This window comes from Canis aureus, chromosome 13 (genome assembly GCF_053574225.1).
Source record: "Canis aureus isolate CA01 chromosome 13, VMU_Caureus_v.1.0, whole genome shotgun sequence".
Lineage (NCBI taxonomy): Eukaryota > Metazoa > Chordata > Mammalia > Carnivora > Canidae > Canis > Canis aureus.
In genome coordinates, this window is record NC_135623.1 from 33,872,772 (window position 1) to 34,874,957 (window position 1,002,186).

Consider the following 1,002,186-nt stretch of genomic DNA (forward strand, 5'->3'; position numbering starts at 1 on the left):
AAAAATTAAAAATTTTTAAAAAATTATTCTAATATAATGAAAAGATAAGGAAACTTATTTGTTCAATTTCTAGATCCACTATTTTAATTTTTAAATATTTTTAAAAATGCAATCAGAATATGACACCTGCCTATCTATCTATCTAAGAAGTCAATAGTGATAGTCATTCTGTGTGTGTGTGTGTCTATAAATGAATTGGAAGAGGACAACACTAAAGACCTATACTCAAGCCCAGCAAATTGGTTTAGGGATAGAACTAGTCAAGCCCCTTCAGACCACCAGAGAATTTACAAACGGTGAAAAGACTGAAGATTCATTGATGTGTCACAAATATCTATCACTTAGGCATTGAAGAAATGTCTATAGAAAGCTTCCAGATGATTTTTAAAAGAAACGGGTTAACTTCCAACATTGAAATAAAATAAAAAGGGGAAAGAGGTTATGAAAGAAGAAACACACATAACATTCTGGAACTTTTTAAAAAGTTTTTATGACATGAACAAACATTTCTCCAAAGACAAATGGTCAACTGACACATGAAAAATGCTCAACAACACTCATCATCAGAGAAATACAAATCAAAACCACAAAATGAAATACAACCTCAACACCAGTCAGAATAGCTAAAATTAACAAGTCAGGAAACATCAGATGTTTGCGAGGATACAGAGAAAAGGGGACCTTCTTACACTTTTGGTAGGAATGCAAGCTGGTACAGCTACTCTAGAAAATAGTATGGAGGCTCCTCAAAATGTTGAAAATAGAGCTACCCTGCGACCAGCATTTGCACTATGGGTTTTTACCCCAAGGATACAAATGTAGTGATCCGAAAGGGCACCTGCACCCCAATGTTTATAGCAGCAATGTCCACAATAGCCAAACTATGCAAAGAGCCCAGATATCCATCAACAGATGGATGGATAAAGATGTGGGCACATACACACACACACACTACTACTACTCAGCAATCAAAAAGAATGAAATCCTGACATTTGCAACAATGTGGATGAAACTATAGAATGTTATGCCAAGCAAAATAAGTCAATCAGAGAAAGAAAATTATATGGTCACACCCATATGTGGAATTTAAGAAACAAGACAGAGGATCATAGGGGAAGAGAGGAAAAAATAAAGACAAAATCAGAGAGGGAGACAAACCTTAAAAGACTCAATCATAGGAAACTGAGGGTTGCTGGAGGTGGGGGACGTGAGAGGATGGGGTAACTGGGTTATGAACATTAGGGAGGGCGCAAGATGTAATGACCACTGGGTATTAGACTGATGAATCACTGACGTCTGCCTCTAAAACCAATAATACATTATATGTTAATTAATTGAATTTAAATTTTCAAAAAATAAAGTTTTTATTTATTTAGATAATCTCTATACCCAGCACGGGGCTTGTACTCACAACCCAGAGATCAAGAGTCATATGGGTGAGCCAGGAGACCCTAGAATTTTTTGATGTGCTGTAAGATGATAGTTTTTTGGGTTGCAAATAACTTCAAGATCATGCACAAAAACTGTGAGCAGAAGTCACCTGATGTTGTGCATATTCATAGCAGTGACTCAGGAGATGATTTAGGCTGAATAAGGAAAAGATTTAAATTTCATGATACTAAAAATGAAAACAGTCTGTGACTATATGGAAACAAATACTCTGCTATAGTTGTCTTTTTAAATGTTTATATTAAATGACGTGCGTCAATTTTTTCACTGAGCTTCCAGAAAATAGGTGATGTCTTAATGGATAGTACCTATATGGTACTTAACACTTCCCAAAGCAAAATACCAACTCAAATCCCATTGTTTTTGTAAATGTTCTTTCTAAAATAATTGAAATCACATTTGTTATCTTGCGAAGGTAGAAATTTTTTAGATGATTGTTTGACCTCTTCATTTATATAACAAAACATATATCACAGATAAAGCATAAGCAAATTTATTGAACTTCATTTTCATCTTATTTTTACAAAGTCGGCAACATATTTTCTTTTCCTATTTTTTCTATACACCTCCCAAGTTATAAGGCACACAGCACTCTCTGTTCCTTTATAGTTCTCATCGTAGTAACAGGACAACATACAGCCATTCCAGGGCTTCTCAACCTCAACACTAATCAGTATGGGTGGGATAATTGTGGAAGACTGTCTGGTGCATTGTAGCATATTTAGTAACATCTTTGTTCTCTACCCACTAGATGTCAGTAGCAGACTCCCCTTTCCCAATTGTAACAACCAAAAGTATCTCTAGATGCGCCAAATGTTCTCTGAAGAGCAAAGTCACCATACCTGAGACATACTCATACCCAAACTTATCCATCACTTACAGTTTATGTGATCTTGGACCCCAGTTGTATAACTTCTAACATATAAATACTACATTTATTATAGAATTGCTTTGAATTAAATGGAATAATCTATGTTTTAGGGTCACAACTTCTAGCTTTTACTATAAAAATTTGAAAGTAGTGCTTAGAGAGAGACAAAAGGAAAAGGGCTTATATTAAAATGTATGTATATTTCAGCTCAACAGTTTTTATTTGTTATATCCTGTAAAGATCATTATCAACATATGTTTTTTCTTGGACCTCTTGCTCTTGTCATGCATTTCCTTAGACCTATTTGTAAGGGTACAGAACATGCAGTCACCTTCTTTGTTATAGTTCCTCATGTAATTAAGGAGAACTCCTGATTCACACTTCACACTTTCTGGAATTATACTCAATTATGCGTGTTGTTTTATGCTTTTATTATATATCCCAAGTACTAATCAATCCTAGCTTTCAAACTGTTTTACTTCTCTTCATGCCTTGGCCTCTGAAATCAGTTTCTGCCTTAATAGGAAATGAGTTAGGCAGTGGGAGTGGTATCCATTTGGTTGTATCTTAGCTTTTACTGGTCAGTACAACTTAAGCCTATCCAAGTTCCTATTCTCACCAGTCTTAAATATTAGCCAACTTTTGGTGGCCTTGTCTGACTCAGGTGGCCTGGAAAGGATGGGAGCAGGAAGAGCCATTCAGAGAATATTTCAGAATCTAAAAAGAATAATGACATGGCAGTGAAGAAGAGATCATCTGGATCTAAATCTATTTGGATACTAATGAAGAACAATATGGCGGCATCTGAAGTAATGGAAGGTTCATAGGATATTTGTGACTTACTAGATTAGAAATTATGGGGGTAGGGGATCCCTGGGTGGTGCAGCGGTTTAGCGCCTGCCTTTGGCCCAGGGTGCGATCCTGGAACCCGGGATCGAATCACACATTGGGCTCCCGGTGCATGGAGCCTGCTTCTCCCTCTGCCTGTGTCTCTGCCTCTCTCTCTCTCTCTCTGTGTGTGACTATCATAAATAAATAAAAAGTTTTAAAAAAATAAAAAAAAAGAAATTATGGGGGTAAAGATTAGCTAGAAATGATAAGGTGTTCCATTTTGAACAAGCTGAGTTTGAGGATTAAGTAGAAATTCCAGGCCCAAATATCCAGTAGATAGTTAGAATAGACATACATATTATCTAGAACTTAGAGAATTTTTCGTCAAAGCTAAACACTTAGCAAATATATATACATATACATATGCATACACATATATATGTGTATGTATATATACATGCACATATGTAAATATATATACACATATACGTGTGTGTTTATGTATAGTAGTTAATGCTTTAAGATGGATCATAAGATCAAAACCTCAGGCACTGGAATTCTTGGTTTCATAAAAGTCTTATCAGACAGCCCTATGAATTTTAAAAGTCTTAAATAAATGAATGTTACTTGTGAAAAATAGCAGCCGTAATGATTGCTAATGGCAAGAAGATGACAATGTACCCCTAACACATATTACTACAGTTCACAGACCATGACTTTGTGACAGCTATATAATTTTAGTGAAATTATGAAGTAGAATAAAGCCTTGTCATGTTGGAAGAAATGTTTCAAAATCAGTCTTTGAACTAGAAGTCTTTCTATAATAACACAGCTGCTACTGGCAAACTTATTTATTTATTTATTTATTTATTTATTTATTTATTTATTTATTTATTGCAGTAGGTGGAGCTGTCCTGTGTTTCCTCTCTCACGTTAATTTCTAACTTCATTTGTACTAACATAGCTGATCAGATTTGAATATATGACCAGAACTTGCCCCTTCTTTCATACCTCCCCAAATCTACTTCTAACAATTTAATTAAAATTTCAGATCCTTCTACAAAAGTTAAATTCAACCCAACACCTTTCACACACTTTTGCTTTCATTGGTCTCTTTCACCAATTTGATAAGAGTTTATGAAAAATACCAACACAAATATTTTAAACTAATACTTGCATTTCATGATCTAACACTATGAAGCTTCAATTATCAGTAGGATAATGTTAGCTTTCCATGAAGAACAAATAATGTGATACTTTGAAATATTTTAAATTAAAGGAGATTTGTTAACTCCATACATAAATTTCCTTTAATATAGTGTAATTGTACAGTTTGTAAATTAATACTATGGAAAAATCTACTAATGTAAAATAAAATTACTGTATGTAGTTGTAATTGACAGATGTGCATGCACACACAGATGATAAACATCATTCTTGCTAAATGAATAATAAAAAACAGTTTGATTTAAAAAAAAAAGATTTTATTGATTATTAGAGAGAGAGAGAAAAGAGAGGCACACATAGAGGCAGAGGAAGAAGCAGACTCCCTGCTGAGCAGGGAGCCCAATGCAGGACTCAAACCCAGGACCTGAGGATCATGACCTGAGCTGAAGGCAGATGCTTAACCAAATGAAACACCCAGGTGCCACAATAAAAAAGTTTAATTTTAAACCTCATAGTCCCTATGAGTCTACTTATTAGGGAGTTTTTTCCCCTGGCCTGGATAAAAGTAGAACATTACCATGATTTTTGGTTTAGCTTTAATAACAAAAAGTCCTGTTTTTAACATTTTAAAATGCTCTTCCAGACTCTGAAATACTTTCCTCTAAACTTCCTCGATGCTGTTCAATGCTGATTGTCCAGTCATTCTCCAAACCTCCTATCACATCTAGCATTGTCAGTGCAGGTCTTGATTAAGGCTGTATCTTTGATCATCTACCCTTCTCTTCCCTCTTCTATCTGTAGTAATCATATTCTCTTCTCTGTTTCAGTCATCATTTCGATATAAATGACTCTTAATATATTGTCTCCAGTAACTATATCCATCTGGAATTCCAGACTTTTCTTATTGCTATATATATGTGGATTTTTTTTAAAGTTTAACATCACGACTAGATATTTGCACCACATATCTCACCACCATGTCAAAGATTACAAAATTAAACCAAAGTCAGAATTTCTGTCACATTAGTTCTTGTTTTATAAATGACTTATTTTATCTTAATAATACCATCATTTTCTCATGCATTCAGTAATTTTTATTTCAGTCTAACTTTATTATTACATTTAGAAATGTCCTAAAATGTCAACAGGCCACATTTTAAAATGAGCCTTTTAATAAACCTGAAAATTATTTGATCAAATTTAAGATCCATTTCTGATTGTAAAAACAAAACTGATCAAAGAAACCAAAAAGACCAAAGCAACCCTTAAAAACTAGGAATAAAAGGATATCAATATTTGCAATCAAAATATTCTTTAGACTGTTTAGAACAGTTAACTGAAAATTTTGTATTCATAATGATTTCAAGTGGAGGTTGGACAAAAAATAAATATACACAAATTGAGTACTCTTCATCTATACCCCAGAAAACATTTAGAAAATAGTTCAAAAATAACTTTCACAACTAAAGAGTAGTCAACTTCAGACATTGCTAATATATATGCAACAAAACATGAACAAATTATATGTGCTGTTTCCTGTTAGGAAGACAATATTTAAAAGCTGATGTCAACTCTACATAAATCACACTTTAATTAAATACAAAGCAAATTTGGCAAATGATTTGACAATGGACTGAATGTTTATGCCCCCTACCAAAAAAAGAAAAAAATCCTATGTTGAAATCCTAACTCCTTGCAGTAGTATTAAGAGATGGGGCCTTGGTGAGATGATTAAGTCATGAAAGTGGAGGCATCATGATTGGGATTACTGCTTTTGTAAAAGAGACCCCAGAAAGCTCCCTTTCCCCTTCCACTATATGAAGACACAGAGAAAAGATAGTCCTCTGTGAACCTGGAAGCAAGCCTTTACCAGATATGAAATTTGCCAGTGCCTTAATCTTGGTCTTTCTACCTCAAAACTGTCAGAAATAAACTTCTGTTATTTATTACTTACCCAGGCTATGGTATTCTGTTACAGCAGCCTGAACATTCTAAGAATGATTCTGAAGCTCATTTGGAAGAGTAAAGGGCAAAATATCCAAGAACATTTTGAAAATGAAAAATAATGAGGATTATTTGTCCTAATAGATAGTAAATCATAAATTATTTTTAAAATATTACCAGATTAAGAATAGTCACACAGACCAAGAATCATCATATTCCAGGGCTCACCAAGCCTCCCGTCTCTAGTTTTTCCCCTTTTTTCTACTTAAGCTATCTGGCTACTGCTGTAATAGAAAAATACAGATTCTCAGAGGTTTAAATAAGATACAGATTGATTTCTTATTTTAGGTAAAAAATTGAACAGGCAATCCAGGTCTCATTGGCACCTCCACATTCATCAGGATTCTAATGGCTTCTTTCTGGGCTAATATCCTGCCATCCTGAACAGGCAGTTCCTCTCTAACATTCCAAAAGGGCTATTCTAGTCACTTCCTTCACATCTACATTTCAATCATGGACAAGGAGGAAAAGTGATGAGGGTACTTACACATACCTTTTCTGCTCATATCCCATTGACTCAAAAATAAACACATGGTTGAATCCAGCTGAAAGAAAGTCTAAGAAATATGGTCTTTAGGCAGAATGTGCACAACGGATAATGTACTTGTTGCAACAGAAGAAAAGAATAGCAATTAGTGGATGCAGTCTTTGCTACCCTCTGCCCATTTAACCATTCAAAGATATATGTGCCCCTTTCTTCCCACCCATGGGCAATTTAAAACTTTCCTCAAGGAAAAATAATGCCAGAATCCCATCCAGTCTTTTTATTAAGATAAAAGTTTATTTTAAACTTCTCAAGTGGGTAAAAATGCTTCCATATTTAACTCTAAGTATTAGTGAACTTACAGGGAAACACATTATAGTTAAGGAAAGATAGTTGAGATAATTGAGTTTTTTGAGAAAACCATTTGATATATGTATTATGAACCCCAAAACTTCACATACATTTTTACCTAATAACATAATCACTGATCTAGTTGTAGTTTATTTTTAGCCCCCTCCAAAAAAAAGGTTAGTGGTAATTTAAGATTAAATACCCAAGAACAGGTAAATGATTAAATAAATTATGAAGTGTCCACTCAGTGGAGCATTATACAGTCTTAGAAATCATGCTTAAAGACAGTTTTTAAGAAACATGCTATATTAATAGAGGAAAACATTAGAATGCAAAATTTTACATCTATTAATTACTCTAGTTAACAGAGGTAGATATCGATACATACACAATTTTAGTTTCCATGTAATAATCTCATTGGACTTGTTTAGTTTTATTTCAGAAATTTTTCATTTTCCCTAAATGATTGTCAGTATTTTTCTGAGGGTTTCTCAGGATGTGGAATACTTAGAACAGTTCTTTTACTTTTTCCCCTCAAGGCTCCTTGGTGGATCTCATGCTGACTCTGTTGCAAATCATGCTTATAAAACCATCTCTCGGGATCCCTGGGTGGGGCAGCGGTTTAGCGCCTGCCTTTGGCCCAGGGCGCGATCCTGGAGACCTGGGATCGAACCCCACGTCGGGCTCCCGGTGCATGGAGCCTGCTTCTCCCTCTGCCTATGTCTCTGCCTCTCTCTCTCTCTCTGTGTGTGTGTGACTATCGTAAATAAATAAAAATTAAAAAAAAAAATCTCTCTACTGGACCCAACTAAACAGCTGGTGTTGAGTCATGGCTACCACCATTCTTGCCTTGAAGGGGACAATATTCACCTTTTACCCATTCTATTCCAAGAAGACAGGAGAGGATGTTCCTTTGAACTGAATGACTTGCATCTGTTTCTCATCATAAAGTCAAGTTGATCTTCCTTTACCAGCAAAACTGTTCCACAGCTGTATACTGTAGAAACCAGAATAAACTTTCACCTGCTATTAAAGACAGAAGGATAATATATTATTTTTATTGATTTCAGATGAATATCACCTACTAATTAGTAAATACTGTTTTAACTGACTGTGCTAATTGTCTGCAAAGCACTTTGAGGGATAGATAGAAAAATAAAAGTTACATTCTTGACTTTAAAGAATCGAACAGATGAGATTGACATATAATTATACCTAGAGAAAAATGCAAACAATATATAATTAGTTGCTAAATTGCATGGTATAGAATTTAACTGTAACAAAAAAGAAGAGGTGAGGCGGGATAATTTCTAAGGACTTTGACAGCCCTTACAGGTTGGGCTCCTGCCCTTGATATAGATATTTCAAGGGACAGAAATGACTTAAGTAGTTTGAGCACCCCATACTAATAGAACCATAATTTTCTAAATCTGTTTCAAAATGGAATTTCTTTCCAGACTCTTTTTCCATTAAAGTGATGTTTATGTTTGTGATGTTTAGAGTTGATGTAATCCAATTGATTATCCCCATCTTTTGATGTACAGTGTGTAGAATCTATGGTGATTTTGATCATGTGTTAATGCAACGCCCATCATTTCGTATAATACCACCTACCATTTGTAAGAATTACTATCCTTATTTCGCAAATGTTTAAAATAAATCCAGGGATTTAAGTAGTTTGCCTGCCCACACCATTAGTGGTGTACAAAATTGATATAAATTCCTAAAGCACTCAGGAAATGTCAGAAAATAGGTTGGGTTGGTGGGGGCAGGGAGTGTGAAAGTTTGTTTTCAAATAGAAAAACATTATCTTGAAGAGAAGGTTAAGTATGCCAGGAATGAATCTGAGTTTGGAGAAGCCAGAGAAAAATGTTTCATATTGAAATTAAGAATGGAAAACCAACTATAAGGAGAAATTTGTTTATGTTAAAGAAACAAAATACAGGAGAGGGTAAGTCTACTAAAAAACCATAGATAATAGTAGCAGAGCTCATTAAATTACTGGCCATATCTTTTCTCTCCATCCCCATTTCTCACCACTTCTTTTCCCAAATGCTCTGGTCAAAAATGAACATTTTTACATGTTACGCAAATTGCAAACTCTTTTGATGCTGAGTCTTTGTACCTGTTCTTTTTTGTCCAATTACTATCCTAGTCATAACTATACACAGTATATTTCTTATCATAAAAGGGTTATGCCATGAAAAGGGAAAGTCAGATTAAAAGAAAGAATTCTTGTAAATTAATAATAAGATTACAGAAAAATTTTTAAAATAAGTCTAATGTTAATGCTCACACAGAAAACCATTACCGCATGCTATCTCAAAGAAACAAAGGAACATTGTCCAGAAAAACCTGAATTTCTAGGCTAAAAAGAACTACTGAATACTCAGCAGTTTCTGAAATCTTATCCTGTGGAAAAAGAGAAGACTCTAAGAGCTTCAGAGAGAGAAAGAGGATTTTTTAAAAAGTGATATACTAGGTTGCATGAATGGGAAAGATATAAGGTTTCTGATCTGCTAGAAATCAGTGAAATGATGAAATGATGCCCTCAAAATTGTGACAGAAAATGATTTGCAACCTAAAGTTCTCTACCCAATTTAGCTATCAATTTAGTAGGAATCTATACCAAAGACATTTTAAAATGTGTTAATTATTTTAAGACAAAATATGACTATTATGAACTTATGAAATAAGTCAAAGATTTTATTTCACTCAATTTTTTTTAAAGATTTTTTATTTATTTATTCATGACGGACTCACAGAGAGAGAGAGAGGGAGAGGCAAAGACACAGGCTGAGGGAAAAGCAAGCTGCATGCAGGGAGCCCAATGTGGGACTTGATCCCAGGACTCCAGGATCACGCCGTGGGCCGAAGGTGGCGCTAAACCTCTGGGCCACCGGGGCTGCCCTTCACTCATTAATTGATGTTAAAATCAGTTCAAAGGAGAATTTGAATATATATTGAATAGAAATGCTAAAATTAATATGCAATTATGAAAAATATTAATAACTATAGAAATATGAAGTGATGTTTGAGATCATCTTTTCTCCAAGGCAAAATCAATTTTATCTCCACCTGCTAGATTGATGCATCTCTTTTGCATTACTACAGAGACAATCATTTGAATACTATGAAGTTTGTACACTTGGTTTATACCCCTACACAATTATAGAACAGTTTAGTCAAGGGAAGATTATCAAAGGAACATACTCCTATAGATCAAAAATCCCAGAAGGGTTTGCTAGATAATGTCCAGAACTCCACTAAAAGGACACCCAGTAATCATTTCCAGGTCTTTGACATTCTTTCTGATATGAGAGAGTACTCCTATTTTTTAAACACTTAAGCAGTTAGGAAGGTATTGAAATAGGATATTTAACAAAACAAGGAGTAACCCAGAAGGAATAATATGAAGTTTCTGGAAAATAGGTGATCCATCCAGATCCATTGCTCCCTTGCTGCAGGAGAGCAAGCAGAAAAGCTCCAGGATAACAGCTAAAGATCAATCATAGTAGGTAATCATTCAGAAAGAGCAACATGAAAAATGGTAAAGTGCAATTATATATTATTTATATAAAAGATCATTTTAGATCATTATTCCCATGCTTTGACAGATCTTTTGGGTATTTAGAAAAAAATAGCTGTAGGTATATAGAAAAGTAAACAAATGAAAAATGCAATTATTAATACCAGGAAAAACTATTTAGCCAAAATGTCAAAAACTATTAAAACTATTTTATATGAAAATAAAAATAAATACAATACAATGCTTGGATGGATAATAAGTCACATTTATTTTTTTTTTAATTTTTTAAAAGATTTTATTTATTTGAGAGAGAGCAAGAGAGTGAGCACGAGCAGTAAGGGGGGCAGAGACAGAGGGAGAAGCAGGCTCCTCAGAACCCTAGGATCATGACTTGAGCTGAACGCAGAGGCTTAACCAACTGAGCCACCCAGGTGCCCCATAAGTCACATTCATATATCATAATAAATAAGCACTGTTTATTAATTTAATATATGCTTATGATGCAGCTACATCATAGAGGGCTAAATCATTACTTGCTATGTAACAGGAAATGAATAGATGGTATCGAAATTTGATAGATTAGGAAATAAAACTTTAAGAATATTATTTTCAAAAAATATTGTTTTAAAATACCTGAAAAAAATAAGTGAAATATTTGAAAATAATTGCCGTTGGGAGGTCGAGGTTGAGTGAGAATTGAAGAGTGTAGTCTTAGTTTTCATTAGAAGTCTTCGTTTTTTTTTTAATTTTTATTTATTTATGATAGTCACACAGAGAGAGAGAGAGAGGCAGAGACACAGGCAGAGGGAGAAGCAGGCTCCATGCACCGGGAGCCCGACGTGGGACTTGATCCTGAGTCTCCAGGATCACGCCCCCGGCCAAAGGCAGGCGCTAAACTGCTGCGCCACCCAGGGATCCCTAGAAGTCTTCATTTTAAGTGATTTCTCAACTGTATGCATTTCTATGGACAATTTTTTTTTAAATAGTTTCCAATAAAATGAAGAAAAATGTAACCACATAGTGTGTGCATAGTAGGAGCAGGATTAACATATGTGAGTAAAGTTGGGGAATTATTCTTAGTTGAGGTAATACTTGTTTTGGTACCTACAGTGAGATTCAGCATTTCTTTGACAGAAAAGAGAAGCAGAGGCTTTTTAATAGAAAAAATATAATGTGATCCAATCTCTATCTTTCAAATAAGTAATTTGATTGAATTACAAATATAACTGAGTGCAAATATAATTTTGTATTCAATTATCTCTGACATTATCAGACTACTTACATAAAATGTAAGTCTATATATAGTGAAATGCATAAAGACTACATATATTCAATGCCTTGTATCCTTGCTTTATGTGTGTTAGATTTGTATATGTCTTTTTCTTTTCTGATGTTCTAATATTTTAGCTTGCATTGTTCAGGAGAGAACAAAAAGAAGAATGAAGAATGAATTATGTGTGGATTGACACAAATAACTTTCACATTCTTGTATGGAAAGCAAATCTTTAATATATGCAAGCATATATTTTCTTATAAGCAGATGTTGACATTACAAAATAACAAGTAATTGAGCACAGATGGTGTGCTTGGCATACTAAAAATGTTTGAAGGAGTGTTAGCACTTAGCAGACAGAGCAGATTTCCTTTTCAGTTAGGACTCTTTCAGCATTAAATATTCCAGATTTCTTTCTCACTTATACCTATTTGCAGAGGGAGTGTCCTGAGCTGGTATGAAAATAATAATATGCTAACATTAATGATAGATATAAAAGTGATTTTTATTCCAATCAACCTCAAAGGAATAATGCTACATAGCGTAAGGTTAACTGATAATTAACGTTAGTATTACAAATGAATTGCATTTATGTCTTCTATCTCTTTTGTCTCTGATTTTCATTTTAGTGATACAAATAACTCATTTCTCTTAGTCATTGAGTAAATTAAGCCTAAGCTTGCTGCAGTGATAGCTTAGTATTTCTGATAATTGTAGGAAATTAGATCATCAGCAGAATAAAACAGTGTCTACTTTCTCCTATTAATATTTCCTGTTGAAAGTGTGTCTAACTACTTAACCAAAATACTAATGATGATAATTGAAGGAGAAAATGATGAAAAAAGTAAACTCTTAATCTTACCTAGGAGACAGATAATGGTTTCAAATTAACATTTTGTATAGCAAAATAATGTCAATTTTCATTTTTAAATATAGCACTAAGGCATCCTCACCATCTTCACAGCACTAAAATTGTTAAAAAGTATACTTGAAGGATTTTTTTTGTCTTTATCAAAGAGAGAAAGGGCTGACTATATTTCAAATTTCTGAGCTGTGCCCAATTTTTCTATGTTCAGTCGAGAAAGAACTTGAATTATTTTATCCCCCAAAGGCATGTCTTTCACACAAAGATTTTCCCATTGACTTCAAAGTAGGAGCCACAAGAGTGCATATTAACATTGAAATGGATGAAAAACAGATTCAAGTTTTGAATGAGCATAGCAAATTGAAAGGCAGCTAGTAGGAATAATGAGCAGATCAGGCAGGCTGACAGACCATTTGAATCTCTATTATTTTAAAGGCAAATGAAGAGGATGAACATAATTTTTGCTATGAATGTGGAAAATTTCAGACGGTGGAAATGCACATTCAGAAGACAGGGCAAAGGAGGAAGCATTTAAACTCCTTAGATGCAATAAAATATTACTATGACTTAATGAAACAGAATCCTTTTCCCATTTCATGCTAAATCTCAGGATACACAGGGATTTGGCTGCTCTAACAGTTCTTAAGCATTCCCAGAGAATTTTTTTAATAATAAAGACCCTAGGAAGGTTAGATAACTTTTGGTACTCTCCTCCTGAGTATAAGTTACTTTTTAGAGAAGGATATGTCTCATATAAATCTCTTAAAAGGCGAGAGGATAGCATGGAAGATTTATTTTGAGGAGCTTTGATTAAAATTCTACATATTTCAAAATTTTCTTTTAACTCTCAAGGATTACTTATTAACTTTATTCACCAAATATTTATTGAACAGGTTAAAAGAGTAACCTAGTTGCTGCAGAATAATCAATGGGAAAGTTCCACTCAACAAAGTTCAAAGCCATTATAATACTAGAGAACAGAAAGTGTACCATTAACAAAACAAAAATTTTGAAAAATTCCAAAAAAAATTTCTAATGGAATTAGATAAAATCTTATATCAGAACAGAGACATAAAAAAAAAAAAAGAACAGAGGCATCTGCAGTTGAAGACATCCATGAATAAGCAAGGAATGTCCCATAAGGGAGTCTCAGATAAGTTCCAAGTTCAGTATTAACAAATCCCAATTGCAGCAACACCAATCATTATAAATGTTCATTAAGGAACTCCATTTTAGACACTTGTCCTTCTTTTCCTCATTGCCATGCAAACAGAAAAGCTATTTAGAGATAGAGATGATAGAGCAATGTGCCTCAATCTCCTGGCTGTAGTTTTCAATCATTGTGGCACAATGAGGTCAGATAAGGAGCCTTCACAAAGTAGTGATTCTCAGGCTGGACTCCTCAGACATTATGATTCAGTTAGTCTCCACAGGACTCAGTCAGTATTTTTAACAGAACTTTCCAGGTAGAAATTTTTTATGGTTTGGCCACTGGTGATTCCTCAGCATCTGTAAAAATTCCTAATATGAGGTAGAAACTCAGTAAATGTTTGCAGAGTGAATGAATAAATGAATGAAAATCAGATTGCCTTTGGGGAAAAATACTAATAACTCAATAACTGTATATATTTGAAAGATAAGGTCGCAGCTTTGAAGGAAAAAAACCCCAAGTAATCCTAGAATTTTATACACATTTGAATTATCAATAAAATGTGAAGAAAAAGTAAACATTTTCTGAAATATGCATACACAATTTACTACCAAAGCGAACTGTATGAAAATATGGCTCAAGGCCATGCCAAGGCAAATAAAAAAGAAATCCAAGAAGTAGAACCCAACGTTTAAGAAGTAGCATTTGAGTACAACACAGATGTAACAAAAATCTGAAATAATTAAAAGAGACCCCGGTAGCTTTTGCCACTTGGAAGATTCTCGTTCTTGCAGGAAATTTCATTAAGATCACATTTCCTTTATTTGATCTCCAGTCATACTAATGGTTTTATACTACAAAATACAAAATTGTATTAAAAATTTTTTAAATGCTGTTTATTACATTTGAGTTTTTTAATCAAATCAAGCCCCAAAGACTTAAGAAAATTACTGAAATAAAATATAATTGTTAATAACTGTGGCATGATAAGAAATATATTTGATTTTGATCCCTGGTTCTTGGCATAGAGCTCCTTAAACTGTTGGAATTTTTTTCTAATTTTTTTAACCATTGGAATTTTCTGAGTAATGGAATTATTTATTTTTAAATTATTCATATTTATTCATATGTCCTATTATAATGTTTTACATGTATCACTTCTATAATTTAAATATTTAATTTGAAATATCCTATGAACTGCAAAAGGAAGCACCAATATCTATAATAAAAGACAATCCAGAGAAACATCTAATTCTTAATATTTTATAAGTATCCTTTATAAAATGCCCATACTTGAAAATAAAAGACACAGTTTGGGGGCACCTGGGTGGTGTCAGTTAAGCGTCCAATTCTTGATTTCAGTTCAAGTCAGGGTTAGAAGATGGAGCCCTCATTAGGTCGCAACACTGGGGGCATGGAACCTGCTTAAAATTCTCTCTCTCTCTCTCTCAGTCAGTCCCTTCCTCTCATAAGAAAAAAAAAAAAAACTTGGTGCGGTGTGTTTTAAAATTCTATTACATTATGTATGCAGCACATTTTATACCAACTATTTGTTACAGAGCTCTCTGTTTACTTATTGTTAAAGTAATACCTATTCAAGTTCACAGGTAGATATTTTAATCTACTTTTTCTCAAATATGTTGGAATAGGTAAAATTTACTAGAACATTTCAGATTCTGTTCTATCTCATCCACACAAATGCCTTCTTTGGGTTATAGAATCTGTAGAATATTGTGTATTATAGTGTTATAGTTTCTTGAACTATTTCTCTTTTAAAATTTGTCTTTGCACTTGAATTTTTTTTCTATTTTGTGAATGTCTTAAAATTATAGTTTTAAGAAAGTTACATAGTGTGCAATTAAATTAATCAAGGGCCATCGATGTGGTACACTGAGTTACTGAGTAAGAGAGCTTTAGAACTACTTAAAACTTGATTAATTTTGATTTATAATGTATTGCTATCAAATAAAGTAGCTAAAGTACTAACTGTCATGACTACAATATGAAAAGCGTAGGGGAAAATGTTTGGAAAGTACTTTGAAAAATGCGAGGTGTCCCCATTTATATTTGCACATCCATACTAGTACTTGTCTTTGTGAAAGTTGTGCTGTGTATGTGAGCTCTCATGGGGCCAGTAGTGGGGTACGAGGAAATTCACCCCAATACAAATTAATGAGGATGGTCTCACTTGAATTCAAAAGTTGCTCTTCTATAAAAGGATCTTTGTTTCTAAAACAGATTTTTTAAGAATATGAGACCAGTGTCTGAAAAAAAAGTAACTAAATTTACAAATAAGTTAAAACAGGACTAATTATACATATAATGATACTTAGGCTATTTGATTGTATCTCAGTGGAAATAATTATTTAACCTGGGAAGTCTATGTGTTTATCCAGTATATTTTTTTAAGCTATAGTTTTCTTAGGTAAATTATAAAGTCTTATAGATTCCCTTTGCAGTGTCATCAGTATCCATTTATTCTATAACTTGCACTTGCTGCCAACTTCCTCAGTCCTACTCTTGAAATGCATTATTATGCCATCTTTTTTTTCCTCTTCTGCATGATTTCATGTTGACCAAGCCCTCTGTGACCTGTTATTTTTATTACTGTAGCTGTTTCTTTTTTCCTTGCAGAAAGCTTTTGATTTTTCTGTTCAGCCATATTTTGTACTACTATCATTTCTTAGGGCTACATGATCATTTCAAATCTGCTTTTTAAATTTTGTTTCTGACTTTTGACTGTATTCTTGGGAGGTTTTATTTACTTCCCCCTACGAAGCTGGATATGTCGAGGGCTGCCCAATCAGCAGATGGTCATAGTATTACACTGTCATCCCAGAACACTATTGAACATTCTCTTGATGATAATTCCTGCCTTCCTTCCTTTAAAGCACCCACTAACAAAACTACAAAGTAGTCAAACCTTTGACCCTCACTAGAGCGATAAAACCTTTGGACACTCTTTGTCTAGTGTATAGAGGCTGCATCTCCATTTAACACATGTTAAAACCTCACATCACAGGGTCTGATGTAGAGGAGATTGCTTTGGGGATCTTGAGAACCATTGCCTGGTAATAAGTGTTTGATTTATCAAAGGCCTTTTGTCCTGTTTTAATTATGAAAAAAAGGAGATTCATGAGTTGCTAAACAATCTTTGAGTGCCTTCTAAGTTCACTTTAACTGAAGCTATGACACAGTGCCAGGTGCACTTAATGGTTTAGAAAAATAAACAGAACCAATAAAATTAAAAGCAATTCCAATTCCAAGCAATTCAATCTTATCAATGACCATAGTTGATCAAATGTAACCAAAACAATGTGATCGAAGTACAACAGTTGTTTCTGTAGGGTTTTTAGAGAGGCTCACCACACACACACACACACACACACACACACACACACACACCTACAAACTTCTTTTGAGTTGTAACTCTTACATGAATCAGTTTGATGAGTACAGCCATAGCGAATTCAACAGAAATAAATTTAGCCAGAGTTCTATGTTATGCCTGTGGTCAAATCAATAAAGTAATTTTTAAACTCAGCTGCTTGACTTTCACTAACAGTGTCTGTCGGTTTTTAATAACACATGTGAAAAAATAGACAAAGCCCAGGAGGTGGAGAAAAAAGTATACTATTTTAAGATTATTATACTATGTGTAAAGTGGAAGCTCTTAAGAAGTTAAATATGCATCTAACCATACCCAGAGGAAAGCATATGTCTATACAAAACCTATACACAAGCGCTCAGAGCACCTTTATCTGTAAAAGTCAAAACCTAGAAAGTACCAAATGTCCTTCAGCAAGTGAAGCAATCACTACACTGTGCTGTCTTCATACAATGAACACTACTTAGTGAAATAAAAACTATTGACACCAAAAAAAATTATCAAATTCCAAAATACTTATGCTAATTGAAAGAAGCTAGACCAAAAAGAGTACATATTTTATAGTTTCATTTTTATTTCATTTGTATAAAATTCTAGACAACATAAATTAATCAACAGGAACAGAAAGTAGATCGGTTGGTTGTCTGATGATGGGGTGAGGAGATGCTAGGGGCAGAGGCAGGATGGAGGGATGACAATGGAACACAAAAAGTTTGGTAGAGATAGGAGTATGAGCATTATCTTGGCTGCTGATGGTTTCCAGGGTGTATACATGTGTCAGATCTTATCAAATGTACACTTTAAGTATGTGCCATTTACTACATGTAGATTATTCCTCAATAAAGATGCTAATTTTTTTTAAAAGTATGTTATCTACCTCAGAAATAAAAGTAATTTTTTTAAAAAGTAGCTAGAGGCTATACAACAATTCTAACAGGGCACATATAGGTCATTGGTATAAAAATTTAAATACATATACACACAAATACTATATATTAATATAATAATGCAACATATTATATATGTGTATTTACACACATGCTTATATACATGTCAATATATATCCATGTGTTTCATAAATTCATATACCTCTGTATCCCTATCTATATATATATTAAGCTACCTTAATTATCTCACAACCTTAGCCCTAGCCCAGGACTGAAACTATATATTTGAAAATCATCTCCAGAGCATACTGAAATTCTGAGTTCACAAAAATTAAAATTTTAGAAAAAGACTAAGATTGGCATAACAAGACTTTGAATAATATAAAACTTCAGATAGTGAGAGGAAAACACAGGAGCAATAAGAAAATTAGGAAGAAAATAGGAATATATATCATATATTTAAGAGAATTAAGATTTCCCAGAGGGGATTAGTCATTTAAAAATGGAGTATAGGGCAGCCCAGGTAGCTCAGCGGTTTAGCGCTGCCTTCAGCCCAGGGCCTGATTCTGGGGACCCGGGATCAAGTCCCATGTCGGGCTCCCTGCATGGAGCCTGCTTCTCCCTCTGCCTGTGTCTCTGCCTCTGTCTCTGTGTCTTTCATGAATAAATAAGTAAAGTCTTTAATAAAAATAAAATCTCAACTTCTCTTTAATTTTTTCACATAAATCATGAGCCAATAAAAGTAATCATTGTATATATAAAAGGCATAATAGGAAAAAATCTTTTGGTTTTTCATTGAATAATAAATTTATCCAGTAATAAATTCTGTAAGAATTAAAAACAAGTTATTGGTTTGTAATCTCTTTCTTAATGGTTAGATAGAATTATTTTATATTCCTGGATATTAAGAAATTCATAAGCATGGGATATGCTCCATTTCTCATTTTCTTGAAAATAGTTTCAGAAAATGGTAGTAACACATAATGAATAAATAAATTATATTTCTTTCTTAAGTATTCACAAAGTGCCAATTTGAAAAAGACAATTGTATTATGAAGTATTTATTAGAAGTGTTTCAATTCATCAAATTAGTATAGTACATTTGTCTTGTGGTGAATGAAAATTAATTTTGTCTTATTGGTTTTTTTTGAAGAGCACTTAAAGTTCTAAATTGCTAAATTACATAAATTACTTTCTTAATAAAAATGAATCACTTTCTCATTACCAAGATAATATGAGAGCTATCATTCATCAGTATTACATGTGTTATGATAATGAGGCTGTCTGATGTGTTTGACTGATTTAAACTGATGCTTTCATCCTTTGCAAAATTAATATAAAATCCAAAAATGTTATGTATCATCTCAGAAAGTTACAGCTCTTACTATCCACCTTTACTAATTTAGAATGTTTTTTATGTTTGATAATTCTCTGAGGTGTATCATAAGTCTTTCAACAGATAATTAGGACTAAGAATGATTTAGTAAAAGCATCTTAATTACAGATTAGAAAATTAAATTTTTTAAAAATGCTAATGCTTTTTTTACTCTTGGAAAGTTTTTAAAAGGACAAAAATCATTATTGAAAATTTTATATTTTTATTTACTAAAACTTCTATTGTACAGAAATAACCAGTAAGACACTTTTTGCCAATATTTAGTACTTCCACTTATGATGGCACCAAAGTATCTTCTTTGAATTTTCAACTTTTTCTTTCATCTTTAGTCACATTGAAGTATAAAATATAGTATTTCTCATTTAAGACAGAAGGATAGGATTCAAAAGTGAAATTGGTGGAAAAATGTTAATCAGAGAATAAGGGAAATAAAAACAGAGGGAGAATCTTAGAAATCATTTTGACGTATTCATTCCTTCTGATGAGGGAACAGAGGGCTAGCTGAGGGCAAAGCATGAGCCCAGGGCAGCACATTGACAAGTCCTTGAAACAAGGAGAGTGACAGTCCTCTACAAACTCAACTGCCTCAATGTTCATACTTTGCTAAGGACAAAAGGCAATCTTAGCCCGACCTCCAGGATCCTGTAAGTCTACTTTAACATACAAAAATTCCTTTAGAAATTTCCTTTATCCCTACACTCTGAAGATACATATTGGCAATCACCCCCAAGCACATGGCCCACCGATACACATCTGAAGGGTCTCATGACTCAAGTTTTATGAGACAGTATAAAAGTCCCAACAACAGCTAGCCCCCTCAAGGGCCTGGAAACCTTGCTTCCAAAGTTCCTTAGGAAAAAAAAAAAAAAAAAGTTCCTTAGTACGCTACCCTCATACCCCTCCCAACTCCCAGGTATATAATCAGTCACCTGTCACAGGCCCAGGGCAGCAGCTCCTCCTGCCCACAGATCCTGTCCCCTGCTTTAATAAAACCATCATTTTGCACCAAAGAGGTCTCAAGAATTCTTTTTTTTTTTTTTTTTTTATTTATGATAGGCACACAGTGAGAGAGAGAGAGGCAGAGACACAGGCAGAGGGAGAAGCAGGCTCCATGCACCGGGAGCCTGACGTGGGATTTGATCCTGGGTCTCCAGGATCGCGCCCTGGACCAAAGGCAGGCGCTAAACCGCTGCGCCACCCAGGGATCCCTCAAGAATTCTTTCTTGGTCATCAGCTCTGGACCTCACCCCACCAAACCTCATCTATATTCCAAAATTCATTGCTTCTGCCATTGTTTGTTTCTTTATTTGTGTATTTATTTATTTTAATATTTATTTATTCATGAGAGACACACAGAGAGAGAGAGGCATGGACACAGACAGAGGGAGAAGAGAAGCAGGCTCCTCACAGGGACCCCGATGTGGGACTCGATCCCTGGACCCAGGATCACAACCCAAGCCAAAGGCAGGTACTCAACCGCTGAGGCACCCAGGTGTCCCACCATTTGTATTAGGTGCTGTGCTAGATGCTGATTATAGCTGATTATACAAATGTGACTAAGACATGGATCCTGACTTTGTAAAGCTTTTCAAACGTGCATGCTGGATATGTGTAAAATGTATTTTCTAGGTTATAACATATAACGTAGACGCACTAACTGTGATTATATGCTTCTCCTGTTTCAGCTAAATAAGGAGAGGAATAGTAGATGGTTATCCTTCCTCTTTGCTTAGAGATTGGAATTTCGATTCACTATATACTTAGAGTACACTAGGAATTTCAAGGAATGAGCAATAATTAAGAAGTATTAAATTATTTGGTTAAGATCATTCACTTATTTGCAGTGATGAAATTTTACTCCACTTCTCCTAATACAAGTCTGGTGTATTTATGTCCTACATAAAAGAATGAGCTTAGCTGATTATGTCATTGTTTATACATCTTTTATTTCCTTATGTTTTAGAGGAAGAGGGGAGAAAAACCCTTTTTTTATTGTTGTTATTATATTCATACAGTCAAAAGTTGATCATTAGTTTTCATACGGCTTTGTAAATATGCTCTCTACTTTCCATTTGTTGTTTGACCTTTAAAAAAGAACACTGCAGACTTTTTAATATTCTAACAATAAAGAAACACTTGGACACAGTACTCATTCTACAGTTATAATTTTAAATAGCAATATGTAAGGAATCTTCAACATTATTTGTGACCTTTAACACATCATTCCATCAGTCATGTAGAATAGGATGTTAATTTCTTTGACTTGATTAGAATCTCATGTAAGTTGCTTATTCTAAATCACTGTCATTTCTATTTCATTATATTGCTTGTTCAAGTTTAAATTTTAAAATTTTCCTGTCCTCTCCACTTTTGTTTTCCTTTGTTAGCTTATTCATGCTTAATTTATAAGCTATTTTAGGCAAAAATGAAGCAACGTTCTATGGCCTCTGTTTAAGTTATACTATTAGTAAAATAAAAATTGTATCGTAGTAGGACCTTTATACCCCTTGTATGTGTTCAAAGAATTGGAAGATGCCTTATTCCTTGATACTTTACCCTGCCCTGTATTTCCTTTGTCATTAAGACCCACTCCTCATTTCATCATTGCTTTGTTTCCACATGTTGCTGCACTGCCCTCTTATAGCTGCCTTTGTGTCTCTGCCACATTTATTTAATCCCCAACATTATACATTTTTCATATTAGCCACTTTATGTTTCAAATAAGATACATGATTATTTCTAATAAACTTTCAAGTTCCAGCCAAAACTTTATGAGAATTACTGTGAAATTAAACTTTTGTTGTACCCTTTTGAACAGGATGGTTTTTTGAAAGTACAGTACTTTGCAAAGTCACTTTGTATTAGATACTTTGTGCCGTCATTATTGTACTCCTTTTTTTTTTTAAGATTTTATTTATTTGTTCATGAGAGACAGTGAGGGCAGGGGAGGGCAGAGACACAGGCAGAGGGAGAAGCAGGCTCCATGATGTGGGACTTGATCCCAGGTCTCCAGAATCACGCCCTGGGCTGAAGGCAGCACTGAACTGCTGAGCCACCCGAGCTGCCCCATTATTGTACTCTTAGTGAAAAGTGACTGTTTTATAAGAAAAATAAAAACTACATTCGGCAGAAATCTATGAAAGGTTACTAAATTTCAACTAATATTAAACCGTATCTTAACTAAAAATAAAGCACAATTTAAAAATAAAATATATAATAAATAAATAAAAATTACAAATGTTATGGAGTAAGAGCATATTAAATCATATGCAAAGTTTATAAAAGAAGGCAAAGCATAAACAACTCATTTTTCACCTGAAAAAAATGTAAGCACCTCTGTATGCCTCAGAAATGAGAGCACAGATGGCCATTTTTATCAAAGGAAAAAATGTATTGGATCTTTAGAAGTAACCTCTGTTCCGAAAATTTCACTAAACAGGTTCTTCACAGAACTCCCTGACTTTATTTCCAAGTATTAAGTATCAACTATCCTCTCTGACCACTTTCTACTCTTTAACCATTTTGCTCTCCATGCACCTTCAAGGCACAGTGCTTAACAATCCTGAAGTATTTTTTTTATGATTTCACATACTGTTTCTCAAAAAACTAGATTAACAATTTAAAGTCATCTCATATTTCTTTTTCATATAAATCTAGGACCAATATCAATACTTGGTTGAGATCTACCTTGGCATCCTTCAGTGACAATATGCTTTATAAATTGGTATTAAGAGAAAAGTGTTTTCATTTAATTGTATATTTGATAAGATCCTGGGCCAAGAACATGGAATTAGGGATAAGAGCAAAATGATGTGTCAAGAATGATTATGGTTTTCAGCCTTGGTAACCTAAGTCCCTTTATGTTTAGCGACTGGGAAGGGGCAAAAGTAAATGAGTTGGAAGAAAGTGATAGAGGAATAATATAGGTTTACAGGTGAAAATAATGAGTGGACTTGTCTTACTAAGCTCCAGGTGTCTGTATTACTTTCAGGTCTAATGACAAATAAGTGGTAGGAAATATATATAGGTGTAGCAACAGAGTGATGAAATGGATGTGCTAAGACCTAGTAATTTGAAGCTGTTAGATTAAATGAAGTCCATTGGGAAAAAGGACAGAGAGAGGAAGTTAAGAAGGAAGGGAGACGGAGGCTTAGGTTAGTCTTAGACTATAAGACTAGGGATCAGTTATTTTAAGGCCAGATTACTAGGTATGAACCCAAAGGAGGGCACAAAACTGGGTTAATCTGTGAATTTTTTTTTAAAGTAGTATATAAACGTGACTTGTAATTTGAGAATAGAGTCTGAGACTCAAGTTTTCTATACACAAATATAGGAGAAACAATTCACAGAAGTTCTGATGGACTGCTGGAACCATCAAGCGAGTAATACATCAAGAATCTGGAGTGTATAGCTCTTTAAAGCAGAGGCAAATACAGTGAAGTTGTAGGAGAGTGGAAAGCAGCTTACCCACTCAGCTGACAGTTGTAGTGGGTTTAAAGTGGGTTTTTGAGGCTTACCCACTCAAAAACAGGCCTCCTCAAAAGGCAAAGAGCAGGCCAGGCAGGCAGACCTAAAGATCAGTGGAGCCCCAAGCTCAGCTCTTTTTAGGTTCTCCAATTGGATTAGCCCCTCTTCTTCTCTGGGTAGGATTGAAAGACAAGAGGACTGTCCAGAGAAGTCCCTCCATGTGGAATCAAGAGGATTCAACATAAAGCATTCTCCCCTAACACAACACTTAAGGTGTGTAGTCTCTCTCTTCCTCCAAAAGGAGAAATGAGAAAGCTCTATTATTTTTCCACATCCCTCTTGTAAATAATTTTTTCTTTCTTTTCTTCCTTTCTTCTTCTTCTTCTTCTTCTTCTTCTTCTTCTTCTTCTTCTTCTTCTTCTTCTTCTTCTTCTTCTTCTTGTAATAGAGCAACTGTATGTGATAGAACAAAGATTCCTCCCTTTCTGGCAGTGTTCTAGAGTAGAGTACTTCCTTTATCCATAGTAGAATTAAGAACAAACCAAGGCAGTTAAGATTTTGAGGACAGGAGGCTAAATCTTGCTACCCTCATAAGGCACTAAAGTATCCCAAAGAACAGATTAATATGAGCAAGAGAATTGTTCATCTTCAGTTTTTTCATTCTGATGGTAGATGGGATTTTTTCCCTTTCCTTTATCACTACCTTCTGAGCATAAAATCTAAAGAAATTGATCATTTTTCCTCAACTTGATAGTAGAAGAAGTGGAGATATAAACAGAAAACTGAGGACCTTTCTCAGAGGATTGGTCTGGGGATTTCCTCTCTTTCCAAATTTCCAAGGTATATAGTTAGGTGATTTATATTTACATCTGCAAAATGTCCTCTCATCTGAAAAAAAAAATGCTAGGTCCACTTCCTGTCCTATCATAATGGTTTTTTTTGTTCTGAATCTTTGATACACCATTTAATCTTTTTGCGGATATAAGTCTTTTCCCAACTAAAGTTTTGGGTGGGTCCATGCCACCATGTTGGTAGTATTTATCATATCTATTTCTTTGAGTTCCTTCACCTACCCTCTCAGCAGTTGTGCTTATTTGAAGTTGTATCAGGAAAACTAAAGAGAATATATATTTTATATACAAAAAACATTTTCCAGAGATTTTTGAAGAATAAATTTATTGGATTGCAACCCAGTATTTCACACTGATTATTTTTTTAGTTTCCGTATGTAGCATTGTATTCAACAGTCTCTGACAAATTAAGTTACATAGACTATTACTACTTCAAGAGATTATACCAAAAAGCTGACATTTTCTCCTGCCACATTTTGCTACAATTAATTCTTTATCAGCTACGTAATTTGTGACTATTATTTTTTTTCACAGCCTTTTAAAATCTCCCTTTAGAAAGTTGGTTTCCTTTTGTGTACTTAGATTTTTCTCTTCGTTTTTTAAGAATATCATTTTCAGGCACTCTGGAATATAAATTCTATGAAGAAGATAGTGAAAATAAAATAAACAGAAATAGGCTAACTTCTAAAGAATTAAATGAACAAAATTGGACTATCTAGACACTTTTATTCTGCATACATACATTGATACTAAGTGTTATTTTATGTTTTTATGTTTGTTTGTTTTTTTTACTTTTCACCAAATCCAATCCTTTGCTGTGATTGCCTCTGTTGTTTGGTATTACAGTAGTTCCTGTATCAATTAGGATTTTGTTTATCAGACTTATCCACAGTGGCTAAAGCAAATAAGATTTATTTTTTTTATTTTTATTTTTTTTCAAGTAACAAGAGTCAGAAAGTAGGCAATTGAAGTTCGGTGCAACTGCTTAAGGAAAATCATCAAAGACCAAGACACATCCTGGCTTCCTGAGCTGCCATCCTTAGCATGTATTTTTGGACAACACTCCTCTTCCGGGGAACTTGACCACATTTCAGACAGAAAGAAGAGCAAAAGGCAGTTCATTCTGTCCTACCGAGGGACCTTTACTTATAACTTTGGCTGGAACACAGCAACCCCAAGTGAAATTATTTTTAACTGTGTGTTTTAACCAAATAAAAGCAGGGCTCTCTTAGTAAGAAAATAATATACTGCCATCGTATTGCTTCTTGATTAAAAATGAGCTACAACACATTATAATGATTGCAGAGGTTTTCAAAATTCAGAATGCTTGATTCATCTAGAAAGTTTGCTAAAGATATAGAGGTCAAGTTCTCAAAAGGAGAGATTCTTTTTCAGTAGGGTAGAGCAGGGTCTAGAGTTTTCTATTTTAAACTTTTAAACTATCATCACAGTTCATTCTGATATAGGCAGTTCATGGACTATTTTTTGAGAAATAGTGGTAAACTCTGGTAACGTCCGTTGAAGATCTTCTCCATTATCATTAGCGGAGTTCAAAGACCATTGATGTTTTACTTTATTTAAACTTTATGCTTCCACTTCCCATAAATGGATTCTTTCGCTTTCTCCTAATATATTCTGTCTTTTCTCTTTCTCTGTTTTTACATATGAGACTATCTGACTCTTGCGGTTCCAAACCTTGCCATTTCTAAAAAATAACAATAATGATTAAGTGAACTTAACAATTATTTTTCTAAGTTACAATCAGCCTAGAAACTGTTATATGATTTTGGGAATACACTCTATATCTATTACTTAAGGTAATTTTTTAGACTTATATTTGAAGATGGCAATATTTTGAGAATTTTTCAAGTTTGAGACTATATAAGCATCGATTTCTCAGAATTGCTGGTGCGGTAAGACTCCTTTTATGTCTATCTCCTTAGATTTTGGTACTGCTTTTAGAAATTGTTTTGTGGCCTTTCACTGAATAGAATGTAATCTACTTTGAAGGAAAACAAGGAGCTTAGAAATTAATAAATTACTGAGCAGTTCCTCCCTACTTGCTTATATTTAGTGATATGCAGGAGAAGGCTCATGGCAGCTAGTTAAGGCGATTGTGTCTATCTCCAGTTCCGTGTTTAGTGAACAGCAAGTTGGTAGTTCGAAATTAGCCTCGGTAGGTATGTTTTATGCCACAGAAATCAGCAAATGGTACAAATTAGGCTTTTGTTTTGCTTTGTTTTTACTAGAACATCACTGCCTATAAAATTACCCATCTTTCCTCACCTTCAACCCTTAGAGTTTGAGTCTTGTTTCACGTAGCTAAGAGGGTACATTGAAGGGAGAAACAGGAAGGAAGGAAGGAAGGAAGGAAGGAAGGAAGGAAGGAAGGAAGGAAGGAAGGAAAGAAGGAAGGAAAAGAGGGAAGAAAAAGGAAGAAGAAAAGGAAGGAAGGTGGAGAGGAAGAAAAGGGGAAGACAGTGAAATCAATCAAAATTTGGGCCTGCCTTGTTTTTAATTTCATTCAAAATTTAATAACAAACGAGGGAAACAAAAGAAGATGTGAATTGGAATGTGAAGATCTGAAATAGAATCCCTCTTTAGGGATCCCTGGTTGGCGCAGCGGTTTGGCGCCTGCCTTTGGCCCAGGGCATGATCCTGGAGACCCGGGATCGAATCCCACGTCGGGCTCCCGGTGCATGGAGCCTGCTTCTCCCTCTGCCTGTGTCTCTGCCTCTCTCTCTCTCTGTGACTATCATAAATAAAAAAAAAAAAAAATTAAAAAAAATTAAAAAAAAATTTTAAAAAAAGAATCCCTCTTTAATAAAATAAAAAACATTTAAATTGTTTTCAGTGTAATAACTAGCTTGTACTAAAAAGTTCGTGGTTACACTAAAATGGTTATACTCATCCTTCTCCAAATAAAGAAGCTAGGCGTTTTTTTGAAGGATGGGATGAGCCATAGAAAAGACTGTTGTGGAATAGTTCTAGAACAAAGTGAGTCTTATAAATCATTTACTATGTTCTGTAAGATACAGATCATAGGTTGCTGAGATCATCACAGTGGAAAATATTGATTTGCTTTTAAGAAAGTAGAAAGTCAGAACTGAGTCAGCCCTCAAAGAACACTACAGAATGATGCCCTATAAAACCCTACAAAGACAAGCTGCATTGTTAGGCAGCCTCCACGCAATCTGGTTTTGCAAGATGCCCTTGACTGATGCATAGAGTCAGCGATCCACAAATCAACACTGTATACTAATAGTGAAGAAATAATTTTGTAATTCCTTTTGTTTGTGTCCGCTCCATGGAATCCTCAAGGCAAATTGCATAGTGAAATAGGATGAACTACTAAATTAGCGCTCCAAAGATAACAATCCCATAGGTTATTTATTGATAAAGGACATACAATATATATACTCTGGTTAAAAGTTTGTATTTTGTAAGTCAGTCGGAATAAGTATGGCACACACTGTGTAACATACTTGGGAAAAAGGTGTCAAAAAGGGGATGAATTTTGGGAAGACAGATATACCAAAGAGACATTGTAAAAAATGCAGTCACCCCATCCCTTCCTAAATAATACAATGCTATTGATTATTAAAGGTTATTCTCCTTAGGATGTCCAAATGAATTAATTATAATATTAGTAATTTAACAATAACAGAAAGATGAAAGTAGATATTTTATGAATAGGCAAGGCAGCCATAGGAATCTATTAACTATGTATACATACCCATTAATTGATCTTATTTGATTCTAGTTTTTATGTAAATCCATTTCAATTTATGTCAGTTTTCACCCACTTTCACCTATACATACCATAAAAGACATTTTTTTAAAGATTTTATTTATTCATTTGAAAGGAACACACAGAGAGAGAGAGAGAGAGACAGAGAGGGAACGAGTGGTGGGGGGAGAGGGAAAGGGAGAAGCAGACTGCCCAGTAAGGAGAGAGTTGGGTGCAGGGCTCCATCCCAGGTCATGAGATCATGACCTGAGCCAAAGGTAGACATTTAACCGACTGAGCCACCCAGGCACCCCAAAAGACATTTTTCTTATTAGTATTGATATTATTAATATTATCAAGTGTACTAAATAATGATGTACTGAACTACTAAACTATACTAGAGAATTCAGTCTACCTAATCTCATATGTATCAAATATTAACTTGAAGTAGAGAAATCTAAAAAAGGTGGATTTCACATTAACTAAGCAGGACAGGTATGGAGATGAGAGGAATAAATGTGAGCCTAGGACTCACATACATTATTCCTAGAACTCTTTCTTCTTACCTGCGCTGTTCTCTCTGTGTTTTAACCATATTCTCTTCCTCCATTTGGTGGGGAAAATGGACTCTGCCAACACTTAGCTAACATATACTTCCTGCACTGGGAATTCAGAAGCAAGAGAGCAACTTTTAGCCCCACTTGCAAGGACAAAACATCTCAGCACTTTAAATGATGTGCCTACCTTTGAAAACAAACACCATCAATAGGACAAAAGTCAGTCCAGTCTGAAGATCTGAATGAGGTCCCGGATCAGACTCCTCATATATCCAGGAGTGGTGTAGGTGATAGGATTGACAGCCTCACCATTACCTTAAGAACTGGAAATTTAAATATTCCCCAAAGAGGGAGGTTTAAGAGCAGACCAAATCAACAAGTGTTCCATATCCTATATAATAGCAAAATAGGCAGATTTGATTTCTGGTACATTTTAGCTTCCCCACAAAAGTAAGCAGAATTTTAAAAGTTTTCTCCTATTCACACAGGAATAGCTGAGCATAGATAACATGCAAAGTGTTGCAAAGTGTTTCTTCACAGTCATCATCGCATTTGCTAAAGGCAGTTTAAGTAGGATATTTTCACTTGTATTTGAGAGGCCTAATTCACAAAACTGTAGTGGACATAGTTTTCTACATTTAGTCCAATTAATTGTAATCATAATTATTCCAAATGAGAAACCTGAGATTTAGAGATGTTTGGGTAGTATTCAAAGTGAATAAAGATTCTCTTTCAGAGTTTGAGACCAAAATTCATATTTTTCTTTTCTTTGTTTTAAAATCTTGAATGTATTTAAATCTTTTAAATCTATTAAACAGGTCCAATTGTGATTGATTTCTTTCTTTCTTTTTTTCTCTTTTGTTCTTTCTTTTAGTTATTTTAATTTCTGTATGATCATTAGCCTGCCTTCTGAGAGCAACCATGCCCCAAAACAGATAAAAATCCAAATGTTAACATTCATTTCAATGAATAGTGCTCATTTCAGCAGCACATACACTAAAATCATTTCAATGAATATGTATAAATTACCTTTTGAAGAGTTAGAGACAGTGATTCCATTTCACTATAAGACTGCCTTGTTCTTGGTTAATTTCCTAACTTGTATCAAAAGAAACAAAGTCACACTGGTTCTTATACCAACCCTGTTCGGTGAACACATCGCTCAATTTTCTGTTCCTTTTGTGGAAGAAAATCAAAATACCGTTGGCCTCTGACAATGATAGAAACAAGAATGCTCAGGAAGATGGTTCTGTCCTGAGGAAGGAAGGAGGAATTTGACAGAGCGTTTGGTAAGGGGCTATATGAAATTGAGCTAATTTGGAGAATAGTTGATCAAAATCAGTTCTGAAAGAGGGAGAAACTTTCCTGCAGGTTAGCATTGTTTGTTGGTCAATTCAAATAATTCAAGCATGGTGAGGAGGAAGATGAGGGGCGAAGGTCATGAGAAGTAGGGTGAGAGGAAACAGCCTGGACAACAAGGACATGCAAATGCCACAATGGAAAGTCACTAGCCTTTCAAGGTCCCTTACAATTCTATTCTAGCTTAGGGGGGAATGGACTCCTCCCGGCTCACTTGTGTTTAGGTGACATTGTCTAGATGGCATCTGAGTAGAACTCTATTAATACGTCACCTTATGTATTAGCAAGAAGATCTAGCTTTTAGAATTCCTTTTTAAAAATAAGTTATTTGTAATTTACCTAATGAAAATCCGAAACGTAAACCAAATCTACCCAAACCAAACTAAAAAAAATAAAAATCCTTTTATTCTTTGTCACTTAAAAAAATTAAATATATCCCTTTAACTTTGATGTGTGTTCTAATATAACCTCCAATTGTATTATAATAGGTGTGTAGAACTTGCTTAATATATGAATGTCATAATACATAATGCAGTATGATAGTTAAAAGGGTGAAGTAGTATCCTAATGTAATGCTAATCATCTGAAATCTCCATTTCCTTTAAAATATATTAGTTGGAAAATAATATCAATAATTCTGTTTAGTGGAAACAATATAAGAGGGACCCTGAAAATGTGTGGGAGCTGAATAACCTTCATTTTGGAAATTCATTTTCTCATAATACATCACTATCGTACTGTCCATCATACAATAAGCTGAACAGGTTTATAGTGGGCTTTCTTGTGTATTAGTATCAAGATAATAAACAGATAATAATTCAGCATATCAACTTAATTTGAAATTACTGTTGGGATACATTTTAATTAAATTGTTATCTAAAGCAGTTTGTTAGGGATGCCTGGGTGGCTCAGTGGTCGGGCATCTGCCTTCCGTGGCATGCCCATGGCATGATCCTGGAAACCTGGGATCGAGCCCTTGTCAGACTTCCTGCATGGAGCCTGCTTCTTTCTCTGCCCGTGTCTCTGCCTCTCTGTGTCCCTCATGAATAAATAAATAAAACCTTTAAAAAAAAAAAGCAGTTTGTTAGATATTTCAGTGTATTAACATGGTGACAAAACAGGTTTAACTGACATTTGAAGGTTCTCAGTCATCACCACAAAACAACATGGAAGGAAAAGCAAAGAAACCAAGAGATACCTATCTATGCCCAGTGTGTTCATTAGACCCACCTATCTTTGGGTCAGACTGGTTTTGAAAACAGTGTTTGTGTAAATAATAAGTGCAGTCACCACAACTGAGAATCTCTCTGTTATGAGAATAACAAAAAAATTAAAATATATCAGTTACCTCAGTTTTCCCACAACATTGGACTAATCTGAGAAGCCTACATGTTTCACCTTGTTAATAATTCATTGTCAATATGTGCTTTAAAACTGTATTTTAGACAAATCTTAAGGTAATACGCAGTGCCATCATGCCTATAATGCACAGGAAGCTATTTCTCTAATTCTAATAATTAAGGTATACTCAGACACAACTGTCAGTCATTGGATCAAATTTTTAAATGTACAGTAAGGGCAGCCCCGGTGGTGGTGCAGCGGTTTAGCACTGCCTCGGGTCCAGGGTGTGATCCTGGAGACCCAGGATTGAGTCTCACATCAGGCTCCCTACATGGGGGCCTGCTTCTCCCTCTGCCTGTGTCTCTGCCTCTCTCTCTCTCTCTCTGTCTCTATGAATAAATAAATAAAATCTTTAAAAAAATCTCAAATGTACAGTAAAAATTATCTTAATTAGTAAGCTTGGAACCAAAGAGTCAGTTCCCTGTAAGAGTAAATTTAAATATTCTTCTCTTCTGGCTGAGAGCCTCCTAGAAATAAATGTAGTAGGTGAGTAACCTTAATTGCTTCATCCAAAAATAAAAGATTTAAATGTATCAAAGCCACTGGATACCCCAGCCTTTCGTGTCCTGCAGAAACCCAGTGGCATTGAACTCTTGCCTGTCCAGAAGCAGAATTCCACATCAGTTAGCCACACAGATTCTAGGGACAGCTACCTGGATTCAAACACTGACTCTATCACTCCCTGCCTTTAGGACTTGAGACAAATGAAATAAAAACCTACGTCATAGCACTACTGAAATGGCCAATAGTTGTGTATATGCAAAACACTCTAAAGCAGGGGCACAAGTGTGGCTCAGTCCCTTAGGCATCTGACTTGCACTCAGGCCATGATCTTAGGGTCCTGGGATCAAGCCATCTAACTCCCTGCTGCTCAGCGGGGAGTCTGCTTCTCACTCTCCCTCCATCCCTCCTCCTGCTTGTGCTCTCTCAAATAAATAAAATCTTTAAAAAACAACAACAACAAAAACCACTCTAAAACAGTACCTGGTTCATATTATGAACTGTGTGGTCATACTATTTTTTATCCCTAGTCCAGGTGTCCAGAGCATCTTTCAATGGAAGAAAGCTTTTACATAAACCTTAAGGCATAAGCCGGAAGCAGAGAGAAAACAAATGTGGGTGACTAATGGTTAATTTGAGAATCTCAAGGAAATAGACTTAGTAAGTGTAGTGATTCTCATCTAAATCCAACCTTCTAGGAGCATGCAAGGAGACAGTGATTGAGGACCAGACTCTTATTTTCTTGTTCTTTTTCCTCCTCCCCACCTATTTTTAGAGTATTGTATGAGGCCACTTTCAATGTAGTTTTGTTTTATATTATCAATTCTCTGCTCCAAGCAAATACACTTGACTCTTGATCAATGCAGGGATTAGGAGTTCTGACCCCTCCGTCCACCACCACTGCCCCATGCCTTTGAAAATCCACATACTGACCTTTGACTCCACCTAAAACTAAACTACTAGTAGCCTACTGTTGCTCAGAAGCCCTAGTGATAACATAAACAGTCAATAAACACATATTGTATTTGTTCTGTGTACTATAGACTGTATCCTTACAAAAAAGCTTTAAAAAAAGGAAAATGTTATCAAGAAAATTGTAAGAGAAAATACATTTACAATACTGTGCTATATTTATATTAAAAAAAGAATCATGTGTAAATGGACCTGTGCAGTCCAAACCCATGCTATTTAAGGATCAGCTGTACTCCAAATATATTTAAATTTTCAAGGTAATTTCAATTATCATTTTACAGATAAAATTACTCAATTTAAAAATGATTAATTGGTCTTAAATCACACAAGTTAACCCCATGTTAAAATCAACTAGTAAGTCTTCTGATACCACTGTATACCCTTTCCCCATCCTTAGGTTTTGATTAGTAAAATTCAAAGATTGAAATATTTCCATTTGAAATCCTATTATATCAAACCAATCAAGGATACACTTAAAAAATAGTGAAATGTGTGAACTATAGAAAAACCGAAGAAATTAGTACTGGAAACTACCATGCTTTCCAAGCTGAAACCACAGGACAAGATTTATAATGTAAATGCCTAAGAAAATTTCATATTCTGAAGTCATCAAAAACATGTTTTCCTAAGTCAATTACGTTAGCTCCTTTGATGTTCTATCTCTCAACATCAATGGTATTATCCTCTCAGCATGAATGGCAAGCCAGGGATTTATTCTAGACTTTACTTTTTCTCTTGCCCCTACCTCTTTGCAAAAAGCCCGATTATTATACTTCAGACTTCATCTCTTCCTTACACCTTTCTTTCCACAATCTCTACATCACCTCAAGCTCTCACCAGCTTTGTGTGAATTGTCCCCTGGCCTCCTTTCTCAATTATCTTCTGTCAAAAGCAATGAATTCTAAAACTTTACATTGAAATATAAAGGCATTATATAATGTACCCCAATCCACATTTCCAACCCTATTTCTTACTCTACTCCACTAGCACTCTGCCTTCTTCACTGTGCCGCGTCCAGCTTCCTGAACTCAGGAAGTGCTAACATGCCCTCATGTTTCCATCTCCTTTTCTTCTTCCTCTTCATTCCCTAAGAGTCAAATATTTCTTCCTCTGAATTTGCATATTCCGCATTAGCCACTGGAAAAGTTATTGTTTTATTGTTGTTGTTTCCTGCTCAGATCCCTTTCTTTACCTCTCACAAGAGCTAGAAAGCCAGATGGCCCCGAGTTGGCCAGTCACAATATCCCCACTGCACTGACAATGGTTATTGGTCTAGGATGGATTTAGCCTGTCCAATCAGAGTCCCTTTCCGATATTTTTCTTACTGTACTAACAAGAAAACTCTATTTTTCCTGACAAATAGGACAGGAAACATGTGAATTTAAGTCAGACAGTACCCATAGTCTCCATCACAAAAAGTTTGTCTGTAGGGTAAAGAATGATACCAAGTAGAGAGGAAAGGCAAGTAGAAAGATAGTATTGTCAGAGTTGAATTCCTCTCTAAACACTGAGGTTCCCAGAGATACCAACGTTACTCTAGATCTCCCTTCCGTTGTGAGAGCTTCTCTTTTGTCTTTCCAATATATCTACTTTTTTTTCATACAAGTAAATTACTTGCATTTCTGTCACTCACAACCACAGAGCCCTAATGAATAACAGTGACTCCTTTGGATCACATCCATCAGAGTACTTTCATTTTCTCTTGTATTTATTTTATTACCCAAATAAGACTGAAAATTGGGTTTTGTTGGGGGGTGGGAAGGAGAGACGATGGTGCCTCATGTCTGATTCTGCAAAATATTAACACAGTAATATATAATAATTGAATAAATGCATTAATAGATGTCCTAGCAAGCTTTTAAAATAAAGCAAATTTAAACAAATATGCAATTATAAACTTTAAAATAATATATTTTTAGCTTTTTTCTCATAATAAAATTATAAATTATGTTTGACCGCAGTGCATAAAACCCAATATTGTCATTTTGCAGATGAATGGTATAGGTATCCAAATGATGAAATTTTACCAAGATCACACAGTTGGTTTGTGGCATCCTTCTTAGCAACAACAACAAAAATAGTAAAAAAGGAATATCCAAGCAAAAGTAATAATAAATTAAATTAGATAATAAATTAAATTACATAGAATTACTTCATTATCTTATTAGTGTCATTGCTTCCATTTATGTATAAGTTCCATTGTTCATATATTTTTTTAAGATTTTGTTTATTTATTTATTCATGAGAGACACAGAGAGAGAGAGAGAGAGAGGCAGAGACACAGGCAGAGGGAGAAGCAGGCTCCATGCAGGGAGCCTGACGTGGGACTCAATCTGGGGTCTCCAGGATCATGCCCTGAGCCAATGGCAGGCTCTAAACTGCTGGGCCACCAGGGATTGCCCCATTATTCATATTTATTGTTTCTGCTTTTAACAATAAATCCCTGGAATTAAAATTCTATAAATTTAACACTGTAAAAAATAGATATCTTTCTCTTTTATATATTTGTGTTTGTCCAACAGAGAATAAATCAATAGTAAAAAAGAGAGTGAGTCTGTCAATATGACATTCCAGGATACAGAATTGATTCTTAAGCTTTTGACATTTACCATAATTGTATACTGTGAGCATCATCCACTGAGACTTTTTAAAGATTTTTTTTCCTTTATTAGAAATAGTGAACATAAATGTGAATCAGATTTACACCACTTTCTCTGAATACTTCTCAGAGTACTTCGTGAGAAAGGAAATATTCCAAAAATATGTGTAAATATTTTAAAGTTATAACAAATTCTAAATCATATAAAGAGTGTGAAATAAAAAAGGCAACATTCAGGGGGTTTTTTTGAGTAAAAAATATTTTTGAGTAAAAAGCATCTAATTTAACCTATTTTTATGAAAATTCCCTCAGTACAATTGGGCATTAATTTCATCTATTGAATTTAATATCTGCAAAAAACTGTAGCGACAACAACAAAAAAATCCCTCCTTGTTTAACCTCTGAACCACATCTAATTTTTTTTAAACATTTCATTTATTTATTCATGAGAGACACAGAGAAGCAGAGATTTAGGCAGAGGGAGAAGCAGGCTCCCCGCAGGGAGTCCAATGCAGGATCCAATCCCAGGACCCCAAGATCATGCCCTGTCTGCCTGAGCTGAAGGCAAACACTCAACCACCGAGCCACCCAGGTGCCCTCTCCTCTAGTTTTTCAATAAAAAGTTCACCATAACATCTAAGAATATCCCATTTGACTAGTCCTCATTACCTTGACGGCTATCCCTATGTCAATCACCATTTCTCACTTGAATTATTTCCGTGGATTCTTACCTAGTCACTGTGTTTTACTGCCCTGTATACCCCACTTCCAGCTTTCTGTTCAACATATGGTATCATTGGGATCCTATTAAAACATAGCTTAGATTTTGTCCTTCCTATGTCTTCTCAACTTACTTAGAGAAACTGTAGCCTGTATGGTGACCTTTCATGGCTGCACAACCTAACAGTTACCTCTCAGCTTCCCAGTTACTGAATACCCTTCACCATGCTTTCACCCCACCCACTCTTCTCTTCTTGGCTGTTCTGGGAACACATCACATATGCCTACAATTCAGGGTATGTACTGTCTCTTCTCTCCGAAGTGCTCTACACCCAATTATTTATACACCTTGCTTATTTGCTTCCTTCTGCACAAATGTCACCTGTTCATAGAGACCCTGATTAACCATCATTTATATTAGCCACATTCCTGTAACATGCTTTACTGTCTCATGGCAAGTATCGCCAGCTAATATTTTGAATGTTTATTTTCCATCTCCATTTACTACAATATAAGCTTCATGAGGGCAGGGACATTGTTTTGTTCACTGCCATATCCTCAGAAACAAATGAGGACTCAAAAATATATACTGGATGAAAGAATGAATGAAAAGAAGAGCAGCATCTGTAATTTTTAATGGAGCATTTAAGAATATAACTTCCTAATTATTGTCATTACTTCAATCATTTCCATTTCAAAGTTTGTTGTTTTTATTTTAAAGGATTTTGACAAAGACTACCTTGGAGTTAGATGTGTAACTTTAAAGTAAATATGACATATATTTGTATTTCTTCCAAGTTACCAAGTGATTCAAAGTGCTTCCTTTCCAATTTGAGCCTTCAGCAGAGATCACGTTGATTACAGCTTTGTGAGAGCTTCTGAAAGAGAGGAGGACCTAGCTCCCCAGGCTGCTGCTCACCGAGGCTGTGAAATAATAAATCGGTATTGTTTTTAGGCTGCTAAGCTTTGAGATTTTGTTATGCTGCAATCAATAACTAATCAAATGAAGTAATTTTGCATGAATTTATTTGTGCATAGAACTTGAAAAATAAATTTTTTCTGGTGTTTTCCTGAACACATTCATTCATTTATTCATTCAGCAATTTATCATTAGTGAAGTATAGTTTCTTCCAAAATAAATTTTTCTTAACCCTCAAAGGCATCATCACCCAGAGCTAAGACTAATCAAAACTTCTTGAAAAGTTTTTTTCTTTTTTTAGAAAAATAGGAAATGTTAGATAAATTATTCCATCACCTATTACATGTAAAGGTTAAATATTGCTTTGAATTATTTATTGTGTTCAATTGGTTTCCCACACAGTCTATTTTATTGTTTCTAAAAGAAATTGCTTATCTGTGGGACTTTCCATTTCTTATCTCTTCTAGAGCCTTTTTGATTGTTTATTCTGTTTTTGGTTTTGGCACATCATTGAGATTAGTCTTTGCCTACACAATCTCTCAATTTTATGACTACTGTTTTTTTTTTTTCTTTCTTTCTGACTCACCCTTGTTTTCCTTTAATTTACTGGATTTTTTTCCCCTCAGAGTGATATATTAACTTTTTTTTCTTTTACTTTATGTAATTAAGACCTTATATCCCAAAGAACAACAACAAAAACAATACCAAAGACCTCCAAGGCTTTAGGGGTTACTGTCCTACTTCAACAAAGCCACGGTAGCACCTTTGGATTACCACACAATAGTAGGTCACTTGTAAAAATAAGAAACTCAAAAGGAGTTTTTTCTTAGAGAAAAAGAATTGGCTGGAACTAAAACTAATGGAATTTAGAGGTCACCAAATTAGCATCATTACCCTAAAATTTCTGTCTCTAAAGCTCCATGAAAGCAGTGGGTGGTCAATATCTTGACGAAAAAGAGCTTATGGGATCAAGTAAGATATACTCAGTTTTCAACAGGTGAGGAATGAAAACAGACAGTCATGATTTTAGGATCGGCTCATGCTAGAAAGAAAGCAATTACTTGCCCCTTTCTCCTACCGGTGAGTTGCATCTATGTAATTAAAGGTTTGCTGTAACCTGAAGGAATACCCTTCATCTCACTGGATTCCTGAAAGAAAACTACTATATTTCTTTCCTCCATGACTTAGTGATATGTCTCCATGTATAACTATACCCTGGAGCTTAATTATGTGTCTTCAATATAATGCAAGTCAAACTATTAATTATTTGTCCTTGGAAGTCCTTACCATAAAATACAAGAAAATAGGAGAGAGAAAGCAACAGAATGACTTTTCAGTCCTGAAGAGCAAAAACACTTATTTTCCTTCTTCATGTTATTTTCTTCGCAGGAACTAGCCCTCCACTCAGCAGATATATTCTAATGGTAAATGATTAACTTTCTGATTTCATGCATGTTCAAGTGTTGGTTTGAGCAGTGAAATTGCAAATCTCTTAAGTGAAAAATGGCTTAATAGCAGTAATTTTTTTTATAGCTGAACCTAGCAGGATACTTGATTTCCAATTATTCTTTTAAGAAATGTTAACCTACATCTGGGTTATTGTTCACTTGAAAAGAATATTTGCTTACCACTTTCCACATTGTTGTTTACAGAGGGAGAGAGGTGGAGGTGGGCAGGGGGAGAGGGAGAGCGAGAGAATCCTAAGCATGCTGCACACCCAGTGGATCCCAATCTCACGACCCTGATACCATGACCTGAGCCAAAATCAAGTCAGACACTTAAGCACCTGGGCCACCAGGCACCCCTCCTACATTGTTTTAAAAACACATTTAAGGGGATCCCTGGGTGGCTCAGCGGTTTAGCGCGTGCCTTCAGCCAAGGGCGTATTTCTGGAGACAAGGAATCAAGTCCCACATCAGGTTCCCCGCATGGAGCCTGCTTCTTCCTCTGCCTCTGTCTCTGTGTCGCTCATGAATTAAAAAAAAAAAAAAAATCTTAAAAGAAACCCACAACACAATGAACATGTTTGCATGAGAAGATTTCATCTTTTCTAAACCTAATTATAATCATACTTTTCAGCATATGTCTAGACTTCAGACAACATAATAGTATATATAATACCAATTAGATTGCCTCTTGACCCAGGTGTGGACCTGCAGCTGACACAGGCTCATATTTGTGATCAATTATCTGTCTATTTTCTATGAGAACATGAATTAGCCTTTTAAAGCCAGGGCTAAACTTCTCTTATGATCAGTGGAAGAGATTGACCAACTTGATTTATTTTATTTTTTTATTGCAGATATAGCATATTCTCACTGTAGAAAACCTAGAATATATAATTGAGTCAAATAAAAAACTTAAAACCAATTTCTATATAGAACACCCTGTTACTACTGAACACCCTGAACTACTCTGATGTATGTCCTTCTATTTTTCCCCCCTGTATTTACACAAATCAATATAGGCACATGCATGACTTATTTTGTGTGCTTCTGTGTATAGTTAAATAGAAAAAAACATAGCTTGATGGACCTGCTAGTATATTCTTGTTACTGTAGTATCTATTCTCTTTTTCTCTGCATCTGTGAACATTTTGAGGCAAACACTAACCTATTAATAACTCATTATCTTAGAAATATGAGTATTTGTATATTCCTTTGATGCTAGTATACAAATGTGTGCTTCAACTCAGGTAAAATTAAATGTAATGGAAACAAAGCTTTGTCTATGAGGTCAAGGCAAAATAGAAATCCACTGACTACTTAAAAAATATAGTAAAATTGAAAAAAATAAAAGATTCTAGGAGAATTTAATTACCTTTCAATGAATAGGAGAAAATAACTACAATTTAATTTGGATTAGATAAGCCATGTTTTATTTTTTTTTCTTTAAATTTTTATTTATTTATGATAGTCACACAGAGAGAGAGAGAGAGAGAGAGGCAGAGACATAGGCAGAGGGAGAAGCAGGCTCCATGCACCGGGAGCCCGACATGGGATTCGATCCCGGGTCTCCAGGATCGCACCCTGGGCCAAAGGCAGGTGCTAAACCGCTGCACCACCCAGTGAACCCAATAAGCCATGTTTTCTAAAATGCTTCATAAAATACTTTTTTGGTGGATCTTTCTAGGTGTAACAGAAAAAAAGAGTTTAGTAACCAAATGAGTTTGGACATAGGTATCTTAAGTAAAGGAGGTTATTTGTTGTCATTGTTTCTTATTGTGTATTCCTTTTGTTCTTAACACAGACATTCTAGATCTTTTAATATGCTGATGGACATTGCAAGTATCTAGTAAAGTGAAGTAGAATGCAATAGTTCCCAAAACTTTTAGCAAAGGAACTCCTTCACTTCTTAGATTTAAAAGATCTAGCTAGTATTTCAGTGAACATTTCCTGACAAATATGCTTGTATAAAAATACCAAAAACTATTCTTTTTGAATACATGGCACGTTTCCCTTTGTAGCTCCTGTTCAGCGGTCTATGTTACATTGTTAGCCTTATGCAAATTTTCTAACATGATAGCCTTATATGACACTGAACTCTTTAAGTTCAGGCACATTTACTCTTTAGTTCTCAAAGTATTTCTTAAAGTTTGTTTTTTTTTTTTTTTTAAGATTTTATTTGTTTATTCATGAGAGACACAGGGAGAGAGAGACAGAGACACAGGCAGAGGGAGAAGCAGGCTCCATGCAGGGAGCCTGATGTGGGACTGTATCCTGGGTCCCCAGATTCATGCCCTGGGCTTAAGGCAGCGCTAAACCGCTGAGCCACCAGGCTGCCCTCAAAGTATTTCAATATCAATTTCTACTGCTTAATCTCAACTCTGAAATATTTCTTTTATTACCTCTTCTGTCCTTACTTCTCTTATTTCTTTTCTTAATTGAACAAATTCCCTGTCACTAAACCTCACAGTCCAGAATTCAATGTACCTTTCCCTCTTTCCTCCACCTTGAATTTATCAATATAACCAATTGGAACTCTTAAAGTCATTATAATGAACAGCCTAGGCTTAAGGCCATTGCTCTATTTTCTCTTAGTAGAGCAATGAATTTTTCAGACTTAAAATCAGCAAATCAGAATCTTAAATCTTTTATCTCTTTTTGGTTGCACTAAGTCCAGATTGATTTATAATTTTATATATTTTCTGTCTCCTTTCTCCACCATAACGCAAATTTTCATATCCTTTACTATAGATAATATTGCTGAGCATCTCTAATATCTTTTCTTCTATATTCCCAACGGCAGCCACTCTTAAGTGCCTCGTTGACTCTGGCCTAGATTTTTGCAATAACATTTATGCACAATAGTCTCAATAATAGTCTCAATTTTTTGATCATGTTATTCCCAGTTTATTGCCTATTCAAATCAAATATAGGGGCTCCTGGGTAGCTCAGTAGCGAAGCATCTGCCTTTATCTCAGATCATGATCTTGAAGTGCTAGGAATGAACCCCATTTCAGGCTCCCGGCCCAGTGAAGAGTCAGCTTCTCCCTCTCTCTCTCTGCCCCTGCCCCACCTTTGTGTGCATGCGTGTACACGTTGCACTCTCTCTCTCAAATAAATAAAAGCTTTTTTTTTAAGATTTTATTTATTTATTCATGAGAGACACAGAGAAGCAGAGACATAGGAAGAGGGAGAAGCAGGCTCCCTGTGGGGAGCCTGATAAGGGACTTGATCCCAGGACCCTGGGATCATGCCCTGAGCTGAAGGTAGACACTCAACCACTGAGCCACCCAGGTGCCCCATAAATCAAATATTTTTTTCAAAAAACCAATTATAAACAAATGCATTATTTTTTATCTCTTTTTCCAAGTACATTTCCTTTAGCCAGACTAGATTCTTCAGATCTCTTGCTCACTCGTTAATCTATAGTACTTTGCTTATGTTTTATCTCCAGTTGTAACTTTCCAAGTCCTTCAGGATCCAAAATAAGATTTTTGACTCATGGATTTAGTTTCAAATCTGACATATTATCATGGGAAATTTGTTTATTCTTTTTTGGCCTCAGTCTTTTGTTTGATTGTTTTTATCTATATGGTTGAGATGATATCTCTCAGAGTTGTGAAATTGAAATATGAGATAATGATTGCAAAGTCCCTAGCTAAATATAGATCTTCAAAATGTTAGCTTTCTTTCCTAACTGATTTTCCCTCCTATATAAACCTTCTTTAAATTTCTGACATGTTTCTTTCTATTATAATAATCATTCAACTCTTTTATGGTTATGCATCTTGCTTCTTCAGTAAGTGCTTAGGAAACTGCACCCCTGTCTTGAATCATACTTCTTTTGTATCCCTCATAGTACTTAACATGTATTATATTTATTGTTAGGATCATCAAATATTTGTTGAGTAGATTTTTCTAAAGAAATTATGAAATCTTCTGTTGAAGTACAAATCAAAATCTTGCAAGTTTGAATGGTGAAGGATCTCATGGGAGCTCCTAATATGATAGATTAAAAATAAAAACCTAACTTTTCATATTTTTAAAAAACACAAAAAAGGAAGGATGATAGAAAGAAAGGGAAAAGAAAGAAAAGAAAGCAAAGAAAGGAAAATAAGATGGAAAGGCAGAAGGAAGGATGGATTAAAATCTTTTTTTGAAAAGCAAAATATGTATACAGTCTAAGACAAGATACTGATATGAGAGTCAGAAAACTGGTTTGATTTTTCTTCCTACAACATTGACCACATGGTAATGCTGGGAGGGAAATACTCCAATGTACCCTAGTTTTCATATCTTTAAAATGTAGGTAAATTCTCTTTTCACTGTCTTCCATGTGAGTTATGATGGTAGGATGATATCATATACAGAGATCTGAAGGCTTTGAAAAATGTCAAAGAACTACTAAACATAAAATGAGATCATTGTATATAGTACAAATATTGTATAGATGTGTTTCTTCCCAAAGATTTCTAATATTTGATTTTTTCTTAAAATTTCTTCTGATTAGTCCTAGTTTTTGTTTACATATCACACATTACACATGATATGACTACTCTTCCTCTCCTGCATCTCTTGCTGAACATGCTCCCTTGAAGTGGAGGCCCATCCAGGTTTGGCTTCTTCACCCATCCCTAGGACTGTCGGCATTTAGTTTCAGACTAAGCCTGGAGATGTCTTTATTATAATCAGAGTGCAGTAAACTCTCAATTATCTATGATAATGGGTTACTGGGAGAGTCTGTATCAACAAATCGCTTTGGAAATTCGTCACCTTGAGTAAACTCTCCCCTCCCTTGGGAGGGGCAGAAAGAGCAGGGTGGGAGAAGCAGGCAGGCTTGCTCCTCACAGAGACTCTAGCTGTGGAGGGAAGCTTCACAGTTAACTTCTGCAGTGTCCCTGTGTCATTCACTTCTTGTGGGCAAAAGGCCTGACAAAATGCAGAGCCCCTAGCAGCAAACATTTGTTTGGTAAATGAATAAATGAGAGGATGTACTTGGTGGAGCTTCACAAGTGTGAAATAAATAAATACACTTCACTGCAGAGACTGGTGATGCAAACTCTTAACTAAGGCAGCTATAGTTGAATGTGAGACATTTTTGGTGGGTGTTCTATAAAATGTATCAACTGCAATAAGGCAACAAACAACAATGAAGCATTTTAAAATAATGCTAAATATAGGGATCCCTGGGTGGCGCAGCGGTTTAGACCCTGCCTTTGGCCCAGGGCGCGATCCTGGAGACCTGGGATCGAATCCCACGTCAGGCTCCCGGTGCATGGAGCCTGCTTCTCCCTCTGCCTATGTCTCTGCCTCTCTCTCTCTCTCTCTGTGTGACTATCATAAATAAATGAAAAAAAAATTTTTTTTAAATGCTAAATATAGATTAATGCTTCTGGGGTCACCTGGGTGGCTCAATGGTTGAGTGTCTGTCTTTGGCTCTGGTCATGATCCTGGGGTCCTGGGATCAGCCTGCTTCTCCCTCTGCCTGTGTCTCTGCCTCTCTCTGTATGTCTCTCATGAATAAATAAATAAAATACATTTTTAAAAATGTTTCTATAAAGATTTCCCAATTCAGAAACAGTCCCTCTTCAGCTTCTTTGGAAAGTGCTGTTGATTTTCCTGTAGTAGATACACAGAAAAATATAAACTGCTTTTTTGAGATATTTGGGTAGACACACACACACCTTCTAGTTGTGCAGCTAGTTGCCAGTGACTGAGGTGAATTGAACTCAACCAATGTTCATTAAATGCTTATCAACTCTAGGCATTTTTTTAGTGACTAAGGATGGAAAAAGTAAGGAAGATGGTGTCCCGGACCATTGTTGCTCCTATGGATATGTGGTGTGAACTGCAGGAGTTGGTCCCAGGCTCTAGCTCTTCCAGGTCTCCATGATACTTTTCTCTCCATTCTCGGTTTGTTTTTTGTTTTGTTTTGTTTTCTCCAAAGAAAATGACAGTAAGGTAAATATTCTTAGAAAATTAGAATTGAAACACCAAGTGCTATATCAATGCAAAGACCGTGAGGAATCCACTTTCCTAGAGGCATTTGTGGCAGAAAAGGGCACTTGTGAATTCAAAGGCCTGAATCTCAGTCATAATTCCACCATTAACTATAAAACTTTGGTTGTCTGGGACTCTGTTTACTCTTTTATGAGAGGAAACATTTGGAGTACATGAACTCTTCAGTTTGTTTCAGTCACCATCTACCTTAAAACCATGATAAAGAAAGATGGGATTTTTGAGAATTATGTGAGCGTCAAAAAGCAATAGGATTTGGAAACATTGCATCTGAGGATTGCATAGATTGGGGAGTCCAAGGAGAACTTAAGGATTTCAATTTGGATAACAGATATCTGGTAACAGTTTTAGAGAAGTTAGTTCCCTGGTACCTCCTTCAAAATGCAGGCAAACGGAGGAGAAAGCAGCAGCCAGGGTGATTCACATGTTTGACAATTAAGCACTGATTGCCTGGGAAAACTATAACCGTTTTTTTTTTTTTTTTTTTTTTTCCTGTCTCTGACGTGTGTGTTCTTGTTCTATCATTCTAGAAAATTCCCCTGGCATAATGCATAAAAACTCATTACTCAGTTAGCGTGCAGAAAGCATACACTCTTCAAGGCTCATTTAATCTGTATTTACAAGGAATGATGAACACTAAGCATGGGCCTGAACTATGATTTTGAGATAGTGTGGTAAAGCATGAAGTTGTGACCACCCATGATCTCAGGTAATGGTGATAATAAGTACTATAAGGTGGAGACAGAGGCTTTCAGAGGCTTCCAGAGCCAGTTTCAAGTGAGTTTCCATGGTGACAAAGACCCACATAAAATGCTGTAAAAGTCTACTTGGAATGACCCATGACTGCGTCAAGGCTTTAACTCTTACCACATACTCCAATTCCATTATCTACAGAATAGTTGCCTATTTATCTATATCTATATGACAAGTTTATAATATTTCAAGTTCAAAATAAGTAGATAACTTTGTCTTTTATAGTAATTTGGTAATTCTTTATTCTCATTGTGATTGATATTGAGTTTATAATATAACAGTCATGTAACTTTTCCCCATGTTTTTTATCCCTTGTATCTCCAACATATTGACTGCTAAAACAATCTTTAAAATTGTGACATCAGATAAAGGTCAGATCTCTGATTGTATCACAGCTATTGTGTAATTCCTTAGAAGCCCAAGTTCTGTCACAAATGCTCTCTCTAGCTCCACTAAAGTGAAATAAAATTAGAGGAAGATGCACCTTTTGGAAACTGGGATCTTGATTATGTCATTCTTGATGTTATCTGCTATAAAACGTTCATTATAAAATAAAATGTACTATACTTACAATAATGCATATTTGCTCAATAATTTTTTGAGAAATAAGAGAAATTCTCCATGCTATAGCATTTTTAGCCAACAGTTCTGTCACTGTCTTCTTCTGTTATAACAGGAGTTGAGGTCTAAATCTTCCCATGAAACGTCCCTAGGTTGCTCTAGATCACTTTTGAGCCTTGGAGATTATAACTTGTTCATATATATATAAACTTCTAATTTTCATAATGAATATTTATGAATGTGATCTCTTAACAATCTGTACCTTCTGCTTTAACTTGATTTCTTAACATAATTAAATTAAATATTGCTGGTAATTAATTTTTCCTGAAAATCAATCAGATGTTTTTGACAAATTATCATTTGGTGCCTGAGACACATAAGTTACTCATATTAGCATCTCTTAACTTTCAAAATTCTGTGCTCTCTTTTGAGATACTTGACAATTTTTGTCACCTTTAATTGCAATTGTCTGTTTTGTAAATAGGCAATCCATTCCTAATATGTTTCAATGACCAAATATAGTGTAACTTTATCTTGATGACTTGAAGCATATAAAACTTTTGATTGTTGCCTCAAGTTAAGTGGTCGCCCTCCAAGAAAAACTGCATGCATTGCTTGTAAAACCTGTATTATATTTTCTATTTTTTCCATGCACTTTTTTTTTTTTTTCATTTCAATGCTGCTGGATTGTCGCAAAATATATTAAGTGAAGTTTTACAATGTGGTGCAAATTGCATAAAGACCCAACTGAAGGGGATCCCTGGGTGGCTCAGTGGTTTGGCACCTGCCTTTGGCCCAGGACACAATCCTGGAGTCCCAGGATCGAGTCCCGCGTCGGGCTCCCAGCATAGAGCCTGCTTCTCCCTCTGCCTGTGTCTCTGCCTCTCTCTCTCTCTCTGTCTATCATGAATAAATAAATCTTAAAAAAAAAAAAAAAGACCAACTGAAGTGACAATAAGGTGAACAAATAGATACTCTGTAAATAATCCCCCAAAACTGATAGCAAAAACTACGGTATAACCTGCTCTTCAAACTGATGAGCATTTTAGTCATTTTGATGTATATAGAAAACTGCATGCTCCTTTTATTATCACTAACATATTTAAAAGGTATAAAATCAAGAAAATATTGTAGTAGTAATAGTTGTCATCATAATAAAAGCTTACTCTGTGCTTGGTGCAATGGTAGGTGTTTTTCATGCTACATCTCCTCCTTAAAACATTCCAATTATCTCACTTTTCTAGTTGAGGAAATTCAGGCACAGAATGGTTGAATAGTTTGACTAAAATCATACAGGTAGCAAAGGCTGGAACCCAAATTTGAACTGAATCTACATGGCTTCTTGAATGAGAACTATCTTAGTTATCTTGGAGGAGAAATCACATTTGAGCTAAGAAAACGTCACTTTTGGACAGTTTATTATTCTTAATATTCAAGCCCTCTTCTGGGCAAATTTGAGGAAAAGAATATAAGACACAGCAAAAATAGCTGTAGTACTCGTATGACAGCAATCCCCACAATAGCCTAATTTCATTTAGCATTTCTAAGTACCTTATCTAGAATGAAACAATAACCCTCTGTCCTTGGGCACCCACAGTCTCTGGAGCTTTTAATAAGTTTCTATTCTCAGACTGCCTTTGGCTTGGGACCCTACAACCTTTTACGTCTTTTCAAAGCCCATGACTTCCCTTGGTCATCTTGAGAATGCTTGCTCTTCACATCCTTTCATTTTAGCAGTGAAAAGTCTTTAGTTACTCACCAGCAATCCTAGAATTAATAAACCACACTCGAATGGCATTGCTTTAGAACCCTTTGAGTAGTTTTTTAAAAACACAAAAGGTGGGGCCGTATTCCAGACTTCCTCAATCAAATTCTCCAGGGTGAAGTTCAGGAATCTATATTTTAAATAAACACTCTTTGTGATTGTGTTGTGGAGACAGGTTTGGGAATTGCCACAGAACAACTCATGGCTCAGGATGACCTCAAACTTAAATATCCAACCCAAGGGCATTTTCCTCTCTAGTCTGTCCTACTTTTAGCTGACATTTGTCCATTTTATTGGAAGATGAACTTGGGAGCAGATAGTGTGGCTGGGTTCTGATACAACCTACCAGATCATTTTCCATTTGGGGGCTCTTTGCCCTTCAGATAATTTAGTTTTTCGGTCAATGATCTATACTTGAAAAGCAGAAAAATCTTTAAAGTCTCTGTATCAAATACCTGCATGTAATTAGAGGAGAGTGACTCATGAGAATTTCACATATATAGAAGGTAATGCTGAGAAGCATTTTAAAATCTTAGTTTGAGTTCTAAAAAGATGTAAGACTTTTCCTACTCTCTTGTCTGAGGTATGATCAATGCTACTTAGAGGGGGGAAAAAGCCAAACACAACCTTTAAAAAATAGGAATTGTAATGAAAAAACCTAACTTTGAGTATGTATTTGAATGAGTGCCAGTGTATTTGGGCTGAATGATAGACACTTATGATATGTACCTTCCAAGATACTTAAATTATAATAAGGAAAGAATTAATTTGCAGGAAGGGAAAGAGGTATGTTCATTTAGAATCTATAATAGATTCTACATAATTCTATAATAGAATCTACATAATGTAGATTCAAATCTATTACATATGTACGCATTTTTTTCTCAAGGATAGAAGTTTCACTGTCCTTTCACTACTTAAAATAAAAATAGAACAACTCATGTTCCAAAAACTGTGCTAGCCCTTTAGTTACACATCTGATTTTATTAGCTTTTTTTTTCTTTTTTTTTTTGGCAAATACTAGGTGCTAATCTCTGTTAGACACTGGGGCACTATAAAAATAAAACAAGTTACTTTCCTCTCCACCTCTATTTCCAACATAGTTTTTCTGTTCTGGAAACACAAATGGTGTTCTCTTTTTCCTGGCCATATACTGGTTAGCTAACATAAATGTGACTTTTTTGTCTATTCAGGCCCATACTAACGGCCATGCAGTCCCACCCTAACTAATTTGGAAATAAATGATATAAAAGTGAAAGTGTCCAGAGAGACAAGAGTTCTGAGTTTTAACCCCCTCTTTTGTCAGTGGGCTATTTTAATTTATTATTTTTCTAAAGATTTTATTTATTTATTTATTCATGAGAGGCAGAGACACAGGCAGAGGGAGAAGCAGGCTCCATGCAGGAAGCCTGATGTGGGACTCAGTCCCAGGTACTCCGGGGTCACGCCCTGAGCCAAAGGCAGAGGCTCAATTGCTGAGCCACCCAGGCGTCCAAAGGCTATTTCAATTTAACGTTGTGTTGGCTTTAAAAATAAAGAGAATAGAGCCAGGAACAATAAGCAAATATCCAGTATTTGTTACGCATTTACCAAATACATTGAATGTGTTACCTCACATAATTTAACTAAGCTGAGAACTATAAGAGTTATCTAATTTGATTTTTTAACTTTTCTTTAAAGACAATGTTTTTTTATAGTTAAGAATCAGACATTCTGGGATTCAGATGGTTTGTTTACAGGATTCAGGCTTCTAGTCTCCAATTAGTTGATCTTGTCTTATCACTCTCTGATGTTTGTAAAAGGCTCTAAAGAGATAGAAAAAGAAAAAAGTCAGGGATATTATATACAAGAAATGTTTTTAATGTATTCAAATTATAAAAGTTGTGCATTTAAAAATTTTTAACTCCAGTATACTTAATATACAGAGTTATATTAGTTTCAGTTGTGCAATTTAGTGATTCAACAATTCTATACATTACTCAGTGCTCATCATGAGAAGTGTATTTTTAATCCCCTTCACCTATTTCACCGATTCTCCACCCATCACCCCTTCTCTCTGGCAATCATCAGTTTGTTCTCTAGAGTTAAAAGTCTAAATAATCTATATTTTAAAATATAATGAAAAGAAATATACCAAGCCCCAAATTATCACTTGAATTCAAAACTATCAGCAAAAACTATGCATGTCCATTTTCATTTGTATTTGCTTTTTGGGGTGCGTGTTTTTTTTAAACATCATTGTTCTGTATATATTTTTAATTCCTCTCTTTTAAACTGGATTTCACTTGGTATGGCCTCATGACCATCAATATTTACAACTTTCTCACCCAAATAATACCTCAGAACTTAACTAAATTCAGTATCGTGCTTTTAGTTTGCTTTTATAAATAAAGCTAGATGAATACCTAAATGCCGTTTTCACATTTCTTCCATTTATTATGAATGATAGGAATACTGATTCAAAGCTGTTAATAATTGAAGACTGTCAATAGATACCAATTTTTCCAAATTACTTTCCAGTGTGTTACAGCAATCACCAGGAGTAAATCTCGGTGGCTATCACGTAAAGCCATCTTATTTATTTTATCTTCAAAGTGGGAAATTCTTCAGTAATTTGAGTGGTGGGGCTGGAGCCTGGTACCAGCATGAGTCCTAATAATGCCAAAAAGCATAAGAACTAAATACCAGGAACCCCCATAGAAATCAGTCGTTATGAAAAAAAAAAAAAAAAAAGAAATCAGTCGTTATGGATAAATTTAGTAACTGTTCTTTAATCAGTCTATCTTTTTGCTTTTCTTTCTGCCCATTGTCTGGAGTCTGAAGTAGTAACTTTTGTAAGCAACATTTTCTTATCTCAGAATAGTTTTTTAACCTATTATTAACCATCTCTATAGATAAGGATCAAACAATACTGAAGGGAAATATGCTTCCCGCCACCAAGATTTCTTTTGAACTTTGATTTCATTGCAGCAAAAACTACAGAATACTTGTAACGAGACAGTGGTTTCGAAAACTGATAATTTGATTAGTGCTATCTTATGGTCATGGTCATTACAAATATTACTAAGTATATATACTTCATAGTCTTTGTCCTACACAAATCAGGAGAAATATTAGACTTCTTTCATATTCAGATTTTCTTTGATATTATTTTTGGTCGGAGAACGTGTTCTTCAGGGGTAAAATACACTGCCAAATTAATGGTATGGTACGGAAAGTCCAGAAATAGATCTCAACTATATACCAGAATTTGCTTCCCAAAAAAAGGTGACTTTTAAAAAGTGGAACAACATTCTTCAGTAAGTGATGTGGGATAACTGGTACGTATCAAAAAAGAAAAAATATTGTTTACCCACTTTTGCATATTGTAACAAAATAAATTCCAGACAGTTCAAATGTTTAAAAGTAAAACTAAAAAATATGTAGTACAAAGAATGCATGGAAGAAATGTACTTTTAAAATGAGTTATCATGCAGTGGGGAGGCCTTTTCAAGAACAACAAAGAAAAAAACAGCTGAGAGGTTTTTTTTTTTTTTTTTTTTTTTAAGATTTTATTTATTCATGAGAGACACAGAGAGAGAGAGAGAGAGGCAGAGACACAGGCAGAGGGAGAAGCAGGCTCCATGCAGGGAGCCGGACGTGGGACTCGATCCTAGGACTCCAGGATCAGGCCCTGGGCCAAAGGCAGGAGCTAAACCACTGAGCCACCCAGGCTGCCCTCATGAGTTGTTAATGAGAAAAATCCTTAACTTTAAATTAAAAAATATCCTTAACAATTTTTGCATTAAAATAACCAATAAAGGGCAGCCCGGGTGGCTCAGTGGTTTAGTGCCGCCTTCAGCCCAGGGCCTGATCCTGGGGGCCGGGGATTGAGTCCCAGATCAGGCTCCCTGAATGGAGCCTGCTTCTCCCTCTGCCTGTGTCTCTGCCTCTCTCTCCTGCTCTGTGTCTCTCATGAATAAATAAATAAAATATTTTAAAAATAAAATAAAATAACCAATAAAGAGACAAACAGCACTCACTGGGGGTGGGGGGGCTATATTTTCAACTCAGGTCATAAATGATCAATTTCCATAAAGTATAATTAGTAAAGCTTATTAAAATTTAAAAATCCATTTCTCATCCTTTGACACAGCATTTCTAATCTAGAAATACACCCTCACAGTAATGTTATTGATTGGATAACACTTTTTATAACAGTAAATGATTGGAAAGCACCTAAATGCGCATTGGGAAATGGTGAAATAAATTATGATAATTGATATAATAGGATTCCCTGCTGCTGTCAAACAGAAAAAGGACTCTCTATATGAATAATATAGGATCCTGTATACATTACATTTACAGGTTAATGTAAAAATTGTCACAAGTAAAACAAACTCATATTCAAATCATTATTACTATAATTCAAATTACTAAAAAATGTACAGCATGAAAAATAAGTCTTCCTTCTACTCCATGGCCTAAGTTCCCAGGTATCCTTCTCCGAAATGTCCATTGTTAAGTGTTATTTATGAGTTGTTCTAGAGATAATCTATGGCTAAGAAAATAGGGTTAACTTATTCCTATGTGTTGCCACTGGACATTATATACAATCTTTTAGTAGAGTCATTTCCTGGTTATTTATAGAAAGACCAAATGAGTTTTCTTAATTTTCAAGTGATTCAATTATTAAAGACAGTCAAAATTACAGGACTATTTTGAGAAATAAGGGTAGTGACCAACTAAATAATAGCAGGGAAAATTTACACTTGAATATTATTACACTTGAAGATGTGCACTTGAATATTATTACACTGAAATGGATTTCATTCTGGAAAGGAAGATACCAGCTCATAAAAACAGTCATTTAGTATAGAAGTAAGGACATGCTTTCATGACAAATTGAAACAGATATGTATGAAACCTAATAAAAAGTTTTATTAGGTCTTATTTGCTATATATTCTCATGAAATAATACCTGATCTTAATTTGTTTAAGTTAGCTCAACAATTATATAATTCTAATATAAAATTTATTTTTAATATAGTCAAATAACACACCCAGAAAGACAAGCAATATCACATGAAAGGATACAACTATTTCTTTTATTATTCTGGATTAGTTACACTTGAAGAAATGATATATATTTTATATTTGTTACATCAGGTTTATTAAACCAGTCAGGTAGTATGAGAAGAAATAGCCTAAATATTTTTTAAAAATCTATATCTGGATTAAAAGATATTGCTTTTGTCAACTAGAAAAATACATTCTAAATAAAACAACAATCCTATTTTGAAAAACTATAAAATGCAGCCACAGAAGTATATTTTGTCACGTACAATGTTTAAATAATATAAAAATAAAAATTTAATAGATTAGAATAGGTTCAATACACTGAGAGGACATTTATTTTTTTGAGTTAGAGAAAATAAAATAGATTATTTCATTTAGGACATTGTTTGAAAGTTTGTGTCTACTACTTAAAATTCAACTCCATTCAATTCAATATATTATGCAGGATAATATATTTTTTCCTACATGCATACAATGCAAAGGAAAATACCATAATTTAACCATTGAGAGCCCTTTAAAAGGTAATATTTGCATTGCCTTAAATCAGTAACCTTGACTTTAAAATAAAAAATTTACCAATTTAAAATTTTTTTCATACCACAAAGATTTAGTGCCTCCCCTAAAGAATTCATAAGTAGAATTACTGTTACTCTTTTAAGTCTGCTAAAATGCATATTTACATATAAAACTCATGAGCATCATTTATCACACATAGAAATGATTTTTTTAAATGGCTGCGGCCTTCTAAAATTTACCATTTCAATTCAAAAATTGAAGGGCAAAGAGGTAAAGAGGTTGATTGGAGGGATTACAGTTAATAAGACAGAAAACAAAGTAATAAAACAGTAAAAAATACATTGGGCAAGGGAAATTAGGTAAGTGCATAAATAAATATAAACTAAGCAGTAATATAAGTGCTCCTCTATGAAAAGTACACCTAAAATAGTTGTAGGCTCAGAGATAAGATATTACAACTGATTAAATGGAATAAGTGTTTCGTAGAAGACATAACATGTTAAAAAAGCAAAATGGGTAGGTTTCCATGTATGGTGGATGGAGGGGAAAAAAGGCATTACGAGGGGGAGAATGAACACAGTACAGTCCATGAAAATATAAGATGTTACAAGAAGGAAGAATAGTCAGCTTTGGTTTGCTACTTCTAGCTGCATATAGCAATTTCATAGTTAACCTGTTAGGTTACTCAAAAATTTATAAACACTTTAAAGATTCTATACATAATTAAAACTAAACATTAAAGCTTAGGTCAAGTTCTATATTTATAATTCAAATTCTCAATTTAATAAAGAATAGCTCAGTATCCAGAGATGAGGGCAATTGTAGTTGCCTTATATCTGTACTAATATATTACTCTAAATTAAAGATTCAGCATGGTAACTGAAGATTTAATATTCTCATGAATCAAAAGCACAAATACATTTGTGTAACTAAAAAACAAATAGAAATTCTAAAGTGAATTTAAAAATCAATGGTTCTGCTTTCTGACAAGAGCTTATAATATAACATATTGTAAAAATATAGGAGTGGTCCTTAGAATGTATCACTGTACTTAACTATATAAAAGCAGAAGTTAATTCAAAGATTCTAAAATGAAATTATCTGTCCAGTCTGATCTCTTATCAGAACCTCTTCTGAATTCAGATAAGTAATCAAATTTTATAGCATATAAGTAATGTTCTTTTCATTATTTTCTCACCAGAGTAATCCAAAGAGATTGCTTTCAACATTGCAATTGGTTTATCACTAATGACAATCTTATGAATTTAATCCCCAGAAGTGAACAATGACTTTATCAATAACTTGCCCTATTGTTGAATGATTTAATGAGATATTTGGCAAATAAACTTCCCTTTCTCAGATGACTATTCAATTCCCTTCTTTTTTTAAATTAATAATGTTAACATTATTACTTTTTAATCAATATGTTTTCCCTGAAATTCCTACATTCTCTACTAGCCAATTTCAACCGAAGCCTTAGCATTATCTTAGGTGTGAGAAATAATAACACAGATAGATGCTCTCCAAAAGTGAAATCCTAAACATTCTGAATATTTTCCCAAAGACTGGTGAAAAGTCTGGGGGATGGAGAAATGAAAAAATAGGAAACTCAGTTAAAACATGCACTACAGTAAGAATGGGAATAAAAAGGACTGAGAAAAACAAATCTTCACCATATCCACATATGAAAACTTAAGTAAAATAATATTCTTACTTGCATGGACACTGACATACAGGAAAAGTGTCTTAAAGAAAAAATAAACCACAGTGATATTTATTTAACAGTACAATAAAACTGTTTACAATATGATGACGTCATGTGTTTACTGGCAAGAAGCAGAGAAGGGAGAGAGGGAGGAAAACTTCCTAACTAAACACCAGGTAAAACCAAGCCTAGTTTGGCACTCTAATGAGTGTCACTCAAGGTAGGATCTAAATTATCCTATATTATCCGTTCAGTTTGTTGGATATTTACTAGCATCCTTGGGGGAGGAGTGGGGTTAGAGCTAAAGCTAATCTTTTTTTTTTTTTTTTTTTGCACCTTAGCTGAAGATCTACAGAGACAATCTGAATTCCAGTGTAACAGAATAAAAGGTTTCTGTCCATGTGAGTTCCCCTTTGTAGGTTCAGAGACAAAATGCTAATACTTAGAGTATACAGAACTCTGTTTTACCCACACAAAGGACCACAAGTTGCCTCTCTTGGACTTTTGTAGACAGGGTGTAAATAAACAGGACTGCGACCCTGTGATTTTCTCTGTAACCCACATCACACCTCACTCAAAAAACGAACCTGCTCCCACCATTTGTTCGATCAGAAGATTTTTGCTTTGTCAGAGAAAGCCCAGACTTAGTTCTTAACAACATGGTTCTTTCTCCTCTGTAACCCCCATCCAATCCACTGCTAGATCTATATACATGTCCCATGGGCAGCCCTTCCCACGTCTCGTCATCTTAAAACAGGTAGAGGGGTTCAGAAAGTGACACAGATGAAGTGCATTCTAAGTATCAACAGGAAGAACCAAGACTTGAATTCATACAGTTACAACAGAATAGCTGTCATGTACTTTACAGACTTAAAAATTCCAATAATACAGCTTTGAAAAAATATGTTACAGCGCATTTTTGATTTTACTTGTTCACGTGAATAGTTCCAATATATTGACTGCAATATTAAGAACTGGTTCTGTTTGCTTAAATCATTTCTCAAAGAAACTGTAAGAGATTATAATTCCCATCAAATTATTTCTGTTCTACACCTGCAAGCTATTTGTGCTGCATTCCTAATAAACAGCTCACCGTCTGAACTTGTAATAATTAGGTCACTTTAGAACTCTTAAATCAAAAATAAATTTTCTCGTTTGTATTAGCTACTGAATACTTAACATGATTTACATCGTTCTCAGAATGTGACATCTAAAATAAAGTTTCCTATTAAACAAACATGAACATTAAGGTAGGTCAGAGACAAGCCAGTCAAATTATGTTGACAATAGCACCATGTCTCCTCCAGTTGTTTCTGAGTCCTGACTATGGTTAGAGCTGATACCAGTGTCTGAGTCCGTGTCATTTGTATACAAGTTAAATACTCTTTGAGTCAAGGAGGGAACCTCCCCACTGCTGTTGGGGACCTCAGATTCCTTCCCTCTGTTTTCCTTTAGCTGGTATCCATCTTTGTTGCTAATATGAAGTGAATTAAACTCCTTGGCCAGGAATTCATACTCTTTTGCTTTCATCTGAAGCAATGAGTCAGTGTATTTAATCTCCTTCTGGATGCCACTCAAGTGAGAGTGGATTTTCAAACCAGCTTTCATGCTTTTCTCCAAATCACACTTGACATTTTCTAAATTGGAGCTTTCAAGCTCACCTGCAGCTGCCCCTTCTGCGTCCTCATTTATCTCTGTGCAAACACTTTTTACCTCTTTTTCTATTTCAGCAGAGAGCTTCTCAATGAGCATTCGGTAATATGCTAATCTTTCCTCCAGGTGTACGATTCCGTCATTTTCAGTCAGGTCCTCCAAAATCTGGTTTTCATCAGAATGCAAGTCCAGCTTTTGCGCAACTTCACTGAAACTGGGCATTAAATATGCATCCTGGACATAATTTTCTCCATCATTTTCTACCCTATCAAGGTGGAACTTAGCTTCACACTTTTCAATTTCCAGATCCAGCTCTTTCATTCTCTTGACTTGCTGATGAATAGTATGGTCCTGGGAAATGATCAGATGAACTAATGTCTCCATACTATCTCGATCATGGGAAACGGTGTCCTGCTTAATTTTAGCCAGTTTCCGGAACGTTTTTCTGACTATTCTTTTTTGTTTATCTGGTGGTAATGTCTTCATGTAATTTGCTGGACTGAGTTCCCACACTTTTTCTGTGTTTTGCACTAATTTGGCTTCAGCTGTCCGCCACAATGGAACCGGAAGAAAAGCATCTGCTTTAACCAAAACAAATTGCATATTGGGCTGCTCATCTCCCCAAGCTTTCCAAAGCTTCAGGATCCTAGTGAGTGGAGGAAGAACCCGTTCTGAGCCTCTCCACTTTTCTATGATGCAGTAATCACTGGGCTTCCCCAGCAGAAATCGTTTCTCTCCAAATGTAGTCTCATGTTCCTCAAGCAAAGCCTGGATGACATCAGCAGAGGTGGTGCGTTTAGTTAACCCACAGACGATCTTCTCTTCTTGGCAAACCCAAACCACAATTTCCTTCTCCTCTGAATCCATGCCTTTAGTGGGAGATCTAAAAGAAAAACAAAGTACATTATATTTCTGTCATCACCTGTGTAAGCTCAGAAACATGATTTAACTTTAATACTCTTTCCAGATTTTATCCTTAATGAGAGATGTATCTTGAGCTTGAGACTACATATGAATCAGAAGTTTTACTGCAAGAAAAAAATTGGAAAATATCTTAATTCCTTTTATTCCCTGGTGGGCTCTGGAAAGAGCAAACTGTCATCAAAGACAACTGAGGCTATTTTATCTACAGAAGTCAGCCACAATATAACTACGATCAGAATGGCTAGAGTTAAGACAATAATCAAAGTGGAGATGAATAAAAAGAGATAAAATACGACCATTTTGCCTGGAGCCTTAGGACCAGAGAAAGACGATGGAAGCATAGGTAGGAATGCTGGGATGATAGTAGAGTCATAGAGCTAAAAAACAGCCCATTATTGAAAACAGCCATACTTTCGTTCAACAGATGTTTATTATATGCCAACCATATGCCAGACATGTCTGACAATACTAAAGACACAGCAGTACACAAAGGAGAAGACAACACAGATGATTATTGTAATAGCAGGTAGTGGTAAATACTAAACAAAATTAAACAGGGTAAAGAGACAGAGAAAGACTTGGAAGAAAGAGAAGTCTATTTTATTCGGAGTATTTAGGAGAGACTTCTCTAAGAAGATGACCTTTGAATAGGGGCATAAATTTTGAGGAGGCAATCAAAGATCTAAGGGAAGAATTCTAAAAGTGAACAGAAGTGCAAGGGTCATGAGGCATGTGTTCTAAAGACAGAAAGAATGAGAATGTAGTTGGGAGACTTGAGGGTAGTGGAGGTGGGGATTGTTGCTGGAGGAACGGTCGAATGAAAGGTGATGAGATCTAGCAGAAATGCATATCCCAGGATAAGGCATTTGGATTTTGTTCCAGTTTTACGGAGAAGCCATGAGAAAGGTTTATGCAAAGGAGATTTATGATCAAATTTATACTTTAGGTATATCTGGCTTGTTTAATGGCATGGGTGTAAAAAGGGGGGGGGGAGGGCAAAAGCAGAGGCAGGAAAGCTTAGTTGAAAGCCTTGTGCAGAGATCTAAAAAAGAGAGAATTGCCTGGACTAGGGTTTTAGCAGCAGAGGTATTAGGAAGTGGTCAGAGGTGGGACGTATATACAAGTAAAGACTTGATTGTAATCTCCTTTGTAGCACAGAGGGGCAGGGAAAAATCAGCTTTCTGAAGAAAAGAAAAAACCACAGAGGTAGTAAAAGAAGAAAGTTCAGTGGTTTCTAGGCTATTCCCTGTAGAGAATTTTTATGATTGTATTTCCATCATGAGCGTAAATCAAATTGACCCTGTCTTTCATAATATCTCCTTAAAAGAATGGTAAGAAATGACATATACTGAATTATAATCCAATATGATTTGTGGAGACAAGATTTTCAAATAGTAATTGGCTTGCTGTGAAAGTTACTTTATTTATGTAGCACCCTCAAAGCATATGATTCTTGAAGTATTATATGAAAGAAATTTTCCCTGGCTTCTAGAATGTTTTAACACTTAGAATTTATAGTGTTTATGTTTTAGTACCAATAGTGACTAATCCTGCAGGATTATCTTTATTTTAAATGCCCAATTATTACACCTTGGTTATTGACTTTCCTGAGGTCATAGAGTGACTACTAACAGTGAAAGAACAAATCAATGACACCAAATAAAAAAGGATACCCTCCAAATTTAAATATCCAACTCTACCAAAATTTTATAAATAATTATTCAAAAAGTCATACGGGGCTGTAATTATTCTCTTATAAAATATTTAACATTTAATGAGCCAGCATTGAATAATGTGATATTTGATAATATTTACAACTCATCATTCAATAATTCTAAGCAGCAACAAGTGGGTAGAATAGAATTTAGAACAATAGAATTATTTCATATTTTAATTAGTAGAGGAATAGCACACAAATACATTCTAAGCAAAAATAAATAAGCACTTAAAGTAACTACTGTTTGTGTTATGGCTCTACAGCACAAATTACTTCTAAATTAATCATTACTTTCATCTGTTTGGATCATGCATACGAGATACTCAAAATTAACTTTTTTTTTTTTTTTTTACTTTATGCAGGTGTTGGAAGTTTACCTTTCAAATTGCATAATTTGAAAAGAAGTAAACCATGCGCCATGCACTTACTTTATATTAAATTACAACTATTTTGGGGATCCCTGGGTGGCTCGGCAGTTTAGCGCCTGCCTTCAGCCCAGGGTGTGATCCTGGAGTCCCGAGATCGAGTCCCACATCGGGATCCCTGCATGGAGCCTGCTTCTCCCTCTGCCTGTGTCTCTGCCTCTCTCTGTGTCTCTCATGAATAAATAAAAATAAAATATTTTTAAAAATTACAAGTATTTCAATATGTAATTTGCATAAATAATGGTAAAAATAACAAAATGGAGTAACTGTTGTAATTGTCAAGCTTATAAGATAATGCCAATAGCTATTACATTAAAACTAAGAACATAGGACATCTTTATTTTATACTATTTTTTTAGTATTCATGGTTAAACTAAAAAAATATCCTACTAAAAATAAATAACACTAAAGATTATAACCATCGGCCATAAAACATTTAATAAACTGTTCTAAGCTCTTGCGTATATCAAGTCTCAAGTCATTTAATCCTCACAAGGTAGGATAATAAGGTAGGTAATAATATTATCACCATTTTACAGATAAAGAAACTAAAGCACAGGGGTTTTTAATGACTTGCACAGTTCGAGGTGCATTGAGGATTCAAACCCAAGCAAGAAAGTAGGCTCCAGAGTGCAATGTAAAAACAAGTTTATTAGTTTGATGATTCTCTTTTTAAAAAATTTTTTAAGTAATCTCTAAACCCAATACGAGGGGATCCCTGGGTGGCGCAGTGGTTGGGCACCTGCCTTTGGCCCAGGGCGCAATCCTGGAGACCCAGGATCGAATCCCACGTCGGGCTCCCGGTGCATGGAGCCTGCTTCTCCCTCTGCCTGTGTCTCTGCCTCTCTCTCTCACTGTGTGGGACTATCATAAATAAATAAAAAATAAAAAAATGTTTAAACCCAATATGAGGCTGGAACTTACATCCCCAAGATCAAGAGTCACGTGCTCTACTGACTGAGCCAGCCAGGCATCCCTAGTTTGATCATTTAGATATGTGGATTAAGTTGGAGAAAAAAATCATAAAATACACTACTTTTTTACTAGGAACATTATTTTATAAATTTGCCTTTGACAGGAATGGAACTCTAATGTCCCATTAGAATACTCCATTGGTCAAGGGAAGACTTTTCCCAATGGCCAGTCATGGAGAAAAGTGTGCAAGAATGTGTTATCTTCTTCTGTGCCTTTTCCTTGTTAATCTTGTTCTTACTCTGATGCAATACTAAAAAACTACTGACAGGCCTGGGCACCGGCATTAGCTGACAGATCACATAATATATATTCAGACCTTACTGTTGTTTTCTTAAGAGTCATCCCTATGCCCTGTTCCATTTTCTGGAAACATGAGCTCTGGGTCTGTAAGAAAGGATGACACATGACCTGTAACTTCTTCAGCCCTACACTATAGTGGCGAAGCAGACTGAGAGGCAGAGATCAGGGAATCCTTTGGTACCCTTCGTCGAATAATAATGATGATGTAGGTGACAATTCCCCAATACTTCCATACCCCTATCCCAGTTGGGACCTTTTTTGTTTTGGAAGATTAAGTGCTTGTGTATTGTGGCCTCCCATAGATATCTGCTACTTTTCAGCCCATGTGGATAATGTAACCCTAATAGTCATTAAGCACACCTAAAGATACTATTATTTCCACATTATGTATGGGCAAATTAGTGCCTTAATAGCAACCTCACAGTCTCACTTGTTCCATTTTCTTAAGTCTACCTTAAACATCTTTATATTTTCTTGAGTCATTTATCTCTAAATATTTTGAGGGATTTTTACAACCATCATTCAAACCAGATAATTTTCAAAAGTTCTGCCCTTAGATTGAATATGTTTAAAAGTAATGACCAATGAATTTCCATAATAAATCTTCCATACCTAGTAAAAGATTCATCATGTTTAAAATCTACTTTTTAAACAGACCTCTAACTTTGAAAACTGTATTTATTTTACAATATGGCCTCTGATGAAGTTTCTATCCATTCATTTTCCAATCCTCTGTACCCTTCACTGTAATACTGCAATATCTGACTCGCATTTTTCATAAGGTTGCTGCAAATATTAAATAACAGAATGAGTAAGAGACCTTTGAGAACTGTGAAAAATTTACTGGGTAAATATAGGTTATTAACACTAATAACAAAATTACTGTTATTAAAGCAGAGAGGGGAGGAGTGTTTTTAGTATGCCCATTCAGCAATCTTATTGACCTTGCTATGGTAGTTAACAATATTATTTTACAAATATTTTCCAACCTGCCTCACTATATTTTTTCACCTGTTTCAACTCATCAGTTTTTTTGCATGTGTACTTCCAGTGTAACATAACTGTTTGGTCAATAAGAGACATTTTAAAGCATCATTAATAGAATCTTTGGATCACAGATAAGCCAAGAATGATTTTATTCTTTCTCTGATTTATAATCCTCTGATTTTGATTAAAATTGTACTAATGAGGTTCAATACACTAATACATATATACATATATGTGTGTGTGTATATATATATATATTTCAACTATTTCATAATTCACTGTTTACCTTTTTTGGAATATCATCAGAAAAATAAGATTTATATGCTAAATAAAACTCTTAAACAACATGTATTAACTTCACTTACGGGTACTTTTCCATATTCACTCTGAAATAATAAAAATTAAATATTGGATTTCTTGCCTTCACTCTATTGTCAATTATGAAATTGAAAATATTTCTCCATTGATAATTAATTTTAATACCACAAAAACAATGACACAGAACTGAGTTGGCTTGTAATTACAAATGCAATGTTAATACACCCAAATATTTCTTCAACACACTTCCACTGAGTAATTATGCACAAAGCATCAGAGGATAAATTAACTATCTAAATCTGGAGTTAAGATAAAATACTTACTACGATATTACAGTGACAATTTGAAGATCTCGGGAAATACATATTTCCTGAGAAAAGACTCTGTGTGAAAGCAGAGAAAAATGAAGATAAATGGATAAACTGTGGCCATCTTTATTCAGTTGTCCAGAGGAAAAGGACGCTGAAGTTGGGGTACAGGGAAAAAATCAAAGAGCAACATTTATCCCTAGTGTATATTAACATTAAAGTTTAATTGAAAGTTGACATATAAAACTTATTAGGACAAATGTTTCATATGGAGGCCTACTTTTCAAACCAATAAGAATCATTAAAATGATAATTCACTAATTAAGAATTACATTACAAGATATGCTTTTAAAACCCAGTATATGATCACTAGAATGCAGTCTATAGATATTTATGGAAAATATTTGAACATGCAAATAAATTTTCCATAGAACCTCTATTACAACTATTTCGGAGGTCAGCCCAGAAAGTCTGATACTGGCACAAGCTAGCTGCTATGTATAGGAGTGACTCCGTGAAATGTTTTAATTGCTTATATCTCTTGGGAACCATATTCCATGCTTAGAAATCAATAGTTAGAACTTTTTCAGTTCCCAGCTATTGCTGGTACCTGTGCCTGAACATTCTGACGGAAGGATCCATCCGTATGAAAGATGAAGAACTGTGGAGCTTTGGGGGCGTATCTCAGTCTTGGTCCATTGCTCAAACACTATTCTGTTTCCTTCTTATTCCTATTACCTATTTTTTAAACTGGAGATTCCTTCCTTCTAAACCAATGGTTCTCTATCAGGGGTGATTTTGGCCCCCCCACCCCAGGAGATATTAACAATACATGGAGACATTTTTGATTTTTATGTTAGAGCCCAGGGGTGCTACTAGCATCTAGTGTGTTGAGTCTGGGAACATAATCATCCCACAATGCACAGAATAGTTGTCTAGCAGTAAAAGCTTATCCAGCCACAAATGTTAATAGTGGTGCAATGGAAAAATTGTGTTCCAGATTTACTACTACAAAGCTTCACCTTTTACCACCCCCCCTTTTTTTTTTTTTTGCATCTTCTTGGAAAATCTAATACTAAAATTTATGAAAACAGAAATAATAAACAAAGGAGACATTTCCCATCTTAAGTACTCTAAAATAAATGATGAAAGTTGGCATTCTCCTTAATGGAATACAAACACAACATTTTTTTCTCCTTTCACCCCACAGCCTGTTTTATGTTTGTTATTATTAATCCTGCCCAACTGGATTTCCCTCTGTTAATCTCAGAACCGGTCCTAAGGAATATTGATATCTGCATTTAGATCCAATAGAAACACAAACATTCAGAACAGGGTTAATTTTAGTTTAGGACTAGTAAATCTTTAATTTCCATTCAGGACTAGTAAATCTTTGTTCTTCATTAAGAAATAATAGTTGAATACCTATGACATGAAGGAAATGGTCAAGAGGCCAGCACAGTGTCAGCGGTGTGCTGGGAGATGGGAGTCTGTAGAAGGGGCTTTTGTGTTGCTCTCTTACTACTTTGCAATCTCTTCTGCCCTGACAGAAGGGACAAAGACCAGAAATAGGAACGGACCCAGAGTTTGAGAGAAGAGGAGGTCAAGACAATATCTTAGCTTTTTCTTTTTTTTAAGATTTTATTTATTTGAGAGAGAGAGAGAGAACATGAGCAGGTGGGGGGAGGGGGAAAGGGAGAGGAAGACTCCCTGTTGCGCAGGGAGCCTGATGAGATGATGTAGGGCTCAATCCCAGGACCTGGAGGTCATGACCTGAGCCGAAAAGTAGCCACTTAACTGACCAAGCCCCCCAGGAGCTGGCCCAACAATACCTTAGTCTTTACAGGATAAAAGGGAAGCTCCCAACCCACTGAGCCCAGGCTCCCCCAGGTGGCTCAGTTGGTTAACCCAACTGCCTTCCACTGGGGTCATGATCTCAGGGTCCCGGGATCAAGCCTTGCTCCCTGCTCACTGGGAGTCTGCTTCTCCCTCTCCTTCTGCCTCTGCCTCTCCCCCTGCTCCTGCTCTCTCTCAAAATAAAAAAAAAAAAGAAAAAAGAAAAAAGAAAAGAAAGGGAAATTCCCAGAAACAACCGTGGGAAATGAGAGAAAATATCTCTAGTGCCCAGGCAAGGCAGGGGGCCTTGTAGGCACGTAAAATGTCTAGATAAGTCAGAAATAGCCTTTAAAACTACCCTAGGGATAAAACTACACTGAACAAAACACTGTCTTGCTTGGGTTATTTAGAAGACACCCTGAATTTTAATACTGTCCAGAAGTCACTATTGCTCAAATGAAATGGCAGATGACATTATATTTACAAATCTGGGGCTTTGTGCTGATTGCCGAATACAAAGCAAGGGTTGTGAATGTTCTACATTTTACCAACCTTTGGTCAAGCAAAGATATTGTCATAATATGTTTTTTTCTATGAGGGTGAAAGTAAATAAATGCTTTTCAAACTTCTCATTCCATAAGGAAATGAGAACTGTCTCCTGTGTATTTTCTTCATTCATAATACAACCTATTCCCTTCAAGTTATTTATTAAACCCCAAAACATTTATACTCCTCAAAAGATAGAAGTTAATTTTATCCTGATATCACTGTGCAATTCAACGCTATAGTGAGGAACATATGAACATGAATACATATGCAATTCATTTTTGTGTCCTGTATCCTGATTAATGAAATCCAAGATAGCAAAACAGAGAAAAAAACTTAGTTCTTGCACAGATTCTGATCCAGCAGAAAGCAGGTTTAGTGCCTCATAATGTATTTTTTATAGAAAAGATGGATGGCTATGAAATTATGAAAACCATTCTTAGGCAGTTCTTTCTCAAAACATCTTACCCTAGAGAGAGGTATGACTCTCACATTGTATGACATCCAATCAAATAGACCCTTCAATGTATAGCTCACTAGATGTGGCACTCATATTAAAAACATATCAGTAAATAATACTGGGAGATAGAATAACCCAACAATGCAAGCTTCAGAAATGATGAATGGAAATGGGAGCTACAAGACAATATTAAGAAGAGAAATTTGAACTCAGCACATTTATCTCAGGCTCAAACCTGACAATACCCTGTAAAAATTCACATTTCCTTGAATAAAAGCACATAATTCATTGAAGAATAAAGATGGATGATGATAAAAAGCAAGTCTGCCAAATTAAGTTCCATACCAAAGGTTATGAACTAATTTTGAGTTTACAAGCCCAAATTCATGCCAATCATAAAATTTAAAATGTTGAGGATGCCATAAATAATTAGTCTGGATGCTGAACATTCAAATCACATGCTATTTTCAAACAAAAATACCACATACTTCCAAATTTAATAGCATCTTTTCCCCATAATCAAAATTATCACAGTACAACTATAATTAGTTTAGTTAATAAATTACTTAGCTTCATCAATATTATATAAGAGAAAAATTTGGGATCCCTGGGTGGCGCAGCGGTTTGGCGCCTGCCTTTGGCCCAGGGCGCAATCCTGGAGACCCAGGATTGAATCCCACGTCGGGCTCCTGGTGCATGGAGCCTGCTTCTTCCTCTGCCTATGTCTCTGCCTCTCTCTCTCTCTCTCTCTCTCTGTGTGACTATCATAAATTAAAAAAAAAAAAGAGAAAAATTTATATTTTGTATATGAATGGGCAACTTTGTAATAAAAGGAATGACCCAAACACAAACAGAAATCTAAAGACAAAATTGGGTAAGGATAAAAGCTTAAATGTATTTTTTTTTTAAGTTCTATGCAAAAGTAATTGAATCCATCCCAAATTAGTTATCTTCCAAACAACTTGTCCATTCTGAATCACGGTCTTATGAGTTTTATAACTTGTTTCAATAGTTGTTAATGAAACTGTAGTTTTAGCCAATGTGAATAAATGCTGAGGATAAAATGATAGAGAAGATACGATGATCCTTATGTTCAGGAATTTGTCATGTAGCTCAGAAGGAGAAAAGCTGCACTTAGATTCTAAAAATTCAAGACCATCTTAAACATTATTGAAAATCATGAGACAGACTCTGAACCGATATAGTATAAAATTCCAAAAACTAAAAAACAATCATAAAACTTAAGTCATATTTAATAAATAATAATAAAGGCATAGTAATTGGCCTCAATGTCTTCAGTTCATTATCCAGTCCTGTAACTCTTTGAAGAAAGTCTGATTAAATAAAAGAGGTTCAAGAGATTTAACTTGGGGCAATATGCCAATTGAGATCTTGTCTAGAAGGGTACTTGGGCTGGCTCAGTAGGTATAGCATGCGACTCTTGATCCTGATGATGTCATGAGTTTGAGCCCCAAATTGGGAGTAGAGTTTATGTAAAAATAAATAAATAAACAAATTAAAATACTTTAGATCTTGACTGTAAAGAAGACCCCTTCAAATTGTGATTTCACATGATTATGTGTGGACCTGATGGTAGAAGGACAGGTACTCAAAAAATAGTGACGTGACTAAGGAGAAAAGGGGTGTGCATGAAGGGTACATTGGATAGTAGCTCACTTTCTTGAATGCTTAGTATGTGCCAGGCATTGTTCTAAATGTTTTATATACATTAACTCAGTTCATTTTTATCACAACCCTGCCAGATGGGTCCTACTGTTAAACCCATTTTACAGATTAGGAAACTGAGGCAAAGAGGTTAAGGATTTACACACACACACACACACACACACGGAAATCACAAATTTTATGTTCTACTAATGCCAATTTAATCTCCTAGGAAGTAAGCCAGACATGCAGGGTAAGAAAAACCCTCCACGTAACATAATTGCAGGGTAAGCTGTAATATATAAATCCCATAAACAGAGAAAAGGGAAAGGAATGTGTAAAGAATGTGTATTGGAGACAACTGGGGGTTAAGTAAATTAAGCTCCTAGTTCAGATTCCGGAAATTGATTTAATAAAAAATGTAAATATTTAACACGTAGTATTTACCAGATGAAATGCTGAGCAAATATCTAATCTCATTGGAGATTCTTAGGCTCAATTCCCAGTGTCACCTGTGCCTGGCAAATACCTCAAGTTTCCTTGTTTATTTGTACTTTTGAGAGAAATATTTTATAACAAACCATACATATACTTATTAAAGGAAAGTTCCCTAGCCTGAATATTTAGTTTAATGACAGTTGTAGTTATGCCAACTATTAGCATGGGTTTTCCTGTGGGCAGCTAAATCCATAATAGGTTTTGCCTACTTAGTGGAAGATATTTCCTAATGATGGTGACTTTTTAGCTTGTACCTGCCTGCAGCCACCTACTCTTCCCTCCCTAAATGGATTCTGAAATCTGTTGGCATTTGAATGGCACTAAAAATATGTAAGAATTTACATTATCCAGTAGGATAGCTAAAAACACAAGATGAGCTCCTTTATCCCTGATTTTCACTTTCTGAACATACTCTATAATAATATGTGACTTCCAAATGGAAGCTTCATCTGAAATAATCAGCTCTTTGCATTAGTCACAAATAAATTACCTGCAGAGCAACAAAAAGATGTCTACCTTGTAGAAGCAGGAATATACTGGGGCTTGTCATGTCATTTTGTTTAAAAAAGCAGATACTTGAAAGTATCACTGATAAGAGAAACACAGTGGTCATCCAGGTCAAAAGCATCATATATCCATTTGCTTTCCCCAAACTTTAAACTTTTTCATATGCTCTGAATCTCACTGCCTCCACCTTCTCTAGAACTTTGCCCTAAAATGTATCCCCTTTTAAACTCCTTTCATCCTCTACCTTTTCCCCTGGTCCTTCCCACTTTCCTGTCACATTGTAACTACTATCATTTTGGCCACACATTTGCACCAACTCTTTCCTTCACAAACTCAAATAGCAATCCACAGTCACTTTCATTAATTCTCCACTTTTCAGTTACAAGAGCCCACCACAAAGTGACCATAAAGTGACCATAAAGTGATTTCCACCGCACCCACCCTCAACAGACACGTTTCTTCTTAGGCTTGTCAGAGATCTCCTAACTGCCAAACCCAGCACCCTGGAACTGATTCAACTTGACCTCTTTGCAACATTATGTATTGTGATCTTTCCTTCCCATTCTTGAAGCAATCCACGTCTTGACTCCTGGATTTCACCCTCGAAGCTTCTTGCTTTACCTTTCTAGCTTCTCCTTCACAGATCCCGCCCAGGCTCTGCTTCCTCTGCACATTCAATAAATGTAGGTGTCATGCAGGGTGGCCACAGAGTCTTCCATCAAGAGGTGGAATCTATTTCCTCCTCCCTGAATAGACCTTGGGACTTGCCATGGCCAGTAGCATGTGGTAAGAACCATGTATGCAATTTCTGGATTCCAGGCCTCAAGAAGTCTTGCAGCTTCTGCTTTCTTCCTCCTGGAATGCTGTCCTGGTACAGCTGCTTGATGAAAAAGCCTGAGATGAAAGACCATATGGAGAGCCTTCTCAGTTGTCCCATCTGAACCTAGACCTCGGCCAACCCGAGGCCTTCATTGAGAGAGCCCAGGTGAAACCAGAAGAAAAACCTCCCCCAGTTTACCCACAGAATCAAAATAAACAAGTAATATGTAAGTAAATAAATAAAATATTTTAAAATAACAAAAATCTAAAAAGAATCAAGACAAATAACAAGGTGTTGTTTTCAGCCACTAACTTTAGGAAGTTTTATTATGCAATAAGTAATAATAACTATACAAATGGCATCCCCTTGGTTCCTGTGACTCATTTCTTGTCTCACTAAACTCATTTTAGTGGGTGACTCTAATGTTGTCAACAACTTTATTAGTCAATTGTATGCTGATATTCTCAAATCTAAATATTTTGTCCTTGAGCTCCGGACCTGCATTCCCAACTTCCTTTTTTGCCTGTTTACTTCATCTTTACATGGTATAATCCACAGGAACCTCAAATTTGATGGATCAAAACTAATTCATCATCCTCTTCTCTCAGATTCCAAACTCTTCCATCTGCCTTCTAGAATGTGATTGCGGTCCACCCATCCTTTCTCTCAAGCTTGAAAACCATGGTCTTCCCAGGTTCCTTTTTGTCTCATTCCCCTCTAACAACCAGTCAGTAAGTCTGCTTTATTCATTCCCCCAAATGTCTTAAATATGCGCCTTTATGTCTACCACGATTATTATGATTCAGACAACTCTGTTTCACAACAGATTACTGCAGTAAGCTATTACATACGGTCTCATTATAAACTTCTGCTCACTTCACATCTGTGCTCCAGAATATTGCCAGTCTGCTCCTTTAAAACTACAAATCTCCCTCTATATCTTCCTTGATCAAAGTCTTTTTTTTTTTAAGATTTTATTTTTTTATTCATGAGAGACCTAGAGAAAGAGGCAGAGACACAGGGAGAGGGAGAAGCAGGCTCCCTGTGGGAAGCCCGACGTGGGACTTGATCCCAGGACCCTGGGATCATGACCTGAGCTGAAGGCAGATGCTCAAACGCTGAGCCACCCAGGCGTCCCTATTAAAGTCTTTAAATGGTCTCTAAGTCCTTTTTAAATCTGTCTCCCCCCTCTCCTGTCTTTGCCTCTCCCTCTCTCTCCTGCCTACTCCTAGGATTGCTTCCATGACCGGATGCCCCCAAATCATAGGCAAGCACTTGTCAATATGCACATTAATATGTAGATAACTAGCTATCCCTAATTTACTGATAACCCTCTGAGGATTGTCATCTATCACTTTAGATTTCATGTTTTGTTTTCACCCCGGGCTTTTCTTGTAACCTATTTCCTTGCCTGAATTACCCTTTCTCTCTCTTCTCCATTTGGCTCACGCTCTTCTTCAAATGTCCCTTCTGTTAGGGAAATTCCCTTTCCTTCTCTGAATAACCCCCTTGCCTCCACCCCAGATGGAAATGGGTGCCCTTTCTTGATGCATTCAGTAACAGCATTTTCTACTTTTCTCTTTCTCTAGTTTGTCAGTTGGGTCCTGGACTGAATCTTTCATCTACAAAGCCTAAGTGCCTAACATAGTAGATGCTAAATGTTTGTTTGATGTTTTGCAGCATGGAGGTGGAAGTACGTTTGGGGGAAGTAAGCAATGAGAATTTGCCAGTCAACTAGGGCCTGGTAGTTACAACTGTCCCAACCACCTATTTTTGTAAGTAAAGTTTTATTGGAATACAGTCATGCTCTTTTAATTATGGATTGTCTGCAACTGTTCCAATACTACATTGACAGAGTTTAGTAGTTGAGGTAGTGATATCATGGTCCAAGAAACCTAAAATATTAATTATGTGGCCTTTTCACAAAATGTTTGCTGACCGCTGACCTAGATGATTTACCTGCACCAAAAATCGAGAATACATTATCTAAATACTATGACATTATTTAAACTCCCATATCCACGTCATTCTATGTATGACTCTCCAAGGGAATATAGGGATCCTGTAGTCTCTAAACAGAAGAAATTTACAATCTCTTGGACCATCTTGGAAGTGATGGCCATCTTGGAAGTAACTTAGACCACAGGTAATGATTAAAGGATCACTAAAAGGATGGATGCTAAATGCTTCACGGAGATTGAGTGGGTTTAGCACAGGATTAGTCAGCTCGAAGGCCCTGACTAGGAAACCAGTCTTTTGCCTTTAAAGCCCTGTTCCAGGTGCAGTACAATCCATATTAATCAGTCCCATATGGACGTCAGAGGTATGAGAGTAGGCTGGATGAAAGGCTGCTTTCACAGTCCTATCTCAGGTGCAATGTGTCCAAACACCAGGTGTTTGGAGGTGGAATATTTGGGAACATACAAATTACACCTTGCATTTTTCACTCTTCACCCTGATGTTCCCTCCCCAAAATCACCTGTGCCATTTTTTCTGTTCTTTGTGATGATACAATCATGTTCCCAGTTGAGACTCAAAATTATAGTTATTATTGATTCTTTTTTTCTCATCCCGATATTTTCTGTTGCCCCATCCACTCAGTTTTGAATTCCTATAAATTCTGCTTCCATAATGACTTTTAACAACAATCACCATCTGACATGTCTTGTTCATTTATTGTCTGTTGTTTGCCTATCCACCCCATCACCATCAGTTCAGTGAGAGCAGAGATCTCGACTATCTCTCCCGCTATTTTATCCCCAGCACCTAAAACATCTAGCACATATTACAAGGTAAATAAATTTTATTGTTGAATGCATGAATTTTATTGATACCTTAAAATGCCTGCCTTATATTTTAATTATTTATGTATGTCTGTATATCTCAGATATAGCCTATATCTGATTCATTTTTAATCTTTCATCCTCCTCCAAATATGTGGTTCATCTAATATTTCTGAATTTTTTTAAAAATCATCAAATAACCATCATCTTGAGTCAGCACAGGCAAATAAATATAAGTAGATGCCAAATCTGACAAAGCGGGATAGTTGATGAATGGTTTGTTTTTAGAAGCTAAGGCAGATAAAACAGCAGTATGCTCGGACTGTGGAAAGTATTATATAGCACAAGTTGTCATTTCACTTAATCCTGGAGACTGTGATCACATCAAGTTCTCCTAATTAAAGGTAGAACCACTAAAGATGATCAACAGTTTTTTAAAAAGTAACATAGCCTAAGTTTCATGCCTATCATTAATAGTTCTAGGAAGAAATTCCTTGGCTTTCATTATCAGAGTAGGAGAACAGATGGTCAAGAAACCAAGGCTAATAGTTTAAAATCTTCTGCTAAAAAATGCCTAATTCTTGGCACTATTAAAAAAAGATGGCATCTCAGGTCCACAATAGCCTCACAAGTACTTTTCCTAATTGTGTACAACTCTTTTCTTCATAGGAGATTGCAGTTATTATATGTCTACCCCATGGAAACACCCACGGTTTTTCAAGAGCATCCCTCATGGCTTCCAGGCAAATGTAAGCTCCTTAGCTGCAGATCGAAAAATAGGTATCCTCGAGCTCTATCTCCTATGAAAGACTATGGTCTCCCCAGACTAATGCTTTGTCCCTGGATCATAAGTACCCTCAGTTGGACCATCACTTTAGGGAATTCCAAAGGGATTGAAAACCATCAGAGTGAATGAGGAGCATTAGAGTAGCCGAAGGTATCCGAGGTGGCTAAAAAACATCCTAGTCATTGGTTGAGAACAAGCCTACACTGTGCAGTCCGTCATGAAGCCTCAGCCATCGTGTACCATAATCAGTGAGCATAAAAACTTTAGCTAAAGTTGGACCACTATCTGCATTAATAAAGTTAAAAATGTCCACAAAATAGAATAACCCCATTTTACAAACTGATGTAAACTGACCAATTTAATATTATTATTAGGGGACGCCTGGGTGGCTCAGTGGTTCAGTGTCTGCCTTTGGCTCAGGGCATGATCCTGGGGTCCTGGAATCAAGTCCCCCATCAGGCTCTCCGAGGGGAGCCTGCTTCTCCCTCTGCCTCTCTCTCTGTCTTGTGAATAAATAAATAAAATCTTTAAAATATTAATATGATTATTAGAAGGAACATCAGCCACTATTTGACTGTAAGTCTAATACTACTATATACACATATCTTTAAAATTTTTCTGTATACTTCCTCAATTGTAAATTCTTTTTTTTTTTAAACCAACCCAGCTGAGATTATGGAATCTTGCCAAACTGACCCCATTTCCACCTGCTTCTTGATCCTTATCTCTTGATTATCCTGTATCTTAGTCAGACTTACCACCGTGTGATTCAGCCCCCTCCTACATATTTTTATGCATCGTATTGTGTTCCCTACTCTTGTCCAAGCCTGTCCCCTCACTGTGGGAGTTTAACAAATGCTATCTAATTACGATGATGCTCCTTTTATTTTCCTTTACCTCCATGTACTCCTCTTTCATAGACTTCTTCTTAGAGGCAATCAAAAACATTTATTGAGCACCTACTGTACAAAGGAACAGCCTTCTACAACTGCAAGAGAGTATACTCTCGTCTTCTTAATTGCTTCATAAAGATTGTGATTTTACCTATCCTGTCAAAGATAGTTTCCCATGGAAGAGTGATTTGGAAGAAAGTTCATGCTTGAGATATTTAACTACACTGCTGTTCTCTCAATTAGTTTAATCTCTTAGGAATGAGGTTGTGTCTTTGCATGTCTGGTACAATACCAAATAGAGAGTCCACGAGGCCTGAAGAACTGAAATAAAAAGACAGCTACTCCTAATATTCTTATACTTGTGTTATTAAGCTTAAAATTCTGCATAGCAAACAGCAAACTCTCAATAATTCCCAGATATTATAATTTATAAACTAATCAAGTTGGAAATAAACATTTGATTTTTGCCATAATACTACCTTTCATGGTAGGAGTTATGTGGCAAGGCATCATGTTTTGGGTAAAATAAAATTACACATAAAAAAAAATCTATCTTTTAATTCTATTTTCTTTCTTTAAAAAAAACAAAAAAGATTTATTTATTTATGAGAGACATAGAGAGAGGGAGGCAGAGACACAGGCAGTGAGAGAAGCAGGCTCCCTGGGATCACAGCCTGAGCTGAAGGCCGAGGCTCAACCACTGAGCCACCAGGCGTCCACATCTTTTAATTCTCTTTCATAAGTTATCTTGAAAAGGTAAACAAGCAAGACAAGAGAATTAAACTCTATTCTGCAGTGGGTATTTTAGAATTATAGAACCTTAGAAATTAAAGGGACTTTAAAAATCTAATTCAGGGGTGTCTGGGTGGCTTAGTCTGTTAAGCATCTACCTTTGGCTCAGGTCATGGTTCGGGTTCCAGCCCCCCCCCCCCCATTTAGAGTCTGCTTCTCCTCTCCCTCCCCAACTAGTGCTCTCTCTCGCATGTGCATTCTTCGCTCATTCTCTCTCTCAAATAAATAAATAAAATCTTTAAAACAATTAAAAAAATAAAAATCGAATTCAATCTCTCATTTTATTAGATAAATCTAAGACTAAAAAAATTAAATTATGTATCCTTTCTTTTTATAAAAACTCCTCAAGGACACATAAGGAAACATCCCTTAAACTATGGCGTGCTACACATTGCCAAATCGTTAATGGTCTAAAAATTTGGCTCAAAAGAGGTGTGAGGATTAAGCCTAAAAGCTATCAGAATTCAAATATTGGGATCCCTGGGTGGCGCAGCGGTTCGGCGCCTGCCTTTGGCCCAGGGCGCGATCCTGGAGATCCGGGATCGAATCCCACGTCGGGCTCCCGGTGCATGGAGCCTGCTTCTCCCTCTGCCTGTGTCTCTGCCTCTCTCTGTGTGTGTGTGTGTGTGTGTGTGACTATCATAAATAAATAAAAATTAAAAAAAAAAATTTAGAATTCAAATATTATGTCAAGATCAAAAGATAGTTTTATATAACACTGATAGACTCATTCTAACCATAGTCAGTAATTTATAATATACCTCTTTAAATCTAAGGAGGAAAAATGATCAGTGGGGATAGAGAAGTTCTGCTGACATTTCAAAGACCAAAATATACCATGTCTAAATATTAAAAACTTAGATATACTTCATCGCATTTCAATCCTATAGGCCTAAACAAAGAGTGAATATTTATTGAGCTTGTATTACTATTCTAATATTGTGCTGTCCTTTAAATATAACTAGCTTTAATCTCATACTAATGGTTTAGGATTAACTCTGTTTTAGAGATGAGAAAACTAAGTCCTAAATAGGCCATATGCAATAATGGTTAAAGGCACAGATTTGAATCCTACCTCTGCCACTTACTAATTATTGCACTGCTCAGTCTTAATGGCTTCAAATGTAAAACAGGCAAAATAATAATAGTACCTTCTTCACAACATTATTTTATGTATTGTGTAAATCACTCAGAGCACATAGTGCTCTAAGAAGTATTAGCAGAGGTGGACTTACCCTGAAGCTAATGAAGCTTAAACAGAAGGACTGCCTCATTTGTACAGTTGTCTTTTCCAAAATCACCTTAGTAATACTTTTATTCATAATTGTGTATTAAAAAGCAACCCTCCTCTAACTGCCAAACTTGGATTTTCCCTTGTATGCTATTATTATTGTTGTGGTTGTATTAAAAAGATTAAATATTTGCCCAAGGGCACATGATTAGTAATGGTATATCTGAGATATAACCTAATGTCTGCTGGAATTCTTAGCCAAGATATTTTTCTGCCTATTTCTAGAATATCCCTTTGTCTCATGAAGTATAATTATCTTATACAAAGAGAACAGATCCTCGTATCATGTAAGAAAACAAATATTTGCTAATCATATTTCCCTCTTATCTCAAAAGAAGATGTTCCACACTTAGTGGTGGCATCTATAGTAGCCATTCACCACCACCTGCCAAACCTCACTGATATACATGCTTGGAACAGGAAAGGAAGGAAGAGCATCTCTTGAGAAGATGAGCTATCCTGCTCTTTTGGTTTGTTTTCTATCAAAAGCCCAGTAAAGTCTATTTATCAGATATGGCCCTTGATAGGAAGGAGGAGCTGCGCCTAAGAGCAGGAATAATGGGAGGTCCACTTTGAACTTATGGATTCATTCCAGTTACCTATGCATCCAGTCAACATAAATGTACCGATGTACCCTGACCCACGTACTGTATGGGGACCAGCTATATTTGAAGAGTATATGTTGAATTCATTTATTCAATCAACAAATATTTGAGAAGCTATTCACTGCTTATCTAAAAAGGAACAAGACGGGTAAGGTCCCTGCTCTCACTGAGTATACTCATGAGAATGTTTTATAGATATCTTATGTCACTTTATCAAAACAGAGGCCACTCTAACCTGCAGATAGAAACCTTTGAGGATAACTTCCCTTGTTTGTTGGCATATTTAATACTCACTGGTCATTCTTATTCTTGAAATACCTTGCATTTCGCCTCCAGTGCTCAACACATACCCACGATTCTATTCCATTTACATGAAGTAATTACTTTGCCCTTGGGTGACCATTCACCTTAGTAATTTTTCTTAAATGATAATCAACAAATACGCAAACTTTCTCTAGAAGGAGCAGAATTACAACAGGTTACACAGAAATGGAATCACAGTCTAGCTTTTTAAAAAGCTAGTACGTGTTGTACGTGTTTTGCCAAAAAGATGTCTTTAAAAATTCCGAGGCAAGTATACATTAAAGAACATTAGAGCACAGAAGCATTTTGAATTTTTCTTTTCCACATACACATAGTACAGATAACATATTTCCTCATTTTAGAAAGCCAATTTGCTAGAGACAAAGATTAACTATCAAGGACTGGAACCTACATACTTCTGGAGGAGGTAAATACATGCCACTACCCAACTTGATTCTATTTTCAGAACTAAAATTAAAAGAAGACAGCCCCATTTTTAGGGAATTTTTAGAGCTATCATCAGATCTCCTGGAACTACATGCCAATCAAATAACATCCAAACTTTCTAAGTTATGCAGTCCGGGTAATAAAGTTGTTCTATAAATAAAACTGTTAACCAGCTACAAACTTTTAAACATTCTTTTTTCAAAAAGTCCACTTAAGAACCTTTATCGCCTTGACATGTTTCATGAATTAATACAGTACATAATACAACATCTTATGTAGTGGATTTTTAAGTTGGCTTACAGTTGGGGTAACAATTCAAGATTTAACCTAGAGCTCAATTTCACGGCCTTCACTGCCCTCGGTGTAGTTTTGCCAGAGATAGAGCATTCCAGTCATTGTTCCTAATGGGCTATCTGCTGCCAACTAATAACTACTTAAGTTACCAAGTATCATTAGGGAAAATCTCTTTCAGAAACTCCTGGGAACTAAAAAGATGTACGTACTCAAATATCAGACATTTCTCAATCCAATTTCAGGGACATTTTAAGTATTATTTGAGGTTAGACAAAATAGTACACAACAATTCTCCATTCTGCAGAATTCACAAAACACCATATTTCTAATTTCAGAGAAAACATCCATCTTGCCCACAACTTTTACCCTAACCGCAAAACTTAATTCTTCCTTCTGATGAAGCCTTTGTGGCACTGTTATTACAATTAGAAAATTTTAAAAGATTAATTCTGATTATAAACATAAAGGATCCTAGATTGGCCCCATTTCTTTTATTTACATGAAAGTTAGAAATGAAAAGCATACCAGTTTTGTGTGCCAAAATACAATCATTCACGGCTATGCATTATTCTCAAATTTCCTAAAGACTGTTTCCCAGTTTTTTATTTATATGCTTCTTAAATTTTAGAAAAAGATTATCTAGTGGAATAGGATTAACTCGGCGTCCAAATCCATAAAATTGTTTATCTATTTCCTTGGGTTTTGGATTATATCAAATGTCAACCAATCCTTTAAGAAGTATTCATTTGTATACAATACCAGCTGAGCTCAGACACTGAGTAGAGAATAAAATAGCAACTATGTTTTATAATTTAATTTACAACATCATATAAATAACTGCATCACAGGTCCATAATATGCCAGGCACCGTCCTAGGCATAGAAACACAATGGTGACTAGAGAGGGCACTGCTCTCTCTAAAGCCGTATTTTCTAGAAGATTTCATGCCTCAGACTTTGAAAAGACGGAAAGAGAATAGATGCAGAGAAGTTCAATAAATAAACTTTGTCAAAATTTTATGATCTCGAATTCCTACTATTCCTTTTAGTAATCTGCATTTTTTTCCCTTGCTGACAAAGATGCAATGATGTTCAAGTAGCTCCTTTACTTGTGTAAATTATACATCGCAAGATAGACAAATGCGTTTCTCAAATTCTTCCTTTACATTCTACAAGGAGTTTTAAACTATATATTTGAGGAATGCCTTAGCTGTTATCAGATAAATGTCCTATCGTCAATTGCATTTACAATCAAAGGATGAATCACCTGTCATTTAAGGAAAGATAGTTTTTATATGTCCAAATAAGATTATTCAAATAATTATGGAACCCAGCAAACAAAATAGATAGATGTAATCATGTCACTAAGTTTTATCTACAGTTTCACCTTTGAGAAGGTGCAAAAATAGAACAAAATAAAAATACCTCCTGTATAGCAAATACTGGACACTGAAAAAAAAAATACACATTAATTCTATCTCAATACACCATGCGGCTTCTGTACCCCTTAGTTTGAGATACCCATATTTTTATCTCTCTGACCGCTGCTGTGGCTTACATTTTTCTTAAGGGTGGAAAAATACAAATTTGTAAAGGGAAGCACTCAAGGATCAGAGCAACTTCTACATAACCTCACTATTACCGCTTTTATCAAAACACGTTCTTAATAAAGCATCACCGCCGGGAGCACCATTCCATTTTCTCAGAGAAACTTGAAATACTGTTGAACTCCTCATTTTTTATTGTTCTCTCCATTATTTTAAAATTTTGCATAGAAGCTCTCATATTAAAAACTGTATACTTACCTCCCTGGATGAAAGCCAGTTTTGTGGGTAGATGGCACAGTGGCAAAATTGAAATAACCGAAGTAGACATGCACCTCCCTGAGGGAAACTCACAGGGGCGCACCACAAAGTTCTTGGCATACCAGTTACAGAATTCTAGAATTAATAATAATCAAAAACAAAAACACACATACATGAAGCAGCCCTGAACTATAAGATGTAAGAGTACGCTTAGAAGGATCAGCATGCCAGAAACATCATCTGTTTTGTAAGACCACGAACTTTGCCCCCAGTAATTTTAATATTTTTTTGATGGCATTTAAACCAACATACTTCAAAAATAATGCTACTGAACAATCATTTAGGAAGTAGTAAGTCTCAAAAAAAATTTCTTTAAAAAAAAGAGGTAGTAAGTGTCTTCTGTTGGCAAGGAAAGACTTTTGGGATAGTTTTAATGCCCTGACCCGACTAAAATACACACTTATTTTCAACCACCATCATTAACATGTTTTTAAAGAATATCCAGCCAGAATCCTTTATTTTAGCGTAGTCTCACTAGGTACAAGAAATGCCATATTTGTGATCCGTTACCAAATTATTAGCAAATAGAACTGGTTTAGGGAGTTTCATGGTACTCATTATTGTTCTGGCTTCTTAAGCAAACAATCAACTGAATCATGAATGCATCTGGAATGAGTTAAAAACAGAATTTTTCAAGCAGCCGTCTGCGCACCAAATGTAAAGATGGACTTTTAGGTTGTATCACCACAAATTATCTTGCAGACACTCTGAAATAATTGTGTCACTTCCTACCGTGTAATTGGATGCTTTGAAATCTACCCTGAGTAAATTCTGACAAGTACTAACAAGCATGATGGAGAGGAGAGTTATGGAAAAGCCCTTATTCCCCAAATAAATATATTAAAAGACCAAACCCCGTGTCCAAAATGATCCTCACATGGTTTTAGCACAAAAAAAAAAAAAAAAAAAAAAAAAAGTAACACTGGGGTGTTACTAAAATATTTAATGGGACTGAGACACACCTACCGGCTCAAGAAAACTCTGTGTGTTGTGTGAGGGAGACACAGCAACAGAGAGAGGGAGAAAGAGCGAAAAACCCGTATTTAGCACATTTCCACCACGCGCACTGCAGGCCTGAAGCAGCAAAAGGAATCAAAGTTAAATCGCAGGAAAACGCCCGGGGGGGGGGGGGGGGGGCAGCTGCCGGGAGCCTCCCGCGCCCGGGCCCCGACCTCCTCCGGGCACGTTCCCGGCCTGCCCGGCCCCGAGCCCCGCGGCCGCCACCGCGCTTCCCCCGGCGCCGACCCCGCCCCGGCCGCCCCGGGCCAGCGCCCCCCCCCCCCCGGGGCCCGGCCTCCCCGAGGGGCGCCCGCCGCGCCTCACCTGCTCCGGTGCCGGGTCCGCAGCAGGCTCCGCCCGAAGGGAGCCATGGGGCCGGCGCCGCGGGGCCGAGGTCGCGCCGGGGGCTGCGGGGGCTGCGGGGGCTGCGCGGGCGGCGGGGCCGGGGCTCCCGGACGGGCGGGCGCCCAGCGCAGCAGCAGCGGCAGCGGCAGGAGGCTCGCGGGCCGGGCCGGCGGGGCGGGGCGGGGGCGGGGTCCCGATCGCGGTGGCCCCGGCGCCTCGGGCGGCCGCCCAGCCCCGGCCTCCGGGCGGCGTCGGGAGCGGGAAGGGCGGGGGGGCGGGGGGGCGGGGCCCCTGCCGGGTTCCGGGGCCACCAGCGGACGCCCCGACCCCCGCCGAGCGCCCCCGTGCGTCCCGGGAACCGAACCCCGGACCGGGTGGGCCGGAGCCACCCCCCCTCCCAGCCCGCGGCTCGGGCGGAACGAGCGGGTCGCGGCCGAGGAGAGACGGGCGGGGCGGGGCCGAGGCCCGGGGGGAAGCCGGAGCCGCCACTCCAGGTCCCGTGGAACGCGGAGCCCCGGGGTCGCCCCGCGCCCCCCCGCCCCCGCCCTCCCCAAGTTGGTGTCCGGAAGTGGAGGGGGCGGCGGGGGCGGGAGGTCCCGGCAGGGCCTGGGGCCCGACCCCCGAGGCGCCCGCCCCGTCTGCCGGAGGACGCGCCGACCGTTTGCTCCCGTTTGCCCCCCGCCCCCCCGCACCCCCGTCCACTGGGGAGGACGCGCCCGGGGCCCGGGCGAAGGCGAAGCGCGCGGGGAAGGTCGGGGGGCGACAGCGGGCGCCCCCGGCCCCACGCGGGCTCCGACCCACGACCCGCGCACCCCTGCGGGGGGAGGGGGAAGGGGGGCGGAGGGGGGAAGGGGGTGGGGGAGCGGAGGGGGGGAGCAGCGGCCCGGGTCCGGGGGGGGGGGGGCGCAGAATTTTCCGAGGAGCACGTTTTTTGTCTAGGATTTGCCCCGGCCTCCTCACCGCCCCCCTCCCCCCTCCCCCCTCCCCCCTCCTCCCTCCCCCCTACTCCCTACCCCCCCACCCCCCCACCCCCCCCAGCCCCGGGCCCCGCGGAGGAAATCTGCGGCCTGTGGGTCCCGCGCACCCACGCTCAGGCTGGCGGACCCTGCACCTCGACCGAGGTCAGGAGACTTTCTCTCACCCCAGCAACAGCGAACAAGAAAGTGGTCCTAAAGGTGTCGATGATCTCCATGTGCATTGATGTAGGCAAGGTTCTACGGAGCTCGAAAAAATCATTTTTCCCAATATTTACCACCATAATGGCTCCCTAGTTCTCCATATTCTATATGTGTGCATTTCTACATGTATACAGACATAGATGGACTTAACATGACCTTATCTTATTTTAAATTTGTGATGTATTGTTTATGAGTTCATAAATATATTCAAATCCCAAGGTGTTAGAAATTCGAAAACATTACACTAGACAATGCCCTTAATTCAATGACCTTTTTTTCAATTTAAGAAAATATACCCATCTTTTAAATGGATCTATAGTAGTGTTACCAGAGAAAACCTTTAAAATACCAAAAGCAGTGATGATATATTCTTGTTATATATATGTGTGTGTGTATGTGTGTGTGTATATATTTAACATACACATTACATACAACATAAATAATCTTGGGTATACTTTGGTTTCAGTTTTCAGTTTATATTACCAGCATGTCACAAAAACAATGATTTAAACTATTATGAGAGATTTTCCAGTTACTCTAAATTGCTGAAAATATAATCCCTAAAGCCATACTCTTTACTTATTAATATAATGATTGCAGTCAATTTACAAAGAATTTTGCATTTACAAATATCCCTGTTCCCTGTAGTTTCGGTTCTCCACCCTATTAAGTGTATATATAGTTTTCATATAAAACATTTTTCATTAAGAGCTTTAATGGAACAAGAGGAAACAGCGTTACATCTTTATTAGCATAATCTTACGTTGAGTTTCAAGTTAGCACAGATGAATCTCATTTAGGATGTTATTATTCCTCACATAAAATATTCTATTGATATTATTCAAGACAAACGCTTTGATGTGTAAGAATAAAACACAGAGTTAATGTCTCTTAGATATTAAAAGCTGAAAGGAATAGAAAACATGGGCACTAGTATCTAAAAAGAAAAATAAGCAAAAAACAACTTTAAAAGAAAATAATAAAACCATGTTTTAAAATAGGAACTTTCTAACTAACCAGATGTTATATAGGTGAATTGAAATGAGGTTTTATTTTGCATCTACCAAATTGCATGATTTTTAAAATGATGATACCCAACTCCATCAGTATGATTGTCTGAGTAGACTTCTCTACATGAGTAGTGTAGATATCCCTTGTAGAAATTAATTTGGCTCTAAATATCAGTAATCTTCAAAATAGCAAAACTGCTCTATCCAAGTTTTTTTTTGTAAAATTATTTTCCAAGGAAATAATCAGAGTTTCAAATAAAGCCTATGCTTATTGATATTCATGGGAACTAAATAAAATATTGCATACAAGGTGTTGACACATAGTATTAGACAAAGTACTATTTCTTGTACAGGGTAAAGAATGGTATGAAAAGGTGACGGGCACTGAGGGGGGCACTTGATGGGATGAGCACTGGGTGTTATACTCTATGTTGGCAAGTCAAACTCCAATAAAAAGATATACAAAAAAAAAATGGTATGAAAAATTACCTCAACTTGAAAGTAAGGCAAACTAATGAATGCATTGTCTTTTCAATGATATACTGGAGCATTGTCTAGTAGATCCTCCCAAAGATTACCCAATTCTCTGGAATGATGCATATTTTAACACACCATTTACTGTTGATTCGGCCCAAACTCTGAAATCAGATGTTAAATTATTTTTTTAAAAAAAGGTAAATTGTAAATTTTGTTCAGAAAGTATTACAAATGATTTTGTCTGGTAGAAAGAGCACACAAAAGGTTAGGGTTTTATTGCCCTGTAGGATATCAACTACTTTTATACTCAACCCATTTTTATTTCAACATTCTTTCTTTAGTTCACTAACTATATATAGCAGTCTTTCCTATCTACCTTTGGACCAGCTTTGCTGTTCTACTAGAACCCTCATTAAAAAGTTAAATCTTTGACACTTGCCCACCATGTATTTCTATGAGATTCATACATTTCAGTTTTTTGAAAATTATACTTTTAATAACACTGAGCTTGCATCAGTTTTTTTCTGAACTAGTAGGAAGTCTTCTACCCATAGAAGACAGATGGGTACTTATCTATACAATCTCTACCTTTCTTAAAAGATATAATGTATAGGGCCGCCTGGGTGGCTCGGTTGGTTAAGCATCTGCCTTTGGCTCAGGTCATGATCCCGAGGTCCTAGGATTAACTGAGTTGGGCTCCCTGCTCTGTGGGGAGACTGCTTCTCTCCCTCTGCCTCTCTCCCTGCTTCTGGGCTCTCTTTCTCTCAGATTAAAAAAAAAAAAAAAAAAAAGATATAATGTGTAAAAATGATTTTTGATGGTAGAGAATAGTTAAAATGTCCTCTCACTCATCTATGAATATGAAGCTCAGCCAAAATAAATAGATGTCTATTTCCTTACACATTTAGATTAAGGTATGAAAAATCAACATGGAAGATGGTGCATTGTGCTTAATGAAAGAATGAATGAATAATCTCCAATCAAAGGAGGATTATGTAATCTGTGGTGGAGTTGATATCAATAGCTAAACAGGGTGAGAGCATATCTGCAGATGGAAACTCCTGTTTTGAAACAGAAAAGAAACAAATAAGTGTATCAATTCTTGTTCTAGTTTATTCATGGATCCAGCCTCTGTCTTTTTATTTTTTTTTATTTATGATAGTCACAGAGAGAGAGAGAGGCAGAGACATAGGCAGAGGGAGAAGCAGGCTCCATGCACCGGGAGCCCGACGTGGGATTTGATCCTGGGTCTCCAGGATCGCGCCCTGGGCCAAAGGCAGGCGCTAACCCGCTGCGCCACCCAGGGATCCCTCCAGCCTCTCTTTGTATAAGAAAGGTTTTTGGTAGGAATGTGAACTGGTGCAACCACCCTGGAAAACTGTGTGGAGGTTCCTCAAAGAGTGAAAAATAGACCTGCCCTACGACCCAGCAATTGCACTGCTGGGGATTTACCCCAAAGATACAGATGCAGTGACACCTGCACCCCAATGTTGATAGCAGCAATGTCCACAGTAGCCAAACTGTGGAAGGAGCCTCGGTGTCCATCGAAAGATGAGTGGATAAAGAAGATGTGGTTTATGTATACAATGGGATATACTCAGCCATTAGAAACGACAAATACCCACCATCTGCTTCAACGTGGATGGACCTGGAGGGTATTATGCTTAGTGAAATAAGTCAATTGGAGAAGGACAAACATTATATGGTCTCATTCATTTGGGGAATATAAAAAATAGTGAAAGGGAATAAAGGGGAAAGGAGAGAAAATGAGTGGGAAATATCAGTGAGGGAGACAGACCATGAGACTCCTAACTTTGGGAAATGAACAAGGGGTAGTGGAAGGGGAGGTAGTGGAAGGGGAGGTGGGCGGGGGGTGGGGGTGACTGAGTGATGGACACTGATGGGGGGCACTTGACTGGATGAGCACTTGGTGTTATGCTACATATTGGCAAATCGAACCCCAACTTTAAAAAAAAGAGTCAGACTTGTCCCCTTCACATCTCTTTTTATAAACTGATGGACTTAAGAGTTGGAGACAGAGCTACCTAAGCCACAGCCATTGGCACATTCAGGAAGATCTGTACATTTTATCAAATGCCAAATTTCAGTGAATAAAATGCATTTGCTCAGAGGTATGAGTTATGGTTAAAAAGTGAATGTCTGCTGAAAGGACTGAGCATTTTTGAGGACAGCCCCTAGAATCACCATTATTAGTATGTTGGCCATTTGATCCTTCTTTGTAGAAAATTTTCCATCTAAAATCACAGGGTCTTAAAAATCAAGCCGGTCTCACCGAGACTCATCCTGAGAAACTAAAAAGGTTGAATCCCTTATTTTTAAACTATTGAATGTCTAAATTTGATTTAAAATAAACACGTTGAAAAATAATATTTACAATGTTCCCAAGTAATCCACATCCTAATTTGAAATAAATTTCCTCCTTCTCCCATTTTGTTTTTATTTATTCTTACCTATTTCAAATTTCATGTATCTATAATTCTGAGGGAAGCTTTATTTTGTATACTGTTTAATAATTTATTAAAAGATATTTACTGGGCAGCCCGGGTGGCTCAGCGGTTTAGCGCCGCCTTCAGCCCATGGCTTGATCCTGGAGTCCTGGGATCGAGTCCCACATCGGGCTCCCTGCATGGAGCCTGCTTCTCCCTCTGCCTGTGTCTCTGCCTCTCTCTCTCTCTCTCTCTCTCTCTCTCTCTGTCTCTCTGTGTGTGTCTCATGAATAAATAAAGTCTTTAAAAAAATAAAAAATAAAATAATAAAAGATATGTACTCACTTAAAAAAAAAGGGGGGGTGTTTTTTTAATTGAATTTTCCCCCAGTTGTATCGAGATATAATTGCCATGCATCATTGTGCAAGTTTAAGGTGGACAGCATAAGGATTTCACTTACCACAGATATTGTGAAATAATTACCTTAATAACTTTACTTGCCATTCATCATCTCATATAGACACAATGAAAAGAGAAAACAAAAAAAGGAAAATGAATATTTTTCCTTGTGATGAGAGCCCTTAGGAGCTACTCCCTTAAAAACTCATATGTATTTCTTAGAACCATGTTGACTAGAGTCATCATGCTGTACTTCCTGTCCCCAGAACTTACTCATCTTGTAACTGGAAGTTTGTACCTCTTGACTTCCTTTTTCTAATACCCCCTGTCTGTCTCCACTGCCCTCACTTTACTTCTCATAACTACATTCGAGGCTTTTTGTTATTCTATGAACTTCTCTTTTAGCTTTAGCCCATATGACTTCATTAAAAAGATGATAGATATAAGGATTAAAATAATGAGTTTTGAAGCTACATAAATAGGGATCCATATCATAGCTCTCCCATTTTCTGGTAAAGCTCTCAGATAAATTACCTAACCTAAGCCTCAGTTTTTTGATCTCCAAAATTTAAAAAAAAATGATAATAAAGTACTTTCATATTCCATTAGATGTAACTTTAAAAGGGTTTTTTTTTTTGAAAATATTGTTTTGTGGCAATGTGTTGTATTCTTATTATCAGAAATTTACTCTTCACATTTTAATGATTATTTTGCCTTGCTGGTATAACTATCACACACACCTGTACTAGTAAGAGTTTTCCAGTTTTACCCAGGGCCTGCATTAAAACCTCACCACAGCTGAGATTCTAGATCTTGTACTATGCACAGACACTTGAGTCTGAGCTAATTTATCACCACTTATTTGATCATCTGTGAGGAAATAACATACTATATGGCTTGTTGTAATCAGTTATCTGATTTACTCAAAACCCCATTCTCAACTAATAGAAAAATAGTAAGATACAGAGCCTATTTTGTTTGGACAACTGAAGACAGAGAAATAATTAAAATTGGCCTGAAGAGTAAAATCAGAAGTGAAATGAGGATCTTCAGACAATTAAGACATGGCAAAAGGGTACTACTCAGTAGTACAGAGCTGTTGATAGCAGAAGGTAGAAAAACCTCCAAAGGTCATAGAGAATAAGTAGTTAAACTAAACTCCAAGGCCACTATTATTAATATAATTATTATTACTCCAATATCTGTTTTCTGAAATTCTTTCCTGTCCTAAGTTAGTTCATGGTAATAGAAACCATGTCTAAAAGTTGGAATGGATGTGACCTCTCACAGAATCTTTTAAATCTTTTAAATAACGGATGTCATGGGTTGTGAAATAACCTATGTAAAAGGTTTTGAGCATGGAAGAAATAACTATCTTGTACAGTTTAGGAAAAGCCCAGAAGCAGAGATTCCATTCCAACTCTAGGGTTCTCCAGAAAAGCTTAGAACGGCACTTGTAACTTTGGTATATAATAGGGTGTCTAATTAGTCACCCAGCTTCAATAGGCGGCTCTAAGCTTTTAATTAAACAAACAGTATTTGAATAGCTGACTAGTTGGGTGTTGGCCAGATACCTGTGTCCTAAATAAAAGGCCAAATTTCTTCACTTAGTAGCCTCAGCTTTTATTAACTCTAATGAGATAAAGTGACAAACCCATAGAAGGGTGGCTGCTACTAGAAGCTGCTCAACTTCAAAGAAAGTGTTGTGAAACACAGATACTTTAATAAAATTAGATGGGTGCGTGTCAATGTATAAACACCCTCAGATACACATTCACCTGCTATACTAAATAATAGAATCATAATATTATGTTCTAGTGCTCTGCACAAATCACTTTTATGTTTGATACCTCATTTGATTATAATATGGTCAGTAAAAAGGAACCTATTATTTCAATTTTATGAATAAGGAAACCAAGTTTTGAGCCATGTGATAAACCAATTGAACTAGTGCTCAAAACAAAGAACAGTTAAACTGGCATCAAAGATGATTTTAGAGAAGGCAAGAAACATAGACACCATCAATTTCAAATCTCTTGTCGTGTAAATGAAGAACGTGAGACTCAGAGATAAATACACTTGCTTACGCACTTGTGTTAGCATAGAGGAGAACCAAGAAGAGAACTTGTGGGCCACATTAATAACTCAGATACAGCTTTGCAATTAACAAATAAAATAGAACAAATAAAAATCAAGAGATGAAAACAGACCTTAGACTTCATCCATGCCAGGACTCATTTTTCTGCTAAGAAGATTCTGAGTGCAGGAGAAAATAATTTTGAAACGTCACACTTCACACAGTAGTACACTTGAAAGACAATTCTCCAGATGCAGGATTCTTTTAAAGTAATATAGCTGTATATGCTCAGTTTATCTGCAAGTATTTAAATAACGTGGGTTCAAATTTCACAGGCCTAAATGTCCTCTGTTTCACAGTTTTATAAAGAAAGAAAATATTTTTGATCCAGTGACAAGAATTTTCATGAACTGATGAAGCACTAGTACAATTAAAAAAAAAAGTAATTCTTATGAAGACCTATGATGTGTGTACTAGAAATTTAGTCTTTCAATTTAATGTGTCAAAGACTAATGATTTTAAAATTCATAACTCTCCTTTAGCAAATATGGGATAGACCGGGAAAGAAAAGGTAATATCATATGTTTCTAATTAGGACATTAAGTAACACTTTAGGTAGTTCAAGCCAAGCGAAGTTTGATGCAGAGAATTGGTTATGAAGATGTTGGAAAGAATGGAGAATCGAAAGATGAATGGATAAAGAAGCTGTGGTCTATGTATACAATGGAATATTCCTTAGCCATTAGAAACGACAAATACCCACCATTTGCTTCCACTTGGATGGACCTGGAGGGTATTATGCTGAGTGAAGTAAGTCAGTCGGAGAAAAACATTATATGGTCTCATTCATTTGGAGAATATAAAAAATAGTGAAAGGGAATAAAGGGGAAAGGAGAGAAAATGAGTGGGAAATATCAGTGAGGGAGACAGACCATGAGAGACTCCTAACTCTGGGAAACGAACAGGGGGTGGCAGAAAGCAAGGTGGGCAGGGGGTGGGGGTGACTGGGTGACTGCCACTAAGGAGGGCACTATGATGGGATGAGCACTGGGTGTTATGCTATATGTTGGCAAATTGAACACCAATAAAAATAAAATAAAATTTAAAAAAAGGAAAGAATAGGAAGCAGAATATCAGAAAACTGCTGCCATATTTGTGCTGGAACCCAAGAGCCAGCAATGGCTTCTTAGCTGCTGGAGAAACTTCTGTGACCTTCCACGCCTGTTAGAAGGAGGGCTGTTCCTTTCTTCTTCTTCTTCTTCTTCTTCTTCTTCTTCTTCTTCTTCTTCTTCTTCTTCTTCTTCTTTTTTGAGAGAGAGCACTCACACTACTTGAGAGGGGGCCCAGGGTAGGAGGGTGCAGGTTAGGGACAAAGGAGAGACAGAGAATCTTAAGCAGGCTCCATGCTCAGTGCAGAGCCTAACATGGGGCTTGAGCTCATGACCCTGAGGTCATGACCTGAGCTGAAATCAACCGTTGGAGGCTTAACTGACAAGGCACTCAGGTGACCCAAAAACTGCAGGGCAGCTCCTTTCAAAAGCCCTGAAGTGGGTTCTCCAACAGGGCTGGGCCAGGATTTGCAAGTCTCTGGGCTCCTCCCGCTTTTTAAACCTCTGCTAATATTTCTCAATGTTGGAATTTCAGAAAGGTTGGCACGTAACACCTCTAGCTTGGCAAAATGTCTTTAAAATATAGTTTTGCAGGCTTCCAACCCTGTTGCCACAGAAGGAAGTACAGAAGGATATGGAGTTGAGGACAATTAAATGATGCACAATTCGACATTTGGTAAATAGTTTTACAATATGTTGCTACCAATAAGATGACCAAAACAAAAGACATTTTCTGTGTATGAGCTAAGTGGGGATAAAACACTTCAGGATCGTGGTACAGACTTCCAAGGGAGAGAGGCTGAGTAAAGGCAAAGGCTATTGGATATGTCCTATTTCATGATTGATGTAAATTTTAAAATATAACAGTAGGTGCTCAGAACTTGGTAACGAAAACTCCTAGTTAATACTCCCTTCCCTTAAGAAAAACCCAAATGTTCCAAAGAGAAAGAACTGCTGCCATATAATATCATTCCCACTGACTTAGATTATGAGTTCTGGAATCAAACCTATGTGAATTCGAAGTTGGCCTCTGTTATTTACTGGTTGGGTGACATATTTAAGCTCTCTGAACTTCATTTTCCTAACTAACCTCAAATGGATAGAATCCACAACTAATAGGATTGTTATGAAAATGACAACGGGTAACATAAACCATCCAAGCACATAATACGTGGCCAATAAATGTTAGCTCGATTCCCTGCAGCTCCTGCCACTTTGAGTATGTATGATTCAGGTTGAAATTATTATTCTGGAATGGATTGTTCCTACACAGAATTAGGATCACATTTTCTTTTCTGACCTTTTTGACTACTTACACATGAAATTGCTAAAATTATTACTTGTAAGGAATTAAAGTTGGTGGTCAGTCTTTAGGTCTGACTAGATTATAGATATTATCAGTAAATATTGAAGATGGGATGCCTGGGTGGCTCAGCATTAAGCATCTGCCTTCAGCCCAGGGTGTGATCCTGGAGACCCAGGATCGAGTCCCGTATCAGGCTCCCTGAATGCAGCCTGCTTCTCCCTCTATGTCTCTCATGAATAAATAAATAAAATCTTTTTTAAAAAAGTAAATATTAAAGATGAGTAAGCATTTGTACAGAGGGAAATAATTTGAATATTCTTCAATTCAGAGCATTTAAAAAATGTTACAAAGAATAATCATTTGTGGCCCCTGTCCACTGCCACCCACTCCGGACACAGAACATCCAATCATGGATAAAAATGAGCTGGTGCAGAAGGCCAAACTGGCCGAGCAGGCTGAGCGATATGATGACATAGCAGCCTGCATGAAGTCTGTAACTGAGCAAGAAGCTGGATTACCCAATGAGGAGAGGAATCTTCTCTCAGTTGCTTATAAAAATGTTGTAGGAGCCCCTAGGTCATCTTGGAGGGTCGTCTCAAGAATTGAGCAAAAGACAGAAGGTGCTGAGGAAAAACAGCAGATGGCTCAAGAATCCAGAGAGAACATTGAGACCGATCTAAGAGATCTCTGCAATGATGTCCCTTTTGGAAAAGTTTTTGATCCCCAATGCTTCACAAGCAGAGAGCAAAGTCTTCTATTTGAAAACGAAAGGGAAAAAAAAAAAAAAAAAAAGAAAGGAGACTACTACCGTTACTTGGCCGAAGTTGCTGCTGGTGATGACAGGAAAGGGATTGTGGATCAGTCACAACAAGCATACCAAGAAGCTTTTGAAATCAGCAGAGAGGACATGCAACCAACACATCCTATCAGATGGGGTCTGGCCCTTAACTTCTCTGTGCTCTATTACAAAATTCTGAACTCACCGGAGAAAGCCTGCTCTCTTGCAAAGACAGCTTTTGGTGAAGCCATTGCTGAGCTTGATACATTAAGTGAAGAGTCATACGAAGACAGCACGCTGATAATGCAATTACTGAGAGACAACTTGACATTGTGGACATCGGACACTCAAGGAGACAAAGCTGAAGCAGGAGGAGGGGAAAATTAACCGGCCTTCCAACTTTTGTCTGCTTCATTCTAAAATTTACACAGTAGACCATTTGTCATTCATGCTGTCCCACAAATAGTTTTTTGTTTATGATTTATGACAGGTGTATGTTACTTCTATTTGAATTTCTATACTTCCCCATGTGGTTTTTATGTTGAATATTACGGGAGTAGAGCCAGTTAACATTTACGGAGTTATCCATTTTCATCTTGAGGCGGCCAATATGGGGATGTGGAATTTTTATACTAGTTATAAATGTTTGGTATGGTACTTTTGGTACATTGTGGCTTCACAAGCGCCAGTGTTAAAACTGCTTCCATGTCTAAGCAAAGAAAACTGCCTACGTATTGGTTTGTCCTGGTGGGGAATAAAAGGGATAATTGGTTCCAGATACAGGTGTAGTTATTGTGGGTACTTTAAGGTCTGGAGTGCTTACAAGGCTGTAGTGGAAATGGGTATCCCGTAGATATTACATGTGAACCATGAGTATCTGTGGAATACTCATTCTCAATGTGCACACCTTTGACTACAGTTGCAGAAGTGTTCCTTTGGTTGTGACCCAATTTACCCTGGATAAGGGCAGAAACAGTTCACATTCCATTATTTGTACAGTTGCCTGCTGTTTGATTTCATTATTTTTGCTACACACCTTTTATTTGTATTTAAATGTTTTAGGCAACCTAAGAACAAATGTACAAGTAAAGATGCAGTAAAAATGAATTGTTTGATATCCATTACTTTATGTATATCAAGCAGAGCAGCAAAACAAAAATCCCATGTATTTAACTTTTTTTTTTTTTTAGGGTTTTTTGTTTTGTTTTGGTTTGGTTTGTTTTGGTTTGTTTTTTCGATTTTGTGATTTTTTTTTGTTTGATACTTGCCTAACATGCATGTGCTGTAAAAATAGTTAACAGGGAAATAACTTGAGATGATGGCTAGCTTTGTTTAATGCCTTATGAGATTTTCATGAACAATCCAAGAATAATTGTTAAAGATACATGTATTAAGCTCATGTAAGTGGAATAAAAGTTTTATTAAGAATAATCATTTGTTGGCCTAAGACCCTGGTGTTTACTTTGAATATTATTAATACCCAAAATAAAGATCTTGTATCTGGTTTTCCCCTTTGAAATGCATCATGTCAGAGATTAATATAGATTTTTGGTAATTTGAAGAGAATGTTATGTAATAACAGATTAAAAATAGTTTATTAGTGTTAAAAAGATACAAACATAGTTTTAAGTTTGCTAATCATTATTTCTTACCATATACTGCTCATGTTTAAAAAAACACATTGACTTGAAATATCAAATATCAAATATCAAATAACTAATTTGTTATTTGATACAATAAATATTCAATAGATACCTAGAGTATTGCCAGGTACTGATATAAAGCCTACTATTTAAAGATGAGAAGGCACAGTTCTGGCTTTCAAATAGTTTGATTAGACTAGAAAAAACAATTATAATATAAAATATCATTGCTTGAAATGGGCTACGCAGAAAGTACAGTGGTGATGTGAGAGGGAAGCAATTAAATCTACTAAGGATAGTTGAGGAAAAATAGTAACTCTGGGAAGTAGGTACTAGTACTGCTATTTTATACACACTTACAACAATAACGGTTTAGAATTATTACTTACATGGCCTTTGGAAATTCATTCTTAACTGATACTTAATAAATGTTTTATTAATTAGATTTGGAAATGCTTTATTTTTAAAACTTATTAAATATTGTGTGAATGTAAGTTTAATTCATCATACTGCCAGCCATATTTCCTTATGATATGGAGAACAAATTAGCTTCATATGTCTCAAAGCACTAACAGCAATTGTTATGAATTGAATTGTGCCCCCCAAATTAATATGTTGAAGCTCTATTCCTTAATTTGACTTTATTTAAACATAGGGCGGTTAGGGAATTATCTAAATGAGGTTAAATGAAGTCATTAGGGAGGGGCCCTAATCAAATAGGGCTAGAACTGAATTTGCCAGAATATCGAGTATGGACTTCTGGCCTCCAGAGCTCAGAGTAATGAAGTTCTGTTGCTTGAGCCACCCAGCCTGTGATATTTCGTTATGCAGTCCAACTAGACTAATATAACAATAACATAAAACATATAAACTTGGACTAGTTTTCTCTGAGGAAGAACATCACAGTACCTTTTGCCCTTTGAGGGGAGAAAAAACAAAACAAACAAACAAACAAAAAACCAACTACCTCTTGTAATACCGCTTTGTGTTCTGGGAGAAGAGGTGGGTAGGTTTGCACCTGGATCTGGAAACCTTCCAGGAAGTTCAGGGGTCTCAGTCTACACTTTCTCTTTGAAGTTCAGTGTTACATTCCTTCTCAATGAATAAAAGTGCCATTCTAACTGAAGGATAGCAGAGTTGCTGAGGGTGATTCAAGTCCAACTGTAAGGAAGTTTGCAGGTTGTATCCTTCTCACTAGGGTACCACAGAAACCCCCGTATGTAGCCTTGTGAGGGAAAGGGAATGCTCATTCTGAAAAGTGCAAAGCTGCCATAGCTTTTCAAATTCTTGCTAACTTTGTTAGTGTAGGTTAGGAAGAAATGTAGGACTCTCAAAGTTGACTCTTCTGCACTTTCAGGGATCTGAGCTTGTTTGCAGTGGGCGCAGATCTCACTTTGGGGATCCACTCTTTGAGCCTGAAATCCTGTGACAGCAAGAGAAACGGGGACAGCTAAAAAGCTAGAGGTGCAAGTAAACTGTTCACATTTTCAAAACTCCCTTCTCAGTATTCTGTTAGCAGAACTGCTCTGTTTTTATAAAGAGGAGGGAAGTGAAGGAGAGAGAACTGATGCTAGATTTCCTAATGAATATAGGACATTTACTCAAGTGATTGATGGGAAAAATACAAAAATGTGACTCTATTGCTACCCCGATCTAGTGGTTTAGATCTTACAGATTGTCATGTGAATGTAACTTAATACTAAAATGTTTAAATGAGACACTCCAATTACAGACAACTTTATGAATATTAAAAATAATAAGTTAGACATCTATACAATTTGATGAAATGATAGCAGTAATTTGCTTTCCTTCCAATTAAACTGACTATCAAGGATTGCTAATGAAAATGCTGGAGGTTGTTAGGTAGGCGATGCTAATGAATATAGTGGCCTGGATAGCACTAGCAGATTGCCACTATGTGGAATGTGGGTCCATTATTGCTACGTTTTCTGATTTTTTTCAAGAGAACCCATGAAAATCTGAACATTTAAAAAGCTTTTATTTAAATTCCAGTTAGTTAACATACAGTGTAATATTAGTTTCAGGTGTAAAATACAGTGATTCAACACTCCCACATGACACCCAGTGCTCATCACAGCAAGTGCCCTCCTTAATTCCCATCACCTATTTCACCCATCCCTCCCCACTTCTGGTAGCTGTCAGTTTGTTCTCTATTGTCAAGAGTCTGTTTCTTGGTTTGCCTCCCTCTCTCCTTTTTTCCCTTTTGCTCATTTGTTTTGTTTCTTAAGTTCCACATGTGAGTGAAAGTATATAGTATTTGTCTTTTTCTGACTTATTTTGCTTAGCATAATGCTAACTCTATCAATGTCATTGTAAATGGCAACAATTCATTCTTTTATATAACTAATATTTCATTATATTATATTATATATTATATATATTATACTATATTATATATAATTATATGTATATACCACCTCTTCTTTATCCATTCATCAGTGGATGGACACTTTAACTGTTTCCATAATTTCTGAATTGTAGATAGTGCTGCTATAAACATCAGGGAGCATGTATCCCTTTGAATTAGTATTTTTGTATTCTTTGAGTAAATGCCTAGTAGTGCAGTTCCTGGATTGTAGGGTAGTTCTGTAGTTCTATTTTTAACTTTTTGAAGAACCTCCATACTGTTTCCCACTGTGGCTGCACCCGTTTGCATTCCCACCAACAGTGCAACGGGTCCCTCTTCCCTGCATCCTCACCAACACCTGTTCTTGTTTTGTAAATTTGAGCCATTCTGACGGTCGTGAGATGATTTTTCATTATAGTTTTGATTTGTATCTCCCTGATGATGAGTACTGTTGAGCATCTTTTCGTGTGTCTGTTGCTGTCTGTGCATCTTCTTTGGAAAAATGTCTATGCAAAGCTAGAGACATCACAATTCTGGACTTCAAGTTATATTACAAGCTATAGTAATCAAAACAGTATGATACTGGCACACAAACAGACACATAGATCAATAGAACAGAACTGAAAACCCAGAAATGAATCCACAGCTATATGGTCAATTTATCCTCAACGAAGTAGGAAAGAAGATCCAATGAATTTTTTTTAATGTAACACCTTACCATATTAAATGCATGGCAATAGATTACAATTTAAAAGATGCTAAAGCCAAATATGGTATTTCTGAATGCAGACACTAAAAAGAGTGTTCCTGGTTGAGATCTCACTACTAATTAACAATAATGGATTAAGGAGAGTTATTCAAGGCCATCTGACAAACTTCACTGAAACATAGTTGAATTCATTATCATATCTAAAGACACAATGTCTTAGTCAAGAGATGTTAGCCAGCTACTGAAACAGGAAAGTAGAGAGAAAGAAGTGACTTGCCAAACAATTTCGGTACAAGTACTGCCCCTTCCAAGAATCAATGTATCAGAACTTGATATAGACTCTGCACTATATCTCAACCCCTATAATTGAGGGGTTGAGAATTTGAGCTCTTGAGCCAGACTCCGTATGTTCAAATCCCACTACGACGTATTAGTTACTCAAACTCTCTTTGCCTCAGTGTCTCTATTTGTAAAACAGGGATTTATAATGGTATGTGCCACCTCAAAATGCTGTGAAAAAGTAATGACTCAATAAATATTAGCTATTATTCCTGTGAGGATGAAATATTAGATTACCAGAACCTGGTGCCCAAAACCATTCTTATCACTGAATGGCCTTTGTGCTGATTTCTTTCTCATAAAGCAATTCTTGATTATAATAGACTTGTGTGCAATGAAAGAATGTCTTGGCCTGAGGGTGTGAGAGCAGACACCGTAGTTAGAGATCGTAGTATAATTTAAGAAATTGCTATTCTGATTAAAGTACTTTATTCTCTGGTGAGTTCAATTATCACAAATTAGTTGCCTAGAATTTGATTATATCTACAACTAATACATGATCCAGTTCTCTGGATCTTAAACCATGGTGCATTCATCAAGATAGATGCCAACCAAAGAGAATTCTTGGCAGTTAGTCTTCTTTTTTTCACCATGAGATTTTTCTTTCATATTTTTCTCTTTGCAAATAGTAAAAAAGAATTGTTTATTCACTGTTTAAGTCTCCAATCTTTAGCTCAGGGCTTGACAAAAAGTAAGTGGTCAATAAATATAAATTGAATTAATTAACTAAAAATGAGTGAATACTTGAAAAATAGATTCTTTATATCAGGTTGTTTGCTGACATTTATCTTGTTTCAATCAATGTGTTATTTAGGGAGTTATTTCTGAGTCATTGATGGTCCCATTTAATTGAGTCCTAAATATTAAATATTTTGCTGTGTTTTATAACTGGAGCAGGCATTGGAGAGTGGAAAATGAGAACAGGAGAGAGGAAAAGCAACTAGCTCTTTCACGAAATATTTTTCACTTAGTTGAGGATTAAGAGTTGCAATAATGATGTATACGTATATATACTACTAGTTCTGGCCACGGCAGAGGAATGGATATCAGATTTGCTGCCCTGGCATAAAAAAATCAACCGAATAGGATCAAATATGTGAAACAACTCTTTGTAGGCTCTGGAAAAGCAAAGCATATGATTGTAATTCCTGAAAGAAAGGTAACTGGTAAGCTGAGTCCCACGTTCACCCTGTTCACCCTGGTTTTCTGGCTCAGCACTTCCCAAAGTGGAGAACCAGGAAGAAGGGGGCCCCAAGCCTCACTGGACAAAGAGACCAGGGTTCCATCTGGGAATTGCTGAGGCTGCTGATATTCTGTGATACAAGGTAGCAGGAATGAGAGACTTGCATAGAAAAGGAGCCTCAGAGGGCTGCATATTTCCGACTTTGGCTAAGCACAAAGCAGGGGTATAAAGCTTGACTCCACAGGCCTAGCATAGAAGAAATGCTGGGAGGATGAGAAAAGAACAGAGATGCTAGAAGTAGCCAGGTTTGGGGAGAAATTTGATTTTTAAACTACTAGAATGAAGAAACCTCAGGAAGGCCACACCTTAAGACTAAGAACCTGAAAGCAGTGATGTCTCAAGTTTTGGTCCACAAAGCAGCAGCATCAGCATCATGTGAGAACTTGTTGGAAATGCTAATTCTCTGACTCCAACCCTATCTACTGAATCAGAAACTCTGTGGGTGGGATCCAGGGCTCTGTAGATCAAATTAAAGTTCACAAGAAAATTAGAAAATATTTTTAGTGAGTGATGTGAGAATACTATTTATCAGAATTAGTGGAAAATAGTGAAAGTCATGATTTGATGGAAATTTATAGATTTAAATGTTTATATTATAAACATTTGAAATCAATATTCTAAGCCTAACATTAAAAAAAAAGAAAAGGAATAATTCAAACCAAAAGGAAATAATAATAAGACCAAAAATCAGTAAAATAAAGAACGATGGAAAAAATTAATATATCCAAAAGTTGGTCTTTTGAAAAGATAAATAAAACTAAAAAATCTCTAACAAAATCCATCCAAAAAAAAGGAGAAAAAAAACACAAACGATATCAGCAATGAAAAAGGGAATGTTGCTATAGATCCTCCAGACAGTAAGAGATAATAAAGAAATACTATGAACAAATGATTATGAATAAGTTTGATTACTTAGATAATATAGTAAAATCCATTGAAAAATACTAATCATTAGAACAAGGATAATCCAGTTGGATTCTATATATGCATTTAAAAACAGAAAGATACGTATCAAGGCAACATCTTAAATTAATGTTGTGATCATATTGGCAGAATTAGTAGACTGTTTCCTGGCATTATCGTGATGGAAGACCATCATTGAGATGTATTAGTCTTAATATTTATATTTATTAAAACTGTTGATTATCCATGTCTTAAATAATTTATGGTACCCCCCTCAACATCTTGTAGACCCACATGACAGGACTTAAAATAAGCACTAGATGACCCTTCTGTTACCCCCATGATTAGTTTTGGGTAAAAGATAGATTTGATAAAATAAATAGGACATATGAATAAGGCTAGATTTGTTTTAAAAATAAAAATGTGAACTTTCCCCACCAGGTCAGGGCGTTTTTGCTTACAGATTCTAACCAATGATAAAACAATAATACCAATCTTAGACAAATTTATCAGAATATGGAAAAGGAAAGATCACTCCCCACCTCATTTTGTAAGGCCAGAAAAACCCTGATACTAAAATTAGTCAAATATATTCCAAGAAAACAAAACAAAACAAAACAAAACTATGGACCACTATCTCTCATGAAAAGATTTGGAAAAATCCTTAACAAAGTACAAGGAAATTATATCCAACAGTATATAAAAGTATAATGAGGAGACATAATGAAGTTTATCCCAGTATCAAAACGTGGGTTTATTATTTTAAAAAATCAGTACAAGTACATTACATTAATAGAATGAACAAAATCCATATGACATCTTAACATGTGAAAAAGTATTTGAATTAAAATTAAACACTCATTAATGATAAAAAAAACTCTCACCAAACTAGAAAAAAGAAGGAGAAACATATAGTTAGCACAAAACCTAATTGTGAAATATTGAACTCCTCTCACTTAATATCAGGAATACGGTAAGGATTTCTGCTCTTGCCACTTTTATTCAATATTGTTTTAGAGATTCTAGCAAATTCAATTAGGGAAAAACAACACAAGCAAATGACTTAAAGTTTAGAGGAAACACAGATGTCTTTATTGGTAGATAATATGATTGTTTAAGTAGAAAAACCAAAGGAATATACAAAAAAAGCTAGTAGATCTAATAAGCAAATTAAGTAAGGTTGAAGGACACAATGATAAAATGCAAATATCTACCTGGTGTCTATATGCTAACAACAAACAATTAGAAAATAAAATTAAACAAAACATAGCACTAGTCTGAAAACCACAAAAACATTACTGAGGGAACTTAAGTTTAAGAAGACCCAATTATTCAGGGACGCCCCATGGCTCAGCGGTTGAGCGCCTGCCTACAGCCCAGGCCATGGTCCTTGGAGCCCAGGGATGGAGTCCCACATTGGGCTCCCTGCATGGAGCCTGCTTCTCTCTCTGCCTGTGTCTCTGCCTGTCTCTCATGAATAAATAAAAAAAATATTTAAAAAAACCCAAAGACCCAATTATTCAAATGTATCTCTTATCCTTAACTTGGTCTCTAGATTTGTGTTAAATCGAATCAAAACAAGATTTTAAAATATAAACAAAGAGCCCAATTTTAAAATTGATGGGAAATACACAAAACCTAAAGTAGCAAAAACGATTTGGAAGAAGATAAAGTTGAGAAATTTCTGCTTGCTAATTTCAGAGCTACTATAAAGCCACAGTAATCAATAGAGTGTGACATTTACATAAAGACAAAGAGATCAATGAAAGATAATAGATCCATCTACATCTGATCAACAGTTGTTTAAAGGAGGTGCCAAAAAATGTCAATGGGAAAACAAACATCTATCCAACAAATGATACTGAAGCAATTGAATGTTAAAAGGGAAATTTCAATGGTGATCTCTAAAGCATTTAGCAAAAATAGACATATTTTATAGAACTAAATTTAAAAGCTAAAATTATTTTTTATATTCCCCAAATGAATGAGACCATATAGTGTTTGTCCTTCTCCGATTGACTTATTTCACTCAGCATAATACCCTCCAGTTCCATCCACGTCGAAGCAAATGGGGGGTAATTGTCGCTTCTAATGGCTGAGTAATATTCCATTGTATACATAGACCACAGCTTCTTTATCCATTCATCTTTCGATGGACACCGAGGCTCCTTCCGCAGTTTGGCTATTGTGGACATTGCTGCTAGAAACATCGGGGTGCAGGTGAAATGAGTGAAAATATCAGTGAGGGAGACAGAACATGAGAGACTCCTAACTCTGGGAAATGAACGAAGGGGAAGTGGGCAGGGGGTTGGGGAGACTCGGTGATGGGCACTGAGGGGGCACTTGACGGATGAGCACTGGGTGTTATGCTATATGTTGGCAAATTGAACTCCAATTTAAAAAAAAGCTAAAATTATAAAGCTTCTAAAAGCAAACATAGAGAAACATTTCATGACATTGTGATAGGCAAAGATTTCTTAGGATATTAAGAGCACTAACCAGAAAGAATAAAAGGGATAAATTAGATTTTATTAAACTTAAACACTTCTTATCGAAAGACATTCCTACAAAAATAACCAACTTAGAAACCGGGAAAAAGTATTGGCAATACATATACCTACTCAGAAAACTGTATAATGTAGTGATAAAAAGATAAGCAATCCAATTAAACAACAAATAAAGACCTGAAAAAAACACTTCCCAAAGAAAAATATAAGAATGTTTACACATGAAAGAGCTCGACATCATTAGTCATGAAGGAAAAGCAAATTAAAATCAGATGCCACTTTATACCCAATATAATGACTAAAATTCAAAAGAATGGCCACACCAAACATTTGCAAGAATAGTATTAGTGGGATTTTAACAACCACATAGGAAACTGGCCATTTCTTTTTAAGTTAAGCACACATCTACTCTATAACTCAGAACATCCATTCCAAATATTTTATCCAAGAGCAGTGAAAATATATGTCCAGAAAAATACTTAAATGTTAGTATTTACAAGAGCTTTATTCAAACTCTAAACTGGAGAAAGACAATATGCACTTCATAGGAGAATGTATACGCAAATTATAATAATATGCCTGCAACAGACCAATCGCAATAGAGGCACAAACTACTCATATGTGCAATAACTTTAGTCTTAAAAACGTTATACTGAAAAAAAAAAAAAACGTTATACTGAGCAATAGTAGATGTTCACAAAAAAGTACACAATGATTGTATTTATATGAAGATTGAGAATAAGCAAAATTAAGTGTTTGCCTGTGATGTCAGAGCAATTCACTGGGAATGTGCATGAGAAAATTTTCAGGTGTGAAAGATGATCTTCACCTTTAATGGGTTTTGAATTGCACAAATTCAAACATTTGTCAAAATTCATCAATCTTTACACTTAGGATCTCTATCTTTCACTATATATGCATTATGCCTCAGTTGAAAAACAAGCCACAGAGGGACAAAAGTTATATATTGCACTACCATTAAAAGATCTCCAAATTGGAAAGCAAGGAGTCTTTGGAGAGAATGAAGAAGAAAAAAGTTTGCATAGAATTTCTGAGATGGAGTCTAATTTAAGATCTTGTAAATAGATACTAGAATGATCCAAAAAGATTGAGCTGTGTCAACATCAAGTAGAAAGAGAACAATCGGAAGCACAAGCTCATGCTACTGAGTGCTTGGCATCCACTTCATGCATACACACTTTGTGATCTATGCGTGCCACATAGGAAAAAATATAATCCACATGATGTTGAAATTGGCTCAGACAGTTAAAATTTAAAGCCACAACTCAACAATGATTGGAATAATACTTAAACCAGGGACTAACAAAATGGTGCATCTTGAGGCTCAATTCAGGACATAGATACTTCAATTTGATTGAAACAAAATTTCTTGTTTCCTTCTCAGGGTCCATCTAGTTGGGGTAAGAATCGTATTGTCATGAGGCAGATTAACAAGAGAAAATCAACTTTAATAGCGTGCATACAGGGAATCCATAGAAACTCCAAAACAGGCAAAATGAGATATATACATTATTCTGAACTAAGGAGAAGGGGTGTGGGTCTGGGACATGAGAGGAAAAGAATACAATTCTCAGGGCAATAAGAAGGAGACCAGATGTGTAGTAATTAGACGGTTGTCCTGCCATGCAGATGGGGCACTCAGATAAAATTTATTTCTGCTAATAAACTCTTGTTCTGGGAAAGACCTCCAATTTAGATTCTTTTCGATAGTTAAGGGAGGTGCGGAAGTTTCTCTTGAGGCCTTAGAGTCTCAATTGCCTTCAGCTCAGAGTAATATTCATGCTTAAGTGGTCCACCTTGGCCCATACGGTTGTGAAAAGGAAATTTAAACTGAATATTCACATTTAACAATTGTAACATTTCCATAAAAATCTGAATTTTTGGGAAATGCTAAAAAATGGAAAGATCTGCCATCTTGGGTCTCTATTTCCACACGAAGAAAAATAATCTAAGCTCAGTTGCGAGCCGATGATTCTCTTAAATAAGGGCTTAACTAGGACATAATCATCTTCCTGCTCCCTGTAGGCAATTGAGTGTAGATCCCTGATTTATGACCAGATAATCATGGTTATCTGATTTCAAGGCCAGAGAGGGTATAGAAAAAAGGTGATATTATAACATAGAGGAGGAGCCAAAAGATCACAGCAAGAAAGAATCTATGATTTAGAAACTAACAGATTTGTGTGTACTGAAAGATAGCAATGGAAGTGAATAATGCCAAAAGCAAGATATTAAGTAACAGGAAAGGACAAAAGGAGAGGTCTGTCCAAAAAGAAAGCCCATTTTATAGTGACTAATACCCTTCGATGCTTCCCAACTTGTGAAAATGCTGTACTGATACTAGAGAAACTCCTAGAGGATAAATTAATTTCTCAAAATAGTTTGATTGATGTTGAGAGAATAACCTTTCTCTTAGGCTAAGAAGTGAGGTTAGACTGAGCAGTCATGACCAACGTGATAAAGGATTGGAGGTGGAGGAAATTTATAACCCACTTAGCGTATCTAGGTCCATGTTTCCTTCCCTGTAAAATTAAAGTTCAAGACTAGTTGCTCCATACAGCCCCTTTCAGTTCCAACATTCTTTGATTTAAGGAATTAGCAGAGCATTAAAAATATGGTCCGGTACCCTGAGGGCTTTTCTGGTATTTTCATTCTACACGTACTAGTGCCTCCACCTAGAGTACAAAGTGGGAAATGTTCTTCTTTCAAGGCTACTACTCACTTTGACTCCCCCTTGGACTCTAAGTGACCTCCCTTTCCTCCTCATTCTTTGTTCAGACTTTCTAATCCTCCACCCTAGTTAAAACAATTCAGTGCCTGCAGAGCCTCTGGGTAGTCTCTCTGATAAAAAGAAAGATACATAAAAAAAGTTTCTTATTTAGTGGGTATGAATCAATACACACTTAAGCCTGGAAAGGAAGAAAGGCAAGGTTAAACTGATGAATTGCGATCAATTCAAAAATCCAATCCAATCTGACTTTTTACTAAATGTACTTCTACTTAAAAAATGTTAAATTGTATTTTCTTGGTATATATTTTCTACAGCATGTTAATACAAGATATTCTTTACCTTGTGCTTGGATCCAGTGTTGATACTAGAACGATGAGCTATTGTAATAGAAAGCATTTAGTCTCACCCAGCCTTAATAAGTCCCCTCACGCTTATTTATTTTTAATTATTATTTTTTTAAAGATTTATTTATTTATTAATGAAAGAGAGAGAGAGGCAGAGGGAGAAGCAGGCTCCATGCAGGGACCCTGATGTGGGACTCGATCCCGGGACTCCAGGATCACGACCTGGGCCGAAGGCATGTGCTAAACCGCTAAGCCACCCAAGGATCCCCCTCTCATGCTTATTTAAACTCTCTACTGGCTTTGTGTCTTAAGCTTTGCAATGGAAATAATATCGGCCCCTCCTTCACAGTGTGCTGTGTTACATGAAATCAAGTTAACCTGGCACCATGCCTCAACGGGTCATCGACTAGGTTCTCAAGGAATGAATTTCAGGTTTCATCTCGAGTTTACTCTGAGGCCTGTGGTATTGCTTATGCTGGCTGGTTCTTGACCCAGAATGCTGTCTTATTCACTTTAGTTCTCTGCCTCTACCTACCGGCCCTCCTTACTTTTTCTGAGCGAATTGGCTTACCAAGTTGGAAACACCAATGTGTGCCTTTAGGACTACCATACTCTTGCTTTTTTAAAAAAATGGTAATTTGCAAAATGTCAATTGCAATTAAAAATAGTATTCAAGGCTCCCTTCAAGAAAGAAATTCTCTCATACCATTTGGCTAGCAATTTGCTTCCTGGATTTCGCTCTTCACAGATTGGAGAATGAGAATGTCCTTGTGAGAGGGAAGGGAGAGATAGCTACCCTAAACCCATCAGGTAGGGGTGCTTAGAATTTCATTAGTTTATTAATTCATCCTATTAACAATATTTACTGAGTTACCATTAGGGGGAAGCATTAATTTGTGTTCTGAGAGCAAAAGAAATAACCGACACAAAAAAATGATTATTGCTTTTACTTTCAGAAGACAAAATATTAAAGGACAAAAAAAGACTGTAAGATTGAATGGGATAGCAGTGGGATGAGTTTTGAAATGAATAGTTGTATCAGTCAACTAACCCCACAAAAATGCTGCATTACAAACTACCCTACAGCTCTGTTACTTCAAAGAAACTATTTAATCCTGTTCATATGTCAGGAAGCTCTGCTTCACACTGCAGGCTTACAAGACAGCTAGTTTGGCTTTGACTCATATTTCTCCTCGTTTGGGGACCATCCAGGAAAAGTTCTTGTGGCAGTGGCAGAGGAGCAAGGAGGCAAGCCCCAGGCTGCAAACATCAAGTCTTTGTTTTCCTAATGTCTGCTAATATCCCCTTAACTGAGCAAGCCTCGTGGCTGAAGTCGTGGTCAGAGAGTGGGAAAGTACGTTCCACCCACTCTGGGAGGAAGCAGAAATGAGCACTTGCTAAATAATAATCTAATTACAATGTTCATTGACAATCTTCGAGGAGGGGCGCCTGGGTGGCTTGAGCAACTGTCTTTGACATCTGCCTGTGGCTCAGGGCATGATTCCGTGGTCCTGGGATCAAGTTCCGCATCAGGCTCCCCACAGGGAGCCTACTTCTCCCTCTGCCTGTGTCCCTGCCTCTCTGTGTCTCTCATGAATAAATAAATAAAATCTTTTTTTTTTTTTTTTTAAAGAAAATCTTTGAGGAAAAAGATTGGCCTTTTGAGCAAGAGCCAGAAGGCCAGTGTGCTTGAGATACAAGACAGAAGGGAAGAATGGTAGGTAGGGTATGACTGTAGAGACGGAGACAGTGTCCCACTCCAGAAGATATAAGCCACAGACAGAAATTGATTCAAAGTTTAGTAGGATCCAGACAGGAAGTTTTAAGCAGAGGGTGACAAGAATGCATTTGCATTAAAAACAAAACTTTTCTGGCTACTGTGTGGTGGTTACATTGAAATAGATCAAGACTGTCAGTAGAGACACTATTTGAGTGGCTCTTGCTGTAGCTCGGAGGAGCAGTAATGGCTTAGACTACAAACTACCTGGATATGATAATGGAGTAAGGAAAAGCACTTGGATTTGGAATACATATTGGTGGCAGACCTACACCTTGGGGTGTTTTGCTATCTTGGAAATGGTAGGGAGTAAGAAAAAATTATAAATCTCTTCCAGTTTTTGATCAATGCAATTTAGTGAACAATGGATGGTCCCGGTAACTGAAATGGAGAACACTAGAAGAGAAGGATAGCTTTAGAAAGGTGTTTGGAGGAATCAAAAGTTTTGTTTTGGAGAGTTGAGTTTTCCTAATGATTCTCCAGGTAGAGCTGCTGAGGATGTGACTGGTTATACGATCTGGGTAGTCAAAGATACAATTTGGGAAGTTATTAGGTAATAGAGTTTAAAGCAATGAGACTTATCAGGCCACCAGGGAAATAATCTAAATTGAGACAAAGAAGACCAAGGAATACTAATAACATAAATCATTATGTTCCAAATTCAACATCTAATATCTTCCTAAGATAAAGAAAGAAAAAGTGTTTTACTAAATCTGCTCCTAGCAAACGGTAGCTCAAGTGCATCTGTTCTGATTTGGGTGTTACAGGTGCTACAGAAATGTTCTTAGACTTTGTAACACTAAAAAACATTAAACTTAGACTTTCAACCTTAAAAAAAAGAGGTAAAATTTTTCTTTCAATAAAAATCCATCCTATTCTTTAGAATTACATTCTAATTTGTAAAAGTAAGTAAAATAAAAGAGGAAGGACGTTTTTTTTCTGTAATGCTTTCATCTTGCTCTTACTCTAAAAGGGAACTTGTAAGGACAACTCCTTACTTGAGTATTACATGTAGCGAGAGGTGATTTATTTATTTATTTATTTATTTATTTATTTATTTATTTATTTATTTTTTATTGGTGTTCAATTTGCCAACATATAGAATAACACCCAGTGCTCATCCCATCAAGTGTCCCCCACAGTGCCCATCACCCTGTCACTCCCCCCCCCGCCCACCTCCCTTTCTACCACCCCTTGTTCGTTTCCCAGAGTTAGGAGTGAGAGGTGATTTTTGTGAGCATCTCAATATTTTGATATAAGAAACAAGATTTGAAATGAGATATGAGAAACAAGACTATATGAGATGAGAAACAAGATTATAAGTGAGATCAGCAGTAACTGCAATGTGCGGCATCCTTAGTTAAATATGGCAGCTCATTAACACGTGGGTTCCAGGCAAAGCTTGTGTTATAATTGGAGTTTAAGTTGCAAAATATGCTTTGACCGCAAAAGTCCATCATCAATTCTTCCAAGTTAATTACTTTTAAGATTCAAGAGTAGATACAGGAAGAGCCAAAGGGAAATGAGCTGGGAATTTACAGAGATTATGGGCAAGGCATGGTTACACATAGATCAAGAAATGGGGCATTTGGTTTACATTTACCTAAAGTCTCCAATGTCTGGGTTATATGCATTTCAAGTGTAAGATAGTATATGTGGGTGTGGGTGTGTGCATGCACATAACTATCTGTATGTTTAGAAAATGGACTTTAATTGAATGGAAAAATCAATCAGGTTTACAAAGAGATTGACATCATTGTTTGTTCAGATGAATCAGAGTTACAGTTCCAGACCAGAGACTCATTTAGAGGAATGGACTAAACCCATAACTTATCCTAAGCACTCAACTGATGAATGCACATGATCCTAGGATGTTCTTCATAAATAATTTTCAAAAGTTGACTTTCCCAGTCAGGGAAGAAAAGAATGACTAGAGAAAAAGGCAGAGAAAACTGACTTAGGTAAAGACTCACATCAAATATTAAGACTAGTGATAACAAAGGAGTTGTAAATAATTGAAAGATTGCAAAAGAAAGAAATGATTTCAAAACAATTGAAAACATTGTGGCTGAAAGGAGTGTTACATATGGAAGCATGGAAAACTATGTGAGAATTTAAAAATAATTAGTATTTTAGTTCGATTTAGTAGAAGGGTATTGAATACTAATAGATTGTAAACGTTGCAAGAATATAATGATGAGTAAGAGTCCTTTCCTTCTAGAAGTTCACAGTAGTAGAGGAGGACAAATAATTTTCCCCATAGACTTCTGGATTCTTGGCTGAGAAACCCAGTAATAAAAGACAGATTAACAGGAGAAAAACAAACTGAAGCTTAATAACATGCCTACAGCCTGTATACATGGGAGATATCCATAGGAGATAACTCCCCAAATGGCCCAACCCTCCACCTTAAATGACATGTCCAGTTAAAGACAAAAGAAGCTGTTGAGGTGGGTTGAGGGGGCCAAAGAAAAGCACCATAAACAAGTGGAAGGGTGCTGTGCAGATCTAAGACCTTCCCCACTGGTTTAGAGTTTCTAGAGATTTAGTTATTCTTCCTGGTACAGAGAGGGAGACAGCCTTACAAATGGAGATTCTCCTTATTAACATCAATATCTCTGACGAAAAGGTAACTCCTACATGGTTTTCAGAGCTCCCGTATCTACTGTTTCTTGAAAATAACCATTTTGGGGACAACTGGGTGGCTTAGTGGTTGAGCATCAGCCTTTGACTCAGGTCGTGATCCCGGCGTTTTGGGATGGAATCTCTCATCAGCCTCCCTCTGCTTCTCCCTCTGCCTATGTCGTGTCTGTTTAGATGAATGCCTTTCTCTCTGTGTCTCTCATGAATGAATAAACAAACAAACAAACAAATAAATAAAACATTTCAAGAGAATGAATATGCCAAAGAGGCAGGCATAATTTGGGGTGACAAATTCTGCTCTCCTTCACAGTTCTCCACAAATAGATGAGCAGTTAGCAGACTCTGGGATGAGTAGAAGTAGCTAAAACTCGTTCAGAATTCAAACTTGGAAAGGTTTACTTCTACAGTCTTTACAAAATGAGAGATAATGTCAGAAATAAGAGAAAAGGAGGTCTACAGGAAGATGGAGGGCAGATTCCATGGGGTTGGAAACACCAAAGGGAAAGTTTTAGGTATTAAAATTAAAATTCATATTAAAGTATGAAAAGGCTGGAGAGACCGGGAAGCTGTTAATGGAGATGATGAAGCCTCCAAAGGTACAGGAAGAAATCACCTGGAATGGAAGAGCTCAAGTTGTTGCTGAGCTTTCTCATCTCCAAACTAGGTCTACAGACGACTCTCTCCAAATGCCAATCTTTCAGGCGTTTCTGTTGATTATCTCAAGGCAATAACTAATAAGGGTCTGACTTAATTCACAGTACAAGCTCTGAAATCTATGTAGGTAGGGACGTTGCCATCTATAGGTCCCCGGAATAAACCTATTTAGACAGATAAAGAGATAAACCTATTTGGAGTTAGCCATGGTGACCTCAGATTGGAAGACCAACACATGAAGATTTTCAAAGGATGGTAGTCAAACTCTGTATTCGTTATTGTAGGGGCTAACTAAATGCTAGCAGGATTTTAGGCAAAGCCTTTAAAGTAAAAATGGTTTACCAATCTCCATAGGAAAGTACCTCAAATCCTGCTTTAAAGGCATCATTTGGGTACTTCCTAGAATACTTCTTTTTTTTTAAAGATTTTATTTATTTATTCCTGAGAGACACAGAGAGAGAGAGAGAGAGGCAGAGACACCGGCAGAGGGAGAAGCAGGCTCCATGCATGGAGCCTGATGCAGGACTCGATCCCAGGACCCTGGGACCACTACCTGAGTCAAAGGCAGATGCTCAACCACTGAGCCACCCAGGCATCCAAGGGATAACAGATTTTTAAAATACCAATTGAAGATCAGAAAAAGTTTATCTATATTCATAATCTTACCACAAAAATTTTCACATTTTTTTCTCCCTAGAAGAAAAATAGTGTCTAGCATCTATTTGATTTTAGATCATTTGACATTAGTTAACATATTTTCCTCCAACTCTTTCAGATTTACTATATATTTTAAACAATTCTCAGATTGACAGCTAATATGCAAGTGATATTTTCTCAACATTTTCTTGAGCTTTATTTATTAATCGCTTGAGGAGAATAGGAATCACATTTCCTTTTTACTAGCAGGCTGCTATCACACGTTTTTAAAGATTATTCTTTGTATTTGCAATCCAAAAGCAGATAAAGCAACTAATTTAAATATCACACAAAGCATATAAAGTTCCTCTATTTTTTTTTTCATCAAAGTAGCTTTAAGAGAATTCTATCACAAAGAGTGAGAAGAAAGTAAATATAATCCTCAGAAATCTAATTAGGTGAAAATAAAAAGCTCTTTAAGCCTCTGTTGCGCCCTCTTGTGGTAGGAAAGCAACTGTTTAGCAGTATATAGTTTCGCATTTCTTTGTCAATTAATGACCTTTGGCATAAGACTTTCAAGTGGGTCATGTTCAATATTGCGTTGTACATTAAATTCGCAAAACAAACTAAAAGAATAATGCCATCCTTTGTTAGATCCCTGAACATCAAGTTATACAAATGATTCCTTGCTATTTTAAATAATTATTCAATGTCTGGAATTAAGCTCTTTTCTTACGTTTAAGGTAAAAATAGAGAAGTTAATCTCATTGAATATACCATAAAATATAAATCAATTCTCTAGAGAAAATAATACAGATTTAAATAAGTCTCAGACAATGTTACCTTCAAATATTCACATTCCTAACTGCATCCCCTTTTCAGATCATTCCATGTATCCTGAAATACTTCATGCAAGAAGAAAGCTTCACTCCAAAAGACATTTTGAGCAATTTTTTTTTCTGAGGACCCAGAGATGAAATGAGCATCATTGTCATTTATAAAATACGATGTGGAGACACAGTCTTAGAAATCTGACTTTAGTGGATGGTGATTGTTTAGGACTGTTTCCTTTCCAAAAGTACAATTTCATTTTTATGACTCTAACAGGGGAAAAAAATTGATGTAATGGTAAAAACCAGTAAGAAGGAGGTTATAAAAAGAATAGGTTATAGCATCAATGAATCCAAAAGGAGCAGAGCAATGCAGAGGGAAAAGAGTAGTGTATCAGAAAACATCGGTAATACATAATGATACGGATTTCCACCTATTAACACAAATAGTTGTTAGTTGGATTTCATAAACATGACATTGTTTTTCTAAGACATCTAACCAAAGTCAGCATACATAATTCAATCATTCTCTCAGTTACTTAAAATAAAAACTTTCCAATTTGTTAGGAAATAATGTCCTGTTCCTTAGAACTACTGGTCTTTCATTTTTTAATTGTTTTTTTCTTTCTTTCTTTTGTTTTCCACTTAATCTCTATATCATACCTGATTCTCTGATTATCTTTCACTTTCTTCCTTCTTCTAGCATTCATTATATAAGACCTATATTAGCCCCTAAACCAGAAAACATTTGCTCCCAAGTGTGGGTTATCAGAAAAGAACCCCAACTCTTTAAGACTCCCAAAGCTTAAGAATCACTGATTTCATACATTCATCTCGGAGACTTTGCTTATATTAGAAATAACAGTTCTCACGCTTCACAAAATCAAAATGACAACTTCTTGGAGTCAGAAATGAGAGGAAATGGGGAAAGAGAGGTACTGTAAGGTTTTTTTTTTTTTTCCAGTATGCTCTATATGGAATTGCTTTTGAATGACTCCCATGCGTCAGAAATCCAGAGCAACAGTGGCAATTAGGGTAGATGTCACTTTCACTGGAAGTGGGGGAGGAGTGTGGGGGGACAAAGGAAAAGGGGAGGAGGAAGTGGAGAGAGGAGAGGAGGGCACATCCTGAAAAGATAATCCCTGTGCTATCATGACATCATCGTTCTGCATGTATATATAGGGAATGGCCAAAGCATCTCTCAGAGTTCACTTTCCAAGTCAGCTGAAGGCAAGAGGAAACGCTAGAGAAAGCCCCTTTCAGCCTGTCTGTGACGTTTATGGACTTGGCTTGCTAGAAGGCTCAAGGAGATGATGGCAGGAATGAAAATCCAGCTGGTGTGCATGATACTTCTGGCTTTCAGCTCCTGGAGTCTGTGCTCAGGTAAGCTTAGCTGCATTTCACAATTCCCTGGAGTGATTTCTTTTTGGTTTTTTTTTTTTTTTTCACTGTATTGCTACTTATGTTAATGCATCCAGGGAAAAGAGTTTCTCCTTTATTCAGGATTTGCTTTCTCAATGATACAAACTGAGTATATTCTTTCTCTGTCATTATGATTACAAGAACTGAGAGATTTCAATTTCCCTTTTAAATCTGCAAAGTAATCAAAGAGATTTCAATGACACACTTCATGCCCTCCTCTTGGAAGGTAACCACCAGAGTAGAAACAAAAATGTGTAGAACTTAAATTAGGCTGGTCAAAATCTGATGAGAAGTACAGATGCAGTGCCTGTCAAAGTGCAAGCTCACAGTTAAAACCCATTCCTTTCAAAATGCTTTTTCTCATCCTCACTCATTCTCTTAGGAAGCAGAGGCTTCTCCCTCTCCCAGATTATTTTTTTCTTAACTGTGTGTGTATGTTAAGATACAAATGAAGTGAAAACTGATGTTTAATGAGTGAATGAATGAACCGTTATTTATAGAAAATTATTCCTAAAAATATAAAAATATTCCAAGTACTGTTAGACAATACATTTTGTATAGTCCTTCTATGTGACAGATAAGCATACTATTAATTTAGTTTTTTTCATGTTAAGTTGATACAAAATGTAATTGGAAAATTGGCATGTTTATATCAATGTTTTGCATGTGATACCTAAGAAGCCATGTATTGCTAAAGATCTATCAATAGCTCACCTTGAAAATAAGACTTGAATTTAAAAGAGTAACACGAAATGTTATAATATTGCAATATCAGATCAAAGTGGAAAAAAAATAAGGGATAAATGCAGCAAAAATCATTTCACCTGTTTTATACTTTTTATTTTATATATATGACATTGAAATGTTTAATCCAAACTCCTGCTATGATCTTATTTAAATTTCGAAACTAAATCTGGCAGAAGATATGAATGTTAGCAAATTTTTTTATTTCTTTTGATCATGAGAAAAAAGATCTTGAGCTTCTAGGTTCACAAAACTTTTAATGGTATAAATACCAAATTTTCTACAGTTATGATTTTATCTATTACATGAGGTTAAGGGTATATTTAGAGCATATGAAAAAAATTGGGTTATTGATTAAACACTGTGTTTACTAACTCTTGAAGCTTCTTGCTCTGATAAGTCAAAATCTGTAGGGATTTTGGTATACAGTGTTCCTAAATGGCTAAAGGAATTTGTCATTCTCTTGAGAAACAGACTGGGCTTTGAGCAAATAGGAGAAAAAGACCTCTGGTGTAATTTAGGTCTGGACACAATTTAACAAATGGTTTCTCTAAGTGTGACACTTCTTTTTATTAAGAGTCTGTACTTCAAAAAAAAAAAAGAGTCTGTACTTCAAGGAAGATGGTCATTTTAACATCTGCTTTGTTTTATGACAGACCAGTGAGTATGAATTAAGTCATGTAATTATGGTCTTCTATAACTTTATTCCTATTACTAGTAGTATTTTTCTAAAGTTTTCTTCTCTGCAATATATTGACTAGGGGAAATTGGAAAGGATGTCCTAATAAAAGTCGGAGGTCCATTTTCAACACAAGTACACATGTATTGATGGACAATTCCACTTTGGCTTACCCAATCTGCTTAATAGCCTGTGATAAAATAGCTAAGTACACATAACTTTAAGTTATTCATTTAAAGTAAAAAAACAAATCTTTCAAAGTGTGTTTTGTAAAATAACATCTCAAGTTGACTAAATCTCAGTATCTTTCTTATTCTAAAATTATCAGTAAACAATCCCTTTGGTTTTGTCTTGAAAAAGCATCATGTACACATCTTTCATTATGTTGTTTTTAAAATATCAATATGCATATATTCTATATATGTAAACTATTGCTGGTAAAAATTAACCAGCATTTTTGATGAAATCTTTAGTATATGATACAATCAGTTTTTTAAAGAAAAATACTGAGATTCAGAGATTAAACAACTCCAATACATCAATAACTCTTTTGACATATAATCATGTGTTTATTTTCTTAGAAGTGCTTTTATTATTCTAGCTGCCTGTTAGCCCGAAATAAAACCATAATTATTTTTTCTGAATATTATTTTAAGGATAATAAATGCATAGAAAAACAATAAGCCTCTAAGACTAATTTTTTTGAGATTAATATAAAATCTGTAGGTTACAATATAATTATTTGATATATGATTATATAGTAAACATGTGGTTTTGATTTTACTCAGATTCAGAAGAGGAAATGAAAGCATTAGAAGCAGATTTATTGACCAATATGCATACATCAAAGGTAACTTTTTCTTTTCTTTAACCAAGAATTGAAAAGCATATAAGTTCTCATTATGAACATGATGTCCTTTTCCTACAGTTAATAACTTCCCATTAAGACTAAAAAGTTCATCAACAAGCATTTCCTTTTTTCAGGAAACTTTTCCTTGAGTTCAAAGGAGTTAAGGGTGTTGATGCGAAAGGAAAAGAAATTATAGTGACTATCCATCAGTATATTGCAACTTTAATTAGGTAGTCGCATATTATTTATGTGGAGATGACAATGTATTTAAAGGAATCCTGTTTCCACTCCTATCACAATGTGTGCAGCAGAAGGTATGCCTTCTGTTAAATACATGCAGGAAAACGAAGTGACATTTTAGCCTTTTTTCTTATATTGGGAAGAGTAAAATGGAGTTCTAAATTAAAAATCTCCTAGTCATTTACATTAAATCTATGACTAGATTTACATTCTCCCTATAACAGGAGTGTCATCTACACTGCATATGGTTTTTACTGAATCAAGTGAAACTTTGCATATCCGACTCTGTTATTCCTCTCTTGCGGTCTTGAAAACAAGGTTCCTAGATCCCAACCTGTACCTAGAAATAAAACAATTAGAAGATACTTGATTACCATGCTACTACACAGTATTGATTTACCCAGAGCAAGTCAATCAGTGTGTATCTAAATGCAGAAACAGAGAACAGAATTTCCAACCAAAAGACGTTTCTCAAGGAAAAATCAAATTTGAGTTGAGGCAGACTCCTGGTATAATCACTACTATAGCACTGGGGTACCAAGGCAGAGGATTCAACAGATGTTATGATAAGAAGGTAAGTGCTCAAAAATCCTAATTTTTGAAGCAATACTCCAACTCATTCCTGCTACCTCAGGTTTCTCTTCCTTAATTGGATGAGCATATCCCAGGTACAATGATCCCTATTATACTTGTAGAATTATATATAATAGTGGTTTTGAAGGAGAAATACCCATTTTTGGATGTACTTGAGAGTGTGGGGCATTATTATTTGAAAGCTAACAAAGATATGTTGTCTACAATGATCCTTAAAAGACATTTGGGGAAAATTTAAGTGCGTATATTTTCACCATTGCCCAGATCTACTGAAGTTGAATAGATTAAAACCAAATTGTTTCATTGTTTGGTAGGCTTTCCACCAGGAGAGATCAAATTTAGTGTAGTCATTAAAACTCAATAACAAATAATGACCTTAAGATAATTGATCTTTTGTTTCATATTCTGTCTGAATAGCAACACTTACAATTACTTCAACTCAAAAATAGGAAAACAAGTAAAGCCAATAGTTTGTGTTTAAAAATGGGGCAGATTGGAATGACTTAGCTTCTCAGTAGAGATTTTACCTCTGTAATTCTAAGTTTACATTGACACGTAAAAATCCTAAATAATCCCTCAAATGTAGTACAGTTGGGGGAGTGCTAGCTACTTTGTGAAAATGTGGAAGTAGAGCTATGATTTCTTCCCTAGAGTTGCAAGGGAAAAACAATTCCAGTTTATGGAGTGGTTTGGTTTTTCTCTTAAATACATAAAAATACACGTACAATAACATTTTTCTCTTTTATTTAGTCTTGGAAAAAACTCTAAAATGGATCATGGGAAAAAATTGAATCCCATTGCCTCCTTTTAACTGAGGAAAGTAAAATACAGTCTATAAGGAGAAGGCACCCAGAAGCATAATTCTTTCAATTTTGCTGCTTGGATGGGAACAAAAAACTCAGCTCACTCCTTATTTTTTTCAAAACTACTATTCTTTATTTTTCTTTGGCTTAATTGATTTCTGGTGGGTGTAGAGTTCTATGCAAATGAAAACTCCAAACTTATGATCATTTTAGCTAAACTACTACATTTAAAAATGTAAGAGAATAGTATTTGATATTGGTAGAACACCATTATTAAAAGCTTCAGAAAACTTCAGGTTTCTTCTTTCCACTTTAAAGGTAAAATATTTGAGCAATTTCAGTTTTAGAATAAAGCTCTTTGGACATTGAAATACTAGTGCGAAAATTTACTTAACAGTCAAGAGAGAGTCCAAAGCTTGAAAAGTAGAAGATAAATTTTTCTTACAATGTAATTCTCTTTATTACCAGTGCTAGTTTTCATATTGTTCTATTAAGAAAGAGAACTTGGCATAGAAGGCCTTTTTTCAGGATCTCAGAAAGCTGTTACAATGTTGTAATTTTCTATGATCAAACTTAATGCCTTGTATGCAGTAAGAGTTTAATATTTTGGAACTAACTAATCTAGGATCATTACTAATCTAGGATCATTACTAATCCTCACATTTTGTATTCAATTATAAAACTTCAGAACTCCCCCACAAATGACTTTAATTATTTTCAGTTCAGTGAAATATTTGAATTCACAATTTGCAGGACTCATCTGAGTTCAGGGTATTACAGGGAGTGAGTGTTGCCCACATGGGTTAATTAAGGTAACAAAATTCGACCAGAATCTTATTAAAAAGCTAAATCAAAACAAACAAACAAACAAAAAAAAAAAGCTAAATCAAGTAACGGTAAGTAAGAACCATAAATACCCTTATTTTCCTTATCTTGAAAACAAGAAGAGATAATAGTCTGAATTTCTTATCTATAGGCTTAGGTCTATTATAAACATTTTTAATAAAATAATTTGATAAGTAAGAATGTTTATTGTTAAAGAAAAATTATTCATGTCCCTAGCTAAAGGAAGATTTATTCAAGAGGAACTACTGAAATGGAGATTTTGCAGAGATTAGCTCAACTCCAAACACAATCAGGGCAAGTGCATTTATAGCCAAGAGGCCGAGTACGGCTCAGTGGCTGGAAGAAGAGGAAATATCAAGGCTAGAAGGATTCTTGCTAGAAGACACAACAGGATTCTGATATTAAAGACAGAAATTTGATAAAGTATCGGTATTTGATCAGATATCTGGGGTGATCAGATACCAAGCATGAGGCATCTGCAGTAAATGGACCCAGCACAATTCTTGCTAAAACTCAACTAAGGAGACCAAGGACAGAGCCTGAGGTTGGGACCTAGTTAAGAAGGGGGCTCAAAGGAGCCTGATTTAAAGAAAGAGAGCCTTTGCCATTTTTTCTGAATGAAATAGTTGAAACCTTATACAAAATATTCTCAAATACAAGATATCTAACTTAGACATCCTGTAGTCAGTACAGTTTTCTCTGCTGGGCTTCCTAGGTATGACAGGGACCAATGTGACCTTAAATAATTGTACTATTGAGTCATGTAGTGACTACTTTAACTGGCAGAAAGAAACAGGATGATTAATTCAGTTTCCTCATCCAAAAAAGTAACCAGATAACACAAATCCTGACAGATACTTTACAAATAAAGCATTCTGTGGTCATATTAGTTTGGGGAATATTTGACACTATATTGGCACCATTAAAAAGTTACAATGGGGGCACCTGGCTAGCTCAGTTGGTAGAGCATGTAACTCTTGATCTCGAGGTTGTGAGTTCAAGCCCCACTTTGGGTGTAGAGATTACTCAAGAATAATAAATTTAAAAAAATTAAAAGTTACAATAAATATGTGCAAGTAAAAAAGTTCTGAGGATACCTAAGTTCAAGAAATCTTTACAATTTCTTTAAATTTAAGTTTTCCATTGTACTTGACAGGAGAACTCTTTGAGAAACAATGAGTGCAGAACTAGTGTTCCAAGGAGTACACTTTAGAAAACATTCAATTAGATGATCTACAAAGAACTTTCTAAATGTAAAATTATAGTATGCCATTAACTGGCATGATATAAGGTGTTGCTGCCAAACAGTGGAGCATGTCTCTAAGTTTTCCATAACAGAAGAGCTTAAGCAATGGCTGGATAATTGAATTCACAGGGTATGGCTGAAAGGATTTCTAAACTGGCTAAAACCATCCTATGTTATGTTATTATATATCATATTCAAGTCAATATCTTTGTACTCATATATTTGCATGTTCTTAGGGTAAAATCTTAATCAAAGGGTGTGTACACTTTCCATTTTAACACAAGATATCCTTCAAAAAGTTACAACATTCTACACCCAGACTGACAAATATTTAGAAGAGGAAGTAGCCCCATCCCCATGTCCCTAGAACTACACCAAATGAGTGTCCCTGTCCTTTTGAAAGTCTTCCGAGGAGGTGTTGGTGGTCAAGTTGAACATCTTTCCATATATTTCTTCTTTGATAAGGGATTCTGTGACTTGTTTACTCATTTTACTTAAACACAGTTTAAAATTTTTAGTTTTTTTTTTAATTGATGCATTCAGCAGTTTCTTTTTGAAGATCTTTACCTGTATTAAGGATATTAACATTTTGTGGCAGCTTTTACATTAAGGCTGGTCATTTTCCAGAGATGTTCTACACATTTAATTTAAAATCATCCTTTTTTTTATGGATTGTGGTTTAGATATTTGCTTAATAATACCTTTCTAGGTTTATAAAACAAACTTTATATATTTAGACACTATTTTACTTTTACTCATTTGTAACTACAGTAAACTACAGTAGATCAAGAAAGTTATAACTAGATCTAAGTCCAGATTTCCTGATAGCCAATTGTCTCAAGGATTTCAAATGTGAACTCTGTTATACGCTGCTCATTCATTTGTACTTGGACCAATTTGGGGATATTATTTTCTATTCTGTTGTTGCCTTTTGCTGAGCCTTTAAAGTACACTTCAGTATCTGGTAGAATAAGTTCCTCCTCATTGCCTTTTTATTTTTCTAAATCTTGTTATTCTCACACTTTCATGCTTACAAATTAATTATTTTGCCAAATCCCCAACTCCAAAGTCCGGTATCCCCAGGTTTTCCAAATTGGATTTTTTTTTTTTCCAATTGGAATTTTGATTTTCAATTGCATTATGGGGGGGAGATAATTCAGAGACAATGGACATGTGATATTGCCATTATTGAATCCTCTCATCGTGGTTGTGTGGTCATTCACATTTGTGTGTGTGTGTGTGTGTGTGTGTGTGTGTGTGTTTAGGAAAAATGCATGCTTTCCTATATGCCATTTGAAATTTTTATTATTTTGCATTTAGGTTCTCCTAAGTCTTTATGTTTCCTCACTGATTATTATTGGCACATAGGAAAGTTATTGATGGTAATACTGGTTTCAGACAAGATATAATTAGAAAAAATGGTAACTCTAGAAAATATTATAATTTACAAATAAATAAATTGATCAGCTGTGATGCTGCCTATGAGAACTATTGATGTGTGGAATAGATTAGTGATCTCACACTACTGTAATTGTCCAAATCTGTTAGTATCATTGCAGTCCATGCTCCATTAGACACCAAACTGAAGTGTAGTAAAGAGAATAGTATTTTTAATATTTTCATCTGTGATATATGCATATATGTTTACATATTTATACTCACAATTATTTCTATATTTTTGCTTTGCTCATGTATGTGTGCTTGTGTGCATGTTTATAATTGTATTACATTAAAAAATTGAATATAAGAGGAATTGGTACTAATAAATTTTGTGATGTAAGGTTACTAAATTAATAGCAGTGTAAATATGAAGCTAGAGTAAAAGATTCTAAAATATAATGGCTTTAATGGCTTAGCATAATGGAAATTAATTTCTTATTTCATAGAATACAAGTTTTAATTAGCTATTTTTTTATTTTAAGTACCTAATTTTTTTCTATATTTCAGATCAGTAAAGCAAGTGTTTCTTCTTGGAAAATGACCCTGCTAAATGTTTGCAGTTTTGTCAATAACCTGAACAGCCAAGCCGAGGAAACAGGAGAGTTTCGTGAAGAGGAGCTTATTACAAGAAGGAAATTTCCCACTGCCTTGGATGGCTTTAGCTTGGAAGCAATGTTGACAATATACCAGCTCCAAAAAATCTGTCACAGCAGGGCCTTTCAACAATGGGAGGTAAAGCAAAAACAAAATATGAATGTAATTCTCGTTATACTAGTTAGCTTTCATTTGTACTGATTTTTTCTGCCCTGATCATTATCATAACAGGAAGAGTTACAGATATTAAAGAAGAATAAACCATGTGTTTAGGTTAACATTCCTTCAGATCTTCAAAGTGTCCTTCAAATATTTGGAGTTTAGCAAAATATTTTTTCTTCAATCTTAAAAGGGGGATATATCTTAAGGCAGATTTGATCCACATGCTTTTATTGTGCTTAAATGGATGGCATACTTAGGCAATTTTTAGTGGTCACATGCCTATAAAATTTAAGAGCTCAAAATATTTTCTTAGAAACACCAAGTCATGTGTGTCTATAAACAAACACAAAATGAAAGGTTCTACTTGTATTTGAATATATCAGGCAAATAAAACTGGAAAAATCCATATATATGTATTCCTATTTCAATTGAATACATAGATTTCAGGCATCCTTAGCATCTAAACTAGGTCCACCACAGCCAACGCAGCCAAAATCCATTATACAGAAAGAACTACACTAAAATAGGATGAAACAGTTGTATTAAATACTATACTAGTGATTTACTGCCTTTGATTTTGGAACGATTGTTTGTTTGAAGGAGGAAAAGAGAAATGAAAATGCTTTAAAGAAAAAAAAATTAAAAATTTTTCCAACAAGGGAACCATTTCTCTCATATTAACCTCTAAGAGAAATCTGCTTAATGATTTGTATTTCGGGTTTACACCAACATGGCAAATCTGAGGGTGCCTTTCCTGCTAATATAGCAATCTCTGAAGATGACTATCACAGAGACACCCTGAGGAAAAGAAGAAATGCAAACTAGAACTTCTAGTGTTTATTTTAACTTGTAAACAAAAAGATGTTTTCTAGATGAAAAACCAAAAAAAAAAAAAAAACCAAAAAACAAAACTAGTTTAAATTTTACTTGATGGACTCCTAATCCCTAATTCCAGTTCCAGCTAAATAGTTTAGTCTCTAAAACATTGTTTAAGTCAATAAAACTTAAAAAATCCTAATTTTAACATAGGGAAATGTCAATTGTGTGCTATTTATCCAGGAATTGAAAAGAAAAAACCTCAATAAATTATTATACATACAAATCAGGTGCACATACAATTAGAACTTTCACTATTTTAAATGTTTTACTGAGTAATTTAAAATAAAGTGATAATATCATTCAGAACATAATATGAATAATTATAGACTATGTTCACAGAGAAACATAAGATTTAGAAACTAGATTGTCTGCCAGTACCTGTTTTTTCTTCTCTGAAATTGGATGTTATGGGTTGAGATAAAGTACTTGGTGATACAACTCAGTCCATAAGCATTATAATTAAAATTTTAGTCTCCTCTTAGTATTTCTTATGACCCCAAAGATTAGAGGACAATCACAAACACAAAGACAATTCTTATTTTGAACATTTGTTTTAAAATTTCACATAAATTATGTGCAACATTCTGGGACAAGTTCTTAAACATTTTCCGTTAGCTGAAATTTTTGAATCACACCTGTACCAGAAAAAAGGGTTCAGAATTAATTTTAAAATGTGGCATATTCAATGAGATAGTAGGGAAGATTCTACATGGAGATGAACTCCCTTAAGTTATGGAATCTGAACTTGTTTCTAATTATTAGGCGTCACAACCTGAAGAGATCTTTACTATTTAAGCAGAGCTTTCACATGCGTGAATTTCTGTCACAACTAAGTTAGGCAGAGCAGGCATTTCTCTCCCTTTGATTAAGAAATGGATCTTCAGAATGGCTTTCAAGTCAAGTTGGTAATTAAGAGAATATAAAATATAAAATCCTGTTGCCTTTTGAGGCTAAACTTGGCTTACTAAATTAAAAACTCTTTATTTGTTGTTGATTTATAATATATTTTAATGCAATTTAGTTCCTCTGTCATAAATTAAAGCCTGAAAAATCTTCGTAACACAACTAGGTGTGTTACTTCAGTTGGAGGTGTTAGTACATGGCCTTGAACAGAGAATTGGGAAAAACCATATCCTATCTCAGTCAGCTGATAGTCATCTGTCCTTGCACAAAACATTTAATTGCTTTAAACCTCATGTATCTTATCCACCTGTGTCTTACAGTCTGAATAGCAAAAGAGGTAAAATGTAAAATGTAGAAAAATACTCTGAAAGACGTCATGCATGTACGTTTGATTCCTATTGTGCCTATCTTGCAGTTAATCCAGGAAGATGTTCTTGATGCTGGAAATGACAAAAATGAAAAGGAAGAGGTTATAAAGAGAAAAATCCCTTATATTCTGAAACGGCAGCTATATGAGAATAAACCCAGAAGACCCTACATACTCAAGAGAGGTTCTTACTACTACTGAGAGGATAACGATTTCATTTACATGTGATTGTGATTTATCATCCTTTAATTAAATATCAAATTATATTTGTGTGGTAATGTGACAGAAAACAATTATTATGTCTCTTCTACAGTTGTGGTTTATTGGATGTGATTTTTCTGCATTAGTATTAATTGGACTAAATGTTTTAAAATAAACCTAGATCTTGAGCATGACAATGTGTTGCGTGTCATTGGAGTAGGTATTAATTAAGTCACATATAGAATGTCTTGTAATTTTGCAGAGCACTTAATGGGTTGTTTAAACACTCAAAATGTTTGACATTTTAAACCAAATTATAAGGGATTACAACGAGTCCTACAGCAAAGTCTAGCATATATGTCATTGACCCGAAACAAAGTTATAGTACTTCTCTTATCATTTGATTTTTTTTTTAAGTTGAGAGAACAACATGTTCTTTTCCAAGACTCACATAAACCTCTGAGATATGGGGAAGGTAATAGTGGTAAGATAGGATCATCTTAAAAGAATGATTAATAAACTACTGTTAATTATACCTATCTTAGTGAATGATCTTCAGCTAAATTAGTCTTTCTGTTAAATAAACTTAATGACTAATAAAAAGTAGCAAGCTGCTGGAATCATGTTTCTCCCCAAATTTACTTTCATTAGAAGAGTTACCATTTACTGACTTTTTCCCTCATGCTTTGATCCAGTAAATGATAGCTTTATTTTTAATTTCACTGAGGAATTTTTGTGCCTCATATTTTTCCAAGTAGAAGAACATTTCTGAGGCAGAAGGAATTCTTGAAATAATTCCTCATAAATTTCCTTTAAGACCATACTTAGTTAGGGTCCCATAAGCCCTGACACTCTATACAATCCACCATTAGCAGTGGCTTTTTAGATTCTCACCCTTAGAGGGGTCCAGGAAGACCTCTCCTCACAGGGCTGCAACCTAGTTCATAGTCATTTATGAAAGAAAATATGAGGATTGAAGATGTGGAATTAAAGGAGTCTTCAAAACTCCAAGTGTTTTTGAAACTCCAATCAGTAGGATAGAGCAGCAGCATAATAGTCTCTGAATTTTTCTGGTAATACCATGACTTCTCAAGACCACCACCCAGTTAGTTGTCCTTCACCCTGGTATCAGCTTCAATATTAAGAAGTGCCCAAAGGAAAAAAAAAAAGTGCCCAAGGGGTGGAGTGGGGGGGGGGGTGGCGCTGCATGGTACAGTCACTTAGGTGGCTGACTCTTGATTTCAGCTCAGGTCATGATCTTAGGGTGCTGAGGTTGAGCCCCACAATGTGAGCCCCACATTGGGCTCTATGCTAAGCCAGGAGTCTGCTTAAGATTCTCTCTCTCCCTCTTCCCCTCCCACTTGCTCTCTCTGAAATAAATAAATAAATCTTTAAAAAAAAAAAGAAAGTGCCCAAGGCCCTGATCCTAAGACAAAAACTATTTCCTAGCGATTAAGAGATTCAGTTCCACTATTCACTAGTAACCCCGGACAACTTATTTAACTTCTCTTCCCTCAACTACAAAATGTGGATAATAACAGGATTTGAAGGGGGATAAAATGGTCTCATACACGTAAAATGCTTAGAATGGAGTCTGAACATATTCATAACACACTATATTTAACTGTTCTCTAGCCACTTTCATACCATTTTCTTCTTCCTCTTTCAAAAACTACAGAGCATAGCACACTTTCATAATTACATCTGTTTTGAGCAACTACTGATCTCCTAATTGCTTCATTCAATATCCTTGAGGACTTCTATGCCATGTGCAAGAGCCATCCAATAATCTCCCATTTCAGCTCCTGATATCTTTACTTCCAGTAATAAACATTTAATCTATTTAATCAGCAATCACTTCACGGCCATACCACAGAACTTTTTACCACCAATTAAATTCAACTATAAGTCTCCAAAATCTCAACTATAAGCACTCTACTCTCTACATACCATCTTTTCTTTCCAATTCATATAACAACACTGTCATACCGACTAATCCATTGTCTCAACCTCCTTCATTCATCACCTTCTACTAAGACCCCCACTTTGCTTTTTACTTGGCTAAGACTCTATGGGCCAAAACTAGAATCACTCCCTTGTTACCCTCAACATCCTGACCCTCTACCTTATATGAGCCTTATATTAAAACACCCATTTAGTGACTACATGTAGGTAGGAATGGTTAAGTTGGAGCCAATGAGATTTCAAATAGGAAAAAAGATGTGTGCAACTTTTGGGTCTTTTATAACTTAAACAGAAACCTCATTTCCTAAACTTTGACTTTTTCCTCATTTTTTTGTGTGTCTTAAATATGAATTTCTTTTGACCACACAAAGAATATCATTTTCTTGAGAATGGCATAGATTGATAGAGTTTAATTCTTAAACAACTTCATGGAAAAAACCTGCCTCACCATCCTGGGCCAACCAGACTATTACTTGAAAGAGAAATGCATTCTACAGTGCTTAAAGCACTGTATTTTTTAACCTGGTTGATACAACACCTCAACCATTATTTTCATCGTTATGGTCTTCTGCAGGCCTTCTCCTGGTTTATTTCTTCAAATCATCCAGATCTCTGCACCTGTGATATGTACAATGAGACCTTTTCTTAGCATACTGTCTTAAATAACCTTCATTTGTGAGTCAATGTCTCCATTTAATTTGCTCTATTTTTTTTTAATATTTGAAAAAGAAAAACAAAACAAAACAGTGACTGAGAGTCACTAGCTGGGAGTTGGCCTGGCGCACCTAGGCCACGGGTTTCTCCTGTTACACATAAATAATTTCATTGAACTAAGCCTTTAGATGGGAGTACTCGAACTGTGATGGCAAAAGACAAACAACAAGCTCATTCTGAGCAAATCACATCTGAGTAAAACAAAAACAAGAACACTATAAACCATAAAAGTGATCAACGTCCATCTTCCTTTCCCACATAATTTGGGTGACCACTGCTTCTTAACCAACTATTTCTTTGATTCTTCTCTGTTCATCCACTTCCTGGATACAAACTATTATAATACTCAAACAGAACTGCCCTCTTTTTTTTTTTTTTTTTCCTGAATTTCCCTCATGTTCTGAAAACACCTAAACCAGAGCAAAACCAAAAACCACACTTCTGGAATATTTCCCAAAGCACCTAACACAAGCCCAAGTCCTGTAAAAGGCCCCGACTTAAATCCCCTATTGAGAGGCCACATGATTTCCCAAAGAATGAGATCCCCCGTATCAGTAAACCCAACTTCATGTGAGTGTATTTCCAGTGGTCTCTGGCTGGAGGACATTGGCACAGCACATAGCATAACTTGGAATCCTACAGTCATTTATTTATTTATTTGTTTATAGTCTATAGCTCCTACTAGAATTTGTAGGCTCTGTGATGACAGGGATTTTATCTCTCCTATTCATCATTGAATCTCCTAGGTTGAGCATAAGACCCAGTAGATTTTGGCAAGGATGGTTTCATGAATGAATAAATTAGCAGCAAAAGGGCTCTTTCTGTTATAACAATAGGGTTTAGACATAGTTTCTACAGATTTTGAAGCCCTAACTTAGAGATTACATTTCCTAAGGGTGAGTTTGAGCACTGGTATTTACAAGAGTTCCCTGGTCTTATGGGAAGCAACAGAGAATCCAAGATGTTGAAACTCATATTCACTTACAGTGGAAGCCTGAGGAGTGTAATGTCTCATTTTTTTCCAATGGTGGTTTTCACAGAAATAGAAAAAAAATCCTCAAATTCATATAGAACCACAACTCCCTCCTCCAATGCTCCCAAGGCAATCCTAAGAAAGAACAAAGCTGAAAGCATTACAATTCCTGATTTCAAATTATGTAACAAAGCTATAGTAATCAAAACTGTGTGGTACTGGCATAAAGACAGATGCATAGACCAAATGAACAAAATCAAGAGCTCAGAAGTAAACTACTGTAAGAGCAGAATCAGACCTATAAATTCTTTTTTTAAAAAGATTTTTAAAAAATTTATTCATGAGAGACACAGAGAGAGTGAGAGAGAGAGAGAGGCAAAGACACAGGCAGTGGGAGAAGCAGGCTCCATGAAAGGAGTCTGATGCAGGATTCGATCCAAGGACCCCAGGATTGCACCCTGAGCCAAAGGCAGGTGCTAAACCACTGAGCCACCCAGGGATCCCTGAATCAGACCTATAAAATCAGATGACAAACTGATGATGGTTGCCAGAGGGAAAGGGATGGGAGGGATGGGCAAAATAGGTGAAGGGAAGTAGGAGATACAGGTTTCCAGTTACGGATTGACTAAGTTACAGGAATAAAAGGTACATCATAGGGAATATTGCTAATGATGTTGTAATATAGTTGTATGGTAGCAGGTGGTAGCTACCTTGTGGTGAGCATAGCATAATGCCTAGAGAAATTGAATCACTGTGTTGTACGTCTGAAACTAAAGTAACACTATGTGTCAACTATACTAAAAAAAAAAAAGAAAATAGATTCACAATAAATTAATTAATTAAAAAAACAAACCATGTGTATACAAACAATATTTGACAGGAAAGTCAAAACTGCTCAATGGGGAAAGACTGTCTAATAAATGGCACTGGGAAAATTTGATATTCACAGAAAACTGGATCCCTGTTTTATACCACTCACAAAAATTAAAATGGACTAAGATTTACACATAAGACCTAAAACCAGAAGTCTACAAGAAGAAAAGATAGGGAAAAATTCCTTGACATTGGCTTGGCAATGATTTTTTGGATATGACACCAAAAGCATAAGGAACAAAAAAGCAAAAATGTAATAATGGACTATATCCAACTTAAAAACTACTGCACAACAAAAGAAATAATCAACAAAATGAAAAGGCAACCTACTGAATGAAAGTATTTGCAAATCATATACACAAAATATATAAGAAAACTCATTCGGGACTTCTGGGTGGCTCAGTTGGTTGGGCGGCTGCGTTCGGTGCAGGTCATGGTCTCTGGGTCTTGGGATCAAGCTTCAAGTCAGGCTCCCTGCTCAGTGGGGAGTCTGCCTTTCTTTCTCTCTTTCTCTCTCTGTCTCTCTCTCTCTCTCTTTCTCTGTCTCTTTCTCTCCCTCTGCCCCTCCTCACTGCTCATTGTCTCTCTCATAAATAAATAAAACCTTAAAAAAAACCTCATTCAACTCCATGGCTAGCCTCCCCCCAAACAAAATAAAATAAAACAAACAACCCCCCCAACCAAATAATCCAATTAAACATATGGAAATGATCTGAATTTTTCCTTTTTTCTTCTTCTTCTTCTTTTTTTTTTTTTTTTTTTTTTACAAAGAAGGTATACAAATGGCCAACAGGTATGAATAGGTGCTAGTGCTATATAGGACTAATTAGCAAAGGACTGCAAACCAAAAAAATCATGAGATACATATCACACCTGTGAGAAGGACTATTATCAAAAAGTCAAGAAATAAATGCTGGCAAGTATGTAGAGAAAAGGAAAACTTCATGGCTGGGATTGTAAACTGGTACTACGGAAACAGTGTATATCCAAATAAAACTATTATCTTGAAAATATATCTGTACTCTCATGTTCATTGTGGCATTGTTTTCAATAGCCAAGTTATAGAAACAACCTTAGTGCCCACCAACAGATGAATGAATAAAGAAAGTGATTTATACATATATACATAATTTACTGTATCATTTATTGAATACATATACATCTGTGTGTATATGTATACATATATTGATATATACATATTAATAAGAGGAAATGAGATGTGAAGAAGAAGAAATGAAGCGTCGAAAGGCCAAGAAGCTGAAGAAGTGTTAGCTGCTGCTTTTATTTATTTTTGTGAAATTCTGGAGACACTCTGTTGCAGGGAGGTCCTGGCTTCAGAATGAAGAAGCCCCTTTATGATTTTAGATTTATACTTGGGTACTCAAGGAGAAGGAATGCATACTGTCATTTGACTGCAGGCTGTCATTGGATCATAAAGTATTTTCAAACATTTTCCAGGGTTTAATCTGTAATGCAGATGAGAGAATGCCCATTTGGGTGCTTTTAACGAAGTTAACTGTTCACAGGTGTCAGCCTTGATCCTGATGAGCTATGCACTCTGATGTGGGGTCGCTCACCAGTCAGCCAATTTTTTTTTTGAAGGTTCCAATCAGACTTTTATTGTTATTCAATTTGGATCCTTCAAGAATTTCTTTTTTAAATTATTACAGACAAAGGACATTTGTTGCGGGGATGGGAGGGAGGAAGAATTTTCAGAGGAGCAAAGCAGTCCCAAGACTGGATTAAGAGGTTTTCAGAATAGCCAGGACTGTGGGGTATGAAATGGAAGCAAGCAAGACGTTTACAAGAGTCAGGATGATGCCTCTGTGAACAAACTTCTGCTTGGTGTTTTTTTTTTTTTCTTTTAAAAAGTATTTATCAAATCCCTTTTAATAGGCTCATTGTTTTCTGGATGCATCTTTAGCATCAGTCAGGAGTAACTTGCTATTTTTACATTACTAAGTGTTGTTTTTCAAAATGGAAAAATAAAATGTTGTTTTTGAATGTATATTAACATATACATATATATGTATATATTTTTCTATGTATACATGTACACATGTAAATATAATTTGTCTTTAAAAAATAAGGAAATGTTATTTGCAACAACATGGATGTAACCCATGCGGGACATTATGCTAAGTCAGACAGAGGAAGATAAACACTGCATGGTATCACTTAAATTTGGAATCTAAAACAAAAACTTAATTTAGACACAGAGAGCAGAAGAGTGGTTGCCAGACGCTGGGCTGGGGACGTGGTGGGGAAAATAGGAAGAGGTGGGTGCAAGGGTATAAACTTTCAGTTAGATGAATAAAGACCGATAATCTAATATATAACATCCATACTAATGAGGGTTGGTAACCCAGCATTGCACCATGGAAATTCGCAAGGGAGCAGAACTTAAAGGATCTTAGCAAAAAAATTAAAAAAAGAAAAGTAAATATGTGAGGCAATAGAAGTGCTAATTAGCTGTTCACAATGTATACATATATCAAATCACCACACATAGTTTTTTTTTTACCACATACAGTTTAATTATCTTTCAATTTTGTCAGTTTTATGTCAACAAAGCTGAAAAAAGTAAATCCAGTCCTTGCCCCTCCAGCTCTCATGACTTTAGAGTCTGAAAGCTTTGACTCAAGCATAGATTTTAATGCAAATTAGTTTCAGAATTATTATATTGAATGAAATATCTGTTTTTAAATATCCGCTTTAAAAGTGATAATAATATTTACAATATAATTTTTATTTATTTTATTTTATTTTTATTTTTTTAATTTATTTTTTATTGGTGTTCAATTTACTAACATACAGAATAACCCCCAGTGCCCGTCACCCATTCACTCCCACCCCCCGCCCTCCTCCCCTTCTACCACCCCTAGTTTGTTTCCCAGAGTTAGGAGTCTTTACGTTCTGTCTCTCTTTCTGATATTTCCCACATATTTCTTCTCCCTTCCCTTATATTCCCTTCACTATTATTTATATTCCCCAAATGAATGAGAACATATAATGTTTGTCCTTCTCCGATTGACTTACTTCACTCAGCATAATACCCTCCAGTTCCATCCACCTCGAAGCAAATGGTGGGTATTTGTCATTTCTAATGGCTGAGTAATATTCCATTGTATACATAAACCACATCTTCTTTATCCATTCATCTTTCGATGGACACCGAGGCTCCTTCCACAGCTTGGCTATTGTGGCCATTGCTGCTATAAACATCGGGGTGCAGGTGTCCCTGCGTTTCATTGCATCTGTATCTTTGGGGTAAATCCCCAACAGTGCAATTGCTGAGTCGTAGGGCAGGTCTATTTTTAACTCTTTGAGGAACCTCCACACAGTTTTCCAGAGTGGCTGCACCAGTTCACATTCCCACCAACAGTGTAAGAGGGTTCCCTTTTCTCCGCATCCTCTCCAACATTTGTGGTTTCCTGCCTTGTTAATTTGCCCCATTCTCACTGGTGTGACGTGGTATCTCATTGTGGTTTTGATTTGTATTTCCCTGATGGCAAGTGATGCAGAGCATTTTCTCATGTGCGTGTTGGCCATGTCTATGTCTTCCTCTGTGAGATTTCTCTTCATGTCTTTTGCCCATTTCATGATTGGATTGTTTGTTTCTTTGGTGTTGAGTTTAAGAAGTTCTTTATAGATCTTGGAAACTAGCCCTTTATCTGATACGTCATTTGCAAATATCTTCTCCCATTCTGTAGGTTGTCTTTGAGTCTTGTTGACTGTATGCTTTGCTGTGCAAAAGCTTCTTATCTTGATGAAGTCCCAATAGTTCATTTTTGCTTTTGTTTCTTTTGCCTTCGTGGATGTATCTTGCAAGAAGTTACTGTGGCCGAGTTCAAAAAGGGTGTTGCCTGTGTTCTTCTCTAGGATTTGGATGGAATCTTGTCTGAGTTTATCTTTGTGTATGGTGAAAGAGAGTGGTCTAGTGTCATTCTTCTGCATGTGGATGTCCAATTTTCCCAGCACCATTTATTTAAGAGACTGTCTTTCTTCCAATGGGTCGTCTTTCCTCCTTTATCGAATATTAGTTGACCATAAAGTTCAGGGTCCACTTCTGGGTTCTCTATTCGGTTCCATTGATCTATGTGTCTGTCTTTGTCCCAGTACCACACTGTCTTGATGACCACAGCTTTGTAGTACAACCTGAAATCTGGCATTGTGATGCCCCCAGCTATGGTTTTCTTTTTAAAAATTCCCCTGGCTATTCGGGGCCTTTTCTGATTCCACACAAATCTTAAAATAATTTGTTCTAACTCTCTGAAGAAAGGCCATGGTATTTTGATAGGGATTGCATTAAACGTGTAAATCGCCCTGGGTAACATTGACATTTTCACAATATTAATTCTTCCAATCCATGAGCATGGAATATTTTTCCATCTCTTTGTGTCTTCCTCGATTTCTTTCAGAAGTGTTCTATAGTTTTTAGGGTATAGATCCTTTACCTCTTTGGTTAGGTTTATTCCTAGGTATCTTATGCTTTTGGGTGCAATTGTAAATGGGATTGACTCCTTAATTTCTCTTTCTTCAGTCTCATTGTTAGTGTATAGAAATGCCACTGATTTCTGGGCATTGATTTTGTATCCTGCCAAGCTACCGAATTGCTGTATGAGTTCTAGCAATCTTGGGGTGGAGACTTTTGGGTTTTCTATGTAGAGTATCATGTCATCTGTGAAGAGGGAGAGTTTGACTTCTTATTTGCCAATTTGAATGTCTTTAATGTCTTTTTGTTGTCTGATTGCTGAGGCTAGGACTTCCAGTACTATGTTGAACAGCAGTGGTGAGAGTGGACATCCCTGTCTTGTTCCTGATCTTAGGGGAAAGGCTCCCAGTGCTTCCCCATTGAGAATGATATTTGCTGTGGGCTTTTTGTAGATGGCTTTTAAGATGTTGAGGAATGCTCTCTCTATCCCTACACTCTGAAGAGTTTTGATCAGAAATGGATGCTGTATTTTGTCAAATGCTTTCTCTGCATCTAATGAGAGGATCATGTGGTTCTTGGTTTTTCTCTTGCTGATATGATGAATCTCATTGATTGTTTTACGAGTGTTGAACCAGCTTTGTGTCCCGGGGATAAATCCTACTTGGTCATGGTGAATAATTTTCTTAATGTATTGTTGGATCCTATTGGCTAGTATCTTGTTGAGAATTTTTGCATCCATGTTCATCAGGGATATTGGTCTGTAATTCTCCTTTTTGGTGGGGTCTTTGTCTGGTTTTGGAATTAAGGTGATGCTGGCCTCATACAATGAATTTGGAAGTACTCCATCTCTTTCTATCTTTCCAAACACCTTTAGGAGAATAGGTATGGTTTCTTCTTTAAACGTTTGATAGAATTCCCCTGGGAAGCCATCTGGCCCTGGACTCTTGTGTCTTGGGAGGTTTTTGATGACTGCTTCAATTTCCTCCCTGGTTATTGGCCTGGTCAGGTTTTCTATTTCTTCCTGTTCAGCTTTGGTAGTTTGTGGCTTTCCAGGAATGCGTCCATTTCTCCTAGATTGCCTAATTTATTGGCGTATAGCTGTTCATAATATGTTTTTAAAATCGTTTGTATTTCCTTGGTGTTGGTAGTGATCTCTCCTTTCTCATTCATGATTTTATTAATTTGAGTCTTCTCTCTCTTCTTTTTAATAAGGCTGGCTAATGGTTTATCTATCTTATTAATTCTTTCAAAGAACCAACTCCTGGTTCTGTTGATCTGTTCCACAGTTTTTCTGGTCTCAATTTCGTTGAGTTCTGCTCGAATTTTAATTAACTCTCTTCTTCTCCTGGGTGTAGGATCTATCTGCTGTTTTTTCTCTAGCTCCTTTATGTGTAAGGTTAGCTTTTGTATTTGAGTTCTTTCCAGTTTTTGAATGGATGCTTGTATTACGATGTATTTCCCCCTTAGGACTGCTTTTGCTGCATCCCAAAGATTTTGAACGGTTGTATCTTCATTCTCATTAGTTTCCATGAATCTTTTTAATTCTTCCTTAATTTCCTGGTTGACCCTTTCATCTTTTAGCAGGATGGTCCTTAACCTCCGTGTGTTTGAGGTCCTTCCAAACTTCTTGTTGTGATTTAGTTCTAATTTCAAGGCATTATGGTCTGAGAATATGCAGGGGACGATCCCAATCTTTTGGTATCGGTTCAGACCCGATTTGTGACCCAGTATGTGGTCTATTCTGGAGAAAGTTCCATGTGCACTTGAGAAGAATGTGTATTCAGTTGAGTTTGGATGTAAAGTTCTGTAGATATCTGTGAAATCCATCTGGTCCAGTGTATCATTTAAAGCTCTCGTTTCTTTGGAGATGTTGTGCTTAGAAGACCTATCGAGTATAGAAAGAGCTAGATTGAAGTCACCAAGTATAAGTGTATTATTATCTAAGTATTTCTTCACTTTGGTTATTAATTGATTTATATATTTGGCAGCTCCCACATTCGGGGCATATATATTGAGGATTGTTAAGTCCTTTTATTGGATAGATCCTTTAAGTATGATATAGTGTCCCTCTTCATCTCTCACTACAGTCTTTGGGGTAAATTTTAGTTTATCTGACATAAGGATGACTACCCCTGCTTTCTTTTGAGGACCATTTGAATGGTAAATGGTTCTCCAACCTTTTATTTTCAGGCTGTAGGTGTCCTTCTGTCTAAAATGAGTCTCTTGTAGACAGCAAATAGATGGGTCCTGCTTTTTTATCCAGTCTGAAACCCTGCGCCTTTTGATGGGGTCATTAAGCCCGTTCACGTTCAGAGTTACTATTGAGATAAGTTTAGTGTCATCATGATACCTATTCAGTCCTTGTTTTTGTGGATTGTTCCACTGAACTTCTTCTTAAAGGGGAATTTTAAGAGTCCCCCTTAAAATTTCTTGCAGAGCTGGTTTGGAGGTCACATATTCTTTCAGTTCCTGCCTGTCTTGGAAGCTCTTTATCTCTCCTTCCATTTTGAATGAGAGCCTTGCTGGATAAAGTATTCTTGGTTGCATGTTCTTCTCATTTAGGACCCTGAATATATCCTGCCAGCCCTTTCCGGCCTGCCAGGTCTCTGTGGAGAGGTCTGCTGTTATCCTAATATTCCTCCCCATAAAATTCAGGGATTTCTTGTCTCTTGCTGCTTTAAGGATCTTCTATTTATCTCTGGAATTTGCAAGCTTCATTATTAAATGTCGAGGTGTTGAACGGTTTTTATTGATTTTAGGGGGGGATCTCTCTATTTCCTGGATCTGAATGCCTGTTTCCCTTCCCAGATTAGGAAAGTTTTCAGCTATGGTTTGTTCAAATACATATTCTGGCCCTCTGTCCCTTTCGGTGCCCTCGGGAACACCAATTAAACGTAGGTTTTTCTTCCTCAGGCTGTCGTTTATTTCCCTTAATCTAACCTCATGGTCTTTTAATTGTTTGTCTCTTTTTTCCTCAGTTTCCCTCTTTGCCATCAACTTGTCTTCTAGGTCACTCACTCGTTCTTCCACCTCGTTAACCCTCGTGGTTAGGACTTCTAGTTTGGATTGCATCTCATTCAATTGATTTTTAATTTCTGCCTGATTAGCTCTAAATTCTGCAGTCATGAAGTCTCTTGAGTCCTTTATGCTTTTTTTCTAGAGCCACCAGTAGCTGTATAATAGTGCTTCTGAATTGGCTTTCTGACATTGAATTGTAATCCAGATTTTGTAACTCTGTGGGAGAGAGGACTGTTTCTGATTCTTTCTTTTGAGGTGAGGTTTTCCTTCTAGTCATTTTGCTCAGTGCAGAGTGGCCAAAAGCAAGTTGTATTGGGAAAAGGAGAAAAAGAGAGGAGAGAAAGAAGGAAAGAAAAGATAAAGAGAAAAAAAAGGAAGAAAAAAATTTTAAAAAAAGGAGAAAAAGAGAAAGAAAAAGAAAGGGAAAAAAAGGGCGGGGGAAGGAAAGAAGTCAAAAAGCAAAACAAAACAAAACAAAACAAAACAAAAAAACCCACGGGGGAGTATCTTCTGATTCTGTATACTTTAAGTCCCTTGGCTTCCCCTGGAACTGGTCCTTCTAGCTGGTCTTCTGGGGGAGGGGCCTGTTGTGCTGATTTTCAGGTGTTAGCACTTGGGGGAGCTGATGTGCCCCTGCCTGGTGCAGGGCTCAGTGGGGGTTGTTTACCCCGTGAGGCCGCAGGAGGAACAACCGCAGTGGGGGGGCCAGCTCTGCAGCCCTCGAGTCAGCTCCCGCAGTAGCTCCAGAGCTCTCCGTGTGCAGGGCCTGGAGGCTCCGGGGCGGGGCCGCTGATCTGCTCAGCTGGGGCAGGAGCGTCCTCGCTGTCCTGGGCCCTCCCGGCCTCTGCCTGTCCCGGGGGAGGCCGGATCCTGGGCTGTGTCCCGGCGCCCTGTGCTCCGGGGCCTGCGCTGTTGGATTCGCGCTCCCAGGCCGCGCAGCCCCCTCCACGGAGCCGCCCCCGAGCCCCCCCGAGCTGCTCCCCCCGCAGCCCCCTCTGCGGAGCCGCCCCCGAGCCCCCCGAGCTGCTCCCGCCCCGCAGCCCCCTCCGCGGAGCCGCCCCCGAGCCCCCCCAGCTGCTCCCGCCCCGCAGCCCCCTCCGCGGAGCCGCCCCCGAGCCCCCCGAGCTGCTCCCGCCCCGCAGCCCCCTCCGCGGAGCCGCCCCCGAGCCCCCCGAGCTGCTCCGGGTCCCGCCGTGCGCGCTGCAGCCCTTAGGGAGCTCGGCGCACTCTCCCGGGGCGCAGGTCCTGTTAGTGTCCCCGGGAGCCCGAGGGCATCCCCGCCCTCCTGGGTCCTGCTCCACCTCCCTGCGAGCCCCTTTCCCCCGGGAAGGTCGGTGCAGCTCCTGCTCCTCCGGGACGGGGCTCTCCTGTCCTGGGGACACTCGCCCCGGCCTCAGCCCGGCTCCTCGCGGGGCCCCTCCCCCTTGGAGGCCTTTTGTTTCTTTATTTCTTTTTCCCCGTCTTCCTACCTGGATAGAAGCGCGAACTCTTCTCACTGTAGCGTTCCAGCTGGTCTCTCTTTAAATATCAGGCCGAATTCATAGATTTTCAGGATAATTTGAAGGTTTTCTAGTTCATTTGGTTGGGACAGGTGATTTGGGGACCCTACTCTTCTGCCATCTTGCCCCTCCCCCCTATTCTCTATGTTGACAATATAATTTTTAAAACTAGAAGTCCGAGGCATCTAGGTGGCATAGTTGTTTGAAAGTCTGAGTCTTGGTTTTGGTGCAGGTCATGAACTCTGGGTCATCGGATAGAGCCCCCAGTGGCTCTGCACTCAGTGTGGATTCTGTTTGAAATTCTCACTGCCTCCCTCTCTGCATCCCACCCCCCTCAAATAAACAAATCTTAGAAAGAGGAATTAGAAGTTCTATTATGTTTCTGGATTTTATTTGCATGTTCCCTTTTTGTAACTATATAGCTACAGTATTACATAAAGGGTACAGTATTATTTGAAAATATTTAATTAAAATATTATTTAAAGGTGGATTTTTTTTCTTTTTTTATGATAGTCACACAGAGAGAGAGAGAGGCAGAGACATAGGCAGAGGGAGAAGCAGGCTCCATGCACCGGGAGCCCGACGTGTGATTCGATCCCAGGTCTCCAGGATCGGGCCCTGGGCCAAAGGCAGGCGCCAAACCACTGTGCCACCCAGGGATCCCCTAAAGGTGGATATTATTAACCTTATTTTACAGACTGCAAAACTGAATCTGAGGAGAAATGAAATGACCTGTCCAGTTTTGAACTGAGTGTAAGTGATAGAATTGGGATTTGTGCTCAAGTGTGTCTAATTCAAAGGCCCTGGTCCTGTTGCTATCTCCCTGTTAACCCCAGTAAGAACACACTATTAACAGCATATTTGGGTTTTAGATAGTGGGGCTCCACATTTGAAGGTTTATATAAATAACGGCTAAAAAACATTTAACTATATTCTTTTGGGAGGGTGAAGAAAATGAACATAATATTTCTGAAAATGTAATTTCAAATTTTGTATTAATGTGCTAATTATGTACACTCTCAAACAAAACATTTCAATATATTCTAATTATCTTATCAGATAAATATCAGTAATTGAATGAGGAATGGTTTGAAAACTTTTTAGAACATTACTTTTTCAAATATATTTGCTATATTATCTATAAATACTTGTGCTGCTTTTTCCCCTGAAAAAATGCCTATGTTTTCTGTGCAAAATATAATCATTAAATGGCCATTCAGAAATGTCAACAAAATTCTAATCTGTATTTTAATACATGTGTTATCCAAGTATGGAAAGCCTTTTACCTTTGTTTAAATAACTGAAAAGGTTAGCTATTATTCATTCCCATTTATTTGCATATGAAACCATCGTTCAGCTTTTAATGTCAAAAAACAAAGATCTTGAAAAGAAAAGCCATCTGATTCCCCAAAATGGAAGAACTTTTGTTGTACCAAAAATAATATAAAAATGGAACCATTGGATCCTTTACCAATCTTTTCTATGATTTGTTAAACACAACAGTTAGTATTATAAAACACTTCTCTTTCAGAATCTTGGCATTTAAAAATGTATTAGGGTTTTCAAAAATTTTATACTCTTACTTGCCTTCTATTTCCTGTTGAGATGTGCACTGCGAATCAACAAGCTTGATCCTTCTTAGAAACCAGATCACTGGAGAATACCCGAAGAGGACGGCCACCACTGGGTCAAATCGGAAAACGATGACCCTTCCTCCCCGTGGGCACAGCCCTGTGCTCATGCATGTGACTCAAAGAGCAGAATACGGTTAGCCTCGTGCCTGCCCAACGTCTTTTCTCCATCCTTGTGCAGTGCACATCCTGCTCAAATGTACACACTGGCCAAAGGACTAAAAAGGATTCATCAATTCAAATATCAACTGGATACTAATTTGAGTCTTACTTTACTCTAAAGAAAAAAAAATCCTGTACTGAAAGTCCAGAATTTAGTGCTTAATACATATTAACCTACTGATGAATTAATGAAGTGATGAATTAGATTTTAAGAAAGTTAATTCCAAGTCCATCTCTACAGGTATAATTATTTGGGGAAGTCAGAATTAATCCTGGACAAAATAGCAAACACACAATTTTCTCCTATTTATCTTCTGTCTCCAACTTTACCATTTTTTCCTCCTCTGGGTAGCAATCTAAAATGAGTCTCTTAGACTTTTTCATTACCCCTTAGTACCTCATTAGCATGATTTTAATTACTTTCTCTTGGGATCAAACTTTGGCCTTCAGGGAAGACTATCACGTTTTGAAATCATGCATAGCAGCCACGGAAATACTGAAACGAATTAGCCTCCTTCATTCATTTAGTCAGCAAATATTTCTGGATCCGATGCTGGGTATTGGGCTAGGTAGGCCCTGTGGGTAAATCAGTTAAGGGACAGACTGGGTTCTCTCAGCCAGGAGCTTCCAAGCTCTTCTGAAAAACCCCTTACTTTTCAAATTCTGCTATTTCTGTTCCTTCACTGATCTTGCATCGTGAAGCCCAAGATGAACAACTGCCTCTGAAATAGCTTCTCCTCCTGTTGAAGAGGGGATAAGTGTACTGGCAACGCCAAGCTCCCTCTGGTTGGCTAGAGAGGAGGGGGACCTGGGATCACACCTATACAACATGTTTAGCTTCTCAGACATTACAGGGTACAAAGTAGTGAAGGGACGTGTTTTAGGGCCATAATGGTCATTTATTACAGGACTGGGATTAGAAACAAGGTCTTTTTGTTCCTTCTGCAGGCTCTTTATGTTTGGCCCATTTTCCTCCCTTTCTTCCACAAAACTTGCAACACTAAGATAGGAAATCTGCTGGCTGTCACATATGGGGCAAATTTTCATTCCAGTTACCGATTTTTCAGTTTTCACTTGAAGGATTGTTGATGGTGGAGATGTACTCTTGAAGCCAGTGGAAAATTTTTTTTTTCCAAATGTTACTGAATTTTATTTTATTTTTAAAAAAGATTTACTTATTTATTCATGACACACACACACACACACACACACACAGAGGCAGAGACACAAGCAGAGGGAGAAGCAGTCCCCTGTCAGGGACCCCGATGTGGGACTCAATCCCAGGTCCTGGGATCTCACCCTTTACAGAAGATGCCCCACTGCTGAGCCACCCAGGCGTCCCGAAGCCAGGGGAACTTGATACCATAAAGCACTCAGACATTTCACTTCACAGGGTCAAAATAGTACAAGGCTTTAAACTTGTGCATACTGATAAAACTTAAAACTGTAATGAAAATGGGCCTGAACTTGCCTTCTGCCCCAAACTTGTTTGAGTGTAAAAATACCTCTGAATGAGGTGCACAACCTCTAGCATGACACATGTGCCGCGCTAGTATACAGCCCATCTCTCTGGCTTCATCTTCCCTCATTTTCACATTCTTTGCATTTACAGTGATTCTTTCTCTTGTGTTCTTTGTTTCCACACTTTTTCTCATGCCACTTATTATACCTAGGCTTTCTTCTACCCTTGTCCAATTGATCGTGTCCCATTTTTTTTTTTTTTTGAAATGAAGATGAAATGCTATTTTTTTTTCTTTTCTTTTTTTGGAAGCATTTTCTAACCTACCAACTCACCACCAAGAGGTCAGTTAGGTCTCTGTGTTCCCCTCTCTGCACTGCTCTAATACCTCACATATGTCCCTGTTGGCACATTTACCACCTGTTACAGTAAAAGGTTGTAAGCTTCTCTGAAAATTGTCCAAACATCTTTAAGTTGTATATTAGTTAGATATTAGTTAGATTAAGTTAGATATTAGACGTGAGCAAAGCTCACAATTCCCCTCACAATTCCTGGCACTGTGTTTGGCACAATCATGAAGATGTTTGTCAAACGGATAAAAAAAAAACAAAACATTGCTTAGCTGAGATAGGCAACTGTCGTGGTGGCAATCTCTCACTCTCAATCTACTTTTTAATGGAAAATTGTCAAGAAAGATACCTTTTCTTTTAGAAAGAACCAGATCTACCCCTTTATAGACTCAACTATAAGACACTCTGGGTATAAGGATTTTACTTATAGCAGTTCTCCTGTTCTTACTTCAGAGTGGCCATGGAGCTCTCCCCATATTTGGAGTGCCATCAGTGCCTTAAGGACTAGTGGCTTTAGGGATTCACTTATGGAGCTCAGTGTGTGATAAGTAGCCTACACAGCAAAGTCCTTCTTGAAAGAAAGCAATCCTAGTTGTCTGAGAGCCATCCAGGTAGCATCTGAAGTTTAATATCTTCTTATAGAGTCCAGCTACCCTGCCTGGTCAACAAATTGATTCCCTCACCAGGTATTGCTACTCTGAGCGAGACCAGCACCAACCAGTTTTTCCCTGCTTAGTGCAGTCGGGCTTTGTGTAACAGAAAATCTTTCAGTGCTTCAAGCTTTTTGCAAATGATGGCATCTGATTTTTATCTTGTTTCAATTTAAATTACTTCAGACTTTTATAGGGCATTCAATATATGGATTTTCACTTTAGGAGAATTCAAACAAATACTGAAATACTATCAAGCGGGAAATATGAGCCCAATGAACCTAAATAGGAGTTTTTGAGTGTTCTCAGCAAGGTCCTGGGGGAAAATAAAGGGAGAGAAGTTAAACCATTTCTGGTGATATTATTATTGGTACCTCTTAAAAGGAAGCGTAAAGCAATTTAATGGGCAGCTTCATTTACCATGGCACCACCTAATGAAAGACAAGGCATCTGACATTTATAAAAAAGGCCCCACATCCCTAAGACTTAAATTCAATGAGTGTGTGTAAAAATACCCTTAGTGTTGTGCTTGTAAAGCTAATTCCTGTTCACTTAAGAACTTGCCACTTCTCAAGTAGATAGAAAGCTGCTGTTTAACTGTCTTCAAGGAAGCAATCTGACTCACTTGTTGTTCCTAACCAATTTTTAATCAAGAGAAAGCTGCCTACAGACCAAACAGTTTAGAGATGTTCAATTTATTTCTTCCTGAAGTGGCTTCCTGCTGTCTAAATGTGCCAAAATGCAACACAAATCAAAAGCACAATACCACCTCACACCGGGAAGAATGGCTAAAATAAATGACTCAGGAAAACAACAGATGTTGGTGAGGATGCAGGGAAAGGGGATCCCTCTTACCCTGCTGGTGGGAATGCCAACTGATGTGGCCACTCCAGAAAACAGTGTGGAGGTTCCTCAAAGCTACCTCACAGAGCTACCCTGTGACCCAACAATTGCACTGCTAGGTATTTATCCAAAGGACATAACAATAGTGATCCAAAGAGACACCTGCACCTCAATGTTTAGAGCAGCAATGTCCACAATGGCCAAAATATGGAAAAGCCAAATGTCCATCTTCAGATGAATGGCTAAAGAAGAGTTGGTATATACATATATAATGGAATATTACTCAGCCATCAAAATAATGAAATCTTGCCATTTGCAATGACATGGATGGAACTAGAGGATATTATGCTGAGTGAAATAAGTCCATTGGAGAAAGACAAGTACCATAGGATTTCACTCACAGAATATAAGAAACAAAACAGATGAACATAGGGGAAGGGAAGGAAAAATAAAATAAGATGAAAATTGAAAGGGAGGCAAACCATAAGAGACGCTGAACTCTAGGAAACAAACGGTTGCTGGAGGGGAGAAGGGTGGGGGGGAGGGATAATTGGTGATGGGCATTAAGGAGGGCACTTGATGTGATGAGCACTGGGTGTTATATGCAACTGATGAATCACTAAATTCTACCTCTGAAACGAATTTTAAAAACTCTTTTAAAAAAATAAAAGACACTAGGAAAAAATGTGCCAAAATGAAACTGATAAAGGACAGTCAAAACATTTCCATGAAAAATCTACGAAACAGTCACAGAGACACCAGAATGCTATAAAGTGTCCATAGAAAGTATGCTGGAAATAAGAAAAATAGACAAATAGAGAGGGAATGACCCACAGGAGGTGGACAAAAGAGAGGAAAAAAAAAAACACAAGAAAAATTAGGAAGGAAGAGATACAGGATTTTCTAGTTGTATAACTGAATAATAAATGGAGTATGAAAGGAGAATCTAATGGGATGCCCAGATTTTTAACTTGTCTAACTGAGATGATAATGATGTCATTGCATCAGAAATAAATTAGTACGAATGACAGGTTTTTTAGGAATAGATTGTGTGGCCTGATTGTGGCAATTTGTGTTGCTGATATCTATTTGATATTTGGGATGGCAAGGTCCAGTAAACAGTTAAAACTATGAGTCTGGAGACTTTTACACACATGGGCCAAGATGATCCCTGATATACAGGGGATCACTGCCCCAAATCACTGCCATCGTTCAGAGCTCTCTGATCTGGGGAGTTCCCACCTTCTGCTTCATGACATCACCTAAACACAGAAGTGTTTTCTCCAGTTCTCCTCTTTCCTGGGGTCTCCCTTGCCTTATTCCCCTTTGAGGTGGTAGCTAGAAAATCTCCTTCAGGAAGGGACTTTTGTGCAGTACTGGCTGACGACGTAAACCAGGGGATTATGAGAAGTTTCACTGAGAAAGAAACATTGGAGTAGAGATTTGACAAAGGAATATATAAGAGCTCTATGAGTTAATTATGATAGATATACAGATGAAGAGGTGAGGAATGGGAAAGACTAGGGAAAAAGATTTCAGTCAAGGGGAACAGCATTCTGAAAGTCCCAGGCAGGAGGAAACAAAGCCTATTCATGATACTGAAAGTGTAGAAAGAAAGAGTGACACTAGAGGTGCTAACGAAGGCAGATCACAAGGACTTTGTTGGATGAAGAACAGGGTTTTTTTTTGTTGTTTGTTTGTTTTGTTTTTTGAGTTTTTTTTTTTTTAATTTCAAGAGTAAGCAGATGCTATGAAGTGGGGTGGGTGTGATTTCAGCAAAGGTGGGTTTTAAAATAACTGCTCTGTCTACAGAGAGAACAGATGAGAAATGGTTAAGAGCCAATGGTAGAAAAAAGACTCTGGTGACGTCTGTCCTATTCCGGGCAGAGACGAAGTGATTTGGGCTCAGTGCTAGTGTTGAAGTGGGTAATGAGGACAGACTTGAGAGCTGGTGTGGAGACAAAGCTAAAAGCCCGTGGTGGTTGAATCAGGCGTGTCAACTCCAGACGCCTGTTCAGAATGACTCCTAGGGTTCTGGCTTGGGCAACTGGATAGTCCTCTGAGGAATGAGAGAACACACGAAATAACAATGTCATTTGGTTTGGTTTGTTTATGTGTTTTCTGTTTGGCGGTGGTTGTTGATTCTTCTGAGTGGGTGGGAAGGTGGACTAGTTCCTAGCGCTGCTGGAACAAAGTATCACAAATTAAATGGCTTAAACAACAGAAATGTATAGTCTCACAACTCTGGACCCTGAAAGTCCTAGATCAAGGTATCAGCACATTGGCATCTTTTGGGGGCTGTGAGCAAGAGCCAGTTCTATGCTGCTCCCCTAGTTTACTATGGATTGCCAGCCATCTGGCCTTCCTTGGCTCCTATAAACATCACACTGATCCCTGCCTTCATCCTCATTGGCACTCTCCCTTGAGGATGTGCATGCCCAACTTCTCCCTTTCTATAAGACCACCAGTCATACTGAATGAGGGGCTCACCCTACACCACCTTCAAGGACACTGTTTCCAAATAAGTTCACATTCTAAGGTATTGTGGTTAGAACTTCAATATAGGATTTGAGGAGGGGGCACAATTCAATCCATACCAGTAGGGAACACAATTCAGGAGTTGACATTGGCTCATATGGGGTCTCGTAAATGTTTGAGACACCCTCTGATATTCCCATAGGACATAGTGCTCAAAGGCAAGATGGAGCTGCAGATACAAATTATAAAATTCAGAATTTTGATTCTCTAGATAGTAATTAATGCCCTATGCATTGCTGATGTTAACTAGGGAAAGCTAATAAAGAGAAGTTAGGATGGTACATTGAACTTTATTGAAGTATAATGACTGGAATCACATTGATTAATAATATTATTATTCGACTATCCATAAGGGCATTTGGAAAATACAGTATAAAGAGACCACGTGCAACTCATTAATTAAAGGAAACATTAAACCATCATCATCATCTTTCAGAATAAACTAGGAAGGTAATATGAGCTGGATTTTGCCCTATTAAATCGTCATAAGCCATCTCTCTCATTCCAGCAGCAATTTAAAAACCTAATTCCTTCATAACACTGTGTGCGTGTCTGTGTCAGATGGCTTGAGTTTTAGAGGTGAAGATATGGGATGAGGCATTTTGAATGAAAACTTTAAAAAACAAACCAGAACAAAACTTAGCTCGGAGAATTGCTAGAGTTATTCCAAACTAATTTTGTTTTCCACCAGCTACTGATGACCTTCTCATTTTTAGTTCAGTTTTTTTTTTTTTTCAATCCTGGTTTGGGAAATAATGTAATATGTAAACATGCTGAGACCAGAGTCAGAATTTCTATGTATTTATGGACAAAGAACCAACATGCGTTTTGGACATTTATAGGAACTACAAAGGAGCAGAGCAGCTTCAAAAAAATCTATGATTTGATGCAAGAAGACTATTATGAATCTTATTTTGCCCTGTTCCCAGGACCCAAACAGTCTTTGAAATAAGTGTGTATACAGTTCTATTTGGATCCTTCAGCGAGATGCAAAGATGAAAAGTACCCAGTAGATGGTTGCCTGCGTCTTTGAAAAGAATCTCTTCATCTCTTTGTGATGAGCTATACGTCAACCAGGTCAGCTCTATGCTTTTGGCAATAGGTGATTTCTGAGAATCATTCTCACTGTAGCTCTTATTGAAGCAATCAGCATGTTGCATCAATCCAGAGGAGTTATTGGCAATGGCGTGGAGCCTGTGTTGCTTCATTATTTGTGACTAAAAGCTAAGGGAAAACAACCCCCAGAAGCGCTCTGCCTCTGCAGCAAGGTCACAGTCATTAGCTGAGAAAGGTGTACAATTCTACATTTAGCTGAACGCTCTGGCCCATAAGTCAGAAAGTTTGCCATAAATATGTAAAGGAAAATAGCCCCTGTGATTTTAGAAGGGAGTGGGGACATTTCTGTCCATCTGAGAATGGAGAGAAGAAGCTTTTCTCCTTTCGAGGGCTCAGTGACAGGAAGGGATGAAAGAGTTCAATATTAAGATGACCAAAGGAAACATCAAATCAATATCAAAGGAAAAATTGAATGAACTATAGGTTCATTAGGTTGGGATGGCCTGAAAAATGTTGTTAGTTGACATTGACTTTACTTACACGATGGCAAAATATAAGTGAAATATTGTCAATGTGTTTTCACCCAAAGTTTAACAAAATAAAATAACAAATTTTTGTTTAAAAATATTCAATCAATGTACAGTCCTTTATTGTATTACCTAGCCAGGTTGCTCCAAAATATTTACATATGGCACTAGTTCCCTAGGATATTAATTAATTAATCACCATGAGGAAAATATAAGATCTAGAATTTCCTAAACATACTGAATCAGAGAACTCTCTTTATTTGAACATTTCTTGACAATGTCCATGTACACATTTTGAGAAATACCTGCATCGACACTAATTTACCAGTTACTCCCTAAACCCCTTGTATATGCCAAGCATGGTTGTTGGTACTAGGAATATAAGGAGAATAAGCTCTCCAAGGTCACTGCTTCATGAAGCTTCTGTTCTAGACCTGGGAACAAAGATAATGGTAAATAAGAAAACACATTAACAGACAATAAAATTTAGCTTAGTAAATTGGTTAATGAAGAAAAATAAAACTAAAAATGACATGAAAAATTATGGGGGCAACTTTAGGTTGGGTGGGTGATCAGATCCTTAGAAAGGATACGAAAAGGTTGTTTCCCGAGTTAAAATTTCAGATTTAAAAACCCCATATACTCGGATCAAATTAACAAATCTTTCTAAATCTTTGGTAGAGATCTTGATGCATTTCTATTTTTCTCAGTGAATGCAATATAAGAGCAAAATGAGAATGAATTTATTATTTATGATTACAATTTTTTTCTGGGAAATATAACACACAAACGTGCATAAAATCTAAAAGTACAGCTTCATAAATGCTTGTGTGATCACCACCTTAGCTGAAGAAAGAGAGCACTGCCAGAAACCCAGAAGCCTCAGCAGTGACCTCTCCATAAGCGTAATCACTGTCCTGACTCTTCTGGATACCCTCACTTTTTGCTATATATTTTATCACCAAAGTATGTCCCACTCACCTATCTATGGCTTAGCTGTGCCCGTCTTGGATATGGAATCCTGCACAATGTACGTATTTCTGTCTTGCTTTTTTGCTCAGTACTAATCTGTGTGATCCATCCACGCTGTTGTACGTGACTGTAGTTTGATGCCTTCTATTGCTAAATGGAATTCCCCACATACATTACCCTACATTACCCATTTTCCCCTTGATGGACATTTGGATGGTTTGATTTCTGTTATTACAAGTAATGCTGTTGTGAACATTTTTAAGTGTGTTTCTTGGTGCACATAGTTACATATTCATCCAGTCTGAAATATCTATCTAGGACTGGCATCGCTGGTTCTTAGATGATGCATCTCTTACATTTTCGAAAAAAAGTCAAACTGCTTTCTAAAGATATCATACCAGTTTATAATCCCACCAGTGATGTACGAAAATTCTATATTTTGACCAACACTCTCGATCGTCCATCTGTAGTCTTAGTCATTCTCACGCATATACAGCTGTATTGAATTTTCTTTTTAGTTCACAGTTCCCTAACGACATTTCATTTCCCTAATGAAATTGAACATTTTTTCACAGCTTTACTAGCTATTCAAATATCTTCATTTTGACATCTATTACCTAGAAATCAATAATAAGCTAAAAAATGATCTTTTTTTTTACACTTTACTGCATGGTACTGTAAATATCTTATTTATTTATTTATTTATTTATTTATTTATTTATTTATTTATTTTTAGATTCCACTTTTTTTTTGTATACTTTTTAATTGGAGTTAAATTTGCCAACATATAGTGTAACACCCAGTGCTCATCCCGCCAAGTGCCCCCCTCAGTGCCCGTCACCCAGTCACCCCATCCGCCTGCCCTCCTCCCCTTCCACTACCCCTTGTTCATTTCCCAGAGTTAGGAGTCTCTCATGCTTTGTCACCCTCTCTGATTTTCCCCACTCATTTTGTCTCCATTCCCCTATAATCCCTTTCACTATTGTAAATATCTTTTAAATAGAATTGTGCTACCTTTCATAATCTCATCATGATATTTACAAGGAAATGATTATTTTTAATTTTATTGTAGTCACATTTGTATTTCCTTTATGATTAATCTTTCCTGTGTTTGAGAAATCTTTCACTGTCCTGTGAATTTTTCTGTAATTATCTGAAAGCTTTCTATTTAGATCCAAAATCCACTTTGAAATGACTTTTGTATAAATGTGGAGAAAGAGTAAATTTTTTTACGTATGGATATTCATTTTTCCCAAGATCACTTATCGAGGAGTCTTTATTGCCACTATTCTACAGTGTCCAATTTATCAAGAACTATGCTACTTTTGCTTGGGTGATAGTTTGGAATCTCTACTCTTTTCCATCGGTTAATTTTTTGTCCTAGAAGCATAAATACACTTTCATAATTACTATAACCTTGTGATAGTTTATTAAGAAAGTTTTCCTAATTTTAATTTATTTTTAAAGACTGCTAGTTTTTTCCTGGAACTTGCATTTGATTAAAAATGTAGAATTCAAAAACAAAAACAAAAACAAAAACAAAAACAAAAACAAAATGTAGAATTCACTTGGTAAGTACCACACACACACACACACACACACACACACACAAATCTGTAAGGTTGCATTAAACCTATAGATCAATTTGGGAAAAATTAGCAACTTCATACTATTGAGTTTTCCAATCCATATACATAACTGAGTTTTTCAATTCCTTTTTTCTATCTCCTTTAATCCTTCTCAGTAATATAGTTTTTAAGTTTTACATAGAGATCTTACAATGTTTTCTTAAATTTACTCCTAAATATTTGATATTGTAATTGCCCTTATAAATAATAACTTATTGTTTTACTGCTTCATGGTGATATATTGTTTTTTGTAGCCTATATGGATCTATTTAAAGTCCTTTGTACATTTTTTCTGTATTAGATAGTTTGGTTTTTAGTTCTGTATAAATTCTAAATATTAATCCCTTATTATATAGTGATTTGGTTATATTTTCTTCCATTCTCTGTAATGCCTTTTTACTGCTAATGGCATCCTTCATTGCATAATTTTTTTTTAATTTGATAAAGTCAAAATTGTCTACTTTTGTCTTTTGTTACCTATACCTTTGGTATCATATAAAAGAAATTTTTGCTAAATCAAATGTCATGAAGTTTTTATGTTTTTTAAGGAATGTCATAGCTTCAGCTTTTGTCTTTACATCTTTGATACATTTTTTTTTTTTTTTTATGATAGTCACAGAGAGAGAGAGAGAGGCAGAGACATAGGCAGAGGGAGAAGCAGGCTCCATGCACCGGGAGCCCGACGTGGGATTCGATCCCGGGTCTCCAGGATCGCGCCCTGGGCCAAAGGCAGGCGCTAAACCGCTGCGCCACCCAGGGATCCCCCCCATCTTTGATACATTTTAAGTTAATTTTTGTATTTGGTATTAGGTAAGGATCCAACTTCACTTTTTTTGCATGTTAGATATCCAGTTTTTTCTGTATGTATTTATTGAAAAGACTATCCTTTTCTCATTTAATGATCTTGGCACATTGTTAAAAATCATTTGATTATCTGTGTGAGCATTTAGTTTTGGACTCTCTATCCTATTACAATGGTCCACGTGTCTGTCTTTACACCAGCATCACACTGTTTTGGTTACCGTAGTCTTGAAGTAGGTTTTAAGATCAAGAAGTGTGCTTCCTCCAACTTGGTTCTTCTTTATCAGAATTGTTTTGGCTGTTCGGGGCGGGGGCGGGAGGGGCGGAGTTCCTTTAAATTCTGTATGATTTAGAGTGGGTTTTTCTATTTCTGCCTAAAACTGTGTTGCAATTTTGGAAGGGGGTGCAATTAATATGTAGAGTTGACCTTTGAACAACATGGGGATTAGGGCCACTGACTCTGCACAGTTGAAAATCACATTTTGTATGATGTATACTGTATTACATACTATGTTCTTAATATAAAGTAAGCTAGAGAAAAGCAAATATTATTAAGAAAATCATAAGGAAGAAAATATATTTACAGTACTGTATTATATTCATTAAAATGAATAAGCAGACCTGTGCAGTTCAAAACCATGTTGTTCAAGGGTCCACTGTAGATCATTGTGGGTAGCATCTGATATTTAGTATTAAGTCCTCCAGCCCATGAATATAGAAACATTTTCATTTACTTATTTTCATTTAATATCTGTCTGCAATGTTTTGTAGTTTTCTCTGTATAAGACCTTGACTTCCTTGATTAAGTTCATTCCTAAGTATCTTATAATTTTTAATGCTATTGTAAATGGAATTGTTTTTCTTATTTTCTGTTTTGGACAGTTCATTGTCAGTTTATAAAAATGCAACTGATTTTTGTGTGTTTATTTTGTACCTGACATTTTGCTAAATGTGCTTATTAGCTCCAACAGTTTCTATGACTGTTTGTTTGTCTTGTGGAATCTTTAGGGTTTTCTACATAGAAAATCAAATTACTTGTAACAGCAATACCCTCAGTTGGTCTCCTTTTTCTCTAACACTTTTTATAGTAAACTGAGTTAATATAAATATTCGTAGACAATTTTAAAGGGATAATTAACAATTGAAAGGTAGTTTGAGGAGTGCTGGGAGAGTTGTGACCAATGATCTAAATACATCTACCTTGTAGTTGAAGGGACTTACTACTAGGCAGTTTTAAATCTTTGAGCTCCCTGGCTATGGAGCTCATCTGTGCTCTTCAGTTCACTGCTGCTTTAAGTAACTGTGAATCCTGGGGCCTACTTCACATGTATCCTGTAGAGTTTCCAAGATACTCTTTTGTTGTAATCAAAGATGAGTTAAAGGAGAGGATACACTTCCAGCTTTTTCATTATTTTGGAAAATAGTTTTTCCTGATCTTACCAGAAAAGAGAAACTGTAAGTTATGTTTACATATTCTAGCATTCTTTGTTACATCATTATACATTTAATTCATTTTAAAATCATCATTGGTATAATTCTCAGTTGCAATTATATACCTAGAAATCATTTCATAGTTGGGTATAAAAGGCAGATGGTTTTCTTACACATTTCATAATTATAAGGATGTGGCAGGAGGTAAATATGATACAAAGATGAATACATCAATTATAGAATCTTATTCTTGAATTAAAAGTAAATTTCAGAGAGGCACAGAAAATATCCCTAAGACTGAGCAAAGGGAAATTTAGAAATAGTTGGACTATTTTTATTATTTGCATTATATTGCCACCTAATGGTTGTAAGTGGCATGAAAAGCAAAACTTTTTTTTTTTTTTTTTTTTTTTTTTTTACATCTTGAAGTCAAGAAGCTTCATTATAGCCAATAAATACTGGAGTCAAAAGATAAGTATAATATACACATTCCTTTTGTAGATCATCCTAAAATTAATCAAAGAGTGGTTACATATTTGCATATTGGTTTGAGAATGAGTCAAGGTTAAGCCACACACGTATTTATGAATATGTTACTATGTGCTTCAACTTTTAACTTTATCATAAAACTGGATCCTTAGAATCTTGGCCAGATCTAGACAGGTGATAGATAAATCAATTAGAGGAGCTTGCAAACATTCCCTTTAATTTGACCATAATCCTTTTGTTTTATTTTTATTTTATTTTATTTTATTTTATTTTATTTTATTTTATTTTATTTTATTTTATTTTTTTCCATAATCCTTTTGAGTGTACCTTCATTCTTCAGTATATAATGGAAATCCAGTTTCCTGTCCCTTCTTGTTTTTTTTCATACATTTTAATATTCTTTTCTTTTTTCTCTGTACACCTGCTTACACAGGTGAGCACCAGCTCCCTGGAAAATAGGGGAGGAAATGTCTCAGAATCAGCAGTGAAGGGGCACCTGGGTGGCTCAGCGGTTGATCATCTGCCTTTGGCTCAGGGCGTGATCCCGGGATCTGGGATCCGAGTACCACATCAGGCTCCCTGAGAGGAGCCTGCTTCTCCCTCTGCCTGTGTCTCTGCCTCTCTCTGTCTCTCATGAATAAATAAATAAAATCTTTAAAAAAAGAATCAGCAGTGACTGTGGCTCAGTTTCTACTGAATTACTTACCTAAAGAAAAGCGTACACCATTGTCACTAACGTTGATTTCTTTATAATGTCTAGTATTTAATAAGAGTATGTCTCCTATTCATTAACCTTCCCTTTTATGCTAAAGGAGTATTTTTCTCATTGATTACAAGGAGCCCTCACTAGCTGAGAATTCCCCTGCTAAGCCACCAGAAGTAGGATGCTAATACCAAATAGAGTCCCCTGTCCCGACATTCCTAAGCTCACATGAAAAGATGCCAGCTAATCCTGTCACATTGTCAACTGGCATTTCTTGTATGATGTTATAGGTGGTACAATTTGAGTTGAATGTGTACTGACCATAAATCACATAGTATAACTTGCATTTTTAAATAAAAGTATTGTCGTTTGTATCTTCATTTGCATTTTTATCTCACATTTGAAATAAGCATGAATATTTCCATTTAACGGAGGTCTAATTGTACAAATTGCACTGTAAAACCACCACCCTGGAGTTGCTAACTCTTTACTCAGTGGTATATAACACTTGTATGTCATAGGTAGGTTTCTCTGATGCTTAGTGCAGGTAGAGACCGCAGGAATTATAATGCACTTAGAAAACTTGGTAGATGTGTGGGGAAAAATAGTATAATGATACATAATAAGCCATTATTAAATACCGATTGAATAGCAAAATAATGGCTAAATGAACAGATGTATAGGTGAATAGAGTCACAAAGGTCTACAAAGTGGTTCTTTCCCATGAGTACAAATAGTAAACATTAAAAAATTATCTTTATTTGTCCATTAGTGGAACATTTTTTTAATGTTCTGCTTCTTCTGTGCATACTCAATGGTGCCCCTTCTAGGATTCTTTGGGGAGGGTTGTCACTTAAATTGGCAGCATCCCTAATGGTCTACCCTGATTAATTCTCTGCATGTAACAACCAGCGATTCGTATTAATAAAAAAGAGAGAGATTACTGGTCTGCTGAAAGGCGTACAAAGAGAAAGTTGTTATTAGGCCTTTAGGTTCCAAAGGTGTAATAGTGAGTGTCATAGTGATGGTATGTGTGTGTGTACTTAGAGGCTTCTCATGTGTGGGTTTTTAAAAAAAGATTTATTTATTATTTATTTGAGAGAGAGAGTTGGAAAGAGGGGCAGAGGGAGGGGGGGAGAATCTCAAGCAGGCTCCCCACTGAGCATGGAGCCCAACACAGGCCTTGATCTCAGAACCCTGAGATCATGACCTGAGCCAAAATTAAGTGTGGGACATTCAACTGATTCAGACACCCAGGCACCCCATCATGTTTTTATTAAAACCATCTTGCAGGACCTTCTGCATTGACCACACTTTGGACACCATTTAACAAGATAGATGACAGTATAAGGGAATATAAAAATTGGAATCCTTGGCATGCACGGTAGGCCCAAAACCAGTGAGTTATTGCTAATGGAAACACAGAAGAGAGCACTTTGAAGCACATACTAGTAAAAGCCTCCTAAATTGAATGTATAGGGATTACCAGCACTAAGATAAAATCAGATGGAAAATTCTGTCAATATTACATTTAATAAGCTATCCTGAAAAGCTATCCTAATAGAAAACTAGAATTTCAAGATAAAAGACTTTTAAGTAAAATGCTTCATAAACATTTATTTTTCTTCTAATGGAACACTAATGACTAAACATCAAAATCAATACAGAACTAAAATCTTTCTTGAAGTCACAAGGTTATTCTGGCTTTAAAGAAAACAGTCATTTGCTACGAATACCAAACTCATGATGTGTGGGAAAGTACAGTTGTCTCTTGAACAATGCCAGGGTTAGAGGCATTGACACCCCACACAGTCAAAAATTCACCTGTGGACTTTGACTCCCCCAAAACTTAATTGCCTACTGTCAACCAGAAGCCTTACCTATAACATAAACAGCGCATATCTTATATGATATATTTATATATGATATATATATATATATTTTATTATATCCTTACAATAAAGTAAGCTGGAGAAGAGAAAATGTTAAGAAAATCACAAGGAAGTGAAAATGCATTTACAGTATACAGTACTGTATTTGTGGAAGAAAACCTGCATTTAAGCAAACCTCTGCAGTTTCAACCTGTGTTGTACAGGGTCGACTGTATTTGTGTAAGTTTTCTATCGCTGCTATAGCAAATTGCCACAAATTTAGTGGCTTAAAACAACATAAATATGTTCTCTTCCTGTTCTGAAAGCCAGAAGTCTGAAATCAGTTCTACTAGTTGCTAAGTCCAAGTATCTGCAGGCTGGTTCTTTCTGTAGGCTTTGAGGGGAGGATCTATTTCCTCCTCTCGTTCAGCTTCTAGTGGCAGCCCAGATTCCTTGCTTGTAGCCCTCTAGTCCATCCCTACATCTTCAAAGCTCATCACTCCAAATTCTGCACCCATCATCACATTGCCTTCTCCTTTGTGTTTTACTCATCTTGCCACTGTCTTATGAAGACCATTGTAATCACGTTGGGCCCAGCCAGCTAATCTGGAGTAGTCTCTCTATCACATAATCTTAGTTTATTCCCATCTGCAAAGTCCTTCTTGCCATATGGGATAATATACACAGGTTCTGGGCATGGGACGTGGACATATTGAGAGCCATTATTCAGGTTATTGTGGATAACTACCAATACTTATTTAGAGGGCAATGATTTGGGGGTCTGGTAGCAAATCAAATTCTCATAGAGGCATTTATGAAGACTGATAATGATCAATTATCAATTGCATACTCAAATATTCCAAATACCGACTAATCTATTATAAGCCCTTACATATTAATAAATTTTTGTCACACTGTCTTACATTTCATGTTTTATTGTATCAAAATTAATTTAAGCCAGAATTTTGTAAAAACTAAAAATATATATTGCTTTCACATACATTTTCACATATTTCTGCCACTTATTTTCAAGGAAACATATTTGCATGGATTAGATGATTTTTCCTTTAATTTGATTGAAAATTCAAAACTTCAAATTATAAAGAAAGTGAGATAATGCTAGAGGAAAATAAAATTAACAAGGAATATAAGTAGATAGGCATCTACATTAAAGGCCGTTAGGGAAGCATAAATACTTTTGGCCACCAGATGGTATTGCTAACCCACAGAATTGTAATAAAGCAGCTCTGAAGATTTCTTTTGGAAGTTTAGTCCTTTTTTTTTTTATAGTGATTTTTAATGTAAGGTTTAAGCTAGTCAATGAATGGTTTCTCACACAAACCCTTTGTCAGTGAATTTCAATATCACACTACACATATTTTACTTCATGTAGCCATGTTTTTAAAACTAGGAAGAGAGCAGTTTGTAGGTAATATTTCTGCAGTTTTTAAAAAAAATTATAACTATCTGTTTTGAAGTATAAAGTTAGTACACATAAAATGTAGCTACCTAGGCTATTTTCTTTGAAGTTATAGACAAGTATCAATATGGAAAAATTAAGCTTTTAAAGAATAATATTTATATGCTCTGATTTTAATGCCATTAAATCCTCATAAAATTGAACAAAACCTGTTTTGTTGTTCCAAATGGATATTTTAAAAATCAGATAGTAAAACACATAGGGTATTTCTGTAATATTTTCACAGCTTTAAAATAATACTAGGACATTGTTTATAATAGATCTCTGTCCTACTGTTAGAACACTAATTCTCATACTGTTATATATGTAAATTTCTAAAGGGTAAATTCTGACAAGAATGTCAGCAGAATTGCATTCTTTAGGCCATAGTGAGTGTTATCATCCTTGTCAGAAGTAAATGTTGTGCAAAAACAGCTAAAGGTACTTTTTCCTAATTAACTAAAAACTTTTTTTTTTTTTTTTACAAATTCAGATTCTTTTTTTTTTTTACAAACTCAGATTCATTTTTTTTTTTACAAACTCAGATTCATTTTTTTTTCATATTCATGGAATATCCCTTAATGGAGAAGGGTTGAATCCAACTGATTTGTAGTTCTGAATGATTGTATTCATAGGGCATTTATTTATTTATTTATTTATTTATTTTAGATTCACTCTGCTCCATATAGAGACTTGCATTTTTTAATTTTATTTTTTTTCCCTAATTTTATTTATTATTATTTTTTATTGAAGTTCGATTTGCCAACATATAGTATAACACCCAGGGCTCATCCCATCAAGTGCCATAGGGCCTTTATCTGTATGCTAGAAATAAATATAAATCCTTTTTGGGGGGAGATGGCATCATGCTAGACCTCAAAACACCTGAAAAATTTCAAATTCAATGCCTAAAACAGGCAGATTCTTATAATGGAACCATCATAGAGAGATTGTTTGTTTGTTTAGATTTTATTTATTTACTTGACACGGAGAGAGAGCACAAGCAGGGGGAGCGGTAGGCAGAGGGAGGTGGAGAAGCAGGCTCTCCTCTGAGCAGGGAGCCCATAGGGCCTGGATCCCAAGACCCTGAGATAATGCCCTGAGCAGAAGGCAGACACTTAACCAACTGAGCCACTCAGGAGCCTCCATCATGGATAGTTTAAAATAAATGTACTGTATATGTTCAAGGAAATAATAAATGAGATTGAGAAATTCAGCAGAGGTCTATACAAATAGCCCAAAGCAAACAATCAAGAAAAAGACTAGAACTCAAAGTACACTGGATGAAGTAAAACAAACAAACAAACAAACAAACAAACAAAAAAACACACATACACACAATGGATGCTTTAAGTATATTAGAGCTTTATAAAGTATCAGCAATATTAAAGATAAGTGGAAAAAATATATAAAATGAAATACAGAGAAACAAGAGCTTGAAAGTTATAGAAAAGAGCACAAGAACAAGTGGATGTGCCTAGGTGTGTGCCATCCGGGTCTTAGGAAGAGAGAGAACTTTAGGAAAAGAGCAGAGTGAAATACACATGGCAATGCTCAATATTGTTTCATGAGACTTTTGTTTCTTCTTTGTATATTTGTTACATATTCACTGAATTGAGACAATCTATGATATTCTGGAGCTCTACTTAAAGACAAAACAAAACTGACAACTACTTTGTTAGATTATGCCATTCACAATAGCAGAGCCTAGATCTTTCCCAAAGGTATTAAGCTTTCCCTACCCTTGGCAGCATTTCTCAATGGACCAAAAAGATTTTTTGAATTCTTTGAAGATAAGGAAGTGGGTTGTAACATCAAGAAGACGCTTGAATATCCTGTAAATTCCATTTGTCCTGAAATGGAATAAAATTTAAATGTTTCCTAGATTAGTAACTGCATATGTAACAATTTCATCTTCTTTACAATAATTCATAATGGGCGCTAAAGAGACAGTTCAATTGCTATTTTAGCAGCAAACGAGGTACGTTCAGACACTTCCATTGCAGATTTATCATTTGATCTGGGCTGGGGGTTCCTGATAATCAGGAGGCTTTGTGAAGAACAAAATCCAGTTCTTCAGTGGTATCAGCTACTGGACACCATGTTAATCACTCCGCCTTGAATAAGTCATAAAATTATAGGAGTGGGTTTTGCTCTGCATCGTGTGTTGCAGAGTTATGGGCATCAAACATTAGCAAAAAGACAGAAGTGGTCCAAATTGGACCATCCATCAACAGCAGAACTCTTTGCCATAGGCTAACCAGCATGTCTTGGTGAGGGATCTACCTCCAGAAGTCACTCTTCGATACTCTCACATTGTTTAACATCCAGTCCCACTCTGCTCACTTATCACAACTGGCAAGGGCACTCACGACCCCAGTGTTTCTCCCTCCCTGATGCTCCCTTCAGGCAGAGACATGGCGGGCCCTGCTTCTCCACAAAAGATTACATGCTCTATCCATTTCCTTTGCTTCCCCAGATCTTTATTTATAACTAATCACCTTTGCTGGTACTTTCCAGTCTTTATCCAGTTTTCTAGAGTCATTGCTAGGCTTTTAGCTTACTTTTAATTTCTCATGATTTTCTGAATTTTTCTATTTTTAATATACTAAATTTTGGAGTAGGGGTTTAATACTTTCTTCTAGATTTATTCTGCTTCAATATAAGCAAGATACCTTATATTGTGTGATTTTATAACACCGTTTTTACAGAAAGTATTGTCACTGCCCTCACTGGATAATATGATTTGTGGGTTTATGACTGCTTAAGAATTGAAATTAATTTCTAAATATTACCAGGGCAACACAAATGTCTCAGTCTTAAAGAAAATGAAGATAACAGTGTCCAGCTTTCTTAATTTACAGAGTAACTGCAGAATAGTGTATAAGGGCTTTGTTAACCACAATTCAATGAAAGTACAGAATTTTTATAATTATAGTAACTATAAAAGTACTATTACCTAAGTGTTGATTTGAGGCTGGAGTCAATGAAAAAGAGCTTATTGATTTGATAAGTATGTTTTATCTTCTTTGAAAACTCTATGCTCTCTTTAGCTAGTCTCAAGTAAGATCATGTAATGATATAGCAAGAACAAGTTCCTTTACAGATAGAAAGTGAACTCAAGGAGATAATATGACTTGCCCGTGAGTGGTAAAGACGGAATTAAATTCAGATCATTAAGCACTACAACAGGGAGGGACACTGAGGGACGAAATAGTTTAGAATTCTCAAAATCCCAGCTCTGCTATTTAATAGTATGACACTGAGTTATTTTTCTCAGTTGTAAAATTAAGACACCAACGTTTCACATCTTTGTGTTGAGTATTAAATCATAGATGTAGGTTCAAAAACAGCAAAATAAGCGTACAGAAATCTATTATCACCATACAGTGGGCCTTCAGTAAATTCTCTTCTCTCTTCTCCTCCCCTTCCCTCTCCCCCCTGCCTCCTCTCTCCCTTTTCCTCCTTCTCCTAGACTATGGAACTTATATTGCAGACTGTAAGTATCCCGCTCAATGCACCACTATAAAGGTCGAATTTACTCTGCTGAAACAGTTTCCAAAGCAATAAGGAATTTATTCTGAAGGCTGTCATAAAAAAATTTGGACCAAACATTTCTGACTTGGGTGGGTTTCGTTTCATCATTATCTGAATGTGACCAAATCTTAAGCTCTTTCAAACTAAGGTAGCAAAATAACAACAATAATGATTTGGGGCATCTGGGTGGCACAGCAGGTTGAGCATCTGCCTTGCACTCAGGTTGGGATCCCAGGGTCCTGGGATTGAGTCTCCTATTGGGCTCCCTGCTCCATGGGGAGCCTGCTTCTCCCTCTGTCTCTGCCTCTCTCTCTCTCTCTCTCTCTGTGTCTCATGAATGAATACTTAAAACCTTGAAAAAACAATAATGATTTGAGGCAAAATCATGTAGTGAAGTAATTCTCTCACTGGTGTGATCGGTAGTGAATCTGTCAACTTTATATTATAGAAAGTTGTGGTAGTCCTTTCTGTAATTCTATGTTTTATTTAACAGCAAAATGTGTGAGTATTTCCAGAGATGTATGCATTTTTTAAATATATAAATATAGTATCTATTTATACAGAAGTCCATTCAGAGTCCTTCCCGTCTAACTCCAATGGGTTTATTATAAAATGCAACAGTATTTTTAGAGTTTCATACATACCATGAAGCATAGAATTAAAAACTGCAAGTGGATAGGGGCCTCACTGTTGACTTTCAGTAGTATTCTAGCCCTGTTAAAGCCAGAGTTTAAAAATGTGATGTGCAGTATCTAACTCCATTATTTTATAGTCATTTTTGAGGCCAAGAACTGTATGAACATTATATAGAAGCTTGGTATACTTTTTTTTTAAGTGGTCCTATTTTAGAAAGAAACAATAGCAAATGAGAAAATTCTCATTTAAGAATTTGCAAAGACCTAAAATAAATGTTCAGGCATGTGCCTCTTTGGTTACCTCCATTTATCAGGACTGTTGAAGAATTAAAGATCTAAGAGTTCAAGACTGTGGATGATGCTAGCAGATACTGGGGAGAGTGGTCATGATTGGGGCCTGACCGGGTGGCTCATCTTGCTGCTGCTCGTGGGTGTATTGTGATACTGCCTCACGCCTGCACCCTGCCACAGCAACTGGTCCTTGGGCAATGAGAGCTTCTTTGCTTGGGAGCACCATCATACCCACAAGCCTGCAAGCAAAGACTAGTTGACATGCAGGATATAAAGGGATCTAGAAAAACAAAGGCCAGGTGGCAGCACTTGTGCCCAGGTGGCTCCAACTCCCAGGTGTAAGTTTTACTCCAGAGCTCCCAATGGGATCCAGCTGAAGCTCATCTCCATTTGAAATCATATCCTCAATTAGCATTCCTCCCCTCTCCTAGCCTGCCTTCCTCATTTTTTCATGAGACCACTTTCCTAATAAATCACTTTCTCAAGAATCCTTGTCTTTGTTTCTAGGAAACCTGACCTAAAACAGTGAGTACCAGGAATTCTTCCAAGAAGCAGACTCTAAAGATGGGATTCTGGAAGTGAATCACAGGCTGCCCAGATGGCAATGAGAACTCTCTCACTGATGGTAGGTGGAGTATCAGTAATGCCAAGTCTGCTATAATAATACAACTGATAAGACTCACGTTTGTGGTGGAATTGGAGAAGACACAAAGTAAAAAAGGAAGCACTAACTAGTGCTATATCTTTGATATTTAACAGGTATGAAAGAAATAATAGCTATGAGGATTCCGTTATTGGGGAGTTTGGCTAAACAGAAATGAAATGACAGATTCAGATTTATCAATTAACTATTTAAAGCTAATTTTGAGAGTCAAAGAACCTCCTTCAGTGCATTAAGGGTGAAGATTTTGTGATCGTAGCAGAACTTCAACAGAAATGCGTTCTCCCTCTTGGTAAGAAGTCTCCCCAACCAGAATTGGAGCCCTGATAGGGAAGGATTGGGACCCCGAAAATCAGGTTGGGTAGATACATTTGAGATCCCCCAAATGCTTCCAAACCTCCCTGCCTATGGAAGTGTCCAATCTTTCCTCTTGGAAGTATGCTGCTGTCCCTTGCTTTTTGTTCATGCAGAGGCCTCAAAAGTAACATGCATTTCATAAGCAGATGCTTGCCTCTTGGATCTGTCCGAAGCTCCCTTCTGACCATGAAGCCTATAACCAAGCTAAAAACTCAGCGAAGTCTAACTGGGAAAATGTTGAACCTGCTGAAGGAAGACAGGGATATTGGACCAAAGGGGCCACAACATGTAGCTAATAGGGTATAGGCAGGAACTGGAGAATAAGCCTAGAAGTGGCCCTTCAAGGGGCTGGGTCAATAAAGCTGGCTAAGAGCATTTATCATTATGTGGGAAAACTCCTATCCCTGAGAACTAACATCCTGACAAGGCCCCAGGAATTGCTTCTCCTCTGCTGCTAGGATGGTTCTGCAAGCACGGAAAAAGTGATGGCACACATAAATGAAGTATAGATGCCAGGACTGCCAGGGCAGATGAAGGAGTTAAAAACAAGGAAGCTCAGAGAACAGAACATGCTAGAATGGATCTATTCTAGGGGATCCCTGGGTGGCGCAGCGGTTTAGCGCCTGCCTTTGGCCCAGGGCGTGATCCTGGAGACCCGGGATCAAATCCCACGTCCGGCTCCCGGTGCGTGGAGCCTGCTTCTCCCTCTGCCTGTGTCTCTGCCTCTCTCTCTCTCTCTCTCTCTCTCTCTCTCTCTCGCTCTCTCTGTGACTATCATAAATAAATAAAAATTAAAAAAAAAAAAGAATGGATCTATTCTATATGACCAGAAAACCCACCACATGCTACATTCCTCATCATGGTGCAGAGAAAGACATGTATTTATCAAGGAAGTAAGGACTATTCTGGTGAGGGGTAGGACATTCTAGAAGAATCCTTGAGAAATGCAGTGTCAGTTGTTATCTATAACGTGCGGCTGTTGGTAGAAGATGCCGCTACTATATCTAGACTCGTAGATAGCAATGGGATGAGAGGATCCAGGAAAAATAAAGGCCAGGTGGTGCCTCTTAAATATCAGGAAAAAAACTGGGTGAAATTCTTACAATGATCAGCAGGTTGGAGTGGTTGCCAGAGGGGCACCTACGATGCCCACATTCAGCATACATACCGACTACACAACATGTTCCTAGAGAAAGACTAATGAGCAACCCAAACTGTTCAACCATGGTTAAACTACATAATCAAAGGAGATTCAAGGATGAGTGAGCAGACACCTGAGGTAGGACTCCATAATACAAACATCATGATCCCATGTCTGGTTTCCAGACCTGAGTCAGTTCTCAGACACAGTTATCGGAATCTGTCAATCCAATAAGAACCCTGCAACAAATGGCAGTGTAGAGAGACCTTCCCACCCTTCCCCAGAGGGCTTCCGCCCATTTATTCAGACCTTCAGATACCAGGGAAAGAGAAACACCTGTCTTCCAAGGATGATTGGGCGCAGGTTATGATGTGATTATGTCCTGAGGGTATCCCAGGAACTACTATGTCCCCCTTGCTAGATAAGCGATGTGCAGAGGCCAGGCGTAATTGATGTCTTGACCCAATACCATGTCACAGTGGGTCTAATAACTCTATAGAACTACCTGGTAGTCATTTCACCAGTTGCCAAATGAGAGTTCCAATGGACAGAGTTTATAGTTGGTATAATTCTCACATTGGTTTTTTGCTTTATAGAGCACGGTAAAGGCCAAGCACAAACTCCTGAATCTGCAACCTCAGGCCAAAATGGCAAATCAAAACCAATATTGCATCCCAACAGGAATGGCACAGATTAGTGCTACCCTCAGAATCATGAAGAATGCAAGGGCGGTGGCTCTCATAACTCTCATTTACTTCACCAGGTTGGTCCCTGGAAGGACTGTTTGGATTGTGGCAGGTAACAGTGTACCATCACGAACCCAACCAAGGAGTAGCTTCAATTGTAAGTTCCCATAATTGCCCAATTCAATGGGCAATGTATATATTCACAATCTTGCCTTTGTGCCATGTAAATCCCCCTAATTTCTGCCACAACACAGTCTAAGGGACACTAGCTATCTGTATAATTTCCTCGAATATTAGATTTATTGCACCTGATGTGCAAGAGGTCACAAGTACTCTGGATGCCTTGGAAACACGTGCGTTCCAAAGAGTGGGAGATAAACTTTTGAAAGACTCAAGAGTCTACTACGTTGGCGGAATTCTTAGGGTTCAGTGATATGAAACATTCTAGGACCTCTTTTCTAAATTAAAAGGTGAACTGTGGAGTCTTGGGTCCTCTGCTTATAAGAGAGATGTAGAGTGACTGACGGGACTATCCAGCTTTGGAGTAAAATACTGCTTTGGCCTATTTGTCAGGTGTTGGGGAAAGCTAATAGATGAGAGTGGGGTGCAGGGCAACAGAGGGGTTCAGTAGCAGGCCCAGAAGGTTGTAAAGTAGCCCTGCTACATGGGCTGGGACATATACTGAGGCAGATCTCATGATACCAGAAGTATCGGTTACAGGAAATTGACACCTGAAACCTTGGGCAACCTCCCACCAGGAAAATCCATCATGGTACCTTGAGGCTTTGGAGAAAGGTCGTTGCGGAAGGTCACTGAAAAGACACAGGCCCCTGAAGACCTGTGAGCTGGGCCTGGGCAATCAGAAGCTCCTCAGTCCCTCCCCTGTCCTTGCAATATAGGTTCTGCCCACCTCTCCCACTCCCGGAGACTCCTCCAAAGACAGAGCCTGGAGTAGTGATGTGGTTTGGGGACTGTCTGCACGGCATATGAGACAAAACCCAGTTAAGACCTCTGTATAAACTGAAAATTAGGTGGGTGAGTGAAGGTGTTCACTCATCTTGCTGTTGTCCATGACAAGCCTTGTCCGTAAGTTCCCTTTCCTTAGTAAAACTGCCACCCACCAACCTGGAGTGGTCACCTCTTTCTTTGGTTTCTCCCTGCCCTCTGAATATGGGGGTGGGTTTCAGATTATACTTGGGAAGATCCCAAGGAGGTTGCAAAGCAGCAACTGGTGAGCCAGTCAGGACACTAAAGAAATGGGCCTTGGGAACTAGTCAGCTATGGAAGAAATTGACCACCCACCTCTCTGTGTGGAGTGGTCGCCCGTACAAGCTCCCCCCTCCTTTTTTTTTTTTTTAAGATTTATTTGTTAACTTTAGAGATGGGGGAGGGGAAGAGGAAGAGGGAGAGAGAAGCTGAAGCAGACTCTGCCCTGACAGACCGTGGAGCCTGACATAGGGCTGATCCCAAGACCCCTGAGATCAGGACCTGAACAGAAATAAAAAGTCGGTCACTCAACTGAATGCACCCCCCCTGAGATGCCCCCCATACCAGCTACTTAAGTATATTCCCTAGTCTTGGGAAAGGGGCATCCACAGGGCAAATCCCAGGTTGGCCAGCTACCTATATGTGGGTAGGGCTGGCTGGTATGTTCGATTGTTGTTGACTGTCACATAAGGATGGGGACACCCCGAACATGCTGGCCACTTTAAGGGACTTGTTTAAGAAACTGTGCACACTGTGGTGAAGAGAGGAAACACAAATGCGTGGCAGCTACCGTGGGCTGGCCTCTACTCTGGGCAGTTCAGCTGGCCACCAATGCCCAACTAGAAGCTGAGGCTCCAGTTAGAAAGTTTGAAAAGCACATGACAGCGTCCACTACTGAGCTAGTTTCTGGGCTGGAAGACAAGGTGGGAGAACGGGATAATTAGGTAGAGTCCTTAGCGTGCTGTTTCCTAGGAGGGTACAAGCTGCTCCAATTAAGGCCGGTGACAATGCCTGATTAGGATGCTGGGGGTGGAATCCTTGGACAAATGAAGAGAATAAAGAAGAGGATGTTATAGTAATTGATGAAAAAATAGACAAAGTGCCCCATGCCTCCTGACCCCTAATATGCAGAAAATTTTTAGGTAGGAATTACCCCCAAACTTCCAGTAGGAAACAGACTGCGGTAGAAGTTCCCTTGTCAACTGTGTTACGATGAACTCTCATCAGACCTTTAACCATGGCCATCTTGCAGTCTCTTGTCCTTTGCAGACGGTTACTGTTTTACTCTGATGCTTTGGCCAAAAAGCATTCCTGCAAAAGTGCTTAATCTTTAAGGAGTTTCATGAAAAGGATTTGACAAGTACAGGTATCTAACTACGATCATTGCCTACCTATGGGAGGGACAATAGTAAACTCTGGAGTGCTCCCCTGGAGGCTCTCTGCACAGCCCCACAGTATGTCTGGGTTCATAGCTAGGGTCCTGTCTTTGTCTTCCTCCTGCATGTCAGTAAAAAAGGAGATGTTGGAAGACTTTTATTCCTGTCCTAGCGTAGTGTGCTTCTGTCCCTTATGCTACCTGGTAGAGAAAGAGCATTTGGGCGACTGAGAATCAGAGCACCAAGCTAGCTGCCTTCGAAAAGCAAAAATACTAGTGAAGCTCTGGGCATCTTCTAAGCAGAGCTACCATTTGAGGTGGATGTGGATTCTGGAATTGTATGGGTCAGGCCCTGTGGCAGAGACAATCAAAGTGAGGGTTGCTCTTAGGATTTTGAGGGCAGCTCTGGAAGGTGGCAGAATCATGATATATCCCCACAGAGCAAGAGGTCCTGGCTGTGGACACAGCACTCCTCCAGGTAAAGCCTCTCACACAGCGGCCAGCGTGGCAGCCAGTGTGATAAACTCAGAGCAATCTGGCTGGTGATTACTCATGAGCCGCAGCCATTAACCTTTGCACTGACAGTTAGACTGTTCTAAAGAGATTAACCCTATGGCTTGCACAATGGGAAGCCAAGAGGTGGATGATCATAAATAAGCCTTCATTGGGACAGGATATGTGAAAGTATACTTGGGTCTGTCTTCAAGAGTCTGAGACAGTCTTTATTGTTTATCATGTCTCAGCTCCTAATCCACTGACAAGCCCTGGCAATCAAGAAGCCGATGGTCTGGCTCGGGTACAAGCCTTAGCAACTGACCCTTCAGTAGATATAGCAGATTGAGTACATAAAAAGAATGGCTAGCACAGTGCCCGAGGGAAGATGGCATATTGTCAGCTTGCCCTTAAAGTACAATGATTTGGTTAATGCAGTAGCAGCATATCCTGTGTGTTCTGAACAATTCCCAAGGCAACTGTCAAAAGAGTCTGGGGCCATCCACCAGAGTTCTCAACCAGTAATAGAGTGGCAAATTGATTATATTGGTCCTTTCCCTCTGAATGAGCGTTCTAAATATGCCTGCCTTGGTTTGTTGAATGCTGCATCTGGCCTAACCCAAGCTTTCTTTTGTCACCGTGCAACCCAAACTGCTACCATTAAGGAATTAGAGAGATGAGTACCATGTATGGATACTTTTGTTGAATAGCCAGTGATTGGGGGTCACATTTCAAAGGTCATGATGTTCACTGAGCAAAAGGACATGACCATGAAGGAAGGCTCCATCTCCCCTATAACCCATAAGAGGCCGGGTTAGTAGAAAGGAAAAATGGGATGTTAAAGCAGCAGATTACATTACTAGCAGATAAAAGCATCTTGGCTGGGTAGACTAAAGTACTGTCCCAGGCTTTAATATGTTGTTGTTTTTAACTGTGGTCATCTTTTTATAAAATTTATTTTAAAAATTCCAAGGTAATTAACATAAAATGCTATATTAATTTTAGGTGTACAATACAGTGATCCAACAACTCTATACATTACTCAGAGTTCATCACAAGTGTACTCTCTTAATCTCTTTTACCTATTTCACCCAGGCTTCAATACATTTCAATGACCAACCAGTAGTGCCTGTTGCCTCATATGCCAGATAAGGAACCCCTGCTGATGCTCCCAACAGCATAAATGTATGGAAGTTGTGGGAAACAGCCATTGCCCCAATTCTCACCGTGGGTCAACATGCTAAGCTCCTGAGAACACCAAGTTCCATCATGCCTGGGAAGAGATATCTCCTGGAATTTACAATGGGATATCCCACTGAGCTGGGTGAGTTACTTCGTACCCTTCCATAAGGAGGAACTGTTCAATCTCCAGTGGCCTCCCATGATCCTGTTGCAAGTTGGATCTTCTAAAATAGCTATACCTGGAATGGAACATATACCATTGAAAAAGGGGAGAAGATGTGGGTCCTGATTGGGAATATCTTGCCCCAGGGCCATCCCTTTCCACTTGAAAGTGCTGCTCCCTCAGCCAATATGTATAGTAGGTACAACCAGGTCAAGTTGCTAAAGCTATATCCTCTTTTTCCTCAAGGTCACATGGTCACAGTCTGTTTTCCCCTGGTATGCTCATTTGGCCACCATCTTTGTTCTCTCCATTGACTTGAAAGATGTAATAAAACCCACAAAAGCCCTTACTAAATTTACTCAGCAAGCCTTTAACGCCTGTCCTTACTAGACACTGAAATGTCTCTAATGAGAATTGCTGTCCTCTGAAACAGGATGGCCTTAGGCATTATTATTGCCTTACAAGGAGTTACCTATGCTATTATCCAAACAGAATGTATGTTCATACTTGATGAGTCTACTAATGCATCATCTTTATTAAATCACGTAGGGATGCAAGTGAATATCTACCTGATCTGATCCCCAGCTAAAGGGACTTGATAATCAGTGGTTCAAGATCATGGGCTCTTGAAGAAAAAGTCACTAATTTTGGAATCATTGTCTTAATCTGTATTTTTCTTACATGTGTCTGTATTGTTGCTGTGGTATCTGCCTCTTGTGCAGCTGGATGACCACAAAAAGAGCCATCTTTATGCTAGTGAAACCCCTTGCTGACTGTCAGGGCACACTGTAGAAGAGAGGGGGGGTGTGAGATTGTAAGAGCCAATCACCAGTGGTAGAAATGTTGGGGGAATCATCGAGAAGACATGTCCACCAGTTGACCTGTGAGCTGGGACTGGGCAATCAGAGCCTTGTCACCCCCTTCCTTGTCTTTGCAATGTTGATTCTGCTTGCCTTTCTCACTCCCAGAGATTCCTCCAAGGACATAGCCTAGAGATAGTGTTGTCGTATTGAGAACACCTACCTGCACAGTATGGATGGCTGAACCCACGTAAGACCTCTATATAAACTTGTAAGATTTGTGAGCACATGCAGGGATCCACTTGTCTTGCTACTGCCCAAGATAAGCCTCACATGTAAATTCTGTTTGCTTATTAAAACTGCCACCTACCAACCTGGAGTGGGCTGCCTTGGTCTCTCTCTACCCTCTGAGTACAGGGGCCAGTTTTAGATGATACCTGGAAAGCTCCCAAGAGGGTTTCAAACCAACAAAGTCCAGGTCAAATACAGAAAGGAAAATAGGTGTCACCCCAATAGCAGCCCCTTACATGCTACTAGGTCCTGAGAGAGACAAAGCATCTAACTATGGGTTATCAATTGACTATATGGCTATTACTGCTTATTATAAGTTGGACATTTTAAAGCCCACCAAGTCAAAAGACGTAAGCATCAATGAACTGCCATAAACATTGTAAAGTAGATGTGGCACATCTGGGATCAGACTCTAAAAGGTTTAGAGGGAACAAAACTTCACATGGAAGTAACCAAGACTTTCATATTGCTTACCACTCGTGGCTATTATATGGTGGTGTGTCCTGACAGGCACATATTGGTCCAAGAATCAAGGGTTGGTGTTCCCGCTCATGATTATGTCCAGTTACCCATTTCTAATTTAGGGAATTTATGCTTTCCATTCCTACTTAGGTATCTTTGGGCCAAGAAGTTCTATTCCCAGAGGAAAGAATGCTTCTAACATGCAACACAGTTAAGACTGCTACTAAACTTAAAGTTCTAGACAAAAAGAGACTCTTGATCATAGGAAACAAACTGAGGGTTGCTGGAGGGGAGGGAGGTGGGGAATGGGGTAACTGGGTGATGGACATGAAGGAGGACACATGATGTAATAAGCACTAGGTGTTATATGAGACTAATGAATCACTGAACTCAACTTCTGAAACTAATAAAACATTATATGTTAATTAATTGAATTTAAATAAAAAAATAAAGATTAAAGCTGGAAAAAAATAAATTTTAAGTTCTATGTAACACTGGTAACTTTGGGTTCTTTGTATCAGTACATCAGCAGGCAAAGTTAATGATACTGCCAGAGATAACTGACTCCATTTTAGTAGGCAGTACGGATGCAACTACTTAATGAATGTGTTTCTTTGACATCCTGGGGCATCTCTTGTTGCTCACTTGTCCGTAATATTTTCAGCAACCATGAACTGACAAAAAGGGAAGGGTATTTACAATAGAAGGTGGAAGAAGTAGATGAAAATCAGTAACCAGTCTGGGGGCTGTAAATGACAATGAAGTGGGAAATTAATCTATGCATTTAACATTTGGATACCAAATCCCATTTATCAGTAGTTGAAAATAAATGAAGAATATGGAGTTATGTTTGCATAGAGCAAAAATGGATGTATTTCAAATATCTCTTTGTCATTTCTCATTTGAGTTTATATAGATATGTTATGTGGTCCCTATCCAGATTATTTGCTTCCATTTTGATTTAATTGTCACAATTTAAAACTGTGTATCTTTAGGTAATTAATTGTAATGGTCATTTGTTCATTTAGTTACTAAGGGTAAACATTGTAGTTCCATCTGTTGACATTATAAAGTAAACTTCTGGATTTTATTTGTGCACTGTTATATTTCACTACTAACTCTATCATTATATTTCAATAATTTGCAGGTTTAAATGTAATGAGAATATATTTTGTGGAAATTATAATTTAATAGAAAAAAATACTGAGAACCTTATTATTAAAATAAGGGCCTAGTCATCTAAAGCAGTGATAACTAGAACAAATTTATTATTTTTTCTTTTCTGGGATGAGGTGTGGATATTTGAACATTTCCTTTTCTTGATAGGGACATAATTTAATGGGGATGTATAGTTTACATGTCATTTCTTCATGTAATGAATTTGTCTTTTGTTTAAAATTTCAAAGTGATTTTTCTAGAGAGAATATAATTAAAATAGTGGCAATCATTCAATCAAAAATTATGTTGGCTTCAATTATCTACATTTTCAGAATGAACGTGTGGTAAAGGACTCAATTCTCTAGTTTTATATGAAATGCAGTGGTAAATTCTCTCAGAGGATTTAGGGAGTAATGAGGTAGAATGGTGCTGATGCTAATTATTTTCAGGAGTGCCCCCATCTTCCCCATACATAACCCAGAACTGCATCCTCTGGGATCCTTTTGATGATTGTCTTCTTGTTGAATTTGGCTGATGAAAGCTAAGAACAACAATAATATTTTAAAATGAATATTTAGTTCCTAGGATAATTCTGCTGTGGTCAGAGAGTGAATTTTGGATTACTTCAGGCCTTTGAATTTGTTGAGACTTGATTTGTTGTCAAATCTCACCTGTCAATTAAGATAAATGGTCTACATCCCATAGGCATTTGAAAAGAAGGTTTATAAATTTTTTTTAAATTTTTATTTATTTATGATAGTCACAGAGAGAGAGAGAGGCAGAGACACAGGCAGAGGGAGAAGCAGGCTCCATGCACTGGGAGCCTGATGTGGGATTCGATCCCAGGTCTCCAGGATCGCACCCTGGGCCAAAGGCAGGAGCCAAACCGCTGCACCACCCAGGGATCCCCAAGAAAAGAATGTTTATTTTACATTTATTAATGGGCAGTCTTACTAATACAGTCATGGGTCAAATCAAGAAGGGATTTTCTAGCCATTGGTGTAAAGTGTTATAACTTTACAAAGTGATTTTGGGAGCTGTGTTTGGAGTTTTTGTCTGTATTTCTAGATACACATTAACAAGTTAGAAAATATGCAGGAAAGGAGGATGGTATGTAAAACTCTACATAACTGTGTACTGTCTCTTCTATATATATATCATGACATTTAAGTATCCGTCCCCCTTATATAATTTTTTATTGTCTTTTATATTGGTGAATGATATAATTGGATAGCTCTTTTGAGGTTTCCAAATACCATTTGCTGAATAACAGAGTGACAGTATTATATCACTAGATATATTTTTACCTTCTAAAAAACTTGTACTTCAGAAATTAGATTATAAATTCCAAAAATATTTGCATTGCCATTTTTAAAATTTGTATCTACTCAGTCATTTCAACTAAAAAAGGCATACTTTACTATTTTTATATTTTCCTTTGTGATACACATGACAGCTGAAGACTCACTTTTAAAACATGAGTTATTTTTGTCATTTTCAAATTATGAAAAGCTGAGATTATTTTAAAATTGAAGTCTGCAACACAGACCTTTAAAATAGATGGCAACTCTTCATGTATAGAGTGTTATTCTAAAATGCTTTTCAATAAACATTAAAATTTAAAATATTATGTAAGAAAGTAAGGAAACAGTAGAGATTGCAATATTCTTTATTAACATGGTGAGGGTCCCCCAGCCAAATAAATCTCTTTTGCTCCATAGATCAGAAGTCAGATGCTTGGGTTTGAAATTCAGGTATTTCAAACAGAGAAAATATTTGTTTCTGTCAAATTCACAACATTTAATCTGATTTTGTTCTTCTTAGAAAGGAAAATCCTTATGATTAGGTATTTTAATTTATTGAGCTAAGAGAATCAACTTAAAAAAAAAAGACCCATAGAAATGCCTTTAGGTACTTTTGTTTTTAATCATCTGTCAAAAGTAAATGTCATTATAATGGAAGAATCAAATTTATGAAGAAATATGTTGTATATGGAAATAAAGGTGTTACATTGCAAATATTGAGCTTTCTATTGATACATTCAGAATACAAATTTTCTTGTGGCAGCGTTTTGAGGCAATTATCTAGGCTTTACTAGAGGCAGTAAAAGTTGTCTCAAACTATAGAGGAAGACATCCATAAAATCATGAAATCTGTATTATGACAAGGATTCATGTCTTTAGATGGCCAGTAGAATATGAAAAATTTTGATAGCACAGTAAAACTTTGATGTACAAATTTAGCTACATACGTAGAACACCATAAAATGAGAATAATTAAGAGGTAGGAGATTAAATAAAAGATAGTTTTTTAAAGATGTAAAGATCTGAAAGTCCAGGTACAATGGGAAATATTCTTCAAATAAAATTGAAGGTTGCTAGTCAATAGTAACTTTAAGAGCAACATATGTCCAGTAATAATATTTAGTCTCTTGAAACAAAACCCCCACTGTGTTTCCCTAACAGCAAAGCAGCTGGTTCCATGGTGGGTAATCATATATTTGTTATGAAAATAAAACACCAAGATTTTTTTTTTTTTTTTTGAGAGAGAGAGTAATATGGGGAGGGGCAGAAGGAGAGGGAGAGAGAGAATTTTAAGCAGGTTCTTTGCTGGGCCAGTGTTCGATCTCATCACCCTGAGATCATGACCTGAGTCCAAACCAATCAGATGCTTAACTGACCCGCTTAATTGACTGAGCCACTGAAGGGTCCCCCAAAACACCAAGATATTTGAATGATTTCTTATTGGAGATGCGTGAAGAACATCTAACTGCTTTGCTTTGTGGTATTTTGAGTCTTACTACTTTAAAATCTGATTTTGAATTGCAAAAAACAAACTGTGGATATGAAATTATTGAGTATGAAGGAGAAAAGCAGATTAGAACTGGATCACACTATGTTATGAGCCTTTCTCTGTCAATAAATATCGCATGCATTTTTATTCATGTACCAAAACGTATGTTTAAATTTGTGAGTAGAGATTCTATCCATCACACTTATTTTAAACTTTATCTTCTCAGTCAACAATTAGGATGGATGTGACATGATTAGGACATTGTAAAGCCACAGTCATCATGATATACACTAAGTTTCCTGAAATATATTCTGAGAAATAATATGGTTGATATAACTTTAGATCCTGAAAATTAATTTAGTTAGGCTTGCTTTTCATATGACTTATGTATGTCACAGTGTATCATTTAGAACTTTTTAGGGTTAATACCCAATACTACAATTTGCTGAAGATTTATACTCCTGCTTCCTGAAACTCTAACTTATTGCCTGAGACTAATGCAGTGAATAAAGAACAGAAATCATTCACATTTATGGGAAGCCATCAAAATGCAAGGAAAAGACTACTGGCCTGGGAATCAGAAATCTCTCTCAGGTTCAACCCCCCCCCAAAAAATCTTTTTCAGTTCCCACAAATGCAAAGTTCCTCATCCTCACTTTTTTATTTTTTTGCGGAGGTAAGGAACATAGGCATTGAATTAATGCCTATTTACCTCCAACATAATATATATTATCTCAGGATAATCATAGTCATATAATCATATTAATATGAAAACAAAATTTATTAAATCAATTCCCCAAATTGATTATAGTCACAATGAAAATTGTTATTCTATAAGAATTAGGTATATACAGTCTCCAATCTCTCTTTTTCTAATACAGGTAGCCAATTTAACTTCTTATTTACATTCTTAACAATAGCATTTATTAAAATGAAGATCATTTAAATGTCATTAAAGCTACACAAAGGGGCGCCTGACATCTGATTTCTTTGGCTCAGGTCATGATATCAGGGTCCTGGATAGAGTCCTGGGTCAGGCTTTCCCCTCACCAAGGAGTCTGCTTGTCCCTCTGCCCCTCCCCCCAGTACATCCTCTCTCTCTCTCTCAAATAAATAAAATCTTTTAAAAAAGAATAACATTTAAAATAATAATAAAACTACACACAATATCCATTTTACATACAGAATGAGGACAGAGTTGTATTTTGAAATCATTTTTCCTTTACATTTATTTCTCTTTATACAATTAATTGAAAAGATAGGCTAATACAATTTCTCCAACTGTGTTTATTATTCTTTTACAAAATTGTTTTAGCAATTGTAGTTTCTTTGTTATGCCATATAAATTTTCGAATTGGCTTATGCATATCAGTACTAAAAACCTGCAAAAGAAAAGTCGATCAGAGAAGGTCACTCATATGTGAAATATAAGAAATAGTGAAAGAGATTATAAGGGAAAGGAGGGGAACTGAATGGGAAAAATTAGAAAGGGAGACAAACCATGAGAAACTCCTAACTCTGGGAAACAAAGGATAGTGGAAGTGGAGGTGGGCGGGGAGTTGGGGTGACTAGGTGACAGGCACTGTGGAGGGCACTTGATGGGATGAGCACTGGGTGTTATATCTTGGCAAATTGAATTTAAATAAAAAATGTAAAAAAAAATAAAATCCTGCAGTATTTTTTTTAGATTTATATCTAAGTATTTCATCTTTGTATCTATTTTAAATGATGTAATTTAATTTTTTTAATTTCCAACTGTACATCGAAAAATACACAAATACTTGACTTTGTGGGTTAGTCTAGTATGCTAAGAACTTCGATAAACTGACTTACTAGTTTTAAGAGATTTTGCTTTGTTTTTCAGAATCTTTGAAAATTTTACGCAATTATGTCATCTGTGAACGGGGGCAGTTTTATTTCTGCCTCTCCAATCCATATGTATTTTATCTCTTTTTCTTGATTTATTACACTAGTTAGAACCTCCAGTAAAGGTTAAATGAAAGTTGTAAGAAGTTGGTTAAATGTATGTTGTCTTGATATTTATTATAGGAAAAAAGTTTTTACTTTTTCACCATCATAATGATGTTACCTGTGTATTTTCTGTAGATTTCCTTAACCAGATTGAAAAAGCTCTTTCTCACCTATTCCTGGCCAAATTTTTTTAGTATGAAAGAATATTAATTTTTTCAAATAGGTTTTCTGCAACAATTCATATGATCTTTTTTCCTATTCTCTTGACTACTAATAAGGTAGTTACATTGACTAATTTTTGGATATTGGACCAGCTTTGCATTTCTGGAATAAACATTACTTGGTTGTAGTGAATTATTCTTTTTAATATGCTCGATTTGACTTGCTAATACTTTGTTACTTTGTTATAGATTTTTGTATCTGCGTTCATGAAGGATATTTTTCTGTAGTTTCCCTTTTATATGCTTTGTAAATGTCTCATTATGTTATCAGGATCACAGTAGCCTTGTTAAATGAGTTGGAAAATGTTCTCTCCTTTTCTATTTTCTGGAAGAGATTGTATAGAATTGATGTTGTTTCTTCTTCAATGGTTTAAAATAATTTGCCAGTGAAACTACTAGGGCCTAGAGATTTTTTATTCCAGGAGATTTTGAACCATAAATTCAACTTCTTTAATAGTTACAGAATATTCAACTTATCCATTTCATCTAGGGTAAATTTTGGTAGCCTGTAACTTTCAAAAATTGGCCCATATTCTCTCTCTCAATTGTTGAATTCTTTTGCAAGGAGTTATTCATAATATTTTCTTGTTATCTTTTAACATCTGTGGGGTCTGCACTGATAACCAGTCTTTTATTGTTGATATTTAGTAATTTGTTTATGTCTCTCTTTCTCTCTGTCATTCTTTTGAATTATTTGTTTGCTTGCTTAATTTTGCATTTGTCTTAGAAACTTAAAAAAAAAAAAAAGATATACAGGAAGGGCATATCTCCTCAGAGGCAGGTGTCCTGACCAGCCCCACTCCCCATCCATTTTCAAACTTATATGTAAATAAAAGACCAGGTTTGGGTTTTTTTCTTTTAGTAACTGGAATCATGCTGTATGCATTGTTCTTTTGATGCACTTGTTGGAGATGTTCCCAGCCCAGCACACTCCTTTTATCCATTATGTATTCCACAGAAGTAGTGTCACTCTTTGGGTTGCTTCATTCTACTGTTACAATTATGTCCACTTTTGTGGACAGATTTGAGTACAAGGGTTGGAATTTGAGGGTGAGACTCTCAGTTTGAGTCCCTGTAGATCCAAGGTGAAGGCAGGTTTATAGTTATTTTGAATAGTATGCCAAGGATATTCTTGTACAAGTATTTTTTAAGACAATTATTTTCAGTTTTACTGGTTATGTACCTAGGAATAAACTTACTCTATCATATGGTAGATGTATTTTTTATTGCATTTGCAGGGAGTGATTGAGGGATGAAATAATGTCTCTTTCTGGGACAAAAAGTAGGTGTGCTTACTGCTTTAGATAAAAGCAGTGGCTTCCCCGAGCTTAGAATTTTTCAGCTGCTACTCAAACCTACAACTTGCACAGCTCCTATTTGGGTCCCTCTGTCATCCTCTGGGACCTGGGAGGCAGGAAAGACTGATGCGTACAATCTGATGATGTTCATGCTATTTGTTGTTCTTTGAGTCATACAGCCCTTTATCTCTCAACCCGGAATCTCTGGCTTTCTGTCAGCATCTGCAGAAAGTAATTAGCTAAAATTAAGTAACTTATTTAGTTAGTAAGTGAGTTAAAATCAAATCTGAGCCCTGAACAACATAAAACCACATTATAGTATCTCAAAATCTAAATTTTTAAAAAGATAGTGTTAAGAATCAATGAATAATGTAGTTATTACCTTTCTAAAGCTATCTGAACAACCAGAATGTCCCTGGATACTTTCCTTCTATAGCTACTATTTGTTGTATATGTCTCAGTGATATAGGGAAACTTCATGATAACGATTTTCCGGACAGGAAAGCAGTTCAATGGACCACCTGTAGCCTAAATATATACCTTAGAGGGTACTTTGAAATTCAAGCTAAGTTGACAAGGCATTCAGCATATCATGTAGGTTTTATATACACGCAGTAGTAACTCCAGGCTATTTTGTGATAGTATATTTAGCTAATCATAATCCTGCAACACAAAGTATGGTTGCGAGTGGAAACTGTAAGTGATGCTTAGATGATTTCTATGAATTTTAAGTATGATTTGACCAAAAAATAAAAAGGATAGAAAAAGTTCTTCCTTCCTTTGGTGCTTAAAGTATGGCATGGCGAAAGGCAATTTGAATATAGAGAGTTGATGGAGAGGATTATATAAAAAGCATTTATTAGATTATACAAGGCAATCATTATTTACTATTGATTTATTAATTTATTAATTTTATTAAATATTTTAATGTATTGATTAAAGTTAAACATGTTACTAAAATATTTTAACACACATTTGTTAAATATTGTATGCAAATTATTGAGGGTAGCATTTAATTCTAAATGAAATCACTTTGGTTGGGAAATATTTTGAATATTGACTAAAATAGAGTAGTTTTTCAGTTAACTCTAAAAAAGTTGATTCCTTTTAAAAAAAGTCTTATCTTATTTTTCAACTTAGTAGAAGTTTATCAAATTGAGTTCATTTTTTAAAGACCAGAAGTAAACTTTAATTTGTGTTTGAGTAGGTTGCTTTATATGCTAAATTACAAATACGATGGTATGTATGCCCACTATAGTCAGAGATTTATCATTCAGAAGGAACTCCATCAGAATAAGAGTTACACCACTAAAAGTCACTTTATATTAGGGTACAGGCTGATGCTTATATGTAACCATTTGAAACTTCAAAATAAAGGATAATAGCATTTACTTTTCTCATGGATAGTTTCTCCACTATGTTTTACATATTTAGCCCATACTGACTCTGAAGTCATAAATATTCTGGTAAGAAATCAATGTAGAGATTTTTCTGTAAATAAAGGTTATAAGTGACTTGAAATCATCCCATAAAACAAAGCTAATAAGGATACTACTGTCCTGTGAGTTTATAGACCAAATGTGAATGTCCTTTTTTTTTAACCTATCTGCATAGCTTGAAATATTTTTTTTCAAAAATAAGATTTTTAAAAATCAGAATTGCCTCCAGATCATGTATCCTAGTTCAAATCTATCGGTCAAAGATACAGGCATACTGACTGACAACATTGATCTTGTTAATTTACCCAGTGGGCTTTCCATAGTATTTACCTGGATTAGAAAACTATGGAAAAAATAAACTAGAAATGAACCATCTTTGATCAGTTGCTCTAATGTGCTATCAGTATCCATAAATCATGGCTAGTAAAATTATTTCAACCTGTGTTAATTTCAGAAATACCTACAAATGTGTACTGAAGGATATCTACAAAATGTTAATATCAGCATTATTTATAGGAGTCCCACACTGAAAACAATCCAAATGTTACTTAAAGGTAGAGTGGATAAGCAGTTTTTTTGCATATTTCTACAATGGAATACCATATGACAATGACACAAATATGCTAATAAAGCATCAATATGAAAGAATTTCCAACATAAGATTCAGTGAAAGAAGTCAAACACATAAGATCATGTACTGAAAAAAAATATGTACTGAATTATTTCATTTATATAAAGTTTAAAACCTGGCAAAGTTAATCTGTGGGCTGCTAAACATTAGCCTAACAGTGATCTTTTGAAAGAGGGTGAGGCTGTGATGAGGTGTCATGAATTTAGCAAATTAACCCTTGTTAAGTGGAGCACCGGGTGCCAGATGGTGATCACAGACCGTCAGAGAAATTGAAATAGAGAAGCTTATTTTCCACAGGTTCCGTAGGAATTTAAGGGGCCCCAAGGAGATTAGAGCAGAGCATAGACAGATAATTGGAACTAGAGGCACATGCCTTTTTTGGGCGTCTATGAGTGGAGTGCTTTGGGGTTCCTAAGCTAAGGCCATATTGGTCAGCTCGACCTCACAAGAGTGGGTTTCGGTAAGCCCTCTAGGAGTCTTATCTGGTGGGCACATGAGGGAAAGGCATCGGGAGGCAGAAGAGACTGTTCATCACATAGCTGTTGGGGGGTCACACCAGAAACTTCCATATACTTGTGACTGCAGACTGCTACCTAGGGCATGCACTTGCATGAAGGGCTGGTGTCAGTTTAAGTTCACTGCCAGCTGCTTAGCCACCCAAAGTGGATGCAGATCAATGCAGCCATGCCAGGGAGTAGCTTAGCTATGCTGTCAACAGAGGGATAATACGAATGATTTCCGTGGTGTTGGTAATGTGCCATTCTTGGTTAGGGGGAATGATATTTCCATGGCTATGTTCATTTGGAGAAAATTTATCCAACCATAGTATTTTTCTGTACGTATGTTGTACTTTGATTTTGTTAAAGATTCACACAAATTCATGAAATGATTATTATTCAATGTGTAAGCCCTGTAGGTTTTTCAGTGCATAAGACACAAAATGCATTTTGAATGGACATTGTTAGAGATTGGAACAAGCTAGATACTTTTTTCCCTGCTTTTGTTTTTTCATCAGTTGACTGACTCATGCCTATTCTAACTAAAGTCTCCTCTACTTCTGTTTATTGAATAATTTAAATGAGTAAACGTGCTGAGATAAGAGGCTGAATCTTTTTTTTTTTCCCGTAGATAAAGAATTGACAAGTTTTCTGAACATTTGTAATGATCTACAAGAAAGCATGGCAACTTCAAAAAAAATCTATGAGACTTGATGCAAGTGGGGGTAGTCTAAGTCTTCTTTTGCCTTTTCAAAGTAAGCTCAGTCTTTGAAAAAAGTATGCAGCTTTGTTTGGATCTGTCAGCAAGGCACAAAGATGAACTATGTCTGGGATACCATTGTCTGGTCGATTTGAAATGAATCCCTTCAAGTTTTCCTGGTGTACTGTGCAGTGAACTAGGTCATCTCAGCACCTCTTTTAAGCAGGATCATTTGAAGAGTGGTGTGAATAACTCCTGAAGGCCTTCTAGCACTGCATCTACATCAGATGAGCCAGAGTGAACATTCAGCTGGATGCTATCTCTGTCCTTAGGATCAGAAAGGCATGAATCTCAATCCAGAGAGAAATGGACTTCTTTTTTTTTCAGTCAGGGAGAGGCAGGAATTTATCCCAGCTCAGAAATGGTGAGGGAAGGCTGCCCCCCACTTCCACTTCTAGGTTTCAATGAGAGGGACTTTATGTAAGTTTTAAAATAAACTAGGGGTGGTGGAAGGGGAAGTGGGCGGGGGTGGGGGTGACTGGGTGACGTGCACTGAGGGGGGCGCTTGATGGAATGAGCACTGGGTGTTATTCTATATGTTGGCAAATTGAACACCAATAAAAAATAAATTTATAAAAAATGAAAAAAAAATAAAATGTTATATCAAAAAGAGAATTGAATAAAATACAGTTGGAAATATTTTTGAATATTTGAATACTAAATATTCAAATAAAAGCCAAAATATTCAAGTATTTTAATATTAGAGTAAGTCAAATTTTACCTGTAGGTTGGTGTGGCCTGATAAATGATTTGCTGGTATTGACTATGGTCATAGAGTGGCCAAATAATTAAGTGAACAGTAAAGCAAAAAACAAAATAAACAAAAAACAAGTAAAGCATTTGATTAAATTCAGTTTTACATTTCAATTTTGCTAGTAACTTTGTGGAATCAAGTAAATTCAGTTAAAAACAGAGAACCCGGACCTGGGGGCAAGATGGCGGAGGAGTAGGGTCCCCAAATCACCTGTCTCCACCAAACTACCTAGAAAACCTTCAAATTATCCTGAAAATCTATGAATTCGGCCTGAGATTTAAAGAGAGACCAGCTGGAACGCTACAGTGAGAAGAATTCGCGCTTCTATCAAGGTAGGAAGACGGGGAAAAAGAAATAAAGGAACAAAGGCCTCCAAGGGGGAGGGGCCCCGCGAGGAGCCGGGCTGAGGCCGGGGGGAGTGTCCCCAGGACAGGAGAGCCCCGTCCCGGAGGAGCAGGAGCTGCACCGACCTTCCCGGGTGGAAAGGGGCTCGTGGGGAGTTGGAGCAGGACCCAGGAGGGCGGGGATGCCCTCGGGCTCCCGGGGACAGTAACAGAGCAACTGCGCGCCCCGGGGAGTGCGCCGAGCTCCCTAAGGGCTGCAGCGCGCACGGCGGGACCCGGAGCAGCTGAAGGGGCTCGGGGGCGGCTCCGCGGAGGGGGCTGCGGGGCCCCGGGAGCAGCTCGGAGGGGCTCGGGCAGAAGAAGAGGCTCCGTGCAGAGGGGGCTGCGCGGTTCCAGGAGCAGCTCGGAGGGGCTCGGGCGGCAGCTCCGCGGAGGGGGCTGCGCGGCCCGGGAGCGCGAATCCACCAGCGCAGGCTCCGGAGCACAGGGCGCCGGGACACAGCCCAGGATCCCGCCTCCCCCGGGACAGGCAGAGGCCGGGAGGGCCCAGGACAGCGAGGACGCTCCTGCCCCAGCTGAGCAGATCAGCGGCCCCGCCCCGGAGCCTCCAGGCCCTGCAGACGGAGTTCCTGCCGGAGCTGAATCCAGGTTTCCAGAGCTGCCCCGCCACTGGGGCTGTTCCTCCTGCGGCCTCACGGGGTAAACAACCCCCACTGAGCCCTGCACCAGGCAGGGGCACAGCAGCTCCCCCAACTGCTAACACCTGAAAATCAGCACAACAGGCCCCTCCCCCAGAACACCAGCTAGACTGACAACTTCCAGGAGAAGCCAAGGGACTTAAAGTACACAGAATCAGAAGATACTCCCCGGTGGTTCTTTTTTTGTTTGTTTGTTTTTGTTTTTGTTTTTGTTTTTGTTTTGTTTTGCTTTTTGATTTGTTTCCTTCCCCCACCCCCTTTTTTCTTTCTTTTTCTTTCTCTTTTTCTTCTTCTTTTTTTTTTTTTTTCGTTTTTTTTTTCTTTTTCTTCCCTTTTTTTTTCTCTTTCTCTTTTCTTTCCTTCTTTCTCTCCTCTCTTTTTCTCTTTTTCCCAATACAACTTGCTTTTGGCCACTCTGCACTGAGCAAAATGACTAGAAGGAAAACCTCACCTCAAAAGAAAGAATCAGAAACAGTCCTCTCTCCCACAGAGTTACAAAATCTGGATTACAATTCAATGTCAGAAAGCCAATTCAGAAGCACTATTATACAGCTACTGGTGGCTCTAGAAAAAAGTATAAAGGACTCAAGAGACTTCATGACTGCAGAATTTAGAGCTAATCAGGCAGAAATTAAAAACCAATTGAATGAGATGCAATCCAAACTAGAAGTCCTAACGACGAGGGTTAACGAGGTGGAAGAACGAGTGAGTGACCTAGAAGACAAGTTGACAGCAAAGAGGGAAACTGAGGAAAAAAGAGACAAACAATTAAAAGACCATGAAGATAGATTAAGGGAAATAAACGACAGCCTGAGGAAGAAAAACCTACGTTTAATTGGGGTTCCCGAGGGCGCCGAAAGGGACAGAGGGCCAGAATATGTATTTGAACAAATTCTAGCTGAAAACTTTCCTAATCTGGGAAGGGAAACAGGCATTCAGATCCAGGAAATAGAGAGATCCCCCCCTAAAATCAATAAAAACCGTTCAACACCTCGACATTTAATTGTGAAGCTTGCAAATTCCAAAGATAAGGAGAAGATCCTTAAAGCAGCAAGAGACAAGAAATCCCTGACTTTTATGGGGAGGAGTATTAGGGTAACAGCAGACCTCTCCACAGAGACCTGGCAGGCCAGAAAGGGCTGGCAGGATATATTCAGGGTCCTAAATGAAAAGAACATGCAACCAAGAATACTTTATCCAGCAAGGCTCTCATTCAAAATGGAAGGAGAGATAAAGAGCTTCCAAGACAGGCAGCAACTAAAAGAATATGTGACCTCCAAACCAGCTCTGCAAGAAATTTTAAGGGGGCCTCTTAAAATTCCCCTTTAAGAAGAAGTTCAGTGGAACAGTCCACAAAAACAAAGACTGAATAGATATCATGATGACACTAAACTCATATCTCTCAATAGTAACTCTGAATGTGAACGGGCTTAATGACCCCATCAAAAGGCGCAGGGTTTCAGACTGGATAAAAAAGCAGGACCCATCTATTTGCTGTCTACAAGAGACTCATTTTAGACAGAAGGACACCTACAGCCTGAAAATAAAAGGTTGGAGAACCATTTACCATTCGAATGGTCCTCAAAAGAAAGCAGCGGTAGCCATCCTTATATCAGATAAACTAAAATTTACCCCAAAGACTGTAGTGAGAGATGAAGAGGGACACTATATCATACTTAAAGGATCTATTCAACAAGAGGACTTAACAATCCTCAATATATATGCTCCAAATGTGGGAGCTGCCAAATATATAAATCAATTATTAACCAAAGTGAAGAAATACTTAGATAATAATACACTTATACTTGGTGACTTCAATCTAGCTCTTTCTATACTCGATAGGTCTTCTAAGCAAAACATCTCCAAAGAAACGAGAGCTTTAAATGATACACTGGACCAGATGGATTTCACAGATATCTACAGAACTTTACATCCAAACTCAACTGAATACACATTCTTCTCAAGCGCACATGGAACTTTCTCCAGAATAGACCACATATTGGGTCACAAATCGGGTCTGAACCGATACCAAAAGATTGGGATTGTCCCCTGCATATTCTCGGACCATAATGCCTTGAAATTAGAACTAAATCACAACAAGAAGTTTGGAAGGACCTCAAACACATGGAGATTAAGGACCATCCTGCTAAAAGATAAAAGGGTCAACCAGGAAATTAAGGAAGAATTAAAAAGATTCATGGAAACTAATGAGAATGAAGATACAACCGTTCAAAATCTTTGGGATGCAGCAAAAGCAGTCCTAAGGGGGAAATACATCGCAATACAAGCATCCATTCAAAAACTGGAAAGAACTCAAATACAAAAGCTAACCTTACACATAAAGGAGCTAGAGAAAAAACAGCAAATAGATCCTACACCCAAGAGAAGAAGGGAGCTAATAAAGATTCGAGCAGAACTCAACGAAATCGAGACCAGAAGAACTGTGGAACAGATCAACAGAACCAGGAGTTGGTTCTTTGAAAGAATTAATAAGATAGATAAACCATTAGCCAGCCTTATTAAAAAGAAGAGAGAGAAGACTCAAATTAATAAAATCATGAATGAGAAAGGAGAGATCACTACCAACACCAAGGAAATACAAACGATTTTAAAAACCTATTATGAACAGCTATACGCCAATAAATTAGGCAATCTAGAAGAAATGGACGCATTCCTGGAAAGCCACAAACTACCAAAACTGGAACAGGAAGAAATAGAAAACCTGAACAGGCCAATAACCAGGGAGGAAATTGAAGCAGTCATCAAAAACCTCCCAAGACACAAGAGTCCAGGGCCAGATGGCTTCCCAGGAGAATTTTATCAAACGTTTAAAGAAGAAATCATACCTATTCTCCTAAAGCTGTTTGGAAAGATAGAAAGAGATGGAGTACTTCCAAATTCGTTCTATGAAGCCAGCATCACCTTAATTCCAAAGCCAGACAAAGACCCCGCCAAAAAGGAGAATTACAGACCAATATCCCTGATGAACATGGATGCAAAAATTCTCAACAAGATACTGGCCAATAGGATCCAACAGTACATTAAGAAAATTATTCACCATGACCAAGTAGGATTTATCCCTGGGACACAAGGCTGGTTCAACACCCGTAAAACAATCAATGTGATTCATCATATCAGCAAGAGAAAAACCAAGAACCATATGATCCTCTCATTGGATGCAGAGAAAGCATTTGACAAAATACAGCATCCATTCCTGATCAAAACTCTTCAGAGTGTAGGGATAGAGGGAACATTCCTCGACATCTTAAAAGCCATCTATGAAAAGCCCACAGCAAATATCATTCTCAATGGGGAAGCACTGGGAGCCTTTCCCCTAAGATCAGGAACAAGACAGGGATGTCCACTCTCACCACTGCTATTCAACATAGTACTGGAAGTCCTAGCCTCAGCAATCAGACAACAAAAAGACATTAAAGGCATTCAAATTGGCAAAGAAGAAGTCAAACTCTCCCTCTTCGCCGATGACATGATACTCTACATAGAAAACCCAAAAGTCTCCACCCCAAGATTGCTAGAACTCATACAGCAATTCGGTAGCGTGGCAGGATACAAAATCAATGCCCAGAAGTCAGTGGCATTTCTATACACTAACAATGAGAGTGAAGAAAGAGAAATTAAGGAGTCAATCCCATTTACAATTGCACCCAAAAGCATAAGATACCTAGGAATAAACCTCACCAAAGATGTAAAGGATCTATACCCTCAAAACTATAGAACACTTCTGAAAGAAATTGAGGAAGACACAAAGAGATGGAAAAATATTCCATGCTCATGGATTGGCAGAATTAATATTGTGAAAATGTCAATGTTACCCAGGGCAATATACACGTTTAATGCAATCCCTATCAAAATACCATGGACTTTCTTCAGAGAGTTAGAACAAATTATTTTAAGATTTGTGTGGAATCAGAAAAGACCCCGAATAGCCAGGGGAATTTTAAAAAAGAAAACCATATCTGGGGGCATCACAATGCCAGATTTCAGGTTGTACTACAAAGCTGTGGTCATCAAGACAGTGTGGTACTGGCACAAAAACAGACACATAGATCAGTGGAACAGAATAGAGAATCCAGAAGTTGACCCTGAACTTTATGGGCAACTAATATTCGATAAAGGAGGAAAGACTATCCATTGGAAGAAAGACAGTCTCTTCAATAAATGGTGCTGGGAAAATTGGACATCCACATGCAGAAGAATGAAACTAGACCACTCTCTTTCACCATACACAAAGATAAACTCAAAATGGATGAAAGATCTAAATGTGAGACAAGATTCCATCAAAATCCTAGAGAAGAACACAGGCAACACCCTTTTTGAACTCGGCCATAGTAACTTCTTGCAAGATACATCCACGAAGGCAAAAGAAACAAAAGCAAAAATGAACTATTGGGACTTCATCAAGATAAGAAGCTTTTGCACAGCAAAGGATACAGTCAACAAAACTCAAAGACAACCTACAGAATGGGAGAAGATATTTGCAAATGACATATCAGATAAAGGGCTAGTTTCCAAGATCTATAAAGAACTTATTAAACTCAACACCAAAGAAACAAACAATCCAATCATGACATGGGCAAAAGACATGAACAGAAATCTCACAGAAGAAGACATAGACATGGCCAACATGCACATGAGAAAATGCTCTGCATCACTTGCCATCAGGGAAATACAAATCAAAACCACAATGAGATACCACCTCACACCAGTGAGAATGGGAAAAATTAACAAGGCAGGAAACAACAAATGTTGGAGAGGATGTGGAGAAAAGGGAACCCTCTTACACTGTTGGTGGGAATGTGAACTGGTGCAGCCACTGTGGAAAACTGTGTGGAGGTTCCTCAAACAGTTAAAAATATACCTGCCCTACGACCCAGCAATTGCACTGTTGGGGATTTACCCCAAAGATACAAATGCAATGAAACGCTGGGACACCTGCACCCCGATGTTTCTAGCAGCAATGGCCACGATAGCCAAACTGTGGAAGGAGCCTCGGTGTCCAACGAAAGATGAATGGATAAAGAAGATGTGGTTTATGTATACAATGGAATATTACTCAGCTATTAGAAATGACAAATACCCACCATTTGCTTCAACGTGGATGGAACTGGAGGGTATTATGCTGAGTGAAGTAAGTCAGTCGGAGAAGGACAAACATTATATGTTCTCATTCATTTGGGGAATATAAATAATAGTGAAAGGGAAAATAAGGGAAGGGAGAAGAAATGTGTGGGAAATATCAGAAAGGGAGACAGAACATAAAGACTGCTAACTCTGGGAAACGAACTAGGGGTGGTAGAAGGGGAGGAGGGCGGGGGGTGGGAGTGAATGGGTGACGGGCACTGGGTGTTATTCTGTATGTTAGTAAATTGAACACCAATAAAAAAAAAAAAAAAAAAAAAAAAAAAGAAATAAAATCTTAAAAAATAAAAAAAAAAAAAAAAAAAAAAAAAAAAAAACAGAGAACCCCCACATGTACTTTGGTCAGATAACCTACTTTAGAATTCCCATGATGTTTTTCATGAAACTCTAATTCTTTGAAACATTCTCTCTCTCTCTCACACACACGCACGCTGTTTTACACACACTGTCACACAAAATTTACATACACATATTTAGATTTGAATGCACACACATATACATTCACCCAATTTTCTTAATGAAGTAGGACCAGGGTGGGTCTGCTAGGCTCTCCCTTTTTGAAACAATGTGCATTACTGATTGTACATATTCATTAGACTGGTGGCAGTTGCGCTCAGCCTCATGTAGTGATAACGTGGGACACCTGGGTGGCCCAGTGGTTGAGCCTTCAGCTCAGGGTGTGATCCCAGGTCCTGGGATTGAGTCCTTCATCAGGCTTCGTGGAGGGAGCCTGCTTCTCCCTCTGCCTCTGCCTCTGTCTCTGTCTCTGTCTCTGTGTGTCTCTCATAAATAAATAAAACATTTAAAAAATAGCGATAATGTGATCAAACAGGTGTTGTGTCCACTCGTCAATATATATTATGAGTAACATCGTTGGCGCATTGAAGAAGTAACTTGTAACTTGAATATCCCTTTCATATCTAAGTAATATCACTTGCTAAGGGCAGTTTTAGAAACCATAGGAAGGAGTTCACTGGAGATTATGGGAGATAGGGTAGGGGTATAATAACTCTGAGGACCTGCTGAGTTAATATATCTTTTCAGAATTTATCCTATATAGGTAAGACACCACAGCTACTTACGTGGCTTGAAAAAACCACCTTCAGAGAATTTCTTCAGGCCTGGCAACTGCTGTTACGCTTTGCTGGACATATCTAAATTTATGCTTGGTACATAGTAAACTCTGTTATAAAATTTATAAGTCAGAGACTTTCTTTCTCAAGACTCCAACTCAGTTCTTTGCCTACTTTATGTGATAAAATAAATTGAAAAATCCTGGGCTAAACAAAGTCTAGCGAGCCCCTTGACTGCACTGCTTCTTAGAGCCTTCGGTCCGCTGACGGGCATTATGAGCTTGCAAACAGAGTATATAGCTTGTAGTATTAACCGAACTCACTTGACCACATAACTCTTCTTCAGTGGGCTTTTTTCCAACACTCGTGTGTGGTTGAGCACATTTTGAAATTCAAGAGTCTCTACAGCTATGATTCCCACAAAGATGTATTACAACCTGCTATTTATCAGGAGCTTTTTAAGGTATTAGAGATACAGAAATGAGCAAGGCTGTAAAATAACTACTCTTGGAGACCACATTCTAGAAGATGCGAGACAGAAAAAGGAGCCAACCAGTAAATAATAATAGTAATATTATAAACATCTGAAACATATACTACTTGCTGTGACAGGAAAAATAAAGGTATTTGGTCTGACCCAGGGGTCTCACAGCTTCTGCCAACATCCAGGAAACCCTAACAAGTGGACACGTTTGCTTGCTAGTCGGGTAAATCTCAGATCCTTTACAGTTCTTTACGCTCTTGCACTTCTCCCAGAAGTAGATGGTTGTTGTTTGTTAGTAGCTGCTAAATGTATTCCAATAGCAGAGAAGGGGTTTCTTTTGTCAAAATCCAGCCTCAGCATCACCCCACCCCGACAACCCCCCCATAGAAGGCAAACTCTACATTGTATTTCTGGCTGGTTTTAGGCAGGAGAGTTTCCTATGCCCCTCCTTCAGTGGTGGTGGATCACTGCTTATTATTGGGGTTTTATCCTTGGCCTGAGACAGTTTCTTAGCCTTTGAGTCAGTGGTGACATATATATAGCCTACTGTAGAAGCAGTTTTGCTTTTGCTCTTCTATAGAAAAAGTGGTTCTTGGGAAGCCTGGGTGGCTCAGTGATTGAGCAGCTGCCTTTGGCTCCAGTCTCAATCCTGAGATCGAGTCCAGCATCGGGCTTCCCACGGGGAGCCTACTTCTTCCTCTGCCTGTGTCTCTGCCTCTCTCTGTGTGTCGCTTATGAATAAATAAATAAAATCTAAAAAAAAAAAAAAAGGAAATAGTGGTTCTTTGACTATGGCCCTGGAACAAGAGAGTTCATTGCCTTCCTCCAAGGCTGAAGATTTTTGCACTAGAAATAACGTTCCAGGGAAGTAGGCAGGTTTCCTTTTCTTGAATCCCAGAAGCAATCACTACTGGTTCATCAACACCAAAACCTCTCTTCTTTTGCCTTACTCTTAGTCTTCCTAGCGAGCACTAATAAATGCTCAGGAAAAAGAGCTTGCAAGTGAGTATAAATTTCTTTTGTATCTTAGCTAGTGAAAATTCCAGTTTGGCCCCAAATATGATAGCCCATTTCTTTTTTCCCCATGTTTTGCAAAAGGTTTGAGTGTGCATTTTTCACTTGGGAACTCCATTTTCTCGGTTGCCTTACAGTCTCTTTCTTCTCTCTGAAGTATTCATAAAAAAGGTATGATTTCTGTACCTCATCCAGAGTCATCTTATCTTTCACACCTGAGCTCATTGCACCTGTGGGTTGGTGCTCAGTCCTGTTGGAAGGGCAGGGGCTGAGTGGCGTGGCTGTGGCCGGGGAGAAGTGAATGATTTCATCCAGAAGGTGGGTGCTGCCTTTCTCTGCTGGCACCAGCACTGCTCCCTGCTCCTCGTCCAGGGCCATGCCTTTTACATTCAGGGACTTCTTCTTTGCCAGCCGGCATATTATAGGATTTGATAAGTTGAAGACTGATTACAAGAACACCTTGAATGTTCTTCCAGTGTAATACCTTGAATCTCTTATATTTCCAGAAAACTTTATCTAGGTTTTCTTCTGTGTCGTGCTTCTTTGTGCACCTTGTGCAAGGTGGCTTATCCTGGGTCTCAATATGCCCCCTTTGGCATATTGTATTTGGAGGTGTATGAATTGACCAGTCATGAGTAGACCAGGTATCATGACCCCATGACCATCATGAATGTAGATATTCTGGTGTATTGTCAGAAAGAAGGATGGTGCAATTTGCTTTTTTATCTTCTAAGTTTTTTTTTTTTTTTTTAACTACCCAAGCAGTATGATCTACATTTTGATGAGCTCTTAGAACAACACATGGAGGAACTGGCCCAACAGTGGCTTACAGAAAGCCTCCAAAGGAAAGAATTCTATCCAACAAAATCCTGTTTCCAAAGTAGCCTTGGGAATTTGATCAGTTACTTTAAAAAATGAGTCAGTTTTAAAATGTTTTCACATTTTTTTTTTTTTTTTTGCTTATGGAAAGACTGTTTTCCTATGTTATACTGGGATAAAAAAAATTTAAGTGGAATTACAAATAAGTTAATGCAAAATGATTACCTCTGGTGTTGATAAATTTGAACTTGCACTCCTTAGGGAACAACTATAATCCTCTGAATGATTGCATTAATTATTGACTGTCGTTAGTTCTTTGGGAATTTTTGTTTATAAGAACCTGTCAGTATCATTTCGATTTTATTGAAATGCCATCTCATTGTAAGTTAGCTGTAGATACTGGGTGATATACTGTCAGATACTGAAACTATGTATCTGACCTATGGGAAACTTCATGGGTTTCCTCATCTATCCTGTAGATGATGAGATATGGATACATTTACAATGTAAGAAAAGTGGAATTTTTTTCTCTTGGACTTGAATATTATCTCTGTGTATTACAGGAATGAGAGATTTTACATATTTCCATCAGAGTAATATACTTGTTTTGATTCTTTTTTTTTTACTTGCTTTGATTCTTAAGCATACATGAACATGACATAAAAATATATGCTGAATGTAAGAATGCATTTAAAGCCATTTTAAATGTGTTTTTATATGGAAGAGATTACTTATTAAGAAACTGATTATTATACTTATTGTTCTAATCTCATGGTAAAGGTATTTTCAAGAATTTGCAAAATCCTTTAGACTTTCAAAACTGAGTAAGAGAGAACATTTTATAGGTATCCAGCTGTTCCTTTGATGCAATACAATAAAACTCTGAAATTAAAAAAAAATGAGAGCAACATTGTTTTGTAGTGCTCTACACAATATACAGTGTTTTACATTCTAAGTGGAAGCATTTTATAATACTTATAAAAGTAGGTATCTGTATGTAGAAAGTTTCATCTAAGTGACTAGAAATAGTGTCTTGAAGATTCCAATTTATACTTCACTTCTCCAAGGTATATACAGATCGGTTCTGAAAAAATCAAAGCTGTTTCCAAACATTTTAATGTAGAACTCTATTTTTAAAAAATTACCTCTTTCAACATGAGTGTCTATCCAAAAAATAACAAGTGTTGCCAAGGCTATGGAGAATAAAGAACCCTTGTGCACAGTTAGTGAGAATGTAAATCAGTGCAATCACTGTGGAAAATAATATGGAAGTTCCTCAAAAAAGCAAAAATACAAATACCAGATGATCAGTAACTCCACAGCTGGGTATTTACACAAAGAAAACAAAAACTAATTTGAAAAGATATGTTAATCTCCATATGTTTTTGCAGCATTATTTATAATACCTAAGATATAGGAAGCCTAGATGGCTTGGTGGGTGTGTGTCTACCTTCAACCCAGGGAGTGACCCCAGGGTGCCAGGATCGAGTCCCATACCGGGCTCCCTGCATGGAGCCTGCTTCTCCCTCTGCCTGTGTTTCTCCCTCTCCCTGTGTCTCTCATCAATAAATGAATAAAGTCTTTAAAAAATCTTTATAATAACTAAGATATGAAAACACCCCAAGTATCTGCCAACAGAAGAATGGACAAGGAAAATGTGGTATAGAGATACCATGGATTATTACTCAGTTGTGAAAAGAATGGAATGTTGCCATCTGTGACAACATGGATAGACTTAGAGGGTATCATGCTAAGTGAAGTAAGCCAGAGAAAGACAAATACCATATAATTTCACTTAAATGTAGAATCTCAAAAATAAAACAAATGAGTAAACACAAACCAACCAACCAACCAACAAACAAACAAAAAAAAACAATTCCATAAAAACAGAGAACAAACTGGTCATTGCCAGGGGAGAAGGAGGTGAGAGTGAAGGAGATTACGAGATATAAACTTCCAGTTATAAAACAAAGTCACTGATGAAAAGTACAGCATAAAAAAAAAAAGAGAAAAGTACAGCATAAGGAATAGAGTCAATAATATTGCAATAATGTTGTGTGGTGACGGGTGACACCTCACTGTGGGAAGCACTGTGGAATGTGTAGAATTGTAGATTCACTGTGTTGTATGCTTGAAACAAACATAACTTTGTATGTCAACTATACTTCAATAAAAAAGGTGTGTCTATCAAGCCTAAAAAGATCATGGAAATTGAAGAATAGAATATGATAGTTTGTCTTTTGTGTATTACATGAATTTCCTGAATAATATTATAAATCGGGGAACGTTATACTGAGATGTGAACTACAGCATATATAAACACTTTGTTCTTAGCATAAAGTAGAAGTAGTGTTTATTGATTATACACTCTTTTTTCCATCTACATATTTAATGTCTACTATGTGCCTTGCACTGTGGGAAGAAACATAGATTAGCTGGAGCCTCTGCCCTAAAAGACTACATGCTGAGGAAATAGACAATGAAAAATTGTTTTAAAATTTTTGTTTTGTTTTGTTTGTTTTAAAATCTCCAATAGAAATAAGTACAGGGACAGATGGCTATAAATAAAGAAAGACAAGGGAAAGGAAAATTCAAATTTTTATTAACTAAGCTTTACACTAATTCACTGAATCTTTATAATTGTCCAATTTACTAATTATTATATGGGTTTTTACAAATGAGTAAAACGGAGTTCTTTAGTCTTCAAAAGAATAAAAACCACCCCAAGTTTCATGTCCAGTATGTTTCAATTTGGGTAAAACAAAACTAAGTAAAGAGACCAAAAATGCTGCGAAATCATCCACATAGTATACAATTTGAGTAACTTTATAATGCATTAGTATTGTTGCCCTATGGAGAAACAATTTAAGGTCATTTGCAAAAATGATATTCAATTTGTTTAAGCATTAGAAAACATTATGTGTGCATTGTAGATTTATTGACAAAATATTCTTTCCAAGCAGGGGAGAACTATTAAAGTCAACAGATGGAAGCTAGTGATAAGGTTATAGAGGACTCACAATAACCATGAATGAATGTATGACCCTATCAAATGCTAGTCTCTGTTACTGCTTATGATTTACCTGGTAATCATAATTACCAGGATGATTTTGAGAAGAATGTGGGGCCCTTGTTAATTTACCTTGAATGGCTCCCCTCCATTTTCTTGAAAGCTCTTACAGCATTGAAATAAGGTTAAAATAAACATTCAGAAGATAATTTTAGGAGGAAAAGTAAACAACATCCTTTTAAGAATATGTGAGGAAAGCCCAAGAAGGTTGTTGTACGGGGTGGTGGCTGGGGGAGGGTGCTTATGGAGCTAGGAGCCCCACTAACTCAGGAAACTTTCTTCTCAGTTGGCTACAGCCTATCATTGTCCATCCTGAGATCCAAATCCACAATTCTCAGAGCTTGTGTAATACCAAGCTCCTTTCAAATTGCAAAAAACGACATGATATTTAGCAGATTTTAAAGAAAGGATATTCTTACTGCCTTTTAATTGTTTTGAGAAATGGACTCTACATGATAATTTAAAAATGTATTTCTTTAATCTAGAAGAGAATAACACATAAATTTTTCTGTAACTCTAACATGCAAGAATATCTACTATTCTTTGGATTCGAACACTTGACATTGACATTAAAAATTACAAATAATAGGGGCGCCTGGGTGGCTCAGTAGTTGAGCATCTGCCTTTAGCTCAGGTCATGATCCTGGGGTTGTGGGATAGAGTCTGGCCTCAGACTCCCCATAAGGAGCCTGCTTTTCCCTCCACCTGTGTCTCTGCCTCTCTCTGTGTCTCTTATGAATAAATAAATAAAATCTTAAAAAAATACAAATAATAGATTCCTGTTGCTTTAAGCAGCTAAAAAGTAATTACTTTTATGTATACAATTTTTACTATAACCTAATAACATAAAAATATTGATGGGAGGATTATGAATAGGAAAACGATGTCCCAGTTATGAGTCAAGCACAAAGAATTAAAAACGAATTATTTATGAGGAAAGCTTGAGAAACAATGCAGTAAAAACAAAAAACAAAAAACAAAAAAACAAACTTTCATTTTTGCCTGGTTTATAATCTGCATTTCCTCGCCATCTAGTGGTTAAAACAGGTGTTAAAAATAAAAGTGTTCTAACACTTTGGCATTGGAGGCCAAGTATATTAGACGTGTAGAGATAGGAATATAATGTGCGATGTTATTGTGAACCCAGGAGCATACATCATATTTTAATATCAGAAAGAGAAAGAAATAGTCACAAACACAACAGAGGTACAAGCGGGTACAGGCAAGGACTCCAATTAGTCTATCGAGTATTTCATAGTTAGTGATTCTCTGTTGGTGCTCAGTGCTTAGTGTTTATTCACAAACTGGCTTTCCTTGGCTGGAAACGGCTAGATCCAGGCCAGGCCTAACCTAGACCAAATAGGACTTTTATTATTTTTATTTATTTATTTTTAAGATTTCATTTATTCATTCGAGAGAGAGAGAGAGAGAGAGAAAGAGCATGAGCAGAGGGGAGGGGGTGAGGGAGAGAGGGAAGCAGATCCTCTCTGGGCAGGAGCCAGATGCAGGACATGATCCCAGGACCTTGAGATCATGACCTGAGCCGCAGGCAGACATTTAACAGACTGAGCCACTTTAGTGCCCCAAATAGGACTTGTACACATGGTGATTCCACTTTAGGGCTTCATAGTTCAGCTAACTCTAAGAAAGGCTTACTTCTGGAAAAAGAAAACATTTGTTGACCTTGGACCTGCTGGAGTTATTGTAGGATAACACAAACTTTGTTGAATACATTAACAAGAGATATTCTTTTTTAAAAATTTATTTTAAAGATTTTATTTATTTACTTAAGAGAGACAGCAAGAGTTGGGGGGAAGGGAAGAGGGAGAGGGAGAAGCAGGCTCCCCACTGAGTGGGAGCCCTTCCCTGATCCCCCTAGAGCCAAAGGCAGCCACTTAACCTACTGAGCCACCCAGGTGTCCCAACAAGAGATAGTCTTACTACAGTTAAACTTTGAATGAGCTCCTTTCTAGGGAAAATCATGAGGAAATAAGGCATTCTAGTTATCGAATTTTGTTTTGATTACCTTAAATTCATTTTTAAAGTGAGATCTTGTTTTAAAGAGTAAAATTTTATATCAAGAATGTGAGAGCTCATACATTATCGAGCATAGGAATTTGGGAAATCTTGGTTGGATGTGGACCAACCAAAAAGCATATAATAAAATTTAAAATTTATAGAGAAGACTCTTACTATTAGCAACACATTTGCATTTTCTTTCTGAAATTTGAACTAAAATATGACACTTTAAATCTGATTGACATTTTCTTTCCTAGGGGAAGCATCACATCTCCTTATTGACAAAATACATAGGAGGACCCAGAGACGGAGGAAGGCTGGCACATGTAATAAATTGAGGAATTCAGGACTATTCTGGGAAAACCAGCATGTATGGTATCCCTAACAATGGCTCACACTGACTCTCTCCTGAGTATCTTTTTGGCCTTATATACAAGTTGGTTCTTTGAAACTGTCAACTCTTACCAAGTGTATATTTAACTAAACAATATGGTTGGTTGTTTTCTATATAGTAGGTAATTTCCCCTTGTCTAAATGTATGATTTCATCAACCATTAGTCAGTAATCATTCTTAGCTCTGTAAAATCATTGAGAGGAGATAATTTTACTCTGGAATATTAAAGCTGGTATCTTTTTTTTTTTTTTTTTTTTTTAGCAACTATCATCACATGTAGGCTGTTGCTAATGAGACGCCTATACTTGGATATCACGCCTATACTTGGATGGTGAATCTTATACATTTCCATGTTTTGTTGTTGTTTTGTTTTGTTTGTTGTAGTTAATCCTTGTGGCCTGGAACAGCAAGAAGAAAACATTCAATCTGAGGATAATTGCAGGGAGGTGCCAGGGAGTGAGGCTTTAGGAGTGTGTGTGTGCACACGCACACGTTTTCTTTTGTCTCTCAGAACCAGAGGGCTTTTATATCATTTGCTGATTCCACCAAAGCACTTGCAGCCTCGTGGTGACCTCAGAAGTGCAGGGAACCTAATTCCTTTCCTAATTTCTCTGATTGGCCTCATTTGTTGGAGCCTCATTTGTTGGCCTCGTTTGTTGAAGACCCTGGGCTCTATTTAATGAGTGAGACTCTGAAGACAATATGGGAGGAACAGGAGAAGATAAGCCTAACATTGAAGTCAAGTAGGATCTGAATCATCGGGTCACATCTTTCTGATATATGATAAGAAAGAAAGTTAAAAAAAAAGTCTAGTTATTAACAGTTATGCTAATCATCCTGTTATTTCATATAAGAATAAATAATTGGAATTTCTTAATAGAAATTTCTTAGTTAAAATCCATGTGGATATTTACTTTTTTCTTATGAAATACTGATGATGCAATTTAACCTTCAATTTAAAATTTAAAATATTGCTAAAAATTGAGATTTCAAATTTGTCTGCTGCTGTATTGACTCAGGTCTATTTCAATTCTAACAAAAGCATCCACAGCTTCACAAATGGTTAGTCCATGACTCGCAAGAAAAGTCACTAGTATTTTAGGTAGGGTTAATTAATATTATTATTTAAGGAAAGAAAGATGTGTTTTTTAAAAAATATTTATTTATTATATATAGAGAGGGGATAGGGGCAGAGGGAGAGAAAATCCCAAGCCGACTCCCTCTGTGGGGCTCGATCTCAGGACTCTAAGATCATGACCTGATCTGAAACCAGGAGCTGGTTGCTTAATTCATTGTGCCTCCTTGGTGCCACGAGAAACATGGTTTTTTTGTTTGTTTTTGTTTTTGTTTTTTGGTCAGCTCACTCTTCAGGAAGCATGATTACCTTGATGAAGTTTGGCAAATAGTACTATTGATGTCAAACTGCATCAGTGTGTTTTCATTGACATTCTGAGTAGCATTGATCAAAGTTTTGTATGCTTTTACATTTTGCTATGCTGTTTTTTAGGTTATATTTGTTTTAACCTTTCTGTTTTCTTTTTTATTAATACTAAAATTATAAAACCGGAAATATCTTTGTTTTACAGGATGTGATTGTTGACTTATACACCTATGCTTTTACTTTTTTTAAGGGTAATATGTGGTCCTAGGATGGGAAAATTGTCAGATACTTTTATAAAAAATTCAGAACTTTTGAAATGATAAACTAAAAGTGTATTCAAAAGAAAATACTGGGGATACAGGTCTTCGGGCCCTTCATATTGCGAGGTGTGAAATTTGACCACTGGATGGCGCGTCTGATCCAAGTATCTGTAATTGAACCGCCCTCACAAGCGCTCTCCTCTTTTGGAAGTTCAATCATTTTATTATTTTGAGTCAACTTTTACTTGTTTATTTCATAAAACACTTAATCCATCAATTTTACTCTCATATAGAAAGGTTTTGATGCATATGCCCACAGGATTTAAAATGAAATAGAGAGAATATTTCCTTCCTATTTCAATTCATAAGATTCTCTCACTGATCACCTTTAAAGGTGTGCTTAAGACAAATGACAGCTTTTTTTTTTTTTTCCTTTTGGGACAAATACAAGATTCAGATGATGAAAACAAATATTTATAAAAAAGTATACACAATGGTTTTTATGTTTCTTAGTCTTCACAATTTTGAAGGATTCTCGTTTTGTTGCTTCAAATGAATAATAAATTACAAGCACAGGTATAAAAACAGCAAGCAAGTAGCAAACTACTTCACCATGTTACAGACTTCAAAAATACAGGACCAAGAATTACAATAACTATTTGTGCTGTCTAGTGAAGAAACATCTAGATCATTAGTTTTTACATATTTTATATGTGTATATATATCCGTAAATGTTGACGACAAGATCAGTATAATGACACTCTTTAGGGCACAATTCTTACTATTTTTGGTGAAATTAAGTCCACGAACACATATAGTAAAAAGTAGAGTTTTTTAAATAGTTTAACAGAAGTCTGGTTTTTACAAACCAGGTTCATAAAAAAACAAACAAAAAACTAAATATCTCATCTGAAAGGACAGACAATAGATCTAACTGGTAGGTAGTTCTGATGGATTGTTTTCTTTTCTTTTTTTTTTTAACTTGGACATAACCTTTCACTTTGTATGGAGAAGAACAGTGGGCATTGCAATAATTTTCTCTGAAAACTCTATTTGGCGATGCAAGCAAACAAGAATCAAATTTTTAATCAAACCCACTGGCAGAGAACTGAAAATACAGATTGCTCTATTATTCAATTTCATAGAAGAAACTAGATGAGTCATTTACACTAACATGGGAATCCCTTCTCAAGAGCTTTGGTATTTTGTTTGTGCTGAGACAATAGAAATAATAAAAGCATTAGGTTTGCATTTTACTTCAAGGTAAACTTTTAAAAACTTACTGAAGCAATTTGATAAACTTACCAAAGTATGATTTCAGGATTTGAGAAAATGTACAGAACACTGTTTGGATTATGTTTAGTCTTTTAAAAAGGCCTAATTCAATAAAGCACAATACTTGGTAGAGTTTAGAGAACACAAAAGTGTCATTAAAATGTTCATTTTTTAGTTTTCTTGGGTGTAGAATTTAGCCCAAACCACAGGGGGCAAACTACATAATTAGTCGAGGAATCATGAGGCCCAGTTCTATCCTCAGCTAATGCTGATCATGCAAATCTGAAACCAAGTTGAAGACTAGGGACACACATCATTTCTGACATGAGACTGAAAAAGATTCTGAATCCATAGAAATTTTAATCTTTTACTATTGCCCACATTATACTTGGAATAACTTTGCTTGGGAAGTCTTGCTGAGATGACACAAAATAGCACAGAAATATACCCATAAGAAACTGCCAAAGTCCATTTTAAAATAAGTTACAAAAGTGCTCATGGAGATCTTCCTATTGCAAAAGCTGATTTTGTGTTTACAGGCCTTTCAATCAGGCTTGGAATCATTGTTAGGTCAGACAAAATGATGATAGAATATAGGTGAAAGCACTTTGCCAGTGTCAAACTTGACAAAATAGAAGCTGTTATTTTTCTGTCACCTATATTTCCTGATAACAGTTCTCTTAAAGACCAATATTCAGAATTCAGTTATTTATCGAAGAAATCGTGATAACATTCTACCTCGCTGAGCTATGGTTATGCTTAATTTTTATTATTTTTTTGTTGTTTTCTGAGCTACATCTATGCCTAGTCTTTATTTTAATAGTTTTTGCTGTGTTCTTGTCTATAAATGAGGCATATTATTTGTGAAGCACCAAGGTCAAGGATCTTGTGGTCATTTTATGATGAGGCCACGTCACTTTCTTCATTGCAAAGATTCCAGAAATTCGTCATATTTCAGTCTTTTTTGAAGGACATGGACCAGAGACATCTGTATAGAAATTGTCCTTCCAGCCTTTCTCTGACAACACACATGAATTCTTGTAGCAGCTAGAAAGGAAAGAATGATTTTGGAAGTTGAACAACAGCCCTTAAGAGATACTTTTAAGTATCCTGCAAGTATAAGTTTGCTACAAAGGAAGAAGAAAATAGACCTTTATCCTAGGATCCTTCCTCTAAATACAGCTTGAGATAGCTCTGTTGTGTCACAGAAAACCGTGAATTTTCCTTTTATTGCAGAGTTGAACGAGAAAGCAAAAAACCCATCAGTCATGAAAAGAATGAGTCCAGTCAGCTCACACGGTAATGATATAAACTGAAGCCCTTCAGCTAAAGATTTCATCAGTTCAGGGGAGTGCAGATGGAGCAAGGATTTTCAAGACAGTATTAAAGTATGAGAGGGGCCCCCACGGTTTATTGCTTCTATTGGTTTGTTTCCATGTAAATTTGGAACTGCTTCATTTGGCTCAAATTATTTCACTTGGATTATGTTTATCCAAATAAGAGACTTATCATTAACCTACAGCAAACTTCACAATTCACCATTCTGCCAAATATGAGACTTAATTAACTTTTCAACTTTGGGGGAAATTTCATATCACAAAAGTTTAAGCAGTCAAACATACTCATCTCTCAAATTCATTTAGCTTTGCTATGGATCAATGTTGTTTCTTCATAGAAATTATCATATATCATAATAATTCATAGCTACAGTGGACTACATATTGTAAAGTACTGAAATATATGTGTGACACAATTTATTGATATTTTAAAATTAACTGGACAGCAGCAACTTATATTTGACTATTAAATAACCAAGGATAATTCTGTTTACTTGTCCAGCAAGTATGGGAAAGTGCTGGTTAATCTTTGAAAAATTTATTTAGAAGTAGTGCTTTTAAAGACATGTATTACTAAGTTGAACCTCCTTCAAAAACTGATGTATATTTTTCAGGGTTAAAAACAAGTGGTGGTGGCATGAATATTCATCTTGGCTAAGTTTAATTAACTAATGCCCAAACTAATTGTTAGATGGCTAAATTGTAGATAATCTTACCAAATCTATACTTTGGTATATACCTGTCCTCACATTTTGAAATAAGAAAAATACAAGTGAATGGGGCAGAGGAGAGGGTCAGTTACATTTGCTATGTCATTCAATCTCTGCTAACCATTTACTACAATATATGGAGGCTCCATATCCAAACTTTGGTCTTACTCTTCAAGTTCTACCTTTAATATGGTAGAAAGAAAACAAACTGTTCTATGATTTTGTTTAATTATAATCACACGATTCATACCCAAGTAATGAGAATTCTTAAGCAATTTGAAAAAACATAGTGGGCAGAAAATCTGGAAAATCTAGTGAGGACTAGAAGATTTACACTTCCAAAAAACTCTTTTAATTTCTTTGGACATACTAATAAAAGAAAGGGTAAAGAATCAAAAGTTTGGCAAGTTATGAAAATATTTGTTTTTCAGGCTTCAGGTTAGAGTTTTCTTCTTTTCCTTCCTTTTCTGTCTCTCTTTCCCCACCCCACCCTTCTTCCTCTTTATTTTTGACATTTCTTCTCAAGAGCTCCTATAATTTTAAACCTTGAACATTGGATTGGATCTGAGGAGGAAACTCTATATACAACTTTAGTCTCAATTTGTTTTACTGTTGTAGACAAATGGAGGAAACTGTTCAAAAATTGCTTTGAAACCATGATTTTAAACCTGACATTGACCTTTGAATGAATACTTGAAGTTGTGCTATAGTTTCCCAGAGAAACCTCTGCTTGTTTCTCATTTCCCTCAAACCATTTTGTCTGGTTACTACATTTTTCTATTTTTTGCTTGCTGAATTTGGATCAATATTTATTTTCTTTTAGGTTAGCACTCCTTAAAGTTAACTGAAACAATTTGGGCTTTGTTATTTTATGAAATGACTTCTATACAGCAGGTTGATGTTGATTTATTATTTTTATTTCTATAAATCTTGTTCTTATTAAAGAATTAAAATTTATCTCTCTAAACCTCTTCAAGTAAGGGCCAATATTTCACTCTTCGGGAAAACTAAAAAAATATCCTACTCTCCTTATTTTGTAGTTTTATTGTGATGAGCAGGGCAACATTGCTTTATAAACTACAGTTCAGTGTCAAAGTAGCATTGCATTGACTGCATTGCTGGATGAGGGTCTTATTTAGCTTGTTGTTTCAGTAATTTTATTTGATTGCCTCTGGTGGCCACCGTGTATCACTAGCTAACCCCAGGCCGACTGAACAGTGGACTACCAATTCAGAACGAAAGCGTAATAGAACTTGAAGATGTTTTCATCAGACATCTTTGTCCTATCTCCTCAGTATACAGACAAAGATAGAACAAAGAAGGAGCATTAACAAAATTAGAACATTAACAAAATTAGAACAAGCATCCAGGACGTCTCCCTTTTGGGGAAAATTTGATGGAGGACGCAGAATCTTAAGCCTGAATCCAACTTCACTACTAAGTACTGTGCCTTCATTGGTAGAATAAGGATAACAATCCTCAGTACACAGATTTGTAGTTTGAATCAAGTGAGAGAAATAGACAAAAAGTCTGGAACAAGGGTTGGCATAAGGCAAGCTCTCAGCAAATTAATCCTTCACTCCCTGTCTTTCTTCTTTAACCTTCAAATTAACTAGAATGATGATGATTGCTTTATGTGCAGCCTATAATTCACATGTAGAATGAGCTGCATTGTTTTATATTTGGAAATACTCTGCAAAGTGAGTCATAGGTAAAGTACTTTGAAGCCTATCCTGAAGAAACTGGATGGGCAACTTTTCATAGTTGGTGAAAATCCTTTGCCAGGACATGAAGGGGCTCATATAGTAAATTTTTACTAAATTGAATTGAAAAAAAAAAAAAAAGTAAAAATTGGATGAGAAAATTGTATGTTGAAAGAATTCTCTCCTACCACTGATTTGATCTATGCTGGACCTCTAAGTATTTATTTATATAAGATATGACACTTGATTTTATAAAACTACACTTAGCTTAAAAGACATAATTTAATTCACACACCTTTCCAGGGTGATTTCCTTTTTTTTTTTTTTTAAGACAATACACTTACCGTCTATTTAAAGCACAGGGTCATAGTCGCTCCAATGACTTTCTGACTATAAATTAGAAAACAATATTCTTTCTGTAATATATATGCCACCAGGGCTAGAATTACAAATTGAGAGCAAGTAAGGAAATGGTGGTTGGCTTTCATTAGTATTCTAGGTCTGCTTCAGTCAGATTTACAAAGTGTGACCTATAGCAGCCGAGTCCATCATTTCACCATCATTCCTGAGCCTGTCAACTGGATGGGCATTGTTTAGCAGCCTCAAAACACTGCAATCTTTATTGTCTTATTACAAAGAGACAATTATATGCCAAGATAAACTTTTATGAGCTCAGAAGAAATGTCTAACATGAACATTTAGACATAATTTGTCGTTGCTGTTCCCATCCCAGAGAGTGAGAAAAGTAAGAAACAGAGGGCACATGTCTGGGGAGCAGTCCTAGTGAACAGTAAAATTACATGATTTAGATTAGAATCAGAAGAAATTTATATACATATAGTTTAATTTCTAATTTACGGTTATCATCCACCAAATCATTCCCCTAATACCTTCTTTTTTCTGACTCTGTCTTAATACCTTAGGAACATTGCATGTGCTTGTCTCTATACAAATTTCACTCTAAGGAAATTTCTATGCCAGATTTCTATTAAAGAAAAACACAGTTAAGGAAAACACAGTCTCCTATTTCCTTGAATTTCTCTCCCTCTCTCTCTTTTTTAGCCTGACCTTGCTTATGTGAACACTCATACCTCATACTATATATAGATAAATTGATATACACTTTTCATTCACCCTAAAATAATGGATTAACACAGTCAGGGGGTTTGGATTTGGCAGCTTTAAATACAATTTTCAGCCCCAGTAGTTCATTAAGATCCTAAGCTTATTCTGTGATAATGGAACTTGTGAAGTAAGAATTGATTACTCATTGTCAGAAATTATTCCCCATCATCAAACAGAGTAGTAAGACTGTGAGGTATGTCCAATGTTATTCAGTCTTTTTGTATATTTGACTGAGACACATGGAAAACACCATGGTGGGATATAGTAACAGTCCATGTAGGAACTTTTAAATCTGCAATTTATAAAAACTATACAAAGACATTAAACGATGTGTTTTGGAAAGAATACATTCTCATGTCAATGAGCTTGATATGCCCCAGATGGTACGTATCAAAGAAAATGTGGAAGACTTTCTACAGTTAGTGTAGTACTGTGTAGCCTGTCATCTCAAGACAAGTGTCAAATACTTTCTTGCCTATAGTACTACCACACATTTTCTGGTCCAAATATCCCACCGTATCTTTTGTTTCTGATATTTGTAGAACAAAGTCAACATCTAAACTCAGATGTAAATGCTTTGACTATTTTAATTCAAATGTATAATTGCTAAACCAGTGGTTTAAATAATAAAAACAACTTGCAAGATCCAATAAAATAAAATTGCATTATGTAGTTATTGAGGTAATAAAATATTAACCGTAATTGAGTATTGACTATTTGCTATTTGATCCTCACAAAATTCAACACTATATGTATTATTATTAAACCTATTTTACAAATCATGTTTGTCAAATAAGTAATAACTGTATTAAATGAATGGAGAAAGAAGTGAAAGTTGATTGTGTAAGTAGATTCAATTAGGAACAAACTGCAAATTGCACTGGTTCATTATTCATATGTCTTTGTCATCAACTACATTTTCTATAGGATGAAAATAAAGCATAATTAATCCTGATATTTTAATAGAGATAAAATAACTTACTCATTAGAAAGACCTTTGTTTTGACTTAATTCACTGAAAAGCAAAATATCATGTAATTAACTGAAAATTGAATAAAGATATTTAGTTATTTATATTAATATTGTGGGGTATTTATTTACTACTTAAGCTTTTTTTTCTTACCTCACAGAAACATTGTCTAAAAATCAAATATTTACTACAGTAAAAACATTGGTTCTTTCCAATAGCAAAGTGTCTTATAAGAATACAATTAGTATATACTTACTAAATTCTTGGAAACAGCTATCCACATGCTAAAGTAATATTGACTTTGTATTGCCATTGGGAAAACAATTTTGCTTTCTGGGCTATCAATACCTTGTATTTATACAATTATTTATGTATTTCTAAATGGTTTTTGCAAGTTGTCACAAAATACAATCCCAAAGTTTTGAAGTGGAAGCGTTGGACTTTGATTTCTCTTGATGATTTGAGAAGTATGGATCATCCCATGCTTTTTGCTTTTGTGATAAATACAACATTTTTGCATAGAAAAATATTCTTGTACATGACACATGCATCCTTAGTGGTTCTTAACCATTTTGGGGTCCTGAAACTTGAAAATAAGATGAAAGGACAGACATCCTGTCTTACACAGACACACACACACACACACACACACACTCACACACACAGTTTGTTTTAAGTACTAGAAGTTTAAAGATCCACTGCTAACTATGCTTGAGTTTACCTTGGGTCATAAACACCAAGTCAAAGATCTTTGGGTTTGATTCTCAACAAATGTTTGTGGTTGACAGACCAAGGGATTATTCACCATCAGTTCTGTTATGCCCCCAGAATGCAGCTATCAATGAAATAATGCCCATCAAAAAGATTTGAATAGATACTATGGAAGTTCAAAGTTAATGGTATAGATAATGTAGTTTAGATCACGGTCATTGAAATGGTGGAGAAGATCTTGGTTTACCGTGCAAGTGGGCTCTGGGAGAGAAAAATAGGAAATAAAAATGTGTGTTAAGCCATATAAGCAGTAAAACCAACAGAATAAGTAAAACAAGAGAAAGTGGAAAAGTAGGAGGGAATTTGCTTAAAACAAACAATGCATACAAAAAAAATGGAAAGCCATTGGATAGATCAAAAAACAATTGAGTCATGTTAGATACATAAATATTCATAACAATTGCCCCAATGTTATACTCTTGAAGTACCAGTGTTTTGTGTAGTTCTCAGGTTATAACTAAGATTATGGTTTAGAAAAATCAATTAATCAGAAAATAAAATCAGGGATCCCTGGGTGGCGCAGTGGTTTGGCGCCTGCCTTTGGCCCAGGGCGCGATCCTGGAGACCCGGGATCGAATCCCACATCAGGCTCCCAGTGCATGGAGCCTGCTTCTCCCTCTGCCTGTGTCTCTGCCTCTCTCTCTCTCTCTCTCTCTGTGACTATCATAAATAAATAAAAAAAAAATAAAAAAAAAGTGCAAAAAAAAAAAATAAAATCAGTTGGGGTAACATAAAAGAATGGTATTAAGATAGAAAAGCAGTGCTAATATTTATCACGCAATGAAAAGTTACAAAAAGATAATGAAACTCCAGTGACTAGATTTTGTAATTGTAAAAATGCTACACACTGACACAATTTACCCTTCTCATCTGTTGTACCAATGACAAAATCTGTCATGGAAATTTTCTAATCTAACCCTTAAATATTCTATTCTGTGAAAATGTAAGACAAATGTATAATATATTTTCTGTGTGGTTACACAAAGATGTAATGCTTACATTGGCGGTAGAATTATAGAATGCTAGTTATGGAAAGAATTTTAGAGATTTTTCTTTTATATTATTTATTTGAGAGAGAGAGAGAACAGGAGAATGAGGAAGAGCAGAGGAGCTGGGGGAGAGGCAGAAGGAGAAGCAGACTCCTCACTGAGCAGGGAGCCTGATGTGGGGCTTGATTCCAGGACCCTGAGATCATGACCTGAGCCAAAGGCAGACCCTTAACCCACTGAACCACCCAGGTGCCCCAATTTTAGAGGTTTTTATACTGGGAAGAACTATAGCATCATTCTCTTTCGGGACCTTAGGCAATATCCCTAAGAGGAGATTGCTATCTTGAATAAACTATGTTTTAACCATAAGGCAAACCAGGTGAAGGAAACTGACTAGATTAGGGCAAATGTATTTACTGATAAAGAGAACATTAACCATTTATGGAAGGTAATATACCCTTATCTGATATACAGGCCAGAAAAACTACTGCTTCTCTGAAAACTATAATTATTTTTTTTCCCAATACTATAGCTTGGTGTTAAGCTTTCACTTCTGACATTTCTAAGGTAAAGGAGAAATAGTTACCAACAGCAATACATATATTTGTTCCTACAAAGTCAGCCATATGGGTAAGTAGAATCAGTTGCCACTTAGGTAATGTGGTTTGTTAAAAATTTTCCATCTTAAAATAGGTATCCCATCTGTGGGTTGATGCCCCAAATTCCTATTATTAGGCTCACTTTTCAGGAAAGATAGTAAGGCTGCAGAAAGCCCTTGAGAAATGCAAATAAACTTATCACTGATCCTCCTCAGATTATTATGTAGAGCTTGGAGCCTTTTATTCTGTCAAATGTGGAGGTCATGAATTCTTCCTCCCACCTTAGGTGAAAGTTCATGAAATGAGCATTAATCTCTGTAGACATATTTTTCTCTCAATTATAAAGAGTTGTTCAATGTTACAAGAGAATGTTTCATAAAATCTGTTACTTTTAACACTTCTTGTTGCTTTCTTACTATTATAAAAATCATGAACTTGGCAAAAAGGTCACTGAACAAAGAACACATTCTAAGAGCCGAAGAAGGAATGATTATGAACAAATGTGAATTTCATGAAGTGAAAACTTGAATCTGAAACTGAACCTCTATATTCAGAATGATTAAAATTTTCAGCTGTGTATGAAGTGAAACTCATAACTGACAAATTTTGCCCAGTTGTTTGAGTCATGCCAAATCTACAGATCTAAAATTGTCATGTTTTCGTTTATTTGAATTGTTATTGCTTTTAAAAATAGATTTTCATAAAATATCTCTATTTAGTTAAGGTGCACAAGACTGTCTTGTAATTCTATGGCAAAAGAGTGACATGTAGGGAACACCTAAGGACACTCACTAAAAAGCTGATAAATAGATAACATTTAGTTGTATCAAATAATTGAAAGGGCCAATGCACAGCTTGCTTTTCCCATTATCCACAAATTTTGCATTATGTTCATATTATCTGAAATTGTATCCAAAATAGTTTTATAAAACATTCACTTTAATATTATCAGAAAACCAAACAATAATACCAAGATTAAAAAAGTGATATTCTATCATTAATCTTTCATTTGAAGGCCATTCCCTAACTGTTCACTCTTACTCCTGTCTGATTTGGCCATGTTCTCTCACTTTCTCTTATTTTTTGCTAGGCTTATGTATGAAGGCATAGGTTTTGTTTTGTTTTGTTTTAATAAAACTGACATATAACTGTCCCTATCACCATCATCCATCATTTACAAACATGGAATTTCTGGGGTTTCATAAGGATGTAAGGGTATTTAATAAAGGTAGTCTTTCTAATTGTTTGTTAGTGAAACTATCTAACCCAGCAGCTCTATTCTACTGTGCACTCTACATAATCAACAATAGGATTTTTTTTAAAAAAATGTCCTAGTTCTTTGAATATATATACTTTTTTAATTCACAAACTTGATAAATGGTAGACAGAGTATTAGATGCTTAAGGAACTATATTAATTTGTGTTTTTTCTTTCATAATAACAAGCAATAAATCTTCAGACATATTTGTTAAAACTGGCATTTCAGATTCGTTATCTATCAATCAAGGGTAATCAACTATAAAGCCTTTGTTTTAAGTGGTGTTTGCCAAAAAAACAAGTTTCATTTAATCTTAGAGGAAAATATTATTTCTTTTAAGTTAATGATAAGTTTAAATATTATATTGGTTATCTTGAGACTATCAAATACTGTAAGAAATCTTTATACATTATGTGTTAAGTATGTAAAATCCATAAATTTAAAGGTAATATCTGATACTTGCAAAGAGCAACTAAGTGATACAAATAGATGTTCCCGAAACTCTAATTTTATGTAGAACAAATCTGAAAATCATGTGACTCTGACATAAAAAATGACCTTAGAGGATAATTTAAGAGGTCTTTCCATTCACAAAAAATACTTCATTTTAGATAGAGATTTTGTGCAAAAAACTTATATTTGAGACTAAGACAAAGCATTAAAATGTAGTCTCAAAAAGAACAAGAAAGCAGATTTTTTTTTCAAGTAAATTCAATTAGATGGATATGTTTCTCTTTAGCCAGATAGTATTGAGAATTTGTGAGCTGGAATTGATGTAGAGGATTTCTTGGAACTATGTGTGAATGTATGTATGTGTGTGTACATTATTCTATTTGTTACCTTTGGTCTTTTTGACTCAAGTTGTCCCCATTGATATACTTCATAGGTATGTAAACACTTAAATCCCTCTGTTAGGGTATGTATCAAGGCTTCTATCAAGTTACCTCAAAGTCTCTAATCATGCAGGGCAAGCCAATGTGTTCTCTGCCTGTTATCTAAAATTTGAAAATTTGACAAATACATTTTCAAAGCACCCGGTTCCTGGAAAAAGAAACAAGTAAATTAGAGATTTGAATACTAGGGGCTGTGACTGCATGTAGAAGATCATATATGTTGACACGTAAAAGATTTATGAAAAAAAATCCACTAGAAAAGTTGAAACAAAACTAAGTGGTGGTTTTTCTTCCTCTTTCTTTCTTTTTTTTTTTTTTAAAGATTTTATTTATTTATTCATGAGATACATAGAGAGAGAGGAAGAGACCTAGGGAGACAGAGAAGCAGGCTTCCCATAGGGAGCCCAATGTGGGACTCGATCCTGGGACCAGTATCACAACCTGAGCCAAAGGCAGATGCTCAACCGCTGAGCCACACCTGGGCATCCCACTTCCTCTTTTTTTGAATAAGTTTACCTAAATTTAAAAGAGGAGGTGCTTCACCTTATAAACAGTATTGGATTAAAAAACATTGCTCTTTGTGTTCCTGATTTTAACAAGCTAAAGAGATGGCATCATTAGGTTTTATGTAGTAGAATGAAGATATGTACTTTCTAATTAATAAGATGTACATGTCAAGACCCATAATAATAATAAAAAAAGATTACTTGTGCAGTTTTCCAGAAACTAGAATTCTGGATTCTGTAAGAAGGTATGTACGGTCACTTCAATAAACTTGACAAAGCAATAGGAAGTTGGCTGGTTCAACTATAATACTATTGAAATAACCTAAAAGGACAGGGAATGTAAATGAAAATCCACACCATTCACTTTGTGTCCTAGTCTATGGCCCTTCCAAAGTGGATAAATGATAAAACTTTGGAATTTACTGTGGTACAGTGATTTTCAATTGTACAGTTGTTCCTAATTATGGTTGTACATTAGAATTACTTATGAAGAATTTTTGTTTTATAATACAGATTCCTAGAAATTCTAGAACAAATATGATAGACTCTCTGAGAGCAGAGCTCAAGAATGAGTAAAATGTTTCCCTGGTGATGATCAGCAGGCGGACCTAAAAACTACTAATTTAGATGAATATGAATAGGGAATAATAGAGTTCAGAAGAATTGGGGTTCTTATTTCAATAACAAGGTCAGAAGTTTGATTCATCTCTACTGTGTGAATATGAGCAAATTACTTAATTCTAACCCTGATACACCTCATCTGTGAGATAGGAATAATAGTCATTCCTACTTGACAGGGCTGTGAGGATTTAATGCAATGATTCCGAAAAAAGTTCAGGCACCACATGCTTCAGTGTTAACTGAAATACATTAAAAATGCCATGACCCATCTCAGATCTACAGTTAAGAATCTAGAAACCTGGAATATACATTTCCAGTAAACTAGGAATACATAATAAGTTGCGACATCCATTATTTTAATGGGTCATGGATGTACCCATTAGGAGAATACCCAGTACATATTAAGCACTCAATACATGCAAGCTCTAAGCTGCTAAATGAAACTTTAGACTTTGTTAGTATTATTTAACCTCTCTAATGTATTAGCTGAAAAGATAAAATTCAGTTAATCAGGGCACCTGGGTGGCTCAGTGGGTTTAGCATCTGACTCTTGGTTTTGGCTCAGGTCATGATCTCAGGGTTTTAAGATGGAGCCTCATGTCAAGCTCCATGTGGAGCCTGCCTAAGATTTTCTCTTTCCGTTTGTTCTTCCCTGCTGCCCCCCATTCTGATTCACTCACTCTCTCTCTTAAAAAAAAAAATCGGGCAGCCCCGGTGGCTCAGCGGTTTGGCGCCGCCTGCAGCCCAGGGCATGATTCTGGAGACCCTGGATCGAGTCCCACATCAGGCTCTCTGTATGATGCCTGCTTCTCCCTCTGCCTCTCTCTCTCTCTCTCTCATGAATGAATAAAAAAAAAAAAATCACTTAATCAACCAAAAATATTACACACATGTTGCCAAACTACCAATTTGCAGATTTGAGTCTAGTGTTATAAAAGAACATTGTTTAATGCATTAATTCAAATTTACAACTTTTGGAATCCTTTACTGTACCCAGAATCCATGAATTTGGTTTGTTTCTTAACTGGAATTAAGAAAAAAAAAAAAAAAAAAAAGCTAGACTTCCAAGCTGTGGTTGCATTCAGTGAAATCCACTAGAGAAACAAGTGTTTTAGATGTTCAAATTTTAAAAATTGAGAACGAATATTTCCCTTGAAGGGAATTATAATTATCTAAATTCATTTTAAGACTTTACATTGTTTAATATAATCATATTTTCTAGATAACCACTTTATAGCTATATGTGTTGTCAGTACACTTTAACCATAACTAGGAGGTGGTTAGGATCATAGACTTCTGAATTACATGGACCTGAAATAGAATCCTCTGTCTGTCACTTACTAGTTCTACGACTTTAGACAAGTTACTAAAATCCAATTTCCCCATATGTTCTTAGGTTTAATAATAGTTTCTATCTCATATGATTTTTTTTTTACCTATTATATAAGATAACGAAATGAACATGATGTCTTCCACTGTGTCTCACAGTTTTTTAGAACATATTGCTTATGTGTGAGTCTGTTCTAGGTGCTGAGTCTATATTAAATGATCTGTAAATTAGAGATTTATTTTTGTTTCCTTTTCTTATAGTATGGATGCCTTTTCTTTGGAGCTAAATAACTTAGTCTCACTCTGTGGCCTCCTCTTTTGCCCTCCACTAAATATGAATTATTAATATCATGATTTCATTATTCAGTTTCTAAAGAAATATTATTAATTCACTAAAATTAATTAAGTGTTAATAGAGGGAACTGAATGTCTTTCCTTGGTCACTCTTTAATTAAATGGGATAAAATTTAATAATTCTTCTAGTGGCTTAGTTTGCATAATGACCAACATCTGAGTTTTTATATTTTTATTTCTCTTCAATAGGTTGATAGGCAATTTCATTAAGGAATGAAGCAACTGGTGAATTCTGAATCATCTGGTAGATTGATTAACATAATAAACTCTATTAAATCATAAACTTTAATTTATCATGAAATTGACAAAACTAGGCTTTTTCTTGTGATCAGGAAATATAACCTAAATTATTGGGTCAAGCCATTAAAGTGATTATGAATTAGACACATTACCTAAAAATCCTGCTAGACTACTTTAAACCTGTGAATGCTGATTTAGTATAATCTTGCTTAACATTATCATATATTTCTTGTTATTTTTAAGTCTTCATGTACATAATTGCCTTCCTTTGTGCATTCATTTCAATAAATTATCTGTCCTGAATTTACTATGAAGAAAATTAGTGATTTAACTAATTGAACTTACAGCACCTTGGTTGTTCCAAATTTGTATTGCTTTTACAATCCAGATATTAATGAGTTTTGAGATCAAATGGAGAAATTTTAAGGAATTTAAATAAAAATGATTAATGTTTTATATTATATTCTACAGGACAAGAGCAATAAATTGACTAATCTAGAATGTTGACATAGCATGTAAAGCTGGTTTCTTAACTTACCAAAAATGTGTTTTTGTATTAAACAATGTCTAGTTCTGTGACTACTAAAACCTGTTACTAAAAAAGCAAAACCAATTGCTTATATTATGAGATTATAATAAAAAGAAACAGTAGCCTGTTGTCTTAAGTACAATTATCCTTTCAAAATCTTATATTGTGAGAGCAATTACAATTGTTATTAAATTTACTAATGAAAATCAGAAAAATGGTGAAAATTTTAAATGTTTATAATAAATATGATTATTCATAGTAATAAAATGTACATTAATAGTTTAAATAGATTCATAAGAATACAATAGGTATTATCAAGAAAATTTAACAAATGTCACTTTCTTCTTCTAAAACAAAATATTAAATGTTAGGGTCACATCGTATGAAGGATGTTTATGAGAGCTATTTTCTGTAGTGCATCAGATCATTATTTATTAAGCACCTTTTTACCTGGTGGTATGCTAATTAGCAATGTGTAGCTTTGGCTACATTAAATTGGCTTGGCCAACTGAAAATTTTTCCAGAAAGAAATACTACAAAATATCTTTTTATTTTGAAAAGACATTCAACTTAAGTTGCTTTATCTAGAAGGGCACTTATATTTTTTCTTATCAGTTTTATAAAAAAACACATGAATCAGATTCATCATCACCTAATTAATTTAGACATCTTGTTGTAACATCCCATGGGAAAGAAGAGTTTATCCATGTAGAAACAAAATAGACCTTCAAGGCTAATCTGGAATTCTGATTTCATTAAGAATAAGTTTGGTCTACTTGGTCAAATAAGTAAAGACATGAGATTTGCACCTAACTTGTCTTATGACACTCTTAAAAAAATAACATTTTGATTTGCTTGAATAAAATCTGAGCAATATTATAGACTAAAATGTTGAGCCATGATAAATTTGTAATGCTGAGAGAAAAGATAAGAACTTGCTTCGGCAAAATCGTGAAGAAAAGCTTTGCTTCGGAATTCTTCCAGTTTTGGTATGGAACATTTCCTCTGTTGTGATTTTTGCATTCCCTGGATGCTCCGCAAATTCTCCTTATGACAATATTTCAAAGGAGTATCTCATCAATAATAAGAGCTAAATTAAGAGCTAAATTAGCGATAGGTTATTATGGCTCATATGATTGTGACTTGATAGGATGAATATTTTGAGTGGGTGTTTCTTGTCTGCTTTGACTGTCCTTAAGACTGGGTACAGTAAGTCAGCAGCAAGTTAGAGGGTAGAAATATACAGTTTGACTTATGGGTTTAAGTGAGTGTATCTCCAGCCATTAAATTATAGATCCTTAAAATATACACTAAGTCTTAGAAACATTCTTATTAGTGACAAACTACTCTTTAGTGATTTTAAAGGACATTAATGAGGTAATGATTTATTAGCAAATTACGGTAGACAAAGGTCTCTTATACAATAAACAAAACTTGTATGCCCAGGTACATACAATTTAGAGCTTAAGAAATGTTGAATATTGAAGTTAAATGGGATTTTTTATATTTGTAACTTGGATATTTACTTCATAGGAGAAAGCCTTTTTATTGTAATTCTATACAAAACTAAGGTTATAGTATTTTCATGCAGGGAAAAAGCATCACTCAATCTACTAGCAGAAATCAGGGTGCCCTTTTAAAAATAACTGTTTAGGCTGATTGATAAATCAAGGAAATGGCTTTTTAGGGAACTATCCTTTTTATGTATATCTCTTTATTAATAGTCAAATTATTTGTAGGTGAAGAATTATAATTAAAAAGCAGATTCACTGCGATATAAAAAGATAGAAAGGTGAAAACCCTCAATACCTTTCAATAATATTGATCGTTAAAGTGCAAAATGTAGTTTAAGTTATTGAGTTTATTTTGTAAAGTAGGGAATTACTTCTGCCAATCATTGGTATCATCTCATGTGGTACCATAATGACTAATAATACACAAATGTAAGATTACAGATGTAACTTGTAGTCAAAACCAGAGTCCTGTAAAAGATAAGCAAAGGTGAATCAAGATCTCTATTTTAACTTTTTGTAAATGTACTCCACTCACTGATAAAGTAAACAATGTGGAGTAACAGTGTTTAAGTGTGGTGGGATATCAATATATTTAAAAGTAGGAGGGAACTAGATAGATTACTTGAAGATGGGGAAATGGGACACATAAAAAAGGTAAATGTGAAGCATTGCATGGGGGAAAAGATGCATGATATCTTAAGAATCTTTTTCATATTAGTTGGGGACATGCTGCTGAGAAAATGATATTTTATTATTGAAAAAGAAAATTGACTTAGATGAAATTACAATAAAAACAATTTTTGAACGTCTAGTTTGTAATAGAATTTAAAACCTTAGAGTTTGAAAAGGGGATTGCCATATATCCCTGTGCAGTACTTCAGATTTTCTATATCCTTGGTAATAAATAGATGGTGAAGTGAGTGAGGAGATAAAAAAGTTCTTTACATTTCTTTCAGACTTTGAGTACACCATAAATTAAATATTAAAACAATTTTTACAGTAGTTTGCTTTCAATTATGACTGCTAACGTTATGCATTTTTTAAATTATTTTTATACATTAAAATTGTGTTCTCTGCAGCTAGGCAGACTGATTGTTAGTTATGTTGGCTAAGGTAGTTTAAGTTTTAGTAACACAGTATATTGAAAGCATAAGCTAAGTTTCTGAATGCAGTTTATCCGCTGTCATTGTTCACCCTTAAATAAATGTTAAATAAAATAATTTCCTACTTATTAAATTTAATGAGTGTATGCCTTATAAAAATTTTCATTTGATAGGAAAAAATATTGAGAATCTTATCAATATAGCTTTAATTCAGCTATTTAAAGAGTTGGTTATGTAGGGTATTTTTCTTTCAATAAGACATGAAATTGAACATTCTATATTCTTAATGTGATTAGATTTTTCTGTAAGCATAAAAATCTTACTCATATCATATAATAAATTGAACTTTTGGGTAAATTTTTGAAGAGAGTATCTAGACAGAGTAAAATGGGAAGCTGAAGCAATAGTTCAAATAAGAAACTACTTTGGTTTCAAATATATATGTTTTTCAAAATAGATGTTCAGATCCAAATATCTAGAAAATGGTCTCACTAATGAAGTGAATACTACTCTGGACTTAAATCAGAGTAACCATGATGAACAGATTAATGAGGTGGAAGAGACAAGAATTTGGGGGGAAGTATGACCTTGTTTTCATAATATTTATAGTTTAGAAAAAGAAAGCTTTGCAACTCATATTTTAAAATTCAACTGTTAAGAAATTCAAATAAAATAAATTTAAAGCTGATATTCTAAAAGTCAAGTTCTGTTTTGAGAGATATGGGATCTTCTAATAAACAAGCTTATAAGGAATTTAGAGAATCAAAAATGTACACAAATTTCTAATGAGCTATGGTTTTTCAGAGAATGTGATACATAAAATATGTAAGGACACATAACCAAAAGCCAGTTCAGAAGGGGGACACAACCAGGAAAGCAGTGTGTTAGGAAAACTAAAACCAAGAATAAGTGGAGATGTGGAAGTCAAAAATAATGCTAAGGATACACACACCTCTTTCTCAATCTTTCTCTCTCTCCTCTCCTCTTGCTCTTGCAAACATACAAACACCCACAACACACTATATTCAAATATATACACGCACAGTGATATCTACATGTATACACACATGTATATGTGAATGTATACATATAGGTATACTGTCTCACACACACATACAGAGAGACGTCCAGCTAGACATAGATACACACACCTATATGTGCAATGATGTGGTAATTTTGGAACATTTTTTAGAAAAGAGTTAAAAGTAAACAAAAAACAAAGAGCAAGGACTAATAAAATTACATTTTGTTATGACCTTCTTCCTTCTAACAAGAATAATCCTGAAATGAACGGAGAAGAAATTCAAAGCAGTAGAAATCTAAGCAATGAAACTCAAGGTAGACAAGGAGATAAGGTGCCTCTTTTCATGTTTGAACATCACAGCCCAGGTAATTTACAAGCCAGTGCACTGATAACTATTGCCAGTAATTGAAAAAAAAAAAACAAAAAGAAACTTGATATTAAAAGAAGAAAAATTCTGCAAACCACAGCTCTGTGAGCTTAATGTAGATTCTGAACAAAATTTTAGAAATTACAAAAAGCCTTTTTTTCTTAATTTTTCAAAATAAATGGGTTTAGGTTTCTCAAAAAATGATTATTAACATTTACAATATGAATATTAAGAACAGCTATTACAAATTTTGGATAAGGTTTCTAGAGTAAGGTTTCTAGAGTAATATATTGGAATGATAGGAATATAATATATCTTGAGTTTAGGAAGGCATTTACATAATTCTACATGACGTTATTTAACAATATAAATATAAAAAGGTGGTCTGAGTGACATTTCTAGTGGGTAATGAAATTTATGATATTGATCAGGATAAAGGCCTCTGGTAGTGTTCTGAAGGGCCATATCCTTTTTTTTACACATACAATATAGCTAAAAAAAGAGGAAACATATATTTCTTGATTGGTTTGTTATCTCCTTTCCAGTTCTAACAGTCTACAAAGTAAAATTATTTCAATTTCACAGATGAAGGAACTAAGATTCAAAATGTTTAACTTTCCTCCTATCTGGAGGTAATTGGAGAACTTGATTTTAAACTCAGATCTACATGGCCCTTCCACTGTATCTCCTGAGAGGACAAAAGGCACACATACCAAATTTGTGGTACCATAGAGCTGGGGAGTTATGTTAAAATGCAGAATGATGGAATCAAGAGCTAGAAAGTATGGGGACCATGGGTCAGAAGAAACAGTGAAATTCTCCAGAAATTAATAGAAATTAATATCAATTTTAAAAGAAACTTCCAGAAAAATCAATGGAAGATATACAAAATGGCAAAACATGCTTTATCAAGAGATCGTGTAAAAAATGTCCAGAAGTCTGAGTGTGAGCTTTATTAGTCAGTTTAAGGGTGATAAAAATAAATGTGACCTTAAGCTGTGTTAATGGAAATACTAATGAGGCAAAGAAAGGGAATCACACTGTTATCTTCAGATGTTAGAAGACACTGAGAGTAGAGCTTTCCACATTAATCCTGGCTGCCATGTTCTAAAGGACATGTGGACAAACTGGCAAATATTGAGTGATGTGTCCCACATGGACATTTAGAAAAGCAAGTGCTTTCCCTACCATACCTTGTAATTTGTAAATATTTGTTTTGCTTATGTGTCATTATTGTACAGCATAGTTTTTCTATACCTTTATAAAAATTCCCAGAGAACAATGGTTCAGAATGGAATATTCTAGTCTCATAATTGCAGCTCTATGAGAAAAGTAGTTCTAAGTGATGCTTGGTTTCTAAATTATATTTTTATATCTGGAAAATATCTATTTTATGAAAGTTATTTTTTTTCATGATAATGTAAAAGTGCTTATATTAACACTTTTTATGTATTTTTATAGCCAGACATGTTATTACTGCTATAATGTGTATTTTCCAAAAATGTATAATTTCCATATTTTTATTGTGCTTTTACGAATGCTTTTCTTTGATGTTTATAAATGCCGAAAAGGCTCCCTTAAGGAGAAGAATTTTAAATGTAAATAAGCTTTTTTAGTCAGTTTAAAGTAAACAAATTGAGACATTATTTAAGGTACATGCCATATTTTGTGCTTGAACCCTGTCAGCGTCTTATTTACATAGTAATTAAATAACTCAACTTTTGTATTACATTCCAGTGTTTTTTGATGTATATTTGTAACAAAGAATACTTCATATATTTTAAAAAACTTACTGCAGAGAGAGACATTGACCACATATAATGCTTCATAACAGATTGAATATAATAAAACCTTGTAACTGTCTTTTTGATCTATGCCTCTGAAACAAGACTACAGGAACCTTATTCAGAATTTTTAAATACAGGAAATGCAACATTAATTCATGTAAAGAATATTTGGTCAGATTATCTTTTTGAAAGAGAAAGGTTATTTGTCCCCTTGTTCTTTACTGTAGAAGCTTTGTCAAACTCTTTCCTTAAAAGTTGACCTCCGCTCAATTTATAAAGAAAACATAAAGACATCCTTAGGTGACTGACCAGCTTACTCAAACCTGGTTTCCATAATGAAAAGATCAAGTTTCAGAAAAAATGTAACCCCTTTATATCACATTTGCATTTTTATAATTCTCAAGCAAACATTCAATTTCATTGTTACCCTCAACAACATTTCTTGAAGCATTTTCCAGAAGTTTATGTCAATGGCTAGTCTCTGAAAACACTCTCAGAAACTATTTAGACTCCGTAAAGTTTACAATCACTTCTTGGAGTCGGCCTCATCTGGACATTACATGTTTTTGTTGTGTACCTTTTGTCATTGAAAGTGCAGGAAAAAGATTATTTGTAATTTCTAAGAAATATGTAGAATATTATACAGCTAGCCAGTTAATGAAAGAGGATGAGAAAAGCCAAGAAAATAGATTACTTTTAAATGTCTGGAAAATATCCTCCAAATCAAGGCAAAGATTATGGTTTTGTGGCAGTATTCATTTGTTCATTTTTTTCTGATTTTAAGACTTTATGAAACAAAGTATTAATATTTATAGATTCATATTATCTCTTTATTATACTATAGCAACTGGGTGCAAGGAAAATACACAGTAGCTACTGTATCAATAAAAAAATTCCCAAATTTTTACCAGTTTCTAATTTAATCACTTTGGATAAAGTGAATGAAATATTTTCCAATCTCTATGAACGTATGTATTTGAGCCTCTCCATAAATATGCATGAAGTACTTTTCATGTCTTCATAGTAAACCCCTTCATCTTTGCTGTTTGTCAAAAGAGAGAAAGGATCAGGTAAGTTCAGTACGTTCTGAACAACCAATGTCTTTATGGTGCACAAAGGTGTCCTGAAACGCTTTAGTAGGACATGGTTTAGACACGATTGTCCGGTCCCTTATAGTAAAAGTTGGTCAAGTTTGCTCGCTATGTGGGTTCATATACAAGGAGATAATTTCAGACACTTTAGGCTTCTTCCACAGAATGATAATGTGACTCGTGGAAGAATTATAGATAGCTTACTTACTATCTGAGACTCATGGAGAGGCCAACAGAAAGCACAATTTATGTGAGCAGCAATCTGTACATAAGGGAAAGAGCACGGTCTGGATATCAGAACAACTGATCTCTCACTTTGGCTTTACTATGAACTAGCTCTGAATATAGAAAAGTCAACTGATTTCTATGTTTCCTACTTTTCTCTTTTATAAGATGTCCATTTAAACTTCAAAAAAAAAGCATATGATAGATTACAATTTCAATTATATGAATTTTAATACAAAACATATAAAATCAATTTCAAAAATTTTTCTGTATATACTGAAAATGTTTGTAAGAATGAACTAACGATAGGCCTTCTCTAATTTCTCCTATTAAATGTAGGTACCCAATATAACTTGAAAATATTGAGCATAACTATTCTTTTTGCAAAAGGGAATCTAGAAAAAGACTGCTTCCCACAGAAAATTTATTAACAATAGGTGCTCAATTAAATGTTTTTATACAATGAACAAGGCCCCTTTTTATATAAATAATCGGGGGAGAAATCTTTTTAAGTCATTTTTTTCTTTCCATCACTCCACCTACACACAAAATTCTGTTGTAAAGACATCACTTCTATGAGGAGGTATTCATTGTAGATGTACAGAAGTCTATGAAAACCTATGTTTACAAGAGAAAAACATTATCATTCTAACCAACTGCATATTCACTCAGATGCTTAATAAAAGCTATCTGATATATATTCTTGAGGAAGTATATACAGCTGGCAACTGTTTTCCAAGACTCAACATTTAACAAACTAAATTTTCTCATTTTAAATCCTTCATGTGTCCTTTTGACACTTAGTTGAAATTTTGGAACTAACATGATCACACTAAAAATATAAATGAAAGTAGCATTAACCATAGACTGATACTCAACTTCAGGAGTTAAAATAAATACAAGTGTGGATTAGAGTAAAATTATCTTGAAAATAAGTAAATCAAAACAGCCAAAATGATTAGATTTTTCTTTGAAAATACCCCATCCACTGCATTCCCTCCAAAGGACAAAAGTAGCAAAAGAGGAAGGTAGCAAAAAAGGAAACAGGAAAGCCTGCTTCAGTAACTGGACATATTGATTTAATTGGCTAAGAAGTCCAAATGCTAATACTCCTAATAATCAGCCATTCCTTTTGTGTTTTGGTAACATATATCCTTATACAATGTATATCAAATGGAATTTTTTGATTCACCTCTGACATTTCAAAATTTCCATTTTTGAATTCCCCTAGTCTTAAGTAAGTAACACATTGTCTACTTTGTTTGAGATCTACAACATTATCCCCAACATCTAGGGCTCCATGATGTAAAATGTCATTTTGTCGATCTTCTGTTCCAGTACTCACTTTAATTTTTTTAATTAAAATTGGATTTTCAAATATAATCACAAAGACATCTCCTGTTGAAGGTGGTTTCCCCCAAAAGTACTCATCAACACTACTATACGCCTTGCTTGCTTCATAATTTTCAAAAACATTCATGTTGGTATATAGATTTGCAGGAGGGTTATCAGGGATGTCAAATGACTCTTCTTCAAAATCATCATCCTTCAGCTTATTCTCAGTCCCTTTATATGATGAGTAATAACCCATGTGCTGAAAGAGAGATGGTTTAAAACGGATCACATTTTTCTGAGCTAAAAGACCCCGGAAATGAGTTAATAGCCAATCACAAGGCATTTCTTGATAAAACATTAATAAAAAGTGTGCCAAACGTGGGAGATCATGAGAATGATAAAGTTTTCCAATGTAGCCAAGCTTAGAGAACTCAAGAGTTACCCAGTAGGTTCCTTCTAGGGAGGTAATGACTTTCTTGATGGCAGTTAAGAAATTTTTTGAACATCGAACGTCATCTTCAAGCATTACATAATAGTCTGAAGTATTGGCACAAAAATTAAGCAGAAAAGCATAATCTACGTTTTGCTTGGAACGAAATCTGACTCTGTCTTCTGGATCATTGTAATTTCTTTTAAGGCCATCCAGGATTGGGTAATATTCCTCTGGAGCATGTATAACTATTAATCTTCCTGCAATGATATGGTGGGCAAATTTCTGTGTAATATCCTGGACCATGACATCACGCCAGGATGAATTAAAGTCCGCTAGGTGAACCACCACCGAAATTTCCTTCAGCTCTTCGTAGCTGGATTGCTCAAAAATTGACTTGATTGTCTCAAGTAAATAGTTTCCTTTTTTTCGTTTCACTGATGAAAGTCCAATTGTAAGAAACCCTGAGCAAAAGAATTCAGAAGGAAGAAAATTAAATATAAAATAGGTTTTGAATAACACAGAAAAAAAACTTTTCTCCTTAGGCCTGCTACTGTATTAGGTAAATCTAGTAAATGATATGTATAGAATATTTTGTGAGTGAAGTATTATGCTAAATACATAAAGGCTACAGTACTTAATACATAATTGACTTTTCTATGGAAAAAATACATCTTAAGCACAATGACGTATGAGCTTCATTGCTGTGAACATTTATTTATGAAATAAAAAATATGATTTGAGGTGTTTTGCAGCTTAATGCCTATTAGAGAAGATAGATGTTTGGATAATATCCACACTATTAAAAAATACAAAAGGAGAAGGGAATTCACAGTTAAGGATGACAAACCAGTCTCAAATGATAAAAAAAAGAAAATTAAGCATAACTCATTATTTTAATAATCTCTAAATTTTTCATGGAAAACATGTTACATTTTCGTTTTCCTTTGATCACTCTCATTATCTCACACCAAAAAATTAATAATTGGACTTCACAATTTTATTTTGAAATTTACCTAGAATGCTATTAGAATCCAAAAAAAATTATACTATTTTTAAAAACTGCATTATTACTCAAATGTAGAGTAAATTGTTCCAACACATGAGTATCACTCTCTTCCTTGTTTTGAAACACATTTTATAGCAATTTCTGTGGGGATATTTTTATTCAATTACCTAAAATCTCAAATTAGAATCTGGATATTTTAGGGGATAAAATAAAACCTTGTGAAATCGCAGTTTACTTCTAACAAGTGTAGATGTCTCCTTATTGAAATATTCTCACTTTTTAAAGTTCTGATTCTCACCATGATTCAGAACTGAATACAATTTCATAACCACTACTTGAAAAATAGGAAAATGTTTATATTCACCAAGATCATTGTTTAATACAGATATCTACTTGTTGTGACTTACGCAATACTGAAAAACCCTTTCCAAGAATTATCTTTCTCGCTAGTCTGTCAGAGAGGTAGAGATTTACACATATTGCTTAAATACCTGGATTTATGGCCCTAACTGCTTTTGAAAAATGAGTATGTTCTCTGGTACGAATCGATTCAAGAAACCAGCTTAAATGCCCTGGAATAGCCAATACTATTAGAATACTTCCTACTTTAAAGGAAGAAATCTATGCATTTTGCATATAATACGTATCTTGAATATTCCTAACGGTTTTTTGGGAGAGCTTTGCACTTGTCATCATTTTTGCTTTATAGATGAGGAAACTAAATCACAGGGAGATGAGCTTGCTTATGCAAAGTGTAACACCTAATGAGTGGTGTGGTGCCAAGATCCAAAGTGCCCTGCTTGTACCCTCTGTTTTATATTGTCCCTTTGTATAAAGCAGTGGCATATGTGCCAATACACATTAGTAAGCTTAGGATGGAAAGGGAGAATTAGTAATGTTTGCACAAAGGTAGTGTAACAGATGGAGATAAAAATAAACATTGGCAATCTTATGTAATTAGAAGAAAGCTTAAGAGCTATAGACATTTGAAATGAAGGAATGAATGGAAGACAGACCTAAAGAAACCTGAATTAAGTTAAGCTACAATTTCCTCAACCTGGTGATCACAGACTCACTTGCATAAACACTTCTTAACGGGGAACTCAATTTCTGTGGTCCCCACATGATCTATTAAGAAATTCAGAAATTCATGATATCACTGTGCTTCATTAATTTCACGAGTCATATTTTTCACACAGAAATATTTTAAAATCAAGTTGAATATTATAATTGATGGCATCTTACAATGAAAACTTAAGCATTAATACTTATGCTTTCCTAGTGGCACATTAATTAGGTCATGATACCTTCCACAGTCTATGGTGTTTTGAAATCCATAAAGTATGTGTAGTATGTTACTCCTCAGACTCAATCTATCTATAGTGAGCTGAATAGTTTTCTCCAAAAATCCAAGTCTACCTAGAACCTCAGGCTGTGACCTTATTTGAAAATAGAGTATTGCAGACATAATTAGTTAAGGATCTTGAGATAAATCACATCAGATTTAGAGTGGGCTCTAAATGCAATGATTGGTGTCCTTGAAGAAGAAGAGAGACATAGAGACCAAGGAAAGAAGATCATGTGGAGATGGAGCTTGGGATCATAGTTATGCCCTCACAAACCAGGAAACACCAAGAGTGACCAGAAGCTAAAACAGTCAAGAAAAGATTCTCCCCTGTGATTTTCAGGGGAATGGTTCTGCCCACACCTTGATTTGGAATGCCTGGTCTCCAGAAGTATGAAAAAATACATTTCCATGATTTTAAACTAGTTTGTGATAATTTGTTACAGCACCTTGATAAATTAAAATAATGACTTTCACTACTTCAAAAGCAGTGGCAAGGCATAAAAACCAAAGCATTATTATTGGAAAATGTATCAGTAGGAGAATAGTTATTTTTAAAAGATATGTTTTATAAGTGCAAATAAATGGATTTTTCTCAGTCTCTCTACATGGTTCTACAGCAAATTGTTTGAAAATTTATATCTCAAACAGGCATTTAAAAGTTTCTTTTTTTTTATTAATGGAATTGGATCAACGAGTAATTGCAATTTGTGAAGACATGTTGAATTACTTCCCAAAGAATATATTTTAGTAAAGCCCATAAAGTTTTATTGCTATACAAATGAAGCCAGTTGTCATTGTTTTAAAACAAAAATATTTTATGTATTCTTGATTTGAAAGTGGAGGGATACTTACGCTTTCTTTGTAAAGGTGTGGCAGCTAAGTAGCGATAGGTGACATTGATGGCTCCTGAGAAATTAGATAGGTCTTTGAAAGTATGCACATAACGTTCTGAATTCAGTTGATGTGTGGATGTTTCCCTTATAAGTTGTTTGTCTCCTTCCTGAATGCCAAGAAGGAGGCAGAGAAAATAAATAAATAATAGATGGTCATGGATTAAATAAAGTTTTTCCTTACACAATGAATATATGGGGTTGGTATATAATATGGATGTTCTATAAATCTCAGCTACTGGCACCACAAGCTATAGATCCTCATCTCACACCTGAATTCCCACCTAGAGTCTCTACTCCAGACTCCACTACTCTATTGCCCTCTTCATACTTCACTTCAGTTTGCTTTTCCCACAGTATACATTAATAATGGCACTTTCTTGACAAAAAAAATCTCTACATGAAAACTTCCACTGCCTTTATGTTAAAATTCAAATTCTTTATAATAATTTGATGATCTTAAAATTTCACAGTAATCTACTTCACAGTAATCACATAAAGCTAATTCTTACTAAATTTTCCATATTTTAGTCATATTAAGCATATTAAGATTTTATCTTCTTCATGAATTATTAAGTAATACCACACATTATTTCTATATAATTATTTCTGGATAATTTATTAATGAAAGAGTTTTAGTCAGTCACCTTTCTGGCCACTATAACCAAAGGCTGTTGAGAACAAATAGCCATGGTCCTTCTGACATTAGTGTTTTTTCAAATGTCTTCAAGATGTCTTAATTAAAATACATTTGCGGCAAGTCAAGGAAGTGTCTTCAGACCTTACACTACTTTTTCTCATGATATATTTGCTTGCTGCTTATGTGTGTGTGTAAACTAGCCTGTTGGAATTGAAGTCTGGTCCTTTTATATTTAAGATCCCCTTTATGTAATTGGTAAGGGACTTATGTTATCCAATCTTTGAGAAGGCTTATATTAAAAAATGCTCATATTTAGCTTAAAATACGTTATTAATTACTAATTGGTTCCCTTTTCTCTCTTTAGTATAAGTTCAATAGTACATTTTGATTACCTAAGCACGATTTGATCAAGTCTTGTTGGTTATATATTATTTGCAAAATATCGACTTGCCTGGCCTTTGTATCTGGCTTACTACCACAAGTAGAATATATTCAAAGATAACCTATTTAGAAATAATTTTGTTGTTGTTTTTAGGCAAGTGTCTACTGTACTCTGTGATATTATATGGATCTATTTCCACTATTCCATGTAGAATGGCAGGCCAGGCATATGTAAGCCATTAAGCCATTAAGCCTATAAGCCATTAAGACTATAGAGAAAGTAAATGCATTTGAACAAATTTGGTCTTCATATTATCTGCCTGTGGTCAATAAAACTTGAATTAAACCAGTGTTTATAAAAAATTAGAAAGGATTCAAATACAAATTTTACTTCATTTGGAACATTCAATATTTTGCTTCAAATTCAAATGTCAATAAAGAAAGAGACTGACTCAAAATTTTAAATCAATGGCCGACTGGAATTGTCTTAGAATAAAAGTTGAGAATATTAGGCCATGACTGGGAGGAGCTTCCAATCTGGTCTTTGCTAATTCAAGATCCATTCTGAATATCTCTTCTGTATACTCAATTATGTTTATAAACTTACACTCAATCTTTAATACTGTATTTCTATTTTTATATTTGATAATTGAGGAAAATATGTTATAGTCTTTTACAATATGTATAATATATTTGCCATCTATAAGTAACACTTCCAAAATATATGAAATTATGCCTTCAGTTCTATATTTCTTATACCAACTGAGTATCTGTTGGATTCTGATAATTGTAATTTCTTTACACAGAAATATTTTGGTCTCTGTCTCTCTGGAAACATATAAAACATTATTAAAGCTTTAAAATTTATGATTGCCAAAAAGTAACTAAGGACTCAGTTCAGCACCAACTGCTTATACTAGTAATGTGATAGTGCCCATTATCAATAGAGTCTTGAAGAAATATCTATAAAAATCACAGTAGTCACAATTCTGAATTCATTTCATCATTCTGTTCTTATGTGATTTTACAGTCTAAAGGAAGTGCAGGATATTGAATCTTTCTTTAAGAATTCTATCTTGAATGTGTAAAAATCCAGACCTTTTCTGTGTGAAGGTAGAGTACATTCATCCTGATTGAAGGACATAACAGAATATAAAATGAAATGGAAGTTATATGAAAGCACTTTATTAAATTCTCAAGAACAAGCTTCTTTACACTTTTCAGCATAAATAAATAATGCAACTTTCACCTAAGTCAGTCTTGTTGGCTGCTTTCCAGAGACATCTACCTGAACAGCGAGGCTCTCCCTGGATACCTTCTTTCTGTAGCTACTATGCTGTGGTGTATTTCTCAGTAATAAGACAAAGCTTTATGACAATCATTTTCTGGATAGGAATGCAATTCAATGCACTAGCTACAGACTAAGTATATACCCTAGTGGCTACTTTGAAGATGCTCACAGCGCAGAGGCTAAGTTGATTGGGCATGTAGCGTCTCTTCTACTTAGACTGCCTTGTAATAGTATTTGTCTCTTGCACTGAGCTTGGCTTCCTTTCCCAACGAAAGGCACATATGCCCCGGATATGTAAGCAATCCATTAAACTGTTATATGCCACGGATTTAAGGCCACAAATGCATTTTTCTACCAAAAACAGCAGAATAGAATGTGCTCCTTAACTCCAGAGATCTTTTACTTGTGATTATTTATCTGATTTCTCTGAATTATAACTCGTATTTCCCCCGGAAATAAGGAAGGTAGGAAAAGAAAAATGTACTATTGTCTATACTTAGCAAATTGTACACATTGTGGTATTCTGGAGTTAAGGCAAAAAAAGTCGAATGAGATAATGTTGTGAAAACTGAAATAAACACGGATAAAAAGGTCAAAAGGGACAAGTGCTACAGAGAAACTACATCGTATACCAGCAGGTAGCTGGTTCTCCTTGGCAATTAAACATTTTTAGAAAAACATCTTAATGTAATTTTGCATTAATTATTTAAAGAATGTTTTAAATCTTTATACATATTAAGCCTTGGGATAAAATTTAGCTCTAAATGCATTTATGTAAAAAAATCATCTAATAAATAGAGAGAAATGAAACTAATAAAAATACTGTCATTAAATTTTCAGTAAGGGGAGTGCTTGTATTTAACCACCATTTTTAAAACTATTTTATTTATTTATTCATGAGAGACACACAGACATAGGCAGAGGAAGAAGCAGGCTTCATGCAGGAAGCCTGATGTAGGACTCAATCCTAGGACCAGGATCAAGCCCTAGGCCAAAGGCAGATGCTCAACCGCTGAGCCACCCAGGTGTCCCTTAACCATCATTTTAACTCACTTTTTTCCCAACCTATATAAGTATTTAAAAATAATTACAATTTTTAAAACTAAGGAGCAATCCCTTCTCTACACTTGGGCTTACTTGTAAATTTGACTAGATATATGTGTAATCTAGCCAGAGAAAATTTTATTGACAAAATATTCTTTTAGTAAGAGCTGTTTCATTAAATCACACCTTTTACATTAGTTAGATAGGACTGAAATTTGTATAGAAATGTGTAAAAATCCACAAGACAGGACAATAGTATTTGATCTTTATAAAAATATACTCTATTACTCCTTACACATTTTATAATGAATTTGAAGAGATTCTATATCAACAAGATATAAGGATGATTGTTACACACAATGGTCTTTTGTCTGTTTAAAATGAAACACTGAAATTGGGTTTGAAAGTGTCTCAGAAATGCAAGTCATTGGATACAATAAGTTTCCTGCCAATAGCATGTGTTTTATTTACAAAATGTAACAAAAAGAGTAGGATTTTTTCAGATATCTTAAGCTCAATTCACATAGAAAGTGAATAAGAAAAATGTTCATGTTATTCTCCTCAGACATAAAATGATGCGATACCTCTAACAGTAACAAATGATAGAACAAAATGAGTTCTCAAAATTAGCCAGAGTAAGTCCTTTTGTATTTCTAGAATTTACTTAAAAATTTATTTATATGTTATATGCTAACTTATCCTTTTTAAGCTACTAAATAGTTTTCACATCATTATCTCCAGTTCCTCAGCTTCTCTACTACTTTTCTGTGAATATAAATACATAAAATGGTGGCCATTTATGACATTTGATTCAAAATCAAATGAGGTGTCATACATTATAACAAAATATTACTTCTTAACAAAATAGTATAATTAGTATCATTATTAAAAATAAGATTTTGAAAATTTGATGATAATATAAAAAATTGAGAAAGTAAGGACTAATATCTTTAAGCAATTTTTAAAATTCTATATATTTCAAGTTAAAGCTCAAAAAGTATTATGGTGTACACACAAATAAAATAATTCAGCATAGTGATGATAGCTAATTTATTTATAACTAAATGTGCATATTTGAACTACTATATGCAAGAAAACATTGCAACATAAATCAAAGTAATTGTAATGCTGGTAATATAGGATTAATACAAGTAGCTAGATAGAAAGTATATATGTTACCATTTTGCTCAAACTAATGCTATTCCAGGAACCTGAGATTGAAATCAAGTTACAATTGGACTAAGCCTAATTTGACTTAGACCTTATTTATAACAGCAACAACAAAAATAACCTCCAAAACTTACCAGAACATAGCTGTCTTCAATGTACAAGTTCATAAAGAGAAGGAAAATGACAAGAACTCCCAAGAATGACACTGTGGAACGTTTTCGCAGGCATCTCATTTTATCGAGTATTTCAAAAATATGCTTCATTTGACAAAATTTAAACATTCTATCCTGTGGAAAAGAGGCATAGAATTACTGACAATTAATTTTGGATGTATTTTTTCATAATATGTATCAAAAGCCAGGCCTTTATAAAATCTCACCCTTCACACGTTTTTAACTAAAGTTGTTTCCAATTTCACAACTGTGACTTTCACAGATGGTTCATATTTTAACATAAGGTCAATACACTGCCTTATATTGATGTGGAATAAATAAAAATAAAAGGCAAATCTCAGTTATTTCTGTACATACGAACATTGATAATGGTAACATGTAAAAAAAAGTTCTTTGATTAAACAGAAGAAAAATAAAAGAGAAAGACAAACTATAAGGTAACTTCTACTGCCTCATAGGATAATGTAATGAAAATGGAAGAAATTAGAAGCATGGGCCTAATATTGATTTTGGAGTAAGTACACTGGGAAGAGCACCTGGGAGGGAGTCTGAGTCCGAGAAAGAAAGTTGTAAAGGAAGTTAAAGTTTTGGGCTAAGTGCAAACATATCTTTGAGAACTTGAGTTAACAGTTGGTTTGCTTATTTTTCCAATAATTCTTGTTAAGTCAGAGTAAATACTGGAGTGGCATATCTACATTGTCTTTCTTGATATACTAATTAGAAGTTTGGCTATTTACAATAATTCATAGCCTGCAAACAGAATAAAACAAAACAAAACAACAACAACAAAAAACCCACCAAGATTACTGCCAGGGAGATTAGTGGAGATCTAATTTTTTCCCCATTCCACTCATGTACATTTTGTGTTATCTTCCAATCACTGATTTGTTTAGATTACTGATTGTTCAAAAAGTATAAACATATATGGAATGATCAAACGACCGGTTGAATCATATTTTGTCTAAAATCAAGTATAGTCTGGAAACTGTGCCCCTTCGAGTTGGGTACTGGGTCTTCCTGAGCTCAGTGTTAGCATGAAGTATTTATATGAATAAAGAACTTCAAGAAGTGAAAATGGCCTGTACCCCAAGCCATTAAATGATGTCTAGGACACACCAGGCAAACGATATCTCTTTGATGAATTAATACAAGAAGGAATTTATGAATCTTTATAAACTATAAGAAAGAATATTAGGAATTGGGAGAAAGGCTTAACAAAGGCAGAGAATGGAAGAAGTCTCAAAAGAAATATAAGAATTATTGTTCATTTTCTTTAGCCATATTTTTCTTTAGGTTATTAGGAATTGGGAGAAAGGCTTAACAAAGGGAGAGAATAAGTCTCAAAAGAAATATAAGCATTATTGTTCATTTTCTTTAGCCATATTTTTCTTTAGGTTATTTTTCTTGTTAATTTACAGAAGTTTTAAATATATGTCTAGAGATGCATATATATACATTTATCTTTGCTTATGTTGCAAATATTTAGATATCTTCCCCAAGTATTATATTTTCTTCTTCTTGGTCTCACTTCTGCAGTGAGTGTCTTTTATTTCAAATTTATTTCCTACATACAGCTTTTATTTTTTGGTATAATGTTTAAAAAATCCTTCCCAATTTTGACATCATATGGGAAGTCTCTTTTATTTTTTGTTTGTTTTTCATGGATAGATTTTTAATATATCTAGACTTTATCTTTGTGTCTTTTATCATGTAGCAGAATAGTTTTGTTTATTAATTTTTCATATGGAGAACTGATGGTCTTCTACTTACAGGGAACTGGCCATAACTACTAGTCACATTACCACTCCTGACTTCAAGCGTGTGGGGAAGTGTAATCTCCTGTGTAACCAGAAATAAAGAAGAACATTACTATTGTATCACATACTTTATATCGAATCATCCATTCTTTTGATATGTGATGCTACTTCTAGAATAAGGTCACTTTCTAATTTTCATTTACAGGTTAAAAATGTATTTATAAATCCATCATTTATAACATTTTTCAGTAATAAAATATATAGCAATTTCAAACCAAAACATAAGTGAAATTCTTCTTAAAATTTTAAAAAATATTTAATTTAAGTGAAATTCTGTTACCTGGTAATGATTCTACAGATGAAACTGCATCATGTTTTAAAAGATTTTTATATGTATTTTGAAAATTGACAAAAATACAAAGCATTAGAATCTAATTATATACCACGGGACACAATATTTTTAAATGTCAATTTGGGAAGACTTATCAATAGCACGAAATGCATGTATTCCCTTTGATTCTGCAATTATACTTCTAAAAATCTATTCAAAGACAAAAATTGTATTTGGGAGTAATGTTTAACTATGATGTAGAAGACTGTAAAATAAATTGGAAACAATAAGATACTAACCACTATTATCTCAGTATAGAAGAATTATCAAGAATACTCAATCTTGTTTTTACTGTTTTCAATTTCCATACTTTCAAAGTACATACATTTAGTATTTAAAAAGTTACTTTTAATTTTCAAAATTCTCTACTGTTGGAAAACAAAACTGCATTTTATTTCTTGTATACAAAAGCAAAATGCAGCAATTTTTTCCAGGAAATAAAATTTTAAAAATGTAGCACTGTATGGTATGTTTTGGATGCCCTGAACTTGAATGTTACAAGTTCAGTATAAGCGCTAAGTCAAGAAGAAGTATATTCTAATTTTATTCCTTTGAGACAAAGGAATAAAGGAAAAAATGTAAATAATGTGACTGCAAATTCAATCTGTAAAGTCCAGTTGTAGATAATTATATACAAAGAATATAAGAATACCTATTAAAATTTATTAAATACTTACTAAATGCTAGGCAATACAGTTTGCATGGGTAACTCATTGATCCTTCATAACAATGCTGAGATTATAATAGTACCATTAGTTTTACAAATGAAAAAAAAAAAAAAAAACTAGGGTTTTCTTGAGATGTCTTAATAAGGAAAGGTTCCAGTTTTTAAATATTGTAATTGATCAGAATCTGCTCTATTAACTACTATTGGTATATGGTTTACTAATTAGGTTTCATACAACATTTTAAACATATTGTTGCCAACAAACTATCTCACCTATTCAATCTCTTGAATAACATAGAAATAATATAAAAGATAAATTCAGTTTTTGGCAGAAAAATTTTAATGACCTAATAAACATATAAATATATAATGTGAGGAGGTGGGTGGGATAAGTGATATTTCAAGTAATATGAGAAGTAGAAAATATCACACTTTGGAGGCAATACTTCAGAGCACTCTGCAATAATTCAAAAATAGTACAAAACAACAACAAAACCCCCGTTGAAATTCCAGAGGTGGCAAAGAAAGAATCCTGAGAGAATAATGGTGACCATCTAAATTCTAATATCCAATCCTTTAAGTTAGAATTCTCAAAATCCAAGCACAAATAACCTTCCATAGTGTACATCCTCGGCATACCCACGAGAAAGCTAATAGCACAAACTTCACTGTACATGTAAGTTAAAACAATAACACCCAGAAAAAACAATACTGTACATGTAAGTGAAAACAAGAACACCCAGAATTGGCTGAGGAGCCCAAACTAAAGCAAACAAATGATCAGAAAACAAACCAAAATATATGTCATTTAATAAATATGTAATACCAGACAAACCACAGTAAAAGAAAAGGAAGCTAGTAATTCATCCATAGTCCTGTCCCATCTGAAACAGAATCATCTGGGTCAAGAAAAATCTAAATAAGTATTCAGAAAAAAAGGAAGAAAAAACCCTAGAATTACAGTCAATTAAATTTACTAAGAGGAAAACAAAATCGCTGATTTCAGGTAGGGAGAAGGGACTCTATGGTTAGTTAGGTTATCTTTTTATTGTGCCATGAAGCAAGGAAGTCACAGAGATTAGCAGGAACATATCTAAACAGCTTAAAGAGGCTTATATTGAGAAAATCTGATAAAATCAAGACTATGATTGATAATAAAATATTGAATTAGTATAAATTCATATAGAGAAGCCAATAATAAAAGGAAGAGAAAGAAAAAGTAAGAAACCTATCTACCACAATTAGAGGTGATTGCCACATCATCTTCTGATTCTAGAAATTGATAATTAAAAGTATTAAGGTTTCCTGAATTACAAGGAGGAAATGTATTTCATCCAAATTTAATGATTGGTATTTTTAGATACTGGACAACAGACAGTACAGGGCAATGATCTCTGAGGGAAAGGAAATGAAAGTAGTGCCAGGATTTTTCCAGTCAGTTGCCAGAAGGCAGTTTTCAAAAGTCAGGGCATGATGTTGATGTAAGAAATTGAGTAAGTCACAAATAGAAAGATATCTGTGTTTATGTATTGAAAAGAGTTAGTATTGTTGAAACGCCCATACTACCCAAAGCCAATAGATTCAGTGCAATCCCTATCAAATTCTAATGGTATTTTTTAATAGAAATAGAAAAAAATGAAAATTTGATTGGACTCATAAAAACCCTGAAAACCCAAAGCAATCATAAGAAAGAATAACAAAGCACTGAGGGGGTCACTTGACGGGATGAGCACTGGGTGTTATGCTATGTGTTGGCAAATCGAACTCCAATAGAAAAATATACAATAAAAGAAAAGAAAGAATAACAAAGCTAGAGACATCCCTAGCTTGAAATCACACTTCCTGATTTCAAACTACTGTTATATTCCAAAGCTATAGTAATCAAAACAGTATGATACTGTCAAAGAAACAGACACAGTTCAATGGACAGAATCAAGAATAAGCCCACACATTTACAGTCAACTAAATATTTGACAGGACAGTCAAGAATACTTGGTAAGGAAAGGATAGTCTCTTTAAATGATGCTGGGAAAATTGGACAGCTGCATGTGAAAGAATGAAAATGGACCCCTATCTTATACAAGTCACAAAAATTAACTCAGTCATACATTAACGACTTAAGTTTAAGACTTGAAGCCATAAATTTCCTAGAAGAAAACATAAGGAAAAAACTCTTTGACATTAATCTTGGTATTTTTAGGATATGACACCCAAAATACAAGGAAAAAAAAGCAAAAATAAACAAGTGAACTATATTGATTAAAAAACTCCTGCATGACAACAGAAAGAATCAACAGAATGTGAAGGCAACCAACTAAATGGAAGAAAACACTCACAGATCATATATCTGCTAAGGGGTTAATACCAAAAATACATTAAAAAACTCAATCAACTCAGTAGCAAAAAATCTCCAATAATCTGATGAGCAGAAGATCTGAATAGACATTTTCCTAGGGAAGACATACAATAGGCCAAATGGTACATGAAAAGACACTAATCACTACTAATTGTCATGGAAATGAATATAAGAGTCTCAATGAGATATCACATCTGTTAAAATGGTTATTATCGAAAAGACTAGAAATAAGTATTGGTGAGGGTGTGGAGAAAAGAGAACCCTTGTGCACTGTTGGTGGGATATAAATTGGTGCAGTCACCAAAGAAACAGAATAGCAGTTCCTCAAAAAATTAAAAATAAATCTACCATGTGATCCTGCAATTCCACATCTGGGTGCATATATGATGAAAAAGACATTACTATCTTGAAAAATCCCTGCACCTCCATGTTAACTGTAGTTTTATTCACAATAGTTAAGATATGGAAACAACCTAAATATCTGTCACCAGATGAGTGAATGAAGAAAATGTGGTATGTACGTGTGTGAATACATATACACATATACAAATACATATATATTATATATACACACTCACACATATAAATATGTTGGAATACTATTCAGCCATAAAAAAGAAGGAAACTTTGCCATTTGAGACAATATGGATAGATCTTGAGGGCATTATGCTAGGTGAAATAAGTCAAACAGAAAAACAAAAATACTGTATGATTTTACAGACAGAACCTGAAAAAGCCAAATTCACAGAAACAGAGAATTTAGAAGAGCAGATGCCAGAATCTGGGAGGGTAGGAAAAATGGGAAATTGTCAGTCAAAGCGTACAAATTCCAGTTGTAAGATGAATAAGTTCTGAGAACCTAATGTGCTACATAGTGCCCAATAGTTAACAGTATGATACTGTAAGTTTGAAAGTTGCCAAAAAGGTAGATCTTAAATATTCTTGCCACAAAAAACCAAAGTGGTAATTATGTGAGGTGATAAATAACCTTATTTTGGTAATCATTTTGCAATATATACATTTATCAAATGATCACATTGTATATCTTATACTGACAAAATGTTAGATGTAAATTATATTTTAGTAAACCCAGTGGAAAATATAGCAGAGAAACTTCATGTTCATATGGTTTGAAAGCAAATTCTACCAAATATTTTTGAGGAAAAAACAATATTCTATACAAGGTCTTTTAGATAAAAGATGTTTTTAAACATTTATTATTGAAATATAATTGACATGCAATGCTACATTAATTTCAGGTGTACAACATGTTGATTTGAGAATTCTATACATTACTCTGTGCTGTGTAGTCACCATCTGTCACCATACAGTGTCATTACAATATTGTTGACTGTATTCCCTATGTTGTATTTTCATCTTCGTGACTTGTTTATGGGATGAATGGAAGTTTTACATCTTAATTCCCTTCATATATTGCCCATCCCTTGACCCATCTTCCCTCTGGCAGCTACCAGCTGTTCTCTGTTTTTACTAGCCTGTTTATTTTTTTAGATTCTACATATAAGGAAATTATATGGCACTTGTCTTTCTCTGTTTGACTTATTTCATCTAGCATAATAACTCCTAGATCCATCCATGTTGTTGCAAATGGCACGATCTCATTTTTTAATGGCCAAGTAGTATTCCATTGTAATGTGTGTATGTGTGTATATCTATATATGTCTAATCTTCTTTATCCATTCATCTATGGATGGACGTTTGGGCTGCTTCCATACTTTGGCTATTGTAAATAATGCTGCAATAAACATAAGAGTGCATCTATCTTTTCAAATTACTGCTTTTATTTTCTTGGAGTAAATAGCCAGTGGTGGCATTACTGGATCAAACGGCATTTCTATGTTTAATTTTTTGGGGAAACTCCACACTGTGTTTCACAGTGGTTGCACAAATGTACATCCCCACCAATGATAGATGAGGGTTCCCTTTCTCTACATCCTCATCAACACTTATTATTTCTTGTCTTTGTGATACTAGCCATTTTGACTGGTATGAGGTGATATCTCTGCATGGTTTCGATTTGCATTTCCCTGATGACTAATGATATTGAGTGTCTTTTCATGTTCAGACAATAGAATGTTTATTTGTTATTTTGTCATTTGACAAATAAGTTATAGGAGGAAAAAAAAAGATAGTGAAAACAACTTCATCAGAAGTATTAGTAAGGATGTAAGCAAAAATAATCCCAATTTTATTCCTTATTTTTCTAATTTAGAACTATATGTTCCTAATGTTTCATAAACTGCTTTTCAACCATCATTCCTGAAGCAGGAATGTATCCATCTTGTAAGTTCTAATTCCAAATTTCAAGTACATCTCAAACAGGTATCATTACTTCAGGTTCTTCTTGAACTTGCACCATGAAGACTCAATGCTCTTGGGAAATTTGATGGCTCATAATTTTGTTAAAGCAAGAATAGTCTTCTTATTTGATTCATAATAACTTTATATTTTCTTTTGTAGAAGTAGAAACACCAGTCTCACATCTACATTTATTTTCTTCCAACTCATTTTGTTTACACACCAGCATTTTTTTTTTTTAAAGATTTATTTATTTATTCATTCAGAGAGAGCAAAGAGAGAGGCAGAGACACAGGCAGAGGGAGAAGCAGGCACCATGCAGGAAGCCTGATGTGGGACTCAATCCTCGGTCTCCAGGATCACACCCCGGCCTGCAGGCGGCGCTAAACCGCTGCGCCACCGGGGCTGCCCCACACCAGCATTTGTGTGCTAATAATAGTATCAAGTAGATTTTGGTGTAAACCTCATAAGAAATGAATGAATACTGTTCCATATCCACTGAACACAAAAGAGTTTTAGCTTCTCATTACGCAACGTTGTGAGATGAAATCCTCTCTGTTTAAAGAAGTTCTAAATAAGAATACCACATTTTTGGAGGAGGGGCAAGATGGGGGAAGAGTAGGGTCCCCAAGTCACCCGTCCCCACCAAATTACCTAGATAACCTTCAGATCATCCTGAAAATCTACGAATTCGGCCTGAGATTTAAAGAGAGACCAGCTGGAACGCTACAGTGAGAAGAGTTCGCGCTTCTATCAAGGTAGGAAGACGGGGAAAAAGAAATAAAGGAACAAAAGGCCTCCGAGGGGAAGGGGCCCGCGAGGAGCCGGGCTGAGGCCGGGGCGAGTGTCCCCAGGACAGGAGAGCCCCGTCCCGGAGGAGCAGGAGCTGCACCGACCTTCCCGGGGGAAAGGGGCTCCAGGGAGGTGGAGCAGGACCCGGGAGGGCGGGGATGCCCTCGGGCTCCCGGGGACACTAACAGGGACCTGCGCCCCCGGAGAGTGAGCCGAGCTCCCTAAGGGCTGCAGCGCACGGCGGGACCCGGAGCAGGTCGGGGGGCTCGGGGGCGGCTCCGCGGAGGGGGCTGCGGGGGGGAGCAGCTCGGGGGGCTCGGGGGCGGCTCCGCGGAGGGGGCTGCCGGGCGGGAGCGCGAATCCAACAGCACAGGCCCCGGAGCACTGGGTGCCGGGACACAGCCCAGGATCCCACCTCCCCCGGGACAGACAGAGGCCGGGAGGGCCCAGGACAGCGAGGACGCTCCTGCCCCAGCTGAGCAGATCAGCGGCCCCGCCCCAGAGCCTCCAGGCCCTGCAGACCGAGAGCTCCGTGGTTCCGGCGGGGGCTGACTCCAGGGCTCCAGAGCTGGCCCCGCCACTGCGGTTGTTCCTCCTGGGGCCTCACGGGGTAAACAACCCCCACTGAGCCCTGCACCAGGCAGGGGCTTGGTGAAGCTTGCAAATTCCAGAGCAGCTCCCCCAAGTGCTAACACCTGAAAATCAGCACAACAGGCCCCTCCCCCAGAAGACCAGCGAGACGGACAATTTCCAGGGGAAGTCGAGGGGCTTAAGGTATACAGAATCAGAAGATACTCGCCCCCGTTTTTTTTTTTTCTTTTTGATTTGTTTGCTTCCCCCACCTCCTTTTTTTCATTTCTTTCTTTTTCTTTCCCTTTTTCTTCTTTTTTCTTTTTTTCTTCCTTTTTTCTTTTTCTCTTTTCTTTCCTTCTTTCTCTCCTCTCTTTTTCTCCTTTTCCCAATACAACTTGCTTTTGGCCACTCTGCACTGAGCAAAATGACTAGAAGGAAAACCTCCCCTCAAAAGAAAGAATCAGAAACAGTCCTCTCTCCCACAGAGTTACAAAATCTGGATTACAATTCAATGTCAGAAAGCCAATTCAGAAGCACTATTATACAGCTACTGGTGGCTCAAGAAAAAAGCATAAAGGACTCAAGAGACTTCATGACTGCAGAATTTAGATCCAATCAGGCAGAAATTAAAAATCAATTGAATGAGATGCAATCCAAACTAGAAGTCCTAACGATGATGGTTAACAAGGTGGAAGAACGAGTGAGTGACATAGAAGACAAGTTGATGGCAAAGAGGGAAACTGAGGAAAAAAGAGACAAACAATTAAAAGACCATGAGGTTAGATTAAGGGAAATAAACGACAGCTTCAGGAAGAAAAACCTACGTTTAATTGGGGTCCCTAAGGGCGCCGAAAGGGACAGAGGGCCAGAATATGTATTTGAACAAATCCTAGCTGAAAACTTTCCTAATCTGGGAAGGGAAACAGGCATTCAGATCCAGGAAATAGAGAGATCCCCCCCTAAAATCAATAAAAACCTTTCAACACCTCGACATCTAATAGTGAAGCTTGCAAATTCCAGAGATAAAGAGAAGATCCTTAAAGCAGCAAGAGACAAGAAATCCCTGACTTTTATGGGGAGGAGTATTAGGGTAACAGCAGACCTCTCCACAGAGACCTGGCAGGCCAGAAAGGGCTGGCAGTATATATTCAGGGTCCTAAATGAGAAGAACATGCAAGCAAGAATATTTATCCAGCAAGGCTCTCATTCAGAGTGGAAGGAGAGATAAAGAGCTTCCAAGACAGGCAGGAACTGAAAGAATATGTGACCTCAAAGGATATGTGACCTCCAAACCAGCTCTACAAGAAATTTTAAGGAGGACTCTTAAAATTCCCCTTTAAGAAGAAGTTCAGTGGAACAATCCACAAAAACAAGGACTGAATAGATATCATGATGACACTAAACTCATATCTCTCAATAGTAACTCTGAACGTGAACGGGCTTAGTGACCCAATCAAAAGGCACAGGGTGTCAGACTGGATAAAAAAGCAGGACCCATCTATTTGCTGTCTACAAGAGACTCATTTTAGACAGAAGGACACCGACAGCCTGAAAATAAAAGGTTGGAGAACCATTTACCATTCAAATGGTCCTCAAAAGAAAGCAGGGGTAGCCATCCTTATGTCAGATAAACTAAAATTTACCCCGAAGACTGTACTGAGAGATGAAGAGGGACACTATCTCATACTTAAAGGATTTATCCAACAAGAGGACTTAACAATCCTCAATATTTATGCCCCAAATGTGGGAGCCCCCAAATATTTAAATCAATTAATAACCAAAGTGAAGAAATACTTAGATAATAATACACTTATACTTGGTGACTTCAATCTAGCTCTTTCTATACTCGATAGGTCTTCTAAGCACAACATCTCCAAAGAAACGAGAGCTTTAAATGATACACTGGACCAGATGGATTTCACAGATATCTACAGAACTTTACATCCAAACTCAACTGAATACACATTCTTCTCAAGTGCACATGGAACTTTTTCCAGAATAGACCACATACTGGGTCACAAATCGGGTCTGAACCGATACCAAAAGATTGGGATCGTCCCCTGCATATTCTCAGACCATAATGTCTTGAAATTAGAACTAAATTTCAACAAGAAGTTTGGAGGGACCTCGAACACGTGGAGGTTAAGGACCATCCTGCTAAAAGATGAAAGGGTCAACCAGGAAATTAAGAAAGAATTAAAAAGATTCATGGAAACTAATGAGAATGAAGATACAACCGTTCAAAATCTTTGGGATGCAGCAAAAGCAGTCCTAAGGGGGAAATACATCGTAATACAAGCATCCATTCAAAAACTGGAAAGAACTCAAATACAAAAGCTAACCTTACACATAAAGGAGCTAGAGAAAAAACAGCAAATAGATCCTACACGCAGCAGAAGAGTTAATTAAGATTTGAGCAGAACTCAACGAAATCGAGACCAGAACAACTGTGGAACAGATCAACAAAACCAGGAGTTGGTTCTTTGAAAGAATTAATAAGATAGATAAACCATTAGCTAGCCTTATTAAAAAGAAGAGAGAGAAGACTCAAATTAATAAAATCATGAATGAGAAAGGAGAGATCACTACCAACACCAAGGAAATACAAACGATTTTAGAAACATATTATGAACAGCTATACGCCAATAAATTAGGCAATCTAGAAGAAATGGACGCATTCCTGGAAAGCCACAAACTACCAAAACTGGAACAGGAAGAAATAGAAAACCTGAACAGGCAAATAACCAGGGAGGAAATTGAAGCAGTCATCAAAAACCTCCCAAGACACAAAAGTCCAGGGCCAGATGGCTTCCCAGGGGAATTCTATCAAACGTTTAAAGAAGAAACCATACCTATTCTCCTAAAGGTGTTTGGAAAGATAGAAAGAGATGGAGTACTTCCAAATGCGTTCTATGAGGCCAGTATCACTTCAATTCCAAAACCAAAGACCCCACCAAAAAGGAGAATTACAGACCAATATCCCTGATGAACACAGATGCAAAAATTCTTAACAAGATACTTGCCAATAGGATCCAACAATACATTAAGAAAATTATTCACCATGACCAAGTAGGATTTATCCTTGGGACACAAGGCTGGTTCAACACTCGTAAAACAATCAATGTGATTCATCATATCAGCAAGAGAAAAACCAAGAACCATATGATTCTCTCATTAGATGAAGAGAAAGCATTTGACAAAATACAGCATCCATTCCTGATCAAAACTCTTCAGAGTGTAGGGATAGAGGGAACATTCCTCGACATCTTTAAAGCCATCTACAAAAAGCCTACAGCAAATATCATTCTCAATGGGGAAGCACTGGGAGCCTTTCCCCTAAGATCAGGAACAAGACAGGGATGTCCACTCTCACCACTGCTATTCAACATAGTACTGGAAGTCCTAGCCTCAGCAATCAGACAACAAAAAGACATTAAAGGCATTCAAATTGGCAAAGAAGAAGTCAAACTCTCCCTCTTCACCGATGACATGATACTCTACATAGAAAACCCAAAGTCTCCACCCCAAGATTGCTAGAACTCATACAGCAATTTGGTAGCGTGGCAGGATACAAAATCAATGCCCAGAAATCAGTGGCATTTCTATACACTAACAATGAGACTGAAGAAAGAGAAATTAAGGAGTCAATCCCATTTACAATTGCACCCAAAAGCATAAGATACCTAGGAATAAACCTAACCAAAGAGGTAAAGGATCTATACCCTAAAAACTATAGAACACTTCTGAAAGAAATTGAGGAAGACACAAAGAGATGGAAAAATATTCCATGCTCATGGATTGGCAGAATTAATATTGTGAAAATGTCCATGTTACCCAGGGCAATATACACGTTTATTGCAATCCCTATCAAAATACCATGGACTTTCTTCAGAGAGTTAGAACAAATTATTTTAAGATTTGTGGGTGGAATCAGAAAAGACCCCGAATAGCCAGGGGAATTTTAAAAAAGAAAACCATAGCTGGGGGCATCACAATGCCAGATTTCAGGTTGTACTACAAAGCTGTGGTCATCAAGACAGTGTGGTACGGGCACAAAAACAGACACATAGATCAATGGAACAGAATAGAGAACCCAGAGGTAGACCCTGAACTTTATGGTCAACTAATATTCGATAAAGGAGGAAAGACTATCCATTGGAAGAAAGACAGTCTCTTCAATAAATGGTGTTGGGAAAATTGGACATCCACATGCAGAAGAATGAAACTAGACCACTCTCTTTCACCATACACAAAGATTAACTCAAAAATGGATGAAAGATCTAAATGTGAGACAAGATTCCATTCAAATCCTAGAGAAGAACACAGGCAACAGCCTTTTTGAACTCAGCCACAGTAACTTCTTGCAAGATACATCCACAAAGGCAAAAGAAACAAAAGTAAAAATGAACTATTGGGACTTCATCAAGATAAGAAGCTTTTGCACAGCAAAGGATACAGTCAACAAAACTAAAAGACAACCTACAGAATGGGAGAAGATATTTGCAAATGACGTATCAGATAAAGGGCTAGTTTCCAAGATCTATAAAGAACTTATTAAACTCAACACCAAAGAAACAAACAATCCAATCATGAAATGAGCAAAAGACATGAAGAGAAATCTCACAGAGGAAGACATAGACATGGCCAACATGCACATGAGAAAATGATCTGCATCATTTGCCATCAGAGAAATACAAAACAAAACCACAATGAGATACCACCTCAAACCAGTGAGAATGGGGAAAATTAACAAGGCAGGAAACCACAAATGTTGGAGAGGATGTGGAGAAAAGGGAACCCTCTTGCACTGTTGGTGGGAATGTGAACTGGTGCAGCCACTCTGGAAAACTGTGTGGAGGTTCCTCAAAGAGTTAAAAATAGACCTGCCCTATGACCCAGCAATAGCACTGTTGGGGATTTACCCCAAAGATTCAGATGCGATGAAATGCCAGGACACCTGCACCCCGATGTTTATAGCAGCAATGTCCATAATAGCCAAACTGTGGAAGGAGCCTCGGTGTCCATCGAAAGACGATGGATAAAGAAGATGTGGTCTATGTATGCAATGGAATATTACTCAGCTATTAGAAACAACAAATACCCATTTGCTTCAACGTGGATGGAACTGGAGGGTATTATGCTGAGTGAAGTAAGTCAGTCGGAGAGGACAAACAGTGTATGTTCTCATTCATTTGGGGAATATAAATAATAGTGAAAGGGAATATAAGGGAAGGGAGAAGAAATGTGTGGGAAATATTAGAAAGGGAGACAGAACATAAAGACTCCTACCTCTGGGAAACGATCTAGGGGTGCTGGAAGGGAAGGATGGCAGGGGGTGGGGGTGACTGGGTGGCAGGCACTGAGGGGGGCACTTGTCGGGATGAGCACTGGGTGTTATTCTGTATGTTGGTAAATTGAACACCAATAAAAAATAAATTTATTATATAAAAAAAAGAATACCACATTTTTTTTCTTTAGACATATATCTTTCACTCAGTAATTGCTCTGAATTTTTATACTATCAATTTTACCATTATCATGTGGTGTAGTGTACACTCTATCTTTTTGCATTCATCATCTGATTCATCTAATAATTATGAAGTGAATACTTCTGTTTATATTTTTCTCCTTGTCATTATCAGAAAATGAAAAACTCTGAATATTCAACTGTGTTCCATGAAAAGTTAAAAAAAACCCTACAAAGATGGAGTCTTTAGATTTCATTTCTACCTACTTGAAAGCTGATGCAATACTCTGTAATACAACATGAAGAGATTTAATACTCGGCATAGTGAGTAGACTCAATACCTGATTATAATCATCCAACTTGCTAAGAAACCAGATAGTAATTATTACCACCAGAACAGAGAAATGATAATTTTGCGACATGATGGAGGTATGACATGACTGCAATGACAATTATATTACAATATATGGATATATCAAATCAAGATGTTGTACACATTAAACTTATACAGTGTTATAAGTCAAATATATTTCAACAAAAATAAGGGCATAAGAAAAAAGTGTTAACAGCGTCTTTTGATGAGGAATGACTTTTAGAGTTCATCAAGTTGAATTTATTAATTCTTTTAGTGTAGTGCTTTTCCGTATTCTGACAAGCTATCACCTAATTTTCCTATAGAAGCTGTGTAGTTTTAGCTTTTAGGTTTAGGTCTACATATTATCTCAAATTAATTTTGGCTTATGATGTGAGGAAAAGGATGAGATTCTTTTTTCATCCTGTAGACTTAATCAGTTGCTCAAGTACCACTTGTTAAGAGACTTTATTTGGTGCCTTTGCTGAAAAAAATTTGATTTGTACATAGTTATATATCTGAAGTCTTTCTTTGGTATATTAATCTATTTGTCTACCTTGATGCCAATACTACACTATCCAAATTATCGTCCTTTATTAGTTTACCTCTTCCAAGACGTTTTTTGGCTTTTTCATGTCCTTTGCATTTCTGTGGAAATTATATAATAATAACTCAGTTTTGACAGAAAAAAACTAGTTAGGATTTTTATTAGGACTTTGTTAGGTCTGCAAATAAATTATCTCAAAATCAACACAAATTTCTAAAAAAAAACAGCTGTTTAGAATTTAAGAATTTGTTCGATGTATAACTAAATTATTTGGATCTGAAAATATATTTTATGAACATTGTAGTTACTTCCATTTATTCAGATCATCTTTAATTTCTGTAACAAATGTTTTTATTTTTCAGTGATATTGACATCTTTCATGTTTTCTGCAAACTTTATTCCTAAAAATTTTACCTTTTTTGATGTTATTAGAGCCTTTTTAAAAACTTCATTTTGAATTGTTTGATTCTACTACATAGAAATACAACTGATATTTTAATATTGACATCTTAAATCATGTGACTTTGTTAAATAGTCATTGCATCAGTAAGCAAAGGCAGTTTTAATACTTATTTTCTAAGCTATTATAATTTGTTGTTGTTGCTGCTGCTGCCTTACTTATTTACTGGCAACAGTCTCCAGTATTATTAAATTGAAGTAGTAAAGTAGTGAAAGCAAATTACTTAGAGAGATGCATGTTATCTCACTGAGATGTTTTCCTTCTATCTCTAAATTGTTGATAGTCTTTATCATGAATGAAGGCTGGATTTTGTCAAACACTGTTCTTCTGTTAAGTTGATCATATGTAATTTATTATTCTATTATTCTTTCAATATGATAAATTATACTGATTGATTTTAGAATTTAAGCTACATATAACTACATATTAAACAGTGAAATATATATAATTTCCCTTTATTTTTTTAAATGTAAATTAATTAGCCAACATATAGAACAGTATTAGTTCTAGATGCAGAATTCAGTAATACATCAGTTGCATATCAAACCCAGTGCTCATTACATCACCTGCCATCCCATCCCCCTACCCACCTCCCTTACAACAAACTTCAGTTTCTTTCCACAGTTAAGAGTCTCTCATGGTTTGTCTCCTTCTCTGATTTCTTCCCATTGTTTTTCCCTCCCTTCCCCTATGATCCTCTACACTGTTTCTTATATTCGTCATATGAGTGATACCATATAATTGTCTTTCGTTGATTGACTTATTTTGCTCAGTATAATACCCTCCAGTTATAATTTCCCTTTTTAACTTTTGCTGTCAGAGTGCCAGTTTCAGAGAAGCCTCCAGACTAAGGCTAATTTTACTTCACTACTAAGGTAGTACTCTTCTGAGTACTCTATCTGATGGTCAATATATTGCAATTTTGGGACGCCTGGGTGGCTCAGCAGTTAAGCGTCTGCCTTCTGCTCAGGGCATGATCCTGGAGCCCTGGGATCAAGTCCCACATCAGGCTTCCTGCATGGATCCTGCTTCTCCCTCTCCCTGCGTCTCTGCCTCTCTCTCTCTCTGTGTCTCTCATGAATAAATAAATCAAATATTTTAAAATATATATATATTACAAGTTTTTTCTATTCTGAATGAATTACTTATGTCTTTGCGTTCCAGAAACTGAGCTAATTGTTCTTTTCCAGTGATTCTTTACCAGTGTTGGATAATGTTCTCACACACATGCACTAGATGCTCAGCTAAAGACATGAGGGAAATGCTCACAGCCCAAGACAGGTCAAGAGACCAAAAATTGGGAAACATCAGAGCAGAAACACATGTAAATTAAGAACTTTTTGAAACATAAGCACGTGTTTATAGGTCTGCAAACACAGTGAGGGATGGTAAGATCCTTCTCTCAGGATCTGACAGTTTAAATAGCCAAAAAAAAAAAAAAAAAAAAAAGTAAAGACAGAGCATCTGAATAATCTAATGCTATCCCTTAATATTTAATTTTTTTTGTGTGTTTTGGTCAACAATATACGGTACATAGAGATTTTATTTTTATTTTTTATTTTTTTTGGTACATAGAGATTTTAAAGAATGTTTCCTTTCTGACCATAAAGTGATGTAATTCAAAATAATTCAACAAAGGAGAGAAAGGCACATTCCATGAAAGAGATGCTGATGGCTTAGGTGGAAATGTGATGGAGAGAAGTAGAGAGATTTAAAAGCAAGGTAACTCCTAGATTTCATGATAGCATTACTGGGTAGCCATTTTTATTTTTTTAAAGATTTATTTATTAATTTTTAGAGGGAGGGCAAGGGTCAGAGGGAGAGGGAGAAAGAATCATGAGCAGACTCCATGCTGAGTGTGGAGCCGGACATGGGACTTGATCCCACCACCCTGAGATCATGACCAGAGTCGAAACTCAGTCAGATGCCTAAATGACTGTGCCACCCAGGCATTCCAGGTGGCCATTTTTAATCCATAGACACTCTGCAACAGCATTAGTCTCTCAGGGTCCTAGTGTGAAAAGAAAGCATGTTGATACAAGTTAAGCAATAAAACTGTTTATCAATTGAAAACCACTATATTGCACCTGGCAAAATCAAGCTCACCATGCTTACCAAACCGGGAATATTAAAAGAAAGTTAAAACTTGGTTTCCAATTCTTAAACAGGTGAGCACATCCTGATAACATATATGGCACTAGCATGCTCCTGCTTGAAACTACCAGTCACACAAATGAGGACAGGTTATTTGAGCAGTATTTTGCTTCCATGTTCAAACAGTGTCTTATTTGTTAGAAATTTTCTGCTTGGTCTTCGCATAATTCTAGAGAGGTATAAAGTGTTTTTCAGAGGTCATGGGTTGATTATTACAGATTAGGTTCATTTAGAAATAAGATAACTCATATTATCATGGTTTGAGTGAGTTATTTTCTCAAGATGATATATCATCTTTATATACCCATAAATGTCATGAGAGATTTATTTGCTAACAACATATGTTACAATACACTTTATCTCTTGCACATGTGATGGGACATGTTTTGTTTAGTAGTTTTACTGCAAATGTTTTCAAAAACAGCTTCTTTGTCAGAAATTTATAATACAACACTGTCGATTGTAAATATAGTTATGGAAATAAGGATATGTAAAAACCCTACTCCTCTGCTCCAAATGTATGCAAAGTTTGCACATCTGGTTCAATAAGATCTCTCTCTTTTTTTTTTTTTTTTTTTAAGGAAGAATCACATTCTCTTTGGAAGACCCAGGTTTTGAATATTCACAAGTACACAACTACTTCAAAGACATAACTACTTAAAAATCGTTTGGATGTCATGCTATACCAAATAAGTCATTTTTAAAATGGAAATAAATTATTTTCACTCTGTAATTCTTTTTGTAAAGACTACATATGAAGATATGGATAATATACTCACATATAAAATGTATATTATATATTCATGTATTTACATATAATTTTGAAATTATAAATAGTGTAGCATATACTCCTATATACATAATTATGCGTATATATAAAAACTGCTATAATCACTGTCAATGAAACAAGTAGATTAGTGAGAAGGTACTCTTCTTCCTCACTATTTAATACTAATCCTTCCTGAATTTTGTCTTGTTGACTTTACTAAACCATCCCCAAAGAGGATACAAGACATTCTTAGCAATCTTTCCCTCCTATAATATTGTTCTTTCCCATCATTCCGTCCAGTCTTCTTTTCTTTACAACCTTTTGGCATTACGTGACCTCTCTTATAACCACTTTTTGAGCAAAATTCAAAATTTAGATCTTCAGCTAGGACTCCTTTTGGAGCCTATTTCCAATTTTTGAATAGAGACTATTATCTCTAGGCAGATTTCCTGCGGATCACACAAACACAATGAATTTAAAATATCAGGATGACTTTCCATTCCATCTTACTCCTCCTTAGAGTCTCATTTTTGGTAGGTCTAGGTTTCTAATTGCCTAGTCAAATCATCTCAGACGTTATTTATTTGCCTCCTACTCCCCCAAAGTCAGAAATATTCCAGGTTCTGTCTCGAGTCTTCCATTCTCATCTGCCACAATTTCTCCCCATTCTCAACTACCATTATCAGAGTTCAGGTTCATGCTTCCTGGTACTGATGGTTTTTCCTACCTTTATGTTGTTCATTATTTAGTTCTTACGTATCAGATCCTGAACGGGAAGCAAGAAGCTAGCTTTGGAAGTTCTGGTGCTAAGTGAGAAGATCCACACTAGATGTCAGGATGCGTTTTCAGGTGGGAGGTGGGAGGTAGGGGTGGGGGCCTGGGGGTGGGGGTGGAGGTGGGGGTGGGGCTTTTCCATCAGGTCGGGTTTGTAGGGAAAAACGTAACAACAGGACTCAGCTGTGCCGCAGGGCAGAAATCAGGAAAGCTACCTGCAAATGGTCTGGGTGGGTCATCACAGTGATAAAACAATGCCAGGTGATGAAGTGCGTTAACAAAAGCCCAGCCTGCCCTGCACAGCGCTCAACCAGGGGGTCCCATCCCGCAGGACTTCCCTTGCCCCCCAGACCCCAAGCTTCATGCGGTGAAGCCAAATCCAGTTGGTCTGTTTCAGTCCTGCTCTCTGCAAAAACGGGGAAAGGGGAACCTAATGGCTCTTAAAAACTATTTTGTTTATTTTTCAAGTTCTGGAATTAGCTGCACTGAGATTTGTACTTGCATTTCTGGAGGAAGGGTTCTTGGAAGACAGCAGAGCAGCCCTGGGCAGGTGGAGGAGGCAGAGAGTATTTGAGTAATTCTTTTGGATAAGCACTATGATATCTTCACCCTGTACTTCTTCCCAGCCCTGAGATAAAATACCCAAAGCTTGTTGGTTTTGTAATAATAAAGTAGTTTTACATAAAAAACAAAAACAAAAACAAAACCCAAAACTTTTGTTACAGGAAATAAAACAGTACTTGCATCCACTAGGTTGGGAGTCCCATTGGTTCAGGTATGGTCTCCCTTTGCTGCCTCCCTACAAGCTGTGTGTGCTGGAGTCATGGCAATCAGTGGGACTTGGAAGAGGAGCCCCAGGTCCAGCGGAGAACCCACCACAGGCCTGAACCATCCTTCTTGACTATATGAAAGACGTCTTGTTTGAGAACCCTAAAGTTTATACAGGTTGTGACTGTGCCCCCCAGTCACCCAACTGGAAGAAACACCCTGCAAATTTGCCACCACAATGAAGCTTAGATTGGTTGAGGCAGGAGATTTGGCAATTCCTGCAATAACTGGAGGAAAAAATATGACACTGAGCAGCTTCATTCAGAGTTTCAACATGGCGCCTCAGGGATCTAAGAGCTGTCACTTCCCAGTGGCCTCCCTCTCTCTGACCTTTAATGAAGTTGAAGTGCTTACGCCTAATGTTTTGTTTGTAAACAGTTCTGCATCTTTTAAAATGCAAAGCAAGTGATTACAATGAAAGAGTATTGATCAACTAACTTTGAAATTCTACAAGACTGACTATCTCTGGATTTTGGATACATAGCAGTGTGTGTGGTTGTACGGACACAACTTCATAGAAATGGGCTACATCCTTCCTCATAGATACAACCCTGAAATTACTATAACCACATTGAATGCAAGTGGAAGAAATGACCATCTTCCAGACAGTCCAGAAAATAATAGCTAAAAAATAGATTTCCTTGGAGGTTAGGCAGATGGAAAAAAAAAAAAAAAAAAGGATTAAGCCAGGCTTCATGATAACACTTTCTGGAATGGGGTTCAGGATCTTTGATGAAGCTGCCATCTACAGATCAACTAAATGCAAGAGAGCCAGTCAAGCAAAACAATACCTTTTTTATAAACAAATGTTCATACAGTTTATTGGAACTTTTCATTCTACAAGTCTGGTAACATCAAAGTTTTATCACAGGGTTGAAGTCACCTATCTCTAGCAATTTTAGACTAGGAGGATTTTTGAATATCCCGTTTGAAACACAGGAAGATGACCTCGTATTGCCAGAATTGGGACTCGCTTGGCAAAACCTCTGGTTGAGGCTAGCCCCAAGCTATGGAAACTAAAACTGTGAGCAAATGGGATAGATCCAGCAGAACTTTGCAATCACCTACACCACCATGAGCATCCCTGTGCCTGAAGATACCTCCTGGGGAAATGCAGCGGATCTCCATGAAAGCTCTGTTGGACTCTCCTTTCAAATCCAACATTGAGGGGAATCAGGCCTGCATTAGAGGTGAAGCTGAGTGCTGTCAACTGAAAGCCAATCTGCATGTTAGTTCTGGAATCCCTACCCTTGTTTAGAAAAATGTAGGGATTGAACTATTTAGAAGTATGTAAGGCTAAGAAATGTGAGACACTATTTCATTTCTCAAAGGCTTAACAATAAATTGTCTAATACGTGAACATACTTTCCTACATAATTCCTTTCCTCCTTAGGCTCTGTAATTGTGTGCATCAGTTTAAGATACTGTTCTCTACATTTGCCTCACATTTTAATCTCTATCAACTTGCTCTCTTTTATTATCAATTCCCACTTTTTGAAATTTAATTTTAGATCACCAAAAATGTTACTTTCTAGCTGAAGACTTTTCTAAACCCCATTTTAGTCGAAAATTGGTTTTTACTTTTTTGAACTTTTACCATCTTATCTATACTTCTATTAATTTACTTAATACTTTCTACTTCTTGATATTGTTTTTATATGTCTTATTTACCTTTAGATCCTGAGCTTCTTATATGTAGAATATTTTTTAAAAATTTCTTATCATGGGGGCACCTGGGTGGTTCAGTTGGTTAAGCATCCGACTCTTGATCTCAGCTCAGATCTGGATCTTAAGGTTGTGAGTTCACACCCCACATTTGGCTCCACGCTGGGCGTGGAACCTACATAAAAAAACAGAACAAACAAACAAAATCATATCACTTTAGTACTTGGAGAAGTGTTGTTGTTTTGCTTTTTTTTATTTTTAAGAACAAACAACTACTGTTCTGTTTGTGTGTGTTGCATTGCAGAAATCTTGAACTTGAGGCTATGAGAAAATTACTAGCCCATGAATATTTGTATTTCTTTCCCACACCACTCTTAAATCTTGTGTAAGAGCTTCCCTGCCATGATCCAGACCTACGATGTAATCTCTAGGTATTTTGTTGCAAAATGCAAAACTTACCTTTGTCTATTATCAAAGTACCATAGACTCTTCTGTGTTCATTTTATAATTTCAGGGAAAAATGAGGATAATGCCACTAGTCAGTTTTAGTATTTGGTGGATTGAAATCTTTCATAACTGAGATAAATCAAGATCTCTTATAATATTTAAGAAATGCAGCAGCAGCAGCAAAAAAGAAATAATAATAATAACAATGTTGACACTTCAAAGCACTTGGGTGCTTTGAAGAACACCAGCAAAACAGAGTAATTAGCTTGTGCCAGGAGAGTCTGAGACAGACGTAATCTGATCTAATATCAGAATTCATGTATGGCACAAAGTTTTAGAAGCCATATAATTTTGGGACAGATATTATTTGGCTCTGTGGAACCATCTGCTTATCTTTATTACCTCATACATATGTACATATATGTATAGAAATAAAGACTATGTCATGGTAACACAATAAATATTTGTTTCAAATTATTGCTCATGGACACGGATAAAATATTAGTTGCACAAGCACTTCCATTATTTTTCTTCTTGGGAAGACACTGTGGAAATTTGCATGCTAGTTTTGATCAGTTCAGAAAAAATGGTCATTTATTAAAGAATTGATCCTGATGTGAAGTGACAAGTGAATTATTATACCACAGAGCTGTTTGCTTAGAGTGCATATGCTCGTGCATGTTACCACAAATTCTTCATGTTTCTAGAATGTTACTTGGACGATATGCAACAAACAACCAAATGTTAATGAGCTCAGTTCTCTCTCTGGCTCTATAGGGTGAAATCATACGTCCCGAGTGCAAACTAATCCACAGCTGTGTAGGATATTGGGAGAAAGGGAAGCCATATCCCTGCCATTAATGTAGGGATATCGGTTCTCTACATTCATCTGATTGAATGTGGCTACATTAATCTACCCCAAGGCACTAAGCTTCAGTTTACATTTTAATTAATAGTCTGTTTTTAAATCAAAAAATGCAAAAGTAAAATTATATTCTCTAAGTCATATGGGCTTGAGCCAATACTAAACCCCACATCAGGGAAAATCATGAAAGGAGTCTTGCCATCAACTGTTTATCTGTCTGACTTGTGCCATTATATGTATCTGACTTGCTTGGCTTGCCTTTTTTAATGCTTGCTCAATTTGTTTTTCTACTTTGTGGAAGGCTGCATACACCCTCAGGGCAGTATTCAATACTTTCTGATGAAAAGAAAGAATGCTGCTGACATAGCAAAGGCTTCAGGAAGTCAAAAAATGAGAAAAGTTTTACAAAACATTATTATCTTTACATTTTGTACGTATGGCTCAGATATTAATGGAACAAATGTAATTGTTTTTTAATGTAAGATTTTTTTGCAATCTCACATTGTATAGTCCACTTATAGCTATAGGTGGTAGCTAAATAGAAAATTATAAAGTCTAGATTATTCCTTAGGGTTTACAATAGTGACCAGCAAGATTGATTTTCTGGTTTATTTTAAGCAGAAAGAAACACAGATAGAAAATGTGTAGCACTGACAAGCAGGAGGTTTCCTGTCACTGACCATTAAAATAGTAAAACTTGAGATGAGGATTGGGAAGAAAGAACAATCTTTTTCAACATGAAGCTGAGACCAGAAGTATTCTGTATTTACCAACTTCTTTTTTTTAGGCTATCATTCTCTTACAGACTTCGAGTTTCTTTCCAATGAGCTAAATGAAAAAGGCGAGCTGGAGTCAAACAATAATAGACAGCACTGAACTAAGCACTTTAGCGAGAATACAGGAGATAGTGCTTGGGCAAATTATGGGCATGCAAGTTGTTTCGAGTTGTGGTGGGGAAGAAAGTGACAGTGACAATGACGATAACTGACTCATTTAGAGGACTGTAAAATAAGTCCTCCACAAAACTCATGAGGTAGAGGGGTGCCTGGGTGGCTCAGTTGGTTGAGTGTCTGACTCTTGGTTTCTGCTGGAGTCATGACTGCGGGGTCATCAGATTGAGCCCTGTGTTGGGCTCCATGCTCACAGGAAGTCTGCTGGAGGTTCTCTCTCTCCTCCCTCTGCCCTCCCACCCCCTATATCAAATAAATAAATCTTTAAGTAAAAAACCTTATGAGGTAGATAAAAATACATTTTGTGATTATTCTCACATTACAAATAAGGACACTAAAGATCAGATAAAGTCATGTGCTCAGGGACAGTATATAGCAAGTATGCTACATAGGTATGATAAATGACAGTTTTTCAAACCTCTGACTTTTTATGCATTAGAGCCTACTCAAACAGTTTGTCAGGAAGACCTAAAAATTAGGTGCTAAATTTGGAGTAAAGAAATGATATTAAAACATGTTAATAATCATATTTCTATCATTAATATGAGAAGATATTACACAAGATGATTTTTCCTCCAAAGGATCATGCAAGCATTTATGCATAATCATTAGAATAGTATAAAAGTCTGCAATACGTTGTTTTGATAAAATTGCCACAGTTTTGGATAGTAATGGATCAGGTAAACAGTAATTTGAATCCAGTAATGCCAAATCTCAGTTTAAGTAGATAAATATGGTATATGCATAAATATATCTTACTATTTGAATAATATGCTCAGTACTGTTTTCCTCTTTCACTAAGAATTGTTTTAAGTTTGTTATTAAATTCTAAAATAAAAATGAATGAGTCTGTTTAGAAAATTCATTACCATTTATTTATCCTTTCATTCAAGCATATATAGAGTTCACACTATGTACCAGGTATCTGTGCTAGGCACGATGCCTGCAATTTCATATCTAGACTAACTAGAACAGGAAAAAAAAACATACTGAGGAAGTAAAATAAAAGCACATATCGTGTTTAGAAATACCTTCCAAATCAAGAGGTTTTAGAAATACCATTAGGTGATTGCTTAGTTTGTGTCGTCCTAGATGTTAAATATCCCTTTTGATCTTTCAATGTTTACTGAAGTTTTACTATCGTGAAATTATACTAGAGAGAAAAGATTAATAAGTTCATTTTCTTGCACTACTATTTAATGCAAGGTAAATGGAAAATAAATCACATCCGTAATAAGTTAGAATATTACTTTAGAAATGTGCATATATATAGAAACACAAAATAAAGAAAGAAGGAAGTTGCCCAGTTTGCTTGGAAGTTGATGTCTTGAGGAAATGTTCCATAGGGGAGATGGTGGCGGATGGAGTGGATAAGGGTGGGAAAGAAAGCAGCATGTAGAGTATAGCGTTTCTGTTTTCTGAAGTTGGTATTTTTTCTCTTTTCTTACAATCTTACAATCATCTAAGCAGACACAGTACACATTAATAAACTACCAAGATCTTGAAAAATGAAATAAACAGACTGGTTTCAGACTTCTCGTCCATAATAATTTTATTCAAAAGGAAGATAATGAGAAAATATCTTGGGACTTTATGTCTCAAGGCAAATGCTCTTGTCCCATAACTGCAAGTCACAAAAGCTCTCTTTATTTTCCAGGGACAAAATAAAATATTTTATTCTGATATATTAAGTCTTGAGAAATAAAACTCAAGTATTATTTCTCTTTAGAAATACTTACAGATATCCAGTAAGTCATTTAGAGATGAATTAAGAACCAAGAATGGAGAGACATGGTGAGAAAGGGCTACATAAGTACAAGTTTTTAGTTTTGATTCTGAACCTAGGAAACCAGTAAAAATTAGCTGTTCTCATGTTGATTTTGAATCTGAACAGTGAAGCTGGACTTTGTATTAAATACTACAGAGTTCAGGGTACCTGGATGTTCAGTTGGTTGAGTGTCCGACCCTTGGTTTTAGCTTAGGTCATGATTTCATGGGTCCTGGGATTGGATTCCTGTGTCAGGCTCCTTGCTCATGGGGAGTCTGCTTAGAGATTCTCTCCCTCTTCCCCTCCCCCCTACTCTCGCCCATGTATGTGGTTTCTCTCAAATAAATAAATAAATCTTAAAAAAATTAAAAAAGCAAATCCTCCTCAACTGCCTCCAAAAACTTAATAAAGGCTGACTTCCCTTTGTGTCTTCAGACTTGTCTGTGGTTTACCATCATTTGTGCTGAATTGCAATTCTTCCTTTTCCAAATAAAATCAAAATAAAAAAATAAATAAATACTGCAAAGTTCAGTTCTCCTTCATACCTTTGAATTTTAAAGAATCAAGAAATGTATTAATAGAACTGTATCCAACGGTCAATTAGAATACATTACTCCTTGTTTATAGGCACTCGAAATGGTAACTGAATTTCTTCCATTCACAAAGTAGGCATGCTTATGATGGCTATAATATTTATATAGTTTGGGTTTACAAGCATAATTGCCAACAAATTTTGGTTTTGGTGTATTCCTACCAGAGCAGTAGAGTTGAGTTACTTACAAGTTACTTTTATGTCAAGAAATTTGAGAAATGAATTTTTTTCTATATCTTTAAAATTCTTCTTGAGTGAAAATGTCCAACATAATTTGTCAATAAATCACCTCCACATATTTTCTTTTATCTAAGACCTATAAGTGTTCTTATATGTTTACTACTCTTAAATACATGTAAAATTTTAACTGCAAAAATGCATAGAGAAAAAAGATTAAAGAGCTACAATGACATTAATATTGGTTGTATGTTTCATACAAATATGGATTGTTGTTACTTCTTTATACTCGTCTATATTTCTTAATTCTCAGTAATAGACACATAGCATATTTAAAACAACATATTTTTTTAAAAAGCAACTAAAATTCTACCTACAATGTATTTTTAAAATTATACAAAAAAGTGTGAACCAAAAATACTAGAAGGTATTAGTCTAAAGGTAAAATATGTGTTCTGAGCTAAGGAATATTTCAATTCCTTCTCTTTTTATATTTTGCAAAATTAATGCTCACATGTTAATTTTATAGAAGATACAGTTTTCATTTCTAAAAGGAGTCATAATTGTACTTCAAAGGGACAACTGAGGCCATAAAATTCTACATCATAGAGCTAGACAGATACATAATTTCAGGCTGACCAGAAGTGCTAATTCAGGCATAACAAGGCAAATATCATTTACTATCTTATAACCTGCCCTTGGTGAAATTGAAACAGTCATTTCCATAGTTAAATGCTCAAATGGAAAGCCTGGAAGTATCTGTGGCATAGGGATTCTTACAGCAATGGTGTAATTGACATTTTAAAAAATGTATTTCAAAGTGTTAATTCCGTTCACTCACTTTGTTATCAGAAATCTTAAAAAAATTCTAATATATCAGCTTATTTTTTCTTCAGTTCCTGGATTTGTAAGGTTAAGATTAAACCTAGTATTAGTAACAGTTGTAGAATAACATCAGTTCATTTGGTTTACTCTCAGATGGAAACAGAATCAAAATTTTATCTTTTCCCCATGGCTACAGATTTCTTAAAAGAGATCATCAAGTGATTTTAAAAAATGAATAAATAAATTCAAATCTAGATTCATTACCAGTTCCTTAAACATTATTTTTATACCAACCTTTCAAGTCTCTCTTCCTTTTCATTGTCCCCTGGTAGGAATTACTTTATTGATTAGGAAGCTATGGACTGAGTGCATAATGAAAATCTATAATGAAAAACTCATTTGAGAAAGAAATTAATAATTTCAACAGGGAAATCCAATTTTCCTATGTTCATTCTTGTAATCTATTTTGCATTATTTCCCATGTGTACCCCAAATAACACCAACTCATGGCATTGTGCAGATAATCGTTTAAAATGAAAGAATTACATAAAATATGTTTCTTCAAGGCTAACCTCCAGCTCTTTTATAGTAAAATAATTATATTTCTGTATTCAATAGCTAAAATGTTATTAGAAAATTAAAAGTTTTGCAAATATATTCATTGTTGAGAAATTCATAGAATAATATCTTCATACATTGTTTCATAAATTCTATAATTTATTGAGGAAAATGGGCTATTAACTATGAAAAAGCACTAAAAAATCTACATTTTAGGGAAATATATGATAGGTACTATGCTACATGACTTTCTGCATGCACTGTCGTGTGAAATCCCCCTAGGACTTCAAAAACTAGATACTATGATATCCATTTTTTAAACAAGAAAAAAGAGGTTTTAGGGTATGTTTAACAAACCTGTCCAGGGTGGCATAATAGTTGAGATTCAAACCAAAGACATATCTATATCTATATCTATATCTATGTCTATGTCTATGTCTATGTCTATGTCTATGTCTATGTCTATGTCTGTCTATATCATCTATGTCTATATCTATAACTATATCATCTATCTATATATAGATATATATCAATATATATATCTATATATATATGTCACCTGCCAAACTAATATAGTGAAAGTAGAATGATAAATTAGGAGAAATATTGCTTATAGTACTATAGATACATTCTGTGGTTGTGATAGCATGTATATATCCTGAAATCTCATGTTTTTGCTAATATAAACATAAAAAGCGAATGTTACAATAAACAAAGTGTCCAAGTACTATTCATAAGGTGTGAGATAGAAAGAGAAGCTATATTGCTTTCATAGTTTAATTACACAAGTAATACAAGAATGTATAAAAATAGAAGCAGTGACTATCCCCTCCCCCAAATACCAAAGTTCCTACTAGAAATAACCAGACCCCCTCATAATTTAATTTCCCAGGGCGCTTTTCTACACATACACAGACACAGCACACACACATCTGCTTAAAATAACACAAATTTACTGAACCACATTATGTGTATAGCTTTGTGTCTTTTTGTTTCCTAACATATGTTGGAAATCTTTCCATGTCAGTATGAATACTATATTATTTAAAATAGTTCTATATTATTTAAAATTGCTGAATCATATAATTGAACTTTTATTTGACCCTCTTCTCACACATACATCTGTAAGTTGTTTCCAAATATTCTCTATTACAAAATATGCTACAGTGATACAGTGAGAATTCTTGTAACCCATTGTGCATAATTTTTGGATATAATCCTATAAATGAAGTTGCTGGGTTAAAGGGTAGCTACATTTATGATACATACTGCCAACTCTCTTTAACCTTGTAATACAGCCCTGTGTATTAAATGTAACACTATTAGAACTGGTTCTGTGTTTCTTGTCAGCATTTCAAATAGATCTTCCCGCCTCCCAATAAATTTAAGCAGATCTGAGAGATTGTTGTTGACAGCTTAGTTAAATAAGCTTTCTTAGCTCTTACAATCTGTGTGTTTATAATTCTTCCAGAGCCAGGGACATTACTAAAAAGGGTTCTTTCCAATTAAAGTAACAACAATGCATTTGTGTATGGGTGCCATTTACTGAGTAGAAGGAGATCTCCAGAGAAAACATGCATATTTCAGTCTGCATTGCATTTGGTTTCTTAAAATCATTATTAACCAGTTCTCAGTATATTATAAATAAATATGTCCATCTTCTTAAAAATAGGAAAAAAAACCCAGAGCTATAATGACTATTATTAGGAGACTCTCAGGAAATGGAAGATTTTTAACTTTGAAACTAAGCCCCACCTCATAAGCAAACTGAACATATAGCATCGTAAACAGGAAGCGAAGGGGCTGTGAAAGACCATTAGGAAGCATTTTCATAGGTATTTTTATGACTATTGACTATTCTGATAACTAAGCATTAAAAGCAGACTTCTCCTGTCTTCCATATATCCTCAAAAACCATGACTAGTGGGATCCCTGGGTGGCTCAGCGGTTTGGCACCTGCCTTCAGCCCAGGGCATGATACTGGAGTCCTGGGATCGAATCCCACATCAGGCTCCCTGCATGGAGCCTGCCTCTCCCTCTGCCTCTCTCTCTTTCTCTCTCTCTCTCTCTCTCTCCCCTCCCTGTGTGTCTTTCATGAATAAATAAATCTTTAAAAGCAAAACAAAGCCATGGCTAGTGACTAAGTTCAAATACCCTAGCAAGAAGCATTATTTAATGATATTTAGACCATTTTGGGTATTTTTCAGTAATTTTATTAGATTTTTATTTTGAAAATTATAATTTAAAAAATCAGTAGTTTCTAATTTATATGCCATTGGCTACTCTAATTTTGAATTAATTATTTAGATCAAATCATATATTATACTCTATTTCTTGTCAAGAATTTTTGGATGTTTATCCATAAAATTCATCTGAAAAACATTAATTGAGAATACAGTCTTTACAGACAACACATTTTAACTGTTCTCTATCCAGTTGAGAATGCTGACCCAGTAATAAAATATTCTGTTTAATGAGAAATTATCTGTTTCAACAATTAGTCAAACACTTGGAATTTATGTGAATACATGTAACACTGAAACTGTGTTAAACATAACCGTATTTTATAATTCATAAAATAGTTTAGAATCTTTCTTTGCTTCATGGCCATCCATAAAGTTTTTACTGTCATTTTCCAGAGATTTGACTAATGTTAAACTTCCCTTCACTTTGCTAAACTTATCTTTGAAAGAACAGTTTTAGACTTCCTGTGCTTATTCATTTTTCCTAGGACAATACTGCATATGTGCAATAATGATTCATCAACGTAAAATATATATAGTTAGTAATGGTTTATAATCAGTATAATATTTGATTTTATAGGTTCTTCATTGACTTAAGATACCTAAAATTTCCAGCCTTTAAAAGCAAGTGTATCGGGATGTCTGGGTGGCTCAAGCAGTTGAGCATCTGCCTTTGTTTGGCCCAGGGTGTAATCTTGGAGCTCCAGGATCGAGTCCCACATCAGGCTTCCTGCATGGAGCCTGCTTCTCCCTCTGCCTGTGTCTCTGCCTCTCCCTCTCTATGTGTCTCTCATGAATAAATAAATAAAATCTTTAAAAAAAAGCAAGTGTATTTAGTCCAGAATCATCAAACATGTGTTGTTAAAACTCTTCCATCAATTGCTGTCTCTAAAGAATATCTTACATCCTTCAGATCCCTCTGTCACACTCATCTGCAGTCTTTCCTTAAAACAAATCTGACCATGTCATTCTCAAGCATGAGATATTCCATAATTCCATTTGCTGATGGTACAAAGTTCAAATTCTTTTGCATGTCATCAAAAGAATTTCTCCTGTCACCTTCTTTTGTCTTAATAGTTGACAGTATTCCACGCCAACACCGTGTTCTGTGTTTGCTCAATACTCCCCACTCCTCCCCTCCAGTAGCTCAAATGTTGTTGCTTCTTTGAAACATTGCCTGATTTTCCCTCTTCTAAACAGAAGTGATCAGTCCTTTATTTGGGTCCCTTTGTGTAACTTTTCTATCGTATCAGCTTTAACCCTCTATTGTGATTCTTTCTCTTTTTATAAAGATTTTACTTATTTATTCATGAGAGACACACAGAGAGGGAGAGAGGCAGAGACATAGGCAGAGGGAGAAGCAGGTTCCATGCAGGGAGCCCAATGGGGGGACTTGATCCAAGGACCTGGGGATCACTTCGTGAGCAGGCCACTGTGCCACCCAGTCATCCCTGTGATTCATTCATTCATTCTTTCTTTCTTTTGGCTATTTCTTTACACAATTTTCACCCCAATAAACTATGGGTTCATTGAAGGCAAAATATATACTTTATTTAGGAAAATGTATACCTCAGAGATGTTCCCCAACATTTTTGAGTAGATTTTTAATTGACGAATTTGCCATTTGAGAACACAGACAAAAGCATCTCTTTAATCAAAATTTAAGAAACCTTTAGTGGGGCTTCAAAGAAAATGTTCTGAATTATAAGAAGCTATTTTGCTAATTTGTTTGCTTTGTTGTATGCAAAAGTGTGGGTGGGAATTTGAGTCTGAGCAGAGTTTCTGGGGGTTGGGAACAGGACGATTGCATTAAAACAAAAAGCTCTGGTGAAGGAAATAAGAGGGAAAGAGCCATATTATAGGTAAGAAATGACCTCAGATTTCTCATTACACATCGTCATCTATATTTTCACTCAACATGTAGTTGCTGCAAACTTTCACTTTCGTAATTTTGATCAAACTGGAGTACCAAAAACTGTGTTTTCGGTTTTGTAATTATCGTCTGCAGCATTTAACATAGTCAGAGTCAGATGATTAGCCCTTTAAAAGACTGAACTAATTAAAGATAACACGTAGTGAAAAACCTGATCTTTTTTAATGGACAATGGTACAAACGCTGAAAGCTGATAATCTCCAAATTACATACCACCAGCATATTGAGCTTTTACTAAGTGCTGGCTCAATGTTAAGAATTTTATGTGCTATAATTCATCTGATTTGTGAAATAGGCACCGTTAATATCTTTGTCATTTCACACATGTGGAAACAAGTTCATTTCTTATAAGATACACACTCTGGAAATGATGCAGAGAGGGAACTCGAAGACAGCTGATTTCAGAATCCAGGATCTTAACCACAACACATACTTCCTTCTCTGAATTTGGGGGTGAAAGGAGTTTCCTGGTTAATTTCAGCCTAGCATGGCATATAACAAAAGTATTATTATGTATGCTTTTGAGACTGGAGATTAATCTGGAACAGAAAAAAATGAAATTTAAAATGAAAAAAATAAGTTAGTCCTTAAATCTGCAGACATTGTGAAATCACTCTAAGTAGAATCTTGATGATAGGTTAGTAATGGAGCAACCATTTTACTTGAGCCTATGCCTTTTGAAACTAAAGAGCAAGAACGGGAAAACAAGGGAAATAAGGTCTATTAGTTATGGAAGATTATTTTTATTGGAATAACTAGACATTTCAATAAGAAGTTTGTCAACACATGGGGAGATGGGTCAATTGGATAAAAGTCAAAGTTCCAGTGCAAATTACATAATTTTTTCACTTTAAAAAAAAAATTGCAAAACCAATATGAATAATCCACAGCTTCAGCTTCAGTATATGACTTTGTTCTGTATTAATAGATGTTTTTGTGAAGAGGTGTCTACTGTATGGTATAAGTACTTTAAAATCATTGTTTTTGTGTGATTTAATTTGAAAATGTCCATTGTTATAATTAAAAAGGTCTCTAAAAGTAAGATCTGTTTACATGATATGCTCACTTATTTTCAATACAAACTTTAGTATCAAAATTGCATTTCTAGAAGAAATCTTTGGGATCAGTTGAGCATTTTTTATTCAGATTGGATTACGTGAAGAATTATAATTTGTTTTTGGGGTATCCATTTCCTTGTGTGTTATATAGCATTCATTTTTAAAATTCTTCATTTATTAATTTGTCACTTTTTTGTGCCTACTGTGTATCTGGATAAAGCATGAGGATGCAAATATCAATATAATATTTCCCACTAACAAGCTTAGAGTCTCTTAATGGACAGTCTTTAAAATTCTGATTATCAACTTATGTTCTGCTTAATAATATCTTAGCAGAGTTATTCTTAGAAAAGAAGAACAATACTGCTCTTACCCAAGGGAAGCTTTTACCTCAGCAAGTTAGATAAACCACTCAAGGTTGGTTACTTGCATCTGAGAGGCGATGTAGTCAGAGAACAGTAAAGATGGGGAGCAGAAGGGAATTTCTTTACTACAATCTTACTGCAAGTTAGTCATGGAGTTCCAGATATTCGTTTCTTCAAAATATACATGAGTTATTTTCCATAACAAGATTGTTAAGCCCATGTTCAGTATACCCTAGCATTTTGCTGGGGGTTAGAGCAAATTTATTTCTGCTCTACTACAGCATACCACCAGAGAAACTGATTTCCGGACCCCATCATCTCTACGTGGATGTACAGACATCTATAGTTTGGCATGTTCTAAATCAAATTCGTTTCCTGCTCCTTTTCTCAATGCTGCCCACGTGTCGTGTGTTCTTGGGTCTATTTTTCTTATTTCAGCTAATGACAAGACAATGCCTGAGGTAAAAATCTCAGCATCATTCCTAACTCTTCCTGTTGTCCTCACTTATGACGCATACCATCCCACACGAAGGATGTAATCAGTTTCTGTCAATTCTATCTCAGGAATGTCTCTGACTTTTTTTTGTTTGTTTGTTTTGTTTTTCTTTTCTGACTCATTTCCTCCCTCAAGGGAATGTAAACTCTATAGAGCAAGGGTTTGATCTGTTTTGTTCGTTGCAGTATCCTTTGTTTCTGGAAGAGATCCTGGCACATAGTAAGCTTTCAACAAATGTTTGTGAAAGGAACAAATGAATACTTATTTCCAAAATAACCTAACAACAATAAATATTTTTGGAGGGTCATTATTTGCCAGGCACAGAGGTATGTCCTTTGTGAAATTTCATATTTTATTTTTGAAATTACTCCAGAATAGATTGGCACAACAGGATGATTGGACTCAGAAGCCCTTGTTTGTAGCTACAGGGTTTTACTTAATTGCCCTGCCCAAACCACTCATTCCTACAGCTCATCTTCCATACTGTTATTAGCATTATTTTTCTAAAGATTTATTACAATTCTGTTTACCTATTTGAAAACTTTCAATGACATAGCTTCTTGTCATTCTGTGTTGGGTATATTACAACTTGGCTATAGCCTACATTTCCACTCTATTTGTCAGGGTTCCATTCCAAGAACCAATCTGAGAGTTAAAGGGTCTACTTGCTTCCCAAATTATGCCATTCACTTTATCACATATACCTTTGTTATTATTGTTTACATTGCCTGCGATTACTTTCTCTTTGCTTTCTTGATTAACCTCTATTTATCCTTCAAACACAACTCCAAATCTCCTCCTGCATCTACTTGAAAGAGATAATTTGGGAGCCAGATACATCTACATTTGCATTCTGGATTTTCCACTGATGGCTGTGTAATTTTAGGCAAAGTCTTAATCTTCAGGTTTCCAGCCCTATCAGGCCTTGTCATAGTTGAAGGCAAATGTCAATGTCAGGTCAAAAGAGACAGAGTTAAAAAGTAGGGTGAGTCTTGGGAAAGAAAAGAGTACCCCAAGTCAGTGTGTAGTCAATTCAGAGTGTGGGGGTGGATCTGCTATCACATGAGAGTTATATGAAATGTGGCTGATACAATGATTTTAGTACGCTTCGTGTTTTTTTTTTAATTTTTTTAAAATTTTTATTTATTTATGATAGTCACACACAGAGAGAGAGAGAGTGAGAGAGGCAGAAACACAGGCAGAGGGAGAAGCAGGCTCCATGCACCGGGAGCCCGACGTGGGATTCAATCCCGGGTCTCCAGGATCACGCCCTGGGCCAAAGGCAGGCACCAAACCACTGCGCCACCCAGGGATCCCACGCTTTGTAAATAGTCTATTTAAAAACAGACAAACTGCTATTTAACTACTTGCACAGAGATCTGGACTGGTAAAACTAGTGGAGTCTTTTACTATGTGAGAACACAAAATTTCCTTTCTGCTTCTGTGGCAATCACATTTTCCGTTTTACTCAAGATGCTGAGGACCAAGAAAAAAGGGGAAGGGAGAGCTTGCTGAAATATTTCTTGAAGATTATTAATTAATTTATTGTTTCTTTGGATTCATTTTCTTCAGAGAGGAAGGAGCCACTTATCTAATTTAAAACTATTGCCCATGATATCAGCAGTAATACTTATTTACACCTAATAGGGAACTTTATAAAGTAGCTGTATTGCAATCTGATTCTGGCTCAGAGTTTTCCTTTTATTCATTGATGAATGTGTGTAACTCTCATTAACATCAAAAAGAACTGTGAATGCCTAATGATTACAGCATAGAACATGTCTAGGGGTTAATTTTAATTGCATATAACTGTATTTGGATGAACAGTTTAGAAACAATCATTTAACAAAAATAACCACACTTTTTTTTTTTTAAGATTCTACTTATTTATTTATTCATGAGGGACACAGAGAGAGAGAGAGAGAGAGAGAGAGAAAGAAAGAGAGAGAGAGAGAGGCAGAGACACAGGCAGAGGAAGAAGCAGGCTCCATGCAGGAAGCCTGATGTGGGACTAGATCCTGGGACTACAGGATCATGCCCTGAACCTAAGGCAGATACTTAACTATTGAGCCACCCAGACGTCCCTAGGTTTGTACATTTTGAAATCCAGGACTAATTAGTGAGAAGAAAAAACGTGTATGAACCATTTGTATGATATTTATGTATTGTGGCCCGGATATTTGTGTCTCCCTCAAACTTATATAGTGAAAATCTAATGCCCAAATTGATAATATGAGGATAATATGAGGATTTTGGGGAAGTGATTAGGTAATGAAACTGGGGTCCTCATGAATGGGATTGGAGCCTTTATGAAAGATACCCGCAGAGACCTGGCTCGTTCCTTCCACCATGGAAGGATATGAGCTGAAGTTTGAAACCCTGAAAAAGATCCTCATCTGCCCATGCTGGCACTGTGACCTTGGACTTCCAGCCTCTGGAACTGTGAGAAATAAATGTCTGTTATTTATGAGCTTTCCAGTCTGTTTATTTTGTTGTTACACAATGGGCTAAGACATGTGTCTGTAGATTGACACAGAGGTTGAAATCAGTATGATTGTGGAATACAAAAGATGACAGTCTATGGCAGAGATCTTTACTTGGCTATGTGTTTACATGCTGAGGCTCGTGATATGTGTTGACATTTGTGGATTTGACTACCTCTACAAATTGTACTACATAGATAAAGTGCATTAAATGGAAAAGTTTGCTGGTATCAATGACCAAAAAACACTTGTTGAGAAATCTACTATGCACAAAGCGTTGGGTTGTTTATTTTTTAAAAAAAGTTGAAAAGAAAAGACTAAAAATTGATACATATTTCTGTGTTGTTTTCTAATAGAATACTAGCTACATTATAATCTGGGAGAAAATGCTTATCATTTACTTGGGTCAAAGCATACTTTATTTTTTATTAAATTATGAAAAAATGACACTAAAAATCAAACTGATAATCAGCATATTCCAGCTACAAAGAAATGTGAAGATTATTACTCCAACCATAAGTTTATGCAAAAGAAAAAATCAATACTAGAGAGTCCAAGTGACTAATTTAACTTATTATTGATTGGACAAAGACTAGACTGATGTTTGCTGTCAATATAACACATTGGAAAGGATTCAAATGTCCTTAGAGTCTAAAATCATGGTGTTTCATGTTAGCCATTAAATTCAAAGTCACCAACTAAGGCATAAGACATGGATAATCCAAAATGGGACAAGCAGACCTTCCATGCCACACTTAAGATTGATACTCTAGCATTTGATTCACCATAGTCAACGGTTCTCCCTATGCTATAAACAATTGTGCTTTTTCTATTGAGGTCCGAAAGTAATGTTTTGGGTTAAGGCATCATGCATGAAATACATGCATTCTAAACTCTAGAATCACACCTGTTTGGCAAGATGTTCATACATACAAACTAATAATAACTGAGGGAATAGTGACTTACATCTCCCATTTCATTCTCAGGTTCACAGTGGGGTAGTCCGAGTGAAACGGTAAGCAAGAATGACTACATGAAATGTATATAAATAGTTATTTCTGTTTCTCTCCCATTTTTTTCTCTCTGCTTTTTGCTAACCTTTTACAGTTTTATTTATTTGAGTTAAATCTGCTTAGGTGTTCCTGAACTTTAATGCATAAGAGCAAAAGACTGAATACATTTTTAAAGAGTAAGACTAGATTATGAATATGTATGAATATCAATATTCATACATTAATATCAATATATATGAACCTCAATCAAAGCAACATATCAATTGAAACAAGACCAAAAACCAAGAGCTTCATGGCAATATCTGCAATGCTCAGATGATGTAGGTTTCACAACAATAGCCAATTAAGGGAGAATCTAGGTTCCAACAGAATTGACTCAGTCTATGCAATATGAGAAAAAACATTTAGATAAATATCTAGATTTATTTTTAAATTAGAGTGTACAGTAATAATGAGCTTTCATTTCCACATGACAACAATGGGCTAGACCTAATAATTGCTAATTCCATTTAGATGGGAAAGGTTCTCCAGTTTCACGCAATCTCCCCTCTCCCCATTTTGTTAATATTTTAATACTGAACTGAATCACTCATTTATATTATCTCTATGATTTTAGACAGCTAAGTATGCAGCATCTGATCCAGGAACGGAGTTCAAGTTGAAAAAACATCTGGTATTTTTATCTATAATGGTATGGTTATCTTTGAGGTGGAGAAAGATATAGTATACACACTTTAAGCATTTTCCATCTCGTTAGAAAAAAGCAATAATCAGATATGTCTTTCTTGGTTTAATGTCATTAGATCTTTACTCATCTAACCTCTTATTTTGTATTTTGATAACCAGAGAAAAATATTCTGATTTCTATATTTGCCTATAAGGAAGAAATGTGCTCAAATTTTGGTATTTTGATTACTTCTGATCTCTGCAAAAGTGAATTTTTGATGGCATACTCATGGTATGGTTAATATTACTTAGCTATAGCAAGAGATTTTGCTGATTATGCATCTATATATACATAGATTAAGAAATTATTATAAATTAATAAATAAGTGAAGTCCTTAATTTCAGTGTATTATATATTTTATTTAGTATGAATCCATCTGTTAGGTTTCTTATGTCTGAGATACTGGTTGTACCTAATCATTTGCAGGGTAAAGCCAAAAACACCAGTGAATTTTAGGTTGCAGCACTATTACTTTTAAATATGTCCTTACAGGGATCCCTGGGTGGCGCAGCGGTTTGGCGCCTGCCTTTGGCCCAGGGCGCGATCCTGGAGACCCGGGATCGAATCCCACGTCGGGCTTCCGGTGCATGGAGCCTGCTTCTCTCTCTGCCTGTGTCTCTGCCCGCCCCCCACCTCTCTCTCTCTGACTATCATGAATAAATAAATAAAATCTTAAAAAATAAATAAATAAATAAATAAATATGTCCTTACAGATTTCTGTAGGTTATGTGACAGAGTTAAATCAATTGAAAGTTAGGCAATGATTACTTTTACCTTATGCTTTTGTTGGGAATCTAGGATGCTATGGTTGACAGGCTGACAAAATGGCACAAATTTTTCACCCTCCCTTGTACCCCCTCTGTAATATGAATTTGTAATGACTCCCATTAGGAGGTAGAATCTGTTTCCCACACAAGAATGCCAGTTGGCTTCTTCATACATTTTGGCCAAAGAAATGCTCTAGAATTGATGGTGTAGAATTCTAAGCTTAGAACTCAATAGGCCCTCCATGCTTCAATTCTCCCTCCTGGAATCTTTATTGCCACAGTACAGGCCCACCCTGGCTTGCTAAAGGTGCAGAGGCCACACTGAACAGGTCACCTTTTTTATATCTGTGACATTTCTCCATAATGAGAATACAAGTTATACTTCAAGTAAAAATCACTATTTTTTGTCCCTTATGACATATTTCCTCTAGCATATTGTGTAGTTATAAAGTCTTGAAATCTATACAACCAGGGACATGCTTTCATCATTTTTAGTAATACTGAGTTATTCTGTGCCTTATTATTTTATACTTGCAAGATAGGTTTACTCCTTTTCCAATATACATGCAAAAATATTGATCAACATTGATTGATTTAACCTGTAAGCAAATATTTTCTTCCTGATTTTATACAAAGCAATAATTTCTATGGAACATGGAAACAATGACCCTGAGAATTTTAACTAAGAGAGCATCCATAAGGTTTTTTCTAATTTAGTTTGAGGTTGAAGGTTGAAGAATCCCACTGGAGTTGTGATAATGATGCACTAGGAAAGGTGAAGTTGCTCATAAATTTTATTATACTAAGATCAAAATTAAGATATTTTGAACTGACAATGTCTCACTACTCTAATATTGAGTGTAAAATAAAATCAAAAGCAAAAAGATGACTACTCAGCTCCTAAGGTGTCCATATTTATCAGAAATAACAGTTAATATGGGATTACATATCTGCTGTGATGAAAGAATTATGAAGGGCTCAATTTTTCTGTGGGCTGATATTTCATACTACAGCGCATGGCAATTCACTAAAATCCAAATCTGCTTAAGGTGTTCCTGAACTTGGGAGGAAGTTCACATGAAGCTGACTAATCCCACTGTATTTGAATAGCATAGCTTCTTCTGCTTTGTACTTTGTTATGAACTTTTTGGCTTAACCATAGGAAGCTGAAGTAGTGGAAATCCAGAAAGCACAAGTGTAATTAAGGAGCTCTACCCCTCAATTTATCAAAAGGAAAAATGAACGACATATACTACAAATATTTGGGAAAACACAAATTACTATAAATTCTAATTTTTACTGGACAGTATTTTAAAAACAAAAATTGAAAACTAAAAAGCTTATGAAAATGAACTCAGTACTGATGGATTGAAATTCCCTCCCTCAAAAGACAGCCTGTTATAAACTGAATGTTTTAATAACAGCATTTTCACATCTTTTCTGAAAGAAACAAACAAGAAAATAGCATGTGGTTATAGTTTAAAGTAAAAAAAGGATCTTATTTTAAAAAAACACATAAACATCATAATGTTATTTTCTACAAATAAATCTGCCTGATTTAAATCAGTATGAAAGGGCCAGTCCCCCAAGGTAGTAAGCAGAAATTTTTGAAATGTTTACATCAGAAAGTGTCACCAACAGTTGCTTTAAACACACATCTTTCATGTGAATAAGAGAAGAAAAGACTTGTTTACATGGACTGCCATTTTTAGCTCTATTTCCAACTACCATATGGGTAACTTCATTAGAGAGTCAGAATGGGCATCTTATGAATTGTCCACTTGGTGAAACAGTTAGCATTAATGATAATTACAAGAATCTCAAAGGCTATAAAATTATATTGTGTGTTTGAGGAATCTAAAAGATTAGAAGAGGGACACAAATTATGCTTTTTTATTTTCTACAAAGGCAGAATCAAACAAAAACCATACTCATTTTCTCTGCTGACAGGGCTTAATAATTTAGCAAGATTAATGTGATGAAGTCCTTGCTTCAGAAAAGAGAAAGAAATAACAGAAGCATATCGGAATTATGTAAGGGAAAGGTTGAAAACAAGGTAGGAAATTAGTTTGAATCAAAGTTTTAGCAGGTTTTTTTTCTGCTAAATATCACATTTACACTCTGCAGAGTGTAAACAATTAAATATTAGCATCTTTATAAAACCACAACACTTAATTTTCTGCTTCAAGCCAGTATATAGGATCTCTACAGTCAGAGAAAACTTCTGATGAAAAGATAATTAAAATAAAATTACATATAAACACATATGTATATACTTCTTAAGAATCTTTGATCTAACATGAAAAAGTATATATCTGCAGAGACTAATATAAAGATTGAATCAGAAACCCTGACAAGTAAGTAATTTCCAAAGCCAGCTTTCAATATGAAAACTTCCAGCAATTCTTAGAAACCTTGAGCTTCCCTTTGGACTGCTTCATGAGGAGCAAAGTAGAAAGCATAATCAAAACCCTTCTCCCCATAAAATGAGAAATAAAACTCATAAAGAAAGTGATTCTGAAAGGAAATCTTGTCCTTACTGCTGTCTGAAAAGGAAAGAAAAAGAATTCATAACAAGTTAGTCCTCATCATAGATCTGACATGTGAATCCATGCTATTTGTTGGATTAAAAGCCAAAAGCAGAGCATTTAGCTTAAAGGTGGCCCTGGGTTGAGAGCCTCCTTGCCCCCTGCCGGAGATTGATAAAAGCCAATACTTTAAGAACAGAATTCCAAATCTAGCCTTAAAGAATTCCCATGGACAATATTCCACATGTGTGAGATCATACTCAAAAACAAAAACACCTAAGTAAAATAGGATTTCATATGTGAAAACAAGCAGGCACAACAGGAGTACAATCAGAATCACAAAATTAGAGGTTTGGCTGGAACATTAGAAAAGGAAAGAAGAGACAATTAAATCTGTAAAACACTCTAATGGAATTTATTAACACAAAGGTTATAAAAATTAAAAGTATAAAAAGAGATTAATTTAAAATGAGTCACAAACGCAGGTTAATGCAATGAATCGGATACAGATTTAAAGAAGTGGCATTGAGAAACTATGAAATGATTTGAAAAACAAGGGACATAAAGGATAGAGAAAAAAGGAAGAGGCTCCATTAAAGGAGATAATGACTGAGTAGTTCCAGAATTGCTGAAAAACATCTATCCCCAGATTCATGAAGGCCAAGAAATCTAAAGTGTGATATAAATAAAATGTACTAGGGTGCCTGAGTGGCTCAGTTGGTTAAGTGTCAGACTTGGGCTCAGGTCATGATCTCAGGGTCCTGGTATCATGCCCTGAATTGGGATCCCCACTCAGTGGGAAGTCTGCTTGACCTTCTGCCCCTCCGTCCCCTCACTCCTGCTCTCTCTCTTTTTCTTTCTTTCTTTCTTTCTTTCTTTCTTTCTTTCTTTCTTTCTTTCTTTCTTTCTTTCTTTCTTTCTTTCTTTCTTTCTTTCTTTCTTTCTTTCTTTCTTTCTTTCTTTCTTTCTTCTTTCTTTCTTTCTTTTCTTCTTTCTCTTTCTTTCTTTCTTTCTTTCTTTCTTTCTTTCTTTCTTTCTTCTTTCTCTTTCTTTCTTTCTTTCTTTCTTTCTTTCTTTCTTTCTTTCTTTCTTCTTTTTTCTTCTTTCTTTCTTTCTTTCTTTCTTTCTTTCTTTCTTTCTTTCTTTTCTTTCTTTCTTTCTTTCTTTCTTTCTTTCTTTCTTTCTTTCTCTTTCTTTTTTCTTTCTTTCTTTCTTTCTTTCTTATAAATAAATAAATAAAATGTGTTTTAAAAATACCCTGTTCCTAGACACATCATAACTAGCCTCAGAGACCACCAAAGATCAAGAGAAGATTTTAAAAGCAGCCAAGGTAAAATAGCAAATTACACACACAGTATAGCAATGAAGCAGACAGTTGACTTTCCATTAATAAATAGAATCCAGAAAAAAATGGAATAAAGTCTTAAATGGTGTCAGAAAAATTACTGACAATCTAGATTCACAGTCCAGGGATATTAATTTTCTAGAATGAGAACAAAATACAAATACTTTCAGTCAAAAAAAAAAAAAGAAAATAAATAGCATCCACTAAAGGAAAATTTAAAGAACATTCTTCAAGCAGAGAGAGAAGATGGAAGTTCTGTTAAGAAGGAATGGTGAAAAGTAAGCTATTAGTATGTGAGTAAATCTGACATAATATTAGTTTATAATACAATAATAATAATTCCAACTTTAGAATAATAGAGCAGAAATATGTTCAACACTAACACAAAAATATGAATGGCTCACGAGAATTAAAATATTCTAATATACTTGTATGTTGGGAGGGAGTTAAAGATACTAACATGCCTGTGTGTGTGCATGCATGTGTGTATGCACACTCTGGAAGATATCTTAGTTATATTAGTGTATTTTAATTTTGTTCTATGATCTGGTTTTTCTTCTAGCATCAATATATTTTCAAGTTTAAATCAAAACATCACGTTAATGCTTTGATAAATTCAGAAATTTCCAATAATCACTCTCTAGACTTTGCAGTGAAAGTAGCAGTACTGAAAAAAACAGAAATTGCTTACATAAAATTAATGAACAAATATCTTCAATTTGGGCATGACTAGCTACCCCAAAACAATTTGATTTTATGAAATACCTTTGATAATATATAAACAATTTGTATTTCCTCTGAATTCTACTGTGAATGACAGATAGCCAATCTCACCTTAAGAAAGAAGCTGTCATAATCTGTCCTGTACAGAAAATGCTGATACACTGGAAAAAAGAAAGTCCTGTATTACTAATACAATCTTCTAGTTTATTATTATTAAAAGTAAAATAAAAAATATTCTAGACAATTTGTTATTTCCCATGCAGTTGCATTATGTTCATAGTCAAATGTTTGAAGCATATATTATATAATATAAAGGTGTATATATATATATATATATATATACACACACACACATATATATATATATATGTCTTTTAACATTACCATTGATTTTTTTGTGGCAGTAAATAATTTAGGTATATTTTATAGTATTCCATTTCAGCACAGGATTATTTGCCTTTTGGAAGTAACTTCAGTCCATATTACTTAGCTTTGCTTCACCTATGAATGCATAGACTAGTTTGTTACAAAGGTCTATTTCTAATTTTTCCATCATATATAAAGGTTGACAACATTCAAAAGATTCTGTCTGCTACTAAATTATAAACTCACTGGCTGGACCACAGTTTGCTACTGCAAGTTGGCCACACCATATAACAAAGATATTCAAAAGAAAACTGCAGCTATAAGAAAATGAGTACATGGAGAAAAATCTTTAAAGATAATAGTCTTTAAAGTCATGTGGGTATTCTTTGAGCAAAGATAGTTTGAGGAACAAATATGTTGTTATTTTGCATTACTTTTCTTGCCTATACTTAATAGTACTATTTATATATATATTTTAAAAAATCAGTGTATCTCTGGGTTATTTAGTTACTTCCAAGGAGACAATAATGTTTTTTTCTGGAGTTTGAAAATTCATATGCTCTTAAACCACAAATTCCTCTGTCTCCCCTGATATCTCCATCAGTTTTTTCATATCTACTTTGATGTACTGTGCTCAACTGCTGTGGCCAACCATACCCTCAGCCTCACTAGGATTTCTGTATTTTTCCTCTATTTTTAATTCTATAGCTTCCCCATAATGGGAAGGATAGCTACAATTGGAGACTGATCTTTTAAAATGGTAGTAGTCTTTTTGGGATTCTTATTTCAAATAAACTCATTTCTCAGTGGAAATATTACCTCTCAATCATTAGGGTTGGACATAAAGGAGGTAGTATTTAAAAAGATCTCACTATAGATTCCAAAAAATTTGGTCTGCAGAAGTCTATAACAACAGTAAGTCAAATTATAGCAAGCATTTGGTATTTGGCCACAGCAAGGCATTTAGTCTATGAACTTTATGTTTTTAAACTTGTGGATGGAACACATTGATGAAGGGAGTCAAGACAGTAGAGGTGGTAATCAGATGATAAAGAAATCAAGAAAGAGCTGTATTGGTTTTAGGATTTTATAACATCCTTCAAGACCCAGATGTCTTATAATGTCTTGTAATGGCCTTTGCCTTCTGACTGTCCATTTACTAGTGATATGACCTTATATTTCAAGATAGGTTTTTAACAGATCTGATTTTTTATTACAATAAGTTGATGAATTTTCTGAAAGGTTAATTAACACTGGAAGCTGTTGACTTATCCTTGTATGCCTATCACCAACTGGAAACACACATATACTGAAAGCACTGGGCTCATTAGTGGTTTATTAGGATTATATTTGGCTGATTATTGCTCATATATACTGAGGAAAATTATCACAGAGGTGTACCTGAGAAGAGATATACATGAAATAAGATATTCAATTAAGTGAAAAGTAATTAAACAAAGATAACTTTCTCTGTATTGTCATCTATTTTCTTTTTATAAATATTATTTTGGCAAAATTTATTTTATTTGATATTTCACATAAGAGGGCACTTTCAGTGTAATTTAAATTATATATGATTTAGTTGTGTTTACTTTCATTTTGGGATGATTATCTTCTTTCTGAGGCACTATTATGTACAATATACTTTATATTTATATACTTCTGTTCTTTATTGTGATTAAATATTTTGAATGACATTACAAATCATTATGTTAGCACAGAAATTTAAAGAATTAAAAAAACAATTGATGGAATCATTTTATTTTCAACAACTTCCAATATTCAAGCTTCAAATATTCAGATATTACAGATATTTAAATATATATATCATACATTTATAAATATATAACATAATTATTTAGGTTGTCATAATAATAATAAATTTCTATTATGCTTAAATTTTATAAATGCAAAAAAGTGTTTGTTTATACTTTGTGTAAAGTGAAAACATATGTTGGAAAAATCTCAAGGTAATGCTAATTGACCAAGCAGTCTACAAAGAGATAGCAACCCTAGAAACAATTACAAATTTGTAATGGTAATGGAAGGATTTTCAGAATAACCAAATCTCAGGATGAAAAATATCTGTACATTGACTTTCTGAAAAACACAGTCCTTTGTTAATGATATCTCTGTGAATACACATTCAACACATCCCTAACTTTTGGATAAATAAATTTCTTCAGTCACATGAATGTCAGGCATTACTATATTTTATGTTAAATAATAATAATAATTGTGTACTTTTGGTATTATTCCCAAGCAATTTTCTTCATAGGCAGAGAAGCAGCTTTAAGAATCAAATCAAACCACACTACATCATTCAGTGAAATTTACAGCAGATAAGTAACACAGAAACATGAGAGAAAATGAAAGACAGAAAAATTACTTTTCTCAAAAAAAATCTATGCTCATCTGAATCTTAAATCATGTATTCTTTTCCCTTTGTATCATTCTTGATAGGGTTCTTAGAGAAAAAAAATGGGTTAAAGTGACTGAGCTTCACTGTCAAGAGAAACCTATGGTCAGGGATATATCGAATTCCCAAAGCTTTCATTATTAATATTTTATGAGTCTCACTGATCTGTCCTATCTAGAAGAAAAATTTATCTTTCATTTGTGCAAGAACTGCCTGCCGAGTAATAGATTTCGTGTCCATAAGCTGGGTGGCAAAATGCAAACAGCAGCAAAGGTAGGAGGAAGCAAAGTGTTCACTTTATTTCTTTTACTCGAGTCTGGCTGCACTTTACTGGAGTTGCAGAGTCAGCCAAGCAAAATGAAAGATCTTTGGGGAACTCTGAAAGACTGTCAGCTCTGGGCCAACATACTTTGGCCGGCACACGTGAATGCCCATATGTTTAAGCTGACTTCTAAAGGTGATGATTTGCTACGGTGACTTTTTTTGTTGTTAATGTAACTTAAACGTTTACAAGAAAGTTTGGTGCCTACAACGTTGGCAACTCATTTACTCAATAGTGAAAACTGTCTTCCTTACAGATGAGATGACTAAACGCAAATTGATGATCCTCGAACACTTTGGACTGAAAAGGCAAGAGTTTTTGCCTCTTGGTAGGGTGTGGCTTGCCTCAGCTGAGCTAAGATGCCATGTAGGCTCATCTATGACACCGGAGCTGAGTATTTCCTGGACAGTATTCATCTACAGAAAAGTAAAACAGAGAAGGGAGGTCCAGGACACTCTGTCACAACACATTGGGTGTCTGCCTGTTAGGTCCCCTGAGACCACAGATCCGTCTGGATTCATAGGAAGTTGGAGGATGATTCCTCCATGTGGTAGAAAAAATAATTTCTGGAGAAGTGTATTTAGTGTAAAGTCAGGAAAACAAACAAACAGACAACGAGAAAAATAATCTCCTGATTTGGGGGAGGTTGGTGGGGGGATGGGGTAACTGAGTGATGGGCAATGAGGAGAGCACTTAATGGGATGAGCACTGGCTGTTATACCATGTGTTGGCAAATTGAATTTAAATTTAAAAAAATGTAAAAAAAAAAAGAAAAGTAATAAAATATACATTGTATACCAAAAAACCCTCCTGATTTTGAATGTTTTCCTTTGCTTGAAAATAAAGATTTCAAAACTACATGAAAGAACTGAGATTCTTTTCTTCAGAGCTCTTACCTCAATTTCTAATTACATATTAACTAGTAGGATTATTTAACATCTTTCAGATCTCTTAGAATAAAAATTAAACCCTGTTCATTTTGGTGCACAATGGTATTCCCAGTGTCTTGTACACTGTTGGCAGGCAATAGGTGTTCAGTAAGTTTTTACTAAAAGATTTGCATATTTTTCATTTTCATCAGTGCCTACTAGCATGTTTTACATAATAATCCTTAATGATGTTTTCAGTGAGAGTAATGATTTATTCAAACTGCAGCCACAGATTATAAATTCACATAAAGCACTATGTTAGAAATAAGTTGATACTAATTAGTCTAAGATTAATTTCTGGGGCTCAAAGAGTTGACCATCTAGTTGAGGGATAAAGTATATGTGCAAGAATTATATAAAATGTGAATTATTAGTGACAAAAGAACATATTAGCTATAATTGTTTTTTTGTCTTTTTAATTTAAAATTTTTTTATTAGCTGTAATTGTAAATAGGTATCAGACACACAGAAATGAAGGCACGTTCCTGATAAAGAGAACTCTATGAGTAAATACTTTGGAATCAAAAGGATATAAACCACAAATCATAAAAGGTGTGGTTTAGGGTGATACAGCTTAGAATGACCAATAAGAAAACACCACTCTGGTCTATAAGAGCCGTCTAAACCTCCTTCTCTCATTGGTTTGTTTAGTTTTTATAGTAGGAGCAAACATGATTCCCACGAACTGAAAAGATCCGTAATTCAACACTCATGCTAATATGATATTACCAGAACTGTGTGAGAATGTTTCTTTTCTCAAACTCCAGCTGGTATCTTGTTTTTATCTGATCTCCTCTTGTGATTTAATCATCTTTTGATATCTTTATTCTCTCTTCTTTATATTTCAATTCTTTTCTTATTCTCATTTTCCCTAATTTGTTTGCCTAACTCCTTGGCATCCTCCCCCAAACTCTATCAATGGGAGTGGAATAATTAGTTATTTTTGGAGAAAAGTAGTCATTTGTAGATACTCCCTAGCTGAGTAAAATTGTTGCTTGTTGTTACCCATCAGTGCATTTACTATACCAATAGTTTCAACAAATGATTTTTTTCCCATTAAAATTATTTCAAGCACATTTCTGAATAATTTTAACTAATTCAGTACTTGTTTAAACCTTTGTTTTCCCAATAACTCATAAGTCCTATTAAGCTATACCCATCTTAGTTAAATTTGATGTCAGTTTGTTTTAAAAAAAGTATTATTTTAACAAAAACAATGCACTATGCAGTATGTGAAATGAATAATCTATTTTAAACAGTAATATAACAACTAAATGTTAAATAAGCAAATACAACACCCTTATGGGGAAGATTTTCTGGACTTCCTTGACTTTAAAATCAAGTAGATTTCTTTAAAGCTAATATCAAACTAATTAAATTTATTACATTTTATATGTATAAAAGATTGTTCTTTATATTCCCTAGACCTTGAAAATTCTCTGAACTTGGTGATTCCATAATAATATATTTCTGAAACTATGTAAAATCTCTCACTAATTGTTTATGTTCATATCCATGAAGGTTATTTGGTGTCTTTGTGTAGATATAACTCACCAGTAATTCCCCTCTTCTTTTTCTATTCAAAACATCAATCATTTGGATTTAGTTTTTAAACCTATTCACTTTTTTCCTCATAATTTCTATTACTATAATTTCTATTAATCATGGCTTTTTATTTTTAAGGGTCATATTTTATTAAAAAAACAAATAGTGGTTTTTGTTGTTCATTTGCTTGTTGATTCCCACCCCCCCCCCTTTTTTAGAATCATTTCACAATAGTTACACCTTATTCAAAGACCAGGGGAACTTTTTAAAAGCTAAATTGAAGTTTTAAAACTAGGGACTTGACTAGGTATAGTCCTCTAATGACTCTTTTTGTCTATGAGCCTCAAAGTATTTAAAATTTGTGTTTAAAAAAAAAAAAACCAAAACCACAACAACAACAACAAAAAGTTACTAGATGATGTAGACTTTCATAGTCTTTCAGTTACTACTGAAAAATGCGGAATGTTAAATTCACAAATTCCAAAGAGGAACCATATGGTCAAGCCCAGGAGAAGGGTAGGGAGTTCATTGGGGAATCTAGGGTGGAGAGAGGGGAAGTAACATCTAAAATCTCTCTTTTTGACACAATGGCATATAACAATGACCTTGAGGAAAGGTCATAAATTAAGGGAAGGCATTTCCTGCATTTTCTCATCATAACTTTGGGAGTCTTTTCTACTCCGAGTATCCAGGCTCCAAGTAATGTTCTACTTCTCACAGTAGCTACCCTTTGACTTTTCAGTCTATCCCTATTTAAATGCTGTCTATTGACCCTTCCGACCAATTAGATAAGTGAATGTGGTAACCTATTGCCAAAATAATGTCTGAAAATGCAAATGGGGTCAGGTCACTCTCGACTCTGATCCTTTTATTAGTTCCTCATTGTCTATTTGGTAAATAAATTTCCTAGCCATATGTTTTATTCCCACAAGAATTCTATGCCTCAGCCAAACTGATTTATCTGCCATTTTCAAACACATTTCATGTGAGCTTTCATGCTTCAGCGCTTTTGAATATATATTCCATTTTCCTAGATAAAACTCTGATCAAGTGTCACTGTGTTAGAGTGTCTGTAAGTCCTGCAGTGATGTTGGTTACTCTCTTCTTGAGACTACGATGAAAGGAGTTTGCCTCTTTCTGCAGACTTTCTGGGCATGTCTATCATCCTAATGCTGTGAAGTCAAGGGCAGAAATCATATGTCATTTTTATGTTTGGAAATTCATAGATATTCAATAATTACTAAGTGACAAATGTAATGAATTAATATGGCATTTTCTCACTAATTGGAGTTTTTTAAAAAAAAACTTTTTAATACAATAGATTTCCCCAGAAGACAGAATTTTGAATTCTGCGCACTGTTACTTAAGGAAGTATTTTTGATTTGGTGGGTCTTTCTGGACCTTTTAAATAATGCATTGCTATAGATTTACTTAAATGTAAGGACTTTTGAAATCTAGATTTTAACCTACATTGCCTCACTTCTTTGCTTAGTCGTTAACTAAAACTTTGCTTAGATGTTTTTATAAGACAGAAGAGGCTCTAAGTAAAAATATACATTTAATTAACAGTGAGTATTTTTATATCTATATATTTTAGCTATTATTAGGATTTGGGGATCTAAATTATCCCCAAATTGTAATATTCCCTCATAATAACTGATACATAAATGCTATAATAAATCTGCTAGAGAAATAATGTAATCAACCCTAAAAACCTCATCAGAGAGATGATAGCTCTCTTTCTGACCATTCCTTCTAGTAGTTTGTGTAAATAGTATAAATCCCTCCAAAATCCATAAAATATTTTGTTTCATGCCAAATATAATGTTCAAACTCTTCTTATAACCTCTTTCAGTGAGAAAAATAAACTTGGTGGTCTACCCATAATGAGAAATATTTTCCCTAGTAGTTTGCATAATATTCAATAAGGCTTACATCTTAATTATACTTTAAATTTTATAGTGTCTTTTTTTAAACAGATATTGCCTTTATTTATTTATTTATTTATTTATTTATTTTTAAAGATTTTATTTCTTTTCTTTTTAAGATTTTATTTTCTTTATGTATGAGAGACAGAGGGAGAGGCAGAGACATAGGCAGAGGGAAGAGGCAGGCTACCCACAGGGAGTCCATGTGGGACTTGATCCCGGGACTCCAGGATTACGCCCTGAACAGAAGTCAGATGCTCAACTGCTGAGCCACCCAAGCTTCCCTAAATTTTATAGTGTCTTAATTCTGTAAAATATTTGAAATATATTATTGTCTTGGTATAAGACAGAGCCAGTTGGGATCCCTGGGTGGCGCAGCGGTTTGGCGCCTGCCTTTGGCCCAGGGCGCGATCCTGGAGACCCGGGATCGAATCCCACGTCGGGCTCCCGGTGCATGGAGCCTGCTTCTCCCTCTGCCTGTGTCTCTGCCTCTCTCTCTCTCTGTGACTATCATAAATAAATAAAAATTTAAAAAAAAATTTATATTTAAAAAAAAAAAAAAAAAGACAGAGCCAGTTACTTTCTTTTGCATGTGGCTGTCCAGTTTTTCCAACACAATTTATTGAAGAAATTGTCTTCCCCCCACTTGTATATTCCCAGCTCCTTTGTCATGAACTAATTGATCATAGATGCATGGGTTTATTTCTAGACTCCCTATTCCTTTCCATAAATCTCTCTGTCTATATTTATGACAACATCATAGTGTTTTGATACCCACAGCTCTGTATTCAGGTTTGAAATCAGGAGCATGATGCCCCTAGCTTTGTTCTTTTTTCTCAAGATTGATTTGGCTATTGAGAGTTTTTTGTAGGAAAACAAATTTTTCAAAAGTTTTAGGATTATTTGTTCTGTTTCTTTGGAAAATGTCATTGAAATTTTGATAAGTATTGCAATTGAATCTGTAGATTGCTTTTGTAGTATGGACATTTTGACAATACTGATTCTTTCAATCTATGAGCATAGAGTACTTTCCATTTATTTGTGTCTTTAATTTATTTAATTAGTGTCTGTTAGTTTTCAACATATAGATCTTTTACTTCTTTGGTTAAATTTTTGCCTAGATATTTTATTCTTTTTTTTTAAAGATTTTATTTACTTAGAGTAAGAGAGAGAGAGAGAGAGCACAAGTGGGGAGGTAGAGGGAGGACGAGAGAGAGAATCTCAAGCAGACTCTGTGCTGAGTATGGAGCCCCATGTGGGGCTTGATTTCACAAACCTGAGGTCATGACCTGAGCTAAAATCAAGAGTCTGATGCTTAACTGACTGAGTTACCTAAGTGCCTGGATATTTTATTCTTTTTATTTAATTATTTTTTTAAAGATTATTTATTTATTTATTTATTTATTTATTTATTTATTTATTTATTTTAGACAGAGAGAGAGAGAGAAAGAGAGAGAGAGAGAGGCAGAGACACAGGAGGAGGGAGAAGCAGGCTCCATGCTGGGAGCCTGATGTGGGACTCGATCCCGGGTCTCCAGGATCACGCCCTGGACCAAAGGCAGGCACCAAAGGGCTGAGCCACCCAGGGATCCCCTTATTATTTTTAATGTAAGTGTAAATGGCATTGTTTTCTCTATTCCTCTTTCCGATAGTTAATTATTAGTGTTTACAAACATAAGAGATTTTTGTATATTGATTTTGTGTCCTGCAACTTTACTGAATTTATTTGGACCTTTTTGGTGGAGTCTTTAGGGTTTTCTATACACAGCATTATGTCATCTGCGTATTAGTAACAGTGGTACCTCTTTCTTTCCAATTTAGTTGCCTTTAATTTATTTTTATTCCCTAATTCCTCTGACTAGGACTTCCAATACTACCTGAACAGAAGTGGTGAGAGTAGACATCCCCGTCTTCTTCCTCTTTTTTATTTTTTAAAGATTTTACTTATTTATTCATGACAGACAGAGACAGCGAGAGGCAGAGACACAGGCAGAGGGAGAAGCAGGATCCATGCAGGGAGCCCGATGTGGGACTCAATCCCTGGTCTCCAGGATCAGGCCCTGGGCTGAAGGCGGTGCTAAACCGCTGAGCCACCTGGGCTGCCCCCCTGTCTTCTTCCTAATTTTGAAGGAAGAGCTTCCAACTTTTTACAATGTTAGCTGTGTATCAACAGCTTTCTTTTTCAACAACTTTTGATATTATCTTTACTCTTCAAATTAGAAAGGAGACGACAGAAATTTGGTAACTTCCCTAAGGCAACATATAAGTATGTCTTTTTAGGTTTGAATTAAAATTAATTCAAGACATACAATCTAAAAAAATGTCTCCCTGGTGTTTACATAGTCTCACCATGATTTTAATAAAGATGCAAGAGTTCATTCAACTCTAACAAAACATGTTTAAGTATGAAACATTTTTTTATCTTTTAGATGGTAAAAAACATACTCTGTTTTCAAGTTTTTCCCTCAAATTCTTTCCAATTTCAATATTATTATTATTATTTCTTTAAGATGTTATTTATTCTTTTATTTATTTTTTATTTTTTAATTTTTTAATTTTTTAAAAATATTTAAAAAATTTTATTTATTCATGATAGACATAGAAAGAGAAAGAGAGAGATACAGAGACAGAGAGACACACAGAGAGAGAGGCAGAGACACAGGCAGAGGGAGAAGCAGGTTCCATGCAGGGAGTCCAACGTGGGACTCCATCCCGGGTCTCCAGGATCACTCCCTGGGCCAAAGGCGGTGCTAAACCGCTCAGCCACCCAGGCTGCTCCCAATTTCAATATTATTAATGAACAGTCTTACATTTAAGAGTCCTTTAAGTTTAAAGGATTTATAAATATATCCATATTTTTAGGAATACTATTTGATTTAGAAAAATATAACACTGTACAAACATTCTATTCAATTCATATGTCACCACATTCCATTTCCATCTCCTAGTGTTCACACAAGCCCTTTCTTTGTGGTCTATTTATCTCTTTATTCACATGTTTATTCACCTCTTTGTTGATTTCTTCTCCCTTCAGAAGGAGCCATAATCTTCCTGAGGAGCCAGGCTGATAATAGGGTTTCCAGTGTCCATTCTGTGGGTTGGAAACACCTGTCTCCTCTGTTCTGTGGTGAGAGGCAGATGGTCCATTCTATGTCATCCCTCCCTCCTAAAAGATACATCTCTGCTGTATGAGTGTGAAACTTCAATTTGAACTGATTACAATGAACTAAAATGAGACGGGTCTATCTCCTAGGTTCTTGCTTCTCTCACTTATCCGTCTCTGTGTGTCAAGAGCACCAGTAGAACAGCCTCTGATAGGACTCTAATACTGGTAAATTTATCATCCCACACTGGCTACTTTAAAATGCAAATCAGTACACTGAGACTGACCAGAGAAGTGGGATTCCAGAGGTCTTACACAAAATGAAAATGAATAAATAAAAGAAATAAAGCAAGAAACAAGAGAATGGATATATGTCTTCTTTGTTCTCAAAGAAGGTGGAGAGGGAAACGTACAAATAGGACTACCTACTTTGAATAATTTAATTAGATATAAAATGAAATGAGGCCTACAGTTTCAGTTTTTCCAAAGGAAGTAGAGACCTCTGGATATGACAGACCTATTTCTGGCTCAAGGCCTTCCCATCAGTTTTTTGATACAAGAGACAAGCCTCTTGACAGATTGACCTCTTTTAAGTCATTTCAGTAAGAGAATAAAGAATGGTTTTTCCTTCATAGCATTTTTCAAGAGGTTCCATGTCTTTTCATTTGCTTCTTTAAACAAATATAAAAAAGTACTTAGGTGAAGTTCAAGCAACTTTCACAATTATAAGTTGTAAAGAAACAGAAATGGTCTATAAAGTTTAAAATCCATCCAGTTGCTCAACTACATATGCAAAATGCCCATTATAGCTTGTGTCATTGTTGGCTATTTAATGACATCATAATATCATACTCATACAACCTAGAGAGTCCAATAAAGTGGAAAAAGTTCACTCATATAATTATAATAAATCACCATTAATGATAAAGTTCTATCCTAAGAATTATAATTTGATCAAGCTTTGAATTAGGTAAATGTATAACCACCTAATTTATAGCTGTTAGAGTAAAAAGAAAGAGAATTCAAAATGACTTAAGAAAAGAGATGTGACAGGCCTATCTGTGGCTCATGGCTTCTCCATCAGATTTTTGATACACAGAGGGAGGCTTTTAGGCAGATTGACCTCTCAAGTTAAGAAAGAAACATTTCTTGGTCAGATTCCGGATCTTCAGAATATTTGAAGATTTCAGCCCAACAAGGACTTATTCCTTCTTTCAGAAAGTGGCTTTAAGGAGTGAAATCCTGGGTTTGGAAGGATGACAAGGAAACCTCTTGGTGGACAGACATTTCACAATGCTCCTGGGTAATGGGGTTGCCCAAGAAAACACTTCTGTAGAAGGTAATGGAACAGGAAGAGGAACATTTCATAAACTCCCTGGAGGAAAGTTAGGGTAGGAAGGGTGTCCTGCTCTCATCAATTTCCCCCATTGTACCATCCCTCTATGAGCCTCCAACCTAGTAATGGGGTAGAGGAAAAAAGCCTTAGTCAACCATTTTACTTTCAAGTAAAGAGATGGATAGTGAAGATGCAAATTGCCAGAAGCATCTTGAGTGTTTTGCTAAACTTCTCCATAATATTGCTGCCTCTGCCTTGATTTTGTGTGGCTGACAGCCTGCAGAGGCCTTGATCTGACACTAGCCCCTCTGCTAAGGCATGTCTTTACTGATGAGGGCAAGATAACAGCTTGCATAATCACAAGCAAATGTTAGTTCCTGATATGATACCCCAAATGTCCTTGTGATAGTCACCTGCACCTTCTGAGGCCTTCCCCTTGTGCCCCCCTTTGATAAGACCCTTGCAAAGCTTACCAAAACTCTTCAATTTTTTTTTGTTTGAATTGACAAATTCAGTGTTAGCCTGGGAACCCCAAAGTACTCTACTCACCAACTCTACTAAAGGTATGTGCCCCTGGTCCTGCTGTACCCTCTGTCTACACCCTTTCTTGACCTCTCCACGTGGTCCTGAGAGATATACCATGTATCTTCTCCAGGACCCCTGAGTAATAAACTTTATTTTTCAGTTCCTTCTTGGTCTTTTGTTGAACCACAGCTGACCATCTGACAGCCCAGGGCTCAAAGGAATTTTTTTTTTTTTTAACGAATGAAAATCTAACAAAGGTGCAATACCTAAATCTCTAAAGACTCTTTCCACCAGATTCCATTTTAAAGGATACAGGGCCATCAGTTCTATTGACAGAAAGCATGTAATAGATTATGAGTCCTGCTGATCAAGGTTGATGATCAGAGGCAAAAAAAAGTAGTCATGTGCTCTTGCACAGCAAGAGCAGGAGCAGAATTGGTCAACAGAGAACATAGATTATGTATCTACAAATCTTTTCCTCTGGACACAACCCTTATTAACTTAGAGGATTCCCTGATTCTCTTGGGCTTTTGCCATATGCCAAAGTTGCACTATATCTCTAAAATTTCAAATTTAACATCCACTTCAGTTAGTTTCAGTCTGTGTGTGATCTTTTCTCTTAACTCATTAAAATTTCTCAGACCAGCCTGCTCTATCAACCACATGTCATATATTTTCTTACCAGGGGCAGTGATGCAGATTTTTTTTATTTAAAGATTTTATTTTATTTATTCATGAGACACACACACACGCACACACACACACACACACACACACACACACAAAGGCAAGACACAGGCAGAGGGAGAAGCAGGCTCCATGCAGGGAGCCTGATGTGGGACTTGATCCTGGGACTCCAGGATCACAACCTGAACCGAAGTCAGACGCTTAACTGCTGAGCCACCCAGGCGTCCCAATGATGCAGATTTTTAAGGAACAAATTATTGTTTTTTTAAGTTTGGTATTTTTTTGTTAGGTATTCTACTCTTCAGGGTTATGGTTCATGTCTCCATTTTGCAAAATTATTATTCCTCTTTCAAAACCATTTCTTTTCTCTACAGTTAGTTTTCTGGGAGAGTAGATATTTTTTATTGTTGTTAATTAGTTTGTTTTTTCATTTCTTAATACAGTTTAGTCATTAAAATTCTGATGAAGCTTTTGAACCTCACTTTCAATCTCTGCATATTCTGACTCCAAGGATTCATTCTCATTTTGCAATTTTGAAATGTCATAATTTCTTTTATCTTCTCCAGTAAACACACACACACACACACACACACACACACACAGACACAGACACAGACACAGAAAAAGCCTGCTTCTTCCTCAGTCTGTCTGTGTGAGGGACTGAACCAATCTAATCTGTAATTGAAGTGAGTGTCTGGATTTTATGGGTTATTGAAGCATTCTTTTTACTACCCAAGCTTTCCATGCCACTGAATATCTTTCTCCCACTCTGCCGCCTTGCCCCCAAGTAGTTGTAACAATGCAACAGATGAAAGGCTTGTAGGCCATGGGGTAGGCTATTTTAGCTCTTCTCTCCTATACCAATCTTTGTCAAGTCATGGCCTTGCACTTAGTAGAGCTCCTCTTTGAATGCTACAGAAATGCCTTTTGATGGAGACTCCTTGGAATTCTAACCATCACCCTAACCCACAAGACCATTAATAGCTTGTTAAAAATTATGCTGATTTCTCTTTGTTCCTGTCTAAAGCAGATTGCCTCCTTCCTCTGCAGTGCCCTTAGGGGTAAAAACAGTCATGAGATTTCTTTCTTTCTTTTTTTTTTTTTTTTTTAAATTCTGGGAAGCGTTCATCTTTTTCTGGAATTTGGCTACTTAATTTTGTGTCTTTAGTTCTCTGAGGAGTTAAAAACATGATTTTGTTACTTATCTGGCTTATTCTCAAGTATTCTTTTAATGAACATGTCCCCATGAAACTCTTCTCTGTCTCTCGATTAGGACAACTCTAGCTACAAAGATATTGATTCAAATCAAACTTGAGATAATACAGATTTACTTCTCAAATAATGAATCCACCAGTGATGCTGTTCCTTCCACAGTGATTGGATCAATAATAGGATTCCAAACTAGAAAATCATTAAAGTATATCCATGAGTTTTAGATTTTACTTCTATTTCAGAAACTTGTTACCTGCAGTATCAAAGCCTCCAATACTAACATTCCACATATAACGTGGCACTAAGCGAGGTATGAACAGTGTAGAACATGGGAAGTTGAGTAAACAAATAAATCTATACAATATTCTCATTCTCAGTTAATGTCTATTCTATCTTTCCACTCCTCCAGGCCAGTCAGAATCATTCTTAGCTCTACCTTACAACCTATATCTAATTCACCAGGAAATCTTGTAAGCCCCACCCTTAATATAACTATGATATAACTATGGCTCACTAAAACTACTATTATCACTTTGGTGCAAGTTACCATGATTTCTTACAGAGATTTACTAATAATATGGTTTTAACTCATCTCCATTCTTTCACTCCTGCAACCTTGACTCTGCCCACCCCAAAATTATTCTAGTTAGAGTAGATCAACCTTATTAAAACAAGAGTCAGCTAACCTATTGCCCAAATGAATCATTATAATATTTTCTCATTCTTTTGAAATATTAATTACAATGGCCTAAAAGGCCCGCATTGATCTGACACCTTTCTTGACCTCATCTTCTCTTTCTCTGCTCTTCTTTCAGCAGCAGCCACACTGCTTTCTTTGTTGTTCTGTGCTTATTTGTCTGTGAGGTTTCTGATGTAGAAACTTTGCACTAGATGTTCCAGGTTTCTCTTTGAAATATCTTCTAAATATCTACATGGCTCTAACACTTACCCTCCCTCAAGCCACTGTTTAAATATAACCATCTCAACAAAGTCTATCCTAACCATTAAACAGTAAGTTCCTCCCTCTAAATGGGCATTTTCATACCTTTCAACTTGTCCCATTTTATTTTCCTTTTTAAAAATCTATCATCTTCTAATATACTATATAATTACTTTTTATTTGTCTTCTTAGACTAGATAGCAGACTTTACAAGAATAGGATTTTTTTGGGACACCTGAGTGGCTCAGTGGTTGAGCGTCTGCCGTTGGTTCAGGGTGTGACCTTGGAGTCCTGGGATCAGGTCCCACATAGGGCTTCCTGCATGCAGCTTGCTTCTCTCTCTACCTATGTCTCTCTCTGTGTCTCTCATGAATAAATAAATAAAATATTTTTAAAAAAGAATAGGATTTTTTTCTTTCTCCAATGGTTTTCAAGTACCTGGTAAATAATAAATATAATAAATATTTGTTGAAAGAATGAATCAACATGAGGGAAAAAGCTAGCCAACCAATGTTTTTCTTTTGAATAGATTCAATCAAGTTATTTACCAACAGCCAACAGCTTTTTTTCCTCTCAACTTTCACTTTGGTATAAATTGACAGTCTGTAGTGAAATTTCTCTTAATAATATTTATTTGTATAGATGGCTATTGTTTTTTAAGAGTTATATATCCCTCTCTGTATCTTTTTATGTAAGCTGGGATTTCAAAGCTGTATCATTCCCTACACATGTTTTTATAAAAATAATAAAATATTACTTGAACACACAGAGGTATACTTGCCAGAACATACCTAGAGTGGTAACTTCCTACCAGGTCCATAAACAATCAGATTCAGGATCATGTTCTGTGCTGAGTTCTAATAATAAAGTTAATTAATATATTTTTTAAAAAGTTGACCAGCCAAGAAATAAACTCATTATTTTGCCAAAATCCAGGGGGAAATGTACCTAATTTGAATATTCAAGAGAATGCTGGTGTTCTAAACAAGGATGAAATCAAGATTACCACGTAGAATATTAACATTTACTCTTTATTGTATCTAAAGAAAAAGCTCACAGCTTGGGTAATAATATAGATAGGCCTAAGGTAAAATTATAAAGTAATATTACTTTATATGTAGTGGTAGGCAATGTAGGATATGACATGAAAAAACAGTAAGACAGTAGGAGAGTGCACTCTATCATATTGAATGCATTGTGAAAACACCCCAGCAAGAAGCTATTCACCTTTGGTGGGTTAGGAAAGTATCAAGGCATCATGAGAATATGTAGACATGGGTAAAATGTAGATCCAAAAGAAAGTCAAAGCTAAAAAAAGGCAATCTCTTTTAGGGGGAAAAATCAATAGGCACTATAAAGCAAAATTCAGAGGCTCAAAAAAGGCAGAAAAAATTCATAGAGATAGCCCCAACTGTGTTTTGAGGTCTAATACAACGATGTAAATAATTTTAAAAACATGCTTACAGTTGGCTTATAACAGTACCATTTAGGCCATAAAATATATATTAACTTTACTTCTGGTTATCAACAGTAGCATTAGTAGTTAACATTTATCTAACTTTCATGAGGGCTTCTGCATTGTGCAGCATTAGGGAGCACATCCTATTTACATGTCAATGATTTCTCTTAGCATCAGGTGATGGCTTCACAATGGTACTATGTGGCAGTGGTTTACATATGTTATTAATTCATTGAATCTTTTCAATAATTGTATAAGTTAGGGATTTTTAAAATCATTAACCTTATATTAATTTCTCTACAGAGAAACAGAACAGATGGAAGATACATCTATATTTATGTATATAGATCTCTTTTTCTCTCTCCCTCAAAATGTATTATCTACCTAGCTCATGCAATCATGGAATTTTTAAATTCCTGTGATTAGCCATCTGTAAGCTGGAGAAATCTGGTGGTCTAGTTTTACTCTGAGTCCAAAGGCCCAAGAGCCAGGAGAGTCAATGGTATAAATGCTGGTCTGAGTGCAAGAGAAGACTAATGTTCCAGCTCAAACTGTCTGGCAGAGTGAACAAATTCTCCCTTCCTCTAACTTTTATCGATGCAGACCCTTAACTGATCGGATGAGGCCCACCCACATTGGAAAGAGCAATCTGCTTTATTTACTCTGCCTATTCAAATGCTAATCTCACCTGGAAAAACATCCTCATAGACACATCCAGAATAATGTTTGATCAAACAACTGGGTAACGTGTAGTTCAGTCAAGCCAACCCACAAAGTTAACCATCACGTCTCCATTTTACAGATCTAATGACTGAAGAACAGAGTTAACTACATGGCACAAATCAAATAGTTAATAAATATTGTAGCCTGGATTTTAATACAGGGAGCCTGTCTTCATGATCACTGTTTTTAACTAGGACAGTATACTGTGTCTTCAAAAGAAGACTTGTTGGATATCTTCCATCTTTTGGGCACTATTCTTAGGGCTTGGAAATAGCAATTAACATAAAAGCAAATCTCTTACTCTCATGAGCTTTCATTTCCATAAGCGTATTCAGACAATAAGTAACAGCTAATGCATAGGGTGTTTATTGCAGGCCAACTGCTGTTCAAAGCTCTTTATAAATATTAACACATTCAGTCCTCACAATAGCCCTGTGAAAGATTTGCCATTATCATCACTCTTTCAGAGACAATAGAGCTGAAGACAAAAGGATTAAGTGACTTGCCTAAGGTACAGAGCTAGTAAATGGTGCTTGCCCCCTCTTAAACACTTTAGTACATTCTCTTAGTTCTATTGCAACAACCCAAGCATTCTTGTTACTAAACTAATTTTTTAAGAAAAGACTTTCTGAAGCAAAGACACTGAGAACTTTTCTAGAAATTCCTGCACCTCTCATCTGTTTTTCCTCTCTACTATATTTTTAAATATACTAAGTCAGACCAACAAATCTGTTCTTGTTGCTGTCCACAAGAAAGAGGAAGATAAAATGAGGTAATTATAAACAAGTAATACAAATTAAAGAGCCAAATATGTTTGTGAGTGTATAATATGTGTCTATACATATATTTATATCTGTGAGTCTTACGACTGATGAATAGAGACACACAGGCAACCACACACATTCATTATACATCTGTGTTCTTTCCTCTTTCTTCATATATTTTGAGCAACAAAGCAAAGTGTGGATGGAAAGGTATTTGGATAGATAAATAGATGGATTGGTTAGATGAATACATGGATTTGTAGGCAGATGAGCAGGGAGACTGAGAGAGGGAGAGAATTCCATATACTAATTAATCACAAAGGAAATATTAAATGAGAGACTTGAAATGGCATTGGAAAAAGAGAACTAACTGTGCCAATATATTTACTCCCTTTTTACTCATGATAATGGCTTCAGGAGAATTATCTACTTTCTTAGGTCCTTACCCAGGTAGTTTTCTTCTTTGGAGGAGAAAAATATCTAAACCTCCTTAACCTTTAGCCAGAATTTCACATCATTAATAATATTATGGCACTGGAATATCTGAGAGGACTAGACATTTCCATTCCTTTATGCAATGCATACTTCAAAACAACTGCATATGAAAGGATAAAAAAATTCAGTCAAATATTCAGTTTTCAAGGGCTCTGAAGATTCTTAAGAGATCCACATGGAGTACTCAAACTACAACACTGACTTTTTAAAAAAATATATGCATTATTCCACAAAGTACAGACTCCAAAGTGCTTGTTGATTATTACATACCATTCAGTAATGGACATGGAAAAACACGTATTATCAATAGGTACTTCTGCTAATGAAGTTCTTAAGGGTAGATAAGTCTAGTTGGTTAGAAAATATATTTTCAGAAACATTTTTTAGTGCATTGAGACAGGTGTATTCAGAAATAAGCAGAATAGAACATTTGCTTAAATTTCTGTTACTGTTTCCATCTAAAACCATGAAGGGAAGAGATACTTAGGTTTTTGCAGTTTCTGAAGAATGCGTATGTCTCTTCAGTTCAGACTTCCAATTCATATTTCATGGTGGAGGTCAGTGTAAATCTCTATCCTCTTTCTAGAAACTATTACATAATTCAGTAGATGACAACAGGTAATGCTCTTGGCAGTGAACATTAATTCTTTTAATTTTAATGTTTAATAATTTAGCATTTATTTTTTTAATATAAATCCTCTTACCTATTAACTTAATGACAAAGCACTTTATTTATTTATTTTTTTTACAAAGCACTTTAGATGAAATACAGTGCTCTTTTATTTTTCCTCTGCAGACTGGAGAGCACCCAAAGGAGGTTGAATAGGGTTTTATCCGTTCACCAGGTCTTGACCTTACTGTCTTATTGTCCTTACTTTTTCACCCTGATTCTACCAACTTTGCTTCTGGCAAAAAAAGTCAGTTATGATTTTTAACATTTCTCCCAAGGATTGCCTTCCTGAAAATGATTTCCCAGCTGACATGAAGATTTCACACTGAACTACTAAGGGGACTAGTTCTCAAACTTTATTCCACTTCAACATACCTGAAAGATGGTATGTAATTCTCTCAGTAATAGTGACAAAGTGGGAGTTTTTAAAAGGTAAGCAACACAACCCTGCAGGGTGAGGCTTATAAAACCCTGAGAAAAATCTGACACATATGTTGTCTTTATTACCACTTTTAAGTAAAGGAGCTATTTTTGAAATTTAATCAAACACTCTAATGCATTCATATTTTTAACACATTATTCCTTTACTAAATTAGTCTACAGAAGACCAGGACTCAGAAGCAAGACCCCATTAGATAAAAGGACTTTAACAAGGAAAATAAGAGGGTCAAAAGCATTGGTTTTTGCTGAGAAGAGGAGACTCATGTCAATATAGTGTGTGAATCAGTAGAAAACCCTGGCAGACAAGAGGGGCATTTGTCTCTTAGGCATCCAGTCAAATTGTTGCATAGAGATGGCACTTTTTTTTTTTAAATGAGTGGGACTAGGATGGATTTACCCAAGGGAATAAAAGGACACAGAAAACAACCTTTGTATCTCCTATAAATGTAAAAACCTGAGAGATTATCTCTCCTACTGCTCCATTTAAGAATTTTGCCTACGTATCACCACTAACAAGGGAAAGGTGAGGAAAGCCTAGTAGACTCGCTGAGAGTCCAGGAAGCAGGTTGAAATGCTGAACTATGAAAGCCAAAGGAAAAGGTCAACCTGTGACTACAGAAAGGCACATTCAGCAGTCTCCTCTTTAAACTATCTAAGGATATCCAGTGGTCATCGTTAAATATCACTTTATAGTGCGGTCTAGTCTGATGGGAAGTTGTGGATTAGAAGGAGGGTTAGAATATAAAGGGCAGCAGGAAAAAGAGTATTTCCCTGGAAATTTACCTGAAAACTATAGTATGAGTGAGCTACATACACACACACACACACGCACAAACACGCACATTGTCAGGGATCCCTGGGTGGCTCAGCAGGTTTAGCACCTGCCTTCGGCCCAGGGTGTGATCCTGGAGTCCCAGCATCGAGTCCCACATCAGGCTCTCTGTGTGGAGCCTGCTTCTCCCTCTGCCTGTGTCTCTGCCTCTCTCTCTCTCTGTGTCTCTCATGAATAAATAAAATCTTTAAAAAAACAAAACACACACATTATCCATTTCCCCATATATGTTATTGAATATATATGTATATATATATTATACTGTATATCTGCATATATACACACATAAATCATATATGGAAAAATGGATAGTATATATATGTAAAATATGCAAAGATTATATATATGTACATATATATATATATATGCTAAAACTACAATCAAATTTCTGTGTAAACACTAGAAATGTGTAAACATTGAGCACAAAGTGAAATGGAGATCATTGGAAGCAGGTTCACAGCTCTTAACTCATTCCCACTCGGAGGACATGCTCATTGAATGGAATGGCCAAGTTATCAGTTTGCTTTCTCTTTCCCTCTCCCCACCACTTTTCTTTCTCTTCATTTTCTTTATTTTCTAGTTGATTTCCTACCATATTCTCATCCAGAAGGCTCTGAAGTTCTTCATGCCATGCCCTGCTATGCTGGGTGGCCATTGAGAAGAGCTCTCATGCTTGGATAAGACTGGATAAGATATTCCTCTAACCTTCTGGATGCTTCTTTACCAGAAGCGACTCACAGTGGCAGTGCCACACCATCTTGTCACCGTTTGAGCCCTGTTTTGGCAGGTGTTGTGCTGACCAGGCATCTTTTACTTACCATAGTGTGAGCTGCAACTTTCCACTCATCATTCTCTGATCCTTCTATGTAGATTTTTGTTTTGTTTTTTTTTTTGGTCTTTTTGCCTCCTGCTATACCTAAATATTTTTTAGCTAAAAGCTAAAGTTATTTCTTTGCCTTACCCAATCCAGCTCCTTTCCTTCTACTGGGAAAGCAGTTATGTTGGCTGTTATAGTTGATTTATTTGCCTTAGCTTACCCCTAGCAACTGACTCAGGTTTTTGTCACATACTTATGTTTTTGCTTCTTATTTTCTTTTATGTATTTGACTTTTCTCCTTTATTTTGATTACCATGAAAACTAAGCAATATGTCTTCATGTTGTAAGTGATCAAACAGAACATTTAAAAATGTTTAGAAATATATGAACTGCTATTAAAGCAGCAGCAGAGAGTTTAAAGAACTACCCCACCTGTCTATGGCTCAAATTGGTTGTAAAAATGTGTCAGTGAACACACACACACACACACACACATACACACACACATACTTCAAATGTACCATGAGTTCACCTGGAATCAAGATATTGCAACCAGAATTCCATGTGTGCTTCTGTAGCAGTTGTAGGTGGTTGGAGTTACATGTTTTACTCAAAATTAGTAGGTCTGAAGAAGAAAGAGGTTTATTAACTAGAGGGAGAACATATTCAAATAAATATGTTGCCCCATAAAGCTAGCTTCCTAGTGAGAGAATGATTAAAAACATAATTATGGTTTTCCATTACTGTAAAAATGCTTGGGTAACAAAATTAAAGTATTTAATTTTTAAAATAGGCAAAATACTCTCAGCATGGAAATATCTGGGGTTTTTTTTGAAAAAAAATATATATGAAATCAGGGCTATAAATAGTATAGATGTTTTCTAGGCATTCAACTTGAGGTAAAGAAAAAATTAAAGGTGAATGATATTTAGTTGATGTCAATAGAAATCACCATCATTTCTCTGCTAGTCAAAGGCATGTGGACAGAGGGAGTGGGTGCTAAAATATAACAATTTTAGTACTCTATGTTGGAGAAAATATATGTAGTTATTGTGGGTAAGAAAGCAGGGATAATGAAATATGAATTAAAAAAACTGAAAACTTTCTAAATGATGAGTTACATTCCAAAACCACAGTTTAGTAACCTATAGACATGAAAGAACAGTAATAAATTGGTTTTTATTGTGATTGATTCGTTGCCATGGTGACTTTTTTGCAATGATAGGAAGGCAGCATAGGCAAAGTGATTTAAATTTTAGAGTCTGTGATCCAAATCAGGGATGAGTGGTCATTGGATAGAAATTACAGACCTTATTTTAATCTCATATACATGCTATTACAGTTTTACATTTATTTTGGTAGCTGTTTTTGTCCCCACAAATTTACAAATTCACCATGAACCCAGCTGTGTGCAATATTCAAAAGAGAATGTTCATCTGGCACAACTGATACCACTAGGGAACAGTTGCTAATACAGACCCTGAACAGAGATGGAAAATATTTGTTATAGGAATTGAGTAAAGTGGGGGTGACATCTTAGTGGTATTTTACACTATTGTCATGGATGCAACTTTTCTGTATTGAAATCTTGTTCAACTGCTCAGTTACTGAAAGAGCCAGAGGGAGCATGCTGATTTATAAAAGGAATGATTAAAAAAAATGGGGTTGGGCAAACAAAGCCAACTATCTTGAAACATTCTCCTGTTGTTCTAACATATAACACTGCTGGGTGTGATTGGCTCTAGGTTCTGTCTCATGGGACGTGGTACAGAGGGTTAGACATTTAAGATGCTTGATTAAAATCTTTATTAAAAAAAATCTGCATTATGAAGCCTCCATGTCACTAGAGAATAGACACCTTATGTAGTTCATTACAGTTTGCAGAGTGTACTGTCTAGGGACCCCTTGCCTAGCGGGAGCTCTTAGTAGTAGAATCCTTGGCAGGCATTTTTCTGTAGGGAAAATACTGCCATTAGAAACCCTGTGACTCATGCATAGACGCTTTATGAGAACCTCTTTCAGAGGTGTCACGAAGAGGACCACAGCATAGTATAATCAAAAAAGCTCTGGACTGAGAACCAGGCGGTACTTCTAATTCTGGCCATGCCATTAAACCATCCATGTAACTGCAGGTTGGCCTCAATTTCCTTATCTGCAAAATGAGGACTTTGGACTAAACCACTTCCAGGGTCTTTTCACCTCTGAAATCTTATGATTCTTTTTGGCGTTACTGTATGTTTTTATTTTCCCAGAGGGATGAATCCTGTGACTAACTGGAAATAAAGCAAAAGCTTTTACTGAAAAAGGAATTGGTAGGCAACAACTCATTTGTCTTATAATATTTCTTTAGAGACATTCTGGAGCATATCTTTTTGTCAAATATGAGATTTTCTAAAAAGAGATTTAGTGCTAACATATATCAGCCGTAGTTTAGGAATCTTCTGAGAAAAGAGAAAAAACCCAGCACAGTCGTAAATGGTAAATTTTAGGCTTCAGTACAAAATTATCAAAAGAAAAGTTTATTATAAACACCAAACTATTATATGTGATATGAAATACATTTATTTTACTTTATTATTTTATTTTTTAGAGAGAGTGAGCAAGGAGGGACAAAGGGAGAGGGGGAGAGAGAATCTTAGTAGGCTCCATACCCAGTGCAGAGCCAGATGTGGGACTCAATCTCATGGCCCTGAGATCATCACCTGAGAAGAAATCAAGAGCTGGTCAATTAACCAATTGAGCCACCCAGGTCCTCCGACATAAAATATATTGAAAACTCTTCTCCCTCCAAAAAATACCTTTTTGAGGTGTATGTTCATTATAAAAAACTAATGGCATGGGGAAAAAACGAGCGGGCCTTTACAAACCGAAAATGAATTTGAATCTTTCAATAACAAAATAATTCTAACATGTTCTATTGGTTTTGTTCTCCTGGTGTTTGAAATCTAATGTGTCATAGACTAAATGTTTGTGCCCTCTTAAAATTTACATCTTAAAACCTAACCCCTCACATGAAGATATTTGGAGGTGGGGTTTTGGGAAACGACTGGGTCATGACAATGGAACCCTCATGGATGAGATTAGTGCCCCTAAAAGGACATCCCTAGAGAGCTTCCTCGCCCCTCTTGCCCCATGAGAACAATGAGAAGATGGTCTTCTATGAACCAGGAAGCAGACCGCACTGGTCAGTGAATCTGGTGGCACCTTGATCTTGGATCCCCAACCTCCAGAGAAATAAATGTTTGTTGCTTCAACCACATACTCTATAGTATCTTGTTATAGCAGCCTGAGCAGACTGAGTCAGAAATTGGTACTGAGAAGTAGAATGAAAATACCTAAAAATGTGGAGGTGGCTTTGGAAGTGTGTAATAAGTAGAGTCTGGAAGAGTTTTGAGGTGCATGTTCGAAAAAGCCTATGTTGCTGTAATGGATTCATAGGCGATATTGGTGAGAGCTCAAGTGGAGAAGGCGAGAACAAAAGAGACAACCTCCATCTTCTTAGAAAACAGCTAAGTAGTTGGGAACTGGACGTTGACGTCTCAGATGGAAATAGGGAACATGTTACTGGAAACTGGAGGAAAGGTAATCCTTGTTATAAAGTGGCAAAGACTTGTATTTGTGACTAGTGTTTTGTGTGCGGTGGAACTTTGAGGAAGGTTTGAGCAAAATACTGTCATGACTGTTTGTGGTAAAATTTGAGAAGAAAGGACTTAAAGATGGAATGATTAATCACAAAGTAGCAGAATTTAAATATTTGGAGAGTCCACAGATCTCCATTTCTTTGGTGTCAGTTACTTAATGTTTATTGTGTTCCTTTGTACGTCTCCCAGACCCTGTGATCCCTGCAGCCCTTATGTAGGTGTTTCTACTTTCGAAGAAGCAGTCACTCCTTCCAGACTTTGTGGACTGACTTCAGCAAGGAAAGACTTCATCTGCAGGTGGGGGTACCCTGGAGTATGCTGTGAAGCTGGGTTCAGGGGTGTGGGATGCCAAGGACAGGTGTGTGTGGCAACCCCCAGTCTGAGGGGAATGTTGTCTCCTTGGCTCAGGCAGTTGGGGTCATGATATCACAAATACATGATCCTTGGCAGAGAGAGCTATTGGAGGGTCTGCTGTGGTCTGCAGACCAGGCTATTTCTTTAATATTTTGCTTAGAAATTATTAACTCAACAAACACTTTCCTTAGAAATGGGGTTTTAAGAACTATTCCTGAGAATTAACAATCCAGCGACAGTCTGGGGAGAGGAAGAATGACAAACATTTTATTTGGAAAGCCCCAACAAACCCAATGTAACAGAGACGTGTGTGCATATCATGTTCGACTGATCCCACAGTTTAAACCTACAGCTGTGTCTACATGTCATTGTGTGGTGCCCCTGGAACACAGGCATCTGTGACTCCTGTCACTGCCTGCACTGTTGTGCTTGAACCTGCAGCCACACAAGTGCACACCTTGCAAACAGCACAGGCACCTACAACTGTTCACATTTGGCCCCAGCATATACCACCACATATACCCCTGCCACCACGTGTGTACCTGCAGCCAGTCCCTGTCATCAAGCATGTACACACCATTGGCTCCAGCCACCAATGCCACCTGCCCTGCTCACCTTGCCTAGTGAGGACCCCACAGCCTTTGCAGTGACTTTTTCCAGACTTTATGGATTCCTAGCACATTGTCTATGACTAATGATAAATTAATCTCTTCTTCATCTATATTTATATCAATTTTTTCTTAACATCAATGACTTAAAGTCTTCGAATTAATATGGAACATTAGTATCTATCATGGGTGTCATTGTCTTAGTTTTATTGAAGGGTACTTCAGATCTTAGTCATATAATGTTTGCTGATGATTACTAATGAAGACTCTTGATTGTGTTAAAAGAACTTTAGTGCTAAATAAGTGAACGACAGCTTAGGCATCTTCAGGGAAAAAGAGAAAAAAAGTTGTTAATCATAAATTTTAAGTTTCAGTACATAATTTTCAAACAGGAAGGCTAACATAAGTATCAAATTATGTAAAATGATGCAAACTATGTTCACTCTTCCTCCTTTATATTGTGAAGAATTCTCAAAAAGATTCTTGAAATGCTTTTTCTTGTTTTATTGCATTTTAATCCATTTAATTAACGGATTAGAAGTATCCGTTTAATTAACATCTCTATATTTTTAACTTATTAAAGTTTTGTTTGTGACCAACTTCTTTGTATATTTCAAGGGCATGACACAATGACATTGAGACCCAGCTGTAGATTTAAACTCTGTGTGGGGTCACTCAAACATGATATGCACACATCCATGTTACTTTGGGCTTATTGGGTTTTTTTTTAAATTAAAAGTTTTGTTATCTCTCTTCCTAACCTGCCATTGGATTGTTAATCTCAAGAAAATGTTTTTAACACCCCATTTCTAAGGAAAGTGTTTGCTGATTTAACAATTTTTCTCTGTGTTTCCAAAGTGTTTTGTTTTATGCATTTCTTGACCTGCTCATCATCTTGGTGGGTTGTGCTGTGTATCATTCAAATGATTCATCCTTTTACTGCTTAAGTTGTCTTTAAATGCTATCATATCTATTTTAACATAAGTTACCACATATTTATCACTTAATTTTAAATCACTTGTGCCATTTCACTTTAGATATGTAGTTCTCCTTAGCGAATTTTACTGAGTTTATGCTTACTTATTCAAAACTGAGTCTTTATCATTGAATATCATATTACTCAATCCATTCCTTTTCATAAGTGATATATTTGGTCTCATTCCTTTGATGACATATAGTTTAACCCACATTTAAAATGTGGTATGAATTACTGTTTACCTTTTTTTCTTTCTTTGGAAAATATTGTCTATTGATCAAGTTTTCTAAAGTTGTATTTATTTTTACAAATATTTCAGCTCAAAATCACAATATTATCATCTACTTAGGATTAACCAAAATTTTGAATATATTCAGTGACCTTCATTCACTATTTGTCACACACAGTATCTTCTGTCTTGGAATACTTTCTCTTATTTAATTTTCATTTGACTGGAGAAGATCTTCAGTAACTATCACAGAAGCCTTGTGAGTGATGTACTTTCTAAATTCTTGAATATCTTATTGTATTTACTTGTAACACACAAACGATATATTGGCTGAGGGTGGATTCCAGCTCTGTACTTTCTTCTCATGACCGTAAATATTCTTCACTCTTTTCTAGATTCCAATATTGTGATGAGAATTTTAACACCAGTCTTTTTTTTCCTCTAGAGGAAAGTTTTATTTCAAGGCTGCTAAATCCTTGGTAAACTCCTCCACTTTTAAACAATGATAATTTAAAGCCTTCTTTAAAAACCTAAAGCCACAGGGTGCCTGGGTGCTCAGCTGATTAAGCATCTGCCTTTGGCTCAGGTCACGATCTGAGGGTCCCAGGATTGAGTCCCACATTGGGTGCCCTGTTTAGCAGGGATTCTGCTTCTCCCTCTGTCCCTCCCCCTGCTCCTTCTCTCCCTCTCTCACTTTCTCTCTCTCAAATAAAAAAATAAAATCTTAAAAATAAAACCACCCTAAAATCACAAATGTGCTTGGACTCTTCCTCCATATTTATTAGTTAGATCATATTTTACTTTTTAAGAAATGGCAGGAGAAGGAATAATTTGTATAGACTTGGGCTACTTTCCTACAGTCTTCCTATATTTTTCTAATCCTAATAGCCACAAATGGTTGTTTCGTTTACCACTGGAGGATAAGAATTCAGAGGAAAGCACAATTAACGTGTTTTATTGTTGCAATAATTTACGTAAAGAGTTAAACATATACCCCCTCTTTCCTGTAAAATGTCCCATAAAGTGCCAAACCAAACAAGCACACAATAAAAATATCAAATACCTAAAGGAAAGAATCTAAAATAAGCCAAAGTGTCCAGACCAGAGACTATTCTAATTCTCAGAGCTTAAATAGGAATATTTCATAAGAAAAAAAGTTGCCTCAGATGTTTTTTTAAAAAGAGATTTAGTAGGAAGAAAAGAACAAAAGCACTAGCCTTGAATAACAGCTACTTCCTAAGAATTGAGTAAATGAGGCAGAAACACAAAATCCATGTGTGATTGCAGAAATTTCTTAACATGAATATAGTGATGGGTTGTTAACCATTTCTCCCCCACTGGCTCCAGATATTAACATTACTATGAGAATCCTCAGGATATTTTGTTTTATATGAAGCATTAATGCGTTTCGATATCACTAACCAAATGCGAAAGAAAGCAGAGCATAAAATGGCTAATCAGGCAGGAGGAACTTAAGTATAAATGACAGTATCTAGAGACTATCAGACCTTGTCCTGAAATGGCTGAAAGTCTTAGGCAAAAAATAAACAGCAAACTCAAAGAAATAATGAGAGCTTGAAACTCACAGCTTTACAATTTCTTTTTTGAATGTGATTGCACTGCAAGGTGATTGAAATATAGAATTGCAGGAAAAAACTAAAGTGATGTTCCTTGACACAAAAGTATGCTTCTGTGTATCTCTCAACTGGATGGAGAGCCTTAAAGTGTATCATAATATTTAAGCTACCACAGAAGTTTCACACAACCTGCAAGTGCCTGCCTCTGGCATTCACCAGACACACAAAGAACATTATGAGTGGGAAGCTAGACTTCCCAGAGAGGATCCCAAAGGTACTAAGGCATGCTCACTAGTATCACAGGAAGAACTAGGAATGGTCTTTCCTCTTCTGATTTAACTCCATCCTCTATAGCAAGAAGTAAGTATAGTTGTCAAAAACCCTTGGCCCTCTAGTCTCCTCTGGTATATGACTGGATAAAAATACTTACAAAAATTAAAAGGGACCTTTGACTTGATCATTGCAGACCATAATTCTCTCAAATAACCATACAGCCACACCACACTCACATAAAAAAAAGTTGTGATTAGAAGCTATAAGAAAGAATTTAAGAACTACCTCCTTTTTTAAGCTGCCTTTTGACGTGCAAAAGCAAACATCACAGTATTGCACACTCCACTATCAACACATTTGAACAGGTAACAATACTCATACCACTGGGAAATAGCTGGAAGAAGGATGGAGAGAAGTTATCATTACCCTAATCTTTCATTTATATTAAAACCAAGGCCCAGAGAGTTTATGTGCTTTAATTTCCCAAGATCATTATAACTGGTGATCAAAACTACTCTAAAGAGTGTGAAAATATTATAATACTAACACTGAGGATTTGAATAAGTAGAATGTGTGTGTTGTTGGGAGATTTTTAGCACGAATTCATATAGATTCATTTTAACTACATTGTCGGTTAATTTTGTTTTTCATTTCTTTTGAGTTCCAAGTAGACTCTCCATCTTAACTATTCTTCTCAAGGTTCTAGCTCCATCTTCTTTTTAGCAGTATATTTATCTTATCTGAATCTTTAGTGCTGAACCTTTAATCCAAAGAACAATGATAAGAGCACATTATCTGAGAGACATATGGTTACTCCTTTAACTCAACATATAAAGCTGTGCCTCCTATCCCCCTTGAAACCTCCTGGAACCTTTGTCTGTACCCATGCTCTCATCTGCCACATAATGTCAGAGGAAAATGTAGATGTCCTTCTCTCAAAGTTAACCCTGAGCTCTTTTGTACTCTCCTTCAAAACCTCACTTTTCCTATTATTAAATCTCTTCTTTTAAGTTATATCAGTATGCTCCTTTCTACTGACTCTTTGCGCTCTGTCATAGCATAACTAAAGTTCTCACACTTTTCAAATTTTCCTTTGGCTTTCTTGATTCTGCACAAGTAACATTTTCATTCAGCCTTCCATTTAACCCTTTGACAGTGTGTTTCCACAATCCCCTTTCCTTTGGGACGGATTTCCTGAAGTTTCTGATAGACACCGCTTTGTCAACACCCATTCTTCTGTATCTCTCTGATGCGTTTGGTAGACTTGGCCATATAGAAAACACAAAGATCTATTTAAAGTCCTCATTGCTTCTCATTAATTATTTACTTGGAGTTTATTATATATGAAATCACTTTGCTATGTCCTATAGATTATACACAGTCTTTAATCACAAGAACATTTCAGTGTGTGGGTAATACCCAGTAAAGGGCATTGCATGCAGTACCATGTTATTAATTCTTGGTTTGTTAAGGGACTGGAATGAGCATAAATCTCTGGTAAGCATTGGAAGCTGCTGAATATCATCTACTCCTTAAATTTACTCCTCCCACAATTTCCAGAGCACTACTCTCTTCTTAATACTCCTATTATTTTATAACCCCTTTCTAATTTAATTTATTGGCTTCTCTCCATCTCCTGCACTTCATTTTGGCTGATGAAAGGTTCTAGATCTTGTCCTTTGCCCTGCTCTACGTATGCAGGCTGTTCATTATGTATTACTTCCATTAGCATCTAGATGTTGATGACTTCTGTATCTCTGCCTCTATTGTCTATCTAATCTCTATCATCATCTCATTCAGGATATTTTTTTCTACTCTATGAAGATATCTGAGAGTATATCTCAAACTGAACTCGTTTCTATCTGGAAATCACAAAAGAGACATATTTCTTTTTCTAAGTTCACTGCTACTAACTTCATACAGGCTCCCATAATTCATTATCTGAAATAATACGCTATTTATTTTTAAATTTAACTTTAAATATTTTGATAGGTGGTTTATTCCCATGATTCAAAATTCAAAAAGCACAAAATTATATACCAGGAAAAATTTCCCTTCATTACCTGTCTCCTAGCTACCCAATTTCTCTCCAAGACAATAGAACGCTTGTTTCTAAAATTACTCCATGCTTATAGCAGCAAATAAGTATATACTTATTCTTTTTTCTTTGCTTTTATTTTAACAAAATAGTAGCATGCTGTACACATTTTTTCTTTTACACTCTGCATCCTGGAGATTGTTTTGTATCACCTTACAAAGGGGTTGCTTCTGTTACTTCCTTTGTATGAATGTGCCACATTTTATTTAACCAGTAACCTATCCATGGACCCTTAAGTGGAGTAAAATCTTCTACTCTTCTCATGTTGCAACAAATAATCTTTCATATGTGATTTCTGTAAATGTCTGTAACAGGTAAATTTTTAGGGTTAGTGTTGCTGAGTCAAAGAAAATATGAAGGTGCAATTTGGTAGAAGAGGCCAAGTTGTCCTCCTAGAGAATCTTCCAATCTAATATCACAGCAGCAATGATTGAGAACACCTGTTTCCCCAGCCTCATCATTGATAGAACAAGAGAGCAAGTTTTTCAATCTCTGACAATCTGAGTTACAAAATGTTATTGCAGGGTGGTTTTTAATTTCATTCACAATAACTTTCTAATTGATCTCTTATCGCTCTGTCTTGCAATACTTTCTTAAACAGTTCTGATTCTACTTCATTGCCTACAAATGTGTGAAAGTCCAAATTGGCATACGGAAGCCTTCCATATTCTTTTCTAGTTTCATCACTTGCAATTACCCTACAGCTCCAGGCTTCTCAAGTTACCTCATCTTTTCATGAATTGTTCAATTTGCATGGTTTCTTTACGAAATGCCCTTATCAGTTCCTCTTATTTACCTGGGAAATATCTATTTATGCTGTCTGGATCTACTATGTGACCTCCTTAAATATAGCCTTCTTGAATTCCTTAGACAATGTTAGTCTCGGGTATTACCGTAAGTCTTTAACATGCTGTGAATTTTATGTTTCTTGCATTTCTTGTAATTATCAGTTAGTCTTATGCTTAATTCATAAACCTTGACATTTCCTATGACCTGAACATATTTAATAATGTCAAATTGCAGAGTAAAGAGGGCAGTGCCTCCTTTAAAGAAGTGGAAAAAATGTCCAATGAAGTGAATGAGAAAGAAGAAAACAGGTCATTTTTTGGTGCAGGTGAGAGTTCAATTAAAAGTATGAATGGTGAAGGAGCATCTAAATTGTGCCGTGTGATATGGACAGAACCAACAGAGAAGAAATGAAGTTGTAAAAAATACACTAAGGAAGAGAAGCCTGGATATTACAAAAAGAAAGGTAATATCAGCAAACCATGTTTTTTGTCCCAAGTAATTGACAGAGAAGGTCAACACATAAATTATTTTAAAATGCCTTCAAATAGGTATAAAGGAAAGTAGTATGCAGCATAATTTTCCTCATTTGAAAGTAAGTAAACTTGACAATGACTGTGTGTGGCACTGCAAATATCATGTATATATTATATTAACATTGGCAAATGTGAATCTGCACACAAACACATACACACACAGATTTGTATTATACCCTGCTAAATATTTTAAAAACCATTTTTAGGAATAAAAACATATAAAATACATAATATTTTCAAAGCTAAACTCTATGCATTGGCAGGTATTCCAATCCTTTTCATTCCTTTTACCATAAAAAAAAAAAAAAGGAAATAGGATTGTTACAAAGCGGCTGCTCTGCTGAATTTTACAAAAAGAATATTTTCTTGAATTTTACAAAGAGAGTATTTTCTTGACTTTTGTAATTATCTGTCTTCCTCCTTTCTTTTTTCCCTTTTGAGTATGAGACCCTTGGAATTTGTTGCTGTTTGGGAAAGTATTGTGCATTTTGTCCCTATGGAGAATGACAGGGATTTGTTCATCTTCTCAAGGCTCAAATAGTTCAGGACTCTGAATGCCTTCATGTTTCCTTGTCCGTTAAGCTGTAGATTAGAGGATTAGAGAGCTGATATTTTCCCCCAGACAGGAGAGGAGAAGCCCAAGTCACCTGCTCACTGCCACAGCACTTACTCAGCAAAAACTATGGTGAAAGAGAATGTGGCTGCATCCCGGGATCCATTCCCCACTATGTCCTTAATTTCAGAATTCCAATTTGCAGGGGTGGCGGTTGTGGAAGTATGTCTAGATTTAAGAACAATGCATTTCCTAGATTTACATACTGATAGACATAACACAAGTTGAAGTTATCACCAAGGCCATATAAGTGGATGCTGCTGGATGCAGTTTTGGGAACAGTTCTTTAAAGAGACTTAATAGCTAGCACATGCTCTTTTCTAAATGGCATAATGGCAGGAGTTCCAGAAATCTCGAGAGCCTGAGGACCAATGCCTACTCTAAACAGGGTGGAAGAAAATGCTTTGTGTATGTGCTCCTAGGGATATTTAAAATTACCTGAAATTGTTTCCTCTGGTGTGGTTCTGAATATACATTTAAGTTAAATTTTGTCATCTTTTGATTTTGAAAGAATTTTTCTTTTTTTAATATTTATTCTCGAAGCATATTTGGCATACAATGTTATACTTGTTTCAGGTAGACAACATAGTGATTCAAGAATTCTGTACCTTATATAGGGATCCCTGGGTGGCTCAGTGGTTGAGCATCTGCCTTCAGCCCAGGGTGTGATCCTGGAGACCTGGGATCGAGTCCCATGTCAGGCTCCCTGCATGGAGCCTGCTTCTCTCTCTGCCCCCCTCTCTCTCTGTCTCTCATGAATAAATAAATAAAATCTTTTTTTTTTAAAGAATTCTATACATTATATAATGCTCACATGATAAATGTAGTTACCATCTGTCACCATGCAGTGTTATAATATTATTGACTATATTCTTTATGTTGTACTTTTCATTTCCATGACTTACTTTTATTTTTTTTAAGATTTTATTTATTTAGAGAGTGCAAACAGGGGGAGGGGCAGAGGGACAGGGAGAGAGCATTCCAAGCAGACACCACACTGAGTGTGGAGCCTGACGGGGGGCTCAATTTCACCACCCTGAGATCATGACCTGAGTCGAAATCAAGAGTTGGACACTTTACTGAGGCACCAGGTGCCCCAGTGACTTATTTATTTAATAACTGAAAGTTTGTAGCTCTTAATCACCTTCACCTATTTTGTCCCCTCTTTGACCAACACCAGTTTTCTGTTTTTATGAGTTTGTTTCTGTTTGTTTCTTTGCTTTTTAAAGAATCCACATACAAGTGAAATCATATGGTATTTGTCTTTCTCTAACTGACCTGTTTCATTTAGCATGATACCCTCTAGGTCCATCCATGTTGTTGCAAATGGCAAGATATCACTCTTTGTGACACTCCATTGTATACCACATCTTCTTTACCCATCCCTCTATCGAGGACACTTGGGTCACTTTCATATCTTGGCTCTTGTAAGTAACATTGCAATAAATATAGGGGTGTATATACCTTTCCTATACTGTTTCCATTTTCTTTGGGTAAATATCCAGTAGTGGAATTACTGGATCAGATAGCATTTCTACCTTAAATTTTTTGAGGAATCTCTGTACTTTTTTCCACAGTGGTTTTCCCTTTCCCTACATCCTTGCTTATTATTTTTTGTCATTTTGATACTAGCAATTCTGACTGATGATATACCTCATTTTGGTTTAGATTTGCATTTCCCTGATGATTAATGCCATTGAGAATCTTTTCATGTGTCTGTTGGCCATCTTTACATCTTTGGAAAACTGTCTATTCACGTTCTCTGCTCATTTTTAAATTGGATTGTTTGTTTTCTGGTCAAGTTGTGTAAGTTCTTCGTATGTATTTGGCAATGACCCCTTATCAGATATATCATTTGCAAATATCTTCTTCCATTCAGTAGGTTGCCTTTTTGTTTTGTTGATGGCTTCCTTTGCTGTGCAAAAGCTTTTTAATGTGGTATAGTCCCAATAGTTTCTTTTTGTTTTTGTTTCTCTTGCCTGAGGAAACATATCTAGAAAAATGTTGAGGTCGATGTCAAAGAAATTACTGCCTGTGTTTTCTCTTTAGGAGTTTTATGGTTTCAGGCCTCATATTTAGGTCTTTAGTCCATTTTGGGCTTATTTTTGTGTCTGGTATATGAAAATGGCTCAGCTTCACTCCTTTGTATGTAGCTGTCCAGTTTTTCCAACACCATTCATTGAAAAGAATACTTTTAAATTGCTTTTTGTAATAATTTACCTGTTTTCTTTTTTTAAAAGATTTATTTATTTATTTATGATAGACGCACAGAGAGAGAGAGAGAGAGAGAGAGAGAAAGAGGCAGAGACTCAGGCAGAGGGAGAAGCAGGCTCCATGCAGTGAGCCCAATGCGGGACTCGATCCCAGGTCTCCAGGATCGCGCCCTGGGCCAAAGGCAGGCGCCAAACCACTGAGCCACCCAGGAACCCCACTTTACCTGTTTTCAAAGTCTTAACTGCTACTCTAATCCTTGAAACCTGTTTCCTCTTATTGGCAACTATTTTTAGGATTTTATATATAAGCAATTGCATTAGTTAGTAATGGTTGTATTATGTTCTATATATTACCTATATACTAATGTTTTATGAATATTTTAGCTTCTTTCTTTTTTAGAAGGGAGAGGAGTAGGAAAGACTCTTTTTAACTTATTCTACTTTTCTTACATTATCTTCTTAGATTTTTGATAGTTGGTAATCTTAAATATGTAATTATGTTGTCTCTGGCAAAAAAAAAAAAAAATGTTGCTGTCAAAATCTGATCACAAACTGTTTCCCTGAAAATTAGCACAATTGTTTTGCCTGGATACTCTTTAAAAACTTTTTTTTTCTTCAAAGCTCAATAATTTTACTAAAACAAGACTCATTTCTGGCCACGATGGGTTGATTTTTCCAAAACACATGTCATGACCCATCAATATATAGTTTCTTATATATTTTAAAATTCATATCTTTTGTATTTGTTCTACTCCATTACCCTCCCTCACCCCTGGTCTTTTACTCTTTCTTATTCTATGTCTGTTTCTTTCTACCTCTCCCTCCCCCTCTTTCTTTTCTTTTCTTTTTCTTTCTTCCTTTCTCTTTCTTTCCTTAATACAAAATAATCACCTTCCATTTTCTACTTCAATTATTTACTGCTTGAATTCACTCATGCTTCATCCAATTTTATCTTCACTTGTGACACTTTTTTCTTTTATTGACATTTTTCTTCTCAAATCTACCTTTTCTCTTATCAGCTTATTAGAGTTTTTCTAATTCTGATTTATGTTGTTCTTTTATATCCTATATAATTTCCTTTAATATTCAGCTATTTGAAAAGTATGATCTTCTGCTGCCATGGGATGATATTCTATTCCTTACTCTATTTTCATAAAACATTGTAAGAAATTTGACTAATAATTTAGTATACTAGTTCCTCTATAGTGTAGATTCTTCTACCTAAAGTTCAAATAATATCTTTATAGTTTTCTCAGTGCCCACAGTCAGCCCTCTGGAATATTGGTTTCTCTGCCTTCCTAGGTTCTTTGTCTTTGTAATATCTTGGACTGTTTTTAGTTCATCTTTTTCTACTTTTCCCATTTTATGCTAATCTTCAGGACCACACATCCATGTACCAATCCTTATAAAAATCAAACCTTAGGCTTTCTTCCAAGTTCAAGTATATTACATTAACCCCAGTTGATATCTTGGGCTTAGAATCTCATAGCCTAAATTATTTTGCCACCAAATAAGACCTGATTCAAATAGTACCTTGTTTATATATTTATCTCTCTCTCTATATATATATCTCCATATACATATATAGTGTTGTGGCTTATTAGGTGGATATATAATGATTTTATTAAAATAGTTCTAGATGAGAGGGAAGTGTCAGAAAAAGTAGAGTATACATAAATTTTATAGAAAATAACTTGACTTTATTTAGTCATTTGTTTGCCAGAAAATTTTCACATCAACTTTAGAATACAATGAAATTGACATCATTATTACAATACCAAATATTAACATAATATATGTATCATTTGCTATTTTCCGTATACCTTCTGGCTGTTGCTCTTTTCAACACCACAGTGCACAAAATTTCATTATATTTTTAGTTTTTTAATAGAAATGGTTGTGACATGAAGATATTGCATTTGCAAAATTGTGGGAAGATAGCCATAAAAATGCATACTTAAATTTACATACAAAATTTACAAAATTTTACAAATGGAAAAGGGTATATGTCCTTGGCACTTCCATGGATCCAGACATTTCATTATATTTCTGAACTTACCAGAGATATTTAGTATTTAATAAGAAAGTGGATAGGTGTATCTAAGTACCTTTAATTCATTTAAAATTAGCCTATTATTTTCATTATTAAAAGTAATTTCATGAGAAGTTGCATTCAGACTAATTTCTACAACAATGGAAAACTCCAGGTACCTATTAAGTGAGAAATATTCTCTACCTTGAACTGCTGGTATTATATGCCATCACCACAACTAGACTGAGGAGACCTTTTCACTTTTCAAACAGCTAATGTTTCATTTTCAAGCTAATTCTAATTAGAATTTTAGTAAAATAGAGGGTAGCAACATGTCATTTGACACTTACATACTAATGGAGGAAACATGACTGAATTACATTTAGTGTCAGTTAATAGACTCTTTTTCTACACTTCTTAAATGACACCGTGTTTAGAAAACCATTTCCCAGGAGAAGCAGTTCCTGAACTTGAGTGACAATGTATGTAATGTGTAAATGGTAATTTACAATGTTTACTAAGAGATGAAAATATTCTTATGAAAAAGTTAAAATGATTTAATTGTATTGCCCTCCGACTACCCCTTTTACATGGCCTTCAACATTTTTCCTTTTCTTAATTTTAATACTAGGACATGAGTATCATGGTGTTGGATTTTCAAAGTCGTTTGTTATTTTGTTCCTTCCTTGCTCTTAGTTATGAAACTGTCCAAAGTGATTTGACCACATGCTATGAGAAAAGTTTTGATGCAACTACCTGGAAGTTTACATTAAGTTGGAACCACTGAGGCATGTGTGATTGAGTGCCAATGGGACAGGTTCTGGCACAGTCATATATTGTCTCCATTCTGTGCATTGTTTCATTTAGGTTTGCCTTGCCATCACAGTGTGTGAAAAGCCCGAAGGCAGAGACTGTATATTAGATGCTTTTTGTAATCTTACTCTTTCCACTGCAGTTTTAGGTGACATATAAAGTGCTCAATTCTCCTTTACTTTCTTTCCTCGGTAACTAATATCTTTACAACTCATCCTTCTGATACTTTTTGTATACATGTGCAAACATATGCAAACGCAGATCTTATAAAACAAAAATAGGATGTATACATATATTTTGTTTGTTTGTTTACACACATATATGTCTATGTACATATTTCTATAATTTTTGGCTGGTTTTAGCCTTACATATTTCATTTGAGTAGCTTACGTATTTGTTTTAAATAGCTAAAAAGTATTTCATATTTGCATAAATTGCATATATAGACCAGGGAACTAATTTTATTTTCTCCAAGTAATAGCAATTTTCTGTTAGCTAGTATCCATATCCTTTTATTAACAAAAGTCATGCATATCTATGCTATGGAAATTCAAATACTAAAATATTGTATTGAAGAACAGAAAATTTTCTTTTTTATTTAAAACCATTTTTAGAATAATCCACACTTAGTGAAATTCTATCCTTTTTAGTAGATTATATTATACTTTACATGAGGGTTTATGTCTGAATTTTTTAATCACTAAAATTTTTTCTATACTTGTGCCAATAACAAATGATTATTATATGGTGTAAACATTTTTATAGTTTCTACTTAGAGAAAATGTATATAGCTTTCCAACTTCCACAAGAAAGTGATGCCTCATCATTTTAAGACCTTTTTATGTCTGTCAGTAAAGATTGACATATAAATTTTTATTTTATTTTTTCATATGGGACTTGCATCTGTCTTTTAAGGCTTATTCTTAATGATTATGGTTTTGCTGAATCCCATGGGACTTTTTATCTGAAGACTTTGTCATTCATTCTAAAGAGTTTATTATTTTGGCTTTTCCATTCTCCTATTCAAACTAAAGTCTTATTTAGAAGAAAACTTGCCTTTGAGGTTTTTTAGTGCATAGATTTTTTTTTCATACCATCAACTTCCAATTTTTTTAGTTGAATTTTGCCAGAAAATGTGAAAATCATGGTTTCTGCACTTCAGGATGGGTTGTGGCCTGATACCTGGTTAATTTTCATGATATTCCATGATAGAATTTTTAAATGTACATTTTCTATTAAAAGTTTCCTCCTTATTGCCTTCTTGCTTTGCTGACTTATGAGAACTCTGTTAAGTTTTTCTACTAGACATGGTTTATCATACCAATTTCTCCTATCATTTCTATTAGTGTCAGCATTCTACATTTTAAAGCTACACTTTTAAGTGAATAAAAGCTCTTAACTACTGTAGCTTCTTGTAGTTTTTATTCTATCAGATTTTATTTTTATGACTTTTCCTTTCCCTTTATTTCATTCATTTATCCAGAAAAATATTGTACACCATACTTCAAAATATTATAATAAAAGATTCCTTATTAAGGAGATTTATCCACATTCACATTTATTACTTTTACACTTTTGGACATAACAATGGCATTTTGTTTTCTACCAATTTTTTTGCTCCTGTTTGCTGTTTTTTTTTCTTTCTGTTTTTGTTGGATTAATTGAGAATTTTGAGGTAACATTTCTTTTTGTTTGAATAATTTAGAATTTATACAAATAATTTGTATTTTTCGGAGTCATCACTAAATTATTAAACATAGATTTTTAATGAATATTCAAGGTTAATCAGTATATATACACAATTTCCAAAAAAGAAAAGAACTTACCCTGTCTCCTGTTCACTAATGCTTGTCACTCATTCCATGTTGAGATCATCTATACCTTTTGTTAATCTTAAAAATATAATGTCACAACACTTACTTTGACATATACTGATGATTTGCAACTTTCACGGCACCTCACTATTTGTTATGTGAAGTGCATATTATTTATAATTGGTAAACTCAACCATGCATAAATTTAAAGTTTTCTTACAACTAAATTTATTTTTATGTCATGGCATCAGTCTATACAAGGTAAGAAACGATTGAGTCACTTTCAGGCAAACTTGGTCAAATAAAATTTTGGAATTTTTTCCACTTCTCTCTTTCCTGAGTTAAATATTAATTGGTGGGGCTAGCAGCACAAGTAAATATTAGTAGAGAAGGTAGTCAGAATACATACTTTTAAATATTTTGGCATACAGAAATGTAAGATTGTCCCCAAGATTTCTTTTTTTTTTTAAAAGATTTTATTTATTTATTCATGAGAGACATAGAGAGGGGGGCAGAGAAATAGGCAGAGGGAGAAGCAGGCTCTCTCTCGGGAGGCTGATGTGGGACTCATCCTGGGACCCCGGGGATCACATCCTGAGCCAGAGGCAGACGCTCAACCACGGAGCCACCCAGGCATCCCATCCCCAAGATTTCTGCATCAGACTGTAAACTACTTAATACAAATTATTATTGTTGCTACCTCTAACATGGAAGTGTATTATTGTTACTGTTATTTTTTAAAAAGACTATTTGAGAGAAGAAAGAGATAGCAGGAGCAGGGGGAGGGGCAGAGGGAGAAATAGACTCTCCAATGAGGAGGGAGCCCCACACAGGGCTCAATTCCAGGACTTTGAGATCATGACTTGAGGTGAAGGCAGACACTTAACTGACTGAGCCTCCCAGATGCCCCTTGTTATTGTTATTTTTTCCCATTGGTCTGCTGTGAAATAGAAAGATATTTTATCTTCATTTTTATTCTCTACCAGACACCTGTTTTTTTTTTTTTTTTTTTCTTCCTGGACCAGTTCTTTAAAAACTAAGTGTTAAATGAGTATCTGCAGTGAATAATAACAAATCATTACAAATAATAAATACATAAGTAAAAGATATAATAAAATAATAAATACATAAATACAAATGTTCATTACTACTGTCAGACGTGGTTGATAACTTCAGGATACTTAAGACTTCAGTTAGTGAGACAAGTGACAAGGCTTTACAAAGTTAATAATGGAAGGCTCGAGTCAGAGTTTAGAACATCGCTGAAAAAAACCATGCAAACATAGATGATGTACTGTCACAGGTGAGTAACATAGAGGATGAATATTAGTGGAGTCCAAAGGAGGGCAAGACCATTTCCCTCCACAGACGTGTTGGTAGCAAAATCTAAGCTGTACCCTAAAATACCAAATGGAGGGCAGGAGATCTTTCCATGTGGATGAACTGACAGAGCAAAAGTAAAGAGATAGAAAATAGTTCAGAGATAGAAGGTAAATCTCTATAATTCTGGTGTAAAATGATCTGTTAAAGTGATCTTTCTAAATTTAGAGGTACCTAATTATGCATAGCTCTCCTTTGAGACACATTGTGTCAACTTGACTGCTCTAGTCAGGCTAAATCACAGTAGGTACTTCAGAACCATCTATTTAGGTAGCTCAAATCACAGCACAGAAAAAGCTGCATTTCGTTGATGGTGGCACTGGTGTGAGAAAAGTGTAGGAGAGATGGGATCTAGTCTAAATCCTAGGAAAATAAATGGACCCCTGCCACTCTACCAACTGACTATAAATTTAATGAGTATGAGCATGCATACAGCTTCAAAGGCTGCATGCACATTATGAGTTTTAATCTTTTTGCACTAAAATTAATGAAATCAGTGTCTTTAATCCCCAAGTTGAAGACCTCCTATTGAATTTCATATATCAAACAATGTTTTTCCAAAAACTTTTTCCTGATGAAGACTTTGGAAGGAATAATGTTTCTTACTCAAAATATGTGTTGTCAAGCAGCCTAATTAATCATAAAGTAACACAAGAATTACAAGAAACACAAGAATTATAAATATCTGGTGCCTTTTACATCTTGTTTGAAAGATTTAACTGTCACACTTCATTGAAGTGGACACAATCAACGGGCGAGAAGACAGATAGTGATGCAAACTTGAATATTAAATTACAGGAATATAAAATAAAATAAGTCCTTATAAAATAAGGACTATGCTTATTGATGTAGGAATGGAATGAAGTATACATTTTTATTGTAACAACAAATTAAAACTTCCTTAAAGTTTAAGGGAGATGAAAGAGCCAAAGATATGCAGTCTACGTGGCATTAGCTATTTTCCTGGTTGTTTTAAGTACTTCTATTTATCTAAAAGACATTATATTAAATTCTTGTAATAAATATTATATAAAGCCAAACTATTAATCTGGTTTAAAAAACTCACAGATAATAGATTTACTTTTGTGAATCATTTTTAAAGCAATTTAAAATAACACTATTAAATTAAAAATTAATATATGAAACTTCACAATAAGCTAATAAGTTCATATCAGGCCATCAGAGTGGTTTGGAATTGTACCTTCATTTCTCTGAATCCATTTATTTGACAAAGACTTTAATGGCTAAAAAGAGAAATCCCTAAGACGGCATCATTTGATGTAAAAAAACAAAACAAAACAAAACAAAAAACAAATGTAAAGTCTCCATAATGGAGAACAAAGTGAGAGATATCCAGACTCTTAACCATAGAGAACAAACTGATGGTTACCAAAGGGGAGCTGGGTGGGGAGCTGGGGGAAATAGGTGATAGGATTGAGGAGTGTACTTACTGTGATGAGCAGCTGGTATCCTATGGAAGTGTTGAATCACTATATTATAAGCCTGAAACTATTATTACATTGTATGTTAACTGGAATTTAAATGAAAACACAAAAAATAGTGAGAGATATTATGTTAATGTAGCTATTCAATTATTCTTAATAATCTTACCCAAGACTAACCTATTTTATTTTATTTTTTTATTTGACAGAGAGAGAGAGAGAGAGAGCACAGCAGGGGGAGTGGCAGGCAGAGGCAGAGGGAGAAGCAGTCTCCCCTCTGCACAGAGAGACCAAAGTGGGGCTCTATCCCAGGAGCCTGAAGGCAGACACCTAACTGACCAAGCCACCCAGACACCCCAACACTAATCTATTTTACAGTAAAATGGCAATTTTTTTTTCAATTTGAGGACTCCACTGTAATTCTTCTAGATTTATTGTTTACCAATTTTTTCTTTAGATTAGCTCTTTAAATTTAGTACTAGTATTTTTTCAACAATATGCAATAGAAAAATAAGAGCTACAAATATATAATATCATACAAATATATGAGATTTTTGTATTTGCTTATCCTGGCTTAGAAGGGCAAATTTCTAAGTTGAAACTAATATAATGTTGTTTAAAGGAAAAAAAGATACCCATTTTAAGTTCCTAATATAATCTATTTTTATTTTTAGGGGAGGAGCTGCATTTCAAATATATTTAGTGCTTTGAAACAGTCGATAATAGCTATACTGGCTCCTTATTCTGATTAGGGTATCTTAGCCACAGTTGTATTTTGACTAACCTGGATAATCAAGGTCATCTAGAAGAGTAGATTGTGTAGTGGTTTGAATGGTGGCCCCAAAGATATGTCCATGTTCTAATCTCTAGAACCTGGGAATAGTACTTCATATGGCAAAAGACGTGATTAAATGAAAGTTCTTGAGGAAGGAGTTTATCCCAGATTATCAGGTGGGGCCTAAATGCAATCACATGTATCCTTGTAAGAGAGAGGCTGATTGAGTTTTGAGACAAACACACAGAAGAGAACACAACACCCAAACACCCACAGAAAGGAAAAGGCAGTGTTACCACAGAGGCAGAGACTGGAGTAATAAAGCCTCAGTCATGATTCTCAACTAGAGCTTCTTTAAAGAATGTGACCATGCTGGCCTTCAGAACTGTGAGAGAACAAATTTCCATGGCTTTAAGTCCCCCACATTGCAATACTTTGTTACAGCAGCCACAGGAAACCAATCTAAATCTTTAAATTTTTCTACCTGAATGAAAATCTCTTTGTGTCCTGTTTTGAGCATCAGCTGCCATCATCTTATAGACCAAAGAAGAGGGGAAGGGGGGAGACATTTGACCCAGGCTGTGTCAATAATATCCTTTCCTCCCTAACCCATGTAGCTATAGTTGATCAGTCAGGATGCAAACCTACCAAACGCTGAGATGAATGGAATATTTCTCTGGCCTTCTTTGTCCACCCTTCCATCCCCATTATCTTAGAACTTATTATCCTCATGACAAATGTGATATATATTGGTCTGGGAGCTTCTGGTGACCATATTTTTAGACTTCATGGATGGAGCCAGGTGGATAGAATATAATAGTGGATAGCTACAATCCTTGAATCAAAGATACTCCAGGATAAGGTTCTTATATTATTCAGCTTTCAGCCATCTGTGCATCTCAGAATCATATAGTAGCTATTTAATAAATATTTGATGAGCAAATTATTTCTGTTTAAATTAGTTTTTCTTCAATGTGAATTCTACCCAATTATTGGAAAACCTTTAAAAAGACCTCAAAATTCCACCAGTAAAGATAGATATTTAGGAAGATCCCAAGGGCAGAGTTCTGAATTTTCTTTTCCTGGAAAGTCTATTTGTTATTATTATTATTTTATTAACTTGTTTGGACAAAAGCAGAAGCCACTAATCCAAATCTGAAAGTTGGGATAGGATACACTTTGAAATTTTTTTCTTTTAATTTTTAATATCAGTTTCCTAAAAGTCTCAAATAAGTTGATTTCTGGGAAGCAGGAGATGAAAAGGAGTAAAATATAACAAGCTACAAGATGAAGTAAACTTTGTTTTCAATCTCAGCATCTTTGAGGCTTAGTTTGCCAATACTCAAACTTAAGATATTTATCTTTACCCTTTTGCAATATTAAATTGCAATGGAAAATTGAAATAAGCCATAAGTGTTTTCATAAGTGTTCATATGAAAATGAAGTATGTATCCTGAACAGGAAATATTCTTGCCACTAATGCAGATATTTTGTTTTACATATATGGACATTTGTTACCAAAACACTCAGATAATGAGTTAAGTTCAAAATTCTGGGCAGCCCGGGTGGCTCAGCGGTTTAGCGCTGCCTTCAGCCCAGGGCATGATCCTGGAGACCTGGGATCGAGTCCCACATCAGGCTCCCTGCATGGAGCCTGCTTCTCCCTCTGCCTGTGTCTCTGCCTCTCTCTCTCTCTCTGTGTCTCAGGCAGAGGGAGAAGCAGGCTCCATGCAGGGAGCCTGATGCAGGACTGGATCCTGGGACCCCAGGATCACGCCCTGAGCCAAAGGCAGACAGACACTCAACCACTGAGCCACCTAGGCATCCCAAATTTTAACTTTATAAACTCTGGCATAATCTTACTGAATTACAGAGAATGTCTTAAAAAAACAAAACAATATCAACAACAAAACCAAAAACAACAACAAAAAGCTTCCAAAATCACATCAGCATATTATGGTACAGGAAAAGCATTATATGTATGATTTCCAAACTTCTCATATAGACTTAATTAGCACATATATTGTTAGAAGCAATAAAGCAATAGGAGTAACATTTTCTATTTCAAAGAGCATACAATGATTGAGTCATTGTTATGAAGCACCTACCTAGCATTTTCAACAAAGGTAGTGGAAGAAGAGAATTATGAGAAACACCAGCAAGAGATTCATCTAAGGGCACCTGGGTGGCTCAGTGATTGAGCGTCTGCCTTCAGCTCAGGTCATGATCCCGGAGTCCCAGGATCGAGTCCCACATCAGGCTCCCTGTGTGGAGCCTGCTTCTCCCTCTGCTGTGTCTCTGCCTCTCTCTCTGTGTCTCTCATGAATAAATAAATAAATAAATTTTTAAAAAAGATACATTTAAAAAGAAACACATTCCTCACTGTATTTTGTATCACTAAAATTAAAAGGAAGAAACAATTATTAGCCACATACAATTCATGTTTTTATTTTCCGTTACTGATTGCTTTGTACTTAATTCAATAAACAAACCTTACCAAATATTTACTGTATGTAGTAATATCCTACTACTGTGCCAGGGGAATGGTTGACAGATAAAATAAAATATGGTGGAATCATACTCCAAACAGTTCATCAAAATAATTAATTTATACACTTAGTTTACAAATATCTTTGCCACTAATTTTACAAATATTTATTGTTTATATTGCAGTAGGTTTGATAGACCAAAAAAAAAAATAAAATAAAAAATAAAAAAAAAAATAAAAAACCTAAGTGGTAAATGACAGCTGTAGTTTCTAGCATCATCTTCAGAAAAGATTTTTAGCATTACATTCCTTCCAGTTTTAATCCAAAACTCCACAAAGTCCTTTATGGATCATGCACTTACCATTTACATCATACCTTCCCAATTGTTTTACATTTCATGGATATTTATTTTTCTCTAGATTGCAGACTCTGCATGGTGCTAGTTGTAAGCTTGGGTTTCACCTTTTTTTGACTGATTTGTCCTCTGTTTGGTGTCTAATATCATTACATTTCTCTTTGCTTTTTTTAAGGAGCATCTTATTTATTTATTTATTATTTAATTATTTAATTATTTAATTATTTATTTATGATTTACTTATTTATTTATTTGAGACAGAGGGAGAGAGCAAGCAGGGGGAAGGGCAGAGGGAGAATGAGAGAGAATTCTCAAGCAGACTCCCTCCTGAGCATGTGGGTCTCATTCCAAGACCCTGAAATCATGACCTGAGCTGAAATCAAAGAGTCAGATGCTTAACCAGGTGAGCCACCCAGGCGCCCCTATCTCTTATTGTAAAGCAGCATTCTCTTACTTTGAATGTGTTAATGTTTTTTTTTTTTTTTCCTTGAGTGATGTAAATTTTTGTGTAATTACTTCTACAGTATTTTAACTATGTATGTATTTCTTTCCATGTGTGAGGGGGTGTCTCAGGAAAATTTACCATCATTTCAACATCTGCTGTTGAATTCAGTTTCTTCCATTGGTCATGAAAACTAACAAATCTTCTCCTAAGTAGGATCATGCCTGATTTTGCATTGCAAGTAAATGTGTTTCTATAATGAAAATGAAATTAGAACCAATACTCTTTAGAGCATTGTGGAAACAGAAGCAGTGGACTTTACTTCTCCAGACAGAGGGCTGAGTTGCCATAAAAAATGAACCCTCTTCCTGTCAGGTGTAGGCCCTCCAGATTTGTTTTTGTGAATATTTAACCCAAAACATAGGCATTTTGCTTTGATGAATGTAAAAAAGTGTATAAAATTCTCATATTAAGATTTTATTTAGTAAATAGTGGAGCTTGGAATTGAGAATTTTACAGGACTTGATAATCTAGCTCACATATTAACATTAATTGAAAATTTAAAGTTCTAGTTTCAAGCATATTTACAAATCATATACACTGATGAATGAGGGAAATATTGAATAATCAGAGTTTAAGAACTGAATCCAGGATTCTTTTCTGAAATATAATTTTTGAACATCAGTCCATGAATTTTTTATTCGTTTTTTCTTTTTAAGGAAAATAATCCAGATGCTAATCCAGATGTAATGCTGGCAGACAATTAGCACTACAGAAGATGTATAAATCTGTTATTTTGAGTAAGCCAAATATGACAGAACAAAACATATAATTTATATTCTTAGTTTTTTAGTATGTGTTTTTAGCATAGGTGATACAAAAAGATGAAAATATAAAGATTTTTCTTTCTTAGACTTTGTAACCTGTCTTCCTATTCTTGGAGAATAAATACTGAATGATATCTCATATATTTCTGGTTTGGTATTTATTATTGTTACTGATATAGCTAAATTACCTAAATTTTACCTAAAATTGCTCTTTAGTAAATGGATCATCATTTCTGGTTCTTGGCAAAACCAATTGAAGTTGATGACAGATTGTCTTAATGAAGTCATTAATGCAAATTGCATACTAGGGGATTTCCAATAAATTTATTAATAGAGAAACTACTTATTTTAAATGACTAAAAATGTTATACATCATTAAAATTGCCTTATGTACCTTTGGATTTTGGAATTCTCTCAGATGTAATTGAGGAAATGCTATTAGGATTGGCTTATTTTCAATAAATTTATTCCAGGGCAAGCCAAATATAAAATTGGGTAAAAGTAGGAAAGAAATTAGCTGCTGATAGTTTTTCTCTGTGTGCAAAATTTAAAAAGCTTAACCCTCTGCAGTTACTCGCACATCTCAGGCAGAAAGTCTGCAACTACACAGATGACTGTACTGGGTTGTCTGATTCCTAAAAGAGGAGCTGAGAGCTAGGTGGGCCATAAATCCACAGCAGGGGGCTCAGAGCCACGCTATTGATTAATTGTAGATCATCCTCAGTTTAAACTAGTCAAATAATCTTCCTATCAAATATCCTTCAAAAACTCTAGTCATCAGACACTAACAACAATGTTTTATTATCTGTGTCTTTTTCTATCTTGTCTTCAAAGACAATTTTTAACAACGAAAAATTTTAACACATTTGTGGCATTTTAAAAATTTATTTTTAAATTCTATTTATTTATTTGAAAGAGAGAGCACCAGGAGGGGGGAGCAGAGAGGGAGAGGGAGAAGCAGACTCCCCACTGAGCAGGGAGCCCAATGATGTGGGGCTCCATCCCAGGACCCCGGGATCATGACCTGAGGGGGAGGCAGACACTTAACTGACTGAGCCACCCACCAGGCACCTCCCATTTGTGGTATTTAGAGAGACAGTGGTAAATGGTATTGCAAATTAATACAATCTTTTCACACAGCAATTTGTGGCAATGTGGCAATGTAAAAATAATCATACTCTTATACTAGCTATTATTTCTGAGAAATTTCCTTAATCAAAAGGTACAAGACAGCAACATACATGAAATATTTATATCAATGGTATAGTTTGAAAAATTTAATTAACCTGATTTATCTATCATAAAGCAGATAGACTGTATAAATAATGACACATCAGTATTTTCATCATCATCATCATCATCATCATCATCATCCTTTTTGTTTTCCATCCATTTTAAAATGATGATTAAAAACTATTCAGAAATAATGAACAATGCTTGGATATAATTTTAATTAGAACAAAGCATAATGAAATTGTATTCATTTATTCTTTTATTTCTGCAGATATTTACTACATGCGAAATTTGTGGTCAGTCATCACAAATAAGGAAAAGAGCAGTGGGAAAATTAAAATCCTTGACTTTACAAAGCTTTCAGACTCCATCCTTTAGTAGGATGCATATGAGAAACAAGTGGTCCCTCTATTAGTTGATTATATCAGCACCGGGCAGTATTGGTTAAAGAGACAGTGTGTTCTGAGCAGTGTTGCAGGAGGATCTAACTGAGCCAAGGAGTGGACAAGGTGTTTGTAGGATGAGCATTAAACTGGAGAATGAATAGACAGATGAAGGATCGGAGAGAGTGTTCCAGACAGAAGTGTCATGGGCAAAGACCCTGTAGTACAGATAATTTCAGAAATTTGGAGGGCAGGAAGTAGGTCAGAGTAACTGTGTGATAGTGAGTAAGACGAGACCTGGAGGCAGGTCAAATAAAGTCTTTTAGACAAATGTAAGGGGTTTGATATCTAAATAATAGGAAGCAATTAAAGTACTCTCAGTAAGTACATGCATTATAATTGTACTAATGTGAAAATAAGTACAACATCTATATAGTCAAGAAACTGAAAATGAAATTAGCAATGATTCTTAAGGTGTGATTTTGGTAGATCTCCTTTTAAAAGAGAAAACTACAGTGTAATATATGATGCCAATTCAACTCTTCGATTATATCTACATTTGTTTGAAAAAACACAATCTTCTGGACACATATTAAGTATGTTTTGAAGTTAATTATCTCCATTTTTTTTAGAACATTCAACACTAAGAGAAATTCCAACAAAAAAACATGGTTCACAATAGAAGCCCTAAACCTTCTAGTCTATTTCGTCAGTTTTAATAAAACTTTTATCTAAAAATTATATATTTTATAACTATGTTATATTTATAAGAAAAAGTATGCTTGTAAAAAATTTGAAGTCTGTAAGAAATTTGAAATCAAACTTTTGTTTATAGAATTTAAGGACTAAGTTGAAGAGGATGAGTCGCATTATACTGGTCTGCAATGAATTTGAGATATGCAGCCTTTCTGCATTGAGACTATTGTTATTTTTTGAAGTCCACATCCTCTTTAAAGTTTAAAGATGTTAAAGATACTTATTTTTGGTGGATTTTAAATGAGTTTTTACTACATTTTAAAATATAAGCAGTACAACACTTAGCTTTACAAAATACTAATTTATTCTATAAATGTGATAAAATGTTAAAGTAATTGTTACACTTTTTTTTTTTTATGATAGTCACAGAGAGAGAGAGAGAGAGAGAGGCAGAGACACAGACAGAGGGAGAAGCAGGCTCCATGCACCGGGAACGTGACATGGGATTCGATCCCGGGTCTCCAGGATCGCGCCCTGGGCCAAAGGCAGGCGCTAAACCGCTGCACCACCCAGGGATCCCTACACTTTTTTTTTTTTTTTTAAAGATTATGTATTTTAGAGAAGAGAGAGCACATGAGCAAGGACAGAGGAAGAGAATCTCAAGCCGACTCCCACTGTGGGTGGAGCCCAATGCAGGACTCTATCTTACCACTTGGAGATCATAACCTGAGCTGAAATCAAGAGTTGGACACTTTACCGACTGAGCAACCCAGGCCTTGAAGTTGTTATACTTTTTATTTTTTTTAAATTTTTTTTTAAATTTTTATTTATTTATGATAGTCACAGAGAGAGAGAGAGAGGCAGAGACACAGGCAGAGGGAGAAGCAGGCTCCATGCACCGGGAGCCTGATGTGGGATTCGATCCCGGGTCTCCAGGATCGCGCCCTGGGCCAAAGGCAGGCGCCAAACCGCTGCGCCACCCAGGGATCCCGTTATACTTTTTAAACCATAAAAAGTTCCTGACTTTTTAGGGAGACTAATTTTCTCTGTATTTGAAAAGCAGTAATGTTGCCACATTGCATCAGAAACTTTATTACAGAAGTATAAAAGTATAAACGTATCAGTAAACTAACCAGACGTTAATGGCATTAGGACTGAAGAAAAATGAAATAGAAATTTTTATAGTCTATCAAACATTTGTCTGGATTCTGTAATCATATAAGAAAGGTTGCTATTTGTGGCTCTGTAAATAAAATCAAATCTCACTCTCCTCATGTATTTGCAAAATGATTAAGTGTTAATTTGTATATATAACACAAGACTATAGAACAAGAATTTGGCTCTTTACATTTAAAGTTTATAAAGTCAGATTAATTTAATTGACTAGATTTTTCACAAAGATGATAAATACTTCCAGCAATCTTCTGTTTAATTATTTTAGAAAAAGTGATTTTAGAAATTCTTTAAAATTAAAGAACTAAAGATTACTCTTCCTTATATGTAAGTGTTTAATTCCCTCTAAGATTAGTGGGAGTTACATGTGCACATTAAGAAAAGACTATAAGCTAAGCCTCAATTTCAAACATTTTCTAAAAGTACTTTTCGAAAGCTTAACTAGCTAGAGTGGCTACATGTTTTTCACCCACGCTTATGCACAAACACTTCCAAGGGGACTGCACTTACTTTAAAAACCTAAAATCATAGAAGCATGTTATGTTAACCAAGTTCAATAAAAAACAACCACAAATGGAATGCAAAATATCTTTTCAATCTTTCTGTAATCACTTCTGAATGGAAAAGAGAGCCACCTGGGGCTGAAAGTATATTACCAGTCATTTTAATAATGTAATTATTTGAAAAATATAACTACTGGAAAATGCCACTGACACAAAATATCAAATATATATACATTTGTGTATACTGCTAATTCTATACTTTAGAATTCATACTTTTAAGCATATGAATAGGTAAATATTGTCTAAATACAATGGGAAAGATGAAGACTGCTGTGCATATCATCTACAGATTATTCATGCATGGAAAATCTCATAATCGGGGGTAATAGTGAAGTGAGCCTCAGGATTATGGCAACATTTAGTTCTCTCGCTAAAATCTTCATCATCTTGAAAGGATAAATGACATTTAAAGATTCCCTAAGTGGTGCTATGTAATCTTTTATCTTTTCTCTTTCTTCTTAACTTCCGGAATTTGTTGTTGTTGTTACATTTAATGCTATATATGTACTGAAGATCCTTGCAGAGGCCATCTTTCTAAAGAAATAGTTGAAAATGCCATGAATATCCTAGGAAAGGTCAGCAGTGACAAAGAGTGTTATCTTCTTCCTTATGCAAATTTGCAGGGAAGACTATAATTGGTTAGTTAGCCAAAGTATTTATGTAACATCCATTAATTAAACTTTTACTGTTTAACATCTGTTAATTAAACTCCTACTGGGCTAACTATGGAAGGCAATACAAAAAAAATTAGCTTTTATTACATGGTTTCTGCTATATACTATTTATGTATAGCAAATAATACACAAAAAATATCAGTTAAGGGTTAAGCTGAGTTGTAAAGATGTTAAAGGCAACAAAAGTTTCAGAATTTGGAAAATGACTGTGGGTTGTAGGAGCCATAAAAAATTCACAAATTAGGTGGATATCCCCAGATAGAAGGAAACAGAATGAGCCATGGTGTGAGAGAGAGGAATGAACCTGGCTTTTGTGAGTGACAATAGAATGGTCAGCTTATTTGAAGCAAAGCATATGTTGGGGAGTCACACAAGATGGGATATAAGGAGAAAGGTAAGAATAGAAATGAAGGAACTTCAAATGCAGAGGTATTTGGGAGGAAATAGGGAGCTAATGGAAACACATGACATTGTGTTTTATAATCATCTAGGAGTATAACGAAAAAAGAAACAAGAAAATTAAGACCATCATAATCATCTGGGCATGATACAGTAAGAATCTGGCCCTAGTAGAATTAATGGCAATCTCCAAAGGTATGGAAAATTTATACCCTTGATTAGCTGCTAACTATATTCTTTATCTCCTATTTAGGTATCATTAAGCAAAATAAACTATTTTTTAAATTTTAATTTAGATTGAAAAACATGATGAAATAAAGCTATAAGAGTTTTCAGAAGAAATTTCAAGAAAGAACTTTTAAAGATAATTTCTCTAGAGTGACTTAAGCAATATTGGTGTAGAAGTAATATTGCCACAAACTCTGGTTATTGTGTAGTATTTGCTTTGCTACCTGAGTTGATGATTAGTCACAAGTAATCAAGAGCTAGTGTTCTTTTGGCTAGAGGAGATTTGTAGATTTTTTTTTTTCATACTAAAATTTACATTAGAAGATGGGAACTCTTTAGGTAAAATAGAAGAAATATTTCAAAACAAAGATATAAAAGTGGAGCGGTGCCTTGGTGGCTTAGTTGGTTAAGTGTCCTGCTCTTGATTTCAGCTCAGGTCATGATCTCAGGGTTATGAGATTGAGTCCCGAATTGAGCTCTGCACTTAGAGGGGAGTCTGCATGAGATTCTCCCTCCACCCCCACTCCCTGTCCCTGAACTCTCTCTCTTTCTCTCAAATAAATCTTTAATTAGAAATATATAAAACTTGAAAAGGAAAATCAAGACTAAAACTAAGAGCAAGGCATGAAAGCCAAAAGAACAATGAAAGTTTTACTTCAATTTGGAGGTTCTGAGTACTGTAAAGACATAAAGAAAGCAAGAGGATAGAGTAGAAAAAGTACAAACTAGACAGAAAACTGAGTTTAACCTGGTCTGTGAACAACAAATTAGGTGAACAGAAGTAAAAGCGACTGTTCACAAGTAAACTAAGAAACCTAAACTAGTTGTTTTCTAATTGACCTCTTTTCATTAAGATCTATCTATCAAATCCTAAGAAAAAAAAATGCATCTATATTAGTTCAGATATTGATAAAAAAAAGACCCCAAACCAAAAACCCAAGGAAGTAATAGAGACATGAAAAGTTTTAGCAGACTCATCACTGAATCTCATAGGAAAATGAAATATCACTCCTTCCCCATTAAAAATACAACAAAATTCAAAATACTACTACTAGAGTTGGTAGCTCAAGCATATTGTTGACTTTCAAACGTGTAGTGGGTTGCTAAGTATATGAGTTAGATTTTCACTATCTGCTCTGTGTCTGCCTGTTTATCCCTCAAGTCTGATTAACAACACAATTTTCCATATATATATATAAACACAACATAATTTTCACATATATATGTGTGTGTGTATATATATATATATATACATATATATATATATATATATATATATATATATATATATATTTGGTGAAGTCTCCTAATTATGTCTTCTACTCTCTTCATGGATTCAGTCTCCTCATTTTTAATTTATTTTTGTTTTTAGTAATACTTCCTACTGTGTCAGCTCCCCCTCCCCCCCGACCCCTTAGATAGCATCCCTTTGTTTTGGTCTTCCTTGCTTTCAAAATCAAAAGAAGAGTTGACTCGTTGGATAGGTCATGGTGACTCACTATAAGGTATACCTCTTGGATTCTGATATATCTCACAAATCAGTGGGTTAGCTTATGGCTGTCAATTCTTATAGAGGCCATGTGTTATAGAGCATGACAAATAGAATGTGTAAGTTTTTTGACAGAGACTTTTGATAATTTCATGCAACATGAAGTGTGTAAGAAAAGTGCAATTATAAAAAGAACATCATATGACCTGGCCAATATGGGCCCCTTTGATTTTATTCAAAATGAAACTACCATGTGTTGACATTTATTATTTTTTTAGACATTATGTTAAATGTTTCAAATATATTGTCCATAATTTTATGGTAATTCCAATGTCACTTTATTTTATTTATGCCATATTAGAAATATAGAAATGGTTTAGGATGGTTCTTTTAGGTACCCAAGGAAAGAGAACTGCAATTAGATAAAGCTAAGATTAGAACCCCTATCTCTCTGACCCTGAAGACCTAGTTTTCCACTTCTTTCTCCTTCCCTCCTGCTTCTGTCTTCCCCTTCTTTTATCATGGTTTCAAAGACACTATTAGAAGTTATGAAGTCTCTTATCTACCCTAAGGAAATATTGTGATATTTGGTGACAAGGAAGCTTCTGAGATTGATGAAGGTAGCTGGGAATAAGCAGACTTTATAAATCATCTATGAGCCCACTCCAGGAGATAGCAGATAACCTCCCAGAACTCATCCATTTTACTGTTTGCTAACACTCCTGTTTTATGGAGAAAATGATACAGCCAGAAAAAATCAGAAACGTCAATGGTAGCAATCTTGAAGATTTGGGGAATAGGTGACATTTTGGTAACATTTTGTAGATACTAGTAGACATTAGGAAGGTGAGATATAAATTTAGCATGGATCTGCCGATTATGAAGATATTTGAAGACAAGCAAGTTAGTAAATATACTCAAAAATTATAATACAAATAAAGGAGAGAGGTTGAGAATGGTAACCCAGAGGTAACTGTATTTAATGAATATGGAAGAGATACCATAGGTTAAGAATAAAGTGATTCAGGAGTGGGAAAAGTGGGAGTAGCACACTTTCAGAAATAATTGTTAATCAGTTAGTCAAATACTTCAAATTTGGGGTATTTTAATGAGACAAATATATCTTACATTTAAATATTTTTAAGACAATAGTAAAATAGGCTAGAGGAATGTTTATTTTTTGATATGTGTAAAAATAAAATGCTAGAATTTCAACTGATCATAAAAAGCATTAACAGTTGTTTTAAAAAAAAGTAAATAAAACTCTAATGAATGTTAATTAATTCAGGTCACTATAAATAATAGCCTTGATATTTTCAGTTCTGATCAAAGTAACTTTAGAATAATTTATATGAAGTCTATTATTTCAAAAGGGAATTTCAAAAGGTAAAAAGAAGTTCAAATTTCAGTATAGAATGACATTAGAAGGAAAATTGAAGATATAAGGATGTCTATTGAGGGAGAGAAGACATAGTCAGTGATATGATGAAAAGATAGAACGATCATTTTCTAACATAGCATTTATTCAGTAATTATATACCTACTACTTACTATGTGAACAAGACAGCCAAAATCTTATCCTCAAGGATCCTAGAGTGATTCATAAAATAAACATGTTAAGACAGAACAAAAATAATGTAGTAATATATTTTCAAAGACAATAGGGTAATGAGAAAATGAGTGACTAGGGTATATGGTTACACTGATACTGCACTTAAAGCAGAACTTTCAGAGGGGCTAATCTTTTGGGTAACAAAATATTTTTCTGGGGTTGCCATAACAAAGTACCCAAGACTTGGTGTCTTTTTTTTTTTTTTTTAATTTTTATTTATTTATGATAGTCACAGAGAGAGAGAGAGAGGCAGAGACACAGGCAGAGGGAGAAGCAGGCTCCATGCACCGGGAACCTGATGTGGGATTCCATCCCAGGTCTCCGGGATCACGCCCTGGGCCAAAGGCAGGCGCCAAACCGCTGCGCCACCCAGGGATCCCGACTTGGTGTCTTAAACAACGGAATTGAATTTCCTCACAGTTCTAGAAGCTGAAAGTCCAAGATTAAGATGTGGGTAGGGTTGGTTTCTTCTGAGAACACCCTTTTGGCTTATAGATGGCTGTCTTCTTCCTGTGTCGTCACATGGTCTTCCTTCCATATGTGTTTGTGCTAAATTTTCTCTACTAATAAGGACACCTGTTAGAATGGATAAAGCCTATCCTAACGGTCTCATATAACCATAATTACCCTTTTAAAGGCCTGATATCCAAATATAGTCACATTCTGTGGTAGTGGAGTTAGAGCTTCAACATGGGAATTTTAGGAGGACTCACTTCAATCCATAATATCAGCCATATGAAGAATTGGGAAATAATATCTCAAGGAGTGAGAACATCTCTAAGAAAGGAATGTGTTTAACATGTCAGAGGGATAGCAAGAAGTCTCCTGTGACCAAAGAATAGCAAGAAAAATGGCAGAATATAAGACTGAATTAGTATCCAGAGATCAAGTCACATAGGACTTTACGGGGCATGGTAAAGAACTAACATTTCACTTTATTTAGAGCAAATAGCAAGCATAGGTGTTAGAAGCCAAACATCATCTGAATTATGCATTAATTGGCCCTTTCGTTTTTCTGTGGATGGTGGAGTATGGGCAACAATATGAGCAAGGAGCTTGTTTAGAGGCTGCTACCCTAAGTAGCCCAGATAAAAGAAGGTGCTGTCACAGCCTATGAAGCTGCAAACTTCCTGAAAAGTCATATTATGATTTAAAAAAATTTTGGAAGGATAGCCAATGAGACAGAGAATAGGTTAAATTTTGGAAGGGAAGGAAATGAAGGAATTAAAAGTTGTCATTCAAGGGCACCTGAGGGCCTTTGTCAGTTAAGTGTCTGCCTTTGGCTCAGGTAATGATCTGAGGGTCCTGAGATTGAGCCCTGCGTTGGGCTCCCTGCTTAGTGGAGAGTCTGCTTCTCCATCTCTCTCCACCCCTCCTCCATGCTGTGTTCTTGGTCTCTCTCAAATAAATAAAATCTTAAAATAAAAGTTGTCATCAGTTTTGCCTCAGCTTTTAAATTAGAGACAGAAGAGACATTCTGAATTACTGTAGATTATAGTTTATGCATTAATCCTTATTAAGATTTAATAAGAGTTTAGGACAAATTTTCTACTGGAATTGTCCAACAATACAGTGGGTTGTCTTATGAGAAAACAAGTATCTCACTTGAATTGAACAAATTGAGCAAGGCGAGAGATTAGAAGAAAGCTAGTCTTTTCTGATTTTAAGACTGTCTGAGTAAGAGAAATTTTTCTAGGAATAATACTAGCAATGACTTGCAGGCTTATGGATATAAATAGTTGTTGTGATTTAGCTATCATAAATTATTGATACCAGTGCTTTGGGGAATAAATTCCAATGGATAAATATCATCAATGCAATTGTCAGAAGATCGAGATTTTATTTTCTAAAATATATCACAGAAACAGTTTCAATTAAACCGTTATGAAATCAATTTGTAGTTTCAATTAGTGTAAGAAAAGTAAGCATATTTATCAAAGTAATATTAATGGTATATTATTGAGAACTCAGAAGCTCTATGTATCATAATCTTACTTTAATCACTATTAAAAATTTGTGCCATGCTGTGTATCTGGCACCATTATTTAATGATGTTGACTGAGAGAATCAGGCTTCTTTGTGGACTCAGAGTGGAATGTTAGAGTGCTGTCAGTACTTGAAACTCAAGACTGATGGCAGTGCTCGGAGCAACCATCATAAAATCATGTATTATGACCACAGTGGAGTCTCTATCAAGCAGGATAGAAATACAGGATATCCTATAAACAATATCAGGGAGTATTTAAGCAGTTTGCTTGTCTCTGAGGCATTAAAAACAGAAACAAAAATGCAATTTTTGACTGTCTTTTCAGCTTGCATTCTATTTGGCTCATCAGAAAGTCCCTGTGAAGCCAAACCCTGGTTAACTAGTGTGGCAACAAACTAAATAATACACCTTTGTATTGCCTTTTCCTCCTCTGTGTTGTTCTTTCTGGTTTTTCTCTCATGTTCCTTTGGATCAATCCTTAAGTTAATGGCCCACAAATACTGGCTTTTCAATGGTGGTGGGTGGAGAGATGAAAACTCAGAAGAGCTATTGCATTGGAAGTGATCATAGAAAACAAACCCTCAGAATGAGATTCTGGAACAGAATTACTCATCAGCCAGGCAACAGTGTGGACCTCACTGCAGATGGTTAATGAGTTGGTATTAATCCTTTCAACAATAGCATCCCATTTACTAAATAATTCAAAAGATAGGTAGAGATAGAGTGTAGATATAGCACGACACACATGTAGACAAGTTAGACTAGATTTATTATATGAAATTGAAACACTACACTTGGCTATGTTCCCCAAAGGGCCTAAAGAAAACTCCTTTCAGCATAACAATAAGAAAAGTATAGGTGACGAGAATCAGGTATCATTGAGAAGCTCAGGATATCTGATTTCTAAAAGCAGGGTTAAGAATCTATTTCCCTAGTATCAATGAAATTGATAAGATATCAGAATGGCAATGATCATACGGTACTACTTATCTATCAAAGATAAAGTAGACTTATTCACCATAATGGACGTCATGGTCAGAAAGGAAATCAAAGTGCCTTGAATTGCAGGAATCTGTGGTGATGGTTGATCAGTCATAATGATCCTAGCAGTGAGAGAGAAGAACAGCTGTCTCAAGTGATTTTGAATTATAAAACTAGGAAAAATCACAAACTGGCAACGGAGGGCAAACTTCAGCCACCAAAATGGAAATTTGTAATTCTTTACTAGTTTCTAGATCTAACAAGTTCAGGCAAGTAGAATCTGCTGATTAAAGGAAAGGCTGCCAAGCTATCACCAGTATACACAATCAATCTCTTCTCAATCACTTCCCAAAGAGTTCTAGTGACATTTCCCAATGCAATGTGGCCAAGGAAAATGCGTAGATCTTTAAAGGCTTTAAAAGTCATGTTTGTGTAGACATGATTTCTGAGTATTTGCCAATGGCCTGTCTTATTGTTCAAGGTCCTGCAAGGAAGGAGACTAGAATATAACAGTTGAAAAAGTCTGGGAAGCTGACACCAGAGTAGGCACAGAGTCCATGGATGCTTGTGTGTGGCTTACGTTAGTGCCCATCAGAGGGAATCTACCTCAAAAGAGTTGCTCAGGAAGTATGTGGACAAGATAAACATGTTCTGTGACACTCAGCCAATCTTTCTCCCTGACTACATAGTGCTTTTCCAATAGGTCCATGCGAGAGTTAGTCATAGAAACAGGAATGTGTGTGTGACAGAAATACAGTACCAAAGGCTACTGAAGATGTGCCTTCCCACCAAGACAGTTAATGCTGAATGCCAACACGAATCTATATTTTATCATGGAAAAAAAAGATATATGATATTTATAGACCAGGGGCTCATGACATTAAAGTTAGCCACATTTCTATATATAGATTATAACAGATTGTTTAAAAGGAGGTTTGTACAGGCTTTGAAAATAAGTGAAGATTATCAAAAATGAAATCATATCAAATAAAACGCAGTCCTTTTATTTTGGTAAAATTACTAAAACAATAGATGACTGGAAAGCAATATAATTGTGTTATATGCCTCTGTGAGGAATATTTCTACTGGTTTTTCCTAATATGTAGATCCTAGTTGGTAATTGAGTAGTCAAAAAAGGATATATAATTTCAAGAGATGAGCCATTTTTAGTGACATAACTAGAGTCATCATATCCTGGGAAATGACTCTGAAAAATATGGTGTTTATGAAATAAGAGGTCCACACTAACAACAGGACTCAAAAGAGGCCAATTTACATGATGAAAAGGAATGAATTATATAGTTTTGCTTTCTCTGAGTGTTATAGATAAAACTTGAAAAAAATTTAAAAGAGTAAATAAAAATGAACTTTAAAATTATAATTATTTCTTGGGGCACCTGGGTGGCTAACTTGGTTAAGTGTCTGTGTCTGACTCTTATTTTCAGCTCAAGTCATGATCTCAGGGTTGTGAGCTTGAGCCCTGCATTTGGTTCTGCACCGGGCATGAAGCCTGTTTAAGATTCTCTTTCTCTTTTTCCTTCCACCCTTCGCCCCTACTCACATGCAACTCTCTTTCTCTGAAAAAAGATTTTTTTTTCTTAATAAAATAATGAAATGAAATGAAAAAATGAGGATTTTTTTTCCTATACCAGTGATACTTAATAGGAGTTGGAGATGGGGCCTAGGTACCTAGAGGAAAAAAAATCCACTTCAGAGCAAAATTTCGAAAGCATGAGATTTTAGCTCTGCTGTATTTATTAACATATATTACTAAAATATATCGAGCAGGATTTACTGTAAACCACTTTCCAGGAGTATTAACAAACTCTCACTTTCATTAAGCATTCTTGTAATAATGTGTTAGAATGGGAAAAGTTATGTTTTAGGGAAATGTCAAAAAGCAATGTCATTTGAATAATATCACTATCATATTATTATTTCTATTTGTATCTAATGATTCTGACCACTCAAAATTATTCAAATGCACAAGGATTTTTTGAGTGTGCTTTGTTTATATTTTATTTTATCATGCAAATAATCAATACAAGCCCTATTTCATGACCTCAGACTTTCAACTAATTATATGCTGTCTTTAAGGTGCCTGGGTGGTGTAGCTGGTTCATCATTGAACTCTGGGTTTTGACTCAGATCATGGTCTCAATGTCATGAGATTGAGCCCCAATTCAGGCTCTGTGCTCAGCATGGAGTCTGCTTAAGATTCTCTTCCCCCCGCCCCCCCAAAAAAGATTCTCTTTCCCTCTCCCTCTGCCCCTCCCCTCTTGCCCTCTAAAATAAATAAATCTTAAAAAAATAAAAAAAATTGTTATCTTCACAGGAAAAAAAAGCAGGTAAGAAATAATCAACTACATATTTGTAACAAAATAAAATCATGTATTAAAAGTAGGTCACACTTTAATGTTTGTGTATATGAACAATTGATTTACTTAGTTAATGGAGCCATCTATAACTTTGGAACAGAATTTCCCTCAAGGGATATACAAATAATTAATTTTTACAATATCTTACAATTGTGATTATAAACATCATGTCAAAAACAAATGAATAATGCATTGGGGCATGCAAGACACTAATATAAATATGCTCTTTTTAAATTCTTTTTTGTCTAACTTTATTGAAATTGCTCAGAAATAATTTAAGAATCAGCAAAATAACAACAATTTTAAAACTATGCTTGCTATTATAATTATAAAATGTTGAGATACCATGTCATTGTTCATAGCTATTAGAAAATCAATTCATGTTTCCCAAAAGGCAATATAATTGTTGTAATAATTTGAAAACTAAAGTTTATAAGTTATAAAGCATGAAGACTTAAATGCATTTATTTTTTAAAATAAGTGCTTTTTATTAGCAAAAAACCCCACATTTTGCTGCCTTTTCATTCAAAAATAATGAAAAATTCAGGAATTTGGTCAGGGTTTTTATAGGAACAGGATCACTTTTTTTTTTTTTTTTTTTTGTCCTTTCAACATCCTAAGATGTGAAATTTAATAAACTTTTGTCATTGTTATTATCTTCTATTTTCTATAATTTTTATGTTATACCTTTATATTTTTCTTATGCTTTTTTTTACAATTTCAGCTGTGCAAAAAGTTATTATAACTGAAGTGTTTAAAATTTATATGGCACTTTTTGTCTTGAGTTATAACTAATTAAATAAGTAATTAATCCATAACATCTCTAAAGCAACGTGCAAGCATTTCATGTGAGTTAATTACATAAATTAAGAAAGTAAATATTATACTACAGAAATATAAACACTGCAAGGTGATCTAGTCAGATGGAAGTGGTTCCATTAAGCTTGCAATTAATCTGCTAGGAGATACTATAAAATATGTAGAAGAGATATAATTAAAAGAATAAACAGGAAAAACAGTTGAAAGTTTTAGAGCATGTATATGTGTGTAAATTTGCATAAAATGATAATATTCTTATTTGGAAATAGTTTTCTTCATTATAGTTGTAGTGTTAGAAAAGTTAATATATGATGTCTGATTATTTACAAAATAATTGGTCACCCAATATGTCAATCCTGAGCAGGACATAGGTAATAGCATTCAGAAAAGCAAGTCAATCTTTAACTTACATCTCTCATAGAATGATATATGCCTAAAGGTATCTATTGTTCTTAGCACTCTCTAAATAATGTCTTATGTGAATGAATTTTGATAATATTCAATAATGAGAAAACCCTGATTTTCTAGTGCTGATGTCTTTAAGTACCTGAAGCAATGGCAAAATATCTTGATATGATCTTGAAATGTTCAAAAAGATATGAAACAATGATTTTAGTTAGATTATATTTTATGATATTATTTTGTCAGAAGGGAAACATAGTGACTGCGAAAACTTTAGATAAAACCAGCATAAGGTAGCATTCAGACATAGTATAGCACCAAAAGTTGTATAATTTGTGTCAACACATGCATTTTATTTTTTACATATTTTAAGCTCATTGCATGAAGAAAATGAGATTCATAATGATTTGATAGCTAAATTAAAATATATTTTGGGGAAACATACCCAGTAAGACCTCACTGTTGTTGGTGTTATCTAGATAAGTCACTATCGTGGTATGCTTAGGTCATTCATTCTACAAATATTTAATGACAACATCTCTCTAAGCTAGGTTCATTATATGTGCTGAACAAAGGCAAAGTATGTGCCCTCAGAGAAATTCTTTGTTAAATCATATTATCTTTGTTACCTTTTTAAATCTTTGAGGCATGTAAGAAATTTTTAAAATATCTCGGTCAGTTTACTTAAGAAACGCTGAGGAAGGGTTAGTATCCAAAGCCTATAAAGAACTTACCAAACTCAACACCCAAAAACCAAATAATTCAGTTAAGAAATGGGCAGAAGGCATGAACAGACATTTTTCCAAAGAAGACATACAGTTGGCTAACAGACATGAAATGATGCTCAACATCACTCATCATCAGGAAAATACAAATCAAAACTACAATGAGATATCACCTCACACCTGTCAGAACAGGTAAATTAACAACACAGGAAACAACAGATGTTAGCAAGGATGCAGAGAAAGGGGAACCCTCTTACACTCTTGTGGGACTGCAACCTGGTGCAGCCAGTTTGGAAAACTCTGGAAAAGAGTATAAGGGTTTCTTAGAAAGTTAAAAATAGAACTACCCTATGACCCAGCAATTGCACTACTAGGTATTTACACTACTAGGTACAAAAATACTCATTCAAAGGGACACATATACTCTAATGTTTATAGCAGCATTATTAACAAGAACAAAACTATGGAAAGAGCACCAATGTCCATTGACTGATAAATGGATAAAGAAGTTATGGTATAGAGACACCTGGGTGGCTCAGTCAGTTAAGTGTCTGCCTTCAGCTCAGGTCATGATCTCAGGGGCCTGGGATCAAGCCCTGAGTTAGGCTCTCTGCTCAACAAGTCTGCTTCTCCCTCTTTTTCTCCCTCTGTGGTCTCTCTCACTGTCTCTCAAATAAATAAAATCTTTAAAAAAAAGAAGCTACAGTATGTATACACAATGGAATATTGCTCATCCATAAAAAAAGAGAATGAAATCTTGACTTTTGCAGGCATGGATGGAGCTAGAGTGAAAAGTGAAAGAAGTCAGAAGACAAATACCATATGATTTCACTCATATGTGGAATTTAAGAAACAAGACAGATGAGCATAGAAGGAAAAGAAAAAGAAAGGAAAGAAAACCATAAGACACTCTTAACCATAGAGAAAAAAACTGAGGGTTGAAGGAGGGAGGTGGGAATGGCATGGGCTAAATGGGTGATGGCTGTTAAGGAGGGCACTTGTGATGAGCGTTCAGTGTTGGTGAGAGTGATGAATCACCAAATTCTACTCCTGAAACCAGTATTACCCTATATGTCAACTAACTAGAATTCAAATAAAAACTTGAAGTGAAAAAACATGCAGAGGAAGGATAATTGAAGGACCTAATACAAAATTACTAGGGAGTCCTTTCATAGTTACATTTTACTTATTTAATACAATTATGAATGGAGATAGAGTGGAAGTCCATTCTTATCCTGAAATTCCACTTTGAGTCACTCCCAAACTTATTTTCTCTAACACCACAGATACAAAGGCCAGAAGAAATGAGTGTAAGCCTTTACCAGGTCTTGGAGATCTGATAGTGATTAAAGAATTATTCAAGGATCATTTTGACAATACATGTATTGCATTGTGAGCTGATTTAAAAATATAATCTCTGAATTACATGTAATCTCACTGTATTACTGTGTATCTCCTATTCTTAAAACCAAATTTGTATTCTTTATAGCAAATTAGTCTATGATGTACACTTAAATTTAATTATGAAATGTAAAAATATCAATAGTGATTATTTACTAGCATTTTCACTGCTAAAATTTCAAATGCTGTGCTAAGGGAAGAAAAGATCAAGAAAATACAGAATGATGGAAAAGATTTAGGAACACTGTAATGAAATGAAAGATATATTTTACATCCTAGAAATTTTTTTAATTTTTAATTTTTTTTACATCCTAGAAATTTTGATAGAAGTAATTAAGTGTGAAGTATAATGAGTTTTTAAAAATAATTTCCTATATCAAGAAGCAACAGAATCATTAAGAAATAAGTCTTATTCTACATAAGCACACAAAACTATCCTAATTTGTAGGAGGAGTGCTAAGGGCGAGTGGAACAGATTATGGCTCATAAAATCTGGGCTGCATATTACTTTGTTCATTACTTTTTGAAAATAAAACCTCTGTAGTCTTGTAGTAGGTACACTATTCAGAAAGCTGGAAGAGGTTGCTTTGGGACCTAGGATGGAATTTTGGAAGCCTTAGTTTCTAACTGGCACAAAAACAGAGTCATATGGCAAATTTGATATATTCCTTTTAGTGCAATGTCCTTACCAAAAGAAAATTCCCTTTAAAAATGACAGCATTATCCTTGGGACCATTCTTATTCTCTTTTAGTTTTTGGAAAAATTTGTATTCCCTAAAAACTAGAAAAAGATGATATCCATATTTTATGTACTTGAAGAGATTTCTACAAAAGGGAGTGAAATACGGTGAGAATGACACATGGACTTAACACGACCCACAACTTCTATTTGTATATGTCAATTGTTCTTACTGGGAATGTGGACTGAATTCTAACTAAACTCATGAACTACCTTACTTGGAAGAATTAAGGCTGGGTATGAGTGTATGAGAAGAGTTGTGGGAACAAGATGTTGGATGACTAATTTCAATCTCATTGGCATCTCTGAAACACTCATCAGATATTGGAGACCACACCAAACAAGATTACTCCTATATACACTAGATATAGACACCTGCACCTATCATAGGATAAATAGTATTTTGTTTGTGGTACTTCTAGGCTGTCACATTTTACCCAGGGAAGAATTTTAGAGCAAAAAGCAAAAGCTCTCTGTTTCTAGTGCTTTGGGTCTCACTCGGTCTCACATCATTGAATTGATGAGGTTCAACCAATAAAGTAACCATTCTCACTTTTCCTAACCCATGCAATGTGTTATAGAACATCTCAGTACATTAGATTACTTAATAGACAAGGATAAAAATAAATGACAGAAAAGAATAAGCAAATAAGGTAAAATTACTAGATATGTAACAATAAAGGGACTACTCTGTGGAAGAATAGATTCTTTCCTATGGAATAGAATTATTCCAAGGAACAAGAAGGCATTTTAGACAAGAGCTAACTGTTTTTGAAAACATGATTGGAGAGCAGCCTGGGTGGCTCAGAGGTTTAGCACAGTGTTCAGCCCAGGGCATGATAGTGGAGACCCGGGATCAAGTCCCAGGTCAGACTCCCTGCATGGAGCCTACTTCTCCCTCTGCTTGTGTCTCTGCCTCTCTCTGTGTGTCTCTCATGAATAAATAAATAAAATCTTTAAAAAAAAAAAGATTGGACAGGAAATTACACCAAGAAACTTAGAATATGCTTCAAGTGATGAAATAGAATCTTGAAATAGGAAAGACTTTTAGAGACAGAAAAAATAATGTCAAGTGATGAGCTAGAATCTTGAAATAGGGAAGACTTTATAGAGACAGAAAAGATAATGTCAAATTAAAATAATAATAATAGTTCAAAATAAAGGCAATGAATGACAGTTGTGCAGATTTAAAACAAGGTGGAATATATGCCTGAAAATTTCTATTGGAAATCAGAAAAATATTTAGGCATTCATTCAAAGAAAATAATTTTTATATAGCAATAATTGGAAACAAGAAAATTAAAAATGTAGCTAAAAAAAGAAAGTTTTAAATAAGACAAAAGATTAAATCTATTAGTTATGACTATGTAGGTATACTGTCAGGTAAAATTACGTATGAAAAGACAGAAATTTTCAGATTAGATTACAAAGTAAAATAAGTAAATGGCATTTATTAGAGACAAAATGGAAGTATAAGTTTGAAATGAACTTTAAATAAATCTTTTTTAAAAAAAGATTTTATGTATTTATTTGAGAGAGAAAGAGACCCAGAAAGGGACAGAGGGAGAAGGACAAGCAGACTCCATGCTGAGCACAGAGCCTGATGTGGGGGGTTATCCCAGGATCATGACCTGCGTTGATGATAAGAATAGGACACTTAACCCACTGAGCCACCCAGGTGCCCCAACAAACCTTTAATAAAATTCCCTTATGTAACTCAGTATTAATATTTAATGTTGAATAAAGAATAATTTAAGAAAAAGTAAATAAAATGAGGTGTCTTACAAGTTTACTGAAGAAAAAAAATGCATGGGAACAATAACAATTTATAAAGCAGTAAGGCAAAACAGATAATAGAAAATTTAACAAAAGCAATGGTAATGGAGAACTCTAGTTCACAATTTATCAATCCTTGACAGATTATAAAAAGAGTACAGAGAATTTGAATTATATAATTACTAAGAGCCATTTAATATATGTATTAAGTTTGATGTGCTACACACCTAGAAGAAACATTTTTTTTTCAGAAGCCACAAAAAATTTTCAAAAATTGATCATGTCAATTCAGATGTAGTAATAATATATCACGGTTTCTGACACTGTGATAAAGCTGGCTAATAACACAATTTTAAACAATCAAAACAAAACAGCAAATACTGGTAATATATTGTATATATGTATAAATGTTTATCAATTCATGTATTCATGTATACATAAAATCGGTGTCTGAAATAACTCAAGCGAAAGAGAATCTCAAAGCTACAACTGCAGATTATAGAGCATCTCCAATTTACAATGGCTCAATTTATGATTTTTGATTTTATGCTGGTGCAAAAGCAATTTGCATTCAGTAGAAACTATAATTTGGATTTTGAATCTTGGTCTTTTCCCAGGCTTGCAATATGCAGTATGATACTCTGTCGTGATGCTAGGCAGTGGCAGCAAGCCTCAGCTCCCAGTCAGCTACGTGATCATGAGGGTCAACGACTTATGCACTTCTAACACTCTGTACCCATATAACCATTCTGTTTTTCACTTTCAATACAGTATTCATTAAATTACATGAGCTACGCAACACTCTATTATATATAGTCATCGTGTTAGATAATTATCCCTAACCGTAGATCAATGCAGATCTGTTATGTTCAAGGTAGGCTAGGCTAAGTTATACTGTTTGGTAGGCTAGGTTTTTTTATTTTATTTTATTTTATTTTATTTTATTTTATTTTATTTTATTTTATTTTATTTTATTTATTTTATTTTATTTTATTTTATTTTATTATTTCATTTCATTTCATTTTATCTTATTTTAATTATTTTATTATCATTTATTTATTTATTTTATAAATTTATTTTTTATTGTTATTCAATTTGCCAACATATCAAATAACAACCAGTGCTCATCCCGTCAAGTGCCCACCTCAGTGCCTGTCACCCAGTCACCCCCACCCCCATGAGGCTAGGTTATTTTTTATTTTTATTTTATTTTATTTTTTTAAATTTTTATTTATGATAGTCACACAGAGAGAGAGAGAGAGAGAGAGAGAGAGAGGCAGAGACATAGGCAGAGGAAAAGCAGGCTCCATACACCGGGAGCCTGATGTGGGATTCGATTCCTGGTCTCCAGGATCATGCCCTGGGCCAAAGGCAGGCTCTAAACTGCTGCGCCACCCAGGGATCCCAAGGCTAGGTTTTTAAAATGCATCTTTGAGGATATTTTCAACTTAGGATGACTTTATTGGGACTCAGCCCCATTGTAAATTGAGGAAGATCTATGCTTTGAAATAATGGCAAAGACAAACATATCAAAGCACATAGAGCTGTATTGAACGAATAAAAAAGAATGAAAACTCAACTTAATAAGCTTAAGAAGTCCAAACCAACACAATGTTTTATTTAAAATATGAACCAGAGTTTAGTGTCTCTGCTGCATTTTACAAAGTAGTGCAAAAAAAAAAAAAAAAAAAAAGGAATGCAAAGAGCTTTGAATGTGATTAATTACATACGGAACCAATCAAAAGCAAGTGGATCATGTCTACTCATTTTTAAACATGTTTTAATTACTAAGAAAACTAGGGGGATGACCTCAGATTTCTTCTACCTTTGAAAGTTAAAGTAATCAACTATTTTTCTCATACGGTCTTGGTGTTTGGCATGGCCATTTGATTTCCACTGTCTGCAATGGGAGCAGAAGTGATATGTACTAATTCTAAGCCTGGCCCATGAAACATCTATGGACTTCTGCAATTTGCTTTTCCCTTCCTCATCTGAATGTAAAATTTGATAAGGACTGAAATAATGACTTGTGCAGCCACACCATAGAAGGAACTTGGGCCCGTAAAGCTTGTAAGATAGCCACTCTGCAGACTTCAATACCCAGTTAAACTCCAAAAACCTTCTAATGTCAAGATAGTATGTATTTAGAACTGTATTTGTCACAGGTCCTTGACATACCCTAAGTAATGAACAAAAAACAAAATAATATATTAAGCAATAAAATACAGATAAGATAATTTCTGTATTTAGAAATGTAAAGTTTGACATTCTAAATTAAATATCATGACATTAATAAGGCACCAAGTAAAAGAATCATGCAACGAGCAAGTGGAGTTTATTTTAGAAGTATATTTGTAACATACATGTAAATGTTTAACTGACAACTCCTCTTATATTTTAACAGGTATCTTAAACTAATCAGGTGCATAACTAAACCCCTTTTTCTCTCAATATCCACATCTCCTTCAAGGTTTCTCCTTCTTTGCACGTTTGCTTCCATTCTATCAATTACTCAAGCAAAAATGATGGCTTCATCCTTGACTAGTTTTCTCACGTCTCACATCTATCAAAGGTAATGTCTGTTCTAGTTGCAAAATGCATCTGGATTCTGACCATTTCTTACAACTTCTCCGTCACCACTCTGTTCCAAGATACTCTCGTATCTCACCTGTATTACTTTTTTTTTTTATTAACTAGCCCTCATAATTCATCCCTTGCCTCCTAGAACATGTTCAGTAGTCAGAATAATCTTCTAAATATAAGTGAGATTGTCATTCATCAGTTCAACGGTTCCTCATCTTATATAGAATAAAGTAAAAATCCTCTTCCTGTGCCTGCAAGGACATATGGGATCTGGACCACTACTCCATTCTGTCTCTCAGACTTATTCTCCTGCTTCTCTCCCTTGATGAGAGGCTATGATAGGCTATAGTAACTCTGCTCTCATTACTGTTTTACTAAGAAACCAATCATGCTTCTTGTTTAGGATATTTGAATTTGCTTTCCTATCTTGAATGTTCCTGTAACCAGATAGCCATATTCCTTTCCCCTTCCCTTTATTCATATCTCTAGTCACCCTGAATAAAATAGCTACTTATTTCTTTATATTACTCTTATTATGCTTTGCTTTTCTCCATAGGAATGATCAGTTTCTGACATATTTCCTACTTACTTAGACATCCTCTTCACCACTACAAGGTAAGCTCCAGGAGGCAAAGGGCTTTGGTTTCTTTACTTGAGTAAATGAATGGGAGAAAGATGGTTTACCATTAGATAATCTATTAACATAATTTGTCACAACAATAGATAAAAGATCAAAGGAGAACAATCTTACTGGAAGTTAGAAAGCTGGAAAGATATTAGAATTCATTTCAGTATTAACAAAAACTATAAACTAAGACTTTGGAATACTTCTTTAATATGAAAATGAACACCAATCTCAAAAACTAATGTATTAAGGAACACTGAAACAGAACAAGAATCCACTTTAATTTCAGAAACTAGCTAAAAATGCCCCACTTAACACTAAATTTAACATTTGTCTGAAAGTTATATAACCAATGAAATATGGGTCAAGAACATAAATAAGACACAACTCACTATTTTTACATATGTTAAACTAGGAAAATCCAAAAGTATTAACTGGAAATATATTAGATATTTTGGGAAAGCCATTGGAAAGATCTTTACTTTTCTTCCTTTTTTTCTGTTGACCAGGATTTTGTCACCATAACTGTCGATTTAAACTGCTCATCAGAGTCACCAATGTCATTCACAATTCCACTTAAATGTCCGCAACAATTTCAGACCTCACAACTACGTTTCACACCACCCAAAGATAGAAAGTGTCTATCCAGGTAGATTCCAGAAGTATCCTGCAAATGTTGCTTCATCACCTTTTAGTGGGTCAGGAGAGGGTTTCTGGACAAATTCGATTGTCAGAGTGAATGGGAAGTACTCATTAGTTTAAACAATTTGTAGAGTACACTAGTAGAACTGAAACCACATGTGCTGTGTTGAAAATAGGTTGGGCACTCCAAAATCAAAGTACTTTTTTTTTTTTTTAAACAAGAAATGGGATATTAATCTATGGGGCTATTAAAATTGGTGATGTATGCTATATATATAATAATTGTCTTAAGGGACAAAATTACAGCCTCCTCTCCACAAACACACCAGAGCAGGGGGATTATTCAAGTTTATTCCTACAGCCCAGAGGATAGTTGGTTTCTGAGTTTCTATGTTTCCTTAATGAATAGTTTTCATAAAAAATGTGAAACTCTTAAAATTTGTCCGAAATAAGATTAATTTCCTTGACAATGTTACTTCTGGTGAATAAACATTAGAGATTGTTATAACAAAAATTTAAAAAAACCCTATGTAAATCCATACTGAATATGAAGTATATATAAGGAATGTGAAAATGATAAATTTCCAGGCCAAATATAATAAAATGGCTTATAATAAAATTTTATAGGAACAAAACAATATTTGACATCCAAAGGTTTGTTTTAGAACTCTGTGTGTCTTTGGGTTATATCAGAGAAAAATAATATCTCTAAATTATAAAAATGGGAGGCACAAGGCAATGCATTCCTCATTCAATACCAGTGGCTTGCTTGAACATTGTATCCAGATAATGAAATTCTCCCAGTTTGCCTTCTTCTTTATTAAGAAAGCTAATAGAAATTCACATATTAAAAAAAAGTAAATACAAGACTGTATCATATTAATTTAGACTGTAGCAGAAGTAATGTTCTTAATTATTTTTTCTTTGAAATAGATATTGAATCTATTAATATGTTCATTATTTAATATTCAAATTTATATTAACATCTGGATATAATGTTCATTTTAAATTTATGAAACTATAGTAAACTGGTCAAAATATTCTCTATCTGACTTAAACTTACTACTAAATTAAAACTATATTTTATTTAATTTGAATATATGTTGATGCAATCATTATTCTTACTACCACCACCACAACCATCACATCTTTACTAATACTACTATTACCAGTACTACTATTACTGTAGTATCTACTGCTTTTGATGCCACTATGAAACTGTGGTTATTCACTAAACAATTCAGACTTTGTCTTAGTTCTGTAGTGATTTCTCTCAAGCTTATCAGATCCCATCATTCATCCTTAAATGTGGTAGAGGGTGAAGAGGAAAAAGCAGTTAGGAATACACAGATCTTGGCCAATTACTAACTAGATAGCTTTGCTTTAGTGATAAATTCTTTGAGCCTCATTTTAATTCTTCCTAACATGTGATAACTATATATCTTTTAATTTAATGGAAAAATAGGATAATGTATATGGAATATCTGTATTTAAGAAATGATAAAAATGATACTGTATAAATCATGCTTGAGGATCAGTAAATACTAAATCATTTTTTTTCTTACTCAAGTAGTGAGTGACCCTCATCTTAGTGTGCCTTTTTAAAAATATTCTTAATATGGTGAGTTTTCCAATTCTTTCATGAGTTCGTATACTTACATTTGGGTATTCTCTAGGTCCATTGCATTTTTCTTGAAGAAAATAATCTGAATAATAGCTGATATAGTATATATTCATTAATGGCAGGACATTTTGCAATAATTTGAAGTTTTAATGAATTTAGTATTTATTCTCTTGTTGTGTATAAAGTCTTTCTTTCAAAACAAGTTGCTGTTAATAATCTCCAGGAAAATATGCTGAATATTTTAGTGAATTGTTATTGGCTTCACGACTGGCCAGATTTTGAAGTTTATTTTCCCAGACACCTAATTCTTTAATGATAAATTACTAAACAAGGTAGTGATACCAAAGAGGTGATATATGTAACAATTTTCTTTTTCCATCTGCACAAAACAACTAATAATAAAATATTTAATTTGAAAAAATAAGCAATATGGGTAGTATGCTATATATAGCTAAAATCTTGGATACATTAATATCATAGCTCTAATTAATAGTCTTCTTCAAATAAAAACTATCATGTGCCCTATTTAATTCAATTATAAGACTAAGACCATCTACTACAATTTCAAGTCAGGATAATACTAAAAAGGCAATAAGTTCTATGTGGCACAAATGATTAAAATGGATCATTCTATAATTTCTTTTGGTTATAATAGGTTGACCTCTCTCTGGACAGCTTTCCACATCAAGTTATTTTAGGAATTGCCAGTCAGTGTAGGTTCATAAATTTTCATTGTAATGTTAAAGTTTTTTCTTTTAATCTCTTTACCCTGAATCTAATATCAATGTATTGAATGAATGCTCAATAAATACTTTCTGATTGACTGGCTGGAACATCTGAAATAGTTGCTTTATTTGGAGGTAAATATAATAAGTGGCTTTTAATGGAATGGAATGAGCAGCTTCATGCTAAGTAGAATATGAACTTTCTTTTTGTCAATATAAATTGATTTTGAAATTCAATAATGTTTGGAGCTTTGGGGTTATTTTTCGCCTGAAATTTCCTATTTAACTTTTGTCCTAAAATAACTCTTCTTCTTGCCAGTCTTTCCACAATCTAATGAAATATATAAAACAATTACAGTATTTGTAAAAATGTTCTTTTAAGTAAAACACAAATGAAAAATTGACAGTGTTAAATGCAATTATTTCCACCCTCAAAAGGATTCCTGATCAATATGTCAAATTAAGTCAAATTGCACATTTACCTCTAAGTATGGCACTGTCCACTTTTTTATTGTCTTAATAGACTCAGTTGTTTTTGTTGTTGTTTTTGCTGTCTAAATAATTTCTTTAGTTCTGAGACAGAGTGACCTGTTCTCCACAATTCTCTGCTTGGAAGAATCATCTGCTTATTCTGAGTTTAAGTGTTTCTCTAAGTGTAAAAGAAGTGCCTTTATCAATTATTTGTTCCATAGTCATGTTTGCACAATTTTGTATAAAAGAAGTATAGAAAGACATAAATACCAGTTGATTTATTATCAAAGTTGTGGCATTGACATTAATGTTTAACAGTATTAATAGTGATAAATTGGGAGAAGCTATTTGACACACCATGAAGTAATACTAGAATATATATTAAGTACTCTTGCAAAATAACAGAAATGCAATTACATTTAGGGATAGGAAATACAGGGATGCCTGGATGGCTTTGTTGGTTAAGCATCTGATTCATGATTTCAGCTCAGGTCATGATCTCAGGGTTGTGAGATCAAGCCCCATTGTAGGGCTCTGTGCTGGGTGTGGAGCCTATTGAAGATTCCTTCTTATCCCCTCTCTCTGCCCTTAAAAAAGGAGGGGAGAGAAAGAGAGAGAGACAGAGAGAGTAGGAAATGCAATAGCAAAATAAAAGAGTATTAGTATGAAACCAATTGAAGGAGAAACCTGAATGGTTTCAAGTGCAGAAAAGGATATTCCATTTACTAGCAATGTAACAATAGAAAATTAACACAATAACATTATACTGATAAAATCACCAAATTATTCCAAAAAATCCAATACTACCAAATTTTGGTGATGTATGGAACCAATTAGCCTCATAAACTGCTGGCAGACATGTATATTGAAGTATTATTTTGTAGAAAATTTGGTGATCTTTAGTTAAAATATGTATTTGTATACCCAATGACTAAGAAACTTTCTGTGTGTTCTTCAGAAATGCTTGAGAAAAGAAAAAAGTGAAAAAGTGTCTATGCAGCATTGGTTTTGATAGCAAGGCACTAGATTAGAGGTAGGACAGATGTCTATATATAGAAGAACTGACGAATGTTGTAAATGCATGCTTTCTATATAGCAAAATTGTCCCTTAAAATCATATTACAAAATTCCCCCAAAATGCAATTTATAGAAACAAATTAGATGAGGGATCTTAGTAATGGGGAGTGATTATACATGGGCACAACTTTAGAAATGTTCTAAAATTAAATTGTGGTGATGGTTGCACAACTCTATAAATATACTAAAATTGAAGTGCACATTGAAAATAGGCAAATTTTATGGAATGTAAATTGTATCTCAATAAAGCTGGTAAAATATAAAATACAAAAGACAAATTATAACACAGTACTATTTATCTTTGCAAATACGCACAAAAGCAAATATGTATAAGAGCCAAAGAAACCAACTACTTTCAGTGGATTTCTACAAAGAGACTGAAAAATAGAGAATTAGGGTATGGTCTCACAAAACAGTACGTGTATGACAGTAAAGAAGTCTTGTATGCACAAATGAGTGCCTTAACTACACAATGATTAACTCGTCTCTGGGGGAAAATAACATAAAGCAGCTCTCAAATATGGTATTCTGGTGAAAGCCTAGGAGAGGATAAAATTTGACTAACATAAGATTTTGAGAATTCAAAGTGCTGTGCTGTTTATTACAATTCCTGGGAAGATTTGGAGGTATTCACTGTATTTCAAATAGCACAATTCTGAACAAGGAGACTAACCTGGGCAAAGGGTGAGGGACAAATCATTTTATGTGAAAAATATACATTCTTTATCATTGTTATTATAATTATGTTCTCCTTCCTTCATAGTTCTCAAAGAGACAGAAGGAGTTGGAAGTATTCATCTTTTAAATGACATGTCTTCTTTTTTAAAAAATATCTCAGAAAATGACCTTTAACCATGAAGCTCATAGAGATCATGGCTTTTTAAAAATACATTATAATAGGACATTGATTTTTAAACATTAGTCTATAAATATACTTGGTATAAAAAGTTAAATTTGTTTAATTATCTGTAAATAAATTTGTGGATGTTATGATAATCATTCGACATTCCATAAAGAAGATTCCCATGTTTCAATTGTTAAGTATTACTCTATACTTCATATGTCCTCTTCCTTTTTTCTTTTCTTTTCTTCCCTACATAAAACATTTGAATCTTTGGCTTAGAGAGACTGGGAATAAATACTTAAGCATGACATTACTACCTGTGCTGCCTTATAAACTGTTGGAAGAATTTAGGAACAAATGAGTTTTTGTGAAAAAGCATTTGAAGATCTCCCTTTCTATTTGAAAAAGTACAAGAGTTTAGATGGACAAATCATTTTCCATATGTGCTCTTGCATAATCTCTAAGGATAATCAGAGTTACTCTAATAGAGTCATAAATAGAATTAAGTCAGTACTTATTACACTGACATATTATGCTTATTATAATGTAGGCTATCCTGTAACTAGCTCTGTTGTACATGGATTAAAAATCTTTTTCTATAAAAATCCAAAAGGAAGTTGGAATTCACAATGAAAAACAAAGTCTGGGTCCTAATAAATCTTCATTAATAAACATTCAGGTAAGTAAGAAAGATGAAATCTACTTAAGTAGAAAAATCTGAAAGCAGTTTATTAATGGTATTGACCTGGCTCTTTTGGAAGATACATATTCAATTAGAAAAAACAAAACAAAGTAAAACATCTCATCTTGTGGAGAATTTAATGATATGCAATTTAGCTCCTAAATCTAGATTTTATTCCAAACTGAAAAGATTTTATTACCAACTTTATTTTGCTATAAAATATTTATGAGAAGCCCCAAAAGTTTAAATGCTGTGTTTGAGTTTTCCAGTTTTCTTAAATTAAAGAAGAGAAAGTAATACATAATAGACAAATGATCCTGATAACGTTACATATTACTATGTAACTAAAATAATTGTCACCATTTTTGTTTTCAATTATGATAGCCTCTCACTTAGATTCAAATGCTATTTTGCCTTTTAATGTTTGTGCTGAAATGATTCACAAATAGAGTTCTAAAAAGTAATTTCTTTCATTAACCAATAATTCTTATTCCATAAAAAATTGTTTGTTTTGGATAAATTTTTTTTCAAAACTATTGTGGAATTATATAACTTCATTAAAACCTACATTAACTTCAAAATTTTAGCTAGTGTAACTTTAAAGTGTTTAATTGCTTGCAATACCCAAAAGATTTAGATGGAAAAATAAAGCCTTTTTTGATATGGTGTGGGGTTTTTTGTGTAATTAATGTTTATAAATTCACCCCCTAAAAGTTGTTTTATATATATATATATATATATATATATATATATATATATATATATTAATCAAAGGTTTCTTGATTCTGATAGTAGTATAGCTCATTTTTCTATTTTTTTCCTTTCTTACCCTTACTAATGAAACTGGTAATAGTTTTGGACCCCATGCCATTTTGTCATGTAGTTACAACTTGTCCTTTTATAAAAGAAAATTAAAAACGGCTGAGTGTTATAGATATTAATGGTTGTTAGAAAAGTATAATAAAAGGCTCTCTTTCTGGAGCATTGCTGAGCTTTTATGTCATTATTCATGAATGACTAATGCATTCAAAGGAGAAGAGTGCTGATCTCTAAGGCTAGGATGATGGACAGTGGAGAGGGAAAGAGTGGCTGACAGAAGGCCATTTGTCATATGTGAAGATCTAATAACAGGCTTGTCTACATTGAGATATTTCAGCTGAACTTAGAAAAAGAAACCTTTATTACATGTGAGGTTATAATTCATGGTACCCCAAATCACCAAGGACTAATCTACTGGACACCTTTTGGATAACTGACTACATTAAAGTACATTAACAATCCAACACTTCAAAAAGTAATAAATAGCAATGCCGTGAAACTACACTTTTTGTTTTGCTTTATTGGGTAAACAAGTCTGTTCCTGGGGCCAAAAACATGCATCCTCCCCACACTCAGGCAGTGTCCCATCCCAGGCCTATAGCACTAGACTTGGGAGTCCGAGGACCTCCATTCCTGAGTTGTATATGTGTATGTGTATGGCAGAACTCCTGAGTAACAACTGGAGGCAGCTGGGGGAGGCTCAGGCCCTCATGAGTACTCTTACAACCTCCAGAGGTGGGTAGTCTCAGGCAGGGTATTAGCATGGTCAGAGTTAGGTCATCAAAACGGGGTTGACAGCCTGACTGCAGGTGTTGGGAGGGCAGAGAGGACAGCATCATGAACAAAGGCAGAGATGTTGTTTAGTGGTAGATGCATCGAACCTGTGCCCAGCCACAACCTGGGTGACTACAGGCATTTGGCAGGTGTCCATGTACACCTCCACCTCGATCTCCCAGAAGTCAAGGAACATATTCTTCAGGCTCTTGAAGCACAGTGTTCATGAAGGAGAGGGTGCCCAGCTGTAGGAAGAGGCTATGGAAGTTTGGCTGAGGTAGATCCAGGGCCACCGGTATGGACTGAATTAAGTGATGCCATGAAACTACACTTTTATTATTTCCTTTCTCCCACTAGATCACATATATATTACTCAAGCTGTGGCCAGTAAAAAGAATCATAAATAAGGCCTCTCTATTTGTCCTTTGGCCATAAGTAATGGAAACAAGCTCTCAGTTAATAATACATAAAGTGAGTTTGTTAAAAGGATATGGAGTAGCTCTTAGAATCCTAGAAAGATTGGAGATCAAGGATAGGATCCAAAGAAATTTCTGGACTCGTGGTAAGGGGAACTAAGGGGCAATTTTATTAGAATACCAACATTAGTAAGAAGTGGCTCTCAATATTTTTTGTTTTAAATATTTTTCGGTTCAAAATTTGAATCTGGAGAGAGGTAGCCATGTGACCATCAGAGGAGAGTATGACCATATTTGTAAGCTTTCACGCAAAGACGTAATTTTCAAGGAAATACTGAGACAGTATTACACAAGGGAGGGGGAGATCAATGCTGGGAAGATAAAAAGAAGGTTATAAATTATACCTGGACTCTGAACATGCTTCACATCTATTTTTGTGTGTGTACATATGCAATAATTATTAAAGCATACTATTTACATAGTATGTAAGCCCTGAGCTTCATGCTTTATGGTGAGGCTGGTTAGAATCTGGCCCTTAAGACAGAACATAAAGACTCCTAACTCTGGGAAACGAACTAGGGGTGGTGGAAGGGGAGGAGGCTGGGGGGTGGGGGTGAATGGGTGACGGGCACTGAGGGGAGCACTTGACGGGATGAGCACTGGGTGTTATTCTGTATGTTGGTAAATTGAACACCAATAAAAAATAAATTTATTATAAAAAAATACAACTACTTTATGATGCAAAAAAAAAAAAAAAAAAAAAAAAAGAATCTGGCCCTTAGAGAACGTCTGTCCTGTCTTTGGTCTGGCAATACCTACATATCATGTATAAATATACTAATACTAGGATACAATGTGTACTTTTCAGATTCAGAGGTTCTATCAATACACTAGGCCCAGGCACATCATTGTTAAACTAAGATGAGTGTGGAACTTGGACACAAATTACTTACCAAGTAAATGCTTGATGCATTTTTCCTCTGACTAGCATAGCTTAGGGATATAGTTAAACCATAATAAGATTATATAAGAAAGCAATTTTGTCCATTGGGACTAAAATTGCAGTCCTGGGTTCTTTAAAATAATTTTGGAATTTGTTTCATAATCAGAGATTCAGCTTTGACTTGATTTTTTTCATAAATTTGTAATTTACATAGGAAATTTGATTCTGTAAACAGTATTGTCTAAAATGGCGATAAACAGAGTCCATGAAATTACCACCCTGTAAGCCTGTTGGATGTACCAGTTCCAAGTGATGGATTTGAGGAGCCAAGGTAGAGAGCTATTGGTGGAGGGTAAGCTGAGGAAGTAGAGGAGCTCCTGACAGCCTGGTGGATCAGCCATCATAAAGAAGGGGCAGGAGGACAAGTCTCTGTATTAAAGGAGCCTATTCGGCTTCCTGAATCTTCTTGGTTCCTAAACTGTCATGCAAGAACATCCAAAAGTTCCCCAGCACCCAGACGGTGGGCAACAGTAAGCTGAGAGATCACCCTTGAGGCCAGACAAGAAATCACTACAGTGGAGGGATGTGACAAGGACTTGGAGCACTGGGACAATACCAGCGTCAGGAAACCAAGCAGAGCCAGGTCAGGGCGTTCAGACCAGCAGGTAGGCAGACACACATCTGATGTAGGATGTTCTGAGCGAAAGGAAAAAGTAGGCACTCTCTTCCCACTGCTGCCAGAGTGGCATTTACATAAGTCCTGTTAAATTAACTCAATAAGGAGGTCATTAGATTGACAGGACTGTAATGCCCTGGTGGCCTACACGAGGAAACTAAAATCTAAGGTTACAAAATTAAAATGCTAAAGACAACCAGTCACAAATAACCATTTGGGTATTGAGCTGTAGCAAGTCTTTCTTTCTTCTCTTTTTTCTTTTATTTTTTTTCTTTCTTTCTTTCTTTCTTTCTTTCTTTCTTTCTTTCTTTCTTTCTTTCTCTTTCTTTCTTTTTCTTTCTTTCTTTCTTTCTTTCTTTCTTTCTTTCTTTCTTTCTTTCTCTTTCTTTCTCTTTCTTTCTTTCTTTCTTTCTTTCTTTCTTTCTTTCTTTCTTTCTTCCTTCCTTCCTTCCTTCCTTCCTTCCTTCCTTCCTTTCTTTCTTTCTTTCTTTCTTTCTTTCTTTCTTTCTTTCTTTCTCTTTCTTCCTTCCTTCCTTTCTTTCTTTCTTTCTTTCTTTCTTTCTTTCTTTCTTTCTTTCTTTCTCTCTCTCTCTCTCTCTCTCTTTCTTTCTTTCTTTCTTTCTTTCTTTCTTTCTTTCTCTTTCTTTCCTTCTTTCTTTCTCTCTCTTTTCTTTCTTTCTTTCTTTCTTTCTTTCTTTCTTTCTTTCTTCTTTCTTTCTTCTTCTCTTTCTTTTTCTTTCTTTCATTTATTTGTTTCTGCTCTTCCTCTAGGTCTTCCCCTGGCTCATGTTCCCAAAGTGCTCCTAACCAACTTCCGTTTTGGCGCTGCCCCATTGCAGTTGATTTTTGGTCAGATAAACTCTTAGAACATTAAAAAAAAAATTATTGAGTCAGTATCATGTTCCAGAAAGCATTCTAAAAACAGGGGATACATTTGGTGGTGTATGTGTGGGAGGGGAGACTCAATCTTTACGAGCTTTTATTCTATTGAAGAAGACACAAAGTTAACATACTCACGAATATATGATATAACGCCAGCTAGTTGTTAGGTACTCTGAAGAAAGAAGGAAAGTAAGGAGATAGAGAAAAATGGGATTGGAGGTGGGATGGATATTTTAGATGGAGTGATTAGAAAGAGCATCTCTAATTGTCATCTGAATAGAAAGTACAATAAAGATACCAGAAAAGCAGTTAAATCACAAAGATATTAGCTAACCTGAAAGAATTAGTCAATTAACACCTGATATGACTTTTTAAATTATTTAACCATTCTATAACCCAGGATTCCAGTGGCTTATTTCTTTTATTATCCTGGGGCTTCTTATCCACTCATATTTAACTATTATAAATTATGATAAGAAAATGATGTGCAAATTTCTGTCTGGTATCCTGGTCACCCTTCCAAACTTCAAACTTTTGTATTCAATGGCCTGATAGCTAGCTCAACAGGAATGTTCCAGAGATACCCGTTACACATACTATTGAAGCTAAAATAGATTATTTCCAGGATCTTTCTCATATTTCTCTATGAACTCAGTAACCAAATTAGAAATCTGCAGTCATCCTTTACTGCTTTTTTTTTCATGGAGTCATAATCTTTATTTTGTCTCTTAAATGTAAAAAGCAACCACTACTCTTACTACACTAAACCTTTATAATCTCTTAACTTGAACTTTTGCAGCAGTTTCCAGAATGGTTTTCTAGGCTTCAATCAAGCATCCTCAAGTACTGCCCTCATTGAAGACAATTATTCATATAATTTTTTTGTTCTCCTTCTTAAAACCATTCAATGGATTCCTATTGCCTAAAGGATGAAGTGAAAGCTCCTTATATGGCATTACTTACATAATCAAGCCTGAATTTAAGCATGCTCTTGTGACTAAGTCTAATGGATATTTAGTATTTCAGAATTCACCTGAAACTCTCAAGAAGAGCTTTTAGTGAAAGCTACCATGCCTTAAAACTTTCTTTTTGGATTTTGTGATGCCGTATTTAACAGACACTTGTAGGCACTATATACTCAGATTCCCTATAATGGCTTTTATCATTTTTGTGCACCATCCCTTCCTTCCTGTTATCCTTGCTTCTAACTTCTGCACGTGCTTATATGATAAGGCCTGTCCGCAGGCAACTGCAGCCTCTTTGCAGGGAACAGGAGTACCTAAGATCAATAATTTCGAGGAGAAGATTTTGGCAAATACCGTATGGGAGTATAAAAGTCCAGCTCTTTTCAGTGAATAGGGAAGAATTCTGAGGATCAGGTCATCCTTCAGCTCTTACCTAAGGAGTCAGGCTATGGCTGAGACTTGGCTTGAAATCGCATACATACTTGGCTTTTTTCTTATTCCCTCACTTCTCCAGGAGCATTTTTCTAATAAATCACTAAAATGTGAATTGTTATGGCTTGATCTGCTTCTGAAGACATGACGGGAGACACCCCCCTCTCCTAATTTCCCCCATGCCTTCTGGTTCCTCTTCATCACTCTCTATTGGCAGCTTTTCCTGCTCCATCCAATGTATAAATGCTTGAGTTCCTCAGCACTCAGTCTCAGATGCTTTTCTCATTGCATCTGTACCTCATCTGGAGGCCATTTCATCTATCCTCATGGCTAATATTACAATCAGTTTTTTTCCCCAGTCACCTAGACTTTCTTTAGATAAATATTTTAACACTGTCCTCAACATTCCCATTTGGTTGTTTCACAAGTAATTCAAACACAACACATCTCAGAATGAAAGCATAATCTAACTCAACTCCTATTCCATACATCAGGTGACTGATTACATTGTCAAAGGAAATCAACCAGAGAATTGTTAGCATAAGGATCTATTAAAAAGTAATCGATATGAGAAGGCTCCAAAGGAATATTCAAACTTGAGGGAGCAGGGTAGAAAGTTTTACTGGGCTACCTTCAGGAACAAATACACTTTTCATATGGTTTAGCAGCCACTGAGCAATCTGGTTTGTATCAATAGAGATGGAGAAGAACAGAGAGAAGAGAATATTATGTGAAAGGATATAGGGAGGAATAGTTGAAAGATCAAAAATATGCCAAGGCCACAGTGGAAAATTATCAATCCTTCAGAGTCTCTCACATCATCTTGCTAGGGCCACATGACTTCCCTCCATCGCATTTGACTCACTCTGGAAATATTATATTTCTCCTGGGTCACTCTAACAACCTTCAAAATGGTCTCTATATACTCTGACCCTTCTATGATCTAGCTTATAATGCTTTGTTAAAAATTTAGTAATTATAAGAGATTATAAAACCTACAGAATGTATAAGGCTAAAATACTAAGATACTCTTCTATTCATCAGCTAGTTTGAAAAGCCCTCTATGTGCCTTTCCATAATCCTATTCAATTTTGTTTTCACTCAGACATGACCAGTATTATGACTTTCAGTTTTAACCTTTTGGTGCCTTACTGTCCTTAAAACTTCATTTATTTATGCATTTCTACCATATATTTTTGTTGTTTCCTGTATTTCAAGTGTTTACTTATAAAATAATACATAAAATAAGCATTCTTCCATGAATTGCCTTTTTCACTCAAAATTATATTCCTGATGTTCATGTATGAAATGCAAAACTGTTGTTTTAAATTTTTCACTGCTGTGTAATATTCCACTGTATATGAATATAATACAACTTATTTATCCAGTCTAATGTTGGCAGATTTGGGGAGTATTATCCCTTTATACAAATTAATTAGTTAAGATCTACAAAAATTATTTTAATGAATATTTCTATATAGGTCTTTTGATGTATACACACAAGTGTTTCTTCATATACTTAAGAATAGAAATATGAGGCCTTTGGGGATGAAAATCTTTGGCTTTACTAGAGAGTGTCAAATAATTTTACAAAACATTTGTACCAATTTCATATTCATAATCTTACCACTAGTCTATGAGAAATTCAGCTGCGCTACATTTTCTTCAAGACTTGGTAGTGGGGTCTAATCCATTCCTCATCTAGCAGCCACTGTGACCTTTTATAAATGTAAATCTGATTAAGTCACCCAAACCCTGCCTAAAATCTTTTAATGGTTTCTCATTGATCCCAGAATAAATTCCAAAGGTTTAACATTGTCAAAGGATTCTTTTTGCTCTGACCTCTCCATCATTTATATTTTATCACATTCTCCTTGTCTTCTATCTCCACACTGATATTCAGTTTCTCTTTTCTGCTGAAGGACTGTATGCAAGATACATTTTTTCCTGGAACTCTTTTTGTTTTCTATCTACTTCTGTGATTAACTTTGCTTCTTTCGTCTCATGTTAATTATCATTACTTCAGGAAGCTTTTCTTAATTTCTTAGAATTTATTAGGCACTTTCCTCATTGACTATCTGAATTGCACATTGTGTTTTCTAAATGTATTATTTAGCACAAAAATAATTAAGAAATTAAGTGTGTATTTTTTAATTCACCCACTAATAAGCTTTATGTTAAAATCAGGACAGTTTTGGCTCTGTGTTGTTCAAAAATTTATTTTGAGCAATTAGCCAGTACTTAACAGCCAGGGCTCACTATATGTATTGAATGCGAATGACTAATTCCTACACACACACACACACACACACCACACACATATTATACTTTAATTTTTATTCCATAAATAGTAGATTATTATTCAGGAAGTATTCATGTCTCCCTTACACTCCCAATTCCCCCAACTTTCAAGTGAAGGGTGTATTTTTCTGTGCCATGGATATTGATACCAGCCACGACCCACTTTGACCAATGGAATGTGGAAGGTATGATGAAAGCAGAAATTTCGAATGTGCTTATCTTTTTAGGCATGTCATCTTGCCTTCCACCATCACAATAAGAATATGCTCTAGTTAGCTCGCTGGTCCCTTAAGAACAAGGGTGTCATGAGATCCAGCTGGGGCCAGTTTGGATCAAATACCATCGAATCCACAGATTGAGCTATAAGTGCTTCTTTTTGTAAGCCACTGAGATTTGTTAGCTAATTGTAGACAGCAAAAGTTAACAGACACACTAGATAAATTGTAAAAAGAGATGAAATTCTTAAAAGGACATGAAGTTAACAGATTTAGGTTTTCTCAAGTAATTAGCAATAAAATAAAAGAAATCCAATTTAAGTTGAAATATAAATAGCTACTCAAATCCATTTTTTTTCTTCAAAGTAACTTGGATGAGAATAAAATATAAATTTAAACATTGGAAAATTTGAGTGGAGGACATCTTTATTTTAAACTCTGATTATAAGCCTTTTACCACATAAATCCTTTCATGTGTCTGGGCATAAAACAATAAGGACCATAGCCATTATGAGCTATAACTGACAATTCCTCTGAACATTTTAAGGGCTAGCTTTACACTGAACATTTTCCATTAGCTGTACAGAAAGGGTTTTATAATCCTTTTTTGTGATGACCCCTACTTTTCAAAGCTGAAATATAAAATACTCTTAACCAATTACCAGCTTTACCTAATGCTCAAGTCTAGCTTTTTAGTCATAAAGAAAAAGAGCCATTTAAGTTTCAGAGGTAGTGAGCATATCATAACTAAAAGCATATAATTTAAGTCATGAAGATATTACAATTTAAATGCAAGGCATACCTGGTTAAAGTAGCTTCTACAACATGGAAGTTTCTCTAAACATCCAGGCTTAAGAGAGTGAGACTAGAAAATGTCTACATTACCGCAACACAAGCTTGTTGCCAGAATTTGTCTCCTTTATAAGGACAGTAGGCATCCCCTTCTTATCAGGTAGTGGTCTTATGCTAGGTTCCAAACAATACTCACATGCGGAGGCAGGGATTCTGTGGGAACCTCATAAATTTTATTATCTGTTCCCCTGGCTATAGTCAGTTCTACTAGGAACAAACTTCTGACTCAAGCCCGGCTGATTCTCTCCCAGAAAAATGAGAATTGGAATTCAGGGTTAGATAATAAGATCTACTGTGGTATACCTGGAAGTCAAGTGATACAGATGTAGGCGTTTTTTTGGTGCTTATATGGATGCTAAAGACAGAAAGTGAGACCATGTATAGCAAAGCAAATCAAGTGAACATAGCAGACATGCAGAGATTGAAGATGGAGTTTCTTGTCTGGTTTCTGGTTCTTTTTACTCCTTTGAGAAGAGGCCTATGTACATATATTTCTCTTCATGTAAGGGAGTAAAGACTCAGATACTACGTTGCCCATTTGCCTGTCAAACTCACCTGTGACCAAATGAGATATCTCTCACCAAAACCTAAGACTTTGTCAACAGTAGGCTGCTAGGACATGTCTCTGTATATTCCGATTCTGATTTCTCTTTTCTTTTAGCTGAATCTCTCTGAACAAAATCCAATGTTTCTCAGCTAAATGTACAAAGGAGATTGTATATATGATGATGGTTAAAACTATGTTGGTAGAGATGTAGAAAGGCATTGTGGTATCTTTTATTTTTTTGTAGAAGTGTAGAGGTTATTGAAACTTAAGTTGTTTTTTTCTTCTTTAAAACCAAAGGATATTAATTGCACTAAATTGTGTACCAGTTCATATGTTAAAGTTTTAACCCCCAATGTGACCTTATTTGGAAATCCAGTTTGTCAGAAGATAATTAAGGAGATACGGCCTATAAGAAGGTCAAAGGCAAGGAACTGATCCGATGGGATCAGTGTCCTTAGAAAAAGAGATTTCAGAGAGCTCTCTCTCCACATACAGACAGAAGACAAGCCATATGATGACACAGGAAGAAGGTAACCCTCTACAAGCCAGGAAAAGAGCTCTCTCATTAGAAACCAAATGTTCCATCACCTTGATGATGGGCTTTCTAACCTCCAGAATTGTGAAAAAATAAATTTCTGTTGTTTAAGCTACCCCACTATGGTATTTTTCTATGACAACTCAATCTGACCATACAGATATTTAATAAATTCCATGTGTGAAGGGGGCCTATTTTTTTACCTGAGAGTCCCAAAATTTATAGTGATGCTAAATAACAGAACAACTTGGAAGTTGCTGTAGCTTATGAAACATTTTCCACTGGAACATATATCTTTCATTAAAAAAAAAAATCACACACACCCACACACACACAAAGTACTTCCATGTCATGCTTATGGATGACATTTTTCTTGGACAAAATCAATTTACATTTAATGTATTACTACCCAGAATTATGTCTGCCTTTCTGACCTAGGGGATGTTGCCATACAGAAAGAGAAGGAAAGATTAAACAAAAGCTAATACAGCATAGTAAGTAATAGAGGTATGTATAACTTGCAATGGGAGAACAGAAGAGCAATTAATTAGAAATAAAGGAAAATTTATATTTAGGGTTTTTTATTTTTAAATTTACTTCTCTCGCCTGAAAAAAATAGGTCTTGATGGCATTTAAAAACCTTTGCTGTTATGAGATTTTTATTTTATTGTATCAGCATTAATTGCTAGAGAGAAGAGCCAAAGACAAATGTATATAATTCAGTAAAAACCAGACGTCTGAAAATCTGGGCAGAAGTAAATAGAGGTAAGAAGAAAAAGTAGGAAGTGTCATTATCAGAAATTTTAATTACTAATCATACTGTTATAGCAAATTAGAGGTAGTGCTGAGCCCAGAACATGAAGGCAGCAGGAACTAGTGTGAAGAGGGTGAAAAAAAATCAAGCAGATCATAGACCAGGGATATCATTGGGATAATAAAAAATTTATGTAGCTTGCTCCATAAATTTTTCCAAGATGGGAACCACGTTGATTTCTCTTTTGTGACCTCTAGCCCTGACGATAGAACACATTAATATGTGTTCAATGAATCCAAGTGACAAGACTAACAAGAATAATAAAGTTCAATTATGAGGTTTGTTGAAGAAGGAGCCAGTAAGGTGCTCTAGGTATCCAGGTGAGATCATGAGGGAAAAATATAACTAAAAAAAATCCTGCATGTACTTAAGATTTTTTTACATAATCCTAGATGCCCTGTTCCATATGATGCTTTAGATTTCATATTTTCATTTCATCTTTCATATATAATCACCGCATGTTATGCTAATGAAGGTTCTTGTATTTCAGCAAGTGAAATATTTCATTTACCAAAAAGGCTACATGCAGTGAAAATTCTGATATCTTTCTCTAATTGAAACTACACTGCTGGTTATACCCTCAAGTACAGATCTTATATCTACTTATTCTATGATGCTAAGAATCATGACACTATTATTAAAATAGAGACAAAATATTCTTCAGGTCAGGAAAAAATTGGTGTCTGTGACCAAGGGAATTATGTATTACATTTCATCACAGAGTTGTCACTCTTGTGATATACTGTAAAGCACTAAAAGCTATTGTTCCCATGAATTATAACCCCAAATACCTTCACTCTGAGGATTCATTTTATCAGGGATCTTGGTATATTATACATCACTACTGTAATGTGTAACATATTTTCAGTGACATGTCTTTATGGAATGCTATAGGCTAAAGTAGAGTAATTATCATTATAGGAAAGTTTTACAAGAGATTATGCTTTAATTCCTATGTTCAAAGTTATTTGAGTTGTCAGTAACAAGAATGTTAAAAGTATTCATTGGTTATATAGTAAAATCAGTTCTTAGGGATTTTAAATTATTATCAATTTTAAGAGGTCTTTTATGAGAAAAAAAAATTCATCAATAAGACAATAAAAATTTTCAATGCATGCTCTTCGTTTTACATTGGTTCAGCTTGTGCCAAGTGGCTGTTTTGCAGGAAAACAAAATAAAGAAAAAATATTAAACACTCAATTTTGTTACATTAAAGTAATTCCTAAGCAACTGTAGAAACAGAAAATTGTTTAAGTGCAAAAATCTTGCTAAATTATCTGTCAGGTCATACAACATTTAAGTGGGGTCTAAATATTTTAAGTATAAAAAATAGATCTCTATAACTTGCATGGCCATCTACCTCTAGTTTCTGAGTTAAATTCTGGCCTGGCTAGCCATTAGTAGATAATTAGAAGTGACATGAGAGATAGAACATTCAACACAGCCTTGTTTTTTCAGGCTTGAGAACCTACTTACTTAATGCAAATTGGTAGGAGACCATTATCATGCAGCCCTGGCAATCAGTGTTTAATTTGTTGATAGCCTTGACAGTTGTGGCCAGAGTATAATTGACATGGGCCCTGGTGCAAAAAAATAAATTGGGTTGTGCACAAAACTAAACAAAATAATTACCAACAATTAGACATTAATTACGAGATAGCAGATTCTCAAACCCTTCTGAATTTGGCCAAAGCTAGACCTAATTATATTTTAATGTTGTGAAAACATCTACGTTCTTGAAATAATCAGGTGTTCAGAAGTGCTTCGTGTAGATTTTGTGTTTTGTAAGGAACTATCATTTTATGAAATTAAATATGTTTATATTTGTGGATGATCTAATAATCACCGAAAAATCAGTGAGGTGGGATTTATGCTAATCTGGTAATAATTTATCTACTTTACCTATTTTATCTGATCTCCTATTAGAACACTGACATACAAAGAAATGAACAGTTTAGAAGTATTTAAAAAAGTATTTTGATGATTATGGTAGAAAGAGGAATAGGAAGAGATGCTGAAGGCAAAAAAAAAAAAAAAAGAGATTCACTACTTTTGACCATAATGAAGAAAACCTGTCCAATATTAGAACCCATAGGAGCAGCGCCGTTAACACACTCTCAGCCACAGCCTTGGTAATAAGTTTGTACTATTAGGTGGGGCATTAAAAATATTCATATGAAAAACATTTTAGCACATTAAAATCTCATTAAAATTATTAATGGAAAAAAATCCACAGCATCCCTTTGGGATAAGAGACATCATTTCTGATTAGAACATAGATAGATGAATATTATCAAATTTTAACAGCTTAGCAATATCTGAATAAACATTTCCTTATTCTATTTCTTATAATCTGAGGACCTGAAGCTGTGATCTATGGGTTCTCCTACCAACCAGTCATAGAACAATCCACCTGTTCTACACGTATGTATTCTAACTACTTGTGACAGGACAGGTTATTCTGTGCAGAGAACCACAGATAAAAGGAACATCTATACTTGCTTGGAGAAACCTACTTGTTCTGTCTTATTTTTCACTTCAATACATATTAATTTTTTCTGCTAGGGGATGTGCACGCCATCCTCCAAGGGAAATGAAACTTTTTATTTTTTTACATCAGTCCTGATGTAAACATCTGATTTCTACATCTCACATTCCACTCTTCTGGACTGATAATTAGAAGTTTATCTGTCTTCCTATCTACTTGGAAGTTATTTTTTAAAGGATTTTAAGTAGAATGTTATTTTCTGACCTCTCCTTCACGTTGTCTTATGCTGTTTATATCTCTATAGAACCTGCAAGTTAAAAGAAAAAAAAAAAAAAAAAAAAGAACCTGCAAGTTATCCAATCCAATGGCCTTCCTAAGTCTTCATTTGAGACAATATAGCACTGGATATTTCTGAGCACTTCCAATTTCTTGGAAGCTTCCCCTCCCATAAGTTCTATGATGTTATTTTATGAATTGGCTAAAAATTTGGTGGCTTCTCAGTAGTTATCAGCATAATTTCAAGGTCATTATCATTGAGATTCAGGGCCTTCAAATTTGGCAACAGTCTACTTTGCTTGATACTTCTTTGTAGGTTCTAATCATTATTCCAGATTATATAACATGCACTTTTACATCCATTTGCTGTATTCTTTTTGTTTCCACACCTGCCAATATTTTAGTTATCCTAAACTTGACCTACTCTGCAATATTGTAAACTCTTGCCTATACCACACATCACTCGGCAGAAAAACTAATCCATTGGCTCATCGAAACAACAGTGGATGGATTTTTTCTTGTCTTTATAATGGCTAGCCAAAAAGGTATGGCATACTGGAAATTATGAAATGTGTGTTTGAATGATATCTGTTTTCAACTTGGCGTTCCTATGTTTCTTGGGCCCAGAAAAAGGTGGGTCTAAATATCAAAGTGTCTGAACTGAGTGAGGCAAGGGTAGATAAGAAGCCAGGTAGCAGAAATACATGAAAGACAAAAAAAATTGAATACTACAGTGTTTCCTATTATTTAGGATAGTTTTTCCCTCCTAACTAGCATATGCCTGGACCAAGTATAAGTCTTATTTGAGTGGGGCATCAGAGATATTTACAGAAGAAACCATCTCCTTTTCATGTTGGGAAAATTGCTAAAGCATGGTGAATCACTAGAGAATGGGAAACATGAGGATCATGTTGAGTAAAATGCTTCATATTTAGGCTCTTAAATCACTAGTACAATTATTTATGATAACACTGACCTTTGTGATTTAGGGAGAAAGCACCATGGAATTTAACATATCGGTAGGGCACCCATTATTTGGACAGTGTAGAAGCACCTACAGAAAAATAAAATGGCTTCCTTAAGATAACATTTTAGAAACAAAACTAAAGCCAAACCTCAGGTTTTGGATTTCAGAGCTTTGTTTCAAAAGACAATATTTACTGGGTTCCAGTGAGAACAAAACAAAGGACAGAGATATATTTGAAGAGCCAAAACAAAAGATTATAAACAATGACAACAAAATTCATTTTGAACCATTTTGTTTGGAACTACCACTTTCGAAGAGAATAATAAAGTGAATGACTAATGAATGTGTCCAGTTTTAAAGAACTTCTTGCAAACATTCCATTTTTGGTATTTAAAAATTATATTCTTACCATAATTGCTTGGAACAAATTGTATATACAAATCAGTGACTCTATAACTGTTTAAAATCAGCAGGACTGACCACTTGCATTCCCAGAAAGAAGGCCACGGAGCTAATTGACCCTACCAGAGACTAAATGTACTTACTGTGCTTCAATTTGGGGTGCAATTATATGTCTGTGCAAGTTTTCACATGACAATTATTGCACTTCAAAAAATCTGCATGTTACTAATAACTCTGCAACTGAAGAGGAAGAAAAGAAAGTATTCTCTAAACAATGCAATTAGAACAGTATAGGCAATTAACTTCGCTATTTAGTATAAAGTTGAGAGCACTAAAGACTGAAGTAATAAATATTCACAAACACTTCATCATTATACAGAATCGCAGAACAGCCACACATTTTTAATACACAATGCAGGCAGTCATATTATTAAACTTAATGGCATCTGAGAAATGATGAAATGCTCACAGCCTTGAGCTTGTAATGAGATAAGCTTGTAGCCTGATCAGCTTGCATACAAATCATCTCATCTGAATAAAATTAATGTTTGATTTTTATATCTCTCCTCAAGCACTGCTGAGCCCCCCTTTTTATTTTGTGAACAATTATAGAAGGAAAATAAAAGTTTAGCTGTGATATGATTTATCAGTGGGAGGGTCTACAACACATGACATTTTAAGTTCTCGTTTCTAAGTGCTGAATGTCAGATTTCTTAGATATTATAAAAATAAAGAATGGATGCCTTATGCTAAACACGATATGAGAAATCTTTTAAAGATTTTACATTAACATAAAAATATTTATATTTTAAGTGTTTTTTAACATTCAAAATAATAATAGCACGGTAGTATTTAATGTTGAAAGGACTGACTTTCAGATTTAATTGAATTTTCTTCAGAAAATTTGATCTTCCTTCAAATTCTTATTTTTTTGATCTTCCTTCAAATTCTTACTTTTTTCAAGAATTTATTTTAATTCTTGATTTTATTTATTTGAGAGAGAGAAAGAGCATGAGAGTGAGAGAGAGAGAGAGAGACAGAGAGAGAGATCCTGAGCAGGGGGGAGGGACAGAGGGAGAAGCAGACTCCCCACTGAGCAGGGAGCTGATGCAGGATTCTGTGGAATCCTTGGAATCCTGACCTAACTTGAGCTGAAGGCAGACACTTAACCAACTGAGCCACCCAGATGTCCTCAAATTCTCATTTTAAGATTATAATATTAAAAGAGATTAAATGTGTCATAGATATGTCTGTTTAACATCAGCAAAACTAGGAAAATTATATGTAACTAAAGTTTATATTCAATATTTTAAATCCCAATGCATATCATTTTCTTAAATGCTTTTTGAAGTGAATGAATTATAGTAAATTTTACCTAAAAGAGATTTCAAGTGTCTCAGGTAGGACATTGCCCTCTTCCCTGAACATCTTATTTGACGTCTAGTAACATTTAGCATTCCATAGCTGTGAAAGAGTAAAAACCACACAAAATGGAAATGGAAATGGAAATGTCCCATTTCTAATCTACACTGGAGAAGAAAACTGCAAAGAAACCATCTAAAGTTGAAATGGGATGATATCTTAGACTAATTCTTGAACAGGGATCTCATTATATGGCATTCCCTCAATACATGATTTGTGATTATTTAGAATGCCTGGGATCCCTGGGTGGCGCAGCGGTGTAGCGCCTGCCTTTGGCCCAGGGCGCGATCCTGGAGACCCGGGATCGAATCCCATGTCAGACTCCCGGTGCGTGGAGCCTGCTTCTCCCTCTGCCTATGTCTCTGCCTCTCTCTCTCTCTCACTGTGTGCCTATCATAAATAGATAAAAGAAAAAAAAAATTAAAATGCCGGTAACAAATTTCATCTCCTAAAATAAAATTATGAAGGATAACCATGGTTTTCAATAAAATGGATATTAAGCCATTCATAAAATAGAGTATTTAGGGACATATTTCATTAATAAGCTAAGTTGAAACTCAAACTCTTTCTTGAATCACCCTAGCTTATTAATAGCTATTCATCTCATTGTATCCACTAGACATCTCCTAAATGACACCACTGAGGACTAGGTGAGTTCAAACATAAACTGCATACAATAAGGCCTGGCAAACACTATATGCTCAATAATTGTGTTATTTTTCAAGGACAATTATTCCTGCACTTCAACTCCCTCTTGTTCTTCTGTATACCCAACAAGAGTCAATTGCATTACTTCTCGTACATGTTTTTATAAATTGAACTTTTCCATTAACTCAAAAATCATAAAATTTGGGAAGACTCTCACTCAGATTCTATTAAGTTCCCCTTCCTCAAAGAAATTAAAACCAGAAATCTTACATAAAGCATTATGGGTGTGACCTATATAGAAAATTGTGTCAGGGGTTCCCAAGACAACTCTCAGGCTCAAATCATTCTCTAGAAGAAATTAGAGAACTCTTAAAAGCTATTATACTGACTGTTATGGTTTATTACAGAAAAAGGAAACATTTTAAAATGATTTTAAAATCAACAAAGGGAAAAGCTGCATGGGGCAAACTCCAGGAGAAATCAGACAGAAACTTCAGGTTCTACTCCCAGTGAAATCGCTTGGGGACACATTTAATTCTCCTCCCAATGATGCTTCTAATAAACAACCCATGCAAAATGCTTCTAATCAGTTAATTTCACTTGAGTATTACCCAGAATTTTTACTGGAGGTCAGTAAAACAGGCAAATAGTGCCTCAACTACTCAGATCCCAAGTTCCCTCAGAGCAAAAAAAGGCATTCATCATACATTACATTATTTTTAAACTGGTACAAAGTGGCCCAAGATTTCGGGCATAAAAATAAAAAATAAAATAATAAAATTAAAAAACAAAACAAAACAAAAAACAGGTTTCAGTTCAGAGTGGCCCAAAGCCTCAGACATATAAAAATATTCTTATCAAGTAGCATATTCCAAGGGTTCAGAATTATCTCCTAAAAAGCAAGCCAAAGTCTAGTATTGAAGCTTATACCTTATTTGGAATGTGCAGGATTCTGAGCAATCCAGGTCTGCTAAGTTAGCCTTTTTCTGCCCTTCCATACAAAGTGGAATTCAAATCAATGGATCAACACACAGAGGAAAAAAAAATCTTGGCACTACATGAATAGACTGGCAAATGTATATATCCATGTATTTTATTAAAATAAAATCTTAAGTTACCTAATTATAACTTTTTAATAATAACCAGTTTTAAATTACTCTTCTGATTAACTGACCAATTTCCATAAATCAAGTGCCTCACTCAATAGCAGGCAAAACTGATAGTCGTAGTTTATGCTCTGGTTTATGTTTTTAGCTCTTGTTCCTTAAAAGAGGCCTTAATATGCTCCTGCCACTAAGGCTACTCTATAACTTTGTTTACCTCAAATTCCCACATAAAATTCTAGGACCTGGGGCTTGACCCCCAGCTCTGTCCCTGACTAGCATGATCCAGCCTGCCTTCCTGATCTCACACTTCCCACCAAGTTAACAATTGAGTCCCACAGTCCTGCTAACACAGGGACCTCCTGCTGAACTCCCTAAAACAGCCTGCCTGACCTGCAACTCTCACTTCAGCTGCTGGATTTCCTGCCATGTCAGATGGTGTTTTCTTTCAATTCCCTGTACCTTTCTCTGAAGCATTTGCCCTACAATGGTGAGTAAGCTTATTCTGTTTCCAGGTCTTTACATGGGCTCCTCTTGGGCCTGATATATCTCCCAGGGCTTCTCAGAAAGAAATACACTCTTATTCACACAACTTGCATTCAGCAAGTATTTAGGGATTTAGTCAGTGGCCATTAAATACCAGGCACAGTTCTAGTGGCTAAAATATGTGAATATGTAGTTCAAATGATTGAATGTCTATGTTGACAAATGCATTTACATTAACACACACACACACACACACACACAAATACACACATTCCCAGTTTTTTTCCTTAAAAAACAAACACGAAATGATCAATAGGTAGAACTGGCTTTCAAATTAGCCTCTGGTTATCATTCCTTTTTCCCTACACAGTCTCCCAGGGATCTTTCAGTGATTTGCTAATGTGTCTAATCTAGGTCAGATCACTTTTCAATCCTGCTAAAGATACTATACCATGACCCTGACAGTACAAACTGTTCTATTTTCCACTCCACAGATTCTAATCTGCACGACTAATTGTAAAACGAATACTCTTTGCCCTTGGATGCCCCTAAAGGTGATGGAAAATGCCATAGGGTCATAAGCTCTCTGACATTAAAAGCAAAGAATAAAAAAATGAATTGCTCTCTCTCAGTACAAACAGCTGTAAATCCAACAAGTAAATGACCTTTAGTTCTCCTACTCCTAGAGGGAATTTCTTGAATTCACCAATGTTCAGACCACTAGGGAAAACAAAACAAAACAAAATAACCCATCTATCATTAAATTAGTATACCAGTACACACTAGACAAATATAACAAAATAAAATATTTAGTAAATCGTCTATGAAATAAATCATGGAAGTATAGTCCTAAAAAAGTACAAAACAGACATAGTTGAATCCTCTGAAGCAGCCTCAGTTTAGATTCCATTTCACGTGTTCGGTTATAAGTCAGAAGGGTAGGTATCCCTAAAATTGTTGCTTAAAAGTCAAAACACTATCGATCCTCTGTTATTGTGAGCGTCCTTCCTTTTTCTAGGCACAAACTTTATAGTAAAGAACAGGTTCTGATGGTGTAAACAAAAACATTTTAAGGATGTAGAAAAACCACTATTGGGGCACTTGGGCGGTTCAAGAGTTGAGCCTCTGCCTTTGGTTCAGGGCATGATCCCAGGGTCTCAGAATCGAGTCCCACATCAGGCTCACTTAGGGGAGCCTGCTTCTTCCTCTGCCTGTGTCTGCCTCTCTTTCTCTCTGTGTCTCTCATGAATAAATAAATAAAAACTTAAAAAAAAAAGAAAAACCACTATCAAAGCATTTTGAAAAGAAAAAGGTAAGTTATTAGAATTCACATTTATACAAAATATTATACTTACTACCATAAGGAGTACTTATTTGACATAGACTATTTCTTGAGTAAATTCCAAACTGCATTATCACAAATAGTAACTGAAAAATGATCTTTTGGTTCTGACAACATATTTGAATTTAATTACAATTTAGCCATAGCTAAAACTAGGAAAAATAAATGTGAATTTAGTGTTTAGTAGATCCAAATATTTTCTCTAAGAAATTCACTTTTGTTCAGAGCTTAGCTTATCTAGCACTTCATCTGTGTCACTCATTCATTTTTATTTATTTATTTTTTACAAATAATGTGTTAAGTGCTTACCATGTGTCTGGACCTTTCCTGGATACTGAGGACACCGTGTTGAATCAGAGGAATAAATAATTATTCTCATGGATCTAATATTCCAGTGGAAACAAGACCAACTAATAAGAATATGTGTTGTGTTATGTTCTGAAGAAAATAAAGTGGGATGGCATGATACAGAGTAATGGGGAAGTGCTAATTTAAATTCAGTGATTAGGGTGTCTGGATGGCTCAGTAGATTAGGTATCTGACTTAGGCTCCAGTTGTGACCTTGGGGTCCTGGGATGGCCCAAGTCACTCTCTGTGCTAACTGGGGAGTCTGTTTCTCTCTCTGTCTCTCATTCCTCTTGTGCTTTCTCTTTCTCAAATAAAGAAATAAAATTTTAAAACATAGAGTAAATTCAGTGATCAAGGAAGTCTCTCATAAGCGGTTATATTTCAGCATAGATCCAAATAAAAGATGACCCTGGGATGAGCATTATGGGAACAGGGATAATAAACTATTGTCAAAATGGATAAGAGTTTGGAGAATTCAGGAAACAGGAAGATCAGTGTGGCTGAAGACAGTGAGTGCATAGCACGGAATGGTATGAGGTGAATTTGGCAAGTTAATCCAGAGCCAGATCACAGAACTTTCTAGACAGGAGTAATAATTTTGTATAAAGAGTAACGGGTAGCCATTGGATGGTTTAGCAGCATACAGGTGGAAAATGGATTGTAAGGAGTTGAGGTTGGAAGTAATGGTAACCTGTTAATCAGCCACAGCGGTGATACAGGTGAGAGGCTGTGGAATAGAAGTACTAATGGAAATTCAAGCAAAGTAGATACATTTATAATACAGTTTAAGTACTGAAAGCAAGACATGATGGTGGCGGTATGTGCATATAACGGAAAAGGAGTATCAAAGGATTGACAATGTTTAGAGTTGAGGCTTGAAGAGATGGAGAGATGATGGCATTATTTCCTGAAATAAAAAAAGGAAAGAACTGATTGAATGTATGTGTATGTTTCAGATAGGATTACTATGATGACACTAGCAGACAACCAACTGGAAATGTCAACTTAGTAAAAAAACCTGTTACATATATTTTATTATATTGTATTATAGTTACATATTGTTATTATATAAAATTACGTATACATATATATAGACATTTACATATAAATTATCCCAAACTTGGAAACAGAAAAAAGAGATAACTTTGTGTTCTTTCATAAGATTTCCTATGAACTAGGCCATTTTTCCACTGTATTGAAGGGGTAGAAGCTAACTTGTAGATTTGTTGTTGTTATTGTTGAGTATATATGAATATCATTTCTATCTAGTAGAATAGAAAAGAAAGGTTATAGTTTCTTGACCTATAAGACATTAACCAGTTTGAGCTCTAACTCAGAAATCTTATTCTAACATTTCCTTATTAAATTGTATATTATACATACATGCATGTATACATATTTAAACACATAACTATAGCTATTTTGGCACATGCTTTTTGGGCCAGTTTTAAGATCCTGTCATTAATTAATGAAATAAACAGGATCTTTGCTATGTATTTATTTTATATTTATATGAGATTATTGAATTTGTGTTTTAGAAAATTATAATATAATAAATGTAACAGTTAACGATATATATCTGGGAGCCATTGGCATGTAGAAGAGAGCTATGAAATGGGTGAGCCTGTGTAAAGAAATAATAAAGAAAAATACGTATGAATGGCTCTGATTCTAAAGTGCAGGGGAAAATATGTATCAATTTTATTATATGCTCAGAAAATCTCTCTGAGGTTTTCATATTTCCATTTTTCTATTAAGTAAATTATGGATCAGAAAGCTTGAGTAGCTCTCCCAGAGTTTCACAACCAGAAAATGTTAGAAAGTAAATGCAGTTCTGGTCAGTCTGACTCAAAATTCTATGGGTTTTTTTTTCCCCACAAGAGCAAGATAATTCTCCAGATGAAAATAGCTTAATTTTTTTTATAGAGCTAATAGGCAATTTAGTCAGTCTCCCTCTCTTTATTCCCATCCCCCTCCTGGTGTGTGTGATTGCTGTAATTTAGGCTCAGTATACTGTGTAGCTACCTCTTAACCCATATTACCTTACCCAAAGGAATTACTTTAAAATTGGTAAGTATAGATCATGTAGGATGCAAATACTATCACAGTATGAGCCATTTTAGTATAGGCAAATATAAAAGAGAAGCTTACTAATACGGTAAGATTTTTAACAATTAAAATGTAAATTTTTAGCTGAAATTGTATTCATGAACTAAGCAGATGATCAAATGTCTCTATTTTTAACTTTTGACTTTCCGTTGTATAAGAGTGTGCATAATGACCACTGGTTAATCCAGAATCTAAAATTTTAATCAATTATATCCACATAAAATTTAAATATGATAATTTTTCAAGTATTACTTCTTCAAATGAAAATATTTAATTCACAATGAGATTAAAGGCAATGCATAAAGAATATATTATGTAGTGCAAATTAAATAAATGTCATTATTGCTTTCTTATTCACCACACTTTTTAATATGCATATTTTTGTTATGCAGGTAAGTAAAAATAGATTTGAGGAGCTTAGGAAAATGATAAATTCACTTATGTAACTTTGATAATTCAGTGATAAAAAATACTGAGCAATTAGAAAAAATGATGGGACGGCAATAATGAAAGGTGATTAAATCGATAATGAACAGATCATATTGCCCAATTGAATGTTTAAAATATAATGCCAACTTCATTGACAATGATACATTTATGGCAGACACTAGATCTTTGACCTACATATACCTCTTTCTGGTAAACCACAACTGCTTGAGGGGAGGGATCATAATGATATCCAACTGTGCATTTCCAGAGCACATTGATGGCTCCATCATACATATACGTTAATGTATTCATTTAGTGTCTATGTGTTACACATCATGACACCTAATCTTTCAAATCTTGGTAGAACCCTAAATATATAAAATTCATAACAGGATAAAATTAGAATTTTGACCACTTTTACCTGTTTCAGAAGTCTAATTGATTTTTGAAACAGTTCTAGATTAGAAAAATAAAGTAACTTAATGCCCAATTTTTTCTACTTTAAACTAGGACTAAAATATTGAAATGTAATTGTTAAAAGTATTTAAAACTAAATGTGCGCAATGACAAATAAAATGAAAAAATATAACTAACTTTATCTCTTAGTACAAATATTTTATTTTAAAAGATTCAACAACATAGAACCAGATGTGGAAGGTCTGCAATCCTTTATGCCCGCTTAAGTAAGAGAACTGTAAACAAGTACATAAAATATGAAAAATAAAATTTAGAATATTTCATGAAAATAATGAATGCAATAAGTAAACGGGGTCACTAAAGAATATTAAATAATGAAAGTCATTAAAATCATTCACAAAACTATAATTGAGAATTGTAAGGACTTTAACATAAGATGCTAATTCAAATGATTATATATAGAGATTCAATCTATGAGATAAATGTTATGAACTGGGAAAGTAATTATTTGTTAAAAATAAATTCAAATTACATAGAGGCTAAATAAGCTGTTTGTTTAAATGGATTTTCCACCTCTCAAAAATTGTCTGCTTTATATCTCCAATAATTTGTGGGATGTTCTAGTCGATTTCCTACAAACAGAGAAACCAAACTTGCTATCTTGTCTTTAAATACTATGTTTTTAATCCTCAGGTTAAATATTTTACATCTGTCTTAAATGGCTTGATGTCTGCCATCCACTCAGAGAGATTTTGATTCAGTAAAGCTGAGATAGACCCTAGAAACCTGCATTTCATTAAGAATCTCAGGCAAATTTGATTCAGATACTGTGTGGAGCACTTTGTGAATAAAATCTCTGCAATCAGTGTTTAAATCTTGCCAATCTCTCTTTGCAGTACTTTTTTTTTTTTTTTTTAAAGATTTTATTTATTCATGAGAGACATACACACACACACACACACACACAGAGGCAGAGCCTCAGGCAGAGGGAGAAGCAGGCTCCATGCAAGGAGCCTGACGTGGGACTTGATCCCAGCTCTCCAGGATCACACCCTCGGCTGCAGGCGGCACCAAACCGCTGCGCCACCGGGGCTTTGTAGTACTCTGCGCCACTTTGTAGTACTCTTTCATCTCTAGCTCATAGTCAACATCTTCAAGTATAATTCTGTCTGTGCAATAATTACCAACTCTTACCAGAATTTCTGCAGACTTTCCCCATGCCATTCTAGACTAAAAATTAATGTTAACCATCTTTAATTCTGAAAATTCATAAAGAACAAGACCCAGACTCATCTCACAAACCTTCACATCTTCAGCATTGATCCTTTAACTGGAACATAACATATTTATTTGTTGAATTACTGGGTAAGTTTGTTATTGCTAGATCACTCCTGAAAAATCACTGTTTTAATCAGATCACCCTCTGTATAAGAATGCTTCGTGATTGCTAATCAGGAAAATTAAAACTTCTTGAAATCTTAACTTGTTATTATGAAATGTTTTTGAATTACATAGACTAGGACATCATATAAAATCATTGAACGTACATTTGCACTAAGTCTATTTTTCATAATTCTTTAGTTCAATTTCTAATTTCTAAATTTTAAATTTAAATTAAAAATTAAATTTTTAATGCATCCATCAATTAATCAATAAGGTTTTGCAAATCCTTATTAACAATATGATTTCATATAAAACACAACTCTTGTTCATATATATGATAATTTAAAATCTAGTTGTAGGGCACCTGGGTGGCTCAGTGTTTAAGAGTCTGCCTTTTGCTCAGGTCGTGATCCTGGGTTCCTGTGATTGAATCCCACATTGGGCTCCCTGCAGGGAGCCTGCTTCTCCCTCTGCCTATGTCTCTGCCTCTCTGTGTCTCTCATGAGTAAATCATAAAATCTTTTAAAAAAAATGAAATCTAGTTGTAAGACATATACATACATGAAATATGAAAGTTTGCATGGCAGTATACAAAAATTCTCAATCATATATGTATAATTATGTATGTAATATAAATATATATTATACAGTTATATATCTTATATATAAACACACACATTAGAAGACAATGAACATTCCCCTTAGGTAAGTCTTTGTAGAGCTGAAGGGTCCTGAAGCACAGACATGCTGAAACAGAAGAATATGGGATACATCTTTGGGAGATAAAGAGTAAATCAACTTGGCAAAGGCAAATGGTCTATAGAGAATTAAAGCATGAAGTAAGTTTTAAAGGCTAGGTGTGTTTTAAGAGACTTATGTCTGTTTTGAGAGACCTATGTCCTCTAGGCTCTGTGTTAACTTGATGATTCTGATGAAGTTAAGTGGGCAACAGAGTGGCATAAATTAAATAATATTCAATGCTTTTGAAACTGAAAATAAAATGCTTTGGAAAACCAACATTCCTGTTTCATCATATATTAAATCAGTGAGCCCTTACTCTCTGTCAGGCACTCTGTTGGATAATGAGAATGAAATGTTGGGCAAAAGCAGACATAAAATGTGACTTAAATCTTAATGGAAGAGACAGACACTACTCAAATAACCGCACACTATATTTATAACTAAAACTTGTCCATTTCAATAGAAAAGTGTAGGATGTTTTACAGAATGGTTTTGCTGACTTTGAACTGAGTTCTAAGAGATTATTCATAGGAGGGGACGTATAGGATTGGGGAGAAAGCATCATAGGCAAAAGAAAGAACATGTGCGATGGTCCTGATGTACCAGGGCACAGGGTAAATTCGGGGATTTGTAGGCATGCTAGTGTAGCAAAGAGGAAGGAAGACAAGTAAGCCACCTAGCTGGAGAAAAAACAGGGGCTGGACTAAGCGGACTGTTCAGAATGTTTAAGTGGCATTGCATTGGCTTGAGAAGAGCAATGGTGGTTGGTAAGTCACTGAAGAATGTTAATAAAAGATTGACACTGAACTTAAAACAATTCACTTAGGCTAGTATATGCGACACCTGAAACGTGTAGTGACTAAAATGAATAATTTATCCAAGTAAAAAATGATACTGAATTTGGAACGATGATAATTTGAGAGAGAGAGGTAAAAGGGCAGACTTAAGGGATATTTAGGCTAAAATTTAGCCAGACTAGCTATTGGAAGTGAGACAAAAGGAGATTTTAATTGCAACAACTAGGTTTTTAGGCAGAATAATTACATGGATGATGGGCTCATTCGTTAAGATACATATATTTATTTCAATGTACATTGGTTCACAAAGTAAACTGTTTAAAGCTACAGACTGTTTTTAAGTATGTGGTGGGGAAACTCTTTGTAATTTATCCTTCTTAAAATACTTCATTTTCTTAAGCTTAGTCCATTATTTGAACCACTGTTAGCATTTTGGGATTATATTTTGAAGTGCTATGAAATTCCCTATGAGATTTTGATTCAAATTAAATTAAAACTATGATACAAATCAAGAAAATTTAATGCTTTTAAAAAAATATTCCACTTTCTAAACTCATTTTGACACCCAAAATACTATAATTACAAAATGTAATGATAAACAAATCATATCCATTTAACTAATAAAATAGATAGCTGTTTCATCAGTTTTTCAAAGTGTTTGATATTGGCCATAGTAGAGGTGATTCTAGCTTCCTCAATGTCAGGTTTAAAACAACTACACTAAGTCCTTATAGATTATTTATATGTCAAAAATTACTAAGCTTAAACGTCTGTAGTATCTAAATTATACACTTAAATTTACATGTGCAGTGTGCATGCTGGGAAAAATAATATGCTTAAAGAAACTGTATACTGCATTGCTGTCTGCAACTTCTTTATTCTTATTACCTTTGTACCTCAGCCAAAGTTATCTAAATGTATTGGAGGTTGAGAAGCAAGGGCACATAGACATAGAATTACAGTCAACTATAATGGATTAGGTGCTGAGCCGAGGATAAGTATATCTTTTGACAGGCTACAAACCATTTACAAAATTATTAAAGTAATAAAATACAACTTAAATCCCAAACTATTACTGATTCCAAACATGATATAGCATTTTCAAGGATTAATTTTACTTTTGAAGGAAAAAAAAAAACAACTCCACTTGAAATAAAATTAGAGTATTAAGTAGCCTTAACCAGTAGCACCTTAATAAATATAGTATAACAATATTAGGAAATCTAAGTAACCCTTTACCTTTCTATCCTTCTGTAGTACAGCAGCAATATTTTATGTAATACATAAGAAAAATTACTTAAAATAATAAATAAATCAAAATAATTCATTTAAAAAAAGCATAATTAAGAAAAGATAACACATTCTCAAATTAATTCAGAATCCTAAATATAAAAAAACAGGTATCTTGAAATATTAAACTCATCTTTGGCAAAGGCATACAATTATTAAATAATTGATTTAACTTCATTTGCCTATTTTGAATTAAAATTATATGACTTACAGTTTGATACATTATCTCCTTTACATTAGTTCTCACAATAATTCTGCTTATGAAGAAACTGCTTACTAAATTTACAAAGTGACATTTCTAGAAAGACATAATTCTGTAAACTGAATCCAGACTTTTTTTATTTTTTTATTTTAACACCAAAGCCCATATATTTAAAAATAACTTCACAGTAACTTTGGAAAAATGCATTTCCCATAGGTAATATTAAAATTGAAATTATAAAATATGATAACCAGTATAATACAATAATGTACATTTTTAAGGTAAGGGATCATATTTTTTAATTCACAATGTTTATCACAAGGATTTTGAGAAGCTGTTAATAATCATTTACTGAACTAGTCAACACAAACCTTATTAATCAAAACTGGAAAAAAGATTACTCTGAATTAATAAACATTTAGAACTCAAGGATATTTTTTTAAGGTATAAATAAAGTCTACTAAAATATTTATTTAGAAATAACTATGAGTTAGCCCTTGATCAAACAGTGAATAAGGTATATTGTCTGCCCTCAGTGTGCTATGTTAAATGCAAATGACACATCTGATAAAGGGTTAGTATCCACAATATATAAAGAACTTGTAAAAATCAATACCCAGAAAACAAATAATCCAATTCAGAAATGGGCAGAAGACATGAATAGACATTTTCCCAAAAAAGACATACAGATAGCTAACAGACACATGAAAAGATGTTCAACATCACTCATCATCAGGGAAATACAAATCAAAACGACATTGAGATACCATCTTACAACTGTCAGAATGGCTAGTATCAAAAAGACAAGAAATAATAAGTGATGGCAAGCATGTGGAAAAGGGGAACCCTCTTGCACTGTTGGTGGGAGTGCAAATGGGTACATCCACTGTGGAAAACAGTATGGAGGTTCTTCAAAAGGTAAAAAATAGAACTACCCTAAGCCCAACAATGACACTACTAGCTATTTACCCAAAGAATACAAAAATACTGATTCTAAGGACTATATGTACCCAAATGTTTATAGCAGCATTATCTATAATAGCCAAATTATGGAAACAGCCCAAGTGTCCATCAACTGATGAATGGATAAAGAGGTGGCATATATGCATACAATGGAATATTACTCAGCCAAAAGAAAAAGAAAAAAAAGAATGAAGCTTGCCATTTGCAACAACATGGGTGGAGCTAGAGAGTGTTATGCTAAGCGAAATAAGTCAGTCAGAAAAAGATAAATAACATGATTTCACTCATATGTAGAATTTAAGAAACAAAACAGACAAGCAAAGAGAAAAAAATAAGAGAAAGGGAGGTAAACCAAGAAACAAGACTCAACTATAGAGAACAAACTGGTGGTTACCAGAGGGGAGGGACAGTGAGAGAATGGGTAAAATAGGTGGTGGGGATCAAGGAGTGCACTTGCTTTGATGAGCACTGGGTGTTGTATGGAAGTGTTGAATTAGTCACTATATTATACATCTGAAACTAACATTGTACTAACTGGAATTTAAATAAAAACTTAAGCCTGCATAAGCAGCTGTCAGAAATAGTATGGCCATTCATGATAACATTGTAATTGGATTTAAATATCAAAATTTATTGGTTATTTTATGAAATGTCACTTGTGTTAATAAATTTGGAAGTTATTCAAGAAATATTCAACATTATTCTAGGACTCTTTCATGGTTTTAAGTGTATTTTGTTTGGGGCACCTGTGTAGCTCAGTTGGTTAAGGATCAGACCCTAGATTTCAGCTCAGGTCATGATCTCAGAGTCTTGAGATCAAGCCCCATATGTGGCTCCACTCTGAGCATGGACCTTGCTTGAGATTTTTTCTCTCCTCTCTCTGTCCCTCCCCCTGCTCTCTCTTTCTCTCTTTCAATAAATAAATGTATTTTGTTTAAGTATAAACCCCTGTAAGTAATCTCTTTTTTCCACATGTATATATATATCACAGCACAAATTAGTCCAAATTTTGCCTGATTAACTGGAAACTTAAACTTCCTGGCCATGGCTTTATCATGTTAAATTATTATCAGGATTTATTAAGTTCTTTCTTGAGCATTATCAACAGTAATTAAACAAATTCACAATATGTACCTTCCTATCTAACATATAACATCGTTATAAAGTATGAAGTATTTTTGCCAAAAGGATATTAAACTAAAACTCATGAAGTAATGTCACACAACCCCAAATCGATGAATATTTTTAAATAACTTTAAAACCTTCAGCATCTAAAAAATGTCAGCATCAAGAAATACTCAAAAGAAGGAAAATAAGAGAAAAGAAAAAAAAGACAGGCTCAGAAGGTATACCAGATTGAAGGATTAAAATATGACAAATGAAGCCAATGCATGATTCTAGATTTTCTTTTTCAATAAAGAACATTACTTAGACAATTGAAGACATTAACAAAACCTGTTGATTAGATAACAGTGTTGTTAAAGTGTTAATTTCCTGAATTTCAGTAGCTGTGCTATGATTATGTGCTTTCCTCTGTTCCTGCTGCTTGGATCACAAGAGAATGAAATCATGTGTGGTGGTGATAGGTAGAGACAACCTGAAATGCAGTGTCTGATGTAATGTCTTCTTTATGTAAATCTTTTCCCTTCCCTTCCCTTCCCTTCCCTTCCCTTCCCTTCCCTTCCCTTCCCTTCCCTTCCCTTCCCTTCCCTTCCCTTCCCTTCCCTTCCTTCCTTCCTTCCTTCCTTCCTTCCTTCCTTCCTTCCTTCCTTCCTTCCTTCCTTCCCTTCCCTTCCCTTCCCTACCCTTCTCTTCCCTTCCCTTCCCTTCCCTTCCCTTCCCTACCCTTCTCTTCCCTTCCCTACCCTTCTCTTCCCTTCCCTTCCCTTCCCTTCCCTTCCCTTCCCTTCCCTTCCCTTCCCTTCCCTTCCCTTCCCTTCCCTTCCCTTCCCTTTTCTTTCTTCTTTTTCTTTCTTTCTTCTTTCTTTCTTTCCTTTCTTTCTTTCTTTCTTTCTTTCTTTCTTTCTTTCTTTCTTTCTTTCTTTCTTTCTTTCTTTCTTTCTTTCTTTCTTTCTTTCTTTCTTTCTTTCTTTCTTTCTCCTTTCCTTCCTTCTTTTCTTTCTTCTTTTTTTTTGCTACTGCCCTGGCCCTATGTTATTATGGCTTCCTTCTCTATGCTGTCATTCTATATTGAGTAAATCTTATATAATCTAAGCAGCATCAAGCCTCTTTGGCAGCACTTTTATTTGGTTTTATTTTGTTTTTAAATGAATTTTATGATGGAAATAACATTGTAAATGTACTAAGACATACATTAGTCAAAAGGCAAATATAGTTGCCAGCGGTTTTATTATTTTTTACTCCCATACTCACTGATTTTTAGTAATGATAGAAAAGGGAAAGGAAATGCATCACTTTCTTCTGTTATTTTCACTCAATTTGTTAAAACTTCTGAAGACCACAAATGGGTAAACAGATAGGCACAGTAAAAGAAAGACAGAGGAAAAAAAGTAATATTCACCATGTTTTGGGTCTTCATAGTATTGCCCTGCCTAATTTCTAGCCTAATTTTTTTTATAAGTCTTACCTTTCCTTTTATTCTATTCTCTACTGGTTCTGAACCACTTGCACTTCTCTGAAAACACCAAAATGTTTTATAACCTCCATATGGTTCTCTCTGACTAGGACGATAATTTCTATTCCCCAAACTTCTTCTAATCAAAGAAAAGTTATTCATTTTTCAACTCAAGCTCAAGCTTCACTCCATGTGAAACATTTCTTATTCTTTCCCTGCTCAGCCAGACTGAACTCTAAAAATTTATTCTAAGTTTTTTTGTTAACCTATGTTATCCTCATTGATAAGTTTCCTTTATTAGCTCATGTCTATACCTACACCTAATAAAAAGCCAGGCAGACAGCAGATGCTCAATGAATCGTTAAATAAATGAAGCAGAGAGGCATGAAACATTCAGGGAAGTTGAGATAAAATACACATAAGCAATAGATCAACCTTTTCCAATCTACTCTTACCTGCAAGTGGGGGGAGATTAGAGTGTATTTCACTCTCAAAAACACCAAAGGATAGAGAAAGAAAAATGGAAATGTTTACAGAATGAAAATATATTAAAAAGAGAAATAAGAGTTGTATATTTCTCATTTTAGAATCTAGCACAGGAGATAGAGACAGCAAAAACATGTGCAATTATTTACCAGGCCAGAAGGGTCCCATGACAATTGAGTTGTTCCAACAACCAACACATGGTTTAGATGTGAAAAAGAGTTGGGGAACTTTTTACTCTCTGATGTGTTAGAGGAAGCAGAAAACATAGGATCAGGTGCTTGGCTAGAGGATTCCTGTGTGACTAGATTATTTTGAACATTGGTGGCTGATTGTCATATTTTGCCTAGGTTTGGAGTGATAGTTCTACAATAGCTTCTACCTTGAGGAAGTTTCTGAAACTGGAACAGTCCTGAGAAAACCAGGATGATTGGTCCTATGAGAATCCTCATAAGAGAAGCTAGACTACAAACTCAGTGTGTTTAAAGTTTCATAAAAATAAATGGCCTTTTAACCCCCAAGGTATGCCATTTAAACATAAACCACTTCAGAAAATCTTATTTGAAATGGTCCCCTATGTTACAGTGCAGATTTCCTTGTTTGGTCTCATTAATATATTGTTAACTTTTCATGAATATGTATTTCCACATCTGTAACATTTATTACACATTTACTACGTATCACTGGTTTGTAAACAGTGTTTTAATGTCTTATTTAAAAACCTTATGAAGGAGTCACGGATCTTATTATATATATTTTTAGATGAGTAATGTTAAGTCAAAGAATATAAATCATTTGCCCAAGCTGGAAAATGTAATGAATGAATGATTTCAGAGGAATGTTTACCTATATCAGAGCTTGAACATTCGGTCATTCTGTTCTCTAGGGGAAAATCTAAGTATGAGACATTTTGCTGGATATTCTGGGACCTTCCAAGACATATTATATATATACACTGTTCTGAAGAAGTTTACTATCTTGTATAGGAGTTAAGTGTAAATAAATCATTAAGATATTACTGAAAATTTGCATAGCACTTGCTGTACACAGCCTTTTCACAAACATTAAGTCAATAATTATTCTAATAGCTCATTACAGCAATCGTATCAGGAGTTTATAATCCTCATTGAACAGATCAAGAATCTGAGATTCAGGTAAAGTAAATGACTGTTCATTGGCTATTGATTTTTGTAGCTGGGGATTAGAACCTAAGAATTTTTTTTTCTTCTAGGATAGTCCTTATTTTACTTAACTGTGCTGTTTGAAAAGCACATCGCCAAGTAATAATTACATCATAAAAATTTTTCTTAGGATTTTTCTTAGGATTATGATCTTTATTATTTGCATACACCAATCTTATCATGTTGAAATTTTTTAACATTTGCTGAATGAATCTGCATTTCTGGAACATTTCCCACCTCCAGAACATATTTATGTACTCTACATCCAGTAATTATTTAGAAGTAGATTCACACAGGGACCAAGTTGCTTCATAAACAGAACGGCCATTCTGAGAAGCTATAATGCTTAGTGTCTAAATGAATAACTATTGAACCAGACTGGCTTTATAATTTCAGCTCTTCAACCCTCCACCTGTGTAACTATGTAGAGGTTACTTATCATAACCCCTCTCTCTTGGTGCCACATTTTCCCCTTTAGTAAAATAAGAGTAATATCCCACCTATTTCAGAGGTGTTTATATGCATTAAACCAGCTGATATGAATAAGGGATTAGAAAATGTTCTGGCACTTAGTATTATATGTCTTAGCTACTATTACTATCATGGTATTAATAATTGTTATTTTACTTGAGAACTTCAGTTGAATACAGGCTCAACCACTTGTTTGATCTTGGGGATATTATTTTATATCATTGAACTCAATTTCTTCATGTGTAATATTTGATAATGTTTTCAAATTAGCATACTGACAATACTTAGTGTTTAATGCAATATAATTGCCCAATGAAATGTAAATATTTTTCATTTTATTTAATAAACATTGAGTAACTAGAGTCTTAGGCCCATTATTAGTCTCTGAGGATGAAAATATTTTTAAAAGTTAAGAGTCTTGTTTTTTTATATTTTAATAGGGGATACAAATATAATAAATGATTTTCATAAATATGTAATTAGATAAAAAGAATCCGTGCTAGGCTAGAACTTGCAGAGCTAACATATGTAACATGTAATTTATCATCTACTTGTCTCTTGATTTATGCAATTTATTCAGTTGTTTGTATGCTCTTTTTTTTTTTGTACATTCTTTACATTTGCTAAGGGCACACCTTGGATTTTCAACTCAGAGCAAGAAGACCACCCCCATGTATGCTATAGAACGTACATATATATATTTTTAATGATTAGAAATTGATTTCTAATCAAATTGATTTCTAATCAAATTGATTTTTTCTTAGATTAGTGGTTAGAAAGCAAAAAGTAAGATCACCTCTAATGATATTAACAAAGTCTGAAACCCAGGTATTCTGACTCGATGTATTCAACATATCTTCAAAATAATTAATATTAATGATCCAATTTATTAAAGTTGTTAGAACCATTGATAACTTTTCCAGGTATAAAATTATGAAGTCATTACATTTTAAAATATAATCGTAAAATTATATGTGTAGAGGGCCATGCATATACAATTTTGAACATGAAACTGTCACAGAGAAAAATGTTAGCTAGCAAAATCTACATTAATGCAAGCATTAATGTTCTGTGGGAGACTTTTGTTTCAGACTGGGATAAATTGTGATCATGGTGGTAAATTGCTTAGTATAAGGGAGAGAATAACCTAAACAGGAATTCATATATTTCTTAGAAGAGCTCCCTCTTACCCCTCACTTAATAGTGATTTTTATTACTACGAACACTTAAGCTCTGTATCAGCAACTTTCATAGTGGGCAACTAAATTTATTATATATGAACATTTATATATTCTGAAGATTACTGAAACAATATGACTCACTCATCAATCTACTATACTAGGCGAGTATATTTTTGGAAATGCTGATGTGAGTTTTGTAATTATTATCATACCTCAAGCAGTGGTACCCACAACTTAACAATTATTTAAGGATATTCCAATTAGCTACTTTATTTTTATTTAAAATGTTATTGTTTCTTTTTAAAAAGAATATGCAGTAGATCAGCAGAAATTGGTCATAGTAAGCTATAATATTTTATATGATTATGAATATATTACATTTATTTGCATTTCCAAAAATACATTTTTGCTCACAGGAGTAATCCAGTATTTTGTTTGATCTTCCCTGGTATTATTTTTAAATAGTAGAATATCTTACTAGTCATTTGATGGGGAAATGTTAAAATATAACTTAGTTAAATTTTATATAAATGTGTGTGTGTGGGTACATACACTAGGATAAACTTTTCTCAAATATAGACATCTTGAGGAAAAGTAAAAATAGCAAAAAAAACTTCATTGATATTTTTAGCCTTTTTCTTTTTTATGACTTCTCTACATTTAATTTTTGAAGGTTGCACTGTTTTATGATCTATAATATTATATTGATATTTCTCCTTCTTTCTGCCTTTGTATTTATGCTTGCTTGAACTGTGATATAATTTGTCTCCAATAAACAATGCTTTCATTGTGTAGCTAGTACAGTGTTGTCTCAATCATATACAGAAAGGGGGGGGCACCTGGGTGGTTCAATAGTAGAGCAGGTGCCTTTGGCTCAGGGTGTGATCCCAGGGTCCTGGGATTGAGTTCTGGATCAGGCCCCCTTCAGTGAGTCTACTTCTCTCTCTGCCTGTGTCTGTGCCTCTCTCTGTGAGTCTTTCCTGAATAAATAAATAAAATCTTAAAAAAGAAATATGCAGAAAGGAAAATACCAGTATTTAATAGATACTCCAATTGCCATGATTTATATTTTTTACTATTAAATTCAAAGTTGGTTATTCTCACCCAACAGCACATGTGTATATGCGGGCACACACACACACGCTAAGCAAGGATCAATAAGTTCATCGTTATTTTGGATATTTCCGTTTTCCTTGTTTTACTACACTAAATCTACCTTTGTGTCCATGTACTTGCCTGTTCACTTCTTTTACATCTTATTTTTTACAAGGTGGTAAAGAATAGTTAAGAATCCAGAAGCAGTCATATCTGGATATAAATTCTCTTATTTTTCTGTTATCAGTTCTGTAAATTGAGTAAGTTAAGACTTAATTCTGTTATTTGAAAATTTTTGGTAATATATATTGTCTCCTAATTTAGAGTTCACTGGAAGGTTAAGTGAGCAAATGCCTATGACATTCTTATAATACTTGACATGTGCATTACATTGACCTGTGTCCCTCTTTCGATTGTCAAAAAACAAATTTTCCTAAAGTTTCTGCCCTTTGTTACTTTCTTTTTTTAAAAAAAATTTTTTTTTAATTTATTTATGACAGTCACAGAGAGAGCGAGAGAGAGAGAGAGAGAGAGAGAGAGGCAGAGACACAGGCAGAGGGAGAAGCAGGCTCCATGCACTGGGAGCCCGATGTGGGATTCGATCCCGGGTCTCCAGGATCGCGCCCTGGGCCAAAGGCAGGCGCCAAACCGCTGCGCCACCCAGGGATCCCCCTTTGTTACTTTCTTCCATTTCCATGGCTCAAGTTTTTCTGGCTCCACTTAGAGTGAAAGTATTAGGAATTCCTATAACCTAAACATTCTTTTTTTTTTTTTAAGTTTATTTACTTAAATAACCTCTACACCCAATATGGACCTCAAACTCAATGACCCTGAGATCAAGAGTCACATACTCTTTTGACTGAGCCAGCTAGATGCCCCTAACCTCAACATTCTTTGATGAGGTAATGTTAAAATAAACTTTATAAAGTCACATCTTAGCATTAAAATGTTATTAATTTTAAAAGATTGAGAAGTGAGAATAAATTTGTTATTTTGGAAATAAAATATAAAGGAAATATATATATATTTTCTGGTTCTCACTCTTAATTACATTTCCTGCAATAAGCTTAGAACTCATATCAGTATACCTAACATTTGGCTACCTGGTAACTGGAATTAGTAGTATATAAATGATCACTTCGATATTCCACAAAAATCATTTCAAGGTATATCAGATGATGAGTACAATTTGCCATATACAGTATATGTTCCTATAAATAGGAAACTCAGTTGTCATTTAAATTATTATTATTATTGTAGATACTTACAGTATTGTAGATATTTGGTTTAAACCACATAAAGAATATGTAAGAATTTAGATAGAATTGTTGAAAAAGATTAATAAAAAGGAAAATATAAATTGATAATATATGCTAATAGCAACTGCATGTGTAATATACCTGATTTACTTAGTTCACAAAGCTAGAGAACTAGAAATCAAGCAATCCCCATTCCCTTTTCTTATGTTTCTTCATCCTGTTGTTCATATCTCAATTTTACACCTCAAATTTCTCTTAAATCGGCTCCATCCTTTTTATCACCACTTATTATACTTCAAAACAGCATCAATTCCCTTCTGAATTGCCAAAAACATTATTGAACCCATCTTCTCCCTTTCATTCTTACTTCCTTCCAGTGGATCTGCCAATGGATTATTTTAAAGTATTCATTTAAGCTTTTCTCTCAGCTTTATAAGACCATGGCTTTTTAATGCCAAATACCAATATATGCCAATATTTTAGTGCACAGGATCATCTGAAGGTTTTGTCTAAAAAAAAGTTTCTCAGGACCCTATTTCAGAGTTTCTGATTCAGTAGTTTTGAGGAGGCCTTGACGATTAGCATTTTTCCAGGTGATGGTGGTCTTAGGACTATAATTTGAGAACTACTGATTCAATGTGACGTAAAATGTTCCCCATGATCTCATTTGCCTCCTTCTCAAACTTAATCTTTCACTGTATTTTCAAATTTATTCATATTCCTAATAGGCCTAAATACTATGGGCTGTTTCTATATTCCATACAGGATATGTCGATTCTTTCTGAAACATCCTCTATTTCACTACTTCATTGTTCTGCAACCTGTCTTCTTGGCTTGCTGATGATCACATTCAAGATTCAGTTCAAACTTAGTTTTGGCTTGGAAACATTCCCAGACTCTCTTGTATAATCTTCTTGTAGCTCAGATGGTACCTGTGCATGATACTTACCGAAATGTAATTAAGAGGGCTTTTTTTGTTTTGCATTCTATCATTATGAGTTTCTCACCTTATTTACCTCTGTATATTTAGAAATGTCTGACATTCAGCTCTAATAATATTTCCTACAAAGTGAAAAATGCACATTCCAATCATTGAAAAAGAACATAAATAATAACAAAAAATGTCTATTTGATTAATAATATTCTTTTTTTTATTTATTTTTTATTTTTTTTTAAGTTTTTTATTTATTTATGATAGGCAACAGTGAGAGAGAGAGAGGCAGAGACACAGGCAGAGGGAGAAGCAGGCTCCATGCACCGGGAGCCTGACGTGGGATTCGATCCCGGGTCTCCAGGATCGCGCCCTGGGCCAAAGGCAGGCGCCAAACCGCTGCGCCACCCAGGGATCCCAATTAATAATATTCTTAATGTCTTCTCTTTTAAAGCCCTTTTAAAGCTATTCTTATTTTTTATAAGTAAGGGTAATTTCTTGTGTGTTGTGAATTTTTATGATTACGTAAAATATTGGTAATATTATATATTATATCCTATATAATTATTTTTAGGGTGAAACAGTACATTTTTGCTGTTTTCATTTTCCTTATTTAATATGTACTAAAATGGTAAAGAAAGAAAATGTAATATATAAAGTGACTGTTTATTATTACTTTATGTTAAAGAATATATATTATTGTGAACTTACTACATGGCAGGCACTATTCTAATTTATATTTCCCAAAACTGAGAGATAATAGTAAATGGTATAGCAGCAGATTGAGAATATCTGACCATTGTTGCATCATCTCATCTTCATCCTGTATAGTGTGGTTGGTTAAATTTGTGTAACAATGTCAGCTTACTATATAATACAAGTGACCTACAGCTCTCCTAAGACATATTTATGTCAAGTGTAGGCTCCAGCAAAGGGAATGCAGCTACTGAGGACTTCTCAACACAGCAGAAGTTGGAGGGAGAACACAAGACATAATTGTACTGCCTAATTAGAAAAAGCAACTATGACACTCAGTGTAATGATAGATACAATGCGGTTAACTTCCCTGGAATATTTTCTGGGACTAACCCACAATATTCCCTTTTTCCCATGTTTTATTGAGGTATAATTGTCAAATAAAAATTGTATATATTTAATGTGCACAATATGATGGTTTGATATACACACATTAGGCTAATTAACACATCCATCACTTCACATAGCCACCTTGCTTATATATGGTGGCAACACTAAGATCAACTCTGTTAGCAAATTTCAAGTATAAAATACAATATTATTAACTGTAGTTACTTTGCTGTACATTAGATCCCCATAACTTAATCATCTTATAATTGAAAGTTTGTGCCTCTGACATTTCTCCATTTTCCCACCTTAACAGCCTCTGGTAATCACCATTCTACTTTCAGTTTCTGAGTTCAATTTTTTAGATTACACATATAAGTAAGATTTTATTTATTTATCTGAGAGAGAGAGAGAGAAAGCGGGTGACAGAAAGAGGTGGGGGGCAGAGGGAGAGAGAGAAGCAGACCCCCGCTGAGCAGGGAGCCTGACGCCAGGCTCCATCCTGGGAGTCCAGGATCATGAGCTAGCTAGCTGTCATCTGAGCCGAAGGCAGGTGTCTAACTGACTGAGCCACCCAGGAACCCCAGAAAGCATATTTGTGTAATTTCACTTAGCAATTATGCCCTCCAGGTTCATCCATGTTGTCATAAATGGCAGGGTTTTGTTCTTTTTATAAAATATTCCATATACACTGTAATTTATCACTCGTCCATTGATGGACACTTTCTAAGACGATTGTGAACAATTCTGTCAATGAATCTGATTGCGTATCCTTTAAATATATACCAAGAAATTAGGATTGCTGGATATATGGTAGTTATGTTTTTAATTTTTTGAAGAAACACCGTACTGTTTCCCATAATGGCTATCCCACTTTACATTCCTCAAAACAGTGTAGAAGTATCCCATGAATAGATTTTTCTTTTAACTTTCTTTAACCTAAATTGATGCACAAGATCTTTAATAAAATAACAAGACAACGATTTTGATATGTACATTAAAAAACACGTTGAGAGAGGAACTATTTTAAATATGCACAGAATTCTTTCAAGTACACCTGCAAACTAGAACAGAAGTCCTTAATGAATATAAAATTTTCCCTAATATCTAAAAAAAAATTGTAGTAGAGTATAAACTCCTTATGCATTTAGAATTCATAAAAACAAAAGTTTTTTTGTACTACATCCTCTACTCCCTAACATTTAATATAATATATATGGAAAAAATATTTCTTTGAGAAAAAAGTACTATTCATAAAATAATTAAGACACTGCAAAGGGATTTGCAAAAACATCATATGAGCACATTGGATATAATACATTTGGGATATGTCTCTTTCTACTAAAGAAAGATTTACATCTTTCTTTACACTTACATCTAAATCTTAGCCTTGCATTTTCATGCTTATAAGGACAGATTCTATTATATTGTGATTATTCCACTGGACTGAGATTTATAACTTAATATTAAATAAGAATTCTAGCCTATTAGGAACAGTCATTTAAAAAATATATTTAGTTGTTACTAATAATGTAGAAGCAGTTTGCTTATACTTATTGAATAAGAATTTCATATTTAAAATGATTAGAATTTATGAAAATAAAATGTAAGCACAGTAAATATACTAATGGAAAGAAAATTAACTTGACAATTTGCACAGAGCATATTGACTGGATAGAGTGTTTGTAATCTCTGTACTCCTTAGTGGAGGGCATGGATGTTCAGTAATGCTGAGAATTTAATTAAGAACAGAATGTTGACTTTTTCTCCTTGCTTCTACTATTCTCAGAAGATTAAATTGCCATTTCTTGCCCTTCCACATTTTGTTTATTCATCACATTTTCATCGTTATTGTTTTTGTTTATAGTTAAGCAACTTTAGCAGAAATTTCCCTCCAATATTGCTCTCCCTAGAACAGAAAAGCCTGCCCATCCCTATTGATTAGGTAAGCCAAGGGCTGCCTGTCACTAGATTTAGGCCCAGAGAGAAACACACATGAAACTCTTGTTTTAAATTCAGTAAATTAGGGGTGCCTGCCTGGCTCCGTCGGTAGACATGCAACTCTTGATCTCCCAGTTGTCGGTTCAAGTCCCATGTTGGGTATACAGATTACTTCAAAATTAAAAAAAAAAAAAAAAAACCTGGGAGGTGGATGGGGGGATGGGGTGACTGGGTGATGGGCACTAATGAGGGCACTTGGCGGGATGAGCACTGGGTGTTATACTATATGTTGGCAAATTGAATTTAAATATAAAAAAATGAAATCAAAGAAAAAATAAACCCAGTTACTCATGTTAGTATTAGAAATGACAAATACTCACCATTTGCTTCAACGTGGATGGAACTGGAGGGTATTATGCTGAGTGAAGTAAGTCAGTCAGAGAAGGACAAACATTATATGTTCTCATTCATTTGGGGAATATAAATAATAGTGAAAGGGAAAATAAGGGAAGGGAGAAGAAATGTGTGGGAAATATCAGAAAGGGAGACAGAACATAAAGACTGCTAACTCTGGGAAACGAACTAGGGGTGGTAGAAGGGGAGGAGGGCGGGGGGTGGGAGTGAATGGGTGACGGGCACTGGGTGTTATTCTGTATGTTAGTAAATTGAACACCAATAAAAAAATAAATTAAAAAAAAAAAAAAAAAAAAAAAAGACTAGCTTGTCATTTCATTGCTAGTTTTGTTACCAGCCTTTTTTGTTTTCGTTTTTGTTTTTAGCCAGGATATGCCTCAACAATGCATACCTTATCTGACTCAGCTGCATTCCTCTCTTCCTGGCCAACGCCCCTGAGTTCTACTCTGTTCTTAATATCCCACCTTGTTATGTACTTGGTCTCTAATTTTCTTTCAGATCTTTTGATCCAACCTGTTTCTCTGCTACTGCTTTTTTGGATTTAGTACTCTTTACATCCTAAGGATTATACTTGTCTAGATTAAGGCTTATGTTGACAGTAATTGAAAACTTACTGTGCCTCAGCAGAAGTAGCTCCCCAATTCTGACATTGATACTGATATCACTATAAAGTTTGGAGGAAACACAGAGTTATGGTAATATTTCAAGGTAAGAAATGCAACACTTGCACAAAATACAACAGATAAGCAGTCAGTTAGTGCAAACTACATCACAGGTACAATTATTGGTTATATAAAGTAATATTATAAATGATTTTTCCATGGAATCTTTCAGATAATGAATGCTTCATGAATTGTAAGTATATTACCTATATAATGAAAATGTAACAACTGATCTGACCAATTCTACCTCTATCAAGAACTTTTTTGTTTTGTTTTGTTTTGTTTTTGAGTGGGAGATAGAGGAAGAAGGAGAGGGAAGGAGAGAATCCTAAACAGGTTCCACGCTGGAGGATGGGGACTCAATCCCACAACTCTGAGATCATGACCCGAGCTGAAATTAAGAACCAGAAACCTAATCAACTGAGCCACCCACCTGCCCCCAATAACTTCTATCATAAATAATATCACTTCTATGATGAACATTAGAGTTAGCAAAACTATGACTAAGTGAGGAATAGAATGTGGAAGAAATCTTCATAACAAAAGCAATTTTTTAAAAGAAAAATTGCTGTTTTCTTTGTAGCAAATAGGAGCAATGTATCTTTTCAATTTTCAGTATTCAATATTTTTTAACTGAGTTTGATATATTATGAATTATCTTTCTACTAAAAATGCATTTCCTAAGCCACTGCCAACATTCCAATTATATACTATAGTCTTTTCTTTCAATGCTATTGTCATGAGTTTAGATCCTCCACTTGCATTTTTAAAAAAGATTTTCTTTATTTGAGAGAGAGAAAGTGAGACAGAGCATGAGCTGGGGAAAGGCAGATGGAGAGGGAGAGGCAGACTCCCTGCTGAGCAGAAACCTCCATGAGGGGCTCCAGCCTAGGACTCTGGGATCATGACCTGAGCCGAAAGCAGATGCCCAATTGACTGAGCCACCCAGGTGCCCTAGATCATCCACTTCTAAAGTGTAACCAACCACTATTTGAACACCTTTAAAAATGGCAATGACATTCTTCCTACTGCACTGTACAGCAAAAGACTTTCATGTTGAACATTTTTAATCCATAGGCTAGCCTAATTCATAATATGGCTATATGAATAATCCATTCATTATATGGCTTTAATTTAATTCCATATAGTGAGAACCCTCCATTGATATAAATGAATATTTTGAAAATCTTTTCTTTTTTGATTATTAAAATAACATTAATCTTTTTGGGTATATAATACAGTGAATTTTGGCAAACCTATGCAGTGGCATAACCACCACCACAATTAAAATAAAGAATATCTCCATTGTCTAAAGAGATGTTTTCATTATCCTTTGTAGCATTTATTTTTGCCCTACCCCCAGATTCTGGTAACCAGTGAATACAACTCCTATATATTTGCCTCTCTTAGAATGCCACATAATAAATCTTTCCTTTCCTACATGACCTATTTCATTGTTATTTAAAGGGTACCTATAATGGGCAAAAACAAAAACAAAAGGTCCACAAAAACCAAAAAACTTGTTGGAATGAGACAGTATTATTGTTTTGACCCAAGACATTGTGTCTTCCTGTCTTCCAGTTGCAAAGTAAATGCTCTTTTCAGGGCTCGAGGCTTGAAAATATTAAGAGTTATTGATCTAAGTTGCACTTCATTAAGAATATTCCTACAATTTGAGAATGCAGGATCTCCAGAAACCCAAAGATATTTTTGAATTGGGAGAAAGTTCCCTTAACATGTCAAATGCCAGTTTTAGCTGATGATTCCCAGATGAGACAATGAAAGCATTTACATCCCAAGTGCACGGTGGTGGAAGATGAGGCATTGTGTCCTTGGGCCTCTGCCTGTTTTAAAGTACATTCGTTGAGTGAGCAGGGATTAATTTATCCTTGCTGCTACTTCTCTGCTCAAGTTAAACTGGAGTATTTTTCAAAGAGGAGCATAAAACAGCTACACAGAAGACAATGAGAAATGATTGAAAATTTTAGTGATTTTAGGGGAATGGAGTTCATATTGCCCATTCAAGAATAGTGATGATTTTCTGGTGGGAAAAATAGAACTGAAAATTGCATACTTTGTGATAGTTTGGTGCCAGAATGCAGAAGAAATGCTTTGAAATAGCATTTAAAATTTCCTCAGGAGTATAAACAGTTTATCTCTCTTGCCTGTGGGCAGCAGGGTGTAGCATATGGAGCATACATACAATATGAGGAAAAATTGCCTAACAGGAGGGACATGCTCATTCCTTCTCTGTGATCCCAATTCGGTCTATAGATTCCGAGGCACTATTCCTACTTTAGACATGCTGGAGATAGATTTAGGATGCATAAACATATGTATTAGAGAACTATCACCAGAAGAATTTGAAAGTTCAAAAAGAAATAAGAAATTACATAACCTACATAAATCTACTGAGAAGGAATAATAATTCTCTCTACAATTTGATTTAGGTATGACACTGGGGAAGTTTGAAACAATTGGTTTGTGCATTGTTTATAATGATGGCCCTGTGGGGAATTAATTAATGTGATTTTAAAATCCCACTGGCAGTGTGAAAGAGCAAGGGACATTGAAGACTTGCCATTCACTTGAATTTACTGGCAGGAAAAAAAAAGGCACTAAAAACTTCATTATAATGAAATTATTTCTTGAATATTGAATATCATTTTAATTCTTAAATTATGTTCTAGATTTTAAATAATACACGTAAATTTGTAACTAAATAATAAATTTAAAAGAAATTTTAAAGGATATCACTGAAAAGAGGTTATGGTGACTGGACAGAAATTGATAGATTTTATATGGAGGCAGAAGAACATATTTTAGAAACCAGTGACTTATCCTTTAAACTTGAATCCAGTAATGATTTTAATTTTTTCCCTTTTTTTTTGATGAAGATTCAACCTCTATTTCTAGAATTAGGGCTTATTTTAATTATCTTTTCTGTTTGAAAAATAACACTCCAAAGAAAACACTAAATTTCTTGCATTATTATTCAACTTCCCAACCTATTTCAGAGAGAATTGGTATGGCAAGATTATTTTAACTTCTCATTAAATTATTTTTCACATTTTCTTATAGTTGGAATCTCATCAAAAAATGTTAAATATAAGGGTGCCTGGGTGGCTCAGTTGGTTAAGCGTCTGCCTTATGCTCAAGTCATGATCCCAGGGTCCTGGGACTGAGCCTGCATCAGGCACCTTGCTCAGCAGGCAGTTGCTTTCTCTCTGTCGCTCCCTCTGCCCCTCCCCTCCCCTCCACCTGTGCATGCTGTCTCTCTCTCTCTCAAATAAAGTCTTTAAAAAATGTTAAATACAAATAATTTATTAAGGTAATTGAAATTTTCAAGGATGTAGTGCATTCATTTCCAACTTAATAGCCCTTCATATGTAGTAATAACATTATAGTAGCTGCACACCTGAAAAATGAATCACAATAAGCTGTACAAAAAGAACAAAAGGAAGGTAGTATTATGGCAGTGAGAACAAGCAATGGTAGGAAAAACAAGAAATAAAAATATCCTGAAAAATACCGCATTTTTTTTTGTAATTTAAAGATTTTCTTCTAGCTCTTCTTAACACATGTAGAAATTAAAGTCACTGAATTTGTATTAAAAAGGGAAATGATTCTAAGAGCTGCTGCCAACTAAAAAAAATCTTTTATTTCTTGATAACTCCTCACTCTTGAAAACACCTTCATATGCAAACATATAAACCCCACATTTCAAATCATAAATCCAATTATTTTCTTCCAAAGCAAAGCAAAACAAAACAAAACAAAACAAAACAAAACAAAAACAAACAAACAAAAAAAACCCAGAGTAGTCAGATTGTGGAAAAAACATTTGTAGTTCACTTTCTACATCCTTTTGAATTCTCTCCAAAGTCATTCTTTGTGTTCATGGAAAGAGTACATTTATGTAACAATCATGTTTCCTGTGATGGTGCAAAGTAGTGATCCTCAAAAAAACCTTCAGCTCACTTGTACTCTCAGTCCCCATTTATGCAATTACTTAGTTTTTAGACTGCTTAACATAACTCAAAGGAAGGCTAAATATTTCATTCTTACAGGATTTCATTTGATTGTAATTCTGATTTTGAAGGACATTTGATGACACCTTTCCTTTTCATGTCCAAACTATAGCTTATCACTTGGTGAATTTTTTTAGCTTTCATTATATTTGGGGGGAAATGCAGAAATAGTAACAAAATTGGAGGAAATCACAAGTTCTAAAATCTTTTAGATTGATACTTGGTTGTTATACTAGGGATTCCTGAAAGGAAAGGCACTCCTTTCCCTTGTTTTCTAAGTCTATTTGCAGCTGGAGTAAAGTTTAAGAGAGTTCACTCTTAGCCTAGAAAGTATGACATACTTCCTTGACCTAACATATTTAGTGTAAATCAATACTTCTGGGATCTGAAACAACACAAGGATCTTAGAACCCTTTTCTCTACCTACCCTACAGCATACCCTTCCGTTTCCTGCTGCCTTCTTAGTGGCAGTGATACAGTGTCATGCATTTTAATTATTCTTGTATTTATTTACTTTTCTCATTGATATTTATTCCCCTGGTTATTTCTGTGCTTCTAGCTGTAATTATTTCCCTTTGTTTGAAAAACTCATTTTAGTTGGACCAGCTGATAATAAATTCTGTTTTTTGTTTTTATAAAAATCCCTTATTATACCTTCATTTTTGAGGATATTTTTACTGGGTATAGAATTTGAGGTTAACAGTCATCTTTTTCAGGCTTTGAATAACATACTCTTTTCTAGCTTCATTGTTTATTATAAAGTCTACTGTATATGGTATGTATGGACCTTGAAGAAATGTATCTTTTTAAATTTGAGCTATTCTTTCTTTCTTTGTTTTTTTTTACTTTTTTAAAATCAATTTGAAGTTTTATTTTTATATATTCTAAAGTACATAGCTTTCATTAACTCTGGAGTTTCTTGTCTTTTCATTCATGTATGGAAATTCTTGATCATTGTTATAACATATTGCTCTTCTCTTTTCTCCTTTTCTCTTCCTTTCCCTTTCCTCCTTTCCCTTCCTTTCTCTTCTCTTTTCCTCCCTCATACTGCCTTATCTCACTTCACTTTACTTCACTTTTTTAAAAGATTTTATTTGCTTATTCATGAAAGACACAGAGAGAGAGAGAGAGGCAGAGACATAGGCAGAGGGAGAAGCAGGCTCCATTCAGGGAGCCCAATGTGGGACTCAATCCCGGGACTCCAGGATCATGCCCTGGGCCAAAGGTAGACACCAAACTGTTAAGCCACCTAGGGATCCCCTCACTTCACCTTTTATTACCTCCTCTCTCTCTTTTCATTTAGAGTACCTAGGACTCTTCATCATTGATGCATCTTCTATCTTACTGCTCCTTACTATATTTTCAATATATCTTTCCTCTCTGTGGTTCAGGCTGTTTCCTAATGACCTATCCCCCTATTCACTAACTCTTACTCTAGCAAATCTTACACTGTTCTTACTGCTAATTGCAGAATTATTACATGATACATTTTATAGTTTCCAATTTTCTGCTGACCTTATCTATCTTAATATATATTCTTGTGCATATTAATTATTCCTGTTTAAATATCTATATCTGATAATTCCAATAAGAATTATCTTTTAATTCCTGTTTTCAATCATGTACTACTTCTTATAAATCTGCTTATTTTTGATTGAATGTTGAGCACTCTGTGTGCAAAATTGTGAAGATAATTTGTGGTTCTGATGTGGTTATTTTCAGCCAGAGAAGAATTTTTTTTTTTTTTTTTTTTAATTTCTGGCAGGCAGTAGAGTAAGGGCAGATCAATTTAATCAGTCTGGGATATAACTGATTCAAAGCTGGTTTTCAGCCTTTATGAGAGGATTTATTTGGGTTTGCTCTCATCCCAGTTGAGGCCTGAAATATTTACCAGAGCCTAACTTCTTTGGCAGGACCTGAACTAAATGTTTGTCTCCTCTACCCATAAAACTGGGAAAAGCTCCCTTCAGCTTCTTAGCATTTTGGCTAAAGTTTAAAAATCAGCAAATACTTAGGAAGGTGCCAAGTATTAGTTTCCCCTCTCTGCATTCCTCTTTTTTTGTGATCTTGGCAGCTCTCATTCTGGCTCCCCTAGTTGACATCAATCCCAATTTTCACTTTTCTAGTCCCAAAAGACTGCTCAAAGCTCTGATCAATTTCTCACCACCTCAATCCTTTGCAGAAATCAGCAAGGAAAAAGTGGCATAGAAATTTGTTTTTTGCTGAGTACAGTTCCCTTCTCTGTAGGATCTTGGTTCAAATGCTGGCACTGAAGTAGTTTTCTTCAATATTTTTAAATAGATTTAAATAAAAAAAATAGCTTTTATGGTTGTTTTCATTATGTTTACTCTCCTATAATTTTTCCTTATGAGATTTATAATAATTGTATTAGGATATTAATAAAATAGTATTTGATAAAGGGGATAGTGGCTACTCTATAAAATATTAAAGAAATTATTTTTGATTAATTTCTTCTGAATTAATATCTCTCAGTTCTTACCACAATAATAATTTTAGAATATGATGATAGGTATATGAAAAAATAACCAAATCTTCTGAAAGAACATCATCTATTCTACCATACATAGATAGAAGTAACTATTCTCATCATTATATAAGAAAGTTGAGAATTATAACAGAAAACAATTATTTGAAACTGCTCTGTTTTGAACCTTGCATTTACTACAGCCAGATGCAAATCTTTTCACTCTTTCACCTGTCTTCTATCTCTCTCTGCTCTCGTTCTCTCTCTCGCTCTTTCTTTAAGATTTTTATTTATTTATTCAAGAGACACAGAGAGAGGCAGAGACACAGGCAGAGGGAGAAGCAGGCTCCATGCAGGGAGTCTGATGTGGGACTCGATCTCGGGACTCCAGGATCGCCCTGGGCCAAAGGCAGGTGCTAAACCACCTAGGCATCCCTCTCTGCTCTCTTTTGAATGAACCATGAATATACTACAGACAGATGCAAATCTTTTCGCTCTTCCACCTGTCTTCCATCTTTCTTTCTCTCTCTCTCTCTCTCTCTCTCTCTCTCTATATATATATATATACACACACACACACAAACAAATAAATGGCTCCATTGTTAACTTTATTTCTTTTTTTCTTTAATTTTATTTATTTATTCATGAGAGACACAGAGAGAGAAGCAGAGACATAGGCAGAGGGAGGAGCGGGGCTCCATGCAGGGAGCCCAATGTGGGACTCGATCCTGGGACTCCAGGATCAGGCCCTGATCCCAAGGAAGACACCCAACTGCTGAGCCACCCAGGCATCTTGTTAACTCTATGTCTATTACGTAGAACATTCCATAAACTTGGGGTAGCCAAAAGATAAAAACAGAATTTTGAGAAAATATTTGGAAATAAATCACATTTTCAATATATAAATTATAGAGAGGAAAGATATAAAAATAGTTTTAAGAGGTTTTTTATTTTTTTAAAGATTTTATTTATTTATTCATGAGAGACACACAGAGAGAGAGAGAGGCAGAGACACAGGCAGAGGGAGAAGCAGGCTCCATGCAGGGAGCCTGATGCAGGACTCGATCCAGGACCCCGGGATTACGACAGTTTTAGGAGTTTAAATAAATAATTTTTGGCATGAAAATCTGATCATGTATCTTTATTGACCATAATTACTTAATGCTAACAGGAACTGGAAGAAATCTGAAGATGACATATTGACTAAGTTATACAATTCAGTGAAAACTGCAGTGACAGTCTACTAATTATTTTATTAGGTAAGCTGTCTGACATATTATGGACAGTTTCTGATAACTTAACTGCTCTATCCATGTAATTGTTTCTAATTAATTCAATTATTGAGTATTTTGGTTGATTTTTAACACAATGATTCAAGATGTCCAAACTTTAGCACATTATGCACATCTAATATTTAGTAAAAAGCATAGTAAACTAACTAATGATTTGGTTAAACAGCCCAAATAAAACATTCAATAAAGTACTTTAAAAAATTTTGTTGATGTAAATTGTTGTTTGAATTAAGAAACTTAATTATGCAGGCTGTCATCATTCAAGCAGTTGTGAACTGATATATAGTGGCTTGAAACAAAAATCTATTATGTAGATTTTTGAAATCAGTGCATCTAATTCAGTTATTAATATGATCTAGGACCAAAGAGAGTAAGACTTTTGCTGGTTTTTCTCTCTAAATTTTAAAGTTGTGATTTATACCTTTCACCAATAATGAACAATAATCTTTTATCATTAACTGGAAGTTTTATATGTAGTCAGCCAAAGTATTCTAAAATACAACTCTACACATATCACACACAAATACACACACACTCATTAAAAACAACCCATATTTTTAGTTGATTGCACAAATATGCATATACAAAACAGGGGAGGTTATATTATATATTATATGTGTTACTAATTTACAACTCCTAACTTTGCAAAGGGCAAAAGTGGTTTGCTTTACCAAGTAGAAGTAATTTGTATATATTTACAATACTTTTGTAAATAAGAAATGTATTTTGGATGACAGTTTTGGTTCTTCTATTTTAAAACAGAGATGATGGATAGATGATAGATAAAGATAAATAGATGATACTGATATAACATGATAATTTAATTGACTGAAAAAAAGAATACGAATTCTGAATAGAATTACTGTGAAGCACAGGTACACTTTGTTGTGTCAACCGAAATGTGAAATGTGTTAAGTTTAAGAGTAAAACCTGGCAAACATTAAACATAACTAGTTGTTTGAAAAATATATCTACTTTATTAATTGAAAATTGGATGGAAACAAAGGCAAAAATAGATAAATGAATACATTGCTAGAATGAACAGCTCAGTAAATGGGAACTGTGGAGCTCAGAGTATGTTTAAACAGTATTGGAATTTACCATAAACTTTATTCAAAGATTTATTTATTTATTTGAGAGAGAGCGAGATAGCAGGAAGGAGCACTAGCAGGGGGAAAGGGAGAAGCAGGCTCCATCCCTGGAGAAGTGGGGATCCATCCAGGACCCTGAGATCATGACCCAAGCCCAAGGCAGACGCTTAACTAACTGAACCATCCAGGCGCCCCAGGAAACTTTGTGTTAAATGATGCATATTCAAAACATCGGCTAATGCAATTACGTTTAGTAAAGTGTTTTTAAACATTAAGTCCCTGTATGTTGTCACTGTGATATATTCAAAAGCAACCAGCCAGCATTTAACCTGATTATACAGTCTAGTCAGATATATAAATACATAAATAATCACAAAATCCTGCAACCAAAATTGTTTCTTTTTGTCACTAGGGTTTAAAGCCATTGAGACTCTTTTCTTTTTCTTTCTTTCTTTCTTTCTTTCTTTCTTTCTTTCTTTCTTTCTTTCTTTCTTTCTTTCTTTCTTTCTTTCTTCTTTCTTCTCTTTCTTTCTTTCTCTTTCTTTCTTTCTTTCTTTCTTCTTTCTTTCTTTCTTTTTCTTTCTTTCTTCTTTCTTTCTTTCTTTCTTTCTTTCTTTCTTTCTTTCTTTCTTTCTTTCTTTCTTCTTTCTTCTTCTTTCTTTTTCTTCCTTTTTGTAATAGCAGCTCTATTACAAAATCCAACATGAGTGTTTTCCATGATCCAATTCCCTGTTTACCACCACCATGGTTTTTGAATTTTGATTTGTTTTTTAATGTTTTGTTTATAAACTTCTCCACCATTATAAAGCATTACATCTTTTTAGGTGGATTATTATGAAGATTATTTTAATGAATTCATGTGATGTACCTTTCTCACATTTTCATTGTTCATGTGCACAGAAATTTCTTCCTATTTCATCAGTTCTTATAGGGTATGTTCAAGTCAGTTTGAGTGGTAGTTTATAAACCTTTCTTTTTATCAATTGTGGCACTCCTGTGGGTAGAAACTATACCTTGCCTAGGATTGGTGGTTCACAACGGACTGATGCTTTTATGACACAGTTATGATTTGAAACCATTTCTCTGGGTATTAACTCCACCCATTTTATCTCCTTGTAATGCTCAATGTGGCAGCTCATCTTCATCCCCAGGTTGAAATTTCCTGTTTCCAAGGCATCAGGAGTGTACTCCGCAAAGAATATTGGATTTTTGATAAGTGTGGGCATCACATAAGGCTCAACACCAGACAAAGACAGCTTTGCAGAGCAAATGCTCACTTCTTTGGCAGGATCTGCTCATTTTACTTCTTTGGGACTTTCAAAGAACAAGTGCCATCTGTGTGAGATAAAATGCTGTTGAAGGATTGAAGAGCCTTATTCATAATGGTTATATCTTAATGGTCATGTCAAATTGATGTGTTCCAAAATTTATCCAGGATTAAAACATCCTGATAGACTGAGGCTGCTGCTGTGTCTCCAGATTTTTCTTCATGTGGGTATCACTTTTGATATGCCTACAGGAACCATGTCATTACCAGGAGAGTGAGAATGTTTGTGAGAACCTGGGGGATACAAGAGCAGTGAGTAGCAGTTGGAGCATCAACTCTTTAGACAGAGGCAGCAGGGAGTGGAAGCTGAGAGAAAACAGAAGGACCCAGGAGAGTGATGGGTCAGCCACAAGGATGACAACCCTAAAGAACACTTTAGGAGACGAAGGTGGAATTTGGCTCTGAATAAGCTGCATGTCCTGAATTCAATGCTGAGGCCACCATAATTTTGTAAAAAGAACGGGATGAGCACTGGATGTTATACTAGATGTTAGCAGATCGAACTCCAATAAAAAAATATACAAAAAAAATTTTTCAAGCCGTCATATCATCATTCATTCAGCATATATATAATATCTGTGTATTGTATCACTTGGGTCTGTTGTAAACATGAAAGATACACTGGTGAAAGCAGAATAATTTTTAAAATATCTTCTTTCATGGAGTTTGCATTTTTCCTGTGAAATTGGTCTGTGATGGAACAGGTATCATATTCATCATGACCAATATCATGCACGCAAAATACTTAGTAAAGTGCAAAAGACGTCAACGTTAATTTCTAAATAAATGGATATTTATGATATTTTTGGAGAATATGTGTTTTTGGGATGTATCAGAAAGCTAGAAGCTCAAAAGCCATCTGCTAGAAGTTACCAAGTAATATTTTTAAAAATGTTTTAAAATTGAAGTTAAAGTTTACATGCAGTGAAATGTAAAACTTGCATTTGTTAAGATGAGTTTGGGCACATGTATATACCATACAACTAATCACCAAACCAGAATATAGAAAATTTCCATTACCAAAGAGTTTTCTTATAACCCCTCCTTATTAAACTCTTTTCTTCATAGGTGATCTATTTTTTTTATTTCTAACCTCTAAATTAATCTAGCCTGTGTCTTAACCTCATAAAAATGTCATGATAGAGTATGTACTCTTTTGTGTTATTAAGACCCATCCATTCTACTGATGTATCCATTGTTCACTGCTATATATACTATTGTATTAAATTTTATGAATATATTGTAATTTATCCATTATCCTGTTATTAACAGGATAATGATAAAGTTCTCTAAAAACCCTTGTACAAGTTATTTTGTGGACTTGCTTTTCATTTCTCTTTGCTAATATCAGCTACAACACGGTGTAGGTGAATGGTTTACTTTATAAAAAACTATTTTTCCAAAATGCCTAAGAATTTTATAGACCACCAGTATATTATGGGGAGTTTAGGTCTATAATTTTGTTGGCTGTCACTCATTTTAATTTTAGACATTCTGGTAGAGCTAAATCATATCTTGTTCTAGTTTCAATTTGTATCTCCCTAGTGAGTGATACAGGTTTTTATTGGACACATGTGAAGATTTTGCCATTTTCCACCTTGTTTGACGTTTCTTTATGGATTTAGATATAATTCCTTTGTCAGGTGCATACCAAATATTTTCTCCTAGGCTGTGGCTTGTATTTGCAAAGATGTGAAGTTATTTTTCCTATGTTTCTTTTTAGAAACTATGATTTTAAAAGCCTTACATTACATAAAATTCATTTCAAAATAATATTTGTATAGGACATAAGATTTTTATATTTCCAATGAATAAATAAATAAATCTTAAAAAAAGAAAAAAGAAATCAAGCAATATATGTCATCCAAACTTATGCTTGCTTTTAGTTTTGTTCTGATTGTTCTAGGTTTCTAGGTCTTTTCAATTCTGCAGTAATTTGACAATAGGTTAGTTAATTAGTAATAAATTAGATGTTGGGATTTTTATAAGGGTTGCTTTGAATTTACAGAATACTTTGAGGAGAACAAATATTTAAAAATACTGAAACTTCCAAACTATGAGCATGATTTATCTTGGCATAGGTTTTCTTTAATTTCTCTCAGAAATGTTACAGTTTTAAGTGCAAAGATATTGCATAGTTTCCACTAAATTTATTAAGATTCTATGATTTTAATACATTGAAAACAGTATAGTGTTTTAATTTAATTTTCCAATTTTTTGTTGCTATCATATACAACTGCTTTTTAAAATATATTGACCATGTATCCTATGAATTTTTAAAACAATATTTATCATATTTTTTGTACATTTCAGGATTTCAAGAAATCCTTTTCACATATCTAGTCATGCCACGTGTGAACTAATAAAATATTTTACACTTTACTTTTCAGTCATTTTCTCCTAATTTTCTTGTCTGATTGCAGTAGCAAACTTCCACTACAGTATTTAATAAAGTAATGAGAGCTCACATACATGTCTTCTTCCAAATCTTAGATGGAGATAATAGTTTGTCATTAAGTATGATATTACTTGTAAGTTTTCAGAAATATGCTTTACTAAACTGAAGAATTTTTCATCTACGCTCATTTTATTGTGAGTTATTAACATGACGGGTGTTAAAGATTGTTGAATGATGTATTCATATGCTATTACTCCTTTATTAATGCTGTGATTTAGATCAATTGCTCTTTAAATGTTAAACCAATCCTATATTCCATGGATAAGATCCAACTGGTCATGGTGAATGACACTTTTATTTATTACTAGATTCAATTTGCTAACATTTTCTTAAAGACTTTTTTATCTTTGCTTTTGTTTCACTGAATTTCTAGGTATACAGGTTGATGTATTTCACAAAACTCAAAATATTTTTAGCCATTATTTCTTTGAAAATTTTCTGCCCTGTTTTTCTTTTCCTTTTAGAACCACACTAAGTTAAATTACTTGTCATCTTCCGATGTCACTGAATCTCCATTTAACTTAAAAAAAATTCTGGAAAAAAATAAAAATAAAAAATAAAAATAAATAAAAAATAAAAATTCTGAGTCTTCAATTTAGAAAATTCCAATGAGTGACTCTGGTCTTTCTTTCTTTTATTGGAAGGACACTTATCCTCTCATCTGCACCTATTTACTTCCCAGAGGCTCCACCCTCAAATACTATCACACAGGTAGTGTACTCTAAATACAGCAAATCACTTAATTCTCACAATTCTACAATAATATTATGTAACATGTCAGATAAAAGGTGATAAAATTAACTTATGTCCAGTTTTAGAAAAAAAGGTAAGGATAAAAATGTCAATTTTTGTCCCTCTAGGAATGAAAAAACAATGAACATTTATAGCTCTTCAAATTCACTTAGCAAAGGTTTAAAAATAGCATTTTTATAAAATACAAGAAAACATATATGGTAAGAATCATGTTTTTCAGGTTAATAAATGATATTTTCAATTGATACTTTAAAAAAAATGAACTACCAAAAATCAAATCAATGATGAAATTCATTCTGGGCTTTTCCTATAAATCTTATAATTGACCAAGATGATCATAACGTCTCCATCAGCTTGACTAAACTTTTAGAAAGACTGCTTTCTGCCTTTAGGGCCCTGACCTCCCTCTCTCTCCCACCTTTATAGAATTCAGATAGCCTAATTGCAGAGATCCTTTTTTTTTCTTAGGGAATTTAATCAGAAAAATTATAATAGTAAATCCTTTCTCTGCCTCTTTGAAATATAAACCTTTTTAAAAAGGTTCTTGCCAAGTTTACAACCCAGGTTTGTCTTGCTCAGGGACTGAGAGGCATCCCTTTGAAATGGAAACATCAAGGAGACTGTCCTTCATCTCCCAGTCACCAGAAAGGTAGGAGCCTAATGAACTTCAGTTGGTCAGTGTCTGAATCCAAATGTAAAATTACCTTCTGTTATGAAGTTATGAGGCAGTTTACCTTTTTTCTTGGATAGGGCCAATTAGCAAACACAGATAGTCTTTATCCCCTGCACCACAGCTCTTAAAAAAAAAAAAAAAAAACTCTAGCGTTTGTTTCAGTACAGTCCAGTTCAGACTGTGCTCTGAACTCTATCCTCCATTGCAATAGCCTAGAATACAGTCGTCCTTACCTATGTAGCTTTACCCTGTGAAATTCTTCCTTTAACAATATAATCCTCCACCCCCTGAGATAGTAGCAATTTGCAGATGAAACCTCTGGATTTGATTTAATCCAAATATTCCAAATTCAACTATGTACTTAATGCTCTTGAAAGAGAACTTCACTTATCTCAATTTTACCTCAAACTTTCTACTTGGCTCCTTCTTTTTAGCTTGCCTCTTGGCTCAGGGAGAAGACTCTGAGGGCAAAACATCTCATGGGAACAGAAACTACTCTTTCAGGCAGTAAGGACTGTGCTGAGTCAGCAAGACCCTACCATAATTGACTCCAAGACAATGATCAATTTAGCTTCACTGCCTACCTGTGCATACCCACCCACCTTTGCCCCACATTTTCCTTATATAAACCTGGAAGTATTTTTGGCATTTTGGAGACAGTCTTTGAGATGCTAGTCCATTGTCTTTCCAGTGAAATAAATTCCTTTCTTATTTCTCCACCACTCATCCCTCTGTCTTTGGATTTTGTGAGCAGTGAGTGGTTGAAACTGGTCAGCTTGGGAACCTGAAGCCAGATGCTCTTGCACCTCTGTGCCCTAGCTACACTCTTAAGTAGTAGATTGATTATCCTCAAACTAGATCTATTCAAGTAGTTAATAAGAGGCTATGTAAGTACAAAATAAACTTGATAAAGGCCTATAAATTCACTAGTTGCTCTTCTTTAACAAATATATGTACTACCTTCAAAAATGACTTTCAATTCAATACAATTTTCATCTGTATGGACCTTTTTAATCTGAATCTTGCATTAGAGTATAATATTACATTCCTCCATATGATAGTATTACTATTAGTATGTATAAGAACTCTGCATTAATAGATTTTTATTAGATTCTACTTATGATTGAAGAAAATATAGCTAATGAAAGATGACATTCTATGCATATAATTCTTAGATGATCTCCTATCATATTCACCAATGTTTGATATTAACAGCATTTACATTATTTTTTCTATGAATGTAGATAGCATTAAGCAAAAGTTGTGAGAACTATGTAGTTAAAATTACATTGTGTTAAAGTCAGATACATTTCAGAAAAAATTTGTAAAAATGTATAATAAAGATTGTTCTACACTGTGATTTATCATTAGTAAAACCTTCAAAGCCATTATCTTATCAGTATTCTTTAAGCTTTGAAATTATTCTCTCCTAAGAAAAATGTGAATAGAAGCATATTGCAACTGTTGACATAGTTACTTTTTGTGTGATTCTTACAGTTATTTCTAAATTGCAACAATTTTGGAAATTTTCAACATTTATAATATGCTTAGCATCAGCAGCAGGCTTTACGACATATGAAATTCCTCCCAAACTTATATTTAATTAATTTAGCCACTGTTAAGCAAATCAACCTTTATTTCTCAACTCGATTGGAATAAAAGTGGTCAATATTTTCCATCTTCCTGTAGACAGAAGATTCAAAATCAAGACTAGACATTAGCAAAGGAAGGGGGGATCGGAATAAGGGGTCTAGTGTGGCACAAATGAGAGGAAGGTGACTTTTCTTCATTGTTCTTAACTCCCACAAATTTTCAGTTCTCCATTCCAGTCACCAAAGATTGTATTGAAGGTGATAAAGAGCTCTTTATTATTCTATAAACAAACAAAATCTCCCAGGTAAACGTTTTGGAATATTATTTCTGTGCTTAAGATAGAAATTCAAAAACTTTCACTCACATGCCTTCTATCTTGTCTCTTAATAATTATATAGGTTATGACTCTGTTAGTCTCTCAAAGATGGAGTCCGAAAGCTTAGGCTCAACTTTCTCATTTTCCTTTCTCTTAAAACCCATTTTGTTCCCCCACTTTATTGAACTAGCCCATTCATTACTATGTCCTATCAATTTCAGAATATTCTATTTGAGTCAAGGATTTTATACACAGATAAATACACTGAAGGTAAATATAGTAGGCAATTCATTTAACGTAAGTGTCTCTACTTTTCTTCAATGGTCTTTTCCTAGTTGAGTTGTGGTCTCAGTATTTACTTTCAACTTGTCTTTTTTTAAATGTTGGGGCACCTGGGTGGCTTAGTCAGTTAAGCATCTAACTCATGATTTCAGCTCAGGTCATGATATCATGGATGGTGAGATGGAGCTCTGAGTTGGGCACCACTTGGGTTTCTCTCTCTCCCTCTTCCTTTGTCTTTCCCCCTGCTTGTGCCAGTCTCTCTTTTTCTCAAATAAATAAATAAATAAATAAATCTTTAAAAAAATGTTGGATCCTCCTTAAATGTTTGGTTTCACCTTGGAGTAAACACTGACTTGGAGATGTAATGTTTATCAACTCTCCTTAGCACTTTCTCTGACAGCAACGTGCAAAACTACAAAAATAGCACTGTGAGGGGCAGCCCTGGTGGCTCAGCGGTTTAGCGCTGCCGGCAGCCTAGGGCGTGATCATGGAGACCCTGGATCGAGTCCCACATCAGGCTCTCTGCATGGTGCCTGCATCTCCCTCTGCCTGTGTCTCTGCATCTCTCTCTCTCTCTCTGTGCCTCTATGAATAAATAAATTAAAAGAAATGTTTAAAAAATACATAAAAACTGAAAGAAAAAATAAGTTTCTTTAAAAAAAAATAGCACTGGGATCCCTGGGTGGTGCAGCGGTTTAGCGCCTGCCTTTGGCCCAGGGCGCGATCCTGGAGACCCGGGATCGAATCCCACGTCAGGCTCCCGGTGCATGGAGCCTGCTTCTCCCTCTGCCTGTGTCTCTGCCTCTCTCTCTCTCTCTCTCTCTCTGTGATGACTATCATAAAAAAAAAAAAAAAAAAAAAAAATAGCACTGTGAGTAATAAATCAGTTAACTAGAAAGAACTGCATTTTGTGTTGTCAGCCTGTCTGGTTTCCAATGTTGGCAGCTTTCCTACCCTGAGGCTGGTATCATCTAACATTCACCCACAAGCTCAGCTTTAAGTTCAAGTTTGGGATACGCCAGACCTTGGTTTTCATGGATTCCCCAATTCTAGCCTACCAACTTCAATTAGTAATCACTAAGATTACCTAGATGCATTAATGAACTATTTTCAATATTTCAAATTACCTAATACATAATTATCACTTATCTATAAACTAAATCATTTATCTATAATATCATTTACCTATAGCCTAAATAATGTCAAATGTCTTTGTATTTAACCAGAATTATATCAGTTGTGTGTACTTCCTTATTACCTCAGATTTTACTCTAGAGTAATATTTATTTTGGTTTTGTATGTTTACTTGATTACTTTGTCTCTCTCGGGATAATAATTTTAAAACTGGCTCATTGATTTGACAATTGATAAATAATTACTGTATTCCATATTTTGTGCTAAGCACTGGGGATAAAGAAATAGCAGACTTCATGTTGTTTCTAATCTGATCGTAAAGGGAGGTAGGTCAGCAGTATGATACAAAGTGATGAGTATATCAACACAATTCTCTGAGAACATAGAGAACAGACCCCTAACTCAGAGTGATCAGAGACTGGCAGTAACATATGGCAATATGCCTCTTTGCTTCCATTTGTCTTTGAAAGAAAACATCTTGTAGCTATTTCTGACCTCCACTTGGTCTTCTTATCTTTCATTGCTTGTCCCTTTAATGCCTTTCCAACTTTTTCGACTAATTTTTGTTCTTCTTTTCTTTTTTTTCTTTTTTCCACTATCGATGTCCTGCCTCCACAGGAGCTAGTGCAGACAAGAGTTGACTTAACAAGAGTCAACTGAGAGAGGAGTCCTCTCTCTTTACATGACTTCATCCTATTTTGGCACCTGTTGAAAAGTGAATCCTGATGATGGGATCTCAGCCATTTTCTTTGTCTACTAACATAGAATCCTTTCAAAGACTATTCCCAGATTCATGTTTTGTCTCTGAGCTTTCGAGCTGCTGTGTGGCTTAGTAGTTAATAGCTAATAGTGCAGGTATCTTTTCAGAGCTTTGGTCTTCTCAGAAAAGGAAAAAATCTTAAGCTACCTCCCAACATTTTCATCAAAGAAAGAAACTAACTACCTTCCTAAATTTTAAGATTGTAGCCCTAGAACTCTCATTTCTTTATGGTGATATGGAGGTGAGAGAAAAAATAAAAAAAAAGAATAGCTATCATTTGCATATCCATTAAACCATTCTTTTCAACAATGCATAAGTTTTCCTCCATCTCAATTATGTTTCATCAAACTACATATGAAAGGGCAGCCCTGGTGGCACAGCAGTTTAGAGCCACCTTTGGTCCAGGGTGTGATCCTGGAGACCCCGGATGAAGTCCCACGTCGGGCTCCCTGCATGGAACCTGCTTTTTTCTCTGCCTGTGTCTCTACCTCTGTGTGTGTGTGTGTGTGTGTGTGTGTGTGTCTCATGAGTAAAAAAATAAAATCTTAAGAAAAAACTATGTATGAAACAACCCTATAAACATTCTAATCTACTCCATCCAAGGGTAGTGGGTATTATACTAAACTTCTTATAAAATATTTTTTGTTATCACAGTTTTTAGATACAGAGGATTATATCTTTGAACCAAACAACATCATTGGAAAGTGGATATAGTCATTCTCCCACAGAAGGGGAAAAAAACCCCAACACTGTGACATTATTATGCCAAAACTGGAAAAAAACCCAAAAACAAAAGATGGGTACAGCAGGAATTCTAATTTGCGTTTGTTTATTGGATTTTACTTTCACCACCTAACTGATATTTCAATTCAATTTATATTGAAGATAGTTATGTGAAAGATTTGAATGGTTACTCATAAAAAAAAAGGGAGTCGCTCCTTGTTAGTGAGATTATTGTTTTTATAAGTTGCAGCAAAAGTTCCTTTCAGGGAATATGTCTTTAGAAGCAAGCATTAAAGAGTGTGTTGTGTGGATTCAGCTTGACATGGTTCCCCATGGACTTCAGAGTGTGACATCGCCTTTACCAGCTCAATAGCTAAACTCCTGGAACATTAGCTTTGTGTGCTAAAGGCTAAGAGAATTTGTGGCTGGAGGACATCTTTCTAATTTACTCGAGATTTCCTGATAACTTTGCCTTTCTGGTTTTTGGCATCAGTGATCTAAATTGACAGATCAATTGGGGACAGAAACATGCACTTGTCAAGTTCTTTCCAAAAGTGAGTCTGAGACCTAATGCTGCTTCCCAAGAACTGCTGCAGCACTTTTTACGGAAGGTTTCTCTGACTGGGAGTCACTGCAATAGACTGATTCATAAATATGGGGCAAGATGACGGCATGGTGGTAAAGTCATGGCAGTACCATATGCTAAGTCAAGGAAGTAAATACCTCTTTTGGCATTTAAGAAAATAGTTTTAAACTTCAAGTGAACAGAAATAATGGATAATACCATGCCGTGCTCTTTCAGTGCTATAGGTAATAGCTCTTATAATTAATCTCCAAACTTAAAAAGAACGATTATAAGAGTTTATACTTAATGATTCTGTGGCACAGAAAAATTAAAAGAAATTCAGATATCCATCTGAGAATGCATTGAGACGCTAGCTATTTTTTATTGAAAAATTATACGTACCAATATCATATGTTCCATCCCACGTTGGATTGCATAGTATATGCTTAACAGAGCTTGCCTGTCTAATACAAAATCCAGTGAGGGGCACCTGGTGGCTCAGTGGTTGAGTGTCTGTCTTTGGCTCAGGTCATAATCTGGGGGTCCTGGGATCGAGTCCCACATCAGGCTTCCACAGGGAGCCTCTCTCTATGTCTCTCATGAATAAATAAATAAAATCTTAAAAAAAAAAAAGAACAACAAAGTCCAAAGGGGAGGGGATAGCGCCATCAAAGCAATTTGAAAATGAGAACAATAAGATTATGTGGAGATATAGAAAGAAAACTTTTAGAGCAAATTTCAACTGTCTCCATTTCTATGTGACTAAGATCAAATCCCCATCGCCCCTTTACTAGACTACTATAAGTGGTCCTTCTGCTTCCATTAGGTGCTGATGCAATTTATTTTCTCCTTGGGGGGGTTTAAGTCATCTTTCTAAGTATGGACCAGATTATAGTGAAACTTAAGTTGCCATTGCACTCCACAGAATATCCTGTTCTTTTATGGGTTCTTTTTTTTGGCCCCACCTCTATAATTTCATCTCTGACTACTTTTCCAACTACCCATTATAATCCAGTTATTCTGAATATTTCTGTTTCTATAACTCTCCAAGCTGACTCTTCACTTCTGTGCCTTTGCAGCTCTTGTGTCCTCTGCAGAGACCCTTTTCCTTCTGGATCATGTTCATCATTCTCTGTTCAAATCAATGACCAGGGATGCCTTCCACTAGCAACCATCATTTAGGTCACCTATGCTATTCAGTTCCTATCATATTATCCTGTTGTATTTTTTCAGCATATTTGTCACCATCTGATTTTTATTTATAGTCTATCTCCACTTGAATTTTGAGTTTTATGAGGGGAGGGACCTTGCCCATGTTGGCCATTGTTTTATTCCTCAAGTCTAGAGCAATACTTGAGACAGCATATGCACAATGAATATTTGCTGAATTATAAAGGTAAGTTTCTTTCATTAGAACTCAATGGTCTGCTTCTAAGGGCAGGTCAAATTGTATCATATCAGTTTCTTATAGATTCTATTCTCAGATTCTGTGACATGGAAGTATCTTCATGACTTACCTCCATTTCCTAATCCTTGAGAAACTCGACAGTAGATTTTGAGTTCTGGAGTGGAGATTGTTTTTTATAAAAATGCTGTGATTTATAATATCCCCCTATAATAAATTCATTTTGAAGTAAATTAGGGTATAAATATATTTCAAATTAAAAATAATCCATAGATACATGGATACCATTGCTGTCATTCCTTTTTTTCAGAAGCTGTGCATTTTGTATATGTTTGTATGACTTAATTTCCAGGTTTTTTCAAATATTTATTTATTTATTTAAGAGAAAGAGAGAGAGAGAGAGAGCAGGGGGAGGAGCAGAGGGAGATAAGCAGACTCCCCACTCAACAGGAAGCCCTGACATAGGACTCCACCTGGGAACCCTGAGATCATGACGTGAATTGAAGTCAAGAATCAGACGCTTAACTGACTGATCCACCCAGGTGCCCCTAGGTTATTTTTATCAATTTCTGGAAATCACTATGGTTGTATCAAATGAAAAAGAGCAAGATTCTTCTATTACAAATGGGTTATCTTTGCATCCTCCATCTTGTTCAACAGTACACACACACACACACACACACACACTCCTGATAATACTATTTGCAATAAATTTCCTTCATTATAGACTGTATATGTGACTTTGTGATAAACAATGTATAAGTCAGAAACAGGAATTCCCCTACAAAGTCTGTTCTAGTATATCATACAGGCATAATCCCCAGAATAAAAACCAGAAATATAAGCTCTCTGAGAAATCAAAATAAGAAACCAGAAATCCATGTCTCCTTTTAAGAAGAGAATTGGCTCTAATTTAAGGGAAAAAAATAATACAGAACATATGAACCCAAAAGTCTATTAAAAATCAGGTATGGTACTTTGAAAGTATCCCTTTGTGTGTATAAGAAAACAAAATATACAAGCTTTTAAACTAAACAGCGATCTTTGGTTAAATGAAAATTGAAACAAAGGTCTCAAGTAAGATTAAATTTAATTATACTCTGTTCTCCATCAAAAGTGACAGATTTTTCTATTACATGTTCCTGACATTGAACGAAATAAAAAAATCTCTTATTGTCACATTGTTTTATTGCAAACCTGTTTCTATCCGTCTAAATTATACCTTTATATTTGTATGAAAGTCAAAGTCTGAATAGCATGTTTCAGTTAATTATGGAACACTATAAAAAATCTCTGCTAGCTAGGAGATGAATTATACTTAATTTTAATCTTTTCAGAAATAATTGAACTCACAATGAACTTTTAAGATTATGAAATTTTGTTATCATTATTATTCTTTTCATCCCTTTTAGTTGTTTTGGTTTGTTTTCCTTTTCTTTTTTCTTCTTCTTCTTTTTTTTTTTAAATTATATGTAGTGCAGTGGAGACTTGCATTTTTGAACTACTACTGTCCCTTGTGCAGATGTGAACATGAAGCTTAATTTTTTTTAAAAGAGGCTTAATAATTTCTAATTCTAAATACAACATATAAAACCAAATACAAATTTACTATGCAAATTTGTAGGTACTCATTCAATTAACTTTTGTGGGAAAGAGAAAACAAAACAAAATAAAATCACCTGCATGTAATAATGCATCTATGTAATTTTACAATATCCAGTATTTTACCCCTAGCTACTGGAGATATGATACCATCATGTGAGAAATACACAGCCTGCTGACAGAAAGGAGAAAAGTAGATACAATATAATATGATAAATGCTATGATAGGAGCAAATGTAGGATCTGTACAAGAAAGGCTTCCTGGAATTTAAATTGAGGTTTAATGATCAGAACAACAGAATTTTCAAAGACCTTATGCATGAGACATATTTGAAGATAAGAAAACATTCTGTATGGCTGAAATACAGTATATGAAGAGGGCTTCCTAGGGATCTGTATTTGCTGGTGAGGAACTCTGTGCCAACTCCTTGCTCATTCCCCTTCTTCCCTAACACCTGGAAATAACTTAATTCTGGTTATCTATATCTCCTTATGCCTCCAACATTTCCTTTCTCTTCTCACTTTCACTTGATATCCTTTTTCCTTATTTCAGTAGGAAAATTAGATAAATCGTATGATGGTTTTTAGATTATTACCCCTCATTTCAACCCATATCACCAAATCTACAATCTACCAAATACTCAATGTCATATTTGTATTTCCTCCTGTTAAATTGGAGGGATCATTCACCTAAGACCAACTTCTCTACATAATGGTCTGGGTTTCATCGCCTTACACATACTCCTGGGCATCTATTTTACAATTGCCTTCACCCTTTCCAATGTATTGATGATTTTTTTCCCTTTCTACTATAACATTCACATCAGAATATAGATACTAGGTAATATCTCCAACCTCTAAAGGAACCTCTTCTGACTTCACAATCCACTCTAAGTAGTGCTCCATTTCTCTGCCCCTACTTATAGTAGCACACACACACAACACACTTTCTCTGAAGACTGATGTATATTCATTATTTCACTTTGTCTTCTCTCACTTTTTAAACTCCATCCAAATAAAATTCATTCCTATTAATCCAGTGAAAATGCTCTTGTCAAAGTCATTAACTGCCTCCAGGTTGCCAAATCCAATGACAAAGGTCCCTTTCAGTCTTTGATAAACTCCTTAGCTTGTGATACATTTGATCACTACCTCCTTGTTTTCTTTACTTAGCATCAAAGATGTAACCCTCTTCTTTCTCTTTTTCTCTCAGTGAATAATTTCTTTAGTCTGTTTTTCTGATTCTTCCTCATTCTTCAACCTCCAGATAACAGAGTGGCCCAGTACTGAGTCTTTAACTAGAACCTGTATCCAAGTACTGCATCTCAAATTCGAGCACTTCACGTCACCCCCTCTTCTACAATTAGTCCATGCCACTACTGCCTTCAGCTGATCTACCAATTTTGCCCTTGCTCTTTTCACTACATTCCCAATGGCCTTTCTCTATTTCAGCATGTGCCTATGTCCAGGTATTTGCTATTTGTGCCTGGAATATTCTTACCTTAATATTTGGATCACTTCTCTCATATCTTTGATCAAAAGCCACCAAGTCAGGGGATCCCTGGGTGGCGCAGCGGTTTGGCGCCTGCCTTTGGCCCAGGGCGTGATCCTGGAGATCCGGGATCGAATCCCACATCAGGCTCCCGGTGCATGGAGCCTGCTTCTCCCTCTGCCTGTGTCTCTGCCTCTCCCTCTCTCTCTCTCTCGAATAAATAAATAAAATATTAAAAAAAAAAGCCACCAAGTCAGAGAGATCTTAATATAACATACTATATAAAATAGCCATTCTTTCCTCTTCTCCTGCTTTATTTTCTTTCTAGTACTTGTCATGACCTGATGTGATTATTCACTTGTTATTTTCCACCTATATTCACTAGAATGCAAAGCACCGCAGGAACAGGTTTTGTTGTGTTTCCTGCTATAGTCTCAGAGTTTAGAACTCTGCCTATAGCAAAGTTGCCACAGAAAAATTCTTATTAAATTATCACTTAAGTCTTAGAAAATGGAATCAAGAAGTGGGGTAGATGACTTGGTTCTCCAAAAGAGGTAGGGAAAATAATAAAAATAAAACAACCTTTTGTGTCAGTTTCGTGTGTTGGGATTCTAATGAAGTATTTAAAAATTCATAGTCCTTTCTTAGAAACTATGTTGGGGATCCCTGGGTGGCGCAGCGGTTTGGCGCCTGCCTTTGGCCCAGGGCGCGATCCTGGAGACCCGGGATCGAGTCCCACGTCGGGCTCCCGGTGCATGGAGCCTGTTTCTCCCTCTGCCTCTCTCTCTCTCTCTCTCTCTCTGCGACTATCATAAAAAAAAAAATATTAAAAAAAAAAAAGAAAGAAACTATGTTGGATTTATCTTTTTTTCTTTTGCTAGACTGAGTTTTCCTTCAACTGTGGCAGGGATGGAAGATGGGACCTATCTATTTTTGAAAATAAACATATTCCTGATGGTAAAATGTTTTAGGCATAAAATATAACTGCTTTAATACCTATTTCCCTAAATCCTCATCTTTCCTCTTCTCCCTATCCCCTCTCCCCACTCATAATCCCAACCCTCTGAAGTGCACACAACATAAATGTTTGAAAATGTTCTGGATGTCTTGATGACAAGGTTCAAGCACTTGTACTAAGTCTCCTGCAACATTACCTTGCCCAGAAACTGCTTTCTTTGTGTTAGAAGAAAAGATTGTTTAACCTCATGTATTTTAGAACAAGTCAAATTATTTCAGGCCTTACATTTGAAAATTGAAAGAGGAATGATCAACTTCAGTAAAAATATTGAAACCAAAATCCATTTTTTTTAGGATCAAATAGAATTGCCAGTAACATCTAAAGGGGGTAAGAGTTCAAAGAAAGGACCTAAGAGAGAGTCTATGTTCTTACTGGAGACCATGGAATGTTTAGTTAATGGATAGAAATTTGATTGCCTGAGAGTAGTCATTTCCCTATTGTTAATCAAAAAAATGAATTAATACTGTATTTTGAATCTATTCCAAATATTCACACTTAAAATTTCAAAGTCATCATACACTAAGAAATCATTCTTTAAGACTGGGGATAATGGGATGGAGAGACAAATAGAAAGGAGATGCAGAAGTGGTCAGAGCATATATTATCTGGACCAGGGTAGTTTTGACTACCTTCACTAGTTTCTTTAAAAAATATAATATAAGCAGATACATGCACCTTTTTCTTTTTTCTTTTTTTAAAGATTTTATTTATTTATTCATGAGAGACACAGAGAGAGAGAGAGAGAGGCACAGACACAGGCAGAGGGAGAAGCAGGCTCCGTGCAGGGAGCCCGATGTGGGACTCGATCCCACCTTTTTCTTTTTTTAAATAAGAAAGCCAACTTAACTACAGCACAAAAAAATTTGCAAAATAGAAAAAAATACATGTAAATTAAGCTCTACAACATAATCATTGTTATTGTTTAAGGTAATTAATCCAGATTTTCTTTTTTTCCCCATACATTTAAAATATATATAAAAGATATATATATTATTATTATTATTATTATTCATGTTTCCTCTTCTCATGCTAGTGTCAGAATAATATATCAAAGTGCCTGTCTCTAGATCACCCTTTCCTACACATTTTAGAACTTCTAGTCTCCTTAAATTTCTTCCCATCTTGTTTTGTTTTTGCCAGGAAATATCACAAGTGTATTTATAAAATAATCTTCTTGTTCCAGTTGGCTTCTATCACTTTCTTCCTTACCGGTATTGGTTTATAATTGTGATATCTTCTGAGAATACTTATGCCACTGTTCTTTCTATTCTCGTGGCTTCTGAAGCCTGCCTCAGGCATTAATAAAGCTGAGATGCTGCTGTGATGTCCTTTAAATATACCTCTCCCAGGAACAATTCCCTCTTACAGCTCAGAGAGTGTCTATTTCATATTCCAATGAACACCAACAGTAACTGTAGGTAGAGATGTAATGTCCTGGTCACCACCACAGTACTACACTCTTCTAAATGTCAATGTGTCCTGCCAGTGCCTTGATAGAGGACTTCATAAATACTCCTGCTTTATAATAGCGTCTTTCCATTTGGACTCAGGCACAAGTTTCTTCAGGATAGAGTAGTTGATATTTCGAGTGACTTAACCCATCATGTAAATGAATTCTTGGTAGGTTAAGTAGGCAGTCCTATTATCATGTATCAGATTTCAGTATTTTAACATGTGTATAGAATAGATTTTCAAATTTAGACCCTTGCTAAATATAGTTTTAATCACGGTATATTATCCTGATTGTTTTTACTTAGCATTCCATAATTAGCATCTTTCATATGTCTGCATTTGAATGTAATGTTCATAATTTTAATTCTTCAGTAGACATATTTAAGAGGATTCAATGCAAAAATAGGGGTATCTGATCCAAAGGATTCTCTGTCCTGGTGTAGAAACATTATTTTGTGTGTAAGATAGGGGAAAGGAGTAATATGATAAATATTTTGGAGTTACTATTCCACAAGTGAATGAAATTTAGTAGTACAGGTAGAAACATGAGCCAGAATCTTTATCCATCTTACTATTAGACCACTATTTCACGTTCCAAGTTTCTGACCATGATTCGAATGTTTCCCATGTGGCTTTCTCTTCAAGTAAAATAACATGTTTCAGTAGGTCTTGCCCACAACTTCCTTGTGTAGCTTGCTCACTTCAACAAATATTATTTGAACTACATGATGCATCAAGCAGTGTATTAGATGTTAGGGGTATAAAGGATGAATAAGACATGGTCCCTGATCTGAGCCACACGCCTCTAGTTTCTCTGGAAACTGTATATCCACGTCCATCACTTCTATCTACTGAGTGTCCTGCGGACAAGGAAGAAGAATCTAATAGGAAGGGAGGACACAATCAAAAGGAATCAATTAAATATTCTTAAGGGAAGATCATACAAATGGGAACAACAGGAGAATCAAAAAAGATAAGTAGACCAAAATTTTGTATGAGTGTACTGACTGCCATTCTATGTATAGATGATTTTAAGATGCTTTTTTAAATATTTATTTTATACCCCATCTAAAATGCACACAATAAATGCTTTTTGTAAAAATATTCCTTTAAACTTGTGGAACAAAAATCTCTGGCTTGAACTAAGAAGATCCCCATGCACCACCAAAGAGAGCTTCTAGAGCTTTCAATTAATCAATCACAAGAAGCATTTAAAGTCAATTGTGGAGGGAGGGATTGAAATAAGAATAATTGCACATTCACTTGATTCATCTGCACTAATAGACTGAACGTTGTATTATTCCCTAAATTTTCTCTATGAAGCAGAGGAATAATGATTTGTATTTTTAAAACAAATTTCTTATGCCTATAAACCCTGTTTTTTTTTCTTTATGCATGTAAGTCTCCTATTTAAAACAAACAAACAAAAAACATTTAGTGAGCAAGAACAGTTAGTATATGCTATTATAATGCTTATATATTCACCACAGTGAGGAGAATTAATTCTTGTTAAGATCAGCAAAGTCAAATTAAATAAACAGAGCCTGTCAACTGACTAAATCCTCAGAGAACCAATCTCCACTAGCTAGTGAATGTTATCAAGGATTATCAAAGCCATCGTCGGGAAAATGTGAACCCTGGCTTCTTATGTCTAGAGGGATCATGAAATGTATGCAGATTGGAAAGGGAAAATAATTAGCTTGATACTTTTCCTAATTTTGCTTTATATACTGTAAATGGTATTATCTATAAGTTAGTGAGCAATCTGAATATTAATGACTATAGAAGATAGGTATATTGGAAAGCAAATGGATAATAAAATTTGAATAATGAATAATTAATTATAGTTGTACCCTCTTATACAATAATATAGGCCCCTGTCTTCAGAAAATACAATATAGATGACTTTAGAAATGTTTATTTCTTAAAATTTGAATTGCAATAATATTTTAAAACATAATTATTGTCAATGCAATAACATATTTTAATCTATTTTTTCTATCTTCTCTGAAATAGTTCACTTTTAGAAATTATAGTTTTATATCTAATATATTGGGATATATGGCGGGTTTTAAGATATTTATGTGGACACAAACACATGTAATTCAAAATGACACTGAAATTCAAATTGGGAATTAGATCCAAAGAATGGAGAGTACTGTGAGATTTACACATGTTCTTTGTTCTAACGTTGTTTAGATTGGCTGTATTTCAACTTGATAGAGCAAATATTTATTCAGTATGAGTCATTACCTGTTTAGGTTCTGAAGATAATGGAATGATGACTACTGCATAGTTTTTGCCTGCAGGTAGCTTGAAATTTAGTAATGGTGTAAGAAAATACATAATTAAACACAAAATGGGCATCATAAAAATATTTTTGAAGGGTTAGATTTTCAAGGATAGAAAGGATAGACTTCTATCAGGAATAGTCAAGAGAAGCTCCATGATAAAACTGATAGAGGAGAATTTAGTTTATACACTAGGAAACAGTATTATACGTTATTTATATAAGCACAATAAAATCTTATAATTGTAGACAAACACAGTATTTAAAAAGCATAATATGATTGCGTAGAATTCTTCAATATAAGCCACACAAAATATTGTCCTTATTGCAGAGAGAAGAGGATATTTCTCTTCTTCTAAGAACCCCATCTCTGCCCATCCATACACTGGCAAATTCCAGTGGGAAGAGATGTTACTCTTATTGATCAGAATCTAAACAGTGTAATTGCTCTGCATTAGGATGAAAGCTCCCCAAAAGGGCAGGGATTTTTGTGTGTTTTATTTATTGATGTGTGTCCAGATCCTAGAACAGTACCTGGTATATGATACATTCCTTATAAATGTGTGTTAACTAAAAAGGGGCTAAAAATGGTTACGATACATGATTTACATAACTGTTTCCATCCATCAAACTGTGTACTATTTGAAGGTAGGAGCTACCTTATGATTTTTATAAACACATAGATATACTGAGCAATGTTTAACTTGTTAAAATGAATGATGTCAGAAAAAAAATTTATTAATGAAGAACCCTACAATCTACATGAAAAGGGCAAATGGATTGGCATTTCAAGTAGAATAAATTTAAGTAAACAAGCTACCAAACATTTAAAGGAAGTCAAATAGGTTTTGACCTTTTCAATTTCATTCATCCTTTACCTCAAAGATATTATTAGCACTTAAATTACAATGCTTGTGTCGATGAATTTCAGTTCAACAAGTTATCTTTGGGGAAAAAAAATGTGTCCAGTGTAAGTTATCTAATTGTATAATAGAGAATCAGAATTTGTCACAAAGAAGCTGATGATGCCCAGATATTATTATTCTGATCAGGAAAAGGATCTGAAAATACAATAAATTGCACTTTGATGTGTTTATGTGGAAACACTACAAAAGAAAAAAAATCTGAGCAACACAAAAGGAATTTTACCCCTGCCACCTGCAGGATGAAGGCAAAGATTTTGAATAATATCTTTCCCCAGAGTTGTAGCAAAGATGTCTCTGGAAATTTGACCTTTAACAGATGACTATCTACTTCAAACACTTCCCCTTTTTTACTTTCTTCCTAATTTATGTGCTGAACGGGAAAAGTAATTTCCATTACATTATGAACAGGTCATCCCCTCCCTTACTGCATTTTCTCAGGGTCAACACAATCATGAACACTAATGGATGTCTACTACAGTTGAGGTGGTAAGAAGAGCCTGCTCAAATTGAAATAAAATCCTGTCCACAATTCTATGCCTGAAGTTTTAGTATCATCGATGGTTCTAATAATCAGATATAATGTGTTAGAAATCTATAGATACTATAAATCAGATATTTTCCCCCACTAATAGAAACATTCTAAAATATCTCCTTTAGCAAATTATTTGCTTAAGAAGCGGCAGGGATGATATTTTCCATATAGTTGAAAAGAGAATGTTTCAGACACCAAACCATAACTTATCCTTTGGCAAGACCCATTAAAAATATTTTGATGTGTGTGTGTGTGTGTGTGTACATGCGTGTATTCTCATATACCTGGGGAACAGCATGAAACTCTTGCTTTGTTATAGGAGTACATAACTGCTGCGTTATGTCCTGTCTTTCTAATCTTCTGCCTATCTAATTATCTATGTAACATTTAGAAGGGAACTGGGTCATTGTGAGGCAGAATGTTTAATTAACCAAAAAGAATCTAGTTCTGGAAATCAAATATGTATAAGGATCATCATAATCTAAATGCTAATAAATAATGCCTTTATGTTACTAAGCAGAGCTGAAAAAAACCTCAGAACCTATGCATTTGACTTCTGAACATGTGAGAAGTGAGTTAAGGGATATTTACTTATTTCTTATCGAAATTCTGTTAGATTTGCCTAACTCATATAGACTGTAGAATTCTCATTTTTATTTTGGTAACATTATAATAGCACTATTTTGCATTTGCATTTATTAGGAATTTATTTGACAATGAACGTGCATATCAATTGCATTATTTAATCCCAAACAACCTTCTCACCAAAGGCAAATATTAGAAGTTAAGGAAATTGAATCTTAAAGAGGTTAAGTAACTCGCTGAAGTTTGTCATTTTTTTTGCAAGATGGTCCCACTACTCTATCTCTCTTTGTGGAAAGATTTTAAAGTTAAAAATTCTACATGTTTATTTAACAAATCATTATTAGCTCAATATCATTTGTGTGTGTGTGTACTTGACTAAGAATTCACAAAAGGGTCCAAGAAATTTCTTTTTAAATACATTGACCTAAGGTATATCACCAAGTACTTCAAGTAGGGTAAGATCTGGAAGGACGAGCCATAAAGCAGAGTATTTATTTAGCACACAGGATCTGACTCCAGTGCATTTTGGTTTGAAATCTGATGAGGCTACGGACCAAATGTTCTTGGACTATTGATTCTCCTCTGTATTCTTCGGTTGTTTTGTAAGAACATGGCAGAAATTACACCAACCTCAGAAGGCTGTGGTATGGATGAATGAAGTAAAACGTACAAAGTTTTCTAAATTTTGTGCCTACTTATTTGATATTTTAATCTAGGGAAAGGAAATGCCAAGTAAAGAGTAGTCCCTCGCCCATCTAGTATTGAATTAGTGAATATGTATGTACGTGTTTATATGCATTAAGGAGGAAAGTAAAAAAAGTCATTGGCAGCTGGCTAGGAGGAGACAATGACTTTTGCAAATGAGAAATGAGAATTTTGAGGAGCTATATCACCATTCACTAACACTGAATACCTATGACTCGCCCCTGTGGGGTATTATTTGATGTTATGTGGAGAAACACACCCCATTCCCATACAGCAATCAAAACGTGGCATTGCCTACAATGTCAAATGATAGATACGGATCTAATAAACTGTAGAAAAGAAAGTTAAAATGTGTTAGCAGTGATGTAGGGACTCAGTAATAAAGGTAGTAACTGAGGAATCTAAATAGGTTTTTCTGTTACAGATTTTTAGATCTAGATGTACTCTGTTGTAACATATGTGGCTTAATCTTGAGATTTTTGCAGGACTAATGCCCTTGCTGCTTAATGTGAATTAAACATCTTTTAGAAAAGAAAGTGATATTTTGCAGGGAGCAATTTTCTCTTTGAGTCGCTTATGTGCAAGTCTATTTTCAAAAGCTAAGTTTCTATGATAAAGTTTCAGGGCTTACCCCGTGAGGAACAAAGAACCTGGAAGCAAGCCAGGTGCTTAGTACTCAACACATTTAAAGCAAAACCAATACTGTGGGCCAGCAGACACTTGGATGTTAATGGCACATTAGATTACTTCTCAGACCTTTATTACAAGGACTTCAAAAGTGTAGCCTTTGATAGGTGACAGTCTCACTGTATGTCAAAGAGTGGAACTTTTAAATCTCCTTTTGAGTTGTTAGAGTTTGCAGTTGTATCAGCAAGGCATGGGGGAGTGCTGGTAAATTCAAGGACAAGTTCTTTCTGCTATGACTGACTGGAAAGAGGGGTGAATTAAGTGTTCTCGAAAATAGCAAAGCAGGAAAATACAATTTCATTTATTTCATAGTTTGTTCTTTTTACTATGATTGGGAATGACCTTTCTAAATACATGCGATATGAACATCTAACAATATTCATAAATTTGGCTTAAAGAACTTATGAGAAAAAAAGAACTTATGAGAAGACTGATTTATTTTGCTCCTAATTTACATAATCTTTCGAAAGTAAGTTTTCTCTATGAAATAAAATTCAAGTAAGTATATGTATAAATTATAATTGTAGCATTTCTTACTATCAAAATCAGTTAAACACAACACAGTTATGTACTTTTTATTTCATTATGGCTTCAACAGTTGGTGATTATTTTCTAATTTATACAGGTTTATCATATGTATTTTATAATGATTAATTAAGTACTCTCATCTGAAACTGAACTCACTTGATAATCATTATTTTTTTTCTGTATTCAAAATTTGTGTGATTATCATAGTCATGGTGATAACAATAAAAAAGGCATGAGGGTGAGCAAACATGAAAATTTTTTAATATGTACAATTCACTTTGAAAATCTATCTGGTTTAATTTTTCATTAAAAAATATGTACGCATATTTTCTTGAAAGATGTGTTCCAAAGAACATCTGAAAATAATATATTTAAATGGAATTATTTCAAATAGAAAGTGATACAACCTCACCCCACACTGATAGAGGACCAGTATATTGGGGGGTGGGGGGGAAGAACTATAAGCAAAGAAAACTAAGGATTTGATTTGATTTTCACAAAGTGATAGGCAACCCAAGATTGATAGACCCAGTCCGTGAACCACATCATGTGGATGTTTATTGAGGAATGACCGTATGCTTAACACTGTATTTTGCATGCACACTTGAGAGGAACTCTCCATCAATATGAATCACTCTGCTGAGTCAGCATGCCGTTGTGGTTTAAGTATCATTCTAAATGCAAAATAGGTACCAATCTGTTTCTGGTAAACAGTATATGCAAGCATAAGTCCCAGTTTGCACTGACAGTTCTTGGGTACACAGTCAGAGTTCTTGACAACTCATACATCAGCACAGAGCTCTTGGCCGCCACGACACTGGTTGTCTTCTTTACTTAATGCTTTCCCTTTCTCCCTTCACATTAGTTGTTTGGGTTTTGTCTCCCCTAATTTACCTCTAATTCATTCCTAAACCCATGCTAATTGGTATTCTTTCCACGCTATTCCACTGAAACTGCTACTCCCAAGGTCACCAATGACCTCGTTTTGCTAAAACCAATAGACACTTCCCACTTTTCCCCTCACATGAACTGACACCGTATTTTTATGGTATTGCCTCCTCTTACTTTCATTATTTTTCTTTTACCTCCTATCTGTATGACTTTTCCCTTAGTTTTTTTCTCTCCTTATTGGAGCAATCTTTATTTCCTTCTGCCTTTTCTAAATGTTGATATTTTTCACAGACCTGCCCATAGTTCTTTTCCACATTACAAAATTTTCTTTTTGTTTTACATTGCTGAGATATTTCAAAGATTTCCATTTGTTTATTTATATCTTTAGGATGCCCAGAGCAGTTCTTTCTCATGAACTCAGGCCTAGATATGCAGTTGAATAATACATATCCGTTTCACTCTGCTTGTTCGCATTCATCTACGTCTCTTCTTCCCTATGCCACAATCTCTGTTCAAGCCTCATCATTTCTTTCCTCAATAACTCAACATACACCTGACTGACATCTCTGTTCTAAAGTTGTCTACTTCCGTTCCATCAGCAGAAAATCAAAAGGGATTTTCCTCCTAAAACAGAAATATATTCATGTCACTCCTTTAATGCTACTAAAACTCCCCAGTGACTTCCTCTTCTATGGTGGTGACAACACAAACGTCATACTAAGGCTTTACAAAGTTCATTTTGTAATACTTCCTCTCCTTCCTGCCAACTTCTCCAGCTTCACTTTCCCTCTGTCCTTTTGCTTCCAGCCTCTGTCACCTAACTATGCCTTTGATTTTCACAAAGTGATAGGCAACTGACTGACTTTTTTTTGTAGATTGATCATTATGGATTCTTCTCTCTTATTTCTGAGCATTTGCATATTCTATATGAAATGCCACATATTTTACCAGGCTAACTTGTACTCATTTTTTAAAAAAATCTAAGCCTAGAAAACATTTCTTCAGGAAACCTTCCTTTAATGCTGTAGACTGGGTTTAGCACCCCTACCATGAATTTCATGGTACCTTATACCTACCCCTAAGTAAGCATTTGCCTTTTTCACTAAAGAGTGACCCTGGAAGGTCAGTGCTGGGTCTTACTCATTGTTATTTTTCTTGGAGTTGAGCATAGTGCCTGGAATAAAGCTATTATTCAACAAACATTTGTGATGTGAATTAAAGGCCAACAATTGCAACAAAAACTCTAGTCAAGGCTATGAAATAGAAAGCCGGCGTATTGTCAGATACACTCTTAGATTAATAGAACATGATGTCACAGTTCTAGATAAAAATTTAACCTATCTTGGCAGCAGACTGAAAGATCTAATTTATAGTCACTCAAAATGTGAATGTAGATGTGGTACTGACATCACAGAAACATATGCATCCCAGTCACTGACAGTAAATATGCTTCCCATGCAAATATAAGAAAATAATGCAAGGAGAAGTCTAACCCAACAGTCTGGAAGGAGGGAGTGTTCAGGGCTGGTTGAATGAAAGACCTGGATTTGGGACTCTTGAGTGGCTCAGAGGTTGAGCAAACTGCCTTTGGCTCCAGGCATGATCCTGGGATCCTGGGATCCTGGAATCGGAGCCCCGCTTCGGGCTCCCCATGGGAGCCTGCTTTTCCCTCTGCCTATGTCTCTGCCTCTCTCTCCGTGTTTCCCATGAATAAATAAAATCTTAGAAAAAAAAAGGGGGGTCTGGATTCAAAGCTTTGAATTCTTTCCAGCGCTCAGGCCTCCTATGCTAATTGGCTTGGCCCTCTAACTACTTAGAGTTGGCAAGAAATCGGCAGCATTTCCACAAAGGGGATTTCATCATCTCTGGTCTCTATTTTAGGATAAAGAAATCTCAACAACTCCACTCTCATCGCAGTAGGTTTCCACTCAAACTTTATAGGTCCCAGTTTCATTTGTAAATCTTTGGCAAGGGAGATGTGATTACAAAGACAGCCTAAATTAATCATGGGGGAGGTGGAAATGCATATCAAGGAGTCAGCCACCCTGACCAATATAAAACCAAGATCAAGAAAGTTGCCACTGAAATCACTGGCACATAGAAGATGCTTCTTTACTGCACAAATGTATGAGTTTCACGGATGGGAACAGGGGGCTCAGAGCTCTTATGTGGTCAGTTAAAATGGTGTAATTGCAAGCAGGTTTATTGACTAAATGACTCAGGAAGCATCTCAAGTTTAAGTTGAAAGAACACAGAAGCTGGTGGCTGGAGGCAGCAGAAAGGGGCAGTTTGATATAAGCAAAACTACTCTGCAGACATGATTCTAAGAAGCAGTTATTCACTATGATTATCCTGGTAAATAATTGCTAGAGATAGTTTCAAAAAAAGTCTCAGCTAGATTTGTCTACCTGGAAAAGGCTTTATCTTAAAGGAGAGAAGTAAGTTACATGTCCCATTAGCCTAGTCTTTAAAAAAAATATATATGATATATATAATATAATATATAATAATATATATATAAATATATAAATAAAAATATATATAAATATATATCGAGAGAGTATGGATATATAGTTCAATACAAACATGACAAAAATGTAGAAAATTCACACTGTCACGCACACCATATATATACATTAACGCATGCAAATGGGCTAAATGGCAATTTATTTAGTAAAACAGTATGGAAACAAGTTCTGGAGATAGGTAAACAACTCTTGTTTCCCAGTTCCATCATTCACCATCAACGTGACCCTCCTAACTAATCCTAGGTTTCCTTATCAATAAAATTGTGATAATAAATCATTTGCAATTCTTAGGATTATTGCAGGGTTGAGAAAAAAGTGCCTGTGAAATGCTTAACGTAGTGCCTGGCACAGTGTAAACATCATATAAATCTTGGTTATAACATCAAAATCATTATTTATAATATATTAAGCCATTGTAAAATAAACAAAATCATTTGTTTGTACAACTTAAAAAAGTCAGTTAAGATCTTTTTCTTTAGTCAGACATTGGGAGCAGATGACAACCGCTGCTTCTTTATTCATATCTCCATGAAAATGAACTTGGAGAGGTAATATTAAGCAAAGTTTATATATGAGGAGAAAAGGCTAACTTTCCTTAAGTTTTTTGAGGCACACAGTCCCTTAATAATAAAATGAGCTTTCCTGAAAACATGAATCAGGAAATATGGAATTAAGGAAGATAGAAAATAGACATCTATCTATTGACAAGGACATCACAAAATTAACTATAATGGGGGTGCCTGAATGGCTCACTCAGTTAAGTGTCAGACTCTTGGTTTCAGGTCAGGTCATGATCTCAGGGTCTTGCAATGGAGCCCCGAGATAGGCTCCTCGCCAGGTAGCATGGAACCTGCTTAAGATTCTCCCTCTCCCCCTTTCCCTCCCTTCCCCCCTCAAGCACACACACACTCTCTCTCTCTCCAAAAAAATTAACTATAACAATCCACAAATAATTTTATATTGCAATCCTGAAGGACAAGGAATTTCTTTCTTTCATATTTTATAAAGCTGGCCTACTTTACAACATCACATGGTTACAATATCTAGGTGGTTCTTCACAGTGTTTTATCTGATGACCATGAGTTTTATAATTTTCACTTTCTATGAAGCAAAGCTTGCGTCCTAACCTACAGTTTTCTTCCTCTGTATTCTATAGGCTTGGCATCTTGTATAAGTGTGCTTAAAATATGCACACCGCGTTGTAGTTATCTGAAATAGAATTATTTTGCAAAATTTGTGGTCACTTTTAGTTAACATTTCTTACAAAAATCAATACTTAGCCAATAATAATATGACAGAGTTATAGTTTAGTCATTTCTCTTTACTTTTTGAAAGCTATGTGAATGCATGATAGCATTAGGAAGTCATTATCAAAAGGCATTAATGGTTTCCCTCCTCCGATAGTGAGTTCCAATTAAGGGGTTTGCAAGTCCTAAATATTAGAGTTGGCACAGCTTGTCTTCTGCTGGTACACTGTGGAGTCAATACAAAAGTCTGAACACATAGAAGATGCCAAGAGCTCTTTGCAAAGAATGATCGATGTTTGAAAGAATTTAGTTGCCTTGAGTTTCACTTTGTTCTGTTTTATAGATTTTCATATTTTTCTGGTTTATTTTGTACAGCATTTGATGTTTTCTATTATAATCTTCAACTTTACCAAAACATAAAAAGGGGTATTACCATGAAAATGTGGGCACATGCTCTACCCAGTTAAGGAGTTTATTTAAATTCGGTTTATATGGTTTCAGGGTCGGCGGTTACAAAGCTCTTGGTGACGGGACGGCTCTAATGTGCTGGAAAACCTGGGCAGCCCAGATACAGCTTTGTAGCAGATCCAAATCTGTAGTGCATGCCATCTTCAAAGTGTTAAGCCTTTATACTCAATAATCAATATTCCATCCAGCACAATAATAAAACACAGAATTATTTATGGTTACAATTACGGTGTACTTTTCAGTCACAAGATGAATGAAAAAGTTACTGGAGAGGTGATGTGATTTAGGGAAGAGGCCATTGAACGAGCAGCAAAGGCTTTCAAATGACATAATAAATGGAAAAGCCTTTGAAAAAAAGATAAAGTATTATGCAAACTTACTGTTAATTTAAAAAATCTAAAATGGTCATTTCTGGCAGACCTCATACATTCTGGGGCTCTAGAATAACATTTAAAAATTGTTCAATCCAAACAGTAACGTGTGGTGCCACAGGAAACTCTAAGACCTGTGTTTCAAATTCAAACCTGGAATTTATTGCCTTTGAGATTTTATTGGTTGACCCTTAACTTCCTTTCTGCACACAATCTTTTAAACTTTATTTTTATATAGTGGCATTCTGCTGATGGTCTTGTCTTTTTCCTTTAGGAAATGTTCCACAGCAATTGCATTATTAAAACTGGACATATTCCAAAAGAGTTGTCAGAGACCACAGCAAACTTTGATTCAATCTCAGTGGACTAACTGCAAGGTAATTGTCCCAGAGTCATCCCCTTCTGGATGTCTCAATAAATCTGGCTTGGATAAGATGAAAATTTGCCATAATGGAAGGCTGTGGAGGAAAGAACATGACTATATTTGATGTAAAATGCCAAATTACACAGAAATTTCAGAAATGGCTGGTGAAGATCTTAAGACTTTAAAAAGCCTTATCTCTTTTTTCTTTCTTTCTCTTATTTCTTTCCTCCCACTGTCCCTCTCCCTCCCTCCTGCACTTGAACATATTTCAAAGCTGACAATAATATTATCTGTTTGTACTAATTTTCTATTCTTTCCAAGTAAAGTAAAGTTCAGGAATCTCCATAAAAAAATGTTCCCATTAAGCCTTAGAATGTCCTCATATGGAAAGTAGAGGGAAATTATTACTCAATGTCTTAAAAAGTGAGTAAAATAAAGCATAAAGGCCTCAGTTGAGGTGCAGTTAAGTCTGTGGGAGATTCAGATGTACAACTAAGATTTCACACTTTTTCCCATTTATTTTATTTTAATTTCATACTTTTCCCCTTTTATTTCATTTTAATAGGTTCTCTTAACTTTCTTCATTCATTAAAAGATCTTATCCCTCTCTTTCCAAGTAGAACATAAGCTATTTGAAGGCATGTGATTCAAAATACAACTTTTCATTGTACTTCTAGGGCCTAGACCAATGTAAAGAAAGTGATTATGCATTAGGCTGAATTCATTTAACTTATCTTTGTTTTTCACTTTAAAAGTGCATGGGGTTCTTTTTTTTTTTTCTTTTTCTTTTTTTTTTTTTTTTTAAAGTAAGCTCCATGCCCAACATGGGTCTTGAACTCAAGACCCTGAGATCAAGAGTCACGTGTTCTACCAACTGAGCCAGCCAGGCACTCTATGTTCTTCTTCTTCTTTTTTTAATTCAAATATTGCAAAAGGGCTATATGCTGAAAAGTAGGTCTCTCTCCCAGCCAGATATACAGTTCCTGACCCAGAAACAAATGCCAATAACATTTTCTTGTTGTATGTACCTTTCCAGTCACTTTCATGAATAGTAATGAGTATATATCTTAGTGTTTACATTCATTTTTGAACAAGTGAGAGAGCAAAATAAATATGCTGAACTACTTATGTTAAAAACTTAATATATACTGGATAATTCTTTCTGTAAACTTTTCATTTGAAATTAACTTCAAATTTACATAAAAGTAGCAAGAATAAAAATAGTATAAAGGACACTCATATATTCTTAACCTAGATTCAGCTATTACCAACATGTGACTCTCATTTGTTTATTCTCTCCCTTCTTCTTTCTGTCTCTCCCTCTCTCTCTTCCTCTATCATTGTTTGAAAGAAGTTGCACTCATCGTGACTTTTTACTCCTAAATATCTTTATCTTGAATTTCTTCTTTTTTTAAAAAAAAACTTATCTATTGATTTATTTGAGAGAGAGAGAGAGTGCAGGAGAAGGTGGAAAGAGAAGGACAATCAGACTCCAAGGGAAGCCTGACACGGTGCTCGATCCCATGACCTCGAGATCATGATCTGCACTGAAATCAAGAGTTGGATGCTTAACTGACTGAGCCCTTATTTTGAATTTCTAAGAATGATATTCACTTCTATAACCACAGTAACATTCTCAACTTCAGCAAATCTAATATTGATATAATACTTTAAAACTGAGTATTACAGTTTTAAAATACATGTTCATATTCCAACTTTGTCTATTGACCGAAAAATATTCTTTAGGGCATTTTTACCTCTCCAGTATAGGAACAAGTCTAGGATGAAGTACTGCATTTAGTTATTATAGCTCTTTGTCCTCCGTTAACCTAAATCATATCAGAGCTGCCTTTGTTTTTCCATGCCACCGATAATTCTGAAGAATACAATTCTCCTTGCCCCCTTTTTAATAGAATATTCTTCATTTTTGATTTGTGTGATATTTTCCGATTAGTTTTAGATCATGCGTTCCGGCAGAAATAATACATAGGAGAGTCTGTTCTCTGTGAATAAAATCCGAGGGCACATAATATCCATCTGTCTCTCATTGGTAATGTTAATTTTAAAAATTAAAATAACAGTCAAGGTTTTGCTGATTTTCCACTGTAATAATTATTTCTGTTTTCCCTTGCAACTAAGAGGCAATCTCTGGGTAGTCACTTTACAACCATGAAAATATCCTACCCCACATTTAAAATTTCCCCCTAGGTTTAGCATCTATTAATGATTCTTGTTTGATCCGACCTGTACTATTATGGAAGCAAAATGATTATTTGACAACTCTCAGTCTCTCTCTACACTTCCTAGTTGGTTCTCTGCATTCTCATGTGAAAGGGGACTATAACTTCTCTCCCATTTATTTATCTATGATTCCATTGATACGGACCTGTGAATGGTTATTTTGTCCAATGGCTTATAATTCATTACTGTGCTTAATTATTTTGGTCCTCACATTTTCCCAGAGTGGGGCATCAGGGAAAGGCAGTTGGAATCAGCAATGAGAAATCTCACAGAGGAAGACATTGACATGGCCAACATGCACATGAGAAAATGCTCTGCATCACTTGCCATCAGGGAAATACAAATCAAAACCACAATGAGATACCACCTCACACCAGTGAGAATGGGGAACATTAACAAGGCAGGAAACCACAAATGTTGGAGAGGATGCGGAGAAAAGGGAACCCTCTTACACTGTTGGTGGGAATGTGAACTGGTGCAGCCACTCTGGAAAACTGTGGGAGGTTCCTCAAAGAGTTAAAAATAGACCTGCCCTATGACCCAGCAATTGGGGATTTACCCCAAAGATACAGATGCAATGAAACGCAGGGACACCTGCACCCCGATGTTTCTAGCAGCAATGGCCACAATAGCCAAACTGTGGAAGGAGCCTCGGTGTCCATCGAAAGATGAGTGGATAAAGAAGATGTGGTCTATGTATACAATGGAATATTCCTCAGCCATTAGAAACGACAAATACCCACCATTTGCTTCAACGTAGATGGAACTGGAGGGTATTATGCTGAGTGAAGTAAGTCAGTCGGAGAAGGACAAACATTATATGTTCTCATTCATTTGGGGAATATAAATAATAGTGAAAGGGAATATAAGGGAAGGGAGAAGAAATGTGTGGGAAATATCAGAAAGGGAGACAGAACGTAAAGACTCCTAACTCTGGGAAACAAACTAGGGGTGGTGGAAGGGGAGGAGGGTGGGGGGTGGGAGTGAATGGGTGACAGGCACTGGGGGGTTATTCTGTATGTTGGTAAATTGAACACCGATAAAAAAAAAAAAAAAAGGAATCAGCAATGAGTGTTTCAGTGGCAGTTGATCCAAGGTTGCCCCACATCTTAGACTTGCTTGACTGCTATATATGGGAAAGCGCTGCATAAAGTGTCACCCACATGCCAAGTAAACCTCGTTGGGCCTTCACTTCAGGTACTTAGCCACGTGTCAGAAGAGCCTGGTCCGACAGCGCCGACAAGCCTTTTGCTTCGGTATGAGCAATTAATTATTTGTTTTGGTCCCTCCAAAACCACTCTTTCTGAGCCTCTCCTGAATCTGCTTGGCCAACCCTGTCCTCACATCATCTGAGATTGAGGGAGGGGAGGAAATGGAGAAGACAGAGATTATCCGTGTGGCCTCTCAGGGTCTCAGAAGTTATCCCCATTCTACTGCCTACCCCATTCCTTTTACTCTCCCACAAATTTGCCCAAATATCCCCCGTTAGCTGGGCCTTCCACACAGCTTCCCAAGACCCAGGAAGAAGAGCCGGGACACATGGGTGGCTCAGTGGTTGAGCGTCTGCCTGTGGCTCAGGTCATGATCCAGGGGTTCTGGGGTCTTTTCCCACATTGGGCTCCTCTCGGGGAACTTGGTTCTCCCTTTGCCTGTGTCTCTGCCTCTCTCTCTGTGTCTCATGAATAAAATCAATAAAATCTTAAAACAAAACAAAAGAACATTTAAGAACCACTGAGTGAAATATGAGGCTCCCCAAGGCCTCAGCCTCAAGCAGATCAGGGCGTGGTGGTCATAGCAGTGCACCCATTCAGTCCAACTCCAGAGAGCATGTGACAAAAACTTTCTAGGCTCAGGAACTTGCAGGACAAATGCAACAAAAGAGCACTCCTTTTCAGCTCACTGGCCAGTTTTAGCCAAATGCTGACACTGTTTCAGGTTCAGTCTGTCTTTCACATGAAATGGTATCACTTCTCCTGTTTTAAACGACTAAGTGGGGATGCCTGGGTGGCTCAGCAGTTGAGCAACTGCTTTTGGCCCAGGGCGTGATCCCAGGATGCTGGATCGGGTCCTACATTGGGCTCCCTGCATGGAGCCTGCTTCTCTCTCTGCTTGTGTCTCTGCCTCTCTCTCTGTGTGTATCTCGTGAATAAGTAAATAAAATCTTTAAAAGAAAATGACTAAGTGAACCCCTGAGAGTCCTTTCACTTACCCAGATTTTGATGCTTTGTCCCCATGCAAATAGATATGGAACTTTAGACAAGTATTTTTTTTTTTTTTCACTATTCCTCCTACTGCATATTCCACACGTACTCACTTCTTTTTTAAGCTATAGTTTCTGTATCTCAGGTTATTTGACGAGGGGCTGGAAGTTTCCAGAGCCTTTACTGCTTTGGTTTGATTGGTCAGGAAAGTGCTTTAAATTTTTTTTTTTAATTAAAAAATTAAAAGAGACACAGGCAGAGGGAGAAGCAGGTTCCATGCAGGGACCCCGATGTGGGACTCGATCCCAGGTCTCTAGGATCATACTCTGGGCCGAAGGCAGGCACCAAACCACTGAGCCACCCAGAGATCCCCAGGAAAGTCCTTTAGAGTACAATATTGGAGTCCTTTGAGGCATATCGCAAAGATAAAAGAGGAGGAATAGTAAGGACATGGATGCTGCTGAAAGACCAGCTGTGCCTCCAACCCCATCTCCATATAGGCCCCCAGCAGTGGCTTGTGAAAGACAGTAACTGCCCCCCCCCCCCCACCTCCACACATGCACACACCTTCCAGTGCCTTGAGGGTTCTGCTGGTGCCTCCGAGCTTTCAGCAACGCAGAGGCAAGGCTAAAGGATCCAGGAATGCGACGTCTCTTGGATATGTTGCATTAGAAGCAGCCTAACAGCAGTGATAATATCAACAGAGACTGTCAATTTTCTCCTCTTTGTCAAGAGGGATTGAAAACAGGCGTCCCTAATCCAAACGTCTAATGACAAGCAACCGTACAGCTCTCGCCTCAGCTCTCCAAACCTTTAAGAAGCACGGGTGGCTACAGTCTTTTCCTGGTTGAGGGGTTAGGAGCAGGCAGCTGGCTATCTTTCTGGCTCTAATGATCATTTCCCCTCGGTGACTGATCCACTTTCCTCATTCAGAATGAGCTCTGCTACTTGCCAGTTTAGAGAGCTCCATAGGAAGCCTCTACAAAGGGTTAGGCAGTGGCAGCTAAGTCACTTAGAGGCCTCGGACTATCCTGCCACCGCTCCCTGTGGTGCACACAACCCATGGTGAGCCCTAATAAGTCACATGGTTGCAAAGCCCCCGCCCCCCCAAGGATGGGTGGAGCCTGTGACCTATGTATGGCCCGTAGAACATGGCAAATGTGATGGGATGTTACTCCCATGAGTTCACTGATACATCAGCCTCCACCTTAGTGCACTCAGGAGGCTCCCCTGCTGGCTTTGAAGAAGTGAGCTGCTAGGTGGACAGAGTCTGGGGAGAAGCTCCAGGCCAGGAACTAAGGCAGCCTGGAGGCACTGAGAGCAAGAAAGAAGCCAGCAAGACAGTAGGGACCTCAGTTTCACAGGCACAAGGAGCCAAACTTTAGGCCAACCACCACCTGGGCATGAAGGAAAGCTCCAGAAAGGAGCAGAGCTTGATCAACTCCTTTATTGCACCCTCTGGAGACTCTGAGCAAAAGGCCTAATCTAAGCTGCATCTGTCTCACCGACCTGTTGAAACTGTGACATTATGTCTGTTGATTTTAGGCATTTACATTGGTGGTGATTCAGCGCATGGTAACCACAGCCCCCAAGCAGTGAGGAGAGCCTGGGAGGAGAACACAGGGGCCACGGTCTAGCACACCCCCGGGGCTTCGAAGTCAAGATTGCAGGGTCCTGCGGTATTTGGGAGGACTTCACAACTGGAGGCACCATAGACCAGTTGATCCACCTTGTCCACTCTGGAGTCCTGGAGCCACTGGTGAATCTGCTTCCCATCCGAGACACCAAAACTGTTATCATCATCCTTGACGTTATCTCTTTTATCCTCCAGGCAGCAGAGAAGCTTTCAGAGAAGGAAAATCTGTCTTCTGATAGAAGAAATTGGTGGCATTGATAAAATTAAGGCTTTGCAACTTCATGAGAATCCTCAGGTTGCCTTGACTGCTTTGAACATTATCGAGAACCATTTTTGTGAAGGAGAAGAAAGTGGTGCAATATTACCAGCCCTGGACCAAGATAATGAATTCTTAAACCGCTTAACAAAAAAATAGCAAGGCCCCACGACTTCTAAACAAAGGACCAAACCCTAATTGGTAACTTCTTTGAGGACCTTCTATGAAGTGGCATGGCACGGGTGTAAAGCTTTTAAAACTAAATGTTAATAAAATTTTCAACACATTCAAAAAAATTATTATTATTTTTTTTTTTTTTTTATTTTTTTTACATTCAAAAAAATTAAAAAAAAAACGAACTAGGGGTGGTGGAAGGGGAGAAGGGCGGGGGGTGGGAGTGAATGGGTGACGGGCACGGGGGGTTATTCTGTATGTTAGTAAATTGAACACCAATAAAAAATAAATTAAAAAAAAAAGGGTAGCAGTAGCACTGCCGGTGGGGTTTATTTGCCATTTCTATTTCAAAGACAAATAAGTCCACTGAATAAAAGGGAAGAGTTTCTGAATATTCGCAAGAGCAACGTCTTGCATTGTCTTGCATTGCTCGCAAGCAGACGCACACTTCGGGTACCTCCTGTTTATGGGACTGGGCTCTCATTCAACAGACCTGACTCCAGGCAAGCTTACACCAACTGCATTGGGAGACACAGCAGCTGGGGAGCTGCACTAGATGCCCTCCAGGCAAAGGCTGCTCCTCCCAACACCCTTGTGGCAGGAGGCAGACGTGGGATTAACAGAGGAGGGACTTTCACTGCCACTTCCTGCAAGGGACCTCACATCCTCTAGCTCTGGCTCTCCAATTACCGGTTCTCAAATGAAGCTGTAACGAGAAAGCCTCTCAGATTATGGCTCTCCAAAGGGCTCGAAATCTGGGGCCTCTCACCGTATATTCATTTAATCAATATTTAATGAGTTTCTACTTCATGCCAGCACTGCTGATATAGCAGTGGATAAAGTACATGAAATCCCAAAACATATGGAGCTTCTGGTCTAATGGGAGACGCAGAGAAGGAAATGGCAATTAGAATACATGACCAAGGTGCAGGTGCCATCTGAGCACAAAAGAGGGACACCTCGCCCATTCCAAGGTGGTCTAGGAAGGAGTCCCCATACCCCACCAGTCATGACATCTGAACTGAGACGTGAGGAATGAGAAGGAGGGAATTGACACTGCAGATGCTCCAAGCAGAGGGAACAGGTACTGACTCTCAGAGGTGCATCTTGCAGTTTGCAGGTTAGTTGTAGTCATAAGACACAACAGTTACGCAGCACGTACTGGGTGCCAGGGCTGTGCTAAATGGATGGTGCATTGGACCTGTTTGATGTTCATGGCATCCCTCAGGTGGGTCCACTGAGACACGGACAGGTTAGTGCTGTGCTCACAGTCATACCCTGGGTTGGTGCGGAAGCCAGAAATTCACATGCAGCTGGCTGGCTTCAGAGCCCACACTCCTGCCTCCACTCTCATCCCCTCGTCTATAACTTACATGAATAAACCGAATAGTGAGCTTCAGGTGGAGCCTCCATTCTTCATTAATAGAGCTGTGAACCCAACCGATTGGTCCAAATCCATCCCAGATTCTGGAACTTCTCTGACCTCAGAATCTCTGTCCAGCGCTGGGTTCTTGCTGATAAGTGGAGCCCAGTGCCAGGTCCCCTGTTAGCAAGTCAGGTTTCCACATGGAGGCTCTGCCTCTCTAGACTTTTTGAAAACTAGAATCTTGTCTCTGAAGCCAGTCCCCTTGCCTAGATCCCTCTTCTCAGACCTCAGATACCATGTTTTGCCATCTTTTATGGACCTCTTCATATTTTGCTTTCATGAGCATCCTGTGCTCGTCCTCAGGGTCTACGATCATCAGTAGAGCCCGACTGTAAAACCCTGCTGAGTGAACGTCTCTGTCACATGGAGGTTGCCATGGTTTTCCCTGGGCATAGTGCTGTGGGCAGATTTTCCAGTTTCAAACCCCCTTTGACCTCACTCTTCTCTGAGTCCATGGTGCATTACGCTCTTCCTTCCAAGTCAGCTGCTGGAATTTGCAGGCAAATTCTGTTGCTTTTTTTTTCTTCTTCTCAGACTATTTTGGAAATAGGAATATCGTTTCTCTCCTGACTAGAATATTTAAAGATGTCTTGCCCTTCCCAACAAGAACAAATAAATTAATCAAAGTGTTTTTCCTTTTATAGGCAATTCAGACATGTCTTCTAAAGAAGAATCCTATAATCACTGTAGAGCTACCAGGATAAATATAGTTTGATGTGTAGCCAATTTTGGAAACAAATTGTTCTATCACTAAATGTGTGCTTTTACATATATAAAGATGTATAATGTATATACACATAGTTTGTATGTTTGTATATCATAGTGTGGTATTCACTTACACAGATTTTTAAAACCATATCCATTGTAGATCTTTCTCTTTTTGGGTTTCAATTAATTTCTTCCATGTTTTAAGGTATGGGAGCTTTTCCACTTAGCAGGCCATGAATATTTCCCTGCATAGCACTGCTTCTTTAGATTATTTTGTCGCCTTCTAGAGGGTCCAAGTCTTAATGTCAGGAGGTTTATTTGTTTATTTGCTTACAAAGCAAGAGTTTCTTGTTGTCTATAAAGATGCTTATGAATGGCTTCAATTGAAACAATCATTTTTTATGAGAATAAATTAACTGCTGACTAAATAAACACCACAATTTTCTACATTTTTGGCAATATTGATCTCCTTTTTAAAAAAATCATGATGATATTCTAAACATAATGACTAGATACTTTGCATTTAGTTATTTATTCTAAATATGTTTGCCACAGATTATAAAGATCAATTTAAAAGGGTAAATGTTACTTAATATTTCATCCAACCATCCATCAAGTGAAGTTTTTCCATTTATGAAGGAGTCATTGCTTGACAGTTCTGTCCAACAGGTCTTATTCCTTTCGGTTCTAAATTGCCTGAACATGGTTTCAATTCCTAAAAATCAATTTCCTGCTGGACTCCTCGCTGTCTAGCATCTCAAACTACTTTCTTTCAGGCCACCAGTGACCTTCCTTCAATCTAAAGTTCAAATTTCTTTGTTCCTATATTTTGAGTCCTTCTGCTGCCTTTCATATGGTTGACCACCACATCCTCAAGTATGTCCTTTCTAGTTTCAGTAACATCTGTTGTACCTGGCACAAGTTTTATGTACAGCCAACTCAGTTTCTATACCCTTTGCCAGATTGACACCTCTTCATATCCTTCAACTCTCAGCATGTTCCAAAGGATCATTGCTATATTTATGTCAAAATTCATGAGTAGATATAGATATTTTTGTTGCTTGGTGCATAATTCAGATGTGCACAGCCTATAATCTTTCTTGATACATTTAACATATTATAATTAGCTATGGAGTCATCCATGTATTAGTGACAAGAAGGTTGCAGAAATGGACAATTATTTTAATACTCTTGGAAACCCCATTCAATTTTTCTTTCTATAATTGAGATTCACTAGCATCTCAGTGCTTTTGATTTTCCCTGGTGCTAATATATTTTGTGCCAGCTTCTGTTTCCCTACGCCATTTATTTAGCTGCTATCCTTACTTTGAACATTATTCTTGATGCTGGAGATTCACCGGTGACTCAGAACAGACTGCAACTTGTTTCATGAAGATTAAAGTCTAGTGAGGAAGACTGGAATTAACAATTTAATCAACCAAGAAGTCCTCCAACTAATTCTTAGAAGTGTTAAATACTGTTTTAAGAGCCTGTAAAAGGAAGATTTGATCTGGGCAAGGATGCCAAGGAGGACTTCCGCAAGGATGCACTTTTTAAACAGAGATTTGAATGATGGGTAGGAATTACTATGTGAAGGAGGTTTCAGAGGAACCTAATAACCATAAGGAAAGGCATGAGTTAGGTCTTAGGAGTGGAACAGAGAAGAGATTGTAAGAGAAATGAAAAAAGGCAAATGATGCTGGAATCTACAGACCAACCAACCATGCTGACCCTTGTAAACTGTAATTTTTAAAAAGATTATATTTATTTATTTGATAGAAAGCATTAGAGAGGGGAGGGTCAGAGGGAGAAGCAGACTCCCAGCTGAGCAGGAAGCCTGATGTGTGGCTCCATCCTGGGACTCCGGGATCATGACCTGAGCCAAAGACAGACGCTTAACCCAGTGAGCCTCCCAGGTGCCCCTAAGCTGTTTTAATACTAATTTTGTCATTTATCTTACAAGTAATAGGAGCTATGGGGAGTTTTAGGTGAAAGGGGAATGAAAAGAGGCTACGGGGGTGGGGGAAGCAGAAAAAGGAATGTATTTTTGCTACATACAGGTTTATGCGGATTTCTCAAGCTTAGCACTTTTCCTTCCTGATCTAAAGTTAGGAGCAGTTCTAAGAGTTTTGGTCTAGTTCGCCTGTGAATCAAAGCCCTCTCATTCTGAATGTCTCGTGTGTAGTTCAGCTTCCTCTTCACAACCTCTAAATAGTAGAAAATTCCCTAAAGCTTCTTCTTTTCCTTCAATCACATTGCTTTTGAATGGCAACAATTTGAAGATGGTTACTATATATCTAAGCTCCAGGGACACCTGGGTGGCTCAGTGGTTGAGCATCTGCTTTTGGCCCAGGACGTGATCCTGGAGTCACAGGATCAAGTCCCACATTGGGCTCCCCGCATGGAGCCTGTTTTTGCCTGTGCCTCTGTCTCTCATGAATATATAAATAAAATCTTTTAAAACATAAATATCTCAACTGCAGTCTTATATATCCAATAGCTACAAAGTATATCATTTTTGTTCTTTAATAGGAATCTGAAATATAACACATCCAAAGTATGGAAGGAGAAAGAAACCCAGTTTCTATGCTTCCTACCTTCCTACCTCAGGCATTCATTTTACAAACACCTGCTGAATGCTTTTCTCTGAATGGGTATTCAAAGAATTAGGCAGAGTTCTTGACTTCAAGGGAATAAAATATTTCTCTATCATTAGTTTTCATACTGTCCATGATTAACTATCACAGTCATATATGCTACTGGATTTTTTGTTATATTTTTTTCCCTCCAACTTTCCCTAAAATGTTTACTTTCCTGAATCTCCACCTCTCTAACACCTCACAGTTCCTATTTTCTACCTTCAAGACCATTCCTCTTCTCAATCTCAAGTTATCTTCATCACCGACCAGAGTTCCAATAGCATTGTAGGTGCGGAAGGCCATAGAGAAAGCCAAATTGATTATGCTCCCATTGGATGCCATCTGTAGCTCCTTACTGGAGACTCACCATTATTGTATAAATGAATAAACTTAGAATAACAGCTATTGGGACAGTCTTTTGGGACTGCTGTGGAACTAATTAGTGTATGGTCTTTTCTAACGCTCAGTACTTTTTTCTCTCCCTCTTCCCCCAACTACTAATTTGTGTTTTCCATGAATAACATTCCACCTAAATCACAGCAAGAAAAAATGATGCTTCATTTTTTCTTTTAAAATAGTTTAAAATAAATGGTTTCCATATAATGTTGTTCAAACAAATTTAAACATAACTACAATGAATTGGGTCATCTTATAAGGAAGGAGTTCAATCCCCTGGATCTTTCGGCTGAGCCCAACATCAAAACATTAGGTCACTCAGGAATAGATAGTTCCTATTCCTTAGCTGAGGTCTGGTAAGGATCATCAAAAGTGAATCATTACTGACTCAAGGACTCTTTCCCAAACTCTGATATTCTGATCAATTTCCTAAACTCAGAATTTCTGCTCAATTTTGTTATGTGTGATCCCTGTCTGTATTCTTCAGTAATTAGTCACCTCATTGAATAGTATCCATCATTTAAAATAAATGAGTAGAATGGGGAATTTAACACTATCTGAAATTTAATGAAGTGAATTTTCTTGGCCTTCTTGCTCCTTTGATGAGTCAAACTGCTTTTTTTTTTTAAGATTTTATTTTTGCATTTGAAAGGGAGAGAGAGAGAGAGAAAGAGAGAGAGAGCAAGTAGGGGGAAGGACAGAAGCAGAGGGAGAAGCAGACTCCCCACTGAGCAGGGAGCTGGATGCAGGGCTTGATCCCAGAACCCTGGGCCTGAACTAAAGGCAGACACTTAACCCACCAAGCCATCCCCTGGGCACCCCAGGTCAAACTGCTTTAAATAGTTTTAGGTAAGCTTGTTTCCTATTTCTTTTAAAAAAAGATTCCACATTTATTCAAATCATAGTAATGTATCTAATCCCACATTTTCCATGGTGCTTAAATCTAGAAAACAAAACAAAATAAAAACCTTCCATTTAACCTTCCAGCCAAGGCTTATAGTTACACAGTTGTAACCAGGTTGTACTGACTGGTGTTTTACAACCAGCATCTGTTCTGATACTTTGGTGCTCATTTTAGTCCCCCTAGTCACACTAAACATTGGGTCTTACCTGAACACACTGTGCTCTCTCCTCCCATTTTGACTCTATACTTACTGGAGGCCACTCTGCCTAAAATATCCTTTACTCTTCTAATCCAGGAAGTTCCCTGTTCATTTTTAAAAACTCGGCTAAATGACAGGTTCTTTTGGGTAACTTTCTCATTTTTACGTAGAATAAGTCAGTCCTTGCGTAGGTCACCTCAACACTCTGTGCCTACTTCTAATATAAAACTTATTTCAATAAGGGGGCACCTGAGTGGCTCAGTGGTTGAGTGCCTGCCTTTAGCTCAGGTCATGATCCCGGGGTCCTGGGATTGAGTCCCACGTCGGGCTTCCCACAGGGAGCCTGCTTCTCCCTCTGCCTATGTCTCTGCCTCTCTCTCTCTCTCTCTGTGTCTCCCATGAATAAATAAATAAAATCTTTAAAAACTTATCACAATGGATTGTAATGATTTATGTTCAAGTTCGTGTTGGCCTCAAGACCACGAACCCATTAAGACCAGCCGTTGGTGCTTTATTCACTGCTGGCATGTTATAAGAACTTAATAATTATGTGCCTATTTTTAAATACTTTGTGGAATTTAGAAGTGAAGAAAAAATAGTAAAATGATCAGGTTGTTCTTTTATATTTTACACATATGTTAACACCTTGATTCTATGAGACCATAAACTATGGAGAAGAGAATAATTTATCCTTTTCTATGTGTAGCTCTCTTATTGTAAGGTTGAGCATGTGGTAGATGCTCCATTAAGACAAAACAAAACAAAACACAAAAGAAACTACCCCCCACATACACACATGAACACAGGTTTTAAAAATCAAAACACTCTTATTTTGCCTTTCAGTGTATGTTAGGGACACAGAACAGCATGAGATAGAGAAGGACTTTAAGCTTAATTCTATTACCACCTCATCATCCACATGAGACAATGAGCTAGCTATTGGAAAGCGCGAGACTGTTGGTCTCTACATGTATGAGAACAAATAAAACCTTGTATAACTACAAGTTTCAAACTCTCATTAACTTTTACAAATGGAATAAAAGGTAATAACAGTGTAAAATGTAAAAGTAAGGCTATTGGACTATTCATTTGAATTATATACATATTTGGGTGTATATATGTATTATAAATAAATATGTACGTATATGTATATGATATCCCATATCATATAATTTTAAAGTTGGATAAAGCTCCTAAAAGTGGTATAATCCATTTTTAATTTAATTCATTTTTCATATTAAAAATGTGAAGTCTATGCCGTATTAGACATCTTATATGCAGTAAGCGATAAGGCTATCTCTAGTATGAAAATCTCCTGAAGTCAGTGTCAAGTTTTAAAGAGTAATTAATATGATTACTTTCCAAAGATTTTGTGTTTGTTGCATACCAAAGTTTCTATGTTTATAAATATTGGTTTTCAATGAAATTCCTTAGTCAATTAATAAAAAAAAGACACACACACACGCAAATACTAAGCGAGTGTCAGTGAAAGTACTTAAAGGAGACAACACTGATTGAGAACATATGCCAGACACTCTTCTCAGTAATTCCAAGGTTAATTTATGAAATTTTCACAAAACCATATGAGTGAGCTGCTTTTTTTTTTTTCTTCTAGTTTTTAAACGAAGAAATTAAAGCATGAAAAGTGTGAGGCAAGAATTGCACTCAGGTAATCTGGGCCTGGAAACCATATTCTTCCCACAGTGGAGGTAAACAAACAAAGAATCAAACCAAAGAATATCTTCGAAAGCATCTGCTGTTCATTGCTCTACTGAGCAGAAGTGTTTGCCCATCTGATCATAGTCTTACACACTCAAGTTGGGAAAAGTTGTTGAACGTTAACTCTACACCTGGCCTTTCAATCACAGCACATTTTGTCATGCTCTACCCCACATTATAAATTTCACCCAGCTCAGTATTTCATCTGACTTGGTGGTATCAATATACATGCTCTGTTTTAGCAAAAAGACATTTTTTTCACATTGATTCAAACGTTATGGTACACCTCTGAGAGTTCTACAGTATGTCATGGCATATAGGTAAAGAGTCACTTCTGAATGAAGACTGTGACCAAGCTGTGTTTATACGATGCTCTATTCCTCGCCTTGAAGTCGGTATCCCAGAACAACCAATATGCTTTTGGTAGGTGCATTTAATAAATGCAGTCTGATGTCGGTTCATACTTTATCACAAATTTATCAAAATTAATTCTGGAATATTATTAGGTAGAATAGTTAAATTCAAGGCCCAGTATCTTGTAAAACTTTTTGTCAAAACATCCACAGCTTAATATCCCTTGAATGTAGCTAATTCATATGCTTAATTATTGCGTTCTAATTTTACACTCTCATTCTGCACATTTCAAATGAACATTAGGAAAGCCACTAAGTCCTGGGATATAATGTTGTTATTATTATGCAATATTACAGAAGTAAAGTAGTTCTTGCCAAATCAAGTGTGTGCAAGCAACTTTGAATTATTTCACAATTTATATGTATGTCACTAGATGGATTCTTCAGTGGCTAATTAAATGATACCATCTAAAATGGTTTATCTTCAACTGATAGGTTCTATGTACAGATTGATTTTCCCTAAGGAGGTTAGATTTCAGGCTGCTTCTTCTTTTTTTCCCTTTGAAATCATTGTATATCTGTAAATACATTCAGTGGGTAGTAAATATCACTTTTAGTTCAACTACCCTAGGAACCAGTCTTACTAGATGCCAAACTATTGAAAAAAAATGGCATTAAACTTCAAATGATCTTGTTTGCTTTACTCAAACACAAACTGCTGTTATTTGAAAAATATTAAGTTTTCTCATTAAAAGAAAATAAAATTCAAATATTTCTCACTCTCCTATTTATATACTACCAAAACCTTACCTAAAACCAAGCAACTGTAAACTCGATGTATTATGACTATTGATATTATAAGACAGAGGATAAATATAAAGCTAGATTGCTTGAATGTCACTACAGATACAAGGTAAGCTTTGTCCCAAAATGATTTTTTTGCAATCCACTGCAATGTAAACATTTTACCTTTGTAAAGTTTCAGAGATCACATACAGAATCAAATGAGCTATAAAATAATTGATAGAAATTTTCATAATACCCAAACGTATTTACATATGTGTTTTAGATTAGAATACACCTGAGAACTTAAAGATACATGAAAACACAAGAAATGCTAACGAATTCATCCGTTAACTCATGTTTCTTATTTGTTAGTAAGTTCTGTTTTATCTGCCACACCTTGAAATACATTCTATATTTTTAATTTAAAGAGGAGAGTATGTCAAATAAAGGAAATAATACAGCATGCACAAAACAAGGATCTTTTATATTTTTCAGTTATAAATATATCCCAAGCACCTAGATGAGTCTTTGGCATAGAATAGGCAAAAACAAAACAAAACAAAAATCATAAGTAGTCAGGTATCTGGAGGGAGGGAACAAGGCAGGGAGGAACATTGATTGATTGATTGATTGAGGGCATTGAAATATGAAAACCATTTTCTGAGTCATGACTTTTCCATTTACTGATTTACTGGCTAGGTGATCTTAGGCAACAAGTTAAAAACTATTAGTCTCTATTTTCTTTGCACCATAATATGATTTACTTTATCACAGACTAATTGTTGAGAATGAATGATTAATGTCCATGAAAACACTTTTTAAATTTTAAAGTATATATGAAGCTGTGTATGCACATAAAATACACACGTCAATATCCATGCATTTTCATACTAATATAAGCCAAGCTAAGATGACACATATTATAGCTTGTCTTAACTAAATTTTTTTTGGTAGTAACTATATTTTTGTCTTAACTAAAAGTTGGCCATGAAAGTCCAGAATTTCTAAGACAAGCAAAGAATTCATGACATATCCAAGTACTTCAAGTAAGAAAGTAGAAATCTAAATGGTATTCATGTATTCCATAATTAAAAGATGCTAATGAGGATGCTTAAATAAACTACTTTCTAGGAGAGCATGAAGGCATACAAGAAGGAAAAAAGAGAGTATTATTTTGGAATAGGTAATAATACGATTTGAAGAACTATTTTCAAAAGGAAACCATATATATAACAGCTTCAGCCTCTGGGAGATGCAGAGAACTTCAGAAGAGGTAATAGAAATCTTTTTATTACTCAGCACTGTTTCCATCTCAAGATCTGGAGAACCTGTCACTTAGTACCATTGAACTTGGTACACCATACACAAAGAACTGGATAAAATAATATAGAGAAGAAAAATGCAAAAGAAAAAAAAAGATGGTTACCTAACTCAGACAAAGGACATATATGTTAAAAAGGATGCAAGGAGCACAGCAAGACAGGCACCTTCTTGCATTTTTTCACCTATGGCTCCCTATAGTAGTAAGCATTCTGTCCAGGGAGTTTGTGGCATGGGAAATGGTTATGATCCCACTGATGTCCTCCCTTTAAAAAAATTAAATAAAAACCAAAATCTTTCTGTCAATAAAGTTAACCAGCCGGTTCGATCATATCATCCATATCCATGTTGTACAAAGTCATTCAGAGGAAAACAAGGAAGTGAGCAATTCTAACTACCAAAGCAGTGCATTTGTCACCAGAGACACTTAACAGTGAGGGAAGCATTCAGCAGAAAATACCATTTTAAATGCCTAGGCTGCTCATTGGCTGAGTAAGATTGTCTTCATTGCTAACAGAATTATATAAATAGATTTTTAGAGAATTAATCATCAGGAAACAAATGTTTTCCCTGAGTTGAGATTGATCACCTGTGAAAACGACAGTCAAGACCTTTGGGCAATTCAAGTCCACTTTAAGGTATGTCAGGGGAAAAAATTCATTTCAAAGTGGTGAATCATTATGCTTACACATTCCCATGATCAAAAGTTTGGGATTCCCACATTTAGATTTTGAAATTCACAGAATAACCAGCCTCAGTCTCCCTGTAAGCAATTAACTCCGGGTGCATATTTGTAAGCTTTTGAGCCTTGGTGGATAATTGACTGTTTTGTCTGAGACAACGAGCTCAAGTTGTAAGATTCCATTAATACACATCTGACACTTCCTATAAACTCAGTTTTGTTCAGACCTGAATTGACTGAAAGAGACAAGTCGAACGGCAGTCATGTCAAGCGCTGCCAAACAGGACTGGGCTGGCGGAGGATGCAGAAGTGTGACATAGCTGAGAGATCCCTGCTGTCTGTAAGTACAACTTGAGCACCTCCAAGCCCTGATTTCTAATTATCCAAATTACTGGTTTGCACCGGCAGAAATAGACTATGTTGAAGCTGAGTAGAGGTAAATCTGAAAAGCATGAGCATATTGAAGCCTGATGGCTAAGTCGTTAGTCAAAAGTTTTATTACCCTAGAAGAGAGGGTGAGGCTATTAAAATAAAAGAATAGGTTAAATTAAATACCAGCTATTTACACCTTTTCTGGTTCTTCATTTCATAAATAACTGCCTTCAACTTTAAAATAACAATAGCCTGCTACTTTGTTCTGTGATAATAAATATTATTTGAGGAACTAAAAGTGTTTTTGAATTCTTCATTTGGTAGCATGTGAACATCTTCAGTCAATTAAAAGCTTTTATTGTATCTGATTTTTCAGGATACCTGTCAGATTCCATCTCCTAGACCCACAGCAATTCAACAGCTGCAAATTTATTCATTTTGTTATAATCGGGGAAGGATTCTCAGGTGTAAATATCACTACCAATAAATGATTAAATAATTGAAAGCTTTATTTTTAGAGTTTAAATATTCTACAAAAGCATAAAACAGTATTTTGCTATGCATTCAAAGGCACTTAGCTCAATACATGATTTTAACATCTCTCAATTCCAGAAAAAAAATTCCCACACCGTTCCTTAAAACTATCTGCTATTATCATTTCCTTGGATTAAAAATAGTAAATGTCAGTACAAAGTACTACAACTTCATTTCAGAAGCTAAAGCCTTTGCTCACTTGGTAAATTTTGTTTTTTTCTATATAGATGCAACTTTGGAAAACTGTCCCAAAGAACTATCATTTAACAATTAGAAACTTTGACTCATTTTAAATTTATAGCAACACTACTTGGGGTTGACCATTTCTACTCTTTGCTCCTAAAAGCAGAAAATCAAGGCATGGAGCAGAGTGGTATACATATCCACAAGTATTTTTAAAAACAGACACACACACATTTTCAAAATAATGATCCCATAACAGCAGTTACTTTCCTTTTCTAAAGAAAAGCTGAATTTACCTGCCATTCATTTTCTACTGCAAATTAGTTTGCCAGGTAAACGTTAGCATGCTCTTTTTCAATTCATTTTGCCAGATCCACATTTCCTTTTAATAATGCTAAACATTGCTCTGATTAAAAGCTTACCGGCTAGTAATCCTGGTCGACCCTGACACCAGTTTCTTACACTGTTTCCTCTGTTATACACATCTACCTTTATTTTGAAAGAGAAGGTAAAACAGAAGAGGCTCTTACCAGAGACAGGGAAAACAATTCGTTCAGCTAGATCCAACAGTGCTCTGTGCAGCCTGGCAGCATGAGTGATCCTTGGGCCTCACACAAAAGCGAGATAATTGGCTCTCAATGAAGAGATGTAAACATCCATCATAATGGCACTGGGGCTGAAACTGAACGCTACCTCAGCTGTTCTATGTACTCCGACTGGAGGATGATGTCACAAACATCAACTGGGTGTACTCTCATTGGCTTCTGTTACCTGGAATCATATCTTAACCCTAAACTGTCAGCTGCAAATTGAAATGCTCATCTCTGACTATAATTTTGGCTGAAAGGGGAATGAAAGTGAGGTTGAGCTACTGGAGGGTAGCAAACTGAAAATACTGCCCCTCGGATATGTTAGAAACCATTTACATAGCTAATTAGGTAGGTAGGGTCTGTGGGAATTTTATTTTTTATATATGTTTATTAAATAGCAGTATTTTTACAAAAGGTAAGTTCCCCAGAATGGACATTAAAGGAAAAGATTAATGTAAGCGTAACATCTGGAATTTTACAGTTTGTAATTACTTTGTGTTGATTTTACAGAACCGCCCTGTGAGAAAGTCAAGTTGAGAAAAATTACAGTGTAGACATCAGTACAGTGGAGCTTTCAATCAATTTGGTCAGAGCAACCATCTATATTTTTAAGTGCTTTAATAAAATTTTTTTTTTAATTTGAGGTGCATAACCCTCTGAATGTTAAATAGTAACTCCAAAGTTTTGTGTAATAAAGCCTAAACTATGAGATATGGAAAGTGTAGTATCACTAAAATAATAATATTAAAATTTGGTTTTTTTTTGCAAAGAATAATAAGTTACTAGAATTATAGACAAGCCCATTTCAGTAATTGTAGGCTACTTTATAATATAGTGCTGTTCTCTTTGAGCACAAACAGGAAATAATTATCCAACCATTCCTCTCTATCCTGACAAAAGCCCCAGACTTCTCCCCAAGCTTAAATCTAGTGGGAGAGGAGGATAATGGGCTAAGCTGGTTGCAGCAGCTTGCTGCCAGAGGGACTAAACTACCATCACCTTGAAATATATCCACGCTTTCTCCACCAAAGGAGCTGTCAGCCGCATAACTGTGAGATGCAAGAATTACCAGAGCTATTCAATGGCCAGCTCCATCTAAATCCAGCCCAGTCATATCCCAGGGCAAGCCCTTTGAAAGCTGTGCAGCTCAGCATGCAAACAGTACAACCACCTGGAGAGACAGTGAGAGAAATTCGTTTCATCCATTCCCACCTTTAGGGAAAAGAAGGTCACCAACGGTGCCCCGATATGCCTCTATGTTGATTCGTGTCCTTGTGAATAATGGATTCAGGGCAAAGAGTTGTGATAACTTATTTCACATTTCCAATGACAGAAAATTACTTTTATTGTATGGCTCAATGAGAGTTCTAAAAGTTGAAAATACATGAAGACGTGCTTTTATAGACCATTCATTCAAAATTTTCTCTCAAGTCCTGACTTTCATGACCATTGGTTTAATTGTTCAAATAATCTTCATAACAAGTTAGTATATGAGAAATAGGGGCAAGAGTTCTAGAGTTGGGCTCCAAAGATCCAGCCTCCAAAATCTTGCTCCATCATGTACTACCTGTGAGAACTTTAGAACATTAATAACTTTCATGTATAGAATGAGAATGATAATGCTACCTATAGCAAAAAGGAGAAAAGTTAATATAGGGATTAAATGAGGCAATGTATGAAACATTATTGTAAATTTAAAAGTCTTACATAAACATAAGAGGTAATTAATATTATTGTTATGCAAAAGATCAAATATATTCATTTTAAAAGCATTCAGGGAATTAAAATGAGTCAATTAGTGTCTTCAAAATAATGAACTAAGAAATATTATTATCTTAAACTCAAAATTTCAAATAGAAAGCAATATTGTAAATTAACTTGGTTTATATCACTGACTCATTCAGTGGTCTTTTTCCTTCTTTTTTTTTATATTTGTGGGTTATTATTATTACTATTTTTTAAGTAAGCTCTACACCCATTGTGGGCTTGAACCCATGACCCCAAGACCAAGAGTCGCATGCTCTACTAACTGAGCCAGTCAGGTGCCCCTTTGTGATCTTTTTTCAAAGTTATCTCCCCTGCCAATATTATTTAGAATTTAATCATCTTAGTCAAGTGCCAGAATCTAGATTCAAGAAGACTATTTGTCAAGATGTACTTGGGGCCAACATGAAAGACACTGTTCATTTATTTCTGCCTAAAAACATGGGAGTTTAGATGGAAATGTGTATAAAAAAAGATTCATTGCCATGCTAAGTGACATAAAATTGAATTACAGATCAGAAAGATGAATTTGGACAATGGAAATGTCAACTGTATTTCTGGTAGACGAATGATAAAGTAAGGCATTGTAATTGCTAAGAAGATATGTCATGGAGAAAATAATAATTTATAAAATAGAATATGCTCCTCCATTTCATACATAATATAAAATTTTAATAATATAAATATTTAATAACAGAGATAAATAGAAAAGTTAGATTATATCTTGCTGATATAATTTAATAATATAATATAATTATATTATATTATAATAATATAATATAATTTTTTTAAAAGATTTTATTTATTTGTTCATGAGAGGGAGAGGGGGAGAGAGAGGCAGAGACACAGGCAGAGGGAGAAGCAGGCTCCAGGCAGGGAGCCCAATGTGGGACTCGATCCCGGGTCTCCAGGATCATGCCCTGGGCCGAAGGCAGCGCCAAACCACTGAGCCACCCAGGCTGAATATAGAAAGCATATATATATATATATATATATATATATATATATATATATATACACACCATTTTTAAGATAAATGTCTATACTGGCTCTTTTAATAAACACAGATTGTAACTTTTCTTATTTTGATTTGCATTTTTTTGGTGCTACTATTCCACATAAATATAGGATACCATGAAGATTGGAAAATAAAAATACTCCTAGTGCTCTGCAGGCATTTTTATCAAATACCCACATTATTCACATGATTCATTAATAAATTAATACCTTTGTAAAGGGATCTAGTTTTGCATTACTAAAATATGTAAATAAGATTTTTTAAGTCTATAGATTTCATATCATACATGATCAGGATTAATCAATGGATCAGTAAAATTTTTAGGGAGTTTACTTATTAAATATGAAAGCATAACTATTTGAATTATGTACAAAATAGGAAAATTAATGGAATATAATTTAGTTCCTAGAAGAATAAATAGGAGAGAAGAAAAATCTAGTAGAAATATTTTAAATTAATACTGGTTTATAATAATCTTTATTCTATATAGTAAGTCAATTTCAAATTTCATTGCAATTCATTAGGACAGAATTTATATTTTAGTTTTAAATAATTACATCTATACACTCAAGAAAGGTTCAGATAGGGATCCCCTGGGTGGCGCAGCTGTTTGGCGCCTGCCTTTGGGCCAGGGCGTGATCCTGGAGACTCGGGATCGAATCCCACATCGGGCTCCCGGTGCTTGGAGCCTGCTTCTCCCTCTGCCTGTGTCTCTGCCTCTCTCTCTCTCCGTGTGACTATCATGAATAAATAAATTAAAAAAAAAAAAAGAAAGGTTCAGATAAATATAGCACATATATCTGGAAATCAGGGTGCTCACTCCAGCGTAGTATATTATACCTAAGAATAGAACAATTATATTCTTTATGATGGGCATTCATCATCTGAAATTAATGATGAGTGGAAGTTATGAAGTTGTAGTAAGAGTTTGGTAGTGTTGGGACGCCTAGGTGGCTCAGTGGTTGAGCATCTGCCTTCGACCCAGAGTCCCAGGATGGAGTCCCCCATCAGGCTCCCTGCATGGAGCCTGCTTCTCTCTCTGCCTGTGCCTCTGCCTCCCTCTCTCTGCATCTCTCATGAATAAATAAATAAAATCTTAAAAAAAAAAAAGTTTGGTAGTATTTCTTTAGGAAGAGCAGAGATTTTATAGGTCAGGGCCTTTCAGTGATTTATTTGCAGTGTGTCCTTTTGTGAAGTCTTGATACTTGAACATCAGTCTGCATATGCATCTGGTTTAAAGCCAAAAGTAAGATAGTGAACATGTAATATGAGCACTGATAGTAATACATAAAATCCCTAGTACTATCACAAACAGTATTAGTAAGACATCTAATCTGATTACATGTTGTAAAAAAAAAAAAAAAAAGAAAGAAAACATTCTAAGTGTAAACATAAAGGGACTGCAAGAAACATAAAGAGACTACAAGAAAAACCAAAAAGATGGTGTCAATTTTTGAATATACTATTTATTATACACACGTAGAGAAATAAAATACATTTTTTCAGGATTTAAAAAAAATCAACTCCATGAAAAGGGAAAATAACAAAAACATTTTATCATGAATTTACCTACATTCTCTTTTTATTTGTTACACTCTTCCAACCAAAATGGCCAGCTTAAATGAATTCCAGGGCACAGAAAAATATTTTAACTTTAAAGCCATGTAAAAGCTTAATATAGGGGGAAATCACTACAGGAATTAATCTAGGCTTTATTCTGAGTAAATTTTTATTAGTGGATGTTTTCTGATATGAGGAAAATGGAACCCATAAAAATACTTTTGACAAATCAACTAGAAGATGTTTTGTAGTTCAAGCCAAGTACATCTCAGTTTTATTACTATACTTACATACTATATATTTCCCAGGAGCTGAAATCATTGCAGTATTTAATTGCCTGACAATTATTTCTGTTACATCAATTTTGTGGTTAAGCTAATTATTTATATTATCAAAACAAATCAGCACTCGAGGCTAATTAAACTGGAGAAACCATCCTCCAATGTTTCCCAACCTACATATTAATAAGGTTTAGGTTAATACTAACTTCAGAAGAAATGAATATGTCCTTCAGGTGATAATTTCATAGGCAGGACTTAGGAATTTAAACAGGTTTTAAACTCTTGAAAAAATTATTACTCACTCTGAACACTTAGGAATATTAGAATATAGTATTTTACATGTCTTGCAGCATCAACACGTGGCTGATTGTCCTGTTATCCACAAGATGGCAGCTCTGTTTATATCACTAACAACTCTTAAGACACTTATCCTTATTATCATTATTATTATTATTTAAAGAAATATAATATGTAAGGTATATAAGGAAACTACATGTGTGAATGATCATCTTAGGCAACTTTTCAGTCTAAGAAGAATAAGTGATCAAGTGAAATTGTTAAAAACTCTTAAAATAGGAATTATTTAAATCATCTCAGAATGTATGACTTCAAAACATTACTTTTTTGCTGACACATTGCCCAAATGCTTCATCTCACACTTGTTTCAGATGTTAATCTATTTATAAGAAATGGTTTTATTCTGTTTTGTAAAGACTTTTGTATTTCTTTTAAAGAAGTATAGACTGTTCATAATAACCAAGATGGTGAGTCAGTGATAACTTGCTGGTACAGGAAGAAATACCCAAGAATTATATTTTCCATCTACTAAATTCTACGTATAACCAAATGTGATAAGAATATTTATTTATTGACCTTGCTTGTATTCCTTTTTTATACTTCATCTTGTCCACTGTCACTGTTTTTTATTTATGTTTACCTTCAATCTATTGTGTGGCAGCTTCAGTGTATTATCTTTATTTCTGTTTCCTGTGCAGATAAAATTTTGAAAATGCTAAGAATTATAAGGCCATATCACCTTTCTTTTCTGAGAATAAATATCCTCAAGATGTTTGACTATGTTTATGTGTCAGTAAATTTTACCCTAGAGAAGAAGGAAATGACTAAATAACAGTGAAGAAAGATCTCCTCTCCTCTCTTATATGTTAAAGAAATAGGAATTCTCAGACCTGAAGGTAAGAAGCTCACGCTGTTTTAATGATTCGGCACACTGTTTTTGGATGCAAAGTGAAAACATTAACTTATCATGGAAGTATCTGGATTTAATATATACTCTAATTTATTTTACTAGGTTCCCTTTGCACATCATAGTTTCAGTGTGTAAGAGATCTAAACATCAGTGGGCAAAAGGATTTGTTTCTCACTGCATTCTCTGAACAACTGTATTTTCGATGTTTTTGTATTACTCCTTAATTAAGGATACCATAATGTTTACTTTTTTATTTTTTTAAAGATTTTATTTATTTATTTATTCATGACAGACACAGAGACACAGAGAGAGGCAGGGACACAGGCAGAGGGAGAAGCAGGCTCCACGCAGGGAACCTGACATGGGACTCCATCCCAGGTCTCCAGGATCACACCCGGGCCGAAGGCGGCGCTAAACCACTGAGCCACCGGGGCTGCCCTACCATAAGGTTTATAAAGATAATTCTATGGAATCATAGAGGCCTATAGAAAAATTAGTCAATTAATTCTGTCAGTGGGCAAAACAAGATCAGTGGGCAAAAGGATTTTTTTCTCACTTTGAACCAATCGTACTTGTTCAAACAGCAGAACTCATAGCTTTAGAATTAATCATTAAGCATCATCTGCAATAAAGCTGGATTATAATTCTTTCTTATAAGTATATTTTGCTTTGTTCCTGCTGTAAATTCCACAACTTCAACTCATGAGTTTTTTCTTTCACTTCCATTTCCTTGCCTTTTCCTTCATGTTGCCAAGGCCTACTAACTCCATCTTGACAAATATGGAACAACATTAATCTCAGAGAAACTGAGAATTAAATTTAGATTTTGATGACTAACATTTGAACACAACTACCTTACATTTGACAAGATAAAGGGCTTATTCATGTAAAACTCACTGTGCTCAAAACATTGCTTTACACATTGGGATGTTTACATATGAAGATAGTGAGAAATAGATTACTAATCATTGTGTGGCTTTTTGCCTTGTTACAACTTTGCAGTAGAGTACTTCAAATCAAATAGAAATCTACATTACCACAGGAGGATTAGGATTATAATAATAGTAAAAGAAAGAAAAATATCATCATCACTAACTTGAATGTTTACTTTGCACCAAGTACTATGCTAAACATTTTACATTATCTAATTTGTTTTGTTTTTGTTTTTGATTTTGATTTTTTGCAATGGGTCTCCAAGACTGGTCAATGTTAAGACTTTCTAAAGGGCTCATAGATTTGTACTTCTAGAAGCCAGTATTTTTCAATCATAGCTGCTCATTTAAATCTCAACTGGAAAATGTCATAATATAGGGGCATCCTATGGCTGGAATATTTGTTCTCCCTCATCACTAATTTATATGTTGAAACCTAGTAACCCACATGATGGTATTAGAACATGAGGCCTTTGGGAAGTGGTTAGGTCATAAGGGTGGAGCCCTATGATAGGGAGTAGTGCCCTTATAATAAGAGAGACCCCCAGAGAGGTACCTAGACCCATCTGCCATCTAAAGTTACAGTAAAAAGATGGTCATGTATGAACCAGGAAGTTTGCTCTCACCAGGAATTTTGATTTTGGATTTTCTAGTCCTTAGAACTGTCAGAAAGTAATTTCTATTGTTTACAAACTACCTGCTTTGTGGTATTATTATTAAAGAAGCCCAAACATGTTAAGACAAGCTTCAATCTAACTACTTGCATGAGAACCTTTGAGTATGGGGGGTGGTTGGCACTGGTATATGCTCCTCTTTAAATGATTCTTTTCACAACCAAGCTTAAAAATCATTGCCAAAATGAGTATGCAAGCCAAAGGTTTTCATGTGAAACATCAGATTTCATTGAAATAAGTAAAAAGTGTTCTAAAAATCTGAAGTTAAGTCTGTGAAGAAAGTAGGGCACAGTTTGTATGTCGAACAATACTTCCAAGAATGAATAAAGGAAAATCCACATTGCTCTTCATCCTCAAGGTGAAGAGATAAACGTCACCTGCCTGGGCAGTCTGAGGAGAAAAGCGTGATGGAGCAGGATGAATGGAGGCTGGGGGAAGACGAAATAACTACAAGTAGGGGAATGATGTAAAGAGGAGCCCGTTCAACATTCAGAGACTGCCCAGCGACAGTGACTGCTAGTGCCGGAGGGCCCTGCTCTGCCAAGACAACAGTCAGATTCGTCTATTTGTGACGCAAGATTCTCCTGCACAAGTGATGCCCTCTCTTGACACATGACAACACTGAATGTGCTGTATTGTATTGATACTCTCCTTTTCAAAGATCCAGGATGCGTACAAGCCCAATGACTCAAGAGGATGGTATAAATGGGTAGTGGTGGTTTGGAATAGAAAGGTCCCAGTACCTATATTTGTTTGGAAATAGAACCTGTGAAAATCAACCCTATGACAGAAATAATTGACTAATTTTTCTATAGGCCTCTATGATTCCATAGAATTATCTTTATAAACCAAGTCTTGTGCCCGAGATATTCGTTATCTTAATTGTACTTGTTCAAACAGCAGAACTCATAGCTTTAGAATTAATCATTAAGCATCATCTGTAATAAAGCTGGATTATAATGCATTTCTGAAGATACAGGAGAGAACGCTATCCTTTGCTAGTGTCTCAATAATGAAGTACATATATTTATCTCTGCATATATAATTAAATAAATGTAACAAAAAGTTTTAAATGATTGTTTGACAATTAGTGGGAAACTATTTATGGATGCTTTAAAGAATTATAAGAAATGTTTTAAATGTCTAATTTAGTACTCTACCTATAACAGATATAATCAGTTTCTTTCTCCATACATTTGAAGTCACTACAATGTGTGCACTTTAAAATCAATTGTCTTATCTTTATTTCATGATGATCTGTCAGCAGCAGTTGTTTTTCCCCTATTCATTCAAATCTGACTTTAATTCAGCATTGTTTTTCAGGGCTTTTTCCTCTTTGGCAGTGTAGGACTAGAATAACTTTCTTTAAATTTGTTACTTGGTCAAGTTTTGTTAAATAATCTCCTGTTTATTCATTTTTACACTTTTGCTATTAGCTGCTTTGAAGAAATCTACCTTATTTGAACTGATTCGGTAAGTGTACTCCTACAACCGCAGTTACTACAATAGAAAATGCCTAAGTGTCCTTCCAGGCATTTTTAAAAAAGTAGTTAAATTACAACCATTGTTTCAGGACACTGTAGAAACACAACATGAATTCATGACCTTCGACTGGATCTTGGTAGATCATTGTGCAGAAGCTCATTATTCAACTTAATCCATGAACTCCCCAAAGGTAAACGATCACTACAAAGTCTATAGGAACCTTATGCTTTGTCAAGATGAATGACCAGTGGGTGTGGTTTACACTTCTAAGACATAACTGTCATATTTTCATCTTTGTGAGTCCATCTTCGAAATTGTAAACATGAAAAATATACTAGTTCTTTCCAGAGTAAACCAGAATCACTAAGTGAATAGGGTGAAAATGCAGGCGATAATAAGAAATTATTTTTGTTTTGTTTTTTTTTTTTGCCAGAAGGTACCTGCTCCTGGCATGTATGTATTTTTCTGTGAGTAATAGAGGATCAAAACAGCCTGTATGTTAGAAAGGAGATATTCCCACCTCTTTAACTATCCTGAATTCAGAATCAGTAAAAAAGAAGCTGGAAATAGACATGATTATAAGTATGTTGCACTGTTTTTTTTTTGTTGTTGTTTTGTTTTTTGTTTTGTTTTGTTTTTTGTTGTTGTTTTGTTTTTGTACTGTTGGCCTCGTTAGAACAACATACAGCTTGACTGCTGCCAGGCTCCTAAGTGTTCCCCAAATTCTAGATCTCAGAAAGAGCCAATCAATGGCTTTTTCCTGTAGGTCAGGGTTGCAGCCCATAAGGCAGAGGGCAGAAATTGGCTTGGAATTCAGTCCATCCTTTTTGTGGCCAGGCTGAACTTGGTTTACTAGGATTATTTCATGCTCAAATAACCCAATCACCCCCCACCCATATTGTTGTCCCTGATACAGAGCTGAGTCTTTCAATGATTGCTAAATTACTCTAATTAAAACCTCATCTCATTCTTTGTTAAGTCTTGTTCATAATGTTTGTAAAAAATGTTCCTCATATTTCACTTCAGACAAGCTATGCCTAAGGACCTTAAAAATAAAATCATGGTATTGGCAACAAGTCCCTTGGGGCCCAAGGCCTCTCAACATTGATTCTTCACAAATTAAAGGTAGTCATTTTTCTGCCTTATGTAATTTATGGGGTGAAAGTCCTGGAGAAACACATATTTCTATGTTGAAAAGACCCAGGAGTGCCCTAACTAAAGTAATGAAAAAGGCCCATATTAAAACATATTACCATAAAATATAAAATCACCAGAGATAAAGGTCCTACAAGTCTGAAATTAGTCACATTAAAAAAAAAAAAAAATCAGGAATCAGAGTAGCACCAGACTTTTCAATAGCAAAACTGAGAAAGGAAATAATGGAACAGGGGATACTTACAAAGTTATCTTCAAAACAAATTTTTACCCATCAACATTACCAATTAAGTTGGAAGCAATAAGTTACCACATCTTCAGACATACAAACTCATAAAAATGTCACCTTTCACACCCTTTTTAGGAAGCTGCTCCATCAGAGCAATGGGTAAGGCATAAAAAAAAAAAAAAAAAGGGAAAATGTGTTTGGAAAATAGGACAGAACACTTGGGAGAGGCCATGGAAATTTTCCAGGTGATGATGATGAAAGGGAATCTTTTGGAAGATAGGTAGGAAGCACACCTGTACAGTAACCATGTGCAAATTCAAACAAAGTATTTCCCAGGAAGGATCATTTAATAACCAGTAACCACAAAGAAATTAAGCTAAAACATTATTTGATGTGTTTGAACATATTGAAGAAAGGTGTATTTTTCTGAGAGCATTTAAGCCCAAATTAGAAAGAGGTAGTAGAAAACTGAGGAAGTCAATAAAAAATGAGGCACTTATTTGAGAAAAACTAAAAGTTATTTAAAGGAAGAGCATTTATTGCTATGCTACTATTCCTATACTAATAAATAGTTATTTAAGTTTTAAAATGTGATATAACCATATCATAATGGTAGGAGACACTAAAGGCAAAAATACTACATGGACTTTTTTTATCTACTTATCTATTTGTTATTTATATCTTTTTTTAGAGAGAGAGTGTGAGCAGGAGTTGGCGGGGGTGGGGGGTGAGGCTGGCCAAAGAAGAGGGGGAGAGAATCCCAAGCAGGCTCTATGCTGAGAGTGGAGCCTGATGCCCGGCCTCTAGATCTCACAACCCTGAGATCATGACCTCCGCCAAAATCAAGAGTTGGATGCTCAACAGACTGAGCCACCCAGGCACCCCCAAGTTTTTTTTTTTTTTTTAATAATCAGACTTCTAGTTTCTAGTTCAGCCTATAAGAATCTATAAGTAGCCACTCCATCCTAACAAGTGAAAGGCTGAACAAACTAAAAAATCAGCAACTCTTCTTACATCGATCAGAGATGTAAGATCTCAGGGAAAACTGCTGCCTCCAAAATTGAAGAGAACAATAAGCAGATACAATGAATCACAACTTACACAGCAGAAATCCACAAACTGAAGCATCCTTAGGAACCAGTCATGGTAGGAAAACCTGAACCATAATTGAGGAATTGCTAGAGGCTCAGCATGAACAAGTATGAGTGATAAGAATGACAGGAGAACCCAGCCACTAGGGATGGGGGAGGAGGGCACATTTTGTGATTTTTACTTCCTGTAATGCTATCAGGTTCTTGCAGTGAATATCAGGGGGAAAAAAATCCGTTGTGCTTCTGGAAGAGAGAAGAAAAAAGAAACCATTTTGAAACACATCAAAGCATTCTGTTCCTCTAAACAAGGTCTGTCCTCTGGAGAAAATAGTTAGAGCCAGAGCCTAACCTGTGATGGTTTTATCACAGCCTAATGATCTGAGGGAAGGGAAATAACCAACTCCCCAAAGTGAGAAACACATGTGAAGTTCACAGTCAAGAGGCACAAGCTCACTAAAAGTCTGAGACCTAATCCATTATTAGACTATAGAATGGTCCCCTTGCCCCCACACCTTACAACCACATTATTAAAGGATTATTCACAGGAGATTCTTTTACCTAGTATATCACATCTGGCTCTCAAGAAAAAATTATAAGTCATACAAAGGCAAAAAACACAGTTTGAAGAGATAGAGCAAGCATGAAAATCAGAGTCAGATACAGCTGGGATGTTGGAATTATCAGATCAAGAATTTAAAACAACTGTGGTTAATACATGAAGACTACTAGTTGTTCTACTAGAACTCCTACTACTTACATGACAATGTAAGCAGAGAGTCGGACATTCTAAGAAAGAACCAAAAATAAATTAAACACCCAATAATAGAAATGGAGAATATCTTTGCTGGGCTTTTAAGTTGACTGGATATGGCTGAGGAAAGAATCTCTGAACTTGAGGTTATTGCCATAGAAATCTCCCAAAATAAAAAATAAACAGAAAAACAACCAAAAGAAAGAAAGAACAAATGAAAGAACAAAATTTACCTAAGGGCTGTGGGACAATTACATGAGCATATGCATAATGTAATATATAAAAAATAGGAATTCCAGAAGGAGAGAAACAGAAGAACTATCTGAAACAATGATAACAGAGAATCTCCCTCAATAAATGTCACATATCACACCACAGATCCAGGAAGCTCAGAGAACACCAAGCAAGGCAAGTGCAAAGCAAAAACAAATAACACATAGGCATCATTTTACACTGTAGAAAGTCTAAGGTAAAGAAAAATTCCTATAAGAAGCTGAGGATGAGGAAACTTAACCTATAGTGGAATAAAGGTAAGAATTACATCTGACTTCTCCTCAGAAACCATGCAAATAAGAGTAGAGTGAAATAGTTAAAACAGAGGAAAAAAACCCCACCAACCTAGACTCTACCTTCAAAAGTGAGAGTGCAAAATAAGACATTCACAGACAAACAAAAATTGAGGGAATCTGTTACTAATAAACCTGCCTTGCCACAAATGTTAAAATAAATTCTTTAGAGGGAAGCAAAATAATAGAGTTCAGAAACTCAGATGTACATAAAGAACTAAAGCATCAGAGAAGGAATAAGTAGGGGCACCTGAGTGGCTCAGTCACTTGGGTGTCCAACTTTTGATTTCGGCTCAGATCATGATCTTAGGGTCTTGAGATTAAGTCCCACTTTGGGCTGCATGCTGAGCACAGAATCTGCTTGAGGTTCTCTCTCTCCCTCTCCTCCCTGCTCTGCTCACATGTGCTCTCTCTCTAAAAAAAAGAAAAAGAAAGAAAGAAAGAAAGAAAGAAAGAAAGAAAGAAAGAAAGAAAGAAAGAAAGAGAAAAAGAGAAAGGAATAAAGGTAAAATAAAAAATTTTGTCTTATTCTTAATTGCTCTAAGAGGTAATGACTTATTCAAAATAATAAAAGCAATAATGTATCTGATAATGTATATATATATATACATAAAAGAGATAGAATATGTACACTTATATGTAAGTTAAATGAATGATGATGACACAAGAAATAAGAGGGTGGTTTTAGGACTATTTTGTTATAAAGCACTTACACAATCTATGAAGTGATATAATGTTGTTTGGAAGTGGACTTGAATTAATTGTAAATGTATATTGTAAACTCAAGGGCAATGACTAAAAATAGTAAAAAAGAGTATGACTAATATTGCTAAAAAGATAGAGGAAAGCAAATAAAAAATGCTCAATGAACCACAAAAGGCAGGAAAAAAATAGGAGACAAAGAGCAAAAGCAACACATGCAAATCAGCAAAGATATGGTCAATATTAATCCAATTATATCAATAATCACTTTGATTGTCAATGACCTAAATGTACCAATTAAAAGGCAGAGATTGTAATAGTGTATTAAAAAACTTGACTCAACTATATGTAGTTAGGAACCACACTTTAAAAATAAAGACACATCCAGATGAAAAGTAAAGAGATAGAGACCTAACATGCTAACATGAATCAAAAGGAAGTAGGAGTAGCTATATTAATTTTAGACACAGGGAACTTCAGAGCAAGAAAACTTATCAGAAATAAGTAAGGGCATTACAAAGTGTTGGAAGAATTCAAGAAGATGTAACAATCCTTAGTGGCATGTGCCTAATATCAGAGGCTAAAAAATGTATAAGGCAGAAACTGAAAGAACAACAAGAAGAAATAGACGAATCCACTATTATAGTTGGAAATATCAACACTCCTCTCTCAGAAATAGGTCCTAAGTGCAGCAAGTCAGTAAGGACATAGTTGAACTCAAAACTAATGTAATCAACTGGATATAACTGGTGTCTGCCGACTACTTCGTCCAAGAACAGCAGCATAAACATCTCAAACTCACGTGAAAAAATTCACAAAGATAGACCACATTTAGGGCCATAAACTTAAAATAATACAAATCATACAGTGTCTGCTCTCAGGCCGCAGTGGGAATTAAACTAGAAATCAGTAGCAGAACGATAGCTGCAAAATTCTCAAATATGTGGACATTAAAAAATACACTGCTACGTAACGCATGGCTCAAAGAAAACATCTCAAGAAAAATAAAATAGAATTTAGAGCCAACTAAAAATGAAAACACAATTTATCAAAATTTGTGGGATGAAATGAAAGCAGTGCTTAGAGGAAAATGTATAGTCTTTTTCTGGTTGTGATATGTGGTATTGGGTGGGGGCAGGTGGAGATAAATAGAGTACAGAGGGTTTTCAGGACAGTGAAATAATGATGGATACATGTCATTATATAGTTGTCCAAATCCATAGAATGTATAACACCAAGAGTGAACTATAAGGTAAACTACGGATTTCAGATGATTATGATGTGTCAATGCAGGTTCACCCTTGGCAAAAATAAATAAATAAAAATAAAAAATAAAAATAAAACAACAACAAAAAATTTTTTACTGAGTCCTGTTGGGGTGGAAATGGGGGCTATGTGATGTGTGAGGACAGCGGGCATATGGAAAATCTGTATCTTCCTAATTTCGTTGTAAACCTAAAATATGCACTGAAAAAAAAAGACTTTATTAAAATAATGGAAGGATAAGCTGAATATAAAATTAAAATGTATTTTTTAAAATCATATTTTAAAATCATAAATCTGTGTTTGGGGAAGAGGGTGGTAAGAGAATTGAAAATATACAGAAAGCACAGAAACAATATATTTGTGAGAATATGCCCACTCTCCACAGCTGGCTCCCATCTTATCTTTCATTGGCTCACCTTCTCATTCTCATTGTCCCATGTGCTAAACCTCTCACTGAAATTAAAATGTGCTAGTCACTTAACATGCTGTCTCAATTCTAGCTGGTATCTCAACCTATCCCTACACAATCACCATGTGGTTAATTGGGGCCTTCATTAATTGGAATTCAAATCAGGCATGGACAGGGCATCTGGGTGGCTCAGTGGGTTAAGCATCTGACTCTTGATTTCCGCTGTGCTGGGTGTGGAGCCTGCTTAAGATTCTCTCACTCCCTCTCCCTCTGCGTCGCTCCCTCTGCGTCACCCTCTCTCCCTAAGAAACAACAAAAACAAAACAACCAGGCATGGACATACCCTGACAGCGGGATACCTACTATCCTTAAAAAAAGAAAAAGAACAAACTTTATCAAAGTTCACACTCAATAACGCACTAAATGCCAATTTTCTGACAGCAATCTCTAACAAATGATTTTTATAGTAGAGTGTTTCCATAGGAAATGATAAAGTAGACTTCGGTTCAATCCACACTTACTTTCCCTGGTTCCCATCCAATAATAGAATCAAATTAGTACACAGAGTGTAAATCAGAGATTCTCGAGTTCACTTACTGATTTTATACTTAAGAATTATGTCATCTTGAAAAGCAGCACATTATTTACCTCGTTTGAACAGTATTTCCTAACTTACTCTAAGATAAAGTCATATTTGTAATTCATCTCAAATGGTTCTTAAACTCACTAAAAGGAGGAAAAAGGTACGCAAATTATTTAGATCATTACTTAGAGCTTGCTAAATGCTCCTAAAAGAGATGACTTTTTACTCCACATTATATTTTTATATAATAATATTTGAAGCAAAAATATTATAGAGCGTGTGTGTGTGTGTGTGTGTGTGTGTGTGTGTATGCTTGTTTGTTTAAGAGTCAAGTTGTTCATCAAACAGCATTTATAACTACTAAGTATTTGACAGAAGCATAAGGGTCAATGGGGCATGTGGTAAAACTATGATAGTTTTCAATAAAGCTCTACCTTTAGAAGTAAGATCTGAAAACAGTTATGAGGCCCTTTTATACACTTGCCTCACACTTTCTTGTGCAGAGTACACTCGTTAAATATTTATTGACTTGATGTGACATTTTAAGAATTAATGAAATACGGTAGTGGAACATAGGTGAAATGAATTGTGTCCATTTCATTTCCATTCATGCAATCAACAAATACTGATGGCCTGACGTTGCATTAATTGCTATGATACAAACATGAATGTGGCTCTTACTTTGGTCTCGAGGAATTCTCAGGCAAGGGAGAAATGGAAACATTAAATAAAATATTGCAGACCTCTTTTTATTCGTCAGTTAAGATAAACCTAAGTTTATCCAGAAGGCTGAAACATCAAATGCTTGTTTTGTGTTTCTGTTAATAGGGGAAAAAAAGCAAACTAGCGAGCTATTAGAAGCGATTTCCTGAGAAGCAACTTTTAAGATATATAATAACGTTGTGACTGATTCAGACCAATATTCTGCAACCTGTGTCTATAATACTGTATTGATTTTCAATACACACAACCAAGACCAAGAACCATATCAAGACACTCAAGTACCTTCTGAATCATCTTGGATTGATTACATGTAATAGAGTTCATGATTAATTGAGAGCCATTCCAGAAGTGTGTTTTATGGTAGCATCAGATCTGCCCTGGAGAGGAGTTGAGAATCCCAGCGAATGGGACCTGTAATGCAAATGTATCAAACCCTTAACGTCTCACCCCAACACCTCCAGGTCTTGCTTAAAATCCTTCAGGGAGTCTCGTTCTTAAAATAAAAGGAGGATTCTTTCTAGTATGATTTACAATATCCTGTCTGATCTGGCCCCAATTATTCTAGCCTCATCTCCCACTAGCCTTCTTAACCTCACTTTCGTTCTTTCTCTTCTCTATCTCGAGTGACAGATTTTAGTCCCATTTCTCGCCGAAACACCTTTTGCTACAGACCTGCATGTATATCCAGGCTGTTTCTTCTGACTGGATTGTCCTTTACTCATTTTTTCATATTAATCCTAGTTATCACCCTTAAAGCCACTGAACCTTCTGTTATTTACTCATAATCATGCTGTATCTTTTGGCCATAGGCCTTGTGCACATGCTTTCTATTCTGTCTAAATATTCTTTTACCCATTCCATCACCCTCTTCATCTAAGTATCTCTACTCATCCCAGATCAGCCATTCCTTTTTTCAGGGAAATCTTCCCTGACCTCCCTAATTAAGTCAAATCTTTATTATAGGCTCTCATGGTCTAAGTACCTTTCTTTTGTTTTGTTTATCACTGCAATAAATAGATTTATTTCCATGACTTTTAAAATGTTTGTATCTTCACTAGAATATAATGTCTTTGAAAGCAGACCTACCTGTCTGTTTTCTCTTCCTAAGTTAAGCATTCAGTGTTTTGTAGACTAAATGAATGTCTAGATACTTTACTACACTACAGAAAACAGGTACATGAGCTTAAAGTTTATGGCATGGTAGGCTGTTTTCTAATTTTCCACATATTTGCATTTTATAACACTTTTAGAAAGTAATTTTTACCTGATGTAAGAATTAGAGGAAAGATAAGGTATTTTAATATACCTATAACACTTGCTAAAATGTTTTACTTATAATTTTTTAAAGATTATTATTATTATTTATTTGAGAGAAAGAGAGAGAGAATGAGTTAGGGGAGGGGCAGAGAGAAAAGCAGGCTCCCTGCTGAGTGGGGAGCCAGCCATGGGGCTTGATCCCAGGACCCCAGGATCATGACCTGAGCTGAAGATTATTATTATTATTTATTTGAGAGAAAGAGAGAGAGAATGAGTTAGGGGAGGGGCAGAGAGAAAAGCAGGCTCCCTGCTGAGTGGGGAGCCAGCCATGGGGCTTGATCCCAGGACCCCAGGATCATGACCTGAGCTGAAAGCAGACAATTAACCAACTGAGCCACCCAGGTATCCCAATGTTTTACTTATCATTTATACTTTTGAAATTTTGACTCATTGTATTTCCAAATGGGATAGTTCTCAACTTTATTCCCAAATAATTATGTTGCTTGTAAAATGGCTTAAAAATATTTTTATACAATATTTTAAAAGTTATTATAAGACAATTTGAAAATCCTGGATTTTACCTTTGCAGTACAGATGGATTTGTTTTTCCATAAGTGACTTGATGTTGTGAAGTAACCCATAAATTGACAAGTAAAACCGAAAACCAGAAATATGGGTCTAGCTACATTTTTTTGAGAGAGCCAAATAAATGTCAATCTGATTTTTAAATAAAATTTTATATTTATTAATATTTTATTTCTGAGCTGTCTTCTCAAACATATGCATTATGCTGTAATAATTCAATGGAAGGGGAGTAAATAAATTATAAAAGAACCAAATGATATTTGGATATCACAAGCTAATATTCATCCTTGGCTGGAAAACAATTGAGTGGATGCAGAGATGGACATATTGAAAAAAAGAAAGAAAACGGGGGACTTTTCTTAGTCTTAGAAGAGAGGTTATTCAGGTCTTAGAATGGGATTTTTACACAAACATATCTTTTGAAAATAGGCAATGAAATTTCTGACTATCTTTGGAGTACTTTTTCTCATCAAAATATATGTGATAGTCATAGTTGGACAGATAATTTTTGGTGGGATTAGACTATGTTGAAAGTCAGCAACATTCCCAGAATATTCTGATGAGGTTGGTTCTGAAATATCAAGGGGTCTTTTGAGAAGATGCTTAGAAAGATGACTTCAGGGACACCTGGGTGGCTCTGTGGTTTAGCATCTGCCTTTGGCTCAGGGCATGATCCGGCTGGGGTCCTGGGATCAAGTCCTGAAACAGACTCCCTGCAGAGAGCTTCCTTCTCCCTCTGCCTATATCTCTGCCTCTTTCTGTGTCTCTCATGAATAAATAAAATCTTTTTAAAAATCCCACTTAACTACTAATGTAAAATGTAGAACAAAGGCAGTTTCTCAGTGTTGATTCAATTACAAATTTTCCAGCTCGATTTTTATCCTGGTTGCCAGTTGTATTAGAGATCTGTATTATTATTAGAATTAGCATCAGTATTATTAGTATTGTTTTTGCTTATCCCCTCATTTCTCTCTTAGAGGAACTTCCTTGCAAAAGGCTCTACCTCCTTCATGCTCAATGACTCTTCTCCCTTCTTGAAGACTCATTGCCTCCGAGGTGGATATTTGAATATTTGAACCAGGAAATGGTAAGCTGTAGTAATGAGTGAAGGACTGCATGGAAGGTCAATGACGTTTGGCTCTTAATGTTTTGGAGGCTGCTCTAGTTTTTAATCTTCCTGAAAGGGTTATTCAACTCTTCTTGTATTTCCATACAAATTGTATTGTTTTAATTACTGTAAAAATACACATGACATAAAATTTACTATTTTAACTATTTTTAGTTTGATCATTTAGTGGCATTGATTATACTCACATTATTATAAAACCATAACCACCATCCCTCTTCAGAATTTATCTTTCTAAACTAAAACTCTACTTACTAAACAATAATAACCTATCTTTCTCTGCACAACCCCTGACAACCAGGGGCTATTTTCTGTCTCTGTGGATCTGAATATTCTATGTTCTTATCATATAAGGGGAATCATACAAGATTTTTTCTTTTTGTGTCTATGATACCTTTAAGACTTTATCTCTTTGAAGCTAAACAATCCCCAAGTAAGAAATTAATGCAATGATGATATCAGAAATAAACCTATACATCCACTGCATGCATGGAATCACATTAGCCTTATGATGACTCTCTCCTGAATACACAACAGCAAAGCTTTTCTTAAATGCAAATTGTTAATTAGTCACTATTTCTCTACAAAGGGAAAATAGGGTGAGTTAGGAGGTTCTTTTGTCATTGTCCAAACAATTATAGATATTAATGGAATAGATAGCATGTTGGCAATTAGGATGTAGAAATATTTGAAAAATAAACTTGGTGAGATTAGTTTCCTGGATATAGCATAGAATGCTGGTTAAGGCACAGATTCTTGAGCTAGACTGTTTGAGTTAGAATCCTAATTTCATTATTCACTAACTGAGTGACCTTGGGCTAATTACTTAAATTTTCAATGTCTCAGCCTTTTCATTTATAATATGAGAATAACAGTATCCATTTCATTAATACTTTATATGCATTAAGTAAGTTAAAGAGTAAAGTTCTTAGAACAAGGACTAGAACATAGCGATATAAATATTTGTTAGTTAAATATATTTAGAAAAAGAAGGCATCGGTATTTTCAGTTTCATGGCAAGATGACTGAGAGATACCATTCATTATGATAAAAAACAATGAAAGATAAATATACAGAGAGGAAGCATGTTGAATTTTATGTGTGGATGTGAGATAAATAGAAATTTTGAGTAAAAAATGGAATACACAAGTATGAAGCTCTAAGAAAGGAGATTAGAATTGGAGTCCAAATTTGGAGATTCATCAGCATATAAATTACATATTATAGCTAAAAGTGAATACACAATGAGAAGAGGGCCTAGCTGTGAAGTCCCAACAATTCCAAGATATGATAACCACAAATAGTTTTAATTTAACAAAAAGTTCACACACCTCTAAAATTTCAACAGTTTTTGGCATCAAAGATGTTCTCATCATAAAAGCAGTTTTCACCTAAATGGCAGTAATATATAAGGCTGCTATTGATAAAGCTGGTGTTATACTAGAAGGTAGTATTAAATATGAATTATGAGTTCAACGTAACATAGAACAACGTGGGCAGTCCCCAAATCACATCAATGTATAAAATAAACCCTTGCACCAAAAAATGATGTAAAGTGGCTAGCCAACCATAAGGAAGAATTCCTTAGCAGATTTATGAATGGAATATTCCAAAAGTGAGTTTTCAGGGGCTGAACAAGAAACAAAATCTATATTTGCTTTTGGCAAATTGTCAACTACCATCCTCTGTCTATATTATATACCCAGACCTGCAGGAGTCATCCTATTACATTAAGGTAAAAAATAGCACTGGGGTTAGTTGTCTGCTTCCCAACTTGCCAGGGCAGAATGTATGAGTGGACTTGAAAATTAATTCTGCCTAAGAGTTAACACCTTTCTGCGAAAAAAAAAAAAAAGAATATGAGAAAAGTGAGCAGTTACAGAATTACAAAACCCTCAGCAGAAAAGCCTTGGGTCATCGGATAGCAAAGACGGGCTGAAGCAAAGGATAACATGGCAAGGTGGTTCACAGACATTTTTATATGGCCCCTTGGATCTTGAGAAATTGAAGTTGTTTCAAGGAGTTAGTTGGTAAGGTTGTTCAAGGAAAACAAAGCTAATCTACCGTCAATAGTTCACTCATCTTGATTTAATTTAATATGATACCATGTGTATGATTCAGAATAAGTAATAAGTGTTACTTGCAAATTAAAATGAAAATCAATATGTAACACCACAAATTATACCTAAAAGCAATAAAATATTAATGAGAGTGTATAGTATAATGGCTAAGAGTAAAGGTTCTGGAATCATTTGAATGAAGTTCTCATTTTCGTTTTTCTTTTTTTTTTTTCATTTTCGTTTTTCAACCCAATCTGTGACTCCATGAAAACTTCTACATCTCTCTCAATTTGTTTCCTCTGTTGAACAGAGTCCAGCTGATAAATATTTTATGAGGATTAAGTGAAATAATGAATAAAAAGCAATCAGCACCATGCCTAGCTGTGGAAGTCGGGATAATGGTCCCAAAAGATATCTAGGTCCTGATCTCTGAAATCTGTGAATGTTACCTTACTGGGTAAGAGGGACTTCATAAATGTAAGTCAAGGTTTTTGAATGGACAGGTTATTCTGCAATTATCTGGATTATTCTGGAAAATAATTATCTTGGTGGGTGCAACGTAATTACAAAGATGCTGAGAAGAGGGATGCAAAAGAGTTAGGGTCGAGGAAAGAAGAATCAGGATTGAAACAGAGTTTGAAACAACCTCTAAAAGCTGGGAAAGTCAAGGATTCTCCCCTAAAATTTCTAGAAGGAACAATGCTGTGCTGACCCATTTTAAACTTCTGACATCCAGAACTATAAAATAACAAATCTGTGTTGTTTTAAGCCACCATGTTTGTGGTAATTTGTTACAGCAACAGTAGGAAACTAATACACTAACACATAACAATTCCATAATAAATGTTAGCTGATATTATTATTGAAAAAACAAACAAACAAAAAGATTGGAGCTGAAGGCTGAGGAATATATTTTTTTAAGGGAAGAGATTATTTTTTATTTTTAATTATATGTATATTATAAAATGAGACCTGTACATTGTAAAATATTTGAAAAATAAACACAAGGGAAATATATACAAGAAAAAATAAAATTATCTTCTCCATCCAGACCTTTTATGCCTTTATATTTAGTGTGTACAGCATATAGTTTGGTCAGCCTATGTGCAACTATGACAGCCGTCTTTTTTTTTTTAATTAGACTATTTAGTACTTTAAAATAAGATAATTATTGACATGGTTTTATGGCTATTATCTTACTATTTATTTTTTTTTGTCCACCAATTCTTCCCCCCCCCCCTTCTTGCCTTCTTTTGGGTTGAAAACATTTTATTATTCCATTTTGTCTTGTCTATTGTTTTTTTCACTCTGCCCCACCCTGCTTTTTCTGGTTTCTTTATGAATTACAACATGTATCACAGTAGTCTATCTTGCAGGTTATTTTATGCACAATTTAAGGAACTTAAATTGGTATACTTCCATTTTCTTCTAGCCCTTTATACAATTGTCATACATTTCATTCCCCCTCTCTCCCTCTCTTTCAGAATACATTATTTAATACAAGCAACTATCTTTTGAACAAATTCAAAAATTGATTTTTAAAAAGGACTTTTATAGTTGCCACTTATTTACCATACTCAGCCCTCTTCATTTGCTGGTATAGATGCTAATTTCCATCTGGTATCAATATCATTTAGCCTAAACTAATCTGCTTCAACATTCACAAAGTGCAAGACTGCTAGTGATAGTCTCTGAGTAAATTTTGTTCACGAAAAAACATCTTTATGTTGTCTGTGTTTTTGAATGGTATTTGAAGGACACTGATTTCTGGACTTTGAGTTCTATTTCAACAATTTTTTAAAATTTTGCTTTTAGTAATTTACTTCACTAGTTGTTTTTTATGAAAAATATGAGGCCATAGTTATAGTTTCTCTGGAAGTAGTATGGTATCCCCTTCTGTCTGCTTTTAAAAAGTCCTTTATATTTGGTCTACAGCAGTTTGACCATGTTGTATTTTTGTGTGGCTTTTTTTTTTCCTTTACCTTGCTTAGGGATTGTGGAGATTCTTAAATCTACAGGTTGATTTTTTTTTTAGTCAAAAAAAATGCTAGGCCACTATTTATTTACTTACCCCATTGACTTTCTATCTGTTATGGGATTCTACTGCTTGACATTATTGTCACACAGGCGTATGAGTGTCTTTTAATTTTTCTTTAATTTGTTTTCTGTGTGCCTCAGTTTCAGTGATTTCTATTTTTCCATCTTCAAGTTGATTGATAATGCATTTTACAATATCCTATTAAGCCATCCAGTACTTTCTTGTATTTTTAAAAAAGTTTGGATAGATTGTAGTTTTCAGTGCTAGAATTTTCATTCAGTTCTTTTTTATAATTATCATTTCTCTATTGCGATTTCCCTTCATTCATTACAGTTAGATTTTTCTTTATGCTTTTATTTAAAACTGCAAAATAAACTATTGAAGAAGTTAATTCTGACATGTCATCTCTGTTTCTAATGATTGTTTTTCTTGTTTGGTTTTGAATCACATTTTGCTGTTCTTTCAGATATCTAGTAAATATTTATTATATATTCTGCATAGTGTTTATTATTGACAAATTGATTTTTGTGTTTCCTTAAAGTATTGAGTTTTTGTTTTGGCTTGTTTCTCTGGAAAGCAATTAACCCACTGATACATCATCTTGATTATCTCCAGTCGTGTTTTTCAGTTTGTTCGTTTTTTATTGTAGTTCTAGAGTAACCTTAATTCTAGGACTATAGAAGCCCTTCCACAAAGGCTTTTCTGGATTGTGTGTCTTTTCTGCAATCTCAATGAACTGACTAGAGTGTTCACATGAAATTTGGTTTGCTATACCTGGTGTGTTCTCTAGTTGTTCAGTTTTTTTTTTTCCTAAGCAAAACCTTGCAGAATATTACCTGAGGCATATGCAGTTCAATCTTCAGCAAAAGACATAAGAGAACTCCTCTGCAGAGCCCTGGAGCTTTTTGCTTTATGCACTCTGCAGGACCAATTCTAACCACCTCATCATTGTCAAACTCTTATCTTTGCTTCTTCAGCACAGTGAGGCCAGCATGCTTTTACTTGGATTCTATCTCTCTGTCCCATGATCAGGAAAGTTTCTCCAAGCAGAAAACAGATCCAATTGTGATGTTCATCTCTTTTGTTTCTTAAAGTCCTGTGCTATCTGTTTTTCAAGTTCTGAACATCTGTTTTGCCTGGTCTTAGAATGGTTGACAGTGGGAGAGGTATCCAATAAGCTGTCTCTCATGGGCAGAAGTGGAAATTACATATATAACCAATTTCCTTAACCTCTTTAGAATTATTTTTCCTTTTTAAAAATGCTGTATGAATTTCGGTTTAAAAAATCATTATACATTCTATAAGAATGAGATGGAAAATGGGAAAATGAAAAAAAGGTTTAAATGTCCATCTCAATGGAACAAGCTGTTTCTTCAGTACTCTAGCTTTTATTAATAATGATTAAATGTGAAGTAAAAAAATAACCAGAACTATCAGTATTTCACATACCTATGCTAATCCTGATACACTGACCACAGGCAATGCCCTCTGTTGGTTGTTTTTACATTTTTTTAAACTCTGAGCTACAAATGTATTCTGTTTTCAACTATCTGCCAAGAGCATAAATAGTTGAGCTTTAAAATGACACCCAGCTACATCTCTATTTGTCTGAATAAATGTCTGTATATGATATGTTTATAACTGTTGCAACACTTCTTTTCTTCATCCTGACAGTTCTGTAGAGATACAGTATATCACTATATACAATTCAAAGCATGTTCAACACTTTGTGCTAAGGCATTTCTGCCTCAAAATGTTTACAATTTGATCCTGTCTGTACCCATTGAATCTACTGTAAGCAAAATTACACTCGCCCTAAACTCTATGGCTGAATTAAAGGTAAACAAGAAACTTTCAAAAACACTTAAAAGGGCTCAAACATAAATTTATTTGTATCACCTAAGCAAACTGTAGTGACTAACAGTCCCCCAAAAATGTTTATGTGAAAAAAGTAAAGTTAAATATATTATCCAGGGCATGGAAAACATAATCCTATAATTTTACAATAGATTGCTCTTTATAAAAACAATTTTTAAAATATACAAAGGCATGTAAATAATAATAGTTAAAAATAAAAATGTCCATTAGTTCCCTTAGTTTAAGAAGAAAAAAAAATAATGTGGTCCTAGCAAAACTTCCCTAGAAGCACTTTTTTTTTAGAAGCACTTCTTTTAGTTGTGCTGACTTCACCTGTTTCTAAGATCTAGCTCAAGATCTTCCTATTATGAGCGACTGAAGTTTAAATTAGTCTTAGAAAAATCTATCAAAAATCATACAAAAACAAGTCATATTTCCTAAGGAAAATTATTTTGTAATTTTTCCTTATTTCTCATACCTATCATCATCATTTATTTTGTCATTTAATTTCAAATAAAAACCCTGTTATCACTTTGATTAATTGAAAATAAACAGTGGAATAAACTATATGAACAACCATATATGCATGTATTAGACATTCGTTTTGACATGAACCATAAAAGTACACATGTATTCTTTTTTCTTCTGTTTATAGCTAAGTCTTTTTCTTTTGATGACAGTCTGCTGATCAGAGTTCTATTCAGTCTTTAAAACTAAAAACATTCGTTGTGAATATCCTGTATTCCAGGATTTTTTTTTTTTTTAATTTTAGGTGGAAGAAAAATTTAAATCAGGAAATCCTAAGTGCATATGTTTTCTAACATTCACTATTTTTCAATCATTTTTACATAATGTAATAGTAGTACCTTTAGCAACTAAATATTAAACCAAATTATATGGAAACAAAGCCATATTTATTTTGTATACAAAGTTACTTAGTCTATATGATATTCAGAAAAGTACAAAATTACCATAACAAGAACATAAGTCAAACAAATATGTGATTACACTCATTTGAGTCTTGGTAGGCATATAACCCAAGTAAAGGAGCAGAAATACACTTTCTTGCCAATAGTAGGTTCCTAGCCACAAGAGTTGAGATGCCTACAGATATAAGTTGCTATGTTTTGCTGTAGGAATGAAGGATGTTGATTAAATTGGAGAGGCATTTATGCAGAGCTAATAGAAGAGAGTTTCACTCATGCATATTTAATGTCATTTATTTTGTTAATTCTAAGCTTCATAAAGACAGAAATATCACCTGTCTTGTTCACAACTATGATTCCCAGTATATGGCACTACGTCTTATAACTGGTAAAAAATTAATAGTAAAAATTTAATGAAGAAAAGGCATTATCAAGCCTTTTGTACAGCACACATGCATATACTAGAATATGGACAGCATACAAAAATATTAATGTCACAGGAAATCAAATGACCATCTTAAGAACTATCCAACTATCAAATTGACAAAATTTAGAAAATTATAACAAGGGCAGCCCCGGTGGCGCAGCGGTTTAGCGCCGCCTGCAGCCTAGGGCGTGATCCTGGAGACCCTGGATCGAGTCCCACGTCAGGCTCCCTGCATGGAGCCTGCTTTTCCCTCTGCCTCTCTCTCTGTGTATGTCTCTATGAATAAATAAATAAATAATCTTTAAAAACGTAAATAAATAAAATTATAACAATAATTAGTGAAGTAGGAATGATGGAATAGGCAAACTGTTATATATAAATATAAATTCATACATTTTTCAGAGGGGCACAATTTTATGTGTTCAAAAGCCTCAAAAACATTAATATATCCTAAATACTTCAGAGAGATATATATAAAGATTTATGTATAAGATATTTTTACAGATATATTCGTGTCAGTAAAAGAAATGTAAATTGCCTAAATATTTACTAGGAGATTGATTAAATAAATAATGTGACATCTATATGTTGTAATATTATGCATACATTTAAATAATGTATTCGTACACTATTTAATTATGTAGAAATACTTACTGAAAATTAAAAACTAAACTGCATATTTACAAAATCACATTTATTATAAAACATATGCAGATACAAAAGAAAAATAATAAAATGGAAAGAATTTATCTACTTTGGGGTGAAAATGTCTTTGAAGATTTTGTTTCTTCTTTATGCTTCCTTTTGTTAATTTTTTCTCTTATGAACATATGTTTTACAAATCAGAACAAGAATTTCCTTAAAAGCTTTTTCATTTTAATTTCTGTATTAGTTTTTTGTTCTTTGAAAATATCATCAGAAAACTAATTTTGATTACATTTACTGAATGGAGAGAGGGTGTGAAGTTTTGTGAACATTAAAATACTAGCCTAATATGACTCGCCTAAATTTAAGGTGTCACATTTGATAAAATGTTAGCAGTAAAAAGAACATCAGAGATGCCCTAATTAAACCTCCATCTTCAGCCATAAGTGGCCATGCACTATTTCCACATTAAGCTTTCCATGATAATGTGTTTCAAATTTGGCACGTACTTTTACTTGTTTGGGAAACAAGAATTGGGATGTAGAAAATAATACAACTAATGGGCCAATATTCTCTACTCTAATAAGCATTTACATTTTAAAATGTGTCAGTAAACAATACTTATTATACATGAAAACCTTACACATTGACTATTCATGACTTGAAATAGTTTCATAGCTTGAAAATAGTTTCTGAGTTGTAAGTGAATTTTTTTTAAAAAAAGTTAAGTTACAGAAAAAGAAAATAAATAGCATTTTTCCACTGGGTTATTAATGTTTTATTCTGCTTCATTATGTTTTCCTTTTTCAGTTGTTTACTATTAAAGTGCTTTTTTCCTGGTTCATAGTTAACCTATATTTTATAGCCTTTGCATTTACATTGAGAACATATGACTGAAAAATGAAATATAGGCTTCCAGGCTTATCTCTAAACACTCTTTAGCAATTGCTCTTATTGTATGTCATATTTAAAGATTATGGGGTTACTACATGCAAGGGTGCTGAATCCCTAAATCACTTTTAAAATTTTATTTATTTGGGAGAGAGAAAAAGTTTCTACTCTCTCTCTGGGGGAGCAGAGTGAGAGGGACAAGCAAACTCTGCATGGAGCACAGAGCCAGATTTGGGGGGGGGGGGCTCGATCTTATGACCCTGAGATCATGACCTGAGCCCAAATCAAGAGTTGGTCACTTAACTGACTGAGTCACCAAGGAGCCACCCTTTAATCACTTTTTGTATGAAAAATTATCAGGAAAATTATGCAATTATGAACATCCACTGACTTTGCATAAGTGAAAATAGCACAAAAGTTGTGTGATTACTTATTGTAGCAGCTAGCTTTAATTACACTGACTAATACAAAAAAAAAACAGCACCTCAAAATTTGAGGTTGATGTAACAAAAACTACAATATGTAACATTAGCTTAGTTGTTGGGCAGCAGATATTAAGAATGTGGATAAAGCAGGTTGGTCGATTGGTGATTGCAATGAAAGGACATTTAAAAACTGTCACCTGTGCTCCTGTGGTAGCTTGGAGGACAGTCCAATGCTTACTGAGCTTTTAGTTCTAGAGATGCTTGGAATATTCATGTTAGTAATACGTATTATTGTTATTGATGGTTTCAGCAAAGTATTACAAGAAAGAGATGAGCTCAGAAAATAATTAGCAGATTTAATGCAGAACTGAAAAGGAATACAGAAGTTCAGAAAAATAAGCAAGAGATAGTCTTTGAAAAACTGGAAAACCAAGACCTACTGAGATTTCTCAGGTGCACAGAGTGACTAAGATTTGTGCCAAAGATCAAAGAAAGGGCAAGCTCTACTCACTCAAGCTTGACAACCTCAAAATTATCTGAGTTGAAGTTGAATACAGAGACATGACAGCAAGGTAGCAAAGAAATGAAACATATTTGAGAACAAAGTCCGATAGTTTTAGCTACTTGCACTTGAAGTTGACTGGAAGCTAATATTTTTTCCAAGTTTTTAAAAGAATTATATTGCCAAATAGACACAAGTCCATATTAGAAGTATTTGACTCTGTAATTCTTTTTTTTAAAGATGTATGTATGTATGTATGTATGTATGTATGTATGTATGTATCTGGTATGTATTTATTTATTTATTTGGGAAGAACACAAGCTGGGGGAGTGGCAGAGGAAGAGGTTGAGAAGCAGGCACCCCTTGAGCAGGGAGCTTGATATGGGGCTCAATCTCAGGACCCTGGCATCATGACCTGAGCCAAAGGCAGATGCTTAACCGACTGAGTCACTCAGGTGCCCCTTTGACTCTGTAATTCCTAAAAATTCTTTTGGACACTCATATTTCCATGAACATGAGATTGGTTCTGTAAATTGAATAGCCAAGAAAGGACTTTACAGATGGCCATGGAGAATAAGAAGTAACAACCTTTATGAATTTGGTTTTCTTAAAAAAGTAGTTCTTTCTAGTGAGATAACCAGGCCAAATTGAGGATCTTTCTTTTTTACTCCAAGAAGTAGGACTTTACAATATCTGCCTAGCTGGATTCCATAAATATCATGAATCAAAGATTTCTATGTGCCTTCTATTCTCCCATTTCCAAACAGAAGCTATTGAGATTTTCTTGTTTCTGTTCATAAATATTGTATTTGGAGGATTCCAGGGCAGAAAACATGACTTTTTTTTTAAGTTTTCAGATTTCAGAACCATGGATATGGGTGTATATATAGATCTGATAAAGACAACTGTCATCATCCAAAGATCTCAGAACATAAGCCAAATGTTGTTACTGGATGAGATTGGGGGTTATTCATTTGGGAAGTTGAGAATACAGGAGATAGTGTGAATGGAATACTCGGTGACCAGAAAGTAGTCTGTAAAGGAGATATTGATATATACTTATTAAACCATTTCCAATTCCTCCTAGATGCACAGCTAAAGCTATGTATTTCAATCCCCATTTTAACTAGTTTGAAATCATATGACTAACTTTTGTCTATAAAACCTCCTGCCTAGGATGCCTGGGTGGCTCAGCGGTTGAGCGTCTACCTTTGGCTCAGGGCGTGATCCTGGAATCCAGGATCTAGTTCTGCATCGTGCTCCTTGCAGGAAGCTTTTTTCTCCCTCTGCTTATGTCTCTGCTTCTCTTTCTATGTGTCTCATGAATGAATAAATTAAAAATCTTAAAAACAAAACAAAATAAAAAACAAAAAACCTCCTGCCTGATCCTCCACCCTTATTTACTTCTCTAAGATGAATATGGAAGCTTTAGAAGATAGTAGGAGTCTGCTGTCACTGCTTGTAGGCAAACCACTCAGGAAGGAAAGAGCAGATAGACTTTACCACATTCAGTCACTGAGACTTCTGGATTTTGGGTAGTGGTGTTGATACAGGAGTTAGCATGAATTACCCTGACTGTAGAATAACTAACTTCTTAGCAAAAATAATTCCACTTTATAGCCAAAAATGAAAATATCATTTTAAAAGAAAAAAAATTACATAGCGTATTTTAGATATACAATTATAATTATTATTTCAACTTCTTGTGAAGAGGTTGAAATTGGTCCCCTTTTCCCCCAAAAGACAGCATTTATAATTTTTTTCTAAGTCTGTCATTTAAAAAGAAAGAGAACAACTCCTACAACTTTTTCAGTGAAGATGTCAGGAGAGCTTTCCATTTGGCAAATGCTGATTTTCACTGGGACCTATTTTTACCCATGATTCAAGGTACACAAAATATGTGGATTTTGGAGATGTGATTATAGGTGACTGTCTAGAAATAATGAATGGTAACTTCTGAAGAAGCTGTCATAGGTACATATGATGTCTTTAAATTAATAACAGTTTATATTGCTCATATTGTTTTCCACAAAGATGGCTGTTCTGTTCTATTTGACCTTAATTGGTATAATTGATAACAGAGCTTGGTGTGCCATTTTAATCATGTTGGTACAGCTTTCCTGACAGAAGACAACAAAATAGTTGCTGTGTGTTATCTAGTGTTAGAGTGGAGACAGAAAGGTAGAAGAAATAAATGCTTGTTATTTAACCTGAGACTTGGGGATTTATAGATCATCACTGGCAATTTACTAACGGTTTCAAAGAGTTTATGCTAATCTCTAAACAATTAATGAAAGCTACTTGCTTTGTAATTTAACATAAAGGAAAAAAGAAAATTATTTGGAAATAGGTTAGAGACATACACAAATGATCCAAGAAGAATAGCATGTTTGAAAATCTTCTAAACATTAGTACAACCAGTAGTAAACAAGGTTTTTATGACAGGCAAGCTGCTGAGCTCTTATAATTTGAATACTCGATATTTAGTTTGTAGTAAAAACTGAAAATGGTCTTAGTTATAAATGTGAGTACAGATCTTCCTTGACTTACAATGGATTACACGTTATAATTTGAAAATGCTGTAAATTGAAGGGTGCCTGGGTAGCTTCGTCAGTTAAGTGTCTGACTCTTGGTTTCAACTCAGGTCATGATCTCAGGGCCACAAGTTGGACTTCATGCTTAGCACAGAGTCTGCTTGACACTCCTGCTCTGCTCCCCCTCCCAAATAAATAAATAAAATCTTTTAAAAAAGAAAATATTATAAATCAAAAATGCATTTAATACACCTAGCTTACTGAACATCGTAGGTTAGCTTAGCCTAACTTAAATGTGCTCAGAACACTTATATTAGCCTCTAGTTGGGCAAAGTCATCTAACATAAAGCTTATTTTTATAATAAAGCATAGAGTAGCTCATGTCATTTATTAAATACTGCACTGAAAGTGAAAGAGAGAATGGGTGTATGGATACAGAATGGTTGTAAATGTATTTGTTGCTTACCTTCGAGTTCTCAACACTGACTGGGAGCTATGGCTCACTGCCACTGCCCAGCATCATTGGAGAATGTCATATCACATAGTATTCACAAAGATCAAAATTCAAAATTCAAAGTATGGTTTCTACTGAATGTATATCACTTTCATACCATTATAAGGTCAAAAAATTGGTAAGTTGCTATTTAGGAAGCATCTGTATTTCAATTCTCACTGATCTGAATGGATTGCTCAGTATATGTTCATAGCGAAGGAGTTGGTTGCTGAAAAGAAAACAGATATTACTAATTTAATATCAAATTTCGTTTAATTATTTTCAGATAATGAGTTGGTTATTCCAAAAAAAAAAAAAATGTATTGCCCCTTTCACCTTTATCACCATTCTTTGGTATGTTTCTTTTTCCTGTTTTCTTAAATAATAGAAGGTAAAATTCATTTCAACTCTAATGAGTTAAACTCAAGGTTTTATTCTTTGATAATTGACAAATATTATTCTATTTTACCATTAAGGAACTGGAATTCTGCAGCATTGTGTATTCCTTGTTTTTTGTTATGTTTTAATTAGTTTTACTGTCTAAACCGTGGGCCACTTTTCATTATGATATATTGCAGTTCAGTGCATGAGAGGGTCAGCAACCCATGCCCCAAAATTGTCTCATGTCTCTCCTTTAATTCTTCTACTCTAACCCCTGATACAAACATCTCCTACCAGGTAGTGTTAACTCAACCAGGGTAGACAGGGACCATGACAAATGTTGTGGGTCCTAGGAGTGTGCCTACCATTGGTAATTCAGAGAGATTTTTTAAAAAAATGTTATTCTGTCCAACTATATCTAAGACTTTCCTGGAAGCTCTTTTACTTAGCGAATCATTAGCTAGTCAAATCACTACAAGAGTTGGTAGTTTCCTTCAGCTTCCAGTCCTGTCTCTCCTCTAGCTTATGTCTACCTCTAATCGCATATAGCTTTATCTGTACTTTCTTACCTTCTTTATCTTAAGGGGAAAAAATATTCACACTCATTAAAGATGTCTTTTCTTCCTAAATCCTAGTTATTATCATTTACCTATTCTAGAACTTTGCTTCTAAATTTATTCTTTCTGTCTAGCGCCACATGCCTCTTCAACTGCACTCATTCTTCTCTATCTTGCACAGGGCTTGACTATTCTGAAAAAACCAAAAGGAACAAAAAGTACTTCATTTTATCCTAACATATGTCTTCCCAAACAATCTGTTTTTCTGCTTTCAGCAATGGTACAAAACCTTTGCAGTGGATAATTAGCAACCACGGCCAACATATTATTTCTACCACTGTCTTGCTTAACCATATACTGACTTCTAAGCCTATCACTGTAATGAAATTATTTCCAGCATTTCTTAATTATAAAATCTCATGGCTATTTCTGTATACTCATTTTTTAAGGCCTCCTACTACATTTGATTTTTCTTTTTTAATCTTCACCTACTTACTGAAATCAACTTTCATTCCATATCTGTCCTACTTTTTTTATGACCCTTCTCTTAACTTTTTTTTTTCCTATGTCCCTTTGCTGGCTTGCTCCACTTTCCTCCTTTTCACTTTGATCTCAGAAAACAATGTGTTTTCGTCTTTTGCTAATACATTTGTCATTTTACATTCTCACTTCCAAGAGCTCATGGATTATTTTGGTTTTAAGTAAGTATACTCCAAAAGATGTATCATTAATCCTGTTCTTTAACCAAAACTCTATAGACATGTTCTCAATTTCTTTTTTTAAGTAACTGATTTATTTACTTGAGAAAGAGAGAGGGAGAACACATGAGCAGGGGGAAGGGTAGATGGAGAGAAACTCAAGATTTCCTAATGAGCACAGAGCCTGACCCAGGGCTTGAGCTCATGACCCTGAGATCGTGACCTGAGCCAAAATCAAGAGTTGGCACTTAACCTACTGAGCCACCCAAGCCCCACAACATGTTCTCAATTTCTAATTGAATTGTCTTTTCCATAGATAACATACTTTTCTTTCATACTTGGTTAATCATTACCATGTCTCAAAAGTGTTTTAGCTCATCCCTATCTTTACCACATTGGGGAAGATGACAAATTCTCAACTGTTTGCTTAAAATATGTCTGTTGGATTGGGGATAGCTGATAAACAGGCCCAGTATGAGACTGAATGCAAAATCTAAAGACCTTCCCTACCCCAAAAGCATAGATATAAATATGTTTAAGTGCAATAGTGGCTCCAGGAGGACACTGCGATCTGAATGCTTTACTCTTTTTAAGGCAATAGGAAGCATTTAATTAAGTTTCATTATGTCTGAGACAGTGTTATTTACAGTTCTACCTCAGGTCCTCTTTTTTTCTCTCTCAACACTGCTTGGTTAATCTTGTCCATTCCTACACTTACATGTAGATTCTTTCATTCAACACATACGTATTGAGTCCAGGTACTACTGTAATTGCTAGTGATAGAAAGTACATAGCACTATAGTACAGTACTATAGAAAGACTACAGTAAATATAGGTGGTGAAATGCATAGGAAGGGAGGCAAAACTTATTTTCTGTAAAGAACATCTATGTTGCAGGAGCAGCTAGGGCAAAAACCCTAAAATGGATAAAAGCTTGGCATATTCTAAAGCAAGGAGAAACCTAGAGAAGTTTGGCCCTAGTGACAGAAAATAATTGTATGAAATGACGTCAGACATCTAGCTAGCTGTCAGATCATGGAGGTTTACGTAGAACTGTATGTAAGAAATAATGGTGGTTTCACTTCCAAATATTTCTAGCTTTATGTCAGAATAACTTCCTGGTTCATATTTCTAGCTCCTTAGTGTCTATCTCACTGAGTTAGCATTCAGATGAACTCAAACTACTGGAAACAGAACTCATCATCTTAACTCCTAAACATACTACTTTCCTCATTCCTATCTTAGAACATGGAACCCTGCTGAATCAGCCACACACCTGTGAGTCTCCCATTATTTACTCCTGTTTCTCACCTAACCCTTCCAACATTAAATCAACCATTAGAGCTATTAATGTGCTATCTAGTGCTTCCTAGATATCTTTGTCCAGATCTCACTCACATTCTCACTGCAACACCTGTCACAAAATCTCTTTCTTCAATCTTTTCAAGATTTCTCATTTGGCCTTGCTCACTTTACAGCCAATTCACAACAGTGCTAGTCACCATACCTTTTAAAACACAGTATGTTCCTATAGCGATCTTGTTTAAAATCTGTGAAGTATTCACTACCCATGCTTTAATGCTGCTTCTCTATTCTTTGACTTCAAATATCTAATCATCCTCAATATATTATAGTTCCCTGAAAAATAATTTTCAATAATTTACTAAAATAATATGTATTTCACTGCTGTATAAGGATCTTTTATTCTAATTTTAGTATTCACTTAAAATTCAATTTCCAAAATTATAAAGACATTTTTGAGACTTTTATTTTGCACCATTTCATAAATGTGAAAGTCAAGGATTAAATACTTTTTGGTATGAAGCAAGAAGAAGACAAATTGAAATCGTTGATTTCCATTTTCTCTGGAAAAGAAAATATATCCCAAGTGAAGAAAAGAAAGGTTAAGTCTACAATGAAAAACTTGACAGAAGATATAACCCCAATAAAATTAATAGAAAATATATCCACAGGGAGGCAAAGTAATACTCTATTTTCCACCATTGACAAGGTGACCTGGGCTTTTAAATACCTTGCAAAAGCTCTGCATTAACAATGTGTAAGAATGATGATATTAGCTTGTGAATACTTAACAATTGTGATGATTATGTCCTGGAGAGTTTATTTTTGTAAAAAAAAATCTCTGAAGCACAGTAATAGCATAATTTTCCATTTCATAGTATATATATATGTGTATATATATATATATATACATATATATATATATATATAGTTTCACTGAAAGTAACTTCCAAAAATAAATTTATTTAGAATTTTATCCCATTTAGAATTTTATCCCATTTACAAGCTGACATTTAATGTAGCCTACATTTGAGTCTATACATTTTACTTAAGGGGACAATTCTGGAATCAAGTTAATTGCAGAACGGTCAAGAACCATAATCTGTGTGTAGACTCATCCAAATCCCTACATGACTGATAATGCTACATATGTGTGGAAGACTGAAGATATTTCCATAGAAAATCAGCCAGAAACCAGCAGAAGGGTCTATTCTTAAAAGACAGAATTGATCCTGGTGAGATTTGTGAGTTTGTTACACCTTTGACTATACATCAGGAGGTTCATGAAAACTGAATTCAAGTTTGTGAAAAGAGGAGTAAAGAGATGGGAAACATTTATCTTGCCTATTTTGACATACTATACTGTCATATTAATACAAACATTATGTTACTAACAGACAAATGAAACAGAATAGAGAGGAAGATATGTAAATATAAGAAATTGATATATGGGGACACCTGGGTAGCTCAGCAGTTTAGTGCCTGCTTTCAGCCCAGGGTGTGATCCTGGAGTCCTGGGATCGAGTCCCACATCGGGCTCCCGCATGGAGTCTGCTTCTCCCTCTGCCTGTGTCTCTGCCTCTCTTTCTCTCTCTCTATCTCTTATGAATAAATAAATAAAATCTTAAAAAAAAAAATAAAGAACACGGTCATCCCTGTTGGCTCAGCGGTTTGGCGCTATCCCTGGAGACCTGGGATCGAGTCCCACATCAGGCTCCTTGCATAGAGCCTGCTTCTCCTTCTCCCTATGTCTGAATAAATGAACGAAATCTTTAAAAAAAATTAAAAATTAAAAAAAATTAAAAAGAACTTGTTATATGTACTATCAAAATTCAATAGAGAATAATAAATTTTAAAGCAAATGACATTGGAAAACAATGGTTTACTATGTGGAGAAAAAAGTATAAATGTAAAGATAGATAAATGATGTAAATAATGGAAAGAAAGATACATAGATGCATAAATACATTCCTACAACTAATAGAAAAAAATACAGGGCAGTATATTTATGGTCATGGTTTGAATTTTTAAAAAGTGTTTATAAAGCCCAAAGAAGTAAAAAACAAAAATTAAAGAGAAAACCAGATAGGCTTAAACAGATAAAAACAATGATTTTTATTCAATGAGAGACAAAATTATATGAAGACATATTTGCAACCCCAAAATTGGCAAAAGTTTAATATTAGAAACTTAAGTGAAACAGAAAAATGAAAGTAAATGAAATAGAAAAAAAAAAACAAATAAATTAATAAAAATGGATGAAGGCTATAAAAAAATTCACAGAAGTAACTAGGAAAGCAAACTCAGTGGCAATTAGAAAAATTAGAAAAGTTTAATAGAAATAAACTTTTTAAAAAAGATTTTATTTATTTATTTGAAGAGAGCTCATGAGCATGTGGGCAAAGGAAAGGGAGAAGCAGGTTACCCACTGAGCAGGAAGTCCAAGGCAGGGCTGGACCCCAGGACCCCAAGATTATGACCTGAGCCAAAGGCACATGCTTAACTGACTGAGACACCCAGGTGCCCGTAATAGAATCAAACATTGTAAGGATGTGAAGAAATGGGAATTTCCTTGTATTGTTAGTAGATGTGTAGCTGGTGAGAGTTGGTCTCAAAGTGCAGTCTTAAAATCACTATGTTGTACCTGACCTTTCATGAGACAAGTCATAAAAATGGAAATTCAAGTGGTTAATAACCATAAAATATTCCACTAATTAGTCATGAAGAGCAAAAGTATAATAAAGAGATATTTTATATGTATGAAATCATTAAATATTGTAAAGTAGAATAGTATTCAATATTTTCAAGTATTTGATGAGATGGGAACTTGTATGTAGAATTAGAAGTCATGTAATTTTGCTGAAACCTTTCTGAAAGTCAATTTGACATCGTACATCAGGAATTTTAAAATGTTTATTAGTGTAATGATTAATTTTATGTGTTAATTTGACTGGCCAGAGGTTATCCAGAGGTATGGGGTATGTCTGTTAGGGTATTTACAGATGAAATTAGTATTTTAATTAGTGAATTCCATAAAGTAGATTGCCCTCCCCATTGTAACTGAGTATCATTCAATCCTTTGATGGTCTGAATAACATAAAAGTCTGAGAAAGAGGGAATTTGCCCCATTTCCTCTGCCTCATGAGTAAGCTAAGACATCTCATCTAATCTCTCCTGCTCTCAGAGTGGGAGTTACACCATCTGTTCCCTGATTTTCAGGCCTTTGGATTTGGACTGAAATAGACTACCACTTTCCTGGGTCTCCAGCTTCTCGATGGCTGATTATGGGACTTCTCAACCTCCCTAATCAGGTGAGACAACTCCCCATTGTCTCAAACATATAGAAGTGTCTAAAACACATATATTTTCTGGTTCTCCACAGAAACAGAAATAGATATTCTACTGAATCTGTTTCTCTGCAGAACTCTGATACAGTAACTTATGCCTCAGGCTTTCTACTTCTAGAATTTTATAATAAAGAGACAATCAAAATATGAATAAATATATAAATATATTTTCATAGTATTATTTGTTATAGTTAAACTGGAACATACCTGAAACATCAACTTCATTGCAAAGGTTATAGAAAGCATGATTTATGATGCTCTATCAGAGGCAGCCATGAAAAATTATGTTTGGGCAACATTGTAATGAATTAATGAAAGTTAATCCTTGTATTAAGTGGGGAAAAAGCATAATGAGAAACTCTATTGAAGTTATATTATTCAACTCTGTTGATATAATATAAAATATTAATAGCAATTATTTATACTCTCTGATAATTAACCACTATACTGTAAGCAAGAAACAAGGATTCTATACTTACCTCTAAATGCTCAACACTTAGTTCAGTACTTGATACATAACAGCCACTCAAAAAACAGTTAAGAGAATAAACTTAAATTTTAATTAATTAATTAGTTTCTCTTACACTCTTATGCAACTTAGAAGTTCTCACCAATGAGTGTATATTATTTTTATAATCATAACTTAAATATAATTTAAAAATATATCTTTCACAACCTTCTGTAAGTTTTGGGAATACATGTTTTTCTCTTTCTTCTGCTGGTGTGTGGATGAAGAATAAGAAAATTTTTTAGAGTATGCTGAATTTTTCCAATAAAGGTCTACCTGAAAATGTCTCTTAACTGTTGGTAAATAATATAGTCAATCAAAATTTGGAAATGGAAAAAAATCTATTCATGCTTCAAATTGGATCACAAGGGGTTAATAATTTTTAATATATTATTAATGTTAACGCCACTTTTGGTTTTGTTGATAAATTTTATCCCACCTCCTATATTAAATGTAATTTTTAGATTATAAAATACTTTCACATTCAAAAGCTTGATACTCAAATATCAAATGATGAAATCACACAGTACTTACTGTTAAAGTTTTCCAATTTATACCTAAACTGTTTTTTTATTAAACATATTATACAATGATATAAAAGGTATTTGCTTTGAGCCAGTAATGCCAAATTATATTTTCTATATTGAGCTATAATTACGCAGAAGAGTATATTTTACTTCTGTGTGAAAACTCGGATGAAATTGTTCAAATATTTAGCATTATGTTTTTATTACCATTTACCTGAGTGATAATTACTACATCAGAAGATTAAGTGGAAGGAGAATGAAAATATGCAAAGAATCTGTAACAAAAATCAATATTTAATAAACTTTGCATTTTAGGGAAAAAATGAGTAAAGGATGAAATGTACCCTTTGCAGTAGATTTAACTCAAACTTTTCAATTTCAGGCTTGAATTTCAATTTGCTGAGCAAACTTTCTCTATTTGGACATGTTTTCTTCTCTCCTGGCTCAGCTCCATTTCTACTGATGCCTAAAGGATTTGTGTGAGTTGGCTCACATTTACAAAGCACCCAGTGTGAAATGGCATTTTACTCCCTGTGCATTCATTTTTTTTTTTCTATTCTTTTCCTTTGTGTTAGTTAGGAATTGACAGGAGCTTCACACTGAGATGCAGGTCACCAAAAACAACTATCATGGAAGAAAAACATACTTTATTCTATTAAAAAGTAAATTATAGTAGAAACTAGTCGTCTGCTCCTGACCATCAAGACATGGTCCTGCAATTTTAAAAATATATATTTCAGAAACTCCATCAACTCTTAAACCAAAATAATGAAATTGAACATGGTTGTTCAAACCAGTTAACCAGAAAAGGACCAAAACTCTTCTATGTATATAGAGTTTGTACTTAGAAATGGGGCGGGAAAGACAGAAAAGAATGGTTCTTCTATGACAAAGATAGATATGAAATGATTGTTTTATCTAAGAAATAATAGCACTACTGAGCAACTTCAAATTCCATATACAGTCAGCCTGTCAACGTTGTCACTGAAAAGCTTTAACTTGAATTTTACAGTTTTATTTAGTTTAACTCGCCACATAGAAACAGCCCTATATTTTCTACTCTCTCTGTCTCTCAGTCTCGCTCTCTGAATTTCTGTGAAAACTCAGTTTCACTTGCATTTTATGGGCTGAATCTAAAATAAAGTTGCACTGCATAACACCATCAAATCAAGGGGGAGATTCTACTATCCCCATCCATAACATTGATATCTCAATAAAACTCTGAAACTAATATTGGAGGTCCCTTTAGCCAAAAGTTGGAAATAATCTCAGCTCGAAGAATATATATGCAAGATGCAGAAGAACTTCCCCTCCCTATTCAGCATAGAACAGAGCAATTATCTTCTTCCATGTGAGAAAGACACTAATTTAGTAGATAAATATTTTGTATCACATATATATGGTTTTTTTTTTAATTTTTTTTTTTTAATTTATTTATGATAGTCACAGAGAGAGAGAGAGGCAGAGACACAGGCAGAGGGAGAAGCAGGCTCCATGCACTGGGAGCCCGACGTGGGATTCGATCCCGGGTCTCCAGGATCGCGCCCTGGGCCAAAGGCAGGCGCCAAACCGCTGCACCACCCAGGGATCCCACATATATATGGTTTTAATGATATAGTATTGAATGTGTTCTTCATAAGAAAGAAACTTAACATTTAAAATTATTACTATTTTTGTAAATGTGCTTCCTAATTTCAGTTTATTTTAATACCAATATTAACCAGCATGATCACTAACTGCAAATGAAAGTTACCCTTTTTCTTGCCAAAAATCCACACAAAACTTACATTAAGCATGTATCTTTCATAAATAAGTCAAAATGACACTTGCTGAAGTTATTTCAACACTTTTTAAGCACCTATAATCTCCTAGGTAGTTACTAGCCTCTGAGATGTAAAAGTTATGCTAGGTATGATCCTAAAATACAGACATTTACAGTCTAAGGAGGGAGATCGAGGAACAATCAATTTTAAAAAGAGGGCCAATTGCTATTAATAAAATATTTGCTGTGTGCAATGGGGACTCAGAGGAGAGGTACCATTTCCAGTTTTATGGGGACAAGACATTCAGAGACATTAACTCTTCAATTCTACTCCTCAGCCCTTTACACGTTATCAAGTGGTAGTGCAATGCTAGGTCCTCATTAACTCAACATATTTAGGGACGCACTGGTAGTACTAAGGTTGATGCACGGGCCATCTCAAAGCATTGCTGAAGGAAACAGATTATGTTAAGCTGGCCTTTGTAGCTCAGGGAGTCTTGTTAGTACTTTTAAAGATAAGGATCATTTATCATGAGCTCATTTATTTTTTAACAGTTCTGTTTCCAAGCCTTGGCAAGTTTGCTGACCTTCACTCTTAAGTAGGATAAATTTTTTCCTTGTTTACATTACATACCATTACATACCATTACATTACATACCATTTTTTTATTTTTTAGAATGTGGAAAGTAAATTCCAGTCCAGCATACTGTGATTATTATGAATCACAAATTAGTACCACTTTAGAGCACATTGTACTTAATGAGTGTTGTTTCTTGGTACAGATATTTTTCTCTTTTTGCATTTATGTGCACTCTCACTAAATGTATACCATGGCATTTTCATGTCTTTCTTTCTTTCTTTCTTTCTTTCTTTCTTTCTTTCTTTCTTTCTTTCTTTCTTTCTTTCTTTCTTCTTTCTTTCTTTCTCTTTCTTTCTTTCTTTCTTTCTTTCTTTCTTTCTTTCTTTCTTTCTTTCTTTCTTTCTTTCTTTTCCTTCCTTCCTTCCTTCCTTCCTTCCTTCCTTCCTTCCTTCCTTCCTTCCTTCCTCTTTTTCTTTCTTCTTTCTCTTTTTTCTTTCCTTTCTTTCCTTTATTCTTTTTTTCTCTCTTTTTTTAAAAGAGACGTTACCCTCTGATTTCATCTAGTCTTGCTATATTGATGAATGTACTTAGGGTTAGAGTTAGCGTTAGGGTTAGGGTTAGGGTTGTACTGTGTCCATTCAATTTTCCACAAGGAAATGTACAACCAAGGTTTAAACAGAAACTTTTGATTGATGGTATCTTAGACTCGACAAAATATAGCATTCTTAAGAATATTTACCTATTTATCAATAGGTGAAAAGTGATCATTAACTATTGTATTTCATTAATCTATTTTATTCACTTATGAAACTTTAGAATAAATCCATATCTAAATAAAGTCTGTTTCATGTCTCAATCCCAATGTACTATTAGTATTCAGTCATTGAGACTATTCTTTCCTGAATCAGTGTTTCGCTTCAATGGGTAGGCACACATGGATTCGAATGGACTTTCTGGTATAGAAGTAATTTGTATATGCAGATTTTTCTAAAATGCTTCAAACAAATATAAGCTTTGATACATCTGATTAAATAAAGCATTGAAAACAACAACAAAAAAATCAAGCTGTAAATAAACCTTGGGAGAATTTGATTGCCTTTGGTGTACAAGGATCTCTATTTTGCATGAAATTGCCAATGAGACAGAGGCAACAGCTGCAGTCTCTTTTGTTTGGTTTTTATTTAGCTATTTATTTACTTTTCTAACCTGATCCACTTTCTGCCTTGAACACGAGGAAATCTGAGACTCTAAGCCAAACAGTGATTTAAAAAAAAAAAAGATTTTTATTTATTTATTCATGAGAGACACAGAGGCAGAGACATAGGCAGAGGGAGCAGCAGACTCCCTGAGGAGAGCCTGATGCAGGACTTTACCCCAGGACCCCGGGATTTCGACCTTAGCCAAAGGCAGCAGATACTCAACCACTGAGCCACCCAGGTGCCCCCAACCAGTGATTTTGAAAGTTGGTTCACTTTTACTGCTTCTATTTGAATGGAGGGATAGTGGAATGGAGGGATGATGAAGCTAAGGGATCAAGATTCTAAGAAGCAATGACGAAGTCTAAAGTCTTCATCTGAGGAAAGGATACCTCTTTTCCTCACACTGTGAAGATACAAGCTTTTGTCATCAGTTCACAGAGCAGGGCTTTGAACATTTCTTTTCTTGCTTTTTTGATACTAATTTTACTTTCATTTTTTTCATTATATCTTCTTCCAGAACTCTCATTGTAACTCTTAACATTTTAATCCCCTTCTTTTGTGGAACTAATTTTGGTTATATTGCTCTAATAAAAACAATAAAAGCAGGAGAACTTACAATTTGATTTAGACCTACATATCTATTCTTTTAAAGCTAATTTTCCAAGTTGTTATTATTTATTGATTGTGTCTGTATTCTTCCCTTTCAGCTCCAAACCATGCTGGTTTTGCTAAATTTTCTAATTGAAATACAAGACATAGAATCTAATAGAATTACTTACACACACTTATAAACTTTGAAATCTTTAAAAGAGAACATTAGTTGCATTGTACCCATAGGAATAGATGAAATCAGAATCTTATGATAGAATAGCATTTGAAGATAGTATTAATATCTCTTTCCACCCGACTCAGTCCCTTATACAGCTGAGATTTAAAGCAAGCTTTTGTAGATAAACCCTGGTGAATGGTTAAAGTAAGATATTTTTAAAAGACAAGTGAAATGATTAATCTCCAGGGTTTTAAAACAAATGAATCAGACTCTAGTCTCTGACTTTACCCAGCTATGTAACCTTAGATAACTCTGAACCTTAGTTCCTGCATATTGTGATGGAGGCTATTGCATTTTTACCTCCTCTACATGGAACATTCAAAAAATAATATTGTCTTGAGTTTATAATGTTATGCTAAGATTCAGAGCTAACTGGTACATTTTCTTTTACTTTTGTTAAATACATTCATTTTTAAAGGACTAAAAACATCAGAGTTTTATAGTTTTCATGTTACATTGTGTGATGTTTCTCATGTTTCTTCTATTTACTAGAATAGATGATGGGCACTGCAAATAAAACTTGAATTAGTAAGAGGTAAATGTTTCAAAAGGACACAAGGTGAGGAAGTTCTATTTTCTTATAGAATTTAAGTACTTCTAACAGCTTTTAGATTTTCTTGATGTGAAACTTTGTTAGTCCAAAGCAAGAGAAAAATTGAGTGGCTTTCCTAGACCTAAAACTAATAAACACAATCTTTGAGTGTATTATATTGTTTTTTTAAAAACAAAAGTTGTTTTCAGCTATCCCAAATGTGTTTTAGTGGCAGATAGGCTTTCATGATGCAGAATCATGCAAGCTTCCTCTTTAGGCTGTTTTTGTTGCTGTTGTTGTTGTTGTTTTTCAGTCAGGAATGTTTTGCTGATTTTGTGAAACGAGATATTGGTATTAGTGTTTTTGTGTAAGAGCTTGAAGGAAACAGTTGACTATTTACATTGTTTCTAAAGCTATTGGACTGAGGAGATGAAAAATTTCTAGCAAAATTAAAAATATATTACTTATGTCAATAGTCAAATGATTTCTACATCATCAAAAAACCCAATATATTTAAGGAGGAAATGACTACAATTTTAATCTTGTCACCATCTTTCACCTACTAATGTAGGGGACATAAATCAAATACCATATGGATTGAACTATGACCCCTGGACAAGTATGTTGAAGTCCAAACCATTAATATTCATGAAAGTGACCTCATTTGGAAGTTATACCTCATTTACAGGTGTAATCAAAGGTCATTAAAGGTGAGCATCACACAATATGACTGATGTCCTTATGAGAATAGACAAATACATGAGGGGTGAACACACAGGCAGAGACAGGCAGAGACTGAAGTAATAAGACTACAAGCCAAGGGATGCTGAGGGCTGCAAGCAAACCACCAGAAAGTAGTAGAGAGGCTATGAAGAATTTCCCCCCTGTTTCAGAATGAGCATTACCCTGCCATCACCTTGATTTCAGATTTCTAGCCTTCAGAAATGTGAGACAGTATATTTCTGTCATTTCAAGTTGTATATTTTCTTGTAGTTTGGCTGGGTGGCCCTAGAAAACTGACATATACCTCCAGGTCTCCATTAAAAATAAATTTGTTTTTTTGTTTTTAAGATTTTATTTATTTGTTCATGAGAAACACAGAGAGAGACAGAGAGAGACAGAGAGAGAGAGAGGCAGAGACACAGGCAGAGGGAGAAGCAGGCTCCATGCAGGGAGCCTGATGTGGGACCCCATCCCAGGTCTCCAGGATCATGCCCTGGACTGAAGGTGGCGCTAAACCGCTGAGCCATCCAGGCTGTCCATAAATTTGGTTTTAATTATGGTTTAAATTAGGTTTTTTCAAAGTAGAATATGACTCAATCATAGGGAACAAACTGATGGTTACCAGAAGGGAAGTGGGTGAGGGTGATGGGAGAAATAGGTGATGGGGATTAAGGAGCACACTTGGGAAGAGCACTGGGTATTTCATAGAATTGTGGAGTCCTCGAATTATACATCTGAAACTAACATAATACTGTATGTTAACTACCCTGGAATGAAAATTAAAACAATAAAAAGACCCTTAACAACAACAACAAATTATAAATGAATATTGAACTTCAGGTAATTGCATATATGTTAAGGTATTTAAGGAAAAGTATAATGATGTCTGCAAAAGTCCTTTAAAATATAAAATAATAGGGTTTGAATTATAGGTAGATGAAAAGATGAATAATAAAGCAAATGTAGTAAAATGTTGAGTGGAATATGTTAATGTGCCTATAGGGATACTAAAAATTCTTTCCAATTTTCATCATGTTCTATAGTTTTCATTATAAAATTATGTATTTGAAGAAAAACTCATACACATAAATGCATAGTGTCCAGAGTATGTTTTCCTAATAGTCATAATGAAAAATACTTCTATATTTAGAAATTTTCAACCATATTGCTTCCTGAGCCACTCATCATAATTGCTTAACATATAAAATATTCATTGAGCTCAAAACAGAAAACCATCACTTAAGATAAAATATTGTCACTAATAGATTCTACTAGAACATCTGTATTTATCACAAGATCTGTATATTACATACTAATGAATAGAGTGTTTTACATTTACAGTTGTCTCATACTGATCATAAGAAATTAATACTATGTTGTAGTAAATTTATAGTTATTAACTAGAAGCTTTGGGGGTGTATTGCATAAGTTATATATTTCTTCATCACTACATTGCTTATAATATTACGGTAATCTTATTTAACATACTACTTACCACATAGTGGATTTTAAAGAAATATCTGTGGAAGGAAAGGATAGATAAATGCATCCCATTCTAAATGATAAGAACTATCACTATCAAAAAAAAAAAAAAAAAAAAAAAAAAGAACTATCACTATCTAGCCATCAGCTAGAAGTAGTGAAAAATTTCCACCTGGATACAAACATACCTGGGAGGGAAAGTCTATGACTGGGCAACTGCTCTCAGCAAAAATTTTGCATTAAATAAAGGGAGTACACAATTTTCATTTTTCTGCAGGAAAATCTTGTCCACATTTATTTTGTTTTGGAATATTTTGAAGGCAATATTTTCAGCTACTTGTTTGGGTAGTATCTATTTTTTTTATAAAAGTGTGACATCTAAGAAAGGTATTTAAAAAATAAATTACGTGTATGTAAACACACATACACATTAATAATGCCTATACAGAACCTTTGGATACTTATTCTACTGGGATAATAGCCATTTGAAGTATGATAGTTTTTATTAATTATTTTATTCATTTAAAAAAAGTTTTTGAATGCCTATTTTGTGCCAGACATATATTGGAGAGAAAAATACAAATAAAATACCAACCCTACCCTTAGTATGGGTTTTATATCTAATTTCTCTCCAGATATAATTGCTGAAAACTTTGAATATATATGAATCGCTAGAAGCTTATGAAACTAACAGCAAGCTCACTTACAGTTAAAAGACATCTAGGGAAGAGTGAAAAAGAGTATTTTTGGCAAAAAAAAAACAAAAACAAAAAACAAAAAACATAAGGACTTAGGCAAGTGTTTATTTATTGTTTTAAGAAAAGCTTGATTGCTTGCTTGGTCATGTAACAGCCTGACATTGATGGTAGTGATTTCAGTAAATAGATAGTAAAAGGAAAAAGGACGAGGAGGCAGGGAAGGTGAGGGGAGGAGGAAGAAGAGATAAATGGCAAAATATAAAAACTCTGAGAAGTAAACACAGAGAACGGGATTTTTTTTTTTCCTGCCTCCGTCAAGCACGGAAGTCCTCAGCGGATAATGACTTTTTTTTTTTGGTACCAATGTTTAGCATGAACTTAACTACTATTGATACACTCTGCTAAGTATTTTTATAGCCACTATCTTTTGTTCAGAAGTAAATCACAAGCCTCAAATGGTGTCACATTAGCCAAATCACCAAATTTGGACTTGGTACCCTAAGCAAGTTTCAACCCCCCAGAAATGTAGTCTTTTAACCAGGTCACTGAGGTCATGGGGCCTTCACCACCATGGGGCCTTCCTTCTTCCTGAAGGAAGATGAGATCAGCATATAAGAACCCCCTCAGGCATTTTTCCCCATAAAGGAAGGTAGTCTTACCTGAAACAATCCTTTCTTTTCTTTTGCTAAAAACTATTTTACATCACTCTCCTTCCTATAGAAACCTTCCATGTAGCACAACTCCTCAGAACTCTGCTTGTGAGATGGGATGTTGCCCAATCCATGAATAGCTTTCAAAAGCCAATTAGATCTTCAGATTTACTTGGATGAATTTTTCTTAGCACTTATTTGATACTTTATAATAACTTTGTTAATGTTAGGTTGCTATCTTTGTTTTATAATTTTTTTTAAAGAGGCTTGGAGGAGGAAGGATTTATCTAAAGTCACAGTGGAGTTCTGAACTGATTTTCTGTAACTAGAACACTATAGTCTTTCGAAGAAGCTATGTAGTGTTAGTATTTAATTTAGTAATAAAAAAGTGAAATCTATACTTATGTTAACACCCTTGTGCTTTTCCATAATACTATATTTGATCTAATTCTATTAAAAAGTTCTTCTGATGTAGTTGCTGCTAGTATGGTTTTCAGAAATCTACCACATTATCTCAATTCTCTAAATTTCCTGCTGATTCAAAATAAAATAGAACATAACTTTCAAATTCAAAATAAAGTTCAAAATAACTATTTTGATCTTCAGTTATGGAGACCTAACTGGTGTGGATCTGCTAATGTGTGCAGAACTGAACAACGACCTGAATCCAATCAAGCATACTCAGCTAGCTTCCTTACAATCAGTAACTCAGTCTCTAGACACAAGTTACCAAAAGAAATGAGATCGTTTTCTAAATCAGTGGCTATAAAGATTTGAAATTTCCTCTGAAACAATAAAACCTGGTGGCAAAATATTAAGAGATGACTGTGCTGTGTATCTTTTTTTCTTGGTGATTTTATTGTTCTTCAGTAATTTGCCCAGATTACAGTAAGCTCCAAAAGAGTCCAAAATTTTAAGAACAATTTTATCTCTCTAATGCTTTCTTTTACACAGCTTACATTTCAAAATAAATTATAATATAAAAATGAGGTAGTATAAGATCCTCAAGGAAGAGGAATTGGTGGAAAATGGAAAAAGAAGGAGAAAAGGCAGATAAAGTAACAAAAAGAGGAAAGTAAAGGCTCAATTAGAAAAATAAATGTTGAAGGGAGAACAGAAAAAGAAAAGACAATGTAGAAAGAGGACAAAGTAGAAAAAAATGTTTGAGTGAAGGGGCAAGTCAAGTGTAAAGGCAGGGACTCAAACTCACTATTCTGTTCTGTTCAAAATAATACAAATGAGTACATGGGGGTGGATGTAAGAAAACCAGTTCCTCTTTTTTGACTTTCCTCATCCCAACTGAGAAATAAACAAAAATAAATATTTATCTTAAAAAAAAAAAAAAAAGGTGATTTAAGAGTTTCATCCGCACTCTGGAGACAAAGAGAATGGTCCTATTGGCCCAAGAGGACAAGGAGTATGCATCATTCAGCTCTAGCCAAGTTTAACAAAACTTCTGATTTAATGGAGAAGCTAAAAACCAAATTTTATGACAAATCTGAAGTTCATAACTCATTCAAAAAATATTTAAACCTACATGAATACGCTCATCATCTCATAGTAGCTCCACCCCTTCCGGTTGGGGATTTGGTCCAGGGGCTACCTCGTTGTATGCTTACTATTAAAAAGATAACAGGCAGGGGAGAAAATAGTGTTCCTGACTTTACCTCTATCTACCTGCAAGGCCTGATGGACCTTGCTGTTTGTTGTGTTTTCATCTAGATCCCCCTCCTGTCTGTGAGATTAGTGCATAGTTAGCTCTCTTTGCCTGGTCTCAGATGAGTGCTCTGGTCCTACAAGCAGGGTTAGCTTCACAACTCTGGGATCACCAGGGTTGCAAAGGGCTCCACACTCAGGAGGGGACGTTAATGAACACTCTATGGCTTTTATCTTGACATAATTAACAACTTTATGTTTTGTAAGTGAAGTTTAATTGGACAATGAATCATGCATGAGTCAGGGGCTTAGATCCCCTGCTCACATATCATGCTGTCTCCTGTCTCCTACCAGCTCTCTATCTTCCAGAACGGTTTCTTAGCCAGCAGCTCCCCCACTGCAGGTACCATGGATGCTCCTACTCCAGCAGGGACCTGGGCACATGCATGGTGAGAATGGAGGTTGGGCCCACGAACCCTGGCTGGCCCCACGTTACTAACTGTGAGACACTATACTTACCCTCAAAGTATCCTGATACTTTGAAAGGCAGGTCATTAATAGAAAATATATATATTAAAAAAAAAAAACAACAACACACTGTGACAATTCAAGAAGGACCACAGAAGAAAAACAAGACTTTCTTCTGCCTTTTGAATGTGTCCCATATTTTCATTTTATACTGGGCTGTGGAAATAATGTAGCTGTACCTGCTTACTAGGGTACTTTATGATTACCAGCATACTCTTTCTTTCATTACCCCCAGAAACTTCTCTTCTGGCTGAAAGTAAGATCAAGTTTAAGGTAAGATAAAACATAAGAGTTTTAAAAAGTTTAGTTAAAAGAAATGGGAAGTGATTCCTTTTAGGAACAGGCATTACTCTCTACTCCAAATCTGGGCAGTGAGAAAAACAAGTTCTGTGTAATAGGTATCACCTTTTCTTTCTCTCTCTTCTTTCTTTCTTTCTTTCTTTCTTTCTTTCTTTCTTTCTTTCTTTCTTTCTTTCTTTCTTCTTTCTTTCTTTCTTTCTTTCTTTCTTTCTTTCTTTCTTTCTTTCTTTCTTTCTTTTTTTCTTTCTTCTTCTTCTTCTTCTCCTTCCTTCCTTCCTTCCTTCCTTCCTTCCTTCCTTCCTTCCTTCCTTCCTTTCTTCCTTCCTTCCTTCCTTTATTTCTTCCTTTCTTCCTTTCTTCTTTCCTCTTTTCTTTCCATACTTGCTTGCTCACTTTTGTTTCCTCCCACAGATAGTATGTATAAGGCAAAGCTTGATGTATTCAAACAAACCTCATTCAAATTCCAAGTCTGCCACAGGCTAAGTGGCAACCTGGGGCAATTACTTAACCATTCTTAGCCAGTTTCACTCTTCTGTAAAATGATTATAATAATGGCCCAGAACTGTTGTTCAGGTTGAATGGCGTAACATAGAACAAGTACATGGTGTAATGCCTAGCATATGGTATAGACACACTCATGAAAAATATTCATATATAATTTTTAAGAAGTTTTTTGTTTTTAATATTTCAATGCAGGGTAAGCTTGCTTTGTGTCAAATATAAAGAACCTGTCATTTTAGTTGAAATGATAAGAAGTCTCTACATAGTGTTTATAATATGTGCCACTGAATCTGGGTAGGCCCATCAACTGTCATGAGGCATTGAGATGGCAAAAATATCTTTCAGTGGCAAGCCTGAAGTGTATTTAAGGGCTTTGGAATCTTAAGACCCAAGCAACGTTTTTAGAGTCTTTCACATTCCATTTCTTCTCCTTCTTCTCCTTCTTCTTCTCCTTCTTCTTCTCCTTCTTCTTCTCCTTCTTCTTCTCCTTCTTCTTCTTCTTCTTCTTCTCCTCCTCCTCCTCCTCCTCCTCCTCCTTCTTCTTCTTCTTCTCCTTCTTCTTCTTCTTCCCTCCTCCCCCTCCCCCACCCCCTCCCCCTTCTTCTTCTTCTCCTTCTTCTTCTTCTTCTTCTTCTTCTTCTTCTTCTTCTTCTTCTTCTTCTTCTTCTTCTTCTTCTTTTCTTCTTTTTCTAGATCTATAGAATTTCCTTGTTTTGATATGTAAGAGAGCGGTTCTACACTAATCCAGTCTGTATGCTCTAATATAATTAGTCACGGACAACGTCTGTGATAACCCACAATTAGCAAAGGCATAAATCTGTATATCTTCTTCACTTCTATTATGTAGTAAGCAATATTTGTGAAATTACAATAGTTTAAAATATAATAAAATTAAATTCCAAATAAGTCAGAGTTTCTTTTTTTTTAAGTTTTTATTTAAGTTCTAGTTAGTTAACATATAGTGTAATAATGGTTTCAGGAGTAGAAGTTACTGATTCATCATGTAGATATAATACGCAGTGCTTATCACAATTGCCTTCCTCAATATCCATCACACATTTAGCCTATCACCTGCATACCTCCCCTCCAGCTACCCTCAGTTAGTTCTCTATACTTAAGAGTTTCTTTTGGTTTGCCTCCCTTTCTCTTTTCTTTTTTCTTTCTTCCCAGATGGTCATCTATTTGTTTCTTTAATTCCACAAATGACCGAAATCATATGGCATTTGTCTTTCTCTAAAAGACTTAATTCTCTTAGGATAATATAACTCTAGTTTTATAGAGTTTTATATTTGCAATATCCTTGCAAATGGTACGATTTCATTCTTTTTGATGGCTGAGTAATATTCCAAATATACATACACACTACATGTCTTTATCCATTCATCAGCCCATGAACATTTGGGCTCTTTCCATAATTTGGCTACTATTGATAATGCTGCTAAGAACATCAGGTGCATGTGTCCCTATGAATCAGTATTCTTGTATTCTTTGGTAAATACCCAATAGTGCAATTGCTGGGTCATAGAGTAGTTCTATTTTCAACTTTTTGAGGAACCTTTACACTGTTATCCAAAGTCGCTGCACCAGTTTGCATTCCAACCAACAATCTAAGATGGTTCTCCTTTCTCTGCATCCTCATCAATGCTTGATGTTTTCTGTGTTGTTAATTTTAGCCATTCTGACAAGCATAAGATGGTATTTCATAATGACTTTGATTTGTATTTCCCTGATAATGAGTGATGTTGAGCATCTTTTCATGTCTATGTTTGCCAACTATATGTCTTCATGGAAAAAATGTCTACTCATGGGTTCTGCCCATTTCATAACTGGATTATTTGTTTTTAGGGTGTTCAGTAGAAGTTCTTCATATATTTTGGATACTGGTCCTTTATCAGATATTTCATTTGCAAATATCTTCTCCCATTCTGTAGGCTGTGGGTCCTTCATATGTGGCCTTTATGATGTTGAGATATGTCCCCTCTAACCCTACTTTGTTAAAAATTTTTTATCAAGAATGGATGCTGTACTTTGTCAAATGCTTTTTTCTGCATCTACTGAGAGGATCATACAGTTCCTATCCTTTCTTTTCTTAATGTGATATATCACATTGCTTGATTTGCCAATATTAAACCATCCGAGCATCTGAGGAATAAATCTCACTTGATCATGATGAATAATTCTTTTAACATACTGTTGGAATGGATTTATTAGTATCTTGTTGAGAATTTTTGCATCCATGTTCATTAGGGATATTGGCCTCCAAGTCTCCTTTTTAGTGGGGTCTTTGTCTGATTTTGGAATCATGGTAATGCTAGCCTTGTAGTCTGAGTTTGGAAATTTTCCTTCCATTTTTCTTTTTGGAACAGTTTGAGAAGAAAGATGTTAATACTTCTTTGAATGTCTGATAGAATTCACCTAGGAAACCATTTGGACCTGGACTTTTTGTTTGCTGGGAGATTTTTGATTACTATTTCAATTTCTTTACTGGTTATCAGTCTGCTCAAATTTTCTATTTCTTCTTGCCTCAGTTTTGGTAGTTTATATGTTTCTAGAAATTTATCCATTTCTTCCATATTGCTCCATTTGTTGGCATATAATTTGTCATAATATTCTCTTATAATTGTTTATATTACTGTCCTATCATGTGTGATCTCTCCTCTCATTTGTGATTTTATTTACTTGGGTCCTTTCTCTTTTCTTTTTGATACGTCTGGCTAGGGGGATATCAATTTTATTAATTCTTGGCACCCCTGGCTGGCTCAGTCAGCTAAGTATCTGACTTTGGCTCAGGTCCTGGTCTCGGGGTCCTGGAATGGAACCTCTCACCTCTTATCAGACTCTCTGCTCAGCAGGAAGCCTACTACTTCCTCTCCCTCTGCCCTGTCCTCCACTCCTGTCACTCTCATGCCACTCTCTACCTCTCTCTCTCTCAAGTAAATAAATAAAATCTTTTAAAATTTTATTCAGTCTTTTAAAGAATCAATTCTTAGTTTCATCAATCCATTCTATTGCTTTTGTTTCTATATAATTTATTTCTTTTTTCCTTTTTAAGAAAACATATTTATTTGGGAGAGGGAGAGAGAGAGAGAGAGCATGTACAGGGGGAAGAGAGAGGGGGAGGAGCCCAACGAAGGGCTTGATTCCACAACCTTGAGATGAAGGCAGACACTTTATGAACTGTGCCACCCAGGCACTCCACTATATCATTTATTTCTGCTCTAATAGTTCTTATTTCCCTTGTTCTGCTGGCTATAGGCTTCATTAGCTGTTTCTTTTCTAGTTGCTTTAGGTGTAAGGTTAGGTTGTATATTTGAAATTGTTCTTGCTTCTTGGGGTAGGCCTGTATTGCTATATACTTTCCTCTTACAGCCACTTTTGCTGTATCCCAAAGGTTTTGGACTATTGTGTTTCATTTTCCTTGGTTTCCTTGTCTTTTTAAAATTTCTTCTTAATTATCTGGTTAACCCATCCATTCTTTAGCAGAATGTTGTTTAACCTCCATGCGTTTGTGGTTTTATCAAATTTTTTTCTTGTGGTTTTTTTCAAGCTTCATAGCATTGTGGTCAGAAAATATGAATGGCATATTGTACTTGTTGAGGCCTGCTTTGTGACCCAGTATGTGATTTATTCTGGAGAATGTCCCATGTGCACTCGAAAAAAAATGTTATTCTGCTGAAATGTTCTATATATATCTGTTAAGTCCATCTAGTCTAGTGTGTCATTCAAAGCCATTAGTTCCTTGCTGATTTTCTACTTAGATGATCTGTCCATTGCTGTATGTGAAGTGTTAATGTCCCCTATGATTATTGTATTATTATCAATGAGTTTCTTTATGGTTTTTATTAACTTATTTATTTGAATGCCCCTATGTTAGGAACATAAATATTTTCAATTGTTAGATATTCTTATTGGATAGACCCTTTATTATGATATAGTGCCTTTCATCATCTCTTGAGTCTTTGGTTTAAAATCTAGTTTGTCTGGGGATCCCTGGGTGGCTCAGCGGTTTGGCGCCTGCCTTTGGCCCAAGGCACAATTCTGGAGTCCTGGGATCGAGTCCCACGTTGGGCTCCCAGCATGGAGCCTGCTTCTCCCTCTACCTGTATCTCTGCCTTTCTTTCTCTTTCTCTCTCTATGTCTATCATGAATAAATAAATAAACAAATCTTTAAAAAATAAAATAAAATCTAGTTTGTCTGATATAAGTATGGCTACTTCAGTTGTCTTTTGATGTTCATTACATTACCATGATAAATAGTTCTCCATTCCCACACTTGCAATCTGCAGGTGTCTTTCGTCTCAAATGAGTTTGTTGTAAGCAACATATAGATGGTTTGTGTTATTTTGAATCCATTATGACACCCTATGTCTTTTTTTTAAAGATTTTATTTATTTACTCATGAGAGATACAGAGAGAGAGGCAGAGACACAGGCAGAGGGAGAAGTAGGCCCCCTGGATCATGACCTGAGCCAAAGGCAGATGCTCAACAACTGAGCCACCAGGCGTCCCACCCAATGTCTTTTGATTAAGAGCATTTATTCCATTTACTTTCAGAGTGATTATTGATAGATACGAATTTTGCACCATTGTATTACCTGTTAAGTTGTTGTTTCTGGAGGTTTTAGCTATTCCTTTCAGTTTTGTTGCTTTCGGTCTTTCTTTACCACTCAAAGAGTCTCCTTTAATATATCTTCCAAGGATGGCTTAGTTTTCACAAACATCTTTAGTTTTTGTTTGTATGAGAAACTTTTGATCTCTCCTTGTATTCTAAATATCATCAGCCTTGCTGGATAAAGTATTCCTGGCTGCAGATTTTTCCCATTCAGGATGTTGAATGTATCATGGCACTTTCTTCTGGCCTGTCAAGTTTCTGTGGAGACATCTGCTGGTAACATTATTTGTCTTCCCTTGTAAGTTAGAGATTTCTTTTCCCTTGATGCTTTCGGGAATTTTTCCTTGTCTATTTATTTTGCAAATTGTACTATGTTATATCTTGGTGTTGGCTTGCTTTTGTTGATTTTGATGGGCATTCTCTGTGCCTTCTGGATTTGGATATCTGTTTCCTTCCCCAGATTAGGGAAGTTTTCAGCTATAATCTATTTAAATAAACCTCTGCTCATTTTATCCGCTTTTCTTCTTTCAGAACTCCTATGATATAATGTTATTAGCTTTACAGAGTTGCTAAGTTCCCTAAGTCCCCCTTTGTGATCAAATATTTTTATTTCTCTCTTCTTTTCAGCTTCACTATTTTCTCATAATTTTATCCTCTATATCACTTATTCATTCCTCTGCTTCTTCCCCTCTGGTTGTGATTATATCTAGTTGGTTTTATATCTTGGCTATAGCAGTCTTTATTTTGGCCCAATTCCTTTTAGTTTTTTTTTTTTTTTTTTTTGTTTTTTTGTTTTTTTTTATCTTGCACTAAGGGACTCCTTGATGTCTTCTCTGCTTTTCTTGAGCCCAGGTGGTATTTCTTTGATTGTTATTTTAAATTCTGGATCAGGCATATTACTTATATCTGTTTTGTTTATATCCTTGGCCAAGAACTTTTATTGTTCTTTCTTTTGAATTGAATTCCTCTGTCTTGGCATTTCTCTAGGTCTCTGTTGTCCACTCTTTGTTAGGAAAGCTTGTAATGTTTTCTACTTCTGAGAGTAATGGCTTTATTAAGAACAGTTCGTATATTATCCATGGCTCCACACTTCAGGAGGAGTTTCTGGTATATACTGTACACACTCTGCCATTATTGTGTGTGTGTTTTTAAAGATTTTATTTATTTATTCATGAGAGACACAGCTAGAAAGGCAGAGACACAGGCAGAGAGAGAAGCAGGCTCCTTGTGGGGAGCCTGATGCCGGACTCAATCCCAGGACCCTGAGATCATGACCTGAGCCAAAGGCAGCTACATGTTCAACCACTGAGCCAGGAGGCACCCCTCTGCTATTGTGTTTTGACTGCTCTTTTCCTCAGATCAGTCCTCTGCAGAGTTTCTCCTCGCCTACGATGGGGGGTGTTTAGACTTGTCCAGTGTGTGGAGAGTTTTAATTAGGTCTGCTTTGGTCTGCTTGTTAAAAGAGGTCAGATCCTATTCCCACTAGAGTTGAAGCTTGCAGGGCAATCCCCTGTGTACTGCTCTCTCTTTCTCTCCATCTCTCCCTGTTTCCTTTTTTTTTTTCTCTCTCTCTCCCCTCTCTCCACGATCAGGGCTTCCTCCCCTCCACAGCACCCACAATTCTTTTCTCCCTCACACCATGCCTCCACACCCACCTTCTACCTTGTGGCCTCTTTTCTCCCTCTAGTTGTGCAGTTTGTTTTTTTCTGTTCTCAGTTTGATTTTGTGGGTGTCCAAAATGATTTGATATTTATCTCACCTTTGAAGGATGAAGCCACCATAAGGTTCCCCTACTATGCTGCCATATTAACAACTACCCCATAAGCCATAGTTTCTTATTGGGGTTCCCTTAAATAGTCTCTGAAAAGTCATGGAGGGTATTGACAGATGCATCACTTAATAAATCTGGTCTTATAATGGAAACTCACAACTTAGGTCAGAGCTGTGGAAAAGTAATTTGTTCAGGGACAAATTTTGCTTGTATTACAATTTCATGATCTTCTTTTTAGGATCATGTAATCACTGATTTTAGCCATAAGTAACATGTACCCTGCTACTAAAAGATACTTTGTAAGTTAGTTGATAGCAAGTACAGTATATACAACTCCTGGGGTACCTGGGTGGCTCAGTCAGTTGAGCATCCAACTCTTGATTTTGGCTCAGGTCATGATCTCCACACTGAGCACAGAGTTTGCCTGAGATGCTCTCGCTTTGCCCCTTCCCTGCATTCTCTCTTTCTCAAATAGATAAAATAAATCTTTAAAAAATAAGTATAGTATAAATATCTACTGAAAATATAGGCAAGTAACAACTAAGAGAAAGGAGCAGAAGACCTCTAAGTCAGTTAACTAAAAGTAGAACATATCCCATTTTTACAAACAAGAAAAGCCAAGAGAGAAATGTTAATTGCTCTTTCATGAACTTCATGAAAAACTATACTATAGAAAACAGAGCTCATTTTTAAAGATGGGAAAAAATTTTTAAAGATGGGAAAAATGGCTTCATTAATATTTATTCAATATTTGCATGTGACTTGATTACTAAATCACCTCTCAGCAAAAAACAAACATAAAGATAACTAGGTTCTACTTGCCAAGATTATCAAAATAATCATTTGGCTGGTGATAAATAGTAGAAGTACATGGTGAAAGTTTATGAGTTTCTAAAATCACTTTCCAAATGATCTACAGTGTCAATGGAAGGAGAGCTAATACCATGAAAAGTGAAAGAAGTTTACATCTTTATTGACATTTTTGGGACCATAGTTGGAATTAATTTCCATTGAAGTTATGGAACAAATCAATTCTGCTTCAGTGAATTAAACCAAACCACATATGTTCTAATTTGGGTCTCTGTTCTTTTATTCTGTATCCAATAGGAATGGACAAATGTTCCCTTTATTTTTTTTTTCAAGAGAGTAATAGCCACCACCTCTCTACCCTCCACTTTCTCACATATCTGTTTTCTATTTTTTTGCCCCATTTGCTCTTTACTTTCTTGTAGAGGTCATTAAAAGCTTAGCACAATAGAATAAAGTTTATAGGATGTTTTAATAGCACAGAATGAAGTAGATAAAAATAGGAAAATAGAAGGGAGAGAGAGAGAGAGAGAGAAGAAATAGAGTAAGAAATGCATTGAAAATTCCTGTTAGAGTCAATGAAAAATATTGAATCCAGAAACATTTGATCTCTATTATGTGACAACCATTGTGTTTTAATCCACAAAATCTTCTAAAATTTGTTTGACTCAAAAAATAAGGAAAAATATAGTTATCTTACTTCCTTTTCAGGGCTTTGGTTTATAAAGAATATTAATGAATATTATAAAAAGTTTCTCTCTTCATTCTGTTTCTCCACCAGCAACACATGCTATCCAATAATGATGTGACATCCTTGGAAATTATAAGTAGTCAATGGAGATATGGTGAGATTTAATACTTTGAAAAAGTTTAAGAAAACAACTTTTCTTCTAGAATCTGTTATAGTCAAGGAGAGGCAGCTTAAAGGACAACAGACTCCTATATTTATGAGTGCAATTTTTAAATGTTTCAATATAAATATGTCTGGCATCACTGAAAGGGAATTTTTAAGAAATGATAAGCAAAAAGGACTGGAAAACTCTCAAGAAAAAATTTTCCAGTTAACATCAAAAAATAAATATAAAAATTATGACACAATTTAGCAGACTCATTTACAATAACAGCAAAAATCTATGAAGTATCTGTGAATTAACTAACAAAAGAAGCATAAAATTTGGATGCAATTATTAAATATGGCTAAAAAATTATGGAGGATCTAAATAAAATTTTTAAAAATCCTGTTTTTATGGGATTAGGAAGACAATACAAAGATATCTATTAATCTGAAGTTGATCTATAGACTCAATAAAATTCCAATCAAGTACAAACATTCTTTCATAAACATGAAAATCCAATTAAAAATATTAGAGAAATGATGGGATCCCTGGGTGGCGCAGCGGTTTGGCGCCTGCCTTTGGCCCAGGGCGCGATCCTGGAGACCCGGGATCGAATCCCACATCGGGCTTCCGGTGCATGGAGCCTGCTTCTCCCTCTGCCTATGTCTCTGCCTCTCTCTCTTTCTCTCTCTGTGACTATCATAAATAAATAAAAATTAAAAAAAAATTAGAGAAATGCAAATTGAAAGCACAGTAAGATGCCACTACTATAGGAGTCAGCTTAGACTGCCAAAACAAAGTATCATAGACTAAGTGCTTAACTAATAGAACTTTATATGCTCACATTTTTGGAGGCTAGAAGTTCAAGATCAAGGTGCCAGCATGTTACCTTTTGGTGAGAACTCTTTCTGGCTTATAGATGGCTGCCTTTTCTTTTTTTCTTGTAGATGGCAAAGACAGAGAGAGAGTAAGAGTGAGAGAGAGCTCTCTAATGTCTCTTCTTATAATGGTATTAATGCCATTATGAGGGTTCCATGGCCCTTGATGACCTCATTGAAATCTAATTATTTCACCAAATCCCCATTTCCAAATGCCATTAAACTGGGGAGTTAGGACTTCAACATATGAATTTTGAGAAGACATACTCTGATTCAGAGCTTTTACACAACTATTATAATTTTTTAATTTAAAAAGAAAGACTATCTTGCAGGATTGAAATTTTATGACCATTGTTCCCGTCATGCAACAAGAGAAAGTTCCACAGATCTGCTGTACAACACTCCCCTTATAGTTGACAATACTGTACTGTATAGTTACTACAAAGGCAAAAAAGAAGAAGGAACAAAGAAGAAAGAAGGGAAAAAAGAAAAAGAAGTAAAGAAAGAACATACTAGAATGCTGGTGAGGATGTGTGGAAACTAGAACACTCCTATGGTTTGTATAACTACTTTGGAAATTTCTTAAAATTTTAAACATATTCCTGCCTTTTAATCTAGCCATTGCATTCCAAGAAATTTAAGAGAAATGAAAGTATATGTCCATACAAAGACTTGTATGTGAATGTTCACTAATATTTATTTGAAATAGCCAATAACTAGAAGTAACCTAAATGTCCACCAACAGGTAAATAAATAAATTGCATTGTGCCAATGCAATTAAAGAATACTCAGAAAAAAAAAAAGACTGCTCAGGAATTAAGAGTGATCTATTGATACATAGACCAACATAGATGAATATTATTATTATGCTTTGTGAAAAAAAAGTCAGATAAAAAAGAGTTCCTATTCAGTGAGTCAATTTGTAAAAATCACAGAACATGCAAATTAATCTACTGAAACAGAAAGTAGATGAGGAGGGAGTGGAGAGGGGCATGAGGGAGAAAGGGATTGCAAAGGAACATGAGGTAGGGGATATATTTATTATCTTGATGGTGATGATTTCATAGGTACATACATGTATCGATAATTATCAAATTGTACAATTCAAATATATGTAGTTTATTGGAAGTCTATCTTCCCTCAATAAAGCTGCTTTTAAAATGTATAAAGATTCTTACTTCCATGCTTGATTCCAGCTACTGAACTGGCCCTTCCTCTGTAAAAAGCTACAAAACAATGCATGCTATTTAATAAAATACACATAGGACATTCGTCAAAGGGAGTTCAGGACTGTAATACCTGAGGAATGAGAAAAAAAATGAGCTGACCCCTATGCCTATTGAGGCTTTCTGTCCAGAAGTTCAATCAAAGATGTGGAACAAGGAAAGGGAGTCAAAAGCAGAGTACAGCAGCCTTGCTAGACCAAGAACACTGAAATCAAAATTTAGGAAGACTAAAGATAGATTACCATATAAAAGAATCTCTACAGTCAAGGACATCTAAGAAATATGCACTTGAGTCTGGCTCAGAGCTAAGTAGCAGATGCTCAGGGTGAGATGCTCCTCCACAAGGAGAGCCAAAGAAAAACTATTACAAAAAGAAACAATGGGGGGCAATAAACTGAGCAACTCTCTTAGGTGACGTAGGACTGGGAGATGTTTGTGGTCCAACCAACCATAGTGAAAATATTTCCTTTGAGAGCATTCAGTGAAGATGCTGGAAAGACTAACCCTTCAGAAAAGAATTACACCAGCCTCAAAATAAGGATACTGTATAACCACACTAGCAAATTTTAAAAAGAAGCCTTGAAAGATTTAACAATTTATTTTATCTATCTATCTATCTATCTATCTATCTATCTATCTATCATCTATCTATCCATCTATCTATCTACCATCTCCTGGATAAAGTTAACATTAGATTAGACACTATATAAAAGAAAATCACTGCACACAAATACCTAGAAATGAAATGTATCCCAATGGAAAAAAAAAAGTGTTAAACCAATATTCATTGACCTACGAGATAATATTCAGACATCTAATATGACATGATTGGAGTCTTAGAAGGGGAGGGGAGGATGGAAGAAGTAATGCTTTGTTAGATTTTAATAAAAAAAAAACAAATCCACAGATTGAAAAGCTCAAGCACCCTCACATAATACACAAAGCACATAAAACAAAGCACAAAAGCATACTTAGATGGATGCATAAACACAAACAACATACTTAGACAAATCACAATGATTAATATGTTAAAGGTTTTAGTGGTAAAAGACAAGAATGTGGATAAATAGATAAAGGAAGTCATCAGAGAGATGAAAAAATAGAAAAGTATTGGAGTGTAATGGAGTGTAGGAGTATAAATTCCTGAAGTGTTTCTGCCAGGGGACCCAGTCACAGTCTCATTAAAGTGTAAGCTACAGCTGCTGTCTGACCCCATCTTGTCTGGGACAACTGACCTGATCTTCAGAAAGCAGGACTGCTCTTATACAGCACAGACAAGGATACCTGGGGCATGGGCACTTCTAACTAGTTCTTTGCTACATATTGACCATAAATAGACAAGCACAAAAGCTCTGAATGAGAAAAGAATGATGTGCAAGGACTCAGACTTTAAGGATAAGTGTCTGAGTCAAGTGACTAAGTTCACGGAGGCCAGCAGAAGTACCAGCTGATGTGAGGGGTTAGAGTGGGTAACATGGGAAGATTTTAATAACAGCTGCGACCTGAGACCAGCTTCAGTGGTGAAGGCTGCTTCTCCCAAGTTTTTCTCAGGAAAAAGGGGCATTCAAAATCCTAGAGGATCACAGCTTGGGTGGTAGGGGAAATAGTGGATTTGGTATCGTGTTGTCCAAGACCGTTTTTGGAATAAAGTATTTGGATTCTTCAACTGCTGAGTGAGCTGCTGGTAGAAAGTTCTTATCTGAGATCACTTTACCCGAATAAAGCCACATCACTGAAGGTGATATCTCTCTTCTAGGGTGGTACACATCCATGGAATGATCAATGTGGGGCTATAAAAGCCTAACTGCTCTGCCCCAACCCGGGAAGATGCTGAAGGATCATCCCAGCTGAAGCCTTCACTAAGACTGCATCTCCATTCAGTCTCTCTCACTGTTCTACTGCTTCCATCCCTTCTCTTTCACAGGTGTCAATCCCAAGAGTATGCCCCGAAAATCTTTTAAATTCTAATCCTTATCTCAGAGTCTGCTTTCCAGAAGAACCAGTCTGGTTAAAGGGTACATCAAAAAAGAATGATATCTGGAAAAGGCTGGCTTTATAAATAAAGTAATGATTTATTTAATTTTTTAATAAAATAATGATTTAAAATACTTTTTAAAATTAAAAACATAGGGGCACCTGGGTGGCTCCATTGGCTAAGCTTCTGCCTTTGGTTCAGGACATAATCCCAAGGCCACACCTGGGCCAAGGGCCACACCTCGGGCTCCCTGCTCAGCTGGGAGTCTGCTTCTCCTTCTTTCTCTGCCCCTCCCCCTGCTTGTGTGCTTTCTCTCTCTCTTGCATACTCCCTCTCAAATAAGTAAATAAAATCTTTATTTAAAAAAAAAAAGAGGGACCCCTGGGTGGCGCAGCGGTTTGGCGCCTGCCTTTGGGCCAGGGCGCGATCCTGGAGACCTCGGATCGAATCCCACATCGGGCTCCCGGTGCATGGAGCCTGCTTCTCCCTCTGCCTATGTCTCTGCCTCTCTCTCTTTCTCTCTCTGTGACTATCATAAATAAATAAAAAAATTAAAAAAAAAAAGAAAACAAAAAAGAAAAGGAATTTGTACACTATGATTTATGCTTCAGGCCTAGAAACAATCCATTCTGGATTGCAGCAAAAGTGAGAAGCCCTAAAATAAAAGCAGATGCAATTATATGGAAAAAAAAAAAAAAAAAAAAAAGCTTGAACTAAAAGACTAGACAAATTAGATGAAAAGCAAACAAGTGAAACACACACAAAAAAATAGCTGCACAAGAAGATAAATTAAATGATCACTGACTATAGTGAATGTATTTACATAAAGCTAACTTGTATACTAATTTTCAACTGTTATAATCCATATATTTGCAAAGTACAGAAGACAGAGATGATTTCAGAAGAGTATTTGGATGCTGCTAACCTTAATAAAGGAAAAAAAAGGCATCTATAGATGGCAAGATGGTATAAGTCAGCCAGAAGGGTGAGCTGAAGGAGGGAAGGGAATATTATTTTATTTTTTTAATTTTTAATTTTTTAAATTTTTTTTGGGGGGGAATATTATTTTAAAGAGGAAAATCAAAAGATAATATCACTAGTTGAAGAAGCAAGGAATACAAGTTTGGGGTTGGAGCTGAAATACTAGGGACACCAGTTTCTGGGATGGATATAAACTCCTGGTAGAGGGAAGGCAGGTGTTATCTATAAAATGATACATAAAGATATAACATAAATATTTTATTGGGATCCCTGGGTGGCGCAGCGGTTTGGCACCTGCCTTTGGCCCAGGGCGCGATCCTGGAGACCCGGGATCGAATCCCACGTCGGGCTCCCGGTGCATGGAGCCTGCTTCTCCCTCTGCCTGTGTCTCTGCCTCTCTCTCTCTCTGTGACTATCATAAATAAATAAAAATTAAAAAAAAATATTTTATTAAGGGATATATGTCATAAAAATCACATAAAGTGTAAGGCAGTGTTTTCTTTTGGGGAGTGGAATTAAGAGTGAGAAAGAAGTATGTCTGGGATGGTAGTTATTATTTTGGACATGTCATAAGTAGACAATAGTACAACTTTTTTTGAAGGATTAGGATATTTAGTTTGAGAAGGAGTGTAGGACGTGAGACAACTTCGGCTGAAAATACAGAAATCCTTCCTAATGAACAACATTAGAATAAACCACCTTGTAGAGGAGTGAATTTTCAAGAAGATAATTGAGGGATGTTTCACACATGTAAGAGATGCTCCAATTTCACATTCTATGGTTTGATGTGCTTTTAGCAGAAAGATTTTCAAAGAACTGCTACTAGATAAAAGAATCAATTATTTTTAACACAATATTTAACTGAATTTTTGTAATAAGAGATTCAACAATTCTACTTTTCCCTCCCCATGTATATCTTACATTAAAATGACTTCGACTTTCAGAAATAAAACAACAAATTTAACTGAACTCAAGGCAAAACAAAGCCTCATATTAGATTTCCATGGAAGATAATTTTGCAGGAAACCTCTTGGAGAAATCAAAGGAAAAAGAAGCTAGAAGTACATAAACAAGTTATGCAGGAGAAATTGCTTCTGTGAGGATAGATTTATTTGGTTTAGTTTTCTCTGGGTAATATAAAATATACAATGTATTTTATGAGGATTTTCTTATTCTCCACACTCAGTTTGAATTCATACCTCAGAGAAAAAGATAATGTTGATTCTTACAGGTTATCCTAAACTTTCTTTTTCAACACTTTTCACAAAATTGAAACATCACTACTAAAGAGCCCTGTCTATGCTTGAGGGAGTAGCCATAACATGGCTGAGTGACCCATCACTGCTCCTGATGTTGGACAACATCTAGAAGGCCAGCTGGCTCTCTAGAAGTGATGGCACTGGCACCAGCCGGCCCACTGCCTTCTTGGACTGCTCCCTTCAAATACAGTGTTGAAACGTGCTGCCTCATATGCAGCCTAATTTCTAGACCCTATAAATCAAGAATATGACTTTTCTTTCAAATATTATGTTTTTTTTGTACTATGAACTTACTGTAGAGTTGGATTAAGTGAGAACTTCCAGATCTAAGACACCAACAACTGACTATATTATATTGTACTATAGTCAACTAGAGTATGGTGTATTACATTATCTTATATGAATATATACATATAAATATACACATTATCTTATATAAATATAAAATGGAGTACATTCTCTTTCAGCATCTACCCATATCATCATAATGGCACATCTTCCTTCTGGTGGCAGAAACTCCCACTGATACATTCATTACTCAGAATTAATCTGGGCTACTGTTATTAATGGTTTTTAGGCTTCCATTCATTACTACTCTCAAGAGATTAGACTGCTAGTTTTAACTCTGACCTCTACCTCTATGGTCCTACACCTTAACCATGGTGTTAGTGACCAACTAACTAACATGTCTTCCACATCTGTGCTTTTTTCTACTTTTTTGATTCTGCCTGGAATTTGAACTTCTATCATCTGACCTTATCTTTCAAGAGGGAACAAATACCTACCCCTCATACAAAACTCAGGTTAAATGTTTTCTGCAAGGAAGGTGTTTTTGATCCACCACCAGAAAATATGCCTAACTCCTCTGTGCTCTCACTGAAGCCCACACAGATATTTACCAAGGAAGAATTTATTTTAGCAGACTCCATGTGATCTCCTATCTCTTCCACACACCAAATCATTCTGCACAATGCCAGACCTATTTTGCCCCTGTGCGATTCTAATTGTATAATCTCCCTTTGTAATTCCTTTTAGGATAAAATTCAAAGGATCTAGCACATTTAGCTTGGAATATAAGGTTCTTCATGATCTGATCCCAGAATATTTCTTTAGCATTAACATTAGCATTACACACTCTTTCATATTGTCCTAACAAGCCACCAAACTTTCCACTTAGACTCTCAGAGAGGCAGTGGATGATTCTTTCATATCATCCAGATCTAAGCTCAAATATAATTTCTCCAGAAGGGCATTTAGCAACTTCTATATAAAATGGCTTTCCCTATCACTCATTTCCCTGCTCTGTATTCACTTAGCACTTTTTGCTGTAAAGAATGGTAATGATTGATTGCTTTCCTGGCTTCTTCCATTGTAAAATAAGTTTAATGACAGTTGCAATTTTTTTCTTGTTCCCTGCTCTATTCCTAACACCTAAAACAATGTCTGTTTTTTTTTTTTTTTGAGTGAATAAATGAAAGTTTATTTAGTGAGTGAATGAATGTTTCTGTTTGTTACCTAGGAAACTCATTACTATCTCCCCATCTTGCATGTACGCTTCTTTCTGTCAAGTATCTGAAAACTATAAAGAACTCAGGGATTATCTCTCTCAAAATGTTGAATATATTAAGATACAATCAGTAATAAATTTTGAAACAAAACTATCCACTCTAATTTCAAAAAGAAATAAAATGTCAATCTCATAAAGTAGTAATGACATAACTTCACAATATATTGAATGAATTTAGCTTTATGGAAAACCTGCTGCATGGCCCTTATTGTTTTTCTTTTGGCCATGAAGGTCTTCCTCCGACTACAAGACCTCCTTCATCATACCTTCCACAAAATCCGATTATGCTTCACCTTCCCTCACTTCCAGCTTGATGGGAGAAACTAGTTGGAAAATCTTTTTTTTTTTTTTTGTCTGATTATCTTATTTGAGCAAAAATGCTTATGTCTAATAATGGCTTGATTCATCATGTTTGGAGGTTCGTACTTGTTTTAAACAATAATCATTAACCCAAAGAAATGAGTAAATAATAGTCAATATTTGAGTTGGAATTCTTAGTAAGGAGATTTATTACTTTTCTTTCAGCTTCTCCAATTACGCCATGTAAAAATATTATTTGGATAAAGATGATTGAGATTAACAAATTTAAGGAAAATATTTACTAAAATACATTTCCTTTTAATACTTTCTATTAATAGTCAATATTTTCATGCTAATAAAAATGACTAAAGTTTATTAAGAACTTAAAATGTATCAAACACTGTGCTTTTCAAACATTATTTCATTTTACCTGCATAGCAGTATTGCAAAAAAAAAAAAATCACTTTTAGACTAAATTTACAGTTAGAAAAATAAGTTTATAAAGAGGTTAGGTAACATGCTTAATTTCTCACTGCTGCTTGGTGATGGGGCTGGGATTCGTGTTTTGATCTTTATGAATCCAAAATCTCTACAGTCTCTCACAAAAATACACAGTGTTAGAATAGAGTTGTATCTTATCTTTCAATAGAGCTTATGTATAAACCCCCTACATGAGACCTGAAAGGTGGTAAAGTTCCTTTTCTGTGAACAATGCAAAACTCATGACATCATAAAGTATAACTTACATTTTTTTCAGCTCTAATTGTTTCATCATTTTTCTTATGAGTCAAAATCTACCACTATATATAATATGCATCATTTAATCTTATTCTTTTTTTTTCAACAAATAAGATAAGTAAAAGCAAGGAGAGTCCCAAAGACTATTTAACCATCTCTGATTTGATATTCTAGAAGTGCATGTCTTTGAATAAATATTTAAAAATTTAGATAAATTTAAAAATTAACTCCATACATTTTTAAATCCATTGAAATGTATCACTACTATTTTCTATAGTAAAAGGATCCTAAGGTATCAATCTTTCCGTTTTATTTTTCAACATTCTCCAAAACCTGTGTGGAAAATTACCTTAAAAATTTGACAAGTGAATAAGATAAAATAATGTGGCAGCTTTTATTTTAAAATACAAGGCCATTTCAGTTTCATGAGCAAATATTTTGATTTAATGTATATTTCTTATTTACCTGGGTTATTTTAATTTCTTAAAATATAATTCAATTTTGCCTGGGTTAAAAGAGTCCAAATATGCTTTCTTTGATCCAGAGTTCAACTATTCAACATTTTTCAAGCAAATAACTAGCATCAAAATAATCAAATGATTCGCATACCTCATTACCTAAGGCATGCTTTCTTAAAGGCTACAATATCTTGTATCTAAAATACTGTGTTCTTCTAGCTCCTTATTTTGGTTTAATTTGAAATGGGTTATGACATAAAATAGATGTAAGACATTTATATGGGAAGCAGATATAAGACATTTAAAAAATTTTTTTTCAGAATAAATGAAACTTTTTATCTCACTTTCACTGAGTTTTAGGAAGTAACTTGATGGTTTGGGAATTTGTTTTAATTATGAAGTTAATGAGAAAATTGGGTGATACCATTGGTACAATAATAAATGAAGGTTTTAACAAAATGTTGGGGATAGCTTTTATAAAGTATATCCAAGTACCAGTATGTTCTTTTTAAAAATCCTCTTTAATTGTATGTTTTAGATCAGACAGCTACTTCCATGTTTCTCTATTCTAAACCACTGTTTTAGATATTGAGCTAACATGGTTACTATTCTTTTTTTAGAGCCAATATCTTACTAACAGTTATTTTCTTTTTCTTTTGTTTTTCTCTTAAGAGAGGGAAGCTAGATACATTTATAATGAATTTGTTTAGACAAAAGGAATTTAGAGGTTCCTTTTAATTCTTTTTAACGTTCCTGTTATTAGAACTGTCTCTCTGCTACTTTGTTGAAATTCAGTGTCAGTGATCAACAAGAAGGCCAATTTGGTTGCTTTGTCTTGAAAACATGTTCCCCAGATGCTACCTCCTGTAATTTTTGGTAGTTTAGGATTATGCTCATATATGAGCTTTAGAGCATACATTTTTAAGATTGCAAAACTATAGTAGCTTGAGATAAGGTATTGCAAATACATGAGTTTCAAATTTATAATAATGTCTGCTTCAGTTTCTGTACATACAGTCAAGTTTTTTGCTAGGGAAGGAGAGAAGGGAGTAAACTCTAGATTTGGTTCATTATTCAAGCAATTATTAAAAAGATTATAAACTCATTACAAATACTGCTTATTTTATTGGCTTTCCATCACAGCCTAAAATACTATTATAAAATGCCGCGATACATGATGTTATTGAGGAGTAGAATTTTAGGGGGAGCTGAAAGATTTAATAGATACAGAAATATCCTCTCATCAGTTGTCTTTTATGTTAACTATTCATACAAAACTATCTAGTGATATACATGTGCTAGTAAGAAAATTTATTTTATTATTTGTTTGTTTGTTTATTTATTTATTTTATGATAGACATAGAGAGAGAGAGAGAATGAGAGAGAGAGGCAGAGACACGGGCAGAGGGACAAGCAGGCTCCATGCCGGGAGCCCAAGTAGGGACTCGATCCCCGGACTCCAGGATCGTGCCCTGGGCCAAAGGCAGGCACCAAACCGCTGAGCCACCCAGGGTTCCCCAATAGTAAGAAAATTTTAAAAGATTCTAGAAGTTTGAAATATCTCAATGAAATCCTAAATAAAATGCATGTAATCTTGGAGTCTAAAAAAAATTAAGGTACATAGTTAGAAAAATAATTGAAGTAATGGAAATTTAACTGTCTTTTATTACCTGACAAATCTACAAAATTTTCATGTGTTTTTTCAGAAAACTCAATGATAGGTAGGTAAGTGGATTGGTAGAGGATAGATAGATGCACAAATACATGGATACATAGATATAGCAAGAGAGGAAGATGGCAATTGATGGAATGTTTTCATGAAATAAAAGTATTTCAGAAAAAGTGCCTGAAAAAAACTTATCCCTTTCTCATATCTATTCCCTTCATTCCTTCTGTCTTCAGTATCTCCATCTCTTTTTTCCCCCATAGGATCAGAGTGAAAAGACACATAAAAAAATACATGCTACTTAGTCCTTTATATATCCATACTCATCATTTATTTAAATGCCTAGTATATATATTTAAATCCTTTGTAATCTGGTTTTAACCTCAGATTGTTGATTTATGAATTCATACAAAAAGTATGTTTTTTGTTTATTCATAAACAACTCTAAGAGCTTGTAATATCTGTTAAAAAATCATATCAAATAAAAGTTCTTGCTATTGTGGGATTTATGTTCCAACAAAGGAGACAAGCAAAAACCAAATATAAGTAAATTATATAATGTAGTATTAGAAAATGCTATATCTTTCTATCTATCTATCTATCTATCTATCTATCTATCTATAAGTAGAAAAATTGAGGGGATCCAAAGGGAAAGAAGGTGAAAATTCCATCATTTTGTTTATATTTAAGGTAGAAATTTTACTAATTAGAAATGTGTCCAATTGCAAACATAGACAAGTTAGTGATAATGGCTAGAACAAAAATAACTTTAATCTTTGTGTGGAGGTAAATAGCTGTTAGCATTTGTAGTCCTGCTAAAAAATCCCACTGGGAACATATCCAAATGTTTCTAGTTTCAGCAAGTTGATTTTTTAAAAAAAACTTTTAATTCCAGTAGAATTAACATAGAATATTATTGGTTTCAGGAATACAATGTAGTGATTCAACAATTCTATACATTACTCAATGCTAATCAGAAGTGTACTCTTTAACCTCCATCATCTATTTCACTCATTCCCTCATCCTCCTTCCCTCCGGTAACCATCAGTTTGTTCTCTATGGTTTAGAGTCTTTTTCTTGGTTTATATCTTTCTTTTTAAAAACTTTGCTTCTTTATTTTGTTTCTTAAGTTCCACATATGGGTGAAACCATATAGTATTTGTCTTTCTCTGTCATATTTCGCTTAGCCTTATATGCTCTAGCTCCTTCTATGTCCTTGCAGATGATAAGATTTCATTCTTTAGGGATCCCTGGGTGGCGCAGCGGTTTGGCGCCTGCCTTTGGCCCAGGGCGCGATCCTGTAGACCCGGGATCGAATCCCACGTCGGGCTCCCGGTGCATGGAGCCTGCTTCTCCCTCTGCCTCTCTCTCTCTCTCTCTCTCTCTGTGTGTGTGTGTGACTATCATAAATAAAGAAAAAAATATTAAAAAAAAAAAAGATTTCATTCTTTAAAATGGGTGAGTAATGTTTCATTTTATATGTATATATAAAGGTATATCTATTTATCTTCAATACACATGGGTGGCTTCTATAACTTGTCTATTGTAAATAGTGCTGTTATAAACATAGGGGTGCATGTATCCTTTTGAATTAGTGTTTTCATATTTTGGGGAGTAAATACCCAATAAGTGATTACCGGATTATAAGGTAGCTCCATTTTTAACTTTCTGAGGAACCTCCATACTGTTTTCCATAGTGGCTACACCACTTTGCATTCTCATCAACAAAGCACCAAGTTCCTTTTTCTCCATAACTTCACCAATACTGGTTGTTTCTTGTGTTTTTTATTTTAGCCATTCTGACAGTTGTGAGGTGATATCTCAGTGTAATTTTGATTTGCATTTGATGATTCGTGATGTTGAGCATCATTTCATGTGTCTGTTGGTCATCTGCATGTCTTTGGAAAAATGTCTATGCATGTCTTCTACCCATTTCTGAACTGGATTATTTATCTTTTGAGTATTGAATTTTATAAATTCTTTAGATATTTTGGATACTAACACTCTGTTGGATATGCTATTTGCAATATCTTTTCCCATTCAGTAGGTTGACTTTTAGTTTTGTTGATTATTTCCTTTGCTGTGCAGAAGCTTTTCATTTTGGTGTAGTCCCAACAATTCAGTTTTGCTATTATTTCCCTTGCCTCAGGAGATCTATGTAGAAAAATGTTGCTTCAGTCAATGTCAGATAAATTACTGCCTATGCTGTCTTCGAGGATCTTTATAGTTTTTGGTCTCACATTTAGGTTTTTAATCCACGTTGAGTTTATTTTTGTGTACAATGTAAGAAAGTGGTCCAATTTCATTGTTTTGCACAAAGCTGTCTAGTTTTTCCCAACACCCTGTTAAAGAGACTGTCTTTCTCATTGCATATTATTTTCTCCTTTGTTGAAGATTAAATGACCATATAATTGTGGATTTGTTTATGGGTTTTCTATTATGTTCTATTGATCTATGTGTTTGTTTTTGTGCCAATACCATAGTATTTTGATCACTACAGCTTTTTTTTTTTTTTTTTTTTTTTCACTACAGCTTTTTAATAGAACTTCGAATCTGGAATAGTGTTACTTCCAGTTTACTTTTCTTTTTCAAGATTCCTGTGGTTATCAGGGGTTCTTTGTTTTCCATACAAATTCTAGGATTGTTTGTTCTAGTTCTGTGAAAAATACTGTTGGTGTTTTGATATGGATTGCATTAACTGTGTAGATTGCTTTGTATGGTATAGACATTTTAACAATATTTCCCTTCCAATATATGGGCATGGAATGTCTTTCTATTTCTTTGTGTCATCTTCAATTACTTTCATAAGTGTTTTACAGTTTTAAGAGTACAGGTATTTCACTTCTTTAGTTAAATTTATTTCTAAGTATTTTATTATTTTTGGTACGGTTGTAACCAGGTTTTCTTAATCTCTCATTTATTTATTTCCATGTAATGTTTTATTTTTCTTTGATTTCTTGGTTGACCCATTCATTGGTTAGTAGCAAGTTGTTTAACCTCTATGTATTGGTGGTCTTTCCAAATATTTTCTTATGGTTGATTTTTAGTTTTGTAGTGTTATGGTCAGAAAAGAGGCATGGTATGACTTTGATATTCTTAAATTAATTTTAGGCTTTTTTGTGGCTTAATATGTGATCTATTCTAGAGAATGTTCTGTGTGCACTTGAAATGAATGTGTATTCTGATTTTTTAGGATGGAATGTTCTGACTACATCTGTTAAATCCATCTAGTCCAGTGTGTCATTCAAAGCCACTGTTCACTTGTTGATTTTCTGTTTGGATGATCTGTTCTTTGATATAAGTGGGTTGTTAAAGTCCCATACTATTATTATATTGTTATCAATTAGTTCTTTTATGGTTGTTAATGTTTTATGTATTTAAGTGCTCCTATGTTGGGTACATAGATATTTACAATTGTTATATCTTCTTCTTGGATAATCTTCTTCATTATTATATGGTGTCCTTCTTGGTCTCTCATTATAGTCTTTGTTACAAAGCCTATTTTGTCTGAAAAAAAGTATTGCTACCTGGCTAAAATTTTTATTTTAATAGGATGATTGGGATGGTCTTACTGTTACTTAAACAAAAATTTTAAATACATAAGGAAATTTGTTATGCTGATATCTAAGTAATCTGCATCTGAACAAAGGAAATAGCTCTGCAATGGCTTTAGGATGGATGGAAACCTGCATACAGCATATGTATTAGTTTCCTAGTGCTGCTACAACAAATTACTACAAACTTCAACTATTACAATACAGATTTATTATCTGTCAATTTTGGAGGCTCAAAGTACAAAGTAAGTTTCACTGGGTTGAAATGATGGTTTCAACAGGATTGTGTTCCCTCTGATGGTTCTAGGGGAGAATTTGTTTCTCTGCTTTTTCTAGCTTTTAGAGCTGCATTGCATATTATATTCCTAGGCTTATGATTCTTCCAAGTTAAAAAGTAGTATGTTGCTTCAATCTTCACATCACCTATTCTCCTGTAAAACCTCTTTCTTTTAGGAACACTTGTGATTATATTTAGGGCTCATTCAAGTAATTCAGGATAACCTTTCATCTCAAGACCCTTAACTTAATTTCATCTACATAATCCATTTTGTCATCTACAGTAACATAGCTTCCAGAAATAAGACCTGGATGAGGGTCATTATTCAATCTACCAAAGCAGTCATGAGGATCTGTAATGCTAATAACAATGATGATTTAAATCAACAAAAATTGAGCCTGGAAAAGATTTATTCCATAATTCTAAGTAATAGATCTGACATCATTTTTATACCAAAGTTCCTAGTCAATAAAAATCCAGATCTACTTCTGAAAGTTTCTCTCTCTGTATATACACACACATACACATATATATGTATATATGTATTTATATGAAGTTATATATATCTACATTACTAGAATAAATTTAAATTGTAGGCATATGTTAGAAAAAATAATAAAGCTAATAACGTGTTAAAAATCCATAACTATGTATATATACATACCTAAACTTGAATATCTATAATGTGTTTCTGTAAACATGTTCCTTAAGGGGAAACAAACAGGAAAGAAAATAAAGGCCTATTAATAAAGGTTTTCTTGGCCTCCTCTTTTATATGATCTAGTTATGACTTCCCTACTTTGTAGTAAATGATGTAGGTACTAATAAAAATTTAACTTGTGTCAAGAACTGTTAGAAGCTAAAGGTATAGCATTTCAACAGGTCTTCACACATTTTTACATTCTAAATAGAAATATTCCTATCGATTTAATTTGCTAAAGTTCAACAAAATATTTAGAATTGCATGATATTGATACTTTTGCTTTGACACATAGATATCCATGTCCACATGCCCTAAGATGATATATTCAAATACAGATTTTTCCTAGTACTGTTAGGGAGCAAATTTTTTACATTGAAGTGATCACATTGAATTGGGTCCTGGTATGGTCTTTGAACCATTCTCACACATGATTATTGTCTATTGCTGTTTTTGAGTGGCCCTTGCATAAGAATTTCTATATGGAGAGGCTATCTTCCTTCCCATTACATATTGCCTTAAGATTGAGAGAAAATTGAGAGAAATATTTGCTAAGCCATGGCATCTTGTTGCTTCTGATTACAAAAAAATCCTGAGGTCAGAAGGTTTATAGCTCATATAATATGATTATGTTTTCATTATCTGTTGTATGATTTTTTACAACTTTAGGAAGCTGTACCTGACATGTGAAAATAGAACAAATAGATGAACATATAATCTTATAGAAAAGACAATTTTAATATTTCTTTTTCTGGTAACATTTATGGAGGGAATAATAAAGAAGGAGAAAAATCACAGTAAATGAGGAAGTATACAAGTTGAGCAGTAGAACAAAATATTAGGATCCACTATTAATTTTTGCATAATGAATTGAGAAACTGTATAATTGGTCATGATAAAAGATTAATAGAAAGAAGTACCACAGCCCAATATCAATATTATTAGAGAGGTTAAAGTATTGAATTAACAGAGGTGAAACTTATTATTCTCATCTTTATGTTTCTATGGATGTTTTCCGCTATAAAAGCATTTATGTGGAAAGAATAGTGTTGTTATAGGACTATAATTTCCATTTGCTTCAATAATGTGATGTAGCTTTCAAACTGATAAAGTATAGCTTTGTGCAGATTCTTTTTTCTGTAAATCCTTCAGTTCCTTCCTTCTTCAGGGGTTGGATCTATCTTTATGCTGGCCTTCTTCAGCATAGCGAGCCACTGCAGGGGTCTACATGTTTTATTATCCATGTCAAGTGAAGGCAAGAATGTGTCTCTTTCTCCAACCATAAAAATAAGGCCAAGTATTCACTTTGATTAAAAATCCCTGAAAAAAAAATCACACATTTGTTTAAACCACTGGTTTTAAAGTCTGCAGGAAAGATTATTGATTCAGATGGTAAACACACATCAGTACAGAGAAGTGAGTAAGAACTCAGATTTTAAAGTCAGACTGCTTCAGACCAAACTCTGAGTCTCTCTTTTAGTAGTTCTGCAATCTCATGCAAGTTACTGTACATATATCTGTGTCCTCATCTGTAAAATGAGGATAGTAGTAGTTACCCCAAAGATTATATTATGCAAACTTTATGTCATGAAGACAAATATATTACATAAATTTTTTAATAGCATATCTAGGCATCAAATCCTGATTTATTATGTATACTTATGTTAATCTGTATACATGAATAAATAGTAATTATGCTAATACATCTATATGTATGTTATATAGTGTATGTAATATATGATACATTTATATGTATATGTAGTCATGATTTTCTAGACTGTAAATGATTTGACTTTTATTGGTTAAAAAACGTTACTTTTATAAAACATATTTTGTTTTAGTTTCTTCCATTCAAATAAAAAGGAATCAATTCTAAGATAATCATAATTAAAGGATACAAGGGATTTGATACTCTTTATGAATATCAGAGTTGTGAATAAATTTGAAAAAACCATATATTTTTTATTTCAAGTTCTCTGATACATATTTTAAAATCCCAATTGTTTATTTGATTCTAATGATGTTATTTCTAGCTACAGTGGCTGTATTTTACCACATGATTCATAAGATAATATAACTTGCCTCACTCTCTAGAGTTACTTGATTTTAGGGTAAGTTATCATAATCTCCTATATTTTAATGCCCCATTTGTTTTTTCTTAATTTTTGTTAATCTGATTTTGTTCCTGGTTAATATGGCATATGTCCATATGCCATATAGTCCATTTTTATTATTTAAAATAAGAGTAAGGGATTAGTAATGTGAAAAAATCAATACCTTTTTAGGATTATAAAATTAGTAAGACAATTTTCAATATGCAATAGGTAAAGAAAAAACAAGCATGTGAAACAATGATAATATATATAGTTAAATAAACTCATAATATTGTTCCTATAGATGTTATGTTTCAAGTTATTAGTCAAAAGAATTTCGAAGTAATGAAAAAAACTGATAGTTTTTAAAAAATGCAATGAAATTTATAATATATCCTTTTTCTATATGTACTTAGTAAAATTATTTAAAAATAAACTTTTAGCTCCATGCTTTACTTTTTCTGACAGAAATGTGTCCTATTAAAATGGTTAATACTTTCCACAATCCCTTTCATACTAATAGGATATTTGAAATCAAAGTCTATTGGGAGCCTGGGTGGCTCAGTCAGTTAAGTATCTGCCTTTGGCTCAGGTCATGATAACAGAGTCCTGGGATGGAGTCCCACATGGTACTCTCTGCTCACTCACTCTCTCCTTCTACCCCTCTCCATCTGGTTGTGATCTCTCTATCTCTCTCTCACGCTCTCTCTCTCAAATAAATCTGCTCAGCAAGGAGTCTGTTTCTCCTTCCACCCCTCTCCATCTGGTTGTGATCTCTCTATCTCTCTCTCACGCTCTCTCTCTCTCAAATAAATAAATAAAATCTTTTTGAAAAAAAGGGAAATCAGAGACTATTGACATTCATGTATTAGACTAAATGAATCAGCACAGTAGTATGGCCGATACATATATTTCTATAAACAAAACATAGAAATCATTAGAAGACAAATACTGTATTTGAATTCAGACAATGATAAATTTCTTGTATAAACCTCTAATAATCATGGGGATCCCTTGGTAGCTCAGTGGTTTAGCGTCTGCCTTCAGCCCAAGGCATGATCCTGCAGTCCCAGGATCGAGTCCCACATCTGGCTCCCTGCGTGGAACCTGCTTCTCCCTCTGCCTGTGTCTCTGCCACTCTGTGTCTCGCATGAATAAATAAATGAAATCTTAAAAAACAAACAAACAAAAAAACCTCTAGTGATCAAGAAAAAACTGGGAAAATATTGACTTCAATTAGTTTTATTCTTTAGTTGATTTATCACTGGAAACAATTTCTTTCCTTTTAATTGAATACAGTAATTTAAATCAAGTATATTGTCACAAACACATTGATCTTCTCTTAACTAGCAAAATAAATTTATGTAGTTAAAAACAAAATACAGTTTTTTTCTTGTAAGGTTGGTTACATATTGCTCCTTTATTTTAGCTATCCATCTCACAAATTTCTGCAGGTTCTCATGGGTGGCAAAAGAATGGTTGATGCCTCTGTGTGATCCATCTACATAGAAAGTAAACACTTGCTATATTCTGTTAGGAGTCACAAACATGTTTGGCTTCATCATGATATGGTTCCTAATATATATATTTTCATTTCATTGTTTGGCTTCATCATGATATGGTTCCTAATATATATACTTTCATTCTTTTCATGCATCTTAGTTACTAATTGATTATGATGTATTTTGCATTCATTTTATCAGATCATGTTTGATTTTGATATATTTATTTATTTCCTTTTTGTTTTTAAACACTTTTAGCTGTACATTTTGTTAACTACACATGTGATTTAAACCCAGGAGTAATTAGAGCATATTTCAAATATGCCACTTTATTAAGTGTGAATTTTAAAGGGAGGATTATATAAGCAACATAGTAATTGTACTTTTTTGAATATTCTAACTTTATATTAGGAGGTAAAATGATAAGAATATAAAAACCTTGGTAACTAATCCACAAAGAAATAAAGTTGTTTGTTTTTTTGTCCTTCCTGTGCAATGCCAAATAGGAAAATAGTCAATAATTCTTCTCCAGAAACATTTGCTCTCTGTCCCAGATTTATGTCTGGATGTTTACTAGGTTTGCATCATTCTCAAGAGATATGGCTTATTAGAGCCACTCGATGGAAGTCATAGAAATCTAATGACAATTGTTTGTTTTTCCCAAAGAACTACTTCCTAATGATTATTATTCAACCCTGCAGTATTAAAATGATATGTTCAGCTCTAGAGGAGATTTTTAAAAAATTATTTCTGTTATGTTGATGCCTGTTATAGAATAAATGTCAAATTTTCTGACCTATAGTAGATGTTTAGAAGCAGATCAATTGTTTTAATATAAGTGTTCCCTACTTCACTGATGCTTCACGCAAGCATGAATAACAATGTGAAGCTAGCAGATCAATACCATGCATGTTTCTTTGTAGCAGCAGACATTCAAACACAGACATTTATTTTGTTATACTTTAAATTCAATTACCTCTAATATAATTTAGTTCAGAGTAGCTGCTAATACTGGGGATTATAGAGGGTTGTTTTTCCTTCCCTTAGCCATGTATTGGCCCCCTTTCATGTCTTTTCATATGAATTTCTCATTAATCATTACATACTTCAGTGACAGATAAAACAAGTATTTATTTAGAAATTACTATAGCTTTGTGATACAGGGCCCAAGAAATCCTTAACCAAACTCACAAATAAAATGTACAATGGAATACTGGCAAAAGTTTCCAGCTCTAACTGTGCCATTAAATAGGACTGTGATTTAACCTGACTTTACTTCTGGTCTTTCAGGATGGGTAAATCCAAACCTCTCTAGAGCTCAGTCTGTTTATCTGCAAAGTGGGTAGAGTGAAAGGACTTAAAGGAGACACTATGTTAAAATCAATAAAAATTCATGCTTGACACAGGGCTTTCTATGAAGTTCTTTTAATTCTATTACCATCAAGGGAATTATACTATTGGGGTCAAAATGGTGTAGTGAGCATCGCATGAGTTTTGAAGTGAGGAAGAACACTTTAATTCTACTAATTGTCTACGTGATTTTGAGGACAATATATTTGCAACGTGAGTGTGCTTATTATTTATAAAAACGAAGATGATATTTTTTATATAATATCATTGGAGGGTTAAAGTAGATAAGCCAATCTTTTCATAGTAAACAGCCAGTAGGTATTAGTTTTATTCTCTACCCAGTCACATAGCTGACGAAAAGAACCAGAAAAATTTAAATCCATTAGACTGTAATAAATAGCAAAATTTGTATTACAGGAAAGGTTGATGAAGTTACTAAAGAGTACATTAACATTTAATTTATAAGTAAACATAGGTCATATTTTAATGGCACAGAAAAAAACTGTATTTGTAGAACCAATTTATCTAATCATTAATTTAAAAGTTTAAAAAAAAACTTGAACTTTTACATCTCTGGAAGTGAGCAAATATTGTACCACTTTTTCTTCTCCAAACAACAACCAAAAAATACAACAGAATATGAACAATGAGAAATGAAAACAGTCAACAATTAAAGCCAAACTATTTTAACTAACTCCAAAAGGCACTCTAAAAGAGCCCTACTTTATTACCTCTTAAACAACAACAAAAATAAGGTAGTAAGACAGTTGAGGATGATCTAGACAAGCTGTATTTTAATGTCAGGAAGCTTTTTTTATATGACTTCCTCAAATATCAGAACCCTTTTGCGTCAGCTCCAGCTCCCTCTCTTAGATTTGTTCTTAAAATAACTAGAGTCATATCATTAAAATAATTATAATCAGTTATGTAAGTACAGTAAGATACAAACATATAAGTAAAAACTGTACAAAATGCTTTTACACTTGCTTTCCTATCAATTTACAATAAAGCATAATATAATTTTACCATCACCTTGAGGTCCTAGGATGCTCCACACTATACACTGCCAACAAAATATTATCTCCACAGATGTGCAAGGATTGGAAGATTTATATCAGGTAAAGGACAAGGTTCTTTTTCTGCAAGTTTTCCATTTGCTACTTGCCTCATCTAGCTTGTTAAAATTAAAGATACTACTAATTTAGGGCACAGTGCTATGGTAGGGAGAAGCAGGAAGGACTACGAGGAGTTTCCCCAATATTCTAATGTTTTGGAAAGTCCTGCAGGTGGCAATTGTGGGTACTGTTTGAAACTGTTTGTCAGTCTGTATTATTTCCCACATCACCATCCATTTAAGGAGGGCTACCTGCAACAGGACGACCCTCCTGGAAGTCTGCTTAGATTTGTGCTGCGGACTATTCTAGCAGGTGCATTGACTTTTTTCCAAACTCCTGATCATCTTAGCAGCTAATGTGGCTTTTTTGAAGTTTAACCACCAGGGACACCTGGGTGGCTCAGTAGTTGAGCATCTGCCTTTGGCTCAGATCGTGATCCAGGGGTCCTGGGATGGAGTCCCACATCAAGCTCCCCATGGGGAGTCTGCTCTTCCCTCTGTTTATGTCTCTGCCTCTCTCTGTGTGTCTCTCATGAATAAATAAATAAAATCTTTAAAAAAAAGAAATTTAATGACCAATGACATCTACTAAAATTCCATAAGGCACTCATTCACTACTTCAAAGAATGAATTTGGCATGAGTGGTAAATGCCATGATTCAGAAAAGTGAGGTTGAATTTAGAGCCTTCATCATCAGAGAAAACCTGAAAGATCCTGGCTTTCTCTTGAGATATTTCTGGAATTTTTTTACTGAAAAAATTCTGTATACAATTTTACGGTATAACGGTTTTGCGATATTTCTCTGGAACTTAGTAGAAAATGTATTTGTGATGTGGGTGTGTTCACGTTTACATTTATTTTAAATGAGCAGTCACACCTTCATATTCCATTACTCTAAATGATGCACTTTACATATATCACCAGATAAAAAAAAGCTAATCATGCCATAAGAAAGCCTAAAACACAGTTATGTAATAACATAGTGCATACAATGCATTATACATTTAGAAAGATCTATTTATTTGAAAGATTTTCTGAGTCAGTTTCTATTTAACCACTCTCTGAAATATTGTCATGCAGGCCATTTGCTGTATTTTTTTAAAGACAGATTTCACATTTTCTCTGCTGACATTAGAAACTATGTAAGATGAAATAGGGAATGAGCAGATAATATTTATCGAAAATGCTTACGTTTCTGCAGATGGAATATCACATATGAAAATACTTAAGTTTACTTTCAAAATAAGGAAAATAATCACTTATATTCAGAATTACTCTGAGGATTTTTTAAAAAATATTTTATATATTTATTCACCAGAGACAGAGAGAGAGAGAGAGAAAGAAAGAGAGAGAGAGAGACATGCAGAGACACAGGCAGAGGGAGAAGCAGGCTCCATGCAGGAGCCCGATGTGAGACTTGTTCCCAGGACTCCAGGATCATGCCCTGGGCTGAAGGGAGGCGCTCAATCACTGAGCCACACAGGCATCCCTACTCTGAGGATTAAATGAGATATTGTACATAAAGGAAACAGAGAATAACAGGCATTGAGTAAAAATAGTCAATAAAAACTAGCCATGATTAAATTATTATTGTATTTATTATTAATTTCATCCAGTAGTGCCTAAAACATGTTGATCTTTAACAACAGAATGTGTTGCTTTTAATACTGGCCCTATCTTTGTACTTATCTATATGGCATGGTCCATGCTTATGTCTATGACTACTTCAGTATCGCTAAGTCTACCCCCCACCCACACACACACACACAAAGAATGACTATCAATAGTTAAAGAAAACTATTTAGAAAACTATCTTTTAAAATCAGGGTCAATTGTATGTGTAAGAGTATATGCATTTGAATGAGTTTTTATACTTAATTGTATGACTTTGTAAAGCATACTTAAATAAGATAGTAATAATTAGTCCAGTTGGTGGATATTATAGCAGTAATCAAGATCATTTCTTGAGCAATGGCTTTGAAGTAGTTTGCACTTTTGTTTTACTCCTAAAAACACCAGTTACCCTCCTCCCTTTCTTCATTTTCTTCCCCTTAGTCCCAAAACCACTTTTAACTTTTGTAGCTGCTTTCTTAACGCTACGTCTTACTTACTCTGTTTTCAGTTTTAGGCGCCATATATTGATTACTCACTAGGACAGTAAGGAACTTAGCACTCTTTCCTTCTACTCTAACTACACATGCACGACCTTCCTGCAACTCTTTCTATCTAATGTATATTGTAATGTAAACCAAATAAAAATCCAAATTTTGACAATACAGATGCTATTTACACCACAGTTATATAGTCATTGGTGATTTGTTTGCATATTTCACATAACTCTTAGCTTTTCTTAACAATAACTGCTCAAACCTCTTACATTTATTTAATTTTTTTGTTATGACTTATTCACCTTAAACATTCACCTATTCAAATCTCCTCTTTACATGATCAGATACAGTAGGTTTCTAACAATTTCCTCCTTTTGGAGAAATTTCTTAGAGAGCCTTCTGATATGCTCAGACTTGGCCTGCTGTATACCTGGCACACAGTCATTATCCTGTTTCCCCTACACCATTATCCTGGGGATGCCTGTTGCTTTTATTATTATTTAAATCTATGATTTAATATGTATATATACAATATATATATTTTCTTCGTATGATCCCTTGTTTTTGTAGAGGACATTCTTTAGTAGCTTCCTGACAAATGGTGCATAAAAACTAATGCTTTGACACCTTGGATGACTAATGAAGTATTTAATCAATCTCCACATTTGATGGATACTTTGGACATAATTCTACACTGGAAATTATTTCTCCTCAGAGAGTCTTGACCAATAATAATTAATTGTAATTTTTAACATGACACAAATCATGTAATATCTTTATATTTGTACAGCCGGGCTCCCCTTAGATCCTCTTCATCAACTCGTTCCATTCTTTCCTTCAAGAACATTTACCATCTAAATTTTTGTAGGTATCTTTGTTTTTAAAGATTGTGGTTTGTGAAAGCATTCAAATTTGGTAGAAAATAAGTGCTGTTCAAAAATGCCAATACATTCTAGTTTCTGGTGTTTTACATCTATTCTCTTTATTGTCCTGCCCCATCCCTGAAAGTCTGCAGAAACTTCCATATTCCATAATTTTAATATTTTAGTAAGCCTCACTTACTCTTATTTTCATTCACTGAATTATTTACTGGCACTTCCAATCTGGAAAGTTATGTTTTTCAGTTTTTGAAACTGTATTAAATTTTATTGAGGGCAGCCTGGGTGCCTCAGTGATTTGGCACTGCCTTCAGCCCAGAGTGTGATCCTGGAGATCTCTCGCTCCTCTCTGTGTTTCTAATGAGTAAATAAATAAAATCTTAAAAAAATATATTTTATTGATGATTTCCCACCCATTTTATTTCTCTTGTTTTTGAAATTCCATATTTTAGGTGTTGGGACCCCTAGATGAATACACTATTTTGCTTATTTTTCTTTCCTATTTTTCATCTATTTGTCTTTTTGCTTTACTTCCCGGGGATTTTTTTAAAATTTACCTTCCAACACTAGTTGCGGCTCCATGCTGAGTAATATCGGAACTGAGGCAAAGGGAAAAATAGTAATACTGATCTTGTCTTTATTTTTTTTATATTTTTTTAAGTTTTTTAAAAAAAAATTTTTATTTATTTATGATAGTCACAGAGAGAGAGAGAGAGAGGCAGAGACATAGGCAGAGGGAGAAGCAGGCTCCATGCCGGGAGCCCGACGTGGGAATCGATCCCGGGTCTGCAGGATGGCGCCCTGGGCCAAAGGCAGGCGCTAAACCCCTGTGCCACCCAGGGATCCCTTGTCTTTATTTTTAAAAATATATTTTGGGATGCCTGGATGGCTCAGTGGTTGAGCATCTGCCTTTGGCTCAGGGCGTGATCCCGGAGTCTCACATCGGGCTCCCCACAGGGAGCCCGTTTCTCCCTCTGTCGATGTCTCTGCTTCTCTCTCTGTGTCTCTCATGAATAAATAAATGAAATCTTAAAATATATATATGTATATATGTTTATATATACATATATATAGTTCATTTTATGTTTATGTGTTAATTTTTATTTTTAAATATATTTTATTAAAGATAGGGTTTTTTTTTAATTACTGAGATTATTGGAGTACCCTTAAATTTTGCACTAAAGTGAGTATCTCATATGATTCACCTTCATCTCAGCCCTGCTTAATGTTTCCTGATGTGGGGCACCTTGTGCAGCTCTGTCAGTTAACTGTCTAACTCTTGAGGCTCCTGTCTTCAGCTCAGGGTCATAAGGTCAAGTCCCACATTGGGATCCATGCTGAGTGTGGAGCCTACATAAAAAGAAAAAAAAAAATGTTCCCTGATGTGTATCCTTTCTTAAAGCTAAGTAAAACTGGTGCCAGTGGAAGTCTCTTGTTTTTCCTAAATTTTGTTGTTTATCCAAACCGAGAATACTACAGCTAATGTAGTAGAATTAATTACTGAAGTAAGTCAAACTTTTAAAAATATGGAAACAATAATTGGAGGAAATGGAGATAATAAAGAAAATAAGATACGAAAATAAACAAAAATTCTGACTTAATATGCCTAAAGATATATGAAAATATTGCTACCAAGAATTGGATACTATTTTCAAAATGTGAAATATCCAGAGTACAGTTCTTTATTTTCAACCAATCTCTATTATTATTTTTTTTGCTTCTACCTTACCCCATTATTTATCCACCAAACCACAGGTATCTTGTGCTGCAAATAACTAAGACTTCCGGGAATTGTGCAGTGCAATGTCAATTATATCATTTCTTGTCTTTTCCCACTGACAACTTAGGTTACTTTTCTCACATGTTTGTTATTTACTGCTAGTCCAGAGACTTAGCTTGCAAAATGTTGTTGCATTGTTCTCAACCCTCAATCTCCCCTAACTTGAAAGTTTGTGTCATATAATGAAAAATAACACCTTAGTTTCATTTTAGTGGAGTGCATGGAGGGAAACCATAGAAGAGGTCAGTCTACCACCTTTACCTGAAATTTAGCTTTTTAAATGTTTATCATGTTTATACAACACTTCTATCAGCACAAAAAAGAACATGAGTCAAAATTTCTACAATGAGATTAAGATGTGCGAAATATATTTACATTTTAGCAGAGAATTTTAAGTATCTTCTATGTACCAATACTATACACTCTTTATTGAACATACAATATTTCAAAGAAGAAAGACATAACAATGGGCATTTTCTATAGTCTGAAATATATTATTTTGAAAAAAAAAAAAAAACTCATGGTGCAATAGGAACAACCATAGCTCAGTAGTCCAGGGAAGTCTACCAGAAAGGATAACTTCTAAGTTCAGTCATTAAAAAATTAGACTAAGTACTAAAAGAATGACAGGAAACAGGAACATCTCTAGCTAAATGCTAAGTATAATAGTAATGCATGTAACATTCTAGAAAGATAGGAGAACACAGCATGAGGGAAACCTCATAATTCATTCAGCACATTTATAGCAAGATTTGAAGGCAATAAAGAATGATAATTGTCAAGGTACTTCTTCAAAAGGATAAGTCACCGATTCTTAACATTATTGAATTAGCAGTGTATTTACTGAATTAGAACATTACATATTGACAATAGAAGTATAAATGAGATTTAAATGGACAAATTTACTACTTGACCTGCTAAACACTGTTTGATTTTCAGTTTTATTTAGAAGAGAATAATATTTAATAATATAGGTAGTCTAGATTAAAGAAACTTCCACAATTCATGAAGGAAACATGACAAACAAATGTCAAAGGAAACTCCATTTACTTCCTGTGTAAATGATCTTAAGATACACTCAGAGTTAGGAAAAAACCCCTGAGAACATGAGTTGATTCTGGACATTCTACTAAGGTACTAAGGATAGAGTCTTGGCCAAGCATCTTTAACAAACTGCAATGACCTTTTATTCCAGTGAGCATCTCCCAGTATTTTAAATTTATCATCATGAACAATACAGTCAACATAAGGAATTAGCAGCAAATAGAATTTTAAAAGAATGTCTTGGTGTTCAAGAAGTTGAAAATCATATTTATACTCAGGTACTAAAGGCTTTGTCTCTGTTACTTATTGTTAGGAAAAATAAATGACTAAAAGCATCTATTTCCAAAGGGCTTAACTATATCTTAATTGTCACATTCCTAATGCACTGCTAAAGAGGGCATTTCAACTCATTTGTTTTCTGCCAAGAAACTGTCCCTGGCATTTTTTTGTCTATGCATTCATTATTAATTAACATTTTACTAATCCCTTTAAAGCAAGAAATATAATGGGCATTTTAACATGTACTTTAAAAATTATTAAAAGGCAAGGGAGTCATCCTCTAATGTACTCACAATAAGTATAATCCCATTGGGAGTACACATGCAAGAATAGAAACGTTGGCTAAATGGTTGTTTTTCCTTCTCTATATATGACTATAAAAGTAAGACTACTCTCCAAAGAATATTTTGGCATTTATTTTAGCATGAATGGTATTTACTCTGCTATTCTCTTCTCACCTTTCCATTATACAGGTAAACACACTCATTTACTCTTGAGAATATTTTATTCATGGGGCAGTGACATTGAAATTGGAACCACAATCTTTTGTCCTTTCCTAAGCTTGAAGGAAAATAAAGATATATTTTTCTTTATGAATTATGATCATTTTTGTAGCTGAGAAAAATGATGGATAAAGATTAAAGCATTTGGTTAAGAATAATACAACATTGATTTTTTTCACGTTCCTATCATCATTAAAATTTTGATACCTTTATTTCTTTCTTTAAGTTTTGGATATCCCCACAAGGACCTTATTCATGAGTATCAGTAACTTATAGAACAAAGAACGTTGGTATTCTAGACCTTAGCAACATTTGTGATTTGGGACTAGTTTTCAGCTTCTCACAGTATTAATTTTTCCATGTGTAAAGTGGAACATTGACCACTAATGTCCCTATTAACTTCAAATTACCATACTGGGGTTTTAATTATTTACCCAGGTCTTAAGGTCTCTCATTTAAATATTATATGCAAATCACGATTTAATTTTCATTTTGTAAGTTTTCAAATGTCTTTTCACATAAAATAAATGTGTGAACAGCATTTTTTATTCAATTATTATGGTTGAGTATTAAAATTATTCAATCACACACTGGGAAACATTTTAATAATATACTAATTTATATTTAACATTTATTGTAATATTTATTATTTCAGTTAATGCCATGATTATTTAGTATTTACTTAATAGGATAAAAAATTGTAGCCAAACAAAATAGATACCAAGACAAAGAGTATTACCAGATATCAAGAATATTATTTCACAGTGATAAAAGGGGTCAGTCCATCAGGAAGATATAACAAACCTAGTTATATATATACTTAAGAGCAAGGTTTAGAAATACATGAGACAAAATTACAGAATTGAAGAAATAAATCTCAAATCCACACTTGTATGGAGAGTTTACCACTGCTTTGGTAATTGAGAGCAAGAAGACCAAAAAAAAAAAAAAAAAAAAAAGCCAATGAACTAAATGCACTAAATTATCAACTCATTTAAACTAATTGACACCTATAAAGTGCTACTCCCCAAATTGAAAGATACAATATTTTTAGAGGAGGCTGCAGGATAACTCCCAGTAAATTTCCAATAATTAAATAATGTACACAGTATACTGTTTTGACACAAAGCTATTTACTAAAAATTTATTTTAAAAGATGGATAGAGGGATCCCTGGGTGGTGCAGCAGTTTGGCGCCTGCCTTTGGCCCAGGGCGCGATCCTGGAGACATGGAATCGAATCCCACGTCAGGCTCCCGGTGCCTGGAGCCTGCTTCTCCCTCTGCCTGTGTCTCTGCCTCTCTCTCTCACTGTGTGCCTATCATAAATAAATAAAATAAAATAAAAATTTAAAAAAAAGAAATACTTCTCTATAAAAAATAAATAAATAAAAGATGGATAGAAAATTTCCAAATAAGAAATTAAATATTAAATATGTAAAGAATCTATGGATCAAAGAAAGAATCAAAAAGTAATTTAGATACTATTTCAGATTTTGTGATAAAGAAAGCAGATCATGCCAAAACCTGTGGAACACAGTTTAAGGGGTACGTAGAAAAAAAAACTGATAATTTTAAATTATTCTACTAGTAAAGACACAAAGTATAAAAAAAGACCTAATTTTCTATGTTCAGAAGTTAGAAAACAAGAATCAGTTTAAAAATAAAAAAGAGTAGAAGAAAGAAAAATTAGTGATAGGAGCAGATAGTAATACATTTGAAAATGAAAAATATTTTAAAAATCAACAAAGTCAAAACTGCTTTCTTTGACAAGACTGATAAAATTGATATATCCTTACCCAGTTTCATAACAAAGAGGGTAAATCCAAAATACCATTATCAGAAATGAAGTGAACAATATTACAAATCCAACCCACAGTAAAGTTTCATAATAGTACTTTCTGAATAGTTTTAAGTAAATAGATGCACTAATTAAGAAAACAATAGACAAATTTTCTAAAGGACAGAAACTGCCATAACTGACATGGGGTAAGAAAGAAAATATGAACATCCCTTTATCCATTAAGAAAATTATATTTACAATTCAAAACCTTTCCACAAAGAAAATCTCAGTAGCTATTCAATTATTTGAAGAAGAAATAATATACAAATTTAGAAAATAGAAGGGAAAGGCACTTTCAAACTCATGTCTTTATACCAAATTTGATAAAGACCTGAAAAGAAATAAAAATACAGTACAATATTTCTCACAAACATAAATATAAAATCTTTAATGTAATATTAGCAAAGCAAATCATGCTATATATACGAAAGATGCTATATGATGACCAACTGGAGTATATTCCAGCAATGCAAGTTTGGTTTGGAATTCAGAAATTAATGCAATTTGATATGTAAAAAGTGTAGAGAAGACAAGTAATAAGATCATCTCAAAAGATACAGAAAAAATATAAAATCTAGCACTCATTTACAATAACAACTCTTAAAAATCTAGGAATAAAGTAGAACCTTCTTAATCCCATTAAGAGTATACATGAAAACTAGAATACTTGCAGAGAAACACTGAATGTGTGTCTCTTAACATAGACAATATGATAACAGAATCAGTTCTCACCATGTTTTAAAAAAGATTTATTTATTTTAAAGAGAGCACCTGCACTACCAGGGGATGGGGCAGAGGGAGAGGGAAAGACTCCTCAATCAGACTCCCCACCAAGCATGGAACCCAGTGTGGGGCTCGATCCCAGGATCCTGAGACCATGACCTGAGTTGAAATCAAGAGTTAGACAATTAACCAACTGAGTCACCCAGGACCCGTAGTTCTCACCATTTCTATTTAACATTGTAATGGAAGCTCTAGTTAATGAAATTGGACAAGAAGAATGAAAATGCAAGTGTTGGCATAAAAATTTTAATCAGATTATATATTATATATTTTATATATATAAAAGCCTATGGAATGTATAAAAAATACATGGAGTAATAAATGAATTTAGCAAGTCCATAGGATAGAAGGTCAGCAAAAAATCTATTGTATTTCTATATACCAGAGTAGAAATGAAAAATTAAAGTGTTACGATTAATAATAGCATCAATAAACATTAAATAGGAATAAATTCAACAAAATATGTGTGATTTCTATTACGGAAACTACAAATTGCTTCAGACAGTAACAAGGCTTAAATAAAAGGACTTATGTCACCTTCATAAGATGAGAAGACTCAGTATTTTAAGGATGTGAATTCTTCCTGACTTCTTAGCCTTAATATGAGTTCAGTCAAAATATCATAAGAATATTAGCTGATTCTAAGATGAAATGGAAGAGGATCTAGAGGAGTTAAAATGCTCTTGAAAATGAATACATTTGGCTGAGTTACACTAACACATTTCAAAACTCGCTCTTAATCTACAATAATAATAAACATATGAATAGCATACTTCAAGTATTTAATAATACACAAATAGGTGAATAGAACAATAATAATTTCACACAAACAGGGGATCCCTGGGTGACTCGGCTGTTTGGCGCCTGCCTTTGGCTCAGGGTGTGACCCTGGAGTATCAGGATGGAGTCCCACTTGGGGCTTCCTGCATGGAGCCTGCTTCTCCCTCTGCCTCTCGCTCTCTCTCTCTCTCTCTCTCTCTCTCTCGGTCTCTCATGAATAAATAAATTAAAATCTTTAAAAAAAAAATTCACACAAACATTTTCAATTACCTTTGGAACAAGGTCTGAGCTAAAAATGATTCTTGATCCCTATTTTTTTCAATACACAACATTTAATCTAGCTGGTTTATACAATTAAAAACTTGAAGCAAAAAGATTCTAGATGAAAATTTAGGAGAATGACTGCAATCTGAAATATGCCAAAATTCTTAAGTAATACATAAAACACCAAACAATAACAGTTTGCATTTACTTTTCTTAGTATAAATGTTTTCAAAGAATGATATTCTAAAACTAGAGCTAGGCAACATGGAATCATGGAAAGATCATGACCTTAATAAGGGTGATCTGATTAAATTAGTTCAGTAAGTATTGGGTTAAACACCAACTGTTAGTGTAAGAATTCTTTGGACTTAAAAAAAAATTTTTTTTAAAGATTTTATTTATTTATTCATGAGAGACACAGAGAGAGAGAGAGGCAGAGACACAGGCAGAGGGAGAAGCAGGCTCCATGCAGGGAGCCTGATGTGGGACTCTATCCCAGGACTCCAGGATCACGCCCTGAGCCAAAGGCAAGCACTTAACTGCTGAGCCACCCAGGTGTCCCTCTTTGGACTTTTAATAAGCAAATGTGCTTTTTCATTCTTTAAAAAAGATATTTGGTATAATATTTTCCAAATTTCTTTGTTAATTTCAGAGACTATCATCAGTTATCAAAATATGAATGATCACAAAATTTCTATTTACATGTTTCATTGTGTATGGCATAAAGAATATATTTCAGGAAGTTAATAGATTACACTCATCTTGTTCTTTTGTTCACGAAAGTCTAATTAAATATTTGACCTCCTCTTTTTTTTGCATTTTACAAGTCATCATCCTCATGAGTTTTTCCTCAAGTGTGTCTCTGAGAGATAAGCCCTCTATTACTGACATTTTATTTCAGGCTTCCTGCTTTATTAGTTTATTGAGTATTTGTCAAAGTCATTAGCAGTTTCTGTACATATTGATAATGATTCCTCCTCTAATTTATTTTGTAAAGTGAAGCCAGATTAAGTACATACACCTACACATAAGCAAACCATACAAACAAGTGGGGGTGCATGTATGTGCCTGTATGTATTGAGCACATACAAGAGGAAAATCCTGTGGTACCTAGTACCAGATTTTTCTGTATGAGCTGTCATTCAAAATAACCACAGTTTTATTTTCTATGCTTCTAAAGGAAAAAGAGATTGGACATGTTCAAGGGACAGAGCTACAGGCCCACAGAACCACTAGTTCCTCAAACTAGTGTTGAATCTTCCACAATCTTGTTCTAATCTACATTCAAATAAACGTCCATTCATAGCCAAAGATAACATAATACATCTAGCTATAGCTCAGATGATAAGCGATAAGCAACTAATTCTTACTAATACCTTTTTCATGTCTTTCCTTATGCCATTCCTTATGCCAAGTATTCCTTCAACTTTCTTTGAAGCTTGTGTCCACTCCTTTTCATCTTCTATTTTATAGTTGAAGCCCTACTGTATTTTTGAAAGTGTACATCGGATTTCCTTACTATATATTGATTTCATGGTGAGAGTTAACAACTTATAATAGTAAATCTATAGATTTTTTGCACAGTTTCATATATACAGACATAGTCATCTCAATCAATGCTTATAAAATAAATGGGTTTTTTAATAACCAGAGATTTTTTATTGTTTTTCTTTAAACTATTTAAAAGACATCCACAGAATGTTTCGTAACTACTCTTAGACAATACTAGTTATGTGTGTCATGGCACTTAATACTTAATAAGTTTGGTAGGCTTTAGTTGTGTAGTGAGGAAGCTATTAAGGTCTGAAACTTGCTGACTTCTCTATTTGTATACAATAAGTATTTGCAATCATTTTTTAAATAAACTGGTGAGTATATAGCATTTGGTACTATGTATTTAAGATATACATTACATTTCTGATCCCATTTCTAGAATGATTTCGTTTTCATTATCTAACCTCACTGGTTCAATAAATTTTATTGACTATTTGCTATATTTCAGGCTCTGTGCTGGGCACTAAATATTGTGCTTAACTGTTGTAAGAGACACAAACAAAACAAGGAAATAATTTTTTCTCTTCTCTTTACATTTATTATTGTATAATAAAATATAAATAAAATGCTTACAATTATGGTAAATGCCATGAAGTAAAAAATAAAGAAGTTCATAAGAAGTGATGGCAAGCTTGGATGCTTTAAAAAGACTTTTTAAAAAATGACATTTAAGTTAATTTAGCGGAGTCTGAAAGGTGGGTAGCTATTCATGTAAAGAACAGAAGAAACTTTGTGATACAGAGAACTGTTTAAAAATACCATTACAACAAAATACTTAAATCCTCTGACTCCAACAAAACCATTTTCTCTGATTTACTCTAAAAAAATATGAATTTAATCTATGTTTTTAAATAGTTTTCCTTTAAAAAAAAGTAAATATCTCCTAGTGAGATATATAACAGGTTTGTGTAAAGACATTGAATATTCCATATTTAGACTTTTGTTTCCTCCTCAATAGGAAAAAAAATAAATAGAAAGAAGAGGGCAGAAATATGCCTAATTTTATGTACTTTGCATGTAGTAAATTGGTGTTTTTCCCCTAGTTTCATGAACTGCTTCTCTTTTTTTCTTTCTTTCTTTTTTTTTATTATTATTTTTTTAAATTTTTATTTATTTATGATAGTCACACAGAGAGGGAGAGAGAGGCAGAGACACAGGCAGAGGGAGAAGCAGGCTCCATGCACCGGGAGCCCGATGTGGGATTCGATCCCGGGTCTCCAGGATCGCGCCCTGGGCCAAAGGCAGGCGCCAAACCGCTGCGCCACCCAGGGATCCCTCTTTTTTTTTTTTTTTTTTTTACCAGAGAAATGCTTAACAGAACACGTTGAAACCCTAAAATAATTTTATTAGATATATTTATTTCACACTCTTATTTATTGGGAGGCCTTATAAGGTTTTAAGGTCACAATGTAATTTGAAGATTGGGAAGTGTAATGAACATCTTATTTAAATACTATAAATTATGCATAGATGATAGAATAAGTTCTTACAGTAATGCCCTACTTATACTTTAATTCATTAATAAGAAAATTCTGATTTGTGTTAAATGTTCCACATTTTCACATGTAGGACAAATATCAAAAACTTGTACCATATAAATGCAGCATAAATTCATCATTTTTATCCAGTTGGAAGAGTTTTTCTTTTGTTACTTCATGAAATGATCATTTGTTTTGGGTTGCAACCGAGAGTTTAAGGAACAATGTTAAATTAAAAAAAAAAAAAGAGAGAGAGAGAGAAAACATATAAGTTTATATAGTTACTTTACCCACCATTAAAACTGCTGTCATGCATGGTAAAAACACTTTGAAAAGATTTCTCTGATTGCTTTCACTTAACTACCTCTTTGCCATTTATTGGCTTAATTTTACACAAAATGAAGCATTTTTAAAACCTAAGGGAAGATATTAGGTTTTAGTTTTATATATCACATAATGGAAATAATAAAGAAAGGAGTTTTTGCATTTTCTAAATATCCCACATCCAAAAAGACATATCTGTACTAAAGTTTCTCAGCACAATTTTAACATGTAAAAATAAGCATCTCTTTCATGTGCTTTTCAAATTTGAACTGGTATCTGTCTCATTTTCCAAGGTATGCCATTTTCTCACAAAATATATATGGGGTAATAAAGTGAAATTTCCACAGCAGAAAACCATATTGTAAATGGGAAAAATCTTTATTTTCTAAAGCTTTTTCTTTGGCAAGATCTGATTCAAATCAGCTCTGCTTTTTTTTTTTTCTTCCCAGTAAAATTAATGCACTTAAGTACATATTCCTTAAATAAATAGAGAAGCCATGGAAATGCATTAATCAAGAGCTAGAGCATTATTGGGAAATATATTTAAGCTACTTAATCATCAGAATAAATGACTGTGCTAACAACAGAAGGGTTGATTAATTTTTTGTTACAAACACTTGCATATTAATACACAGTTCAATTTTTGTCATTCCCCTTGCTGTTGAAATGTTCCGAGAGATCATCTAACATATGTTCAAATTACCAGCTTTCTAATAGATAAAAATTCAGTTGCAAGAAGCTATATGAATCAAGCATGCACCGTCCCACAGCTGAGGTCTGATGACCCCTGAATGTGACCTGCTCCCAGAGGAAAGCAATTTAATGCTCCATCGCACACAGAACAGTATGTATGAATCACAAAACCTCCAGATAAATTAGTGACAGGTACATCTGAATAGGATTCCTTCTAAGTCGCTTATCTGCAGCCAGGCAAGCTTGTTTCACCCTCACTTTCAAAGATAAAGCCACACGGCATGTGGCCGCAGCAGATTCTCAAAAAGCAAACAGCCCCCATCGTCCATTACTGAGAGGAAAAAAAATCTCCTTATTATTTCGTGTACCGTGTACTGTGACAGTAAATGGGATAAAGTGAAAACTATCTGCAGTGGGAAATTCATCAATCAATACCAGGCCTTATGTCTTCTCTAACTTTCATAAGCTCAGTGCCTCTTGCTCTTTCACTTTTATTTCTGACAGTTCTGATACCCCAGAGTTGAAACCATGGCAAAGTTCAAGAACAAAACAACAGGTTATTAAAGACAACTTATCAGAGGCCAAACAGAGAGAAGAGATGCCAACTGCCAACAATTAGTAAGTAGCTGAAAGACAGGTCTATGACAGAAGGAAGAAAGGCACAACAAGCTTTTACCTTTAGCAAACTATGGATTCCATTTGAAAAAACCCAGAGCAAACTGAGGTGCTAAATATATGCTTGAAGCACTCAGGGATGTTGATCATAGAATAGATGAAAAATAAATTATATTCAAAATAACACAAAAGATATGTATTTGTAAGAGACCTTATTTACATAGCTTAGCAACCATAGATAAATTGGAATAACAAAACTATATAAACTGAATGTCAATGAATAGCACAAATGTATTACCTTCTTCAAAGTTAAGCATTAACTTCAGAAATTCTTTTAAACGTAACAATAAAACAGGTATCACTTTTCACTTTCTGTACTTCTTATATTCTACAATTATGCTTAATCAAAACTCTCACTACATATCTTAATATAAGCCATGTCATATTACTGGGTCAGTTATATAGCATAGAATTCAATAGCACAAAAAAACTGTACTCACGGTTCAGGTTCTGTTGGTAGTCCTTCTCAGGCAAAATCAGGTTTGTGCTTTCTGGGTGAATCTGTGTTAAACCAAAATGACAAAAATCTTAGTTTCCCATGGCACTGCCACTTAGAATGCATACAAATAAACTCCCAGTTAGTCAGGGAGAAAAAAATTGCATTAAAGTGTACTGATTTGTAAATTTGGTCTTTTCAAATGTAGATAATGTTTGCCCCTCCTTCTCCCCCCATATCTTTGCAAAATTTCTGCCCAATGAACTCATTACTGTAGAAACTCAACTATGCCTATGGTCAGTGAATGAAATTCAGGTCTAGGATTAACCTTCATAAACATGCACAATGATTGGGCGTCTGAATTTGAGACAGACAAGGATAATGCTGGAAAGGGAAAACAAAAACAAAAAACATAACTTAGAGACTGTACAATATGATAGATTTATCTAACTTAACTGTTGTCTTTTATATGAGGTAAATCATAGTATTCTAAATGTATAGAAATGAAAGCAAATGTATTTTGAAAACATCAATACCATATCCAATGACGCTTTGGAGAATATAAATATAGCTACTAAATTTACCTTCTTTGAAATTACACAGGTTTAATTAAATTGGATGTATGTCTTTACAGCGACAATAATTTAAGCAACATTAAACACGATTTAAAATATGCAAGAACTTCAGTTAGCAGGCAATAAAATTATTATTTCTGCTCTATCTAGCTACCGTGTTTATATTGAGTTATTTATTTACAATGTACTTTAACGTTATCAGTAATTTCTTGGAAGTGTCAGTAAATGGAAACTAAAATGTTCAATTAAAACATTAAACTTTACTTGTGAAGTACCATATTATAATGATGTTAGTTTATTTTTTATGAATTAGAAAAAAACATGGGGAAAAATAGAAAAAACATGGAAAAGTAATTAGAACAATTAGTTTAAATATCTAAAAAGTCAAATGTCATGTGGGTATTGTTCAACACTTTATTTAAATTATATAAATACAAAGGCATATAATAGTTCTTAATCACTACATGTCAAGAGTGTTTTACTGTATAATGGACTGTTCCATTTTCTGGTTAATTATTCATTAATTCAACAAATAGATCTTGCCGAAAATGGCCTTATAATTCCTCTCAGCTTGACTAAACTTTAGGAAGGTTTCTTTCCCTTACTCTAGGCCTTTGACCTTTTTCCTTAGAGCATTTACTTTAAATTATAATTGTGAATTATTTTTTCTGCCCCTTTGATATATAAATTTTCTCCCAACCTTTGTCAGTTTTAAAACCCAGATTGTCCAGGACTTTGGAAACCATCCCTTTGAGATGTCATCATTAAGAAAGTAGTGCCTCTATCTCTGAGTCTCCTTGTGAAGGTAGGAGCTTAACTTCAATAAGCACTATTAACAAACACAGGTGGCCTAATCACATTCATCAACCTCACCTCTATCTAACATCTTGCAGTATTTTTTTCCCACTAGTTCATCTCAGCTCTTAAAAATCTCCAATTTTGTATTTCATGAGTTAAGTTCAATTCCCCTCCTCCACCTATGTAATAGTCTTGAATAAAGTCTTCCTCGACTGTTTAACACCATCTGGTACAATTTTTCCTTTGCCATCTGAAGTGTCTTTTACATGCCGGCACACTAGTAAATCGGTTGTAAAGGAGAGAGACATTGTACTTGCTTTCATTGTACCTACAATCTAGTGGGAAACTGATATGTGTAAGTTGACGTGTAAAATACAATGTGGTCAATACCATGACTGCAGGAAGAAAACAGGGCACCTAACAAAAGTGAACAAATAATGAAAAGAATAACAGAATGAGTCTCTTTAAATTTATCACTTCACAAATGGTGAGATATCCAGGTAAACTGGAACAGGAACAATGTTCTAGGAAGAGGGTCCCACGTATATGAAAGCCATTAGGCAAAATAACGTATATGAAAGCCCATAGGCAAAATAAGCACTCCACGTATGGAAAAGTGAGACCAGAATGGCTAGATTGTTTGGTGTGATGCAGGAGAATGCCAGGAAATTAGTCTGAGATGTAACTGGAGAAATACACAAGAGGCATTCATGCAGCTATATAGTTGCTTGTTTTTCTTTTCATCAACACATTAGGGGAAATGATATAAGCTAAGGTTCAACCTCAAGGTCTCTGATATCAGACTATCAGCCTTTGTTTTTTTAATATTATTTTATTTACTTATTCATGAGAGACAGAGAGAGAGAGAGGCAGAGACACAGGCAGAAGGAGAAGCAGGCTCCATGCAGGGAGACTGACGTGGACTCGATCCTGGGTCTCCAGGATCACACCCTGGGCAGAAGGCAGAGGCTCCACCACTGAGCCACCCAGACATCCCAGACTATCAGACTTTGAAATCTGACTCTATGTCTCACAAGTTGTATATTAGGCAAATAGTCCAACCTCTTTTTGCTCTCCATTTCATGAGTAGGGTATCAAAAAAACGTGATGGCTTTTTTTCAGGATTAAAAAGGAAATCTCACATAAAATAGCACAAGACTTCATACATGGAAAATGAGCGATTATTATGATGATGATGCTTTGATGATGACAATGACAGAAAGCAATCTATGACAATATTGATCATGAACTGACACAGTATATCAGGTCACAAGGGCCATGGTGAAGAGTTTGAATAAAAGAGAAATTACTGAAGCATTTAAACATAGAGAAATATTATCAAGTGTATGTTTTTGAAACAGAATTCTATTTACATTTAAAAGAATATTTTGAAGGTTTCAAAGGGAATGCTGTAATCCAAATCTGTAGAACAGACATAATAGCTAAAATTTTGAGTAAATATTTGTAAGGATATTAATTAAAAGTCAATGCATGCAGAGTGATGGTTTTTTTTAATAGAATGGCCTAATAATAAGGTAAATATACCACTGTTTATTAACTGTTGTCTGGTTATAATTACTAATAGTACAACCCTGTATCTTGTATTTGGGTATTAAGACTACATAGTAGATGTCTTTGTGAGCATCAATTAGTATGTTTTACGAGGGGAGTTTTGTTTATCCAAGCAAATCAGTTGAATGGATGCTGTCTCCAATATATAATATTTCAATAATCACAAAAGGAAAAACTACTCTTTATTTTTGTCATATTTACTTGTCTGGCACTGCTTTATGCTACTTATATGTATTACCGATTTAGTCCTACCAATCCTATGGGTGTAATTGCTATTCCTCTCTCATACATGAGGAAATTAGAGCATATAGAAGTAATCTGCCGAATTTGCATGTGGAAGAGCATAGATTCAAACCAGACAGTCTGGGTCCAGAATTTGTGCTCCAAATCCCTATGTGAAAAGTGCTATAATAGAGTTTTTAGAGTATCTGAAGCACAGAGAGGGCTACTGTAAGCTAAGATGACACTAAAGAATCACACAAAGAACACTGGGGCACTAGAAGGAGAAACTTTCAATAAGGTAGAAAGCACAAAGAGGATACAATAAAAGTAGCTTTAAAAAGGAAGGGATATTTCAGGTAGATTTTAAAGAATGAATAGAACATTTGTCTCCTTGAAAACCAAACATAGTCTACTTTAAAGAAAAATCTATAATGGTACATATCTGCCCCCTGCCCTTCCCAACTAGATCTGACCATTCCACCTTCTACATACCCTTATACTTCTTAAACTTATTTATAAGATATGTTTATTCATCCAAAATAAATATGTAATCAGCGACATTCTGATAGATTTCTATTATACTTAAATGAAAATCTAAAATTCAAACTCCCGCCACAATCATTTTTCTCTTTCTCATAAGCACCAGGCTTCTGCTATTTCTTTTACTAGTATAATCGTCACTCAAATCTTACATTACCAGATCTATCTCACAGATTTCTTTTTCTATTTCCTACTCCATTTTATATTATTTTTTATTTGAGAGAGATATATGGCACCTGTTTATGGAAAGTATGTACTCTTTGCTAAAGAGATTTCTCTTTGTGTTGGGAGAACTCTACCTGCTGTCTCATTCCTGGCTCAATCCACTATACTCCCCACCTTCTGTGACTATTGACAAAATTATTACTAATCTCAAATTCTGCAAGGGCATATACCATGTTAGTTTTTATATTGTGATATATCCTGAAAGAGATCAGAATATGCCACTCCAACATATGCCACTTTTCAATATGGGTTAGTTGAGCTGAAGGTAATTGAGAATCAACAGATGCAGGAAGAAGCCTTCTCACAGTTTCTCTTACATGATTAAAAGCAGAAACTTTAGAGAAGTGAAGACTGCCAAAAATCTCTTCTCCAGGAAATTTTATGGCCACAAAGGAGATGGAGAGTCAGCACCAAGCAAGGTGAGTCTTCATCAAATCAAACAACAATAGCAACAAAACCACTTATTAAAAAGGCCCTTGCCTTTCATTAGTTTCCCCATATTACTTACCTTCCCACAATTTATCCTTCCTAGGAACCCAAGTCCCCTTTACCTTGTCTAGTCCATGATTTATTGCCCTTTGTCACTAATATTATATAAACTTCCAAGTCTAATCACGTCCTGGGGGCTTCACTTCTTTACTGTGGAGCCTCCATGGCATGTAAAACTAAAATAAAGAAACCTATGCTTTTTCCCCTGACAATCTGTCTTTTGTCAGTTTAATTCATGATGATAAGGGAAAAGTTATTTTCTTCTGCTCCTATCCCCAGCACCAACACCAATGCCAGACTCAATAAATATTTGATGAATACATGATGTGTGACTTGGCAGGAAACGTGCACTTGGAGTGACTGGTTCATAGGAGACAGCCAATGAAAGCAAGCAGTTGAAATTACCACAGAAAGGTTGTTGCAGAGTGTACTATGCTGTATGTAGTCCTCCCCATCACAATTATTTCTAGAAGTTAGATAAGGTCCAAATGTACTTACACAAAATAATAATAATAATAATAGTAAACAAACCAGCAATAAGTAAATAAATAAATAGGCCCAAATGAGATTGGGATAGGAAGTCTGACAGTTCTGTGGTCATCAAAGACCCAGCCTTCCTGATTTTCCACCTTTAGCCAGTGGCTTCCACCTTCAAAGTGTCTGAGGTATTGTTACTTTAGTGCCAGTCTTTATAGGTTTCAGGAAGCAAAAAATAGGAAGGGAAGAGGGCATAACAAACAAAAACAAAAACAAAATTTGGTCAGCCCCCTAAAAAGAGCTATTCTAGACACTGACCTATAACTTCAGCTTATGTCTTATTGAAAACCTCTTCAGAACAGAAACTGAAATGCCGATATTTAGATAAATCTATTGTTGTCTTAAACAATCTGGTGATCTATTAGTAAGGGAAATGAGAAAAATAACAACAACTTTTCTTTTCTCTTATGGAAACTTTCCATTTTTAACTTTTTGAGCATTTTATATCCTAACGCTGTGTTTTCTTTTTCACTAAACCCTTAGAGAAAAAATCTTGGCAAAATAATTTCTATTACCTATTTTCCTTAAATTTTCTTCTCCAGAATGTTAAACAAAGGAAGCCCAGGACTAAAACTGGATTCATGGTCTGAAATATTAAGACTTGTGAAATATACTATGGGAAACACAGAGGCAAATCTGAGGTGCATCCCACATATACTTGCGAAGATGCAAGGCTGTCTCCTACGCTTTGTCCACATCAAATATATCCTCATCAGCAACCTGATGAGATTTCAACATCTTAACTACTCCCAGTCCTTGACTCTTCTCAACTCTTAAGATGCCTCATTCAGTCAATCCTTGATGTTAAAAACTATCAAAGGTAAGCCATGGCAACGGGAAGGCATTCTTCTTTGGCTTTTGAATGTGTGTTTTTATGTGTCTGTGTGCTTGCATTGTAGTGGATGCTTGTTATTTTGGCTCTTATTTTCACATCAAACAATGAATCTATGCTGTGATGACCTGAATTGGGACCAAGTTCTGCAGCTCTACCGTTTCTTCATTCTGCCTCTTTGCTAAATTTTCCTGTTACTTGTTCTAAGTTGAAAATAGAATTATCTGCCAGAATGAAATGAGAATTACAGATTCTCAAATTTATCCCCCTAACTCTGTTCTCTTAAATATAACCTGATATTTGAATTTCAAAGACATGCTCTTCGTCTAAATAAATGGAGTAGAAAAGTCAAGAAAATAACCACTTAAGAAAAATATGGGTGCTTTTGATAAACCTGAGAGGAAGATGTTCTGTCCAAAGAATGAGGAGTGAGAACAATTCAAAATGAAATTATGTTTGTGTTCTTACTTTTAAACTAAGTTTAGGAATTCTTCTTTCAAAAAAGAGTTTTTTAATTGATTAGGTAAGTCTTTGAGAAACTAAACAGACTACTTTTTATTTCATGACAGTTTTGTTATTCAAAAGAAGAAAAGCTTATGCGTGCAATAAAAAACAAAACCCAAAGAATCCTGACTTCTGAAAAATAGCACTTTAAAAGTTTTTGCCAAAAAAAAAAAATAAAAAAAAAATAAAAAAATAAAAGTTTTTGCCAAACATTGTTAAGCAATACAGTTAAATGTAATTATATTCTCTTCCCTACTCTTTCTCTTTGGTAGTTTAGAAGTATCAGACAGATATCAATTGATTGTAACTTATACACATTGAATGGAGACTACCGATGTGTTTAAAAATCCCTAAAACACAAAAGACTAAGTTGAGGAAAATGTCACTTCTTTTAAGTGTTAAATAGCCAATAACACAGTTCTCTTTTTTCTCAGTGTCTGTGAATGGGTGATGTTGGGAAGACATCTAAAGGACCAAACATAAGATGTCTCAAGACAAGACTGCTGCCCACTGGATTAATTATGTGATATCTTTAGCCAGCAAATAGCAGCTTGCTTCTATCTAGTTTGGGACAATTATTTATAGGTACATACATTTTTTAAAGTTCATATATGTCCTATAAAAATTCCTAGGGAGAATGCTAATAAAACTATTAAAGAAATATTCTATTATTTGTATATCATAATCTTGGGTGTTCATATTTTTGTTTGAAAATTTTTACACAAAACTTCTAGATAGATGTATCAATATAATTCCCATATAATACAAAAATATGCAATAACACTCATTTTTTTAATAAAAACATCATACATAAAATTTCTTTTTATCCCCCAGCTTTATTAAGGTATAAGTGGCAAATAAAACTAGGATTTATTTAAGATGTATAATGTAACGTTCTATTATATGTATGCATTGTGAAATGATTATGAAGATCAAGCTAGTAAACGTATCCACAAACTCACATATTTTTTCTTTTTGTGATGAGAACATTTAAGACTTACCCCCTTAGCAAATTTTAGGTTGCAGTACAATATTACTAACTATAGTCACTATGCAGTACATTAGATCTCCAGAATTTATTCATGCTGCATAACAGAAAATTTGTACCACGTGGCTAATATACCCTATTTCCCCAACCACCAGTAACCACTAGTCTACTTTCTATTTCTATGAGTTTGACTACTTTAGATTCTACATATAAGTGAGATCATGAAGTATTTGTCTTTCTGTGCCTAACCTATTTCACTTAGCAAAATGTCCTTTAAGTTCATCTATTGTCACGAGTGACAAAATAAACTTCTTCTTCAAGATGAACAATATTGTATTGTAAATAATTTTACATTCCATTGTATGTGTGTGCGTGGTGCACACACATCACATTTTTGTTTATCCATTCATTTGTCAATAAAGATTTAGGTTGTTCCCATATATTAGCTATTGTGGATAATGCTACAATAAACATGGAGGTAACAGCTTTCTGAGATAATGATTTTGTGTTTTTTGGATATATACTTAGAAGTAGGATTTCTGGATCAAATAAGAGCTCTATTTTTGTTTTCTTATAGGTTTACTCATTTATTTTAGAGAGAGAGGGAAAGAGAGAGAGTGAGCCAGTGGGAGGGGGGGAGAGGGAAAGAATCTCCAGCAGATTTCCCACTGAGCCCAATTAGGGGCTCCATCTCAGGACTCTGAGATTGTGACCTAAGCAGAAATCAAGAGATGCTTAACCAACTGAGCAACAAGCTGCTCCATAATAGCTCTATTTTCATTGAGGAACTTCCATACTGTTTTCTATAATGGTTATACCAATTTACATTCCCACCAACAGTACTCAAAGGTTCTTTTTTCCCCTCTTCATGTTGCCAACATCTGTTAACTTTTAAAGCAAAATTCAAGTATAACTAAATATAGTTATATTAGTCTTAGGTGTTCAGTATAATGATTAGCAATTCTATACATTACTCAGTGATCATCATGATAAGTGCACTCTTAATCCCCTTGATCTATTTCACCCATTCCCCTCCCATCCCCTTCCCCTCTGGCAACCACCAGTTTGTTCTCTATATTTAAGAATCTAGTTTTTGTTTGTATGTTTTTCTCTTTTTTCCTTCTTTCTTTGTTTCCTAAACCCCACATATGAATGAAATTATATGGCATTTCTCTTTCTCTGACTTATTTCAGTTTGCATATGCCCCCTAGATCCATCTATGTTGAGGCAAATGGCAAGATTTCATTCTTCTTTTATGGCTGAATAATATATATGCATACATATATGGAATATATTTGGAATATATGTATTATACATATTTTATATATACATATATATAATATGAGATAATATATATATATATATATATATACACACACTACATCTTTTTTATCCATTTATCTATTCAGAGATAATAGGGCTGCTTCTGTATCTTCACTATTGTAATTAATGCTGCAATAAACATAGAAGTACATATATCTTTTCAACTTAGTGTTTTTGCTTTCTATGTAGTAAATACTAAATTGTATGGTAATTATATTTTTAAGTTTTTGAGGAGCCTCTATCAAATGGGAGAAGATATTTGCAAATCATATATCCAATAAGGGGTTAATATCCATATAATGAAAAATGTATACAACTCAATACCAAAAAAAAAAAAAAACCCAAATAATCCAATTAAAAAAATGGGTAGAGGACATGAATAGATTTTTTTTCCAAGAAGACATTACAGATGGCCAACAGACACATGAAAAGATGCTCATCATCAGGAAAATGCAAATCAAGCAGGACCCATCTATTTGCTGTCTACAAGAGACTCATTTTAGACAGAAGGACACCTACAGCCTGAAAATAAAAGGTTGGAGAACCATTTACCATTCGAATGGTCCTCAAAAGAAAGCAGGGGTAGCCATCCTTATATCAGATAAACTAAAATTTACCCCAAAGACTGAAGTGAGAGATGAAGAGGGACACTATATCATACTTAAAGGATCTATTCAACAAGAGGACTTAACAATCCTCAATATATATGCCCCGATGTGGGAGCTGCCAAATATATAAATCAATTATTAACCAAAGTGAAGAAATACTTAGATAATAATACACTTATACTTGGTGACTTCAATCTAGCTCTTTTTATACTCGATAGGTCTTCTAAGCACAACATCTCCAAAGAAACGAGAGCTTTAAATGATACACTGGACCAGATGGATTTCACAGATATCTACAGAACTTTACATCCAAACTCAACTGAATATACATTCTTCTCAAGTGCACATGGAACTTTCTCCAGAATAGACCACATACTGGGTCACAAATCGGGTCTGAACCGATACCAAAAGATTGGGATCGTCCCCTGCATATTCTCAGACCATAATGCCTTGAAATTAGAACTAAATCACAACAAGAAGTTTGGAAGGACCTCAAACACATGGAGGTTAAGGACCATCCTGCTAAAGATGAAAGGGTCAACCAGGAAATTAAGGAAGAATTAAAAAGGTTCATGGAAACTAATGAGAATGAAGATACAACCATCCAAAATCTTTGGGATGCAGCAAAAGCAGTCCTAAGGGGGAAATACATCGCAATACAAGCATCCATTCAAAAACTGGAAAGAATTCAAATACAAAAGAACAATGAAATGTCATTTCACACCTGTCAGCAGGATTAAAATTAAAAAAAAACATAAATAACAAGTGATGGTGAGGATGTGGAGAAGAAAGGAACCCATGTGCACTGTTGGTAGGAATGCAAGCTAGTCGTTTAACATTTTGATAACAGCCATCTTAACAGGTTTGATGTGGTATTTCATTGTAGTTGGTTTATGTTTTCTTAATGATTAGCAGTGTTGAGCATCTTCTCATATACCTGTCAGCCATTTGGATATCTGCTTTGAAAAAATTTGAAATTTTAATTTTTTCTTAATGTAGGCATTTATCACTCTAAATTTTCAGAATTGCTATTACTGCATCTAAAAGTTTTGATAAGTTGTATTTGAGTTTTTAAATATATATATTTATTTCCATTTCCTTCTTTGACTCATTGGTTGTTGAGGAGTCTTTTGTTTAATTTCTACATATTTGTGAATTTTCCAATTATCCATTTGTTACTGATTTCTAGTTTCATACCATTGTGATTGAAAGGATACTTGATATGTTTTCAGTTTTTTGTTTTGTTTTGTTTTAATTTGGTAAGATCTGCTTTCCAGCCTGGCATAAGCTCTATCCTAGAGAATGTTCCCTGTGTGCCTGAGAAGTGTGTGCATTCTGCTGCTGCTTCTGAATGACATGTTCTGCATATATGTCTTAAGTCCCTTTAGTCCAGAATGTTGTTCAAGTCCACTTTCCATACTGATGTTTTGTCTGGATGACTTTTCCTTTGTTAAAAGTGGAATACTGGGACGCCTGAGTGGCTCAGTGGTTGAGCATCTGCCTTTGGCCCAGGGCGTGATCCTGGAGTCCCGGGATCAAGTCCCACATCGGGCTTCCTGCATGGAGCCTGCTTCTCCCTCTATGTCTCTGCCTCCCTCTCTCTGTGTCTCTTGTGAATAAATAAATAAAATCTTTAAAAAAATAAAATAAAAGTGGAATACTGTATATTGAAATTCCTACTATTATTCTATTGCTTCTATTTCTACTTTCTGATTTGTTAATACTTGCCTTTCATATTTAGGTGTTGTGATGTGCGCAGATATATTTACAAGTGTTATATCCAATTGATAAATTGATGCTTTTATCATTATATAATGATCTTCTTTGTCTTTTATGATAGTTTTGACCTAAAATATCATATGTCTAGCAATTCCACTACTGGATGTTTACCCATAGAAAACAAAAATATTAACTGAAAAAAAATACATGCACCCTGATGTTTATAGAAGCATTTTCTACAATAACCATATTATGGAAATAGCCCAAGTGTTCTTCAACTAATGAATGGATGAAGAAGATGTGGTATATATATATATATACCATATATATATATGGAATACACTCAGTCATAAAAAAAAGAATGAAATTTTGCCCTTTGCAATGACATGGAAAGAGTTAGTGTGTATTATGCTAAGCAAAATAAGTCAGTCAGGGAAAGACAAATAACACATAATCCCATCATTCTAACATAATTATTGTCTTTAAGATAATTTAGAAAAGCAGCTTCTGAAGAATTATCAGAAACTATTACTTCACTTATATGTGGAACCTAAGAGCAAAACAAACAATAAGAACAACAAAGCAAAACAGATCTATGAAAACAGAATAAAGTAGTGGTTGCCAGAAAAGAGGAGAATTGAGGGATAGGCAAAAATGAGTGAAAGATAGTGGAAAGTACAGGCTTTCAGTTATGAATGAATAAGTCATGCAGATGAAAGAGAAAGCATAGGGAATATAGTTAATTTTTTTTTTAGTTAATGGTATTAAAACAGCAATATATGGTGACAAATGGTAGCTACACTTGTGATTATTGCATGAGGTATACAGTTGTCAAATCACTATGTTGTAGACCTGAAGTTAATGTAACATTGTGTGTCAACTATACTTCTATAAACGGTATAAAAAAATAAAGTGAGTCTCTTGTAACATTTCATTGGAATTTATTTTCTACCCATTTTTTAAAGGTTTATTTATTCATTTATTCATGAGAGACACACAAGCAGAGGCAGAAACAGGCTTCATGCAAGGAGCCTGATTTGGGACTCTAACCTGGGTCTCCAGGATCAGGCCCTGGGCTGAAGGTGGTGCTAAACCACTGAGCCACTCAGGCTGCCCTAGATTTTCTTTTAAATAATTAAGATCAACTCCTTGGATATTTGTATCACATATATATATATTTATTATTATAATACTCATTTAAAGAGGAACTACATGCACTGACTAACTGAGGTATTTGTTAAAATTATTTGGTTAGAACCCATTAGCAATTTTTTGGAAACTAAATGTATTATTACTTGCATTTATTTCCATTATATATTATAGATATGTGGTCACTATGCCTTAAGAATCTCCTGGTGAGTTAACACACACGGACCTGGGGTATATTTTCATACATAATTGTCTGATATTGTGAATGGAGAATTGGAAAGATTCTACATGATTTTATCTTCCTGAAGAAAAGATTTACTTGACCCTTTGGTAGGACTTTAAAGTACAAAAGATTATCTTAATTCAGTAAAGCATTCAGATAATTTAGGTGCAGGTTTCAATCTTTGTCTCACCATATTTCTACTCATTTATCATTTTAATACATTTTTTATAATAGAGTGACATATTTAATATTTAATCTTCATGAGGTTATGGTGGAACTTGCGTAATCATACATTTTTTGGTGAAAATATAAATTGATATAATGTCTTTTTAGGGAGTCTGTGATTTATTTACTTTTATTGTTCATTTCCATGTTTCTTTGTTTTTACTTCTACTGGAGACAATCTGGATTTGTACTTAGAGGATCTTTTTTAAAAAAATAATTTTGTTTTGTTGAATATTTATGCATATTAAGAAGAATTTGGGGCAAAGTGTTCTCTGTCCAAATCAACAAATCCTTTGGACTTGTTTCTCTAAGCCTTTACTCTAATTTTACAAACAAAATGTTGGATGCTTCTGGTGGAAAACTTTGGTTGTTTTTGGTTAACTAACTTGATTTTAATTGTTATGAAATATTCACATTCAACCAAAGTGATTTCTGAAACCCCTTCCCAAGATACAGCAGTAAATGGCATTTATCTCAAGTAAGATACATTCATGCCTAAGCAGATCTCTGGCCTGGAAGTGGTGGCAGAGAGGGTTGGAAGGAAGGGCATGTCTACATAACGGAAGTTGTTTAGTTACAAACCTAGGCCAAATTTGCCTCATGTTCTTTTCTTTCTCTCGTATATGCAGTATAAGATGTTTTGTTTAACCATGATTTTTAATAATGCCTATATTCTTCCTATTTGACAGTTTCTAACTTATGTAAACAACCAGAAGAGATGACTATAATATACATGTATTTGAAATACCTTCTGTGATGCAGAAATGATGCATAGAATAATCATGAACAATAAAATCTTGCCTAAAGTAGAATCAAAGTAGAGGAGGGATTGTTGAACACATTTCTCAATTTTAACTACATAAAAATTTAAAATTAAAATGAAATAACACATAATCCCATCATTCTAACATAATTATTGTCTTTAAGATAATTTAGAAAAGCAGCTTCTGAAGAATTATCAGAAACTATTACTCAATAATTTCATTTCTGGTAAATAATTCTGAGGAAATCAATCAATCAAGAGAAAATACAACTTTGTGCTTTTTTTTTTTTTTTTTTTGAGAGTGAGAGAGAGGGAGGGTGAGTGGAGCAGAGGGACAGAGAGGAGAGAGGGAGAGGGAATCTTGAGCAGGCTTCATGCCCAGTGCAGAGCTGGATGCAGGGCTTGATCCCATGATGCTGAGATCATGACCTGAGCTGAAATCAGAAGTTGGACACTGAACCAACTGCACCACCCAGGTGCTCCAAGATACATTTTAATATTAATTTTAATGACTAACGTTTTAAACAATTTGAATATCTGACTACTGTAAAATTATTGCACACCAATTTAATCAGTCCTTAAAATTAAAACTGTGATGACACTAGCTACATGAGATATCCATTCAATGTAATATATAAAAATTATGTCAAGACCACTATAGTGGGATCCCTGGGTGGCGCAGCGGTTTGGCACCTGCCTTTGGCCCAGGGCGCGATCCCAGAGACCCGTGATCGAATCCCACATCAGGCTCCCGGTGCATGGAGCCTGCTTCTCCCTCTGCCTGTGTCTCTGCCTCTCTCTCTCTCTCTCTGTGACTATCATAAATAAATAAAAATTTAAAAAAAAGACCACTATTGTAAAAAGTAAAATTATTAATTTATATCATCAGAAAATAAAAGGACCTGAGAAAATATGAAACAGCTGCATTAGGATAATTGGATTACTGCGAGTTGCCTATTATTTTTCATTATTATTTTTAGCTTTAATACATAAAAGTCATGGGAAAATTTAAAAAGTAGAAAATTAGAAACAAATAGGAAGTGTGTTTATATAGTACTATGGAATAAATAGCTACGAGCACTTATTAATTGATACTGTTTTGGAATCAGGCTTAGTCTACCAATTAATTACTTTAATTAATTATTTTTTATTTTTTATTTTTTATTTTTATTTTTATTTTTTTAATTAAATTTTTTATATGCAGCTTTGCTTTATTAAACTTTTGTTATAACTAGATAGTTTTTTTTTAAAAATCCCATAACTTAATTTTTAAAGGTAAATTCTATGTCTTATTCAAATTTTTATGCACTAATATTTAGAACAATGGCTTAAACATGGAATGTTCTTGATGAATATCTTCTGAATAAATTTGAGGCTAGATAATTTTGATACCTTTTTAAAAGTTAATTTTGAGTAAATAATGAACTACATGAATCAAACAATGGCAAAAGAACAGACAGTGAAAAAAATAATTCACCCTTCCATCATTATCTGCCAGCCACTTTTCTCTTACTACATATACAAACAAAAATCTACATGTAATATTTTCCTCTTTTTACACAATGAGAGCATTCTGTACATTATTTACTGCATATTGCTTTTTTTCCAATTGACAGTATATCTTGGAAATCTTTCCATATCACTATATGTTTGACCTTCTTCATTCTCTTTTATGATCACATACCATTCCATTACATGGATGTATCATATCTTTTCTTCATTCATAAACATCTTTTTGTTTGTTTTTAATTTATCAGGCATTTCCAAAGGTTTTTTAGTTGTATTGTCAGTCTGTTACAAGGCACCAAAGTCAAATGTGAACGAACGTCTTCATGTTTTTTGTTTTTTTTTTTTTCCCAAAGCTTATTCTCACACAACCTATCAATTTTTTAAGAAATTCTGCAGGTTTTACCTTAGAAATATATCCAGAATTGAGCTGCTTTCCACTGTGTCATCTCTCACCTGGATTAATATAATTGCCTCTTAAATGGTCTCTGCCTTTCAATGCTTGTCTCCTTTGCAGTTTAGTCTCCAAACAATAGATAGTACGAACTATCTTTTTAAAATAGAAGACATAGACATCTATCACTATCCCTTCCATTAAATAAAATTAAAACCCTAGAATACATAAACAAGTATTTTTATCCTCTGAAGAAAATAAATAATAGCAAGTAGAATTTGATATCCTGAAAAATAAAAACTCAAAGAAGAAAAATTTGTATAGGGATGAGTTCTCTCCCATCCCTGGCCTAGATTACAGAGTAGAATGAGTCCTAAGACTATGCAATGTGCAGCTGATAAAAGCTCAAATTTCTTATGTTTTGGATTTTCTCTTTTAATGCTCTTAGAACTGACTGAAGTCAAGTAACAGTCATGAAGCTAAATTCTTATGGAGATGATAGTGGATGGTGGTAGCAGTGGTGGTGGCACCAGTGGACTTGCAAAGTCATAACAATTACTTTAAAATCTTTACTGATATTCCCGAAACAGGTTATTTTGTCTCTGAATTCATTTTCTCTAAATATATTGTTTTTCTTGACAGTTGTGGAGGTATGCCTAGCTCTTTCATATGCTGATCGATAAAGGGTTATATTCTGCATATTTTAAATATTATATGAAACTGTAGGTCCTATTAAAACCCTCTGAAAATTTTTGTTTTGTTCTGTTTGTTTTAGTCTGCAATCAACCTGGTTAGATTCAGGCTGAATGCCATGACACAGCTTCTATTCACTATAGTTCTAATATCATTATACAAAATCAAAGAAAGAAAAAAGCTGAGACGATAAACTGAAATCCAATAAGATACATAATACCTAAATCCAACTATATCGATAATTACATTAAATATAAATGGGTTAAATCTACGAATTAAGAAAACTTAATCCTTATTGTCAGATTTTATTAAAACAAGAACAACAAAAATATTCAGCAAGGTATTCTTCAGGAAACACATTTTTAAAAATATAATTATAAAGAAGTTTTACAAAACATGATAACAGTAATCAAAAGAAAGCTGGAAATCAAAAGAAAGTTAATATCAGACTAAATAGATTTCAGAATTTACCAATGATGCAAAATAAATTACATAAAACAAACAAAAAAGGCAATTCTTCAGGAAGGTGTAGCAATACTAAATAAACCTAAAAGAGATTGTTCTACTTTCTTGAAAAGAAGAAAAGAAAAACCCTGATGGAACTGAAAGAGAAATAGAAAAGTTTACAATTTTACCTGGAAACTTTAATACTTCCTTGAGATATTAATAAATAGAACAAATACACAGAAAAAGGAAGGATATTGATGACCTGACCAATGTAATATCATATAACTTAGAAACACACTCAGCAACTACAGAATGTACATTATTCTCAAGTATACATGGAATATTTAGCAAGGTAGATTATATCTTGGAATTACCCCCCCAACCATTAACCAATTTAGAAGAATTGAAATTATACAAAGTATGTTCTCATCTCATAGACAGAGCTAATTTAGAAAATAAATAACAAAAATATGTCTGTAAAAATCATAAAATATTTAGAAATTAAATAACATACTTGGGAATAATCTATAGGTCAAGAAGTTTTCCCAAGATAAATTGGTAACTATTTTAAAGTACATTAAAAGGAAAATGCAACATATCAAATTTGTGAGATGCAGTAAAGCAAAATTTAGAGGGATATTTTTAAAATTGAGTGCTTATATTAAAAAAGAAAACACATCAAATCAATAATCTAAGTTTGCACAGTAAGAAACTAGAAAATAAAAAAATGAAACTCAATGTAAGCAGAAAATAAAATAATAAAGATGTTTCAAGTTTTAATAGTTTCAATAAGATAAGTTTTAATAAGTCAATTATAAGTTTCAATAAAGATAAGTAATTTCAAAACCACTGAAATTAATAGCAGATAAACAATAAACACAACCGATGGAACCACACGTGGGTTCTTTAAAGGTTTGATATTTTGATAATATTGATTAATCTCTTCCAGATCAATCAAAAGAGAGAGGGAGTGACAGAAAGAGCAAAAATTCCCAATATCAATTAGAAAACAGATATCTCTATAGAACTCACAGCCATTAACTGTGTATATCTAATTCTGGTATCAGACTTGGCTACCAGAGGCAACCAGATCACCTCAAAAGGTTACTGCTTTATCCCCAAGTTCCTTCTTTATTTGTGCCTCCTGAGGATTTCATTTTCATTACTTCTTTTACACTCAATTATGTATTTACTATTTAGTTTATAATAGCTTATCCAATATTTTCAAGTGTTTGTGGCAACAGTGGGAAGTCCACATTGAATCAGAGCATCACGTTGCTAGCTCAAGAATTACATAGGTTCTAAAGGCAAGCCGTTCCTCTCTCCTCTCTGCTATAATTAAAGGCTGATTATTTTTATGTTCCTTTGGAATTCACCTTACATAAAATAAAGTCAAGTTACATATCATCCTTTCCAATAATATTGCAAAATATAAAGTAGATTTTTTTTTTTTGCATTTCTGTTTAGTTCTATCTTCCACAATGTATTGTTTTTGTTTTGCTGGTCTGAAATATAAATACAAAGTGCTGTTAAATTTAATAAACTACCTCTTTTTTATTCTTTTATGGTATTTAATTAACTTTATAAACAGATTTAGTACCATTTATCTGATCTCAGCTGGACTAGACTGATAATAGGTATCATTCTAGATCTTACTTTATAGCTTTTTTTCTTTTCTATTTTTTTTTTTTTTTTTTTTTAAAGCAGGCTCCATGCCCAGGGTGGAGCCTCAGGCTGGGCTTGACTCACAACTCTGAGATCAAGACCTGAGCTGAGGGATGCCTGGGTGGCTCAGCGGTTAAGCACCTGCCTTTGGCTCAGGGTGTGATCCTGAAGTCCCAGGATAGTCCCACATCAGGACCTCTGTATGGGGCCTGTGTCTCCCTCTGCCTATGTGTCTGCCTCTCTCTCTCTCTCTCTGTTTCTCATAAATTAAAAAAAAAAAAAAAAAAAAAAAAAAGACCTGTGCTGAGATGAAGAGTCAATGTTTAACTGACTAGGCTACCCAGGCACCCGCTTCTTTTTTCTAATTTTCAAATCCTAACTCATTTTTTTTTCTGTACTATTTTTTGTATTTCCTAATTCTATTTGAGAAAACAGGATTGGTGTACATAATGCACAAATAACTGCTTCATAGGAAAGCAGCAGAATTGGGGCATCAACAAGAAACTTAATTTCCTGTTCATTCAAAAATGATTATTGAGTGCCAACTTGTAACATTTACTGAGCTAGGAATGAGGTGCACTTCACCACCAAGAGTGAGGAGGTAATGACATAGTGTCCTTGATGGTGGAATAAAGATACATTATGGGAAGGAAGAGGGAATATCTCATTTAGACAGAGAGTGACAGGGAAGTCCTCCACCAGGGGATGATACTTGCACTGAAACTTGACAGATAAATAGAAATTTTCAGGTTGAAGAAGCAACATGTATAAAATATCAAGGAGTGAGCAACATGATGTATAAGAAAAATGCAAGCATTTTTGTATAATTGAACCATATGCTGTATGTGAGAACTTGGCTGGTGATGAGTTTCAATGAGCTTCCAGATGTAAGCAGTTACCGGATCTTGAATGATTTTGTTTCTTTACTAAGGGAGTTGAATCTCCTTTGGAAAGGTAATGGAGAAGTAGAAATGGGTAATGATAAAGGAAATGACCTGATTAGATTCACAGAGTTGAAATACCACAGAGTTGGGAGCCGCACAGAGTACTGAGGGCAAAATATCTGTGAATGATCATTACTGTTCCTCAGTATTCATTTTTGTTTTGTTTTGTTTTCATTTTTATTTATTTATATTTGGTCTATTTAATATCCCAAATTCTCCGAGTCAATATGCTTGCCTAATTCTCCAGGTACATTTAACTTCGATAGTATTAACAATACCCTATAACATGCATGCTATGACAGTACCCTACAACATGCTAAATCTTAGAAATATAGAGATAAACATGACAGGACGCCTCCCTTCTCAAAGTTTACTACTTTATTGGGGGACTACAGAGTCATTTTCAATAGCACACCAAAATGATTTCACAAAAATATGCCATATATATATATCCATTCCTGCCCCCCACCACTTCCCACTGCTTCTGCACCCCTCTCCTTCCCATACACACACATACACCATTTTTATTTTGGGGGCCATTACCTCACACCCCTTATTGCTGCCAAACCACATGGGCTGGGGGCTGGAGCTGGATGGACAGACACATCTTCCTACCCAAACCCCTCCCATGTGTGGTTGGAAAACTGGTTTTTTTTTTTTTTTTTTTCTGAATAAAAAAGATTCTACTAAAAAGTATATATATATATATAGCTGACCCTCGAAGAGCAACCCCTACACAGTTGAAAATCTGTATATAACTTTTGATCCCCTGAAAACTTAACTATTGATAGCTTACTGTGGATCAGAGGCTTACTGATAGCTAAGAGTTTATTAACACATATTTTGTATTCTCACAATAAAGTAAGCTAGAGAAAATAAAATGCTATCTTAATGCTATTAAGAAAATCATAAGGAAGAGACAATACATTTACAGTACTGCATGCACTGCATTTATCAATAGTGTAAATTTACATTTTTACAAGATGAATCATCTGTTAGTACTTACATCAATATTGTCTTCTGTGATATAAAACTGTAGATATGTTATATGTATTACAAATATTAGACATCAAAATGAAAGGATAATGTGAAAAGGAAAGTAATATTTTTTTACAAAATAAGTAAAAATTTTCCAATATAGTTATTTAAAAAATCTGCAGGTAAGTGGATCTGTGCAGTTCAAACCCATATTGTTCAAGGACGTTCTATCTGGATAGATGTTTTTTGTGATTTGTCCTGCATAACCCAACCACCTGGACTTGCACATATGCAAGCAGGCTAAGAAATGTTTTTTGTGAGACCCATGCCATGTAAATAGCCTTGGGAGAGCCTGGTTATTTAAAATATATTATCTGGCCTCCAGGTAAGAACTGGTCCTTCTGTTCCGGATGCCAAGAGCTACAAATCTTGCCTCACACTCCCTCCTGCTCCAGGCTGGCTGGCCCCTTGGAACAGGGTTCAGGAGAGGAGAGAGATACACATAGCCCAGGCTCCTTGAAAATATCAAAACATGATTACATAGAAATGCAGCTCCCTCCTAACTGCACATAGGAAGCAAATGTTTAATTTTAAACCCTGCTATTTGCCTTATAAACATGGCCCTTAGGGTGATGGTCAACTGGAAGTCTTATCTGAGGGGAGGACACTCTGTATAGGCCTCTCAATTGGGACTCCAGCCTGGCTGTTTCCACTGGGGCTTCTCCAGCTAATGAGGTTGGGTGTTGTGAAGCACTTGACTTGATGTAACTATCCTTATTCTCATCTGTTGCCTACTATTACCTTCATCAGTGTGTACATCCTTTTCATCTTGTGTTTCTATTAGGCTTCTACAATAATGATAGAGTTTTCTTTCCTTTTTGAAACCAAAATGCAGCTGTTGTGAATCTTTTGTTCAAAGCAAAGGGCCAATTGTATATATAACTAGACAGACAGATAGGGAGACAGAAGTTGGGATCTTAGACCAGCTGACTTAGGAAATATTTCCTGCAGGAAATAAAATTTATACTGACAACTGTAAGATTAATAAAATTGCAAAGGTGTTTACTCCCGTTGGGCTAATATTAGTCATTGGTCCAGGTAAAGAGGACTAAATATTCTAAATCTTCTTTTTCTCCTGCCCTTCACTCCCACGTTCCTAGATCTTATTAGTCACTAAGATGTGCTGTCTGTGGGTATACATTGGGAAGACAAAAACTTTAACTCAGACATTTTTCTCAAATCTTGCTCTTCATTTCCTTCCCACTCTTTCTAGTCCCCTCACCATCTCTCATTTAAACTTTGGTAATTACCTCACTCCAGGACAATCAATCTTCCATACTGCTGCTAAAGGGATCTTTCCAAAAGATAAATTTGCTCTTATGATTCCTTGCAAAAAACAAACAAAACAAAACAAAACAAAACAAAACAAATAAATAGAACAACAAAAGCATGTGGTAGCCTTCTATTGCCTTCAGAGAGAAATCCAAATCTGCACAGGTCATAGAACACCCCTCACTACGTGATGGTGATTCACCTCATTAGCTCTTCTATCGCCTTTCATCTTACTCTTGAATCTTTTCTTTATTTATCTTTTCAATGTGTCTTTTTTGTAAAGCTTCCCTCTCTATCCCAAAGGCAAAAGTAGACAGGCCTCTGAATTATAGCACTTTTCTCTTTGTATGAAATTACTTATGGGCTGTTTTCACTTCTAGACTGAATATTTAAAGGCAGGGAATGCACTTTATTCATCTTTGAATCCTCAGTACTTGGCATAGTTCCTGGCCCAGTTCTTGTCATGTTGAAAGTATACAATACATTTAAAGTGAATTAAATAAAAATAAATTAACCCAGAGTTGAGAACAAGACCTAGAAGTTAAATAATATAATAAATCATGAAGGAAATGTTATTTTTGAAAGTAGAGATGTTAAGAATGTTCCTGTAGGATACCTCTGCACTTAAATCTTCAACACTTGCCTTTGAGCCCTTCAAAGTTAATCAAGATATTTTAAAGTCCATTAAATGATTTTTAGAAAACAAATTTAACAATATATACTGAGTGGAATAAAATTTTATGTATAGTAACCATATTATTAGGCTTTTACAAAGTATCAATTTAATTCAATTCAGAGTACTGAATGTTTGCATAGCTAACCTTTTCTTTATTTGAATTCAGAATATATCAGTTCGTGTGTTTTATTATTTTTAATATGACATTGAGACACTCCAGGGTGCATTTTATTATTCCATTTATTCATGCCTAGGGTACATTATGAGCTGCAAACCTAAAGGCTAAGTGCTTTAACCACCCAAATCATGTATTAGTGGATCAATAAAACACACCCTGGAGTATCTTAATCCTATAATATGTCTCCAACTTCTTATTAACGGGGAAAAAAAGCAATTAATCTTGAACAAAACTAATACTTTAAAACCATATCATTCTACTGTTACATTTTTCATACAGCGTACAGATGAAAAACCATGGCAGTTTCTTGTTAGGACATTACTAGAGAAATGATAAATTATGCAATCCATCTACTGAAAGAATATGATATAGTCCTGTTCTAAAAGCTTCTATGGATAGACAGCCCAAGTCTATGTGAAGTATTATATAGTTAGGTTTGGTCATTGCTTTACAGCATCAATCCAAAACAAAGGAATTAGACAATGGAGTGCTACATTTAATTAAATATACCTGATAAACAGTGACTTACCATGTGTTTCCAATAATTTTACATTCAATTACAATAGCTGTTATCAACCACAATTTCTTATGATTGCTTTTCCCTCTGCCCTCCGTTTACTACAGTTTTTCTTTTGCCTCTAGATTGATAATACTCAACATACCAATTTGCATATTACAGATGCTCAACAAATATGCAGTTCAAGTGATGGAATAGTTATATTGCTAAGAAAACTCAAGTTCCACTTTAGAACTTACTGAATTACAAATTAAATTAAATATGCAAAATATAGAAGTACATATAGAATATAGCTAATAATCATAATAAAGTTATCATAAAAGTCAAGAGAAGGCAATTATAATAATCTCATATATATGTATATATATATGCATATATATACATATATATATACACATACATACACATGTATAAATAAATAGAAAGAGATAGAAAATTGGAGAAACAAATATACCCTAAGATGTTGACATGATAGAATTTATTTAATCTGTTCTTTGACCTGTATTTTCAGATATTTTACAATGGATATATAATCCTTTTTGTTAAAAGAAACAAAAATAATTTTCTGTTTTTTAGATATGTACATTTTGAAGCCAAGAGATTTACTGACCCCCCCAGTGTTTTATGTTGCAATGGTAATAAATAATGGTAGTAGTTATTCTGTGACTCAATATAAGATTGCTTAGAATGATACATGGTACCTACTAAACAGTCAATGCAGGGGCTCCCTGGGTGGCTCAGCAGTTTAGCACCTGCCTTTGGGCCCAGGGTGTGATCCTGGAGTCCTGGGATTGAGTCCCACATCGGGCTCCCTGCGTGGCACCTGCTTCTCCCTCGGTCTGTGTCTCTGCCTCTCTCTCTTTCTCTCTCTCTGTGTCTCTAATGAATATATGAATAAAATCTTTAAAAAAAAGTCAATACGTATTTGCTGAGTGAATGAGAGAATTTAAAAAACTGGGGATCCCTGGGTGGCGCAGCGGTTTGGCGCCTGCCTTTGGCCCAGGGTGCGATCCTGGAGACCTGGGATCGAATCCCACATTGGGCTCCCGGTGCATGGAGCCTGCTTCTCCCTCTGCCTGTGTCTCTGCCTCTCTCTCTCTTTCTCTGTGACTATCATAAATAAATAAATTTTTTAAAAAGTATAAAAAAACTGCTTGATTTAAGCATTCTAGGGGCTCCCTATATAAAACAATGGGCTTCATCTGGTTTAAAATAGGTGAAAATTAATTAAAAATGTACTTTTGAACCATCATGATTTAAAGTTTGTTCAATCCTACTGCAGTTTTCAATAATTTAATCTCTGATAACCATATCTTTTCCCATTCTGCCATTCTGTAATCCAGAACTACATTTTTTTTTTCCTGATTTTGCATAAGGGGTTCTGGTTAAACATATTCCTTTAATGTCCTGAGGTAAATTCATAAACAGTTGAGCAAAGTCACTACATGGAACAGGTTGTGGGGATTCATAGTGGGTATGGCATAGGAGGGGGATAGTCCAGTCAAATATCATTCTAACCTTTGACTCAATGACTTCTAAATTTGCTGGTGTCCTAAACATTATTGAATAGGCCAAAGACTAAAAATGAGTAGGCCTAGTGCAATTATTTCTTTCGTGATTCGTTTTCTTCCTTTTTTTTTTTTTTTTTGTGATAACACTGCCTAATGTGCTGTAACACTGGAAATATATTGTCTGTTCTACTTAATAATTCTTGATCTACATCACAATGCATAGTCTTCCTGTACATTAAAAAAACACTAAGACATAGAGTTTCTACAGATGTTTCATTAATATTTCAAACTACAAATGAAAAGAAATTGAGATTCACCAATTTTCTGGAATGCTTTTCTATCTAGCTTCCCTTTAAAGGGAAGACTCACTCTCTTAATAATGCTTAACAGAAAGAATAGACCTCTGCTGTTCTGAGGCATTACTGCCTAGTAATCAATCATTCTATATACATTGGAATATTGCTAGCATGTCAGAGACAAAGAGAAAGAAGGAAGAGGAAGAAGACTTCTGGAATATTTATTATATTTATATATATAAGATATACATAAATACTATATAAATGCCAAATATATGCCAAATATATATGTATATGTACATACCTACCAAAGTCAGGTAATAGCTTTGAATGGTTTCATTCAAAGAAACTAAGTTCTCTGAAGGCATGGATTTTGTTTTAATTTAGGGCTGTCTCTTCAGTCACCTGAATTAGTAAACTGCATACAAAGTCATGTGATTAAACCTAAAGGTGATAACTAGATACTGTGCTAAGCCAATTATATGCATTATTGTATTTAATCTTCATGAGCAAAAAATAAGGTAGATCCTGTTATTATTTTGTGAAGGGGCTTAATGGAGATCAAATATCTTGTCAAAATTTACAAACATGTATGTGAGAGAGCAAAAAATTAAATATAAATTGTGAAAATATTCTGCCTTTGAAAGAATAAAAATGACTTGTTCTCCTTTATCCAATTTATAATGAAATATAACAAAATATCTACATATTCCCATTTCCTTTCTGTATCAGCATAAACAAAATGTGAGCCACATTAACCAGTTTAACAACTAGGCTTCCCGTTTAATATCTATAGCTCTGGGTCGGATGGAGTCTTAGCATCTGTGTTAATTTACAGCCACTACTTCCTTTTCGTACGGCCTATCCTTGAAGCTTCTCATAACCTGCTCTCTTGCTCTCCTGTCAGTATATATACCAGTTAATAGCCCCACTCAGGAGCCTATTCTCTTTTAAATGGTTGATCTATAGAGCCAATTTCTACCAATTTCTGATCTGCTTAATTTCTCCTAACCTCCTGTTTTATGCCTACAAATTCCTACACCAATCTTTCCCCATGCTTAGTAAGAAGATACTTTGAAAATTGTGAGTTACTACTTAAAATACATAATAAGTGCTCAATAAACACTTGCTGCTGTAAACGATTTGGCAGAGTTGATACTTTTTAATTGGTTACTGGCATGGTGACTAAAACAAAGACAAGAATGAGATGTAATATTAATAATAATAATAAACAAAATAACATGTATACCAATTCATTTGGACCTCTTTCAAAAAGAAAATGTTTTCTTGAGAGTAAATCCAATTCCTTCCACTTCTTAAGTTATAACTTTGGAATCTTGTCTACATCCTCAACTCTTATTGCAAGCTCTGTTCTTGTTGCACCACAATTCATGCAATAGACTTCTAACTAGTTTCCTATTTCAACTGTTCCTCTCCAGTGCAATAGCACATTAATTTTACAAAAAGAGAACATTAGCCTAAACTCTTGTTAAAGTGTTTAAATGACTCCTCGTTGTCTTTTAGATAAAATCTAAAGGCTGATGCACAGTTTGTGGCCTTTTGTGACTGGAGCTCTCACATCTTGCCAGTCTCATCTCCGTGCTCACCACTAGCCTAGTCCACTCCAGCCATAAGACATTACTGAAAATGCACCATGAACTTTATGGGATTGGGCCTGGTCACCCACCTGTTACTCCTCCTGCCTGTACACCAAGTCTTATCTACTGACACCGATGAATGAGTGTCCCTGACCCTGTGTGGGTTAGTGTCCTTTCATTCATTCTCAGGATTTTACCACCCCAGGGAAATCTATTTGATTTAGAAAGATTACCTCAGGTACACATTGCAAAACAGAATTGTATGCACAGCTTTTTTGTCTCTTTTGCAATTACATTATTTTTGCTTATTTCTAAATTTGTTCCATATGGTGAACAAACAAAAAAAATGATGAGAAATTACTGAAACCCAAATTATTTAATATTTTGGACTATTATTCTCAGTGGAAAAAGGATCAGGAGAGAATAAAGTTGATAATGACTAAAAGATCTCAGTGAAGCTAAGTGAAATTTACTAAAAAATGAATGGCATCATTGTATATACAATCTAAGAAATTGTCTCTTTTTCTGTTTGACCTTTTAACTACACAGCACAAATGTATTCATACAATGCTCAATTTAGCTATTATGCCTGCATAGCTGACTAATAAAACAAATCACTTTAAATAACTTGCCTTTGAGAAGCATAAGCTACCAAAAGAGTAAAATTTTAAGCAAGTTGCATGGATATAATTTGTCATTTTTATTCCTCATTTTATATAAATTGGCTTAAATATTGGTACAATTTTATGAATATTATACATCTAATGTCAATATTTCAGGCACTGTAATGAGTTTCTCTTCTAACAGACTGCAAATACAAAATGTAAATAGTTGTCTGAAATAATCCTTTTAAGTCTTGGAGAATTTCCAAATGATCTGGTGCCTATAGCAATAAAAATTTTACTGCCTACTTACTTACTAGTTCTAATCACCCCAGAGTTAATGATTATGCACCTTCTGACTTCACAATTCAGACAAGCTAATGATCAGGGCATCTTCCTTTTCCTTACTATTATTGCAATCCATATGTGTATCCATATGGATACACACACATTCACATATGTGCAACATCTATACTATTATTATCCATTTAGAATTAAATATTTAGGGGCTCCTGGGTGGCTCAGTAGGTTAAGCATTTGCCTTTGGCTCAGGTCATGATCCCAGAATACAAGCGTGGAGCCTGATTTCTGGCTCCTGGCTCCTCAGGGAGTCTGCTTCTCCCTCTCCTCCTTGCTCATTCTCTCTCTCACTATCTCTGTCTCTCTCAAATAAATAAAGTTTTTTAAAAAAGAAATATATAGTATTCACAAACACATTATTTTTTGAGTTCAAGGAATTGTGGAGATATTTATGTTTATTTATTTATTTATAACATGTATTTATAATTATTTATGTTTATAAATAAATCAGTGAGCTACACATAAAGAACTACTAGGAGGAAACATAGTAAAAATCTATTTAACGAATGTTCAATGACATTACTTATAAATGTTGTCAATTGGTTATTTTATCTAGAATGTGCAATAAAATGGGAAAATATTAAGTTAATGGATTCAATAACAAGCCCATTATTACTGGAGCTGTAGCATGACTTCTGCAGCCCTAAAGATTATAGCTGAGCAACAGAAGGGGGAAAAAAGTAGATCATCCATTATATTGAGCAGTTAATGATATTTTATTGCATTATTTATCAAATACTGTGGATGTTATTTGTAGCTGCAAGCTTGACCTTAGCTAATCATAATTTGATAAATGTGTATATCGTAAAGGCACTATGACAAAATGCCCTATTGTTTTATGAAGCAGGAACATGAACTAGTATTATGAAATTCAGTAAGAGTGTAGTTTCAAGATATTAATGCTCAGACACTTATGTGCAAGACAGAATAGATGCTTATAATTCAGACACGGCTGCTGAAATTTCTTTCTCCTTCAGTAATATAAATATTCAAGCCATCTCTCTTGAATGATTCCTGCAAAGCATTTTTATAAATGCACCAGGAAGACTGTAATGATAATATATTATTAAAATACTAGAGTTCTCATTCAATCAGGAAGAAAAAAAATCAGAAGCTTTTCACAAAGCTTTATGAGTTTGTATTTAATTAGATTTGAATATATATTTTAGAGAAAAAATATAAATGTGATACAGAAACCAATACCTACAGTATAATTTTTAGTTTTATCATCCTCCTAGGAAAAGAAATGCACTATGATTTCTAAGATGAGAACAATTACTTCATTTTGTATATATTTTTGTAAAGATTTGGAATGAGAAGCTAGCTCATTAGGACTCTTTTCATATGAAAAGTAATATTGGTGGCAATGAACAATTTTTTAAAGTAAGAATATAATTTTTAAAACAGTTCTTAGATACCAAGTTGTAAAGGTTATTTTACACATGGGCTACCTAGATTTATCAGAGAAAGAGATATTAGAAATTAAATAAAAACTACCTCTCAGTTAAAAGATCTTTCCATTGAACCACACTGTCTATTAGTGCAACTCATGATTGATAAACTCCTTGGCTTTATTCCTAAATGTAGATTTATTTTCTCCTTGCAGTATTTGGAAAGGACTTATGAGTTATATGTGAACCTCACTGAAACTACTGAGTCTAAATATCAAATTGCTATGTTTCACAACTTGTTATGTCTGATACTAAGGAGTTATTTTCTCCTACAACACAGCTGTCAAAATTTTATACCATTTCCAAATGAATGTTTTATGTGATAAGTTGAGTTATCGTTTAACAAATGTTCACTTTTTCTTTTCTCTCACCTTAGGTACAGTGTATTTCCCAAAAATGATGACTTGGGGTGTGGCCATGTTAATGGCGTTGGCCACAAGAAAAAATATGAGAACATAAAAATCGTAAATGTGCTTGTGCAATTTGATTTTGCTTATGTTTTCCTATGATCTCTTGTGAGAAGGCACGCACTCCATTAATAGCTTTATTCAGCATGGCTCCAAAATTTGGGACCAACATTCACAAACTTTATACATGTTTTTTTTTTTTTTAATTGATAAACACATAAATGAACCCAGTTTTGCACCTTTAAAATCTTAGTTATACATAATAAAAATAGTTTAGAACAAGGGAATAGTATATCATATGAGAAACTGAGGCTCAAGAAGAATAGTATCAGACCCAAAGACCCAGAACTTTCATATGGTAGAACCAAGTGTTGATCCCAGTTCTTCAGATTCCATGACTCCCATACTCTCTATGTATTAACCACATGAAACTACTTTTTAAATTTCCTTTTAGAAGTAAACATTCTATTTTCCAGAAAAGATTTAAAAGGTTACAGAATGTGGGGATATTGCATCAAAAATTTTTTTTCATCTTTCTAGTTTTATGGAATAAGATATTCAAAATGTGATCTTTGCTACAAAATCTCTTTCAGTTGAGTGACTGTTAGCAAGGGCAGTCCTGAATTTTCAGAAGGTTTATTTACAAGCCTTTTTTGATGCTATGAAGTACAGCTGAAGAGGGTGAAATAGTTACAATCTGATATCTCAATTTGGAAAAAGAAATTTCAACATGTATGAAACCATCAGTAAACTTTGATTTTTTAGAGTAAAATAAAATACTGTTGCTTATATTATTAGTACTGAGCATGGAACTCAGGACAACAGTTGTGTCAAGGATTCCTTGCTGCTTTAACAGGATAATCAGAAAGTAAAAAAAGTAGTGAGTAAACAGATCAAAAATGGCCAAATACATATATAAATATGCTAGTCTTTTTCCAGAGGAAAAAAAATGTCATTAATTTCTGGATGAGAAGAAGTTATGTGTATGGCTGATAAGGTCTAGTGATAATATTTATTAAGCAAGTTCATAGTTTATATGATTCAATAAAAAATTGGCATCTATCCAAGGAGATGAAAGACCTGTACTCTGAAAACTATAAAACACTGATGACAGAAATTGAAGATGACACAAATAAAATGATTATCCATGCTCATGGATTGGAAAAACAAATAACTGTTAAAATGTCCATATTATTGGAAGCAATCTACAGATTTAATGTAACCTGTTATCAAGATACTAATAGCAGTTTTCACAGACCTAGAATAAATAATCTTAAAATCTGTATGGAACCACAAAAGACCTCAAATAGTCAAAGACCTTGAAAAAGAAAAACAAAACTGGAGATATCATAATCCCAGATTTCAAGATATACTATATAGCTATAGTAATCAAAACAGTACGGTACTGGCACAAAAATAGACACATAGATCAATAGAACAGAATGGAGAGCCCAGAAATAAACTTACAACTATCTGGTCAATTAATCTTCAATGAAGGAGGCAAGACTATGCAATGAGAAAAAGACTGTCTTTCAACAAATGGTTTTGGGAAAACTGGACAGTTCTATACAAGAGAATGAAACTGGACCACTTCCTTATGTTGGACACAAAAATAAACTAAAAATGGATAAAAGACCTAGGTGTGAGACTTGAAACCATAAAAATCCTAAAAGGGAGTAGAGGCAATGATTTTTCTGACTATGGCTGTAGCAACATTTTTCTAGATATATCTCTGAGGGAAGGGAAATAAAAGCAAAAATAAATAATTGGGACTACATCCAAATAAAAAGCTTCTGTACAGCAAAGGAAATAATCAATAAAACTAAAATTCAGTCTACTGAATGGGAAAAATATTTGCAAAAGACATATCCCATAAGGGGTTGGTATCCAAAATATATAATAAAAAAAGTATATAACTCAATGCCAAAAAACAAATAATATAATTAAAAGTGTGCCAAAGTCATGGACAGACATTTCTCCAAAGAAGACATACAAATATCCAACATATACATGAAAAGATGCTCAACATCACTTAACATCTGAAAGATGCAATTCAAAACCACAATGAGCTATCATCTCACACCTGCAAAATGGCTAAAATCAAAAACACAAGAGTGTTGGAGAGGATGTGGAAAAACGAACCCTCATTCACTATTGGTGGGAATGCAAACTGGGGCAGCCATTATGAAGAACAGTAGGGTGCTTCTTCAAAAAATTAAAAATAGAATTGCCATATGATTCAGTATATCCACTAGTGGGTATTTACCTATAAAATACAAAAATATAATTCCAAAAGACATATGTTTATTGCAGCATTATTTACAATAGCCATATTATGGAAGCAGCCCAAGTATCCATCAATGATAAATGGATAAAGATATGTAATATATACAATGGAATATTTCTCAGCCATAAAAAATAATGAAATCTTGCCATTTGCAACAACATGGATGGACCTACAGAGTATAATTTTAATGCTAAATGAAATAAATCAGTCAGAGAAAGACAAATGCCATATGATTTCATTCATATGTGGAATTTAAAAAACAAAACAAGCAAACAAAGAAAAAAAAGAGACAAGCTAAAAAACAAACTCTTAATTATAGAGAACAGGTGGTTGCAAAAGAGGTAGTCAAGGGAGGTGAACTAGGTGAAGGAAATTAAGAATACACTTATCATAATGAGTACTGAGTAATGTACAGAATTGTTCAATCAATATATTGTACACCTGAAGCTAATATAACATTGTGTATTAACTATGTTTGAATTAAAATAAAAGTTAGCATCTATAAATAGCTGTGGATCAACACTGATTTGGACTCTAACTTCTGCTACATATTGACAGTGTGTAGTGAATAAATTACTTGTCCTCTTTTATATCGTGATTTTCTTACCATTAAAATTCAGGTAATAATAACCTGCCTTATAGGACTGTGATAATAAATAAATAATATGCACCTAAATGATAAGCTTATTTTTATGACTATTGGGAAATTTTTACCATGTGACAGGCACAGTGTTGGCACTGGATACCAAAATAAAAGTTATAGTCTTGTGGAAGAAATCCAATAATTAGGTGATTTCAGTAAATGGTAAGTACTCAAAAAGTCTTAGAAGCACAAAGTGCAATAAAAATCACAGAGCAGAATATTTAATCAAGACAAAGTAGTGAGGAAAGGCTTTTAGAGCAAGTGATACTTCACCTGAGTTTTGAAGGGTGTATAGGAGTTAGACATGCAACACAGTGGATGTTGGGAAATCAAATTGTTCACAGTCTTTGGCACAGGCATTAATATTCAGTAAATGTTAGATTGATAAATATGTAAATAAAGGATTGAATCAAGTTTTACCTGCTGAAAAAATTTCTTTTTCCTATAAGAATTGTTGGAAGAAAATTATCATTGTTGGGAAAACATTTTGTATAACACAAGCAATCATATTATCAAAAATCCAAATATTACCAGAACTTGATATATAGATAATTTAAATTTTAAACAATTTTACCGCTGCTGTGTATTATTTTAACATATAAACACAAACACAAAAAATTAACAAACCTTAGAAGGTCAGTTTTTCCAGGTGAAGCATTGTTATCTTGCCAGGGTTTGGGAAAATTAATGTATAAAAAACCCCTCTGACTTAACTTTGTTTTTCCTATAATTAGAATTATGTAGGAGGTGTATTCTAAATATGTTTGGTACAAATGGAAAAATAAATGTTTACAGGTTGGTTTGACAAGTGTCCTTTTGTGGAAAACTACAGAATTTCATAGATAAACTCTACATTATTATATGCATCACCTGTCAATTATAATATATCCAATCCACAATGCCTGAAGTTAAAAACAAACAAAAACAAAACAAAACAACAACAAAAACCTAATCTACCTGTGGTTCTTTAGGATTAAAAGCAATGCAAGAGATCATGCAGTCCCAAAGCATCATTTCAGAGATGAGAAAATTGAATTTTGGAGAGATTACATAATTTTTCCACTAAAACACAATTATCAAACAGAACTTAGGCCTACAGCACCTTCTTGTCCTATGTTACCTGTAAAAGTGGAAATACATGAGTAAACATGATATAATCAAATCATTAACTTATTTCTTTCATGAAGTGGGGCAGACACTGTTGGTCATCTACCCAAGACCAAGCTTCCTTTTTGCAATGCTGCACAAAACCTGAATTTATTCTCTTGGCAACATATGCAGCCTGGGAGGATGAATCGTGGATGTTCTAATTACTGGTTCTCAACAGATGGCAGTGCTATTCCTCCAGGAGGTATGAAGAGTGATGTTGTCTGTCATGATGATTAGCCACAGGCTTGTAGTGCTTAGGGATCATGGGACAGTCCTACGTTATAAAGATCGGCCTCATCCAAAATACCAATGTTGCCAACTGGAAACATTGGCTTAACTAATCATGGTGATCTTGTCTCGCTGTGCCAGGAATGAGTGTAAGGATGGGCATGTTACCCAGTTTAGGCCACAATTAAAACATAAAATGAAGTCTGTTGTAGTGATTTTTCTTCCTTATATAAAGAGGTAGTCCTGTGAAGAGAGCTCATCTTTCCTCCAGTACTCTTCCTCACTGTTTTGTCTTTCTCTTTGCAGATTATAGTGGTTGGAGCTGAGCAGCCATAATGTGATGATTAAGTCACCAACATGATAAAAAAAAAAAAAAAAAAAAGTAACAAAATGATGGAGAAGAAAGGAAAGTCATTGAATCAAGTCTGGGAATGCATACTGTCATATTTCTCAATTAACAAAAAACACATAACTACAAAGATTAACTACTAACCATCAGGGCCTCTGTCACTTGTTCCTCCAGGCATGATGATATAATATCTAGAGTAAGTTTGGTAGTTGTAAATAAAATATGTGAGTATTGTTTAACTATTGCTAAATCATTCTAAAGTTAATGCTAATTCCAAAGAAGCTGTATGCACTATTGGTGCTAAGCCACTGAATAGCTTCATAACTCTTAATTAGATATTACTAGGAATCTGATTGTATTATTTATGTTTTGAGGGATATTTTATATGAAAAAAAAGAAATTACCAGATGACTAATTAAAGTATGTTGTGGAAGTGAATTCACAAGTCCTTTTCCTCCTCACTTTTATCAATATTCTCTTGCCAAGAAAAAAAATCTAACAGTTAAAAAAAAGGGAAACGTCTTTTTGAATGATAAATAGGGCATAATAAATAATCGAGCAAAATAATGCAAGATTAGAAAAAAGTGGAACATCATAAATGGCTTCTAAGAAACAGATAATCCAACTACCTGAGATAACAAAGATTTGTAATTTGAGTTCTAACCAGTTTCTTTCTGATATATTGAGAAATTTTGCTAAATTTTAGAGCCAGGAGAAAAGAGATCCTCCTCTGTATCATATAGACCGTTTGTCTTATTTCTAACAATTTTTTCTTACTATAACAATTTACGGTTTATTTATTTTTCCAATTTATTTAAGCATTCATGAATGTTAAGGGATGTCATTGAGAGGATGTAACCCCCCCACCCCCCGCACTTGACCTATGAGCTGTACCCCAAGGAATCAGAGGCTCCTTACCCTCTCCCTGTCCTTAGAATATGCATTCCACTTGTTCCACCCACTTCCAGAAACTGCCCCAAAGACATAGCCTTGAGAATATGATGTGGTGTTGAGAATATCTGGAAGGTATACATGACTGAACCTACTTAAGGGCTCTATATAAACTTTCAAGATTTGGCAGGTGGGTGCAGAGATCTAATCATCTTGTGGCCACTCAAAATAAGCCTCATATATAAGTCCCCTTGCTTATTAAACCTGCTATGTAGCAATGTGGAGTGGCTGTCTCTTTCATCAGTCTCTCCCTGCCATTGGTACAGGGACCAATGTACCAACCAACAATTGGTCAACCATCTAGGAAATCAAAGAAATGGGCATTGGAAAAGAAGCATCCTTGAAAGAAATCCCAAGCTGGCCATCTACTTCTATGTGGTGAGGGTTGACAAATATAAGCCTTGGAATTTTGCTAGTCTTGGGAAAGAGGCACTTGGGAGAAATCCTGAGTTTCCATCAACCTCTGTGTAGGGAGGTGTGGCCTGTATGTCTGATGATTATGAACCACCACGTGAGTACACGGATGCCTTGAAAACACTGGCTGCTTTAATATTCTTGTTTGAGAAATCGAGCATAACTGCAAGAAGGAGGGAAAATAAACAGCCGCCAGTGAGCTGGCCTCTACTGTGATTTGATTTTGGCTGGTCACTGGTGCCAGCTAGAGGCTGGAGCTCAAGTTAAAAAGTTGGAAAAAGAACTGAAATTAAAAGGGCATGCATTTGTCAACTATTTTGTAGGTTCAGGGCTAGTTGACCAGGTGAGAGAGGTAGATGATAAATTGGAGGTTTTGGTGTGTCATTTTGTAAAGGTAGGAGGACACAGCTACCTCAGATTAAGTTTATGATTTATTTTTATTTATACGTATTTACCACTTTTTAATTTATACTTATTTATACTTACATACCATTATAACAGAGCCTAATTAGGATGCTAGGAAGTAAAATCCCTGAAAATGTGAAGAAAATGAAAGGAGGATGTTATGATCCACAGTGAAATGGATGAAATGCCCCATACTGTCTAACCCCCAATACAAAGGAAAATTTTAAATAGCAATTACCTTAGACTTCTGATATTAAAGAAAAAACATACCCCAAAAACTCCTAGGGGAAGACTTGCATTCTCTCCCTTGAAGTTACAAGGCTTATCATATCTTTGGAAAGTAAACACCCCAGGAGATATTAAAACATTGTCCACAGAGACTAAAAGAAAAAAGGAGAAGGCAGGCTTTTAAAAATACAGATTGCTATGGGAGCTCCCCTTCACCACAAAGCTTTAGTCATTTGAGTGATTATCGAATTCATGGCTAACGTTTTGGAATAAAAGCTATGGGGTCTCTGTTTATGTCTGTCTGTATGTCCATATGTTATTGGATATGTGTCATGTATATGTGATATTTTTCTACCTCTGGAAGGTATTGCTGAAATTATTTTGAAGACAGCTCTATTTAACTGGCCTAAGCAAATAAGCTTTAATATCAAAGTGCACTTATATAAAACTGAAACTTATTTTTCTTTCATATGCTAAAAGGACAAAATCTTCTTCACTAATGATCTGTTCTTGAAGGGATTATGAAGGTCTTTTCTTTATCTCTTATGTAATCTGCTTGGAAAACAAAGATTTTGTTGTCTTATCAAAATAATTTCCTGTTTCTCACGCTGTTTTTATCAGGTCTTTTATTATGTGAGGAAACTTAGTCTTCTCTATTAAAAACGCTAAGTTTTTTACAACTATGAAACTTTCTCTATTTGCCTTTGAAGTCTTTGTTACTTTGGTTAAATGGATAACTAAATATTGTCTTAAATTGACCTATCATCCTATTTAATCAAGTGTTTTAAACTCTTTGGATATATTTTACTATCTTCCCAAAGACCAAATTCTAAGTTTTGTTGCCTTTGACCTGAGATTTTCCAGAGCAGTCCTAGAACATATTCACTCTCCTTATGAAAAAAACGATGTTGGGGCACCTGGGTGGCTCAGTCAGTTAAGTAGCCAATCTTGATTTTGGCTAAGATCTTGATCTCAGGGTCGAGAGATCAAGCCCTGCGTCAGGCTGTGCGCTTAGTGGGAATTCTGCTTGAGATTCGCTCTCTTCCTCTCCCTCTGCCCCACTCTCTCAAATAAATAAATAAATAAATAAACAAACAAACAAATAAATAAATAAATAAATCTATCTTTGAAGAAGAAGAAGAAAGAAGAAGAAGAAGAAAGAAGTAGTTGTTGAATGAATTAGGCTTATTTGGAATGTTAAGTTGCATGGAAGCATTGTCAAATAAGAAATGATGCTAAGCTTTCTTTAGGGGATATTTATGAAATTCCTAAAAACTTAATATGCCCTAGTATAGTATTATCAGTCACAGTCTTAAAATGTATGTCATGGAAATAACCAAGTTCCCTTGTCAATTATGTTATAATAAACTCTCCTCAAATCTTGAACTATGGTCATTTTTAAATAATTTGTTATGTATAGATGGTCATTGTTTTATTCAGATGGTTTTTCAAAAGTGTTCTTATGAAAGTGCTTCATTTTTCTGGAGATTCATAAAAATGTCTGGCAAGTATAGGTTTCTGATTACTAAGATCAATTTCTTTCTTTCTTTCTTTCTTTCTTTCTTTCTTTCTTTCTTTCTTTCTTTCTTCTTTCTTTCTTTCTTTCTTTCTTTCTTTCTTTCTTTCTTTCTTCTTTCTTTTTTTTTTTTTTTTAAGATTTTGCTTATTTTTTCATGAAAGACACAGAGAGAGAGAATGGCAGAGACACAGGCAGAGGGAGAAGCAGGCTCCATGCGGGGAGCCCGATATGGGACTTGATCCTGGGACCGCAGGATCATGCCTTGGGCAGAAGGCAGACACTTAACCCCTGGGCCACCCAGGGGACCCCAACAATGAGCCTTTCAAGTGCCTCCACAAGGTAACCTGAACAGCCCCACCATATGTTATGGGATGGTAATCCAAGACCTATTCCTGTTTTTTTTTTTTTTTCCACATCAGTAATATGACCCCAAGATATTAATGATATAATATTAACATAGAAAAGTTTGCCTCTGATGCAGGATAGACTTTGCTGGAATATCTGCAAGGGAGAGAAGAGGAACTACACCCATAGAGAATTCAAGGCCTTGGCACTATTATTTTAGGGAATCATTTGGTCAGGCAAGACATACATCATCTCAGAAGCTATGATTATTAATATGCAAGTTTTATCAACCTCTAAAAATGTGAAAGAAATCCAAGCCTTTATAGGGATTTGGTTTTTTTTTTTTTTTTGTGGATTTTCATTCCCTATCTCACACAGTCTCTTCATCCTTTATACCATCTGGTAAAGGAAAAGTACTCTGTGCAACTGTGGATCAAAACCTCAAACTATCTTTCGGAAAACCAAAATACTATTGAAGCAAATTAAAGCTCTGGGTATATTCTAAGCATTTGAGTTAATGTATCTGGAAGAGATGGGTCCAGGCACTGTGGCATAGACAACAACAAGAGAGAGTACCCCTAGTATAGTCCCAGCTGAGCCAGGGGGACAGAAACCCAATATACCACCTTAGAGTAACAGCTCCTAGTAGTGTACACAGTGCTCCTCGGAGGAGAGCCCCTCACATAGTAGCCAGTGCAGCTGACAGTGGAATAAACTCAGAGCAGTTTGGCTGATGCTCACTCATGAGTCCTAAACATTAACCCTTTTTACTCACTGTTGGGCTGTTCTAAAGGGATTAACCTTATGACATGGATGATGGGAAGCCAAAGGGGGGAAATTCACACCTTTGTGGGGTCAGGATATGTGGTGGAGGGGGGCACATTTGGGCTCACCTGCAAGAGCCTGAGGCTGTTCTCACTGTCTTCCATGTCCCAACTCAAATACTGACACCCCCTGGCAATCACAGAACTGATGTCCTAGCTCAGTACAAACCCCTGGCAACCGACCTTTCAGTAAATACAGCGGATTGGGAGCAGAGTGGCCACCACTGTGCCCAGGTAGGAGGGCATATTGCCAAAGACGCCAGATTGCCCTTGAAATATAATGACTTTGGGGCAGCCCTGATGGCTTAGCGGTTTAGCGCCACCTTCAGTCCAGGGCCTGATCCTGGAGACCTGGGATCAAGTCCCATGTCCGGCTCCCTGCATCGAGTTGGCTTCTCCCTCTGCCTGTGTCTCTGCCTCTCTCTCTCTATGTCTCTCATGAATAAATAAATAAAAATCTTTAAATATATATATATATATATATATATATATATATAGAGAGAGAGAGAGAGAGAGAGAGACTTTGTTAATGCAGTAGCAGTGTATCTATCCTATGTGTTCTAAACATCATTGAAGGCAACTGTCAAAGGAATCTGGGGTCTTCCACCAGAATTCCAAACTGGTGAGGAAGTTTGGAAGAGGAATTTTCTCTCCAAGTGAGAGTTCTAAATATGCCCCAGTTTGTGTGGACATTGCAGCTGGCCTAAACCAAAGTGTCCCCCATAACCATGTAAAGCAGGCTACAACCATAGGGGGTTGGAGAAGCTGAGTAGCATGTATAGGTAGCCTCAGTGACAAAACAGTAATCAGAAGTCACATATGCAAGACTGGGCAAAAGCGCATGACATTGACTGGAGGTTCCATCTTTCCTATAACCTACAAACAGCTGGGTTAACAGAAAGGGAAAAAAAATAAATTATTAAACCAGCAGATTACATTATTAACAGAAAAAAATGCCCTGTCTGGATGTCCTAAAGTACTGTTCTAAGCTTTAATACATTTGAATGATCAACCAGAAGACTCCTGCCAAGGCACCCAATACCGAAAAGGTATAGAAATCATAGAAACGGCCATTACCCTGACTCTTATCATGGATCAATGTGCTATGCAGCTGAGAATACAGAGCCTCATCAGCACCTGGGAGAACAATTATCTGCTGGAATTTGCAATGGAAAATCCTGCCAGGATGGAGGAGTTACTTTGAACCTCTGGATGAGGGGGAACTACTCAATCTCAACTGCAATCCCATTATCCTGCTGCAAGCTGAATTTATGGAAATTCATTATACCTGGGCTTGAACGCATACCATTGAAAGAGGGGGAAAGGTGGGGGGTCTTAGTCTAGTGTATCCTGTTCTCCGTCCATCTCACACTTGATAGTGCTGCTGTCCTCAGCCAACATGTATGCTTTGTACAATCAGGTCAAGTTCCTAAGACTGTCAGTCTACCTCTCCTCAAGCCCAGGTGAGAAGGTTCTGTTTTTAATGGTATGAGCATTTGGCCACCGTATTTGTTTCTTCCACTGGCCTAGATGACAATAGCACACAGAGAGGCCCTTATTAAATTCACCCTTCAAGTCTTAAAATGATAGCCAACAAAACTCATCCTTGATGAACACTAAAATATCTCTAATAAGAAAAACTATCCTCCAAAATAGGAAGGCCGAGGACATTATTAAAAAGAAGCATATATGCAATTATCCAAAGAGAATGTTGTTTGTTCATACCTAATGAGTGTGTTATTTTAATTAAATCACAATAGAGATATAAGTGGATGCCATGGGTGATCCAACACCCAGTCTAGGAGAGTTAGATCTATTATTTGGATGATGGCAATCTTGGAAAAAATTGTCACCTGTTTTGAGAATCATTGTCTTAATCTGTGTTTTTTCTCACATATACCAGTATTGTAGCTGTGGCATCTACCTCCAATGGAGCCAGATAGCCACCAAAGGAGCCACATCCAGGTTAGTGAAACCCTTTGCTGCCCACTCAGGTCACATGGTGGAAAAGGGAGGCATATGAGAATGACAAGGGGTGAAATATTGGGGGAAGTCATTGAGAAGAACTATGAGCTAGACCCAGGCAACGAGAGGCTCTTTACCCTCTCCTCTTTCTTAGGATGTGCATTATTTGTCTTCCCTATTCCAAAAAGTTGCCCCAAGGACAGTCTTGCAATAATGATGTGTTGAGAATATGTGGACTGTATATGTGACTAAACCCAGTTAAGACCTCAATATACACTTTTAAGATTTGGCAGGTGGGTACAGAGCTCTACTCATCTCTTGGCCACCCAAGACAAGCCTCATATGTAAGTTCCTCTGCTTATTAAAACTGCCACCAATAAATCTGAAGTAGCTTGCCTCTTTCTTCAGTTTACCCCTGCCCTATGTATAGAGGGGCCAGTTTATAAACCAACAATAAGGAAAATGTTTTAATAGATAAACCCAATGCACATTCAGCACATTTTAAAAACATGCTTTTAAATAGGCACAGCACAACGGAAACTACTCTATACACCTAAGAATTGCATTTTACCCAATAAGTAATAGAGAATTGAGCTGAATTATTAAGCCTAGGCCCAAAACTACATGCAAGGGAAATCCTCCAATAAAATTTGCACTTTGTTATGCATAGTCAACCAAAGTGGATTTTTGATGTGTAGCATTGAGCTCTTATACTTTAAAAGTGCAGTGGCCTTTTGGATTTGTAATTCAATGCACAGTAACTATAATACCATAGTAAGTCCTTGATTTTCTTTCCCTTGAAATGTACAACATAGTTTTAAAATGAGTGCCTTCACAACACAGACCCATCTATTTTGTGTGTGTGTGTGCTTGTCAGTAGTGATATATTTATTACATGCTTGCAGAGTATGTTAATATGCTTCAAAGCTGCCCAAAAACAATTAGTGTTAAGAGTATATAGTTAATAAAAATGCTATAGAAAAATATCATGTTGAAGTATAGCCTAATCACAATTTCACACTTTCTAAGCTGGAAACTTTTATGTAGTTGGTATAATTTTCTCTCTACCAATTTTCTCAGCCCATATTTAAATGTAAGTAAATATTATCGCATTGTGTTTGTTTCTTTTGCTATTTTTTTTTCCATAGGACATTTCCTCCAGATAATAACCAGTATTGAACAAGAATATTGTGGGTTGTATGAAGATTTTATAAAGTAAAATGGAGAGTAAAATGTAAAATGAGTAAAAAAATAAGAGTGAAATTTAAATCTTTATATTCAGCTGATGGACCTAAAAATTGAATGCGTGTTATACTCATTTGGGACATATTTTAATATATTGATTCCTAGGTCCCATTTCAAAAATTGTAACTTACTTTTCTGGAGTGAAGCACCTCTATATCATTAGTGTTTAAAAGCATTACAGAAGATTCTTATATATTGGCAAAATCAGAACCTTTGACTAAAATCCTACTCATAAGTATTCATTTATATAAATAAACCCTTAGAAGCAAATAATTTTGTAGCATAAAAGATATGATTATCAAGTTCCACACATCTTAGAATACAGCTTTCCTACCATATCTTTAGGCTAAAGGGAACTGTTGCATCTGACCACCAGTAGGGAGTTTGACTCTATTGGCCATTACCTGGATGCCCACTGGATCCTTTGGCTACTCACATGTCAACTTGAAAAAGTTCATCTACAACAACAACCAAAGCAAAGGCATGTATTTCAGGGCAGTGAGGTGGAATGCAGAAAAGCAGGAGGTGTCAGATGGGGCAGAGACAAAGATACAATGTCTGCAATAATGTGCTACATATTTTACTTTTACATAATTCATTATCCCTTTATAGAAAATGAAACTAGAATTAATTGGCTCCATTCATGAAAAGATTAAAGCACACCTGTAGTGATTTATACTAGCCTAAACTGTTATAATAAAAATAGTTTTGTGACACTGCATTCTGTGGTTTTCCAGCAATATCTTTGCCTACTTATTTAGTGTGATTTCTGGCATCTTCCTTCTCTTCTCTCTCTCTCTCTTTTTTTTTTTTTAAAGCAGATGTTCCTTAGCAAGTACTCATCAACCTACTCTACAGAAGTATTTTTCAAAGTGCATTTTGAAGACCACTTGTATTAAAACTACGAAAATCTATGCATTTCAATGCCTCTTTCAGAAGTAGTGAACAAGAATCCTCAAGAATTGATGGCTATATTTTGTATTATTACATTGGTTATTGTACTTATTAATCCTTTAATACACCATTTGCCCTAATGGTGTCAAAGCTTCCACTATTATTTTTGCTTTACTCATTATAGCACTTGCCATATTCTATTGAAATACTTAAAAATACAGTGGAATTTCATGGAGAACAGGAAATGGGTCCTTTTCTCTATGTCCCCAGCTATTAGCACAATACTTAGCACATTGCATATATTAACATATATGTATGAAATAAAGGAATGGCCCAATAAAATCAAAAGGTAGCTCAATGACTTTGCCTCCAAAGTTCTATTTTAAACCGCCTTGATGTTCACTGATTTCTCTAGTTGCTGTTGCCTCATATCCATATCTCTCTTGGATTCCTTTCCCTGAATGATAAGTCACTGTTTAAAAATTCAAGAAGCAGCCCATGGACCAAGTCAAAACCATCTCTGTATCTGATATCTATCTTATGTTTATTAGCAAGAAAATAAAGGATGAAGTATAATTATCTTCATTTGAAGATGGCGTTATCGTCTTAGGTAGAAAATCCCAATAAATCTACAAAATACTCCCAGAACTAAAAGGTAAGTTCAAAATAGTCACATGATAAATACACCAAAATCAACTGTATTTTTATGTACTAGCATTGAACATATGGACACTAAAATTAGAGATAGAATACCATTGATAATAGAGGAGGCTATATGAATATGTAAAGACAGTAGATTTAAAGAAAATCTTCCACTCAATTTTGTTGTGAACTTAAATTTCTCTAAAAAGAAAAGAAGAAAATTATATTTTTAATAATAAGAAAAATACCACTTATAATTGCTCAAAAAAGAAATATTTAGGTCTTAGTGTGAAAGGTTATGAACAGAATTTATGCAATGATAACCAAACAACACTACTGAAAGAAATAAAAGCATATCTCAAAAATGGAGAGACCTGCTATTTTTATGGCTTGACTGGATCAACATAGTAAAGATTTTGATTCTCTCATGTTGATAAACAGGTTTAATGCAATTCTTATCAAGATCTCAGAAATATTTACATACATATATAGGCAATATTATTCTAAAATTTAGATGGTAAAGCAAGAGTCAGAATGCCTAAAACAATTTTGAAAAAGAATAATTAAGTTGGCAAAATCAGTTCACTGATCTCAAGTTTTAATATTCAGCTACAGTAATCAAGCTGTGGTATTGGCAGAGGGATAGATATATAAATTGATAGAACAGAACATAATTCATACAGACATATCCAACTGGTTTTTGACATAGTTGCACAAACAATTCAGTGAAGGGATGATTACTTTTCAATGGTGCTAGAGCAATTGTGCACATATTGGACAAAAAAAAAATGATTGGGAACTTAAATGTGAAATATAAAACTAAAACTTTTAGAAAAATAAAATATAGGTGAAAATATTTGGGATCTAGGGTTCAGAAAAAATTTGTCAGATTTGATATCCAAAGGATAAACCATAAAAATAAATTTTGATAAATTGGACTTCACTCAAATTAAAAACTTTTGTTTCCTGATATTACCTATTAAGAGGATGAAAAGACAAATTCAGAACCAAAGGAAATACTTGCAAACCACATATCTGACTATATGATATCTAAATATTGTACCTAAAATATGTAAAAAAACCTCAAGATTCAGCAGTAAAACACAAATAAACAATCAAAGTAGAATATAAGCCAAAGATATGAAGAGACATTTTATAGGTTATATACACATTGTAAAGAAATACATGAAAAGATGCTCAATATCATTAGCAATTAAAGAAATGCAAATTAAATTACTACATACCTATCAAAATAGCTAAAATATAAATTAATGACAGAATCAAACACCAGTGAAAATACAAGAAAATTGGTCATTCATATGTTGTTGCTGGGAATATAAAAAGATATGGTCATTCTAGAAATCGGGGTGGCAGTTTCTTTAGGAACTAGACATGTAACTACCATATAACCCAGCAATTGAATTCTTAGGCATTCACTCTGAAAATAAAGACCTATAGTTACAAAAAAAAGTAAAGAAAAGAAACAAAAGCAACTTGTACATGAATATTTATATCAGCTTTATTCATAGCAGTTTAGCCAGATTTCTATAAATGAGTGAATAAACTCTGGCCCAACTATAACATGGAATACTACTCAGCAACAGGAATGAATATTGATGCATGGACAACTTTCCTGAACCTCCAGGGAGTTAAGTACCAACTGAAAAAAAAAAAAAAAAAAAAAAGAAAAAGAAAAGCCAAATTCAAGTGGATACATTCTGTATTATTCAATACAGCTATGTATTGAAATTATGACAAAATTATAGAAATAAAAAGTGATTAATGGTTGTCAGGCATTAAAAGCAGAGTGGAGATAGAAGGGAAGTGGCTTTAGCTCTGAGAAGCAACAGGAGAGATCCTGGAGGTGATGGGAAATGTTCATTATCTTCACTGGATCAATGTCAACATTCTGGCTGTTGTGAATACTATCCTATAGTTTTGCTAGATGTTACCACTTGGTAAACAGTACAAGGGATCTCTGTATTTTTGTGTAATCCATGTGAATCTACAATTTTCTCAAAATAAAATTTTTAATGTTAAAAGTTGCATCAGAAGTCTAGAACTAAAAAAAGGGGGGACTTTCGAGTCTTCCAGAAAGTAGTTCCCTATAAAAGCTGACACAGTTGAAGGGACCCCAACTGAACTCAGACTTTGACAATACTTCCAGCAGAGACTGGTAAGAATTTTTTTTAAATATGAGGGGACTTTTAAATAGAGCAAGCAAAATCCTATCCCAAAGAGTAGAAAGTGAAAAATAAAATAAGAGCTTTACGCACAAGTTTTTTTTTTCCTGGCAAAGAGAGCAGTACAGCAAGGGCTGAGTTCACAGGCTTTTAAACAACCCATCATGCTCTGTTTAAATGATTCACTAATAAAAGACTATTTCTTTATCTCTGAAATGAGATATTATCAGCTGCTTAGCCTCAGTCAAATATTAAATGTTTTGGTGCATATCAATGGCCCACTATGGTAGCAAATTCACAATAATCATTTAGTAAATGTTAGATCTCAACCATCATCACTTCTGCAAACTCCAAATAGTAAATCAAGGTATCAGAATGTCAGGGACTAGGACACCTGGGTGGCTCTGCCTTCTGCTCAGGGCGTGATCCCCAGGAGGGGGTTCCTGGATTGGATTGGATAGAGTAGTCAGGCTCCCTACAGGGAACCTGCTTCTCCCTCTGCCTACGTCTCTGTGTCTCTCATGAATAAATAAATAAAATCTAAAAAAAAAAAAAAAAAAAAAAAAAGAAGGAAAGAAAGAAAGAGAATGAATCAAAATAGTGAAACATTTCTGGTGGTTTTAGCTTAGGTAGAGTAGAATCAAGGATTTTGTAAATTAAACCATTAGCACGAGACTACTTGCTCTGATATTTCAAGAATTTATACTTTTCCATTCAATTGAATGAAATCTTTAAGTTTTCCTAGGCTTCACAAATCATCTAATTTTAATTATAATTCAAAGGAAATATGTTTTCTGCAAATAAATGTTTAATTTTAGGCTACGTGTTTAAATAATAGCTGAAAATGACCAAAAATTTTACTATTTCTTAGTAAAAATATGTTCTTCCCTTATATAACAAAACATATTCATTATGAAATAGAAATAACGGATTTAATGGTTAGCAAAATAAACATCTTATTTACCATTATTATCTGAGAAGAGGCAAAACAAGTATATAAGCATGTGTCAGTTTTACTGTGCTTTTATTTGTCCTTAATTAAAAACTCAGACATAAAAACAATCTACATCATATCTTTGGTTGGTAAAATTTTTCTGGAAACGTTTTTTGTAAAATTTAATAGGGCTTATTCCAAAGCAGACTTAAGTTTTCCAAATTATTATCATTTTTTCATAAAAGTCATTTACCATAGCAAACTTTTGGCACTTTATATTTCAGTGATGGCCAATGACATCAATGTTTAAATTTGCAAATGAATGCTATGTATTTTCATTGTATATAAAAAACAAAATCATATCCATTATTATGCAAAATTAGGAAAGTGCTCTATTTACTTAAGTAACAGTAATTGCCTTTGTTTACTATATATTCAACGTGTAAACATTGTTAAAAATAGGATTTGCAAACAAAAAAATAGGATTTGCATTTTATTCACCATTTTATTCATATATTTCATAACAACTGTATTATCTTTAAGAACATGCTATATAAAAAACAAATTTAGTTCTCATTTACTCAATATTCTGTATAAAAATATGTGGTGAAATTTAACATCTTCCTTAAAAATGTTCTTGTAGGGTGTATAATAAAACAGCTTTTCTCGGTATTATAATATTTGGTATTATATGTAAAATTACAATGGAAGATGCCATTTTAAAGTTGTATATGCTGTTAGGATGTAACTAGAAAAAAAAAAAAAATAAATAAATAAAAAAAAAAAAAAAAAAAAAAAAAAAAAAAAAAAAAAAAAAAAAAAAAAAAAGGATGTAACTAGAGGGTACCAAGAGGATATAATTACATCACATTTGATCCTTCTTATCTGTTCTAAAAGCACTTTATGACAATATTGGGCATGGAGAGTTCAGTATTTATGAGAAAGAAAAGAAAGTTTGGGTGAACTTTTTATTTGCTTAAAATGCATACTGCATTGTGGTTCAGTAGGATTAATGTCATTTTAAAGTGGAGGTTACTAGAGTTGGATATTGCTTTTTTTTTTTTTTTTTTAAAGTTTAATCAGTTTGCTGTTTGGTTCAACAATCCCCTCAGGTGCAGTTTGATTCAGTGTCATAAAATTGTTTATCCCATATGAATCTGTGAATAAATCATATCCCTCACTACTCTGTAAGGTCCATTTAGTACACATTTGGTAGAAAGACAATGTTTTTCCAGAAGATGAAGACATATTGTAGCCTTATGTCTGCCATCAGGTTTAAACCCAACACTGAAATTTATAGCTGTTTTTTTTCCTTCTTTTTGGAAGCTCAGCCTAGTCAAGCATTAAATGTATAGTTAACAGATATCCAATAGTCACAAGAGAGTTGACAACTTAAATTACTTAGTTATAATGAAGATAAATAGCAATCTAAACATGGGCATATATTGCACCTTGCAATACAATTGACTCTAATATTGTTGCCAGGCAACTTCCCAGGACAGATTAAAAATACTTCCTGTAATTTGATGCTATCAGGACACACATATACACACTTGCAGGAATGACCAAAGCTTTTGTGTTTTAAAAAATAGTGTGACCATAAAATATACTCGAATGCACACGTAGGTGACAACAAAATGACATTTTGTTTTGTAAAATGTATGCCTCATGGTGTGAGCCTTTAATAAAAATACGACCTATTATAGATGTTCAATCACCCACAATATATTTAAAGAGTGAAGCCATTTATTTTCTGCGATAAATTGAGTATTCGTAGGGGATTTTTACCACTGTTTGAGGGCATTTTTGCAAAACAAAATTAACTGGAACAGAATAAAATAACTTCTTCCTTGTCATTCGTATAACTGGTATAAAGATGGTATTACTCAGTAGATGGTATACATATCTCGTCTTGTGACTTGGAGATTTTTAACTTTTTCTTATTTTATTTTATATATTTCTGCTTATCGTTTGATTTCCTAATTGGTCTATTACAGCTAGATTCTCTTTCTGAAATTCACAGTTTATCATTAAAGGGAGAATTATAACAATGTTTGTTAGTCAGGGGCACATTAAAATAAATTCTGTAATATTTGTCACTCATTAAGTCAAGTATATGCTAAATAATTTTTTCTTTTGTCCTCTTTGAAAAAGCAACAAGATTGAGCTCCATATTTAACTTATTACTCAAAATGAAAGAACTCCAGTTTCCATCTTTCTAGCACAAAATATCCATATATTTTCTTGATCCTCTTTGCTGTCTTCCCCCCCAGTTTCAGAAATTTCTTCCAGAATGGTTTGTGGCTATATAGGTTCATTTACTTTTTGCTAAGATTGAAAAAAGATTTCCGACATTTCCTTTCTGACATATTTTCCTGTGATGCCCTCAGGTGTGTATGCCGGTTGGGGTGTAGCAGGGAAAGAAGGACTAAGCTTATGAATAGACACACTAATATCTAAGAAAGTAAGTGATTTTAGGGAGGCCAAAGGATTCCATTTCATTATAACACTTCAATAAATTCTAAATTCTGCAATATTCAGTCCATTAAAGTATTTTATTTCTAGAATTTAGTAAATGCAAATATTAATAAAAGGTAACTATAAGTTTATTCATTGGCCAACCAAGATTTTTTAAAGATTTATTTATTTACTTGAGAGAGAGAGAGAGAGAAGAGAGAGAGAGAGCGAACTTGCGAGCATGGGGAGAGTGTGGGAAGGGAGACAGAGAATATGAAGCAAACTTCCTGTTGAATATGGAGCCCCACATAGGGCTCAATCTAGGACCCTGAGATCCTGATCTGAGCAGAAATCAAGAGTCTGGTGCTTAACCCACTGAGGCTCCCAGGAACCCCTGGGACAACCAAGTTTTATCCAAGAAACACTGTTCTCAAAATTGTGCTAAGTACTGGAAATAATAATAACAGAAAAAAAATAAAATTTGCCATGATTGAAGAACCTAAAGAATTCAAAATAAAAAGAGTAATAATGATAATGCAAACTGGCTTTTCTAAAGTATTGATGTGTTCTGAACACTTAAGATTCTTATATGCATCACATCATTTTATCATTAAAGTAAACCTTTCAGACTTACTATTATTTCTATTTCACAGACAAGGAAACTAGAGCATACAAACTTAAAAGAATTAAGCTAAACCCTAAAGTGGCAAAGCTGTGACTTAAATTTAAGTTATCTTACTTCAGACCATATCCTGTTAACCAATGAATTATTACAATGAATTGATTTAAAGCATTTTAGCCATGAAATGTGCTTATTTATATTGGTGTTTAGGTTGGTTACTGTTTGATTACTGTTGGGAAAGTTGTACTGAACATGTTGAGTAGAGGCAAAGAGATGAGCTGTGGAGGCAATTCTAATAGCCCAGATAAAAGCTTGAGTAAATAAATATATATATTATATATTTTATATGTGTGTGTATATATATATACAAAATCCTTGAAATAAGAATGGAGAGGTTGTGGATCAACTGTAATCATTTCATAGATAAAAACTGAAATTAATGTTGGGAGGGGTTGCTGCTGAGGAAGAGGGAAGAGTTAGGGATGGCTTTATTCTTCTCGGTTTTGGCTAAAATACTAAGGGGGAAGACAATAAGAACCATGGAGTTTTCGGAAGAAAGAAGAAAATGAATGAAATGAAATGTTGAGCCTGAAGGAAAGATGACTAAATAAACTGAACATAAGACTTTGGAACTCAGGAGAGTACACACAGCCAGAAACATAAGTTTGCATATGACAAACTAATGATCTAAATCAAATGGGAAGGTATAAGATCTATTGCCTTAGAGGTGTGGATAGTGAACTGCAATGGCGTGGAAGTACTCTTCTGAGAGCTTTTGTCAGTGAATTAAAAAGAGAAGAGACGGGATCCCTGGGTGGCCCGGCGGTTTAGCGCCTGCCTTTGGCTCAGGGCGCGATCTGGAGACCGGGGATCGAATCCCACGTCGGGCTCCCGATGCATGGAGCCTGCTTCTCCCTCTCTGTGACTATAAAAATTAAAAATAAATAAATAAAAAGAGAAGAGGCAGCTGAAACTCAGGAGACAGGGCAGGTGTTAAGAGAGTTGAGCAGAGCAGAGATGTTGTAAAATAAGACTAATGCCAATGATATTTCAAGGGAAATGCAGTAGGATGATGATGTTACCAGGATGATGATGTTACCACAAGGGGCACACCTACGTTAGTGCGCATGACCATGAAACTGGTCAGCAAGGATAGATGGATTTCTTCTGTCATCTTCAGCTTCCCGAGGATAGACAAGAGGGGTTGGATCTAACCTGGCCAAGTTAATATAATGGAAGGGGTAGGGAGATGGAAGGATGGAGGAGGAAGAAGGGGAGGGATAGTAAGACGGAGAGAGGATGAGAGGCATGAAAGGAAGGAGGGAAAGAAGCAGGGATAGAAACAAACAGCTTTGTTTAGTACCTGTTTTGTGACTAACTAGAACTGTCTGAGCATAATATATAATTAGTAGCAGGTTTTGACTGTCTAGAATAAGACAGCATTTCAGAAAAGAAAATACGTAAACTCACAGAGGTGTTTTTTGTTTGTTTAATTTCCTATACATGTATTTAAGGAATGATGTGAATAACCCGTTGAGAAGACAGATAGCAAAAGATAAAATGAGTAATTGGATAGTTTCTATGCATCTAAATTAATTAAAGATCAAGACCTTGAACTGGATTGACCATTATAAAAAATAAACCTGAAGATTCTAAGAATGGATTTTAATTAGTGTTATACAAATTCTCAGACCAGGAAATCATATGCATCAATCGATATACTGTACAGAAAAATAGATTCTTGCTTTTTCATTATTCCCCTCACGAATATAGTGTTTACAATATTATACTTGTTCAGCAAAATGTACCAAGTTAATCCTATTCTCATAAGAATAATTTCAAACCCAAGAGCCTCTTTTATAAAATGCTAAGCACATATTAGCTACTTTTATTGATTTAGACAATATATGAGTTGTCAGAAAATCCCCATTTTTTAAAGAGCTGTAACAAGATTTTCTTGGCTACAGATGTTTTAAAACAATCATTAGTTACTTTTTGAGGAAAAATAAATTTAGTTCATGTTGAAGATCTATAATACTAATCATTGCATCTTTTCTGTTTTTTTTTTGTTGTTGTTGTTGTTTCTCTTATTTTTTGGTTTTTGGTTTTTTGTTTTGAACTATGTACCTTAACGGCTGACTGCTCAATAGGAGACTGGATGTTCTGCTGCAAGCGTGGTGGTTACAGACAGGGCTGCTTCACTTTGAACCAGATGGGGAGAACTACTTATTAATTCAAGCCACTTTCCCCAAACTGACATTTCTCTAATTTCATCACTAGGAATAGTAGCTATTTGAAGCTGCTGCATATGTGTTATAAATGATTGTTCATTTTATAGGCCAAATGCCCCTTCTCCCTGAAAAGTGGATTTAACCCATATTAAGACTAAGCCCTGTTTGTGCTACATCACCTAAGAATTTAAAAAATGTTCAATGCAAGAGACATCTTGTGTTTTGGTTCATGATGCTAGACAAATCTCTCCTTTCTTTACTTTCCATCCCAATCTCAGTAGCAATAATGAACTCGTAATCTATAGGAAAACTGTGGGGGAGAGAAAGGCAGGAAGAGAGGCAAGGTGACACTAGGGCCCCAGTGACTTATTCTTTGTAACTAGCAAAAGAGAATTAGTTCACTACATTAGTAAACCTGAAATACAGAAGAGAGCTCAGTCACTTTTAGATGCTCTAACTGGGGCAAAATTAGAATTGCTTTTTGAATGCCATGGATGTCAGGCTCCCCTTCCTTAATATCATTCACTCCACTTTGATTAATGTCCATGGTATACCAGACATTATGCTAATAACTACACACACAAAGGTGACCACAGCACTGTGTCTGTGAAGGTAGGAGGTGAGAATGGAGAGAGTTGAGGACCACGTAGAGGGGAGGTAAACACACAGGAATATACTGATATTTCTGAAGAAGTAATGGAACATGAGTTGGAGGCAGAGACTATGTCCATATTTTAAGGACCTTGATGGCAATTAAAGTTTTGACTTTTTCCCCAATAGACAACAGAGATCATGAATACTTGAAGTTTTTAAGGCCAAGAATAAAACCCTAACCTATGAATGTTAGGAAAATCATTCCGGCAAGGTTGTGGATAGGATTTATTGAGATAAAAATTTGAGACAGGGGAACTTTTACAATAACTAATATAGAATAAGAGGAAGACTGGATTGAATTTTGAAGATAGAGAAAAGAAGATGGATTTAAGAGCTAGTTGGAAGTATGAATAATGTGATATAGGGACTCAAATGATCTGATGTTAAGAGGACAGTTTAGGGCTTGAGAAAATTCTGAGTGGATATGACTACTTAAGCGAAATATATAGGACAATGAAAGAAGATGAAGAAGGATTATAACTTCAAAATAGCCTAACATTTAAATAGAATTCAGGGCAGCTGGGTGGCTCAGTAGGTGAAGTGTCTGCCTGTGGCTCAGGTCATGATCCCAGGGTCCTGGGATCAAGTCCCGAGTTGGGTTCCCTGCTCGGCAGAGAGCCTGCTTCTCCCTCTCCCTTGGCCTGCTCTCCTTCTCTCTCAAATAAATAAAGAAACAAAAATCTTAAAAAAAAAAAAAAACAGATTTCAGAGGAATTTGATAGGATTCTTGGAAAGAAAAGCAAAAGGGAATCAAGGAAAAGAATGGAGGGGTGTCAGTATGATAAATGACTCAACCCCTATGCAAATGTGTACTGAAATGTAGTGACTAATAATCATTAGTGCTCTTTGTCATTGTAGTTTCAGTGGAGTATTTAAGGCGAAACCATTATTGCACAAACAGAATTTGAAGAAATACATTCAGGTGAGGATCACTTTAAAAAAAGAGGATGAGCCTACGAAGGGAATGAGATGCAATGCCATTTTTAGGGGGAAAACAGGCTTCTAGGAAGGGCATTTTACTTTTTTGATTTGTTTGGTTTTGTTGTGTTTTACATTGAAGCATCTGTTCGCAGATTTGTATGCTAAGGGCAAAAAAAAAAAAAATTCCTATAGAGGCAGATAAATTGACTAAGAGGAGAAGTATTAAATAAATCAAGATTTCCAACCAAGGGTAGACAGGATGCAAAACCAGTTGTAAGTATATCTTATTCAGGAGCAGGAACATGTTTTTTGCTGAGGTGGAAAGGAATGTGGCACAACTTTTCAAGATAAATTACTTGGGAGGTAGAAAATTTTCCTTCTGAGAGGCAATTTTTTCTTTGTGAATCAGCAATTAATTTAATTATGAATGAGGTTTATGTTGAGGTGGTGGAGACCTTAAAAGGCTGAAGATTTTTAAATAATTGTCACAGAGAGCAGAAGAGAGACTAGCTAAGACATTAAGAAATACTGACAAGTGGCACTGATTATGCAGTGGAGGATTGACACTATATTTGGCAAGCAGTCTTATCAATTTCAGAATTGCCTTCAGAACTATACAGTCACATATGTGCAGAAGAAGAGAAAGTATTTTTCCAAGAAAGCATTTTCTGTGGGTAGGAAAGCTTTTAGATTGGAGCTTGTATAACAAGAACAATATATATGGGTATTATAAGTATGGTGTTTGATGAAAAGATAAGAAATAGATAAGAAAGTACATTCAGGAGGAGGCTATGAAAGTCTGGGAAAACAAGGAATGAGAAACAACATATTCGATGTTACGGGTTGAATTGTGTCACCCAGAATGATACACTGAAATCCTAACCTCTAATGTGTGTGAATGCAACCTGTTTTGGAAGTAGGGTTTTTACAAGTGAAATCACATTAAGCTAAGACTATTAGGGTGGGCTCTAATTCAATATGACTAGTATCATTTCAGGAAGAGGAAATTTGGACGAAGACACAGACACTCACACTGGGAAGACCATGTGAAGATGGAGACAGACGTGGAAAAGATGGCTATGTGACAAGAGAGGCAGAAATTGTACCAATAGATCTATAAACCAGGACGGCCAAGAATTGCTGGCAAACACCAGAAACCAGAAGAGGCAAGGAAAGATTCTCCATTACAGGTTTCAGAGAAAGCATGGTTCTTGCCAACATCTTGATTTCAGACTTTCTAGCACTCAGAACTGTAAATTCCCGTTATTTTAAGCTCCCTAATTTGTGACATTTTGTTAGATCAGCCTTAGGAAACTAATACACCCAATAAGAGTTATAATCAATGATCTGTACAGATTAATCAGTTTTTAGAATATGGGGAAAACTAATTAGTTACATATCCATAAAAAGCTTTTCATTTTGTTTTTCATAAGTGATTGGTTTGTGATATATATAAGAATATGAATAAGTGAATTGAAAGATGCTTTAAACAGCTTAATCTTAGAAAAACACACACACACACACACACAAATCTTTTAGAATTTTCTATTGAACTATTCAGTGTCCACAGTGTTTCTCAACATTGAAAGAATCTGATTTTTTCATGTTCTTTCAGGCTAAAATATGCTTTGTTAAAATAAAGTAAAACATAGATGTAAACATATGTTTAAATATTGTAAAACCTATTGATGAGAATCATTTATTTGCATTTTTTTTTTTTTTTTTATTTATGATAGTCACAGAGAGAGAGAGAGAGGCAGAGACACAGGCAGAGGGAGAAGCAGGCTCCATGCACCGGGAGCCTGACGTGGGATTCGATCCCGGGTCTCCAGGATCACGCCCTGGGCCAAAGGCAGGCGCCAAACCACTGCGCCACCCAGGGATCCCTTATTTGCATTTTTAATCCAATTTAAAGCACTCCTAACTAGTGATACTATTTACCTCTTATATATAACACTTCTTTAATTCAATTAGGTTATAATTTATATAAATTAAAACATATATTATAATTAAGTATTGAATGTGGGTGCCTGTACTTATTTTTTAACTAATAGATGCTTGACTATGAAACATATTTAATTATTTGTATATTTAAATTATTTGAATAGAAAATATTTATAGGCAGTATTTATAATTGAGAATTTTATTGACATCTAGGATGATGTATAGTGCAGGGAAGAATGAAGATGGTTTTCCGTTACAATACAATGGTGGCAATGAGGGATCCCTGGGTGGCGCAGCGGTTTGGCGCCTGCCTTTGGCCCAGGGCACGGTCCTGGAGACCCAGGATCGAATCCCACGTCGGGCTCCCGGTGCATGGAGCCTGCTTCTCCCTCTGCCTGTGTCTCTGCCTCTCTCTCTCTCTCTCTGTGTGACTATCATAAATAAATAAAAATTAAAAAAAAAAAAACAAAAAAAACAATGTAACCTTATTAAAAAAAAAAAACAATGGTGGCAATGATAATATTAATGATAGCTAGGCTTTCAGGAATGCTTACTGTATCACAGATTTTACAGAAACTCTCCCATTTGCTTCTCAAGAACAGAAACAAACACAACAATGAAGGAGCTGCAATTATTCTAATTGTACAGATGAGAAAACTAATGCTTAATGAGCATGAGTGTCCTTCCTAAGATCACAAACAGAAATGACTGGAGACAAGGCTGGAGCCCCCCACCCCAGAAACTTTATGGTTAAGCACTACACTTCTTTCATAAATTTCATAATTATATATCTAAGGAACATCCATTCATGGCATTTTCTTTTATTTTTTTAATAGTATAAGTCACTTCAATAGACTGACAAAATATTCTGATATTAATCTTCTCACTTCAACCTCTACTATAAAATAATTGGAGATAGAGTGAATAGTCAGAGCATATGATTTGTGAATAACATATATATAAATATAAGTCTGGGTTATGTCAGAGTGGCTGATGGATTGTCTGAGTATTTCATACAAAACAGGCAATGAATAATTATTCTTAAAAAAATGAAAGAGTTAATTATGAAGTACTATTTAGAAAATACTGCATAAAGCTGAGCTCATCAGCAATTGACTATAAAAAGAAGAGCTAGCAAGGAAAAACAAAGTTTAAAAAAATAGTAAAGCTTCAGGTAAGATAAAGTAGAAAATAATATTAGAAAGATTGTAAATACAACTGGGGAAAGGAAGAAAATTGAAGAAGTTGATTGGATTTTGCCCAGAAACCATTTATGACTCTGTAAAATAATGCTGGTAGAAGGTTGAGGTCAAATATTCTGCTGAAATAACTTCCCAGAAAAATCCAAATTTTTTTTTCCACTCAGAACAATTTTCAAAACTTTCTCTAGTTGTGGTAGTGATTATGGCTATTGCAAAAAAAAAGGTTTATATTAGAGGACAATAAAACAAAACATTTTCAAAATATTTCACCTACAATAATGTGTTTCAATCAAATACATTCATAGGAATTACTTGGGAAACAAAATAACATCATTTTTCTCTCCATATCTTATAGCTTCGTGATCTGTTACATGAGTATTTTCAAAATATGGGGGAATAAATGTATGATTTATTACACATAAATAAAGAAGATTTCTTAAACTTCACATGTCTTTAAAAATTCCTGCTGAAGGGCGACTGGGTGGCTCAGTGGTTGAGCGTCTGCCTTTGGCTCAGGGCCGGATCCAGGGGGGTCCTGGGATCCAGTCGCCTGTAGGGCTCCCCACAGGGAGCCTGCTTCTCCCTCTGCCTGTGTCTCTGCATCTCAATTTGTGTCTCTTATAAACAAACAAACAAACAAACAAACAAATAAATAAAATAATTCCTGCTGAAAGTCCTACCTTCCAAATTCCAAACTCCAAGATCTTGAATCTGGTAATATTAAAAAGGAACAAAAAAATCTTGATTTTCTTCCAGCCTCTATATGATATATATAGATATTCAAAATATATAGATATGTCATATAAATATGTAACTGTACAATATATAAATATAAATTCATATCAACATTTCCTCAACTCATCCAGTTTTCCAGATGAAGAAATGAAGCAAAAGTCTCATGCAAAATTCTGAAAGGAGACTAGAAAAGGAAAAGGGTGACATTTTGGTCTTAGAAAAAATCTACCAAAAGGAGTAAGGAAGTCAAAATACACATAGAAACAAATAGTAATATTTAAACAGAGATGAACTGATAAATCCATCACTTCACAAAGTTGTCCTGTTGTACTTGGATAATAAAAGGAGCACGAGCCCTTAATGCTCAAGGAATCAATGTGGTTATGATAGTGTGCAAGGTGTTTATGGTGGTATCAGGAGAAGGGAAGGGAATTTTGACTTTTCTAAGTGAGTTATAAAAACACTGAAAAATCAGAGTGGAGACCATTTTGTTTGTATGGGTTGGGTAGTGAGGCAAATGTGATGAGAAAAGGGATAGATATGACTATGCTCCATGTTCCCTTTAGTGAAGAAATTGCCAATAAAATTCTCTCTCCTACTTTTAAAAAAAAAAATTAACTATTTTAAGTCTGGTTCTGAACCTCTGTATTTGTTCATGTAGATATTGATGAAAATATCTTTTATACGGGCTTACTGTTTAAAGTAATTCATAGGGAGCATGCCTATTCACAAATTCTCTAAATCTGACCCAAATTTATCCTACCACAACATAAGCTGAGCCATGTTTTAGCAGCTTACAATATAAAGTCACTAGGTAAATTTCAAAAATTACAGTCTCTCTCCACAGAAATCAATCATGTAAAGATGGGCAATATTCTACAAACCACATTGTGCTTTCGGATGTATAACAACTTGCATTTTAAGTCACTTTAGTTTAGGAATATGATCTAATCCCATATGGCCTACCACTTGAACAATTTGGCTATGAAAGAGCCCCGTATAGATATTGACTTGCCTGGTTTTTTAATAAAATTTAAATGACTGTCAACTCAGAGCTAGTTTGAAGCTCTGAATATCCCTTCAGATTGGAACACATTTCAAGATTATTTTCATAGTGAGAGAATAAAACAAAACGTAATTTGGGTCAGAATCTGAAGAGCTTCTTTGGATAGAACACATAGTAAACTTGGGTCTTCTTTACTCTTCTTTGAGAGTCTTTACATGGCAGAAGTAAAAGAAAGCACTTTTATGTGTTATTATTAATGACCAACTAGATGCTCAATTACACTAAAAAGAATTTAAGTCTTGTCTATGTTTAAGATAATTACTCTAACCCTCGCTGGTATATGACTTCAATATTTAGACTTCCAGAAATTGGGCCCTCACTACATTTATCATATCTATCATTAATCTTTAAGTGCAGACTTCAACTGGGGCTCATTTATTTGGTTCTCAAAATCTATCTACTGTACATTGTAATTTATCCTGAATAGCCTTCCAGAGAGATATTATTCCCCAAATCCGTATTTCACAATTCACCAAGAAAACTCATACTTTTTCAAATACTTTAGGTTCAAGACAAAATATAAAACATAGGAAGAAAAATAAAAATCCCATATAACATTTGTAAGTATACCTGGCATAGATTCAAGAAAATGCAAAATATACAAATATGAAGCATGAGCATAAGTCACAAATCTTCATCTCTAGGTCATTCACAAGAGTCGCTGTTAATAATTTAGTGCAGGAAGAGAGACCAAGTCATTTACTAATGGTTTAGGATAAAATATGATTTTTTCTTGAATCAAGGCTTAGAATCAGGGCTTCTTTCAAAGATGAGCTAGTATGGTACAAAATCACAGAATGACAGAAGTCAAGGACCCACAAATAACACCATGATAAATTTACATTAAATATTTTACCACTCAAACTCTCTTCTACTCAACCATGCCTTTCCACCAACTCTATCCCTCTTTCCTTCCACTCTCAGGCTGACTTAAACACAGTAAACTGAAGCACAAAATTCTATCAGCAGATATATAGGTAATGTCCAAACCACTGGAATGGTGAGAAGCCCTAGATAGCTGCCTTAATCACTAAAAATAGAATTTAAGAGAAAACAATTCCCCTTTGAAACTTACAGATAAGTGAAAAGAACATCAGTATACATTTGGAAAAATATTTTTCAACTCTTGACAATTGCTATAGCATATGAAAGCACAACCATACCAATAATTCTGGTCATAAGGCTGCAACAGAGTTTAAATCTTCTGGCCAACAAGCACCTTATGTGTCACAGAGGTAATATAATAAAATCAATTTTTATGCTCACAGTAATTCTCATTTAAGATGAAATGTAAGATCTGTATTTTCTCTTTATAAAATGATATGGGTAAATGTTTTGGCTAATGTTACAAAACTAAAAAAGATATTGCAAAATAATTTAAAATTTAGGTATGAACAATTAGATTCCATCTTAATATACTATAATGAAAAGTGTGTTTTTGGTAAAAAAAAAAAAAAGGCAGTATCTTGGTTATAATGACAAACCAGCTTTTCTGCAGTGGGTCCCTCCAGCAAGCGCTTGATATATCTGATTTGTCAAAGTCAACATTCCTGCTAATCTTTCCTGCCAGTGTCAAGTGCTGAGAACTATCACCTATTTATTTTGTTGTGCAATGTAGAGAGAAAAATGGACTATGGGCAGAAAGTAATCTGCAAAAACATCAGAATAAAATGATCTCTGAGTAGAGCCATAAGAAAGATGCAGGAAGAATTAGAAGATTAGCTTTGTTTTATGAGATTTCCTTTGTAACTCTTTGCCTATAGTAAATTTGTTTGAATGTAAATTATTCCTAACTTTACTGCATTAGCTAATAAATGTTTTAAGACTATAAAAATATTTTCTATTAGTGTCAAAATATTTTGTTTTACTGTATTGTATGGTCAGGGTAGAGTAAATATAATAATATTAAATATGAAATGCTTTAAAAGCTTTAAAGCAATATTATTTACTGCTTATTGAATTTAATATGAAATAAAAATATTTAATCCAGAGTTTTAATATTATATCAGCCTGTAAATACTCTATTTAAAAAATATCTTTAGGAAGTTTCAGAAAATATATGGCAATTGTATTTTTTTTTTTTTAGTTCTATCAATATGAATGGAATTTTCTGTAACAGAACTAAGAATTTGGCAATGACCTATATGATATCTTCCCCTATTGAATACATGTGTGCACATGTGTGTGCATGTATGTGTACATACATGCATAAAGAGTGGGGGGGCATGCTGTAGTTGAATTACATTGTAATACAAATAGAGGTATAAGGATTCTGAAAAGCCTCGTAGTAGAACTAGGATTGAGAACAAAAATCAGGGAAACACATGTCTTTATGTATTAAAATATCCACTCCTCAATGTATTGAAAATTATTAGCATGAGTCTTCACATTGCCATGAGCACTCTCTCCCTCCTCAGTATTGAGAGAGTCAATGTATGGACCTTCACTCTAAGTACGTATCCAATTAGGACCATTCATCATGCAAGCTAGATATTTAGAAAAGGAGTGTCGAAGATGTAGAGCAAAGGGAAAATAAGTAGACCTATTCTTTCTGGATATAAAACTTTCCACTTTCATTCAAATTATATAAAAAATCAAAATTATTAGTGGAGGGGCACCTGGGTGGCTCAGCGATTGAGCATCTGCCTTTGGCTAAGGGCGTGATCCCGAAGTCCTGGGATCGAGTCCCACATCAGACTCCCCACAGGGAGCCTGCTTCTCCCTCTGCCTATGTCTCAGCCTCGCTCTGTGGGTCACTTATGAATATATAAATAAATTCTTTTAAAAAAGCTTTTTTAAAAAAAGAAATTATTAGTGGAGATTAGTAAATCAGGAAAATTGACCTGAATATTTGTGGTAGCATGTAAAGCATGACAGTTTTTCTCATCGCAGCTTAGACTTTTTGGTTAATTGACATAGATAATAAAACATAATACAAGGAAATAAGTGTTAGGAACAGTAGATTTAAGCAAACAAAACAAAACAAAACGTGGGTTCCAGAACCATTTCTACCACAGATTAGCATCCTTAAAACTTCTATTTCTCTATCTGTAAAAGGGGAATAACAATAGTGCTTCTCACAAAAGCAGGTTTAATGAACATTTCTCTCTCCATTCTGCTCTCATTTTTTGGTAGCAATCAGTGCAAGTGTCCTATTCTTTCTCCAGTTGGTTAGAACTTCTCTTATGCTGTGTGCAGTGTTGTTTTTAGCTTGGAGTAAAATTCAGCACATACTTTTCCTTTATTTTTAAGGAGAATTTGGGACTATAGTGCAGTTGTTATCATTATCACTATATTCAATGATTAGCTTTCCAGCTTACCTCTTCTCTGATTGATTTGCCAAACTAATTTGACAGAACTGAGAAGAGGATGAGTGTTCCAGGCGATATGTTCTCAGTCCCTGAAGCATTTGTGAGTGAGGATTGGCAGGGCATGAACAACATCATCATCATCATCATCATCATCATCACAAATGCCTATATAGAGCATAATGTCTTACACCAGGCACTAAGAACATGTTTATTAAATCCTTTTGTTTTTTAATTTTTATTTATTTATAATAGTCACAGAGAGAGAGAGAGAGAGAGAGAGAGAGAGAGAGAGGCAGAGACACAGGCAGAGGGAGAAGCAGGCTCCATGCACCGGGAGCCTGACGTGGGATTCGATCCCAGGTCTCCAGGATCGCGCCCTGGGCCAAAGGCAGGCGCCAAACCGCTGCGCCACCCAGGGATCCCTTTTTTTTTTTTTTAATTTTTAAATCCTATAATTATTATAACATCTCAGTGAAGTAGGTATTATTAAATCTATTTTATAGAGATAAGTGAGGCACAGAGAAATAAAGAAACTTATTAAAAAATACATAGTCATTAGTGATAGAAGCTAAATTTAAGCCAAGGCAGCAAAGTATTGGCTCCAACTCTTGGTCTGGACACGAGCTATGCAGACTTTCTTCATAATTTAAGATTATATATATATATATATATATATATGTATATATATATATATAGGCTTAATATTTTCAAAATTGTTTTACATGTTACACTTGCATTTGACAATGTGAATACTGACAGTGGTAAGTGTGTGATAGCCCTGAGTCCATTCTCTCACCTTTCTGATCCAAGGTCTACAGTGTCTTACATCAACCAATGAACAAAATCACATAATGATCTCTTTCCAATAAAAAAATTGAGGTATCATATACATATGACTTCACCAATACTGTGGGGTTTTTCCAAGGTCAGTGGATGAATATTAAACTTGCATTTGTAAAACAAAGCTTCTTTCTGATTGTGGGGAGACCTTACAAATGCTTTTATGTTTCTGCATAATGTAAGGAGTGTTAATTAAATTAATGATAGCAATAATAATAATCAACACTTATATCAATATATAGTTTGTTTCATGGGATATTTATTATATATTTTATCTCACATAAAAATGCAGAACTCTTTCCTATTTCTATAATAGAAGCAAGCTATGTAAATGCATACAAATATTTAAATATCTTATGAGGACCTTTCATTTTAAAACTATTTTCAGGGCCACCTGGGGGGCTCAGCAGTTTAGCGCTGCCTTCAGCCAAGGGTGTGATCCTGGAGTCCCAGGATCAAGTCCCACATCAGGCTCCCTGCATGGAGCCTGCTTCTCCCTCTGTCTGTGTCTCTGCTTCTCTCTGCTTCTCCTGTGTTTCTCATGAATAAATAAATAAAATCTTAAAAAAAAAACTATTTTCGCAATACTAGAGAGACACGACCTATTAGACACTCATCTAGATAAGCCATGCATTAAGGCATCTTCCCCTGACAATTCTAAATATATAGTCCACCACAGTCAATGACTTTCTGGCTATTTTCTATTTCAACACTGTCCTTAGATCATTAATATATGTTTTCATTTTTTTTAAAGAAAATCTTATGTTGTCATTCTTTCACCCAATAGCTCATAAGCCAGCTGCTTTATTGCTAGATATTAAGAACAGAAGAGGAAATATACCATCATAATAAAATTCTAATATGTTGATCATTTATAAGGTACCAGAGACTATACTAAAGAAATATACCATCTCAGTTAAATTTCACATATAGAGTTTAAAAATCATACATAGACTTTATGCCAATGTTCTGTTCAAATGTCCACACCTTATTTTAAGAATAGCTTTATTGATGTATAATTGATATGCAAAGAACTGTCCATATTTAATAAGTCTATGCCTTGTTAATGTCAGCTAACAGGGGCAGGAGGTATTGAAGAGAGACAGTCAATCACATGTTGAGGATATTATTCTTACAGCTTTATTCAATAAACTTTTAGGAAAGAAGAGGATTGTGTTTTGTAAGGAAGAAGCCACCTTCTTCCTTTCAAGGGCAACTTTGATGTTCCCATTCTACATTTCTTAGTGGTAGGATATGGCCCATAAATGGATACATACTTCATACCTATAGTCCTGACTTTGACTATCTAGTTCCTGAAAAGGTAGGGATTAGTGTATATAATATCATTATAATGCTACATTAATACAGTTACAACTATTTTTAACATTTTAAAATATATATTTCTGCTCTTCACCTTCTGTCCCTTCAAAAATTAAGTTTTTAATATCATAGAACCTGTGCTTGACTGACCAAAGCATTCTTTTTGGTTATGAAAATATTTTTGTTCTCCCAGCCCCTTGCACACACACGCACACACACACATGTACTAGTACATGTTCAGGCCTTTCTATACATTCAGGAAGGGAAGTTTTCATATCCCTACTAGTCATATTTTTAGTTGTCCAATAGTAGACAATTCTTTTCCATTTATATTGGCGGAAGTAAAATATCTGATCGCCATTTATTTTCTCAAATGTCACAAAAGGTGAACCTTTTCATTCACATAGAATATTTATAAGCTAATATAGTGTGAAATCTGTGACAAATTACTTTATATCAGGTTATAGAAATAGGAAATGCATGCATTATATATAATTCAAGACTGGATTCTTTACCTAGATTATCTCATTTAATCCTATAAAATAGATGTGATTACCTTCATGTTAGAGATGAGGAGATACAGGTATATAGAGGTTAGATTAATTGCTCCAGTTTTACAACTGGTGAGTGATGGAACTAGGTTTTGAGCTAAGGCTGTCTGATTTTAATGTCCTTGTTCTTAAATATGCATCTGCAGAGAGCAGGCCTGGGCCACATAACAGAAAAAAAAATCTCTGAAGGTTAGGGATCAATTCCATTGCCAGATCATTCTACAAAAATGTTGGGAAGTCCCATTAGCTTGGCACAGAAAAGAACTAGGCATCAACATCTTGATACTAAAAAGTTCTGATTCTTTTTATTTATCAGTAAATCTAATCTGAGGAGCAATGAAGGAAATAATATTCTTTAAATCATTCTTTTTATACTTTTCAGGGTGTAAAATCAGTGACATTTTATCAAAAGTATAGGTAATATAAAATATTCTATCTATCATCTATCTATCCATCATCTACCTATCATCTATCAATCTGATATTTTATATATTTGTATGTGTGTAAGTAAATAATATCTCAAGTTGACAGTACTCTTAAATTCTGTTGAATACTAAATACATCAGATTATTTACTTTCTTACCAAATATAACCTGAAAAAACACTCATAAATATATGAATGAGAGTTTGAGGCAACCAAGATAAATTGGTCCAAAATGCATTATACTAAAAAGAGATAGCTATAGAGGTAGATAGTTGCATATAGGTTTTAGAATTCCATGTTATATTTTTTCAATAATATACTTTCAAAATCCTAAATCTACTATTTTCATGAATTAAATTATATATCCCATGAATTGGAGCAATATATATATATATATTCTCATATATAATCTCATATATAATATGAGGTTTTACATTTAATTTTTAATTTATTTTATTATTTGCTATTTTTCTTTAAAATATGAAATAAAGTGTGCCAATATTAAAACATATGTACTTAGCAAAACATAAATAAATTGATTACAAATCAGAGTAAATATTAGTTTGTTTGTAGGAAAAGCCACAGGTTAACTTTGTAATAAAGTTGAAAATTGTATATAGGCAAATTATGCAACTCACTCCATGCATGGGTTATCTTACAAATTGTTCTGTCTTTAATATTATTCTCTTTTCTAAAAGATGGTTTCTCAATTAATTATATTCTATGCTTAACATCTGGAAAGTGAAATATATTTCATATCTCAATTATATTCTATGCTTAACATCTGGAAAGTGAAATATATTTCATAGATGAAGATATATGCTTGTTTAAAACATGAGGGCTTTAAATCTTTGGAAATGAATCCGTATTCACTTCAAAAAGTTCAGCAAAATAAATTCAAAATAACTTAAAGTATTAGAGGAAAATCACAAAATAATGCAGATACTGTGAAGTGGTGGGCTACAGTTCTAATGAGGTCTAAAAAATAACAATAAAACCCACTTAAAAACAAAAAAAAACAATTAAATTGATAAAATTACATTACTACTTTTGGAGAAAATATTTAATTTCTATACATGAAAACATACTTCATGTGAATTAAAAGTAAAGAAAACTGAAAACACATTGGGGTAACATGGACAAAGCTTTTTCACTGATTATGTGATTATTATTATAGTGTAAAAATTAAAAATTTCATTCTAGGTAATAGATTAATATTGGTTCCTTTAATTTTTTGCACATGAAGTTTTCAGATTGTGATATTCTTGATATCATTGATATATAGTATCTTTTATAACAATAAAATAATAATAATTGAATTTCTAAGTATTTATTTAGATAGCAGTGGTAAATTAGAGTATTATTTGAAAATATATATTTCTCCCTTGCCTTCTCCCTTGCCAGTCAAGAGGCCTCTTGACTTTGGGCTTTGTCATGTGACTTGCTTTGGCCAATACAATGTTAGTGACTATTATAGCAGCATGAGGAAGTTTGAGTTCTTGGGCTTGTTATTTCCCACTTCTGCTATGACCATAAGAAGAAAACGGTAGATTCTAGCTAGCTTGCTGGTACTGAAGGGAGGCTGAGATACATGGAGCAGCGATGACAAATTCCAACATGACACTGACTATAGGAATCAACTACAAATACTTTGATAGAAAACACAAATTTTAAAGTTAGGAGTTTCACCGACCTACTGAGTTTAAATTACTGCAAAATGGGGAGGGGGGGGTGAGTAGTGACATTCCTTTGAGGAAGTACATGTGGTTGATTACTGCTTAAGTTGGATGATTGCTATGGACAGACGCATAAGAACAGATTAGTGACTTTTCAACAGTATAGATGAGAAATTTTTCCAAAGGTACTTATAAGGGTAAATTAATGAAAATGGAAAAGACGAATCAGAAGATACTTTGAGAATAAGAAGTTGTAGAATTGAGTATTGATTATGTAGCATGGTGTCAGTCATATATGACAAAAGAAATGAATATCTCAACATTTAGAGACAGATTGACAATGAGGATGATGGTTATTAAAACTGAAGTGCAAAATAGTTAGTGCAATGGTCACCTAACAAAAATACTAGAAGTAGAAAAAAGTGTGTCTGCCTTTTGAGCATTCTCATGTAAAGACAATTGTCAGGGAGTATCCGTGGTATCAAAATATCTTAAAATATCTTAAAACAGTAATGACTCTCCTGTTCATAAAAATATGGGCAGGTCATTCTTATAAGGGATATATATGCATTTTCTTATTTAATCTGAATCATTTTATAGTGACAGAAATGTTATCTTCATTATATTAATGGGGAGGGTTTCATATTTTTGCCTAAATTCACAAACAATAAAAAAGAGGAGAGGCAAGATTAAAACAAAAGTTGTCAAACATAGGACCCCATGACCTTAACCACTAGCCTTGGCTGAAGAATTAAAATAATAAATACAATTTCCCTAGGGAAATATCATAGGGATCAAGCTTATTCGTTTTTGTTATGTACAGAATATTTTCTCACAAAAGGTATGTGAATTAATAAAAAACAAATCTCAATTTTTTTACTTTCATAAGTAAATGTTATATGGTGTGTCTTAGCCATAAAGACTTATGGTTAAGTAAATAATGTTGTGTTCCTCACCTGTCACAGTGATTATATAACAGACCATCCAAAAATAAGAAATAAAAAAAGAATAGTTCAGATAATCATAGTATAATCATAATGTTTTTCTTGAAGATACCACAGTCTTCCCACTCAGTGTTAACTTTACTCTCCCTTACTCTAGGAGAGAAAAAATAAAGCTAGTAAGTAAATAAAATATCAAGTAGTTGTAAATTATACGAAAAAAGAAAAAGTGTGGTAACAATATAGGGAGTGACCATAGGAAGGGGAAGCTGGAGCAATCTTTTTGAGGAGGTGATATTTGAAGTGAATATGTAAAATGGGGGAGTAATTCCTCCCATGATATCTGGTGGAATAATGTTCTTGGTGGAGGGAACAGCAAAGTATATGTCCTCTGGCAAGCTCATTCTTGGTGTACTCTAGGATCAGCAAAGACAACAATGTGGCTGGAACACAGCAAGCCTGAAGAAAGGTTCTAGATGGGATGGGAGAGATGACCATAGCAAGATCAAGCAGGATATTTAATTTATATTCAATAAATTTATATTAAGAGATTCTGATTTCATTCCAAGAGTGATGAGAGGTAATTTGTGGGATTATTAATAAGAAAGCAATGGATCAGATATATTAATTACTTCTTACTGCCTTTGTATTAGGGTAATTCCAACTATCTTTGAGTTAGTGTAAATATTCACATATCTACTTTTTAGAAGTTAATATACTGATAAGTCATAGATTTAAGCCTATTTTCCAGAGTCTAAGTAATTGATATTGGATTATTTCCCAAAGTGTGTTACTAGAGCACTGTTTGTATGATATACTCTATGAAAAAAAACAGGGGGTGGACTAAGTAATTTTATAAAAAGATGGTTACATATTTTGAAATGTTCCTTCCTGAGAAGGAACAGTCCAAAAATTCCCGAAAGTCCTAAAGTAAAGAAACATATTTAACCCAATATCTCACAGATGCATGTGACTGCAATAACTGTTCATCACTTAATGCATATCTCCATTATGTAGAATTAATTTTTTATTCAAAATTTTGCAGATCATTGTTTTTGAAACCACCCCAGGACACTTTGGTGTTTTCTGGAACCACACTGGGTTTGGAGGAGGTTTTTAGTAATAGGCAATAGGACTGGAAAATCTTGTCTTTCACTTCAACTGTTTAAGATTTCATTTGAACAAAGGCCCATCCTGATTTTTGAAAAAAATGAAATTCAATGACAAAGGAAAATAGCCTACTATGTCCCTTTAGCAAGGTCTTCTTCTTCTTTTTTTTTTTTTTTCACTTAATGGCACTTGTTTACTTTATGGCTAATTAGCTAACTTACCAAGCAAGACTGAAGTTTTTTTTTTTTTTTTTTTTTTTCAGAATTGGCTAACTATACTAGTAAATAGAGAGCACAACTCTAATCTTAATTAAGCATTTTTCATCTTTGTGCCACTGATTATTGCAGTCAGATAAAGAATAAAGTTCGGTAGCCAGATGATAAAATTTGTAACATCCCATTAATTATGGGCTTGAGGAATCTCATGGACACTTTAAAAAATATGAGTATTCAAGAAGATAAAATAAAATAGATATCAAACTTAATCCTCATATATATGCATAATATCACAATTATTTAATGAAACTTTCAATCCTAACAATGTATCGTTTTGAAACACCACATTTATATGAGTTTTAAATTTACAACAAATTTAAATTTACAATAAAGCCAAGCCCTATTTTTGCTGTCTCATATTTTTCCTCATCTATTTTTTTGCCTAGTAATATCATGTTTTTTTAGAACAACTTTAGGTTCACAACAAAACTGAGAAGGTATAGGGAGTTACCATATATTCTGTTTCTTCACATGCATCACCTCCCCTAATATCAATTTCCTGCACCAGAGTGATGCATATGTTACAGTCCATAACACCTACACGGACACATTATTATCACTTATAGATTTTTTATACATTTTTAGCAAATGTATGACATGTATTCACCATTAGAGTAACATACAGAATTGTTTCACTACTCTAAAAATCCTGTGCTTTGCTTACTTATTTCTTCCTCCTAACTCCTAGCAGTCACTGATTTTTTAACTGTCTCCATAGTTTTTCCTTTTCCAGAATCTGGTTGGAATCATACAGTTTGTAGATTTATATTGGCTTCTTTCACTTAGTCATATGCATTTAACTTTCCTCCGTGTCTTTTCATGGCTTGATAGCTCATTTATTTTTAGATCTGAATACTATCTCATTGTTCAGATGTAGCACAGTTTACTCACCCACCTCTTAATGAAAGACATCTTGGTTGCATTCAAATTTTAGAAATTATAAATAAAGCTGCTATAAATATCTGTGTATTGGTTTTGTGTAAACATAAGTTTTCCACTCCTTTGGTTAAGTACAAAGAAGCATGATTGTTGGATCATATGGTAAGATTATGTTTAATTTTATAAAAAATCACCAACCATCTTTCAAAGTGATTGTACCATTTTACATTTCTTACCAGCAATGAATGAGAATTTGTGTTGTTCCACATCCTCACCAATATTCGGTGGTGTCAGTGTTCTAGATTTTTGCCATTTTAATAGGTGTGTCATGGTATCTTGTTTTACTTTGTAATTAACAATTTATGATGTCAACTACTTTTTCTTTCTTTTTTGTTTCAAATACTTTTTCATACGCTTGTCACCTGTGTATCTTCCTTGGTAAGATGTTTGTTTACTCCTCTTGCCCATTTTTTATTGAGCAGTTACATTTCTTACTATTGAGTTTTAAGAATTATTTGTATATTTGAACAACAGACTGTCTTCTTATATTCAAGCAGATATAACAACAACGAAAAAACCAACTCCCTAAAACAAACAAACAAATAAACAAAACAGACTGGGTGACCAGTAAAAAACAGATATTTATTTCTCATAGATCTAGAGGCTGAGTCCAAGATCAAGGGTCTGGTAGATTGACTGTTAATTTGAAAGTCTAATTGTTCATTGCTGTTATATAAGATATTGACTTTTTAAAAATACTAATCTTAAACCCTGCAACTTGCTATAACTGCTTCTTAGTTCCAAGGATCTTATATCCAATTATTTGGGATTTACTATAAAGACAATCATGTCATCTATAAAGAGTTTTATCTCTTACTTCCCAATATGCATACCATTTATATTTTTTCTTCTTATTTTATTGCATTAGTTAGAACTTCCAGTACAATGTTAAGAAGTTGTAATGGAGAATATTCTTTTTTTTTAAGGTTTTATTTATTTATTCATGAGAAACAGAGAGAGAGAGAGAGGTAGAGAGACAGGCAGAGGGAGAAGCAGGCTCCATGCAAGGAGCCCGACGTGGGACTCGATCCCGGGTCTCCAGGATCACGCCCTTGGCCAGAGGTGGTGCCAAACTGCTGAGCCACCCAAGCTGCCTAATAATGGAGACTATTCTTGCTTTTCTGGAACTTAGCCAGAAAATTAGTAATTTCTCACTATTAAGTAGAATGTTAACTGTAGGATTTTTTGTTGTTGTTTTGTTTTTGTTTTGTTTTTGTAGATGTTTATCCAGTTGAGGAACTTCTTTTCTATACCTAGTCTGTTGATATATCCATAGTATATCTTTATATAAATAAGCCATATAAATCTATTATTTTCAGATAAAAAAATGGGGTCTTCTGTGATGTTATTTATGTGGAAAAAGGCTAAAATATGAAGAAAAGACAGGAAAACTAGAAAAAAAATCCAATACAATGAGTTGCAATTTAACAGGTTATCAAACCTAAATATATTTAAATAACATGAGGATATTTTACAAGGAGATCTGGCAATGAGAATACCTCTTATATTATTTTAATTTCTTGAGCCTAAGTTGTTACTCTCTATATGACTAATGTCAAGTTCCCCACTTTTCTCTCCCCCCTCTAATCCATCCATATATATATAATATATATCATATGTAACAAAATATAATACACACATATATACATATACATATTTGGGGTGGTTTAAAAAAATTAAAACCATGTTATACAGGTCTGAAAAGCATTTGTTACCTTATAACTGTTCTAAAGAAATCATCTCATGTCCTCTGGTGTTATTTCTAGAGAAATTAAAATATCTCTCATCACCTCCAGGATTCAGCTTAGCTTATTTGAATGGAGATTAGTTGTGCTATATTTTCTTTAGTAGTGTTCACCTGAATCTATAAAAAGTCCTACTATAATAACCAACAAATTTCTTAATTTCTCCACCAGTGGGCCACACATAATAAATTTATTTGCTAAGAATTTATTATATAAGGTTAACCACCTTTGAAAGAAATGTAAGAAAAAATATTTATAACTTAGATATAACCTAGATTTTAAAGAAATAAAGCAAATAATTTTGCCAGACTTACCATATTTGAACGAATAGCATAAATAATATGCCTAAAAAATCAATCAGAAGCAAAATGAAGCATGTCTAGTATAGTGACACTAACTTATGAATCAAAGTATATTTTGTAGATTCATATGCATTTCAGAGATACTAACCTTTAATTCATTTATAATTAAAATGGTATAATTTTTAAAAGTTTTCTTCTAAAGACAGATTTAGCTCTGTGTTCTATGTACTTCTCTTCCTCCCTTCTAACCTGAAACTGAATAAAATTTCTTATTTCCCTTGCTGAAATTCTATTTCAAAATAAGTTGTATTAGGTATCAGTTGCCTGTAAGTCATTCTCCTCTTTCTCAATAATTTCTCATTATTTGTGCATTATTTCCTGTTTTCTTTCTCCATTTTAAAATTATTTATTTATTTATTAAGATTTTATTTATTTATTTGACAGAGAGAGAGAGAGAGAGAGGGAGCACAAGTTGGGGGAGCAGCATGAGGGGAGAGGGAGAGGGGGAAGCGGCTCCCTGCCAAGCAGGAAGCCCGAAGTGGGGCTAAATTCCAGGACCCTGACTTCATGACCTGAGCTGAAGGCAGATGCTTAACTGACTGAGCCACCCAGGCACCCTATTCTCTGCAACTTTTTTTATCCTGTACAAATGTCCAAACACTGTTTGGAGCGGTCTACTATATAATCATTATTATTCCTTAATAAAAGTGATACTTGCTTTTAAATGAACTCTATCGTGAAATATATTCTCCACAAGAATGGCTGAGGCAATTTCTTTTTCCTCTTGTTTGTTGTAACCCCAAAAAACTAACTGCTGTAACTTTCACATCTATACCTTTTTCTCAGACATTGCTTTTCAATTTGATCAAAAGCTGTCCATTATGAAAAAAAGCTGCCCATTATAAATCTTTGTTCAAATCCTACAGATCTCAAAATAAAGATAACCATATTAGTATTTGCAATATTTCTCATATGTTGAATCCCACTGTTTATTACTTATTTTGTTAAAAGGTATGGATTCCTTAGTAACAAAATCTGTTTGATCTACCACTTTTATATACTTTTCTCTTTCTTCTTTGTTCTCACTAATTTGCATACCTAAAGAAATAATGAATTTATGAAATTCAATACTAAATAATGCCATTCAATATTAAAATAGAAACATAGTAGAACCTAATCAAACAATGGTTAGGGTAGAAGGTATGTTTATTATCTGATCCACAATCTAATATGTCAAGTGTATCCTTATTTTATAAAAAGATACACCTGGCTATTGCATACTTTACTGTAAGATTACTGATGTTTATTTTTGTTTGTTTATTTATTTATTGACATATACTTGTCACACAAAGTTATATTAGTTTCAGGTGCATAACATAGTGATTCAATTACTCTATTTGTAATACTATGCTAATCACAAGTATAGCTACCATCTGTAGTGATGAAGACCATGGAGAAAGAGGGGAATGGAGGGAAATAGGTAGAGAGATAGATCTATAGATATAGATAGATAGATAGATAGATAGATAGATAGATAGATAGATAGATGATAGAGAGATGAAAGATGAAAGGAATATTAAGCCCAAGAGTTATGAGGAACTCTTAAAACATATGATCTACTAGAAGAGAAAGAGAAGGAAAGGAAACTCTAAAAAATAGGAAAATCAAACAAACAAAACAAATTTATGAGAAATGTGATGTTGGAAAAGTAAAGGGAAAAATGTTTCAAAGAAGAGTGAATAGTCAACATTTCAATACTTGTGGGAAGCCAAGATGAGAACTGAAAAGTTTCCAGTGAATTTATTAACAAGAGTCAACTGGCTATCTGAGAAAGTTTGGAAGACACATGAAGGTAGAAGAAGCTTGGAAAGAACTGAAAGTAGAGTCATGAAAATAGTGCCCGGGAAAAGAAAAAAAAAAAAGTTTGAGCAGAAACAAGGATAACATCGAGAGGGCAATGTACTATTCCAGCCATGGAATGGTAAATATGTGCAGAGACCACAAAGACTTCCAGTGGGAAGGATTTTACAAAGAAAATAGAATTGAAGATCAGGAATGGAAGTTTTGCAGAGTGAAGTAGATACCTGAAAAGTCAGAAGTAAAGGAAAGATCGAACATTGACAAAAGTTTGGGTTCTTCCATCCACTATAAAAAGTGGAGAGGAAGAGAGACATGGATGCAAATTGAAGTAAGCTTTCAGGATTCAGAGGCAAAAGAATGTGGGGGAACCTGCCAGATGATTTTGTTTTCTCAATGAAATGAGGTACAAGATTATCAGCTGTAAACAAACAGGAGAGCAAAGAAAGCAAGGGAAATTCAAAAAGCAATAAAAATAACTTTCTAAAAATATTTCTCAAACAATGTGTGGAAGGAGAGAATATGTGACAAAGGTGTCCCATCGTCCTTGAGATTATGAAGCACTGAATTTTCCTGCTGTTCATAAGCTCCAGTTTTCCCCACAATGATAAAAATAAGAATGCTCTGAGATGGAATAATTTCACCAGGAGGAGGCATGAGGCTTGGTGGCAAGATATGATGGTATATAGTGGCCTCTACTCTGAGCTACGAAGGACAGATGGAACCTGCAAAGGAGACAGAAAAAGCACTGGTTCCTGGGTATGAATAGTCAAAGTAAACACTTCAAAGTAAAGCATTCTGGGAGATCCTACTGGGCCATACTCATCAGAGGGTGGAGGTGCTATACCTGCTTTTCTGTCCTGTCTTCTGAATACGGTGTGTGTGTGAGAGATGACAATTGTAGTTTCTAATAGCAAAGGTAATAATGGAAATGGTGATGCATATACCATTAAACATGGTTGTTATCCTATAAGAATATTTTTTAGGGTATTTTATTTATTTATTTGAGCGCGCGCGCGCGCGCGCGAGAGAGAGAGAGAGAGAGAGAGAGAGAGAGAGAGCAAGAGTGGTGGAGAGGGGCAGAGGGAGAGGGAGAAGCAGACTCCCCGGGGAGCAGGGAGCGACATGGTGTTTGATCCCAGGATCCCAGGATTATGACCTGAGCTGAAGGCAGATGCTTCACTGACTGAGCCACCCAGGCTCCCCATGTCCTATAAGGATATTTTTGTGCATCTGAGGTTTACTTCAAAATTTGGAAGGATACAAAGTCAAAGATTTGGGACTTTCTGCTGTTATTGCTGGCTGCAAGTGCCTAAGGGCAAGGCACACTCTTTAAGAGAGCAGAAATCACTGAACATTGGCTGACTTTTTCTTTTCTTTTTTTTTTTTTTTTCTTTTACTCTATGGAGTGATGTAATTGGTCTTTATTTATTACTATTATTATATTCTTGCCTCTGCTCCCCTTGAACCAGAATCTCTTTCAGGGCCAGGGCTGTCTTTTTATTTCTTTCAGTACAATGTACACAGCTGGAGTACTTAAAATGAGTTGTATTAAATGCATACATAATTTAAAAGAAGGTAAAAGGGAAAAATGGTATTGTTACAGTGTTTTAGGCTCATGCATTAAAGGGAAGAATTATTTTTAAATCTGAAAACTTAATTCTCATTGAATTTTATCTCTGTCTCTGATTCTTCCCGTGTGTAAAATACTCTTACCTATTTGTCCTTAGCCCAAACTGTAATATAAATTCATTATTTTCAAGCACATTTGTTGAATCATCATTAAATCTGTACTTATATCATATGTTCCTTTTCTTTTATAAAGTACAGATTTCCTCTCATTGAACATTTAGCAAGATAGATTGTCAATAAATACTCATTAAAATGATCAAATGACCCTGAATATTTATTAGTGACCAGCTAGACTGACATTGCCAGCTGCTTATACCTTTGAAGCTGGGAATACTATTCTGAGGTAAATTCATAAAAATATTTAGATTAAAATTTCATGGATATATATTAAATCTTACATTTAATTGAACTACTGAAAAAAAGAGACTATGGACAAGTCCACTTAAAAAATAGATTTAGCTTTAAATGCAGCTGGTTGGTTGTAAAGTCTTTTTCAATATATATGTCATTGTTTTCTGAACAAATGCTTGGCAAGAAAATGAAGAGTTATATAAATGTAAACTTCAAACTATAAACTTCTCTAGGGATTACTTTGCTATAACGTGTATATCTGCCATCATCTAAAATTAATTGTGTACATGTCAAATATTTGTATATAGTTATCTGTGTGTGTATTTATTGCCATTTTAGACAGATATGAATTCAGAGAGAGTTCACAACCCCTAGAGATTTTTGTGGAAATAATGAGACACATTACAGGTCAAAGAAATTCATGTGATAAACAAAATCATGTATATTGTATATATGTGTATAGGTTATATTATTTACAGCTAAAGTCACAAAAGCAATACACAGACAAACTCACTTAGAATACTATCTCGAGATTTTCAAATTTTTAAAATGAAAGTTTAAGGTGATTAGAAATACCTGCAAATAAACTCAAAGGCCAAATTTTGTTGGGTCCTTGAAACTTTATGGTGGTGAGCTTAAGGGAAAACTTAAAAACACGGATTCACTCTCAGCCATGCAATCAGAAAAATACTGACTTGTCCCCCTTTGTCCTGCCCAGGTGATCAACAGCATAAAATGTGAGATAACACCACATTTCATTCAACAGAAGAGTAGTTTAAGACTCTCCTACCTCAAATACAAATTTAACATGTAAAATATGACTCAGTCTTCAGGTTTATTTTGCTGTAACATACAGGCAAAAAGCATTCTGAGAAAATGTGGTTCAAAAGAAAAGAAAATATTTTATGACTTGCAACATAGAACAGCTTCTCTTCTCTCTGACCACATTATGGTGTAAAAGCATTTCTTATCAAACTTTCACCATAGCAAAGAAAAAGAAAGCTTCTCTTACCAGAGTGGAATAAAGCGTCAACCTTGCTATAAGGTTTTCTGCAGCTCTTGTTTGAAAAGACAGATCCAAAGCAGCTTTGTGCATACAACTGACCTGGCTGATCTCCAGCCCTAGCACAAACAAAGCAAAGCAAAACAAAACAAAACAAAACAAAACAGTATAATTGGCTCTCAAAAAACTGTCATAAACATTCATCATGATGGTTCCTGCATGTTGAACCTAGTCACTGTTACCCTAGTGGACTTTTTTCCAAACAGGAAAATTACATTTCTACTTTCAAATCTTACTGTTTGGTTTCCTCTATTCAATGCTGAAATTAGTATCCTTAAAGAAACCATGAATGTGTGAGTGTCCACTCTATTGCTATGTCAAGACCTTTGGGTTCTGGAAGTATGGTCCAGGCTTAAAAAAATAAATAAATCAAGACAATGTTGTCTAATAGATTTACTTTGCATCCGTATGTCTTTATTTTTAAAGTTGACAGTACTCGGCCCATTATTTACATGTGAATGAGATATCAGTATTTTTAAGTCTCTTTCATTTGCTATTTAAGAAAAGTCAAGTGAACATTCCACATCTTTACTTTGCACAGAAGGCACATTAATAATGCCTACAATATACCCTAGAGTCCGAGACCAACTGTGCTGCATTTCTAAGTCATGTTAAACATTCCACTGTTCCTTTGCCCAGACTTTCAAAGGAGTCCAGACTCAATCATATCCTTTAATTTTTATGGGAACAATGAAGGTGTCACACAACTTGGGCTCTTTTCCTAATTTTTAAACATTCCATTTTTAAGGGAGCATTAAGTGATTATAATTATGAATGGCATATATTCCTATTACCAAAAAAAATATGAACGCTAGGTCAAAAAAATAAGCCTCAATGAAAAACTGCACTCTCAAATTTACTACTTCTTATAACCATCTCCGCAATATGTTCATCTTACATGAGCATGTAGTCTTTGCCTTGCTTCCCATGTGTACAAAGCTAAAGTTATCAGTAATCTTACCATTTAAAAAAAAGATGAGTTAACTGTGTAGAAGGGTTTCAGATATTTTTTTCACTTTTATATTTGATGGTTTATTTTTAATCATACAAATTAAGCAAGTACAACAAAGCAGTTTATGAATATACAAATTATGATTGATTGCATCAATCTCTAAAAATGACAAATTATGACAATTTATAAGATATGTTCCCTAGAAGCAAGTAAAATTTTAGATACCCTGTAAGGGTAAAATTCTATGTATTACTGAGTCTTATCAGGTAACATCTTTAAATTAAAAGAACCTAAAAGTCTGAATGCTGAACATTCCTTACTCATATTTGTAGATATCAGTGCCATTTAATGATTTTGAATATAATTCAGATTATTACAGACAGGTATATACTACTCTTCTATGAACACAGATGACTAGTCTCCTTATGCTACTTAGAGAGGCTGCATGTGGAGGAAGAAGCCCTATGTATTGTTGTTGGTTTTTTTTTTTTTTTTAAGATTTGTATCAGTGAACCATTAGCTTATTATAGAACATTGCCTTTATAAAATTTTCCACTAACATTTTCTTATTTAATTCTTTCATCAGAATTGTGAAGAGGGCATTACTATTCTCCATTTTATATGTGAGAAAATAAGACTCAAAAAGGAGTAATTTGATAAATTACAACAGTAAATTCTTAAGGTAGTGCCTTCTGATGCCATTCAACTGTGTCCTAAAATCATTCGAAAACAATATATCTACGATTAAAAGAAAAAGATGGTGTGATTTAGCTTGTTCATTGGAAATGGGAACACACATTTAGAGACTTATTATCATGTATCTGTAGCTCTGATACATTGAGGAAGCTAAACAAAATCATTCCAGGCACAATGACTTTAGAAATGATTTGCAAATGAACTTCAAAAAGATAATTAATGATTTTCTTTTAAACATTTTTTTTAATTTAAAAATTACCTATTAGGTATCCACTAAGTGACAGATCCTTTGATAAGTTCTTAGGATACTGTAATGCACAAGATAAATATCTTCTCCTTGTTATTTTCAATCTTCCTAATTACAATGGGAAGGATTAGCTCATCCAGCATGCCCCAACTATCTACCCAACACCTTTGAACTTTACCCATGAACCTTTTCATATATTCAAGGAATTTTCTTGTGCTAATTCCTCTCATTCATATCAGGTTACTTCCTCTGCACTGAATCATTCTCAGCAGTTTAAAATCCTACTTTAATATGTTCCTGTATTTAAAGATAAAACCTTCCCACCACCCCCACTTCTCCCTCTTGTCACCATATTTTTTGATTGAAAAAGATTTCAGAAGTTCTAATTTCTCACTTTCCAGTTCCTTCCCAACTAAGTCTCACAGAGGGTCCATCAGGCCACTAAAATAAATCCCATCTTACCCAATCTCTCAATGGTGTGAACTCAGTTAACTAATTCCTTCTTGAAACATTTTCTTCTTTTGACTTCAGTGATGCCACCTTCTTATGTTTCTCCTAACCTACAAATCTTTCATCCCCAAGTTCATTGGCTGACTTCTCCTCCTCTGCCAGATGATTGAACTACTTGAATGGTCTTGGACTCCTTTCTTTTCTCAAATTCACACTTTTCCCTATAGATGTTCTTATCCAAGTCTATGGCTTTACATGTTATTTACCTTTTGACTACAAATATATGACTGCAGTCCGACCTCTCCTCTGTTCTCTAAGTGGGATACTCCATCTGCTCTCTGATCTCAATTCTTAGTTCTTTAATAGACATTTTAAAATTCAAACATGACAAAAACAGAGAAGTTGATTCTGCGATGTCTTTGCAAATCTCATCTTTTCCCAGTCTTCCTTATTTTAGTAAAATATGCCAATTATCTGAGCTAAAAAGCAAAGGGTGTTTTTTAATTTTATTTTTTATTGTGTTAAAATATATAACATAAAATTTACCATCTTAGCTATTTCTAAGTGCATGGTTCTGCAGTGTTAAGTATATTTACAGTATTCTGTATCCATCTTCAGGATGTTTTCATCTTGCAAAACTGAAATTTTATACTCATTAAATAACTCCCCAATAGTGATGATCTATTGATATATAAAATGATATAGATGAATCTTGAAGTAAAAGAAGCTACACAACATGAGTATATATTTCATTCATATATAAAATTCCAAAAACACAAACTAATTTATAATGACAGAAAGCAGACCAGTTGTTGCCTGGAGACTGAAAAAGAGGCTGCTGGAACTGGTATGAGGGACAGCCAAGGATTATAAGGAAACTTTTGTGGATAACATATGAGCTCATTATTCTGATTATCTTGATCATTTCATAAATATATGTATATGTCAAAAGTAATTAAATTTCATACTTTAAATATGTGCAGTTCAATTTATGTCAATTTAGCTAAGATAGCGTTTATGATAAACTTATAAAACTCCTCAAATTAATAAGAACAGAATCATCAATCTAATGTTTAAAGTCAAAAATATTTGTACACACTTCACAAAAGAGGGTGTCCAAATGGCCAGTACTATAGGAGTGACTGCTCAACATTATTTCTTATCAGAGAAATGCATGCTTACCATATTGAGTAAAATATCTAAACATTATTTCAATATTTGGGGGAGAATGTAGAGCAAGTGGAACTCTTATATACTGCTTCAAGTCTAGAAAATTAGCACCAGCACTGTGAAAAACTGGTAGTATATTCCAAAGCTGAAAATATTCTTACCTTATGATCCAACAATATACTCCTGGTTTCATACTTTAAAAGTATATGCATATGGCATCAAAAGGCATACCTTAAACTGCATACAATTCCTGTATAAACAAACTATCCCTTTTTCAAACAACACTTCTGTTTCCATGCCCCCCTGCCAGTATTGTAAATAATGTGGATAGTTGTCCAGAAATTCTAGTGTAAGTGATGGAAACCTAACACAGCAGAGGTGTTTCTGTAAAAAGTATGAAAAATTGAGGCAAGTCTGCATCTACTCAGAGCCAGAGCCAAAAACCTGGTAACTATCCAAATGTCCATCAGCAATAGCCAAAAACTAAACATTATCAAAATGTCCAGCAGTAAAATGAGCTAATTCATATTGGAATAGTCTCATAATATGATAAAATATATCAATGAGAAGTAACAAACTATTGCTAGAGTCTCTTAAGCATGATGTCGAGAAAAGATATTACATACAAATAATATAGCTAAAGAAAACAAATAATTTATCTTGTATGATTCCATTTATACTGGTTTCAAAAATGGTCAAAACTAATGTATGATAATAGATGTTAGTTTGCTGATTACTTATTATTATTTGGGTAAACTGAGGATAATGAATAGGAAGAGCTACAAAATAGTTTCCTGAAATATCAGTAATAATTTTCCTTCATGTTAAGGTTATATTTACATACGGAGATATGTTCACTGTGAAAATTCACTAAGTTATTCACACAAAGTTTGTACTTTTCTGGATATGTTTCAATATAACTTTTTACATATATACATATATATATACGCATAGTCATATATGTACACACTATATATGCACACATATAAAAGATGTAATAAAACAAGTGTGATATATATTCTAAAGAACGGATTTGAAATGTTTGTGGAAACATATTGCTGCAGTTATATTACATTTTGCCCTGATAATGAAAATAAATCATACAGAAGATAAGGTTAAAATGTTCCTGTAGGAAATTAGCCATTTGAATAATTACTTAAATCAGGAAGGCTGCTTCAGATGACACTGTCAAGAGAAATAATGCATTTGTTTTCTTTAAATAATATACCATTGTAGCACAGATTTTACTCTGTATTCATTTTACATTTTCTGTTTATGAAACTTTTTGAGTATCTGACTTAGAGAAATAAACTTGCTTTTTGGTATAGACTTATAGAATCAGTGTTAGAGAAGTGAAACAAAAATAATATCTTACTATTTATGTTATTGCTTTTTTATCACATTACTAATATGAATTCCATGTATTGTTTTCTAAATTATCTACTGTTCACATAATAAGATCAAAATTGCTATCAGGGCTTAAGTTAATCATGTAACCCATTCTTCTGATATTTATGGATACCATTTGTCATGGATGGGAAAAGTATGGGTATCACAGTGATATTGAAACAGGCTTGAATATATGTCAATTTTGCAGGTTGTACATTGGTGCCATGCCTTCTTTTCATCCTCTATCAAAGGAGATGGTAATACTCAACATCTTGCCTGTGAGGAGACCATAAGATAATGATGGCAAAGCGCCTAGGATGGGCCTTTACACATTGTAAATGGAAGAAGTATAGGTGAACATATAAAATATGTTATAATCTAAATACTTATTATCACATCAAGCACTAATAACAAGATGATTTTGGGCCATCCATCACTAGTGTTTTACACAATAGATAATTTTGGAATATAAGACAGAGAAAAATGAAAGATGAATAATACCAAGGAGAAGAGCTATTGTAGAATACTGGCCCTATAGGAAAAATAGTATTCCAAAGAGTGCCCTTTTTCTGAATGAATAGAATGCTGTTTATATAACTGATGATTATTAGGAGCACTTTTGTCTGAGCAAAAAAGAATGGCCAAAAACATCTTGGCAATAACTTAAAATAATGAGAGGTGTGTCAATAAACTTAGAAAACCTTAAAGATTATTACTTGCTACTAAATAAAATCATTATATTGCATAAACACCAGTTATATTTTAGAAAAGAAACAAGTTTAACAGAATTACTTTTAATAAGAAGCATGTGGGTTGATCAGAGTCTGATCTCATTGTAATTGTTATTGCTTTAGGTAGACACTTGGTTTATAGTCTCCCTCTTTCCCTTTAGGGAAAAAAATGAGATTTCTTTAAATAGTCAGGATACAAAAATAAATAAATAAATAAATAAATAAATAAATAAATAAATAAATAGTCAGGATACCAAATGTAAAGGAAGAATGACGAGAAAGAGGAGCCTAGGTAGCTCAGACGGTTAAGCATTAAACTCCTGGTTTCAGCTCAGGTCAGCCCTGCATCTGGCTGCCTGCTTAGTGGGGAATTTGCCTGAAATTCTCTCTCCCTCTTCCTCTGCCCCCCTCCTCCCACTTGCTCGCTCGTTCTCTCTCTCTCAAATAAATAAATAAATCTTTAAAAAGAGAGAGAGAAGGAGGAGGAAGATAGGTAAATAAAAGCAATGAAGATCAAGAAGATAAACTACAAAAATAAATTAAATAAATAAATATAAAATAAAATAATAAAATAATATAAAATCGCACTGAGGGCCATATATTTACCCATGACATGCATATGCCATGACATTATATCATGTCAACTAATCTAGTATCTCAGAGTTCGACTGCACATGTATGGCTAATTTTCTCAAATGTAAGAATCATTTACCATTTTTTACTCTTCCTAAGAACAAAATAGTTTCTGTGATTTTTAATATGATTTTTCTACATGGCTGGATTTTTTCAGAAAGTAGATCAATGACTTGCTGGAGATGGAGGCAGAAGAGAGGGGCAGAGATGTGGATCAAAAAAGAGCACTGCTTAAGATAAGGAAACTCTTCCATATGATGGTGTGATAGCAGTTACATGGTTGCATGCATTTATCAAAGTGTATTCCATACAACAAAATGTGTACTTGAAATGGATATATTTTATTGTTTGTAAGTATATCTAAATAAAATATAGTAATAGTAAGAAAAAATTAAAGGGGCCATTCCCCCTCCCACCAAATAGTAAGAGAAGTTGAATTTCAGATAGGCCCCGGCAGTGCACAACTACAAAAGATTACTAGTCACAAGTGTAATGGTGCTCTTGGAGTTATGCAGTAAAGTCTTTCATGCCATGTCTTGTTCTTCCATATATCATCTTGAACTTCACCTTCTCTGTGAAAGGTTTATCAAATGCACACTCTCTCCCCCTTTTCTCATCTGCACAGATTTTACAACTTAATAAAATTAAATATGCACAAAACTGTACTTATATAAAAAGCTTATGATAATAATCTTTTAATGGGGTATAATAAACTGCTCCATAATAAATAAACTGGTCTTCATGTTAGTTTTTAAACATTTTAAACAAACACATAAAAATAGGCTATCACAGCATTGACTATCACTATAAAACATTAAACGTAAAACATTAAAAAGTGGCATGCAACATAATAAATGATGGTTTAGATGAAAATTGAATTTAAATGGCAATACTCATAGTTAATTTTTTTCCTTTTTCTTGGCCCTTTTCATCTTCTCATTTTTCACTGTTCTTAATCCCACCCTCCTCCTCACCCCATTCTCTTCTGTCTTATGTTTCTCATTATTATAGCAGCTCATATTTGTTGAATTCTTTCTATATGCCAGGTACAAATTAGAGTGCTCCACATACTGCACAGGTCACCTTCTTTCTCTTACCCCCCATGTTTTCATCTTTATTAGGTCCTTTAGCTTCCACTTTCAAAGTAATTTGTCTACTTTATTTTTATCCCAGCTTGAGTTACCAACCAATATTCACAATATTTACATTTAACATTTACAAATGAAGTCATAAGAAGATTATCATGCATTGTTGTCTTCTTCTTTCCTATCAACTAATCAACATATTTTAGCACTTGGATTCTGTCCTCTGTATTTCTATAAAAAATAAATTTGTTTAGACTGGTTGGAAGTATTATTGACTCTCTAACTCTGAGTCCTTTGACATTTTTTTTCTTTTTTTCTTTTTTTTCTTTTTTTTGACATTTTTTTATAATGCCCATTTAAACTTATGACAGTTCTCTAAACTAAACAGTCATGGAGTATTTCCTTCTTATTGAACCTGAGTTTCTTACTTAAATCTCAATGGTCAATATAACCACTCTGCAACTCAGACTTTGATTCAGAATCTTATCTTTTGTTATTAACAGTTCTTTTGGTTTTGTTTTCTTAAGATTGATTGATTGCTTGCTTGATGAGAGACACAGTGAGAGCAGGAGCAGGGTGAGGGGCAAAGGGTGAAGGGCAAGTGACCTAGGGATTGATCCAGGACTCTGAGACCATGAACTGAGCTGAAATCAGATGCTAACAAACAACCACCCAGGCACTCCAACAGTTTTCACGTTAATCACTCACCATCTTAAGCCATTCTGCTTAATACTGTGGCCCTCCTAACTAAGATTTTGGAGATAGTGCACTATGTGAAGAAAGGTAATCCAGAAAAGCCCACTGTATATTTAGAAGAACATAGCTGGGGCACAGACACCACCTGACTTCAAGACTACTACAAAGCTACAGTAATCAAGACAGTGTAGACAAATAGACAAGAGTAGACAAGTAGATCAATGTACCAGGATAGCGATCTCAAAACTATAGGAACATAAATGTAGTCAAGGGATCTTTGACAAAGGAAAAAAGGCAATCCAACGAAGCAAAGATACTGTCTTAAGCAAATGGTCTTGGAACAACTGGACATCCACATGCAAAAAATGAATCTAAACACAGACTTCACACTTTTTTAAATCAATTTTAACTCAAAATGGATGACAGATTTAAATGTAAAACACAAAATTACAAAAGACCCAGATAATAAAATAGCAGAAAACTGGGATGATATTGGATATAGTGATGACTTTTTAGATGCAACACCAAGGTATGATCCATGCAAGAAAAAATTGATAAGACTTATTTCATTAAAATTAAAATTTCTGCTCTGTAAAAGAAAGTGGCAAGACAACGAGAAGACAAGCCACAGATTAAGAGAAAATACTTGCCAAAGACATATCTGATACAGGACTGTTATTCCAAAATATGTGAAGAACTCTCAAAACTCAACAATAAGAAAAGACCAACTCAATTGAAAAATGAGGCAAAGACCTTTTTAAAATTTATTTTAGCTTCAAATTTTGTTTAAATTCCAGTTAGTTAACATACAGCATAATACTAGTTTCAGGTATAGGGTTAAGTGATTAATCACTTACATACAACAGCCGTGCTCATCACAGCAAGTGAAAAATGGGCCAAACCTTAGCAGACACTTCATCAGAGAAGATAGACACATGGCAAATAAACAAAGGAGAAGATACTTCCCATTTCATCAGGGAGATGCCAATCAAAAGAATGAGCTATCCTTACATACTTATCAGAATGCCCCAAATCCAAAACACTGACAATACAAATGCTGGCAAGGATGGGGAGCAGTGGGAATTCTCATGCACTGCTGGTGGGAATGCAAAATGGTACAGAGACTTTTGAAGAAAGTTAGGTGTTTTCTGTTTTTGTTTTTCCTTAAGATTTTCTTTATTTGAGAGAGAGAGAACATGCAAGAGAGCATAAATGGTATAGGGGGAGAAGCAGGCTACTCGCAAAGCAAGGAGCCCAACTCAGGGTTCCATCCCAAAACTTGGTGATCATGATCTTTGCTGAAGGCAGCTGGCTAACCAACTGAGCCACCCAGGTGCCCTGAGAAATTTAGGTGTTTTTTTTTTTTTTTTCTTTTCATGATTTTATTTATTTATTTGTGAGGGACACACAGAGAGAGGCAGAGACACAGGCAGAGGGAGAAGCAGGCCCCTGCAGGGAGCCAGATGTGGAATTCGATCCTGGAAGTCCAGGATCACACCTTGAGCCAAAGGCAGATGCTCAACCACTGAGCCACGCAAGCATCCCCATTATGTGTTTTTTTTTTTTTTTTACAAAACTAAACATACACTGATCATATCATCCAGCAATCATGCTTCCTGATATTTACTTGGAGGAGCTGAAAATTTATGTCCATGCAAAAACTTGCACTCAAATATTTATAACAGCCTTATTTACGATGCTAAACCTTGGAAACAAACAAGGTATTCTTTAGTAGGTGTATGGATAAATAAACTGTGGTACATCCAGACATGGAATATAATTCAATCCCAAGAAGAAATGAACTATCAAGTCATGAAAAGATACAGAAAAACTTTAAATGCATATTACTAAGTGAAAAAAACAAGCCAACCCAAAAGGACTATGTACTGTGTGATTCCAACTATATGACATTCTGGAAAATTCACAGAGTTAGCCAAACTATAGAGATAGTAAATTGTAAGTGGTTGGGGGAAGGGAGGAAGGATGAATAGGCAAAACACAGAGGATTTTTAGGAAAATGAAAATATTATGTGCACTACCATAATGATGGCTACATGTCATTATACATTTGTCCAAACCCATAAAATGCACTATATCAAGAGTACACTATGATATAAACTACGGATTTTGAGTGATAATGATGTGTCAATGAAGGTTTAGCAATTATAACCAATGTACAACTCTATTGGGGGATTTGATCATGGAAGAGGATATGCATTTGTGGGGACATGGGGTATATGAGAAATTTCTGTATCTTAACCTTGATTTTGCTATGAACCTAAAACTTCTGTAAAAAAAAAAAAAAAGAACAAACAAATCTTAATTAAAAAGCATAACAACTCCCCCCCCAGCAGAATAAACCCATATAGGATAATGTGCACAACTCTAAACTAAACTATAGAGCTTGAGGAATTTTCAAAAAGTTAACACATTTATTGAGCCAGGCTTTTAACAAATTGAATTATGGAATATTTTCAGGAACATGAAATCCTGCCTTATGGTCCCTACAGGCATCATTCCTCTCCCCACCATCCTGCAGTACCACTCTTTTCACTTCTGACACCGAGACTAATTTGGGTTACTATTTAAATTTTTAACAATGGAACAACACTATGTGTCATTTTATATCTGACTTCTTCTGCATTCTAAATATAAGAATTAGTACTAATATTCCACATAGCAGCTGTAGCAGTGCTTGATCATTTCATTTTTGTATATGATTATATTGAATTATTAAACACTATTGAATTTACCCATTCCAAATTTGATGAAAATTTGAGATGTTTTTGACTACTAATAATTACTTTGCTTTGATTGCTTAATAGATATGGGGATATTAAAAATAATTTGGAACTGTATAAAAGTGGTATTTGTGGAACATTTTGAATGCGCTATCACTGAATTGTACACTTTAAAATAGTTAATTTATGATATGTGAATTTCACCTCAATAAAAATCATTGTGTTGCTTTGGCCAATCACATTTTTTAGCATACATGTATTACAGGATATTCATACGTTCAGCTTTAATAAACATTGCCAAGTTTTCAAGACGGCAATGCCAATTTACTATAGTCACTGTAAGTGAGATTGCTAGTTCCTCTACAACCTTGCCAACATTGTTCTTTTCCCCCTGTAGTCATTGTTGTTTTAATCTGCATTTCCCTGAACATGAATGATGCTGGGCACCTGCACATAAGCATGTAAACTGTTTGGGTAGCTTTTTAAGTGAAGCACCTAATTTTTCATTAGCCAGCCTTATTTTATTAGGCTGCCTTTTCTTGCTGATTTAAGGAATTCTTCACGTATTTTGGACAAAAATTCCTCACCATATAAAAATGTTCCCTGGCATTTATTCAAATTGTCAAAACAGTCTCTTAATCTGTGACTTGATTTTTTTTTTTTTTTTTTTTACTCTGCTAATAGTAAACAGAAGGTCTTTTAATGTTGTTCAACTTCTCATTTTTCCCTTTAGAGTTAGTGGGGTTTTTAAAAAAAGATTTTATTTATTTACTCGTGAGAGAGAGAGAGAGAGAGGCAGAGGGAGAAGCAGGCTGTCTGTGAAGAGCCCAATGCAGGACTCGATATGGGACTCAGGGATCATGACCTGACGCAAAGGCAGACGCTCAACCACTGAGCCACCCAGGTGCCTTTACAGCTAGTGTTTTGAGTCTTGTTTACATATATCTGCTTACCATAATGTCATGAATATCTTTTATATTATATTCTAGAAATTTCACTTTACTACTTTTTACATTTGGGTCTAAGATCCCCTTCAGTTAATTAATCTGTACTAGGTGAGGTAGTGATCAAGCTTCTTTTTGTTGTTGTTGTTTTTTCTTTCCATTTTTTGTGTGTATGCTGTACACTCATTAATTTATGTATAGATATATACATATATGCACATGGATATACATGCATCTGTGTGAATCCACACACACATAAGGCAAACAGTAAAAGAATTTTTTCATTTTTTTTTCTTTACTACATTCAGTGCTATATTTGTCATATATCTGATTGTCATATAAAGAAGGTGAGTCATCCGTCAGTCTCATTTAGTTCCTTTGGAAACAATAAGCCTTTCCCTTGGACTCTTTTTAAAGATTTTCTCTTGTGTTTGGGTTTCAGCGGTTTTACTATGAAGTGCTTAGATTTTCTTTGCATTTGGTATTCTTACAGCTTCTTCAATCTTTGGTATCATATCTTTTGTCAGATTAGAAAAATTATTGGTCAGTATCTCTTTGAATCTCGCTTCTGTCTCTTCTCTCTCTCTAGGACTTTAATTAAATGTACCTCTCGTCTTTCTTTTTTTTTTTTGTCTCTGTACTTCAAGATATTCTTTGCTTAATTCAATAGATTTATTTTAAAAGAAGATTAGACAGTAATCCTCTCTTCTGCAATGTCAATCTTCCTTTATACCCACCTATTGAATTCTTCATTCAGTTATTAAATTTTTCTTAGTTCTAGGATTTTTTTTCACATTACACACACCCACACCCACACTTTTAACTATAGTTCTCTATTGAAATGTTCCATATTCTATTCATTTTGGGATATATTATGATCAATTTAAGTCTGTGTCTGATAATTCTAATATCTACATAACCTGTTGGTCTACTCTATTGCCTAATTTTCTCTTGATTTTCAATAATTTGGTTCCTATTTTCTAGTGAGATCAATTATTTTTGTTTAATTGATGGCAGACAGAAATTCATTAGGACAAATCACCTGATTCAATTGAGGTTGATCTATTTCTTGTTTGCTTTTACACGAGGTGGATTCTCAGTGGGTCTCCACTGAGAGTATGGGGCATGAGCCAGTCACTCTGCCTCACTAGTTCCTGAATGCCACTTGTTGACTTCCTAGGGCTGTAGGACAGCCAGGTTCTTGGTTTTGTTTTTAAGCCCCAGGCAGCTGTTTTCTACTTGATTTCTCTTAATTCAGCTCAAATTCTTATTGTGGTTGTATGAGATATTAAAATTGATATCTGTACATTTTTCTGGTCTGAGATGAAAGTTTGGACAACTTATTTAAACTCTTTAAATTTTGCCTACCTATCCTTTTACTTGGAAATAAAAACAGGAGATGGTGGTAAATGTGCTTAAATGAAAAGTGATTAATTTCTGCTATATTCTAGCACCAAATAATCCAGCCATATAGGGAAGACCTCTTTCAAAGTCATGCTCCAACTATTCAATACAATTCCCTGTCTTTCCAACAGCCCAGTGGTATATATACTAATATAGTAATTGAATCACTCTTTGTGTGAGGAATGTCTATTTGAGGAAAGTTTTTGTTCCTCTGGATGAGGTTGACCTTGGTTCAATTCCTATTACCAAATATGTCTCCTTGTTAAGTAACTGAAAGTTTTATTTCTTTCATGTTATTTTACGGGGAAAATATGATTTTTTGAAACTTCTTCTCTTTTTGAAAATACAAAAATGAAAAATAATACACAAAAGAAGTCTCTTCCTTCATAGGGACAATGAAGTATTTCTAAACATAATTCTTTGAAAATCATATTTTAGGAAAAGAACTTCATGACGAGCATCACATAGAGGTTCTCATTCTTACCTCTGAAAGAACTCTGATATGCATCCAAATAAAATTCGAGAAATAGTATAGTTTTAAAATTGGAAAATATACAACTAAAGTCACATATCCATGCTTGCAGGCAAAAATAGAAGACAACTGAGGCACCTGGGTGGCTCAGTCAGTTAAACACTCGACTCTTGACTTCAGCTCAGGTCATAATCTCAGGGTTGTGAGACCTAGCCCCATATCAAGTAAGCTCTGTGCTGGGTATGAAGCCTGCTTAAGATTCTCTCTCTGTCCTTCTGCCCCTCACTGCCCCACCACACTTGCTCACATGCACAAGCTCTCTCTCTCTCTCTCTAAAAAAAAAAAAAAAAAAAAAAAAGAGAGAGAGAGAGAGAGGAAAAAAATGGCAGCCTTACAAATTCAAATTAGTTTGTAAGTGGCATTTTTAATTCCTAAAATTAAAAATATCTTATTTTCAAATATCTGGGCATGTTCTTATCTTTATGGGCTAGGTCTGACATTGTTCTTTCATTCAGCACTCTGCCAGAGAGGACACTTGTAAGAAATGGCTAAATTTACAATAATTTCAGTTCTAGATTTTAAGAGTGGTTTGATTATTCAATAAATCCTGATGAATTAAGAGATTCACAAGACAAGGGTAGAGTTTAATATGTTCAAAAATTTTGATTCAGGATATGTCTATTTTAGTCAACTTCTCTTCAATACTTTTAATAAGGAAAGTCTGAGGAGGAGGCATATTTATATGCACAGTCAGAGAATACCAGTATAACACTTGAGGAAAGTTAGGTGAACCAAGATAAACATGTACGTTTTTAAAAATTCATAATATAAAATCTTACAAGAATCCTGAATTATTTTATCTCTGATGTCCTATCAGGGATCTCTGTTAGAAACTTCTCCACCATCTGGTAGAAGAGTGGTTTCTGAATCAGCTATATATTTGTCTATATATCTAGAATATATTCACCTTGATGAGAAACACTGAAGGAGTAGTTTCAAATCCAGATTTCTGGATCCCATTGTAGAATGACTGAGCTGGACTACAGGCAAAATAGTCTAGGAAGTCCAAATTCAGTCAACTTAAGTGATTACAATAGTTAATACCAGTTTTAGAATCCACTGCTCTAGGATATATATCATTAGTTAACTACCTATGACAGCATTATAATTTTAGAAGAGATTCAATTCCTTCATTTTTTCTTTCATATATTGAATTTTATATATCATCATTTCTTTGAATAGAACTTAACAGTTTCATAACTGGTATACTAGTTACAATGCTGTACTACTTTCTTCCTCAATTCAGGCATATCAATTTTTATTATTTAACTTTCATTACTTTCTTTTTTTTTCTTTCATTACTTTCTTTTCCAAAGTACATAACACGAAGAATTAATGGAAAGCAACATGAAAATTAATACTTAATCCTATTGACCTGTTAGAAAAATGCATAAAAGCCAGGATTAAAATGATCATTTAAAATAATAGATTTTTCTCACTGTCTCAATGAAAGTTCTGATTTTACTTATGAATAGATTCACTTAGGCTAAGCCATGCCGTAACCTGGCGGAAAGATGTTATTCCTGGTTTATTGCTGTCCATTTGCTTTTAGCTCATGATATAAAGAATATATATGTTGGAGTTTTTTTTTTTATTTGGTAAGCTATTTTCAATACAGTTTAGCTGAAATGTCATCTTAGTTTTTAAAGGAAAAGAAAATAGGCATGTTAATTTATTCAGCAAGAGAGACTTCTGGTCACAGATTTTAGACTCTAGAGGCTATACTTGATGATGAAGCTGTCAGCAATTGCTATTTTCATCCACTAAAAGAATAATGGTATCTCTAGGAAAATCAAAACATATTGCTTTAGCAGAACCTTGTTAAAAACAAAAATGCAATAATAATAAATAAAATCACAGATTTTTCTTCCCCCTCATTTCATGTATGTCAGTGTCCAATAACCCATGTGAATATCTACTGTCATTAAACACTTTTTTAAAGTTTGTTTTTAAATTGAAAATTTTTTAAAGTTCAAAATTTAAAGTCAGAAAATCATAGACTAGATTTTTAAAATTGTTAATACAAAATAAAAATTTTAAAAAATACTACCAACAGCAAACACACACACACACAAATAACTACTAAATCTCTGAGTCGAATATTATCAGGTGAACAATGTGTGATTAGCTACCTGAAGTATTTTAGCAGCTACTTTAGATTCATTTTAGGACACCAGGTATGAACACCTTCAAAAATACTTAAAATCATTACAGGTTGTAAAACTAACATATTCTCATTTTAAGTGTTTATTTCACTCCTCATCCAGATTTTTATGGTCTTCAATACCTCGATTGCCAGGTAGACCTTATAATTTGACATTCCGTCCCTGAAAGGTACCAGAAATGTAACTGGCCTTTTTATGAGTAATTTCTGGTTCCTACAGTTTCCCAGTTCAGAATATGGTATCATTGTGAATCTCTTTTAACCATGCTATTATACCATATACATGGTATACAACCATATACATATTTGTAGTTAATATTTATATACACTCAAGGATAGTCATAAGTCTCCATCTGGAGGTAAGAAACAGAAATAAAGAAAACAATTATCTATCATTACACATTGTGTGTTTGTCATTGCATGAGGTGATGACACACACCTTTAATCTACTCCTCAGTTCTAGAAAGCCACAATTAAGAGTGTGGAAAAACCATTAATAGGTATGATCTATACACATGGAATGAATATCAACTTTCTGATAGGTTAAAATGTAAATAAACAGTGGAAAAATTGATTATCTCACAATACTGTTAATTTTCTAACAGGCATTTTTTTTCTCTTTTCGTGGGAGCTACTTATGAAAGCCTTTGAAATGTGTAGGATACTTTTGGAATGTATGCACACCCAAACCAGGCTATTTGACTTTGACTCCAGTTTTAGAGATACTAATGCAAAGAATGAGGTAAATTTCAGATGCTATTTCCAATGCCTTGATTTTTAGTTTTCTAAAAATAAGTTTTTCACACATCACCACAACCTCAGCACTATACTCAATTCTTAAAGAAGAGGCCTAATATGAATAAATCTTGTAAGCCTATCCCAAAATATGCACATATTTACGAACCATATTAATATTACTAAAAAATGTTGTGACCATGGGAGCTGATGGATGTTAACTAAATCTACTGTGGTGATCATTTTGCAATATGTACATATATCAAATCATTAGTGTACATTTTGGACTTAAACAATGTGATATGTCAATTATATCTCAATAAAACTGGAAAAAATAAAATAAAACCCAGCCCTGGTTACTTCAAAAAAAGTGTTACTATGTTAACGGACTATGTATATCATAATTCATATCCAAAATAGAACTTTTAAAAGAATGAAATAAGGATTAAAGAGAAAATATTGATGATAGCCTCATGTTATCATTAGTGTGATAGGCAAGTTTTAAAAATAGTTCCTAAGATTCCTGTACCTGTGACATACTATACAATTGCCTTCCCCTGAGTGTGAGCAGAATCTAGGACTATGTTGAGAGTTTCACTTCTGTGATTAGATTACAAATTAGTTGATTTTGAGTTAATCAAAAGGGAGATTATACTAGGTGGGTCTAGCTTAATCAAATGATCTTTTAAAGAAAGGAGAATGTCAGAGAGACTCCCTGCTGGTTTTCTAGAGAAAGCAAATAGCCATGCTGTAAAGGGCCATGGAAAGCAACTGCAGGCAACCTCTAGAAGCTGAAAGAATCTCTGGACAACAGCTGGCAAGAAAATGAGGACCTCACTCATATAGTCACAGAAAGTGAAATCTCCAATCATGTTGAAGAAGCCACCAAGCCCCCATATGAAAATCCCCCATAGGCTTTGATGTGTGTGTGTGTATTTCCACATGGATCCTGGGTCTGAGTAAATCTAACTCCAGAAGTATCATCTACACCTCATCCACAGAAATAAGTCTCCTTTCCTTCTATTCCCTCCTCTCCTCTCACTTCAGGAAAAAAAAAAAAAAAAAAAAAAAAAGGAGACTGAGTCTTAGAGAGATTAACAATTTAATACATTATGCCCACTGTGTTATTATATGTTTTATTGTATTACATCTTCAATAGCTTCCTATTTTCAAATGTTTATTCCCTATATATTATGGTGTTCACACATCTTTATTTAGTGAGATATTGACATTATACTGATTTTGAAGACTTGTAACTCAAATTATCAAAACATCAAACATCTTGAGCAGCTGAGTTTGTATGAAATACAACTAGTCTCTAAATACTTCAACCTCCTATGCAGGAGTCCCAGCCAGAGACCAGGCAAATTCTACCCTATATCGAATCTATGCTGCCTAATTCAGTAGATGAACATTTTTAGGGTTATGATAATGGAAACTGGAAAGAGCAAAACTCCACTGACATTGTGGTAGGTAAGTAGGTATATCGTCATGTTTAAAACCTAAATGGAAGACAACACCTTTTGAATATCACATTTAAACTTTATATTTAATGGTTCTTCTGGTAGAATTTCTATGGCTTTTTTCCTGAACTACTTATATGGTCTTATAACATTTTTGCCACATAACCAGAAGTATGTGTGTGTGCTTATATGAATAAGCTTTATCTTTAATAACAGAGAATAGCATATTAAAGAAAATCCATAAATCTGAAATTAACTCAGAGGTAAGTAAAAGTATAGCCTGTTAGGCTTTGCTTCTCTGAGAAATGTATTTTGTAAATAGAGAGTTCCAGAGTCACGTGTCTATTCACAGCAGTTAAACTGTTAAATGTTTTCTCCTTGCATTAAAAAAAAATTACCAAATGTCAATATTAAACCAGGCCAGGGCAGAAATAGCATACATTCTTAATTATACGCCGATACAATTAGGTCTCATGATGAGTTTTAAATCTTGGCACATTTTCTCCTGGCAATTCTCATTTTTTATCCACTTTAAAATATAAAAGTTAAATATTTATTATGCTTCATGTCCTCTCCATGAAAATAGCTCTCTGGAAAATAGTAGGTCTCAAAGCGATTCATGTGTTTATCATGATGAACGGTTGTAGATATGACCAACAGTACTAGAGTACACATTTTATTTTTCTTTTTTATTACTTTTGCAGTAAGTTCCACAATATAGGTAGGCCAAATTAAGCATGTTTGTTCAATTTTAAAATGTCTTCTTGCCAATGATTATATGGATGACTTGACTTAACTGGTCTCGGTAAATAATTCTTTTGGTGAGCCTTTATGTCTCAATGCAAGGAATCCATGGCAAAATCAATAAAGGCTCGTGTAGTGCCCTCAGAATTCCAATAGGGACACTAACGTTCATTATTTCAGGACTTCATAGAATTTTATAAATTTCTTAGAGAAATTAAAATGCACTCCTGAACAGATGGTTTAACAAAATAGGGATGGGAGGAATTATGATTTATAAATGGAATGCATTACTGAGAAATCAATTTTGTGCTAGGGTAAAGACTTGACCTTCCAGCGCATTACAAAAAGTCATACAGCATGAAACTCTGTGTCAGGGATAAGCAAGCACTCTCCTTTAGTATTTCTGTTTGTAACATAAGGGAGCCCCATACCAGCTGCATGCAGCATTACTTCATGAGTATATAACTGTATTTAAATCATTTATATATTACATTTTACAAATGTAATAAGGAAATGTGTTCTTTTGCATTCACAGTTAAGAGTTGGAACAGATGGTGAAAGGCTCGGTTTAAACTAATATGGGCATTAAAATAACTGATATTGCATGCATTCCTTGATATAACAGAAGTTTAGTTCACTATAAAATGGGCTTGTGACTTTCTGGAATATATTAAACATAATGTGTCTTTAGCAATAGGTTTTCTACATGAGGAAATTTGCTGTGAGAATCTACTCATAAGAATTTTTCAAACTTAAAAAAATGAAGTAATTCATTCAACAAATATTTACTGAGCACCTGTTATTTCAGACAATGTCCTTAGTATCAAGATGCTTATAAAGATGAATGAGACATGGTCCCTGCCTTCAAGATAAGATCACGATTTGGTAGAGACAATGAGACGATAGAAAATACCAACATATGGAACATTTGGAGCACCTCTATTTGCAGTGACTGGGTCTGTGGTATTTTCGTAGATCCAAGATCTAGGTCTTCAATTCTGGTAGTTGCAATAAATTGGCAATACAGCTTAAGTCTGGAGTCCAGCTGAGACACTCTGCCCTTTTTTGTATGTGGACAACAGAGAAGAAATTAACTTATTCATACATTCACTATATATTTTCCATCAAAATAGCTAAAAAAGAAGTCAAAGAATTAAAAAAAAAAACCCACAAGAGTCAGCAATCATTTGAAAAAATAAAAAGATCTTTTCATATAATGAAATTTTACATCAGTCTTAGTATTTTGCTTGGGAGCTTATCTCGTGTGCTGTCTTGCCAGGAGTTAATGATTTCTGTCATATTTGTGAGCAATTTTGCATGAGGTCCAAGTTCTATTCAATTTTCTATAGTTCCTGGCATGTATCTGGAATTTCCCTTGTCTCTAGTCTTTTCCAAACGCTCTTGCCCTCACCGAGGACACTTCATCCTTAATTTCCTTTTTAGTCTTTCTCTTTGCAAGCTCCTATTCATCCATCAGGACCTGACTTAAAGATCAATTTTTTAGGCATATCTTCCCTGGCCTATAAATTAAGTTAGATTCACCTGAAATTTCTTCATTTATAGTTTTATTTTTTAGGTTCATCTTACTTTGTTTCAATTTCTTGCTTAATATTCACCACGTGCAGCAAAATGACAAACAATAATTAGGTGTTTAATGAATATAGTAAAAAAGAAAACTATCATACCCTTTCTCTCTGTGTTAAGTAAAATACTCCCTAACTTGGCTAATTTTTTTTCTGTACTGGTATCTACTGGGGATAAGGTCTTCAGACATGGATAGATAGAAAAGAATGCAAATTTTAAGTTTTAAAATGCATACTAAAAATGCTCTTTTTAAATCAATACATTATAATCTTTCTTGTGATTCACTAGTTATACCCAGTTCCTTATGCTACTTCAGAAATATTGCTGTTACTTAAGAAAGCAGCACCACAGAGTTAATGAGTTTTTAATTGAGCCAGCCTTCTCTCTGGGCACTTTTTAAGTTTTTTCAACATCTTGTTTCTTCACAGGTGTTGCCATACTGTAAGAGACAGTACGACTTGGGAAGTAGCTTTACATAATTTTTTCCTTGATACCTCATTGATGATTTCAAGCAAAGTTTACCAGTAATTTGGAGAATATGGGGCAGTTTAACCACATAGAATATCATACAGGACTGCTGCTCAGTCTTCTGCTAATCTAATGAAAGTCTCTAAAGTCACAGGAAAATTGTTTACTTAAAACATTAAAGAATCATTTTGCAGGATTTCAGTGAGAAAGAATAAGCAATGGGAATAGACAAAATTGCATCTGTACTTCTTAAAATGATTTTATACTGAAATCACTGAATATGGAAGGCATGATCATTGAAACATGTGCACCTGCTTATATTTGATTGTAACATCGGTGTTTCAAATAACCATCTATACTCTCAATATATACCTAATTCATCTGCACTAAAATTTCACTTTGATGATTGTACATTCAAATTTCTGCAGATGTTCTTGGAGAAAATGTTTATGAAAATAAGCTCCTTAAGATCAGATCCTCCAAAATTTACAAGAGCAAAATAACCCTATCCACCTAAATATATTCAGCTTTTTTCCAAATAAGTACTTACTTGTTTATTCAGTTCAATTCCCTACAAAAAGAGTGTATCTGTAAAGATATTAAAATAAACTAAAATTCACATAAATATTATTCCTCTGTTATCTAAAGAAAATCAATTATTTATTGAATACTAATATCATTTCACTTTTGGCAAACAAATTTATGACTGAAGTTAGACTGAGTTCACTATTCAGACAGAAATGATACATTTTATTTACATAATGCACTGTAGTACATAAAATGCTTTGATATTCACAATATTTTGTTGCATTATCTAGCAACTCTTTGAGATACCCAGTAGTTAATGGTAATTAACTTTATATTTCAGGTGAAAATTCAAGGCTAACAAAAGTTAGGTAATTAATTTACCATAAGGCAAGTAGGTAGTAAATGATGGACATGAAGATGATTAACTCTGGGTTTTCTATATTTATGTCTGGTGCTCTTTCTATTGAAAAATACTTTTATTTCTACATGATGCTAAATATTTGGATACTCATATAATTTCTCTTTATTTCTACAAGTTTCTAAGTAGAAAGTTCTTTCTAGAAGTTCCAGATTTTATGAATCTGCAGATATTTACATGAATTTGCTACATGGCATATAATACATCAATATATTTAATATATTATATTTATATTTTAGAAAACCAACAAGACTTTGCTGTGGCTAGGCTTTTTTAAGCTGATCCAAAAGCATGGTAATTCTCCCTAAATTCATTCATGGAGCTACAGATGGTATTTCCCATCATTCCTTGAAGCCCCATGTAACCTAGCTATGCTAACTCCTATTTTCTAGTTACACCGTGGCATGTTCCAAATGTTTATACACAGTTAAAAATTATTTTCTTAACTCAAAATATACCCTGCTGTCTACCCGGCACCTCCGCTACATACACACACACACACACACGTACCCCCCCCCCCACACACACACACACATGCACAACTAACTTCTGAATCCTTCTACTCCAAAATAAAATCTACAACACAACCTTCTTCATGATAGCTAATGATAACTCCACCCTGGTAATTTTTCTGTCCAAGAACCTTCAATTCCAAAAAACTTTGAAATCATCTTTGATCCTATCTTTTCCTCATACTTCACATTTTGCCTATCATAAAATCCTCTTGACTCCATTTTAAATGTTTTTTTCATAATACAGCCAGTTCTTAATCTTGTCATTGCTACATTGTGCCCTATTAATAAGCAATCACATCTTCTTAGAGTTCTTCTATATCTTCTTAGTTTACCTCCTTTCTCCAACCATCCCCACCCTAATAACATATATAAATTCAGGAATCTTAATGGTCTTTTAAAAATGTAAGTTGTCATGTAAGTCATGTCATGTAAGTTGTAATGTATCAATCCTCTGTTCAAAACCCTATGGTTGCTTCCTCCTTCACTTGAAACCAAAGTCCAAGTCCTCTGAATCACTGACAGTGCCTCACATAAACAGTCCTGGATATTTCTCCTAAGATTTTTCCTCTTCTTTGGTTCTGCAACACAGGTTTCTTTGATGTTTCACAGATAGATCAGACACATTCCCATCTTCCTGCCTTTACCCCAGTTTTTCTTCTTCTCCAGACACTCATTTTATTAAATGTTTCACCTCCATCAAGTCTTTGCTTGAATCTTACCCTCTCAATAAATAACATTTTTAAGACCATGACTTATCCCCAGCTCCCCATCTGCCCTTCAGACTCTTCCAATTTTCTTTAATGTTTATTTGTTTGTTTCCATAACATACACCATTTTCTTATGTATTATCTAATTTAATGACTTATTTTATCATTCATTATCTCTGTCTTTTTTCTCCCTTGTGGGCAGGGAATTTGTTTAGTTTTTTTTCCCTGATGCATCCAATTGCCTAGAACACATGGTACCTGCCAAAATAATATCATTTAATCCTGTGGTAGTTTCTGAGATGGAGTCCAATGATATCTGTTTCTTGATAGTCACACCCTTGTGTAATCCCTCTCCTTGAGTGTAGGCTGGACCTAGAGATCTCTTTCTAATGAATAGAATAAGGTCAAAGTGATGGGCTGTCACTCCCTGTTCTTCTTACTTTTTTAAAAATATTTTATTTATTTATTTTAGAGAGAAAGCACAAGTAGAGGGAGAAGCAGACTCCCCCCTGAGCAGGGAGCCCAATGCAGGGCTCCATCTCAGGACCCAGGATCATGACCTGAGCTGAGAGGGCAGAAGCTTAACTGACTGAGCCACCCATGTACCCCTGGGCTGTCACTTCTATGATTAAGTGACATATGATTTTTGCCTTTAGTCCTGCTGACATTCTCTATCTTGTTGGCACTCTCTTGTTTTCCCGCTTACTTTCTCTGATAAATTAAGCTGCCATGTTATGTAATGCTCCATGGAGAGGCACACATGGCAAGCAACTGAAGAAGTCCTCTGGCCAACAATCAGCAACTGAAGCCTTAGAACAGCCAAAAAGGAACTGAATCCTGCCAATAGCCATATGAAAGAGCTAAGAAGCGATTGCTCCCAGTTGAGCCTTGGGATGACAGCAAACGTATGAGAATTCAAGGACCTAAGTAAGCAGCATTCATGACCCACAGAAACTGTGAGATAATAAATAATGTTTTCAACCACTAATCTTTGAGATTGTTACACAGGAGTAAGATCACAAAAATAATTCACAACACAAAAGCATGTGCATACATGATAAACTTCTTCAATGGGAAGCATGGAAACCAAGAGCGCTTAGTTTTTCTCCAGTGTAAAGTTTACATCTCCTAAAGGCATAAATGGAATTTTTAAAAAAGATTTTATTTATTTATTCATGAGAGACACAGAAAGAGAGAGGCAGAGACACAGACAGAGAGAGAAGCAGTCTTCCACGCAGGGAGCCTGACTTGGGACTGGATCCCAGGTCTCCAGGATCACACCCCAGCCTGAAGGCAGCGCTAAACTGCTGAGCCACCCAGGCTGCCCTATAAATGGAATTTTCACCCACATAGTATAATGCCAGCTTACACCCCCATCTCATATAATGTTTTTCTGCTAATCAATCCTAAACAGAAATCTTAAGTTAAACATATGATTTTAGTTTTTAGTGTTCCATTAATTTTGTTATACTTGCCTACATATATAAAATATACAAAACATAAAATACTACTTAAAATGTAAGTGCTGTTATATTATCCTTTTTATAGCTCTTAAAAATGCTAATTATGCCTTCCATTATTGACAAAATACTTAATATATGTAACCATATGATATGCAAGCATGCCCACCACTCCCTCCTTTGAAATGAAATTATCTGTTTATACTGCCATTTAGAGCAGTTAGTCAACTTTTAGTGTTCCTTTATTATGTAATAATTTTTTTTAAAAGGGAAAAGACTTCAGGAAAAGCTCATGGACAGTGTAATAAGAACAACACCTTCCAAATTATCTCCTACCTCAGAAAGCATATTTGTGTTCTAAGACTGAAAATGCACTGATTTTTCAAATAAAGTATGGTTTCCGGATATATCACTTGACTTGGAAGAGGAGATGGTGTTCTTTTTCTAGCTCAGACTCTGAGAGGTTGGCTGATCCAAAGTCACTGTGGATCTCCATTTCCTTACCTAATGATCAACAAACATTTGGTTTTCACAATCTCTGGAGTCCTATTACCAGTTCTATGATTTATGAAAACATGAAAGAAACTAAGAACTAACATTTCTATAGACTGTGAAATTCTGGAGCACATGGATTCTTTCCCAGGACTTTTTCTGATACTTATTATATCTAAATTATGTAAAATAAGGCTAAAATTATTACTTGCCCTATATCCATTTTTGCCCTTTCTTACTAATTGAACTCCAATTGCACTTCTCCAAAAAGCTTATATTTATGTTTATGTTATATTTATATTATTCTTAATTTTCTGGGAAAGAAAACATTATTTGACTGACCATGAATTTCTCACCAAACACTAAAGACAGCCAGAAGACACTGGAACAGTCAATATCTTTAAAACACTGAAGGAAAAGGACCATCATACCAAAATTCTATACCCAACATAAATATCTTTCAGAAATAAAGGAAAAATAAAAACATTCTCAGTTGAAGAAAAATCAAAAGTATTTTTTTCCAATTGACCTAATATAAAAGAGATACTAAGGAAGTTCCTTAGACTAAAGGGAGAAAATATCAGAGAGAAATTTGAATCTTTAGGGGTGAAGGAAGAGCAACAGAAATAATAGACATCTGAGTAGACATAAAAACTATTATTCTACTTTAGGTTTCTTTACAATATGCATAACTGGTTAAAGAAAATTCTTATCTGGTATATTTATTTTCTGCATATGTAATATAAATGACTAGTATAAATAGAAGTCAATAGGAGTGGTTACATGACCTAATAATCAGGTAGGTCAATAATAATAATAATAATAATAATAATAATAATATAGTAAATAATATTTTACTCAAAGGGTAAATTATTAACTCTAAGTAAACTGATAATTTAGGCATGCATATTATAATCCCTAGAGGAAACACTGAAAGAATTACAAAGGGTTAGAGCTAGAAAGGCAATAAATTAATTACAATATTAGATATATTCAAATAAAACAAGAAAGGAAAAAAAGCAAATAGGGGAACAGAATCAGAATATACACCATACAAAATAATGGTGAAATAATGGACCATAATGCCTAGACCCTAAAGGTAAGTGAGAAAATTCTGGGGGAGATAGAATGAGTCACAGGGTGGTTGCCTCAGTGCAGATAAGTGAGTCCTTAATATGATGCAAAAGACAGGAACTGAGTTGAATATATAACAAATTATGGTGAGCAAACAGGATACCACCTTTTATTTACAAGTATTCATGCATATCACAGTTTATCAGTTATTTTTTTAAAAAGATTTAATTTATTTATTCATGAGAGACAGAGAGAGAGAGAGAGAGATGCAGAGACACAGGCAGAGGGAGTAGCAGGCCCCACACAGGGATCCAATGTGGGACTCGATCCCGGGTCTCCAGGATCCAGAGTTTCCAGGATCCAGGATCACGCTCTGGGCGGAAGGTGGCACTAAACCGCTGAGCCACCCAGGCAGCCCCATCAACTATTATTTGAAAATGCTATGAACCATAGCAGTGGTTTTTCCAGATGCTTTTATTCAGTAACTTAACTTAATTTTGGTATTTATAATGACTATTTTTAAAGTTAGTCAACGTCTTTTCATATAGTATTTTACAGTGTAAGCATTTTGTATATACTAAATTCTTTTAAGTGCTAGTAGTTTTTTGGTATTTTAACTGTATGTAGCAGAAATTCTTTCAAGACATACTTTACCTCTTGGTAAAGTTAATTTAATATTCTGATTTTTTAAAATTCCCAATAGGGTAACTGATTATAGGACTGGACTGGAATGAAGTGATGGCCTCAGGAGCTTTTGCTTTTATACTTTCACTCCCTTCTATGAGTCTTCATTCAGCAATTATAGGTCTCATGAACTATTACTACCAATACTAAATTGGATCAGGCCTATGAAGAGACTTAACTTTGTTGTATAGAACTTTCAGTATAGTAAGCTGAAGGCAAGTGCTTAGGGTCTTTAGCAACTATGTTCATGGTGGCCAGATGCCTTTTTATCTTTTACTTCTGGGTTCAAGGTTGTTTCTAAGACCAGAGGTTGTACAAGTCTCATTTTCAGTTACATACTGTATTAAACTCAATTAAAAATCTATATTCATTAGTGAAAGCTTGCATTAAAAAATGAAGTTCTAATTTCTTTTCATCCATCACTATGTATACTCTTTTCATCTTTTATTGTATATATAGCCAAAATCTAATGGTAATCACAAATTTTTTTTCTAGGTTAAAAGATCTAAGTGTTCCAGTATGCTAATTTTAGTACGTTCTATTCTGGAGGACATAGACCTTGTAACAAATAATTTTAGTACAAATATCAAGATTTTTACAACTTCAAGTTCTTTACTAGAAGTAGTTTTTAGTATATTCTTGTAAAATAATCATTGCCTTAGGAACCAACAGATACAAATTTTCAGTCACAAGATACTCCGTTTAATCCCTGATTTTAAAAGAAAGGGGAAAGTGAGGCCTAGGTGGCTCAGTGGTTGAGCATCTACCTTCACTTCAGGTTGTGAACCCAGGGTCCTGGAATTGAGTCCTGCGTTGGGCTCCCCATAGGAAGCCTGCTTCTCCCTCTGCCTGTGTCTTTGCCTCCCTCTCTGTGTCTTTCATTAATAAATAAATAAAATATTTTTTTAAAAAATAAAAGAGAGAGAAAGAAAGAAACAATCCGAGGAATATCTTTCAAATGAAACAAATCATATAAGTAGATGATAAGTAGATAGGACATATAGTAGTAGATAAGTAGATAGGACAAGAAGAAGATGAGGGAGAAAAGAGGAAGATACTGGTAAATTTTTCATTTAAATGGGAATGGAGGGATCCCTGGGTGGCGCAGCGGTTTAGCGCCTGCATTTGGCCCAGGGCGCGATCCTGGAGACCCGGGATCGGATCCCACGTCGGGCTCCCAGTGCATGGAGCCTGCTTCTCTCTCTGCCTGTTTCTCTGTCTCTCTCTATCTCTCTGTGTGACTATCATAAATAAATAAGAAAAAATTAAAAAAAAAATAAATGGGAATGGAAGGGGCGCCTGGAAGGCTCAGTCCGTTAAGTGTCTGACTCTTGATTTCCACTCAGGTCATGAACCTGGGATCCTGGGCTTGGGCAAGTATCGGGCTCTCTGCTCAGTGAGGAGTCTGCTTTTACCTCTCTTTCTGCCCCTCCTAATGCTTGCTCTCTGTCTCTCAAATGAATACAATCTTTAAAAAAAATAATAAATGCGAATGGAAAACAGTCTCAAAGAAATCTGAGCTGGACACTTAGATAAGAGGCAGAGACATGGTGTATGAGTAAATCAATATTGTTTGTCATCTGAATACTGGCTGCTCTTTAACTTATCAGGAAAGAGGCAAGGGGTTAGGACAGAAAAAGAGTTGGACCCTTCATTTAACACCAGTGTCCTAGAAAATGTTTCTTTCCAGATAGAGCTAAAAGGCTAAGAGGCTACAGCTGTGATGAACTTGGGTCAGAAAATCAAACTAAGACTTAAAGCTACACCTGCAAACAATCTTCTTCCCTCAGTAGGGGACTGGTCACATACACTAAGAAATATCCATAAAATAAAATGCTATGTATTTCTTACAAAAGAAGTATTGCTTTTGATGTATTTTTACAGAAAGAGGTCTGGTAGTGTAAAATGACTGATGTAGGTTTCTAAGCAGTGCTTATACTTTATGTCTATTTTTGTGTGTGTAAAAACGTGTTTGCACACATCTAAAAAATTCTTGAAAAAGAGAAGAAAAACTCTTAAGATTTCAGATATAGATCCTTTGCTCATATTACAACTAAGAAAAAATCTTGAATCTGTCATAAGAAAGGAGAATAATTTGGAATTTGGAATAAGAAGTCCAAAAATCTTTCATTTACTGGCTTCGAGAGTTCTGAAAAAAATATGTAAACAGTGTTAGGAAGATTAATTAAAATAACAGAATAGTGCTTAATAATATTATTTTTAAAAGATTAGAAATTCTGCTCACTGCATCTGTCTTAAAATAGAGTTTAATAATAAACTCTTATTAAACTCTATTTTAAGATTTTCTAAATTGGTTTCCCTTAGATCCTTTCTGGCTTAATGGATAAAGTGTACCTTTAACAAGTAATTACAAGTGGAAGGGAATGCTAGATATTTCAGATGTCACAATGGGCCTTTTCATGCCATATATACTTGAAGCATAATAGTTCACAAAATCTGTTTCAGACTATGGAGAATTTGTATAATAGGATCTGCTGTGCAACAGAAACCAGAAATTTCTATCAATGGAAGTATTGAAAAATAAGACTGTGTCAAAGTTTTTTTTTTTTTTTTTTTCCCTCCCTTTGCTGCTATTCAATTCCATACTCCCTTCTGATTCTCTCCCCAAGTCTCTCCAGGATAGACTATAATAATGAGATCTCTTTCTTTAGCAAACAGAAAGTCAGGGACAGAAATGTTTAAGCCTCCCTCCTGACTAGAAGTAATTAAGTATCTAAATTATAAATACACACTCATGTCTGGGGAGGTTAAACTGATCTTATGAACTGCTTAAATGACAAAAGCTCTCCATTTTACTGAAGAAGATTCATACTCTGGCTATTCAGATTTTTCTGTCTTATACGAGGGCCCATTGTTTAATAGTAATTAGAGGTTTTTCACTGAGGCATAGAGGTCACATTAATGTTGAATTCAAAATTATATAAATTTTTGAACCTGTATCTTTGGACTTTTCTAAGAGATGAACAACTTCATAAATATATTTTTATTCCTATACAACACAAAGTAAATAAAAAGTAAATTCTTCAATTTCTAACTCATCAATAATTGCAATAAATGCATGAAAATTTTATGCACAGACATGTAAACTAATCAAATGTCCTAAAAAATATTAAAAATATAAATTCCAAGTCATAAGTTTTCCTTTTAATGGCACAAATATTACTGTGCATTTTGAAATAATAAGCTATATAACAGGAATACTATAACTTGGGAATTAAAGCATAACTCGGTCAGAATGCTTGTTTTCAACTCCCTAATACTCCTACTTACATGGTGTGCAACCTTTGAAAACTTTTTAAACATGTCAACACTTAGCTTCCTGAACTGAAAAAAAAAAAGAAAAGAAAATATTCACTAACTGAAAAGTTTGTTTTAATGGTTAAATGAGATAAAGTAAAAAAAGTTCCTCAGCATAATCCCCAGAACATAGTACAATTTCCATAAAATCCTCACTAAATGGAATTTGATATAGGATGTTCAGTTAAACACAATTTTACAGAGTTTTGGAAAATTACAACTGCAAGAAATTTATATATTCCCTGAAATGAGTTTCAAGTATAAAAACACAAAAAGTAATTTAATATTATAAAATTGATGTCTAACATTATTACTGCTGGAATTTTTGGAATAACTGTGTAATTTCAAATGTATAATATATAAACACAATAAAAGTACACAAATAATGTATTTATTAATATATACCAAATAGGAATATATTGCATAATATGTAATATATGTTATATTTTATATATAATATATGTCATGTTATATATAATATATGTTATATGCTATATATAATATATATTACATATTATGCAATATATTCTTTAAATATTTTTTTAATTTTTTATTTATTTATGATAGTCACTCAGAGAGAGAGAGAGAGAGAGAGGCAGAGACACAAGCGGAGGGAGAAGCAGGCTCCATGCACCGGAAGCCCGACATGGGATTCAATCCCGGGTCTCCAGGATCGCGCCCTGGGCCAAAGGCAGGCGCTAAACCACTGTGCCACCCAGGGATCCCCTATGCAATATATTCTTATATTGGTATGTTACATCTTATATTATGATAACATATAGTATGTAATAGTAAATTGCTAGTCATTAATTTGGAAAGATTTTCAGGAAAATGGGCTATGATTCTGTGAGACAGAGGCTATATATTATATAAAAAGTATGTGTTTACTTCAACTTATCTCTCGTTACATAATTCCTGAGATATTCAGCATTATGAAATATGTTTTCTATATATGTTTTCTGCATAGGGTAGTTCTATTTTTAACTTTTTGAGGAACCTCCATACTATTTTCTGCAGTGGCTGCACCAGTTTGCAATTTCTATGCATACTTGTCAACACTGGTTTCTTATGTTTTTTATTTTAGTCATACTGACAGGTGTGAGGTGATATTTCATTGCAGTTTTGATTTGTATTTCCCTGATAATGAGTACTGTTGGGCATTTTTTCATGTGGGTATTGGCCAACTGGATATCTTCTTTGGATAACTGTTAATGTCTTCAACATGATTTATTTAAAATTTGCATGATTTATTTTTGGGGGGTTAAGTTTTGTAAGTTCTTTATATATTTTGGATATTAATTCTGTATTGGATATGTCATTTTCAAATGCCTTCTCCCATTCAGTAGGTTGAATTTTAGTTTTGTTGATTGTTCCCTTCACTGTTCAGAAGCTTTTAATTTTAATGTAGTCCCAATAGTTTATTTTTGCTTTTGTTTCCCTCATCTCAGGAGACATATCTAGAAAAATATATGCTAAGCTGATGTCAAAGAGATTATTGCCTGTGTTCTCTTCTAGGATTTTTATGGTTTTAGGTCTCACATTTAGGTCTTTAATCCATTTTTAAAGATGAAAGGATCAACCAGGAAATTAAAGAAGAATTAAAAAGATTTATAGACACTAATGAAAATGAAGATACAACCATTCAAAATCTTTGGCATACAGCAAAAGCAGTCCTAAGGGGGGAATACATAACAATACAAGCATCCCTCAAAAAATTTGAAAAAACTCAAATACACAAGCTAATCTCTCGCACCTAAAGGAACTGGAGAAAGAACAGTAAATAAAACCTACACCAAGCAGAAGAAGAGAGTTAATAAAGATTCAAGCAGAACTCAATGAAATAGAGACCAGAAGAACTGTGGAACAGATCAATAAACCAGGAGTTGGCTCTTTGAAAGAATTAATAAGATAGAAACCATTAGCCAGCCTTATTAAAAACAAAGGAGAAAAGACTCAAATTAATAAAATCATGAATGAAAAAGGAGAGATCACAACCAATACCAAGCAAATACAAACATATTATGAGCAGCTATATGCCAATAAATCAGCCAATCTAGAAGAAATGGATGCATTTCTGGAAAACCACAAATTACCAAAACTGGAACAGGAAGAAATAGAAAACATCAACAGGCCAATAATCAGGGAGAAAATTAAAACAGTCATCAGAAATCTCCCAAGACACAAAAGTCCAGGGCCAGATGGCTCCCCAGGGGAATTTTATCAAACGTTCAAAGAAAAAACAATAACTATTCTACTAAAGCTGTTCTGAAAGATAGAAAGGGATGGAGTACTTCCAAACTCGTTTTATGAGGCCAGCATCACCTTAATTCCAAAGCCAGGCAAAGACCCCACCAAAAAGGAGAATTACAGACCAATATCCCTTATGAACACACACGCAAAAAATTTCAACAAGATACTAGCCAATAGGATCCAACAGTACATTAGGAAGATTATTCACCACGACCAAGTGGGTTTTATCCCTGGGATGCCAAGCTGGTTCAACACTCATAAAGCAATCAACGTGATAGATCATATCAACAAGAGAAAAAAAGTCATATGATCCTCTCAATAGATGCAGAGAAAGCATTTGACAAAATACAGCATCCATTCCTGATCAAAACTCTTCAGAGTGTAGGGATAGAGGGAACATTCCTCAGCATCTTAAAAGCCATCTCTGAAATCCACTGTTTCCTTGTTGACTTTCTGCTTAGATGATCTGTCAATTGATGTAAGTAGGGTGTTAAAGTTAGTTATTAATTTTAATAATAGTTATTGTACTATTATCAATGAGCTCTTTTTTGTTTTTATTAATTGGTTTATATGTTTGGGTAATTCTACATTGAGGACAAAAATATTTACAATTGTTATATCTTCTTGTTGGATAGACCCCTTTGTTATGATACAGTGTCCTTCTTCATCTTTTGTTACCAGTATTGGTTTAAAAGCTAGTTTTTATGTTTAAGGATGGCTACTCCAGCTTGCTCTTGATGTCCATAAGCATGCTAAATGTTTCTCCACCCCCTCACTTTCAATCTGCAAGTGTCTTTAAGTCTAAAATAAATCTGTTGTAGACAGCATATAGATAGGTCTTATTTTTAAAATTAATTTTGATACCCTATATCTTTTGATTGAAGCATTTAATTTATTATTTACATTCAGAGTGATTATTGATAGATATGAATTTAGTGCCATTGTATTACCTGTAAAGTTGCTGTTTCTGGAGATTTTCTCTGTTCCTTTCTAGTTTTTGTCACTTTTGATCTTTCTCTCCAATTCAAAACTCTCCTTTAATATTTCTTGCAGAACTGGTTTAGTGATCACAAATTTCTTTAAATTTTGTTTGTCTGGGAAACTCTCTCTCCTACTCTGAATGACAGCCTTGCTGGATAGACTATTCTTGGCTGCATATTTTTCCCATTCAGCATGTTGAATATATTATGCTACTTTCTCCTGGCCTGCCAAGTTTCTGTGGAGACATCTGCTGCTGATCTTATTTGTCTTCTCTTGCAAGTTTGGGATCTCTTTTGTCTTCCTGCTTTTAGGATTTTTTTTCTTTATCTCTCTATTTTGCAATTTTAACTACAATACATCTTGGTGTTAGCCTGCTTTTGTGGATTTGACTGGAATTCTCTGTGCCTCCTGGATTTGGATATCTGTTTCTTTCCCCAGATTAGGGATGTTTTCAGCTATAATTTCCTCAATAATCCTGTTGCCCCTTTTCCCCTCTGTTCTTCTGGAACTGCTATGATACAAATGTTATTACACTTTATGGAGTTGCTGAGTTCCTAAGTCTACATTCATAATCCAATATTTTTCTTTCCCTCTTCTTTTCAGTTTCATTCTATAATTATATCTTCTATGTCACTTATTCATTCCTCTGCTTCTTCCATCCTGTGGTCATTAGATCCAGTTGGTTTTGTGTCTTGGTTATAGCATTTTTTATTTTGGCCTAACTAGTTTTTAGGTATTTTATCTCTGTGGTGAGGGACCCCCTGGTGTCTTCTATGCTTTTTTCAAGCCCAGGTGGTATCCTTATGATTGTTGCTTGAAGTTACAGATCAAACATATTACTTACATCTGTTTCAGTTAGATCCCTGGCCATGACCTTTCTTTATCTTTTTTGGGGAGTAGATTCCTCCTTCTTGGTATTTTATGTAGGACTATCTCTCCTCTATGTTAGGAAAGCCTATTATGTTTCCTGTTCCTGAAGGTAATTAATGCCTTTATGAAGACAAGTTCATATACTAAGCACTTGGTGCTTCAGGATATGTCTCTGGTGTGTATGTGTATTCTGCTCCTATAATTTGGCTGCTCTTTCCCTCAGGTAGTCCTTTTAAGAGTTTCTCCTTGACTGCAGTGGGGAGTGTTTGGGCCTTGGCCAGAGTGTGGTGAGTTTTGATGAGGTGTGCTCTCATCTGCTTGCTAAAAGAAACCTGATGCTATTTCCAATAGAGCTGATGCTTTACAGAACTCTATATGCAGAATATGTGGTGCATGTGGGGGGTTTGTGCTGTTCTTGCAGGGGAGTGGCTCATTGCTCTGATTCTCAGGAACACTTGCCAGGGAAAAGTAGCATTAGCAGAATTCAGAGGGGCAGGGTTTGGCATAAGTAGCTTAGGCCACTATTATTGGTGCTATGCTGCTTACTGAGATTAGTTTATACTAAGGGGAAGGGGAGAGAAATGGCACCCACCGGCTTTTTTGTCCCCAGAGAGGCAATGCCACCTCCCCCAGATTTGTTCCAAGAAGGTGGAACAGTCTCTCCCAGTGCACCCCAGGAGATCCTAAGATGGCTCTGCCTGCCCCTAGGCTATCTGTTCTCCTTCTTCCACACAAGCCATGGTCTGTCAACCTCTAAAATTACAGTCTTTAAGCCTAGGTAGTTGCAAAACCTCACCCACATCAGCCCACTTGTTTTCCTACTCAACTGCTTTGGGAAAGTATTTTCCTTGTGCAATTCCCTCTGCATTCCTCTCTCTCTCTCTTTCTCTTTCTTATCTTCATTACCATGGCCCATTGATCTTTTTCTCCCCCAAATCATGTCTCCACACCTCCTACCTTCCATGATGTGGTTGGTCTCCTTTCTCCCTCTACTTGTGCAATTTGTTCTGTCAGTCCTTCGATCAAAATTTATTGGGTATTCAGTATGACTTAATATTTATCTGGTTGAATTTTAGGGCTCAGGAAAGCCTAGGTTCATCTTACCACTCCCTTAAATCTTATTTAAATAATCAAAGTAAAGATTAGTGAATGACTACAGTGCTTCAGACTATCTATAGCACCTGTCATCAGTAATCTCCAAGCAATTTATAGCACCTCAGTAAGTGAAATGATCTTTAAAAAAGAAGATTTATTTATTTGAGAGAGAAAGAAAGAGAGAGAGAAAGAAAAAGAGAAAGAGAAAGAGAGGGAGAGAGAGAGAGCAGGGGTGGGGAAGAGGGAGAGGGAGATAATTTCAAACAGATTCCCTGCTGAGCAGGGACTTTGATTTGGGGCTCAATCTCAGGACCCTGAGATCATGACCTGAGCCAAAATTAAAAGTCACATGCTTAACTGGCTGAGCCACCCAGTTGCCACTGAAATAACTTTATGATAGGGTAACAGTAGTCTCCTTTTACTTTCAAGTTTCCTGGGAATGGTGTCACCAAGATAATGACATAAGTTGTTCTTGACTTCATTCCCCTTACAAGAAGACTAAATAACAACTATTTAAGAACAATACACTACTGAGAGACTCCTAGGACATGGGGTGTGAGGCTGAAGCATCCTTTGCACCACTGAGTCTAAGCCAGACTGCACTGAAGGGTAAAATTGCTTCTCCCCCAGGCCAGCACAGCATCACATGGAGAGGTCTCCCCTGAGCCTCCAGTTATTCCAGTGGGAAAAGAAACCTGCCCCCCAACACCATTATTTTGTAGGAGACTCTACTCTGTCACACAATGGGGGCAGCAGAGGCATCTGCAGGGCCCAACTACTAGGAATATTATTGTGATGAAGGGTGCAGAGGGGCTCTCCATAGCCAGGAGATGGATCTTGACAGACTCAGTTCATATCTACAATGCCCAAGTAGTCATCTCAACCAGTGGCTTTGCTCAACTGTGGAACCAAGTTGAGTGTGCACTCTGAGAATTTGGTGGAATGAGGTCTGCCTAATTCAGATCCTTAAGTGAGTTTTTTTGCCTCTGTAGTCCAGTTTATTCATACCCAGGGAAGGAACTGAATCACATTCTCACCTGGGTAGTGTCTTCTGACCATATCTGACCAGAAGATCTGGTGATCTTGGAAGCTATGTAGCCCTGCAACATTTGCACTGAGAGATGGGCTGGAAGAATCAATAGTTTGCAGAGCAAAGCCAGTGGCCCTGTTCAGTCAAAGAACTTGAAGTATAGGTCAGCTTGAGTTAAGACAACAAAGAGTTTTATAGGCTTTAGAGCTATTTCTCCCATGTGGCCAAGGAAAAAAAATTAACTGATAGCCCCAGTCTTTGCTGAATATGTCCCTCAGCCTGTCTAAAGGAGGAGCTAACCAGAGCATGTGGGAAGCAGTATAGCCCATTTAATAGCACCATATACAGTGACACTGGAACAGAGTGCACAGGGCCTGATATCACCCATTTACGGAGGAAAACTGGTGGTCCTCACCTGACCAGAGAATTCAGTACACACTGACCTGATTCAAATCCCCAAACTATGAGCTGTACAAACCTTAGGCCCAGTCCTGCTGGAAGGCCTAATTCATAGCCCCATCTACTAATGAATATAGTGTCATTCTCAATCATCCAGTAAGCCTGACTAAAGAATCCAGAAAAATGTGCAGCATATCCTAGATCCTAACTTGGGCAGAAAAATAAGTCAGTAGTCCTATCCAATTGTTCACAGATACTAGTACCCTGCATCCCCATCCTTATACCTCAAAAAGTTGCCTCAGCCAAAAATAGAAGATAATAACAATCTCTGCTTAATGAAGGACATTACCAGCAGACACATCCAGAAAGCTAAACTGAACTGAGTGGTGAAGAATGCTCTCTGTCAGACAAGCCTGTAAAATCTAAAAGAGGAGTGTAATTATGCAAATGAACAAACACTACTGTTTGGATAAAAAACAATCAAGTAAATGTAACACCACCAAAGGAAATTAATAAAGCTCCGACAACTAATACTAAAGAAATGGAGATATATGAACTGTCAGAGAAATAACGCAGAATCATTCTCTTAAGGAAGTTTAGTAAACTACAATAAAACACAGACAACAAAACAAAATTAGGAAAATAATGTATGAATAAAATGAGAAATTTGGCAAAGAGAAAGGAACCATCATAACCCAAAAATAAACAAACAAAATATCCCAGATTTGAAAAATACAATAACTGAACTGAAGAATTCAATACAAAGATTCAAAAGTACATCTGTCTATGCATAAGAAAGAATTAGTGACCTGGAGAATAGAATACTGGAAATTATCAGTCAGGGAAAGAATTTTTTTTTTAAAAGGAAAAAGTCTATGGGAATTATTGGACACAATGAAAACAGACAATATTCACATTATGGGAATTTTGGCACAAGACAAAAAAAGACAGAAAGTACTTAAAGTAATAAGGCTAAAGTTTTCCAAGCCTAAGGAAAGAAATGAATATCCAGTGAAATCCAAAAGACCTAAAAAAGTTTAGATCCAAATAGGGTTACACTAAAAGGGCTATACTAAAATAATAATAGAGCTACACTAAAATTATAATGTATATTTAACATTATAATTAAATTGTTAAAAATCCAAGACAAAGAAGCAATTGTAAGAGCATCAAGAGAAAAGAGAGAACTTACATACAGGGGAACCCCCATAAGACTATTGCCATACTTTTCAACATCAAGCCAAGAGAGAATGGGGTGATATATTCACAATACTGAAAGAAAACAATGGTCAGCCAAGAATTCTATACCTAGTGAAACTGTTTTGCAGAAATGAAAGAGGGAAGGGCACCTGGGTGGTTTTAGTTGGTTAAGTGTCTGCCTTTGGCTGAGGTCATGATCTCTGGGTCGTGGGATTGAGCCCCGTATTGAGCTCTCTGCTTAGCAAAGAGTTTGCTTCTCTCTTCCCTCTGCTCTGTTCTCTCTCCCTATCAATAAATAAACAAAATCTTAAAAAAAAAAAGAAATGAAAGAGGAATATAGACTTACTTGAATGAACAAAAGCTGAGTTTATTTACCAACAGACTTGCCTTACAAGAAATGATACACTAATTGGCATCATAAAAACATAAAATAATAGTGTAAATTTCACTAATAAGAGCAAATATATAGCTATAGTTAGATTCTGCAATATGGTAATAGTCATATATATTTTACTTACAATTATTTTTAAAATTAAAAATAACGATAATTATAATTGTTATTAGATATACAATATAAAAACATGTAAAATGTAACAGCAATAATCTAAAATGAGAGAGGAAGGAGAAATAACAAGGTAATAAGTTGTTATCAGTTTAAAATAGGGTGTTATAAGTTTACAATATTCTATGTAAGCCTCATGGTAACCACAAGGGAGAATCCTATGGTTATTATGCAAAAACATGATAAGGGATGTTGAGCATCTCTTCATGTGTCTGCTGGTCATCTGTAAGTCTGCGGAGAAATGTCTGTTCATGTCGTCTGTCCAATTCTTAGTTGGATTGTTTTTTAGTGTTGAGTTGCATCAGTTCTTTATACATTTTGGATACTAAAACTCTTTATCAGACATGTCATTTGCAAATATCTTCACCCATTTTGTAAATTTTTAAAATTTTGTTATTTCTTTTGCTGTGCAGAAGCTTTTTATTTTGATGTATGTTCCAATAGTTTATTTTTTATTCTATTTCCCTGCTTCAGGAGACCTATCTAGAAAAATGTTGCTACAGCTGATGTCAGAGAAATTGTTTCTTTTCAAGGATTTTTATAGTTTCAGGTCTCACATTTAGGTCTCTATCTACATTGAGTTTATTTTTGTGTATGGTACAGGAAAGAGGTCCAGTTTTATTTTTTTCAGTGGAGCTATTCAGTTTCCTAACATTATTTGTTGAAAAGAGTATCTTTTTCCCATTGCATATTATTTCCTCTTTTGTTGAACATTAATTGATCATGTAATTGTGAATTTATTTCTGGGCTCTCTATTCTGAGCTCCATTGATCTATGTGTCTATTTTCGTGCCAGTACCATACTGTTTTGATTACTACTGCTTTATAATATATCTGAAGTTTGAAAATCTGATATCTTCATTTTTTTTTTTATTTTTTATCAAGATTGCTTTTGCTATTTGGGAACTTTTGTGATTCTATACAAAGTCTAGGATTATGTGTTTTAGTTCTGTGAAAATGCTGTTGGTGTTTAGATAGGGATTACATTAAATGTGTAGATGGCTTTGGATGGGATAGACATTTTAATAATATTTATTCTTCTAATCCACGTAAATGTAATGTCTTTGCATTTCTTTGTGTCATCTTCAATTTACTTATTTATTTATTTATTTATCATCTTCAATTTACTTAATCAATGCTTTATAGGTTTCAGAGTACCTGTCTTTCACCTCTTTGGCTAAGTTTATTCCTAGGTATGTTATTATCTTTAGTGTAATTGTAAATGGAATTTTTTTGAATTGTTTCCTTAATCTCTGTTTCTGCTGCTTCATTATTAGTGTATGGAAAGCAACAGATTTCTGTACATTGATTTTGTAACCTACAATATTGCTGAAATTCATTTATCAGTCATCATCAGGAAAATACAAATCGAAACTATAATGAAATATCACCTCATATCTCTCATAATGGCTAAAATAAAAAAAACACAGGAAACAAGTGTTATCAAAGATGTGGGAAAAAAGAAACCCTTGTGCACTGTTGGTGGGAAAGCAAATAGGTGTAGGCACTCTGGAAAACAGTATGAAGTATCCTCAAAAATTTAAAATAGAACTATTTGATCCAGGAGTCACACTACTTGGTATATACCCCCAAAGTACAAAACACTAATTCAAAGGGATACATGGACCCCATGTTTATTGCAGCATTCTTTACAAGAACCAAATTATGGAAGCAGCCCAACTGTCTATCAACTGATAAATAGATAAAGAAGAAGATATAATATATACATATTCATATTGTATATGTAATATATATATTTATATATATACATATGTATGTATGTATATATCTTATATATATACACTAAATATATAACATATATAATGGGATATTATTCAGCTATAAAAAAGAATGAAATCATGCTATTTGCAGTAACATGGATAGAGATATGAGCTACACTACATAATGCTAAGCAAAGTAAATCAGTCAGAGAAACACAAAGAATATGATTTCACTCATATGTAGAATTTAAGAAACATAATAAATGAACAAAGGGAAAAGAAGGGAAGGAGAGACAAACCAAGAAACTGACTCTTCAATGTAGAAAACAAACTGATGGTTACCAGAGGGGAGGTGGGAGGGGGGAATGAGTGAAAGAGGTGATAGTGATTAAAGAGTACACTTATCATGATGAACACTGAGTATTATATAGAATCGTTAAATCACTACATTGTATACCTGAAACTAATATAAAAATATTGGAATTAAACTTAAAAATCTAAAAAAAATTAGAAACCTAATAAAAAAAAACATGATCCAGAAGTCAAAACATACTGATATCAAAAGGCAACAAAACATTAAGAAAACACAGCAGGATAAGAAACAAGGAACAGTGACTCTTCAAAATTAGAAGAAAATAATGAACAAAATGGCAACAGTAAATCCTTACCTATCAATAATTACTTTAAATGGAAATGGATTAAATTTACCAATTGAAAAGCAAAATGGCTGAATGGATAAAAAAAAAGATCCAAAAATATGCTGCCTGACTTCAGCCTTGAAGACACATAAAGACTGAAAATGAAGGAATGTAAAAAGCCATTTTTAGCAAATAATAACAACAGCAATAACGACAAAAAACAAGAGTAATTGTGTTCATAGCAGACAAAATAGACTTTAAACTAAAAATGTTAAAAAGAAACAAATTCATTGTATAATAGTACAATGCTTAATATACCAAGAAGATAGCATAATTATAAATATTTTCAGGCCAACATTGGAGCACCTAAATATAAAAAGCAAAAATGAACAGAGCCCAAAGGAAGAATATATATTACTACAATAATAGTTGGAGACACTAATAGCCCACTCTTAACAAATGGGCAGATCATTCAAGCCGAGCATAAGAAAACAGTGGATCTAAACAATACTAAAGAACAAATGGACTTAACAGACATATAGAGAACATTCTATTCAATAACAGCAGAATGCACATTCTTCTCAAACATACATGGAATAGTTTCTGGATAGACCATGTGTTAGGCCACAAAAGACATGTTAGCAAATTCAGGAAGATTGAAATTATACCAAGTATCCTCTCTGACAACAATGGCATGAAACTAGAAATCAATTAACGAGGAAAACTGGAAAATTCACAACACGTGGAGATTAAATAACATTCTCCTGAACAACCAATGGATCATAGAAGAAATAAATGGAGAAGTAGAAAAAGGTTCTTGAAGCAAACAACAATGTATACTAGAACTTGTGGATATAGCAAAAGCATCTCTAAGAGGGAAGTTCACAACAATAAACATCTACATTAAGAAGCAAGAAAGAACCTAAATAAACAATCTAACTACCCCCCTAAGGAACTAGAAGACGAACAAACTGAGCCAAAGTTAGCAGAAGGAAGGAAATAATAAAGGTTAGAACAGAAATAAATGAGATAGAGAATAGAAAAGATCAACTAAACTAAGGGTCAGTTATTTGAAAAGATATAATTAGGGGGATCTCTGGGTGGCTCAGTGGTTTAGCATCTGCCTTCAACCTAGGGCATGATCCTGGAGTCCCGGGATGGAGTCCCACTTGGGCTTCCTGCATGGAGCCTGCTTCTCCCTCTGCCTGTGTCTCTGCCTCTCTCTCTCTCTCTGTGTCTCTCATGAATAAATAAATAAAATCTTAAAAAAAAAAGAAGATAAAATTAACAAGCCCTTAACTAGTGTAAGCAAGGGTAACAAAAACTATATATTAAATATAAATATGTGTTATGTATACATATCATATATATATATACTATGTAGATATATAATATATGTATGATGTATGATATAGATATGGATATTTCTTAGCTAAAAAAAAATAAAGCAAAATCCAACCATTTGCAACAACATGGATAGACCTTGAAGGCTTCATGCTAAGTGAAATAAGATGAAGAAATATACTGTATTATCTTACTCTGTATGATCTCACTTGTCTTTAGAAGCTAAACTAATCAAATAAACAAACAAAAACCCCAAATCATAGAAATAAATATCAGGCTTGAGGTTACCAGAGGCAGATGGTGGGGGTGGGGGAATCGGAGGAAGGTGGTCCAAAGGTACAAATTCAAATATTAAGATAAATAGGGACTAGGGATGTAATGTACAGTATGATGACTGCAGCTACCACTGTTGCATGATATATAGGAAAGTTATTCACAGAGTAATTCCTAAGCGTTCTCAGCACAAAGATTTTTTTCCTTTTATTCTCCTGATTTTTTTTCTTTTTTCTCTTGATTCTATCTATATGAGAAGATGGATGTTAGCTGAACTTACTATGGTAATCATTTTACAATATATTTAAATCAAATCTCATGCCATATGTCTTAAATTTATCCAATGATCTAAAGCATATCTTGTTTATTTCATTGCACTTTGCTTTATAGCAATTTTCAGATATTGTGTTTTCTACAATTTGAAGGTTTGTGGCAACCTTGCATCAGGCAAGTCTATGAGCACCATTTATCGAACAGCCTTTGTTCACTTCATGTTTGTCGCACACAATATTTCAATTTTTTTTTCACCATATAGAATTAGAATGGAGCCTGAAGATGTGACTGAATTGTTGAGATCTCATGACAAAACTTTAACGGATGAAGAATTGCTTCTTATATGAGCAGAGAAAGTGGTTTCTGGAGATGGAATTGACTCCTGGTGAAGATGCCGTGAGGATCGTTAAAATGACAACAAATAATTAGAATATTACTTAAATTTTGATAAAGTGGTGGAAGGGGTTGAGAGGGTTGACTTTAACTTTGAAGTAAGTTTCACTCTGGGTAGAATGCTATCAACCAGGATCATATGCTACAGAGAAAGCATTCATGAAAATAAGTCAGTCTTTGTGGTAAGCTTTCCTATTCTAAGAAGCTGCCACAGACACCCCAACTTTCAGCAAACACCACTCTGATCAGTCAAGAGCCATTAACATTAAGGCAAGACCTTCTTCCAATAAAAAGACTACGCATCATAGAAAGCTAAATAATGGTTAATATTTTTACCAATATAGTATTTTTAAATTAAGGCACATATGTTGGGGTTTTTTTTAGACATAAAAGTATTGAACATTTAAAAGACTACAGAATAAGGACACCTGTGTGCCTCAGCGGCTGAGCATCTGCCTTCCGCTCAGGATGTGATCCCAGGATCCCAGATCGAGTCCCATATTGGGCTTCCTGCAGGGAGCCTGCTCCTCCCTCTGCCTATGTCTCTGTCTCTTTCTCTCTGTGTATCTCATGAATAAATAAATAAATCTTTAAAAAAATAAAAAAAATAAAAGACTACAGAATAATATAAATATAGCTTTTTTTTTTATGCTCTAGAGAACCAAAAAATTAACTTGTTTTATAGTGATATTTGCTTTACTGAAGTAGCCGGACACAAAACCCATGATACCTCCAATGTATGCCTGTCTGTCAATTACTTTTCAATAAAACAGGACAAAAATAAGTTATTTTTATCTAACTACAATAGTTGGTATGATTAAATCTCAAAATAAAATTTATAGTACAGAAGCATCCTAGAAACCCAAGTTGCAGAAGAGGAAATAGAAAAATAGGGGATCCCTGGGTGGCTCAGCGCCTGCCTTTGGCCCAGAGCATGATTCTGGAGTTCCCGGATCAAGTCTCAAGTTGGGCTCCTTGCATGGGGCTTGCTTCTCCCTCTGCCTGTGTGTCTCTGCCTCTCTCTCTCTCTTTCTCTCTCTCTCTCTGTCTCATGAATAAAATCTTAAAAAAAAAAACAAAAAGAAAAATAATCATACGTTGGAGATTACTCTGAATGAAAACTGAACATCACAATGCCTTTAATATTTACTTATCATTACCATTAACCTTGGAAAGAGAAAAGAATCTGAATTAATCAGTTGGTCAATTTTACATCGATACATAATATATTAAATGATATCTTTTTCATATAACTAATCAGTTTTATAATGAAATTTAAAAATCAATGCTAATCTGATTCATACCCACATGTAAGTTTTTTCAGAAAAACAATATATTTTTTTATCTTATATAAAATAAGATTCCAAAAGGTACTCTGAGGAAACATTGGATTATAAAACAATTTGTGTTATTAGAGAACATCTAAGTGTTCTCTAATGTGTAAGTAATAATACAAAATCAAATTTTGCTGCTTTTATAGAAAAATGAAACAGGAGAAATATGCCTTGCTTTTGCAGTAGTTTGGTAAAGTATGAGAAACACAGTCACAATTTAAAGGAATAGTCATTGATTTTGTGCGTGTGTTGGTTTCTTCACCTAAAATACACATTATTTTCCTAGCTTCGGGAAATTTAAGGTCCTTGATCATTATAAACATAGTCCAGATATTTTATTATATTATGAGTATGTCCACACAGTTATCAAGGGCCTTAAGTTTTTCAAAGATAAAAGAATAACATGCATTTTAGATGAGGCAATGTGCTCCTGATTGAGCTCATTTGCTATCATAATAATGATGCTCCTTTTTGAATCTAGTTTGTGAAAGTGGATAAATAGAACTGCTTCTTCACAATACATCTGGTTCAAGATTATATAAACTGTATCGCCACATTAATGACTGAAGAATTCTGTAGCTTCAAGTAAAATAATTGTGTTTTTAAACTTCTTTTTTTTTTTATTGTGTCAGGATCACTTAACATGAGACCTTCCTCAACAAAAATTTAAGAATATATTATTGTTCCTTTAGGAACATTGCTTTATAGATGATATTTAGAGTGGATTCATCTTGTTTAACTGTAACCTGTTGATTATAACTTCCCGTTTCTACTTCCCCACAGCCATGGTAATAACCCTTCACTATGATCCTATGATTCTGTATAGATGACTCATTCATTTAAGTAGGATCATGTAGCATTTGTCCTCTTTGGGACAAAAAGGACTGGCTTATTTCATTCAGCATAATGTCATGAAGGTATATCCATGTTGTCATATGTTACAAAATTTCCTTCTTTTTCAAGATTTTATAATATTCCTTTGTATAAATATACCACAATTTCTTTATGCATTCCTCTGTTAATGGATATTAAGGTTGTTTCCATATCTTGGTTATTATAAATTGTGGTACAATGAGCATAAGAGTGCTAATTTTTCTTCAAGTTCCTGATTTCAATCTATTGCATAAATATCCAAAAGTGAGGCTGCTGGATCATATTTTAATTTTAACTTTTTAACATTCTAATTTTAACTTTTTAGAACTTCCATATTGTTTTCCATAGCAGTTGTGCCAGTCTGCCTTCCCACCAACAGTGTGCAAGGGTTCTAATTTCTCTATATCCTTGCCACTACTTTTTTAAAGGTTAGAAAATTTAAAATCACAAATGTAGCATGCAACATATTTTTTACCGGACAGTGCTGGTACAAATGGTCAGATGCAAGGTATTTCAGAAAATTATTTTTATATATGTAATGTTTTTTATAGAGAAATAAGCACATTTTGGCCTTTCCATTAATTCCCTAAATCACTCTGGGTAAGTAATTTAACTACTTTTAGTTTTAGTTTCCTAAGGTTATTTCAGGACACCTCTGAAACAAAGACCTCCTTTTAGTCCTATGAATTAAACTTTGGTTAAAATTTGGGGTTGAATCATTGGTCAGATAATAATTTATTTTGTGAATTACACCAAATTAGATGTAATTTTTCTCAACTGGAAATAGAATTCATAATTATATACCTCCTATAGTTGTTATAAGAATTAAATTATAAAATCCACATGCTCATGTTTAGAGATCCACAATGTACATAATAACCATATTACTATAACTTATAATGTCCTTTCATAACTGATTTTTTTGTGCTACTATTGATGCTTTCTGCCTAGAAAATAATAACTTGTCTTTGTTTTGCTTTTTTATTTTTTTAATTTTAATTTTAATTTTTTTTGTGTTTTGCTTTTTAAAAAATCCTTCTAAATGTCAAAAGACATTTTTAATGTATATAATCCCATTTGGACTCTTTCATACACCCACAAAATATCCAGCCACCTTGAAGTCATTTTATATTATTGTTAGAATGTTAGAATGTGAGAAATGAAATCTCTCAATGGAAAACAACATTACAATATAAAATATAATCACAGATAATATAACAGACCCTAAAGAAACCATTTATAGGATATCTGGGTTTCAAAGTAAATGCTAAACCTAAGAATCATCTATTGTTTAAAAATGTTATAATTTTTAATGTTTTACATGGGAAATATTTACATTTAGTTTCCTTTTAACAATAGCTTGGTGAAAAGTGTACAGTTTTGTTTTTTACTTTATAGCTTGGCTAATAGGGTCATTGGGGAATCAGGAATAATTGTGTTCTGGACTTATTAACACCCATTATCAACTAAATTGGCAAAGATTGTTTAAAACTTACAAACTTGGTGGCAAGGTGAGGGAAATTATTGCTCTCATGCCCTATTGGTGAGATTGTACATTGGTAAAACCTTTCTGCAGTTCATTTAATCAAAATAGATTGATAGTAATATATAAGTACACATTTTGCTTGAAAAAGCATTTCAATTTCTACAGTTCATATTAAAAGAAAATAACAACAAAATGCACTATCTGTAGAGGCAAAAATCTGCATAGCAGTAACAACTGCATAAACATAGATATACACAAAGATTGGAAGCAACCTACATGCCCAGCAACATGGTTAAAATCAAGTATGTTATGGTATGTATATGACACAGTCTACTAGTGTGCTACGTAAAATGAATTTGAAGAAGATATTAAGTGAAAATGTTTACAACATATGCATATATATATATTTAAGAATACCTAATAAATATGAAATACTAGCAGAGTATATATTAAAATATCCTTAATAGTGAGTCTCTGGATTATGAACAAAATTCCTTCTTTTTACTATTTTTATTATTTATTATTTTTTATTTTTTTAAGATTTCATTTATTTATTTATGAGAGACACAGAGAGAGAGGGGGAGAGAGAGAAAGGCAGGCAGAGATACAGGCAGAAGGAGAAGCAGGCTCCAGGCAGGAAGCCCTACATGGGACTCGATCCCAGGTCTTCAGGATCAGGCCCTGGACTGAAGGCAGCGCTAAACCACTGAGCCACCCAGGCTGCCCATTATTTTTATTTTTTAATTTTTTTTTACTACACACACACGTATACACACATGTGCATACACAAACACACATATCTTTCCTTTTAGGGAACAGAATAAATCAAAGTAAGTTGATTTGCTAGGGTATTACCAGATTTAACAAGGATATTTCTACTTTATATAAGCATTAGAGCAACACTATTCTGATTTTATATAAAAATTTAATTGGCTACATGGCTACATGAAAATAACAGTCTGTAAATATGTTTGAGTGGTAAAATTTAGAGATATTATCACATGCCAGTAAAGTTACCCTTTAGAAAGAGATTCCAAATGTTGCTATTATTTTAGTCTTAAATTTTAGGCAGACATAGTTATGATGTTTTCTATAATAATCAATTTGACAAAGTGGATGCATCCTTTTTTTTTTAGCCACGAATAAACTCTAGGGATAAGCATAAGTTCATAAAAAGTGGTAAAATAGGAGGAGGGGCAAGATGGGGGAAGAGCAGAGTCCCCAAATCACCCGTCTCCACCAAATTACCTAGAAAACCTTCAAATTATCCTGAAAATCTATGAATTCGGCCTGAGAATTAAAGAGAGAACACCTGGAATGCTACAGTGAGAAGAGTTCGCGCTTCTATCAAGGTAGGAAGACGGGGAAAAAGAAATAAAGAAACAAAAGGCCTCCGAGGGGGAGGGGCCCGCGAGGAGCCGGGCTGAGGCCGGGGCGAGTGTCCCCAGGACAGGAGAGCCCCGTCCCGGAGGAGCAGGAGCTGCACCGACCTTCCCGGGGGGAAAGGGGCTCGTGGGGAGTTGGAGCAGGACCCGGGAGGGCGGGGATGCCCTCGGGCTCCTGGGGACAGTAACAGGGACCTGCGCCCCGGGAGAGTGCGCCGAGCTCCCTAAGGGCTGCAGCGCGCACGGGGGACCCGGAGCAGCTCGGGGGGCTCGGGGGCGGCTCCGCGGAGGGGGCTGCGGGGTGGGAGCAGCTCGGGGGGCTCGGGGGCGGCTCCGCGGAGGGGGCTGCGGGGCGGGAGCAGCTGGGGGGGCTCGGGGGCGGCTCCGCGGAGGGGGCTGCGGGGCGGGAGCAGCTCGGGGGGCTCGGGCAGAGGAAGAGGCTCCGTGCAGAGGGGGCTACACCGTTCCAGGAGCAGCTCGGAGGGGCTCGGGCGGCGGCTCCGCGGAGGGGGTTGCGCAGCCCGGGAGAACGAATCCAACAGCGCAGGCCTCGGAGCACAGGGCGCCGGGACACAGCCCAGGATCCGGCCTCCCCCGGGACAGGCAGAGACCGGGAGGGCCCAGGACAGCGAGGACGCTCCTGCCCGAGCTGAGCAGATCAGCGGCCCCGCCCCGGAGCCTCCAGGCCCTGCAGACGGAGAGCTCCGGAGCTCTGCGGGGGCTGACTCCAGGGCTCCAGAGCTGGCCCCGCCACTAGGGCTGTTGCTCCTGCGGCCTCACGGGGTAAACAACCCCCACTGAGCCCTGCACCAGGCAGGGGCACAGCAGCTCCCCCAACTGCTAACACCTGAAAATCAGCACAACAGGCCCCCCCACCCAGAAGACCAGCTAGACCGACCAGTTCCAGGGGAAGTCAAGGGACTTAAAGTACACAGAATCAGAAGATACTCCCCCGTGGTTCTTTTTTGTTTGTTTGTTTTTTGTTTTTGTTTTTTTGTTGTTCTTGTTTTTGTTTTGTTTTGTTTTGTTTTTTGATTTGTTTCCTTCCCCCACCCCCCTTTTATCTCCTTTCTTTCTTTTTCTTTCTCTTTTTCTTCTTTTTTTTTCGTTTTTTTCTTCCCTTTTTTTTCTCTTTCTCTTTTCTTTCCTTCTTTCTCTCCTCTCTTTTTCTCCTTTTCCCAATACAACTTGCTTTTGGCCACTCTGCACTGAGCAAAATGACTAGAAGGAAAACCTCACCTCAAAAGACTGACTCAGAAACAGTCCTCTCTCCTAAAGAGTTACAAAATCTGGATTACAATTCAATGTCAGAAAGCCAATTCAGAAGCACTATTATACAGCTACTGGTGGCTCTAGAAAAAAGCATAAAGGACTCAAGAGACTTCATGACTGCAGAATTTAGATCCAATCAGGCAGAAATTAAAAATCAATTGAATGAGATGCAATCCAAACTAGAAGTCCTAACGACGAGGGTTAACGAGGTGGAAGAACCAGTGACATAGAAGACAAGTTGATAGCAAAGAGGGAAACTGAGGAAAAGAGACAAACAATTAAAAGACCATGAAGATAGATTAAGGGAAATAAACGACAGCCTGAGGAAGAAAAACTTACATTATATTGGTGTTCCCGAGGGTGCCGAAAGGGACAGAGGGCCAGAATATGTATTTGAACAAATTCTAGCTGAAAACTTTCCTAATCTGGGAAAGGAAACAGGCATTCAGATCCAGGAAATAGAGAGATCCCCCCCTAAAATCAATAAAAACCGTTCAACACCTCGACATTTAATAGTGAAGCTTGGAAATTCCAAAGATATTGAGAAGATCCTTAAAGTAGCAAGAGACAAGAAATCCCTGACTTTTATGGGGAGGAGTATTAGGGTAACAGCAGACCTCTCCACAGAGACCTGGCAGGCCAGAAAGGGCTGGCAGGATATATTCAGGGTCCTCAATGAGAAGAACATGCAACCAAGAATACTTTATCCAGCAAGGCTCTCATTCAAAATGAAAGGAGAGATAAAGAGCTTCCAAGACAGGCAGCAACTGAAAGAATATGTGACCTCCAAACCAGCTCTGCAAGAAATTTTAAGGGGGACTCTTAAAATTCCCCTTTAAGAAGAAGTTCAGTGGAACATTCCACAAAAACAAGGACTGAATATATATCATGATGACACTAAACTCATATCTCTCAATAGTAACTCTGAATGTGAACGGGCTTAATGACCCCATCAAAAGGCGGAGGGTTTCAGACTGGATAAAAAAGCAGGACCCATCTATTTGCTGTCTACAAGAGACTCATTTTAGACAGAAGGACACCTACAGCCTGAAAATAAAAGGTTGGAGAACCACTTACCATGTGAATGGTCCTCAAAAGAAAGCAGGGGTAGCCATCCTTATATCAGATAAACTAAAATTTACCCCGAAGACTGTAGTGAGAGATGAAGAGGGACACTATATCATACTAAAAGGATCTAGTCAACAAGAGGACTTAACAATCCTCAATATATATGCCCCGAATGTGGGAGCTGCCAAATATATAAATCAATTATTAACCAAAGTGAAGAAATACTTAGATAATAATACACTTATACTTGGTGACTTCAATCTAGCTCTTTCTATACTCGATAGGTCTTCTAAGCACAACATCTCCAAAGAAACGAGAGCTTTAAAGGATACACTGGACCAGATGGATTTCACAGATATCTACAGAACTTTACATCCAAACTCAACTGAATACACATTCTTCTCAAGTGCATATGGAACTTTCTCCAGAATAGACCACATACTGGGTCACAAATCGGGTCTGAACCGATACCAAAAGATTGGGATCGTCCCCTGCATATTCTCAGACCATAATGCCTTGAAATTAGAACTAAATTTCAACAAGAAGTTTGGAGGGACCTCGAACACGTGGAGGTTAAGGACCATCCTGCTAGAAGATGAAAGGGTCAACCAGGAAACTAAGGAAGAATTAAAAAGATTCATGGAAATCAATGAGAATGAAGATACAACCGTTCAAAATCTTTGGGATGCAGCAAAAGCAGTCCTAAGGGGGAAATACATCGTAATACAAGCATCCATTCAAAAACTGGAAAGAACTCAAATACAAAAGCTAACCTTACACATAAAGGAGCTAGAGAAAAAACAGCAAATCGATCCTACACCCAAGAGAAGAAGGGAGTTAATAAAGATTCGAGCAGAACTCAACAAAATCGAGACCAGAAGAACTGTGGAACAGATCAACAGAACCAGGAGTTGGTTCTTTGAAAGAATTAATAAGATAGATAAACCATTAGCCAGCCTTATTAAAAAGAAGAGAGAGAAGACTCAAATTAATAAAATCATGAATGAGAAAGGAGAGATCACTACCAACACCAAGGAAATACAAACGATTTTAGAAACATATTATGAACAGCTATACGCCAATAAATTAGGCAATCTAGAAGAAATGGACGCATTCCTGGAAAGCCACAAACTACTAAAACTGGAACAGGAAGAAATAGAAAACCTGAACAGGCCAATAACCAGGGAGGAAATTGAAGCAGTCATCAAAAACCTCCCAAGACACAAGAGTCCAGGGCCAGATGGCTTCCCAGGGGAATTTTATCAAACGTTTAAAGAAGAAACCATACCTATTCTCCTAAAGCTGTTTGGAAAGATAGAAAGAGATGGAGTACTTCCAAATTCGTTCTATGAGGCCAGCATCACCTTAATTCCAAAACCAGACAAAGACCCCACCAAAAAGGAGAATTACAGACCAATATCCCTGATGAACATGGATGCAAAAATTCTCAACAAGATACTGGCCAATAGGATCCAACAGTACATTAAGAAAATTATTCACCATGACCAAGTAGGATTTATCCCCGGGACACAAGGCTGGTTCAACACTCGTAAAACAATCAATGTGATTCATCATATGAGCAAGAGAAAAACCAAGAACCATATGATTCTCTCATTAGATGCAGAGAAAGCATTTGACAAAATACAGCATCCACTCCTGATCAAAACTCTTCAGAGTGTAGGGATAGAGGGAACATTCCTCAACATCTTAAAAGCCATCTATGAAAAGCCCACAGCAAATATCATTCTCAATGGGGAAACACTGGGAGCCTTTCCCCTAAGATCAGGAACGAGACAGGGATGTCCACTCTCACCACTGCTATTCAACATAGTACTGGAAGTCCTAGCCTCAGCAATCAGACAACAAAAAGACATTAAAGGCATTCAAATTGGCGAAGAAGAAGTCAAACTCTCCCTCTTCGCCGATGACATGATACTCTACATAGAAAACCCAAAGTCTCCACCCCAAGATTGCTAGAACTCATACAGCAATTCGGTAGCGTGGCAGGATACAAAATCAATGCCCAGAAATCAGTGGCATTTCTATACACTAACAATGAGACTGAAGAAAGAGAAATTAAGGAGTCAATCCCATTTACAATTGCACCCAAAAGCATAAGATACCTAGGAATAAACCTAACCAAAGATATAAAGGATCTATACCCTAAAAACTATAGAACACTTCTGAAAGAAATTGAGGAAGACACAAAGAGATGGAAAAATATTCCATGCTCATGGATTGGCAGAATGAATATTGTGAAAATGTCAATGTTACCCAGGGCAATATACACGTTTAATGCAATCCCTATCAAAATACCATGGACTTTCTTCAGAGAGTTAGAACAAATTATTTTAAGATTTGTGTGGAATCAGAAAAGACCCCGAATAGCCAGGGGAATTTTAAAAAAGAAAACCATATCTGGGGGCATCACAATGCCAGATTTCAGGTTGTACTACAAAGCTGTGGTCATCAAGACAGTGTGGTACTGGCACAAAAACAGACACATAGATCAATGGAACAGAATAGAGAACCCAGAAGTGGACCCTGAACTTTATGGTCAACTAATATTCGATAAAGGAGGAAAGACGACCCATTGGAAGAAAGACAGTCTCTTCAATAAATGGTGCTGGGAAAATTGGACATCCACATGCAGAAGAATGAAACTAGACCACTCTCTTTCACCATACACAAAGATAAACTCAAAATGGATGAAAGATCTAAATGTGAGACAAGATTCCATCAAAATCCTAGAGGAGAACACAGGCAACACCCTTTTGGAACTCAGCCACAGTAACTTCTTGCAAGATACATCCAGGAAGGCAAAGAAACAAAAGCAACTATTGGGACTTCATCAAGATAAGAAGCTTTTGCACATCAAAGGATACAGTCAACAAAACTAAAAGACAACCTACAGAATGGGAGAAGATATTTGCAAATGACATATCAGATAAAGGGTTAGTTTCCAAGATCTATAAAGAACTTCTTAAACTCAACACCAAAGAAACAAACAATCCAATCATGAAATGGGCAAAAGACATGAAGAGAAATCTCACAGAGGAAGACATAGACATGGCCAACATGCACATGAGAAAATGCTCCGCATCACTTGCCATCAGGGAAATACAAATCAAAACCACAATGAGATACTACCTCACACCAGTGAGAATGGGGCAAATTAACAAGGCAGGAAACAACAAATGTTGGAGAGGATGCGGAGAAAAGGGAACCCTCTTACACTGTTGGTGGGAATGTGAACTAGTGCAGCCACTCTGGAAAACTGTGTGGAGGTTCCTCAAAAAGTTAAAAATAGACTTGCCCTAGACCCAGCAATTGCACTGTTGGGGATTTACCCCAAAGATTCAGATGCAATGAAACGCCGGGACACCTGCACCCCGATGTTTATAGCAGCAATGGCCATGATAGCCAAACTGTGGAAGGAGCCTCGGTGTCCATTGAAAGATGAATGGATAAAGAAGATGTGGTTTATGTATACAATGGAATATTACTCAGCTATTAGAAATGACAAATACCCACCATTTGCTTCAACGTGGATGGAACTGGAGGGTATTATGCTGAGTGAAGTAAGTCAGTCGGAGAAGGACAAACAGTGTATGTTCTCATTCATTTGGGGAATATAAATAATAGGGAATATAAGGGAAGGGAGAAGAAATGTGTGGGAAATATCAGAAAGGGAGACAGAACGTAAAGACTGCTAACTCTGGGAAACGAACTAGGGGTGGTAGAAGGGGAGGAGGGCGGGGGGTGGGAGTGAATGGGTGACGGGCACTGGGGGTTATTCTATATGTTAGTAAATTGAACACCAATAAAAAATAAATTTAAAAAAAAGTGGTAAAATAGTCAAAGTTTACATAATTATGATAGCAATTTACATTTTTCACCTTCATGATTTATAACTTTACTTGAAAGAATTTTAAACCTTTTAATTTTCAAGACAGCATTGAGGAGAAAATAAATTATTTGCAAATATAGAATTTCCAGTATTTTCTTATTTATAAGGGATTAGATTTTCAGAAGTAAGTTTTTTCCAATTCTTAAAGTCAACTGCTTTTTACTGAAGAAATTGAAAAAATGGCAGAGATGCACAAAGAGGTCCAATGAAATTATAATCACATATCATAAAATTCATTATTTTGGTTTTCCCATAGAATTTATAAATTTTGCCTATATTTATTTACCAGAGTATGGACATTTTTAGATGCTTCCTTCAATTTTGCAAATTATGCTTGTTTAGGAATTTCAAAGGAAAAAATATTAAGTCAATACTAACACTTGATTTATGCATTTATTCTTACATATATTGATACAGAAAACCTCAAGACATTCTATTTACTGTGAGTGATCGGGAGTAAAAATATAGGATGTGATTTCTCCTTAACAGAGTTTATCATTTAATAAGGAAGATTTTATTCTAAAAAATATTTACTGTTGAAAGTGTCATTTGATTAATATTTGGTTCTGGTGTCCATATTCTAAATAGAAAAAAAAATCAAGACTCCTGTTGGAAAGATCAAATTATATTTTGGAACCCAAGTATCATTAGAAGTATAGTTTAGAGAGAAAGATACATTGGGAAAAAACAATGAAGGGTTTTGAGTTTAAAGATAAGGACAATATACTTTATTCATTAGACAATGGGGACTCATTTGCAGCTTATTTATTTTTTTCAAAGATTTTATTTATTTATTCATGAGAGACACACAGAGAGGCAGAAGGAGAAACAGGCTCCCTGTGGGACCCTGTTGTGGTCCTGATCCCAGGACCCCAAGATCATGACCTGAGCCAAAGGCAGATGCTCAACCACTGAGCCACCCAGGCATCCCTCATTTGCAGTTTAGAGTGATTCTATTATTTTTGGAATCAAACCACTCTTTCATTTTTACATGAAACTTCTTTATTTTAAGGGACCTCAATCTTTGGCAGAAACTGTCTTATACTTGGTTGCATTCTTGGTGTCCCATGTCTCTCCAGCCATTCTCCATAGAATCATAAGAGTGATATTTATGAAATGTAAATTAAATCAATTTATTTTCCTGCTTAAAATTCTAAATAGCCCTTTCCTGCATACTGAATAAAATTTTCTATCTGCATGTGGTCCTGTCCTTTTCATCTCACTTCTTATTGCCATGCACTTTATGCTTGTAAAACACACCAGCTACCACCGCTTCAAAAACACACCACATTAATATTCCTTAAACAGGCTGTTTACAACACTTGAAAAGCCTTTCCACTCCACTTCTTCATTTGCCTGTGCCCATTCTTCTTTTAAGATTTGGCTAAAACTTATTTCTTCTGGAAACCTTACCTAACCTTTCTTCTCATTTAAGAACAATTAGTAACTCACACATATTCCCACAGCACTTTCTTTACACTTTTAAGGTAAATCTTTTAATTTCAATTGGTCATTTACTTTTGTTTTCCTTACAAGATTGAGGATTATAGTTAACTGTCATTGTGCTACCCAGTAATTTATATAGTTTCCAGATAGAAGATACTTACTAGATGTTGAATTAATGAATGAAAAGATAAAGGATAGAATAATATATAATTATTAAAAGCTTTTTGTGGTAGCACTTAATATGGAATTGATGAGACAGAGGGGTCACTTACAAAATGGTAGGCACAATGATTTAACTTTCATTTTTCTACTTTGATTTTCTTTCAGGAGACCTTTGTTCATGCTGTTCTCCAGCATAGACCATTGTCCTCATTCTTCTTGTTCAATGGACTGCAGATATTACTTCTCAGAAGCATTCTATCTAATGCTATCTTTCCAATAAGTCCTCCAGCATTACATTTGAACACTTTAAGTTACCTTGTCAATGTTGTCCTACCATAAAGCCCTGCACTCTTAAGAATCTCATTCTCTCCCAAAAGTTCCTTCCTCCTACTCAATGGACCTGAGCAAATTTCTCCCTATCTTTCCCATAAGAAAAGCAAGGTTAGGACCAAGATTGAGGAATATATATTAAAAAAAAATGTCCTAAATAAATCTGTGTCATGGCATTCTGCAACCAATGCATGGGCTATAAGTATAAAACATTTCATTCATTCATTCATTCATTCATTCATTCAGCAAAAGCTTACAGTAAGGGCCTTGAATTTGGCATCCATTGTGCTATCTACCAGAAATTTAAATAAGATACTCTACATGTCTGTAAATGCATATGTCAAGTAGTTTTCAGTATCTTTGAAGAAAAAACATAAATGATTAACATAATAATTGAAGACCCATTGCTTGGAATTTTCTTAAAACATAATTTCTTTGAACATTAAATACAAGATTAAGTACTTAAAGCTTCTAGGATAGTATGTGGCACCAAGAATATTGCTTTCTATTCTCATTTGGCAAATAAAATTCTCTTAAATGGGTCCATATGTTAACAATGAAAGCTCTGTCATTATATAATCATATCAGAATTTTGATAAGTTTTTAATAGGTTGAAGGGATCGAAATGAGTTTTAATTTGTAACAGAAAAATACATGGTCAACCACTGCTTTTCATTTTAAATGGAATGATGATTACAGATAAGATACTGGATTTATTTGCTAATCCAGATCATTAGTTTTAATAGTCATTGTTTTATTTGACCTTTTATTTATTTGACCTTTTAAAGAGATCAAAATTAAAAGAACATAGATCTAAAGTACTACTAAATGGGAGCAGAGCTAAGATGGCAAAGTATTAGGAGGACTCTAGGCTAGCCTCCTCACTTGAACACAGCTAGAGAAATATCGAATCATTCTGAATAGCCAAGGAATTGACCTGAGGATTGACAGAGCAAACTGCACAACTAGAGGGAGAGAAGGGAACACATCATGGAAGACATGGTGTGGAGAGTTGTGATTTGGGGGAGAAACAGATCATGGGTGCTGTGGAAGGGAGGGAGCCCTGGTCATAGAGAAAGATGAGAGAGAGGGAGAGGAGCACACAGGAGATAATGGAAGGAGAACACTTCCTCAAAGCCCCTGAAAGGGAAAACAATGAAGGGGGCTCATTTTTGTGAGTTTTTGCAACCAGTGGGGCACAAAGACGAGTTTTAGAGGTTTGTGGCATGGCTGGTATAAAGCCCTAAGGAGGTGCTTCTATGGAGAAGGCAGGCAAGTTAAGTCAGGAGTAGGTAGTGTGATCTGAGGATTCCTAAGATGCACCGGGAGAGACTGTTTGCTCTTCTTGGCGTGCATCTGAGGGAGGCAGCATTGCCTCTCTGGGAACAAATGAGCCTGTGGGGGCTATTTCCCTCCCACACCCTTTAGCATAGGTGTAGAAACATAGGTGTAGAAACACCTATGCTGGCTGTTTCATAGGTTTTGTTCCATATCCCACCTCCTAGCTTTAGTGCAGCTGTCTTTCTGGGTCAAACTTGAATCAATCCCAGTGTGCTGAGAGTCCTCCCTAGAAGGCCAGCACAAATATACATCACACCACGTCCCTAATGTTTGGAATTTTAATACTCAACTAAACTGACTGCACTGCTCCAGGAAGGCAGACCACCCAGAAAAAGACAATGCGAATGCAGCAATTTGCAAAATGCCTGAGACACAGGAGAAGAAATTATTTGTACTTCTGGAAGGACTTTCTGACAACAGCAATTGTGAGCTCCTCTCTCTAGAGACAAAGGATATGGCTGGCACCATTGCCTTCCCCTGCCCATCAGTATAAACCAACCAATTTCAGTAAACAACACAGTGCCAAAACTGGCTGTATAACTGCTTACAACAAGTCCCACCACCCTGTGTTCTGATGGTACCACTTTTCTTAGGCAAATGGGCCTAAGAACCAGTTCAGCAGGCCCCCTTCTCCAGAAGCACAGCTCATAACCCTCCACACACCATGTACCATGTCTACTGACCATAGAGTTCTGCAATATTGAAAGTGGAAATAGCATTAGGTCTCTTTTAACAAGCAGAGCAGAGTACACCTAAACTCACCACACTTTGGCCTTAGTGCAAACACTTCCCATTGCAGGCAAGGAGAACTGACCTGAGGGATAGAGTGGCTATGATACAGCAGTAGAGTGCATACAGTACACATCAGAGACATTTCCTCAAGCACCAGGTCCTGTACATTATATGACCTTTTTTTTTTCATAAAGCCACGTTCTCAGGAAAAGGAAACATAACAGGCTTTCCTAACACATAAAAGAAGATAGAGACTTAAACAAAATGCCAAGATGCAGGAATTCATCCCAAAAGAAAGAAAAAGAAAGGTCACAGCCAGGGATTTAATTGAAACAGATATAAGTAATATGTTTGATCTGGATTTAAAAGCAACAATCATAAGGGTACCACCTGGGCTTGAGAAAAGCATAGAAGACATCAGGGATACCATATCACAGAGATAAAATAGTTTAAAACCAACCAGGCTGAAATAAAAAATGTAATAACTGAGACTCGAAACCAACTAGATATAACAAACACAAGGATGGAAGGAGCAGAGGATTGAATAAATGACATAAAAGATAGAATTATGGAAATTAAGCTGAACAAAGAGGGAAAGAAAAATCTTGGATCACAAGAGTAGACTCGGGGAATTCAGTGACTCCATCAAATATAATAGCATTTATATCATAGACTCCCCTCCAAAAAAACAAAACAAAACAAAACGAAAAAAGAGGACAGAAGGTTTATTTGAGAAAATTGTAGCTGAAAACTTCCCTAATCTGGGGGAAGGAACAGACATCAAAATCCAGGAGGCAGAGAGGCACAGAGAACTCCCATCAAAATCAATGAAAATAGGCCAACACTAAGACATATGTTAGTAAGTTTGCAAAATATTGTGATAAAGAAAAAATCCTAATAGCAGGGACATCTGGGTGGCTCAGCGGTTGAGTGTCTGCTTTCAGCCCCAGGGCATGATCCTGGGTCCCAGGATCCAGTCCCGCAACAGGCTCATGGAGCCTATTTCTCTCTATGCCTATGTCTCTGCCTCTCTCTCTCTCTGTGTCTCTCATGAATAAATAAATAAAATCTTAAAACAAAAATCCTAAAGGAACAAGACAGAAGTCCCTAACTTGCAAGGGAAGACAAAAAAGATTAGCAGCAGACGTCTCCACAGAAATTTGTCAGGCCAAAAGAAAGTGGCATGATATATTCCATGTGCTGAATGGAAAAATTAGCAGCCAAGAGTACTTTATCTAGCAAGGTTACCACTCAGAATAGAAGAGATAAAGACATAAAAACTAAAGGAAATTGTGACCAATAAACCAGTCTTGCAAAAAATCTTAAAGGTATTTCTTTCAGTGGGGATGAAAAACTAAAATAGACTAAATTAATATCTATCAATAAATTCATACCTATCAATAATTACTCTGTATTCAAATGGCCTACATGCTCCAATCAAAAGATGCAGGGTGTCAGAATGAATAATAAAATAAGACCCTTGGGACACCTGGGTGGCTCTGTGGTTGAGCATCTGCCTTTGGCTCGGGGCATGATCCTGGAATCCCGAGATCGAGTCCCATGTCCAACTCCTTGCATGGAGCCTGCTTCTCCCTCTGCCTGTGTCTCTGCCTCTCTCTCTGTGTCTCTCATGAATAAATAAATTAAATCTTAAAAAAAAAGAAAAAAGAAAGAAAACAAGACCCATCTATATGCTGCATGCAACAGACTCATTTTAGACCTAAAGACACCTGCAGATTAAAAGTGAGGAGGTGGAGAAATATTTATCATGCTAATCGTCATCAAAAGAAAGTTGCATAGCCATCCTTATATCAAACTAACTAGATTTTAAACTAAAGCTGGTAATAAGAGATGAAGAAGGGCATTATATCGTGATAAAACAGTCTATCCACCAAGAATACCAAACAATTGTAAATATATATGCCTCCAACCTGGGAGCACCCACATATACAAATCAATTAACAACAAACTTAAGGGAATTCCTTAATAATACAGTAATAGTAAGGAACTTTAACACTCCAACTTATAAAAATGGATAAATCATCTAAGCAGAAAATCCACAAAGAATGGCTTTAGAATGCCTGGGTAGCTCAGCGCTTGAGCATCTGCGTTTGGCTCAGATTGTGATCCTGGGGTCCTGGGATCAAGTCCTGCATTAGGCTCCCCACAGGAATCCTGCTTCTCCCTCTGCCTGTGTGTCTCTCATGAATAATTAAATAAAATGAATGAGAGAAGAGAGATAGTGACCAACATCATAGAAATACAATTAGAGGAGAATATTATGAAAAATTATATGCCAAAAAATTGAGCAATCTGGAAGAAATGGATAAATTCCTAGAAACATATAAAGTACCAAAACTGAAACAGGAAGAAATACAAAACTGTAACAGACTGATAACCAGCAAAGAAATTGAATAAATTATCAAAAATCTACCAACAAACAAAAGTCCAGGGCCAGTTAACTTCCCAGGAGAATTCTACCTACATTTATTATTTTCTATTTGTTTAACTTTTAAATTTTATTGCTTTGGTGGGGGGGAGAGGGGTATAAGGAGAGGAAGAATCCTAAGCAGGCTCCATGCCCAGTGTGGAGCCTGATGTGGGGCTCGATCTCATGACTCTGAGATCATGACCTAAGCTGAAATCAAGAGTTGGATGCTTAACTGACTGATCCACCCAGGTGCCCCTGTACCTCACATTTAAAGAAGCGTTAGTACCTGTTCTCAAACTATTCCAATAAATAGAAATGGAAGGAAAACTTCCAAACTCCTTCCATGAGGCCAGTATTTTGTGATTCCAAAGCTAGACAAACACTCCACTAGAAAATAGAACTAAAGGCCAATATCCCTGATAAACATAGATGGTAAAATTCTCAATAAAATACTAGCAAACTGATTCCACCAGTACATTAAAAGAGTCATTAACCATGATCAAGCAAGATTTATTCCTGGGCTGTAAGGGTGGTTCGATATTCACAAATCAATCAATGTCATACACCACATTAATAAAAGAAAGTATAAGAACCACATGATCCTCTCAATAGATGCATAAAAAGCATTTGACAAAATATAACATCCACTCATGATAAAAACCCTCAACAAAATTGGATAGAGAGAACATATGTCAACATCATAAATGCCATATAAGAAAGACCCATAGTTAATATAATCCTCAATGGTGAAGAAATGAGATCTTTTCTTTTATGTACAGAATAAAAACAGGCATATCCAGTCTCACCACAATACTTTAATATTGTACTGGGAGTCTGATGCCTCAGAAACAAATGGAATCCAAATCAGTAAGGAAGAAGTCAAACTTTCACTATTTTCAGATAATATGATATTGTGTATAAAAAAACCCAAAAGACTTCATCAAACAAGTGATAGAACTGATAAAGGAATTCAGTAAAGTTCTAAAATACAAAATCAACATACATAAATTTTTGCATTTCTCTTTTTTTCTTTTGTATTTCTATACACTAAAAATGAAGCAACAGAAAGAGAAATCAAGGAGTCAATCTCATTTACAATTGCACCAAAAGCTAAGATACCTAGGAATATAACTCAATGGGTGAAAGATCTGTATTCTGAAAACCATAAATCATTGATGAAATAAATTGAAGATGACACAAATAAATGGAAAAACATCCCATGCTCATGGTTTGGAAGAATAAATATTGCTAAGATGTGTATAGTACCCAAAGCAATCTTCACAATTAATGCAGCCCCTATCATAATACAACCAGCTAGAACCAGAGTTAGAACAAGCAATCCTAAAATTTGTATGGAATCACAAAAGACTCCAAATACTCAAAACAATCTGGAAAAAGAATAGCAAAGCTGGAGGAATCACGACTCTGGACTTAAGTATTAATATAAACCTGCAGTGATCAAGATAGTATGGTATTGGCACCATAACAGACACATAGATCAGTGGAACAGAATAGAAAACCCAGAAGTGGACCCACAACTAATCTTCCAAAAGCAGGAAAGGCTATCCAATATGAAAAAGACCATCTACTGTCTCTTCAACAAATGGTGTTGGGAAACCCGGACAGCAACATGCAAAAGCATGAAACTGGACCACTTTCTTACACTATACACAAAAATAAATTCAAAATTGGTGAAGACCTAAATGTGAGACTTAAAATCATCAAAATCCTAGAGTACAATACAGGCAGTAACCTCTTTGGCATCAACTGTGGCAACTTCTTACTATATATGTATCCCGAAGGTAGGGAAACAGAAGCAAAAATGAACTATGGGGAATTCATCAAGATAAAAAGCTTCTGCACAGTGAAGGGAACAATCAAGAAAACTAAAAGGCAACTTTTGGAATGGGAGAAGATATTTGCAAATGACATATCAGATAAAGGTTAGTACCCAAAATATATAAAGAACTTATCAATCTCAACACCCCAAAAAATGAACAATCCAGTTAAAAAATGGGCAGAAAACATGACTAGACATTTTTCTAAAGAAGACATACAGATGGCTAAGATACATACGGAGATGCTCAATATAACTCATTATCAGAGAAATACAAATCAAGACTTAATGATAAAATAGAATGGCTAAAATCAACAGCGCAGGAAAAAAATAGGTATTGGGGACAGTGCAGAGATAGGGGAAACCTCTTACAGTATTGTGGGAATAAAAACTTGGTGCAACCACTCTGGAAAACAATACGGAGGTTCCTCAGAAAGTTAAAAATAGAACTACCTAACAATGTAGGATCTGAACTACTAGGTATTTACCCAAAGGATACAAAAATATTGATTCAAAGGGATACATGCACCCCGATGAGTATGTGTGACCACATAATCGAGTTTTGAAAAGTGAGTAAAAATTATGTGAGCCACTTCCATGCAGAGTCCTTGAAAACTTCCCATTGGTTTCCTCATCTGGTTGGATGCATCTGAAGAGGAGCCCTTGGGAGTGGTGAAGGCAAAAGTGGAAGGAGTCTGGGTCCTGAATGGATCTTCTGCTAACTACCACATGAATAAAAATAAAATCCTGATGGGCTTGATCTTTCAGATATTCAAGCCCAATTATTATGCTAACTTTCCTACTTAATTCATAAATCTAGCCTAGTAATTACCTTGTAGAAGCCATTCAATAAATGAATGCATATGATAAAAAATAATTAGACTCATCACTGGCATTCAATCTGAAAGAAATAAATGAACTCTGGGGAAAATATCGAGATTCACTTTCTCAATTTTTTTTAGAGAAAGGTACATGATAGAGAAGCATGAGTGTTAATAGCTAAAATTATGTGGCAATAAATCTAATAAGATTGTTTTAGGATTTTAAAAAATACCTTTGAAAATGTGATACGTTTGTTTTTGTTTTTCATGTTCTGTTTTCAGGTTTGAAAAATTGTTTATAAACCTGATTGCATAGAAAAGCAGGCAGTAAATATTTGTATATACATGAAGTTCTATTTAAAGATTAACATCGATTATGGAAAAACACGTCTTTAGCTAAATGGTTCAGTGTAATTGAGGTCACCATTTAGTCACTTAAAAACTTTCATCACTAAATGCTTTTAAATATTTTATGAATCATGTAATTACTTTGAGTATTTGCGTAAGCACTTAGTTTATGGTAGAAAATGTACCTGCTACCATATGGGTCTCTTCTAAAATCATATTGATGAAGCTTTTAAACTATCCCTAGCAGCCAGATGTAATTTGAGAGAATATATCAGTAGGTTTATTCTCAAAAGGAAAAAAAAAATAATCAAATTTTATCTCTTTCATTTACAGTCTCAAATCAAAGGTGAAGAGACATTAAAAATTTAAACACATATTACATAGCTTTTTAAATATCAGGCATTATCAAAATTCAAATATTTCTGATAAATCCAGATGGTTATAATTGCTGAGGATTTAGTTAATTACAATTATTTTGAATTCAAAATGTGCACTTCCTTATAATTGATTTTAAATTACATGATTTCTTCCTGCATTATTGATGTCATTAGTAAAGCCAAGTTGCTACTAAGAAAATAATCCAAAGAATTAAACATTGATAAGTCAGCCTCTTAGGAGTACATACCTATGGGCCATGTCATTTCAAAATTAATGCAGCATTTTTGATGCTTTGACCGGGAGAGAAGAAACTGAATACAAAAATTGCCTTTATCAATGTTTTATACTGAAGTAATTAAATAATCATGTTAAAAGAAGGAAATGGTTACTTTTATTATTGGTTATTGGTTACTTTTATTAATGGTTATTTTTATTATTTATTTTTTAAATTGGTTTGTAATATTTAGTGTTAGTGCTCAGAAAACTAATTAAATCCCTTCTTGGAATAAATGAACTCTGATCTCCTGCCATCAACCATATTGAATACTTTCATTTGTAGACAGTAACACTAGAAGCCATAATACATATCAAAGTTTTAGGGTACTTCCAGCGTATATTGGGCTCATTCTCTTAATACCAGACAACTTCATAAAGCTTCCAGGGTGCATGTGACCAAGTTATTATATTTTCTTTCTGTAAAAGCACATGTTCTTTTCACAAAATATCTTTTCATGAAGTTTAACCTAATTGTGGCCCATTATTTCTAATCAGCATGGTGATGTTCATTACTCACCTGCAACTCCTGCAGTTCCATAGAAATTCTCCACCTCAGAAAATGGGCCCTCTTATCATTACCATGTTTTTTTTAATTCTCATTAAATTCTCTACTATCTAAGTATAAAATCCTTTTCTGTTTTTGAATAATCTTTAGTCCAACTCTGCTTATGAACATTTTATTCATCATTATGATAGACTTTGTTTTCACATCTTATTTATAAGCATCCATTCTTTTTTCTTAGTACAATACCACCATAACCTTCTTTGGGACATGTCTTTCCTCTTGTTCCTATTGTATGCATACTGGTTGAGACTAAAAATCATCCCTGACTATCATGATTGACTCAGGATAGGCAGCCAATCTAATCAGGTGTGTGTATGTATGCATATATATTTCAACATAGAAAATACAGAAATTTAAATTGCAACAGCCATATCACCTCTGTGATAGAAGAGCCTATCTCAGACTGAGCCTAAGTGAGAATAAAATAATCTCTCCTGTTCTTAAGGCACATCATTCTCAGTTCTCTCCCACCCACTCCCCACTTTTAACACCTCTGAAAAAAAAAAAAATATAACACCTCTGAAAATACTGTCAGGCTTATTTGGAAAAATACAACAAAATTAATTATTTGTCACCATTCTACTCAAATAACCAATCAATGCTGCTGCATATATTTGCCTAGACTACTGTAGCAGTTTCCTAATAATTCTCATTTTTCTATTCTTAGCACAATATATTTTCACAAAGTAGCCAGAAACCAGAATTTCTTTTTTTTTTTGAAACCAGAATTTCTGTTTGAACTATGATGCAGTAGCTTAAATTAAATAACCTTCTCCCAGATATTTGCAAATGACATATCCAAAAAAAAAAGTTAAATTCAAAATATGTAAAGAATATTTAAAACAACACCCCCAAAATGAATAATCCAATTAAAAAATGGGCCAGGAGTATGAACAGACCTTTTTCCAAAGGAGACAGACAGATGGCCAACAGATGCATAAGAAGATGCTCAATATCACTTATCATCAAGGAAAATGCAAATCAAAACTACAATGAGATATCACCTTCCACCTTTCAGAATGGCTAAAACCAACAACACAAGAAAAACAACAGGTGTTGGCAAGGATGTAGGAAAGGGGGGGACCATTTTGCACTGTTGGTGGGAATGCAAACTGGTGTAGCCACTATGGAAAACAGTATGGAATCTCCACAAAAAGTAAAATAGAACTACCCAATAATTCAGCATTTGCAATATTAGGTATTTATCCAAAGAATTAAAAAAGACAATTTAAAGGGATACATGCACCTCAATATTTATAGTAGCATTATCTACTATAGCCAAGTCATGGAAATAGCCCAAGTGTCCATTGATTGATGAATGGTAAAGCAGATGTGATCTATCTATCTATATATCTATATCTATATCTATATCTATACATATTATTCAGCTTACATATTATCAACTCTTGGAAAAAATAAAAAGATGAAATCAGAGATTGAGATAAACCAAAAGAGACTCTTAATCATAGAAACAAACGGAGAGTCACTGGAGGGGAGGGGGTTGGGTGGCTGGGGTAACTGGGTGATAGACATTAAGGAGGGCAAGGGATGTAATGAGCATTGGGTTTTATATAAGACTGATGAATCACTCTCCCTACCTCTGAATTAAATTAAATTCCATGTTAAGTAAGTGAATTTAAATAAAATAAAAATGCTGGAAATTTGCCAAAGAAAGAAAGAAAGAAAGAAAGAAAGAAAGAAAGAAAGAAAGAAAAAGAAAAGAGAGAGAGAGGGAGACAGAGGATCTTTCCTTCCCTCTTGGCCTGTCTCCCCAGTTCTGGTCTCTGTCTCTCTCTCACGCAAATTAAATAAATAAATAAATAAATAAATAAATAAATAAATAAATCTTTTAAATGAGTGATAAAATAATAAAAAATAAAATAATGATTACAGTAATAGTGAGCATAGCTGGCAGATGTAATGCTTACTGTAATATATATGTATATATACATGCTTATATATTTGCTTAATATATATATATATGTATATATATATATACACACATATATATCTCACACTAGTTTAATCCTTACAGCAATCCTGAAAGAGATACAAATATTTTCTTGTTTGGGACTCCTGGGTGGCTCAGTGGTTGAGTGTCTGCCTTTGGCTCAGGGTGTGATCCTGGAGTCCCAGAATTGATTCCCACATTGGGCTCCCTGCAGGGAGCTGTCTCTCTCTCTGTCTGTGTCTCTACCTCTCTGTGTCTTTCATGGATAAATAAATAAATAAAATCTTAAAAAAACAACAACTATTTTCTTGTTTTATCAATAAAATATAAACTGAGGAATAAGGACAGTGGACTTCTTCACAAGGTTTATGTGAGGAGGCCTGTATAAAAATGCGATCTAAGTTCATAATACAATCTCATAATAGGATACATCACTTTTCCCTACAGTATGGGGTGTTAATGGAAGGACAATACATACATAGGGGAATAATCTAATTTTATTAATTAAAAGACATCATGTATTGTCTGTATATATACACACAGAAGAGTGGACATATAGCATACTCCCAATTCAATGTATGCCCTACTTAGTTTTCTAGTCCTCACTATGAGTTAAGCATCTACCACTGATAATGCATGAATAGAAGTGGGGATCACATCAAATTCTTAGAGAAACTAATTCTGGGTCCTTCTTAGAAATATTAATTGCCCCATGGCTACTCTCAATTGTTTAGAAAAACAAAATTCTGTCTAGATGTTGCCTTCTGGCTTGATGCAAGCAAATACAAGTCATAATACATTATGTAAGATAGTTTGCCAGTACTAGGATTTCAAATCATTCCTTTTGTCAATGCAGGCAATGGTAAATAAAGTCCCGACACATTACCAAGAAAGCTCCATAGACTAGATTGAATTTAACATCCAATTTCCAAAAGTGATTAGGAAATATTAAGTAAGACCAGATCTCAGGTCTACCCAAAATTTTGTTCTTTTATAAACCAGAGCTAGCACCAGTGCCTGAGGCACTTTCCTTTCCCTCAATAACATATTTTACTTTATTTCCCATGGAATATCAGTAATCATAGAGCACAAAGTAGGGATGTTAAATGATTAAGCATACCTTGTAAGTTTCGTAGCTATGAACATTTTTAATAATGTTAAGGAAGATCAGTAAAGGTCTTTGCCTTAATTATAACATAGGTTCATTTGAATGTACTAGAGATAACCTTGGATTATGCAAGGAAGAAATGTATTTCTCTATCATGTTAAATTTCACATATATGTAATTCAGGTGTAGTAAGGCAGCCTAATGTATTTTCAGACTCAGACTCCTTCCTGCTTTCACCTTCATTATCCCTAGGGAGAAACCCTTATACGAATGATCAAAGGTGGGGTTCTGCTCATAAAAATCCAGATTTGAAGCAAAAAGAAAAAGAAAAATGAAAATGCCATGTCACTTCTTGTCAATGACTTTTCCAATATATTTTTGTTTTTGTTTTGTTTTAAGTAGGCTACACACCCAACATGGGGCTTGAACTCACCATCCTAAATTCAAGGTCATATGCTCTACCAATTGAGCCATCTAAGTGTCCTAACATATCCAGGATGTTTGCAAATCACTTGACCCTAAATACCGACCAGAAATAAGTCACATAGTACCTTCAAGGAAATTTGGTAGTTATAATCTTCATTGTGAATGGCCATGTATCCAGTAAAGGATACATGTCACACCTCAGATGGAGTCACTTCCTGTCAAGAGGAATGTACTGTCTTTTGGCAGATGCAAATAGAAAGATAACCCTAAAGGAAATATACGTAAATTGCAGTTTTGCTCTGTTTCATTCTAGTGAACATACCATAATGTATAAAGTTTAGTCACTATGTTGTACACCTGAAGTTAATGTAGCATTGTGTGTCAACTATACTCAAATTAAAAAAAAAATTAAAAAGATTTACTGTAAGCCAGCACTGCTGAAAAGCCTCTGCAGCTCAATCTCATTCAATGCTATAAAATGTCTATGTTCAGTGTACTTCTAGAGACCTCATTAGAATATCATATTATGGTGCCATTTGGAATTGGGAAAAAATAAATGTGCATATAAATATTATTTTTAAGGACTTGAAGATGAAAGAAGACAATTATTGGCAGAGATTGAGAATTTCTGAAAGGGGATCTGATTGAAGTACAGAATGTATTGTGACTCTCAGATCAGAATCAGCTAAAACTGAAGAATTCAAACATTAGAGCATTTTATAACAATCCTTAGGAAAGAGAGGTAGATATTAGTATAACCACCCTAATACCAATTATTTATTGAAAATAATTTAATATTTGTAATAAAAACACTCCAATTTTGACTTGTAGTTTACCATACAACTATATTAGGCTACAAGTAATACAAAGCCCAATTTTGAATGGCTTAACCACACACATATATACATTTCTTATGTACCAGGAAGTCCAGAATTATAGTCCAGTATCTCCAAAACATTATGAATATTCAGACTCCTCTTATTTTAGCTCAATCATCTTTCATAATGTTTTCAACATCCTGGTTGAAAAATGGTTATTTATTTAAGTATGACATTTGAGTTGGATGAAGTGAGAAAGAAAAGGTATAGCTAAGGAAAAATAGCAAAGCATTCTTCTAAAGTTTTTTAAAAGCAACTATTCCAAAAACGAGTCAGCACTGCATAATATAGACATCCTTGAAAAAATAAACCTTGAAAGATGGGAAATTAGAGGAATAAAAAGGTTGTTGGGTGGCCAATGCACAATGTCTGATACATATTACAAGTTCTCTTTTTAGTTACAGTTACAGCCAACTACATATTTACACTTATTTTCAATAAAACCCTTTTTGTTTTTATAAAATACTGAGATAAAATAATCTGAGTTTTGGCAGAAACATCTGATCCAGTAAATCTTATCTGACAAAATTTAGTACAGGTAATGCTACTGAGATTGTGTGTTGCCTCTTATTGTTCAGTTAATATCCATTCCTTAGCTACATGCCACACCACACACACACACACACTTCCATAGCAAGAATATATTTCCCAGACCATAAACTCTGAGCTTTGCCACATGACCTTTCTTTGACTTCATGCTAGGTAAAGTATACTTTTATGTGCTTTATTTTTTTTAATTTATTTTTTTATTTTTTTTAATCTATTTACCTATGATAGTCACAGAGAGAGAGAGAGAGAGAAAGGCAGAGACATAGGCAGCGGGAGAAGCAGGCTCCATGCACTGGAGCCCGATGTGGGATTCGATCCCCGGTCTCCAGGATCACGCCCTGGGCCAAAGGCAGGCGCCAAACCGCTGCGCCACCCAGGGATCCCGTTTTATGTGCTTTGATATGAGGCTTAGACATTTGACTTGCTTTACCCAATGGGATTTAAGTGGCTGAGAGGCAACTCTAGGTTTAAAATGAGATGAGTGGTTGGGCTTCCTCTATAGTTTCCTGTAATGTACAATTGGAAGGATATTATTTCGCTTGTCACTTGTTTAAAGATGATAGATATAGGAAGCAAACCTGTACCCACTGTTTGGTGGCAAGCCCACTTAGCCCCTTAGGTGAGGCAGATCATAGCCTACTTACAAATGACTAGGCAATAAATAAATTTTATTTATTTAGTTAGTTATTTTTATTTTACTTATTTTTGAAAGTCGTAGAAAGTTTTAGGTTGTCTCTTATACAGCATTACTATGCCAATAGATGACTAATTCTTAGGGTAAAATAACTAAAACAATCCTTAAAAATTTACTTAGCTGATTAGGGATGCTAAATCTTGTGACATTTGTCATATAATGCTCTGTATGTTAGTTGTTCATGTTTATTCTTACTTCTCTCAATAGAAAATTAACTTACGGAGGTCAACAAAAGTTATATTACACACACCTTTATCTCCACAGTCCTAATAGCTCATTAAAATTGTAATACTTATTAAATAAGGTTCACTATAAAAACAAGAAATAAAATAGCAGCTATTTTATTTAAAATTTGTGAGATTAAAAAATAAATAAAAATCGTGAGATAGCCATTTGAAAGAATTTGGATTTCAAATATGGCAAGTAACAATGAGTAGTTACTGCTGATTCATATTGTATGATTCAAAATCATGTTAATTCAAGAGTAAAGGTAGGTCTTAAAGAAAATATCTAGATGAACTTAGAATGACTTCTCTGTGTCAGGAACTGTAAGGGGTCTGAAGTTTTTCTCCACTTGCAAGCTAACTAGTTAGTCTGCCACAGTTATGGGCTACTGGAAGAAAACAAGACTCCTGGTCTTGGTATGGTATCTGCATTAGGATACAGATTTATGGAACAGAATAGAGAGCCTAGACATAAAGTCACACATATATAATCAAGTGATTTTAAACCAATGTGCTCGGTAGTAGAAAAAAGAATAGTTTTTTGAACAAACTATGCCAGAACAACTAAATATTTATATGGAGAAAAAAAATGAATCTAGGGTGGTGTTAGTGGAGATAGTAGTATAAAGACCTCCAGATATCTGTTCCTTTATAGCAGCAATTTTAATACTGGGAAAAAAAAAGTAAAAATCAAGTTTTTCAGAATCCTGAGAATGAACCAGATTCTTGGAGTATTTTACTTAAAAATAGCAGAATATTGGTAAGACAAGTGGGCTCTATGGCATTTTAATTTGTCCTATTCCCATCTTCCTCTCTCTAGCTTCATAGTAGCTTTGAATATCAATAACAAAAGCAATAGCCTAGCAGTCACTGGAGAGAGTAAAAGAGTTTGAAGTCTCCAAAAAACAAACCCTTGAGGGCTCTTATTATATGACAAGCGGGGAGTGCAAGCAAAAAGTGAAGTCTTTAAGCAGGAGTTGTCAACTGCCTAAGTATGAAGGTGTGAGTCAACACATACCCATAGAGCACTGTAGTAAAGTTTGAGAGAATTACTGATTCAAGGTGTTTAAGGGCTCTCTCTTTTTTTTTTTTTTTTTAAGGGCTCTCTTTCTAATTATTAGCTGGCCACTATGATAACTGAGCAGAGACTTCTGTGGGCACGTAAGACAAAGAATACAGACTTAACAGAATTAGTTCAATAAAGTCACTAAGTACATAAAAGGCAGCAAATACCACCACAACAAAAAACCAGCAATAGCACAGTAAAACCTGGGGAGGAGGAATTAATACCTGAAAGTTGCCACAGTATATAATTTTAGAAGTCCAGCTTTAAATTAAAAAAAAAAAAAAAAATGAGGGCAGCCCAGGTGGCTCATTGGTTTAGCCCGCCTTCAGCCCAGGGCCTAATCCTGGAGACCTGGGATCGAGTCCCACGTTGGGCTCCCTGCATGGGGCCTGCTTCTCCCTCTGCCTGTGTCTCTGCCTCTCTCCGTGTCTCTCATGAATAAATAAATAAATAAAATATTTAAAAAAGAGATATACATAGAAACAAGAAAGTGTGGCATATTCACATAAAAAAATAGTCAAAAGAAATTATCCCTGGGGAAACCAGACTTAGTAGAAAATATTTTGCATAAGCTATTTAAAATATGTTCAAATAACTAAAGGAAACTCAGTTTAAATACTAAAAGAAAATATGACAATAATAACTCACTAAATTAAAGAATATTAATAAACACATAAAATTATAAACAAAAAAGAACCAAATAGAAATTATGATTTAAAAGTATAATAACAGATGGTGGGATGTCTGGGTGGCTCAGAGGTTAAGCGTCTGCCTTCGGCTCAGGGTGTGATCCTGGAGTTCTAGGATCAAGTCCCATATCAGGCTCCCAGAGGGGAACCTGCTTCTCCTTCTGCCTATGTCTCTGCCTTCTCTCTGTGTGTCTCATAAATAAATAAATGAAATCTTTAAAAATTATAACAGAGATGGGAAAAAAATCACTAGACTGACTCAAGATCATATTTGAAATGACAGAAAAGAGAATCAGTGAACTTGAAGTTGAGATTATTCAGCTGAGGAAAGGAAAGCTTAAAAAAAAAAAAAAGGAAAAGAAAAATGAACAGTTTGGCAACCTATAGGACACTATCAAATGAAAGATATAGTGGGAGTCCCAGGTGAGGAGAGAAAGGGGCAGAAAGAACAACTGAAGATATAAAGGCTGAAATCTTCCCAAATTTTATTTAAAATCATTAATCTACACATTAAAGGGGCTCAAAAAACAAACAAAAACCTCTGAGTAGAATAAAGTCAAAGAAACCCAGAACTAGATTCATTGTTTTCAAATTGTCTCAAGACAAAGACAGAGAGAAATGACTCTGAATAAAGAGCTCTACAATGTAGTGTTTTCCTATTGTTGTTATATAACATTTTTTACACAAAACCTTGGCAAAACTTAATGGTTTGAAATGGCATAAATCTATTATCTTATGTGTTTTAGAAGTCAGAAATCTTAAATTAATCTCACTTACTAAAATCAAGGTGTCAACAGCCCTGAATGTCTTCTAAAGACTCAAGGGGAGAATGTTTCCTTGTGTTTTTCAATATTAAAAGCTACCTGCATTCCTTGGGTCATGGCACCTTTTCTCCCATCTTCAAAGCCAGTAAATTAGTTCAAATCATTCTCATGCTTCTGCATCTCTCCGAATCTCTGTTTTCTGCCTTCTACTTCCATTTTATAAGGACCTTCATGAGTATATTAGGCCCATCCTCATAACTCTAGATAATCTTCCAGACTCAATATCAGCTAATAAGCAATCTTAACTTAATCTGCATTTTAAATTCTTCTTTCCTATAAAATCTAATGTATGATATGAACATCTTTGGAGGTCCTTTACTCTATTACATTTTATAAGATTAAAAGCTGATAGCTCATCATCAGCCAGAAAGCATGAGATGATACATTCAAATACTAAAAGATTCAGCTATCAACCAAGAATTCTACTTTTAAAAAAAACTATCTTTCAAAGATGTCAGAATAATTAAGACAGTCACAGGAAAGCAAAAACAGAGAGACTACATTGCTAGCAGACCGGCACTACAATATATAGAAAGGAGGTCCTTTTGGCAGATAGGAAAGGAAATAAGGCATATTCACATATTTAAAAATTTTGGAAATTAGAATATAGACATCACTGGGGGCAACTTCTCTTCCTTCCACAGAGGAAAACTTCTTCAACTTCATGAATATTGTCTACAGACAACCACAGGTACATCATATTTAATGTTAAAAGACTGAACACATTCCCTCTCCTATCAGGGACAAGACAAGGATATCACCTTTTACCCCATTTATTAAACATCGTACCAAGAATTCTGCAAAGGTCCATTTAGCGAAAAAAGATAAATAAAAGGCATCAAGAATGAAAAAGGTGAAGTAAAACTACTCTCTATTTTCAGAAGACACAATCTAGTATATATAAAATTTTATGAAATGCACAAAAATTATAAGAACCCAAAAAAAAGTTCAGCAAATTATCACAAGAACAATTCATACACTAGCAATAAAGAAGCCAAAAAATGAAATTAAGAAAACAATTCCATCTAAATAGCATCAAAAAGGATAAAATACTTAGAAATAAAATTCAGAAAATGATTTCAAGACTAGTACACTAAAAACTACAACATATCAGGAAAGACCCAAGAAAATGGAGACATCTCATGTTCATGGATCAGGAAACTTGATATTGTGAAGATGGTAATACCGCTGCAAATTGATCTGAAGATTTAAAGAATTTCTTATCAAAATCCTAGCCAGGGATACCTGGGTGGCTCAGCAGTTGAACGTCTGTCTTTGGCTCAGGGCCTGATCCCAGGATCCGGGATCGAGTCCCTCACTGGGCTCCCTGCGAGGAGCCTGGTTCTCCCTCTGCCTATTTCTCTGCCTCTCTCTGTGTCTCTCATAATAAACAAATCTTAAAAAAAAATCCTAGTTGGCTTTCTTTTTTTTTCTTTTCTTCCCACAAACTGATAAGCAGATCCTAAAATTCACATAGAAATGCAAAGAATTTAAAACAGGTGAAATAGTCTTGAGAAAGAAGAACGATGTTGGAAGACTCACACTACGTGATTTCAAAACTTACTGGAGAATTACACTAATCAGGATGATATGATATTTGCATTGGAATAGACATATGGATCAATGGAATATATTTGAGGTTTGGAGTATAAACCCTTAAGTTTCCAGTCAATTAGCTTTTTTTGTTGTTGTTGTTGTTTTATAAAGGGTGCCAAGATAATTCAATGAGGAAAAGAATAATCTTTTTAACAAGTACCACTGGGACCAATAGTTACCCACTTGTGAAAAAATACAGCTGGACCTCCTGAAGGGTTCCAGCTATATATAGAACAATTTTAAAAAGACAAATCTAATCTAGTATGACAGCAAAGAGATGGTTCCATGGTCCAAAGGCAGGAGAGGATGCAGGGATATCTGTAAGGGGATACAGAGAAATTTTTTGGTTGGATGAAAAGTTTTATAACTAGATCATAAACTGGTTAAACCTCATCAAAATGTTTATTAAAATGTGCATATTTGATAATATATAAATTAAACCTCATTAAAGTTAATAAAGATAACATGACCCTGTATGATATAACTTTTTCTATAAAATATTAACTTTTCTATAAAATATTAACTTCCAGAAGAAGAATACCGAAGAAATGCATTTGAAACATTTGAAAATAGATTAATTTATATTTTTTATATTATCAATAGTAAAGCAAGATTACCATTGTGTACAAGGTAATTACAGTGTCAGATTAAAGAATACATGACCAAAAATGATCATTAATTTAGAACAGAGGTGGCTTCATTGTACTTACAATTTACATACTGTTTCTCAAAAATAGGAAATTTTATGTATTTAAGTATTTAATAATCTTATTATATGCAATATTTGCCTTTCTAGGAAATATAAATCTTCAACAGATAGATTTAAATATATCTTCTGTTTTTTTCTAGGTATAAGAATACACAATATTAAAATGTAATTTCTCATTGGCACAGAAAGTTTGCTGGAAATAAAACGATTTTATACTGTGTTCTGTTGGTATTAAGTATTTTTTTCATTGTGCTAATGACAGAAAAATTAATTTAACTAATATTTAAACTTATACAAAAATTAAACAAAACACATATATTATGGTAGGAATTATAAGTTTGTCATTCTTAGAGAAACATAATCATAAATCATCTACCCCTAGTCTCTGAAATACTCCCAATGATTTAAGACTTTGGCATATATTTATTTTTGTTTTCATTACTCATTTAACTTGTTACTAACTTATGATTCTGATAATCAGCTTTTGACAGTTGATAATGGAAGCTATCACATCAAAGCAATGTGAGCAACATTAATTAATAGTAAAGGCAAGTTCAAAGTAGAAGACATAAAACTCTCTTCCAGTCTGATAGAGACAACGAGATAGGTGTTAAGGTAGCAAACAGATTGTTTTCCTCCTCCTCCTTCTTTGGTATTTAACCTTGATCATGATCCAAGGGGACAAGTGTATTAAAGATACCAACTTGTACTTGGCTCCACAGAATACTTTTTTCAATTTTAGATTATGCTCTTGGTGAGAAACGTCTCCCTTCATAAATTTATGTACAATCTACCCTTGGTGATAGGTGCTATTTTTATTTTTGGATAGAAAGCAATTTGCCATCCTGAAGAGCACACCACTACTAGAGTATGAGTTAGCATCAATGTGAACAGTCAACCTTCTCATTTGCCTCCAGGACACTGCAGATAATATAATATGCCCTTTGGAAACTAGTCCCTTGCCTATTAATCCCTAATTCCAAATACTCAAACTTGTTCTAATATATAGCAAAAATCATTTTTCTGTAAGAAAATATTTAAGGACTACGAGTCCATGATTTACCACACCCCCATCAAATCAGCTGCAGTGCCAATTTTCTCTTAAATGACACCTCAGTCCTCATTCCCATCATTTGTTTCACTGTCCACAATCATTCTACCACCTTGCTTCCTAGGCCCAGTAACTTGGTTTTTTTTTGTATGCTTCTTTGACAGATTCTCCTAAATTAAAGGCCATTCATATTTGCTTTAGTTTTTCTTTTTTGATACAATGCAGAGCTAGCAATGTTTTTGGAATACATATTGAGTTATATAGCTGCCTATTGAAATAACCCTTTCCTTTAAAATAGGTCATTGCTGTGCTTGATCCACTATTCTTATGACTAAAGACCTGTCCCAAAACCTTAGCTCTTTTAATCCCTAGTATTACTAACCAACACTCATTTTCACCTAATAATCTAGATGCCTCCATACTGTCCAATATTGATAGCCCCTCACAAACCTCAGAGTCTGCAGACTCCCGTTTCAGCTCCACCTCTCTGCTCCAGTAAATGTGCCATCAGCCAAGTTCTTATGTCATTAATGAGGAACCAAAGACAAATATTTCTTAGGAATAAATAATTATATTCTCTAGGAATAAATAGTGTACTGTTTAAAAGAACACTGACTCAGATGCTCAGTGAATGACTTTATTTGTTGTATCCTTCAAATTCCTAAATTCTACTTTTCTAGAAGTTTAAATATTTAAATTTAAGTGGTAGTATTCCTTCCAAACCATTTATTTGGACATATATTAGTTCAACAAGGTACTCATCTTACAACAGGCAATTTAGTAGTCTGAGCAGATTCACACTACATAAACATTTGGCTTACTTTTTCCCTTTCAAAAACACTGTCTCTAGGTTAAAGGTTTCAACATGACTTCCTTTTCAATCCTTTTGAAAAATAATATGCATTCTATGAGGGATAAAACTATGTTTACTAGGCATAATAAGTCGCACCTAATATGTGGTCCATAAATATTTCTTACAGAAATAGAAACCATCAACTCCTATATATAATTGGTATATGAAAATTCATAAATTTGTCAGTCTAATTTCTGAAATCTGTTTAATAGTGATTAACAATATCAGCCCCTTACATTTTTTCAAAAGTGACCTTTAAAAATATTCAGGAAAGAAGTAAACTCATCTTTAGAGAAAACAGCAGAGCACTGAAAATGAAGTTTGTATTTGTGCTATATCAAATACTTACACGACATTGGTTTTATTTTCAAAAATGCATCACAAGCGATTTCAGATGAGTCCTTCTATTGCAATTTAAGGAATGGTGCCAGTTAGCATGTTATCTGTCCATCATTTTCCCCACTTTTAAAACACCAAATTAGATTATTCAAATGTGTTCTCAAAGAGGTTACCCCTGGAAACCACTCTGAGCTTCATGGGGTACAGAATAGCCTGGCTGCTGATTGGTTTTAGCCTCAGGGAATATCACACCAAAGCACAGCAGTCTCCAATGACTACCAATTTGCTTCCCAGTGTGATGCTAGGTATTGCCTGTGGTCATTAATGCCATATTTGGTAAAGGGATACACTGTTTACTGATTGCCCTTTCCTTCATTCAGTCAAGACAATGAAGACAAGCAACTGCAGGTTTAAAATTCAACTCTCAAGCTTCCTCAGTTTAAAATTTTGCAGTAAAGACCCTTTTCTTTCAGACATTTTAGTCATTCAGTTATGGATTTGTAGAACTTAGAACAGAAGGTTATTTTTTTTTTTTAAGATTTCTCCCTTTTAGTAGCACAATTGGGAAAAATGCTATTTTATTCACATCATTTCATTTTTTATTTTAATTATCTCTGTAATTGAATGTTTAAGTTAATATTTTATTGTGGGCTTTATTTTTACAGCCTTTGATATAGCTCAAACTTTAAGAAAAAGAAACCATTTTCTGATAAAATTGGAATTCATAGTATGCAGGCATTCTAGTTAATGGAACTTGAACAACTGGGTTTACAGACTGATTAATGAACTATCTGATCCTATGGAATCATCTAATTGGTGAATGGCAAATTCAAATTAATTTTCTTAATACTTGATCTTCTTTTTAAAAACAATGTCAGTCAAGATACCACAGTTATTTTGGGGGGTTCCTTATCTTAGAAATAAGATACTCTTTTAGCCATCAGAATAAGTGACTAAAACTCCCATTTTTAGATGAACCTAAGGGAGAAAGAAGCTATCAACTATATTTAGGAAAATGGAACTGCAATTACGAGCAGTAATGACTCTAGATTTATTAGACTACCTATAGATTGACATATGACTCCTTAGTAAGTTATAGATGATCCTCTCACCAAAATGTTTGTAACTTTGATAGCACAGTTATTTAAATATTTGTAAATTTGGGCAATGGTATGTATTTGGTAATTAGACATTAGCCATGATCCTGATAAGGCTGCATCACAAAGGCTATCTGCCCCTGGACAGCTTTCTGATGTTTAATATGAATGCCATTTTACATATTAATATTTTTACAAACAACTTATTGATTGATCTTGTCTCATTGTTCAAATAGTCATATATTTCTATTCATTATGTCTTATGTTTCTCACGTAGAAATTTAGATAGGGTTAGCTTTAGCCTATCAGTTCCACCAAGTTCATAGATTAATAATGATAAAATGCTGATAACTATGGAGATCATTATTCTAGGCAACAATACATTCTAGGCACTCTGTAAAGCCTTTAACATACACTGTTTCATTTTATCTTCACATCGACCATTTGAAATAGTAATTATTATCCACTATCTATTGAATAAGAGAGATAAACCTTGATTGGGTCATAGAATTTTCATACAATTGTATACAAATTGATTTATTTTTAATACAATTTCTACTTATAGTTATTAAGATCAATTCATACAATCATGTAGGGACCGTATCAGAATGTGAACACAGTCAATTTGTATTTCTGAGTCCCCACATTTCAATTCAGAACTGATTTTGGTGATGGCAAGACAACTGGCTTTGGCATGATTTATGACTCCTTGGATTACGCAAAGAAAAATGAACCCAAACATAGACTTGCAAGACATGGCCTGTATGAGAAGAAAAAGACTTCAAGAAAACAGCGCAAAGAATGCAAAAACAGAATGAAGAAAGTCAGTGGGACTGCAAAAGCCAACGTTGGTGCTGGAAGATTGGACAACAGAAGGAGTAAAGATTCTGCACTGGCTTTATCTGCGGTGATTGGGCAGATTTTTCATGAGAGGATTAATAAACTAAGAATGTTAAAAAATTTTTAAAAAAAGATTTGCCAATGGTTCTAGAACAAATAAAGGGCAGAGCTCTTAGGGCACTTATGTTATCTGATGCTAAATCTATTTTATCTTAATGAATTGGTCTTAGGAATTTACAATTCAGTGGATTTTTACTTAATATAGATGTAGTTATAATTCCCATTTATTTTCCACCTTCTACTTACTCTGCCCAGGTTTTGGTATTAATTTTAAAATCTCAAATTATTTTTCTTGCTATACCCACATGGCTTTCTATCCTGCTACATGTTTAGAAATAACATAAGCTGGCCTTCCTGACTCCTAGCCTGAAATATGACCATTCAAATAATTTCTCAAGTCCAATTGATTTCCTTCTTCCTTATATTTAGAAGTAAAACCCATACTGAGGAAATAACTCAAAAAAGATTTATGCAGAATAGGGGTGCCTGGATAGCTTAATCAGCTGAGTGTTGGACTCTTGGTTTCAGCTCAGGTCATAATCTCAGGGTCCTAGAGCCCCAAATTGGGTTCTGTGCTCAGTGGGAAGTCTCTCCCTTTCCTTCTGCCCCTCCACCCTGTACACACACATTCTCTGTCTCTCAAAATAAATAAATAAATAAAAGATCCATGCAGAATAAATTCTAAATATGATATATTCACACTGAATTAGACGGACATTTATGAAGATAAAGCAAACACCAAATGATGAAATGTTTTGAACACATAATTTAGAGGGAAATATTTTCAGTCTAATTATTTATATTATAGTTAATTATGTTGTCTTGGAAATATCTTTAACATGTTTATTTAAACTAATATCATTTGCCAATGACCCATATACTTTATGCATAAAATGGGGATGACCTATTTTAACTCAATAAAAGCAACATGCAACATTATTAAAGTGTAACCAATATTAATTTACATGCAACGTAATTATTATAATTCTTAATTATGAATTAGTTTAGACAAAGGACTATATTTGTTCATAATTTATCAAAATCTTCCTTCAGAAAAGGGTAATGCAATCTCATGTCTGATTTTCAGCATATGCATCAACACATTATATATTGGAATTTTTGAAATTCTTTGTTCACTATATATTGGAATTTTTGAAATTCTTTGTTCACTATCTGTGGGTATAGGTCACATGCAATAAGATGAAACAGCTGATTCACCCAGATTCTCCATCCTCACATCTTGTGACCAACAATTTGGAAATAACAGTTAGATTTAAGAGATGTAATTAGACAGTATAACATCTAAGATCCTTTTTTTTATTTTTGGCTTGCTAAAAAGAGAATTTTAGTGATACATTATATCATAAAAATTCTTTTTCAACAGGACTTTTTACGATGATAAATAAAGAACTTGTGCAAACCAAAGCAATTAATCCTTTTGAAGTGTTCCACTAAAATTACTAATAAGGCACCCAAAATGCAAATACATATATAAATTATTTCTTTGTGAATTCGTCTTTGAGATTATCACATTTTTTCTCTATCCTTGAGACCAGTTTCATCAGCAATTGCATTCCTTTAAAACATTTATTTAAATGAATGTTTAGATTCAAAAGACATGTATAAAATATAATCATACTATACAGGTTAACAAAATACATATAAAGTCATTTTAGATATTTTTTATTGAGTGTGCTTTTTTTAGTGTTTTCTTAATCTTTTTCTCAGGATATTTTTTTGATGAAACACCTATGAAGTCATACTTTTAATAAAAAATATAATTTATTTAATAGATTAACTTCAAATAAATATTTGAACCCTATAAAACGAGTACAATGTACATGAAATGCAATTGTCCTATAACTACACTAAAAGGACCATCCATATTAAGTATACATAATCTCATTAAAATGGCAATATATACTCCCAGATGATCTTTCATTTACTCATCATGTAAAGCATGTACCCTTTTATACTATCTATACTGCCTTCCAATGTCCTCATAGAAGAAAACACATACTACAACAGACACTGATATGATTTCTCAAATTCATAAAGGACATGGAAGCTAGGTCTAACCTTTGGAAGTGTTTCTGTTAGTAGGTCTAACCTCTTATGTTTCTGTTTAAATAGGGATCCTTAGTGGAATCATAGTAACTTCTTTATAGATGGATTCTGAACACATATTTTGGAAGAAAAAATATTTTATAAGGTATAATAACAAAACAAGTACTCAACAAAAGTGAGTCTTTAGTTGAGGGGATTCATTGTTTATTAAAATTAAGAAGTGATGAAACATGCATACTAAAGATTGTAAATAAACTAAGGAAGTCTCCATTAAACAGCCAGTGAAAAATAGGTTACCCATAGAAAAGCAAAAATCTAACTAAGGACAGTAAGACAATTTCTAGAAAATTACCAGCAGAAAAGATTGTGACTCAATAATTTTCTACCCAGTAGAGCTGCCATTCACAGGCAAATTTACAGAAAATATACCACCCATGTGTTCTTTCTTGAAGTAAAATCAAAATGAAAAACTCAAAGATAGTAAATACAGGATAGAAGAGAACAACAGTTAAGGCTTTCTTAACATTTGTAAACATAGTTATGAAATAAATCGTTCTTTAGTATAAAATGATACCCAATATTTTGAATATAATTATTAGAAGATTAATAACCATATATTTTGTCAATTAAAAATTAAGAAATGGAGTGCAAAAAAATAAACAGTAATAATGGTGCTTCATTTCCAATTTGCATGCCCAGTGAGGGCATGGGTCACTTCTAACTGGATTCTTGCATTTCTACTGACCTTGATATGGGGAATAAGTATAAATGCTGCTTTATTCTTGATATTAATAATCTTGGAAATATTTATATAAATATATATAATAGTTAAAGATAAGTATTGGTAGATTTATTTGAAAGAGAGAGAGAGAGAGAGAGAGAGAAGGAGCAATGGGGAGGGGCAGAGGGAGAGAGAGAGAGACAGAAAGAAGCAGACTCACCACTGAGCAAGAAGCCTGACATAAGGCTTAATCTGGGGACTAGAGATCATGACCTGAGCAGAAAGCAAACACTTAACTGACTGACACACCCAGGCAACCCTAATCTTTTGTTTTTGAAAACCTCATTTTAAGACAGTCTTAATTTTAAGTCTGAGATGAGGAAGTATATGAGATGGTATAATTAGGGGACTGGCAAAACTAGTGCTTAGACAGCCAAGATGTTGGTTTTCCAGAATAAAATAAAAATAATTTGTCTTTGAAATATAATGTGCTTGAGATGATAGAGGTGTAGGAAAAGAATGACTGCATAAGTGGTCGTGAGAACTCCAAGGGCTGGACACCAGTTACCATATCCAGAAGATACCATCATTGCATTGACATGGACATACTAGAACTGCTGATAGACCTCAGTGACCTTAAATATATCTTCCGTGGACTGGGTAAAGAGTTGTGATATCTGTGATCACCAGAATCTGTAAACTAGGGTCTTATTCATTTTTCTTTGCTGATAAAAACATTTCATATCCACTTTAGAGAATGGACAATCAAAGTGGAAAAATTTTATAAGTTACTTCATTATTTCATTTTAATTTATATTTTTGTGCATTCTAAAACCAATATTAAATATCTATGCAATTACAGTATTTTTATTTTCTTGTTTAATTTTCATAGACTATAAAAAAGCTACACAAATATAGACATACTTTTGCTATAATAAAATAGAGGCAAAAACTTCAAAATATTTGTTGAAATACTATGTTGTAAATAGAACACTTACTCAAGTTTTCTCTGCCTGTCTGTCTCTGTCCCTGTCTTTCTTTCCATCTTTCCTATTTTTTTTATAAATATGACACAATTAGCCCCAGTCCCTCATAACCTTTTTCTTAAAATTGAAGTTAAAAAAATCTCTAATACAACCTGATGTATATCAATTTCACCACATGGATAATAATTCCTGGTGTAAATATAAGAGATCTGGTGTTTAAAAAAATCACATCTCAATAATTGAATATTGATGGTTAAAAATCTATAAAACACTACCTCATTATGATTAGAACTATTAAACAGAATGTGTTTGGTACCATTATAAGAAAATGTTTTTCTTGAGAAATAAGCAATAATCATTATCCAAATATCTAAACTGGATTTGGAATTTAGACTTTTATTCTGTATTTAATTGGAAATGTTATATCATCAAAATCTAAGACAATAAAAAAGAACTAAGATGTGAAGTAATGTTTTCCTCATATTATCAAACACACATATAAATAAATACAGTAATAACAAATAGAACAACTAAGTTACCAACAAAGAACCTAGAGAATAACAAAAATGAGGAATAAGACTTCTAAAATATCAAAAAATCAAACTTTTGTAACTGATATATTTACAAAATCCACATGTCATTTACAGTACCTGTACATTATGCTTAATATTATTTTATAGCATACTATCGGTTTCAACTTAATCATAGGTATTGTGATGGAAAGAAACATAGTTTTGTATTGATAATATTGTTTTTAATTAGCAGTTGATTTAATTTTCCAATCCAGAAGACTAAACATATATCTGTTCAATGAACATTTATTGATTGTGTTCCATGTATAAGGTACTGTGCTAGATGCTTATGTACATCAAGGCTTCTTAAGTTGGGCACTATTGATATTCAGGGCAGATAATTCTCTGTTGTATTAGGATTCTCCAGAGAAACAGAACCAAGAGGATCGATTGATCAACTGATCGACTGATCTATCTATCAAGAGGGACAGGAGAGTAGAGAGAGAAAAAAATATAGAGAGATTTTATTTATTTATATAATATTTATTATATAATTATAATTTTATAATTTATTCAATCCCCATAAAAGATTTGCTAGGAAGAGAAAATTATTATCATTATAAAATTAGGAAGGTGAGACTCAGAAGTATTAGGTAATATGGCAAATGCCACAAAGCTAATCCATTTATGGTGCCAGTATTTAAATCCATGTCTGTCAAAAAAAAATTCATGTCTGTCTAACATCAAATTGCCTTCTATTTTCAGTACATCATGCTATCTAATTGACAGGTGAAAATTGGATTGGAAGCTCAAGAGACTGACCTAGCCAAGAAATATAGATTGTGAATCAATATAGCATAGAGAAGATAGTTGAATCCATAGTTGTGTATAAAATTTACTGAGAAGAAGCAATATAATTAGTTTGCCTCAAGAGGAAGGAGTACTTTCTGATAGGTAATATGGAATCTTGGAGCTCCTCATGAATTTGATGGCTCATATAAACCCAAACAATTGAGTTGAATCAACATCATTGTTGTGATTTTTATGGGTCACTGAATCTTTGTAGATACTCTGATGTCTCTCTTCTTCTTTATAAATCTGAAATAGCCACAATAAAGATTATTTCTTCCAAAATGCTTGCATGTTTGTGTGTGTTAGAATTTACTAACACATGACCACAAGTTAATATATTGGCCTAATAAAATATTGCCTGACCAATAAAAAAAGGCTGAAGAGGAAAAGAACATAAAATAAGTAAATTTTTGATGTGTATAGTAACCATTGGATAAACTGTTGTGGGAAAAGAAGAAGGTAAGCATAAAAAAGCTATTTCCATTCTAAACAGAAACAATTAAAATCATGGAATTATATGATTTGTGTTATATCCTAGCCTTTGCCCACAAAATTAGGATGAAAAAGAAAACTGTCTAGACTTTTGCTTATAATCTATGGTAACTATCCTCCAAAATGGCCTTCTGCCTTTTTTTGCATCCTGGTATCCATTTCCTGTGTAGTCTTCTGTCACACTAAATAGAAGTGTTGACCTGTGCAACAAATTGGGTATTCTAGAAATAACAGAATGTGAAGCTTTAAAGTCATTGTGGCTTCCTCTGTGGCTTCTGTGAGAGGATTCACTCTAAGACAAGCCAGCTGCCCTAAAGGAATGTCAACGTGGTGAGAAACAGGTTTCCTGCCAAAAATTAGCACTAACTTCACAGACAAGTAAGTGAGCCATGTGGGAAGCAGACACACCAGTCCAGGTTAAGCCTTTATATGACTCCAGACACAGCCAACATCTTGACTGAACCCTTACGAGAAATTTTGGTCTAGAACCACCTAGCTAATCTATTCGCAAATGCACGACCCTGAGAAATCATGAAATGATAAATGTTTGCATTCTTTTAAGCCACTAAACTTTAAGTAATTTGTTAGGCAACAATATATAAATAATAATACATCTATTTAGAAGTAGACTAGGGTAGAGAGAGACATCTAAAATATTTAAGTACTCATATTTTTACTATCTTCACCATAAATACTCAAGCTACAATTTCTAGATTGATACGCAAATGTTACCATGAAGTTGATTTCTAAGGCATTTTTCATTGAAGTTATCCATGATTCCACTAAAAGTATAAATTAAAGGAGACCAATACAAGAAAAGATTGATATAAGATATTCGAAAATAAAATATACTAAGCTTTCCCAATCCTTCCTGTTGTTCTCAATTGGGAGACAAACCCATATAGCATGGGAAAAAAATACTTCCAAAAAGTCTCCAAATAGACTATTATAAAATGCAATTTAGCAGTGTTAATATGCTTTGATCATCAGAATAAGTTCATATAAAACTAGACTACATCTATGGAAGTCAGCCAGAATTTAGAGCATCACAATTTATGTACTACAATCAATTGAATATATTGATGACTGGTAAATACTAGATGCTGGATTATGCAAGAGCTCAAAAACTGATTTAAAGTTCAAAATGATTTCTAAAAAGAAGAACATTGATTTTATTACTATTGACTTAACCTGAAATAGGCCATATGTAAACACTACTGTATCTGCAACTTATAAAATAAGTAGCTGAAAGTGAAAAATTAAAAACATTGATCATTCCTCAAGTCTAAGTTTTACAAAGTAGAGTTATAATAAACCCAATGAAAATATACACTTACATAAACTTAGTATTCAAATTACATATTTAAACTCTTTGTCAGTTCGTCTATAACTGTTGTGATAGTAACTTAATGACAGCCTTTGAAAGACACTTATTTGCAGTGATTAAAAATATGTCTTAATAATGGATGCCAATGTTAAATCATCCCCAATCCAGGTTTTCACTCCTACCTTAAGCTTTATGTCATTGTTAGCTCTATATAGACAAATTGCTATGGCTTTTAGGCAAATATTATGTCTATACTCACTTCTGGCTTAAGTTTGTGTCAGGTAGCATTACCTTGTACATCATCCTAATTTTTATTGAAATATTCCCAATGATGTAGATGAAGAAAAACAAGATCAGCAGTCTTTAAACAACACATGACTTTTAAACATTTGGAAGTATCTGAGAGGAATTGTCACTAACTAGGGCAGTGTTTTCAAACTGATCTTTGGACCAGCATCACCAGGGCACCTGTTATAGAATAAACTGTTGGACCAGGCCTTAGACATACAAGATCTGGAACTCTGGGTGGGGCTCAGCAATATTTTTTAAATAAGCCTTCCATGTGATTCAAATGAACACTAAAGTTTGAGGATCAATTAGAATGTGGAAGAAACTGGACTGATAAACACAATCAGAACTGTGTAGATAATGCCTTCTGAGACAGCCAAAATGCTGTTCTTTCTCTTAAAATTACCTTCCTTACTATAAAGCGTAAGAAAGTAAATTATCAGCACAAGGCATTTCTTCAATGCTTTATAGGCTGGGAAGTGATGCCAATGACTCTGTGAGTAATAGATCCTAATGACAGTAGTTTTTGTTTGTGTTGACTTAGGAGCAGGAATAATTACTACTGAATTACAACTGTGACTTTCTCACAGTTCAAGAATATGGTGGTTAAGAGTATAGGTGGATCTAATTTCCATTCAAGAGATTCACACAAGCTGAAAAAAAATTCTTAGAATAATGACAAACTGTGTACAACTAAACAATCTAACGATATTAACTAAACTTTAGTTTTTCTTTTTTTTTAAAGATTTTATTTATTTATTCATGAGAGACAGAGAGAGAGAGAGAGAGAGAGAGAGAGAGGCAGAGACACAGGCAGAGGGAGAAGCAGGTTCCATGCAGGTCTCCAGGATCAGGCCCTGGGTTGAAGGCAGGTGCTAAACTGCTGAGCCACCTGGGCTGCCCAACTTTAGTTTTTCAACATTAACCTGAGTTTTCCTGCAGGTATACTCTACTGGGTGCCTCATTTTCTGCTAAAAATTCACTTTTATTAGTAACCTTTTCTTGAACATCATCTTTATTCCTCACTAGATTAGTGCCTGACATTTTATAGACAAAATGAATGTGTGGAATGAATGAATCAAATGAATGAATGCTTGGCTATAAACTCTTGTCTGCCTCACTTTTCACTGGATTCTTCTGAACTGTTATTGTAACAGACAAATGGTAAGCGTGTCACAAATATTTGGTCAATTAATACAACTGCTTATTTATTGAAACTATTTTTCCCAGTATGAGCTTCAATTTTAAATTAAAAAAAATAAAGCAGATATTTCATGATTATATAGTCGAATATAGTTTTGCCTCCTTTTGTGATTTTTCTCTTTAATTCTGACTGTAAAATGACTTCACACTAATTTTTTCTAAGTCTAATTGGAAAATGTTTATTCTTTTTGTCAACCCCTACTTCTAGTTGAAGAAATTCAACTGAATGGATTTTGTTTATATTAACAAGAGAGCTATTTGAGTAAATTTTCCACACACTTACATCCAGAACAGCTCAAAAGATGCGATAATAAAGAAAGATTTCACGGCATTGGTTTTATACACCTGCTGTATTAATGGCATAACAATTCTGCAATATTTATGCTAGTGGTGCAATAAATATATAGTTTTAGTTTTTATATGTTTTTTTTTTTTCCCTGGGTGGGAGTACACCAACAAGTCACATTTATGCTCTTTTTTTTTAAGCCTTGAAGCATCTTTGACTAATTCCCAGGGCAGTCTCTGACTGCAAACAGATAAAAGAAATATGACCAAAAATTAAAAAAAAAAATTCTTTAGATTATTTTCACTTCTCTTTCTATTTTAAAACACATGTTATTCAATTTGTAGGATTTCAAAATAAAGGTAATGGAATTGTATAATGTACATACACTGTTTTCTGGCATAGTGCTAAGAACTTTATCCATATTATAGCAATTAATTTATATATACAACTTAGAAGGTAACTTTTAGCCTTCTTATTTTATAGGTTGGGAAACTGTCAGAAGATGTCAGAAATTTGTCTAAGGTGACATTGCCAGTATGTATCACATCCAAGAATTATACTATTGATTCTAATAATGTAGCAGTTATCTCTTGTATAACCTCAAATCTGGTGGCTTATATTAAAACAACTAATCTTTATTATTTTCCACAATTCTGTGGGTTGCAGCTGACTTAGCTGATCTCTATCATTCACTTGACTGGATCTAGATAGTCTAAAATAGCCTCCCTGGCAGTTGGCCAACTGTCAAACACAGTGCCTAAGTCCTTCTTTACCCAGATCTTCCATCAGGCTGGCTCAGATCTGTTTATATGGTCTCAGAGTTCCAAATTCAGCAAGGGAGCAAGCCCCATTACCTAATCACTTTTCAACCTCTACCAGCATCATTATTTGCTATTGTCTCATTGTCCAAACCAATCAAATGGCCAAGCCTAGATTCAAAGGAGAAATTTTCAAGTATGTAGTTTTAGAACAAGGTCTTAATTGTGTTTTTATCCAAATAATCTCAACTTATCCAAATAATAATATTCTAGATACAGTCATATTCCTGGATGTATAATTGAGAAGACATTCAATATTTCTACGGCAGGTGACCAAAAGTTTATTAGTTTGAAGATATATACAATTACTCAAAAATATGTCTCATCCATTCATATTTTAATAAAAATGTAAAAAAAAATTATTATGTTGATATGTGTTCTTGGTGAAGTTATTTGGACCCTTAATTTATTTTCTTGTAACATTGTGTAGTTTATTTCCCTAAAAACTGTTTTATGTTTCTGATCATTTATTTTAGTTAGTGATTGAAAAGTAAAAACCGTTCTATAGCCAGAGGAATTTGTTAACTACACTACATCCTCTAAGCAAACATTTTGGTTAGTGGTCAATTAGTAAGCTTGAGCAGAGGGTCTAACTAAAAATTGCTTTGTCTTTGATGTGCACAACATGTTTTTGCTACAACTAAGTACAGTGTACATATAGCAAGAACATTGCCTGTTAAATAAAGCTTTACTTGGCCAGTCAATCAATGTACTTTGAGCAGGGCACAGCTTGCTATGAATAAGAAATAAAAGGCTTAGCATAGCATCAAAAAGAGGCAAAGACAAATGCTTATTTCCTGAAACTTGTAAATTTTGCTTTATTAGTGAATGATAGCTGTGGTCAGGTAATCAACTATTATATTCACACAGCTATATTATCAGTTTCTGCTTTTATATTCATTATGCAACCTTTTTAAAATTTCACAGTGGTTGTTTTATAATCATCGTTAACTTGTTTAAACTCACTTCGTATTGGTTCTTTTAAGTGAGCCTCCAAAAAATTCTAGATGTAGAGTGTACTTTGAACTCAGAAAGATTAACAAACATTGTTCTCTATCTGGATCCAAAGGGATAAATTAGGTAGTGATCATTTAATTTACAATTGATTTGTCACAGTATTTCAATAGTTTTCAATAGCTACCCCTTGGCATATTAAAATATACATTGATTTATAAATGATGATTTATACACTTGCCCAAAGAATAATACAACTTATTGACAAGAAGACTGCTCTATAAAACTCATTAAATAGGAATCCATTTTCCTAAAATAGATGCAGGAGCAATAGGGTAATACATTATAATTCTTTAAATGGTTAATATTAAATGATAACTTCAATAACCTCAATAGAAGTTACATCACAAAATATTTATTTCAACTAGAACTTTCTCTGTAGTTCAATGTAGGTTGAGTAATTTTACATAACCACAGGCTGTGTCTCTTCTAAATAAAGCACATATTTGATATTACATCTTCTTGCCAGATTAGATGACAAGCAATATTCAAATCACAAAATCCTCTTGTATAAACAGGCTGTTACTATAGTGCCAGATTATGACTTTTTTCAATTACCATATGTTTCTAAATGTTTATTCAGGATTTTAGAAACAGTGTGGCTTTTTCCTGCAAGCAATCAAATAAAATAAACCTTTATTTTGATAATATTTGAAAGCATAAAGGCTAGAAAGTAGAAGAAAAATGATCCTAAAATCTCAGCTTGATAGAATAGCATTATAGTATTTTGACCTAGAAAAAATGAAATTAAGTGAAAACACCACTAGGGCTCACAATTAACACCAGAGAAAAAAAATACAGGTAGTAACATTGTCTCAAAAGCAAATTTCTCTTTCTTTAATGAAAGTTTCAGTGAATAGCAATAATATTTGAAGCTTTAAACCACATTTATAAGAAAGAAATAGTTTTCAGAGGGCTGTCTTTTTTTCTTAAAGCATAATATAAAAGTGTCAGAAATACCGTCTTTTTTTTTTTTTTTTTTAGAAATACCTTCTTTAAGCTACATGCTATGCTATCTACAATAAACTTAAAGAAATAGATTCCAACACTCATGGCATTGACCTCTTAATCAACATTATATTCCTATTCTAATCATCTGAAATACAGTTCTGGAACAGTATAAATCTGTATAACTGAATTTCAGTTTGAAGTTTGTCTATGTACTTAGCTCTCTTTTTCCGTAGTGTATGTAACACTCAATAAAAAAATTTCTATCATTGACTTTAGATAACTCTTACATTCTTCTTCTCTAAAATAGTACAATAGTTATATCACTGTTCATCACTGTATCCTAACATTGAAAAGAAAAAATGGTAAAATATTTATATATCAATTCGTGTACGTAATAGTAAGAGGCATAGGATCTAGGGGGAATAAAAAGCTCAGTGTTCCTATTGATTTCTACATGGGCACTTCTGAACCTTGGCAGGAGAATAATTTCCTATAGGTTGATGAAGAAAAAAAAATGAAACCACATTTCTCCAAATATTTATGAATTTACAAAAGACTTTCTTTATGAAACTAATGTAAAATTGTATGTCAGCTATACTTCAATTAAAAAATAAACAAGGGAATGTAATAAGGTGTAAGGCTGCTAAAAATTTTAAAAGATTTTTAACAATAAGCTTCACATTAAACTAGCTTTTGACTTAAAGGTCAGAAAATTAAGCAGAGGTAAATTTAAAAATACCTTTTAACAAACTATATGATTAAATTCTACCTGCTGTGAAAAGTGTATTTACTTGGAAACTTTAAAATTGTTTATTTTTTTCTAAGCTTTCTGTCCATGGATGCATATACAAGTACGTTTATCTGAAAAACATACACTAGATACAGAAGCTGAAATGTCATAGAAACCTTTTAAAATAATGTGTGGAGACAGTTACAAAGAAGACATCCCCCAAAGCCAGTCTCTAGATACTACGTCAAAGCGATATGGTAAGAACAGAAATGCTGCAGAAAAGGTATGAGGAAACAGGGTAGATTGAGCCCACAACATTATTTCTGCAATTTTAACCTCAAGGACAATGTTAATATATTTTAATAAGTCAGAGGCATTTAATCATCATTAGGTCAAAAATTGCTTTCTTTTGTGAAAAAGTAATTCTCCCAGAGAATATCAGAGAGTCTAATTTATTGACTTCTTTTCCTCAAAACACACTTTTCTATTTTTCCCTTTTTTATTTTTAGTTTACTGGAATTGTTTTCATCAGTATTGAGTTTTTTCTCTGTCACATGTAGAAGAAAGTTTGACATGTATACTTTATTTTTGCTTATATCAAATTTTAATTATTGTAGCCTTTCCACAAAGTAAGGTTGTTTTTTCTTCTACATTCTCTTCCTCCTCTCCTTGTTTTTCTCTCCTTCTCTGTTCTTTTATTTTATTATATATATATAATATATGTATAATATATATAATATTTTATTTATTTATTTATTTGTTTGTTTATTTATTTATTTTATTTAAGAGAGATAGAAAGTGTAAGAGAGAGAGGGAGAGAGTATCTGGAACAGACTCCACGCTGAGTGCAGAGCCTAATGTGGGGCTTGATTCCACAACCATGAGACCATGATAGGAGCTGAAAACAAGTCGAGCACTCAACCAACTGAGCTATCCAGGTACCCCTCTTCTTTCTTGTTCTTACATCCTCATCAAGTCCAATGTGCCTGAATCATTTTTCTTTTCTTTTTTTTTTTTTTTCTTTAGAGTGGGGAAGGGAAGAGGGAGAGAGAATATTAAGCAGGCTCCATGCCCAGAACAGAGCCTGTTGTGGGGCTTTATCTCACAACCCTGAGCCAAAATCAAGAATTGGACACTTAACCAACTGAGCCACCCAGGGCCCCCATGCCTGAGTTATTTATAACAAATATAAATGTTCTTTTTTTTTTTTTTTAAATATAAATGTTTTAAGAAATTATAATCTCAGATTCCTTGGTGGCTCAGTGGTTGAGTATCTGCCTTTGACTTGGGGCATGAATCCAGAGTCCTGGGATCGAGTCCCACATCGGGCTCCCTGCATGGAGCCTGCCTCTCCCTCAGCTGTGTCTCTGCTTCTCTCTGTGTGTGTCTTTCATGAATAGATAAATAAAATCTTTAAAAAAGGAAATTTTAATCTCCACGACAGCAGGGGTTTCTTAACTATTTAGCTCATTGTTATATTGCTCATGTATCTAACAATGTCTGAGTCATAGAAAGCAGTAAGACAAATTTCAGTTAAATGACACACATGACAATGTACAGTTAAATTATTGTCAATTACATGCTATTTCTTCATAAAGTAAATATTTCATAATTTTTGTTTATTTCTGTGTTAGAGCAGAACTAAAGTGTCTCAATACGTGATATACTCAAAACACCAGAATCAAAGTGGTGGAATTAAATAACTGTGGTCAAAACACCCGGAATTTTGCCAAGTCTTGTCTGACTAGACCAATCCAACAACAAAAAGAGGTAGCTGAATGATGTTCCCTGTTTGTCAGTGGGAAGCATGTACATCTCAAATTTTTCAGAATACACTAAAATATTTCACAGTACAGGTAGGTTTCTCTACTGGAAATGCTCTCTACTCAACACTGGTTATCTTTTTGTATTTCAGATCTCAGTTGAAATGTCAATTTTGAGAGAATTCTATTCCTGTGATGCCATCTAAAAATGTTTCCCCACCTCTCTGTTATTCTCTGTCTCTTAATATCTCATACTGTTCCATGTGCATATGATCATACTCATACATGTCTGCATATGTATGCTTAGTTTACGGGTGTCTGTCTCCCAGATTAGAGATTAAATTTATGGAGGGCTGACTTACATGATCATCTTCTATTTCAATTATATCCTCAGATTCTGAAGCCACATTGAGCTTAATTCAAATTCTGACTCTTCACATCATTAGGTGTGTGATTTGGGGTAACTTAGTTTAATCACTAGCTATGCTTTAATCTGCTTATCTGTAAAATATTATAGAAGCTACTCATACATTTTTGTGAAGATGAAAAATCTCAATACATGTAAAGCATTTATAACTGGGTATAGCACATTATAAATATATATGTATTATCTATTATTTTTAAATATACAATATAAGTAAACATCTAGAAAAAAACTGAGGGAGGCTAAATCCAAAGGAGGAGTCTGACCATCTTATAGCCTGACTTTACCATGTGTAACATTTTCATTATTTAACTTCTCTGTATCTTAATCAGGCCATCTATGAAATTGGCATTATAATCACTCATAGCGATTTCATGAATTACAATATAAAACCTATTTACAACAGAGCCTGTTACATAGTGAAACTATTTTAAAAGTGATCTATTTTGATAATAATGATGTTGATGGTGATGAGTCTATAAAGGTATCCAAAATACATGAAAAATTAAGAGTAACATGGTAAGATCACTAGTGACTTATTTGCTACTTTAGATGTCCTTAACATGCATTGCTTATAACATGTTTTTAGTAAATAAGAAAATATTAGTATTCTTCAAACTTGAAGTGTATCTAATTGTCAATGTTTCATCAGAAAGGATCGTACAAAGTTGCTCACCAGCTTATGATATTAGAGTCCTATCAAATGCATATAATTGTTAAGTCATCTGACAAGTTTAATTACTGGCTACACCTATTGGCTTATGTCTAGAAATACGTTTCATTTTAATTCAAATATGCTAATATATAGTGAGTGCATTTCTCATAGTTTTAGATTTAATGATGCTTTATTTCCTTATAATAAAAACCCATTTGTTTCTCACCCCCTCCAAATTTTAGTATTGCCTGATTGATGAATGACAACTTCAAACTAAATAGGATAGGTAGAAAAATGAAAAAAATATAAAGGGAATTATAAAGACTTTATAAAAGAAGCTATTGATTTCCCGATGGTTGCTAGGTAACTATTGTGAAGTAAACTGCATAAACACTCCTCTTGATTTTAATGAGTAGCATCAAAAATATGTATACATATGATGCAATTCTCATTTGATATTAGCCATGATATTTTTATTTTTCTTACTGGCAAAGAATACTGAAATAATAAACATTTTAAAAAAAATATCAGCATGTTATCTAGGTAAGTATTTCTGTAAAGTAGTTTAAAAGCTTGTGTACCAGCCCATAATTATCAGAGAAATTACTTAAGGTCATTTTTATATCTAATCCATGGCAATAAAGTTGCAGCTCAGTCAGCAAAACCTTGGCATAACCTTTATTTCGTTCAGAAAATTCTATTAATTCTAATTGTTGCAGTCTTGATGAAAGTGTGATTCAATATTCTCTAACTGACCTTGGGCCATTTCCTTTAAGGAGTGACCATGTGACCAATAAAGGTATATATAAGTCTATTTGGCTTTATTAAACTCACACCTACCCTAAACTCAAAGTAAAAGAAAAATATAAAATAATCCTGTATGAATAAAGTTTTATACAAACTTTAACATAGACTTCAAAAGTATATAGCTAAATAACTAAATCTGATCCTTCTCACTTACTCTGTTTACTTCCACTGAAGCAGCCTCACACTCCCATAGAAACTTTTTCTATTACCCTCTATATTTCTAAGACTGTCTCCTCTAGTTTGTTTTACCTAGAGACTTACTTCTTCCTGATGATACCAGTTTGTCTATAGCTCATTTGGACAGATGACCATATATTTTCACCAAAATGACTTTGAGAGTAGAGTTGCATGAAGCTAACTCTCTAAAACTCGAAAGCATTACTATTTTACAAGCTCATTTTTAGAAAAGTCAATTTGAAGCTTCTCTTCCAGTGGGGCCACCTGATACCACTTCACTCAGCATAAATTTATCTCAGATACCTCACTCTGGGTTTACCAGAAAATGTCAACATCCGTTCAGAAATTTCTAGAACTTCTTGTTCCCTACCCATTTATAAAACACTTTCAATTTGTACTCATGCTTCCATCCTTTCTTTACATTTCAGCATAGAGGTGCCCCTTCCACTTACTGTCACTCACATATATGGGACTTTCTATTTGTTTTTTCCAAATTCATGGCACATAGACACAGGTATACAAGTGTTCAGGTAACCCCATGGCCCTCTCTATCAAATATTTCTTTTCTCATAGTTCTTAAAAATGAAACGGCATGTTTAAGTATACTTAAAAAAAAAAACACAGTATTTTAAGAAATATTTGTCTCTACCTGTTGATCTTTAGAGCACCTCTTGGACCACTGCTGCATGTTCTCTCTCATTGACATGCCACTGAAATTGCTTCCACTAAGGACACAAGTGATTATCTGTTAAATTCAACAAACCTTTTTCAATATTGATTTCACTTTTGGACATACCTGCCATTATTTGTGCTTCCTATTTAGAATCTCTCCTTCATTATCAGCCATAATGCCTCTCTCTCCAAGAGAGATTACCGCCATATCTTCCTCTGTCTACACTTTTTTTTTTTTTTCACAAGATCTCCCTCTATTATCTCACATTAATTGTGGATATCAGACTTCTACTTGATCCTCTTTTCTTTTCAACTTGCACATTATTCATGGGGGAAGATCTTATCAGTCTGTTTAGTTTCATCACTATGCATTGGGGGCCTCTAAACAATACTGCTAGTCAAGTTTTCCTTCTTACCACTAGATATTTACTTAGTGTGCAAGGCAATATAAACTCAGCATTTCTATATTAATTTCTTATCACTGTTGTAACAAAATGTCACAAACTTAGTGCTTAAAACTATAAATATATATGTATATATCTATTTCTATTTACTTATATCTATCTATCATCTATCTATCTATCATCTATCATCTATCATCTATCTATCTATCATCTATCTATCATCATCATCTATCAAATCTTACAATTTTAGATGTCAGAAGGCTAAAATGGGTCTTACTGAGCACAAAATCAAAGTGCCAGCATCATTTCTGGGAGTTCTAGGGGAGAATTATTTCGCTGTTTTTCTCCTGCTTCTGGAAGCTGCCCACTTTTCTTGGTTTATGGCCCCTTCTTTTATCTTCAAAGCTAGCAGTATAACATCTTTAAATCTCTTTCTTTCCCTGACTTCTGCTTCTGTTTTCATATTTTCTTCTTTGAAAAGAAGGGTCCTTGTGATTACATGGGATTTGCCTAGGTAATCCAATATAAATGCCCTCATTTCAGGATCCTTAATTACAACTGCAAAGTCCCTTTTGTCATAGAAGGTAACTTATTTACAGGTGCGAGAATTAAGATCTAGGATATTTATGGGAAAATTATCCTGCCTATCACAATGTCCAAAACCTAAATGATCTTTTTTTCTTTCCATATACCAGTGTCTTCCTGAATCTTCTGGCAACATCCTACACTAATAACTCCTTGTTGCAAGGTAGGGAAAAGGAAGTGCCTGCTTTGTAGGATAGTTAGCAGCATCCTTGGCTCCTACTTATGACGTCAGTAGCACCCTTTCCTAGCTACAACAACCAAAAATGCCTCCAGAGATTGCCAAACATTCCGAGACAAATCATCCCCAGTTAACAATCACTACCTGAAACATTATTCTTTTCTTTTTTTCCATTAAGTCAGTGAAGATGAACCATCTTTGATCCAGTTCTAAATTAGGAATCTGGGAGTTAATCTGAACTCCTCCCCCTTACCTTCTATAGCCAATGTCAGCAGGTACTGCCAATCTTATCTCTTTACTTTCTTTCTATTGCCTTTGCCACTGATATTTTTGGCTCTTTTCCCCCCTTTTCCTGGATCATGGCAGCAGTCTTTCAAGCATTGTTGCTGACTTCACTCACTCTTGTTTTATTTTTATTTCTGAATTGTCCTCAAGGTCTCACTTAGCTACTGCTTCGCCTAAGCTTTTTTTGGCACTAATTCAAGTCTCTCAACTCCTTTGGCTTTACTCTGGCTCATTTGTTCATAGTACATGCTATGATAGAATATTAATGATATTTTTGTTGTTCTATACCTGGACTATATTATGGATATGCTATTCCACAAGTGCTGTCTCCATTACATTTACAGTGTTTTAAAAGATTTACCATGCACATGTTTCTGTGTACTTATAGAAGTAGAGATTTTGAAATCAAAGGGAAAATTCTAAATCCGACCACACTGCTGGGTTTAGTATCTAATTGGTTCATGCCATCCATGTTGCTTGAATTGGATACTGGCATTCATTTTAGTATAGGTTAGTGTCAAATGGAAAAAGTTGCCACCATTAATTCCAGTTTTGCAGGAAGACTATCATTTATTACCTTCTTTTTATTTTAAAGGTTTTATTTATTTATTCATGAGAGACACAGAGAGGAAAAGAGAGGAGCAGAGACATTGGCAGAGGGAGAAGCAGGCTCCAGGCAGGGAGCCCAATGTGGGACTCAATCCCAGGACTCCAGGATCAGGCCCTGAGTCGAAGGCAGACATTCAACCGCTGAGCCGCCCAGGCATCCCTTTCTCCCTTTTTTAAAATCTGGGTACTGCTTATAAAAATATTGCTTCCAATTTATAAATAATATGTTAATTTTAAAGGTGAAATATCAATCAGGTTAACTTTAGTCCATATATAACTGCTTAAATTTTAGCCATATCCATATATGATCAATGTTATTTACTTAATATTTTCTTTTAACTTGAAGCACTCTTTCCTAGATTCATTTTAATAATAATAATATTCATTAATTTATCAGTTTGATTTGCTAGTAATATTTTCCAATGTATTTTAAAACACATTAAAATACAGTTTATACTTGCAATATTTTCTACAGTGGTATATTTAGGAAACCAGCTTTGGTGGGAAGCAATCAATTTAGTCCACGAGGTACGGAGATAAAATCAAAGGTGAATATGACACATAGTCCTTTTGTTACCAGTATACTACAGACAAAAAGGAAGATTTTAAATGCCTTAAAGAAAACCTTGAATAAGTGGCAAAGTTGGAATTCAAAGTAATGGAAGTGGTGCAGTGATATAGCTTATATACTCTCTGAAGCAATCCGTAATAGATTAAGAATGTATGAAAAAAAAAAAAAGAATGTATGATAAATTCTTCCTGAACAGAATACGAGTGTGTGTGTGTGTGCTTGCATGTGGTGCATGTGTGTGTGCTTGCATGTGGTGCATGCATGCATGGGTGTGTGTGTGTATGCACATGCATCATTCCTATTATCGGCTTTAATCCTATCCATTAGCATGGATAATGGGGAGTTACCATAAAATATTTTAAATTTATCTGAATAAGAAACTCAAGGAAAATCCCCACATTGCTGCTAGAATGTTAAAGGTTCTGTAAATTTAAGGTCAAAGAGATGAAATATAGATTAAGCACTTATATTTCCACCTCGGTTTTCAGAAGCCCTTTTAAAAAGACAGTTCACATTAAACACATGGTTATAAATCCTATATAAAATAACTCACTTTAAAGTTTATTTTATCCATAATTTTTTTTACCTTTATCAATAAAATCATGTCCCTTTCAAAAACTTAGTGATAATTGTATGTTTTATGATGTCATTTTGACCATAACTTACCTTTTCTTGTTTGTTTTTTTAATTTTTTTTTTAATTTTTATTTATTTATGACAGTCACAGAGAGAGAGAGAGAAGCAGAGACACAGGCAGAGGGAGAAGCAGGCTCCATGCACCTGGAGCCCGACGTGGGATTCGATCCCGGGTCTCCAGGATCGGCCCTGGGCCAAAGGCAGGCGCCAAACTGCTGCGCCACCCAGGGATCCCAACCTTTTCTTGTTTGAATCTAGATATGCACAGGGCAAGAAAGGATACTTTTCCAACTTTTCAATATCAAATTAGATAGAGAGACTTTCTGAACTTGAAGGATATTTTTACTTTAAAGATTAGCTTTAAAAATTGAACCAAATGTGGAATTAAAATAAAGACAGAGAGATTTTTTAAAAATAAATTAACTTAGTCAATTTTTATCTAGAAAATATACTTAAAAATTCTAAGAATAACCTTTATCTCCTTTCTCTCCCTCACTTCCTATCCCTTTTGTATTGAATCAGTCATGCAATCCTGTGGTTTCTATAATCAATATATCCCTGAAATTATTTTTTATTTCTTTATAATTTTTCCTTTTAATACATAATCTTGATTATGTCACTCCATTGCTCAAAATCCTTTAGAAGGTCATTGAAGGACAGGCATTTTACTATCATGTCTGTTGACCTTCATATTCGCATCTCCTATAATTCTCCCATATGGATCCTTTGGTTATGTAGACATATTGAACTACTTTTCTTCAAATGTGCCCTGCTTACTCATGTGGTCCTTATCTTTTTATAGGCTGCCCTCTTAATTTATAATGTTTTTCCTTAGCTAGTTTTATTTGCTTTAAATAAACTTCTGATTATTGTACAAACCAGCTTAAAACTCAACTCCTCTGTTGACACTGCCTGTCCCATCTCTTAGTGTTATACATTCTTCGTGGAGCTTAAATGAAGAAGTATATTAAGAAATCATATATCATATCTCAATCCCTCCCTCCCTCCTTCCTTAGCATAGAGGATACCTTGAAGGCAAATGTCATATGTATTTCCAATTTAACCATCATATATATTATATATAGATACTCATAAAAGGGATCCATACTAGTTTTAGTATAGACAGAATTTTTATCTTTCTCCCCAGTCTACTCTCTGACCCAAGAGCACAGGCATTTACTTATTACTTATCTACCTAATAGTACTTAACTCATCAGAATGTTGGAATGAATAAATGAAATATCACAGAGCCTAGCACATGGTATGTGTGGGAGAAATCCTAAAAATTTCATTTTCTCATAATTATTAAAGTTTTTACATGCAGTCATAATGCCATGTCTATTTTTTATATATAGACAATTAGAAATATAAAAGGCAAAATGAACTAAAGTTTATCTGAAAATTATGCATTTCTTTCATTTATCTATGAAAGATGAAGAACACGGAAATAGCTTGCCTGTAATCCCACACTTCAAGTTTATGAAGAAGTAAAAACTAGAGTCCATTTCATTTAATCTTTTAATTTTATGCTCTCTCACACATTCAAAATACATGTATTGAACTAATTTGATGCTTAATACAAGGCTACTTTTAATATATACTTACAGGACTTCCTTACCACCATCAGCACCCTAGAATCTGAGCTTCATAAAGATAAAAATGATATGAGCTTCCTTGACCACTCTGTAAAGTGCTCCTTGGCAGTTGTAGTATATTCATTAAATATGGTAGAAGCAATATCTTATATTCATTTTAGTGTTCTGGAAAAGAGTTCCTCATATACACATCTAAATCAGCTTCTTAGGATTTATTATTTAATTTTCTAAAAGCTTGACTTTAACATAATTTATCTCTCAGAATGTTGGCTATTATCTTCAAAATCCAGAACCCATGTATTGCATGTTCCTGTAAAATTATGTACAAGACGCATTTTCCTTGCACCATTCTTTCCTTTACATAAGTTCCTCAGAAAGATACCTTAAATTCCTGTAAATATTACTACATCTATGAGAACCAAGAATTACGTCTCATATGATACTCTAAAAACCACACTGAAACTAGAACATATACAGGCTCTCACAGCCTGTGAGAACTGTGTATTCCTAGAAACTTCCTAGAAACTCTACTTTGGAAGTACTTTTTTTTTTTTTTTTCCATTTTCTAAAACGAAACAAAAAACAAACCCAATTATATGGAAGTTAACATATCTCCTTTACCCCCACCTTGAATTTTTTTTTTCTTTCTCTCACTTCCTACTACAATTAGGATATGGATATCTATGTATTTTGATGTCAATAGATAGATGATAGATAGGTAGATAGATAGATAGATAGATAGATAGATAGAAAGAAAGAAAGATAGATAGATAGATAGATAGATAGATAGATAGATAGATAGTTGGGATCTAGCTCCTCCGAAGACCTCTATTCATAAGGCTTCAGTTCCAGATAAAGCTAGGAAAGATGTTTTCTTTGCTCCCACAGTACCCAAAGAGAACTTCAAGTTTATCACCTACCATACTAACAAATTACTATTATTGATTAATTATATTTATTTATTGATATACACTCAGTTATTTTTGCTATGTCAGCGCCTGGCACAGAGCTTCAGACATCACAGATACTCAATAGTTGCTGTTTAATTTGAAGTTTAGAATACATTTTCTAAGCCCAAACATCAATTTCTTAATTTATTTTGCAGTTAAATCATCTTCTCAATTTTATAATAATAATATCTTCAGCTATTATATTTGGAACCAAGTGGGTTACTCTATTATGCATGTTAAAATATTTAATGCTAGAAATGTACATATATGGATGCGTGATTAAATCTTGCATAAGATTTAACAATTCTATTATTTGGTTCATAAACAGCAAAGTGAATGCAATTAGAAATATATGCTGCTTACTTGATTAAAATTGTTCCTCATTTGAGCTAATAACAACTGACTTCATTGATTGAGCACTTAGTGTGTGCTAAGCAAGTGTATTTATAATTGCATTGAACTTTTGCCATGTTTTTATTATTTTCTCTTTACTAGTGAGGGGCTTGAGGATTAAGTTAGATAATATGTGTCACATTTCATTTCTAAAGCTTGTCTTTGAAATACTCTTTTCCAAAGTGATACATTGGCTAGATCTATAGTTGGCTGAAATATACAAGTATGCCAAACAGCTTCCTGTTTCACTTCAAAGTTAAAGCTTTAGTTTATGCAGTGCGGTTATCTTCCCCTCGGCAACACACACACACACACACACACACACACACCCTGTGTCTTCATCCTCTACTCATGACCTCTTTCATCCATGGCACCTAAACTAGTCTCCTTTTTTTAAAACTCTCCAAGCTCACTTTTGCCAGTGGTTTACATGTTCCATTTTTTAGACATAAATGTTCTTACATAGATACCTTTACGATAATTGGACCCATTTTGTGTATCTAATCAAACTTCCTCAGTGACCATCCAAATTTAAATAGCAAACCTCTCCCCTAGGTTTCCTGATCATGCCTGTCTGATGTATTTTCCTCTATGACACTTTTTATCACTTGACATATTTAGCCTTTTTCTTAAAAACATACGTCCTGTCCCTATACAGGCTGACACCAGTAAGGATTTTTGTCTGTTTGGTCTAATACATATCCCTAGGGCATAGGTCAATCTTTGTTTTATATTAGGTGCTCAAATAATCCTTGTGGAATGAAATATTAAGTAAATGAACAATGCGAGAAAAGAAAATGCTTAAAGCCCACAATAACTCGGGCAAAAACAACAGTTAGCACAGAACTGATTATAGTTAAGTTACATGATTAAGGGCATCCAGAAGGCTCAGTCGGTTAAGCATCAGACTCTTGATTTCTTTTCAGTTCAGGTCATGATCTCAGGGTCATGGGATCAGCCCCAGGTCAGGCTCTGCACTGGGCATAGAGCCTGCTTAAGATTCTCTCTCTCCCTCTGCCCCTTCCTCTTTGTCTTTTCCCATCCCTCTCTAAGAGAAAAAAAAAAAAATAGAAAGAGAGAGAGAGAGAGAGCTGCATAATTTACTAAAAATCACGTCCTTGGAAGTCAGAGAAGCTTAAACTTAAATTTAAATTTAAATTCACCCCTGCTCTATCGCTTTGTGACCATGGCAGGCTTGTTAGTACATTCTTCAGGCCTTATATCCAGTACGGCTAAAAATGCTAATAATTCCTCACAGCCTTATTTTACGTGCTGAATAAGAAGACATGGACCAGTTAGTTGCATTTTCGTCTTTCTTCCTTATACCCTGTAGGGTATGATACACATACACAAAGTGAATATCGAATTTATCTTCCAAAACAAAACTCAGTAAGAGTGAAAGGGGGCACTATTTATAATTATACTGGGGATGACAGACACACATCAGCACTACCCCAAGTAAACCAGAACTTATAATTAACCCACCTAATAGGTACACATAAATTCAGATATCAAAAGGAATTAAAGGCACGCCAAGTGTGCTGAGCATAGTGGATTAGCACCGAGCATCATTTACATTGTTCCCAGAGGCTGGAGAGCTGAAAATGTTTCCCAAGATTCTCTTTCATTTAGGTTTTTGAGTATGCATTAAATTTAGCCAGTTAAATGCATAGTGTGAGATCTAGAAGGTAGAACTACAAGAAAGACTGTTCTTCCTTTGCTTTGGCTATTGCTGCAGAACAGCACAGTATTATCAAGATTTTATTTTTACTTTTATTTTTAAATTTTGGCAACAGAGCCCTGTGTCTACTCACTGTGTGCTTTGGGAGGAAGCTGTGCACCCGTGGCTTTCTGGTCTCTGGAGCTCAGCCACAGTGGTACTTTCTTGAAGTCAGACAGACCTGGCAAGCTCCCTGGTAAGCTCTTCCTGCGTAGAGTGGTTCTGAGTGTTAGGCCTAGAGCTCCTTCAAGTGATGGGTAAGCATCTAAGTTCTTATATAAAATCTCTTTCTGCTGCTAATTGCCCAGGCAGCTTTTTGTTTTCTGCAACTGAGAGCTACACGCACCAAGACGAGCCAGAGCCTACAGATTCAGAGTGCTGCTGCTCCACTTCATGCGAATATAATCTTTTCCTAAGTGGTTGTGGTTGATCTGTTTCAATAGTGTACTAATGAAAGTTGAAATATGTCTTCACTTCAGTCATGTCTCAAGAAAAATTATCACTCTCTCTAATTGGTTTCTCCTCAGGAGGTTTTACTTCAAATAAGCCTGTTATAAATAAATATTTCTGGGAAAAAAAAGTGTTACCTGTTGAATTACAGGAAAAAGTGACACAGGATCATTAACATTCTTATGATACACATACAATATTAATCTTCAACAGTGTCTCTAATGTTGAAAATACCTAAACTATAAGTTAAGTTGTTAACAATGCAGTTGTGCCATTTAATTTAGATAAAAGACCTTCTAGAAGGTCAGTGTTAGAGGATCCCTGGGTGGCTCAGTGGTTTAGCACCTGCCTTCAGCCCAGGGCATGATCCTGGAGTCCCGGAATCAAGTCCCATGTCAGGCTCCCTGCATGGAGCCTGCTTCTCCCTCTGCCTGTGTCTCTGCCTCTCTCCCTCTCTGTGTGTCTCTCATGAATAAATAAATAAAGTCTTTAAAAAAATACAAGGTCAGCATTACATATCCAAAAGAACAATCTTTAATTAATAGTTAACTCAGGCTGATATCTTCTGGCCTTCTCATTCATTAAGAAGAAAAGATATAGTTGGTGTCTTAATAGATTTCCTGTAGTAGGCCTCTACGATAAGTAGGAATTTTCACTTACATCCTCAAGTTCTTAGGGCACCATAATGTATGTAAATTAAGGTATTCTCATAAGTCAATATATATGTATTAGATTTTGTTGATCTGATAGGTGCCCACACTCTTATTGCTAACATAAGATTAAAGCATATATACAAAGGTCACATAACAATATTTCTGTGTTTTCATGATTGAGACAAATGTTTCTACTGATAGAAACAACAGGGTTTTCATGAAACAGTTTATATTTTTTTGCACATTTTCTAACTCTGTGAAATGATGAGCAGTACTTTTTAATAATTCAATATTTTAATAAAATATTTTAGCCTTAGGTGAAGCTGAGTCGATAAGAACTTCCTACAGCCTATGTTAAGACCTGAGTCAGGAGAACAAAGCTGTTTAGGGCCAATTTGTTTGCTTCAACATTGAATGAAATCCAATTGTACTTACACTACAGTCACAAATACATAAAATTCATTAATGCAAATGGTCAGCAGTTGGAAGGGAACAAACGAGTCATTGTAGTTGAGTTGATGGAAGGGTAAGTAGGATTAGAATATTTTGTTTTCAAGTCTGTTATTGGTACAATAAACCCTAATAAAAAGTATACTGAATTAAACTTTCTAGCATTTCATTCCAGAAAGTAACTGCTGATATTTGCAAATTGGCTATATATTAGAGCAACCATCTGAGGTATACAGTCTGGTCAAGTAGCCTCGTGATATCAAAAGAGCTGACTCAATTATGCCTCACTTAGGAATGGAGGAATGTAGTCCCAGGACAGGCGAAACAGCTCCCTGACTATACCTGGAAACAGCAGAATTAACAATGTAACCCCAACAGCAAACTCTTCTAGGTTAACCAAGCAATCTATTAAAATAAGGTATTTCAAGCTCATAACTTTTTTTACAGTTAAAAACTACCTAAGTAATAATATACTACTCTTGGCGTATAAACAGATAAGAAAATGGCACAAACTGGACAAGAATATAAAAGGGAAAATAAGGACATTAAAATTGCATTATATTGCCTCTGGCTTACACAAACTATTTCAAAGATGCAATGACCTCTTTCATATAAAATTTTAGAAAATAAAAATCAGAATATTTCCTCTCTATGATGTTTCCAGAAAGTTCATGTTTTAAATAGCATTATGCCTTAGGACTACATATTTCACATAAAATACTAAGAATCTAGAGAACAAAGTAAAAGACCCTCGGGGACTTCAAATCTCTTAGATTTACTTTAAAATGTTTTTTTTGAGGAAATGAGTTTCCTATAAAGGGACATTCGGGCTATCAAAACATCTACTGAAAAGAAAGCGAATGAAATATTCAATGACTTTTCTCTCAATAACAAAAGTAATAAAGAAAACTATTGGCAACGGTAACCCATTTTGGAGGAAAAACTCCTTTCAGGCTGAGCTCTTTATTTTCCTTCTCTGTTCATTTCAGTGGTACTTTATGCCACTGAATAACTGAACTCTATTTATCGGGATCAACACATCTGCTAAAAAATACCAACATCAGTTTTCAAGCTTTGCATTTTCAAGTTTTATCCTGTACTTAAATAGTACTAAAAAGTTTATTCCTTCATTTCATTCTGAAAGCAGTTTTAACTTATTTAAGCAGTCTTTCTATGAAAAAATATCCTATGCATAATATGAGTTCAATGAACCTTCATAAATAGTTCAAAACCTCAAGAATGAAAATTCAAATAAAATTATTTTGCTTAAAGTTGTTCACTGCTCTCCAATGCAGAAAACATATTTTAAAATATATTATTTATTATATTCTAGAAAAAATCTCAAAAGTTTCTTAATGCTATTCAATCTTCAATATTCAGAAATCATTTAAAATTATTTAGCATATAGATTTCAGACAGTCTCTCCCTTTACCTTGTCCTACTAATAAAGCAGTAAAGTTTTAATGTGTATTGTTTTGAGATGCCAAGGATAGGTAATCACAAGGAATATACAACGCAAATATTTTATAAAATACTTTAAAACTCACTAATAATCCAATGTATATTCATGGATTGAGCACTTTATATATGTTAAGCACATGAAACACAAAAAATAAAGACAAAAAGGAGTAAATGTTGCATATTAGATTGGAAAATATCTTTTTTGAGAGAGAGGGCAAGAGTATGTGCACGTGCTAGTGCGGGAGGCAGGAGGGTCAGGGGGAGAGGGAGAGAGAGAGAGAGAGAATCTTCAGCAGGTTCTACATCCAGTACAGAGTCTGATGAGGGGCTCAATCTCACAACCCTGAGATCATGACCTAAGCCAAAATCAAGAGTCAGATGTTTAACTGACTGAGCCACCTAGGCACCCCAGAAACAGCTTTTTTAAAAAAAACATTTCAATGGTGAGTTTATGAATTTGGAAATCTCAAGTAATATCAATCATATTATAAAATGGTGAAATAAGTTTAATATAACCTGACCAGATGATTTTGTGTCTTCTTTGGCTCAGCATTTACAATCTTAGGAATTTTTTTATGAAAATAAATTATACAATTTTATAAAACCAAGTAAGCCAAGGCAGTTGTTTGCAATTTTTCTTTTATGTTCTAAAATTGGTATACCTGTGCATTTATTTTCAGCAATATTTTCACATTTAGTCATGCCAACAATACAGAAGTATTTAATATACTAAAATTTTCTTCTACTAAAATCCCATTTCTTATGATAGGCAGAGTAACAATTTGGAAACTATGTTCCTCACAGTTTTCATACAAGCTTATGCATGTCTTTTCAAGAAAATATTATTTTAGGAAAATATTCTGTACTTTGCTTTTTTCACTTAACATTTTTCTCAATTTAAACATGTAAAAATTGACCCCAGAGATTGGCCAAAATCAGTCAGTATCCCCCAAGTGATGGATATTCAAATTGCTTTTATTTTTCCATTTCAATAAAGTATGACTATAAAAGATAATAATAAATTAAAAGTATCATAAATAATATCATCCATGTGATAATACTTCATTTTTTGTTATATCAAGCCCAGATAAGATCACTGGTTCCATGGGTATGTGCACTCTAATGTTTAAAAAATGCTGCCAGACAAATTCCACAAACTTTGGAGTGATGCCCAATTTTATTGGTCAAAGATTATGGTTTTGTTACATCCCTGGAGGCAAAAGATAGATCAGTCTTTCAAATTTCTGTCAACTTGATTTAAAAAGAAAAAAAAAGATCTCATTGTTTCAATCATCTTGTCCTTGATGACTAGTGAAGTGGAGTTTACTTTCATTAGAAGGTTATTTGCATTATCTGTTCTGTGAATCTCATGATTATAATCTTTGCTCATTTTTCTTGTGACTTTTTTTTCATTTCATAACTGTATAATTTTTTATTTAAAGTGGAAATATTAATTCCTTAGCTGTTAAACGTCACAAATAGTAGGTCAAACAATACACATTTGTTACTTTGTGACATTTTTTGAAGGGTGTTTTTATTTATTTTAGAGAGAGAGAGCATATGAGCAGGGAGAGGGGCAGAAAGACAGAAAGAGAGAGGGGAAGAAAACTCCCTGCCAATTGAGGAGCCCCACATGGGCTCAATTTCAGGACCCAGAGATCACGACCTGAGCTGAAGCCAAGAGCATGATGCTCAACTGACTGAGCCACTGAGGTGCCCCAATTTGTGACAATTTCTGATCTACTAAATGGCAATTCAGAATAGCTCACATAAACATTTTATTTCAGTCTATCAATTTGTCCTCTGATTTTGTTTATAGTATCTTTCAAATAAAATTTTTCATTTCTTTAATCTCTATGATACATATATTTCTTACTCTTTGTTTTAATATTATATTTTTATTGTATCATACACAATAATTAAATTCTTTTTACTCAAAAGGCATTCTTATTTCTTCAAAATTAATTCATTTTCATTTATATGCAGAACTGGAAAAATGATTCTAAACCAAAATGCTTTCACAATTCTGGAGTGAATTTAACATTAAAAAATATTTAAATATGTACATTTCATTAACTGGGTTTTCTACATTTCTTATGATTATAGTTCCCATATCACATGACATGCAAAATGATTACTGATTAAATTGAAGTTTTGCACAACAAAAATATTAACACAAATCACATTAATTAAATGTGACAAATGATGGTTTGGCCTAGAGCTGGCATGTCATTTGCAGTGGGAAAATGGTACTGATGTCTTATGGTTCCTTTTCTCATGACACTGACTTCTTATACTTCAGTGGATCATGTGCTGCTTCAATATTCTAAGCCTCCTTGACTTATAAAACATTTACTCAGTCTACAGCATATTGTGATATTACTGTCACTTGTCCCTAAGGCATCATGAAGATCATCTCTGTAATTTTCCAAAGAGCTTGCAAATTCAAAATTTAAAATAATAAGACTTGGAAGTAACATGTTTCCAAGCACAAACAAAAGTCCAGGCCTTAAACTCAGACATTCAATGACTCAGAATAGCTTCTGTATTTTATTATTCATATTTAAACAAAAGATACAAAGTGCAAAAATTGTAGAGAACTTTCAGAAGCATGGGTATGAGCCTAGGATACACTTCCTAGAATATTTATGTGTGGGCCCCTCTCTCATTCCCATTAACAAAAGTCTACAGTACAGCTGTGCAGATAAAAGGCGGAATAAAAGCAGATCATGTACATTTTATACCAGCAGTGTGCAGACACTTCACTAGGTGCTCTCTAGCCACGATTGTCCCATAAACCCTACAGATGCACATTCATCATGACCATTTATCAAAGATGAAATTGAAGCTCAGAGACATTTTAATAATTCCCCCGAACCACACAATTATTAGGCAGGAGACTTAGGTTTCTACTGAAGTGCATCTTTTCCAAAGCCCCTCTCTGTCTGCCTCCACCCCTGGAGCAATGACTCAGCTGCATGTTTGCTATTTAACTGGTTCCTGCTCACTACATATGGCTTCATTCCACTGCTCTCATATCTGCTGAAAAATGTTAAAAGAGGCAAACACCTTATTGAAGAAATGAGCCTATGGCAGTCTATTTAATTCCAAAGCTCTTTCAAATCCCTGCCAATAATTTTAGCTGTTTTTTCCCCCTTTTTCCATACGTGTATGGCATCAGATTTGTGAAAAATATTGAAAATAAAATACTTTGTCATAATTAACAGCAATATGATTATGCAGATGGCCTAAACCTACACAGGCACAAAACAAAATGACATAAATGCAGAAACAAACAAACAAAAAATCAGGGGAACCAGACTGACATGTTTAATTTCCTGAATTTTAACCTAAATTGGATTCAGTGGTACTTTCAGCAAACTCCCTCCTGCTTTATACCTGAAAGCAGATGGAGGCAGATTGCATCATGAGTTCCATCCTTTCAAATTACAATAGTTTATGATGCTCATCTGCATTTTAATCAGATACAAAGGATTTATTCCTGAAATGTATCAAGAAAGCCTATTTTCAGCACCTGGAAATGCATCAGAGAGTTTATAGCCAATATAGTAAAATATGTTACACACTTTTACTTTGTGTCTCTTTCTCTTGAGTATATAATATTACATGGATGGAGGTGTCAGCAGTTTTATTAAAAGCTGTCTATAATCCTTTCAAATAGGTATGGAAAAAAATAGGTACGGAGAGGTGATTTCATACTCAAAAATCATTTTTATTAGGATTTGACTCCTCTTTTAAAGGGAGTTAAATTTGTCATCCAATTTAACAAAATAATTTAAAGTATGTTTTACTGTAATAACAAACAGCATATTCAGCAAATTGTAGCTTACATCTGTGGCAAACTTTTTTAGATCAAATTGGAATTGGTCAGCATGAATCCGGCCCCTGAAAATTAAATTAGGCACCAGAATAGTAGGTTCACAGTAGTGCTTTTGTGGCATAACATTTTGTGTCACTTCTGTGACACTATGCACTCATAATTTATGGCTATTATTAATAAGATCAAATCATAATCTTCAACATAGTACATTTGCCTCATTGAATAAAACATATCTGAGTTCCTCATATAGCATTCTGTTAAAAATTATTTCATGCATTGATATTTTAAATCGCTTGATTTTTATATTTAACTGGAAGACAAAAGAAAGGTATATAAATGGAATAGAATCACTAAGGTATCAAAACAAAGGAGAAAAAAGGAGAATACTAATGAACTATATTAAAAAGCATGCTTTTATGAAAATATATGGTTTAATACAATACACATTAACTTACATATTAATGCCTTTACATACATTTTAAGAAGTAGATATATAAATATTCTAGAATTTAAATCCTCAGACACATGATATTATATAACCCTTTGACAAATTTGATTATATAAATAAATTAATTACCAGTATGAATTTCAAGCAAACTTTTCAATTTTCTTTGTAATCCAAGTTATTTACTTATCTGCACTTTCTTAAATGAGAAATCATTATATTACCTTTTTACCTTTTTAGATATTTATCTCACCTATTTGTGAGTTTCCTAAATCTTTCTAATAATCGATTTTTCATCCTATTGCATTGTTGTCAGACAATATACCTTTTTATATTTCTATCTTTTTGAATATATTGAGGTGTGTTTTTTAGCTGGGTATATGTTCTTTCCTGATGAATGTTCCATCTTATGAAGAATGTACATTTTTCTCTTGATAGGTGGAGTATTCTATAAATTTTCATTAGGTCTTGTTCATAAGGATTCAGTCTATGTTCTACATCCTGCTTCTCTCCCTGAGACAGAATCTCCAACCCCTACCTCCAATGTTGAGGGAGGTGTGAGTGGTGACAATTGTCTGCTTCTCTCTGAGTAATACTTTCACTTTAGGAACTGAGAACTTGGCAGCAGACACAGGTCTCCTTGGCTTGCCTCTCTCAGCATGGAAACTCCACTACAAAAATCTGGGCCAGGGTGGTTTGGGCCCAGTTTATTTAGTAGTACCACACGTGAGGTAGGGCTTCTATCCATGAGTAAGGATAGGACAGAAAAAGGGAACCCCTACCTCTTAGCAGTACTCACCTAGAACTTAGCCTCTGCAATAGGTAGCTGGTGGGGGAATGAGAAAATTTGAAGTCCTGCTTTCTTGGGTAAATATTCCCCTGACTGGGAGCTGGGGAGAGGGAGATTGTGTTTTTACTGTTTCATTCTGAAATACAGCTTACATCTCACTAAACAAAGAGGAATAGAAATGACAAAGGTCTTGGTTTAAATACTATAGAATCACACATCTTACTACAACTTTAGAGTTCATTAATGATTTTTTTTCATCTGCTATATGCCTATAGAGCCACTGCCAGAGAAGATAATACTTCTATTTTTAAGTTGTATTTTGCACATTCTCATCTGTCCCTTTCCAATAGTGTTAGCATTATTATTGGAAGGAATATTATTCTTTAATTCTATTTTGGATTTTATATAGTAAGCCACAATCAAAATCATCATCAATGATAGTGATAATATTATAATAATGATAATATATATACAAATATATCCTGTTTTTAAACACTTCTCAGATTCAAACAAGTCAATACACAAAAAGAAAAAAAAGTACTTTGGGATACTACTGACTGCTTCATGGTTCTTCCTACTATTAATTAACAGACTCCATCAGGAAGTCTGTCCATAGCCACTGAGGAAGCCTCATCTGTGAACCCCTACCTAGTCCATGGACATTCCCAACACTCTACATGCCTCACCTACCTCTTCATGGCTGACTCCCAGCACATGCTCCTATAGACAGTGAGAGTAAGTAAGTTTTTGTGGACAGCTAGCATGCAAGTACTAAGAGCCAGTCCAAACTCTGTGGGAGGAATGAAGACTTACAAACGTGAGCATGCGTATTTTAGGGCACTGCCTAGGAGAAACAAACAGAAGGCTTGCAACACCTGGCCTGGATTTGCAAGATTGGGAGAAGGCATACAATCCTAAGAATTCTGCCTTCTACCACCACCACCAGAACAGAAGTATAAAGCAGGAATATCCCCAGAAAGGTCTGAGAAATCCTCAAAATCCCTTCACTTTGGAAAATAAGTAAAGGTAATTATTTTCTGAGGCTAGTTAGTTAAGAAAGACTGGAAAGGATAACTGTTTATTCAATATGGGAACAGTAATACAAGGCTTCAAGAAACACAAACAGTCAAGCAAATATGACACTATGAAAGGAGCACAATAAATTTCTGGTATCCGACCCCCCAAAAATGGAAATTTATAAATTGGCTGGCAAAGTATTTAAAATGATTATTTTAAGGAAATTCAACAAGTTATCATAGACAACTCAACAAAATCAAGATAATAATCCTTGAAAAATACAAGATATTCAACAGAGACAGAAATTTGAAAAAATAAAAACAAGTTTGTATTTAAAGAACATAATTTATGAAATAAAAATAATGCAGTAGAAAGCATCAACATCAGACTTGAATAAGCAGTAGAGGGAGTCTATGAACTTGAAGACAGAACATTTGAAAGTATACATTCAGAGAAGAAAAGATTAAAAAAGGATTAAAATGACACAAGCTTTGGTGAATTATGGGACACTTTCAGAAAATGATATTCTCATTATGGAAGCCCAGAAGGAGAAAATACAGAAAATGACAGAAAACTTATTTAAACAAATAACGGCTGAATACTTCCCAAAGCTGGGGAGAGGAATAGACATCCAGGTATTGGAAAGCATAACATCCCACACAGATTTGACAAAAAAAAACAAACAAAAAACTCTTTCCATACAATGGAATCACCAAATGACAATCAGTAGATTTCTCAGACAAAACTTTGCAGATCAGAAGAGAGTGGGATGATATATTCAAATTCTAAAACAGCAACAACAACAGCAACAACTGTTAATCAGAAATATCTGGCAAAACTGTCCTACAAACATGAAAGAGAGAAAGACTTTCCCAGATAAAACTGAGAGAACTTATCACCACTAGTCCTGGCTCACAAAAAATGCTAACAAGAGTTCTTCAAGCTGAAATTAAATGGTGCTAGTTAGTAACATGAAAACATATAAAAGTATAAATACACTGGCAAAGGTATACATAGGGTAAAATTCAGAATATTCTAATACTCTAATGGTATGCTAATATATAAATCACTTAACTGTAGCATAAATGTTAAATACCAAAAGTATTAAAATAACTGTAACTACAAAAATCTGTTAATGGATATATAACTTATAAATTATGACATTAAAACACAAAAACAAGGGAGCAACCGGGTAGAACTTTTGTAGATTAGAGTGAAATTGCTATCAGCGTCAAAGAGACTGTTATGACTATAAAATATTCTTTGTAAGCGTCATGGTAACTACAAACCAAAACATTATAATAGATACATAAAAGGTAAAGAGAAAAAAATCAAAGTATACAAGTGTAGAAAATTATCAAATTATAAAGGAAGACTGCAAGAGGAAGAAAAGAACTATAAAACAGCCAGAAAACAGTACGAAGGCAATAATATATCCTTACCTATCAACAATTATTTTAAATGTAATGGACTAAATTCTCCAATCAAAAGACATAGTGACAGAATGGATACATATGAATAGTGACTGAATATATATAAAAGTAAATGCTGTCTATAAGATGCTAATTTCAGGTCTAAGGATACATATAGTCTGAAAGTGAAGAAATGCAAAAAGATATTTCATACATACAGAAACCCAAAGGAATAAAAATAGCTATACTTATATCAGACAAAAGAGAGTGTAAGTTAAAAAAAAAAGCCATTACATAATGATAAAGGGGTCAATTCATCAATAGGAAGTAAAATTTATAAATATATATGCACTCAAAATTGGAGCGACTAAATATATTAAACAATATATTAACAGATCTGAAGGCAAAATAAGACAGCACTACAATAATAGTAGTGGATTTCAATACCCCACTTTCAACAATGGATAGATCATCCAGACAGAAAATCAATAAGAAAATAATGGACTTGAACTACACTTTACCTTAAATGAACCTAAGAAACATATAGAGAACATTCCATCCCACAGCAGCAGAAAATACATTTCTTCTTAAGCACAAACAGAACATTCTCTAAGATGTATCACATATTAGGTCTGAAAATAAGCCTAACTTATTTAAGGATACTAATACTATCAAGTGCCTTTTCTGACTACAATAATATGAAATTAGAAATCAGTAATAGGAGAAAAGGTGGAAAATTCACAAATATATGGAAATTAAACAACACATTCAGACCAACAAATGGATCAAAGCAGTAGCAAAAGGGAAATAAATAAATATCTCAATACACATGAAAATGGAAACACAACATACCAAAACTTATGGGATAAAGCAAAAACTGTTCTGAAAGGGAAATTTACAGCATCTATATAAGAAAAAAAAAAAGATCTCAAAAAGACAGACTAATTTTGCACTTCAAGGAATGGAGAAGAAAAAATTAAGCTCAAATTTAGTGAAAGGAAGGAAATAACAAAAATCAGATCAGATAAGTGAAATAAGTCAATCAGAAATACAGATACCATATAATTTCATTCATGTGTGGAATTTAAGAAAAAAATAGTAAAGGAAAAGAGAGAGAGAGAGAGAAAGAGAGAGAGAGAGAGAGAAATCAAGAAACAGACTCTTAACTAGAGAACAAATTGATGGTTACCAGAGGGAGGTGGGTGAAATAGGTGATGGTGAAATAGGTGGGTGAAATAGGTGATGAGGATTAAGAAGGGCACTTGCATGATGAGCACTGAGTGATGTACAGAATTGTTGAATTAGTATATTGTACACCTAAAATTAATATAACATTATAGGTTAACCATATTGGACTTAAAATAAAAGCTTAAAAAAAAACAGAACAAAACAATCTTCTTCCAACAAAATCGGAGCAGAAACAAATGAAATAGGGATTAAGGAAAAAGCAAACCAACACAACTAAGAGATGTTTTTTTGAAAAGACAGACAAAATTGAAACACTATTAGCTCAACTAAGAAAAAAAAAGATTCAAATAAATAAAATCACAAATAAAAAGGTCAATATAACTGATGTCACAGAAATTAAAATTTTCATCAGCGACTACTATGAACAATTGCATGCCAACAAATTAGACATCTTAGAAGAAATGAATAAATTTCTAGAAATTTACAACCCACCAAGACTGAATCATAAAGAAATAAAAAATCTAAATAACTGAAAAAAATCTTGCATAACTATAACTGGTAAGGTGATTGAATCAATTATTAAAAATTTTCCCGCAGAGCAAAGCCCAGGATCAGCTGGCTTCACTGGTGAATTCTGTCAAATCTTTAAAGAGAGTTAAAGCAGTGTTTCCTGAAGTTGCCAAAACATTGCAAGGAGTGAACACTTTTAAACTTATTTTAGGAAATTAGCATTACATCAATGACAAAACCAGACAGGAAATTACAAGATACTACAAGAAATTGCAAGATACTTATATGAAAAGAAAGTTATAGGCCAATATCCCTGATGATCACAGTTGTGAAAATCCTCAACAAAATACCAGCAAACCAAATTCAACAGCACACTGAAAGGCTTATACACCACGATCAAGTGGGATTTACCCATGGGATACAAAAATCGTTCAACATGTCCAAGTCAATTAACGGGATGCACAAATTAACAGAGCGAAAGATAAAAATCATATGGTCATCTCAACAGTTACAGACAAGGCATTTGACAAAATTCAACATCCTTTCATGATAAAAACTCTCAACAAATTAGGTATAGAAAGAATATATTAACATAATAACTGTTGCATATGGGCAAGATCACAACTAACATTATACTGAATGGTAAAAAGCTAAAAGATTTTCCTCCAATATCAGGAAATAGACCAAGATGCACACTCTAGCTACTTCTATTCAACATAGTAATGGAAGCCTTTATCATTGTAATTAGGTAGGGGAAGAAATAATAAAAGACCTGCAAATAGGAAAATAAGCTATAAAAAATAGTACAAAAAATCAAAAAAAGAAAATAAGAAGTTAAATTGTCTCTGTTGACAGATGACTTGATCTTATATATAGAAAACCCCAAAGACTTCACCAACTGGCAGAACTAATCAAGGAAATCAGTAAAATTACAGGATACAAAATCAACTACAAAAATCAATTGCATTTCTATTACTAACAATGAACTGCTTCAAAGAAAAATTCAGAAAGCAATACTATTTACGGTATCATTAAAAAGAATAAAAATCTTTCAGATTCATGGGCTACAAAAGTACTGAGTATTTCTTCTGCTACCCAAACCTTCTGCAATATGCATTTTAAAAGCAAATTCAAACTAAATGGTTATGGAGTTCCAAAGAACCTTAATAATTTAAAGGAATTTCTACCTGCAGTTATTTGATATATAATTCAAGTAACTATAATCAGTCCATAAGTCATTATGATAATTATCTATTTGTACATGATTGTGGGTAATTATTTTTTAATTCTTTACTTATTTCTATGCAAGTTATTTGAAAAATATTCTATACATTCTTAAATAAATTCAAGGTATATTTATTCATTTCTTTGTGAAAAAGATATTTAATATGCCACATATATATGGATTTGTATGTGTAAGTTTATATAAGTAGGTATGTATCACAGTAAAATATAATAATTACACTTCTTCCACAAAAACAGTATAAATACAAAGTATATTTGCTATCAATTAGCCATGAATTGTGGTTACTTATAAGACTAGAAATATATAGTCTGTTTTTATTTTTTAAAAATATTTTATTTATTTATTTGACAGAGAGAGAGAGAGAGAGAGAGAGAGAGAGAGAGACTGAACACAAGCAAGGGGAGCAGGTGAGGGAGAAGCAGGCTCCTCACCCAGCAGGGAGCGTGATGAGGGACCCAATCCCAGGACCCTGGGATCATGACCTGAGCCGACAGCAGATGCTGAACTACTCAGGCACCCAAAAGATGTAGTCCTTAAAATTTAAAAAGCAAATGAACAAACAAAAATGTTATTCCTGTTTTTAATTGTGTAGGTAAAAATTGCCAAAAAAAAAATTCCTTTTCATCACAAAACTGAAACAGGTTGCCTTGCATTTCAATAAAATTCATTTCCTTTATTTCTTTAGACGTTTGCTATAGTGATTCTTCCAAAATACAAAATTAATATTACTAACAGATTAAAACTCTTGTTCAGTGCAGTTTAATTCATTACCTCCAGTGTGTATGTAGTGGATAAAGCTTAAACCCACTGTAGGCAAAGAGTTCTTATTACCTCTTTTGCTTTTTGTAATAATGTTCAAATATATTCATATAATAAAGTAAATTGTATGTGTTTTATATACAGCATTTTGTTTAGACAAGGAATACTTGACACTCTGAAGTGAGTAAATGCCCACTCATTGACAGAATGAATCTACGAATGGAGGAGATAGCTGATATGTGTCCTGTGAGGAATATAGAATACATAAAAATATATACCTTTCCTTCTTCACTGCATATAAATTGCTAAAAGTCACAAGAGGAGTGTTATCTATCCATGTATCTAGTCTTGATATACATTTCTTACATTTAGCAGCCTTTGAAATTTAGGAAAAATGCATAGATCTTGTAAGCCTACTTCCTCACCTATAAAATACAGATAATAAAAATATATATTTTACAGGATGGTTGATTAGAAGAAGTAAGATATGTAAATTTATTCACATAGTGTCTGCCACATTATGTATACTCAAGAATGCCAACTATTATTATGATTTTCATTATGCTACATGTGAACATTATAATTTAAATTCTAGCTCTTCAATGAAAAGCTAACCCATTTGTAAAAATGAATACTGGTCTACAAACATATGATAAAACAATCCAAATGAGATCAAAGTTTGGAACATTTTAAACAATTATGAATGGTGTATGTAATTTGAGCTGCCTAAAAAACAAATTAATAATGCTAGATGAGAAAAAAAGGTGATTGCTAATTGTTACTATATGCCATCCAGTGGGGCCATACATTTTTATTGTGTTGTACAGTTTGCCAATAGTGTCACATATCTGAGCTCAAGACAGGGTGTATTGGGTGGATATTTTCTCATTTTTAAACTGAGGAAATTGGGTCATAAAGAAGTTAAATTACTCTCTAAGTTCACAGAGATAGAAAGTGGCTCTTTGCATTTCAGAGCATTGTTGAGCTATCTTAGAAAAAATAGATTTAAAAATATTGGAAAGTAACTTTGAGGACAAATAAAGAGAAATGTACAGTTTTATATAAAGTCTACCAAACATATTTATTAATTCAAAATATTTATCAAAGATTAGACGTGGCTCTATTGGCTCAGCTCCCTCTGTGAAGAACACGAACAGGGGGTCTTTCCTCTCTGAGCTTATAATAGTGCAGGAGATTGAAAATCAAACAAAATAATAAATTGATCCTGCGTGTGATTAAGTTAAAAAAAAAACAGCAAACAGGTTGCCAAGAGAAAAGAAGCATAATAGGACTGAGTAGAACTTATTCTAGAAAGGATAATCAGGGAATGTTACCCGTTAGAAGTGACATTGAAGCCAAGATACAAAGGAGGTCAAATCTTTTCTTTCAGACAAAGAAAGTCAGTTATGACAAGTGCTTTGTGGTGGGATATGTACCAAAATTCTATTCATCATGACTAGCAAACATTGAGACAGGACAAGCTCAGGTTGAGTCTTAGCAAGACTCCAGTTTGATGGAGGCCCGTTAATGGTTTTAAACAAGGCAATGGCATGATCTCCTTTACATCATAAAAAGTCATTTTGAAGAAGACCTATTTGAGTTGTGGAAAATGTGAGCAGAGAAATCAAATAGGAGGCTTTTGTTGTTATCGGAGAGCTAAATTCTTATCTGGCCTGGAGTGGGATTGGGGTGGGGAAAACATGCCACTGGAGAAAAGTAGACACAATACAGATGCATTTAGGAGGAAGAATTGGCAGATTATCTTGATGAGTTCGAGGTATGGAATGAGATAAAGGAAGGAATTAATGATGACTACCATCTTCCCTTTTTAAATTTGAGGATCATGTGATTTATTGATTGGAGCAGGTGGGAAGGAACAGATTAATGTCATGAAGAAAACTTAAATTGAGATGGCAAAGACAGTATAGAATTTATCAGCAAACAGACACACTTTTGAGACTGATAGAAGAGAATTTCAATATGTATTGCAGGATAATTTGCATAAGGTAGGGTTGTCACCCTAGCAGTAAGTAATATAAATAGGTTAAAAGAAAGAATAAAAGCTGATATTTATGAAAGACTATATGCTGGGCTCATACTTTATTTAAATATCCATTGATAGGTTTCTCCCCAAATTTCATTGTTACTATAGACATTTTGCAGATGAGAATACTGCAAAATGAGGGAGAAAATGAAGTAATTTGCACAGGTCTCAAGTATGGGGTCGCCCTGGGCTGTCATCTCCAGCAGCCCAGCTCTCAAGCCTGTCCTCATAAACAGGAGACATTATGGCCCTCACAGGAAGCATTTTCATCACAAAGTGGTGTCTCTTGTTCAACAATGAAAATCATCTAAGGTGATAGAGCACATACACAAAGGATATAATCTGTACATTTTGAGGTGTGATTCTGAGCCCTGAATACTATATCAGTGAGCACAATATTACCACAAAATGTCTGGTTTTATGTCTCAGGTTAGAAATCTGGCTTAAAGAAACCAAAGATCTGACACAAGAAAATCATTAAGACGTTAGCAAATACTTTTCTCTTGAAAAAATATCCCAAAGGTAACTTCCGGTCCCCCAAATGATTCAAATTCTATTGAAATTATTATTTTTTAATATCTTCTGAACTTCCAACCACAAGTGTCCCTTAAAATCCTCCTACTTATTTTTGAAAGTAGCAAATGAAGTCTAGAGTACCAGAAAAAAACTTCTTCAAATTCTTAATCAAGTGAAATGGTTCTTTGTTATTATTTTACTACTTTTAATGAGTTGATTTAATTAAGATTGCTGTAGTTGTAAACAACAGAAATTGACTTCACCTAACTTAATGAAAAAGGGACTTTATTGTAAAGATAGCTTGGCTGTTCATGGATTCCCAGAAAATACACTCCAGCTGGAAGAGATGAAATGATGACACTTGATGAACATAAGGAAGCTGGGACGAGGACAACTTCTCCCTTCTATGCTACCTTTACCAAAGCTCAACTCTAATGGTTTCTAGTTTCTTGATCTCTCCATTCAAGTTTTAATATTTCCAGAAAAGCTGATTGGACAGCTGGGCTTTAGTCTATCCCTGTATCGAACAGATAGGGACACTGAAGACACTGAAAGAGGCTTAGGTCTTTGAATTGAAGTTTTAATAAGAATAGGAAATTCCAGAATTTCAACTTAATTGACATTTTCTAGCATTATACCATATGTATGTTGTTCACACACGTACACACATGCATAGACATACACATATAACACACACACACACCATGTGATCTCCATTCAGAAGGTACCTGCTTAACACAACCCCATCCTATTATCCAGGGACTCTTCTTCACCAAAGGAGGTAACTGGAAGTCACAACCAGCTACTTTCATCAGAGACGAGATAATGGATATTATATATATATATATATACATATATATATATGTATATATATATATATATGAATATGTCAATATTCAAAAATTTTAGAAGCAAATGGAAATTTAGCACCTTGCCTATATTATATAGTGTAAGAAAGAAGAAACACATGAAAATACATATTCTTCTATTCAAAACAGAATAAAATGGAAAAATTATTCCACTCAGCAAATAAGAAAAATTTTAGTCCTCATATTTGCAAGTGTGACAAAACCCTAGGGAGCATATATCACTTTTCCTCTCAATTTTGTTTTTCCTTCAGTTCTTATTCTGGCTGACTGAGGTAGAAGTATTTCTCCTTTGAGAATTTCTTTCTAAGACCACTAGCTAAGTGTGTAGTCATAGTACAGGAAGTTAAAGTTTATGGGCTATTAAGTGTGAAGCTAAGAAATGTTACTACATGGATTCTGGTCCATTTATTTTGATGGAGGAACATTATTCCACAGAATAATCTGAATTCTGAAAAACACCTCCCAATCCCCACAAAGTGTGGTCTGCTTATAACTGACCTTATAGCTGAATTTTCAATATGACATTCAATTGTTATATAAGGTTAGATGTTACTAGATTAAACATGCTTGGTAAGAATACTGAATACTTATACAGCTGGTTCCTTAATTTTCTGGTAGAAACAGATTTTGGTCAGTTTTAGGGAAAGGTGTTTCATACTGTTAAGCCTGAAAATTTCATCTCTGCAATTATGATCAATTTTTTTCACCCACTTAATAAGTACTTCATTTTTTTTGATGAGTATACATGATCACTGGCATCTACTAAATAGAGTATCACAGTCATAAGATTGTTGAAAGTAATGATAACCTTCTGGTGATCAATTAGCAATATTTCTAGTCTCTAGGTTTTCTGAGAAGTCAATTTCCAGAGTCAACTCTTAATTTTTCATTTCAACTCTCTCACTATCCAAGTCACTTGTATCTAATAATTGTTACTCTCAACATGACATAGATCTTCATTTGGGCTATCCATCCAGGAAAACCAAGCAACAATAAGTACTTCTGGAAGTTCTGATCACTTGGAGAAATCCCTTTTTGAGAGAAATTCAGAAACATTCTATCCTCAGCAAGTGCTGGAATAATTGAGAATCACCGTCAAGCTTGATCAAGTTATTTTTTCACTTTGGTTGGCTAGATGAAATCTGCTGAGATCACAGTTGTAGACTAAGAGAGGGCACCTATTTGGCAAGTATAGGTAACTATATCCTAAATGTAGACATTAATGAAATATGAACTCTGCATATTACTACACTCTAATGTCCTACATTTCTGCACCACTGGAATTATTGGGATGTGGGCATTGGTAATACCCCCATATTTTTTTACCTTTAAGTCATTATTTTTCTTTCATATCATCTTAAAAGCCATCTGGTATGCAAATATGTAAAAAAACAAAAATATAGATTCTCATACTCTTCATTCCTTTGTAATCAGCAATGAATACATAAAACTGCAGACTTCTGAGACCTCATTTGGCTTGTGTAGCTCTCTTCTTGAGCTACAGCAGAGCATAAGCAGCTTGCCCTGCTGATTGAAAAATTCATAGATCCAGTCCGTGTTAACTCACTCAGAAAACACAGCTGTGCCTAGTACCTCTGAATGTTCACCTCCTAAAGATGCATTTTAAGCATCTACTGTCCTCATTGGAATTCAGTATTACGTGGTAAAAGCAAACAACTATCAGAGTTGCTGGAAAGAAGATCATATTACCTGAGATAAAGCAATTCTTTTGGCATTGAATCTCTATCCACTTGATCACTCTGACACATGGTTTCTATACAAATTTCTTCTACATAAAATGGCAGGTTGCACACACATAGATTTGGATATTGCTTAGTTTGAAAGTCTACCTATTAACAATACAATATTTAAGTAATTCTTAACATGTTTTAATAGTGAACACATTGAATTGCTAACACTTTTCTTGGGTAAATATATTTGTCATCCATATTTTGGTAAGCATGTGATGCATTACAGCTAAAAAGATACTGAATCTTCTTTATCCATTCATCTTTCGTTGGACACCGAGGCTCCTTCCACAGTTTGGCTGTGGTTTATGTATACAATGGAATATTACTCAGCTATTAGAAATGACCATTTGCTTCAACGTGGATGGAACTGGAGGGTATTATGCTGAGTGAAGTAAATGACCATTTGCTTCAACGTGGATGGAACTGGAGGGTATTATGCTGAGTGAAGTAAGTCAGTCGGAGAAGGACAAACATTATATGTTCTCATTCATTTGGGGAATATAAATAATAGTGAAAGGGAATATAAGGGAAGGGAGAAGAAATGTGTGGGAAATATCAGAAAGGGAGACAGAACATAGAGACTGCTAACTCTGGGAAACGAACTAGGGGTGGTAGAAGGGGAGGAGGGCGGGGGGTGGGAGTGAATGGGTGACGGGCACTGGGTGTTATTCTGTATGTTAGTAAATTGAACACCAATAAAAAATAAATTTAAAAAAATAAAAATAAAAAGATACTGAATATTTTAAAATGGTTAATTTACAAAGAGTAAGTAATAATGGAGAAAAAGGGAAATTCTCAGTATTTTTTCTCTTTTCATTAGAAATACATGTCATTTACCTCTTTTAAAAAGTATCAAGCTCTGAAATTAAAATCCTACCATTCTTGAATGCTATATATAACAACAGGACTTTTTACATAAAATATGATTTTATCTATTTAATAATTTTAAATCATAAATTAAGCAAAATATCTTTAGGGGAAAAATCATTTTGGCAACATTATAACAAAAAATAAAGAAATTGAGAATAATAGTTATATTCATACAGGAGGAAAGTATATAAGCTGGGGTGGGATATATAGGAAATATAAAAATATTAGGACTTCTGTTCCATAAAGCAAATTGTGGATATATAGAGGTCTAATTTTTTTATTACTATTTGTGATTATTTTTTAGAATGAACTTCATTTTTTAGAATGTACTTTAAATTTATGTATATCATTTGTATGTGATGATATTTTTTTAATTTTATTTTGTTTTTATTTATTTATTTTTTTTTTTAGGTTTTCACCATTACAGAAGATTGTAAATTTATGTAGTCAAATCTATTTATGGCTCTTGGTTGGGAAGATCTTCTGCACCACAGGGTTATAAAAATATTCTCCTATATATTCTTCTACTAGTTAGACATTGTTTTCTTATTGTCATTTTAAAAATCGTTTTTTAGAGTGATGAAAAATTTCACAGCGAAATTGGGAGAAAGGCACAGAAATTTCTTATATATTGCTTTCCTCTCACATGTATAGCTTCTTCATTATTAACATCATTTTTCTAATTGGTGCTTTTTTATCAAGAATGAATCTATATCAACACATCATAATCATCCACAGTTACATTAGAATTCATTCTTGGTATTGTATATTTGTATATTTTATGAATTTGGGTAAATGTAAAATGACATGTACAAGTATACTTTCAGCATTCTGTGCTCCACCTATTCATCCTCCTCTCTAGCTCACTACCTAGCAGCTAATATTTTTTTAAACCACATTTATCATTAATTTGTTTAACTAATCTTTTGGCCCAATAGATATTAGGCAATGATTATGAAAGTAAGTGTTAAAAATACTGCTAAATGTTAGAATTTGTAATCTCCCTCATCACTAAAAATTCTTGTGAAGTACATATGACATATTGAATTAAGTCCAGCCTTGTAAAACACAGAAGAACCCAAAACTTATTTGAAAATATAGTTTATGTCTCTTTGGTGTTTTCATCTCTTTGTGTCATGTCAGTAACAACATTGACACTAAGGTGAGACATTATTCTTAACCACACAGAACTTCTTTGCACAACTTTATTTCATATTCACAGAAAACAATATGAATGGTGCTGTCTTGAGTTATGCTAAATGAAAGTTACTAACATCTGTCCTTTCTATTCTGCAAACAGTACTTTAGAGAATAAATAAATATAAGGTGAAACTAGAGGTAGTAGTAGCCTTTGAAAATTTATTTAAGTGAGAGGAGTTTATTTGGATCCACTGTCCGTACTTCTCCTTATGTACTTTTTATCAATCTATGAATTCTGTCTCTTATCAAAGCTTACCAAAGTAGATTTCGTATCCTTAAACTATCAATATTTTACCATGCATCTTATACTTGGTTTAAGAAGCTTTAATTTAAGGTTGTGTCTCATGATTTGTTATGGCACAAACAGAATATGATGAAGAATAAGACATGATCACTGCCTTTAATGAGTTAGTAATCTGATGAAGAAGATAAGTAGGGGTCCCTAATGATCACACCACATGATAAAGTCAGTAATGGAAAGAGGTTCAAAAGAGATTTAGCAGGCAACAAGTAAGAAAATTCTACAAAAAGATCGAATATTGTAGGAAAAGTTAAGATAATGAATAAGATTTGACCTTTAAACCATCAAAATATGCTTGTATTTTACAGGACATACATATCTCTCAAAGCTCTTGACCAAATTTTATATAGGAAAAAACTATATTCAGTTTTCCAAAAAATAATGCATTATTTTAAATAAATGAATTTGTGGGATAAGAAAATCAATTTGAGCTATATCCCTAAGCACAAATGGAAGAATTTTAGAATTGCATGGAGACTCTTTGAAATCTGCTTTCAGTGTTGCGACGGTGATGGGAATAAGAGAGACATCACGATGTCATACTTGGTGTGAAGCTTTCTTGGTCTTTTTGTACTTGTCTCAAACACTTTTCCACAGTATCTGTTATATTTAGCTTTTGTTTTTGTCTACTGTTCTACAATGAATCATAAAACAGTTGAAAATGTTATAAAAATGTGGAAAGCAAAGCAAGTGAGAAAGCTTTATTTCAATGAAATAAAGCTAAAATGTTTTGACAATTCTTTACTCTTCTGAGCATGGTAGAGAGATTGTATGCATGCTAAAGAATAAATTATCAGGGTGTGCACCAAGTGATAATAATGAAATAATAATTAAAAGAATTGTGAATTAGCATCCACATGCATGATGTGACAAAAATATAGCATTCCTTGTTGGAAAAACATGCAAAATAATTGGCAAAATCTATAGAGAGTTGAGGTATTCAAGGACAATAGATACTTTATCCATCATTCATTCAGAAGTAGACAACAATGTTTGAGAAGTTAAAGGTGAAGGCAATGGCAGAGGAAAAAATCTGTTGGCAAATGAGCTTTTAAAGCAAGCCTGAGAAGTTCAATAGTAGCAAGAGTCAAGCCATGCTCCTGTTATGGGCACTATTTTTATCCCTTCAAAATTTGTATGTTGAAAACGTAACCCCTAATGTGATAGGGGCCTTTTGGAGGTGGGGCCTTTGGGAGTTTATTAGTTTTAAATGAAACCATGAGAATGGGGCCTTTATGAAGAGATTAGTGCACTTATCAGAAGAGGATGAAAGACTGGAGCTCTCTCTCTCCGTGAACACACGGAAGAAGTAGTTGAATACATTGCAAGATACTGGCTGTCTGAAGTCAGGAAGAGGGCCATCACCAAAATACAAATATGCTGGCATCCTGATCTTTGACTAGGACTTCTCAGCCTCCAGAACCATGAGGAATAAATTGTCTTATTTAAGACATTCAATCTATGGTATTGTGTTATAGCAGCCTGAGCAGGCTAAGACAGCTCATATCATCAAAATAATATTGAAAGCTGCCTTAACTATCTATGAAGAAATTGTTATTTTCATGTACCAAACTATATATGAAAAAGGAAGTTATACTGATAAACAATTTTTTTGTAGATGAAATAGGATTGTTTTGAAAGCAATATTGTCCTGTATGTTTATCCTTCAGGAGAACAAAATACATGATTATGAAGGCTTCTAGACTTGGCTAGAAGTCTTGCCAACTATTTTTCCAATCATTTGTGCTAAAAATATTCTGTGAAACCCAAATTAACTACCATATATTCTGAAAAATACATTTATTCCAAAATATGTCCAAAGGAAAATGCATATTGTCTGGAAATCCCCAAAGACTACTTGACACAGGAGAATCTCCGAGAATTCTATACAGTCTTATCCCTGACCCTTAATAAACAAAAATCTAGTAAAAAAAAAAAAAAGTCCTAAACATTTTTCATCCCTAACATTCAGCTACGAATGACAATATAGTGCTAACATCCAAGTGATTTTCTTCCATTCAAATATTACATTACATGTGTAACCCATGGATCTTATTTATAGTCCATATGATTATGGCATTTGTCCAGACTCATTATTAATTCCTTATGCAAAACCTGGTCCAGAATACAGATAACAAACAGGAAGCTTTACTAAAAGAGTTTTTTTTTAAAGAGTTTTTTTTTAAACTTTTGACAAAAAAAAGGGGGGGGCTTTAGAATTTGCCAACTAGGCATGGCAAAAAAAAAATTGTAATTGATACCAAGGGGTACAAGAAATCAACTCCACAATTGTGATTTTTAAGGTTTTGTAAGGATAGTTGAGGAAGAAAGAAAATTGATGTCCCCAAGGAAGGATATTAATTTTGATGAAATTGATGGAAAAGATGCTGGAGAGAGCTCTTGAAATCACATGCAGAGAAATTAATAGCTATACTTGTTCAGGAGGATATATAATCCTTGTTTGAAGAAATGGAGATGATTACAACTTTAAGAGGCACATGGTCAAACCACTGGTGCCATACGGAAGGAACGAATGGGCCATGCAAACATAATGCTAAACATTATCCTTAAATGTGTAGGCTAAATGAAAAGTTCCCTTTTAAATATTGTTTTATGTCTCTTACTCTGAGAGTTCAGATTCTCCAGAAGCAGATGCTAAGGCAGAAGTAAAAGGGTAACAGATTTACTGAGAGAAATACTTATGAAGCTAAAGGAGTGAGGGATCAGAAGTAGGTGGGTATTGCCTTCAGACCACAATGCAGCTCTGACATCTGTAATGAGTGAATGAAGAAGATTGTCTAGAAAGAACATCAGACTTTGAAAACATCTTGAGCATTTGATGGGGAGACACAGAGCACAGATTTCCCACTGGAGGCATCATACACAGGTGAGAAATGGCTGACTCTCGTAAGTACCCTTCCTGTGCTCACTCATGGGTGAGAACAGCCTAAAACTTGCTGTTCTGGACTCTCTATAGCAGTAAAAGAATGATATGAAAATTATGTCAGTTCTACTGGATCTAATTGTTTGCCAGAAGCCTCCACCTAACTCTTCTGCATGCCACCCTCAACAATCATCCATTGACTGCTTCAATAACCCTTGCCTCCTCCCATTTCAACTTTCTTCACTATCAACCTCAATTAACAATGGATCAATATAGGAAATTGAGTTTTAATATATTTTTCTAAATCTTGTCATAATAAATTTATTATATTTTATTCATAGTTCTTATTTTAAGTATAGATTTTACCTTAAAGTATCAATGTATAAATTGTACTATTTTGAGTGCAGTTTTTTGTTAACAACCATATTAATTGTTTAGTGATGAGGCAATATTTTAAATGCTTTACATCTTATTATGATAGTTTGATATATATATATATATATATGGGGGGGTGTTTAATGTTTTAAATACATTCTAAGGAACTAATTTGAAATTTTGGATTTATGTAGGAAGTTGTCAGGAAAAACTGCCATTATTTGCTTTAAAGTGTTAGGCAACTTGGAGGATGTCTAAGTTATAGCAACTTTTGTCCTCAGGGTATATTCAGAGTCTGCATCTTATTCTAGTATCTCTGTCTAGTCATCCAACCAACTTCACTGTCCACTTTTTATATAAAACATTTTATTCTATAGTACTAATGAAGAGCTTGTAATTACCTGAACACATTATTCTACTTCAGATTTGCACTCCTTTAATTATGCTATTTTCCGTGAATAGAGAGGGCTCCCATTTACTTCCATTTTCCACAACCTGGTTAGATCACACACATCCTTAAATCCTTGGCTTAACTCATTTCTCCTAGTTGACTGCATACTCTCTTCTGTTCTTCATGTTCTATAGAAGCCTACTATATATTTATCTTATCTCTTAGTTTTTGAGGTCAAGAATGAGCACTTGTTCTTATGTTCTAAAGAAGACAAAGAGTAAATCAAAATGGTAGATGTGCTATATCAGTATCTATGTCTTTCTCTCAAGCCTTTTCTCTGATTTTTTTTCCCAACTTAATTCCAGTATAGTTAACATACAGTGATATTAGTTTCAGGTGTACAATATAGTGATACAACAATTCTATACATTACTCAGTGCTCATTGTGATAAATGTACTCTTAATTCCCTTCATCCATTTCACTCCCGCTCCAGTTGTCTCCTTTCTGGCAACCATCATATCAAGCCATTTTTTTAGATAACAAAAGCATAATTATAAAAAAAAATCTGCTCACAAAAATCACTATCTCTTATTGTGCTTGCTATAATTCTGAAAAACTCTTATGTAACTATAAAACCTGCTATAGCTAGGGTTCTCTTTTCAAACTTAATGTGCTTATCAAATGAATTAGAAACTTTTGAATCAATGCTTTTGCATGTCTTTCATGATAACATGACTAGATATCACCTCATGATTTGTATCTAAAATTCATTTTTCTCTAAAAGGATTAATTACATAATCTTTTTCCCTGTAAATGATAAATAAGCTAATAATTTCAACTTCTGCAGTAACAGATCTAAATTAAAAGGGTAACTTGGGGATAGCTGAAAGGTTTTTAATTAATATTTGAAGATGACCATATCAAGTCATATGAAATCTTTGCTGTTTGTAATTGTTGATGAAAAAAGAAAAAAAAATAGTGATCAAAATGGCTGATTTTAGAATTACTTAACATAAATTTTTCTATATATAGTGTATTCCAGCACACAATTACAAAAGAAAGTACCTTTGTATTTTTCAAACTACCTATTTATATTTTATATATTTAATCTGTTTATCTCAACTTTTAGATAAGGTGGCAATGAATCTGACAAGGTGGATAGCAGACTTAATTAATCAGGAAATATGGGATGCCCTGAAGCTGTTGTGTACATGTCAGGATTAGCAAAATATCCACTTTCTACAAGCAAGAAAAAGTCATATTTCACAGTTATGATGCAATTACATTGTTATTTCACAGCTGTCAAAAGGCATAGTCTTGAAATATGACTTTTTAAAGTATGCACTTAAAAAACTTTTCAACGTTTTAACTAATAATATTTCAGAGACCTCATGAATATTGTAACTAGAAGCATCTTAAAGAAAGGAGATTAGCCAATAAAATCTTTTATGTAATTTTCAGTAGAACAAAAACCTCTCTATATTATAGATTCAATGTGTATCATATAGTCTTAGGTGTATATATATCAAATAGAACATGTAAAGTGAGCTTCAAAAATTATAGATATTTAGTCTAACAAAGTCAAACTTACGTATCACTCAAAATAAGAAATAAATTTGAAACCGAGTAAGGATTCTTTGTTTCTTCAATTTTCTTTTACAACCCTCTCCCATAGCTCATATGCAAACAGAAATACAACATAAAAGGATATTGAAGGTGATTGGGGTGAGTGGATATGAGTACAATAATGAATAGAAATCAAGCTGACTTTAGTACTCAAAATGTATACCATAACATCCTATGCAATTGCTATAAGTCAACTAAAATTAAGCTTCAAACTTCCTAATAGACAATAGAAGGAAGCATAATTAGATCAAATATTTACAGTGCCCATGATGTAAAATATAGACCAGATTATTAGAAGCCAGGTGACAATTTCCCGGTTCTGCATTCTAACAGAAATAATTCCAAAGAGTTGACAGGCCGCTCTGTAATATCACATCTTCCACAGCATACTTAAAATAATGCTGTTGTAGTAAGTAGCCTCTAAAACAGAATTAAAGTTAAAAAGGAGAAATAAAATGTCTTTAAAAATGTTTTACACCTGTTTTACCACCTTAAAATTATTCAATTTGTATCAATTGACAGGTGTTTATAAGAGGCTAATGCAGTGCACCTCACAACTAATTCCTTTTTGCTAATATTCAGTAGACATCATGGAAAACTCTAGTCTCACTTTGGACTATTTGCTTGAAATGTTAAAAAGAACAGTATCAAAGCTCAATTATTTATCTTCTGCTGTGTTTTACTGTGAAGCTCAACTTAGCATTTATTTTTTAAGATTTTATTTATTTATGACACACACACACGCACACACACAGAGGCAGAGACACAGGCAGAGAGAGAAGCAGGCTCCATGCAGGGAGCCCGATGTGGGACTCGATCCCAGGTCTCCAGGATCATGCCCCGGGCTGAAGGTGGTGCTAAACCGCTGAGCTACCCGGGCTGCCCCCAACTTAGCATTTTATTAAGAGGAAGTTAGCTTGAAAATTTTAAGTGTTGGAGCAGTGTTCAATAAGCTAACATTATGATTTGGAAGAAATAAAGTTGACTGCATTTTAAACCGAGATGGAGCATCATTCACCAAACAAATTTCAAACAACATTAATACTGTGAGATATTGTGCACTTTTGAGAAATGAAAAACTAGAGAATATCAAGTCACATTATCAAATCCATGGCTCTGTGAAATACTGGAGGAATTATTTTGACATTTTCCTGAATTTATCTAATCTCAGCATTTCTTTTTTGAATTTATGTAAAACACTGTTGTCAAAAGTAGAACAGATTAGGCTTAGCCTGGTTAGATAGAAACACAGCTAGAGAATTAATAAATGTAAAAAAAAAAAATTAGTGAATGATGAAATCCACAACGGAGACAGGTTTTTACAGAATTCTAGAAATACAAAGTACTCCTGAAATATTTTATATACCTGAATTTTTAAGCCATGTCTAGTAAAGAAGTTGTACAATGTCTACAAAATCCTGGTTAGTTATGTTGAGCTCCTAGTTCTTATTTTTACTGCGCAAATAAAGATATGCACAGATCTGAAACTGGTATTCATAGAGAATTAAAGTAGTGATTTGAATCATTTAGGGAATAGTGTCAGTGTATGTTACTGCCACCTTGGAAACTTCAGTTCCTGATTTTCAATGTTAGGTCTAGTCTTAAGTACTTCTGCTGTACTTGAAACAAATTGCTTCCTTTCCTTTATACTTGGGATTGTTGACATCCCCCATCCTTTGAAAAATGAATGATTCTGAATTAGAAAGGTTTATAATTTATTAGAATATTCCTTCAAATAAAACTTTTGTTAAGAGTAAAAGCAATACAAATATAATTAAACACTACAAGCATAAGTAATCATTGAATTATAAGCCGTGGAGCAATGAGAACAAGAATAGGAAAGAGGGAATTTTGACATTTGTGTGGGCATTTCAAAAGTTTAGTTTTTATGAATTATAGTTTGATGACCAGAAAATGTATCATTTCAGCTTTGATCTTATTGAGATACTTAAACAATAAAAATCATCTTTAAAAAATGAGATTTTACACCAAACATGCAACTCATTTATTTCTGTATGCTGTACACTGTTCTTGTGAAGTGACTTTTATTAGAGTTGACAGGATTTTTTTTTTTTTCCTTCAAGTTCAATGAAAACATCTTTCTCTCAAAATATTTGTCACAACCTTTGGACATACAAAAGCCCAGGGAGAGAAAAGTAAACATACACATATATCAATATTTTGATATAACAAACCATTTAGGCAAGGGACTAGGTGTTTAGAAGACTAGGAGAAGGACATAAGTCTTTCACGGCTAGGTCACCTGCATACAACTTACTTCTTAAAAAACATGTAACTTGTGCTCAACTATTGGTGACATGCCACTGGAGAAAAGAGAATCCAGCAAGAAATAATAATATTAGCAATTAACAAAACAAAAATCATTAATTAAATAATTAACACTAATAACTACACTGAATCTTAAAGTATTTAATAATCTCTTTATATTTAGAGCACCTGCTTCTCCCTGTGGACTGAAACAGGCTGGCTTAGTTGGTTAGCATCTGGTAATAAATCTGAGGTCCAAGAAAACTCCGAAAATGAGTTAGTATTAGTCATTTTTCCCCCTGAAATCTGCCTCAATTTTGGCCAGTTGTCTAATAGGTTGTTTTTTTTAAAAAATCATTGTCCAGATAAGTTTAGCATTCACACAATTATTTTAACAACCTAACATAATCTTAATAGCTACAAATTACCTCTATAACTCTATGTATTGTTTTCATTGTAACAAAATTCTTGATTTTTCCCTTTTAAACTTTCTTCTCAAAAAAAAAAAAAACTTTCTTCTCTCAATTCTTTTATGTATTAATAATGCCATTGCTACCACAGTAACTCCAGAGTGATATCCTCAAGAAACTCTAATTTCATTATTTCTGTTGTTTCTATCATGGGCATACTCCATATACAAAAGTAGGACAGAGTATTTGCAACTAAGTTTAATTCTAATTATCTCTCTCTTTCCATGGTCCTCACTGTTCACAAATGTAGTCTCAACACCCACATGGTATGTATATCTTCCCATATTATTTTATTCCTTTCTAAAGATTTGCCTTTTTATATTTTCCTTTATGTATTCTCTACAACCATGACAGCAGGTTATTTTTCATATGGCCCCACTCCAACTCCCCTTCCAATTTATAATCTTTTCTTTCTTAACTTTTTTTTTTCACACAGCTTTCTTTTCCTCTGTCAAAACTCTTCACATTTCTCATCTGTAAAAATCCTACCAGCCTGTGAAAGGGAAAATAAAATAGCCTCTTTATAGCATAGACCTACTCTGTCCCTGCTGGCAGAAGCAACCTAAAGATATTTGCTTTTATACTTGTCTGATTATTACCACTAGTGTGCAAACTAATTAAGGGGCAAAAACAAACTTGTAAGAATCTTCTGTTTGATATTTAAGAAAAAACCTAAATTTGGACAAATGATATATATTTGTTGAAGTAATAAATTAATTAAAATATAATTTTCTATAGTACCCAGTAATTTTCTATGTGAAATAAATTATTAGATATATAGTACATATTCAAAAATAGTTTTAAAGGAAGAAACTAGGAAAATATGGAACTATAGGGAAGAGATATTTGTTTCTGGCCAAGATGGTACAACATAAACCAGATTTATCCTTCTACCTGAGGTAAATAAACATCTGGATACATATTTGAAACAATGATTTTTCAGGGATGTCTGGGTGGCTCAATGGTTGAGTGTCTGCCTTTGGCTCAGGTCGTGATCCCCAGGCCCTGAAATCGAGTCCCATATCAGATTCCCTAGAGGGAGCCTACTTCTCTCCTTGCCTATGTCTCTGCCTCTCTCTCTCTGTGTCTCTCATGAATAAATAAATAATTATTAAGAAAAAAGAAACAATGATTTTCAGATATTGAAACAGTATGCTATACAGGACAATGATCTCTGAATGAGCAGAAATAAAGAAGGTAAACCCTATTCATGAGTGACTGTAGTCTACTACATTAACAGTATATCCACACCCTACTGCATTAAAAAGGAAATGAAGACAAGCTGGGGACTATCCCTAAGATGAGGAGATAAAAGTGGGGATCTAGGAAATGAGAGTAGCAAGGGTTTTCTGGGAAGAGTATTAGAGATAAGAGGCCTAAACAGAGAGTGTTCTGGTTCTGAAAAGGGCTCCCTTGAGTCTCCTATTTTCTGACCAATTCATTCACTTAAAAAAACTACACTAAGTCATGGAAAGAACCAACTCCTACAACTAGAACAAACCTTAGAGTTCACACAATAATGAAAATAATTCGTATCCTCCATAAAAACAATGAAAACATTGGTAAAAAAAATATGAAAATCAGGTTTTACAGAAATCTGAAACTTAATATCAGGTTTGCAACAATCTGAGGAGCACTTTTTCAATAAAACTAGATTGATCATGATAAGAGCAATGAGTTTTGTGGTGTTTTAATTGAATCTACCCTCACCCCTCTCTCTTAAGCTATATGCAACCTTGAAAACCAACAGCCTTGCAATCATGATAACTGTGAATATAAGAAACCTAGTAGCTAATGAAGGCAACAAAGTGAGTTTAGAACTCTCCCCCACAATTTAATCACCAGAGAATTTGAACTGACATTTTACTTCAGCAAAACTATCATTCAAATATGAAAGAGAGAGGGAGATTGGAAGATGGTGGCAAAGTAGAAGGACCCTAAACTCCCCTTGTTCCACAAATACAACTAGATAACTATCAAATCATCCAAATATCCCAGAAATTGACTTGAAGACTGGAAGAGCAAACTCCACAAATAAAGGCAAAGAAGAGGACACATCAAAGAAAGTAGGAAGTACTGAGACATGGTTTGAGGGAGAAACAGATTGTGGCCACTGTGGTGGAGAGGGAGATGCAGTCTCAAAGACAGATTAGAACACAGTGAGCACAAGGGGAAAACAAATGCACATAGCAGTTGGCTTGGAAAAGGAGAGGGGCCAAATTTTGTGAATTCCTACAGCCAGTAGAGCTTAAAGCCTAGAATTTTAAAGGTCTGTGGGTTTGGCTAGGATAGAGCCCAGAGAGCTCTGTGCTTGGTCCTGGTGAACGGCGGGCAAACAACCAGGGGCAGACAATGTGGGATAGGAGGGCACTTGGGGCACAGAGCAGGAAACTATTCCCTCTTCTGAGAGCTAGCCCCTGAGAGGCAGCATTCACAGCGACACTTTACCAGGAACAAAGGAGATGACTGGCATCATTTACCTCCCTGTACTCCTCAGCATAAGCACAGAGCCACTTGCAGGAACTAACCCAGTGCCCACCCTTACCACCTAACTTGCTACACCAAACCCTGACACACTGCAATCTGGTAGAACTGCCTCCCCCAGTCATGCTTGCCTCAGTCCCAGCACAGCAGGCCCCCTTGCCCAGAAGACTGGCCCAAACACCTGTCAACACCACATGTCCTGACCTAAAAGTCTTGTGAGGCTTTGGTTCTGGTGGTGACAAGTCTCATTTCACCGACAGACCAAAGTACAGCTAGTGAAAATGTGCCACATTCAGGCCAGGGACCAAATGCTACCTGAAACAGGCTAAGAGAGCCTCTGCAGATAACTGGCCTGAAGCCTAAAGCAGTCAGAACAAAACAGCAGAGTACACACGGCATACACTAGAGATACGCTTTGAAGTACTAGGTCCTGGGGAACAAGAAATAGCACATGGCTGGCCACTACAGGATCTCTTCTTCATAATGCTATTGCCCTCAAAATCAGGAGACACAACTGACTTTCCCAACACAGAGAACAGGTGCAGACTGTTAGAGAGACAAAATGAGAAAACAAGAAATTATCCAAAATGAAAGAACAGGACAAGGCCATGGGAGATCTAAGTAAAACAGATAAAAGTACCATGCCTCAGAGAGAATTTAAAATAATGATCATGAGGATAGCTGGACTTGAGAAAAGAATGGAAGGCATGAGAGAGACCCTTAACATAGAAATAAAATAGCAGAGATAAAGGCTCAATAAACGAAATGAAAAACATGCTTGATGGAATGAACAGCAGGATGGAAGAAGCAGAGGAATGAATTAGTGACATAGAAGATAGAGTAATAGAAATTAATAAAGCTGAACAAAACAGAGAGGAGAGAATCATGCAAAATGAGAATAGACTCAGGGAACTCAGTGACTCTATCAAATATAATAGCATTCATATTATAGAAGTTCCAGAAGAAGAAAAGGAAAGGGGAGCAGAAAATTTATTTGAAGAAATTATAGCTGAAATTTTTCCTAATCGGGGGAAGGAACAGATATCCAGCCCCAGGGGGCACAGAACTCCCATAAAAATTAACAAAGGTACATCCACACCAAGACATACTGTATTTAAATTGGTAAAATATAGTGATAAAGAAAAAAATTAAAAGCTCCAAGGCAAAAGAAGACAATAACTTCCAAGGGAAAATCCATAAGGCTAGCAGATTTCTCAACAGAAACTTTGCAAGCAAGAAGAAAGTGCCATGATACATTCGAAGTGCTGAATGGGAAAAATCCGCAGCCAAGAATACTTGATCAAGCAAGACTATTCAGGATAGGAGGAGAGATAAAGAGTTTCCCAGACAAACAAAACTAATGGAGTTCATGACCACTAAACCACCTCTGCATGAAATATTAAGGGGAATCTTTGGGTGGAAAGGAGAGACAAAAAGTGACAGTATAAAGGTAGAAAATACAAAAGCAATTTAAAAAAGGGTATTTCTGTAAAAAAAAAATCAGTCAAGGAGCTCACAAAATAAAAGGATACAAAATGTACCAATGTATATCTAAAACATGGTGTGGAGAGGATAAAAAAATGGGTTCAAATTTAAATACCTATCAATTTAATATAGACTGCTAAATGTGGAAGAGTTTATATACAAACCTAATGCTAAGCATATAATGAAAAACAGTAAAACATGCAAAGAGTAAAGAGAAAGAAATCCAAATATATCACTAAAGAAAATCAGCAAACCAGGACAGAGATAAAGTCAAGAAAAGATCAGAGAAAATCATCAGAAAAGCCACAAAACAATAAAATGACAATAAATAGATACTCATCAATAATTACTTTGAATGTAAATGAACTAAACACCAAATCAAAATACATAAGGTGAAAAAAGACATCGTGTGACAGAATGCATTAAAAAAAAATGACACACACACAAAAATAAGACCCATCTATGTTGTCAAAACAAGACTCATTTTAGACCTAAAGATACTTGCAGATTCAAAGTGAAGAGATAGAGAAACAGTTATCATGCAAAGGTATATCAAAAAAAACCCAGAGTAGCAATACTTATATCAGACAAGATAGACTTTAAAACATAACACTTAACATGGAAGCACCCAAATACATAAAACAGTTAATAGCAAACTTAAAGGAGCTAATCAATAATAATACAGTAACAGTAGAGCACTTTTAATGCCCTACTTCCAAACAAAATCAACAAGGGAAAAAATGGCTACGATGACACACTGGACTACATGGATTTGGCAGACATATTCAGAATATTCCATCCTAAAACAACAGAATACACATTCCTTTCAAGTGCACATGGAAAATTCTTGAGAATAGATCACACATTAGGCCACAAAACAATCCTCAACAAATTCATGAAGATTGAAGAAATACTATGCATTTTTTTCTGACTACATGATGAAACTAGAATTCAACACAAGGAATAATTTGGAAAGACTACAAATATATGGAGGTTAAGTAACATACTAGTAAAACAATGAATGGGTCAACCAGGAAGATAGAGAAAAAAAATTAAAATTATATAAAAACAAATAAAAATGAAAACACAATTGTTCAAAAACCCTTGGGATATAGCAAAAGCAGTTCTAAAAGAGAAATTTATAGCAATACAGGCCTCTCTCAATAAACAAGAAAAATATCAAATAAACAACCTAACCCCACCCTTAAGGGAACTAGGAAAAGAACAACAAACAAAAACCTAAAACCCGCAGAAGGAAGGAAATAATAAAGACTAAAGTAGAAATAAATGATACATAGACTGAAAAACGTCAGTAGAATAGATCGATAAAAACAGGAGCTGTTTTTTTTTTTTTACAAAAAGAAAACAAAACAAAACAAAAACAAAAACCAAAAACAAAACAGTAAAACTGATAAACCCGTAGCTAGATTTATCAACAAAGAAAATAAAATGTACTAAAAAAAAGTAAAATTTCAAACGAGAGAGGAGAAATAACAACCAACACCACAGAAATACAATTAGAACACTATGAAGAACTATATGCCACCAAACTGAATAATCTAGAAAAATGGATAAATTCCTAGAAACATAAACTACCAAAACTGAAACTCAAAGAAATAGAAAATTTGAACAGACCAATAATCAGCAAAAAATTAAACCAATAATCAACCCTCTCCCCCACCAAAAAGTCTAGGATCAGATGGCTTAACAGGCAAATTCTACCAAACATTTAAAGAAGAGTTTATACCTAATACATTCTTCTCAAACTACTCCAAAAAATAGAAAAGGAAGGAAAACTTCCAAATTCATTGTATGAGGTCACCACTACAGTAATACCAAAATCAGATAAAGGCACCATTAAAAAGGAGAACTACAGGCCAATATCGCTGATGAACATAGATCCAAAAATCCTCAACCAAATACTAGCAGACCGGATCTATTAATAAATTAAAAACAATAATTCATCATGATTAAGTGGGATTTATTCCTGTATTGCAGGCATACTTCAATATTTGCAAATCAATCAATGTGATGCATCACATGAATAAGATAAATAAGAAGCATATGATCATTTCAATATATATAGAAAAAGTATTTGAGAAAATACAATATGATGAAGTTCAATAAAGTAGGCTTAGATGGAATATACCTCAACATAATAAAGACCATAGATGAAAAACCCACAGTTCACGTCGTCCTCAATGGGGAAAAACTGAGAACTTTGCCCCTAAGGTCAGAAACAAGACAGGAATGCTTGCTCTCATTACTTTTATCCAACATAATAGTAGAAGTTCTAGCCGTAACAGTCAGGCAACTAAAAGAAATAACAGGCATCCAAATCAGCAAGGAAGAAGTCAGACTTTCACTATTTGCAGATGACATGATACTATATATAGAAAACCTGAAAGAGTCCACCAAAAAGCTGCGAGAACTAATAAAAGATTTCAGTTAAGTTGCAGGATACAAAATAATGTACAGGAATCTGTTGAATTTTGATCCACCAATAATGAAGCAGCAGAAAGAGAAATTAAGGAATTGATCCCATTACAGCTGCACCCAAAACAGTAAGATACCTAGGTATAAACCTAATGAAAGAGGTGAAAGACCCATATGCTAAAAACTATAAACACTGATGAAAAAACATTGATAATGACATAAGGAAATAGATAGGCATTCCATACTTATGGATTGGGAGAATGAGTATTGTTAAAATATCTATATCACCCAAAATGATCTACAGATTTAATGCAATCCCTGTCAAAACACCAACAGCATTCTTTACAGAGCTAGAATAAGCAATCCTAAAATGTATATGGAACCACAAATGAAGAGCCAAAGCAATATTGGAAAAAGAAAAGCAAAGCGGGAGGGCATCACCATTTTAGACCTAAATTATGTTACAAAGTTGTAGTGATCAAAACAGCTTAATACTGGTACAAAAACAGATGCATAGATCAGTAATAGAATAGAAAACCTGGAAATAAACCCAGAACTATATGACCAATTAATCTTCAACAAAGCAGGAAAGAATATGCAATGGAAAAAAGGCAATCTCTATAAAAATGGTATTTGGAAAACTGGACGGCAACATGCAAAAGAATGAAAATAAACCACTTTCTTATACCATACACAAAAAAAAATAAATTCAAAATGAATTAAGGACCTAAATGTGAGACCTAAAACCATAAAAATCCTAGAAGAGAACACAGGCAGTAATGTCTTTGACATATGCTATAGCAACTTTTTTCTAGATATGTCTCCTGAGGCAAGGGAAACAAAGGCAAAAATAAACTACTGGGACTATATCAAAATAAAAAGTTTCTGCCCAGTGAAGGGAAGAATTAAAAACAACAACAACAACAACAACAACAACAACAACTAAATGGCAACTTACTGATTGAGAGAAGGTATTTGCAAATGACATATTCCATAAAGGGTTAATATCCAAAATATATGAAGAACTTACAAAACTCATATCCCCAAAAATAAATAATCCAATTTTAAAATTGGGTGGAAGACATGACTGGACATTTATCCAAAGAAGACATCCAGTTGGCCAACAGACACGTGAAAAAATGGTCAACATCACTCAACATCAGGGAAATAATGCAAATCAAAACTACAATGAAATATCACCTCACATTTGTCAATATGGCTAAAACCAAAATCACAAGAAAACACATATGTTGACAAGGATGTCAACATCCTAGAAAAAGGAATGCTCTTGCACTGTTGATGAGAATGCAAAGTGATATAGCTACTGTGGAAAAGAGTATGGAGGTTCCTCAAAAAATTAAAAATAGAGATATCCTATGATCCAGCAATCACACAACTGAGTATTTATCCAAAGAATACAAAACACTAATTCAACACTATACATGCACCCCTAACTTTATATCAGCATTGTTTATAATAGCCAAATTATGGAAGGAGACCAAGTGTCTACACATACACTCATACACACTGAAATACTATTCAGGCACAAATGAAATCTTGTCATTTGCAATGACATGAAAGGAACTAGAGAATATAATCCTAAGCAATATAAGTCAGAGAAAGACAAATATCATATGATTTCAATCATATGTGGAATTTAAGAAACAAAACAAAGAGAAAAAAGAGAGAGAGAAATTAAGGAACAGACTCTTAACTATAGAGAACAAACTTATGGTTACCAGAATGGAGGTGGATGGGAGAATGGGTGAGATAGGTGATGGGGACTAAGGGCACACTTGTGATGAGCATTAGGTGATGTATGGAAGTGTTGAATCACTATATTGTATACCCAAAACTAGTGTCATACTGTATGCTAACTAACTGGAATTAAAATGATAAAAAGGAAACATGAAGGAGAAATCAGACATCCTCAGATAAAGAGAATGAGAGATAATCCATATGTCCACAGAAAAACTTCTATATATTCATAGCTGCATTATTTATAGTAGACAAAATTAGGAAATAACCCACATGTTCATTAGTAGATGAATGGATAAACAAATTCTCATTATTAAGAAAAGAATATAATTTAATCTAACTTTTCTCCTTTAGGATGCAAAAAAACAAAACAAAACAAAACAGGAATCCCAATTATAATTAGATGTAATAGATTTGTACAAAATCTCCCTGAATATTTTAGCTTTGCAACTACTGAATAGTGTGCTAGTTTAGTTGCATTCACAAAATTTTAAGTAACGCTGCAATAATTTGGTTTCATTATTATGGTGCTTATATTAAAATGTTTACCTAAAACCCAATGGGTAAACTAGGCTTTAAAAGTAAATCATATGTGTTATTTAACTATAATAGTAGTATAGCTTAGAAGCTCTGGGATGAAACAAAATTCTTAGTTCATTAAGATGTCCCCCTCCATAATTCCATATATAATACGTGAATTCCTTTATTTTATCCAAGGTGGTTCTTACTGTAGTAAGGTGGATATTGGAGTAATGGACGATAGGCATACATGCTTTTACTTTCCCATAGATGTTCCTAACTCACTAAGGTATTTTAAGAACAGAGGGAAAAAAAAAAATTTCTGGGTAACCTAATTAAAAGGAGCTTATTGAAAATATATATGGGAATATAAAAATAAGGAAACCTTCTCAACAGGCATGTTGAAAATCAGAAAATAATTCATAGTCATCTAGAGGATATCATAGATTTGTAGCCTATCAGCAGTCTGGTTATTTAACAGTGAATGTTCTAGTTTCCTATACATGAAGTTAAGATTATAGACATTTATTCTCATCTTTGTGCCACGTGGGTTCGAGATTCTAGTTCTACCATTTACTAGCTGTGTAAACTTGAAGTTATTTAATCAATCCACACTTCAATTAACATATCAGAAATAATAAAAAATAAAAAAAATACTACTGAATTCATGGATTTTTTTTTTTTTAGTATAGTTCACAAACAACACCTCGTTTGTTTTAGGTGTATAACAGTGATTTGATAAGTTTAAACATTTTTTTTTTATTTATTTATGATAGGCACACAGTGAGAGAGAGAGAGGCAGAGACACAGGCAGAGGGAGAAGCAGGCTCCATGCACCGGGAGCCCGATGTGGGATTCGATCCCGGGTCTCCAGGATCGCGCCCTGGGCCAAAGGCAGGCGCCAAACCGCTGCGCCACCCAGGGATCCCATCTTTTTTTTTTTAAACATTTTTTTTTTTTTTTTTATTTATGATAGGCACACAGTGAGAGAGAGAGAGGCAGAGACACAGGCAGAGGGAGAGTGATTTGATAAGTTTATACATATGCTACGTTCACAAGTGTAGCTAACATCTGTCCCGATACATCACCCTATGGTATCACTGAATATTCCTTATGCTGTACCTTTTATTCCCATGACCTATTCATTCCACAACTGGAAGCCTGTATCTCCCATTCTCTTTTACCCACTTTGTCTAACCCCCCTCCCACTTCTCCTCTGGCAACCATCAGTGGGGTTGGTTTAAAATGTATTAATTATCTATTTTTTGTAATAAATTACCACAGATTTAGCAGATTAAAACAACATACATTTAATACCTTGTGTTTTCTGTGAGTCAGGAGTCCGGACACAGGTCCTCTGTTGAAGATCACCTAAGGCTACAATCAAGATTTTGGCCAGGCTGCCTTCCTTTTAGGAGTTTGATGTCCTCTTCAAAGTTACATCAGCTGAATTCAGTGCCTTGTGTTTGTGAGAATGAAGTCCTTGTTTTCTTGCTGTTATCTTCCCTCAGCTCTGGGAGGCCTCCTGCAATCCATGCCAGGAAGACCTCTCATAGGTCCTCTGATAATATGACAACTTACATATTCAAGACCAGCTGGAGAATCTCTTATTTCTGCCTGGTAAGACGGGATCTTATTTCAGCTAAAGTAATCACAGGAATAATTATCTCACCACTTCTGCTACATTCTCTTGGTTAATAGCAAGGCATAGATTCTGCCCATCCTAAAGGGAAGATGATACAAGCACATGAGTCACTGAGATCTCACTTTGGTGTGTCTAACACATGAGGATTAAATGAACTAATCCAGGGACGCCTCAGTGGTTGAGCATCTGCCTTCAGTTCAGGGCATGATCCAGGAGTCCCATGATCCAGGAGTCCCTGCAGGGAGCCTGCTTCTCCCTCTGCCTGTGTCTCTGCCTCTCTCTATGCCTCTCATGAATAAATAAAAAAAATGAATTAACTAATCCAGGCAAAAGATGTACAATATTTGTTTAATAAAAGCACATCCTCAGTTATTTTAGCTCTTAGCTACCGCTGCTGTTCTTACTTAGGAAAACTTTGTACTTTCTAGCATATGCTTCTGATTATTTTACGAATTCAGTTGCTTCAACTATTAGGCTGCCTTAAAAGTTCCTTATGGTCTTCTCTCTTAAGAGTCTCTCTCTTTCTGGGGTGCCTGGCTGGCTCAGTTGGTGGACTCTGTGACTCTTGATCACATTGTCCTAAGTTCAAGCCTCATGTTGGGTGGAGAGTTTACTTTAAAGAAAAAAAAAAAAAAAAAGAGTCTCTTTTTCTGAGCTACTGGCTCATGGCTCTCTCTATGCATCTAACCTGTTATCACAAAGATGATAAAGACTGATGAAAAGATACCAATTGAGAGAGAAATTAAGCATGTGTCTCCAGCACAATTGACAATGCTATCAGTGAGTGATGTCATTCTTTGGTTTTTGCCTTCCCTGAAAGTCAAATGTAGATTTTACAAGTTCATAAAGTTAAAGACCTAGACAGTTCCTCTGACTGGTGGAATGGAAAAAGAGGGTTAAACTGCTGTGGCCACTCCCAAACAAGTGAGGGAATAGAGCAATTCCAGCCAATGTCAGCCAGCTCCAGTTAGTGAAGCCATGGATCAATTGACAATAATATATCTTTCTCTAGTGATATCCACATCCATCCTCCTTATCAGCATGGTGACTTGTCTGTACAAGTACTAGCACCATTGTCAATAGGTATTTTAGATTAGGTTGGCTTGCAGGTGAGTATTCCAATGGTTTTCCCTGAGGTTCCTTTATAAGTAGGAAAGGTATCCCCTGGTCCACAATTTCCTACAGTCACCTTACTATCTCATCAGCATTCCTCTTTACAAATCTTCTACCATCATAATATCCTTGATATTGGGATTTGGGATAACATCCCAAACCTTGTTTTTTTTTTTAATTACTGTGTCATTATCTGCATGAAATATCCAGGTATGATTAGGTTAAGAGAAACAAGATTAGATAAATAAACTATAGTTTTCCATTGTCTTTGAGAGGGAGTTTCATATTATTTAACCAACTGAAAAACTTGTGCTTCACCTTTTTTGTATGAACAGGTATCGCTTTTAGCAAGTAGATTGATTTACTGATCTGTGACTTTATCTTCAATCATATATAACTTGGACAATTGTTTTCTATATTTTGGAGAACTAGGAGGTTATCATTTCAAGTTATCAATGTTCATTGGTTACACAATGCCATCAAAATGTTCATTCCACATACATTCATTGTGTCCCATAATGTATTCATAGGTATACTACTATCTTATAATTCAATATATGAATAATTTGTTGATATCAAGTGTTAGTCATTTTTAAAATGTCATTTTTAAAGTCATTCCTTCCCAGAAATATCCTTTTTTTCAACATCTTACCAGATGGAAAAAGGATTATACACGAGGCCAAGTTTCAGTAATTACATTCCAAAATATTTCTGGGGTCATAACCACTGACTGATTATAAAAGGACAGTTCTGTTAAGAAATGAGTTGCAAAGTAGCATTCGTTAATTATAGACCATTGTTTGCCCCTGGGCATTAGCCTCTGATCTTCTACAATCTGGATCATTCCTACTAATTGTATATTGAACATAAATATTTATTCGGGCTTGTACTATAGGCTTACTTTCATTTTATATATTCAAGTACTCTGAGTTCCTTAATTTTTTCATAACTTTTTTCTTACAGTTTGATATCCTGTGATTTCAGGCTATATAATTCTGATTCCATTTCTGTTAACATACTGAAAATTTCTTCTAGAGTGAATAATTAGAATTATTTTAATAATTGAGTTCTAGCGAAGTAGCCCCAAATACTGAGGTTATCATAGGCCAGATTTATAAATATTCCTCTCCTCATTGTGGAACTATTGTTTCCATGTCTATTTCTGAAATAGAAAATCTGGAGCTTATCTCTGCCTTATGGAAATTTTTCCTTTCCACTATTTTATTTTTAAATATATTAGAAATACTTAAATATATTAGATATAACTTGTTGGGGTACCCCAAGCCGGTTAAAATTACACTGATTTTATTCTCTGTGATTATCTGAACAATGATCTTTAAATATTAATAATCTTATTGTTTCCCCATAAATTTTATTAGCACTACTTCAATCACTAACATTTCTTTCTTTAGGAGCACACAGATTTCATCCACATTACGCATGTAATCCATGATTTAAGAGAACTGCAGAAACTTTCACAATTCCTGCTTCTATATCTTATGACTTTGGATAATCCCTTTTTTCCATGTTCAATTTTTTTTCCGACCAAATGACTAGAGTGTTGTATTCCATTTGTGGATTATTAGTTTTAATGAACGCAGCATACATAGCCAGAGAGCAGATAGTTTCACCTTGTAAGCAGACTTAACTTTTTCCTTGTTTAACTCTTTTTTTCCTATCCCTTTATTTCTTTAATCATTTTATTACTTCCATCTATAAACTAATTACCTTTTGATTTAGATCTGACAATAAATCAAATGCTGGGAATCACTGTATCTCCTATGGCAGGAATTAAATCTCAAAAGGAGATTGAACTGTCTTGGAGCATGTTAGGAGCCTCTTATTTCACGACCCAAAACTTTCCTGAAAATAAATCTGCCCAATTTAATTAGAGAGCTTTGTTGATCACTGACTTCCTCGCAAGATACTCTTACTACAATAATCCAGGACATTTGTTAGTATCCCTCAAAGTGAGAAGTCAGCATATCCAGAGTACCTGTTATGGACTGAATATTATGTTTTCCCATAATTCATCTGTTAAGGCACTAACCCTCAATGATGATATTTAGAAATGGGGTCACAAGGAGGTAATTAGGGTTAGATGAGGTCATGAAGTGGGGAGGGATGCCCTTATAAAAAGAGACACCAGAAAACTTTCTCTTTTTTCTCTCACAGTAAGGAAAGGCCATGTCAGCACACAGAGAAAGGCAGCCACCTGCAAGCAAGAAAGAGAGCACTCAGCAGGAAGCAAATTCACCAGCACATTGATCTTGGACTTCCCAGCTTCCAGAACTGTGAGAAATAACTTTGTCATTTAACTTACCCAGTCTATGACATTTTTGTTATGGCAACCTGAGATGACTAAGATAATTCCTCCAAATAGTCATAATTAGATGTAAGGATCCTCCAAAATCCAAACAGATCCAGTTCAGTTCTTCTCATTTTGAAGTAGTCCAAAAATAAAAATAAACTACTAATTTTCTAACAACTCCAACCTAAGTAATTTTTTTTCGTTATTTAAGCCCTTGAATCTTTAGATGATTATAAGCCAAATCTACACTGACTTTTGAGCTACTATCAGTTTCAAATACCTTTTTTTTTTTTCAAATTTAAGAATTTTTATATCATCAATGTAGCAGAGTATATTCTTTAATACTATCATTGAATCCAAGCCATCTGGCACTGGTCGATTACAATAGATATCCTTGAAGCAAGATTATGAAAAATTATTTCATGCCTAACCATGTAAAGGAAAATGAGATTTGATTTTCTTCTGCAATACAAATGAAAAGGAAAATACAATTTGTTTATTTCTGTTTATTTCAGATCAATGACAGCTTACTGTTGTACAGGAGACTCCTAAATTTCCTGGACTGATGATTGTGCTTTCTACTAAATTATATAATCCTTATCACATAGAAAAGTGGTTCTTAGGGACAATTGGGTGGTTTAGTGGTTGAGCATCTGCCTTTGGCTCAGGTCATGATCCCGGGTCCTGGGATTGAGTCCCACATTGGGCTCTCCACAGGGAGCCTGCTTCTCCCTCTGCCTAGGTCTTTGCCTCTGTCTCTAAGTCTCTCATGAATAAATAAAATTAAAAAAAGAGAGAGAGAGAGAGAGAGAGAGAGAGAGAGAGAGAGAGAGAGAGAGAGAAAAGAAAAAAAAAAAGAAAAGAAGAAAGAAAAGTGATTCTCAGGGGTGATTTTGTGCCCAGGGCATATTTGGTAATGTCTGGAGACACCTTTGGTTGTCACAATGAGGGTGTTTACACATGTATGAGGGTAGTGCTACTGGTATTTAAGGGTCAGAGGCCAGGGATGTTGTTAAATGCCATACAGGACTTGGGATAGCCTCCCACAAAAAATAATGACCCAATTCAAAATGTCAATGCTTCCAAGCTTTAGAATCCAGAATCATAGCCTTTTGGACAAGTCAAAGGTGATTGTTACCCAGAAGATACATGTAATAAAATATGACGTAAAAGAAACAATGCTAGGGATGCCTGGGTGCCTCAGCAGTTGAGTGTCTGCCTTTGGCCCTGGGTGTGATCCTGGGATCCAAGATTGAGTCCCACATCAGGCTCCTTGTGGGAGCCTGCTTCTCCCTCTGCCTATGTCTCTGTCTCTCTCTCTGTGTCTCTCATAAATCAATAAATCAATTAATCAATCAATCTTGAAAAAAATAAACAATGCTAACTGAAACTTTGGTTTCCACAAGATCTTCATGAAGCATACATCTTTGTCATTGCCATGATGCCTACCCTTATTTATATTTTCCATAGTAGTTTTAGTACAACAGAATATTTCCCACTTAGTGTGCCTTATGATGCTGGTTTTGTATTAATTAATTAACTAATTAATTAATTATTCGGGCAGAGAGCCCTATGTGGGACTTGATCCCGGAACTCCAGGATCACACCCTGGACCAAAGGCAGGCGCTAATCCACTGAGCCACCCAGGTTCCCATGACTGTTTAAAAAAAAAAAAAAAAAAAAGTTACCCTCTCCAGACTCATTCTTTCCTTTGAAATTCAAATTTTTATTTAAATAATGTATTAATCAAAATATCACCTCTTGGAAGAGAGAAAACGGCAATGTTCACATGTATGGTGTAAATTACTCCATAAGAAATGGAAATGGACTCTTCCCTTGGAATATTTCATTTCTATAATCACCCAGATCAGCCAGATTAATGTGATATAATCATGGGTTTTTATATTTTTTTGTACCACTGTATTCTTCTCTATGGCTGCAATAACAGAAATAGCAAAAATTGAGCCACTTGAAGCAAGACACATGTGTTATCTCACAGTGCATGGAAAGAAATCCAACATGGATCTCACTGGGCAAAAATCAAGGTGTTGTCAGGGCTTCTTTCCTTTCTGGAAGATCTGGGGGAAAATATGCATCAAGGATAATCTGGGTTGTTGGGAGAATTCAGTTTCATACAATTGTAGGACTGAGGTTTTTGTTTCCTTGCTGGCTATCAACCTGGAAATGTCCTTAGCTTTGAGAGGCTGCCCATATTCCTTGGCACTTGTCCCCTTAGTCTCCCTCAAAGAAAGTATGCGTGGGTAGAGTTCTTCATATGCTTTGAATCTCTCTAACCTCACTTTCTGCCTCATCTCTCTTCTCCTTTCCTCCTCTGCTTAAAGACTCTCACATGATTACAAGAAGACCACTTAGGTAATCCAGGACAGTCTCTCTGGTTAAGATCGGCTGATTAGTGACCTTAATACAACTGCAAAATTCCCTTCACATCAGAACCTAAATTAGGGTTTGATTAAATATTCAGGAATGGCAATCTTGGGAAATATCTTTAGAACTCTGTGTTCAAATGACAGCATTATTGCTTGAATATTAAATACATGTTTCCCCCTCAAAGAACCATATCGCGTAATGCTTTAGATTCCCAATTAGGGGTGTTGCAAGAATATCCCATGTTTCCCATAGGACAGAGGGAACACCAGAGTTTTAATCTTCCCTCTTATGCTAACAGGGTGCATTCATTTTGATCCTATCAGTTTAAAAAAGGAAGAGGTTACTTCAATTCTCTCATCACTGTCCTTTTCTTCCTCTGGATATCATTTATTATTCTTTAATTTGTGTAATTCAAAGAGAATATCTTGAAAAGTTACTTGAATAGTACTACTAGAATTCTTGTGCTTTTCTCTCTGCATGACTTTGCTCAGGTTTTACTTATATTTGTTTGTGAAGCCCTAAGACATTAATTGTCCAAGGCAATGTCTACTAATTTACAAATGAAATATTGAGTGAGCCTACTGAAATTTCATGTCTTTCGTAATTAAATTACATTTAGTGGATAGTCATTTTTAAAAATCTGTCCAGAAGCCATTCTTCCTTCTAAACTTCTAATAAGATGACTTTTACTTCCTTGCTGTCAGAAAATGATTCCTTTATCTACTACAGTCATAAATCTAGTAGGTAATCACCAATTACAGTACCTCATCACCTTACTCACAGGTGACTTTTTTAGAGTTTAACCATCATGTAAGACACCTTTGGTCAACACATACAATAATTTTCAATTCTCTTCTATGTTATCCGCTTCCACCTCAGGAGTTGAAAAGTTACACAACACTCTAAATGTGAAACTCCAATGAAGGTTAAACTGTATAGGTCAGTTTTTTACTTATCAGGTAAATTTTTGGTATACTATTATATCAGAGCCAATTAGGATAGATATAGCACATGGATGAAGCATTTGAATTTGGTGGTTACAGGAGTCCTTGAGTAGATGTGGCCGGTGGCTGATAAGTGCCAAAATTTTCAAAATGTTACTTAAATGGGTGATTTGGTTTAGTTAGAGGCAAAAAAATATTAAGGTTTCCCTACTTTAAAATTTATTTTTTGGGGGATGCACTCATTCATTTTATTTACTCTGTGAAAAGATATTAATTAAGCATCTAACTTGTGCTTTAAGAACTGGGGATACATGCTAAGTAGAACACACATCCAACATTTATCAGGTGCTTATTAGGTACCATGCTCTTCTAAAGGCTTATGATATGTCAATAAAATCAGCCCTTACACAATTCTATAACTTCAGCAAAATTTTTGTCCCCATTTTGCAGATTAGGAAATTAATGAAGAGTCCAGTTATTTGCATCAAGTCACAGCTCTGTAAGAGAAGGAACCAGGATTAATCCATAAGAAATCTGACTATTGAAACTAAATATGAACATGAAATGTTTTATAATGAATACCAAGACAATATTCAAGAACTTTTTCCTTGAACATATTGTATATTATGAAATGCCTTTTTCTCTAGGTCCTGAAGTCAATATTCCAATATATTTCTTTGTGATAGTCATACTTTTATTGTAATACTCATCAGTGACATTCCATTATTGATTTTCTTTTTCCAAATCTTCATAATAAACTCTTTGAGAGATATAAAAAAATCTCCCCATTATAGTGCAATACAACATAAGAGAATGGAAAAGATTCTTTATTTGGCAGGTAGAAATATTATAAAGAAAGAACAATTTGAGAATATTACTAATCACTTTGTCTCGAATTGAGTTCTAGTCTCTTCATCTTTTGGTATACTCTGCTCTCTACTACACCATGTCATCCACCAAAATAATTTTGTTTTACTCAGTATACAATAATATTTTGATTTCTTATAAAAATTCATCTGGTGGGGCACCCGGGGGGTTCAGTGGTTGAGTATCTACCTTTCACCTCAGGGCATGATCCTGGAGTCCTGGGATTGAGTCCCACACCACTCCCTCCCCACAGGGAGCCTGCTTCTCCCTCTGCCTGTGTCTCTGCCTCTCTTTTGATGTCTCTCATGAATAAAAAAATAAAATATTTTAAAAAATTCATCTGGTAATAAAGGATATATTTCAAAATAATTAAAATAGACTTACTTTATTGTTTTTATGTGTTAATTTACATATTACATCAAGCAATGTATTCTTTAATACTATTTCATCACAAGAGTCTCACAATTATGTAAAGCAGATGAATTTGAAAATACCTATTAACAAGCAAAAAGAATCAGATCTACAATTGTGGAGAATAAACTGATGGTTGCTAGAGGGGAGAGGAATGGGGGATAGGCAAAATATGTGAAGGAGAGTTGAGATAAAGGTTTCCAGTTATGAGGAATGAATAAGTCATGGTAACAGAAGGTACAGCATAGGGAACACAGTCAATGATATTGCAATAACTTTGTATGGTGACATGATGGTAGCTACACTTGTGAGCATATTATAATATGTAGAAAAGTTTAATCACTATGTTGTACACCTGAAACTAATGTAACATTGGGTGTCAACTATACTCAAATAAAAATAAGTAAAAAGAAAAAATGTATCAGTACAATAACTTTGTAGAAGTATTTTCTATTTTTGTTTTTGGGTCATTGTTGTTGGATAGAAAAGCAAATGTTTTCTGTGGATTACCAATACTATTTAGGTGAAACAAAAAGAAAATACAAAGCAAACCTATCCAAGAAAATAGAAATAGAGTCAGCCATAATCATACCATAAAATATTTATTTGATTTGATGAAATAAAAGGTTAAAAAGAAATCTAAGTTTTTGAACCTCAAAACTGATAAATTCCTTTTTTTTAAGATTGTATTTCTTTATTTAAGAGAGAGAGAGAGCTCAAGAGAGCACAAGTGGTGGAGAGGGAGAAGCATGCTGCCCATTGAGCAGTGATCCTGGGATCATGACCTGAGTCCAAGGCAGCCACCTAACTGACTGAGCTACCCAGGTGCCCCAAAACTGATCCATTCTTATCACTTATTGCAATGAAATGAATATCTATGTCCTCCCCAAATTTTTATGTTGAAATCCTAGCTCCCATTTATGATGACATTAGGTGATGGGGCCTTTGGAAGGTGATTAGGTCCTGAGGGTGGAGCCCTCAAGAATGAGATTAGTGCCCTTATTAAAAGGACCCTACAGGGGCCCCTGGGTGGTACAGTGGGTAAAGCCTCAGACTCTTGGATTCCCCTCAGGTTGTGACCTCAGGGTCGTGACCTCAGGGTCATGATCTCAGGGTCCTGATCTTAGGGTTGTGAGATTGAGCCCATGTTTGCCTGAACCTCTGCATGAACTCTGCTTGGGATTCTCTCTCCCTCTCCCTTAGCTCCTCTCTTCTGTATACTCTTTCTCTCAAATAAATAAATCTCTAAAAAGGAAAAAAAAAATACCCCATAGAGCTTTCTTACTGTCCCCTTACTATGTGTGGGTACAAGAAAGAAGACCATCTGTAAACCAGGAAGTGGGCTTTCAAAAGACACCAGATCCACCAGCACCTTTATCTTTGACTTCCCAGCCTCTAAAACTGTGAGAAATAAATATTGTCATTTAAGCCATAGTCTATGGTATTTTTTTCCTGAAGACCAAATCGATTAAAACACTCAGAATTATTTTATTATTTGGCATAAGGCTTGCTCATAATGTATGTTTATACATTATATGCTGATATAAAAGTTCCCAATCGCCAGGGGAAATTTCTAAATAACATTGTATAATAGAGATTGAATAGCTGTTATTATGTAACTGTATGTATGTGTGTATGTAATTATTTATTTCTAAAGATTTTATTTATTTATTCATGAGAGACACAGAGAGAGAGGCAGAGACACAGGCAGAGGGAGAAGCAGGCTCCCTGCAGGAAGCCTGATGCAGGACTCGATCCCAGGACTCCAGGATCATGTTCTGAGCCAAAGGTGGACACTCAACCACTGAGCCACTCACACATCCCTGTACCAGTGTTTAATCTTAGTTTTGACTGGAATCTATAATTCAAAATTTCCCATAATTAGAATAGAAAATTTAGCAACATGAAAACTATAAAGATTCTTTGATCTTTTTTTCTCCTCTAACTGGCCTCCTATACTATCTAGTGGATCAACTAGTAATAGGCTCTGTCAGATATATGATTTCTGACATTCATTTCACTCAATTTAATATGTAGTTATAATTCTTTTTTTCAAATATATGTCTTTTATGGTCCACCATTTTTGTTTATCCCTGCTCAATTTTGTCTCTTTTTTAAGAGACTTACCATATGCAAGTATTTTATATATCCATATTATACTACTTTATATTCCCATATATTCCCAGGACTGAATATTCATCATTAACTCTCAAGTGAAACCCATGAAGAGTATACCTACGTAAATAAATACTAGTTATTTTGGTTGAATAAAGATTAAATAGGAATATGTCAAACTTTTTAAAGTAGAAGTTCTGGAATAAATGGGGAGTTATTTCAGACGCCTATAACACTAAGTTTCAAGAATTCTAAGGTGAACCACTGATCTCTGATGGGAATATATGAGGAGAGAGGGTGGCAGCACTGATTTTGATTGCTTTCCTGTAGCTGACTGAAGAAACTGAATGAAGTATTGCAAAAACTCTATAAGCAACTATGCTTAGCTGGGAATAGGATTGCTATGATCAAGCCAGAAAGACAGGCAGGTAATCAGCTAAGAACATCTGATGAAAGCAAAGGGAAATAACCCCCCCCAAAAAAGGGAAAATATTTTGTAATTCAAAGATATCCCTGATTGGTGTGGGAGGGTAACATTTAAATCAGGAGAAATGATTAGGCTAAATCATAACTGAGTAAAGAAACTTGCCACTGACTCTATATATGGTCATATTTGTTTGGAAATATTTTGCATATTTTAATTAAAAACAATTTTGATAAAATAATATGTATTTGGTCAGTAAAAGATTCTGTCAACAAGAACTTGTTTGGGTCAGGAAGAACATAATTTATAAGGTACTTAATACAAGAATAAAATAGGAACAATAAACAAAGAAAGTGTATAGTTCTGTCATTATTATAACTACAAAAGGAAAAATTGATATGGAAATAAGGAGAACTTCATGCTACAAACAAAGTGCTATGAGATTTATATAGATAAGAATATGAGACATGGATGAAAAGAAATTTGTTCAATCTAAAAGCTGAAGAACATTTTGGGCATTTGTCTTTCATCCCATTTCCCTTGTTGGTAAGCTCACAACCATTACAACTGACCAAGGGTATATGAATATACACGGCCTTTTCAATTTTGCCTCCTGACAATACTACATGGAAGGAAACTCTAAAGGGATAGGGCCAGAGAGCTGTGAAGAAGTTAGAATAGCTAATTCATCAATAGTGAAATGCCTTGGGTTGGAGTACAACATGATAAAATACTATTCTGGGTACTGATGAATTAAGGGCTGCAAGCTCTAGCATTTGCCCAAAGACAAATAGGATTTTCAAATTAAGTTGAAATTAATAGTGCTGTTTTTAGGACACCCATAAAGGAGTAGAAGACCTAATTATACCAGTTACTACAAATTTGACATTAGAGATTTCATGCAACCTCATTATATGTTCAACTTTATGGTTTTGTCTTTCTTTCCCTTTTTCCATCATAGATTACATTGCTTGTCACATCATTGTTCTCTTGGTGACACTTTGGGAGTCTTCAAAAAGTAAAATGTAGAGTTACCCTTTGACCCAGAAATTCTAGGTGTATACTCACAAGAATTGAAAATACATGTAAACACAAAACTTATACAGAAATGTTCATAGCCCTATTATTCATAATTGCCAAAAGTAGAAAGAACGATGTCCACTAATTGATGAATGTATAAACAAAATGTAGTATACCCATAAAAGGGAATAATATTGAACCAAAATAAGAATGGAATATTAAGACATACCACAACATGGATAAATTTAATTTATTATGCTAAATGGAAGAAGCCAAACACAAAAGTTCAATTATTGTATGATTCTATGTATAGGAAATGTCCAGAATAGAAAAATGAAGCAGGAAGTAATTTAGTGATGTAAGGGGTTGCCAGGTAGGAGAAAATGAGGAGTAACTGCTAATGGGTAGCTGTTTTCGTTTTTGGTTTTTTTAGGTTGATGGAAATATTCTGGAATTACAACTTTGTGAATATACTAAAAGCCACTGAATTGTATGCTTTCAAAAGTAAATTATTGTTATGTGAAGTTTATCTGAATAAAAATAATAAAAATAAATTGTATGTAGATTTTAAAAATAAATGTAATGATAACTAAGATTGTAGGTTCTTTAAAAAGTCTTGTTTATGGGATCCCTGGGTGGTGCAGCGGTTTGGCGCCTGCCTTTGGCCCAGGGCGCGATCCTGGAGACCCGGGATCGAATCCCACGTCGGGCTCCCGGTGCATGGAGCCTGCTTCTCCCTCTGCCTGTGTCTCTGCCTCTCTCTCTCTCTCCGTGTGACTATCATGAATAAATAAATTAAAAAAAAAAAAAGAAAAAAATTTAAAAAGAAAAAAAAAAGTCTTGTTTATGTTATTGGATTAAACAAAGATAACTTAAGGAAAACAACGATTTTGACTACATCAGAGGTAAGATGTCTACTTATCAAAAGAAACCATGTGTGAGTGGAAAATAATCCCCCAAATGGAAAAAGATATTCACAACTGACAAAGGGTTCATATTCAGAATACAATAACATTTTCACAAACTAATAATAATAAATAAGGTTTTTAAAGTTAGGAAATAGACATAAACAGGAATTCAGAAAAGGATATACAAATGTCAAAAATATATTTTAAAATGCTCAATCTTATTAGAAAATGCTCATCATGCTACAGGTAATTAAAATGAAAACTGAAATTATGTACTATTACATAAATATAAGAATGAATAAAATTTTCAGAAACAGTATGTCAAACGTTGGCAACAGTTTAAATTAACATCTCTGTGTTGCTGGTGGAAATTCAAACTGATATTACTGTTTTGGAAAATTCTTGGGCCTTGCTACAGATACACATATGCATATGCTGTGACCCAGCAGTTCTACTCCTAAGTATCAGTCAACAAAATTTAAGTCTGTGTGTATCACAAAACATATACAAAAATGTTCATAGTATTGTTCTTTCAACCCAAAGTTCATCAATAGTAAAATGGATTATGTTACCTTTTTATTATCATTGAAAATTAATGAACGACATACAAAAAATGAGGTTTAACCCCCTATATCATGTCTATGAATGCAACCACATTTAAAATGATCAATTTAATTAAAAAGACATGCAAATCTAATCTATGGTATTAGAAGTCATGATCATGATTTAAGAAGAAGGGACCATAGATTCACTGGAAGAGGGAATAGACAAGAATTTCTCACATGTTACTAAAGTTCTATATCTTGAATTGGTGGTGGCTACACAATCACTGAATAATCAGTTATAATTTGCACATTCTTCTGTGTGTTTTGCCTCATGATAATTTTTTAAAAAATTCAAGTTACCAAATAATATTGTACATATTATCTTACATGTACTTCCAAATAAAACCGTATCCATAAATTTATACAATACATGGCATAATGTATATGTATTTATAGTTTATAAGTGTATACATATATATATGATATAGAAAATATAGATGTTTTGTCTATAAATACAAAAGAAATCTCTAATTGGATGAAATAATATTTATCAGTGCTTACCTCTGAGTATTAGCCTAGGATGGCAGATACAAATAGGAACTCACTATTTACTCCTGAAATATTAAAATTTTATTTTACTGAGGTCATTCATGTGTCACTTAAATAATGTTTAAATGCAAAATTATAAGCAACATTAAATACATTTTTTCTCATTAATGTTTTCAGAGCTTTCAGTTTTAAATCACTTCAATGTAGCATGGGACCATTATTGAAGAAATGCTCTGTGGTAAAAATCAGTCACCTGTGTCAAGGCATTTTCAGACTGCAAACAATATTCAGCAAGCAATAAAGTGAAATCCTGGTAATAATTTCTGTTCCTATCCTCTATACCTTCTTAAATCTGCAAACTTTAAAATTTCAGCAAGTTTTTCAGGTATTCAGGGCTGTGGAATTACATGGAAGCATTTCTCTCATAAATCTGTTTTAAAATTTTACAATTCAATATTTTATGATCCTGCACCAAATCTATATGGCAGACACTTTCTACATTTCATTCTTCTTGACAGCAGTGGCCTTTTACACTTATTTTCAAAAGAGAAATCTAACCATATTCAGGAAGTTCAAAATAACTATGTCCAGTGACTCTAATTACTTTTTTATACTCAAAATAGGTAATGCTTATACTTAACATGCTCCGGGGTATTATTCTACAATAATCAGAATTTCCCAAAAGAAAACGATTTCTGTTTTTCAACCTATATATTTAGTGAGGTCCCAATTAGTTCTATATAAAACTGCAAGAGATAACAACACTTGTTTGAGTCTCATGAATTTAGAAGGAAGATTGAAGGGAAAAAATATATATATATAAAAGTATATGTTTACTTTTTAAATTGAGTACAGCGCTGTTTCTAAGTTTTCCAAGCAAAATAATTGGGATGATAGAAAAATTCTGTCAAGGCCATTAAGATCAATCAATGTGATACATTCCATTAATAAATGAAAGGATAAGAAACATACGATCATTTTACTAGAAGCAGAAAAAGTATTTGACAAAGTACAACACCCATTCATGATAAAAAGTCTCAATAAGGTAAATCTAGAAGAAACATATCTCAACATAATAAAGACCATATATGAAAAAATCACAGCTAATATCATCCTTAATGGGGAAAAACTGAGAGCTTTTCCTTTTTGGTCAGGAACAAGATAGAAATATCCACTCTCACTATTTTTATTCAACTAGAAGTCCTAACCACCAGACAACAAAAAGAAATAAAAGGCATATCAATTGGCAAGGAAGAAGTCAAATTTTCACTATTTGCAGATGGATGACATGATACTATATATATAGAAAACCCAGGAGATTGCACTCAAAAGCTGCTAGAAATATTAAGGAAGTCAGTAAAGTTGTAGGATACAAAATCAATATACAGAAATCTGTTGCATATCTGTATGTCAATAATGAAGCAGCAGAAATTAAGGAATCAAACCCACTTAGAATTGTATCTCAAACAAGATACCTAGGAATCAACGTGACAAAAGAGGTCAAAAATCTGTACTCTGAAAACTATATAACACTGATGAAAGAAATTAAAGATGACACAAAGAAATGGAAAGACATTCCATGCTCATAGGTTGAAAGAACAAATATTGTTAAAACATCTATATCAACCAAAGTAATCTATAGATTTAATGCAATCCCTACAGAAAAACAAAAACAAACAGCATTTTTCACAGAGCTGGAACAAACAATCCTAAAATGTGTATGGAACCACAAAAGACCTCTAGTAGCCAAAGCAATTTTGAAAAAAAATGTAAAGCTGGAAGCATCACAATTCTGACTTCAAGTTGTATTACAAAGCTGTAGTTATCAAAAGAGGAACAATCAACAGAACTAAAAGACAACCGACATAATGGGAGAAGATATTTGCAAATGACAAAATGACTAGTATTCAGATTCTATAAAGAACTCATCAAAATCAACTCCCCAAAAATAAATAATCCAGTTAAGAAATGGGCAGAGGACATGAACAGACACAAAGAAGACATGCAAATGGCCGACAGACACAATGAAAAATTACTCATCACCCATCATCAGGGAAATACAAATCAAAAGCACAATGAGATACCACCTCACACCTGTCCAGATGGCTAAAGTTAAAAACAGAAAATGTTGGCATGCATAGAAAAAGGAACACTCTAGCACTGTTGGTGGGAATTGGTGCAGCCACTGTGGGAAATAGTATGGAGGGAATAGTATGGAGGTTCTTCAGAAAGTTAAAAATAGAGCTACTCAAGATCCAGCAATCTCACTGTTAGGTATTTACCCAAAGAATACAAAAATAGTAATTCGAAGGGATACGTGCACCCCAATGTTTACAACAGCATTATCTACAATAGCCAAATTATGTAAACAGCTCATGTCAATGGATTGATCAGTAGATAAAGATATGATATATATATATATATATATATATATATATATATACTCAAGGTAGTATAAATGAACTCCAATTACTCTTAAGAAAATGAAATATAATTTGCCAATAAAGGCAACTCATTTCTATTTAATTTCATGAGTCTAGCAAATGACACATTTTATGCAGTTCTGGCCATTTTACATTTTATTTTGCTCTCTCCAAATATTTTTTTTTCACTTCTGTTTGTTTGCCTGAAATCCATGGTGGTCAATAGGCAAAAAACAGTTACACATTTTTCCCATCCCCATATGTACACTCTTCAGAGTGACTAACTCCTGTAATCAACAGGTGACGTTTGTATTTATATGCCAAATATTTGGACTTGACCATGTGAATTCATTTGACCAGTGGGATGTAGCTCAAGTGACACAAGCAAAGGCTTTCAAAGCAATTGTTCATTGAGGCTTGTCCTTTCTGTTGACAAGATGAGAGACCTCTGGAAAAACTGCTGACCCAAACATCCCAAACACTCCAGCTGATGCCATTCCCCTGCTGACCCACCAGATGACTGCAGCCCTATGAATAAGCCCAGGTGAGAACAGAGAACTGTCTGGCCATCCAAAAAATCAACAGAAATGGCAGATTCTTCTCATTTTTAAGTCACTAAACTTGGAGGTAATTTTGTCCAGCAAAAAATATTTGATACAACTACTTTGATAATTCCATGTATCATAAATTAGGATTTATTTAAAAAATTGAAATCAAGTCAAACCTAAATCAAACTCTTAAGGAACCAGGAAATTTTTTGCTTCACAAAATTCATAAATCCAAAGACAATTAGATTTTTATATAAATTAATCAAGGTTTAAAGTGATATTGGTTAATAAAACCTGATTTTCCTCTTAATTTTGAATCATTTCACATATAATTCAACTTTCAATTAAGTCTGTGCCTATCTTTAAGAGAGTGTATTTTCTAGAAATCCTAGAAAATTAGACCCCTGGATGGCTCAGTGGGTTAAGTGTCTGACTCTTGATTTTTGGCTCAAGTTATAATCTCAGTCAGGATCATGAGATTGATCCCTGCTTAGGCTTCACGCTGGGTATGGAGCCTGCTTAAGATTCTCTCTCCCTCTTCCAATACCCCTCCTTGTGCTCTAACCTTCTTTATCTCTAAAAAAAAAAAAAAAAATAGAATTCCTAGAAAATTCTACTTAGGTTTAATTGCAATATGGGATATTGATTATCTTCAGTCTAGGTCACATGTTACAATCTTTAGCTGAGTTACTATCTCGGTTTGATATGTATTGTTACCCCGAATGATACAAGATACTTTACCGTATGTAGGACAAATAAATTCTAGGTTGCAAGAATACCAGATATTTGCTAAATGAAAAATTAGCTGACCCTCTAAAGAATGTTATCAGTAAAATATTCTGTCTAATATTAATAGTTATTTAATATGAATGAGATCTTGAAAATGTAGGGTAGTCAGCAATTGTTTTCTGCAGTATTGTATATTTTATGATGTAGTTGTACTTTTAAATAGGCTATCCTTAATATTTTTACCTTCTTTAACTCCTTATTATCTGGAGAAATTTATTTTTCTGTGAGGATGGGTTTGTCATTTTTCCTTTTTTTTTTCTATCAGTGTTTATTTTAAAATAATGTTAGCTGTGCATTAGAGATAATGTCTAAATTTCAGATGAAATTTCTATCTATATATTTTTGTTCTAAAATCTATTTTGTTAAAAATTGTCTTTTTCTCCAATAGAAAGAGAATATGTAATTTTCAATAAAAGAAGAGTGCATGGGTAGCAAGAGGGAGGGGGAACTGAGTTTTTAGCTATATCACCAGGACCTGTGAGATAGGACTGCCATGTGAAAGACATTATTTATTTGAGATATATTGAGCACTCACTACTAGGCACTTTTATGGGAACTGGGTATATTGTACCAAACACAAATATACTTGCTGGTCATTAGTGTTTTAATTTAGTCATGAGTCATATCATGCAGTTCATTAACTTTGGCAATTTTAATATCCCTACTCAAAAATTTAAATTGTAAATACTACCAATTTCTTGTGTTTTAAAATTGTTCTCCTCTATAGATTTTTTTTTCTATGACTACTTCTGAAATTTGTAGCCCTTGATTTCACTGTGGTATTTTTTTTTAAAGCTATTGTAATTTTATCTGGGGCCTTCCTATGGTAGATCCTGCTACATTGAACAAGGAAATTAATCAAATTAATTAATTAATTAAATTAATTATTATTGTGATAATAATAACAATCTATTTCTATGATGTGGCCTTTCTGAGATAACTGTGTGCTCCTCACATACCTAATAATTGTAACAACATCTTTTGAGAGCCAACAATAGTGTTACTTCCTCCAGAACTCTTTAGTACTTCAGACTGCTTTAAGGATACTTCTGTGTCTATATATTTTTTTTTTATTTATTTATGTACTTATTTATTTATTTGAGAGGGAGAGAGTGATTCAGTGAAAGAGAGCATGAGCAGAGGGAGGGGCAAAGAGAGACGGAGGTGTAGAGGCCCCACTGAGCAGGGATCCCCATACTGGTCTTGATGGATCCCAGGACCATGGGATTATGATCTGAGCCAAAGGCAGATGCTTAACAGACTGAGCCACCCAGGCACCCCTGTCTATAATTTTTTAAAATACCTTTATTATAATAGTTTTATACTCTATTGAAATGATGTATTTATAGATTCTGTTCATTCAGTTGGCTCTAAGCTCCTTGATGGGGGAAGGTAAAATATCATTGAACTTTTCATTTCTTGTTAATTCCAGATCCTTTATGTATGGGGTGCTTATAAGACATTTTGAACTCTTATCAGCCTATTTAGGTATTAGACAATGATTTCTGATTCATGTACTATAGGGCAGAATTTAAAATCTCAATGAGGGACGCCTGGGTGGCTCAGTGGTTGAGCATCTGCCTTTGACCGAGGGCATGATCCTGGAGTCCCAGAATAGAGTCCCACATCAGGCTCCCTACATAGAGCCTGCTTCTTTCTCTGCCTGTGTCTCTACCTCTCTCTGTGTCTCCCATGAATGAATGAATAAAATCTTTAAATAAAAATCTCAATGAATGTGTGTGTGTGTGTGTGTATAACTTTTTTTCATTAAAAGACAGCAAAGCCTATAGATAAGCCCACCTAACAATATGTACTTTCTATATAAAATACATTGGGTATATTTAAGGACTCAGACCAAGGGAAGTATTAATATGTAAGTTAAGACCTGATCTCATTTAAATCTTCAGGCTATCGTTTTATAGATTCTTTTAAAACTTGGAGTATAGGTCCTATTATATAGCAAGGTAACACATGTAGGTTGTTGATAATTCACACACATAAAAACTTCCACCTACTATATTTTGGATCATATTTTTTAAATCCCTATACTACTTTTTAAAATTGGAATATTTAAAATATTTTAAAAATATTAACAATGCTATAAGAATTTCAAAGTCAGTAGGACAACCCTTGCCAGACTTGCCCTACTGCAATGCACCATCAGTCTGGAAAATTGAAAAAAGTCAAGGTTTGCTAAATAACTGCTGCAGACTACAATTGTTAATTAAGTCATGCTTTTGGAGTTATAAACTTTAATATACTTTTTCATGGCATTCTATATTTAACAATTGCTGCTCACCTCAGAATGTATTTCTCTGACAATATTGGGTATATTTAGTCACTAATAAATGGTTTTGTATTTAGGAAATGAAAAAAAAAAAGTAAATTTTCCATTTACTCCACAACAAGGAATTAGGACAGACAGTAGGCTAATACTCCCACTAAGCTTATAGTTCTACTAGGTATATCCTTTCTGGGTGTCCAAATATAATTGTGCTTCTGCTTCAGTAGAATTCTATGGTATAGATTCTGCTATGGACTTAAAACTCAACTTCTTTATTACAGAAGGAGCTTTACTGATAAAGCAAAAATATTGCAATCTATCCCTTTCCACGACACAATAAATGTCTTCAGTGCTCTATTAAGTATATGGAAATGCAGCAGTGACACATTTAAATACAAAATGTTGCAGAAAAAGTACCACTAGGATTTCTAAGGGACTGAAATTAGGTGGCTTGGATTTAAACTGTGGTTTCACTGTGAATTATGATCCTCTTGCCCTCTAGTGGATCCAGACATTGAAAATGATGTCTATATTATTATACATTTTCCAAGATTCTTCTGGAGACTGAACTGAAGAAGAAAAATCTTCAGTCTCCAATCCCTGCAAAGCCCTCATTGACTTAAGAGAAATTTATCAATGTAAAGGGATTGGTTTATTACCACTTTAAAACCCTCATGTATCACAAAAGGATTTGCTAAATACTTTCATGGGGACTGCCTCTGCTGCCAAGGGGCTTCCAAAAGGCACTGAACCTTTTGGTGATTGAAATGTACAGGCTTGCTGCAATGAATTAACATAATTGGAATCAGGATTAGATGTTTTTATAGGAGCTGATTACGTGCAGTTCCAATAGTATCATTACTTTAGCCTATCTTATCCTTGAGGGCATACAAAGACTTGGAAATGGGCTTTAAATATGATGGCTGCTCTGCAGGTGAGCAACTCTTTGGTGAGAGGTACATTAGCTGTAATTTATAAAGTGTAGTTGGTGGCATTTAACATTCTAATTATATGTAATATTAAAATGTGTTAAGAGGTAATATATTGCGTGTGCTCTCTACCTTAGAAAAAAAGTTCTCACCTATCTATATTACTATGATCTATTAGGGAAGTACAAGATTCTTCATGGTTTATTAACCAAAAGGAATGCTAGAATAATGGAGACTAGAGTCGGTGTAACTGTACATCTATTTATCTTTTAAAAAAAATCGTCAGTAGATCCACTTTCAACAGAGTAGGTAGCTACATATTTGGCAAGTCAAATAAAAAGATCTAACCACTTAAGTTTCATATATAGTATAATAGTCAGTAATGTCCTCATGGAATTGTTTCATTTCAAACAATCCATGTAATATCTTACTCCATTACAATTTAGAAAACATTTTTTTAAATTGACGATCTAAAATTCATCTCAAGAATGGGCTTGGTTATTACTTATAGGTAGATACAATAACAATGAAAAGAAAAAGAATACCCTGATATTTCTTAATGATTTCTTTCTCTCCACCCAGAATGCATAATACTGTAAAACATAGCACCACAAAAGTCTCTCTCCAGGCCAGCATCCAGCAACTTCATTTTTTAATGATCCCACTTTTTCTCTGATGGTAAATAATGTATAAATAAATGAAATTACCATATTATATTTAGACTAATGTTGCAATCAGTGAGTGGATGAATGTTTAATTATGAAACAGGAGATCAAGAGCTGAATGATTTAGATTCATAGGAATTACAAAAAATACATTAAGGCTATTTCTTTTTGTAAAAAATGGATATAGCAAATCAAGTTAAACTCTAAAAAAATATTATCTGAGCCTGTGACTTAATGATGATGTGCAAATGGCTAAAGATGAGTTGATGAAAGAGGTTAAGTCAAGGTTGTCTGGTTTAAGACATAACTGCTATGGAAATATTTGTAAATAATTGGAACACCTAAATAAATACTTTTCTTGGAAATTATTTGCAGTGCTCACTTTTACAGTAACTACTTCTTCCTCTAGATATTCATTTCAAACTTTAGGTTTCTTTTTTTTTTTTTTTTTAAGATTTTATTTATTTATTCATTAGAGACACAGAGTGAAAGGCAGAGACACAGAGGGAGAATCAGGCTCTCTTTGGGGAGCCCGATGAAGGACTTGTTCCTGGAATCTCAGGATCATGACCTGAGCCAAAAGCAGACTGAGCCACCCATGGGCCCAAAGCTTTAAATATGATGAACAATATACTAGGGTTTTTATCAACTGCCAACTGTATATTTTTTCACCCATTTAAAGATTCTATTCGGCACATATATATATATATATATATATGCATAAACTTAGTAAGAAATATATTTTAATACAGTAAAATATGAGATACATTTCATTAATTTTAAAGGCCAATCTATTTCATCACATAACTTTTTGTTTGTTTTTTTAAGCACTTTATTTATTTATTCATCAGGGACACAGACAGAGAGAAAGAAGCAGACACACAGGCAGAGGGAGGAGCAGGCTCCATGCAGGGAGCCTGATACTGGACTCGATCCTGGATCTCCAGGATCACGCCCTGGGCCAAAGGCAAGTGCTAAACTGCTGAGTCACCAGGGCTGCCCCATCACATAGTTTTAACAAAACTATTTAAACTTTAGTTGATCGGGATCCCTGGGTGGCTCAGTGGTTGAGCATCTGCCTTTGGCCCAGGGCGTGATCTTGGAATCCCAGCATTGAGTCCTACACTGGGCTCCCTGCATGGAGCCTGCTTCTCCCTCTGCCTCTCTCTGTGTGTCTCATGAATAAATAGATAAAATCTTAAAAATAAATAAATAAATAAACTTTAGTTGATCATAATTAGTATAATGTCAAAAATATAGGAGAAACTCAAACTTAATTCTTATTTTGAATAATGATTCTTGATATAAATAATTAAGCCTATGTGTGTACTCCTTTCCTTATAGACACACTTTATGCTTTAGAACACCGAAGAGTTACCTAAACATAATTCCCTCTATCCTATATGATTTCTTTTTTAAATTTGTTGCTAGAGATCCCAGTTGTCTCCCCAGATAACATACCATCCAACCTCTCTTTAGATAAGGGAAAGGATTGGGGAAACTGGGAATGAACACCTAATCTTGTATGGGCAAATCATTAATTTTTCTTCTTGGAATTTGGAATGTTGATAGAAGGGTGAATGTCAAGATTAGTATTAAAAGTGTTCATACTATTGGCATTATTATTGGTTCCAATGATGGCTAAAGCAATGAATGGCCAAGTAAAAATTATGGAAAACAAAAATGAAACACCCTGCTAATTACTCTTTCCTAGAGAGATAAAGAGCATATAAACTTTTGATATTTTAAATTAGAAGTTAATTGATATTTTGCTTGTGGAGTATACGTGTACGGTAGAATTATTTTAGAGACAAAGAATATTATAATGCTTAATGTTGTCTTTTGCAATATAATCATATTCACTTGTAATGCCAAGTTTTCAGTGTATGCATCTAAAGTAATATAGAAGACATTTTTCTCTCACACAATTTTCCAGGTAGGCAAACTACCATGGGCAGCTCTACTTCATATCTTCATCCAGAGACTCAAGTTGGTAGTAACTTCTACTTTCCTCAAAAAGTAGATTCCCTCTCTGGGTCTAAGGTAGCAGTTACAGGAGCCTCAAGCTCACAGCCAGTGGAAAGGGATGAAGGACGAAATGAATGACAAGCAGTTTCCTTTTATGGAATAACATGAAATTTGCCCACAACACATTTGCTTACATTCCTGTAGCAGGGGTTTCTCCACATGGTCATACCTAACTGTATGGAGGTCTTTTAGCTTCAGCCATAGGATTTGTTAGAGGTGGGTGTGGAGAGTTCTATTAGTAACAGGGAGAAAGATATAACAATTGGTGAGAAATTAAAATCTCTGCCAAGAAATAATCTGTTATAATCTTTTTGTACCTATCGTTCCCATGTAATAAAAATACTTAGAAATCATAGGTTGGTAGGAACAATATGCCAGGATTTTTTTCAACTGCCAATTGAATATTTTTTCACCCATTTAAAGATTCTATTCAGGATATATGTATTAGTAAGCATAAAACTTAGTAAGAAATGTATTTTAAACAGTAAAATGAGATACATTTCATTAATTTTAAAGGCCAATCTATTTCATTACATAGTTTTAAAAAATTTATAACACTGTTGTAATTTTCTGTGTAAACAAGGAATGCAAGTTTTTAAGTGAAAAATAAAACCAAACTAGTATCTTACAAACTAAAGTGAGTTACTATTTTGCCATAATGTTCCAAGAAAAACTTCGATGTTACAGAGCATTAAACAGAAACATGTATACTTCTGAAATCATTATGGTTCCAAATTTTGAATAACTGATGTACAAAGACTTATGGTTTAGGAGAAATTGGAGAAAGTGAAAATGAGATGGTGCTTCCTGGATTAAAAAGGTACTGACCTTTTGATTCTCCATTTCATTTGTACCAATTGCATCAGACAAGAAGAGTAAAGTCTACAAATTGTGGCTGATGTGAAAAAGATAGAAAAACCCTAATGTAGAAGTTAGAAAGTAATGAAAAATAAGCTTAAGTTTTTTTAAAAAAGCAATAGAAATCAGCTTGCTTTTCAAAGTGGTAGAGAAACAGAATGATATAAAAGGATTAAAATAGGAAAATAAGTCTGATCTATGCACCAGCAATCATCTGTCTTATTTCAGTCTAAGAGAAGATTTTAGTTCAGAACTTCAGAGGTTAAAAAAAACCTAAAATTTTCCATTTGGATTTTCGGCCCAATATCAAGCTGATTAGCTTTTCAAATTAGTAGTTATATGTGCTTCTAACCTGACCTGTTTGTGGAATCTTTATTTTAGCTATATAAATATGGGTTTAGAATCCTGGATTCTTGAACAGAAATATCAATATAATTACATGACATGATTTAGGGCAAGGCCTTATTTACCTGTCTCTATTTTTTTTTTTTTTACCCTCAAAATGATATATTAATGTGTTCTCTGATTTTCTCTCTGGGATGTTTATTGAAGAAGCTGCATCATGTTGTGGATAATTTTTGCAGTGAAGATCAGAAAACCTTCATCATAAATGGGGAATAACTTTCTGGATCATCAATTATTTGAAGCTTTTGTGGGAGCCAGGGCCATTATTGATATATGGAAGCATACAAATTATGCAAAGTAAAATTTTGCATTAAGTATTACTAAAGATAATAAATATGTGGCTGTACATATTTTGGCAGATTTTGCTCTTGTAAACACTACTCAGTTCTTAATCATTTCTCTCCCTCATCCCCCTCTAACTTCATTCAAAAAGCTCTGGTGAATACTGTACATTTCATGTATAGATCAAAGACATTACACACTATCAATCCATTGATATATCTTTTTGCCTTCTAAATCTTTCTCACTTTCATACAACTTCCTGGAATCCAATACCAGTCTTCCTTCTCAGTCTTCCTTCACACAGCTGTTATGTACTACAGTTTAGACTCATGCCCACAACACAAATGCCACATTCTATGACATGAGACTTTATTCAGCCAAACTTATTTTGTCTCATATTCCTTAAGCATGCTCTTGTAGAGACATGAAAGACTGTCTCTTAGTTCATCACACTACAGGTAAATCTCAAATAACCTACTTTCACTGGGTGATGCATGCTCATATTATCCTTCTGAATTTAAGAAGAATGGTTAAGAGAACAAATTCTAAAGCTGTACCACAAAATAAATAAATAAATAAATAAATAAGTAAATAAATAAATAAATAAGTCTGTACTGCATGATTTCAAATCCTATCTCTGCCCCTTATTATTACTCAGCGAAGTAACATAAATGTCCCTTGTTAACAGTGGTATTTAAGTTGAAAAGTTTTAGAAGCAGAGGACAGGGACCTAAAGTAGAACTCAGTTTTAATTCTGGCTCTCTGATTCTCATTAGTTGCATGACTTAAAAAAAGCCACCTGCTAACACAGATAGTTATTTTTATAAAATTTGGGGGAAATGCAAACCAAGCAAACTTAGAAGGATTGGTGATCAACACCCACACACACACACGCATACTCACTAAACGTTATCTATTACTATTTCAGTATGTACTGAGAATGAAAATAAGGGAAGAAGAAGATGTAAAAAAAAGTTTTAAGTAACATTTAGTACAAAAGAATGCAAGGCAGTTTATAGTCACTATTTATTTAACAAATGTCTTTTGTTTGCTTATTATGGTCTGACATACAAAGCTAAGCATTAGAGAGTGAGCAACATCAGACATTGCCTTTTATTCTTTCTTTCTTTTTTTTTTAAGATTTCATTTATTTATTTGAGAGTGAGAGAGAGCACAAGCAGGGGGTAAGGGGCAGAGGAAGAGGGACAAACAAACTCCCTACTAGGAGCCCAACTTGGGGCTCGATACCAGGACCCTAGGATCATGATCTGAGCCAAAGGTAGACACTTAACTGATTGAGCTACCCAGGTACCCTTGCCTTTTATTCTTTTTTTTCTTTTTTTAAGATTTTATTTATTAATTTGAGAGAAAGAGAGAGGGAGAGGGAGAGGGATATAGCATAAGCAGAGGAAGTGGAAGAGGGAGAGGGAGAAATAGGCTCCTCACTGACCAGAGAGCCTGATATGGGCTTAATCGCAGGATCTCGGGATCATGACCTGAGCAAAAGGCAGACACTTAACTGATTGAGACATCCAGACACACCCACTGCCTTTTTTTCTTATTTAGCTCATTCTGTGTGTTCTCTGGAGCACTCTTAAAAAAAGTAAAATAAGAAGAGTGGCCTTTCATTTACTTACAGAAATCATCTGGAAAAGAGAAAAAGGAAGATAGTAGAGTCTCATTAACATGAATTCTAGATATTGGAGCTATATGGTAGCTTGATAGAAAAAAAAAAAGTGGCACTTCTGTGGTCAAACATAAAATATTACCAATGAGTTTACTGGCATATGTACTTTTGAAAATAAGTCAGCAGAGTATTCCAACATGAAGAAAATGAGTATATCCCATTACAAAGGCAACAAACTTATGCCCAATTTGCATATTTTGGGGGGTTTGGATCAATGTTAGAAAAGGAAAATCAGTTGTCAACAAAGGAGACAGGAGATGCTCATAAATCTCCGACTATATTTCTTCCTTAACCCTATGCAGTATTTCTGAATCAATACTGACTGACTCAGAAAAAGTATTAACACAAGCCACATAAGAATCAAGTTCCTAAACTGGAATATTTCAGACATGTGTACTAAAACTTTTCAAATATTTTTCCTTTTTTTTAAACAATTCAATATTCAAAACAGAAAAAACAGTTTCAAAGAAACATACATTTGAGTGTGAAAAATGCTTCACAAGTTGAGAATAGATGGAAACCTTGTGTTTTTTGTGAAGTAATGGAGCAGGCACATCTTCTGACACTCAGGTAAATATGCTATTAGCCAAGGATGGCTTTGTTTCTCAAATTCAATACCTGAGTGTTTAATTAACACCTTCCTAATTAATTGACTTCCATGTAAACAGAGCTTTAGTAAACACGCAGGATCACACTTGAAATTATGTGTTTTTTCTCCTCAATTTCAGTATCTAAACATATTTTCAAGCATTTTTATTTTTATTTTAACCAATTTAGAATAACACTGAAATCCCTATGGATCTTAGTATCCTGAAATTATGTCTATTATAATATTATACAATGATAAAATATCAGTATCTATTATAATATCATTGTATATTTAAACATATTTATAAATTTATAAATGATATAAATATATAATAAAAAGGTAAACTGACTTCAAATTCAAATCCCATTTACCAATTTTAAGTTACAGAAAGTAAGAAGAAAAAAATCTAGAACGCTTTCTATATTTTCCATGATATTCTTACTTTGGGAATTCATGAAAAAAAGTAGGGAAACAAAATTAAATAAAGATGCAATCTGGGCATAAAAGTCAATAAAGTGGAATAGATTAGAAAGTATCTGTGTGAAACAAGGAGATAAAATTTGAATTAAAATAATACAGCATTGGAGACTCTTATATGACTCTTACGCTAAATGCATGATGATTAACAGGAACACCTCCATGACCACAGGAAAAAAAGAGTGTCTTCACCAGGTTCTATACAAAAAGAGAAAATAGTGAAGGAATTGAAGAGGTAATGAAAAGGCCTTGGAAGCTTCCAGTAGCACTTTCAGGTCTTGAACTTGGATACAGAAAACAAATAAATGGAAGATACAGAAAATGAGAAGAAAGTTAAAAGCAGAAATTAAATGCTAAGAAAACTGGATAACTATAAGATTGATCGAGCTAAGGTTTAGCTCTGTAAATTATATTGATAAGGTGTTGACAACTCTAATCAAGAGAGGAAACAAAGTCAGAGTTTGGAATGAAAGCAAGTACAACTGGGATGGGAGCAAATAAAAAATATGAGAATGTTATAAACAATGTCACACTGGTAAATTTACTGGATAATTTCAGAACATTTGCAGAAACATTTTTAAAAATTTCTGAAAAGCATTAGTTTTAAAGAAATTCTAATATTTAAGCCAACAAAGAAAATTAAAATTCAGTGAAATATTTTCACTAAAGGGCACCGTGCTCAAGATTTTTCATGAACATAAGAGCAGACAATAACTTGCAAACAGTGGTTACCCATGTTTGTAGATTGCCATGATTGCAATAGTTCATAAAGTTCATTACTTTAAAAATCAGCAACAAAATATTAAAAGTAAGTTTTGCCATGAAAAAGCTCAGAAGGTAGCATATATATTAATACAAGATCACATTTATTCATATAACCAAAGCAGAATATAAATATGGCAAATATGAGATAACATGGTTATATTATATCGGTAGATATAAATATGGATGAATAGTTTTCATTAAATTATTTAAATTTGTATACAAACTTCAAATTCAGGATGTATTGATTCATAAATTCTGTCTCTATTTAATCAGAAAAATTCATTTTAGAAAAGGATCAACTGAATAACAATGGATTGAATAAGAATCTCTTAGTGGGAAAATCAGGTATATCTGATAAAGTGTTTCACAAAAACATACTTTTAGGATATTATGTTTAAAACACAAAACTTTCATTAAGTTTCAAGACAGATAAGCACTTAAGGAAGCTCCTATCCTCTTGTCTTTTTGAATCATCATTCACTAGAATAATTATTATTAGGAAATGTGCCTGATTCATTTTCTTCACATGCTAACTATACATGACATGACATATCACAGCAATTACTGTCAAGAGAATTACTATTAAAAGAATCATTTTCTCTGCACTTAAAGCGTTTTCACTTAAAACAAAGAGAATAGAAGTAGTCTTTTTGTGCCTATTATGGAGTGATCTGCCCCTGGATATCCTCACAGTTCCCTCATTTACTTCTTTCAGGTCTCACTGATCAAATATCACTTCCTCATAAAATATTTTATCACCTATGTTAGATTGTATATTTGTTCACAATTTATTCACTTTCCCAGGAGGAGACTTGACTTTAGGTTTGGCCATACAATTTGTTTTGTCCAATAATATGTGAAGATATGCGTCACATCTTCTTCCAAGCAGAAGCTTCAAGAATCTTTACATGTTGCTTGTATCTCATTTCCCACAGTCCAGATGCCTGCAGTGGTCTGCATAGAAGCTGCTCTGTTAACCTGAGCACTCAACATAAAACAACATGGCCTGTGACTGATATGTGGTTTTAGCCATAACTAATTTTTTTCCTGTAGTAAACCTCTAAGATTTGGGATCTGATTGTTATCACAGTATAACAGCCTATTCCCAGGAATGCAGAACCTCATCTCATATAAGCAGCAGGTATATTTTCTCTAACTTACATCACTTTTTTTCTCATAGCATTTCTTTGTTCTTTAACATAGATAATTGTAGTTGTTGTCTTCTTCCATACATAAAAATATAAGCTCCATGAGGGAAGAGACTTTAGTATTTTCATTGCTGAATCCCTAGTGCCTAGTTTAGTGACTGTGGTAATTATTAGCCAGATTATTAGCCAGGGGGGAAGAAGAACATTTCAACCTAAGGTGGCAATCTCTCCAAAATTCCAGGAGAGAGATACAAGCTACCGAATTGTGTCGATCTCATTTTTTTTTTCCAGATGAAAAGAGGAAATGAATAAAAGTGGGAATGATAGGAAATGGAAGGGCTGGTATCATAGTTATCTATGAAGTCTAGACAAATCAAGATAGAGAAACAATATAGCAATTTGAACAGGGGAATTTCAATATGCAGAAGTATTAACTACAACAGAGGCATGGAGTAATGGAGAATAGGCTAGTAAGAGATAAAAAGAATTTGCAAAGCATAGGAATAGCAAATGGAAGGGTAGACACAAATACCAAAGGGGGACTATACATATAATATATAATATATAAAATATATAATATATATATATATATAGTATAATATATATCACAAGAGCTGGAATAAAAGGCCCAAGGAAGAAACCTGATTCCTTCCTCCACCTCTCTATTTTCTCTCCAGAGCTGAGACACAGATGTTACTAGACACAGATGTTACATGGCTCTGAATCATTGCATGTCAAAGATATTATTATGGTGTTGTTCCTGTGGAACTTGCTGGAAATATGTCCTCTATGGTGCTGAGAAATCTGTAGACTTGGCAGTGTCCTACTGAGGCACACTACTACAAAACCACTTAAGGAAGTGTGCCACAGAAAATGCTGGTCACTATAAACCACAGGATTGGGTGATAAGATGCCACGTATGCTAGCACAGCAAAATAAGGAAATGAAACCTGTTCCTCTTACAATGTCTGTCTGACATCTTCTGCTGGAAAAGCTTAAAATCATGTCAACTGGCAAAAGAAAGTAATTTAAAGATCCCAGATACATTTCTACCAAGAAGGCAATGAAGGACAGCTTTGGAATTGAGAGGCAATAAATTGCTAGCTGGTAGGCCAGGTAAAATACTTTGGTGATGATTATTCCAAGAGCATAGAAAGGGAGGTAGACTCTATATTGTGAGATATAGAGCCATTAGCAAAGACAATTTGTCAGAATTTGATAACAGATTGGATGTGGGATGGAAGAAAGAGGAGTCAAAAACCCTCAGATTCTTCTGTGGATGACTGATTCCCTGAAATATGAAATTCAAGAAGAAACGATGCTTTGGAAGATTAGTGGGGAAGAAAATTGGTAAGTAAAGTTGTTGGCACATTAAATTAAAGATAGATAATACATATCTAGATGGATGTGTCCTCTAGATCATTGACTACAATGGTCTGAAGCTCAGGAGAGGGATACAAACATGTGTTTTATACTTTCCATATAAAATAATTATTAAATACCAGCAGAGAGTTACTAGATAATATAATAGAAATTGGAGTATATCAACCAAGAATGAAAAGAGTGAAAAGAAAAGGCTGCCAAAGACAGGTATCCTAGAAAAAACTAATATTTAATGATGTGTTTTTGTTCCCTTGGCTACTATCAGTACATTCAGTACTAAGTATTCCTTTCACAAGTTCAGGTTTTATGCAGCACATGGAGGGTTTATCTCCACTGGAACACTCCAAATAATATATTTTTCCTGAATGATGGCAAACTATAATATGTGTGCCTCCTGCACCTAAAACCCAGTAGTTACATTATTGACAATGGATTTTTAAAATAATTTCTCATACTAATACTGAATGATATGAGCTATCAAAGGGCCATATCATACTAATAAATCAAGAGTGACATCTGCATGGTGATTTGTAGCCCTGAGTGGAATTAACTAGCTTTCCAAGGGTGAGTTTTCTTGGGGAATCATTCTTCAATGAGTCAGAAAATACCCTTCGGAAGTCAGAGAGTTGCCATTGGAAAGTTTGTAGGTAAGAAAGCCCTTGGCCTCCCCTTGATGGTTTGGGCTTTTTCCATATTACCATCATTATAGTCACAATTCTGTCAGCAAATATAAAAGCAAAAATTATACAGTAAAGGAAAACAAGAAGAGGAAAAGGAGAAAAGCCAAATGAAAATTAGAATAACAAAAAAAAAATGGTTAGTTAAAATTAAGACTTCAGAGTAAAAACAAGAAAAATATTGAGATAAATAATTTTAAACAATAAACCTAACTAGAAAATACAATATAAAATCTAAGTTAAAAGTTAAAGCAACAAGATTTAAAATAAGGATGATTATAATAAAAGATATATATATTGAAACATGTGAAAGGAATTAATCATCTTAGAAGCTTCATATAAAATATTAATATGAACTCATGAATTTAATAACCTATTAACTATAAAGTATAAAACTATATTTCTTTAAAGTTAAAAAATACAAAACCTACTTTAAAATAAAAGAAAAAATGCTAGTTGATGAAATAAATATTAAAGTAACAGTGAACAGTCTAAAGTGAGTTTATGAAGTATATTTGAGTGAGAGGTGACAGTAAAGAAATCAAACATAAACAGGGCAGGGATTTAGATTCTTATTAATATCTCCTATGTATCTGATTTTTGTTGCACAGTCCATGACCTTGGACTGACCTTGCCTAAATGCCTGAAGAATGGCCTGCCAGGATAAGATCTTTTTTTACTCTAGCCTTCAGTTCAAGTCAGAGAAAAATGAGGACCCCTAGTGACCTATTAAGACTCATACATTAAGGAGTTCAGTGTTCTCCAAAACCCCAGTAGTCTCAGAAGATCAGAGAAACAGATTTATTCATGCATACCATAAATCATTGGTGTATATTAAATACAGTTATAAAATTATATTGTGGGAAAGAAAAAGCATAATGAACAAAAAAATTAAACTTGGCAAATGGTCTTGGTATGGCTTATGATGGAAATTTCCTATTTTTTAAAAAAAGATTCTATTTATTTATTCATGAGAGGCACAGAGAGAGAGGCAGAGACACAGGCAGAGGGAGAAGCAGGCTCCCCATAGGGAGCCCAATGTGATCATGATCAGCCCAGGATCATGCCCTGAGCCCAAGGCAGACGCTCAACCACTGAGCCACCCAGGCACCCCTGGAAATTTCCTATTTATATATTATATATTTATCTCAGAATGACTTGAAGAATAATTGCTCTATGAAAATTATAGGCAGAGACGTGTAAGTAATGATTTATGCATAATTTCAATGTTTGGTTCATCCTCCTGCCATGATTCAATCAATTATAGAAGCGTTCGTGATGTATAATGAAACATGAAGTTGTAGGTTGACATCTTAAGTCTGTTCCTTACGCTGCGAGTTTTCCCTCTAATATCTCAGATTCCTCAGGCTTCAAATGTGTGTAACTTGTAAGGCTAATTTCAAGATTAAAAATAATGCATACAAAACATCTGGCACACTGTATCACACAGTGTGAATAGTACCTCTCATTTTTGTTGTTATACTTACAGCTGCTGAGTTAGCACTGTTCTGGAACTAGACCTAATGTTCAATCATAAACTAACTTGATTACTAGCAAGATTTTGAAGGGCCAAGAGCAAGCCAATTAACTCCATTAATTGGTGTCAAAACATGAGTGCTGCAAGTCTTTTTAGAAATTTCGGTGACTTTCCCTTCAGATTTGTTGCAGTCATTGTACAATAAAATACATATCTGATAATTGCAGTTAAAATAACTAACTTCTGTGCTAATTCAGTTACCCAAGTGTCTTTCACACTAGTGTATTCTTATTCAGTAACTAGTGTTGTCGGGATGAATTGGTCTGATGACCATTCATATAAATATAAAAGGACATAAGAGAGACATGACACGGTCACAGCACATGTAGAATTTTAGTTATTTGCCACAATAGGATTTGCCTTTAAGGTAAGAAAAGTTGTTTTAAGCATTATTGATTTTTACTTGGAAAATGTGTCCTATTGATTTTTCCATCTAGACCTTTAACTATGGCTTTTAATACACTATTCTTGTCCATAACGACAGCCAATAGAAAATCAAGAACAGAAACGGGATGGCCACAGGTGGGTATAATCAGGCTTTAAGGAAAGGCTAGGTTCCCTCCCCCCACCACCATCACCACCTCTTTACAAAGTGCTACTCACTTCCGAAACAAAAACAAGGCTCTTAGCTTTTGGGGTGAAACCATGTGGCAAGTTTAAAAAAGTAAGCAACGGAATTTACTATTTCAAAGCTTCTATGCTTTTGGGCAAAGAATTCCTTTGCTTCTGCCAAAAATGAAGTTCAAATTATACGGAGGCATCGATTATTTGAGTTTCTGTATTTCTTTTAATCTGGCTTTGTTTTTCACAGCTGTCATTAGTTGGTTCTATTCTATTACCTTTTGGGACTTGGCATTCAAGTATTTGGAAATGTATTTATTCAGGGAAAGAAACAAACAGCAACACAACTGCTGGAGTTCTGGAGAATGCTATTTATCATCTGGTGCTGCACATCAATATTCTTTGTTCTTCAAAGAACCTCCTTCTACACAGCTATCCAGGAGTAGCCACTCTGGATAATACTTTTATTTGCCTCTTTATTTTCACCTCCCTGCATCTTTTCTGCTTTCCGCCCCCTCTCCCCCTTCTCTTTTTCCTTCTCCCATTTGCTTTTTTTCCTTCTTCTTTTCCACATTTCATCTGTCTTGTTTCATTTAAATGTGAAAGCACAAAAGAAAAAATATAACTTAAAAGTTCCAATATTTGCTGCAAAAAACATTAGTGCAATTTTATCAGGAAACAGACTTAATTATTTGTGCCAGATTTTGAGTAGAACAGAATGAAATTGCAAGGTAGACAATTCTGTTGCCATGCTAATAGATAGTACCTTTTATCTCAGCACTTTATGGGTTTAGCTTATGTGCCATGGAACAGTCACTCCTCAAGCATATCCACTTAAGTTCTCTGAGAACTTTCAGACTTATTTAGAATTTTTTTAATTAAGGGTGCTACATTGATTTTTTTTTCCTGGCTCTGTAGAGCAATCTGATTTCCAGACATTAATTACTGCCTGTAAAAAGAAAAGATTAAAAGAACAAAAGGCCCACCTCATAACTGGACAAGTCATTAAGCTATAGATCATTAAATTATCATTCAAACTATTAAAAAGCTTTAACTATATAAAGGATCCCATAAAATAAATTCCTTCTAGAAAAAACTGCAAGTTCCTGCTTGGACATTTTAATGAATTAAATAACATTCATAACAATTTTTTTTGGATAAAATCAGGCACTATTCACATATTGTTGGCCCTTTAATTTGTTGTGTTCTAACATCTTATCAGGTTTATTATATCCTTTTTGTGTATTCATATCCCTCATTTTATGCTTAATGATCTTGGAGACAATATAAGTTGCCCGCGGTCACACAGAGTGGAGTTATCTACAGTCTAGTTCCCTTGTTCAGTCCACTCCATGTTGCAGTTTAATTTTTTTTTTAATTATATAAACTGCCTTCAAGAAGATGGCATACGGAATTGGTTTATTTTAATTAAGAGTTAAGTAGCTACATTAGACAATGGGATCAGCCCCCAGTACAAGCCTCAGTGCCTATGGAGTAGGGAGTCAGGGGGAGGCCAGCCTCACGTGGGATGACAAAACTTTAATGGATTTAAAAAGCAGTTCTCAGCTGCTTTACAGTTTTATCTGACTAACTCTGGGGAAATGGTGAGACAACTTGAAACCCGTTATAGAGAAGTGATTATGTTAGAAATTTTATACAAGTGTGATTTTTCTGTTCAGAACCATAGTGGGGAGAGGATAAGAGTGTCAAGAAAAAAATTGATCTTCAAGAAAGGGATTATTTTCAGGGCACCAGGGTGGCTTAGTCAGTGAGCATCTGACTCGGCCCTGATCTTGGGGTTCTGGAATAGAGCGCTGGGTAGGGCTCCCCACTCAAGGGGAAGTCTGTTTCTCCTTCTCCCCTCCCCTGCCCCCTGCTCATGCTCACTGGCTCTTTCTCAAATACATAAATAAAATCTTAAAAAAAAAAAAAAGGGATCATTTTCTCCTGGCAAATCTGATGGTGATTGATTATATTGCCTAAGGTTAAATTTATTCGTGCTTACCTCCTTATTTAAAAAACAAACTATTGGAAGTAGTTTCAAAAAGTGAATAAAATAACAAAGCAATAATTCTGTATATCTCTGGCTATTTCCTTTAGTCTTCTGCAGTCTTCCAGCTCAAGGAAACAACTACATTTTTAAAGGCATGTTGTACCAAGTTGCCTTCCTTTTTTACTTGACCAATGAAACTGGAAAAGTGACAATCAAAACTGCAGCTCTTCAGACAAGCTTGAGGCAATTTTGGTATCAAGCATAAGGAAAAAAAAAAAGAAGAAAAAAGACTTTCTTCCTCACACTTGTGCTTCTGTTTTTTCGCTGACAATGCCACAAAGGTAGTGCACTTCAGAGAAGGTCTCTAAAGCCGTCTTTGATCACTCCTCCAATTTTTAGCTATTCTTCTGAAGACCTGCACTCTGACACCATTAGTCTAATTCTTTTTTACAGCTCTGAGATCAGCATTGCCATTTAAATTAAAATAACACACTTAAACATGATATAATGGTATTTATTCTCGAAAAACCTCATAACTAAGAATGGACCTTTATTAAATCCTCATATCTTCAACCATATAAATCCTTTTTGGAAAGCAGGCTGGTAATCCATCAGCCTTAAATATTATTGATGTATCATGTCATACATAGAAAAGCATTCTATTTTCCCACAATACTTTTTTTCTTAACATCTGACATTTTATTCCTTGCTCTTTTTCTAAAGGAAAGCTGCAGAAACATAGGATCTAGGTTTACTGAGAATCAGTACTTTGTTAACCTTTATTTTCCATAGAGTCTCTTTTCTGACACGATTCACAAACAAAATCATTATTTTATGAAAAACAACACAAATCATAACAAAGAATCCCTTTGTTTCTCCATAAGTGTTTCGGCAATTTGAAGACAGCACTGTGCTCTACAAATACCTCTGAGCAGAAAGTTTCAAGTATCCTTTCTGTGCTGTCATGAGTTTAGCACACCGACCAGTCCTTCTGACAGGCTTTGAATCAGATGTCCTAAGCAATGAAACAGCAGCTTTTCCCCCAAACTGACATTTGGTGAGCATTTATCAATCTAATAAACATTAACTAGATCGTGTGAGTTGAAAAAAAAAAAAAAAAACAGCTCTTAAAAAGACATTATCTCCATTCAAATTCACTTTTACAGAGCGAAAACCCAACAAAACTTGCGAGACACAGTTGTCATCAGAATCAACAGTAGCCTCTAATGAATTATTGGTCATCTAGTGGTAAGGGGATATGTGATGAATGCATTTAAGAAACATTTTGATCTTGGAATATATTGAAATTGCTCTATGCTCCTGCTTGATGTCTATTTCTTATACTGTATCAAATAAACGTCCAGGGTACAAAATGAATCAAGTCACTGAAATATAGAGTATAAAATGCTCACAGTGGAAATTGTGTTATAAAATATAAAGTAAAATTTAAAGAGGAAAAGGAGTTGTGTGAACTAAGAGTAAAATCGGGAGTAAGAGCTAAGAGCAGAGTCACTGTGAAGCCACAGGAGAGGCATGTACCAGGGGAAGGGAAAACTGGAATGCACCTGTCCCGGACCAGATGCATGCTAGTTTTGGCAGAATCAATACAGTGGCTTAACCAAGAGAAAATCCATGCCATTGTGTAAACCTTCAGTTTTAATTTTGATCCAGTAGGACAACTTATCAGAAATACAAATAACCTAGATTGAAATACTGTACAAATCACTAAAATTCATACACTTATTTTCTGAATAAGTAGCAAATCGGATCACAGCTTAGCCCAAGGAAAGCAGATTTCAATGTCTAAAGCAGTAGATGTTTTCCATAAAGATTTAGATAATAAATATTTTAGGCTTTGCAGGCCATTCAGTGTTTGTTATTACTACTCAAATCTACTCAGTGAGGATGCAATCACAGACAATATATAAACAAATGAATGGGACTATGTTCCAGTAAAACTTTATAGATACTAAAATTTGAGTTCTCACATGCTGCAAAATATTCTTCTTTTTTATTACTTTCCCATTATTTAAAAGCATATAAAAATAGACTCATAACTCTGGGAAATGAACTATGGGTGGTAGAAGGGGAGGTGGGCGGGGGTAGGGTTGACTGGGTGACGGGCACTGAGGGGGGCACTTGATGGGATGAGCACAGGGTGTTATTCTATATGTTGGCAAATTGAACACCAATAAAAAATAAATTTATTAAATAAATAAATAAATAAATAAATAAATAAATAAATAAATAAAAATACTTCTTAGTTACCAAGACACACACAAATAGGTGCTGGCTATCTTTGACCCATGGATTATAGTTTGCTGGCACATAATCTAGAGAAATAAATCCTTTGTAATAAGGGAGCATGGTTTATGCTGGCAATTTGCAAAATCTGAGTTGTTTTAGCAGGAGTTTTCTAGTCTGAAATTTGTTTTCAAGAATCAATAGCATCAGCAACTTGCATTATTCTAATTCAGTTTTTCTGACATGAAAGTCTGTGGCTTAATTTAGTGACAAATAAAAGAACTTAAATAGATTTGGCAGATTGTGCCTAGGATTATTTCTATGTCTTTGTATCTTGTTCCAACTATTATAAAGTCATCTCAGAGAATTGACAGATATTTAAAAAAATTAGCCACATTTTTCTGTGAAATACATAGGGATCTCATACATGTCTAAATATATAGCAGAATATGTACCTTATAGGATAGCAGAATTTCAGTCTTTGGTGCTAAAATGAAAGTAGCATATCTGATTTTAAAGAGGACATTTACATCTTCAAGGTTGTATGTATGGTGATTAAGAGAATGGTCTATAGAAACAGACTGCCTAGATCAAATCAGAGTTGGATCACTTCTTATTGCAAGACTGGTCGGGTTACCTAAACTCTGTTCCTCAGTTTATCTATCTACAAATGGAGATATTCCATAGGGTTTTTTTTTCCTGGGGGGGGGGGGGTAACCTATATGAAATACTTAGACTAGGGACTGACACAAAGTAAGCTTTATAAAATTGTTTGCTTCATTATCATTATCAGGAACACCCCCCCCCCCCCCATCATGTATCATTTCCTCATTGTCAGAAACTCTCTTTAAGGTACCTGAGTGGCTTAATCAGGTAAGCATCTGCCTTTACCTCAGGTCATGATCCTGGAACCCTGGTCCCTGCTCAGTGGAGAGGCTGCTTCTCTCTTTCCCTCTGGCCCTTCCCTTGCTTGAGCACTCTCTCTCTCTCTCTCTGTCTCAAATAAATAAATAAATAAATAAATAAATAAATAAATAAATAAAATATTTTTAAAAAAGAAACCCCCTTTTAAGTAAGCAAAATAATATGCACACACACTTACACACACGCACACACACAATTTTGGTTAGCAAGATAATTAGGTGATCCAGACAAATGTCCTTTATGTGAACTTTAACACATGCCTTGGTCAACTTTCAATATAACAGTAATTTCCTATTCATATTCTTCATTTCAATCTGAAAAACAGAGCTTATTTTAAAATATAAAAGAATGTTTAATCTCTAGAGAGTACAAGAAGAGATAAAAGTATATCTTACACTAAATACATACTTAAATAGTTATTTCAATATATGGATTTGAGCAAAAAGAATAGTATCAGTTACCTTAATTATACTGAAAATTTTGCCTGAAAAGTTTAGGGTAATTTTATTCCATTGACAGGTTACTCTTCCTATTAGTTGTATGCCTCTGTATTCTAATTGAACATTACATGTACATTTCTAATTTTAGCACAATATTTGTATTCACTTGACATGGAAATTCAATAAGAATAAAAGCAACTGCTCCCAAGTTCCATACTTACAAATTAGCCTTATGATATGGTATTTTGAAAATCTGATTGTAGTTTCAAATTAAAATATTTATATATGATAATTGACAGCATTACCACTAAAGTATAAAACATTGTCATCTTGTCTTCCTGACCTTTGAAAAAATGAATTCTAAAATAAATGCTTATAAGTTTAACATCATAAAAAAAACAATTTTTGAGGTATAAACAATAAAACAACCACAGAAACAAAGTGCAGTAAAAAAATCCAGATAATCTATAAAATGGAAAAATATGAATATAAAATACACATTCCTTGGTCTAGCTTCTTTATATCCTTTGTAGGATAGAACAGATAAAAGTATTTACACAAAGCAAGCACATTTACCTCATTTTGTCTTCATTATAACCTACTAGGTATTTTCTACTTTTCCTGTTCTTAGTGAGAGCACTTAAGAGATTTTAAAAGAAAGCCTATGCCATGTCTCCAAGATTGTATTGCAAATACAGGCCACAGTCAGAATCTGAATTCAGATTTTGAATAGGAGTCCAAGTCTCTTCCTACTACACAAAAGATGACCTGCACTCAATTACTGCAGCATAATCTAATGATGCTATTTTTGTCTGACACCACTGGGTAATACACCTACTGAATTTTCCAAAAGTGGAAATTACCTTTTAGGTCTCGAGGAAACATTTATTTTAAACATTTTTTTTTTTTGATAGAAATCTTCTCGAAGACTATTAACACTTCCTGGTCTTCTTAAAAATAGTTCACTAAAGGGAATTTACTTTTATCTTGATGAGTCACAGCCTCCATCTTGAACATCCATTATCATACCCTGTGGTAATGCTGTGCCTGTCAAGCTGTCAGCTGTCATGGTCTACCATCATTCTGCTTGCATCTAACAGCCTTCTGCTCCGATTCCTCTCAGTGACTCTGGGTCAGGGAACCAGATGATCAAGGCTTTTAAAGTTTATATGTAAAGATTCTCAGTTTTCTCGACTGTAAAATGAGGTTACTATACCAGAGCAGTGGTTCTCAACCCAGGCTGCTTATTTTAATCACTTGGGGACTTTTTTTTTTTTTTACTATTGGTGCTTAGATTCTACTCTGGGAGATTCTGGTTTAATTTTACTAAAATGAAGCTTCATCATTGGTAATTTTTTTAAAGATATTATTTCTTTGAGAGGGAGAGAGACAGAGGACACATATGCATGTGAGCAGGAGGATGAGCAGAGAGGGAGGGAGAAGGACAAGCCAGCTTCACCCTGAGTGCAAGCTCTAGGAGAGATCATGACCCTAAGATCAGGACTCGAGTTGGCTGCTTAACCAACTGAACCACTCAGGCACCCCCATCATTGGTATTTTTTAAATGACCCTAAAGTGTCTTGATTTGTTTTTCAGCCAGAATTATGAACTATGGTATTCGATGATCTCTAAAGTGTCTTTAAATCTGAAACACATTGTTGTCACAATAGGAGAATCAGTAAATCTCTAAATGAAGGGTATGAACTACACTCTAATTCAATTTCCAGCTTAGCAGTGTTTCTTCATCGTCATATGTACATACACCTCCTTGCTTCATCATCTGAAGCTGGTGCACAGTTCTGCATAGCAGGCAAAGGGTTCCTATTTGCCATCAGAACTAGTCAGTACTTCCTTTCTATATTTTTTTCTCAATTTCCCTCTGCAATTCTCCAGCTAAATACTTAGAATAAGGTGGCACAGCGGTTTGGCGCCTGCCTTTGGCCCAGGGCGCGATCCTGGAGACCCGGGATCGAATCCCACGTCGGGCTCCTGGTGCATGGAGCCTGCTTCTCCCTCTGCCTATGTCTCTGTCTCTCTCTCACTCTCTCTCTCTGTGTGACTATCATAAATAAATAAAAAAAATAAAAAATAAATAAATACTTAGAATAAATTGCAAAAACCTAAATAATGAATGTAGCAATCTAACATTTTCAACGTGTTCACATATATATGTGTTTATATCTTCAATATTGCAACAAATTACTGTGACTATTATCTTTCCTTGTTTCCTTCTTTCTGCAGCATTTTTTCAATTGCTATGTTTGACATTTATACAGATTTACAAAACTATTCTAATGGAGTTTATAGGTGAAGATGAAAAACTAATATGTGAACAGACAGTTGTAATCAATGTGATAGAGATACTGTAGATTCTTATAACAATGAAGATTGGGCTGAACTAAACCAACCTGGAGGAGGAGGCTATATAGGAATTTCTAGGAGAAGCAAAGATTGAGTATAATTTTGATAAACTCACTTAGATGAAGAAGGAAAGCATCAGAGGAAAGATATTCCTAATCAGGAGGAAAGTGTGCAAAGTAACCACATAGAATATTTGGGAGGATTTACAGTATACAGTTCAATATGAGGGTTGGATAGGAAAAAAATGGAGTAAAACATAGATACATGAGTCTTAAATAATCAGCTTGCACCTAAAGAGGAGCTTAAATGTCCCACCAAAGATGTTACATTTTTATCATAGAGACAATAGGAAGGCATCAAAGAATTTTAATATACAAACTAAACACATAAATAACTCACATTTCATATTCATGACTGAAGCATTGGAACATGATTATTCTACAGTAATACTGCCATTTACAAATTTTAAAGAAATAATGATGATATATCCTGATTAGAGATTAGATAGTCAGATGAGAAGTCATTGCAGTAACCAAAAGGGAGACTGATGTGAGGTAACTCCAATAGAATAATGTTTCCACAGTGATGTGACCGAGGTTACTAGCCAAGCTGCAGAAGGTTGAGGAATAAATAGCATGTAAGGTAGTTTTCTTAAGAAACAAGAAACAAAACACACACATACAAACCTTACCTATACTTAGTTACAGGTTTTTCAACCAATATTTAATTACACAATTTCTTATTTGAGAAACTATGTCATCACTCATAATGGTCTTCTTGTATTAAATAAAAACAATTTCTGTGTGCAACAATTTTTCACATTTTTCACATTAACCCCACCTATTTCTAGCTACAGAAATTCCAATCACGCCTCTCCTTCCATCAGGACTCTCCTGTTGGATGTTGAAATGCAAATTCCTAAGGTGGGAGTTAGCACTAACTGCATGTTCTTTGTAAAATCCCAAACAATAGCTGTAGAGTTTTGTACACAATGGCTACTCAAAAATATACTCGTTAGATTTACTCTTCTGTTTAGTTAAGGAATAAGGAATAGGGTCAAATCCTCCTAATCCCATGCTATCCTGAGTAAGTCTTAAAAAAGAATAATTGATAATATAAGCCTTTGGAAGCATGGTGCAATTTCATGAAGATAATGAACATATTTTGTTTATAGACAAGATATTAAGGACTGTTGAAAGTTTAATATATTTTTTGTTGGGATAAAAAGGATAAAATAATAATAATTCTTGAAGTATTCTTAATCTGATATAAATATATTGTGGTACAACAAATGAATGGATTTCATAAAAAGATGTTCATAGTCTTAGGTAGCTGATGTAAAGTTGGTCAATAGTAAAATAATGCTAAATAAGATAGGTACGATACTAACACAGTTATTAATTTATCCTTGTTAATTTTCAATAAACTTTCTTCATGCTTTAGAAAATAAATGGCTAGAACTGTTAAGCAGAAGACTATTTATCCTCTTCCTGTAATATCTAATATTTAAATTCTTCGGTCTTTATTTCTTCCAGCTTTTCCTTCTGTCTTTACACTCCCTTCTCCCGAAACAGCATTCTGTCCCAGGCTTTACATCCTGAATCCACACTGATCACTCTCAAATTTGTATCACCAGTCCTGAACTCACCTGAGTTCCAGATTTGCTTAGACTTCAGCCAACTTGATGCTTCCATTTACATATCTCTGATGACAATCTCAAATACCCCTTGATTTCTACTCCACACAAAAGGGAAAACAAAGCAAAACAACCCATTCCTCCATTTAGTTTACCCATTTCTGTAAATGGCACTGCCATCTTCTCAGATGCTTGGTCAAAAGCGGTCAAAAGCATAGAACTCATGCTTTATTCCTCAGCTTGCCTCCCCTCACACCTGCTGTCCTCCTATGCATGATGGCTCAGTGGGCCTGCTGGCTCCTCACTTCTATCACCATTGCCTATCTGGTTGCATCATCCATCATCTACCTAATTCAGCAACCTCTAAGCCACCCCATTTCCACTTTTGCTTCCCTTAAAACTTCTCTAAACACAGTAGCTATCATGATCTTTATAACAAAAATATATACAATGTTGTCTTCTTATTCAAAATTCTCCCATTACTTCCTATAGTATTTAGCATAAAAGGGAAACAGTCTGATCTACAAGGCCTAATGTTATGGCCTTTTCATGGTTCTTAAAATATGCCAAATTATTCTCTCTTTAGGGCCTTTGAAATTAACATTCCCTTTGCATAGAATATCCTCAGATAAAATGCCACTGATTCAGGGAGATCCTCCTTCTTATCTCTTGTTGTGCCCTGACTTTAAAGTTATTTTTTTTTCTTGTTTTTTGTCTATCTCCCCTCCTAAACATAGGCTCCAAAAAAGCAGATAATTTGACCAAATGCTTAGTAGGCTGAAGATTATTTGACACTCTGTAGGTGATGTATAAATACTGTTGGATGAATGAATATACGCAGGCACACTGCATTTGATGATTGCTCATCTACTTTTAATAACATTTAGCTGGTTGGGTTATAGTACTGAAAATTAAACTGAAAATTTTATAATGTGTTGCATTTTACAAAGCACTCTCACAGGTTATCTCATATGATAATCACAGTTTAAAGAGATTTAAGTGTCTTCATTTTACAAATGAAAAGAATGGGGCTAAGAGAGGTTAAAGAACTTTTCCTAGGACCTACATCTACTCCATTATTGAGACCAGGGAGGAATCCCAGGTCTGATGTACTTCTTGACTTTATACTACCTTCTATCTGGCTGAGTTTCAGGGCTAAATGTACAATTGTTATGTTTAGTGCAATATGAAACATACATGCAATTCTAGCCATATGGTTACAGAGTTTCTTAGACAAGACTGCATTTTTTTTTAAAAAGCAAGTTCTTCAAATAACTTATCCTCTAAGTAAACAATGACTAGAGAGAAAGTAACAATTCACTTACATAATTTTCTGGTGTAGAAGTTACATTCATAGCTAGGATGAACTGGAGGTAAATTAATAAATATGCACTTGAGCTGGAATGAGACTGATTATTACTGAATGTGATAGGAAAACCATTGTATGTAATTTATGAAAATTAAGATTCTATATTATGTTTCTGTCCATTTCTTCTTTCTATCTCTATGAATTTAGAGCTGTTTGAAGCCAAGATTTCAGGAAGATACAGGGAAAGAAAGAAACCTTATAAAAAAAAAAAAAAAAAAAAAAAAAAAGAAAGAAACCTTATTTATTACACCTTAGCAAGCACTGTTTTTTTTTGGTGTGTGATACATTATGTTCATGGTAATATTTGTGCACTCCATTTCCCAGATGGTGTTAATTTATTTCAAAACCTCCTTACTATACTTGTTTAAAAAAATTCTGAGAAAGGACCTATTTCTTATCAAGGAGAAAGTAGACACTACGTAGAAAGCCCTGTAATATATGTGGCTCTATATACAGATACTGTATTTATCATCCATGCAATATTCTAGCATCATATCTTTTAGAATTTACATTTCATCGTGAATTTGGCAGAAATAGTCTTTATAACAACCGTATCAGGATTATCTAGGTTGCCGTTGATGTGATAAAAATATATGCTATATACAACAAAGCTGCAGATTGTAGAGCTTGATTTAAAAGAAGAAAGTCTCTTATGACATTTACAATCTTGGTGTAATGTGATTATTTTCTTTCATAGTATATTTACATGAAAAGCTTACATAAACTGTTATGTAATAACCTGATAATTCTATTTTCTTTTAATTATAATTGGTGGTTTAAGATAATATCATTCAAATTCACTCACTCATTCATCAAACACTTGTATGTTTACGGAGTATAATGATAGTTGCTGGGAGTAAAAAGTTAAATTATAAATAATCAATGCTTTAATGAATACTAAAGCCTAGCAGGAAGAGCAAAAAAGTCAACAATTATCACATGGCTTTCCATCCACCTAATGACTGCTGAGAATACAGGTATATTTGGGTCTATTTAACAATTACATATTTTATTATAAATTAACACAGAAAAATTCTGACATGTAAGATTTTTATGAGGTTAACATGTGCTCAAGCATGAAAGATGGATTCCCTCTTAGTTTAACAGTAAAAATCAAGTTTCTGAATTTTTACAGCTGAGTTCTAGAACCTGGAAAATAGGAATTTGTTGAAGAAAGATGACACTTAAAATGTAGGCAATTTTACCTAGTAATGCTGTTATTCCACCTCATTTTCTGTTATTGTTTTTGTTTTAAAGATATACTTATTTGTTTTAGAGGAAAAGAGTGTGTGCATGAGCAGGGGGAGATACAGTGGGAGAGGGAATAAAGCAGACTCCCCACTGAATACACAGAGCTTGGCTTGCTCTCAGGACCCTGAGATCATGACCTGAGCTGAAATCAAGAGTCCAACCTTCAAGCGGTACTTAATCAACTGAGTTACCCAAGTGCCCCAACCTTATCTTTTATAAAATACAATCAACATGGATTTACAATCTTGTTTTCAAGGTAAGAAGGCATAAATGGTAGTTGCAGTACCCAAAAATGTCCCACAATGGATTAAAAACAAAGATTTCAGATTTTTAAATTTAAGTCTGAATGCAGGTATATGCTTGTGTATGTAAAATAGCATCACAAATACTAGTTGCTGCAAGTATACTTTTAATGACTCACAAAAGCCCTTTATCTTATGTATGAGTAATATAGGCATGATCAATTATTAATTTTAAAATTTAGTGGGAGCAAAAACTGGTAATTGATAGAAACTATCATTTATTAAATGGTATGAAATCTGAATTTTTATTTTAAATGCACTATTTCATTTATTTTTTTACTGATATAATAAATTCAATTATAAAGACGATTCTTTTTTCTTTTTTTTGTAGTATCCAAGTTAGTAGACTACTTTAAATATAATATTTGAGTGATAAATTTCCAAGTTTACAGAGATAATTGACTTACAACAATGAAATCTTTCTAATGTCAAATTCTTACATAAATATTCATCAATCTTATATAGAAGGAAGAAGAGGAAGCCTTAAAGCACATTTATGAAAATCATCATAATGAGACAAAATATTTTTTCCAATGCTTTCTATGACTCAAAACCCTACATTTTAGGAAGATTTGGGGATATTTTCAGGGTAGTTCAAGGAAGTATATTTGTTTTAACCATACATAAACCTCAGATAATTAATGGATGTTTTTGTTCATGCTTCTTTGACAAAGTATCAAAGACTAGATGACTTACAAACAACAAAAGTGAATTTCCCACAACCCTGGAGGCTGGGAAGTCCAAGATCAAGGCTCTGGCAGATTTGGGTGTCTGGTGAGAACCTGCTTTCTGATTCATAAATGGTCATTTTCTCCCTGTGTTTTCAGATGACAGAACAGTTAAGAGAGCTCTTTGTGGTCTCTTTTATATGTTCACTAATCCCACTCATGAGGGTTTCATACTCATGCATCGATCACCATCCAAAGGTCCCACTTCCTAATATCCCCCTAATAGTGGGGGTCAGTACTTTACCACATGGATTTTGGGGGTCAGTATTTTAACATATGGATTAACATAGGAAACACATTCAATCCATAATAATAATTAAGCTATAAAACTATTTTTTCCTTCTCTGAACCATTAAAAAAACATTAGATAAGATCTATACTTAAAAGCAATCTTGAACCTTTTCACTGGTAGGTGGTATATTTGACTCATTATGTTTTTCATAATTAAACATTTGTAATTTAAGTTTTTTTCATCAATAACTACTATGACAACTAGATGTGGGAGATCAAAGGTGAGAAAAAAAAGCTCCTGGTTACATCACAAAGTGAAGTGCTATGCTTTCATTTCAATAAATTCAAAATCAGCTCAATAGGAAAGAAATTAAGTAGTATAAAATGCACTTACAAACATCTCAGAGAATGAGTCCATAGTCCATGGACTACAAGGAGAAAGATTTAGCAAATATATTTTATAACAGAGTAACTTCAGTTGAAAACAATTTTAGGAGACATCAAGAAAAATGAGCTTGTCTGAACACTATCACTTCCTCCTACATTTAAACACTGGCACTTAAACAATGTTCTTTATTATATAGGTCTGGCAACTTAAAGAGACTGCTCTAATTTCCCCCATTTTGCTGGGTTGGAAGAACAGTTTGATGTCTGAAAAAGGAGGCTCCAGGATCTTGACAGTCTGAATTTGAGACCCAACTCTGGACCTGCTGGCTGTTATGACTTAGGGTAAATTGGATAATATCCCTATGTCTCAGTTTCCTATGAAATGGACATAAGAATACCTCATAGAGTTGTTATGAGATTAAATGAATTAAAAAAAAAAAACTCTTAGAGCTTTACTCTAGCACAGACGAAGATTCACTAAAAAACATTTATTTGCTTATTTCCTTCTTCGTTTTCTTTTCCTTCCTTCCTTCCTCCCTCCCTCCCTCCCTCCTTTCTTTCTTTCTTTCTTTCTTTCTTTCTTTCTTTCTTTCTTTCTTTCTTTCTTTTTCTTTCTTTCTTTCTTTCTTTCTTTCTTTCTTTCTTTCTTTCTTTCTTTCTTTCTTTCTTCCTTCCTTCCTTCCTTCCTTCCTTCCTTCCTTCCTTCCTTCCTTCTTTCTTTCTTTCTTTCTTTCTTTCTTTCTTTCTTTCTTTCTCTCTCTCTCTCTCTCTCTTCTTTCTTTCTTTCTTTCTTTCTTTCTTTCTTTCTTTCTTTCTTTCTTTCTTTCTTTCTTTCTTTCTTTCTTTCTTTCTTTCTTTCTTTCTTTCTTTCTTTCTTTTCCTGTCTCTCATCTTCTCTCCCTGTCTCCCTCCTCTTCTTCCTCCCTCCCTCCCCCTCCCTCTTTCTCTCCTTCTCTCTCTTTTAAGTTTTCCAAATCGTAAAATGGGTCTCAGAAAACTTGTCAGAGTATGAACTTTAGTCAATCACCATCCCATATCTTCAACTCTGTACTTGCTAGGCTTAAATCTCATTGTCTATCCTTTTAAGTGCATCTTCCCACCTCCAGTAAATAGAACTGCCCTGCCTACTTTTCTTTCAAAAACTCAACACTTGCTAAATCCAAGCTGAATTATGTGCTTCAGTGAAGATGAATGGATGGGAGGAATATTACCGCGATGGTAGTTTGTCTCACACTATATCTATGATCACAAATGTGGAGTAAGCCCCCAGTACTGACATTATTTTCCTATAACATATCCCTAATTACACCACTCTCCCATTCACTTGAGTACTTTTTCACATATTCTTTCTATAAAATTATAATCTTTCTCCATTTTTCTCATGCTTAGAAAACTTTGCTTCTTTGGAGATAAGGGAGAAAAACAGTAATAAACTTTTGTGCCCTTAATACATCACAACACCATAGCACCAATAACTTCTGCATCTGCACCTACACATTCCCTTTCTTCCTGTTGCAGCTGGCAATCTACCCATTGTCTTATCTAATGCCAGGCTCTACTTGTGCCCTTCATTTAATATTCTAAGTTAGTCATGGAACTTACCTTCTACAAATGTTCCCTTTCCATTCTGACCTCACCACATTTTCTCTCTGAGCAGAATTATTTTTAAAAATATCCCAGCTGAATTAAAGAAAACTCTATAAAGAGTTCCAGCTACTCCCTAGAGATACTATAATGGATCCCCAGATCTATTATAGAAAATTGCTAAAATAAATTGTCTGCATATGCTCCTTTCTTGGAGCACATGTTTCTCCTTTTTTGTTTTTTGTTTTCTTTTTTGTTTGTTTTTTTTTCTCCTTTCTTGCTTTAAAATACTTTAATCATGATATCCTACTCATTCTTTTATGAATTTTTATGAATATGAAATATTCATAATATAAAATATTCATAATATAAAATACTCATATTTTATGAACATGAAATATTTTTATGAGGTCTTCAATGATTAACACATTATCAAATCAACAACATTTCTCAATCAATGTACTTTATAACTTAAAATAGATCATTACATGATATGTCCACATTAATTCCACACATCTATTCATCCCTTCACTTCTCTGGAAACTGCTTTTCAATTTCTTTGCTTGTTCATGATTTTGATCCCAACTTCTAAACATTGGAATTCTTAGGAGGCAATCTTTAAATCACTTGACTTGTCTGTTAAAGACTAACAGTTTTTAATCTCATCTAGTTTAGTGACTTTATATTACCATTTATAGTAATGATTCTGAAATGTATATATGATATCTGAAATGAATTTCAACCCATTATTTTCATAAATTCTAGACATGTATACATATATTGTATTTCAAATTTAATATTTGACAATAAACTTTAATTTTCATCAACTCTTGATCAAACCTGATCTTTATTCAATATTTTTACTGATATAATAAATGACAAAATTTCTTCCTTAGAGCCCTAAACTTAGGTCTCCTTGATACTTTATCTTCTATTACACTCTAGATGCAGTCCATATTGTAGGTATTATTAGTTCTTCTTACTGGAGAAAGGGCACAGAATATGCCACATCAAAATGTGCCAGGTTGGCATATCAATATTTTGAATTAAAGTAACTTAAGAAGCAGTCCAAGAAGGACACTCTGACTCTCCTTTTCTCCCTGAAAGCAGGAAAAAAATCTTTCATGTGGAAGGTACCGTACCCTCCCTGTAAGAGCAGGGTAGAAGATGTCCTTATCACCAGAAATAGGAAAGTTAGGGTTGAGAAGGCTGTATAAACCTTGTTACATCTTTACCAATTTAGTGCCCTAAGCCCCATTGTCTTGTCACTTCTTCACAAACTCTGTTTCCTTGTCCAAAGTATGAACACTGGTTATTTCTTGAATACCATATTTTTATGGGGTACCCATATTATGAAATGTTATTCTCTTCTTAATCTGTTTTCTGCCCCTACACTGGCAATAAAGGGCTAGCATGTTTTGGAACAATCCTCTTGCTGAGAGCAACTAGAAGAGTTGATAAAACAATATATAGTTTAAGGCATAGTGGAACAACTGTGGCAGTAAGGATTATCAGGGTCAAGATCAGAGAATGGAGAAAAACAAAGGGAAGTAAGCCCAGAATTCAAACTGATTTTCTCTTTGAGATGTGGTTTCCAAAGCAGTGGATAATATGCTGAGACACATGAACAGAACTTCTTGACATCACTATACTGAAAGCATAAAAATTATCAATGAGATAGAGCCAAGAAAAAGACACCCTAGTAAGCTTTATTTTGGAACACCAAAAGACTACATCCTAGGAATATCAATGAACTGAAACAGCCAACATGTAGTAGGACTGAAGCCCAGTTACCAATCAGTTTAATTTGTGACTAGATTAAGGTGATCTTTCTATATTATAGCTGTCTTCTATGAGCAAAACAAACCAAAATGTAATATTATCTAGAGTCTCAAATTATCTCCACAACTTTTCATATATTATTTCTGACATTCAGCACAAAATTACCTAGCATAAGACACAAAACACATAAAAAATTTTTAAAAAATGAAACGGAGATAAAATGCATACAATAGAAACATAATTTATAGCAAGTTGAGATGATAGTTATTATAAATGTAGGCTTTAAATATTTTTCTTAAAAGACAAAACAATTTCAATTGAGAATTCTAATTCTGTATATATATAATTAAGTGACAAATGACTGAAAATGTAATGATTTAAGATATCAATAGTTTGGCTCACCATGATATTGGTCATCACTGAAGTGATAATTATTATATTGAAAGAATAGTCAAAAAGAAAGATCCCAACAGAAGCATGAAGAGACAATTTTTTTAATGAAATAGACAATATATAAGGAACTATGAAAGATATATGGGCCACAGTAAAGGTAGAAAATACCCATAACTAAAGTCTAGTTAAAAGAGAAGAAATGAAAATAGAAAAAAAAATAGAAGAGAAAAGAAATGGGACAGATGCAATATTTAAGGAAAGGATGTTTGAAAGTTTTAAATATGAAAAACACATGAAGTCAATGATGCAGATAGTATAACTCTTAAGAAAACCACACTACGTATATTATATGAGGTATATTCAATATATATATATTATATATCTATATATATATAATATAAAAATTATCAAAAACATACCAACTACTTAGAATAAGTCTAATGAAAAATGCATTGGGCAGCTATAAAAAATGAAATCATTAATGAGAAATATTAAAGACATAAATGGAAAGATATAGGCTGGAAGACATTATTGTGAAGGCTTTATTTCTTACTAATTTCTTTTAAATTTAATTTAATGTATTCCTGTCTCCTCCAGGAATGTTGTGTTTGACATGAAGCCCGGTGAAGCCCTTTCCATTTTGTTTTAAAAACTCTTCAGTTTGTTTCTTTTTTCTCTTTCTTTCTTTCTTTCTTTCTTTCTTTCTTTCTTTCTTTCTTTCTTTCTTTCTTTCTTTGGCTAACAAATGGTAATGTCTGAGACATTTAGTCCATAATGGCATCCATTACTTTTCTTCTTATGCTTGTATTCTCAAACTTGGACTTCAAAAACAAATGCTCTGTATAGAGAAGTTAAATCATTATATTATATACCTGAAACTAATGTAACATTGTGTGTCAACTCTACTCAAATAAAAAATTAAATAAAAAATAGAAATGCCCCCTGTTTTGGAGAGCAAAACCACAGAGAGAGAACATTTTTAACACGTTGCTTCTAAATTCTTCTGCCATATTTAATGTTTCTGAATTTCCAAACAAATTGACCAAAGATCTGCCTGTTGTATTGTTCCGTCTTTCACCTCTTCCTTAGTGAATATCAAATCAGATATTTCCAACCTCCTTTTCCTGATCTTAGAAACCACCTCTACTTTAATTATTCTTAGCAAGCTAGTCTTTTATTCTGACTCTATTGTATTTTTTATAAATGACATTTCCTATATGTTTGAACTAGATTTTGAAAATGACAAAACATGAAAGGCCATCATTAAAGTCATAGATTATTTAACACAACTTTTCTAAAGAATTTTCAAAAATTATTCTTGTCTTGATGTAAGGCCATCAGAGTTGCAAAATACTTAGAATTAGTTATTAGAGAATGGGAACTACATCTTGCTTTTGTAACACCTGCACAAATAGCATATTACCAGTATTTGAATGGCTTGATGATCTTTTCCCCTGCTTGAGGATAAGGCAAATGAGATACCGTTTTCAAAATTGTACACCAATAATGAAAGCATGCAAAGTCAGGGTTACTTCCAGAAGTGATTGCAATGTTCTGATTCCAGCAGGATTTGAATTCTTAAGAGTACTTTTCCATCAAAAAGAAGTTGTTAATTGCAGTATGAGTTAGCCAGAATTCAATAAGATAAATTAGAACGATCAGGTAAAGTCCAGAAGAGTCCTCTCAAGTCTATTCCTTCATAAGTAAGCTACAAGCAAGAGCTCTTATGAAATGTGGTCCTGGGATGTCTGGGTGGCTCAGTGGTTAAGTATCTGCCTTCATCTCAGGGCGTGATCCTGGAGTCCCCAGATCGAGTCCCACATCAGGCTCCCTGTAGGTAGCCTGCTTCCCTCTTTGCTTGTATCTATGCCTCTGTGTGTGTGTGTCTGACATGAATAAATAAATAAAATCTTAAAAAAAAAAAGAAATATGGTCCTTGTGGCAAGTCTATCCTCTTTTAGAAGTGGGTACAAAAGATTTAGTGAAAATACTCTGCAAATGCCAGTGCCATTTATATGAGAATCCCATTTGCAGGAAGGGAATGCAACAGTTTATTATTATATTATATTATATTATATTATATTATATTATATTATATTATTATTTTATTTGTAAAAGATTCTATTTATTTATTTGAGAGAGAGAATATGAGTAGGGAGAGGGGCAGATGGACAAGTAGACATTCTGCTGAGCTGGCAGCTTGATGTGGAGCTGAATCCCAGGACCCCGAGATTATGACATGAGCTTAACTCAGGCCCTTAACTCCCTGAGCCACCCAGGCACCACTAAGATATTTTAGTTAATTCATTAAACCTAAATTCATTTTCGATAGTCCAAAGCTGTGGTCTACATACAACTTTCCAATTTTTATTTATCTTCCCCTACAGGTCTGCTGAAATCAAAATAACACCAGCCATGTGATGTTCCAATTAACTAACACCATTCTCATGGGTTTGGTTTGTATGCGTCCACTACACAGAGAAAAATCGATTTTGAGACTATAGGAAAGAAGACTATATTCCAAACTGTGGTATATTCACCAAATAAATGTTAGGAGACAACCCTGAGACTACACTTTCTCTCTACTATAACTCATTTAATTTCCTCAGAATTTACAGGAGTTGGTTGATAAATTCTTACTGTACTGAATTAAAATAGTACAGGGATAAATGTAGCAATTCCTCTGTACAGGAGGGCAATTCATTCGGCCCTCTGGGAAATTCCATGTGCTCTACATAGGTGATTGGTAATATAAAGATCATGAACTGATATGCAATATGGGTTAGGATCTCCCACATGTATTAACTAGAAATTATCTGCAACTTTCTCCCTATTTGAAGCCTCATGAACTTTTCATGCAGTTTGCCTTTGTAATCTTGTCATTTTATCATTCATATATATTGAGTGTTTCCACAATTTTAACTATATAATGATATTAAAATATAACAGCCAGGAAGTCATAGATAGTTGGGGAAAAAAATGGAATCTAAAGTTTATTTAGTCCAAACTTCTCATTTTATAGCTGCAGTGCAAATGGGAGCGACCCTTGAGAAAATAAATCCTTATCCTTATTCCCATGGCATAAGACAAAATCACACCTAGAAAAATCAGAGTATTTATCTTCCACAGAGCTACACAAATGAGAAGTCATTATCCAAAGTGTCACTTGCTCATCCATACTTTTTAGTACTTATGATCATTGTTGATTTTCTCCTTTATAAAAACAAAAGCCACACTAACATAAAAAACATAAAAACCTAAAAAATCCACATGATAAATTTCATTTAAATATAAACATGTTACTAAAAGCCAGAAAGAATGATTCTGTACTTAAATAATCATGATGACAATGACAATTACAAAATCTGCAACACATGTGGCAAAAGACTCAATCCTTTAAATGGGAATGAACTTTCACAAATTAAAAAGGAAAAACAATCTGCTTGAAAAATGTAAATCTGGGATCCCTGGGTGGCTCAGTTGAGCATCCACCTTTGGCCCAGGACATGATCCTGGAGTCCTGGGATTGAGTGCTGCATCAGGCTCCCTGCATGGAGCCTGCTTATTCCTCTGCTTGTGTCTCTGCATCTCTCTCTGTGTCTCTCATGAATAAATAAATAAAATATTTTAAAAAAAGAAAAATGCAAATTAGGTATAAACAAATTAACAAAAAATTCATAAATAAATGACCAATAAATGTGTGGAAATTATTTAAACACACTCATTCTGAAATACATGCAAACTTTCCAAAATGGGTTTTATTATTGTGGTCGTTGTTTTACCTAACAGATTGGCAAAGAAAAAAACATTTGTTACCACCAACCTTTGAAGATGTGTATTCACAGTAGCTCTCTTATACTGTCAGAGGGCAGGTAATAAAAAGGAATCTCTTTGCAGGATGATATGCTAATACCTATACATAATTACAATTATTACATTCATATTGAACTTTATTGGGACTTTAACAAAATGTTTTTGGACTACTAAAAAAAATTTTAAAGTTGCTGGGATAAAAAACGCATGCCATAAGTATGTACAGTTGGGCTATGTGCTGGGGTAGTCTGTTGATTTATGTATGAGTGCCACCTAAGTTCATTTCAATCACATTTAGTTTATTCACTTGGTTTCATTCTAAAGGAATGAATTCATTCTGATCATTTTGTCTGTGGTTGAGAAAATTGAACTCTAACAGATTGCAGTCCCAGAAGAAATTGCCTAGTGTTAGAGCTGCAAGTAATTGCTAAACTCCCACGTGCCTCAGGGGAGAAAGTATGTCCTTGATTAGAAAAACATGCAAGGAAAAAGAGGCAGTAAGCTCGTAGTTAATGGGCAAGATAGCATTCTCTGTTAAGAGCAACAAGGCACATTCTTCTCCATTTTTACTAACTAGAGAATTAATTTATATCCCAAAAGAAATGTTAAAATTCTAATCATTCTTCATCATTAAGTAGGGATTCTGTATCTTCTCATTACCATACAGAAGGGCAGTTTAATTCAAATGAGGTAGATAAATAAATCCAAGGGCCTTATTTAAATTTATTTAATATATAATTCTACATTATATACTTCTGACAACACTTCCACAAATTAAATAGGAGAGTTTACTGTTCAATTATGATGGATCTTACAGTCAGAAAATCAATATACTATTGCAATATAAGCACTTAGATTTTTTTCCATTGTACCAGAGAGTATTATTTCCATAGTTTTCAAAAGAGAACAAAAATGTGTATTTTTCCATTTATTCACCTTATTTCTGATTGTATTTTCACCATAAACTGGTATAATTTATATATCAACTTGGGTCATTGGTATATGTGTGTGAGTGTGTAGATTTAAAATCTCTTAATATATTAACTAACACATAGTTGATTTTAGAATATATATAGTATATATAATATGTATATGCTTTGTTATTTACAATCAAAACATTTTTAATGTGTACTCATAACTGCAAAGAAATACTGACGAGAGCAAATAACAGATAATAAACACAAAATGTAAAATTAAAGTACATTTGCATAAATCTGCCCATACTGGTACCAGATAAGTAGTAGCTGACCAGTGTGTCATTAAAGTCAATTTAATACTTAGAAAACTGCACCATATAAGTGTATATATATATATACACTTCATATATGTATATACATATAAATATAGTGTATGTATAATTAAAGTATATTGAAAATTCCCTCAAGGAAAAAGCAAATTGTTCCTAGAAGAATCAAAATTTTAATGATGAATAAATAGCCAAACCACTCTTACTATTCTTTCAAATTAAAGCAAAAACAAAGGGCACCGGGGTGGCTCAGTCAGTTAAGTGCCTGCCTTTAGTTCAAGTCATGATCCAGGGGTCCTGGGATCCAGCCCCATGCCAGGCTCCTGCTCAGGGGGGAGCCTGCTTCTCTCTCTGCCTCTGCCCCTCCCCATGTTTGTATGCACACTTTCTCTCCCTCTGCCCCTCAAAAAACAAACAAACAAAACCTACTAATTAAAACAATGAAAACAACTGTAACTGCATCAACAAGCAAACCTAAACATACGGAAGTTAAATTATGACAAATATTATTTGCCTATTAGGCCACTAAAATATTAAATACATATGTTGTTACCTTAGGAAAAGTAAAATGAAGCTTTTCACAGACATGCCAATGTGCCTTAAAATGGCCATTATTTAAATGACATGGCATTCTAATTCTATTTTTTCTAGGTAAGGTCAAGGAAATGTGACAAAAGTCTAGAAAAATAATATGTTATTATGGAGAGTTACATCTATATCCACAGAGACAGAAGTGAGAATTGGGATGCTTTGCTTAAACTAGAATCCACATGACTATAAATTTAGATTAGGCTGATTCAATAAATAAAATAAAGCCGAGACTTTCTTGTTATTATAAATACTGATCCTGCGATGTATTTTGGTAAAAAAAACAAAACAAAACAAAAACAAAACAAAAAAACCCAAACTCATATCGCTTAGTTCATTGCATATAATATTCAATGTAATCCTTGCCAAGAAACATCTTATTAAGAAAATAGCATTATTTTCCTTTTTCGCAAGTCAGAAAATCAAGCTTTATTGCTATTAAGAAGCTTCCTCAATAATATATAATTAGCAAATGACACAACTAACTTTATTAAAATATAATAGGGAGTCTTTCAATTTAAATAAAATAAGAAGTTGGGAATAGAGAGGTCAGAAAGATTGTATGTAACTAATTCTGAAAATGACACAAAGATTGGCAGAACAGACTTTCCACAGTCAATAATAGAGAGGAGACCACATCAAAAAGGCTAAGAGGGGAAGAGACATGGTCCACAACCGAATTTCAGGTGAGACTAACTACAAATGGGAAGGACTCCACATGCATGGAGAAGCAAGAAGATCAAACCTGACATAGGCAGCCCAGGCATGGGACACCTGAACTGGGAAGATGAGTCTCCAGAACATCTGGCTTTGAAGAACAATAGGGTTTTTAAAATCAGCAGGGCTTAACTCTGCATACTTTAAAAATCAGCAGGCTTAGCTCTGGGGAGTCAGAGGGCAATAGGAAATAGTTCCAGCCCTTAAAGAACCAGCATAACAAATAACCCAGCTGAGACACAGCATAGAAGCAGAAGTTTGAAAAATGCCTGGGGTATATGTGAAGGAGAGTTATTTATTAAACTCAGAAAGTGCTCTGGAGAGGCAGGGACCTTTAGGAGACTTCTCAAAGAACAAAAGTGCTGGCAAGTACTATTTCTCCTCCCCTCCCTAGCCTAAATAGCTGGACAATTGCAGAAGCCAGCAGTAAAACTCTCCATGTAAATTGCTAGCATTAAGTGCCTTGCCCACATGCTCTCGGTGGACCTGCTCTGACCTTTCCCACTCCCCAGGCTTACCTCCAAAGTGGCTTCTGCCCAGGCACACCCTGTAAGCAACCCAGGTAGGGACTGGTGTCACTCCAAAGTGACTCTTGCCCTAGGGAGAGAAGGAGATGACCACCAATATGACTGAGCCTTTTAGCTGGCAGTCCCTGCAGTTCAGTGCAACTGTAGCCTGACACAGGGACTCAGGACAGATATCTGATCTGGCTACCAGCCCCACTACCAAAAAACATCTCTCAAAGGGCAGCCCAGGAGAGTGCTTTGCAGTTTGGTTGGCACAGAACTGCAACACAAAGACTGTGTACAGAAAGCTAGCCTGTCTCCTGAAACCATGCAACCACAAGCCCATGGTTGCCTCAGTCCTCTCAACAACATCAAACCAAACCCTGCTCCCACAACAGGCCACTGCAGCTGACCAGGCTGAAGGCAAACATGCCTCAGCCATAACAGTAGTTCCATGAAGCCCACATAGAAAACACCCTTGGAGCACCTGGTTTTGATGACCAGGGGGCATCATGCTGCAGAGCTTCTTCCTCATAAGGCCACTATTTTGAAGTCTGGGAGACATAGCTGACCTTCTTAATTCATAGAAGAAAAAAAAAAAAAACAGAGAAAGTCAGGCAAAATGAGGAAACAGAGGAATATGTTCCAAATAAAAGAATAAGACAAAATCAGAGCAAAAGAACTAAATGAAAAGAAAAGAAATAATATGTCTGATAAAGAATTTGAAGTAATTGCAATGAAAATACTTAATAGACTTGAAAAAAAGTGGAGGATCTCAGTAAGACTTCCAACAACGAAAGTCAGAGATAAAGACTCAATAACTAAAATTAAAAATACACTAGAGGGAATCAATAGTAGATTAAAAAATCATAAAACTGATAAGTGTTCTGAAAGACAGGGTGATGGAAAGCAAACAAGCTGAACAGCAAAAAAGGAAAAAAAAAGAATAAAAAATGAGAATAAATAGGTTAAGGGAAGTCAGTAACATTATAAAGAATAACAGCACTCACATTATAGGGATCACAGAATAAGAGAGAGGAGTGAAAAAAAAAGTGAAATAATAGCTAAAAAGTTCTCCAATTTGGGGAAGGAAATGGACTGCCAGACCAAGGAAGAACAGAGTGCCCCCAACAAAATTAACCCAATGAAGTCCTTGTCAAAACACATAATAACTAAAATGGCAAAAAAAGTAGTGATAAAGAGAGAATTTTAAAAGAGCAAGCGAAAAGAAAACAGAAGCAAGGGAAATCCTATAAGGCTTCCATAAGCTACTAGCTGAGTTTTAGCAGAAACGTTGTGAGTCAGAAGATAGTGGCACAATATATTCAATGTACTAGAAGAAAGAAACAAAAACAAACAAACAAAAAATCCTGGCAACCAAGAATATTCTACCTAGCACAATGATCATTCAGAATAGAAGGAGAGATGAAGAGTTTTCAAGACAAATAGAAGTTAAAGAAGTTTATCACCACTAAACCAGCCTTATAGGAAACTTTAAAGGGGATTCTTCAAATGGAAAGAAAAGGCCATAAGTAGAAGTAAGAAAATTATCAAAGGAAAAACAATCATAGGTAAATGCAAACAAACAATAATCTACTTTATAAGTAGATTAACCACTTATAAAGCCAGTATGGAGGTTAAAACACAAACACACACAAAAAAATTATATCTATAAAAATCAGACAAGGAGTCACAAAATGAAAGGATATAAAATATGACATCATATATTTAAAATGTGTGTGGGGGGGTGATAATTTAGTGCTTTTAGAATGTGTTAAACTTAAGCAACCATCAACCTAATATATACTGCTATACTGCTAAGAGGTTATATATAATGAACCTAATGGTAACCACAAATCAAAAACCTATATTAAATACATATACACAAAAAAGAGAAAAGAATCAAAGCATGGCAATAGAGAAAGCCATCAAGCCATAAAGAGTGAGAACATGAGAAGAAAGGAACAGAGAAGAAGAACAAATAACAATTGTTCAATACAACAAAAACAAACAAAAAGAACAAAATGGCAAAAAGTGTATACCCATGAATAATTACTTTAAATGTAAACAGACTAAATCTTCCACTCAAAAGACATAGAGTGACTGAGTGATAAAAATGCAAGATCTGTCTATATGCTGTCAAGAGATACTCATTTTAGATCTAAAGACACATGCAGATTAAAAGTGAATGGATGAAAAAACATTTACCATGTAAATGGAAACAAAAAGAAAATTGGGGTAGCAATACTAATATAGACAAATGCTAAAGCAAAGACTGTATCAAGAGACAAAAAAGGGGAAAAATAATGATAAAGGGAAAAATCCAACAAAAGGATATAGCAATTATAAATAACTAAGCAACTAACATGGAAGCATATAGATATATAAAGCAATATTAACAGACCTTTAAAGGGAGAAATTGATGGTAATACAATAACAGCAAGGGGCTTTAACACCCCACTTACCTCAAAGGATAGATCATCGAGACAGAAAATCAACAAGGAAACAGTGGCTTAGAACAACACATTACACCAGATGGACCTCAAAGATATATATATATATACACACACACACACACACACACACACACATTACATCCAGAAATGGAAGAAGACATTCCTTTCAATACATATGAATATTCTCCAGGATAGATCTCATTAGACTACAAAATAAATTTCAAGAAATTCAAGTTTTAAATCATCATATCATACATCTTTTTGGAATTCAATGGTATGAAACTAAAAGTTAATTACAAAAAAAAAGTCTGGAAAGAACTTGAATATATGTAGGCTAAATAAGATGCTACTAAACAATGAATGGACCAACTAAAAAATTGAGGGGTAATAAAAAAATGCCCAGTAGCAAATGAATATGAAAATACAATAGTCTAGTCTGTGGGATGCAGCAAAAGCGGTTCTAAGAAGGAAGCTTATAACAATATGGGCCTACCTCGAGGAAGAAGAAAAATCTCAAATAAACAACCTAAACTTACATCTAAAGGAGCTAGAAAAAAGAAAAACATAGCCAAACACAGTAGAAAGAGAAAATCCTTAAAAATTAGGGGGAAAGTGAAATAAAATAAAACAAACAAAAAACCCCAAATTAAACTGATTCTTTGAAAGGATCAACAAAATTGATAAGCTGTTAACTAGACTCATCAAGGAAAAAAGAAGACTCAAATAAATAAAATCAGAAATGAAAGAGAAATAACAACCAGAACCACCGAAATTCAAAGGATTACCAGAAAACACTATAAATATTAAATGCCAAAAAACTGGGCAAACTTGAAGAAATGGATAAATTCCTAGAATTATATAACCTTCCAAAACTAAATCAAGAGGAAATAGAAAATTTGAACAGACTATTAGCAATTAAATTGAATCAATAATTCAAAAACTTTCAATAAATGAAAAAGTCCAGGACCAGATGGATTCACAGTGAATTCTAACAAACATTAAAAAAAAAAAAGTTAATACCTGTTCTCCTCAAACTATTCCAAGAAATAGAAGAAGGAAAGCTTCCAAGTTCATTCTGTGAGACTGCATTACCCTAATACCAAAACCAGACAAAGACACTACAAAAAAGTAAACTTATAGATTCAATATCTCTGATGAACATAGATTCAAAAATCCTCAACAAAATATTAGCAAACTGAATCCAATAGTACAGTTAAAAAATCATTCACCATGATTTAGTCCAGGGATTCAAGGGTAGTTCAATAGCCACAAATCAAATGATGTGATATATCACATTGATAAGAGAAAGGATAAAAACCATATAATCATCTCAATAGATGCAGAAAAAACTTTTAACAAAGTATGACATCTATTCATGATACAAACTCTCAACTAAGTAGATTTAGAGGACATATTTTTCAAAATAATAAAGGTCTATTATGAAAAACCCACAGCTAATATCATCCTTAATGGGGAAAAACAGAGCTTTTCCTTTAAAACCTGAAACAAGATAAAGATATCCACTCTCATTACTCTTCTTCAACATAGTACTAGAAGTCGTAGCTGCAGCAGTCAGACAAGAAATAAAAGGCATCCAAACTAGTAAAGTAAAACTGTCACTATTTGCTGGTGACATAATACTATGTACAGAGAACCCTAAAGACTCCACCAAAAAATTACTAGAACTAATAAATGAAACCAGTAAAGTTTAAGGATACAAAACTAATATGCAAAAATCTGTTGCAGTTCTACACACTAATAATGAAGTAGCAGAAAGAGAAATTGAGAAAATAATTGTACTTACAATTTCACCAAAAAAGAATAAAATATCTATGAATAAATTTAGCCAAGGAGGTGAAAGACCTGTACTCTGAAAACCATAAAACATTGATGAAAGAAACTGAAAACAATGAAAATAAATGGAAAGATATTGCATGCTTATACATTGGCAGACCAAATATTGAGGAAATGTCCATACTATCCACAACAATCTACACATTTAATGTAACCCCTATCAACATTTTCACAGAACTATGATAAATAATATTAAAATATGTATGGAACCACAGAAGAAGACCCCAAATAGCCAAAGTAATCTTAAAAAAAAAAAAAAAAAAAAAAGCTAAAATACTCCAAACCCAGATTTCAAGATCTACTACAAAAATGTAGTAATCAAAACAGTATGGTACTGGCACAAAAATAGACACATAGATCAATAGGACAGAAAACAGAGTCTAGAAATAAACCCATGCCTACAGGGTCAATTAATCTACAACAAAGGAGGCAGGAATACATAATGGGAAAAAGACATTCTCTTTAACAGATAGTATTGGGAAAATTGTACAACTATATTCAAAAGAACAAAACCAGAGCAATTTCTTTCACCACACACAAAAATAAACTCAAAATGGATTAAAGGCTTAAGTGTGAGACCTGAAACCATAAAAGTCTTAAAAGAGAGCACAGGCAGCAATTTCTCTGACACTGGCCACAGAAACATTTTTCTAGATCTATTTCTTCAGGCAATCAATACAAAAGCAAAAATAATCTACTGGGACTATGCTTATATATATATATATATATATATATATATATATATATAGTTTTGTTGTTGTTGTTGTTGTTGTTGTTGTTGTTCAGCAAAGAAAACCATCATCAAAACAGAAAGGTTACCTACTGAGTGGGAGAAGATATTTTAAATGATATATCTGATAAGCGGTTAGTATTCATTATACAAAAAGGACTTATACAACCAAATACCAAAACAAACAAATAATCCACTTAAAAATGGGCAGAAGACAATAACAGACCTATAAATAGATAGCTAAATAAATAAATAATAAATAAATAAATAAATAAATAAATAAATAAATAAATCCCAGAAACAAAATTATATAGATGGCCAACACCACACATAAATGATCATTACTAAATATCAGGGAAATGCAAATCAAAACTGCAATGAGATAGCACCTTATACTGGCCAAGATCGCTAGAGTCAAAAAGACAAGAAATAATAAGTGTTGGCAAGCACTTGTAAAAGAAGGAACCGTGGTACACTGCTGGTGGGAATGCAAATTGGTGCAGCCACTGTGGGAATGAGTATTTCAAAAAATTAAAAATAGAAATACCATATGATCCAATAATTCCACTTTTGGATATTTAATTAAAGAAAACAAAACACCAATTTGAAAAGATATATGCATCCTTATGTTAATTGCATCCTTATTTACCATAGCCAAGATGTAGAAGCAACCTAATAGATAGATTTGTCTATCAGCAAATAAGTAGACTTTTAGCAACAGAAGACTAGTTGCCAGAGGGGAAATGGGTTGGGTGGATAGAGAAGGAGGATTAAGAGATGCAAACTTCCTGTTCCAAATTAAGTAAGTCATGGAGCTCAAAAGTACTACACAGGGAATGTTGGCAATAAGATTGTAATAACATTGTTTGGTGACACACGGTGACTACACTTCTCATGGTGAACAATGAATAATATGTAGAATTGTTGAATTATGTTGTATACTTGAAGCTAATATAATGCTGTATGTTAATTATATTTCAATTAAAAAATGAAATTATTAACAGGACATATAAGCATCTGTTGTTTCAGTCTTTTAAATAGAAGGCAAACTCTGCTATTATATTCTACAATGACTTCTATCCATTTTGGTCATAGACAGATTAACTGTTTAAAGTACAAAATCCATGCAATTCAATTAATGATTAATTAAGCAAACCAAGGCACTCTATTACTACAATTTCAAAGGCAAATTTCTTTGGTATATTTATCAGTTATTGTTCTTAGTTTGTAAGCAACAGAATCTAAATCTAACTTTAAGACAAAGGATTTAAGTATTGCAAGGATGTCAAGAGTTCTCAAAATTTATGGCAGACTTAGAAAACAAAACAAAACAAAAACAAACGAAAACAATGCCAAGAAATCTCTGGAAGCGAGTGTTATAGAAAACAGTTTGGTCAAACAACTTTAAAGGAAATAAGACTTTAACAGTTAATATGAACTTCCATAATAATAACATCAAGTAACAAAGACAAGGAGCTCTATTTTATTGATTTATAATTGTGTTTAAGGATCTGTTAAACGTGTTCTGCTTGGATTACTTCATTTTATGTTTTAAAGGAAACTGAAAAAGTTATGAATATTCTGTCATTGAATAACTTCTTTGTGTTCTTGAAGAACAAGCGTCATTCTGTTGGGAGAGAACATCATTCTCAACTTAAGTTATGGGTCCGATCTCCGGCTGTGTCAGGCTAAAACAGTAGAAATGGCCCTTTTGGTTTATATCACAAAGGATAGGTCTATAGCTCCTACCATAACACAAAATAGGAAGCCTGAAAACTATTAGACATGAGTTTTTGTATGATGGACAGTAAAACATAGTTCTACTACAACTAATTTCCAAATTCTTCTATAAGTTGTATCGATAAGCTTACAGAGCAGAAAATAGTGATAGAAAACTCTATGTGCTCATTATTACATTAATAAACGCTGCTGGAATAATATATAACAGAGAGAGAAAGACTAGAAATCCAGGTATTAGGGACCTAATACTTTTACTGGGCACTTAAGCTAATTCTTTTAATTCTAACAATCATGCTATGAGACAGATTTTATTACCCAACATTTGCATGAGTAAACTTGGTAATAGTGAAATTAATTTTCTTGCCCAAAGTCACACAAATGGAAAGGAGTTTTGAATCCAGATAAATAAGACTCCAGGCCTGTATGAAAAAGCATGGCACAAGATTTATTACTTCTAAAACTTAAATGCTTTTAAGGAATAACAGAATAAACACACATTCTATCACAACCAACCATATCACTGTAGTGAATATTTTTCATGTTTTGCATACTCTCACTCACACTGAACAGGCTCTTACTTTAGGTACCTTCCTGTCTTTTCACCCCACCTTTTCAAATTATAAGCAGAATTAATATTAAATTTTTTCTTGTAGAAAGGTACAAGCATGTGTTCTTGACCCACAATCAGATTCAAACACAGATCCTTTCTTATTTTTTTTCAGTTTGAAAACATCCTTTAAATGTGATTAGAAATCCCAGAACCATATATATTTTAACCAGAAAAACAAAACAAAACAAAAAACCTCCTTTATTTTTCTTTCTTTTTTTTTAAGATTTTATTTATTTATTCATGAGAGACACAGAGAGAGGCAGAGACACAGGCAGAGGGAGAAGCAGGCTCCACACAGGGAGCCCGATGTGGGACTCGATCTCGGGACTACAGGATCATGCCCTGGGCTGAAGGCAGGCGCTAAACTGCTGAGCCACCCAAGGATCCCCTATTTTTTCTTTCTTATAGCCTTATTACCATAAGATAAATTTTGGGTTTAGAAATTGTATTGAATTTCTATGAAAATGAATGTACTTTGTGGAACTTAAAAACACACGACACATTTTCACAAGATCAAATTTACTTTTACCCATTTATGGTAATAATACAATCTATTTAGGTAATATCCAATTAATTAAATCAAATAAAGAATCTGGAAGGAAGTAGTTTCTTGAGTTAGTCACAGTAGACATTGGAAATTTTGAGAATACACAGTAACAAAAGGAACACTGGCAAGCTCAAACACAAGTTGTATACTGAGTATTTTTAAAGGATTTAAAAAGCATGTGCAATTAGCATACAATTCTTTCTCACTTATGAATTTCTTTATTTTAAAGATTTATTTATTTATGTTGAGAGAGGGAGAGAGAACACTATGGGGGATCGGGGGGAGAGATAGAAGGAGATGGAGAGAAAGATTCTCAAGCAGACTTCCAGTAGAGCACTGGAGCTCCACGCAGGGGTCATCTCACCACCTGGAGATCATGACTTGAGCCAAAATCAAGAGTCCGATGCTTAAGTGACTGAGCCATCCATAAGCCCCTATCAGATGAATTTGTATCTGCTTGTATAAGGCAAAGGGCTAGAATCTGAATCAACTTACTTATAACTTCAGAAATGTGCAATTTCAGTAATGTATTCCAAGAATTTTACATTGCTCCTACCACCGATTCTTCAAATAAGCAACATACAGAGCATCTCACTCCTTGAAATTGCTTTTAAACACTAACATTTTAAACTGAAAGATAGAAACCTAGCACTTCTGGTACAGTGCCTGGACTTAGTGTCACTTAATACAATAGTTGAAAGTAGAACAGAAAACTGATCATTTATTTATCCTTGGAGGAGTGGGAAGGAGAGAAAGACAAGGTACAGATAAGATGCAGTGTCTAAGAGCTGAAGGAACAACGACTCTTCCATAATGCCAAGAACTCCACATTGAAAAACAACCATGGATCTCATCAATTTTATAATTCATGCTGAATCAAGAAGTCCAGTTTCCCGCTATGTATATCAATGAATTCTAGCCTGAAAATTATCTTCCTGGTCAGGAAATGACCAAATATTTGTCTGGTGGTAATCAGGTCACTTTTGTACCTACAGGAAAAGGTATTAAGAAAAAAATTCTCAACATTTATTAACCCTAAGAAATGGTTATTTCATCACAAGTAACCACAGGATATTTATGATTAATTATGTTGTGAACACTTTTAAGAAATGCTAATCATTACAGGTGCTGAATCTATAAAGGGATTTGAGAGTTTCAAAGATGTACTAACAATCACTGCCAACAGGTATATATGTGAATATATACCTGTATATATGTGAATATATATATATATATATATATATATATATATATAGTATATAAGCAGAGAAGGAAATTTTAGAATTTATTTTTCCTATTTCTTTCTTAAAGCTCATGCTTGATATAAAGATCTTCTTGTATATGCATACATACACAGAAGTACAAGCTTTGAAAGTTGAGTCCAATTATTTTTTTCTAATCTTAGGGATAGTGAGAATTATTAAGCACTGACCTTGGTAAAACTTTTCTTCAAATAAAAGTGTTTGTGAGATTATTATTTTTATAGTATAGACAATACTCTTACTCTTACTTATATCACAATAGAAATAACAAAAAGGTACAACCAAAAATATATTAAAAATCTTTCAAGTTCATGAATTACTAAAGTATGGTAAGTTAAAAATTAGTTGTTAGTTTTTATACAAATTAGACATCCCTGATAAAATCCTCCCTTCCCCTTTTTTTTTGAAATATTTTATTTATTTATTTATGAGAGACACACAGAGAGACACAGAGACACAGGCAGTTGGAGAGGCAGGGTCCCTGTGAGGAGCCTGATGTGGAACTCGATCCCAGGACCCTGGAATCATGACCTTGAGCTGAAGACAGAAGCTCAACCACTGAACCACCCAGGTGCCCAAGATTCCCTTTTTCATGTTAGCACATGTCACTTTTGTGCTGATATAGTTGTAGTAAATACTCTTGAACATCTAATGTGGACAATCAAACATTGTGTAATCTTTCTAGATAGCAATTTCTCAAAAATTATTCATATTCATTGTCTCTTTGGTTCCATTTCCAAGGACCTGTTCTTTCCCAAATCAGCTTCCTTAAAAATTAAAACTATGTTCACTTCTGACTTAAATAGGCCTGAGAAGGGATTTAGTCATAAGTAATTTATTGATTCTTAAGGCAGGAAGTGAACAGGAAAGGGAAGGAGAAAGATCCAAGAAAGGGTAAAGATGTGTCTAGGATAATTTCTATCCCTAGGTCCAGAGAGTTGCCTCTTTACCAGTTGGTGCAAGTTCTGTGGGTGGGCTAGGCTTGAAGGTAACACTCAACACTTAGAAACTGGGAGATGGAGATACTGGCCCAATATAGAGGCTATGGGAAGGGTATGAAGCAGGTCTCCACTTTGTTTGGAAACAGTTCACAAATGTGAACTCAACATTTTGTGTGTAGATGGTCACTATACTGTTATACTCATGAAAAATTGGGTTTTGAATATTCCTAGTTTTCATTTTAGTCATGTAAGTTTCTTTATTCAATAGTAGAAGATCTCTAGAAATTTGGAAAAAAGGACAGAAGGAAGGAAGAAAATATGGAAACTAGGTAGGCTTTCACCTCACAAACCTAGTTATTTAAGGTAGTATTTTCATACTAAAATTAATATAACAAATCATATTGAGAGTTTGATATATTCCATATGTTTATATTTTATATCTCTATGCTAGGGATATACCTGAAATGGCCCAGTGCAAAATGAAAATGTAGGGCTCATTATTAAAAATTATTAAGAATATCAAGACAGCAAAAGCAGAGCTATAAACCAAGAACAGGGTCCTGTTTGACTCTGTAGGTCACATTTCCATGAAGGCTGTTCTGCCCGAGGAACAGATACTACAGTCATAAGTGGAGAAATTTTCTAGTTTAATATATTATCACATGCTAGAGATAGGTATTTATAAAATATGAGAAACTATCTATAAAATAAAGTCCTTTAGATTCCAAATTTGTGGTAGTTATCTATTTCATCCATTTATAAAAAGACCCCAAAAAATCAGATGTAAGACTGTAGATATAAATACATTTAGAGAATTAAGAGATACCTAAAAATGCATGACATATTGAAAATATATCCAAGTTCTTTAGTATTTAAATATTTTTAGGAAATATAAATATGAAATCTACTCTTCTTTACCTTTAATCAATAAATTATCATAACTCAAGAAAAAAAAATGATAGAATAAGACACGTAAAAAATGTTTTTCAAAATTAAGATTTTTACTAGTTCTTGATCCATGAAGAAGACAAACAATACCTGACCATTAGAAAGAAAGCAAGCAAGAAAGCAAAGCAAATTTCAGAATGCATCTAAGTCAAAAGCCAAAACTCATTAAACCTGAGTGATTTCAATGCTCTAGGTTATCTATTATCAGTACAGGATAAACGAATCATTTAGGGGATGCAGAAATCACCTGAGTCATGTCCAACATTTCATGAGTTAAGTGCCCACTTGACAAAACTTTTTGTGTCATCTGACATCACTGTGAGTCATGACAAAATTATTATTTTTGAAAATTGCATTTTTCTTTGGGCATTAATCATTAAACTGGGCATAGAGCATGGTAGTTTTTAAAACCAGTTTTTTACCATCTTGTCACAACATAAACAAAATTAATTTTGAAAAAAGTAAAAGAGAATGGAGTATCCAGGTTCTTTTATCCAGGTATCAAGAAAGAAAAGCTCCATTAAGTTCACACAGAAAAATTATCTGCCAACAGTAGAAAATATTTTCCTCCTTTGATTCCCTTCCCTAATAGAGTATATTTTTCTACAACCCAATACCTGTTGACCTGTGGCCATTAAGTCAGAAAATGAAAAGGTACCCTCTCACCATGAGAGTAATAATGAGCAATAATAAAATTGTTTCATGGAAAGAGACTTTGTCAAAAGGTTAGCAGTGCAACAGTTTAGTCATTCTGTAATTGCCAACTATTTATTCTGAAAATCTCTGTAAACCAACTTTTCATTTGATTTAATTACTGTGGAATTGTTCTGCTCAAATATATAAAACTACAAAACATACACACAAAGAGACTATGGTATCCATGGTGTTACGTTCAGCAGCTCCACTTCTGTTGAAGATAACAGTGTTGCCATTAAATAGTGTCTTCTTATGTACAACAGATGGTTTAAATGATGTTTTTTTAAACTAGATTTAATATAAAGGTAGCTATGAGACTGTACAATTCCCTCTGTGAGTATTGTTGATTTTGATGAATTAGTCCTTTTTTAACTTCCAAATAACAGCATGTTCAAACAGCTGTTGAACATTTCAACCAACAAGTATTAGTTTGGCCCTACCCTCTGAGGATGTATCAACTTATTCTGAAAATTTCAATTCATCTTCTTGGGTTATCACTTCAGAAAACATAAACGTACTTGCTATGGCCATAGGCTTATAATGAGTAACATCTATTAAATCTCTTAACATTTATGGGATTGTAAGAGCTTGTATCTCCATTGTAAAGGTGCATGTGTACACACACACACACACACACACATACACGTACACATACTGTATATATGAACTTTGGAAGATTCTACACTTTATGAGAGGATAATTTCACCATAATATTGACTATAAGCACAAAATGTATAATTCTGAAAAGCAAAAGTTATTATGTAAACATTCATATACTATAGTATTTCTCTTTAATTTTCTTTCTTCGCATATGAACTCTTTCTAGTCTGTACATATGAATCTAGTTCACTCTTTCTACATATACAAGGTATTAAATATATATGTATGCATATACACATAGGTTTATATATATATGTAATGAAACAGTACATAGACTTTTAAAGACATAGTCTTTATATATATAAATATAATATATATATATTTATATATATATCTTCACCTCCAAAATTTGATAATATAATCTATATTTTCTACCACTTGATTTTATAACTAGGACATTGTTACATATACATGGATCATCTTTAAAAGACTGTGTACTGTTTCATTACATCAACATGACTGAATTAGTCTTTTATTGGCTTATTCATATACACTTAGATTTCTTTCTAATTTTGTTATAAAATTTATCTAATGATCACCCATATAACAATAGATATACCAAATTATGTCACAATGTTTTAATTGACCACTGTTATTAAAATTATTTTTATCAAATTATGCATAATTTTTCTTAAGTTGAAAATGGGTGGTATCTTTCTTTGTTCAGGTCCTCATTTCTGTGGTGATGCCTCAAGTGTTTCAGCATTAACTATGTTTGTTTTCAAAAGGTTCTCCTTATAAGTTTAAGAAAATAGATTTCTCCTACTAATTTATTAAGATGTTTTCATTTGAAAATGAGTGTTGAATTTGTTAAATATCTTTTGGCATTTATAGAAGTGATTGTTTTTTATCTTTCAATTAGTCAAATTATAAATAAATAAACAAAAAAATAAGTAAATATTCCTATGTTCATCCTACTTGGAAGTTATATATTATTTTCATAACTTTTCTCTACATGTCAGTACCTGAGAAGGTATAGAAATGATACAAGAAAACATTGTTTAAAAATACATCAAGGGGATCCCTGGGTGGCTCAGTGGTTTAGTGCCTGCCTTCAGCCCAGGGTGTGATCCTGGAGTCCAGGGATCGAGTCCCGCATCTGGCTCCCTGCATGGACCCTGCTTCTCCCTCTGCCTGTGTCTCTGCTTCTCTCTCTCTCTGTGTGTCTCTCATGAATAAATAAATAAAATCTTAAAAAATACATCAAAAAAGATTCCATTGAAGAATATTTATTATAAACAATAACTTATTCGGATAATGATACCAAATGAACTGATCAAAGGAGGATAAAATAGCAGAAAGGTGAAGCCTGGGAAATAGACATAGATAATGAAAAAGAGGGAAAAGATTTTTTGACGAGAGAGAATACAGGGAAAGTGTCATATGATACTCATTCCCTCACCAATCACTCAGTTCACCAGTCATCTGTGAGTGCCTTCATTTTATCATTTATGCATTCACCCCTAAGATACTGAGCTCTACTTTGCAAAAAAAAACCAAACCAAAACAAAACAAAAAACCCTTTGATCTACTGTGTTCTAACATAGGAGGAGAGAATAATATATAAGCCAATCAAAAATGAATAAAAATAAAGATCTTTTTGGCATACAAAGTAGTTTTAGACCGTTATGGTAGAAAAACTATAGAAGGTACACATAGTACATGTAGTGAATAAAAAAATAATCAGAGGGATCCCTGGGTGGCGCAGCGGTTTGGCGCCTGCCTTTGGCCCAGGGCGCGATCCTGGAGACCCGGGATCAAATCCCACATCGGGCTCCCGGTGCATGGAGCCTGCTTCTCCCTCTGCCTATGTCTCTGCCTCTCTCTCTCTCTGTGACTATCATAAATAAGTAAAAAATTAAAAAAAAAAAATAATCAGAATTAAGATTGTCCCCTATTTTTTCACATATGTGAAGGATGACTGTGAAGTTGTAAGAATTCAACTATAAGTCACAGGAAAATTCGTCTTACTATTAGTGTCAAGCCTTGAATTATTATATATAATAATTTCTAAATAGTTCCTCAATTTAAAGAAAGTATAAAAATAATACTAAAACAATAACTTTCAAATGGTTTAGAGATGTTAACCTGCATATAAAACCTTTTAAAGAATTGACCTTGTTCCTTTTTGTTGGATGTGTGAACACAATGAATATCACAGAACATTTCAAAATGTAGGCTTTTAGATATTATTCTCCTGTTCATTTATTTCCCTCAATATTTATTACACTTACTCAAAAGGTCTCTTCCTTTTACTTTGGAACTTTTGTATACTTAATCTAGATTTATTTGATATCATAAATCAGCACCAGTTTCAGTTTACTATTCTGGCTTATAGATACTTAAAGTTTACTAATAATGATATCTATATTTTAAGAGAGAAAATACTAATCTTTACAAACACCATACTTTCAAATCACATGGTTTTCATGTGTTCTGATAGAGAAACAGTGAACAAAACCAAGTCCTGGGTTTTTATTCCTTTGTTTCAATTTATCCACCTGAAGTTAATTGATTCACTTAAAACCTAGGAATTATTTTTGGGGAGCAGGTAACAACATAACATGTTAGTATGCTGAATTTTGCTTGCTGTTGTTATAAAAAATGTTCTAGTAGTTTTTAAAAAATTATGATGTAAATTGCTCCTAATTACCAATAACATTTATAAGCCATCATTAATCTGGTAGAAGAGGTACTCATAAACATTAAACAGGACAATATGTGCCAAATTAAATTAAATATATATGAAAATTAAGAAACCATTTTGATAAACAGCATGCAATCTAATTTTTTTAGATAGTAACTTAATCTCTTTGCTTCATAAATTGGCTCTACCTAATATTATCTTTGTGATTCTTCTTTTGGTGGACATTGTAACAAAATACAAATGTGACAAAATATACAGGACAATATGTGCCAAATTAAATTAAATATATATATGAAAATTAAGAAACCATTTTGATAAACAGCATGCAATCTAATTTTGTTTTTAGACAGCAACTTTACCTCTTTGCTTCATAAGTTGTCTCTACCTAATATTATCTTTGTGATTCTTCTTTTGGTGGACATTGTAACAAAATATAAATGTGACAAAATATAAATGATCTTATCTTGTTTAGTGACTTGCCCTTGCAAAAAAAAGAGAGAATGTTAAAATAAAAATCAGTTATAGAAGGAGAAATATACTGGCATGCCAGGTCTACCCAGCTTTAACAATTCCTTTACCTCCTGAAAAATGGAAGGGGTAAATCCATCTAGAAGTTATGAATAGTTTACAAATCAATTTATATGTCATTGTACTATGTAAAGTTTGTAAAAAAAGAAAAGAAAAATGGATTTAATCTATTTGAATGCTCTGTGCAATGGATGTCCTATTCCTCTGATAAGTGGTCGCTGTCAACTGATGACAGATATATGCCTTGTAATAGTGACCATGCCAATTACCAAGAAAAAGATAATGTCTGGTATATTTGAAAGTTAAGTCCAGAATATGATGAGCCACTAGCTTACCTAGACTTCCAGCAGAAACGTCATGATATTAGCATTGGGAACGTGAGCAGATCTCTTGCCCACTAAGCATGTGGTTAATGCTTCTCATCTCCTTTTTTTTTTTTTTTTTATTTATTATTATTTTTTATTTATTTTTTTTATTTTTATTTTTTATTTTTAGTTTTTTTTTTTTTCCTTTTTTTTTTTTTTTTTTTTTTTTTTTTTTATGATAGTCACACAGTGAGAGAGAGAGAGAGAGAGGCAGAGACACAGGCAGAGGGAGAAGCAGGCTCCATGCACCGGGAGCCCGACGTGGGATTCGATCCCAGGTCTCCAGGATCGCGCCCTGGGCCAAAGGCAGGCGCTAAACTGCTGCGCCACCCAGGGATCCCTAATTTTTTTTTTATTGGTGTTCAATTTACTAACATACAGAATAACACCCAGTGCCCGTCACCCATTCACTCCCACCCCCCGCCCTCCTCCCCTTCTACCACCCCTAGTTCGTTTCCCAGAGTTAGCAGTCTTTACGTTCTGTCTCCCTTTCTGATATTTCCCACACATTTCTTCTACCTTCCCTTATTTTCCCTTTCACTATTATTTATATTCCCCAAATGAATGAGAACATATAATGTTTGTCCTTCTCCGACTGACTTACTTCACTCAGCATAATACTCAGCTATTAGAAATGACAAATACCCACCATTTGCTTCAACGTGGATGGAACTGAAGGGTATTATGCTTCTCATCTCCTAACAGTATACATTATATTCTGAGCTGTTTTCATTGTTCTGGTGGTAGATTTGCTTTGTCCAATACTGAAGATGGTTTTGTACTAATCCTTGATAGATTTGCATTGTCCAATACTGAAGATGGATTTGTACTAATCCTCTCATGGTTTTTCACCATTTGGGACAACCAGCATTTGAAGCAGAATTGTTAGGAAATAACAGCACTGTCACTGGCTCCAAGATGAAAACAAAACCAACTTATTTGCTCTCTTCTAGCCAATCTCCTTCTGGACTATTAAACAATTTACAAAAGTAAACAAACAACTAGTAACTGTAATTATCACAACAATTCTTGATCAGAAAGGAAAGTTTGAAACAATTGCAATAAATTACAGTGGAGAATCCAGAGCCTCTTCTTAAATGGTTTACATAAAAATATGAAAAGTGAAAAATCAGGACTAGAATGTCAGGACTTTAAAACATTCATGCTGGAGAAGGGAAAAAGGATTCTTGTTAAAATCTAATGTCCCCTTACTCTACATCCTAATCCTTTTGTTCCTTTTCCATGACTAAAAATTCTGATAGTGTTTCCTCTGTGAAATTAAGTTGACATGCAATTATTATCATCAAAATTTGAAAAGGTAGATTATACTGTCAGAAATGTACAGCATATCCCATTAGTCTCAATTAATAATTGTGTCCTGATAAGTATTTTTAAAAGCTCCAACTGCTAAATTATGGGGTTATCTGAGGGACAAAAGTTATCTCTTGAGAAAGCTGTTCATTTATAAAAATGTTTTTATTGAAATGATACAAAATAACATGAAAAATCAGCTGAAGCATGAAATAAGAGAGACAAAATGCCAGAAAACAATTCATGAAGTTGAACTTCGATAACTGCATAACTTAATGGAGCTCTAGTCCTATGTATGGACTTTAACAAAAGTATGAATAGCATGAACCTTTTGATGATTTTGTGAACAATGCATCTAATTCTGGAATATGCTTGTTTTAGTAATGTCTCCACTTCATGGTGTAATATTAGGTGGCTTGATATAAGTTCTTGACTATTTAGATTATAACATCTTATGTTCTTTATTTTCCCAAGATTTTTTTTTCTCCTACCATTCCTTCCCTAAGATGATCTAAACCAGTGATTCTCAATCAGGAGTGATTTTGCTGCCATGGGACATTTGCCATGGGACTATGCCCCAAAATGTCTAGAGCCATTTTGGGGCATAGTCACAACTAGGGGGATTATGTACCCTTGGTATCTAGTAGAACAGGGCAGGGATTCTGGTACACTTTTAACAATACACAGGGAAACTCCCCACAAGAAAAATTATCTGGCCCCAAATGTCAATAGGACTGCTTTGAGGAATCCTGATCTGAACCATAACAGTAAAATAAACTCTGTAAACTGGGTCATTTTTTCATGTATTTTCTAAGGGGAAAAAAAGCTCTCAATATTTCATAGTTCTTGTTCTGGTAATCTATTGCTGTGTAACAGCCCAAAACAGTGACCTAAAACAATGGCATCATTTATTTTGTTCATGAATCCAGTGTTTGAGTGGGCTCAGCTAGTCAGTCTCACCTGACTTAATATTTTCTCTAAATTTGGCTCAAAGTTAAATATGTCCTCTTCTAACTCCCTTGCTTTGTCTTTCTACATGGTATCCTTAAGATAGCTAATTGCAACAACATGAATAGATCTAAAAGTTATACATTGCTAAGTGAAACAAGAGTAAGACAAAGGCCACATGATTTCATTAATGTCTGAAATTTAAGAAATAAAACAAAGACACAACTTAAAAAAAAAGACAAACCAAAAAAAACACCCTCTTAACTATAGAGTAAAAACTGATAGTTATCAGAGGAGAGGTGAGTCAAGGGATGGGTAAAGTAGGTGAAGAGGATTAAGAGTACACTTCTCATGATGGACATTTAGTAACGTATAGAATCATTGAATCACTGTATTGTACAACTGAATGTTAACTATACTGGAATTAGAAATAAAAAATATTTCTTGCTTGCCAGTCTCTCAAAGCAAGTGTTCTGAGAGAGACTTACAAAAGTCATATGACCTTTTTATTTTTTTATTTTATTACTTTATTATTTTTTAATTTAAAAAATTTTTTTTCATATGACCTTTTTCAATTTAGCTTAAAACAATGAAATACATTTTTTTGGCAGTCTATTCATTGAGGCAGTCACAAAGGCCACGCAGGTCCAAGGAAGTGAGCATGGACTTGACCTGATGGGAGGTCAAAAAATCTGTGACATATTTTAAACTACAGAAATGCTTTATATGTTATAGTTTCTTTGAAGTACTACTCTAATTAGGTCCTATTAATATCAACATTTATATCTTATAAGATTTAGTTTTTTCCTGTCATGATCTAGATCCCAATTCTCTTTTGTCTCATTTCAAAATTTGACTCAATCATCCATCCAGAAAGAATTAATGATGGCTTTTCTGCATCAGGAGCAATAGAAAAAAACAAAAGGAATAAACGATATGGCTCATGACCTTAAGGCATTCATTAGTTAGTTGAAGGAAATCCTAAACTATGAAATACAATTTTATTTTTGCCTAGTCACCAATATAAAATAGATGAATCATTCATAGAAATTCAAGTTGATAATTAAAATGAATCCCCTCAGTCACATCAAGGACATAGATGGATGAGAACTAGAAAATAAAGATGGAATATTTAGACTTTTTTGGATAAAGCTGAACACTAAGTTGTACAGTTAGTCTTCCCCACAATCCCTTCTACATTCACACTTCAAAAAATGGAGGGTAAAACTAATAAGTCAGTGAAAGGAAGTTTAACAGACCAAGCCATTGGGTATGTATCACCAAAGTGTATAGGACACTGACATGGTTCTTGACTCATTCCTGAGAAAGCTAGAAGGAAGATAGCTTTTCACAATGTTGCAGGAGCAAAATCACACCAGTGGCCCTAATAACAGGTTAAAAAGTGCAAGAATCTGATGTACCTGGTGTGGATCTAGCAATAGGAGCACTGACCTGCAGTCATTTAAAATGGCATCTTGTCCAAAATGATGATCTAGCAATAGAAGAGCCACAGAAATGATCCATAAGAACAAAGTTTGACTGAAGCAATGCATCTGGCGTAGAAGGCACAAATTCATCTTTAAAATGTTCTTATCTGCTTTCTTCTCCTCCCTCTTCTTCTTTGATCATGGAGACTAAAGAGTCCTTAGCTAAATAGCTGAGTTGGTTGAGGGTATGAAAGTTAGGAAAGAATGAAGAATCACATGGATGAAACTATGGGGTATTAAGCTAAGTGAAATAACTCAATCATAGAAAGAAAATTATCATATGATTTCACTCATATGTGGAATTTAAGAAACAAAACAGAGGATCATAGGGGAAGGGAGGGAAAAAATAAAATAAGATGAAATCAGACAAGGAGACAAGCCAGAAGAGACTCAACTCTAGGAAACAAACTGAGGGTTGCTGGTGGGGAGACGGGTGGGGGGATACGGTAACTAGGTAATGGGCATTGAGGAGGGCATAAAAAGCACTGGATATTATATGCAACTGATGAATCCTTGAACTCTACTTCAGAAACTAATAATACACTATATGTTAATTAATTGAACTTAAATTTTTTTTTAAAAAAGAATCATTGCTCTGCCTCATATTATGGGGTCCATAAGGAGAAAGAGAAAATATTTAACTTTAAATTAGGTTCTAGATTTGATTACTCTGTGGGGTTAGTCAATTCAATGTTACCAAACTGGAATTGCATTTTTGTCCTAAAATGACCACCAAGGCATTTGACAACATAAGATTGGTAAAAATTATCATAATAAAAATAAAAACAAAACAGAAACCATGGGGCCTGCCAGAGGATTCTAAAGATGTTCTAAACTGTGAAAGTTCACCCTGCTGATAATATACAGCATGCCATGCTTTAATGGTATCTTTCATTGTATATTTTTATTTTATTTATTTATTTTTTTAACTTTATATTTGTGATTTATTTTTATGAACAATTTGGGTACAAAAGAGCTTACTTTATGTGGGTGTTACCTTTTTTAAAATAATAAATTTATTTTTATTGGTGTTCAATTTGCCAACATACAGAATAACACCCAGTGCTCATCCCGTCAAGTGCCCCCCTCAGTGCCCGTCACCCATTCACTCCCACCCCCCACCCTCCTCCCTTTCCACCACCCCTAGTTCATTTCCCAGAGTTAGGAGTCTTTATGTTCTGTCTCCCTTTCTGATATTTCCTACTCATTGTATATTTTAAAAGAGTAGATACTAAGATGTTATGACATTTATTGTGTGTAGAATTGTTAGCCCAGATATTATTAATTTCACATAATTCAATGAAAGAAAGAACTGTGGATAAAATTTTTTCCATGGTCTTTTTAAATCCTGATGTGTTAACCACATACATCTTAGATTATGCAAATATCAACATAATTAACAAGGACAGTAAATAGAAGAATCTTATGGATGGGTGAGCACCTTAGCACATTGTAGTCATTGTTTAGTAATTGCTATCTTCTCCCATCAGGTATCTCAAGAACTGGAGAAAAGAGGGTAAAAGTGGGAGGAGGTACAAGGTAAACAATGCAACAAGCAGGGTGTAAGCTGAAAGAGAAGGAAATACTAGCATTGCTGCAGGTCATATAAGATTCTATGCATACAGCTTCTCCAAAGGTTCCAAAAGACACTGAAGAACAGAGCTAATGTCCTTATAACAATTAAACGTCTGACATAGAGGCCAATTCTTTAGATGCTATCAAAAGATTCAACACTTGTAAATCTGTTATTGGATCTTTTCTTGTAATTAACTTACTTCCTAGAAAATTAAACCCAAAGGCACACACATATGCACATACTCAACATTGTAAAAATATGTATCTAAATACCTTATTCTCCACAACTTTGACAAATTTTGTGCAAAGTCCAGATCTTGGTCACACAACATTTTGATTCTGTTAACATATTATTATTAAGACCACCTCAGAGAATGATCTGGAAGTCCCAAAATATCATATCCCATCAAGTCAATATTTTTAGTGGATTTATCAAGAATCAATCTGAAAATAACAATCTTTTTTTTAAAGTGACTATATTGACAGATGTTATTGAAAAGATTCTAGGTCTCAAACCATGACATAGGGACTCTTTCTATTCATATCTCAGGTTTGCTTTACTGTGTTCCTTTATAGTAGCAGATAAGGACAAAAGTAGTAACCTAACTTGTATTGTTCACATAGCCTGATACTGAACTGGCAGAACAATGGCATAGCAAACTCTAATTTTATAGACCTGAATCATATGTCCATCCTTCATTCTGGTGTTGGGGGTTATGAAGGGATGGGAACTGGGTCTCGACCAATTGATATGCATGTAATACATTGGGTTATTTTAGTGGGAAAGATATGGTTTACATATGAAAACCACAGGTCTGTCATATTTCTATATATGCTAAACTCAGGGGTCCTCATGCTTTTTTTAAAAGATCCTATCTATTATCTATCATCTATCTATCATCTATCTATCTATCTATCATCTATCTATCTATCTATCATCTATCTATCATCTATCGTATGTGTGTGCAAGTAGAAGGAGGGGCAGAGGGAGAGCAGGAGAGAATCTCAAGCAGATTCCACTCTGAGCACACAGAACCTGATGTGGCCCTCAATCTCAGGACCTGGATGGAGATCATGAGCTGAGCCAAAATCAAGAATCAAACACTAAATCAACTGAACCACACAGGCACCTTATTCCTGCTTCTTGAGAAGAATATGGAGGCATATGTGCTGCATTGAGGTTGAAATAATGTTCCAAGTCTTACAGCACTTTTATACACTGATAGCCCCAATCACACAGTGTTTATTCAGTAATTTATATAACAATTAACTAAGAAAGTTGGTTCTTCTTACTCTTTGAATTTGGAGAATATAAAAATATTAAGGTTGCCAGGTTCATAATTGTTATCCTTAGAAATTCATAATTAAATGTAAATCAAAATATCATTATAATCTTTTTCCTAATTCTCTGAATTTGATAAAAAATAAAATGTAACAACTACAATAAAGTTCACTGGTAAACATGCAACAAGCATGAAACAAATTTCTCACCTCTGCAAACGTCTCTGAAATTGCATGTTTGCAAACTGAGTACAAGTATGTCTTAATTCACTTAGGTAAGCAAAAGAGAGTCAAGGCACTTCGTTTAGGGCTATTGAAAAATAAGGCTACTGTATAAGCACATGTAGGTTTTTTCTTTATCTGGACACATTCTACACAATACCCAAGCACTGGAAATTTCATTTTTTATAAGATGCTGAAAAGCTCCAAACCTGAATAAAAATTTAAGTTCATAGATTTTTACTACACATGACTTTTTAAAAATATGAAACACTTTCATTGTGATTCAAAATAAACACTTTGTCATTAATTATGATTCAAATAATAAATTAGTGTCCAATTAATAATTCTTTGTAAGTCTTTTGTCCAATTAATAATTCTTCGTAACTTTACTTCATGATAATAAAGTGCAAGATGCAACAATCTTTAATGACCTCTTTGACACTGCTGCCCTTGTCCCAATGATGAAGCTTTACGTAGCTGAATTTTGACAAAACTCTAGGCATTCTTAATAATTTTCTAAAATTAATCTATTCATTAATAAGTGTCTCAAAAATTGGGTAATCTAATACTTTAAATTTATTTACCCAATTTTTGAGACACTTATTAATGAATAAAGATTAATACTTTAAATTTATTGTTATCACTGCCAGAGCTATCTTTTGGGGCATCCACTTTCTCTAGTCTAAAACCTTATAATGACTGTTTAAGCATTAACTGTATACATATGTTATTATGATATATATATAATATATATTACATATACCACAATCAATGTACACACATGTATATAAAACAATGTATATACAGTTTCCTTGTATATACAGTTTGCTTTGGTAAAATGTCATTTTAATAACATGAACCTAAGTAAATTATTTGTCAAATTACTAAAAGTGTAAAAATCAACACTAACTTTAAATGCGTCTCTGATAGTATTACTATATTAATAAAGGTAAGTGACTTAAAATTCAAGTTTTCTGGATGTTGTGAGATTATCTCCTACCTCCTACCTCATATTATTATATACTATAAAAGAAGAGATTGAAATAGAGGAGTCTACTTCTTAAAATCTAGGGTACACCAGATTTTCCTCTTTTTCTCCCTTTTTTAATGAACAAGAAGCTTTGTGAAAATTAATAATTGCTTAATTGGTTCTCCTTGATTGTTTACCAGTTCTGAGGGAACTTAAACAAATTGGGTATAAGTAGTAAAAGATTTTGAGTTAGACTCGGTCACACAAAAGACTCCACAGGAAACTAGATAGACACAGAGACTAAAATTCTTATTTTGTGTACTCACTGGCAGTCACCACAGATATGCTTAAAATACTTTAGACAAGGGCACTTGGATGGCTCAGTTGGTTAATCATCTGCTTTTGGCTTAGGTCAAGATCTAGGACCATGGGACAGAGCCTGTGGCGGGCTCCCTGCTCAGAGGGGAGCCTGCTTCTCCCTCTGCCCCTGCCCTCTACTCATGCCCTCTCTCCTGCTCTATTCTCTCCCTCAAATAAATAAATAAAATATTTTTAAAAATAAAATAACAAAAAATAAAATAAAATCACAAACTGTAGACAAACAGTATTACTTTCTAATATAATAGTGAAGAACTCTGGCATCTCAAAACAAGCTCCTGACAGAGGTTAAAGTATTCTAAGTTGCATTATGGTTGCATTTTTCCCACAGAAATAAACCATTTGTTTTATTTACTTCTGTGAAGATATGTGATAGCATCTGAATAGTTGAGGAAACATACAATCACATACCAAAGCTTTCACAGAAGATTGTTAATGTCTAAAGATTACAGATCCTTCTCTAATCAACACTAGAGAATATACTCCTATAGATACTCATCTCAAACTTTCAAATAATCATGACAAAAATGTAATTTATCACTTAATAGCAGCCAATTTGAAGCATCTGAATTTTGAGTGAGATCATCTCATGATAAACTGTACCTTACTCTCACAATTTTAAACTAACAGTATCAAATTAGATCATAAGGAAGTGACATGAACCCACATTATCTTCATTTTCCATAGCAAAATTTTCACTAATATCAAGTATTACACTATAGATGTAGAATGCCAATATGCAGACAGCAGATCAGATAGAGATCTAAAAATACAAATTATCCATCTGCAACAAAAAGTCTATGGAAATTTATAGTTGACAATATGATAGTACATAATATATTTTAAATGGCTGAATTGCTTCTGGATTTACTCGCATAAAGAAATGTGTCTGTACCTATTAGATAAAAATACTTCATTTCATTTATTAGATAAAGGAAACTATGGTATTAATTTTTTTCTCTTTTTTGTTGTAAATTCTAGCAATACAAGCCTGTTTAGAGCTAAATCATTGGTGTGTGTGTATGCAATATATAAATAGGAAGCAAATATATATAAACATATATGAAGAAAATTAAGATTACCTATAATTCTCTCTCTTGGAGTTAATCATGGTTAATATATGTGAATCTACATGATTCTGGTCTTTTTCCAGGTTTTGTTATAAAAAAACAAACCAAAATTGAGTGTATACACTCTCCCTTCCAATAGCTTTTTTTTACTGTTTGTATTTAATATGTATAATTTGTAAGTAACATCAAATCTAATTTTATAATATAATAATTACATGAAAATAATGGATAAATACTATCTTGAACTGGTGGTTTTAGCTAACTTTGATAATTTTAAAGTAACTTGAAAATATAAAAGTTTCAGGGTGTGATCCTGGAGATCCAGGATCGAGTCCCACATCAGCTTCTCTACATGAAGCCTGCTTCTCCCTCTGCCTGTGTCTCTGTCTCTGTCTCTCTCTGTGTCTCTCATGAATAAATAAATAAAATCTTAAAAAAATAAAGATATATTTTTAAAAAAGAAAATTTAAAGTATAGTTAAAAGGTGCAAAATTCTAAATATTGTTGCAAAAATGGTACTGAATCAAATGGTACTTGAATACTCATAACAGAATGCCAAGATCTTAAAAGTATATATTCCATTTGGAGTAAAATGCTACAGCCTGCCTATAAAGATTATAATGTAAATTATATTTAACTCACTCTGAGTTAAAATTATGGAAAGTTTCTATTGCAATCACATCTTCAAATTTATTTTTCTTCATTTTTACTTCTCTTGAACCCTATTTTTTCTAGTCTTGATACTGTTAAATTCAACTTCTTCCCCTTTAGTAGACTAAGTGCCTAAAACAAATGAAGTCTCAACACATAAGATTTGACTCACAGTTTCAAAATAGTATATAGAACTTACCCATCCAAGAAGGATGTAACAGCAGCTGAGAAGCTGTCAAGGAGAAAAATGCCAGAAGGATTAATAAATCATATTGCTGTAACATGACGATGAGAATTATAAACAGCTATGTAAAAATTAGGTTGCTAGCAGTCAGGTGGCTTGGCTTCTTTTAGTCTTGGTAGTAGAGTGATGTACATTTATCTTCTGTTATGCGCTGGGTAAGTAGCTGGCAAGCTTGGTATATATAAACATTACTTAAAGACATTATGATTGGCTTGGATCCAGAAAATGTCCTCTGACATTACCATTAGCTATCAAATATCTTAAATATTTTGGAGATGTTTGAAGAGGCAAAGGAAAGCCGGATGTCAAAGAAAGACAATACTAGCCAGAAGAATAGAGTGGATAATTAGGAATAAAATATGCACACTTCATGATATAAGAATATTAAAACAAATTAATGAAACCCAAATGCCTTTCATAAGAAAGAGTGATTTAGCAAATTAAAACAGAAAGGAAAGAAATAGCTTATCTTAATGGCTTACTTAGTACTATTTTTATTTTATTTAAAAAAATTGTTTTTACAAATAGAAACTAATCTTCCCAATCTATTTTCCCTGATATATATGAAAGAAGGTATCTTATTTTTCTCCTGTCATTACCTGTGACTCTAATAAAAAACAAGAAACAAAAAGCTGACATAACCACCAAGAAAAAAAATGCTAAAGAAAAATCTCACTTATCATTCCCCTCAAAAGCAATTGACTGACGTTTTTGAGAAAGTCAAGCAATAACTTAGCTATGATGTACTATATTTGGTTTGCTGATTTAACAATGCTCACACAATTAAGGTACTTTATTGACAAATACATTTCATCAAGAGTTAACCATAATAATAAAAGCATATTTCCAAAACAAAGTGTATGAGAAATGAGATGTTTTTACAGGTGTCATAAATGAAGAAGTTTTTGAATGTTAGGCCATTCTCATGATTCTACCTTGCACTGCCTAAATTGATAATTCTTTTTTATGAACACATGTTTTAAATATAGTCAAGAAGCAAGGAAATTAAGATTGCCTATAATTCTACCTCCTAGAATTAGTCATTGTTAAAATGTGGGCTTTTCCCATGTTTCATTACCAAAACAGAGTGCAAAGCCAAACCAAACCAACCAAACAAAAACCCTTTCCACACTAAATTCAGCTGTGTTGAAATAAATGCAATATTTTAATTTTAAACTAAGCCAAACCAAAACAAAACTCTTGCCAATTATAACACATTGGGTATAGGGAATGGATATTCACCATGATCCCACTTAATAAATGAATGCTGAATTTGCTGCAAGTCATACAAGATTTTTTTCTATGCACATACCAACATGTTTTAACATTGTTATTTAAAGAACAAATATATTTATACAGACAACTATAGTCACAAGCACACTATTTTCAAACTAACTTTTTTAACACTGTATCTTAGATATTTCAATATCTATTCAAACACATCCAAACATACTGTTTATATACTTGTGATAAAAGAACAACAATTAGTAGTTTATATAATCTTCAGTCATAGAATAATGCACTTTAGCAAAAACTGTCAACTATTAGTTTTTATAGTTAAAACAAGACTAAAACAGTTTTGCAGGAAAGCAAGGAGAAAGACCGTAAGGAGAATTTATGTCAGGTGCAATTTGCAATGATAGATGTTATCATTAAGAAAATAAAATTGTATAAGTAAGGAAGCCAAGAACTTACTCAGCAGAAGGCAGGTTTATAAGGTTTAATCCTGAATAGAATACAGCTGAAAAGTGAATGTTAGGGGATTAATTCTAAAGTAGATTGTCCTAAATTAATGCTAAGAAGTGCAAGAAGTCATTTGCCAAAATCAAGAATCGGAGCATTTGAAACATAGGAGCTATCCCAACACTGTTGAATTTTCATCTCAATTAATTTATTTTTGTCAATTTTATTATTAAGAAAACCTGAGTTTTCTTGCCTGCGTGATCAGCAGGTTAAGCGTCTGCCTTTGGCTCAGGTCATGATCCAGGATCCCAGGATTGGAATACCCAGGTGTTGGTGTCCTGCTTAGGCAGCTCACTTCTCCCTCTTCCTCTGCCACTCCCCTTGCTTGTGGTCTCTCTCTCTGTCTCTCAAATAAATAAATGAAATCTTAAAAAAAAAAAAGAAAGCCAAAATTGGTTTTAAAATTACCATGTTAGACTCAGGAGGATGGCATGCATTTGAAAAATAAAAGATTAATCTCATGTTATGAGATTAATTTAGGGCTTTTAAAGCCCTAAAAAGATGTTATACATCACTTTTACCTATCTAATATCCATGAAAGCATTCCCCCAAATGACAGTAGAGTATCTATATTAGTTTTTCCTCAGGTGTTGCCTTTTGTTTTCTTTGCAATTTAAAATATTCAGTCTATACATACTTCAATAACTGGTATCTATTGTTGTTCCTAATAGCACCTTTAGAAATGACATGCTTTTGCTGTTCAACCAGAATTTGTAAAAATAAATTACCTCTCAATTTTTTTGAGATTAATCATGATATAGTTTCTTTGTTAAATCTTAGGTGATTGAAAAATAAATCACATGTGCCATAAATATCCTTTGAACCACAAGCATTGCAAATTGACATTACAGTGTGGATTTTTCATCTTGACAGCTTATTGTAGGAGCCAACTTGCCCCAGATTTTCTTTAAAGAAGAACAGGATAAATCTGGTCAAACATAAAGAATAAAATGAAGTACTTGTTTATTGCTATAAAGAAATCTGCTGTGGATCAGCTTCCATTTAAGATTTATTCCAATTCTACTGGAAAGGTTGGAAATTTCAACATAAAGATTAGCAGTAATTTTGCTCTTTTCAAAGGGCCAGAATAAAGGGACTTTATTTTAGTAAAAACAATTGTACCTCAGTTGTGCGAAGGGAAGGAAAACAAATGCAAGAAGAAAATCATATATAGTCTTTTCAGGGCACAGATAAAAAATATATTTTTCAAAGTTATTTAATAGTGCTTCTGCCAATAAAAATCTCAATGCTATAATCTACACTTGTTTTGTCAATGTAGGAACAGGGTAAAAGGAATCACCCTATTCTAAAATGCTTAGTCCATGAAACAGTATCACAATGCAAATATGTGATATGCTGCAATAACAAAGGTAAGATGGGTGATTTTATTCTTAAAAGTTTAGAAAAAATCATCAGAGAAAGAGTACTCCTGATGTTTCAGAATGCATATATTTCAATAAAAGGAAACTTCAATAAAATATTGTTTTGCTTTTGGAGCGAGAATTAGGTTCTGTATATGCTATGGTCAGGAAATGTCTTAGGGGCAGGGAATTAAAATAGTACATCAAAGTAAATATAGAAAAAATTTAGGCAGAAGCTAAATTAGGGATCATGATTATGATCCTCCTCTCCCCTTTTAAAAGTATTTTTATTGTATCAGATAATATTTAATAAACTATTATTGCATAAGTGTTATGCTTGTTCTTCAGTTACGTCCTCTCCTCCACAACAATCCTAGAGGTAGGTTTTATCCATTTCACCTTAGATATGGGAAAACTGAGGAAAAGAGAGAGACAATAATTTGCTTTTGGTCTTGTAGCTAGTGAGTGTCAGAGTCAGGAGTGAATTGAAATTATCTGACTCCAGTGGCTATACTTTGGTTCCTGGATAGATGGTCATGATAACCATGCGTGCAGAACTTTCAGAATTTCTAAGAAATTTTCATGCCTCTGATTTCATTTTCCCCTTATAACCTTATGTTCCATCTGTGGGATGGCTGCTGTTCTCTATAATAGAAACACTAAAAATGCGTCTGGCTTTGAGTAGTAATTTTAGGAGTGAGTAGGTCCAGAGTTTATGATAAGATCAGCTGAGGCTCCTGATCAACTGCATCACTTAATCAGGCTTCTCTTACCGCCCTGTAGAAGGTGTTATTGTTTTTTGTTTTTTTTCTCCCAAGAACACACTCAAATAAACCTCCTGCATGTACATGTGTTTCTCAGAGTCTGCTTCCAGAGACTCTGACTTAAAATAATAGTTTCAATATCAAACCAATCTTCTGAATCTTTAGCTAAATCTTTTTGGTCTCTTTAATAATCTCTTGCTATTTTCCTCTTCTCAGTACGTTTTTTGTTTTTTTTTTTTTTTAGTTTTAAAAGATTTTATTATTTATTTATTTATTTGTTTATTTGTTTATTTATTTATTTATTTATTTATTTCAGAGAGAGATGGAGTGAGAGAGCACAGGCAGGGGGAGGCAGAGGGCCAGAGGGAGAGGGAGAAGCAGACTCCTCAATGAGCAGTGAGCCCATGTGGGGATAGATCCCAAGACCCCAGGATCATGTCCTGAGCCAGAGGAAGATGTTCAACCAACTGAGCCACCCTTGTGCCCTATCTTCTTCTTAGTACTTTGATTTATTTATCCAACCCATGAAGCATATTTATTTTGTAGATTCAGTTTTGATATTCTGACTCATTTTTGGAGACTCTGGCTACAGTATCTTATTTCATTGGGTGTTTGTGATTTTTTATTATAAATTTGTATTTCTTTTTTTTTTTTTAATTTTTATTTATTTATGATAGTCACAGAGAGAGAGAGAGAGAGAGGCAGAGACACAGGCAGAGGGAGAAGCAGGCTCCATGCACCGGGAGCCCGACGTGGGATTCGATCCCGGGTCTCCAGGATCGCGCCCTGGGCCAAAGGCAGGCGCCAAACCGCTGCGCCACCCAGGGATCCCATGTATTTCTTAAAATTTAACTCATGGGAATTATTTGTGGCTTGGACTAAAGAGAGTTCCTTGCAGAGAAAATTCACAATTATTTCTGCCAGGTGACTAGGGGACTATACCAAACTAGGACCTCTTTCAACTGTAGTGTTGCATTACAGTCTTTCACATTACATTAAATAAGGTAAATTCAGGCTATAATCCAATATAAGGGTTGGTTTTTAGCTAGGATTATTTTTCCCTCTTATTCAGCACTAGGATTTAAGATAAGAGTATCTTCTTATATAACCCTCAGTAAATGTACATTTACATATTTTTTACACTTACATCCAGGGACTAGCTAATTTGGTGGACCCAGCTTTATGATGGGATTATAGTCTTTTAGCCTTCCTAATTTAAGAAAGTACTTAATTTATCTCTCTATTTTCTATGCTCTGCAAATCTATGAAAACTAAAACTCAGGTTCACTAGAATTTGCAATTGCTCTCAAGATGGAAGCTAGGATCAGCATATTGCTTATGACTTTTCATTTTCTCCTTTCATTTAGTTTTGCCTCAGAGTATTCCTTACTTTCTATTCTGCTCATCAACAAATTTAAATGTGTTAATCTATTCAGCATTTATAATCTTTCCCTAAAGAGATGGGCAGATCACTTACTCTGCCCTCCTGCAGAAATTCAAATCTCTCCCTCTAATCTTCACCAAGTATCTTCACCTTTAACATGTGGTCCTTTTTTTCACTAGCCCCGCTAGCTGAGATGAGTGAAAACAAGAGACCTAAAAGCAGAGATGCTAAGTCTTTGATTATTATTTTAATGAAAGGTATGTTACTGATATAACAAAGAGTGGGAAGAATGGAAACATTAAATTGCTCTTCCCCCTCATTCAAATAATAAGTATAATTACTCCTTTTGGTAGGAGAAAAGAGTTGAACAATGTGTTGGAGAGAATCCTTTAGACCCTGGTGGGACCTAAGGGGTTTTATGCACTGTCTTTTCTGCTCATAAATCAGTAAAAATTAAAACAGAAGTTTAATCAGTATTTACAGAAATTACTAAAGAGTTTGGGGACCCATGAATGAAGGATGCATTTACCCTAATCCTTTCTGGGACAATGTGAAAAAATATCCTTTTAGGATTCCCTAGTACCCCAGATAAAACTGAAGCAAGGGCTGAGAGGTCTCTTTGCTGCTGAAGAGGGAAAAGACAAGGCAGCCACAGCAAGTCTCATGTGGTCCCTGGGTAACACAAGAAAGCAACAGGATTTCTTTTTGCCTCTGATAAGGCAAAGACACCTGGCTGAGAGAGAGAAAGCAGGCAGATGTTGAAGAGATCCATGGTCATGATGAGAGGAAATTATAACAAAGAGCAGTGTAAGGATGTGTGTCAAGAAACCATGTGGGAATACAGAAACCTCAACAGATGCCATCGTGGTGGGGACATGGGACATGCTTGTACATTGCAACAGATGTCAATCTAGGACAAAGGAAGGATGAAGTCCAGATGCCTCACCATCTGATATTATTGCATTTTATAAACTTTTCAGAAATTAAACCCATCCAGGAAGAAAAGAAAGAGGAGGGAGAAAGGCAGTTTTGATCTGACTGAAAACCTAAGCCTGAGAATACTTTCAAGCAGATGAATTTACTTAGAATTGATTCAGTTATCTTTGTTTTTGCTACCAAGCAGAACCGGAACTCAAAAGCTAATTGTGGTTATAAGAAGAAAGAAATTAAAATAATTACATTTTGTCATCACTTGAATTTTAGAGCCTGAGAATATGTAACCACAAAACATCCCCTTGATCTCCACAGGAAGAAAACAGTGCTCAATTATGTAAAATAGTTGACAGCTAAATTAGGATAGAAACATGTTATTAATTGATAACCCTGCAAGCAGAACTCTAGAATGGTAAGCGTGGCAAATCAAATGGAGGGTGAGAAAGTTGAAATAGTATAAGTAAAACAACAAACGAAACACACACACACACACACACACACACACAAATTCTCTTGAAAAGCTGGTTATGAAAGGATATAGGAAACAACAGACAGTTAAAAGTCATAGCTAAAGGGATATATGAGGTCAAGTCAAGGCTTGTCTTGCTTAAGATTACAGGTATTAGATCATGTCTGACTGAGCAGAGACAGTGTGTGGTAGAAATCAAGATGCTGAGATGCAGGACACAGAAGATCCAGAAGTGCGGTGGGAGCAAAGAAGCACACACGAAGGGAATGGATTTGACTTGGAGCAGCACTTTCCTCATGGTCGTGAGAAGGGAGGGCAGCAGGTTAATTTTTAGATATGGTAGCAAAAATATTATGGGGTTACTATCTGATGCATTCTTGGTAGGGATTGAAGCCATAAACTGAGATTAATAAAGAGAAAAAAGAAGTAATAAAAGATTTAAGTAGAGTGGCTAAAATGTGATTTTATTGTGTGAAAAAGCAAAGTAAACTTTCTGGAGAAACAGTTTCTTGAATGCATCGCGGAAAGCCCACTTAAGTGCAGTGAGAGTGAAACTATAGTACCTCCAATCTACTGTTTGATGCTTAGCTCTTGGGATATAGGCACAGAGAGGGGTTTGTCCATCGTTGCACTCTTTCAGTGGTGTGAGATTAGTGCAAAGAAGTCAAGAATATTTTTTAAAGGAGTAATATGAAGTGGCCAGAAAGAGAAGGTGGATTATTATTCCTTCTATGGAGGAATAATGTGAAAGTAGAAGGCAGTGAGACAATTGGGGATCAATGAATTGGCTACCTCCTCACCAAAGTTACTTGAAATGGTGGTAGCTGTTAGGGTGGTCAGCTGATAAAATGATCAGTTATTTGAATCAAGTAACTAGGAGATCTATAAATGTCCAGTCTCGGAAAAGGAAGAGGGAAGACAGTAGGTAAACCAGAGAGTCTGAATCTCATAATCAAAACAGGGAGCAGAGACAGGAAATAATGGAAAGTCCTAATCATAAGGAGCCTGTGTTGTATGGATTTTATTTAATTTTCAGGCAAATGGAAGTAGCTTTGAACGTAGAAAATATCTCCTTTTTGGAATGGGCTTCCTTGAACAAGCCAGTCAGAAAATACTCAAAAAGACTGGGTATTAGTTATATTATGAAGAGCCTTCAAGATATAAAATATTATCTTATCTGTGAAGTCTCTTCCTACTCCAAGATCTCTTCTGAATCCTCTTTATCCATTCACCATCCACATTTTCTTTTTCTCTCAAGTTTAATCACTAGCAAAATTGTGTCCTCAGTCTCTCCCTTGAATGTTTCTCCCACTGTCTTGTTCTAACTAAAATCTGGTTCTTTCCTGATGATACTGCTTCTTCTGTAGACTTAATAAGGCTGGGGCTCAAAGTGTGATAAGTAGCCTTTTTGTATTCATCATCCTATTCCAGACAAATGAATGTCTTTCCTCTATAAAACACTTCCTTGGCTGTTGTCTCCCATGTTGCCTCCCTTTGTTCTTTGAGGATATTAGCTCCTGGCTCACTGCAACTATCTCCAACACTACTTCTTCAGCAGTAAACTCAAGGTCCTAGACCTTTCCATTCTTCTGGAGCATCTTAGTTCCCACTCTAATTTCAAAATCACTTCTGTGATCATATCCATGACTGTTGTTACTAATCACTGCTGCTCTCCCACAACCTCAATTTCAAGTGTATCTTACCAAAATGTTCTATCTTTCCAGCTCAATCCCTCTAAAAGCCCAACTCCAACAATGGTTTGAAGCCAGTGAGACCTTAGTATATTTCCTTATCTCTCACCTTTGATCCAACACCCAGACTTCTCTTACCATCAAGCTTAAATTTAATTGCTATTGTAAAATATCTCACTTAAATAAATGCAACATCCTTTGTTTTCTTTTTTTTATCCTTTGTTTTCTATCACATTTCTGTTTATTCTCTTAGCTAAGCCACAATTACAGTTTAATCCAAATCTCCACCAGCTGCACATCTAAAACTGCACCATTGTACCAGCCTGAAAGAAACCCCAAACCAGCTGGACTAGCTTTAAACTTATGAGCATTAACTCATATTGTATTTTTATAGTCCATTCACTCTTTTACTCTAAGATTTTGTTGTACTGGTTCCCTTTGCCTCAAATTTTCTCCTGCTCTCAGCTTTGACCATTCTTCCTATTTCATTGAAGAAAATATAGAAATTGAAGAGAAATTCCACCTACCACCTCTTCCTTCACATCTGTTTTCCTGCATTTGTACTTGAATACTCTAATTTCACTTCTATCATCAGGATGGACTGTACTCCAACTAAAATATAAGTTTTCCATTGCATACAGAATCTCATCTCCCTTTTTTTCCTCAAAGACATTGCTGTAGCAGTTTCCCTTTTGTCTTTTTTTTTAATTATCAAATACTCCTAATCAACTGGAGCATACTCATCAACATCAAAATAACATGCAGTTATGTTGTTCAATTAATAAAGAGAAACTATATTGATACCACTTCTCCTAGCAGCTATCACCTCATTCTAAGTATAAAATAAAACTCCCTGAAATAGCTGCCTTTCTTTATTCTTTGAACGTCTTTCTTCCTATTTTTCTCTCAAATTCACTACATCATGTATTAATTGCCAAAACTCCAACAAAACTGCTCATTTCGCTGTCACTATTGATCTCCATACTGCTAAGTCCAATGGTCAATTTTCTCACCTTTTTTGATGTATCAGAAGCAGGTGGCACCCTAGATCATTCTAGCTTGAAATACTTTCTTCACTTGGCCTCTTTTCTAATCAAACACATGCTTGGTTTTATTCCAGTCTTCTGGCTATCTTTCCTTAGTCTACTTTTTTGTCTTGTTTTGTTTTTAAAATATCTAACAACTACATAGTAAGAACCCTAAGATTCAGTCTTTGAACTATATCATTCTATTGATTCCCTAAATGACTTTACTGAAAAATCTTCAACTGATCATTGTTTTCCCTCTCAACATGAAAGTTAGAATCTTCAACTTGATCTGTAAGACCATTTATAACCTGATTCCTTGCTCCTTCATGGACCTCATATACATCAACACTTCCTTTAGTCAACCCCAACTCCTCCTCCATAATCTTCAAATCTGCCAGCTACATACCCACATTAAGGTTTCTGCCCTTTCTGTTCCCTTTGCCTGGATGCTCTTCCCACATACATCTGCATTTCCTTCAGATCATTATTTTTAAAAATCAGATTTTCAGTGAGACATTTCAGCCTACTTTAACTACAACTGTTATCCTATCTCCTACACTTAATATCTCCCTACCTTGTCCTTTTCTTTTCCTTTAGCACTTTTTCTTTTTCTTTACCACTGCTTAATGTAAGAAATAGTTTACACTGTTTCTCGTTTATTTTTGTTTCCCCACTAGAATAAATGTCTTCATGATGGCAGGGATTTTTGCCTGTTTTGTTTACTGATAGATCATAGAGCCTGGACACATAACATATGCTCAGTAAATATTTGTTGAGTAAATGAGTAATGTCACTTATTCTATTTTATAATCAGTGTCAAGTATGAAATTCAGTAGACATTAATCAAACTTCTACAAGAAGTGTGTTATTATTTTTCAATTATGTTACTGCTTTTGAAAGTCAGGTTCTATACCAATAAAATTTCAGATTTGATTACTAACAGAACTAGTGTTAAGAATATGACACCTACTTTTGTGGATCTCAACTGTAAAACAAATGAATAGAACAAGACTGAACTTATTCATTAGGTTTTTCAGGTTGAATTGCTAGCCTGCCACAAAATTAGCTAATCCTTAGAATTCTCACTTCTAAAAATGAAGAGGTTAAGACAAAGGATTGTGGAAACTCTTTCATTACACAATTTTATTAAATGTCTATCCACATCTAAAGCAGAGAGGGAAAAGAGAAAATTAAGAAATTATGTTCAATTTTGTATTAAACAAAAGTAGGCATAAACAAATGTCAGTTATTGTCATCATGGTAGTTCTGTTAATCTCCTTAAAAATGGATTAAAAAAAGCAATAAAGATTTTTTTTTTTTGCAATAAAGATTTTTAATTCAACTATACTCCCCATGTAAAATAAAATAAATCTTGTGATTGAGGCAAAATCTTTTGGAAAACAAATAACCTGTGAATGGTATAAACTTAAGTGCAAAGCAAACATTTGCAAATTGTTGTACTCTTTTCCAGAATATAATAGTACAATAACAAGTATATATTTTATCTATGGTTAAAGAGTAACTTTCAAAATTAAATACATATTTTTAAACCCAACTTTAAATTTAGTCAGTAGTATTGTAATAGCATTGTATGGTGATCACGGTAGTTACACTTGTGGTGGTCATAGCATAACATGCAGACTTGTTAAATCACTATGTTGTATACCTGAAACTAATGCAATACTGTGTCAACTAACTTCAATAGAAAGAAAGAAAAAGAAAAAAAGAAAAGTAAGGAAAAGGAAAAAATGAAAGAAAGAAAAGAAAGTTAAAAATCAATCATTAATTTTTTCAGATATGGAAATTCAAAACATTTATGCTTTTAATAAAATTTAAATTAATAATATATTCTCTAAATTGAAAGAGGCCATTCCTTATGAACTATCCATAGCTGAAAGACTTCTCTATAGACTATAAGAAGCATCAGTTTTTACCTCCAATTTCAAAACTGTTAACTGATTCACAAAAAATATTTTTGAAATAACAGAGATATTTGATGCAAAATATTTAATTTCATTTTATTAAGAGCCCTTCATTATTTCAATCCCTTTCCAAATTACTTCAGACAATATTGAAAACTATTCTAACTCATAGAAACAGAGAATGGCAACAGAGTGCTGGTTGCTAATAGGCATTGTGGAAAAAGTGGAAAAATGGGATTGATAATAGAGACTTTTATTAGAAAAATTTAAACTAGAATTGAAAAAGATTCTGTAAAATGACTTTTTAACTGAAAAAAAAATGGAAAGACCAAATATAAGCTTTTATTAACCAGAAACAAAATAATGTATTCAAATAGTATTAAAATTTTTAAATGTATATTTTGAAATTTTAATACTTTCTCCTGTAATTCCCCAGTTTATGTGCATGAGTATACCTGCACAGAGAATCTCTTATTCTGCCTATACAATGTAAAGCCAATGCATGTTTTATTAACATTCCTATATTAGGCTTCTTGCTTTTAGAAGTTTTCATAAAAATTTCAGTCTTGATGGTCTTCTACAGAATAATTATCCTTCAAAAGGACATATCAATCTGGTTTTATTCTTAATTACCTTAAGGAGAAATAAGTAATTTTGACACATAAATTTGGGACTTGTTATTTGGATCTACATAGTTTCTCAGTCAAGATTATTGCCTCCAGAACCATTTAATATACATGATACTTAAAACAGTATCATACTTAGAATATATTTCTTTTCATGATAAAAACATATTGCATACTTTTTGCAAAACAGTAGCTAAAGAAAACAAATCTTGGATAAATTGAAAAAAAAAAAACCTTTTGCAATGAGTTTCTCAAAAATGTAACTGTCAAATTGCTCTGTCTTGTTCTTAGGTTATGTTTTAGAAATGTTAAGTTAAAAACTAGCAAACCAGTGTGTTTTATTGGTACCATTTAAAATACCCAAAGAGTAAACCGCACTTGAAGATTGTGCTATATAATAGGCTAGAGGCAAAATAAAACTTTCTTTTAACTCAGGATACGAAATGATCATCCAGGAACAGTCCTTGAACTCATGCATAGTAAGTATACAGGAAAATTTCAGAAATTTAATAAACACAAGAATGGCTGTGACTGTGTACAATGATTCATTTTAATTTTCTTCCTATACAACTTGCTGAGGTTCCCACATCATTTAAGGGCTCTTCCAATCCGGAGAGTCTGCACTTCAATAAAACGTAATCCAGATTACAAAATATAATAGGGAACCAACTATGAACAAGAGGGTTGACTTCATTCATTCAGAGTTTTCCAACTATATATTTAAAAGTTAGCTAGTATAAGAGCTACCATTAAAATCTTTCCTGTAGCCCATTGTAATAAAATGATCTTCATTTATTTGAATACATATATTTTTTATTTTGTAAGGTTTATCCATTTATTTAGGCATTGATAGTTAACATATACAGTTAATCTGGGTTCTCACTTATCCTGAGTTTATTCTTATCCATGTTGTGTTACTGGGTCTCCTTCTAGGCTTAAAGTTATTAAGGATTCACATATTATTTACCTCATACTATACACTCATTTGTATGAATTTTCTGAATCCTACAAAAGAATAATAAATACTGGTTGATTAAAACCAACTGGCAACATAAATCTCTTGGCAAGTTCTAGTGGCAGATTACAGTATTTATCAATAAATTTTTCCTTTCCTCCAAGTGTCTTCCAAGGCTTGGTATTTATAGAGTATACTTCTGTAAAGAATTAACGTTAAATATAGTCATGCAAACTTAATTTAACCAGAGGAAAAGTGACAGGATGTCATTTCTGATTGTAGCCTTAACAGAATGGCATTATGTGTTTCTGTTTCCACCTTGTTTCTTGAAAATGCCGTACCACGGTTATCCACTGTTGCTTCAGCCAGATTACCAGAATGAAAACACATGACCAAAAACCTGTGGTCTTAAATTTAGCTCAAAATAACCTGGCTGAGATTTATGATCTGCAGACCACTGAGGTTTAAATAAATAATTATTTTAAGCCACTGAGGTTCTGCGGAGGTTGTTATGCAACATTAACATAGCAGAAAAGTAATACTCCCTAGCATAGAAAACTAGCATTTATTCAGAGTCTTAAGTAAAAGTAAGACTATAAGGGATACAGAAAGATAGTAAACACTTTAGAAGGTTTTTAATAGTAAAAACAGCATCATATCTTAAATCTTCCATCCTGAGTAAATGGTGTTCACAGGTGATGAATTATTCTTAAATTCATGGCTATGAAACATTAAAGGTATTTTAAAAATGTCTCAGAGACTAAAAAGTGTAACACCTTACCTATAAATACATAGATTACCAACTAAGGGAAGAGCTCAATTATACTAAATATTATAATTATAATAAATAATATATAAAATAATTATTTGATTAATACAATGTATTAATATCATATAATATTTCATGTAAATAGGTGTAATTCTCAGACACTTTCTGGCTTCCATTCAGATACCATAAGTACAATATAGAGTTAATACAAGAAGTATTTCTTCATAAACAAGCAGAAAAATAGCCATATTATAAAACTTAAAATTTTAATATTAGAGGTCTATTTTATACAAAGAAAATAAATTCAAGTATATCCTGCCTAGAATAGTAACACAGATATCAGTGATTTAGTAATTTGTGTTGTGAATGCATTCTATGTTTGAAAAGTAAATATGTTTCAGAGGAAGATGAGCCTTCCCTTGAAGAAATTATTTTACATTTGATGTAATGGTTGGGAATTACTGCCCACAAAAGGAGATACTGCAGGTTCTGCTAAGTTTTGTGGCTATGATAGATTTCTAGGTCTCTTAAGTTCCAGCTTTTCTATTCAACTCTCTACAAAAAATAAAGGCTCACAGGATGGAGGCACAGAAAAAAATAATCAATGTATTTCTTTAATTTTATAGATTGTTAAATGAAGCCCAGATTTTGCCAAATTCATAAACTTCATTAGATCTCCAGATCAAATATTCATCCTAGGTACCTCTGTTAACTTCCATCTCTATAGGAACATTAGTCAGACATCTGACTTACAGGGTATTAGTCAGACATCTGAAATTTGACAGGTCTAAAATTAGATTCTACTTCTACTTTTTCCAGCTAAGTGTGCTCCTCTTATTATTATTTTTCTACTCTATTAGTATCTAAGTAGTATGAATAATTAGCATCAGCAAAGATCACAACAGAAAAAAAGGGCACACATATGCAGTAATTTAAGAGACTGTCATGCAGGGACATTTAGTAAATACGAGAGCAGGTTTAAGGTAAGCAATCAAGGCATGTTGAATCTCCCTGAGTTTAGCAACCAGAGGAAGTCATCAACAATCATTTGGCTTAAAGAGGTGAGGGTGAGAGCATTTATGAGATGTAGAGAGGGCCGAAGCTAGTGCTGTAGCTACAAAACAACACTGCTCAATAGTATCTATGGACTTTGATAGAGAAACTCAGAAAAGGGCAATCTATCCCTAAGCAGGGAGACAATCACAGAAGTAAATACCACAACTTCAATCTCCCCCTGCCACATCTCTTCCCATTATGGCTTTGCTTCTGTTAACCAAACTCAACAAGAAGCTAGGGGGAAGGAAAGGCCATTGATGAAGTTAGTAAAGGTTGGGCTTGTGGTGCTAGAGCAGGGTGGAAAAAGGTGAAAGGTAGATCTGGAAGGGTAAACAGTGTATCTAACACACGTATCCAGGGTTTCAAAGCAGAAGCAAGAGACTCTAAATCTCTCCTTCCCCTTTACCCCATCCAGACTGAAAAGACATTTTAGTTCATCTAACTCACAAATGGAGGAATTCTGCTTCTGTCATTTATTTTTTACATTAACTTTATTGTGAAACTAAGGGTATTCTGAGTACAGTAAAACCAGTGTTACTAATCTAAGCATGGATGATGGTGTGTCTTTGTAGGAATCCCCTGAGATTCTATTAGTTAAAAACTATCCTCCACATGTGTCACTAAGAACAAAGTAGCTATGTCAGGGCACCATATCTGAGGTCGTTCGGTTCCATCAGAGTATACACAATTTCATGACAGAGACTTGAATCCTTCAATTAAGAGAGAGGGAAAAAAAGTGAAATGCAATCAGCCACACAAGTGTATAAGGTTTGGGGAAGAGGTGAAGTGACACGTAGAAGAATCATGATGCAAGGCCATTCTGTATGCATCAGCCTGCACTTCTCTTAAGAACTCCTGAGCAGTGAAGAGAATGTTCCTGCAGGTAATTACTGAGCTGGAGAAATAGTAAGGCTGTTCACCCAACCTTCTCTTCCCTAGAGGGTAGTTAGAGCTACACCCTATGGGGCAGAGAGGAAAGGGCGTACCACCTGTTACACCTGTGTAAAATAAAAATGTTTTTAAAAGGCTTTTAATCACCTACTGAAGACATCCCATCTTTTAAGATTTCTAGAATAACTAAATTGTACAAAGAAAGGCATATATATTCAGATTCTAAATGGGCATGTAAATGAGGCAGTTTGCATCTGGAGAATGAAGAAATTTCCCTTTTCAGTGTAATCAAAGTATCTTGAAGAACTACAGAGATATTTGGTATAAAGCACCAGTTTCAAAAGATATTCACATACTACTATGAATATAATTTATGCTTTGCATTTCTATTTCTATTTTAAAGTCCAAACTTCGTAACACAATAGGCATAGGTTCTTACAATACTGATGAGTTTCAAAAAAAAGTATGAACAAAATGATACAGTTATTCCTGGAAGTATGGAGAAAAATAGGTAAATTCCAGAGATATTCGTCTATCAGACCAAACTCTAAGCAACACTTTTTTTCTCTCCAGTGTTTAACGAATGCCTTCAATACATATTTCTTGAATAATGATAACTAAATGGATGGATGGATGCATACATGGATAGTTGAATAAATGAATGAATAAGCCATCTTAGTAAGCATCTTCTTTAAGCATCTTAATAATAAGTGTCTCCTTTTTCATAAAAGTACTAAAATATAAACAGAGCCATTGTCTCTGGTAATGCATCAGAAGCAAGATATGTCATGACTGAATATCCCCATCTGAATCTATGAGGATTTCTTTCAGTTGCAGAAACAGAAATCCAACTTCAGGAAGTTAAGCTATATAAGGATTTGATTGATGTATCTTTAGAAAAAAAATTTACTGCAGCAGAATGGTTGAGCTGTCTTTTCCTTAGCAAAGAGAATGCCATTGTTCTTTGGAATGAATGGCTTTTGCTCTAGCCCTCTATAGGGACTACGATTGGGATTTCTTCTTCTAGCACACCTTCGCCCTCTCTCACTCAGTCTGCTCAAGGGAGCTAACATCCACATTTTCCAGTAGGAAGAGTCAGTGCACAGAAATTCTCTCAGGGCTGGCCAAATCGTTCCTGCTATCTCAGACTGGCCTACTGTAAGGGAAATCATGACCTTGTGGTGTTCCTATCTATTCGCATGCCCTCTAACTCACTTTCCACAAGTCACCTAGAGGGATCTTTTTAAAGAAGAAATCTTACCATGTCTACCCTTTGTTTAAAACCCTTTATGGCCCAGAACTCCAAAGAGAGCCCAAATATCTCAGTGTATCCTATAAGGCTGTTGATCTGTTGTCTGTGTTTCTCAGGAGAGCACAATTACCATTTTAGGGTGAGAAAATCACCCACTGTGCTAAAAGCCTCTGCAGTGAAATTTTGCCCCTTACCTGCTTGATCTTGGTCATGGCGCTCCTCAACCATTATGGCATAGGAAAACATCTCTAGAGATTTCCAAATGTTCACAGGAAGACTAGAGAACCTCCTCAGTGTAGACTATTTCTTACTGAAATAGTAAACTTCAATTAACAGTGAATTACTCACAATTCACTTAGTAAGCAATACTTTTTCTCACCATAGATAAATCTATGTGCCCCTCTTCTGAAACAGTACTTCATATCCAGATGTAACTAATTACAGAAGGACTAGCAAATAGCATTTTAGATATTTTGTCTCTGCCCTCTCCAAAAAATAAATTACATCTCCTTCCTAGGTCCTATCAAGACACCTTACACTTACTCTGGATATAATACTTTAAAAATATCAATGGGCTAATTATGTGTTGTCTCACCTGCTGTACTCAAAGGTACTTAGAGGCAAAAATATCAGCCTCTTCAGAATTGTACTGTCCATTCCCAATCTATGAAATTCCCACCAGGTACTGACACAGATGAGGTACTTGCATGTAAATGAGTGGATAGGGGTGGCACTAAACTTGGAATTATATCACCTGACTTTGAATCTGCACTCCAATACCATTTGTGGGATCATAGTCAAGTGGCTAATAAATTCACAGCATCCTCTGATGCTCCCTATCTTGCAGGATTGCAATGAGGATTAAATGGGGTAATGTATGTAAAATCTCTTTAAATACTGATTTACAGCTATAATCATTTTAAATTCAAACCATAAATTCTAGATATTAGTAGAAATGCTGTTGAGCCATAAGGTTCATTTTCGTAAGTGGCTTAAAAACTTTCTGAACTGTGTAGCTTGTTAGGGAATGTTAAATGGCTGTCCAGCTAGGCATATATTTAAAAACAATTAGTCAATACAGCTATTTCATCACTTGTACTTGTGTGGAGGTTGTTGTAATTTGCATCAAAGTAACTACTCGTGATGTTCCCAGGTACCAATTTCACAATTACTTCTCCTTAAAACTACATTTTTCCCAAGTTCTCAACAATTTTTGTGTTAAAACAGGACAAATCATAAGTAAACTATGAGAAACATAATACCTTGCGGCCATCCATGTGTTAATAAAGGTTTCAGGGCAATATTTTTTTCCCCTCCCTCCGAGCAAATTTTGCTACAATTTTCTCTTAATTAATATAATTGATAACAGTTATATGGATATCTGGCATTTTAATCATGCAGATATGTCTTTTGCTGTCTAAAGTGAAATTAAAAACTGCCTGCAGTCTTGTACTTCCAGTGGTAGCTAGAAAGGAAATTAAAATAGAGCTGGTAATAAATGGTTGATATGTTCAATTTGAAATATCACAGACCTGGGTCACACACATGGGGAAAGGATAGCACAAAATACAATGCCAAATGCAGAAGAAACACAATGAATTGAGCATTTTGAAGTCTTTAATAACAAGCTCTGTAACAGCTTAGTTATCCAGCACAATTACGGCCAAAATTTTTGATTTGATTAGCATCAATTGTTGTGGAGATTTAAAAAACAAACCAAACCCAAACCCTGTACTACTCACTGCTCTTTCATTTATCAATATATCGGTGGATATTTGGTAAAGGAGGTCTAAATATATTCAAAATTCTTTTGATCAAGCATTCTGTAGGTCCTAAGAGAGTGTTTAACTTTGATCTATTAATATACTAAACACTGATACTAAATGGATGACTATCAGGCATACTTATCTAGAAGCTGTGATCAGCTCACTTTCAGATGATATAGGCAATCAGAAACGTTACAAACACTAGACATGGGCCATGGTCTCTGAATAATATCAGATATTTATCATTATAGAAATTGGGAGGATGATGAAGAGCCAGGAATTTAACATTTTATTTCTAGGGCTATGTTCCTCAATGAAAGTTGAATCACAGACGCCTGGGTGACTCAGTGATTGAGCGTGTCTTTGGCTCAAGGTATGATCCTGTGGTCCAGGATCCCTGGGCTTCTTGCAGGGACCCTGCTTCTCCCTCTGCCTGTGTCTCTGCCTGTCTCTCTCTCTCTCTCTCTCTCTCTCTCCTCTCTGCATCTCTCATGAGTAAATAAATAAAATCTTTTTTTAAAAAAAGAAAGTTGAATCAGTGGGGTTTTGGGTTCACATACCTCGCATGACAATCTCTTCAAGTATAATTGCTTTCCCATTATATGGGAAATCATATGACTGAAGACACTAGATGAGGCAATGACTGAATGAGAGTAATATGGAGTAGCGTATAGAGAGGAGTCCTGAGAGCAGAACTGAAGGGAATGCCTGTCTTTGGAAGTCAGGGTAGGAGAAGGAATAGTCAGGGTCAGAAATATAGAGGATAATTTCATGTAAACCAAAGGAGAATACCAAAGGCAATGGTAATCACCATTGAGTATTTATAGAGACTTCAAGGGGTATAAGATGTGAATTTTAATGTGTTAGTTGAGTCAGAATATTTTTCTTAGCATTTACAAAGCCATATCTTAGAAAATGATCAGGAAATGTAGAAAATTAAAATTTTTGAAGCTATCAGTAGGAAATTCAGCCAAAGGAATTGTTCAGTTGTTCATATAAATGTTTATTAGCGATTAAAAATGTTGAGCATGTAATTATAAATTTTAAGTTGAACGAAATATACTTTTCTTCAACTTTTTTTCCTTTGATTACAACCAAATTTCTTTTAAAAGTAGCTGACACTTACTGCTTTCTTTTCCTTTCACCCACTCATTCTGGTATTCATCCAGTCTGGCTTATACATCCTAAACCTGCTCTAACTCTCTTCTCTCAATTTAGATGATCTAGTCAGCAACAGTGGCTGAAAACATAGAGTAGTATTAAAGGCAATCAGATATCTTTGAATGGCAGATTTTCTCAATACTCAGATACTTCTTACATTCCACTCTTCTAAATAATAGATTTATCCTTTTCGTATTTTATTCTATTTTCTGTATAACATTAAATAGAAATAACCTCCACCAATGTACAACCTCTGGAGTACTTCACCAAATGATCAGTATTTTGTCATGTTAATTTTTAAATTGTATTAGTTTGCATATAATATATAGAAACTTTCACTTTGGTAAGATTTCTAATGTGAAACCTATGTCTTCATTCAATTATTTTATACAGAAATAGTAGCTGTCAATGAATGCAAAGTACTAGCTTTTCCTCTGATGTGATTTTTCCTTTTCAGAGAAAAACCATTATCCTGGAAGGATCAAAAAATAGGTAACAACAGAAAATTAAAAAAAAAATAGTGCAATGTATCAGATTTTTAAAATGTTTCTTGACTTTAAGAAACTGGCTGGCTTAGATATTTTTAAACAAGCATGGTTTCTATACCATATATCTTGGGTAATTAGGCTGGAAAAATGCTGTTGCATGGCAAAAAAAAAAAAAAATCATGTCACTTTTGGATATTACACAGTATGAAACTCAAAACCCATGACTCTCCCCGAATAAAATCTAAAGATATCTACTTGTTTGAGGAAATATTCTCCTTCAATATGTAGAGTTTCACTTAGCTGAAGCAGAGATTGAAGTCAGTACCATCATATCACATATACCTTAAGAGCCACTGAGAATATAAATTCACCCAGGTTGAAGGGTAATGATCAAAGTTTATTCAGTTCAGTTATAGAAACAACTTTGTTTATTTTGAACCCCAAAGAATACCTCACATACAATTAGAGCATGGTAGGAGTCAACATATTTTTGGGGTTGTTGATTTTATCTCGTTTCTCAGATGAGTAAATTGAAATGGAGCGTACATTTTCAAAATTTGACAAATGAGAAGTAGCCTCTTTGAGAAAGGTCTGTTGAGAGATAGAAAGAATAATGAGGTTTACACAGTGTTCTAGTAACTCTATACAAATACAGTCGGTCCTTATATAAGAGCTGATTTATAGCCTCATAGGATAAGAACGTATTCCCCAAGAAGGTAATAGCTCAGCTGAAAAAGCTGTCACTGTGAATCACTTTTATCACAGAGGTCCCATTCTCAAGGATGCTGATATGGCCCAAAGACATATTTTTGTGTGTACCATACATTGCTTTAGAAGTAAATCTGAAGAAACATGTGGGTGGCTCAGTTGGTTAAGCACCTGCCATCAGCTCAGGTCATGATCCTAGGGTACTGGGATCAAGCCCCATATCTGCTCCCTGCTCAGCAGAGAGTCTGCATCTCTATTTCCCTCTCCCTCTGCCCCTCCCTGCTGCTTACTCTCTCGCTTCTCTCTTTCAAATAAATAAATGAAATAGTCTTAAAAAAAGTAGTGAATCTGAGTATTATTAGGCAGGATCTATGCTCCCTCCCCCTTATTCTCAATCATTTTTAATTAGATCTAATTTACTGTTTTACATTTTTGACTGCCCCCCCAAACGCATTTGAGTGAGAGATGCTTGATAACTGGAAGATCATTGTAGAAATTTGGTTGTTGTAATATTCCAGTTCCAATACATCAAATCAAACCAAACTCCCCCAGACCTACAAACCACATAGGATTTTCCCTGTAATCTATTATTTTTCTTAATTTGTTGTGGCAACGCTCTACTTTTAAGAAGTATTGAGTTAATGTGTAGAGGTCATTGTGAAAGAGAGCCAATATTGTAGGGAGATGTAAAATTAGATCAAAAAAAAAAAAAAAAAAAGACTAGGAAAAGCTGGAAACTACTGAAACTTAGCTCTTCCTGCATACTACACCAACTCTATCCCAGCCCAAGAGAGAATAATTTTGAGCATCTCAAGATAGAATAGTTTTGAATTCCAACATGGTTCTCAACAGATCAATGGATAAAGAGATTGTAGTATTTTCTTGGAGTACAATATGACTCAGTAATAAAAACAAATAGATTCTTGCTACATGTAACAACATGAATGAACCTCAAACTAACTGTGCTGCGTAAAAGAAGATAGACTAAAATAGAACATACTGTACAATTTATATAAAACTACAGAAAAGGCAAATATCTTCAGACAAATAGTGGATCACTGATTGCCAGGGACAGAAGAGATGGGGGGAAAGAACTACAAAGGGACCTGAGGAAACTTGCGAGTGAGATACATATCCATTATCATGATTTGTGATGTTAGTTTCATAGGTGTATACACATGGCAAAAGTTATCAAATATGCATCATTTATTTTATGTCAGTTGTACTCCAATAAAATAGTTTAAAAGATGAACACACAATCAGACTGGCAAATGAAAGGCAAAAGGAAAATAAATTTGTCATAAAAATTGGAGACTGAGAAGCAAATATCCTCTCTCCATAAACAATCTACCTAGCCAAATTGCTATATCTGTTGGTGAATAAGAACTTAGAACAAGGAGAGACAAATTACTTCATGTTTAATGAAATTGAGCCATAGGAGCCCGATGTATCCATTTCTACTTTAGGGTGGATTTTCATAAGGAGAATTTAAAAATTAGTGGTCTTCTGCTCAAACTCCTTTCCCTTAGACAGTACTGTCAATTATTTTCTCCAGTGACTCAACGTCCTTGCTTCCACATTAGTCTGAGTAGCAATAGGCACATTTGTTTTCCTAAGCTATGTTAATATATCCAATTAGACTTCATCTAGTCCTTCACTTATGGCATGTCTCCTTAAAGAGATTTTCAACAACACTATGATGGTTAGTTATATGATTTAACCTAGTCAGCTATAGTACACAGTTATTTAATCAAAAAGTATCTACATGTAGCTGTGAAGGTATTTTGCAGATGTATTTGACAACAACTACATAGCAGTTGACTTTAAATTGGTTTAAGTAAAGATTACCGTTGGTAATGTGGATGGGCTTTGTCCAACTACTGGAAGACCTTAAAAGAGAAAACTGAGGTTTCCAAGAGAAGGAACTCTGCCTCAAGACTGCAACATTATCTGGGGCACCTGGGTGGCTCAGGTGGTTGGTGAGGCATCTGCCTTCACCTAGGTTGTGATCCTGTGATCCTGGGGGTCCTGAGATTGAGGGTCACTTTCTTGCTATGTGTTCATATGGCCTTTCCTTGATACATGCAACCAGGTAAAGAACAGAGCAAGCCTTTTGGTGTATCATCTTTAAGGACACTAATCCCATCATGAGGGCCCCACCCTCATGACCTCATCTAAATCTAATTACCTTCCAAATCCTCCATTCTAAATATCATCACACTGGGGGTTAGAATTTCGATATTTGAATATTGAGAGGGACACAAGTCAGGTCATCCCAATATTAAATGTTCTCCTCCAAATCACACTAATGACTTACTTATTTTCCTTGGAGTTTGATATCCCTGTCAACATTATCACATATTTTGTTCTAGTTGACTTGAAGAGCCACAATATCAAGTAGACTGAGTAGCACACCATCACTATTTTTCATAGAAAGATAGAAAATTAAAAAAAAAAAAACTCTCTAAAGCTAAAAAAGCCAAATGACTTGCTCAGCATCAAATATTGTCAGCAAAAACAAGAACTATTTCCTTACGTTTTAGAACAACATTATTATTTTGTTATAAACACTGTTTCAAAATATCTTCAGACCCAAAAAAGAAAGAGCTATATGTTAGTATGGAATACAGAGTATAGGGACAGCTGCAATAAAAACTCTGGTTCTGGCAGTTCTACGGACTTGCCTCAAAGGCGGAAAGATAACTGTTCTAAAAACTAAGTAGGAATTAGGTTTCCAGCAAACCAAAGTGTTAGCCTCGCTTTGGTTTTATAGTAATCCTAACAGGCCCTTGCCGAGTTGAATTAAATTATTTTAAAAGTGCTGTTGTTGATTAATTTATCTAAAAGTTATGATCAGAACAGTTCCCAGAAACTCTGTGTGAAAGATATGCAAAAGTTGCCTAAAAATGTATTTTGTAAAAAAATAAAAAAATAAAAAAAAATAAAATAAAAATGTATTTTGTATATTGTACTAATATTTTTTTCCCCAGCTGAGGGGAACAAGTGCTGAGAAACAGGAGGTTTAAAACTTCTTTTTTTTTTCACTTTATTTTTTTTTTAATTTTTATTTATTTATGATAGTCATACAGAGAGAGAGAGAGGCAGAGATATAGGCAGAGGGAGAAGCAGGCTCCATGCACCAGAGCCCGATGTGGGATTCGATCCTGTGTCTCCAGGATCGCGCCCTGGGCCAAAGGTAGGCACCAAACCGCTGCGCCACCCAGGGATCCCTAAAACCTCTTTTAAACAAGAAAATTATTTTTTAATTAAATACTTGCGATGAAATATAGTAGATTAAACGTATTGACGACGGTGTCTTTAAGTGGTGCATATATGTCTAGGTGCAGAGATCTAGATATGCATCTACTCCATCCCCTTCTCTCCAAGGCACACCATGGGAACCCTCTGTGCCTTCATGCTACTAGAATCATTTGAAAATGCTAGTTTCAGGTGATACACATGTACAGTTTAATATTTTTATATCCGGATTATTGCTCTTCTTAGAATATATATTTTTGCTTAGAAATGTGAAGATAGTCACAAATGGAACCGTATACCTGCCACAATAGAGACAGCTCCCTACAATATAATATAACCCTGATTCCTGCCTTCCCACTGATTTTAACCTTAAGGCCCTAAAAATAACCATTCTGTCTAACAGTAAGTAGTAATTCAGTTTCCAATTCAGCTAAAACCGTAGCTTCACCTCAATTTTAACAGCTGAAATTCTTATGTCCTCTATGGGTCATATCTGGTCACTTTTAAAACCTCTTAAATTCAGTTACTATGGAACTAATGGATATCACGTATAGTATCCCCAGGGTGAACTGAAAAGTAAGTGAGAAAATGCTTTTCTCTAACAGCTTCTTTTCAAAAGTGTCCAAAGAACATTTTATATTGAGCACAATTTATGGGACACTTTACATTTTTCTTATGATAGGTGGCAGAGCTGTTGATTGAGATCTTACATCATGAGCTTCTACTGAAATTCAACAAATCGCATTTCAATTACCCAAGGTTCCTTTGGTTCTTACATGGGTGTCACAAAAATAAATTGCTATAAAGCTTTGCAATCATATACCACTAAAAATTTTGCTAGACCAAGTTGGCAGGTTATCACAGAAACACATATTTGGATAAAGATGAATCAAAAGGATTTTGATAAGTCACAAACCTTAGAAAACAAAAGCAGTACACTGTTTTTTCTTTTATTATTACTATTTCTAAGTGCTTTAAAAATAACTTTTACTTAGCACAGTTCTTTGATACATTGGCTATTACTCTTTTTATTAACTTATTGACAGCTTTTTGAGATTAATACATTTATTAACTTTTTCCTTCCCTTTAATAGATAAGAAAACTGAGGCACAGAGAAACTCAGTTAATTTCCACAACTCATTCAGATGGTAAGTGACAAAATCAAAATTCAAACAAGCACTCTGGTTCTGGAGATTTCCACATGTAATCCTATTTACATAGTACTAAAATTTTCAAATTCAAATAAATGTAATGACTTGAGTACAAATGGGTTGAATCATACTCAAATCCATGGACTGTAGATATTTTATTAGGCAAAATCCATAACTCTGAGGATCACATCATAAACTTCCCCAAGAGCTCACTTTCTTTGCACTGACTTTATGGTTCTGATACCATGGCCCAACATTACCTGAACACAAAAATGAACAGAGCACTATGCTGCTGACAGATTTAGAATGAAATATAAGAATCTATTCATATTTCTTAGCTTGTAGATGAAAAGGTAAGCATCTTTTCAAAATAGCAAATGACAAATATAAAGCGAATGATTCGACTAATAAATTTGATGAGAATTCAGAGCTGTTTGCAGCTTCCACTTGTATCCAAAATGGAGTAAAAAGGATTATCTTACCTTAAATAACCAAAAGAAAAAGTATAAAAAGAAAAAAATATATATATTTATGCACAGTTTCAAAGATGCTAACTAGGTCAAGCAAGGAAGGACAGGGATCCCTGAGAAATAAGAAACTACATGTGAAACTAATATTGACATTGTATCAACTATACAAAAAAAAGTAGGGATGCCTGGATGGCTCAGTGGCTTAATGCCTGCCTTTAGCACAGGGTGTGATGCTGGAGTCACAGGATCGAGTCCCACATCAGGCTCCTTGCCTGCTTCTCCCTCTGCCTATATTTCTGCCTCTCTCTGTGTCTCTCATGAATAAATAAAAATCTTAAAAAAACGTAATAAGAAACAAAATGCTGAGTCTCATAGTGTCTCTGCTTACTTAGCATATGTCCAGGCCATATCAAAGGGGAATTCAGATGCAGACCCTATATTGGGGACATTTTACTGAAAGTATTCTTAGCTTAGGGAGAGAATTGCAATATAACATAAATAAATCTCAAAATAATCATGTGGAGCAAAAGAAGGCATACAAAAAAAATTGTAAATACTTCCACTTACAGAACACTCTAGAAAATGCATACTTATATTGACAGCAGATCAGTGGTTACCTGGGGGAGGTTCAGGACACAGATGTGTAGAGAAGGATTACCCAAGGGCATGAGGCAACTTTTGGGCGAGATAGTTATATTCAACATCTTAATTTGGGCTATATATTCACAGGTGTATAAATATGCCACAACTTACCACACTGTATACTTGAAATATACATAATTTTGTTGTATTCAATTATACCTCAAAGTTATAAATTGTGTGGTGTGAGCACAATGTTTAGGAAAGCTGGGCTTTAGAATTGGTCTTTGTTGTGAATATCATAATTGTGTCGGTTCAAAATGCATAGGTCACTAACTTATAGGTTGATATTAAGAGGTAGGGCCTTTGGGAAGTAATTCATAAGGGTGAATTTTCATGATGGGATTCATATCCTTATAACAAGAGAAGGAGAGCTAGCCTTTCCCCTCCTCCATATGAGGATACGACCAGAAGATGGACTTTGATAAACCAGGAAGAGGGCCTTCACTGAGATCCGACCACACTGTCATTGTGATCTTGCACCTCCAGCTTCCAGAATGAGAAGAAATAAATTAATCTACCCAGTTTATGGGAATTTGTTATAACAGTCTGAATCTATTAAGACAGTCTTTATGGAATGATAGCATTTAATAAAAGAAAATAAAAGGAAAGACTGTGCTCTGTTTGATGAATGGTGCAAGTACAGCAGCACTATATTGTTTTTAGAGTTCTGTAACTTGATTAGTTTGGCTTGAATATTAGTTAATTTGGGTCATATGAGAAAGAACAGAGGTAGTTTGAGATTAAATACTGTTGTGGGATAGCTACAATTATCTACAAAGACATTATATTTTTTTTCTATTGCTGCATAACAATTACTACAAATCCAGTAGCTTAAAATAATGCGAATTTATTATTTCACAGTCTCCATGGATCAAGGGTCAGCATGAGTGTATTAGTTTCCTATTACTGCTGAAATAAATTACCACAAACTTAGTTGCTTAACATAACACAAATTTATTCTGCTATATTTCTGGAGGTTAGAAATCTGAAATCAATTTCACTAAAGCAATGCTGAGCTGTAAGGTTTTGGGAAGGCCATTTTCTTCTGGGTTCAATTACCTTGCCCTTTTAGAGCTTCCAGTGGCCACCTGTTGACTTGTGTCCTCCTCTTCCATCTACAAAGTGATCCCTCCAATCTCTGCTTCCATTTTGACATTGCTTTCTTCTCTCTTGACTTTCTTGCTCTCTCTTATAAGGAACTTTGTGATTGCATCCAGTGTCCACCCAGGTAATGCAGGCTAATGTCCCCTCTTAACATCCTTAACTCAATGACCTCTACAAAGTCTCTTTGCTTTTTATGGTCACATTTACAGGTTCTGGGGATGAGGACATGGATATCTTTGGGAAGCAGTTCTTCAGCCTGCCACAGTGGATTAGCTGGTGTATCTGGTGCTCAGGTCTCAAGAGGCTGAAATCGTGGTAATGGTGAGGTTGTGCAGTCCTATGAGGCTAAAGTTCCTTTTCTTTTTTTTTTTTTTTTAATTTTTTAAAATTTTTTATTTTTTTATTTTTATTATTATTATTTTTTTATTTATGATAGTCACAGAGAGAGAGAGAGAGAGAGAGGCAGAGACATAGGCAGAGGGAGAAGCAGGCTCCATGCACTGGGAGCCCGACGTGGGATTCGATCCCGGGTCTCCAGGATCGCGCCCTGGGCCAAAGGCAGGCACCAAACGGCTGCGCCACCCAGGGATCCCTAAAGTTCCTTTTCTAACGTCATCCCTGTTGTTGGCAGGCTTGAGATTGTAGACTTTCTTACTGGCTGCCAGCTAAGGGAAGCAGTATCAGCAGCTAGAAGCCAACCTCAGGATCTAGTCACATGACTCTCAGGTCATGCGGCACTTTTTCAAACAAAAATGTATATTGTTATGATGATTTGTGTCTTACATAACCTTAGTTCTGTGTTAGTCAGCATTTTCCCCCAGTTAAGCAGGTTAGGAGAAACCCGTTGAGTATTTTTGTCATGTATTTTAGGAAAAGGCAGAAGCCTTTTTGTAAGTACTTTTGACATTTCAATATATTTTATCCTGTTTTGAAGGCACCGCCTACCATGTACTAACAAACAATGAACATATTTCCAAAGTAGAAAAACATGTCATCATAAAGCAGTAGCAGGTTCAAAGCAGACAAATAAAAGAGTCACGTTGATGATGCTCAGTGCTCCTTTTTGCCATTTTTCAAATGGAAAGCAAATGGAAAAAATTCCAGTCTGCAGGTGTTCAATATAAATCAGATACTGAGTTGCGACATATGTTTTCACTCTCCATGGAATTTATGCTTCTTTAAGACATTTTATTACAAAATGTACTTACTGAATTTTCTGATACTTTAAGAAGAATGAAAATAAAATAAGCATATTTTAGGGTTTTTGTCATTGGTTTAAAAAGAGCATAATGAAGTATACCTTTGTGTTCATGTTTTATGTTAGTGAGACCACAAAGTGAAATTATCAAGAGAAAACCATAAAACATGATTCAAAACACAAGTTTGTATATAAATGACAAGGGAGGAAAAAAAGTGAGATGTATTTAGCTTCTAAACAAAATTAGGAATCTATTTTACCATTCCTAATTAACTTTTGCCTTTACAAAGGTTTATTGGAAGCGAGGTAGGGCAATAACTCTGTAGTCTACTCCTTTTGGAGGTGTGTTCATATTCAGTATGTTTTTTCACTTTGTCACAGCCATACCTAATTACTGATTGAATATAGTGCTTATCTGATATCCTATTAATATACCCTACTGGATTTTTATTAATATTTCATATACACATTACATGGGAAAGTTTAGTATGAACTAGCAACACATTTCTTTTTTCACTGGTGTTCATATATATGCTTTAATTATTACCAAAAATAATACTGATTCTTCAGATAATTTTAATAAATCTGATTTTAGTATTTCACCAAATTTAAGCATTTTGTAATCTAAGCATATATTATCATTGATAAAGAGACAAACATATCAACGTGTACTCATTAATACCCATAAATATGTGTGCCTGTTGTCTATGGTGTATCTGCAAAAAGCCTGATACATATAGTAGCTGTTCTGTAGCTGGTAACCATAATTACACTTATAAATCAACTCACCTAAGATTTAGTTGAACTTTCTGTATCTAGGGCATAGTTAAGAATAATGGCACTGTAGGCTCCATCCTATTAGAAATTCGGTGACTTAAAGTTTAGCATTTGATGTTAATGTTTATGATCTAGTGAGAGTGCTTTAACCTATATTCAGGAATAGAGCAAGTTCTTCAAGACCATTGCTCTTTCATAAGCAGGTATTGAAAAAAGCCAAGTTTAGTATCAATTATAATAATAATAGTGTAGAAATTAAGTTAACTGTTTTTTTATACTACACCAAAATTTTATCATTACAGACTTTAAGCTCTGAGGAAATATGTATAGTTTATAATAATCCTTTACATTCCCAATATTAATACAATTCTGGAAAACAACATATATTATATTTGTTTTATATTTATATATAATTATATATATATAATTTGTTATATATTTATATATAATTAAATGTTATATATATATAATTGTTATATATATATAATTTGTTTTATATTTATATATAATTATATATAAATTAAAATTGTTTTGTTATTTTGTTGACTAATCAAAGTTATTAAAGAAACAGTCTATAATGGTTACTTATGATTTTTGCTTTATATATGTTTTGAGGCCTCTCAAAACTACATTAAAATTTGCACATGATACATAGAATTGGGATTGCAGAAGACAGTTAAAAAACACCTTAAAAAAGTAATTGTCAGATTTTTTACATAGATAACATACTTGTCATAGAATGTGGAAATAAATTCCAGGTAATTCAGTAATATATATTTAACATTTGAGGCATCAACTTATGCATGAATGCTTTCAATATTAAGACCAAAGATTCAGTCTTAGAAGCAGTTAATGACTTTAACATGCACCATTAGAAATTTATGTCTTAAATTAGGAAAAAAAAAACTGTTTTGGAATTAAGAGAAAAATTTTGAGTGGTTTCTCTAGAAATTTTTAGTTGGAAGATATAATATTATAAATATGGCATTAGTTTGAAGGAAGTACTATGAATTGAATTGTATCCTCTCCCAAATGTGTATATATATTGAAATTCTAACCATAGTACATCAGAATGTGGCCATTTTTGAAGATAGGGTTTTTACAGGCGTAATTAAAATTAGGATATTAGGGTGGCCGTAGTCCAATATAAATGGTGGAAATTGGATATAGATGTGTACAGAGGGAAAATGATGTAAAGAAACATAGGGGGCAGAGGGACAGCCATCTATAAGCCAACGAGAAAGACCCTGAACAGACCTATTCCTTTTGGCACTCAGAAGGAACAAACCTGCCAACAACTTAATCCTTGGACTTCTACCATCCAAAACTATAAGGAAATAAATTTCTGTTATTTAAGTCACCTAGTCTGTGGTAGCTTGTTATAACAAACCTAGAAAAGGTCTGGAAGGAATTTTTCCCTTAGAATGAATCATACTTCAGGTTACCTGGGTGGCTCAGTTGGTTAAGCATCAGATTCTTGATTTCAGCTCAAGAGTTGTGAGATTGAGCCCCACATAGGGGCTCTACCCTGAGCACACAGCCTGTTTAAGAGTTTCTCTATCCATCTCCCTCTGCCCCTTCTCCACTCACACGCTCGTTCTTTAATTAACTAATGACTCAAGTCTCACCCATACCTGATGGGATTCTTAGAGGTGGTTGGAATTTAAATTTGTTGCTGGAATAATCTGGTGAACATGTTTTGCATATGAGAAGGACATGGATTTTTGGAGGCCAAGGTTGGAGTATTGCTGGCTTAACTCTCTCCCTTCAAAATTCATATGTTAAAGTCCTAACCCCTACTATCTAAGATATCATCACACTGAGGATTACTTTACAGAGGTAATTGAGTTAAAATGAATCTGTGGTAAGCCCTAATCTAGTATAACTGATGTCCTTGAATAAAGTGGAAATTTGGACACCGACATGTGAAGAGATCAGATGTGAAGGCATGGGGAAAAGACAACCATCTATAAGTCAAGGAGAAGGAGAGAGGCCTGGAATAGTGCCTTCCCTTATGCCTGTTAGAAGCAACTAACCCAGGTCACAATATGACCTGAGATTCATAACATCTTGAACTAAGAGAAAGTAAATTTCTGTTGTTTAATCCACTTAGTCTGTGATTCTTTGTTGTAGAAGCACAAGCAAACTGACAAAGAAGACAACTCATTAAAACACTTAAAATTTTTCCAATTGTTAAGTAGGAAAATAAATGTAAAATTTTATCATTTAAGTCATTACAAGTCTTATGGTACTACTGTATATTAAATAAAATAATTTTATTCATATCTCTTAATAGCTTATTTAAAAAGCAAATGATATATATGTGTGTATGTACATATACATACACAGGTATATCCATATCCATATAGTTCCTTATATTACTAATTTTAAGCTCCTTCAGGTGAAAGATATTATAAACTTTTATTTATATTGATGTATATGTAATTCAGTGCAAACTTGTATTTAACAACTTTGAATAAAATAATTAATTAATATGGATTACTTAAGTTAAATTATATTGTTAATTCTACTTAGCCAAAATATATCAGTTTAACAGGGCTCAGTTAAGTAAAAGTAACTTTTAGGGATGCCTGGGTGGCTCAATTAAATTAATTAAGTGTCTGTCTGCCTTTGGCTCAGGTCATGATCTCTGGGTCCTTAGATGAAGCCCCGCAACCGGCTTCCTGCTCAGCAGGGAGTCTGCTTCTTACTCTCTCTCTCTCTCCCTCTCCTCATCACTCATTCTCTCTCTCACTCGAATAAATAAAATCTTTTTTTTAAAAAAAGTAACCTTTAAGTTGCTATTTTTTACTCTCATCCATGCAATTAAACATAAGTGAAAGGAAAAGGGCTAAATGCATAAGGATGCTGTTGGTATACAATTTTTTGAAGTTATTTGCCTCACATTTGGGAGTGGCTATATCATCAATTGATTATAATTATGCTATTCTCATATTTTTTTAGCCTTTGAAAAGAAATCATGTTTGCATCAATTCAGTTTTTATGTAAAATAATTCACTACATATATCAATTTAATTCCAATTAGCTTTTCTTAGCCTAAAAATACCATTTCTTATTACTACAAAAAAGTTCCTTCACTATTCTAAAGGACTTTAAATCTTTTAAGCAGCATTTTCAAGAAAGCAGCTATCTAAAGAGCTTTGTACTTCATCTAATAAGAACACTAATTTAATGATTGAAAATGGAGTTGGTTCTATAATGAGGTCTCATGAGTACTTTATTATGTAATAAAGTAACATCCCCAAAGACAACTAATTCTGGGGAAAAAGAGAGAACTATTAATGAGAATAGAATAAGTATAATGGATTATTTGTATGTGAAGTATACTTATGAAAAAATAATTTAGTGATTAATTTTTATAAATTATAAATTTTTTTCTCTTAAAAACCCATATATTTTATTATAAATGGTAATATGCCTTTAGTAAGTGGATTTTTATTTAGTAAAAAGAATAATTAAATAGATTTTGTAAATGACTTTCCAAAATGCTTTTCCCATAGGCATAGATATAAACTCTCATCCTGTGGATTAGAAAACTGGCCAATCACCTGTTTTTTCAATTGGGGAATGTAAATTTACCCTCCTACTGAGCACAGTGCATAACACAATAGCATAACACAAAACCATGTGGATAAAGATAAATACATCCATTCATTTTTTACTCATATTTATAATTAACACAAAAATAATTGCCTATTATATAAGTAATATAAATATGTATAATATAAATAGTAAAATTAATTCAATATACATTCATAAATTAGTACATATATTTAACAATTAAAAATATTTGTTGAGTGTTTATTCCAAATACTGATAAGAAAAAATATCATTCCAGCTCCTAAAAAGGTGAAAGTCTTATGGAAATTCCACACATATAGTCAAATAGACTAAAACTGACATTCTCTATCACAGAGGTATATGAAAGTGCTACAGGAAAGAAGGAAAAGCTAACCTTTTTGAGGGGGTTTAAAAAGATTTCAGTGTCACTGATGTACTAAATATGTGGACAATAACCTTTGAAAGAAAAAGGGCAGGGTGACATCTGAGTTACAGAAACATACAATCTTTTTGCTAGATCATGTGATTTACTATTTCTAAATCATCAGTTATTTTTCAACTTTCTGGAGTTTTAAGTGTTTCCTTTTTTACCCTGTAACTTATATAAAATTGCAAGTCCCTGAGTCACTTACTATCTTATTAAACATGATGGTTTTTCGCCCTCTCATATTGCACAATAGATTCCTGTATACAAAATAAGGAGGCATGTGATGGAACAAGTACTGGGTGTTATATGCAATTGATGAATAAGTAAAAACTACATCTGAAACTAATGATATACTGTATGTTGGCTAATTGAATTTAAATTAAAAAAAATAAGAGAAAAATCCATTAAGAATTTGACTGACTATATTGTTAACTATGATGCTTTAAATTTAGAAGACCTTTAAAAACTATTGTGTGTTGATAAAATTTGGCCCAAGGCATTTAGAGTGAGAATGAGACAGATTTGGAAGACATTAAAAAAAGAGAATTTTTACAACTTGATGACTGACTAGATATAGGAGTTGAAAGATATATATATATATATACATAGCAAGTATTCAATGGAAATAGTTACCATAATAGGAAATATTGCAAAAGAATAAGTTTCAGAGGGTAGAGATAGAGAAGAAAAAAATACCAACTTTAAATTTACTGCATTAAATTGGCCATTCTTAAAACCTTGTACTAATTAAATGTCACTAAAAGTTATGGATGTATAAGAATATTTAAATAATTTATTTTTATTTTTAACCTAAATTTAGATAATATTAGATAGATATTAGATATTAGATAGATAGATAGATAACTATTATCAGGTATGAGATCCTTCATTAGTTGATATAAAGAATATATTTATTTAAGATACCATCTAACCCCTGAAATGGTTTATAGATTAACATGGGAGGTAAAACTAATTAAAAAAACTAAGTATTTTTTTCTCAAATGTCATTTAATCTGATATCATTAATACAGCCTTATATAGGCTAGTAGAGAATTCAAAGTACTGAGGAGAATAATATTCATTTGCAAATTTGTGATCTTGTATATTTATAAGACAGTATTGCCATTTATGAAATATGAATAATGATTAAATTCCAGAGTTGCTTTAAGGAATAATTAGTGAAAATATATGGAACTACCTCATATAACACTTTATACTTGTATTTCTTCCTCCCCACTTCTCTTATATGTCTAAATCAAGTATGACCCATAAATATCATATTTTAAAGTATGACTGCTAAGACACAGCCAAGAACATAAATTATGAAAAGATTCAATTTTTTTCTGACTTGCCATTAACCACATAATACAAAAATTATACTTAAAAATTGACTACTTGATGTCCACTCTCACCTCTTTTATTCATCATAGTATGGGAAGTCTTAGCCATAGCACTTAGACAACTAAAGAAATAAAAGGCATCCAAATCAGTAAGAAAGAAGTCAAGCTTTCACTATTTGGAAATGATGTGATATTATATATAAAAATCACAAAGACTTCACCAAAAAACTGCTAGAACTGATAAAGGAATTCAGTAAAGTTTCAGGATACAAAATCAACATATCTATATGTTGCATTCCTATATACTAATAAGGAAGCAGTAGAAAGTGAAATTAAAAAAAAAATTATAATTGCACCAGAATAACAAAATATCTAGGATAAACTTAACCAAAAAGGTAAAAGACCTGTACTCTGAAAACTATAAAACATTGATGACAAAAATTGAAGATGACACAAAGAAATGGAAAGATAGTCTATGTTCGTGGATTGGAAGAACAAATACTGTTAAAATGTCTATACTACCTAACCAAAGTAATCTACAAAATTAATGCAATCTCATCAAAGTACCAACAGCACTTTCATAGAACTACAACAAACAATCCTAAAATTTGCATGGAACCACAAAAGACCTTGAATAGCCAAAGCAATCTTGAAAAAGAAAAACAAAACTGGAGGTATCACAATTCCAAACTTCAAATTACATTACAAAACTGTAGTAATATAAACAATATGGTATTGGCACAAAAATAGACAAACACATCGATGAAACAGAATAGAAAACCCAGAAATAAACCCATAACTATTTGATCAATTAATCCTAGACAAAGGGGGAAGGATATACAATGGGAAAAAGACAGTCTCTTCAACAAATGGTGTTGTGAAACTTGACACCTCCATGCAAAAAAATGAAACTTGACCTCTTTCTTACACCACACACAATAATGAACTGAAAATGGATTAAAGATCTAAGTGTGAAACATGAAACCATAAAAATCCTAAAAGAGGGGATCCCTGGGTGGCTCAGTGGTTTAGCATCTGTCTTTGGCCCAGGGCGGGATCCTGGACTCCCGGATCGAGTCCCACCTGGAGCTCCCTGCATGGAGCCTGCTTCTTCCTCCTCCTGTGTCTCTGCCTCTCTTTCTCTCTATGTCTATCATAAATAAATAAATATAATAAATATATCTTAAAAAAAAACTAAAAAAAAAAAAAGAAAGAAAGGAACTTAAAAAAAAATCCTAGAAGAGAGCACAGGCAGTAATTTCTGACACTGGCCATGACAACATTTTTCTAAATATGTCTCCTGAGGTAAGGGAAAAAGCAAAAATAAACTAGTGGGACTATATAAAAATAAAAAGCTTCTACACACTGGAGGAAGCTATATATATAAAAAAAAAACTAAAAGGCAACTCTTGAATGAGAGAGGATATTTGCAAATTATATAACCAATGAAAAGTTAGTATCCAAAATATATGAAGAACTGATACAACTGAACCCCTCCCCCAAATAGTCCAATTCAAAAATGGGCAGAAAATAAGAACTCTTTCTCAAAAAAAAAGATATCCAGGTAGCCAACAGACACATGAAGTTGCTCAACATCACTAATCATCAGGGAAATGTAAATCAAAACTACAAGATATTGTGAGATATTACCTCACATCTGTCAGAATGGCTAAAATAGAAAACACAATAAGCAACAATTTGAGGATGTGAAAAAAAGATCCCTCACACACTGTGGTAGGAATGCAAACTGGTGCAGCCACTGTGGAAAACAGTATGGAGGTTCCTCAAAAAGTTAAAAATAGAACCACCTTAGGATCAAGGAATCATACAACTAGGTGTTTAGATCCAAAACACAAAAACACTAATTCAAATGTATACATGCACTCCTATGTTTATTGCATACTTACTTAATAGCCAAATTATGGAAATACCTGAAGTGTCCATTGATAGGTGAATGGACAAAGAAGATGTGGTATGTATGTGTGTATGTGTATGCATATTATTTAGCCATATAAAAGAATGAATCCTTGCCAGTTGCAACAACATGGATGGAGCTAGAGAGAGTAATGCTAAGTGAAATAAGTCAAAGAAAGACAAATACAATATTATTTCACTTATATGTGGAACTTAAGAAACAAAACAAACAAGCAAAGTTAAAAAAAAATTACAACCAAAAAACAGACTTGACTATAGAGAACAAACTGATGCTACCAGAGGAGAGGTGGGTAGAGGGATGTGTGAAATAGGTGATGGGGATTAAAGAGTACGCTTATCATAATGACCACTATCAAATGACCACGATCATAATGACCACTAAGTAATGTATACAATTGTTGAATTCAGGTATATTCTACACCTGAAACTGATAGAACATTGCATGTTAATGAGACTGGAATAAAATAAAAAAAATAATAAAAAATAAAATAAATTTAAAATTGCCTACTTGACTAAGAAACAGACAATTTAAACTGGGCCTAGTGGGACTCCTGGGTGGCTCAGTGGTTGAGCCTCTGCCTTTCGCTCAGGGTGTGATTCTATGGTCCAGGATTGAGTCCCACACTGGGCTTCAGCAGGGACCCTGCTTCTCCCTCTGCCTGTGTCTGTCCCTCTCTTTCTGTGTCTCTCATGAATAAATAAATACATATTTAAAATCAATCAATCAATCAATCAATCACTCTGGGTCTAGAATATACGTAAGTCCTCACAAATAATTTTACAGTACTAACTTGTCTAGTTTGGTAAGATTATTGTAAGAAATTCAATGGCAAATTGCCATATCACATTGTTGCATTGTGTGGAGTGATGTGGCTCCATCATTCTTTTTTTTTTTTTTTTTTCCATCATTCTTATTAAATCCAACTATAAGCTTAATATAATGCTGGAAAGATGGTTTAGTACACTTGCCATAGTTACAAAAACATTCTCTCTGATACATTCCAATGATGAAACAGCTTATGAATGCTGTCATCTCTGCTTGGTTACAGTATTGACACTTACTTGCTAGAAGACTATCTAATTTGCTCATAGATAATTTATCAGAATTGGACTGGTTTACCTCTTTCTCAAGTTGCTTTGGCAGATCAGAAGGTGTCCTGGCTTGGCTGGTGTTTGGCTTGAATCATTGATGGATATGTAGGAGATAATGAATTAGAGGCAGCCAGTGCCTATGAAATCTTGTGGTTGGAAAATTTCCAAATAGTCTTTGGCACAGATTTCTTCTTATTCCAGAGTGTTAGTTTTGGAAAGCTGGAGAGCTGGGATTGAGGAACATGAGAAGTGAAATATATAGCAAAGGAAGCTTGTGCCTTTCAGTGTAGGATAAAATACAAGAATTTGTGTTGACTCCCTATGAATGGTCCCCTCTAGAGATTCTTTGAAATATATTTTCAAGTGCTTTCTGTATATTTGTAATCGGAAGGCTGTCTTAAGTCATAAAATAAAAACTGATAAAATTAGGAAAAATAGCTATACATTTAATGTTATTCTTCCATATAGTTTTATTATTTATTTTTATTTTTAAAATATTTTATTTATTTATTTGAGAGAGAGAAAGGACAAGAGCAGGGGTAGGTAATGGGAGAGGGAGAAGCAGACCCCCTACTGAGCAAGGAGCCTGACTAGCTTGATCCCAGGACTCTGGGATCATAACCTGAGATGAAGGCAGACACTTAACTGACCAAGCCTCCGAGGCAGCCCTTTCCATGTATTTTTAAATCAATTCTCTATGTGGAACTAAAATTTTGGACTTTGAATAATACTTATCAAGTAGTCTGTATAGTAATAAAAAATTATTTTAAAAGAAATCATCTCATGACATTTTTTTTCTTACTCTTTTCCCTCTAGAGAAAGGGAGGTGAGTGAGTTGAGTGCAGCCTACTGATCCAGGTGAACTGATTCAAATCTCAGCTCCGTTGCTTACTAATTGTGTGTCCTTCATCAAGCCCCTTTCTCCCTCCAAGCATCTTTCTATCACATGAAAATGAAACTAATGCTATCCTCAAAGGAGAGTAGAAGCATAGAGATAATGTATGTAAAGCATCAAGGTCAATGTCCAAGGTCTTAATGTTGGAGAGTGTTTGCAATTTTCCATCTTCACCAGGAAGGTGTGTGTGTGTGTGTGTGTGTGTGTGTGTGTGTGTGTGTGTGAGTGGGTGTGTGTGTGAGAGAGATAGAGAGAGAGAGGAAGAGAGAAACAGACTGGGACAGTAAAAAAGAGGATAAGCTGCATAAAGACAGAGTAGTTGTGCTATTTTAGAAAACCCATTTATGTGTATTTTACAAAAGACACCAAAAAACACAGATACGCTCTTTGAGAAATTTCTCCTTTCTGAAATTTAATTGAAGGATGAAAACTGGTGGAAGAATTTAAGAAAAAAAGTTTGTTCTATTCTAGTGCTAATTTTGGTGGCATCAAAATAAAGCCAAACATCTACACATAGATAATTTAACGTAGTAGATCTGGCAACCTGAAAAATATCCCCAGGGTCAATTTAACAACCACATAAGAAAAGGGGTAGCTGCTATATTCAAAATGAGCAAAAATGACCTATTTTCTTACATTTGTCACCAACATCCTTACTGCTGCCAAGCTTGTTAGTGACAAATAACAAGGGAAAGGTCACAGCCTTATGTGATTGGAATCAGCCCCGTTTTGAAGCATTTGCTAATGTCAAGGGAAGAATCTCTAGGAGTTGGCTTTTCTACCAAAGATATACTTCTATTTTTTATGTTTTAAAAATCTTTAAAATTCTCCTGCATAGATATCAGCTATTTGTATTACTTGTACTACAGACCTACACGAAGCCTTCTAGGTTTCCCATGAAGAAAATCTGAATTGATTTAGCATAATACAAATATTTTATTTATAAAAGAATAGAATCAGAGCCATCTTTATTATGTCTGATGTTTCATTTAAAAATTTGTCATATTCTAGAGGAGGAAACAAAAGATACATAAATTTCCAAAGAACACACAGCTAGTATGCAGTTTAGCCATCAGGGATTATGATGTTATACTTAATTCTAAAACCAGAACTCTTTTCCCTACATTTGTCTGCATTCTGATTACTTGACTGAAAAGACAGATTATAAAATGACAAAAGGCAAAGTAAAAAATAAGAAATGAAATATTCTTCAGTTCCTTTGGGTGTCTTGTGAAAACTGATAGTAATTAACATCTGTCCATACAGATCATCAACATAAGAAAATATACCTTTGATAAATGGTAATCTCTTTTTGATTATTTGCCCAAAGTAGAGCAATAGAGTTTTCTTACAAAGCAAATAAATAATACATATACTAATTCCCCATTTGTTTTGTAATTACATAGTTATATACGGTCTCAAAATTTAAATGAATGCTTGTAAAATCATAGTCTATTCACCTTTGTTTCCTAAGAATGAATATTAACTTTAAAGTTGAAGTTAGGATATATTAACCTTAATCACACTTCTGTAAGTAAGAAGGTATGGATTTTGGATCTTGAGACAAGAGTAAAAATTTTAAAAAGTAGATATAGAGTATTGAGATGATAACACAGCACTTTTATGTTAGGGAGAACAAGAAGACAGTACGAAAGCTTCTGTCCCCAAAACTATATAGATTTTCAAAACCATATCCTTCTTTAACCATTTTATGGCATTATGGTAAGGATTCAGGAGAACTGTAAAATGCTATAGGAAATTAAGTTAGGTTTACCAAATGATGTGCTATTTATCTATTTGACCAATATTTTTAGAGCACCTATTTTGAGCAAGACACTGTTCTAGGCTGTGAGGATATAGAAGCAAAGAAGAAAAACAATATCCCTCTCCTCATAGAAAATCACATTCTCATATTATTTTGGAAATTAATCTTCTCAATATTCAATATTTCCCATTCTAGCTTCCCATTCTAGCTACTTTCTTCCTATGAGATAACAAATCTAGAGTTGGACACAAAATATTTCAAAATTACTTTTTGAAGTTTGGTAATTTCACCTTATAATTTATATATTAGTAATGCTTTTACATACAATTATTTATATTTATGTAGAATCATTTGATTGCTATCCTGGCTTTCATTAAAATTTGTTATGTTAAAGTTAAAACAGATTTCTCTATTTATGTTACTTAAATAAATTCATGTATTGAAGTTCAATGACAGATGATAATTTTCAAGTTAGGATTTGTTTGAAACAGGATTAATAAAAATACTATATGTTATTGGTGGTATAAATTTGTTTTATTTTTCAAAATAATGCAAGGTTTATGCTATAGACTGAATTGTGTATTCCCAAATTCATATGTTGAAGCATTGACCTTAAATGTGATTATATTCAGAGACAGGGCATTTAGGGAGGTCATTAAGGCCCAATGACATAAAGGCAGGACCCTGATCTGCTGGGACTTTTGTCATTAGAAGAGGAAGAGGTACCAGAGATATCACTTTCCTCCTGTGCAAACAAAGGGAAGTTTTTATGAAAACACAGAGGAAAGGTGGCTGTCTGAAAGTCAGAAGAGAGGGGTCTCACTGGAAAACAGCCTCTTGATCTTGGATTTCCAGCTTCCAGACCTGTAGAAGATATATTTTTGTGGTTTAAGTCACCTAGTTTCTGGCCTAAGAAGACTAATACAATTTAAAACAGACTGGTTAAGGACTGTGCTTTTGTGTTGATTTCATATCTTACCTACTTTAGATGTGAAATAGGAAGAAATTCAGTGTTTCTTGTTAAGACATCACTTGAAACTTAAGAATGATAATATATCAATAATTTAGAATGCATTTATATTAACCAGAGAGTGCCTCTTTTTTTTTCCCCCAAGGCTGCTTTAGCTTTCAGGGTTCTTTGAAGTTCCATATAAATTTTAGGATTGTTTGTCCCATTCTGTGAAAGATATTGTTGGTATTTTGATAGAGATTGCATTCAATCTGTAGATTGCTTGTGGTAATATAGACATTTTAACAATATTTGTTCTTCCAATCCAAGAGCATGGACTATCTTTCCATTTCTTTATGTCATCTTCAATTTTTGTCATCAGTGTTTTATAGTTTGCAGAGTACAGATCTTTTACCTCATTGGTTAGGTTTATTCCTAGGTATCCAATTGTTTTGGGTGCAATTCTAAATGAGGTCAATTCTTTAATTTCTCTTTCTGCTGCTTCATTATTGGTGTATAAAAATGCAACAGATTTCTGTATGTTGACTTTGCATCCTATGACTCTACTGAATTCCTTTATTAGTTCTAGACATTTTTTGGTGGAGTTCTTGGGGTTTTCTATTTACAGTACTGTCATCTACATATAGTGAAATTTTAACTCCTTCCTTGCTGACTTGGATGCTTTTATCTCCTTTTTGTTGTCTAATCACTATGGCTAAGACTTCCAGTGCTATGTTGAATAAAAGTGGTGAGTGTGGACACCCCTATCTTGTTCCTGACCGTAGAGGGAAAGCTTTTAGTCTTCTCCCATTGAGGATGATATTAGTTGTGGGTTTTTATACATGTCCTTTATTACGCTGAGGTATCTTCCCTCTAAACTTACTTTGTTGAGAGTTTTTATCATGAATAAATGCTTACTTTGTCAAATGCTTTTTGTGAATCTATTAAAATGATAAAGTGTCTGGTATCCTTTTTTACTAATGTGGTGTATTACACTGATTGATTTGCAAATATTGAAGCTCCTTTGCAAGACAGTAATAAATCCCATTTGATCATGGTGAATGATTTTTTTGATGTTATTGATTTTGGTTTGCTAATATTTTACTGAAAATTTTTGAATCCATGTTCATCAGGAATATTGGCCAGTAGTTCTCTTTCTAAGTGGAGTTTTTATCTGTTTTTTGGTATCACTGTAATGCTGGACTCATTGAATGAATTTGGAATTCTTCCCTCCTTTCTATTTTTTGGAATAGTTTGAGAAAAATAGGTCTTAACTCTTCTTTAAATGTTTGGTAGACTTCCCCTAGGAAGTCATCTGGCCTTGGACTTTAGTTTGTTGGGATTTTTTTTGATTACTGATTTAATTTCTTTGCTGGTTATCAGTCTGTTCAAGTTTTCCATGTCTTCCTGTTTCAGTTTCGGTAGTTTATGTTTCTAGGAATTTACCTATTCTTCTAGGTCATCCATTTTGTTGGCATATAGTTTTTGCAATATTTTGTTATAATTGTTTGTATTTCTGTGATTTGGTTGTTATTTCTCATCTCTTGTATGTGATTTTATTCATTTGGGTTCTTCCTTTCTACTTTTTGATAAATCTGGCAAGAGGTTTACCAATTTCATTGATTTTTTTTTTAAAGAATCATCTCCTGGTTTCATTAATCTGTGCCTCTGTGTGTATGTTATATATAGTTTTTTTTATCATTTAGTTCTGCTCTAATCTTTATTATTTCCTTTCTTTCAGATTTAGGCTCTATCTGTTGTTCTTTTTAGCTCCTTTAGGTATAAGGTGAAGTTATTTATTTGAGATTTTTTTTCTTCCTTCTTGAAGTAGGCCTGCATTACTATATACTTCCCTCTTAGGACTGTTTTTGCTGCATCCCAAAGGTTTTTGCTCCATTGTGTTTTCATTTTCACTTGTTTCCACATTTTGTTTAAAATTTTTTCTTAATCTCTTCTTTGACCTATTCATTTTTTTAGTAGCATGATATTTAACCACCATTTATTTGTGTTTTTTCCAAATATTTTCTTGTGGTAGACTTCTAGTTTCATAGTGTTGTGGTCAAAAAGGTGTATGTAACATTTCAATCCTTTTGTATTTTTTGAGTCCTGTTTTGCAACCTATTTATGATCTATTCTGGAGAATGTTACATGTACACTTGAAAAGAATGTGTATTCTGCTGTTTTAGGATGGAATGTTCTAAATATATCTATTAAGTACATTTGGTGGGGTGTTAAAGTCCCCTATTATTATTGTGTTATTATCAATTAGTTCCTTTATGTTTTTTATTAATTGCTTTATATATTTAGGTGCTTCTATGTTAAATGTGTAAATATATATAATTATTCTCTCTTCTTTTTGGATTGTCCCATTTATGATTATGTAATACCCCCTTTTTTTTTACAGTCTTTATTTTAAAGTCTAGTTTGTGTGATGTAGGTATTCCTATGTTGGCTTCCATTTGACAGCCATTTGTGTGATAAATGTTTCTTCAACCTCTCACTTTCAATCTGCAGGTATCCTTAGGTCTAATATGAGTCTCTTATAGACAGCATATAGATGGATCTTGTTTTTGTTTTTCTGTTTTTTGTTTGTTTTCTATTCATTCTGATACCCTATGTCTTTTGATTGGAGCATTTAGTCCATTTACATTCAGAGTAATTATTGATAAATCAGTATTTATTGTCATTTTATTACTTGTTTTGTCATTGTTCCTGGAGATTTTCTCTGATCCTTTCTTGCCTTTGTCACTCTTGGACTCTCCTTTGCATTCAGAGAGTTTTAATATTTCTTACAGGACTGATTTAGTGGTCATGAGCTTCTTTGGTTTTTGTTTGTTTGAGAAACTCTTTATCTCTCCTTCTATTCTGGATGACAGCCTTGCTGGATAGAATATTCTTAGCTGCAGATTTTTCCCATTTAGCATTTTGAATATATAATGCCACTTTCTTCTCACATGTTAAGTTTCTTTTATAATCTCCAACTAGCCTTATGGATTTTCCCTTCAAGTTACGGACTTTTTTCTTGCTGCTTTTAAGATGTTTTTCTTAATCATTATATTTTGCAAACTCAATTGCAATATGTCTTGGTTTGGCCTGCTTTGTGGATTCTGATGAGAGTTTATTGTGCCTCCTGCATCTGGATGTCTGTTTCCTTCCCCAGTTAAGAAAATTTTCTGCTATTGTTTTTTAAATAATTTTTCTGCCCCTTTCCTCTCTCCTTTTCTTCTGAGACTTCTATAATGCAAATGTCTCTAAGTTTGATGGAGTCACAGAGTTCCCTAAATCTATTCTTGTGTTGCATACTCTTCTTTCTTTTGTTCATCCTCATTATTTTCATTATTTTGTCTTCTCGTTCACTAATTCATTTCTCTGCTTCTTCCAGCCTGCTGTTCATTGCATTAAGCCTGTTTCCAATCTCATTTATTGTACTCTTTATTCTCTGATTCTTTTTAACTCTTTTCTCTCTATGGTAAGAGTCTCACTGATGTCTCTCTTCTTCTCTCAAGCCCAATGAGTATCCTTATGAATGTTGCTTTAAGTTCTCCGTCAGGCATGTTACTTATATCTGTTTCACTTAAATCTCTGGCCATGGCCTTATCTTGTTCTTTCATTTGGGATACCTTGGCATTTTGTATAAGTTTCTGCCTTCTTCTCTGTGTTGGAAAAACCAGTCATGTTTCCTGCTTCTGAAAGCAATGGCTTTACAAAAAAGAGGTCATGTAGTGTCCAGCCTGGCACTTTGGGGAGTGTCTCTCTTATGTCCTGCATGCACTCTGTTGTTGTATTTTGGTTGCTTTATTCTTCAGGCCCATTATCTGCAGAAGGCTCTCCTTGCCTGCTGTTGGCAGTGTTTGGTCCCTGGACTGTATGTAGTAAGTTTTAACTAAATGTGCTCTGATCTCCTTGTGAAAGGAGACTTGATCCCAATTCCACTACAACTGAGGAACTGAAGAATTCTCTGATCAGGAGATGTGCTGTGGGCAGGGTCTTTGCTGGTCTTCTAGGGATGGGGTCCACCCTTTAGTACTGAGGCAAGCTTCACTGAGAAAGGTGGTCCCTCCAGAGCTGGGGGGTGGGGTACAGGAGGGTGGAGCTTGGTGTAAGCAAGTTACACAGTCAATGTCGATAATGCACTGCTTCCCACAGCAGGCTTTGTGTTTATGCTGAGAAGCAGAGGCAGAAAATGGTGCCAGCCAGCTCCTTTGTTCCTAAATAGATGTCTCTGTGAACTTTCTCTAAGGGAAGAGCTCCAAGAAGAGTGAATAGTATCCCCACTGTGTGCCCCAGGTGTTCTTCAGATGACTCTTTCCATGCTGTCTGCCTCTGGGTTGTTTGCTTGCTTTCTCTCTAGGAGCAGTGCAGTGCATTCTATGCTCTATGCCAGCCAAACCCATTGACCTTTAATACTCCAGGCTTTCAGTCCCACTGGTTGCAGCAATGCACATAATTCAGCCTTTCTCAGGTTCCAAGGCAAAGACCTTGGGAAAATGTTCTCCTTGTGCATTCCCCTGTGTACTCTTCTCTCTCTTGCCCTCCTCCATGATGGCAGCTCCCTCCTGCCCACAACACCCACAGTCTGTTTCTCCCTTAAACATACTTTCTACTTTCTTTGATGTGGCTTCTTCACATTCTTTAGTTGTAGAGTTTGTTCTGCTAGTCTGCAGGTTGACTTCTGGGGTATTTAGGATGATTTGATAGTTATCTAGTTGTGTTCATAGGATGAGATGAGCCTAGGGTCCTCCTACTCCACCTCCATCTTCCCATTCATTATTCTTGAAAACATATATTAAGTATTTTCTGTAGATTGATAATTGGGCTTAGCAGAGAGAATACAAAATTGGCAAGCAGAAGAGACGCTATGAACAATTTCATGAAGTTCACTCTAACCTGGAAGTTGAAAACTGATCATATACTTTTAACTATAAGTGAAACTGTAAGCATGGCAAAGAGTATGACAGAGGCAACAGCATGAGCAAAAACTTTCATTAAATAAATGAATGAGTAAAATGGGTGAGTCAATGAATGAATGGATGAATGTTACAGTGGTAAAAGAAACTCAAAGGAGACAGAGAGTGTTCCTATAGGATGCTGCATGAGGAAGTAGAGATTGATTCTATCTGTAGGACTTTGCTAATTTTAACATTCTAAAAAAGGAAAGACATTGGAAGACAGTGTCTGTGCCCACACACTTGAAGTATAAGGTTAAATAAGGGAAAATATAAAATTTGTGTTTTTAAAAGATAACTCATGCCACTTTGTAGAGAGAAAAATAAATGATTATAGGAAGCCTTAGATGGATATGGGAAAACAGTTATTAAGATATTGAAATTAGACAGATCTGGGTCTTCTACTCGAAGTATGATATAAATTTGGAAGAATGAATATTTGTCAATGGCTAAAATAATTCTTCTTCATACCTTTCTTCTTTACATGGAAGGTAGCATTAGCTGCCAGGAATAACTTTATAAATATAGTGCTTAAATTATACAGCTATTTCATGCCCTATTTATCATTAAAATATGAGAAAACTAAGCTATCATAAATGTCTGTCTCTATTTGCTCAAAAAAAATGAATGCAGTATATTGATTAGAAGATAATAAACATCAATATTCCCTTGCTCTGATATTAAAATAGCTATTCCTTATTTTTGTATATTTTCTCTATTACTAAATAACTACTAAGTTGAATGAGAAGCATTGCAGTACTTCAAAAAGTCAAATCTATGGAAAATATGAATACAATTGTTACAAACTGTTTGTATCTAAAATTCATATGTTGAAATCCTAATCATTAATATGATGGTATTTGGAGATGGAGCGTTTGGGAAAGTTAGGTCATAAAGTTGGAGCCTTCATGATAGGATTAGTACCCTTGTAACAAGAGGCAGAAAAGAACCTGTTCCCTCTCTCTTTCTGCTAGGTGAGGATACAATGAGATGTTCTTCAGTAAACTGGGAAGAGGGAGGGTCCTCATTAGGCACTGGATCTACCAGCACCTTGTGAGAAACGTTTATTATTTAAGCCATTCAATCTGTGGAATATATTTGTTATAACAGCTTGAGCTGATTGAGATAATATTTACAGTATATATAACAAATGTCTGGAAATTTCATAAATGAAAATTAAATAAATAGTTTTAATAATTAATTCAATATTGAGGAAAAAACAAATTCATGAAGTTATGTGTATATGTTATGAAAATCATACATAGGTTAGATAAGTCACACAAACATAGCTTTCTGGAATATGGAGTATCAAATGTAAAATCCATTAAGATAATGTATTTTTATGCTTTTAGTGGAAATAAAATCTGATATTCAATAAAAAGTGCCAGAGGTAGTATAAACTAAAATATAATTTTACTATCACAATATTAAAGTATTAATCTAGTTTTTCAGTACTAAAGTATCTACTTATGCAAGAAATTTATAATTTAATTATATATTACCATGATATAATATAGCACTGAAAAAAGCTTACAATATTTGAAGTACTCTAAATTTGCCTCTTTTCTCTGGTCATTAAAAGTACATTACAAAGTGATTGAGGACTATTAACGCTTAAGTAAGGAACAAATACACAACTTAAATTCTTATTTTTTCAGCCCTCTCAAATCATTTAACCAAAGATCTCCAACATGTGACACAACTTTGTTCTTCTGTTTTCTTTGTCTATAGCACTGAAATTGCCTCAAAGAGCCATTTAAGATCTATAACCACCCAACTTTCACACCTGCTTTATGGTAATCAAATGCTACATGTAATGGAGAACAAAAATGAATAGAACATTATCTTGCATTCTACAAATTCAGAAAAGCATTAGGTAAAGACTGGCAGTCAAACAGCTGACTAAAGTCAATGTGGCAAATACTATGAAAATTTACATATAAAGTGCTATGAGACCACAGATAAGGGAGTGACCAAATTTGCAGGGAATACACTATATTGTTAAGAACGGCTTCTAACAAAAGAAACACTTTGAATTGGGCTTTGTTATTAAGTATTCATTCATTCATTCATTCATTCATTCATTCATTCATTATTAGTTTCAGGAAAAAAAGCAGGAACAAGGCAAAGATACCGGGGAACTATACTGGTGTGGTTATAATAAATGTTCCAATTGGTTAGGGGTTTCATTTCTCTACAAATACATTAGGTTTTCTTTTACCTCCAGTCCTTTGCATAAATGTTTATTCTTTTCTGAAATATCATTTTTTCTTAAAAAACATCTATACCAAATCCAGATCACAATGGAGAGAAATATAAAACTTTTTTTTTTAATTTTTTTATTTATTTATGATAGTCACACACAGAGAGAGAGAGAGAGGCAGAGACACAGGCAGAGAGAGAAACAGGCTCCATGCACCGGGAGCCCGACGTGGGATTCGATCCCGGGTCTCCAGGATCGCGCCCTGGGCCAAAGGCAGGCGCCAAACCGCTGCGCCACCCGGGGATCCCTGGAGAGAAATATATGTTGGTCTAGTGCCCCTTTCAAGATTTTTTTTGTTTTTGTTTTGTTTTGTTTTAGCTCCATTTCCCTCTCCATCTCTGAATTTCTAAAAAGTAGTCCTCTGGGTTACTTTTATTAAGCACTGCTCACATAATGCTTAGCTTCTTCCCTATCTTATCTCTCTAAAAGTCAGTACATATTGTAACAGGAAATTTTCTCTGAATATTTAAAAAATATTATCTATAATGATATCCATAGATAATTTATAAATACTTGTTGCATTTATTGCATTTCTTTATTCATAAGCAGTAAGTCATCTTAAACTTTAGACCTAAACTGAACATAGGTTATTCATTTTTGCATCTTTAAAAGTTAGTTTGTAGTGATGCTTAAACTTCGACTTTAAAAGTGAATAAATTATAATTTCAAGAAAGACCTTGAAATACATGGATATGATTTGAACATGCTAATTTGAAAGCTTTTCTAGACACAAGAAACAAAATAAGATTGGAAATGTAGGAAAACATTATTTTTAATAGGTGAAATTAATTCTGCTATGGGGAATGCAAGCTTAATAAAATAAAATAGGTAAGTAATGAGGGAAAGAATTTATGAATGAATACTTTCTTAAAGTTCCCTAGTCAATGGGTAAAAGGACAAGAAATTCAGGCTGTAATCAAAATAGGGGACTCTAGAAATTTGTGTGATTAAAATCAATTCCTCAATCAATAAGCAAGAGAAAGGCAACAAAATTAAAGTAGTGGGGCTCCTGCGTGGCTCAGTCGGTTAGGCATCCAACTCTTGATTTAGGCTCAGGTCATCATCACATGGTCATATTGGGCTCCGTATTCAGCAGGGAGTCTGCTTGAGATTCTCTCCCTATCCTTCTACCTCCCCCCAAATAAACAAATAAATAGTTACAAGTAGAATATTGATGTGTTCAGTAAAGGCTGGAATGGGGAGAATTTATGAGCTTGGAGACTAAGAGGAAATTATTAACTAATAGGGAAATAATAACAGAACCTGAACTGATAAGACTGAGATATGAGAGGAGACAGATATAGAAGGAGTTATAAAAAAAGAATTGTCAGGGTGTGGCAAAAATTCAATACATTCAATACAGTATTTGCTCTAGGTAACACCATTACTTGTGGTTAAAAATTTCATGTGAATATGGATCCTGCCCTCAAGAGGTTTATGTTGTAATATGGATGGAGAAAGAATTTTGAAGAAGGAACTAGAGTTGGAACTTGCCAGGAAGAATTTCAAAAGATCAAGTGGCTCATTCAAGGGAGAGGAAAATTTGAAATTCTATAAAATCCATTGAAGTTAGGAAGGTGTTTAGAAAACAAGGAAGGGTATGCAATTTGGCTGGAGAATATGTCATGGATAGATAAATGAAATGAAATAAGGCTTAAAAGAAAAACCAGGGTCATGAAGGAGGGAAATTTGAATATCCAGCTAAAGAGTTTAGAATGGGTATCTTGTTTTTGGTTACCCTACATCTCTTACCTACTTTTATTTCATTATTGTTTTATTTTCTGTAAAAACATCCTGAATTATCTTTTGGAATTACCCTTTTTCACTAAGGGCCACTCTGACCCTCACTCCCAGGAATTTGAATTGATATTCAAATTGACAGAGGAGAGAAAATGGGAGGAATTTGAATTGACATTCAATTTGACACAGGAAAGAAAATGGGAGGAGATGAAGCACACCAATTGCAATGTCACGGAGAGATTTCCTTCTTCTGTCAACTTTCCCATGTCCTGTCCCTTTACAAGAGCTGGTTGTTTTGTTCTCATTTTGGCTTATGAATTGCCATCCTTTCAATAACATCCTTTTGTTTCCTCTAAGTAGAGTAGAGTTGATTTTGGTTCCTTAAGACCAAAGTACTCTTACTCAGAAACCACAGAACTACATTATATAAAATTTTCATATGGACAGTAGAAGTCAGAATAAAATAATATTTTGTTTCATATATGTAGTTTCCAAAGAAAGAATAAAAAATCAAAAGATCTGTCGGGTGAAAGAGTCACTGTAGTACAGGTATTATTCCAACACATCATTATGTAGAAAATGTTGTGCTACCTTTTGAAGGAAATCATAAATCAATGTACACAAAACTGTGACTTAAAAGGTGTTTTTGAAAAGAATAAGTTTCTCATGCTTTTGTAACAAGTCCATAAAATCAATATTTTATATTGAGAAAACAAGGATTATTCTTGGAAAGCTTAAAGATGTTTTCAATGAATTGAAAAGGTGTAGTTGATAAGAAATGCATTTATGTTAAAGTAATTTCTGTGTAAAAAAGCTAAAAAATTAAGAGTAAACAAAGCAGGACAGATTCAGGATAAAAACAATATAAAGCATAATTTAAAATGCCACCTGATTTGTATGTCAGGTATTCATCAAACCTCTTGCTAACACTAAACTTTTGCTATTAATAACAGCTAAAAAGTGTTTAGAATTAAATGGCAGATATCTTGGCAACTGTGTAGAACTATTTCATTTAAGCTTCACAAGACACTTCTAGGACAGGCTTTGTAAACATTAAAGGCTCTTTGGTCACAATGAAACACAAAACCCGATCCAAATTTGTTTAAGCAAATAGGATATTTTTTGGCTCACACAAAATTTTCTGGAAGAGAGTTGTCTTAAAGGGCTTAAAATCTATAAACAATATCTACACTTTCAGCTTCTTACTCTGAATCTCCTCTTTTTCATTAGTTGTCATTATCTAACCCGTCATGATCACAGGATGGCTACATAAGTCCAACTGATCACATTACTAACTCTCTTTCTCTAGAGGAAAGAAATTTCTTATCCTTCAACATGTTGAAGTCATCCATTCAAACAACATTTTGGTTTGATTCTGTCTAAATTGAATGGTACTCATTTCTGACACAATCAGGATGACTTGTGCTGATGGACTTGCATGGGCTGTAACAAAAAGGCTGTGAGAATAGTAATAATAAACATTATAATCATAATAGCAGTGACCATCTATTGTATTTACTTTCGAATTCTAATGACTTGGACTAGATTAATTTACAGATTTTCACAATAACTGTAATACATAATGTGCTATTACTATTCACATTACATTGATGAGAAAATTGAGGCTCAGTGTGGTTAACTGACTGACAACATTCACATAGATGTCAAGGGGGAAGAGCTGGAATTTGATTAGAATTTGTCTGGCTCTAAAGTCTACGAAGTATCCGTTCTACTGTAGTGTCATTCATTCTTTGAGAATATAATAAGAACATTTCTTTACAAACTGCGTGTGCTAAAAATAGTAGAATGGTGCAACAGAAAATGTGAGGTGTTATTTCCCAGAAGATAAGGAAATGGAAGCACAAAGAAATTAAATAGCTACTCTAAAGCAATTAGCCAGTGAATGGTTGAGCTAGAATTCAAACTAGGTCTGTCTGAGGGCAGAGCTCAAAGTCCTAATTATTAGAATATGTGAATACATGTGATGACTGTTATTGAATATATCTGTGGACAGATAATGTAGCTCGAATTAACATTTAAAGTGTATTACCTTAATGAATTTTCATTTCTCCTATTAATTATGCTCCTGGTAGTCCAAAACCTATTATAAATCTCTCAACCTAGGGAGAAGAAGGAGGGCCAGTGCTGCCTGGAACAAAGCAGTCATGGCTAGGTTTAGGTTTTAATGGGCAGTTTTGGGTTTGATCCTGCTTCTTTTTTACATGTATACCAAAGCAATGACCTTGAAATGCAGACTCTGTCAAATAAAAGATATGGAGTTTAAGTTTCATTAGATTCCATTAATGTATTTAAAGCCAATTCTTGTAGACTAACTCATAGATTTTGTCCCATAATTTTGAAGGGATTTCCCTGACACTATTAATACTGATTCACAGTAAGAAAGACATCACATATGATGTAGAGAAACCTTTGCCACAAGGAAAGGGGTGATGGTAAGCCCAAGACTTTATCAATACCAAAGCTACTATAGACTTAAAAATTTAACCTCTGGTAATGGAGCCTGGTTTTCCATATTTTTTAAATAGTTACCAAGTATTTTTGAATGTCCAGTTAGTGTTGAGAAAGACTGCTCTAGGGGAAAAAGATACTACATAACCAATCCCCACATCATATAGGCAATAGCATTCTTGGGCTACTGGGAATTTCCCATGGAGATGAAGCCTGAGGAAAGTTTTCCAGCTCACTTTAAACACAATCTATAAAGGATCCAGAAGTTCCTGTGTGCTTTTGTTAGGATACAAGTAGGATCCGAGAAGGCCAAAGGATAAATCAAGGGCTAGGGGTAGGATTAAGAGGGGGTTTTATTGGCAGGTTTTATTAATAAGGAAAATGTCCAAAACCTTAGACCCAGCAACAGATACCAAAAAAAATATCTCTCTGAGAAGCCAGAGAATACAAGTCACTTCCCCAGGTCAAAAGCAGAGGAGCCTCTCCACGACAAATATCCAACAATATCATATGCATCTGAGACCTAACATCATCTCGAAAGGAACAGAGTCATTAAAAAGTTGAGTATTTGACATTTTAAAGAAATATTTTTTTTAACTTTAAAAAACAGTGGTACTTAAATTTATAGTAACTTTTGTTTGGTTGGTTTTCTCTTACACATCAGGTGAATATGAAAGTTAAGATCAGGGTGTGGGTCTGAGAGAAAGGAATCATATATATTACAGATAATTAAAATATTTATTTTCCTGTGCACATTTAAATGTTAATGCTTTGAGGATTAGAGATTCCTTTTTATTGTCTGTACATTTTTCACTTTTTCTTCTTCCATTGGAGCAGTTAGCAATTTCTATGCTTCCTTGTCTATAGATAGGTTTGTGACTGGAAGGAAAGCAAAGTTCCAACTAAACAGCCCTGTCTTAGTTACTATTTCCAGAAGTCTCAACTCACTGAGGGAATTTTACAAAGTGCTTCTAAGAAACTATAAAGACAGAGAAACACCTTTGAAGGAAACATCAAGAGGAAGAGAATTTACTAGTTCCTGGAGAGGAGTCCAATCTCCTGGCAAGGGAAAAGAGCATGGAATAAGTATAGAAGCAAGGGACACATGTTTCAAAGGTCATTAGCACAGTGGAGAGGGACCAAAACACCCAAGTGGAATTGGTGGATGGTGTTTACAGAGAAACTGGACCATAGCAATTTGGGCTTATCAGTGTTTGACAAAGATTCTTTTTTATGTTCACAGTTGACAGGGAAATTGAATAAAGCCTCCAGGCCTAAAGAAGGTCTCCAAAAAAAAAAAATAAATAAAAAATAAGAAAAACAAAAAAGAAATAAAAAAAAAGAAAAGATCTCCCAAACAACCAAGGCAGTACTTTCTTCTAGACCGGTAGGATCAAGAGCCCATTTAAAATGAAATCAAGGGAATCCTGAGTGGTGCATCGGTTTGGCGCCTGCCTTTGGCCCAGGGCGCGATCCTGGAGACCCAGGATTGAATCCCACGTCAGGCTCCCGGTGCATGGAGCCTGCTTCTCCCTCTGCCTGTGTCTCTGCCTCTCTCTCTCTCTCTGTGTGACTATCATAAATAAATAAAAATTAAATATATATATATTAAAATGAAATCAATTTGGAGCACTTGGGTGGCTCAGTTGGTTAAATGGCTGCCTTTGGCTCAGGTCATGATCTCATGGTCCTGAGATGGAGCCCTCCTGCCCCCTCTCCCCATGGGTTCCCTGCTCAGTGGAGAGTCTGCTTATCCTTCTCTGCCCCTGCTTGCGCTTTCTCTTTTGCTTGCTCTCTCTCAAATGAATAAATTCTTAAAAAAAAAAAAAATAAAGTGGGATCAATTTAAAGAAATGAAGGTCTTGTTTATTGAACATTGAGGTACTATTCATACCTGCTACATAAAACATAACTTTAAATTGATGGACTAAGTTTACAAACATTCCCTAAGATCCTTAATAACCATTAATTGTTAAGAAAAAGTAAATACATAATAAAATGAATCCTTGAGTAAAATTTTGAAAGAGAGGAATAAGAAGACACTTGCAAGGAAAGATAAACCAATGCACATCAGATTTTACTAGGTCATGGGCTGCTATCAGAGATTTCATCTGAAAAGAGGAAATCTTCTGGTGTATCCACATAAACATATATTGTCCCTGATAAATCTGTATCTAGAATTCAAGTCATTGACAGACTACAAATCTCCTAATTAAAGAAAGAAAGAAAGAAAGAAAGAAAGAAAGAAAGAAAGAAAGAAATCTTGAACAAATAAATAGACTCAGACAAAATACTGCAAGTTTGTGCATTTTAGAAAAATTAAGAAAATAAACATATTTTTTTAGGGTAAAATTTAATTGCCTGGAAAGTCTAAACAGGAAGGACCTCTCATTTCTCCAACTTTGAAGTGACTGCAGGCTAACAACAGCCTATCGTTTATCTAATAGAAAATAATAATTTGTCTTCAAACTTTGGAATCTGCCCTTACTTTACTGGCTACTGAATTTTGAATTTGATTAACACTTGTATTTTTTGTTTTTTTGGTTAACACTCGTTTTAAAGACGATTATGCAGAGTCCATTTTTTAGTGTAATTTTGCTCTGTGTTATCTAAAGATGCTACTGCTGTTCAGAAGAGTATATCATTACTCAGAAGGGAAGTGATTTATTGAGTAATTAAGGCAAACTAAATCTACACCAACTCAGTGCAAATTGTAAGTAAACACCAACTTGATCAAAGCTAGGTACTCTTTTTCAATAGTAAAGTACTATTTATATTGTCACTATTAGTACCTTTAATACTGTTGGGTTTTAATGGAATTTTCTATTTCATTTTAATTTTATGCTTGTTTTCTAGGAAAAAGTAAAAGGTACCAAAAATGAATATGGGCATTTTTACTGAAATTAAGCATAGTGCCAGAAAAGCTAGGGTGATTTCAAAACTATGAATAAAATGATTTAAAATTACACACACACTCATTTACTTTCAGTTAAAAAACATTTCTGAGTACACATTTATATACCTGGCAATATTTTTTATAAATGTATAATAGTAAATTTGTTTTGATACATCACATAAAAATTCTCACAATTTCATTAATTCAATTTATCCCTATTAAATTGTGAATAATGTAAATAATTATTGAATCTTCTATCTGCAACTTAGTTGGTGCCAATTACTTTTTTATAGATTAAGTTGAACTGAAAACTAGAACATAGATACGTCAAATCTTGCAAAAAAGTTGGGAAATTCTTCCGCTTTTCACTAATAAAAAACAATGGGAAAATTAAATCAATAGGCCAAGAATTTGGTGAGGAAGTAAGAGATGTATGAATGTTTGGGTTTATGTTTCCATATACATGGAGCACCTAAATTCAAACACATATTAAAGAATGCATATATACTTACACAGATAAGTAAATATAGATGTGCCAAGACAGTGTTATAGTAAATAATGCATATTTACATAATAAATATATTTGCAACAGAACAAATTTTTATTTGATTACTTAGAGTTATAATAGAATTTTGATATTAAGATATCAACAATCTTTCAACTATTTACTTTGAATATGACTAAATGTTCTTTTTGACTTTTTTTTTTTTTAAGGTTTATTTATTTATGATAGACAGACAGAGAGAGAGAGAGAAGCAGAGACACAGGCAGAGGGAGAAGCAGGCTCCATGCACCGGGAGCCTGACATAGGATTCGATCCTGGGACTCCAGGATCGCGCCCTGGGCCAAAGGCAGGCGCTAAACTGCTGCGCCACCCAGGGATCCCCTCTTTTTGACATTTTATATAGAACTTGACGCTGATATTTTAAAATCTATCACAAACAAACTAGAAATTATTTTATATATTCACTTATCAGAAATTTTAATAAAATTAGGTTTTAGAAATTTTTTTTCTGAAAAAGTGAATGTGCTTAATTTCTTTCTACAACTTATATCATTGTTCAATTATAATCCATCTTCCAAAAATTGGAACTTGACCCTAAAATACATTGCTACAACACTGATAATTCTGATTCTCCTTTAAAATACTACTTTTTAAAATCATGACAGAAGGGACACCTGGGTGGCTCAGTGGTTGAGCATCTGCCTTTGGCTCAGGGCGTGATCCTGGGGTCCTGGGATCAAGTACTACATTGGGCTCCCTGCAGGAAGCCTGCTTCTCCCTCTGCCTGTGTCTCTGCCTCTCTCTGTGTGTCCCTCAGGAATAAATAAATAAAATCTTTAAAAAAAAAATCATAACTGAAATTTATTCTTAATAGAAAGTAGCACAAAGACCATTCATGTTCTTAAATGAAATCTGCCTCTTAAGTGCGTGCTTAAAAGAACCTTCTAAGGGAACTCTGAAATCTTTCATTGTCTGAAGTCTAATAAATTAACCTGAATAAATTAAGATAAGCTGATAAATTAAGGCAAACCTGAGTACCAAAATCAAAGATTCTCTTTGGTTTGATATGATAAAATGTATCATCAAATTCATCAAGTTTCATTGCTGTGATTATAGCTATTTTGGTGACATAGAAGCCAATACCACTGTGAAAATTGGAAATATTTTAAAAAAAATAAAAAAAGAAACAGTGCTCCGCATGTTGCTGTGAATCTTCCTTCAAAAATATACATGATCCAATATTGATTCCATAGTATCTGATTGGGATGCCAGTATGGCCAAGTGAGCACACTTTTTGTGTGTCTATCTCAGACCTCTATCTTCATGTGACAGAAGTAGGGAAGAGATCCATGTGGGTCTAAGAACACTAATCCCATTCAGGAAAGCTCCACTCTTATGACCTCAGCACCTCCCAAAGACACCTATACTACTACATTGATCATTATGACTCTGACATTGAATTTTGAGGGGATACAAACATGAAGGCCATAGTAATATCCTTTTCTTATACAAAAACAATTTAGTGTCGTCCTCTGTCAGAATAACTAACTAGATCCTTTCCAAGAAATTTACAACCATCAAAGGCTGCATGCTCATGAAGCTGGCCCTAACATGTTAGGATTAAACACAAATTTTCTCTACCAGCAATGTTCTTCCCACCTTCCTCGCTGAGCATACTTCCTACTTAATATTCTAGATTAGTATCTGGGTAGGTGTTATCGTCTAGGGAACCATTCCATCTTCCTACCGTTCACACATACAACAAGTTAATAAACCTAGATATTCCCCCAGGCTTAATTATGAGCATTTTTTATTCAATTCTAAATTTTATTTATTTATTTTTTTAGGGAGATGAGGCAGAGAAGGGACAGGGGCAGAAGGAGAGGACATAGAGAATCTTAAGCAGACTCCACACCCAGCAAAGGGCTCCATCTCACAACTGTGAGATCATGACCTGAACTGAAATCAAAAGTCAGACGTTTAACCACCTGAGCCACCCAGGCACCCTAAAACTCAGTTTTATGAGAGTCTTTCCTAATATATTCTGAATTCCTTTGGGGATTAATGATTTAATATTTTTTAATCTCTGGTTTTTCTCTGCATAGCATTTTACAGATACTCAATAAATACAGGGCTCTTAAATCTAAGCAACAGGTGTAGAAAAGCAGGCAAACTTAGCTTTGCTTTGCTTTAGAGAAAGTGAAAAAATTAATGAAATAGATCATTGTGATAAAGGCTGAGTGGTGAAGCTTAGAAACTTGCTATTCTTTGGCATTTAAAAATGTATTCATTATTTCTACTTCAACCAGTCATGTTATCAATTGGTTAACTTATATGCAAAGCCTCAAAGAAATACAAAGGTAAATTAAATGAAATGTTTTGTAAAAGTCAAATTATTTTATTAACTTAAATATGGGAATGTTTGACTTAGTTTTTAATATGGGAATGTTTGGTTTGGTTTGGTTTTTAATATATACAAACCAAGTGATCTAAGTGTTGCTACAGCTTGAAAACAAGTTTCATTAGGAATATCACAAGGCTCTACACCAGAGTCACCTTATAGGAGGGACCTTTGCTTAAATAATTCATTTTGCCTAGCAGATTTTGCCCAATTAAAATAACCAGTGACAAAATTAATTAACAAAATCTGAATTATAGTAAGATAAATTTTAGAATATGAAAATCAATAGGGACAAAAGGATTTAGGTTTTGTAAATGTACCACTCCTGACACCTCCTTAACTTTCTTTTGCCCTCACCAGCACAATCACCATGACTCTTGCTCATTTACATGTTTTTCTAATGCTTTTGAATTGTTATAATTTGCATATAATCATTCCATCTTGTAGGTTATCTGAATTCAGATTTGAATAGAACATTAACAACAATTTGGGAAATGTCTGTTGTGTTGTTTGATACAAACTTTTATGAAGATTGCTTTGTGGGGTCACCACAATATGAGATAGTCTAAAGCAAAAGAGATGGTGGTTATTTCAATATAGTAAATTTTGTAACATCCTTAACCCATGTGTCCATATTATGGGCAAAATTGAAAAGCCATAGGAAAGATCACTTAGGTCAAAATATGATACATGCTTTACTCTTAAGTAGCTTCTAGTATTGTTCTCTCTTCTGAGATACTCTTTTTGTAATTATTAAAGCTATCTGCACCATAAATAATGGTTTAAAATAAAACTGACAGCATGATAAAGAGCAGCTGTGAGATGGCAAGCATTTTCAGCTATCATCTCTGCAATATGCACATAGAAAATGCATTTTAGAGCATATTCTTTTTAAGACTGAGGTTTTATTTATTTTTTTAATGTATTTACTTATATGAGAGAGAGAACATGAGTAGAGGAAAGGGCAGAGGAGGAGGCATTCTCCTTGCTGAACAGGAGTCAGACATGGAGCTTGACCCCAGGATCCTGAGCCAAAGGCAGATGTTTAAAAGACTGAGGCAATGACAGAACCACCCAGGCACCTCTAAGACTGAGGTTTTAAACATTATGTAAATCTCAAGAATTTTTGTTATTATTGTTCAAAAAAGTTTTCAGTATGAGAATCTGGAGGAACGAGAGTGCTCTCATCTTTATAAGTCTTATTTACTTACTGAACTTTATTATATTTCATTTATATTTGGTGCATGCTTTCATATCAGATTGAAAGTAAATATGTCCCATAAGGTTAAATTCCACAGTTTCTTTTTATTCTTATATTACTATATTTAAATTGCCAGCATGATCTCTTCCATTTTAAATATCTCATATAGTAGAGAATCAACAAAGCAATCTTTTTAAAAGATTATATCAAACATAACAGACATTTCCCCAGTTGTGCCAATGTTATATTCAAATTTTAATGCAGATAATTTACATGATACAATGATTATATGCAGTTAATTACTATTCTTTCTATGGCATACAAAGAAGGGAAACTCAGCCAATATTAGAAGCAAGATTAGAAAGGGAAAGTGAACTATTTATTAAGTGGATATTTACTGAACAACTAGTAAAAGTTACATTAGTGGCAAAGGGAAGAAAAATACAAAAACAAGAACAGTGAAAGAAACAAAAAAGAAATTTAGGTTGCCTCATAAAGGCAGTGAGGGACATAGATAATGAAAACAATAGGTAAACTATATAATACCTGAAATAATAAATGCTGTAGGTAAAATAAGGAAATGAATTATGAGGATGGGTGGGTATTGCTATTTTAACTAGGTGGTCAGGAAAGGCATCTCTGCAAAGGCATTGTGGAGGTAGAGACTCAAACAATGGGAGCTAATAAGTCATGTAGCTACTGAAGGAAAAGTGTTAGAGATAACAATTACAAAGAATGAGATAAGATCATACTTGATATATTTGAGGGACGTAAAATAGAACTTTATAACTGGAAGGAAGTGAAGGACAAGAAAGTAGAAGAGAAGGAAATAAGACAAAGTTTGTATTAAAAAAAGCAGCTCTTGGCTTGCTATGGGATAGAGTAGAGACAAAACACTTCACCATGGGGCAGTGACTCTACAATCAGAACCCTGACATGCACCAGTTATAACATGATCCACTAAAACATAAGGGTTGGCATAGTATCAGCAATATATTATCAAACGGAAATGGTATATGTAGGGGAAAAGATATCGGTTGCCTATCACTGGGAGCAGAAATCCAACACTTGTGCCCACTGCATCTTAGTATCTGAATCACCAAGGATAAGCACAGCACAGTCAAGTGTTGGATAGAACAACACCTTACTCACCTTACTCACACCCAGAAGAGATAGAGCAAAATCAACTTCCCCCCTTGCCAGTGGGCCCTCTTGGCAGTTGAAACAGAGCATGCACATACTTATTTTGAGCCACAGAATAAAGAATCCCATCTTCTCCCCATCTGGTACAGATAGAGTAGTGGGGCTAGCCAGCGGTCATATGACAGATACTCCTAGAACAGAGTCTAGAACAGGAAAGATATTCCCAGACAAGCTTTGATAAACTCAGCACAGGCAATGAGGACTCTTTATGGGGGTAAGGAAGTACTGGAAGCCCCAAAACTTTATTCTTATGTGGCCAAGGAGGGGCTGAAAGGCTATATACACAACAGTGCATTTCCCAACAGGATGTTATAAAATCTTGCTAACATAAAGTTCAAAGGCATAATCTGATACATGCATGCCATAATATCATTTTCGGCTCTATTCCCATCCTTTCCTAGCTTGTACCCATAGCCTCATAGGGTAATCTCACTTTTGATGGAAGAAGGAATCCATGGTAGCAATAGCAGGAAGAGCATTGCCACTGTTTTGCATCCTCATTAAGTAGTATCTTTTAAGGATTATGTTAAAAAGAAATAATCCTAGTTGGCATTCGCCAGGCATTATATCTTATTGTCCTCTTAGGGGGAAGGAGAAATGGCCTGAGGCATAGATCTATGCTGGTTCAAGGTTAGGAGTTCAGGAATTTATAAAGATCAAAACCAGAAATTGGTTATGAGGAAGTCTGAAGAACAGGTATGTGGAAGGACCTTCAAGAGTGGGCACAGAATCTGAGTATGTTCTGTTCTTGTGAACTAAACACGGACTTGTCCTCAAGCTAATCTGACTAGACTCTATAGTATCTAATTTATGAATGGTAAAAACTAGTGCTGAGCACCCACTGTGGCAGCATTCCCCATGGCCATGAGACTTTCTTTCACCTGCTGGCAGGTTTTCATATTAGTCCCCTTCATCACTGAGGAAGCCGTGAATTGCACTCACTGGAATGAAAGTTTACTTGAGGACTTTTGTGTATATTGTACATATTCTCTCATAAGAATATATTATCTCATACATATGTTATCCTTATATGGCCTGCAAATATCTTTTCCTAGATTGTGGATGGCATATTTCTTTATATATTCTGTGATTAATTGGAATTAGTATTGAGATAATTATAGCTTTACATGAAGTTGTAAGAAATAACACAGAGATCTCCTGTGTACTCTTTACCCAGTTTCTCACAATGGTATTATTTTACAAAACTATGGCACAATATCACCACCCAAATACTGACATTAATGCAATTCACAGCTTTTATTCAGTGAGTTCCAGTTTTACTTATACTTGTGTATGTGCATATATTTCATTTTATAAGATTTTATCATATGTGTAGTTTCTTATAGGTAAAGCCACAGTTTAGCACAGTTGGAAAGATAACTAAATAATTATGAAAAAAACAGAAGAATAAAAAATAAACATCTAAATGAGTGGTTAAGAGGCATGGAAGCTAGAATCAGCAAACCTGATACCTTAAGAATTAGAAAAAAGGAGTAAGTAATGTAGAAAATATTTGCAGATATGCAAGAATTGATAAAAATCTCACCTATTCAAGATCAAGAAGCACAAATGCTCCTGAGTGCAATAAATCTATATCTAGACATAAAGCAAAAAGAAAAAGAAAAGAAGATTTCAAACAATAAAAAATATGTTTCATGAAAGGGGGTATTGTGATCAAATATATTTGGGAGAAGCCAAGATGAACAACATAAAATATATTTCCTTACAGCAAGATTTTCAAACCTTTCTTGTGCCAGCTAATGTACCCTACTAAATCAACATATAATAACATTATTCGTATTTTAAGACAAAGAATAGGGGCACTTGAGTGGCTCAGTGGGTTAACCATCTGTCTTCTGCTAATGTCATGGTCTCAGAGTCCTGGGATCTAGCCCAACACAGGGCTCCCTGTTCAGTGGGGAGTCTGTTTCTTCCTTTCCCTCGGACACTTCCCCTAGCTCTGTACTCTTGGTCTCTGTCTCTCTCTTAAATGAATAACTTAAAAAAATACAGTTTTCATCAACTACCCTGCAGGACTTAGAGCTAATTTATATCTTCCATGTTTTGCTATAAAATATAATCATAATGAAAATCAAATTTGCACTGTGAAAGCTTTGGATTTAAAAAGTTATTTAATAAATACCAAAAATGTTTCTAATTATCCAGTATGAAAACTAGTGCTTAATAACAGTGATTGTTTAACAAATATAATATTAAAACTTTCTACAAAGTTTTGTTTTAAACACATACACACACAAACACAAAACATTATTTGAGTATCACCTTTGTGCTGTGAAGATGAGACTGTGCTGGGCTATTTGGGCACATGCTATGGGATCCAACCAAGGAAAGATTTCTTTTTCGTTCCTTCCTTTTCATTTTTGTTTACTATTTATAAAAGCAATTGCTAGAAATTTAATTAGAGCTTCATCTAGCAAGATTTTAAGAATAAACCTAAACTGAAAGAAACTTTGAACTGTCTCTAATTCAATATAAAAAATTATCAGGGATCCCTGGGTGGCTCAGTGGTGTAGCGCCTGCCTCCCACCCAGGGCCTGATCCTGATCCTGGAGTCCCGGGATGGAGTCCCACATCGGGCTTCCTGCATGGAGCCTGCTTTTCTCTCTGCCTCTTTCTCTCTTTCTGTCTCTGTGTGTCTCCCATGAATGAATAGATAAAATCTTAAAAAAAAAAAAAAAAAAAGAAGAAAAACAAATTAAAAAATTATCATTTCTTCTATTGTATTATAAATGGCCAAGGATATAATTCTATCAGAGAAAGACAAATACTATATGGTTTCATTCATATGTGGAATTTAAGAAGTGAAATAGATGAACATATGGAAAAAAGAGAGAGAGGGGGTAAACCATAAAACAGACTCTAAACTATGAAGAATAAACTGAGGGTTGCCGGTGGGGAGACAGGGAAGGTAGGTTTAAATGGGTAATGGGTATTAAGGAGGGCACTTTCGATGAGCACTATTGTATGTAGGTGATGAATCACTAAATTCTACTCCTGAAACTAACATTATACTATATGTTAACTAACTAGAATTTAAATAAAAACTTGAAACAAACAACCAAACTAAATGGCCAAGGACATAGTTCCAAAACAAAGAGCACAACATTTGGCTCAATATTTCAAGGGTTATTTCTTGCTTATGATCTGTCTAATGGGGGTTGGCAGGAGCGCCCAATTTATAATGGACTTTCAGGGATTCAAGATAACAAAGGCTTAATCTCCACACATACAGAATGTCTTTAGCAAGGAAAGAAATGGAAAGGTTGAAATCTGACACCATCAATCAATCCCTTCCACCCTCAATTGATATATGAGACTAGGTCTGATTTCATTGACAGAAGCAAATCTAGGGACCCTGTGACTCTTTAAGCAGCAGGAAATTGCAATTTAATCATTCACCTGGAAGAAGGAAAACCACAATATATTTGAACAGTCTTAATGACCATGATCAACAGCTTTTTAAACTGTAAGATTTTAAAATGTTATTTCCAATGTTTCCAAAAACTTAATAATAAAATGTAAGTATTTTTCAAAAGTTCTACCAGAGGTTGATTTATGAAAGGACACACAGAGATATAATATCTCAAATTTAATAAGGTTGGTTTTTGATTTGAAAGTGAAAGATATATTCAGGAAAATAGATAAACAGCATTGAAAATTTAATATTAGGTCATGGTGGGATTCTTTTGGTGACCACTTTCATTTTTTAAATTTTTTTAAAGATTTTATTTATTTATTTGACAGGGAGAGAGTGTGTGTGAACAAGCATGGGGAATGGCAGAGGGAGAGGCATTAGGCTCCTCACTGAGTGGGGAGCCCATGTGGGGCTCAATCCCAGGACCCTGGGATCATGACCTGAGCTGAAGGCAGATGCTTAACAGACTGATCCACCCAGGTACTTCTGGTGACCACTTTTAAATAATCATTATAAATAATTCACCATTTTCTATGCATGGAACATTAGATAGAGCTCCACCAAGTTTGACTGAATTGAATGAATAAAAATGTTGAAATTATCCAATGGTGGAAATCCTCAATTATATTAGAACTTTATAGGAGACAAAAAACAAAAACAATTCTCAGCCCATATGTGAAACCTTTATTTAAGTCATATATCCTCTTTAGCAAATCTTAAATAAAGTTAACATGACAAAATAAAACCTTCAAACCTTCAAGAAAAGTATTATTTAATGGAGTCATTAAAAATAAGTATGAATGTAATGCATGAAGAGGAATTTTACATGGTAGGAAAAATCTTAACAGAATATCAGGTCTCAGAGAATTTGAAATGTGTTCTGATGCAGTGATGTACCTAACAAGTATAAAACTGCTGGGCCAGGCATTTTGCAAATGTATGTAGGCTGCACTGATGAATCAATGAAGAATGGGTAAATCATGGAGAACAAAATGAAATAAACTTTTTAAACACAGCAAGGAAGAGTTTATTATAGGTTACTGCTATCTCCCTGCTTGCAGCCTTTGTGAGAAGCTGCAATAGTAGTGAGGGTTTAGAGTTACTGGGCATTTAGTCTACTGGTGCATAATCAACATCTTAAGGAATGTTACAAACCATGAAAAAAAAGTTCTAAATTGCTGCCTTTGGTTTTAAAATATAATGAAGACAACTGATCCACGCTTGCAATTATCTTATCTACTCATTGCTCACTCACTTTAGCTGTCATATAGAAACATAAACAGCAGAAACAGTATAGATTATCCCTAAATAAGAGAGGCAAATAGAATTACTATAAATGCTACTGAAAAAGTCCTCATTATTTTTGATAGTGCATGCAGAGGAAAGCAATAAAAAAAAATGAAAATGGCTTTGAAATTCATAAACCTCATTGAATTATCTATATGTTATTTTCCACCGGGAAGCCCCTGGCTCAGTCAATGCTATGTTTAAGGCTTGACAAACTTTAGGAAAGATGCTAAAGGGCCTGAGAAGACAAGACATTTGTGCTAGGATCAAATTAAGCTGCAAAGAGAGAGCGAGGTATTAGCCTGGATATGTGGTGCTACAAGAGACAGACCTCTCTGTCGAGGTATTTGTTATGTAGTGCTAGTAACAGAATTAGTTGTGAGATAGTGTAAACTCCCGATGAACAAAACCTATCTCCCTCCTGTCTTCTCATACCCTTCTGTTCTTTCCTACTCACACAGCCTAACACTCTGTTTAGAGTAGACAAAGAAAGATACTTGTTGAATAAGTATTTATTAAAATAATGTGTAGAGCAGTCTGTCTGTAAACTCACATTTTGCCGGACAAAGCCTATACGTCCTGCAATTTCCCATATGTAGTCTTTGAGATTTATTATAAACCCTGTGGTATTTTCTTCCCTATAAAACCTTTCTCATAAGGTCTTATTTATCCTTTTTTTAACTACAGAGCACTACAATTTGATAGAAACCACTATCAGGGAAGAAAAAACAAGCTTTCAACTGCAGTTTATGAATTATTTCAGGAGATAAAGAGTAAAAAGGTCAACAAAGAGCTGAAGAGATCAAGCACTAAGGAATGTTAATATAAACTTAATATATTAATAATATATTAATATAAATTAATATAAATATAATTAATATAAACGGATACAACTTTGGAGTAAATACTAAGTTGAAAAAGCATAGTTCTATGTTCACTATTATAATTCCAGGTATCCTGCTCAATAACTTTTCTGCAAGCTGAGACATGTCAAAATGTTAAAAGAAACTTTACTAAAGCCTTGTTTATAATAGTGAAAAACAGGGCCCACACTAACCATGCATAAATAGAGCAAGAGATAACAAATATACACAACATCTATTGACTGAAATACTATATAGCAATTAAAGGAACCCTATATATATGTATATATATAGTAATATTGAAGAACCTCTGGAAAATTACTAAGTGGAAAAAAAAGAAATCTAATATAGTTCATGGTGCATAATACCACTTAGGTAAAAATGAAAAAAAAATAAGAGGGAACCCTGGGTGGCGCAGTGGTTTGGTGCCTGCCTTTGGCCTGGGGCGCGATCCTGGGGACACGGGATCGAATCCCACGTCGGGTTCCTGGTGCATGGAGCCTGCTTCTCCCTCTGCCTGTGTCTCTGCCTCTCTCTCTCTCTCTGTGACTATCATAAATAAATAAAAAATTAAAAAAAATAAGAAAATAAAAATACAAACCCCACAAAGTAATAGTAAATAAGATCTATTGTCACTGTTATATAAATGACAAAGAATAGACTAGAAGTCTATATATCACACCTATAAAAGTCATTATATCTGGATTTGGGGGAAGGAATCTGTTTTATGACATGACATAATTCATTTTCTTGTTTCATAGTGTACTGTTTAAAGGAAAACAACATTCATATTCCATTGATGCAATATAGATGCAAACACAGTAAAGAGACAGGAAACAAATATGCCAACTTAAAAAAAAACAATGAATAATTCTGAAAAATAGGAATAGGAGTTCTTGGTTTTTATTTTTACCATTTTTGTATTTTTCAAAATTTCCAAAATAAAGCAGATGAGAGAAAAGAGGGATAGTTACTGTGATTACTTGATAATCTCCCTCATCTAGCTAAGGACTCAAGGAAGATTTGACTTGTGAAAGATTGGCTTCCATCTTAAGTAAAAGAGATGGCAAAAAAAGGAATAATGGGAAGTTAGAGAATTAAAGGCACCAGAAGTAGAAATGTACACCCTTAGAATTTGTAAGAACATGCAACCCTTTTTGAATGAATAATGAGAATACAACTTAGGAAACATCAAATTAATATTATACCAAACAGTCTTTTTGGTATTGCAGATGTCAAGCGGGTAAGGAGAGTAAAGTAAGTCCATGTGTTACACGTGGATTGAAGAAAAACTATTATTATAGAAGATGGGAGCCCATGATGTTTGCTGCACCAAGTGTTTTCTAACTCACTCTGACATGTGGAGTGAAGCAGAAGCATCAACAAACACTTTAAACAAAAGGTGATGCTGGAGCTGAGAGTAGGAGACTGAATTAGAAATTAGGCAGGTCAGGGATGCCTGGATGGCTCAGTTGGTTAAGTCACCAACTCTTGATTTCTGCTCATAACATGATTTCAGGGTCGTGAGATGAAGGCCTGCTTCATGGGCATGGAACCTGCTTAAGATTCTCTCCCTCTCCCTCTGCCCCACATCTGCCCTCCCACAGCCCCTCTCAAAAAAAAAAAAAAAAAAAAAAGAAGAAGAAGAAGAAGGAGAAAAAAGAAAAAAAAGAAAAATTAGGCCACCGTGAGGTAGAGCAGAAGGTACAAAGTGACTAAAGAAAAACAGAATATTTTGTGAGTTTCTTGAGAAGAGGAACTGAGTCTTGATTTTTTTATTCCACAGCTCCAAATCTAGCACAATAGGAACAAATAATCTTTCCTTAATTAAAGAACCGAAGAACTAGATGATCATTTTTTACATCTTGTTTTCTACTTGCAAAGTGAGGATAATACAGTTTATGTGAGCCAAACATGAAGCTTTTAAAAATCATAAAATTAGATATTTTTTAGCATAAAAGGAATATTCTATTTCAAATTTAATAATGATTCTTAACTCACAGAAACATTCAATGCTTTGAACACAGCTACATTGTTTAAAATTTTAAAATTTATTTTTATTTTATTTAAATCGATTAACATGTAATGTATTACTGGCTACAGAGATACAGTTCAGTGATTCATCAGTCTTATACAATACCCAGTGCTCATTGCATCATACCATAGCTGCATTTTAAATTTATATTTGCCTTAAATGTTTTTTGATAAAAAAATTAATTCAAATTGCTTGCAGAAAGTGTCACATCTACAAAATGATGCTGATAAAATAAAGATATATTCTTATTTTAAGAATTAATTGAGAAGAAATTTAAAAACACAAGAAAATAAAAATGCTTATTCATAATAAAAATATTAGAATTTGACTTTTAATTCTTTAAATACTGGGAGTTTTAGATCATTTTGGCAAACTTAATTCCTATTCTAGTAGTTGGCAGTGAAATTCTGTAAAGAATCAGGAATATAATTATTTCTCATGTATAAACTATTAACAAATATTAATTAAAATTCTAAAGTAAAGATTTTTCATCTTGAATTTACATATCAGAATCAGCAAGGATTTTAAAAGTCTATAAAGTCCTGCTTTTAGTTACTACAATGAGAATTAGATAATATTATAGATGTCTTCCTAAAGGGATCTGTTATTCTTACACATTTCAAATAACCATTTTGCATTTGGGAAAATGACTAAAATCTGAACAATGTAAGTACAAAAAGAAAAAAAATAATCAAAAACATTATTACACATAATGAACAATGTAAGTACAAAAAGAAAAAATAATCAAATACCTTATTACACATAATACAGCATTTTATGGTTATTTTCATTTCACATAAACAGCAACTCATGTGAATTCTGTGATCTGCTTTTTCTCCACCAAACATACCCTAAAAAGTATTACCTTTCACTAATAAAGATTTATAATATCATTTTCTTTTTATTGTGTGATTTCACTTTTTAAACTTTTGATTCAAGGATAATTAACGTACAGTATTATTAGTTTCAGGTGTCAAATATAATGGTCCAATAATTCTATACATTTCTCAGTGCTTATCAAGATAAGTGTACTCTTAATACTCTTTACCAATACCCCGTTTCCCCACACACCTTTATTTTTATTCAAGCTTTTATTTAAATTCTGGTTAATACTAGTTTAAGGAATAGAAGTTAGTGATTCATCACTTACATACAACACCCAGCGCTCATCACAACTGCCCTCCTTAATACCACTTTTAATGACTTAATGTTATTCAAAATGTGGTAAGTACATAATTAATTTAACATCCATTATGCTAATAAACTTTTAGGTTGATTCCAAAGTTTTGGTTAAACTATAGCAATGATGCTACCTGGATTGTCTCTCCATGTCTCTCCATGATAACTTCCCAGGATAAATCTTAGAAATGGAGTTGCTATTTCAAAGGAGGCTAGCCTAAGTTCAGCCATCATTTATATAAAGAAACTTCCCCTAATTAATTCTCACAGGCTGAGTTATTTGTCTCTACTACATGCACCAACTGTGCCTATGGCTATATATATAGACTTCCAGAAGGGCAGGGGCTATAAAAATTTTATATCCTCAATACTTAGTATTCAATAAATATTTGCTAATTTGAATAATCGTTGTGGGCAGAATATAAAGAAATAGCTTAGATACATACATAAATATTAGAATCACTACGAATACACTTGGGTAGTAGAATGGTTGTGAGATACTGTAAGGCTCCAAAGATTCTCTGGGATACACCTGAGATGAAGCTATCTCACACTAGAGAGATTTTGACTGTTGTAAAAGATATAAAGACATAAATAAATCAGTAGCATAATTTATATCAATAATATAAATGTTCACAGATTACTATGGACAGAGTTCCTCTCCATATAATTCCTAGTATGGAATTCTACTCTACTTACAGAAACACAGATACAGCTGAATCTCTTATAATACATTTGTAAGAGTTTTTGATCCTTTGATCCTGTTGTATGTGGGTCAAAGCTAGGTACTATGGACTGAATTGTGTCTCCACAGAATTCATATGTTGAAGCCCTAACCCCCAGAAGGTAATGTTATTTGAAGAGGGGGCTTCAAGGTAATTAAATATAGATGTGGTCATAGGAATTGGGGCCCTCCTGGGATTAGTTCCTTTATAAGAAAGAAGACACACCACAGAGAAATCTGTTTTCACTCTTTCCTTCTGTTTCCCACCTACTCTTCTCCCTCTTCATCTCCCTTTTGAGGACAGAATGAGAAAGCAACCACCTCCAAACTTTGAAGAAAGTTCTCACTAGAACCCCACCATGCTGGCATTCTGGTCTTGGATTTCCAGCCTCCAGAACTGAGAGAAATGGTGTTCTGTTGTTTAAGACATCCAGTTTATGGTACTTTGTTATGGTAGCCTATACCGCCTAAGAAGCTAAGGAAGATAGGAGTACTGAGACGAACCTCTTCACTGATCATGGTACCTAAGCTGATGAAATGTATATCTGGATATCTGTTTAATAATTATAAATGAGACTAGGTATCCAGGGTTCCCTTTCCTCCACAACCATACCAACATTTGTTATCTGTTGTCTTTTTAATGATAGCCAATCTAACAGGTTTAAGGTGATATTTCATTGTGATTTTGACTTGCATTTTCTGTTGGTTACTAATGTTGAACACCATTAATGTACCTGTTGATCATTTGCCATGTCTTCTTTAGAAGAATATCTATTGAGTTTCTCTATTTTTTAATTGCATTGTTTACTTTTGGGGATGTGGAGAGAAGGGAACTCTGGTGCACTGTTGGGAGCAATGTAAATCGGTATAGCCACTATGCAAAATGGAATGGAGGTTTCTTAAAAAGTTAAAAAAGTTAAAAATAGAACTACCATATGATCCAACAATCTCACCTTTGGGTATATACACAAAGGAAATGTAAATAGGATTTCGAAAAGATATCTGTACTCACATGTGTATTGCAGCATTAGTCATGAAAGCCAAGATATGAAAACACCCTAAATGTCAAGAGATGATTGGGATAAAGGAGATGTGATACACATACACACACATGCACACATGTGTATACATAGGCATATAAATCACACACATATATTCATACATATGAATACTGAATATTACATATATACATATGTAGGGTATGCTAATTTCATATGTATGAATTATATAAAATATTATACTCAGATTATATTTATATAAAATATTATTCAGCCATGAGAAAGAAGGAAACTCTGACATTTGTGAAAACATGGATGGACTTTGAGTGCAGTATGCTAAAAGAAATAAGTCAGACAGGGAAAGACAAATACTGTCTGATGTAAATTCCATCGGGAATCTAAAAAAGAGGAATTCATGGAAACAGGCTACTGGGGACTAAGGTGTGAAAGAACTGAAAAGGTGTAGGTAAAAATACAATTTTGCAGTTAAAAGATGAGTAAGTTCTGGGGAGCTAATGCACATAATTGTGATTACTGTTAACAATAATGTATTACAGACTTGCAAGTTGCTAAGAAATAAGATCTTAAATGTTCCCGCCACAAAAAATAAATCACAATTCTGTGATGTGACAGAGGTGTCAGTTACACTATGGGGGTAATCACACTGTAATATGTAAGTATATCAAAGCAACATGTTGTACACCTTAAACTGACACAATGTTATACTTTTTAATAAAAATCAGGGACACCTGGGTGGCTCGGTGGCTGAGTGTCTGCCTTTGGCTCAGGTCGTGATCCCAGGGTCCCGGGATTGAGTCCCACACCAGGCTCCCCCAGAGGGAGCCTGCTTTTCCCTCTGCCTATGTCTCTGCTTTTCTCTCTGTGTCTCTCATGAATAAATAAACAAAATCTTTAAAAAAATCAGTACCCAGGATATGAAATCATTATTTCAAGAGAAGTTTGGTAATATATTTGATTCTTTCTTGGCATTTTCCTATAATTTTTAATTTCATAAATATTTATAGATAACCAATGTATGCCAGATACTATAAGAGTTAAAGAGGTATCTATAAAGAAATGCCTGCCTAAAATAAAGATATTTAAATACAGTAAGTTAAAAGTAATACATTTCTTTCATTCAACCAATAAAGATGTTTATTGATCTTTTAGTAATGTATAGGCCCTATACTAAACATACTCCCCAGCCAGCTAGACCTGATAATTTAATGGGAAGACAGACTTAGTTACAAAAACAATGCATAATTATAAATTGTAAAAAGTGTGATGAAGAAAAAGTATAATGGATAGATTGGATCTGACATAAATTGATAAATCAAAGGAGATCTATCTGATGAAGATAATAAGATGAATAGCATTACTATAACACAAAATGAAATAACACATAAGTATCAGAAGAGGAGTACGAAAAATGTGATACTATTTTAAAAGAGGGATAGCTCAGCCTTAATAAGGTTTTATGCAGTAAAGAAACATTTGTGTAATTCTGATGAAAACTGTCACATTTGACAAGAGTCTTGAAGTATGCATATAATTTCAGTAAGATAGATAGAAAGGCATCTAAAACAATGATTTTGCATAGACAAACCAACTTAATTGGGAACATGTAGGACAAATTTCAAAAACATCAAGCAGTTGAAATCCCATTTACGTCAAGAAATAATGGACTCTTGGACAGGCCTAGAGCTGATTGCTAAAAACCTAGGACACCATGATACAGTTTTTGTAATACAGTTTAGAAAATCAGCTAAAATAAATGAAGTAAAGAGGCAATATTGGCATCAGAGGAAAAGAGAATTTTGTGATAGAAAAGAACCTGACATGCCTTATTGAAAAGATATCACTGACTTGCATTTTAAAATAGTAGGATCTTTGCAGAGATGTGAGTTAAAAACAACAACAATACAACCTATATACATAGGTACAACACTCTGAGCAAAAAGGTAAAAGTTTTAAAAGGGCAAGTTATGTTTAAATAAGTAAACACAGAGAGAGAAATATAGTTATATATCAAACTGGTTAAGACTCACAGCACTGAATTATATCATTCTCCATCACTTATACGCAATACTTAACCTCTCTGTCCCCAATTTATTCATCTGTAAAATAAACATAATTATAGTATTTAACCCAAGGGTTGTTCGAAAATTAAATAAATACCCTTAACTCTCTTGGAGGACTACTTAGCAAGTAGTATAAATTGCTAGTATTTATTATGTCAGAAGGAATTCCATTTTAATCAACAGAAAACATTAAGGCAAAGTTTAGCAACACTCTTAATTCCAACATATGTACCGCGTATCTGTATATGTCAGACACTGTTCTAGATGTGGAGATCAAACAGTAACAAGAATAAAAAAAAATACTGTACTCATAGAGCTTATATTGGAGTAAGGGGGACAGTAAAATGCAAGATGAAAATAAACACTGTAGTATCAGTTGTAAGTAATATGGGAAAAAATGTAATAGACTAATGAGATAATATTAATAATGAAGTCTGTAATGAATCTCTAAGGAAGAGATTTTTAAGCAGGGGCCTAAATGAAATGAGAGCACTATCTGTGCAAATATTTTGATATATTGCAGACACAAGGAACAGAAAGTGCAAATGTCTGGAATGAGAAAAGTAAAAAATGAGATTGGCATAATTAGGTGATAGCAAGAAGGCCAGCATGACTAGACCAGCATGGTGGGGAGGGAAGGAAGACAGAAGGTGAAAGTAGACAGGGGGCCTGAGACCACGTTATTACATGATTTTGTGGACCATTTTAACAACTTGACATTTTTGATAAGGGTTACAGGAAATTACTAGAAAATTTTGAGGAGTGGTTCATGATCTAATCCATAATTCTAAAATATGAGTTAAGAAAATTTCAGTTTGGATACAGAGGAGTGGAATTGGCATATTTTACCCTTATCTTTTCCCATAAAAAAATTGTCCAAAAGCAACAAAGGAGACAAAAAAATCAGAAAAATATTTCCATTTTTGGTGAAACTAGGCAATAGCTAACTCTTCAAACTACAAAATAGTAGAAGTCCTTCTGAAATATAGTGCCTATAAAAGCCAGCATCTGAAGCAGAAGGCAAAAAAACCCCTGCAAGACCAGAAATTTCATTAAGAGCCAGTAAAGTCACATCTCAAACACAAGTGCAAACACTCAGCTGTCAAAACCTATCTTATGCTTGCCCGAGCAGGAATGGGAGGTGGATGATACTCGGGAATCAGCAAGATTCTAAGAAGCAAAAGAAGTTTTTCTAGATAAGAAATCATGTTGAAAACTCATATTTGCAAAGAGCAGTCTTCACAATTTTTCTCTTATTCCTAATGACCCAAGAGGAGTAAAGACTAAATATACTCACACTCAAAATCCTGGGTATAAGTAAATATCCACCCATCCTGAAATACAGCCCTAGCCACTCATCCTTATGACTTTCTGCCAATTAATGGTTCAGGGTAATTAAGCTTTATAAAAATAAGTAAACAGAACTCAACAAACACATAACCTACAAAAAAATAATAATTTTAAGGGCACCTGGGTGGTACAGTTGGCTAAGCTTCTATCTCTCAGTTTTGGCTCAGGTTGTGATCTCAGAATCATGAGATTGAGCCCTGCATGGTGCTCTACGCTCAGTGTAGAGTCTCCTTCAGGTTCTATCTCCCTCTGCCCTTCCTGCTTGTGCTCTCTTTCTTTCTAAAATCAATCAATCAATCAATCTTTAAAAAAAAAGGAACTTAAAGGAAGAGAACAAGAAAAAATATGACGGATAAACTACTCTATGAAATTACTGCTTCAGGGTACCTAATTCTACTTTTTCCATGAATTATAAAAATTAACAGGCAAATATATCAATGGAGTATAGGCACGAACTAGTATTTTTACCATCTTAAGGAACAAATGGTAAGACAATGGAAGGAGATGTAATGTGATCTCTTAAGGCTTAGAAAACGAGTGGGATAAAATGGTAAACCTATGAAAAAGATATGTAGGAGAGAAAATAGGCAAAAATAAATACAAGTTTTTAAAAAGGTAGTTAAAAAGGATTACAAAGAAAGTGATAGAAATAAAGGATAAGGAGAAAACAGTCAAAAGGAATATACAGAATAGAAAATGGACAAAAGAAATGTTAAATTTTTGAAAGCTGAAAAAGGATTATGGAAAAAAAAAAAGTAGATGTGAAAGACACATAAAAGGAACCAATATTGTGTTAATGTATTCCCAAAATACTGAAGCAAAGCTAATATTTCATAATGCAAAGGGCTTGAATTGCATATTAAAAAAGGTATCATATCCAGGGGAAAATCACCCCAAACTACCACTGAAGTATAATCTAGTAAATTTACTTGATATCAAACACAATATCCTTTAAAAGATGCTATACTCAGAGTCAGGCAAAAAAAAAAAAAAAAAAAAAGAAAAAAAAACCTTTACATTAAGATTAAGAGGAAAAAAGGCTAATCTTAGAATTCTTTTGAAGAGCTTTAATTGTGAAAATAAAATGAAAAATTAAAAATGCTCAGCGGAAGGAACTAGGATACAAGGAGTTTATAATCAGTCAAATAATCTTTCACAAATAAAAATAATCAATATTTTGGATGTACAAAAAATATTTCTATGAACTGTTTTTTATATAAGTGCTAAACAATGAACCCAGCTGACCAAAAGACTATTATAAAGACCTCTGGGAAGGGAGTGGAGGAGGGCTCTGTGGAAACACTTTATAATGTTTATCTGTACATGTAAGAGTAAAACAAACATGAGGTTTGGAAGGAGGAACAGAAACTATCTGTTGTATGCCTTAATGTAGAAATGCCATAAGCATAGAGAAAAGAGAATGAAAGCAGGAGGTATGCCGATTCCTCACCTTTCTGATAATAGCTAACATCAAAAAGATAGAACTCATAAATATTTCTCAAATAAGTATATTTAAATTACCTAAACTAAATTTTTTAAAAAAGAAAGTTTTCCACAATGGATTTCAAAAGGATCCTAATGCTTTGTTGTATATAGGAGATAAGCCTAAAGCAGAGTTATTCAAAAAGATTTTTAAAAATGTACAGAGACAAAGGCAAGTCAAACATTTAAAAAAAAAAAGAAAAATTCACTATATAAATAACAAACGAGAGTGAATTCAGGCCAAATAACATTCACAGTGACAAATCAGGGCTCTTTTAATATTAAATGGTACAAATAATATAGCAGATAAAAGAGTTATGAATATCAGCAGATCAAATAATAGTTTCAACATGCATTAACAAATCTATAGGAAATACAAGGATAAAAAGAAACTCATTAGTAGAAGATATTTAATTTCACCTTTCTGGACCCTTAAATCAAGGAGACACAGAACGCTTAAAGAAATAAAATATATACAGTTATAATACATGATAGATTTGAGCATCAAACCCATTACCACTAGCTCCAGAGACTACTCTCTTGACCAGCAGCCTACATTTTGATTCTAGAGTACCTCTAGGCTGAAGCAGATAAATATATATTTATATATTTGAAGAGGAGATGGAAATTTTTCTTCTGATTAAAACAAGAAACAAGTGAAAATGAGGGCTGTTTAAGGGGAAAATAAACCCACAACTGCTGAAATAATTTTCTCAAAGAGCAATAGACTGCAGTAATGAGTAGGTTAGTGTGATTAGCAGTAGTGCAAAGAGCCTATTTCAGGTCAATTGGAGTGATACAGGGTACTGGATGATTCCCAGAACCCAAGAACAGAAAGTGAGGGCAGCCAGGACCCAGAAAAGCTACTCAGGCTATGACTATGTCTGCCTCCCAGCTCTGCAACTGTGGAGTGCCTCACCACCACCCCCCTTCCCTGAGCTTCATTCTACTGTATTGTTCTCTGCAGACCGCCTTGCTCTGTCCCATTTGCACATAGCCCAGTAATGACTGCCAAATTCCTGCCCTACTTGACTACCCAGTTTAGATACCAAATTAAGACTGATTGGAGTTCCTATAACTCTCATCCGGATTCCAGGGAAAGGGAATCTAATTACTACCGTTTAGGTCATGAGGTCATAGTTATCCCACACTAATCTGGTGGGATGCAGGGCAGGATCAGGTAATTTAAAAAAAATTGGCTGAAATTGAGGAGCTCCAGAAGACTACTGTAAGTATCAGTCCCATTTTTGCATGTAGTAATTTAAGATATTTACTCAAGTTCAATTTAAAAACTATACCCAAAATTTTCTTGATATGTCCATGCCCTCAATGATGCCATCACAATCTGTTTAAATGGTGTCTACGTAGCAAAAGCTAAGAGAAAACATTTTTTTTTTTTTTTACCCAAAATAGTTCATCACATTTTTAATCCATGGAGATGTAAGAATCATAATGAAGAGAACCCAACCGATATAGTGTTTTGTGGGTGGTGGACATGTGTCAGAATGGGACAGTTCATGAGAGTATGTGTGGTTTTTCTTTAGGCTGATGTATTACAACATTTCTAGATTGCTTCTGGGAATCAGCGACTGAGTTAAATTGAAACAGAGTGGGAATAGTGGATGTTCTGCCAAACTTCAAGAAAAATGTTAACATTGTGGTTTTATAATTTTAGCCAATGTCTGTTTTTCTCTAAAATATAAAGCATAATAAAATTACTATTCTATTTCAAAAAGAAAGATGCTAAAGTCAAATAAAGGACTTCTTTAATTAGGTTACTAATCCTCTGTTTTTCTAAAATAACAGAATATGCTACTTAATTTTTTATAAAAGAAGTTCAGATTATAATAGACACGGCAAATTTTAATGGTATCATTGTAACAAATTTGAAAATATGACACATTTATTTTCTTTATAGGAAAGCTGCTTGAGTATGGCACTCTTTCCTAAAATAATCTCAATTGAACCAACACTGGGCCATATTTGCAGCAAAAATGGACTAGATTTGTTTCATAGCACCTGTAGAATAGTGATGGAAACAGAGCATTTAATAGATCCAAAATTCTCTGTATTCCTGGTGCAAGAGTGTGCATTATAGAATGGAAAACCATCTGAATTCATTTTAAAAATATAGGCACTATTTTCTCCTTTGTATTTTCTTGAATATGTGTTTGAATAAGTGTTTTGTTTTTGTTTTTGCTTTTTTTTAATAAACACAGTTTCTATTGCATATTGAACTTGAAGCTACCAGATCAGTATCAAAGGAATGAAGTCATGACTAGAGTTGTTGACCTAAATGAAGCTTAAGATGTAGCAGTGGATGAAACTACCCAGGCTGAGTAAAAATAAGGAAAAAAGGACAAATAATAAAAATAATGTATCCTGAAAAGATGCACAAAAGAAAAAATGCATTTTAAGTGAAAAATCTGTTACCAAAAAAAAAAAAAAGACACAATAAAGCTAATTATCTGCAGTTTTTGTATTTCTGTAACAGTTGATTGAATCAGAGAACATCAAAACTTTTCAAGAACTTTTTATTTTTATTTTAAACCTAGGAATCAAAAAACTAACTAGTTTATTTTTATTTCTACTTAGTATATATTTATATGTGAGTTGAGTAAGATGATTTATATTTAAGATTATTTATATTTAATATATTTGTATTACATTTTTTATAAGTAACCTTAAAGCTTATCAGGATAGAAAATATCATTATGCATCACCTTAATAGACTACCATAAAAAAACTTTTTTGATTAGTTAGCTTTGCTTCATTCTTACTTTTACAAAAGTGGACTTGCAAACCTCAATAGTAAATTAATTTGAACATGAGTTTCCAAGCATACATTCATTCTGTGAATAGAGAGAGGCTAGAAAAAATAAACACAATCTTCACTCTTTAAGAGAGAACAACTATAAAAAGCAAACTCAGAAATAATTCATACATACATTAACTAGTTAATTGATGAATAAAATGTGGGAGGTCCAAAGAATGAGATACTATCTGGCAATGAAAAAGGTACTACAACATGGATAAATCTCAACAACAGTATGCTATGTGAAAGAATCCAGACATATAAGACTACGTACTGTATGATTCCATTTATATGAAATGTCCAGAACAGGCAAATATAGAGAGACAGAAAGTAGATTAGTGGTTGACTTGAGTCAGGATGAGAAATGAGTACGATTCTAAATAGACACAAGATTTCTCTTTGTGGTGATGGAAAGGTTCTAAAATTCACTTGCAGGGAGAGTTGCACAAACAGCAAATGTGGTAAAAGTCATTGAACAACATATACTTAAAGCTGATGAATTTTATGGTATGTAAATTATATCCTAATAAAGCTGATTAAAAGGTGGAGTTCATTATATAAGCATGTATCCTTTCCAGAGGCTAAAATAAAAAGGAAAATACCCTCCCCCAAAAAGTAACCTCATAGGAAAACAAAAATCACATTATTCAGTTGGTGTTAATTTGTAAAAGCACTAGATGTGAGGCACAAGAGTAGTTTTAAACTAGCATGAAAGATTATTTAAAGTTCAGAGCAGGTTGTGTATGCCCTCCCACCTGTGAAAATGAAGAATGATTACAAGTACTGGCAAGATACCACGTGCAAAATATTTATCAAGTGATAATTTAACATGTATTTAATTATATAGTCTATATACTCTTCCAAGTCTCTAAAAAGCAACTCTTGAATAACTACTAAATTTTGACATCCTTTAATCCTATAGTTCTTATAATTATACAACATTTTGAAGAACTATTTCAAATCAATAGTTACATATAATGCAATATTCAAAACTTTCTTTAAGGCTTTAAAAGTTTCATATATGTCCATTCAAGCTATTAAAATTGCATTCAACCAAAGGAGCATCATACTTCCCCCTGCTTTTCTCATTTTATTGCAACAAAAAATATCAAGTGCCTTTACAACTTAGAAGAGGTCTCTGTGACCCACAGCAAAACACTAAAGGCGGCAATGATTGTTTTGGCATTAACAATGCTTCCAAGGCACAAGTGTTTTGTTCTTTTGTTTGTTTGTTTTATAATTGTTGTTGCTTCTCCTGGAGAAAGAAAATTGATCATTCTCTTGTCTGAATTCTGACTTGACTCTTATATTACAGGGCTTAAAAAGACGTTAAGGTAACATTTCAACAGCATGCTCACAATAACTTCACTATTTTGATTTCTCTTATCCAAAGACAGAAGTACTAGATAAAACTAAAAAGTATGACAAAACATGTTTTTCATACATATCCATGATTCTTTTTACTGCATCCATGTAGGGAAAAGCAAAAATGCATAGATGAAGATACCTTAGAAATAATCCTTTAAAAAGCAATAAAAATGGTTTATTACTGGAACTTGTCTCATGAATGTATAAGGTAAAATTCTGGATATAGTGTATGGGCACATTCCCATCCATGTTTGTATCTATGTTGGGCTGCCAATTAGTGGCCAGAACTGCCTGCCATGTTAGAAGCATGGGTCTCTGTCTTCCTTGTCTCTTCATCAATTTCTCTGCTGTCTGTATCTGCTTGTGTGTGCTTATCTGCCTGCCTAGTCATCCACATCTCTCCGTAGTATGTTTCTGGCTGGTTGTCAGTTTGCCTGTTCCTGTATATTGGTCCATCCATCCCTGTCCCATTGTCAGCTCCTATCTGTCAATCCTTCTACACACTTACTTGTCAGCCTGTTCCTGTTTGCATATCTGTCGGGCTGTATATATTGGTTGTGCAGATGCATGCCTGTCTATGATTCTATGTGCAGATTAAAATCTTTCCTTTAGTCTAGATTTAGCCTATACTCTACCCTATGATCTATGTGGGTGTTGACCAAATGTTTGGAGAGAGCTAGAAGGAGTTTCAAAATGAAAACAAGAGTTGTAACTAAAGCCAAATACAACTGTTCTCAGAGTTAAAGGAGAATATATAAGAACTTAAACACTTCAGAGAATTGTTTTAATGGGAATATCCCAGTTCTCAGCATTATTCTCAAGATTCAGCCTACTCCCACCCCAGTTGACAACCTAAAAATAATTGTCTTCTTTTGCAATGCAAACCTTCATCCCTTCATGTAAATTCTGCCAATTCTCATAAAGATTTTCCCTTTCCTAAAATATTCCCACATTTTACCCCACAAGAATAATCCAAAGGAGAAAGCATTCTTGGTAGAACATTTTCTAAAGCTTAGGGTATTTTGTGAGGAATGCAGTAAAAGGAAGGGGAGAGAGAATTGCAAGATAACCCAGGATGGTATTTAAGGTTTTAATTCCAAATATTGCAAGGTCTCCTTGCTGGTAAGTTGGGATGAATCTCAATATACTGCCTGTGAACTTAAGATCTGCTTTTCAAATGTCCCATGGGTAATTCTTGGAAAAAATCACAAACACACGTGACACAGACATGCATTACAAATGCCTTCAGATACAGACACATACACATGACTGCTCACTTACTTCTTAAATACCAAAATTTTAGAGAGAGTAAACATAAATTCCTATTAAGGATAAATAATTCCAGAACAATAGAATGTCCATAGTCATCTACCTATCCCAATAAATATAACCAAAGAAAGTTTACTTTGGTTTTGCTCTACAATGTCCAGAGACCTAATAGAGCCTAGAATAACAAGACCCCCTACAATAATTTTCTAAACAATAGTAGTGCTTTGTTAAGGTTCTACATATACACATGCATATATTTTAATTATGAGACATTATAATTCATGGCTGAAACTATTAAAAGTTCTTATTTACTTTGATAGATTTTGGCAGGTGACAGACAACCTTCTACTTTATGATGATTAAATTCTTTATATTCAATGTGGACATCTGACAATATCACAAGAATTTTTTTTGTGTGTTAATATAGTGACAGAAGAATAATTTATGAAGTAGGTTAACTGTACTTACAATGGATAGTAGCAGTGGCCTATTTTTCTTTTCAAAGATGTTCTATCAAATTCAGATATGGCTAGAAAATATGACTCAGTTCTACAGAAATACTGAAGGCATATCAGGTGTATTGATGAAATTAAAAAGGACAATCCAGGAATTCACACAACACACAACATATGCTTCCTAGAATTAAAGCAGAATTGCCACCTGGCAAAGTTTTCATTTGAACAGGTCGTTCTTTGAACACATTCAAACCAAGTACCTGTTGATTCCATGAAAATAACTAGAAATAATACATTATATATACCCAGTAGTCAATTTGGTTATTCATTGTTTCCCCATATAATAGAAATTATTAAATTGAGCATTAACTTTCTTACATGCAAAATTAAATGTGAAACTCTGTGAGCTTTAAAATTATACCATCTTGTTCTTTAGTTTCTCTTTGATAAACCTAACCTCTTTAACCGTACTCATTCACTATGATATTTTGAAGACAAAAAAAGTCCTAAAACATAATTCATGTTCTCCATAAAAAAAGAGAAATAGAAATTACATAATTAACTAGAAAATTATCATGCCTACTACACTCACATAAAAATATGGGATTGAAATAAGCACTGCATCACTTCCCTTCTCTTTCACCTGAATTGCTGTTTGTTATGTATTTTTCAATATTTTCACAGCTGTTCTTATGGTAAACATAAAACTCTGCCTTGATCTGAAACCATTATAGTATAATGGTTAAATGCCAGACTCTGAGCCTAAGATTCTCTATCCAAACCACTAAGCTAATTATGCTAAGCAGCCACAGGCAATTGCTTCATCATTCAGTGTCTCGATTTCCACATCAGGAAAATGGTTATAACACTACCTTGCAAGGCTGTTGGTAGGATTAATATGAGAAAATATATGCTGTGCTTAGAATAGTCTGCAGCCCACAGGATGTACTCAACAAATGCAAAATGATATGATTAATATTGTTTGGATGTCATTCTAATTTTAGGGCTTTAAAGGGTCCATTAGGAGTGAAGGCAATGTGCTCTATAGATATCCATATCAAATTAAGGTATTTGGAAGGATTTTGGCAGAAGAAAAGGATAATGTTATATTTTTAGGCTAAAAATCAGTGGTTATCTGCAAAGTAGACTTGACTATCTTGAACATGGAAGTTTAGGGCTATCTTTTGCCCAAATTTTGGAGGATCTTTCTGTTCTAGAACACGGGTTGGCCAACTATGCTCATGGCCAAATATGGCCCCTAAAAGCATTTGTTTTCCTGTTTTTTTTTTTTTTGTTTGTTTGTTTGTTGTTTCTGTTTTTTGGTATATATTTTTAAAGGGGTGAATAAGGATAAAGAGGGAAGGAGGAGGAGGAAAATGTGACAGGAAGCCTACAGGGCCCACAAAAATCTAAAATGTTTACACTTTGTTAGTTTTCCAGAGCTGTTGGAACAAAGCACCACAGACTGGGTGGCTTAAACAACAGAATATTTTTCTCACAATTTTGGAGGCTAGATGTTGAGATCAAAGTGTCAGGAGAATTGGTTTCTTCTGAGGCTTATTTCATGGCTTATAGAGAGCTGCCTTTTCCTGGTGTCTTTACATGGTTTCTCCATGCATGTCTGTGTCTATGTCTCTTCTTACAAGGACATCAGTCATACTGGGTTAAGATCAGTCATACCGGGTTAGGACTTATCTTAATGACCTTTTTTAATTTAATAACTTCTTTAAAAAATTCTGTTTCCAAATACACTCACATTGTAAAGTACTAGGAGTTAGAACTTAAGCATATGAATTTTATGGAGAGACAATCCAGCCCCTAACTTTTATTAGTTGGCCTTTTACAGAAAAAGTTTACTAGCCTGTGTTCTAGAAGCCTGAAGATATTATACCCGACATGTGAACCAGTATCTTTGTGTCTTCTTTAATATGTATTTGTCGATACAAATTGAGACACAAGAAGAGAATCACTAAGCTCAGAGATATCTGTTTTCCCATTAAGAATATGCTGAGGGAAGAACACCTCAAAGAATTGGCAGCTAACCTATTTAAGGTTAAGTCAAAGGGGCAAGGCTGATTTAATGAAAATATTTACTTAGAGGAAGCCATAGGCAGAGGAAGACTGTAGGTGAACACATACCTAGGTCCCCCAAAGGAAGTCCCATAATCATACTGAATAACAGGAAGCCCAGTATCAAGAGTCGGCCTGAAGATGGTGATGCCCTGATAGTACACCAATACTTAGTACCATTTTTTAGTACTTACATCAACAAGCCCCTGCAATACTATTTGATATTTTGTTATTCATTCCACACAATATGAATATTATTATAACCCTCCCACACACATTTACAGATTGGAAAATTGAGTTGGAATTAAAACACAGGTTCTAATCTCCTTAAGCACAGAGTCAAAATATCCAAAGTTTGGAATCAAACAGCAATAGAACAAGAAATTCAAGGGTCTTATAGAGAATGAAGCCAGATGCCTAAACTTTCATTTTATTGGTGAGTAGGTCGATTCATTGATATTAAGACAGGATTGGCACTGACAACAGATATTGACTCAAAAAGAAAAGAAAGAAAGAAAAGAAAAGAAAAGAAAAGAAAAGAAAAGAAAAGAAAAGAAAAAAAGAAAAGAAAAAAGAAAAGAGAAGAATAGCTTTTCAGCAGGTACTTGCTTTTGCATCCACATTTTGATCTAGTCATAATGTACAAGATAATTTCCTATAATGCATTTTCAAAATAATTACTTGGTGGTTCCCATTTATAAAGAGGACATTTGTACATCTGTTTCCAAATTCCAATAAAAGATATAAAAAAGACATGCATGATGCTTAATTTATCTCCCCATATAACTCAGAATATTAAAGTAGGTTTTCTGTATATGCTTAACTCAATATGAAAAGTATCTGAGAAATTCAGACTTAGAATTTTTCAGCAGTCTTATGACCTAAAGAAAGCAGTTTCTAGCTTGGATTTGCATACTATTTTTATAAAGCTTCAAATTCACAGTTAAGGTCAACATCTGGCTGTATTGAACATTCACATTTAACAGTTTCACTCTCATTAAAAAAATGTTTAGCATTTTTTCAAAGCAAAAGCTGTCTTTTGTTTTAATAAAAGTATTCATGTGTTTGCTTTGTTCCTTGAGGGGGTGGTTCATATCCTTAAACTATTCTGTGCCGTTAGAATTCAAGGCCATCTCACTAGACAAGCCACTGTAGCAAAATAAAATGCAAACAAAAGGGGCAAAGGGCACAGCATAATGAGCAAGAGGATTTACTGGCTTGTCTTCTATTTCCATATCTTTTGGGAGAGGGGAAAAAATGGGAACATGAGATATAGTTCTATCTGCTTTCTCTGGTAAGTTATGGTTGAAAATTTAGCTGTTTGTAGCCATAGAGAATATAGCAACCTATGTCTCAAGCTAATCTTAATTTCTAATTTTATCTATACTTCTATAGAGTATTTTAGTGCTGAGCAATAACTACATGATCAATACATTATTTTTTAAATCAGTTTTAAGGGATCCCTGGGTGGCGCAGTGGTTTGGCGCCTGCCTTTGGCCCAGGGCACGATCCTGGAGACCCAGGATCGAATCCCATGTCGGGCTCCCGGTGCATGGAGCCTGCTTCTCCCTCTGCCTGTGTCTCTGCCTCTCTCTCTCTCTGTGTGACTATCATAAATAAATAAAAATTTATAAAAAAATATAAATAAATAAATAAATAAATCAGTTTTAAAACTGTTGAACAATGGACCTATGATAATACAAATATACACATCACACACATCCCTACACACATATGCATCACTGAAGAAAGATGAGTCAAGGTAATTTCAATTGGTACATTCTGTATGTGAAACTCTATGATAAAATGCATTCAGACATAAGTACTGTTTATCGAACATATGTTGTACACACACTATGTGTTTATTAGTTAATGTGTGTGATCTCTACTACCCACAAGAATCTAAAAAGTAGATGCCATTGTCTCTATTATATTATCTCTAGTATATCTCTATTATATACTCAATAGGAGAGAGGTAGGTAGGAGACAAACTAACTTACACAAACTTGCTTAACACATTTAAACCTAGTTTTTCTTACCCTCAATCCAATGTTCTACCCATGATGACACTTTGGTATAGGGAGTAGAGTTAAGAGAATATTTGAATACAATTAGATGAGAATTCTGGGATCCATGGTAAAGTTGGATGCAAATCATTGACTGAATACAGGACATTTCACATCTTACATGCACATAAGCAGCCACTAAAGAGCCAGCCTTAATTGCCTTTCTCTGTGGGCACCAATTAGGAGTCCTGAAATATTAATAAACTGGCTGATTTAGGAGAAAAATGCCATTACATACTTTCTTCCTACATATTGCTGTGAAACACCAAACAGATCGTGAGCACTCAATAAATATTAAATATTTAACAGCAACTAATAAAATGAAATTATAGTAATATATTTTCGCAATGAACTCACCATTAGATGAAGTAAAACAAGTTTTAGCACCTGACCTGGAAGCTGAGAAGATTTAGATAGCTGGGTAAGTGAATGAACCCTATAGGGAGGCAAGAGACACTAGCATGATATGGTAGAAAAGGTTAATAAGAGGTCAGAGCAATAAAAATTTTTATTGCAGTTTGACAACTAAAACTGCCCCTCTTGATTTTCATATTTGATCTATTCATCTGACACCCAAAATATAAATTAAAGGATATATTTCCAAGCTATTGTCATAACTTCCCAACGCTCAAATAAATAAATAAATGATTTTAAATCACTTTAGCTTTGACATTCATAAGACAGTGAATTATAAAACTCTGAGATACTCAGGAGTGTATGCAGTTTCCGAGAGCATACTTCTGTAGATTTAAATTAGAGCTTCGAGTTACTGGGGAAGAAATCATACTGGGAGCAAGCTCATTTTTTTTTTTCTTAAGTGAGTGGAGGGAAAATATTCCATAAAGGAGAGAAAGCCTGCCAAATGGAGGAATCCATAGGGAAACCTTAATTTAAGCCCCTATTCCGCAATTCTTGTAAGATTCATGAAAAAAAGAAGCACTTAAAAGAACTCTTTGAGGATTCAATTCTCCTTCATCTTTTTTTTTTTTGCCTTTTACAAACCCTCTGAGGATAAGAGAAAACAAACTCCAAGTAACTATTTGGGTGACTCAATCCTCCTCCTCCTTCTCCTTTATTCTTCTAATAGTCTCTCAAATGCTCCAAAGAAATGAGAACACACTTAACAAGTGCTCTTGTGAAGCTGAGCCACCATTTCCTCTCCCGAGCCTGTGATTAACCCACTGATGGTTCCACAAACTCTGTGTTCCAGTCCACATACAGCAGCAAATATACCACACCCCAGGTCAAATACACCTGCCATTCTAGCCATTCTAATAGTTATGTTTAACATAGAAGAATATCAACCCCATGGTAGGTTTCACTGAGCTTATTCACACAATAATAAAACACCTAAAAACATCAGAAGCCCTAATATCATCTTTTAAAATATTTCTTCAGTTTTCATAAACTCACCGTGATGACTATGTGCTTGCTTTCTGTCCTACAGCTCCATCCACTTTCTGACACAAAACACCCCCCACACACACACACATACCTTTAACTTCTAGGAAACAGGCACAGTAGTCACCTGTTCTAATATATCTTAGGTATAATAAGCTGAATTTCAGTGTAGAATAGGGCTTTCTCCATTTTTATTGATTCAGTTAATATTCAGAAGTTTGCCAGCTTTTCACATTTTACTTTGCTAAATAGTTTTGTGTACTTCATAAATGTATTGAGGCTTTTCACTTCACAGAACAAAGTTGAATAACAAATTTTTATGGTATGCATATTTTACTAAAAATGTAGCAATTAATTTTAGGAAGATTCTTTCAAACTTAAAAATAAAGACCTATAAAGCCAGAAAAGTACACCCATATAATAGTCTCATGAAGACTCCCACTGGAGTTTCTTTAAATTAAATACTTTTATCATTCATATATTTATATACCATAAATACCAATGGCACCAAAATTAACAGCAGCATCTGAGACAAAGTTTGTATTTGAGAATATACGGAGGAAACATCATGATCATGTAAAAATATTTTTAAAATGTATAAGGTTAGCTGAGTTTCCAAAGTATGTATTTCCCTTCATTATACGCTGCAGCTACAAAAAATCCTCAAGAGAATTAATATGAACTTATGATAATGCAGTCTGCAGCACGGTTTTGTTTTGGTTTTGCCTGTTTTTGCTGACAATGCAATTCAAACTGTACCTTACTAATCTTTACTAACGGAGTCAGATTATTCACCTATAAACATGCAGCAATAAAGTGTCATTCTTTAGTCAATACTGACTACTTAACATCTTTCTCTTTTTTACCGGTTTGGATCTCCAGCTCATTAGATCATTACCTGATAAATAGGAGAGGGTAATGAATTGAGAAAATACGTACCTTCAGAGAAAACCTGCCCGATAACAATAATCCATTAGAAAACTGGCAATATCCTCTGATCTATTGCCCGCAAAGCTATGACTTGATGGAGAGTTTCATTCCCTGGGCTCAGTTCTCCAGAAGAAAATCAGCACAATTTAAATATTTCTTGGAATGTGACAGCTCTCCAGATCCCTGGTTGCATTCTGTTCCCCAGGGATGGCAATCTGGTGTTCCTGTGTGCATAGAGCAGTGAAGATGAATTGAAAATGCTTGAGATAAATTAGGAATGGCTAAGTTAAAATTGTCTCTGCTCCAGACTCTCTCATCTGCAGTCTGTAAGCCTGTTTTTCTGTGAAAAAGCTAGATGGCAGGCTGCCTCAGTAAGTTCTTCTTAAGCGACACAGAGCATTTTCAATGAAGAAAAATTCTCCCATTATCTAAGCTAATGTGACTGCTGCTAAATCTAGTTTTTAAAGTGTCTACTGGCATGAAATTCATTTTCACTATTGCTTTCTTTGAAACTACAGTCTAGAATCCATACTATCATGCTATATACATTTCTATCTGAGAGAAACATTCAAAGTTTTCAGCTAACATATTAAATCATATCTTTTGCAGTTTTAAAGAACATATATGTATAGAACATGTCTTCTTTAGGTCCTAAAGCCATTTTACTTCATTGTATAGTATGTGGAAGGCCTTGCTTTAAATTCCAGTACCTTAATATGAATACTTGTTTCTTTTTTATTAACAATCAACTTCTTTTAATGCAGTTCCACAAAGAAATGCGTCATTTTCAACATAAGTTAAAATTCAGAAATTATATACAAATAGAAAAGGGAATACAGAATCCTAATATGTGACCACAGAAGTAAATCCTAATATGTGACCACAGAAGTAAATCTTGACTCTTTGAATATCCTCCTTAAGAAAATAAGATGTTCCAAATTAAATCGTGGTTCATAATTATTCTGCTTCTAAATAAAAACAAGCCATTTTTGAATTCTGTTTATTTCAGTTGAATGATATGTTGTGATATAATATCTTTTTTCTGCTGAATTAGATAGTTATTTTAGAATTTTAATAATATTCTGGATTTAAGACTTAGTACACTTTACTTGGTGTGTTGGCAATACACAAAACATAGGGGGTTGTAGAAATTTTCATTTTTTTCTTAAGTTTTCTATATAAAATAATGTTTACATTATCAGAAAGGACAATTAAGAGCATCATAATTCAAGATGCATACATAATCCAAGTATACATACTTTAATGTATCTTTTATTAATGCTGCTAAAAAAAAATCCCAACCTTATCCTTCCATAACTTTCCTCATGACATTCTGTAATGCTCTGTATCTGGTTAACGATTTATTAACAAACAAATTGTGGCTTCCAAGACAAAAATCTATACACAAAGTATACAAAGGTGTATACATTATAAGGGAAACAAAGATGATATGATGTAATGACTGGAGAGCCAAAAGAAAAAGTAAATCAAATTTTCCACTTTTCCTCCATTTATCCTGCAGCTGATCATTTTATTCAGGGGGGTGGAGGGGAGAAGAAATAGCAGAGACAAAAAGAAAGACTGGAGCAAATGCTCCAGGCTCTTTCCCTTTTCAGAAGTGGCAAACGCTGTAGCTGTCATTGAGGAAAAAAACACAAGAGCCCAAAGGAAGAGCTTCAGTATCCCAGTTGGGAATTATAATTATCTAGCAGATTTTCAAAAAACATGAAAGGAAAAGAAAGGAAGAAAAGAAGGGAAGGAGGAAAGCTATTTATCACTCTCAATTGCTGTTTTTTTTTTTTTTTTTAAGATTTTATTTATTTGACAGAGAGAGCAAGAGAGCACAAGCAGGAGGAGGTGCAGAGGGAAAGGGAGAAGAAGCAGGCTCCTGCTGGGCAAGGAGCCCTAATCAGGGCCCCATCCAGGTCCCTGGGACCACAACCTGAAGGCAGAGGCTTAACCAACTGAACCACCCAGGCACCCCTCAGTTGCTGTTTTTATAATGACCATGGTGGCCGAAGAGACATGAAGCAAATGACAACTGATTATCCAACTGCATTGCACAAATGTGCTTTGAGCCTCTCAGTTAATAAATAATTACAGTAGTGAACAAGCTCATATTTTAAGAATTTCAGATGTATATCTCCACTTAGAAATTGCCAATTTTACTAACAATATATTGCAGTGATAAAATCAGGACCATATACAACTATATATGAGTGATACCTAAACTAATCTTAGGGTATTAGAACTTGGTTCTTATAGGAAGTAATGGTTAAGAAAAGGCTAAATAAAGCCTGATTAAAAGGATAAGGAATATTTCCAGGCACTGGGAACAAAGCCCCAGGGGAAATATGCCTCATACATTTGGATAAGTGAGAGTAATTCAGTATAGTAGAAGTGTAGAGTGAGGTATGAAGGGCATAAAGAAACCATGTGTCTGGATAGATAATGAGTCATTTACGCTATATAAAGGAGTTTGGACTTCATCTTTGAATAGAGAATCATAGAGGGCCCTTAAATTGAGGTGAAAAATAATCACATTTGCATTTTAGAAAGATCACTCTTCACGTCATACTAGTCAGGTATGCTTTTCACAAAAGCATCACCACATACCTAGTTTGCCAAGCCAGACACTTAGTGATTATAAATAGTATAACCTTCTTCCTTTACTTCTAATATCCTGATCATTATCTATTGATTCTAACTTCTTTAAAATCTTTTATTTCTAGCTATCATGGCATTGTTTCTAGCTTTCAGCATTTCTAACCTGCATAACAAGAACCTTATGTTTCATTTCTCTGTGTCAAGTAATTTACTACATCAAAACCTCTTCTACAGCTGCCAATTCTACCTAAATCATGCATAGTTGTATCATTCTCCTGCTTACGACAGTTTATTTACTCATCAACACCTGAAGAATAACACCCAAATCTTTAACATGATCTGCAAGTGTTACTTTGAACCCTTGGGAACATCCAGGATAAAGCCTGAAACTGGCCCCCATATGCAAAGGACAGGGAGAGACAGAAGAAGCAGGCCATTCCAGATGGGTAAGTGACAAGTTTAATACGCAAGTGAACTTATATAGGAAGCTTGTCTTAGGTGGCTGCAAGATGAGTCCTAAGATTACAGGTTAATATAGAGGGTTTTTTTTAAAAAAGATTTTATTTATTTATTCAAGAGAGAAAGAGAGAGAGAGAGAGAGACAGAGACAGAGAGACAGAGAGACAGAGGCAGGCTCCATGCAGGGAGCCCAATGTGGGACTTGATCCCAGGACTCCAGGATCACGCCCTGGGCCGAAGGCAGGTGCTAAACTGCTGAGCCACCCGGGAATCCCTAATAAAGAGGTTTTAACTAGGTTGAGCAGTCCCTCAAGGCTGCGTCCTTGAAAACAGCTCCCACTATAGTAATGATGTCAAAACATATATTCTAAGCACAGAAGAGGGTGTGAGGAGCCTCCCACTGCTCCGGTTCACTCATGGGTCAGAGGTCACATCCTTTTGATGACCTCCTCTAACAAGATCTGACTGCAGTGCTTTTTCAGGTGACACCTACCCTGACCAGACTGCAACCTTAAGGACAAAAAAGACTATCCACACTGTTGGATTTTGTTCTAAAACCTCTACACATGCTGCCCCTTTTACCCAGAGGTTGGTTGGTTTGTTTTTTTTTCTACTAGAACTATCTAAATCTCTTTCATATGAGTTTCCTAAATATGGAATATGTTGTTAAACATTATTTTCTCTTTGAAGCCATCCTGATTCCTTCATATAGTCAATTTTGTTCTTTGAACTAATGTTTGTCTCCTATGTAATGGTTTGGTGGCCATCTCAGTAGAGTCAATTCTCATGTAAAATATTTATTACCTTTTGGAAACTCCTCTCCCTCTCCCTCCTCTTCCCCTTACTTCTCCTTTCCTAAACTATCTCCCTTTCTTACTCCCTCCCTCTCTTTCTTCCTTAACAAATTATATTTGCTTTCCACTTCCATACATTTGTGTAGATTTATATATTTTGAGTTTGTGGTGGATACTGTATATCTCAATTCTCTTGTCATCTATTTTTTTCCTGATATTTTCATTTATATATTTTCCACTTATCTTTTACTGCTTTTCTTTCTATTTTTCTTCCCCTTTTAATGCATTCTTCTATATTGTTCTATTTCTCTTGATTCTTTCTGACCTATTGCTTGCTTCATCTCTGCCCATCTTCCTCCTTTCTAATCCCTATCTTTTTTTTAAAGTTTTTATTTAGATTCCAGGTAGCTAACATACAGTGTGATATCAATTTCAGGTCTACAATAGTGATTCAACACTTCCATACAACCTAATGCTCATCACAAATGTGCTCCTTAATCCCCATCACCTATTACACCCAACCCCCTCGCCCCCTCCCCTCTGGTAACCATTATTTTATTCTCTATAGTTACAAATCCCTTACTATCTTAAGAGAGAGAGAGAGAGAGAGAGACAGACAGACAGACCTTGAAACCATCTTACTATATTACTTGGAGAAATATACTAAAAAATTCTCCAACTGACGGACATTCTCATTTTCTTATTCTTTTCAACTAACAAGGCAAAAACTAAGTTGTGGGAAAGGGTAGCATTTGATTTCCATTACATAATTATGATATAGGTCTACACAGAAATTGGCTTTTTAATTATTTGTTGTTAAACTTGTGGTTCTCTGCAAGCTTTATTATAAAATACTGTTTTTCCCAAGTTACAATTTCAGTTAAAATATTAAAAATCTGAATGTATAGCAAAATTAATGTTATTCGAAATTTATTTTAATAGCATTAATCAGAATGGATATTTACTTACTTTGTCACTATGTATGATTTATAAAATAATTTATTTTCTCTTAGTTTGATGTTAGCTATAGCAGTCCAAAAATGTGGCTTATTTTATTAAAAAAATCAGCTCAACAATTACACATTTTTAAATTTTCATAACTTATTTACCCTTAAGATGTTATTAGGGTGACCAACTTTACAACATGGGAGATAGTTGCAACATGATGAAGAATAAAATAAACATAGACATAGCATCTTGCTTATAAATAAAAGAGACATAAGGCTAGAAGATAGGAAATATTTATGAGAAGTTTAATAAAAAGCAACTTATATAGAACATCCTTCTAAAATTGAAGCATTGAAGAGAATACAGATTCGCAATAATAACATATAATAAATTTTTAATTTAGGAATAAACTTAGCCAATGGAATGAAAGACTTGCACACTAAAGCCTATAAAACATTACCAAAAAAAATTAAAGAGGACTCAAATCAATGGGAAGACATCCTGTGTACATGGATTAGAATACTTAATATTGTTAAAATGTCAATACTACCCAATGTTATCTGCAGATTCAGTGCAATCCCTATCAAAATCCCAAAGGCATTTTTGGCAGAAATAACAAAATCCATTCTAAAATTTATATTGAAACTCAAAGGACCTTGAATAGCCAAAACACTCTTAAAACAGAAATCAAAATGGGAGATCTCATCTTCCTGATTTTAAAACTTACCACAAAGTCACAGTCATTAAAACAGTACGGTGCTAACATAAAAACAGACGCAGAACAGAAGAGTACAGAGAATAAAAGGTTGCACAAATGTCTAACAATTACATATATGGCTAAATGATTTTTTTTTCTCAAGATTTGTTTGTTTATTTTGGAAAGAGAGAAAGTGAGCATGAGCCAGAGGGGTAGAGGGAGAGAGAGAATCCTGACCAGACCACACTGAGTCCAGAGCCTGATGTGGGGCTGGTCTCACAACCCTGAGATCAGGGGTCTATGGTCAGAACCTGAACCTGAAATCAAGAGTGGGGTGCTTAACTGTCTGTGCCACCCAGGTGCCCCCATATGGTAAAATGATTTTTGACAATGGTAGCAAGATCATTCAGGGAAGGAAATGACAATCTTTTTAACTGATGATGCTGGGAGAACGACATGTCCATGCAAAAGAATGAAGTTACACCATATATAGGAATTCACTCAAAATGGATCAAAGACTTAAATGTAAAACATACAACTGTAAAACTCTAAGAACATAGAGGGAAGCCTCACGACATTGCATTAGGTAATGGTTTCTTGGATATGTCATCTGGAACTACTAAACTACATCAAATTTAAAAATTCTGAGCAAAGATAATCCAGAGAATGAAAAGGCAATTCACAGAATGGTAGAAAATATCTGAAAATCATATATCAGATAAGGGGTTAATATTTAAAATATTTAAGGAACTCCTGAAACTCAACACCAAAAAAAGATCAACACAATTAAAATAGGCAAAGATCTTAAATAAACATTTCTCTAAAGGATATACAAATTGTGCATAAGCATTTGAAAAGATGTTCAATATCACTAATCATTAGAGAAATGCAAATCAAAATCACAATGAGATACCCCTCATTAGGATAGCTATCATCAGAAAAACAGAAAATAACAAGGATGTAGAGAAATTCAAACTCCAGTACTCTATTAGTAGGAACATAAAATGCTGAAGCTGCTATGAAAAACAATATGGCATATCCTCAAAAAATTAAAAATAGAATTATTATATGATATAACAATTTCACTTCTGGGTACATATCCAAAAAATCTGAAAGGGACTCAAACAGATATGCATGGATCCATGTTCATAGCAGCATTATTCACAATAGTTTGAAGGTGGAAGCAACCCAAGTGCCCATCTAAGAATGACTGTAAAAACAAAATGTGGAATATATATGCAATGAGATATTATTCAGTTCTACAGGGAAGGAAATTCTGATACATACTACAATGTGGATGAATCTTAAAGACATTATGCTGAAAATAAGCCAGACACAAAAGGACAATTTCTGTATGATTGTACTTATATGAGGTACTTAAATTAGTCAAATTCATAGAGAAAGAAAATAGAGTGGTGATTGTCAGGGACTGGGGAAAAAAAAAGAACGAGGAGCTATTTTTTAATGGGTATAGAGTTTCAGTTTGGGAAGATAAAAAAAGCTGTAGACATGAACAGTGCTGATGATTGCACAGTACTGCTGAACTATTACACTTAAAAATGGTTAAAATGATAAATTTTTTGGTAAAATTTAGTTTCACCACAGTAAAAAAAAAAAAACACGTCCAAAAGTAAATATTAAATCATTACTGACATCTGATGACAAAAATCAGAGGTGAAAAATTTTAAACATTTTCTCAAGTGTAAGGTAGGTTGTTTTTAAAATCAAAGCATCAAACGTATATGCTATTTTCTGCATGACATAGTACATGATCTGAAAAACCATGCGTCTTGTTTTTGAATTACAAGATACCTGATCCTTTTATTTATTACCATTTCCTCATGAAATAATGGAATAAAAACATTGCTTCTTTGGTTAAGAATGTAGATATCTAAATACAAACTAAGTTTTATTGCTCCTTTTAACAAAAAGTTTATACATTCATGTGGAAAAAACTGAATGCAAAGGTTAAAAAGAGTAAAATGCATAAATTCCATCACTGTTAACACCTTAAGGATATATCCTTCCCTCCAGTCTCACTCTTTGTAACATGTATATATACACACATATACACACATATATAAAATACACATATACATATCAGGATTTTATATAAAATCTCTAAATATATATACAATTCCCTGATGTATATGAAGAGGATATGTGTATGTGTTTATGTATAGTATATGTACTTATACATGTGTACACACACATATAGAAAGAAAAACAAAAAAACAAAAAAAAAAAAAAAGAAAGAAAAACAATAGTTTTGCAATATGAGAAAGTTCTGGAGATCAATTGAACAATATAAATGTATTCAACACTATTTTAATTGTGCACTAAAAATGATTAAGATGACAATTTTACATTATATGTATTTTATCACAATTGTACAATAAATTGTTTTTAAAAATGCTTTTGATGGAAGGTGAGTTTCAAAAATCATTGCAAAAAAATATATATTGTAAGAATGTATTTTTGAAAAGTGTCCTGAGGGGTACCTGGATGGCTCAGTCAAGTGTTTGTCTTTAGCTCGGGTCATGATCTCAGGGTCCTGGGATCAAGCCCCATTTCAGGCTCCCTGCTCAGCAGAGGAGTCTGCTTCTCCCTCTCCCTCTGCTCCTGCTCTCTCTCTTGCTCACTCTCTCTCTCAAATAAACAAATTTTTAAAAATATAAATAAAAAAATAGACTATGCTAAGCCTTAGAATCCATATTAACATTATAAATAAAAATCTATACAAAAGAAATTTCATTCAGTTATTTTCTTAAAATAAATTTTTCAATTGCTTATAATTGCTTATTCATAAATTCAGTTATTTTACCAAATAAAAAATGTTACTGTTTTTGTCTGCTCTACTCAAGGTAAAATATTCCTGATAATTACAATAAAAATGTACATCATTTCATGTTATACAATGCACCTTTGACTAAAGAGCAGAAATACAAGTATATTCAAAAAAAGCTGAAATATTAATACTCAAAAGACACCATCAATAGATCCAATTATAGACACCTCACTCACAAGCAGATTAAGGTATAATACATGGAAACTCTTAAATTTCTTTAAACATTGGAACCCTGACTTTGAAAACAATTCAATAGGATTAGCAAACTTTTTTGTTTTTCCAAAATCAAATGAGTTTCTTATTTATTCTTTATAGTCAAACACTACAGATAAAAGCCTCAGCCCAGTTACTTATTTATGAATTAGGAATTAGGAATTTATTGATTTCCATGAAAATAGAGTATTTATAAATGACTTCAGAAAAATTTAATACTAATCCTTAGCACTGACATCTTTGATTCAAGAGTTTGATTGCATTATAAATAATAAACTGTTTTGCCAGAAAGTATTATTTTAAAAATTCTTAAACCACTTTAAAGCTTTTTATAACTTATGTTAATAATTTATGAATTAGATAAACATGATTTAAGAGATCACTTGAACTCCATTGTCGGAATAATACTCCTTTTACAGATACACAAACTGATGAAAACACTGCTTAAAAAATAATATACTTCCTCAACTGAAATAATTATAGATAAATTAAAAATATATGTTTATAAATCTTTCTAGATATATCTAGATATATCTAGATACAACAAATTTCCAATCCAAATGATCTGAATTGCTTCTGGCTTTCAGAATTGCTATCTGCTCTGTGTATCATCTATTAACATTTTGCTACATTTCTGGATAGAAATAAAATAGTTTATTTTATTTTTTAAAGATTATTATTTATTTATTTATTTATTTATTTATTTATTTATTTATTATTTATTTATTTATTTATGAGAGACACAGACAGAGAGAGAAGCAGTCTCCATGCAGGCAGCCTGATGCAGGACTCGATTCCAGGTCTCCAGAATCACTCCCTGGGCTGAAGGCAGTGCTAAACCACTGAGCCACCCAGGCTGCCCAGAAACAAAATAATTTAAAGAGTTTATATATTAATCAGACTTATGTTAGATGTAAGCTTTAAAGTCAGGTTTGAAAGGCATTAACGAAAAAAAACAAAAAAAAAAAAAAAAAGAAAGGCATTAACGTAAACAATATTTTTAACTCTAAAGTTACAATTATGGCAAGTAATCTGATTTCAAATTTGTTGTCCAAACACTAAACATCCTAGTGTAAATCTTAAAAATGTAATATTTTATAATGTATGTTTTTTCACGGATCAAAAAATATTTGAGCCAATTTTCAAAGTTAAAAAAATAAAGGTGTGTAAGAAAAAAACTATGTACTCCATATGGACAAAGTAATGCAATTTCAAATAAAAGAATGTCAAGGCCATGCTCAAGGCCAAAAACACCCTTGGAATAAGTTCATGCTATTACGCAGGGCAGGAATTCTTAGGAATAGGCAGAGGTTTTATTTCATTATATAGAGCAAGGGTAAAAATGTTAAAATTATACACCAGTAGCCAACTTTATTGGATCTTCCCTTAGATTGGTAAGAAAGTTGAGTGTGACTATCATGAAAACAATATATTCTTCTCTATCATCAAATTACTGAGTGCAGAGTTTCTGGACAACTATTTCACAGTCTTTTCTATTTTTTTAAATGTCTTTTGGCTCCAGTGAAACACACTACATGTGCTATTTCTTTTGGGAGTGTTTTAAAATCATATACATTTAAATTTGTGGAGGGGAAAAAAAACTTTATAAATCAGTACTTCAACCCCAGAGTCCCCCAGAGTCAACAGGAAGTCCACAACTGACATTTTTAGGGTATATTCATTTCATCAAACCATACTATGCTTTCATCTATTGAAAAAGCCTAGAAATATCAATTCTTTTACATAGTATTATCCAGCCACACAAAAATTTTAATAATTATGTTAAATCACTGTGTGAGGCACTCAGGTGATAAAATAATGAAGAAAAATACTAACCATTCCTAAAAGACCTTAGAAAGAATTCAACAGGAAAGCTTAAAATCAATCAAACAGACAAAAAAATAGCACACAAAGAAAAACATGCTATAACATAAAAGAGTTATGGACACAGTGCAATTAAGAATGCAAAACAGGGATTGGTAGTCACTAAATATATTGTGGAGCAGCAAACTTGATAAGAAAATAAAATTACTTCATATTGACAGCAGGCTATATTCTACTTAAAAGAGTAAGGTCAAACCTATTCTTCACCAGTGGAGTGAAGAAGCATTGTATATTAGGAAAAGTTTCATTCAATCTCTGGAAAATAGCCATGCAAAACACACAAGGGACTTGGAAACTATTAAAATGCGTCTAGTTCTCTAGCATATTTCCCAAATTCAACAGGCTATGAACAACATAAAAAGACCTTTAGAAAATCATCCAGAAGTTCCCAAACGTGAAAAAGCTAATCTCTAAGAAGCTGCCCAAGTAGATATGCCAGTAGCCCTAGAGAACCTTTTGCAGTTTGAACGTTGTCTGCTATGAATCACAGTTGATTTAATAAAATATACCAAGTCAATTAAAAAAAAAGAGTGATTCTCTCTTTAAATTGAGTAATTCTCAATTTTATTCTAAAATTAAATTGACTTTAATACCAAGTCAATTAAAAAAAAAAGAGTGATTCTCAAACAAGAAGTTTACATTCTTTGGTTAGGGTATAAGAACCACCAGTCCTTCAATAGTATACATTTTAACTATGAATACACTCTCATGTCATCATTCTAAATGTGTGCATAAGCTTCTAGGGAGTTTTAATTATTATTCCAGTCATTTCAAATTCAATTTTACTGGTCAAATACACCAAACCTGTCATTAGTCGAAAATTTCTCAAACATTCTAATTAATAATGTATACTCAAAGAATAAATACTTGATCCAAAAATAATTAAATAGACAAGCAATTAGAGCCATAAGAAGAACACTGGAAAGGTAAGCCACATTCAAAGCCACCTTCCAGAAATCTATAGCTTCGGTATATGCTTAATTTGTCAATAATAAGAGCAAAAAAACCCATAGTATTACAACAACAAAATTGTTTTCATAATTTGTTTTTTTTTTGTTGTTGTTGTTGTTTTGTTTTTTTTTGTTTTCATAATTTGATTAAAGAGATGAGAGATTGTTTTTTTTCCCAAATGAACTTTGATTTTTTAAAAAGATTTTATTTACTTATTCATGAAAGACACAGAAAGAGAGGCAGAGACATAGGCAGAGAGAGAAGCAGGTTCCCTGCAAGGAGCCAGATGCGGGACTTCTCCTCGGACCCCATAATCATGCCCTGAGCCAAAGGCAGAAGCTCAACCACTGAGCCACCCAGACACACTTGAACTTTTTATTTTAAAATATGTTTTTTAGATTTTTTAGAAAACTAACAATTTTACAGAGTTCCCATATACCAACTCAACTAATTTATCTATTAATAAAATCTTACTGGGATCCCTGGGTGGCACAGCGGTTTGGCACCTGCCTTTGGCCCAGGGCGCGATCCTGGAGATACGGGATTGAATCCCACGTCGGGCTGCCGGTGCATGGAGCCTGCTTCTCCCTCTGCCTGTGTCTCTGCCTCTCTCTCTCTCTCTCACTGTGTGCCTATCATAAATAAGTAAAAAAAAAAAAAAAAAAAAAAAAAAATCTTACTGAGGTGCCTGGGTGCCTCAGTCAGTTAAGCACTCAACTCTTGATTTTTTGCTCAATTCATTATCTCAGGGTTGTGAGATGGAGCCACACACTGGACTCTGCACTCAGCAGGGAATCAGAGACTCTTTCTCTCCCTCTCCCTCTGCCCCCCCCCCTTACATTCATGTGCAAGCAAACACTCTCTCTTTAAAATCAATAAATCTTAAAAAAAAAAAAAATCTTACTTTAGTATGGCAAACTCCTTACAATTAGGGAACAAATATTGACATATTATTAACTCACTTCTATAATTTATTCAGATTTCTTTAGTTTTTCCCTAGTGCTCTTTTCTTGTTTTAAATTTTTGGATTTCATTTAGAATGGCACATTACATGTGTTATTCTTGTCTCCTAAGCTCCCTTGATTGTGGCAGTTTCCGAGACTTTCTTTGTCTTGATGACCTTGATAGTTTTGAGGAGTAATGGTCATGTGTTTTGTACAATGTTCTTTAATTGCTGTCCATCTAATATTTTTCTCATGATTTAGCATTGGCATAGGTAATGTGCCTTTTCATCTCCTTATAATTAAGAGTGCGTAAGATAAACTTACTACTCTCTACATTAATCTTGATCACCTGGCAGGAGTACTGTTAGGTTCCTTTAAAGTTATCCTTTTTTTTTTTTTTTTAAGATTTTATTTATGAGAGAGAGAGAGAGAGAGAGAGAGCTTGTGCGTGAGCAGGAGAGCACAGCGTCAAGAGGCAGAGGGAGAGGGAGAAGCAGATTCCCCACTGAGCAGTGAGCCCGATGTGAAGCTCAACCCCAGGACCCTGGGATCATGACCTGTGCTGAAGGTAGGTGCTTAACTAAGCCACCCAGGCATCTCTATCCTTTTTAAAAAACTTGTTGTCATACTGCACTCTTTGAAATGAATTCACTATGCACAACTTACACTTACTTTTCACCTTCTTGAGGGTAGATTATCTGCATAGTTATTTGGAAATTTCTTGCTAGTTTCTTCTCTTCTCAATTTATATCTTTAGCTAATTATTTGCATCAATATGGCCTCATAAATACTTAAACTTCAGGTTATAACCCAACATTTATTTTCTTGTTTAATTGTCTAGCTTTGGACAGTGGGAACATTTTCAATTGACTTTTGACATACTCCCATCATTGTGGGATTTTTTAAAAACACTTCCTTATCTCTTAGGACTATTAGATGCCCTAGACTAATTTGTATGTTTCCTATTCTATCCCACAATCAGCCATTTTTCCAAGGATTCCTGGTGAAGAACAGAATTTAAAAAACAACATCTGGGTGCTAAAGTTGCTCATTGTCACTGAAATATTCTTGCTTCCTAGCCCTCTCATCTAACAGAGCAAGGAAATATACCTGTGTATTCTAACCCAGGTGTATATACATATCTTTAAATATGTCTAAATGTAACAATCTGTGTCCACACTTAGCTACCAACGAGTTCATACAGATTCCTTCTACTATACTCCATCACCATATGGCTTACTCTATCCCCTTCCCATCTGGTCCAGGTAAGCCAATCTCTGCTTATCTGTCAATTCTAACTCCAATCATGATAATCCTGACACCTACCATCAGCCATCGATTGATTTAATTGTTTAAATCCATTATACATGCATAGTGGTATCAGAGTTGTTAATATGTACACCCGATGGAAAAAAATTATCATCTAAAGTACAGTGCTCATGTACAGACTCTAATCTCCAAAGTTAATTATGTCAGCATCTTTTTTCTCCTCCCTTCTTTCAGTGAGATTGTTTCATGCATTTGCAATCGAGTTAGATTGTTTGTCCCTTTTACATTCCAGCCTGGAATGTCTGACCTCTCAAAAAATTATGTTTGCATGTATTAAGGCTCACTATGTACTGTATATTCCTAGGTTTTAGCAAGTGTATAGTGACACAAATTTATGATTAAAGAATTATAAATAATAGTTTCATTGTCCTAAAAAAAATCGCACTTCACTCTCCTTCCCCCAAAACCCAAGAAACCATGGATATTTCCACAGTTTATAATTTTCCTTTGCCAAAATCATACATGTCTCCTTTTCATATTGGCATCTTTCATTTAGCAATACACATTTATTATTCACCCATGTCTTTTCATATTTTGACAGCTCATTCCTTTCTATCATGAATATTATTCCACCATATGGATGTACCCATAGTTTACTTACTCATTCAATAGCTTTAAGGGGCATACTGGTTGCTTCCATTTTGTATTAATTACAAAATAATTATAAAATTATAAAATAAAACTTCTACAAAGCATATATAAAATTATAAAATAAAACTTCTATAAAGATTCATATGTTGCTTTTCATGGAGACATAATTTTTCAAATCAGTTGAGTAAATATCTGTAAGTACAATTAATTGCTGGATCATAGAGTAAGATTATGTTTAGCTTTGTGAGAAACGGTAGAATGGTCTCCCAAATGATCTGTATCATTTGCATTCCCACCAGCAATGCATGAGAGTTCTGTAGCTTGTATCTTCACCAGTAATTTCTATGGTAATCTTTTTGGATTTTAGCCATTAAAATATGTGTGTAGTAGTACCTCATTGCTGTTTACATTTGCAATTCCTTAATAATAAATGATGTTAAGCATCTTCCCATATGGTTGATCACCACCTGTATATCTTCTCTACTGAAGCATCTGTTCAAATCTTATGCCCATCTTTAAATTGAGCTGTATGCTTTCTTATTACTGATTTTAAAGATTTTTGGTTTTGTTTTTTTACAATTTTCAGATACAAGTGCTTTATCAAATATTTGTTTTGCAAACATTTTTCCCAGTATATAGCTTATGCTTTTGCTAATAGTTTTACTTTTTAATGTTAATAAAGAACAACTTGTCAAATTTCCTTCCACGGATTACACTTTGGTGCTACAGATAAAAACTCATTAAAAACCTAGGTGCATGGGATCCCTGGGTGGCGCAGCGGTTTAGCGCCTGCCTTTGGCCCAGGGTGCGATCCTGGAGACCCGGGATCGAATCCCACATCGGGCTCCCGGTGCATGGAACCTACTTCTCCCTCTGCTTCTCTCTGTGTGTGTGTGTGACTATCATAAATAAATAAAAATTAAAAAAAATAAAAACCTAAGTGCATGTAGTTCTTTCTTCTATATGTCCTTTGTCTCTTCAGACTACTTTTTTCCTTGATTTTTAGCATGCCTTGTAATATTTTGCTAAAAAACAGATACATGGGGTAATAGGAACTAAAGCAATTAGGCTTTCATTTTTATTTGCTTATTATTTAATTTAAATTCAAGTTAATTAACATAGTGTATTATTAGTTTCAGGTAGAGTTCAGTGATTTCATCAGTTGCATATAACATCCATGTTCATTATATCAAGTGCCTTCCTTAATGCCTTTCATTCCCCCATCCACTTCCTCTAATGATCCTCAGTTTTTTTCCCTACAGTTAAGAGTCTTATGGTTTGCCTCTCTCTGTTTTTACCTTATTTTATATTTCTTTCCGTTTACTTATGTTCATCCGTTTCTTAAATTCCACATGAGTAAAATCACATATTTGTCATTCTCTGACTGACTTATTTCACTTTGCACAATACTCTAGTTCTATCCACATCATTTACAAATGACATGATTTCATTCTTTTTGATGGTTGAGTCATAGTCCATTATATATGTATATATTTATATATGTATGTATATATATGTATATCTATATGGATGGATATATTATATATATTTGTACTATGTATATATGATATATAGAAATGGAATCTTTATCCATTTATCCATTGATGGACATCTGGGCTCTTTCCATATTTTGGTAACTGGATATTGCTTCTCAAAATATTGGGGTGCATGTACCCCTTTAAATTAGTATTTTTCTTATCCTTTGGATAAAAATTATCCAAAGATAATTGCTAGAGCAATTGCTAGGTCATAGAATAGTTCTGTTTTTAACTTTTTCAGGAACTTGTATACTGTTTTCCAGAGTGGCTGTATCAGTTTGAATTCCTACCAACAATGTAAGTGGGTTCCCCTTTCTCTGCATCCTTGCCAACATCTATTGTTTCCTGAGGTGTCAACTTTAGCCATTCTGAATGGTGTGAGGTGATGTCTCATTGTGGTTTTGATTCATATTTCCCTGAGGACGAGTGATGTTGAGCATTTTCTCAGGTGTTTGTTAGCTGTTTGTATGTCTTCTTGGAGAAATGTCTGTTCGTGTCTTTAGCCTGTTTCTTGACTGGATTTTTTGTTTTCTCTTTGGTGTTGTGATCTCTCCTCTTTCTTTCTTTCTTTTTTTTTTTAATACTATCACCAGTTTATTATAAAATATAATTTAGGAACTGCCAAATGAACTATAAAGCTGTGATCATCAAGACAGTGTGGGACTGGCACAAAAACAGACCCATAGGCCAATGGAACAGAATAGAGAACCCAGAAATGGGCCCTCAACTCTATAGTCAACTAATATTTGACAAAGCAGGAAAGACTATCCACTGGACAATGGACAGTCTCTTCAATAAATGGACAGCCACGTGCAGAAGAATGAAATTAGACCATTCTCTTACACCATACACAAAGATAAACTCAAAATGGATGAAAGATCTAAATGTGAGACAAGAATCCATCACAATCCTACAGGAGAACACCCTTTTTGAACTTGGCCACAGCAACTTCTTGCAAGATATATCTATGAAGGCACGGGAAACAAAAGCAAAAATGAACTATTGGGACTTAAGATAAAAAGCTTCTGCACAGAAAAAGAAACAGTCAACAAAACTAAAAGACAACCTACAGAATGGGAGAAGATATTTGCAAATGACCTATCAGATAGAGGGTGAGTATCCAAGATCTATAAAGAACTTATTAAACTCAACAGCAAATAAACAATCCAATCATGAAATGGGCAAAAGACATGGACAGAAATTTCACAGAGGAAGACATAGACATGGTCCACAAGCACATGAGAAAATGCTCCACATCACTGGCCATCAGGAAAATACAAAACAAAACCACAATGAGATGGTGAAATTAACAATGGTGAAAATTAACAAGACAGGAAACAGCAAATGTTGGAGAGGATGTGGATCTCTCCTCTTTCGTCCATGATTTTCTTTATTGGAGTCCTTTCTCTGTTTTTTGTGTGTTTTGTTTGTTTTGTTTTATTTTGTTTTTTGATTAGTCTGGCTAGGGGTTTATCAATCTTGTTAATTCTTTCAAAGAAACTGTTCCTAATTTCATTGATCTGTTCTACTGTTGGTTTGCTTGTTTGTTTTCCCTATATCATAGTTTTCTGCTCTAATCTTTATTATTTCTCTTCAACCGCTGGATTTAGGCATTATTTGATTTTATTTTTTCCAGCTCCTTTAGGTGTAAGGTTAGGTAGTATATTTGAGACTTTTCTTTCTTCTTGAGGAAGACCTATATTACTATATACTTCCCTCTTAGGACCACCTTTGCTGCATCCCAAGGGTTTTTTATTTATTTATTTATTTATTTATTTATTTATTTATTTATTTATTTTCATCCCAAAGGTTTTGAACTGTCATGTTTTCATTTTCATTTGCTGCCATGTATTTTTAGAATTCTTCTTTAATTTCCTGGTTGATAAGAAAATCAGTGGGATGTTTAGAGGGATGTTCTTTAACTTCCATGTATTTGTGGTTCTTCCAAATCTTTCTTGTGGTTGATTTCAGGTTTCATACCGTTATGGTCTGAAAATATGTGTGGTATGATCTCAACCTTTTTGTACCAGTTAAGTCCTGATTTGTGACCTAGTATGTGACCTATTCTGGACAATGTTCCATGTAACTTCAAAAGAAAGTGTATTCTGTTCCTTTAGGATGAAATGCTCTGAATATATATGTTAAGGCCATCTAGTCCAGTGTGTCTTCAAAGCACTTGCTTCCCTATGGATATTCTGCTTTAATGACCTGTCCATTGCTGTGAGTGAGGTGTTAAAGTCCCCTACTATTATTGTATTATTGTCAATGAGTTTAGGTTTGTTATTAATTGATTCATATGTTAGCTGTTCCCAAGTTAGGGGCATAAGTATTTATATTTAGATCTCTTTGTTGGATAGACCCCTTTATTATGATATAGTATGCTTCTTCATCTCTTATTATAATCTTTGGGTTAAAATCTAGTTTTTCTGATATATATATGGCTACCCTAGCTTTCTTTTAATGTCCATTAGCATGATAAATGATTCTCTACCTCCTCACTTTCAATCTATAGGTGTCTTTGTGTCTAAAATAAGTATCTAGTAAACAGAATATTGACTAGTCTTTTTTTTTTATTTTTTAATCCATTCTGATACCCTATGTCTTTTGATTGGAGCATTTAGTCCATTTATATTCAGAGTAATTACTGAAAGATATGAATTTAGTGCCATTTTATTATTTGTAAAGTCATTATTCCTGTAAATTGTCTCTGTTCCTTTCTGGTCTTTGTTACTTTTGGACTCTTTCCACTCCCAAGTATACCCTTTAAATATATTTCTGGCAGGACTGATTCAGTGTTCACAAATTAGTTTTTGTTTTTCTTGGAAACTCTTTGTCTCTCCTTCTATTCTGAATGACAGCCTTACTGGATAAAATATTCTTGGCTGCATATTTTTCCCATTTAGCATGTTGAATATATCGTGCCAGTCCTTTTGGGCCTGCCAGGTCTCTGTGGACAGGTACGCTGCCAGCCTGATATGTCTACCCTTGTAGACTTGTGTACTCTTGTCCCCAACTGCTTTCAGAATTTTCTCTTAATCCTTGTAATTTTCAAATTTCACTATAATATCTTGTGGCATTGACCTGTTACTGTTGATTTTGAGGGGAGTTCTCTGTGTCTATTGGACTTGAATGCCCATTCCCTTCCTCAGATTAGGGAAATTTTCAACTCTTTGTTCAAATAAACCTTCTGCTCCTCCCCCCCCTTCTTTCTCTGGGACTCCTATGATGCAGATGTTATTTTGCTTCATGGAATTGCTAATTTCCCTAAGTCTACCTTCATTATCTAATAGTTTTCTTTCCCTCTCCTTTTCGGTTTCATTATTTTCCATAATTTTATCTTCTATTTCATCTTTCCTCTCCTCTGCTTCTTCAATTCTTTCAGTGATTATATCTAGCCTGTTTTGCTTCTCAACTACAGCATTTTTCATTGCAACTTGACTACTTTTTAAGTCTTTGATCTCTGTAGCAAGGATTTCTCTGGTGTCTTGTAAGCTTTTTTCAAGACCAGTTAGTAATCTTATGGCTGTTGATCTAAATTCTTGCTCAGATATATTGCTTATATCTGTTTTGAGTGAGTCTCTGGCTATGATATCTTCCTGGCCTTTCTTTTGGGGAGAATTTCCTTCCTCTTGTCATTTAGACTAAGTTTCTAGCTTTCCTGTGTTATGAAAGCTTGTTTCCTGCACCTCAGAGTAATGCCATGTTAGAAATAAGTTATACACTGTCCAGGGCTGGACACTTCAGGAAGGGTTTCTGGTGTATGCTGTGTGCACTCTGCTGCTGCACTTTGGCTGTTCTTTCCCACTGTTTCATCCTCTGCAGAGTTCCTCCTTGTTTGCAGTAGGGAATGTTTGGATCTGTATCTATGTGTGCTTTGATTTGTTTGTTGAAAAAAAGTCTGAAAAAAGAAGAAATAAAGAAGAAAGAAAGAAAGAAAGAAAGAAAGAAAGAAAGAAAGAAAGAAAGAAGAAAAGAAAGAGAGAAAATGAAAAAGGGAGAGAAAAAGAAAAGGCAAAAAAAAGAAAAAAAAAAAGTCTGATCCAAAAACAAGAGAAAAGGAACAAAAATAACCCAAACAGATGATCAAAGAAACTATAAGCCTGATTACAAAGAAAAAAAGGAGGGGAAAGAAATGAAAAGAAAAAAAATAAACCTGATTTAAAAAAACAACAACAAAGAGAAAGGAAATGAAAAAACAAACTAACAAACAAACAAAAAACTGTAAGTCTGATTCCAAAGGAAAAAACATCCAGCTTAGTCCTATTTCCACCTTCGGAACTGAAGGAGATGCTGTGAGGCACTGTATGATCAGTAGAGTTGGTGCATGCAGTGGATTGCCTGTGTTGCTCCTCTGGGGTAGAGGCCCCAAATACTGGCTGAGTCAACCCTGCCCCAGTTTAAAAAGAAGTACTTGTCAAGCACAGGAAGTGGGGTTTGATTTAAGTGGCTTTCACATTCACTGGGGGCCTCTGTATTGCTATCATCCAACCACTGGTAGCAAGGGTAAAATGGTAATTCCCCACTCTCTCATCCTGGGCACAGGATCTCATACTCCTCAATGTTCAGGAAGCCCTCAGAAAAGCAAGGGTTGTCAGTGCCCTGGCACCTAGCTATCTTGAGTTTATCTCTGGCATGGCTAGGATTCAAAACTCCAAATCTTAAAGTAGCCAGCATCTCTCAGATATGCTTCCTTCTCTGGATTAGAGGCTCACACACTCTTATTGATGCTCTTTGTCCCAGAAAAACAGTCCCCTGCCTGTGCTGTGCATGAATTTTGTGCTTTGGCAACACGGAAAGCAGAGAGTAGGTTAAGCAGCTTCTGCATGCATGTTTGTTCACTTCTGATGAAAGGCCATTTGCTGGAGCCTGCAGGGCTTTTGTCTTGACAAGGACATATACCCTCTTCCAAATGTATATATCCTGTTCCAAACTCCAGGAAGGGGAACGATCTTTCCCAGTGCAACCTCTGAGATCACCATGCCACTTTGTGTGGACTCCTGGGCCAGGGCTGTCTTTCTTCTGGGAGTGGAAGCATGCTACAACTCTCCTGTGCGCACGAATGTCATGCACCTCCAAAAGCTCAGAGTTTGAGCTACACTTACTGTATGCAAAGAATCTGCGCCATTCAGCACCCCCTCAATTCTGTGATCTGAGAGGTTTCTTACGTGAACCCGATGCAGCACTCTCTCAACCTCTCTCCTTCTCTTTCCCTTTTTTCTCTCCACAAAAAGGGTTCCCACTCCTCCATAGCATGGCGGCTTTTCTCTCCCCCATTTCACTTCCACACACCTTACACCTGTCACATTGCTTCTTCCAACTGTAGAAATCCTTCTTGGAATCCTCAAATTGATTTCCTGGGTGTTCCAAGTGATCGACCCTCAATCCAGCTGCGTTCAAGGGATGAAGAAAGTCTCAGGGCCCCCTATCTCTCTGCCATTTTAGAAGCCAGCTCAGGATGTCTCAATCAGAGAGAGGAAGTTAGAGGCAGGAACCAGGGAGCCATGATTCAAATGGACAACTATCTATCGTTTTCACACATCTGTTGCTCAATTTTTAGCATTATTTAATATGCATTATTTTCATACCATCTGCTTTGTGGTCACTGATGTTTATGTCTGTTGGAATCCAGCAATTGGGTTTTTAATATAAAGTTTTATGTTTCGCTACCCTGCCAAAACCATGAGAGGATCTTTCTTGACTTGTACCATAAGAAACTGGTGGGATGCTTAAAGGTAAAACCCACAAAATCTGGCTCCCAAGACTGTGGTTCTAGGAGTTTTTCACTCTCAAGATAGTTAGTCTCTACTTAGCCTTCAACAGTTCATCAAAATAACCAACTGTGTTCCTGACACTTAAGAGTTCCAGTGTGGAGTCTATTCCAAGTAGACAGATCTTGACTGTGACTCTTGGCATTAACTCTCTCTCCAGATTTCAGGGTGGTGGTTTGCTCTGCAACCTCATTTATCTGATGGATTCAAGACAATTCCTTCATTTTCATTTTGTTCAGTTTTGTTATTGTTGTTGTTGTAAGAATAGGAGTGACAACTTTTAAGCTCTTTATAACTTGGAGCTGAAACCAGGAATTCTTTGTGCCATCTTTAAATTTCCAACCATTAAATACATGTTTTACATTTCAGATTCCCTATAACATTTAAAGCAAGTGGAAATAGATGACTTCACTCAAATAGCATCATATGCATTTTGTTTTTATCTTGTTGCAATCTAGGTATGTAAAGGAATTTTGTGCTAGTGGCTTGTTAGGACTCAAGTGGATGTGGAGACTAGAGTCCTAAAGTCACCATATTTTTGGAGTTTGAAACTAAGGAGTAATTGCCAACAACAAAATTTAGTGAAATAATGGATTTGCACTAAAGAAAACAAATAAAAATAGACTGAAATGAGAAGACTGGATTAAGGTGGAAAGTGAAGTTTCCAAGTGGGAAGATGGGCTAGCCTGCAGTAATTCCTTCTTATGCTTCTGCTTGTCACCTCCAGCTTGAATATATATAAGGTTTAAAGGAGTTAAAAAGGAGTAAACAGTAACTAATCCTCACTCATTTTCCACACTTATTCTGAAGCAGCTGTATAATAATCTTTAAATCCTTGACATTACTTGATTATGCAGTTTAATTAACACACTACTCATGGCTGAATATTAGAGGGTTTTTATCTCATATCTCATACCACTTTTCAAATCACTTTCTGAATGCCCTAATTTTTAATAACAATCCATTAAGCATAATCTTCATGATTTACATAAAAATATTTTAGATGTATATTTTTTCACAATTTCACCAGTTCTCTCTCTTTCTTTCTTTCTTTCTTTCTTTCTTTCTTTCTTTCTTTCTTTTTCTTTCTTTCTTTCTTTCTTTCTTTCTTCTTTTTTTTTTTAAGATTTTATTCATCTATTCCTGAGAGACACAGAGATAGGCAGAAACATAGGCAGAGGGAGAAGCAGGTTCCCTGCAGGGAGCCTGATGCAGGACTCGATCCCAGGACCCCAGGATCATGCCCTGAACCAAAGGCAGACACTCAACCACTGAGCCACCCAGGTGTCCCCAGAGTTCTCTTTCAAATTTGATATTGTGTTGCTTCAAAAATTTTTTCCATTAAAAAATCAATATATTGCATGTAATATTTTTGATAAAATATATGTGAGTGCATCAAGCTTGCTTTTATATGCTTATAATCTGACATGCATAAAAAGATTTTCACAGGTCACAAGATTTTGAAACTACCTCAAGATTTTAAGAATACTATCCAGAAATAATTATGTTTCTGGTAAGTACTAGATTCTACTTAGAAAGAGCTTGTATTATATAGAATTATATGTTACTTGTGTGAAAGAGAATAACTATGTTCACATGTGGGTAGTGCATTCATATACACATACATAGGTACTATATGATATATTGAATTTGGCTTATGACTTCAGTGATCTTCCCTAGTTTATATGTAAAAAAAAGGAATTATAAACAAATAATATTTACCTAAGTGGGTAAAAAAAAAACCCTCTCACATATACCAAATTAATACCAAATTTTGTTTTCATCATTTATAGTTCAAGTTTCTGAAGGGAACTTTTCATAAGCTATTAACACTAGTTTTTCATAGTAAATTTAAGTTACATTTTAAATCATCACTCTCATTTCAAACTAGTCGTTACTATTGTGCGTGTGTGTGTATGTGATTTTGTCTATTTTTCCTACTATACCTATGCTGCTAAAAGATATTATTTCTTTTACAGTCTGGTTAATTGATTTTTCTTTAAAGAGTATATTTAGGTGTATCAAATACTTATATCCCACACTGTCACAGTTTATAAATTATAAAACTTTGTCCCTTGAACTATACTTTAATTAAAACCACTTAAAAATATATGTTACCAGGAAAGACCATAATAAACACTGTTTTTGTGCTTGATTCTGCATTGCTGAAACATTTTTCTACCTCTTACTTATGAGAAAAAGCTAGATTGCTCTTCCCCACTTGGCTGGTATGTACAGGGTGCAATGATTAGCTTTTGCTAGCAGGGCTTCTAACAGCTTTGAGAAATATTGAAGAATATGAGGTGCAAAGCGTGGTGCTACAAAATTGGATCCACAGAGTTGCAGAAATATGCTATGTTTCAAAGCTTCTTTAAACAAGCTGTATCCATGCAAATACTCCCTATTAAACATCATTTATAGCAATTTGGTAAATTGTCACAACCAAAAAGTATTGGCAATGATACCAAAATGCTAAATTCAGTCCCTCAAATCCTATTTCTATACTATGCATGCTGACTGGAGACACAATCCTGCTACTGCTGTGTGAGGGGAGAGCCACACAGGTGGAAGCTAGGATCAAGTGAAAGCCTGATTTTCTCCACTAATGAAATGACATATAGTTCTATATTTTCAAAGTATTCTCATACGGCACTCCAGACATATAGCACGTATGTTTTCTAACAATTATTACCCATATATCAGTCTAAGGAAATAACACAGAAGGACTGTGGGTATTTGTATGCATTCATTCTCATGCTCAATATTTTTTTTATAGTCAAGTCACATTACCATATCCAGAAGGATTCCTTAGCATTTGTAGAACAATTTTATTGGTAGAACACGTAATATTTTGAAAATTGTTTCCTCTCTCCACCCCCACAGCTGTCACCCACAAAGCCCAGATTACTTCTTTCATGAAAGTCAACATGACATGTTTTTTGTGGGAGTTCCCATAGCAGTTTCCTCAAACAATGTGTTAGTCCATCTGATTTATCCTGTTTCCATTTCTAGTAATACCTTTACAACCCATGTCAGATTTCTAGCCCTAAATCTATTCATTTTCCAGAGCATTTTTAGCTAAACCTACATTTTCCAGACTATTTCACTAAAGAAAAAAAGACATGAATGTGCTAGAGGATTCTATACTAGATACTCATAACAAATGACATTCGAATAATAATAATCATACATTTTGAAAGCTATAAGGACTAAATGTATATGATTAAAACTCTAAGACCTCTTAAATTAAAATGACATATTTCTGTGTCTTAAAGAAAACAGATACATGGATCTCTAATTCATGATAACTAGTGTTAGAAGTGCCTTTGGTTCAGATGCTCTTAAATATATTTAAATATTTTAACCCGTATATATATATTTTTAACCCGTATATTTTGAAGCAAGTATTTTGTATTGAAACTGCATTTTACACTGAACTCTATGTGCCTATATACCAATATAAACCAATAATCCCTGGATTCAGTACACAACTCAATAAATATAAATTAACAGTAATAGAATGTTTATATAAATTCATATACTTATATTAATTTTATTTGATATCTAAGTATATATTTAAGTATTATACAAATCATATTTATATTAAAGTATATATTTGAAAATTTACTTGAAATTTTGATATATTAATCTAGAGCTAAAATGTTAATACATACTTACCAAGTATAATTTATGTAAATGTATAGATTTATGCAATATATATAAGCAAGTATATATTATTATATAAAAGAATTACCACATGTGATTAAAATTTTTTAAAACTGTAAGTAGTAAACATATAAAGAATATATGAAAGTATGTTATGTACTGTTAGAAGAAATGCGATAAAATAAAGCCTTATAAAAGTAGCTATATGGTGGTACCTAAGTCAAGAAAGATACTCAAATTTAGAGCTAGAACACATACAAATGCTGACATTTGCATTCATACATATATTCATAGGGGTATAGGTGTCCTCTGGGTCAAATATCTACAAATGGAATCCCTAGGTTCAAGGTAAGTGTGTTCAGTTTTCCAAAGTAGTTGTTCCAACTAACACTCTACTTGCAGTGACTGAGTGCTTATTGATCTACATTTAACCATTACCAACATCTGTTTCCTAAAAGATGCTAATTTAGTGAGTAGAAAATAAAGCTTTCTGCTATATCACTCTGATTTTTGATATGTCTATCTCTATCCATCTATCGACCCATCTATCTCTACTTATCTACCTACCAATCAAAATATATAGGCAATTTGTACTTTCTTTTTGAAATTCTTTTTTTTTTTTTTTACTATTTTTCTAGTATTTGTTTTCTTTTCATGTTGATTTACAAATGTTCATTTATTTTCTATAAGGTAACTAATCTTTCAATAGTTAATGTGTTCAAAAAGAGTTCATGGCATTTCTTTTCACTTTCCTGAAAGAGTTGTTTAATAATATAAATTCATAATGTTGGATAATTAGTGAATATTTTATTGTTTATTTTAATCCTGTATATGAAATCCTTATAAATATCATGAATATGGTTTCTTATGCTTTATTTTGAGCATTTAATATACTTACATATTTACATATTTTCTTTGAATTTTAAATGCACATTTTGTAAGATAATGATCTAGTTCCATTTTTCTCCATGCAATAACCAGATACTTGGAATAAAAACAAGAAATAAAGAAATGATCCTTGTTCCCCTGTCCAGCCTATCTTTGTCTTATCAAGTACCAATGAAAATACTCTTTTCAGTGTCACTTGGCTATTTTTGGACATTTGCATTTGTATTAAAATTTTAGAAATTCCATATCAAATACTACAAAACATATTTGTAATTTTAATGTGTTTGAATCTATAGATCAATTTAGGGATAATTAAAATCTGCTTTACCTGCCTCTCTCCCTTTGTGTCTCTCATGAATAAATAAATAAAATATTTTTTAAAAAATCTGCTTTACCATTAAGCTTTTTGATTTAACTGAATGGAATATCTTTAGATTTAAGAATACCTACCTTAGTATTTTTGTAAAACCTTAAAATTTTATCCATAAAGATTATTAATGTTTCCATTCTTATCACCAGATGTTACTACACTATTGTGTCATATAAGATAAATAGGATTTATCCCTGAAGATAGTCATGCCTCTTTGCCTTTGGGAACTTCTTATGAGTATTGAGTCAATAGTCCAATTGCATTTGAGTTTTGTGGTTGATTAATGCTCTTCTGTGCACATGACTTCAAATTCCTACAGCATTCCTTCAAATTCCTTAATGTTTTATGTTGGGTTTCTAGGATTTTTTCAGTGTTTCTGCCCTATTTTCAGCAGTCCCTGTATGGAGGCATCCATTCCCATGCTCTTGTTTCATCCTTAGTACTTGATTACTGTTGAGGACAGAGTAGGATTTTTAATTCTCCTATTCTTACTCTGGTCTTATATAGGCTATGTACGACTGGAGCTTGATGATTTAATGTGGATGTGATGATATTCAGTCTTGTTCTCTTAATCTTAGACTGTTCATAGTAGAAACCAACTAATATTTGCTAACAAATATGGAATTATTAAGACCAGTTTTTATGAAGTTAGTATAAAGTAAAATGTTTTAGGGACAAAAACCTTTCTAGAATAATTTTTTACTTAACAAATACTCTTAGCTCTTTTGTCCTTACTTGTAAACAAAGAAATCTCAAATTTTAATTTAAAAAAATCCAAATTTCATTTTATATATGAGCTTAACATTTTCAACTCCCTCTTATCAAATATCATCTTTGCTAGCATAGGAAATAAATGTATAGAACTTTCCACAAAGGAAAAAAAAATGTCATTCGGAAAACATTCCTTTGGAAATAAGGTTATATACTCTCATTTCAGGAAAGCAGTTTCAAGCACAATAAACAACTGGGAAAGATATAACATTTATATGAAAAAAGTGCTGTGTCTAATTTATTTATAAATGACTACTCTACATATAATAAAATTTGATTTGAATACTTAGGAGTTAGAATCAAATATTCATATTCTGTATTCATATAAGCTTTTAAGGGATAATTATATGCACTATTGTCTAATTGGAAATTTAAAGATATTTTATTTTATAATATGGTTGAATATAGTACAGCAAAATGAGCCCTCATTAAATCAAAGAATGATCAAAGTATTTTAAGTTCTGGACATAGTTAAGTGAATATTGAATTAATTACTTCTTCAAATAAAATCCCCAAGGATCTATAAAACATTCTAAATATCTTCTCTTTCTCTATTATCCACTTGAAACTTGGAAAATGTTCACATTTAGTTGTATAGTACTAAGTTATAAGCTACTCTTTGGAATTCAAGGAGATAAGCAGTTGTTACTTGAAAGAATTTAATTAATTTTAATGTAATTTATTAATGATAAGCCTAGAAGATATATGGCTTCCTAAAGTTCTAAACAAGGACATTTTCAAATCTAGATAGTTTTGTCCTTGAAAAACTTTAATAATAATAACATCAATGACAAAAACAACACTAAACATTATGGCTACTGTGTATTGACTCTTCCTCTATGACAGATACTGCTTAACTCTACATATATTATCAAACATTTCACATCCTCCTTTTATAGATTATTCTCTGAGATATCAGCAATTTGACTAGATTACAAAGTTCATTACTGGTAAAGTAGCATACTTACTCAGCCTGATTTCAGGGTTTTAGCCATTACCCATTATAACCTATGGGCTCTGAACCAATTACTAGGTTTTTAAAAGAGAGCCTAATATATCCTATATTCTCAATGTTCAAAATAAATACTTTAAAGGGAAGTCAGGATAACTTATAACCAATGACCATCATTATGGCAGTAACAGTGACTTTCATCTATTCCCAAGTAAGAAAAAAGTGTTTTCTGGGAACTTTGATGTGTGTATTTAATAAAGAAATCACTTTTCTATTTTTATAACATTTGAACTGTAAAACCCTTAATGCTTCACCATAATCTTGATTATCATATTTTCTTCACCACAGTACTGTGCAAATCAATATATACCGTGACTTGTCAGAGTCATAAAGTTAGTAAAAAATTAGGAACAAAAATGGTATCATGAATCCCATGGTTTCTCTACTCCACCACACAGCTGCTTCCATGTATACAAATTTGCAGTGGTATTCTTTACTTCATACTTGCATTTGTACATCTCGGTCCAGAAACTTTCAAGTCATCAATTCAAAATAAAAGTGGGAAAACATTAAAAATCATGTGAAACTAATACTATAATATAGCCAAGTTTAAAAATAGTTAAATCAAACAGAGACTGAAGTAGAAGGCATTATATGAATTGACTCCAAAATATTGGTTTGGAAGATAGTGACATTGTGATGAAAATGATGAAACTAATAAGAAAATTCAAGTTGGTGATTCTAACCACAACTTCATAAATAATCCAACAAAATGACCAAAATAATCTCAACTGAGTTAGAGAACATTTAAGAGGCAAGTGTATGTGTGTATGTGTGTGTGCATGCACAATTAGAATCCGAATATATATGTATTTAAGAAAAAAATATCCAATTACCAAACTGTCTACCACATAGTACAGAGTTTTTATTCATTTAATCATTCATTTATTCATTCAAGACCAGGTGTTGGGGACAGAGGGAGAGGGAGAGAAAGACTCTTAAGCAGGCCCCATATCCAGCATAAAGCCCAATGTGGAACCTGACCACATGACCTTGAGATCACGACCTTAGCCAAAATTAAGAGTCAGATGCTTAACCTACTGAGCCACCTTGTACCTCTTTAAAACACAAATGAAAATTACACACTTCTGGACAGTGTTGCTGCCTCAAGGAATTTCACTCACTGCAGGTTTTTTGTTTGTTTTGTTTTTGTTTCACTACAGTTTTGTCATATTAGAAAGTCCTTCTGAAATGATTTTGGTCAAAATTCAACATATGTTATACGATGAATAATCTTTTTTGTACATTTTTTTTAAGATTTTATTTATTTATGATAGTCACAGAGAGAGAGAGAGGGGCAGAGACACAGGCAGAGGGAGAAGCAGGCTCCATGCACCGGGAGCCTGACGTGGGATTCGATCCCGGGACTCCAGGATTGCGCCCTGGGCCAAAGGCAGGCGCCAAACCGCTGCGCCACCCAGGGATCCCTCTTTTTTGTACATTAAGCTCTGACCCAAACTCAGAACAATATGAGTCAGCAAAACTGACTTATTTGCCTTTAGTGCAAAAGGGGGATATTCTCCCAGGGTAATAAAAGTCCTATATAATAAGAAGAGGTCAGGAGGTCAAATAACGCTAAATCCAATGCCAGGTTTATTTGGGTGCCATTTTCTTTTGAATGTTAAAAAAAAATCTGATACAAATGTTGAATGAAATATAGCTTTCCCCAATTTTCCTGTTAGGAAACTCTTCTACTAGCTAGACCTATTTTTCTTTTCTGCTCTACTTCACTCTAAACTTTGATACAACTACATAATTAATAAGAGCTATAGATTATATCTCCCCTTTTCACCTTGCTATTTTAATTTTTTTTTTTTTTATTTATTTATGATAGTCACACAGAGAGAGAGAGAGAGAGAGAGAGAGGCAGAGACACAGGCAGAGGGAGAAGCAGGCTCCATGCACCGGGAGCCCGACGTGGGATTCGATCCTGGGTCTCCAGGATCGCGCCCTGGGCCAAAGGCAGGCGCCAAACCGCTGCACCACCCAGGGATCCCTCACCTTGCTATTTTAAATTCCATTCCCCTCTTGTCTCCTTTATGGGTTAGCTCTTATTGAAATATTCAGTTGTGACATGTAATTGTTTATTTGATATGTTTATCTAGGAAAGAGCAAAGTAGTTCTCATTAATACTTCAATATGCCTGGTATAGAGTAGATATTCACAAACATTTTGAAGAAATAGATTCAGTTTAATATTGCCATTCACCTGTAGAAGATGATATTAAAGGACAGTAAAGTGGACAAGATGATCAAAATTTGACAGAAGTTCATAATGTTTCAGACATACGTGATTGACAAAAGGATCAAAACCACCAGCACAACCCTCATCTGCCTTCACCACAGACTGGCCATTATGGATAACCAAGAGTTTTTTTCCACACTAACTTAGGTATCTATTTCTTCCTATCTTGTGAGGATGTGGTTAACACACACAGGGCACATATTACTTTTTCAGACTGAAAGCTTGAGTCCTAGTAAAAAGCAATTCAAGTTTTAGAAAGAAACAGAATTCATGCTGTTAATTTGTTCCAATGGTTAAGGTAAATTTAAAAAACAGAGAATGAAATTTTCTGAAATATAACATTCCCAAAAGTTAATTTATCATTTTAAATAGCCAGTTCACTTTGATTATAAAGATCAATTTTCATTGTTTTTCTTTTAAAAATTGAATGATTCAATAACAATCTAATCACCATTAAGTCAAAAATATATAGTGTTCAATCAGAATTTAATCAATTTTGTGGTTGTTACCAGTGTGAATCCATCTTATTCTTCAAATGAAGCAGAACTAGTCATATAAATATTAAGGAACAATCATTTTCCCACAAACTGTAGAAATTATGCCACTGCCTTTTGTTAAAATAGTTGCAGGAGAAAAAGCATGAAATGAGGCTAATATTGGATCTCTTATAAATAACATGTTTTCCGCCTAGAAACCCTTAACAAAATTTTCTGTTTTTTTAAAGAAAAAAAGGAACTGTATATAGATATTAATCCTGTTTTCATTATTTTGTCTATAAACATATGAGATTTATAGTAATCAAATAAATATAGCACAGGTATGCAATCAAATGACTGATAGGGAAATTTAAGTGTACAGAAGCGTCCCATATTGTGACTTTTTTGATTTTCTAGTAATATAAAATAACATGTGCTACATACAAAAGAAACTTCAACTAGAGTGTAATATGGGGAAAAATTGTTAGTGATTCTTTCAGAAAGAAATATATTTAAAGTGTGCTAAATAGCTTTTAAGAAGAATATTTTTTAAAATATTGATGAGAATATTCTCATTTATTCATGAGAGACACAGAGAGAGGCAGAGACATACACAGAAGGAGGAGAAGCAGGCCCCATGCAGGAGCCTGGTGTGGGACTCAATCCCAGGTCCCTGGGATCATGTCCTGAGCAGAAGTCAGACGCTCAACCGCTGAGCCACCCAGGAGTCCCAAGAAGATTATTAATGAAATTCTTTTACATATTTCCTTTGCAAGGAAGAACTTAGGAGAGAAAAAAAAAAAGAAAGAAATACCCTTTCTGACCCCTTTTCTCTTGATTTATAGTATTTTTATTTCCTTTTTATGAGAAACATTGGAGATTTAAAGAAAGCACTTATTAGCTAGCATAAGTGTGCCCAACCTAAGTGAAGATGCTTCCCTTTCTTTCTCTGATGGGATGCTGCATTATTTCTCTACTGCTCTTACACCTTTAATGTCTCTCTTCCGTAACAATGGGCTATTCTACTTTTTTCCTCAGAAATTTTCTGGAAGCATAATCAGAGACTGAGATCAAATTGGGTCTTTAAAATCTAGGTGTTTTTCCTTCTACAAAGCAGGTTCTCTACCATTGCTATTTTTCTATTTTAATACCTCACAATGGGACTACCTTTGTAGTCTGCTGATGAACTTTTTATTGAAGCCCAAGATAGCTTACAAAATTCATTAAGGCTTAATTTAATTGAGAAAAAATACTATGGCCATAGAACACAAATAAAAATATTGATTTATTTATAGCACTATATTTTTATCTGCTCAGCAATAAAAGTCCAGCTGTTGTGATTCATTATTCATTGATAGAATCCTTGCTCTTTAGAGGTGTAAATGAGGAAAAAATAAGTTACAAATTCTGGAGCAAGTTTAATGCACCTGAGTTACTAAAGTCAGTAAGAATGAATATAGATATTAACCCCAAAATGTATTTTTGTGAAATGGCTTATTAAAACCACTTTTCCTTTTTTCTTTCTTTATCATAACTTATATAATCAGAGGCTCATTAGTAATTCGGGCAATGTATTATGGTAGAATAGGAATTGAACTAAAAATGAGAAAACTTTGTTTCTAATCATGGCTTACTCATTGCCAATATTAGATCTGTAAATGTTGTTTTCTTCTGCAGCATGCCTGAACCCCATCATACTGCATTTGTCATACACCCAATATGTATGCTCCATTGTTATTCATTCGTTTAAATATCTGTTCAACAAATATTGATAAGATGCATGACCTCAGGCTTCACAGTGCTTTAATTTCTCAGATGTGAAACGGACAACAAAATATATATATATATATATGTATATATATATATATATATACATATATATATAATGAACAAGCAGATAAGGACACTGTGAAACAGAAGTATAAAATAAGGGGAAAAATAATCTAAAAGTTCAGGAAGACATTTAGGAGAAAGTAAATATCTAATGTATTTTAAGATTAAAAGTGGGCAAGAAGGTTCTGTAGAATTGAAGAGACCACAAAGGTTGAAGTCTGGAAGTAAGAAAGAGCATGGTCCATGTGTGGAACTAAAATAAGTTTCATTAAATCTAGTGTGGAAAACCTCCACTGTGAGCTTACCTAAAAATTTAACTTCCTCTTGTATGCCAGGCTACTAGAGACATTACAATTCTCTTCTAGGTGTATACAATTAAGGAGTATGCTACAGCTGAATAAGTTTATCATGGATAATTTCATATATTTTCCTTTTCTTGGCTTAGGATCCAGAAATAAATTCTAAAAAGAATGGAAGAGTAAAGAATAAGTCAAATATAGTAAATAAAGAAACTCCTTGGCTTAATATATATTACCAATAATTATGAAGCAATAGGTACCCATTTACCCTCTGACTATTTTGATCTATAAATATCATCTAGTTTGAAGCTACAACCTTATGGCAGGTATAATAATACACCTTTTTTATAGGATTCCTTCCCAGCAATAGGTCTTTGAAATCTTTCTCATAAGTAAAGGTGTCAAATTCCCAAATTCATAGTTTAACTTTCATTCTCTATGGCAGTGACACATAGATTGTCGGAAGACTTTGAAGCAGTACAGTTGTTAAGAACAGACTCAACAAACAACAACAATGACAACAACAAAACAACCCAATTTCAAGGAGAGCTGTTTAAACTCAGCCAAGAGAGTAAAAAACGTGCTGGGTCCACTTCGGCATATATCAAACATGGCTTTCACTGCATTTAAATGAAGACTGAACAAATGAAGAAGGTGAAATAGAAAAAGATCTGATCAGATACCTCTGTTCAATTAATCAACACACTAGAAAAAGAGAAATACAGCCAAGAATAAGTTGATGGTAAAATATCAGAGTTTAAGCTGATTAAATCAACTGAATGTCTTAATATAGAATTTGTTGAAAGTTAATAATCATAATTACTATTAATATAGAATGGATGGCTACCATTTCAGAATACTTAAGAGGGTCCAGGCATTCTACATGGTAATCATCATTTGAAGTACTTCAGTCACAAGAGAAAAAAACAAACTGGCTAATAACATGTAGGAAAAATGGGAATGCCACCATTATGTCTTCTCACGGATTGCTTGTAATAAATGAAATTTCAATGTATTATGATTTCACTACTTGGTCAAGATTTGTTCCAGGTGATTGAGAGTTAACCTAGTTAAAACAAATGAACCATATTATAATAAATATTTTCATGCACTTGAGAATGAGAAAAATGCAAAGGGAGGAAGTCACCTCTTGTCAACTTTATGGTTTTTATAGTCCTTATATGCATTTTATATAGTGGAAAATTGTTGAGAGTTTATATGAGTCGTTTAGAAACTGAAAAATTATTTCTTTTATTTTTTTTAAGATGTATTCATTTATTTGCGAGAGAGAGAAAGAGAGAGAGAGAGAGAGAGAGAACATGAGCAGGGAGAGGGGCTCAGGGAGATGGAGAGAATCTCAAGTAGATTCTCTGCTTGAGACATGGGGCTTGATCTCACCACCCTGAGATCATGACCTGAGCCAAAATCAAGAGTCAAATGTTTAACCGACTGAGCCATCCAGAAAAATTATCTCTTGATTAGTTTATAGGTAATAAGACAAAAGCTGGCATGTCCAGTTTAATAAGTCACTTTAAGACCTGCTAAAAAGTATATCCTAAAATCCCTGGTCTTAAGACTTCTGAACAATATCTATCATTCTACAAAATGTAAGATTTTTATAATGGATATGCAAATATATATATAAATATATATACACATACATATGCACATGTGTGTAGAGAGCTAGAATGATAGATAAAAATAATTTTTTACATCCTATTTAGACTTAATTATGCTTTCAAGCCAAATAAAATACCCTTTCCTGATCAAAAAACTATATATCATTAGCAAATAAAAGACATTGCATTGAAGTTGCGAGAATTACTCTCAAGTTATGACCCAAAGTTGAAAGAACATTTTGTAATTATCACTATACTAGTTTTGTCTGAAGAGACATTGATCCAAATAATTGTATTCATCTTCTGTAAAATTACCTCAGAGAACAGATAGTTACAGACATTAAAAATGTAACGTATTTTGAAATTCTCAACATTCCCAAAGCTTTACAGCTCTGGTCATTTATACAAGTTGATCAAATGCAACAATCTTGAAGATGTTGACTTTATCTACTGATAAAGATAAACAAAGGACTTAATTTTGGGCTTTTACTGTATTTTTCAGGAAACCTCCCAAAACAACTGCACAAGGGTCAACAATATGACAACACTGTAACTGTGACCAATACACATGATGGCAAAACATCAAATAAATTAATCCTTAATTCTAATTTTTAACTTGAGCACATTTTTCTCCAAAGTTTAGCAGAATTCACTCTTAGAAGGATTTTCTCAGTGTAATGTATTTTGGAATTTGTGAAACATAAATCTGTCCTTCCAGGTTCACTTGTTTAACGAAAAGTGCTAAAGAATGTAGATACTATCACTAAGGACTTTCTTAAAAGATGTAGTGCTCATTATGAAGCTTAAATTGTGGGTTTTTAAGGATTTTATAAGCTGTGTAGGAAAGACACATTTCGACAGTTAATTCAACCTATAATGTACTGGGTGATCCAAAGGAAAACGTGGACACATGAATATAAGCTCAGATGTTTTCTACTGTATACGTATTCTTGGAGTTACTGCATTTGAAGATGAAATTTGAGACATAAATATTAAAAAAGATACAAATATTGCAAAAAGCCAGAATAAGATTTGAATCATTTACAGTGAAACATCAAGTTTTAATTTAACCCTTGAAGAATGACTCAGAAAAATATGGAGAAGTTTATTATCTTTGCAACAATAAAATGTAAGGAAATGACTATTTGCAGAGGAAAAAACTGAATTTATAAGACAAATGCCAAAAGAAATGATAAATGATAGTGGTGTTACATCATCAGAATAAAATAAAAAGACAGTATTTGAATGCCTCAGTTGTTTTTATTAACAATGGACAATTATTCTAAATCAGTAGATAAAGTCAATGTAATTAACATTTAGAGATATTTTCCCTGAAGAAGAAAGCCTTAAATATACTTGTATCAAATGTAACAGAAATGTATGATAAACTATTTGGTGAAAATCTTTTTGGATTACAAAATACTGGAAATATGCTAGGATCAATTCTGAAGAAATATACACATAGACATTATGGAATGTCTGGATTTTATTTCAAAGTTTATTTTTTATAAATCTGACTAATTATATTTAAGAATATTTTTATAATTGTCATATCAAGTGAAACAACCTTTTGAAATTAAAAAAAATATATTAAAAATATTTTATCAATCATAAATGAAAAAATGGAACAATTTGGCTATGCTATTTATTAAACAGTAAATTAAAAATATAGATCTTGACAAAACTTTTGGCAAGTTTTCAGAACTTATGGCTCAAAACTAAAATTTAATAATCATTCATTTCCATGATAGACCAGTACTGTAGATATAAAATAAATTGTGGGTTTTTAAGGATTTTATAAAAACATAGATCATGAAAATTAAAGTGATTTAATCATTAAATGTCTTTCTTTTTGTATAGTGATATTTATTTTATATCATTGATATTTATTTTAATTTACTGTTATTATTATAAGTACAGAATTTAACAAAAGAAAAAACTCATTGTATGCTTTACTTGACCATTATTATTACTTTACTTAAATTCATGAATATTTCTGAAAATAATTTAATCATATAAGGGAAATTAGTAATAAAAAGAGATTAGCTCTGGGAATCAAATACACTAGTATGGCACTCCCTTTTGGCTCATTAAAATCATTAAATCTCCTCCCAAACTGTGATTCATCAGACTAACCCCAGCCTAGACTCAACATACTATTATTGTTCTGACTATCCTTGGACACAACATATGCACTATTTGAATATCCTCTGGTTGCAGCATCCAAATTCATGCCAGCTCTAGAGAGCTTTTACAGGTTCAACCTGACAGAGCATTACTTCAAGATGGAGATCTTGCACTGTGAGTCTTGCACTGGAATTTTCATGAACCATGTGGGAAATATCATCTAGTCAGACAGACCTGTGATCTGGAAGTATAAGGAGTATAAGAAGTTAATGTCAACAGGGACAAAAAGTATTGGACACATATTTCCCTATTTTGTTTTTCTTTGGGTGGATCTGGTAATGTCCTCAGAAGGTTGCAGTGGGAATGGGTAACAGTTGCCCAGAGAATATCCAACTCCGTAACACATAATTACAATGGCTGTTCCTCCTTCCCTATTTCATTCACTCTCACTGCCTGCATTCCACCTCCTACCTGGGATCACATTCTAAAATGAACTTACCTTAAATAAACATTGACTCAGATTCCATTTTCAGGGTGACCTTGAACTAAAGAACATTTAATGTGTCATCCTATCTGTGCCTTAGAGGCAAACTGTATTAGTTTATTAGGCATTTTTCATGAAAAAAAAAAACAGGAGGTACCAGTGTCTCTATCCAGGAAAATTATTCATCTTGAAACTCACATTATAATGTTTAAAGTTTTTACATTGATTTGTCCAGTCATCTACCATAAAGTCTGTCCAAGTTTTCTGTGACAACTGAATACAGCTGTCATGATATTTAAATAGTTGTTCCTTAATTACTGTTGTTACCACCTCTCAATCTGCTGCTGTAAGAGGTCATAAGCCAATTTTCTAGCAAGTCTTAGCTCCCTCTGAAGGAGTCATTCCAGTTTGCTCTCTCTTTTCTTGTGTCTTCCTTTGTTAGACGTTATTGTATTCTTTTGTACCATATCAAATTCAGAAACAAGCTTGATTGACAAAAAAGTCAAAATGATGCAGATGAAATATCATGTTTACTACAGATATAGGTGAATGGGGAGGATGCAGCTTTGGTGAATTTTAATGAATTTTAAACCAATTTTAATTGGTTTTCTATTAATGTACCAGAGCAAATCCTTCAATAGGGAAAACTGAGATATAAACCAAAATGTACAAAAAAAAAAAAAAAAAAAAAAGAAAGAAAAAAAAAAAAAAAGGCAGCCCCCCAAACTGCACAAACAGATGTCAATTCTTTGTTTAGGAAATGTTCTACATTTACAGCTAGTATTGCTTCCTTGTTTTCTCATATTTTAATAATTATCCCTGAAAAATGGAAGTTAATTGATCATAAAGCTTTAATTTTGTCATATGCAACAAAAAGTATTTTTTCAAATCTGAAAGTTTATTTTTAAGAAAATGCTTTATTTTCTGGACAGCCTGCTTTGAGAATGATAGGCTTGGGGAATTCTTATTGGAACATAAAATGACTTTTGTTTTCTCAGGTGGTTTCTCTCTTATTGCTTCTTTTGAACTCCATCCTAATCTTGATGACCATCTTTGCTTATAAATCACCACTAGTCTACAGGGATTTATGTAACTTTTGACTTTGGAAAAAATCAGATCTATACAAAAAAGAGAAAATGCGAAAAGAACAAATAATACCTTGAAAAACTCTCAGCTGGCTACAAGTCTGTGAATCATTATAATCATCTTCTTAAAATTTGTGTTCAATTAAGTATTTTCCATAATAAGATTAAATATAAATATATATTTAGATTAGGTATTGTGATTGGAATCGTTTTTCTCTATTGTCCTAAATGCAAGGAAGATTCCTTTTTTATATTAAAGAGACTCCAACCTTATACTCATTCTTAGAGCAGATCCTGCTGTTCTACCAAATTCTTCTGTGTTTAACATTTTTTCCCTGTTTTTCTCTACATCTTTTCATCTTAAATTGGTCATTTTCCTACACCATGGTCATTTTTAAAAAAATTTCTCCATTTGGTATTTTCTATGGTTTACCCCTTTTCCCAACATTGTCTTCAAGATGTAAAATTAATCTACTAAAAATTAGTAGATCTTTCTCCATCACAAGCCCAGGTTCATATACAAATAATGACAGGCTTTTGATAAAGGTCATTTGGCTTATAATATCACATCACTAATCTCACACGTATTCTTGCTGTTCCAGAAAACCCAACCCAGAAAAATAAAAAAGATGGAAGCAATATTATTTTTCCTTTCAAGCACTTTTAAAAAACTCATTAATACCACCATCAAAAAAAAAATGACCATCAATCTGCCAACCTTCAATACATAACACTCACATCGGAACTTTTTCTCAAAACCTTAGCATTGCCTGGTCCACCAAACCTCAACTACTATATCATGAACCAGTGCTAATTAAGACCTCACATCGAAATGGATGCCTTAAACTATATCCAAAAATCTCATAGGTATCCAATTTTTCCTGTCCTTTCTCTGAAACACTATTAAACATTCATAAGTAATTAATCTCCTTTATCATGCCTATCAACAAATTGTTTTGGCGGAATTCAGCACTTTGAATGACTGTGAATTAGAATTGTGTTCATGGGGGTGCCTGGCTGGCTCAGTTGGTTAATTGTCTAACTCTTGATTTTGGCTCAGGTCAGATCTCAGTATCGTGGGATTAAGTCCCATATGGGGCTCTGTGCTCAGCAGGCAGTCTGCTTGTCTCTGTATTTTCTCCTCCCTCAGCTCATGTGTACTCTCTCTCCCTCAAATAAAGTAAAATCTTTAAAAAAAAAAGAATCGTGTTTATGAAATTTTTTCCTGATTTTTATACTAGAAGGGCCCGTTTCCATTATCTTACTGCAGGGATACAATTTTCCATGAGTTTATTACTTTTTCTCTGTCTTCTGAGGAGAGGTATTAACAGTTTTTGTTCCATATCATCTTTCAAGATTGCTCATAGAACAAACAGCCTCGGAATTTAGAATGTCTTCCAGAAGAGAAGGCGTACTAGTTTGCTGTTCACATTAATAATGACAATGTCTCTTTCCAGGGCAAAGCAGTTTTTTCCTCTAACACAACCCACTGTGTGTACAGGCATCACCCAGACCTTGTCATGTCACCATGTGGCATGTGGAAGTTAGGGCTTCCAGAACTAGTGTAAAGAATATAATGCTGACCAGTGCTGTTGTTGTGAGTCATACACTGTCTTTGTCTTATGCAGGCATCTTGTATCTTTGCTAATGTACACGAACTTTTGGGAAGGGTAACTTATTAGCTTATGCATAGGGCAAAATCTCAAACCTCAGTTCCTTCACAGATCTTGACATCTGTGTAAAATATGGCAGATTTTAAATTAAATTCTTTGCCCTAGTGAGCTTAAAAGTAAAATCTATTTTAGAAGCTACATTTAATATCAGTAATGAATCACTCCACTCTAGCATATAGAAGATTATTTTGATAGATTAACTAATTGCAACTATAATTTAATAAGCATTATCTATGGGTAAGGCATGTTAAAATGTACATTAGAGACTGATTTTTTTTTTCACAACAAATTGTTGCAGTTTGTTTAGTTATCCCAGATATGAAGATAGGGAAACTGACATTAAAAATTAAGTAACATGTTCAACATCATATGGGTGGTGATTGATAAAGCCAGATTAGTACCCATGTCTAACATTAAACCCAAGTTCTTTCCAGTAGCCTACTTTGTAACTTTAGAGTCCCAGTTGAAAGTAGACACTGATATTACCTAAAGTATCAGACTAGCTGCCCTTTTCTTTTTTTATTTTATTTTATTTTTTTTTTTAATTTATTTATGATAGTTACACACACACAGAGAGAGAGAGAGGCGCAGAGACACAGGCAGAGGGAGAAGCAGGCTTCATGCACCGGGAGCCCGACGTGGGACTCGATCCCGGGTCTCCAGGATCGCGCCCTGGGCCAAAGGCAGGCGCCAAACCGCTGCGCCACCCAGGGATCCCTAGCTGCCCTTTTCTATATGAATAAGAGTGTTAAAGTTGCTATTATACAATAAGAGGAGAATATTGGATATCCAGTATCCAATGATATTTTAATTATTATTAAAATAATAAGTATACAGAGCTGAAAAGAAAAAAAAATCTGTAATAAAGAAATACCTCTCTTTTCTGCTACTCATAAATTTTCTTCCATTTCTAAAATGTCATTAGCCTGACATCAGAATTATAGTTACAGAAAACAAAGACCAGTGAGGAATTCTGAAACCCCTTGGATGACATCAAAACAAATTTAGAATTGTGGCAGCACTAGAAATCTTTAGAATTGTAGTCAGAGAAGATCATGGGAAGAAATAGATTTCAATTAGGTCATAAATTAAAGGGAGTAGGAAACTATCTACCAAATCAGACAGCTTTAAAAATGTTCTCACTTGTCTAATCAGTGTCTTGGGAGGAATCCAGGGCATATATATGGTTCTTATAAAATGATTTCAAATTTATGAATGATAAACAAATACACCAATAATTACAGCAAACCTAGCATAGCAAAGTACAATGGTTTTTAATTTTCCACCAAGTAACCTCAGCATGCCCATTAGTAAGTTAAAAAATAATTAAGTTAAGATATAATGAAGGGAGCCAAATCTCAATCACTAATACTTCATTGTTAATTTATAATATCAATGTCTTTTTTAAATTAAAGTCCTGATGATATTTAGGGAAACATGGTATATTTGATACTTTTAGCTAAAATGATTTCTGCTTAATAGTATTAGAATTTTAAGGGAATTTAATTTACCAATTTATAAGTTTGATTTTATTAAAATTCTCTGAGTAGTTTTGGGAGAGATTTTCCTGTTAGAGTTGGGAGTTTTCTGTTATGCTTATGCGATGCCTAAAATATTTATCTGATTTATAAATGCAGGTAAAGAAAGTTTAAAGAAACTTTTTTAGTTAAGAGTAGATACACCAAGTTGCTATATACCCTTCATTTCTGTGCATTTGAAGCAGACAGTGGCGTGTGCCTGTAAACACCAGAAATAGAAAATCCAAGGTGATGCTTATACACATATTAAATAAATTGTTGATGTATTCATTTCTCATGCTGAACTAACTGGCAGTAATATAGCCACTGTGCCATCACGTAGACTGAAATAATCACTGCAGATCTTGTAGAATTTGAAATGAATAGACCAACATATCACAAATCAGATTACCTCCACAGTCCCCAGAAACTCTCAATCTCCACTTTTAAGTGATATATGCCACGTTAAATCAAGTATATAAATTGTAGTTGATCTCTTATAAAATGTACTTTCTGCATCAGTCAGAAACTTCTCCACTGTTCAATTTTGAATTAAATATCTAATTCATATTAAACAAGTAAAATGAGTTCAAATATTAAAGAGAGAACCATTAGGATTGCAAGTACAATTTCAGAAGAAAGTCAAGCATCAGAAGGGTTTTCAAATGGAATACTGCAGCGAGGAAGAATTCTTTCTGAAGCAGAGTGGAGTCAGCAAGGCTGCCCATAACTATACTTTATCACAAAACACAGACTTGCATGGCTGAAAAAGATAGTGCTTCAATGCCAGATAGAAACTGTGTGGTGAGCTTGGCAGCACAGGCAAGCACTTTTAGCAAAAACGCAGACAAGGAGTGTGGACGCCCATTCACTTCCATAGGGAATGGATAAATAGCTAGGAAACTAAAAATAGACAATGCCATGTTTTCTATTAATTGAAAATAAAATGATGCTTCTCTTCCCACTTCCTTTTGATGAATATTAATCACTTCATGCTACTCTAAAATTGGAAGCTGCACGAAAATATCTATGGTACATTAGAAAGAAGGTCATAATTTTCTACACTTGCATTATTTAAAACATGAGTTGCAAAATATTTTCATGTTCTTATGCACTTGTCTCATTCTAAATCAATTAGTCCAAGCACATGCATACATAAGTACCCATGAAATAAATATTTTGTATCTGTTTTAGTGATAAATATTACTACCTACTTAAAAGACTACAAATTAAAATACAATGTTATTAGGAAAATTATACAGGTGTATAAGCCACTGAGAAAGTTCTAAATCATAATGTCTTCTCCCAAATGAGAAAGAAGAGAGATATCATATTACAAATATCACCAATTGTATGCTTTTCTCTCTCTCTCTAGAGAGAGAGAGAGAAGCAGAGACACAGGCAGAGGGAGAAGCAGGCTCCATGCCGGGAGCCCAACGCGGTACTCAATCCCGGGTCTCCAGGATCACACCCTGGGCCAAAGGCAGGTGCTAAACCGCTGAGCCACCCAGGGATCCCCCCGTGTATGCTTTTCATTGTTAATTTGTTCACATCTTCTAATGAAGTAACACAGGCAAAAAATGTAATTAGTATTGGTGACAATATTAAACAGATACAACTTATTTCAGTTTCTAAAGTTATTAAGTGAGAAGGATGTATTTCATTAGAACATTCTAATGAAAGTGGTTTTTAAAAGATTTTAGTCTCTTTCACATGTTTATGATTATTTCAATAGTATTTTCATATCTGTAAAGCATAGAGTGAAAGAGTAGCAACTGATATAAATATGAACAGATCATATCATGATGCTAGAATTTTTAAATACATCATTAAAGATGATACAAAATGAAATGATTATCTTTCCACACTGCAAGTCTTCTCAATGAATTTTCAAAACACTCTAATTTATAAGAACTATAAAACAAAATCCCAGGACAAAGAATATGAGATTTTGTCTTATCATTATTGAAAAATGAAATGCAACATTCGGCTTTGTGCTTTTCAGTATTAAATTTTCTTCTCGGGGCACATAATTATAGGTGACACATGAAAATAGGAGCTTGAATTGTATAATGTTATGACTGTCCTTGCAGAAAAATAATAAACACCTACAATCTGATTTATATTAAAGATGTAAAAGAGCAATTATAATTAAGACTTCAGTTTTCTCTTCTCAATGGCTAAGGAGCCATTTCCTTAAACTACATTTTCTTAAATTATGCAGTCTCCTGTCTGGCCAGAAGCCACTCATAATACAACCGTTTACTTAGAGTCTGCCCAAATAGAATCACTTGGCTTCATTGTAGCTTTGTTGAAGAGCACTGCTTAGACATTCAGTTTCTGAGTGCCAGAAGTACCTGATTTCCATTCCTTTGATTCCTTTGATCGTGTGTACTTATATCCATAACTGACAATTTGCCTGAGCTGGAACTGCATGGGATCAAGTGGTCACAACTTAGGAGGAAGCATATAGAGAAAGCAAAGAAGCAAATACATCTGTATAAATAATAATTGCATTAATATCTTACTTGCCTTTCAGGGCAAAGAAATCTTTCTCCTACTCTAATGAATACATTTATCTAGTGTAGATTCTGAGGTGTCACATCACTATGGTAATTTTCAATTATTGACATGTTTTTGACAGGTTCACAAGGATGATAATGGACATGAATTTTCAGGGAAGCTCTGTAGAAGAAGTCAGTAACACAAATATTGACTTCTATGAATAAGGGCATGGACAAGTTACATCATCTCATTGAGTCTTTTTTAACATTTATTTATTTTTATCTTAGAGAGAGAGAGAGAGAGAGAGAGAGAGAGTGCATGAGCTGGGCCATGGAGAGAGGGTAAGAGAATCCCAAACAGACTCCACACTTAGTGTGGAGCCCAAGGGAACCGATCTCACACCCTAAGATCATGACCAAGAGTCCTATGTTTAACCAACTGCACCACCCAGGGGCAACTCACTGAGTCTATTAATATCATTACTATTACTCCCATTGTACAGTTAAACAAATTGAGGATTAGAGGTGCTAAGTATATTTCCATGTAATACAAGTGGTAAGTGGTAGAGCTACAATTCAAACTCAGACATCCTGAGCAAGTCTGCAATTTTCCCCATTATGCTATACTCTAGATATAATGGATCACTACTGAAGTTTTTGAAAACAACAGGTGACTTAACAAAGGCTATATCATGCTGGTGACAGATGCATGTAGTAGAGCTGACAGTTTGTGAAGTTCCTTCTAGAAAAAAAAAAAAAAAAAGCTGACAGTTTGTGAAGTTCCTTCTAGAAAACCAGCAAAACTATAAAGCAATTAAGATAGTAACTACTAAGCTTGATGAAGGTTGAGGATTTGGAGCAAGATCTTTGTTAAGTGGGATAAAGAGTTATAAAAGAAATCAATAAATTGAGGAACATATGAAGAACACAAGTATAATAAAAAAAACAGACACAAGTGAAATATTCTTGTGAGATGAGTGTCACCAATAAGACAACCTCAAAAGAAAGGTTCTTAAACAAAAAAGACCATCCTCCTGACCTTTAAGAATCATCCTTCTGAATTAAAGCACCAACACAGCAATTATTAGTTTCAAATAAAATGTTGTATATATAGTTTAATTTGTCCATTCTTTTAAGTTCTGTTCAATTCATAATATTAAATAACAAATCCACAAATTTATTAACAGAGTGACAAAATTATCCATCTGCATTATATATGAGACAAAAAGTTAATGGAGAAGCAATTTTATTATCTTATAAATAATGTAATTAACCTTTAAATCATAGTATTTTTTAAAAATAACACAAATAAGCAAAATTTGCCAATAGTTCAATTTAATTAACCCTAATTAAACTGCAGCATGTCACTAAATTACACTGCATTTTTCCTGAGGTTACATTTCATAAAGCATTAAATGCTATTATTGGTAATGGGTGTTTTATCCTCAATAAGTAAGCTGATACTTATTTATGTTTTTTTATGAGTTAAATTAAACAACTACTAAATCTTTTCTAACATAATTTATTTGGATGGGTTTGAAAAAATTTCTAGAGTGATATAATATCTCCAATGGCAAAAACATCATATAAAGAAATCTCTATGTTATCAGGTACAATCAAGTTTGTTTCTACAATAATTGCATCATTTAAACACTTGAGAATCCTGTAGCTTTCCCAAATCTAATTTAACCTTTCAGATATTAGACTTTTTATAGCTTTTCACCACTACTCCTCCCTAAGGAGTAGGTATGTGTGTATTGTAGGTCAGCAGAGATTGAATAGTTCTTAAAAAATTTAAAACTCCCTAAATTAAATTAATCTTATATTTTAGACCAAGCAATATTTCATTTTTACAATTTTATTGTACTGATACCCATTCCCTATGTAGCTGACAATCATCTTAGCTGCCACTTGCTTACTGTTTGTGACAGTAAAGGTTGCCTCATATCTAGGAGAATCAAGAATATTTAAGATTCAAGATTAGAGAGAGGAGGAGATTGTGCTGTCTAAAAGTAAGGTATCAAATGAGTAATCATGTGCTTTTTGATAATTCACTTGAGTTAAGCCATTGAAAATCATAGTTAAAATGTAAATGTCTTTTGGGTAAAAGGACAGTTTTGACTTAATAATAGTAATAATAGGGGGATCCCTGGGTGGCTCAGTGGTTTAGCGCCTGCCTTCAGCCTGGAGCATGGTTCTGGAGTCCCAGGATCGAGTCCCATGTCTGGCTCCCGCATGGGGCCTGCTTCTCCCTCTGCCTGTGTCTCTGCCTCTTTCTCTCTCTCTGTGTCTTTCATGAATAAATAAATTCAAAAAATTTTAAAAAATAATAGTAATAATAACAATAACACCCTTTTTGACTAACCCTACAGTAGCAGCTTGAATAGGAGAATACCTCTGTACATTTAACAGACTAAAAAACAAAGGCCAATGTTTATGGAACACTTAGGAAATGAAGCTTCATTCAACTTGGTGTGTCTGCACCAGTAGGCTGCTTCTCACAATTTAATGGCATCAATTAGTTCTATGTATTAGCATTAGTTGCAAATGGAGAAATTAGATTCAGTTCTTTCTGATTCATATCATATTTACAAAGCCATACACATTTTAAAATGTACTAAAAAGAATATGACAAAAGTTCAGTGGGAGCATAGAGAGGGGGATGATTAACTTGGTATTAGGTGGGGTCAAGAATCTTTCTAAAGGTCACTTTTAGAGATTTAACCAAATTTGAAGTAAGGAGTGGGAATCATGTGCAGGTTGGAAATACTTAAGGTCAGAAGAGAATCTTACTAAAGATGGCTATAGGAGTTAATAAGTAAATTTCAGAAGTTTGTGAGGTTACAAGGCTAAGATATAAAAACATATTTTATTTCGAAAATGGAAATGAGCTATGAGAAAAGAAAATAAAACAATGAAGCCAATTAGAATAAGAGATGAAATGCTTAGAAAAGAATTCAATAAAATGTTCAGGTAGTCCAAGATGGCAGCACAGAAAGACCAGAATTCACCTCCCTCCACAGATAGACCTGATCTACAACTACATATGGAATAATTCCTATTGAAAAGGAACTAAAATGTAGTTGAACAGGCCCCTCCACAAGGGATAAAAAGGCCAAATCCAGATAGGTAGTAGGAGAGGCAGAATAAATGGTCTCAGTAAAATACTTCCCACCCCCAGTGACAGTACCCCTCAACAGGGAGGAATCTCATGGGTCCAGAGCCTCTTCCTGAAGAGTGAGAGGTCTGTGTTTCACATTAGCCACCCCAACCCTTGGGACCTGCACCAGAGAGTCAAGGCCCCAAAAGAGTGTGGCCTTGGGAATCCATGGGGCTTATGCACAGAGCATCTGGGAGAGTGTGTGGATCTGAGATAGTCCTTTTATGGGGCTCATGTGCAGAATCACCTAACTAGCAATTTGAGAAGTGACGGGATTATATGATGGTAGGGACGGTAAGTGACAGTAAGGAGATTCACTTGCTGTATCTTTTTTTTTTTTTTTTTCACTTGCTGTATCTTAAAGCTTCTGCTGGAGGGACAATGACCAGTGGGATTTTTGGAGTCAAAGGCACTAGCAAGTGCCATTTCTGCATTTAACACAATATTACAAGATCCAGTCACAGCGAATAGGAAAGATAGATAAGTAAAAGATTTCAGAGTTGAAAAAGAAAAAAGTAAAATTTTCTTTACTTGCAGATGACATGATACTATATACAGAAAATCCTAAAGACTCCACCAAAAAAATTAGAATAAATGACTTCAGTAAAATTGCAAGATCCAGAATAGATACCCAGAAACCTGTTGCTTTTCTATACAGTAATAATGAACTAGCAAAGAAATTAAGAAAATAATCCCATTTATAATTGCATCAAAAAGAATAAAATACTTGGAACAAATTTAACCAAGAAAGTGAAAGACTTATACAACAAAAACTATAATATTTTGGGTAAAGAAATTGAAAAAGATACAAATAAATGGAAAGATATCTTGTGTTCATGGATTAGAAGAATTGATATTATTAAAATATCTGTACTATCCAAAGCAATCTATAGATTCAATGTAATCCTTATCAAAATTCCAATGTCATCCTTCACAGAACTAGAAAAAAATGCTTCTAAAATTTGAATGGAACTACAGAAAACCTGGAATAGTCAAAGCAATCTTGAAACAGAAGAACAAGCCTGGAGGTATCATACTTTGTGATTTCAATCTACAAAGCTATAATAATTAAAGCAGTAATGTACTAGCATAAAAACAGACACATATACCAATGAAATACAAAAGGAAGCCCAGAAATAGAGAACCACACAAATATGGCAAATTAATTTACAACTAAGGAGGCAAAATTATATAATGGGGAAAGGACAATCTCTTCAAAAAATGATGTTGGGAAATCTGGACAGCCACATGCAAAAGAATGAAACTAGGCCTCTATCTTGTGCCATTCACAAAAATTAATGCAAAATAGATTAAAGACTGAAATTTGAGACTTAAATCCATAAAACTCCTAGGAGAAAGTATAGGTGGGAAATTCCTTGATAGAAGTCTTAGTGTTGATTTTTTTTTTCCCTTACTCCAAAAGGCAGCAAAAGCAAAAACAAATAAATGAGACTACATTAAACTAAAAAGCTTCTACCCAGCAAAGGAAATCATAAATAAAATGAAAAAGCAACCTACCAAATGGGAGAAAATATTTGCAAACCATATATCTGATAAGGGGTCAGCATCTAAAATATATAAAGAACTCAAACATCTCGGCAAAAATCAATCTGAAAAATGGGCAGAGGACCTAATTTTTTTTTCTCAAAGAAGACATACAGATGACCAAGACACACATGAAAAGCTGTTTAAAGTCACCAGTTATCAGGTAAATGCAAATTAAAACCTCATTGAGATATCACTTCACAGCTGGTATAAGGGCTATTATTACAAAGGCAAGAAATAATTAGCGTTGGAGAGGGTGTGGAGAAAAGGGAACCCTTGCACACTCTTGGTAAAAAAAGATAAATTGGTATAGTCAGTATGGAAAACAGTATGGAGGTTCCTCAAAAAATTAAAAATAGAACCACCATATGATCTAGCTATCCCACTTCTGATTCTTTCTCCAAAGAAAACACAAGTTCAAAGACATATGCACCCCTATGTTCACTACAGCATTATTTACAATAGTCAAAATATGGAAATAACCTAAACATTCATTATAGATTCAGTGGATAAAGAATATATGGAGTGTGTGCGTGTGCACACACACATACACACACACACGCCACTGGAATACTACCTAGCCACACAAAAGGAAATCTTGCTGTTTGCAACCCCAAGGACAGGCCTCAATTGAAGGTATTATGTCAAGTGAAATAAGTCAGAGACAGAAAGACATATATCATATCATTTCACATATATGTGGAATTTAAAAAACACAAATGAACAAAGGAAACAAAACACACAGACACACAAAATAGACTGGTGATTACCAGAGGTGAGGGAGGTGAGGATTGGAGAAATGGGTGAAGGGGTGACAGACAGTAACTAGATTTATTATGGTGATCACTTTGTAATGTATACAAGAATCAAGAATCAAATTATTGCTTTGTGCACCTGAAACCAATATAATGTTAGATACTAATTTTGCTTCAATAAAAAATTTAAAAAAACATTTAAAATAAAAAAACTATGTAAATCAATCATATCTAGTACAAAAATTATATATATTCCTCAAGACTGAAAGTCTTTAATCTTGGTTAAAATCTTTTAATTATTATAATTTTTTTTTTTTTTGCTTCAGGCTGGTATTTTTTGTATCTTGTTTGACAATATTTGCCTAACTCAAAGTCACAGAAATTTTGCCGTTTTCTTTTAGAAGTTCAATAATTTTATTCTTACACATCATACTATGATCCATGTTGGATTTTTATTTTAATGATATTATATATGTTATATATATTAAAATTAAAAATTATGGTAGGGGCACCTGGGTGGCTCAGTTGGTTAAGTATCTGACTCTTAATTTTGGTTCAGGTCATGATCTCAGGGTCATGAGATCAAGCCTCGTGTCTGGCTCCACACTGGCCCTGGAGCCTGCTTGAGATTATCTCTCTCCCACACCGTCTTTCCCTTTCCCTTTCTTCTTTCTTTCTTTCTTTCTTTCTTTCTTTCTTTCTTTCTTTCTTTCTTTCTTTCTTTCTTTCTTCTTTTCTTTTTCTTCTTTCTTTTTCTTTCTTTCTTTCTTTCTTTCTTTCTTTCTTTCTTTCTTTCTTCTTTCTTTCTCTTTTTCCTCTTTCTTTCTTTCTGTCTTTCTTTCTTTCTTTCTTTCTTTCTTTCTTTTCTTTCTTTCTTTTTCTTCTTTCTTTTTTTCTCTTTCTTTCTCTCTCTAACTCTCCCCCTTTCTTAAAAATAAATAAGTAGATAGATATATAAATAAGGTATATTGCTGTGATAGGAATTCTTGCTCTTCTCTGTATGTAATCTTAGGCAGGTAACTTAATCTCTCAATTTCTAGTTTTCTTGCCTCTGAAATGGGGATAATAGCATCAATTTGATAGGGCTAGATTAAGGATTAAATGCTAGATCTCGGGATCCCTGGGTGGCGCAGCGGTTTGGCGCCTGCCTTTGGCCCAGGGCGCTATCCTGGAGACCCGGGATCGAATCCCACATCGGGCTTCCGGTGCATGGAGCCTGCTTCTCCCTCTGCCTATGTCTCTGCCTCCCTCTCTTTCTCTCTCTGTGACTATCATAAATAAATAAAAAAATAAAAAATAAAAAAAAATAAATGCTAGATCTCAATAAATAGTAGTCATCATTAAAAAAATAAAAATAAACAAAAATTAAGGTGTTTACACTGATAATATCTCATTATTGTACATATACTTTTTCCCCTTTCTCTCTCCACAGTTTACTACAGCACCAATCACTCTAATTTTATTGGCTCACTCTACGAAAATTTAATTGTTTTCACTGACAGTTAATACAATCCTCTTTGTCAAGCTGGCCTTACAACATGCAACTACCTGACATTATACATGGCAGTTTACTGGCCTGGAAGGGTCTTGAGTATATTAAAGAAACACTGATATTTCTCTGACTTACCCTCAAATTTTCTGACATTAAAAAAAATGTATAATGTAGAACATTTCCTCATAAATTGAAATAGTTTATAAATTCATTAAAAAGAAAATAGCATGAAATTCAAGGAAGTCAGGGGAGAGGATTCTGAATCTCACCTCATTTGTTCAAAGGAATTTAAAATAAAATAAAATGATTTAGGGATCCCTGGGTGGCGCAGTGGTTTGGCGCCTGCCTTTGGCCCAGGGCGCGATCCTGGAGACCTGGGATGATTCCCACGTCGGGCTCCCGGTGCATGGAGCCTGCCTCTCCCTCTGCCTGTGTCTCTGCCTCTCTCTCTCTCTCTCTCACTGTGTGCCTATCATAAATAAATAAATAATGAAAAATAAATTCTTAAAAAAAATAAAATAAAATGATTTAAAACTTCAATTGGTAGCTATCTTTTTTTTGTTGTTGAGAAGGCTTTTTTTTTTCTAAAAAGTGTATAATCATATTTAAACAAATGTTATATTTTGTTCCAAGACCAATGCTCTTTTACATGTTCTCTTTTAAAAAAATACATTTTCCTTTCTTTTTGGCAAGAAAAAAGGGGAAAGGAGGATAGAAGAAGTGAAGGAAAAACCTAGTGGAATTTCAGGAAATATTAATATTAACATTACAAAAGGAAAAATTAGTTTATATATGAATGAGTCCTTCTTAAGTCTTTCATATTTTTCTGGTGTCTAGATCTTTTGGGCAAAGATTCTATATCAAAATCAAGAAATCAATTAAAAATAAATCAAATTTACAGTTACCCAAAAACATTAGACTTTTCACCCATTTTGGTTTACCACCAAGTCCTCTTTGTATTTAGTTCTTATTACAATATATAAAAATGAGGCACTTAGAAAATAAATAATTTCTTAACTCTAAATAATTTAACCCAACTTAGACTCCTATTTCCCTTAAATACAAATTTATTTTGTATTGGATTTGCTTACAAATTTATACAAATTTAAATACAAATTTAAGGGAAATACATGTATTTACATGTACAAATAAATTTAAAAATGTATTTCCCTTAAAACTCTTTAAAGAATTTTAAAATATCGAAAATGATTACCTTAGGATGATCATATGCATACATGTGCTTCTGTGTCTAAGATTCATATTGGAATATATTTTTCTTTAAGATATACCCTATCAGTCTTCTGACATTTTTTCTCATCTAAATTGCTTTCTTTAGACAAAAACTAATATTCTGGGGTGCCTGGGTGGCTCAGATGGTTATACGTCTACCTTCACTCAGGTCATGATCTCTAGATCCTGGGATTGTGCCCCACATTGGGCTCCCAGCTCAGTGGGGAATCAGCTTCTCCTTCTTCCTCTGCCTCTCCCTCCCATTGATGCTTTCTCTCTCTCTCAATCAAGATTTGTGTTTAAGTATTACCTTGCTTTTGTGACTATTTTCTGCATAATTTGTGTGTCTGTATATGTTACAGTCCAACTCTTTTTAAAACCACACTTTTTAAGGATATTCTTTCAAATAAATAATACCAAAAGTTTCTAATTTTAGGTCTTCTATCTAAAAAGTAAGGGAAGTAGCATTCAAATTACTCAGGAGTACAAATTCCTGACTCCACATAATTACTTTTAAATTATATCCATCAAATATATGTTAAAGGTAATTATTTACATATTTTGAAAAAATATGACTTTGAAATATAAAAGTTACTTAGAATTTTACATAATTATAGTTTATTTTCTCAAATACATTCGATTTTCTCAAATATAGTTTGAATTGGAATTTTCAGGCCTAAAAGGTCATGTCTTTCTGCCATTTCTTGAACAGAAGATGTATGTACCAGCATGTTGATGTGCTAGGCATATGCAATTGAACTGAGGTGCCTAGGCAAGCTCCCTGCCTCTACCTGCTAGTACACTGAATAATTCATTAGTACATATATAATTAGTAATAATTAGTGCATATACTAATTCCATGGGGAGACAGTGCTTGAAGAGCTATCTCCCTGTCTCCTTACTTATTACAAGTAATAAAAAGTTCTTTATTTTCAAAACTTCCATGGGTTGTGTTCAATTTGATTCATACCAAGTGGTGAACTCCTTGGACTTGCTTACAATTTCTGTGAGAATCTTTGTTGAGGTAATACAATTTCTATATATCTCAGAAAAAAAAAATAACAGGTACAAATATTTATATATATGTATCTGTGAACAACTGTTGATAATAACAAAGGAATGAGAAACAATTTCAATGTCCATTAAAACAGGGGCAACCGTGTGGCTCAGTCAGTTGGGCATCTGACTCTTGATTTTGACTCTGGTCTTGATCTCAGTGTTGTGGGATCCAGCCCCTCATCGGGCTCTGCACTGGGTGTGATCCCTACTTGGGGTTATCTCACTCCTTTTTCACTGCCCCTCCCCATAGCTCTCCTTCTAAAAAAAATGTTCATAAACAATTAGTAATTAAATGATTGCAGATTATGCATTCAACATCATCCCTAAATGTGTGTTCACAAATAACTGTATGTATATGGAGAAAGATTAGAAAACAATATTTTGATAACCAATATAAAATGTATTTATATGTACAATGCATGGTTATGTATTGGTTATCTGTAGTAAGTGGTTAAATTCTATATGTAAAATGTAAGAAAACTGGACCATCTCTAGAGATTATCTCTAAAGATGAGAACTGATATTAAGAAAACAACCGGTAAAAACACAAACACACACACACACACACACACACACACACACACACACACACACGGCTTCTCCTTGGTAACAAACCCTGGGTCTCCAGACAGTGATTATTGTTCTTTGTTATTCAGAATACAATGTCAACTCCCATGTCCCAAAAGGAAATCAGGCATTCAAGACTTTAGAGAAATCTGTTGCTACTTATTCTATCTAGACAGAACCATTCCACAGTTTTCAGATATGTTAAATCCTATTACCAATTCTCCTACTCCATAGGATTCTGCTTCCTAATAACTGCGATTTTTGACACCTGCATTGTTTTACCTATGTCTCACTTAGCACCGCACTGATGTTCCTTCTTTGTCTCTTTTATTTAAATTTCACCAGAGAACATGTCTGATGGGGTTGAAAATCACCTTCAAATACATTGTTTTCACAAGATATCTCATCATAATATCAGACAAGGAATGCCTGATTTTATTCAAGTTTTAATCTCTGTCTCTAAGATTTGTTTACAAACAATTAGGACCTATGGGATGTAATCATAGCAGAACCTTTATTTTCATACTACTACCTTCTTTAAAAATATTCTGTAGGTATCTCCTCTCCTCCTGGATAAACTCTTGGGCAAATCTCAAGATCTTTCAGAATCCTCTTAAGTAATTTAAAATTTCCTATCAATTATGCCAAAAAAACACAGCCTTGATTTAAAAATAGTCTTATATACAGTTTGATATTATCACTCAGCTCTTCAATCCAAATTGAGCAGTAAGCCTTCTACTTTTTTTCCTTCCCCTAACTAGTGCAGGTTAGAAACAGGTTCTCTGCCTCTTAAAAAGAGCAAATACTTGGAGCCTTCATTCTTTCTTGCTCTCTTTATTTGCCACTCTGTTGCTATTTCTGACCTGCCAGGATCAGAGCAAAACTGAGAAAGAAAGGGGTATTGAAAATTTTCAACTTGGTGGCTGCTCTTGTAAAAAGAACTTAGCACATTTAGTGCTTGGCAAATATTTAAAGCTTACTCCTTCTCTCACATACCCACTCTGGACCCATCAACTCAAACTCTATTGACCTGATGTTGACCTTGATGTTCCTTCAGCTGCCAATCCTTTTCCAGTGTCTGGCTTTCCAGTAATCTACTCTACACAATTTCTATGTCTTCCTTGAAAATAATACTCCCGACTTGAGTAGGACTTAATTCCATCCTGGTTATCTCCCAAAGGGACCTGGTTATCTCCCATGTGGTCCACAGGAAGCAACTTGGCCTGGTAAATATGACAGCACAGGCTACATTTAACATGGAGGAAACTCGTCCCTGAAAAAGATAGTCAAAATATCTTGCTCTCTATCTTCCTCTTTGAAAGTCACAATCTTAGTTAATGAAAGCATCTTTATTAGTTTCCTAGTGTTAACGAACAAAGCACCGCAAACTGGGTGACTTAGAACAACAGACATTTATTGTCTTGCTATTCTGGAGGCTCAAGTTCTGAAACCAGGGTGTTGGAATGGCCATGTTCCCTCTGTAACCTTTTAGGAGAATCTACCCTTGCCTCTTCCTACCTTCTGGTAGTTTGCCAGCAATCCTTGGCATCCCCAAGCTCACAGCCTCAGCATTTCAATCTCTACCTCTAGCGTCACGTGACAGTCTTCCCTCCTGTGTCTGTATGTGCTCTTCATATAAGGATACCACTCAGTGAATTAGAGTCCACCTTAATGATCCCATCTTAATTTTACTACACCTGCAAAACCCCTTATTTCAAATAAAGTCACACTCAAAAGTACCTGGGGATAAGATTTCAACGTATCTTTTTGGAGGCTCTATTCAACCCAAGACAACATCTAATTAAGCTCTCCAAATGATCCCTCTCTCTTTAAATTTAGGGGCACTCACCTGGCCCATTTTCTCCTTAATGTATAGATGTGGTGGTAGGAGGGGGGCTTATAGTATGGGCATAATTTTCTTTAAATAATTTGAAGTACGAGCAGAGCATGCCCCCTCAGGATAAGCCACTTTGGTATGTGAATGATTTCAAGCTGAAGATAATCAAGGCCCAGCAGACTCAAGAAGTCCTTTTTACCTCCCTTTAGTCCCCTAAAATAACTTAGATAGGGGGATTGGACCAGGAAGATACATCTTACCAGAGATCACTCTTTATATGGGAAAGATTTATTTGCATGATGAGCAAATGTTTGTTTGCCAAACATTTGCTCTTTGCATCTTCCTGTGAATTGTTTTCCTCCCCTTTGAAGCCCTACATCCCTACCCTCTTCTCCTTAGCTTAGAATGATATTTAAGCTTCAATTACCTGATTGCTAAAATGTTTCATATTTTTATGGGGCTCCTGTATGCACAAAATTTGTTTTTCTCCTTTTAATCTGTTATATCAATTTAGTTATTAGACCAGAGAACCTAGAAGGGAAGAAGAAAGTTTTCTTCTCCTACACTTCCAAATAAAACCTTCTCTTACTAATCATTCTTTTAGCCTTCCTATTCCCCTTCTGGTGTCAGTAAATTTTACTTTTTAAAAATTGTAGGGATCCCTGGGTGGCACAGCGGTTTAGCGCCTGCCTTTGGCCCAGAACGCGATCATGGAGACCTGGGATCGAATCCCACTTTGGACTCCCGGTGCATGGAGCCTGCTTCTCCCTCTGCCTGTGTCTCTGCCTCTGTCTGTCTCTGTGTGTGACTATCATAAATAAATAAAAATTTAAAAAAAAATAAAAATTGTAAAACTGGTTCCCTTGAAAATCTTCTCTGAGGTCTCATCTCACTTTGGTATCTCATACATTTTATATTGTAGTGAGTCAAATGAACATATTATTTTACGTATGCAGTTAGTTGTGACAAATTTACATTGGTGGTGTTTACACCACCAAAATCAACATATACAGAATGCCATCAACTCAATTAATTCCCTCTTGTCCATTTTAAGACTAGTCAACCCCCCACCACCTACTTTATATTAAGGAACTCATCTAGTATATGCTCATTTTTATGGATATACATTTTCATCTGTTCTGAATAAGTATCTAGCAGAATTACTAGGCTGTAGGGTAAGTATATACTTGATAATAAAAGAAACTTCCAAATGATTTTCAAAGGTTATAGTTACTTCACATCCTCATTGACCCTTGATATTGCCCATCTCTTTTAAATTTTGGTATTCTAATAGGTTTTTAGCTTTATTTCATTATAATTTTAATCTGCATTAACCTAGGACTAGAAACACAGGACTAAAGACACTGGGTTTTTTTAAATAAACATATTAGCTAGTAAAGTTTTGTCACGTGTCTGTTTAAAAGATTTGCCTATTTATAACTGAGTTAGTTGTGTTTTTATTGAGTGTTAAGATTTAAAAAAATATACAAGTCTACACATACTTTAAAATATGCATGTATATACATATTGGACTGTAGTTTCCTTGTAATGTTATTGCCTTGTTTTGTTCTATCGTGTAATGATGAATCATTACATCTCCAACTGTGATTGTAGATTTCTCACTTTCTCTTTTGGTGTTATCAGTTTTTACTTCATTTAATTGTAAAATCTTTCTTGGGATCCTGGGTGGCGCAGTGGTTTGGCGCCTGCCTTTGGCCCAGGGCCCGATCCTGGAGACCCGGGATCGAATCCCACATCAGGCTCCCGGTGCATGGAGCCTGCTTCTCCCTCTGCCTATGTTTCTGCCTCTCTCTCTCTCTCTCTGTGTGACTATCATAAATTAATAAAATAAAATAGGGCAGCCCCGGTGGCGCAGCGGTTTGGCACTGCCTGCAGCCTGGGGTGTGATCCTGGAGACCCAGGATCGAGTCCCACATCGGGCTCCCTGCGTGGAGCCTTCTTCTCCCTCTGCCTGTGTCTCTGCCTCTCTCTCTCTCTGTGTCTATGAATAAATAAATAAAATCTTTAAAAAAAAAAAAAAAATAAAATAAAATAAAATAAAATAAAATAAAATAAAATCTTTCTTAAAAAATATAATCTTTCTTAAAATACTAACTACTTAAATAAGGCGTTTATATGTTTATTATATAATATTATCACACATTGCTAGCTAACCTAAATACTTTTTGGGGTTTAATATTTATCATTAGAAGATTTTCAGTTAAATATTTGTCAATAAGAAATAAGAATAATACTTTCATAATATATTTCCATCAAACATAAAATGTGTTTATTAAAGTTATACAGAAATATGAAATAGAGTTCATCACTACAACTCTTTAGAGTATTGTCTATAATAATAAGTGAGCCATTTGGTAGGCAAAAGTCACAGATACCCTGGTATGGGAATAATGGGAAAACAGCATGGGGTTGAGCTTAGGTGAAACTGAAATTAATTTTCACAGTTTAGTTGCCGGGTGGTCTCAGATGACATGGCTGTTTAATCTTAGCTAGTACAGGTGTGAAAGTCATAATATGAAAACTGACACATTCAAATAGAAAAGGAGACAATATTATAATTAGACTTCATACTCATGGTAAAGTGTGAAAGAACAAGCTTTTTTCCATGGTGTTTCTGCACTTGAAAAAGCTACATAACTTTTGGAAAATAAACATGGACATTATACAGCTTTCATTCTCTGTATTATTTGTAACTAAAGGCTTTTTGGCTGAAGTTTATATTGAAGAGTTTTCATTTTACCAGTGCCTGAGATCAATTTTTAGAGCCATTCCAGTGTTGGAAATATGCCAAATTGCTTGGTGGGAGATCCTTTTTTATTCCATAGAGAGTGTTGTTTTTAAATTCAGAGCACATCCTCTCCCTTTTTCTATCTGATTAAGAGACAAATATGAAGAAAAAAAAAAGAGAGAGAGAGAGACAAATATGATGTGGCCTGCTCACCATAGAACTGGCTGTGGAAATACATCCATTAATTATAAGTTTTTAGATATAAAATTTTATATATGATATTTATAAAAGATAATATATGTTGACATATATTATTACATGTATGACTATACGTGGCTGACAAGATTACACTGCACTTATAAACATTCATAGTGTTATGGCCTAAACAGATATACAACTAACTTTATTGTTATTTTCTCTATGAACAAAGTATTGTGAAACTGAAAATATATGTTATTCCATTGATGACAACTCTCCATGCAGAATTACTGTGACTAAAATTCATATTTAGGGCTGTCTGAGTGGTTTAGTTAGTTAAATGTCTGATTCTTGATTTCAGGTTAGGTTATAATCTCAGGATCATGAGACCAAGCCCCACCTTGCAGTCCTCACTGAGCATGGAGCCTGCTTAAGATTCTCTCTGGGGCATGCGTAGGTAGTTCAGCAGTTGAGCATCTGCCTTCAGCTCAGGGCATGATTCTGGGTCCCACATCAAGTCCACATCGGGCTCCTTGCAGGGAGCCTGCTTCTCCCTCTGCCTATGTCTCTGCTTCTCTCTGTGTCTCTCATGAATAAATAAATAAAATCTTAAAAAAAAAAGATTATCTCTCTCCTTCTGCCTGCCTCCACCCCACTCCTGCTCTTTCAATTTCTCTAAAAAAAACTAAATATAAAATTCATTTTTAAAATTCTACTGGTAAGAAAATCCCTACTGAAATAGCTAATGCTTTACTGCCACTGAAACCATTGTTTTTACCTATTCTGATTTATTTCTACAAAATATGCTGTTTTTTATTTCTCACACCAAAAGCCCATATAATTCCCTATGCCATACATTAAATAATTTATTAAAGATAAATAACTAATTCTTCATTATTGAGGCCATTAAACTTTGAATATAAATCGAAAGTGTTGCCGAGGCTATATATTAGGATTTAATCCATTTATTAAAATTATAATAATAAGATGTAGTTTTATATTTACTATTGTATAATCCTTAAAATGACCTTTCCTAAAATATAAGCACATGAGCAAATTCAATCTGTGTTTATCTTTGAGTTAAATATATGGAGAATTATTATAGTGTTTGCATAGCTTAACAAATACAGGTACTACAATAATTATAGGATAACATATATTTTGTGTTATGTATTAAATAAAATGTATTAACAAAAAACTAGATGTTTTTACACATAAACTTTCCTTACAATGTAAAATATTAAAGTAAAATTTAAATCACATCTACTGAATGAATGACACCCTATTACATTGCATCTAAAATCTTATGTAAATTAAAAATTTATCGACTTTGAGTATATAATGAAACCTTTGTTTCAGAAAAAAAAAATATATCAGTAAATTAACACAATTTTCATTATAACTCAAAATCCAGTATAGTTGCCATTAGGAAGCCATACCCAGTCCCTTTATCTTGTGAAGCTGACTTCCTTAACATATGCCCACAAAATATTACCAGCCTGTGGCCGTGGGGGTAGAGAGAGGGAGAGGGAAGGAAAATGAAAAGATTTTAATCCAAATTTGGTTGTGGTACACATCCTTTCTTCTCACATTCTGCTAAATGAAATTGATCACCACCTAACTCCATGAGAAGAAAAGGTAGAGATGAAAATAATGCTTCTGTGTGCCCAGGAGAAACACAAAGTGTATTTGGAGAAAACGTGTTTTTCTTTTGTCAGGAACACTAAACAAAAGAAGCAGAAAGCTCAAAACCATATGCATAAATATGACTTATATTTTTCTGGGATTTCCAGGGCAGCAGGGCTGTTGCAAATACTGGATGTGTTTGGCAAGAATAATGTAACTAATAAACCACAAGTGCTCTATTCACTTAAACTTTCTTTATTTCAGGAAATCAAAATTAGTGTCTCAAAGGGTAGACTGTGAGAGCTTCCTCTTCTACATTTCAAAATGTGTTAAATATTCAGAGTACTACAAAGTATTTCATAGTGGGATATTTTTTTTTCCTCTTTACTAAATTAGTTTGGTATTTCTTCAATGAACAAATTATCTTTCAAAAGAAAAATAGAATTTTCTTTTACTATGGACAAAAATCTGGGAAAAAACATATTTCAATGAAAAGTTGAAGTGTTCTAATAAAGTATCACTAAACAATTATATGAATATGGACATCACTGTGTTAAGCATTTTCATACATCTTATTTAGTTTATATGAGATATTACTCTAAAATGAATTTCTATTATTAAAGAAATGAAAAGATCATTTTACACTTAATAGAGCCCCTTGTGAGCTAATATTGAGTCATGGACCACAGGAATAAAACAATAATTATTCTTCATTGTAAAATTATATTCTACTATATAATTAATTTACCATAATTGTCTCTGGTGACATATTTTGTTCTTGGCTCACAGTAGTTGCCTTGCATCATGGTTATTTGTTTAATAATCACTACAGTAATCAAAAGTATGACAATATTTTTTGCTATTATTTTATTTACTGGTTTATAAAATCTTGAAACCAAGACATGCTAAAAATTTCTAGGTGCACTCTTATACTATATAAATAGCTACTATTAGGATTATTTATAAAAATTATTTATGAGATGTTTACCTGAATAATATTTGTACAGTGACCTAGCACAAAAGTAGAGTATCATCTCTATAAATCAAATGAAAACTAGAACTTAAAAGTTCTTCTACTTTTAAGATTACTTAAAGATTTTTGAAGTGGATTCCTCAACTACTGAAGAGAGGTAAAAAATTAAAAATAAACACTCAGTTGTTAGAGTTCTCTAAGGTTGAGATTTGGTTACCAAGAGCTTTATTTAACATTTTTGTATATTTTATGGTAAGATTGCATTGCACTTCACTTGAATCAAAATATGAAAAGCATATATATTTTTGAAAAAAAAAGCAAAAGTTCCTTGAAAATTCTCTATCTAGATTTCTAAGGTTTATATACAAACCAAGAAAAGGTTTTCCAATGATTCTAAACATATCTCAGGACAAACATATCAGGTACTGATAAAATATTAATGGATACTAAAATGATTATTTCATAAGGTATTCTATGAACAGTTCCTAATTTGTGACCATATTCTGGGTTTTGATATGTTCATATTGATAAAAAAAAAAAAAGGTTATCAGAAAGATGCCTGAAAAATCACACTTAATTTTGATTTCAAATGCATTTCAAGCATCTGGTACTGAATTTTAAAGCTAATAACTGATTTTAAATTCACCACTCTATTATATATGACTAAAATCAGTATTATTATACTCTCATCAGAAATGTTGCTATTTTATGAAAAGTCATGTTTTATTTTGAAAAGAAATAATTAAAGTCATAATTTGAGATAAAACAAGGAACTTTGTATGCTTTTTAGTGCTCTTACAGATATACCAAGAGGACAGTTTTTTAAAAATTTAAATCCTATTTATACATGGTCCATCAAATATAGAGATGATTTTTGATGTTTGATGTTTCTGGATAGAGGGATGAGAGGACTATGACAACATAAGAGTGTCTATAAAAGTTTAATTTGTAGTAATAAATTTGCTTGCTAGACCAAATGTTAAGCTACTCAATGTCTTTGAGCCTTCAAATGAGCTTTAGATACCCAATAGTCTCTCACTTCTTCATAACCATGATTGCTCAAAATAATCACAGCAGAGGTGTATTAGGTGATTACAGTTTATGGATTAAGTGAAATGAATGACAGCAATTTTAAAGGGACTGGGAAGAGAAACTCAGATAACAGTTATAAAGTAATTGCACTACCCTTGAAACAGTATAGTGTTTTTACAGTTGGTGACTTCAATACCAATCTCTCAGTAATTCTAGATTCAGCAGGCAGTAATCAGTAAAGTTATATTTCAACTGGACAGTACCATCATCAACTAAATCTAATTGAAGACTACCTCTTTCAAAAACAGCATAATACACATTATTCTCAAGCTCACATGTACCATTCACTAAGATAAACCAAATTTGGAGCCATACCCTTTAATAAATATAAAAGAATAGAAATAATACAGTTTGCTCCTAGACCATATTAGAATTAAGCTAGAAACCAGTAAGAGAACTATAACTGGAAAACACTGAAATATTTGTAGATTAAATAATTCTTTCCCATAACACTGGGGGTTAAAAAAATTTAAAAATAGTTCAAACTAAATGAAAATAAAAATAAATCTTATCAAAATGTGTGAGATGCAAAGAAAACAGTGCTTAGAAGAAAAATT

The 1,002,186-nt window shown here is 34.6% G+C and overlaps 3 protein-coding genes, 1 long non-coding RNA gene and 1 pseudogene across 22 annotated transcripts; 3 read left to right on the forward strand and 2 right to left on the reverse strand.

Annotated features, from left to right (window-relative positions):
- Positions 1-53,323: 53,323 nt before the first annotated feature.
- RASSF9 (Ras association domain family member 9) lies at positions 53,324-80,963 on the reverse strand. Of its 5 annotated transcripts, XM_077845706.1 has the most exons (3): positions 80,507-80,609; positions 79,481-79,615; positions 53,324-58,078 (listed from the first exon to the last, which is right to left on the reverse strand). In XM_077845706.1, the coding sequence occupies exon 3, from the start codon at positions 58,060-58,062 to the stop codon at positions 56,818-56,820; it is 1,245 nt and encodes a 414-aa protein (XP_077701832.1). In that variant the 5' UTR covers positions 58,063-58,078; positions 79,481-79,615; positions 80,507-80,609; the 3' UTR covers positions 53,324-56,817. The 5 variants fall into 5 exon arrangements, with proteins under 5 accessions (XP_077701832.1, XP_077701830.1, XP_077701831.1 ...); XM_077845704.1 differs by lacking the exons at positions 79,481-79,615; positions 80,507-80,609 and adding an exon at positions 80,864-80,963; XM_077845705.1 differs by lacking the exon at positions 79,481-79,615 and having other exon boundaries at positions 80,507-80,645.
- A 10,290-nt stretch (positions 80,964-91,253) lies between these two features.
- Positions 91,254-93,084, forward strand: LOC144281615 (14-3-3 protein zeta/delta pseudogene; annotated as a pseudogene).
- Positions 93,085-112,200: 19,116 nt separating this feature from the next.
- NTS (neurotensin) lies at positions 112,201-123,180 on the forward strand. Its single transcript, XM_077844401.1, has 4 exons — positions 112,201-112,396; positions 114,647-114,708; positions 120,385-120,609; positions 122,831-123,180. Exons 1-4 carry the CDS (start codon positions 112,324-112,326, stop codon positions 122,981-122,983), a joined length of 513 nt encoding a protein of 170 aa, XP_077700527.1. The 5' UTR covers positions 112,201-112,323; the 3' UTR covers positions 122,984-123,180.
- A 96,525-nt stretch (positions 123,181-219,705) lies between these two features.
- On the reverse strand, positions 219,706-939,515 carry MGAT4C (MGAT4 family member C). 15 transcript variants are annotated; one of them, XM_077845717.1, is made up of 8 exons: positions 939,217-939,514; positions 850,178-850,210; positions 544,974-545,034; positions 250,237-250,405; positions 248,240-248,365; positions 228,321-228,473; positions 223,623-223,770; positions 219,706-220,877 (listed from the first exon to the last, which is right to left on the reverse strand). In XM_077845717.1, the coding sequence occupies exons 6-8, from the start codon at positions 228,465-228,467 to the stop codon at positions 219,736-219,738; spliced, it is 1,437 nt and encodes a 478-aa protein (XP_077701843.1). In that variant the 5' UTR covers positions 228,468-228,473; positions 248,240-248,365; positions 250,237-250,405; positions 544,974-545,034; positions 850,178-850,210; positions 939,217-939,514; the 3' UTR covers positions 219,706-219,735. The 15 variants fall into 15 exon arrangements, with proteins under 15 accessions (XP_077701843.1, XP_077701840.1, XP_077701836.1 ...); XM_077845714.1 differs by lacking the exons at positions 544,974-545,034; positions 850,178-850,210; positions 939,217-939,514 and adding exons at positions 272,205-272,254; positions 363,722-363,799; positions 448,904-449,085; XM_077845710.1 differs by lacking the exons at positions 544,974-545,034; positions 850,178-850,210; positions 939,217-939,514 and adding exons at positions 272,205-272,254; positions 391,023-391,072; positions 448,904-449,085.
- LOC144282268 (uncharacterized) lies at positions 449,007-489,813 on the forward strand. Its single transcript, XR_013350647.1, has 6 exons — positions 449,007-449,311; positions 454,582-454,779; positions 468,179-468,288; positions 470,698-470,844; positions 487,283-487,374; positions 488,828-489,813. It is a non-coding gene; the product is annotated as an uncharacterized LOC144282268 (long non-coding RNA).
- Positions 939,516-1,002,186: the final 62,671 nt, after the last annotated feature.

Bases quoted from the DNA above. Each gene is read 5' to 3' on its own strand.
- RASSF9 (XM_077845702.1), bottom strand. From the start codon at position 69,335: ATGTGCAGAGGAAGCAGAGCCTGGGCGGGATCTGTGAAGGAGAAGCTA. The intron at 58,079-69,282 runs GTAAAGCAAGAA...TTTTTCTTTTAG, and splicing joins GTGAAGGAGAAGCTAGAAAG to ATCTCCCACTAAAGGCATGG.
- NTS (XM_077844401.1), top strand. From the start codon at position 112,324: ATGATGGCAGGAATGAAAATCCAGCTGGTGTGCATGATACTTCTGGCT. The intron at 112,397-114,646 runs GTAAGCTTAGCT...GATTTTACTCAG, and splicing joins CTCCTGGAGTCTGTGCTCAG to ATTCAGAAGAGGAAATGAAA. The intron at 120,610-122,830 runs GTAAAGCAAAAA...CCTATCTTGCAG, and splicing joins GGGCCTTTCAACAATGGGAG to TTAATCCAGGAAGATGTTCT.
- MGAT4C (XM_077845708.1), bottom strand. The intron at 228,474-230,129 runs GTAAGTAGAAGA...TCTTTTCCACAG, and splicing joins GTAGTTATGGCCAGTTCCCT to GATAGAATGTTTAAATTTTG. The intron at 220,878-223,622 runs GTAAGTATCCCT...TCTTTTGCTCAG, and splicing joins CACACCTTTACAAAGAAAGC to GGTTTCTTACAATTGGACTT.